The following is a 1,100,961-nucleotide window of genomic DNA, read 5'->3' on the forward strand; positions in this document are numbered from 1 at the left end:
GCCTTGCCTGAATATGGCAAACAGTTGCATCATTACTGCCTTTCAGATTAGTTCATGTACATGTCCAGATATAATTGTTATCCAATTAAAGTACAGTGAGACCAAATAGGCAGCTCAGACTCTCACCACGTCTAGAAACCATGGCAAGAAACAGGCAAGCTGATATCAGGAAATTGCATTTCCTGCTCTGGTGCAGAAGTATCTTAAAACAAACAAACAAAAAATCATATCTGTTGCTGTGGAGTCAATTCTGACTCATAGAGACCCTATAAGACAGAGTAGAACTGCCCCATACAGTTTCCAAGGAGCACCTAGTGGATTCGAACTGCCGACCTTTTGGTTAGCAGCCATATCATTTAACAACTACGCCACCAGTAAACTCAGTAATAGTGCAGGTGCCCTTTCAGACACAGGCCAGGCATTGAGGCCTGACTGTGAGACAAAAGACAGCACTTTTCACTCAGGGGAAGACTTGCCAGCATGCTCTTCTCATAGCCTCCATCTGACTTGGTAAGGATGGCCACAAACACAGGACTCAAGCTCCTCTCAGCTACCAAGTTCACTGGGAAAGGTAGACTGTTGTTTTCTAATGGGCGTTGGGAGAGCAGGGTGATGGGCAAGAGAATTGCTGCCATCAGTTTTGCATTCGTTCCTTACAACCGCATGGATGCTGCCAAGAGAATCAGTCTAATTCTCTTCTTTTTCTTGCAGGATCCAGCATGGCCCAGAAAATAACTCAAGCCTAACCTGGAATTTCTATGCTGGAGGAGGAGCCAATAACCTTAGATTGTGAATACAAAGCTAATACTTCAAATTTTTACTTATTGTGGTACAAACAAGCACCAAGTGAGGACACGATTTTCTTTTTTTGTCAAGAGTCTCATAATGAGCAGAATGGAACAGAGGGTCCATATTCTCTGAACTTCTAGAAAACAGCCAAATCCATCAGCCTCACCATCATAGCCTCACACCTTGGCGTCTCAGCAGTGTATTTCTTCAGGAGACGTACAGAAACCTGAGAACCCTGCATGATGCATCCCCATGCTATGAACACCAGGGCAAGAGTCACAGTGCAGACAGGAAGAGGCAGGGCTGTTTCTGCAGAGATGGGGCCCTAGAGGGGAAACTTGACTTTAAGCAAAATGCTTCCTCTCTTGATCAGAGATGAGACCTAGAAGCAGCATTCATAAAAAAGGATCTTTATCTTCAGTTTATATCTTGAAGCAGATCATTTAGCAAAAGGTTGAAAAGTAAACTTTTGTTTTGTGGTGATTACATTAAAGTAGGAGAATTGACTTAGAGAGTTCGGAAACAATTGACCAAATCTACACCTGAGTTGTTAGCTTATTCAGGCTTACTCAAGAAATATTTATGCATCGCTTACTAAGTCTAGGCCCGTGTTAGATCAGAAATATTTCTGAAATCACAGCTCAGTTAATTCAGTTCTTTCTGTGTCCCCATTGTTTTCTTTTTCATTATAATTCTGGGGCACAAAATGAGATAACATAACCCGTGTACACTATGTGATCTCTATACACTAGATGCTGCCCTTGCGTACAATTGGAAGGGGTCAAACTATCTGTTGATGTGTTTATTTTGCCTTTATCATTGCCATGACTTGCTCTGTATGTGTATATACCCATTGTTGTGGAGTCGATTCCAACTCACAGAGACTCTATAGGACAGAGTAGAACTGCACCAAGGAGTTTCCAAGGAGTGAGTGGTAGATACATGTGCATCTGTGTATACACGCACACACACACACACACACATACATAAATACAGGTAGTCCCCTACTTATGATGCGTTCAAGTTATATAAGGAACCGCACTTGCGACCACCCATTTTTGCTTTTGGTACATCTTGTCATTAGTACAGCTTCCTGAGAGGAAGTTATAGGGAAATGCACACACGGAGTATGGAAAAAATTGCTGAGTTATATGAACACTCCAAGCATTTGACCAGGATAAAATGATGGAAGAGATAGGTGAAAATTCCTCCATATGGCAGGAATGCTGAATTTAGAACTTGATATTGCCAATGTAGAACAGCTCGTAGGTCATGAAGAAGCAGAAGTGACAGATCAGCACTAACTGGGTTTTGAAAAGGAAAGAAATGTTGAAGAAAGAAATATTATAGAAGAGGAAGGAGAGTTGTCAAAAAATTCTACAATGAAATGATTAGCTGTTTTTTTTTTTTTCCTAAACTAAATCAGGGGTTTCAGTTGCTTGAAAACATGTACCTAAATGCTAATCACTTTGCTAAAGTCAACAGGCAGATTCAGGAAAGCAGTGAGATGTTATGAAGAAAAAAAGAAAAGGGCCATGCAGACAACTCTCACTAATTTTCTGACTAAAAACTCCATCCCCATTCCCAGGGATAATACAGAGTGAAGCTATTACTACAACTGACAAACTGCCAATGTAGCCGAACTCTTCTTCATCGTTGGAGTAAATTTTTATGAGTTGTGTATTTTTTTATGTATTAAAAATATCTGTAGGTGGGACCAAGATGGCTGACTAGGTAGAAGCTACCTCGGATCCCTATTGCAACAAAGACTCGGAAAAACAAGTGAATCCATCACATACATGACAATCTATGAACCCTGACCATCAAACACAGATCTAAAGAGTTGACCTGAGTGACAGAGACTGAGAACGAACAATCACGGGGAAGCAATGACTGCTTTCAGAGCCTGGAGCCAGCATCCCAGTCAGGAAACCTTGGTGACGGGCTTTGGACTGGGCGCAGGGGAGATGAGCACGGCATCCTGAGACGGTGCAAACACGGGACGCAGCCCTAGCCCCCAGATGTGACCTTGGGGGAAGCCCAGCCAGTTCACGCAGGCAACGCAGCTTGGCGGCTGACAGAAGGAGACATCACTGGGAGGCAGCGAATGATTTTGGAGCCTGGAGTGCATCGACCCAGCCGGGGAACCTTGGCGCTGGACTTTGGACTGGGAGTGGAGGAACTGACCACGACTTCTGAGACAGCACAAGGAAAGGACACGGGCCTGACCCTCTGGGACAATCTCGACCCAGGCTACACACAGGCTACACACCCCTCAGGAATCTCAGATAAAACAGTCATCACCAAACAAGATAAGTAACTTTGTCTAATCTGATCCCTTCTCTCCCCTTCCCAGGCGGCTTCATTAACATTGGAATATCCTGAGCCAGAGAGTGAAGTGCTCTGCAGTTTTTCTTTTTTTGGTCTTTTCCTAATCCATTCTCCTGGCCTGAGAGAAGCAGCTACAAAAAACCCAGGGACCAAAAATCCTTGCCTGATTGGACTAAATATACAGAACCAGCTCCAACTGAGGATATGAGATCCACAGTCTTGGGCTTTCATCCCTACAGGGAACGAGGTGGCTATTATAATGCAAAGGCAATTCTGATAGTGATCTGACTGTAATTGTTTTAGTGGATTACTGGAAAGACAAGTTTCCCAGGTCTGATATCTCTCCGTATTCAACAGAGCCCTCACCGACCCACAACCGGGGAACTGAGGGCTGAAGCTCCCCCCAGACCACCTAGCCTCCTGCCTTAGGGGTCTAAGGAGGGTGACACCTACCAGTCTGTAGAGGTACTTGCATTCGATGCCTAAGGTACAGCTGCAGAGCCCACCCACCAAGGTGCTTTAGGAATAGAGACACACCTACCTCACTGGCACTTGGGGGAAGCCTGTCAGCATCCTGCCCCCCCTGGAGTGTGACCCCCGCCGCTACTAGAATCAGGTATACACAACTATCACCACTACTCCTCTAGCTGAATAGGTGACAGTCTGCACCACATATTTGATGACCCAAAATCAGATTCTACTCAAGAATAGTGAACGGACTCTTAGGTTTATATATCTGGTAACAGCCAAACCAGCTGGTAATAGGACATAAGTGATTCAAGGGCTACAACAATTAAGACAGCACAATCTAGTAGCCCATCTACGTATATTGAAAGAAAACAAAACAAGATAAGAATCAGTGAGCAAATATAAAATAAACCATTATAATATCTTATAGATGGCTCAGAGACAGCAGTCAATATCAAACCACATAAAGAAGCATACCATGATTGCTTCTACAAACCCCCAAACAAAAGAATCAAAATCTTTCCCAAATGAAGATACAATCCTGGAAGACATCAGGGATGATCTCAGAAATGAAATAAGGCAATCTACAGAAAAAGCCAAGGAACACACTGATAAAGCAGTTGAAGAAATCAAAAAGACTATTCAAGAATATAGTGGAAAAATTAATAAGCTGCAAGAATCCATAGAGAGACAGCATTCAGAAATCCAAAAGATTAACAATAAAATTACAGAAGTAGACAACTCTATAGGAAGTGAGGAGCAGACTCGAGCACTTGGAATGCAGAGTGGGGGACCAGGAGGACAAGGGAATTGACACCAATATAAATGAAAAAAAAAATCAGATAAAAGAATTTTAAAAAATGAAGAAACCCTAAGAATCATGTGGGACTCTATCAAGAAGAATAACTTGTGTGTGATTGGACTCCCAGAACAGGGAGGGATAACAGAAAATACAGAGAGAAAAGTTGAAGATCTGTTGCCAGAAAAGTTCCCTGACATCATGAAAGATGAAAGGATATCTATCCAAGATGCTCATCGAACCCCATATAAGATTGATCCAAAAAGAAAATCGCCAAGGCATATTATCATCAAACTTGCCAAAAACAAAGGTAAAGAGAAAATTTTGAAAGCAGCCAGGGTTAAAAGAAAGGTCTCCTACAAAGGAGAATCAATAAGAACAAGTTCAGACTACTCAGCAGAAACCATGAAGGCAAGAAGGCAATGGGATGACATATATAGAGCACTGAAGGAGAAAAACTGCCAGCCAAGGATCATTTATCCAGCAAAACTCTCTCTCAAATATGGAGGTGAAATTAAAACATTTACAGATAAACACAAGCTAAAAGAATTTGCAAAAACCAAACCAAAGCTACAAGAAATACTAAAGGAAATTGGTCAGAAAATCAATAACATCAGATACCAGCACAACACAAGGTCACAGAACAGAACATCCTGATATCAACTCAAGTAGGGAAATCACAAAAACAAATTAAGATTAATTTTAAAAAGAAAAAAATGCTCAAAACAGGGAATCATTAAAGTCATTATGTAAAAGATCACAATAATCAAAAAGAGGGACTAAATACAGGAGGCATAGAACTGCCATATGGTGAGGGAAACAAGGCGTTGTAGGACGATACAAGTTAGGTTTTTACTTAGAAAAATAGGGGTAAATATTAAGGTAACCACAAAGAGGTATAACAACTCCATAACTCAAAATAAAAACCAAGAAAAACATAACAACTCAGCAAACATAAATTCAACTACTATGAAAATGAGGAGCACACAATTTACAAAGAAAAACATCTCAGCACAAAAAAGTAAGTGGAAAAATGAAATTGTCAACAACACACACAAAAAGGCATCAAAATGACAGCACTAAACACATACTTATCTGTAATTACACTGAATGTAAATGGACTAAATGCAGCAATAAAGAGACAGAGAGTCTCAGACTGAATAAAGAAACACGATCCGTCTATACGCTGCCCACAAGGGAAACACCTTAGACTTAGAGACAAAAACAAACTAAAACTCAAAGGATGGAAAAAATATATCAAGGAAACAACAAGCAAAAAAGCGCAGGAGTAGCAATATCAATTTCTGACAAAATAGACTTTAAAGTTAAATCCACCACAAAGGATAAAGAAGGACACTACATAATGACTAAAGGGACAATAGACCAGGAAGATATAACCATATTAAATATATATGCACCCAATGACAGGGCTGCAAGATACATAAAACAAACTTTAACAGAACTGAAAAATGAGATAGACACCTTCACATTTATAGTAGGAGACTTCAAAACACCACTTTTGGAGAAGGACAGGACTTCCAGTAAGAAGCTCAATAGAGACACGGAAGACCTAATTGCTACAATCAACCAACTTGACCTCATTGACTTATACAGAACACTCCACCCAACAGCTGCAAAATATACTTTTTTTTCTAGCGCACATGGAACATTCTCTAGAATAGACCACATATTAGGTCATAACACAAACCTTTCCAGAATCCAAAACATCAAAATATTACAAAGCATCTTCTCAGACCACAAGGCCATAAAAGTGGAAATCAATAACAGAAAAACTAGGGAAAAGAAATCAAATACTTGGAAACTGAACAATACCCTGCGGAAAAAAGACTGGGTTATAGAAGACATTAAGGAGGAAATATAGAAATTCATAGAATGCAACAAGAATGGAAACACTTCCTATCAAAACCTCTGGGACACAGCAAAAGCAGTGCTCAGAGGTCAATATATATCGATAAATGCACACATACATAAAGAAAAAAGAGCCAAAATCAGAGAACTGTCCCTACAACTTGAACAAATAGAAAGCAAGCAACAAAAGAATCCATCAGGCACCAGAAGAAAACAAATAATAAAAATTAGAGCTGAACTAAATGAATTAGAGAACAGAAAAACAATCAAAAGAATTAACAAAGCCAAAAGCTGGTTCTTTGAAAAAATTAACAAAATTGGTAAAGCATTTGCCAGACTGACTAAAGAAATATAGGAAAGGAAACAAATAACCCAAATAAGAAAAGAAATGGGCCACATCACAACAGACCCAACTGAAATTAAAAGAATCATATCAGATTATAACGAAAAATTGTACTCTAACAAATTCGCAAACCTAGAAGAAATGGCTGAATTCCTAGAAAAACACTACCTACCTAAACTAACACAATCAGAAGTACAACAACTAAATAGACCCATAACAAAAAAAGAGATTGAAACGGTAATCAAAAAACTCCCAACAAAAAAAAGCCCTGGCCCGGACGGCTTCACTGCAGAGTTCTGCCAAACTTTCAGAGAAGAGCTAACACCACTACTACTAAAGGTATTTCAAAGCACAGAAAATGAAGGAATACTACCTAACTCATTCTATGAAGCCACCATATCCCTGATACTAAAACCAGGTAAAAAAAAAAAAACACGAAAAAAGAAAATAAGAGACCTATATGCCTCATGAACATAGATGCAAAAATCCTCAACAAAATTCTAGCCAATAGAATTCAACACCATATCAAAAAAAATAATCCACCACGACCAATTGGGATTTATACCAGTCATGCAAGGCTGGTTTAATATTAGAAAAACCATTAATGTAATCCACCATATAAATAAAACAAAAGACAAAAACCACATGATCTTATCAATTGATGCAGAAAAGGCATTTGACGAAATGATAAAAACTCTCAGCAAAATAGGAATTGAAGGAAAATTCCTCAACTTAATAAATGGCATTTTTTATACAAAGCCAACAGCCAGCATCACTCTAGATGGAGAGAGCCTGAAAGCATTTCCCTTGAGAACCGTAACCAGACAAGGATGCCCTTTATCACCGCTCTTATTCAACATTGTGTTAGAGGTCCTAGCCAGAGCAATTAGGCTAGACAAAGAAATAAAGGATTCTGGATCGGCAAGGAAGAAGTGAAATTATCTCTATTTGCAGATGACATGATCTTATACACAGAAAACCCTAAGGAATCCTCCAGAAAACTACTGAAACTAATAGAAGAGTTTGGCAGAGTCTCAGGTTACAAGATAAACATACAAAATTCACTTGGATTCCTTTACATCAACAAAAAGAACATCGAAGAGGAAATCACCAAATCAGTACCATTCACAGTAGCCCCCAAGAAGATAAAATATTTAGGAATAAATCTTACCAAAGATGTAAAAGACCTATACAAAGAAAACTACAAAGTACTAGTGCAAGAAACTAAAAGGGACCTACATAAGTGGAAAAACATACCTTTCTCATGGATAGGAAGATTTAACATAGTAAAAATGTCTATTCTGCCAAAAGCCATCTATACAAATAATGCACTTCTGATCCAAATCCCAATGACATTTTTTAATGTGATGGAGAAACAAATCACCAACTTCATCTGGAAGGGAAAGAAGCCCCGGATAAGTAAAGCATTACTGAAAAAGAAGAAGAAAGTGGGAGGCCTCACTCTACCTGATTTTAGAACATATTATACAGCCACAGTAGTCAAAACAGCCTGGTACTGGTACAAGAACAGGCACATAGACCAATGGAACAGAATCGAGAACCCAGATATAAATCCATATACATATGAGCAGCTGATATTTGACAAAGGCCCAGTGTCAGTTAATTGGGGAAAAGATAGTCTTTTTAACAAATGGTGCTGGCATAACTGGATATCCATTTGCAAAAAAATGAAACAGGACCCATACCTCACACCATGCACAAAAACTAACTAGAAAGTGGATCTAAGACCTAAACATAAAGACTAAAACGATAAAGATCATGGAAGAAAAAATAAGGACAACCTTAGGAGCCCTAATACAAGGCATAAACAGAACACAAACATTACCAAAAATAACGAAGAGAAATCAGATAACTGGGAGCTCCTAAAAATCAAACACCTATGCTCATTGAAAGACTTCACCAAAAGAGTGAAAAGACTACCTACAGATTGGGAAAAAATTTTCAGCTATGACATCTCTGACCAGTGCCTGATCTCTAAAATCTATATGATTCTGTTAAAACTCAACCACAAAAAGACAAACAACCCAATCAAGAAGTGGGCAAAGGATATGAACACACACTTCACTTAAGAAGATATTCAGGCAGCTAACAGATACATGAGAAAATGCTCTTGATCACTAACCAATAGAGAAATGCAAATTAAAACTACGATAAGATTCCATCGGGCTGGCATTAATCCAAAAAACACAAAATAATAAATGTCGGAGAGCCTGCGGAGAGACTGGAACTCTTATACACTGCTGGTGGGAATGTAAAATGGTACAACCACTTTGGAAATCTATCTGGCATTTTCTTATTCATTTGCCCAGGTATCTTCGACAGTCCCCTCGTGCATCATGCTAATGAGAGTTTCAGTTATTCCATATCTTCACCACAAATGCTGCTGGGTTTGTTGTTGCTTTTGTCTTTTTTAAGCATTCTGGTTATAGGTAGTGTTATCTTATTGTGGTTTTAATTTGCTTAGCACCTGTTCATGTATTCATTGACCATCTGGATATTATTTTCTGTTCACTGCCTGTCCAGATTTTTGGCTTACTTTTTATTTGAGATATTTTTCTATTATTCATTTGTAGGTGCTCTTTATATATTCTGGATATGAGCTCTTGTCAAAAACAACATAGATTGTGAACGATGTCCTTTACATTTGACAAAGTCCAACACCCATTCCTGAGAAAAACTCTCAGCAAAATAGGAATAGAAGGAAAATTCCTCAACATAATAAGGGCATTTATTCAAAGCCAACCGCCAACATCATCCTAAATGGAGAGAGCCTGAAAGCTTTCGCTTTGAGAACGGGAACCAGACAAGGATACCTTTATTACCACCCTTATTCAACATTGTGCTGGAGGCCCTAGCCAGAGGAATTAGGCTAAAAAAAATAATAAAAGACATCTAAGTTGGTAAGGAAGAAGTAAAAGTGTCTCTATTTGCAGAAGATATAATCTTATACACAGAAAACCCTAAAGAATCCACAATAAAACTACTGGAACTAATAGAAGAGTTCAGCAAAGCATCAGGATACAAGATAAACGTACAAAAATCAGTTGGATTCCTCTACACCAACAAAGAGAACATTGAATAGAAAATCACCAAATCAATACCATTTACAGTAGTCTCCAAGAAGATAAAATACTTAGGAATAAATCTAATCAGAGGTATAAAAGGCCTATAAAAGAAAACTACAAGACACTACTGCAAGAAACCAAAAGAAGCCTACATAAGTAGGGAAATATACCTTGCTCATGGGTAAGAAGACTCAACATAGTGAAAACGTCTATTCTACCCAAAGTGATCTAAAGATACAAAGCAATCCTGATACAAATTCCAAAGACATTTTTTAATGAGGTGGAGAAACAAATGACCAACTTCATATGGAAAGGGAAGAGGCCCTGGATAAGTAAAGCATTACTGTAAAAGAAGAGCAAAGTGCGAGGCCTCACACTACCTGATTTTAGAACATACTAAACCGCCGTAGTAGTCAAAACAGCCTCATATTGGTACAAGAGATACAAAGACCAGTGGAACAGAATTGGGAATCCAGACATACATTCATCCACTTATAAGCAGCTGATATTTGACAAAGGCCCAAAGTCCATTTACTGGGGAAAAGACAGTCTCTTTAACAAATACTGCTGACATAACTGGATATCCATCTGCAAAACAATTAAACAAGACTCATACCTCACACCATGCACAAAAACAAACTCAAAATGGATCAAAGACATAAATATAAAACATAAAACAATAAACCACATTGAAGAAAAAATAGGGACAATGCTAGGAGCCCTAATACACAGCATAAACAGTATACAAAACATGACTAATGATGCACAAAGACCAGAACAGAAACCAGATAACTGGGAGCTCCTAAAATTCAAACGCCTATGCTCATTCAAAGACTTCACCAAAAGAGTAGAAAGACAACCTGCAGACTGGGAAATAATTTTTGGCTATGACAAATTTCATCATTGCCTAACCTTTAAAATGTACAAGATACTGCAAAACCTCAACAACAAAAAGACAACCCAATTAAAAAGTGGGTAAAGGATAAGAACAGGCACTCACCAAAGAAGACATTCAGGCAACTAACAGATAGACGAGGAAATGCTCAGGCTCATTAGCCATTAGAGAAATGCAAATCAAAACTATAATGAAATACCATCTCACCCCAACAAGGCTAGCTTTAATCCAGAAAACACACAAAAAATAAATGTTGGGGAGGTTATGGAGAGACTGGAACACTTACACACTGCTGGTGGGAATGTAAAATGGTACAACCACTTTGGAAATCGACTTGGCACTTCCTTAAATAGGCAGAAATAGAACTACCATACGATCCACCAACCCCACTCCTTGGAACATATCCTAGAGAAATAAGAACCCTATCATGAATAGATATATGCACACCCATGTTCACTGCAGCACTGTTTACAATAGCAAAAAGATGGAAACAAGCTAGGTGCCCATCAACGGATGAACAGATAAACACACCATGGTACATTCACACAACGGAATACTATGAAATGATAAAGAACAACAATGAATCTGTGAAACATCTCGTAACATGCCTGAATCTGGAAGGCATTATGCTGAGTGAGATTAGTCAGTTGAAAAAGGACAAATATTGTATGAGACCCCTATAACAAGACCTGAAGAAAAGGCTTAAACACAGAAGAAAACATTCTTTGATGGTTATGAGGGTGGGGAGGGAGGGAGGGGGAACTCACTAGCTAGATAGTAGACAAGAAGTATTTTAGGTGAAGGGAAAGACAGCACACAATACAGGGGAAGCCAGCACAACTGGACTAAACCAAAAGCTAAGAAGTTTCCTAAACACGGTCAAACACTTCAAGGGACAGAGTAGCAGGGGCGGGGGTTTGGGGACCATGGTTTGTGGGGACATGCAGGTCAATTGCCAAAACAAAGTTTAATAGGAAAATGTTCTGCAGCCCACTTTAGTGAGTGGCATCTGGGATCTTAAAACTAATGTGAGGCCATCTAAGATGCATCGTTTGGTCCTAACCCACCTGGAGCAAAGGAGAATGAAGAATACCAAAGACACAAGGAAAATATGAGCCCGAGAGACAGAAAGGGCCACATAAACCAGAGACTCCATCAGCCTGAGACTGGAAGAGCTAGATGGTGCCCAGCTACAACCAATGACTGCCCTGACAACGAAGACAACAAAGAGTCCCTGATGGAGCAGGAGAAAAGTGGGGTGCAGGTCTCAAATTCTAGTAAAAAGACCAGACTTAATAGTCTGAGACTAAAGGGATCCCAGAGGACGTGGCCCCCTGAATCTCTGTTAGCCCCAAACTGAAACCATTCCCAAAGCCAACTCTTCAGACAAAGATGAGACTGGACAATAAAACATAAAATGATACTGGTGAGGAGTGTGCTTCTTAGCTCAAGTGGACACATGAGACTCAGTGGGCAGCTCCTGTCCGGAGGTGAGATGAGAAGGCAAAGGGGGACAGAAGCTTGCTGAATGGACACAGGAAATACAGGGCGGAGAGGAGTGTGCTGTCACATTACAGGGAGAGCAACTAGGGTCACATAACCATGTGTGTATAAGTTTTTGTGTGAGAAATTGATGTGAACTGTAAACATTTACTTAAAGCACAATAAAAAAAATGATGTCCTTTAATGTACAAAAGTTCCAATTTTAATAAAGTTCAACTAATCAGTTTTTTTCCTTTACACTTAGTATGTTTTCTGTCCTGTTAGAATCCTAGCCTAATCTAAGGCATTGTTGTTGTTGTTGTTGTTAGGTGCCGTAGAGTCGGTTCCAACTCATAGCAACTGTATGCACAGCAGAACGAAACACTGCCCGGTCCTGCGTCATCTTTACAATCGTTGTTGTGCTTGAGCTCATTGTTGCAGCCACTGTGTCAATCAACCTCATTGATGGTCATCCTCTTTTCCACTGACCCTGTACTCTGCCAAGCATGTTGTCCTTCTCTAGGGCCTGATCCCTCCTGACAACATGTCCAAAGTATGTAAGACGCAGTCTTGCCATCCTTACTTCTAAGGAGCATTCTGGCTGCACTTCTTCCAAGACAGATTTGTTCGTTCTTTTGGCAATCCATGGGATATTCAATATTCTTCGCCAAAACCACAATTCAAAGCCATCATTTCTTCTTCAGTCTTCCTTTTTCATTGTCCAGCTTTCACACGCATGCAGTGCGATTGAAAATATCATGGTTTAAGTCAGGAGCACATTAGTCTTCGAGGTGACATCTTTCCTCTTCAACACTTTAAAGAGGTCCTTTGCAGCAGATTTACCCAATGCAATGCGTCTTTGGATTTCTTGACTGCTGCTTCCATGGCTGTTGATTGTAGATCCAAGTAAAATGAAATTCTTGACAAATTCCATCTTTTCTCCATTTATCGTGATGTTGCTTATTGGTCCAGTTGTGAGGGTTTTTGTTTTCTTTATGTTGAGGTGCAATCCATACTGAAGGCTGTGGTCTTTGATCTTCATTAGTAAGTGCTTCGAATCCTCTTCACTTTCAGCAAGCAAGGTTGTGTCATCTGCATACCGCAGGTTGTTAATGAGTCTTTCTCCAATCCTAATGCCCTGTTCTTCTTCATATAGTCCAGCTTCTTGTATTATTTGCTCAGCATACAGATTGAATAGCTATGGTGAAAGAATACAAGCCTGACACACACTTTTCCTGACTTTAAACTAATCAGTATCCCCTTGTTCTGTCTGAGCAACTGCTCCTTTATCTATGTAAAGGTTTCTCATGAGCACAATTAAGTGTTCTGGAATTCCCATTCTTTGCAATGTTATTCAAAGCATGCGTGTGTTTATTTCACCTAGGTCCATATTCTACTTCAAGTCAGTTTTTATTTATGTTGTAAAATAGACTTCATGGTATATATATGTATATATATAGAAAACCCTGGTGGTGTAGTGGTTAAGCGCTACGGCTGTTAAGCAAGAGGTTGGCAGTTTGAATCCACCAGGGGCTCCTTGGAAACTCTATGGGGCAGTTCTACTCTGTCCTGTAGGGTCGCTATGAGTTGGAATCGACTCAATGGCAGTGAGTTTGGTTTTATATATATATATATATATATATATAACCATTGAGATGTCCAGGTGCTCCATGACCATTTAATGAATACACCATCTTTCTCCTATTAAATTATTGAATTGCAGTGTCTCTTTTGCAGAAATCAAGTGACCATATATGTGTGGGTCTGTTTCTGGGCTCTGTATGTATTTTGTTTGATTTGTCTGTTAATTAGTACATCATTTCCCCTATATTGTAATGTGCTTATAAATGCAGCTTTGTAGTTTGATTTAATTTTTCGTAATGATATTGTTATTCTAGGTCCTTTGTGATTCCTTACCGATTTCTAGAGTCACTTTTCAATTTCCACAAAATTTCAGCTACAGTTTTGAGCCCATTGCTTCTCTGTCTTGAATGGATTATTACATCTGTGGATCAATTTGGGGAAAATTGATAGCAACATTGTGTCTTCAAGCCATAAACATAGACCATTTCTCCATTATCTTAGGTCATCTTTAATTTTTCTAAGCAATCATTTTAGTTCTCATGGTACTGATCTTGTGCATCCTAGTCAGAATTACTCCCATGTGTAAAGATTCTGTGCTATTTTAAGTGTCCTTAAAATTTTTATTTTCCAATTGTTGCTTATGTATGTTGACCTTCTATTCAGCTAACTTGATAAATTAACTTGTTAATTCTAATAATTTTTTTTTTTAATTTCTACGTCCACACCAAGTCATCTGCAAATAAAGAGACTTTTACTAAGTGTTCTTTTGCCCAATTTTGTTCTATTTTAACCCTTTGGACTGACAGCCTTCAGTCTTCCCTGTGTATGACAGATGCATTCAGGGGACTAGATCAGAAAGTTATTAGAGAATTCCTGCTTTCACCTGCCCCCAACTTGCCTTCCTTCTCATTACCATCATCATTTGCTGAGCCCTTACCACATTTCAAGTTCAGTGCTCAGCACTTTACATACTCATTTAATAATTCAATAACTGTGAAGTAATACTATACCATTTCTCAGATGAGAAAAACCAAGGCTTAAGCAAATTTTGAGATGATGGAATTTCTGAGATAAAGTAAATGCTACAGGCATCATAAAATGAGATCAAAAAATAAAGTCTTCCCAGAGCTAATCAATTGGACAGTACTGCTCAAGTTTTACTGTACATTTAAGAATCCCATAAAGAATTTATTTAAAAAATAACTTCATCCTCAAAGATTATGATTCAATAGGTCACACTGAAGGCCAGGAACCTACTACTTTAATGGGTTCCCCGGTGGTTTTGGTTCTATCAATTGGGAGATTCTACTGAGAAAACACACAGTAACTGGAAGGCTGTTGTGTTTCAGGAGAATGGCTGATACAGATCTGCATGTGATTGTGTGTTAATTTAGACAAGAGGTGCCTAGGGAAAAGAAACCTACCCAGCCTTAATGCAGATAATACCTTATTTCTAATATAAGACTATATCCTGTTCTGATTAGTAGAAAATCTCTTGTTTTAATGATTTAAAGAAAGTAATATATTTTTTTTTTCAACAACAACAAAAGCAAGTTTATCCATGAGTTGAAAAACAGCAAGGAGGGCTGGGGGACAGACAAGGCTTTCAGTTGCAGGCTTCTGAGACAGAAATAGACCAGAACAGCTGAATCTGATTCTCCAACGTGGAGAAAAGTTTTCCATTCTTTATTGTTAATTAAAAGATAAGCGTTGCTATATTGAAAAGGCCTTAAATTAATTCTCACTTAATATTTCCTGTTTTGTTCTAGGATTTAAGCATATTTTATTTAATTATTCAAATTGATATTTTACTCTCTCTGGTCTCTTCCCAACATCTTAACTTTATAGTAAGGGAAATTGATCATAACACTGATAAAGTTCTGGCTTATTGCAGAATAGAAGACAATAACTTTCTAACTCCTGCCTTTACAGTTCTCATAATAATTTCCATTATAGACCACACTGATGACTCATAATTGTTTCGTGGTCATGTTTAACCTTCTGCCATATATCTTCATAGCCAGGCTTTCCCTTTCCTCTGTGGTGAATTTTGGTTGGTGTTAGACTGATTATTGGATCTTATCCCCAAAGTTCACCTAATATTCATAGAATGTTCTTGATATTTCTAATATTATTGGAATATGTATCTATCTATCTGAGACCAGTTAGGAAACAGACAGGCTCTGAGCTGAAAGCTATGCCAGTGAGGAATTTTACAAAACAAATTTAAACACCAGATTACAGTCAAGATTACAAAGGCCCACCATACTCTTTCTTTCTAATCTCCCTGCTTGCAGATGTTTTTCAGGCAAGCCAGCTGAAATCAGATCCCCCCGCTTGTGCTATGAGACAATCGGTGACCTGAACTTGAATCCAAGCTCTGAAACTCAAGTCGAGGAACCAAAAGACTCAGGCCAAGCAGCTACTTCCTTGCTACTTCCTAGCCCCATGATAAATATACTTGCTACTTCCCAGGAATTCAATGAATATGTATGGCTTCCCCCTTTCCGGGTAGCATAAAAACTTTCTCCAGCCCTTTGTTCAGGGAGACAGTGCTTTGAGAGTGATCTCCCTGCCTCCTCACCTGTCACAAGTAATGAACTAGGTCTGCTTTAAAATCCATTTGACTCTTAGTTATTTTTTTTCTATTGTGCTTTAAGTGGAAGTTTACAAATCAAGTCAGTCTCTCATATAAAAACTTACATACACTTTTGTTATATAGTCTTAATTGCTCTCCCCCTAATGAGTCAGCACACTCTTTCCCCCCACTCTCTCTTTTCGTGTCCATTTGGCCAGCCTCTGACCCCCTCTGCCATCTCATCTCTCCTCCAGACAGGAGATGCCAACATAGTCTCATGTGCCTACTTGAATCAAGAAGCTTATTCTTCACCAGCATCATTTTCTATCCCATTGTGCAGTCCAATCCCTGTCTGAAGACTTTGCTTTGGGAACGGTTTTAGTCTTGGTCTAACAGAAGGTCTCGGGACCATGACCACCTTGGTGCTTCTATTATCAGTCAGACCATTAAGTCTGGTCTTTTTATGAGAATTTGGGGTCTGCTTCTCACTGCTCTCCTGCTCCCTCAGGAGTTCTCTGTGATGTTCCCTGTCAGGGCAGTCATTGGTTTTAGCCGGGCACCATCTAGTACTTCTGGTCTCAGGTTGATGTAGTCTCTGGTTTATGTGGCCCTTTCTGTCTTTGGGCTCATAATTACCTTGTGTCTTTGGTGTTAGTCATTCTCCTTTGCTCCAGGTGGTTTGAGACCAATTCATGCATCTTAGAAGCTCGCTTGTGAACATTTAAGACCCCAGATGCCACTCTCCAAAGTGGGGTGCAGAATGTTTTCTTAACAACTTTTATTATGCCCATTGACTTAGATGTCCCCCAAAACCATGGTCCCCAAACCCCTGCCCCTGCTATGCTGGCCTTCAGAGTACTCAGTTTATTCAGGAAACTTATTTGCTTCTGATTTAGTCCAGTTGTGCTGACCTCTCTTGTACTGTGTGTTGTCTTACCCTTCACCTAAAATAGTTCTCATCTACATCTAATTAGTAAATACCCCTCCCCTTCCCTCCCTCCCCCTTCCTGTAACCATCAAAGAATATTTTCTTCTCAGTTTAAACTATGTCTTGAGTTCTTATAATAGTGTTCTTATACAATATTTGTCCTCTTGCTACTGACTAATTTCACTCAGCATAATTTTTTAATTTCACTCAGCATAATGCCTTCCAGATTCCTCCATGTGATGAAATGTTTCACAGATTCATCCCTGTTCTTATCGCTGTGTAGTATTCCATTGTGTGAATATGCCATAATTTATTTATCTGTTCATCCGTTGATGGGCACCTTGGCTGCTTCCATCTTTTTGCTATTGTAAACAGTGCTGAAATGAACATGGGTGTGCATAGATCTGTTCATATAAAGGCTCTTATTTCTCTAGGCTATATCCCAAGAGGAAACCCTGGTAGCTCAGTAGCTAAGTAATATGGCTGCTAACCAAGAGGCTGGCAATTCCAATCTGTCAGGCGCTCCTTGGTAACTCTATGGGGCAGTTCTACTCTGTCCTATTGGGTCTCTAGGAATCGTAATCGGCTCGATGGTGGTGGGTTTTGGGTTTTATATTCCAAGGAGTGGTATTGCTGGATCATATGGTAGTTCTATTTCTAACTTATTAAGGAAGGGCCAAAATGATTTCCTTAGTGGTTGTACAAATTGACATTCCCACCAGCAGTGTATAAGTGTTCCAGTCTCTCCACAACATCTCCAACATTTATTATTTTGTGTTTTGGGGATTATGCCAGCCTTGCTGAAGCGAGGTGGAATCTCATTGTAATTTCGATTTGCATTTCTCTCGTGGCTAATGATCCTGAGCATTTCCTCAGGTATGTGTTAGCTACCTAAATGCCTTCTTTAGTGAAGAACCTGTTCATATCCTTTGCTCATTTTTAATGGCGTTATTGTCTTTTTGTATTGTTTTTGCAGTATCATGTAGATTTTAGAGATCAGGCACTGACTGGAAATGTCATAGCTAAAATTTTTTTCCCAGTCTGTAGGTAATCTTTTTACTCTTTTGGTGAAGCCTTTGGATGAGCATAGGTGTTTGATTTTAAGGACTCCCAGTTATCTAGTTTCTAGTTGTTAGTAATGTTTTGTTTACTCTTTATGCCATGTAGTAGGGCTCCTAACGTTGTCCCTATTTTTCTTCCATGACCTTTATTGCTTTAGATTTTATATTTAGGTCTTTGATCCATTTTGTATTAGTTTTTGTGCATGGTGTGAGGTATAGGTCTTGTTTCATTTTGTTGCAGATGGATATTCAGTTATGCCAGCCCCATTTGTTAAAAAGTCTATCTTTTCCCCCATTTAACTGACTTTGGACCTTTGTCAAATATCAATTGCTCATATGTGGATGGATTTATGTCTGGAGTCTGAATTCTGTTCCATTGGTCTATGTATCTCTTGTTGTACCAGTACAAAGCTGTTTTGACGACTGTGGCAGTATAATAGGTTCTCAGATCAGGTAGAGTGAGGCCTCGCACTTTATTATTCTTTTCCAATAATGCTATGCTTATCCAGGGCCTCTTTCCCTTCCATATGAAGTTGGTGACTTGTTTCACTATCTCATTAAAAAAAATCATTAGAATTTGGATCGGAATTGCATTTTATCTGTATAGATGGCATTTGGTAGAATAGACATTTTAAAATTGTTTTCTTCTTATCCATGAGCAAGGTGTGCTTTTCCACTTATGTAGGTCTCTTTAGGTTTCTTGAAGAAGTTTGTGTAATTTTCTTTGTGTAAGTCTTTTACTTCTCTGGTAGGACTTATTCCTAAGTATTTTATCTTTTGGGGGCTACTGTAAATAGTATTGATTTGGTGATTTCCCTTCAATGTTCTTTTTGTTGGTGTAGAGGAATTCAACTGATTTTTGTATGTTTATCTTGTATCCTGATGCTCTGCTGAATTCTTAGATTAGTTTCAGGAGTTTTTTTGAAGGTTCTTTAGGGTTTTCTGTGTATAAGATCAGGTCATCGGCAAATAGAGATATTTTACTTCTTCCTTGCCAATCTGGATGCCCTTTATTTCTTTATCTAGCCTAATTGCTCTGGCTGGGATGTCCAGCACAACGTTGAATACGAGTGGTGATAAAGGGCATCCTTGTTTGGTTCCCAATCTCAAGGGGAATGCTTTCAGACTCTCTCCATTTAGGATGATGATGGCTACTGGCTTTGTATAAATGCCCTTTACTATGCTGAGGAATTTTCCTTCTATTCCTATTTTGCTGAGAGCTTTTATCATGAATAGGTGCTGAACTTTGTCAAAAGCCTTTTCTGCATCAATTGATAAAATCATGTGATTCTTGTCTTTTGTTTTATTTCTATGATGGATTACATTAATTGTTTTTCTAATGTTGAATCATCCCTGCTTACCTGGTATGAATCCCACTTGGTCATGGGGAATTATTGTTTTCATATGTTGTTGAATTCTATTGGTTAGTATTTTGTTGAGGATTTTTGCATCTAAGTTCCTGAGGGATATAGGTCCTTAATTTTGTTTTTTAGTGGTGTCTTTACCTGGTTTTGGTATCAGGGATATGTCAGCTTCATAGAACAAGTTAGGTAATATTCCATCCTTTTTTATTCTGTGAAACACCTTTAGTAGTAGTGGTGTTAACTCTTCTCTGAAAGTTTGGTAGAACTCTGCAGTGAAGCCATCTGGGCCAGGGCTTTTTTTGTTGGAAGTTTTTTGATTACCTTTTCAACATCTTCTTTTGTTATGGGTCTATTTAGTTCTACCTTTGTTTGTGTTAGTTTAGGTAGGTAGTGTCTTTCTAGGAATTCATCCATTTCTTCTAGGTTTTCAAATTTAAGTATAGTTTTTCATAGTAATCTGATATGATTCTTTTAATTTCAGTTGGGTCTGTTGTAATATCACCCATCGCATTTCTTATTCAGGTTATTTGCTTCCTCTACTGTTTTTCTTTTGTCAGTTCGGCCAATGGTTTACCAATTTTGTCAATTTTTTCAAAGAACCAGCTTTTGGTCTTGTTAATTCTTTCAATTGTTTTTCTGTTTTCTATTTCATTTAATTCTGCTCCAGTTTTTATTTTTTGGTTTCTTCTGGTGCCTGAGGGTTTCTTTTGTTGCTCTCTTTCTATTTGTTCAAGTTGTAGGGATAATGCTTTGATTTTGGCCCTTTGTTCTTTTTGGATGTGTGCATTTATTGATCTAAATTGAGCTCTAAGTACTGCTTTCGTTGTGTCCCAAAGGTTCTGATAGGAAGTTTTTTCATTCTCATAGATTCTATGAATTTCTTTATTCCATCCTTAATGTCTTCTATAACCCAGTCGTTTTTGAGGAGAGTATTGTTCAGTTTCCAAGCATTTGATTTCTTTTCCCTGCTTTATCTGTTATTGATTTCTACTTTTTTGATCTTATGGTCAGAGAATATGTTTAGTAATATTTCAATGTTTTGGATTTTGCTAAGGTTTGCTTATGTGGTCTATTCTAGAGAATGTTCCATGTGCACTAGGAAAGAAAATATACTTGACTGCTGTTGGGTGGAGTGTTCTGTATAATTCTATAAGGTCAAGTTGGTTGATTGTGGTATTTAGATCTTCTGTGTCCTTATTGAGCTTCTTTCCAGATATCCTGTCCTTCACCCAAAGTGGTGTGTTGAAGTCTCCTACTGTAATTGTGGAGCTGTCTATCTCACTTTTAAATGCTGTTAGAGTCCGTTTTATGTATCTTGTTGTCCTGTCATTGGGTGCATAAATATTTAATATGGTTATATCCTCCTGGTATATTGTCCCTTTAATCATTATATAATGTCCTTCCTTATCCTTTGTGGTAGATTTAACTTTAATGTCTATTTTGTCAGAAATTAATACTGCCACTCCTGCTTTTCTTTTTATTGTTTATTTGCTTGATATATTTTTTTTCTATCCCTTGAGTTTTAGTTTGTTTGTGCCTGTAAGTCTAAGGTGTGTCTCTTGTAGTCAGTACATAGATGGATCATGCTTTTTAATCCATTCTGCCACTCTCTTGTCTCTTTATTGGTGTATTTATCCATTTACATTCAGCATAATTATGGATAAGTATGAATGTAGTGCCATCATTTTGATGTATTTTTTTACGTGTTGTTGACAATTTCTTTTTCCCACTTAATTTTTTGTTCTGTGTAGTTTATCTTTATATATTGTCTTTTCCTCTTCTTCGTTGTTGTTGATTTCATTTCTATTTTTTCTGATATTTTATTTTGATGGTGAGGGTATTTTGTCTCTTTTGCAGTTACCTTAATATTTACTCATATTTTTCTAAATTTAAACCTAACTTTTGTTTCTTTACATCACCTGGTCTTCCTCTCCATAGGAAAGATCTATGAGTACATTTCTCTGTCCGTCTTTATTGTTTTAATGTTGCCTTCTTTTACCTAATAATATTGCTGTTTCCCTGTTTTGAGCGTTTTTTTTTTCTAAATTAATTTTCATTGTGCTTTAAGTGAAAGTTTACAAATCAGGTCAGTCTCTCATACAAAAATTTGCATACATCTTGCCATACACTCCTATTTGCTCGCCCTCCAATGAGACAGCACAGTTCTTCCCTCCACTCTCTCTCTTCGTGTCCATTTGGGTAGCTTCCTAGCCTTTCTGTCCTCTCATCTGCCCTCCAGATAGGAGATGCCAACATAGTCTCATATGTCCACTTGATCCCAGAAGTTCAGTGTTTTTTTTATCTTGATTTATTTTTGTGATTTCTCTGTCTGGGTTGACATCTGATTGCTCTGAGCTTTGTTCTAGTCTTGGGTTAATACCTGATATTATTAATTTTCTAACCAAAGAACTCCCTTTAGTATTTCCTGTAGTCTTGGTTTGGTTCTTACTAATTCACTAAACTTCTGTTTTTTCGGAAATGTCCTAATTTCACCTTCATATTTGAGAGACAGTTTTGCTGTATATGATTTTTGGCTGGCAATTTTTTTCCTTCAATTCTTTATATCAGTCATCCCATTGCCTTCTTGCCTGCATCGTTTCTGCAGAGTAGTCCGAACTTATTTTTGTTGGCTCTCCTTTGTAGGGGACTTTTCATTTATCCCTCACTGCTTTTAAAATTTTCTCTTTATATTTGGTTTTGCAAAGCTTGATTGTAACATGTCTTGGTGACTTTCTTTTAAAATCTACGTTATGTGGAGTTCAGTGAGCATCTTGGATAGATATCTTCTCATCTTTCACGATATCAGGAAAGGTTTCTGCCAACAAATCTTCAACAATTCTCTCTGTATTTTCTGTTATCCCTCCCTGTTCTGGTACTCCAATCACTCGTAGGTTATTTCTCTTGATAAAGTTCCACATGATTCTTAGGGTTTCTTCACTTTTTTTAAATTCTTTTTATTTGATTTTTCTTCAAATATATTGGTGCCAAGTGCTTTATCTTCAAGTTCACAAATTCTGCCTTCCACTTACTCAATTCTGCTCCTCTGACTTTCTGTTGAGTTGTCTACTTCTGTAATTTTATTGTTAACCTTCTGAATTTCTGATTGATGTCTCTCTATGGATTTTTCCAGATTATTAAATTTTTCATTATGTTCCTGAATAACTTTGTAGTATCTTCAATTGCTTTATCTGTGTGTTCCTTGGCTTGCTCTGTGTATTGCCTCATTTCCTTCCTGCTGTCTTGAAAGCTTCTGTATGTTAATCTTTTGTATTCTACCTCTCGTAATTCCAGGAAGGCACTTTCATCTAGAAGATCCCCTGATTCTTTGTTCTGAGAACTTGTTGAAGCAATTATGGTTTGTTTCTTTATGTGAGTTGATATTGACTTATTGACTGTTGTCTCCAAGCCATCTATAAGTTATCGCATAAGTTTATTTTATGTTTGCTTACTGTATCCTAGCTTCTTGCTTGGTTTTGTTTTGATATACCTGAATGAGTTGGTTGAGTGAGCTAACTTGATTATTTTCACTTTTGAAGTTCTGACGTCCTGTCCTCAGATGGCTAGAGCTGTTATCAAGTATATGAGCCTAGAAGTCCATTCACTTTTCTTGCATGGATTCAGCTCAGTTGTCCAGGTAGCTGATCATCAAGTGTGTGGTACAGGCTTTTTCCTACAGTCTTAGAGGGGCAGGGGTAATTGGTGTAGATACTGGTATCTGGTTGCAGCAGGGGGTCACACTCTGAACAAGGCAGGGGCCTGAGAATCATCCTCCAAGTGTCTCTGAGGAAAGTGGGTACCTCTTCCTTAGGACGTGCAGGTGGGAGGGTTCTGCATACAGACCATGGGGACCCAAAGTTTTTGGTTGTAAGGACTGGGAGATACCAGTTATCCTTGGAGCCCTGTCACAGGTGGCTGGGTGACTTGAGTGGAGCCACTAGTCCTTAGGTCCCTGATGTGGGTAGGTGAGGACCCTGTTCAACAGGCAAAACACTGTCACACATCAGACACTCACCTCTCCACCACACACCTGAAACAGTTGGAGCCTGCCAACAAGGGCCTATTCTCCTGAAACAGGCCCACACAGGTCCATGCAGAGGGGAATGATACTCAAAGTCCATGGACCTTTTATGCCTGGACAGGAGCTGCTTCTGTGCTGAGCTCCCTCGGTTAGTGGAGCTGGGAAATTATCTTTTCCCCCAAAGGTGAATTTATTCCCTCTCCAAGGCTGGAAGGATGGCTCTAGGTGCTCAACAGGGCCTATCTCAGGCCCAGAGAAATCAACAGCCACTGAAGCAGACTTGGGGGCAGGGGCACAGTAAAATATACATAAGTACTCAGTTTTTAAAATCTGGTGGCTTAGTGGTTCAGTGCTACAGCTGCCAACTAAAGGGTTGGCAGTTCGAACCCACTAGGCGCTCCTTGGAAACTCTATGGGGCAGTTCTACTCTGTCCTATAGGGTCTCTGTGAGTCGGAATCGACTCAATGGCACTGGGTTTGTTTTTCTTTTTTGGTTTCCTCAGCTTTTGCCACGAGCGTCCTTCTTCTCTGGTCATTAGTCTCTGGTTCCAGTGTTGTGTGTAAACTGTGTGGCTGGCTGCTTCTCCCTGAGGCAACTGCGTCTGAATGCTAGCATCAGCCCGCAGCAGCCGCACCCTGGAATGGTGCCTGAGGACTCCCAGCCATTCAAGTCCAGTAACTCCTCTCTGCTTCTGAACCATCTCTTCCTTCCCTGCTACTCAGTTTGTTGTCTAACTTAGCCTTTGATGTTCAGGGTTCCTAGCTTGTCGTAAATATACTCATTTCACTTGTTATTTTGGGTCTTTGTTGTAAGAGGGCTAGCCAGAGCTTTTGTCTATTCTTCCACCTGGGGCCCGCCTCCTCTTAGTTATTCTTAACGAGAGTACAAGCAGCTAATCCATCGTGTTTGGTAACATATTTATCCTTCTTTCTTTCTATCTATCCATCATCTATCTATCTGTCTATCTATCTATCTATCTATCATCATCATCATCTATCATCTATCTATCTATCCATCATCTATCTATCATCTATCTATCTAACATCTATCTATCATCTATCTATCTATCTATATCTATATCATCTATCGATCTATCATCTATCTATCTATATCTATCATCTATCATCTATCTGTCTGTCATATATCATCTATCTATCATCTATCATCTATCTATCAATCTATCTACCTATCATCTATCTATCTATCATCTATCTATCTATCATCTATCAATCATCTATCCATCTATCATCTATCTGTCTATCGTCTATCTATCAATCATCTATCTATCTGTCTATCTATCTATCTGTCTATCTATCTATCTATGTATCTATCTATCTATCTATGTATCTATCTATCTATGTATCTATCTATCTATCTATCATCTATCTATCTATCTATCTATCTATCTATCTATCTATCTATCTATCTATCTATCTATCTAATCTATTCTGGGGTGGTGCAGTTAACACACTAGGCTCCTAACCAAAAAGTTGGAGGTTTGAATCCCCAGAAGGTCCTCAGAATAAATGCCTGGTGATCTAATTCTGAAAAATTAGCCATGGAAAACCCTATGTAGCACAGTTCTACTTTGACACACAATGCATTGCCACAAGTCAGAAATGACTCCACGGTAACTGGTTTTAACCTGAAAGAGCAAGAGCCAAAGGAAAAAGAGGGAGGAGGAATAACAGAGAAGACCATGTCAACCTCAATGTGGCAGCGGTCAAACCCGTGGCATGAACAGCAGAAGAGAGGTGAAGATTGACGTTTTAAACAGGACTATCCTGAGATTGGAAATCCTCATGCTGTAGTGGTTAAGTGCTGTGGCTGCTAACCAAGAGGTTGGCAGTTTGAATCCACCAGCTGCTTCTTGGAAACTCTATGTGGCAGTTCTACTCTGTCCTATAGGGTCACTGTGAATCAGAATTGACCTGATGGCAGTGGGTTTGGTTTGGGTTTGGTGCTGAGATTTATTTCATAACTGAAAGTGGCCCAGAGGTTTTAGGATTTTTCCGTGATGTTCTTAAGGGAATAAGTTTCAAGTTCCCTTCAAAAGAACTCAACAAAACTTAAGTCTCATTGCTTTTCTTTTTAATACTACCCCTCCCTTCTCTTTGATCAACCTAGCAAATGTTTACTTAATCTCTGGTAGGCAAACTTATAGTATATCATTTTACTAAATCTATGGTTTATGCCAGATTTAAAAAATTTCTCTATCAGGTTGAAACTTTTGAAATAAATAGTAGGGAAAAACTTTAATTTTTTTTTGTTGTACCTCCCTTACTTGAAGCACTGAGCAGAGAATCTCCCAACTACTAGAATGAGGATAAGCCATGTGGTTAAAAAAAAAAAAAGAAGGAAAAACTTAATATTGAAAAATAGTGTGCTGTCACAGGTGGAAATCCTTCTGAAACAAAAGTGACTACACTTGGTTAAGTCCTTCCATTAACATCATAAGCACGTCTAAGTTATCCTATTCTCTATTTGTAGAGCAAATTCCCAAAAGCAGGTTGGTAGACTTGCTCTGGATCTGAATACAGACATTCACCTGTTTAGTCACAAGAGGGGCTACTGCATCTGTCAGTAGGATTCCTGAGTAACTCCCTCCCATTCAGCATTGAGATTGTGCAGAATATGTGACAAATGATATGGTTTATTCTGTTTCTTACAAGCAGAACAGTCGGTATACAGAATCCAACATTCAATAGCCCCTGGCCCTGTTCCAACCCATTATGAAAACTCTTCTTTCCATTTAAAATAGGATGACACAGAAAGAGGGACACCAGGGTTGCTATGTAGCTTTCAATCTACTTTTTTCAATTTTTATAGCGATAGAGAAAAGTTTGTTTTGGTGGGAAGGGAATTACTTTTATCACATCTATGCAATTCTCTTAAATTTGAGAAGGTAAGAAAGTGTTTTCAAGGCTAGTCCCTTCTTTCTTACAGTGCCTTTTCTTTCTCTTCTCTGTGATGAAAGACTAGTATGAGGCACACGAAGCATGCACGTGGGAAATGGGGCAAGGTGGGCTGTGGGCAGAGTTCATAGGGTGCCATTCCAGGTCTCTTGTTTTTTTATACCAAGACCCACAGTCTAAACAGGACTTCCTAGAAGCATGTGATCCCTAGAGGCATTTTAGGAGATGGAGGATCAGGTGACTTGGCTTCTAGATCAGATTTTGACTCTAACCTGCCTCATCATTACTTTTAGCCCATCACTCTACATCTGAGCCTCCTGTGCTCTTTACTGGCATTTAGATGGTGCTTTCTCCATCTTCTCATGACTGTATAAGGCTTGGTGCAGTTTTCGTAAATACAAAGAAAAAAAATTTTTTTCTCTGTTCTGCCTGTAACATCAGATCTTTTATAAGATATATTCCTTCTCTTAAATTGTGAAAAAATGATAAGAGAAAGTTCTCGGTGGAGGCTGTCTTTAAGAATTTTATTTGCCTTTCCCAGACTTAGCTTCTGAGAGTTTAACGCTCATAAATGGTGTCAAGAGAACCCCCGCAGGGTTGGAGCTGGAAGTCTGTTTTATAGCCTTAACCTCTTCAGAGGCGTGCCTAAACCTAGGGAAGGTATATTAACCAAGGAGCTACTATCTCAGTTGGATAGATGGCAAGGAATCCCAAATGTAATGACAACTAACATTTCGATGTCTCTTTCCCAGCTCCTTCATGACAAAGTAGAGAAAGTCTCTCTACTTAAAATGATTGACAAAATCAAACTGGATAAAATTGTAAAATCTTTTTAAAAATAATACTTTATTGTGTTGTCGGTGAAAGTTTGCACAGCAAATTAGGTTCCCATTCTATGATTTCTACACAAATTGTTCAGTGACACTATTATATTCTTCACAAGGTGTCAACATTGCCATTATTTCCATGCTGGTTCCTCTGTTTCCAGTATAGTAATCTAGTTTTCCCTTGTCCTTACCTTCTCATCTTTTCTTTAAAGTAATTGTTAGCCATTTGGTCTGATATAGATGATTTTTTTTTAAAGGAGCACAGTACTCACAGGTGATATTCTTTATTTTGTGAGCTCCTCTGTTATTTAGAAAATTGTAAAAAATCTGTAAAGAAATAACAAAAAAGGATCAGGCTTACATATATGTCTCATGCAATCCATTGTCCCATTGCTGATTCTTTTTCTTTTAATCTACTATTGTTGATGATTTAAACCACAGACTAGTTATTATGGAGCCCATATAGCTGCCTTTACAAATTCTCCTTGGTTTTTAAGCCCAGTGAGAGTTATTCAACATGCGCAGACATTTTTTGTGTATAATAAAACCTAATGTTTACTACCTGAGATGAATTAATTAATCCTTGAGGAAACTGGGCTTAAGAACATTGATATAATCTGAGCAACCCCAAGGGGAAAAATTTCTCAATAGAGCATAGTTGAAATAATTTTTGTACTAGATAACCAAACCCAAAACCAAACACTTTGCCTTTGAGTCAATTTCGACTCACAGAGTCGCTATGGGATACAGTAGAACTGTCCCACAGGGTTTCCAAGGGATGACTGGTGGATTTCCACTGCCAACCTCCTGGTTAGCAGCCAAACTCTCAACCATTGTGACTCCTCTGTACTAGATAGATGGCAATTTTCCCAGGCAGTCTTTGTGGGCAGGACTTTCTGTTTCTCCTCTAACATGGCAAGAATATGGAAAATCTGGTCTTTGTGAGCTGACCTAATTTTCCAATAATGAACACCATGTAGTAAGTTTCACTCATTTTTCTCTTCAGATTATACACAATATGCATAAAATAGGGTCAAACTTTCTTATGTTAACAGCGCAGAATACGTTAACATCAATATTTCTTGATAAAATCTGTAGGAAGGTAAGGGTCAGCATCAGATGTATTTTTGTATGCACTAAGTATACAGGAAAACCTGGTGGTGTAGTGGTTAAAAGCTACAGCTGTTAACCAAAAGGCCGACAGTTCAAATCCACCAGATGCTCCTTGGAAACTGTATGAGGCAATTCTACTCTGTCCTGCAGGGTTGCTATGAATTGGAATGGACTTGATGGCAGTGGATTTGTTTTTTTCTCAGTATACAATCTGGTGTAAAACTCCAGCCACAGTGCCACATTCCTATCAACCAACCTTAACCCCACATAATGGTTTTAATTCCATTTTTTATAGCTTGTACATGTAAATTTAAGAGTGAAATCAACATTATGTAATCAGTACACCAAATTTTGTTGCCATCTCTTATGTATTCAACATATATTTTTTTTTCTTTTGCAAAACTCTGTGTAAACATATGCATAGATTGAATACCTATTTGGTGAAATGTGTTATGATCATGATCGAATTCAAAAGCAGAAGAAAGAGGCTGAAGTCATAAGCCTCACAGTCCCAATTCTAATTGTTTATATGAGTTTTAGAAAATCAGATGAACCATTTCCCTCCACCCACTGCCACCCTTTCTATTCATGGACCAAAGAAGGAAAGACAATAGAGCATAGAGGAGGCTTCAAGAATTTCTGCCTTCCCAGACTTCATCTGATTCTTCAGCTACTCCGTGAGACAGGAGACCATAGCAAGGAAAATACCTCACGGCAAAGTAAGTACATACTTATTACCAGCAAGACAGATTACTTGTATTGTATGTTCAGGATTAAACATATATACCTATAGATATATATATGAATAAATGAACTAAAGAAAGGAGAAAGGGAAAAAAAAGAAGAGAAAAAGTAGAACAGAAGAAATGAGAAAAGGGGGTAGAGGAACAGAAAAGGAGAAAGGGAAGGATGGAAAAGAAGAAATGAAGAATCGAGTAATGAAAGAAGAGAAAACAAAGAAGGAGGAGCAAAGAGGAAGAGGAGTAGTAGGAGAGACAAGCATTTCTCTAGCAATGTTAGCCTTGATCCTGAAATGGCAGTGTTTCCGTTTCCACCTCCACCTCCACCCCCACTCCCTTTGAAGATCAGAGTGTGGGGTGTGTGTGTGTGTGTGTGTGTGTGTGTGTGTGTGTGTCTTGTCTCTGATTGGCTGAAAGCCAACTTTGGGCTTACTGTAAAAATGTTTGATTCTTCATCTTGAAAGCCCTTGTAGTATTTCAGACACAAGAATTCAGCTCTCAGTGAATCTAAGCGACAGAAAGAATGGAGAAAGCCCTAGCCCTGATCATCCTTTGGCTGCAACTAGACTGTGAGTTAGAGGGATCTGGAAATGGGCAAAGAACAAGCAGACTCTGGGACATTTCCGCTCAAGGAAGAGAGAGAAAGATAGAGAGGTGTATCTGTATGGTTTTCTGGAAGATTCTGTGGAAAGTGTAACAAATTTAAAAGTAATTTTCAAAGAATAATTAGCCACTGACCAGTCCTCTCTCTGTGTTTCTCTTTCTCAACAGGGGTAAGCAGTAAAGAGGAGGTGTGCAGCAAAGTCCTCCAGCTCTGAGTGTCCAAGAGGGAGACAGCTTTGTTCTCAACTGCACTTACACCGATGATGTGATTTACTTCCTTCAGTGGTATAGGCATGACCTTGGAAAAAGGTCTCACACCTCTCTTATTAATTCAGTCAAATCAGAGGGAGCAAATGAGTGGAAGACTTGAAGTCTCGTTGGATAAATCATCAAGACATAGTGCTGTATACATTGCACCTTCTCAGACTGGTGACTCAGCGACCTATCTCTGTGCTGTGAGACACAGTGCACAACAGATACCTGTAACCAACACCCAAACTGTGGCTGGAACCACATGTCCTTTCTGGAGGCTGGGGAACCTTTTAGCATTCTGGAGTTTTTCAAATTGACCTTTTCTCCAGATAGAACCAATCAAATATACAAACTTTATGTAATATTCTGAATTTATATTATGAATTCTTTGATCTTTGAATCCTCAGTGTAAATAGAAAAGTCATGCTGTGATGAGGTCTTACATGTAGAAACCCAGCGGACCTTAGAGTTGGAAGGTGCCCTGGAGATTTTCTAACCCAACCAAGAAACTAGACGTAGAACTTATGATGTTGTTCTCAGTTGCTCTCAAGTGATTCTGAGTCACGGTGACCCCATGTGTGTAGAGTAGAATTGCTCCATAGGTTTCTCAAGGCTGTGACTTTTCAGAAGCAGATTGGCAGGCATCTCTAGCTGGCTTTCAAACACCTACCTTTTGGCTAGTAGTAGAGCACTCAACCATTTGTGCCAATTTATGGTTTGATGTTTAGTATTTTATATCACACAGTCCAAAGAGAAGAGGCACAGCTATAAAAGTGGAGGCCAACATTTTCCCAAATGATGCAGTGAAGTAGAATTAAATGTGCTACATTTTTTTCGATCTTAGATAAGCATAGGATGGCTTTGTTTTATCTGTTGAACCACATAAATTAAGGGTCTCAGAGTTCACATGCCTGGGTCTTCGTTTGATTCCTCCATCTTGAAATGGTATTGTATTTTTAATTTTGATGCCTAAATGTTCATTGCTAGTAAATAGAGATACAATAGATTTTTGTATCTTTTTTGGTGCATCCTATGACCTTCTGAACTCAGTAGTTCTAGGGTTTTGGGCTTTTTTTTTTTGGTAGATTCTTTGGGATTTTCTCCATACACAAAGATGTCGTCTGCAAATAGTGATTGTTTTATTTTTCCTTTTTGTTATGTATCTTGGTTATCTAATGCTGCTGTTACAGAAATACAACAAGTAGATGGCTTTAACAAAGAGAAATTTATTTTCTCACAGTCTAGTAGGCTAGAAGTCCAAACTCATGGCATCAACTCCAAGCAAAGGCTTTCTTTCTGTGTCGGCTCTGGAGGAAGGTCCTCATCATCAATCTTCCTCTGGGCTAGGAGCTTCTCCATGCAGGAACTCCATGTACAAAGGATGAGTTCTGCTCCTGGTGCTTCTTTCTTGGTTCTATGAGGTCCCCAACTCTCTGCTTGCCTCTCTTTCTTTTTATATCTTGTAAGATAAAAGTTGGGGCAGGCCACACCCCAGGGAAACTCCCTTTACTTTGGATCAGGGATGTAACCTGGATAAGGGTGTTACATTTCACCTTAATCCTCTTCAACATAACCCAATCTTGCCTCATTAACCACAGGCAGAGGTTAGGTTTACAACACATAGGATAATTTTATCAGTCACAAAATGGAGGCCAACCATACAATAGTGGAAATCACGGCCTAACCAAGTTGACACATATTTAGGGGGGACACAATGCCAACTCTTACAATATGTATGCACTTTCTTTTCTTGCCTTATTGCACTGACTAGGACTTCCAGCACTAGGATGAATAAGAGTTCTGAAAATGGATAAACAGATTTGCCTCTCTGATTCCTGATGTCAGTGACAAAACATTCAGTTTTCTCCATTAAGTACGATGCTAGTCGAAAGTTATTTTGTAGATGTTCTTTATCAAGTTCAGAAAATTTCCCTCTGTTCCTATTATTTTAGAGTTTTTATCATGAATGAGTGTGTCATTTTGACAATTTTTTAAAAAATAATTTTTATTGTGCTTTAAGTGAAAGTTTACAAATTAAGTCAGTCTCTCAGACAAAAACCCATATACACCTTGCTACACACTCTCAATTACTCTCTTCCTAATGAGACAGCCCGCTCTCTCCTTCCACTCTCTCTTTTCGTGTCCTTTTCGCCAGCTTCTAACCCAGTCCACCCTCTCATCTCCCCTCCAGGCAGAAGATGCCAACATAGTCTCAAGTGTCCACTTGATCCAAGAAGCTCACTCCTCACCAGCATCCCTCTCCAACACATTGTCCAGTCCAATCCATGTCTGAAGAGTTGGCTTTGGGAATGGTTCCTGTCCTGGGCCAACAGAAGGTCTGATGACCATGACCACCAGGGTCCTCCCAGTCTCAGTCAGACCATTAAGTCTAGTCTTATGAGAATTTGGGGTCTGCATCCCACTGCTCTCCTGCTCCCTCAGGGGTTCTCTGTTGTGTTCCCTGTCAGGGCAGTCATTGGTTGTAGCCGGGCACCATCTAGTTCTTCTGATCTCAGGATAATGTAGTTGCTGGTTCATGCGGCCCTTTCTGCCTCTTGGCTCATAATCACCTTATGTCCTTGGTGTTCTTCATTCTCCTTTGATCCAGGTGGGTTGAGACCATTTACTGCATCTTAGATGGCTCCTAGCTAGCATTTAAGACCCCAGATGCCACTCTTCAAAGTGGGATGCAGAATGTTTTCTTCATAGATTTTATTATGCCAATTGACTTAGATGTCCCCTGAAACCATGGTCCCCAGACCCCTGCTCCTGCTATGCTTGCCTTCGAAGCATTCAGTTTATTCAGGAAACTTCTTTGCTTTTGGTTTAGTCCAATTGTGCTGGCCACCCCTGTATTGTGTGTCATCTTTCTCTTCATCTAAAGTAGTTCTTATCTACTATCTAATTGGTGAATACCACTCTCCTACCATCCCTCCCCCCTCTCGTAACCACAAAAGAATGTATTCTTCTCAGTTTAACCTATTCCCCAAGCTCTTATAATAGTGGTCCTATACAATATTTGCCCTTTTGCAACTGACTAATTTCACTCAGCATAATGCCTTCCAGGTTCCTCCATGTTATGAAATGTTTCACAGATTCCTCACTGTTCTTTATCGATGCATAGTATTTCATTGTGTGAATATACCATAATTTATTTATCCATTCATCCATTGATTGGCACCTTGGTTGCTTCTATGTTTTGGCTATTGTAAACAGTGCTGCAATAAACATGGGTATGCACATATCTCTTCGTGTCAAGGCTCTTATTTCTCTAGGGTATATTCCAAGAACTGGGATTGCTGGATCATATGGTACTTCTATATCTAACTTTTTAAGGAAGCACCAAATTGATTTCCAAAGTGGTTGTACCAATTGACATTCCCACCAGCAGTGTAGAAGTGTTCCAATCTCTCCACAGCCTCTCCAACATTTATTATTTTGTGTGTTTTGGACTAATGCCAGCCTTGTTGGACTGAAATGAAATCTCATTGTAGTTTTGATCTGCATTTCTCTAATGGCGAATGATCGTGAACATTTCCTCATATATCTGTTAGCTACCTGAATGTCTTCTTTAGTGAAGTGTCTATTCATATCTTTTGCCCATTTTTTAATTAGGTTATTTGTTTTTTTGCAGTTGAGTTTTTGCAGTATCATGTAGATTTTAGAGATCAGGCGCTGATCGGAAATGTCATAGCTAAAAACTTTTTCCCAGTCTGTAGGTAGTCTGTTTACTCTTTTGGTGAAGTCTTTGGATGAGCATAAGTGTTTGATTTTTAGCATCTCCCAGTTATCCAGTTTTTCTTCTACGTTCCCTATAATGATTTCTCTACTGTTTATGCCATGTATTAGGGCCCCTAACATTGTCCCCATTTTTTCTTCAATGATCTTTATCGTTTTAGATTTTATATTTAGGTCTTTGATCCATTTTGAGTTAGTTTTTGTGCATGGAGTGAGGTATGGGTCTTGTTTCACTTTTTTGCAGATGGATATCCAGTTATGCCAGCACCATTTGTTAAAAAGACTATCTTTCCCCCATCTAACTGTTTTGGGGCCTTTGTCAAATATCAGCTGCTCATATGTGGATGGATTTATGTCTGGATTCTCAATTCTCTTCCATTGGTCCATGTGTCTGTTGTTGTACCAGTACCAGGCTGCTTTGACGACTGTGGCAGTATAATACGTTCTAAAATCAAGTAAGGGCTCCCACTTTATTCTTCTTTTTCACTAATGCCTTATTTATCTGGGGCCTGTTTTCCTTCCATATGAAATTGGTGATTTGTTTCTCCATCTCATTAAAGAATGTCCTTGGGATTTGGATCAGAATTGCATTAAACGTATAGATTGCTTTTGGTAGAATAGACGTTTTTATAATATTAAGTCTTCCTCTCCAGAAGTTAGGTATGTTCTTCCACTTGTGTAAGTCTCTTTTGATTTCTTGCAGAAGTGTGTTGTAGTTTTCTTTGTATAAGTCTTTTACATCTCTGGTAAGATTTATTCCTAAGTATTTTATCTTCTTGGGGGTTACTGTAAATGGCATTGATTTGGTGATTTCTTCTTCGATGTTCTTTTTGTTGGTGTATACAAATCCAACTGATTTTTGTATGTTTATCTTGTATCCTAATTCTCTGTTGAACTCTTCTATTAGTTTCAGTAGTTTTCTGGAGGATTCCTTAGTGTTTTCTGTGTATAAGATCATGTCATCTGCAAATAGAGATACTTTGACTTCTTACTTGCCAATCTGGATGCCCTTTGTTTATCTAGCCTAATTGCCCTGGCTAGGACCTCCAGTACAATGTTGAATAAGAGCGGTGATAAAGGGCATCCTTGTCTGGTTCCTGATCTCAATGGGAATGTTTTCAGGCTCTCTCCATTTAGGGTGATGTTGGCTGCTGGCTTTGTATAAATGCTCTTTATTATGCTGAAAAATTTTCCTTCTATTCCTATTTTGCCGAGAATTTTTATCATGAATGAGTGTCGAACTTTGTCAAATGCCTTTTCTGCATCAGTTGACAAGATCATGTGATTCTTGTCTTTTGTTTTATTTACGTGGTGGACTACAATAATGGTTTTTCTAATGTTGAATCTTCCCTGCATACCTGGTATGAATCCCACTTGGTCATGGTGAATTATTTTTTCATATGTTGTTGCATTCTATGGGCTAGAATTTTGTTGAGGATTTTTGCATCTACATTCATGAGGGATATAAGTCTATAATTTTCTTTTCTTGTGGTGTCTTTACCTGGTTTTGGTATCAGGGATATGGTGGCTTCATAGAATGAGTTTGGTAGTATTCCATCCTTTTCTATGCTCTGAAATACCTTTAGTAGTAGTGGTGTTAACTCTTCTCTGAAAGCTTGGTAGAACTCTGCAGTGAAGCCATCCGGACCAGGACTTTTTTTTTGTTGGGAGTTTTTTTATTTCCTTTTCAGTCTCTTCTTCTTTTTTTTTTTTATGGGCCTATTTAGTTGTTCTAGCTCTGTTTGTGTTAATTTAGGTAGGTAGTGTGTTTCTAGGAATTCATGCATTTCTTCTAGGTTTTCAAATTTGTTTGAGTATAATTTTTCATAGTCATCTGATGCGATTCTTTTAATTTCAGTTGGGTCTGTTGTGATGTGGCCCTTCTTGTTTCTTATTTGGGTTATTTGTTTCCTCTCCTGTTTTTCTTTTGTCAGTTTGGGCAATGGTTTATCAATTTTGTTGAGTTTTTCAAAAAACCAGTTTTTGAGGGCGGGGCCAAGATGGCAGACTAAGTAGACGCTACCTCGGATCCCTCTTGCAACAAAGACTCAGAAAAACAAGTGAATAGATCACATACATAACAATCTACGAACCCTGAACAACAAACACAGATTTAGAGACAGAGAACGAATAAATACGGGGAAGAAGCGACTGTTTTCGGAGCCTAGAGCCAGCGTCCCAGTCACGTAACCTTGGCGCTGGGCTTAGGTCTGGGTCCAGGGGAGCTGAACTCAAAAAACCTTGTGACGGTGCAAACAAGGGTAGCAGCCCTACCCCCCTGAACTGACCCCAGGAGGGCGCCCAGCCAGTCTGCGGGGCGGCGTGGCAACGTGGCTGGTGGGAGGAGAAGTCCCCGGGAGGCAGCGACTGAGTTTGGAGCCGGGAGTGCAGCGTCCCAGCTGGGGAACCCTGGCGCCGAGCATTTGACTGGGCGCTGTCACGGTGTAAGCACAGGACGCAGCCCTATTCCCCTGAACTAACCCCGGGAGGGGGTCCAGCAGGTCCGCGGGGGAGGTGCCGTGACGCGGCTGGCGGGAGGAGAAGTCCCCGAGAGGCAGCGACTGATTTTGGAGCCGGGAGTGCAGCATCCCAGCAGGGGAACCTTGACGCTGGGCTTTGGACTGGCAGTGGAGGATCTGACCACGGCTTCAGCGGGCCAGACCCCCAGGGGCAATCTCCACACAGCCAGCACACATAGGCGGCATGCCCCTAGGGAATCTCAGATAAAATAGTCATTCCAAGCAAGACAAGCAACTTTGGCTATATTCCGAGGTGCTATTCTCCTATTTCTCTGAACCTTCCCCCACCCTTCCCAGGCAGCTTCATTAACATTGGAATATCCTGAGCCAGTTGGAGAATGGCTCCAGTTCCACGGCAGCTTTGCTTCCCCCCCCCCTTTTTTGGCGGGGGGGTCTTTTCCTAACCCATTCTCCCAGCCTGAGAGAAGGAACCACAAAAAACCCAGGGACCAAAAATCCATCCCTAATTGGACTAAAAACACAGAACCAGCTAGAGCCAAGCATATATGATCCAAATCTCGGACTTTCATCCTTACAGGGAACAAGGTGGCAGTTATAATCCAGAGGAAGTTCTGATAGGGATCTGACTGCATTTTTCTTTAGCAGATTTTCTGGAAAAACAAGTTTCCCAGGTCTGATATCTCCACTTATTCAACAGAGCCCTAACTGACCCACAAAAGGGAATTGAGGGCTGAAGCTCCCCCCAGACCACCTAGCCTCTTCTCTTAGGGGTCTAAGGAGGGTGACACCTACCAATCAGTAGAGGTACTTGCATTGGGGGCCTAAGGTACAGCTGCAGAGCCCTCCCACCAAGGTTCCATAGGAATAGAGACACACTTACCTCACTGACACTTAGGGGAAGTCTGTCAGCATCCTGCCCCCCGGAGGGTGAACCCAAGCTGCTAATAGAATCTGGTGCACACAACTATCACCACTACTTCTAGAGGTGGATAGGTGTTAGGGTGCAGTACACACTTGATGACCCAAAATCAGATTCTACTCAAGAATAGTGAATAGACTCTGGCATATATATCTGGCAACAGCCCAAGCCACCTGGTAATAGGCCATAAGTAAGTCAACGGCTACAACAAACAAGACAGCACAATCTAGTAGCCCATCCATGTATATTGAAAGAAAACAAAACAAGATAAGACTCAGTGAGCAATTATAGAATAAACCACTACTATATCTTCTTTTATATCTTCTTTTTAGTGATGGCTCGGAGACAGCAGTCGATATCAAACCACATAAAGAAGCAGACCATGACAGCTTCTACAACCCCCCAAACAAAAGAATCAAAATCTTTCCCAAATGAAGATACAATCCTGGAATTATCAGATTCAGAATATAAAAAATTAATTACACAATGCTTCAAGACATCAGAAACGAAATAAGGTAAACTGCAGAAAAAGCCAAGGAACACACTGATAAAACAGTTCAAGAACTCAAAAAGATTATTCAAGAACATAGTGGAAAAATTCATAAGTTGCAAGAATCCATAGAGAGACAGCATATAGAAATACAAAAGATTAACAATAAAATTACAGAACTAGATAGCGCAATAGGAAGTCAGAGGAGCAGACTCGAGCAATTAGAATGCAGAGTGGGAAATCTGGAAGACCAGGGAATTAACACCAACATAGCTGAAAAAAAATCAGAAAAAGAATTAAAAAAAATGAAGAAACCCTAAGAATCATGTGGGACTCTATCAAGAAGGATAACTTGCGAGTGATTGGAGTCCCAGAACAGAGAGGGAGGACAGAAAACACAGAGAGAATAGTTGAAGATCTCCTGACAGAAAACTTCCCTGACATCATGAAAGACGAAAGGATATCTATCCAAGATGCTCATCGAACCCCATTGAAGATTGATCCAAAAAGAAAAACGCCAAGACATATTATCATCAAACTTGCCAAAACCAAAGATAAAGAGAAAATTTTAAAAGCAGCCAGGGAATAAAGAAAGGTCTCCTTCAAGGGAGAATCAATAAGAATAAGTTCAGACTACTCAGCAGAAACCATGCAGGCAAGAAGGCAATGGGATGACATATACAGAGCACTGAAGGAGAAAAACTGCCAGCCAAGGATCATATATCCAGCAAAACTCTCTCTGAAATATTAAGACGAAATTAAGATATTTACAGATAAACACAAGTTTAGAGAATTTGCAAAAACCAAACCAAAGCTACAAGAAATACTAAAGGATATTGTCTGGTCAGAAAACCAATAATATCACATACCATCACAACACAAGGTCACAAAACGGAACATCCTGATATCAACTTGAATAGGGAAATCACAAAAACAAATTAAGATTAATTAAAAAAAAATGCTCAAAACAGGGAATCATTGAAGTCAATATGTAAAAGATCACAATAATCAAAAAGAGGGACTAAATACAGGTGGCATAGAACTGCCATATGGAGAGGGATACAAGGCGATATAGAACAATACAAGTTAGGTTTTTACTTAGAAAAATAGGGGTAAATATTAAGGTAAACACAAAGAGGTATAACAACTCCATAACTCAAGATAAAAGCCAAGAAAAACGTAACGACTCAACAAACATAAAGTCAAACACTACGAAAGTGAGGATCTCACAATTTACAAAGAAAAACGTCTCAGCACAGAAAAGTAAGTGGAAAAATGAAATTGTCAACAACACACATAAAAAGGCATCAAAATGACAACACTAAAAACTTATTTATCTATAATTACGCTGAATGTAAATGGACTAAATGCACCCATAAAGAGACAGTGAGTCTCAGACTGGATAAAGAAACACGATCCGTCTATATGCTGCCTACAAGAGACACACCTTAGACTTAGAGACACAAACAAACTAAAACTCAAAGGATGGAAAAAAATATATCAAGCAAACAATAAGCAAAAAAGAAGAGGAGTAGCAATATTAATTTCTGACAAAATAGACTTTAGACTTAAATCCACCACAAAGGATAAAGAAGGACACTATATAATGATAAAAGGGACAATTGATCAGGAAGACATAACCATATTAAATATTTATGCACCCAATGACAGGGCTGCAAGATACATAAATCAAATTTTAACAGAACTGAAAAGTGAGATAGACACCTCCACAATTATAGTAGGAGACTTCAACACACCACTTTCGGAGAAGGACAGGACATCCAGTAAGAAGCTCAATAGAGACACAGAAGACCTAATTACAACGATCAACCAACTTGACCTCATTGATTTATACAGAACTCTCCACCCAACTGCTGCAAAGTATACTTTTTTTTCTAGCACACATGGAACACTCTCTAGAATAGACCACATATTAGGTCATAAAACAAACCTTTGCAGAATCCAAAACATCGAAATATTACAAAGCATCTTCTCAGACCACAAGGCAATAAAACTAGAAATCAACAACAGAAAAACTAGGGAAAAGAAATCAAATACTTGGAAACTGAACAATACCCTCCTGAAAAAAGACTGGGTTATAGAAGACATCAAGGAGGGAATAAAGAAATTCATAGAATGCAACGAGAATGAGAATACTTCCTATCGAAACCTCTGGGACACAGCAAAAGCAGTGCTCAGAGGCCAATTTCTATCGATAAATGCACACATACATAAAGAAGAAAGAGCCAAAATTAGAGAACTGTCCCGACAACTTGAACAAATAGAAAGTGAGCAACAAAAGAACCCATCAGGCACCAGAAGAAAAGAAATAAGAAAAATTAGAGCTGAACTAAATGAATTAGAGAACAGAAAAACAATTGAAAGAATTAACAAAGCCAAAAGCTGGTTCTTTGAAAAAATTAACAAAATTGATAAACCATTGGCTAGACTGACTAAAGAAATACAGGAAAGGAAACAAATAACCCGAATAAGAAACGAGAAGGACCACATCACAACAGAACCAAACGAAATTAAAAGAATCATATCAGATTATTACGAGAAATTGTACTCTAACAAATTTGAAAACCTAGAAGAAATGGATGAATTCCTAGAAAAACGCTACCTACCTAAACTAACACAATCAGAAGTACAACAACTAAATAGACCCATAACAAAAAAAGAGATTGAAACGGTAATCAAAAAACTCCCAACAAAAAAAAAGCCCTGGCCCGACAGCTTCACTGCAGAGTTCTACCAAACTTTCAGGGAAGAGTTAACACCACTACTACTAAAGGTACTTCAAAGCATAGAAAATGACGGAATACTACCCAGCTCATTCTATGAAGCCACCATCTCCCTGATACCAAAACCAGGTAAAGACATTACAAAAAAAGAAAATTATAGACCTATATCCCTCATGAACATAGATGCAAAAATCCTCAACAAAATTCTAGCCAATAGAATCCAACAACACATCAAAAAAATAATTCACCACGACCAAGTGGGATTTATACCAGGTATGCAAGGCTGGTTTAATATTAGAAAAACCATTAATGTAATCTACCACATAAATAAAACAAAAGACAAAAACCACATGATCTTATCAATTGATGCAGAAAAGGCATTTGAAAAAGTCCAACACCCGCTTATGGTAAAAACTCTCACCAAAATAGGAACTGAAGGAAAATTCCTCAACATAATAAAGGGCATCTATGCAAAGCCAACAACCAACATCACTCTAAATGGAGAGAACCTGAAAGCATTTCCCTTGAGAACGGGAGCCAGACAAGGATGCCCTTTATCACCGCTCTTATTCAACATTGTGCTAGAAGTCCTAGCCAGAGCAATCAGGCTAGACAAAGAAATAAAGGGCATCCGGATTGGCAAGGAGGAAGTGAAATTATCTCTATTTGCAGATGACATGATCTTCTACACAGAAAACCCTAAGGAATCCTCCAGAAAACTACTGAAACTAATAGAAGAGTTTGGCAGAGTCTCAGGTTATAAGATAAACACACAAAATTCACTTGGATTCCTCTACATCAACAAAAAGAACATCAAAGAGGAAATAACCAAATCAATACCATTCACAGTAGCCCCCAAGAAGATAAAATATTTAGGAATAAATCTTACCAAGGATGTAAAAGACCTATACAAAGAAAACTGCAAAGCTCTACTACAAGAAATTCAAAAGGACATGCTTAAGTGGAAAAACATACCTTTCTAATGGATAGGAAGATGTAACATAATAAAAATGTCTATTCTACCAAAAGCCATCTACACATACAATGCACTTCCGATCCAAATTCCAATGTCATTTTTTAAGGTGATAGGGAAACAAATCACCAACTTCATATGGAAGGGAAAGAAGCCTTGGATAAGCAAAACATTACTGAAAAAGAAGAAGAAAGTAGGAGACCTCACTCTACCTGATTTCAGAACCTATTATACAGCCACAGTAGTCAAAACAGCCTGGTACTGGTACAACAACAGGCACATAGGCCAATGGAACAGAATTGAGAACCCAAATATAAATCCATCCACATATGAGCAGCTGATATTTGACAAAGGCCCAGTGTCAGTTAATTGGGGAAAAGATAGTCTTTTCAACAAATGGTGCTGGCATAACTGGATATCCATTTGCAAAAAAATGAAACAAGACCCATACCTCACACCAAGCACGAAAACTAACTCCAAGTGGATCAAAGACCTAAACATAAGGACTAAAACGATAAAGATCATGGAAGAAAAAATAGGGACAACTCTAGGAGCCCTAATACAAGGCATAAACAATACAAAACATTACCAAAAATGACGAAGAGAAACCAGATAACTGGGAGCTCCTAAAAATCAAACACCTATGCTCATCTAAAGACTTCAGCAAAAGAGTAAAAAGACCACCTACAGACTGGGAAAGAATTTTCAGCTATGACATCTCCGACCAGCGCCTGATCTCTAAAATCTATATGATTCTGTCAAAACTCAACCACAAAAAGACAAACAACCCAATCAAGAAGTGGGCAAAAGATATGAACACACACTTCACTAAAGAAGATATTCAGGCATCTAACAGATACATGAGAAAATGTTCTCGGTCATTAGCCATTAGAGAAATGCAAATTAAAACTACAATGAGATTCCATCTGACTCCAACAAGGCTGGCATTAATCCAAAAAACACAAAATAATAAATGTTGGAGAGGCTGGGGAGAGAGATTGGAACTCTTATACACTGCTGGTGGGAATGTAAAATGGTACAACCACTTTGGAAATCTATCTGGCGTTTTCTTAAACAGTTAGAAATAGAACTCCCATACAACCCAGAAATCCCACTCCTTGGAATATACCCTAGACAAACAAGAGCCTTCACACAAACAGATATATGCACACCCATGTTTATTGCAGCTCTGTTTACAATAGCAAAAAGCTGGAAGCAACCAAGGTGTCCATCAACAGGTGAATGGGTAAATAAATTGTGGTATATTCACACAATGGAATACTACGCATCAGTAAAGAACAGTGACGAATCTGTGAAAGATTTCATAACATGGAGGAACCTGGAAGGCATTATGCTGAGTGAAATTAGTCAGAGGCAAAAGGATAAATATTGTATAAGACCACTATTATAAGATCTTGAGAAATAGTATAAACTGAGACGAACACATACTTTTGTGGTTATGAGGGGGGGAGGGAGGTAGGGAGGGAGAGAATTTTTTACTGATTAATTAGTAGATAAGAACTGCTTTAGGTGAAGGGAAGGACAACATTCAATACATGGAAGGTCAGCTCAATTGGACTGGACCAAAGCAAAGAAGTTTCCGGGATAAAATGAATGCTTCAAAGGTGAGCGGAGCAAGGGCGGGGGTTTGGGGACCATGGTTTAAGTGGACTTCTAAGTCAATTGGCAAAATAATTCCATTATGAAAACATTCTGCATCCCACTTTGAAATGTGGCGTCTGGGGTCTTAAATGCTAACAAGCGGCCATCTAAGATGCATCAATTGGTCTCAACCCACCTGGAGCAAAGGAGAATGAAGAACACCAAGGTCACACGACAACTAAGAGCCCAAGAGCCAGAAAGGGCCACATGAACCAGAGACCTACATCATCCTGAGACCAGAAGAACTAGTTGGTGCCCAGCCACAATCGATGACTGCCCTGACAGGGAGCACAATAGAGAACCCCTGAGGGAGCAGGAGATCAGTGGGATGCAGATCCCAAATTCACACAAAAAGACCATACTTAATGGTCTGACTGAGACTGGAGGAATCCTGGCGGTCATGCTCCCCAGACCTTCTGTTAGCACAGGACAGGAACCATCCCTGAAGACAACTCATCAGACATGAAAGGGACTGGACAGTTGGTAGGAGAGAGATGCTGATGAAGAGTGAGCTAATTATATCAGGTGGACACTTGAGACTGTGTTGGCATCTCCTGTCTGGAGTGGGGATGGGAGGATAGAGAGAGTTGGAAGCTGGCAAAATTGTCACGAAAGGAGAGACTGGAAGGGCTGACTCATTAGGGGGAGAGCAAGTGGGAGTACGGAGTAAGGTGTATATAAAGTTATATGTGACAGTCTGACTTGATTTGTAAACGTTCACTTGAAGCTCAATAAAAGTTAATAATAAAAAAAAAAACCAGTTTTTGCTCTTGTTAATTCTTTCAGTTGTTTTTCTGTTTTCTATTTCATGTAGTTCAGCTCTAATTTTTATTATTTGTTTTCTTCTGGTGCCTGTGGGTTTCTCTTGTTGCTCTCTTTCTGTTTGTTCAAGTTGTAAGGATAGTGCTTTGATTTTGGCCCTTTCTTCTTTCTGGATGTGTGCATTTATTGATATAAATTGTTCTCGGAGCACCGCTTTTGGTGTGTCCCAAAGGTTCTTGATAGGAAGTGTTTTCATTCTCATTGGATTCTCCGAATTTCTTTATTCCATCCTTAATATCTTCCACAATCCAGTCTTTTTTGAGCAGGGTATTGTTCAGTTTCCAAGTGTTTGATTTCTTTTCCCTGCTTTTCCTGTTATTGATTTCCACTTTTATGGCCTTATGGTCAGAGAAGATGCTTGTAATATTTCAGTGTTTTGGGTTCTGCTAAGGCTTGCTTTATGACCTAATATGTGGTCTATTCTGGAGAATGTTCCATGTGCACTAGAAAAGAAAGTATAGTTGGTTGCTGTTGGGTGGAGTGTTCTGTACATGTCTACGAGGTCAAGTTGTTTGATTGTGGCATTAAGATCTTCCGTGTCTTTTTTGAGTTTCTTTCTGGACGTCCTGTCCTTTACCGAAAGTAGTGTGTTGAAGTTTCCTACTATTATTGTGGAGCTGTCTATCGCACTTTTCGATGCTGATAGAGTTTGTTTTATGTATGTGCAGCCCTGTCATTGGGTGCATAAATATTTAATTTGGTTATATCTTCTTGGTGTATTGTCCCTTTAATCATTATATAGTGTCCTTCGTTATCCTTTCTGATGGATTTAATTTTTAGAGTCTATTTTGTCAGAAATTAATATTGCCACTCCTGCTCTTTTTTGATTGTTGTTTGCTTCATATCTTTTTTTCGTCCTTTGAGTTTTAGTTTGTTTGTATCTCTAAGTCTAAGGTGTGTCTCTTGTAGGCAACATACAGACGGATCTTGTTTTTAATCCATTCTGCCACTGTCTGTCTCTTTATTGGTGCATTTGGTCCTTTAATATTCAGGGGAATTATGGATAGGTATGAATTTAGTGCTATCGTTTTGATGTCTTTTTTTGTGTGTTGACAGCTTCTTTTTCCCACTTGATTTTATGTGCTGAGTAGTTTTTTTTTTTTTTGTATATTGTCCTTTCCTTATATTTGTTGTTGATTTTGTTTCTCCTGAGCCTGTATTTTTCCCTTGTATTTTATTTTGATGAGTAGGATAGTTTGTCTCCTTTGTGGTTAACTTATTATTTGCCCATATTTTTCTAAATTTATAACTAACTTTGATTCCTTTGTATCGCTGTATTTTCCTCTCCATGTGGAAGGTGTGTGATGACATTTCTTAAGCCCTCTTTATTATTTTAATGTTGTCTTCTTTTATATAATAACATCGCCATTACCCCGTGTTGGGATTTTTTTTTAATCTTGCTTTTTTTGTTTTTTGTATGTCCCTGTCTGGGTTGACTTCTGGTTGCTCTGCCCAGTGTTCTAGTCTTGGGTCTATATCTGATATTATTGATTTTCTAACCAAAGAACTCCCTTTAGTATTTCTTGTAGTTTTGGTTTGGTTTTTACGAATTCCCTCAACTTGTGTTTATCTGGAAATGTCTTAACTTCACCTTCATATTTCAGAGACAGTTTTGATGGATATATGACTCTTGGCAGGCAATTTTTTTCCTTCAATTTTTTAAGTATGTCATCCCATTACTTTCTTGCCTGCATGGTTTCTGCCAAGTAGGCCGAGCTTATTCTTATCGGCTCTCACTTGTAGGTGACTTTTCTTTTATCCCTTGCTGTTCTTATAATTGTCTGTTTATCTTTGGATTTGGCAAGCTCGATTATAATATAAACTTCTTTTAAGGTCTACCTTATGTGGAGTTCGATGAGCATCTTGGATAGATATCTTCTCATCTTTCATGATATCAGGGAAGTTTTCAGCCAACAAATCCTCAACAATTTTCTCTGTTTTTTCTGTTATCCCTCCCTGTTCTGTTATTCCAATCACTCATAGGTTATTTCTCTTGATAGACTCCCACATGATTCTTAAGGTTTCTTCACTTTTTAAAATTTTTTTATTTGATTCTTCTTCAAATATATTAGTGCCAAGTGATTTATCTTCAAGTTTAGAAATTCTAGCTTCTACTTGCTCAATTCTGCTCCTCTGACCTTCTACTCAGTTATCTAAATCTGTAATTTTATTGTTAATTTTCTGAATTTCTGATTGATGCCTGTCCATGGATTTTTCCAGATTATTACACTTTTCATTATGTTCCTGAATAATCTTTCTGATTTCTTCAGTTGCTTTATCTGTGTGTTCCTTGGCTTGTTCTGCATATTGCCTCATTTCCTTCCTCATGTCTTGAAGGGTTCTGTATATTAAACTTCTGTATTTTGCCTCTGGTAATTCCAGGAATGCACTTTCATCTAAAAAATCCCTGGATTCTTTGTTTTGAGAGCCCGTTGAGGTGATCATGGCCTGTTTCTTTATGTGACTTGATACTGACTGTTGTCTCCAAGCCATTTATAAGTTAGTGTATTAGTTTATGCTTGCTTACTGTGTCGTAGCTGCTTGCTTTCTTTTGTTTGGGTATACCCCTAGTGAGCTAGGTTGATTATTTTCACCTTTGGAGCTCTGGTGTCCTGTTCCCAGCTGGCTAGACCTGTTATGAGGTATATCAGTCTAGGAGTCCATTCAGTTTTCTTGTATGAATTCAGCTCAGGTTTCCAGGTAGCTGATATCAAGTGTGTGGTACAGGCTCTGTCCTACAGTCTTAGAGGGCAGGGTTGATTGGTGTATATACCCGTATCTGATTGCAGCAGGCGGTTACGCTCTGAACAAGGCAGGGGGCTGAGAATCGAACCCCAAGTTTCTCTGAGGAAAACACGTCTCTGTTCCCTAGAGCGTGCTGGTGGGTGGGCTCTGCAGAGGGACGATGGGCACATAAAGTTTTTGTTGTAAGGACTGGGAGGTACCACTTATTCCTGGACCCCTGTCACGGGTGGCTGGTTGACCCAAGTGGAGCCACCATCCCTTAGGTCTCTGTTGTGGGTAGGTGAGGACCTTGTTTAGTAGGAAAAGCAGTGTCCAATGTGAAACACCCACCTCTCCACCGCACCGCTGAAATGGCTGGAGTTTGCCAACAAGGGCCTATTCTCCCAAAATAGGCCCACACAGGTCCATGCAGAAGGGAAGGGTGCTCAAGTTCCATGGACAGTTTATGCCTGGACAGGAGCCGCTTCTGTCCTGACTTCCCCCAGTTAATGGAGCCAGCAAATTATCTTTTCCCCCTAGTTGCAAATTTTTTCCTTCTCCAAAGCTGGGAGGATGGCTCCAGGTGCTCACCAGGCCTAGGGATTCAGCCGCTGAAGCAGGCTTGGCGGGGGGGGGGGGGGGTGAGGTGAAATACACGCAAGCACTTAGCTTTTGCAGAGAGCGCCCTTCTCGTCAGGTTCCGGAGGTGTGAGTGAGCTGTGTGGCTGGCTGCTTCTCTCTGAGGAAACTGCGGCCAAACGCTAGTACCAGCCCACTGCCACCGCTGCTGCTGCGGGAATGCTGCCTGAGGGCTCCCCGTGATTCAGGTCTGGCAACTCCTCTCTGCTTCTGAATGGTCTCTTCCTTCCCCTGCCCCTCAGTTCGTTGTCTAAGCTTGCCTTTGATGCTCAGGGCTCCCAGCTTGTCACAAATATACTCCTTTCACTCGTTTTTTGGGTCTTTGCTGTAAAGAGGGCTTAACGGAAGCGTCTGTCTATTCTGCCATCTTGGCTCCGCTTCTTGACAATTTTTTTTTTAACTGATTAATATGATCATCTGATTCTTTTTGGGCCAAGAGAATGGTGCCATTGCCCAAAGCTGAGGAGGTGAGGCCGTCTCTTTTATATACCAACTTATATATTTTTTTCCTCTTTAGTAAAATCTTTGTGAAAAATATGTATTGCTTGCATATCACTTGGAGGAATGTATGATGATCAAAATCAAGTTGTTCCAACTCAAAAGTAGGAGAATGGAGTGGAGCAATAAACCTCACAGTGTCAATTCTAATTGTTTATATGCATTTTCGAAAAACTGGGCCAGGAGAATGGAGCGACTTGGGGCCAAGAGGTTGGAGTCACCACTCATGTGGACCAGGAGAATGAGCTACCCAAAGCCAAAGGAGTAGGCTTGCCATCCCACTGGGTCTGGAAGGTGGGGCCTCCACCCAGTGCCCGGAGTCTTCTGTCTAGGTTCTGGAGAGTGTGGCCAATGCCCAGAGTTGGAGGTGGAGCCCTTGCTCAGATGTGCCTGGAAGACAGGATTATTTTTAAGTTAAGCCTTGAGATCTTATGAAATTTGCTGTGCTGGGTTTTGGACTTGCTTGACACCCCTGACCCCTCTTTTCCCTCTAATTTCTTCCATTTGGAATGGAAATGTCTACTCTGTTCCACTTGTATTCTAGATTCCACAGGTCCGCTGAAGGAAAAGAATTTTTGCCCCAGGGGATGTAATGTACCCAGAGCCTCACCCATACTTAATTTAGATGATCTAGAAGATGAGGTTTTGGATTTGGTGCTGGAATGGGTGAAGATTTTGGAGGATGATATGAACGGTAAATGTGTTTTGCACATAAGAATGACATTAACTTGGGGGTCCAAAGGGTGGAATGATACATATTAAATTGTGTCCCCCCATCTAGCTTAATTGGCATAACAGAGTTTATAAAGAAAATGTTCTACATTCTACTTTGGTGAGTAGCCTCTGGGGTCTTCAAAGCCTGTGAGTGGCCATCTAAGATATTCTACTGGTCTCACCCCTTCAGGAGAATGAAGAAAACTAAAGACACAAGGGAAAGATTAGTCCAAAGGACTAATGGACCACAACTACCACGATCTCCACCAGACTGAGTGCAGCACACCTGGGTGCTGCCTGGTTACCACCACCAGCTGCCTGACAGGATCACAATAGAGGGTCCTGGACAGAGATGGAGAAAAATGTAGAACCAAATTCTAATTCGCAAAGAAAGACCAGACTTACTGGCCTGTCAGAAACTGGAGAAATCCCAAGAGAATGGCCCCCAGACAACTTTTTAGCTCAGTAATGAAGCCACTCCTGAGGTTCACCCTTTAATCAAAGACTAGACAGGCCCATAAAACAAGACTAAAAGGGCACACCGGCCCAGGGGCAAGAACTAGAAGCAGGAGAGGACAGGAAAGCTAGTAATAGGGAACCCAAGACTGAGAAGGGAGAGCTTTGACATGTTGTGGGTTGTTAACCAATGTCATAAAACAATACATGTACTAACCACTTAATGTGAAGCTAGTTCTGTAAATTTTCGTCTAAAGTAAAAAAAAAAAAAATTTTTTTTAATCATGTCCCCCCAAAATACGTGTTGAAATCCTAACCCCTACACCTGTGAATGTAGTATAATGTAATGACTTTACATCTAACCTTCCATAAGGTGATCTAACATGATGTAATCATTTTCCATAATGCAATCTAATACAATGTAATTACCTGAACTGTCGAGGTCATACCAGCGTAGGGTAGATCCTAAATCTTACCACTTCTGAATTATATAAAGAGGAGTATAGATACAGATACATACACACACATACAGAGGAAGACAGGTGCCATGTGAGGATCATCTAAAAATTAAGGAATGAAAGGACATCTGGGGCTATCTATAGGAAGGAATCAGCATGACTGAGACACTGAAATGGACTTTGAACCTCCAGAACCGTGAGAAAATAAATTTCTGTTTTTAAAAGTCACCTACTTGGGGTATTTCTGTTACAGCCACACTAGGAAACCAAGGCACAGGATATTCAAATTATCTATTTCATATTGGGGGAATGGTCATAGTTTTTGTTTTTCAAGGAATTAGTCCTTTTCATCTAAGTTGTTAAATTTTAGTGTGTAAAGCTGTTTGAAGTATTCCCTTATTATCCTTTTTGATGTCTGCATATTGATACCTGCATTTTTGATACCTGATATTGGTAATATGTGTCATTTTTCTTTGTCTGTCTTGCTAGAAGTTTGCCAATTTTAAACAAAATCCTCTTAAGGAAACAACTCTTTTTTTTATTGATTACTTCTGTTATTTTTCTGTTTTGATTTTACTGATTTTTGCTCTTATTTTTATTATTTCCTTTTTAATTCTTTCTTTGGGTTTATTTTTCTCTTCTTTTCCTAGGTTCTTTGGTGGAAGCTTAGATTACTGGTTTGAGACTTTTTATCTTTTCTAATGTATGTATTTAGTGCTATACGTTTTCCTCTCAGTGCTATTCTAAATGTGGCCTGCAAATTTTGATGTGTTGTATTTTCAGTTCCATCCAGTTCAATGTGTGTTTTCATTTCCTTGGAAATTTATTTTGTCCTTGGAGTATTTAGAAATGCGTTGTGTAGATTTCAAGTGTTTGAGGATTTTCCTGCTATGTTTTCCTAGTGGTTTCTATTTTGATTCCACTGTGGTCAGAAAACACACTCTTTATGATTTCATGTCTTCTAAATTAAATTTGTTTAGGTTGGTTTTATAACTCAGAATAGGGTCTCAATTGTTTTAAGTTCTGCGAGCACTTGAAAAGAACTTGTATTCTCCTGTTATTGAGTGGAATATTCTATAAATGTCAGTTGGATTTTGTCAGTTGATGGATTTTTTTTTTCCCCATTGAATTCCCATAGGTTATCAAAATTTTCTAGAATTCCATTTCAGTTTATTTCTAGTGTTTGGAATGTATCTCTTTGTGTAGCTTTTTTAGTTGTTGTTCTAGGAATTATGTTATATACACATAACTTAGCACAGTCTACTGGAGTTATTCCACCAGTTTAAATGATGTGTAGAAACATTATTTCCCTTTGAACCCACTTGTCCTTCCCAATTTATACTTTTCTGTAATATTTTCTCTACATACATTTAGAACCTCATCAGTGTTACAGTTCTTGCTTAATTGGTCAAGTACAATTTAGAAAACTGAAGAGGAAAACGAGAGCAGACAGTATTTACTATATTTTGCTTACTGAACCTTTCTGATGTTCCCAGGTTCCTTCTTGCTATGTATGCTTTCTGTATGCTCTCAAATCACATCTAATTCTTTAATGTTGTTAAAACACAAGTGTGTAAGTTATTATTATTTGTACTTCTGTAATGTTTTTTATACTGTTAGGATGTTTTTATTATGCTTTTAAACACCTTTCTATAAATCACTTATACTGTGAAGTTCTAAATAGAGAATTTCTGAATTTAGAATTAAAAACACATATATTTCTATAATACTCTAACCAGTAAATATAAGTCATTAGAAAGTTGCTCTAACCTTCAAAATAAGATAATGAAAGTACGTGAAGTAGGTGATAAATAAATGTGTTTATGGCATGCCTTTTTAATGGCACCTTTGAGGAATTATTACATTTATGGAGATATTTGTCTCCCCCACTGTATCAGAAGGTCTGATATTTTTTATTTCCTAAATCTAAGACAGTCTTAAATATATTGACTAAACTGAATTGAAAAGCTTTGGAAGGATCATTTTTTTAAGTTATACATAAGAATGCATCATTTAAAAATAAAACCATTGCCATCTAGTCAATTCTAACTCATACTTATTATCATAAAAAGGCACACTGGGGGATTATGGTACTATTCATGGTACTCTTTCTCCTTGTGGACACCTCCATGGCTTCAAGTCACTCCACAGGCACAGCCCTAGAAGAGGACAGCTGGGCTGAGCTATCCATGCCTGCTGGGTAAGAAGTGTTCCTGTCTAAAGGTTTTAGCCCATTAAACCAAACCCATTGCCACCAAGTGGATTCTGACAGAATAGAACTGCTATGAGGTTTCCAAGGAGCAGCTGGTGGATTCCAACTGCCTACCTTTTGGTCAGCAGCTAAGCTCTTAACCACTGTGCCAACAAGGTAGGCACTTTGAACCTACAATCTTCTCCTTGGAAACCCCATAGGGCAGTTCTACTCGGCACTAGAGGGTCGCTATGAGTCGAAATTGACTTGGGATGTCAACGGTTTTTTGGTTTGTTTGTTTGGTATAAGCTTTCCTTAAACTGAAAGACTGCCCTGGAGGACCTAGGAGTGAACAGCTGTTGAAAGATTTGAGAAATTCTCTGAGTGTGCAGATGGGGCTAATAATATCAAAAAGAGGGGACTATTTGGGTGTGAGGACAAACTAAATTGCTATCAGCACATATAAAACCTGCTTTTTGCTGAATATTACTTTCAATTAGTAGCCCTGCTATTAAAACAAGATCAAAGACTGATTTACAGATTTCTTACTTGATCCAAAAACTAGAAGTTTATAGCTGTGATGCGTATATCTATATTTACATTGTTATTGTTATCTTTATCTACATCTGTCAGAAAAGATAGCTAGACCAAGCGGAGTAATCATATGGAGATTACTGAAGTCTAAAAAATAGGTATTGGGTTTTTCTCATTTTTATTGCCACTTTGGTTATCAGGGAAAAATCAGAACTTTCATTTTGCGGGTTCAAAATGATTCGTAAACTATTGAATGGTGTTTTTTTCTTTAATATCCCTTCGGCCCATATCCTGTATCTAGAGAAAAAAAAAAAAGGAGAGAGGTAAGAAAACGGGAGAATATTGAAATAGAAATATAATGAGAGGGGAAAAATGGAAAATGGGATACAGAGAAATTAGAAAAAAGATTAACAGAACTGTGTGTGGCACCCAGGAAGTTTTTACTGATAAAAATTAGAAAACTATGTCAAGGAGAGGAAGATGTAGAAATGATATCTGAATTGTTCTATTTTTTTCCTTACAATTTACAGTGTTATTGAGGGTAGTAGGTGGGAGAAGGTTTACAAAAATTCTGAATTTCTCTTTAGCTCTCTATTTGGCCCCTGGAGGGCAATGTTGCATACATTGGAAATGGCTTTTCTATAAAGGGTCAGGATAGCCTCATAAAAGCCTTCTTTCTCCACAGCTTAAGGAGGTGCTCCGACTGAGCATTCGATATTTTTTTGCGGGAATCTCACAGAAGAGGGCTGCTTTCTCACTGCTTGGCCATGACCTTGGTGCTCATCTTGATGCTTGGGGTTCTCCTGTCCCCAAGTGAGTATCATTCCATTTTACCCCTTGCCCACAAATGGACCACTGCTCTGGTTTGACTGTGAATAGAGGCTGTTTGTCTTATCTGAATTCACTGACACATCATTGATGTTGCAGGGGGAACTGGAGCCCAGGCGGTGACCCAGCCTGACATCCATGTCCCTGTCTCTGAAGGAGCCCTTCTGATGCTGAGGTGCAACTGCTCATCTTCTGTTCCACCGACTCTCTTTTGGTACATCCGATCCCCTAACGAAGACCTCCAGGTTCTCCTAAAGTACATGTCAGGAAACATGCTTGTGTCAGGCATCAAAGGTTTCGAGGCTGAATTTAGGAGGATGGAAAACTCCTTTCACCTGAGGAAGCCATCAGCCCATTGGAGAGACTCAGCTCCGTACTTCTGTCCTCTGAGTGACAGAGTGGCTGGGGCTGCAGGGTGAACTGAACACAAACTACCTGAGGCATTGCAGCTTAAAAGACTCAGGGTCTCAGCATGTTCTGTGAAGGCAAATAGTTCAGAGGAAGCAGAATCTGGGGAAGTGTTTTGTTTCTTTGAATTCCTTGGATTTATTTGCTGTTTTGCAAAAAGAGGAGTCAGAAGTTATCTGAGGTACAGCATTTTTACCCTAGAGGTCAGGATTCTAGAAGGCAGGTGCTATAGGAAAATCTTGCTTCTGTGTTATTTGAGACAATGATGAAGTGAGATGCACTGAGGCTGTTATGTCAGCTGGGATAAAGCAAACCAATTCTGACTCATGGCTGCCCCGTGTGTGTCAGAGTAGAACCGTGCTCCATAGGGTTATCAATGGCTGATTTTTTTGTAAGTAGTTCTCCAGGCCTTTCTTCTGAGGTGTCTCTGGGTTAACTAAAACCTCCAACCTTTCAGTTAGTAACTGAGCACTTTAACCATTTGCACTACCCAGGGATTCAGGAATCCTCATTTTCCAACTCTTTTATCTCCAAATCCATCTACAGAGAATTATTATTCATAGACCTTGGGTCAAGAGTACAAACTAAAACTATTTTCATATAAGTTTTCAAAGAGTCATTTTTCTTTTAAATCATTCATAATCATTTATTAAAACTAAAAAGCAATATAGGAATAATTAATTATGAATGATTTCAGTACACCTTATTTATTATTTTACTCGACAGCACTGGGTCTGGGTTTTATTTAAATAAGGCCGAATATTTATTTAATTACCTTAAAACTTAATTGAACTAGGTATTTTTTATAAAAATAGAACTATTCACAATTTTAGTTTCCATGACACTCTAATTGCTAAAGAATTAATATCGCTGTTTATTGCAGGTTCAGCAGAGAATAAATATATTCAATTTGAAGAGTAATGTTGCTTGATATTGCAAAGTGCTTCAGCTCTCGTGAGCAACTGCTGTGCACACTGTGCTGAGTCGTGGGTGCCCTTCAGAACCACAGATGAGTACATAAAAGAGGCAAGAAAATGGATCCTCAGCACTCCTGGAACCTGGACCCTATTATGCAGGAATCTGTTGCATCCGAGCCATCTGAGGAAAAGATTGATCTAGTTCATGAATTTGTCTTTTCCATAAGTGTTTTTGTCCCTCAAATCCCCCCAGGTTCCAAATCAGAATCTTCCTCCTATGTCAGCAGCAGCACAACCAAAATTTTTTCTGATATTCAAATGCAGTTTCAAGACAAGGGTCAAGGTATGTGAAGGAGCATTTTCCTCAAAGCTGAGAAGTGTTAGTCACAAAAACAGTTGTTTAAGGATATGGATTATGCCTGAACCTGAGGGATGGAGACATCCTTATATTCTTCAACGCATTTACGTGTCTGTGTGTGTAATTGGGTGGCCCTGTAACATATGGGGGTCAGGGCAAGGCCCCTTTTATCTGGGTCTGAGGATGGTTCTGTCTACTTGTTTGCTCATGTTCTCTGTCTCTTATATTAAAAATAGTCACTTTTCAAAGATCGCCCATCCCTACTCTCCGCTACCTTATACAACACAGTAGAACTGCCCTATAGAGTTTCCAAAGACCTGCTGGTGGATTTGAACTGCAGACCTTTGGGTTAACAGCTGAGCTCTCACTACTAGGGCTCCTGTCACTTCCATAGAAGGCATACATATCACTTCCTTCATTGAGCAGTCTCCTGTAAAATAAGCTTGAAGTAGTTGTTATTGTCTGGCTCAGGCGGTGTTTATGGCATGTTTTTTTAATGGCATCTTTGAGGAGTTATTACATTTACGGGGATATTTGTCTCCCCCACTATATCACAAGGTCTTTTATTTTTTATTTCCTAGATCTAAGACAGTCTGAAATTTATTGACTAAACTGCATTGAAAAGCTTTGGAAGGCTTATTTTTTTAAGTTACACATAAGAATGCATCATTAAAAAAAAAAAAAAACCATTGCCATCCAGTCAATTCCAACTCATTTATTGTCATAAAAAGGCACACTGGGGAATTATGGTCCTATGCATGGTACTCTTTCTCCTTGTGGACACCTCCGTGGCTTCAAGTCACTCCACAGGCACAGCCCTAGAAGAGGACAGCTGGGCTGAGCTATCCATGCCTGCTGGGTAAGAAGTGTTCCTGTCTAAAGGTTTTAGCCCATTAAACCAAACCCATTGCCACCAAGTGGATTCTGACAGAATAGAACTGCTATGGGGTTTCCAAGGAGCAGGTGGTGGATTTCAACTGCCTACCTTTTGGACAGCAGCCAAGCTCTTAACCACTGTGCCAAAAAGGTAGGCACTTTGAACCTACAATCTTCTCCTTGGAAACCCCATAGGGCAGTTCTACTCGGCACTAGAGGGTCGCTATGAGTCGAAATTGACTTGGGATGTCAACGGTTTTTTCGTTTGTTTGTTTGTTTGGTGTAAGCTTTCCTTAAACTGAGGGACTACGCTGGACGACCTAGTAGTGAACAGCTGTTGAAAGATTCGAGAAATTCTCTGAGTGTGGAGATGGGGCTAATAATATCAAAAAGAGGGGAATAATTGGGTGTGAGGACAAACTAAATTGTTATCAGCACATATAAAACCTGCTTTTTGCTGAATATTACTTTCAATTAGTAGTCCTGCTATTAAAACAAGATCAAAGACTGATTTACAGATTTCTTACTTGATCCAAAAACTGGAAGTTTATAGCTGTGATGCATATATCTATATTTACATTGTTATTGTTATCTTTATCTACATCTATCAGAAAAGATAGCTGGACCAAACGGAGTAATCATATGGAGATTACTGAAGTCTAAAAAATAGATATTGGATTTTTCTCATTTTTATTGCCACTTTAGTTATCAGGGAAAAATCAGAACTTTCATTTTGCAGGTTCAAAATGATTTGTAAACTATTGAATGATGTTTTTTCTTTAACATCCCTTCAGCCCATATCCTGTATCTAGACCAAAAAAAAAAAAAAAGGAGAGACGTAAGAAAAAGGGAGAATATGAAAATAGAAATATAATGAGAGGGGAAAATAGAAAATGGGATACAGAGAAATTAGAAAAAAGATTAACAGAACTGTGTGTGGTACCCAGGAAGTTTTTACTGATAAAAATTAGAAAACTATGTCAAGGAAAGGAAGATGTAGAAATGATATCTGAATTGTTCTATTTTTTCCTTACAATTTACAGTCTTATTGAGGGTAATTTCTTACAACAATATTTGCCAGAAGTCTTGGTTATTGAAAAAAAGTCCCAGTTCATATACATGTGAATTCAAACATATAATTCAAATATACCAAAACCCAAAATCAAACCCATTGCCACTGAGTTGATTCTGCTGCATAGAGACCCTATATAATTCAAATACACATATAAATATTTCCATATATTTCACATATTCCAATAATGAGAGAACTCATTAAATATATAATACATGGAATTAATACTTTTATTACTTTGTATGACTAGTATGAATTATCAAATAAATTAATTTATAGGTCAGTAAAAATTCTTTTATGCTTGTTTTTTGGGTTTAAAAATGTGGATTCTGTGATGCTCCCAAGTCTGTAATTAGCATAAATGAAGCATGTTTTCCTCCTGAGGGGACCTCTCCCCTTCTCACACAAACTCTCATGCTCCTTACCACATCTAGGATTACCAGAAAATGTCCTTCAAGTAATAGAAAAATGACCTTTCTATTCCCCTCTCACTCTACCACTCTCCACCCCACTTGGTTAGGTTGAGGCTGGAGGTGGGGCTTCCTGTATTGCCGGGGCCTGAGGGGGCAGGGGGAGGTTTATAGTGTGGAGCTGATTGGTTGCAAGAGCAAGAACAGTTCCAGAACCAAGTCATGACACTCCCCAGCCCAGTGGTTATTATAATATATGTTATGGTGAAAATGTCCCGAGCAACAAGGCAAAACATCATGAAGAGGCGACTGAGCACTCTGCTGGGATTTCTGTTTGCCCAGGTTTGCTTTAAGTTGGGGCTGTCGCAGGTGGGAATCTGAAAGCATTTTGCACCTGCAGTATTGTTGAGTGGAGGGAGGGAAGGGAGCTCAGAAGTCTTCCAGGCTTTCTATCTCCTTTCTCTCTTCCTCATAGTCTGCAGGGACGTTACAAGTGACTGTTTTTCTGTTTCTGATCAGGTGTGACAGGGCAGCAGGTGGAGCAGAGTCCTCCAGTCCTGAGCCTCCAGGAGGGAGCCAGCTGTACGATGAGGTGCAATTTTTCTTTTTCGGGCAGCGTGCAGTGGTTTCTTCAAAATTCTGGCGGACGCCTCACCACCCTGTTCTACGTTGCTACAGGGACAAAGCAGGATGGAAGATTAAGTGCCACGACAGTCGCTAAAGAACGCCACAGTTCGTTATACATTTCCTCTTCCCAGATCACAGACTCAGCTATTTATTTCTGTGCTGTGAGTCATAGTGCTCCCCCTGCATCCGCAGCTTGTACACAAACCCTCAGCCTGGCCCAGCTCCTCCCCCAGCCATGGGCATGTCACAAGGCCACCACAGCAGCGTTACACAGCTTAATGTTTCTTACCTCTATTGGTGGAGTTTTAACCACGGATACCTTTTGACCCTACAGCATTGGGACATTAGGCCTTTATCTTCCCTTCTCAATCTACACCTCCTCCTTTACTTCTAATTTGCAACTAGGAGATTAGTTGGCCAGAAGACAGAATAATGATAAATATTTAAGGTACAGTATGCTGATCTCCCAAAGGGTGAAAGGTCGAAGAAATAAAAAGAAAAAAAAATCCACTGAACAGAGATGTTATTAGACAATGTTCTAGCTTAGTTGGGTGTTTCAAGGACATTCAGGTCTGCCTCACCACAAAATGTCCCAAGGATTAAGGGACAATCTTTGCATCCCATATAGCAGTGCAACAAGGAAAAGGAGAAAAATATTTGCTGAATGTTCATAGATAGAAAAACAGCTGTGGAAACAAACTTTATAATGTCAGTTCCATTCAACTAAGTCCCATTTATGTTCTTCGGGTTTGTTTTATGGCCTAGCATATGGTCTATCCTATCTTCTGTTTCTTTGTTGATCTCTGCCCTGTTGTTCTATCCATTCCTGAAAGTGAGGTATTGAAGCCTTCAACTATTGTTGTTGAATTATGTATTTCTCCACTCAAATCAGTCAGTTTATGGTTTAGGTATTCTGAGGTCTGTTGCTAGGTACGTATATGTTAATAATTGCTATAATTCCTGATGAACTGACCCTTTTGTTATTTGAAAATGCCTCCCTTTATCTCTAGTAATATTTTTTGTTTTAAAGTCTATTTTGTCTAATGTTAGCACAGCAACTCCAGCTTTCTTATGGTTGTTTTTGTATCTCTTTTTCCATCTTTTACTTTTAAACTATTTGTATCCTTGAACTAAAGTGTGTCTGCTGTAGACATCATATAGTTGAATCTTGTTATTTTAATCAGTCTGATTATCTCTGCCTTTTGATTAGATTATCTAATCCATTCACATTTAAAGTTATTGATATAGTTGGATTTTTATCTGCCATTTTACTTTTGGTTTTCTATGTTTTTCACATCCTTTTTATTCCTCTCCTCTTTCTTTATTGCTTTCTTTTGCATTAAGTATTTTCTACTGTAATATTTTAATTCCTTTAATTATTTTTTATTGTATTATTTCTTTTCCTAGTGGTCGCTTTAGGGCTTACAATATACATCTTAAATGATCAGAATCTAATTCAGATTTGTACTAACTTAATTTCAGTGAGATATAGAAATATTACATCTATTTATTTCTGTTCCTCATTCCTTTTTTCTGCTATTATTTTTATTCATATTACATCTATATATGCTACAAACTCAAATGGGAGCTGGGGGAGAGGAAGCCATGTGTTCTTGGCTGCACCTGTCCAGAGTAGAGCTTCCATCATTCCAAGCTGATGACGGAGAGCACGGCATGGTTAAAATGCCACGTACTCTTTCTGTTCTTACAGAGATTCGGTAGGTTTTTTTTTTTTTTTTTTTAATACATATTTTTCCATTTGCTGTATACTCTTAGAACAATTTCCACAGAAATTGATTGTTTGATTTTTATAATTTTCACCAGGATGTTTTGCTGGGAGGGGTGTTCATGATCTTCCCATGCCATCATTTTGGAAGTCACAGAGTCCCATTTATGTTGGCAACACATAGAAGAGGTCTAAACCCAAAACCAAACCTGTTGCTATCAAGTCAATTCCAACTCATAGCAACCCTACAGAACAAAGTAGAACTTCCCCATAGGGTTTCTAAGGCTGTAATCTTTGCAGAAGCAGACTGCCACATCTTTCTCCCACAGAGAAGCTAGTGGGCTCAAACTGACCACCTTTGTGGTAGTGGCCAAGTGCTTAACCACTGCACTACAAGGGTGGGTTTTTTTTAGATATCTAGACAGAAGAAAATCAAAAGTTTAGCTTTTCTTTGGTATTAATTTACTTTTTCCATTGAGAAAAAAAAGCTGTTGTGTTGTCCTTAGCCTAACATATATAATTATTTCAACATATGTATCACCATCATACAACAACTATGAGAGTATTAATGGTGGAAAATAAGAACATCATGTCTTTTTTTACATTGACCGCTAGTTCTGTTTAGAGGCATTACCAAAAATAAATGAAGACTAAGACTCATGTTTTGTAAGTTTTGGCTCTGTAACCGAAAATATCTTTAGTGCTATAGATATATCATGACTATTGCAAATGTAATAATAATGATACATACTGCTTTTTTTTAAGCAATGAAAATAGTGAACAAACTAAAACCAAAACACCAAACCGGTTACTGAAGAGTCAATTCTGACTCAGAGTAACCCCAGGTATTACAGCTCCTGTGCTTCACGGGGTGTTCAAGGCTGTGACTTTCAGAAGCAGCTCATCAGGCCTTTCTTTCTAGGCGTCTCTGGGTGGGTTCAAACCTTCAACTCTTTGGTTAGTAGTCAAGTGCTTAACTGTTTGCACTACTCAGGAGCCATAGTAAACTAGCTGTATTTACATACTCACTGTCTTAAGTTCCCCAGAGGCAGACTGTGAGATGAGAATGTATATTCCCAAATAGGGAAGGGGAAATAATCAAGGATCAGCTTTCAGGTGATGTTCCCAACATTCCGTCAGCCTGATTTTGCGGGGAATTCTAAAGCATAAATCCTACTGCAGTTTGTCCACCTTGAGGCAAAGGGTCTGGGCTTTAGTGCATCCACCAAAAAACCAAAACAAAATCCCTTGCTGTCGAGTAGAGTCTGACTCTAGTGATCCTATAGGACAGAGTAGAACCGCCTCATAGAGTTTCCAAAGAGTGGCTGGTGAATTTGAATTTCTGACCTTCTGGTTGGCAAACAAATGCTTAACCACTGTGCTACCAGGGCTCCAGTACATCCACAGAGGTCAGTTATTAGCTATGCCATCAGCAGCAAAGCACAGAAAATCTGGGGGATGGGCACAGAGAACCAGTAAGAAGTTTCCAAGAGAATATGAATGGAGCACCATCAATGTCTAGTACATCCACTGTAACTTTTATTCTTTGAACTCCTTCTTCTCTAGGTTGGACTGCTATGTTATTATTCAAATAAAACTTCTCAGTGTGCACCTTTTTCTAGCCACTGCTGTGTACTTCCTCCCCGCAGCACTATCCATTTTTCAAACCCAGAGGTTTCTGCTTCCTCAATGGTAAAGAACATTTCTTACTCAAATCTCCAAGTTCCTCTCCTGGCCCACTGTTGACTCCCCGAGCTTTTCTTCAGACCTCTTGCTCTTTAATCGCAGCTATCCCATCTACATATCCTTACAAAGAGTCTAAGGGGATAAAATCTTCTCTCAGTGAAGACTCCTGAGGATAGTGACACCATCCATAAGCATTAGAAAACTAGCAGTGATCATCACAAATTATTTCTTCACATTGCTTGACTTCATAAATAATATATTCAGAACTCTCAGGGAATGACAAACCAGTTAAAATTCCTTAACCCAAGGAGCTATGTGTAATACCCAGTGCCATCGAGTTGAAATACAATAGCCTGTATTTCCTTAGATCAGTCAGGTCCGTGCCATTGCTAACACTTCTTGCTGATCCTACATTAGTACTACACATGAGTAAAAACAGTTTAAGCAAAAATAGATAGGTAGATAGAAACAACCTAGTTTCCTGAAATGCACTCAGAAAATCATTGGAGCTTATTTTCTTAATCAGATCTGGAAAATCTTGAGTCATGGTGGCAAAGTGTCTTCCAGGCAGTCACTTTCTATCATACTTCTAGTTTTTCTTATTTGTTGTGTGGTTATGTGGGGTCTTACATGCTTCTGTGAAGCTGCTGTGCTGAAAAATGATTCAACAAGTAATCCAAAGACAAAAATCAGATAAACTCATGCTGGTCCATGTGTAAATTAGAAATTGTATCTCCACAGGCCAAATCTCTTCTGCAAGGAAAGTTACAAACAGTGGGGGAAGACCTGGAGAGCTCTTGAAAGTCTCTTCCATAGCTTTGACTGAATGAGGACCAAAAGGTGGGGGCAGGGGACCTGGAAATAAAATTCTTCCCACACACTTAGGAAGAGATAGATTATTCTGTAGCCATCAGAACCTGTTTTACACCTACTTAATTGATCAACAGCTGCTCCCTTCAGCGAACATCTGACTTTGCAAGTCAGCCAATCAGTGTCAGCCCCTGGCTTCTGAAAGTCAATCAGGAGTAGACTCACTCCATTGGACACACCTCTGAGTACAAAGCAGCCAACAACAACTTCATGCTAGTGACCATTCTTCTACAGACAATGTCAACTCATTTACAACTCTGAAAGTTTGCCAATCCATGAATTCCACAATTCCCAAAAGCTCAATAAAAGATCACCATCTGTTGTGTTCAGCAAGACTGCATCTGAACTTCCTAGCTCTCTTTTGCTATTGTAGATAATAAATTCAGCTTTGTCTTTTTATTTCAGATATTGAGTAGTGATCTCATCCTTTGGCAGCTGCCAGTGTATATTTTCTTGGGGGACATTTTGAACTTGAACAACTTTTCTTACTGTTTATCTCCTACAAATTTCCACAGTTCTAGCATCAAAGATGTCTGTTCTAGTTTGAAATTCACCATCAGCAAAAGTGGTTGGGATGTTATCAGAACTTACAGCATAATCAACATTTATGAGCATGGAAAAATGCATTGCTTTTTGCAGCTCATTCCAGTCAGAATCATTCTGTTTACTACTCTGTATCTGCTTGTTCCAAAGCCAGCTTTTGCAAAGCAGTCGTAGATTACTTTTAGGGTGGTTGTGTGTCACATAGCAGTGATAGTCTTCACTGCATCAAGAACATGCCATTTGAAAAAATAACTATACTAGAAATATTTCTTCTCATTTCACACCGTATACCAAGTTCTTCCAGCATACAACTTTTAGGTGATTAATTATGCCCTCATCTAAATGACCGAATACATATTATGATACTAGAGGTCAAAAATAACATGCACATATTTTATTGTAAGTCCCCACTTACTTGCTCTCAGCTAGAAGGTTCATTCAAGTATTTCATTTTTCAATTTGACCTGTTTTGCTTCTCTTATTCTTTTTTTTTTGACAAATTTTACCTCTCTTGCCTGACTGTCTTTCTATCCTGTTCTAGTTTTTAGGAAGTGTTTATTACACAATGATGGCTAGATTTTGAGGAATTATGAAATTACTACATTTTGTCTTAAAGCTATGCCTTTCACTCTATACATGTAGTGTTACAGAGAAACACAGAATATTCTCTTAATAAGATTAAAGTGACTAGATTGGTGCAGGGGACACAACTTTAATACTCATTAGATAACTACTTTTTTTAGGTTTGGAACACCAAAGTTAACATCAAATTTCAGGGGAAGGTCTATTCTGAATTCCCTGGACAAGGAAGACAAATGACATTCCCCTTTTCAGAGGGAAACTAAGTACTTTGATGTAGATGATGGTGTTAAGAAGTGGGTATCAGAATAATTAAATTTTAACTTATAAAAATAATGGCACGAAGGAGAACTATTTTGAAATTACACTCATTTTAATTCTAGAAATTTTAGACTATTTCAAATAAAAATCTTAAGCACATTTCCAAGTATAACATTTGTGTTAGCTTACTTCTTTAATTAAGTATTAACACAGCACCCAATGTAAAAAATGTACACTCTATATCGGTACAGAAAATAACAAAATGTTATCCCCATGCTAGAAATCTGTAACTTCGCATTAGACATTTCTGTCTTATCCCATCCTGAGTTGTTCAGGGTTTAAAAATCTGAAAATTTAGTCAGCATTTAAACAATAATATTTTTGGAGGAAGGGACTCAGTGTTTCTTACCTTTGCTTTAAATCACTTTTATAAAAAGGAGGCAGGTGGGGCCCTTTGTTATGTCTTCCGCATCCTCTAATCTCCCTTGGTGATAAGTAATTGATCCCCATGTGGCAGGGATAAAGCCATGTTTCCGATGTTTCTGAGGTGCAAGTATTATTGCAAGTTCTGATCTCTACCTCATTGTGAAACACTGATATTGTAACTGGTCAGCTGATTAATTGTTGTCCCCATTGCCTTCTCTCTAACCCTGCCTCTAGATGCCGCCTACTTTCTTCCAGCTCTGCCCAGCATCACAAGTCCAGGGTATTTGTAGGCACTATTGTTTGTAATTTTATAAGGAGGAGAGAGGCAAGACCATACTGAGAGGGTGGCAAATTAGCAAACACCAGAGAGAGGAGAGGAAGCAAGTTAGAAAATATCTGAGGCAAATCTATTCTAGGCAGAGGGAATAACAAGTCGAAGTCCCTGAAGGAGAAGTGTTCGTTCACATGTTGGAGGAAAAGTAACATCGCCATTGTAGATGGAGTGATTAAGACAGAGAGTAGCAGAGGATACAATCAGAGGTGTAAAGGAGACCAGATTGTATAGGGACTTTTAGAACACTGTAAAGACTTTGGCTTTTGTTGTAAGTGAAATAAAGCTGTTGGAGGATTTTCAGAAGAGAAGTTACGTTTACTGACTTATGTTTGAGAAGTATCACTCTGCTTTTATTTTTATGAAGCCCAGTTTATTAATTTTTTCTTTTATGCTTCATGTTATCCCTGTTTTAAGAAAACTTTGCCCCAAAATTTTCTTCTAAAAGTTTTATAGTTTTAGGTTTTACATTTAGGTCTATAATCCATTTGCAGTTAAGGTAATGGTCAATGATCGTTTTTATCTATGTAGATATCTAGCCGATACAGCACCAATTCCTGAATATATGTTTTCCCCCATTGAATTGCCTGTCGTCTGTGCTGAAAATTAATTAAACGTGTATTTTCAAGCTTATTTCTGTAATCTCTGTTTTGTTCCATTGATCTATATGTCTTATTTTCACCAGTACTGAACTTTTTTTTTTTCAAGTCAGACTGTCACATATAAGCTTATATACACCTTACTCCGTACTCCCACTTGCTCTCCCCCTAATGAGTCAGCCCTTCCAGTCTCTCCTTTTGTGACAATTTTGCCAGCTTCCAACTCTCTCTATCCTCCCATCCCCCCTCCAGACAGGAGATGCCAACACAGTCTCAAGTGTCCACCTGATATACTTAGCTCACTCTTCATCAGCATCTCTCTCCTACCCACTGCCCAGTCCCTTTCATGTCTGATGAGTTGTCTTCGGTAATGGTTCCTGTCCTGGGCCAACAGAAGATTTGGGGACCATGACCGCCAGGATTCCTCTAGCCTCAGTCAGACCATTAAGTGTGGTCTTTTTGTGAGAATTTGGGGTCTGCATCCCACTGATAGTACTGAACATTTTTATAGTTCTTTATAATAAGCCTTAAAATCAAGTAGGGTGAATCTTCCAATTTTGTTTCTTTAAAAAATGGCTTTGGTTATTGTAGATCTTTTGCATTTCCACATAAATTTTAGAATCAATTTGTCAGTTCCTGCCCAAAGCCCTACTGAATTTTGAGTAGGATTGAATTGATTTTATGGAGGAATTTGGGGAGAATGGCCATCTTAAAACTACTGAGTCTTCTAACTCATGAACATGCTATATCTTTCCATTGATTAAGCTTTTTAAAATTTCTGTCAGTTCTGTTTTGAACTTTTTAGTGCAGATGTCTTAGATATCTTTAAGAGAACAAAGAGACCAGCCACCAAATAAGTGAAAATGTTGGAAATACATATATCATTCAAAAGAATTGCGTATCTCATACATAAAGAACTCTTACAACTTAATGAATGATCCAGTTAAAAATGGGCAAAATATTTTAGTAGATTTTTCACAAAGTGGGATATATGACTAATAAGCACATGAAGAGATACTTTACATCAGGAGTCGGCAAGATACACCCCATGAGCCAAATCCAATCTGCCACATGTTTCTGAAAATAAAATTTTATTGGAACATAGTCATGCTCACTTGTTTACATGTTTTCAATAGCTTTTTTCATGTTACAATGCCAGAACTGAGTAGTTGCAATAGTTACTGAACTTCTAAGAAGCTGTAGGAAATTGCTCAGTGTAACCTCCCTATATGGCCACAAAGGGGCAAAACTGCTTCAGAGAAGATTAAAATTTGTCTCATATATACATATTCATCAAGTAGCCACAGATTATCTTTAAAAGAGTCTAATTTACAAATTATTATCTCCCATATTGCTTCAATTTATATTGATCAGTCATTGATCTGTTTTCCTAAATAGCATCTATGTTTATTCTAGTCCAATCGAGTAGAAAAGAATGACTTTGGAGTTCAATTCATCTTTGAAGGATACATGCCATCCTTCAAAGTCAGGGCCACACAAGCTTCTGTAATATAAACTCATATTGTTTCTACCCATACACAGCCCAACCTCCAACCACAATCTGTGCCTAGGATTTCCTTGTCTCACTCTTGTAGCTGATAAATCTATCCATTATTTAAGGCCAGCTTCAGAAGTAGAGGTCATTACCCTTTTCTTTGTATATATATACAGATCTCTTTGGTACATGTTATCTGGCTGTACTTGAGTGTTGGGACTAGGCTGACTGAAGATTGGAACTGTTGCATTCATAAGTGAGATCCAAGTACTGCCCACATAGTAGGAACTCAGTAACTGTATATGGAAGATGTGCATAAATAATTAAATGAAAAAGAAAAGAAAACATAACAAAACCCAAAACCCAGTGCCGTCAAGTTGATTCTGACTCATAGCGATCAAAACCCGAAGCAAACAATAATAATAATAATAAAAATTCCCTTGGAAGATTGAAGTAGAATGGGATTGACATGTAGATTGAAGAACGTAATCTCTTACTTAAATCAACACCCATGGAAACAGCCGTCAAGAAATCAAAAGATGCATTGAATTGGGCCAATCAGCTGCAAAAGACCTCTTTAAAGTGTTGAAAAGCAAAGATGTCACCTTGAGGACTAAGGTGCACCTGACCCAAGCCATGGTGTTTTCAATCCCCTCATAAGCATGTGAAAGCCAGACGATGAATAAGAAGACTGAAGAATTGCTGCCTTTGAATTGTGGTGTCGATGAAGAAGTGTTGATGAAGAATATTGAATATACCATGGACTGCCAAAAGATCGGAAACCCTGGTGGCGTAGTGGTGAAGTGCTACCGCTGCTAACCAAGAGGTCGGCAGTTCGAATCCGCCAGGTGCTCCTTGGAAACTCTTTCAGGCAGTTCTACCCTGTCCTATAGGGTCGCTATGAGTCGGAATCGACTTGAAGGCAGTGGGTTGGGTTTTTGGCCAAAAGATCTAGTAAATCTGTCTTGGAAGAAGTACAACCAGAATGCTCCTTAGAAGCAAGGGTGGCAAGACATCATGCTTGGTAGAGAGTCAGCGGAAAAGAGGAAGATCCTCAGTGAGATGGATTGACACAGTGGCTGCAATAATGGGCTCAAGCATAGAAACGATTGTGAGGATCTCGCAGGACTGGGCAGTGTTTTGTTCTTTTGTGCATAGAGTTGCTATGAGTCAGAACCAACTTGAGGGCACCTAACAACAGCAACAATCTCTTATATTGTCTCTTGTTGGACTGTGGTAGTATTTTTATTTGCTTAGATTTGATATGGGTTCAAATATAGATAGAATACAATTCTCTTTGTGCTTCAGGGAAAAAAAAAGTGTTCTTTACATTCTTTTAAATTGTATTATTTATGGCACAAAAACCTGTTGCCATAGAGTCGATTCTGACTCATAGCAATCCCATAGGACAGAGTAGAACTGCTCCATAGGGTTCCCAAGGAGCAACTGGTGGATTCCAACTGCCCACCTTTTGGTTAGCAGCAGGAATCTTAACCACTGCACCACCAACGCTCCATTTATGGCACAGACCACCCCTATTTTTAGGGATGCTTCTGAATTTATCCTCAATTTCTGCCTCTCTATCTTGCCTGTGTTAACACTAAAAGCTAAGTTGATTCTTCATATTTCACTCATGAAGATAAAGTGTGAAGAAAATATTAAATACTTGTTCAAACTGCAGGTGATAGTTACCAAAAATGCTGCATTATTAGATGGCCATGGCCCTATATCTTCTAAATTCCTTGCAAAATTTCCATCCTCTCATCAATTCATAGATCAAAATGCCCCCATGGCAGACATTTTCATTATTTCCTAGTTTTTTTCCTCTAGGTATATTCTTAGAAATATTTAATTTATGTTTTAGAAGAAATATAAAGAAATTGCAAATGACTTCATTATCTCCTACCATTTCTTAAGGGCATGTAAAAGATAAACACATACAAAGATTGTAATAAAATTTAAGTTACCTGAGGGCAGAGAAACCATACAACATCTCTATGGTCTGATCCATGACCTTAGCTTGTAATGGAATCTTAATGGCTATTGCATGTCCTGAATCAACTTTAATTAGTATAAGAAATAAAAAAGAAGCATCCGTAAACATGCTGATAGTGTGGCTTTGTGACAGTCCCTTTCTTTCACCATTGTAAAATAAGGCATTTTGGAATGTGTCGTCTCCACTGACATGTCCAGCTCTCCCAGTCTAAAGTTCCAAACTTTCTAGGAGATGTGAAGAAAAGGTAGAGGGCGGCTGGGGAAGAAAAATTCTGAACTGATCCTTATCCAGATTTAAGAAGGGATTTCTCATTCTCAATGAATGTGTTTTCAGCAATTGTTAAGTTTGAACTAAATGGTGACGTGCTTCCTTCAACGAAATACCTTTAAGTGAAAGCACTTGTGAAAGGGCGGGGCCTGTTAAAAGAAAGTGGGTGTGAATTTAAAGTCAGAGTGCCAGCTGCAGAGGAGAACAGACCATCTGGGTTGTCACAGAGCTCTGGTGCCAAGAAGGATGGACAAGCTCCCAGGAGCATCATTTTTAATTCTATGGCTTCAGCTAGGCTGTGAGTTGTGGAGGAAAAACCTCTGGATATGTCATTAATTTGAGGGAATTAAAAAATTGGGGTGTAGACAAGTCCATGTAGGTAGAAACTTTAAGAAGGAAATATAAATTTAGGGGCCTGATGACTTTTTATTCTTCTTCTAAGCAGGGGTGAGTGGCCAGCAGCAGGAGAAAAGTGACCGACAGCAGGTGAAGCAGAATCCTCAATCTCTGGTAGCCCAGGAAGGAGGGACTTCGATTTTGAGTTGTGCTTATGATAACAGTGCATTTGACTACTTCCCGTGGTACCGACAATACCCTGGTAAAGGTCCTGTATTATTGATGGACATACGTTCAGTTGTGAGTAAAAAGGAAGAAGGAAGATTCGCAGTCTTCTTCAATAAAACTGCCAGGCACTCCTCTTTGCACATCATAGGCTCCCAGCCTGGAGACTCAGCCACCTACTTCTGTGCAGCAAGAGCACTGTGCTCTGCAGGCACGTGCAGCCTGTACCCAAACCTGCAGCTGGGGCTCCAGCCAAACCCTGTTGCTGGGGCTTAGGCTGGCAGACACATAGACTAGTTTTCAGGTACACATTGTTGTTCTTAGGTGACTTTGAGTCTTTTTTTTTTTTTTTTGACTCATATGGACCCCATATGACAGATTAAACTGCCCCATGGGGTTTTCTTGGCTGTAATCGTTATGGAAGCAGATCTCCAAGTTTTTGTCCAGAGTAGCCATAGGGTGGGCTGGAACTTCTTCCAACCTTTCAGTTAGGAGCCCAGCGCTTAACTGTTTACAGCAGCAGAGCTCCTTTAAAACAGTTAAAACAGTGAATGAATTTTATCTTATGCAAATGTTACCTCCATTAAAAAATCAGTCCTAGTGAAAAAAAAAACACACTCCATACAGGAAAACAATAAAAACTGTGGCTCAAATTTAAAAAAGAAAGGGGAACAGAAGTCAATGGAATGACGTTTTTATAGCTTGGAAGAACACAAACAAACATCTATAGAACTAAACTGTATACAAGTAAAAATACACCTTGTAAATGAACATGAAATAAAGATAACTTCAGAGGATATACACAGATAATTAGCTACCAGCAGACATTGACTACAAGATATTTTGAAGAAAAATTATCTTGTAGAAAGAGAACATTTCCAGAGGGAAACTCAGGTTTTTACAAAGAAATAAAGAACACTGGCAATGGTAAATATGCCAGTAAATATAAAAAATTTTCTCTTCCCTTGATCTCTTTAAATAAAAGATGTCTCAAGGCGGGGAGGAGAAGGAAAAACACTAAATAGACAGTAGATAAGTGGTAACTTTGGTGAAGGGTAAGACAGTATACGATACTGTGGAAGCCAGTACAATTAGACCAAGGCAATGTCATGGAAGCTACATAGACATATCCAAACTCCCTGAGGGACTGAATTGCTGGGCTGAGTGCTGTGGGGACCCTGGACTCAGGGAACATCTAGCTCAATTGGCATAAAATAGTTTATAAAGGAAATGTTCTACATCCCCTGTTGGTGAGTAGCATCTGGGGTCTTAAAAGCTTGAGAGTGGCCATCTAAGATGCTCTATTGATCTCACCCCATCTGGATTAAGGGCAAATGAAGAAAACCACAGACACAAGGGAAAAATTAGTTCAAAGGACTGATGGACCGTAACTACCACAGCCCCCACCAGACTGAGTCCAGCACAACTAGATGGTGCCCAGCTACCACCACCGACTGCCCTGGCAGGGATCACAATAGAGGGTTCCAAACAGAGCTGGAGAAAAACGTAGAAGAAAATTCTAACTCACAAAAAATAAAATAAAAATCCAGACTTACTGGTCTGACAGAGACTGGAGAAACCCTGAGCATATGGCCCCTAGACACCCATTTAACTCAGTACTGAAGTCACTCCTGAGATTCACCCTTCAGCCAAAGATTAGACAGGCCCATAGAACAAAATAAGACTAAATGAGCACACCAGTCCAGGGGCAAGGACAAGAAGGCAGGAGGAGACAGGAAAGCTGGTAATGGGGAACTCAAGGTTGAGAAAGGGAGTGTGTTGACATGTTTTGGGGTTGTTAACCCATGTCGCACAACTACGTGTGTATTAATTGCTTAATGAGAAACTTGCTTGCTCTGTAACCTTTCATCTAAAGCACAATAAAAAAAATAAATAAATAAAAGCTGTCTGTATAAAGCAAAAACTAACAACAATTCATCAGGAGATTTGTAGTATATGTAGAAATAAAATATTTGATAAAAAAAGGCACAAAAGACAGTGGGAGATTTTGGAAGTATGCTATTTTAAGATGTGAGGTGGCATAGTATTATTTGAAAGTAGACTGGTGAATTAAAAATAATATTTGTAAACTCCAGTTTAACTATGAAAAATAAAACAAAGAGGTATAGCTAATAAGCCGATACAGGAGAAAAAATGGACTACTGGAAAATACTGGACTGATCTAAAAAAGTCAAGAAAAGAGGAAAAATGAACAAAGAATAGATGGGCTAAATAAGTAAAAGAAAACAAGGAGATAGATTTACCCTCACCACGTAAATAAATAAGCTAAATGTAAAGAGATAAAAGCTCCTATTTAAACTCAGAGATTGTTAGGCTAGGTAAAAAAAGAAAATTTCAATATATTCTATTTACAAGAGAATCACATCAAATATAAAGCACAGATAGGCTAAAATTAAAAGATGGGATAAAATATAATGTGCAAACCTTAATCATAAAAAAAGGTTGCAATGACAATGTAGACCACATAGACTTCAAGTTAAAAAGTCTTACCAGATACAAAGAGGACAGCTTTATTTGCAATGACTAAAAAGTGGAAATAACCCAAATGCTCTTCAATGGGTGAATGAATAAACATACTGTGGTATGTCCATACAATGAATGCAATGCAATTCTGCAATAAAGCGGAATGGGCTATTGATACATACAACAACTTGGATCAATTTCAATGGTAATATTCTGAATGGAAAGTCAACTCCAAAAGGTTATGTAATCTATGGTCCCATTTATTAACATCCTTAAAATGACAACATTATAGGGTTGGAGGAGAGATCAGCAGTTGGCCAGGGTTAGGGATGGTGAGGGTGTGCCTAAGGGAGTACCTTCAGGGTGATGGAACAGTTCTGTATGCTGATTGTAGTGCGGTTATGTGAACCAAAAATGTGATAAAATTTCATAGAATTATACAGCAACAGAAAAAAAAAAATCAGTGCATGTAAAAACTGTTGAAATCAGAATAACGTCTGTAGTTTAATAATGTTACGTCAATTTCCTGGTTTTGATCACTGTACTATAGTTATGTAAGATGGTATCATTAGAGATAATTGAATGAAGTGTACAAGGGAATGCTGTACTATTTTTGCAAGTTCTGTGTGAGTAGACTTATTTCAAAATGAAAGGTGAATCTGTGAAGCAACTCGATTCTTAAACATCACAGGCCATAATGTAAATCAGGCAACCACTTTAGTAGTGTCTCATTAAGAATTCCACTTCTTGGCATTTACCCGAGAGAAACTAAAACATGTACCATAAAGAAACTTGCACAAAAATATTTATGTCAGTGTTAATCATAATAGCAATAAACAAGAGAAAATGTTCACAAACGAGAGACTGAATAAACCAGTGGAGCTATATACCTACAATAGAACTCTAATCAGTGATAAAATGGACTGAGCCATTGATATAACACGAATAAACCTCAATAACATTATTCCTCGCCAAATATGTCAGACAAAAAGAGTATAAACCATTTAATTCCATATATAAAAGCCTATCTTGGTGGTGTAGTGGTTAAGAGCTCGGCTGCTCACCAAAAGGTTGGCAGTTCAATCCACCAGGTGCTCCTTGGAAACCCTGTGGGGAAGTTCTACTCTGTCCTGCTGGGTCACTATCGGAATCGACTAGACAGCAATGAGTTTGGTTTGGTTTTTTAAAGTAGGTAAACTAATCAATGCTGAAAGAAAGCAGGACTGTGGTTGCTTCTGTGGGTTAGGAATTGTTTGGGATGGGGCAGAAGGGATGTTTCTGGAGTGACTGAAATGTCCTATATCTGGATAAAGGTGTGGCTTTAACAGCTGTTTGCAATTTTTAAAACTCCTCTAACTCAATACTTAAAAAAAAAAAAAGGATACATTTATTTCACTGTATAAACTATACTTAAATGAAAATAAAGATAACTTAGAAATTAAGCAAAAGAAAAGCAATAAATGTGGAAACCCAATTCTGAATACTTTTGAAGAACTAAAAAATAGACAAATCTTGGGTAATATTGACAATGAAAAAAAAAGAAATACTTAATGTGGTAGGCTGAATAACGCCCCCGCCCCCCCCAGAGATGTCCATGTCCTGAATCTGTGAGCTTTACCTGGCAAAAAGGATTTTACGGATGTGATTAAGCGAAACATTTTGTGACGTGGAGGTTATCCTGGATTATCTAGGTGGTCTCAACATAATCACCAAAAAACTAAAACTCATTGCCATGGAGTCAGTTTTGACTCATAGCCACCAGAGTAGAACTACCCCATAGGGTTTCCAAGGCTGTAATCTTTACAGTTGAATCTTTACAGAAACAGACTGCCATCATCTTTCTCCCATGGAGCCACCAGGTCTTCCAACATAATTGCAAGGGTCTTTGTAAGAGGGTGGCAGTAGAGTCAGAGTGAGGGAAGTTTGTGTGACTATGGAAGCAGAGGGAGGAAAGGTGATATGATGTGGAACTGATGGCAGCCAGGAAGCTGGAAAAGGCAAGAAAACGAATTCTCCCTGAGGGCCTCCAGAGGAACTCAGGCCTCCCAACACCTTGATTTCAGCTCAGTGAATCTGAGTTCGGGCTTTTGACCTACGGAACCTTAAGACAATAAACTGGTATTTTAAGTTTGTGGTAATTTGTTTCAGCAACAATAGGCAAATAATGCAAATCATAATAAGAAAGATTAGAAAGCAGACGTATCTCTAGATACAGCAGAAATTAAAAGCTTATTATGATAAAGTAATGTACAATTTGAGCCAATAAATTAACAAGCTCACAGGAAATAGAACAATTTCATAGAAAAATATGTATTACTACAAGTGACTCTAGAAGAAATTGAAAAACTAAACAAATTACATTAATATGATGATTTTAGATGTAAAAAATCCTATAAAATTAGTAATGGAATGGGAATGTTTAATCCGCATGTCTTCCCAGTACAAAATTAAAAACGAGATACATACTAGGGTGTAGTTATAAACCAGATAACCAAGAAAAGATTATAAATTAAGGCTCAATAAGGAACTCTTACAAATCAATAAAGGAAAAAAATAAAATAATAAAGACATGTGAGAATAGGAGGCAATTCAAAGAAGAGGAGATAGGGATGGCCACTGAACATATAAAACATCAATCTCCCTAGTAATCAGAGGAAATTAAATGAAAAGAAGTTACCATTTCACTTTGATCTGATCAGCAAAATTTATAAAGTCTGATAACATTAAGTATTGGCTGGGATATAAGGAGATGGGGACTCATGCTTTTTCAGATGGAGAAAAGCAACTATTTGGGGAACAGTTTTCCTCAACTAGAAAAGAACAAATGCACACCTAAAAATCCAGCAATTCCAATTCCTGATATCTACCTTAAAGAAAGTCAATCGTGTGAACAAGCAGACATTTACAAAGATGTTCACTGCAGCACTTTAATAATTATAATCACTCAATAATGGAATGGAAAATAGTAATTTATTCATATAAGAGAAATACAATGTAGTGACTAAGAGTGAAGAAGTAGGTTTATATACTTTTTTAGATGAATCTTAAAAATAAAAAGTTGGCTGTAAAAAGCAATTGGAAAATGATACATACCATATGACATGATCAGAATTTCTCAAGCTGAAAGAACTGAAGAAATAATTCAAGCCTCAAGTTGCAATACCAAAGGATTCTACAGGGAAAATATTAAACAGCACAGGAAGCATTAAAAGAAGATGGAAGGAATATGCCGAGTCACTATACCAAAAAGAACTGGTCTACATTCAGCCATTTCTGGAGGTAACACATGATCAGGAACCGATGGTACTGAAGGAAGATGTCCAAGCTGATCTGAAGGCATTGGCAAAAAACAAGGCTCTGGTAATTGACAAAATACCAATTGAGATGTTTCAACAAACAGATGCAGTGCTGGAAGTGCTCCCTTGTCTATGCCAAGAAATTTGGAGGACAGCTAGCTGGCCAACAGATTAGAAGAGATCCATATTTATGCCTATTCCCAAGAAAGGTAAACCAACCGAATGTGGAAATTATCAAACAATATCATTAATATGACACGCAAGCAAAATTTTGCTAAAGATCATTCAAAAGTGGCTGCAGCACTGTATCGACAGGGAACTGCCAGAAATTCAAGCCAAATTTAGAAGAGGATGTGGAACCAGGGATATCATTGCTGATGTCATTTGGATCCTGATTGAAAGCAGAGACTACCAGAAAGATATTTATCTGTGCTTTATTGACTATGCAAAGGTATTCTACTCTGTGGATCATAACAAATTATGAGTAACGTTGCAGAGAACGGGAATCCTGGAACACTTAATTATGCTCATGAGGAACCCATACATGGATAAATAAGCAGTTGTTTGAACGAACAAGGGGATACTGCATGGTTTAAATCAAGAAAGGTGTGGGTCAGGGTTGTATCATTTTACCACACCTATTCAATCTTATTCAATCTGTATACTGAGCAAATAATCCAAGAAGCTGGACCGTATAAAGAAGAATGTAGTATCAGGATTGGTGGAAGACTCATTAACAACCTGCGTTATGCAGATGACACAACCTTGCTTGCTGAAAGTGAAGAGGTCTTGAAGCACTTACTGATGAAGATCAAAGACCACAGCCTTCAGTATGAGTTACACCTCAACATAAAGAAAACAAAAATCCTCACAACTGGACAAATAAGCAGCATCATGATAAACGGAGAAAAGGTTGAGGTTGTCAAGGATTTCATTTTATTTGGATCCACAATCAACACCCATGGAAGCAGCAGTCAAGAGATCAACAGACTCTTTGCATTGGGCACATCTGCTGCAAAAGACCTCTTTAAAGCGTTGAAAAGCAAAGTTGTCACCTTGAGGACTAAGGTGTGCCTGACTCAAGCCATAGTGTTTTGTCTTATATAAATGCGGAAGCTGAACAAGGAATAAGGAAGACTGAAGAAGAATTGATGCCTTTGAATTGTGGTGTTGATGAAGAATATTGAATATACCATGCACTGCCAAAAGAACGAACAAATCTGTCTTGAAGGAAGTATGAGCAGAATGCTCCTTAGAAGCAAGGATGGCAAGACTATGTCTCACATACTTTGGACATAATATCAGGAGGGATCAGTTCCTGGAGGGACCACTCATGCTTGGTAAAATAGAGGGTCAACGAAAAAGAGGAAGAACCTCAACGAGACGGATTGACACAGTGGCTGCAACAATGGGCTCAATCATAGCAACAGTTGTGAGGATGGCACAGGACTGGGCAGTGCTTTGTTTTGTTGAGCATAGGGTTGCCATGAGTTGGAACTGACTGGGTGACAACTAACAACAACGACAAAAACACATGACACCATTTATGAGAAATGTCAAAATACAAATACAATGTATTGTTTTTCGATACATCTCTATAAAGGTAAAAAAAAATTTTTTTTAATGCATGGAGTCTTCTCAGTATAGTGGTTACCACAAGGAGAGGCGAAACCCTGTTCAAGTTAAGCCAAACTTCCCAACCTGAGCATCAAAACACATTCAAACTTGGTTCACCCACAACCACATTTTGGAGGCTCTGCACCTGCCCTGTCAGAAACACAGAGTGGGACCACTTCAAGAAGGGGAAGCTTTGCCTTCCTGCTGATCCCCTGGATGCTATGGGTATTCATGATCTCCATCTACTTAGGTAGAAATAATCACGAACCAGAGAGCCAGCTGCCTGTCAGTACACAGAGGTGGAATGGGGCAGAGGAGTAGATGTCTCAAATAGCTAGAAGCTCTCTTCCTTGCACCAGTCATTTGAAATGTTATTTTGCACATGCATCAAAGAACTGGCACTGTTTTCAAGACCTGGTCTAGATTTTCTTTTCTATTTGTCTATTTGCCTTTTAGGTCCCCAAGTGGCACAAACGAGTTCACACTTGTCTATTAATCTAAAGATCGATGGTTCAAACGCACCCAGCAGTGCCACAATCTGCTTCCATTAAGATTACGTCTAAGAAACCCTGTGAAGTAGTTCTACTCTGTAACACACAGGGTCTGGATGGATTCGACAGCAAGGAGGTTGGCTTTATTTGTCCTTTGATCCCTTTATATTAATCAAGCCATTAAAATAGTGAAACCAAACAGAAGATTGACAGCTGCATTCCACACAACCTAACAATACACAAAAGTTCAGCCATCAACTTCTGTGGTACTAAGTGCTTGCAGCCTATAGAGATCTCATTCTGTATGAGTGGATTCTAGCATCGAGTCACAGAGAGATCTGGTATGCTTGTTGTAACTTTATTTTACAAATAAAACCCCAAGCCACAGAATTTAACAAGTGAGACTGAACACTTCGCGTCAACGGGATAGAAAATGTGATACCAGGATAATTCTAGAACACATGATCTGATAAGAACAATTCGAATGTGGAGGCAACCAAAGTCAATGTGAATCTAATATGTAAAACTAAATGTCATATTTTGAAAGAGTAATATTTTATTCCTGTTACAAAGTTAAAAAAAAATAAACAACTGAATAGATTCTGCAAGTCAGAAAGACTGAGTTTATACCATTTGATTTGAAGTAGCTTTATTTATTGTAGAACTTCAGTCAGCCCTGGAATTCAAGAAGGAAGGAGAAAGAGGTGCAGTGCTGTATTCTTATGCAAACAATGCTGCCTTCTTTGTTTCTTTGCCAACCTTCCCCCACTCCCCACCCCAGAAGGCATTTTCATCAGTGCCCAGGAGGTATTTTCTCAAATGTGCTACCCTAACTTTTTTTACAACAACATGTAATTAAAATTGACCAACTGGCTAGAGCTTTCGAAAATACCTTGAGGAGAGAGGGTTCCCTTGGCAAACAAATGTAGAAGGCAGTCATTATTTGCCTAAAATACGGTAATTGTATCGGATAGGATCGCTTTACACTGAGAAAGCCATGGATTTGTGAGGTTTTTTTTCTTTATTTTTATTAGATTCCGGGTGGAGAAGAGTAAATATATGCAAAACTAATGAATAGTAAGTAGATTACAAGGAGGGTCCATGGCCCATATTAAATTCTGTGTTTTGAATGAGTTCCCCAAATCGTTCTACTGATAAGTTTTTGTGTGAGAGACTGACTTGATTTGTAAATTTTCACTTAAACCAGAAAAAAAATTTTTTAAAAACCTGATATAAAAACACCAAAAAAAAAAAAAAAAAAATCGTTCCACTGAATAATCCTTGTAAACAGTTGGTTCAATCTTCAGTTTTCCTCAGCTCCAACCCTAAATATTAAATATTACTTGTTTTCTTCATGTCCCTTATCAGGTATTGCCTAATTTAATTACCAAGGAAAGACAAGAAGGCAAAGCGAACGTTGGGGCTGAGCCAGATTTTCTTCTCATCTGTGCATAGGCCACGTGGTCTGTGCACGTAAGAAACCGTGCTTCCTGTTTGGGCGAGTAGCATCGGAATCCAGGAACTACCTATATACACTGCGCAGCATTTGAGATACTGAACTCTGAGCTCCAAGTGGAACAAAACACATTTGTGTAGAGGAATACATGCCACATGCCACTCTCCAGACCACTGTGGGTGCTCCTGGCCTTCATCTACTCTGGTAAGGAAGGTTCCAAAAGTGGGGAAGAAAGTTAAGTATGAAAGGATTGCACACAGCCTATGGCACTTCACATGGATTTGAGGAGAAAAAGGGAATTGGAGAAAAGCAAGTATACTAAAATGTCAATTTGATTTCTGTTTGGGTCCTCAATTAGTCTAATTGTTACAATATTTTTTTCACTACACCACAGGATCAATTCTGTCCTCTGATTTTTCCCACAGGATCCATTGTGGCCCAGAAAGTTACTCAAGTGCAGCCAGCTATATCCATGCAGGAGGGGCTGGCCGTCACTCTGAACTGTCTCTATGAAACAAGTGAGGCAGATTACTTTATTTTCTGGTACAAGCAACTTCCCAGTGGTGAGATCATTTTTGTTATTCGTCAGGGTTCTTTTATGCCAAGCTCAAAGGATGGTCGCTATTCTCTAGACTTCCAAAAAAAAGATAAATCTATCAGCCTCACCATTTCAACCTTACAGCTGGAAGATTCAGCAAAGTACTTCTGTGCTCTCTGGGAACTCACAGTGTTTGAAGTGATAGTGAAAGCTGAACAAAAACCCCAGGGCTCAATAACAGAGCTCTCCCTGCTACAGGGTCGGGGCGGAAATGCACACCTGCAGATCCCAGACAAGAAATGGTAGTGACTGTGGTGGCTTCATATGTGGTCCGGATCAGAGGATTTCATTCTAAATAAAAGCTCACTTGGAAACAGGTGTCCAGAGTAACATTCTTCACATACATTCTCGATCTTGAATTTTTGATTAAAAATAGGTCAGACAGAACATGTCTCAAGTTGTCTAATCTTGAAAAAAAAGAAACTGGCCCTATAATAACTTAATTAAAGTGGCAGTTTCACTTAAAGATGTTCACAGTACAAAACTGGGTCTTTTCTACCTGGAGTAGCCATGATGATCACTTCCTTAGCCCTTTCCTTAGGGTTTTTGTCAGTTGGGGTGCAACCAGAGAAGTACAGGTACCATTAGTGATATAGAATAAGAGGTTAATTCTAAGGATTACACCTGATGCAATAGCTGAAAATGGCGGAGAAGTCTATGCAAAGCTGTTTTCTTTGCATCTGGTATTAAGCCTGAAGTTACTATAAGTCAGCTAGACCAACACTTGAGAAGGAAAGCTGGATGCGAACAAACTGTAACTTGTAAGGACAAATTGTAACCCGTGAAAACAGTTGGAACCCAGAAGATCAAACCGAAACTTGTCTGTCTCTCACTTCCTTTAGTCTCCTAGTGGCTGGTGATGTTTGGGAGAAGCTAGTCACATTTGCCGTCATGCCATACACTTGGCCCAGGACAAAGAGAAGCTGAAGGAGGAGATCTAGTGGGAGCTGGTCAAGTTGTGAGTCACCATCAAGACGAGCTGGCAGAGATGAGTGACCACATATGTGAGCTGCCACAGTGCCCTGAGCCCTGCACCAATCTATAGGGCATAAGATGTATGACTGCCACCTCACTCCTACCTTCCAAATCTTGCACAGATTTCTCTTGTGGTCAACCCTAATCCAGACTACATAGGAAAGCAAATTCTTGGAAATATATTTGAAGCTTAATTAAGTGGACACAGCACAAAGCTACCACAGTACATTTCATGTCACCATGGAATTTCTTTTATCATATGCATCTCTTTTGACAACACTTAACTTCCAAATAAAGACAATAAAAATCAGGCTTCCCCCTAACATGAAACAACTATTATTTATTCAATCAAAAACATGCTAACTCCCCCAAAGAGTTTAAAAAATCTGTTTATCCATCTTTGGCTGATGTTCTTTCCTCCCCTAGTGCAGTCATACTTCCCCTTTAATCTACTGTAGCTTAACTGCTGAGATATAAGTTTAGTATTTATTAGCCCATTTTATATTACTACAGGTAGGCAGATGGGAGAGGGAGTAAAAAATGGCTAATATGTACACAAATATGCTAATATCAAATGAAGGTGAAATGTTCATGACTATTATAGTCCTCGTTTCTGCACATCGTCATGTGTTTGCAGTTGGTTTTTATAACCACCTCTTCCATTACCCAGTCTCTAATCCCTTTGCTCTCAGAAATCACCTCTACTCACTGCTACACTTGATTTGCTATAAAATAAGCTCCTTGATCAAGATCAATCCTATGGATTATCATGAAGCTGAATAGGAATTTTGTAAGTTCACCAAATGTGGTTTGGGCAGAAGAATTGCAGGTATGGATAGAAAATCCATATTCAGATTGTATATTCAAGTGAGAAAAATTCTTGGCCACAGCCAGAGAAAGATGGTACGTTGTATTCTGGGAAACAACATTTAGAATGATGCCTGAGTTCTCACCAGAAATAATGGAAGTCAGAAGTCGGGACCAAGATGGAGAAATAGTCAGAAGCTTCCTATGGTTCGCCTTACAACAAAGACTCCCCCCAAAAAACAAGTGAATCAATTACATATGACAATCTAGGGGCCTTGAACATGATAAAGTTGAGAAGTTCAACTGAGCAGCAGAGGAAAGGAGAGACAGTTCAGAAGAAGTAAAGAAGTGCCAGATTCTGAGCTAGCCCACACCCTGCAGGCTGGATTGGCTGAGGCAAGGAGTAGTGTTCAGGACACATTTTGCCATGGTGGAGAGTCTGCACAAGCCTCCAGAGCCAGGAGGACTCAGCACTGGATCTGCGAAACTTAAGTGCAAGCATCTAAACTACCATGTAGGATCAAAATAATCCTCCCCCTCTGGGAGTTCCGAAATGGCGAAGTGCCTCCCTTCCCCTCACCTGCCTTCTCCCCACTCTGCTCTGGCGCCGGTCTGGCAGTGTTCAGCAGTTGCCGCTCCCCCGAGGCCAGAAATGGGATGCGCCCAAGTCAGTCTCCTGGCTTTGCAGAGGGAAAAAACAAACAAAGAAACAAGAAACCTCCAGCTCCCCTAAGCTGGTTGCTCAGGTCTAACTGTGCCCAAACCAGTCTTGCAGCTTTAAAAAAATCATCATGCCCCCAAGCCAGAACTCAAGGCAGGCACTGCCCCTTTGCCTAGGCACAGGCAGAAGGGGTCCATGGACTTCAAATACTTTTCACCTATGCCTAGGCCTGTGTGGACCCATTCAATAGCATAGGCCCTCATTAGCATTGTACAACAACAGGGTATATATAAAATATATACCTGAAGCCTATTTCCAACTGCAACAGCTAAGAGGGAATGGCAGATTTGTAACATTTGACACCACCCTACGCATTAAGCAGGGTCCTTACCCACTCACTTCAGGGGCTTGAGGGCTGGTAGCTTCACCCATTCCACCTAGCCACCCACAACAGGGATCTGAGAATAGGTGGTGCCTCCCAGTCCTTACAGCCAACAGCATTGGGTGCCCAAAGTCTGACTGCAAAACTCACCCACTTACCTGCTGTAGGGGAGAGGGACACACCTTCCACCTAGGCACTCAGACAGCTATCAGTCCCCTACCTTGCTCAGCGTATAACTCCCTACTGTAGCCAGGGAACTGTGCCTGCTCCAGTCACTCCTATGTAGCTCTGCCTGTCTAGGACTGTAGATGAGAACCTGCACCACACACTCAATGACTGATGACTAGGACACCTGTGCTAAATCCACACTAGAAAAGTAAATGGACTCCCGGGCTCACATACCTAGTAGCAGCTCTAGCCACCAGGTAACACGATGTGAGAACTTCAAAGATACCAATAACCAAAGTAGCTAATATGCCCACACTATGTGTGTATATGAAAACAAAAAAAAAGCTAAGACACAGTAAGCAACCATACAATAAATTAATATAATAACTTATTGATGGCTTGGAGACAACAGTCAATATCAAATCACATAAAAAGGCAGACTGTAATGGCTCCAGCAAGTGACCAAAAAAAAAAAAGAACCAGGAAACTTCCTGGAGGAAAAGAAGGTCTTGGAATTACCGAAGGTAAAATTCATAGATTAATACGCAGAGCTCTTCAAGAGATCAGGCAAATTCAGACCAAGCCAAAGAACACATAGACAAAGCAGTAGAGGCATTTAGGAGAGATATACAAGAGCAAAATGACAAATTTAACAGGCTGCTAGACTCCATAGAGAGACAACAAATAGAAATCCAAAAGATTAACAATAAAATTTCAGAATTAGACAACTCAATAGAAAGTCACAGGAGCAGAATTGAAGCAGTGGGATGACATATATAAGGCCTTGAAGGAAAAAAATTGCCAGACAAGAATTATATATCCAGGAAAACTGTCTCTCAAATATGAAGGTGAAATTGGGGCATTTCCAGATAAACAGAAATTAAGGGAATTTGTAAAAACCAAATCGAAATTATAAGAACTGCTAAAGGGAGTCCTCAGGCTACAGAACCAATAATATCAGATAACAACCCAGTACTAGAATACACAACAGAATCACCAGATATCAACCCAGACAGGAAAGTCACAAAAATAAGTCAAAGCTAAAACACTGAAAATAGGAAAACAGAGGTGTCAATATGTAAAATATGACAACATTAAAACAAAAAAGAGGGACTAAATAGTGTAATCATAGAACTTTCATATGAAGAGGAAATGAAGGCGATATCTAGAAATAAAAGATTGATTTAAACTTAGAAAAATAGAGGTAAATTTTGATATAACCACAAAGGAAACTAACAAATTTACACAGCAAAACAAAAAAGAAGAAAAACATAAAGATTCAGTAAATACAAAATCAACAATGAAAAAGCTGAAAAGAAAATACATAAAGAAAAACAACCAACTCAGCACAGAAAATTAAGTGAACAAAGAAACTGTCAACACCAAAAAAATAAAAAATACATAAAAATGATAGCACAAAACTCACACCTATCAATAATTACACTGAATGTAAATGGACTAAATGCACCAATAGAGACAGTGAGTGGCAGAATGAATAAAAATCATGTTCTGTCTATATGCTGCCTATGAGAGACACACCTCAGACTTAAAGACACAAACAAACTCAAAGGGGATAGAAAAAACATATAAAGCAAAAAACAATCAAGAAAGAACAGGAGTGGCAATATTAATCTCTGACAAAATAGTCTTTAAAGCAAAATCCACCGCAAGGGTAAAGAAGGACACTGTATAATGATTAAAGGGTCAAGACACCAGGAGGACATAACCATAATAAATATTTACACACCCAACAACAGGCCTCCAAAATACATGAAACAAACCCGAACAGCACTGAAAAGAGAAATAGACAGCTTCACTACTGTAGGAGACTTCTACACACCACTTTCAGTGAAGGGGAGAACATCTAGAAAGAAGCTCAAAAAAGACACAGAAGATCTGAATGTCACAATCAACCAACTTGACCTCACAGACATATACAGAACTCTCCACCCAACAGCAGCCAAGTCTACTTTCTCCTCCAACGCACATGGAACACTCTCCAGAATAGAACACATATTAGGCCACAAAGGAAGTCTTAACAGAATCCAAAACATGGAAATGTTACAAAGCATATTTTCTGACCATAAAACCATAAAAGTAGAAATCAATAAAGAAAAAATAAGGAAAAAAAAATCAAATACATGGAAACTGAACAACATCTTGCACAAAAACTACTGGGTTATAGAAGAAATAAGAATGGCAAAAAGAAATTCATAGAATCAAATGAGAATGAAAACATATCTTACCAGAATCCTTGCGACACAGCAAAAGCAGTGCTCAGAGGTGAATTTATAGGAATAAATGCACACATCCAAAAAGAAGAAAAAGCCAAAATCAGAACATTAACCCTACAACTCGAACAAATAGAAAGAGAACAGCAAAAGAAGCCCACGGGCACCAGAAGAAAGGAAATACTAAAAATTAGAGCAGAAATAAACGTAATAGAGAATAGAAAAACAATTGAAACAGTCAACAATACCAAAAGCTGGTTCTCTGAAAAGGTCAACAAACGCAATAAACCACCGGCCAAATTGAAAAAAGAAAAACAGAAGAGAAAGCAAATAACCTGAATAAGAAATGAGATGGGAAATATGACAACAGACTCAACTGAAATTAAAAGAATCATAACAGAATACTATGAAAAATTGTATTCCAACATATTTGAAAACCTAGAGGAAACAGACAGATTTCTAGAAACACACTACCTACCTAAACTAACATAAACTGAGGTAAAATAAATAAATAAATAAATCTATAATGATAGAAGAGATTGAAGAGGTAATTTTAAAAAATTCCCAACAAAAAAAAAATCCCTGGCCCTGAATGCTTCACTGGAGAATTCTACCAAACTTTCAGAGAAGAGTTAGCACCAGTAGTACTAAAGGTATTTCAGAGCGCAGAAAAGTGTGGAATACTTCCAAACTCATTCTATGAAGCCAGCATAACCCTGATACAAAAGCCTGGTAAAAACACCACAAAAAAAGAAAATCGTAGACCAATATCCCTCATGAACATTGATCCAAATATCCTCAATAAAATTCTAGTCAATAGAATTCAACAACATATCAAAAAAGTAATTCACCATGACCAAGTGGGATTCATACCAGGTATGCAGGGATAGTTCAATATTAGAGAAAAAATCAATGTAATCCATCACATAAATAAAACAAAAGATAAGAACCACATGATCTTGTCAATTGATGCAGAGAAGGCATTTGACAACATCCAATACCCATTCATGATAAAAATTCTCAGCAAAATAAGAATTAGAAGGGAAATTCCCCAACATAGTAAAGGGCATTTATACAAAACCAACAGCCAACATTATCCTAAACGCAGAGAGCCTGCAAGCATTCCCCTTGAGAACGGGAACCAGACAAGTGTGCCCTTTATCGCCACGCTTATTCAGCATTGTGCTGGAGGTCCTAGCCAGAGCAATAAAGCAAGAAAAGGCAATAAAGGGCATCCAAATTGGTAAGGAAGAAGTAAAAGTATTCCTATTCCCAGAATACACAGACAACCCCAAAGAGTCCACAAGAAAATTACTGGAATAGAAGATTTCAGTAAAGGATCAGGATATACAAGATAAACATACAAAAATCAGTTGAATTCCTCTACACCAACAAAGAGAAATTTGAAAAGAAAATCACCAAATCAATACCATTTACAATAGCCCCCAGGAAGACAAAATACTTAGGAATAAACATAACCAGAGACATAAAAGACCTATACAAAGAAAACTACAAGACACTACTGCAAGAAACCAAAAGAGACCTACATGAATGGAAAAACACACCATGCTTATGGACAGGAAGATTTGACATTGTGAAAATGTCAATTCCACCCAAAGCAATCTACAGATACAATGCAATCTCAATTCAAGTTCTAAAGACATTTTTTAATGAGATGGAGAAACAAATCACCGACTTCATATATATAGAGAAGAGGCCCTGGATAAGTAAAGCATTACAGAAAAAGAAAAACAAAGTGGGAGTCCTCACATTACCCGATTTTAGAACCCATTATGCTGCCACGGTAGTCAAAACAGCCTGGTCCAACAACAGTTACATAGACAATGGAGTAGAATGGAGAATCCAAATGTAAATTCATCCACTTATGAGCAGTTGATGCTTGACAAAGGCCCAAAGCCAGTTAAATGGGGGAAAAGGCAGTCTCTTTAAAATGGTGCTAACATAACTGGATGGCCATCTGCAAAAAAATGAAACAATACCCATACTTCACACCACGTACAAAAACTAACTCAAAATGGGTCAAAGACCTAAATATAAAATCTAAAATGATAAAGATCATGGAAGGAAAAATAGTGAAAATGCTAGGAGCCATAATACATGGCACAAACAGAATACAAAGCATTACTAACAATGCATAAACAACAGAAGAGAAAGTAGATAACGGGGAGCTCCTAAAAATCAAACACCTATGCTCATCCAAAGACTTCACCAAAATAGTAAAAAGGCAACCTACAGGCTGGGAAAAAAAATTTGGCTACGATATATCTGATCAGGGTCTAGTCTCTAAAATCTACAAGATACTGGCAACACCTCACCAACAAAAACACCAAAAACCCAGTTAAAAAATGGGCAAATGATATGAGTAAACACTTCACCAAAGAAGACATTCAGGTGGCTAACAGATACATGAGGAAATGTTCATGATCATTAGCCACTACAGAAATGCAAATCAAAACTAAATGAGAAACCATCTCACTCCAACAAGGTTGGCACTAATACAAAAAACACAAAATAAAAAATGTTGGAGAGGTTGTGGAGAGACTGGAACACTTATACACTGTCGGTGGGAATGTAAAATGGTACAACCACTTTGGAAATTGATTTGGCAGTTCCTTAAAAAGCTAGAAGTAGAACTACCATATCATCCAGCAATCCCACTCCTGGGAATATATCCTAGAGAAATAAGAGCAGTCACCTGAAGAGATATATGCACACCCATGTTCACTGCAGCAGGGCTCAGAATAGCAATAAGATGGAAACAACCTAGGCATCCATCGTGCATGAATGGATAACAAATTATTGTATATTCATACAATGGAATACTACGCAACAAGAAAGAACAATGATGAATCCATGAAACATCTCATAACATGGATGAATCCGGAAGGCATTATGCTGAGTGAAATTAGTCAGTCGAAAAAGGACAAATATTGTATGATAAGAATTCAAGAAAAGGTTTAAACACCGAATAAAACATTTTTTGATGGTTACGAAGGTGGGAAGGAAGGGAGAGGGGAATTCACTAACTAGATAGTAGACAAGAATCATCGTAGATTAAGGGAAGGGCAACACAGTATGGGGAAAGTCAGCACAATTGGACTAAACCAAAAGTTAAGAAGTTTCCTGAACACAACCAAACACTTTGAGGGACAGAGTAGCTGGGGCTGGGGGCTGGGGACCATGGTTTTGAGGACATCTAGGTCAATTGGCATAATAAAGTTTATTAAGAAAATGTTCTGCATCCCACTTTGGTGAGTGACATCTGGGGTCTTAAAAGCTTGGGAGTGGCCATCTAAGATGCATCAATTTGTTCCAACCCACTTGGAGCAAAGGAGAATGAAGAACACCAAAGACATAAGGAAAATATTAGCCCAGGAGACAAAAGGGCCACATAAACCAGAGACTCCATCGGCCTGAGACCAGAAGAACTAGATGGTGCCTGGTTACAATCAATGACTACCCTGACAGGGAACATAACAGAGGGTCCCTGCCCGAGTGGGAAAAAATTGTGGAGCAAAGCTGAAATTCACATAAAAAGTCCAGACTTAATGGTCTGACTGAGACTGGAGGAACCCCTGAAGCCATGGCCCCCCGATGCTCTGTTACCTCAGAACTAAATCATTCCCAAAGTTCACTCTTCAGACAAAGATTAGACTGGACTATAAAACAATACTCATGAAGAGTATGCTTCTTAGTTCAAGAAGATACAGGAGACCAAACGGATAGCTCCTATCCAGAGGCAGGATGAGAAGGCAGGAAGGGACAGAAACAGGTTGACTGGACATGGAAAACCCGGGGTGGAAAGGGGGAGTGTGCTGTTACATGACAGGGACTGCAACTAAAAAAAAAATAAAATTTTTTTTTTTTTTTGTAAATTTTTAATTTATTTATTTATTTTGGTTACATGATAGGGACTGCAACTAGTGTCACATAAAAAATATGTGTATAAATTTTTGTATGAGAAACCAACTTGAGCTGCAAACTCTCACCTAAAGTACAATTAAAAAATAAATAAATAAAGCTAACACACAAAAAAGAAATAATGGACGACAAAAGCATTTTTACAGTGCTGAAAAAAAAATTCAGCTCGCTTCCTATACACATGAAAACATGTGTAAATATATACGTTTTTGTTGTTGTTAGGTGCCGTTGAGTAGTTTCCAATTCATAGTGACCCTACGTACAACAAAATGAAACATTGTCTGGTCCTGCCATCCTTAAAATCATTATGTTCAAGACCATTGTTGCAGCCACTTTGTCAATCCATTTCGTTGAGAGTCTTCCTTCCTCTTTTTTTTTTTTGACCCTCTGCTTTACCAAGCATGATGTCCTTCTCCAGAGACTGGTCCCTTCTAATAACATGTCCCAAGTATGTGAGACGAAGTCTCATCATCCTCCCTTCTAAGGAGCATTCTGGCTGCCCTTCCAACATACATTTGTTCATTCTTCTCGAAGTCCATGATATATTCTATATTCTCTACCAACATCAGGAAAGGTGTGCGCCAGGGTTATTTTCTTTCACCATACCTATTCAATCTATATGCTGAGCAAATAACCCAAGAAGCTGGACTATATGAAGAAGAACGAGGCATCAGGATTGGAGGAAGACTCATTAACAACCTGCGTTATGCAGATCACACAACTTTGCTTGCTGAAAGTGAAGAAGACTTGAAGCACTTACTAATGAAGATCAAAGACCACAGCCTTCAGTGTGGATTGCACCTCAACATAAAGAAAACAAAAATCCTCACAACTGGACCAATGAGCAACATCATGATAAACGGTGAAAAGATTGAAGTTGTCAGGGAACTCATTTTACTTGGATCCACAATCAACAGCCATGGAAGCGGCAGTCAAGAAATCAAAAGACACATTGTGTTGGGTGAATCTGCTGCAAGGGAACTCTTTAAAATGTTGAAGAGCAAAGATATCACCTTGAAGACTAAGGTGCTCCTGACCCAAGCCATGGTATTGTCAATCACATCATATACATGTGAAAGCTGGACAATGAATAAGGAAGTCCGAGGAAGAATTGAAGCCTTTGAATTGTGGTGTTGGTGAAGAATATTGAATATACCTTGGACTGCTAAAAGAACGAACAAATCTGTCTGGAAGAAGTACAACCAGAATGCTCCTTAGAATCAACGATGGCAAGACTGTGTCTTACATACTTTGGACATGTTGTCAGGAGGAATCAGTCCCTGGAGAAGGACATCATGCTTGGTAGAGTACAAAAACAGGGTCAGCAGAAAAGAGGAAGACCCTCAATGAGGTGGACTGACACAGTGGCTGTGACAGTAAGCTCAAGCATAACAATTGTAAGGATGGTGCAGGACTGGGCAGTGTTTTGTTCTGTTGTGCATAGGGTCCCTATGAGTTGGAACTGACTCGACGGCACCTAACGACAACTACCAACATCATAATACAAAGGCATCAATTCTTCAGTCTTCCTAATTCACCGTCCAGCTTTTGCATGCATATGAGGCTATTGAAAATACCATGGCTTAATGATGAAGATCAAAAACTACAGCCTCCAGTATGCATTACACATGAACATAAAGAAAACAAAACTCTTCACAACTGGACCAATAAGCAACGTCACAATCAACGGAGAAAATATTGATGTTGTCAAGGATTTCATTTTACTTGGATCCACAGTCAATGCCCATTGAAGCAGCAGTAAAGAAATCAAACAATGTGTTGCACTGGGCAAATCTGCTGCAAAAGACCTCTTTAAAGAATTAATAATGTATATCTATATATATATTTTTTTATATTTCAATATAGATTTTACTTTATTTTTATTAAATATTACTGTTAAAAATGTAGAAAGTCATTAACATTGGATTTTCCTGGGCCAGGGAGTGAAGTGCTCTGTGGTTTTTTTTTTCCTAACCCGTTCTCCTGGCCTGAGAGAAGCAGCTACTGACAACCCAGGGACCAAAAATCCTTCCCTGACTTCCCTAAACTGGAATAAAAATACAGAACCAGATCCAGCCAAGCATATGAGATCCACAGTCTTTGGCTTTCATCCCTACAGGGAACAAGGTGGCTATTATAATGCAAAGGCAATTCTGATAGTGATCTGACTGTAATTGTTTTAGCAGAGCACTGGAAAGACAAGTTTTCTAGGTCTGATATCTCTACCTATTAAACAGAGCCCTCACTGATCCACAATGGGGAACTGAGGGCTGAAGCTCCACCCAAGCCACCTAGCCACCTGCCAAAGGGGTCTGAGGATATTGATGCCCGCCAATCTGTAGACGTACAAGCATTGGGTGACTAAGGGACAGCTGCAGAGCCCACCCACCAAAGTGCTTTAGGAATAGAGACACACCTACCTCACTGGCTTGCGGGGGAAGGCTGTCAGCATCCTGCCCCCCTTGGAGTGCGACCGCCTGTCGCTACTAGAATTTGGTGCACACAACTATCACCACTACTCCTCTAAGTTAATAGGTGACAGTCTACACCACACACTTGGTGACCCAAAATCAGAACACCTAAGCTGATTCTATTCAAGAATAGTGAATGGACTCTTAGACTTATATATCTGGTAACAGCCCAAACCAGCTGGTAATAAGACATAAGCGATTCAAAGGCTACAACAATCAAGACAGTGCAATCTAGTAGCCCACCTGGGTATGTTGAAACAAAACAAAACAAGATAAGACTCAGTGAGCAAATATAAAATAAATCATTACAATATCTTATAAATGGCTCAGAGACAGCAGTCAATATCAAACCACATAAAGAAGCAGACCATGATTGCTTCTACAAATCCCCAAATTAAAGAATCAAAATCTTTCCCAAATGAAGATACAATCCTGGAATTGCCAGAAGCAGGATATAAAAAATTAATATACAGAATGCTTCAAGACATCAAGGATGACCTCAAAAATGAAATAAGGCAATCTACAGAAAAAGCCAAGGAACACACTGATAAAGCAGTTGAAGAACATTCAAGAACATAGTGGAAAAATTAATAAGCTGCAAGAATCCATAGAGAGACGACAGCATTCAGAAATCCAAAAGATTAACAGTAAAATTACAGAATTAGACAACTTGATAGGAAGTCAGAGGAGCAGAATCGAGGAATTGGAATGCAGAGCAGGGCAGATGGAGGATAAGGCAACTGACGCCAATATAGTTGAAGAAAAATCAGGTAAAAGAATTAAAAAAAAAATGAAGAAACCCTAAGAATCATGTGGGACTCTACCAAGAAGAATAACTTGTGTATGATTGGAGTTTCAGAACAGGGAGGGATAACAGAAAATACAGAGACAATAGTTGAAGATCTGTTGGCAGAAAACTTCCCCAGCATCATGAAAGATTAAAGGGTATCTATGCTCATCGAACCCCATATAAGACTGATCCAAAAAGAAAATCACCAAGGCATATTATCATCAAACTTGCCAAAACCAAAGATAAAGAGAAAATTTTAAAAGCAGCCAGGGATAAAAGAAAAGTCACCTACAAAGGAGAATCAATAAGAATAAATTCAGACTATTCAGCAGAAACCGCAGAGGCAAGAAGGCAATGGGATGACATATATAGAGCACAGAAGGAGAAAAATTGCCAGCCAAGGGTCATATATGCAGCAAAACTCTCTCTCAAATATGAAGGTGAAATTAAAACATTTACAGATAAACACAAGCTTAGAGAATTTGCAAAAACCAAACCAAAGCTACAAGAATTACTAAAGGAAATTGTTTGGTCAGAAAATCAATAATATCAGATACCAACACAACACAAGGTCATAGAACAGAACATCCTGATATCAACTCGAATAGGGAAATCACAAAAATAAAATAAGATTAATTAAAAAAAAATGCTCAAAACAGGGAATCATTGAAGTCATTATGTAAAAGATTATAATAACCAGAAAGAGGAACTAAATACAAGAAGCATAGATCTTCCATACGGAGAGGAAAACAAGGTGATATAGGACAATACAAGTTAGGTTTTACTTAGAAAAATAGGAGTAAATATTAAGGTAACCACAAAGAGGTCTAACAATTCCATACTTCAAAATAAAAACCAAGATAAACATAATGACTCAGCAAATACAAATTCAACTACTATGAAAATGAGGAACACACAATTTACAAAGAAAAACGTCTCAGCACAAAAAAGTAAGTGGAAAAATGAAATTGTCAACAACTCACACAAAAAGGCATCAAAATGACAGCACTAAACTCATACTTATCTGTAATTACACTGAATGTAAATGGACTAAATGCACCAATAAAGAGACAGAGAGTCTCAGACTGGATAAAGAGACACGATCCGTCTACATACTGCCTAAAAGAGACACACCTTACACTTAGAGACACAAACAAACTAAAACTCAAAGGATGGAAAAATATATATATATCAAGCAAACAACAGTCAAAAAAGACCAGGAGTGGCAATATTAATTTCTGACAAAATAGGCTTTAAAGTTAAAACCACCACAAAGGATAAAGAAGGACACTACATAATGATTAATGGGAGAATTTGCCAGGAAGATACAACCATATTAAATATTTATGCACCCAATGAAAGGGCTGCAAGATTCATAAAACAAACTCTAACAGAATTGAAAAGTGAGATAGACACCTCCACAATTATAGTAGGAGACTTCAACACACACCACTTTCGGAGAAAGATAGGACTCCCAGTAAGAAGCTCAATACAGACATGGAACATCTAATTGCTACAATCAACCAACTTGACCTCATAGACTTATACAGAACACTCCACCCAACAGCTGCAAAGTATACTTCTTTTTCTAGTGCACATGGAACATTCTCTAAAATAGATCACACATTAGGTCATAAAACAAACCTTTGCAGAATCCAAAACATCGAAATATTACAAAGCATCTTCTCAGACCACAAGGCCATAAAAGTGGAAATCAATAACAGAAAAATTAGGGAAAAGAAATCAAATACTTGGAAACTGAACGATTCCCTGCTCAAAAAAGACTGGGTTATAGAAGACATTAAGGAGGAAATACAGAAATTCATAGAATGCAACGAGAATGAAAACACTTCCTATCAAAACCTCTGGGACACAGCAAAAGCAGTGCTCAGAGGTCAATTTATATTGATAAATGCACAGATACATAAAGAAGAAAGCCAAAATCAGAGAACTGTCCCTACAACTTGAGCAAATAGAAAGCGAACAACAAAAGAATCCATCAGGCACCAGAAGAAAACAAATAATAAAAATTAGAGCTGAACTAAATGAAGTAGAGAACAGAAAAACAATTGAAAGAATTAACAAAGCCAAAAGCTGGTTCTTTGAAAAAAATTAACAAAATTGATAAACCGTTGGCCAGACTGACTAAAGAAATACAGGAAAGGAAACAAATAACCTGAGAAAGAAATGAGATGGGCCATATCACAACAGACCCAACTGAAATTAAAAGAATCATATCAGATTACTATGAAAAATTGTACTCTAACAAATTTGCAAACCTAGAAGAAATGGATGAATTCCTAGAAAAATGCTACCTACCTAAGCTAACACAATCAGAAGTAGAACAACTAAATAGACCCATAACAAAAAAAGAGATTGAAAAGGTAATTGAAAAACTCCCAACAAAAAAAAAGCCCTGGCCTGGATGGCTTCACAGCAGAGTTCTATCAAACTTTCAGAGAAGAGATAACACCACTACTACTAAAGGTATTTCAAAGCATAGAAAATGATGGAATACTACCTAACTCATTCTATGAAGCCACCATATCCCTGATACCAACACCAGGTAAAGACACCACAAAAAAAGAAAATTACAGACCTATATCCCTCATGAACATAGATGCAAAAATCCTCAACAAAATTCTAGCCAATAGAATTCAATAACATATCAAAAAACAATCCACCACAACCAAGTAGGATTTATACCAGGTATGCACGGTTGGTTCAATATGAGAAAAACCATTAATGTAATCCACCATATAAATAAAACAAAAGACAAAAACCACATGATCTTATCAATTGATGCAGAAAAGGCATTTGACAAAGTCCAACAACCATTTATGATAAAAACTCTCGGCAAAATAGGAATTGAAGGAAAATTTCTCAGCCAACAGCCAACATCACTCTACATGGAGAGAGCCTGAAAGCATTTCCCTTGAGAACAGGAACCAGACAAGGATGCCCTTTATCAACACTCTTATTCAACATTGTGCTAGACTTCCTAGCCAGAGCAATTAGGCTAGACAAAGAAATAAAGGGCAGCCGGATTGGCAAGGAGGAAGTAAAATTATCTCTATTTGCAGATGACATGACCTTATACACAGAAAACCCTAAGGAATCCTCCAGAAAACTACTGAAACTAATAGAAGAGTTTGGCAGAGTCTCAGGTTATAAGATAAACGTACAAAAATCACTTGGATTCCTCTACATCAACAAAAAGAACATCGAAGAGGAAATCACCAAACCAATACCATTCACAGTAGCCCCCAAGAAGATAAAATACTTAGGAATAAATCTTACCAAAGATGTAAAAGACCTGTACAAAGAAAACTACAAAGTACTACTGCAAGAAACTAAAAAGGACCTACTTAAGTGGAAAAACATACCTTGCTCATGGATAGGAAGACTTAACATAGTAGAAATGTCTATTCTACCAAAAGCCATCTATACATACAATGCACTTCTGATCCAAATTCCAATGACATTTTTTAATGTGATGGAGAAACAAATCACCAACTTTATATGGAAGGGAAAGAAGCCTCGGATAAGCAAAGCATTACTGAAAAAGAAGAAGAAAGTGGGAGGCGTCACTCTACCTGATTTCAGAACCTATTATACAGCCACAGTAGTCAAAACAGCCTGGTACTGGTACAACAACAGACACATAGACCAGTGGAACAGAATTGAGAACCCAGATATAAATCCATCCACATATGAGCAGCTGATATTTGACAAAGGCCCAGTGTCAGTTAATTGGGGAAAAGATAGTCTTTTCAACAAATGGTGCTGGCCTAACTGGATATCCATTTGCAAAAAAATGAAACAGGACCCATACCTCACACCCTGCACAAAAAACTAACGCCAAGTGGATCAAAGACCTAAACATAAAGACTAAAATGATAAAGATCATGGAAGAAAAAATAGGGACAACATTAGGAGCCCTAATGCAAGGCATAAACAGAATACAAAACATTACTAAAAATGACGAAAAGAAACCAGATAATTGGGAGCTTCTAAACATCAAACACCTATGCTCATTTAAAGACTTCACCTAAAGAGTAAAAAGACCACCTACAGATTGGGAATAAATTTTCAGCTATGACATCTCTGACCAGCGCCTGATCTCTAAAATCTATATGATTCTGTTAAAACTCAACCACAAAAAGACAACCCAATCAAAAAGTGGGCAAAGGTTATGAACACGCACTTCACTAAATAAGATATTCAAGCGGCTAACATATACATGAGAAAATGCTCTCGATCATTAGCCATTAGACAAATGCAAATTAAAACTACGATGAGATTCCATCCTACTCCAACAAGGCTGGCATTAATCCAAAAAACACAAAATAATAAATGTTGGAGAAGCTGTGGAGAGATTGGAACTGTTAAACAATGCTGGTGGGAATGTCAAATGGTACAACCACTTTGGAAATCTATCTGGTGTTTCCTTAAAAAGTTAGAAATAGAACTACCATAAAAAAAAAATACAACCCAGAAATCCCACTCCTCAGAATATACCCTAGAGAAATAAGAGCCTTTACACAAACAGATATATGCACACCCATGTTTATTGCAGCTCTGTTTACAATAGCAAAAAGCTGGAAGCAACCAAGGTGTCCATCAATGGATGAATGGATAAATAAATTATGGTATATTCACACAATGGAATACTATGTACCAATAAAGAACAGTGAGAAATCTGTGAAACATTTCATAACATGGAGGAACCTGGAAGGCATTACGTTGAGTGAAATTAGTCAGATGCAAAAGGACAAATACTGTATAAGACCACTATTATAAGATCTTGAGAAATAGTTTAATCTGAGAAGAACACATTCTTTTGTGGTTACGAGAAGGGGGAGGGAGGGAGGGTGGGAGAGAGTTATTTAGTGATTAGATAGTAGATGAGCACTACTTTAGGTAAAGGAAAGGACAACACTCAAAGCAGGGAAGGTCAGCTCAACTGGACTGGACCAAAAGCAAAGAAGTTTCCTGAATAAACTGAATCCTTCGAAGGTCAGTGGAGCAAGGACGGGGGTTTGGGGACTATGGCTTAAGGGGACATCTAAGACAATTGGCAAAATAAATTCTATTAAGAAAACATCCCACTTTGAAGTGTGGTGTCTGGGGTCTTAAATGCTAACAAGCGGCCATCTAAAATGCATCAATTGGTCTCAACCCACCTGGATCAAAGGAGAATGAAGAACACCAAGGTCACAAGGTAATTAAGAGCCCAAGAGACAGAAAGGGCCACATGAACCAGAGACTTACATCATCCTGAGACCAGAAGAACTAGATGGTGCCCAGCCACAACTGATGACTGCCCTGACAGGGAGCACAGCAGAGAACCCCTGAGGGAGCAGGAGAACAGTGGGATGCAGACCCCAAATTCTCATAAAAAGACCAGACTTAATGGTCTGACGGAGACTAGAAGAATCCCGGCGGTCATGGTCCCCAAACCTTCTGTTGCCTCAGGACAGGAACCATTCCTGAAGACAACTCATCAGACATGGATTGGACTGGACAAGGGGTTGGAGACAGATGCTGATGAGGAGTGAGCTACTTGTATCAGGTGGACACTTGAGACTGTGTTGGCATCTCCTGTCTGGAGGGGAGATGGGAGGGTAGAGGGGGTTAGAAACTGGCAAAACGTTCACGAAAGGAGAGACTGGAAGGAGGTAGCGGGCTGACTCATTAGGGGGAGAGTAAATGGGAGTATGTAGTAAGGTGTATATATGTTTTATGTGAGAGACTGACTTGATTTGTAAACTTTCACTTAAAGCACAATAAAAATTATTTTTTAAAATGTGGAAAGTCAATGCATAAACTAGTAAAAATATTTGCAGTACCTATTTCTGAAAAAGGACTCAAATGCAGAATATATAAATTGCTAATACAAAGCAATAAGAAAAGATTAAACAATCAATAAAAATGGCAGTAAGCTTGAAGAGGCATTTCAGAAATATGATAACCAATAGCCAATAAGTATATTTAAAAAGGTGCTTAGTGTCACTACTCATTAGAGAAGTACAAAATAAAACCCCATTTGAGTGTTCCATCTGCTTTCCTTTTGCACCCTGAATGTATTATTGTAATCAGGAAATGACTCCAAGAGATGACAGGAAAAATAATGACAACCTTTTTTTTTTTTTTTTCAGGGAAAAGGATGGTTGCATAAGTTTCCTTCAATCATTGAGCCATGTGGAGGAAAGAAAAATCAGTAACAGTTCACAGACCTGAACACTGATGGAAAGGCAAGTTTTACTAGAAAAAAAGAAAGGTGATATTTGAGTTCTTATTCTGTGTAAGTCACTTTATTAAGAATTTCAGATTCACTATCCAATTGAAACATTACTAACCCTGAAAAAACACAAAACCAAACCTGTTGGCATCGAGTCAATTCTGACTCATCATCACCCTATAAGACAGAGTAGAACTGCCCCACAGGGTTTCCGAGGAGCAGCTGGTGGATTCAGACTGCCCGATCTCTCGGCTAGCAGTTGAACCCTTAACCACTGCGCCACCAGGGCTCCTCTAACCCTACGAGGTAGGTTTTATTGTTATTTCCATTTTTTGTATTAAGTAAATGAGATATAATTTTCCCTAAGTTTGAAAAGCTGTTCCAATTTTTGTCAGCCATGGTGTAGCACCTCGGAAGTCTCCTGCAGAGCGACGGTTGAACTATGGACAGGCTATTGACCCCCAGAATAGGTGACCAGATGTTTCAGTGATGGTGCTATTACTGGTGTCATATGGAACCCAAGGCGATCTACAGAAGGAAATGCCAACCTGAGGTGCAAATTGCCCCGGGAATCAATAGATGAGGAAATCATCAACTAACCAGTAAACAGTGGTTAGCAAGACTCTTCTACACTAAAAAAAGTGTCCTGGAAAGTATAAGGGGCTAAGAGGGAAAGGGAAGGTATTATTTGATCATGTTTGCTTATTAGGACTGTTGTCTCTTATCTTTGTTCTTTCTGCTTATAATGCTATCCCTCAAAATAGTTGCATTGTTTACCTCTGAATTTCATTTATGTCTTTACTCAAATGTTACCACTTTGTGAGGCCTCTCACAGCCACCTTATCTAAAACTTTCCAGTTTACTTCCTAGAGAATCAGTCTCTAGCATACATACTCCAAGTGTCAAGAACCAAAGCAGTTCTTTGCTGAAGCACTGCCACCTGGTGTTCAGCTAAAACAGTTTTCGATGTTTATGCTAGCTTTCTGGCTATCCTCCAGGAGCTCTGGTGGTGCAGTGGTTAAGAGGTCAGCTGCTAACGAAAAGGTCAGGAGTTCAAATCCACCAGCCACTCCTTGGAAGCCCTATGGGGCAGTTCTCCTCTGTGCTATAAGGTCATTATGAGCTGGAATTGACTCCATGGCAATACAGTTTTTTTCGTTTGTGTTTTTGGTTCCTGCTGTCCTCTAGTGTTCATGGGTTAAATTGTGGCTATACCTAGTAGCATTAGGAGCTACCATCGTAGAACCAAAATCAGTAGACTTCGTGTTTCACTATCATATGAGAGAGGACTCAGGTGGACTACTGGCTTTTGATTTTTTTTTTTCTGCCAGATGTGAAGATGATTAACTTGAAAATGACAAATATAACACATGGGATAATTTGAGCTGTAGCATAATAGGATACATTTTTTTTTTTTTTTTATAATAGGATACATCAGAGATAAAGCTTGGCCTTGTTGCCCAAGGTGGTAGATTTCTCTCTGCCCTTTATGGCCGTACAGAAGTAGCCCAAGTAGTGAGAGCTGGAGTCGATAACAAGGGAAAATTAACCATTGCGGGAATGACTCTTGGTATACCTTTTCCATGTTATAATATGCCTCCCAATATAATGTTGTGATGCACTGATTTCTCACTAACAGTAAGAAACAAGATAGACAATGACTGTTTATGATAATACCTAGAATCTGCTTTGTAAATTGAAAATATACCTCAGGAAAATATTGTGAGCTTTATCTTATAGACAGATTGAACAGAAATTTCAAATTGTGTCTCACAATTCCTCAAAATTTTACACATCAAGTGCATCCGGATGAGTACCTGTGATAGGGAAATCATTGTCCTAGGTGATTTGTGTATGTGTTTTCATTTCATTCTTATTAAATTCTTCAAGGTTAGCAGCCTCCTCCTTTAGGATGGCAGTGTAGCAAAGTGCTTGGACCATAGACTTAGACTGGATATCTACCTCTACCACTTATTAGTTGAATGATCTCGGGAAAATTACTTAATTTTTTAATGCTTCACTATCCTCATCCTACCATGTGAGTGTTAATAGTACCTACCACACAGGGTTATTATATTGAAAATTACTGAAATGATGAATGCCAATGCCCACTGCCCAACAGAGAGAAGACATATAATAAAGTTTAGCTACTAGTTACTTGAGGAAAAGGGAATCTAAGATCCAAAACAAAGCCAAACCTGTTGGCATCGAGTCAATTTGGACTCATAGTAACCCTATAGGACAAAGTAGAACTGCCCCGTAGAGTTTCCAAGGAGCGCCTGGTGAATTTGAACTGCCGACCTTTTGATTAGCAGCTGTAGTTCTTAACCACCACACTACCAGGGTTTCCAAAGACCAGAGAGGTTAAATGCCTTGCATGGTGTCACAGAGTAAGTGTCAGAGTCAAGCCTTCCTTTTTTTTTTTTTTTCCCTAAAATAAATAAATAAATATATATATATATTTTTTTCCCTGACCCATCTTGGGCTGATACCCTTCCTCATCCCAAGGTTAACTCTTTATCCCAATACAGTATTGTTTTGTCTTTATAGTGCTTGTCATTCTTATTTTTTAAAATCTGTTGATTTAATTTCTTCTCCTCCCACTATACTGTAAGTCATTTTCTGTCCTCTTCACTACCACATGTTCCGTGCCTGGAACGTCTAGACCCCAGGTGGCACACTCAACATGTATTTGTTGAATGAATGTACAAAAGATTTAAAAAAAATTTTTTTTTTCTTTGAGTCTTTGCAATTCAAACACTACTATAAGAAATTAAGCTGGACTAATTTTTGCGTTGGAGCCCTGGTAGCTGCTAACCAAAAGGTCGGCAGTTCAAATTCACCAGCTGCTCCTCGGAAGCCCTACGGAGCAGCTCTCCTCTGTGCTATAGGGTCTCTACGAGTCAGAACCCACTTGATGGCCCCTAACAACAACAACAACAATTTTTGTGATATCTAGAATTGTCAACATTTTGACCCAGAAAGTCACTTAAGGTAAGATTTAAATTTTAAGATGCTAAATAGGATAACTGTCTTTGACTATCTACTTAGCTTTCTTTAACTATACTTTAGGGGAATTAATAAGAATCTTTCTAAAACTTCTGCCTATAATTCCTTGTTTTAGTAGTCAGGGGATATCTTGAGGCATTTTCTCTGTAGTATATGCATCTTGTCCTTGATGTTGCAAAAGCTTTTCAAAGGTCCATACTTGCGTGCACACATATGTATGTATGTGCATATATTTTTGTTTTAAATAACATTTTCTATATATAATCTATATATATTTCAAATTTACACGAGAGTAAATATATAGGCTTACTATTTGCTCAACACAGAGGAAGTGAAGTGACCTTGTTTCCCCTCTATATCAATGTGGTACGTTTAGAATCCTCCCTTGATATCTTAAGCTATAAAGAATGATGGTGAATGTTGATATTACCAATTCAGTTGTTCTGTGGCCAAAGTGAGAAGGAAAGAAATAGGGCCATGTGAAACTTCTAGAAAGAATCATTTCTGTTCATTTTTTCCACAAGGATGAGCTGTATCTAGTGGTCAATTGTCTCCTTGGTCTCTTCTTCAGGTAAAGCGTGTGGCTATATTTTGCATGATTCTGTCCAACTAGTTGTAGGAACGCTCTCTGATGTTGGAGATGTCCTTCTTGTTCTGGAAACTGCCCTTTTATCAAATTGTCAACTCTATTGTCATCAGAAACAAGCTCCTCAGCATGTGGGCTTTCTCAATGGTGTGGTCATGTCCTGACTCTTCTATCTCTAAGTCATCTGAATGCTGAGATATGAAGTAAAAAGGAATTGGAGTTGGAGTGGCCTCTGTCCAGCAGCCCACCCCTAAGTTTTTTCCAAACACTTCTAAATTAGAAGATATTAGTGAGGCTTTTCAGGATTTCCTTTACTAATTAACCATAACTGCATTTCCTCTTTAAGAAAGGAGAGCTAGCAGCTAGTCAGTGAGAGAACTTCCAATCCTTACATTTTTCAGAACATGATTTAAGACTGAGTGTGTGGAAGGCATAGTTCCCTAATTTGGGTACCTACCCTACGCTGTTTCATTTAGTTTATTGTGTTGTTCCTTGGGAAGACGGTTTCAAGGCCAGTTCATACTACCAATTTCTCAGATGTAGAGTTTATATCCTGAAAAACCATCATTAATTCTATCTGGTACTGTTACATTTTCCCTGAACATATCTTATTTCTCCAACTATGTTTTGAGCTGACTGAGAGCAGAGAATGTTGCTTTTGTGTCATTTTTTTAATCCCTCTGATCTCGTAGGTAAATTCTAGGCACAAAATCACTCTCAAACAAATATATGTATGTTGAATCAAGCTAACATTATACACATGCAAGACAACATAATTCTTACATAATTTTAAACAACTTCATTGGGGCATAATTTATATTCCATAAAATTCACCCATTTTAAGTGTACAGTTCAATGATTTTTAATAAATTTAGTGAGTTGTATAACCTTACAATAACCCAGTTTTAAAACATTTTTATCACTCCAAACAGATCTCTCATGCTCAATTACGCCTAATCCTTATTCAGCCCGGGCAACTACTAATATAAGTTCTGTTTATAGATGTTCCTTTTTTTTTTTTTTAACATTTCTTGTAAATGAAATCATTCAATATGTGATCTTTCCTGTCTGCTTTCTTTTACTTAGCATATCTTTCCTGTCTGCTTTCTTTTACTTAGCATAATGTTTTCAGGTTCATCTATGTTGCAGCATATACTAGCATTTAATTTCTTTTTATTGTTGAACGGATTTACCACATTTTATTTATAAATAAAATGGACGTTTGAGTTGTTCCCATTTGGGTGCTGTTACAAAGAATAGCCACAAATTACTTACCTACCTACCTGTTAACTGTCAAGTCAATTCCAACTCAAAGCAACCCTATAGGACAGAGTGGAACTGCCCCATAGGGTTTCCAAGGAGCAACTGGTGGATTCAAACTGCTGACCTTTTAGTTGGCAGCCATAGCTCTTAACCACTGTGCCACCAGAGCTCCAGTCACATAAGTCACATATTACACACCCATTATTTTTAGAACATATCTAGCACTGAAAACATTTATGAACGTCACATATAAAGGTGGTATGGCAGATTCCCAACAACATGAACTCCAGAGCTGGATAGATGTATGTTCTCATTCTGACTATGCCACTTATCAGATAATCAACCTTAAGTAAACTACTCAATCTCTTCAAGCTTTAGTTTTCTTCATCGTAAATTGGGAATAGGAATAAGTCTATTGCATGACTACTTCATTAGAATAATGTACACAAAGCAAAAGGTAGTTTAGTAGGTAGCACATTGGACATGAGTACATTTATAATTTGGAGGGATTTGGAAGTTTAAACGAAATCTTGACAGAAATTCATAAAGGAAATCCTCCCTTCAGTGCTTTACCTATCGCAGACTGCCATCCCACCCACAATTTCCTCTAAACTTGAATAATACCAATCCACAATTAGGCAGCCCCACTTCTTAAAGGTTTCCAACTCTTTTTGTGTTCCAAACTCATGGGCAATTTCCTCAGTGTTTGTGAACTTGGCCTCAAGAAGGCAGTGTTTGATTCCTCCTTGTGAACCCTGGAACACTGAATCTACGGTAGAATTGGTTGGTATGTATATTTCTAATACATTTACAGGAGCTTGTTTCTGATTGGTTGAGCAACCAGACTCATACTCCTGTTTTCTGAAGCAGAATATTTCCAGAGAACCAGGCTGCAGAACGTTCCTGGGCAGGATAAATGGAGAAGAATCCTTTGGCAGCCTCATTGCTGATCCTATGGCTTCATCTTGGGGGTAAGTTCTGGAGTTGCTGAAGACATTCTGACCAGCCTGGGATGAGGGGAAGGTGTAAGGAAGAGAGAGGATGCATCCAGTGTTTTATATGAGAACGTGTGAAGAAAATACAAACTTGTAGAGAGACCAGTTTTCACATCTGACCTTGTCTTTCTGAGCAGGAGTGAGCAGCAAAGTCAATGTGGAACAGAGTCCTCAGTCGCTGAATGTTCAGAAGGGAGACAGCACAAATTTCACCTGCAGCTTCCCTTCCAGCTCTTTTTATGCCTTACACTGGTACAGCTGGGAACGAGCCAAAAGCCCCAAGATCCTGTTTTTACTGCTTTCAAGTGGGGATAAATCAGAAGGACGTCTAAGAGCCACTATTAATACTAAGAAGAGTTTCAGCTATTTGTACATCAAAGGATCCCAACTTGAAGACTCAGCCACCTATCTTTGTGCCTTTGACACAGTGCTCTTCAGACACCTGCAGCCTGTACCCAAACCTGTGGCTGGTGCTGCTCTGGTGACCAGCTTCAACGAAGAGCTTTGTGTGGGTTTTTATTAGTCTCCAGATGGGGTTTGGAGAAAGGCAAAGTCAGTGAATCACAGTGTTTTCAACAGTGAGGAAAAATGCAAATATATATAAACATTCATTCTAGTAATTGTAGCTCCCTGAGCTAAGTGAGTTGTTATTAAACATCACTACCCCTGACTCCCACCAATATGTTACCCAAATCACTGAGTCAGATTCTTGCCTCCTCTTAGGGCATGATTCCAAATGATCTAGATAGTTACTCAAACCTATCTGAAATAATCTGAGCACACAAGGGTAGTATTTACCTTTAATTGTTGCTACTTCCCCAGAGCTACCTTTTCCATCCCATTTCCTCACACCTATGCATGGGGATTGCTATCTAGGGGCATGAGGTCATGCCCTCTCCTCAGATACCTGGTATAGAAATCTGCATGTTTCACACCATTTAATCCATTATTGGTTCATTTAATCCCTTGCGGTTTTGTGTTTGTTTGATTTAGTTCTGCCTTCCCCCTACATGAAGGAACCCTGAAGGCACCGTGGTTAAGTGCTCAGCTGCTAACCAGAAGGTTGGTGGTTCAAACACACCAGCTGCTCCCTGGGAGAAAGACGTGTCAGTCTGCCTCGCTAAAGATTTACAGTCTTGGAAGCCCTATGGGGGCAGGCTTACTCTGTCCTACAAGGTGGCTATGAGTTGGAATTGACTCGAAGGCAACAGGTTTTTTGTTTCCCCCTACGTGAACACCTGTGTTTCATTTCTTCTCATATATGGCTATTTGCGTTTTTAAAAATCACTTGTGGGACCTAAAAGGGGCACTGATAGGAGAGATTTACTAATCAGTGTGGTCTGTCCTCTTTTATCATGATTGTGGTATTGAATGAGTAATTGAACTCTCCATTATTTAAGTTTCTTCATTTATAACGTCCAGGTATCTGAGGCAGATCAAGTATCTGGTCTCTGCTTCTTTTGTAAATTTTCAAACAATCTACCAGTTTGAGATCCCGTTGGTACTCTAACCAATTGCTGTTGAGTCGATTTAGACTCCTGGTGACCCCATGTGTATCAGACTAGGACTATACTCCATAGGGTTTTTGAATAGCTGATTTTTCTGAGCTGATATTTTAGAAGTAGATCACCAGGACTTTATTCCAAGGCAATTCTGGGTAAACTCAAACCACCAGCCTTCCAGTTAGCAGCTGAGCACTTAACCATTTGCACCACTCTGAGACTCCATCACTATCGGCACTCTAAAAGCTCGTTGCTGTTGAGTGCATTCCAACTCACAGTGATCCTATAGGACAGAGTGGAACTGCCTTATAGGGTTTCCAAGGTTGTAATCTTTTTGGAAACAGACTGCCACAGAGCAGCTGTTGGGTTTGAACTGCTGACCTTTTGGTTAGCAGCCAAGCTGCTTAATTGCTGCACCACCAGTGCTCCTTATGGTACTCTAACAAAAACCAAACCAAACCCGTTGCCCTTCAGTTGATTCTGACTCATAGCAACCATATAGGACAGAGTAGAACTGCCCTGTAGGGCTTCCAAGGAGAGGCTGATGGATGTAAATTGCTGACCTTTTGGTTAGCAGCCATAGCTCTTAAATACTGCACCACCAGGGTTGATGGCAACAGGCTCAGTTTTTTATGAGAGGTAGATACCAGAGAGATCATGATGCACAAAACATGTCCAGTGATTTGGACTTCTAGCCTCCAGAACTGTGAGAATGAGTGGGTGGTTCTTTAAAGCCACCCACTTTGTAGTATTTTCTTACAGCAGCCCGATGAAACTGAGACACTGTCTCTTATCTCAACTTTACCAATCTAACACTGTGGTTATTATAAAACATCTCTCTGATCATATTAACCCATTGCCGCCAAGTCGATTCCAACTCATAGATTACTCCCTGCTTATTTTTGGGTGATGAGGAGCTATTGGAATTGTAAAGTTCAAACTCTGTATTAAAACACACAAGGCCATTTACAATTTTGTTGCAAGTTACCTTCTAGTTTCATCTTCCACTCTTTTTCTCTACATATTCTAGATGTATATAAGTCCTTTCAAACTTCTGGCCATTTATGCACATATTATTACACACGTATTAAGCTGTTGCCTAAATATGTGACTTTGCAGATCTTGGCCTCTTTGCCCAGGATATACTTTTCCATTGTAAAATGGACACAAAACTACTCATCCTTCATGATCCCATTTAGGCACCATCACTTATTCCTTATCTGAGTTCTCAATGGATTACACTTGTAACAGCTTATCATAAAAAAAAAAAAATAAGGATTCTTATATCTGATCCTCTCAGGACTCTCTTGACAAGAATATTTACTATTAAGAGCTATTTTATATTTATATTCAGTGCAAGTATTTCCAACTGGGAATGCAGAGATTTCTTTTACTCTTTAAGATCAATGCATTACAGACCCTCCCCCTTTTCTTTAGCAATTTCCACCTCAAACCCTAAGACTCATAACAGAGACCACACCGTCAGTTTGGAAAGGACAAACTTCTCCTGTGGGAGACTCCTCTGTTTTCGTTTACATGTCCCTGTGTAAACTGAGGCAGTGCTCCTGTGTGAAGATGACAGCGTTTAAAGCATCCACAGGTGCTTCTTCCAGCAACTTGTTCTTTTGGGAGGGGAAGTAGTCTTCACTCTTATAGGATCAACAATTCTATCTTCATTTTTGGATTCAGATCCAACATTTCTTAGAAGAAAAAACATCCCAACAGTGTGTATTTAAAAAGAAAAAAATTTTTTTTTCCTTAACTCACAGGTTTCATCATTTTTCACCATATCCTTAAACTACTTCTTGGTCTGTTTCCACATTATGCTATTGTTCAGATTCAGATTCCTTTCTGACTCAAAACCAAGTCTCAAGATCTCTACCATTTAGATACACACAGGTTCACTTTAAAGACATTAGAATTCCTGTAATGGATTGAATAATGGCCCCTCAGAAGATATGTCCACATCCTAATGCCCAGAACCTGTGAATATGACCTTACATGGACAAAGAGTCTTTGCAGATGTTACTAAATTAAAGATCTCAGTGTGAAATCATCTTGCATTATCTGGTTGGGCCCTAAACCTAATGATAAAAAATAATAATAATAATAATAATAATAATAATAATAATAATAATAATAATAATAACAGTCCTTAAAAGAGACACACAAATGAAAAATCCACTTGAAGACAGAGGCAGAAATTGGAGTCACACAGCCACAAGCCAAGAAACGTCTGGAACCACCAGAAGCTGGAAGAGGCAAGGCAAGATTCTTCCATAGCATTCAGAGGGAACATGGCCTTTCTGACACCTTGTTTCCATCTTCTGGCCTTCAGGACTGTAAGAGAATACATTTTTGTTGTATTAAGCCACCAAGTTTGTGTTCATTTGTTATAGCAGCCCTGAGAAACTAATACCTTTCCCCAAAGGTAACATTTCTAAATAGCTACAACCAACCCTCAAGTGTTTACATTCATGGAAAGGCACAATGGCAAACCAACACCATTTAGATTGTTCTTTGAATTACTTTGACTTCAAACCCTCACACATTGTGCGTCAAAATACACACATTCATTTATCATTCAACCAACTATTTACCAGGTAAAGGAGCCCTGGTGATGCAGTGGTTAAGCGCTTTGCTGCTAACTGAAAGGTTGGCAGTTTGTACCTGCAAGTTGCTCTGTGGGAGAAAGACATGACAGTCTGCTTCCATAAAGATTATAGCCTTGAAAACCTGATGGGGTAATTCCACTCTGTCCTGCAGAGTCGCTATATGTTGGAATTGATTCAACAGCAATGAGTTTGGGTTTTAGAGCAGTTTCTGGGGAAATGTTGGCAAATAGCAGCCGAATATCTATTGAGTGCCTACCACACGTCAGGGACTGTACTTGTGATACATCAACAAACAATAGAAAAGTTTCTTGTTTTGAAAGACCTTACATTCTAGAGCAATGTTTTCCAAGAGGACTTTTTGAGATGGAGGAAATGTTCTATGACTGCACTATCCAATAGCCATGTGGCTACTGAACACTTGAAATGTTGCTATTATAACTGAAAAACTGAATTTTTAAATTTTATTTAATTTTAATTAATTTAGATTTAAGTAGCCACATGCAGCGAATGGCTACCACATAGGGTAGCACAGTTCTTAAAGACAATACAGTCCATACCCTCAAGTTACACGAGACCAACTGAGACAATTAAACAGATAGTTATAATACAAGTAAGAATTGCTGCAATACCTGTGACAAAAATTCTGTGGGAGCCCGTAGAATGCTGTTCTACCCAAGTACCAAGTGTTTTGTTTTAAGGAATCCTTCCTAGAAGGATTGATATTAGATGGATAGGACTTTTTTTTTCTAATTATACTTTTTTTTCTTTTTTTTAAATTCCTGACATTTGGAAAAGTAACATCGTGGGAAGGCAGATAAGTGCTCTAAATTGGGTAATTTGGATGGCAACAGACACATATGTAGTTTTCACCTTCCATTTTCTATAACAACCAATTACGAGCCATGTTCACATTTATTAAAATGTATGTGACCGAATATGTTCCATTATTGCTTGCATACACACACTACACAACATGATTCCTAAGGATACTGGAAATGACAAAATGGAACTGTCCATTTCCATCTGATGTGCTAGTTTTAGATCACAGAATCCATTTTTAAAAGGCAAATTATGCCTCCTTGAACAATACCAGAATTAGTAAACTCCGTCCTTCCAAATCTTGACCACCTGAGTTAGATTAAAAAAAAAAAACAAAAAACAAACCCAGTGCCATTGAGTCGATTCCGACTCATAGCGACCCAGTAGGACAGAGTAGAACTGCCCCATAGAGTTTCCAAGGAGCGCCTGGCGGATTCGAACTGCCGACTCTTTGGTTAGCAGCCATAGCATTTAACCACAGAATTGGTTATCAAGTCAGCAATTTTTGAGCCAAGCCACAGGGGGGCAGCATCTGCAAACACAGACTCCCCTTCGAAGGTGATCAGTCTTATTGGCTTTCTCAAATTGTAGCCACCCCTTCCTTTTTCTTTACAAAACTCAGTGATAGACCATAACTACATCTTTGGGGTGGGAAGTGGCTTGTACAAGGGAAGCCCATTTAGGGAGCAGCCAGATTCAGCAATCCTTTCTGAAGAGGAAGGAGGGGGAGATGCTACTCACAGTACCAGTGTTGATCTTATGGGTGCAATTGTCACGTGAGTTTGAGACTTTCCTGCTTACTTCCAGAACATAGCAGAAAATTATCTAAAAGCAGGGAATGAGAGTTTCTCTTTAAGAATCAAGAATTAAAAAAAAGAAAAAGTTGAAAGGAGAAAGACGAGGGAGGGAGATGTGGGAAGGAAGAAAGAGACAAGAAGAGTAAGACCATTATAGCCCAAAGAATAAAGATCTAATCAGATTTTCTTCGATGTTTCCCACTCCCTTTCTGAACAGAGGGGAATGGACAACAGGTGAAGCAAATTCCTGAGTTCCTGCTCCTACAGGAAGGAGAGAACTTCACCACCTATTGCAATTCCTCAAGCACTTTGAACAACTTACAATGGTACAAGCAGAAGCCTGGGGCAAGTCCCGTCCTCTTGATAAAGTTAGTTAAGCCTGGGGAAGTGAAGGAGAAAAGACTGACAGCTCAGTATGGAACTACAAGACGGGACAGCTCCTTGCACATCAGAGCCACACAAGCTGCAGATGTGGGCACCTACTTCTGCGTCATGGCACAGTGCTGTCAAAACACCTGCTGCCTATCCCCAAACCTTGCTGTGTGGGGCTCCCAGAGCAGCTGGTTCTTACCTCTTCTCAGAGCTGGAGTCAGAGAAAGCTGAAGTCACATGTCTATCAGGGGATAGTGCAACCATCCCCATAGGCATGTAAGAGACAGAAGAGTTTAATGTTTTATTTCCTAAAACTCAGTTGTTATTATTATTATTTCTACACAGATGTCTCAGGGAATTCCGTTTATCCCAAGAAGAATAGTGGATTTTGACAGTTTTTTGTATAAACATTTTTTGTACAGGTGTTTGTATAAAGGATCTGAGTATATCTCTCAGTGCTTTCTAAGTAGTTTGTTTTGTTTTTAAGGTTTTAGCTCTCGTGCATTGTGAGAAATTTGAAAGTTAAACATTCTTTATTACATACTCAAAATTAAAAAAATTTTACCACTGTTGAGTAAGGCAAAAGAACCCAAGGTCGGCCATGTCAACAAGAGACCGAAAAAAGACTCCAGAACCAGCGATAGTGGCATACGGTTTATTGGGAAGCTTACTTATTTTTACTTATGGGACAAGTTTGGCCCAGGGTGGCGGCTGGACCAATTTAGCACTCCTCAACTGCCCGGTAGGGGACACAAGCTTATACACCGTTCCAGCTGGGACCAAGGCTCACTCTTTTTCTCCCATGTCCTTGGGCAGTCAGCATTACCAGGGACTTCCTGCCCAAGCCCAGATGTTTATCTTCTTGTTGCTAAGACATTCCTCGGCCTTGGCCACCGGCCCAGTCATGCCACTCCTGGCCTTGTTCCTTGGCCCGTGTCCATCCTGAGTTCATCCCCAGCATGCTTCGTGGAAGAGCAAAACTGACTCCATTAGGAAAGGATGCATATAGCTGAATAGCATTGCCCTACAACCACCATCTCCATGAAGAGCCACCTCTGCAAGACTCCTCTGCTTCAATGAAGAGTAGTCCAGTATCACATGGACATTATGAGTGAAGTGACTACATTTCCAGATAACTGAATGAATAGAGCTCTTTTCTAAATCAGAAACTCAGAAGAAACTGGAAGATGACCCATGAAGAAGGTCTTATGTATGGCCTCTTTCCGACTCTTCAACTGCAATTATGTTCCCCCAAGCTTGGATGAAGGTGAGGATACAAATGCTAGTGTCTACGTCAACTGGTCTAACCACTGGAAAGAGATATTTAGCCATGTATTTCCAGGTTCCAAAATGTGTTCTTTGATTTGATCAATTATTTTATACCTCGGAACTTGGAAAAAATTTTATCCTTAGGAAAAAAAAAAAATTGTTTTTTTTTTAGAAAGAGAAGATAAATACAACTGTATTTGTAGGGGTTGAACATTAAAACAAATGAGATATTTGGCCACAGATGGATGGCCAAGTAAAGTTTTTGTAATTTTTTCATGAAATATTTTGTAGTCACAGAAATTATTGTGAGGGAAATTTTATAACAATATAGGAAGTAATTTAACATATCAAATGAATAAAGCCAAATACAGAATAGTTCTATGCCATTTGTAAAATTAATAAAATAACCTTATATGTATAAAATAGTGATAGGGACACAAACATTTAGATTAATTTCTAAGACTAACATAATTATTTGGTAATTTTTTATCCATTAGAAAATTTCCAAGACTACTCAGATTTGTTCCATAAATAAGATAATTTAAAATTAAAAAAAAAAATTATTTTCTTCTCTCCCACCACAGTCTTGGCCCATCTGCATATCAGTCCTCTCTAACCAGCTCCTTTTTTCAATTTTCTTAGACTTTTTTTTTTTTATCTAGTTTTCTCTCCTTTCTCTTCTTGTCATATTTTCCTTTTTTTTTTTTTTCTGCTAATGACTTTGAGGTAAAAGATAGATTAGCAAAATCACAAACATTGGAAAGTCAAAGAGAGTTGTAAAAGGCCTCAAAAGTAGTCAGAAATTATTTTTTAGCTGGGAAAATGGGTTCATTGGTTAACACAGCTGCCAGAGATTATTTACTTCTAAAGAAAAAGGTCTTACCAGCAACAATTGAGATTATTAAATTCTCTGTCAAATTTAAGCAGAGTTGTCTGATATTCCTTGGTTCCTTTCACTGATTGCTCCTCTCTCGGTCTCAGTATGTCTTTTATTAAGCACACTTTAGTGACTCTTACCCTTTGACTCTCCTACATTTTCTTCCTAGGAGACATATGTGTAGAAACAAGGGGTTCACCGACAAATTCAATTTGACTCTAGTGTTGAAGGAAGTTTACTGGCTTCTTTTTTCAAAACACCTCCTTCTTCATAGGAGAATGATTATTTGAAAATATTGCCCCAAACTAGAACTAGTTCACTGTTTAAAAATGTATCAAATTGTTTAAAAGACCCAATCCAGAAGACATTAATCATGATTTTTCCTTTCTTTGTTATGTTCACTCTACACCTCCTTGCTGTTCAAAGAGTGGCCCTGTCTTTGCTCTTTACTATGACTGGGTCCATTAATCCGTATCTCTGCTTTTCTCCCTCCCTTACTGGAGATATACTTAAAAATTATCAATAATATTGGTTTATGAAGTGGACAGAAGAAGTGTGATAGTATACCACCAGTCCAGAGGAAAACTGTTTAATATTTAACTGTTAATTACGATGCTGACTTTGGACATTTTCAAAGGTACTTTATATCAGATCGAAGAATTCTCTTCTTGTTCTAGATTATTGAGAGTACTCAACATGTGAGGATGTTGGCTTTTCATTAAATCCTCTTGCTTTGCATGGTTTCAGGGAACATCTAAGTCAATTGGCATAATAAAATCTATAAAGAAAACATTCTGCATCCCACTTTGGAGAGTGGCATCTGGGGTCTTAAATGCTAGCAAGTGGCCGTCTAAGATGCATCAATTGGCCTCAACCCACCTGGAGCAAAGGAGAATGAAGAACACCAAAGACACAAGGTAATTATGAGCCCAAGAGACAGAAAAGGCCACATAAACCAGAGACTACATCAGCCTAAGACCAGAAGAACTAGATGGTGCCCAGCTATAACCGATGACTTCCCTGACAGGGAGCACAACAGAGAACCCCTGAGGGAGCAGGAGAGCAGTGGAATGCAGACCCCAAATTCTCATAAAAAGACTAGACTTAATGGTCTGACTAAGACTAGAAGGACCCCGGTGGTCATGGTCCCCAGACCTTCTGTTAGCCCAAGACAGGAGCCATTCCCAAAGCCAACTCTCCAGACAGGGATTGGACTGGACAATGGGATAGAAAATGATACTGGTGAAGAATGAACTTCTTGGATCAAGTAGACCCACGAGACTATGTTGGCATCTCCTGTCTGGAGGGGAGATGAGAGGGTAGAGAGGGTCCGAAGCTGACCGAATGGACACGAAAAGAGAGAGTGGAAGGAAGGAGTGTGCTGTCTCATTTGGGGGAGAGTGATTAGGAGTATATAGCAAGATGTATATAAGTTTTTGTATGAGAGACTGATTTGATTTGTAAACTTCCATTTAAAGCACAATAAAAAAAAATTTAAAAAACCCTCTTGCTTTTATGAAAATAGCTTTAGTCTATTATATTGATTTTTCACCAAGCAAAATGGGGAAATTTTATCCCATATGTTCATAGGTAAATATAATCTTCTAAGGTACAATATCATTAAAAATGTCACCTGTTAGTGACATCTGCTGCCTTCTAAAAAATAGAAGCAAAACAAACCAACAAAGCAAAAAAGAGAATTATTTTAATTACTTTTGCTCTGCCTTTTTTCAATAGAACAAAATGATATATTCTTGCCTACTGTAAATAATTTCATTTTTGCTTCTTATATTTTTATCAGTATTGTATTGTTCACTTATGTTTTTATGATCTGGCACAGAGTAGGCTCCCAACGAATATTTGTTAAATGAAGAAAATAAGATTCCTATATTTACTCTCACATTTTGTAGCCTGATTTTCCTCACCCTAGGCTTGGGGAGTTTCTTGTTTACTATTGAACTTGGCCCTATATTTACCCTGTTGGAGTCTTTTGTTCAAAATGTTCTCCAGAAAACAGGAAGACTGCATTTAGAATAATTTAAAGATTTGCTCAGGAGACTTCTCCTGGTAAATGTGTGAATAATGACTCATTTACTCAGTCATGAAACAGGTAATTCTTGAGTGCTTAGTTTGTGCCATTGTCTCTCAGAAACACTGAATAAAATTGGCTTTTGATCTAACCTTTAAATATGGGATGGTTATAAAGAAAAGGAAAATTAAAGAGAAGTTAACAATTGAGAGCCATAAATTCATATTACTTCTGAAATAGCAAAGTAATCAAAAATAATTAAAATCTTCCTTGGAATACTATAGAACTAAGAATACAAAAGGGATGCAGAGATATTACCTCTAATATATGTACCTCTAAACCTGTGAAAGAGTCTCTCAAAAGATTGCTGGCCAGCTTTTGTCCTATAAACAAATAATTTCTTTTATTAGGACCAGCACAAAGCTGGTCCCTGTGAGGGAGAGGTTAAAGATGCCCCAAATGTCAAATTTTTCCAAATTGCTGTCCCACTCCATCAATCCTAACATCAGCTACTCTTCCCCCCTCAGTACTCTCCTTCCTGTCTTTGGGTTTCATAATTTGCTGCAATATCGCACAGAACTCACAACCATAACAAGGAAATGGCTTACACAGTTGTGGAGGCTGTCAGGTCCCAAATCCATGGGTCAGGCATAGGCTTCTACCAACCCAAGTGGCTGCAGGGGCTGACCAGCTCAAAACAGCTGGTCAGAACACAGGCTTTTGGCTCACAAGGCTGTGGAAGGTGGCAAATCAGGTAAGATGATAGGCTCCCAGCCCAGGGGGCTGTGGAGGCCAGAGAATCCCAGAATCAGCAGGTTAGATGGCGGACTTCTGGCTCAAATCCCAAGAAACAGAAGTCAGACAGTAATGAACTGGACACAGGATCCAGATGCAGAAACAGAGAGCCTCACCTGAGCACTACGTATATACATGGGATGCAGGCCACACCCCAGGTAATGGCATAACTTGAGTAAGGGCGGGACTTGAGTCACACACTCCTGCAAGGCTGCGACTCAAGATAAACCCCACACCAATCCTGTCTCATTAACATGGAGAGGTTAGGATTTACAACACATAAAATGTAGGAAAATTACATCAGATTACAAAATGGAGGACAACTATACAATACTGGGAATCATGGTCTAGCCAAGTTGACACAAAATCCCAACTATCAAAGGTTCCATATACTTTATTTTCATAGTCCTACTCAACCATTGCCCCACTTGTCTGTCAGTTTGTCATACAGTGGGGGCTTGCATGTTGCTGTGATGCTGGAAGCTATGCCACTGGTATTCAGTACCAGCAGGGTCATCCATGGAGGACAAGTTTCAGCTGAGCTTCCAGACTAAGACAGACTAGGAAGAAAGACCCGGCAGTCTACTTCTGAAAAACATTAACCAGTGAAAACCTTAAGCATAAAACAAACAAACAAAAAAACATTAACCAGTGAAAAGCATAGCAGTGGAATATTGTCTGATATAGTGCTGGAAGATGAGCCCCCCAGGATGGAAGACACTCAAAAGATGACTAGGGATCAGTCTCTGGAGAAGGACCCCATGCTTGTCAAAGTACAGGGTCAGCGGAAAAGAGGAAGACCCTCAATGAGGTGGACTGATACAGTGGCTGCAACAATGAGCTCAAGCATAACAACGGTTGTAAGGATGGCACAGGACCGGGCAGTGTTTTGTTCTGTTGTGCACAGGGTCGCAATGAGTCAGAACCGACTTGACGGCATCTAACAACAACAACAACAGCTCAACCATTATGTGTGAATCACAAAGACCATGGCTAGAAGGGCCATATTAAGTAATTCATTGTCCGCATGCTGGTTTTAGGTTATGCAATTCATTTATTCAATCACAAGAGAAAGCTGCTACACCTGCAAACTCAAGTTGCTTTCTGATAGAGGGGAAGAAGTTTATCTTCCCCTAAATTCTACAGAAAACAGGGAAAATGACACACTTTCATCCCTTTTGGAGCCCTGATGACACAGTGGTTAAAAGCTCGGCTGCTGACCAAAAGGTCAGCAGTTCGAATTCACCAGCCACTATTTGAAAACCCTATGGAGCAGTTCCACTTTGTCCTACAGGGTCATTAAGAGTCGGAATCAACTCGACAGCAATGGGTTTTTATCCTTTTTAGGGAACATGTCCTTTATAATCTTTAGGTGAGTGTGTGTATTGTTTCAGGGGTTCAAGGGCTCTTAGCCCAGTGGCCTAAGCCCTTTCCAAGAACCACCTCCTTTAAACACTACCTTTTCTCAGTTTCCCTTCCTTGATCATCTCTTACCTTCCCTGACTATTCCTTACACTCTTTTTGCTTCCCTCCCTTTATTTTTCTCCCTCTGCCCCCATTGCTGGAAACCCTGGTGGTGTAGTGGTTAAGTGCTATGGCTGCTAACTAAAAGATCAGCAGTTGAAATCCACCAGGTTCTCCTTGGAAACTCTATGGGGAAGTTCCATTCTATCCTATAGGGTCACTATGAGTCGGAGTTGACTCGACAGCAAAGGGTTTGGTTTTTTGGTTTGGTCCTTATTTCTTACCTCCCCTTCTCTCTTTTCTCTCTACCTCAGTGTCCTTGGTGTATGACACCCATAAACCTGGGGTTAAAAATGAGGGACTGAGAATATGTTTTGTTAAGCTCTTCCCTGAAAACTCCAATTCATTCCAATGTTACCTATAACATTCTTCATAGATAAATGCCAAGTGGTATATATCCCTCCTTTCTTTATTAAAAATCTTGATGCATTGTACTTATCACAAGCTAGTTGGCACCAGATATTTAGAAAGTTTAGACTGGTGTTTAGCTAGAATGCCTTGGAACATTACTAACTAAAAGAATATCAGGATTCTATTTGTAAGGAAGAAGAAGAAAGTCCACGATCTATAGATAAAAAGCAATGCCTGCCATAGCCTTAAACATAAAGCACTCCCATATCATCGTGGCATATTATGTGGTCAGTAAAATTTGTTAGACAACACTTTTGCTGTAATTTACGTTACACCAGGACCTAGAGCACGGTTCCAATTTGCCGTAATAGTGGATAACAGGGCTAATCCCACCTTTGGATTTGGTAGGATGGTGAAATGGAAGAGAAAAGGAATGTGTTGACTGATGGTATTTATAACAGAAATTTGGAATGATTAATTATCTCTGGAATCCCTATTAGACAAGGAAGTAACAGAAATTAAGAGAAGCTGATATTCAGGGAAAAGGCAGAGGGGTTATGAACAGGACAGCAAGAAAGAAGATTCACAGTCAGCATACATTCTCAAATTCTCCTAGCACATTTCAGTATCCACTGCAGAGACCCAGGCAATTATTTATATACAATGAGTGCAGTGACAGCCAGGCACCAGGGTGGTGCTACAGGTGTGCCTTTTGTTGTGTGGGCTTTGAATGGGAAGTAGACTATTATTTTTACACTTTTGAGACCACGCCTTTGTCCCCAGCTTTCCCTTACCCTTGTATCACTGTCAACTTCATAAACACCAGACACTCCTCCCCATATATTCAAGAGTTTGACACAGTTTATATAATTTAACTGTAACCTAAATATCATATAACTTAAATGCCCACATGAACAATTCAGAGAGAAGCCTGAATCTATCAATTTCGAAGACCATTAATTAGCATTCCCTTTAGCCAAGGAGTCCCTGGATAGTGCAAACGATTAAGTGCTTGGCTACCAAACAAAAGGTTGGTGCTTCAAGTCTGCTCAGAGGCAACTCGGAAGAAAGACCTAGTAAACTACTTCTGAACAGCCACTGAAAACCCTATGGAGCATAATTCTATCCTGAAACACATGGGGTTGCCATGAGCTGGAATCAACTTGATGGTAACTGGTTTGGTTTGGGTTTTTTAGACATTAACTTTCATGGCCACATTGAAGAAATACCTGATGATAATCTATCCCTAGATTCTCACACTCAGTCACTTTTGCTGCATTGTTCTTTGACTATACATGGTAATTTAGTCCCTTGATTCTTTTACTGTCATCTTATTTATCATAGGCTTTGTATCTCTTATGTTCTTACTTATAAAGCCTAAACTCAGTGCCCCATTACTTCAGTAAATCTTTAATCATCAGCCTCAATGTTCTCAACTTTATGTCATAAAAGTGATCTTATTAATTTCCAATCACAGATCGATATCTACCTTCTTATTAAGCATGTATTGTCTGATAAGCAGAGTTCAAGACAATCACACAGGTGTGTGGACAAGAGTCACTGAAAAGTGTTATGATCTTTAACACTAAGTGGGCTCACAGTGCTGCCAGTAAAGTATCCTTTTTCCCTGTAATCATCTCTCATTCCCTTACCCTGCAGTGATGATTTCAAAACTTCTGTACCCTCCTCAGACATCCTAACCTGGAATATTCTCCTTTCACTGTCTTGGGAGGCACTTAATTTCTATTTATAAAAACAAAAGACAATTTCATTAGAAAGTAATGGATTTTTCAACTTTCTGCCCCCACATCCAAAAAAATTAGTTTAATATAAACCAATCCTAAACCAATTGGAAATAGCTGTTCCTACCAAAACTTGTTTCTTCTGCCTGTGATTTACCTTTCAATTCTGCCTGTCTCCTCAGAAGTTTGACCCATTACTTATAGATCCTTTCTAATAGCATGTAAATATACCCCAATCTTTAAAAACCCTACCACCACCACTTCAACATCCTCCTCCAGTTCCATGTCTCTTTCCTCCCCTTCAGAGCCCAACCTATTCAAATTTTCTTCTTCTGTGTCTCATCTCCATATCTACTCCCGCTACAGTTTAAATTCTGCTGAAAATACTGCCACTCATGATTTTTGTGCTATTAAAACCAATGGGCACTTTTCCATCATCATCTTACTAGACATTTCTTCAACACGTGCTCTGTTGGCCACTCATTCCTTCTGCGTTCCTTCTGCAAGCGTCTCTTTTCTTGGCTTTCAGGACATCAGTCATTTATGACTTGCCACTTACCCCTCTGGACTACTCTTTGAGGTTTCTTTGGTACCTTTTTGACTGCCCTTTCTTCAGTGTCTGAGTTCCTTCAGGATTTTCTTTCATCCCTCTTCTCTTCTGGGTTTTGCTCTGAGCATTTGTCTTTATGAAGTTGCATGTACTTTTATAGAGTGGCACAATGCCATTGATAACATAGTAGGTGAGGGAGTGGGTTTAGAGTGTAATAGAATTAGGTTCTAATCCTGGTGTGTTCCTAGGCAAATTATTTAACTTCATAAAGATTTATGTTTACAATCTGTTAAGTGAGGATAATATTGTCTCTAAAGGGCCGTGGTGGTAAATGTGCAATAGTTGGCAGTGGTTATTAGCATGGATTCTTGAATCATGTTATGGGACAGATTCTAGTTCTGTCACTGTGACCTTGGACAAATTGCATCTTTTCTTCCACGCTTCAGTTTCCTCGTTTATAAAATGAAGATTATACAGTCCGTAGGATTAAATAATACTACTTCATAAAATTAAAATAACAGACTGCCCTGAAAATGCTCCCAACAAATTATAACGCTCAGAAATTCAAGCCTAGATAGGAACAGGAAGGCATTAGGACACAAAAACTCTGAGACTCAAATCGTTTCTATATTTGATCTCCAGAGGGCGCTGTTGCATAAACTGGAAAAGTCTCTGCCAATAAAAGTTTTGCTCACTGAGGTGAACAATCTGAGTACAATCAGATGCTGGGGGCGGTCGTCATCAAGGCAGCATCTCTTGTAATAGTGCCCAGAATTTGCCTGAACAAGGCATTCTAGAACCTCACTCAAACCCAAGTTTCCCAGTTGTAAGGACTCAGCTTAGTCTGGCTCATTCCTCCTGTGCAGGGGAGATCTTCCAGAATATAGCTTGGAGCTTCTTCAGCTCTTCAGTCATGCTCTCCATGGCCATTCTACTGTTTGGAATGCTCTTCACACTGAGTAAGTAATACTGTATTTCATGCTCCTGCCTTCATAGAAGGAACATTCCTCCAACTGGAATCTGAATGTGACACCTTCTCATCACAGGTAGGTCTGGCCTCATCTCACTGATACAACATTCATGTTTCAGGAGAAACCAGAGCCCAGTCAGTGACCCAGCCTGATGATCAGGTCTCTGTAGCTGATGGAGCCCCTCTGCAGCTGAGGTGCAACTACTCATCTCGTGCTGCTCCATATCTCTTCTGGTACGTCCAGTACCCCAACAAAGGCCTCCAGCTTGTCCTCATGTACATTACAGGAGAAACCCTGGTCAAAGGCACCGAAGGTTTTGAGGCTGAATTTAAGAAGAGTGAAACCTCCTTCCACCTAAGGAAACCCTCAGCGCATTGGAGCGATTCAGCTGAGTACTTCTGTGCCGTGAGTGACACAGTGACTGAGACTGCAGGGGGAGCTGAACACAAACCTCATGAGACACTAGAGCTTTCAGAGACTCAAGAGCACAGCCTGGTATGTTTTTAGCAGTGTCCTTCATTTGATGGGAGCCCTGGTTGCCCAGTGGTTAAGCACTTGGCTGTTCTAAAAGGTTGGCGGTTCAAACCCACCAGCCACTCCAGTGGAGAAAGATGTGGCAGTCTGCTTCCATAAAGATTTATAGCCTTGGGAACCCTATGGGCAGATCTACTCTGTCCTATAGAGTCTCTATGAGTCTGAATCGACTCCAAGACAATGGGTATGGTTTTTTGGTTTATTTTGATGTAAACAAGCGTAATAAATGAGCACAGCCTTGGCGAGTGCTTGGCTTCTAAGGAGAAACAGGAACTTCAATGGGTTCTTACTTTTGCTACTGGGTCATATCAGACAAGACCTAGAACAGAGATTTCTATGGATGTCCTCCTTCTACTTGGAGAAACTGCATTTCAGAGGACCAAGATGCTAATTTAACATGACCAATACCTAACTGATCTCCCCCTACTCACCTCCAAACTTTTCCTCCTACTGTTTTATTAATAGATAGAAACTCTATTCTTTCAGTATCTCTGGCCCAAAATCTCAGAGTTATCTTTGACTCTTATTTTTCTCTCATTGCTCACATCTACTCTGTCAAGAAGTCCAGTTGGCTCTACCTTCAAAATCTACTCATACTCTGACCTTTGCTGTCATCTGCACTGTTACCTTCCTGGTCAAGCCACCCTCATTGCTCCCATGAGTTACTGTGACAGCCTTCTAACTGGTCTGTCTACTTTCACACCCATTCTCGTACTGGACGTTCTTAATGCAGCAGCCAATGACATCTTTGAAAATGTGGGTTAGATCACGTTACTCCTATGCTCAAGGTCCTGGATTAGGTTCCCATTTTTCTCAGAATTAAAGCCAAAGTCCTTACAATGGTCTATAGGATGCCACATGATCTGTCTCCCTTTAAGTATTAAAAATGCTGAGAGAAAAAAAAAAGCTATCAAACAAAAATTCTATAAAACCAAACCCAGTGCCTCGAGTAGATTCCGACTCATAGGGACCCTATAGGATAGAGTAAAAGTGCCCCATAGAGTTTCCAAGGAGTGCCTGGCAGATTCAAACTGCTGACCCTTTGGTTAGCAGCCATAGCACTTAACCACTACACCATCTGGAAATTCTATAGGTAGTGAAAATATTCTACAGAAATTATGACGAAATAGAGACATTCTTAGATAAAGGAAAACAGAATTCATTGTGAGCATGCCTGTTCTAAAAGAAAACCTGAGGGAAGTTCTTCAAGCAGAAGGGAAATTACACTACGGGGGAAAAAAATTGGAACTTTGGAATGAAGAGAAAAATATGCTAAATATATGGTAATTTTATTTATTTAAAATATGTGTGGCTGTTGCAAACAATCATTATAACGATATCTGGCAGGTTTTTAAAAGTCTACAGACGGAATAGATCTGACAATTATAACATAAAGGTGGAGAGGATGAGGTAACTTACGCCATTATAAGGCTTATATATTTTGCTTGAAATGGTGAAATATTAACTCTAAGTGGGCAGTGAAAATCTAGGTAGGTAAAACGCAAACCTTAGAGTAACCACTAAAAACAAAACACAGAGAGAAATAGCCAAAAAGTGAATAGATGAATTTAAATGGAATATTAAATACATTAAAATAATCCAAATGAAATTAGGAAAGGGAGAAAAGAAGAGTAAAAACAGAAGGCTCAATCACAAATCAATTATAAAATGGTAGATCTAAATCTAACCATATCAATAATTACATTAAATTTAAGTAGTGTAAATATACCAATTTAGACACACATATTGTCAGATTGTTTTGTTTTTTTTTTTAAAGACCCAACTATATATTGTCTACAGGGAGCCCACTTATTATGTAATTATTATAGTGTAATTCACTAAGAAGACGTAACAATGCTGAACGTGTATGCACCTAACAACAGAGCTTCAAAGCACTTCAAGCAAAAACTGTTAGAACAGTCAGAACTGAAAGGAGAAATAAACAAACCCACAATTTTAACGAATACATCACCTTTTGTTTGAGCTCAGTAAATAATAGGAGAAGTTGGCAGAAAATCAGCAAGGATTCAGCAGACTGGCACAATGCTATTAACCAATTTAGACTTAATTGTTTCTAGAACACGCCACCCAAAACGACTGGAAAGCACATAAAACAATGCTTACAAGGAAAAGTATAGCATTAAATGCTCATATTAGATAGAGAGCGGAGGGAAGGAGTGTGCTGTCTCACTAGGGGGGAGCAATTAGGAGTACATAGCAAGGTGTATATAAATTTTTATATGAGAGACGGACTGGATTTGTAAACTTTCACTTAAAACACAATAAAAATTTTAAAAAACGCTTACATTAGAAAAAAGGGGGGAAATTTTCAGATCAATAATCTAATCCCTTCCTTCTGTGTTTCCCTGGTAATGATAGCCTACATAGAAAAGAAAATTTTAGCAATTCAGGAAACTCTAGTGAATTTAGGACAGGAGTTTTTCTTCTGTACTGCCGCGCCACCTGGTGGCCATCTGAAAACTGCTGTGCCTTCTACAACGAGACTGCTGTCTTGTGCTCAATGATTAAATGCAGGTCAATTTTATTCACATCAGTTACTAAAATTCTGGACCAAGACATGAGTCTTCCTGCTACAGTAAGGATGGAAGAAAGGACACAGGAGAACTTGCGTCTTTTTTTTTTTTTTAAATAACCAGTTATGAAGATAGTCCTCCACAAAATGCACCATGAAAAAAAAAATGGCAAATTGCTCTTGGACATTAAAAATGCATGTATATATTGTCACACAAGGTAGGACATTCTCATTGTTAAGTGGAACTGTGCCTTCTCTTCTTTCCCTTAAGCTTTGAAGGGTCAGGCACAAGAATACCCAAGTCTTGCAGTGGGTCAAGCCTAGGGAGCAAATGGAGAAGTCAGGCTGGGCCACAAACTAGCTGGGATGAGCTTATGAAGAGCCCGTAGGTACAGAATGGGTGGATGTGAGGAGCATGGCCCTTCTCCACGTCAATGTGCCACCTCTCCTTTACATTGAATGCAGCTGGGTGTAGGGATTCACCGAAGCGCTGACATCTCATTTGGCTGTCAGAAGCATTACAGCACATAATAGAGACAAAAATCAGCTGTTCTGTACTCTGTTTGATCTGTGAGAGCAGAAAAAATCAATCTCTTGAGATAGAAGTTGAAAAGTAGAAAGGAAATCAGCTCTGTGAGCTCCAGATCATAGAAAATACCTACCATAACCAGCTCATTTTGTTTCTTGCTTCCCTGCCCTCCCTACCTTCTTCAGCTTTTTTGTCCTGGCACATCCTTGGCTGTGTGTTTACCTCAAGTTATTGTGCCCAATTGTATGCATATAGTATGCCATGTAATGATGATAATAACATGGAAAGTTGAAATAATCCTTGTTGGGTAAAGGAGTATGATAAGCCATTCAAGAGGGTAGTTTATGCATCAGGGAGACATATATCCCACTGTAAGCCCCATCATTAATTGAATTATGGCAGGCACAGTCGATAAATATTTATTAAACCTCAGTTTTGTCATCTGTACACTGGGGATAATAATAATAATCCTTTCAGAAGTTGTTCTGATGTCAAAATGAAAAAAAAATTTTTTTCAAGTGCTTAGCTTACTATATTCTAGCACAGTGGAAAGATTTAATATGTTTTCATAGGTAAGGAAATGGAAACCCAGAAAAGACATGGAATTTTTCCCAAGATCACACACTAGTACTTTATGGAGAGTAAATTGAGTTCTGTCCTATAGGGTCGCTATGAGTCAGAATAGACTTCGACGGCACTGGGTTTTTGGGGGTCTTCCTACCTATAAAATGTAAAGAGACTATTTTCAATTTGTGACATGACAGATATATTTTCTTCTCTGTTATGTATTGGGGAAATCCTGGCAGCGCAGTGGTTAAGAACTGCTGCTGCTAACCAAAAGTTCGGCAGTTCAAATCCACCAGGTGCTCCTTGGAAACTCTGTAGGGCAGGTCTACTCTGTCCTGTAGGGTCTCTATGAGCTGGAATCCTTTCGACGGCAGTGGGTGGGGTTTTTTGGGGAGTTATATATTGGGAGTAAAAGAAGGACAGAATGGAAGAAGGACAGTGGGAGAGAGGAAAAAACACAGAGAAAGGGAGAGAGCAAGAGAACAAATAGGAAAAAACACTTTGAAACCACCAAAAACATCTATTTACATATCCCATCACACAGATAGATGCACTCCCTGATGTCTGTTCAATACTGGGGCTGCAGACTCCATCAAAGAAAACCGGGCCCAATATTCTCTAACCTTTGAGTGATTCATTGCCCTAGCTCTGTTCCACACTTCTCTGTGGGGCTATAAATGTCATGTTCTTTTCAGCTACTTCTCCTTGTACTGATGAAATGGAAAATCATTTCTCTTCTGTCCTGACGCAGCGCTGGTTATTAACTGGGGTCACAGAATCTTTTCTTCTACTGCTACACCAACTATTTGGAAAGTTTTCTCTTTATTCTGAAAACAATATTTAAGCCAATTGGCAAGACAGATGATTAGGGTATTTAGTTAGGTTTGCTCCATTATTCAGTGCATGAGATCTTATATACCTGAAGTGGGACACTGGCAATTTTCTTCGCAGTATCTCCTATACCCATGTGAGCCTTTTTTTTATTAAAACCTCAGTCTCTAACAGCTCCTCTTGACTCTTCTCTCCGCCATTGTCACTTTCAATAGCAGCAGGCTCTTTCCGGGGAGATCTCACTCTTAGAATTAGAAAGGGATTGATTTGTACCCGATATTGCCACAGACCAGTTGATGGGGCCAGCCTAGAAAGAATTCTGTGGAAAACTCAGTGATAGAAGCAAAAGTTGCAGTGGAGATCAAGGCCAAGAAAGGGCAACAGAGCCTAAATATCCAGAAATGGCATTCTTTCTGTGCTAGGGCTCTGTGACTAAAGGTGCAACAGAGAGCACAACAGAATGAAATGTTGCCTGGTTCTGCACCATCTTCACAATTGTCAGTATGTTAGATTCCATTGCTACAACCGCTGTGTATTTTGAGTGCCTGCAACGTAGGGGAAATCCTGGTGGTATAGTGGTTAAGGACTATGGCTGCTAACGAAAAGGTTGGCAGTTCGAATCCACCAGGCGCTCCTTGGAAACCCTATGAGGCAGTTCTACTCTGTCCTATAGGGTCAGTATGAGTCAGAATCGACTCGATGGCAATGGGTTTGGTTTGGTTTTCCAACCTAGGGGACCCATCCTTCATCATTATATCAAACTTTGTTCTGTTGTGATCCATAGGGTTTACATTGACTAATTTTCAAAAGTAGCTCACCAGGCCTTTCTTCCTAGTCTGTTTTAGTCTGGAAGCTCAGCTGAAACCTGTCCACCACGGGTGACCTTGTTGGTATTTGAAATGCTGGTGGCATAGCTTCTAGCATCACAGCAACACACAAGCTACCACGGTACAACAAACTGACAGATGGGTGATGGTGCTAACTTTTGACCAGAGTATACTTCCTGTATATACTTCCCAGCCTTATTGACTTTAGACTTGGCCATGTGACTAGCTTTGACCAATGGAATGTGAGTGGCTAGGAAGTATGCCACATCAAAGCAGAAACTAAATGTATTCATGTGCTTTGTTTCTATCCATTTTGTTTCTGCCCTATATGTACCAGGTGGTGGTTGTTCTTTCAGCTTTTATTCCATTACATGAAGCAGACCCACGGTCCAGAATAAAAAGACAGAATTGCATTCCACTTTCAGGAGGGAGCAGAGCCTCAGAGCATGAGAGCCGGAGCTGACCCACAGCTAAATACCATGAAGAACAGATTAAATTTTGTTGTGAGCTACTGTGATTTTGAAATTGTTTGTACTGAGCAGAATCACAGTCAAACTTGACTGATTTACCAAGTCATATCAATTCTATCTTTTAAATATTTCTCATATTCAGCCACTCCTTTTCAGTCCCCTCATTACTCTCCTCATTCTAAGTCTCATTGTCTCTTCATTGTCTTTCAGGTAGTTGACTGAAATAGCTTCTTAGGTGTTTCCTCTACCTCTTAGATCCTACCTCTCCAATCTATCTTCATCCCCAGAGTTGTCATTCTAACAAACACATCTGATTAGATCACTGTTTCAGGACCTTCTATAGTCACTCCTTCCCAGTTATTATTGTCCTAACACACACACCTGATTAGATCACTACACAATTCCAGGACCTTCTATAGTCACCACCCACCACTACCCAAAAGTTAAAACCAAAGTTTAGGTAGGCATCTCCACTCTTCAAGTAACTTTTCACCTTCATTCCCATCATTGCTCCATGATTTCTGAACTTCAGCCATATCAAAGGAACTCACTCTGATCTTTTCTTCTTTGACTTTTTATATATTATTCCCTTCTAAACTTGGCCAGTTTCAGAAGAGGATGTGGAACCAGGGATATCATTGCTGATGTCAGATGGATCCTGGCTGAAAGCAGAGAATACCAGAAGGATGTTTACCTGTGTTTTATTGACTACGCAAAGGCACTCGACTGTGTGGATCATAACAAACTATGGATAACACTGCGAAGAATGGGAATTCCAGAACACTTAATTGTGCTCATAAGGAACCTTTACATGGATCAAGAGGCAGTTGTTCGGACAGAACAAGGGGATACTGATTGGTTTAAAGTCAGGGAAGGTGTGTGTCAGGGTGGTATTCTTTCACCATACCTGTTTAATATGTATGCTGAACAAATAGTACGAGAAGCTGGACTATATGAAGAAGAACGGGGCATCAGGATTGGTGGAAGACTCATTAACAACCTGCGTTATGCAGATGACACAACCTTGCTTGCTGAAAGTGAAGAGGACTTGAAGCACTTACTAATGAAGATCAAAGACCACAGCCTTCAGTACGGATTACACCTCCACATAAAGAAAAGAAAAATCCTCACAACTGGACTAATGAGCAACATCATGATAAACAGAGAAAAGACTGAAGTTGTCAAGGATTTTATTCTACTTGGATCCACGATTAACAGCCATGGAAGCAGCAATCAAGAAATCAAAAGATGCACCGCATTGGGCAAATTTGCTGCAAAGGACCTCTTAGAATTGTTGAAGAGCAAAGACGTCACCCTGAAGACTCAGGTGCGCCTGACCCAAGCCATGGTATTTTCAATCACATCATATGCATGTGAAAGCTGGACAAAGAATAAGGAAGACCAAAGAAGAGTTGACGCCTTTGAATTGTGGTGTTGGCAAAGAATATTGAATATACCATGGACTGCCAAAAGAATGAACAAATCTGTCTTGGAAGAAGTGCGGACAGAATGCTCCTTAGAGGCAAGGATGGCAAGACTGTGTCTTACATACTTTGGACATGTTATCAGGAGAGATCAGTCCCTGGAGAAGGACATCATGCTTGGCAGAGTACAGGGTCAGCGGAAAAGAGGAAGACCCTCAATGAGGTAGATTGACACAGTGGCTCCAACAATGAGCTCAAGCATAAGAACGATTGTGATGATGGCACAGGACCGGGCAATGTTTCGTTCTGTTGTGCATAGGGTCGCTATGAGTCGGAACCGACTTGACGGCACCTAACAACAACAACGACAAAACTTGGCAAAGTTCTACTCAATCTTCAAAGCCTAGTAAATATCACTTGGTTTAATAAAATCATTTTTTCAAGTTATCTAAGTTACAATTATTTGTCTACCTCCTCTTCCAGCATTTCACACATAGTTTCGCAAGAGCGCACACATCCTATATTATCAGTAGTTTTTGGTTCTTATTTTCTCACTTAGTCCAAGTTCCTCAAGGATAGGGACTCTTTTGTATTCATCTCTTTATTCTAAACTGTTTTTACTATCCTGACATATAAGAAGCACTCAGTAAATGCGTACCAATGAATTAATTAAGCACTCTTTACTCTCTTAATTTACTTTTGACAAAAGTACTAGTTAGTACCATAGGGGTGCTTGGAGATGCTTCCACTTTATCATCAACCAAAGCCAGCCCATAACTGTTTTCCTACCTCATACCTAGCAATAATTATGTCATAATCCCAGGAAGAAGATGTGATCTTAGCCAGGCTATTCTGGATCCCATTCTCACTTTGTAAACTGTGGCAGAGCTCTTCTTCTGGAGGAAGACATCAGGAGATGCAGGCATCTCATAAAAGATCCTTCAAGAATCCTAGTCAGTATAATGGCTCTGGAAGTTATTTCCAGCACCAGGGAAAGTTTGTTCTCACCACCATCATTCATTACTCCACTTTGGAGAGAAATACACATTTACGTTCAAAGCATTTCAGTTACAGGATGCCTCAAAATCAGTCAGTAGTTTGTGATCCTTGAGTAGCCTCTTGCTTTTCTATCAACCTGAAAGAATTAAAGGTAAACCCTCTGTTTTAAGCCCTTCTTGGAGAGTCTGGCGTCTCACACACCCTCTGTAGAACTATTGTTGTTACTTGCTAGTTGCTCTTGAGTCAATTTCAATTTATGGCAACCCCATGTGTACAGAGTAGAACTCCTTTGGGTTTTCAAGGTGGTGACCTTTTGGAAGCACCAGGCCTCTCTTATGACACACCTCTGATCGGGTTTAAACAGCCAATATTTCAGCTTGTAGTCAAGTGCTTAGCCATTTTCTCCACTTCTCTATAGAGCTAAAATTCAAAAAAAAAAAAAAAAAAGAAAGAAAGAAAGAAAATGCTTATGTCTTACCATTTTCCCATTCAGGGTATTTATAAATAATCACATGGTCAACACTGGTGATCTTTACTAGTGAATGTGACCAGTAGCTAAAATAACCAGGATCTCATTCACCCAAAATTTTTTGATATTTGAATACACACCAGAATCACACAAAAATATCTACATTGTTCAATCACTATTTTACATATTAACCCAACATTTATTAACTATGCTTTAGCATTTTTCTGCCTAGTAGTTGCTGGAGTCATAAAAGTGAAAAAGGTACACTCTTCCTCAAGAAACTTGTAGTTGAGTCCAACAAGTACAATTAAAATACAGTATGGTAAGGGCTCTGATAAGCATGAACCAGGGAGCTTAGGGCACCAGAAAAGTATTGCAAATTAGATAATATAACCTGGATTATCTTTAATTTGGTAATATATTTATGACAGGTACTTGCCTATGCCATTTGACTCTCAAAATACAGCTTCATACACAACACACACACCCCTACAAATACAGTTACATAGACACTACACGACTCAGTGTGATTCTTGAGGATACCAGAAATGGTAATATTTTCCTTAACTATTTTTCTGGCTGAAAATGATCAGTATTTTAAAAGAATATATTTTCTAGTTTTGAAGAAGGTGGCTAGACCCTTTCTAATTAAGTCTCGATACAGACCGAATGCAACTGGGAGATGTAGAAGCATTATTGAAAGTAAAATTAAAAGAGAGCTATCTGGTCATAACTTTTCTCTCTCTCCACAGGAGGGTAGTGTTTCAAAAGGCAGAACCCTTCCCAGAGTCAAAGCAGAGTTGGGGTGGAGGAAGGGCAGGGTGGAGGTGTGGGGCAGGGTTGAGTGATAGGATTGGCTGCCCTACACAGGCCCCTGCCTTTCCTACTGAGATCAAAATGGGTGGCAACAGGTATTAGCTAAAGTCAGTGACTCCTTTATAGTGATAGGAAGAAACAATGCTCCTGAAATTCTCAGTGTTCATCCTTTGGATTCAATTAGCATGTGAGTGTGAGTTTGGGAGGTTCTCAATTCCCAAAAAATCCTAAAGAGATGGAAAATCTCCGAGGGCTGGTTATTTTATGGCAAAATATGAAAGGAAGCATTAAAGTAAGGCAGAAAGGGAGGGAGCAAGGGAGAGAGAGGGGAGGAAGGAGGGAGGGAAAAACATTTCCAGGTTGGGAAAAAGTTCCTGGGAAGAGTCCCTAATTTCCTTCCCTAGTGTTTTCTGCCCTGGTGGTGTAGTGGTTAAGTGCTACAGCTGCTAACCAAGAGGTCAGCAGTTCCAATCCACCAGGCGCTCTTTGGAAACTCTATGGGGCAGTTCTACTCTGTCCTATAGGGTCACTATGAGTCGGAATTGACTCGACTGCAGTGGGTTTAGTTTGGTTTAGTGTCTTCCGCTTTGTTTCTAAACAGGGGAGAGCAGCCAGCAGCTGGAGCAGAGTCCTCGGTTTCTAAGCATCCAGGAGGGAGAAAATTTCACTACCTACTGCAACTCCTCAAGTGTTTTTACCACAATTCAATGGTACAGACAGAAGCTTGGAGAAGGCCCTGTCCTTGTGCTGATGTTAACTAAGGGGGGGAGACATAAAGAAGCAGAAGAGATTGACGGCTCAGCTTGGTGAGGCAAGAAAGGACAGCTCCCTACACATTGCTGCAGTGCAGCCTGAAGACGCGGCCCTCTACCTCTGTGCAGGAGCACAGGACTCTCAGGGCACCTGCCACCTGTATCCAAACCCTGCCACAGGGCCCCAGTTCCACTGCCGCTGCATTGCTCCAGCTTCTTCTCACACCACACTTGGACTGACCAATGATAACAGCCTCAGCCCCTTGTGAAACCATTCTGCTGCCATTCCAGAACACATTTGCTGCATCCACTGGAGAACAAGCACCCTCTGTGAGAAAACAAACCTCTGGAAATGTGGACCACTGCTTGAAGCAGTAAAAATTGGGGCCTACAAGTCGCTTGGGCGTACAACTCGCTTGATCATAGTAATTTGCCCCTTGGAATAGTTGGAGCTGCTGCCTCTGCTTGGGCTCTCTTGAGAGGAGTGTGGTGGATGCAGGATTGTTAGAATTCATCTCTCTACAGCCCAGCCCTGCTTACTAAACCCTGAGCTTTTCATCTTCTTTTTAACTAAATTATGAACTTCTTAACTACACTTTCAACACCCCTCCTGATACAGCTCTGAACAAATTTTCTAGTCTTAGAGGATCAGATTTCAGCATACAAAGTGATTAAGTTCATAGTTTCTTCAGTTTGCCTGATTAACATACCTAATCCATTACCTACTAAGGGTATGGTTTTTCACGAGTTAATGTTTCAGTTATCCTCCTATTGTGCTTTTCTTGATTTTATACCCAGGCCTTGTGGTCCAGTGGTTAAAAGCTTGGCTGCTAACCAAAATTTGGCAGTTTGAGCCCACTAGCTGCTCCTTGGAAACCCTATGGGGCAGTTCTACTGTGACCTGTAGGGTCACTATGAGTTGGAATTGACTCGATGGCAATGGGTTTGTTTTTTCAATTCACTTATGTAATATCCAGTTATAACTCCTAAATATTAGTCAGATTTGATCTAAAAGAGAGAAGAAAGCAGCATTTAGTGAGGAAAAATAGAAAAAAATAGCATTTTTTTCCAACTAGTTTTGAAATCTCTCTTCGTGATGGAGGTGAAGACATGATACCCACTTGGAGGGTCTGCTAACTAGAAAGAAAATGGATACTCAGGGATTTCATATATGTGTGTGCATATATATGTGTGTGTGTGTTCATGTGTGTGTGATGTGCATATATCAAGTAGTTGTTTCAAATCATAATGATATTTCATATTCTGAGACAGTGTAGAAAACGATGGGTGAAATTTCGGGTCTTCAGTTTACCTACAAATCATGATTGAATGAGTAGGAGCAGGTGGATTCAAAATACCCCAAACATTAGTATTTCTGGAGTTAAATAGTATGATGACTCCATGTAACTTAATGAGCCTATATCCCAGGTGCCTCACTAGGTGCCAAGACAAAAATTGAGCCAGGTTTACTATGGAGTTTAGTTCTGAAGATGCACAAGGCAAGAAAGAATGTGCTAAAAAGACCTCTCCAAGGGTAACTTGGCTCAGTATTACAATTGATTTTTGAGTAAAGACTTATTCAGTGGTCTTCAATGCTCTTTGGGGGAAACAATGAATATGGAAAACTTTATTAGGTCATTAAGATCTCAGCAGAAAACAGTTGACACACACGAATTAGGACAACTCAAAGTTTAATAAAGAAACCATTACAAACCGTGTGCAGGAAAATCAGAAGGGATAGTGCAATACAAAGGTCTGGAAACAGCTGAGCTAGTACCAGCCGTAAGCTTGAAAGTGAAAGGGAGCATCACTGGAAACCAGGAGAAGAAAGCATTGTGGAGAGGCTCCACTGAAAGAAGCTGTGTTCTTAGGCTCGGGGAAATCAGACAATCCAAGGCAACCCTCCAGAGAAGAAACCAGGGAAATAAATAGCCTGACTTCACTCTTCTTCATACCTATGATTTCCTGCTAGCCCAAGGGCTGACCACAACTGGAAACTTGCTCAATTGTTACGAGTTAAATGAGATAAAATACATAAAATTTTATATATAGTATATTCTAACGTGTTCACACAATATAAGTACTTAGTAAAAAGCCCCATAAATAATAATAAATATTATTATTAATTCCCCTAACTAAATGGTATGCCTACTCTGAGATGTTTACTAACTCCTCAGGGACAATGAGCTAATCTCTGTTTGATAATCTCAGTCCACATAGTAGTTAAGAGGACAGACAGCAAAAGTTGCCAATCTAATCACCATTCCCTTCTGCATCCTATTAAAAGAACTATGAATTTTTATTTGGGCAACTCTATGCCCAGCTTAAAAGCAACAACAAACCGCTGCATTTTGTATACTCTCTTGTACCTAGGGATTGCCATAAACACAGTTCTGACCGATGAGACTTAATCAGAAATCTGGTAGGGATTTCCTATTACGTTTTTACTCTCCTGGTACAAGCACTATGTCTTCTTTTTCTTCTTGAAACTTGGAAGTGATAACTTTATATAAAGAAAGTAAAATCATAACCCGTCCTCTGCTCAAATCCCATGCCTGATAGTCCTTTCGATGCCAAGTTAAATCTTGCCCCCAGATTTATTTGGGCATGAAAATTTTAATAAACCAATATTTGGTTAAGTTTTTTGCTACTTGCACTAAACACAATCTTAACTGAAGTAGGACTGACATAAAATGCCTTTGCAATTTTATGTTTTTATGTGTAAGTTCAGAAAAAGAAATATGAGCAAATTGCTGTATGTATCCAAAGAAGGGACCTTTATTTATATTGGTCATACATATTTGTATTAATGCTCTTATATGTTTTTCCTGAGATTTTTTCATTTTTTTAGAAATTAAAAAAAATTTTGAAACAATCACCAAATTACAAAAAAGTTGTGAAGGGAAATAATTTTAATTTTGTTTTTCTCAAGCTGCTTTCAGGGTTTTTTCTTTGTCTTTGATTTGGGTGAGTATGGTTATGATATGTCTTGTCAACTTTCTTTTGGGGTCTATCCTATGTGGGGTTCGTTGAGCTTCTTGGACAGTCAGCTTTTCACCTTTCATGATACTAGGAAAGTTTTCTGTTAGCAAATCTTCAATGCTTCTCTCTGTGTTTGCTGTTTTCTCACCCTATTCTGGGCCTTTGATCACACGCAATTTTTTGCTTTTGATTGTATCCACATTGTTCTCAGGTTTCTTCATTTTTCTTCATTCTTTTCTCTGATTTTTACTCAAAGTGGTACCGAAGGATTTGTCTGCACGTTTGCTGATGGTATGTTCCATTGTTGCCAATTTGCTCCTCAAACTTCTATTGCACTGTCCATCTCTGAAATCTTGTGTTTATATTTTAGATTTCTAATAGCTGGTTTTGTATGATTTCCAGTCATTTATTTATTTTGACATTTTGTTCCTGTGTTATTTTCTCGAGTTCTTCCATTTCTTTGTCTGTGTTTTCCCTGATTTTGTCTATTTTTTCCTTATTTTTTTCTGCTTTTTCCTTCATCTCTTTCCTAATCCCTTGGAGATCCCTGAATATTAGACTTTTGAACTCCTTATCAGGTAGTTCCAGTGCTCTTTCTTCTACTGAAAGGCAATCTGGTGTTTTATTTTGGTCATTTTCTGGAGCCATCCTGTTGGTTTCAAACGTTTTGGTATTGTCTGCTGTCTCCAGGACATTCAGGAATTATTTTCTTCTTTTATTGATCATAGATTTGTTTGTTTCGTCCGGCTTTTTTGTTTTATTTGGTTATGTCTGAGCAGGTGGGCTGGGCGTGTTTTGTTAATTGTTCATCTGTGGGCATGATACTTCTCACCACTTTGTCCAGGTGGGTAGCAACAGTTGCTCAGCTATGGTGCAACAGGACAGGTCCAGCGGGTGAGGGGGGAGAAGATGCAAGGATAGATCATTTACAGCATGAACTGGGGCTGACAAGGTGGGGCAGGGAGGCAGCATGGGGCAGGGACCAGGGGTCCCAGAGTCTGTGCCACTGGTGCTCAGGTACATGGCACTTGACATAGGGTGCAGATAGGCAAGAGGGAAGGGCGAGGGTGTGATGTGATGACTGGGTCCTATGTCTCCTACTGGGAGTTCAGTGAAGTTGCCTTCTTGCACTCCCTGTCTGAGTTCCTTGGTGGCTGTAGTCCAAGATGACGAATCTCTGCCATGATAGGTGTAGGGGAATTCCACTTCATAGGTCTCCTCATTCTCTGTTCTCTGTCATTTTTTTATTCCATTCAGTGCTTGATTAAGTTCTTTATCCCTTCATTTGAGGCTTAAGATCCTAGGATTGACATTTGTATCTGTTTTACTTAGTTGTTCAGGTCTTTGATGCAGACTGATGATATGGTGCTTCTGTCTATAGCACTATATTGTTCCTATAATTTTTTTATAAAGAAAAAAACACTTCCTCAATTTCCATTTAGACAGGTCTAGTTTTTAAATTTCTGATTTTAATCTCTTACACTCATAGAAGACTAGGGAATACAGTTTTTCATTCTAAGTCCTTTAACCATAGTCAAAGTCAATTTCTATATCTCATATCCTTGCTTTACATAGTTTCAGGAATGCTGCAAAAAGGAAGAAAAAAATCCATAGTCAATACCAAGGAACATTATAGCCACCTATATATCAGAGACTCCCCGCCTGAGGACTCAGCCACTTACTTAAACAATTAATAACTATAATCTTACACTTTACTTACTTTTAGACTCCAAAAGTTATTTATTTAAATTTTTAACTTACACACTACCCCAGTAGCCCACACCAAAAGCTTCCCCTTAAAGTTTTATCACATTGAACTCCTTCCATTCCAAAGATCACCCACTGTCTTTCCATAATCACCGTTTTTACATGTCGCTCTCCCTGAGAAGCAACATGACACTGTGAAAAGAATGAGGGTTTTCTTATGGCTCTACCACTTACCGACCTGTGACTTTGGGCATTTTATATTAACTTTGTGAGTATCAATTTACTTATAAGTATTGTAGGAATTAAGTGTAACTATTTTTATTCAATTTACAGTCTTACTGTGAGGATTAGCAGTGTTTTGTGAACTGCCTAGCGTGATGAATTAAAGAATATAAAAACTTGAAAATGAGTCATAGCTTCCACGAGGTAAATTCAAAACTTCACTTGTGTGCTGAAATATGTTAAGTACAGAGAATACAGAAAGGATACCATTCTTCTTTTTCAAGGAATTCACTCTTATGGTGATAGAGGGTGAGCTCTTAATTCCCATAGCCATCATTCTCCAGGAGTCATAACTTGTAGACTGCTCTGACCTACAATCTCCATCCAGAATAACAATTTCTAAAGAAACTTGGCCACTCTCCGTTCTCCTGAACCACTCTGTGCCTTTCTAAAAATACACTGTTGATGCCTAAGACTAGACTCAAAAGCCCTGAGTTAGGCTGAGGCTTATGAAGTGGTGTTAGCCCTAGTCTTTAGTCCACAAGAGGGCAGGGTAGCCTGAGAAAAGTTTCTTTAGGTTTTCAGGAGGACTAATGGCTGAAAGAAATCTGAAAATATCTGAAAAAGGAAGACAACTAATAATTTAGTCCAGGGCACAAGAAGGGGATCAAGAGGTATGTAGACCAAAAGATTCTTAATGACACATGAGAAGGAATATATTCCATGTGTTTTCAACTTAGCTACACAATCCTGCTTTTTTTTTAATCACCAGTTCTGCTTTCTTAACCCCAAGAGAGACTCCAAGAGTCAAAATAAAGCTTGAGATGAAAACAGGACGTTTGTTTCACACTTCTTTATTATCATAGTTTCACAAACCTGTATTTCTTAGTATCAGAAATGAATATGAGCTTTCATTTATATGTCCAGAAATTATTTCCAACCTCTGACCGTATTTCTCTAAACCATGCCTATACCTCATATAAGGTCAAAAACTCAAAGAAAAGAAAAATAGAAGGAAATAAAGAGACAAGGAATAGGTAAGGTATAGTTGGGAAGAATTGGGGGAGAGACAAAAGGAAGAAGAAAATGGCAGGGGATTAAGGATTATTTGAACGGAAAGCATTGTTATATCGAAGCTTCTCAAAAATGGCATTATTCACGTTTGGGACCAGATAATTCTTTGTTGGGGATTTGTCCTATACATTGTAGGATATTTAACAGCATCTCTGGCCTCTACTCACTAAATTCCAGTAGCACCACTTCCCGGGGTTTGACAACCAAAAATGTCTCCAGATATTGTCAATTGTCTTCTGGAATGCAAATTCTCCCCCGGTTGATAACCATTAATCTATATGCTGAATTTTTGGAGATTTTTCAACAAATGGATGCAGTGCTGGAAATGCTCACTCATTTATGCCAAGGAACGTGGAAGAGAGCTACCTGGCCAACTGACTGGAAGAGACCTACGTTTGTGCTCATTGCAAAGAAAGGTGATCCAACAGAATGAGGAAATTATCAAACAGTATCATTAATATCACACACAAGTTAAATTTTGCTGAAGATAGTTCAAAAACGATTACAACAATACATCAACAGGCAACTGTCAGAAGTTCAAGCTGAATTCAGAAGAGGATGTGGAATGAGGGATATCATCACTGATGTCAGATGGATCTTGGCTGAAAGCAGAGAATACTAGGAAAATGTTTATCTATGTTTTATTGACTATGCAAGGGCATTCAACTCTATGGATCATAACAGATCTGTATAACATTGTAAAGAATGGAAATTCCAGAACACTTAATTGTGCTCACAAGGAACCTCTACATAAACTAGGAGGAGGGCATTCAAACAGAGCAAGGGGATACTGCATGGCTTAAAATCAGGAAATATGTGCATCAGGGTTGCATCTTTTCACCATACCTATTCAGCCTGTATGCTGAGCAAAGAATCAGAGAAGCTGGACTATATGAAGAAGAATGTGACATCAGGATTGGAGGAAAACTCATCAATAACATGCAATATGCACATGACACAACCTTGCTTGCTGAAAGTGAAGAGGGATTGAAGCACTTCCTGATGAAGATCAAAGACTATATAGCCTTTATTACGGATAACATCTCAACATAAAGAAAACAAAAATCCTCACAACTGGACCAAAAAGCAACATCATGATAAGTGGAGAAAGGATTGAAGTTGTCAAAGATGTCTTTTTACTTGGATCCACAATCGATCGATGTTCATGGAAGTACCAATCAAGAAATCAAGTGACATATTGCATTGGGAAAATTTGCTGCAAAACACCTCTTTAAAATATTAAAAAGCAAAAAGGTCACTGTGAGGACTAAGGAGTACCTGACTCAAGTAATGATATTTTCAGTTCCCTCATATGAATGTGAAAGCTGGACAATGAATAAGGAAGATAGGAGAATTGATGCCTTTGAATTACTGTGTTGGTAAAAAATATTGAATATACCATGGACTGCCAGAAGAATGAACAAATCTGTCTTGGAATCAGAATGCTCCTTAGAAGTGAGGATGGCAGCTTTATTGCATGTACTTTGCACATGTTATGAGGGGGAAACAGTCCCTGAAGAAGGCCATCATGCTTGGTAAATTAGAGGGTAAGCGATAAAGAGCAAGGTCCTCAATGAGATGGATTGACACAGTAGCGGCAACACTGGGCTCAAACTTGGAACAATTGTGAGGATGGTGAAGGACCTGACAGTGTTTTGCTCTGTTGTGCATGGGGTTGATATGAATCAGAACTGACTTGATGGTAATAACAACAACAACAGAAATAAGCTACTAAGCCCCATTTATGTACAAAAAAATAAGTGAAAACGTGAAGATGAACATTTTTGTTTCTACTCTTGTGATACATTTCTTACTTCTACAGTGGTTCCGGAGAGGTATTATATCATTTTGTTTTAATAAATTCAATAAACACAATACATGGAGTATAAAAAATAGAAGTTGATTTTATATATCTTTATAAAAAGTTTTTATATAAATCATTCACAGCTCAGAAAAATTTCTCAGTCTGATCCTGTCTCAGATTTTAGCTTGGTAAATATCTCATCTTTGGCTCTTCATAGATATAGAAACTGTTTCTCTCCTCTCATTCTAAGCTACCATCTCCCAATTCTTCATGCAAATTATTCTACATACATACAAAAAAAAATTCTTAAACCCTAAAATCTCTCCACCACCCACAATTCACACACACACACACACACACACAAGCACTCACACATACTCACCATGGTTCTAAGAAAAAACAAAAAAGGAGTCCTCTTTAGAAGGTAGAAGTATACCACAGGTAGGCGGAGCTGCCCATTAAAAAGTTCAGTGACAATGCCTAGGAGTAACTGTTGCTGAATCTATCTCATGAAACTGATCAGTTACAGGAACAAAATCAGCTCCAAATTCAAGATATGATACACAACAGTATTTAAAGGGACTTGGTGTCAAAGTGTGTCCCTATAGCAAGAGTGAAAAATCATGAAGACACAAGTAGGGGTCTTGATGGGCCTTCTGTGGATACAGATTTGCTGTGAGTTAAAAAATATTCCAGAGGAAACTTGAAGGACTGTCACAACTAAATTTGGAAAAGAGCCAGGGAGGGGAGGAAGAGATGGAGGAAGAGACAGAACACAAGTCTCTTGGGCTGTATCTTCTACCATGAGGAAGAAAACTGCAGAGAAATTTCCTACACTTGAAAACAATAAAAGTAATTTTGCAGTGATCCTCACTTGTGCCTATTTTTTCTCTTTCCCAACAGGGATAAGAGTGGAGATGCAGGTGGAGCAGAGTCCCAGGGTCCTGATCTTACAGGAGGGGAGAAATTCCTCTCTGACGTGTAATACTTCTGTCGCCATGACCAGGGTGCAGTGGTTCCAACAAAATCCTGGAGGACGTCTCATATCCTTGTTTCGCATAGCTTCAGGAGTGGAACAAAAAGGAAGATTAGAAGCCACAGTCAATACCAAGGAACGTTATAGCCACTTATACATCAGAGACTCCCAGCCTGGGGACTCAGCCACTTTCTTCTGTGCTGTAGAAGCACAGTGCCCTTAAACACCTGCAGCCCATACAAAAAAACATAGCTGAGGCCTAACCCAAACTCTAGAGTGGGAGTAGGGGCCTAATGTGATTAAAACTGCATCTCCTGATTCATGCAGAATATATTTCTAAATGAGCTACAGATCAGGCACATACATGGTTCACCTGGCGATCCCTGTTCAGATGGGGTTATTAGGTAAAATCCTTAGATGGATCACCTCTCTGGCATACAATTCTATCCTTCTGAGTGGGAGTGAGCAGCCAACTTGATGTGGAGCAGAGTACTCAATCTTTCCATGTCCAAGAGCAAGAAAGCACAAATCTCACCTACATTTTCCTTTCCATATCTTTCTACGGCTTACATTGGTACAGACAGGAACCCTGGGAAAGCTCCAAGATCCTTCTTCTAATGCATTTAAATGAGGAAGGAAAGGAAGAGGAAAAATAAAGGGCATCGTTAGTATAAAGAATTGGCAAAGCTTCCTGCATACAAGACCAAAGATCAGCCACCTACCTCTGTGTTGTGATGGCACAGGGTTTCCCAAGCACCTGAACCCTGAGCCCTGAACCCAGACATGTGGCTGCTCTTCCCAAACCCAACAAGATAGAAATGTCTTGCACATTGTTACTCACTTTTAGCATGGTGCTGAGAATTGCACACTAGATAAAACAAAGTGATGTCAACTTCAAAAGAAACTGGAAATGCTGATAAATATTCAATATACGAAAATTGGATGTCATCAAAAATGGAATGGAATGAATAAAGATCATATCCTAGGCATTAGTGAGCTGAAATGGACTGGTGTTGGCCATTTTGAATCAGACAATCATATGGTCTACTATACTGGGAATGAATGATGTCACATTCATAATCAAAAAGAACATTTCAAGATCTAAGCCCTGGTGGCACAGTGGTACCAGAAATAATTGGTCAATGTTCAACCATCTGAGGAGGTAGCATAGATCAAAAGCTGATGGTATTGAAGGACAAAGTCCAAGCTGCACTGAAGACATTAGTGAAAAACAAGACTCCAGGAATTGATGGAACACTAATGGAGATGCTTCGACAAACAGATAGAGCACTGGAGGTACTCACTCATCTGTGCCAAGAAGTTTGGAAGATAGCTACCTGGCCAACCGACTGAAAGGGATCTACATTTGTGCCCATTCCAGAGAAAGGTGATCCAACAGAATGTGGAAATTATCAAACAATATCACTAATATCACACAAGTAAAAAATTGCTGAAGATAATTCAAAACCTTGCAGGGTACTGCCAGAAATTCTAGCTGGTTTCAGAAGAGGATGTGGAATAAGGGGATTGTTGATATCAGATGTTGATATCAGATCGTTGATATCAGATGGATATCAGATCCATTGTTGATATCAGATGGATCTCGGCTGAAAGCAGAAAATACCAGAAAGATGTTTACCTGTGTTTTTAGACTACACGAATGAATTTGGCTGTGTGGATTATAACAAATTATGGATAACATAGTGAAGAATGAGAATCCCAGAACACTTAATTGTGCTCATACTGAACTTGTACATAGAACAAGAGGCAGTTATTCAAACAGAACAATGGAATATCGAGTGGTTTAAAATCAGAAAAGGTGTGTGTCAGGGTTGTATCCTTTCACCATACTTATTCAAACTATATGCTGAGGAAATAATCCAAGAAGTTGGACTGTATGAAGAAGAACATAGCATCAAGATTTGTGGGAGAATCATTAATAACCTGCAATATGCAGATGACACAAACTTGTTTGCTGAAAGTGAAGAGGACTTGAAGCACTTACTGATGAAGATCAAAGACCGCAGCCTTCAGTATGGATTACTCCTCAACATAAAACAAAAATTCTCACAATTGGACCAATAAGCAAAATCATGATAAACAGAGAAAATATTGAAATTGCTAAGGATTTCATTTTACTTGGATCCACAATCAACACCCATGGAAGCAGCAGTCAAGAAATCAAATGACATATTACATTGGGCAAATCTGTTGCAAAAGACCCCTTTAAAATGTTGAAAAGCAAGGGTATCACTTTGAATGCTAAAGTCAACCTGACTTAAGCTGTAATATTTTTGATCGCCTCATATGCAACTGGACAATGAATAAGGAAGACTGAAGAAAAACTCATGCCTTTGAATTATGGTGTTGGCAAAGAATATTGAATATACCATGGATTGCAAGAAGAATGAATAAGTCTGTCTTGAAAGAAGCACACCCAGAATGCTCCTTGGAAGCGAGGATGGCAAGAGTTCATCTCAAGCACTTTGGACATGTTATCAGGAATGACCAGTTTCTGGAGAAGGACAACATGGCTGGCAAGGTAGAGGGTCAGTGAAAAAGAGGAAGACCTTTGATGGGATGTATTCACAGTGGCTGCAACAATGGCTGAAACATAGCAATGATTGTGAAGATGGCACAGGACCAGGCAGTGTTTTGTTCCTAGGGTCACTATAAGTTGAAACCAACTCTACGGCACCTAACAACAGCAACAACATTCAGTCTACTCCTAAACACAAATTCTGAAGTCTTAATCTCTAAATCAGGGATACAGTGAGTGAGCAATTCTAGTTAGAGGACCCCTCAAACCCAGTAATAAGCCTCTGTGGTAAAATGAACATTTAAATGAATAAATGAGTACCGTTTATTCTTACCCTATATTATACTCATATATGAAGGGAAATCATAACAAAGTAACACCTTAGTGTCAAAGAAAAAAAACTGTTATGCCCTGTAACACCTCATTTAGTTTTTTGTTCCAGATTCTTACACTGTGTTAAATGGTTCATTGTGTTCATATTCAATACTGTCTGTTTATATCATTTCATTCTTGGTTATACTTTGGAAAGACCATTGGGAAACAAAGCTAACTTCTAGCTATGAGTATGCTATATCATTTTGAGCAAGTGAACAAATTTCTTTATACCTCTTCTCAGAATCCTCATCTGTAATGAGATTTCCTATAGACCATTTCTCATAAGGCTCATACATTCAATCATTCAACAACTATTTATTGTGTATCTGTTAGGTAGTAGATAGGGAGCTTTGAGTAAATAAAGACTTCCTTCCCTTGCTAAATATGTAGCCTAGTGGGGAATACATTCTTGTCTTCAGAGACTTCCTGTAAGGTGAAAAAAGGACTAAACTAGGAAAGTGAAGAGTTTTATTAAAAAGAAAAAAAAAGTCAGACACAGCTTCCTAGGGTATGTGATACCACAGCTGAAACTCAAAAGTTTGATAGGAGTTAATCAGAATGAAGGACAAAAGAGAATAAAGGAAAGTGCCTCAATTTGATGGAGTAATATTTATAGGTTGAAAGCAAGGAAGATAATGGCAAATTTAGAACTTAAAAAGTAATTTGCAGTTAATAAAGTCATACGCAGGGGTGACTCTCATTTTATGGGAGAATTGAAAAAAGATCCTGGAAATGAATTGTGGTCAGGTGAAGGACATGGGGAACAAAAACCACCAATCATGTTTACATGTTCACGGAGCACAGACGGAGGTAATTGCAATGAGGATCAATGAAAAGAATCACGAAGCTAATTAGCAATAAGAAGACATTAATTCTCCAGAGGCCCAAATCCTTTTATAAAGGAAGGAGATTCCTGCACAAATGGATTATATGATACATTTTGACTACTGAATAAAGCCAACAATTGCTTTTAAAACTCAGAAATATATAAAAGAGTATTCTCTTAAGAGGAAAAAAAAAAAAGATTTTCTGGCTTTTGCAGGGTAGCTGATCCTGGAGTTTCTTTTTTTCCTCTCTCTTTTTAATTGTGCTGCAAACAGCTTACATACTCAGCTGCTAACTGAAAGTTGGCAACTTAAAGTCCACTCAGGTGCCTCGGAAGAAAGGCCTGAAAAATCAACCACTGAAAACCCTATGGAGGGCAGTTCTACTCTGACACACATGAGGTCACCATGAGTTGAGTTGACTTAGTGACAAGTGGTTTGGTTTTTTTGGTTTTGAAGCATATGTATATATGCTTAACTCTTTGTCATCGAGTTAATTCCGACTCTTAGCGACCCTACGGGACAGAGTAGAACTGCCTCGTAGAGTTTCCAAGGAGCGCCTGGTAGATTCAAATTGCCGACCTTTTGGTTAGCTGCGGTAGCACTCAACCACTACACCATCAGGGTTTTCGTCATATATGTATATACATATATACATGGACACACATGTGTATATTTACACATACATATATACATCCAAAACCCAAAACCAAACCCAGTGCCGTCAAGTCGATTCCGACTCATAGCAACCCTATAGGACAAAGCAGAACTGCCCTGTAGAGTTTCCAAGGAGCACCTGGTGCATTCGAGCTGCCAACCTTTTGGTTAGCAGCCGTAGCACTTAACCACTATGCCAGCAGGATTTCCTGTATGTATAAACAAAAAAAAATTTTTTTCTTTTTATATATGTATGTGTATATATATGCACATATGAAAGTGTGTGTATATATAAGAACATAAATATAGACATACGTATACACACGTACATATATGTACACACACACGTATATATAAACCCTGGTGGGTAGTGGTTAAGAGCTATGGCTACTAACCAAAATGTCAGCTGTTCAAATCCACCAGGCGCTCCTTGGAAACCTTATGGGGCAGCTTTACTCCTTCTTTAGGGTAGCTATGAGTCAGAATCGACTTGAACGGCAGTGGGTATTCAGTATGTATATGGCAAAATATTTGCCATTTCAACATTTTTTACATGCACTGTTCCATAAAATGAAACACGTTCATCACGTTGTGCAATTCTCACCACTGTCTATTTCCAAAGGTTTCTGTCATGCTTAACAGAAGCTCAGTTTCTCCTAAGCGGTGAACCCCTCTTTCTCTCTCCCTCCCACCCCTGGTGACCACTAATAAACTTTGGTCTCTATACATTGGCCTACATTTGTCTTCTCTGGAAGTTAAATATGATTAAATGAGGTATGATTCAATGCAAAGTTGACAAGGGATGGGTGACGGTAGTTCGTACTATATTAAGCTGGAAACCTACTTTCCCCAAATTCTTTGTATGATACCAGATTAGAATTGGCCCAAAAGCCACCTGTGTGACATACACAAAGCAGAAGTGAAACAGCAGCCGTTGCTGGCTGAAGGCCGTCGTACTCAGATGTAGCAGACAGATGCAGAAACGCTCAGCAGCTTCCAGCAGATGGAAGGGGAAGGTTTGCTCTTTAAGACATGTGTGTCCAGATACCTGTTGGAAGAAATGTTCTGATTGCTTATCAGAAACTCGTATAACCAGAAAAGAGTAGAACTTCAAAGAATGCGCTTATAGGAACATGGGTTGAAATGGAAAGCAGAGAAAAAACAGTGATGTGGCCTCTGTTCCCATGAGATGTTGTGTGGAAGGAGACATATTTATCACCATACAGGGATCTAGGAATCACATACTTTTAATAGAAAAAAAAAAAAATTCTCACCTGGGAGGTACGTAAAGGAATTACTTGCAATATAATCTTGTGAATATTTTTAAAATACCATTCTAATTCTGGCAGATTAAAGGTATCAAAGGAATAAACTAAATGCCCCACAATTCCTGGTAGCATAGAGTCTATTAGGAGAGAGATGCTTCTTTAAACATATCGACTGGCTCTGTTCAGCCTCTGAAAATATGAGCGTGGATATGCTCTGACAACTTGTCCCATCCTCTCTCCCATCTGAGCCAACTTCCCTTCCAGAGACAGCTGTGTCACCCACCTCCAGTTTTCTGCATGGACTTGTCAAGAAAACTGCAAGGTTGAGGTCCTGGCTCTTAACAGGAGTGATTTCTCTGAGAACAAGAGTGCCAACAAGAATTTTCATAGCATCCTTTGGGTGGTGACAACCACTGTTTGCATTATTTAGGACAGTCCCTGATGGAAAGCTGAGCATTTAATAAATTCCTCGTCTGCTCTTCTGGAGGCTCAAACCATTTGAAATATTTCCACCTCCAGAAAGGAGCCTCCTGCTTTTGGGAAACTGAGACATCATCAGCTCTCGTAATGATCATCACTCTCATTAAAAAAAAAAAAAAAAAAAAAAATTCCAGTTCTTTTGCATTGTAATTGTTCTATGATGTGATTTAGAGTCTCTTCACCAACACATGTTCTTCAGTACGAGGATCTCTCCTTGTTCCAGTATTGATATCACAGGAGGAGCAGAATCCAGGCAGTCACCCCAAGAACAAGGTCTCTGCCTCTGACAGGGCTCTGGGGCAGGTGAGGTGCAACTTCTCAATTATCAACACTATGGAGTCCGTGTTCTTTCCTATTAAGTCTAGTATGCTGTCCAAGGCCTTCAATTTCTTCTGAGACACACCTCAGAAGACAGCAATGGGGTTTCAGGGCAGACCTGGACCAGGATGAAACATCCTTCTGTCTGAAGAAACGGCTAGCTGAGAAAGAAGACTGAGCCATGTATTGCACAGTGACAAGAACTGCAAGGGAAGTGGACATTGCAGGAATATTGCCATGTAACCATGATACCTGTCTACAGATGAGGATCAGGAGATTTCTTCTGCTTTGCAAAGTATCACAAAGCTAAAACTGTAAGCTGTCAATAAGCCACAATCACCCACATAGCTTGCTGAAAAAAGCTTGTTTCATTCCATCCTTCAACCAGATCCGTTTCCTGTATGGAGACAGTGTGTCGTCCATATTTAATGATTCTGCTTGTGTTTGTGCTGAAGTTTGTGCGTTATGTATTTAATTTTACCTAAACAATGTATGCTTGCATGTGTGCGTTTGTGTTTCTGTGTGTGTGTGTGTGTGTGTGTTATAGTCCAATAGTCCCCCAGCACCTGCAAAGTCAGCCTTCTTAGTCCGGCTCCTCACAGTGTGCGTGTAACGTAGCTGCCCTTCCTAACATCAACTCATAAATTTCCTATGCATAGGCACTAAACTCCACTAAAAAAAACCACATATCTTTCCTCAGCACTCCTGGCTATAACTTGCCTGTGTGCTCTTGAAATTGCTAATACCTTTGCCTGGAGAGCCCTTCCCACCATAACCACCTAGTCAATCTCACCTCTTAAAAGCAATTGAAGGAGCTCCGCCTTTGTGAGACCTTTCCTGACTCCACACTGCTACCCTTCTCAACAGAACTAATTGATCACCTTTTGGTTTCCCTCATTGAAACCTCTCACATACAACGCCATGTTGTAAGTATGTAGTTACTCGTTTGTCTTTTTCTTTAGACTGAGTATTCAGAATGAGGATTGTTCCATCATCATGTTTGAAACCCAAACTCAAGCACAGTACCAGATACCTCATAGCAACTAAATAAATGCTGATTAAACATATAAGTATGTAATAGGATCAATGAAAATTCATCACTACAAGGTCTAAAATAAATGGGTTTTAAGTATGATATGGAACATGGACAACTGATAAGTTTCTCCTGAACTGGACAATTAAAAACCAAAAAACCAAACTCGTTGCCATTGCTGTTAGTGTGGACTTAATAGAATTTTAATTGAGGCTTTGTGACTCCCAGAAAATTGGTTTCTTTATTATTCAAGTGAAATTTCAAAACATTTCTTCGCGTAGTAATACATGCATCAGATATTATTTTATTTTGTGGTATCTATGTCTTTGATCAAACTTATTATCATGGTTGTGTTGGAATTTATTCTCAGTTGCCCTACTGACTTAGCATGAAAAGCATAATAGATTCTTCCTGTCTCTTCTGTCATATTAAACTGTGGAGAAATACAGCATACATAGGTTAAGAGTAAAGGCAAACAAATATGCTGTCTTTTTGGCATCTTCTATAACTTTCAAGGTCATGGTCTTATGCTGTTTATAGATTTACAGGATCATGTCATTTTTTCTCATTTGAGACTGCAGAACACATTAAGTAATCTCCGCCAAATTCCAAGAGATAATCCCACTCAGAGGGTGATCTAACACAGAGGTTGAATTTTGTTGTGTTGATTTGTATTTTTGAGAGGCACTCAAAATTTACTTCTTATTTAATTCTCATGTGCCATTTGTTTAACCAGGGAAAATCCGGACACATCTGAAGACCGTGTCAGAATACAATTACGTTAAAGGTAAAGCTACCAAACTTTCCCTGAGTTTGAAATTTGTCAAGATTGTATTAAATAGATATTGTCTTTATGTGTCCCCAATAAACATCAATTCTTAATATTTTAAAATAAAGTATTTGCCTCCTTATGGCAATGGACATGATTGACCTAATATAATTCTCTATATTCTCAGTTATCATTTTCTACTATTACAAAAATATGCATTTAAATTAAGTGGCCTCTGAAAACCTTTCTTTCTCTTACAATCTCTTATTTTAACTTTTTTTTTTTTTTTAGATGGGGAAGGGATTACAAGCTGATTCTTGGGGTTTACATTTTCAGAAATGTTCTACACATGTACCAAAGGGGGCAGTGTTCCCTTTCATAAAGAGAAATAACTTTCACACACACACACCCACAGACACACACAAAGCTATTCATGTGTGAAGTAGAAAGGCCTGTGGAAGGAAATGAATGAAGTGTAGGAAGTTGGGTCCAGATTTACTACTGCCTGGGAAAGGACAGAAGACAGTCTGAGTCTTCACAGGAAGAATGGACAATCTCCTGGGAGCATTATTGTTGATTCTGTGGCTTCAGTCAGACTGTGAGTTGTGGATGGGAAATTTGAATATAGCAGAAAAACTCCAAGATACACTACAAGGCTGGGAGATGAGATAATTGACAGCATTTTGTTTTTTGGCTCATGCAGGTTTTCTGTGCGGACTTTAAGAATAAAATTTTAAATCTGTTACTTTCTTTCCAATCAGGGGTGAATAGTCAACCAAAGGAGAAGGATGACCAGGAGGTTAAGCAAAATCCGCCATCTCTGAAGATCCAGGAAGGAAAAATTTCCATTTTGAACTGTGATTACACTAATAATCTGTTCGATTACTTCGTATGGTACAAAAAATCCCCTGCTAAAGGCCCTGCACTCCTGATAGCTACACGATCAGGTGTGGAGAGAAAGGAAAGATTCACAGTCTTCCTCAATAAAAGTGCCAAACACCTCTCTCTGCATATTGCGGCCTCCCAGCCTGGAGACTCAGCCACCTACTTCTGCGCAGCAAGTGCACAGTGCTCTGCAGGCACCTGTAGCCTGTACCCAAACCTGCAGCTGGGTCCAAGCCAAGCCTTGTTTTGGAGTCTCTGATTGGGAGGCCCACACACTTGCTTCCATTTACACACAGCAGTATGCAAGTAAGCAAGGTAAGTTGAGCTTAAAGCAAGACTGGTACTTGGCAAGTTCCACAAATGAGTTAGGAAAGTTCCCTGAACTTTAGGGTGCAAAGAGTCTAACCTTTCTCCTTTCTACGGCAAGAGGTTGTTGATTTAGCTAAAGCACAATCTCAGGTGATTCTTTGCCCCCACCAGATCCCGGAATGAAGGTACCCTGCTTTCCCTATATTTTCAGAGGGAAAAAAACATACATTTCCAAGAGTTTGGCCACTCCATCCAGCCTTCGACTTCTGCTAAATCACCATTTGAAGAAATAAAAATAGGAGGAGAAGAAGAGGAGAGGAAGGGGGTGAGGAGAAGGAGGAGGAGGAAAAAAGAAGGAAAATTAGCAATAATAACAATTACTAAATTTTATTAAGCTTTTCTGATTCCACCTTTTTTACAGGTATTACCTTATTTAAAATAGCCAGAATGTTCCTTAGAAGCAAGAATAGCAAGCTTTCATCTCACATCCTTTCTACATGTTTCAGCAGGGACCGGTTCCTGGAAAAGGACATCACACTTAGTAAAGTAGAAGGTCAGCAAAAAAAGAGCAAGACCCTGAACAAGACGGATTGGCACAGTGGCTTTAACAATGGGCTCAAGCATCATAGTGATTGTGAAGATGGCCCAGGACTGGGCAGTGTTTTGTTCTGTTGTACATAGGGTCGTTATGAGTAGGAACCCACTCAACGGTCCCTAACAACCTTATCGAATCCTCCCAATAGCTCTTTAAGATAGCTGTTATCATAATCCCTATTTTAGATGGTAAAACAGGCTATGAGAGGTTAAGTAATTTGTTCAGGGTCACTAACTTAGTGACTCTGGAAAATCGGGTTCGAACTACCCAACTGCAAGCCCCACACCTTGATCCATCAAATCATCCAACAGAAGCCATTGACTAGGCATACACACTTTTAAAAAGTTGTCAATTCCTTCAATTCTTACCTCACATTTCTTCATCGCTGACCCAGAGAGGGGTCTCATTACTCCTCACAGACCATGAAAGCTTGAAAATACGGTTTATTTATATGCATTATGCTTGTAGATAAATGGTTAGAACTTGTCCCTCATGAACTGATTTTATGCAGCTGTATTCTTTTCAGTTAGAGGATGTGGAAATTCAATATACTTTTCAGAATGCATGAGGAAGCCTCTGGAAATCTCATACCGTGTGGCTTAATCTGGCTGTTGACTTCCTTAGGCAATGCTGAACACATTTCTGAACAGAATAAAATCCCTTGCTGTGGAGTCAATTACGATTCATGAAGACCTCATGTGTTACAGAATAGAAGTGCTCCACAGGGTTTTCTTGGTCTTAATTTCTATGGAGTCCCTGGGTGGCACCAACGGTTAAGCCCTCAACTACTAGCCAAACATTGGCATCTGGAAACCACCTAGAGGCCCCTTGAAAGGTCACAGCCTTGAAAACAGTTCTACTCTGGAGCAGTTCTACTCTATACACATGGGATCGCCATGAGTCAGAATCAACTTGACAGCAACTAACACAAATAACAATTTTTACAGAAGAAGAGCCTTTCTTCCATGATATCACTGAGTGGGTTCCAATCTCTAACCTTTAGTTTAATAGACCAGCACTAACCATTTGTGCCAGACCAGAATGTTATGTGACCTTGAGTGAATTCCCAACTCATAATAACCCTATATGACAGGGTAGAACTGCTCCATAAGGTTTCCTAAGCTGTAATCTTTACAGGAGCCGACCGTCAGGTCTTTTCTCCTGCAGAGGGGCTGGTGAGTTTAATGACCTTTCTGTTAGCAGTTGCAACCTTAACCATAGAGCCACCAGGGCTCCTTTCTGAACAGAATTCTGTTGCTGGAGAGACGATTCTGAGTCATAGCAACCCAACAGAACACAGTAGACCTGCCACATAGGGTTTCCAAGGCTGTCATCTTTACAGAAGCAGACTGCCACCTTGCTCCCTCTAAGCAGCTGGAACCACAGACCTTTTGGTTAGCAGGTGAGTGTTTAATCACTGTGCCACCAGGTCTCTTGCTGAACAGAAAAGAGGTGATATATAGCTTTGTTTAGTTTGGTTCGTCTGGAGATCCTTGTGGTGACAGTGTAGCTACAAGGTAAAATCTATAACTCGATCAATTCTTTCATATCTGATCCTATCCTTCTGGCCATGCGTGAGCATGGATGAGAATTCAGCTAAATGTGGATTAGATTTCCTTGATGCTTCCTTATCGAGGAGTAAGAGGGCACCAATCTCACCAGCAGTCTGTCTTCCACTTCTTTTTATGTTGTGTATTTGCTGTGAGGTATTGTGCAAGATTATATGCATAGAGTGTGTTGTGTAATGATGATAATAACATGGAAAGTTGAAATAATCCCTGTTGAGTAAAGCAGTATGATAAGCCATTTAAGAGGGTAGGTTTATGCATCAGGTAGACATGTGTCCCACTCTAAGCTCTATCATTAACTGAATTATGGCAAGCCAAGTTGGTAAACATTTATTAAATCTCAGTTTTGTCAGCTGTATACTGGGAATAATAATAATAATCTTTTCAGAAGTTCTCCTGATTGCAAAACGAAAAAAAATTTTTTCAAGTGTTTAGCTTATATTCTAGCAGAGTGTAAAAATTTAATAAGTTTTCATACATAAGAAAATGGAAACCCAGAAATGATAAGGAATTTTTCTCAAGATCACACGTCTAGTACGTTATGGAGAGTAAATTGAGTTCTGGGTCTTCCTAGCTATAAAATGTAATAGAGTATTTTTAATTTGTGACATGACTGACATATTTTCTCCTCTGTTATATATTGGGGAAACCCTGGCAGAGTAGCGGTTAAGAGCTACGGCTGCTAACCAAAAGGTCAGCAGTTCAAATCCACCAGGCGCTCCTAGGAAACTCTGTCCTGTAGGGTCTCTATGAATCGGTATTGACTCAATGGCAGAGGGCGGGGTTTTTTTGGGGCGGGGAGGGTTTACATACTGGGAGTAAAAGAGGGACAGAATGGAAGAAGGACAGTGAGAGAGAGAGAGACACAGAGACAGAGAGCAAGAGAGCAAACAGGGAAAAACACTTTGAAACCACCAAAAACATTACCTATTTACATATCCCATCACACAGATAGATACACTCCCTGACGTCTGTTTAATACTGGGGCCGCAGACTCCATCAAAGAAAACCTGGCCCAACATTCTCTAACCTTTGAGTGATTCATTGCCCTAGCTCTGTTCCACACTTCTCTGTGGGGCTATAAATGTCACCTTCTTTTCAGCTACTTCTTGTACCGATGAAATGGAAAATGCTTTCTCTTCTGCCTGACGCAGCCCTGCTTATTAACTGGGGTGGGTCACACAATCTTTTCTTCTACTGTTCTGTAAACAATATTTAAGCCAATTGGCAAGAGAGGTGATTAGGATTGTCCTATTAGTCAGTGCATGAGATCTTTTTTTTTTTTTTTAATTTTTATTGTGCTTTAAGTGAAAGTTTACAGTTCAAGTCAGCCTCTCATACAAAATCTTATACAAACCTTGCCATATACTCCTAGTTGCTCTCCCCCTAAAGAGACAGCACACTCCTCTCTACCGGGTATTCCCTGTGTTCATTCAGCCAACTTCCATCCCCCTCTGCCTTCTTATCTCCCCTCTGGACAAGAGCTGCCCGCATAGTCTCATGTGCCTACTTGAGCCAAGAAACTCACTCTTCACCATTATTATTTTCTATCTTACAGTCCAGTGCAATCCCTGTCTGAAGAGTTGGCTTTGGAAACGGTTCTAGTCTTGGGTTAACAGAAAGTTTGGGGACCATGACATCCGGGTCCTTCTAGTCTCACTCAGACCATTAAGTCTGGTCTTTTTAAAAGAATTTGAGGTCTGCATCCCACTGCTCACCTGCTCCATCAGGGATTCTCCATTGTCTTCCCTGTAAAGGCAGTCATTGGTGGTAGCCAAGCACCATCTAGTTCTGGTCTCAAGCTGATATAGTTTTGGATTTCTGCGGCCCTTTCTGTCTCTTGGGCTCATAATTACTTTGTGTCTTTGGTGTCCTTTGCTGCAGGTGGGTTTAGACCAATTGATGCTTCTGAGATAGCCACTTGCTAGCTAGCATTTAAGACCCCAGGTGCCATTCACCAAAGTGGGATGCAGAATGTTTTCTGAATAGATTTTATTATGGCAGTTAACCTAGGTGTTCCCTGAAACCATGGTTCCCAGACCCCCATTGCTGCTACTCTGGACTTGGAAGTGTTCAGTTTATTCAGGAAACTTCTTTGCTTTTGGTATACTTCAGTTGTGCTGACCTCTCCTGAATTGTGTGTTGTCTTTCTCTTCACCTAAAATAATTCTTGTCTGCTCTCTAATTAATGAATACCCCCCATACCTCCCCACTCTCATAACCATCAAGGAATATTTTCTTCTGTGTTTAAGCTATATCTTGAGTTCTTGTAATAGTGGTCTCATCCAATATTTGTCCTTTTGCAACTAATTTCACTTACCATAATGCCTTCCAGATTCCTCCATGTTATGAAATGTTTCATGGATTCATCCTTATTGTTTATAAATGTGTAACACTCCACTGTGTGACTATACCATAATTTATTTATCTATTCATCCGTTGGTGGGCACATTGGTTGCTTCCATCTTTTTGGTATTGTACACAGTGCTACAATGAACATGGGTGTGCATATACCTGTTTGTGTAAAGGCTCTTATTTCTTCAGGATATATTCCAAGGTTTAGGATTGCTAGACCGTATGGTAGTTCCATGTCTAGCTTTATTTTTTTTTAATTTTTATTGTGCTTTAAGTGAAACTTTACAAATCAAGTAGGACTCTCATACAAAAAGTTATAAACACCTTGCTATATACTCCTAATTGTTCTCCCCCAAATGAGACAGCACACTCCTTCCCTCCACTTTCTCTTTTTGTATCCATTCGGCCAGCTTCTGCCGCCCTCTACCCTCTCATCTCCCCTCCAGACAGGAAATGCTAACATAGTCTCATGTGTCGACTTGATCCAAAAAGCTCGTTGTTCACCAGTATCATTGTCTATCCCATTGTCCAGTCCAATCCTTGTCTGAAGAGCTGGCTTCGGGAATGGTTCCTGTCTTGGGCTAACAGAAAGTCTGGGGACCATGACCTCTGGGGTCCTTCTAGTCTCAGCCAGACCATTAAGTCCAGTCTTTTTATAAGAATTTGGAGTCTGCATCCCACTGCTCTCCTGCTCCATCAGGAGTTGTCTGCTGTGTTCCCTGTCAGGACGGTAACCGGTTGTAGCTGGGCACCATCTAGTTCTTCTGATCTCAGGCTAATGTAGTCTGAGGCTTATGTGGACCTTTCTGCCTCTTGGGCTCATAATTACCTTGTTTCTTTGGTGTTCTTCATTCTCCTTTGCTCCAGGTGAGTTCAGACCAATTGATGCATCTGAGATGGCTGCTTACTAGTGTTTAAGACCCCAGATGCCACTCTCCAAAGTGGGATGCAGAACGTTTTCTTAATATATTTTATCAGTGCATGAGATCGTATATACCTGAAGTGGGACACTGGCAATTTTCTTGGCAATATCTCCTATACCCGTGTGAGCCTCCTTTTATTAAAACCTCAGTCTCTAACAGCTACTCATGACTCTTCTCTCCGCCATTGTCACTTTCAATAGCAATAGGCTGTTTTCTGGGAGATCTCAGTCCGAGAATTAGAAAGGGATTGATTTCTACCCCATATTGCCACAGAATGGCTGATGGGGCCAGGCTAGAAAGAATTCTGAGGAAAAGCTCAGTGATAGAAGCAAAAGTTGGAGTGGAAATCAAGGCCTAGAAAGGAAAACAGAGCCTAAATGTTCAGAAATAGCATTCTTTCTGTGCTAAGGCTCTGTGACTAGAGATACAAGAGAGAGCAAAACAGAATTACTTGTTGCCTGGTCCTGCCTCATCTTCACAATTGTTGGTATGTTAGATTCCATTGCTGCAGCCACCATGTGTTTTGAGTGCCTTCCAACATAATGGAACCCTGGTGTTGTGGTGGTTAAGAGCTATGGCTGCTAACCAAAAGGCTGGCAGTTTGAAACCCTATGTGGCAGTTCTACTCTGTCCTATAGGGTCGCTATGAGTCAGAATCGACTTGATGGGAACAGGTTTGGCTTGGTTTCGTTTTCCAACCTAGGAGGCTCATCCTTCATCATTATATCAGACTTCGTTCTGTTGTGACCCATAGGGTTTACATTGACTAGTTTTCAAAAGTAGTTCACCAGGCCTTTCTTCCTAGTCTGTCTTAGTCTGGAAGCTCAGCTGAAACCTGTACACCATGAGTGACCTTGTTGGTATTTGAAATGTTGGTGGCATAGCTTCTGGTATCACAGCAACACACAAGCCAGCACAGTACAGCAAACTGACAGATGCATGATAGTGCTAACTTTTGACCAGATTATACTTCCTATATATACTTCCCACCTCATTGACTTTGGATTTGGCCATGTGTCTACCTTTGACCAATGGAATGTGAGTGCTCAGGAAGTAAGCCACATCAAAGCAGAAACTAAATCTATTCGCGTGGTTTGTTTCTATCCATTTTGTTTCTGCCCTATATGTACCAGATGCTGGTTGTTCTTTCAGCTTTTATTCCATTATGTGAAGCAGACCCACAGTCCAGAATAAAAAGACAGAATTGCATTCCACTTTTAGCCATGAAGAGAGCCTGAGAGCATGAGAACGGGAGCTGATCCACAGCTAAATACCATGAAAAACAAATTAAATTTTGTTGTGAGCTACTGTGTTGTTTTTTTTTATAATTTTTATTGTGCTCTAAGTGAAAGTTTACAAATCAAGTCATTCTGTCACAGAAAAACCCATATACACCTTGCTACACACTCCCAATTACTCTCCCCCTAATGAGACAGCCCACTCTCTCCCTCCACTCTCTCTTTTCGTGTCTATTTCGCCAGCTTCTAATCCTCTCCACCCTCTCATCTCCCCTCCAGGCAGGAGATGCGAACATAGTCTCAAGTGTCCACCTGATCCAAGAAGCTCGCTCCTCACCAGCATCCCTCTCCAACCCATTGTCCAGTCCAATCCATGTCTGAAGACTTGGCTTCGGGAATGGTTCCTGTCCTGGGTCAACAGAAGGTCTGGGGGCCATGACCACTGGGGTCCCTCCAGTCTCAGTCAGACCGTTAAGTCTGGTCTTATGAGAATTTGGGGTCTGCATCCCACTGCTCTCCTGCTCCCTCAGGGGTTCTCTGTAATGTTCCCTGTCAGGGCAGTCATTGGTTGTAGCCGGGCACCATCTAGTTCTTCTGGCCTCAGGATGATGTAGTCTCTGGTTCATGTGGCCCTTTCCGTTTCTTGGGCTCATAATCACCTTGTGTCCTTGGTGTTCTTCATTCTCCTTTGATCCAGGTGGCTTGAGACCAATTGATGCATCTTAGATGGCTGCTTGCTAGCGTTTAAGACCCCAGATGCCACTCTTCAAAGTGGGATGCAGAATGTTTTCTTCATAGATTTTATTATGCTAATTGACTTAGATGTCCCCTGAAACCATGGTCCCCAGACCCCCGCCCCTGCTACGCTGACCTTAGAAGCATTCAGTTTATTCAGGAAACTGCTTTGCTTTTGATTTAGTCCAATTGTGCTGACCTCCCCTGTATTGTATGCTGCCTTTCCCTTCACCTAAAGTAATTCTTATCTACTATCTAATTAATGAATACCCCCTCCCACCATCCCTCCCTCCCCCTTCTCGTAGCCACAAAAGAATATTTTCTTCTCAGTTTAAACTATTTCTCAAGTTCTCATAACAGTGGTCTTATACAATATTTGTCCTTTTGCAACTGACTAATTTCACTCAGCATAATGCCTTCCAGGTTCCTCCATGTTATGAAATGTTTCACAGATTTCTCACTGTTCTTTATCCATGTGTAGTATTCCATTGTGTGAATATACCATAATTTATTTATCCATTCGTCCGTTGATGGGCACCTTGGTTGCTTCCATCTTTTTCCTATTGTAAACAGTGCTGCAATAAACATGGGTGTGCATACATCTGTTCGTGTCAAGACTTTTATTTCTCTAGGATATATTTCAAGGAGTAGGATTGCTGGATCGTATGGTAGTTCTATTTCGAGCTTTTTAAGGAAGTGCCAAATCGATTTCCAAAGTGGTTGTACCATTTGACATTCCCACTAGCAGTGCAGAAGTGTTCCAATCTCTCCACAGCCTCTCCAACATGTATTATTTTGTGTTTTTTGGATTAATGCCAGCCTCATTGGAGTGAGATGAAATCTCATTGTAGTATTGATCTGCGTTTCTCTAAAAGCTAATGATCGTGAACATTTCCTCATATATCTGTTAGCTACCTGAATGTCTTCTTTAGTGAAGTGTCTATTCATATCTTTTGCCCATTTTTTAATTGGGTTATTTGTCTTTTTATAGGTGAGGTTTTCCAGTATCGTGTAGATTTTAGGAATCAGGCGCTGATCAGAAATGTCATAGCTAAAAACTTTTTCCCAGTCTGTAGGTAGTCTTTTTACTCTTTTGGTGAAGTCTTTGGATGAACAAAGGTGTTTGAGTTTTAGGAGCTCCCAGTTATCTAGTTTTTCACCTACATTCTTTATAATGTTTTGTATACTGTTTATGCCATGTATTAGAGCTCCTGACGTTGTCCCCATTTTTTCTTCCATGATCTTTATCGTTTTAGATTTTATATTTATGTCCTTGATCCATTTTGAGTTAGTTTTTGTGCATGGAGTGAGGTATGGGTCTTGTTTCATTTTTTTGCAGATGGATGCCCAGTTATGCCAGCACCATTTGTTAAAGAAACTGTCTTTTCCCCATTTAACTGTTTTGGGACCTTTGTCAAATATCAACTGCTCATATGTGGATGGATTTATGTCTGGATTCTCAATTCTGTTCCATTGGTCCATGTATCTGTTGTTGTACCAGTACCAGGCTGTTTTGACTACTGTGGTCGTATCATAGGTTCTAAAAGCAGGTAAAGTAAGGCCTCCCGGTTTGTTCTTCTTTTTCAGTAATGCCTTATTTATCCGGGCCCTCTTTCCCTTCCATATGAAGTTGGTGATTTGTTTCTCCATCTCATTGAAGAATGTCTCTGGGATTTGGGTCAGAATTGCACTAAATGTATAAATCGCTTTTGGTAGAATAGACATTTTTATAATGTTAATTCTTCCTATCCACGAACAAGGTATGTTCTTCCACTTCTGTAAGTCTCTTTTGGTTTCTTGCAGAAGTGTACTGTAGTTTTCTTTGTATAAGTCTTTTACATCTCTGGTAAGATTTCTTCCTAAGTATTTTATCTTCTTGGGGGCTACTGTAAATGGCATTGATTTGGTGATTTTCTCTTCGATGTTCTTTTTGTTGGCGTAGAGGAATCCAACTGATTTTTGTATGTTTATCTTGAATCCCGATACTCTGCTGAACTCTTCTATTAGTTTCAGGAGTTTTCTGCAACATTCCTTAGGGTTTTCTGTGTATAAGATCATGTCATCTGCAAGTAGAGATATTTTTACTTCTTCCTTGCCAATCTGGATGCCCTTTATTTCTTTATCTAGCCTAATTGCTCTGGCAAGGACCTCCAGCACAATGATGAATAAGAGTGGTGATAAAGGGCATCCTTGTCTGCTTCCCAATCTCAGTGGGAATGCTTTCAGGCTCTCTCCATTTAGGGTAATGTTGGCTGTCAGCTTTGTATAAATGCCCTTTATTATGTTGATGAATTTTCCTTCTGTTCCTATTTTGCTGAGAGTTTTTATCATGAATGAGTGTTGGACTTTGTCAAATGCCTTTTCTGCATCAATTGATAAAATCATGTGATTCTTGTCTTTTGTTTTATTTATGTGGTGGATTACATTAATTGTTTTTCTAATGTTGAACCATCCTTGCATACCTGGTATGAATCCCACTTGGTCATGGCGAATTATTTTTTGCATATGTTGTTGAAGTCTATTGGTAGAATTTTGCTGAGGATTTTTGCATCTACATTCATGAGGGATATAGGTCTATAATTTTCTTTTCTTGTGGTATCTTTACCTGGTTTGGGTATCAGGGATACGGTGGCTTCAAAGAATATGTTTGGTAGTATTCCGTCCTTTTCTATGCTCTGAAATACATTTAGTAGTAGTGGTGTTAACTCTTCTCTGAAAGTTTGGTAGAACTCTGCAGCGAAGCTGTCTGGACCAGGGTTTTTTTTTCGTTGTTGGGAGTTTTTTGATTACCTTTTCAATCTCTTCTTTTGTTATGGGTCTATTTAGTTGTTCTACCTCTGTTTGTGTTAGTTTAGGTAGGTAGTGTGTTTCTAGGAATTCATCTGTTTCTTCTAGGTTTTCAAATTTGTTTGAGTACACTTTTTCATAGTAATCTTATATGATTCTTTTAATTTCAGTTGTGTGTTTTGTAATATCACCCATCTCATGTCTTCTTTGGGTTATTTGCTTCCTCTCCTGTTTTTTTTTTTTTTTTTTTTTTGTCAGTTTGGCCAGTGCCTTATCAATTTTGTTAATTTTTTTCAAAAAAACAGCTTTTGGTCTTGTTAATTCTTTCAATTGTTTCTCTGTTTTCCATTTCATTTATTTCAGGTCTAATTTTTATTATTTGTTTTCTTTTGGTGCCTGTGGGTTTCTTTTGTTGCTCTCCTTCTATTTGTTCAAGTTATAGGGATAATTCTTTGATTTTGGCCCTTTCTTCTTTTTGGATGTGTGCATTTATTGATATAAATTGGCCTCTGAGCACTGCTTTTGCTGTGTCCCAAAGGTTCCGATAGGAAGTGTTTTCATTCTCACTGGATTCTCTGAATTTCTTTATTCCATCCTTAATGTCTTCTATAATCCAGTCTTTTTTGAGCAGGGTATTGTTCAGTGTCCAAGTGTTTGATTTCTTTTCCCTACTTTTCCTGTTATTGATTTCCACTTTCATACCCTTATGGACAGAGAAGATGCTTTGCAGTATTTCAATGTTTTGGATTCTGCTAAGGCTTGCTTTATGACCTAATATGTGGTCTATTCTAGAGAATGATCCATGTGCACTAGAAAAGAAAGTATAGTTGGTTGCTGTTGGGTGGAGTGTTCTGTATATGTCTACGAGGTCAAATTGCTTGATTGTGGCATTTAGATCTTCCGTGTCTTTATTGAGCTTCTTTCTGGATGTCCTGTCCTTCCCCGAAAGTGGTGTGTTGAGGTCTCCTACTATTATTGTGGAGCTGTCTATCTCACTTTTCAATGATGATAGAGTTTATGTATCTTGCAGCCCTGTCATTGGGTGCATCAATATTTAATATGGTTATATCTTCTTTCTGTATTGTCCCTTTAATCATTATATAGTGTCCTTCCTTATGCTTTCTGATGGATTTAACTTTAAAGTCTAATTTGTTAGAAATTAATATTGCCACACCTGCCCTTTTTGATTATTGTTTACTTGATATATTTTTTTCCATCTTTTGAGCTTTAGTTTGTGTCTCTAAGTCTAAGCGCGTCTCTTGTAGGCAGCATATAGATGGATCTTGTTTTTTAATCCATTCAGCCACTCTGTCTCTTTATTGGTGCATTTAGTCCATTTACATTCAGAGTAATTATGGATAGGTATGAATTTAGTGCTATCATTTTGATGTCTTTTTTTGTGTGTTGGCAGTTTCTTTTTCCCTCTTGATTTTATGTGCTGAGTAGATATTCTTTATATATTGTCCTTTCCTCATATTTGTTGTCGTTGATTTTTTTCTGCTGAGTCTGTATTTTTCCCTTGTATTTTATTTTGATGAGTAGGATAGTTTGTCTCCTTTGTGGTTACCTTATTATTTAACCATATTTTTCTAAATTTAAAACTAACTTTTATTTCTTAGTATCGCCGTATCTTCCTCTCCATATGGAAAGTATATGATTACATTTCTTAGTCCCTCTTTATTATTTTAATGTTGTCTTCTTTTATATAATAGCATCGCTGTTACCCTGTGTTGGGTTTTTTTTTTTTTTTTTTTTTTTTATTTCCCTGTCCGTGTTGACTTCTAGTTGCTCTACCCAGTGTTCTAGTCTTGGGCTGACACCTGATATTATTGATTTTCTAACTAAAGAACTCTCGTTAGTATTTCTTGTAGTTTTGGTTTGATTTTTATGAATTCCCTCAAATTGTGTTTATCTGGATATGTCTTAATTTCACCTTTCTATTTAAGAGACAGTTTTGATGGATATATGATTCTTGACAGGCAATTTTTTTCCTTCAATTTTTTAAATATGTCATCCCATTGCCTTCTTGCCTGCATGGTTTCTGCCAAGTTGTCTGAGTTTATTCTTATTGGCTATCCTTTGTAGGTGAATTTTTGTTTATCCCTCATTGCTCGTATAATTCTCTTTTTATCTTTGGATTTGGCAAGCTTGATTGTAATATGTCTTGGTGACTTTCTTTTAAGGTCTACCTTATGTGGAGTTCATTGAGCATCTTGGATAGATATCTTCTCATCTTTCACAATATCAGGGAAGTTTTCTGCCAAGAAATCTTCAGCAATTTTCTCTGTATTTTTTGGTATCCCTCCCTGTTCTGGTACTCCAATCACTTGTAGGTTATTTCTCTTGATAGAGTCCCACACAATTCTTAAGATTTCTTCATTTTTTTTAATTCTTTTATCTGATTTTTCTTCAAATATATTAGTGCCAAGTGATTTATCTTCAAGTTCAGAAATTCTAGCTTCTAATTGCTCATTTCTGTTCCTCTGACTTTCTATTGATTTATCTAATTCTGTAATTTTATTGTTAATCTTTTGAATTTCTGATTGCTGTCGGTCTATGGATTTTTCCTGCTTTTTAAACTTTTCATTATATTCCTGAATAATCTTTCTAATTTCCTCACTTGCTTTATCTGTGTGTTGCTTGGCTTGTTCTGCATATTGCCTCATTTCCTTCCTGATGTCTTGAAGGGTTCTGTATATTAAACTTTTGTATTCTGCATCTGGTAATTCCAGGAATGCATTTTCATCTAGAATATCCCTGGATTCTTTGTTTTGAAAGCCTGTTGAGGTGATCATGGTCTTGTTTCTTTATGTGACTGGATATTGACTGTTGTCTCCGAGCCGTCTATAAGCTATTGTATTAGTTTCTGCTTGCTTACTGTGTCGTAGCTTCTTGCTTTGTTTCGGTTTGGTATACCCCTATGGGTCGCTTGAGTGAGCTAGCTTTATTATTTTCGCCTTTGGAGCTCTGGTGTCCTGTCCCCAGCTGGCTAGAGCTGTTATCAGGTATATCAGTCTAGGAGTCCATTCAGTTTTCTTGTATGAATTCAGCTCAGATTTCCAGGTAGCTGATATCAAGTGTGTGGTACAGGCTCTGTCCTACAGTCTTAGAGGGGCAGCGGTGATTGGTGTATATACTGGTAACTGATTGAAGCAGGGGGTCACGCTCTGAACCAGGCAGGGGGCTGAGAACCGACCTCCAAGTGTCTCTGAGGAAAATGCGTCTCTGTTCCCTAGAGCATGCTGGTGGGTGGATTCTGTGGAGGGACCGTGGGCACCCAAAGTTTTTGGTTCTAAGGACTGGGAGGTACCAGTTATCTTTGAACCCCTTTCACAATTGGCTGGGTGACCTGAGTGAAGCTACCAGTCTTTAGGTCCCTGATGTGGCTAGGTGAGGACCTTGTTTAATACTTAAAGCAATGTCAAACGTCAAACACCCCCTCTCCACCGCACCACTGAAATGGTTGGAGTTTGCCAACATGGGCCTATTCTCCCGAAATAGGCCCACACAGGTCTATGCAGAAGGGAAATGTGCTCAAGTCCCACGGATGGTTTATGCCTTGACAGGAGCCGCTTCAGTCTTGAGCTCCCCCGGTTAATGGAGCTAGCAAATAATCTTTTCCCCCAAATGCAAATTTTTTCCTTCCCCAAGTTTGGGAGAATGACTCTAGGTGCTCACCAGAGTCTATCTCAGACCCTGGGATTCAGCCGCTGAAGCCGGCTTGGGAGTGGGGGGTGGGGCGAGGTAAAATATACACAAGTACTTAGCTCTTGCCAAGATCGCCTTTCTCCTCAGGTTCTGGAGATTTGAATGGGCTGTGTGGTTGGATGTTTCTCCCTAAGGAAACTGCTGCCCAACACTAGGACCAGCCCGCTGCCACCGCCACCGCCGCTGCTGCTCCAGGAATGGTGCCTGAGGGCTCCCCGTGATTCAGGTCCAGTAATTCCTCTCCACTTCTGAACAGCCTCTTCCTTCCCCTACCCCTCAGTTCATTGTCTAAGCTTGCCTTTGATTCTCAGGGTTCCCAGCTTGTCACGAACATACTCGTTTTACTTGTTTTTTCGGGTCTTTGTTGTAAAGAGGGCTTGATTGAAGCGTCTGTCTCTTCCGCCATCTTGGCTCTGCCTCCTCTACTGTGATTTTGAAGTTCTTTGTACTGAGCATGACCACAGTCAACCTTGACTGATTTACCAAGTCATATCAATTCTATCTTTTAAATATTTCTGTTATTCAGCCACTCCTTTTCAATCCCCTCATTATTCTCCTCATTCCAACTCTCATTGTCTCTCACCTATTTCATTAAAATAACTTCTTAAGTGTTTCCTCTACCTCTCAGCTCCTACCTCTCTAATCTATCTTCATCGCCAGAGTTATCATTCTAATAAACACATCTGATTAGATCACTACACTATTTCAGGACCTTCCATAGTCACTCCACCCATTACCCAAAAGTTAAAACCAAAGTTTAGGTGGCCATCTCCACTCTTCAAGTAAATATTCGTCTTCATTCCCATCATTACTCCACGATTTCCAAACTTCAGCCATATCAAAGGAACTCACTCTGATCTTTTCTTCTAAGCTTGGCAAAGTTCTACTCAATCTTCAAAGACTAATAAATATCGCTTCTTTTAATAAAACCTTTTTTCATGTTAGCTAAGTTACAATTTTTTGTCCACCTCCTCTTCTAGAGTTTTGCACACAGTTTTGCAAGAACACACACATGCTATATTATCAGTAGTTTTTGTTTCTTATTTTCTCACTTAGTCCAAGTTCCTCAAGGATAGGGACCCTTTCATATTCATCTCTTTATTCCGAACTGATTTTACTATCCTCACATTCTCTAAATGCATACCAATGAATTAATTAAACACTCTTTAATCTCTTAATTTACTTTTGACAAAAGTACTGGTTAGTGAGAGCTGGTTTATGCTTGAAACATTCTACCATAGGGGTGCTTGGAGATGTTTCCACTTTATCATCAACCAAAGCCAGTCCATGTTTTCCTCTCTCATACCTAGAAATACTAAGTAATAATCCCAGGAAGAAGATGTGATCCTAGCCAGGCTATTCTGGATCCCATTCTCCCTTTGTAAACTGTGGCAGGGCTCTTCTTCTGGATGAAGACATCAGGAGATGCAGGCATCTCATAAAAGATCCTTCCAGAATCCTAGTCAGTATAATGGCTCTGGAAGTTATTTCCAGCACCAGGGAAAGTTTGTTCTCACCACCATCATCCATTACTCCACTTTGGAGAGAAATACACATTTACTTTCAAAGCATTTCAATTACAGAAAGCCTCAAAATCAGACAATAGTCTGTGATCCTTGAGTAGCCTCTTGCTTTTCTATCAGCCTGAAAGAATTAAAGGTGAGCCCTGTTTTAAGCCCTTCTTGGAGAGTCTGGCGTCTCACACACCCTCTGTAGAACTACTGTTGTTACTTGCTAGTTGCTGTTGAGTCAATTTCAATTCATGGCAACCCCATGTGTACAGAGTAGAACTCCTTTGGGTTTTCAAGGTGGTGACCTTTTGGAAGCACCAGGTCTGTCTTCTGACACACCTCTGATTGGGTTTGAACAGCCAACATTTCAGCTTGTAGTCAAGTGCTTAGCCATTTTCTCCACTTCTCTATGGAGGTAAAATTAAAGAAAAAAAAGAAAGAAAGAAAATACTTATGCATTACCATTTTCAAATTTGGCGTTTTTATAAATAATCACATGGTCAACACTAGTGATCTTTACTAGTGAGTGTGTCCAGTAGCTAAAATAACCAGGATCTCATTCAACCAAAATTTTCTGACGTTTGAATACACATCAAAATCACACAAAAATATGTACATTGTTGAATCACTGTATTAATGCATATACACACATTTACATATTAATTCAACATTTATTAACTATGTCTTAGCATTTTTCTGCCTAGTAGTTGCTGGGGTCATAAGAGTGAAAAAGGTATACTTTTTCTCAAGAAACTTGTGGGTGAGTCCAACAAGTACAATTAAAACACAGTGTGGTAAATGCTTTGATAGGCATGAATCAGGGAGCTAAATGCAGAGTGATGTAGTAGGGTATCAGAAAAGTATTGTAAATTAGATCATATAACCTGGATTATCTTTAATTTGGTAATTTTTTATGATAGGGTACTTCCCCATGCCTTTTGACTCTTAAAATATAGCTTCATACACAACACACACACAGACACACACACACTCCTACAAATATAGTTACATAGACACTACACGACTCAGTGTGATTCTTGAGGATACCAGAAATGGTAATATTTTCCTTAACTATTTTTCTGGCCGAAAATGATCAATATTTCAAAAGAATATATTTTCTAGTTTTGAAGAAGGTGGCTAGACTCTTTCTAATTAAGTCTCGATACAGACTGAAAGCAACTGGGAGATGTAGAAGCATTATTGAAAGTAAAATTAAAAGAGAGCTATCTGGTCATAACTTCTCTATCTCTCCACAGGAGGGTAGTGTTTCAAAAGGCAGAACCCTTCCCAGAGTCAAAGCAGAGTTGGGGTGGAGGAAGGGCAGGGTGGAGGGTGGGGCAGGGTTGAGTGACCTGATTGGCTCCCCCAAACAGGGCCCTGCCTTTCCCACTGAGATCAAAATGGGTGGAAACATGTGTTAGCTAAAGTCAATGACTCCTTTATAGTGATAGGAAGAAACAATGCTCCTGAAATTCTCAGTGTTCATCCTTTGGATTCAATTAGCATGTGAGTGTGAGTTTGGGAGGTTCTCAATTCACAAAAAATCCTAAAGAGATGGAAAATCTCCGAGGGCCAGTTATTTTACGGCAAAATATGAAAGGAAGCATTAAAGAAGTAAGGCAGAAAGGGAGGGAACAAGGGAAAGAGAGGGGAGGAAGGAGGGAAGGAAAATCATTTCCAAGTTGGGAAAAAGTTCCTGGGAAGAGTCCCTAATTTCCTTCCCTAGTGTTTTCCGCCCTGGTGATATAGTGGTTAAGTGCTACCGATGCTAACCAAGGGGTCAGCAGTTCCAATCTGCCAGGCACTCTTTGGAAACTCTATGGGGCAGTTCTACTCTGTCCTATAGGGTCACTATCAGTCGGAATTGACTCGACTACAGTGGGTTTAGTTTGATTTCGTGTTTTCCCCTTTGTTTCTAAACAGGGGAGAGCAGCCAGCATCTGGAGCAGAGTCCTCGGTTTCTAAGCATCCAGGAGGGAGAAAATTTTACTACCTACTGCAACTCCTCGAGCGTTTTTACCACATTTCAATGGTACAGGCAGAAGCCTGGAGAAGGCCCTGTCCTTGTGCTGATGTTAACTAAGGGGGGAAACATGAAGAAGAAGAGATTGATGGCTCAGCTTGGTGAGACAAGAAAGGACAGCTCCCTGCACATTGCTGCAGTGCAGCGTGAGGATGCAGCCCTCTACCTCTGTGCAGGAGCACAGCACTCTCAGGACACCTGCCACCTGTATCCAAACCCTGCCACAGGGCCCCAGTTCCACTGCCGTTGCATTGCTCCAGCTCCTCCTCACACTGTGCTTGACCTGACCAATGATAACAGCCTCAGCCCCTTGTGAAACCCTTCTGCCGCCATTCCAGAAAACATTTGCTACATCCCCTGGAGAACAAGCACCCTCTGTGAGAAAACAAACCTCTGGAAATGTGGACCACTGCTTGAAGCACTAAAAATTTGGGCCTATAAGTCGTTTGATCGTAGCAATTTGCCCCTGAGAATAGTTGGAGCTGCTGCCTCCACCTGGGCTCTCTTGAGAGGAGTGTGGTGGATGCAGGATTGTTAGAACTCATCTCTCTACAGCCCAGCCCTGCTTACTAAACCCTGAGCTTTTCATCTTCTTTTTAACTAAATTATGAACTTTTTAACTACACTTTCAACAGCCCTCATGATACAGCTCCAAACAAATTTGCTAGTCTTAGAGGATCAGATTTCAGCATACAAAGTGATCAAGATCATAGTGTCTTCAGTTTGCCTGATTAGCATACCTAATCCATCACCTACTAAGGGTATGGCTTTTCACAAGTTAATGATTCAGTTATCCTCCTTTTGTGCTTTTCTTGATTTTATACCCAGGCCTTGTGGTCCAGTGGTTAAGAGCTTGGCTGCTAACCAAAAGTTTGGCAGTTTGAACCCACCAGCTGCTCCTTGGAAACCCTATGGGGCAGTTCTACTGTGACCTGTAGGGTCACTGTGAGTCGGAATTGACTCGATGGCAATGGGTTTGTTTTTCAATTCACTTATGTAATACCCAGCTACAACTCCTAAATATTAGTCAGCTTTGATCTAAAAGAGAGAAGAAAGCAGCATTTAGTGAGAAAAAATAGAGTTTTTCTCCAACTAGTTTTGAAATCTCTCTTCGTGATGGAGGTGAAGACATGATACCCACTTGGAGGGTCTGCTAACTAGAATGAAAAGAGATACACAGGGATTTCATATATGTGTGTGCGTGTATATGTGTGTGTGTGTTCGTGTGTGTGTGATGTGTATATATCAAGTAGTTGTTTCAAATCATAATGATATTTCATATTCTGAGACTGTGTAGAAAACGATGGGTGAAATTTGGCGTCTTCAGTTTACCTACAAATCATGATTGAATGAGTAGGAGCAGGTGGATTCAGAATACCCCAAACATTAGTATTTCTGGAGTTAAATGGTATGATGACTCCATGTAACTTAATGAGCATATATCCCAGGTGCCTCACTAGGTGCCAAGACAAAAATTGGGCCAGGTTTACTATGGAGTTTAGTTCTGAAGATGCACAAGACAAGAAAGAATGTGCTAAAAAGACCTCTCCAAGGGTACCTTGGCTCAGTATTACAATTGATTTTTGAGTAAAGACTTATTCAGTGGTCTTCAATGCACTTTGGGGAAAACAATGAATATGCAAAACTTTCTTAGGTAGTTAAGATCTCAGCAGAAAACAGTTGGCACACACAAATTAGGACAACTCAAAGTTTCATAAAGAAACCATTACAAACCGTGTGCTGGAAAATCAGAAGGGATAGTGCAATACAAAGGTGTGGAAACAGCTGAGCTAGTACCATCCACAGGCTTGAAAGGGATAGGGAGCATCACTGGAAACCAGGAGAAGAAAGCATTGTGGAGAGGCTCCACTGAAAGAAGCTGTGTTCTTAGGCTCGGGGAAATCAGACAATCCAAGGCAACCCTCCAGAGAAGAAACCAGGGGAATAAATAGCCTGACTTCACTCTTCTTCATACGTATGATTTCCTGCTGGCCCATGGGCTGACCACAACTGGAAACTTGCTCAATTTTTATGAGTTAAAAAAAAAAAAAAATACATAAAATTATATATATAATATATACTAACATGTTCGCACAGTACAAGTACTTAGTAAAAAGCCCCATAAATAATCATAAATATTATTATTAATTCCCCTAACTAAATGCTATGCATACTCTGAGATGTTTACTAACTCCTCAAGGACAATGAGCTAATCTCTGTTTGATAATCTCAGCCCACATAGTAGTTAAGAGGACAGATACCAAAAGTTGCCAATCTAATCACCATTCCCTTCTGCATCCTATTAAAAGAACTATGAATTTTTATTTTGGCAACTCTATGCCCAGCTTAAAAACAACAACAAACCACTGCATTTTGTACACTCTCTTGTACCTAGGGATTGCCATAAACACAGTTCTGACCGATGAGACTTAATCAGAAATCTGGTAGGGATTTCCTATTATGTTTTTGCTCTCCTGGTACAAGCGCTATGTCTTCTCGTCCTTTCTTCCCCCTTTTCTTCTTGAAACATGGAAGTGATAACTTTAAAGAAAGTAAAATCATAACCAGTCCTCCCCTCAAATCCCATGCCTGATAGTCCTTTCAATGCCAAGTTAAATCTTGCCCCCAGATTTATTTGGGCATGAAAACTTTAATAAACCAATATTTGCTTAAGTTTTTTGCTACTTGCAGTAAACACAACCTTAACTGAAGTAGGTCTGACAAAAAATGCCTTTGCAATTTTATGTTTCCATGCGTAAGTTCAGAAAAAGAAATATGAGCAAATTGCTGTATGTATCCAAAGAAGGGACCTTTATTTATATTGGTCATACATATTTGTATTAATGCTCTTATATGTTTTTCCTGAGATTTTTTCATTTTTTTAGAAATTAAAAAAATTTTGAAACAATCACCAAATTACAAAAAAGTTGTGAAGAGAAATAATTTTAATTTTGTTTTTCTCAAGCTGCTTTCAGGGTTTTTTCTTTGTCTTTGATTTGGGTGAGTATGATTATGATATGTCTTGGCAACTTTCTTTTGGGGTCTATCCTATGTGGAGTTCATTGAGCTTTTTGGATGGTCAGCTTTTCACGTTCCATGATACTAGGGAAGTTTTCTGTTAGCAAATCTTCAGTGCTTCTCTCTGTGTTTGCTGTTTTCTCACCCTGTTCTGGGCCTTTGATCACATCCAAATTTTTGCTTTTGATTGTATCCACATTGTTCTCAGGTTTCTTCATTTTTCTTCATTCTTTTCTCTGATTTTTACTCAAACAAAGTGGTACCCAAGGATTTGTCTGCAATTTTGCTGATGGTATGTTCCATTGATCAATTTGCTCCTCAAACTTCTATTGCACACTCAGTCTCTGAAATCTTGTGTTTATATTTTAGATTTCTAATAGCTGGTTTTGTATGATTTCCAGTCATTTATTTATTTTGACATTTTGTTCCTGTGTTCTTTTCCTGAGTTCTTCCATTTCTTTGACTCTATTTTCCCTGATTTTGTCTGTATTTTCCATGATCTTGTCTATTTTTTCCTTAGTTTTGTCTGCTTTTTCCTTCATCTCTTTCCTAATCCCTTGGAGATCCCTGAATATTAGACTTCTGAACTCCTTATCAGGTAGTTCCAGTGCTCTTTCTTCTACTGAAAGGCAATCTGGTGTTTTATTTTGGTCATTTTCTGGAGCCATCCTGTTGGTTTCTAATGTTTTGGTATTATCTGCTGTCTCCAGGACATTCAGGAATTATTTTCTTCTTTTATTGATCATAGATTTGTTTGTCCAGGTGGGTAGGAACAGTTGCTCAGCTATGGTGCAACAGGACAGGGCCAGCGGGTGAGGGGGGAGAAGACGCAAGGATAGATCATTTACAGCATGAACTGGGGCTGACAAGGTTGGGAAGGGGGGCAGTGTGGGGCAGGGACCAGGGGTCCCGGAGTCTGTGCCACTGGTGCTCAGGTACATGACACTTGGCACAGGGTGCAGATAGGCAAGAGGGAAGGGCAAGGGTGTGATGTGATGAGTGGGTACTATGCCTCCTATTGGGAGTTCAGTGAAGTTGCCCTCTTGCACTCCCTGTCTGAGTTCCTTGACAGCTGTAGTCCAAGATGACGAATCTGTGCCACGATAGGTGTAGGGGAATTCCACTTCATAGGTCTCCTCGTTCTCTGTTCTCTGTCATTTTTTTATTCCATTCAGTGCTTGATCAAGTTCTTTATCCCTTCATTTGAGGCTTAAGATCCTAGGATTGACATTTGTATCTGTTTTACTTAGTTGTTCAGGTCTTTGATGCAGACTGACGGCATGGTGCTTCTGTCTATAGCACTATGTTGTTCCTATATTTTTTTATAAAGAGAAAAACACTTCTTCAATTTCCATTTAGACAGGTCAAGTTTTTAAATTTCTGGTTTTAATCTCTTACACTCATAGAAGACTAGGGAATACAGTTTTTCATTCTAAGTCCTTTAACTATAGTCAATGTCAATTTTTATATCTCATATCCTTGCTTTATATAGTTTCAGGAATGCTGCAAAAAGGAAGAAAAAAATCCATAGTCAATACCAAGGAACATTATAGCCACCTATATATCAGAGACTCCCCGCCTGAGGACTCAGCCACTTACTTAAACAGTTAAGAACTATAATCTTACACTTTACTTACTTTTAGACTCCAAAAGTTATTTATTTAAATTTTTAACCTACGCACTACCCCCGTAGCCCACACCAAAAGCTTCCCCTTAAAGTTTTATCACACTGAACTCCTTCCATTCCAAAGATCACCCACTGTCTTTCCATAATCACCGTTTTTACATGTCTCTCTCCCTGAGAAGCAACATGACACTGTGAAAAGAATGAGGGTTTTCTTATGGCTCTACCACTTACCGACCTGTGACTTTGGGCATTTTATATTAACTTTGTGAGTATCAATTTACTTATAAGTATTGTAGGAATAAAGTGTAAGTATTTAATTTACAGTATTATTGTGAGGATTAGCAGTGTTTTGTGAATTGCCTAGCATGATGAATTAAAAAATATAAAAACTTGAAAATGAGTCATAGCTTCCACGAGGTAAATTCAAAACTTCACTTGTGTGCTGAAATATGTTAAGTACAGAGAATACAGAAAGGATACCATTCTTCTTTTTCAAGGAACTCACTCTTATGGTGATATAGGGTGATCTCTTAATTCCCATAGCCATCATTCTCCAGGGGTCATAACTTGTAGACTGCTCTGACCTACAATCTCCATCCAGAGTAACAATTTCTAAAGAAACTTGGCCACTCTCCGTTCTGCTGAACCACTCTGTGCCTTCCTGAAAATACACTGTTGATGCCTAAGACTAGACTCAAAAGCCCTGAGTTGGGCTGAGGCTTATGAAGTGGTGTTAGCCCTAGTCTTTAGTCCACAAGAGGACAGGGTAGTATGAGAAAAATTTCTTTAGGTTTTCAGGAGGACTAATGGCTGAAAGAAATCTGAAAATATCTGAAAAAGGAAGACAACTAATAATTTGGTCCAGGGCACAAGAAGGGGATCAAGAGGTATGTAGACCAAAAGATTCTTAATGGCACATGAGAAGGAATATATTCCATGTATTTTCAACTTAGCTACACAATCCTGCTTTTTTTTTTTAATCACCAATTCTTCTTTCTTAACCCCAAGAGAGACTCCAAGAGTCAAAATAAAGCTTGAGATGAAAACAGGACGTTTGTTTCATATTTCTTTATTATCATAGTTTCACAAACCTGTATTTCTTAGTATCAGAAACCAATATGAGCTTTCATTTATTTGTCCAGAAATTATTTCCAACCTCTGACCGTATTTCTCTAAACCATGCCTATACCTCATATAAGGTCAAAAACTCAAAGAAAAGAAAAATAAAAGGAAATAAAGAGACAAGGAATAGGTAAGGCATGGTTGGGAAGAATTGGGGGAGAGACAAAAGAAGAAAACGGCAGATGATTAAGGATTATTTGAACTGAAAGCATTGTTATATCAAAGTTTCTCAAAAATGGCATTATTAACATTTGGGACCAGATAATTCTTTGTTGGGGATTTGACCTGTATGTTGTAGGATATTTAACAGCATCTCTGGCCTCTACTCACTAAATGCCAGTAGCACCACTTCCCTAGGTGTGACAACCAAAAATGTCTCCAGACATTGTCAATTGTCTTCTGGAATGCAAATTCTCCCCTGGTTGATAACCATTAATCTATATGCTGAATTTTTGGAGATTTTTCAACAAATGGATGCAGTGCTGGAAATGCTCACTCATTTATGCCAAGGAATGTGGAAGAGAGCTACCTGGCCAACTGACTGGAAGAGACCTGCGTTTGTGCTCATTGCAAAGAAAGATGATCCAACAGAATGAGGAAATTATCAAACAATATCATTAATATCACACACAAGAAAAATTTTGCTGAAGATAGTTCAAAAACGATTACAACAATACATCAACAGGCAACTGTCAGAAGTTCAAGCTGAATTCAGAAGAGGATGTGGAATGAGGGATATCATCACTGATGTCAGATGGATCTTGGCTGAAAGCAGAGAATACTAGAAAAATGTTTATCTATGTTTTATTGACTATGTAAGGGCATTCAACTCTATGGATCATAACAGATCTGTATAACATTGTAAAGAATGGAAATTCCGAAATACTTCATTGTGCTCCCGAGGAACCTCTAAATAAACCAAGAGGCAGCCATTCGAACAGAGCAAGGGGATACTGCATGGCTTAAAATCAGGAAATATGTGCGTCAGGGTTGTATCTTTTTACCATACCTATTCAGTTTGTATGCTGAGCAAATAATCAGAGAAGCTGGACTATATGAAGAAGAATGTGACATCAGGATTGGAGGAAAATTCATCAATAGCATGCAATATGCACATGACACAACCTTGCTTGCTGAAAGTGAAGAGGGATTGAAGCACTTCCTGATGAAGATCAAAGACTATATAGCCTTTATTATGGATAACATCTCAACATAAAGAAAACAAAAATCCTCACAACTGGACCAAAAAGCAACATCATGATAAGTGGAGAAAGGATTGAAGTTGTCAAAGATGTCATTTTACTTGGATCCACAATCGATCGATGTTCATGGAAGTACCAATCAAGAAATCAAGTGACATATTGCATTGGGAAAATTTGCTGCAAAACACCTCTTTAAAATATTAAAAAGCAAAAAGGTCACTGTGAGGACTAAGGGTACCTGACTCAAGTAATGATATTTTCAGTTCCCTCATATGAATGTGAAAGCTGGACAATGAATAAGGAAGATTGGAGAATTGATGCCTTTGAATTATTGTGTTGGTGAAAAATATTGAATATATCACGGACTGCCAGAAGAATGAACAAATCTGTCTTGGAATCAGAATGCTCCTTAGAATTGAGCGTGGCGGCTTTATTGCATGTACTTTGCACATGTTATGAGGGGGGAACAGTCCCTGAAGAAGGCCATCATGCTTTGTAAATTAGAGGGTAAGCGATAAAGAGGAAGGCTCTCAATGAGATGGATTGACACAGTGGCAGCAACACTGGGCTCAAACTTGGAACAATTGTGAGGATGGTGCAGGACACGACAGTGTTTTGCTCTATTGTGCATGGGGTTGATATGAGTCAGAACTGACTTGATGGCACCTAATAACAACAACAACATAAACAAGCTATTAAGCCCTATTTATGTACAAAAAAATAAGTGAAAACGTGAAGATGAACATTTTTGTTTCTACTCTTGTGATACATTTCTTACTTCTACAGTGGTCCTGGAGGACTATTATATCATTTTATTTTAATAAATTCAATAAGCACAATACATGGAGTATAAAAAATAGAAGCTGATTTTATATATCTTTATAAAAAGTTTTTATATAAATCATTCACAACTCAGAATAATTTCTCAGTCTGATCGTGTCTCAGGTTTTAGGCTGGTAAATATCTCATCCTTGGCTCTTCGTAGATATAAAAACTATTTCTCATTCTAAGCTACCATCTCCCAATTCTTCATGCAAATTATTCTCCAAACATACAAAAAAAAATTCTTAAACCCTAAAAAGAAATCTCTCCACCCCCCACAATCCACACACACGCACACACACACACACACACAAGCACTCACACATATGCACCACAGCTCTAAGAAAAAAAAAAGAGTCCTCTTTTTTAGAAGGTAGAAGTATATCACAGGTAGGCGGAGCTGCCCATTAAAAAGTTCAGTGACAAGGCCAAGGAGTAACTGTTGCTGAATCTATCTCACCAAACTAATCAGTTACACGAACAAAATCAGCTCCAAATTCAAGATATGATACACACCAGTATTTAAAGGGACTTGGTGTCAAAGTGTGTCCCTATAGCAAGAGTGAAAAATCATGAAGACACAAGTAGGGGTCTTGATGGGCCTTCTGTGGATACAAATTTGCTGTAAGTAAAAACATTCCAGAGGAAACTTGGCGGACTGTCACAACTAAATTTGGAAAAAAACAAGGGAGAGGAGGAAGAGATGGAGGAAGAGACAGAACACAAGTCTCTTGGGCCGTATCTTCTACCATGAGAAAACTGCAGAGAAATTTCCTACACTTGAAAACAGTAAAAGTAATTTTGCAGTGACCCTCACTTGTGCCTATTTTTTGTCTTTCCCAACAGGGATAAGAGTGGAGATGCAGATGGAGCAGAGTCCCGGGGTCCTGATCTTACAGGAGGGGAGAAATTCCTCTCTGACGTGCAATACTTCTGTCGCCATGGCCGGTGTGCAGTGGTTCCAACAAAATCCTGGAGGACGTCTCATATTCCTGTTTTATATAGCTTCAGGAGTGGAACAAAAAGGAAGATTAGAAGCCACAGTCAATACCAAGGAACGTTATAGCCACTTATACATCAGAGACTCCCAGCCTGGGGACTCAGCCACTTTCTTCTGTGCTGTAGAAGCACAGTGCCCTTAAACACCTGCAGCCCATACAAAAAAACATAGCTGAGAACTAACCCAAACTCTAGTGTGGGAGTAGGGGCCTAATGTGAATAAAATTGCATCTCCTGATTCATGCAGAATATATTTCTAAATGAGCTACAGATCAGGCACATACATGGTTCACCTGGAGATCCCTGTGCAGATGGGGTTATTAGGTAAAATCCTTAGATGGATCACCTCTCTGGCATACAATTCTATCCTTCTGAGTGGGAGTGAGCAGCCAACTTGATGTGGAGCAGAGTACTCAATCTTTCCATGTCCAAGAGCAAGAAAGCACAAATCTCACCTACATTTTCCTTTCCATATCTTTCTATGGCTTACATTGGTACAGACAGGAACCCTGGCAAAGCTCCAAGATCTTTCTTCTAATGCATTTAAATGAGGAAGGAAAGGAAGAGGAAAAATAAAGGGCATCGTTAGTATAAAGAATTGGCAAAGCTTCCTGCATACCAGACCAAAGATCAGCCACCTACCTCTGTGTTGTGATGGCACAGGGTTTCCCAAGCACCTGAACCCTGAGCCCTGAACCCAGATATGTGGCTGCTCTTCCCAAACCCAACAAGAAAGAAATGTCTTGCACATTGTTACTCACCTTTAGCGCGGTGCTGAGAATTGCACACTTGATAAATCAAAGTGATGTCTACTTCAAAAGAAACTGGAAATGCTGATAAATACTCAATATACGAAAATTGGACATCATCAAAAATGGAATGGAATGAATAAAGATCATATCCTAGGCATTAGTGAGCTGAAATGGACTGGTGTTGGCCATTTTGAATCAGACAATCATATGGTCTTCTATACTGGGAATGAATGATGTCACATTCATAATCAAAAAGAACATTGCAAGATCTAAGCCCTGGTGGCACAGTGGTACCAAAAAGAATTGGTCAATGTTCAACCATCTGAGGAGGTAGCATAGATCAAAAGCTGATGGTATTGAAGGACAAAGTCCAAGCTGCACGGAAGACATTGATGAAAAACAAGACTCCAGGAATTGATGGAACACTAATGGAGATGCTTCAACAAACAGATAGAGCACTAGAAGTACTCACTCATCTGTGCCAAGAAGTTTGGAAGATAGCTACCTGGCCAACTGACTGAAAGGGATCTAGATTTGTGCCCATTCCAGAGAAAGGTGATCCAACAGAATGTGGAAATTACCAAACAACACTAATATCACACAAGTAAAATTTTACTGAAGATAATTCAAAACCTTGCAGGGTACTGCTAGAAATTCCAGCTGGTTTCAGAAGAGGATGTGGAATAAGGGATATCATTGTTGATATCAGATGGATCTTGGCTGAAAGCAGAGAATACCAGAAAGATGTTTACCTGTGTTTTTTAGACTACACGAATGAATTTGGCTGTGTGGATTATAACAAATTATGGATAACATAGTGAAGAATGAGAATCCCAGAACACTTAATTGTGCTCATACTGAACTTGTGCATAGAACAAGAAGCAGTTATTCAAGCAGAACAATGGAATATTGAGTGGTTTAAAATCAGAAAAGGTGTGTGTCAGGGTTGTATCCTTTCACCATACTTATTCAATCTATATGCTGAGGAAATAATCCGAGAAGCTGGACTGTATGAAGAAGAACATAGTATCAAGATTTGTGGGAGAATCATTAATAACCTGCTATATGCAGATGACACAAACTTGTTTGCTGAAAGTGAAGAGGACTTGAAGCACTTACTGATGAAGATCAAAGACCGCAGCCTTCAGTATGGATTACTCCTCAACATAAAACAAAAATCCTCACAATTGGACCAATAAGCAAAATCATGATAAACAGAGAAAATATTGAAGTTGTTAAGGATTTCACTTTACTTGGATCCACAATCCACACCCATGGAAACAGCAGTCAAGAAATCAAATGATGTATTACATTGGGCAAATCTGTTGGAAAAGACCTCTTTAAAATGTTGAAAAGCAAGGGTATCACTTTGAATGCTAAGGTCAACCTGACTTAAGCTGTGATACTTTTGATCGCCTCATATGCAACGCGGCAATGAATAAGGAAGACTGAAGAAAAACTCATGCCTTTGAATTATGGTGTTGGCAAAGAATATTGAATATACCATGGATTGCCAGAAGAATGAATAAGTCTGTCTTGGAAGAAGCACACCCAGAATGCTCCTTGGAAGCGAGGACGGCAAGAGTTCATCTCAAGCACTTTGGACATGTTATCAGGAATGACCAGTTTCTGGAGAAGGACAACATGGTTGGCAAGGTAGAGAGTCAGTGAAATAGAGGAAGATCCTCAATGGGATGTATTGACACAGTGGCTGCAACAATGGGCTCAAACATAGCAATGATTGTGAAGATGGTACAGGACCAGGCAGTGTTTCGTTCATAGGGTCACTATAAGTCGGAACCAACTCGACGGCATCTAACAAGAAAGACAATATTCAGTCTAGTCCTAAACACAAGTTCTAAGGTCTTAATCTCTAAATCAGGGATACAGTGAATGAGCAATTCGAGTCAGAGGACCCCTCAAACCCAGTAATAAGCCTCTGTGGTAAAATGAACATTTAAATGAATAAATGAGTACCGTTTATTCTTACCCTATATTATACTCATGTATGAAGGGAAATCATAACAGAGTAACACCTTAGTGTCAAAGAAAAAAAAATGTTATGCCCTGTAACACCTCATTTAGTTTTTTGTTCCAGATTCTTACAGTGTGTTAAATGGTTCAGTGTGTTCATATTCAATACTGCCTATTTATATCATTTCATTCTTGGTTATACTTTGGAAAGACCATTGGAAAAAAGCTAACTTCCAGCCATGAGTGTGCTATATCACTTTGAGCAAGTGAGTCAATTTCTTTGTACCTCGTCTCAGAATCCTCATCTGTAATGAGATTTCCCATAAACCATTTCTCACAAGGCTCATACATTCCATCATTCAACAACTATTTTTTTAGTATGTGTTAGGTAGTGGGTAGGGAGCTTTGAATAAATAAAGACTTCCTTCCCTTGCTAAATATGTAGTCTAGTGGGGAATACATTCTTGTCTTCAGAGACTTCCTGTACGGTGAAAAAAGGACTAAACTAGGAAAGTGAAGAGTTTTATAAAAAAAAAAAAAAAAGTCAGACACAGCTTCCTAAGGTATATGATACCACAGCTGAAACTCAAAAGTTTAATAGGAGTTAATCAGAATGAAGGATGAAAGAGAATAAAGGAAAGTGCCTCAATTTGATGGAATAATATTTATAGGTTGAAAGCAAGGAAGATAATGGCAAATTTAAAACCTAGAAAGTAATTTGCAGGTAATAAAGTAATGTGCAGGGGTGACTCTCATTTTATGGGAGAATTGAAAAAAGATCCTGGAAATGTATTGTGGTCAGGTGAAGGACATGGGGAACAAAAACCACCAAGCATGTTTACATGTTCACGGAGCACAGATGGAGGTAATTGCGATGAGGATCAGTGAAAAGAATCATGAAGCTAATTAGCAATAAGAAGACATTAATTCTCCAGAGGCCCAAACTCTCTTATAAAGGAAGGAGATTCCTGCACAAATGGATTACATGATAGGTTTTGACTACTGAATAAAGGCAACAATTGCTTTTAAAACTCAGGAAATATATAAAGGAGTATTCTCTTAAGAGGAAAAAAAAAAAGATTTTCTGGCTGTTGCAGGGTAGCTGATACTGGAGTTTCTTTTTTTGCCTCTCTCTCTTTTATTAATTGTGCTGCAAACAGCTTACATACTCAGCTGCTAACTGAAAGTTGGCAACTTAAAGTCCACTCAGGTGCCTCGGAGGAAAGGCCTGAAAAATCAGCCACTGAAAACCCTATGGAGGGCAGTTCTACTCTGACACACATGGGGTCACCATGAGTTGGACTGACTTAGTGACAAGTGGTTTGGTTTTCTTGGTTTTGAAGCATGTATATACATGCTTCAGTCATTGTCATCGAGTTAATTCCGACTTTTAGCGACCCTATAGGACAGAGTAGAACTGCCTCGTAGAGTTTCCAAGGAGCACCTGGTAGATTCAAACTGCTGACCTTTTGGTTAGGTGCGGTAGCACTCAACCACTACACCATCAGGGTTTTCGTCATATGTGTACATACATATATACACGCACACATATGTATATATTTACCCATACATATATACATCCAAAACCCAAAACCAAACCCAGTGCAGTCAAGTCGATTCCGACTCATAGCGACCCTATAGGACAAAGCAGAACTGCCCTAAAGAGTTTCCAAGGAGCACCTGGTGGATTCGAGCTGCAGACCTTTTGGTTAGCAGCCGTAGCACTTAACCACTATGCCAGCAGGATTTCCTGTATGTTTATATGCATGTGTATATATATGCACATATGAAAGTGTGTATATATATATATATACGCATACATATACATATAAAAAATTATACACACGTACATATATGTACACACACACATATATATACTCACACATTTTTTTTATATATATAAACCCTGGTAGGTAGTGGTTAACAGCTATGGCTGCTAACCAAAACCTCGGCTGTTCAAATCTACCAGGTGCTCCTTGGAAACCTTATGGGGCAGTTTTATCCCGTCCTTTAGGGTAGCTATGAGTTAGAATAGGCTTGAACGGCAGTGGGTTTTCGGTAAATATATAGCAAAATATTTGCCATTTCAACATTTTTTACATGTACTGTTCCATAATATGAATTACATTCATCATGTTGTGCAATCCTCACCACTGTCCGTTTCCAAAGGTTTCCATCATGCTTAACAGAAGCTCAGTTTCTCCTAAGTGATGAACCCCTCTTTCTCTCTCCCTCCCACCCCTGGTGACCACTAATAAACTTTGGTCTCTATACATTGGCCTACATTTGTCTTCTCTGGAAGTTAAATATGATTAAATGAGGTATGATTCAATGCAAAGTTGACAAGGGGTGGGTGATGGTAGTTCGTACTATATTAAGCTGGAAACCTACTTTCCCCAAATTCCCTTCTTTGTATGATACCAGATTAGAACTGTCCCAAAAGCCACCAGTGTGACATACAGAGAGCAGAAGTGAAACAGCAGCCGTTGCTGGCTGAAGGCCGTCGTACTCAGATGTAACAGACAGACACAGAAACGCTCAGCAGCTTCCAGCAGATGGAAGGGGAAGGTTTGCTCTTTAAGACATGTGTGTCCAGATACCTGTTGGAAGAAACGTTCTGATTGCTTATCAGAAACTCGTATAACCAGAAAAGAGTAGAACTTCAAAGAACGCACTTATAGCAACATGGGTTGAAATGGAAAGCAGAGAAAAAAGAGTGATGTGGCCTCTGTTCCCATGAGATGTTGTGTGGAAGGAGACATATATATCACCATACAGGGATCTAGGAATCAAATACTTTTAATTAAAAAAAAAAAAAAAATCTCACCAGGAAGGTACGCAAAGGAATTACTTGCAATATAATCTTGTGAATATTTTTTAAAATACCATTCTAATTCTGACAGAGTAAAGGTATCAAAGGAATAAACTAAATGCCCCACAATTCCTGGTAGCATAGAGTCTATTAGGAGAGAGACGCTTCTTTAAACATATCGACTGGCTCGGTTCAGCCTCTGAAAATATGAGTGTGGATATGCTCTGACAACTTGTCCCATCCTCTCTCCCATCTGAGCCAACTTCCCTTCCAGAGACAGCTGTGTCACCCACCTCCAGTTTTCTGCATGGACTTGTCAAGAAAACTGCAAGGCTGAGGTCCTGGCTCTTAACAGGAGTGATTTCTCTAGGAACAAGAGTGCCAACAAGAATTTTCATAGCATCCTTTGTGTGGTGACAACCACTGTTTGCATTATTTAGGACAGTCCCTGATGGAAAGCTGAGCATTTAATAAATTCATCGTTTGCTCTTCTGGAGGCTCAAACCATTTGAAATCTTTCCACCTCCAGAAAGGAGCCTCCTGCTTTTGGGAAACTGAAACATCATCAGCTCTTGTAATGATCATCACTCTCATTAAAAAAAAAAAAAAAAAAAAATCCAGTTCTATTGCATTGTAATTGTTCTATGATGTGATTTAGAGTCTCTTTACCGACACATGTTCTTCAGTATGAGGGTCTCTCCCTGTTCCAGTATTGATATCACAAGAGGAGCAGAATCCAGGCAGTCAGTCAGCCCAAGAACAAGGTCTCTGCCTCTGACAGGGTTCTGGGGCAGGTGAGGTGCAACTTCTCAGTTATCAACACTATGGAGTCCCTGTTCTTTCCTATTAAGTCTAGTATGCCGTCCAAGGCCTTCAATTTCTTCTGAGACACACCTCAGAAGACAGCAATGGGGTTTCACGGCAGACATGGAACAGGATGAAACATCCTTCCGTCTGAAGAAATGGCTAGCTGAGAAAGAAGACTCAGCCATGTATTGCCCAGTGAGAAGAACTGCAAGGGAAGTGGACATTGCAGGAATATTGCCATGTAACTATGATACCTGTCTACAGATGAGGATTAGAAGATTTCTTCTGCTTTTCAAAGTTTCACAAAGCTAAAACTGTAAGCTGTCAATAAGCCACAATCACCCACATAGCTTGCTGAAAAAAAGCTTGTTTCATTCCATCCTTCAACCAGATCCGTTTCCTGTATGGAGACAGTGTGTCGCCCGTATTTAATGATTCTGCTTGTGTCTGTGCTGAAGTTTGTGCGTTATGTATTTAATTTTACCTAAATAATGTATGCTTGCGTGTGTGCGTTTGTGTTTCTGTGTGTGTGTTATACTCCAATAGTCCCCCAGCACCTGCAAAGTCAGCCTTCTTAGTCCCTCCTACACGGCTCTTCACAGTGTGCATGTAACGTAGCTGCCCTTCCTAACATCAACTCATAAATTTCCTATGCATAGGCACTAAACTCCACTAAAAAAAAAACCACATATCTTTCCTTAGCACTCCTGGCTATAACTTGCCTGTGTGCTTTTGAAATTGCTGATAGCTTCACCTGGAGAGCCCTTCCCACCATAACCACCTGGTCAATCTTACCTGTTAAAAGCAATTGAAGGAGCCCCACCTTTGTGAGACCTTTCCTGACTCCACACTGCTACCCTTCTCAACAGAACTAATTGATCACCTTTAGGTTTCCCTCATTGAAACCTCTCACACACAACGCCATGTTGTAAGTATGTAGTTACTCGTTTGTCTTTTTCTTTAGACTGTGTATTCAGAATGAGGATTGTTCCATCATCATGTTTGAAACCCAAACTCAAACACAGTACCAGATACCTCATAGCAACTAAATAAATGCTGATTAAACATATAAGTATGTAATAGGATCAACGAAAATTCATCACTACAAGGTCTAAAACAAATGGGTTTTAAGTATGATATGGAACATGGACAACTGATAAGTTTCTCCTGAACTGGACAATTAAAAACCAAAAAACCAAACTCGTTGCCATTGCTGTTAGTGTGGACTTAATAGAATTTTAATTGAGGCTTTGTGACTCCCAGAAAATTGGTTTCTTTATTATTCAAGTGAAATTTCAAAACATTTCTTCCCGTAGTAATACATGCATCAGATATTATTTTATTTTGTGGTATCTATGTCTTTGATCAAACTTATTATCATGGTTGTGTTGGAATTTATTCTCAGTTGCCCTACTGACTTAGCATGAAAAGCATAGTAGATTCTTCCTGTCTCTTCTGTCATATTAAACTGTGGAGCAATACAGCACACATAGGTTAAGAGCAAAGGCAAACAAATATGCTGTCTTTTTGGCATCTTGTGTAACTTTCAAGGTCATGGTCTTATGCTGTTTATAGATTTACAGGATCATGTCATTTTTTCTCATTTGAGACTGCAGAACACATTAAGTAATCTCCGCCAAATTCCAAGAGATAATCCCACTCAGAGGGTGATCTAACACAGAGGTTGAATTTTGTTGTGTTGATTCGTATTTTTAAGAGAGGCACTCAAAATTTACTTCTCATTTAATTCTCATGTGCCATTTGTTTAACCAGGGAAAATCCGGACACATCTGAAGACCGTGTCAGAATACAATTACGTTAAAGGTAAAGCTACCAAACTTTCCCTGTGTTTGAAATTTGTCATGATTGTATTAAATAGATACATGTCTTTATGTGTCCCCAATAAACATCAATTCTTAATATTCTAAAATAAAGTATTTGCCTCCTTATGGCAATGGACATGATTGACCTAATATAATTCTCTATATTCTCAGTTATCATTTTCTACTATTACAAAAATATGCATTTAAATTAAGCGGTCTCTGAAAACCTTTCTTTCTCTTACAATCTCTTATTTTAACTTTTTTTTTTTTTTTAATGGGGAAGGGATTACAAGCTGATTCTTGGGGTTTACATTTTCAGAAATGTTCTACATATGTACCAAAGGGGGCAGTGCTTCCTTTCATAAAGAGAAATAACTTTCACACACACACACACAAAGCTATTCATGCGTGAAGTAGAAAGGCCTGTGGAAGGAAATGAATGAAGTGCAGGAAGTTGGGGCCAGATTTACTATTGCCTGCGGAAGGACAGAAGACAGTCTGAGTCTTCACAGGAAGAATGGACAAGCTCCTGGGAGCATTATTGTTGATTCTGTGGCTTCAGTCAGACTGTGAGTTGTGGATGGGAAATTTGAATATAGTGGAAAAACCCCAAGATACATTACAAGGCTGGAAAAAAAAAAGAGGAGGAGATAATTGGAGGTGTTTTGTTTTTTGGCTCATGCAGGTTTTCTGTGGGGACTTAAAGAATAAAATTTTAAATCTGTTACTTTCTTTTCAATCAGGGGTGAATAGTCAGCAAACGGAGAAGGACAACCAGCAGGTAAAGCAAAATCTTCCATCTCTGAAGATCCAGGAAGGAGAAATTTCCATTTTGAACTGTGATTATACTAATAATCTATTCGTTTACTTCGCATGGTACAAAAAATCCCCTGCTAAAGGCCCTGCACTCCTGATAGCTACACAATCAGGTGTGGAGAGAAAGGAAAGATTCACAGCCTTCCTCAATCAAAGTGCCAAACACTTTTCTCTGCATATTGCGGCCTCCCAGCCTGGAGACTCAGCCACCTACTTCTGCGCAGCAAGTACACAGTGCTCTGCAGGCACCTGCAGCCTGTACCCAAACCTGCAGCTGGCTCCAAGCCAAGCCTTGTTTTGGAGTCTCTGATTGGGAGGCCCACACACTTGCTTCCGTTTACACACAGCAGTATGCAAGGGTGTGCTTTAAAGTAAATAAGGTAAGTTGAGCTTAAAGCAAGACTGATACTTGGCAAGTTCTATAAATGAGTTAGGAAAGTTCCCTAAACATTAGGGTGCAAAGAGTCTAACCTTTCTGCTTTTTACTTTCAGCAAGAGGTTGTTGGTTTAGCTAAAGCACAATCTCAGATGATTCTTTGCCTCCATTGGATCCCGGAATGAAGATACCCTGCTTCCAATATATTTTCAGGGGGAAAAAACATACAAGAAGACATTTCCAAGAGTCTTGACCACTCTATCCAACCTCCAACTTCTGCTAAATCACCATTAGAAGAAAGAAAAGTAGAAGGAGGAGAAGAAGAGGGGAGGAGAAGGGGTGAGGAGAATGAGGAGGAAGAGAAATGAAGGAAAAATAGCAATAATAATAGCAATAGTTACTAAATTTTATTGAACTTTTATGATACCACCCATTTTACACCCATTCTAAGGAATGCTCCTTAGAAGCAAGACTAGGGAGACTTCGTCTCACATACTTTGGACAAGTTATCAGGAGCGCCCAGTTCTGGAGAAGGACATCATGCTTGGTAGAGGGTCAGTGAAAAAGAGGAAGACCTTCAACAAAATGGATTGACACAGTGGCTGCAACAATGGGCTCAAGCATATCAACAACTGTTAGAATGGCGCAGAACCAGGCAGCTTCTCTGTTGTATGAGTGGGAACTGACTCGATGACACCTAACAACAATAACAACCTTATAGGATCCTCCTAATAACTCTTTAATATAGCTGTTATAATAATCCATATTTTAGAAGTTAAAACAGGCTATGAGGGGTTAGGAAATTTGTTCAGGGTCACTAACTTAGTAACTCTGGAAAATAGGGTTCGTGCCTCTACCTGACTGCAAGACCCACACTTTGAAACATCAACAACACTGCCTTCCATCAGAAGCCATTGACTAGGCATACACACTTTTGAAAAGCTGTCAATTCCTTCGATTCTTAGCACACATTTCTTCATCATTGACCCAGAGAGGGGTCTCATTACCCCTCACAGACAATGAAAGCCTGAAAACATGGTTTATTTATGTGCGTTATGCTTGTAGATAAATGGTTAGAACTTGTCCCTCATGAACTGATTTTATGAAGCTGTATTCTTTTCATTTTGAGGATGTGGAAATTCAATATGCTTTTCAGAAAGCATGAGGAAGCCTCTGGAAATCTCATACTTTACCTGTGGCTTAATCTGGCTCTTGACTTCTTCAGGTGATACTGAACACATTTCTGAACAGAATAAAATCCCTTGCTGTGGAGTCAATTACGATGCACGAAGACCTTGTGTGTTGCAGAATAGAAGCGTTCATAGGGCTTTCTTGGTCTTAGTCTTTATGGAGGAGTCCCTGGGTGGGACCAATGGTTAAGCACTCAACTACTAGCCAAACATTGGCATCTTGAAATCACCCAGACGCGCCTTGGAAGGCAAGCCTGGCGATAGGCTTCCGAAGGGTCACAGCCTTGAAAACCCTGTGGAGCAGTTTTACTCTGCACACATGATGTCGCCATGAGTCAGAATCAACTTGACAACGACTAACAAAAACAACAATTTTTACGGAAGCAGAGCCTTTCTTCCATGGTGTCACTAAGTGGGTTCCAATCTCCAACCTTTAGTTTAATAGACCAGCACTAACCATTTGTGTCAGCCAGAGACCTTCTGAACAGAATGTTATGTGGCCTTGAGTGAATTCCCAAATCATAACAACCCTATATGACAGGGTAGAACTGCCCCATAAGGTTTCCTAAGCTGTAATCTTTACAAGAGCCGACTGTCAGGTCTTTTCTCCTGCAGAAGGGCTGGTGAGTTTAATGACCTTTCTTTTAGCAGTTGCAACCTTAACCATAGAGCCCCCAGGGCTCCTTTCTGAACAGAATTCTGTTGCTGGAGAGACGATTCTGAGTCATGGCAACCCAACAGAACACAGTAGAAGTGCCACATAGGGTTTCCAAGGCTGTCATCTTTACAGAAGCAGACTGCCACCTTGCTCCCTCTAAGCAGCTGGAATCACAGACCTTTTGGTTAGCAGGTGAGTGTTTAATCACTGCGCCACCAGGTCTCTTGCTGAACAGAAAAGAGGTGATATATAGCTTTGTTTAGTTTGGTTCGTCTGGAGATCCTTGTGGTGACAGTGTAGCTACAAGGTAAAATCTATAACTTGATCAATTCTTTCATATCTGATCCTATCCTTCTGAGCATGGGTGAGCTTGGATGAGAATTCAGCTAAATGTGGATTAGATTTCCTTGATGCTTCCTTATCCAGGAGTAAGAGGGCACCAATCTCACCAGCAGTCTGTCTTCCACTTCTTTTTATGTTGTATATTTGCTGTGAGGTATTGTGCAAGATCATATGCATAGAGTGTGTTGTGTAATGATGATAATAACATGGAAAGTTGAAATAATCCCTGTTAAGTAAAGCAGTATGATAAGCCATTTAAGAGGGTAGGTTTATGCATCAGGTAGACATGTATCCCACTCTAAGCTCTATCATTGACTGAATTATGGCAAGCCAAGTTGGTAAACATTTATTAAACCTCAGTTTTCTCATCTGTATACTGGGAATAATAACAATAATCCTTTCAGAAGTTCTCCTGATGTCAAAACGAAAAAATTTTTTTTCAAGTGTTGCACAGTGTAAAAATTTAGTAAGTTTTCATACGTAAGAAAATGGAAACCCAGAAATGATAAGGAATTTTTCTCAAGATCACACGTTTAGTACGTTATGGAGAGTAAATTGAGTTCTGGGTCTTCCTAGCTATAAAATATAGCAGAGTATTTTTAATTTATGACATGACTGACATATTTTCTCCTCTGTTATATATTGGGGAAACCCTGGCAGAGTAGTGGTTAAGAGCTACGACTGCTAACCAAAAGGTCAGCAGTTCAAATCCACCAGGCACTCCTAGGAAACTCTGTCCTATAGGGTCTCTATGAATCGGTATTGACTCAACGGCAGTGGGCTGGGTTTTTTTTTGGGGGGGGGGTTATATATTGGGAGTAAAAGAAGGACAGAATGGAAGAAGGACAGTGAGAGAGAGAGAAACACAGAGACAGAGAGCAAGAGAGCAAACAGGGAAAAACACTTTGAAACCACCAAAAATATTACCTATTTACATATCCCATCACAGAGATAGATACACTCCCTGACGTGTGTTTAATACTGGGGCCGCAGACTCCATCAAAGAAAACCTGGCCCAACATTCTCTAACCTTTGAGTGATTCATTGCCCTAGCTCTGTTCCACACTCCTCTGTGGGGCTATAAATGTCATGTTCTTTTCAGCTACTTCTTGTACCGATGAAATGGAAAATGCTTTCTCTTCTGCCCTGACGCAGCCCTGGTTATTAACTGGGGTGGGTCACACAATCTTTTCTTCTACTGTTCTGTAAACAATATTTAAGCCAATTGGCAAGAGAGGTGATTAGGATTGTCCTATTAGTCAGTGCATGAGATCTTTTTTTTTTTTTTTAATTTTTATTGTGCTTTAAGTGAAAGTTTACAGTTCAAGTCAGCCTCTCATACAAAATCTTATACAAACCTTGCCATATACTCCTAGTTGCTCTCCCCCTAAAGAGACAGCACACTCCTCTCTACCGGGTATTCCCTGTGTTCATTCAGCCAACTTCCATCCCCCTCTGCCTTCTTATCTCCCCTCTGGACAAGAGCTGCCCGCATAGTCTCATGTGCCTACTTGAGCCAAGAAACTCACTCTTCACCATTATTATTTTCTATCTTACAGTCCAGTGCAATCCCTGTCTGAAGAGTTGGCTTTGGAAACGGTTTTAGTCTTGGGTTAACAGAAAGTCTGGGGACCATGACCTCCGGGTCCTTCTGGTCTCACTCAGACCATTAAGTCTGGTCTTTTAAAAAGAATTTGAGGTCTACATCCCACTGCTCACCTCATCAGGGATTCTCCATTGTGTTCCCTGTAAAGGCAGTCATTGGTGGTAGTCAGGCACCATCTAGTTCTTCTGGTCTCAGGCTGATGTAATTTTGGATTTATGTGGCCCTTTCTGTCTCTTGGGCTCATAATTACTTTGTGTCTTTGTTTTCCTTTGCTGCTGGTGGGTTTAGACCAATTCATGCTTCTGAGATAGCCACTTGCCCGCTAGCATTTAAGACCCCAGGTGCCATTCACCAAAGTGGGATGCAGAACGTTTTCTTAATAGATTTTATTATGGCAATTGACCCAGGTGTTCCCTGAAACCATGGTCCCCAGACCCCCATTCCTGCTACTCTGGACTTGAAAGTGTTCGGTTTATTCAGGAAACTTCTTTGCTTTTGGTTTAGTTCAGATGTGCTGACCTCTCCTGTATTGTGTGTTGTCTTTCTCTTCACCGAAAATAGTTCTTGTCTACTCTCTAATTAGTGAATACCCCCTCCATACCTCCCCACTCTCGTAACCTTCAAGGAATATTTTCTTCTCTGTTTAAGCTATTTCTTAAGTTCTTGTAATAGCGGTCTTATCCAATATTTGTCCTTTTGCAACTGACTAACTTCACTCTCCATAATGTCTTCCAGATTCCTCCATGTTATGAAATGTTTCATGGATTCATCGTTATTGTTTATCAATGTGTAGTACTCCATTGTGTGACTATACCATAATTTATTTATCATTCATCCGTTGGTGGGCACATTGGTTGCTTCCATCTTTTTGGTATTGTATATAGTGCTGCAATGAACATGGGTGTGCATACATCTTTGCGTAAAAGCTCTTATTTCTTTAGGATATCTTCCAAGGTTTAGGATTGCTAGACCGTATGGTAGTTCTATTTCTAGCTTTTTATTTTTATTTTTATTGTGCTTTAAGTGAAAGTTTACAAATCAAGTCGGACTCTCATACAAAAAGTTATATACAGCACACTCCTTCCCTCCACTCTCTCTTTTTGTGTCCATTTGGCCAGCTTCTGAGCCCCTCTCCACTTCAGACAGGAGATGCTAACATAGTCTCATGTGTCACCTTGATCCAAAAAGCTCATTCTTCACCAGTATCATTGTCTATTCCATAGTCCAGTCCAATCCTTGTCTGAAGAGCTGACTTTGGGCATGGTTCCTGTCTTGGGCTAACAGAAAGTCTGGGGACCATGACCTCTGGGGTTCTTCTAGTCTCAGCCAGACCATTAAGTCTGGTCTTTTTATGAGAATTTGGAGTCTGCATCCTACTGCTCTCCTGCTCCCTCATGGGTTGTCTGCTGTGTTCCCTGTCAGGATAGTCACTGGTTGTAGCTGGGCAGCATCTAGTTTTTCTATCTCAGGCTAATGTAGTCTCAGGTTTATGTGGACCTTTCTGCCTCTTGGGCTCGTAATTACCTTGTTTTTTTGGCGTTCTTCATTCTTCTTTGCTCTGGGTAGACTGAGACCAATTGATGCATCTGAGATGGCTGCTTACTAGTATTTAAGACCCCAGATGCCACTGTCCAAAATGGGATGCAGAACGTTTTCTTAATATATTTTATCAATGCGTGAGATCGTATATACCTGAAGTGGAACACTGGCAATTTTCTCGGCAATATCTCCTATACCCATGTGAGCCTCCTTTTATTAAAACCTCAGTCTCTAACAGCTACTCATGACTCTTCTCTCCGCCATTGTCACTTTCAATAGCAATAGGCTCTTTTCTGGGAGATCTCAGTCCGAACATTAGAAGGGGATTGATTTCTACCCCATATTGCCACAGAATGACTGATGGGGCCAGGCTAGAACGAATTCTGAGGAAAAGCTCAGTGATAGAAGCAAAAGTTGGAGTGGAAATCAAGGCCTAGAAAGGAAAACAGAGCCTAAATGTTCAGAAATAGCATTCTTTCTGTGCTAGGGCTCTGTGACTAGAGGCAAAAGAGAGAGCACAACAGAATTACTTGTTGCCTGGTTCTGCTTCATCTTCACAATTGTTGGTATGTTAGATTCCATTGCTGCAGCCACCGTGTCTTTTGAGTGCCTTCCAACATAATGGAACCCTGGTGTTGTGGTGGTTAAGAGCTATGGCTGCTAACCAAAAGCCTGGCAGTTTGAAACCCTATGTGGCAGTTCTACTCTGTCCTATAGGGTTGCTATGAGTCAGAATCAGCTCGATGGAAACGGGTTTGGTTTGGTTTGCTTTTCCAACCTAGGGGGCTCATCTTTCATCACTATATAAGACTTTGTTCTATTGTGATCCATAGGGTTTACATTGACTAATTTTCAAAAGTAGCTCACTAGGCCTTTCTTCCTAGTCTGTCTTAGTCTGGAAGCTCACCTGAAACCTGTACACCATGAGTGACCTCGTTGGTATTTGAAATGTTGGTGGCATAGCTTCTAGTATCACAGCAACACACAAGCCAGCACAGTACAACAAACTGACAGATAGGTGATGGTGCTAACTTTTGACCAGATTATGCTTCCTATATATACTTTCCCATCTCGTTGACTTTGGATTTGCCCATGTGACTACCTTTGACCAATGGAATGTGAGTGCTCAGGAAGTGTGCCACACAAAAGCAGAAACTAAATCTATTCACGTGGTTTGTTTCTATCCATTTTGTTTCTGCCCTATATGTACCAGATGATGGTTGTTCTTTCAGCTTTTATTCCATTATGTGAAGCAGACCCACGGTCGAGAATAAAAAGACAGAATTGCATTCCACTTTTAGCCGGGAAGAGAGCCTGAGAGCATGAGAACGGGAGCTGATCCACAGCTAAATACCATGAAAAACAAATTAAATTTTGTTGTGAGCTGCTGTGATTTTTTAAATAATTTTTATTGTGCTTTAAGTGAAAGCTTACAAATCAAGTCAGTCTGTCACACAAAAACCCATATACACCTTGCTACGCACTCCCAATTACTCTCCCCCTAATGAGACAGCCCGCTCTCTTCCTCCACTCTCATTTCATGTCCATTTCACCAGCTTCTAACCCCTCCACCCTCTCATCTCCCCTCCAGGCAGGAGATGCCAACACAGTCTCAAGTGTCCATCTGATCCAAGAAGCTCAACTCCTCACCAGCATCCCTCTCCAACGCATTGTCCAGTACAATCTGTGCCTGAAGAGTTGGCTTCGGGAGTAGTTCCTGTCCTAGGCCAACAGAAGGCCCGGGGGCCATGACCACCAGAGTCCTTCCAGGCTCAGACAGACCATAAAGTCTGGTCTTATGAGAATTAGGGGTCTGCATCCCACTGCTCTCCTGCTCTTTCTGGGGTTCTCTGTTATGTTCCCTGTCAGGGCAGTCATCGGTTGTAGCCAGGCACCATCTAGTTTTTCTGGCCTCAGGCTGATGTAGTCTCTGGTTCATATGGCCCTTTCAGTCTCTTGGGCTCGTAATCGCCTTGTGTCCTTGGTGTTCTTCAGTCTCCTTTGATCCAGGTGGCTTGAGACCAATTGATGCAACTTAGATGGCTGCTTGCTAGCATTTTAGACCCCAGATGCCACTCTTAAAAGTGGGATGCAGAATGTTTCCTTAATAGATTTTACTATGCCAATTGACTTAGATGTCCCCTGAAACCATGGTCCCCAGAACCCTGCCCCTGCTATGCTGACCTTCGAAGCATTCAGTTTATTCAGGAAACTTTGCTTTTGGTTTAGTCCAATTGTGCTGACCTCCCCTGTATTGTGTGCTGCCTTTCCCTTCACCTAAATTTTTTTAAAGTAATTCTTATCTACTATCTAATTAGTGGATGCCCCTTTCCCACCCTCCCTCCCTCTCCCCCTCGTAACCACAAAAGAATGTTTTCTTCTCAGTTTAAACTATTTCTCAAGTTCTCATAATAGTGGTCTTATACAATATTTGTCCTTTTGAAACTGACTGATTTCACTCAGCTTAATGCCTTCCAGATTCCTCCATGTTATGAAATGTTTCACAGATTCCTCACTGTTCTTTATCGATGTGTAATATTCCATTGTGTGAATATACCATAATTTATTTATCCATTCATCCTTTGATGGGCACCTTGGTTGCTTCCATCTTTTTCCTATTGTAAACAGTGCTGCAATAAACATGGGTGTGCACATATCTGTTCGTGTCAAGACTCTTATTTCTCTAGGATATATTCCAAGGAGTGGGATTGCTGGATCCTATGGTAGTTCTATTTCAAGCTTTTTAAGGAAGCGCTAAATTGATTTCCAAAGTGGTTGTACCATTTGACATTCCCACCAGCAGTGTAGAAGTGTTCCAATCTCTCCACAGCCTCTCCAACATTTATTATTTTGTGTTTTTTGGATTGATGCCAGCCTTGTTGAAGTGAGATGAAATCTCATTGTAGTATTGATCTGCGTTTCTCTAAAAGCTAATGATCCTGAGCATTTCCTCATATACCTGTTAGCTACCTGAATGTCTTCTTTAGTGGTCTATTCATATCTTTTGCCCATTTTTTAATTGGGTTATTTGTCTTTTTGCAGTTGAGTCTTTACAGTATCATGTAGATTTTAGAGATCAGGCGCTGATCAGAAATGTCATAGCTAAAAACTTCTTCCCAGTCTGTAGGTAGTCTTTTTACTCTTTTGGTGAAGTCTTTGAAGGAACATAGGTGTTTGAGTTTTAGGAGCTCCCAGTCATCTAGTTTTTTGCGTACATTCTTTATAATGTTTTGTATACTGTTTGTGCCATGTATTAGAGCTCCTAACATTGTCCCTATTTTTTCTTCCATGATCTTTACCGTTTTAGATTTTATATTTAGGTTTTTGATCCATTTTGAGTTAGTTTTTGTGCATGGAGTGAGGTATGGGCCTTGATTCATTTTTTTGCAGATGGATACCCAGTTATGCCAGCACCATTTGTTAAAGAGACTGTCTTTTCCCCATTTAACTCTTTTGGGGCCTTTGTCAAATATCAACTGCTCATATGTGGATGGATTTATGTCAGGATTCTCAATTCTGTTCCATTGGTCCATGTATCTGTTGTTGTACCAGTACCAGGCTGTTTTGTCTACTGTGGGGGTATAATAGGTTCTAAAAGCAGGTAAAGTAAGGCCTCCCGGTTTGTTCTTCTTTTTCAGTAATGCCTTATTTATCCGGGCCCTCTTTCCCTTCCATATGAAGTTGGTGATTTGTTTCTCCATCACATTAAAGAATGTCATTGGGATTTTGATCAGAATTCCATTAAATGTATAGATCGCTTTTGGTAGAATAGACATTTTTATAATGTTAAGTCTTCCTATCCACGAATAAGGTATGTTCTTCCACTTCTGTAAGTCTCTTTTGGTTTCTTGCAGAAGTATACTGTAGCTTTCTGTGTATAAGTCTTTTACCTCTCTGGTCAGATTTATTCCTAAGTATTTTATCTTCTTGGGGACTACTGTAAATGGCATTGATTTGGTGATTTCCTCTTCGAAGTCCTTTTTGTTGGTGTAGAGGAATCCAACTGATTTTTGTATATTTATCTTGTACCCCGATACTCTGCTGAACTCTTCTATTAGTTTCAGTAGTTTTCTGGAGGATTCCTTAGGGTTTTCTGTGTATAAGATCATGTCATCTGCAAATAGAGATACTTTTACTTCTTCCTTGCCAATCTAGATGCCCTTTATTTCTTTATCTAGTCTAATTCCTCTGGCTAGGACCTCCAGCACAATGCTGAATAAGAGTGGTGATAAAGGGCATCCTTGTCTGCCTCCGGATCTCAATGGGAATGTTTTCAGGCTCTCTCCATTTAGGGTAATGTTGGCTGTCGGCTTTGTATAAATGCCCTTTATTATGTTGACGAATTTTCCTTCTATTCCTATTTTACTGAGAGTTTGTATCACGAATGAGTGTTGAACTTTGTCAAATGCCTTTTCTGCATCAATTGATAAAATCATGTGATTCTTGTCTTTTGTTTTATTTATGTAGTGGATTACATTAATTGTTTTTCTAATGTTGAACCATCCCTGCATAGCTGGTATGAATCCCACTTGGTCATGGTGAATTATTTTTTTCATATGTTGTTGAATTCTATTGGTAGAATTTTGTTGAGGATGTTTGCATCTACATTCATGATGGATATAGGTCTATAATTTTCTTTTCTTGTGGTGTCTTTACCTGGTTTTGGTATCAGGGGTATGGTGGCTTCATAGAATGAGTTTGGTATTATCCCACCATTTTGTATGCTCTGAAACACATTTAGTAGTAGTGGTGTTAACTCTTCTCTGAAAGTTTGGTAGAACTCTGCAGTGAAACTCTCTGGATCAGGGCTTTTTTTCTTGGGAGTTTTTTGATTACCTTTTCAATCTTTTCTTTTGTTATGGGTTTATTTAATTGTTCTACCTCTGTCTGTGTTAGTTTAGGTAGGTAGTGTGTTTAAATATTCATCCATTTCTTCTAGGTTTTCAAATTTGTTACAGTACACTTTTTCATAGTAATCTTATATGATTCTTTTCATTACAGTTGAGTCTCTTGTAATATCATCCATCTCATGTCTTATTCGGGTTATTTGCTTCCTCTCCTGTTTTTCTTTTGTTAGTTTGGCCAGTGCTTTATCAATTTTGTTGATTATTCAAAAAGCCAGCTTTCGGGCTTGTTCATTCTTTCAATTGTTTCTCTGTTTTCTATTTCATTTAGTTCAGCTCTAATTTTTATTATTTGTTTTCTTTTGGTGTCTGTGGGTTTCTTTTGTCGCTCTCTTTCTGTTTGTTGAAGTTGTAGGGATAGTTCTTTGATTTTTCCATTTCTTCTTTTTGGATGTGTGCAATTATTGATATAAATTGGCCTCTGAGCACTGCTTTTGCTTTGTCCCAAAGGTTCTGATAGGAAGTGTTTTCATTCTCATTGGATTCTCTGAATTTCTTTATTCCATCCTTAATGTCTTCTATAATCCAGTCTTTTTTGAGCAGGGTATTGTTCAGTTTCCAAGTGTTTGGTTTCTTTTGCTTTTCCTGTTATTGATTTCCACTTTATGGCCTTATGATGAGAGAAGATGCTTTGTAATATTTCAATGTTTTGGATTCTGCTAAGGCTTCCTTTATGACCTAATATGTGGTCTATTCTAGGGAATGATCCATGTGCACTAGAAAAGAAAGTATAGTTGGTTGCTGTTGGGTGGAGTGTTGTGTATATGTCTACGAGGTCAAATTGGTTGATTGTGGCATTAAGATATTCCATGTCTTTATTGAGCTTCTTTCTGGATGTCCTGTCCTTCACTAAAAGCGGTGTGTTGTACTCTCCGACTATTATTGTGGAGCTGTCTATCTCACTTTTCAATGCTGATAGAGTTTGTTTTATGTATCTTGCAGCCCTGTCATTGGGTGCATCAATATTTAATATGGTTATACCTTCTTGGTGTATTGTCCCTTTATTCATTATATAGTGTCTTTCCTTAGCCTTTCTGATGGATTTAACTATAAAGTCTATTTTGTCAGAAATTAATGTGGCCACTCCTGCCTTTTTTGATCATTGTTTGCTTCATATATTTTTTTCCATCTTTTGAGCTTTATTTTGTGTCTCTAAGTCTAAGCGCGTCTCTTGTAGGCAGCATATACATGGATCTTGTTTTTTAATCCATTCGGCCACTCTGTCTCTTTATTGGTGCATTTAGTCCATTTACGTTCAGGGTAATTATGGATAGGTATGAATTCAGTGCTATCATTTTGATGTCTTTTTTTGTGTGTTGGCAGTTTCTTTTTCCCTCTTGATTTTGTGAGCTGAGTAGATATTCTTTATATATTGTCCTTTCCTCATAATTGTTGTTGTTGATTTTGTTTCTGCTGAGTCTGTATTTTTCCCTTGTATTTTATTTTGATGAGTAGGATAGTTTGTCTTCTTTGTGGTTACCTTATTATTTACCCCTATTTTTCTAAATTTAAAACTAACTTTTATTTCTTTGTATCACTGTATCTTCCTCTCCATATGGAAAGTATATGATTACATTTCTTAGTCCCTCTTTATTATTTTAATGTTGTCTTCTTTTATATAATACCATTGCTGTTACCCTGTGTTGGGCTTTTTTTTTTTTTTAATTTTGTTTTTTTTGGATTTCCCTGTCTCGGTTGACTTCTGGTTGCTCTGCCCAGTGTTCTAGTTTTGGGTTGATACCTGATGTTACTGATTTTCTAACCAAAAAACTCTCTTTAGTATTTCTTGCAGTTTGGGTTTGGTTTTTATGAATTCCCTCAACTTGTGTTTATCTGGATATGTCTTAATTTCACCTTCCTTTTTAAGAGACAGTTTTGATGGATATATGATTCATGGCAGGCAATTTTTTCTTTCAATTTTTTAAACATGTCATCCCATTGCCTTCTTGCCTGCATGGTTTCTGCTGAGTTGTCTGAGCTTATTCTTCTTGGCTATCCTTTGTAGGTGACTTTTGGTTTATCCCTCGTTGCTCGTATAATTCTCTCTTTATCTTTGGTTTTGGCAAGCTTGATTATAATATGTCTTGGTGACTTTCTTTTAAGATCTACCTTATGTGGCGTTCGATGAGCATCTTGGATAGATATCTTCTCCTCTTTCACAATATCAGGGAAGTTTTCTGCCAACAAATCTTCAGCAATTTTCTCTGTATTTTTTGGTATCCCTCCCTGTTCTGGTACTCCAATCACTCGTAGGTTATTTCTCTTGATAGAGTCCCACACAATTCTTAAGGTTTCCTCATTGATTTTAATTCTTTCATCTGATATTTCTTCAAATATGTTAGTGCCAAATGATTTATCTTTGAATTCAGAAATTCTAGCTTCTATTTGCTCAATTCTGCTCCTCTGACTTTCAATTGAGTTGTTTAATTCTGTAATTTTATTGTTAATTTCTGAATTTCTGATTGCTGTCTATTCATTTTTCCAGCTTATTGTACTTTTCATTATGTTCCTGAATAATCTTTCTAATTTCCTCAGTTGTTTTATCTGTGTGTTGCTTGGCTTGTTCTGCATATTTCCTCATTTCCTTCCTGATGTCTTGAAGGGTTCTGTATATTAAACTTCTGTATTCTGCATCTGGTAATTCCAGGATGCACTTTCATCTAGAAGGTCCCTGGATTCTTTGTTTTGAAAGCCTTTTGAGGTGATCATGGTCTGTTTCTTTATGTGACTGGATATTGACTGTTGTCTCCGAGCCATCTATAAGCTATTGTATTAGTTTCTGCTTGCTTACTGTGTCGTAGCTTCTTGCTTTGTTTTGGTTTGGTATACCCCTATGGGTTGCTTGAGTGAGCTAGCTTGATTATTTTCACCTTTGGAGCTCTGGTGTCCTGTCCCCAGCTGGCTAGAGCTGTTATCAGGTATATCAGTCTAGGAGTCCATTCAGTTTTCTTGTATGAATTCAGCTCAGGTTTCCAGCTAGCTGATATCAAGTGTGTGGTACAGGCTCTGTCCTACAGTCTTAGAGGGGCAGGGGCGATTGGCATATATACCGGTATCTGATTGAAGCAGGGGGTCATGCTCTGAACCAGGCAGGGGGCTGAGAACCGACCTCCAAGTGTCTCTGAGGAAAATGCATCTCTGTTCCCTAGAGCGTGCTGGTGGGTGGGTTCTGTAGAGGGACCGTGGGCACCCAAAGTTTTTGGTTCTAAGGACTGGGAGGTACCAGTTATCTTTGAACCCCATCACAGTTGGCTGGGTGACCTGAGTGGAGCTACCAGTCCTTAGGTCCCTGATGTGGCTAGGTGAGGAACTTGTTTAATAGTTAAAGCAATGTCAAACATCAAACACCCCCTCTCCACCACATCACTGAAATGGTTGGAGTTTGCTAACATGGGCCTATTCTTCTGAAATAGGCCCACACAGGTCTATGCAGAAGGGAAATGTGCTCAAGTCCCACGGACGGTTTATGCCCGGACAGGAGCCGCTTCTGTCCTGAGCTCCCCTGGTTGATGACGCTAGCAAATTATCTTTTCCCCCAAATGCAAATTTTTTCCTTCCCCATGGCCGGGAGGACGGCTCCAGGTGCTCACCAGGGTCTATCTCAGGCCCAGGGATTCAGCCACTGAAGCCACCTTGGGGGGCGGGGGGCGGGAAACTATACGCAAGTACTTAGCTTTTGCTGAGAGCGCCCTTCTGCTCAGGTTCCGGAGGTGTGAGTGGGTTGTGTGGCTACCGCTTCTCCCTGAGGAAACTGCAGCTGAACGCTAGGACCAGCCCTCCGCCACCGCTGCCGCAGCCGCTGCTGCTCCGGGATTGGTGCCCGAGGGTTCCCCGCGATTCAGGTCCAGTAACTCCTCTCCGCTTCTGAACGGCCTCTTCCTTCCCCTACCCCTCAGTTCGTTGTCTAAGCTTGCCTTTGATGCTCAGGGCTCCCCGCATGTCACAAATATACTCGTTTGACTTGTTTTTTGGGGTCTTTGTTGTAAAGAGGGCTTGACTGAAGCATCTGTCTCTTCCGCCATCTTGGCTCTGCCTCCGCTACTGTGATTTTGAAGTTGTTTGTACTGAGCATGACCACAGTCAACCTTGACTGAATTACCAAGTCATATCAATTCTATCTTTTAAATATTTCTGATATTCAGCCACTCCTTTTCAGTCCCCTCATTATTCTCCTCATTCTAACTCTCATTTTCTCTTCATTGTCTCTCACCTAGTGCATTGAAATAACTTCTTTAGCGCTTCCTCTACCCCTTGGCTCCTACCTCTCCAATCTATCTTCATCGCCAGAGTTATCATTCTAACCAACACATCTGATTAGATCACTACACTATTTCAGGACCTTCTATAGTCACTCCTTCCCAGTTATTTTCATTCTAACACACACACCTGATTAGATCACTACACAATTCCAGGACCTTCCATAGTCACTCCACTCATTACCCAAAAGTTAAAACCATCTCCACTCTTCAAGTAACTTTTCATCTTCATTCCCATCATTACTCCACAATTTCTGAACTTCAGCCATATCAAAGGAACTCACTCTGATCTTTTCTTCTAAGCTTGGCAAAGTTCTACTCATCTTCAAAGCCTAGTAAATATCACTTCTTTTAATAAAACCTTTTTTCGTGTTAGCTAAGTTACAATTTTTTGTCCACCTCCTCTTCTAGAGTTTTGCACATACTTTTGCAAGAACACACACAAGCTATATTATCAGTAGTTTTTGTTTCTTATTTTCTCACTTAGTCCAAGTTCCTCAAGGATAGGGACCGTTTCGTATTCATCTCTTTATTCCAAACTGATATTACTGTCCTGACGTTCTGTAAATGCATACCAATGAATTAATTAAACACTCTTTAATCTCTTAATTTACTTTTGACAAAAGTACTGGTTAGTGAGAGCTGGTTTATGCTTGAAACATTCTACCATAGGGGTGCTTGGAGATGTTTCCACTTTATCATCAACCAAAGCCAGTCCATGTTTTCCTCTCTCATACCTAGAAATACTAAGTAATAATCCCAGGAAGAAGATGTGATCCTAGCCAGGCTATTCTGGATCCCATTCTCCCTTTGTAAACTGTGGCAGGGCTCTTCTTCTGGATGAAGACATCAGGAGATGCAGGCATCTCATAAAAGATCCTTCAAGAATCCTAGTCAGTATGATGGCTCTGGAAGTTATTTCCAGCACCAGGGAAAGTTTGTTCTCACCACCATCATCCATTACTCCACTTTGGAGAGAATACACATTTCAGTTACAGGATGCCTCAAAATCAGTCAATAGTTTGTGATCCTTGAGTAGCCTCTTGCTTTTCTATCAGCCTGAAAGAATTAAAGGTGAGCCCTCTGTTTTAAGCCCTTCTTGGAGAGTCTGGCGTCTCACACACCCTCTGTAGAACTATTGTTATTACTTGCTAGTTGCTGTTGAGTCAATTTCAATTCATGGCAACCCCATGTGTACAGGGTAGAACTCCATTGGGTTTTCAAGGTGGTGACCTTTTGGAAACACCAGGTCTGTCTTCTGACACACCTCTGACCGGGTTTGAACAGCCAACATTTCAACTTGTAGTCAAGTGCTTAGCCATTTTCTCCACTTCTCTGTAGAGCTAAAATGAAAAAAAAAAAAGAAAGAAAATGCTTATGCATTACCATTTCCCCATTGGGGGTTTTTATAAATAATCACATGGTCAACACTGGTAATCTTTACTAGTGAGTGTGACCAATAGCTAAAATAACCAGGATCTCATTCACCCAAAATTTTGAGATATTTGAATACACACCAGAATCACACAAAAATATCTGCACTGTTGAATCACTATATTAATATATATACACACATTTACATATTAACCCAACATTTATTAACTATGCTTTAGCATTTTTCTGCCTAGTAGTTGCTGGAGTCATAAAAGTGAAAAAGGTACACTCTTCCTCAAGAAACTTGTAGGTGAGTCCAACAAGTACGATTAAAATACAATGTGGTAAGGGCTCTGATAAGCATGAACCAGGGAGCTTAGAGTACCAGAAAAGTATCGTAAATTAGATAATATGACCTGGATTATCTTTAATTTGGTAATATATTTAAGATAGGATACTTCCGCATGCCTTTTGACTCTTAAAATATAGCTTCATACACAACACACACACAGACACACACCCCTACAAATACAGTTACATAGACACTACATGACTCAGTGTGATTCTTGAGGATACCAGAAATGATAATATTTTCCTTACCTATTTTTCTGGCTAAAAACGATCAATATTTCAAAAGAATATATTTTCTAGTTTTGAAGAAGATGGCTAGACTCTTTCTAATTAAGTCTCGATACACACTGAAAGCAACTGGGAGATGTAGAAGCATTATTGAAAGTAAAATTAAAAGAGAGCTATTTTTATCTGGTCATAACTTTTCTCTCTCTCCACAGGAGGGTAGTGTTTCAAAAGGCAGAACCCTTCCCAGAGTCAAAGCAGAGTTGGGATGGAGGAAGGGCAGGGTGGAGGTGTGGGGCAGGGTTGAGTGATCCAATTGGCTGCCCCACACAGGCCCCTGCCTTTCCTACTGAGATCAAAATGGGTGGCAACAGGTGTTAGCTAAAGTCAGTGACTCCTTTAGAGTGATAGGAAGAAACAATGCTCCTGAAATTCTCAGTGTTCATCCTTCGGATTCAATTAGCATGTGAGTGTGAGTTTGGGAGGTTCTCAATTCCCAAAAAATCCTAAAGAGATGGAAAATCTCCGAGGGCTGGTTATTTTATGGCAAAATATGAAAGGAAGCATTAAAGAAGTAAGGCAGAAAGGGAGGGAACAAGAGAAAGAGAGGGGAGGACGGAGGAAGGGAAAATCATTTCCAGGTTGGGAAAAAGTTCCTGGGAAGAGTCCCTAATTTCCTTCCCTAGTGTTTTCCGCCCTGGTGGTGTAGTGGTTAAGGGCTACAGCTGCTAACCAAGGGGTCAGCAGTTCCAATCCGCCAGGCGCTCATTGGAAACTCTATGGGGCAGTTCTACTCTGTCCTATCAGGTCACTGTGAGTCGGAATTGACTCAACTGCAGTGGGTTTAGTGTTTTCCGCTTTGTTTCTAAACAGGGGAGAACACCCAGCAGCTAGAGCAGAGTCCTCAGTTTCTAAGCATCCAGGAGGGAGAAAATTTCACTACCTACTGCAACTCCTCAAGCTTTTCTACCACATTTCAATGGTACAGACAGAAGCTTGGAGAAGGCCCTGTCTTTGTGTTGGTGTTAACTAAGGGAGGAGACATGAAGAAGCAGAAGAGATTGACAGCTCAGCTTGGTGAGGCAAGAAAGGACAGCTCCCTGCACATTGCTGTACTGGAGTCTGAGGACACAGCCTTCTACCTCTGTGTAGGAGCACAGCACTCTCAGGGCACCTGCCACCTGTATCCAAACCCTGCCACAGGGCCCCAGTTCCACTGAAGCTACATTGCTCCAGCTCCTCCTCACACTGCGCTTGGCCCGACCGATGATAACAGCCTCAGCCCCATGTGAAACCCTTCTGCCGCCATTCCAGAAAACATTTGCTACATCCCCTGGAGAACAAGCACCCTCTGTCAGAAAACAAACCTCTGGAAATGGGGACCACTGCTTGAAGCAGTAAAAATTTGAGCTTACAAGTCGCTTGATCTTAGCAATTTACCCCTGAGAATTGTTGGAGTTGCTGCCTCCACCTGGGCTCTCTTGAGAGGAGTATGGTGGATGCAGGATTGTTAGAACTCAACTCTCTACAGCCCAGCCCTGCTTACTAAACCCTGAGCTTTTAATGTTCTTTTTCTTTTTTTTCTTTTTGAGCTTTTCTCATTTTATTCAAAACCTTGAGATATTAAAAATATGGTTAAACAACTGGCCAGATAATCTGGAAGTCAGTTTATGATTCTATACCTCAAATGCTTGTTTGTGCCTTTTGCTGGTTAGATTTCTACAAAAGTCTAGAAGGCAATGCAGCTAAGACTAGTATAGCATTGACGGTTTCTTTTGACAGCACAATTGTAGCATCATAACTTGATTGTTAAGCAGATGAATTAAGCAGATGTCAAAATAAACTTGAAGCTCCCAGGACGACTGCTCTGTAAAATTATTCAAAATGCAAATTAAAATCACATCTTGCACAATGGGAATAATGTTATGAATTATTCCTCCATGGGCAATGCATTTTTCCAGGTGGATATGTATTATCACAGATAATAAATAAACAGATATAATAAGTAACAGATAAAATAAATAAATACATCTACTAAATAGATAATAAATCTTATTTGAAGACAAGAAAGTGAATTCTAAAAAAAAATAAAGCGTAATAATAAAACCATATATTCCCAGAAAAGCCAAATACGGAAATCTGAACATTTTTCCTATAGAAATGTAGGGAGTAGCACATGTTCAAAACTGCTGTATGAGGAAACAGGACATTGCTTGGCTTTGCTTTTAATGTTCATAACTAACTAAATTTTGAACTTTTTAACTACACTTTCAACACCCCTTATGATATAGCCCCAACAAATTTTTCTAGTCTTAGAGGATCAGATTTTAGCATACAAATTGATTAAGATCATAATTTCTTCAGTTTGCCTGCAGATCATGGAACAAACCAATTAAAATACTGAATCCATCATCTACTAAGTGTATGGCTTTTCACAAGTTAATGTTTCAGTTATCCTCCTTTTGTGCTTTTCTTGATTTTATAGTCTGCCTTGTGGTCCAGTGGTTAAGAGCTTGGCTGCTAACCAAAAGTTTGGCAGTTTGAATCCACCAGCTGCTCCTTGGAAACCCTATGGGGCAGTTCTACTCTGACCTGTAGGGTCGCTATGAGTCGGAATTGACTTGACAGCAATGGGTTTGTTTTTTGGTTTTTTATATAATACCCAGTTATAACTCTTAAATATTTGTCAAATTTGATCTAAAAGAGAGAAGAAAGCAGCATTTAGTAAGGAAAAAGAGTTTTTCTCCAAATTGTTTTGAAATCTCTTCGTGACGGAGGTGAAGACATTGTACCCACAAACTGCAGTCCGTATGGCTACTGTACACTGGAGGGTCTGCTAACTAGAATGAAAATCAATCCTCAGGCATTTCATGTGTGTGTCTGTGTGTCTGTGTGTGTGTGATATGTTTATATCAAGTTGCTGTTTCAAATCATAATATTTGATATTCTGAGACTGTGTAGAAAAAGATGGGTGAAATTTGGGATCTTCAGTTTGCCTACAAATCATGATTGAATGAGTAGGAGCAGGAGGATTCAGGATACCCCAAACGTCAGTATTTCTGAAGTTAAATGCTATGAATGACTTGGTTTTACTTGATGGGTGTGTATTCCAGGTGCTTCATCAGGTGTCAAGACAAAAATTGGGCCAGATTTACTATGGAACTGAGTTCTGAAGGTGCACAAGACAAGGAAGAGTGTGCTAAAAAGTCTCTCCAAGGGAAACTTTGCTCAGGATTACAATTGATTCTCGGGTAAAGTAAATTTTTGAGTAAAGACTTACTCAGTAGTCTTCAATGCACTTTGGGGAAAAAATGAGTGTGAAAAACTCTCTTAGTTTGGATCTGAGTAGAAAATAGTTGGCACACACGAATTAGGACAACTCAAAGTTTAATAAAGAAACTATTATAAACCGTGTGCAGGAAAATCAGAAGGGATAGTGCAATACAAAGGTCCAGAAACAGCTGAGCTAGTACCATCCACAGGCTTGGAAGGCATGGGGAGCATCACTGGAAACCAGGAGCAGAAAGCATTGTGGAGAGGCTGCACTGAAAGAAGCTGTGTTCTTAGGCTGGGGGAAACCAGACAATCCAAGGCAACCCTCCAGAGAAGAAACCAGGGGAATAAAGAGCCTGACTTCACTCTTCTTCATTCCTATGATTTCCTGCTAGCCCATCGGCTGACCACAACTTGAAACTTGCTCAATTGTTATGAATTAAATGAGATAAAATATGTGAAATTATATATATAATGTATACTAACATGTTCACACAAGTACTCAGTAAAAAGCCCCAGATATAATAATAAATATTATTATTAATTCCCCTAACTAAATGGTATGCCTACTCCGAGATGTTTACTAACTCCTCAAGAACAATGAGCTAATCTCTGTCTGTTTGATAATCTCAGCCCACATAGTAGTTAAGAGGACAGACACCAAAAGTTGCAAATCTAATCACCATTCCCTTCTGCATCCTTATTAAAAGGACTATGAATTTTTATTTGGGCAACTCTATGCCCAGCTTAAAAACAACAACAAAACACTGCATTTTGTACTCTCTCTTGTACCTAGGGATTGCTATAAGCACAGTTCTGACCAATGAGACTTAATCAGAAATCTGGTAGGGATTTCCTATTATGTTTTTGCTCTCCTGGTACAAGCGCTATGTCTTCTTGTCCTCTTCCTCCTTTTTTCTTCTTGAAACCTGGAAGTGATAACTTTATGTAAAGAAAGTAAAATCATAACCCATTCTCCCCTCAAATCCCATGCCTGATAGTCCTTTTGATGCCAAGTTAAATCTTGCCCCCAGATTTATTTGGGCATGAAAATTTTAATAAACCAATATTTGGTTTTTTGTTACTTGCACTAAACACAATCTTAACTGAAAAACGGCTGACATGAATCAGATTTGTAATTTTATGTTTTCAGGTGTAAGTGCACAAAAAAAATGAACACATTGCTGTGCATGTACAAAGAAGGGATCTTTATTTATACTGGTCATACATATTTGTTGCAGTATTAATGTTCTTGTAATTTTTTCCTGAGATTTTGCTTTTTTTTTTTTTTTAGAAATTAAAAACAATCACCTAATTACAAAAAAGTAAATAGAATTAGCTTTAATTTTGTTTTTCTCAAGCTGCTCTCAGGATTCTTTCTTTGTCTTTGATTTGGTGAGTGTGATTATGATGTGTCTTCGTAACTTTCTTTTGGGGTCTATCCCATACGGGGTTCTTCGAGGTTCTTGGATGGTCAGCTTTTCATCTTTCATGATATTAGAGGCGTTTTCTGTTAGCAAATCTTCAACACTCTTCTCTGTTTGCCATTTTCTTACCCTCTTCTGGAACTCTGATCACATGCAAATTTTTGCTTTTGGTTGTATCCACATTGTACTCAGGTTTCTTCATTTTTCTTCATCCTTTTCTCTGACTTTTCCTCCAACAAAGTAGTATCCAAGGATTTGTCTTCAATTTTGCTGATGCTACATTCCACTGTTTCAAATTTCCTCCTAAAACCTTCTATTGCACTGTCCATCTCTGAAATCTTGTGTTTATATTTTGGGTTTCTAATAGCTCTCTTGTATGATTTCTAGTTGTTTATTTATTTTGACATTTCATTCCTGTATTATTTTCCTAAATTCTTCCATTTCTTTGTATTTTCCATGATTTTGTCTGTATTTTTCATAATTTTGTCTATTTTTTCCTTATTTCTGTCTTTTTTTTCCTTCATCTCATTCCTAATCCCTCAGAGATGCCTGAATATTAGAGCTGAACTCCCTATCAGGTAGTTCTAGTGCCTTTTCTTCTATTGGAAGGCCATCTGGTGTTTTATTTCAGTCATTTTCTGGAGCCATCCTGTTGTTTTTATATGTTTTGGTATTGGCTGCTGTCTCTGGGACATTCAGGAATTATTTGCTTCATTTATTGATTGCAGATTTGTTTGTTTCATCCTGCTTTTTTTTTTTTTTTTTTTTTTGGTTATGTCAGAGTGGGCAGACTGGGTGTGTTTTGTTGCTTGCTCATCTGTGGGCATGATACTTTTCACCACCTTGTCCAGGTGGGCAGGGTCGGTCACTAAGCTATGGTGCAACAGGCCAGGTCCAGTGGGAGTGGGGGGGAGGGGTGGGGGTAAGTCACTTGCAGCATGAGTTGGGGCCAACAAGACGGAGCAGGGGGGCAGTGTGGAGCAGGGTCCAGGTGTCCAGGTGTCTGGGGGTCTGTGCCAGTGCTGCTCAGGGCCCAGAGCTTGGTGCAGGGTGCAGACAGGACGAAAGGGAGAGGATGTGATCTGTGGAGCAGGTGTTCTGTCTCTGTTGGGAGCTCCATGAAGTTGCCTTCCTGTACTCCCTGTCTGTGTTCCTTGGTGGCTGTAGTCCAAGATGACAAATCTGTGCCAAGATAGCTGTAGAGGATCTTCACTCCATAGCTCTGCTCATTCTCTGCTTTTTTTTGTTTGTTTGTTTTCCATTTGGTGCTTGATTGACTTCTTTATCCTTTCATTTGAGGCTTAAGATCCTAGGACTGACATTTGTATCTGTTTTACTTAGTTGTTCAGGTCTTTGATGCAGACTGATGGCATGGTGCTTCTGTCTATACTACTATGTTGTTCCTACAATTTTTTTTATAAAAAAAAAAAACTTCACCTTCCATTTAGAGAGGTCTAGTTTTTAAATTTCTAGTTTCAATCTCTTACACTCATGGAAGACTATGGAATATAGTTTTTCAATCTAAGTCCTTTAACCATAAAAAAAAAAATAGTTAATGTCAATTTCTATATCTCATATCCTTTTTTATATAGTTTCAAAAATGCTGCAAAAAGGAAGATAAAAATCCATAGTCAATACCAAGGAACATTATAACCACCTATATATAAGAGAGTCTCAGTCTGTGGACTCAGCCACTTATTTAAATAATTAAAAATTACAGTCTTACATTTTACTTACTTTTAGATTCCAAAAGTTATTTAATTAAATTTTTAACCTACACACTACCCCAGTAGCCCACATCAAAAGCTTCCCCTTAAAGTTTCATCCATTGAACTCCCATTCCAAAGATCACCCAGTGTCTTTTCATAATTACTATTCTTACATGTCACTTTCCCTGAGAAGCAACATGACACTGTGAAAAAAGTGAGGGTTTTCTTATGGCTCTGCCACTTACTGGCCTGTCACTTTGGGCATTTTATATTAACTTTGTGAGTATCAATTTACTTATAAGTATTGTAGGAATTTATAAGTATTTAATTTACAGTGTTATTGTGAGGATTAGCAGTGTTTTGTGAACTGCCTAGCATGATGAACTAAAAAATATAAAAACCTGAAAATGAGAATCATAGTCTCCAAAAGGTAAATTCAAAACTTCACCTGTGTGCTGAAACATGTTAAGTACAGGGAATACAGAGAGGATACCATTCTTCTTTTCCAAGGAGCTCCCTCTTATGGCAATAAAGGGTGATCTCTTAGTTCCCATAGCCAACATTCTCCAGGGGTCATAACTTGTGGACTGCTCTGACCTAAAATCTCCATCCAGAGTAACAATTTCTAAAGAAACTTGGCCACTCTCCGTTCTCCTGAACCACTCTGTGCCTTCCTAAAAATACACTGTTGATGCCTAAGACTAGACTCAAAAACCCTGAGTTGGGCTGAGGCATTGCTTATGAAGTGGTGTTAGCTCTAGGCTTTAGTCCACAAGAGGGCAGGCTAACCTGAGAAAACTTTCTTTAGGTTTTCAGGAGGACTAATGGCTGAAAGAAATCTGAAAATATCTGAAAAAGGAAGACAACTAATAATACAGCCCAGGGCATGAGAGGGGGATCAAGAGGTATGTAGACTGCAAAATTTTTAATGACACTTGAGAAGGAATATATTCCATGTATTTTCAACTTAGTTACATGATCCTTTTTTTTTTTTTTTATCACTGATTCTGCTTTTTTAACCCCAAGAGAGACTCCAAGAGTCAAAATAAAGCTTGAGATGAAAACAGGACAATTTGGTTCGTATTTCTTTAATATTATAGTTTCATAAATCCATGTTTCTTAGTATCAGAAACCAATATGAGTTTCTATTTATTTGTCCAGAAATTATTTCCAACCTCTTTACTTCTCTAAACCATACCTGTACCTCGTATAAGATCAGAACCTCAAAGAGAAGAAAAATAAAAGGAAATAAAGAAAAAAGGAATAGGTAAGGTGCAGCTGGGAAGGACTGGGAAAGAGATAAAAGGGAGAAGAAAATGGCAGAGAATTACTTGAACCGAAAAGCATTGTTATATCAAAGCTACTGAGAAATGGCTTTATTAACATTTGGGACCAGATAATTCTTTGTTGGGGGTTTGTTCTGTATGTTGTAGGATATTTATCAGTGTCTCCGGCCTCTACTACTGGATGCCGGTAGCACTGCTTCCCCAGGTGTGACAATCAAAAATGTCTCCAAACATTGTTAATTGTCTTCTGGAATACAAAGTCTCTCCTGGTTTATAACCGCTAATGTATATGTTGAATTTTTGCAGATGTTGCAACAAACAGATTATACGCTGGAAGCGCTCACTCATCTATGCCAAGAAATCTGGAAGACAGCTATCTGGCCAACCGACAGGAAGAGATCTGTATTTGTGCTCATTGCAAAGAAAGGTGATCCAACAGAATGAGGAAATTATCAAATAATACCATTTATATCACACACAAGTTAAATTTTGCTGAAGATAGTTCAAAAATGATTACAGCAGTACATCAACAAGGAACTGTCAGAAAATCAAGCTGGATTCAGAAAAGGATGTGGAATGAGAGCTATCATTGCTGATGTCAGATGGATCTTGGCTGAAAGCAGAGAATACTAGAAAAATATTTATTTACGTTTTATTGACTATGCAAGGGCATTCAACTCTATGGATCATAACAGATTATGTATAACATTGTAAAGAATGGAAATTCCAGAACACTTAATTGTGCTCACAACGAACCTCTACACAAACCAAGAGGCAGCCATTCAAACAGAGCAAGGGGATACTGCATGGCTTAAAATCAGGAAACATGTGCATCAGGTTTGTATCCTTTCACCATACCTATTCAGCCTGTATGCTGAGCAAATAATCAGAGAAGCTGGACTATATGAAGAAGAATGTGACATCAGGATTGGAGGAAAACTCATTAATAACATGCAATATGCACATGACACAACCCTGCTTGCTGAAAGTGAAGAGGGATTGAAGCACTTCCTGATGAAAATCAAAGACTATATAGCCTTTATTATGGATAACAGCTCAGCATAAAGAAAACAAAAATCCTCACAACTGGACCGAAAAGCAACATTATAATAAATGGAGAAAGGATTGAAGTTGTCAAAGGTGTCATTTAACTTGGATCCACAATTGATCGATGTTCATGGAAGTACTGATCAAGAAATCAAGTGACATATTCATTGGGAAAATTTGCTGCAAAACACCTCTTTAAAATATTAAAAAGCAAAAAATTACTAAGGAGTACCTGACTCAAGCAATGAGATTTTCAGTTGCGTCATATGAATATGAAAGCTGGACAATGAATAAAGAAGATTGAAGAAGAGTTGATGCCTTTGAATAATTGTGTTGGTGAAGAATATTGAATATACCATGGACTGCCAGAAGAATGAACAAATCTGTCTTGGAATCAGAATGCTCCTTAGAAGTGAGGATGGTGACTTTATTGCATGTACTTTGAATATGTCATCAGGAGGGACCAGTCCCTGAAGAAGGCCATCATGCTTGGTAAATTAGAGGGTAAGTGATAACGGGGAAGGTCCTCAATGAGATGGATTGACACAGTAGCGGCAACACTGGGCTCAGACTTGGGACAATTGTGCGGATGTTGCAAGACCCGACAGTGTTTTGTTCCGTTGTACATGGGGTTGATATGAGTCAGAACTGACTTGATGGCACCTAACGACAACAGAAATGGGCTATTAAGCCCATTTTACAAGAAAATGACTGAAAATGTGAAGATGAACTTTTTTCTTTCTACTATTGTGATACATTTCTTATTTCTATACTGGTCCAGTGGTCCCAGACAACTATTATATCATTATATTTTAACAAATTCAATAAGCACAATACATGGAATACAAAAAACAGAAGTTGATTTTATGTGTCTTTATAAAACATTTTTATATAAATCATTCACAGCTCAGAAAAAGTTCTCAGTCTGATCATGTCTCAGATTTTAGATTGGTAAATATCTCATCTTTGGATCTTCATAGATATAAAAACCATCTCCCAATTTTTCATCCAAATTATTCTAAATATGTACAAAAAAAAGATCCTTAAACCCTAAAAAGAAATCTCTCCATCATCCACAATTCATACACACACACACACACACACACCACAGTTCTAAAAAAAAAATCGTCCTCTTTAGAAAGAAAAAAAAATTTTTTTTTCTTTTATATCACAGGTAGGTGGAGCTGCCCATTAAAAAGTTCAGTGACAAGGCTTAGGAGTACCTGTTGCTGAAATCTATCTCATGAAACTGATCAATTACAGGAACAAAATCAGCTCCGAATTCAAGATATGATACACACCAGTATTTAAAGGGACTTGGCATCAAAGTGTGTCCCTACAGCAAGAGTAAAGAATCATGAAGACACAAGTAGGGGTCTTGATGGGTCTTCTGTGGATACAGATTTGCTGTGAGTTAAAAAATATTCCAGAGGAAACGTGGAGGACTGTCACAACTAAATTTGGAAAAGAGGAAGGGAGGGGAGGAAGAGATGGAGGAAGAGACAGAACACAAGTCTCTTGGGCTGTATCTATCACCATGAGGAAGAAAACTGCAGAGAAATTTCCTACACTTGAAATGGTAAAAGTAATTTTGCAGTGACCTTTACTTGTGCCTATTTTTTTCTCTTTCCCAACAGGGATAAGAGTGGAGATGCAAGTGGAGCAGAGTCCCAGGGTCCTGATCTTACAAGAGGGGAGGAATTCTTCTCTGAAATGCAATGCTTCTATCACCATGTCCACTGTTCACTGGTTCCAACAAAATCCTGGAGGACGTCTCATATCCTTGTTTCGCATAGCTTCAGAAGTGCAACAAAAAGGAAGATTAGAAGCCACAGTCAATACCAAGGAACGTTATAGCCACTTATACATCAGAGACTCCCAGCCTGGGGACTCAGCCACTTTCTTCTGCGCTGTAGAAGCACAGTGCCCTTAAACACCTGCAGCCCGTACACAAAACCATAGCTGAGACCTAACCCAAACTCTAGTGTGGGAGTAGGGGCCTAATGTGATTAAAATTGCATCTCCTGATTCATGCAGAATATATTTCTAAATGAGCTACAGATCAGGGACATACATGGTTCACATGGGGGTCCCTGTGACGATGGTGTTATTAGGTAAAATCTTTAGACTGATCACCTCTCTCATATCCATTTCCATCATTCTGAATGGGAGTGAGCAGCCAACTCAATGTGGAGCAGAGTACTCATCTTTCCATGTCCAAGAGCAAGAAAGCACAAATCTCACCTACATTTTCCTTTCCATATCTTTCTATGGCTTACGTTGGTTCAGACAGGAACCCTGGGAAAGCTCCAAGATCCTTCTTCTAATGCATTTAAATGAGGAAGAAAAGGAAGAAGAAAAATAAAGGGCATTGTTAGTATAAAGAATTGGCAAAGCTTCCTGCACACAAGACCAAAGATCAGCCACCTACCTCTGTGTTGTGAAGGCACAGTGTTTCCCGAGCACCTGAACGCTGAACTCAGACATGTGGCTGCAGTCCCCAAACCCAACGACAAGATAGAAATGTCTGCACATTATTACTCACGTTTAGCACTGTGCTGAGAAGTGTACACTTGATAAATCAAAGCAATATCCACTTCAAAAAAAAAAAAAAGAAAGAAATGCTGATAAATATTCAGTATAGGAAACTTGGAAGTCATCAAGAATGAAATGGAATGTCTATAGTTAGCTGAAATGGACTGGTATTGGCCGTTTTGAATCAGACAATCATATGGCCTAAGTATACTGGGAATGAATAGTGTCACATTCATTGTCAAAAAGAACATTTCAAGGTCTAAGCCTTGGTAGCACAGTGGTACCAAAAAGAATTGGTCGATGTTCAACCAATTGAGGAGGGAGTGTAGATCAAAAACTGATGGTATTGAAGGGAAAGTCCAAGCTGCACTGAAGACATTGGTGAAAAACAAGGCTCCAGGAATTGATGGAACTCTAATTGAGATGCTTCAAAAAACAGAAGGAGCACTGGAGGTACTCACTTTTCTATCCCAAGAAACTTGGAAGACAGCTACCTGGACAACCGACTGGAAAAGATCTATGTTTGTGCCCATTGCAGACAAAGGTGAGCCAGCAGAATGTGGAAATTATCAAACAATATCAGTAATATCACACAAGTAAAATTTTGCTGAAGATAACTGAAAACGTTGCGGCAGTACATTGACAGGGAACAGCCAGAAATTCAAGCTGGATTCAGAAGAGGATGTGGAATAAGGGATATCATTGTTGACGTCACATGGATCTTGGCTGAAAGCAGAGAATACTAGAAAGATGTTTACCTGTGTTTTATGGACTATGCGAATTCATTTGACTTTGTGGATCATAACAAATTATGGACAACATAGTGAAGAACAAGAATCCCAGAACACTTAATTGTGCTCATGCTGAACCTGTACATAGAACAAGAGGCAGTTTTTCGAACAGAACAAGGGAATATTGACTGGATTAAAATCAGAAAACGTGTGTCAGGGTTGTATCCTTTCACCATACTTATTCAAACTATATGCTGAGGAAATAATCCTAGAAGCTGGACTGTACGAAGAAAAGCACAGCATCAAGATTGCTGAAAGAATCATTAATAACCTGCAATATGCAGATGACACAATCTTGCTTGCTGAAAGCAAAGAGAATTTGAAGCACTTACTGATGAAAATCAAAGACCACAGCCTTCAGTACGGATTACTCCTCAACATAAAACAAAAATCCTCACAATTGGACTAATAAGCAATATCATATAAAGGGAGAAAATGTTGAAGTTGTCAAGGACTTCATTTTACTTGGATCCACAATCAACACCCATGGAAGCAGCAGTCAAGAAAGGAAATGATGTATTGCGTTGGGCAAATCTGTTGCAAAAGACCCCCTTAAAATGTTGAAAAGCAAGGATGTCACTTTGAGTACTAAGGTGAACCTGACCCAAGCTACGATATTTTCAAATGCCTATTTTTTATTATGCAACTGGACAATGAATGAGGGAAACCAAAGAAAAATTGATGCCTTTGGATTATGGTGTTGGCAAAGAATATTGAATATACCATGGATTGCCAGAAGAAAGAACAAGTCTGTCTTGGAAGAAGTACAGCCTGAATGCTCCTTGGAAGCAAGGATGGTAAGACTTTGTCTTTATGTACTTTGGACATGTTATCAGGAGGTGCAAGTCCATGAGAAGGACAACATGGCTGGCGAGGTAGAGGGTCAGTGAAAAAGAGGAAGACCTTTGATGGGATGTATTCACAGTGGCTGCAACAATGGCTGAAACATAGCAATGATTGTGAAGATGGCACAGGACCAGGCAGTGTTTCGTTCCTAGGGTCACTACAAGTTGGAACCAACTCGACGGCACCTAATAACAACAACAACATTCAGTCTAGTCCTAAACACAAGTTCTAAAGTCTTAATCTCTAAATCAGGGATACAGTGAATGAGCAATTCTAGTTAGAGGACCCCTCAAACCCAGTAATAAGCCTCTGTGGTAAAATGAACATTTAAATGAATAAATGAGTACCGTTTATTCTTACCCTATATTATACTCATGTATGAAGGGAAATCATAACAAAGTAACACCTTAGTGTCAAAGAAAAAAAAATGTTATGCCCTGTAACACCTCATTTAGTTTTTTGTTCCAGATTCTTACAGTGTGTTAAATGGTTCAGTGTGTGCATATTCAATACTGCCTATTTATATCATTTCATTCTTGGTTATACTTTGGAAAGACCACTGGAAAAAAGCTAACTTCCAGCCATGAGTGTGCTATATCATTTTGAGCAAGTGAGTCAATTTCTTTGTACCTCGTCTCAGAATCCTCATCTGTAATGAGATTTCCCATAAACCATTTCTCACAAGGCTCATACATTTCATCATTCAACAACTATTTATTGAGTATGTGTTAGGTAGTGGGTAGGGAGCTTTGAATAAATAAAGACTTCCTTCCCTTGCTAAATATGTAGTCTAGTGGGGAATACATTCTTGTCTTCAGAGAGTTCTGTAAGGTGAAAAAAGGACTAAACTGGGAGAGTGAAGGTATTATAAAAAAACAAAAAGTCAGACACAGCTTCCTAGGGTATGTGATACCACAGCTGAAACCCAAAAGTTTAATAGGAGTTAATCAGAATGAAGGACAAAAGAGAATAGAGGAAAGTGCCTCAATTCGATGGAGTAATATTTATGGGTTGAAAGCAAGGAAGATAATGGCAAATTTAAAACTTAAAAAGTAATTTGCAGGTAATAAAGTAATGTGAAGGGTGACTCTCATTTTATGGGAGGATTGAAAAAAAGATCCTGGAAATGAATTGTGGTCAGGTGAAGGACATGGGGAACAAAAACCACCAAGCATGTTTACATGTTCACGGAGCACAGATGGGGTAATTGCGATGAGGATCAATGAAAAGAATCATGAAGCTAATTAGCAATAAGAAGACATTAATTCTCCAGAGGCCCAAATTCTCTTATAAAGGAAGGAGATTCCTGCACAAATGGATTGCATGATAGGTTTTGACTATTGAAGAAAGCCAACAATTGCTTTTAAAATTGAGGAAATATGTAAAAGAGTATTCTCTTAAGAGGAAAAAAAAGGATTTTCTGGCTCTTGCAAGGTAGCTGATCCTGGAGTTTCTTTTTTTGCCTCTCTTTCTCTTTTTAATTGTGCTGCAAACAGCATCCATACTCAGCTGCTAACTGAAAGTTGGCAATTTAAAGTCCACTCAGGTGCCTCAGAGGAAAGGCCTGAAAAATCAACCACTGAAAACCCTATGGAGGGCAGTTCTACTCTGACACACATGGGGTCACCACGAGTTGGATCGACTCTGTGACAAGTGGTCTGGTTTTTTTGTTTTGAAGCATATATATATATATGCTTAAGTCATTGTCATCGAGTTAATTCTGACTCTTAGCGACCGTATAGGACAGAGCAGAACTGCCTCGTTGAGTTTCCAAGGAGTGCCTGGTAGATTCAAACTGCTGACCTTTTGGTTAGCTGTGGTAGCACTCAACTATTCCACCACCAGAGTTTTTGTCATATGTGTATATATGTATATACATATATATACACACACACATACATATATATACACACGCATATACACACATACATATATACACACAACCCAACCCAACCCAGTGCCGTCGAGTCGATTCCGACTTGTAGCAACCCTATAGCACAGAGCAGAACTGCCCCATAGAGTTTCCAAAGAACATGTATACATATATATATATATATATGTATATAAACCAAAAAGCACCACTACCATCGAGTGGATTCTGACTCACAGTGACCCTACAGAACAGAGTAGAACTGCCCCATCGAGTTTCCAAGGAGTGCCTGGCAGATTCCAACTGCTGACCTCGTGGTTAGCAGCCATAGCACCTAACCACTATGCCGCCAGGGTTTCCAATGTATGTGTGTACATATATATATGTATGTATGTATATGTATGCGTATATATATGTGTGTACTCCGTCCTGTAGGGTCGCTATGAGTCGGAATCGACTCGACAGCACTGGGTTTTTTGGGGTTTATATATGTATGTATAATATATACATATGTGTATATGTACATTTGTGTATATATACACCTTTTCATATGTATACACATACATATATACGTACATATATGTACACATACATATATATACATATATGCACATACATATATACACACACATATATGTATATAAACCCTGGTGGGTAGAGGTTAAGAGCTACGGCTGCTAACCAAAAGGTCGGCTGTTCAAATCCACCAGGCACTCCTTGGAAACCTTATGGGGCAGTTCTACTCTGTCCTTTAGGGTAGCTATGAGTCAGAATCGACTTGAATGGCAGTGGGTTTTCGGTATATACACAACAAAATATTTGCATTTCAACGCTTTTTACACGTACACTTCTGTAACATGAATTACGTTCATCATGTTGTACAGTCATCACCACTGTCCATTTCCAAATGTTTCCGTCATGCTTAACAGAAGCTCAGTTTCTCCTAAGCGATGAACCCCTCTTTCTCTCTCCCTCCCACCCCTGGTGACCACTAATAAACTTTGGTCTCTATACATTGGCCTACATTTGTCTTCTCTGGAAGTTAAATATGATTAAACGAGGTATGATTCAATGCAAAGTTGACAAGGGCTGGGTGATGGTAGTTCGTACCATATTAAGCGGGAAACCTAGTTTCCCCAAATTACCTTCTTTGTATGATACCAGATTAGAACTGGCCCAAAAGCCACCTGTGTGACACACAGAGAGCAGAAGTGAAACAGCAGCCGTTGCTGGCTGAAGGCCGTCGTACTCAGATGTAGCAGACAGACACAGAAACGCTCAGCAGCTTCCAGCAGATGGAAGGGGAAGGTTTGCTCTTTAAGACATGTGTGTCCAGATACCTGTTGGAAGAAATGTTCTGATTGCTTATCAGAAACTTGTAAAACCAGAAAAAAGTAGACCTTCAAAGAACGCACTTATAGCAACATGGGTTGAAATGGAAAGCAGAGAAAAAAGAGTGATGTGGCCTCTGTTCCCATGAGATGTTGTGTGGAAGGAGACATATTTATCACCATGTGGGGATCTAGGAATCACACACATTTAATTTTTTCTCAAAAAAATTCTCACCAGGAAGGCATGTAAATGAATTACTTGAAGCATAATCTTAAGAGTATTTTTTAAAATACCGTTCTAATTCTGGTATACCAAAGGTATCAAAGGAATAAACTCCCGCACCTTACAATTTCTGGTGGCATAGAGTCTGTTAGGAAAGAGACGCTTCTTTAAACATATCTGTTGGATCTGTTCGGCCTCTGAAAATATGAGCGTGGATATGCTCTGACAACTTGTCCCATCCTCTCTCCCATCCAAGCCAACTTCCCTTCCAGAGACAGCTGTGTCACCCACCTGCAGTTTTCTGCATGGACTTGTCAAGAAAACTACAAGGCTGAGGTCCTGGCTCTTAACAGGAGTGATTTCTCTAGGAACGAGAGTGCCAACAAGAATTTCCATAGCATGCTTTGGGTGGTGACAGCCACTGTTTGCATTATTTAGGACGGTCCCTGAGAGAGAGCTAAACCAAAACCACTGCTGTCGGGTTGATTCCGACTCAGAGCGACCCTATAGGACAGAGTAAGCATTTAATAAATTCATCGCCTGCTCTTCTGGAGGCTCAAACCATTTGAAATCTTTCCACCTCCAGAAAGGAACCTCCTGCTTTTGGGCAACTGAGACATCATCAGTTCTTGTAATGATCACCACTCTCATTTAAAAAAAAAAAAAATCCAGTTCTATGGCGTTGTAATTGTTCTATGATGTGATTTAGAGTCTCTTTACCAACACGTGTTCTTCAGTATGAGGGTCTCTCCCTGTTCCAGCATTGAAATCACAAGAGGAGCAGAATCCAGGCAGTCAGTCAGCCCAAGCACAAGGTCTCTGCCTCTGAGGCAGGTGAGGTGTAACTTTTCAACTATCAACACTATGGGGTCCCTGTTCTTTCCTATTAAGTCTAGTATGCTGTCCAAGGCCTTCAGTTTCTCCTGCGACACACCTCAGAAGACAGCAAAGGGGTTTCACAGCTGATCTGGACCAGGATGAAACATCCTTCCATCTGAAGAAACGGCTAGCTGAGAAAGAAGACTCAGCCATGTATTGCCCAGTGACAAGAACTGCAAGGGAAGTGGACATTGCAGGAATATTGTCATGTAACCATGATACCTGTCTACAGATGAGGATCAGGAGATTTCTTCTGCTTTGCAAAGTATCACAAAGCTAAAACTGTAAGCTGTCAATAAGCCACAATCACCCACATAGCTTGCTGAAAAAAGCTCGTTTCATTCCATCCTTCAACCAGATCCGTTTCCTGTATGGATGGTGACAGAGTGTCACCCACATTTAATGATTCTGCTTGTGTCTGTGCTGAAGTTTGTGCATTATGTATTTAATTTTACCTAAATAATGTATGCTTGGATCTGTGCATGCGTGTGTGTGTTTGTGTGTGTGTGTTATAGTCCGATAGCCTCCCAGCACCTGGAAAGTCAGCCTTCTTAGTCTCTCCTACATGGGTCCTCACAAATTGCATGAATTGGGGGTGCCCTTCCTAGCATCAACTCATAAATTTCCTATGCATAGGCACTAAACTCCACTAAAAAAAGCCACGTAACTTGCCTTAGCACTCCTGGCTATAACTTGCCTGTGTGCTTTTGAAATCGCTGATACCTTCGCCTAGAGAGCCCTTTCCACCATAACCACCTAGTCAATCTCACTTCTTAAAAGCAATCGAAGGAGCTCCGCCTTTGTGAGACCTTTCCTGACCCCATACTGCTGCCCTTCTCCACAGAACTAATTGATCACTGTTTGGTTTCCCTCATTAAAACCTCCCACACACCAAGCCATATTGTAAGTACGTAGTTGCACGTTTGTCTTTCTCTTTACTCTACTGAGTATTTAAGAATGAAGGTTGTTCATCATGTTTGAAACCCTAACTCAAGCACAGTACCAGATACCTCAGAGCAACTAAATAAATGCTGATTGAATATATAAATATGTAATAGGATCAGTGAAAATTCATCACTAGAAAGTCTAAAATAAATGAGTTTAAAGTATGACATGGAACATGGACAACTGATAAGTTTCTCCTGAAGTGGACCATTAGTGTGGACTTCATAGAATTTTAATTGAGGCATTGTGACTCCCAGAAAATTGGTTTCATGATTATTCAATTGAAATTACAAAACATTTCTTCCCTTAGTAATACATGTATCAGTATTAATTTATTTTGTGCTAGCTATGTCTTTGCTCGATCTTATTATCATGGTTCTGTTACAATTTATATTCAGTTGCAATTACTAGTTGCCCTACTGATTCAGTATTAAAAACATAATAGATTCTTCTTCTCCTATCAGATTGAACTGTGGAGAAATACAGCACATATAGGTTTAGAGTAAAGGCAAACAGATATATGCTGCCTTTTGGGGATCTTCTGGTAACTTTTAAGGTTATGTTGTTTATAGATTTACAGGATCATGTTGGTTTTTTCTCATGTGATACTACAGAACACATGAAGTAATCTCCTCTGAATTCCAAGAGATAACCCTGCTCAGAGGGTGATCTAACACAAAGGTTGAATTTTGTTGTGTGGATTTGTATTTTTAAGTGCTCAAAATTTACTACTTATTTAATTATCATGTGCCATTTACTTAACCAGGGAAAATTTGGACACATCTGAAGACCATGTCAGAACATGATTACATTAAAGGCAAAGCTACCAAACTTTCCCTGTGTTTGAAATTTGTCATGATTCTATTAAATAGATACATGTCTTTATGTGTCCCCAATAGACATCAATTCTTAGTATTTGAAAACAAAGTATTTGCCTATGTATGACAATGGACACGATTGACCTAATATATTCTCTATATTCTCAGTTATCATTTTCTGCTATTGCAAAAATATGTATTTAAATAATTGGTCTCTGAAAACCTTTCTTTCTCTTACAATCTCTTATTTTAACTTTTTTTTTTTTTTTAATGGGGAAGGGATTACAAGCTGATTCTTAGGGTTTACATTTTCAGAACTATTCTACACATGTACCAAAGGGGGCAGTGCTTCCTTTCATAAAGAGGAATAACTTTCACACACACACACACACACACACACACACACACACACACACACACACACAAAGCTATTCATGTGTGAAGTAGAAAGGCCTGTGGAAGGAAATGAATGAAGTGTAGGAAGTTGGGGCCAGATTTACCATTGCCTGGGGAAGGACAGAAGACAGTCTGAGTTTTGACAGGAAGAATGGACAAGCTCCTGGGAGCATTATTGTTGATTCTGTGGCTTCAGTCAGACTGTGAGTTGTGGATGGGAAATTTGAATATAGTACAAAAACTCCAGGATACACTAGAAGGCTGGGAGATGAAATAATTGATAGTGTTTTGTTTTTTGGCTCATGCAGGTTTTCTGTGCGGACTTTAAGAATAAAATTTTAAATCTGTTACTTTCTTTCCAATCAGGGGTGAATAGTCAACCCAAGGAGAAGGATGACCAGGAGGTTAAGCAAAATCCACCATCTCTGAAGATCCAGGAAGGAAAAATTTCCATTTTGAACTGTGATTACACTAATAATCTGTTCGATTACTTCGCATGGTACAAAAAATCCCCTGCTAAAGGCCCTGCATTCCTGATAGTTACACGATCAGGTGTGGAGAGAAAGGAAAGATTCACAGTCTTCCTCAATAAAAGTGCCAAACACCTCTCTCTGCATATTGCGGCCTCCCAGCCTGGAGACTCAGCCACCTACTTCTGCGCAGCAAGTGCACAGTGCTCTGCAGGCACCTGTAGCCTGTACCCAAACCTGCAGCTGGGTCCAAGCCAAGTCTTCTTTTGGAGTCTCTGGTTGGGAGACCCACACACTTGCTTCCGTTTCCACACAGCTGTATGCAAGGGTGTGCTTTAAAGTAAATAAGGTAAGTTGAGCTTAAAGCAAGACTGATACTTGGCAAGTTCCACAAATGAATTAGGAAAGTTCCCTGAACTTTAGAGTGCAAAGAGTCTAACTTTTCTCCTTTTTACTTTCAGCAAGAGGTTATTGGTTTAGCTAAAGCACAATCTCAGATGATTTTTTGCCCCACCAGATCCCGGAATGAAGATACCCTGCTTTCCCTATATTTTCAGAGGGAAAAAACATACAAGACATTTCCAAGAGTTTTGACCACTCTATCCAACCTTCAACTTCTGCTAAATCACCATTTGAAGAAATAAAAATAGAAGCAGGAGAAGAGGAGAGGAAGAGGGGTGAGGAGAAGGAGGAGGAGGAAAAAAGAAGGAAAATTAGCAATAATAACAATTACTAAATTTTATAAAGCTTTTATGATACCACCTTTTTTACATGTATTAAAAAATTACATGTATTACCTCATTTAAAACAGCCAGAATGTTCCTTAGAAGCAAGAATAGTGAGCTTTCATCTCACATACTTTCTACATTTTATCAGGAGGGACCAGTCCCTGGAAAAGGACATCATACTTAGTAAAGTAGAAGGTCAGCAAAAAAAGAGCAAGACCCTGAACAAGACGGATTGGCACAGTGGCTTCAACAATGGGCTCAAGCATAATAGTGATTGTGAAGATGGCCCAGGACCGGGCAGTGTTTTGTTCTGTTGTGCATAGGGTTGTTACGAGTAGGAACCCACTCAACAGCACCTAACGACCTTATTGAATCCTCCCAATAGCTCTTTAAGATAGCTGTTATCATAATTCCTATTTTAGATGGTAAAACGGGCTATGAGAGGTTAAGTAATTTGTTCAGGGTCACTAACTTAGTGACTCTGGAAAATGGGGTTCATGCTCAAACTACCCGACTGTAAGCCCCACACTTTGAACCATCAAACCATCCAACAGAAGCCATTGACTAGGCATACACACTTTTAAAAAGCTGTCAATTCCTTCAATTCTTAGCTCACATTTCTTCATCACTGACCCAGAGACGGGTCTCGTTACCCCTCACAGACCATGAAAGCCTGAAAACATGGTTTATTTATATGCATTATGCTTGTAGATAAATGGTTAGAACTTGTCCCTCATGAACTGATTTTATGCAGCTGTATTCTTTTCATTTTTAGGATGTGGAAATTCAATATGCTTTTCAGAAAGCATGAGGAAGCCTCTGGAAATCTCATACTTTCCCTGTGGCTTAAACTGGCTCTTGACTTCTGCAGGTGATGCTGAACACATTTCTGAATGGAATAAAATCCCTTGCTGTGGAGCCAATTACGATTCATGAAGACCTCATGTGTTACAGAGTAGAAGTGCTCCTTAGGGTTTTCTTGGTCTTGATTTCTATGGAGTCCCTGGGTGGCACCAACAGTTAAGCACCCAACTACTAGCCAAACATTGGCATCTGGAAACCACCCAGAGGCCCCTTGAAAGGTCACAGCCTTGAAAACAGTTCAACTCTGGAGCAATTCTACTCTATACACATGGGATCACCATGAGTCAGAATCAACTTGACAGCAACTAACACAAACAACAATTTTTACAGAAGAGCCTTTCTTCCATGGTATCACTGAGTGGGTTCCAATCTTTAAACTTTAGGTTGATAGACCAGCACAAACCATTTGTGCCACCCAGAGACCTTCTGAACAGAATGTTATGTGCCCTTGAGTGAATTCCAACTCGTAACAACCCTATATGACAGGGTAGAATTGTCCCGCAGGGTTTCCTAAGCTGTAATCTTTACAGGAGCTGATTATCAGATCTTTTGTCCCACAGAGGGGCTGGTGAGTCCACTGACTTTTCTGTTAGGACTTGAGAGCTTAACCATCGTTCCACCAGGGCTCATTTTTTAACAGAATTCTGCTGCTGTAGAGATGATTCTGACTCATAGCAACACAATAGAACACAGTAGGACTGCCACATAGGGCTTCCAAGGCTGTAATCTTTACTGAAGCAGGCTGCCACCTTACTCCCTTGAAGCAGCTGGTGGGTTGGAATCACAGACCTTTCAGTTACCGGGTGAGTGCTTAATCACTGTGCCAGCAGGTCTCTTTCTGAACAGAAAAGGGGGAATATATAGCTTTGCCTAGTTTGGTTCATCTGGAGATCCTTGTGGTGATAGTGTAACTATACCTTGATAGTAAAACCTATACCTTGATCAGTTCTTTCATACCTGATTCTATCTTTCTGAGCATGGATGAACACGGATGAGAATTCAGCTAAATGTGGATTAGTTTTCCTTGATGCCTCCTTATCCAGGAGTAAAAGGGCACCAAACTCACCAACAGTCTTTCTTTCACTTCTTTTTATGGCTTATATTAGTGCAGTTTGTTAACTAAATGCTGTTGATTTGCTTCTGACTCATAGTGACCCTATATGCAACAGAATAAAATGCTGTTTGGTCCTGCACCATCATCGCGATCATGGTTATATTTGAGCCCACTGTGGCAACCACTGTGTTAATCCTTCTCCTTGAGGTTCTTCCTCTTTGTGGATGGCCCTCTACTTTACCAAGCATGATGTCCTTCTCTAGGGGCTGGTCCTTCCTGATAATATGTACAAAGGACATGAGATGAAGCCTCATCATCCTTGCTTCCAATGAGCACTCCTGCTGTACTTCTACCAAGACAGACTTGTTCATTCTTTTGGCAGTCCATGATATATTCAATATTCTTCACCAACACCATAATTCAAAGGCTTCAATTCTTCTTTGGTCTTCCTTATTCATTGTGCAGCTTTCACATGCCTATGAGGTGATTGAAAGTACCATGGCTTGGGCCAAGTGCACTTTAATCCTCAAAGGGATATCTTTGCTTTTCAACACTCTAAAGAGGTCTTTTGTAGCAGATTTGCCAAATCCAATGCGTTGTTTGATTTCTTGACTGCTCTTCCATGGGTGTTATTTGTAGGGCAAAGTAAAATGAAATCCTTCACAATTTCAATATTTTCTCTGTTTATCAATATTTGCTTATTGGTCGAATTGTGAGGATTTCTGATTTCCTTATGTTGAGATGTAATTCATACTGAAGGCTATAGTCTTCAATCCTCATCTGTAAGTGCTTCAAGTCCTCTTCAGCAAGCAAGAGTGTGTTACCTGCATGTTGCAAGTTGTTAATAGCCTTCCCCCAATCTTGATGCCACATTCTTCTTCATATAGTTCAGCTTCTTGGATTATTTGCTCAGCATACAATTTTAGTAAGTATGGTGAAAGGATACAACATTGACACACACCTTTCCTGATTTTAAGCCACACAGTATTCCCTTGTTCTGTTCGAACAACCACCTCTTGGTCTATGCACAGGTTCCTAATGAGCACGATTCAGAATTCTGGGGTTCCCGTTCTTTGCTATGTTATCCATAATGTTTTGTGATCCATACAGTCAAATACCTTTGCATAGTCAATAAAACACAGGTAAACATCTTTCTGGTATTCTCTGCTTTCAGCCAAAATCCACCTGACATCAAAAAATGACAAGTTCTGCATCCTCTTCTGAACCTGGCTAGAATTTCTGACAGTTTCCTGTTGATGCACTGCTACAACCATTTTTGAATTATCTTCATCAAAACTTTGCTTGTGTGATATTAATGATTTTTTTTATAATTTCCGCATTCTATAGGATCACCTTCTTTGGAATGGGCACAAATATGGATCTTTTCCAGTTGGTTAGCCAAGTAACTATCTTCCAAATTTCTTGTCACAGACAAGCAAGCACCTCCAGAGCTGTATTCGTTTGTTGAAACATCTCAATTGGTACCCTGTCAATTCCTGGAGCCTTGTTTTTCGACAATGCCTTCTGCCCATCTTGGACTTCTTCCTTCAATACTATCGGTTCTTGATCATATGCTACCTCATGAAATAGTTAAACATCAGCCAATTCTTTTTGGTACAGTGACTCTGTGTATTCCTTCCATCTTCTTTTGATGCTTCCTGTGTCATTTGATATTTTGCCCAAAGAATCCTTCAATATTGCAACTTGAGGCTTGAATTTTTTCTTAAGTTCTTTCAGCTAAGGAAATGCCTAGTGTGTTCTTCCTTTTGGTTTTCAAACTGTAGGGCACATGTCATTAAAATGCTTTACTTTGTCTTCTCGAGCTCCCTTTGAAATCTTCTGTTTAGCTCTTTTACTTCATCATTTCTTCCATTCCCAAGATCAAGTTTCAGAGTCTCTTCTGACATCCATTTTGGTCTTTTCTTTCTTTCCTGTCTTTTTAATGACCTCTTGCTTTCTTCATGTATGATATCCTTGATGTCATGCCACAACTCTTCTGGGCTTCAGTCATTAGCATTCAATGCATCAACTCTATTCTTGAGATAGTCTCTAAATTCAGGTGGTATATACTTAAGTTTGTACTTTGGCTTCCATGGATATGTTTTAATTATCTTCGGCTTCAACTTGAACTTGAATATAAGCAATTGATGGTCTTTTCTGCAGCCAGTCCCTGGTCTTTTTTTGACTGATGATATTCAGCTTTTTCATCATTTCTTTCCACAGATGTAGTTGATTTGATTTCTGTGTTTTGCATCCGATGAGATCTACGTGTGTAGTTGCCTTTCATGTTGTTGAAAAAAGGTATTCTTATTGAATAAGTCATTGGTCTTGCAAAATTCCATCATGTGATCCCTGGCATCATTTCTATCACCAAGGCCATATTTTCAAACTAATGATCCTTCTTCTTTGTTTCCAAATTTTGTATTCTAATAACCAGTAATTATCAATACATCTTGATTGCATGTTTGATCAATTTCAGACTGCAGAACTTAGCAATAATCTTTAACTTCCTCATCTTTGCCATTAGTGAAGAAGGATCTGGTGGTCTACATCTGAAAAATTGGCCAATGAATATCTATGAATAGCAGCAGAACATAGTCTAATATTTTGCCAGAAGATGAGCCCCTCAGATAGGAAGGCACTCAAAATATGACTGGGGAAGGGCTGCCTCCTCAAAGTAGAGTCGACCTTAATGATGTGGATGGAGTCAAGATTTTGGGACATTCATTCATGAGGTGGTGTGACTCAGAATGAGAAGAAACAGCTGCAAACATCCATTAATAATTGGAATGTGGAATATAGAAAGTATGAATCTAGGAAAATTGGAAGTTGTCCAAAATGAAATAGAACACATAAAGATCAATATCCTAGGCATTAGTGAGCTGAAATAGACTGATATTGGCCATTTTGCATCAGACAATCATATGGTCTACTATACCAGGAGGGACAAATTGAAGAGGAATGACATCGCATTCATTGTCAAAAAGACCGTTTCGAGATCTACCCTTAAAGTAAAACGCTGTCAGTGATGGAATAATATCCACATGCCTACAAGAAAAACTGGTGAATGAGACTATTATTCAAATTTACACAGCAACCACTAATGCCAAAGATGAGGAAATTAAAGATTCCACATTGGTTTAAACAGAAAAAAAATTTCAAGATACTTTTTGTTATGCATGTAAATGAGTATGAAAAGGAGGAAGAAATGTTAAGCACCACTCTTCATACTGAGGATTGGTGTGGTTCTGTGTAGATTTTAGGCTTCCAATCCAGAGACTCAGCTACTTAACTGTGCGCTGTGGTTGCTCAGTGCTTTCAGGCATCTGAAGCCTGTTCCTAAACTTGAAGCTGCAGCCCCAGAACCTAAATGCAGAGGCATCTGAGAGCCGGCGCTGTCTTCTATCAGGGTGTTGGAAAAGGCAGGCTTGATGAATCATTTCATTTCAATTTCAAAAAATATTGAAATGCATGTCTGGAGGGGGGATGGGAGGATAGAGAGAGAGGGAAGCCGGCAAAATTGTCAAGAAAGGAGAGACTGAAAAAAAAAAAAATATTGAAATGCAGATGAATAACTGTGTATCCTTGTTCTTAGCAAAACCATTTCTAACACCCCCAGTCAATAAATCAAATAACTTTTCTAATTTTCAAATATATTTAACATGATTTCTAAATTATTCAAACCCAGTTATAAGGTTCTGTTACTATGGACATTTTTCACTCTGATTGCAGTTGTACTTACCCTATTTCATCTCTGTGTGTGATGGGAAGCTATAAAAAGGGAATAGAGTGATACCTTCTCTACATTTCCAGGGCTACAGAAATAGTCATACCAGAAAAAGAAATGGCGCATACAATTTCATCCTTATTAGTTTTGTTCCAGCTTTTTATATTTTTCCAACATTCACATTGTATTCCTTATATTCTTTCTGCATTGGTATATTTGGAAAACAGCACTGGTAAAGAGCTACTTTCTAGCAATGACCTAGGCACACAACTGAGAGTGAGTGTACTATGTTTTCTTGAGCAAGTGAGCCAATGTCTTAGCATCTTATGTCAGGACCTTCATCTGCAATGCAGGTCAATAATTCCCAGCTCACATTGCTCTCAAGTTTTATCTATTCATTCACTCAATCAACAATTATTCATTTAGTACCTGCTAAGTCCTACATGCATGTTACATCCTGGGAAAAAAATCTGTGAGAAAATACATGGTCTCTTCTCTCATCGATTTTATAGCCCAGTTAGTTATACAAGTGGCTTATCAGACAGTATAAAGTGAGACAAGGGCTAAGACTGGGAAAGCCAAGGGTGGTAGAAAGGCATATAGAGAGCCTCCACCCCCTCACTTCGGGGTGAGTCAGGGACAGCCTGGAGTATGTGATGCTTTAGCTGGTAGGAGTGTATCAGGTTGAAAGATATAAGAGGTAGGGAAAGTGCTCCAAACGGTAGGAACATACAAAGCAACAGAGAACATAGTGAATTTGAGGTCTGAAAGTCAGGGTTATGGTATGAATAAAATTATATATATATATGAACATCATAAAATTTTCAAAGCAATACTGCAATGTAGCCTTAATCTCAATTTTGCAACTGAGTAATCATAATCTTTGTGAAGTTAACTAATTTGTCCTAGGTCACAGAGCTATAAAGAATCAGAGCATCCTTAAGCTATTAAAACCACCTACTTGACTACAAAGAACATTCTCTTTTTCTTTTGCTATATTCCTTCTGCATGAGTTTGCACACTCATGTACGCCACTTCCACCCACACACTCATCATTGTTGAAATGTGGTCATTCCCTTAAGGCCTATCTCAAATGCTATCTTCTATGTCATGGTTTATTTTTCCCCCAATATTTTTATCTCAAGCCAGGTGTGCTTTCTATTTACTTTTGAGATTCCATTAATAGCTTATTCATTTGCTATCTGATATATGTCTTGGACTCAGATCAGGAAATATAACTGGAAAGAAATAGACATGGTTTCTGCCTTCATGGAGCGCGTAATATTCAATGCACATTGCAATATAGCATAATAAAAGTTATCGCAGGGGAGGAATACAAAATGGTCACCTGACATAAGCATCTAAATTGGAAACAGAATATAAGAGAAAGCTACCTAGTGGGCATGGCATCTACATTAAGACCTGTAAAGGGGGTAGTCAAAAGGGAATCAGGGAACAAGTATTATACAAAAAGAGAATAAAATGTGCAGAGGAACTAAATCAGGTTTAACCTTAGGACAATGACATTAAACTAATTCAGAAGAGCTGGAGCATACAATTCATACTAAACAGCAGAATACACATTAAAAAAAACCCGTTGCCGTTGACTTGATTCTGACTCATAGAGACCCTATAAGACAGAGTGGAACTGCCTCATAGAGTTTCCAAAGAGGGCCTGGTAGATTCGAACTGCCAACACTTTGGTTGGCAGACATAGCATTTAACCACTACACCATCAGGGTTTCCAGTGCACACATACATGTACATAATTGTATTAGTGCACATTACATAAATATATGTGTGTATGTGCATGTGAGTGTATATATATACATATGTATGTATGTATATTAAAAAAAAAACCAAACCCATTGCCGTTGAGTCAATTCTGACTCAGGGCCACCCTATAGTACAGAGTAGGACTGCCCCATATGGTTTCCAAGGAGTGGCTGGTAAGTTAGAACTATCGACCTTTTGGTTCCCAGCTGAATGCTTAACCACTGTGCCACCAGGGCTCCATGTATTTGATTAGCAGCCTAGCTTTTAACCACTGGGCACATACATATGAAAATTTCGCTTGATTTTTTTCCCTTAATTCTGGGATAACTCTCTCTAACACAGTGTATTGATAGGTCCTTCCTTACAGCAAGAAAAAGACATATCTTGGATGTGAACTTATTCAAGAAAATCTACATTTTAATCAACATGTCTCAGTTTGGCCACAGGGGAGCACTGTTTAAGAACAATGTACTCCTGTGAAAACAGTAGAAGTGTTGTGGTATCTTTTTGATTGGTTGTCTCCAAAAGCTGCAGTATTCTGGACACAACTGTAACAGGTCTCACTCTGAGCTCAGATAACTCCTGCTGGGCAAGCCCATTCAGAAGCAGACCGCATCCACTAGATTTGCTGCGGATCCAAGGGATGGACACTGCCCTGAAAGTGCTTTTAGTCATCTTGTGGCGGTTGGCCTGTGAGTACATGGTTCAGTCTAGGAGAGCTTTGTGTTGATGACAGGACCCTGAGAGCAGGAACTGAGTTGCCTTTCTGTCCTGAAAAGGGCCCCTCCCTGTTTTTTGATGTTATTTTATTAAACTATGTGTCCATGTAATTTAGCCAAATCACTCAAAAATAGGCATATTCTTTTTTTTAATTGTACTTTAGATGAAGGTTTACAGAACAAACTAGTTTCTCATTAAACAGTACGCATATTTCTTTATGACATGGGTTAACAACCCCACGACAGGTCAACACTCTGCCTTCTCAACCCTGGGTTCTCTATTACTAGCTTTTCTGTCCCCTCCTTCCAGAAAAGGCCCTTTTGAGAACCAGATAGGAGGCATTGTAAGAAATGTTCTGTAATTATGTTGTGCTTATGTGTTGGGTAAGGAAGGAGTGGAGAACATCACTCTTCTATAATGAGGCTGAGCTTCTCATGAGGATTTTCTATGTCCTTCACATCAGGGGTGAGAAGCCAAGAACTAGAGCAGAGTCCTCCGTCTCTGATCATCCAAGAGTGCGAAGATGTTACCATCAACTGCAGTTATTCCAAAACTTTATATTCCTTACCCTGGTACGTGCAGAAGCATGGCGGAGGTCGCATCTTCTTGATGATGTTACTGAAAGGTGGAGAAGAGAAGAGTCATGACAAAATAGCTGCTAAGTTTGATGAAAAAAAGCAGCAAAGCAACCTGAACATCACAGCTTCCCAGCTCAGTCACTCGGGCACCTACTTCTGTGGAGTAGCTGCACAGTGATACACAAGCCTCCAAAGTGTACTCAAACCTGAAGCTGGGCCACAGATTCTCACCTAACACAGCACTACTATGTGGCACTTTCCAGAAGGGCCCATCGATGAATGAAGACAACCATGAAAAAAAAATGAAATCACTTCAACATATAACACAAAATATGGACCATATATTTAAGCTCATATCTAATTCGACATTATTTTCCTTAGACTACACATATTAACTACTTTTGTGTCCCTATATTCCTATCTGAAAATAAGAAGCAATCTCTCATTCTTGTGCTAGGTACCCACAGTTTATCAATAGAAAGATAATTTTTAAAAATATGTTGTCTGATTCCTTGTGGGGCGTCAGGATTGTACATGGTAGATACTTATGGTACAGTTGTCACTTATCAGGAGAGGTCACTAGGAATATTTTTCCCAAGGTTTAAACATCTGTCTTCGAGAAATGGCCTTGCAAAGCTCTTCCAGTTTTAAACTGGCCTCCACTACTCTACTTATGCTTTACTCTGATTAATCCTTAGGTTTTTCCTGGGTACTCTGGGTTATCAGAATAAAACCTTCTCTTACCAGTTTGCCCAAATAGGTGATGGTCAAGATCCTGTCTCAATTGTTCCCCTTCGTTAAAGTCAATGCAATACTGGCATGTAGTTAAGTGTTCAACAAGTTTTGATTAATTTATTTGTTGGTAAGAATTTAGGATGACAAAGACAAAAATCATATTTATTCCTTCTTGCTGTTGTTGTTAGGTGCTGTTGAGTAGGTTTCAATGCATAGCGACCCTGTATACAACAGAACGCCATTTTCACAACTGTTGCTATGTTTGGGCCCATTGTTGCAGCTACTATGTCAATCCATCCCATTGAGGATCTTACTCTTTTTCACTGACCCTCTACCTTACCAGAATGATGTCCTTCTCCAGGGACTGGTCCTTTCTGATAATATGCCCAAATTACATTAGACAAAGTCTTGCCCCATACTCACTTCCAAGGAGCACTGTGATTGTAGTTCTTCCCAGACAAAATTGTTCATTCCTTTGGCAGTCCATGGTGTATATTCAATACTCTTCACCAACACCACAGCTCAAAGACATCAGTTCTTCTTTGGTCTTCCCTTATTCATTGTCCAGCTTTCACATGCCTATGAGACTATTGAAAATACCATGGCTTGGGTCAGGCACACCTTAGTCCTCAAGGTGACATCTTTGCTTTGCAACACTCTAAAGAGGTCTTTTTAGCAGATTTGTTCAATGCAATGTCTGTTTTATTTCTTGACTGCTGCTACCATGGGTGTTGATTGTGGAGCCAAGTAAAATGAAATCCTGGACAACTTCAATATTTTCTCTATTCATCACTTGTTACTTATTGTTCCAGTTGTGAGGATTTTTGTTTTCTTTATGTTGAGGTGCAATCCATATCTAAGGCTACAGTCTATGATCTTTGTCAACAAATGCTTCAAGTCCTCTTCCTTTCAGCAAGCAAGGTTGCGTCATCTGCATATTGCAGGTTGTTAATGAGCCTTCCTCCAACCCTGACACAGCATTCTTCTTTATATAGTCCAGCTTCTCAGATTATTTGCTCACTATACAGATTGAATAAGTATGGTGAAAGGATACAACCCTGACACACACCTTTGCTGGTTTTAAACCACACTGTATCCCTTTGTTCTGTTAGAATGACTGTCTCTTGGTCTACGCACAGGTTCCCTATGAGCACAATTAAGTGTTCCAGGATTCCCATTCTTCCCAATGTTATCCATAATTCGTTATGATCCACACAGTCGAATGCCTTTGCATAGTCAATAAAACACAGGTAAACATCTTTCTGGTATTCTCTACTTTCGGCCAAGTTCCATCTGACATCAGAAATGATATCCCTCATTCCACTTTCTCTTCTGAATCTGGCTTGACTTTCTGGCAGTTTCCTGTCAATACACTGCTGCAACTGTTTTGACTTATCTTCACCAAAATTTTACTTGTATGTGATGTTGATAATATTGTTTGATTATTTCCACATTCTGTTGGATCACCTTTCTTTGGAGTGGGCACAAATATGAATCTCTTCCAATCAGTTGGCCAGGTAGCTGTCTTCCAAATTTCTTGGCATAAATGAGTGAGCACTTCCAGCATTGCATGCATTTATTGAAACATCTCTATTGGTATTCAGTCAATTACCAGAGCCTTGTTTTTCCCCAGTGGCTTTATTGCAGCTTGATCTTCTTCCTTCAATACCATCGGTTCTTGATCATTTGCTACCTCCTGAAATGATTGAATGCCCACCAATTCTATTTGATACAAGGACTCTGTGTATTCCTTCCATATTTTTTGTTTGTTTGTTTTGGGTTTTTTTAAATAATTTTTATTGTGCTTTAAGTGAAAGTTTACAAATCAAGTCAGTCTCTCACACAAAAACCCATACACACCCCACTACACACTCCCAATTACTCTCCCGCTAATGAGACAGCCCGCTCTCTCCTTCCACTCTCTCTTTTCTTCGTGTCCATTTCGTCAGCTTCTAACCCCCTCCACCCTCTCACCTCCCCTCCAGGCAGGAGATGCCAACATAGTCTCAAGTGTCCACCTGATCCAAGAAGCTCACTCCTCACCAGCATCTCTCTCCAACCCATTGTCCAGTCCAATCCATGTCTGAAGAGTTGGCTTCGGGAATGGTTCCTGTCCTGGGCCAACAGGAGGTCTGGGGGCCATGACCATCAGGGTCCTTCCAGTCTAAGTCAGACCATTAAGTCTGGTCTTATGAGAATTCCTTCCATATTCTTTTGATGGTTCTCGCTTCATTATTTTGCCCATAGAATCCTTCAATACTGCACCTTGAGGTTTGGATTTTTTCTTCAGTTTTTTCAGCTTGAGGAATGCTGAGCATGCTTTTCTCTTTTGGTTTTCTAACTCCAGGTCTTCCCATAATTCATTATAATACCTTACTTCGTCTTCTCAAAGCACCTTTTGAAATCTTCTGTTCAGCTCTTTTACTTAATTGATGTTCAAGAGCAAGTTTCAGAGTCTTTTCTGACATCCATTTTGGTCTTTCTTTCTTTCCTGTCTTTTTAAAGACCTTTTGCTTTCTTCATGTACGATTTAAGAATTCCTTTTAAAAAAGCAAAAATTCTTTGTTAGAGTCGTTAAAATACACCAATGGAACCATCATCATTGATCTTGATTAACCAACCCAAAATTATTACACATGGAAATAAGCAGGGAAATGTGACTCATAGGCAAGAAAAAAGCCACCAATAGAAACTGACTCTGAGATGGCTTACGTGTTGAATTTAGCAGACAAATATTTTAAGCAGCTATTAATTAATTAATTAAATGTGTTCCAAAAACTAAAGGAAAAATACATTCAAATAATTAAAACAAAACAAATTCTCAATAAGCGAACAAAAGAAAAATCTCAGCAGAGAAATGGAAGCCATGAAAAAAGAAAAATGGAAATTTTAGAAATGAAGAGTACAATAACAAATGAAAAATTCACTGGAGTACTTCCAGTTTCTAGTCTGGCATGGAAAAAGCTTAGAGGTCATCACTCATATCCTCACAAGCATTTTTTTTATATAACTTTATTTTGTTGTGGTTGTTGAGAATATACAGAGCAAAATATACACCAATTCAACAGTTTCTACATGTAGCATTTAGTGACACTGATTACATTCTTTGTTGTGTAACCATTCTCATCCTCCTTTTCTGAGTTTTTCCTCCTCCAGTAACATAAATTCAACTTCCCCCTAAGGCCCCTGTCTAATCTTTTGAGTTGCTGTTGTCCATTTGATCCCGTATGGATAGTTCTTAAAAGAGCATAATGCTCAAGGCAGACATTTTTTACTAGTTAAGCTAAACTATTGTGTGATTTTAAGAAGACCACAGAAGATATTTTTTGTTTAAGGTTTAAAGATTATCTCAGGGCAATAGTTTCAGGGGTTCATCCAAGCTTCATGGATCCAGGAAGTCTAGAGTCCATTAGAAATTGAATCTTTGTTCTGCATTTTCCCCCTCTTCATAAGGATTCTTCTATGGACTCTTTGATCAAGATGTTCCGTAATGGTAGCCAGGCACCATCCAGTTCTTCTGGTCTCACGACAAAGGTGGCAGTTGTTCATGGAGGCAATTAATCACACATTCCATATCTTCCTGTTATTCCTGACTCTCCTTCCTCTGTTGTTCCAGGTGAATAGACAACAATTGTAGTGCAAGCTTTTAAGACCTCAAGCACAACAAATTGAACTAAAAGGTAGAACAGAGTCACTAAACATGTTATTAGACCAATTAATTTGGATGTACCGTGAAACCATAACCCTAAACTTCCTAACCAAGAAACCAAATCCCATGAGGTTTTTGGTTGTATATAAGCAGCCTCAGCAGCTACTTTTTCTTCTTTCCTTCCTTCCTTCCTTCCTTCCTTCCTTCCTTCCTTCCTTCCTTCCTTCCTTCCTTCCTTCCTTCCTTCCTTCCTTCCTTCCTTCCTTCCTTCCTTCCTTCCTTCCTCCCTCCCTCCCTCCCTCCCTCCCTCCCTCCCTCCCTCCCTTCCTTCCTCTTTCTTTCTTTCTTCCTCTCTTCCTCCTTTCCTTCTCTCTTTCTTTCTTTCTTCCTTTTGTCGTTGTTGTAAGTATATCTATCACAAAACTTTTGCTAATTCAACTTTTTACAGGTGTACCACTTACTGACTGCAGTTACAATAATGGGCTGTGCAACCTACCCTTAATATTTCCATCACCGCTGATCTCCCTTTTCCTCCTTCTTTCCACCCCTGGTAACCGCTAATAAACTTTGTTCTCTATACATTTGCCTTTCCTTTTCTTTTTATATAAGCGAGGTCACACAACACTTGTCCTTTTGTGACTGACTAATTTCACTCAGCATAATATCTTCCAGTTCCATCCATATTGTAGCATATATCAAGACTTCATGTCTCCTACTGACTGAGTAGTATTCTATTGTATGTACCACATTTTGTTTATCCATTCATCTGTAGGTGGCATTTAGGTCATTTCCACCTTTTGACTATTGTGAATAGTACTGCAATGAGTATTGGTGTACAAGTCTCCATTTGAGTCTCTACTTTCAGGTCTTTTGGGTATATACACAGGAGCAGAATTGCTGGGTCTTATGGTAATTCTATTTCTAGTTTTTTGAGGAACTGCCACACTGTTTTCCACAACATCAGTACCATTTTTCATTCCCACCAGCAATGAGTAACTGTTCCAATTTGCCCACGTCTTCGCCAACATTTATTATTTCCTGGGTTTTTTGTTTGTTTGTTTTTTATCTTAGCCACCCTGGTGGGAGTGAAATCCTATCTCACTGTTTTTTGCTTTCCATCTCTCTGATGGATAATGATGCTGAGCATCTTTTCATGTGTTTGGTGGCCATTTGGTGAAATGTTTATTCAAGTCCTTTGCCCATTTTGTGACTGGGTTATTTGTTTTTGTTTTAAGTTGTTGAAGTTTTATATATATTTTGGTTATTAGATTCTTGTCTGAGATATGGTTTCTGAAAATATTCTCCCAGTCAGTACCTTGTCTTTTTGCTTTTTTTTGGAAAGTTTTGGATGAACAGAAGTTTTAATTTTCATGAGGTCCCATTAATTTATTTTGTCTTCTGCTGTTTGTGCTTTTGTTATTATATTAGATAATCCTTTGTTGAAAGCTAGGCCTGACAGTGTTGCCCCTGCTTTTTCTGCTAAGAATTTTATGGTTTTAACTTGCTCAATTAAGTCCTTAAACCATTTTGAATTTGTTATTGTGTGGTGTGAGGCATGGTTCGTCATTCATTTTTCTGCATGTGGAAATCCAATTTTCCCAGCACCATTTATTGAAGAGACTCTTCTTTTCCTATCAAATGGACTTAGCACCTTTGCCAAAAATCAATTGACTGTAGATGTGTGGGTTTATTTCTGTACTCTCAATTCTATTCCATTGGTCTGTATGTCTATTGTTATATCGGTACCAGGCTGTTTGGATTACTGTAGCTGTACAGTATGTTTTTTAAAAACTCAAACATATCAACTACTGTGAGGATGGCATAGGACCAGGCAGTGATCTGTTCTGTTGTACACAGGGTCGCTATGAGTCAGAACTGACTCAATGGCAGCTGATAACAAAAACAACAACATAGTAGGTTTTCAAATCAGAAAGTGTGATCTTCATACTTTGTTCTTCTCTTTCAACATTGGTTTAACTATTTGAGGCCTCTTGCCATCCCACATAAAATTGAAGACTAGTTTTTCTATTTCTGTAAAGAAGGCTGTTGGAATTTTGATTGGGATTGCATTGAATTTATAGATCGTTTTGGGTAATATTGACATCTTGACAATACTAAGTCTTTCAAACAGTGAACATGGAACATCTTTCCATTTATTTAAGTCTTCTTTAATCTTTTTCAGCAGGGTTTTACAGTTTTCATTGCATAAGTTCTTAGTATACCTGGTTAGATTTATTCCTAGATATTTTATTATCTTAGATGGTTGAAAGTTAAGAAAGGCTTGCTTCAGGGTTATATCCTTTCACCATACTTATTCAATCTGTATGCTGAGCAAATAATCAGAGAAGCTGGACTATAAGAAGAAGAACGTGGCATCAGGATTGGAGGAAGACTCATTAACAACCTGCGTTATGCAGATGACACAACCTTCCTTGCTGAATGTGAAGAGGACTTGAAGCACTTACTAACGAAGATCAAAGACTGCAGCTTTTAGTGTGGATAACACCTCAACATAGAGAAAACAAAAATCCTCACAACTGGATCAATAAGCAGTATCATAATAGAAAGAGAAAAGATTGAAGTTGTTAAAGATGTCATTTTACTTGGATCCATAATCAATGCTCATGGAAGCAGCAATCAAGAAATCAAATGACATATTGTATTGGGAAAATTTGCTGCAAAACACCTCTCTAAAGTGTTAAAAATTAAAAACGTCACTATGAGGACTAAAAAGTACCTGACCCGAGCAATGATATTTTCAATTGCCTCATATGCATGTGAAAGCTGAGCAATGAAGAAGGAAGACTAAAGAAAAATTGAGTCCTTAAATTATGGTGTTGGTGAAGAAAATTGAATATACTGTGGACTCCCAAAAGAATGAACAAATCTTTCTTGGAAAAAGTACAGTCAGAATGCTCCTTAGAAGCAAGGAGAGCGATACTTTGTCTCACATGTTTTGGACATGTTATGGGGAGCGGCTAGCCCCTGGAAAAAGGACATCATGCTTGGTAAAGTAGAGGGTCAGCAAAAAAGAGGGAGACCCTCAATGAGATGGATTGACATAGTGGCTGCAACAATGGGCTCAAGCATAACAATGATCATGAGAATGGCACAGGACTGGGCAGTGTTTGTTTTCGTTGTACATACAGTCACTATAAGGCAGATCCAACTCAACAGCACCTAACAACAGATGCTATTATAAATGGGATTGTTTCCCTTATTTCCCTTTGAGGTTTCTTTTTGCTGGTGTATAGAAACCCAACTGATTTTTGTTTGTTGACTTTGTACCCTGAAATTTTGCTAAATTCCTCTATTAGCTCTAGAAGTTTTCTTGTGGACTCTTTGGGATATTCTGTATATAGGATCATATTAATCATGAATAGAGATAATTTTACTTCTTCTTTTCCAATATGGATACCTTTTATGTCTTTTCTTGTCTTACTTCTCTGGCTAAGACTTCTAATACAACACCGAAAAGAAGTTGAGAGAGCAGGAACCCTTGTCTTGTTCCTGATTTCAAGGGGAAAGCTATCATTCTTTCTTTATTAAGTATAATGTTGGCTGTTGGCTATTGGCTTTTCACATATGCCCTGAATCATATTGAGGAATTTCCCTTCTATTTCAATCTCTTTTAGGGTTTTTATCAAGAAAGGGTACTGGATTTTATCAAACGATTTTTCTGCATCCATGGTGATGGTCATGCAGTTCTTTTCCTTTGTTCTATTGATGTGGTATATTACATTGACTGATTTTCTAATATTGAACCATACACCATGACCAAGTGGGGATAAATCCCACTTGATCATGATGCATGACTCTTTTAATATGCTGTTGGATTCTGTTCACTAGTATTTTGTTGAGGACTTTTGCATCTATATTCATAAGAGATATTAGCCTGTAGTTTTCTTTTCTTGTGATGTCTTTTTCTTGTTTGGGTATCAGGGTTATGTTTGCTTAATAGAATGGATTAGGGAGTATTTCTTCCTTCTCTATCTTTTGGAAGAGTTTAAACAGTATTTGTGTCAATTCTTCTCTTACATTTCGTAGAATTCTCCAGCGAAAATATCTGGTCCAGGATTCTTGCTGTTGTTGGAAGGTTTTTGAACACTGATTTGGTCTCTTCACTTGTTATGGTTCTGTTGAGATTTTCTATTTTCTCTTGAATCAGTTTCAATAGGTTGTGGGCTTCTAAGAATGTGTCCATTTCATCTAGGTTATTCAGTTTGTTGCCATACAGTTGTTCATAAAATTCTGACCTAATTCTCTATTTCTATCTGGCCAGTAGTAATGTCCCTTCTTTGATCTCTTATTTTGGTTATTCCCTCACAAGTATTTTTAATATTAACCAAAAGTTGTTCTTTCAAGTGACCCTAGGTTCTCTAAATAAAATCATTGGTGATGGTCAGCATGGTATGATGGGTCCAGGAATTTTTCTTTTAATTGGGTAGTAAAAGTGTACGGGTGAGAATGAAGGAAAAAAAGGTAATTGTCTTCTAATATCAGACACTACCTAGTGTCCTGGCCTAATAGGAAATAATGTCTTTTCGTAGAGATGATCTTCTATTAGCGGAGCCCATGGCAAATAAAGTTGAATAAAACAGGCATTTTCTTTTTTTGACTTAACAAAAGGTGGTTGGTTATATAGACCACCCGTTGAGAAGACAACCAGATGCCTAAGATAACCAGAAAAAAAAAAAAAAAGTAGAATTTAAAGTGTTTGAAAACATGAATTGAAAGAGAAAGGAGAAAGGAAAGAATGGTATGAGTTCCAATGTTTCCATGAAATTTTGTGAGTAACGCTACATCTCTAACCCCATGCAAGGATACAGAACCATATCTCTATTTTACTTTAAAATATATTTTTATTTAGAAAACGATATATCAGGATTGTGTTTAGGAATACATTTTTAATGTCAATCTAAATCTGGGCTACAGTAAAGATGTTGAAGTAATATATGTCTCACAGATCTCTGGAGATTTCTTGGAGGAAAAAGGCTATGTTAAACATAGCTAGTGGCTCGACTTTGTTTAAACAAGTGTGAGCAGGCTATAATTCGACAACTTCACCCACCAAATCAATTTCCTGTCCTGAAACAGTTGCATCACTCATTCCCAGTAATTCTGGATGGGGCTTTACACAAAACTGAACAAGGCTGAGCCCAATGCTCAGAGCAGGAGATATTTATTTATCTAGAGAAAGAGGTTCCAACATGACTCTTCTCAGCATCTTATGGGCAGTGACAACCATTGTGTGCCTTGGTAAAACACCTGGTGATCATGGGGATGAGGTTCCTCATACTGTCTGGAACTAGGGGTGGAGGGGAGCAGGGAGAGAGAAGAGGAACGGTCAGCCAAATGTGACAAACATTCAGAGATAATAAGAAGAAAGGAGAAAAGAATCAGATTTGACTCCTTCAGCATTGACTGCAAGGTTTAGCTCCTGCTTGGTAATTCACTTACAGGTCAACTCAGGAGATTAATCTTATTTCTTCTTGTCTACAGGGTCCAGCATGTCCCAGAGGGCCATTCAATCTCAACCGGCAATATCTAGGCAGGAGGGCAGGACAGTGGAACTAGACTGTTCATATGAAACCAACTTTGCCTACTATGTGTTACTTTGGTACAAAAGGCTTCCCAGTGGGGAAATGATTTTCCTCATTCTTCAGGACACAGATATAAAACCCATCGCAACACAGGATCAATATTCCATAAGCTTTCAGAAAGCAGCTAAAACTATCAAACTAATCATATCACCAACACAGACGGAAGACTCTGCAACATATTTCTGGGGTCTCAGGCAAGCCACTATGAAAAAAGTGACAGAAAAGCCTTACAAAAAAACAAAACTCAAAGTTAGGCAATTAATTGCCTATTCCCAGGGGAGACAACAAAGCAGTTTGTTAGCAGCTAGCTCGTGGTTATAGGTGCATAAGATAAAATCTAGAAAGGAAACAGTTGAATTCATTCTAAGAAACACTCTCCCACAGTTGGCTCAAAGACCACACAGGACCACATGTAAAAGCCGTGCTCCTTGGATATCATCATATTTCAGTTTCTTCCCATGAAGTGTGCCGTGAAAGAAAAGAAATAAACATTTTCAGGAAAGGATTTAAAGACTCTATTTGATTGTCCCAGATTTTACAGCTGCCCAACCCAATATCTTGTGGAAGATTTTAGGGCAAAACAAGCCCACAAAATGGAGGATGACATGCAAGAATTACTAAAGACTGGCCAAGAAAATATAGACTGGAGGATATTGAACCATGTGGAATAGGAACCTATTTTGAACCAGAAACATTTTCCTACCTCCTTGACTACCCTTCATTCTGAGCCTTGCTAACTCCATTTTGTTTTACCATGGTCTTTGACTCTTCTGCTACTTATAAAAAAAAAAAAAATGATGGGGTCTACCTGTAGCCACACACCCATCACAGGCATTTGTTAACCACAAGTGAGAAAGGATGCATGTCAGAGTCACTGCCATAGATGCTATGGTCTGAAGCTGATCTCATAGCCACCTAATTGATTCATGGAAGCACTAGAAATGGCTATACTTCCTCCAAGACACATTTATTCATCCTTCTGGCCACCCATGGTATATTCAATTTTCTTCACCAACACCGTAATTCAAATACGTGGATTCTTCTTCTTCTTTTTTTTTTTCTTCTTTCCCTTTTCATTGTTCAGCTTTCGCATGCATATGAGGTAATTGAAAATATCAGAGCTTGGGTCAGGGACACCTTAGTCATCAAAGTGACACCTTCCCTTTTTAAGATTCTTAAGGAGGTCTTTTGCAGTAGATCCATAGAAACCCCCACTTTCAGGTCTTTCTACTTCCTATTCCTAGAGATGACATGGCTAGGCAACACTATCAGAGCCATAGCACTAGGCTGAGTGAGCCACTGTTCTTACTTGAGCTGTATTACTTTCTTTCAATCTTTTATCTCCATGGAATTTTATCTTAAAAGATGTTTATATGTATGCTTTTATTTGTTAGGTGTAATTCTGAGGAAGCTGGTGAAAGAGGATGTTTCTTATTAATCTTTTTACCTGTTCAAGGCTTGTGGTGCTGATACAAGAGCGGAATGACATAATGAAAGAAACTTTAGTTTATTTACCAGATCTCTCTAGGTTCATATGCTGCCTCTTTGTGTAATTTAACCTCTTTGAGTCTTTTCCTTCACTTTTAATTTATTTTAATGATTAAATGCAAGGATGGATAGAAAGCTTCAAGGACAGTGTTTGGCATGTGGTAGGCACTAGGAAGCTACTAACAGCGGCTGTGGGAATGCCCTATTCTTTCACTGCTTGATGACAACATTGAGCTCATAACAGGGAAATAAATTTGAACATCATGAGAAAGGCATCCAGGAGACTCCGGAATGGGACTCAAGTTCACAGCATTCTTACTTTGTAGTGTCCGTTGCTGAAACCTGTAGTCTTCAAATTTCTGATTTTGTTTAAGCTTTCAATTGTGGAAGAACATTGAGTGTTGACAGGGAAAATGTCCAGATGCCTAACCTGAGAAATTATTAAACGAGGTCATTTTGGGAAATGGTACATAGGTCTTTGGGGCAGCTTTACATGTAGTCTGTCTCCTGGGATCTTCAATACTGCTAGATTAGATGAGACATCTGCTTTCAGTACTTGGCATACTGACATAGTCGAACTCTCACACTGTGGAAGTGTATTACAAAGTACATTACAAAAAATGTGCTGCTAAAATACTTGAAATTCAACACTTCGAAGTGGCTGATTTCAGAAATAAGTTTCAGGGATTTCAGGAACTGGCTCTCTAAAAAATATGGTGTCTTAGTTTTCTAGTGCTGCTATAACAGAAGTACCACAAGTGGATGGTTTTAATAAACAGAAATTTATTTTCTTACAGTTTAGAGGGCTAGATTTCTGAATTCAGAGTGCCAGCTCTAGCAGAAGACTTTCTCTCTCTGTCGGGTCTGGGGGAAGGTCTTTGTCTCTTCAGCATCTGTTTCCCGATTGCTTGGAGATCTCCACGTGGCTTGGCATCTCTCTTCCCCCATCTCTGCTTGCTTAATCTGCTCCTTTTATATTTTGTAAGAGATTGACTAAAGACACAACCTACACTAATCCTGCCTCATTAATATAACAAAGACAACCCATTCCCAAATGGGATTATAACCACATACATAGAGGTTAGGATTTACAACACATATTTTTAGGGGGCACAATTCAATCCATAACATATGGTTTATAGACATTTGATTGTGGTGGAATAAACATCCCTCACTCCTTGACATCAGAGAGAAACCTGAAGATTCAAAGAAAATCTACGAACCAGTGGGATGACTCAGGTAGAAACTGATAATAGCCTAAAACCAAGAAAAAAAAAAAACCCAAACCCATTGGCATTGAGCTGATTCCGACTCAATAGCGACCCTATAGGACAGAGTAGAAATGCCCTATAGAGTTTCCAAAGAGTGCCTGATGGTTTTGAACAGCTGGCCTTTTGGTTAGCAGTCGAACTCTTAACCACTGTACCACCAAGTTTTCCGATATTAGTCTAGGGGTCCTTTATATCATGGAAAAAGCCAGGAACAGGAAGCTGCAAATATTTTTTCCATGATAAGGCTGGTGTTATAATTTCAGGAGTAGGGGCAAGTGTGAGTTACTGAGGGACATATATGTTCATTCCCCAGGTAAGCTAGATTAGACTATCAAAGGGAAATTAGTTTCTAAGTCTTCAATTATGTGCTTTCATGTACACACATACACAGATCCTGGTTGTAGTTTTAGTGATACAAGGAAAACAAATTGGAGTTGTTAGTGCTGACAATTCTCCCCTGCCCTATATCTTTTCCATGGTATCGGAGCTCACTTTATCTTGAAAAATTAGCAATAGCTTAAGCAGACAAAGGTCTCCTTGATATCTAATAGAAGACGGGTGGGGGCTTCAAAATTTGCAAGTCCCCTTTAAAAGGGACTTGAACCTAAGATTCATTATCCTGTAGGAAGGAGTGATGTGTCCAGAGATACCAGAGAGTTGATACACCAGGTGTCCTGGACTTAGGAACCAATACAACAAAACAACTTCTTGCCATCCAGTCGATTCCAAGTCTTAGAACCCCATAGGGTTTCCGAGGCTGTGAATCTCTACTTAAAGCAAACTGCCACACCTTTCTCCCACAGAGCCACTGATGGTTTCAAACCACTAACCTTTCGATTAGCAGTTGATCGTTTTAACCATTCACCACCAGAGCTCCACTAAGAACCAACTAAAAAACAGCTTGTTGCTGCCATGTCAATTCTGGCTCATAGAATCAACACCAAAAAAAACCAAACCTGTTGCCGTTGTGTCAATTTCAACTCATAGCTACCTTATAGGACAGAGCAGAACTGCCCCATAGGGCTCCCAAGGACAGCCTGGTGGCTTCAAACTGCCGATCTTTTGGTTGCCCTTAATCACTACGCCACCAGGGTGTCCATAGAACCAATAGAGGAGAAAAAATTGGGAGATAGGGCAATAAAAATTTTGATGCATTACATCTTCTATAGGCCTTGCTACATCAGGACACACTTCCCTTTAAATTTATACTGTTCAGAAAATGTATTGAAGATGTCAGTTAAAAAAGATCTGTTTACTCTCCTATCAGAGTCCAGTGTATATTTTGTACAAGGAAAATATATGTTTGTATCATTTTGAGGACTGCTAGGCAAGGAGAAATACCAGCCACCAGATGATTGACCAGCCTGTTTTAAATAGCTCTTCTACTTCAGAATGTAGTTACCAAGCACCTCTTCAGGATTATAGATGCATCCTGCTCCAAAAGTTTCATGAGAATTATTTTTCCAATTTCTTTCTCAATTTTTTCTGATGTTAATAACTAGACACCAGGTAAATTCTGCACAAGGATACCTAATTTACCTCCTAAGACACTCTTGCCACAGCCAAAAATCATAACCTAATGTTTCTGTAAATTAGTCTATTGACAATATCAAGAAACTGGATAGTGAAACTCTTGTATTAAGTTTGCGTATCAGTCCATCCACTTACTACAGGGAAGCCTTCCCATTGAATTTCAATGTGTGTCTGCTTTTGAGTTTCTTTTATTTAAACATTTTGCGTAAGTGAGTCTCCTTTCACCCTTCTTCTCTATTCTCATTTCTCTTTTGTTCTAAGTGAACTTATTGAGAGCAAGTAATAGAAAATTCAGCACAGCAAGCCGTAGATTTCCAAAAGAGGAATTATAACCTATGGACCATGGGAGCAAGAATCTTGGTAATTTGGGGTTAGAAGCATGCATCTACAGCACAAGGCCGATCAAAAGGAAAGGAGCCCAGACTTGTTCATCACATCCAAACTCTCCAAACTATAATCTTTCTTTCTCTCCCAATTTTGGCAACTAGCTGTTAGAACTCAGTCAGAAAAATTAAATCAAAGACTTTGAATCTTTTCTTTAACTGTGAGTGTATTTTTCTTTCTGGATCCAGCAACTAGAGATATAGTCGGTCTAGACTCTGAGACCAGGAAGTCTCAGAAGTTCAAATGGATAGTGCTAACGGTCTCTATGGAGTGCCTCTGTACTTCCCCTTCTTTAAACATAATGTTAAAATAAGAAATACGGTTCCCTGATAAAGGTTTCTCTTTCTCACCCAGACTTTCCTGAGAATAAGCATGGAGTTACCATCTCATAGTAGCAGACAATCATTTGGGGCTATTTAAGCACCAGTTGTCTCATCCTTGTCCTGTCAGTTTCTCTAACCTTCTCATTCAGCATGTTTTATCTTTATTCATGATTCAGAAGGACACATTTCTAGCAGGAAATTTCTCAATATTGGATGAATATCTACTTGCTTCTGTATAACAGGTTGTGGCAATCATCAACGGAGAATATGTTCTATGTTCTCAATTCAACCCGGTAGTCTTGTATTCTTACTTTGGGCTGCCAGGCACCCCACCCCCATATGTAGACCTTAAATTGAACCCTATAAAGAATTACTATAAAAAAAAAATAGTAGACCTTAAACCCTATAAACAATTACTATAGAATAAAAAACAATTTTTTTAAATAGAAACCTTAACTATAAAATCTACAGTATATTCACCAGAAATATAAATTTTATGACTTATTACAAATTTCCTCTTTAGACAAACAGTGTTCTTTCTAAAGACGGAATGAGAGAGCACTATGCAAGTTGGCTTGGCAATTGCAGGTCTGCACACAAGATGGCAGCACTTCATTTTCACGGGCAGAGAATTGCAGTATCTCAGGCTGCTTAACCCCATTTTAGTGGGTTATGGGGCAGAGCAGAACTTCCCCCCTATTAGCCCACAGTCAGGCTGAGAGCAAACAGGAACATACTGAGGATAAAATATGCTCTCCTGCCCAGAGAGTATGGATTCATTGGCGATTCTAATGGCAAGAGGAGCGGAAAAGGCTCCGGGAGCTTTGTTCATGATGTTATGTCTCCAGCTGAATTCTAAGTCCAGGAGCTTCTTGAAGGGTCTGTCACACGTCTGAGGAAGAAGAGGGTCATTCTGATTTTCCTTAAGTTTCCTGTAGATACTGTAAAAGTAAAATATAAATCCTGAAAATGACCCAGTAACTCATCTTCATTGTCTCAACAGTGGTGAGTGGCCAAAAAAAGGATGTGGTACAGAGTCCTTCAATCCTAAACGTCTGGGTGAGAGAGATGGCTGTTATCCACTGCATTTATGAGGACGGGGCTTTGAATTATTTCCCGTGGTACAAGAAAGAAGCAGGGAAAGGCCTTAACCTCCTGACAGAGATTCATTCAAATGTGGATAGGAAACAGAACAGAAGATTCACAGTACTCCTGAATGAAAAAACTAAACGTGTCTCCCTGCACATCTCAGCAACCCAGCCAGGAGACTCAGCCTTATACCTCTGTGCAGCAAGTACACAGAGTTCTCCGGGCACCTGTAGCCTGTACCCAAACCTGCAGCTGGAGCTTCAGCCCCATTTTTTATCCTTGTCCAGGTTTGGGTTTAGAACACTTTGCCATAATGTGCTTATTTCAAATTGAGATGAATGCTAAGATCTAATAATTGTGATTATAAAAGTTTCAGTTTTGAAATAATTCAAGATGAGTTAGTACAATTTATACTTACTCCAACATATTCTGGAGGAGAAGTAGAGCTGTTTTAAGTAGCTATGTATGTTGTAAAGGTAATCTCACTAGAGTAATTCTCATTGAAATTCTAGACTCCCTGTGATGGTTAAAGTCACGTGTCAACTTGGCTGAGCCATGATTCTCAGTCGCTTGACAGTTATGATGTAGTTTGGTAGTTATCTAATGATGTAATCACCTCCGTAATTAGATCTGATATAATGTAATCACCTCCATGATGAGATCTGCTATGAGCAGCCAATCACTTGAAAGGGCGTTTTCTTGGGGGCATGGCCTGCATCCAATAATTGTTGACTTTCTGGCAAAGTTCCCTGACTTCTGTCGGGACTTGAGATAGCAGCTTACCTGCCAACCTTGGGATTCATCAGCCTCCTCAGCCTGTGAGCCAATGGCCTGCTATCTGGCCTGCCAATCTTGGGATTTGTCAGCCTTCACAGCTACGTGAGTCAGAAGGAGACTCCAGCCTGACCCACGGACTTGGGACTTTCCAGCCTCTACAACTGTGTGAGCCATTTCCTTGATATAAATCTCTCTCTCTCACTGCACTGATTTTGCTTCTCTAGAGAACTCAACCTAAGACATCCCCCATAATGCACTAAGAAGACCTAACACTCTTCTGGGTGATAATTTAGTGGTCTTCAGGGAAAAATTATAAAAGGTTTGTTTGTTTAAGAATTATAAAATCAACACATGTTCAGTATGAACAATTTTGAAAATAAAGAAAATATAATAAAAGAAAATTAAAATCATTCAAAATTCCACTACCGATAGACAAACATTTACTATAAGTATTTTCATTCCAGGTGTGTTTGTGTGTGTCTTAATTTATATCAATTAAACAAGTAAAATATATTTTTTCATGTAACAGTTATGTCCTCTCTCCTCTGCAGAGACATTCTTCAGACCATGGGTACCTGGTCATAAAAGATACAATTAAGTGGCAACCAGAGGAAATCCTGTAACGATTTTTCCCATTGCAACTGTTTTATGACCAAAAAACAAACCAACTGTTGCCATTGAGTCAATTCCAACTCATAATCACCCAACAGAACAGAGTAGAATTGCCCCACGGGGTTTCAAGGATTCGAACTGCTGATCTTTTGATTAGCAGCCAAACCTTTAACCACTTGCGCCACCCCAGCTCCAGCTGTTCCATAGTCAATGAATATTTATTGATTGCCTATTCTGTGCCAGTCAGTTCTTGCTGCTTAGGATTTAGTGAAATGAACGGAAAGGGGTGACAACAGTTAATTCTGTTTCTCTTCTCTGAAGGATGTCTGATTACCACAAATACCAGGGATAGTTTTTTGATGACAGTATACTTTCCAGAGTTAGACGACAGTACTCAAAAGTTTTGGAATTTTCCTGAAAGTGTACCACCAAGCCCTCTATCCCTCATAGGTCTCTTCTACATACAGCAACAGTATGAACTTTCTCAGTGTTTCTTAATATTCCTTCAATAAAAGAAACTAATAATTTTTTTTTTTTTATAACTATGTTGGTGAAATTGTTCAAAATAAAGTAAAAAACTCAACAAGTCCTTTATGGGCAAGGAAATTAATGAAAAACTTATAAAGGAGGATTAAGAGTAGTCAAAATATTTTTTATGTTGATACACATTATTCTTGACTTTTTGAATAGGTAATAAATGCACATGGTACAAATTTTTTTTTAATTATAAGCATACAGAAGGATATATAGTGAAAAGTAAGTTTCCTTGTGTGTGTGTGTGTGCGTTTGTGTTTAAAAATGATGGCATACCATTTACACTGTTTTGTCATACTTTTTTTCATTTAAACCGCATCATGGCAAACCATTAGTATCAATAGATGAGAGAAAGCTGCATCATTTAAAATGTTTTTTCATCATTATTTTAAATTTAAACTTTCAAATGTAAACCAACTAAGAAGAGTATAATGAACCCTTTTGTACCTATCATTCAGCTTCAGCAAACATCATTCTATTGCCCTGTTCTTACAAAGGGCAGCAATTTTTTTATTGTATGAATATACCATGTTTTATTTAATCAAACCCCTATTGGTGGACACAGATTGTGTCAAACTACCTAATTAATTTTGTTTATACTGTGGCATATTTTATATGTAAAGTGGAAAGATTATAAGAGATAGCTCAATGAGTTTTGACAAATGTATCTATCCACGTAACCATCGCCCAAACCAAGATATAGAGCATTTCCTGTAACCCTTAAAAATCCCCCTTGCCTTTCCCAGTCCCTACCTCCCACTAATGCAAATATTGTTCATATTTACACAAAATCGTAAGATAGTGTTGCCTGTTCCTTCTAGATAAAACAAAGTGTAATTCACTCTACGAATTAACCCATTCAAAGTATATAATTCAGTAGGCTGTAGTATATTGACAAAGTTGTGCACTCCTCACCACTATTTCCAGAGCTTTTTCATTGCTACAAAAAAGAAACTTTGTACCCATTTGGACTGTCTCTATGGATTTTCTTATTCTAGGCATTTCGTTTTAATGGGATCGTGTATACATAAGGCCTTTCGTGTCTGGCTTTTTCACTTAGCGTAATGGTTCCAAGGATGATCATGCATGTCCTAGTTTTTATGTGGACATATGTTTTCAGTTCCTTGGGAATATACCTAGGAGTGGAATTGCTAGGTCATATGGCAACTCTGCAACTTTTTGAGTAGCTGCTACACTGTTTTCCAAAGTGGTTTAGTTATTAGTTATTTTACTCTCTGACCAGCAGTGTAGGAGGGCTTCAACTTCTCCACATCCTCATCAACATTTGTCATTGTCTTTCTTTTTGATTATAGCCATGCTAACCAAAAAGCACATTGTCATAAAGTCAATTCTGACTCTTAGTGACCTTACAGAACAGAGTAAAACTACCCCATAGGGTTTCCAAGGAGCAGCTGGTAGATTTGAACTGCCCTTTTGGACTTCTTTCTTCAAACCATCAGTTCTTGATTATAGGCTACCTCCTGAAATGGTTGGACTTCTACCAATTTTCTTTTTGGTGCAGTGACTCTGTATATTCCTTCCATCTTGTTTTGATGCTTGCTGTGTCATTCAATGTTTTGCCCATAAAAACCAAACCAAACCCAGTACCGATGAGTCAATTCTGACTCATAGCAACTCTATAGGACAAAGTAGAACTGCCCCATAGAGTTTCCAAGAAGCGCCTGGCAGATTCGAACTGCTGACCCTTTGGTTAACAGCCGTAGCACTTAACCACTACGACACCAGGGTTTCCATTTTGCCCATGGAATCCTTCAAAATTGCAACTCAAATCTTGAATTCTTTTTTTCAGTTCTTTCAGCTTGAGAAATGCCAAGCATGTTCTTCGCTTTTGGTTTTCTAACTCTAGTTCTCTGCACATTTTATCATACTACTTTACTTTGTCTTCTCAAGCCATCCTTTGAAATATCCTATTCAACTTTTACTCCGTCATTTCTTCCGTTCACTTTAGCTACTCTACAATTCAGAGCAAGTTTCAGAGTCTGTTTCGAGATCCATTTCAGTCTTTTTAATGACCTCTTGCTTTCTTCATGTATGAAGACCACAACTCGTCTGGTCTTCAGTCATTAGCATTCAATACATCAAATCTATTCTTGAGATGGTCTCCAAATTCAGGTGCGATATACTCAAGGTCATACTTTGGATCTCGTAGTCTTGTTATAATTTCTTTAGCTTCAACTTGAACTTGCATAGGAACAGTTGATTGCCTGTTCCATAGTCCGCACCTGGCCCTGTGCTGACAGATAACATTGAGCTTCTCCATCGTCTCTTTCCACATATGTAGTCGATTTGATTTGTAATCCATCTGGTGAAGTCCATGTGTATAGTAGCCATTTACGTTATTGAAAAAGGTATTTCCAATGAATAGGTCCTTCAGCTCAGCTTGCAAAATTCTATCACACAGTCTCCGGCATATTTCTATTACCAAGGCCATATTTTCCAACTACTGTTTCATCCTTTTTGTTTCCAACTTTTGAATTAAAATCAGCAGTAATTATTGATGCATCCTGATTGCATGTTCGATCAATTTCAGACTGCAGAACTTAGTAACAATCTCCAATTTCTTCATCTTTGGCCTTAGTGATTGGTGAGAAAATTTGCATAATAGTTGTATTAACTGGTCTTCCTTGTAAGCACATGGATATTATCCTATCACTGACAGCATTGTGCTTCAGAATAGATCTCAAAGGATCTTGTTGATGAATGCAATGCCACTCCTCTTCAAGTTGTCATTCCCAGCATAGTAGACCATATGATTGTCCAATTCAAAATGGCCAATACCAGTCCATTTCAGCTCACTAATGCTTAGGATAACAACGTTTATGGGTTCCATTTCATTTTTGACAAATTCCAATTTTCCTAGATTCAAACTTCATACATTACATGTTTCGATTATTAATGGATGTTTGCAGCTGTTTCTTCTCATTTTGAGCCATGCCACATCAGCAAATGAAAGTCCCAAACTCTTGACTCCATCCACATCATTAAGATTAACTCTACTTCAAGGAGGCAGCTCCTCCCCAGTGATATTTTGAGTGCCTTCCAACCTGAAGAGCTCATCTTCCAGCACTATATGAAAATGTTCCACTGCTATGCATAAGGTTTTCTCTGGCCAATTTTTCTAGAAGTAGATTGCCAGACCCTTCTTCCTAGTCTGTTTAGTCACTGAAAACTGTCCACCATGCGTGACCCTGCTAGTATTTGATAGATCAGTGGCATTGTTTCCAGTATCACAGCAACACACAAGCCACCACAGTATGGCAAACACACAGATTAGATCAATTTTTTTTTATTTAATTTTAAATTTATTGCAGTTTGTCTATGGCCTAACATATGGCCTATCCTGGAGAAAGTTTCATGTGCACTTAAAAATGTATATTCTGCTATTGTTGGGTGGAATGTTTTTGTATGTTGGTTTACAGTGTTGTTCAAATGTATTCCCTTGTTAATCTTCTGTCTAGTTGTTCTATCCATTATTGAAAGTGGACTGTTGAAGTCTCCAAGCATTACTGTTAAATTATCTATTTCTCCCTTCAATTCTATAAGTTTCTGCTTCATGTATTTTAAGGCTCTGTTGATATGTGCATAAAAAAAAAGAACCGTTGTTGTGGGGTTGATTTGTACTCATAGTGACCCTGTAGGACAGAGTAGAACTGCCCCATAGAGTTTCCAAGGAGCGCCTGGTGGTTTCGACCTGCCAACCTTTTGGTTAAGCAGCCGTAGTACTTAACCACTATACCACCAGGGCTTCCTGATATGTGCATATATGCTTATAATTGTTATAGTTTTCTGGTTGTTTGAGCCTTTATCATTACAAAATAGCCTTTTTGTCTCTAGCAACAATTTTTGTCTTAAAATTGATTTTTTTCTGATAGTAACTCCAGATCTCTTGGTTTATGCTTACATTGCATACTTTTCCTATCCTCTTACTTTTAACCTATTTGTATTTTTAAATCTAAAGTGTTTCTCATAGACAGCATAATAATTAGATCATATTTTTATCTTTTTTTGCCAATCTCTGCCTTTTACTGAAGAGTTTAATGTAATTATATTGAATGTATTTATTTCAGGGTAGAATTTACATCTGTCCTTTTGCCATTTGTTTTCTATACATCTTATGTCTGTTTTTGTTACTCTGTTCTTCCGGTATTGTCTTCCTTTGTATTAAATAGTTTCTAGTGTACCATTTTTATTTCCCTTGCCATTTCTTATACGATAGTTTTTTAGTTATCCTCTTAGTGGTTGCCTGGGGATTATAATTAACGTCTGCTATGAGTTCAATTGTGTTTCCCCAGAACATATGTAGGAATCCTAACCCTTATACCTGTGAATGCAATTCTATTTGGGAATAGTGTTTTCTTTTTTACATTAATGAGGTCATAATCAATGTAGGATGTGTCTTAATCACTTTTGAGATATAAAAGAAACAGATTAGGGACAGAAACAAGGAAGCCTAAATGGGGGAAAGATGGATGCCAAGTGGAGATCACCAAGGAACTGAGGAACACCAGGGCTAGAGAGCCTGAGACAAGCATTTTTCCCTAGAGTGGACACAGAGAGAGCCTTCCCCTAAAGCTGGTGCCCTCAATTCAGACTTTTAGCCTCCTAAACTGTGAGAAAATAAATGTTTGTTCATTAAAGCCGCCTAAAGCAGCACTAAAACCTTGATGGCAATGGGTTTTTTGGGCATAGCAGCACTAAGAAACTAAGACATTATCTTAACTTATAACAGTCTACTTGAGAATAATACCAAGTAATTTCAGTAGTATTCAAAACTTTTACTTTATTTAGTAAATCCTATCGACTCGACTGCACTGGGTTTAGTAAATTCTCCAGTTCTGTGTTTTTTTTTTTTTTTTTTTTTTAGGACCCCTTAGAATATTATATACCCTTCGAAGTCCCATATACAATTTCACCAAATTTCAAATTTCACCAAAAATTCCTGTTCAGATTTTTGTTGCAATTACAAAATACCTGTAGATTGATTTTAGAAATAACCAGCATCTGTACAATATTGAATCCTCCAGTCCATGAGCAAGATACCCTACTCCTTTTATTTGGGTCTTCATTCATTTTCCTCAGTAGTGTTCTGTAGCTCTCTGAGTAATCCTTATGCATCTTTCATTTGATTTATTCCTAGTTATTTTAATGGAAAGGCAAATTGCATCATCTTGTTAAATTTCATGTTCTATTTTTTGTTGCTAATATATAAAAACAAAGTAAAAATTTTGTATAACCAAAAAACTAAACCCACTGACATTGAGTCAATTCCGATTCATAGCGACCCTGTAGGGCAGAGTAGAACTGCCCCATAGAATTTCCAAGGAGCACCTGGAGGATTCGAACTGTTGACTTTTTGGTTAGCAGCCTTAACATTTTACCACTATGCCATTGTATTCAATGCTCTTACTAAATTCACTTATGTATTCTAATAGTTGGTTAATTTCTGTTGGATTTTATATGTACATAATTATGCCATCACAAATAATAAATTACATTCTTCCCTTTAATAAATATAACTGTATTATTTTCTTGCATTTCTGCCCTGGCTATCATCTCCAGTATGATGTTGATGACAAAGGGTGATAAGAGGTAACCTTGTCTCATTTCCAAGCTTGAGGAAAGCTCTCAAAAATTCCCTGTATGATTTTTGCTTCCCCACATGTCTGTCAGTTTGTCATACTCTGGGGGCTTACGTGTTGCTGCGATGCTAGAAGCTATGCCACTAGCATTCAAACACCAGCAGGGTCACCCATGGAGGACAGGTTTTAGCTGAGTGTCTAGACTAAAATAGACTAGGAAGAAGGACCCAGCAGTCTACTTCTGAAAAGAATTAGCCAATGAAAACCTCATAAATAGCAGCAGAACATTGTCTGATATGGTGCCGGAAGATGAGCCCCTCAGGTTGGAACTCACTCAAAATATGACTGGAGAAGAGCTGCTTCCTCAAAGTAGAGTTGACCTTAATGATGTGGATGGAGTCAAGCTTTCAGGTCCTTTGTTTGCTGAAGTGGCAAGACTCAAAATGAGAAGAAACAGCTGCAAATATCCATTAATAATCAGAACATGCAATGCATGAAGTATGAATCTAGGAAAATCATCCAATATGAAATGGAGCACAGAAACATCAATATTCTAGGCATTAGTGAGACTGGTATTGGCCGTTTTGAATCAGACCATCATATGGTCTACTATGTTGGGAATGACAACGTAAAGAGGAATGGCATTGCACTCATCATCAAAAAGAACATTTCAAGGTCTATCCTAAAGTACAATGCTGTGATAGAATAATATCCATGTGCCTACAAGGAAGTCCAGTTAATACAACCATTATTCAAACTTACTCACCAACCACTAAGGCCAAAGACTAAGAAATTGAAGATTTTTACCAAGTTCTGCAGTCTGATAGAACATGCAGTCAGGATGCATTCATAATTACTGGTGATTGGAATGCAAAAGCCAGAAACAAAGAAGGATTGGTAGTTGGAAAATAGGACCTTGGTGATAGAAATGATGCTGGAGATTACACGACAGAATTTTGTAAGACCAATTACTTCCTCATTGCAAATACCTTTTTCACCAACAGGAATCAAATCGACTACATCTTGGAAAGAGACAACAGAAAATCTCAATATCATCAGTCAGAACAAGGCCAGGGGCTGGCTGCAGAAAAAACCATCAATTGCACATATGCAAGTTTAAGTTGAAACTGAAGAAAATTAGAACAAGTCCATGAAAGCCAAAGTGTGCCCTGAAGGAAGAAGAAGTCCAAGCTGCTCTGAAGGCATTGGCGAAAAACAAGGTGCCAGGAATTGATGGAATATCAATTGAGATGTTTCAACAAACAGGTGCAGTGCTGGAGGTGCTCACTCATCTATGCCAAAAAATATGGAAGACAACTAGCTGGCCAACTGACTGGAAGAGATCCATATGTATGCCTATTTCCAAGAAAGGTGACCCAACTGAATGGGGAAATAATCGAACAATATCATTAATATCACAATCAAGTAAAATTTTGCAGAAGATCATTCAAAAGCAGCTGCAGCAGTACATTGACAGAGAACAACCAGAAATTCAAACCAGATTCAGAAGAGAACATGGAATAAGGGATATCACTGCTGATGTCAGATGGATCCTGGCTGAAAGCAGAGAATAGCAAAAAGATGTTTACCTGTGTTTTATTGACTATACAAAGACATTTGACTGTGTTGATCATAACAAATTATGGATAACACATTGCAAAGAATAGGGATTCCAGAATTAATTGTGCTCATGAAAAACCTGTACTTAGATCAAGAGGCAGTCATTTTGACAGAACAAGAGGATGCTGCATGGTTTAAAGGTAGGAAAGGCGTGTGTCAGGGTTGTACCCTTTCACCATACCTATTCAGTCTGTATGCTGAGCAAACAGTCTAAGAAGCTGGACTATATGAAGAAGAAGGGGGCATTAGTATTGGAGGAGGATTCATTAACAACTTGCATTATGAAGGTGGTACAATCTTGCTTATTGAAAGTGAAGAGGACTCGAAACGCTTACTGATGAAGATTAAAGACCATAGCCTTCAGTATGGGTTACATCTCAACATAAAGAAAACAAAACAAAAAAAAATCCTCACAACTGGACCAATAGCAACATCATGATAAACAGAGAAAAGATTGAAGTTGTCAAAGATTTCATTTTACTTGGATCCACAATCAACACCCATGGAAGCAGCAGTCAAGAAATCAAAAGACACATTGCATTGGGTAAATCTGCTGCAAAAGACCTCTTTAAAGTGTTGAAAAGCAAAGATGTCTGCTTGAAGACTAAGGTGCACCTGACTTAAGCCATGGTATTTTCAATCACCTCATATGCATGTGAAAGCTGGATGATGAATAAGAAAGACTGAAGAAGAATTGACACCTTTGAATTGTGGTGTTGTCGATGAATATTGAGTTACCATGGACTGCTAAAAGAATGAACACATCTGTCATGGAAGAAGTACAACCAGAATGCTCCTTAGAAGTGAGGATGGTGAGCCTACCTCTCAGATACTTCGGACTCGTTATCAGGAGGGACCACTTCCTGGAGAAGGACATTATGTTTGGTCAGGTAGAGGGTCAGCAAAAAAGAGGAAGACCCTCAAGGAGATGGATTGACACAGTGGCTGCAACAATGGGCTCAAGCATAACAAGGATTGTGAGGATGGTGCAGGACGAGGCAGTGTTTCGTTCTACTGTGCATAGGGTCACTATGAGTCAGAACCGACTTGATGGCACCTAACAGAAGCAACAACATGGTTTTTGCTATGTGTCTTTAAGGATAGTTTGCTATGGATGTTAAATTTTATCAAAAGCTTTTTTAAATAAATCCTTTTTCTATATCTATGATCATTTTATTTTCAACTATTAAGATTATCTTATATTTCTTCAATAAAGCAAACTTGGTCTTTCTGTAGTGTCCATTTTTCCTATTAGTAGATTAAATTTTCTCCTATTTGATTAGAATTTTTGCATCTTATATAAATTTGATATGAATTTTCATTTATTATAATGTCCTTATCAGATTTGAAGGACCTCAACACAGGACTTAATTCACCCTTCAGACTTTTGTCAAATTCTAAAACTACGTTGCTTAGAAAGTGAAAAAATAAGTTGAAAGTTTCTGAGTAAGAGATCAGTTGTCTTTTCATTTGAGATTCTCGGATTAGAGCTCAAGGTTAGAGTTCAAGTGGGTAGAGCAATGTAACATACTACTTGCAAATCTTACTTCCTGTTTGGCACAGAAACATCTAGCAACCCCAGGAACCCTGTACATTCTCTTTCAGGCTCTCAGAGAAAGGCTGGTCAGTGGGCTTGAGTAAGAACAAGAAAAATTTCAACCAGGAAAAGAATTGATAGAATGCGTTGCCCTTGCCCGCTGTGGGCCTTCATAGCCTCCCTTGGTTTCAGTAAGTATAGTCCCAAATGTAGAGCCTCAGATCCTGGTAGAGCTCAAGGATGGGACTATTCAAGTGGTAACTGGCAGGGGTATTAAGAGGGAAGGGGGGTGATGGGCAAACAAAACACTATGTGATTTTTTGTTGTTGTAGTTGTTCCCGTACTATAAATTATCCTATTCCTTATGACTTACTTGAGACATTTAGGGAGACCAACCATGTCTTCTCCTCTTTCCCATAGGATGCAGCATGGCTGAGAAAGTAAACCAAAATCAGACCACAATAACAATGCAGGAGGGGGAAGCTGTTACCTTGGGCTGCCTGTATGAAACCAGATTAAGTTCTTATATTTTGTACTGGTACAAACAGCCTCCCAATGGGGAGATGGTTTCCCTTATTCAACAGGAACATTCTAAGCCAAATGCAAAGCAGGATCGCTACTCTGTAAACTTCCAGAAGGCAAACAAATCCATCAACCTCATCATCTCTTCCTTACAACCGGCAGACACAGCAAACTACTTCTGTGCTCTCTGGGATCACACAGTAAAAGAAACAACGGTGAAAGATAAACAAAACCTTAGAGCTCCGTAAAGGACAGCCGCCTGTTCAGAGGTTTGGGGAAATCCCACAAACTGCCTACAGGAAGAAGGTAGTCACTGTGTTAGCTCAGTTGGGACGTTATAACATAAACTTTCATTCTGTGAAAAATTATGCCATATTTCAACTCAATATATAAAATAGCATTCTTTCTTATGTTTCTAGGTATTATCTTTGTATCTTGGGTTAAAATATATCACAAAGAAGTGTTTTTCAAATTGTTCCTAAGAAATTAGATTAAATGAACACATCTACTTCAGGGAGTTTATAAGTTAGCTGATTCTCATCTTGAATTGTTAAATTTTCAGATCTGAAATAGCACTAAAAATGGTTCATTTTCTCTTCCAATATCATGCTGAACTTCAAAGTCAAGCAGCTCCTTTCAAGTTGCTTCTCTCTATACAATCATCTCCTTTCAGATTGTGATATTCCTTTCTTCCAATACACTCTTCTAGACCTAGAGGTTGTGAGAGCTTCACTGACTTACAGCTAATGAGGTTGAAATGCAGACGCTTCCTGGTATATTGCGGAGAAAGAAGTCTGAAGGTTCAGAGAAATGGGAATGCTAAAATGGAATTATTAGGTGCAATCTGATCAGATGCTTGCTAACCATACTCCCTGGGAATTCTAGAGGACATTCTTTTCACCAAGGCATCAAGAAATGCATTCTTCATTGGGTCACCAGAATCCTTAAAATGTTGCTTGGAGGCAGTCTTCTGTAGGGTGAAGATTATGGTGGGAGTGGACACGGGGAGAATATTACAATTAAATTGTTTTCCTGATCTCTGTGGGAGTAATGAGATTTTGGAGTGGTAGATGGTGGTGTTTAAAAGAGATAAGATAAATGTGATTACCACAATAAACCCCAGGGACAGAGTGTTAATCAGAGTTTTTTTGACCTTCGGAGATTTTTAAAAAAAAAAAAAATTTTTTTTTGGAGATTTTTAGAGAGGGGTAATTAATTATGGGGTTGCTTGGAGCCCTGGTGGCACCGTGGTTAAGAACTCAGCTGCTAACCAAAAGGTTGGCAGTTCAAATCCACCAGCCACTCCTTGGAAACCCTATGGGTCAGTTCTACTCTGTCTTATAGGGTCACTATGAATTGGAATTGACTCGACAGCAATGGGTTTGGTTTTGGGTGGTTTATAGGGTCACTATGAGTTGGAACTGACTTCTGATTTGATAGCACACAACAAAAACAACAAAGTGAAAGAGAACGGGAACTTATTCAGATAATCCTTTATATATTCTTTAACACCTAAATATCCTGAGGAAAAAAACCAAAACTTGAGTTACTCTATCGGGATTTCACTGCCTGTTATGCAGTTCCCAGACCTAAGCCAGTTAATAGGCCTAGAACCTCTCAACTGAAGAGAAGGCTGAGTCCATCTGAGAAAGTTTTGCAATGTGGCTATATGATTACTGGGGTTATTCTTTCAATCCTCCCCCAGGGGGATATAAGGTCATTTGCTAGGCTATAGTCATAGGACACTGGGGAAAGGTAAACACCCAGATCATCCGGAATATTAGATTCTGTTTCTGCATATTCCTGGGCTTGTAGACTATCTTGTCCATAGCATGGTATCTCACATAACATCACCTCCATGGAGAGAATATAAATATATTCTATATCAAACAGTATGGTAATGAATGCATTCATCTGATTTACCACTTGTCCCATCATCCAGAAGCAGGGAATGAAGTTGTACCCCTACCTCACACCCTACAAAATTAACTCAAAATGGATCAATATAAGAACTAAAACTCTTAGAAGAAGGAATAGGAATAAAACTTCATAACCTTGGATTTGACAATGGTTCCTGAGTATGACACCAAAAGCACAAGGAACAAAAGAAAAAATAGATAAATTGGACTTCTTCAAAATAAAAAACACTTATTCATCAAAGGACATAATCAAGAAAGAGAAAAGACAACCTATCAGTGGGGGAAAATATCTGCAAATTATATGTCTGAAAAAGCTCCAGAATATGTAAACAACTTCTCTTACAACCCAATAATAAACAGAGAAATCAACCAACTAAGAAATGGGCAAAAATCTTCAATAGACATTTCTCCAAAAAAGATATACAAATGGCCAATAAGCACATGAAAAGATTCTCAGCATCATTAGTCATTCAACCATCCACCCATTGCTGTCAAGTCTATTCTGACTCATAGTGACCCTATAGGACAGAATACCTGCCCCTTAGGGGTTCCGAGGCTGTAATCCTTACAGGAGCAGACTGCCACATCTTTCTCCTACAGAGTTGTTGGTGGGTTCGAACTGCCAACATTTTGGTTTGCAATTGAGCACTTAACCACTGTGCCACCAGGGTTCTTCCCAATAAAAAAAAAAGTCATTAGGGAAATGTAAATCAGAACCATAATGAGATACCACTTCACACTCACTAAGACGGCTATTTATCAGGGAAAAACAAGGTAAGTATTGGTGAGGATGTGGAGAAATTGGAATCTTCATGCATTGATGGTGGGAATGTAAAATGGTTCAGCCACTGTTGTAAACAGCTTGGTTCCTCAAAAAGTTAAACACAGAATTACCATGTTGTTGTTGTGTGCCGTGAAGTCAATTCCAACTCATAGCAACCCTATGGGATAGAGTAGAACTCCGTCATGGGGTTTCCTAGGCTGTAATCTTATGGGAGCAGATGGCTAGGTCTTTTTTCCTACAGAGCCACTGGTGGGCTCGAACTTTTGTTAGCAGTCAAGTGCTTAACTGCCAGGTCTCCTTCAGAATTACCATATGACCCAGCAATTCTGCTCCTAGGTATATACCCAAATGAACTGAAAATATATATTCAAATAAATATGTGTACACATATGTTCATAGGAGCATTATTCTCAATAGCCGAAAGGTGGTAACAACTCAAATGTCCATCAACGAATGAATACATGAACAAATTGTGGTATATGCATACAACGGAAAGTTATTCAGCCATAAAAAGGAATGAAATACTGATACCTGCAACAACTGGATGGACCTTGAAAACATTATGCTAAGTGAAAGAAGCCAGCCGCAAAAGATCTCACAATTTATGATTCCATCTATATGAAATACCCAGATTAGGTAATCCAGAGAGACGGAAAGCAGATTGGTGGTCACCAGGGGATAGGGAGGGGACCATGCGGAGTAGCTGCTAAAATGGGTGTGAGGTTTTATTTTATAGTGATGAAAATGTTTTGAGATTAGGTAGAGGCTGTGATCACAGGACACTGTAAATGTATTAAATGTCTCTGAATTGTTCACTTTAAAATGGTAATTTTATGTCATGTGAATTTCATCTCAATAGAAAACTAGATGTACCTGGAAAACATAATGCTAAGTGAAAGAAGCATTCCCAATAAGCCACATATTGTACAATTCCTTTTATATGAAACGTCCAGATCGAGCAAAACTGTAGAGATACAAAGTAGATTAGTGGTTGCCTAGGTGGATGGTTGTCATGACTAGGAATCTACTCAAGGGCAATTGGTTTGATTTTTCTTTTGAGGTGGGTGGGAGGAAATGGTAAGTGACTGCTAATGGGTACGGATTCCTTTTCAGAGTAATGAAAATGTTCAAAAATCGATGTGGCAATAGTTACACAGCTCTGTGAATATACTGCAAACCAATGAAATGTACATTTTAAATGAGTAGATGGTGCGGTATATGAATTATACGTCAATACACAACAACAACAACAACCCACTGTCATCGCGTCGATTCCGACTCATAGTGACCCTATAGGACAGAGTAGAACTGCCCCATAGAGTTTCCAAGGAGTGCCTGGCGGATTTGAACTGCCGACCCTTTGGTTAGCAGCCGTAGCACTTAACCATCACGCCACCAGGGTTTCCCTATGTCAATACAGGTGTTATATAAAAACGAACAAAACCAAAAACTACTATAATATTAATTGTTCTCTGGATAGACTTGAATTCTCCACACCATTTGAACTTTGCGGTAATGAACACTAGATAAAAAGTTCTGATGTTGGTCTGACTTTTGCATATAACTAGATGACATACTGACTCCTACCTTTCGTGTTTCTTTTAGCAATCCCTATATTTCTTCTATTTATATATTTATACCAGCACCAAATTACTATTGCTATTTTATAATCTGTCACCAAAACCAAACCTATTCCTGTCAAGTCAATTCTGACTCTTAGCAACCCTAAAGAACAGAGTAGAACTACTCCCATAGGGTTTCTGAGGAGTGGCTGGTGGATTCAAACTGCCAACCTTTTGTTTAGCAGCCAAACACTTAACCACTGTGCCACCAGGTCTCCAGTAGATGAACAGTGAATACCATTCGATTAAGTACAGCTGTATGACCATCAAGGAGGCCTGGGTGCAAGTGCTTAAGCAATCAGCTGCTAACTGAAAGATCAGTGGTTCGAACTCACCAGCTTCTCCAGGGGGGAAAGATGTGGCAGTCTGCTTCCTTAAAAATTACAGCCTCGGAAAGCCTGTGAGGTAGTTCTACTCTCTCTAATAAGGTCACTATGAATCGGAGTTGACTCTACAGCACCAGGTTCAACAGGTGTGATCGTTACATCGTACACCGCCATATTCTCATAATCTAGCCTTCTTCACCCTAAATTCATGAGTTTTTCTTTTTACGGAAGATGGGGACTGAGAGTTGGTGTGTTGTCTATTTTCATTTTGTCCACAGACCTAATCCTGCATTTACCTTTACCATTGGATACTTTTGTTGGATTTGTTTTCCAGAAAATGGAAAACATTTATTTGCAATAATTTAATAATTTAAAAAGTTGTTCCATGTAACATCTCCCAGTAAGGTTGTAAGTAAATATTAATTAATACATTTATCCAACAAATAATTATTTAAGTACTTAGTGAATAGTGTGGGCTTTGGCAACTGTCTTCAAACACGAGAAGAGCAAGCCACCAAGGAAAGTAAAGGAATCCAACAATTGAGAAAGCATCACAGAAATAGTTCTAAAATCCCAAAGTGACTAAAAATAATTAGGTCAAGGCCTGGAAATCTACATTCAAAAAATCAGCCTTTGAAAACCTTATGGAGCACAGCTCTACTCTGACACACATGGGGTCACCATAAATCGGAGTCAACATGAGGACAACGAGAGTTTTTGTTTTGTTTTCTTGGAGCATCGCCACAGGAAGCCCTTCACTAAAAGATGAGCCCCTGAGCCTTACCACTAGAGGGAGGTAGGATATCTAAGGCATCTATTTTTAGATAAAAGCCTCTAAAAACATTTCTGACTGGTTCTAAGTAAAGGAGTTCACACGTGCAGTCAAAAGAGGGGGCTGTTAGAGCTGCAAACCAAAGCTCCTTCCAGGGAGAGAGATTGTCACTGAGTTGTGCAAAGAGCTTACTTTCATCCTTTTTCATTGCCTTGTACTTTATAGCCTTTTGTTTAGTATGTGCACAGCTTCAAGGGCACGGGGGCCCTAGGTTGCTTCCCAAACACAGAGCAGAAAGCTGACCTGACATGGGGAGAAATGAGAAGTGATTACCTAGCAGTTCAATTTTATTTGTTTCCAGACTGGAATGACAAGCTTAGCAATTGTAGTGGAGAAAAATGAGTAATTTAAATTTTATTCCATTCTTTTTATTTAATAGCCACTTTTAATTTTTTTTTTGAGAATAACCAGAGAAATTTCTTCATGTTTACTTCCATTTATTTTGTAAAATGATTTCACTTCATTTCCCTTTACAAATCTTCTCTTCCTATCTTTTCCTTCCCTTTTTTTCTCGTTAGTATCCTCAAAGCATACCATCCCTAGACATGGGTGTGGAGATGAGAAAATTTGAGTTAAAAAGGGGCTCAAACCAGACTTAATGGCCTGACTGAGACTAGAGGGACCTCAGAGGTCATGGTCCCTGGACTCTCTGTTAGGCCAACACTGGAACCATTCCCAAAACCAACTCTTCAGACAGGGATTGGAATTGATACTGTTGAGTAGTGAGCTTCTAGCACAAGTAGACCCATGAGACTATGTAGGCAGCTCCTCCCTGGAGGCGAGATGAGAAGGCAGAGGGCGTCAGGAGCTGGCTGAATGGACACGAGGAATACAGGGTGGAGAAAAGAAGTGTGCTGTCTTATTAGGGGGAGAGCAACTAGGAATACATACAAAAAAAAAAAAATACAAGGTGTGTGTAAATTTTTATATGAGAGACTGACTTGATTTGTAAACTTTCACTTAAAGCACAATAAATAAAAGAATAAATTAAAAAGGGGCTCGAGTGGGATAAGAATAAGTACCATTCAACCCATTCCTTCTTGCCTCAAGACCAGAGGCCTCCAGCAATGTCATCTAGAAAATAATTACGACGTAATTCCAGGAGTTAGTGTGGGAAATCTGAGCACCTGCCGACTTGGATTTAGCCTGGCGTCTGCCTCTCTCTTTTCTTGTCACACTGAGCACAGCAAGCAATATTATACAATTATGAAATTATTTCTGTGATATATGTTGCAAATATTTCCTCCCGCAGTGCCATTTTATTTTTAACTTCACTTACGGTAATTTTTTTTCCAGAAAGAACTTTCTAACTTCTGAATTTCAATTATATATTACTGCTCCTAACATTTACTTGCTCTGGTTGGTAACATGGCTAGAAATTATCTTCTTCCCATTACAGTACAGGGCTCAAAATAGATTATTTTGATTAAAAGACATTTTCTATCAGCTCAATGGAGTGTCAAACCACCAATTAGTGGTGGTTGTTGCCTTTATCATAAATAGCCAGCTGCTGTAAAGTTGATTCTGTCTCAGGGCGGCCCTATGCGTGCAGGAGTAGAACAGTTCTCCATACTGTTTTCAACGGCTGATTTTTTGGGAGCAGATCACAAGGCCTTTCTTCCAAGGCACCTCTGGACAGACTCAAACTTCCAACCTTTAGGTTAGTCATACAGCACATTAACTATTTCTACCACCCAGAGACTCCTACATGAATAAGAAATAAGGGATGGATAATTTCCTTGTGAATGGTTTTACTCATTCAGATATAGCCTATCTGAGTCTGAACCTTGGAAACGATCTCCTTTTAAGCCCTCTGTGTTAGGGCTGGACGGTGGGTAAACGATCTTAGTCTTAAATTTAAGGCTGCGAGTGGGGGCAGACCCAACCAAAAGGCTGCTCTGTGTTTGGTTGACACTCGACTGGGGAACACCCAAAGTGAAAGTTGCCTTGTGGGGTTTGTGCTGGTGGTGGCTGCTTGCTTTGTTGTTTGGAACCTCCCTCAGCCTAGGATCAGACAGAGAGCCTGAGCTCTGGGGCCTAGTACCCTAGTTTCCACTTGAACTATGAGGTTGGTGACAGGAATGGCTGTTCTCCTAACTTTGGGTAAGTGCTCTAAGGTTAAGAAAGGTGGACTTTTGTGGCTGACGGACACAGGAGAGGTATCTACTGTCTCCACTTCTGCCACAGTGCTTTACCAGGTTGCTGGAAAGTTTGTGTCTGTATGTTTCTCTTAGAAGTCTGACATTTGTATTAGGGACTGACCATACCCAAAGACAGCTAAATTTCACAGCTCTCAGGCTATAAGGAACTTTGAGTACATTGATCCCAAGGGCCATGGAAGGTGGGCAATTTATCTTTGTCTTCATAGCTCTGAATAGCAGGGTAATAAATACCAGAAATATTTCTTTCATCCTGTGCATCACACACAAAAATACTTTCATATGGGTTAGGGAGAGCTTTCGGGAGTGCCTGTGTTCCTGACCTTTAGATGCACCCTACTTTAACAACCAAGAACTAATCTGTTGTTTCTCAACCCCTCAGGTATTAGGAGTGATGCTAAAACCACACAGCCAAGTTCAGTGGAGAGTACCGAAGGACAACCTGTAAATTTGCCTTGTAACCACTCCACAATCAGTGGAAATGAGTATATATACTGGTATCGACAGATTCCCCACCGGGGTCCAGAATATGTGATAAGTGGCCTAAAAGACGACGTGACCAATGAAATGGCCTCTCTGATCATCCCTACTGGCAGAAAGTCCAGTACCTTGATCCTACCCCATGCTACCCTGAAAGACACAGCCGTGTACTACTGCATGGTGAGAGACACACAGTGGTTCGAGTGGGGCTACACCTGTGCGGTATCTCTCTGGTGGGGGAAGGGAAGCAGTAGCAGCCATCTAAGAGGCTACTGCACAAGATGACAGAAGCTCAACAGAAGAAGACAAGTAAAGGAAAAGAAAGATGAGAGAGTGAGAAAATCAAGGAGGAGGAGATGACGACAGGGATGAAAAGGATGAGGAAGAAGAGCTTTCATTTTTGAAGGGATTAAGAAGCTTCAGAAGAACTAAGATCGCAGTTGTAATCCTGCGATGAAGAGAAAAGGAAATGAGAACGTGTCAAGGCTCTTTGTTTTAATTGAATGTTACTTTCTTCTTGGTTAAAAAAGGGTGAGAGCAACCATTTGGTTCTCCCAAAGGTTTTCTTCATTTGGACCCATGGAAATGCCCAGGCTCTCTTGCATCATTTTAGTACTTCCAACCTCTTCAAAATGGAAATAACTTTCAGAAATGGACTCATTTTTCTTTGAGAAAAATTTAAAAGTTTCTTTGCTACACACGCATACTGTTGGAATACAGATGATTTTTTGGGAGGAAGTAAAAAAAAGGGGCAGATATGTGGATATTAATTTCATTTTTAAAATTTATGCTGAAATATTTTTATCATCACACAAAAAATATACACAAATTCTTTCTCCTTGACTCTCCCATGTAACTTTCTCCTCTGCTCCTAGGATAATACATTTTGACAGTTTGGAGTATATCTTGACAATTACATTTGTTTTCATTTATGTGGATACTCATATAAATATCTACTCAACTTTCTTACATAAATTGGGTTGTGCCATGCATATTTTTCTGTAATTATTTTTTCACTTAAAGTGTTTCTTGGCAATGTGCTCATATCAATATATATGAATTGACTTTCATCTTTTCAATACCTGCAGAAAACTTCATAGTTGTAAAATATCTTAGTTAACTCCTCACCTATTAATAATATTTAAATTGTCTACTCCTCTTAGTTATAATAATCAACGTGTCTTTCTATATTAGTTAGATAGGTTTCTTATATATTAACTGGAAATGAAATCACTGAGTCAAAGGATATGCCTATTTTACATTTTTATACGTGTCTTGGTTAACACTAATATCAGTCTTCTTAGAGTTTAGATAACTTGAATGTATTTCTTTGTTATTTTCATTTTCGTTTTCCTAGTTCCTGGTGCAGTTGAACAAATTTCCTATCATGTATTGGCCCTTTGTGATTCTACTTTTATAGCATGCGTACTAATACCATTTGACCAGTTCTTTTAAGATTGTTTGTCTTTTTATATTGTTTATTTGTGAAAAGTATTTCAGTAAAATAAATGTTATTTTTCTTGTTATATATAATGCACATACTTTCCCCTAATACAGTATATCTCTTTTAAATTTGTTTATTCAACTTTTCTTGGTGATTTTTAAATATTTTTATATAGTAAGTTTAAGCCTTCTAAGGAAATCTTTCCCCATCTTAAGTTGATAAATCTAAACTTATACACTTCTTGCAAACATAAAATATTTGTTTAGCCAGCTTGGGTGTAGAGAGTCAGAGCTTTGAAAATATACAGTTATATTGTTGAAACTTTGACCTCTTTTCTTAATTTTTTTGGAACACAATGATACCATTACTACTACCATCCAGGGAGTATTTCCAAGATATAAGGTGAGCCATGTCAATCATAATGATAATAACTACAGTAATTTTGATATTACTTAGCTAGCAAAACTCTTTATTAATGTCTTTAAATGATTACCTTTTATAATTCTCATAGCACCTTGAAAAGTAGGAATTCTTATCAATCCATGTTAAAAATGAGAAGCCCAGTTCTGAAAAAGTTTAAATAGCCTATAATCTCCTTGCAGGTTAGAGCCAATCATTCTCTGTTACTTTTCTGCATTCAGTAACAACAGGAAAACTCCAACATAATTAATACAAATCAGTGAACAGAGGAGCACACAGGAATAGTCCATGGTACCCAATCCAGCTAGTGTTACACACCTTAGAGCAAAATATCAGGAAAGTCGGAAAAATAAGGTCTGAGTTGAGAAAAATCAGTGCCCATTAATCCTATAGGGTAGCGCTGTCTAATAGAAATATGTGAGCCACATATGGAATTTTCAATTTTCTAATAGATGCATTAAAAATTAGAAGCAAGGTAAAATTAACTTTCATTCTATATTTAGCCAAATATCTTTAAAATATTAGTATTTCAACATGTAATCAATAATTAGTAATAGGATAGTTTACAATCTTTTATCATACAAAGTCTTTGCAATTCCGGTGTGTGTTTTACACTTATAGCTCATCTCAGTTTGGATGCTAAATTTTTAATAAAGTGAACTATAGTCCTGTCAAAACAATAAAGTCTTGTTTAATGAAAAAGTATTTTACACTGATTTACTTTTTAAATTTGAATGTAAATTAGGTTACAATTTAGTTCCTCAGACACATTAGCCATATTTTAATTACTCAATAGCCACATAGGGAGAGTAAAGCTATAGGGAGATAACGCTATGCCACCGCTGGCTGAGGAGTGGGAGAGGGCAGACCCTAAACCCACACCCGGAGCCCCCACCCCAAAGCATGTGGAAGCCTAACAGGAGCAAAGTGCTTCTGGGCAGCGCCCCGGAGGAGGAGGGCCTGCAGGAGGGATAGGGATAGCGGCGCAGTCAGTTGCTTCCGCCACGCAGCTGCAAGGAGTAAGTTTTCCAGGTTGGGAAGAAGTGATGTCCCTTTAATAGGGACGATGAACAGCATTTACTCGAAAGATATAAATCTCCCAAGTCTAAAAGAACTTATTTACGAATAAAAGAAGAGCTGAAGACAGAGAACAAATCTGGATTTGGGGACAGTTTTCTTTTAAAGCAGAATAGCCCATTGCCATGGAGTTGATTCCCACTCATAGCTGCCTTATGGGACAGAGTATGCCCCATAGAGTTTCCAAGGAGCGGCTGGTAGAGTCACACTGCTGAGTGACCTTTCGGTTAGCAGCAGCTCTTAACCACTGTGCCACCAGGGCTAAAAAGCCAGATGATATCGAAGGTTGGGAGCCTCCAAAAATTGCTCTTGAAGATGTAGCTGCTCCTTCAGGCGACACCATGAGTGACCATTTGTCTTGGCCAGGCTGAGAAGATGGTACTAAAGGCTGTACTAAGTATTTAACCATGGCCAGCTCAGGAAATAGCTCCAGATGGAGAATCAAGTCAGCTGGAAAGCTGATTCAGTATTAGACACCAAAGCAAAAATAATCTTACTGGTAACTGGGAAGAATTAGAATGAAAGTTGTCATGGATTGAGTTTTGTCCCCCCAAAAGTACATATCAGTTTGGCTAGGCCATAATTCCCAGTATTGTGTGATTGTCCACCATTTTGTCATCTGATGTGATTTTTTCCTATGTGTTGCAAATCCTATCCCTATGATGTTGATGAGATGGGATTAGCACCAGTTATGTTAATGAGGCAGGACTCACTCTACAAAATTGGATTGTGTCTTGAACCAACCTGTTTTGAGATATAAAAGAGAGAAGTAGTAGAGAGACAGGGGACCTCATACCACCAAGAAAGCAGCACCAGGAGTAGAGTGCATCCTGTGGACCTGGGGTTCCTGCTCAGAGACACTCCTAGACTAGGAGAAGATTAATGACACAGATCTTCCTCCAGAGCCGACACATGGAGCAAGCCTTTCCCTGGAGTTGCTGGCCTGAATTCAGACTTTTAGCCTTTTTATTAAAGCCATCCACTTGTATTTCTCTTATAGCAGCACTAGATAACTAAGACAATAGTGTGAAAGGAAATACTAGACAAAAGAAAAAGTCCACTATTTCCATGTATAATATTGCACCTTAGTATTTCATTTTATTAAGATTCTTAGAGTTTGCTGTATAATAGTGTTTTTTTCAAATTAGTGTATATCATTAAGTTGTTTAGTCTGTTTCTCACATTAAAGAATCTACTCTGTGCATATACTTCACAATTGAATTTTTATTTTCATTTGTTGAATTTTGAAATACCCAAGTGTACTGTGATTCCTTAATGAATACTTTACAGGGATTGTATATTTGGTTGCCTTATTGTAGAAATTTCCATTTCTTATAGTCCATATTTTGCTGGAACTGGACATGTGAGTTTTTGAGCCTGTCCTATAATAGTAATTATTTGTGTTTGCCACAAAGCTATTTTCATGGCATTCTTAGTTGTAGTTCTTTAATTGTTTTAGAATTTTCCCACCTTTTTTCTTTCATGCAGCATATATGAACAGTCTATGAAACACAAGAATGTAGAGGTTATACAATTCCCTTCTGTTGTTAGAAAATTGCTCTATGGGTGGTAAAATGAATCTTCCAAAGGTTAATGTTAAATGTTGTTTAATTTAACAAATTAAAATTTTTCCTTATTAAATTAAAAATACATAAACAAATTAAAATAGAAAAGCAAGGTTATATTTGAGTATAAAATATCAGTATTTGGTTCAGGTGGACACTTGAGACTGTGTTGGCATCTCCTGTCTGGAGGGGAGATGGGAGAGCAGAGGGGGTTAGAAACTGACAAAACAGTCATGAAAGGAGAGACTGGAAGGAGGGAGTGGGTTGACTCATTAGGGCGAGAGTAAGTGGGAGTATCTAGTAAGGTATATATAATTTTATATGTTGAGAGACTGACTTGATTTGTAAACTTTCACTTAAAGCACAATAAAAAATATTTTTTAAAAAATGTCAATATTTAAAAACATATATTCATCTGTTTTCTAGGAAGGAATAGCCGGTAGTGCACATTGGATAGGTAATGTTTTGAAATTTTATTTATCCTTCTCCTGAACTTTTAAATATTGACCTTTGTTTTCTTCTAAATATTTACTCTCCTTTTTTTGTTTACAGATTAATTTACAGAATGCAGTAAAGTACGGATAAATTTTAATAACTTGATGCTCTTAAATTTGTTTGGAAAACATTAACTTGCTCACTAGGGAATGCAAACTCTATGAAATAACTGGAAGTGCCTCTTTTTCATTATACCCAAGTTTTTTGTTTTTTCAAAATGAGATACTTATTGTGATTGATGGTAGGTCTATAAGATGTTGTAGTTTTTTTTTTTTCTTTCCACACAAGAATAATTTATAGCTAATTTGAGAGCATTGCCCAGGAGTTTTTTCTCTGTCTGTCTGTCTGTGTCTCTCTATCTCTCTCAAGTTGCCTCTAGACTTGCTTATTGCCCTTGACAATGGGATCCTATCTCTCAGGTGTGTCTCTTTAACAACATGGCTCTGATCAGCGGGTGGTGCAAATATCTGTCTTAGGTAAAAGTGGTTTTAAAGAAAAGGCATAATTTTTTCTCTTTTTTTTGGCCTAAAAGCCAAAATAAACAAAAAACTTCCAGTTACACTGTGTATTCCCCTTATGTAAAAAAAAAAATTGTCCTCGAATTGTTCAGATTGCGCTTCTGTGCTATTTCATTTAACTGGATATTCCATTTACCATTCCTATGGGCTATCTCAACATGCCTGATGGGAAAACACATTGTATTGCAACATAGCATTCAAATAAATATTTTTAATAGAACAAAAAGTTTACTTGACCTAGCCTTCAAAGAGGGACATGTTTTACCAAAACCAAACCAAACCCATTGCCTTTGAGTCGATTTTGACTCATAGTGACCCTATAGAACACAGTAGAGTTGTCCCGTAAGGTTTCCAAGGAGGGCCTCGTGGAGTCAAACTGCCGACTTTTTGGTTAGTTGCTGTAGCACTTAACAACTACACCACCAAGATTTCCGAAATACAAATTCCAGTTTATGTTAGAACCTTGAAATTGTGGAGGTTTTCTTTGTTTCCTAATGCAGAGGAAAGGTTCTGACTTTTAATGTAATAGCTGAGTTGAACATCTTATTTCCTCAGGTAAATAGTAGACAAACTATAACCATCAGTCATCTTAAAGAAATGCTTGCTATGATTGTGCAAACGTGAACCATTTCAGGATATGTGCAGGTGTTTTAAAGCAAGAGGTGGGTTTGGGTTTATCTTTGGCTAATACTGTCTGAGGCACAAGAAAGTAAACAATGTATTTCAGACTCTGAAAATGGTATTGATGTGTGAGATGGTGAGAAATGTATTTCTCCTTTGGGGGAGTTCTGGATACTGTGACCAGCTGCAGTTTGTTGTGGCTATATGTTGTAATGTTAAAAAAAAAAAAAACCCAGTGGTGTCGATTATAATGTTAAGTGTCTGTAATTCACCTGGGTAATGTATTTTTAATGTATTTGTAAAGCACAGTTGGTAAAATATTCTTTATAATATTGATTCTCAAAATTTGAAGACAAAGCCAGGTGGGAATTGGAATATGAACTGTAAATCATAAATTTTTCTTATCTACAAAGATTTATTAATGTAAAAATGAATTTTTCTTCTGTGTATCTCATTAAATTAAAATGATTGTGATTTTTAATATAAAAAAATCAAGAATAGATTTACACACAGAAAGCAACATCCTTTGATGGTTGCCATGGATGGAAATAAGAATCACTACAGAGCGCTGTTGTTGTTTGGTGCCATTGAGTTGGTTTCAACTCATAGCGATCTGATGTACAACACAAGGAAACACTGCCTGGTCCTGTGCCATCTTCACAATCGTTGTTATGCTCGAGCCCACTGTTGCAGCCCCTGTGTCAATCCATCTCCTTGAGGGTCTTCCTCTTTTTCGATGACCTTCTACTTTACTAAGCATGATGTCTTTCTTCAGGGACTGATCCCTCCTGATAACATATTCAAAGTATGTGAGACATAGTCTCACCGTCCTTGCTTCTAAGGAGCCTTCTGGTTGTCTTCCTTTCAAAACAGATTTGTTTGTTCTTCTGGCAGTCCATGGTGTATATTCTATATTCTTCACCAACATCACAATTCAAAGGCATCAATTCTTCTTCCATCTTCCTTATTCATTGTCCAGCTTTCGCATGCATATGAGGCGATTGAAAACATCATGGCTTGGGTCAGGCACACCTTAGTCTTCAAGGTGACATCTTTGCTTTTCAACACTTTAAAGAGGTCTTTTGCAGCAGATTTGCCCAATGCAATGTGTGTTTTGGTTTCTCGACTGCTGCTTCCATGAGTGTGGATTGTGGATCCAAGTAAAATGAAATCCCTGACAACTTCAGTCTTTTCTCAGTGTATCATGATGTTGCTTATTGGTCCAGTTGTGAGGATTTTTGTTTTCTTTATGTTGAGGTGTAATCCATACTGAAAGCTGTGGTCTTCAATCTTCATCAGTGAGTGTGTCAAGTCCTCTTCACTTTCGGCAAGCAGGGTTGTGTCATCTGCATATTGTGGGTTGTTAATGAGTCTTTCTCCAATCCTGATGCCCATTCTCTTTTATACAGTCCAGCTTCTCAGATTATCTGCTCAGCATACAGATTGAATAGGTATGGTGAAAGGATACAACCCTGACACACACCTTCCTGACTTTAAACCACTCAGTATTCCCTTGTTCTGTTTGAATGACTGCCTCTTGATCTACATACAGTTTCCTCATGAGCACAATTAAGTGTTCTGGAATTCCCGTTCTTTGCAATGTTGTCCATAATTTGTTATGATCCACACAGTCAAATGCCTTTGCATAGTCAATAAAACACAGGTAAACATCTTTCTGGTATTCTCTGCTCTCACCCAGGATCCATCTGACAACAGCTATGATATCCTTGGTTCCACCTCCTCTTTTGAAACCAGCTTGAATTTCTGGCAGTTCTCTGTTGATATATTGCTGTCGCTGCTTTTGAATGATTTTCAGCAAAATTTTACTTGTGTGTGATATAAATGGTATTGTTAGATAGTTTCTGTATTCGGTTGGATCACCTTTCTTGGAAGTAGGCATAAATATGGACCTCTTCCAGTCAGTTGGCCAGCTAGCTGTGTTCTGAATTTCTTGTCATAGATGAATAAACACTTCCAGCACTGCATTCATTTGCTGAAACATCTCAACTGATAGTCCATCAATTCCTAGAGCCCTGTTTTTGTCAGTGCCTTCAGTGCAGCTTGGACTTCTTCCTTCAGTACCATCAGTTCTGATAATATTCTACCTCCTGAAGTGGTTGAATGTCTACCAATTCTTTTGCTATGGTGACTCTGTGTATTCCTTCCACCTTTTTTGATGCTTCCTGCATTTTTTTAATATTTTCCCCATAGAATCCTTCAATATTGCCACTGGAGGCTTGAATTTTTTCTTTGGTTTTTTCAGCTTGAGAAATGCTGAGCGTGTTCTTCCCTATACACTACATAGTAGACACATGCTATTTTGGTGAAGGGAAAGTCAACACACAATGTGGGGGAAGTCAGAACAATGTGAGCAAGGTAAATGAAGACACTGAGAGGTACACAAGAATAAAGAACGACTATGACTTCTACAATTCTGCAACAATAGTAATAACAACCAAAAATTGTGAGTGGTTACGTAGGTAGATATGCATGTTATATAGGTGTGGGAGGGTATCTTAGGCTGGGTTCTCTAGAGAAGCAAAACCAGGGCAGTGTATTAGAGAGATCTACATCAAGGAAATAGCCCATGTGGCTGTAGAAGCTGGAAAATGCCAAGTCTGTGGGTCAGGCTGGAGGCCTCTCCTGACTGATGTAGCCGCAGGGACTGGCAAATCTAAGATCAGACGGTCAGGCAGCAGGCTTCTGACTCACAGGTTATGGAGGCTGATGAATTCCAAGATTGGCAGGTAAGATGGCAGGTAAGCTGCTAGCTCAAGTCCCAAGAACCAGAGGTCAGAGGAACAGGAGCCAGCTGCAGGACCAGAGCAAGCAAAAACCCATGAAACCTACCAGAAAGTCTACCTATATTAAATGCAGGCCACATCCCCAAGGAAACTCCCTTTCAACTGATTAGCTACTCATAGCAGATGCCATGGATTGAATTGTGCCCCCACCCCCAAAATATGTGTCAACTTGGTTAGGCTATGATTCCCAGTATTGTGTGGTTGTCCTCCATTTTGTGGTTGTAATTTTATGTTAAGAGGATTAGGGTGGGATTGTAATACCACCCTTACTCAGGTCACCTCCCTGATTCAGTGTAAAGGGAGTTTCCCTGGGGTGTGGCCTGCATTAAGAGATAAAAGGAAAGAGAAGCAAGCAGAGAGTTGGGGACCTCATACCACCAGGAAAGCAGCACCGGGAGGGGGTCCCTGCACCTGAGTAATTCCTCAGCCATGGGAACATTGAGGACAAGGAGCTTCCTCCAGAGCCAAAAGAGAGAGAAAACCTTTCCCTGGAGTTGATGCCTTGAATTTGGACTTTCAGCCTACTTTACTGTGAAAAAATAAATTTCTCTTTGTTAAAGCTGTCCACTTGGAGTATTTCTGTTATGGCAGCACTAGATGACTAAGATAGCACATCTCACCATGGAGGTGATCACATTATATCAGATCGCATCATGTAGGTGATTACATCATTATCTTGTAAAACTTCTTGCTGTCAAGTCGACTCCGACTCATAGCAACCCTCTAGGACAGAGTAGAATTGCCCCACAGAGTTTCCAAGGAGCATCTGGTGGATTTGAACTGCCAACTGTTTGGTTAGCAGCCATAGCACTTAACCACTATGCCACCAGGGTTTCCTACATAATTATAGGGCTGCCAAACTACATCATAACTGGCAAACTATTGAGAATCACATCCTTGCCAAGTTGACACACAACCTTAGCAATCACAGAGGGCATACAGGAGTACATATTTAAGTATAGTTCTGGGCGCTTGTATGTACATATTTGCATGTGCTGCATGTAAATTCATATGTATAATAGAACATATGGAGGCACAGTTATGAAAACTTCCTAGACATATTCAAATAGCTTGCGGGACTGAGTCACTGGCCTTGAAGGCTAAGGACCATAGTCTTGGGAGACATCTAGATCAATTGGCATAATATAGTTCATAAAGATAATGTTTTACATCCTAGTTTGGTGAATAGCATCTGGGGTTTTTAAAGCTTGAGAGTGGCCATCTAAGATACAGCTATTTGTCTCTTCCTGTCTGGAGCAAAGGAGAGAGAAGGAAATCAAAGACTCAAGGAAGCAACTTGTCCACAGAACTAATGGGCCACATGAGCCACAGTTTCCTCTAGCCTGAGACCAGAAGAACTAGATGGTGCCCAGCTACCACTACCAACAGTTCTGTTCAGGGACACAATGGAAGGTTCTGGTTAGAATGGGAGAAAAATGTAGAAAAAACTCAAATTCCTAAAAAAGACCAGACTTACTGGACTGATAGAGACTGAAGGAGCTCCCGAGACTATCAGCCTAAGACACCCTTTTAACCTGGAACTGAAGACATTCCCAGAGGTCACCTTTCAGCCAAATAATAGGTTAACCTATGAAATAAGCAATAATACTTGTGGGGAATGTTCTTCTTAGAACAATCAACTATGCAAGACCAAATGGACTACATTTGCCCAAAAGCAAAGATAAGAAGGCAAGGAACAGCAGGGAAACTGGAGGTATGGAAACAAGGAAAGCAGGGTAGAAATGGGGAGAGTGTTGACACAATGAGGGAATAGCAACCAACGTCACAGAATAACTTGTGTTTGAACTGTTGAATGGGAAACTAATTTGCTGTGTAAACTTTCACCTAAAACACAATAAAGAGTTCAAAAAAAAAAAAAGGTAAAAATGACTTACCATATTCACACAATGGAATACTACGCATCGATAAAGAACAGTGACGAATCTGTGAAACATTTCATAACATGGAGGAACCTGGAAGACATTATGCTGAGCTAAATCAGTCAGAGGCAAAAGGACAAATATTGTATAAGACCACTATTATAAGATCTTGAGAAATAGTATAAACTGAGAAGAACACATACTTTTGTGGTTATGAGGGAGGGAGGGGTTTTTTACTGATTAATTAGTAGATAAGAACTGCTTTAGGTGAAGGGAAGGACAACACTCGATACATGGAAGGTCAGCTCAACTGGACTGGACCAAAAGCAAAGAAGTTTCCCGGATAAAATGAATGCTTCAAAGGTCAGCGGAGCAAGGGCGGGGTTTGGGAACTATGGTTTAAGGGGACTTCTAAGTCAATTGGCAAAATAATTCTATTATGAAAACATTCTGCATCCCACTTTGAAAGGTGGCATCTGGGGTCTTAAATGCTAACAAGCGGCCATCTAAGATGCATCAATTGGTCTCAACCCACCTGGAGCAAAGGACAATGAAGAACACCAAGGTCACATGACAACTAAGAGCCCAAGAGACAGAAAGGGCCACATGAACCAGAGACCTACATCATCCTGAGACCAGAAGAACTAGTTGGTGCCCAGCCACAATCGATGACTGCCCTGACAGGGAGCACAACAGAGAACCCCTGAGGAAGCAGGAGATCAGTGGGATGCAGACCCCAAATTCTCATAAAAAGACCATACTTAATGGTCTGACTGTGACTAGAGGAATCCTGGCGGTCATGGTCCCCAAACCTTCTGTTGGCCCAGGACAGGACCCATCCCCGAAGACAACTCATCAGACATGAAAGGGACTGGACAGTGGGTAGGAGAGAGATGCTGATGAAGAGTGAGCCAATTATATCAGGTGGACACTTGAGACTGTGTTGGCATCTCCTGTCTGGAGGGGGGATGGGAGGATAGAGAGAGTTGGAAGCTGGCAAAATTGTCACGAAAGGAGAGACTGGAAGGGCTGACTCATTAGGGGGAGAGCAAGTGGAAGTATGGAGTAAGATGTATATAAACTTATATGTGACAGACTGAATTGATTTGTAGACGTTCACTTGAAGCTCAATAAAAGTTAATAAAAAAAAAATGACTTACCATATAATTCAGCAATTCCATTCCTAAGTATTAACACAAAAGAAATGAAGGTCTATGTCCATGCAAACACTTATACATGAGTATCCATAGTAGCTTTATTTGTAGTATGCAAAACTGAAAATAAACCAAACATCTATCAACAGGTGAATGGATAAATTGTGGTATACTTATACAATGGAATACTACTCAGCAATTAAAAAGAATGAACTACTGATACATACAACAGCATGGATGAATCTCAAAATAAATATGCTGAAAGCAATTGACAAAAGAGAGTATACAGTTTATGACTCCATTTAGATCAGACTCTAAAAAATACAGTGATTAAAACAACAGACTGCTAACCCAAAGGTTGGCAGTTCGAAACCACCATTGGCTTTGCAGGAGAAAGATGTGGCAGTCTGCTTCTGTAGAGATTACAGCCTTGGAAACCTTATGGGGTTGCTACGAGTCAAAATTGACTTGTCAACAGAGAGTTTTGCTTGGTTTTGGTTAATCAATAGTAAGAGAAGGCAGACCAATGATTGCCTGAGGCTGTGTATCAGCTATGAACTGGGTAGAGCATGTGGTGGGAAGATGCATGGGAGGAATTACAAAGTGGTTCAGGGAAAGAGGCAAAACGGAATTTTGGGGGTGATGCATACATTCATGATCTCGATCGTGATGATGGTTTCATGGTTGAATACTGTCTTAGGCTGGGTTCTCCAGAGAAATAAAACCAGCAAAACAAGAGATTTACATCGAGGAAAATGCTCATGCAGCCCCTAAAGGCTGCATGTTCCAAGTCTATGAAGCAGGAAATAGGATTCTCCCCATTCACGTAGCTGCAGGGGCTTGCAAACCCAAGATTGGCAGGCCAGAGAACAGTGCCACTGCAGGTCGTGAAGGTCCACAAATCTCAGGATTGGCAGCAAGACCATCTACAAGCCACCAGCCCAAGTCCCAAGAACCAGAGGCCAGATGAACAGGAGCAAGCTGCAGGATCCAGAACAAGCAAAAGCCCCAGCAAGGTGGGCAGGAAGGAAGAAGGCAGAGAGTGAAGAGACAAAGGTTGAGGGGGCAGTGAGCTGCCACACGCCCTGCGCCCTCCAGTACTGCTCAGCAGATTCCATTAGGGGGGTAATCATGTATCAAATTTCAACAGGGAAGTGATCACATTATACAACCACCAAAACACTAAGAATCATGGCTCAGCCAAGTGGACACACAATCTTAACCATCTCAAATACCCATGCCAAAGCTTATCAAATTACACATTTTAAATATATGCCATTTATTATATGTCAATTATGCCTTAATAAAGATGGAAATTAAAGACAGACAGAGATTAAGATTGAAAGACAATCACTCTGTACTATACAGAACTTCCTATTAATTATAAATGGCAAACTTTCTCAAGCATGCGAACTTAAGAGGATAGTTTCTATATTTCAAAGTAAATAGCATACTTTATTGCAACAAAAAGATGTATCTCAGATATAACTTAACCCAGAAATGCCATCAATTAGTCAACACTTCTCAGTCTGGCCAAAGGGTGGCAGTGTTTAAAAGGTAACGGAGATAGGTTTGTACAGTGCCAGACAAACAGAAAACCAGGTAGGGTCTCTGATTGGTGCAGTCTCCTACACCAATGAGAGACCACTGAGCTAAAGTAACCTCTGCTGAGGAAGTCCATTCAGGAGCAACTGACTTGGCTGTGTTTTCTGAGGAACCAAGGGATGGAGTCTCTTTTGCCAGTACTTGTACAGCTATTGGGGTTGCGGGCAGCCTGTGAGTATGTCGTTAGCCTGGAAGGGTCTTAGTGTAATGATAGCTTCAAGAGAGTAGGAATGAAGTCATCTTCTGTCCTGGGAAAGCCATCGTGTGAACCAGACAGGTCTTGAAATATGGACAATGTCAGTTTGTCTTGATATGATGCTGCTCCTGCTTGGGGAACATTGGGAAGGGGAGGAGAAACAATATCCCTACTATGAGTGTAAAAATCTCACGAGGATATCCTTTTTTTTTTTTTTACATTACCTTTCGGAACAGGGGTTTGTAGCCAAGAGCTGGAGCAGAGTCCTCAGTCTCTTATCATCCAGGAGGGAGAGGATTTCATCATAAACTGCAGTTCCTCAAAAACTGTATATACCTTATTCTGGTACAAGCAGACACATGGTGAAGGGCCTATCTTCTTTATGATGCTACAGAAAGGTGGGCAAGAGAAGAGTCATGAAAAAGTAACTGCCAAGCTGGATGAGAAAAAGCAGCAAAGTTCCCTGCATGTTCCAGCCTCCGAGCCCAGCCACTCTGGCATCTACCTTTGTGCAGCAGATACACAGTGTTCTGCACACATGTACAGGCTGTCCCCAAACCTGCAGCCCACCACAGATGCTCTCTGGCACAGGCTGGGACATTTGCCAAGATGCAAAGCTGGAGGAAGATGCAATAGTCTCATGACAAAAAAGGAGCTGCAGTGACAGGTGTTGTGTGCCATTGAGCTGACTTTGACTCATAACGACCCCATGAGACAGAGTAGAACTGCCTCATAGGGCTTTCTTGGCTGTAGTCTTTATGGAAACTGATCACCAGGTTTTTCTCCTGAGGAGTTGCTGGGTGGGTTTGAACCATCAATCTTTCACTTAGCAGCTGAGTTCTTAACTTTGTGCCACCAGGGCTCCTTTAGAGGGTGACAGTAGAGGAAGCTATACCTTTAACTCTATATTTAATTTGATTTTACTGTCTGGGTAATTATGTACTTTTTAGTGGGTAGTACGTCAAACTGGAAAGGGAATGACATGAATTTCACTGATTTGGGCAATAAACCTGTTGCCATTGAGTCAGTTAGCTACTGAGCCACCAAGGCTCCTGATTTGGGCAATAAATGTGCACACATCTTATGTCTTTATTCTCTCAAGGAGCTTCTCTCCCTTCTGCTATGCACCCACTTTATTAACAGGAAGAAATTCTGAATCATTTATTAGGTCCCATGTGGCACACTGAGACTGCTCAGTGAGTGCATGGACCAGCAATACTGCCACATACTTGGAGGAGTCATGGGAAATACAGTTACATTAGGTAGTCTTCTGTGGTGACACTACCTTCAGAATGGACTATACCTCAACATACAGAAAACAAAAATCCTCACAACTGGACCAATAAGCAACATCAAGTTGTCAAGGATTTCATTTTACTTGGATCCACAATCAATACCCATGGAAGCAGCAGTCAAGAAATCAAAAGATGCATTGCATTGGGCAAATCTGCTGCAAAAGACCTCTTTAAGGTGGTCAAAAGCAAAGATGTCACTTTGAGGACTAAGGTGCGCTTTGAACCAAGCCATGGTATTTTCAGTCGCCTCATATTCATGTGAAAGCTGGACAATAAATAAGGAAGACTGAAGGAGAATTGATGCTTTTGAATTATGGTGTTGTCAACAAATATTGAATATAACATTGTCTCAGGAAAAGACAGCTTTCAGTGCAGTCTGTGAGACAGGAACATAATATACTAACCATGCTATCTAATTTTAATCTGGATTCTAGACTTAACAGCTATGTTTTTTGAGAAAAAAAATGATTTTCCTCCATGGTCAAAACCAGGATGTGAAACCATATGCCCCAAGGGGTCTTAACCAAGTGACCATCCGAACCACTCAAAACACAGGAACTCAGGAAGTGTGCTGTCTGGGTATTGTTGCTGACAAGGTATTTCTGCAAGATATATTGCAGAACAAGGCTTCCCAGCTCAGAACTAAGCCCTCCCTAGGTTCTTACCTTCTTCTGACCAAGGATGACCAGGAAAGGCTCAGAGTTCCACACAAACAAAGGTTTATTAGTGACAGAAATAAAGCAAAAGGCTTGCGACGGAGAGATGGAGAGGAGTTTCCACCTACGCTAACCTCCAGTCTCTTGTGAACAAAGGATTAACTAGAGTTTATAAAAGGTATTAGGCAGGAAAAAGGCATTATCCTTATTCATTCGATGGGTGGAGATTTCCAAGAGAAGGGGAGGGATTGTGAAAATCAAAAGCACATGCAGCTAGAATTCAAGATGGATTTCCTCACAGAGGTTGCTGAAACTAAGATGGAGCCTGTCACAAAGGCTGCTGGGATGTCAGACAGGACTTATTCTGGGATGTTGTGCATGGTGATGCTTCTGGACCTTGGTTGAGTCCCGGCAAGGGGTCCCTGCTCACGTTTGTCTCATGTGGAAGGTCGTTCGTAGCCCACGTTGATCTTTACTGTGCATGCTCTGCACCTGGTGAGGCCTTGAAAAACAACTCCGGAGGATTATCAGTAATTTATAGCTGGTCAAGCCCACAAGGCCTTGAAACATAGCCCCTTATCTCGTCTAAGCACCTAGTTTGTTAATCACAAGTAGTTCTCGGGTGCCAGCAGTAAAAGTTATATGGTGGTCTGCACTTAGGTTTAAATTCCAAGAATACTGAGTCAGAGGCTATTTAATTCAGCCAGCCAGATCTCTTGCCTATCTCAGACAGACAAAGAAAATACATGTCAGCATCTTGTGACCATGATGTAAGCATCGTGTGAAACGATCTGTAATCACTTACTATTAATAATCAGTAACCAATCAGCATATGATTATTACAATACTCATGGATTTTCTGTAGATGCCCTTCCTATGGTCTGGTTCCTCTTTTTACCCCATAAAGATACTCATTCAAAAAAACTGACCCAGGACTACCTGGTTCCATTTTCAATGGGCTACATAGTTCCCCAATTGCAATTGTTTTAAACCCTTAATTAACCTCTCCGTTTTAACTTGAAACAGGTTTCAAGTTTTTCTCTACAACACCATGGACTGCCCAGAAGAAAGAACAAAGTTGCCTTGGAAGAAGTACAGCCAGAATGCTCCTTAAAAATAAGGATGGTGAGACTTCATCTTACGTGGTGTGAACATGTTATCAGGAGGGATCAACCCCTGAAGAAGGACATCATGCTTGGTAAAGTAGAGGGTCCGTGAAAAAGAGGAAGACCCTCAAGGAGATGATTTGACATAGTGGATACAACAATGGGCTCAAGCGTAGCATCGACTGTGAGGATAGCACAGGACCAGGCAGTGTTTTGCTCTGTTGTACATAGGGTCACAATGAGTTAGAACCAACTCGACAACACCTAACAACAACAACAGTTAGGCAGGTAGGTAGGTAGGTAATAGGTAGATAGACAGACAGATAGACAGTCCCGTCTGACTGGCCTCCACTTCTGCTTTCGTTCATGCTTTCTTTGTTCTCAGCATTTCCCTGGGCACTGTAATTTTTCAGCTTGAAAAGTTATTTCCCAGCTTGCCCCAATATGAAATGGTCAAGATCCCTACCTCCATCTTCTACTTCATCATAGCCAACATGTTACCAGAGAATAACCTCTGTTCTTGTCTTTGGTATAGGAAAGAATTCAAACACTGAGACAAATAGTGCCAAGCGAGCAGGGGTTTATTACCCAGCAGAGGGTTAGTGGCAAAAGTACACTTGATTAGGGAACGTCAAGAGGCTACTCAGGTAGAGAGAGAGTCTGAGTGCCCCAATAGTCGTTTTCTTAGGGTTTTATACCCTTTTTTTCTTATCTCTCCCTGTTAACGTTTAACAGCCAAGTCAGGGACCCCTGTAGAGGCCATTTCTTTGGCTTATCAAGTCAGGGACCCCTGTAGAGACTATTTCCTTGACTTATCATTTGATTACCAAGTTAGGGACCCTATCAAGTTAGGGACCCCTGTAAGAACCATTCCCTTAGCTTAACGTTTAATTACGTAGGGACAGTCTTATTGAGGAATGTCATCACTCCCTGTCTCTTCTTCCCGAGTGCAAGCTCTCCCCCTCCCCCTTACAAACATAGTGCTGGCCCAAAGCAGGTATTTATAAGTATTGATTGACTAACTGACACGAGGATAGGGTGTAAGGACAAATACAAATTGAAAATAATAGGTTTTAATTCTCTCTGCTGAAAATAAGGGAAGAGCGTCCCCTCCTCCCCTGTTCATTCGGAATTCACTTGAGATAATTTATAATCGTAAATTCTTTCTCTGTCTCTTTGAAAAATATGTAAATCTAAGGTGTTTCCTCAGGAACCTGGAAGCCACCTCCTTGAAGTGTAACCTCAGGTAATCCTACCCTCCATTCCTGTTTCCTGGAAGGAGATAATGTCAGGTAGCCTGGGAAACAAATTGCAAATCTACCTCTAGTCATGCAGATACTAGAAAATTAGCAATTTTATCTTGAAAACATGAATATAATGGGCTGTACCACTTGGCTATAAAAAGGGTCAGATTTCTTTCTGTCTTTGCAAACTCTTTAATGGATTGCCTGTGATGCAGCTATTCTAGTTTAACACTTAGTCTGTAATAGCATTTTTTCTTTCTCTTTGATTTTTGTGGAGAGGTGTTCTGAGTTGGGAGTAAATATTTTGTACCACAGAAGTAATGTCTTCCTTGATTAAAATGAAATAAAGCAAGACAAATATACAGAGACCAAAGTTTATTAGTGGTTGCCAGGTGTGGGAGGAAGGGGGGAAAAGGGAATATTGTGTGGGAAGCAGTGAGTTTCTGTTTATGGTGATGGGAAATTTGGGATCAGTTAAGGGTAATGGTTGCACAACCAATAAATGTAATTGATATCACTCAGTTGAACACCTGAAAAAATGTTGACTTGGCAAATGTTCTGTTATACATATTTTTACCAAAAAAAAAAAAGCTGTTGAGGCTGCTTATGCACAACCAAACACCTCACAGGATTTGTGTTTTTCTTTTGGAGGTTTAGGATCATGGTTTTAAGGGACATTCCAATCAACTGGCTGAATATTATTTCTCAGTACTTCTATTCTATTCCTGCTTCATTGCATAGTGATTGGCATCTTAAAAGCTAGCAAGAAGCTATCCAAACACAACTGGCCTCTATTCACTTGGAGCAGCAGAGGAAGAAGGAGAATCAGGAATCAAAGGAGGAACTGATATGTATGTCTGGTTGCCTCCATGAACAACTGCCTCCTTTGCCATAATACCAGAAGAATAGAATAGATGGTGTCTGGCTACCATTATTGAGCATTTTCATCAAAGTTTCCACAGCAGAACCCTGATCAAAAGGGGTGAAAATGTGGAACGGGCTTTTAAATTCTCAATGAAAAATGGACTTTCTGAAGCCATTGAAGCTCGATGAACCCTAGATAATCTTTAAACTTCCAATCTTAAACCAAAACTATGTCCTGAAATCTTCTTTGAACAAACAAAAAAAGCTTAATTAGTAAAATTAGTCTGCTTTGAGCATTGCACTCTTTTAAAGGATCATTTATGTGAGGTCAAATTCTGGTACTCCAATCACTCGTAGGTTATTTCTCTTGATAGAGTCCCACACGATTCTTAAGGTTCTTCATTTTTTTTTAATTCTTTCATCTTATTTTTCTTCAAATATGTTAGTGCCAAATGATTTATCTTTGAATTCAGAAAATCTAGCTTCTATTTGCTCAATTCTGCTCCTCTGACTTTCTTTCGACTTGTTTAATTCTGTAATTTTATTGTTAATTTCTGAATTTCTGATTGCTGTCTATTCATTTTTCCAGCTTATTCTACTTTTCATTATGTTCCTGAAAAATCTTTCTAATTTCTTCAGTTGTTTTATCTCTGTGTTCCTTGGCTTGTTCTGCATATTTCCTCATTTCCTTCCTGATGTCTTGAAGGGTTCTGTATATTAAACTTTTGTATTCTGCATCTGGTAATTCCAGGATGCACTTTCATCTAGAAGGTCCCTGGATTCTTTGTTTTGAAAGCCTTTTGAGGTGATCATGGTCTTGTTTCTTTATGTGACTGGATATTGACTGTTGTCTCCGAGCCATCTATAAGCTATTGTATTAGTTTCTGTTTGCTTACTCTGTAGTAGCTTCTTGCTTTGTTTTGTTTTGGTATACCCCTATGGGTTGCTTGAATGAGCTAGCTTGATTATTTTCACCTTTGGAGCTCTGGTGTCCTGTCCCCAGCTGGCTAGAGCTGTTATCAGGTATATCAGTCTGGGAGTCCATTCAGTTTTCTTGTATGAATTCAGCTCAGGTTTCCAGCTAGCTGATATCAAGTGTGTGGTACAGGTTCTGTCCTACAGTCTTAGAGGGGCAGGGGTGATTGGCATATATACCAGTATCTGATTGCAGCAGGGGGTCACGCTCTGAACCAGGCAGGGGGCTGAGTACCGACCCCCAAGTGTCTCTGAGGAAAATGTGTCTCTGTTCCCTAGAGCATGCTGGTGGGTGGGTTCTACAGAGGGACCGTGGGCACCCAGAGTTTTTCGTTCTAAGGACTGGGAGGTACCAGTTATCTCTGGACCCCGTCACAGTTGGCTGGGTGACCTGAGTGGGGCTACCAGTCCTTAGATCCCTGATGTGGCTAGGTGAGAAACTTGTTTAATAGTTAAAGCAAGGTCAAACATCAAATACTCCCTCTCCACTGCACCACTGAAATGGTTGGAGTTTGCCAAGATGGGCCTATTCTCCCGAAATAGGCCCACACAGGTCTATGCAGAAGGGAAATGTGCTCAAGTCCCACAGACGGTTTATGCCCGGACAGGAGCCGCTTCTGTCCTGAGCTCCCCTGGTTGATGACGCTAGCAAATTATCTTTTCCCCCAAATGCAAATTTTTTCCTTCCCCAAGTCCGGGAGGACGGCTCCAGGTGCTCACCAGGGCCTTTCTCAGGCCCAGGGATTCAGCCACTGAAGTTGGGTTGGGAGTGGGGGAGCGCGGGAAACTATACGCAAGTACTTAGCTTTTGCTGAGAGCGCCCTTCTGCTCAGGTTCCAGAGGTGTGAGTGGGTTGTGTGGCTGCCGCTTCTCTCTGAGGAAACTGCAGCTGAACGCTAGGACCAGCCCGCCGCCACTGCTGCCGCAGCCGCTGCTGCTCCGGGATTGGTGCGATTCAGGTCCGGTAACTCCTCTCCGCTTCTGAACGGCCTCTCCCTTCCCCTACCCCTCAGTTCGTTGTCTAAGCTTGCCTTTGATGCTCAGGGCTCCCAGCGTGTCACAAATATACTCGTTTGACTTGTTTTTTGGGGTCTTTGTTGTAAAGAGGGCTTGACTGAAGCATCTGTCTCTTCCGCCATCTTGGCTCTGCCTCAACTACTGTGATTTTGAAGTTGTTTGTACTGAGCATGACCACAGTCAACCTTGACTGATTTACCAAGTCATATCAATTCTATCTTTTAAATATTTCTCATATTCAGCCACTCCTTTTCAATCCCCTCATTATTCTCCTCATTCTAACTCTCATTTTCTCTTCATTGTCTCTCACCTAGTGCATTGAAATAACTTCTTTAGTGTTTCCTCTACCTCTCGGCTCCTACCTCTCTAATCTATCTTCATCGCCAGAGTTATCATTCTAACCAACACATCTGATAAGATCACTACACTATTTCAGGACCTTCTATAGTCACTCCTTCCCAGTTATTATCATTCTAACACACACACCTGATTAGATCGCTACACAATTCCAGGACCTTCCGTAGTCACTCCACCCATTACCCAAAAGTTAAAACCAAAGTTTAGGTGGCCATCTCCAGTCTTCAAGTAACTTTTCATCTTCATTCCCATCATTACTCCACAATTTCCGAACTTCAGCCATATGAAAGGAACTCACTCTGATCTTCTAAGCTTGACAAAGTTCTACTCATCTTCTAAGCTTGACAAAGTTCTACTCATCTTCAAAAGCCTAGTAAATATCACTTCTTTCAATAAAACCTTTTTTCGTGTTAGCTAAGTTACGATTTTTTGTCCACCTCCTCTTCTAGAGTTTTGCACATAGTTTTGCAAGAACACACACAAGCTATATTATCAGTAGTTTTTGTTTCTTATTTTCTCACTTAGTCCAAGTTCCTCAAGGATAGGGACCATTTCGTATTCATCTCTTTATTCCAAGCTGATTTTACTGTCCTGACATTCTGTAAATGCATACCAATGAATTAATTAAACACTCTTTAATCTCTTAATTTACTTTTGACAAAAGTACTGGTTAGTGAGAGCTGCTTTATGCTTGAAACATTCTACCATAGGGGTGCTTGGAGATGTTTCCACTTTATCATCAACCAAAGCCAGTCCATGTTTTCCTCTCTTATACCTAGAAATACTAAGTAATAATCCCAGGAAGAAGATGTGATCCTAGCCAGGCTATTCTGGATCCCATTCTCCCTTTGTAAACTGTGGCAGGGCTCTTCTTCTGGATGAAGACATCAGGAGATGCAGGCATCTCATAAAAGATCCTTCCAGAATCCTAGTCAGTATAATGGCTCTGGAAGTTATTTCCAGCACCAGGGAAAGTTTGTTCTCACCACCATCATCCATTACTCTACTTTGGAGAGAAATACACATTTCAGTTACAGGATGCCTCAAAATCAGTCAATAGTTTGTGATCCTTGAGTAGCCTCTTGCTTTTCTATCAGCCTGAAAGAATTAAAGGTGAGCCCTCTGTTTTAAGCCCTTCTTGGAGAGTCTGGCATCTCACACACCCCCTCTGTAGAACTATTGTTGTTACTTGCTAGTTGCTGTTGAGTCAATTTCAATTCATGGCAACCCCATGTGTACAGGGTAGAACTCCATTGGGTTTTCAAGGTGGTGACCTTTTGGAAGCACCAGGCCTGTCTTCTGACACACCTCTGACCGGGTTTGAACAGCCAACATTTCAACTTGTAGTCAAGTGCTTAGCCATTTTCTCCACTTCTCTATAGAGCTAAAATAAAAAAAAAAAAAAGAAAGAAAATGCTTATGCATTACCATTTCCCCATTGGGAGTTTTTATAAATAATCACATGGTCAACACTGGTAATCTTTACTAGTGAGTGTGACCAGTAGCTAAAATAACCAGGGTCTCATTAACCCAAAATTTTGAGATATTTGAATACACACCAGAATCACACAAAAATATCTGCACTGTTGAATCACTATATTAATACATATACACACATTTGCATATTAACCCAACATTTATCAACTATGCTTTAGCATTTTTCTGCCTAGTAGTTGCTGGAGTCATAAAAGTGAAAAAGGTACACTCTTCCTCAAGAAACTTGTAGGTGAGTCCAACAAGTACAATTAAAATACAGTGTGGTAAGGGCTCTGATAAGCATGAACCAGGGAGATTAGGGTACCAGAAAAGTATTGAAAATTAGATAATATAACCTGGATTATCTTTAATTTGGTAATATATTTACGATAGGATACTTCCCCATGCCTTTTGACTCTTAAAATATAGCTTCATACACAACACAGACACACACACCCCTACAAATATAGTTATATAGACACTACACGACTCAGTGTGATTCTTGAGGACACCAGAAATGATAATATTTTCCTTAACTATTTTTCTGGCTAAAAATGATCAATATTTCAAAAGAATATATTTTCTAGTTTTGAAGAAGGTGGCTAGACTCTTTCTAATTAAGTCTCGATACAGACTGAAAGCAACTGGGAGATGTAGAAGCATTATTGAAAGTAAAATTAAAAGAGAGCTATCTGGTCATAACTTTTCTCTCTCTCCACAGGAGGGGAGTGTTTCAAAAGGCAGAACCCTTCCCAGAGTCAAAGCAGAGTTGGGGTGAAGGAAGGGCAGGGTGGAGGTGTGGGGCAGGGTTGAGTGATACGATTGGCTGCCCTACACAGGTATCCCAGGTGCTTCATCAGGTGCCAAGACAAAAATTGGGCCAGATTTACTATGGAACTGAGTTCTGAAGGTGCACAAGATAAGGAAGAGTGTGCTAAAAAGTCTCTGCAAGGGAAACTTTGCTCAGGATTACAATTGATTCTTGAGTAAAGTAAATTTTTCTTTAAAGACTTAGTAGTTCCCATGCACTTTGGCAAAAAAATGAGTGTGAAAAATTCTCTTAGTTTGGATCTGAGTAGAAAATAGTTGGCACACACGAATTAGGACAACTCAAAGTTTAATAAAGAAACTATTACAAACCGTGCGCAGGAAAATCAGAAGGGATAGTGCGATACAAAGGTCCAGAAACAGCTGAGCTAGTACCATCCACAGGCTTGAGAGGGATGGGGAGCATCACTGGAAACCAGGAGCAGAAAGCATTGTGGAGAGGCTGCACTGAAATAAGCTGTGCCTTTAGGCTAGGGGAAACCAGACAATCCAAGGCAACCCTCCAGAGAAGAAAACAGGGGAATAAAGAGCCTGACGTCACTCTTCTTCATTCCTATGATTTCCTGCTAGCCCATGGGCTGCCCACAACTTGTAACTTGCTCAATTGTTATGAATTAAATGAGATAAAATATGTGAAATTATAGATATAATTATATATATATAACATGTTCACACAAGTACTCGGTAAAAAGCCCCATAAATAATAATAAATATTATTATTAATTCCCCTAACTAATGCTATGCCTACTCCGAGATGTTTACTAACTCCTCGAGGAAAGCAAGCTAATCTCTGTTTAATAACCTCAGCCCCCATAGTAATTAAGAGGAGAGACACCAAAAGTTGCAAATCTAATCACCATTCCCTTCTGCATCCTTATTAAAAGGGCTATGAATTTTTATTTGGGCAACTCTATGCCCAGCTTAAAAACAACAACAAAACACTGCATTTTGTACTCTCTCTTGTACCTAGGGATTGCTATAAGCACAGTTCTGACCAATGAGACTTAATCAGAAATCTGGTAGGGATTTCCTATTATGTTTTTGCTCTCCTGGTACAAGCACTATGTCTTCTTGTCCTCTTCCTCCTTTTTTCCTCTTGAAACATGGAAGTGATAACTTTATGTAAAGAAAGTAACATCATAACCCATCCTCCCCTCAAATACATGCCTGATAGTCCTTTCGATGCCAAGTTAAATCTTGCCCCCAGATTTATTTTGGCATGAAAATTTTAATAAACCAATATTTGCTTTTTTGTTATTTGCACTAAACACAATCTTAACTAAAAAAGGACTGAAATAAATTGCTTTTGTAGTTTTATGTTTTCAGGTGTAAGTGCAGAAAAAAAATGAACACATTGCTCTGCATGTACAAAGAAGGGATCTTTATTTATACTGGTCATACATATTTGTTGCAGTATTAATGTTCTTGTAATTTTTTCCTGAGATTTTGCTTTTTTTTTCCAGAAATTAAAAACAATCACCTAATTACAAAAAAGTTGTAAATAGAAATAGCTTTAATTTTGTTTTTTCTCAAGCTGCTCTCAGGATTCTTTCTTTGTCTTTGATTTGGTGAGTGTGATTATGATATGTCTTGGTAACTTTCTTTTGGGGTCTATCCTATACGGGGTTCATTGAGCTTCTTGGATGGTCAGCTTTTCATCTTTCATGATATTAGAGGAGTTTTCTGTTAGCAAATCTTCAACACTCCTCTCTGTGTTTGCCATTTTCTTACCCTCTTCTGGAACTCTGATCACATGCAAATTTTTGCTTTTGGTTGTATCCACATTGTTCTCAGGTTTCTTCATTTTTCTTCATCCTTTTCTCTGATTTTTCCTCCAACAAAGTAGTATCCAAGGATTTGTCTTCAATTTTGCTGATGTTGCATTCCACCGTTTCAAATTTTCTCCTAAAACCTTCTATTGCACTGTCCATCTCTGAGATCTTGTGTTTATATTTTGGGTTTCTAATAGCTCTTTTGTATGATTTCTAGTTGTGTATTTATTTTGACATTTCATTCCTGTATTATTTTCCTGAATTCTTCCATTTCTTTGTATTTTCCATGATTTTGTCTGTATTTTCCATGATTTTGTCTATTTTTTCCTTATTTTTGTCTGCCTTTTCCTTCATCTCGTTCCTAATCCCTCGGAGATACCTGAATATTAGAGCTGAACTCCCTATCAGGTAGTTCTAGTGCCTTTTCTTCTACTGGAAGGCCATCTGGTGTTTTATTTCGGTCATTTTCTGTTGCCATCCTGTTGTTTTTATATGTTTTGGTATTGCCTGCTGTCTCTGGGACATTCAGGAATTATTTGCTTCATTTATTGATTGTAGATTTGTTTGTTTCATCCTGCTTTTTTGTTTAATTTGGTTATGTCAGAGTGGGCAGACTGGGTGTGTTTTGTTGATTGCTTATCTGTGGGCATGATACTTCTCACCACCTTGTCCAGGTGGGCAGGGTCGGTCGCTCAGCTATGGTGCAACAGGCCAGGTCCAGTGGGGGTGGGGGGAGGGGCAGGGATAAGTCACTTGCAGCATGAGCTGGGGCCAACAAGATGGGGCAGAGGGCCAGTGTGGGGCAGGGTCCAGGTGTCCAGGGGTTTGGGGGTGTGTGCCAGTTTTGCTCGGGGCCCAGAGCTTGGTGCGGGGTGCACATAAGAGGAAAGGGAGAGGATGTGATCTGTGGAGCAGGTGTTCTGTCTCTGTTTGGAGCTCCATGAAGTTGCCTTCCTGTACTCCCTGTCTGTGTTCCTTGGTGGCTGTAGTCCAAGATGACAAATCTGTGCCAAGATAGCTGCAGAGGATCTTCACTCCATAGCTCTGCTCGTTCTCTGTTTTTTTTTTGTTTTTCCATTTGATGCTTAATTGACTTCTTTATCCTTTCATTTGAGGCTTAAGATCCTAGGATTGACACTTGTATCTGTTTTACTTAGTTGTTAGGTCTTTGATGCAGACTGATGGCATGCTGCTTCTGTCTATACTACTACGTTGTTCCTACGATTTTTTATATATAAAAAAAAAAAAACTTCACCTTCCATTTAGAGAGGTCTAGTTTTTAAATTTCTGGTTTCAATTTCTTACACTCATGGAAGACTATGGAATATAGTTTTTCAATCTAAGTCCTTTAACCACAGTTAATGTCAATTTCTATATCTCATATCCTTTTTTATATAGTTTCAAAAATGCTGCAAAAAGGAAGATAAAAATCCATAGTCAACACCAAGGAACATTATAACCACCTATATATCAGAGAGTCCCAGTTTGTGGACTCAGCCACTTACTTAAATAATTAAAAAGTATAGTCTTACATTTTACTTACTTTTAGATTCCAAAAGTTATTTATTTAAATTTTTAACCTACACACTACCCCAGTAGCCCACACCAAAAGCTTCCCCTTGAAGTTTTATCACATTGAACTCCCATTCCAAAGATCACCCAGTGTCTTTTCATAATTACTATTCTTATATGTCGCTTTCCCTGAGAAGCAACATGACACTGTGAAAAGAGCGAGGGTTTTCTTATGGCTCTGCCACTTACTGGCCTGTCACTTTGGGCATTTTATATTAACTTTGTGAGTATCAATTTACTTTTAAGTATTGTAGGAATTAAGTATAAGTATTTAATTTACAGTGTTATTGTGAGGATTAGCAGTGTTTTGTGAACTGCCTAGCATGATGAACTAAAAAATATAAAAACCTGAAAATGAGAATCATAGTTTCCAAAAGGTAAATTCAAAACTTCACCTGTGTGCTGAAACATGTTAAGTACAGGGAATACAGAGAGGATACCATTCTTCTTTTCCAAGGAACTCCCTCTTATGGCAATAAAGGGTGATCTCTTAGTTCCCATAGCCAACGTTCTCCAGGGGTCATAACTTGTGGACTGCTCTGACCTACAATCTCCATCCAGAGTAACAATTTCTAAAGAAACCTGGCCACTCTCCGTTCTCCTGAACCACTCTGTGCCTTCCTAAAAATACACTGTTGATGCCTAAGACTAGACTCAAAAACCCTGAGTTGGGTTGAGGCATTGCTTATGAAGTGGTGTTAGCTCTAGGCTTTAGTCCATAAGAGGGCAGGCTAACCTGAGAAAACTTTCTTTAGGTTTTCAGGAGGACTAACGACTGAAAGAAATCTGAAAATGTCTGAAAAAGGAAGACAACTAATAATATAGTCCAGGGCATGAGAGAGGGATCAAGAGGTATGTAGACCCCAGAATTTTTTTTTTTAATTAACTTTTATTAAGCTTCAAGTGAACATTTACAATTCCAATCAGTCTGTCGCATGTAAGTTTACATACATCTTACTCCCTTCTCCCACTTGCTCTCCCCCTATTGAGTCAGCCCTTTCAGTCTCTCGTTTCGTGCCAATTTTGCCGTCTTCCCTCTCTCTCTATCTTCCCATCCCCTCTCCAGTCAAGAGTCGCCAACACACTCTCCAGTGTCCACCTGATTTAATTAGCTCACTCTTCATCAGCATCTCTCTCCGCTCCCCCCACCCCCGCCACCGCCGCTGACCAGTCCCTTTCATGTCTGATGATTTGTCTTCAGGGATGGTTCCTGTCCTGTGCCAACTGAAGGTCTGGGGAGCATTGCCACCGGGATTCCTCTAGTGGCAGTCAGACCATTAAGTATGGTCTTTTTATGAGAATTTGGGGTGTGTATCCCACTGATCTCCTGCTCCCTCAGGAGTTCTCTGTTGTGCTCCCTGACAGGGCAGCCATAGATTGTGGCCGGGCACCAGCTAGTTCTTCTGGTCTCAGGATGATGTAGGTCTCTGTTTCATGTGGCCCTTTCTGTCTCTTGGGTTCTTACTTGTTGTGTGACCTTGGTGTTCTTCATTTTCCTTTGCTCCAGGTGGGTTGAGACCAATTGATGTATCTTAGATGGCCGCTTGTTGGCATTTAGGACCCCAGGCGCCACTATTCAAAGTGGGATGCAGAATGTTTTCATAATAGAATTATTTTGCCAATTGACTTAGAAGTCCCCTCAAACCATGTTCCCCAGACCCCAGCCCCTGCTCCGCTGACCTTTGAAGCATTCATTTTATCCCAGAAACCTCTGTGCTTTTAGTCCAGTCCAATTCGGCTGACCTTCCTTGTATTCAGTGTTGTCTTTCCCTTCACCCAAAGCAGTTCTTATCTACTAACTGATCAATAAAAAACCCTCTCCCTCCCTCCTTCCCCCCTTCGTAACCACAAAAGTATGTATTCTCCTCCGTTTTTTCTATTTCTCAAGATCTTATAATATACAATATTTGTCCTTTTCCCTCTGACTCATTTCACTCAGCATAATGCCTTCCAAATTCCTCCATGTTATGAAATGTTTCAGAGATTCTTCACTGTTCTTTATCAATGCGTAGTATTCCATTGTGTGAATATACCACAATTTATTTACCCATTCATCCATTGACGGACACTTTGGTTGCTTGCAGCTTTTTGCTATTGTAAACAGAGCTGCAATAAACATGGGTGTGCATATATCTGTTTGTGTGAAGGCTCTTGTTTCTCTAGGGTATATTCCAAGGAGTGGGATTTCTGGGTTGTATGGTAGTTCTATTTCTAACTGTTTAAGATAACGCCAGATAGATTTCCAAAGTGGTTGTACCATTTTACATTCCCACCAGCAGTGTAAGAGAGGTCCAATCTCTCCGCAGCCTCTCCAACATTTATTATTTTGTGTTTTTTGGATTAATGCCAGCCTTGTTGGAGTGGGATGGAATCTCATCATAGTTTTAATCTGCATTTCTCTAATGGCTAATGATCGGGAGCATTTTCTCATGTATCTGTTAGCTGCCTGAATATCTTCTTTAGTGAAGTGTGTGTTCATATCCTTTGCCCACTTCTTCTTTTTTTATTAAGTTTATTAAGCTTTAAGTGAACATTTACAAATCCAATCAGTCTGTCACATATGTTTACATACATCTTACTCCGTACTCTCACTTGCTCTCCCCCTATTGAGTCAGCCCTTTCAGTCTCTCCTTTCGTGACAATTTTGCCAGCTTCCCTCTCTCTCTATCCTTCCATCCCCCCTCCAGACAAGAGTTGCCATCACACTCTCAAGTGACCACCTGATATAATTAGCTCACTCTTCATCAGCATCTCTCTCCCACCCGCTGACCAGTCCCTTTCATGTCTGATGAGTTGTCTTCGGGGATGGTTCCCGTCCTGTGCCAATAGAAGGTCTGGGGACCGTGGCTGCCGGGATTCCTCTAGTCTCAGTCAGACCATTAAGTATGGTCTTTTTATAAGAATTTGGGGTCCGCATCCCACCGATCTCCCGCTCCCCCAGGAGTTCTCTATTGTGCTCCCTGTCAGGGCAGTCATCGATTGTGGCCGGGCACCAACTAGTTCTTCTGGTCTCAGGATGATGTAGGTCTCTGTTTCATGTGGCCCTTTCTGTCTCTTGGGCTCTTAGTTGTCGTGTGACCTTGGTGTTCTTCATTTTCCTTTGCTCCAGGTGGGTTGAGACCAATTGATGTATCTTAGATGGCCGCTGGTTAGCATTTAAGACCCCAGACGCCACTTTTCAAAGTGGGGTGCAGAATGTTTTCATACTAGAATTATTTTGCCAGTTGACTTAGAAGTCCCCTCAAACCATGTTCCCCAGACCCCCGCCCTTGCTCCGCTGACCTTTGAAGCATTCATTTTATCCCGGAAACTTCTTTACTTTTTTTTTTTTTCACTTTTTCAGCAACCTTCTTTTTTTTTTTTAATTAATTTTTATTAAGCTTCAAGTGAACATTTACAATTCCAATCAGTCTGTCACATGTAGGTTTACATACATCATGCTCCCTTCTCCCACTTGCTCTCCCCCTATTGAGTCAGCCCTTTCAGTCTCTTGTTTCGTGCCAGTTTTGCCATCTTCCCTCTCTCTCTATCTTCTCATCCCCCCTCCAGTCAAGAGTTGCCAACACACTCTCCAGTGTCCACCGAATTTAATCGGCTCACTCTTCATCAGCATCTCTCTCCCCGCCGCTGACCAGTCCTTTTCATGCCTGATGAGTTGTCTTCGGGGATGGTTCCTGTCCTGTGCCATCAGAAGTTCTGGGGAGCATTGTCTCTGGGATTCCTCTAGTCGCATTCATATCATTAGGTATGGTCTTTTTATGAGAATTTGGGGTCTGTATCCCATTGGCCTCCTGCTCCCTCAGGAGTTGTCTGTTGTGCTCCCTAGCAGGGCAGACATCGATTGTGGCCGGGCACCAACTAGTTCTTCTGGTCTCAGGATAATGTAGGTCTCTGGTTCATGTGGCCCTTTCTCTCTCTTGGGTCCTTAGTTGTCGTGTGGCCTTGGTGTTCTTCCTTTGCCTTTGCTCCAGGTGGGTTGAGACCAATTGATGTATCTTAGATGGCCGCTTGTTGGCATTTACGACCCCAGACGCCATATTTCAAAGTGGGATGCAGAATGTTTTCATAATAGAATTATTTTGCCCGTTGACTTAGAAGTCTCCTCAAACCCTGTTCCCCAGACCCCAGCCCCTGCTCTGCTGACCTTTGAAGTTTTCATTTTATCCCGGAAACCTCTTTGCTTTTAGTCCCGTCCAATTAGGCTAACCTTCCTTGTATTGTGTGTTGTCTTTCCCTTCACCCAAAGCAGTTCTTATCTACTGATTGATCAATAAAAAACCCTCTCCCTCCCTCCCTCCCTCCCCCCTTTGTAACCACAAAAGTATGTGTTCTTCTCCGTTTTTTCTATTTCTCAAGATCTTATAATAATGGTCTTATACAATATTTGTCCTTTTGCCTCTGACTCATTTCGCTCAGCATAATGTCTTCCAGATTCCTCCATGTTATGAAATGTTTCAGAGATTCGTCACTGTTCTTTATCGATGCATAGTATTCCATTCTGTGAATATACCACAATTTATTTACCCATTCATCCGTTGACGGACATCTTGGTTGCTTCCAGCTTTTTTGCTATTGTAAACAGAGCTGCAATAAACATGGGTGTGCATATGTCTGTTTGTGTGAAGGCTCTCATATCTCTAGGGTATATTCCGAGGAGTGGGATTTCTGGGTTGTATGGTAGTTCTATTTCTAACTGTTTAAGATAACGCCAGATAGATTTCCAAAGTGGTTGTACCATTTTACAATCCCACCAGCAGTGTATGAGAGTTCCAATCTCTCCGCAGCCTCTCCAACATTTATTATTTTGTGTTTTTTGGATTAATGCCAGTCTAGTTGGTGTGAAATGGAATCTCATCATTTTTAGTTGGTGTGAGATGGAATCTCGTCATAGTTTTAATTTGCATTTCTCTAATGGCTAATAATCGGGAGCATTTTCTCATGTATCTGTTGGCTGCCTGAATATCTTCTTTAGTGAAATGTGTGTTCATATCCTTTGCCCACTTCTTGATTGGGTCGCTTGTCTTTTTGTGGTTGAGTTTTGACAGAATCATGTAGATTTTAGAGATCAGGCGCTGGTCGGAGATGTCATAGCTGAATATTCTTTCCCAGTCTGTAGGTGGTCTTTTTACTCTTTTGGTGAAGTCTTTAGATGAGCATAGGTGTTTGATTTTTAGGAGCTCCCAGTTACCTGGTTTCTCTTCATCATTTTTGGTAATGTTTTGTATTCTGTTTATGCCCTGTATTAGGGCTCCTAGGGTTGTCCCTATTTTTTCTTCCATGATCTTTATCGTTTTAGTCTTTATGTTTAGGTCTTTGATCCACTTGGAGTTAGTTTTTGTGCATGGTGTGAGGTATGGGTCCTGTTTCATTCTTTTGCAAATGGATATCCAGTTATGCCAGCACCATTTGTTAAAAAGACTATCTCTTCCCCAATTAACTGACACTGGGCCTTTGGCAAATATCAGCTGCTCATACATGGATGGATTTCTATCTGGGTTCTCAATTCTGTTCCATTGGTCTATGTGCCTGTTGTTGTACCAGTACCAGGCTGTTTTGACTACTGTGGCTGTATAATAGGTTCTGAAATCAGGTAGAGTGAGGCCTCCCACTTTCTTCTTCTTTTTCAGTAATGCTTTGCTTATCCGGGGGTTCTTTCCCTTCCATATGAAATTAGTGGTTTGTTTCTCTATCCCCTTAAAATATGACAGTGGTATTTGGATTGGAAGTGCGTTATGTGTATAGATGGCTTTTGGTAGAATAGACATTTTTACTATGTTAAGTCTTCCTATCCATGAGCAGGGTATGTTCTTCCACTTAAGTATGTCCTTTTGAATTTCTTGTAGCAGAGTTTTATAGTTTTCTTTGTATAGGTCTTTTACATCCTTGGTAAGATTTATTCCTAAGTATTTTATCTTCTTGGGGGCTACTGTGAATGGTATTGATTTGGTTATTTCCTCTTCGGTGATCTTTTTGTTGATGTAGAGGAATCCAAGTGATTTTTGTAGGTTTATTTTTTAACCTGAGACTCTGCCAAAATCTTCTATTAGTTTCAGTAGTTTTCTGGAGGATTCCTTAGGGTTTTCTGTGTATACGATCATGTCATCTGCAAATAGTGATAGCTTTACTTCCTCCTTGCCAATCTGGATACGCTTTATTTCTTTGTCTAGCCTAATTGCCCTGGCTAGGACTTCAAGTACGATGTTGAATAAGAGTGGTGATAAAGGGCATCCTTGTCTGGTTCCCGTTCTCAGGGGAAATGCTTTCAGGTTCTCTCCATTTAGAGTGATATTGGCTGTTGGCTTTGCATAGATGCTCTTTATTATGTTGAGGAATTTTCCTTCAATTCCTATTTTGGTTTAAGAGTTTTTATCATAAAAGGGTGTTGAACTTTGTCAAATGCCTTTTCTGCATCTATTGATAAGATCGTGTGGTTTTTATCTTTTGTTTTATTTATGTGATGGATTACACTAATGGTTTTTCTGATATTAAACCAGCCTTGCATACCTGGTATAAATCCCACTTGATCAGGGTGAATTATTTTTTTGATGTGTTGTTGGATTCTGTTGGCTAGAATTTTGTTGAGGATTTTTGCATCTATATTCATGAGGGATATAGGTCTAAAATTTTCTTTTTTTGTAATGTCTTTACCTGGTTTTGGTATCAGGGAGATGGTAGCTTCATAGAATGAGTTGGGTAGTATTCCGTCTTGTTCTATGCTTTGAAATACCTTCAGTAGTAGTGGTGTTAAGTCTTCTCTGAAGGTTTGGTAGAATTCTGCAGTGAAGCTGTCCGGGCCAGGACTTTTTTTTGTTGGAAGTTTTTTGATTACCGTTTCAATCTCTTTTTTTGCTATGGGTCTATTTAGTTGTTCTACTTCTGAATGTGTTAGTTTAGGTAGGTAGTATTTTTCTAAGAATTCATCCATTTCCTCTAGGTTTTCAAATTTGTTAGAGTACAATTTTACGTAGTAATCTGAAATGATTCTTTTAATTTCATTTGGCTCTGTTGTGATGTGGTCCTTCTCGTTTCTTATTCGGGTTATTTGTTTCCTTTCCTGTTTTTCGTTAGTCAGTCTAGCCAATGGTTTATCAATTTTGTTAATTTTTTCAAAGAACCAGCTTTTGGCTTTGTTAATTCTTTCAATTGTTTTTCTGTTCTCTAATTCATTTAGTTCAGCTCTAATTTTTATTATTTGTTTTCTTCCGGTGCCTGATGGGTTCTTTTGTTGCTCACTTTCTATTTGTTCACGTTGTCGGGACAGTTCTCTGATTTTGGCTCTTTCTTCTTTTTCTATGTGTGCATTTATCGATATAAATTGGCCTCTGAGCACTGCTTTTGCTGTGTCCCAGAGGTTTTGATAGGAAGTATTTTCATTCTCGTTGCTTTCTATGAATTTCCTTATTCCCTCCTAGATGTCTTCTATAACCCAGTCTTTTTTCAGGAGGGTATTGTTCATTTTCCAAGTATTTGATTTCTTTTCCCTAGTTTTTCTGTTATTGATTTCTAGTTTCATTGCCTTGTGGTCTGAGAAGATGCTTTGTAATATTTCGATGTTTTGGACTCTGCAAAGATTTGTTTTATGACCTAATATGTGGTCTATTCTAGAGAATGTTCCATGTGCACTAGAAAAAAAAGTATATTTTGCAGTAGTTGGGTGGAGAGTTCTGGTATATAAGTCAATGAGGTCAAGTTGGTTGATTGTTGTAAGTAGGTCTTCCGTGTCTCTATTGAGCTTCTTACTGGATGTCCTGTCCTTCTCCGAAAGTGGTGTGTTGAAGTCTCCTACTATCAATGTGGAGGTGTCTATCTCACTTTTCAGTTCTGTTAAAATTTGATTTATGTATCTTGCAGCCCTGTCATTGGGTGCATCAATATTTAATATGGTTATGTCTTCCTGATCAATTGTCCCTTTTATCATTATGTAGTGTCCTTCTTTATCCTTTGTGGTGCATTTAAGTGTAAAGTCTATTTTGTCAGAAATTAATATTGCTACTCCTCTTCTTTTTTGCTTATTGTTTGCTTGATATGTTTTTTTCCATCCTTTGAGTTTTAGTTTGTTTGTGTCTCTAAGTCTAAGGTGTGTCTCTTGTAGGCAGCATATAGACGGATCGTGTTTCTTTATCCAGTCCGAGACTCTCTGTCTCTTTATTGGTGCATTTAGTCCATTTACATTCAGCGTAATTATAGATAAATAAGTGTTTAGTGTTGTCATTTTGATGCCTTTTTATGTGTGTTGTTGAGAATTTCATTTTTCCACATACTTTTTTGTGCTGAGACGTTTTTCTTAGTAAATTGTGAGATCCTCATTTTCGTAGTGTTTGACATTATGTTTGTTGAGTCGTTACGTTTTTCTTGGCTTTTATCTTGAGTTATGGAGTTGTTATACCTCTTTGTGGTTACTTTATTATTTACCCCTATTTTTCTAAGTAAAAACCTAACTTGTGTTGTTCTATATCGCCTTGTATCACTCTCCATATGGCAGTTCTATGCCTCCTGTGTTTAGTCCCTCTTTTTGATTATTGTGACTTTTACATATTGACTTCAGTGATTCCCTGTTATGAGCATTTTTTTAAAATTAATCTTAATTTGTTTTTGTGATTTCCCTATTTGAGTTGATATCAGGATGTTCTGTTTTGTGACCTTGTGTTGTGCTGGTATCTGATATTATTGGTTTTCTGACCAAACAATATCCTTTAGTATTTCTTGTAGCTTTGGTTTGGTTTTTGCAAATTCTCTAAACTTGTGTTTATCTGTAAATATCTTAATTTCGCCTTCATATTTCAGAGAGAGTTTTGCTGGATATATGATCCTTGGTTGGCAGTTTTTCTCCTTCAGTGCTCTGTATATGTTGTCCCATTCCCTTCTTGCCTGCATGGTTTCTGCTGAGTAGTCTGAACTTATTCTTATTGATTCTCCCTTGAAGGAAACCTTTCTTTTCTCCCTGGCTGCTTTTAAAATTTTCTCTTTATCTTTGGTTTTGGTGAGTTTGATGATAATATGTCTTGGTGTTTTTCTTTTTGGATCAATCTTAAATGGGGTTCGATGAGCATCTTGGATAGATATCCTTTCGTGTTTCATGATGTCAGGGAAGTTTTGTGTCAGGAGATCTTCAACTATTTTCTCTGTGTTTTCTGTCCTCCCTCCCTGTTCTGGGACTGCAATCACGTGCAAGTTATCCTTCTTGATAGAGTCTCACATTATTCTTAGGGTTTTTTCTTTTTTTTTAATTCTTTTATCTGATTTTTTTTCAGCTATGTTGGTGTTAATTCCCTGGTCCTCCAGATGTCCCAGTCTGCATTCTAATTGCTCGAGTCTGTTCCTCTGACTTCCTATTGCATTGTCTAATTCTGTAATTTTATTGTTAATCTTTTGGATTTCTACCTGCTGTCTCTCTATGGATTCTTGCAACTTATTAATTTTTCCACTATGTTCTTGAATAATCTTTTTGAGTTCTTCAACTGTTTTATCAGTGTGTTCCTTGGCTTTTTCTGCAGTTTGCCTTATTTCATTTCTGAGGTCATCCCCGATGTCTTGAAGCATTCTGTAAATTAGTTTTTTATATTCTGTATCTGATAATTCCAGGATTGTATCTTCATTTGGGAAAGATTTTGATTCTTTTGTTTGGGGGGTCGTAGAAGCTGTCATGGTCTGCTTCTTTATGTGGTTTGATATGGACTGCTGTCTCCGAGCCATCACTGGGAAACTAGTTTTTCCAGAAAATCCGCTAAAAAAAAAATGCAGTCAGATCCCTATCAGAACTGCCTTTGGATTATAACAGCCACCTTGTTCCCTGTAAGGATGAAAGTCTGAGATTTGGATCATATATGCTTGGCTGTAGCTGGTTCTGTGTTTTTAGTCCAATTAGGGGTGGATTTTTGGTCCCTGGGTTTTTTGTGGTTCCTTCTCTCAGGCCAGAAGAGTGGGTTAGGAAAATACCAAAAGAAAAAAAAAGAGGGGGGGAAGCAAAGCCACCTCGGAGCCGGAGCGTTCTCCCTCTGGCTCAGGAAATTCCAACGTTAATGAAGCCGCCTGGGGAGGATGGGGGAGCGATCAGAGAGATAGGAGAGTAGCACCTCAGAATATAGCCAGAGTTGCTTGTATTGCTTGGAATGACTATTTTACCTGAGATTCCCGAGGGGCGTGTCGCCTATGTGTGCTGGCTGTGTGGAGATTGCCCCGGGGATCTGGCCCACTGAAGCCGAGGTCAGACCCTCCGCTGCCAGTCCCACGCCCAGCGTCAAGGTTCCCCTGCTGGGACCGTGCACTCGCGACTCCAAAATCAGTCGCTGCCTCCCGGGGGCTTCTCGTCCCGCCAGCCGCGTCGCCGCGCCGCCCTCGCGGACCAGCTGGACCCCCTCCTGGGGCTAATTTAGGGGAGTGGAGCTGCTCCCCGTGCTTGTGCCGTGACAGCACCCCGTCAAAATCCCAGCGGCAAGATTCCCCAGCTGGGACGCTGCACTCCCAGCTCCAAGACCGGTCACTGCCTCCCGGGGACTTCTCCCACTGGCTGCGCCGCCACGCCGCCTGTGCGGACCGGCTGGGCCCCCTCCGGGGTGAGTTCAGGGGGGTAGGGCTGCGCCCCTTGTTTGCGCCGTCAGCTCCCCTGGGCCCTGCCCTAAATCGGTGCCAAGGTTACCTTACTGGGACGCTGGCTCCAGGCTCCAAAAACAATTGCTGCTTCCCCGTATTTGTTCGTTTTCTGTCTCTAAATCTGTGTTTGTTGTTCAGGGTTCATAGATTGTTATGCATGTGATGGATTCACTTGTTTTTCCGAGTCTTTGTTGCAAGAGGGATCCGAGGTAGCATCTACCTCGTCTGCCATCTTGGCCCCGCCCCCCCAATTTTTTTTTTTAAATTAAATGTGTGTGATTCCTAGATCCCCACATGGTGATAAACATGTCTCCTTCCACACAACATCTCATGGGAACAGAGGCCACATCACTCTTTTTTCTCTGCTTTCACTTTCAACCCATGTTGCTGTAAGTGCATTCTTTGAAGTTCTAATCTTTTCCGGTTATAAGAGTTTCTGATAAACAATCAAACATTTCTTCCAACAGGTATCTGGACACACATGTCTTAAAGAGCAAACCTTCCCCTTCCATCTGCCGGAAGCTGCTGAGCGTTTCTGCGTCTGTCTGCTACATCTGAGTATGACGGCCTTCAGTCAGCAATGGCTGCTGTTTCACTTCTGCTTTGTGTATGTCACACTGGTGGCTTTTGGGCCAATTCTAATCTGGTGTCGTACAAAGAAGGGAATTTGGGGAAAGTAGGTTTCCAGCTTAATATAGTACAAACTACCATCACCCACCCCTTTTCAACTTTGCATTGAATCATACCTCAATTAATCATATTTAACTTCCAGAGAAGGCAAATGTATAGAGACGAAAGTTTATTAGTGATCACCAGGGGTGGGAGGAAGAGAGAAAGAGGGGTTCACTGCTTCGGAGAAACTGAGCTTCTGTTAAGCATGATGGAAACATTTGGAAATGGACAGTGGTGAGGACTGCACAAAAAAAAAAAAAAAAATTTATTTTATTTTATTTTTATGATGAACGTAATTCATTTTATGGAACAGTACATGTAAAAAATGTTGAAATGGCAAATATTTTGTCATATATATACCAAAAATTCATTGCTGCTCAAGTCAATTCCAACTTATAGCTACCCTAAAGGACAGAGTAGAACTGCCCCATAAGGTTTCCAAGGAGCGCTTGGTGGATTCGAACAGCCGACGTTTTGGTTAGCAGCCGTAGCTCTTAACCACTACCCACCAGGGTTTATATACATATATGTGTGTATATATATGTATGTGCGTATGTATGTATGTGCGTATATGTATATATATGTATGTGTACATATACGTATGTATATATGTATGTGTATACATATGAAAGTGTGTATATGTACACAAATATACATATACACATACATATATAAATACATATATAAACCCAAAAAAACCCAGCGCCGTCGAGTCAATTCCGACTCATAGCGACCCTACAGGACAGAGTACACATACGTATATATAAACCCAGTGCCATCGAGTCAATTCCGATTCCTAGTGACCCTATATATACATACATATATATATATGTACACACATACATTGGAAACCCTGGCGGCATAGTGGTTAGGTGCTACGGGCTGCTAACCACGAGGTCAGCAGTTGGAATCTGTCAGGCACTCCTTGGAAACTCTATGGGGCAGTTCTACTCTGTCCTATAAGGTCGCTATGAGTCAGAATCGACTCGACGGCACTGGGTTGGGTTGGGTTATGTGTATATATGTATGTGTGTATATGCGTGTGTATATATATGTATGTGTGCGTGTATATATATGTATATACATATATACACATATGATTAAAACTCTGGTGGTGGAGTGGTTGAGTGCTACCGCAGCTAACCAAAAGGTCGGCAGTTTGAATCTACCAGGCACTCCTTGGAAACTCAACGAGGCAGTTCTGCTCTATCCTGTACGGTCGCTAAGAGTCAGAATTAACTCGATGGCAATGATTTAAGCTTATATATACGCTTCAAAACCAAAAAACCAGACCACTTGTCACAGAGTCGATCCAACTCGTGGTGACCCCATGTGTGTCAGAGTAGAACTGCCCTCCATAGGGTTTTCAGTGGTTGATTTTTCAGGCCTTTCTTCTGAGGCACCTGAGTGGACTTTAAATTGCCAACTTTCAGTTATCAGCTGAGTATGGATGCTGTTTGCAGCACAATTAAAAAGAGAGAGAGAGACAAAAAAAGAAACTCCAGTATCAGCTACCTTGCAAGAGCCAGAAAATCTTTTTCTTTTTTCCTCTTAAGAGAATACTCTTTTACATATTTCCTCAATTTTAAAAGCAATTGTTGGCTTTCTTCAAAAGTCAAAACCTATCATGTAATCCATTTGTGCAGGAATCTCCTTCCTTTATAAGAGAATTTCGGCCTCTGGAGAATTAATATCTTCTTATTGCCAATTAGCTTCATGATTCTTTTCATTGATCCTCATTGCAATTACCCCTCTCTGTGCTCTGTGAACATGTAAACACGCTTGGTGGTTTTTGTTCCCCATGTCCTTCATCTGACCACAATTCATTTCCAAGATATTTTTTCAATTCTCCCATAAAATGAGAGTCACCCCTGCACATTACTTTATTACCTGCAAATTACTTTTTAAGTTTTAAATTTGCCATTATCTTCCTTGCTTTCAACCTATAAATATTACTCCATCAAATTGAGGCACTTTCCTTTATTCTCTTTCGTCCTTCATTCTGATTAACTCCTATTAAACTTTTGAGTTTCAGCTGTGGTATCACACACCCTAGGAAGCTGTGCCTGACTTTTTTTTTTTAAATACTCTTCACTTTCCTAGTTTAGTCCTTTTCACACCTTACAGGAACTCTCTGAAGACAAGAATGTATTCCCCACTAGACTACATATTTAGCAAGGGAAGGAAGTCTTTATTAATTCAAAGCTCACTACCCACTACCTAACAGATACTCAATAAATAGTTGTTGAATGATTGAATGTATGAGCCTTGTGAGAAATGGTTTATGGGAAATCTCATTACAGATGAGGATTCTGAGACGAGGTACAAAGAAATTGACTCACTTGCTCAAAATGATATAGCATACTCATGGCTGGAAGTTAGCTTTTTTCCCAATGGTCTTTCCAAAGTATAACCAAGAAGGAAATGATATAAATAGGCAGTATTGAATATGAACACACTGAACCATTTAACACACTGTAAGAATCTGGAACAAAAAACTAAATGAGGTGTTACAGGGCATAACATTTTTTTTTCTTTGACACTAAGGTGTTACTTTGTTATGATTTCCCTTCATACATGAGTATAATATAGGGTAAGAATAAACAGTACTCATTTATTCATTTAAATGTTCATTTTACCACAGAGGCTTATTACTGGGTTTGAGGGGTCCTCTAACTAGAATTGCTCATTCACTGTATCCCTGATTTAGAGATTAAGAGTTTAGAACTTGTGTTTAGGACTAGACTGAATGTTGTTGTTGTTGTTAGGTGTTGTCGAGTTGGTTCCAACTTATAGTGACCCTAGGAACGAAACACTGCCTGGTCGTGTGCCATCTTCACAATCATTGCTATGTTTCAGCCATTGTTGCAGCCACTGTGAATACATCCCATCAAAGGTCTTCCTCTTTTTCACTGACCCTCTACCTTACCAGCCATGTTGTCCTTCTCATGGACTTGCACCTCCTGATAACATGTCCAAAGTACATAAAGACAAAGTCTTACCATCCTTGCTTCCAAGGAGCATTCAGGCTGTACTTCTTCCAAGACAGAGTTGTTCTTTCTTCTGGCAATCCATGGTATATTCAATATTCTTTGCCACCACCATAATTCGAAGGCATCAATTTTTCCCTGGTTTCCCTTATTCATTGTCCAGTTGCATAATAGGCATTTGAAAACATCATAGCTTGGGTCAGGTTCACCTTAGTACTCAAAGTGACATCCTTGCTTTTCAACATTTTAAGGGGGTCTTTTGCAACAGATTTGCCCAGCGCAATACATCATTTCCTTTCTTGACTGCTGCTTCCATGGGTGTTGATTGTGGATCCAAGTAAAATGAAGTCCTTGACAACTTCAACATTTTCTCCCTTTATATGATATTGCTTATTAGTCCAATTGTGAGGATTTTTGTTTTATGTTGAGGAGTAATCCGTACTGAAGGCTGTGGTCTTTGATTTTCATCAGTAAGTGCTTCAAATTCTCTTTGCTTTCAGCAAGCAAGATTGTGTCATCTGCATATTGCAGGTTATTAATAATTCTTTCAGCAATCTTGATGCTGTGCTTTTCTTCATACAGTCCAGCTTCTCGGATTATTTCCTCAGCATATAGATTGAATAAGTATGGTGAAAGGATACAACCCTGACACACATGTTTTCTGATTTTAATCCAGTCAATATCCCCTTGTTCTGTTTGAAAAACTGCCTCTTGTTCTATGTACAGGTTCAGCATGAGCACAATTAAGTGTTCTGGGATTCTTGTTCTTCACTAGGTTATTCATAATTTGTTATGATCCACAAAGTCAAGTGGATTTGCATAGTCCATAAAACACAGGTAAACATCTTTCTAGTATTCTCTGCTTTCAGCCAAGATCCATGTGACGTCAACAATGATATCCCTTATTCCACATCCTTTTCTGAATCCAGCTTGAATTTCTGGCTGTTCCCTGTCAATGTACTGCCGCAACGTTTTCAGTTATCTTCAGCAAAATTTAACTTGTGTGATATTACTGATATTGGTTGATAATTTCCACATTCTGCTGGCTCACCTTTCTCTGCCATGGGCACAAATATAGATCTTTTCCAGTCGGTTGTCCAGGTAGCTGTCTTCCAAGTTTCTTGGGATAGATAAGTGAGTACCTCCAGTGCTCCATCTGTTTGTCGAAGCATCTCAATTAGAGTTCCATCAATTCCTGGAGCCTTGTTTTTCACCAATGTCTTCAGTGCAGCTTGGACTTTGCCTGTCTATACCATCAGTTTTTGATCTACGCTCCCTCCTCAAATGGTCGAACATAGACCAATTCTTTTTGGTACCACTGTGCTACCAAGGCTTAGATCTTGAAATGTTCTTTTTGACAATGAATGTGACACCATTCATTCCCAGTATCTCAGACCATATCATTGTCTGATTCAAAACGTCCAATACCAATCCATTTCAGCTCACTATAGAGATTCCATTTCATTCTTGATGACTTCCAAGTTTCCTATACTGAATATTTATCAGCATTTCCAGTTTCTTTTGAAGTGAACATTGCTGTGATTTATCAAGCGTGCATTTCTCAGCACCGTGCTAAAAGTGAGTAATAATGTGCAGACATTTCTATCTTGTTGTTGGGTTTGGGGACAGCAGCCACATGTCTGGGTTCAGGGTTCAGGTGCTTGGGAAACACTGTGCCTTCACAACACAGAGGTAAGTGGCTGATCTTTGGTCTTGTGTGCAGGCAGCTCTGCCAATTCTTTATACTAACAATGTCCTTTATTTTTCCTCTCCCTTTTCTTCCTCATTTAAATGCATTAGAAGAAGGATCTTGGAGCTTTCCCAGGGTTCCTGTCTGTACCAACATAAGCCATAGAAAGATATGGAAAGGAAAATGTAGGTGAGATTTGTGCTTTCTTGCTCTTGGACATGGAAAAATTGAGTACTCTGCTCCACATTGAGTTGCCTGCTCACTCCCACTCAGAATGATGGAAATGGATATGAGAGAGGTGATCAGTGTAAAGATTTTACCTAATAACACCATCGTCACAGGGACCCCCGGGTGAACCATGTATGTCCCTGATCTGTAGCTCATTTAGAAACATGTTCTGCATGAATCAGGAGATGCAATTTTAATCACATTAGGCCCCTACTCCCACTTTAGAGTTTGGGTTAGGCCTCAGCTATGGTTTTTTGGTATGGGCTGCAGGTGTTTAAGGGCACTGTGCTTCTCTACAGCACAGAAGAAAGTGGCTGAGTCCCCAGGCTGGGAGTCTCTGATGTATAAGTGCCTATAACATTCCTTGGTATTGACTGTGGCTTCTAATCTTCCTTTTTGTTGCACTCCTGAAGCTATGCGAAACAAGGATATGAGACGTCCTCCAGGATTTTGTTGGAACCACTGAACAGTGGTCATGGTGACAGAAGCATTGCATGTCAGAGAGGAATTATTCCCCTCTTGTGAGATCAGGACCCTGGGACTCTGCTCCACCTGCATCTCCACTCTTATCCCTGTTGGGAAAGACAAAAAATAGGCACAAGTAAAGGTCACTGCAAAATTACTTTTACCATTTCAAGTGTAGGAAATTTCTCTGCAGTTTCCTTCCTCATGGTGTAAGATACAGCCCAAGAGATTTGTGTTCTGTCTCTTCCTCCATCTCTTCCTCCCCTCCCTTGCTCTTTTCCAAATTTAGTTGTGACAGCCCTCCAAGTTTCCTCTGGAATATTTTTTAACTCACAGCAAATCTGTATCCACAGAAGGCCCATCAAGACCCCTACTCGTGTCTTCATGATACTTTACTCTTGCTATAGGGACACACTTTGATGCCAAGTCCCCTTAAATACTGGTGTGTATCATATCTTGAATTTGGAGCTGATTTTGTTCCTGTAATTGATCAGTTTCATGAGATAGATTTCAGCAACAGTTACTCCTAGGCCTTGTCACTGAACTTTTTAATGGGCAGCTCTGCCTACCTGTGGTATACTTCTACCTTCTAAAGAGGACTCTTTTATTTTTTTTGGAACTGTGGTGTGTGTGTGTGTGTGTGTGTATGAATTGTGGGTGATGGAGGGACTTCTTTTTAGGGTTTAAGGATCTTTTTTTTGTACATATGTAGAATAATTTGGATGAAAAATTGGGAGATGGTTTTTATATCTATGAAGATCCAAAGATGAGATATTTACCGATCTGAAATCTGAGACATGATCGGCCTGAGAAATTTTTCTGAGCTGTGAATGATTTATATAAAAATGTTTTATAAAGACACATAAAATTAACTTCTGTTTTTTGTATTCCATGTATTGTGCTTATTGAATTTGTTAAAATATAATGATATAATAGTTGTCTGGGACCACTGGACCAGTATAGAAATAAGAAATGTATCACAATAGTAGAAAGAAAAAAGTTCGTCTTCACATTTTCAGTCATTTTCTTGTAAAATGGGCTTAATAGCCCATTTCTGTTGTCGTTAGGTGCCATGAAGTCAGTTCTGACTCATATCAACCCCATGTACAACAGAACGAAACACTGTCGGGCCTTTCAACATCCTCACAATTGTTCCAACTTTAAGCCCAGTGTTGCCGCCACTGTGTCAATCCATCTCATGGAGGACCTTCCCCGTTATCACTTACCCTCTAATTTACCAAGCATGATGGCCTTCTTCAGGGACTGGTCCCTCCTGATAACATATTCAAAGTACATGCAATAAAGTCACCATCCTCACTTCTAAGGAGCATTCTGATTCCAAGACAGATTTGCTCATTCTTCTGGCAGTCCATGGTATATTCAATATTCTTCACCAACACAATTATTGAAAGGCATCAACTCTTCTTCAATCTTCTTTATTCATTGTCCAGCTTTCATATTCATATGAGGCAACTGAAAATCTCATTGCTTGAGTCAGGTACTCCTTAGTAACTTTTTGGTTTTTTATATTTTAAAGAGGTGTTTTGTAGCAAATTTTCCCAATGAATATGTCACTTGATTTCTTGATTGGTACTTCCATGAACATCGATCAATTGTGGATCCAAGTAAAATGACACCTTTGACAACTTCAATCCTTTCTCCATTTATTATGATATTGCTTTTCGGTCCAGTTGTGAGGATTTTTGTTTCCTTTATGCTGAGCTGTTATCCATAATAAAGGCTATATAGTCTTTGATCTTCATCAGGAAGTGCTTCAATCCTTCTTCACTTTCAGCAAGCAGGGTTGTGTCATATGCATATTGCACGTTATTAATGAGTTTTCCTCCAATCCTGATGCCACAGTCTTCTTCATATAGTCCAGCTTCTCTGATTATTTGCTCAGCATACAGGCTGAATAGGTACGGTGAAAGGATACAATCCTGATGCACATGTTTCCTGATTTTAACCCATGCAGTATCCCCTTGCTCTGTTCAAATGGCTGCCTTTGGTTTGTGTAGAGGTTCCTCAAGAGCACAATTAAGTGTTCTGGAATTTCCATTATTTACAATGTTATACATAATCTGTTATGATCCATAGAGTTGAATGCCCTTGCATAGTCAATAAAATGTAAATAAATATTTTTCTAGTATTCTCTGATTTCAGCCAAGATCCATCTGACATCAGTGATGATATCTCTCATTCTGCATCCTTTTCTGAATCCAGCTTGAATTTCTGACAGTTCCTTGTTGATGTACTGCTGTAATTGTTTTTGAACTATCTTCAGCAGAATTTAACTTGTGTGTGATATTAATGATATCGTTTGATAATTTCCTCATTCTGTTGGATCACCTTTCTTTGCAATGAGCACAAATATAGATCTCTTCCCCATTGGTTGGCCAGGTAGCTGTCTTCCAGATTTCTTGGCATAGATGAGTGAGCACTTCCAGCATTGCATCTGTTTGTTGCAACATCTGCAAAAATTCAACATATAGATTAGTGGTGATAAACCAGGAGAGACGTTGTATTCCAGAAGACAATTATCAATGTTTGGAGACATTTTTGACTGTCACATCTGGGGAAGCAGTGCTACCGGCATCCAGTAGTAGAGGCCAGAGACACTGATAAATATCCTACAACATACAGGACAAACCCCCAACAAAGAATTATCTGGTCCCAAATGCTAATAAAGCCATTTCTGAGAAGTTTTGATATAACAGTGATTTTTGGTTCAAGTAATTCTCTGCCATTTTCTTCTCCCTTTTATCTCTTTCCCAGTCCTTCCCAGCTACACATTACCTATTCCTTTTTTCTTTATTTCCTTTTATTTTTCTTCTCTTTGAGGTTCTGATCTTATATGAGGTACCAGCATGGTTTAGCGAAGTACAATCAGAGGTTGGAAACAATTTCTGGACAAATAAATGAAAACTCATATTGGTTTCTCATACTAAGAAACATGGATTTATGAAACTATAATACTGAAGAAATATGAAACAAATTGTCCTGTTTTCATCTCAAGCTTTATTTTGACTCTTGGAGTCTCTCTTGGGGTTATGAAAGCAGAATCAGTGATTAAAAAAAAAAGGATCGTGTAACTAAGTTGAAAATACATAGAATATATTCCTTCTCAAGTGTCATTAAAAATTTGGGGGTCGAGGAGGGGCCAAGATGGTGGATGCTACCGCGGATCCCTCTTGCAACAAAAACTCGGAAAAACAAGTGAATCGATCACATACATAACAATCTACGAACTCTGAACAACAAACACAGATTTAGAGACAGAGAACGAACAAATACAGGGAGACAGCAATTGTTTTCAGAGCCAGGAGCCAGCGTACCAGGCAGGTGACCTTCGGAGGCCGATTTGGGGCAGAGCCCAGGGGGGCAGACGGCACAGACAAGGGGCCCAGCCCTAGCCCCCGAACTCATCCCGGGAGGAGCCCAGCCGGTTGGCGCAGGCGGCGTGGCGGCGCAGCCAGTGGGAGATGTACCCGGGAGGCAGTGACTGGTCTTGGAGCGGGGAGAGCAGCGTTCCAGCCGGGGAGCCGTCGGGAGTTTGGCGGGGAGCGGGCATGGCACGAGCGCCGGGACCAGCTACATTCCCCTGAATTGACCCCGGGGGGGGGTCCCAGTTGTTCGTGCGGGCGGCGCCCACCCTGTTCTCGTGAGCGGAGTAGCGCGCCAGAGGGAGAAGTCCCCGGGAGGAAGTGACTGGTCTTGGAGCGGGGAAAGCAGTTTCCCAGCCGTGGAGCCGTCCCGCTGGGATTTTGGCGGGCGCGGGCGGGACGTGAGCGCAAGGACCAGCTACGTTCCCCTGAATTGACCCCGGGGCGGTCCCAACCGGTTCGCGCGGGCCCAGCCGGCTTGCGCGGTTGGCGTGGCAGAGCAGCTGATGGAAGAAGTCCCCGGGAGGCAGTGGCTGGTCTTGGAGCGGGGAGAGCGGCATCCCAGCCAGGACGCGCAGTCGCGACTCAGGCCCGGGGAGCTGCTCCGCTCTCCTGAGCTGACCCCGGGGGGGGGAACCCACCCGGTTTGCGGAAGCGGCGCGCGATGCGGCTGGCGGGACGGGGAGTCCCTGGGAGGCAGCGACTGATTTTGGATTTGGGAGTGCACCGTCCCAGTAGGGGAGCCTTAACCTTGGGGGTGGGGCTGACAGTGGAGGATCTGACCGTGACGCCAGCGGGCCAGACCCCCCAGGGGGCAATCTCCACACAGCCAGTACATACAGGCGACACGCCCCGTGGAAATCTCAGATATAAGAGTCATTCCAAGCAAGACAAACAACTCTGGCTATATTCTGGGGTGCTACACTCCTAGTTCTCTGATCCCTCCCCCACCCTCCCCAGGCGGCTCCATTAACATCTGAATACCCTGAGCCAGAGGGAGAACTCTGATAGGGATCTGACTGCATTTTTTTTTAGCGGATTTTCTGGAAAAACTAGTTTCCCAGTGATGACTCAGAGACAGCAGTCCATATCAAACCACATAAAGAAGCAGACCATGACAGCTTCTACAACCCCCCAAACAAAAGAATCAAAATCTTTCCCAAATGAAGATACAATCCTGGAATTATCAGATACAGAATATAAAAAACTAATTTACAGAATGCTTAAAGACATCACAAATGAAATTAGGCTAACTGCAGAAAAAGCCAACGAACACACTGATAAAACTGTTGAAGAACTCAAAAAGATTATTCAAGAACATAGTGGAAAAATTAATAAGTTGCAAGAATCCATAGAGAGACAGCAGGTAGAAATCCAAAAGATTAACAATAAAATTACAGAATTAGACAACACAGTAGGAAGTCAGAGGAGCAGACTCGAGCAATTAGAATATAGACTGGGACATCTGGAGGACCAGGGAATTAACACCAACATAGCTGAAAAAAAATCAGATAAAAGAATTAAAAAAAATGAAGAAACCCTAAGAATCATGTGGGACTCTATCAGGAAGGATAACTTGCGAGTGATTGGAGTTCCAGAACAGGGAGGGGGGACAGAAAACACAGAGAAAATAGTTGAAGAACGCCTGACACAAAAATTCCCTGACATCATGAAAGACGAAAGGATAGCTATCCAAGATGCTCATCGAACCCCATTTAAGATTGATCCAAAAAGAAAAACACCAAGACATATTATCATCAAACTTGCCAAAACCAAAGATAAAGAGAAAATTTTAAAAGCAGCCAGGGAGAAAAGAAAGGTCTCCTTCAAGGGAGAATCAATAAGAATAAGTTCAGACTACTCAGCAGAAACCGTGCAGGCAAGAAGGGAATGGGACGACGTATACAGAGCACTGAAGGAGAAAAACTGCCAACCAAGGATCATATATCCAGCAAAACTCTCTCTGAAATATGAAGGAGAAATTAAGATATTTACAGATAAACACAAGTTTAGAGAATTTGCAAAAACCAAACCAAGGCTACAAGAAATGCTAAAGGAGATTGTTTGGTCAGATGACCAATAATATCAGGTACCAGCACAATACAAGGTCACAAAACAGAACGTCCTGATATCAACTCAAATAGGGAAAGCACAAAAACAAACAAATTAAGATTAATTCTAAAAAATAAATAAATAAATAAAATAATACACATAACAGGGAATCATGGAAATCAATAGGTAAAAGATCACAATAATCAAAAAGAGGGACTAACATAGGAGGCACTGAACCGCCAGATGGAGAGTGATACAAGGCAATATAGAACGATACAAGTTAGGTTTTTACTTACAGAAGTAGGGGTAAATAATAAGGTAACCACAAAAAGGAATATCAATTCCATAACTCAAGAAAAAAGCCAAGAAAAACGTAACGACTCAACTAATATAAAGTTAAACATTATGAAAATGAGGATCTCACAATCTACTAAGAAAAACGTCTCAGCACAAAAAAGTATGTGGAAAAATGAAATTGCCAACAACACACATGAAAAGGTATCAAAATGACAGCACTAAAAACTTATTTATCTATAATTATGCTGAATGTAAATGGACTAAATGCACCAATAAAGAGACAGAGAGTCTCGGACTGGATAAAGAAACACGATCCATCTATATGCTGCCTACAAGAGACACAACTTAGACTTAGAGACACAAACAAACTAAAACTCAAAGGATGGAAAAAAATATATCAAGCAAACAATAAGCAAAAAAGAAGAGGAGTAGCAATATTAATTTCCGACAAAATAGACTTTAGACTTAAATCCACCACAAAGGATAAAGAAGGACACTATATAATGATAAAAGGGACAATTGGTCAGGAAGACATAACCATATTAAATATTGATGCACCCAATGACAGGGCTGCAAGATACATAAATCAAATTTTAACAGAACTGAAAAGTGAGATAGACACCTCCACATTGATAGTAGGAGACTTCAACACACCACTTTCGGAGAAGGACAGGACATCCAGTAAGAAGCTCAATAGAGACACGGAAGACCTACTTACAACAATCAACCAACTTGACCTCATTGACTTATATACCAGAACTCTCCACCCAACTACTGCAAAATATACTTTTTTTTCTAGTGCACATGGAACATTCTCTAGAATAGACCACATATTAGGTCATAAAACAAATCTTTGCAGAGTCCAAAACATCGAAATATTACAAAGCATCTTCTCAGACCACAAGGCAATGAAACTAGAAATCAATAACAGAAAAACTAGGGAAAAGAAATCAAATACTTGGAAAATGAACAATACCCTCCTGAAAAAAGACTGGGTTATAGAAGACATCTAGGAGGGAATAAGGAAATTCATAGAAAGCAACGAGAATGAAAATACTTCCTATCAAAACCTCTGGGACACAGCAAAAGCAGTGCTCAGAGGCCAATTTATATCGATAAATGCACACATAGAAAAAGAAGAAAGAGCCAAAATCAGAGAACTGTCCCGACAACGTGAACAAATAGAAAGTGAGCAACAAAAGAACCCATCAGGCACCGGAAGAAAACAAATAATAAAAATTAGAGCTGAACTAAATGAATTAGAGAACAGAAAAACAATTGAAAGAATTAACAAAGCCAAAAGCTGGTTCTTTGAAAAAATTAACAAAATTGATAAACCATTGGCTAGACTGACTAACGAAAAACAGGAAAGGAAACAAATAACCCGAATAAGAAACGAGAAGGACCACATCACAACAGAGCCAAATGAAATTAAAAGAATCATTTCAGATTACTACGTAAAATTGTACTCTAACAAATTTGAAAACCTAGAGGAAATGGATGAATTCTTAGAAAAATACTACCTACCTAAACTAACACATTCAGAAGTAGAACAACTAAATAGACCCATAGCAAAAAAAGAGATTGAAACGGTAATCAAAAAACTTCCAACAAAAAAAAGTCCTGGCCCGGACAGCTTCACTGCAGAATTCTACCAAACCTTCAGAGAAGACTTAACACCACTACTACTGAAGGTATTTCAAAGCATAGAACAAGACGGAATACTACCCAACTCATTCTATGAAGCTACCATCTCCCTGATACCAAAACCAGGTAAAGACATTACAAAAAAAGAAAATTTTAGACCTATATCCCTCATGAATATAGATGCAAAAATCCTCAACAAAATTCTAGCCAACAGAATCCAACAACACATCAAAAAAATAATTCACCCTGATCAAGTGGGATTTATACCAGGTATGCAAGGCTGGTTTAATATCAGAAAAACCATTAGTGTAATCCATCACATAAATAAAACAAAAGATAAAAACCACACGATCTTATCAATAGATGCAGAAAAGGCATTTGACAAAGTTCAACACCCTTTTATGATAAAAACTCTTAAACCAAAATAGGAATTGAAGGAAAATTCCTCAACATAATAAAGAGCATCTATGCAAAGCCAACAGCCAATATCACTCTAAATGGAGAGAACCTGAAAGCATTTCCCCTGAGAACGGGAACCAGACAAGGATGCCCTTTATCACCACTCTTATTCAACATCGTACTTGAAGTCCTAGCCAGGGCAATTAGGCTAGACAAAGAAATAAAGCGTATCCAGATTGGCAAGGAGGAAGTAAAGCTATCACTATTTGCAGATGACATGATCGTATACACAGAAAACCCTAAGGAATCCTCCAGAAAACTACTGAAACTAATAGAAGATTTTGGCAGAGTCTCAGGTTAAAAAATAAACCTACAAAAATCACTTGGATTCCTCTACATCAACAAAAAGATCACCGAAGAGGAAATAACCAAATCAATACCATTCACAGTAGCCCCCAAGAAGATAAAATACTTAGGAATAAATCTTACCAAGGATGTAAAAGACCTATACAAAGAAAACTATAAAACTCTGCTACAAGAAATTCAAAAGGACATACTTAAGTGGAAGAACATACCCTGCTCATGGATAGGAAGACTTAACATAGTAAAAATGTCTATTCTACCAAAAGCCATCTATACACATAACGCACTTCCAATCCAAATACCACTGTCATATTTTAAGGGGATAGAGAAACAAACCACTAATTTCATATGGAAGGGAAAGAACCCCCGGATAAGCAAAGCATTACTGAAAAAGAAGAAGAAAGTGGGAGGCCTCACTCTACCTGATTTCAGAACCTATTATACAGCCACAGTAGTCAAAACAGCCTGGTACTGGTACAACAACAGGCACATAGACCAATGGAACAGAATTGAGAACCCAGATAGAAATCCATCCATGTATGAGCAGCTGATATTTGCCAAAGGCCCAGTGTCAGTTAATTGGGGAAGAGATAGTCTTTTTAACAAATGGTGCTGGCATAACTGGATATCCATTTGCAAAAGAATGAAACAGGACCCATACCTCACACCATGCACAAAAACTAACTCCAAGTGGATCAAAGACCTAAACATAAAGACTAAAACGATAAAGATCATGGAAGAAAAAATAGGGACAACCCTAGGAGCCCTAATACAGGGCATAAACAGAATACAAAACATTACCAAAAATGATGAAGAGAAACCAGGTAACTGGGAGCTCCTAAAAATCAAACACCTATGCTCATCTAAAGACTTCACCAAAAGAGTAAAAAGACCACCTACAGACTGGGAAAGAATATTCAGCTATGACATCTCCGACCAGCGCCTGATCTCTAAAATCTACATGATTCTGTCAAAACTCAACCACAAAAAGACAAGCGACCCAATCAAGAAGTGGGCAAAGGATATGAACACACATTTCACTAAAGAAGATATTCAGGCAGCCAACAGATACATGAGAAAATGCTCCCGATTATTAGCCATTAGAGAAATGCAAATTAAAACTATGACGAGATTCCATCTCACACCAACTAAAAATGATGAGATTCCATTTCACACCAACTAGACTGGCATTAATCCAAAAAACACAAAATAATAAATGTTGGAGAGGCTGCGGAGAGATTGGAACTCTCATACACTGCTGGTGGGATTGTAAAATGGTACAACCACTTTGGAAATCTATCTGGCGTTATCTTAAACAGTTAGAAATAGAACTACCATACAACCCAGAAATCCCACTCCTCGGAATATACCCTAGAGATATGAGAGCCTTCACACAAACAGACATATGCACACCCATGTTTATTGCAGCTCTGTTTACAATAGCAAAAAAGCTGGAAGCAACCAAGATGTCCGTCAACGGATGAATGGGTAAATAAATTGTGGTATATTCACAGAATGGAATACTATGCATCGATAAAGAACAGTGACGAATCTCTGAAACATTTCATAACATGGAGGAATCTGGAAGACATTATGCTGAGCGAAATGAGTCAGAGGCAAAAGGACAAATATTGTATAAGACCATTATTATAAGATCTTGAGAAATAGAAAAAACGGAGAAGAACACATACTTTTGTGGTTACAAAGGGGGGAGGGAGGGAGGGAGGGAGAGGGTTTTTTATTGATCAATCAGTAGATAAGAACTGCTTTGGGTGAAGGGAAAGACAACACACAATACAAGGAAGGTTAGCCTAATTGGACGGGACTAAAAGCAAAGAGGTTTCCGGGATAAAATGAAAACTTCAAAGGTCAGCAGAGCAGGGGCTGGGGTCTGGGGAACAGGGTTTGAGGAGACTTCTAAGTCAACGGGCAAAATAATTCTATTATGAAAACATTCTGCATCCCACTTTGAAATATGGCGTCTGGGGTCGTAAATGCCAACAAGCGGCCATCTAAGATACATCAATTGGTCTCAACCCACCTGGAGCAAAGGCAAAGGAAGAACACCAAGGCCACACGACAACTAAGGACCCAAGAGAGAGAAAGGGCCACATGAACCAGAGACCTACATTATCCTGAGACCAGAAGAACTAGTTGGTGCCCGGCCACAATCGATGTCTGCCCTGCTAGGGAGCACAACAGACAACTCCTGAGGGAGCAGGAGGCCAATGGGATACAGACCCCAAATTCTCATAAAAAGACCATACCTAATGATATGAATGCGACTAGAGGAATCCCAGAGACAATGCTCCCCAGAACTTCTGATGGCACAGGACAGGAACCATCCCCGAAGACAACTCATCAGGCATGAAAAGGACTGGTCAGCGGCGGGGAGAGAGATGCTGATGAAGAGTGAGCCGATTAAATTCGGTGGACACTGGAGAGTGTGTTGGCAACTCTTGACTGGAGGGGGGATGAGAAGATAGAGAGAGAGGGAAGATGGCAAAACTGGCACGAAACAAGAGACTGAAAGGGCTGACTCAATAGGGGGAGAGCAAGTGGGAGAAGGGAGCATGATGTATGTAAACCTACATGTGACAGACTGATTGGAATTGTAAATGTTCACTTGAAGCTTAATAAAAATTAATTAAAAAAAAAAAAGAAGGTTGCTGAAAAAGTGAAAAAAAAAAAAAGTAAAGAAGTTTCCGGGATAAAATGAATGCTTCAAAGGTCAGCGGAGCAAGGGCGGGGGTCTGGGGAACATGGTTTGAGGGGACTTCTAAGTCAACTGGCAAAATAATTCTAGTATGAAAACATTCTGCACCCCACTTTGAAAAGTGGCGTCTGGGGTCTTAAATGCTAACCAGCGGCCATCTAAGATACATCAATTGGTCTCAACCCACCTGGAGCAAAGGAAAATGAAGAACACCAAGGTCACACGACAACTAAGAGCCCAAGAGACAGAAAGGGCCACATGAAACAGAGACCTACATCATCCTGAGACCAGAAGAACTAGTTGGTGCCCGGCCACAATCGATGACTGCCCTGACAGGGAGCACAATAGAGAACTCCTGGGGGAGCGGGAGATCGGTGGGATGCGGACCCCAAATTCTTATAAAAAGACCATACTTAATGGTCTGACTGAGACTAGAGGAATCCCGGCAGCCACGGTCCCCAGACCTTCTATTGGCACAGGACGGGAACCATCCCCGAAGACAACTCATCAGACATGAAAGGGACTGGTCAGCGGGTGGGAGAGAGATGCTGATGAAGAGTGAGCTAATTATATCAGGTGGTCACTTGAGAGTGTGATGGCAACTCTTGTCTGGAGGGGGGATGGAAGGATAGAGAGAGAGGGAAGCTGGCAAAATTGTCACGAAAGGAGAGACTGAAAGGGCTGACTCAATAGGGGGAGAGCAAGTGAGAGTACGGAGTAAGATGTATGTAAACATATGTGACAGACTGATTGGATTTGTAAATGTTCACTTAAAGCTTAATAAACTTAATAAAAAAAGAAGAAGTGGGCAAAGGATATGAACACACACTTCACTAAAGAAGATATTCAGGCAGCTAACAGATACATGAGAAAATGCTCCCGATCATTAGCCATTAGAGAAATGCAGATTAAAACTATGATGAGATTCCATCCCACTCCAACAAGGCTGGCATTAATCCAAAAAACACAAAATAATAAATGTTGGAGAGGCTGCGGAGAGATTGGACCTCTCTTACACTGCTGGTGGGAATGTAAAATGGTACAACCACTTTGGAAATCTATCTGGCGTTATCTTAAACAGTTAGAAATAGAACTACCATACAACCCAGAAATCCCACTCCTTGGAATATACCCTAGAGAAACAAGAGCCTTCACACAAACAGATATATGCACACCCATGTTTATTGCAGCTCTGTTTACAATAGCAAAAAGCTGCAAGCAACCAAGGTGTCCATCTACTGATGAATGGGTAAATAAATTGTGGTATATTCACACAATGGAATACTACGCATTGATAAAGAACAGTGAGGAATCTCTGAAACATTTCATAACATGGAGGAACCTGGAAGGCATTATGCTGAGCGAAATCAGTCAGAGGCAAAAGGACAAATATTGTATAAGACCACTATTATAAGATCTTGAGAAATAGTATAAACTGAGAAGAACACATACTTTTGTGGTTACGGGGCGGGGGAGGGAGGGACGGAGGGAGAGGGTTTTTTACTGATTAATTAGCTGATAAGAACTGCTTTAGGTGAAGGGAAGGACAACACTCAATACATGGAAGGTCAGCTCAACTGGACTGGACTGGACCAAAAGCAAAGAAGTTTCCGGGATAAACTGAATACTTCAAAGGTCAGCGGAGCAAGGGCGGGGGTTTGGGAACCATGGTTTAAGGGGACTTCTAAGTCAATTGGCAAAATAATTCTATTATGAAAACATTCTGCATCCCACTTTGAAAGGTGGCATCTGGGGTCTTAAAAGCTAACAAGTGGCCATCTAAGATGCATCAATTGGTCTCAACCCACCTGGAGCAAACGACAATGAAGAACACCAAGGTCACACGACAACTAAGAGCCCAAGAGACAGAAAGGGCCACATGAACCAGAGACCTACATTATTCTGAGACCAGAAGAACTAGTTGGTGCCCGGCCACAATCGATGACTGCCCTGACAGGGAGCACAATAGAGAACCCCTGAGGGAGCAGGAGATCAGTGGGATGCAGACCCCGAATTCTCATAAAAAGACCATACTTAATGGTCTGGATGTGACTAGAGGAATCCCGGCGGTCAAGGTCCCCAGACCTTCTATTGGCACAGGACAGGAACCATCCCCGAAGACAATTCACCAGACATGAAAGGGACTGGACAGTGGGTGGGAGAGAGATGCTGATGAGGAGTGAGCTAATTATATCAGGTGGACACTTGAGACTGTGTTGGCATCTCCTGTCTGGAGGGGGAATGGGAGGATAGAGAGAGTTGGAGGCTGCCAAAGTCTTCACGAAAGGAGAGATTGGAAGGGCTGACTCATTGGGGGAGAGCAAGTGGGAGTAAGGAGTAAGATATATATTAACTTATATGTGACAGACTGACTTGATTTGTGAACGTTCACTTGAAGCTGAATAAAAGTTAATAAATAAATAAATACATAAACTGAGGAAAAAAAAAAATTCTCACCAGGAAGGCATGTAAATGAATTACTTGAAGCATAGTATTCAGAGTATTTTTTAAAATACCGTTCCAATTCTGGTATAGTAAAGATATCAAAGGAATAAACTCCCGCACCCGACAATTTCTGGTGGCATGGAGACTATTAGGAAAGAAATGCTTCCTTAAACACATCTATTGGATCTGTTCAGCCTCTGAAAATATGAGTGTGGATATGCTCTGACAACTTGTCCCATCCTCTCTCCCATCTGAGCCAACTTCCCTTCCAGAGACAGCTGTGTCACCCACCTGCAGTTTTCTGCATGGACTTGTCAAGAAAACTACAAGGCTGAGGTCCTGGCTCTTAACAGGAGTGATTTCTCTAGGAACGAGAGTGCCAACAAGAATTTCCATAGCATGCTTTGGGTGGTGACATCCACTGTTTGCATTATTTACGATGGTCCCTGATAGAGAGCTAAACCAAAACCACTGCTGTCAGGTTGATTCCGACTCAGAGCGACTCTGTAGCACAGAGTAAGCATTTAATAAATTCATCGCCTGCTCTTCTGGAGGCTCAAACCATTTGAAATCTTTCCACCTCCAGAAAGGAACCTCCTGCTTTTGGGCAACTGAGACATCATTAGTTCTTGTAATGATCACCACTCTCATTTAAAAAAAAAAAAAAAATCCAGTTCTATTGCATTGTAATTGTTCTATGATGTGATTTAGAGTCTCTTTACCGACACGTGTTCTTCAGTATGAGGGTCTCTCCCTGTTCCAGCATTGAAATCACAAGAGGAGCAGAATCCAGGCAGTCAGTCATCCCAAGCACAAGGTCTCTTCCTCTGAGGCAGGTGAGGTGCAACTTCTCAATTATCAACACTATGGGGTCCCTGTTCTTTCCTATTAAGTCTAGTATGCTGTCCAAGGCCTTCAATTTCTCCTGCGACACACCTCAGAAGACAGCAAAGGGGTTTCACAGCTGACCTGGACCAGGATGAAACACCCTTCTGTCTGAAGAAAGGGCTAGCTGAGAAAGACTCAGCCATGTATTACCCAGTGACAAGAACTGCAAGGGGAGCGGACATTGCAGGAATATTGTCATGAAACCAGGATATCTGTCTATGGATGAGGATCAGGAGATTTCTTCTGCTTTTCAAAGTATCACAAAGCTAAAACTGTAAGCTGTCAATAAGCCACAATCACCCACATAGCTTGCCGAAAAAAGCTTGTTTCATTCCATCCTTCAACCAGATCCATTTCGTGTATGGATGGTGACAGTGTCACCCACATTTCACGATTCTGCTTGTGTCTGTGCTGAAGTTTGTGCGTTATGTATTTAATTTTACCTAAATAATGTATGCTTGGATCTGTGCATGCATGTGTGTGTTTGTGTGTGTGTGTTATAGTCCGATAGCCTCCCAGCACCTGGAAAGTCAGCCTTCTTAGTCTCTCCTACATGGGTCCTCACAAATTGCATGAAATGGGTGTGCCCTTCCTAGCATCAACTCATAAATATTCTATGCGTAGGCACTAAACTCCACTATAAAAAAACACGTAACTTGCCTTAGCACTCCTGGCTATAACTTGCCTGTGTGCTTTTGAAATTGCTGATACCTTTGCCTGGAGAGCCCTTCCCACCATAACCACCTAGTCAATCTCACCTCTTAAAAGCAATCAAAGGAGCTCCACCTTTGTGAGACCTTTCCTGACCCCATACTGCTGCCCTTCTCCACAGAACTAATTGATCACCTTTAGGTTTCCCTCATTAAAACCTCTCACACACCAAGCCATGTTGTAAGTACGTACTTACTCGTTTGTCTTTCTCTTTAGACTACTGAGTATTTAAGAATGAAGGTTGTTCCATCAGCATGTTTGAAACCCTAACTCAAGCACAGTACCGGATAAACCTCAGAGCAACTAAATAAATGCTGATTGAATATATAAATATGTAACAGGATCAGTGAAAATTCCATCACTAGAAAGTCTAAAATAAATGAGTTTAAAGTATGACATGGAACATGGACAACTGATAAGTTTCTCCTGAAGTGGACCATTAGTGTGGACTTAATAGAATTTTAATTGAGGCATTTTGACTCCCAGAAAATTAGTTTCATTATTATTCAATTGAAATTACAAAACATTACTTCCTTTAGTAATACATGTATCAGTATTAATTCATTTTGTGTTATCTATGCCTTTGCTCAAACTTATTATCATGGTTCTGTTACAATTTATATTCAGTTGCAATTGCTAGTTGCCCTACTGATTTAGTATTAAAAGCGTAATAGATTCTTCTTCTTCTATCAGGTTGAACTGTGGAGAAATACAGCACATATAGGTTTAGAGTAAAGGCAAACAAATATGCTGTCTTTTGGGGATCTTCTGGTAACTTTTAAGGTTATGTTGTTTATAGATTTACAGGATCATGTTGTTTTTTTCTCATGTGATACTACAGAACACATGAAGTAATCTCCTCTGAATTCCAAGAGATAATCTTGCTCAGAGGGTGATCTAACACAAAGGTTGAATTTTGTTGTGTGGATTTGTATTTTTAAGCACTCAAAATTTACTTCTTATTTAATTATCATGTGCCATTTACTTAACCAGGGAAAATTTGGACACATCTGAAGACCGTATCAGAATACGATTACATTAAAGGCAAAGCTACCAAACTTTCCCTGTGTTTGAAATTTCTCATGACTGTATTAAATAGATACATGTCTTTATGTGTCCCCAATAGACATCAATTCTTAGTATTTGAAAACAAAGTATTTGCCTATGTATGACAATGGACACGATTGACCTAATATTTTCTCTATATTCTCAGTTATCATTTTCTACTATTGCAAAAATATGGATTTAAATAATTGGTCTCTGAAAATCTTTCTTTCTCTTACGGTCTCTTGTTTTAACTTTTCTTTTTTTTTTTTTTTTTTGAATGGGGAAGGGATTACAAGCTGATTCTTAGGGTTTACATTTTCAGAAATGTTCTACACATGTACCAAAGGGGGCAGTGCTCCCTTTCATAAAGAAAAATAACTTTCATACACACACACACACACACACACACACACAAAGCTATTCATGTGTGAAGTAGAAAGGCCTGTGGAAGGAAATGAATGAAGTGTAGGAAGTTGGGGCCAGATTTACTATTGCCTGGGGAAGGACAGAAGACAGTCTGAGTCTTCACAGGAAGAATGGACACGCTCCTGGGAGAATTATTGTTGATTCTGTGGCTTCAGTCAGACTGTGAGTTGTGGATGGGCAATTTGAATATAGTAGAAAAACTCTAAGATACACTACAAGGCTGGGAGATGAGATAATTGACAGTGTTTTGTTTTTTGGCTCATGAAGGTTTCCTGTGGGGACTTTAAGAATAAAATTTTAAATCTGTTACTTTCTTTCCAATCAGGGGTGAATAGTCAACCAAAGGAGAAGGATGACCAGGAGGTTAAGCAAAATCCGCCATCTCTGAAGATCCAGGAAGGAAAAATTTCTATTTTGAACTGTGATTACACTAATAATCTGTTCTATTACTTCGTATGGTACAAAAAATCTGCTGCTAAAGGCCCTGCACTCCTGATAGCTACACAATCAGGTGTGGAGAGAAAGGAAAGATTCACAGTCTTCCTCAATAAAAGTGCCAAACAGCTCTCTCTGCATATTGCGGCCTCCCAGCCTGGAGACTCAGCCACCTACTTCTGCGCAGCAAGTACACAGTGCTCTGCAGGCACCTGCAGCCTGTACCCAAACCTGCAGCTGGCTCCAAGCCAAGCCTTGTTTTGGAGTCTCTGATTGGGAGGCCCACACACTTGCTTCCATTTACACACAGCAGTATGCAAGGGTGTGCTTTAAAGTAAATAAGGTAAGTTGAGCTTAAAGCAAGACTGATACTTGGCAAGTTGCACAAATGAGTTAGGAAAGTTCCCTGAACTTTAGGGTGCAAAGAGTCTAACCTTTCTCCTTTTTACTTTCAGCAAGAGGTTGTTGGTTTAGCTAAAGCACAATCTCAGATGATTTTTTGCCCCACCAGATCCTGGAATGAAGGTATCCTGCTTTCCCTATATTTTCAGAGGGAAAAAAACATACAAGACATTTCCAAGAGTCTTGACCACTCTATCCAACCTTCGACTTCTGCTAAATCACCATTTGAAGAAATAAAAATAGGAGGAGAAGAGGAGAGGAAGAGGGGTGAGGAGAGGGAGGAGGAGGAAAAAAGAAGGAAAATTAGCAATAATAACAATTACTAAATTTTATTAAGCTTTTATGATACCACCCTTTTTACATGCATTACCTTATTTAAAACAGCCAGAATGTTCCTTAGAAGCAAGAATAGCAAGCTTTCATCTCACATACTTTCTACATGTTTCAGCAGGGACTGGTTCCTGGAAAAGGACATCATACTTAGTAAAGTAGAAGGTCAGCAAAAAAAGAGCAAGACCCTGAACAAGATGGATTGGCACAGTGGCTTTAACAATGGGGTCAAGCATAATAGTGATTGTGAAGATGGCCCAGGACCGGGCAGTGTTTTGTTCTCTTGTGCATAGGGTCGTTACGAGTAGGAACCCACTCAACGGTCCCTAACGACCTTATTGAATCCTCCCAATAGCTCTTTAAGATAGCTGTTATCATAATTCCTATTTTAGATGGTAAAACGGGCTATGAGAGGTTAAGTAATATGTTCGGAGTCACTAACTTAGTGACTCTGGAAAATTGGGTTCATGCTCAAACTACCCAACTGCAAGCCCCACACCTTGAACCATCAAACCATCCAACAGAAGCCATTGACTAGGCATGAAAAAAAAAAATTTTTTTTTTTTTACACACTTTTAAAAAGCTGTCAATTCCTTCAATTCTTACCTCACATTTCTTCATCACTGACCCAGAGACAGGTCTCATTACCCCTCACAGACCATGAAAGCTTGAAAATATGGTTTATTTATATGCGTTATGCTTGTAGTTAAATGGTTAGAACTTGTCCCTCATGAAATGATTTTATGAAGCTGTATTCTTTTTCAGTTAGAGGATGTGGAAATTCAATATGCTTTTCAGAATGCATGAGGAAGCCTCTGGAAATCTCATACCGCGTGGCTTAATCTGGCTGTTGACTTCCTCAGGCAATGCTGAACACATTTCTGAACAGAATAAAATCCCTTGCTGTGGAGTCAATTACGATTCGTGAAGACCTCATGTGTTACAGAGTAGAAGTGCTCCATAGGGTTTTCTTGGTCTTAATTTCTATGGAGTCCCTGGGTGGCACCAACGGTTAAGCACTCAACTACTAGCCAAACATTGGCATCTGGAAACCACCCAGAGGCCCCTTGAAAGGTCACAGCCTTGAAAACAGTTCAACCCTGGAGCAGTTCTACTCTATATGCATGGGATCGCCGTGAGTCAGAATCAACTTGACAGCAACTAACACAAACAACAATTTTTACAGAAGAAGAGCCTTTCTTCCATGATATCACTGAGTGGGTTCCAATCTCTAACCTTTAGTTTAATAGACCAGCACTAACCATTTGTGCCACCCAGAGACCTTCTGAACAGAATGTTATGTGGCCTTGAGTGAATTCCAACTCATAACAACCCTATATGACAGGGTAGAACTGCCCCATAAGGTTTCCTAAGCTGTAATCTTTACAAGAGCCGACCGTCAGGTCTTTTCTCCTGCAGAAGGGCTGGTGAGTTTAATGACCTTTCTGTTAGCAGTTGCAACCTTAACCATAGAGCCCCCAGGGCTCCTTTCTGAACAGAATTCTGTTGCTGGAGAGACGATTCTGAGTCATAGCAACCCAACAGAACACAGTAGACCTGCCACATAGGGTTTCCAAGGCTGTCATCTTTACAGAAGCAGACTGCCACCTTGCTCCCTCTAAGCAGCTGGAATCACAGACCTTTTGGTTACCAGGTGAGTGTTTAATCACTGCGCCACCAGGTCTCTTGCTGAACAGAAAAGAGGTGATATATAGCTTTGCTTAGTTTGGTTCGTCTGGAGATCCTTGTGGTGACAGTGTAGCTACAAGGTAAAATCTATAACTTGATCAATTCTTTCATATCTGATTCTATCCTTCTGGCCATGCGTGAGCTTGGATGAGAATTCAACTAAATGTGGATTAGATTTCCTTGATGCTTCCTTATCCAGGAGTAAGAGGGCACCAATCTCACCAGCAGTCTGTCTTCCACTTCTTTTTATGTTGTGTATTTGCTGTGAGGTATTTTTTTATTGTACAAGATTATATGCATATAGTATGTTTTGTAATGATGATAATAACATGGAAATTTGAAATAATCCCTGTTAAGTAAAGCAGTAGGATAAGCCATTTAAGAGGGTAGGTTTATGCATCAGGTAGACATGTATCCCACTCTAAGCTTTATCATTAACTGAATTATGGCAAGCCACGTTGGTAAACATTTATTAAACCTCAGTTTTGTCATCTGTTTACTGGGAGTAATAATAATAATCCTTTCAGAAGTTCTCCTGATGTCAAAATGAAAAAAATTATTTTCAAGTGTTTAGCTTATATTCTAGCACAGTGTAAAAATTTAATAAGTTTTCCTACGTAAGAAAATGGAAACCCAGAAATGATAAGGAATTTTTCTCAAGATCACACGTCTAGTACGTTATGGAGAGTAAATTGAGTTCTGGGTCTTCCTAGCTATAAAATGTAATAGAGTATTTTTAATTTGTGACATGACTGACATATTTTCTCCCCTGTTATATATTGGGGAAACCCTGGCAGAGTAGTGGTTAAGAGCTACGACTGCTAACCAAAAGGTCAGCAGTTCAAACCTACCAGCCGCTCCTAGGAAACTCTGTCCTATAGGGTCTCTATGAATCGGTATTGACTCAATGGCAGAGGGTGGGGTTTTTTGGGGGGGGGGGGCGTTTACATATTGGGAGTAAAAGAGGGACAGAATGGAAGAAGGACAGTGAGAGAGAGAGAGACACAGAGACAGAGAGCAAGAGAGCAAATAGGGAAAAACACTTTGAAACCACTAAAAACATTACCTATTTACATATGCCATCACACAGATAGATACACTCCCTGACGTCTGTTTAATACTGGGGCCGCAGACTCCATCAAAGAAAACCTGGCCCAACATTCTCTAACCTTTGAGTGATTCATTGCCCTAGCTCTGTTCCACACTCCTCTGTGGGGCTATAAATGTCACCTTCTTTTCAGCTACTTCTTGTACCGATCAAATGGAAAATGGTTTCTCTTCTGCCTGACGCAGCCCTGCTTATTAACTGGGGTGGGTCACACAATCTTTTCTTCTACGGTTCTGAAAACGATATTTAAGCGAATTGGCAAGAGAGGTGATTAGGATTGTCCTATTATTCAGTACATGAGATCTTTTTTTTTTTTTAATTTTTATTATGCTTTAAGTGAAAGTTTACAGTTCAAGTCAGCCTCTCATACAAAATCTTATACAAACCTTGCTATATACTCCTAGTTGTTCTCCCACTAGAGACAGCACACTCCTCTCTACCCTGTATTCCCCGTGTTCATTCAGCCAACTTCCATCCCCCTCTGCCTTCTCATCTCCCCTCTGGACAAGAGCTGCCCACATAGTCTCATGTGCCTACTTGAGCCAAGAAACTCACTTTTCACCATTATCATTTTCTGTCCTATAGTCCAGTGCAATCCCTGTCTGAAGAGTTGGCTTTGGGAACGGTTCTAGTCTTGGGTTAACAGAAAGTCTGGGGACCATGACCTCCAGGTCCTTCTAGTCTCACTCAGACCATTAAGTCTGGTCTTTTAAAAAGAATTTGAGGTCTGCATCCCACTGCTCACCTGCTCCATCAGGAATTCTCTGTTGTGTTCCCTGTAAAGGCAGTCATCGGTGGTAGCCAAGCACCATCTAGTTCTTCTGGTCTCAGGCTGATATAGTTTTGGATTTCTGTGGCCGTTTCTGTCTCTTGGGCTCATAATTACTTTGTGTCTTTGGTGTCCTTTGCTGCAGGTGGGTTTAGACCAATTGATGCTTCTGAGATAGCCACTTGCTAGCTAGCGTTTAAGACCCCAGGTGCCATTCACCAAAGTGGGATGCAGAATGTTTTCTTAATAGATTTTATTACGTCAGTTAACCTAGGTGTTCCCTGAAACCATGGCCCCCAGACCCCCATTCCTGCTACTCTGGACTTGGAAGTGTTCAGTTTATTCAGGAAACTTCTTTGCTTTTGGTATAGTTCGGTTGTGCTGACCTCTCCTGTATTGTGTGTTGTCTTTCTCTTCACCTAAAATAATTCTGGTCTACTCTCTAATTAATGAATACCCCCTCCATACCTCCCCACTCCCGTAACCATCAAGGAATATTTTCTTCTGTGTTTAAGCTATATCTTGAGTTCTTGTAATAGTGGTCTCATCCAATATTTGTCCTTTTGCAACTAATTTCACTTACCATAATGCCTTCCAGATTCCTCCATGTTATGAAATGTTTCATGGATTCATCTTTATTGTTTATAAATGTGTAACACTCCACTGTGTGAATATAGCATAATTTCCTTATCCATTCATCCGTTGGTGGGCACATTGGTTGCTTCCATCTTTTTGGTATTGTATATAGTGCTGCAATGAACGTGGGTGTGCATATACCTGTTTGTGTAAAGGCTCTTATTTCTTCAGGATATGTTCCAAGGTTTAGGATTGCTATACCGTATGGTAGTTCTATGTCTAGCTTTATTTTTTTTTTATTTTTATTGTGCTTTAAGTGAAAGTTTACAAATCAAGTCGGACTCTCATACAAAAAGTTATAAACACCTTGCTATATACTCCTAATTGTTCTCCCACAAATGAGACAGCACACTCCTTCCCTCCACTTTCTCTTTTTGTATCCATTCGGCCAGCTTCTGACCCCTCTACCCTCTCATCTCCACTTCAGACAGGAGATGCTAATATAGTCTCATGTGTCAACTTGATCAAAAAAAACTCGTTCTTCACCAGTGTCATTATCTATCCCATAGTCCAGTCCAATCCTTGTCTGAAGAGCTGGCTTTGGGAATGGTTCCTGTCTTGGGCTAACAGAAAGTCTGGGGACCATGACCTCTGGGGTCCTTCTAGTCTCAGCCAGACCATTAAGTCCAGTCTTTTTATGAGAATTTGGAGTCTGCATCCCACTGCTCTCCTGTTCCCTCAGGGGTTGTCTGCTGTGTTCCCTGTCAAGTCAGTAACTGGTTGTAGCTGGGCACCATCTAGTTCTTCTGATCTCAGGCTAATGTAGTCTGAGGCTTATGTGGACCTTTCTGCCTCTTGGGCTCATAATTACCTTGTTTCTTTGGTGTTCTTCATTCTCCTTTGCTCCAGGTGAGTTCAGACCAATTGATGCATCTGAGATGGCTGCTTACTAGTGTTTAAGACCCCAGATGCCACTCTCCAAAGTGGGATGCAGAATGTTTTCTTAATATATTTTATCAGTGCATGAGATCGCGTATACCTGAAGTGGGACACTGGCAATTTTCTTGGCAATATCTCCTATACCCATGTGAGCCTCCTTTTATTAAAACCTCAGTCTCTAACAGCTACTCATGGCTCTTCTCTCCGCCATTGTCACTTTCAATAGCAATAGGCTCTTTTCTGGGAGATCTCAGTCCGAGAATTAGAAAGGGATTGATTTCTACCCCATATTGCCACAGAATGGCTGATGGGGCTAGGCTAGAAAGAATTCTGAGGAAAAGCTCAGTGATAGAAACAAAAGTTGGGGTGGAAATCAAGGCCTAGAAAGGAAAACAGAGCCTAAATGTTCAGAAATAGCATACTTTCTGTGCTAGGGCTCTGTGATTAGAGGTACAAGAGAGAACACAACAGAATTACTTGTTGCCTGGTCCTGCTTCATCTTCACAATTGTTGGTATGTTAGATTCCACTGCTGCAGCCACCGTGTCTTTTGAGTGCCTTCCAACATAATGGAACCCTGGTGTTGTGGTGGTTAAGAGCTATGGCTGCTAACCAAAAGGCTGGCAGTTTGAAACCCTATGCAGCAGTTCTACTCTGTCCTATAGGGTCGCTATGAGTCAGAATCGACTTGATGGGAACAGGTTTCGTTTGGTTTCGTTTTTCAACCTAGGGGGCTCATCCTTCATCATTATATCAGACTTTGTTCTGTTGTGACCCGTAGGGTTTACATTGACTAATTTTCAAAAGTAGTTCACCAGGCCTTTCTTCCTAGTCTGTCTTAGTCTGTCTTAGTCTGGAAGCTCAGCTGAAACCTGTACACCATGAGTGACCTTGCTGGATTTGAAATGTTGGTGGCATAGCTTCTGGTATCTCAGCAACACACAAGCCAGCACAGTACAACAAACTGACAGATGGGTGATGGTGCTAACTTTCAGCCAGATTATACTTCCTATAGATACTTTCCCACCTCATTGATTTTGGATTTGGCCATGTGTCTACCTTTGACCAATGGAATGTGAGTGCTCAGGAAGTATGCCACACCAAAGCAGAAACTAAATCTATTCCCGCGGTTTGTTTCTATCCATTTTGTTTCTGCCCTATATGTACCAGATGCTGGTTGTTCTTTCAGCTTTTATTCCATTATGTGAAGCAGACCCACAGTCCAGAATAAAAAGACAGAATTGCATTCCACTTTTAGCCAGGAAGAGAGCCTGAGAGCATGAGAACGGGAGCTGATGCACAGCTTAATACCATGAAAAACAAATAAAATTTTGTTGTGAGCTACTGTGATTTTTTTTTATAATTTTTATTGTGCTCTAAGTGAAAGTTTACAAATCAAGTCATTCTGTCACAGAAAAACCCATATACACCTTGCTACACACTCCCAATTACTCTCTCCCGCTCTCTCCCTCCACTCTCTCTTTTCGTGTCTATTTCACCAGCTTCTAATCCTCTCCACCCTCTCATCTCCCCTCCAGGCAGGAGATGCCAACACAGTCTCAAGTGTCCACCTGATCCAAGAAGCTCACTCCTCACCAGCATCCCTCTCCAACCCATTGTCCAGTCCAATCCATGTCTGAAGACTTGGTTTTGGGAATGGTTCCCGTCCTAGGTCAACAGAAGGTCTGGGGGCCATGACCACTGGGGTCCCTCCAGTCTCAGTCAGACCATTAAGTCTGGTCTTATGAGAATTTGGGGTCTGCATCCCACTGCTCTCCTGCTCCTTCAGGGGTTCTCTGTTATGTTCCCTGTCAGGGCAGTCATCGGTTGTAGCCGGGCACCATCTAGTTCTTCTGGCCTCGGGATGATGTAGTCTCTGGTTCATGTGGCCCTTTCTGTCTCTTGGGCTCATAATCGCCTTGTGTCCTTGGTGTTCTTCATTCTCCTTTGATCCAGGTGGCTTGAGACCAATTGATGCAACTTAGATGGCTGCTTGCTAGCATTTAAGACCCCAGATGCCACTCTTCAAAGTGGGATGCAGAATGTTTTCTTCATAGATTTTATTATGCTAATTGACTTAGATGTCCCCTGAAACCATGGTCCCCAGACCCCTGCCCCTGCTACGCTGACCTTCGAAGCATTCAGTTTATTCAGGAAACTTTGCTTTTGGTTTAGTCCAATTGTGCTGACCTCCCCTGTATTGTGTGCTGCCTTTCCCTTCACCTAAAGTAATTCTTATCTACTATCTAATTAATGAATACCCCCTCCCACCATCCCTCCCTCCCCACTCCCGTAGCCACAAAAGAATATTTTCTTCTCAGTTTAAACTATTTCTCAAGTTCTCATAACAGTGGTCTTATACAATATCTGACCTTTTGTAACTGACTAATTTCACTCAGCATAATGCCTTCCAGGCTCCTCCATGTTCTGAAATGTTTCACAGATTTCTCACTGTTCTTTATCCATGTGTAGTATTCCATTGTGTGAATATACCATAATTTATTTATCCATTCGTCCGTTGATGGGCACCTTGGTTGCTTCCATCTTTTTCCTATTGTAAACAGTGCTGCAATAAACATGGGTGTGCATACATCTGTTCGTGTCAAGACTCTTATTTCTCTAGGATATATTTCAAGGAGTAGGATTGCTGGATTGTATGGTAGTTCTATTTCGAGCTTTTTAAGGAAGTGCCAAATCGATTTCCAAAGTGGTTGTACCATTTGACATTCCCACCAGCAGTGTAGAAGTGTTCCAATCTCTCCACAGCCTCTCCAACATGTATTATTTTGTGTTTTTTGGATTAATGCCAGCCAGCCTCATTGGAGTGAGATGAAATCTCATTGTAGTATTGATCTGCGTTTCTCTAAAAGCTAATGATCATGAACATTTCCTCATATATCTGTTAGCTACCTGAATGTCTTCTTTAGTGAAGTGTCTATTCATATCTCTTGCCCATTTTTTAATTGGGTTATTTGTCTTTTTGCAGGTGAGGTTTTCCAGTATCGTGTAGATTTTAGGAATCAGGCGCTGATCAGAAAAGTCATAGCTAAAAACTTTTTCCCAGTCTGTAGGTAGTCTTTTTACTCTTTTGGTGAAGTCTTTGGATGAACAAAGGTGTTTGAGTTTTAGGAGCTCCCAGTTATCTAGTTTTTCATCTACATTCCTTATAATGTTTTGAATACTGTTTATGCCATGTATTAGGGCTCCTGACGTTGTCCCTATTTTTTCTTCCATGATCTTTATCGTTTTAGATTTTATATTTAGATCCTTGATCCATTTTGAGTTAGTTTTTGTGCATGGAGTGAGGTATGTGTCTTGTTTCATTTTTTTGCAGATGGATACCCAGTTATGCCAGCACCATTTGTTAAAGACACTGTCTTTTCCCGATTTAACTCTTTTGGGACCTTTGTCAAATATCAACTGCTCATATGTGGATGGATTTATGTCTGGATTCTCAATTCTGTTCCATTGGTCCATGTTTCTGTTGTTGTACCAGTACCAGGCTGTTTTGACTACTGTGGTCGTATCATAGGTTCTAAAAGCAGATAAAGTAAGGCCTCCCACTTTGTTCTTCTTTTTCAGTAATGCCTTATTTATCCGGGCCCTCTTTCCCTTCCATATGAAGTTGGTGATTTGTTTCTCCATCTCATTGAAGAATGTCTCTGGGATTTGGATCAGAATTGCACTAAATGTATAGATCGCTTTTGGTAGAATAGACATTTTTATAATGTTAATTCTTCCTATCCACGAACAAGGTATGTTCTTCCACTTCTGTAAGTCTCTTTTGGTTTCTTGCAGAAGTATACTGTAGTTTTCTTTGTATAAGTCTTTTACATCTCTGGTAAGATTTCTTCCTAAGTATTTTATCTTCTTGGGGGCTACTGTAAATGGCATTGATTTGGTGATTTTCTCTTTGATGTTCTTTTTGTTGGTGTAGAGGAATCCAACTGATTTTTGTATGTTTATCTTGAATCCCGATACTCTGCTGAACTCTTCTATTAGTTTCAGTAGTTTTCTGCACGATTCCTTAGGGTTTTCTGTGTATAAGATCATGTCATCTGCAAGTAGAGATATTTTTACTTCTTCCTTGCCAATCTGGATGCACTTTATTTCTTTATCTAGCCTAATTGCTCTGGCTAGGACTTCCTACACAATGCTGAATAAGAGTAGTGATAAAGGGCATCCTTGTCTGCTTCCCAATCTCCGTGGGAATGCTTTCAGGCTCTCTCTATTTAGGGTAATGTTGGCTGTCAGCTTTGTATAAATGCCCTTTATTATGTTGATGAATTTTCCTTCTATTCCTATTTTACTGAGAGTTTTTATCATGAATGAGTGTTAGACTTTGTCAAATGCCTTTTCTGCATCAATTGATAAAATCATGTGATTCTTGTCTTTTGTTTTATTTATGTGGTGGATTACATTAATTGTTTTTCTAATGTTGAACCATCCCTGCATACCTGGTATGAATCCCACTTGGTCATGGTGAATTATTTTTTTCATATGTTGTTGAAGTCTACTGGTAGAATTTTGCTGAGGATTTTTGCATCTACATTCATGAGGGATATAAGTCTATAATTTTCTTTTCTTGTGGTGTCTTTACCTGGTTTTGGTATCAGGGATATGGTGGCTTCAAAGAATATGTTTGGTAGTATTCCATCCTTTTCTATGCTCTGAAATACATTTAGCATTAGTGGTGTTAACTCTTCTCTGAAAGTTTGGTAGAACTCTGCAGCGAAGCTGCCTGGACCAGGGCTTTATTTTTTGTTGGGAGTTTTTTGATTACCTTTTCAATCTCTTCTTTTGTTATGGGTCTATTAATTGTTCTACCTCTGTTTGTGTTAGTTTAGGTAGGTAGTGTGTTTCTAGGAATTCATCTGTTTCTTCTAGGTTTTCAAATTTGTTAGAGTACACTTTTTCATAGTAATCTTATATGATTCTTTTAATTTCAGTTATGTCTTTTGTAATATCACCCATCTCATGTCTTATTTGGGTTATTTGCTTCCTCTCCTGTTTTTCTTTTGTCAGTTTGGCCAGTGCCTTATCAATTTTTGTTGATTTTTTCAAAAAAACAGATTTTGGTCTTGTTAATTCTTTCAATTGTTTCTCTGTTTTCCATTTCATTTATTTCTGGTCTAATTTTTATTATTTGTTTTCTTTTGGTGCCTGTGGGTTTCTTTTGTTGCTCTCTTTCTATTTGTTTAAGTTGTAGGGATAATTCTTTGATTTTGGCCCTTTCTTCTTCTTGGATGTGTGCATTTATTGATATAAATTGTCCTCTGAGCACCGCTTTTGCCGTGTCCCAAAGGTTCTGATAGGAAGTGTTGTCGTTCTCATTGGATTCTCTGAATTCCTTTATTCCATCCTTAATGTCTTCTATAATCCAGTCTTTTTTGAGCAGGGTATTGTTCAGTGTCCAAGTGTTTGATTTCTTTTCCCTCCTTTTCCTGTTATTGATTTCCACTTTCATAGCCTTTGCAGTATTTCAATGTTTTGGATTCTGCTAAGGCTTGCTTTATGACCTAATATGTGGTCTATTCTAGAGAATGATCCATGTGCGCTAGAAAAGAAACTATAGTTGGTTGCTGTTGGATGGAGTGTTCTGTATATGTCTACGAGGTCAAATTGGTTGATTGTGGCATTTAGATCTTCCTTGTCTTTATTGAGCTTCTTTCTGGATGTCCTGTCCTTCCCCGAAAGTGGTGTGTTGAAGTCTCCTACTATTATTGTGGAGCTGTCTATCTCACTTTTCAATGCTGATAGAGTTTGTTTTATGTATCTTGCAGCCCTGTCATTGGGTGCATCAATATTTAATATGGTTATATCTTCTTGGTGTATTGCCCCTTTAATCATTATATAGTGTCCTTCCTTATGCTTTCTGATGGATTTAACTTTAAAGTCTAATTTGTCAGAAATTAATATTGCCACACCTGCCCTTTCTGATTATTGTTTACTTGATATATTTTTTTTCCATCTTTTGAGTTTTAGTTTGTGTCTCTAAGTCTAAGGTGCGTCTCTTGTAGACAGCATATACATGGATCTTGTTTTTTAATCCATTCGGCCACTCTGTCTCTTTATTGGTGCATTTAGTCCATTTACGTTCAGGGTAATTATGGATAGGTTTGAATTTAGTGCTATCATTTTGATGTCTTTTTTTGTGTGTTGGCAGTTTCTTTTTCCCTCTTGATTTTATGTGCTGAGTAGATATTCTTTATATATTGTCCTTTCCTCATATTTGTTGTCGTTGATTTTTTTCTGCTGAGTCTGTATTTTTCCCTTGTATTTTATTTTGATGAGTAGGATAGTTTGTCTCCTTTGTGGTTACCTTATTATTTACCCCTATTTTTTTAAATTTAAAACTAACTTTTATTTCTTAGTATCTCCGTATCTTCCTCTCCAAATGGAAGGTATATGATTACATTTCTTAGTCCCTCTTTATTAATTTAATGTTGTCTTCTTTTATATAGTAGCATCGCTGTTACCCTGTGTTGGGTTTTTTTTTTTTTTTTTTTGGATTTCCCTGTCTGTGTTGACTTCTAGTTGCTCTGCCCAGTGTTCTAGTCTGGGGCTGATACCTGATATTAGTGATTTTCTAAATAAAGAAGTCTTTCTTGTAGATTTGGTTTGGTTTTTATGAATCCCCTCAAATTGTGTTTATCTGGATATGTCTTAATTTCACCTTCCTATTGAAGAGACAGTTTTGATGGATATATGATTCTTGACAGGCAATTTTTTTCCTTCAATTTTTTAAATATGTCCTCCCATTGCCTTCTTGCCTGCATGGTTTCTGCCAAGTTGTCTGAGTTTATTCTTATTGGCTATCCTTTGTAGGTGAATTTTTGTTTATCCCTCATTGCTCGTATAATTCTCTTTTTATCTTTGGATTTGGCAAGCTTGATTATAATATGTCTTGGTGACTTTCTTTTAAGATCTACCTTATGTGGAGTTCGATGAGCATCTTGGATAGATATCTTCTCATCTTTCACAATATAAGGGAAGTTTTCTGCCAACAAATCTTCAACAATTTTCTCTGTATTTTCTGTTATCCCTCCCTGTTCTGGTACTCCAATTACTCGTAGGTTATTTCTCTTCATAGAGCCCCACATGATTCTTAAGATTTCTTCATTTTTTTTAATTCTTTTATCTGATTTTTCTTCAAATATATTAGTGCCAAGTGATTTATCTTCAAGTGCAGAAATTCTAGCTTCTGATTGCTCGATTCTGCTCCTCTGACTTTCTATTGATTTATCTAATTCTGTAATTTTATTGTTAATCTTTTGAATTTCTGATTGCTGTCGGTCTATGGATTTTTCCTGCTTTTTAAATTTTTCATTATATTCCTGAATAATCTTTCTAATTTCTTCAGTTGCTTTATCTGTGTGTTGCTTGGCTTGTTCTGCATATTGCCTCATTTCCTTCCTGATGTCTTGAAGGGTTCTGTATATTAAACTTTTGTATCTGCATCTGGTAATTCCAGGAATGCATTTTCATCTAGAAGATCCCTGGATCCTTTGTTTTGAAAGCCTGTTGAGGTGATCATGGTCTGTTTCTTTATGTGACTGGATATTGACTGTTGTCTCCGAGCCATCTATAAGCTATTGTATTAGTTTCTGCTTGCTTACTGTCATAGCTTCTTGCTTTGTTTTGGTTTGGTATACCCCTATGGGTTGCTTGAGTGAGCTAGCTTGATTATTTTCGCCTTTGGAGCTCTGGTGTCCTGTCCCCAGCTGGCTAGAGCCGTTATCAGGTATATCAGTCTAGGAGTCCATTCAGTTTTCTTGTATGAATTCAGCTCAGATTTCCAGGTAGCTGATATCAAGTGTGTGGTACAGGTTCTGTCCTACAGTCTTAGAGGGGCAGCAGTGATTGGCGTATATACTGATAACTGATTGAAGCAGGGGGTCACGCTCTGAACCAGGCAGGTGGCTGAGAACCGACCTCCAAGTGTCTCTGAGGAAAATGCATCGCTGTTCCCTAGAGCGTGCTGGTGGGTGGATTCTGCAGAGGGACCGTGGACACCCAAAGTTTTTGGTTCTAAGGACTGGGAGGTACCAGTTATCTTTGGACCCCTTTCACAATTGGCTGGGTGACCTGAGTGGAGCTACCAGTCCTTAGGTTCCTGATGTGGCTAGGTGAGGACCTTGTTTAATAGTTAAAGCAATGTCATACGTCAAACACCCACCTCTCCACCACACCACTGAAATGGTTGGAGTTTGCCAAGATGGGCCTATTCTCCCGAAATAGGCCCACACAGGTCTATGCAGAAGGGAAATGTGCTCAAGTCCCACAGATGGTTTATGCCTTGACAGGAGCTGCTTCAGTCTTGAGCTCCCCCGGTTAATGAAGCTAGCAAATAACCTTTTCCCCCAAATGCAAATTTTTTCCTTCCCCAAGTTTGGGAGAATGACTCTAGGTGCTCACCAGAGTCTATCTCAGACCCTGGGATTCAGCCGCTGAAGCCGGCTTGGGAGTGGGGGGCGGGGCGCGGTAAAATATACACAAGTACTTAGCTTTTGCCAAGATCGCCTTCCTCCTCAGGTTCTGGAGGTGTGAATGGGCTGTGTGGTTGGATGCTTCTCCCTAAGGAAACTGCTGCCCAACACTAGGACCAGGCTGCTGCCACTGCCGCCGCTGCTGCTGCTCTAGGAATGGTGCCTGAGGGCTCCCCGTGATTCAGGTCCAGTAATTCCTCTCCACTTCTGAACAGCCTCTTCCTTCCCCTACCCCTCAGTTCGTTGTCTAAGCTTGCCTTTGATTCTCAGGGTTCCCAGCTTGTCACGAACATACTCGTTTTACTTGTTTTTTCGGGTCTTTGTTGTAAAGAGGGCTTGATTGAAACGTCTGTCTCTTCCGCCATCTTGGGTCTGCCTCCTGTACTGTGATTTTGAAGTTGTTTGTACTGAGCATGACCACAGTCAACCTTGACTGATTTACCAAGTCATATCAATTCTATCTTTTAAATATTTCTCATATTCAGCCACTCCTTTTCAATCCCCTCATTATTCTCCTCATTCCAACTCTCATTGTCTCTCACCTATTTCATTAAAATAACTTCTTAAGTGTTTCCTCTACCTCTCAGCTCCTACCTCTCTAATCTATCTTCATCGCCAGAGTTATCATTCTAACAAACACATCTGATTAGATCACTACACTGTTTCAGGACCTTCCATAGTCACTCCACCCATTACCCAAAAGTTAAAACAAAGTTTAGGTGGCCATCTCCACTCTTCAAGTAACTTTTCATCTTCATTCCCATCATTACTCCACGATTTCTGAACTTCATCCATATCAAAGGAACTCCCTCTGATCTTTTCTTCTAAGCTTGGCAAAGTTCTACTCAATCTTCAAAGACTAATAAATATCGCTTCTTTTAATAAAACCTTTTTTCATGTTAGCTAAGTTAGAATTTTTTGTCCACCTCCTCTTCTAGAGTTTTGCACATAGTTTTGCAAGAACACACACATGCTATATTATCAGTAGTTTTTGTTTCTTGTTTTCTCACTTAGTCCAAGTTCCTCAAGGATAGGGACCCTTTCATATTCATCTCTTTATTCCAAACTGATTTTACTATCCTGACATTCTGTAAATGCATACCAATGAATTAATTAAACACTCTTTAATCTCTTAATTTACTTTTGACAAAAGTACTGGTTAGTGAGAGCTGCTTTATGCTTGAAACATTCTACCATAGGGGTGCTTGGAGATGTTTCCACTTTATCATCAACCAAAGCCAGTCCATGTTTTCCTCTCTCATACCTAGAAATAATAAGTAATAATCCCAGGAAGATGTGATCCTAGCCAGGCTATTCTGGATCCCATTCTCCCTTTGTAAACTGTGGCAGGGCTCTTCTTCTGGAGGAAGACATCAGGAGATGCAGGCATCTCATAAAAGATCCTTCCAGAATCCTAGTCAGTATAATGGCTCTGGAAGTTATTTCCAGCACCAGGGAAAGTTTGTTCTCACCACCATCATCCATTACTCCACTTTGGAGAGAAATACACATTTACGTTCAAAGCATTTCAATTACAGAATGCCTCAAAATCAGACAATAGTCTGTGATCCTTGAGTAGCCTCTTGCTTTTCTATCAGCCTGAAAGAATTAAAGGAGAGCCCTCTGTTTTAAGCCCTTCTTGGAGAGTCTGGCGTCTCACACACCCTCTGTAGAACTATTGTTGTTACTTGCTAGTTGCTGTTGAGTCAATTTCAATTCATGGCAACCCCATGTGTACAGAGTAGAACTCCTTTGGGTTTTCAAGGTGGTGACCTTTTGGAAGCACCAGGTCTGTCTTCTGACACACCTCTGATTGGGTTTGAACAGCCAACATTTCAGCTTGTAGTCAAGTGCTTAGCCATTTTCTCCACTTCTCTATGAAGCTAAAATTAAAGAAAAAAAAGAAAGAAAGAAAATACTTATGCGTTACCATTTTCAAATTTGGCGTTTTTATAAATAATCACATGGTCAACACTAGTGCTCTTTACCAGTGAGTGTGTCCAGTAGCTAAAATAACCAGGATCTCATTCACCCAAAATTTTCTGACGTTTGAATACACATCAGAATCACACAAAAATATCTACGTTGTTGAATCACTGTATTAATACATATACACACATTTACATATTTATTCAACATTTCTTAACTATGTCTTAGCACTATTCTGCCTAGTAGTTGCTGGGGTCATAAGAGTGAAAAAGGTATACTTTTTCTCAAGAAACTTGTAGGTGAGTCCAACAACTACAATTAAAACACAGTGTCGTAAATACTTTGATAGGCATGAATCAGGGAGCTAAAGGCAGAGTGATGTAGTAGAGTATCAGAAAAGTATTGTAAATTAGATAATATAACCTGGATTATCTTTAATTTGGTAATTTTTTATGATAGGATACTTCCCCATGCCTTTTGACTCTTAAAATATAGCTTCATACACAACACACACACAGACACACACACACCCCTACAAATATAGTTACATAGACACTACACGACTCAGTGTGATTCTTGAGGATACCAGAAATGATAATATTTTCCTTAACTATTTTTCTGGCCGAAAATGATCAATATATCAAAAGAATATATTTTCTAGTTTTGAAGAAGGTGCCTAGACTCTTTCTAATTAAGTCTCGATACAGACTGAAAGCAACTGGGAGATGTAGAAGCACTATTGAAAGTAAAATTAAAAGAGAGCTATCTGGTCATAACTTTTCCCTCTCTCCACAGGAGGGTAGTGTTTCAAAAGGCAGAACCCTTCCCAGAGTCAAAGCAGAGTTGGGGTGGAGGAAGGGCAGGGTGGAGGGTGGAGCAGGGTTGAGTGACCTGATTGGCTCCCCCAAACAGGCCCCTGCCTTTCCTACTGAGATCAAAATGGGTGGCGACATGTGTTAGCTAAAGTCAATGACTCCTTTATAGTGATAGGAAGAAACAATGCTCCTGAAATTCTCAGTGTTCATCCTTTGGATTCAATTAGCATGTGAGTGTGAGTTTGGGAGGTTCTCAATTCACAAAAAATCCTAAAGAGATGGAAAATCTCCGAGGGCCAGTTATTTTACGGCAAAATATGAAAGGAAGCATTAAAGAAGTAAGGCAGAAAGGGAGGGAACAAGGGAAAGAGAGGGGAGGAAGGAGGGAAGGAAAATCATTTCCAAGTTGGGAAAAAGTTCCTGGGAAGAGTCCCTAATTTCCTTCCCTAGTGTTTTCCGCCCTGGTGGTATAGTGGTTAAGTGCTACCGATGCTAACCAAGAGGTCAGCAGTTCCAATCCGCCAGGCGCTCTTTGGAAACTCTATGGGGCAGTTCTACTCTGTCCTATCAGGTCACTATCAGTCGGAATTGACTCGACTGCAGTGGGTTTAGTTTGATTTCGTGTTTTCCACTTTATTTCTAAACAGGGGAGAGCACCCAGCAGCTGGAGCAGAGTCCTCGGTTTCTAAGCAACCAGGAGGGAGAAAATCTCACTACCTACAAAAAAAATATATAAATATATATATATATATTTTTTTTTTTTTACCGCAACTCCTCAAGCGTTTTTACCACATTTCAAGGGTACAGGCAGAAGCCTGGAGAAGGCCCTGTCCTTGTGCTGATGTTAACTAAGAGGGGAGACATGAAGAAGCAGAAGAGATTGACGGCTCAGCTTGGTGAGGCAAGAAAGGACAGCTCCCTGCACATTGCTGCAGTGCAGCCTGAGGACACAGCCCTCTACCTCTGTGCAGGAGCACAGCACTCTCAGGGCACCTGCCACCTGTATCCAAACCCTGCCACAGGGCCCCACTTCCACTGCCGCTGCATTGCTCCAGCTCCTCCTCACACTGTGCTTGACCTGACCAATGATAACAGCGTCAGCCCCTTGTGAAACTATTCTACCGCCATTCCAGAAAACATTTGCTACATCCCCTGGAGAACGAGCACCCTCTGTGAGAAAACAAACCTCTGGAAACGTGGACCACTGCTTCAAGCACTAAAAATTTGGGCATGTAAGTTGTTTGATCATAGCAATTTGCCTCTGAGAATAGTTGGAGCTGCTGCCTCTGCCTGGGCTCTCTTGAGAGGAGTGTGGTGGATGCAGGACTGTTAGAACTCATCTCTCTACAGCCCAGCCCTGCTTACTAAACCCTGAGCTTTTCATGTTCTTTTTAACTAAATTATGAACTTTTTAACTACACTTTCAACAGCCCTCATGATACAGCTCCAAACAAATTTTCTAGTCTTAGAGGATCAGATTTCAGCATACAAAGTGATCAAGATCATAGTGTCTTCAGTTTACCTGATTAAAATACCTAATCCATCACCTACGAAGGGTATGGCTTTTCACAAGTTAATGTTTCAGTTATCCTCCTTTTGTGCTTTTCTTGATTTTATAGTCTGCCTTGTGGTCCAGTGGTTAAGAGCTTGGCTGCTAACCAAAAGTCTCGCAGTTTGAACCCACCAGCTGCTCCTTGGAAACCCTATGGGGCAGTTCCACTGTGACCTATAGGGTCACTATGAGTCGGAATTGACTCGATGGCACTGGGTTTGTTTTTCAATTCATTTATGTAATACCCAGTTATAACTCCTAAATATTACTCAGATTTGATCTAAAAGAGAGAAGAAAGCAGCATTTAGTGAGGAAAAATAGAGTTTTTCTCCAAATAGTTTTGAAATCTCTCTTCGTGATGGTGGTGAAGACATGATACCCACTTGGAGGGTCTGCTAACTAGAATGAAAATGGATACTCAGGGATTTCATATATGTGTGTGCGTGTATATGTGTGTGTGTGTGTTCGTGTGTGTGTGATGTGTATATATGAAGTAGTTGTTTCAAATCATAATGATATTTCATATTCTGAGACAGTGTAGAAAACGATGGGTGAAATTTGGGGTCTTCAGTTTACCTACAAGTCATGATTGAATGAGTAGGAGCAGGTGGATTCAGAATACCCCAAGCATTAGTATTTCTGGAGTTAAATGGTATGATGACTCCATGTAACTTAATGAGCATATATCCCAGGTGCCTCACTAGGTGCCGAGACAAAAATTGAGCCAGGTTCACTATGGAGTTTAGTTCTGAAGATGCACAAGACAAGAAAGAATGTGCTAAAAAGACCTCTCCAAGGGTACCTTGGCTCAGTATTACAATTGATTTTTGAGTAAAGACTTATTCAGTGGTCTTCAATGCACTTTGGGGAAAACAATGAATATGCAAAACTTCCTTAGGTAGTTAAGATCTCAGCAGAAAACAGTTGGCACACACAAATTAGGACAACTCAAAGTTTCATAAAGAAACTATTACAAACCGTGTGCAGGAAAATCAGAAGGGATAGTGCAATACAAAGGTCTGGAAACAGCTGAGCTAGTACCAGCCGTAGGCTTGAAAGGGATAGGGAGCATCACTGGAAACCAGGAGAAGAAAGCATTGTGGAGAGGCTGCACTGAAAGAAGCTGTGCTTAGGCTGGGGGAAATCAGACAATCCAAGGCAACCCTCCAGAGAAGAAACCAGGGGAATAAATAGCCTGACTTCACTCTTCTTCATACCTATGATTTCCTGCTAGCCCATGGGCTGACCACAACTTGAAACTTGCTCAATTTTTATGAGTTAAATGAGATAAAATACATAAAATTATATATATAATATATACTAACATGTTCACACAATACAAGTACTTAGTAAAAAGCCCCCAAAATAATAATAAATATTATTATTAATTCCCCTAACTAAATGCTATGCCTGCTCTGAGATGTTTACTAACTCCTCAAGAACAATGAGCTAATCTCTGTTTGATAATCTCAGCCCACATAGTAAGTAGTTAAGAGGACAGACACCAAAAGTTCCCAATCTAATCACCATTCCCTTCTGCATCCTATTAAAAGAACTATGAATTTTTATTTGGGCAACTCTATGCCCAGCTTAAAAACAACAACAAAACACTGCATTTTGTACACTCTCTTGTACCTAGGGATTGCCATAAACACAGTTCTGACCGATGAGACTTAATCAGAAATCTGGTAGGGATTTCCTATTATGTTTTTGCTCTCCTGGTACAAGCACTATGTCTTCTTGTCCTTTCTTCCTCCTTTTTCTTCTTGAAACATGGAAGTGATAACTTTATATAAAGAAAGTAAAATCATAACCCGTCCTCCCCTCAAATCCCATGCCTGATAGTCCTTTCGATGCCAAGTTAAATCTTGCCCCAAGATTTATTTGGGCATGAAAATTTTAATAAACCAATATTTGGTTAAGTTTTTTGCTTCTTGCACTAAACACAATCTTAACTGAAGTAGGTCTGACAAAAAATGCTTTGCAATTTTATGTTTTTATGTGTAAGTTCAGAAAAAGAAATATGAGCAAATTGCTGTATGTATCCAAAGAAGGGACCTTTATTTATATTGGTCATACATATTTGTATTAATGCTCTTATAAGTTTTTCCTGAGATTTTTATCATTTTTTTAGAAATTAAAAAAATTTTGAAACAATCACCAAATTACAACAAAGTTGTGAAGAGAAATAATTTTAATTTTGTTTTTCTCAAGCTGCTTTCAGGGTTTTTTCTTTGTCTTTGATTTGGGTGAGTATGATTATGATATGTCTTGGCAACTTTCTTTTGGGGTCTATCCTATGTGGGGTTCATTGAGCTTCTTGGATGGTCAGTTTTTCACCTTTCATGATACTAAGGAAGTTTTCTGTTAGCAAATCTTCAATGCTTCTCTCTGTGTTTGCTGTTTTCTCACCCTGTTCTGGGCCTTTGATCACACGCAAATTTTTGCTTTTGATTGTATCCACATTGTTCCCAGGTTTCTTCATTTTTCTTCATTCTTTTCTCTGATTTTTACTCAAACAAAGTGGTACCCAAGGATTTGTCTGCAATTTTGCTGACGGTATATTCCATTGTTCCAATTTGCTCCTCAAACTTGTATTGCACACTCAGTCTCTGAAATCTTGTGTTTATATTTTAGATTTCTAATAGCTGGTTTTGTATGATTTCCAGTCATTTATTTATTTTGACATTTTGTTCCTGTGTTATTTTCCTGAGTTCTTCCATTTCTTTGCCTCTATTTTCCCTGATTTTGTCTGTATTTTCCATGATTTTGTCTATTTTTTCCTTTTTTTTGTCTGCTTTTTCCTTCATCTCTTTCCTAATCCCTTGGAGATCCCTGAATATTAGACTTTTGAACTCCTTATCAGGTAGTTCCAGTGCTCTTTCTTCTACTGAAAGGCAATCTGGTGTTTTATTTTGGTCATTTTCTGGAGCCATCCTGTTGGTTTCTAATGTTTTGGTATTGTCTGCTGTCTCCAGGACATTCAGGAATTATTTTCTTCTTTTATTGATCATAGATTTGTTTGTTTCGTCCTGCTTTTTTGTTTTATTTGGTTATGTCTGAGCAGGTGGGCTGGGCGTGTTTTGTTGCTTGTTTATCTATGGGCACAATACTTCTCACCACGTTGTCCAGGTGGGTAGGAAGAGTTGCTCAGCTATGGTGCAACAGGACAGGGCCAGCGGGCGAGGGGGGAGAAGATGCAAGAATAGATCATTTACAGCATGAACTCGGGCTGACAAGGTGGGGCGGGGGGCAGTGTGGGTCAGGGACCAGGGGTCCCGGAGTCTGTGTCAGTGGTGCTCAGGTACATGGCACTTGGCATAGGGTGCAGATAGGCAAGAGGGAAGGGCAAGGGTGTGATGTGATGAGTGGGTGCTATGCCTTCTATTGGGAGTTCAGTGAAGTTGCCTTCTTGCACTCCCTGTCTGAGTTCCTTGGTGGCTGTAGTCCAAGATGACGAATCTGTGCCATGATAGGTGTAGGGGAATTCCACTTCATAGGTCTCCTCGTTCTCTGTTCTCTCTCATTTTTTTATTCCATTCAGTGCTTGATCAAGTTCTTTATCCCTTCATTTGAGGCTTAAGATCCTAGGATTGACATTCGTATCTGTTTTACTTAGTTATTCAGGTCTTTGATGCAGACTGATGGCATGGTGCTTCTGTCTATAGCACTGTGTTGTTCCTATATTTTTTTATAAAGAAAAAAACACTTCTTCAATTTCCATTTAGACAGGTCTAGTTTTTAAATTTCTGGTTTTAATCTCTTACACTCATAGAAGACTAGGGAAAACAGTTTTTCATTCTAAGTCCTTTAACTATAAAAAACTATAGTCAATGTCAATTTTTATATCTCATATCCTTGCTTTACATAGTTTCAGGAATGCTGCAAAAAGGAAGAAAAAAATCCATAGTCAATACCAAGGAACGTTATAGCCACCTATATAAAAAAAATTTTTTTTTATATATATCAGAGACTCCCCGCCTGGGGACTCAGCCACTTACTTAAACAGTTAAGAACTATAATCTTACACTTTACTTAACTTTTAGACTCCAAAAGTTATTTATTTAAATTTTTAACCTACCCCAGTAGCCCACACCAAAAGCTTCCCCTTAAAGTTTTATCACATTGAACTCCTTCCATTCCAAAGATCACCCAGTGTCTTTCCATAATCACCGTTTTTACATGTCGTTCTCCCTGAGAAGCAACATGACACTGTGAAAAGAATGAGGGTTTTCTTATGGCTCTACCACTTACCGACCTGTGACTCTGGGCATTTGTGAGTATCAATTTACTTATAAGTATTGTAGGAATAAAGTGTAAGTATTTAATTTACAGTATTATTGTGAGGATTAGCAGTGTTTTGTGAACTGCCTAGCATGATGAATTAAAAAATATAAAAACTTGAAAATGAGTCATAGCTTCCACGAGGTAAATTCAAAACTTCACTTGTGTACTGAAATATGTTAAGTACAGAGAATACAGAAAGGATACCATTCTTCTTTTTCAAGGAACTCACTCTTATGGTGATAGAGGGTGATCTCTTAATTCCCATAGCCATCATTCTCCAGGGGTCGTAACTTGTAGACTGCTCTGACCTACAATCTCCATCCAGAGTAACAATTTCTAAAGAAACTTGGCCACTCTCCGTTGTCCTGAACCACTCTGTGCCTTCCTGAAAATACACTGTTGGTGCCTAAGACTAGACTCAAAAGCCCTGAGTTGGGCTGAGGCTTATGAAGTGGTGTTAGCCCTAGTCTTTAGTCCACAAGAGGGCAGGGTAGCCTGAGAAAACTTTCTTTAGGTTTTCAGGAGGACTAATGGCTGAAAGAAATCTGAAAATATCTGAAAAAGGAAGACAACTAATAATTTAGTCCAGGGCACAAGAAGGGGATCAAGAGATATGTAGACCAAAAGAGTCTTAATGACACACGAGAAGGAATATATTCCATGTATTTTCAACTTAGCTACACAATCCTGCTTTTTTTTTTTTTTTTTTTTTTTGATCACCAGTTCTGCTTCCTTACCCCAAGAGAGACTCCAAGAGTCAAAATAAAGCTTGAGATGAAAACAGGACATTTGTTTCACATTTCTTTATTATCATAGTTTCACAAACCTATATTTCTTAGAATCAGAAACCAATATGAGTTTTCATTTATATATCCAAAAATTATTTCCAACCTCTGACCGTACTTCTCTAAACCATGCCTATACCTCATATAAGGTCAAAAACTCAAAGAAAACGAAATAAAGAGACAAGGAATAGGTAAGGCATGGTTGGGAAGAATTGGGGGAGAGACAAAAGGAAGAAGAAAATGGCAGAGGATTAAGGATTATTTGAACTGAAAGCGTTGTTATATCAAAGCTTCTCAAAAATGGCATTATTAACATTTGGGACCAGATAATTCTTTGTTGGGGATTTGTCCTGTACATTGTAGGATATTTAATAGCATCTCTGGCCTCTACTCACTAAATATCAGTAGCACCACTTCCCCAGGTGTGACAACCAAAAATGTCTCCAGACATTGTCAATTGTCTTCTGGAATGCAAATTCTCCCCCGGTTCATAACCATTAATCTATATGCTGAATTTTTGGAGATTTTTCAACAAATGGATGCAGTGCTGGAAATGCTCACTCATTTATGCCAAGGAATGTGGAAGAGAGCTACCTGGCCAACTGACTGGAAGAGACCTACGTTTGTGCTCATTGCAAAGAAAGGTGATCCAACAGAATGAGGAAATTATCAAACAATATCATTAATATCACACACAAGTAAAATTTTGCTGAAGATAGTTCAAAAACGATTACAACAATACATCAACAGGCAACTATCAGAAGTTCAAGCTGAATTCAGAAGAGGATATGGAATGAGGGATATCATCACTGATGTCAGATGGATCTTGGCTGAAAGCAGAGAATAATAGAAAAATGTTTATCTATGTTTTATTGACTATGTAAGGGCATTCAACTCTATGGATCATAACAGATCTGTATAACATTGTAAAGAATGGAAATTCTGAAATACTTCATTGTGCTCACGAGGAACCTCTAAATAAACCAAGAGGCAGCCATTCGAACAGAGCAAGGGGATACTGCATGGCTTAAAATCAGGAAATATGTGCATCAGGGTTGTATCTTTTTACCATACCTATTCAGCCTGTATGCTGAGCAAATAATCAGAGAAGCTGGACTATATGAAGAAGAATGTGACATCAGGATTGGAGGAAAACTCATCAATAACATGCAATATGCACATGACACAACCTTGCTTGCTGAAAGTGAAGAGGGATTGAAGCACTTCCTGATGAAGATCAAAGTCTATATAGCCTTTATTATGGATAACATCTCAACATAAAGAAAACAAAAATCCTCACAACTGGACCAAAAAGCAACACCATGATAAATGGAGAAAGGATTGAAGTTGTCAAAGATGTCATTTTGGAGGAAAACTCATCAATAACATGCAATATGCACATGAAACAACCTTGCTTGCTGAAAGTGAAGAGGGATTGAAGCACTTCCTGATGAAGATCAAAGTCTATATAGCCTTTATTATGGATAACATCTCAACATAAAGAAAATAAAAATCCTCACAACTGGACCAAAAAGCAACATCATGATAAATGGAGAAAGGATTGAAGTTGTCAAAGATGTCATTTTACTTGGATCCACAATCGATCGATGTTCATGGAAGTACCAACCAAGAAATCAAGTGACATATTGCAGTGGGAAAATTTGCTGCAAAACACCTCTTTAAAATATTAAAAAGCAAAAAGGTCACTGTGAAGACTAAGGAGTACCTGACTCAAGCAATGATATTTTCAGTTTCCTCATATGAATGTGAAAGCTGGGCAATGAATAGGGAAGATTGGAGAATTGATGCCTTTGAATTATTGTGTTGGTGAAAAATATTGAATATACCACGGACTGCCAGAAGAATGAACAAATCTGTCTTGGAATCAGAATGCTCCTTAGAAGTGAGCATGGCGGCTTTATTGCATGTACTTTGCACATGTTATGAGGGGGGAACAGTCCCTGAAGAAGGCCATCATGCTTTGTAAATTAGAGGGTAAGCGATAAAGAGGAAGGCTCTCAATGAGATGGATTGACACAGTAGCGGCAACACAGGTCTCAAACTTGGAACAATTGTGAGGATGGTGCAGGACCCAACAGTGTTTTGCTCTGTTGTGCATGGGGTTGCTATGAGTCAGAACTGACTTGATGACACCTAATAACAACAACAGAAACAAGCTACTAAGCCCTATTTATGTACAAAAAAATAACTGAAAACATGAAGATGAACATTTTTGTTTCTACTCTTGTGATACATTTCTTAATTCTACAGTGGTCCTGGAGAACTATTATATCATTTTATTTTAATAAATTCAATAAGCACAATACATGGAGTATAAAAAATAGAAGTTGATTTTATATATCTTTATAAAAAGTTTTTATATAAATCATTCACAACTCAGAATAATTTCTCAGTCTGATTGTGTCTCAGGTTTTAGGTTGGTAAATATCTTATCTTTGGCTCTTCATAGATATAAAAACTATTTCTCTCCTCTCATGCTAAGCTATCATCTCCCAATTCTTCATGCAAATTGTTCTACATACATACAAAAAAAAAATTCTTAAACCCTAAAAAGAAATCTCTCCACCCCCCACAATCCACACACACACACAAGCACTCACACATATGCACCACAGCTCTAAGAAAAAAAAGAGTCCTCTTTTTTAGAAGGTAGAAGTATACCACAGGTAGGCGGAGCTGCCCATTAAAAAGTTCAGTGACAAGGCCAAGGAGTAACTGTTGCTGAATCTATCTCATGAAACTAATCAGTTACACGAACAAAATCAGTTCCAAATTCAAGATATGATACACACCAGTATTTAAAGGGACTTGTTGTCAAAGTGTGTCCCTATAGCAAGAGTGAAAAATCATGAAGACACAAGTAGGGGTCTTGATGGGCCTTCTGTGGATACAAATTTGCTGTAAGTAAAAACATTCTGAGGAAACTTGGAGGACTGTCACAACTAAATTTGGAAAAAAAGCAAGGGAGAGGAGGAAGTGATGGAGGAAGAGACAGAACACAAGTCTCTTGGGCTGTATCTTCTACTGTGAGGAAGAAAACTGCAGAGAAATTTTCTACACTTGAAAACAGTAAAAGTAATTTTGCAGTGACCCTCACTTGTGCCTATTTTTTCTCTTTCCCAACAGGGATAAGAGTGGAGATGCAGGTGGAGCAGAGTCCCAGGGTCCTGATCTTACAGGAGGGGAGAAATTCCTCTCTGACGTGCAATACTTCTGTCACCATGGCCGGTGTGCAGTGGTTCCAACAAAATCCTGGAGGACGTCTCATATTCCTGTTTTATATAGCTTCAGGAGTGCAACAAAAAGGAAGATTAGAAGCCACAGTCAATATCAAGGAATGTTATAGCCACTTATACATCAGAGACTCCCAGCCTGGGGACTCAGCCACTTTCTTCTGTGCTGTAGAAGCACAGTGCCCTTAAACAGCTGCAGCCCATACACAAAACCATAGCTGAGACCTAACCCAAACTCTAGTGTGGGAGTAGGGGCCTAATGTGATTAAAATTGCATCTCCTGATTCATGCAGAATATATTTCTAAATGAGCTACAGATCAGGCACATACATGGTTCACCTGGCGATCCCTGTGCAGATGGGGTTATTAGGTAAAATCCTTAGACAGATCACCTCTCTCACATACAATTCTATCCTTCTGAGTGGGAGTGAGCAGCCAACTCAACATGGAGCAGAGTACTCAATCTTTCCATGTCCAAGAGCAAGAAAGCACAAATCTCACCTACATTTTCCTTTCCATATCTTTCTATGGCTTACATTGGTACAGACAGGAACCCTGGCAAAGCTCCAAGATCTTTCTTCTAATGCATTTAAATGAGGAAGGAAAGGAAGAGGAAAAATAAAGGGCATCGTTAGTATAAAGAATTGGCAAAGTTTCCTGCATACAAAACCAAAGATCAGCCACCTACCTCTGTGTTGTGATGGCACAGTGTTTCCCAAGCACCTGAACCCTGAGCCCTGAACCCAGACATGTGGCTGCTCTTCCCAAACCCAACAAGACAGAAATGTCTTGCACATTGTTACTCACCTTTAGCACGGTGCTGAGAATTGCACACTTGATAAATCAAAGTGATGTCAACTTCAAAAGAAACTGGAAATGCTGATAAATATTCAATATACGAAAATTGGACGTCATCAAAAATGGGATGGAATGAATAAAGATCATATCCTAGGCATTAGTGAGCTGAAATGGACTGGTGTTGGCCATTTTGAATCAGACAATCACATGGTCTACTATACTGGGAATGAATAATGTCACATTCATAATCAAAAAGAACATTGCAAGATCTAAGCCCTGGTGGCACAGTGGTACCAAAAAGAATTGGTCAATGTTCAACCATCTGAGGAGGTAGCATAGATCAAAAGCTGATGGTATTGAAGGACAAAGTCCAAGCTGCACAGAAGACATTGATGAAAAACAAGACTCCAGGAACTGATGGAACACTAATGGAGATGGTTCAGCAAACGGATAGAACACTGGAAGTACTCACTCATCTGTGCCAAGAAGTTTGGAAGATAGCTACCTGGCCAACTGACTGAAAGGGATCTACATTTGTGCCCATTCCAGAGAAAGGTGATCCAACAGAATGTGGAAATTATCAAACAACACTAATATCACACAAGTAAAATTTTACTGAAGATAATTCAAAACCTTGCAGGGTACTGCCAGAAATTCCAGCTGGTTTCAGAAGAGGATGTGGAATAAGGGATATCATTGTTGATATCAGATGGATCTTGGCTGAAAGCAGAGAATACCAGAAAGATGTTTACCTGTGTTTTTTAGACTACACGAATGAATTTGGCTGTGTGGATTATAACAAATTATGGATAACATAGTGAAGAATGAGAATCCCAGAGCACTTAATTGTGCTCATACTGAACTTGTGCATAGAACAAGAAGCAGTTATTCAAACAGAACAATGGAATATTGAGTGGTTTAAAATCAGAAAAGGTGTGTGTCAGGGTTGTATCCTTTCACCATACTTATTCAATCTATATGCTGAGGAAATAATCCGAGAAGCTGGACTGTATGAAGAAGAACATAGCATTAAGATTTGTGGGAGAATCATTAATAACCTGCAATATGCAGATGACACAAACTTGTTTGCTGAAAGTGAAGAGGACTTGAAGCACTTACTGATGAAGATCAAAGACCGCAGCCTTCAGTATGGATTACTCCTCAACATAAAACAAAAATCCTCACAATTGGACCAATAAGCAAAATCATGATAAACAGAGAAAATATTGAAGTTGTTAAGGATTTCACTTTACTTGGATCCACAATCAACACCCATGGAAACAGCAGTCAAGAAATCAAATGATGTATTACATTGGGCAAATCTGTTGCAAAAGACCTCTTTAAAATGTTGAAAAGCAAGGGTATCACTTTGAATGCTAAGGTCAACCTGACTTAAGCTGTGATATTTTTGATCGCCTCATATGCAACACGGCAATGAATAAGGAAGACTGAAGAAAAACTCATGCCTTTGAATTATGGTGTTGGCAAAGAATATTGAATATACCATGGATTGCCAGAAGAATGAATAAGTCTGTCTTGGAAGAAGCACACCCAGAATGCTCCTTGGAAGCGAGGACGGCAAGAGTTCATCTCAAGCACTTTGGACATGTTATCAGGAATGACCAGTTTCTGGAGAAGGACAACACGGTTGGCAAGGTAGACAGTCAGTGAAATAGAGGAAGATCCTCAGTGGGATGTATTGACACAGTGGCTGCAACAATGGGCTCAAAGATAGCAATGATTGTGAAGATGGTACAGGACCAGGCAGTGTTTCGTTCATAGGGTCACTATAAGTCGGAACCAACTCGAAGGCATCTAACAAGAACGACAATATTCAGTCTAGTCCTAAACACAAGTTCTAAAGTCTTAATCTCTAAATCAGGGATACAGTGAATGAGTAATTCTAGTTAGAGGACCCCTCAAACCCAGTAATAAGCCTCTGTGGTAAAATGAACATTTAAATGAATAAATGAGTACTGTTTATTCTTACCCTATATTATACTCATGTATGAAGGGAAATCATAACAGAGTAACACCTTAGTGTCAAAGGAAAAAAAATGTTATGCCCTGTAACACCTCATCTAGTTTTTTGTTCCAGATACTTACAGTGTGTTAAATGATTTCATTGTGTTCATATTCAATACTGCCTATTTATATCATTTCATTCTTGGTTATACTTTGGAAAGACCATTGGGAAAAAAGCTAACTTCCAGCCATGAGTGTGCTATATCATTTTGAGCAAGTGAGTCAATTTCTTTGTACCTCGTCTCAGAATCCTCATCTGTAATGAGATTTCCCATAAACCATTTCTCACAAGGCTCATACATTCAATCATTCAACAACTATTTATTGAGTATCTGTTAGGTAGCAGGTAGGGAGCTTTCAATAAATAAAGACTTCCTTCCCTTGCTAAATATGTAGTCTAGCGGGGAATACATTCTTGTCTTCAGAGAGTTCCTGTAAGGTGTAAAAAGGACTAAACTAGGAAAGTGAAGAGTTTTATAAAAAAAAAAAAGTCAGACACAGCTTCCTAGGGTATGTGATACCACAGCTGAAACTCAAAAGTTTAATAGGAGTTAATCAGAATGAAGGAAGAAAGAGAATAAAGGAAAGTGCCTCAATTTGATGGAATAATATTTATAGGTTGAAAGCAAGGAAGATAATGGCAAATTTAAAACCTAGAAAGTAATTTGCAGATAATAAAGTAATGTGCAGGGGTGACTCTCATTTTATGGGAGAATTGAAAAAAGATCCTGGAAATGAATTGAGGTCAGGTGAAGGACATGGGCAACAAAAATCACCAAGCATGTTTACATGTTCACGGAGCACAGATAGGGGTAATTGCAATGAGGATCAGTGAAAAGAATCATGAAGCTAATTAGCAATAAGAAGATATTAATTCTCCAGAGGCCCAAATTCTCTTATAAAGGAAGGAGATTCCTGCACAAATGGATTACATGATACGTTTTGACTACTGAATACAGCCAACAATTGATTTTAAAACTCAGGAAATATATAAAAGAGTATTCTCTTAAGAGGAAAAAAAAAAGATTTTCTGACTCTTGCACGGTAGCCAATACTGGAGTTTCTTTTTTGTCTCTTTCTCTCTTTTTAATTGTGCTGCAAACAGCTTCCATACTCAGCTGCTAACTGAAAGTTGGCAACTTAAAGTCCACTCAGGTGCCTCGGAGGAAAGGCCTGAAAAATCAACCACTGAAAACCCTATGGAGGGCAGTTCTACTCTGACACACATGCGGTCACCACGAGTTGAATTGACTTAGTGACAAGTGGTTTGGTTTTTTTGGTTTTGAAGCATATATATATATGCTTAATTCATTGTCATCAAGTTAATTCCAACTCTTAGCGACGCTATAGGACAGAGTAAAACTGCCTTGTAGAGTTTCCAAGGAGCACCTGGTAGATTCAAACTGCTGACCTTTTGGTTAGCTGCGGTAGCACTCAACCACTACACCATCAGGGTTTTCATCATATATGTATATACATATATACACGCACACATATGTATATATTTACCCATACATATATACATCCAAAACCCAAAACCAAACCCAGTGCAGTCAAGTCGATTCCGACTCATAGCGACCCTATAGGCCAAAGCAGAACTGCCCTGTAGAGTTTCCAAAGAGCACCTGGTGGATTCAAGCTGCAGACCTTTTGGTTAGCAGCCGTAGCACTTAACCACTATGCCAGCAGGATTTCCTGTATGTATATATGCATGTGTATATATATGCACACATGAAAGTGTGTATATATATATATACGCATACATATACGTATACACATGTACATATGTGTACACACACATATATATATACACACACATTTTTTTTTTTATATATAAACCCTGGTGGGTAGCGGTTAAGAGCTATGGCTGCTAACCAAAACGTCGGTTGTTCAAATCCACCAGGCTTTTCTTGGAAACCTTATGGGGCAGTTTTACTCTGTCCTTTAGGGTAGCTATGAGTTAGAATCGACTTGAACGGCAGTGGGTTTTCAGTATATATATGGCAAAATATTTGCCATTTCAACATTTTTTACATGTGCTTTTCCATAAAATGAATTACGTTCATCATGTTGTGCAATCCTCACCACTGTCCGTTTCCAAAGGTTTCCATCATGCTTAACAGAAGCTCAGTTTCTCCTAAGCGATGAACCCCTCTTTCTCTCTCCCTCCCACCCCAGTGACCACTAATAAACTTTGGTCTCTATACATTGGCCTATATTTGTCTTCTCTGGAAGTTAAATATGATTAAATGAGGTATGATTCAATGCAAAGTTGACAAGGGCTGCGTGATGGTAGTTCGTACTATATTAAGCTGGAAACCTAGTTTCCCCAAATTCCCTTCTTTGTACGACACCAGATTAGAACTGGCCCAAAAGCCACCTGTGTGACATACACAAAGCAGAAGTGAAACAGTAGCCATTGCTGGCTGAAGGCCGTCGTACTCAGATGTAGCAGACAGACGCAGAAACACTCAGCAGCTTCCAGTAGATAGAAGGGGAAGGTTTGCTCTTTAAGATATGTGTGTCCAGATACCTGTTGGAAGAAACGTTCTGAGTGTTTATCAGAAACTCATATAACCGGAAAAGAGTAGAACTTCAAAGAACGCACTTATAGCAACATGGGTTGAAAGGGAAACAGAGAAAAAAGAGTGATGTGGCCTCTGTTCCCATGAGATGTTGTGTGGAAGGACACATATTTATCACCATACAGAGATCTAGGAATCACATAATTTAATTAAAAAAAAAAAAAACTTACCAGGAAGGTATGCAAAGGAATTACTTGCAATATAATCTTGTGAATATTTTTTAAAATACCATTCTAATTCTGGCAGAGTAAAGGTATCAAAGGAATAAACTAAATGTCCCACAATTCCTGGTAGCATAGAGTCTATTAGGAGAGAGACACTTCTTTAAACATATCGACTGGCTCGGTTCAGCCTCTGAAAATATGAGTGTGGATATGCTCTGACAACTTGTCCCATCCTCTCTCCCATCTGAGCCAACTTCCCTTCCAGAGACAGCTGTGTCGCCCACCTCCAGTTTTCTGCATGGACTTGTCAAGAAAACTGCAAGGCTGAGGTCCTGGCTCTTAACAGGAGTGATTTCTCTAGGAACGGGAGTGCCAACGAGAATTTTCATACAATCCTTTGGGTGGTGACAACCACTGTTTGCATTATTTAGGACAGTCCCTGATGGAAAGCTGAGCATTTAATAAATTCATCATCTGCTTTTCTGGAGGCTCAAACCATTTGAAATATTTCCACCTCCAGAAAGGAGCCTCCTGCTTCTGGGAAACTGAAACTTCATCAGCTCTTGTAATGATCATCACTCTCATTAAAAAAAAAAAATTCCAGTTCTATTGCATTGTAATTGTTCTATGATGTGATTTAGAGTCTCTTTACAGACACATGTTCTTCAGTATGAGGGTCTCTCCCTGTTCCAGTATTGATATCACAGGAGGAGCAGAATCCAGGCAGTCAGTCAGCCCAAGAACAAGGTCTCCCTCTGCCTCTGACAGGGCTCTGGGGCAGGTGAGGTGCAACTTCTCAATTATCAACACTATGGAGTCCCTCTTCTTTCCTATTAAGTCTAGTATGCCATCCAAGGCCTTCAATTTCTTCTGAGACACACCTCAGAAGACAGCAATGGGGTTTCACGGCAGACCTGGACCAGGATGAAACATCCTTCTGTCTGAAGAAATGGCTAGCTGAGAAAGAAGACTCAGCCGTGTATTGCCCAGTGACAAGAACTGCAAGGGAAATGGACATTGCAGGAATATTGCCATGTAACCATGACACCTGTCTACAGATGAAGATCAGGAGATTTCTTCTGCTTTTCAAAGTATCACAAAGCTAAAACTGTAAGCTGTTAATGAGCCACAATCACCCACATAGCTTGCTGAAAAAAGCTTCTTTCATTCCATCCTTCAACCAGATCTGTTTCCTGTATGGATGGTGACAGAGTGTCGCCCACATTTAATGATTCTGCTTGTGTCTGTGCTGAAGTTTGTGCGTTATGTATTTAATTTTACCTAAATAATGTATGCTTGGATCTGTGCATGTATGTGTGTGTTTGTGTGTGTGTGTTGTAGTCCGATAGCCTCCCAGCACCTGGAAAGTCAGCCTTCTTAGTCTCTCCTACATGGGTCCTCACAAATTGCATGAAATGGAGGTGCCCCTCCTAGCATCAACTCATAAATTTCCTATGCATAGGCACTAAACTCCACTGAAAAAAGCCACATACCTTTCCTTAGCACTCCTGGCTATAACTTGCCTGTGTGCTTTTGAAATTGCTGATACCTTTGCCTGGAGAGCACTTCCCACCATAACCACCTAGTCAATCTCACCTCTTAAAAGGAATCGAAGGAGCTCCACCTTTGTGAGACCTTTCCTGACCCCATACTGCTGCCCTTCTCCACAGAACTAATTGATCACCTTTAGGTTTCCCTCATGAAAACCTCTTATACACCAAGCCATCTTGTAAGTACGTAGTTACTCGTTTGTCTTTCTCTTTACACTACTGAGTATTTAAGAATGAAGGTTGTTCCATCATCATGTTTGAAACCCTAACTCAAGCACAGAACCAGATACCTCAGAGCAACTAATTAAATGCTGATTGAATATATAAATTTTCACAGGATCAGTGAAAATTCCATCACTAGAAAGTCTAAAATAAATGAGTTTAAAGTATGACATGGAACATGGACAACTGATAAGTTTCTCCTGAAGTGGACCATTAGTGTGGACTTAATAGAATTTTAACTGAGGCATTGTGACTCCCAGAAAATTGGTTTCGTTATTATTCAATTGAAATTGCAAAACATTTCTTCCCTTAGTAATACATATATCAGTATTAATTTATTTTGTGTTATCTATGTCTTTGCTCAAACTTATTATCATGGTTCTGTTACAATTTATATTCAGTTGCAATTGCTAGTTGCCCTACTGATTTAGTATTAAAAGCGTAATAGATTCTTCTTCTCCTATCAGATTGAACTGTGGAGAAATACAGCACATATAGGTTTAGAGTAAAGGCAAACAAATATGCTGTCTTTTGGGGATCTTCTGGTAACTTTTAAGGTTATGTTGTTTATAGATTTACAGGATCATGTTGGTTTTTTCCTCATTTGATACTACAGAACACATGAAGTAATCTCCTCTGAATTCCAAGAGATAATCTTGCTCAGAGGGTGATCTAACACAAAGGTTGAATTTTGTTGTGTGGATTTGTATTTTTAAGCACTCAAAATTTACTTCTTATTTAATTATCATGTGCCATTTACTTAACCAGGGAAGATTTGGACACATCGGAAGACCATGTCAGAATACAATTACCTTAAAGGCAAAGCTACCAAACTTTCCCTGTGTTTGAAATTTGTCATGATTGTATTAAATAGATACATGTCTTTATGTGTCCCCAGTAGACATCAATTCTTAATATTTGAAAACAAAGTATTTGCCTATGTATGACAATGGACACGATTGACATAATATATTCTCTATATTCTCGGTTATCATTTTCTGCTATTGCAAAAATATGTATTTAAATAATTGGTCTCTGAAAACCTTTCTTTCTCTTACAATCTCTTAACTTTTTTTTTTTTAATGGGGAAGGGATTACAAGCTGATTCTTAGGGTTTACATTTTCAGAACTATTCTACACATGTACCAAAGGGGGCAGTGCTTCCTTTCATAAAGAGAAATAACTTTCTCACACACACACACACACACACACACACACACAAAGCTAATCATGTGTGAAGTAGAAAGGCCTGTGGAAGGAAATGAATGAAGTGCAGGAAGTTGGGGCCAGATTTACTATTGCCTGGGGAAGGACAGAAGACAGTCTGAGTCTTCACAGGAAGAATGGACAAGCTCCTGGGAGCATTATTGTTGATTCTGTGGCTTCAGTCAGACTGTGAGTTGTGGATGGGAAATTTGAATACAGTAGAAAAACTCCAGGATACACTACAAGGCTGGGAGATGAAATAATTGACAGTGTTTTGTTTTTTGGCACATGAAGGTTTTCTGTGGGGACTTTAAGAATAAAATTTTAAATCTGTTACTTTCTTTCCAATCAGGGGTGAATAGTCAACCAAAGGAGAAGGATGACCAGGAGGTTAAGCAAAATCCGCCATCTCTGAAGATCCAGGAAGGAAAAATTTCTATTTTGAACTGTGATTACACTAATAATCTGTTTGATTACTTCGCATGGTACAAAAAATCCACTGCTAAAGGCCCTGCATTCCTGATAGCTACACAATCAGGTGTGGAGAGAAAGGAAAGATTCACAGTCTTCCTCAATAAAAGTGCCAAACACCTCTCTCTGCATATTGCGGCCTCCCAGCCTGGAGACTCAGCCACCTACTTCTGCGCAGCAAGTACACAGTGCTCTGCAGGCACCTGCAGCCTGTACCCAAACCTGCAGCTGGCTCCAAGCCAAGCCTTGTTTCGGAGTCTCTGATTGGGAGGCCCACACACTTGCTTCCATTTACACACAGCAGTATGCAAGGGTGTGCTTTAAAGTAAATAAGGTAAGTTGAGCTTAAAGCAAGACTGATACTTGGCAAGTTCCACAAATGAATTAGGAAAGTTCCCTGAACTTTAGGGTGCAAAGAGTCTAACCTTTCTCCTTTTTACTTTCAGCAAGAGGTTGTTGGTTTAGCTAAAGCACAATCTCAGATGATTTTTTGCCCCACCAGATCCCGGAATGAAGATACCCTGCTTTCCCTATATTTTCAGAGCGAAAAAACATACCAGACATTTCCAAGAGTTTTGACCACTCTATCCAACCTTCAACTTCTGCTAAATCACCATTTGAAGAAATAAAAATAGAAGCAGGAGAAGAGGAGAGGAAGAGGGGTGAGGAGAAGGAGGAGGAGGAAAACAGAAGGAAAATTAGCAATAATAACAATTACTAAATTTTATTAAGCTTTTATGATACCACCTTTTTTACATGTATTAAAAAATTACATGTATTAAACTAGTGCATGTATTACCTTATTTAAAACAGCCAGAATGTTCCTTAGAAGCAAGAATAGTGAGCTTTCATCTCACATACTTTCTACATTTTATCAGGAGGGACCGGTCCCTGGAAAAGGACATCATACTTAATAAAGTAGAAGGTCAGCAAAGAAAGAGCAAGACCCTGAACAAGATGGATTGGCACAGTGGCTTCAACAATGGGCTTAAGAATAATAGTGATTGTGAAGATGGCCCAGGACCGGGCAGTGTTTTGTTCTGTTGTGCATAGGGTCGTTATGAGTAGGAACCCACTCAATAGTACCTAACGACTTTATTGAATCCTCCCAATAGCTCTTTAAGATAGCTGTTATCATAATTCCTATTTTAGATGGTAAAACGGGCTATGAGAGGTTAAGTAATTTGTTCAGGGTCACTAACTTAGTGACTCTGGAAAATCGGGTTCATGCTCAAACTACCCGACTGTAAGCCCCTCACATTGAACCATCAAACCATCCAACAGAAGCCATTGACTAGGCATACACACTTTTAAAAAGCTGTCAATTCCTTCAATTCTTACCTCACATTTCTTCATCACTGACCCAGAGACGGGTCTCATTACCCCTCACAGACCATGAAAGCTTGAAAACATGGTTTATTTATATGCATTATGCTTGTACATAAATGGTTAGAACTTGTCCCTCATGAGCTGATTTTATGCAGCTGTATTCTTTTCATTTTGAGGATGTGGAAATTCCATATGCTTTTCAGAAAGCCTCTGGAAATCTCATACTTACCCTGTGGCTTAATCTGACTCTTGGCTTCCTCCGGTGATGCTGAACACATTTCTGAACAGAATAAAATCCCTTGCTGTGGAGTCAATTACAATTCATGAAGACCTCATGTGTTACAGAGTAGAAGTGTTCCATAGGGTTTTCTTGGTCTTGATTTCTATGGAGTCCCTGGGTGGCACCAACAGTTAAGCACTCAACTACTAGCCAAACATTGGCATCTAGAAACGACCCAGAGGCCCCTTGAAAGGTCACAGCCTTGAAAACATTCCTACTCTGGAGCAGCTCTACTCTATATGCATGGGATCGCCATGAGTCAGAATCAACTTGACAGCAACTAACACAAACAACAATTTTTACAGAAGAAGAGCCTTTCTTCCATGGTATCACTGAGTGGGTTCTAATCTCTAAACTTTAGGTTAATAGACCAGCACAAACCATTTGTGCCACCCAGAGACCTTCTGAACAGAATGTTGTGTGCCCTTGAGTGAATTCCAACTCGTAACAACCCTATATGACAGGGTAGAATTGTCCCGCAGGGTTTCCTAAGCTGTAATCTTTACAGGAGCTGATTATCAGATCTTTTGTCCCACAGAGGGGCTGGTGAGTCCACTGACTTTTCTGTTAGGACTTGAGAGCTTAACCATCGTTCCACCAGGGCTCATTTTTTAACAGAATTCTGCTGCTGTAGGGACGATTCTGACTCATAGCAACACAATAGAACACAGTAGGACTGCCACATAGGGCTTCCAAGGCTGTAATCTTTACTGAAGCAGGCTGCCACCTTACTCCCTTGAAGCAGCTGGTGGGTTGGAATCACAGACCTTTCAGTTACCAGGTGAGTGCTTAATCACTGTGCCAGTAGGTCTCTTTCTGAACAGAAAAGGGGGAATATATAGCTTTGCTTAGTTTGGTTCATCTGGAGATCCTTGTGGTGATAGTGTAACTATACCTTGATAGTAAAACCTATACCTTGATCAGTTCTTTCATACCTGATTCTATCTTTCTGAGCATGGATGAACACGGATGAGAATTCAGCTAAATGTGGATTAGTTTTCCTTGATGCCTCCTTATCCAGGAGTAAAAGGGCACCAAACTCACCAACAGTCTTTCTTTCACTTCTTTTTATGGCTTATATTAGTGCAGTTTGTTAACTAAATGCTGTTGATTTGCTTCTGACTCATAGTGACCCTATATGCAACAGAATAAAATGCTGTTTGGTCCTGCACCATCATCGCGATCATGGTTATATTTGAGCCCACTGTGGCAACCACTGTGTTAGTCCTTCTCCTTGAGGTTCTTCCTCTTTGTGGATGGCCCTCTACTTTACCAAGCATGATGTCCTTCTCTAGGGGCTGGTCCTTCCTGATAATATGTACAAAGGACATGAGATGAAGCCTCATCATCCTTGCTTCCAATGAGCACTCCTGCTGTACTTCTACCAAGACAGACTTGTTCATTCTTTTGGCAGTCCATGATATATTCGATATTCTTCACCAACACCATAACTCAAAGGCTTCAATTCTTCTTTGGTCTTCCTTATTCATTGTCCAGCTTTCACATGCATATGTGGTGATTGAAAGTACCATGGCTTGGGCCAAGTGCACTTTAATCCTCAAAGGGATATCTTTGCTTTTCAACACTCTAAAGAGGTCTTTTGTAGCAGATTTGCCAAATCCAATGCGTTGTTTGATTTCTTGACTGCTCTTCCATGGGTGTTATTTGTAGGGCAAAGTAAAATGAAATCCTTCACAATTTCATTATTTTCTCTGTTTATCAATATTTGCTTATTGGTCGAATTGTGAGGATTTCTGATTTCCTTATGTTGAGATGTAATTCATACTGAAGGCTATAGTCTTCAATCCTCATCTGTAAGTGCTTCAAGTCCTCTTCAGCAAGCAAGAGTGTGTTATCTGCATGTTGCAAGTTGTTAATAGCCTTCCCCCAATCTTGATGCCACATTCTTCTTCATATAGTTCAGCTTCTTGGATTAGTTGCTCAGCATACAATTTTAGTAAGTATGGTGAAAGGATACAACATTGACACACACCTTTCCTGATTTTAAGCCACACAGTATTCCCTTGTTCTGTTCGAACAACCACCTCTTGGTCTATGTACAGGTTCCTCATGAGCACGATTCAGTATTCTGGGGTTCCCGTTCTTTGCTATGTTATCCATAATGTTTTGTGATCCATACAGTCAAATACCTTTGCATAGTCAATAAAACACAGGTAAACATCTTTCTGGTATTCTCTGCTTTCAGCCAAAATCCACCTGACATCAAAAAATGACAAGTTCTGCATCCTCTTCTGAACCTGGCTAGAATTTCTGACAGTTTCCTGTTGATGCACTGCTACAACCATTTTTGAATTATCTTCATCAAAACTTTGCTTGTGTGATGTTAATGATTTTTTTTTATAATTTCCGCATTCTATAGGATCACCTTCTTTGGAATGGGCACAAATATGGATCTTTTCCAGTTGGTTAGCCAAGTAACTATCTTCCAAATTTCTTGTCACAGACAAGCAAGCACCTCCAGAGCTGCATTCGTTTGTTGAAACATCTCAATTGGTACCCTGTCAATTCCTGGAGCCTTGTTTTTCGACAATGCCTTCTGCCCATCTTGGACTTCTTCCTTCAATACTATCGGTTCTTGATCATATGCTACCTCATGAAATAGTTAAACATCAGCCAATTCTTTTTGGTACAGTGACTCTGTGTATTCCTTCCATCTTCTTTTGATGCTTCCTGTGTCATTTGATATTTTGCCCAAAGAATCCTTCAATATTGCAACTTGAGGCTTGAATTTTTTCTTAAGTTCTTTCAGCTAAGGAAATGCCTAGTGTGTTCTTCCTTTTGGTTTTCAAACTGTAGGGCACATGTCATTAAAATGCTTTACTTTGTCTTCTCGAGCTCCCTTTGAAATCTTCTGTTTAGCTCTTTTACTTCATCATTTCTTCCATTCCCAAGATCAAGTTTCAGAGTCTCTTCTGACATCCATTTTGGTCTTTCCTTTCTTTCCTGTCTTTTTAATGACCTCTTGCTTTCTTCATGTATGATATCCTTGATGTCATCCCACAACTCTTCTGGGCTTCAGTCATTAGCATTCAATGCATCAACTCTATTCTTGAGATGGTCTCTAAATTCAGGTGGTATATACTTAAGTTTGTACTTTGGCTTCCATGGATATGTTTTAATTATCTTCGGCTTCAACTTGAACTTGAATATGAGCAATTGATGGTCTTTTCTGCAGCCAGTCCCTGGTCTTTTTTTGACTGATGATATTCAGCTTTTTCATCATTTCTTTCCACAGATGTAGTTGATTTGATTTCTGTGTTTTGCATCCGATGAGATCTACGTGTGTAGTTGCCTTTCATGTTGTTGAAAAAAGGTATTCTTATTGAATAAGTCATTGGTCTTGCAAAATTCCATCATGTGATCCCTGGAATCATTTCTATCACCAAGGCCATATTTTCAAACTAATGATCCTTCTTCTTTGTTTCCAAATTTTGTATTCTAATAACCAGTAATTATCAATACATCTTGATTGCATGTTTGATCAATTTCAGACTGCAGAACTTAGCAATAATCTTTAACTTCCTCATCTTTGCCATTAGTGAAGAAGGATCTGGTGGTCTACATCTGAAAAATTGGCCAATGAATATCTATGAATAGCAGCAGAACATAGTCTAATATTTTGCCAGAAGATGAGCCCCTCAGGTAAGAAGGCACTCAAAATATGACTGGGGAAGGGCTGCCTCCTCAAAGTAGAGTCGACCTTAATGATGTGGATGGAGTCAAGATTTTGGGACATTCATTCATGAGGTGGTGTGACTCAGAATGAGAAGAAACAGCTGCAAACATCCATTAATAATTGGAATGTGGAATATAGAAAGTATGAATCTAGGAAAATTGGAAGTTGTCCAAAATGAAATAGAACACATAAAGATCAATATCCTAGGCATTAGTGAGCTGAAATAGACTGATATTGGCCATTTTGCATCAGACAATCATATGGTCTACTATACCAGGAGGGACAAATTGAAGAGGAATGACATCGCATTCATTGTCAAAAAGACCATTTCGAGATCTACCCTAAAGTAAAACGCTGTCAGTGATGGAATAATATCCACATGCCTACAAGAAAAACTGGTGAATGAGACTATTATTCAAATTTACACACCAACCACTAATGCCAAAGATGAGGAAATTAAAGATTCCACATTGGTTTAAACAGAAAAAAAATTTCAAGATACTTTTTGTTATGCATGTAAATGAGTATGAAAAGGAGGAAGAAATGTTAAGCACCACTCTTCATACTGAGGATTGGTGTGGTTCTGTGTAGATTTTAGGCTTCCAATCGAGAGACTCAGCTACTTAACTGTGCGCTGTGGTTGCTCAGTGCTTTCAGGCATCTGAAGCCTGTTCCTAAACTTGAAGCTGCAGCCCCAGAACCTAAATGCAGAGGCATCTGAGAGCCGGCGCTGTCTTCTATCAGGGTGTTGGAAAAGGCAGGCTTGATGAATCATTTCATTTCAATTTCAAAAAATATTGAAATGCATGTCTGGAGGGGGGATGGGAGGATAGAGAGAGAGGGAAGCCGGCAAAATTGTCAAGAAAGGAGAGACTGAAAAAAAAAATATATTGAAATGCAGATGAATAACTGTGTATCCTTGTTCTTAGCAAAACCATTTCTAACACCCCCAGTCAATAAATCAAATAACTTTTCTAATTTTCAAATATATTTAACATGATTTCTAAATTATTCAAACCCAGTTATAAGGTTCTGTTACTATGGACATTTTTCACTCTGGTTGCAGTTGTACTTACCCTATTTCATCTCTGTGTGTGATGGGAAGCTATAAAAAGGGAATAGAGTGATACCTTCTCTACATTTCCAGGGCTACAGAAATAGTCATACCAGAAAAAGAAATGGCGCATACAATTTCATCCTTATTAGTTTTGTTCCAGCTTCTTATATTTTTCCAACATTCACATTGTATTCCTTATATTCTTTCTGCATTGGTATATTTGGAAAACAGCACTGGTAAAGAGCTACTTTCTAACAATGACCTAGGCACACAACTGAGAGTGAGTGTACTATGTTATCTTGAGCAAGTGAGCCAATGTCTTAGCATCTTATGTCAGGACCTTCATCTGCAATGCAGGTCAATAATTCCCAGCTCACATTGCTCTCAAGTTTTATCTATTCATTCACTCAATCAACAATTATTCATTTAGTACCTGCTAAGTCCTACATGCATGTTATATCCTGGGAAAAAAATCTGTGAGAAAATACATGGTCTCTTCTCTCATCGATTTTATAGCCCAGTTAGTTATACAAGTGGCTTATCAGACAGTATAAAGTGAGACAAGGGCTAAGACTGGGAAAGCCAAGGGTGGTAGAAAGGCATATAGAGAGCCTCCACCCCCTCACTTTGGGGTGAGTCAGGGACAGCCTGGAGTATGTGATGCTTTAGCTGGTAGGAGTGTATCAGGTTGAAAGATATAAGAGGTAGGGGAAGTGCTCCAAACGGTAGGAACATACAAAGCAACAGAGAACATAGTGAATTTGAGGTCTGAAAGTCAGGGTTATGGTATGAATAAAATTATATATATATATGAACATCATAAAATTTTCAAAGCAATACTGCAATGTAGCCTTAATCTCAATTTTGCAACTGAGTAATCATAATCTTTGTGAAGTTAACTAATTTGTCCTAGGTCACAGAGCTATAAAGAATCAGAGCATCCTTAAGCTATTAAAACCACCTACTTGACTACAAAGAACATTCTCTTTTTCTTTTGCTATATTCCTTCTGCATGAGTTTGCACACTCATGTATGCCACTTCCACCCACACACTCATCATTGTTGAAATGTGGTCATTCCCTTAAGGCCTATCTCAAATGCTATCTTCTATGTCATGGTTTATTTTTCCCCCAATATTTTTATCTCAAGCCAGGTGTTCTATTTACTTTTGAGATTCCATTAATAGCTTATTCATTTGCTATCTAATATATGTCTTGGACTCAGATCAGGAAATATAACTGGAAAGAAATAGACATGGTTTCTGCCTTCATGGAGCGTGTAATATTCAATGCGCATTGCAATATAGCATAATAAAAGTTATCGCAGGGGAAGAATACAAAATGGTCACCTGACATAAGCATCTAGATTGGAAACAGAATATAAGAGAAAGCTACCTAGTGGGCATGGCATCTACATTAAGACCTGTAAAGGGGGTAGTCAAAAGGGAATCAGGGAACAAGTATCATACAAAAAAAGAATAGAATGTGCAGAGGAACTAAATCAGGTTTAACCTTAGGACAATGACATTAAACTAATTCAGAAGAGCTGGAGCATACAATTCAAACTAAACAGCAGAATACACATTAAAAAAAACCCGTTGCCGTTGACTTGATTCTGACTCATAGAGACCCTATAAGACAGAGTGGAACTGCCTCATAGAGTTTCCAAAGAGGGCCTGGTGGATTCGAACTGCCAACCCTTTGGTTGGCAGACATAGCATTTAACCACTACACCATCAGGGTTTCCAGTGCACACATACATGTACATAATTGTATTAGTGCACATTACATAATTATATGTGTGTATGTGCATGTGAGTGTATATATATATACATTTTTTTTTTTATGTATGTATATTAAAAAAAAAAAAAAAAACAAACCCATTGCCGTTGAGTCAATTCTGACTCAGGGCAACCCTATAGTACAGAGTAGGACTGCCCCATATGGTTTCCAAGGAGTGGCTGGTAAGTTAGAACTATCGACCTTTTGGTTCGCAGCTGAATGCTTAACCACTGTTCCACCAGGGCTCCATGTATTTGATTAGCAGCTTAGCTTTTAACCACTGTGCACATATATATGAAAATTTCGCTTGATTTTTTTCCCTTAATCCTGGGATAACTCTCTCTAACACAGTATATTGATAGGTCCTTCCTTACAGCAAGAAAAAGACATATCTTGGATGTGAACTTATTCAAGAAAATCTACATTTTAATCAACATGTCTCAGCTTGGCCACAGGGGAGCACTGTTTAAGAACAATGTACTCCTGTGAAAACAGTAGAAGTGTTGTGGTATCTTTTTGATTGGTTGTCTCCAAAAGCTGCAGTATTCTAGACACAACTGTAACAGGTCTCACTCTGAGCTCAGATAACTCCTGCTGGGCAAGCCCATTCAGAAGCAGACCTCGTCCACTGGATTTGCTGCGGATCCAAGGGATGGACACTGCCCTGAAAGTGCTTTTAGTCATCTTGTGGCGGTTGGCCTGTGAGTACATGGTTCAGTCTAGGAGAGCTTTGTGTTGATGACAGGACCCTGAGAGCAGGAACTGAGTTGCCTTTCTGTCCTGAAAAGGGCCCCTCCCTGTTTTTTAATGTTATTTTATTAAACTATGTGTCCATGTAATTTAGCCAAATCACTCAAAAATAGGCATATTCTTTTTTTTAATTGTACTTTAGATGAAGGTTTACAGAACAAACTAGTTTCTCATTAAACAGTATGCATATTTCTTTATGACATGGGTTAACAACCCCACGACAGGTCAACACTCTGCCTTCTCAACCCTGGGTTCTCTATTACTAGCTTTTCTGTCCCCTCCTTCCAGAAAAGGCCCTTTTGAGAACCAGATAGGAGGCATTGTAAAAAATGTTCTGTAATTATGTTGTGCTTATGTGTTGGGTAAGGAAGGAGTGGAGAACATCACTCTTCTATAATGAGGCTGAGCTTCTCATGAGGATTTTCTATGTCCTTCACATCAGGGGTGAGAAGCCAAGAACTAGAGCAGAGTCCTCCGTCTCTGATCATCCAAGAGTGCGAAGATGTTACCATCAACTGCAGTTATTCCAAAACTTTATATTCCTTACCCTGGTACGTGCAGAAGCATGGCAGAGGTCGCATCTTCTTGATGATGTTACTGAAAGGTGGAGAAGAGGAGAGTCATGACAAAATAGCTGCTAAGTTTGATGAAAACAAGCAGCAAAGCGACCTGAACATCACAGCTTCCCAGCTCAGTCACTCGGGCACCTACTTCTGTGGAGTAGCTGCACAGTGATACACAAGCCTCCAAAGTGTACTCAAACCTGAAGCTGGGCCACAGATTCTCACCTAACACAGCACTACTATGTGGCACTTTCCAGAAGGGCCCATCGATGAATGAAGACAAACATGAAAAAAAAATGAAATCACTTCAACATATAACACAAAATATGGACCATATATTTAAGCTCATATCTAATTCGACATTATTTTCCTTAGACTACACATATTAACTACTTTTGTGTCCCTATATTCCTATCTGAAAATAAGAAGCAATCTCTCATTCTTGTGCTAGGTACCCACAGTTTATCAATAGAAAGATAATTTTTAAAAATATGTTGTCTGATTCCTTGTGGGGCGTCAGGATTGCACATGGTAGATACTTATGGTACAGTTGTCACTTCTCAGGAGAGGTCACTAGGAATATTTTTCCCAAGGTTTAAATATCTGTCTTCGAGAAATGGCCTTGCGAAGCTCTTCCAGTTTTAAACTGGCCTCCACTACTCTACTTATGCTTTACTCTGATTGATCCTTAGGTTTTTCCTGGGTACTCTGGGTTATCAGAATAAAACCTTCTCTTACCAGTTTGCCCAAATAGGTGATGGTCAAGATCCTGTCTCAATTGTTCCCCTTCGTTAAAGTCAATGCAATACTGGCATGTAGTTAAGTGTTCAACAAGTTTTGATTAATTTATTTGTTGGTAAGAATTTAGGATGACAAAGACAAAAATCATATTTATTCCTTCTTGCTGTTGTTGTTAGGTGCTGTTGAGTAGGTTTCAATGCATAGCGACCCTGTATACAACAGAACGCCATTTTCACAACTGTTGCTATGTTTGGGCCCATTGTTGCAGCTACTATGTCAATCCATCCCATTGAGGATCTTACTCTTTTTCACTGACCCTCTACCTTACCAGAATGATGTCCTTCTCCAGGGACTGGTCCTTTCTGATAATATGCCCAAATTACATTAGACAAAGTCTTGCCCCATACTCACTTCCAAGGAGCACTGTGATTGTAGTTCTTCCCAGACAAAATTGTTCATTCCTTTGGCAGTCCATGGTGTATATTCAATACTCTTCACCAACACCACAGCTCAAAGACATCAGTTCTTCTTTGGTCTTCCCTTATTCATTGTCCAGCTTTCACATGCCTATGAGACTATTGAAAATACCATGGCTTGGGTCAGGCACACCTTAGTCCTCAAGGTGACATCTTTGCTTTGCAACACTCTAAAGAGGTCTTTTTAGCAGATTTGTTCAATGCAATGTCTGTTTTATTTCTTGACTGCTGCTACCATGGGTGTTGATTGTGGAGCCAAGTAAAATGAAATCCTGGACAACTTCAATATTTTCTCTATTCATCACTTGTTACTTATTGGTCCAGTTGTGAGGATTTTTGTTTTCTTTATGTTGAGGTGCAATCCATATCTAAGGCTACAGTCTATGATCTTTATCAACAAATGCTTCAAGTTGCGTCATCTGCATATTGCAGGCTGTTAATGAGCCTTCCTCCAACCCTGACACAGCATTCTTCTTTATGTAGTCCAGCTTCTCAGATTATTTGCTCACTATACAGATTGAATAAGTATGGTGAAAGGATACAACCCTGACACACACCTTTGCTGGTTTTAAACCACACTGTATCCCTTTGTTCTGTTAGAATGACTGTCTCTTGGTCTACGCACAGGTTCCCTATGAGCACAATTAAGTGTTCCAGGATTCCCATTCTTCCCAATGTTATCCATAATTCGTTATGATCCACACAATCGAATGCCTTTGCATAGTCAATAAAACACAGGTAAACATCTTTCTGGTATTCTCTACTTTCGGCCAAGTTCCATCTGACATCAGAAATGATATCCCTCATTCCACTTTCTCTTCTGAATCTGGCTTGACTTTCTGGCAGTTTCCTGTCAATACACTGCTGCAACTGTTTTGACTTATCTTCACCAAAATTTTACTTGTATGTGATGTTAATAATATTGTTTGATTATTTCCACATTCTGTTGGATCACCTTTCTTTGGAGTGGGCACAAATATGAATCTCTTCCAATCAGTTGGCCAGGTAGCTGTCTTCCAAATTTCTTGGCATAGATGAGTGAGCACTTCCAGCATTGCATCCATTTATTGAAACATCTCTATTGGTATTCAGTCAATTACCAGAGCCTTGTTTTTCCCCAGTGGCTTTATTGCAGCTTGATCTTCTTCCTTCAATACCATCGGTTCTTGATCATTTGCTACCTCCTGAAATGATTGAATGCCCACCAATTCTATTTGATACAAGGACTCTGTGTATTCCTTCCATATTTTTTGTTTGTTTGTTTTGGTTTTTTTTAAATAATTTTTATTGTGCTTTAAGTGAAAGTTTACAAATCAAGTCAGTCTCTCACACAAAAACCCATACACACCCCACTACACACTCCCAATTACTCTCCCGCTAATGAGACAGCCCGCTCTCTCCCTCCACTTTCTCTTTTCTTCGTGTCCATTTCGTCAGCTTCTAACCCCCTCCAGGCAGGAGATGCCAACATAGTCTCAAGTGTCCACCTGATCCAAGAAGCTCACTCCTCACCAGCATCTCTCTCCAACCCATTGTCCAGTCCAATCCATGTCTGAAGAGTTGGCTTCGGGAATGGTTCCTGTCCTGGGCCAACAGGAGGTCTGGGGGCCATGACCATCAGGGTCCTTCCAGTCTAAGTCAGACCATTAAGTCTGGTCTTATGAGAATTCCTTCCATATTCTTTTGATGGTTCTCGCTTCATTATTTTGCCCATAGAATCCTTCAATATTGCACCTTGAGGTTTGGATTTTTTCTTCAGTTTTTTCAGCTTGAGGAATGCTGAGCACGCTTTTCTCTTTTGGTTTTCTAACTCCAGGTCTTCCCATAATTCATTATAATACCTTACTTCGTCTTCTCAAAGCACCTTTTGAAATCTTCTGTTCAGCTCTTTTACTTAATTGATGTTCAAGAGCAAGTTTCAGAGTCTTTTCTGACATCCATTTTGGTCTTTCTTTCTTTCCTGTCTTTTTAAAGACCTTTTGCTTTCTTCATGTACGATTTAAGAATTCCTTTTAAAAAAGCAAAAATTCTTTGTTAGAGTCGTTAAAATACACCAATGGAACCATCATCATTGATCTTGATTAACCAACCAAAAATTATTACACATGGAAATAAGCAGGGAAATGTGACTCATAGGCAAGAAAAAAGCCACCAATAGAAACTGACTCTGAGATGGCTTACGTGTTGAATTTAGCAGACAAATATTTTAAGCTGCTATTAATTAATTAATTAAATGTGTTCCAAAAACTAAAGGAAAAATACATTCAAATAATTAAAACAAAACAAATTCTCAATAAGTGAACAAAAGAAAAATCTCAGCAGAGAAATGGAAGCCATGAAAAAAGAAAAATGGAAATTTTAGAAATGAAGAGTACAATAACAAATGAAAAATTCACTGGAGTACTTCCAGTTTCTAGTCTGGCATGGAAAAAGCTTAGAGGTCATCACTCATATCCTCACAAGCATTTTTTTTATATAACTTTATTTTGTTGTGGTTGTTGAGAATATACAGAGCAAAATATACACCAATTCAACAGTTTCTACATGTAGCATTTAGTGACACTGATTACATTCTTTGTTGTGTAACCATTCTCATCCTCCTTTTCTGAGTTTTTCCTCCTCCAGTAACATAAATTCAACTTCCCCCTAAGGCCCCTGTCTAATCTTTTGAGTTGCTGTTGTCCATTTGATCCCGTATGGATAGTTCTTAAAAGAGCATAATGCTCAAGGCAGACATTTTTTACTAGTTAAGCTAAACTATTGTGTGATTTTAAGAAGACCACAGAAGATATTTTTTGTTTAAGGTTTAAAGATTATCTCAGGGCAATAGTTTCAGGGGTTCATCCAAGCTTCATGGATCCAGGAAGTCTAGAGTCCATTAGAAATTGAATCTTTGTTCTGCATTTTCCCCCTCTTCATAAGGATTCTTCTATGGACTCTTTGATCAAGATGTTCCGTAATGGTAGCCAGGCACCATCCAGTTCTTCTGGTCTCACGACAAAGGTGGCAGTTGTTCATGGAGGCAATTAATCACACATTCCATATCTTCCTGTTATTCCTGACTCTCCTTCCTCTGTTGTTCCAGGTGAATAGACAACAATTGTAGTGCAAGCTTTTAAGACCTCAAGCACAACAAATTGAACTAAAAGGTAGAACAGAGTCACTAAACATGTTATTAGACCAATTAATTTGGATGTACCATGAAACCATAACCCTAAACTTCCTAACCAAGAAACCAAATCCCATGAGGTTTTTGGTTGTATATAAGCAGCCTCAGCAGCTACTTTTTCTTCTTTCCTTCCTTCTTTCCTTCCTTCCTTCCTTCCTTCCTTCCTTCCTTCCTTCCTTCCTTCCTTCCTTCCTTCCTTCCTTCCTTCCTTCCTTCCTTCCTTCCTTCCTTCCTCCCTCCCTCCCTCCCTCCCTCCCTCCCTCCCTCCCTCCCTCCCTTCCTTCTTCTTTCTTTCTTTCTTCCTCTCTTCCTCTCTTTCCTTCTTTCTTTCTTCCTTTTGTCGTTGTTGTAAGTATATCTATCACAAAACTTTTGCTAATTCAACTTTTTACAGGTGTACCACTTACTGACTGCAGTTACAATAATGGGCTGTGCAACCTACCCTTAATATTTCCATCACCGCTGATCTCCCTTTTCCTCCTTCTTTCCACCCCTGGTAACCGCTAATAAACTTTGTTCTCTATACATTTGCCTTTCCTTTTCTTTTTATATAAGCGAGGTCACACAACACTTGTCCTTTTGTGACTGACTAATTTCACTCAGCATAATATCTTCCAGTTCCATCCATATTGTAGCATATATCAAGACTTCATGTCTCCTACTGACTGAGTAGTATTCTATTGTATGTACCACATTTTGTTTATCCATTCATCTGTAGGTGGCATTTAGGTCATTTCCACCTTTTGACTATTGTGAATAGTACTGCAATGAGTATTGGTGTACAAGTCTCCATTTGAGTCTCTACTTTCAGGTCTTTTGGGTATATACACAGGAGCAGAATTGCTGGGTCTTATGGTAATTCTATTTCTAGTTTTTTGAGGAACTGCCACACTGTTTTCCACAACATCAGTACCATTTTTCATTCCCACCAGCAATGAGTAACTGTTCCAATTTCCCCACGTCTTCGCCAACATTTATTATTTCCTGGGTTTTTTGTTTGTTTGTTTTTTATCTTAGCCACCCTGGTGGGAGTGAAATCCTATCTCACTGTTTTTTGCTTTCCATCTCTCTGATGGATAATGATGCTGAGCATCTTTTCATGTGTTTGGTGGCCATTTGGTGAAATGTTTATTCAAATCCTTTGCCCATTTTGTGACTGCGTTATTTGTTTTTGTTTTAAGTTGTTGAAGTTTTATATATATTTTGGTTATTAGATTCTTGTCTGAGATATGGTTTCTGAAAATATTCTCCCAGTCAGTACCTTGTCTTTTTGCTTTTTTTGGAAAGTTTTGGATGAACAGAAGTTTTAATTTTCATGAGGTCCCATTAATTTATTTTGTCTTCTGCTGTTTGTGCTTTTGTTATTATATTAGATAATCCTTTGTTGAAAGCTAGGCCTGACAGTGTTGCCCCTGCTTTTTCTGCTAAGAATTTTATGGTTTTAACTTGCTCAATTAAGTCCTTAATCCATTTTGAATTTGTTATTGTGTGGTGTGAGGCATGGTTCGTCATTCATTTTTCTGCATGTGGAAATCCAATTTTCCCAGCACCATTTATTGAAGAGACTCTTCCTATCAAATGGACTTAGCACCTTTGCCAAAAATCAATTGACTGTAGATGTGTGGGTTTATTTCTGTACTCTCAATTCTATTCCATTGGTCTGTATGTCTATTGTTATATCGGTACCAGGCTGTTTTGATTCCTGTAGCTGTATAGTATGTTTTTTAAAAACTCAAACATATCAACTACTGTGAGGATGGCATAGGACCAGGCAGTGATCTGTTCTGTTGTACACAGGGTCGCTATGAGTCAGAACTGACTTAATGGCAGCTGATAACAAAAACAACAACATAGTAGTTTTTCAAATCAGAAAGTGTGATCTTCATACTTTGTTCTTCTCTTTCAACATTGGTTTAACTATTTGAGGCCTCTTGCCATCCCACATAAAATTGAAGACTAGTTTTTCTATTTCTGTAAAGAAGGCTGTTGGAATTTTGATTGGGATTGCATTGAATTTATAGATCGTTTTGGGTAATATTGACATCTTGACAATACTAAGTCTTTCAAACAGTGAACATGGAACATCTTTCCATTTATTTAAGTCTTCTTTAATCTTTTTCAGCAGGGTTTTACAGTTTTCATTGCATAAGTTCTTAGTATACCTGGTTAGATTTATTCCTAGATATTTTATTATCTTAGATGGTCGAAAGTTAAGAAAGGCTTGCTTCAGGGTTATATCCTTTCACCATACTTATTCAATCTGTATGCTGAGCAAATAATCAGAGAAGCTGGACTATAAGAAGAAGAACGTGGCATCAGGATTGGAGGAAGACTCATTAACAACCTGCGTTATGCAGATGACACAACCTTCCTTGCTGAATGTGAAGAGGACTTGAAGCACTTACTAACGAAGATCAAAGACTGCAGCTTTTAGTGTGGATAACACCTCAACATAGAGAAAACAAAAATCCTCACAACTGGATCAATAAGCAGTATCATAATAGAAAGAGAAAAGATTGAAGTTGTTAAAGATGTCGTTTTACTTGGATCCATAATCAATGCTCATGGAAGCAGCAATCAAGAAATCAAATGACATATTGTATTGGGAAAATTTGCTGCAAAACACCTCTCTAAAGTGTTAAAAATTAAAAACGTCACTATGAGGACTAAAAAGTACCTGACCCGAGCAATGATATTTTCAATTGCCTCATATGCATGTGAAAGCTGAGCAATGAAGAAGGAAGACTAAAGAAAAATTGAGTCCTTAAATTATGGTGTTGGTGAAGAAAATTGAATATACTGTGGACTCCCAGAAGAATGAACAAATCTTTCTTGGAAAAAGTACAGTCAGAATGCTCCTTAGAAGCAAGGAGAGCGATACTTTGTCTCACATGTTTTGGACATGTTATGGGGAGGGGCTAGCCCCTGGAAAAAGGACATCATGCTTGGTAAAGTAGAGGGTCAGCAAAAAAGAGGAAGACCCTCAATGAGATGGATTGACATAGTGGCTGCAACAATGGGCTCAAGCATAACAATGATCATGAGAATGGCACAGGACTGGGCAGTGTTTCTTTTCGTTGTACATACAGTCACTATAAGGCAGATCCAACTCAACGGCACCTAACAACAGATGCTATTATAAATGGGATTGTTTCCCTTATTTCCCTTTGAGGTTTCTTTTTGCTGGTGTATAGAAACCCAACTGATTTTTGTTTGTTGACTTTGTACCCTGAAATTTTGCTAAATTCTTCTATTAGCTCTAGAAGTTTTCTTGTGGACTCTTTGGGATATTCTGTATATAGGATCATATCAATCATGAATAGAGATAATTTTACTTCTTCTTTTCCATATGGATACCTTTTATGTCTTTTCTTGTCTTACTTCTCTGGCTAAGACTTCTAATACAACACCGAAAAGAAGTTGAGAGAGCAGGAACCCTTGTCTTGCTCCTGATTTCAAGGGGAAAGCTATCATTCTTTCTCTATTAAGTATAATGTTGGCTGTTGGCTATTGGCTTTTCACATATGCCCTGAATCATATTGAGGAATTTCCCTTCTATTTCAATCTCTTTTAGGGTTTTTATCAAGAAAGGGTACTGGATTTTATCAAACGATTTTTCTGCATCCATGGTGATGGTCATGCAGTTCTTTTCCTTTGTCCTATTGATGTGGTATATTACATTGACTGATTTTCTAATATTGAACCATACACCATGACCAAGTGGGGATAAATCCCACTTGATCATGATGTATGACTCTTTTAATATGCTGTTGGATTCTGTTCACTAGTATTTTGTTGAGGACTTTTGCATCTATATTCATAAGAGATATTAGCCTGTAGTTTTCTTTTCTTGTGATGTCTTTTTCTTGTTTGGGTATCAGGGTTATGTTTGCTTAATAGAATGGATTAGGGAGTATTTCTTCCTTCTCTATCTTTTGGAAGAGTTTAAACAGTATTTGTGTCAATTCTTCTCTTACATTTCGTAGAATTCTCCAGCGAAAATATCTGGTCCAGGATTCTTGCTGTTGTTGGAAGGTTTTTGAACACTGATTTGGTCTCTTCACTTGTTATGGTTCTGTTGAGATTTTCTATTTTCTCTTGAATCAGTTTCAATAGGTTGTGGGCTTCTAAGAATGTGTCCATTTCATCTAGGTTATTCAGTTTGTTGCCATACAGTTGTTCATAAAATTCTGACATAATTCTCTATTTCTATCTGGCCAGTAGTAATGTCCCTTCTTTGATCTCTTATTTTGGTTATTCCCTCACAAGTATTTTTAATATTAACCAAAAGTTGTTCTTTCAAGTGACCCTAGGTTCTCTAAATAAAATCATTGGTGATGGTCAGCATGGTATGATGGGTCCAGGAATTTTTCTTTTAATTGGGTAGTAAAAGTGTACGGGTGAGAATGAAGGAAAAAAAGGTAATTGCCTTCTAATATCAGACACTACCTAGTGTCCTGGCCTAATAGGAAATAATGTCTTCTCGTAGAGATGATCTTCTATTAGCGGAGCCCATGGCAAATAAAGTTGAATAAAACAGGCATTTTCTTTTTTTGTCTTAACAAAAGGTGGTTGGTTATATAGACCACCCGTTGAGAAGACAACCAGATGCCTAAGATAACCAGAAAAAAAAAAAACAAGTAGAATTTAAAGTGTTTGAAAACATGAATTGAAAGAGAAAGGAGAAAGGAAAGAATGGTATGAGTTCCAATGTTTCCATGAAATTTTGTGAGTAACGCTACATCTCTAACCCCATGCAAGGATACAGAACCATATCTCTATTTTACTTTAAAATATATTTTTATTTAGAAAACGATATATCAGTATTGTGTTTAGGAATACATTTTTAATGTCAATCTAAATCTGGGCTACAGTAAAGATGTTGAAGTAATATATGTCTCACAGATCTCTGGAGATTTCTTGGAGGAAAAAGGCTATGTTAAACATAGCTAGTGGCTCGACTTTGTTTAAACAAGTGTGAGCAGGCTATAATTCGACAACTTCACCCACCAAATCAATTTCCTGTCCTGAAACAGTTGCATCACTCATTCCCAGTAATTCTGGATGGGGCTTTACACAAAACTGAACAAGGCTGAGCCCAATGCTCAGAGCAGGAGATATTTATTTATCTAGAGAAAGAGGTTCCAACATGACTCTTCTCAGCATATTATGGGCAGTGACAACCATTGTGTGCCTTGGTAAAACACCTGGTGATCATGGGGATGAGGTTCCTCATACTGTCTGGAACTAGGGGTGGAGGGGAGCGGGGAGAGAGAAGAGGAACGGTCAGCCAAATGTGACAAACATTCAGAGATAATAAGAAGAAAGGAGAAAAGAATCAGATTTGACTCCTTCAGCATTGACTGCAAGGTTTAGCTCCTGCTTGGTAATTCACTTACAGGTCAACTCAGGAGATTAATCTTATTTCTTCTTGTCTACAGGGTCCAGCATGTCCCAGAGGGCCATTCAATCTCAACCGGCAATATCTAGGCAGGAGGGCAGGACAGTGGAACTAGACTGTTCATATGAAACCAACTTTGCCTACTATGTGTTACTTTGGTACAAAAGGCTTCCCAGTGGGGAAATGATTTTCCTTATTCTTCAGGACACAGATATAAAACCCATCGCAACACAGGATCAATATTCCATAAGCTTTCAGAAAGCAGCTAAAACTATCAAACTAATCATATCACCAACACAGACGGAAGACTCTGCAACATATTTCTGGGGTCTCAGGCAAGCCACTATGAAAAAAGTGACAGAAAAGCCTTACAAAAAAACAAAACTCAAAGTTAGGCAATTAATTGCCTATTCCCAGGGGAGACAACAAAGCAGTTTGTTAGCAGCTAGCTCGTGGTTATAGGTGCATAAGATAAAATCTAGAAAGGAAACAGTTGAATTCATTCTAAGAAACACTCTCCCACAGTTGGCTCAAAGACCACACAGGACCACATGTAAAAGCCGTGCTCCTTGGATATCATCATATTTCAGTTTCTTCCCATGAAGTGTGCCGTGAAAGAAAAGAAATAAACATTTTCAGGAAAGGATTTAAAGACTCTATTTGATTGTCCCAGATTTTACAGCTGCCCAACCCAATATCTTGTGGAAGATTTTAGGGCAAAACAAGCCCACAAAATGGAGGATGACATGCAAGAATTACTAAAGACTGGCCAGGAAAATATAGACTGGAGGATATTGAACCATGTGGAATAGGAACCTATTTTGAACCAGAAACATTTTCCTACCTCCTTGACTACCCTTCATTCTGAGCCTTGCTAACTCCATTTTGTTTTACCATGGTCTTTGACTCTTCTGCTACTTATAAAAAAAAAAAAAATGATGGGGTCTACCTGTAGCCACACACCCATCACAGGCATTTGTTAACCACAAGTGAGAAAGGATGCATGTCAGAGTCACTGCCATAGATGCTATGGTCTGAAGCTGATCTCGTAGCCACCTAATTGATTCATGGAAGCACTAGAAATGGCTATACTTCCTCCAAGACACATTTATTCATCCTTCTGGCCACCCATGGTATATTCAATTTTCTTCACCAACACCGTAATTCAAATACGTGGATTCTTCTTCTTCTTTTTTTTTTCTTCTTTCCCTTTTCATTGTTCAGCTTTCGCATGCATATGAGGTAATTGAAAATATCAGAGCTTGGGTCAGGGACACCTTAGTCATCAAAGTGACACATTCCCTTTTTAAGATTCTTAAGGAGGTCTTTTGCAGTAGATCCATAGAAACCCCCACTTTCAGGTCTTTCTACTTCCTATTCCTAGAGATGACATGGCTAGGCAACACTATCAGAGCCATAGCACTAGGCTGAGTGAGCCACTGTTCTTACTTGAGTTGTATTACTTTCTTTCAATCTTTTATCTCCATGGAATTTTATCTTAAAAGATGTTTATATGTATGCTTTTATTTGTCAGGTGTAATTCTGAGGAAGCTGGTGAAAGAGGATGTTTCTTATTAATCTTTTTACCTGTTCAAGGCTTGTGGTGCTGATACAAGAGCGGAATGACATAATGAAAGAAACTTTAGTTTATTTACCAGATCTCTCTAGGTTCATATGCTGCCTCTTTGTGTAATTTAACCTCTTTGAGTCTTTTCCTTCACTTTTAATTTATTTTAATGATTAAATGCAAGGATGGATAGAAAGCTTCAAGGACAGTGTTTGGCATGTGGTAGGCACTAGGAAGCTACTAACAGCGGCTGTGGGAATGCCCTATTCTTTCACTGCTTCATGACAACATTGAGCTCATAACAGGGAAATAAATTTGAACATCATGAGAAAGGCATCCAGGAGACTCCGGAATGGGACTCAAGTTCACAGCATTCTTACTTTGTAGTGTCCGTTGCTGAAACCTGTAGTCTTCAAATTTCTGATTTTGTTTAAGCTTTCAATTGTGGAAGAACATTGAGTGTTGACAGGGAAAATGTCCAGATGCCTAACCTGAGAAATTATTAAATGAGGTCATTTTGGGAAATGGTACATAGGTCTTTCGGGCAGCTTTACATGTAGTCTGTCTCCTGGGATCTTCAATACTGCTAGATTAGATGAGACATCTGCTTTCAGTACTTGGCATACTGACATAGTCGAACTCTTACACTGTGGAAGTATATTACAAAGTACATTACAAAAAATGTGCTGCTAAAATACTTGAAATTCAACGCTTCGAAGTGGCTGATTTCAGAAATAAGTTTCAGGGATTTCAGGAACTGGCTCTCTAAAAAATATGGTGTCTTAGTTTTCGAGTGCTGCTATAACAGAAGTACCACAAGTGGATGGTTTTAATAAACAGAAATTTATTTTCTTACAGTTTAGAGGTCTAGATTTCTGAATTCAGAGTGCCAGCTCTAGCAGAAGACTTTCTCTCTCTGTCGGGTCTGGGGGAAGGTCTTTGTCTCTTCAGCATCTGTTTCCCGATTGCTTGGAGATCTCCACGTGGCTTGGCATCTCTCTTCCCCCATCTCTGCTTGCTTAATCTGCTCCTTTTATATTTTGTAAGAGATTGACTAAAGACACAACCTACACTAATCCTGCCTCATTAATATAACAAAGACAACCCATTCCCAAATGGGATTATAACCACATACATAGAGGTTAGGATTTACAACACATATTTTTAGGGGGCACAATTCAATCCATAACATATGGTTTATAGACATTTGATTGTGGTGGAATAAACACCCCTCACTCCTTGACTTCAGAGAGAAACCTGAAGATTCAAAGAAAATCTACGAACCAGTGGGATGACTCAGGTAGAAACTGATAATAGCCTAAAACCAAGAAAAAAAAAAAACCCAAACCCATTGGCATTGAGCTGATTCCGACTCAATAGCGACCCTATAGGACAGAGTAGAAATGCCCTATAGAGTTTCCAAAGAGTGCCTGATGGTTTTGAACAGCTGGCCTTTTGGTTAGCAGTCGAACTCTTAACCACTGTACCACCAAGTTTTCCGATATTAGTCTAGGGGTCCTTTATATCACGGAAAAAGCCAAGAACAGGAAGCTGCAAATATTTTTTCCATGATAAGGCTGGTGTTATAATTTCAGGAGTAGGGGCAAGTGTGAGTTACTGAGGGACATATATGTTCATTCCCCAGGTAAGCTAGATTAGACTATCAAAGGGAAATTAGTTTCTAAGTCTTCAATTATGTGCTTTCACGTACACACATACACAGATCCTGGTTGTAGTTTTAGTGATACAAGGAAAACAAATTGGAGTTGTTAGTGCTGACAATTCTCCCCTGCCCTATATCTTTTCCATGGTATCGGAGCTCACTTTATCTTGAAAAATTAGCAATAGCTTAAGCAGACAAAGGTCTCCTTGATATCTAATAGAAGACGGGTGGGGGCTTCAAAATTTGCAAGTCCCCTTTAAAAGGGACTTGAACCTAAGATTCATTATCCTGTAGGAAGGAGTGATGTGTCCAGAGATACCAGAGAGTTGATACACCAGGTGTCCTGGACTTAGGAACCAATACAACAAAACAACTTCTTGCCATCCAGTCGATTCCAAGTCTTAGAACCCCATAGGGTTTCCGAGGCTGTGAATCTCTACTTAAAGCAAACTGCCACACCTTTCTCCCACAGAGCCACTGATGGTTTCAAACCACTGACCTTTCGATTAGCAGTTGATCCTTTTAACCATTCACCACCAGGGCTCCACTAAGAACCAACTAAAAAACAGCTTGTTGCTGCCATGTCAATTCTGGCTCATAGAATCAACACCAAAAAAAACCAAACCTGTTGCCGTTGTGTCAATTCCTACTCATAGCTACCTTATAGGACAGAGCAGAACTGCCCCATAGGGCTCCCAAGGACAGCCTGGTGGCTTCAAACTGCCGATCTTTTGGTTGCCCTTAATCACTACGCCACCAGGGTGTCCATAGAACCAATAGAGGAGAAAAAATTGGGAGATAGGGCAATAAAAATTTTGATGCATTACATCTTCTATAGGCCTTGCTACATCAGGACACACTTCCCTTTAAATTTATACTGTTCAGAAAATGTATTGAAGATGTCAGTTAAAAAAGATCTGTTTACTCTCCTATCAGAGTCCAGTGTATATTTTGTACAAGGAAAATATATGTTTGTATCATTTTGAGGACTGCTAGGCAAGGAGAAATACCAGCCACCAGATGATTGACCAGCCTGTTTTAAATAGCTCTTCTACTTCAGAAAGTAGTTACCAAGCACCTCTTCAGGATTATAGATGCATCCTGCTCCAAAAGTTTCATGAGAATTATTTTTCCAATTTCTTTCTCAATTTTTTCTGATGTTAATAACTAGACACCAGGTAAATTCTGCACAAGGATACCTAATTTACCTCCTAAGACACTCTTGCCACAGCCAAAAATCATAACCTAATGTTTCTGTAAATTAGTCTATTGACAATATCAAGAAACTGGATAGTGAAACTCTTGTATTAAGTTTGCGTATCAGTCCATCCGCTTACTACAGGGAAGCCTTCCCATTGAATTTCAATGTGTGTCTGCTTTTGAGTTTCTTTTATTTAAACATTTTGCGTAAGTGAGTCTCCTTTCACCCTTCTTCTCTATTCTCATTTCTCTTTTGTTCTAAGTGAACTTATTGAGAGCAAGTAATAGAAAATTCAGCACAGCAAGCCATAGATTTCCAAAAGAGGAATTATAACCTATGGACCATGGGAGCAAGAATCTTGGTAATTTGGGGTTAGAAGCATGCATCTACAGCACAAGGCCGATCAAAAGGAAAGGAGCCCAGACTTGTTCATCACATCCAAACTCTCCAAACTATAATCTTTCTTTCTCTCCCAATTTTGGCAACTAGCTGTTAGAACTCAGTCAGAAAAATTAAATCAAAGACTTTGAATCTTTTCTTTAACTGTGAGTGTATTTTTCTTTCTGGATCCAGCAACTAGAGATATAGTCGGTCTAGACTCTGAGACCAGGAAGTCTCAGAAGTTCAAATGGATAGTGCTAACGGTCTCTATGGAGTGCCTCTGTACTTCCCCTTCTTTAAACATAATGTTAAAATAAGAAATACGGTTCCCTGATAAAGGTTTCTCTTTCTCACCCAGACTTTCCTGAGAATAAGCATGGAGTTACCATCTCATAGTAGCAGACAATCATTTGGGGCTATTTAAGCACCAGTTGTCTCATCCTTGTCCTGTCAGTTTCTCTAACCTTCTCATTCAGCATGTTTTATCTTTATTCATGATTCAGAAGGACACATTTCTAGCAGGAAATTTCTCAATATTGGATGAATATCTACTTGCTTCTGTATAACAGGTTGTGGCAATCATCAACGGAGAATATGTTCTATGTTCTCAATTGAACCCGGTAGTCTTGTATTCTTACTTTGGGCTGCCAGGCACCCCACCCCCATATGTAGACCTTAAATTGAACCCTATAAAGAATTACTATAAAAAAAAAATAGTAGACCTTAAACCCTATAAACAATTACTATAGAATAAAAAACAATTTTTTTTAAATAGAAACCTTAACTATAAAATCTACAGTATATTCACCAGAAATATAAATTTTATGACTTATTACAAATTTCCTCTTTAGACAAACAGTGTTCTTTCTAAAGACGGAATGAGAGAGCACTATGCAAGTTGGCTTGGCAATTGCAGGTCTGCACACAAGATGGCAGCACTTCATTTTCACGGGCAGAGAATTGCAGTATCTCAGGCTGCTTAACCCCATTTTAGTGGGTTATGGGGCAGAGCAGAACTTCCCCCCTATTAGCCCACAGTCAGGCTGAGAGCAAACAGGAACATACTGAGGATAAAATATGCTCTCCTGCCCAGAGAGTATGGATTCATTGGCGATTCTAATGGCAAGAGGAGCGGAAAAGGCTCCGGGAGCTTTGTTCATGATGTTATGTCTCCAGCTGAATTCTAAGTCCAGGAGCTTCTTGAAGGGTCTGTCACACGTCTGAGGAAGAAGAGGGTCATTCTGATTTTCCTTAAGTTTCCTGTAGATACTGTAAAAGTAAAATATAAATCCTGAAAATGACCCAGTAACTCATCTTCATTGTCTCAACAGTGGTGAGTGGCCAAAAAAAGGATGTGGTACAGAGTCCTTCAATCCTGAACGTCTGGGTGAGAGAGATGGCTGTTATCCACTGCATTTATGAGGACGGGGCTTTGAATTATTTCCCGTGGTACAAGAAAGAAGCAGGGAAAGGCCTTAACCTCCTGACAGAGATTCATTCAAATGTGGATAGGAAACAGAACAGAAGATTCACAGTACTCCTGAATGAAAAAACTAAACGTGTCTCCCTGCACATCTCAGCAACCCAGCCAGGAGACTCAGCCTTATACCTCTGTGCAGCAAGTACACAGAGTTCTCCGGGCACCTGTAGCCTGTACCCAAACCTGCAGCTGGAGCTTCAGCCCCATTTTTTATCCTTGTCCAGGTTTGGGTTTAGAACACTTTGCCATAATGTGCTTATTTCAAATTGAGATGAATGCTAAGATCTAATAATTGTGATTATAAAAGTTTCAGTTTTGAAATAATTCAAGATGAGTTAGTACAATTTATACTTACTCCAACATATTCTGGAGGAGAAGTAGAGCTGTTTTAAGTAGCTATGTATGTTGTAAAGGTAATCTCACTAGAGTAATTCTCATTGAAATTCTAGACTCCCTGTGATGGTTAAAGTCACGTGTCAACTTGGCTGAGCCATGATTCTCAGTCGCTTGACAGTTATGATGTAGTTTGGTAGTTATCTAATGATGTAATCACCTCCGTAATTAGATCTGATATAATGTAATCACCTCCATGATGAGATCTGCTATGAGCAGCCAATCACTTGAAAGGGCGTTTTCTTGGGGGCATGGCCTGCATCCAATAATTGTTGACTTTCTGGCAAAGTTCCCTGACTTCTGTCGGGACTTGAGATAGCAGCTTACCTGCCAACCTTGGGATTCATCAGCCTCCTCAGCCTGTGAGCCAATGGCCTGCTATCTGGCCTGCCAATCTTGGGATTTGTCAGCCTTCACAGCTACGTGAGTCAGAAGGAGACTCCAGCCTGACCCACGGACTTGGGACTTTCCAGCCTCTACAACTGTGTGAGCCATTTCCTTGATATAAATCTCTCTCTCTCACTGCACTGATTTTGCTTCTCTAGAGAACTCAACCTAAGACATCCCCCATAATGCACTAAGAAGACCTAACACTCTTCTGGGTGATAATTTGGTGGCCTTCAGGGAAAAATTATAAAAGGTTTGTTTGTTTAAGAATTATAAAATCAACACATGTTCAGTATGAACAATTTTGAAAATAAAGAAAATATAATAAAAGAAAATTAAAATCATTCAAAATTCCACTACCGATAGACAAACATTGACTATAAGTATTTTCATTCCAGGTGTGTTTGTGTGTGTCTTAATTTATATCAATTAAACAAGTAAAATATATTTTTTCATGTAACAGTTATGTCCTCTCTCCTCTGCAGAGACATTCTTCAGACCATGGGTACCTGGTCATAAAAGATACAATTAAGTGGCAACCAGAGGAAATCCTGTAACGATTTTTCCCATTGCAACTGTTTTATGACCAAAAAACAAACCAACTGTTGCCATTGAGTCAATTCCAACTCATAATCACCCAACAGAACAGAGTAGAATTGCCCCACGGGGTTTCAAGGATTCGAACTGCTGATCTTTTGATTAGCAGCCAAACCTTTAACCACTTGCGCCACCCCAGCTCCAGCTGTTCCATAGTCAATGAATATTTATTGATTGCCTATTCTGTGCCAGTCAGTTCTTGCTGCTTAGGATTTAGTGAAATGAACAGAAAGGGGTGACAACAGTTAATTCTGTTTCTCTTCTCTGAAGGATGTCTGATTACCACAAATACCAGGGATAGTTTTTTGATGACAGTATACTTTCCAGAGTTAGACGACAGTACTCAAAAGTTTTGGAATTTTCCTGAAAGTGTACCACCAAGCCCTCTATCCCTCATAGGTCTCTTCTACATACAGCAACAGTATGAACTTTCTCAGTGTTTCTTAATATTCCTTCAATAAAAGAAACTAATAATTTTTTTTTTTTTTATAACTATGTTGGTGAAATTGTTCAAAATAAAGTAAAAAACTCAACAAGTCCTTTATGGGCAAGGAAATTAATGAAAAACTTATAAAGGAGGATTAAGAGTAGTCAAAATATTTTTTATGTTGATACACATTATTCTTGACTTTTTGAATAGGTAATAAATGCACATGGTACAAATTTTTTTTTTAATTATAAGCATACAGAAGGATATATAGTGAAAAGTAAGTTTCCTTGTGTGTGTGTGTGTGCGTTTGTGTTTAAAAATGATGGCATACCATTTACACTGTTTTGTCATCATACTTTTTTTCATTTAAACCGCATCATGGCAAACCATTAGTATCAATAGATGAGAGAAAGCTGCATCATTTAAAATGTTTTTTCATCATTATTTTAAATTTAAACTTTCAAATGTAAACCAACTAAGAAGAGTATAATGAACCCTTTTGTACCTATCATTCAGCTTCAGCAAACATCATTCTATTGCCCTGTTCTTACAAAGGGCAGCAATTTTTTTATTGTATGAATATACCATGTTTTATTTAATCAAACCCCTATTGGTGGACACAGATTGTGTCAAACTACCTAATTAATTTTGTTTATACTGTGGCATATTTTATATGTAAAGTGGAAAGATTATAAGAGGATAGCTCAATGAGTTTTGACAAATGTATCTATCCACGTAACCATCGCCCAAACCAAGATATAGAGCATTTCCTGTAACCCTTAAAAATCCCCCTTGCCTTTCCCAGTCCCTACCTCCCACTAATGCAAATATTGTTCATATTTACACAAAATCGTAAGATAGTGTTGCCTGTTCCTTCTAGATAAAACAAAGTGTAATTCACTCTACGAATTAACCCATTCAAAGTATATAATTCAGTAGGCTGTAGTATATTGACAAAGTTGTGCACTCCTCACCACTATTTCCAGAGCTTTTTCATCGCTACAAAAAAGAAACTTTGTACCCATTTGGACTGTCTCTATGGATTTTCTTATTCTAGGCATTTCGTTTTAATGGGATCGTGTATACATAAGGCCATTCGTGTCTGGCTTTTTCACTTAGCGTAATGGTTCCAAGGATGATCATGCATGTCCTAGTTTTTATGTGGACATATGTTTTCAGTTCCTTGGGAATATACCTAGGAATGGAATTGCTAGGTCATATGGCAACTCCGCAACTTTTTGAGTAGCTGCTACACTGTTTTCCAAAGTGGTTTAGTTATTAGTTATTTTACTCTCTGACCAGCAGTGTAGGAGGGCTTCAACTTCTCCACATCCTCATCAACATTTGTCATTGTCTTTCTTTTTGATTATAGCCATGCTAACCAAAAAGCACATTGTCATAAAGTCAATTCTGACTCTTAGTGACCTTACAGGACAGAGTAAAACTACCCCATAGGGTTTCCAAGGAGCAGCTGGTAGATTTGAACTGCCCTTTTGGACTTCTTTCTTCAAACCATCAGTTCTTGATTATAGGCTACCTCCTGAAATGGTTGGACTTCTACCAATTTTCTTTTTGGTGCAGTGACTCTGTATATTCCTTCCATCTTGTTTTGATGCTTGCTGTGTCATTCAATGTTTTGCCCATAAAAACCAAACCAAACCCAGTACCGATGAGTCAATTCTGACTCATAGCAACTCTATAGGACAAAGTAGAACTGCCCCATAGAGTTTCCAAGAAGCGCCTGGCAGATTCGAACTGCTGACCCTTTGGTTAACAGCCGTAGCACTTAACCACTACGACACCAGGGTTTCCATTTTGCCCATGGAATCCTTCAAAATTGCAACTCAAATCTTGAATTCTTTTTTTCAGTTCTTTCAGCTTGAGAAATGCCAAGCATGTTCTTCGCTTTTGGTTTTCTAACTCTAGTTCTCTGCACATTTTATCATACTACTTTACTTTGTCTTCTCAAGCCATCCTTTGAAATATCCTATTCAACTTTTACTCCGTCATTTCTTCCGTTCACTTTAGCTACTCTACAATTCAGAGCAAGTTTCAGAGTCTGTTTCGAGATCCATTTCAGTCTTTTTAATGACCTCTTGCTTTCTTCATGTATGAAGACCACAACTCGTCTGGTCTTCAGTCATTAGCATTCAATACATCAAATCTATTCTTGAGATGGTCTCCAAATTCAGGTGCGATATACTCAAGGTCATACTTTGGATCTCGTAGTCTTGTTATAATTTCTTTAGCTTCAACTTGAACTTGCATAGGAACAGTTGATTGCCTGTTCCATAGTCCGCACCTGGCCCTGTGCTGACAGATAACATTGAGCTTCTCCATCGTCTCTTTCCACATATGTAGTCGATTTGATTTGTAATCCATCTGGTGAAGTCCATGTGTATAGTAGCCATTTACGTTATTGAAAAAGGTATTTCCAATGAATAGGTCCTTCAGCTCAGCTTGCAAAATTCTATCACACAGTCTCCGGCATATTTCTATTACCAAAGCCATATTTTCCAACTACTGTTTCATCCTTTTTGTTTCCAACTTTTGAATTAAAATCAGCAGTAATTATTGATGCATCCTGATTGCATGTTCGACCAATTTCAGACTGCAGAACTTAGTAACAATCTCCAATTTCTTCATCTTTGGCCTTAGTGATTGGTGAGAAAATTTGCATAATAGTTGTATTAACTGGTCTTCCTTGTAAGCACATGGATATTATCCTATCACTGACAGCATTGTGCTTCAGAATAGATCTCAAAGGATCTTGTTGATGAATGCAATGCCACTCCTCTTCAAGTTGTCATTCCCAGCATAGTAGACCATATGATTGTCCAATTCAAAATGGCCAATACCAGTCCATTTCAGCTCACTAATGCTTAGGATAACAACGTTTATGGGTTCCATTTCATTTTTGACAAATTCCAATTTTCCTAGATTCAAACTTCATACATTACATGTTTCGATTATTAATGGATGTTTGCAGCTGTTTCTTCTCATTTTGAGCCATGCCACATCAGCAAATGAAAGTCCCAAACTCTTGACTCCATCCACATCATTAAGATTAACTCTACTTCAAGGAGGCAGCTCCTCCCCAGTGATATTTTGAGTGCCTTCCAACCTGAAGAGCTCATCTTCCAGCACTATATGAAAATGTTCCACTGCTATGCATAAGGTTTTCTCTGGCCAATTTTTCTAGAAGTAGATTGCCAGACCCTTCTTCCTAGTCTGTTTAGTCACTGAAAACTGTCCACCATGCGTGACCCTGCTAGTATTTGATAGATCAGTGGCATTGTTTCCAGTATCACAGCAACACACAAGCCACCACAGTATGGCAAACACACAGATTAGATCAATTTTTTTTTATTTAATTTTAAATTTATTGCAGTTTGTCTATGGCCTAACATATGGCCTATCCTGGAGAAAGTTTCATGTGCACTTAAAAATGTATATTCTGCTATTGTTGGGTGGAATGTTTTTGTATGTTGGTTTACAGTGTTGTTCAAATGTATTCCCTTGTTAATCTTCTGTCTAGTTGTTCTATCCATTATTGAAAGTGGACTGTTGAAGTCTCCAAGCATTACTGTTAAATTATCTATTTCTCCCTTCAATTCTATAAGTTTCTGCTTCATGTATTTTAAGGCTCTGTTGATATGTGCATAAAAAAAAAGAACCGTTGTTGTGGGGTTGATTTGTACTCATAGTGACCCTGTAGGACAGAGTAGAACTGCCCCATAGAGTTTCCAAGGAGCGCCTGGTGGTTTCGACCTGCCAACCTTTTGGTTAAGCAGCCGTAGTACTTAACCACTATACCACCAGGGCTTCCTGATATGTGCATATATGCTTATAATTGTTATAGTTTTCTGGTTGTTTGAGCCTTTATCATTACAAAATAGCCTTTTTGTCTCTAGCAACAATTTTTGTCTTAAAATTGATTTTTTTCTGATAGTAACTCCAGATCTCTTGGTTTATGCTTACATTGCATACTTTTTCTATCCTCTTACTTTTAACCTATTTGTATTTTTAAATCTAAAGTGTTTCTCATAGACAGCATAATAATTAGATCATATTTTTATCTTTTTTTGCCAATCTCTGCCTTTTACTGAAGAGTTTAATGTAATTATATTGAATGTATTTATTTCAGGGTAGAATTTACATCTGTCCTTTTGCCATTTGTTTTCTATACATCTTATGTCTGTTTTTGTTACTCTGTTCTTCCGGTATTGTCTTCCTTTGTATTAAATAGTTTCTAGTGTACCATTTTTATTTCCCTTGCCATTTCTTATACGATAGTTTTTTAGTTATCCTCTTAGTGGTTGCCTGGGGATTATAATTAACGTCTGCTATGAGTTCAATTGTGTTTCCCCAGAACATATGTAGGAATCCTAACCCTTATACCTGTGAATGCAATTCTATTTGGGAATAGTGTTTTCTTTTTTACATTAATGAGGTCATAATCAATGTAGGATGTGTCTTAATCACTTTTGAGATATAAAAGAAACAGATTAGGGACAGAAACAAGAAGCCTAAATGGGGGAAAGATGGATGCCAAGTGGAGATCACCAAGGAACTGAGGAACACCAGGGCTAGAGAGCCTGAGACAAGCATTTTTCCCTAGAGTGGACACAGAGAGAGCCTTCCCCTAAAGCTGGTGCCCTCAATTCAGACTTTTAGCCTCCTAAACTGTGAGAAAATAAATGTTTGTTCATTAAAGCCGCCTAAAGCAGCACTAAAACCTTGATGGCAATGGGTTTTTTGGGCATAGCAGCACTAAGAAACTAAGACACTATCTTAACTTATAACAGTCTACTTGAGAATAATACCAAGTAATTTCAGTAGTATTCAAAACTTTTACTTTATTTAGTAAATCCTATCGACTCGACTGCACTGGGTTTAGTAAATTCTCCAGTTCTGTGTTTTTTTTTTTTTTTTTTTTTTTTTTAGGACCCCTTAGAATATTATATACCCTTCGAAGTCCCATATACAATTTCACCAAATTTCAAATTTCACCAAAAATTCCTGTTCAGATTTTTGTTGCAATTACAAAATACCTGTAGATTGATTTTAGAAATAACCAGCATCTGTACAATATTGAATCCTCCAGTCCATGAGCAAGATACCCTACTCCTTTTATTTGGGTCTTCATTCATTTTCCTCAGTAGTGTTCTGTAGCTTTCTGAGTAATCCTTATGCATCTTTCATTTGATTTATTCCTAGTTATTTTAATGGAAAGGCAAATTGCATCATCTTGTTAAATTTCATGTTCTATTTTTTGTTGCTAATATATAAAAACAAAGTAAAAATTTTGTATAACCACTAAACCCACTGACATTGAGTCAATTCCGATTCATAGCGACCCTGTAGGGCAGAGTAGAACTGCCCCATAGAATTTCCAAGGAGCACCTGGAGGATTCGAACTGTTGACTTTTTGGTTAGCAGCCTTAACATTTTACCACTATGCCATTGTATTCAATGCTCTTACTAAATTCACTTATGTATTCTAATAGTTGGTTAATTTCTGTTGGATTTTATATGTACATAATTATGCCATCACAAATAATAAATTACATTCTTCCCTTTAATAAATATAACTGTATTATTTTCTTGCATTTCTGCCCTGGCTATCATCTCCAGTATGATGTTGATGACAAAGGGTGATAAGAGGTAACCTTGTCTCATTTCCAAGCTTGAGGAAAGCTCTCAAAAATTCCCTGTATGATTTTTGCTTCCCCACATGTCTGTCAGTTTGTCATACTCTGGGGGCTTACGTGTTGCTGCGATGCTAGAAGCTATGCCACTAGCATTCAAACACCAGCAGGGTCACCCATGGAGGACAGGTTTTAGCTGAGTGTCTAGACTAAAATAGACTAGGAAGAAGGACCCAGCAGTCTACTTCTGAAAAGAATTAGCCAATGAAAACCTCATAAATAGCAGCAGAACATTGTCTGATATGGTGCCGGAAGATGAGCCCCTCAGGTTGGAACTCACTCAAAATATGACTGGAGAAGAGCTGCTTCCTCAAAGTAGAGTTGACCTTAATGATGTGGATGGAGTCAAGCTTTCAGGTCCTTTGTTTGCTGAAGTGGCAAGACTCAAAATGAGAAGAAACAGCTGCAAATATCCATTAATAATCAGAACATGCAATGCATGAAGTATGAATCTAGGAAAATCATCCAATATGAAATGGAGCACAGAAACATCAATATTCTAGGCATTAGTGAGACTGGTATTGGCCGTTTTGAATCAGACCATCATATGGTCTACTATGTTGGGAATGACAACGTAAAGAGGAATGGCATTGCACTCATCATCAAAAAGAACATTTCAAGGTCTATCCTAAAGTACAATGCTGTGATAGAATAATATCCATGTGCCTACAAGGAAGTCCAGTTAATACAACCATTATTCAAACTTACTCACCAACCACTAAGGCCAAAGACTAAGAAATTGAAGATTTTTACCAAGTTCTGCAGTCTGATAGAACATGCAGTCAGGATGCATTCATAATTACTGGTGATTGGAATGCAAAAGCCAGAAACAAAGAAGGATTGGTAGTTGGAAAATAGGACCTTGGTGATAGAAATGATGCTGGAGATTACACGACAGAATTTTGTAAGACCAATTACTTCCTCATTGCAAATACCTTTTTCACCAACAGGAATCAAATCGACTACATCTTGGAAAGAGACAACAGAAAATCTCAATATCATCAGTCAGAACAAGGCCAGGGGCTGGCTGCAGAAAAAACCATCAATTGCACATATGCAAGTTTAAGTTGAAACTGAAGAAAATTAGAACAAGTCCATGAAAGCCAAAGTGTGCCCTGAAGGAAGAAGAAGTCCAAGCTGCTCTGAAGGCATTGGCAAAAAACAAGGTGCCAGGAATTGATGGAATATCAATTGAGATGTTTCAACAAACAGGTGCAGGGCTGGAGGTGCTCACTCATCTATGCCAAAAAATATGGAAGACAGCTAGCTGGCCAACTGACTGGAAGAGACCCATATTTATGCCTATTTCCAAGAAAGGTGACCCAACTGAATGGGGAAATTATCGAACAATATCATTAATATCACAATCAAGTGAAATTTTGCAGAAGATCATTCAAAAGCAGCTGCAGCAGTACATTGACAGAGAACAACCAGAAATTCAAACCAGATTCAGAAGAGATCATGGAATAAGGGATATCACTGCTGATGTCAGATGGATCCTGGCTGAAAGCAGAGAATAGCAAAAAGATGTTTACCTGTGTTTTATTGACTATACAAAGACATTTGACTGTGTTGATCATAACAACTTATGGATAACACATTGCAAAGAACAGGGATTCCAGAATTAATTGTGCTCATGAAAAACCTGTACTTAGATCAAGAGGCAGTCATTTTGACAGAACAAGAGGATGCTGCATGGTTTAAAGGTAGGAAAGGCGTGTGTCAGGGTTGTACCCTTTCACCATACCTATTCAGTCTGTATGCTGAGCAAACAGTCTAAGAAGCTGGACTATATGAAGAAGAAGGGGGCATTAGTATTGGAGGAGGATTCATTAACAACCTGCATCATGAAGGTGGTACAATCTTGCTTGCTGAAAGTGAAGAGGACTCGAAACGCTTACTGATGAAGATTAAAGACCATAGCCTTCAGTATGGGTTACATCTCAACATAAAGAAAACAAACAAACAAAAAATCCTCACAACTGGACCAATAGCAACATCATGATAAAGAGAGAAAAGATTGAAGTTGTCAAAGATTTCATTTTACTTGGATCCACAATCAACACCCATGGAAGCAGTAGTCAAGAAATCAAAAGACACATTGCATTGGGTAAATCTGCTGCAAAAGACCTCTTTAAAGTGTTGAAAAGCAAAGATGTCTGCTTGAAGACTAAGGCGCACCTGACTCAAGCCATGGTATTTTCAATCACCTCATATATATGTGAAAGCTGGATGATGAATAAGAAAGACTGAAGAAGAATTGACACCTTTGAATTGTGGTGTTGTCGATGAATATTGAATTACCATGGACTGCTAAAAGAATGAACACATCTGTCATGGAAGAAGTACAACCAGAATGCTCCTTAGAAGCGAGGATGGTGAGCCTACCTCTCAGATACTTCAGACTCGTTATCAGGAGGGACCACTTCCTGGAGAAGGACATTATGTTTGGTAAGGTAGAGGGTCAGCAAAAAGGAGGAAGACCCTCAAGGAGATGTATTGACACAGTGGCTGCAACAATGGGCTCAAGCATAACAAGGATTGTGAGGATGGTGCAGGACGAGGCAGTGTTTCGTTCTGCAGTGCATAGGGTCACTATGAGTCAGAACCGACTTGATGGCACCTAACAGAAGCAACAACATGGTTTTTGCTATAAGTCTTTTTAAGGATAGTTTGCTATGGATGTTAAATTTTATCAAAAGCTTTTTTAAATAAATCCTTTTTCTATATCTATACATATGATCATTTTATTTTCAACTATTAAGATTATCTTATATTTCTTCAATAAAGCAAACCTGGCCTTTCTGTAGTGTCCATTTTTCCTATTAGTAGATTAAATTTTCTCCTATTTGATTAGAATTTTTGCATCTTATATAAATTTGATATGAATTTTCATTTATTATAATGTCCTTATCAGATTTGAAGGACCTCAACACAGGACTTAATTCACCCTTCAGACTTTTGTCAAATTCTAAAACTACGTTGCTTAGAAAGTGAAAAAATAAGTTGAAAGTTTCTGAGTAAGAGATCAGTTGTCTTTTCATTTGAGATTCTCGGATTAGAGCTCAAGGTTAGAGTTCAAGTGGGTAGAGCAATGTAACATACTACTTGCAAATCTTACTTCCTGTTTGGCACAGAAACATCTAGCAACCCCAGGAACCCTGTACATTCTCTTTCAGGCTCTCAGAGAAAGGCTGGTCAGTGGGCTTGAGTAAGAACAAGAAAAATTTCAATCAGGAAAAGAATTGATAGAATGCGTTGCCCTTGCCTGCTGTGGGCATTCATAGCCTCCCTTGGTTTCAGTAAGTATAGTCCCAAATGTAGAGCCTCAGATCCTGGTAGAGCTCAAGGATGGGACTATCCAAGTGGTAACTGGCAGGGGTATTAAGAGGGAAGGGGGGTGATGGGCAAACAAAACACTATGTGATTTTCTGTTGTTGTAGTTGTTCCTGTACTATAAATTATCCTATTCCTTATGACTTACTTGAGACATTTAGGGAGACCAACCATGTCTTCTCCTCTTTCCCATAGGATGCAGCATGGCTGAGAAAGTAAACCAAAATCAGACCACAATAACAATGCAGGAGGGGGAAGCTGTTACCTTGGGCTACCTGTATGAAACCAGATTAAGTTCTTATACTTTGTACTGGTACAAACAGCCTCCCAATGGAGAGATGGTTTTCCTGATTCAACAGGAACATTCTAAGCCAAATGCAAAGCAGGATCGCTACTCTGTAAACTTCCAGAAGGCAAACAAATCCATCAACCTCATCATCTCTTCCTTACAACTGGCAGACACAGCAAACTACTTCTGTGCTCTCTGGGATCACACAGTAAAAGAAACGACAGTGAAAGATAAACAAAACCTTAGAGCCCCGTAAAGGACAGCCACCTGTTCAGAGGTTTGGGGAAATCCCACAAACTGCCTACAGGAAGAAGGTAGTCACTGTGTTAGCTCAGTTGGGACGTTATAACATAAACTTTCATTCTGTGAAAAATTATGCCATATTTCAACTCAATATATAAAATAGCATTCTTTCTTAGGTTTCTAGGTATTATCTTTGTATCTTGGGTTAAAATATATCACAAAGAAGTGTTTTTCAAATTGTTTCTAAGAAATTAGATTAAATGAACACATCTACTTCAGGGAGTTTATAAGTTAGCTGATTCTCATCTTAAATTGTTAAATTTTCAGATCTGAAATAGCACTAAAAATGGTTCATTTTCTCTTCCAATATCATGCTGAAGTTCAAAGTCAAGCAGCTCCTTTCAAGTTGCTTCTCTCTATACAATCATCTCCTTTCAGATTGTGATATTCCTTTCTTCCAATACACTCTTCTAGACCTAGAGGTAGTGAGAGCTTCACTGACTTATAGCTAATGAGGTTGAAATGCAGACACTTCCTGGTATCTTGCGGAGAAAGAAGTCTGAAGGTTCAGAGAAATGGGAATGCTAAAATGGAATTATTAGGTGCAATCTGATCAGATGCTTGCTAACCATACTCCCTGGGAATTCTAGAGGACATTCTTTTCACCAAGGCATCAAGAAATGCATTCTTCATTGGGTCACCAGAATCCTTAAATTGTTGCTTGGAGGCAGTCTTCTGTAGGGTGAAGATTATGGTGGGAGTGGACACAGGGAGAATATTACAATTAAATTGTTTTCCTGATCTCTGTGGGAGTAATGAGATTTTGGAGTGGTAGATGGTGGTGTTTAAAAGAGATACGATAAATGTGATTACCACAATAAACCACAGGGACAGAGTGTTAATCAGAGTTTTTTTGACCTTTGGAGATCTTTAAAAAAAAAAAAAAAATTTTTTTTTGGAGATCTTTAGAGAGGGCTAATTAATTATGGGGTTGCTTGGAGCCCTGGTGGCACAGTGGTTAAGAACTCAGCTGCTAATCAAAAGGTTGGCAGTTCAAATCCACCAGCCACTCCTTGGAAACCCTATGGGTCAGTTCTACTCTGTCTTATAGGGTCACTATGAATTGGAATTGACTCGACAGCAATGGGTTTGGTTTTGGGTGGTTTATAGGGTCACTATGAGTTGGAACTGACTTCTGATTTGATAGCACACAACAAAAACAACAAAGTGAAAGAGAACGGGAACTTATTAAGATAATCCTTTATATATTCTTTAACGCCTAAATATCCTGAGGAAAAAAACCAAAACTTGAGTTACTCTATCGGGATTTCACTGCCTGTTATGCAGTTCCCAGACCTAAGCCAGTTAATAGGCCTAGAACCTCTCAACTGAAGAGAAGGCTGAGTCCATCTGAGAAAGTTTTGCAATGTGGCTATATGATTACTGGGGTTATTCTTTCAATCCTCCCCCAGGGGGATATAAGGTCATTTGCTAGGCTATAGTCACAGGACACTGGGGAAAGGTAAACACCCAGATCTTCCAGAATATTAGATTCTGTTTCTGCATATTCCTGGGCTTGTAGACTATCTTGTCCATAGCATGGTACCTCACACAACATCACCTCCGTGGCGAGAATATAAATATATTCTATATCAAACAGTATGGTAATGAATGCATTCATCTGATTTACCACTTGTCCCATCATCCAGAAGCAGGGAATGAAGTTGTACCCCTACCTCACACCATCTACAAAATTAACTCAAAATGGATCAATATAAGAACTAAAACTCTTAGAAGAAGGAATAGGAATAAAACTTCATAACCTTGGGTTTGACAATGGTTCCTGAGTATGACACCAAAAGCACAAGCAACAAAAGAAAAAATAGATAAATTGGACTTCTTCAAAATAAAAAACACTTATTCATCAAAGGACATAATCAAGAAAGAGAAAAGACAACCTATCAGTGGGGGAAAATATCTGCAAATTATATGTCTGAAAAAGCTCCAGAATATGTAAACAACTTCTCTTACAACCCAAGAATAAACAGAGAAATCAACCAACTAAGAAATGGGCAAAAATCTTCAATAGACATTTCTCCAAAAAAGATATACAAATGGCCAATAAGCACATGAAAAGATTCTCAGCGTCATTAGTCATTCAACCATTCACCCATTGCTGTCAAGTCTATTCTGACTCATAGTGACCCTACAGGACAGAATACCTGCCCCTTAGGGGTTCTGAGGCTGTAATCCTTACAGGAGCAGACTGCCACATCTTTCTCCTACAGAGTTGTTGGTGGGTTCGAACTGCCAACATTTTGGTTCACAATTGAGCGCTTAACCACTGTGCCACCAGGGTTCTTCCCAATAGTCATTAGGGAAATGTAAATGAGAACCATAATGAGATACCACTTCACACTCACTAAGACAGCTATTTATCAGGAAAAAACAAAGTAAGTATTGGTGAGGATGTAGAGAAATTGGAATCTTCATGCATTGATGGTGGGAATGTAAAATGGTTCAGCCACTGTTGTAAACAGCTTGGTTCCTCAAAAAGTTAAACATAGAATTACCATGTTGTTGTTGTGTGCCGTGAAGTCAACTCCAACTCATAGCAACCCTATGGGATAGAGTAGAACTCCCTCATGGGATTTCCTAGGCTATAATCTTATGGGAGCAGATGGCTAGGTCTTTTCTCCTACAGAGCCACCGGTGGGCTCGAACTTTTGTTAGCAGTCAAGTGCTTAACTGCCAGGTCTCCTTCAGAATTACCATATGACCCAGCAATTCTGCTCCTAGGTATATACCCAAATGAACTGAAAATATATATTCAAATAAATATGTGTACACATATGTTCATAGGAGCATTATTCTCAATAGCCGAAAGGTGGAAACAACTCAAATGTCCATCAACGAATGAATACATGAACAAATTGTGGTATATGCATACAACGGAAAATTATTCAGCCATAAAAAGGAATGAAATACTGATACCTGCAACAACTGGATGGACCCTAAAAACATTATGCTAAGTGAAAGAAGCCAGCCACAAAAGATCACACATTTTATGATTCCATCTATATGAAATATCCAGATTAGGTAATCCAGAGAGACGGAAAGCAGATTGGTGGTCACCAGGGGATAGGGAGGTGACCATGCGGAGTAGCTGCTAAAATGGGTGTGAGGTTTTATTTTATAGTGATGAAAATGTTTTGAGATTAGGTAGAGGCTGTGATCACATGACACTGTAAATGTATTAAATGTCTCTGAATTGTTCACTTTAAAATGGTAATTTTATGTCATGTGAATTTCATCTCAATAAAAAAATAGATGTACCTGGAAAACATAATGCTAAGTGAAAGAAGCATTCCCAATAAGCCACATATTGTACAATTCCTTTTATATGAAATGTCCAGATCGAGCAAAACTGTAGAGATACAAAGTAGATTAGTGGTTGCCTAGGTGGATGGTTGTCATGACTAGGAATCTACTCAAGGGCAATTGGTTTGATTTTTCTTTTGAGGTGGGTGGGAGGAAATGGTAAGTGACTGCTAATGGGTATGGATTCCTTTTCAGAGTAATGAAAATGTTCAAAAATTGTTGTGGTGATAGTTACACAGCTCTGTGAATATACTGCAAACCAATGAAATGTACATTTTAAATGAATAGATTGTGTGGTATATGAATTATATGTCAATACCCAACAACAACAACCCACTGCCGTCGAGTGGATTCCGACTCATAGCAACCCTATAGGACAGAGTAGAACTGCCCCATAGAGTTTCCAAGGAGTGCCTGGCGGGTTTGAACTGCCGACCCTTTGGTTAGCAGCCGTAGCACTTAACCACTATGCCACCAGGGTTTCCATATGTCGATACAGGTGTTATATAAAACCGAACAAAACCAAAAACTACTATAATATTAATTGTTCTCTGGGTAGACTTGAATTCTCCACACCATTTGAACTTTGCAGTAATGAACACTAGATAAAAAGTTCTGATGTTGGTCTGACTTTTGCATATAACTAGATGACATACTGACTCCTACCTTTCATGTTCCTTTTAGCAATCCCTATATTTCTTCTATTTATATATTTATACCAGCACCAAATTACTATTGCTATTTTATAATGTCACCAAAACCAAACCCATTGCTGTCAAGTCAATTCTGACTCATAGCAACCCTAAAGGACAGAGTAGAACTACTCCCATGGGGTTTCCGAGGAGTGGCTGGTGGATTCAAACTGCCAACCTTTTGTTTAGCAGCCAAACACTTAACCACTGTGCCACCAGGTCTCCAGTAGATGAACAGTGAATACCATTCGATTAAGTACAGCTGTATGACCATCAAGGAGGCCTGGCTGCATGTGCTTAAGCAATCAGCTACTAACTGAAAGATCAGTGGTTCGAACTCACCAGCTTCTCCAGGGGGGAAAGATGTGGCAGTCTGCTTCCTTAAAATTTACAGCCTCGGAAAGCCTGTGAGGTGGTTCTACTCCCTCTAACAAGGTCACTATGAATCGGAGTTGACTCTACAGCACCAGGTTCAACAGGTGTGATCGTTACATCGTACACCGCCATATTCTCATAATCTAGCCTTCTTCACCCTAAATTTGTGAGTTTTTCTTTTTATGGAAGACGGGGAGTGAGAGTTGGTGTGTTGTCTATTTTCATGTTGTCCACAGACCTAATCCTGCATTTACCTTTACCACTGGATACTTTTGTTGGATTTGTTTTCCAGAAAATGGAAAACATTTATTTGCAATAATTTAATAATTTAAAAAGTTGTTCCATGTAACATCTCCCAGTAAGGTTGTAAGTAAATATTAATTAATACATTTATCCAACAAATAATTATTTAAGTACTTAGTGAATAGTGTGGGCTTTGGCAACTGTCTTCAAACATGAGAAGAGCAAGCCACCAAGGAAAGTAAAGGAATCCAACAATTGAGAAAGCATCACAGAAATAGTTCTAAAATCCCAAAGTGACTGAAAATAATTAGGTCAAGGCCTGGAAATCTACATTCAAAAAATCAGCCTTTGAAAACCTTATGGAGCACAGCTCTACTCTGACACACATGGGGTCACCATAAATCGGAGTCAACATGAGGACAACTAGTGAGTGTTTTTGTTTTGTTTTCTTGGAGCATTGCCACAGGAAGCTCTTCACTAAAAGATTAGCCCCTGAGCCTTACCACTAGAGGGAGGTAGGATATCTAAGGCATCTATTTTTAGATAAAAGCCTCTAAAAACATTTCTGACTGGTTCTAAGTAAAGGAGTTCACACGTGCAGTCACAAGAGGGGGCTGTTAGAGCTGCAAACCGAAGCTCCTTCCAGGAAGAGAGATTGTCATTGAGTTGTGCAAAGAACTTACTTTCATCCTTTTTCATTGCCTTGGACTTTATAGCCTTTTGTTAAGTATGTGCACAGCTTCAAGGGCACGGGGGCCCTAGGCTGCTTCCCAAACACAGAGCAAAAAGCTGACGTGGCACGGGGAGAAATGAGAAGTGATTAATTAGTGGTTCAATTTTATTTGTTTCCAGACTGGAATGACAAGCTTAGCAATTGTAGTGGAGAAAAATGAGTAATTTTAATTTTATTCCATTCTTTTTATTTAATAGCCATTTTTAATTTTTTTTTTTTTTTGAGAATAACCAGAGAAATTTCTTCATGTTTACTTCCATTTATTTTGTAAAATGATTTCACTTCATTTCCCTTTACAAATCTTCTCTTCCTATCTTTTCCTTCCCTTTTTTTCTCATTAGTATCCTCAAAGCATACCATGCCTAGACATGGGTGTGGAGATGAGAAAATTTGAGTTAAAAAGGGGCTCAAATCAGACTTAATGGCCTGACTGAGACTAGAGGGACCTCAGAGGTCATGGTCCCTGGACTCTCTGTTAGCCCAACACTGGAACCATTCCCAAAACCAACTCTTCAGACAGGGATTGGAATTGATACTGTTGAGTAGTGAGCTTCTAGCACAAGTAGACCCATGAGACTATGTGGGCAGCTCCTCCCTGGAGGCGAGATGAGAAGGCAGAGGGGGTCAGGAGCTGGCTGAATGGACACGGGGAATACAGGGTGGAGAAAAGAAGTGTGCTGTCTCATTAGGGGGAGAGCAACTAGAAATACATACAAGGTGTGTGTAAATTTTTATATGTGAGACTGATTTGATTTGTAAACTTTCACTTAAAGCACAATAAATAAATTAATTAATTAAAAAGGGGCTTGAGTGGGGTAAGAATAAGTACCGTTCAACCCATTCCTTCTTGCCTCAAGACCAGAGGCCTCCAGCAATGTCATCTAGAAAATAATTACGACGTAATTCCAGGAGTTAGTGTGGGAAATCTGAGTACTTGTCGACTTGGATTTAGCCTGGCGTCTGCCTCTCTCTTTTCTTGTCACACTGAGCACAGCAAGCAATACTATACAATTATGAAATTATTTCTGTGATATATGTTGCAAATATTTTCTCCCGCAGTGCCATTTTATTTTTAACTTCACTTATGGTAATTTTTTTTCCAGAAAGAACTTTCTAACTTCTGAATTTCAATTATATATTACTGCTTCTAACATTTACTTGCTCTGGTTGATAACATGGCTAGAAATTATCTTCTTCCCATTACAGTACAGGGCTCAAAATAGATTATTTTGATTAAGATATTTTCTATCAGCTCAATGGAGTGTCAAACCACCAGTTAGTGGTGGTTGTTGCCTATATCATAAATAGCCAGCTGCTGTAAAGTTGATTCTGTCTCAGGGCGGCCCTATGTGTGTAGGAGTAGAACAGTGGTCCATGCTGTTTTCAACGGCTGATTTTTTGGGAGCAGATCACAAGGCCTTTCTTCCAAGGCACCTCTGGACAGACTCAAACTTCCAACCTTTAGGTTAGTCGTACAGCACATTAACTATTTCCACCATCCAGAGACTCCTACATGAATAAGAAATAAGGGATGGATAATTTCCTTGTGAATGGTTTTACTCATTCAGACATAGCCTACCTGAGTCTGAACCTTGAAAACGATCTCCTTTTAAGCCCTCTGTGTTAGGGCTGGACGGTGGGTAAACGATCTTAGTCTTAAATTTAAGGCTGCGAGTGGGGGCAGACCCAACCAAAAGGCTGCTCTGTGTTTGGTTGACACTTGGCTGGGGAACACCCAAAGTGAAAGTTGCCTTGTGGGGTTTGTGCTGGTGGTGGCTGCTTGCTTTGTTGTTTGGAACCTCCCTCAGCCTAGGATCAGACAGAGAGCCTCAGCTCTGGGGCCTAGGACCCTAGTTTCCACTGGAACTATGAGGTTGGTGACAGGAATGGCTGTTCTCCTAACTTTGGGTAAGTGCTCTAAGGTTAAGAAAGGCGGACTTTTGTGGCTGAAGGACACAGGAGAGGTATCTACTGTCTCCACTTCTGCTACAGTGCTTTACCAGGTTGCTGGAAAGTTTGTGTCTGTATGTTTCTCTTAGAAGTCTGACATTTGTATTAGGGACTGACCATACCCAAAGACAGCTAAATTTCACAGCTCTCAGGCTATAAGGAGCTTTGAGTACATTGATCCCAAGGGCCATGGAAGGTGGGCAATTTATCTTTGGCTTCGTAGTTCTGAATAGCAGAGTAATAAATACCAGAAATATTTCTTTCATCCTGTGCATCACACGCAAAAATACTTTCATATGGGTTAAGGAGAGCTTTCGGGAGTGCCTGTGTTTCTGACCTTTAGATGCACTCTAATTTAACAACCAAGAACTAATCTGTTGTTTCTCAACCCCTCAGGTATTACGGGTGATGCTAAAACCACACAGCCAAGTTCAATGGAGAGTACCGAAGGACAACCTGTAAATTTGCCTTGTAACCACTCCACAATCAGTGGAAGCGAGTATATACACTGGTATCGACAGATTCCCCACCGGGGTCCAGAATATGTGATAAGTGGCCTAAAAGATGACGTGACCAATGAAATGGCCTCTCTGATCATCCCTGCTGGCAGAAAGTCCAGTACCTTGATCCTGCCCCATGCTACCCTAAAAGACACAGCCGTGTACTACTGCATGGTGAGAGACACACAGTGGTTCGAGTGGGGCTACACCTGTGCGGTATCTCTCTGGTGGGGGAAGGGAAGCAGTAGCAGCCATCTAAGAGGCTACTGCACAAGATGACAGAAGCTCAACAGAAGAAGACAAGTAAAGGAAAAGAAAGATGAGAGAGTAAGGAAATCAAGGAGGAGGAGATGACGACAGGGATGAAAAGGATGAGGAAGAAGAGCTTTCATTTTTGAAGGGATTAAGAAGCTTCAGAAGAACTAAGATCGCAGTTGTAATCCTGCGATGAAGAGAAAAGGAAATGAGAACGTGTCAAGGCTCTTTGTTTTAATTGAATGTTACTTTCTTCTTGGTTAAAAAAGGGTGAGAGCAACCATTTGGTTCTCCCAAAGGTTTTCTTCATTTGGACCCATGGAAATGCCCAGGCTCTCTTGCATCATTTTAGTACTTTCAACCTCTTCAAAATGGAAATGACTTTCAGAAATGGACTCATTTTCCTTTGAGAAAAATTTAAAAGTTTCTTTGCTGCACACGCATACTGTTGGAATACAGATGATTTTTTGGGAGGAAGTAAAAAAAAGGGGCAGATATGTGGATATTAATTTCATTTTTAAAATTTATGCTGAAATATTTTTATCATCACACAAAAAATATACACAAATTCTTTCTCCTTGACTCTCCAATGTAACTTTCTCCTCTGCTCCTAGGATAATACATTTTGACAGTTTGGAGTATATCTTGACAATTACATTTGTTTTCATTTATGTGGATACTCATATAAATATCTACTCAACTTTCTTACATAAATTGGGTTGTGCCATGCATATTTTTCTGTAATTATTTTTTCACTTAAAGTGTTTCTTGGCAATGTGCTCATATCAATATATATGAATTGACTTTCATCTTTTCAATACCTGCAGAAAACTTCATAGTTGTAAAATATCTTAGTTAACTCCTCACCTATTAATAATATTTAAATTGTCTACTCCTCTTAGTTATAATAATCAACGTGTCTTTCTATATTAGTTAGATAGGTTTCTTATATATTAACTGGAAATGAAATCACTGAGTCAAAGGATATGCCTATTTTACATTTTTATACGTGTCTTGGTTAACACTAATATCAGTCTTCTTAGAGTTTAGATAACTTGAATGTATTTCTTTGTTATTTTCATTTTCGTTTTCCTAATTCCTGGTGCAGTTGAACAAATTTCCTATCATGTATTGGCCCTTTGTGATTCTACTTTTATAGCATGCGTACTAATACCATTTGACCAGTTCTTTTAAGATTGTTTGTCTTTTTATATTGTTTATTTGTGAAAAGTATTTCAGTAAAATAAATGTTATTTTTCTTGTTATATATAATGCACATACTTTCCCCTAATACAGTATATCTCTTTTAAATTTGTTTATTCAACTTTTCTTGGTGATTTTTAAATATTTTTATATAGTAAGTTTAAGCCTTCTAAGGAAATCTTTCCCCATCTTAAGTTGATAAATCTAAACTTATACACTTCTTGCAAACATAAAATATTTGTTTAGCCAGCTTGGGTGTAGAGAGTCAGAGCTTTGAAAATATACAGTTATATTGTTGAAACTTTGACCTCTTTTCTTAATTTTTTTGGAACACAATGATACCATTACTACTACCATCCAGGGAGTATTTCCAAGATATAAGGTGAGCCATGTCAATCATAATGATAATAACTACAGTAATTTTGATATTACTTAGCTAGCAAAACTCTTTATTAATGTCTTTAAATGATTACCTTTTATAATTCTCATAGCACCTTGAAAAGTAGGAATTCTTATCAATCCATGTTAAAAATGAGAAGCCCAGTTCTGAAAAAGTTTAAATAGCCTATAATCTCCTTGCAGGTTAGAGCCAATCATTCTCTGTTACTTTTCTGCATTCAGTAACAACAGGAAAACTCCAACATAATTAATACAAATCAGTGAACAGAGGAGCACACAGGAATAGTCCATGGCACCTGATCCAGCTAGTGTTACACACCTTAGAGCAAAATATCAGGAAAGTCGGAAAAACAAGGTCTGAGTTGAGAAAAATCAGTGCCCAGGTAGCGCTGTCTAATAGAAATATGTGAGCCACATATGTAATTTTAAATTTTATAATAGATGCATTAAAAATTAGAAGCAAGGTAAAATTAACTTTCATTCTATATTTAGCCAAATATTTTTAAAATATTAGTATTTCAACATGTAATCAATAATTAGTAATAGAATAGTTTACAATCTTTTATCATACAAAGTCTTTGCAATTCCGGTGTGTGTTTTACACTTATAGCTCATCTCAGTTTGGATGCTAAATTTTTAATAAAGTGAACTATAGTCCTGTCAAAACAATAAAGTCTTGTTTAATGAAAAAGTATTTTACACTGATTTACTTTTTTAAATTTGAATGTAAATTAGGTTAAAATTTAGTTCCTCTGACACATTAGCCATATTTTAATTACTCAATAGCCACATAGGGAGAGTAAAGCTATAGGGAGATAACGCTATGCCACCGCTGGCTGAGGAGTGGGAAAGGGCAGACCCTAAACCCACACCCGGAGGCCCCACCCCAAAGCATGTGGAAGCCGAACAAGACCAAAGTGCTTCTGGGCAGCGCCCCGGAGGAGAAGGGCCTGCAGAAGGGATAGGGATAGCTGCGCAGTCAGTTGCTCCCGCCACGCAGCTGCAAGGAGTAAGTTTTCCAGGTTGGGAAGAAGTGACGTCCCTTTAATAGGGATGATGAACAACATTTACTCGAAAGATATAAATCTCCCAAGTCTAAAAGAACTAATTTACGATTAAAAGAAGAGTTGAAGACAGAGAACAAATCTGGATTTGGGGACAGTTTTCTTTTAAAACAGAATAAGCCATTGCCATGGAGTTGATTCCCACTCATAGCTGCCTTATGGGACAGAGTATGTCCCATAGAGTTTCCAAGGAGTGGCTGGTGGAGTCACACTGCTGAGTGACCTTTTGGTTAGCAGCAGCTCTTAACCACTGTGCCACCAGGGCTAAAAAGCCAGATGATATCGAAGGTTGGGAGCCTCCAAAAATTGCTCTTGAAGATGTAGCCGCTCCTTCAGGTGACACCATGAGTGAGCATTTGTCTTGGCCAGGCTGAGAAGATGGTACTAAAGGCTGTACTAAGTATTTAACCGTGGCCAGCTCAGGAAATAGCTCCAGATGGTGCATCAAGTCAGCTGGAAAGCTGATTCAGTATTAGACACCAAAGCAAAAATAATCTTACTGGTAACTGGGAAGAATTAGAATGAAAGTTGTCATGGATTGAGTTTTGTCCCCCCAAAAATACATATCAATTTGGCTAGGCCATAATTCCCAGTATTGTGTGATTGTCCACCATTTTGTCATCTGATGTGATTTTTCCTATGTGTTGCAAATCCTATCCCTATGATGTTGATGAGATGGGATTAGCGCCAGTTATGTTAATGAGGCAGGACTCACTCTACAAAATTGGATTGCGTCTTGAACCAACCTGTTTTGAGATATAAAAGAGAGAAGCAGCAGAGAGACAGGGAACCTCATACCACCAAGAAAGCAGCACCAGGAGTAGAGTGCATCCTGTGGACCTGGGGTTCCTGCTCAGAGACACTCCTAGACTAGGAGAAGATTAATGACACAGATCTTCCTCTAGAGCCGACACATGGAGCAAGCCTTTCCCTGGAGTTGCTGGCCTGAATTCAGACTTTTAGCCTTTTTATTAAAGCCATCCACTTGTATTTCTCTTATAGCAGCACTAGATAACTAATACAATAGTGTGAAAGGAAATACTAGACAAAAGAAAAAGTCCACTATTTCCATGTATAATATTGCACCTTAGTATTTCATTTTATTAAGATTCTTAGAGTTTGCTGTATAATAGTGTTTTTTTCAAATTAGTGTATATCATTAAGTTGTTTAGTCTGTTTCTCACATTAAAGAATCTACTCTGTGCATATACTTCACAATTGAATTTCTGTTTTCATTTGTTGAATTTTGAAATGCCCAAGTGTACTGTGATTCCTTAATGAATACTTTACAGGGATTGTATGTTTGGTTGCCTTATTGTAGAAATTTCTATTTCTTATAGTCCATATTTTGCTGGAACTGGAGATGTGAGTTTTTGAGCCTGTCCTATAATAGTAATTATTTGTGTTTGCCACAAAGCTATTTTCATGGCATTCTTAGTTGTAGTTCTTTAATTGTTTTAGAATTTTCCTACCTTTTTTCTTTCATGCAGCATATATGAACAGTCTATGAAACACAAGAATGTAGAGGTTATACAATTCCCTTCTGTTGTTAGAAAATTGCTCTATGGGTGGTAAAATGAATCTTCCAAAGGTTAATGTTAAATGTTGTTTAATTTAACAAATTAAAATTTTTCCTTATTAAATTAAAAATACATAAACAAATTAAAATAGAAAAGCAAGGTTATATTTGAGTAGAAAATATCAATATTTGGTTCAGGTGGACACTTGAGACTGTGTTGGCATCTCCTGTCTGGAAGGGAGATGGGAGAGTAGAGGGGGTTAGAAACTGGCAAAACGGTCATGAAAGGAGAGACTGGAAGGAGGGAGTGGGTTGACTCATTAGGGGGAGAGTAAGTGGGAGTATGTAGTAAGGTATATATAATTTTATATGTTGAGAGACTGACTTGATTTGTAAACTTTTACTTAAAGCACAATAAAAAATATTTTTTAAAAAATGTCAATATTTAAAAACATATATTCATCTGTCTTCTAGGAAGGAATAGCCGGTAGTGCACATTGGATAGGTAATGTTTTGAAATTTTATTTATCCTTCTCCTGAGCTTTTAAATATTGACCTTTGTTTTCTTCTAAATATTTACTCTCCTTTTTTTGTTTACAGATTAATTTACAGAATGCAGTAAAGTATGGATAAATTTTAATAACTTGATGCTCTTAAATTTGTTTGGAAATCATTTAACTTGCTCACTATGGAATGCAAACTCTATGAAATAACTGGAAGTGCCTCTTTTCCATTATACCCAAGTTTTTTGTTTTTTCAAAATGAGATACTTATTGTGATTGACGGTAGGTCTATAAGATGTTGTAGTTTTTTTTTTTTTTCTTTCCACACAAGAATAATTTATAGCTAATTTGAGAGCATTGCCCAGGAGTTTTTTCTCTGTCTGTCTGTCTATGTCTATCTCTCTCAAGTTGCCTCTAGACTTGCTTATTGCCCTTGACAATGGGATCCTATCTCTCAGGTGTGTCTCTTTAACAACATGGCTCTGATCAGCGGGTGGTGCAAATATCTGTCTTAGGTAAAAGTGGTTTTAAAGAAAAGGCATAATTTTTTTTCTTTTTTTTTGGCCTAAAAAACAAAATAAACAAAAAACTTCCAGTTACACTGTGTATTCCCCTTATGTAAAAAAAAATTGTCCTCGAATTGTTCAGATTGCGCTTCTGTGCTATTTCATTTAACTGGATATTCCATTTACCATTCCTATGGGCTATCTCAACATGCCTGATGGCAAAACACATTGTATTGCAACATAGCATTCAAATAAATAAATATTTTTAATAGAACAAGAAGTTTACTTGACCTAGCCTTCAAAGAGAGACATGTTTTACCAAAACCAAACCAAACCCATTGCCTTTGAGTCGATTTTGACTCATAGTGACCCTATAGAACACAGTAGAGTTGTCCCGTAAGGTTTCCAAGGAGGGCCTCGTGGAGTCAAACTGCCGACTTTTTGGTTAGTTGCTGTAGCACTTAACAACTACACCACCAAGATTTCCGAAATACAAATTCCAGTTTATGTTAGAACCTTGAAATTGTGGAGGTTTTCTTTGTTTCCTAATGCAGAGGAAAGGTTATGATTTTTAATGTAATAGCTGAGTTGAACATCTTATTTCCTCAGGTAAATAGTAGACAAACTATAACCATCAGTCATCCATCTTAAAGAAATGCTTGCTATGATTGTGCAAACGTGAACCATTTCAGGATATGTGCAGGTATTTTAAAGCAAGAGGTGGGTTTGGGTTTATCTTTGGCTAATACTGTCTGAGGCACAAGAAAGTAAACAATGTATTTCAGACTCTGAAAATGGTATTGATGTGTGAGATGGTGAGAAATGTATTTCTCCTTTGGGGGAGTTCTGGATACTGTGACCAGCTGAAGTTTGTTGTGGCTATATGTTGTAATGTTAAAAAAAAAAAAAAAAAAACAGTGGTGTCGATTATAATGTTAAGTGCCTGTAATTCACCTGGGTAATGTATTTTTAATGTATTTGTAAAGCACAGTTGGTAAAATATTCTTTATAATATTGATTCTCAAAATTTGAAGACAAAGCCAGGTGGGAATTGGAATATGAACTGTAAATCATAAATTTTTCTTATCTACAAAGATTTATTAATGTAAAAATGAATTTTTCTTCTGTGTATCTCATTAAATTAAAATGATTGTGATTTTTAATATAAAAAAATCAAGAATAGATTTACACACAGAAAGCAACATCCTTTGATGGTTGCCATGGATGGAAATAAGAATCACTACAGAGCGCTGTTGTTGTTTGGTGCCATTGAGTTGGTTTCAACTCATAGCGATCCGATGTACAACACAAGGAAACACTGCCTGGTCCTGTGCCATCTTCACAATCGTTGTTATGTTTGAGCCCATTGTGGCAGCCCCTGTGTCAATCCATCTCCTTGAGGGTCTTCCTCTTTTTCGATGACCTTCTACTTTACCAAGCATGATGTCTTTCTTCAGGGACTGATCCCTCCTGATAACATATTCAAAGTATGTGAGACATAGTCTCACCGTCCTTGCTTCTAAGGAGCCTTCTGGTTGTCCTTCTTTCAAAACAGATTTGTTTGTTCTTCTGGCAGTCCATGGTGTATATTCTATATTCTTCACCAACATCACAATTCAAAGGCATCAATTCTTCTTCCATCTTCCTTATTCATTGTCCAGCTTTCGCATGCATATGAGGTGATTGAAAACATGATGGCTTGGGTCGGGCACACCTTAGTCTTCAAGGTGACATCTTTGCTTTTCAACACTTTAAAGAGGTCTTTTGCAGCAGATTTGCCCAATGCAATGTGTGTTTTGGTTTCTTGACTGCTGCTTCCATGAGTGTGGATTGTGGATCCAAGTAAAATGAAATCCCTGACAACTTCAGTCTTTTCTCAGTGTATCATGATGTTGCTTATTGGTCCAGTTGTGAGGATTTTTGTTTTCTTTATGTTGAGGTGTAATCCATACTGAAAGCTGTGGTCTTCAATCTTCATCAGTGAGTGTGTCAAGTCCTCTTCACTTTCAGCAAGCAGGGTTGTGTCATCTGCATATTGTGGGTTGTTAATGAGTCTTTCTCCAATCCTGATGCCCATTCTCTTTTATATAGTCCAGCTTCTCAGATTATCTGCTCAGCATACAGATTGAATAGGTATGGTGAAAGGATACAACCCTGACACACACCTTCCTGACTTTAAACCACTCAGGATTCCCTTGTTCTGTTTGAATGACTGCCTCTTGATCTACATACAGTTTCCTCATGAGCACAATTAAGTGTTCTGGAATTCCCGTTCTTTGCAATGTTGTCCATAATTTGTTATGATCCACACAGTCAAATGCCTTTGCATAGTCAATAAAACACAGGTAAACATCTTTCTGGTATTCTCTGCTCTCACCCAGAATCCATCTGACAAGAGCTATGATATCCTAAGTTCCACCTCCTCTTTTGAAACCAGCTTGAATTTCTGGCAGTTCTCTGTTGATATATTGCTGTCGCTGCTTTTGAATGCTTTTCAGCAAAATTTTACTTGCATGTGATATAAATGGTATTGTTAGATAGTTTCTGTATTCGGTTGGATCACCTTTCTTGGAAGTAGGCATAAATATGGATCTCTTCCAGTCAGTTGGCCAGCTAGCTGTGTTCTGAATTTCTTGTCATAGATGAATAAACACTTCCAGCACTGCATTCATTTGCTGAAACATCTCAACTGATAGTCCATCAATTCCTAGAGCCCTGTTTTTGTCAGCGCCTTCAGTGCAGCTTGGACTTCTTCCTTCAGTACCATCAGTTCTGATAATATTCTACCTCCTGAAGTGGTTGAATGTCTACCAATTCTTTTTGCTATAGTGACTGTGTATTCCTTCCATCTTTTTTGATGCTTCCTGCATTTTTTTAATATTTTCCCCATAGAATCCTTCAATATTGCCACTTGAGGCTTGAATTTTTTCTTTGGTTTTTTCAGCTTGAGAAATGCTGAGCGTGTTCTTCCCTATACACTACATAGTAGACACATGCTACTTTGGTGAAGGGAAAGTCAATACACAATGTGGGGGAAGTCAGAACAATGTGAGCAAGGTAAATGAAGACACTGAGAGGTACACAAGAATAAAGAACGACTATGACTTCTACAATTCTGCAACAATAGTAATAACAACCAAAAATTGTGAGTGGTTACGTAGGTAGATATGCATGTTATATAGGTGTGGGAGGGTATCTTAGGCTGGGTTCTCTAGAGAAGCAAAACCAGGGCAGTGTATTAGAGAGATCTACATCAAGGAAATAGCCCATGTGGCTGTAGAAGCTGGAAAATGCCAAGTCTGTGGGTCAGGCTGGAGGCCTCTCCTGACTGATGTAGCCGCAGGGACTGGCAAATCTAAGATCAGAAGGTCAGGCAGCAGGCTTCTGACTCACAGGTTATGGAGGCTGATGAATTCCAAGATCGGCAGGTAAGATGGCAGGTAAGCTGCTAGCTCAAGTCCCAAGAACCAGAGGTCAGAGGAACAGGAGCCAGCTGCAGGATCCAGAGCAAGCAAAAACCCATGAAACCTACCAGAAAGTCTACCTATATTAAATGCAGGCCACATCCCCAAGGAAACTCCCTTTCAACTGATTAGCTACTCATAGCAGATGCCATGGATTGAATTGTGCCCCCACCCCCAAAATATGTGTCAACTTGGTTAGGCTATGATTCCCAGTATTGTGTGGTTGTCCTCCATTTTGTGGTTGTAATTTTATGTTAAGAGGATTAGGGTGGGATTGTAACACCACCCTTACTCAGGTCGCCTCCCTGATTCAGTGTAAAGGGAGTTTCCCTGGGGTGTGGCCTGCATTAAGAGATAAAAGGAAAGAGAAGCAAGCAGAGAGTTGGGGACCTCATACCACCAGGAAAGCAGCACCGGGAGGGGGTCCCTGCACCTGAGTAATTCCTCAGCCATGGGAACATTGAGGACAAGGAGCTTCCTCCAGAGCCAAAAGAGAGAGAAAGCCTTTCCCTGGAGTTGATGCCTTGAATTTGGACTTTCAGCCTACTTTACTTTACTGAAAAAATAAATTTCTCTTTGTTAAAGCCGTCCACTTGGAGTATTTCTGTTATGGCAGCACTAGATGACCAAGATAGCAGATCTCACCATGGAGGTGACCACATTATATCAGATCGTGTCATGTACGTGATTACATCATTATCTCGTAAAACTTCTTGCTGTCAAGTCGACTCCGACTCATAGCAACCCTATAGGACAGAGTAGAATTGCCCCATAGAGTTTCCAAGGAGCATCTGGTGGATTTGAACTGCCAACTGTTTGATTAGCAGCCATAGCATTTAACCACTATGCCACCAGGGTTTCCTACATAATTATAGGACTGCCAAACTACATCATAACTGGCAAACTATTGAGAATCACATCCTTGCCAAGTTGACACACAACCTTAGCAATCGCAGAGGGCATACGGGAGTACATATTTAAGTATAGTTGTGGGCGCTTGTATGTACATATTTGCATGTGCTGCATATAAATTCATATGTATAATAGAACATATGGAGGCACAGTTATGAAAACTTCCTAGACATATTCAAACAGCTTGCGGGACTGAGTCACTGGCCTTGAAGGCTAAGGACCATAGTCTTGGGAGACATCTAGATCAATTGGCATAACATAGTTCATAAAGATAATGTTTTACATCCTAGTTTGGTGAATAGCATCTGGGGTTTTTAAAGCTTGAGAGTGGCCATCTAAGATACAGCTATTTGTCTCTTCCTGTCTGGAGCAAAGGAGAGAGAAGGAAATCAAAGACTCAAGGAAGCAACTTGTCCACAGAACTAATGGGCCACATGAGCCACAGTTTCCTCTAGCCTGAGACCAGAAGAACTAGATGGTGCCCAGCTACCACTACCAACAGTTCTGTTCAGGGACACAATGGAAGGTTCTGGTTAGAATGGGAGAAAAATGTAGAAAAAACTCAAATTCCTAAAAAAGACCAGACTTACTGGACTGATAGAGACTGAAGGAGCTCCCGAGACTATCAACCTAAGACACCCTTTTAATCTGGAACTGAAGGCATTCCCAGAGGTCACCTTTCAGCCAAATAATAGGTTAACCTATGAAATAAGCAATAATACTTGTGGGGAATGTTCTTCTTAGAACAATCAACTATGCAAGACCAAATGGACTACATTTGCCCAAAAGCAAAGATAAGAAGGCAAGGAACAGCAGGGAAACTGGAGGTATGGAAACAAGGAAAGCAGGGTAGAAATGGGGAGAGTGTTGACACAATGAGGGAATAGCAACCAACGTCACAGAATAACTTGTGTTTGAACTGTTGAATGGGAAACTAATTTGCTGTGTAAACTTTCACCTAAAACACAATAAAGAGTTCAAAAAAAAAAAGGTAAAAATGACTTACCATATTCACACAATGGAATACTACGCATCAATAAAGAACAGTGACGAATCTCTGAAACATTTCATAACATGGAGGAACCTGGAAGGCATTATGCTGAGCTAAATCAGTCAGAGGCAAAAGGACAAATATTGTATAAGACCACTATTATAAGATCTTGAGAAATAGTATAAACTGAGAAGAACACATACTTTTGTGGTTATGAGGGAGGGAGGGAGGGAGGGGTTTTTTACTGATTAATTAGTAGACAAGAACTGCTTTAGGTGAAGGGAAGGACAACACTCGATACATGGAAGGTCAGCTCAACTGGGCTGGACCAAAAGCCAAGAAGTTTCCCGGATAAAATGAATGCTTCAAAGGTCAGCGGAGCAAGGGCGGGGGTTTGGGAACTATGGTTTGCGGGGACTTCTAAGTCAATTGGCAAAATAATTCTATTATGAAAACATTCTGCATCCCACTTTGAAATGTGGCTTCTGGGGTCTTAAATGCTAACAAGCGGCCATCTAAGATGCATCAATTGGTCTCAACCCACCTGGAGCAAAGGACAATGAAGAACACCAAGGTCACACGATAACTAAGAGCCCAAGAGACAGAAAGGGCCACATGAACCAGAGACCTACGTCATCCTGAGACCAGAAGAACTAGTTGGTGCCCGGCCACAATCGATGACTGCCCTGACAGGGAGCACAATAGAGAACCCCTGAGGGAGCAGGAGATCAGTGGGATGCAGACCCCAAATTCTCATAAAAAGACCATACTTAATGGTCTGACTGTGACTAGAGGAATCCCGGCGGTCATGGTCCCCAAACCTTCTGTTGGCACAGGACAGGAACCATCCCCGAAGACAACTCATCAGACATGAAAGGGACTGGACAGTGGGTAGGAGAGAGATGCTGATGAAGAGTGAGCCAATTATATCAGGTGGACACTTGAGACTGTGTTGGCATCTCCTGTCTGGAGGGGGGATGGGAGGATAGAGAGAGTTGGAAGCTGGCAAAATTGTCACGAAAGGAGAGACTGGAAGGGCTGACTCATTAGGGGGAGAGCAAGTGGAAGTATGGAGTAAGATGTATATAAACTTATATGTGACAGACTGACTTGATTTGTAAACGTTCACTTGAAGCTCAATAAAAGTTAATTAAAAAAAAAGAAAAAAAAATGACTTACCATATAATTCAGCAATTCCACTCCTAAGTATTAACACAAAAGAAATGAAGGTCTATGTCCATGTAAACACTTATACGTGAGTATCCATAGTAGCTTTATTTGTAGTATGCAAAAACTGAAAATAAACCAAACATCTATCAACAGGTGAATGGATAAATTGTGGTATACTTATACAATGGAATACTACTCAGCAATTAAAAAGAATGAACTACTGATACATACAACAGCATGGATGAATCTCAAAATAAATATGCTGAAAGCAATTGACAAAAGAGAGTATACAGTTTATGACTCCATTTAGATCAGACCCTAAAAAATACAGTGATTAAAACAACAGACTGCTAACCCAAAGGCTGGCAGTTCGAAACCACCATTGGCTTTGCAGGAGAAAGATGTGGCAGGCTGCTTCTGTAGAGATTACAGCCTTGGAAACCTTATGGGGTTGCTACGAGTCAAAATTGACTTGTCAACAGAAAGTTTTGCTTGGTTTTGGTTAATCAATAGTAAGAGAAGGCAGACCAATGATTGCCTGAGGCTGTGTATCAGCTATGAACTGGGTAGAGCATGTGGTGGGAAGATGCATGGGAGGAATTACAAAGTGGTTCAGGGAAAGAGGCAAAAGGGAATTTTGGGGGTGATGCATACATTCATGATCTCGATCGTGATGATGGTTTCATGGTTGAATACTGTCTTAGGCTGGGTTCTCCAGAGAAATAAAACCAGCAAAACAAGAGATTTACATCAAGGAAAATGCTCACGCAGCCCCTAGAGGCTGTATGTTCCAAGTCTATGAAGAGGAAATAGGATTCTCCCCATTCACGTAGCTGCAGGGGCTTGCAAACCCAAGATTGGCAAGCCAGAGAACAGTGCCATTGCAGGTCGTGAAGGTCCACAAATCTCAGGATTGGCAGCAAGACCATCTACAAGCCACCAGCCCAAGTCCCAAGAACCAGAGGCCAGATGAACAGGAGCAAGCTGCAGGATCCAGAACAAGCAAAAGCCCCAGCAAGGTGGGCAGGAAGGAAAAAGGCAGAGAGTGAAGAGACAAAGATTGAGGGGGCAGTGAGCTGCCACACGCCCTGCGCCCTCCAGTACTGCTCAGCAGATTCCATTAGGGGGGTAATCATGTATCAAATTTCAACAGGGAAGTGATCACATTATACAACCACCAAAACACTAAGAATCATGGCTCAGCCAAGCTGATACACAATCTTAACCATCTCAAATACCCATGCCAAAGCTTATCAAATTACACATTTTAAATATATGCCATTTATTATATGTCAGTTATGTCTTAATAAAGATGGAAATTAAAGACAGACAGAGATTAAGATTGAAAGACAATCACTCTGTACTATACAGAACTTTCTATTAATTATAAATGGCAAACTTTCTCAAGCATGCGAACTTAAGAGGATAGTTTCTATATTTCAAAGTAAATAGCATACTTTATTGCAACAAAAAGATGTATCTCAGATATAACTTAACCCAGAAATGCCATCAATTAGTCAACACTTCTCAGTCTGGCCAAAGGGTGGCAGTGTTTAAAAGGTAACGGAGATAGGTTTGTACAGTGCCAGACAAACAGAAAACCAGGTAGGGTCTCTGATTGGTGCAGTCTCCTACACCAATGAGAGACCACTGAGCTAAAGTAACCTCTGCTGAGGAAGTCCATTCAGGAGCAACTGACTTGGCTGTGTTTTCTGAGGAACCAAGGGATGGAGTCTCTTTTGCCAGTACTTGTACAGCTATTGGGGTTGCGGGCAGCCTGTGACTATGTCGTTAGCCTGGAAGGGTCTTAGTGTAATGATAGCTTCATGAGAGTAGGAATCAAGTCATCTTCTGTCCTGGGAAAGCCATCGTGAGAACCAGACAGATCTTGAAATATGAACAATGTCAGTTTGTCTTGATATGATGATGCTGCTGCTTGGGGAACATTGGGAAGGGGAGGAGAAACAATATCCCTACTATGAGTGTAAAAATCTCACGAGGATATCCTTTTTTTTTTTTTTACATTACCTTTCGGAACAGGGGTTTGTAGCCAAGAGCTGAAGCAGAGTCCTCAGTCTCTTATCATCCAGGAGGGAGAGGATTTCATCATAAACTGCAGTTCCTCAAAAACTGTATATACCTTATTCTGGTACAAGCAGACACATGGTGAAGGGCCTATCTTCTTTATGATGCTACAGAAAGGTGGGGAAGAGAAGAGTCATGAAAAAGTGCCAAGCTGGATGAGAAAAAGCAGCAAAGTTCCCTGCATGTCCCAGCCTCCGAGCCCAGCCACTCTGGCATCTACCTCTGTGCAGCAGATACACAGTGTTCTGCACACATGTACAGGCTGTCCCCAAACCTGCAGCCCACCACAGATGCTCTCTGGCACAGGCTGGGACATTTGCCAAGATGCAAAGCTGGAGGAAGATGCAATAGTCTCAAGACAAAAAAGGAGCTGCAGTGACAGGTGTTGTGTGCCATCGGGCTAATTTTGACTCATAATGACCCCATGAGACAGAGTAGAACTGCCTCATAGGGCTTTCTAGGCTGTAGTCTTTATGGAAACTGATCAGCAGGTTTTTCTCCTGAGGAGTTGCTGGGTGGGTATGAACCATCAACCTTTCACTTAGCAGCTGACTTCTTAACTTTGTGCCACTAGGGCTCCTTTAGAGGGTGACAGTAGAGGAAGCTATACCTTTAACTCTACATTTAATTTGATTTTACTGTCTGGGTAATTATGTACTTTTTAGTGGGTAGTACATCAAACTGGAAAGGGAATGACATGAATTTCACTGATTTGGGCAATAAACCTGTTGCCATTGAGTCAGTTAGCTACTGAGCCACCAAGGCTCCTGATTTGGGCAATAAATGTGCATACATCTTATGTCTTTATTCTCCCAAGGAGCTTCTCTCCCTTCTGCTATGCACCTACTTTATTAACAGGAAGAAATTCTGAATCATTTATTAGGTCCCATGTGGCACACTGAGACTGCTCAGCGAGTGCATGGACCAGCAATACTGCCACATACTTGGAGAAGTCATGGGAAATACAGTTACATTAGGTAGTCTTCTGTGGTGATACTACCTTCAGAATGGATTATACCTCAACATACAGAAAACAAAAATCCTCACAACTGGACCAATAAGCAGCACCATGATGAATGGAGAAAAGATTGAAGTTGTCAAGGATTTCATTTTACTTGGATCCACAATCAATACCCATGGAAGCAGCAGTCAAGAAATCAAAAGATGCATTGCACTGGGCAAATCTGCTGCAAAAGACCTCTTTAAGGTGGTCAAAAGCAAAGATGTCACTTTGAGGACTAAGGTGCGCTTTGACCCAAGCCATGGTATTTTCAGTTGCCTCATATTCATGTGAAAGCTGGACAATAAATAAGGAAGACTGAAGGAGAATTGATGCTTTTGAATTATGGTGTTGTCAACAAATATTGAATACAACATTGTCTCAGGAAAAGACAGCTTTCAGTGCAGTCTGTGAGACAGGAACATAATACACTAACCATGCTATCTAATTTTAATCTGGATTCTAGACTCAACAGCTATGTTTTCTGAGAAAAAAAAAATGATTTTCCTCCATGGTCAAAACCAGGATGTGAAACCATATGCCCCAAGGGGTCTTAACCAAGTGACCATCCGAACCACTCAAAACACAGGAACTCAGGAAGTGTGCTGTCTGGGTATTGTTGCTGACAAGGTATTTTTGCAAGATATATTGCACAACAAGGCTTCCCAGCTTGGAACTAAGCCCTCCCTAGGTTCTTACCTTCTTCTGACCAAGAATGACCAGGAAAGGCTCAGAGTTCCACACAAACAAAGGTTTATTAGTGACAGAAATAAAGCAAAAGGCTTGCGAGGGAGAGATGGAGAGGAGTTTCCACCTACGCTAACCTCCAGTCTCTTGTGAACAAAGGATTTACTAGGGTTTATAAAAGGTATTAGGCAGGAAAAAGGCATTATCCTTATTCATTCGATGGGTGGAGATTTCCAGGAGAAGGGGAGGGATTGTGAAAATCAAAAGCACACGCAGCTAGAATTCAAGATGGATTTCCTCACAGAGGTTGCTGGAACTAAGATGGAGCCTGTCACAAAGGCTGCTGGGATGTCAAACAGGACTTATTCTGGGATGTTGTGCATGCGTGATGCTTCTGGACCTTGGTTGAGTCCCGGCAAGGGGTCCCTGCTCATGTTTGTCTCATGTGGAAGGTCGTTCGTAGTCCACGGTGATCTTTACTGTGCATGCTCTGCACCTGGTGAGGCCTTGAAAAACAACTCAGGAGGATTATCAGTAATTTATAGCTGGCCAAGCCCACAAGGCCTTGAAACATAGCCCCTTATCTTGTCTAAGCACCTAGTTTGTTAATCACAAGTAGTTCTCGGGTGCCAGCAGTAAAAGTTATATGGTGGTCTGCACTTAGGTTTAAATTCCAAGAATACTGAGTCACAGGGTATTTAATTCAGCCAGCCAGATCTCTTGCCTATCTCAGATAGACAAAGAAAATACATGTCAGCATCTTGTGACCATGATGTAAGCATCGTGTGAAACTATCTGTAATCACTTACTATTAATAATCAGTGACCAATCAGCTTATGATTATTACAATACTCATGGATTTTCCTGTAGATGCCCTTCCTATGGTCTGGTTCCTCTTTTTACCCCATAAAGATACTCATTCAAAAAAACTGACCCAGGACTACCTGGTTCCATTTTCAATGGGCTACATAGTTCCCCAATTGCAATTGTTTTAAACCCTTAATTAACCTCTCCGTTTTAACTTGAAACAGGTTTCAAGTTTTTCTCTACCACACCATGGACTGCCCAGAAGAATAAAGTTGCCTTGGAAGAAGTACAGCCAGAATGCTCCTTAAAACTAAGGATGGTGAGGAGGGCGGAGCCAAGATGGCGGACTAGGCAGACGCTACCTCGGATCCCTCTTACAACAAAGACACGGAAAAACAAGTGAATCGATCACATACATAACAATCTACAAACCCTGAACAACAAACACAGATTTAGAGATGGAGAACGAACTAATACAGGGAAGCAGCGATTGTTTCCAGAGCCTGGAGCCAGCGTACCAGTCAGGCACGGCACAAGCACAGAGAGCTGCTCCACCCCCCTGAACTAACCCCGGGAGGGGGACCAGCCGGTTCCGCGGGCGGCGTGGGACGCAGCCAGTAGGAGAAGTCCCCGGGAGGCAGTGACTGGTCTTGGAACGGGGAGAGCAGCGTCCCAGCCAGGGAATCATCCCGCCGGGATTTGGACTGGACGCAGGTACGGCATAAACATGGAGAGCTGCTCCACCCCCCTGAACTAACCCCGGGAAGGGGCCCAGCCGGGTCGCACTGGCGGCGTGGGACGCAGCCGGTAGGAGAAGTCCCCGGGAGGCTGTGACTGGTATTGGAGCGGGGAGAACAGCGTCCCAGCCCGGACACTCGGTCACAGCACAAGCACGGGGAGCTGCTCCACCCATCTGAACTAACGCCGGGAGGCGGCCCAACTGGTTCGTGAGGGCGGCACGGCCACGCGGCTGGAGAGACGAGAAGTCCCCGGGAGGCAGCGACTGATTTTGGAGTCAAGAGTGCACCGTCCCAGTAGGGGAGCCTTGACACTGGGCGAAGGGCTGGAAGTGGAGGATCTGACCGTGACTCCAGCGGGCCAGACCCCCCGGGGGCAATCTCCACACAGCCAGCAGACAAAGGCAACGTGCCCACGGGAATCTCAGATATAATAGTCATTCCAAGCAAGACAAGCAACTCTGGCTATATTCTGAGGTGCTACTCTCCTATCTCTCTGTTCCCTCCCCCACCCTCCCCAGGCAGCTTCATTAACATCCGAATAGCCTGAGCCAGAGGGAGAACTCTGATAGGGATCTGACTGCATTTTTTTTTTTAGTGGATTTTCTGGAAAAACTAGTTTCCCAGTGATGGCTCGGAGACAACAATCCATACCAAATCACTTAAAGAAGCAGACCATGACAGCTTCTCCAACCCCCCAAACAAAAGAATCAAAATTTTTCCCAAATGAAGATACAGTCCTGGAATTATCAGATACAGAATATAAAAAACTAATTTACAGAATGCTTAAAGATATCACAAATGAAATTAGGATAACTGCAGAAAAAGCCAAGGAACACACTGATAAAACTGTTGAAGAACTCAAAAAAATTATTTAAGAATATGGTGGAAAAATTAATAAGTTGCAAGAATCCATAGAGAGACAACATGTAGAAATCCAAAAGATTAACAATAAAATTACAGAATTTGACAACGCAATAGGAAGTCAGAGGAGCAGACTCGAGCAATTAGAATGCAGACTGGGACATCTGGAGGACCAGGGAATCAACACCAACATAGCTGAAAAAAAATCAGATAAAAGAATTAAAAAAAATGAAGAAACCCTAAGAATTATGTGGGACTCTATCAAGAAGGATAACCTGCGGGTGATTGGAGTCCCAGAACAGGGAGGGGAGACAGAAAACACAGAGAAAATAGTTGAAGAACTCCTGACAGAAAACTTCCCTGACATCATGAAAGACGAAAGGATATCTATCCAAGATGCTCATCGAACCCCATTTAAGATTGATCCAAAAAGAAAAACACCAAGACATATTATCATCAAACTCACCAAAACCAAAGATAAACAGAAAATTTTAAAAGCAGCCAGGGAGAAAAGAAAGGTTTCCTTCAAGGGAGAATCAATAAGAATAAGTTCAGACTACTCAGCAGAAACCATGCAGGCAAGAAGGGAATGGGACGACATATACAGAGCACTGAAGGAGAAAAACTGCCAGCCAAGGATCATATATCCAGCAAAACTCTCTCTGAAATATGAAGGCGAAATTAAGATATTTACAGACAAACACAAGTTTAGAGAATTTACAAAAACCAAACCAAAGCTACAAGAAATACTAAAGGATATTGTTTGGTCAGAGAACCAATAATATCAGATATCAGCACAACACAAGGTCACAAAACAGAACGTCCTGATATCAACTCAAATAGGGAAATCACAAAAACAAACAAATTAAGATTAATTAAAAAAAAAACACATAACAGGGAATCATGGAAGTCAATAGGTAAAAGATCACAATAATCAAAAAGAGGGACTAAATACAGGAGGCATTGAATTGCCATATGGAGAGTGATACAAGGCGATATAGAACAATACAAGTTAGGTTTTTACTTAGAAAAATAGGGGTAAATAATGAGGTAACCACAAAAAGGTATAACAACTCTATAACTCAAGATAAAAGCCAAGAAAAACGTAACGACTCAACTAACATAAAGTCAAACACTACGAAAATGAGGATCTCACAATTTACTAAGAAAAACGCCTCAGCACAAAAAAGTATGTGGAAAAATGAAATTGTCAACAACACACATAAAAAGGCATCAAAATGACAGCACTAAAAACTTATTTATCTATAATTACCCTGAATGTAAATGGACTAAATGCACCAATAAAGAGACAGAGAGTCACAGACTGGATAAAGAAACACGATCCATCTATATGCTGCCTACAAGAGACACACCTTAGACTTAGAGACACAAACAAACTAAAACTCAAAGGATGGAAAAAAGTATATCAAGCAAACAATAAGCAAAAAAGAAGAGGAGTAGCAATATTAATTTCTGACAAAATAGACTTTACACTTAAATCCACCACAAAGGATAAAGAAGGACACTATATAATGATAAAAGGGACAATTGATCAGGAAGACATAACCATATTAAATATATATGCACCCAATGACAGGGCTGCAAGATACATAAATCAAATTTTAGCAGAATTGAAAAGTGAGATAGATACCTCCACAATTATAGTAGGAGACTTCAACACACCACTTTCGGAGAAGGACAGGACATCCAGTAAGAAGCTCAATAGAGACACGGAAGACCTAATTACAACAATCAACCAACTTGACCTCATTCACTTATACAGAACCCTCCATCCAACTGCTGCAAAATATACTTTTTTTTCTAGTGCACATGGAACATTCTCTAGAATAGACCACATAGTAGGTCATAAAACAAACCTTTGCAGAGTCCAAAACATTGAAATATTACAAAGCATCTTCTCAGACCACAAGGCAATAAAACTAGAGATCAATAACAGAAAAACTAGGGAAAAGAAATCAAATACTTGGAAAATGAACAATACCCTCCTGAAAAAAGACTGGGTTATAGAAGACATCAAGGAGGGAATAAGGAAATTTATAGAATGCAACGAGAATGAAAATACTTCCTATCAAAACCTCTGGGACACAGCAAAAGCAGTGCTCAGAGGCCAATTTATATCGATAAATGCACACATACAAAAAGAAGAAAGAGCCAAAATCAGAGAACTGTCCCTACAACTTGAACAAATAGAAAGTGAGCAACAAAAGAATCCATCAGGCTCCAGAAGAAAACAAATAATAAAAATTAGAGCTGAACTAAATGAATTAGAGAACAGAAAAACAATTGAAAGAATAAACAAAGCCAAAAGCTGGTTCTTTGAAAAAATTAACAAAATTGATAAACCATTGGCTAGACTGACTAAAGAAATACAGGAAAGGAAACAAATAACCCGAATAAGAAACGAGAAGGACCACGTCACAACAGAACCAAATGAAATTAAAAGAATCATTTCAGATTATTATGAAAAATTGTACTCTAACAAATTTGAAAACCTAGGAGAAATGGATGAATTCCTAGAAAAACACTACCTACCTAAACTAACACAATCAGAAGTAGAACAACTAAATAGACCCATAACAAAAAAAGAGATTGAAACGGTAATAAAAAAACTCCCAACAAAAAAAAGCCCTGGCCCGGACGGCTTCACAGCAGAGTTCTACCAAACTTTCAGAGAAGAGTTAACACCACTACTTCTGAAGGTATTCCAAAGCATAGAAAATGACGGAATACTACCCAACTCATTCTATGAAGCCACCATCTCCCTGATACCAAAACCAGGTAAAGACATTACAAAAAAAGAAAATTATAGACCTATATCCCTCATGAACATTGATGCAAAAATCCTCAACAAAGTTCTAGCCAATAGAATCCAACAACACATCAAAAAAATAATTCACCATGATCAAGTGGGATTTATACCAGGTATGCAAGGCTGGTTTAATATCAGAAAAACCATTAATGTAATCCATCACATAAATAAAACAAAAGACAAAAACCACATGATCTTATCAATTGATGCAGAAAAGGCATTTGACAAAGTCCAACACCCATTTATGATAAAAACTCTTACCAAAATAGGAATTGAAGGAAAATTCCTCAACGTAATAAAGGGCATCTATGCAAAGCCAACAGCCAATATCACTCTAAATGGAGAGAACCTGAAAGCATTTCCCTTGAGAACGGGAACCAGACAAGGATGCCCTTTATCACCGCTCTTATTCAACATCGTGCTGGAAGTCCTAGCCAGGGCAATTAGGCTAGACAAAGAAATAAAAGGTATCCGGATTGGCAAGGAAGAAGTAAAGTTATCACTATTTGCAGATGACATGATTATATACACAGAAAACCCTAAGGAATCCTCCAGAAAACTACTGAAACTAATAGAAGAGTTTGGCAGAGTCTCAGGTTATAAAATAAACATACAAAAATCACTTGGATTCCTCTACGTCAACAAAAAGAACACCGAAGAGGAAATAACCAAATCAATACCATTCACAGTAGCCCCCAAGAAGATAAGATACTTAGGAATAAATCTTACCAAGGATGTAAAAGACCTATACAAAGAAAACTACAAAGCTCTACTACAAGAAATTCAAAAGGACATACTTAAATGGAAAAACATACCCTGCTCATGGATAGGAAGACTTAACATAGTAAAAATGTCTATTCTACCAAAAGCCATCTACACATTTAATGCACTTCCGATCCAAATTCCAATGTCATATTTTAAGGGGATAGAGAAACAAATCACCAATTTCATATGGAAGGGAAAGAAGCCCCGGATAAGCAAAGCACTACTGAAAAAGAAGAAGAAAGTGGGAGGCCTCACTTTACCTGACTTCAGAACCTATTATACAGCCACAGTAGTCAAAACAGCCTGGTACTGGTACAACAACAGGCACATAGACCAATGGAACAGAATTGAGAACCCAGACATAGGTCCATCCACGTATGAGCAGCTGATATTTGACAAAGGACCAGTGTCAGTTAATTGGGGAAAAGATAGCCTTTTTAAGAAATGGTGCTGGCATAACTGGATATCCATTTGCAAAAAAATAAACAGGACCCATATCTCACACCATGCACAAAAACTAACTCCAAGTGGATCAAAGACCTAAACATAAAGACTAAAACGATAAAGATCATGGAAGAAAAGATTGGGACAACGCTAGGAGCCCTAATTCAAGGTATAAACAGAATACAAAATATTACCAAAAATGATGAAGAGAAACCCGATAACTGGGAGCTCCTAAAAATCAAACACCTATGCTCATCTAAAGACTTCGCCAAAAGAGTAAAAAGACCACCTACAGATTGGGAAAGAATTTTCAGCTATGACATCTCCGACCAGCGCCTGATCTCTAAAATCTACATGATTCTGTCAAAACTCAACCACAAAAAGACAAACAACCCAATCAAGAAGTGGGCAAAGGATATGAACACACACTTCACTAAAGAAGATATTCAGGCAGCCAACAGATACATGAGAAAATGCTCTCAATCATTAGCCATTAGAGAAATGCAAATTAAAACTACGATGAGATTTCATCTCACACCAGCAAGGCTGGCATTAATCCAAAAAACACAAAATAATAAATGTTGGAGAGGCTGCAGAGAGATTGGAACTCTTATACACTTCTGGTGGGAATGTAAAATGGTACAACCACTTTGGAAATCTATCTGGCATTATCTTAAACAGTTAGAAATAGAACTACCATACAACCCAGAAATCCCACTCCTGGGAATATACCCTAGAGATACAAGAGCCTTCATACAAACAGATATATGCACACCCATGTTTATTGCAGCTCTGCTTACAATAGCAAAAAGCTGGAAGCAACCAAGGTGTCCATCAACGGATGAATGGGTAAATAAATTGTGGTATATTCACACAACGGAATACTACGCATCGATAAAGAACAGTGACGAATCTCTGAAACATTTCATAACATGGAGGAACCTAGAAGGCATTATGCTGAGCGAAATTAGTCAGAGGCAAAAGGACAAATATTGTATAAGACCACTATTATAAGATCTTGAGAAATAGTAAACCTGAGAAGAACACATACTTTTGTGGTTACGAGGGGGGGAGGGAGGGAGGGTGGGAGAGGGTTTTTTATTGATTAATCAGTAGATAAGAACTGCTTTAGGTGAAGGGAAAGACAGCACTCAATACATGGAAGGTCAGATCAATTGGACTGGACCAAAAGCAAAGAAGTTTCCAGGATAAAATGAATGCTTCAAAGGTCAGCGGAGCAATGGCGGGGGTCTGGGGAACATGGTTTGCGGGGACTTCTAAGTCAATTGGCAAAATAATTCTATTATGAAATCATTCTGCATCCCACTTTGAAATGTGGCATCTGGGGCCTTAAATGCTAACAAGCGGCCATCTAAGATGCATCAATTGGTCTCAACCCACCTGGAGCAAAGGAAAATGAAGAACACCAAGGCCACACGACAACTAAGAGCCCAAGAGACAGAAAGGGCCACATGAACCAGAGACCTACATCATCCTGAGACCAGAAGAACTAGTTGGTGCCCGGCCACAATCGATGACTGCCCTGACAGGGAGCACAGCAGAGGACCCCTGAGGGAGCAGGAGATCAGTGGGATACAGACCCCAAATTCTCATAAAAAGACCAAACTTAACGGTCTGACTGAGACTAGAGGAATTCCGGCGGCCATGTTCCCCAGACCTTCTGTTGGCACAGGACAGGAACCATCCCCGAAGACAACTCATCAGACATGAAAGGGACTGGTCAGCGGGTGGGAGAGAGACGCTGATGAAGAGTGAGCTAATTATATCATTGGGACACTTGAGATTGTGTTGGCAACTCTTGTCTGGAGGGGGAATGGGAGGATAGAGAGAGAGGGAAGCCGGCAAAATTGTCAAGAAAGGAGAGACTGAAAGGGCTGACTCAAGAGGGGGAGAGCAAGTGGAAGTAGGGAGTGAGATGTATGTAAACTTATATGTGACAGACTGATTGCATTTGTAAACGTTCACTTGAAGCTTAATAAAAGTTATATAAAAAAAAAAAAACTAAGGATGGTGAGACTTCATCTTACATGGTGTGAACATGTTATCAGAAGGGATCAATCCCTGAAGAAGGACATCATGCTTGGTAAAGTAGAAAAAAAAGTAGAGGGTCCGTGAAAAAGAGGAAGACCCTCAAGGAGATGATTTGACATAGTGGGTACAACAATGGGCTCAAGTGTATCATCAATTGTGAGGATAGCACAGGACCAGGCAGTGTTTTGTTCTGTTGTACATAGGGTCACAGTGAGTTAGAACCAACTCGACAACACCTAACAACAACAACAGATAGGCAGGTAGGTAGGTAATAGGTAGACAGACAGACAGATAGACAGTCCCGTCTGACTGGCCTCCACTTCTGCTTTCATTCATGCTTTCTTTGTTCTCAGCATTTCCCTGGGCACTGTAATTTTTCAGCTTGAAAAGTTATTTCCCAGCTTGCCCCAATACGAAATGGTCAAGATCCCTACCTCCATCTTCTGCTTCATCATAGCCAACGTGTTACCAGAGAATAACCTCGGTTCTTGTCTTTGGTGTAGGAAAGAATTCAAACACTGAGACAAATAGTGCCAAGTGAGCAGAGGTTTATTACCTAGCAGAGGATTAGTGGCAAAAGTACACTTGACTAGGGAACGTCAAGAGGCTACTCAGGTAGAGAGTGCCCCAACAGTCATTTTCTTAGGGTTTTATACCCTTTTTTTCTTATCTCTCCCTGTTAACGTTTAACAGCCAAGTCAGGGACCCCTGCAGAGACCATTTCTTTGGCTTATCAAGTCAGGGACCCCTGTAGAGACTATTTCCTTGACTTATCATTTGATTACCAAGTTAGGGACCCTATCAAGTTAGGGACCCCTGTAAGAACCATTCCCTTAGCTTAACGTTTAATTACGTAGGGACAGTCTTATTGAGGAATGTCATCACTCCCTGTCTCTTCTTCCCGAGTGCAAGCTCTCCCCCTCCCCCTTACAAACATAGTGCTGGCCCAAAGCAGGTATTTATAAGTATTGATTGACTAACTGATACGAGCATAGGGTGTAAGGACAAACACAAATTGAAAATAATAGGTTTTAATTCTCTCTGCTGAAAATAAGGGAAGAGCGTCCCCTCCTCCCCTGTTCATTCGGAATTCACTTGAGATAAATTATAATCGTAAATTCTTTCTCTGTCTCTTTGAAAAATATGTAAATCTAAGGTGTTTCCTCAGGGACCTGGAAGCCACCTCCTTGAAGTGTAACCTCAGGTAATCCTACCCTCCATTCCTGTTTCCTGGAAGGAGATAATGTCAGGTAGCCTGGGAAACAAATTGCATATCTACCTCTAGTCATGCAGATACTAGAAAATTAGCAATTTTATCTTGAAAACATGAATATAATGGGCTGTACCACTTGGCTATAAAAAGGGTCAGATTTCTTTCTGTTTTTGCAAACTCTTTAATGGATTGCCTGTGATGCATCTATTCTAGTTTAACACTTAGTCTGTAATAGCATTTTTTTCTTTCTCTTTGATTTTTGTGGAGAGGTGTTCTGAGTTGGGAGTAGATATTTTATACCACAGAAGTAATGTCTTCCTTGATTAAAATAAAATAAAGCAAGACAAATATACAGAGACCAAAGTTTCTTAGTGGTTGCCAGGTGTGGGAGGAAGGGGGGAAAAGGGAATTATTGTGTGGGAAGCAGTGAGTTTCTGTTTATGGTGATGGGAAATTTGGGATCAGTTAAGGGTAATGGTTGCACAACCAATAAATGTAATCGATATCACTCAGTTGAACACCTGAAAAAATGTTGACTTGGCAAATATTCTGTTATACATATTTTTACCAAAAAAAAAAAAAAAAAAAGCTGTTGAGGCTGCTTATGCACAACCAAACACCTCACAGGATTTGTTTTCTTCTTTTGGAGGTTTAGGATCATGGTTTTAAGGGACATTCCAATCAACTGGCTGAATATTATTTCTCTGTACTTCTATTCCTGCTTCATTGCATAGTGACTGGTGTCTTAAAAGCTAGCAAGAAGCTATCCAAACACAATTGGCCTCTATTCACCTGGAGCAGCAGAGGAAGAAGGACAATCAGGAATCAAAGGAGAAACTGATATGTATGTCTGGTTGCCTCCATGAACAACTGCCTCCTTTGCCATAATACCAGAAGAATAGAATAGATGGTGTCTGGCTACCGTTATTGAGCATTTTCGTCAAAGTTTCCATAGCAGAACCCTGATCAAAAGGGGTGAAAATGTGGAACAGGCTTTTAAATTCTCAATGAAAAATGGACTTTCTGAAGCTATTGAAGCTCGATGAACCCTAGATAATCTTTAAACTTCCAATCTTAAACCAAAACTATGTCCTGAAATCTTCTTTGAACAAACAAAAAAAGCTTAATTAGTAAAATTAGTCTGCTTTGAGCATTGCACTCTTTTAAAGGATTATTTATGTGAGGTCAAATTGGCAGTGGCAACTCAGAAGGTTGGATGGGAAGCTCGGGGGTTAGTGCATTTGAGATAATGTTGGTGGAATAATTTTGAAAAGGATAGCGAGAGTCGTAGCCCCACATGAAGGATGTAATCAATGTCACTGAGTTGTACATGTAAAAATTGTTGAAATGGTGTATACTTTCACCAAAATAAAAATTGTTTTTAATCTATGCTGATTTTACACTTAAAAATAAATCTGTCAATAATTTTTTTCACTTTTCAAAACAATGAAATAAAACATAATAGGAATTAAAGTTAGAAAGACTTTGGTTTAAACACTAATTTCACCACTTCCAAACTATGTGATCCTGAAGAGTAACTTTAACTTTCTAAGCCTCCATTTCCCTTCTATAAACTTCATTAAAATCATACGATTTTATTCTTGTGAGGATTAAGTAAGAGTATAAATGTTAAGTATCCGATATACTGAAAAGCCTCATTAATTAAGGCAATATTTTTACTACTACCAAACAATGATCATCTCAAGTCAGCCTAAATTCTTTTGTCTCAAAAAGTCTTAAGATGATTAACATGAAGATGTTTTATTCGTTAAGTTTATAAAAGAAAAGGGAATATTAAGTATCTCCTGCCCTCAAAAACTCCCTAGTGACCTAGCTTCAAGGGAAATTTTGTGTGAAATGGGGGTAATCACTTATTTTGACCAAACCTAGAGCAGATGATAAAAGTCAGATAGAATGAGAATAATTTCAGTCATTTATATCTTAAAGAAATGTCACCTAGGCCACCCACTGGAAGAAAAACTTCCTAAAATAATCAGAAAAGAGAGAGGTCCTTGAAAGGAAATGTTTGCTAATGTGAAGTAGGAAGAAAAATAGAAGAAATAAGAACATAATTTTCATGAATGTTGAGTGTAATATATATACATACACAGGGTCTACATATCTGCATTTTTAGTTTAAAACATAATTTTTTTCCCTGAAAAGTAGTATAAAGGTATTGCCCACAATAGAATGTTAGGAATGCTAAAAATTACAAATATAAAGATACGTAGTAATAAAGATGTTGAGGAATTTAGCCACAATGTCCCACAAGACTCTAGTAGGCTGTCTTTATCAGGAGAGAGACACTGTGTTCAATCCACATCAGTGGCTTAGGTCAGTCTAAGCAAACAGGTTATATAATCTGCAACGTTTCTGGCTCTTCCTCCCACCAACCCCATCAGAAAACAATCTTCTGTTCTTAGAAAAACAGCCATCCTGTCCTATGATTCTCCTTCAGGCTAACAAACTGAAGAGGACTGAGTCCTACACACCGATTTTAGCTCCAAGCAGTAGAAATTTCCGTAAGGGAAGAGATGCCAACATGGCTTTTCTTAGCATGCTTTGGGCAGTGACTGGTCTGGATGCTTCCTTAGGGTTTTAGGGTTAAAAAAAAAAAATTTAGCTCTGATAAAAACCAAAACCAAATCCAGTGCCGTCGAGTCGATTCCAACTCATAGCCCCATAGAGTTTCCAAGGAGAGCCTGGCAGATTCAAACTTCCGACAATTTGGTTAGCAGCTATAGCATTTAACCACTATGCCACCAGGGTTTGGTAGCTCTGATAAAAGGCCGGAAATGGGGAAGTGGGGAGAGGGGGCGATCAGGAGGAAGATTTTTGTTCCTTCTGCCTTGAGTGCAAGGTTTAGCTCCTGCTCCAGCAGTTCTTAACAACTGCCTATGGATCAGGTGAGAGAATCAGGCCTGTTTTTCTCCTTGTATATGGGGTCTAAGGAGACCCTGGGTAGCACAAATGGTTAAGCATTTGACTACTAACTGAAAGGTTGGCAGTTCGAACCCACCCAGAGGCCTCAGAAGATGGCCCAAGAAATCTGCTTCCAAAAGGTCACAGCCTTGAAAACTTTATGGTGCAATTCTACTCTCCACACATGGAGTTACCATGAGCTGGAGTCGACTTGACAGCAACTAACAACAACAATAAGGGGTCTAGCATGTCACTGGCAGTCCAATTTCAACCAGCAATATCTGGATAAGAGGGGAGATTGAGCACCTTGTTTGCTCATCGGACACACGTGTTATAACTATTCTTGTGGTAAAAATGCCCTCCCAGCAGGGAGATGATTTTCCTTGTGCTTCAGGAATCTGAGGCAGATACCAGGGAAAGAAAGGACCAATGTTGTCTGAACTTCCAAGAAGCAGTTAAATCCATCAGGATTGTCCTCTCATCCTCAAAGCTAGAAGCCCTTGCAATATATTTCTGTGCTCTTAGGGATCCTACAGGGAGAAGAATATAGGATGCACTCAAATAAGCAGAATTATTTTTCTACCTTCCAAGCTATCTTCTAAGTGGCTTTATTGAATGCGGCTATCTGCAGCCACAGGCCTTCCATATTCCTTGAGTCAATTTAATAAAAGGTAGAATTTACATAGGAAACTTGTCTCCAAGTTTCTGGAGCCTATTGTTAACCTTGTTGTTACTAGACTGGAGCCCTAGTGTGCCATATTAGAGCCTGCTGGTTTTAAGCCGCAGCATTCGTTATTCTTCTACCCACTTCCCAACTGTGTTGGTCAAGTTCATAGAATTCACCTTAGCCTCGAATTGCTTACTTAGCACTTCATTTCCTCTTGAACGCTACTTATTTCATTGCAACCTTGACAACTTGTCAAGACACAAGGCTGGAAGCTACAAGAGAAAGAAGAGCTAAAGGAATAGAATGAGAAGGAATAAAATATGTTTAATTGGAGTGCCGCAAAGAGAGGAGAGAAAAAGTAATAGGTAGAACAAGTAATTTAGATACCATAAACAGCCACAAGCCCAAACTAAAAAGGTCTTCACACTTAAACTTAAAACCACCCTGGGGCCCCACTCTTCCAAAACCAGGAAGTGAACTGTGACAGCTGTGAAGCCCCAAGAATGGCATTCTCCTCAAAGCCCATTTTAGGTAATGCCTGAGGATAATAAGGAGCCCCTGGGTGACTCAAGGAAACCCTGGCGGCATAGTGGTTAAGTGCTGCAGCTGCTAACCAAAGGGTCGGAAGTTCAAATCCACCAGACTCTCCTTGGAAACTCCATGGGGCAGTTCTACTCTGTCCTATAGGGTTGCTATGAGTCAGAATCGACTCGAGGGCACTGGATTTGGTTTTTGGTTTTGGGTGGCTCAAGAAAACCCTGGCGGTGTAGTGGTTAAGTGCTATGGCTGCTAACCAAAATGTAGGCAGTTCGAATTCGCCAGGTGCTCCTTGGAAACTCTACGGGGCAGTTTTTCTCTGTCCTATAGGGTTGCTATGAGTCGGAATCAACTCAAAGGCAATGAGTTTGGTTTTGGTTTTGGGTGGCTCAAAGGAGCCCTGGTGGTGCAATGGTTAAGCACTCTACCACTAACCAAAAGGCTAGTGGTTCAAACACATCAGCTGCTCCATGAGAGAAAGATGTGGCAGTCTGCTTGCAGAAAGATTACAGCCTTGGAAACCCTATGGGGTAGTTCTACCTTGTTCTCTAGGGTCTCTATGAGTTGAAATCAACTGGATGGCAATGGATCGTTGGCTCAAACTCTTAAGTTCCGGGCTATAATTGAAAGGTTGGTGGTTCAAACTGTAGAACAAATTGAAAATTTTCACTGTCTCCAGAAACTTACTGGAACCACTGAGGCTTGATAATTCCTGTAAACAATAGCCCTGATTACCCCCCAGGATCCATAAATACTTTAATCAGCGAAAGTTTGCTTGAACTTTATGTGCCTTTACCATTCCTGTAACTTTATCTGCCTTCCTCCTATTCCATGCAGCTTTTTACCCAACGCTTAGTGGATAAAAGGAATATTAGAATGTCACAGACTGCCTTTTTTTTTTTTTTTTTAGTGGCAGTCTGTGACATTCTAATATTCCTTTTATCCACCTAAAGCTTAATGTTTCCAATCCTTGAATTGGCTTCCAAAATAACTCACTCTATTGATTTCATGTCCATCTCCCAACCTCATTTATAAAAGGAAGTGGTTTATAACCTAACTTACTTTTCAATGTGGCTTTCTAACTTGACTCTCCCTGGAGTGTCTATATTTGAAAAAGGAATGTTAAAAAGGAGATTCAAAAGAAGTCATCTCAAATGGTGTATTTTCAGTTACTGTGACAGTTGGATAGGAAGGATGTTTCAAGATAAAATGCTGTTTCCCACACTTGTAACCCAGAGTGTAGGCTATCTGCCACTACATAGGGCAGGCCCTGTGGGCAGAGGTCTAGGCACCACACAAACATTTTTTAAAAATATGTTTTTATTCAAATTTGTTCAGAAGAAATACATAATTTCAGAAAGTAAGAAGAATGAAGATTCTATGCCTTGACACTGCACAAAACAATTTGCAATATCTAATATAGATGTCGTTTACATACCAATCTTTGCAATAAATGTAAAATATGTAACATTTAAAGAACCATAACATTTACATTTAATACAGTATGAGGCAATAATATGTATGGTAGATATTATTATCTGCATTTTGCTGATGAAAAAACTGAGACACTCAGTTACATGACATGGGTCATGGGACAAGTAAGTGACAGCCTTTTGGCTCCTTCCTTTATGCCACCTTCCAACTTTCCCATGACCCTAGGGCCTCTTGGGTGAGGATGTGAAGGAAACTGAAATAACCTTAAGAATTGCCCAAACACAGCCCAGCCAACAGATGGAAGGGACTTAACATTTCATGAATACCAAGTCTTCTCCTACTTCTTTGTGTGTGACTTTGAGTAAATTAGTTAACTTCTCTGAAGCTCAATTTCCTTAGCAGTACAGTGATGATGATAATACCATCTGAAACAGATACTTGGAGGATCACTAAAGGGTTTAGAAGACTACTCAACTTTTTTGTCACTTACATTATATTAAAATCTCCCTACAAATTATTGTTAAAAGCCAAGGAGAGGAAGGCCCTTTTCTTGGAGGCTTGGGGGATTTAAAAAAAAAAAAAAAAAGTTGCCTTCGAGTTGATTCCAACTCATAGAGACCCTATAGGACAGAGTGGAACTGCCCTATAGAGTGTCCAAGGAGTGGCTGGTGGATTCGAACTGCTGACCTTTTGGTTAGCAACCAGAGCTCCTAACCACTACACCACCAGGACTCCTTGGGGGATATTGTCCCCTATGTATAAAAAATTTCTTTGAAATCTCATGTTCTGTCTTTAAAAGTTATGTGCTGCGTTCTACTCTGTAATATATTTACATTTGGATTACTATGGAAATAATGCTTTAAGTTGATGGTCCACAAATGTAGGCCATGTTTATCCCAGGGTTTAGTGGCACCCTCATGCACTGCTACCTTTCGCCTTTGAGGGATGGAAATGTGTCAGTATTCTCAAGGAAATGGGGAGGCTTGGGAACTCATCCGAGCACTTTCAAAGCTGAGTCAGCAGGTCTCATGGAGAGCTAAAACTCTGGCTCATCGTTGCTGAGACTGAACAGCAGCCATGATGGCCACCAGAAGGCAACAGATGATAATAGCAAACTTCTTTCCCTTAGAAACAGGTGAGGATCTGTAGCTCCCTGTCCACTCTATGCCTCCCACATTCCATTAAAAGACCATTGGATTAATGCCAATTTATCATTATCTGAAAGATTTTTTTTATTCTGTTTTTTTTTTTTTTTAAGCAATATGTTTCCTCCAATAAAATATCACAGTGCCATTAAAAAGTAAAGGAAAAAAAGCTTGTAAGGTTATCTACATTTTTCCTTGGTTGGAGGGAATTCAGAGTGAGGTGCATTCCCCCTACACAATAGGAGAGAGGAGATAAGCCAGGTAAACACACACACAGAAGTAAATCTCAGGCAGATCCTAGGTACAGAGAAAAAAACTTAACAATGAAACTAGGAGAAGGCAAGGACACTTAGAAACAGAAACAATTTCCTAGCTCTCCCAATTCGGAGAAGCACAACGGGATATAAAACAGAAACCTTGATCAGTACACGCAGAAGCTTATTTCCTTAAATCGGGGCTGAGGCTGAGAAGTATTTCTCAGGCACTCTGCATCTGAAACTCCAAATTGCCATATCCATTTTATTCTTAAAACCCAAACTTTCAAAGCTCACTGTAAAACTGGGTTTTTGCTATTATTCAAAGTTTTATTTGCTTCTGTGAGAAAAGCCTGAATGTTCACTTCACTGTGTAAATAACCAATGATAACCTCCTTACATTGTCTCTGTCAGGGCTCTTTACATTTTTTTGTTTTTATTTGTCTTTCAAGTTAAAGAGTATTTTTTTTTTTTTTGAAATGTCTAGTGATCCTTTGATGCTCATTCAGATTAATCTATTGCCCCTGAGTGGATTCCAACCCCTAGCGATCCCATAGCACAGAGTAGAACTGCCCCAGTGGGTTTCCAAGGCTGTAAACTTTACAGAAGCGGCCTGCTGCCACATCTTTCTCCCTCTAGTGGACTGGCTGGTGGATTCAAACTACAGAGCTTCTGGTTAGCAGCCAAGCACTTAATCACTGTGCCCCGTGGGCTCCTCCATTCAGACTTAAACCAAAATCAAACCTGTTGCCATCAATTCTAACTCAGTGACACTATAGGACAGAGTAGAACTGCCTCGTAGGGTTTCCAAGGAGTGGCTGGTCGACTTGAACTGCTGACCTATTGGTTAGCAGCTGAGATCCTAACCACTTCGCCACCAGAGCTCCCATTCAGATTTAGTGGGAAATAAATCTGGGATGTGCACAAAGGAGATGGCACTGGTTCCTATGTTTTTAAGTACTCGTAGTCCCCAATTTACTAAGGGGCTCCATTCCAATGGTTCCATTGTAAGTCGGTTCTGACGTAAGTTGAATCTCTCTCTTTTTTTTTTTTTTAGTTTTCTTTGTTATTGCCTTTTATCATCAGTATTGTTACAAATCCGATCACTATTTGTCTTTGGGGACTGGAAACACTACGCATAATCTTACAGATATATTTTAATATATACATGCATGCATACTGTCTTAGTCATCTAGTGTTGCTATTACAGAAATATCACAGTGGCTTTAGCAAAGAAATTTATTTTCTCACAGTCTAGTAGGCTAGAAGTCCGATTTCAGGGTGTCAGCTTTAGGGGAAGGCTTTCTCTATCTGTCGGCTCTGGAGGAAGGTCCTTCTCTTCAATCTTCCTCTGGACTAGGAGCTCTGCTCCTGGTACTGTTTTCTTGGTGGTACGAGGTCCTCCCCTCTCTGTTCTCTTCCCTTTCATCTCTTGTAAAATAAAAGGTGGTGCAGGCCACACCCCAGGGAAACTCCCTTTACATTGGCTCAGGGATGTGACTTCAGTAAGGCTGTTACAATCCCACCCTAATCCTCTTTAGTATAAAATTACAATCACAGGATGGAGAACAATCACACAATGCTGGGAATCATGGCCTAACCAAGTTGACATATATTTTTGAAGGACACAATTCAATCCAAGACACATACATAAAAAATAATACTAATAATAATAAAAATGCACTCCAATGATGGAGAAGAGTTGGGTGATGCTGGCATTTTATCAGTTGGGGTAATAACGCCACTTGTGGAAGATTCCGGATCATCTGGATTATCCCTGGGAATGAGCATGGCGTTTCTAGTCAGAAAATTAGCGAGAGTTGTCTGCATGGTCCTTTTCTTTTCTTATCTTCATATATTTCGCAGTAACATTTCACTGCTTTCTGAAACCTGCCTATCGACTTTAGCAAAGCAATCAGTGTTTGGGTCCATATTTTCAAGCAACTGAAGCCCCTGATTTAGATTAGAAAAAACTCTAGCGAATCCTTTCACTGTCAATTTTTTTTTTTTTTTTACAACATCCCTACTTCTTCTTCCTCATTATTTCTTTCTTCTTTAGCATTTCTTTCTTCTTCAAAATCCATTAAGTGATGATCTCTCAGTTTTGCTTCTTTGTGGTCTATAAGTTGTTCCACATCGGCAATATCAAGTTCTAAATTCAGCATTCTTGCCATATGGACAATTTTTCCACCAATGTCTTCCATCCTATTATCCTGATCAAATGCTTGGAGTGTGTTAACATAACTCAACAATTTTTTCCATATCCCCTGCATGCATTTTCATGCAACTTCCTCCTAGGAAGATGCAATGTTCCAGGTACACTGATGGTTGTAAGAGCAGTTGATGGTATCTGGAATACATCATAAGTCGGGGACTACCTGTATTTGCTTCACCTCACTCTCAACGGAGCCTTGTGTCCCAGAATCATATGCCTCTTTATTCAATATCTTCAAAAGAATAAGGTTTTTATTGCTACTAAAGCAGTTGAGGAGGAGTGGACGCCTGGCTTTCCCAGGTCAGGATGGGAGATCTTAGAATATAACTGCACTTTATACAATTGTACTTTATATTTTATGATTTATACATCCTGTCTAAAGTCCCCTGCCCCCATCACTTACTATGATCTTCCTGAGACTTTCAGGACTCCTGGAATTTGTTGGGATTTTCCTCTCTAGGCACTTAAGATTCAACTTTCTTCGGTAGACTAAGTCATTTACCACATGTCCATCCACTCCCACTTATCAAAATGTCTCACATGTTGCCATTCCTCTCCTTTCCTATCTGTCCTTTGGGATTCAAAACTTAAAAAAAAAATTTTTTTTTTTTACTGTTATTTTAGTGGCGAGAACAAAATTATTTTCAATTCTATATGTTTAATTATAAGTCTAGCCTTTGTTGATTTGCCATAAAGATACTATAAGGCACCCAGGGCAGAGTTCCTGTCTGTCTTGTTCATGTCTCTATGATATTTCCATAGCATACAGTTGGTGCTCATTAAATGTGTTCAGTAAATTAATGACTGAAAAAAGAAAAAAAGATTATTAAAAGAAACTCTGAAAGTGCGGCATGCAAGTACAGCAATTTGAGCCATAGAGGGCAGTATCTCCATTCATAGAGTTCCTTTAAAGGTAAACTCAAAACCCTCAGAGAAACATTCAATAAGAGATCAGAATGATACACAGAACACAAATGTGAATGTTAGGATGATGTTTATAGTGTTACTCTAAGCCCAGAGACTCTTCCTGAAGTGAAAATACTATTTAGGAAATAATTATTTGCTGAAGGACTTGGAGATGCTCCTTGAAGGTTTATTGATGATGCTATCCATGCAGACAGCATGTAAGTCTTGAGAATTCCTGATTCTTCTGCAGAGAATTCTAAAGGGGTGGAAATTCTGTGAGGGCAGTGGGTGAGGCTTTCTCCAAGTATGAGAAAAGAGAAAAAGATGGAGAAAAGGTAGAGAGGGAGGGAGGAAAAGAAAAAGCACAGAGGCAGGGATGGGGATATAGGCTGAGTGCCCATCACAGCTCTCAGAAAGCGGTCTACAAATCTCGAATACCTTCTTTTGTCTTTCTAAACAGGGGTAAGTGGGCAACAGCTGAATCAGAGTCCTCAGTCTATGACCATCCAGGAAGGAGTGAACTTCACCATGAACTGCAATTCCTCCAGCACATTTAGCACCATATTTTGGTACAAGCAGGACCCAGGGGAAGGTTTTGTCCTCTTGACAACTTTATACAAAGGTGGTGAATTGACCAGAAATGGGAAACTGACTGCTCAGTTTGGTGGAACAAGAAGGGACAGCTTCTTGCATATCTCAGCCTCCGAGTCTGATGATGCAGGCACCTACTTCTGTGCTGGGTGGCACAGTGCTCCTCAAGCACCTACACCCAGTACCCAAACCTGCACCTGGGGCTGCAGTCAGGTGCCGCTCCTCTTGGCATAAAATGTGATCATGCACACAACCCATTGTCCCTGCCATTCCATTACCGCAAAACTCTCACATATTGGAGGGTTTATCTTCCAAAGATTGTGCTCTTTGCTTAATGAAGCTTCCCCCTCTCAATTCCTTTTTAATGTGTATAATGAATATACTTGCTTACTTTTGGCAGAGTATAAAGAGAATCAATCAATACACAATCACAACAGAAGATTTTTAGCACATCTAAAATTAAAAATTGGTAGATATCAAAAATATTGATAGATATGAATGGAATAGAATTGAAAGTCCAGAAATAAACCCATACATCTATGGCCAAGTGATTTTTGACAAGGGTAAATAGGGGAAAGAATGGTCTTTCCAATAAATAATGATAAGACAACTGGATAGCCACATGCAAAAGACTTGAATTTGGAATCCTACTTCATACCATATACAGAAGTAACTTGCATGATCAAAGCTCTAAATGTAAGAGCCAAAACTACAAACTCTTAGAAGGAAACATAGGTATAAATTGTGATGACCGTGGACTAGGTAGTGGTTTCTTAGATATGACATGATAACAACAATACCTAGGATATACGAAGAACTTCTACAACTCAACAACAAAAATCCCAATTTAAAAATGGGCAAAAGATTTGAATAGACATTTCTGCAAAGAATATATATAAAAATTTTTTTTTTATAGGTGGTAAATAATCACATGAAAAGATGCTTAACATCATTAGTCATTAACCCACTGCCATCGAGTTGAGTCCAACTCATAACAACCCTATGAGACAGAGTAAAAACTGCCCCATAGGGTTTCCAAGGCTATAATCTTTTCGGAAACCAATTGCCATATCTTTGTACTGTGGAGTGGTTGGTGGGTTCAAACTGCTGACCTTTTGGTTAGCAGCTGAGAACTTAACCACTGTACCACCAGAGCTCCTGCATTAGTCATTAGGGAAATTAAAATCAACAACACCCACTAGAATGGCTATAATTAGAAACAAAACAATTCTGGGTTTAAGAATGTTATAAAAACATGAGGTTAGAATTTGTTTCAAAACAAAGTTAGGCAGAGATTTGAGTCTTGTTTCTTAAAGGAACAAGAAACAGCATGAGCAGGTAGCTACAGGACTTCTTAATGTCAACAATTATGAATGTTAGCGCTATGGAAGATTCAGTTTAGTTCAATTATTGTTACCCTGAAGGGTCTAGTGGTTTTCCTGATTCACTCAGAACAGAAGACAAAAGTCAAGAGAACGTCACAAAGCAATAAAGTACTGAAAATACATGACAGTTGAGGATTTATGGAGGAGAGAAAATCATCTCCATGGGATATCTGAAGTTCAAATTACCACTGTCTAATGTGCAAAAATGTATTCAACATTCTCCTCTATTTTCTGGGTCACTGGGCAAAAGAAATCTGACAAAATATCGAAGGAAGTTCTAGTCCCTAACTCTCCTCCCAATTCAGGTCTCTCCCCATTTGTCTTCACTTAATGTCAACTACAAAGGTCTCCTCAAAAGGAATGTTCTTCTTCAATGACCAGCCAAATATCTTCTTTCAAACATGAATTTGCTAACATGAAACCATTTCACTGTTGTATAAATCATCCCAATTAAAATATATATATATATATATATATATATATATATATATATATATATATATATCTGAAACAGAGATATCAATATGTAAAAGGTGACAACATTAAAAAAAAAAAGAAGGACTAAATAATGTAGTCATAGAACCTTCATATGGAGGGGAAGTCAAGGTGATATCAAGAAATAAAATAAAAGAAATAAAAGACAAGAGGTCTTGGAACCAGGGATATCATTGCTAATGTCAGATGGATCCTGGCTGAAAGCAGAGAACACCAGAAGGATGTTTACCTGTGTTTTACTGACTATGCAAAGGCATTCAGCTGTGTGGATCATAAGAAATTATGCATAACATTGCAAAGAATGGGAATTCCAAAACACTTAATTGTGTTCCTGAGGAGCCTTTATATAGATCAAGAGGCAGTTGTTCAGACAGAACAAGGGGATACTGATTGGTTTAAAGTCGGGAAAGGTGTGCGTCAGGGTTGTATCCTTTCACCATACCTATTCAATCTGTATGCTAAGCAAATAATCTGAGAAGCTGGACTGTATGAAGAAGGACAGGAAATAAGGATTGGGGGAAGACTCATTAACAACCTGCATTATGCAGATGATACAACCTTGCTTCCTGAAAGTGAAAAGGACTTGAAGCACTTACTGATGAAGATCAAAGACCACAGCCTTCAGTATGGATTGCACCTCAACATAAAGAAAACAAAAATCCTTACAACTGGACCAATGAGCAACACCATGATAAATGGAGAAAAGATTGAAGTTGTCAAGGATTTCATTTTACTTGGATCCACAATCAACAGCAGTGGGAGAAACAGTCAAGAAATCAAAAGGCACATTGCATTGGGTAAATCTGCTCCAAAGGACCTCTTTAAACTGTTGAAAAGCAAAGATGTCACCTTGAAGACCAAGGGGCACCTGACCCAAGCCACGGTGTTTTCAATCACATCATATGCATGTGAAAGCTGGACAGGGAATAAGGAAGACCGAAGAAGAATCGACGCCTTTGAATTGTGGTGTTGGGGAAGAATATGGAATATACTATGGACTAACAAATGAATGAACAAATCTGTCTTGGAAGAAGTACAGTCAGAATACTCCTTAAAAGCAAGGATGGAGAGACTGAGTCTTACATATTTTGCGCATGTCATTGGAGGGATCAGTCCCTGGAGAAGGACATCATGCATGGCAAAATATAGGGTCAGAGGAAAAGAGAAAGGCCCTCAATGAGGTGGATTGACACAGTGGCTGCAGCAGTGAGCTCAAGCATAACAACAATTGTGAGGATGGCACAGGACCGGGCAGTGTTTCATTCTATTGTGCATGGGGTCGCTATGAGTTGGAACCAACTCAACAGCGCCTAACAAAACAATAACTTACAAAGCAAACAGCCAATATCATCTTAAATGGAGAGAGTCTGAAAGCATTCACTTTGAGAACGGGAACCAGATAAGGATGCCCTTTCTCATCACTCTTATTCAACATTGTGCTGGAGGTTCTAGACAGAGTAATAAGGCAAGAAAAAGAAATAAAGGACATCCAAGAAGTAAAAGTATCTCTATTCGTGAATGATACAATCTTATACACAGAAAACCCCAATGAATCCACAAGGAAACTACTGGAACTAATAGAAGATTTCAGCAAAGTATCAGGACAAAAGGCATACAAAAATCAGTTGGACTCCTCTATGCCAACAAAGAGAACTTTGAAGAGGAAATCACCAAATCAATACCATTTACAATAGCCTCTAAGAAGATAAAATACTTAGGAATAAATCTAACCAGAGACATAAAAGACTTATACAAAGAAAACTATAAGACACTACTGCAAGAAAACAAAAGACACTGATATAAGTGGAAAAACATACCTTGCTCATGGATAGGAAGACTCGACATTGCGAAAATGCCATTTCTACCCAAAGCGATCTACAGATACAATGCAATCCCAATCCAAATTCCAAAGGCATTTTTTAATGAGATGGAGAAACAAATCACCAACTTCATATGGAAAAGGAAGAGGCCTGGATAAGTAAAGCATTACTGAAGAAGAACACAGTGGGAGGCTTCACCCTACCTGATTTTAGAACCTATTATACTGCCACGGTAGTGAATACAGCCTGGTACTGGTACAACAATAGGTACATAGACCAAGGGAATAGAATTGAGAATCCAGATGTAAATTCATCCACCTATGAGAAGCTGATATTTGACAAAGGCTCAAAGTCAGTTGAATCGGGAAAATACAGTCTCTTTAACAAATGATGCTATGCTGGCTAACTGGATATCTGTCTGCAAAAAAATGAAACAAGACTCATACCTCATACTATATACAAAAACTAACACAAAATGGATCAAAGACCTAAATATAAAATCTAAAATGATAAAGATCATAGAAGAAAAAATAGGGACAACCCTAGGAGCCCTAATACATGGCATAAACAGAATACAAAACATAACCGACGATGCACAAACGACAGAAGAGAAAGTAGATAACTGGGAGCTCCTAAAAATCAAACGCTTATGCTCATCTAAAGACTTCACCAAAAGAGTAAAAACACAACCTGCAGACTGGGGAAAAATTTTTGGCTATGACAAATCTGATCAGCGTCTAATCTCTGAAATCTACAAGACACTGCAAAACCTCAACAAGAAGACAAATAACCCAATTAAAAAATGGGCAAAGGATATGAACAGGCACTTCACCAAAGAAGAGTCAGGTGGCTAACAGATACATGAGGAAATGTTCACGATCAGAAATGCAAATCAAAACTACAATGGGATTCCATCTCACCCCAACAAGGCTAGCGTTAATACAAAAAACACAAAATAAGAAATGGAGAGGTTCTGGAGAGACTGGAGCATTTATACACTGCTGGTGGGAATGTAAATGGTACAACCACTTTGGAAATTGATTTGACATTCCCTTAAAAAGTTAGAAATAGAAGTATCATATGATCCAGCAATCCTACTCCTTGGAATATATCCTAGAGAAATAAGAGCCATCACACGAATAGATATATACACATCCATGTTTGCTGCAGCACTTGTTCACAATAGCAAAAAGATGGAAACAACCTAGGTGCCCATCAACAGGTGAATGGATAAATAAATTATGTTACATACACACAATGGAGTATTACACAACATTAAAGAACAGTGAGGAATCCAAGAAACACCTCACAACATGGATGAATCTGGAGGGCACTATGCTGAGTGAAATTAGTCAGTCATGAAAGGACAAATATCGTATGAGACCACTATTATAAGAACTCAGGAAAAGGTTTAAACACAGAAGAAAACATTCTTTGATGGTTACGAGGGTGGGGAGGGAGGGAGAGGGAAATTCACTAACTAGATAGTAGACAAGAATTATCTTAGGTGAAGGGAATCACAGCACACAACACGGGGGAAGTCAGCACAACTGGACTAAACCAAAAGGTAAGAAGTTTCCTGAACAAAATCAAGCCCTTCAAGTGACAGAGTAGCCAGGGTGGGGGTCTAGGGACCATGGTTTCAGAAGACATCTAGGTCAACTGGCCATAACAAAGTTTATTAAGAAAATGTTCTGCATCTCACTTCGGTGAGTTGTGCCTGGGGTCTTAAAAGCTTGTGAGCAGCCATCTAAGATGTATCAGCTGGTCCCAACCCACCTGGAGCAGAGGAGAATGAACACAAAAGACACAAGTAAAATATTAGCCCAAAAGACAAAAGCACCACATAAGCCAGACTCCATCAGCCTGAAACCAGAACTAGATAGTCCCCAGCTACCACCAATGACAGGGAACACAGCAAAGAGTCCCTGATGGAGCAGGAGAAAAGCGGGTGCAGAATTCAAATTCACTTAAAAAGACCAGACTTAATGGTCTGACTGAGACCAGAGGAACCCCAGAAGACATGGCCCCCGGACTCTCTGTTAACCCAGAACTGAGACCTTTCCCGAAGCTGTCTCTTCAGATTAAGATTAGACTGGACTATAAAACATAAAATAATATTTGTGAAGAGTGTGCTTCTTAGTTCAAGTTGATAAAAACACGAGGCTAAATAGGCAGCTCCTGTCCAGAGGCGGGATGGCAAGGCAGAAAGGGATGCAAGCTGGTTGAATGGACAAGGGAAACCCAGGGTGGAAAGGGGGAGTGTGCTGTCACATTATAGGGACTGCAACTAAGGTCACATAACAATGTGTATAAATTTTTATATGAGAAATTAACATGAGCTGTAAACTTTCACCTAAAGCACAATTTAAAAAAAAAAAATCTGATCCTTGAACCTTCACTCCTCCCCTGCAGCTATTGGAATTTACCAGGTATCAGTTAGGATTCCCTGTGTTTTGCAGTAATAGAAAACCTTTACAACAGTAGCCTAAGTGATAAAGACATTTACTAAGCTCACATAACAAAAAGTTAGCAGGCAAGGCAGATGCAGAGGTTTGGTGATAACATCGAATCCCCACAGAAGATCCAAGCTCCTTTTCTCTTTGCCTCGTTAATGTGTTCATTTGTTGCTTCATGGTCACAAGATGGTTGATGTAGCTCCAGGAACTATAGCTGGATTCAAGGAAGAAATAAAGAATGAAATAAGCATCAGTTTCACATTCTCTTTTATCAGGAGAACGAAGCTAATTCCAAAGCCTCTAGCTTCCTCTTACATATCATTGGTCACATCCCATGTTGTATGGCTATTCCTAATTGTAAGACAGTCTGGGAAAGTGAGTATTTAACTCGTCCAGCCTCTACATGGAGCCCTGGTGGCACAGCGGTTAAGAGCTCAGCTGCTGCCCAAAAGGTCGGCAGTTCAAATCCACCAGCCACTCCTTGGAAACCCAGTGGACGGTTCTACTCTGTCCTATAGGGTTGCTATGAGTCAGAATCCACTCTACAGCAATTTTTCCTTTTTTTTTTACATGGAGATGAACTTCGAAGATGGTTTTGGGGTGTAAAAAGCCACATGATATCAGGTTATCACTCTCTAGAAGAGACTCTGATGATAATTCTTAATGTCCTTATTACTGTTTTATGCCCCATAAATATAAGATCAAAGCACCTTCTGACTTACTTACCCTAACAGCAAGTGCTGAAGAAAGAAGTCTGGAAAGAGCTATATGGTGCTGTCTCATACACAGTAAAAACGTACATTAAATGGGGCGAGACATTTTATTGTTTATGCACCAAAAAATAAACTGTAAGCTTTCTTCTTTGCAGGTGTCCTGGGGAGGGTGAATTCATGATCTCTCAGGTGGAATCAGTTGATGTTTCTGAAGACAGACTGGTCCACTGTCAATGACAGTGTTATAGGCAGTTTCCAGGCATTTCTTTAAAGTTAATAGCATCAGTGTCTCACAGAACTCACCATGTTCTCAAGCAGCCATGCAAAATCTACTTCCCCCTCCCTGAGGAGCAGTCACCTGCAGACCCAGATTAGTATTTCCATGGATTCCACATATGCAGATGACATAATCCTGAAAATCCTACGAACATTCTAATTACTGTATTTTTACACAAATAACGCATGCCTTCTACATTTGTTTCCCAGCTGTGCCCTCCCCCCCAGGAGGTATTTTCATAAGTACTGCTATGTTAATTTTTTTCACATGTTGCTGTAAAAAAATTAGCATAGTGCACTTACGAAAATAACTCACAGCGGGTGGAAGGGCACACTTGGCAAACAAATGTAGAAGGTGCACGTTATTTGTGTAAAAATATGGTAAACAACGCTTACACATATTTGTATAGGATGTCCAGCATGATTCTGCCCCAGGAACTTAAGGAAATAGGTTGTGGCTAACCATGGATAATCCTGTTTTCCCTTCCTTTCCCCCATTCCCATTTAGCTGTAAATAGGCATACCTACCATCTATGACTTAAGCCACAGATTACCTTAGAGCAGGTGTTTTAATGTGTGTTTTAGTATTGAGGGTAAAGATTTCCTTATTCATTTCTCCATGTTCCTCAGTTCTTGACATGAAGGAAATAGCCAATAAAAAAAAAGGTAAATGAATGAAAGAATAAAACGTTAATTAGTTCTCTCATCTATACCTCTGTACCGTCTCAAAATGCAGAAAGAAACCTAAAAAAAAAAAAAAAAAAGGATAAAATGATCCAACGTCACAGGAACATTACAGGCTATGTTCATAAGCAGTAGTAGAGAATGTTATCACTTAAAGTATACCAGGGTGCTGTCAGATCTGTCAGTCTCCTACTTTATAGCTTCTGGGTTTTGTTTCTTGCTTATGATCTGGGGAATTAAGCCACAGAACCATTGTCACAAACATGTTGGCTTAGAAACCAAGTGATCCATCATATCACCAGACTGAATGACATAGCTGTTCTGCAGCTTTGGTGTCTGCCCTTCCTGGTGAGTAATTTTCTTCTTAGTAAGCATAGAGATTAAGCAAGAAATATTAATCTTCTTAGATTTAGGCATTCCCTGGATGGACTAGACCTATTTTACTAAAAGCAGACTTTCCTAAACAATGACATTGAGAGAACCACATAATAACATTTACAGAATGCAGCCAAAGCTGTGCTCCAAGTGTATTAGTAAGGCAGGCTGAGCTATTATAACAAAGATATGCCAAAAACTCAAAGGTTTAAAGAACAAAGTTTATTTGTCTCTCTTGTAATAATCTGAACTGAGTATTCCAGATCAGCATATGGTTTTGTTCCATGTAATATCTGAAAATAATCCAGGATATTTCCATTTTGAGACTCTACCCTTCCCTAGAGCCTTGCCATCGTGTGCACAGTCATGGTTTGGGCACTGCCATGTCAGGTTCCAGTTAGCAAGAAGGGGAAAGGGGGCATGGAGTAGGCATGCCCATTGCATTAAGGACCCCAGATTCGAAGTAGCATACCTCACAACTGCAAGGGGGGTTGGAAAAATGTATTCTGTAGGTAGGTAGCTATGTGCCATGTCAAATTCTATACAGTAAAAAAAGGGGGAAGTGGATTTGGGGGGACAGTTAGCAATCTCCACTCCACCAAGGAAAAATTACAAATGAAAATTAAAAAAAAATTAACGTACTAAGAAAGTTAGTTCAGAGGCTAAGAAGCAAACTACGGATCAAGATGGATTTGAAATTAATAAAAATATAATTTAAAAATAAGGAATCAGAAAACAGACAATAATCCAGCTGCTGTGAACAATAGATTGAAGTATGGTTCTTGGAACTACCTCTGAAAATTCTAATGAAGTCAAAAAGTAAAACACACAAATCTACATAGCAGATGAGAAGGGAGATATAACTACAATATAGTATAGAGAAGCCTTAAGAATATGAGAACACTACAACCAACTTTATACCAATAAATGTTAAAGCTTTCATGAAGTGGTTAGTTTCCTAGGAAAATGTAAATTGCTAAACTCTACTTAAGAAGAGATTAAAAAAAAAAACATAAATAGGCCAATAGCATAAAATAAAGGTAGTTTAAAAAAAAAAAAAAAAAGACACCAAGTCCAGAGGGATTTATGGCTGGAATTTACAAAACTTTCTAGTAACAGATAGCTTCTACATTATTTTAGGTGTTCTAGACTAGAACATAGAATCCCCATGCATCTGTCAGTTTGTCATACTGTGGGGACTTGCTTGTTGCTGTGATACTGGAAGCTATACCACAAGTATTCAAATACAAGTAGGATCACCCATGGTGGACAGGTTTCAGCTGAGCTTCCAGACTAAGACAGACTAGGAAAAAGGACCTGGCAGACAACTTCTGAAAAAAATTAACCAGTGAAAACTTATGCACAGCAGCAGAACATTGTTGGATATAGTGCTGGAAGATGAGCCCCTCAGGTTGGAAGGCATTCAAAATATGACTGGGGAAGAGCTGCATCTCAAAGTAGGGTTGACCTTAATGATGTTGATGGAATCAAGTTTTCGGGACCTTCATTTGCTGATGTGACATGACTGAAAATGAGAGGAAACAGCTGCAAACATCCATTAACAATAGGAACATGCAAAGTATGAAGTATAACCCTAGTAAAATAGGAAACTATGAAAAATGAAATATCGATATCCTCATCATTAGTGAGCTGAAATGGACTGGTATTGGCCATTTTGAATAAGACAATCATATAGTCTACTCTGCTGGTAATGACAAATTGAAGAGGAATGGCTTTGCATTCATCGTCAAAAAGCACATTTCAAGATCTATCTCGAAGTACAATGCTGTCAGTGATGGAATAGTATCCATACGCTGATAAGGAAGACTAGTTAATATGTCTATTATTCAAATTTACACACCAACCACTAATGCCAAAAATGAAGAAACTGAAGATTTTTACTGCTCCTGCAATCCAAAATATATCAAACATACAGTCAAGATGTATTGATGATTACTGATGATTGAAATGCAAAAGTTGGCAACAAAGATGAAGGATCAGTAGTTGGAAAATACAGCTTTGGTGATAGGAACTATGCTGGAGATTGAATGATAGAATTTTGTAAATACCTTTTTTCAACAATATAAATGGCCACTATACGCCTGGACCTTCCCTGATGAAATACACAGGAATCAAATCAATTACATCTGAGGAAAGAGACAATGGAAAAGCTCAATATCATCAGACAGAACAAGGCCAGGGCCAACTGCGGAACAGACCATCGATTGCTCATAAGCAAGTTCAAGTAGAAGGTGAAGAAAATTAGAATAAATCCATGAGAGCCAAAGTACAACCTTTAGTATATCCCACGCGAATTTAGAGACAATCTCAAAAACAGATTTGACACATTGAACACTGATGACTCAAGATCAGGCAAGTGGTGGAGTGACATCAAGAACATCATACATGAAAAAAGCAAGAGATCACTAATAAGACAGGAAAGAAAGAAAAGACCAAAATGGATGTCAGAAAAGGCTCTGAAAGGTACTCTTAAACGTAGAGTAGTGAAAGCAAAAGGAAGAGATGATGAAATAAAAGAACTGAACAGAAGATTTCAAAGGGTAGTTCCAGAAGACCAAGTATTATAATGACATGTGCAAAGACCTGGAATTAGAATACCAAAAGGGAAGAACATACTCGCCATTTCTCAAGCTGAAAGAACTGAAGAAAGAATTCAAGCCTCCAGCTGCAATAGTGAAGGATTCTATGGGCAAAATACTGAACAACGCAGGAAGCATCAAAAGAAGATGGAAGGAATGCACAATGTACCAAAAAGAATTGATAGACGTCCAATCTTTTCAGGAGGTGGCATACAATCAGGGAATGATGGTACTGAAGGAAGAAATCCAAGCTGCACTGAAGACACTGGTGAAAAACAAGCCTCCAGGAATTGACAGAATACTAACTGAGATGTTTCATCAACTGGATGCAGCTTTGGAAGCGCTCACTAGTCTATGCCAAGAAATATGGAAGACAGCTATCTGGCCAACAGTTTGGAAGAGACCTCTTTAAAGTGTTAAGAAGCAAAAATGTCACTTTAAGGGCTTAGGTGCACCTGACCCAAGCCATGGTGTTTTCAATTACCTCATACGCATGCAAAAGCTGGGCAATAAATAAGACCGAAGAAGAACTGATGCCTTTGAACTATGGTGTTAGCAAATAATATGAATATACCATGGACTGCCAAAAGAGCAAACAAATTTGTCCTGGAAGAAATAAAATCAGAATGCTCCTTAGAAGCAAAGATGGTAAGAATTTGTCTCACAAACTTTGGACACGTTATTAGGAAGGATCAGTCCCTGGAGAAGGACATCACGCTTGACAAAGTAGAGGGTCAGTGAAAAAGAGAGACCCTCAACAAGATGGATTGATACAGTGGCTGCAACAATGGGGTTAAGCATAACAACACTCATGAGGATGTCCATTCTGTTGTACATAGGGTCACTGGAGTCGGAACTGACTCGATGGCACCTAACAGAACATAAAAAAAGCTAACAAATTTCAAATTTACTCCAAAAAGTTACTATTACCTTGATATCAAAACCTACAAAGTATAGCATGGGCACGCACACACAGACACTCACGCAAAATGTTACACTGATTTGAACTATGAACAGAGATGCAAAAGCCCAAAGTAAAACACCAGTAAATCAAGTTCAGTGTTAAAATAATAATACAAGTTGAGTAATTTAAAGATCATTCAGTTTGTATAATAATTTAAAGGAAAAATATATGCGATCATTTCAATAGATGACAAAGGATATTTGATAAATTTTAAATTTTTCATAAGAATGGAAGTTCCCTAAATCTAGTAAAAATTAATTACTTACTAAAACTTCACAGTAAACATCATACTGAGCAGAAAATCTAGAAACAACCTATGTGTACAGTAAATGATTAAATAATTGTATAGCCATACTACAGAATACTACCCATCCATTAAAGAAAAATGAAGTAGATTTGCATGTAATGATATTGAAATTCATTTAAGATATAGTATTTAAGTGAAAAAAAAAATAAGTTACAGAATAATACAAAATACAATTGCATTTTTTTTAATTTGTGAAAAGTTCTCTGAATATAAATATTCAGCCTCTGTTGATGTGAAACTTAGCTATTTCTTTGCTTTTTTGCTCTCATTTGGTCCATTATGGATGGATTTATGTCAAGAGGTCACTTTGTCCAATAGGGATAATTGTAAATATTTCATCTTCCCCCCAGAGCTGAAGAAAATAGACCCCACATTTTCGGTCGCTGTTTGCATAAAGTTACTGTTGTCAGTTTGACTCACGGCAGCCCCATGTGTGCAGAGGTAGAAGTGCTCCATAGGGTTTCCAAGGCTGTGACCTTTCAAAAGCAAATCCCCAGGTCTGTTTTCTGAGGACCTCTCGGTAGGTTGGAACTGCCAACCTTTCAGCTAATTGTTAAGGGCTTAACCATTTGCTCTACCCAGGCTTTCCTTGAGGCTGTTCTAGGAGGAAACAAAAAGAAAGAGAAAGAACGTGACTTTTGATGCGGAGGGTAAAGGACATTTTTAATGGAAGTCAGGTGAAGCAGAAGAGTCAGAGAGCCCAGAGGACATGCAATGCCAAGGCACTTGATGCGGAAAAGGGATTAAGAAAGGGCAAGTGGCCAAGACGGGGCAGCTGCTAAGGACACAGTTTGAGGGACCAGGAACCAGGCTAGCTCATCGCCTTCCCCACTCCTTAGCCCTGTCTCCAACATGAGTCTCCAGGAGGTTGACCATCATAAAGCCTGTGCCAGAAACTTCCAGACTTTATCCAAGTGATCACTTCTCTATCTCCGTCTCTCTCTCTGTCTCTCTCTCTATCTCTTTGTCTCTGTCTCTGTCTGTCTCTTTCTCTGTCTCTCTCCATCCCTCTCTATCTCTCTCTGCCTTTCTCTGTCTCTATCTCTCTGTGTCTCTTTCACTTTCTTTCTGTGTGTGTGTCTCTCTCTCTCGGCAGCAAAATCCCTTCCAGCCTTTAACCCAGCTCACAGTGCCTCCAAAGCAACAAGAAAGCTAAATAGTACTGAGGGCACCTGGATTGTGGAGAGTTGCTCTAGCAACCATGTGCCTCAGGGAAGGGGGTGGGCAGGATGGAGACAGGAAGTAAGTACATTAGAGTATCAGGAGCTGGGCCAGTTGTGAGAAGAGTCCACTATGTTTCTAAATGTGGAACAAACAGTGCATTTGCCACCCCCTCCCCACTGCTAAAAGTTTATAGATGCTTTAAAAAAAATTTAGAAAATGATTTTGAAAGACATACTTTACTTTTGAGCAAATATGTGATGATTTTTTTTTTTTATATGTTATTATTAACAAAAAAAAAAGGGAGAGTCTGGAAGCAGGCATGTCAACAGTGGGGGTTAGAAATCTGGACAATTAGTATTTTCTTCTTGGTGCTCTCCTGTACTTTTCCAAATTTTCTGCAATGTCTCTCTCTCTCTATTTTTTTTATAATCAGAAAAAAAAAATGTATTTGTAAGGAAGAAGTAGAAGTCAATCTTTTTTAGCTTAAAAAAGAGGAGAGGCTCTCATCACAATTTGAAGTATGAACACTTACCCATGCGAATAAGTACACGTTAGCAATGTACAGTACAAACTATGTTCCCAAGGGTCAAGTTGTGTGTAAGGGAATTTTTTTTTTTTTTAATTAAAAAACTGAGGGCCCTGATATGATCTGAAACGGCCAATTTGAGGATAGGATGTGATTCCCTGTTTGTGGGTTCCATTTTCACCCTGCAGGCAGCCATCTTCCATACTGTTTCTAAAAGAGAGGAGTATCAGCTAATGATGACTTAACTACACTGCGACCCCCTTCCGGTCACATATCTGCATCACTGCTGCACTACAACCAGTTTAAGAAAGAGAGTTGCACCTTTTTAAGCCAATCGCCTTACAGAACTGGGCACAGGAAGCCCTGCCTTAAAATGATTGACTATCAATTCAATAATGGCTTTCAATGATCTAAGTTTATAAGAACCAATCAAGTAATGTGTTTCATAGTCATTGCTCGCCTATAAAAACGTCACTACTGAGCGCCCATTTTGAATTTCTGGATTCCACCACCTGGCGTTCAGTTCATTTCCAGCTGGAGCTGTCTCTTTTCTTTCAGTAAATCTCTCAGTTTTACACTAACCGGAGTATGGATGTTTACTCTATGACAGTTGTCACAGTTTGGAAAGAAATGTATTTAGCATAGAAGTTTAAAGAAAAGAGAAGTCTATAGAATTGGTGAATGGGATAAACAAGAAACCCCTGGGTGGAAAACAATAATCAGATATAATCAGTAGGAGGAGAGAGTCTCAATGCATTTAGAAATCAGGGCATTAAGGAGCTGCCTTGGTATTTGCTTTGATCAAGTCATGATGAATCAGCAAAGATAAGTCTTCACAGCTTCATTTCACCCAAATATTCCCTGTGAGTTCTCAGACACTCTACTGTTTATCAGAAGCACCGCTTTCTAAATATATGTTCCAGGGTAATGAGCTCAATATAGAACATTCAAATAGCTTTTAGGGAGACCTTTGTCTCTCTCCCACCTTTCCCTCCATTCCAGCTCCTCATAGAATACTTCTGGCCTTTAGATCCTTCATCTCACAACCTAGGTTCTTACCTGAACTAACAGCACTTTCCAACACTTGCCCATGTACTGCTCTTCTCTGCCTTTACTGAGCCATAGAAACACTGGATCTTTGAGCTCTGGGGAGCTCTGGGTGGCCTGTCCTTCAACAGTGAGACTATTTTGGGAGAATCTATCACATTGGTAAAACTTATGGGTAAAAGTTTTCAGCTATTCTGCACCAACTCACAAGATGGCAGTGTCTCCATTTTGCATGACTCCCATGGGGGATTGAGTGGGAGGAATTTGAATTAGGGCCAAATGATACTTTCTTCTGGTTGGCCAGAGTAGCTAGTTTACTATTTCCCTGTTTGTCTGCGTGCGTGCGTGCGTGCGTGCGTGCGTGTGTGTGTTGTGGAAAGAGGGTGTTGGTTAAAAAAAGAAAAAGGAAAGCTCAGGGCAGTGAGTCAAGTTTTGCCCAGGAACACAAACTCAGAAACTGAAGGATGGAGAAGCCACACACCTCACTAATAATCTTTTGGCTTCAACTGAGCTGTAAGTAGGGTTACTACATGGAGTCAGGGACAACTGGGAAAACTGAGGATTGATCCTCAGAAGACTAAAGATAAAAAGAGGAATTCATTCTGATTTATCTGGGAGGACCTAAGTTTCCAGTGGAGAATCACTACGACCTCTGTGAAGACTTGATCTGATCTCATTCTCTCTGGCTGACTTATGTTTGTTACTTTTCCCAAAACAGGGGTGAGCAGTGACAAGGTGATACAGAGCCCCCTGTCTCTGGTTATCCAGGAGGGAGACAGTGCAACTCTCAACTGCAGTTACGAAGTGACTAACTTTCGAAGCCTACTTTGGTACAAGCAGAAAGACAAAGCTCCCACACTTCTCTTTACACTATTGTCAAATGAGATCAAGAAGTCAGGAAGGTTGAGTAGCACATTAAATAAGAAAGAACTTCTCAGTATCCTGCATGTCTCAACCGCACAGCCCGGAGACTCAGCCACCTACCTCTGTGCTACAGAGGCACAGTGCTCCCTAGGCACCTGCAGCCTGTACTCAAACTCCACAGCTGAGGCTTCTAAAGTCTTCAGAGGGGGAAACTGACTAAATTGGGTAAACCCTCAAAAATAAGCTATAAGCAATTTACTCAGTCATAATTCTGATTTAGTCATATCCTCGCTTCCGCCACCTTCTCTGTCTTTTTCTCTGTGATTCAGTATAGCTAATATTTTTAGAGGATCATTCATATTACACACCAATTGCATTACCATGCTTGATGCCCTGTGGTATAAAGAAAGACCTTTTTTTGGGATTGCAACTGGTATGGACACTACGGAGCCCTGGTGGTGCAGCAGTTAAGAGCTCAGCTGCTAACCAAAAAGTCCACAGTTCAAATCCTCCAGCCTCTCCTTGGAAACCCTATACAGCAGCTCTACTTTTTCCTGTAGGGTCACTGTGAGTCGGAATCGACTCAATAGCAATGTTTTGTTTTGTTTTTAATGGTCACTACACATCAAGGACCCTTTCTAGTAAAAGTGCATAGATGAAAAGCTGAGTCTATTTTTGGTTTTGTCTTCCCACCTAGAATAGGCATATTTACAGGCAGAGTTCTGCCTGCAACTTTTCTTTTTCTGGACCTATTAACAAAGAACAAAGAGTAGGGACCAGCAGGCATTCAAACAACAGAAGTTTTCCTTTCCCGACTTTTGGTATCCTTACTTCCACTGTTGAAGGACTACTGACTATGCTAGGTGTTTAATTGAAATGGTGGTGGAATTTTCTCAAGGGCTTCACATTAATTGGAACACTTAGTACCTTAAGCAGTCTTCCCCAAAAAAGGGTTTAGCAAATTAAGATAAGCAAAACTAATGTAAAATTAGTTTAATTATGTCATCATATAGTCCTTCAATAAAATATAATCACGTATGTTTTACTAACCAAGAGTTTGCAAAAGAAAATATTGTTTATTGAGAGGAAATACTTTGTGCCTATATTTTGCTAATAGTACCTCACTGAATTCTCAAAATAACCCTGAAGGACCGTTATTATTTTTCTCCATTAGAGGATTAAGGCATGCAAACTGAGAAAGGTATTTCCCCCAGACAAATAGCTGATAGAATTTGAAATCAGGACTATATGACCAAAGGCTGTGCTTTCTCCATTACATGCCCAATGTTAAATATCACAGGAGAAAAAATCGTCCACTGCTTGACTACAATTATGTGTAAAAAATAATGTATACAAACACTGGAATAAAATAATACCAAAATATTTGCAACAGTATAGTTGTCTTTGACTACTAGGCTTATTGTTTTTCTTATTGCCTTTGTAATATTCTTTATTTTTCAAGCTACCTACTATTAGGTCAATACTAAGCATTATTTTGGAAACCCTGGTGGCACAGTGGTCTTGCATATATTTTACCACCCCCTCCCCACCTCCAAAGCAGGCTTTAGCAGCTGGATTCCCTGGGCCTGAGATAGGCCCTGGTCAGCACCTACAGCCATCCTCCAGGCCTTGAAGAATGAATAAATTTGCAAGTGGGGGAAAAGATATTTTGCCACCTCCACTAACCAGGGGAGCTCAGGACAAAAGTGGCTTCTGTCCAGACGTAAACAGTTCATGGACTTTGAGTACCTTTCCCCTCTGCATGGGCCTGTGTGGGCCTGTTTCAGAGTAGGCCCTTGTTGGCAGACTCCAACCATTTCAGCTGTGCAGCGGCGAAGTGGGTGTTTGATGTTTGACGTTGCTTTGCCTATTAAACAGGGTCCTTACCTACCTATATCAGGGTCCTAAGGAATGGTAGCTCCACTAAGGTCACCCAGCCACCTGCAACAAGGGTCCAAGGATAACTGCTCCTCCCAGTCCTTACAACCAAAAACATTGAGTGCCCACAGTCCATCTGCAGAACCCACCCACCTGTACACTCTAGGGAACAGGGACACGCTTTCCTGAGAGACACGTGGAGGATGATTCTCAGCCTCCTACCTTGTTCAGAGTGTGATCCCCTGCTGCAACCAGATACAGGTACTTACACCAATCACCCCTGCCCTTCTAAGATTGTAGAACAGAGCCTGTACCACACACTTGATGATCAGCTACCTGGACACCTGAGTTGAATTTATACAAGAAAAGTGAATGGACTCCTAGACTGATGTACTTGATAAGAACTCTAGCCATCTGGAGACAGGATGTCAGAGCTCCAAAGGCAAAAATAATCAAGCTAACTCACTCAAGCAACTGATTTGGGCATATCAAAACAAAAGAAACAAGATGCTACGACACAGTAAGGAAACATAAAATAAACTAATACAATAACTTATAGATGGCTCAGAGACAACAGTCAATATCAAGTCACATAAAGAAACAGACCATGATCACCTCAACAAGCTCTCAAAACAAAGGATCAGAGCATCTTCTAGATGAAAGTGCCTTCCTGGAATTTTCTGAGGCAGAATAAAAATACTGAAATCCAAGTGAGATGAAACCGTATTACATAGTTATACCTAACACTCACAGCAATTGAATTACGATGAGGAATATACATGACCAAAAGATAAAACATTAAAATAAGATTTTGGATTGCAAGCCTTTCAAATCACTGTAGATTAATGGTCCCTTAAATTAGGAATGTGGTAAAGAAATATTTTTTTCTCCCGATAATTGATTATGACTGTCCTGTAGGTGAAGTACAGGTGGCTCTGCTTTAAAGCCCCACTTCTGTGTAGGTGATGGCAGAGAGTAAAGGCAACTTGGGCTCGTGACACTATTAGAAAATTCATTGCAATTGATCACAGTTTAAATTCTAAGCATTTAGGATTCACTGCCCAGGTAATGGGAAGACTGTATAGGAAAAGGATAGGTAATTGTCCAAAGAAGAACAGAAGAGAGGGAGTGAAGATCAGTGGTCTGTATCTTGCCATATTTCAGCCTACACGTACCTCTGTCCATTTTCTTTTCTTTTCTTTCCTCCATTTCTATTTACACCAAGAACACAAAGTCAGAGACCAGGTAGTGGAGATGGGAGGAAAACCCAGTTTTCATTTATTTAAGACCGCAAAATAGAAGTGGATATCTTGTGTAAGTTTCCCAGTGTTTCTAGCACAAATATTATAAAGTGAAAACAACTGGAAGAAGGAAAAAGACCTAGAAAGAAAGACTTAGAAGAAGACCAATGGCTAGTCACTCTACAGGTGGCCATCATTAGTGTCCTAGGTATGTTCCTCAAAATTTTTATGTAAAATTAATTTTTATGTTATCATTCTCCTCACCCCTAATCCTCAAGGATTGTTTCACGGCCAAAATCCAAAAATAAAAATCACAATTCCAACACTTGTTATGTGCTAAAAAAATCATCCTGCCCTTAGCACTTCACTAAAGAAGACATTCAGGCAGCTAACAGATACATGAAGAAATGCTCTCCATCATTAGTCATTAGAGAAATGCAGATTAAAACTACAATGAGATTCCATCTCACTCCAACAAGGCTGGCATTAATCCAAAAAACACAAAATTATAAATGTTGGAGAGGATGTGGAGAGATTGAAACACTTATACACTGGTGGTGGGAATGTAGAAAGGTACAACCACTTTGGAAATCAATTTGGCATTTCCTTAAAAAGCTAGAAATAGAACTACCATATGACCCAGCAATCCCACTTCTCGGAATATATCCTAGAGAAATAAGAGCCTTTATAAGAACAGATATATGCACACCCATGTTTATTGCAGCACTGTTTACAATAGCAAAAAGATGGAAGCAACCAAGGTGTCCATCAATGGATGAATGGATAAATAAATTATGGTATATTTACACAATGGAATACTATGCATCAATAAAGAATAGTGATGAATCTGTGAAACATTTCATAACATGGAGGAACCTGGAAGGCATTATGCTGAGTGAAATTAGTCAGATGCAAAAGGACAAATATTGTATAAGACCACTATTATAAAATCTTAAGAAATAGTTTAAACTGAGAAGAAAACATTCTTTTGTGGTTATGAGAGGGGGGAGGGAAGGAGGGCGGGAGAGGGTTATTTACTGATTAGATAGTAGATAAGAACTACTTTAGGTGAAGGGAAGGACAACACTCAATACAAGGGAGGTCAGCACAACTGGACTAAACCAAAAGCAAAGAAATTTCCTGAATAAACTGAATGCTTCGAAGGTCAGCAAAGCAGGGACAGGGGTTTGGGGACTATGGCTTCAAGGGACATCTAAGTCAATTGGCAAAACAAAATCTATTAAGAAAACATTCTTCATCCCACTTTGAAGTGTGGCATCTGGGCTCTTAAACGCTAGCAAACAGCCATCTAAGATGTATCAATGAGTCTCAATCCACCTGGATCAAAGGAGAATGAAGAACACCAAGCTCACAAGGCAATTATGAGCCCAAGAGACAGAAAGGGCTACATGAACTAGAGGCTACATCATACTGAGACCAGAAGAACTAGATGGTGCCCGGTCACAACCGATGACTGCCCTGACAGGGAACACAACAGAGAACCCCTGAAGGAGCAGGAGAGCAGTGGGATGCAGACCCCAAATTCTCATAAAAAGACCAGACTTAATGGTCTGACTGAGACTAGAAGGACCTCGGAGGTCAGGGTCCCCAAACCTTCTGTTGGCCCAGGACAGGAACCATTCCTGAAGACAACTCATCAAACATGGATTGGACTGGACAATGGGTTGGAGAGAGATGCTGACGAGGAGTGAGGTACTTGCATCAGGTGGACACTTGAGACTATGTTGGCATCTCCTGTCTGGAGGGGAGACGGGAGAGTAGAGGGGATAAGAAACTGCCAAAATGGTCACGAAAGGAGAGGCTGGAAGGAGGGAGCAGGTTGACTCATTAGGGGGAGAGTCAACGGGAGTATGTAGTAAGGTATATATAAGTTTATATGTGAGAGACTGACTTGATTTGTAAACTTTCACTTAAAGCACAATAAAAATTATTTTAAAAAACTTATCCTGCCCTTGGATATTTTTATAAACTCCCAAGACTCTGAGCTTTTATCTCAGAACACACATATCTGGCACCTTGATAGGACGACACTCCTGAAGGCCAAAACCTCCTTTGGAGAGTCCAAGTACTCTGTCTTGTGCTGGTACAGAGATGCACCAAGAGAGAATTTACAAAAGGAGGTGTTTCCCTTCCTTCAAAAAAAATTGTTACATTGAACCCCACCCACTCATGGCCTGTGAGTCGTGGTGATTACCCTCCAGATATCCCCTCCCAAATGCTATATGTGTAACATCCATGAGTAATATAAGGTCATAAATCAAGAAACTCAGAAGAAACAATGAATATCAAGTTTCTCTTCACTTTGCTTCTCGCACTGGCCCTTCCAGGTAATCGAGTCCTGTCCTGTTCCCCTAGCTGCCCTCCTGGAGGAAGCAGTTAGTATGATGTGTGTCTTTGCTGTTGTAGGTCCCAGGAGAACAGATTGGATCCGACCTCAGGAGACAGAGGTATCTGGAACAGAGGGGAAATCTGTGAACCTCCTTTGTTATTATGGTACCTCAAGTGCACGTATTGTTGATCTCTACTGGTATCGAAAGCACCCAAACCAGGCACCTGAATATATCCTCTACAGAGGGTGGGGATACACTGGAAAAGGAGATGCCAGTTTTGCCTTAGAAAGGTTTTATTCAAGGAGTACAGCAAACACAACAAATCTCTACATCAGAAACCCTCATCCTGCAGACGCTGCCACGTATTACTGTGCCCTGAGAGATACACAGAGAACATACCTCATGGGAGAGCTGTTCAAGAATACCAGCGCACGAGAGGAAGGACAGGGTGGCACACATAACCACTGAATTTTTGTGGGTTTTTTTTTTTTCTTTTTTCTTTTTCTTTGTTTTGCAAGAGACATCATGGTAGCTAGGAGACATTGGGTCAGGAGAATCCTACTCTAACTCTATAATATATAATCATGGGCAAATAGCTTTTGGAATTTCCTGAAATTAGAAGTAGTAATTCTACTTTATAAGTTGTTATGAGATGTGATTTTAACACTCGGAATAAATACCTAGCTATGTCCTTATCTTGCCTGTCCTATGCCTTAGCTTCCTAGTGCTGCTATAATAGAAATACCACATGTAGATGGTTTTCAAGAAGAGAAATTTATTTTCTCATAGGTCAGGAAGCTAGAAGTCTGAATTCGGGCACTGGCTCTAGGGGAAAGCTCTCTGTAGGCTCTGGGGGAAGATCTTTGTCTCTTCCAGCATTCCTCAGTTCCTTCGCAATCTTCATGTGGCATCTATTTTCCCCATTTGTGCTCTGTTGTCTTTGTGTCTATGCTGCTCCCCATAACTCAAAAGTGATTAGGTTTACGACACACCCTACACAGATAGGGCCTTATTAATATAAAAAACAAAACCTTACCTTCAGACAGAATTACATCCACAAGGATAGGAGTTTGGATTCTCCCACATATTGTCAGGGATGGGGGAACACAATTCAGCCCATAACATCTCAGATGCTCAGCAAATGGTGGATACTATCTTTTACCTTTCTCTCTCTCAATAACTACTTTGGCCTCAAAGGATCTTTCTGTCAATATCTGAGAACCTCCTACATACCACCAAAACAGAAAAACAATTAAAAACCTAAAATCACACACCTGGAGGCTTTGAAGTGTGAGCTCAAGTCTAGCAATTAAAGGAGAGAGGGGCCCTCAGGCACTTGTTCCTGAGTCTGTGGCTGCCACTGTCTGGGAAGGGAAAAGGGAAGAGGAGGAGGTTCAGCATTAGGCAGTGGGGGAGGAGGGAGAGAAGTTATTTTGATGACAATTACCACGCTCCTGTGTCAACTCCACTCCTGTCTTCCCAAATGGTGAGTTGGAGCCAGAGTGCACTCTACCACCTACTGCAGTAATTCCAGCAGACTCTACCATTCAGTCCCGATCTTGTGCAAAGCCTAGTCTCTTTGCTTAGACTAGTGTCCTATGGAATGTGAAAAAGAAAGATTTACAGCCATATTCAACACAAACTGCTACAGCACCGGCGCCTTACAACGTCCAGACCAGAAAACTCAGCTCCTGAAGTTCATGGTGAAGTCTGCACCAGCCACACTTCCTGCATGATGGCTAACTACTCACCAGCCATTAAAAAACAAAACAAAACCCAAGCCTGTTGCCGTGGAGTCAATTCCAAATCATGGTGACCCCATAGTCATTAAACGCGGTTTGTAAATAAGACAGCAAACCCAATTTTAAGCAATGCTCAAATTTTCTTTTATAAAAGAGACATAGGTAAAATAATGAGTCACAAAATAATGTGCCTAGAAAAATAGTTTTCAAAGATCTGCTTAAAGTAAACATTTTCCTACAAGATTCTGTTGTTCAAGGAAACATAAGATAATTCGAGGGGAACAATATACAGTCTCCCTTGGTTTCAATTGGTGGGAAATTGTTATTTTCATACTTTGTTAGTAGCAATGCAGTGTATCGGCACAAGCTTTTATATACAGAATAGCTTGGAAAGGGATTTTTAGATTCATTAAGCAGTTCATGCCCAACTCCATTTCTCAGAATTTATCTTAAGGAATAATTAAAAAAAAAAAAAAAAACTGTTTTCTTGAATAGACAAGAAAATACCCTAGTAAAAATTTTCAAAATTAGAGGAATTTGTATAGCAACTTGACTGAATGTTCTAGAACCATTTAATGAGCTCACCTGGAAATGAACTTGACATACAGTTAAGTAAACTATAGCGCACATATTTGTAACCATGTTATGCTTATAATAATATCAAATGGTTGAAGCACATAGGTTAAAAACTGGAAGAGTTGATGCAAAAATGAAAATAAGTATTTATTTAAGGTGTTGTGTTTTTTGATGTTTTAATCTTTTAGAGTAATGATTATGAACTTATTTTAACAATAAAAAAAAAATTTTAAGACTCTCAGCTCCAAACTTTGTAGCTAGTGTTAAACAACTGAGAACTCTTGTCAATTCTAGCCCAGAGCCATATGCTACTCCTCCTCTCTCAGACCCTGGAGCTTTTGGTTTACTGCCATGCTGACTCCTCTACCCAAGTTCTTCTCCTCCGAGACCCACAGACAGAGCCTTCACTGAAATGTTCTCTTCATGTCTCAAAGGCAACTTTGGGATAGGCAAATAACAAAGGGCTCCCTTCAGCTTCTCTCTCTTTTCTCTGTAGTAGACCCAATAGGTAGGGGATTGAGCTGATTGTAGCCAAAACTCAGAAATCTCCATTGACATCTTACAGGAAGCTACCGCTGGCTTCAAAGAAGGAATGTTAGGCGCAGCTATGCTGTTACATTGAATTTCGTGTCATCAATTATTTAAAAATACTTAAGTATATACTTAATTTAATTTATACCTGTAAGAGATTTATGCCTTCTCATTTTTTTAAAAAGTTGGAACATTACAGTTAAAGAAAAAGTCCTTTCTATTCACAACTTCATCAGGTCTCTTCTCAGAGGAAAATACTACTTTGGGTTTGTGAAGCATGCTTTAGCACACCATGTGTTAACACACTATATGTTCTGATCAACAACTTCCTTTTATTTTACTCAACAAAATGGAGTTAGGGACTAATCATGTTGATAAAAAGAGATTAGCTATCTCCTTTTAATTTACCCAAAGTAAATCATTGTATCAATATACTACATTTTATTTACTAATACTAATAGTAAGTATGGAAACCCTGGTGGCTAGTGGTTAAGAGCTACGGCTGCTAACAAAAAGGTCGGCAGTTCGAATATTTCTCCATAGAGAACACAAGGCTCAGAAACATTAACTTGCTGAGGTTACACACTAGTAAGCGGAAGAATAGGATACAAATCAAGTCTTCTGACTTTAATTAGAAAGTTTGGCTTAGTTCAGTCTTGTGTCTCATTCCCAAAGTGTTTAGTGACCAAGACGAAGGTTTTCTTCACAGAAATCTAAGCTTCCATACAGTAGCATCACTAGGGTTGGTGTCACTCAGTGTGGTAACTCATGATGTCACCGCCCCCCATGCTAATTACCACAATATTGTAGCTAAAATACTAGAAAATTTGACAAAATCAGCGACTATAAAAACACAGACAGCAATGAAAACGACAGCATGGGGTTGTAACGCTTGCAGACGAAACCATGTGATTCCAAGCCTCACTGAAATTGGGTAATAATGACAGCTCTGACTGGACTGCATTAAACAGAAATGCCTGTTGCTGTTGAGTCCGTTACAACTCATAGCCACCCTATAGGTTCAAAAAGTAAATTAGCGTAGAATTTTATTTAGCCTTATAGGTATATTGATACACGTAAACTGGGCTTACAAAAAATTTTTTTGTTTTTAAAACTAACTACAGGGATATTTTTTATAAAAAAAATAATAAATTATTGCTGGAACTCCACACAAAAATTTTATAGACAGTCATTTTGGTGTCATCCCCACTGGTAGTGTCACCCAGTGTGGCCTGTACCTCCTACACCCCCCTAGTGACACCACAGCTTCCATACAAGCCCTGAATATATGGATTCTTACACAAATTCTCATTTGGCTCTGTTTTTCTGGCTCTTGGTCAAAATAGGTAACTAACACCCCATCCCCCATATTTGAAAACTTTTCAATAATGCTACACTCTAGTTGATGTTGTCAATTTTTTCCTTCTCTTCTTTCTATCCAACCAGAGAACCATGTTTCCATTTAAATATCCAGCAACAGGGAATCAAGCCTGATCCTTGTTCTCTAATAGGACACAAAACAGGCATTAGACAGAGGTAGCCGTGGAGTCCTGACACAATCAAGTGTTGAAGGTCTACCCAGAAGCCCTGCTTCCAGTTCTGTGGCTGCAGTGTCACATGACCCCAGTGGTCTACTTGAGGCGGGCTGTGCACACAAAGCAGAGCTGAGCCTGGGGCTGTGACTGAACCAGACAGACTTGACTCAGGGAGAAGGCCTGCTAGCATATGCTGCCCCAGCCTGTTGTGGGCGGTTGTAGCCTCCATCTGCCTGGGTAGGGACTGAGCCACCCTCAGGGTCCTGAGATGGTATGATGGACACCTGGGGAGATCTGAAAGCTACAGGGGTCAGGGAGAGAAAAGGAATGATAGAAACAAGGCTGTGCTTCCCTTTGCTGTCAGGGCCATCTTTTAAGACTGGGGGGAGGAGATCAGATTCATCCTGTTCTCTGCTGATGTTGCCATTGTTGCTTCCTCGGCAGGGTTCGGCAGCAGCCAAAGTATCACGCAGTCCCCACCTGAGATATTTGGACAAGAAGGGGAGGGTGTGACTCTGTACTGCAGATACACTACACACAATCCAAACCATGTTCTGGCTTGGTTTGTAAGGCATCCCAGCAGGGGGATATTTTACCTAATCTCTCAGTCGTCAGCAGTCTCCAGGAATGCAAGGAAAGGACGCTTTTCTGTGAACTTGCAGAAAGCAACCAAGACTATCATTCTCACCATCTCAGCGGTAAAGCCAGGAGACTCAGGAGAATATTTCTGTGCAATCGAGACTCCCACAATAAGAGAAACAATAGAAACCGCAAGACCAAAACCTCAGAGCTCACCTGCCTTAGGGCCCTGCTACAGAGACCAGGGGAGACCCACGGATCCTAACCTGGAAAGATTACAAACTGTGGATGGAGTAGTGGTGCTGTAGGAAAAGCCATCTCAAACTGTACTCATTGAGCAATGCCTTGAATCCACAGTCCTTAAACTGATTCTTCCTGTAAAATCTTAACAGATAAAAAACAAAAACACTAAGATATGTATGTATATATAAAGCTATTCCTTGCCTATCTACCATCTTTCAGCCCTCCACAAAGGTAAACAATGTTAAAAAAAAAAAAAAAAAAAACAGGTGAGTGCCCTTTCCCACCACTTTCCTTGCTTATGTAAATTTAGGCAGATTTTACATGTATATTCATATATATTTTGTTGGTTGGTTAGTTGGTTTATATGCTTATTTTTTATATAACAAAATGGTTTAGTTTTTCACTTAATACTGTCATAGACATCCCTACAGGGCAGTAAGTTTTGTTCTAACGCATACATTTTAACTAACGTGTAATTTTTCAGGTATGGGTGTACTGTAACCTATTCAAACATTTGCCTGTTAACAGATACCCAATTTTCTCAATTTGGAACTACTACTAACAACTCAAGGAGCACTGGTTGTACTGTGGTTAAGAGCTCAGCTGCTAACCGAAAGTTTGCCGGTTCTAACCCACCAGCTGCTCCTTGGGAGAAAGATGTGTCAGTCTGCTTCTGTAAAGATTCACAGCCTTGGAAACACTATGGGGAAGTTCTACTCTGTCCTACAGGGTTTCTCGATGACAGTGGGTGTTTATTTTATCATTTTTTCACCAATAATGTTGTGAGATCTGTATCTGTATCTATCTGTATATTTGAACAATTTGTTCCTTTAAGGTAGATTTCTTAATAGGAGATTGTTGGGCCAAAGGATATCTGTATCTTTATTTTTCACAGCCTTTTTTTAGATTGCTTTCCAGTAAAGTTATAGCACTTCACACTCACAGCAGTAATTTGTGTGAATTTCCTTTTCCCTTTATTCTTACTAATTTTGTGTAATACAAATTGTTTCAATTTTACAAATACGGTGAGCCAAAAATGAACTTATTGTTGCTTTAATTTGTTTTTCCCTGACTCCTACTGAGATCAAACAGTTTTTTATAGCTTTAGGGCCAATTGGACTTTCCCCTGTGAATTGCCATTTGTATCTTTGTCTATTTTTCTTTTCCTTTATTTAGTTCTTATTAATATGTATAAGTTCACTGTATGCTAGAAATGTTAATGTTTTCTCTGTTATTTCTCCGGTCTATTTTTTGTCTTGTGATTCCAGTGTATTGTTTGTCTTTATGGTATCTTTTACCTCAATATATTTTAAATTTTATATATAGTCAAATATGTCTGTTTTCTTTATAGCTTCTAAATTTCCACTTTACTTAAGAAGAGCTCCTGTAGTACAAGGACTTACAAATATTCCTAGATTTTTAGCCAATAGTTTAGTCATTTTTTTTACAATAAAACCTTTCAATCATCTGGAAATTGCTTTTATACATGCAACCTACTTCCCATCATTGCAATGCCTTTGTCATATTTTATGTTCCTGTATATACTTGTGTAACTAAATGATGTAAGTTCTTATTAAGAATTTTATTTCACCTAAAACACGATAAAATTTTTAAAAAGAAGAACTTTACCTGCCTCCAAACATTACAGGACTGTGCAACAGTCACTGTGGAATTGGGTGCTAGTGAGAGCAGTTACTAAATTCTCCAGTGCTGTCATGGATTGGACTGTATCCCCAAAAAATATCTGTCAACTTAGCTGGGCCATGAGTCCTAGTATTGTGTGATTGTCAGCCATTTTATGCGATTTCCCTATGTGTTGTAAGTCTTATCATTACGGTGTAGTAAAATGGATTAGCGGCCATTATATTGATGAGGTCTACAAGATTAAATAGTGTCTTAAGCTAATCTCTTTTGAGATATGAAAGAGAAAAGTGAGCAGAGAGACAGAGGGAACCTCATACCACCAAAAAAGCAGCACCAGGAGCACAGCACCTCCTTTGGACCTAAGGTTCCTGCGCTGAGATGCTCCCGGACCAATGGAAAGCTGAGGACAAGGACCTTCCTCCAGAGCAGACAGAGAAAGCCTTCCCTGAGCTGGCACCCTGAATTCAGACTTCTAGCCTACTGGACTGTGAGAGAATAAACTTCTCTTTGTTAAAGCCATCCACTTGTGGTATTTCGGTTAAAGCAACACTAGATGACTAAGACAAGTGCCAACTTGAAAGGAGAAATTGTTGACCATTCCCCTGGGGCTTAAAGAGACAACACTGGTTTGACTGATGTTAACAACAAAAAGATTTTAGAAGAGACACTGAGAGTGTCAAGAAGTGACCTGCTGGAGAAACGCAAAGCCTGTGCAGAAGAGAGGAGGGTACTTAACTTGCCTCACTCAACTCCCTCCTCATATGACTGGAGGTGCCCAGTCCATCCTCCACCCATTCCACTAAGTTGAGGTGTGGCTACAGTCACATGTCTGGAAGAAAATGAGCTTCTGAACTGGTAGAGCATCCCAAGTTCTTATGGCACGGAAATAAAATGCAAGAAAAAGACAGAAATGCAGAAAGAAGACACACCAGTAGCATCCTGCATTCTCAAATTTTGTTGAGGCAATTTTCCACCCATTTCCTTTAGATCAAATGAATCTGTCTAGGTTCTGAGTCAACTTACCTAAAACACTTCTCCCTCTCCCACCCACCCACCCAGAGCTGCAATTGGGTATGGGGCCCTAGCAGCAAGAGGCTGTGAAGTAGCCCAGATGTCAGCCTGGTGAGGAGATCGAGGTTGATCACCCACTCCAGGAAACTGTGCAGGTGGAGGCTCCTGTAGCCACCTGAAGAAACCACTAACACACTATCATGAGAAAGCAAGCATTTGGATAGCTGCCACCAAGAAGGAATCCATAGCCAGGAAGAGATAAGAAATAACGAACAGAAAGGGGCAGGGACTTCTCCACCACAACCTGGGGATGTTCACAGAAGGGAAGAGCAGTCTGAACTGCCAAGGCAACAAAAGGCTACTTAGCCCGGTAGAGGCTAAAAGCAACATCTGAGGGTCACAGGGAATAAAATGTGAAAGAACAGCGCAGTCCACCTTCATTGGAGCCATTGCAGTCTTCATACTGGGTGTGGGTGAAGGGAAGAGTTTCAGCTCTAAAATGATAATTAAATTTTAAAATGAATATATGAATAGTTGGAACAAAAGTATTTTGATAACTGAATGAAAAATGGTAACTGTTACCCAGTGGAACAAAGAGGGTTGATTAAGCAAAACAGTTAGCAAATTGTGAAAAAATGAAAATCTTTTCATGTTTATACCCCATGACTTGAAACACTGTCAAACCAATGCTATTTGGACTCTTAGATTCTGCTATGTTCCATACTGGCTTAATCCCATGCTAATAGTATACGGTTTTGCATTAGAGCAGATTTAGACTAAGTTTTTACGTCATAAAAAATACAGTCTTAATATTCTTTTTCAAAATGCTGTTGACAGTTCTTACATGTTTTTTCTCTCTTATGCATTTTGTCTGGTTCAAAAAAATGGGATGCTGATTGACACTGCATTGGAAAGTTTGACATTTTAGGATGTTCTGTTTTCCTATGCAAGAATGCTATATGCCTGTCCATTTATTCAATCTTATTTTTGTTCTTTTAAAAAAGTATTTTAAACAGCATTTTAAAGTATGTGTTTGTTTTTCTCTTAAAGATCTTCTACTTTCTTATTAAATTAATTGTGAAATATTTTATGGTTTATGTTTGTGTTATGATGGAAATTTTTTCCGTTTAGAAAAAATTTTTCTATGTAGTTACTGATTTTTTAAATATTTGCTTGATAGCCAATTTATGTAATTTATTTATTGATTTTTAAAAGGACAAATGCAAATACTTATTTCCTTCCCACCCTTCAGTCCTCGCTTATAAAAAATATATTTTTAATTTGTTAGATCTTCTGGTAATGAGCTCCATATTCTAAATAATATGCTTTAAAATTTGTTTCTTGAGCTGTGAATTTTAGACATTACCTCTTGATTTTTTAGGTCAGATGAAGATTTAGTTCTCTCCACCTACCCCCAACTTTTCAGATTAATTATACCAATATTTTACTTAAATAAGTAAGCAATGTTGGTATTATTTTGCCTAAGTAAAGATGGGCAATGCTGAGCCAACTATTATACCATGATTTTATTTCTTAACTTGTAAGTCTTTTCATTTTACCCATAATTTCCTATTTATATTTTTTGTTGTTGTTACATTATTTGCCATCATTGGGTGCTCCTTTGATTTGTTTATTGTCTCTGTGGACTAGTGGCTTTTTCTCTTATCCCAGATTATGTATTTTTTTCCATTCACTATAGTGGGCATTTTCACATCTCTTTCAGTCTAGAAGCTTGTTTCTTTTATACATAAGGAAAGCCTTCAATTTATTTCTTACACAGCTTTCCACCATTTTCTCTGTGTATTCTTTCTAAATATGTATTTTGTCAGATTTGAATCTCCTGTTTTGACACTGTATATCACTCTTTTCTCTCTCTCTTGCTTTTAATCTCTGACTTTTTAACCTGTTTCCTGGGAGATTGCTTTGACTTCATCTTTCTACTCTTCTATTGTTTTTATTTTTTAACTCAGCAATTTTATTTTTAACATCTCATTCCTGTTTCTTGATGCTCTCCCATACATTTTTTTTAATTAGATTTTTATTGTATACACTGCATATATGAATTACTTCGGGAATACTAATTTTTTTTTTCTTCAAATCCTCATCTATTTCATTAATCATCTCTGTTTCCTCCAGGGTAATTTTTTTTTTTTCTGATTGTTCTCTGTTTTATGCTAGATATGTTTCTCAAATATCTGTTGATCCTTGATTATGTAGTCTTACGTTGTTAAGGGTGACAGACTAAAACACCTAATTTAGTTCTCCATGTTTCAGCACAGAACATGTTGACAGAATGACTTCAAGGTAAACTGTTTTAGGGTAAACTGGCCAGGCATTTCTTAGAGAACCTCATTACCCAAAATACGGAGTATGAAGGACTATCCTCAAAGGTCATTCAGTTTATGGAAGGAAGAAATATCTGATCTCTTGCAAAGAAATGGGGGGAGGATGCCCTTCTGCAAAAGTTTTAAGTTTTGTATTTGACAACATACTCGAATATTTCTTCTCTTTTAATTTATTGGTGCAATAAATTATATTGAGAGATTCCCTGATGTTTCCCTTCCCAAAAATAATACCTAAATCTTTACAAGAATAAAAGCTCCATGAGAACAAGAGCATTGTTTTGTTAATTGCTAAATTCCAAGCATGTAGTAAAGAATGTGGTACAAAGTAGACACTAAATATTGTTTAACAAATGAATGAATGAATGAAATTTTGTTAAATGAATGATTGAGTGAATGTTATATTGTTGTCATTGTACACAATAGATATGAATATTTAGAATCTTATTTAAAATTGCAACCACTCCTCACTTAAAGACATGGTTAGGTTTCAAAGACAGGTCATTTTGTGAAAATCAGCATTATACAAAAATGAACGATGACCGCATCAGATAACAAAGTGGAGGGTGATTATATCATTACATAACTGCCAAATTGCATCATTACATAACTGCCAAACCACTGAGAATCATGGCCCAGCCAAGTTGACCTGAACCATCACAGCCAGCATTATTCTCACCTCGCACTTTCACATTGGTTATTGCCAGACATACAACATTAATGCACAAAATAGTTGGATAGTAGATTTTTTACTATTGTCATAAATGTGAAACACTGGGTAATGAGATAGTCAATAAGTGACGAGTAGGTGTATTGTACTAACATTATTATGTGATACCGCTCTATACATTGGGATACACATTTTATCACATATTGATCTTAGGTTTACACTAGCTTCAGTAAATAAATTAGGGAAATTTCCATCTTTTTCCTATGAGGAAAAAAAATTCCTATGAGGAGCACACAATAAATAGTATCCTTTGCCCCATCAGTTTTCCAAGGAGACCACCTTACCAATTAGACCTGCTATTCTTGCCTAGAAATGGTGTTCTACACACTGCTCCCAATTTTTGTATGACCTCTCATTGCAAAAAAAGAGATTTGCAAAATTTCTGTTTATTAGTTACTAATTTTTCAGTTTTTCATTTCACAGTAGACAGATTTTAGAAAAAAATGTAGTTTTAGAAATTACATTTGCTTTTCTTCTTATTAAAGAATGGAAACTACCAACAGAAATTCCAAAAATATCAGGCAAAATATAGCAAAAATAATGAAATTGAAAATACCTGTAACCATCCCTCTCCCCAAAACTATCATCATTAATAATTTGACAGAGATTCTTCATATTATTTTAGATGAACACACACATATACATGACTTTGAGATGTTTTATCTTAGGGGTAATTTAGCCTTCACCTGACAAAACAAGTAAGTAAAAATCTCTGTACAATGCCGTGAACTAACAGAAAACTCCATGAGCCTCACCTCTATCCTCTTTTATTCTTACATATGTTTATTTAGACTGCCATGCTTTTCAGAACTTATTCTAAATTGGCTCAGAAATTTTTAGAAATAATCAGATTAAATAGGGGAAAAGTTTTTTCCTGTCACCTCTGCTCTTCTTGCTCTCTCCTTCATCCACTTTTACAACCATTCCCAAAGTTGATGTCTTTCTCTTCTCTCTTCCCAGCTAATTTTTCCCTTCTTCCTTCTTTATCCAGTCACATGGGTTTCCTTCCTCATCCTTTTCAAACACTCATTTTTCCCCAAATTCCTTTGGACACCTCATCAGAATCCTTTCTTTATGTCTTCTAGAATAAATACATTCTGTGTTCAAGGACACTAAGCTCACCTGTTTCCCAGTTGCTTTCACTTTCCCCACTTCTGTGTGGACTGAGTACCACTGTCTTGAGTCCCCTCAGAGCCAATGAATTTACTGTATGCCAGTATCTAAGGCTCAATGACCTCAGGTAAATGTAGACCCTGAGTTCCCACAGATGCCCCCATCCCACCTCCTCAGAGGAACCACCCTCAGTGCTCCATGGGTGCTATGGGATGATGCACTCAGGGTAAGACTGGACATCCTTTACTGGAGAAAGTGTCCAATAGCTTCAATAATTTCATGACTAAAATACAGAAGGGAAGGTAGAAGGCATAGGTTTGACATTTTCTATGGAAAAACAATAATAGCTAGCATTTACTGACTGATCAGGATGTGTCAGGCAATGTGAATTCATAATTCATGAATTTATTACATGAATTATCACAGGGTTCTGCATAGCAGCACTGTGGGGAGGCTAGGTTATTAATCTCTATTGCATGGCTTGTTGGTGTAGAAGTGGGGTTCAGACCCATCTGATTCCAGAGTCTGTGCTGCTCTGCTGACTAGAAATGTTTCCTCCTCATCCTCTTCCTTGGCTTTGGTAAACAGGATTTCTGAAAGAAAATATTATTATTAAAATGTATTAAAGTATAGCATTAAGATATTCCTTTTAATTACCCTTTGTACTGTGGCGATGTCAGTAAAATATGTAAAACTGAGATAGAAGACAGCACTGATGAGTTTGTTGGGCCTTTGACAAAATTGGATTCTGAGCAAGTCTATATCCAAAAACTGCTAGGAGAATCTTTGTGTTCTGAGAGTCAGTGAATGACACAAATAAAAATCAAAGATTAGTGATAACAGTACTTAATTAAACATTCTGTTTACTTAAGAAATGTTCTACCATCTCTTTCCTACCATCTGTTTAAAAGTCACTCTAATTTAGCATCTTCAGCAATTGTTTTTCAAAAAGGAAGATAAGCAGACATACTTTCACCTCAGCCAAAAGTCATTCAACTTAGGAGTGCTGTCAGTGTGCCTACCTCAGCTTGGTTTCCCATCATCCAGTTAAGACTTGCTTACACAGAGTCAGTGGCCCTAGTGGAGACATGAATAAAGGCTTCTGACCCTTGTCACCAGAGTACTTACTGAGAAGCCCTGGCTGGGGGAATAAGATAATTTGGGATCCTCTCAGCACCTGTGCTGTGTGAGCCCACCTGAAGTTAGTATTTTCCTTTCTCTCCATTGGAAAAGGATAGCTTGTTTTCTTTTGTTTATAATTTTATTGTTGAGAATATACACAACAAGACGTACACCATTTCAACAGTTTCTACAAGTACCACTTAGTGACATTGATTATATTCTTTGAATTGTGTAACCATTCTCAACCCCATTAACATACATTCACTGTCCCCTAAGGTTCAGATTTTTCGAGTTGCTGTTGTCAATTTGATCCCATATAAAGAGTTCTGAAAAGAGCATAATGCTCAAGGCAGACATTTTATACTAGTTAAGCTAAAGTATTTTTTTATTTTAAGACTTCAGGGGATATTTTTGGTTTAAAGTTTAAAGATCATGTAAGGGCAATAGTTTCAAGGGTTCATCCAACCTCTCTGTCTCCAAGAAGTCTGGAGTCTATGAGAATTTGAAATTTGGGTCTGCATTTTCCCCATTTTGATAAGGATTCTTCTATGAAATCTTTGATCAAAATGTTCAGCAAAGGTAGCCAGGCACCATCCAGTTCTTCTGGTCTCATGGCAAAAGGGGCAGTTGTTCCTGGAGGCAATTAGCCACAATTCCATTTCCTCTTCTTATTCCTGACTCTTCTTCTTCCTCTGTTGTTCCAGGTGAATAGAGATCAATTGTTATGCCTTGGATGGCCACTAGCAAGCTTTTAAGACCCCAGGCAATATGCATTGAACTGGGAGGTAGAACAGAAGCACTAAAAATATTATTAGGTCAATTAATTGGAATGACCCATGAAACTATGACCTATACCTCCAAACCAAGAAACCAAATTCCATGAGACATTTGGTTGTACTTAGCAGGCTCGGCAGCTACTCTTTTTTGTTGCCTTTGTTATTGTTGTAATCACACAATTTTGCCAATTTACCTTTTTACAGGTGTACAACTTATTGGCAGCAGTTACAGTAATCACCTGTGCAACTACCTTTAATCAATGTGGTATTTCCAATATCATTAACCCCCTTCTTTTCTCCCTTCCTCCTACCCCTGGTAACCACTAATAAACTTTTGTTCTCGATATTTTTACCTTTTCTTGTCTTTTCATAAGTGAGGTCACACAACATTTGTCCTTTTGTGATTGACTTATTTCACTAAGCATAATGTCTTCTAGCTCCATCCGTATTGTAACATGTATCAGGAGTTCATTTTTCTGACTGGCTGAGTAGTATTTCATTGTATGTATGTACTACATTTTGTTTATCCATTCATCTGTTGATGAACATTTAGGTCATTTCCACCTTTTGGCTACTGAGAATAGTGCTGCAATGAACACTTGTGTGCAAGTCTCTGCTTTCAATTCTTTTGGGTATATGCCTAGGAATGGAATTGCTGGTAGTTCTATTTCTAGTGTTTGGATGAACCAACACACTATTTTCCGCAATAGCTGTACCATTTTGCATTCCCACTAGTAATGCGTAAAGGTTCCAGTTTCCCCACATCCTTGCCAACATTTATTATTTCCAGCTCTTTTGTTTGTTTGCTTGTTTGTTTTGTCTTAGCCATTCTAGCAGGAGTGAAATGGTATCTCTTTATAGTTTTGATTTGCATCTCTCTGATGACTAATGGCGCTGAGCATCTTTTCATGTGTTTGGTGACCATTTGAAAGTTCTTTTGGGTGAAATGTCTATTCAAATCCTTTGCCCATTTTTGATTGGGTTGTTTGTCTTTTTGTTGTTAAGTTGTCAAAGTTTTATATATTATTTGCTTATTAGATTCTTGTCGGATATATGGTTTCTGAAAATATTCTCTGTGGGTAGCTTGTCTTTTCACTTTTTTGATAAAGTCTTTTGATGAAGAAAAGTTTTTAATTTTTATGAGGTCCCATTTATTTATTTTGTCTTTTGTCGTTTGTCCTTTTGTTAATATATTAGATAATCCATTGTCGAAAACTAGGCCTGACAGCGTCACCCCTGCTTTTTCTTCTAAGAATTTTATGGTTTAGTTTGCATGTTTAGGTCCTTAATCCCTTTTGTATTTGTTTTTGTGTATGATGTGAGGCGTGGATCATGTTTCATTTTTCTGCATGTGGAAATTCAATTTTCTCAGCACCATTTATTGAAGAGACTCTTCTTTCCTCATTGAATGGATAGATAGTTTTTCAGTGTATAACTGCAAGGGTGTGTGTATCTGTTTATGTGTTTCTTCCTGCCTATGTTTGAATGTTGTTTGGTTAGTAGGGAAGGTAAGAGTGGTGAAAGAGTGAGACTTGGCTATGATTGGCCAGTAGTTCTGAAAGCAAGATAATAATGCTAATAAGGCCATATTTTGGACCTTTAGTGAACGTATTATTTTCTCAAGATGGGAAGAAGCATGAGTAACACCCCCAAAGACCTTCCTTGGTGCTCCAGTGCTTCAATGAAGGTGTGAGTTGGAATGTTTCTGAACAAGAGAAGAGGAATATCCAGACGGCATTCCCAAAAAGACTGAAGGAAGAATAAATTGACTCTGGCTCACCAGCAGGGAACAGGAGGCTGGGAAAACAAAAGGAATCATCTAATAAGTGGAAAGCTGGTGGCTGGTCTTTTGTGTCTGTTTCTCTATCTGAACAGGGAAGAGCAGCCAACAGAAAGTAGAGCAGAGCCCACAGTCCACGAGCATCTAGGAAGAAGAGGGCTCTGTTTCTAACTGCAGTTACACAAGACTATAGGTGTTTACAGAGCCCTGGTGGGGCAGTGGTTGAGCTATGGCTGCTAATCAAAAGGTTGGCAGTTCGAATCCAGCAGCTGTTCCTTGCAAACCCTATGGGGCAGTTGTACTCTGTTCTATAGGTTCACTATGAGTCAGAATCAACTGGATGGCAACAGGCTTAGAAGGTTGCTGTGAGTCAGAATGGACCAGAAGACAAAGGATTTTGATTTATAAGTCTTTATGGTTCAGACATAATCCTAGGAAAGACCTTGTCCTGATAGTTTTCATTACTTCAGAGATACAGCAGAAAGCAAGAGCCAGGGCTCCAATCAGCCAGAAGAGAATGGCATAGCTCTCTGGGGGTCACAGATTCAGCCACCAACTTCTGCCCTAAAACCATGGGAATATCAGGCACCTTCAGTCTGTACACAAACCCTCAAGAAGGGTGACTCACTAGTTTCTCCTTCTAATCAGCACAAAATGGTGGTGTTTCTCATAAGTCATATCTGAGGCTTTTCTGTTTCCTCCTCTGTATACACTTTGTTAAAAAAAAAAAATAGGCAATATAAAAGTATTTTAGGCATTATGCTTATACACATGAGCTTATCTAACAGACACGAGAAGAGCTCTCTCACTAGATGTAACCCTTGTGAAGACAACATCAGTTTTTTCCTACTAATAAGCACTCACTGACTGATGGCTGAATGAATGATTACATTTACACCCACGTGGCTCCAAACATAAATTTAGAGCCAATGGTTAGAATTTATATAGAGCCAAATTTCAGCTCACTATGAAGAACTGTCAATCAGAGGTTCCCCAAAACAAAACAGAGTGCTTTACAGTGTAATATATTCCTTATTCTTGAAAATACTCAAGGAAAAGTGGAACACCTATTTTTCAGTGATGTTGCAGAAAGAATATCAAAATGATATGATATTCTTTTAGTGTAAAACTAAAAACTTAAGTTTTATGTGGGGGGAAAAGAGCCATGCCATAAAAGAATTGAACAACCAAAGAGCTTGCAAAATTCGCCAAAGATAAAAGATCACTTCCGGCTTCATGGAAAATGGATTTTGAGTTTGTACTTGGAGCATGCACAGAATTTTAAATGAGGGAGATTGTAAAAGAACACATTCCAGGCAGGATAAACTTATCAAGGGCAAAGGTCAAGAAATAATAAGCAAAATGAGTTTGAGGAGTTAAAAGTTTTTAAACATGACCAAAAGAAACAATTTTTACAGGGAAGTACTGGGAGATAAGGTGGAATGTTAGCTTGAAGCAACTGTTAGTGTAAGAAGACTGTACACCACTCGGAACTGGTTTTCATTCCAGAACCAAGAGAAAACATGAGATTTTCTATCCTTACAATAGACAATACTGAGTATTTTGAAATTGTTTTTCATAAGGTGCCATTAATCTAAATATAAACTGTTAAGTAGTATCAAACATTTACTTTTCCAAGCACATTTCTGAATTTATGAAAAAACTGGATTTCCATAATATTCGATTCAATAGACAGATAAATTCTCTTTCTTCTGAGCAATTCTACCACCAACCAATAGCACATATTGTAGGAAACGAAAAATCTAAACACTTTTCCAAATGTGCTGCCATTTTACAATCACTCTTCAACACGGTTTTTCACGTGTACAAGGGGCAGACCAATAGCATCTCTGCATTTATTCATCTCACAGAGGATAAAATTTTGCATCAAATAATACAGATCTAACAAATAAACACATAGCTACATTCTGTTTTATTTTACACTTTTTTCTCTTCCCTGTCTGACAAGAAAACCCCTTTTGTTGAAAATGGCTCACAAATTCATGTGAGGTTTTACTTCTCTCAGAGCCTGCACAGGCCTGATTCAGATATGTTCCCATCTACTTCCCTGGTCTCCAGGGTATTGAGTTGCCATGAGGATAATTCAAGCAGATAGTCCTTAGACATCAGGACTAATTTCTAATTTATCCGCCAGTGTCTTACTTTTATCATCACAAACATGTTTGTTGTCTGATTTGGTTTATTCAGAGTAAAACACCATTTGAGGCACATAAAAAAGAATGGTTCTTCAGGCAGCAACATGCCAAACTTTTAGGGGGTCGTGCAGCTCCAGTTTTCTTTTTGGAGATACAGGTTTTGAGAACGAAGGAAGCACATAAAAAGTAGACATAAACACCATAGTAAAACGAGGTTATTCTGTCTTCTAGTGATTGAGTCTTATTTGTACATCATTCAGAAAGAGAAAGGCAGTCTTTAGAAATAAAAATTGAGAATAGTGAGAAAGAGAACCTTACTGAATAAAAGACTTTCTGTTTTATTATTCAATGACAGATGATGTGACAGATGTGGAAATTTCCAGAGTTGCACCTTTTATTTTTATCGAATGTCTAGCCCAGATGGGACATCCTAGAAAAGCAACCAGTAGATTTAGAAGAATCCTACTCACTATTGCTTTCATCAAGGGAAGAATGTTGGGTAATGTTATAGACTCATTTGGGATCTAGAAGGGGTGGGAGGGGCCAAGAACAATTTTGGAGAAAGGGACGAGAATCAGGAATGGACAGAGAGGGCACTTTCAAGATTTATTTTAATCTATCATGGTCAAAATTGAAAGAGATATTAGAATAGGTTTACAGCATATCAACCTCTAAGCACAAAGATGCAAAAAACAAACGAATATAACACAGATTCATTTTAGTGGACATTTGTGGTTTTGCTGATTTTTTTCTGTCCAGCAGGATAGGTTTACAGCATCTCAACCTCCAAGTACAAAGATGCAAACAACAAGTCTCTGTTATAACACAGATTCATTTTAGTGGACATTTGTGGTTTTGCTGTTTTTTTCTGCCCAGCAGAGCGGCCACCTATTATCGTGAGTTGTACAAGTTATTCACCGCACAACTCTGTGGGGGCATCATTCACATATTAGCCTAAGAAGTGGAGAAAGATAATGCCGAGATGTGGAGAAATAAAGATTTTTTATAGCATCACAGGAGCCTAGAGAGTCAGCCTTGCCTGGAGCTACAGCAATCAATATACTCTTTCCTCGGATCAAGCCAGCATGAGTTGAGATTCTGTCACTTACACCAATACAGCCATACTTAATACAGTCTAAAATGGGGGAGGACAATTTTTTATTTTGTACTATTTTATGAGCTGAATTTATAGTGCATAAGCATTCCTGTTGCCCGTGAGTCAATTCTGACTCATAGCAGCACTATAGGACAGAGTAGAAGTGCCCCATAGAGTTTCCAAGGACTGCCTGGTGGATTTGAAGTGCCAACCTTTTGGTTAGTGGCCATAGCACTTAACCACTATGCCACCAGGGTTAGCCAGTCAAAATAAGACAGATGCCACCCCACCAGGTGCAAGGGAAACAGAAGGTAGAAATTTATTGTTTGCACAAACAGGAAGCAACTGGGGCCTAGCAGCTGAAAGACCAGGAGCTCCCAGCCCCAGAGGAGCTTGGAGGTTTTATGCCTCCAGTCCCCAGAGGCTGGATTGGAGTCCAAAATCCGATACCCAGGTTCCTCCCATGCCCATATTTGGAGATCCAGGTACTGAGTCATTTGCAAAGGAAGGGAACTGTCGCTTTGCAAACTGGCTGGGGTGCAGCTGTGTGCAGCACAGCATCTTCCTCTCCTGTGAAGTTCAGGTCTGGGTCAAGTTTCGGGGGCCACGGCTCTTCAGGTTCTGCGCATGCCCTGATATCTTGGTTTGCACTTGCGCAGAATTTTGGTAGCAAATTGAAACCAGTTAGAGCCCAAGGTGCAGCTGGGCCAAGCTAGTTAGAAACCATGGCTTGGCTGGCTGCCAGGGGGGAACTACAGCAGAGCCGGGAAGCTTGGGCGGTGGCTTCAATGTGACACAGACATGAGCACTCATTATTTTTACTTGTTTCTATCATTTTTATGTTTTTTACACATTGTTAAATCAGTATGGTAGGAACAATTTTATGTCCTTTTATTAACAGCCTCATCTTTGGCACTAAAAATGCCTTGAAGTCATAGTTTTGAATTGATTATCTACTATTTCACACCATAGGTATTCCATACTTAACTTTAAAATTTTCCTCTTGTTGGATATTTTAATTTTACTTCCCATTTTTAATCATTTTATATAGCATTATGATGCTTAAAGTATTAACATTCATTAGAATTTCTCACCATTTTATTAAGATAGAATCCTAGAACTGGGACTAGTGGCTCATTGGGTAAAAACAGTTTACAGTCTGTTGTCCCTTGTCCCTCTTACTAATGTAATTCCTTTAGAAAATTGAATCATTCTAAGTTTTATTGTGTATATTCTCAACAACAAAATAAATAAAATTTAGAGGGAAAAAGTTTTCTAAACCCATTCTCTTCACTTCCTTTCTTTCCTGGATCCACTCTAATCAGATTTTCATTCCTACTATTCCACAGAAGCCGTTTTTGCCAAGGTCACCAATGACCTTCATATCAATAAATCCAATGCTCAGTTACCATTTCAATCTCTCAGAAGAATTTAACATTATGGATACTCTCTCTTTCTCAAAAAACAATACCTTTGCTTGAATTCTGGGACTCCACACTCCCTTGGTTTTCTTTCTCTACCTCATCAGACATTCCTTCTCAATATCCTTTTTGAGATTGTCCTCCTCTTCCTGACCTCTAGATGTTGGTTGTCTCAGAGCTCAGTCCTCAAACTTCTCTGCCTACATCCACTCTCTAAGTGATCTCATCTTTAAATAACATCTATACACTCATGAGGAAACCCTGGTGGCATAGTGGATAAGTGCTACAGCTGCTAACCAACAGGTCGGCATTTCGAGTCCACTAGGTGCTCCTTGGAAACTCAATGGGGCAGTTCTACTCTGGCCTGTAGGGTAGCTATGAGTCGGAATTGACTCTATGGCAATGGGTTTGGCTTTTTTTTTTTGTACATTCATGACACTCAAGTTTATACCTCCATCCCGAGCCTCTTCTTTGAAAGCCACACTCATATATCCTGTAACATATATATAACATCTATACTGGATGTCCCATTGGCATCTAAAATTTAACATACTCGAAACAATTCACAATTCTCTTCCCCATAGACCCTTCCCCCACTCTACCTCATCTCAATGAAACGACAAAACAATTCATCTGTTTACTGGGACCAAAAAACTTGGAGTCTTCTTTAACTCTTCTCTTTCTCCCACATCCTACACTGCCAAACTGGCCACATAAATTTATTTTGTATCAGAAAAAGAGTGACTTTATTTTTCAGTTCAAATAAGGATGTTACATGATGAGTCCCAGTGACAACCAACTCATTTCTGAATTCTAATTCTAAGCTAGATAAATAAGGCAAAGAGTCTCACCTCGAGAATTTTGCTTTGTTGAAATATATTCCTATCTTGCCGTATTTCTTACTTAGATGTTAAGGGCTGTCCCTCAGAAGCCAAAAGCTAATGAATTGTCCCCCCCCCCTTTTTTTTTTTTTTTTTTTGATCCTGGAGATTTTATCACCCTGAAGCAAGGCACCATAGCAAGAGTCAGGATGGTTGAGATGTACAATTTTTTTTCTTTTTCTTTTTTTGAGAGAAGGGTGATTGTAGAATGGGAAATGGGAAAAGTAAAGCAGCTTGACATCTGAGTCTCTAGTTTGTTCTAGGGCAGACCATTTTAGAAAATAAAATATACAAAAGTTGAGGACTGGAAAATGGATTCCTTTAGGATATCTTTGCCTGCATAACTCTTGTAAAGTCTTCATATACCTCCAAGAGTACAGGAATCCCAGGTTGAAGAGTGTTGGTCTAAATGAGGCACAACCAGCAATGTTATATTTACAAAGTATGCAAGTTATCCTTACATACTTACTGGAAAGTCATCTCCTCCCCACCCACTTACACACACACATGTACTGATTTGAGATGCTGTCTTTATCATATGTCAAACTTCAATATGCTATTGGATCTAATCATTGATTTTCTTTCCATTTAAAAGACCTGTCTGCCCAATCTTAATTTGCATTTAAGAACTTTCTTTTTCTTTTTTTCCAACAGGAGAATGTGTTCTTTTCTTACAGTAAATCTGTTTAACTGTTTTTTGCTAATGCTTTAAAAAATTGCTTGTATTTTAACCTGCATGTTTGCAGTGGTTTTTCTTCTGACTCTTTTGTGTTGTCTGATAGATAATCATATCATCTGCAAATATGCAGATGATATGTTACCTCTTTCTTTCCAATTCTTATGCTTCTAATTGTTTTCTCTGGCTTGACTGCATTAGCTAGGAGTTCCAACACAATCTTAAATAGTGGTGGAAGTAGTGAAAACTATTGTTTTTCTCCTAGTTTTCACAGGAAAGCTTCTAGTGTTTCCCAAAAGGTAGGTGCTGGTTCTGGGGTTGTGGCATACACATTTTTCATGTTAAGGAACTAGTTATTAATTCCAATTTTTTAGTGTTTTTAACATTAATTTGTGTTGTATTTTGTCATGCACCTTTTCTACATCAATGGAGATGATTATATGAATTTTCTCCCTAGCACTTTTGACAGTTATTAAGCTACTATCTCTTATTTGCAAATAATTTGCTTTTATGCTTTTAAAGTAATTAATGTTGATGTCTGTCATATACTGCCCCCTAGAGTTAGTTAACCTTATATGTGTGTTTTTTCTTTTCTCCCCAACTGTATAATTAGCCCATTCTCTCAAAAAAAAAAAAAAAAATTTTTTTTTTTCTTTAGTACGTTTTGCAAAACATTCCCACAGACTTAAAGTTGAATGCACTTTAGGTAGCAGACACTCAACATTTATTGTTAACCTGCTACAACTCCTGTCTCTCATTGCTCAAGAGAGTCATATTATCTTTAACTAGGCCTATTCCTACTCCTTCTCACCTGGAATGTTGAAATTGTCACCTCTGAGTTATGATAGAAGAAAATTCCTAGAGAAACTCTCAGTAAAATGGTACTTCTTCCAAGCAACTGGAACAGCTTCTTCTGTTCTTTCCAGACTAGAATTCCTTTGGAAGCATTCCAGGCAATGAGCCTCATCAATAAGAGAAATCATGAAGAGGACAGCTAGAAGTTTTGCTAGCACTTCTGTGGTTCCAAACTTGATGTGATTTGGGGAAGCTTTGATTGGGAGAAATAATGATCATCAAGTTCCTGGGGAGCAATACAGGAAGAGCCATATTCTCCAGCGACCGCCCCCTGTCTATTGTTTTCTTCTCAAGTAGACGTAGAGGACAGGGGAAGGTATAGTTCTCGTGGAAGCCTGCATTTCCAAGAGGGAGTAACACCAATCTCAGGTACAACTATGCTGCCCATTATTATGCAGTGCTTCAGAAAGAATGCTAGGGGGAGCCGAGCCTCTGTATTTGACATAATTTCATACATAAAGAAGAACAGAAGATTAACGTTTACCATCAACATTAAAGAAGATCATAGCTCTCTACATGTTACAGACTCTCAGCTACTTACCTCACCCCCACAAAATAGAAACAGAGAAAGGGAGAGAGGGGAATAGATTTGTCAGGGCCAGGGCTTTATCCAAGGAATAAAAAAAAAAAGGAATACAGCTGAGAATATGCGGTTAAGTGATAGGCACTAGAGTCAGCAGGGTGGGCACCGAGTGGAAAGAACAGAACTTTCTTCCTTCACCGCTCCTTCTCCTGAATTCCTAATCCTTTCTAAAAATACAGCAGACCATCAAACAGGGTTTCAGATAACTAATATGCAAAATATAAAAAATTACCGGAGTCTGCACAAGTATCCAGATCTAAATATAAGAAGCACTTAGATTCTTTTGGAGACCCTAGTATTTTCCAAATCAGTCAGATATCAGGTTGCTTTCTGGCACCTGAAAGCATATATTTTCTTGCTTCGTATTTTTTAGAGAGAGTATGGGAAAGACCTAACTCTTTTAACTAATATAATACTGTTTGGAATGACAGAAAGCCATGATAGGTGCTAACCAATTGAAAGAAAGAACCAGGTCTTCTCTAAATCTTTTACTTATACCCCTCAGAGCCTAGTACACTGTCATACACAGAAAAATTTTTTCACAGATTTCCATTAAAGGTGAGGAGAGGAAGGAAAGGAATTTCAGGTTTAAAAGATAGACAGTCATCCCTGGAGAGTGTTTTGACGCTATGATTGTTTTCTTTTTTTGTTTGTTTGCTTGCTTGCTTTTTGCCTCTCCATATGTTCTATCTTTTCAAAATTTAGCATACTGAATTACTTTGCATTAAGGAGTACATAAATAAAATCGTTCCATAAAATAAAAATCATTTATTTAAATTAGTTTAAATAAAAAAGTTTAGACCACATGGGGGCAGCATTTCCTTTGGCAGAAATGACTGGCTGGCCCCTGGAAGAGTGTGAATGGGAGCGAGACGGGGCAGATTCAGTGATGTGTTTAATGTGACAAGTGAGATTTTGATTGGTTGAGAAAACAGAAGTGAAGACCATGGGGGCTTCCGCACTAAAATCTAGAGCAGTGATCTAGACCCATTGAACATGGTCAGTTCCAGACCTCCAAACTGAATCCTCAGACACTCTGGAAAGAAGAAAGAATGGGGGATCGCCTGAGGGCTTCGCTGACACTCCTGTGTGTGCAGCTCACCTGTGAGTGAGGCTGGGGTGGAGGTGGGAAGGAAGGGTACAGGCAAGGGAATGTGGGGGCAACTCTGGCAATGAGACCTGAAGAATCCCAAGGACAATCTGGGGTTCATTAAAAGGAGTGTGAAACAATTAAGGAAAATTCAGGGTGGAGGGGAACAGTTTCTGAAGTATGAAAGTCTTCATTCCTCCTGAACAGGTTCAAGTGGACAAGCGCAGGTGGAGCAGAGTCCCCCCGCCCTGCGAGTCAAGGAAGGCGAGGGCTTCACATTGAACTGCAGCTACAGAGATAGTGCTTCAAATTTCTTCCAATGGTACAGGCAGGATCCTGGGCATGGCCTCACCTCCCTGATAGACATGCTATCCAACGTGCCCCATAAGGTCAGGGAAAGATTCACAGCCAGGCTTAACAACAGAGACCAGCACTTCTCCCTGCATGTGAAGGATTCCCAGCTCCTCGACTCAGCCGTATTCTTGTGCGCAGCAAACACACGGTGTACCTCAGCCACCTGCACCCTGTACCCAAACCTTGCACAGGTCCAAGCACATCTCTGTTTATAGCGGTTCTGGGGGCACCTCCTTTTACTTTTCTGCAAGCCAAGGGAAATGCGAGAGGCTATTTATGACATAATGCCAACTGTTTCATTTGAAGACCACGTGCAGAGGAATGGTGTTTTGAGAGACTATCTAATGTATTTCTCAGTATGAATCCCTGACTCTGATAAAACTGGTCCAAAACTTGGAGCTTAGTATCAGAAAGAACACTAAAGAACAAAGAGAGAACAGAGGAAAATTCTTGCTTTTGAGCTCCATTGTACACTTTTATAAATCTATAGAAAACACAGTATCTTGAAAGCCATCAAGTTCAAATTCTATACTGAAAAAAAAATCTTTTTTTTTTCGTGTTTCAAAAAGATTGGCTTAAAAGATCAAGTACCAAAACCTGAGGGAGAAGGGTAAAAAGTTTGTAAAGGACTTGTGAAAAGGGATTCCTACTCAGAAGTTCAACCAGCTGGATAGTAAGAGTCAAAGGGAGTGTGACTAGAGGTTATAAACAGTGGGTCTTTGAAAAGCATCCTGCCCTTTTCTAGGGTCAGAACCCCAAGCAAGGTGGTGTGGGAGGAGGTGATATTCTATCATATTTAAGGGGACCCAGAATTAAAGGAGCAATGAGTATAGACACAAACTCTTCAGATGATTGTGTCTCCTGTCAATACCCACCAGAAAGCACTCTATAGGGGAGGCGCTGAACAGCTAGTTGGGCAGGGTGTTTCATCCAGGAGATGTCACCCAGCCTCTGCCCTTGTCCGTTCCTGTGCTTGAAAAACAGACCCGTGAATACATTAGCCAAAGTGACAGAATAGAGGCATTCCATGAGCCCAGCAGCATGAGTTTTCTCTCACCAAGTCTGACTTAGCTACTTCTGCTACCAAATATCCGGCCTGTCAGCAGAAGCAATAACCCTGAGCTTTCAATATGGAATCACCCCTCAGGGAGACCTACCACCCATATGTTGGTAAATTGATTACATTGGGCCACTTCCGTGCTGGAGGTGGCAGAAATATTTTCTTATTGGGGTTAATACATATTCTTGGTTTGGGTTTTCCTTCTCTTCCAGCAGTGCCACAGAAAACAGCACTAACTGAGGGCTCAGAGTGTCTGATCCATGATCGTCATGAGCTCTCACATCCCCTTGGACCAAAGGACCCACTTTATAGCATGGCGTATGACAAGAGGCATGTGACCATTGGGTATACTGATATTAATACATACAGCATTATCCACAAATCATTAGTCTGATGGAATATTGGAATGGCCACTCAATGGCTCAGCTAAAGCACCCGCTTAGGGATAACACTGTAAGGTGGACAGCAACTCTTCAAGATGGCAATATGTCCCTGTTAGGTAAAGTACATGAGCCTGGGGACCAAGAGGTGGAAATAGGACTGTCTCCCCATCAACTCCTCTTTCAGTGACACATTTGGGGATTTTGTGCTTCCTTTCACACAGCTTTAGGCTCTGTTATACTAGAGTTTCTGTTTCCCTTTGGGGAATGGGGAAGGAAAATGTTTCTACCAGGGACATAGGAAGATTTTCACAAAACCTAAAGTTACAGCTATCACCTGATCATGACAGTAGACCAGAAAACCAAGAAAGGAGTTACTACCCCAGGAGAGGCAGTTGATTCTGATTATCATGAGGATATAAGATTGTGGCTATCTAACGGGAGCTGGGAAAATGTGTCTAAAACCCAGGGGTTTCACTAGGATGCCTTTTGGTTTTTCCATGCCCTGTGACTGCTGTAAACAGGTGGTTGTAGCAACAATGACCTGCCCGGGGCAGAATAACCAACTGCTTAAGGCCCTTGAGTAAGGCCCTTAGGGATGAAAGTCTAAGTTACCTCCCAGGGAAGGAACTCAAGACCAATAGAAACCTTGGCCAAAGGTAAGGATAATCAAAAATGGGCGGTACAAAGGTAGATAAAAGATGATAAATATGAATTACAGATGTGGAATTAACTGTAATAACTGTAACTTATCCCACTAATATTAGCCTTACTGTTGAAAGCTTTTTCTTCTTTTTTTTTTTTCATTGAACTTTAGATGAAGGTTTACAGAACAAACTAGTTTCTCATCAGTTAGTACACACGTTGTTGTATGACATTGGTTAAAAACCCCATGACATGTCGACATTCTCCCTTCCCAACCTGGGTTCCCTACCATCCTAACTTCCAGGCCCTGCCCCAGGGCTGATGCACCCCTTTAGTCTTGTTTTGTTTTGTTTTTTTCCCCACGGGTCTGGTCATTCTTGGGTGTTTTCTTTCTACTTTTTTTTCTTTTTTTGTCAAATGTCTGTCCAGGAGACAGAAACTGACCCTGGACACATTTATGACACTAGTGAAAGTAATTATTATTTGTTCTGGTACAAACAGCCTCCCAGCGGGGAGATGATTTTCATTACTCGCCAGGAGGCTTTTAAGCAACAGAACGCAACAGAGAATCGCTTTTCTGTGAACTTCCAGAAAGCAGCCAAGTCCTTCAGCCTCAGGATTTCAGATTCACAGCTGGGGGATGCTTTGATGTATTTTTTTTTTTTTTAATTACTAGTGATCAGAGTTGACTTAGAGCACAATTGTATCTGAGCAGTGCACAGATGGACCATACAGATACTATCATTGGCCCACCTATATCCTCTTGGCGGTCAGCTCTATGCACCAAACACTGATTGCTGAAAAACCTAGCAACTATGAGCACTATTTTAGGGCCATGGGAGCACACGAGACCAGCATGCAGGGTAAGCCAGAAATGCCAGAGGGTTAATGCCCCTCAACCAGAGATGCCTCATTTAGGATAATGTTCCTAGGTGTGTTACACTGTCTCCCAGAGTTATCCAGCTGGATTAAGCTCCGGTTTTCATAGTGTTTAACTAGTTTAATGACACAATCTGTATTGGATTCCTTCCCTTCCCTGATTAACTTCCCACCAATGTTTCCTAGAAGCACCTGCAAAGAATTTATTTTCACATAAATCCTTGTATCACAGTTGACTTTTGGGGATCCAAAACCAAGATACAGGAATGCAAATCATGGGACAAGGATGAAGAAACTCTAGAAGAAATTCTGGTGCCTCTGCTTTCATTCTCACCAAACTGTGCTTTGGAGCGTAAGGGAAGTTTAGTAGCTTCATTCAGTGCTGGGCCCAAATCTCAAGGCTTTCTGCACAATTCTCCATAGGGAGGGTCAGCCACCTACCCCCGTGTTACAGCGAATCCGTTCTCCCCAGACAGTACTCACATGTAACAAGGCCATTCTGTTACAACTCTGGGGTCATGTAAGTATTCCTATCACTTCCTCCAGAAATGCAAAATTCTAATAAAACATAGTTGTTGCTGTTGTTGGGCGCCATGGAGCCAATTCTGACTCATAGCAACCCCATGCGACAGAGCAGAAGTGCCCCATAGGGTTTTCTTGGCTGTAATCTTTACAGAATCAAATCACCAGGTCTTCCTCCTGCAGAGCCACTGTGTAGATGTTAACCACCAATCCTGTGGCTAGCAGCTGAGAGCTTAACCATTGCGCCATCAGGACTCCTAATAAGCTATAAAGAGGTTTCTAAAGAGTTCTTTGCTCACAATATTTTCTGTAAGGGAATGAGGAGAGCAACTCTTGACATGTGTTGTTTGAGGCAATCCAGTGCTGACGAGAGCTTCGATACCTGAAGTTGCAAGAGAGAGAAACTGCAACAGTTATTTCAGAGCTCCTTGATACAGCACAAACAAGGTCTTATAAAACAAGGTCTCCACGGAAAACACAAACATGATGAGACACTCCATGTTCTGCTTCCACTTAACTCTGAATTAAGTACTAGCGTAGATCTTTTGTCTCGCTCTTTATTTCAAGAAGTCATAAAAATATAAAAAATTGAAAACGTTAATATAGCATGTGCATTTTCATCATCCATAATTAATTGTTCACATTTTTACTGTATTTGTCTTGTAATTTTTACTAAAAAAGAAACTAAAAACTACAAAAAGCTTGCCATTATTTAGATGGAACACTGCTACTTCGGCCCACCATTCCCCTCTCCAGGATAAGGTCTGATATGACCACAGATAAATTTGCCAACTCCATTTCCTCTTGATTGTAGTCCTAGAATAAAACAACTCAGAAAACAGTTTTCACTTTCATTTAAAATTTTAACCAATGGCCAATTTTCTGAAAGAGAGAGCAAAAAGTATTGGAAAAGCATTCTTCAATAGGGCAAAATTGCCCACCCACCTGTCATGCCATTTCCTGCTGTGAAGCAGAAGTGTCACCAAGCCAGATCAGGGCAGACTTCTCACCCTGTAGGGAGAACTGCCAGCATGACACTTGTCAACTTCCTGTGGGCCGTCGCGGTCTCCACCTGTCTTGGTAAGGATGGTACATGTCTTTGCGAGATGGACTGACCCAATAGCCTCAACAATAATAGGCTCTAACATATCAAAGATCATGGAGATAGTACAGGACCAAGCAATGTTTCGTTCTGTTCTACATAAGGTCACCATGATTAGGAGCCAACGCAAAGGCAACTAACAACAACAAGGGGGCTGTGAAGCAGGAGAGATTAGTAGCCTAGGAACTGCATTGCCTCAGAGGACCCAGTTACTGGGAGACAGAAAGCTGATACCTTTGGCCTGGGGCTTGGATGAGGAAGAAGAAACATGGGTGGGAACGGACAACAGCTTTAGAGTCTCTCTGCTTTGTCTCTGAGCTGAATCCCCAGCACCTCAACACGATGCTTTCTCTCTCTCCTCTTTCCCACAGGATACAGCACAGCCCAGACAGTCACTCAGTCTCAACAGCAAAGGTCTGTGCAGGAGACAGAATCAGTGACCCTGGACTGCACGTATGACACTAGGGCAAGTAATTATTATTTGTTCTGGTACAAACAGCCACCCAGCGGGGAGCTGATTTTCATTATTCGCCAGGATGATTTTAAGCAACAGAACGCGACAGAGAATCGCTTTTCTGTGAACTTCCAGAAAGCAGCCAAGTCCTTCAGCCTCAGGATCTCAGACTCACAGCTGGACGATGCTGCGTTGTATTTCTGTGCTCTCAGTGGCCCACAGTGAGCAGAGCAACAGGGAGAGGCTTACAGAAACCTCAGACCTCAGCATCTATGCAGATGGGTGGGGGGAGGAGTGGTTAGGATAATGAGAACTTAGGGAGGGGATCACTGATTTCTCTTGGGGAAAAAAAATCTCTTATGTAAGAAACACAGAGAGATGGATGTCTCTTTATATTACATACTAAAATAATAGTAAAAATAGTGATTTCCAGTTTTACAAAGTGCTTTCACATGTATTATCACATTTCACCTTTATGTAGTATACGTGACAAGTCAAACTTCCTAAACATTTCTTCTGTCCAGTAAACGTTTATAGTTTTCCTGCGAGCCCTTGCCTCTAGGGATCTTAACCTTTTCCATTTTGTTTGTTGGTGTTTATTATTTTAGTTGTCCATTTATGTCCAAAACTGAATTCATTAAATGTTCCAAAAACCTGTTTTTCCCAAATTTTCATCCTCATGAAAGCAATCTTCTCCTTGACCCAGCCCAAGAATTCAGGCAACAACTAAAACTATGGGAAGCAAGTCTCTCTAGCTTAGAGAACATGTCCCTTCTCTGCCTCCCAAACTCTCTGATTTGGGTTTGTTTGCTAGTTTGTTTTTGCCTGCTTATTTATTTCTAATTTCAAAAACTAATTTATGTTCAGTGAAAGAAATCCTAGAAATCATAACTAAGAAAGTACAAAAGATAATTACAAAAACCTCCCCAAATCCCAGGTAAAACCACTATTAACATCTTACTGTAGGTCATTTATATACTACTGTACATATGTAGATATAAAAATGCTATTCTGCCATACCTGCTGTTTTGTGGCTGATTCTTGTAGCTATCTCCCATAAATATTTTTATGTAAAGTCCTATTCTTACTACAACTTACTCCTGCTGTAACATGATTTTTATCAGCTGTAAAGTATTCCAGCATGAGTCATTTAGTACATCTTTCTATTATGTGTTCAGCCTCCTTTTGTAAACATTCTTGTACACATCCCTGAATGATTCCTTAAGCTAATTTCAGAAGGGAAATTGCTAAGTCGATTTTTAAGACTTCAATACGTGCAATCAGGTTCCCTCAGTATCAGTCAGCATGCCAGAGGGAAAGAACTAGCAGTCTCAAATTGGGTAATTTGAAGAGAGTCTAATTAAGAGATTATATTCTACGGTGCATGGAGCCCTGAGGCACAGTGGTTAAGAGCTTACCTGCTAACCAAAAGGTCATCAGTTTGAATCCACCAGTTGTTCCTTGGAAACCCTATGGTCCTATATGATCGCTGTGAGTCAGAATCGACTCAACGGCAATGGGTAATACTATGGTGTGTAGGAGTAGAAAAATCAGACTGTATAGTGGTACCTCTGGGGTTGGTAACAGTGCAAGCACCATTTTCACCTCTAGGAGTGATGGGAAAAGGATGTTACACTGGAAACTGGAGACGGAGAGAGCAGTGTGGAAAAGCTTTGACCCTGGTCAAAGGACGTAGCCAGCATGCAGTGACTCTACAAAGAGGAAGCCACAACCTCACTCTCCTCACTACCTCCAGCCTCCTGCCAGTGCTACCTACCTTAGACCAGAGCTGTTCTAAGCCGACAGTAATAGCAAGGGATACAAAAAAACATCTGGCTCCCCATACAGAGAAGGGGCTGATGGAGGCCAGGAGATAAATACAGTCCAGGCCCAAATCCATTTCACAGAGTCCAGATAATTATCACACCCACCTTGTTGTCATTTCTCCACTACCTGAGTGCATCGCTGGGATGAATAAACTAAGCAGCTGGCAGAACACTTAGGTTGGTTCCATGACCTGAGAATTAAGAGCCATATGGAGGGAAGGATTATGTGGAAGCTGCTGACAGACAAGACAACAAACCAGAAGTGATACAACATCCTTGGTAGGATTGCATGGATTAGAGTCACTGTCAAGGACTAAAAGGATAAATGGGTGGCTGTACTCACTATGCAGTCCTTCAGTGGTGTAAATGGCTAACACGCTTGGCTGCTAGCCAAAAGGTTAGAAGTTCAAGCCTATCCAGAGGAGCCTTAGAGGAAAGGCCTGGCAATCTACTGCCACAAACTTAGCCACTGAAAACCCTGTAAAAGCACAGTTCTCCTGTGACACACATAGAGTCTCCATGAGTTAGAATCTACTCCATGACAACTGACAGTACTCGCCGTCTCCCTGTTCAATTCTCCTTTGCAAAAATGAAATGGATCATGCCAGATGGCAGTGGAACTTAGTAAACCAATTACAGTTTCTATGCCAGATGTAATGTCATGACCGAGATAGATCAACACAGCTTCTGATACTTGGTATGTGGTTATTGATCAAGCAAATAGACTCTTTCAGTCTCAATCAACCAAGACAGTCAAATGCAGTTAACATTTACTAAGGGAGGAACAGAGTATACATATAACTGTCTTGACCCTGGGCTATGCTGGCTTTCATGCCCTCTGTCACAATATTGTCCATAGGGATCTTCACCATCTGGACCTTCTGCTGTATATCATGCTGGTCTATTATACAGATGTTGTTGTTTGGTGCCATCAAGTCAGTTCCAACTCATAGCGGCCGTATATACAACAGAACAAAAAACCGCCCAGTCCTGCACCATCCTCACAAATTTTTGTTATCCTTGAGCCCGTTGTCGCAGCCACTGTGTCAGTTCATCTCACTGAGGGTCTTCCTCATTTTCACTGACTCTGTACTTTACCAAGCATGATGTCCTTCTCCAGGGACTGGTCCCTCCTGATAACATGTACAAAGTATGTGCGATGAAGTCTCCTCATCCTTGCTTCTAATGAGCATTCTGGCTGTACCCCTTCCAAGACAGATGTGTTCTTTCTTTTGGCAGTGCATGGTATATTCAATGTTCTTCATCAACACCATAATTCAAAGATGTCGATTCCTCTTCAGTCTTCCTTCTTCATTGTCCAGCTTTCACATGCATATAAGGGAATTGAAAACACCATGGCTTGGGTCAGGTACATCTTAGTCCGTAAAGTGACATCTTTGCTTCTTAATACTTTAAATAGGTCTTTTGCAGCAGATTTGCCCGATGCAATATGTCATTTGATTTCTTGACTGCTGCTTCTGTGGGCATTGATTGTGGATCCAAGTAAAATGAAATCCTTGACAACTTCAGTCTTTTCTCCATTTATCATGATATTGCTTATTGGTCCAATTGTGAGGATTTTTTTTTTCTTTATGGTGAGGTATAATCCATACTGTAGACTGCAGTCTTTGATTTTTGATACACAGATAACATCATGTTAGTCAGATCTGGTGAACAGAAGATGGCAAGTCCTCTGGACGCCCCCGGTGTCATGGATTGAATTGTGTCCCTCAAAAACATCTGTCAACTTGGTTAGGCCATGATTCCCAGTATTGCGTGGTTGTCCTCCATTTTGTGATTTTTCCTATGTGTTATACATCATAATCTCTGCCTGTGATTAAAGAGGATTAGGGTGGGGTGTAACATCCTTGCCCAGGTCACATCCCTGATCCAGTGTAAACGGAGTTTCCCTGGGGTGTGGCCTGTACCATCTTTTGTGTTACAAAAGGTAAAAGAAAAGGGAAGCAAGCAGAGAGTTGGGGACCTCATACCACCAGGAAAGCAGCACTGGGAATTCTGAGAATCTCTTCGACCAAGGGAACATTGATGGCAGAGACCTTCCTCCAGAGCCAACAGAGAGAGAAAGCCTTCCCCTGGAACTAATGCCTTGAATTTGGACTTATAGCCTACTAGACTGTGAGAGAATAAATTTCTCTTTGTTCAAATCATCCACTTGTGGTATTTCTGTTATAGCAGCACTAGATGACTAAGCACCCAGCAAAACACGCGAGTAACAGAATGAAAGGTAAACCTGAGAATGTTCAAGGTCTTGCCACAGTGGCGAAGTTTTGGAGATCCAAAAGTTTAATGGATGTTAGGACATCCCATGTGGTAGAGAGCGTGTTATGCAACATGTATCCCTACCACTAAGAAAGAAGCACAACATTTGGTGGGACTGTTTGGTTTTGGAGGAAGCATATACCATCCTTGGGAATATTGCTCTACCCTATTTATTGGGTGACTCAGTTTTTTTTTTTTTTTTTTTTTTCAGAATGCTGAGTGGGGTCCAGAGAAAGAAAGGGCTCTGCTGCAGGCCTAGGCTGCAATGCAAGTTCCCCTGTCATTCAGGCCATATCACTCAGCTAATCTAACTATGCTAAAGGTATTCCTGACAGATAACAATCGACCTTAGTGTTTCCAAATTCCAGATATTAATTTTAGGGATTCAGGAATGAGAAATTAGGATTCTAAGACTTTCCCCCCAAATTACACACTGTTTTTAAACATTTCCAGCATTTTTCTTTTTTTTTTTTTTTTTCTTATCCTTTACCCATTACAGGCATTCCCCGGGTACCAACATCCGACTTATGGCAACTTGTACTTAAGAACAGACTGCCTTGAAGCTTATTATATTAAAAATTTGAGTTAAATCCACACAATAGTTCATAATAACTAATGCATGTACTACCCTGTGGTGCTCATGGAAACATCGCATGATTTGGAAGTGTTTCTTAAGTGTTTTATATGCATGGAAAGGTAAAATACATACTAAGACAAACATTTTACTAACTGATGCTAAGTAAGAACCATACGTACCTGTTCTGATTTACCTACAAATTCAACTTAAAGGCAGGCTTAGGAACAGATCTTGTTTGTAACACAGGGACTGCCTATATTATGAAGCACTTAAAAATTTGTTGTTTAGTAAATAAAAAATATTAACTTTAGTAGTATTTACAAAGAATTACAGACTGTAGTGATTATTTAAATACTGGAAAACACCAAAACGCATCATGGAGTAATATTTGAATATATATTTCTCTTAGCAAGGTTAACAGCACAACACAGAATCACATGCTGAAATTGCCAATTTAAAGATTTATTTTGTTTTCAAAATTTGTTATTTCTTGGAATTCCACTAATAGAATTCGTATAAACTATAGATAGATAGATAGCTTTCATATTAGTTGACTTCAACTTCGTGGGTACCTTATGTAAAATAGAATCAAAAGTTTCCAGGTCCTGTATCATCCTTACAATTGTTGCATATTCAAGTCCATTGTTGCAGCTGTTGTACCAATCCATTTCACTGAGGGTCTCTCTTGCCTCACTGGCCTTCTACTCCACCGGTATGTGCAATCCAGGATCACGGTGTCCTCCTCTAGCAATTCATCCTTCCTAATGATGTGTCCAAAGCAGGCAAACTGAACAACGTTCTTTTGTGATCCATAGGTTTTCACTGGCTAATTTTTAGAAGTACGCCTTTCTTCCTAGTCTGTCTTAGTCTAGAAGCTTCACTGAAACCTGTTCACCATGGTTGGCCTTGCTAGTGTTTGAAATACCATTGACATAGCTTCCAAAATCACAGCAACACGCAAGCCACCACAGTACAACAGACAGGTGGTGGTTGGTATAAAATATACTAATTGTGTAAGCTTATTAATATTTATTTTATTTGCAGGAATGACTCACTATTGGCTGCCAACAGAGCTACCAACAAACACTTATAACATGGTAAGAACTTCAAGCAAGATGACCTGATTAGAAGTGATAGTTTCTCTCCTACGTTATCTTGTTCCTTGAAATATTGACCTTAACATTCAACTCCATGCATTTCTTGATCTTGCTTTTGACTTGATGCCAATGGATTCCTTCAAACCAGTAGCATCTCTAAGTTGATTGTTAACCTTTAATTTTCACAGAAGGAGTCATACTACTTTATCTATTCTTCCCAATTTCTTGACTGATTTTTCTCAGGATTTGAGAAAACTTAGAAATTTCCCAAGAAGTACCAGGAAATAATTCCCATTGGGAAACACTAAGCATTCTACGTGAAATCTCTGGCAAGCCCTGACAGGACAATTGCAGCACATACCTCTAGAATTCTGGAGCTACAGAGACTATTCATCGTTTGTGAAGGGTCTCCTGCACAGACAGAACACCTGACCACTGGATATCAAGTGACTAAGTAACCAAGCTATTCAGCATGGCTATGTTTTCAGGCCCTCAAAGTCATAAGATCAAACAAGTAGAGCAATGGAAATGGTATGCTTCGGGTCATGCCCAAGTAGGTCCAGAGGACACAAGTAAGTAGCACAGAAAAGTGGCCCAAATTCCAAGACATCGGCCTCTGTTGCACTGATCCTCATTCTCGACTCATATTATGATCCTATTAGGGGCTTCCCAATGCCTATCCAATGTAGGAATAATAAACTGGATCCTGGCGGATTACACCAATTCAGTGCATTGGTATAAGCCCAAAATAGACTGCTGTAGCCCTCTCATCCCTCTCAGTGACCCTGATAAGGGTATATTCTCTAAAGGGGCTGAGCTTCTAGCAGTGTACTCCACTATTTGAAGGGAGACATGACCTGAAGTAATGACATACACAGACTGCTGTTCAGTGACAAGTGGCCTCATTGCATGGGCAGAGGCTTGAAAGGAAAAATACTGGAAAATCACAGGCAATGAAATGTGGGGAAAGGGCATGGGAGTGGACCACAGGAGTGGGCACAAAGCACATGGCTCTTTCTGTCTCATGTTAATGCTGCCCAGAGAGCATGCACCACATAAGAGGCCCTCAACAACCAGGTCAACAGAATGACTTAGTCAGCAGATGTCAGTCTCATAGTCACAGAACCCTTGGACTCCTTCTCTTCTAATATCTTGCAGTACTGAATCTGAACCAAACAATTTGACTCTTAGTGACATGCTTTCTCAAGGAATCTGTTATGGTTTTAATGTACTGACCTTTCCTTCTTAAATACGTTATAATCTCTATGAGGAGGGAACTTTGCCTTGAACACACCAGCATTTCTTACTGCTCTTGGCACCCAGTGTTAGGTACACAATAAGTGCTTGATAAAGCCCTAAGATGATGCTTAAAATTTATTCCATATTCCTGAAAGAACATTGTGGTGTGATTGTGTACTGATTGATTGCTTTTGTGTGGCCTTTCTAGCCATGTCCATGTAATTCCCACCCAGTCATCTCGTGTGATAACAGTGTGATAATGTAATCCAAGGGGACTGATCAGTTTTGCCTTAAAAGAGAGCCAACCCAGACCAGAGAAGAGAGCCCACCACCACCAAGGAAGGAGACACCAGCAGGAGAGAACTTGCAGCAGAGACCCAGCAGCAGGAGACTGCGTGGTGGGCTTCCCAGCCCACAGAGAGAGAAAACTGACTGCCTTTGGGCAGAGACTGATGGCCAGAAAGAGGTGTGCCTTCAAGCACAGCTGGGGAGAGGCTAGCCTGATGGAAGAATTGTATCCTGAGTGTTCTTGAGTCTTACTTGTAACTCTTAAAAAAAAAAAAACTCTTACTTCCCTAATAAACTCCATAATTGTGAGTATGGTCTGTGAGTTCTGTGTGGCCATTGCAATGAATTATCAAACCCAGTAGAAAGTGCCGTGAGAGAGATAGTTGGTGTCAGAATTGGTAGAGATTGAGATGGTAGAGAGAGGAGGTATGTCTGACCTCCACCTCATAAGAATCAGCCTTGGGCTATTGACCTTGGTCTCTTTTCCCCTTGTGGGGTTGGAGGAGGTCAGACACCACCCCCTCCCCCCCCACACACACCCATTTTTACAAACATTAAGGGAAAAAATTCAGTATGTTCTAACAGTTGCAGAAGGTTCCTTTGAGAAGAACAGACAAAAATACAAGTTGGATTTAAGAAAGCAGTAATAAAGGAAAGGATAAAGTATATCATAAATATAAAAGTCTCTTGGCTGAGTGTAAATAGAGATTTGAAACACATATAAACATATTACTTTCAGAACAGATTTCTTGACTAAGCCATATTCTTTCTGTACAGAGTAAGGAATTGCCTAAGTAATTCTCTTATGACCTCAAGAGGGCACTGCTTTCTTTCATTGACAATAAAACCCCTTGGATCAAGCTGATTCCAACTCATAGCAACCCTAAAAGACAGAGTAGAACTGCCCCATAGGGTTTCCAAGGAGCACCTGATGGATTCAAACTGCCAGCCTTTTGGTTAGCAGCCGTAGCTCTCAACAACTATGCCATCAGGGTTTCCCATTGACAATAGTTATTTGCAAAAGCTTGCCTCATATTGAAGAATCTGCTACATTCCCAGTACGTACAAAAAACAGGAATATATATTTCTTTACGTGAAGAGTCCAGGTCAGATTTCCACATTCCAGAATCAAATTCTCAATGGGTCTAGGAAGGCCAAAGCAGGGAGGGCTACGCAGTCTATTTCGGGCTTACCAAACCAAACCCAGTGCCGTCAAGTTGATTCCGACTCATAGCGACCCCACAGGACAGAGTAGAACTGCCACATAGAGTTTCCAAGGAGTGCTTGGCAGATTCGAACTGCTGACTCTTTGGTTCGCAGCCATAGTATTTAACCACCACACCACCAGGGTTTCCAGCTGAAGAAGAGAAAGGGGAAAACTGTAAAGTAACAACATATTTATCAATTTTCCATGAGTTTGATCAGAAAATAATAGACATGGCAGAAAGGTAATCACCAAGTAAACAAGAAAACGTTGCCATCGACAGCAATTCACCAGGTTGTACTTTAAGTAGTCCTCTGGAGTTAGGAAAGCCTGTGGTAAAGACCCACTATTTGCCCTGTTTTTCAAATGGAAATAATAGACAAGAAGGGACAGTGAAAGTCACACTCAGTGTGAGGCCTGCCACTACCCCCTTCAGGGCAAGTAAGCCTTTAATTCAGTCTTTTATTCTCCTTCTAGTTTAAAGGCGAAAAAGTCCACATTACGATGGACATAAACATGGTCTTATCTAAGATTAAAAAAAAACGACACAAATCCTGCAGGGAGAGAAAATTAATGCAAATGAGACTCATGGTTCCTTACATTGTGAGTTTTCATTTTTACTGAGTTGCCACTTTTATAAAATGGGGACAGTAACTCCTGACCTCTCCTCTCTCACAGGAGAATGCATGTAGGGAAAATGAGCGAAAAGCTGTGAGATGCACAACACAGAGTGCTCCTAAATAAATGCTGTGTTAATTGTTCTGCTTCTTCAGTTACAGATTCATTAATACATGTGCACAAAAGTCCTTACAGGAGCATTTGCCACAGGTATCATGGAGCTTCTTGACACAGCCAAAGCCAGGGATTCTTGGGGTTAAAAAAAAAAAAAAAAATGAGCAAAATATCAGTGTCGTAAGAAATCAGGATCCTGGTTCCGATTCTTTCTAGGCTTAGTTTTGTTGCTATCATCATCATCATCGTTTATTTTTGAAAATAAATCAATTTGAAAAATGATTAATATACAGTATCAATCAAAGAATACCTGTATTATCACAATCCAGAGACCATTTTATGATATTGGCTTTGAGTCTTAAAAATAAGTAAAAAAGAAAGTTTATAGAGAAAATCGAAGTCATTGCATTAGCCGTGTCTGCCTTTCCCACCATCCTCCTTTCCAAGATTAAAACCCACTGCTGTCTAGTCGATTTCAACTCATAGCAACCCTATAGGAGAGAGTAGAACTGCCCCATAGGGTTTCTGGTGGATTCAAACTGCTGACCTTTTGTTAGCAGCCAAGCTCTTAATCTTGAAAACAATTTACCAGCTTCTTTGCCTCTTCATTTTAATCCCAGAATAAATTACAGCCCTGACAATGATTTTTTTTTCTTTTTCATTTGACATTAGGGCCAAAGTTTTATTCTCTGAAGCAAAAGATAAAAGATATTGATAAACATTTGTAAGTGAGACATCACCAACAGCCTACTTGACGTACCATTTCCTGTTCTGAACCATTCATGTCTCTAAGCACAGCTGAGATCCAAGTTCCACATCAGAACAAAAGATCTTCACCTTGCAGAGGAGAGCAGCCAGCATGACATGGCCCAGCCTGCTGTGGGCACTCGTGGTCTCTACCCATCTTGGTAAGGACGTCTTTTACTAGTGTCCAATAGTATCGGGAAGTAGGAGGAAAGATGAATAGCACAGGGATCTAATATCCTCTTTGGGCCCAGCTATTGGAGGCAGAAAGTTGATATCTTCAGCTGGGGTTTGGATGAGGAAGAAAAAAGTTGGGTGAGATGGAAACCAGCTTTAGAGTCTGTCTGCTTTGTCTCTGAGCTGACCTCTCAACGCCTCAGCATGGTACCTTCTCTCTCTCCTCTTTCCCACAGGATCCAGCACAGCCCAGACAGTCACTCAGTCTCAACAGCAAATGTCTGTCCAGGAGGCAGAGTCAGTGACCTTGGACTGCACATATGACACTAGGGAAAGTAATTATTATTTGTTCTGGTACAAACAGCCTCCCAGCAGGGAGATGATTTTCATTATTCGCCAGGAGGCTCTTAAGCAACAGAATGCGACAGAGAATCGCTTTTCTGTGAACTTCCAGAAAGCAGCCAAGTCCTGCAGCCTCAGGATCTCAGACTCACAGCTGGTGGACGCTGCGATGTATTTTTGTGTTTACAGTAGCCCACAGTGAGCAGAGCAGCGGAGAGAGGCTTACAGAAACCTCAGACCTCAGCATCTGTGCAAAGGGGCAGGAGGAGAAGTGGTTGGGGTAACAGGAACCTAGAGAGAAAAACATTGACTTCCTTTAGGAAAAAAATTAATATATGCATATGCACATATATATTATTTTTAATATTATATACATAGTTCTGTCTATAAAGAACAGAGATGTCTTTGAGCTTAACTCTCAAAATATTAATAAAAACAATGAATTGTACTGTGCTTTATAATTTTGCAAAGTAGCATTGCATGTATTATTTCATTTAACCCTCACAACCCTCTGTGTTATACAGGTCAGGTCAGACATTCTACGCGTCCTTGCTGCCAGGTAAATCTCATAACTCGACCTGAAGCTATACTCTTCTGGAATTGTACCTTAACTTTTTCACCTGATTAATTACTCTAATCACTATCCATCAGAATGTCCCAATAGTATGTAAGAGGAAATTAAAGTTCAAAGAGGTTAACTTGCCTAGAACCACACAGTGTGTGTGCCTCCTTAATCACGGAGTCCTTTGCCTCCCCAAAGGGTGGCAAAATGGCACAGCCTCTCAGTCTCATTAAACTCAACATTTCCAAAATTGAATTCTTCCTCTTCCTTACAAATCTTTTTTTTTTTTTCCTCCTTAGCCTCACTCAAGGTGCAGACACAAAAGAAAAATAAACACACGATAAAAATTTGTTATTGTTGGTCTTTCCAGCTTGGGGAATTTCTCCACACTCTGTTTCTGAGCCTGGGCTATCTGAATTTTTATTTACATCTCATTTCTTTGTAACCACAAAACAGCGTGAAAAAAAAAAAAAAGCTACATCATGTCTAGTCCACTGCTTCCCAATTGATCTATCAGTCGTTCTGCCTGACTTACACCTGGTTTCACCCTGCATTTATTAAAGGTCCTTAGGACGTGCTCAAGCATCGCTTCTTCTCTGGATCCTTTTCCTGACCCTCTTGCCGAGGTAGACTTGAACACTTCCTCCTTTTTTCCCCCTGACGTAAACCCTAAGAATATTTCTAATAGAGCAAACCTAACACTTTATGGAACTTACATGTGTTTTTGCCTGTCACTAACAGGTGAACTTCAGTTGTCAGGGACTGTGGTTTGGTCATTTCAATAGCAACAGTGTGCACGGCATTTCTTAAGTCACAGATGTGGAATTTTTTTCACTGTAGTTAATTAACGATATTTTCATCTTTAAACATGATAAAGTAGAAATCTATTATTTTTTTAAATGTCCTATCCCTCCTATCACCATGTCTACTCCAGATTCTGGGCTTACTTAGAGGAAGCAGAAACCAGGTGGAGCGCAGAAAATTAATAGCAATGATAATATTATGTTCATAATAGCAGTAGCAGTATTTAACATTCCTTGAGGATGAATTATGTGCCTTATTTTTGATGGGTGCATGACATGTATTATTTCACTTAGTAGTCCCAATAGTTCTTTGCTCTAGGTATTATTGGTATCCCAATTTTACATAAGAGGAAATTGAAGTTCAAAGAGCTTAACTTGCTGAGAATCACACAGTGTGTGTGGTTCCTTAATCACCAGATCCTTTCTTCCCCAAACGTTGGCAAGATGGTACAGCTTCTCCGTCTCACTAATGTGACAAATACATAGGTCAATAGAATATGAGAGAGAAAGAAAGGCATGAAAATAGTGCCACACGGTGCATACCCTTGCAACCTGTTCTCACTTCTCCTAAAGTAGTAATTGCAAGATGGGACTGATTCTTTTATTAATAGAAGTTAAAAGTAAAAATAACACTCTTTCCATTATTTATTTTTTTGTTAGGGAATGGTGCCTCTTTAACATTACTGTGTGATTTTTTGACTCACAAAAATTTGCAACTTCTGCAATGCATCTTTCAATAGCATTTCAAATTTAAAATATAGTTTTTAGCAGGAGTATTGGTAAATGTTCCAAGTGTCATTTTGTATAATGCCGTGAAGGACGCAGGAGTGTAAAAGGGATTTCTAACCTTTCCAAGTTATCATAAGAAAATCATCCATTTTTTTTAACTTCCTGCCCTTTTTTTTTTCTGTATGGTTGAGCATTACTGTGAATGCTATTTTCCATTTATTTTCCTCCAGTGAAAAACTAACATATTCTGAACACTTGCCCACATAGTTTCCTACAGCATGAGTTCCCATGGTTGCAAAATTTTATATCTTTGGAATATACCTTAATTTACTCAGCCAATAACTTTTGCTGATGAGTATTATAAATATGTTGTTTCTAAACTGGAGCTATTATAAATAAAACTGAGATTTTAAAAAAGTTTGTACATAAATCTGTATGCAAGTCAGAGAGAATCCATTTCAGGAAAGACTGAATCCAAGTTCTCAAATTATCTCACCAATAATATCTCACTTGGCTCTTCTTTGCTCTATGTTGGTTTTATTCTGAACCAGGCTCTGGCTAAAGTGATGGCAAAGACAGCCACCAGGAACCTCAGATTTTATGTTTTGCTGTATTTGTTTCTAATTGCTGCTGTAACAGATTACCAAAAAACTATTGGTTTAAGCAATACAAATTAATTATCTTACAGTTCTGGAGGTCAGAAGTCTCACTGGGCTAAAACCAAGGTGTTAGCAGGGCTGCATTCCATCTGCCAGAAACCCTGAGCCTTTTCCAGCTTCTAGAGGCTTCATACATTCCCTGCATTATAACCAACTTCCATCTTCAAAATCAGCAATTCCATCTTCAAGACCAGCAACTGCATCACTGTGACCTCCACCTCCATTGTCACATCTCCTATTCTGACTCTGGCCTTCCTGTTTCCCTCTTATAAGGACCCTTATGATTACATTGGGCTCACCTAGACATTCCAGAAAAATTTTCTCATCTTAATTTGCTCACATCAGCAAAGTCCCTTTTGTCATGTAAGGTAACACATCCACAGGTTCTGGGGATTAGGACATGGATATCTTTGGAAGACCCTTATTCCACTCACCACATCTGCCAATTTAACTCCAGCAGAAGGGGCAGGTTTCTTTCCCAGTGATTCCAGAAAACACCCTGGGGCTGACTTTGCTTGGACTGACTTGTTTAGAACTGGGAAATGGGAAGTGGTAGTTCTTTAAGGCAAAGCCAAGATGCTACTAGAAGAGTAATGAATAATGAATAGGTAGAAAGAACAGGAAACCACAACACTATTAGTTTGCTTTCAAACTCCTTTTGTCACCAAAAGCAATAATTAATTTACATATTAATTCTCATAAAATAATTATTTTAATTACCCAAATCTACATTTCAACAGAGCATGCAAAGAGCAATGAATAATATTGCTCTACTAAAATTTAGAAGTTCTGTTGACCAGAAATTCAACACAGAAAGTTAGTTATTCAAGATTAGTTCAGTGTGCTCACAAGTAGATAAAAGGTTTTATAAGAACTCTTTAATGGTAAATTTAGCTGAGGGATGTGTCAAATTGCATGTTTAGTAAACTGAAACTGAAGAATAAAAGAAGAGACAGCTTGATATAATCGGTTTTGCCAAAACTGACGTTATACTTTAAAACCGAAACTCAGAAAAAGCTCAAAGACAGAAAATATGGAAAAGCCAGGACAGAATCATTCTAAATCATATAAACAATTTAGGTATAAGGTGGAACATTTCAGTTGTAGGTAAAAGTTTTATTTAACCAATCCATGCAAAACCTCCCACTTTATGAACAACAGTTCATTTGGATGTCTCTTAAAAGCAAAGAGTGACAGCTAAAAGTAGGAAGGAAAAAACATGGTAGACAATTAGAACCACGATGAAGATTTTATGTTGGTTACAACATACCTGTTGTTGAGGTCACCAGGAGCTGGAATCAACTCTAGGGCAATGGGTTGGTTTTTTTGCTTTGGAGGGTTTTTGTTGTTGTTGTTGTTGAGGTATCCAAAAGGGTTTGGGAACATATTGAAGAAGTGAGGCAGGTAAGAAAATACAAGAATATGATCAGCACTTAATGAAAACAATCAAAGAGAAGGAAAGAGCAAAAGAAAAGTTGCTTAAAGCATCACAAAAATTCAAAGATGAAGAATTAAAGTGAAATAAATGTGGCAGGCGACTTGTCCAAGACAAGGTCACGGGAGCGCCTTAGACACATCCAAACTTCCTGAGGCACTGAATTGCTGGACTGAGGGCCGTGGGGACCATGGTCTTGGGGAACGTCTAGCTCAACTGGCATAACATAGTTTATAAAGGAAATCTTCTACATTCTACTTTGGTGAGTAGCGTTTGGGGTTTTAAAATCCTGCAAGCGGCCATCGGATACTCCACTGGTCTCACCCGGTCTGGAACAAGGGAGAATGGGGAAAGCCAAGGAACAGGGAAGGATTGGTCCGGGGGACTGGTGGACTGTGACTGCCGCGGCCTTCACCGGATTGAGTCCAGCGCAGCTGGATGGTGCCCGGCTGCCACGACTGACTGCTCTGACAGGGATCATGATGGAGGGTTGCAGACAGAGCTGGAGAAAAATGTGAACAAAATTCTAACTCATAAGAAAAAAAGACCAGACTTACTAGTCTGACAGAGACTGGAGAAACCCTGAGAGTATGGCCCCCGGATACCCTTTTAACTCAGTACTGAAGTCACTCCTGAGGTTCATGGTTCAGCCAAAGCTTAGACAGGCCCATAAAACAAAATGAGACTAAAGGGGCACATCAGCCCTGGGGCAAGGGCGAGAAGGCAGAAGGAAAGTTGGCAATGGGGAACCCAAGGTCGAGAAGGGGAGAGTGCTGACATGTCACAGGGGTTAGCAACAAATGTCACAAAACTTTATGTGTATTAATTGTTTAATAAGAAACTAATTTGCTCTGTAAACCTTCATCTAAAGTACAACAAAAAGGAAAAAAAAGAAATACATAAGGTAAATGATCATCATCACTCTCAATCTCACGCTCGCGCACGCACACACACACATACGCTCACACACACGTTTATGTACACAGTGTCCAATAACGCACCTTACTCACATTCTGCACTAAATAAATATTTATTGCTTGAAAGATCAATTGGTTAAATCCAATTCATCCACTCACTCAGAAGAGGGCTCTTTCTGTAACACAAACAATCACTGGGGTATGCATTGATTCTGCCTTTGGCCACACTTTCAAGTAACATCAAAGAGTGAGAAAACAGAATACAAACTCTGCTCTCATCTCCACTCCTACCTCAGGGATCAAAAGCTTCAGATTATTCATCTAGCAAACCACAGTCTGAAAAGCTTCACATTTTCTTTCACCAGTTCAGGGCACAATCGATCTTGAATTTTTATTTGTGCTTTGAGACGAATCGTAGTAATTCTCCAGTGTTCATCACTTGTTACTTCTTCTTTCTCAGAAGGGGAGAAACGGCAAGTGAAGGGTAGCAGAAACCTTCAGGACCAGAGACTCTAGGAGGTGCCGATCTCTCTAAGGTGCAGCGACTGAAGTATGGAGAATGGCTTTCAGTAGTACAGGATATTCAAAACTAACGGTCTAATATTTAATAACTCATTTGGTATGGGCTTAGGCCAATCAGAGCAAACACTGAGGAGGAAGCCCGTAGTGCTACAACAGAATCCTGGCGAGGTGACCTGCTATGCCAGGCACTAACTCTTAAATGGCTAAATCATGGATAAATCTGGGAGAGGAGCCAAGGCAACCAACATGGTGGGGATTAAAGGAGAGCACTTTGGAAAATGGCTTAATTCCAACTAGTGTGGAAGTATTCCAGTACTTAGTCCCCGGGTGGCTCCGAATGGTTAAGCCCTTGACTACTAGCTGAAAGGTTGGTGGTTTGAACCTACCCAGAGGCGCCATGGGAGGTAGGCCTGGTGATCTGCTTCTGAAAGGTCACAGCTGTGAGTCAGAATCAACTCAACAAAAACTAATAACATGAATTTCACAGGAACAGTGGTAGTTCAGTGGTAGAAACCTCACCTCTTCTCACCTCCATGCGGGAAACCCAGGGTCAATTCTCTGTCAACGCACCTTAAGTGCAGCCACCACTTAAATACCAGTGGAGGCTTGTGTGTTCCTATGATGCCGAAGAGGTTTCAGCAGAGTTACCAGGCTAAAACAGACTAGGAAGAAATGCCTGAAGATCTACTTCTGACCTATCAGCCAATGAAAATCTCATCGATCATAAAGGTTTAATCCCGTTGTGCATGGACCTGTCATGAGTCAAAGACTGACTTGATGGCAGCTAACAACAACATGGGTTCCACAGTGCACACTCACAAAATATCAGCCATGTGTCTAATGGTTATTTTGCCTGTAATTCTTAAAGCAACACACAGCATAAAGAACATATAGCAGGGAATCTCCACCAGGATTCTGTTCTAGCACTGTGATCTCCCTCCACAGTGTTTCTTCTGATTGGTCTGTGCCCATATCAAATGGGTTATTAGACTAATAGTTTTAATGTTGCAATTGACTTGATGGCAACAGCTTTGGTTTGGCTTGGTTTTCCTAGGACACACGTAACATATACAACACCATACTACAACGAATATTCTACCAGGTAAGAGAGAGCTGAGGCCGACTAGTGAAGAAACAAGAGGAAAAGGAAAAACGAAAACAAAACTAGCGTTCAGAGGTACTCATAAAATAAAAGTCTAATGGATGGGTAGGTAGGGTCATAGATATGAGCTAATCCGAACCTCACCCCTGCTCCAAATAAGGGAGGATTATTTTTCTGCCCCATTGTCTGGGCCAGAACGTCCACTTCCTGCTTCTGTGTCTGTATTAATCTTATTCTTTCCTTAAGAACTCAGAGTAGCACATTTAGGTACTGAGACTCCATCAGTTAATACCTATGGAGAGTTTGCTCCCTACTATGTGCTTTGTTAACAGTTGCATCTTGCTTTGATTGTTAAAGAAACCAGTAGCATGGAGCTTTAATTGTCTCTCTCTCTCTGTTTTTAACTTGAGTTCTTTTTGTTGACCATCTTTCACAGCTGCATTCTCTCTGTGACACAGGGAATCAGCGTTTTTCATTGACTACGTCGACAAAAGTTTAAACCTCTTTTGACAGGAGGAAACATTTCCTGCTTAATGGAGGCATTGGAGCAGATTACCCAGTGGATATCTACCACAGACAGCTCCTCTACAGGAGCTCAGAATTAGACTGTTTGATAATTTCTTGCCCAGACATCTGCAAATTAAGAAAAGTGAGTGATGTCAGATCTAAAGCTTCCTTGTTCCATCTTATTTCATCTGAATTAAGACCAAAAGGGAGACATTTGAGAAGCTGCATGAATTTCAATAGGACTGAAAGGAGACAAAAAAAATTGCCCATAGGAGACAAAATATTTAAAAAGTGACTAGGGGATTAAACATTAACACATTTTCACAGTAATTCCTGCATTGTCATCAAAGTATGTTCATATTGGTGGACCAATCAGTGCCTTAGATAGGACATAGTCAGACTTTAGAAAACTATAAAGACTTCATAGATTTTCAAGATTACTTCTAAAATATTTTATTATTAGTTTAAAAGTTTAAATAATTGCATATAAATTCCACTGTATCATAAATATTGACATATAGTAGCTTTTAAATACACCCAAAGAAATCTTAATACCAAAGTGATTTGATAACCATCGACATCCAACTAAAATTCATGAACAATCTCGTCGTGAATAATTGAAGATTTTTTCTGGTTTCTTTTTTCCCTTGAAATTATATTTCCATTCAATTTACCCTACAGAATTTAATTCTGATATATTTTTATATTTAAGTCCTTTATTGGCCACACAATATGTCTGCAACAAAAACATGTACTAAATTGGAATTAAATTTTTTATTTTCTCTTACCATATCGCTCTAATTGTATTTTTTGTGGATTGAGTTATAAACCCAATTTATTAATATATACTTTATTAAAAATAACACAAATATAATTTTAACAGTTTTAAAAGGCAAATTTTTATTGCAAATGCTTTTCTTTATACAATGTCTGTGATCAGATTTACGGTGCTTTGATTAAAGGAAGCTTCCCTGACACCAGAAAATTATCCTCTTGTTCAGTATCACCAGAGGCTTTTAAACCACAGGGCAACACTACAAAGAAAGATTCCTTCTTGTGTCAAGTTGGAGAAGGGCAGTTGTGAAATGGGAGATAGGACTGAGAACCACAGTCAGGTTCTCAGGCAAATCATTTGTAGAGAAGGGCATATAGGGAAGTTGAGGATCTGGAAATTGATTGCCTTAAAATATCTTAGCCCAATAACCCTGTAAAGCTGGGGATACAGTTTCCCCAGTTTGAAGAGCACTGCATTAGACTGCTCTAAATATCATTGATTTATTCTCAGCCAGTCTTTATTCAGTGATGAGATTTGAAGGAAATCAGCAGGATATTTGAAGGGAAAGTCTTGAATGTCAATAAACCTGTTAAATTTCCTAAAACCTGTTTGACATTTCTGGTGTGGAAGAATAGCTGCTGATGAGTTAGAAAACTGTGTGAGGCTGAGCTCCTGCATGACGCAGAGTCCTTTGAACATGCATCTTTATCTTGAGAAAAGCGGTTGTAAATGCCATGGTCATTCATTAATAACACTGTGAAAGAAAAAGTTACTCCAGTCTTGGAAAAAAGAAAATTGACGATTGCTAGATCTTTTTTCTCTATCACGTAAGAGCATTTTCTAGTAAGTGCTTATCTTACACTCTTGGGGAATGTAACTTTGCTGTCACGGCATATTTACCTAGCAATCCATTACTGAGAAAAGGCTCAGATGGCGTGCTCTACTGTGTGTTAGAGGTTAGGCTAAAGAAATGCAAGAGGTGTTATGAGTTCATAGCCTCGAAGAGAAGTTAGCTCCACAATTGTTGTATCAACCCTTACCACCAGTTGCCATTGAGTCATTTCCAACTCATGGTGACCCCATGTGTGTCACAGTAGAATCGTGCTCCACGAGGTTTTTAATGGCTGATTTTTCAAAAGTAGATCACCACACCTATCTTCTGAGGAGCCTGGGACTAGACTTGAACCTCGAACCTTTTCGGTTAGTGGGCGGAGCGTGTTAACTGTTTGCACCACTCAAGGACCTATCAATCCTACTGATATATTATTTTGCTATCTCTACATTCCTATCTTCTCCCTGTAAAGGCTTGTGGAATCAGCGATTTCTCTTAGTGATTCACTACTGATGTCAATAAAGCTCGGGCACAGATCACTATCTATTAGTATTAGAATTTTGTTTTTCAGCACATTTAAAGCAAATCTGGCCCCAAATCAGATAATTACTTCCTGATATCTAGGCTATAAAATCCTGGTTCCAGATACATCTGGATTGGCCAGAAAGGTAGCTAGCCATTATTCATTTAATTTTATATTCTGACATTTAAAGATTTTCTTGTCAGAGGAAATCTAATGGATCAGATGTCCTAAAACATTCCTAATTCTTTTTTAATAGTCTGAATTCAGCCATGAAGGCAAACAAAAGTAGGTGATTCATTTAGGATAAGAATTTCAAATTCCATGGACTGCATACCTTTTCCCATAACCATATGGCACATTCTGGCTTTGAACCCCAGCTTCACAAAAACAGAATCTACAGACGGGGAGATCTTACATGAAGCAAATTTCCTCTAATCCATATCTTCATTGAAATGTTTCAGATTTCTAGGCCAGAGTCATCACTAAAGGTGACAAAAACCTATCAAATGTCAGTGTGAAGTTCTCTCTTAATTGAAATGACCTCGTAATATTACCCTGGAGTCCCTGGGTGGTGCAAATGGTTAACGCGCTCAGCTGCTGACCAAAAGGTTGGAGGTTGGAGTCCACCCAGAAATGTCCTGGGAAAAATGTCCCACCAATCTTCTTCCAGAAAATCTGCCACTGAAAACCCTCTGGAGCAATGTTCTACTCTGACACACACGAGGTTGCCATGAGTCAATGGCAACTGATTTTCTAAATACTATCCTGATGTTCTGCATATAAAATCCTATCCAGACTCACCTAAGGGATACCAAGAGTTTGCTCATCATTAAATGATTTAAGAACATGACCTTTCCTCCTTAAATTCTTCCTTTCCTTGGCCTCCAGGACAGCACTCTCCCAGTTTTCCTCCTACTTCCCTGCCCACTTCCCATTTTCTCACTCCTTGGAAGGCTTGAAGGAGCCCTGGTGGTGGAGTGGTTAAGTGCTCTGCTGCTAACTGAAAGGTCAGCAGTTCAAACTCATCAGCCACTCTGAGGGAGAAAGATATGGTAATCTGACCCTGTCCTGTAGGGTCGCTATGAGCCAGAATTGATTCACAGCCAATGGGGTTGAAGGCTCTACCTCTTCTACCAAGTCTTTGAATTCTGAAGTTCTTAGCTCCTCTTCTGGTCTACACACAGATTCTAGGCTATCTCATCTACTTCTAAGCCTCAAACACCATTAAGTTGCTCTAGGCTGCCAAATTTGTGTCTCTCTAGCCAAAACCCACTTCAGTGTAGACCCTCCCAGACTTCAACCTCAACAAACCCAAAATTAAGCTCATCATATTACCACCCTAAAATCCCTCCTCCTCCAGTGCCGCTATCCTAGTAAAGGAAACCAGCAACCCCTTCATTTCCCTACTTTAGCCAGAGTGATCATCTAAAAATGCAAATGTGATCGTTTTGTTCTCTTGCTTCCCATTTCCCATAGGACAAAATCCAAAATGACAAAATCAAGACTCACAAAGCCTTTCTCAGTCTGGTTTATTTCTCTGGTCTCATCTCCCATTTCATTTTGACCTATCTTGGATTCTGTGCTGAATATTGTCTGTTTGCCCTCTCAGGTCCTCTCTTCATCCTTCTGCACCCTGCTCTATGCTTTAGGTGGCTGGCCTGCAGGGACTGCATCAGTGGGTTACCTTGCCTTCTGGTTTCCAGTTGGTTTGGGCCCAAAGGAAGGACCTTCGAGATCAGAAGGAAGCAGGACAGCAGAAGAATAAGGAGGTATTGACACAGGATGATTTTTCCCCTCTAGCAAAATGTCATCTCCTTAAGATGGCCTCTCCAAACAGTGTTTCTATCTCCAGGTTCCAGAAACCATTCCTTCCCATCCAGTGAAGGCCTGGGGTGATGCTAGTCCCAGGGCATTAGCCCTTGCATGTTCTCTACATACCAGACAGTCTTATAGAACTCTCCTCAAGTTACCCAGTGTGTGTTCCACAAGTTTCCTGCAGAACTCCAGCTGATGCAGTCTGCTCTCAGATCCCAAAATGTACCAATCTTTGCTTAAATGTTACTTCATCGGGGACGTATTTGCCTTACCCCTCTTGACTTAGTTGTAATGGCCTGCCAAACCTTCCATGGAACACTGTACATCTTCGTCACAACATCCTTCAAACTTAATGGCAATCGTTGACTAAGTGCCAGTGTCTACCTTCTCTAAAAGGGAGCACATTCCCCCAAATCAGGGACTGGGTCTTTGTCTTGCTCATCACTGTAGCCTGAGAGGTCAACTTGGGACTTAGAAGAGAATGAGTTCTCAACAGTTATTTGATGAATTCATAAATGGATGAATGAGTATATCAATGAGCATACTTTCATTCAGCAAACAACCTTATATCAGAAAAACATAAAACAAAAACTTTTGGAAATATAAGAATCATTTGACAATATCATATAAATTGTGGGATACTTTAATATCTATTCCTCACAGACAGAGGTGGACAATAACTTTGTATTAAAGATATAACTATGAGCCAACATGATACCCTAGACCATCATCCTGTCCCTCTACAGCAAAGACCCCAAAAACTAAGTAAAACAGATACAAACATCAATCCTGGAAACCTAAGCATCAAATGAAGGGGTAAAGAACTAGATCAAACACCAAGTGGAAGAAGAAACTGATGGAAAACAGAGAATGAGGAGGGCTACAGAGTGGAGGTCCCCTACCAAATAATATGGCACAGCATCACCATCTTGGAGCACAGCCAGCAACACCCCCAGACAGGGAATACAGCAAGGCACCTTCACAGAGCTCCCAACAGGAGAAAGACCACCTAGTAACCAGAGAAACACACTTTACCACCCCTCGGGTTTTTGCCCTGTATACCACTCCTACCTCTTCCCATTGGGCCACACCATGCCACCGTGCTAGAAGGCCACCAGCCAACCACCACCCTGGGTTCACCTCTCTCCCACCCACCAGCTCCTTTTTTTCCCTTTATTCCTCCTCCCCACCTAGTCCTGTACACTACCTCTACCGCTTCCTGCTGGGCCATGTCACATCACCATGGGTAGAAAGCCACTGGTCCATCACCACCCTGGGTTCTCACACCCCCACCCACTGGCTCCTGCCACACCATTTTTTCTTCCTTCCCTTTCTTCCTTTTCTTTCTCCCTCTCACCCAGTCCCATATACCATCCCCCCCATTCCTGCCATCCCCTAGGTCTACCCTGCCCCCACCTGCCAGCCACCCTTTTCTTTTCTCTTTCTTTTCTTTTCTTTATTCCCCGACCTAGCCTGTACATCACTGCCCCCTTTCCTCTGGCCCTCTCTGTGCTACCATGGCTAGATTGTTGTCCCTTGCTCAGGCCCACAGCCACACTGGGCCTGCACTACCCTTTCTCTCCTGCCACATGACCAGCTGCTGAATGAAAGGAAACAAGCCCTTACCACCCCCCATGTGATACCCCTGCCATCTGGTGAGGGACTGTAAATGCTCCCACACCACTGAACCAACATGAAAAAGCAGACAGTGCCTGCCCAGTCCACCCTCAGCCATCTCACCAAACCAGTGTACAGCAAAGCAGGCTTGCCCTGCCCGCTTCTGCCTTGCCGACTCAAACAAGGTGGTAAGAGCTATCATGCCCACAGATGGACAAGCAGCAAAGGTAACCTGGCCTGCCCACACTGACATATCAAAACAAAGCAAAGAAGCAGGAAAAAACAAATGAACACACAATCAGTAAACACAGAAAATAATACTTTAATGTCTCAGAGGCAGCAGACAATATCAAAATATAAAAAACCAGGAAAAGGTGGCTCCAGTAAGTGACCAAAATAATCAGATGACTTCCTGTAGAAGAAAAGGCAGTGGAGCTACCTCATATGGAATTCAAAAGACTAATATTTTGGGTTTGCCAAGAGATTAGGAAAGAAATCAAGGAAAACACAAGGCAAAACCAAGGAAAAAATAGATAAAATCATGGAAAACAGACAAAACCAATGAAAACATAGCCAAAAGCAAGAAAAACACAGACAAAGCAATAGAAGAATTCAAAAAAAAAAATACAAGAACAAAATGTCAAAATAAATAAACAATTAGAAATCATACAAAAACAGCAACTAGAAATCCAAAAGGTAAACAACAAAGTGTCAGAAATGGACAACTCAACAGAAGGTTTTAGGAGCAAATTTAAAATGACAGAAGACAGAATCAGTGAGATGGAAGACAAATCCATGGATGCCACCTTGTTTGAAGAAAAATCAGAGAAAAGAATAAAGAAAAATGTAGAAAACCTAAGACTTATGCAGAACATAATCAAGAGCAAAAAGTTGCACATGATCGCAGTTCCAGAACAGGGAGAGAAAATGGAAAACACAGAGAAAATTGTTGAAGATTTGCTGGCAGAAAACTTCCCAAATATCATGAAAGAAGAAAAGCTGACCATCCAAGGAGCTCAACAAACCCCATATAGGATAGACCCCAAAAGAAAGTCACCAAGACATATCAAAACCACATTCGCCAAAGCCAGAGACAAAGAAGGAAACCTAAGAGCAGCTCGAGAAAAACAAGCAAAGATTAAGCTCTGATTACTCAGCAGAAACTACACTAGCAAGAAGGCAATGGGAAAACATACATATAACCTTGAAAGAAAAACACTGCCAACCAAGAATAATATATCCTGCAAAACTCTCTCTCAAATATGGTGGCAAAATTAGAACATTTCCAGATAAACAGAAATTAAGGGAATTTGTAAAAACAAAACCAAAATTACAAGATACATTAAAAGGAGTCCTTCATTAGAAAACCAACATCAGACAACAACCTGAGTCTAGGACATAGAGGCTAGGACTTACTGGTCTGACAGAGACTGGAAAGACCCCTGAGACTATGGCCCTCAGACACCCTGCTAAATGAAGCCACTCCCGAAGCCCACCTTTTGGACAAAGATTAGACCAAAAACCAAACCAAATCTATTGCCATTGAGTAGTTTCAGACACAGACCTATAAAACAAACAATAACACACACGAAGAACATGCTTCTTAGTTCAATCAGGTATATGAGACCAAATGGGCAATACCTGCCCAAAAGCCAAGATAAGAAGGCAAGAAGGGACAGGAAAACTGCGTGAATGGACACAGGGAACCCATAATGTAAAGGGAAAGGGGGAGAGTGCTGATGCATTGTGGGGATTGCAACCAATGTCACAAAACAATCTGTGTGTAAGTTTTTGAATGACAAACTGTAAACTTTCACCTAAAACACAACAACAAAAAAGGTTTTAGCTATGGAACATTTACCAAAAAATCATCATATATTATGCTTCAAAAAAAGAAAATAGGAAATATTCATACAAGCCACACTCTGAACACGGCACAAAAAAATCTAGTAATTAATAATTAAAAGATAGTCAATAAATGAGTAGGAAGGGAATTAACCACTAATAATATCCTAAATAATTTCTAGGTCAAAGACCCAAAGTTAAAATTGCAGACCATTAAGAACTAACACTAATGATAACACTACATATAAAAATCTATGGATTTGTTCAAAGCAATACTCATAATAAAATGCACTGCCTTAAATACATTTATTAATAAAGAGTAAAATAAAGGAACCAAGTCTTTAATTCAAAAAAAAAGAACAGCAAAATAAGAAGGAAAATTTTAATAATAAAATTAATTTTAAAAGCAAAAAAAATTGGGTTTTATAAATAAAGCAAAAAGTTCTAGAAAGTACAATTAAGAAAGAAGACAGAAAACACAAATAAAAATATACGGCATTAAAAACGAGAAAAGTAATCCCACTTAGGGAGGGAATTTTACAATTTCAAAATTCATCATTTAATGTTTTGTACAAACAGACTTCATTATCAAGATGAAACGGATGATTTTTACACCTATGTAATCTATTAAACATCTTAACTTTCTGAAGATTTATCAGCATCAAATAATAAGAAAAAATCCTGAATTCTGTCTCTTCCTTCTTCTCCACAGACTCAGGACACAAACACTACATATATACCAGGCACCATGTCCCAACACTCCTGTGTTCCTTTTTCTTTCAAAAAAACATATTCCAATCCACATTATGTGTCAGTCACCGTGCTGTTGTTTTTGGGTGCTATCAAGACATTTCCGACTCACAGTGACCCAGTGTACAACAGAACGAAACACTGCCCAGTCCTGCGTTATTCTCACAATTGTTGCTATGTTTGAACTCATGGCTGCAGCCACTGTGTCAATCCATCTCATAGAGGGTCACCCACTTTTTTTTTTTTTTTTTTTGTTCTACTTTACCAAGCATGATGTCCTTTTCCAGGGACTGGGCCCTCCTGATAACATATCCAAAATACATGAGACGAAGTCTCACCATTCTTGCTTCTAAGGAGCATTCTGGGTGTACTTCTTCCAAGACAGATCAGTTTGTTCCTCAGGTAATTCATGGGATATTCAATATTTCTTGCCAATTACTGTGCTAGACACTGGGAAATCAAAAATTACTGAGGGAAAGTACCTGTTGTCAAGGAATTCACAGTCTAATGGGAGATACAGATCTACACACTGATAATAATACTGTGTGGTACGTGTGATGATGCCTAATAGTAGTTGTCATTGATTGAGTTTCTGCTATGTGTGGAGTTATTTTCATTTATCTTAGATTATGTCCTTTATCTCCAACTCTTACCTAGGCATTTCACTTAACATCTCACTATTACCTAAGTCTCAAAATATTTTCCCAATCTGGGTCCCTCTCCAAATTTCCCAGTTTCTGTAAATGGCACCACTATCCTTTCTTTATCCACGTTTGAAATCTTTGAGTTTGTAGTCAGGCATAGGTTCCTGTCAGTTTTTACTTTTAAGTGCTGTTGGATCCACCCTTTGTTTAGTATTCCCTTGACTATTATTTAAGTTCTTCAGATCCTCTCACTTAGTTGAAAGAAGTATTCCGCTCCTTGCTCTTGGTTAATTTGAAGCATCTTTCTTGCCCTCCTCCTCTATCTCACTAACTCCAAACCACCTCGTAGCACTGCCACACCATATTTTAAAAAACATTTTTTCATCAATCACTCCACTGTTCAAAATTTCACAGAAATTCCTACTTTCTCAACAAATCTAAGCCTCTTTGACTTGATCTTAGCACCCTTGTGATGGTTAAGATTGTGTGTCAACTTGGCTGGGCCATGATTCTCAGTGGTTTGGCAGCCGTATGATGTTGTGATCACTTCCATGTTGAGATTTGATGTAATGTGATCACCCGCATGATGGGATCTGCTTCAAGCAGCCAACCAGTTGAAAGGTAGTTTCCTTGGGCTTGTGGCCTGCATCAACTATAAGTGAACATTCTGGCAAGGCTCATGGGCTTTTGCTTGTGCTGGATCCTGCAGTTGGCTCCTGTTCGTCTGACCTCTGGTTCTTAGGACCTGAGCTAGCAGCTTACCTGTGGTCTTGCCTGCAGATCTTGGGATTCATCAATCTTTGCAGCCTGTGAGCAAGAGCCCTACTCTCTGACCTTCCCATCTTGGGTTTGCCAGCCCCTGCATCTACATGAATCAGGAGAAGCCTCCAGCCTGACCCATGGGCTTGGGATGTTCCAGTCTCTACAACCATGTGAGCCATTTCCTTGATATCAATCTCTCTCTCTAAATATATTTATATGATTTACTGGTTTTGCTTCTCTGGAGAACCCAGCCTAAGACAGCCCTCCACAATGTGCACCACATTCCAGTAACCCATCCTCAGCCCCAGAGGCTATCTTCCAACCTTTGTGTTCTCTATTAGTCGAATCATTCTCAAAACTTTATCACAAACACATCATGAGAAATTAAGGCCTTCTCACCCTGGCCCCCACCCCAGCCACCAAGAGTCCACAGGTAAATTAACGTGACTGGATTGTGGTAGGTATCTACTATTTTCTCTGCTCAGAATACCAACTTTCTCCTGCTAAATGGTAGCTGCCATCTTACTTATGTCACCACTTTAGACAATGCTGAATGACCCAGAGGTGGGTGCCTGACCCAGCTGAGCCAATCGCATTATTTACACCCCACATCAGTCGCAAATTGGTCCCTAGAAGGAAACCTGACTCAGGCCTAGTTAAAGCCCTAGTTAATCAAAGCCCTATCCTAGATTTTCTGAATTTGGGATTGGAAAGGGATTCTCGGTTCTTTTTTTGGTAACAGGAGCCCCAGCCAGCAAATGTTTGCAATCACGTCTCCTGCTTTGGGGTGGAATCTAGTTTGAGTGAATGAAACAAATAAATGCGTGTCTCTCTGATACACAAAGAGAAGCAGAATGAAAGGAGAGCCCTTGCAGACTTCAGGATTCTGAGGCTTCCAATATCTGAGGTCCAGATACCCTTCTGCAGTTGCCAAGGCTAGAGGAGTCAGCGCATTTCTCTTCTTGCCTGAGCTTATTTGAATTACATTCTGTCATTGACAACGTCCTGACCAAATCAATGATATTTCTAAAAATTATTTACTACGACATTTTTAGGAACACTTTACTGGCTTACAAGAAACTAATTGCACCTATGTATACATCAATTCTGAGGGCAGTGGTAGAATTCTTGCCTTTCCTGCGTCAGACTAGAGTTCGATTCCTGACTAGTGCACCTCAAGCAGCCACCGCTCATCTCTCAGGAGAGGCTTGCATTTTGCTGTGTTGCTGTGTTGGGAGGAAAGGCCTGACAATCTATTCCCAAAAATAGCCAGTGTAAATCCTACAGTTCACAATGGTCCCACCCGTTTTGCATGGGGACACCAAGAGTTGGGGCAGACTAAACCGCAGCTAACAACAACAAACCCATTGCCCTTGAGTAAATTATGACTAATAGCGACCCTATGGGACAGGATAAAACTGCCTCATAGGGTTCCCAAGGCTATAATCTTTACAGAAGCAAAAGGTCACATCTTTCTCCGGAGGAGCAACTGATGGGTTCAAACCGCAGACCTTTCAGTTAGCCACCCGGGCTCCTAGCAACAACACATTAATTCTTTAACTTACTTTCTCAGTGATTCCTCTGTATATCCTCAAGGGGGCACTGTTTCCATTCACAAAAAAAATTCAACTCTACAAAACCTCTTTTTTTTTTTTTTAATGAATGGGAGGCATTGAGTGAATTACATCTTGAATTCTAATTGGTCGGGCCATCAGGTTGAAATAAGTCTGTTTCTGTAGAGAAAAGATGTAATTACCATATTTGAAGAGCTCTGACCAGCTTTCAAGGCTTCTAAAACTGAGTGCTCAGTGAACTGGCCGGGGAAAAAAAGAAAATGAAAAAGCTACTAGGAGTGATTCTATGGCTTCACCTAGACTGTGAGTTAGAGATTTATTGGAAAAAGGAATTATGTGGGTAAAGGAATTTTCCACAAGGCTCGGGGTAGACAAACATTCAGTCTAACTCATTAAAGGTTCCCTGGAGCCCTGGCGGCAAAGTTTTTAAGAGCTTGTTTGTTAACCAAAAGGTCTGCAGTTTGAATCCACCAGCCGCTCCTTGGAAATCTTATGGGGCAGTTCTACTCTGTTCTACAGGGTCGCTATGAGTTGGAATCGACTGCATGGCAACGGGTTTGCTTTTCGGGTTTGGGGGGAGGAATTGGATTAGGGGGATAACCAGACAACTTTTCAAACGTTCTTTTTGAACAGGGTTAAGTGGAGAAGAGAAAGTGGAGCAAAGTCCTCTGTCCCTGACCACCCAGGAGGGAGAGGACTGTGTTTTCTACTGCAGTTATTCAAGCACTGCTTCAGTCAGACTGCACTGGTACCGACAGGATCTGGGGAAAAGCCTCACGTTTTTACTGCTGTCACATGGAGCCGTGAAGCAGGAGGGACCGTTCACAACCTCACTTGATACCAAAGCCCGTCTCAGCACCCTCCATGTCGCGGCCCCCCAGCATGGTCTCTCTGCCACCTACTTCTGTGCGGTGGAGACACAGTGCTCCCCTGACACTTCCACTCTGTACCCAAACCTGCAGCTGCGGCTCCATGCTCAGCTGCGGGACTACGATTGTGGGGGTTAGCCTACCGGCTCTGTACCTCTTTCTGCAAGGAAAGCTCTAAACGAATGAAAAAAGGATGGTGTTTTTAATGTTTATTTTCCTTACTATGGACATTTTCTTAAAAAGAAAATGAATTTATGTGGGAAAAAAGTCCTGAACAAGTCTTGCCTGAAAATATGAGGTCGTGAGTCAGAATCGACTCCATGACTGGCCTGCAGTGGGTTTATCCTTTACTACCTCATAGTCAAAAATCTCTTAGCCCCTCCTTACCAAAAGATTTTATATTTAGTGCAACTGTCACAAATAATTCCTATGAAATATGGAGCCATTATTTGTTTTGCAGGTGAATATAATGTATAGCATTCACCAATGGAGGAAAAAAAGTACATAAACTTTATAAAAGAATATTCTGAGGGGCTCCTTAGCTCGTATTTCCTTCTAAAATTTTGACTGCACTAGTGAGGTAATAGCCATGGGGTCTAGATATTTATTTTTCTCAATGTGTGGAGAGATTTTTATCATAAAAGCCAAAACCAGACCTGTAGCCATCAAGTCGATTCCTACTCATAGTGACCCTACAAGGCAGAGTAGAATTGCCACATAGGGTTTCCAAGGAGTACCTGGTGGATTCGAACAGCCGACCTTGTGTTTAACAGCTGAAGTCTTAACCACCATGCCTCTGGGGTTTCTGGGTACTTAAAAAAGAAAAAAAAAAAGTTAATTGAGAAGGCCTGAGCCCAGACCATTAAATGAAAACTTTGTATACACAACTGGTCTACAAACCAGGATTTAAGTACCCTTGGAGCTCTATTATTTTTCCAAATAATTATTAGATGGTCTATCTGCCGAATAAGCAGGAAATTTATTATCTCCTTTTTGAGGCCTTTCCCATGCACATTCTTGATTTGTCTAAGAATTCAGGGGTCTTGGGCAGTTCAGCAAAGGTTGGTCGATTTTACTCACCCAAGCAGAGGGAGTACTAAACCCCACCAACTGACTACTGCCTTGTTTCTAACTGACATCCTGTCTCCCCTCATTGTCCGAGAGGGGATGCTGGATCACTGCTGATGTCTAACCCAGAGGTTGATCCTACTCCTTCACTGTCAGCTTGGCCAAGGGCACCTAAGTCCAGGCTCCCAAGACTGTAGAGCTCTGTGCTCATCTCCTTCATAAGCACTTGGGCACCTTCTGGGCCACAGATCTCCAAGAAATGCTGAGTTTAGTTTGATACTGACAGTCACACCAGGCCCAGAACAACAGCACCTTTTTCATCTTCTGAGATCCATGTTGTTATTTGGTGCCGTAGAGTTGATTCTAACTCATAGGGACTTTGTGTACAACAGAATGAGACACTGCCCTGTCCTGCACCATCCTGATGACCGTTGATATGCTTGATCCCATTGTTGCAGCCACTGTGTCAATCCATCTCATTGAGGATTTTCCTCTCTTTCACTGACCCTTTACTTTACCAAGCACGATGTCTTTCTTCAAGGCCTTATCCCTCCTGATAACATGTCCAAAGTGTGTGAGATGCAGTCTCTCCATCCTTGTTTCTAAGGAGAAGGTATGGGATCCATACCTAAGTGACAAATACCTTTTGTTTTGCATACCTCAGAGCCAAAGGTTCTAATCACTTCCTTGAGAATGAAAATAAGGTTATACACAACTCCTCTTGAGGAAAGATACTCTTAACCCATGAAGACCTTGCAGTCCCCCTCTGATTGAAGCTACCTTCATTGACTCAGGAGTGATTTAGTCACACAAATGAGACTCTCCAAATAAGACTGTCAGCTTTCTAAGAGAGGCCACCAACAGTGATTCCATGGTATCAACACTTTCTTTTCTAAAGGACTCTGCCTTCAGTGAGTCTACAATGGTTTTATGGGAATTTCTTCCCGAATAACAGAACTAATCTAAACTTTACTACTGGTAGGCATCTCGTTACATGTCCTTTGTAATATAAATGAGTTAAATACAACGCAACAATATTGCATTTAAGTTCTTATCTCCTTGCTAAGGCATTGGTGAAAGCACTTATCTTAAGGGCAAAGAAAGTGATACGTGTTTAGGTATAACCTAGATTTATCTTCCTCCAGGTCCTGCTGAACCTCTACTTGTCCCATAATATTTTTGTCCCAAAATAGTTTGCAGTGGGAAGTCACTCCCTGGTTAAAGGACCCTTTTGAAACTCCAGAATGTTCTTGATCTTTGCTTATACACTTTCTCAAAGTCCTAATATCAGTTCATTATTGATATTAATATCAATTTTTTACTGTTATAGGGACTTTATATATCAATTCTTTACTGTTTTAGAGGCTTGGCTCTGCTCCAATTACTCTGCAGAATGTCCATGTGTGTGTCTGTTTACCACCCAGGAACAGTGGCTCTGCTACAGCTCTGCTCCTTCCTTTGACTGGCACAGTCTGTGTCCTGAGTCTCGTGGTATCTTCTGCTCCTCTCTTCTCTCTTTTGTTAACACTTGGTGGGCTGAGTTAGTTACTAGTTGAAATCCAAGCTCAAAACAGATCTGTCCACTACCCGGAAATTAGAGATCCCATAACATTCTTGCAAAAATCAGTAAAATCCCAGCAGGTCAAGAAAGGTTAAGCATTTGTTTACTTGGCCATTTCATGCCCAAAAGTGTTTGCACCTGCAAACTAAACCCACTGTCCTCGTCTTCCAGGAGCAATGTGTAACTACAAACAATAATAATAAAGATTTTATTTGTTTTGTACATTTAATTAGAAATCACAGTTCTTAGATAAAAATTTTAAGATGCAGCATCCAACATAGGAGGACTACTTGGTCCATAACATGCAACACGAGCTTAGAATTTACAATGCAATATAATTTCATTACATTCAATTGTGTTTAGCTCATTTATATCATAAAAGTCATGTGAGGCATCAGTGCTTCTACCTTTCTATTGTTTTCTTCTGCTATCTTATTCAAACCTCTTAGCAAAAGAACATGTCTTGTGTGTGCATATAAATGAGTGGGTCTTTTTTTTTTTTACCTGGTTGATAAAAACATAATGAATGACCCAGTTTATTGATTGGGTAAATAGGAGAAGGACAGTATGTTACAAAAGAAGATATCCTTTTGGTTAAAAATTTCTGCTCACCATCCCAAATTCATAAATGTGGAAACCTCATAAATGATACTGTGGCTTCGACTGTGTTGTGACATGCAAAGACACAGGGTTCAGATCCATTCAGTTCAAGAATCTTATAAACCAAAAAAAAAACCAGTGCTGTCAAGTCTATTCCGACTCATAGCAACCCTGTAGGACAGAGTAGAACCACCCCATAGAGTTTCCAAGGAGCGCCTGGCAGATTCGAACTGCCATCCCTTTGGTTAGCAGCCGTAGCATTTAACCACTACTCCACCAGGGTTTCCAAGAATCTTATAGATGTTGTGAAAAAAGAAATAAACCCAGAGATTGATGCGTACAATTCTCTCACAGGTTTAATTGTGGCTATTGGAAGAAGACAGTACACACAACAGGAAACAGAGCACCGCTTTCTGCTAAAAAAAACTCAAGCAACGTTTGAAACAGTCTTCCCTGAAAGAGAGTCAGGAGAGAGGCCTCACAACTATTTGGTAATATTTTAAAAGAAGACATTGATTGGGGTAGGGGGATGATGAAGCTTTTTCTATTATAGCAAATGAGATTTTAAATTACTTTTTAGGAAAAAAGTAAAAAAAAACAGGAGGGCATAGCAGTGTCCTGAGCATGGTGGTGTCTAATTGCAGACCAGTGGAAGCTGTAGAACAGAGAGAAATTTGAAGTAAACACCAGCAGTGACAGTCCTTGAACATTGGAATTTCTTTTTTCTCTCCTCCACTGTCTCCCCATCTATAGATGGGATCAATATTCTGTAACTCTCTCACTCCCAGGAATGACTTTGGAAAAATGAAATTCTCACTGGAGCTACCAGACATTCAACAAACTGTACTAAAAATCTAAATGTGGCTGTTTTGACGCCTCTCGATCACTAGCACTTGTAACACAACACTCTGGTGGAGGCCCTTCTCACACACAGTCCCAAGCTCCCTAAAACACAGGAAATTCTCCTAAAGGAAAGCCTTAGGGTAGAATCTGAGGAAATATTTCCTTTGTGTCTTACCTGGATTTACCTCAAGACTATTTGAGAGACTTTTCCAGTCACAAGAATATAATATTTTTCCTATAACAACTTCCAGTTCTCACTTCCATTTTTTTTTTTTTTGCAAAATTGTGAAATGCATTTAAAAGTTTCCCTTTGCAGGCTAAACCAGAGCACATTTTACTTTCAGGAAAGCCATTTTATAGGAAATACTATAATTGAATGTTTATACCAAAATATTGAAAACGAGCTTTTCTGCTCCATCAATGAGACGGACAAGTCCTAATCAGTACCCTCGGATACCAGTTTCATCAGATTTTCCTCCTAAACTTCTCGAAAAATAAAGTAAGGCTTTAAAGTGATCATATTTCAGAAATTAAGGCCCCTGGGTGGCCCAAATGGCTTGCGCTCATCTTCTAACCTAAAGGTTGCCAATAGAAATCCACCCTGCGGCAACACAGAAGAAAGGTCAGGCAATCTGCTCCTGTAAAGATTTACAGCCAAGAAAACCCTATGGAGAAGTTCTACTGTGTAACACATGAGGTCACCATGAGTCAGAATTGACTCAACAGCAATGGGTCTGGTTTGGATTCCAGAAATTACAACTATGATATGAAAGCTGACCTTAACATTTCAACATTTGGAACTTCCAAAGCACCAATGCATTAAATTTTTTAAAAAACCTGTTTCTCCAAACTGCCCCAGAGTCTCCACAGGCTAACCAGCAGCTGCAGCAATTTGCTGGCAGGTTGGGAAAGGTCAGCAGCAGCACTGCACGGACCAAAAGCTCCTGTCACCACTCAGAACCTCCAACAGTGACTGTAATAATGTCCATATTCAGACAAAATGAAATTTGACGTGAAAAAACTCATCCTGTTCCATCTTCCTCTTAGTCAAGCCAAGGCTCCACTCCCACAGATTAGGCTGAAAGATCTTTGCCTTCTATTTATAAATATTCATACTGCATCACCAATTCCAAGTTTACTGAACTGTTTCCAGAGCAAGCTTCCTTGTTAACAGCTGCTTGTCAGGAGATTTTGTTGCGTGTTTATGAACTCAATCTCTGTTACATAATCAGACACCAGGGTTTTATACCACATTTCCTATAACCTTTCTGAAGCATTTAATAACATGTTTCTGCACACTGATTTCCATGTTAAAAACAATTTCGTAAGGAAACCATTCATGACTGGAAAAAGCACCATTCAATCCAATCTAATTTACAGAAGAAACAAGCGTTCACGTGAATCCTCATATCTCTTCCTCCTTATAGAGGACTCTTGGATTCTGAGGATTAGCCTTTAGGTCTTCATAAAGCCAAGAATACAAAGAAATTCTAAAACAGAGGACTCTGACACAGAAACTTCAAAGAAATCCATTAATTTGAAACTCAGAATCAGAACCTGAAAAACAAAGTTCTTCCCACCTCCCTTACCAACACCTTCCTTTTTTGTGTGTATATTGATTTTTATTTTCTTTACCTAGAATCGCTTACTTTCGTTGAAAACATATAATTATGCCTATCCTCAAAAATACAACCCAGGCACTCAAAACTGAGCCAGGTGATTTTAAAGGTGTTATAAAAACCAAAACCAAACCCAGTACTGTCAAGCCGATTCCCACTCATAGCGACCCTATAGGGCAGAGTACAGCTGTTCCGTAGAGTTTCTAAGGAGCACCTGGCGGATTCGAACAGCCGACTTTTTGGTTAGCAACTGTAGCACTTAACCACTACGCTGCCAGGGATATAAAGGTATTATAGCACAATAGAAAAATATTGCCAAGGTGATGATTTCCAACACATTTGAAAAAACAAACCAGTTGCCTGCCATCAAGTCGATTCTGACTCATGGCAACCTCATGAGCAGATAGAACTGCACGCCAGAGAATTTTCAAGGCTATGACCTTTTGGAAGCAGCTCTCCAGGCTTTTCTTCTGGGCCAACACATTAGACCATGCTAAACTAAGTAAGCTCACCCAGTGGGACCTTCGGGAATGTTTCCTGTGGTGTTAATCCCACCTCTGGCAGTTGCTGACAATGACCAGAGGCTCTACTAGCAAGGAGTTCCATAAACGCTCAGCTCTCATCCTGATTAGATGCATCAGTTGCCGAGTCCACTTATTAGAAGAATTAGGAGAGGAGAAATTTTTCTCAACTGTGCTACTTATGTTCCAGAAAAATTCCTGGCTGCCTAGGAGGAAGCAGTTGTACGGTAGGAACTGAGAAATGAAAACAGGCAGGAGCGAGACTCCAGCTTTCTTCCAGAAAAGGAAGCAGAAACCCACCATGTGGCTGGGGCACACTGAAAGACAAGACAATGCCAAAGGCAGAGGGGTAGGAGGGCTTTGGCAAGAGACTCTCCAGCCAGGGACCACTGTCAGAGCGTTACTGTCTTAAAACACAACTAACTTCCCAGTCTGACGTATATTTCTTAGTGTAAATAATTTGCATTTAACAAGTAATGGGAGCCCTGGAATATGAAAGGATCTGCAGCTGGACTCACTGATCCATGAAGAGACTTGAAAGACTTGGTTCATCACGTCACCTTCACCAGCATCTTAATCCACAAAAGTATACTAAGCAAACTGATACCGACCCTGGACATATATTACGGAGTTGATGCTGTGGCAGTTGGAATCTCTTCAGGGTTTGGAGGGCACATTTGGACCATTTGGGCCATTGCACTGTGGCCTGTGCAATGGGACAGTGTGCTTTGCTCCCTAAGTTCCTCCCAATGCAAGGTTTCTCAGGGCAGTACAATGACAACAAATCTTGCTGGCTTGGGGCGTACCTTGGCTGAAGGGATGCATGGCTGTGGGAACATGGTGCAGCTGTGGTATTTGGGAAAGAAAGCCCTGTAGGTCTTGGTTCTGAGTAGGAAGGTTTTCAGGCAGCCATTGTAAGAGTCTCTGTCACTTCAATTAGCTACTTGAGCTCAGGGCTAAAATATCTGGCACCTTAGTACTTTGCCTCAGACAGCCCTGCAGGCATGCAGCATAGAAGACATGTCTGCAGGGCCCCTGAACCGGCCTACTTTCCTATCCTCAGGTGGCCAGGACAAGAAGTATCCCACAGGTCAGATCTGCCACTTCCTAAGGCTCCGATACTGCTCCACCACCACCTGGAAGTCGCCAAGGGATCTCCCCCTTCTCCATCTATTAGGTCCAGAATAATTTGCAACTCTAAAAATTCCTTTTCTCTCTCTGACTCTCTCCTCTCCTTCTTCATTTAGCTTTGGAGTTTGATTCATAAAATAAAAACATTAAATTAACCTGCAAGAGTGTGACATGATCAATGTACAATCTACCAAGACGGCAGCCTCACCTTCCAGTGATGCGCACAGACATATGCCCCTAGTGGCAGAGAGAGTGGAAGGCATTTTACCTGGAGAAGAACAACTTCCCCTTATATTCTGTGGATAGTCATAACCTCCATCAGCCCATGAATTCCTTCCAATCTAAAAACTGAACTACTTCTCAGGGCTTAGGGAAGAGGTAGGATGCTCTAGAGCTGCATTCAAAATTTCCTGGATTTGTCATAAAGGAGAGGGGGTGAAACACAGCCTGTTAATTCGTCTCTGTTTATTCCCTGTGTCTAAACTGAGCTGTTCCTAACACCCTCATTTAAGCTGTTTTCTCCTTCTTCCTGCAGGACCCTGTCCAGCCCTGAAGCCCAGCCAACAATGTCCACTGTGGATAGAAAGGCTGTGACTTTGAACTATGAATATCATATAAGTATCATTGATTATTGTTCTTTGTTCTGGAACAATCTTTCAGCGTGAGATAATTTTCTTCAACCCTCAGAAAGTTTATTGCTCTGAGAATACCAAAGAAGGTTACTTTTTTTTTTTTTTCTTGCTCTCAACTGTTTTCTTTGTTAAATCAGGATTCAATAAGGTGATGGGTTGATATGACTTCTAAGACTCTCAGCTTATGAGTTCTCCCTCCACATTTGTTTTTTGCTCCTTTGCAGCTTCCTACTAAAGAAGCCGGGTTGCTTGGCTGGTGCTTTCCCACAGTCTGGATTTTGCTGACTGTGTTCCCATGGTAGTTTAACTTGCTCTCTGCCCCAGCTCTGTGAATTGGTGGTGGGATCCAGAGGGGTGAACCAGTTTGGGTTTGACTTGGTTTTTTTTTGTCAAGACTACTTCATGGATGATGTTTTGTTCTTCTCTCAAGAGGCACATGTCTGGCTGATTTTGTAATCTTCCAGAAACCAGCAAATCCATAAATCTACCTGGCTTTTTTTCAGACCTGAGAGATTTAGGGTTGCATTTTTGTATTCATAGAGCCCCCAGTAAGCGAGGTAGCAAACACACCTTGAAAAATCCTCAGAACTCAGTTCCTGTTCCATGCAGGGGGGCAGAGGTAGCCACCTGAGGAAACAGCTACAGTCTTGGGAGAGAAAATCACTCTTCCTTCGGGAGGAATGGAGCTGTCTTCAGTAATTTGAGAGAGCCAAAATCTCCATCAAAATTAACACGAATCTAGCTATAAACTGTCTCTTCATATCATCTGCTCATTTTCAATATGCAAAAGGAAGAGCCATTTTTATATAGTAGACATTATCCTTCTGTCACATTTTTAATCATTTAAATTATTATATGTACTGGGAAATATTTTGATTCTTTAGGATGACCCACTTGTCTGTTTGTTTATTCATATGCCAGTACTGTATTTGAATATAGTCGCTTCATATATGTTATCTGAGAATTATCACCTGATAATATTTTTTTGAAGGAACCCTAGTGGTGCAGTGGTTAAGCACTCGGCTGCTAACCAAAAGGTCAGCGGATTGGACCCCACAGCCATCCCACAGGAGAAAGATGTGGCAATCTGCTTCCATAAAGATTACAGCCTTGGAAACCCTATAGGGCAGTCCTACTCTGCCCTATAGGGTTGCTATGAGTTGGAACGGACTCGATGGCAATGGTTTTTTTTTAATATCCTTTTTAGAATTAAAAAAAAGGCTTAACTATTCTTAGAAATTAATTTTTCCATATAAATTTTAAGGTAATTTTCTCCATAAAATAAATTTTCTATAACTTGTTGCCGTTGAGTTGATTCCGACTCAGAGCAACCCTACAGGATGGAATAGAACTGCCCCATAGGATTTCCAAGGAGTGGCTGGTGGATTCTAACTGCCAACCTTTTGGTTAACAGCCAAGCTTTTAACCACTGTGCTACCAGGGCTCCACCAAAATTTGCTATATACTTATTACTTGTAATTGCATTAAATCCACATGTTGACCTTGGAAGTATTAGCACTGTTATGATATTAGTTGTCCTCCATAGTGTGCTTTCCATTTCTGCAGATTTTGTTTCACTACTTGCCAAAATTTTTATAGTTTTCATTGTACAAGACCTATACTTTTCTTGTTAATTTATGCTTTGTTGGTTTAGGTTTTTTTTTTTTTTTTGCTGCAATTTTGAATGCTGTATTAGTCCATTTATTTTTCTTGGGGATATTTTTGTAGAGAAAAGCTACTGTTTTTTGTATACTTGTCTTTTATCTAGCCAATTTAACTCCCTTAGTAGTTCTGGTAGTTTGTATTATAATTAGAGTCCCTTGGGTTTTCAAAGTGTATGATAATAAAATTGGCAAAAAAAAAAAAAAAGAGTTTTCTCTTGTTACTCTTTTCCAGGGTTTTCTCTCCCCTATCCTTTACCAGCGTTTGTACTCAGTTATTTCATTTTCTATTCTTCCTACATTGTTACACATCTCAAAAATGATACCGAATAGTAATGCTTATGTTCGGTAAAAAAAAAAAAAAAAAAAAAAATTTTTTTTTTTGCCTGTCTAATTATTGAATTCTTAAATAGTTCTGTTGCTAGTATATTTGCTGTTGATTTTTGGTAAACAATCTCTATTATATTTAAATTTTTTTCTTTTACTCCCACTTTATTTTGAGGTTCTTTAAATAGAAACATCTGTTTTGCTTTACTGTCTTTCACCTACTGAATATATGTGTCTGTAAGTATATAAATGTGTGTGCATAAGTATAAAATATATGTGTATGTAAGTAAATAAATACATGTGTAAGTATATAAATATATGTGCACAAGTATATAAATGTATGTGTGTAAGTATATAAACATGTATGTGTACATGCATATGTGTATATATATAAACCAAATATAAATATATGTATATTTATACATATATATATACATAAACCAAAAACCAAACCCATTGCCATCAAGTCGATTCCGACTCATAGCAACCCTATAGGACAGAGTAGAACTACCCCATAAGGTTTCCAAGGAGCGGCTGGTGGACTCAAACTGCTGACCTTTTGGCTAGCAGCTGTAGCTTGCCGTAGCTCTCAACCACTGCGCCACCAGGGCAATGTATGTATGTATATATGTATATTCTGATGTTGGACCATCTTTGCATTCCTGGAATAAACCCTGCTTGGTCACAGTGTTTCATCCTTATATCCTTGTATCCTTGTCGGATTCTACTTGCTAGTACTTTATTATAAATTTTTGCAACTATTTTAGTCAATGAATCAATTTTAATACAAATCTACCTGGGTTTTGAGGGATATTCTATCAGTTTTGAATACTAAAATTATTCTGGCTTCACAAAATAAATTAGGAGTTAGGAAACGTTTATTTTCTCTAAGGCAACACACATCAGTCTGACTGGGCCAGTTTCAGTCTCTAACAAAGAGATCCCAGTATTGAGTTACGGAGCTTTTAAGCTGCATTAGTGTGGAGGCTTTGGATTTTATCTTGTCATGATCAGGGAGCTGGGGTCCAAACTATGTGATTATAGTAATATAATGTGGTAGAGCTTGGGGCCTCCAATTCTGATCTGCCATTTCAGCACTCTTCCAGAACTGACTGACTTAAGCACTAGGGCCTACAGAAAGACAATTCTTTCTCTAGAGGGCTTGCCTGCAAGAAATCAGTCTTAGAGAACTACCATTACCTCTCAGCAGCTAGCAAATAGTTGATGTAAACATAGAATGAATGTGTGTGGCCATGGAGGACAATGTCACCACTGTAATACAAAAATAACTACTTTATTCATTGATTATTTACTGAGTGTCTGCTCTGTCAGGCTCTCTCCTCTGCACTTGAAATATACGTATTAACAAAATGAACAAATACATCTGATTTTGTGGAGATGCCATTCTAATAAGCATTAAACATAATAAATAAGTAGATTTATGTATATTAGAAGGTTAAGTCTAAGGAGACAAGAATCAGAGCAGAGTAAGGGCAATCGGAAGGATTGAGTGGGAACATAGAAGAGTGATTCCGCTTCTAAGTCTTGGCAAGGTTGTCAGAGTAGGCTCATTGAGTGGATACCAGTTGAGCAAACACTTAAAGAAGATGAGGTAGGGAGCCTTGAGGATATCTAGGGCAAGAGCTTTCCAGGCAGGGAGAACTGTCCTCCCCAGAGTCCTAAGTCAAGAGAGGTCCAGTGTGTTCAAAAAAAAAAAAAAAAAAAAGCAAGAGCTTTCCAGGCAGGGAGAACTGTCCTCCCCAGAGTCCTAAGTCAAGAGAGGTCCAGTGTGTTCAAAAAAAAAAAAAAAAAAAAGCAAGAGCTTTCCAGGCAGGGAGAACTGTCCTCCCCAGAGTCCTAAGTCAAGAGAGGTCCAGTGTGTTCAAGGACTGGGTAAAATGGGGAGCCGCAGGAGAGTTTTGAGAAAGGAGCAATAAGATATTCTTCCATATCAAAAATTTCACTCTGGCTGCTGTGTTGAGACTACAGGTGGTCAAGATGAAAGCAGGAAGTGGTGTTTACCAGCAGAATCCATGGTGTTTGGTGTTATTCTGAGCTCAGAGACTTCTTCCAGAAGATAAGCCCATTCAGGAGCAGCTGTTGTTTCCTCTCCTGCTCATGTAAGGAGAGATGGAGACACATTTGCTATCCTTGCTGGTAATTCTCTGACTGCAGAGGACCTGTGAGTTTGGGGGGGAATGATGGAGAGGAGTTCTGATTTCAGACATGAAAAGGTTTGCTGTGAAGTATCTCCTTTAAGGCAAGATCGGAGTTTTCTTCTGTTCTGCAAGACCCTCTACTCAAAGTTAGGCATGTTAAGGATCTTGGAAAATAACCCATGGTGTTGAGGGTAACAGGAAAGTTAGAGCAGAGGGAAAATAAAAATCAAGCATGCCTCAGCAAATGGCTGTGTAATAAAGACCTCTGCTGTCTCATTGTCCAGAACAGAGCTAAACCGCCAACAGATGGAGAAGAATGCTCAGTCCTTGAGCTTCCAGGAGACATAAGCCCTTAGCAGGGCAGCCTACATAATTTGAAAGACACAATGTAAAATGAAGATGCAGGGCCTCTTATTCGAAACATCTTAAGAATTTCGATTTTTTTTAGCAGCAGAGCATTAAACTAAGTGTGAGGCCCTCTGAGCCCAAGGTCATGAGAGACTGCACTGATCTTACATCCATGAAGACGCCCTAGTCTTTAGGTTGAACTCCCATTACTCAGATATATGGCAAAACCTGTGAAAGCTGGAAGCTATGTAAGGTGGAAACCTGTCAGAGAATGAAAACTCAAATATTTTCCACCAAATGAGTGATTAAAAATTGGCAAGACTGCACCTTGTCAAAGGTGAAAAACTTGTGAGACCCGGAAAAACAAGGCAGTCCTGTCGGCTTTTGGCTCTCACAGGTTTTACTGTACATGTTACATGTGGGAACTTGGGAACTTGGGAAAACCTTGCATTACTTTAATAATAGCTCAGCATGGCAGAGTAAAGAAGAAGGGCAAATAACTGTGCCATGCGGCGTGGGAAAGAAGCACATCACCTCCTCTGCCTAACCCTGAGCTGATGATGTTCTCCTGGCATCTGTAGACTGAGTATAAACCCAGCAGTGGCAAACCCCAGCAGTGGCCGAGACCAAGTGTTAGATCTATCAGCAGAAAGAAATATATATATATATATATACACACACACATATATATATAAAGGGACTATTAGTCAAACCAAATAGAATACTGAGTTTTATCATGAGCTTTTTAACAATTTACAGTAAGAAACATTCATTGTCCTTACTTACAGGTACTGTCTGCAAATATGCCTTCTAGGTAGGGTGTCCAACTTTATCAAAGAACATAAAATATAATCATGTGATATATTTTTCCACTTACCAAATGGCGAAGGTTACATACACACAACCATGGAATTTCTTCCCTTTCCTTCTCTGGTACCCCTGGCCCCTTCAAAATAGGACACTCTATAACCAAAATAAAGACTGTAGATATTCAACTATTAAACCCAGTAGCTTCTAATCTAGGTGCAAGCTTGCATACTTGTAGAGCAGCTTTTCCAGTTCTGAGAAGCTAGGTAAACCGGCACCAGGGCTGAAGAAGAAAGAGGGGGACAAAAACAAACAGACAAGAGAATCAGAACAATATTGTTACGTTGTTGTTATGTGCAGTCCAGTCTAGGTAGTGATCCAATGTACAACAGAACAAAACACTGCCTGGTCCTGCACCAACCCCACTACCCTTGTTGTGCTTGAGCCCATTTTTGCAGCCACTGTGTCAATCCACCCATTGAGAGTTTTCCTCTCTTTTGCTGACCCTCTAGTTTACCAAGCATGTGTCTTTCTCCAGGAACTGGTCCCTCCTGATAACATGTCCAAAACACATGAGACGAAGCCTCGCCATCCTTGCTTCTAAGGAGCATTCTGGCTGTGCTACTTCTAAGACAGATTTATTCATTCTTCTGGCAGTCCATGGTATATTCAGTATTCTTCACCAACACCATAATTCAAAAGCGTCAAGTCTTCGGTGTTCCTTATTCATCGTCCAGCTTTCCTATGTATATAAGGCAATTGGAAATACCATGGCTTGGGTCAGGCACTCTTTAGTTCTCAAAGTGACATCTTTGCTTTTTAACACTTTAAGGAGGTCTTTTGCAGCAGATTTGCCCAATGTGATGCATCTTATGATTTCTTGACTGCTGCTTCCATGGGTGTTGATTGTGGATTCAAATAAAATGAAATCCTTAACAACTTCAGCCTTTTCTCCATTTATCATGATGTTGCTTATTGGTCCAGTTGTGAGGATTTTTGTTTTCTTTATATTGAGGTGTAATCCATCCTGAAGGCTGTAGTATTTGAACTTCACCAGTAAGTGCTTCAAGTCCTCTTCACTTTCAGCAGGCAAGTTTGTGTCATCTGCATATCGCAGGTTGTTAATGAGTTCTCCCCCAATCCTGATGCGTCGTTCTTCATCTTGTAGTTCAACTTCCTGGATTATTTGCTCAGCGTACAGATTGAACAAGCATGGTGAAAGGATGCAACCCTGACACAAACATGTCTTGATTTTAAACCAAGCAGTCTCCTCTTGTTCTGTTTGAATGGCTCTCTCTTGGTCTATGTACAGGTTCCACGTGAGCACAATTAAGTGCTCCGGAATTCCCATTCTTTGAAATATTATCCATAATTTGTTATGATCATAAAGTTGAATGCATTTGCGTAGTCAATAAAACACAAATAAACATCTTTCTGGTATTCTCTGCTTTCAGCCAAGATCCATCTGACATCATCAATGGTATCTCTCATTCCACATCCTCTTCTGAATCCAGCTTGAATTTCTAGCAGTTCCTTGTCCCTGTACTCCTGCAACCACTTTTGAATGATCTTCAGCAAAATTTCACTTGTGTATGATATTAATGATATAGCTCGATAATTTCCACATTCTTTTGGATTACCTTTCTTTGGAATGGGCACAAATATGGATCTCTTCCAGTCAGTTGGCCAGGCAGCTGTCTTCCAAATTTCTTGGCATAGACAAATGCACACCTCCGGTGCTGCATCCATTTGTTGGAACATCTCAATTGATATTCCATCAATTCCTGGATCCTTGTTTTTCACCAATGCCTTCAGTGCAGTTTGGACTTCTTCCTTCATAACTGTTAGTTCTTGATCATATGCTACCTCCTGAAATGGTTCAACTTTTTGGTAAAGTGGCTGTGTGTATTCCTTACATCCTCTTTGGTGCTTCCTGAATCGTTCAATATTTTCCCTGAAAAACTCTACAATACTGCACCTTGAAGTTTTTCTTCAGTACTTTCAGCTTGAGAAGTACCAAGCAGGTTCTTCCATTTTAAATTTCTAACTCCCAGACTTTACACATTTCATTATAATAGTTTACTTTGCCTTCTCAAGCCTCTGCCCTTTGAAATCTTCTGTTCATCTCTTTTACTTCATTATTTCTTCTATTTGCTTTAGCTACTGCACATTCAAGAGCAACTTTCAGAGTCTCTTCTGACATCCATTTTGGTCTTTTCTTTCTTTCTTCCCTGTTTATTTAATGACCTCTTGCTTTCTTCATGTGTGCTGTCCTTGATGTCATTCCACAACTCTTCTGGTCTTCCATCATTAATGTTCAATGTTCAGCACATTAAATCTATTCTTGAGATTGTCTCTAAATTCAGGTGGGATATACTCAAGGTCATATTTTGGCTCCCTCTCTCTAGTATTTTGGACTTGCTCTAATTTTCCCCAGCTTCAACTTGAACTTTCATATGAACAAATGATGGTCTGCTCCACTGTCAGCCCCTGGCCTTGTTTTGACTGATGATGTTGAGCTTCTCCATTGTCTGTTCCACAGATAGAGTCAATTTGATTCTTATGTATTCCATTTGGCAAGATCCAAGTATATAGTCACCATCAATGTTGTTGAAAAAAGGTATTTTCAATGAAGAAGTTGCTGGTCTTGCGAAATCCTATCATGCGATCTCAGACGTCATTTCTATCATGAAGGCTGCGTTTACCAACTACTGGTGCTTCTTCTTTGTTTCTAACTTTCTCATTCCAATCACCAGTAATTATCAATGCATCTTGATTGCATGTTTGATCAATTTCAGATTGCAGAAGTTGAAGAAAATCTTCAATTTCTTCATCTTTGGCCTTAGTGGTTGGCATGTAAATCCAAATAATGGTCATATTAAGTCATCTTCCTTGTAGGCATATGGATACTATCCTATCATTGACAATGTTGTACCTCAGGATAAATCTTGAAATGCTCTTTTTGACGATGAATGTGAAACCACTCCTCTTCAATTTGTCATTCCCAGCATACGATTGTCTGATTCAAAATGGCCAATACCAGTACATTTCAGCTCACTAATGCCTAAGATACCAATCTTTATGCATTCAATTTCATTTTTGATGACTTCCAGTTTTCCTAGATTCATACTTCATACAGTCCACATTGTGATTACTAACGGATGTTTGCTGCTGTTTCATTTGAGTTGTGCCACCTCAGCAAATGAAGGCCCCAAAAGCTTGACTCCTTCCAAGTCATTAAGGTTGACTCTACCTTGAGGAAGCACCTCTTCCGCAGTCATATTTTGAGTGCCTTCCAACCTGAGGGCCTCATCCTCCAGCACTACATCAGACAATGTCCTGCTGCTATTCATAAGGTTTTCACTGGCCCATTTTTTCAGAAGGAAACCATCAGGTCCTTCATTCTAGTCCATTTAGCCTAGAAGCTCTGCTGAAACCTGTCTACCAGTGAAATACCAGCAGCATAGCTTCCAGCATCACAGCAACAGGCAAGCCACCACAGTATGACAAACTGACAGATGAGTGGTGAGGAACAATATTAAGTGTACAAAACGCAGCTTGTATGACACATTCAATGAAATTACACCATCATCATTGATCAAATCCTCAAGCCCAGGTAGAAAAGAGGTAAATGCACTCTCAACAGTACCCTACCCTAGAAAAGAAAGTCAAAATACATCTTGCTTCACTACCAGTGTCAGTAGAAAGTTTTGCAAATGTGAAGAACAGTGATAATAGGAGCAATCAAACAGCAGACAGTGCTGAGAAGTTATTGTACCTGCACCACTATGCTAAATTTTAGAAATTTGAATGCTACAACTTTTAATAAAGTTGTGATAATAATTAAATTTTTGTTAAAATTTTAGATTTATTCTTGTATTCCTGAATTTAATTCTAGGTTGTTCAGATTCAGTTTTAGCCTTAGGCAAATATTGACTTTAAAACTTCACCATTTGGCATTTAGTCAAAATATATATTCGGTGCACCATAGTTTAAGGAAACAATTAGGTGTATGAACAAGATTTATGTAAGTATATATTTATTACAACATTAATGATAAAAACTGAAAAAAATATGGAAACAACATAACTATCTAAAACATTAGCATGGGTGTGATGTCTAGGTGCTGGAGAGAGTTATTCTCCCTTAGAATATATGTCTTAGAGACAAGAGCCTTGCTAGGAATGTAATTGCCCTTTGCACGAAATGACCAACATATATCCAAAGTGTCCTTTAAGAATGAGGACAGTAGTAAGGGCACAGAGCAGATTTTTGAGGGCAGAGGACTACTTTGTAATCTGTTCGGTAACTTGTCACATGGGGGTGCTGTTCCCTAACACAGTCATAATTTAGGCATGAATTCTAAGCACAACTATGACCCGTTTGTATCTTCACTTTCAACAGTGATCCCTCAAGTAGACTAAAGACACCAGCAATGAGCTCTTTCCTGGGCTCTCTAATTCTGATCTTAATGTTTGGTAAGTACATCGTACTTAAATGTCTTTTTATTATTTCAGGATAATGAAACCTTTCTCCAAAAGCTACAACTGTGGTCAAATCCCAGAAACAAGCTCTTTTTCTCCCTACAGGAAGAACCACTAGCAATTCAGTGATACAGACGGATCAAGTTGCAGTCCTGGAAGGAGCATCTGTGACTATGAATTGCACATATACCTCCACAGGGTACCCTACTCTTTTTTGGTATGTTCAATACCCCAACAAAGGACTGCAATTTCTACAGAGAGAGACAATGGAAAGCAGCAAAAACTTTGGAGCCAGAAATATTAAAGAAAAAAACTCCCCCATCATGAAATACTCAGTCCAGGTGTCAGACTCAGCCATGTACTACTGTCTTCTGAGAGGCACAACGTCAAGGATACAAGCTCGCACCAAACAAAAACCTCAAGGGCCCAGGTGAGGCAGGTAGTGAGGCTGGGGAGCTCAAGCTGAGAAGTCTTGTTTTTTTCTCCCAGATAATCCCTTTGGGACATTAGTAAAGCCGCTGTCAAGTCAATTCCAACTCATGGCAACCCATGTGTGTCAGAGTCGAACTGAGCTCCACAGAGTATTCAATGGCTGATTTTTCAGAAATAGATTACTGGGCCTTTCTTCTGAGGAGCATCTGTATGGGCTCAAGCCTCCAGTCTTTCAGTTAGCAGCCAAGCATGTTAACCATTTGCACCAATCTGGGCCTCCATAACATTAATAGAAGATAGGCAAAAAGAAAACCGGCTTCAGGTGCCTCTAACTCTAGGGGCACAAGGTTTTCTGTTTGTTTTGATTTTTGACTGGAAATGGGATCAGGAGAGAGGGTCTCAGGTAATGTCCCTGCTCTTGTTAGGCCAGCTCTCTCCTGTCCTTGAGGCTTCATTGCATGATGTTTAGGAATTAGAATCTAATGACTTAGATACCAGTCCTGGCTTGACCACATATTAGTTATTCAAATTTAACCAAGTTGATTGATGTCTCCGAGCTTTAGCTTTTTCATCTGTGAAGTAGAGATAAGAATGATCACAAAAATATAACACAGAGAACAAGTGAGAAAAGGTAGGTTAAACGGGGTAGATTGAATCTCAGAGCATCACTGGAACTAGTCCTGCTGTCTTCAAGCAATCTCTCTACCAGATACCAGCCATCCTAACAGAGTTTGCCCAACCCACTAGTTTATCACCCCCTGGCACCCACCCCCAAGGCTATTATATTCAATCTGTAATCTTTTCTCTCATTGGCTCCTTTCTTAAGAATCCAATTAAAAAAAAAAAAGCCTGAGCAGGTTGATGTAAGAAAGATAGACAATAGACTGCTAGATAGATAGATGACAGACAGAGAGTTCTTATGTTAGGAAAGGTCACTGGCTTCCTTAGGGTGGAAGAATATGGTAGTTCATAGAAATTACAATATTTTATGACTTGGTGTTACTAATCTTTATGAAGTTATTCCTGATTTATACACTCAAAGTAATACATTTTGTTGGTCCTTCAAGAAACGAATGGATAAACAAAAGGTGGTACATGCATGCAATGGAATATTACTCAGCTATAAAGAGAAATAAAGTCCTGATCTACGCCATCCCATGGGTGAACCTTGAAAACATTGTGCTAAATGAAATAAGTTAGTCACAAAAGGACAAATCTTGTATGATCCCACTTATATGAAATACGCAAATACATAGAGACCAAAGTTTATTAGTGGTTACCAAAGGTGGAAGGGAGGGAGAGAGAAGTCATTGCTTCAGGCACACTGGGTTTCTGTTAATGCTGGTAGATTAATTTGGAAGAGGATTATGGGGATGACTGCACAACATAAGAAACAAAATATCACTGAATTATACATATAAAAATTGTTGAATTGGTAAGTGTGTTCTTGTATATATTTTTACCACAATAAAAAATAATACATTTTAGAACAAAACATTTAATATGATGTTTACCTCTTTGTTTCCAAGGCAATATAAACATCACTATTCCTTTTCGAGCTCTCTCAAGTACAGGAAATGTTCCTTACATGATATTAAAAAGGCTTAACATAAGCTACTTAGTCCTCATCCTCCAAACTTTAATTGATCCATTTAAAACTGAGGGATTTGGCCAGGACAACCACTTCAGTAGGACTAGAAAATAAAGAGGTATTGTGTCTTCACAAGAAAGACTTAAATCAAGCTCTTAATTCAAGAAGGGAATTTAACACACCTCTTTATTTCCTTTTTCTACAAAGGCTGGAGGAGTACAACCAAAAAAAAAAAAACCAAACCCACTGCCGTCAATTTGATTCCAATTCATAGCAACCCTATAGGACAGGGTAGAACTGCCCCAAGGAGCGTCTGACAGATCTGAACTGCCAACCTCTTGGTTAGCAGCTGTAGCGCTTAACCACTACACCACCAGGGTTTCCTTGAAGGAGTATAGAAAAGTGAAAAGCAATAGTTGAGTAAGCAGACATGTCACACAACTGAGCACAGATAAGAACTGCCACAAGTCCCACGAATAAAGCCAATACTGCAGTGATGACCACCTCTAAGGCTGCATGAGGGACTACTTGGAGTACTCAGCAATAAGAATAATCCAGTTTTCTTCTGCAGAGAGGATTCTACCTCTGTGCATGACTGCTTTTTGCTCCTCTCCCCTCTCCCCCCATATCAGGATCAGTTGAAATGCTTCTCCATGGAATGTGGATCTGGCTTCCTGCAAGCATCTGAAAAGCTAGATGGTACACTGAAGGAAAGTTAGCTTCTGGTGAGGTTAATTTTGACCAGCAGGAAATTAAAAGCAGAAGGGCACCAGGCAGATAAATGTCCTCTCTTTTCTATCCTTCACGAACTGATGATGGCCTATGTGCTGAGCAAACAAACCTGCAGAGCAAACTGTTACATCTGGGCCACTTGTTTTAAAGTGGTGGCCAGCCCAGTAATGTATCTCATTGAATTAATTTATGCCTCTCCTTCCTCATTTTTCCCATCGCTCTCACTTCCTTGGAGCCCTGATGGTGCAGTGGTTAAGGGCTCTGCTCCTAACCGAAAGGTCTGGCAATTCGAATCCACCAGCCTCTCCTTCGAAACCCTATGGAGCAGTTCTACTCTGTCCTATAGGGGTGCTAGGAGTGGAGTCGACTCTCTGGCAGTTGATTTGGTTTTCGGTTTTCTCACTTCCCTTAACTGGTACCTCCCAAATAAAATATCCACATTTTCACCCCTCCCTCGGCTCTGTTTTCTAGAGGATCTGTGTGCCACAAACTAGAAACACAAAGTGGAAAAAAAAAAAAAAAAGGTTAAGATAGACTATACAAAAAAAAGTTATGTTATCCTGTCATAAATATTTTTAAGTTGCTTTTAATTTTAATTTCTTGAATGTCTAACAAGCTCAAACACGTTTTCTTCATATCATGTTTAAGGTGTTCATTTCCTTTAATCTAGTGGAAGTTGATTGAACATGCAATCAAGATGCATTGATAATTACTGGAGATTGGAATGCAAAAGTTGAAAACAAAGAAGAAGGATCAGTAGTTGGAAAATATAGCTTTGGGGATAGAAATAATGCCGGAGATCGAATGATAGAATTTTGCAAGACCAACAATTTCTTCATTGCAAATACCTTCCTTCACCAACATAAACAGTGACTATACACATGGACCTCACCAGATGGAACACACAGAAATCAAACTGACTACATCTGTGGAAAGAGACGATGGAAAAGCTCAATATCATCAATCAGAACAAGGCCAGGGGCTGATTGTGGAACAGACCATCAATTGCTCATATGTAAGTTCAAGCTGAAACTGAAGAAAATCAGAGCAAGTCCACAAGAACCAAAATATGACCTTGAGTATATCCTACCTGAATTTAGAGACCATCTAAAGAATAGATTTGATGCATTGAACACTAGTGACCAAAGACTAGACGAATTGTGGAATGACATCAAGGACATCACACATGAAGAAAGCAAGAGGTCATTGCAAAGACAGGTAAGAAAGAAAAGACCAAGATGGATGTCAGAGGAGGCTCTGAAACTTGCTGTCAAACTTCGAGCAGCTAGAGCAAAAGGAAGATGAAGAAGTAAAAGAACTGAACAGAAGATTTCAAAGGGTGGCTCGAGAAGACAAAGTAAACTATTATATTGACATGTGCAAAGAGCTGGAGATGGAAAACCAAAAGGGAAGAACACACTCGGCGTTTCTCAAACTGAAAGAACTGAAGAAAAGATTCAAGCCTTGAGTTGCAATAGTGAAGGATTCCATGGGGAAAATATTAAATGACACAGGAAGCATCAAAAGAAGATGGAAGGAATACACAGAGTCATTATACCAAAAAGAATTAGTCAACGTTCAACCATTTCAAGAGATGGCATATGATCAGGAACCGATGGTACTGAAGGAAGAAGTCCAAGCTGCTCTGAAGGCATTGGTGAAAAACAAGGCTCCAGGAATTGATGGAATATCAATTGAGATGTTTCAACAAACAGATGCAGCGCTGGAGGTGCTCACTCGTCTATGCCAAGAAATATGGAAGACAGCTTCCTGGCCAACCGACTAGAAGAGATCCATATCTATGGCTATTCCCAAGAAAGGTGATTCAACCGAATGTGGAAATTATAGAACAATATCATTAATATCACACTCAAGCAAAATTTTGCTGAAGATCATTCAAAAATGGCTGCAGCAGTATATCGATGGGGAACTGCCAGAAATTCAGGCCGGTTTCAGAAGAGGACGTGGAACCAGGGATATCACTGCTGATGTCAGATGGATCCTGGCTGAAAGCAGAGAATACCAGAAGGATGTTTACCTGTGTTTTATTGACTATGCAAAGGCATTCGACTGTGTGGATCATAACAAACTATGGATAACACTGTGAAGAATGGGAATTCCAGAACACTTAATTGTGCTCATGAGGAACCTTTACATAGACCAAGAGGCATTTTTTCAGACAGAACAAGGGGATACTGATTGGTTTAAAGTCAGGAAAGGTGTGTGTCAGGATTGTATTCTTTCAGCATACCTATTCAATCTGTATGCTGAGCAAATAATACGAGAAGCTGGGCTATATGAAGAAGAATGGGGCATCAGGATTGGAGGAAGATTCATTAACAACCTGAGTTATGCAGATGGCACAACCTTGCTTGCTGTAAGTGAAGAGGACTTGAAGCACTTACTAATGAAGATCAAAGACCAAAGCCGTCAGTATGGATTGCACCTCAACATAAAGAAAACAAAAATCCTCACAGCTGGACCAATGAGCAACATCATGATAAACGGTGAAAAGATTGAAGTTGTCAAGGGTTCCATTTTACTTGGCTCCACAATCAACAGCCGTGGAAGCAGCAGTCAAGAAATCAAAACACACATTACATTGGGTAAATCTGCTGCAAAGGACTTCTTTAAAGTGTTAAAGAGCAAAGATGTCACCTTGAAGACCAAGGTGCGCCTGACCCAAGCCAAGGTATTTTCGATTGCATCACAGTCATGTGAAAGCTGGACAATAAATAAGGAAGACCGAAGAAGAATTGACACCTTTGAATTGCAGTGTTGGCGAAGAATATTGAGTATACCACGGACTGCCAAAAGAACGAACAAATCTGTCTTGGAAGAAGTACAGCCAGAATGCTTCTTAGAGGCAAGGATGGCGAGACTGCGTCTTACATACTTTGGGCATGTTGTCAGGAGGGATCAGTCCCTGGAGAAGGACATCATGCTTGGCAGAGTACAGGGTCAGTGGAAAAGAGGAAGACCCTCAATGAGGTGGACTGACACAGTGGCTGCAACAATGAGCTCAAGCATAACAACGATTTTAAGGATGGCTCAGGACCAGGCAGTATTTCGTTTTGTTGTGCATAGGGTCTCTATGAGTCGGAACTGACTCAATGGCACCTAACAACAACGACAACAGTGGAAGCTGGATATTTTGCCTTGTGTGATTTCAGTGATTGGTCATTTGAGGAATTAAATATTAGAAGAATCAAATAAATTTTATCACATACGTATTATCTAATTGTGTTATTTGTAATTTTTCTTGTGTCATTTAATTGACAAATTTGTATTCTTTAACCCAATTCTGACGTACTCTATTGTTTTGAAAATTAGTCATGTACCTCTCCTCCACCTACACTAAGTGCCAGGATAAATAGGAGAGAAATAATAACAAGGCTCAGAAATAAAAAATGGCCCAAAACTCTAAATATTATCGTAGCTAATGGGATGAGAAGCTCTAGAAATTAAATCCTTCCTATTCCACTGCAAGCAATTTCAATAAGAAAATGAAAGATGGAGTCATCTAATGAAACCTAGAGCAACACAGGAGATACACTAACTCAGATTTTAATTAAAAATTATAAAAATATGGACTGTCTCACACATAAGCAGAGAGAAAGAGAAAAGATACCATGAGCCTTTAAGAAGGGCATTAAAACCAAAAACTCAGAATAAAGCTGAAGCTCAAAGAAATGTGAAGTGCAACATAAAGGGTATTTTAGAAAGGCTTGGAGAAAGGCGGGGTTGAGGAGGGTTATTCCCAGATGGAGGGCAACAGAATCATGTTGGCAGAGAACAGAGAAAAGTTGTTGTTAATTGCTGTCGAGTAGATTCCAATTCTTGGCAACCGCATGTGTGCAGACTGAAACTGCTCCATAGGACTTTCTAGGCTGTGACCTTTTGGAAGCAGATTGCCAGGTCTGTCTTCTGAGACGTCTCTGGGTGGATTCAAACTGCCAACCTTTCAGCTAGTAGTCAAGCGCTTAATCATTTGTGCCACCCAGGAACTCCAAGAGAAAAGATAACTCTCTGCCATCAAGTCAATTCTGACTCATAGCGACCCTGTAGGACAGAGGAGAACTGTTCCTTAGAGTTCCCAAAACTGTAACCTTTACAGAATCAGACTGCCACATCGTTCTCCCACAGAGCCGCCAGTAGGTTCCAACCGCTGACCTTTTGGCTAGCAGCTGAGCACTTAACCACTGCGCCACCATGGCTCCTTAAGAGAAAAGATAGAGCTCCTCAACTCCTGGTTTCATTCTCTCTTCTCCATCAAGCAGAGTCATTTTCAAACTGGAAAAGGAGAAATAAAGAAGATACGAAAACGATGGCAGATGAAGAGCTAGGAAGAGAGGACCTAGATGCTTTCAATATGATCAAGCCTCTGGACCATTTAAATTAATCCCCAAAATGTGAGGAGAATTTGCAAGCATGATTTGACAGGCATTGGACAAAATCTTTGAAACCCTATAGGAATGGAGAAAGTCCCAAGCCCATGAACATAGAACAGATGCATTGGTATCCAGCAAAATTCTAGAAAAGATTAATAACAGATAATGTCTGTTTTTTTTTAATGTGTGAGCTCTTAGAAAACAATGCGTTGATGAGTGTGAGCCAAAATGAGTTCACTACAGACTTCTTTTAAAATAAGAATTCTGAATTCAAAACTTCCCACAGACTTATTGTCTCAAATGTTTCCAAAACACTTGACAACTTTGTTTGCTATTATAAGAAAAATTAAAAAGCAACAAATTACCATTTGTTGAGTGATGCGTTTATCACAGGCCCTATTTTACTAGTAATAATAACCGCTAACATTTATCAAGTGCTTAATATGTATGAAGTATTGTTCTAAGTGCTTCACATACATTAATTCACCTAATCTTGACTATGATCCCACGAAGTAGGTACAATTATCAACCTCGTATTAAAGATAATGAAAGTAAGACCCAGAGAAATTAAGTAATTGCCCAAGAACACACAGTAAAAGGAGAACTGGAATTCAAATCAGGTAGTGTGGCCCAAAGCCTGCCTTCTTAACCACTATACCTTGTTAATGGAGCCCTGGTGGCGAAAATGGTTAAGCACTCTTGGCTACTAACTGAAAGGCTGGCAGTTCAAACCCACCCAGCAGCTCCATGGGAGAACGACCTGACAATCTGCTTCCTTAAAGATTATAGCCAAGAAAACCCTATGAAGTTGGGTCATCATGATTCTAAATCCACTCGATGGCACTTAACAACAGCGACAATATTTTGTTAACTACTAATGTTATCTGTAATGCTCGACACAAACCTACAAGTTTGGTGTTACTATTCCCATTTGACAAATGAGGAAATTAAAGACTAGAGCATTGTGGTAACTTCTCAAGACCCCATATCTAGTAAGTGGCAGAGCTAAGGCTCAAACTTAAATTCATTGGGCTGCAAACCCTATTTTCTTTTTGTTTTGCTATTCTGCATAATGCTTCATTTGGCAGATTTTCACCTGAAGGATGGCCATATATAAAGATGCAATTTAGAAAAATGTCTCTATTATTGTACCACAGGATTTAATATTTCATCCTGGTGTGTTCACATTATTGTATGTGAATTTGCATATGCAAATAGCACAAGGTTGAGACAGGCAGCTAATATGTTATATCAGAAAATAAAGATTGAAAATCATCTCCACAAACGAGAAAGATGGATTAAAACAGCCAAGATGTAATATAATTGGGACAACTATATATTTCTACATGTAGTTTTATAAAAATTAATTGCAATATATAGAATAAGAGATGCTGACTCAAGCTCCACATGGCTTTATAGCTGTAGTAAAAATATTGCCTAACTACTGTTTTATACCTTTAAAGGAAAAAAGAAACCCGTTGCCAACTCAGAGCGACCCTATGGGACAGAGTAGAACTGCCCTATAAGGTTTCCAAGGAGTGGCTGGTAGATTCCAACTGCTGAGCTTTTGGTTAGCAGCCGAACACTTAACCACTCACTGTGCCACCAGGGCTCCCTTTATACTTTTAGTTTAAATTCACTATCCAGATCCAATAACCCATAGTCAGGGACAGGCAGTCACCTGGCACAAACACGACCTCTAGATCCATCCCTTAAGGGGCACTTCCAAAGTATGGGCTATTGGCTAGAAAGGAACCTCCAAGCAGAAAAATGCTTACAAGTTCAAAATCATTCAATAGTGTGATAAAACCACTGAAACAATCAGAGATGACAATCATAAATTAGTGGAGCCAGATGAATAAAGTAATACTCTGGCAGGACAGCAAGATTTGAAACATACTTGGAGAGACATGGGCAAATTACAGCAAGTCCAAAAGATAAAGCTAAGACTATGAAAGCAGTCAGAAATAATATCATATGAAGAACTACGGATGTCATATGAAGAAACCAAAGATATTTATAAGGAATACCTAAGGGGAGAGAGAGAGAGAGAGCAGAGCTGTCCTTAGGTTTTCAGAAAGACGTGATACGAAATAGACAGGTTGTCACCTACTCTGTCTACTTGATCTAGCACAGCTGGGTGAAGCCGAAGACTCATGACTTCTATTCTACACCTCACCCCCACCCCGGGGACTCCTAGTTGGGTGGTGCTAAGTTTGGTTCCTGATTTATCTTTTTTTTTTTTTTTTTTTTCCCATCAGCGTATTTGACCTACATAATCAATGACTGCACGTCTTGCCACTAGGTGGCAATGTGGGCATTTTATTTAAAAGATTATGGACTGTTCATTTTGTAGCAAGCCCTGTAAGTATATAAGCGCATTTGTGCTTTTTCTGACAGGCTGGGAATCCCCTTTGATTTTTAAAGTAAACGTAGAGACACTATAATAATGGAAGAATTTTTTGTCCAAGTACACATCTTCCAAACACTGTAACAGAGACCTCTGTGAGCCCCAGCTACAGTAATAATGGTGAAGACTTGGCGAGTTCTCTTGGCTATTTTGTGGCTTCACCTAAGAGGTAAGCTGGAGAGTTTCTGAAGATGGAAATAGAAAGACTAAAGGCATACTTTTTCAGAATTCTGAGAAGGGGGGATAAAGAGCTCCAACTGGTTAATCTGAGGTGTTATCTAAGAATTGTGTAAAGGAAAGAAATCTGTAGAAATGTGGCAATAATGATAATATTCGGTGTTTGGTCATTTTTTTGAGAGCAGTGATAAGTGGCAAAAATGAAGTGGAGCAGAGTCCCCCATACCTGAGTGCTCACGAAGGAGAACTTATCACAATCAACTGCAGTTATTCCATAGGAATGACCTCCTTACAGTGGCTGCAGCAGAATCCTGGAGGAGGCATTGTGTCCTTGTTTCTACTGAGTTTAGAGATGAAGAAGAAAGAAAGATTAAGTGCCACAATAAACACCAAGGAATGTCACAGCTCCCTTCACATCGCAGCCTCCCAGCCCAGAGACTCAGCCACCTACCTCTGTGCTGTGGAGACACAGTGCTCTCCAGGCACCTGCAGCCCATACCCAAACGCCACAGCTGAAGAGTCACATCTCATTCATGTCTCTGTCTTGGACAGAGGATATCTCTATCCTTTGACAGTAAAATTAACAGGATTTTCTTACGGATTAAATAGAGGAAGAGAGGACAGAAGAAAAGAAGAACTCAGAACAACTTCTTGATAATTTCTTAGTCTAAGCAACTGGGTACATCTTGATGTGATTGTTACTGAACCCGGGAAGATGGGTCCTTGTCTGGCACACTCAGACTTGCCTATTATTTGGACACTGGTCTTTGAGAAAGAGAGTAACTTTGTTGCAATGCGCAGAGCAAGGAGCTAGGAAGAAGTTCCTCAGAACCGACTCCCTGAGCTACAGTGGAGCAGGGCTTACTTGTAATTTAGGCAGCAAGATGGTGGCTGCATAGGCGTACTGGGGAGGGAAAATTCTAGAAGGTGGCCAGGAAACAGGAGGTGATGTGGTTCTTGTCGGACCTTTATTTCAGAATGGGGTCCACATGCTGTTGAAGTCAATTAGTGATCACAGCTGGCCCTTCTATGCATGTAGGGTGGGCCAGATCTGGCTTGGGTTAGTTTAAGGACTGATGGAAATTTACTGGCATTCTTAGGATTAGGTTACATGATTTCCTGAAATGTGTAAGACTGGAGTAGGAACAGGTTTGGGGGATAAATAATATTTGTGTTTTAGCCATGTTGGATTTATGATATCTGTTAAAAATACAAGTAAAGATGTCATGTTGTTGTTGTTGTTAGGTGTCGTTGAGTCGGTTCCGACTCATAGTGACCCTATGCACAACAGAATGAAACACTGCCAGGTCCTGCGCCATCCTTACAATCGTTGTTATGCTTGAGCTCACTGTTGCAGCCACTGTGTCAGTCCACCTCGTTGAGGGTCTTCCTCTTTTCCACTGACCCTGTACTCTGCCAAGCATGATGTCCTTCTCCAGGGACTGATGCCTCCTGATGACATGTCCAAAGTATGTAAGACACAGTTTCGCCATCCTTGCCTCTAAGGAGCATTCTGGCCGCACTTCTTCCAAGAAGACGTCGTAGAGACAGGTAAATGAATTTGGAGCTTAATGGAGAGGTCAGAGTTTGAGATAAAACTTTAGATGTCATTGACATATAGATGGTATTTAAAGTCATAGTACATGGTGAGATAAATTTTTAGGGAAAAATACAGGTATTAAAAAGATGAGAGCTTGGGTCAGACTTGGGCACTCCAACATGAAGAAGATGAGCAGAGAGGAAAAAGAGCAGCAAAAAAGAATTAAGAAGGGGTAGCAAGTAACGAAAGGAGCCCTGGTTGTGCAGTGGTTAAGTGCTCAGGTGCTAACGGAAAGGTCAGTGGTTCAAACCCACCAGTCTCTCCACAGGAGAAAGATGTGTTGGTCTGCTTCTGTAAAGATTATTGTTATTAGGTGCCATCAAGACAGTCCCAACTCAAAGCGACCCTACGTATAACAGAACGAAACACTGCCCGGTCCTGCACCATCCTCACAACTGTTGTTATGTATGAGCCCATTGTTACACCCACTGTATCAACCCATCTCATTGAGGATCTTCCTTTTTTTTTTGCTGACACTCTACTTTACTAAGCATGATGTCCTTCTCCAAGGACTGATAACATGTCCAAAATATGTGAGACGAAGTCTCACCATTCTTGCTACAAAGGAGCATTCTGGCTGTACTTCATCTAAGACAGAATTGTTCATTCTTCTGGCAATCCATGGTATATTCAATATTCTTCACCAACACCGTAATTCAAAGGCATCAATTCTTCTTCAGTCTTCCTTATTCATTGTCCAACTTTTGCATGCATATAAGGCAATGGAAAACACCATGGCTTGAGTGAGGAGCACCTTAGTCCTCGAAGTGATACCTTGCTTTTTAACACCTTAAAGAGGTCTTTTGCAGCAGATTTGCCCAATGCAATGCATCATTTGATTTCTTGACTGCTGTTTCCATGGGCATTGATTGTGGACCCAAGTACAATGAAATCCTTGACAACTTTAATATTTTCTCTGTTTATCATGATATTGCCTATTAGTCCAGTTGTGAGGACTTTTGTTTTCTTTATGTTGAGGTGTAATCCATCCTGAAGCCTGTGGTCTTTGATCTTCATCAGTAAGTGCTTTGAGACCCCTTCTGTAAAGATTGCAGCCTTGGAAACACTATGGGAGAGTTCTACCCTGTCCTACACGGTCCCTATGAGTTGTAATTGACTTCACGGCAATGGGTAGCTGGTAAGGCAGGAGAAAACCGAAAGAGTCGAGAAAATAGAATTAACTCAAGAAAATAAATGAGAGAGGGCACGGAACTACTGAGACGTTGAGTAAGATGATAATAGAGGAGTGACCATTGAATTTGCAACAAGGAAGCTCTGGTGCATTTGACAAGAACAGTGTCAGTGAGTGGTGGGAATAGAAGATCCACTGAAATTAGTTGAAAAAAGAATGGGAGGTGAGGAAATAAAATGAGAAAAAACAGATTAGTTGACAAGTTGTGTTGGGGAAGGGAACAGAGAAATGTAGCAGTAGCTGAGAAAAGAAGGACAGGTGAGAAAACAATGTGGTTTTCTGGTGGCTTGTTTGTTTTTAAAACAGGAGAGAACACAGTATGCTTTTAGAAGAAGTGATATTTTAAGGCATTACTTTATTGTTACTATTGATAGAAGCTCATATTTAATTTATAAAACTCCAAATGTTTGAAGTAAATCATTAAATAAATGCAGCTGATTCACTTGCAGAAAAGTGCTGTCTGGGGGACTGTCTAACATCCCTACTTATAATTTAAATGTATTTTTCTTCAACAGCCTTGAGGTATAAGCAACCCAGGTTTAAGACTTTTGAGTTAAATAGCATGTGTCCTGGTTACATTCCTAAATAAGGCAGTAACTAAATCTCTTATAGGATAAAAGATTTATGAACAAGTAAACGATGACTGTGGAAAGACTCTTGTTGTATCAGCCAAAGTGAAGGTCTGAGGCAAAAGGGAAATTTTCAGTCATCTTCTAATCGATCTCATGACAATGCTGTCTTTTTCTAAATAAATTCAAGGTAGCACTTCAGGGTTATATTTACTTGCTTTGAAGTCACTACGTTCGGGAGGAAAGACTTCTAAGGGAATCATGAACTAAGCAATGATTGCTACTCCAGGTCTGTCACACAGATGAGACAAGAGATCAGAAGTCCCAACCAAGACTCTACCAGTAGCACCTCCCCATTGCATGGTTACGGAGGGTACCATTCATATCTTGTTTTACATGAATGGAACCCTCTAGAATTATGCAATACAAAGGCCAGGTCAGGCAGACAATGTTCACCCTAAGAACATTGTTCATGAAGCAAAAAAGACTCTTAAAAACCATCATATTTGTTTGTACTCACTAATTTCAGATCATGTTGTTTCTTCCGTTTGAATCCTGCCCAGCATTAGATTCACTATGATTAAATGAGATGCTTATGGGGGAAAAAATGTATTCTTTCAAAACAGAGCTTTGTGACCTTTGAAATGTGTGTGAGAGAGAGAGAGAGATTGACTCACTAATATTTCATAATAACCCAGTTCCCACTCAATTCTGATAAAAAGATTCAGATCAGGAAATAGATTTTATGAATGAATGACCTTTGTCCCAATGTACTTTGGTATAGTGAAATCAGGATATCGGAGAATATAAAACTTTCCCTGTAAGATTGCTTTAACCAAAAAAACACAAACCCAGTGCCATCGATTCGATTCCAACTCACAGCGACCCAACAGGACAGGTAGAACTGCCCCATAGAGTTTCCAAGGAGCGCCTGGCGGATTTGAACTGCTGACCCTTTGGTTAGCAGCTGTAGCACTTAACCACTACGCCACCAGGGTTTCCAAGATTGCTTTATCATCACAAAATTTAGGAATATTGCTGCTTGGAAACTACAGGATTTTCCCTTAGTCGGGAGCCAGAGACTTCACACACCATGCACACAAACCAGCAGTACAGTTGGTACATGGAAGAAAATTCTAGTTGTTCTCTAAAAATGTCTCCTAGCATGAAAGGCCTCTTACATTTGGCCTGAAGTGTTACAGACCCAAAAATAAATCAGTTAAGGATGAGACAAAGGAATCTTTGGCCACGGGGACTTGGAAGGAAGCTCAATGCACAATTGAGCAAACATATAATTTTTTTTTTTTTTTAAGGCAAGGAAGATTGTGGAGGTTGTGAAAGCATATAGATAGCATGGTTCCTTAAAAAAAAGTTATTCGCTCAAGATCCAAAGTCAGGAGACAAGGAAAAAGAATGATCAACTGTTAAAACTCTATTTATTCAAGCTGTACCTCAAATAAATGGCTCCTGTCAGACAGTGAATAAAAGCATTTTCCTGCAAGGTTTAAGGTATTGGAAAAAGGTAAATGTACACGATTTTAGAGCAGCATCCTAGAGATCACTAATATTTTCTGCTATTATGGAGGACTATATATATTTTTTTATAAAAAAAATATATATATATAGTTTTAATTATATGGTCTTCCTTTCTTGCAAAGACCTTAGCTAAGCAAATTTGTCCTAGAGGGAGCACATGGAGCAGTGTTTAGTTTGAAGCCCATGATGGCTTTCATTCTAATATACTTTAAGCTGAATATTAGATCTTTTCTTTGCAGCACACTTGGCTCCTCTCAACAAGGAATAGTTTGTAATGTTTGGTTATGATTTCTGGTTGTTTTCCTGGGAATGACACAAACTGAACAGTTTTTAAAGGCTTCTTCCCTTGGGTTGCCTCTTCACAACATCGTCAGGTTTCTTTTTGATCCCCAGAGACAATTAGGACCTCTGTATAGTAGAGAATGTGGTCTCCACAGAGAGGTCTGGCCTTTGTCTCAGCACCTGAGAGGTAACCTCTAAATCCTTGGAATTTCCCAAGTGATAGGAGTGTCCTTCTTATTTAGGGTAGGTCCTTGGGACCGCACCTGATAGCTTATGCTAATAAATGACTCATGGTAGACCCCTTAACCCAGGGGCAGATTATCTAATAGGCAAGGTAAGCACAGTGCTTACCTTGCTTACCAGATAATCTGTAGTGAACAATTCCACATTTTTTCACCATATCAAAGACTCTGCTTCCAAGCATGGCTATCATCTGTCTCTCTCCCAACTCCACAGCACCTTCCTACAGAATCAAAGATTTTTTTTTTTTTTTCAAATTTACAGTCCCTGGTGGTTAACAGGGGCAGATGACCCAGTAAGCACAAGTAAGCATGGGCTTACTTGTGCTTACTTACTAATCTGTAGTGAACAGTTTCACATGGGTTTCACCACATCAAAGATACAGATGATCTGGTAAGCACGGTAAGCACCATGCTTACCGTGCTTATTAGATAATCTGCCCCCACCTGAACCACACCAGTAGTCTTGGGGCTGACCATGCCAGAAAGGCCAACCATATGATTAGTAGGTCAGGGCTTTGGACTATTTGATATTAGCCTTATTAGATAATCTGCCCCCACCTGAACCACACCAGTAGTCTTGGGGCTGACCATGCCAGAAAGGCCAACCATATGATTAGTAGGTCAGGGCTTTGGACTATTTGATATTAGCCTGAAGATTGAATTTAGCCACGTGGACAATTCAAATCATACCTACATTCTGCGTAATAAATCTCTAATAAAAACTCTGGACTCTGAAGCTGAGGTAAGCTTCCTGGTATGGCAATACTCCATGTGTATCATCATATATCAGTTCCACGAGGGTAACACATTCTGAGAACAAGAAACATTTGGGACCCTCACATATTTTGCCCTATGTGTCTCTTTCTCCTTTGGCTGGTTCTAATTTGTATCCTTTCCGTGTAATGAATGTGACCTTGAGTCTAATAGCTTTCAGTGAGTTCTGTGAGTCTTTGTAGTGAATTATTAAACCTGGGGGTGGTTTGGAAAATCCAGAACTTGCACTTGGTGTCAGAGTTTGGGGCAGACTAGGCAGTCTGGAAGACTGTGCCCTTAACTTCGATGTTTATCTAAATTCCGGAAAACCTTACACTGAGAAAGCCTTTGAATTTCAGATTAAATTAAGAAACATTTTCCTCATTTGGCGGGAGTAGGAAGGCAGTTCAAAGACTAAATTTAGAGCTGACATCATGCCATTCTTCCCAGTGCAAATCAAATCAGGGTTCCCTAATCCCTTGGCTAATCCTTACCCATTCTTCAAATCTTGAACTTCCTAAATGAGAACTTTCTTACTCCCCAATCTAAATTTGTTCCTTCTGTTTCACTGTTTCAAAGAATGCTGTAATTTCCCTTGTGGGCCTTATCAAAATTTTTATGTGTTTCTATGCGTTTATTTGTGTAATGTGTTTCTTTTCCACTAACCTCTACCCATTACAGCCACGTTGATTCTGACTCATAGAGACCCTACAGGACAGAGAACTGCCCCCATAGGGTTTCCAAGGCTGTAAATCTTTACAGAAGCAGACTGCCACATTTTTCTCCAGCAGAGCGGCTGGTAGGTTCCCACCGATGACTTCTGCTTAGCAGCCAAGCACTTAACCACTGCACGACCAGGGCTCTTCCCATAAACCTCTAGGCTCCACTAAATGCCCTGTGTTCAGAATAGTGCCTAGCACAGAGAAAGGTGACAAATATTTGATAAGTGAATGAATCTGTGCCATCAGGCATGTATCTTATTCTGTGTTGACCATCCCTCAAGTGTGGATGCTCCCAGTGACACATCCCATTAACTCAAACACTGCCGAGAAAGGCTTGGAAGCACAGGAAGGAATGCTTCTAGGAGTAAGAATGTAGCCCAATATGAGTGGAGACAAAAAATAAAGACTTTGAAGAGAATTAAAAAAAAAAATCAGGGAGAACCACAGAGAGTATGTTTGTATGCAAAGTGGATACAGCAACAATGTTAGACCAATCACCTCCAAACTTGAACCAGACTAAGGTGAGAGGTTATAGTGAGCCAGGCTCTGAGGGATGATGGGAAACTTGGATTGATGACATTGGGATTCACTGTTTCTTCTGCTACATTTTGTGCTGAAACATTCCATATGGATTAAAGAAGTTTTATCTATGAGATGCCTGAACAACCAATCAATATTATCAAGACGGTAAGAAAAAGTTAAAAGTAGATATCATAGGCAAAACAACAGGAAAAATAACTAAATGCCAGAGTTTTGACAACTACATATATTGTTTAGAACACAGGTGTATATAACTACCTCAAAATGCATTTACTATGTGGGCTGGCAATATCTAATAATAATAATTAGTATTTCCCAAGTGCTTACTATGGGCCAGTCTCTGCTTTGAGTATACTACATGTATTACCATATTTTTACACAAATAACAGGCACCTTCTTCATTTGTTTGCCTACTGTGCCCTCACCCCCCACTCCCAGGAGGTATTTTCAAAAGTGCCACTATGCCAATTTTTTTACATGTTGCTTGAAAAAAGGTTAGCATAGAATGCTTATGAAAATACTTCACAGGGGAGGGTGAGGTCAGCAAAAAAATATAGAAAGCATTCGCTGTTTGCATAAAAATACGGTACCATTTAATTCTCATAACAATCTCTTAAGGAAGGTACTCAGCTGCTAACTGAAAGGTTGGCAGTTCAAATCCACCCAGTTGCTTTGCAGGAGAAAGACCTAGCAATTTGCTTCCATAAAGATTGCAGCCAAGAAAACCCTATGGGATAGTTCTACTCAGAATTGATTCAATGGCACCCAAAGACATAGAAACTGGGGCACAAGGAGGGTAAATAACCTTCCCTAAGTTGCACAGTCCCAGGATTTTAATTCAGATGACCCGACTTCATAGCCCATACTCTTAACCAATGCCCCATACAGCCTCATAAGTAAATCACTTAAAATTTCTCTCTGATCTTATAGAAAATGTTAGTAAACAAGTTATCTTAACCCCCAATTTTAGTTGTCTTTGCAGCAAAATAACATTTCTACATGAACATATGTGTATTTTATTTGTAAGAATCTTCTTTTGCCCTGTGATCCTTCTCATGTTAGGCAGCAACTAAGGGAGTTCTGACTTAATATATTGGAGGAAAGAAGTCACAATCAACCCAAAGGAAAAAAAAAAAAAAGAGCAAATAAATTCTTTCAAGTTTCAAAATAAAATTTGGAAACTTCCTCTAGAGACAACAGAGAAAGAAGAGTTGCGAGTTTGCATTCTGTCTTTTGGGCTTACAAAAAGCAAAATCTTTGTCTTAAAAAAAAAAAAAGACAAATTTCTGAGGATACAGGTTGAAAAACCAAAAAACCCAATCCCATCGAGTCGATTCCAACTCGTAGTGACCCTTTAGGACAAAGTAGAACTGCCCCATAGGATTTCCAAGACTGTAAACCATTACGAAAGCAGACTGCTGCATCTTTCTCCTGCAAGCTCTGGTAGGTTTGAACTGCTGACCTTTTGGTTAGGAACCAAGCTGCTTAACCACTGCACTACCAGGACTCCTTTTTGGTATTCTAACAAAACCAAACCAAACCCATTGCCATTGAATCAGTTCTGAATCATAATGACGCCAGGGGACAGAGTAGAACTGCCCCCTGGGGTTTCCAAGGAGGGGCTGGTAGATTCGAACTGCCGACCTTTTAGATAGCAGTCAAGCTCTTAACCACTGTGCCACCAGGGCTCTGATATAGGTTGATACAAAGACCAGTTATGCAGCCCTATATTTAATAAAATCTCCTTAGTCTATGGGAATTCCTAGGAACATTAGGGAGAAAAGCAGGAAAGTAAGACGTCAGTGAAGATCTCTGTACCCCACATCCACACCCCCTTCCACCAAAGGGGGTTGTTGTTGTTGTTGGTGGTGGTGGTGGTGGTGGTGGTGGTGGTGGTGTTAGATGCTGACAATAGGTTCTCACTTCCTGTCAGAAAGCCTAGGTAATAATATCAAGTTTCCACCAGGACAGACATAGCTGTGCGATTAACCCAGTGGGGCCAGAGAGCCCAAGAGAGCTCCATTCTGCCAGACTGACATGTTGTTTTTGTTGTTAGGTGCCACCGAGTTGGTTATAACTCATAACAACCCTATGTACAACAGAACAAAACAGTGCCCAGTCCTGTGCCTTTCTCAAAATCATTTGTATACTTGAGCCCATTGTTGCAGCCACTGTGTCAATCCATCTCATCAAGAATCTTCCTTTTTTATGATGACCCCTCTACCAAGCAAGATATCCTCCAAGGACCGATCCCTCCTTATAACATGTCCGAAGTATGTGAAACAAAGTTTCACCATCCTCACCTCCAAGGAGCACTCTGGCTGTATTTTTTAGAAGACAGCTTTGTTCATTCTTCTCGTGTCCATGGTATATTCAATATTCTTTGCCAGCACCATAATTCAAAGGCATCAATTCTTCATTGGTCTTCCTTATTCATTGCCCAGCTTTTGAGTGCATATGAGGTGACTGAAAATATCATAACTTGGGTCAAGTGCACCTTAGTCCTCAAAGTGGTGTCTTTGCTTTTTAACACTTTAGAGAAGTCTTTTGCAGCAGATTTGCCCAATGCAATACATCATTTGATTTCTTGACTGCTGCTTCCATGGGCATTGATTGTGGATTCAAGTACAACGTCAATCTTTTCTCCATTTATCATGATGTTGCTTACTGGTCCAGTTGTGAGGATTTTTGTTTTCTTTATGTTGAGGTGTCATCCATACTGAAGATTGTGGTCTTTGATCTTCATCAGTATGTATTTCAAGTCCTCTTCACCTTCAGCAAGCAAGTTTGTGTCATCTGCATTTCGCAGGCTATTAATGAGTCTTCCACCAATCCTAATGCCACATTGTTCTTCGTGTAGTCCAGCTTCCCAGATTATTTGCTCAGCATACAGACTGAATAGGTATGGTGAAAGAATGCAACTCTGACTCTTACCTTTCTCCATTTTAAACCACGCAGTATCCCCTTGTTCTGTTCAAACAACTGCCTCTTAGCCTATGTACAGGTTTCTCATGAGGGCAATGAAGTGTTCTGGAACCACCATTTTTCCCAATACCAGACTGACTAAAGCAGCTGAATTTTCACGTGTGCACGAAAAACATGAAAATTAACTGAGAGAGCCTTAGTTGGCCAGGAGGGGCCTGGAGAAGTGGACCAGGAGAATAAAAAGGACACAGATCAACAACCAGAGACTTAGAGGGACTCAGACACCTGGACATATAGAAACAATAATGCTCTAGACCAGAGCCAAAGCATCACATCCCAGCAGATGCCAGCATGGGCCAGGTGGAACGCCCTTTAGAACTTAGATGCCACCCCAAGGAAGAAGGAGGAAAAAACCTCAAGTGGCCGAGAAAATCCTGATGTCCTAGAAAATCATGGGTTAACTGAGAAAACTCTGTCTTTGCTTAGAGCAAATTTTTCTGATACCAGGCAAAATGGTTACTGGAGTAGAAATGAAATTGTTATAGAAAAATAAAGCCGTCTTGATTTGCACATCTGAGTAAACTGGGAAATGTGTACCCACTACATTTCTAGTCCCCAGATCAGCAGTATTCAACTCTTCGCGCTACTACACACATGACAAATGACTTTCACGTGTATTACATATGCCCTTGGGCCTATCAAGGGTTATGCACAGTTTCTAAAACCAGAAAATCAAAACACCACACCCAAAAACCACTTCCCTAAAAAAAAAAAAAACCTGTTGGCACCTGGTTGATGCCGACTCATAGCGACCCTAAAGGACAGAGCAGAACTTCCCCATAGGGTTTCCAAAGAGAACCTGGTGGATTCAAACTGTCTGCCTTTCAGTCAGTAGCCAAGTTATTTACTTACGAAAAGAAATGACTTGGGTTAACATGGAATTATGTCTCTAGGTGGCACAAAAGGTTAAGCACTTGACTACCAGCCAAAAGATTGACAGAACTCACCCAGAAGCACCTTGGAAAACAGGCCAGGCCATCTGCTTCTGAAAGTCACAGTCTTGAAATTCCTATAGAGCTCAGTTCTACTCTGACACACCTGGGGTCACCAGGAGTCAGAAGCAACCCAACAGCAACCAACAACAACAGTATGGAGTTTGGTGTAAGCCTGCACTATGGGAATTTGTTACTGGAGACACTGGAACGCTATTTTCCCTAACAGAAGACCCTGTTGATAGCATATTACAATGAAGGCAGTAATTGGTAAACAGCAGGCTCAAACATTGAGCAGTAGTTCTTTAAGCACATAAGACAATTCATTTGGAGAATTTTCTATGCAGCATATATAGGATTTAAAATAACATCCCCAAGTGAAACTGAAAACATTACTATGTAAATGCTCCAAGGAAGTCACATCAAATAGTAAATAAAAGCCTTACAAATTAGTCTCCCTTAAGGGCGCTTTAAGGAGTTGGATTGCATGCTGCTCTCTTAAAAAGTCTCCTCTCTATCCATCATTCCTGTTTTGAAGCAAACCCATTGACCAGCATAGGTTTTGGAATTTTTGAACAATTGACTTTCAAGGCCTAAAAAACATTCATTCTCCACCTTCTTAGAAACTTCACAGGAGCCACTGCTGCCAATAAAAAACCACCATAAATCTAACCCCAAAACTGGATTGCTTCAAATAGAGAATCAAAGCCCCCACTGCACGCATTGTCTGTACACATTTCTGTCAATTTTCTCATTGAATCGGCCCACACAAACAGGGGATCATCAATCAACAGGTGTCATCAGGTGCAAGTACAGAACAGCTTAATAGAAAAGTGTGTCTTTTTTATTTCTTTATGTTGCCTAAGAAAAACAACCCTGAGTTATGCTTCAGTGAAGCGTTGAAAAGACCCAGTCTACGCATATACTTCAAGTTTTGAAATAATGGCTCAGAGAACAGATGTATACTTTCTTCCAAAAGCTCTTTGTGGAAATGAATTTTTATGAGCCCCAAATACTTTCATTCACCCCTGATTAAAAGTCAAGTAAAAAATTAATGCATAATTTTATTTTATTTTTTTTACAAAAAAACTTGAGAGAAAATTTAGGATGTTGTTGGCACAAAGATTTTGAGATTACAAAACACTTGTTGACTACAAAACAGTTGTTATTGCTGTTAGGTGCCATCGAGACACTTCCAACTCATAGAAACCCTGCCAAGACCTGAGACATCTTCACAATCATTGTTATGATTGAGCCCATTGTTGTAGCCACTGTGTCAATGCACGTCCTTGAGAGTCTTCCTCTTTTTCTCTGACCCTCTACTTTACCAAGCATGATATCCTTCTCCAGGGACTGGTGCCTCCTGATAACATGTCCAAAGTACGTGAGACGAAGTCATGCCATCCTTGCTTCTAGTGAGCTTTCTGGCTATACTTCCTCCAAGACAGACTTGTTCGTGCATCTGGCAATCCATGGTACTCTCAATATTCTTCACCAACACCATAATTCAACACCATAATTCTTCTTTATTCGTTGTCCAACTTTCCCATGCATATGAGGTGATTAAAAATACCATGGCTTGGGTCAGGCACACCTTCATCCTCAAAGTGACATCTTTGTTTTTTAACACTTTAAAGAGGCCTTTTGTAGCAGATTTGCCCGATGCAATACATCGTTTGATTTTTTGACTGCTGCTTCCCTGGGCTTTGACTGTGGACCCAAGTAAAATGAAATCCTTGACAAATCCAATCTTTCTCCGTTTATCATGATGTTGCTTATTGATCCAGTTATGAAAATTTTTGTTTTCTTTATGTTGAGGTGTAATCCATACTGAAGGCTGTGGTTCTCGATCTTCATCACTAAGTGCTTCCAGTCATCCCCTTTCAGCAAACAAAGTTATGTTATCTGCATATAGCAGGTTGTTAATGATTCTTCCTCCAATCCTGATGCCAAATTCTTCTCCATGTAGCCCAGTTTCTTGGGTTATTTGTTCAGCATACAGCTTGCATTACTACGGTGAATTAGTTGTTCTGTTTGAACAACTGCCTCCTTGGTCTATGTACAGGTTCCACATAAGAATTCTGGAATTTCCATTCTTCCAATGCTATCCATACATTGCTATGATCCACATAGTCAAATGCCTTTGCACAGTCAATAAAACACAAGTAAATGTCTTTCTGGTATTCTCTCCCTTCAGTCAAGATCCATCTGACATTGCAATGGTATCCCTCATTCCATGTTCTTTTCTGAATCCAGCTTGAATTTTTGGCAGTTTCCCATCAAGGTACTGCTACAACCATTTTTGAATTGTCTTCAGCAAAATTTTACTTGCTTGTAAGATTAGTGGCATTATTCAATAATTTCCTCCTTCTGTTGGATCACCTTTCTTTGGAATGGACACAAATATGGATCTCTTCCAGTCAGTTGGCCAGGTAGCTGTCTTCCAAATTTCTTGGCATAGACAGGTGAGCACTTTGAGCGTTACATCCATCTCAATCTCAATTAGTATTACTACAATTCTTGGAACCTTGTTTTTCATCAATGACTTCAGTGCAGCTTGGACTTCTTCCTTCATTACCCTCCATTCTTGATCATATGCCAGCTCCTGAAATGGTTGAAGGTAGGCCAATTCTTTTTGATACAGTGACTCTGTGTATTCCTTCCATCTGCTTCTGATGCTTCCTGCATCATTCGGTATTTTGCCATGTTGTGGTTGTGTGCCATCAAGTCTATTCAGACTCATAGCAACCCAATTTGACAGAGGAGGACTGCCCCATAAGGTTTCCTAGTAGTGGCAGATGGATTTGGACCACCGATCTTTTAGTTAGCAGCCTGAGCTCTTAACCAGGGTAGAATCCTTCAATATTGCAATTGGAAGCTTGGTTTTTTTTCCTCAGATCTTTCAGCTTGACAAATGCCAAGAGCATTCTTCCCTTTTGGTTTTCTAACTCTGGGCCTTTGCACATTTCATTATAACACTTTACTTTGTCTTCTCCAGCCACCCTTTGAAATTTTCTATTCAGCTTTTACATCATCATTTCTTCCATTCCCTTTATGTTCAAGAGCAAGTTTCAGAGTCTCTTCTGACATCCATTTTGGTCTTTTCTTTCCTTCCTACCTTTTAATGACCTCTTGCTTTCTTCATATGATGTCATCCTGCCACTTGAATTTGTCTGATTTTCAGTCTTCAGTGTTCAATGCATCAAATCTGTTCTTGAGATGATCTCTAAATTCAGGCAGGATATATTCAAGGTCATATTTTGGCTCTTGTGGACTTGTTTTAATTTTCTTCAGCTTCAACCCGAACATGCATATGAGCAATTGATAGTCTGTTCCACAGTCGGCCCCTGGCCTTTGTTATGACTGATGGTATTGAACTTCTCCATTGTCTCTTTCCACAGATGTAGTGTCTTCAATTTCTGCATCTTCCATCTGGTGAGGTCCACGTGTATAGTCTCCATTTATGTTGTTGAAAAAAGCTTTTTGCAATGAGTAAGTCATTGGTCTTGCAAAATTCTATCATGCAATCTCCAGAGTCGTTTTTATCACCAAGACCCCCTACTGATCCTTTTTGTTTCCATCTTTCACGTTTCAATCACCAGTAATCATCAAGGCATCTTTATTTCATGTCTGATCAATTTCACACTGAAGAAGTTGGTAAATATTTTCAATTTCTTCATCTTTGGCCTTAGTGGTTAGTGCATAAATTTAAATAATAGTATATTAACTGATTTTCCTTGTAGGCATATGGGTATTATCCTCTCCCTGACAGCATTGTACTTCAGGATAGATCCCGAACTGTTCTTTTTGATGATGAATGCAACAACACTCCTATTCAGTTTGTCATTTCTGGCATAGTAGACCATATGATTATCTGATTTAAAACAGCCAATAGCAGTTCATTTTTAGCTCACTAATGCCTAGGATATTGATCTTTATGCATTCCATTTCATTTTTGGCAACTTCCAATTTTCCTAGATTCCTACTTCATACATTCCACATTCCAATTATTAATGGATGTTTGCAGCTGTTTCTTCTCATTTTGAGTTGTGCAAAACACTGGATTAACAATAAACCTTTGTTTAGTGAAACAAATTAAGAGTCCAGGACAGAGGTAAAAAGCACAAGGTCTAGAGCCAGAATATGCAAATTCAAATCCTTCACTTTTTGGCTCCATGACCTTAAACAAATTACTCTGATTCTCCACACTTCAGTCTTTTGTAAAACTTGGGGTAGCAAAAAGTAGCTAACTCATAGCCTTGTCATAGAGGACAATATAAACTAATAGTTTTATGCACATAGAACAGTGCCTGGTACATAGTAAATGTTCAGTTAGTGCCAGTTATTATTTGTATGGAATCCCTGTGTGGGGCAATTAATGGATTGGCTATTAACCAAAATGTTGGCAGGTAGAGTCCACCCAGAGGCAATTCGAAAGAAAGGTCTAGCAACCTAACTTCTGAAAAAGCAGCCACTGAAGATCCTATATAGCACAGTTCTACTCTGATACACATGGGGTCACCATGAGTAGGACCAACTTGAGGGCAACTGGTTTAGTTTTTTTGGGGGGGGTATGATTTGTATATAAGTAGATAAGAAAAGCAGTTTATGAATAGTTACATGCCATTTACCGCAGAATTTAAGCTAAATCCACACCGTATCTAGCAATAAAGTTTTCCTCCTACCTGTGTTAACTAAAAAGGGCAAAGATCTTTCCTATAATATTGAAAACATCATCCTAATCATTCCAAGAGCTGTTGACTAGGAATGTTTGTTACAGAAAACCTCATTTGTTAGATGTTTATTAGAGAACACAGTGATTATTCATTGTAAATGTAAACTGTGTTTACCACGGTAGGCTGTTCTGACTCACTAACCTTGTGATTAGTTAATGGCTAAATACAGCATTGCTGATTTAGGTCTAATTTATCCAATCAATATAAAAAGACTGTGCAGCATCTACTAAAATTGGGAACATAGCTAAAGGCACTTCTTATTGTAAAAATGAATTTAAAAAAATAAGAGGACTATAACAGATTTACTTTAAAACACAATGCAATATCTCTATTTGAAATGATAGCAATATTTTTTGTCTGACAGCATTCAACTTACTTTGGGATTTATTCAATGTTTTCTCAGCTTCAAGAGCACTTGAAAATGATAAAGGAGGAAAAAATGTTTTCTTCCATTTTCAGTAGTTAAGTCAAGGATACTTTTCAAAAGTCTTTCATGTTTATCATGTCTTCAACAAGTAACTGGTACACTCTGAGAGCTACCAACATGACAATGATGATGAATAAAAACCAACATTGTTCCCTTCTCATCTTTACCTGTGTGAAACAATGCAATGTTTCTAAGCCATGTGACTCCACCAGTAAGGTATTGGGTGATGCAAATGGTTTGAGCTTGACTACTAACCTAAACTGACACTACATCATCTAACGACAACTAACCTAAAGGATGGCAGTTCAAACTCACCTACCAGTGCCACAGTAGAAAGGTCTGGCAATGTGCCTCCATAAGGATTACAGCCAAGAAAACCCCATAGAGTAGTTCTATTCTGTAACACATGGGGTCACTATAAGTCAAAATCGACTCAACAGCAATGGGTTTGGTTTGGTTTCTGACTCCACCAGGAACAAGGAGATGAAGAGGATGTGTGAGGACTAATGATGGGAGTTCCTAGGCCCGGGACTTCTTGGCTGGTTTCCTAAGGCCTGGAATCCAAAGTTTGTAGGCAAGCAAAAGTAAAGAGGGAAGGCGAATGCTGCTTACCTGGTCTTTCTTATGGTAGACTCTTGACAACTGAATCGAATTGAATTGAGCCTACTTCCCTAATGTGTCATGAGGAGATGAAGGATGTTGTTTCCGTTCTTTAGCAACTTTAATTTTCCTTTGTTTTAAAATACACATAGATTTCTCCTTTGCAAAAACAAAAAACAAGCAAATTAATCCTAATGTTATTCATGAAAGGCAAGGAGTCTTCTCGGAAAGGAATAGCCATGGCAGAGCTCTGCCAAAATTTATTTTCAGTATCACCTAAGCATAAGTTTATTCTGGGAGCCAGGGTGCCGATGGAATTCAGTTTCCGACAGCCTTAGATTACAAACAGCATTGGCCTGATGGTCCCTAGAATAGTCCAAGTTCTTGTCCTTTTATAACACATTTGGTGTATATGCTAAAAAATAAAGAATGTTTATGAATTGCAGTGCAGTAAGTAACTGAATATGACCCTTCTAGCCATGGTCTTTGTAACTCCTACCAAATGACTGGGTGGGACTAAAAGGAGGTCCACCAAGGGGATTGGACAGCTTGCTAATAATGCAAATAAGATGTATGGCACCCTTGTGGGAATGGGACCATGCAAATAAAGTATATGGACCCCTAATGAGGGGATAGGTCAGTTCTGCCATCCTACTAGGCTTAAAATGAGCCATCCCAGGAGCAGACAGCAGGGACCTGACTACTACCAAGAAGAAGAGATTGGAGCAGAGCTCATCCTTTGGACCCAAGATCCCTGCACTAAGACCCTCCTAGACCCAGGAGACAGAAAGAGAGCTGTAACACTAGAGACGGCAATACGGCAAGAAGCAACAGCTGAGAAACAGTAGCAGCAGAGGCAGCAGAACCAGGATACTGGCAGGAGACAAGGAAGTGAGCTTCCCAACTCTCTGAGTGAGACATCTGAGCGCTTTTGGGCAGAAAGTTTGCCGGTGGAGTAGCATGCCTCAGGGCACTTGTCGGTGGAGCTAGGCTTGCCAAGTCATGGAGCAGGAGAGCAAAGATCCTTCAGGGTGAGGCTTATTGATAGAGTGGGGTGCCTCCAGTCACTCGCTGACAGAGCTAAAGAGCTTTGTAACTTGCCTGAGTAGGGCAGAGGCAGGGCCAAGGCGCCGAGGGGCCAGAGAGAGGCCTGCCTGTGGGAACAACTGAAAAGAGGCTGTCCAGATAGAAGAACTGTATCCTGAGTCATTTCTGATCCTAAATTGTAACCTGTTACTTCCCTAATAAACCCTATCACTGTGAGTATAGTCTGTGAGTTCTGTGCAACCATTGCAATGAATTATCAAACGCAGCAGAGAAGATGAGAGTGTCGTGGGAGGGATGGCTGGTGTCAGAATTGGTAAAGATGGAGGAAAGAGGAGTCGTGTCTGACCTCTGCCTCATAAGAATCAGCCTTGGGCTGATGTTGTTGGTGATTCTCTTTCCTCCTCATGAAGTTAGAGGTGACCAGATGCCACTGCCACTCCATTTTTAGAGAATGAATAGGAACATTTAACATCTCTGTAAGAAAAATGGGTAAATGCCATGAAAAGGCAATTTACAAAAGAAAAAATAAAAATGGCTCCTAAACATTTGAAAATAAATTTAACTCCACAAATAATTAATGAAATACAAAATAAAACAACAAAGATAAAGCATTTTTGTATAACAAATTAACAAAGATTTGGGGAGCGGGGGAGGTCCTTCCTAGGATAATGAGGATGCAATACAACAGACACTCTCTACGCTGCTGATCAATCTGTAAATTAGTGCAAACTTTTTGGATGCTAATTTGGCAATATTTACCAAAATCCTTAAGAAGGTTAATACTAATAACCTGAAAGCCCATCAGTAATAGACTGGTGGCCTAAATCATGGAATATCCATATGTGGCAAATTGTAAAATTGAGCGTGAATGTTCATGCCTCCCTCTGTCCATGTCCTTTGCAATGTGACTTTGCAGGAAGAGGTGGGGCCTATGTTCCCACCCCTTGACTCTGGACTGGCCTTGCGACTTGCTTTGTCCAGTATAATGTGGCAGAAAGGACAGTTTGTAAGTTCTAAGCATAGGCCTCAAGGGACCTTGCGCCCTTCCACCTGCAGCCTTGGGACCTTACCTTTATTATGCAATCAACCCTAAGCTAACCTCCTGGAGGATGAGAGACAGGGATTGATCACCCAGTAAGCAAGGTACGCACGGGCTTGCTTGTGTTTACTTACTAATCTTTAGTGGACCATTTCACTAGATGGGTTTCAACACATCTTCGACATGGTGAAAAACAGATGAAACTGTACACTACAAATTAGAAAGTAAACACAAGTAAGCCCATGCATACTTTGCTTACTGGTTAATCCATCCCCTGAGAGAGACCACAAAGGGCCAAAACCAAGACAGCCCAGGTACCCCAGCTGATGCCCCAGACCTGTGAAAGAGCTCAACCAAGATGAGCAAACCTGACCCACAGCTGATCTACAGTTGACCTCCAATGCATGAGGGAGTCTGACCAACCCTGGAAGAAACACCCAGGTGAGCCCAGCCTAAATTGCTGATCCACAGCCGCTAAGTTTTGGGGTGATTTATTACCCAGCAACAGAAACTAATCTACAATATCATGATTATTATGCAGCCACTAGAAAGAATACATTAGATCTGTGTGCATTGGCCTGGAAGGATGTTTATGATGTATTGGAGAAAGGAAGTTGAAAAATATTGCTTATAGTAAGATTCAATTTTCTGCAAGAGAAAAACAAAATAAAACATATACATACATGAGCCTACAGTAAGGCGTGTGTGGATATGCACTACCGGTTACTTTGGGAGGGTGGGATTGGCAGGAGAAGGAGGAGGGTGGGGGGAACAGAGGAGATTATTAATTTTTCCTTTACCCATCTCTGTATGATATGATGTCAACTGCCAGCATGAATCACTGTTGTAATTTAGAGATAGTGTTTTTAAAGAAAAGTTATAATGGTCATTACCTAAGTAAAGAGCTAAGGAGTGCTTTGGAGCATCTGAGTGAAGACACAAAGGTCTAGTGGTACAAAGAACACATACTTTGGATTCAGGCCCGTTTGGATTTCAATCTGGGCTCTGTTACCACTGAAAAAGAGATGGATAGGGAGAGAGAGAAAGTTCATACACGTGTCCCATTAATTCTATTCCTATGAATTTAATTCATAGGAAATAATCAGAAATCTATAAATAATTATTTTGAAGTATTTCATGGTATGAAGGAATCCTGGTGGCGCAATAGTTAAGCACGCAGTGGCTAACTGAAAGGTCGGCAGTTCGAACCCACCAGCTGCTCCACAGGAGAAAAGACCAGGTGATCCGCTCCCATAAAGTTTACAGCTTAGGAAACCGTATGGGGCAGTTCTACTCTGCCTATAGAGTCGCTATGAGTTAGAATCAACTCAAGGGCACCCAACAACAACAAATTTCATTGTCTGGGGTCCCTGTGTAGTGTGAACTGTTCGTTCACTTGGCTGCTAAGGTAAAGGTTGGCAGTTCAAGTACACCCTAAGGCACCTAGTAGGAACATCAGCCATTAAAAACCCTAGGGAGCACACTTCTACTCTGACACACAGGGGGTTGCCATGAGTCAGAATCAAGTTGACAGCAAATAATTTGGTTTTTCAGTTTTTTCATTGTATGCCTTTTATTATATCAAAAAAATGGGAAAAACTTAAATGTCTAACAATAGTAGAAGGCTATATAAAAAAAAAATATATAAGTCATGGCAATTTCTATACAAACACAGCCAATTAAAATCATACATAATTATCTGGAAATACTCCTGCTGTTAAGGGAAGAAAAGCAATAAATAAAACTGTATATAGCATATTGTTACAATTTTTTGTAAATGTGGTTATATAAAGCTAATACACAAAGTTCTTAAAGCTTTTCTCTGTGTGTTTGATTTAAAAAGTGGTTTTTATTTTCTTCTTCATAAGCTCTGTTTTCCTGTTATGTATAATAAATGTATTTGAAGTTAGAGTGAAAAAATGTTCTGTAAATATTTTTAAAGAATCCTGGGAGAGGGAGGAGAGGGGCAGAGCAGAGAGATCAGTGAGAAATACAAGAAAACCTACACAATATGCCTGTCCTTCTCAGAACCCTCATTTTCTTACCTCCCCTGTGACACTGAATGGAGAGCTATCATACAAGAGACATTTCACCAGGGAAAGGAGATGCCATAGATGATAGTATGCTGTTGTTGTTGGGTCACGTCAAGTCAATTTCCAACTTATAGCAACACTATATGACAGAGTAGCACTGCCTCAGAGAGTTTTCTAGGCTGTAATTTTTACTGAAGCAAATCGCCAGGTCTGAACCAACAACCTTTCAGTTAGCAGCTGAGCACTTAACCATTGTGCTATCCGAATGACCAGTAGTTAGATAGAAATTAATCATGCAGAAGTGAGAACCTAACTTTATGAAGTCCCAGAGCTGAAAGGTGATAGGGTCCAGTACATACATGGAGGAATTGGCCTTCACATATGCAAGGACGGTTCACTCATTGGACAGAGGGAAAACTGGAGAACATGGATACCGATGCAGTAGGGTTGGCCAATTTGGAGTGAGAAAATGAATAAGTTATGTTCTGATTGCTTCTTTTTTCTTAGTGAAATGAGAAGTGAGATTATCAGTTGACTGTGAGAAGGGGAAAGAAGACAGTGTGAAATAGGCTACATGCTACCTGATTTTGCCCCTTCACCTCTGTCTTAGGCTGGGTTCTCTGGAGAAGCAAAACCAGAAGTGGGTATATAGAGAGAGAAAGAGAGAGATTTATATCAAGGGAATGGCTCATGTGGTGTAGAGCCTGGAAAGTCCCAAGTCCATGGGTCAGGCTGGGGGCATCTCCTGACTTCCGTAGCTACAGGGGCTAGCTAACCCAAGATTGGCAGGTCAGGCAGCAGGCCGCTGGCTCACAGCCTTCAGAGGCTGATGAATCCCAAGATCAACAGATAAGCTGCTAGCTCAAGTCCCAAGAACTGGAGGTCAGATGAACAGGAGCTAGCTGCAGGATCCAATGCGAGAAAAAGCCAGCGAGCTTTGCCAGGAGGTCCACACATACAGGGTGCAGGCCTCACCCCCGAGGAAACTCCCTTCCAAATAATGAACTGCTCACAGCAGATCTCATCATGGGAGTGATTACATTATATCAGATCTCATTATGGAGGTAATTATGTCATTAAATAGCTGACAAACTATATCATAACTACCAAACCACTGAGAATCATGGCCCAGCTAAGTTGATATACAACCTTAACCATCACAACCTCCATTTGCAATGCAGTGAAAAATCCCGTATTCAAAAAGTATGGTTACCCTTTTCAAAAAAAAAAAAAAATTTTTTTTTTTTTTTTAAGAAACAGGGTTTTCTAACAAGATTTGTGGCTATACTGAGCCTACATTTTTTGTTGGTGAAAAAAACACCTGTGAAATGATAAGGAAATAATTCAGTCAACAAGAAAATAGTGTGCAATCAAGAGCCTTATTAAGTAAAAGAGGTGAACCATTTATGATGCCAATAAGTAGTACTCTAAGGCAGTGGACATATTTCCCTCAAAGGGAAAGGGCTTAAGTGAGTACAGAAGTAAGACAGACATGAAACTAAAAGAACTGGATGGAGCCCAGCTACCGTTACTAAACATTTTGATCTAAGATTCCATAGAATCCTCATCAAAAGAAATGCAGAACAGAATTGCAAATTCTCATAGACTCCAGACTTCCTAGACCCATGAAGGTTAGATGAACCCCTGAAACTATTGCCCTGAGATTATCTTTAAACCTTAAACCAAAAATTTCCCCTGAATCTTCTTAAAACCAGTTTAGCTTAATTTTTAAAGCCAAAAAATGTCTGCCTTGGGTATTGTGCTCTTTTACAAACTATCTATATGGGATCATACTGATAACAGTGACTCAAAAGATTAGATAGGAACCTTAGGGGGCAGTGACTTTATGTTAATAGGGGATGAACAACTCAGAAAATGGGAGCGAGAATGGTTGCACAACTTGAATAATGTAATCCATGTCACTAAATGGTACTCGTAGAAACTGTTGAATTGGTGTGTTTTGCTGTGTATATTCTCAACAACAAAATAATTTTTTAATCATTAAAATAAAAAGAATTAAGGCACAGTGGGTTTGTAGCCAAAAGCCTCTCAGGTTCTTGTCCTGTCCTATTACCCACTCGAAATAAGACGGACACTAATTGCGAGGGAAACAGGAAGTGCCAAGTTTATTGTCTTTGCAGAGACAAGGAGCAACGTGAGATCTAGCAACCGGAAGACCATGTGCTCCCTGTCTGAGGTGGTTGGGGAGCTTTTTATTTCCAATGGCGTCCGGGGGTTGGGTTTGGTACCCAGGACTCTCCACCCTTAGCCCTCCCAAGTCCATATTTGGAGGTCTGGATGCTGAATTATCTTCTGTCCAACGTCCATGTGGTGGGACTCTCACTTTTCAAAAGGGCTTCGGTGAAACTGTGGAGTGAGAAATATCTTCCTTTCCAGTAATAATTGAGTCCAGAGTCAGGTGAAGGACGTGATCTCGATCTGCGCATGCTCCAAGGTCTAGTTTGGGCCGGTCCACTACCTGCTGCAGCTTCTTGAAAAATGTTGCTCAGAACGAGCTTGTGGTTAAAAAGAAGACAAATAAAGGAGGGGAAAGGGTTTGGTTGGGGGTTTCAGGTTGAGCTTCAGAGCAAGGGCGCAGGAAGTTAAGTGAAGACTTAAAGAGGCCCATATCTAGGAACAGAGAGTACCCCTAAGTCAGTGTATAAGGAAAGAGCCAAGGCACACCCAAGCACCTGCTCTGGGAAGATCCTTGTTGGAAAGAAGCAGCCGTTTCAGGGTTTTGGCAGAGAATGTGCTTAGGTGGCTGAACAAAACAGTGACCCCTCACCCTCTCATGTTTATTTCCTCTTGGTTCTTTTTTTCTCTAACCAGTATCCTATCACCCCTTATCCTCCACCAACTTACACACATATATGTACCATCTCTTCATATTCATCCTTCAGGTCTTAATTTAGGTATTTTTCTCTGGGAAGCCTTCTCTGGTGGAGACCCTCTTATGTATCCCTCAACTTACCATGCTTTCCAACTGTGTGAGATCAGCAGCCATGTTTCTCCTATTTATAGACTTTAGCACTTAGCACAGTATCTGTATACAGTGGGTACTCAAAGAAATAATTGTTGAATCAATTAGCTCAGTTTCCATTCACCATGCAACCCAATCAAGCACTGGTCTGAGGAATGTGGGATTGTCATTTTAGAAACAGACCTGAAGGTATGAAGGAACAAGCAAGGAAACAAGGTCAACAGACAGAGGTTTGGCATGATCTGTTGTTAACCAATTCTCCCATGAACCCATTTCTTGTTTGGGGCAGCAGTGCAAAATAACCTCAGGAGCTCTGCATGTGACCTGTCAGAATGCAAGGCAGAAAGGAGGCCTTTCAGCAGTGGGAAAGCTGACACAGAGAAGCCCAGGCTGGTTACTCTGGTCTGCACTGATGTAGTCTTCATCTTCCTAGTCAGGGATGATTCCACCCTGGGACCATGTCATATCTCAGCATCTGAGGCCTTGGGAATGGAGAGAGGTTGTATCTGCCAGTGGTTTGGGGCCATTCAGAGGGAAGAATGAGAAACCAAACCAATTGTGCCTGACACCTGGGTGTTCCTGACCATGCCCTAGGGAAGCCCACCAGGAGACTCACTCTGTTCTCTTCTTTTTCCTATAGGTTCCAGCAAGGCTCAGAGGGCTATCAATCCCAACTACAATGTCTCTGCAAGAGAGGAAAGCTGTGACTGTAGTCTGAAAGAACACTATCTGTGTTATTGACTTATATTTGAATGCTACAAACAGCTGCCCAGTGGGAGAAGATTTATCTTATTCCTCTGTGTAATTAAAATGATTATTCACCCCATGGATGCTATTCAGTGAACTTCCAGAAAGAACACCTAGTTTATCAACCTGATTGACTCACAATTACAGCCCAGGGTCATATTCCTGTGCTCTTGGAGACTGCAGAGAGCAGAGAGATGGCAAAAGAACAACCAAAAAATCTGAAGCCAACCAAAGACCCTCCAAGCTGCAGGAGCCTGGAGAGACCCACAAACACACTCAGGGAGAGGGTGGCAACTAGGAATTGTGAGTCGTCCCCTAGGATCTGGATAGAAAACGACTGATTGCGTTATAGCTGGGCTCAGAGAAGAGCGACAATAATGGAGTCCAAGCCTTATTCTTAGAAGCACTCTTCTCCCAAAGAATTACCTGAGATAATTGGGCAGCAGATAAAAATAGCATTTGCTCAAAACAAAGCAAATTGTTTTAAAAATAGCTGCTGTCTGAGCTTTGTGTCCCTGTGGAACTCAGAAACCAAGCCAACTTCTCCAGCTGTTCACACCGGATACACGACTCAAATGGAACATTGCTGATTTCATTCCCTCCCTCCTCCCACCTCACTAAGTAAGGGGGGTGGGCCAGGACAAGCAGCTGAGACAGCCATTCCCATGCTGGTTTTACTGCAATGCCCTCCACTCTTCCAACCCCCTATACCTGCACCTTTAGACTCTGCCTTCCTACTCTAACCCATCCTGCCCAGTGCAACCAGACCACTCTTTCTGACTGTGTCTCTCCCCCTTAAAACCATCCCAGGATTCCTCTTGATACTACACTTTTCCTGGCAACACACTATGTTTAGCCACTTCCACACTCACACTCAGGCCATTCCATTTGCCTCAAAGAATCTCTACTCCCCATTTTTTAGTACTGAGATCCCACCCTTGATTCACACCCTTGGCAATTTAAAACTTTATAAAAATCACTTTGCTTTAGATTGCGTTTATTTGTGGTTAGGCCACAGGCATTGTGTTAGATGCCAAAGATACAAGGGAAAATGACACAGATTTATTATCTCACTATTTCCGTGCGACAGAAGTTCAGGAACTGCTTACCTGGGTTGGCTGCTCAGGGACTTACAAGGCTGCAATCAAAGTGTCAGCTGGGCTGAGTTTTCATCTGAAGGCTTAACTAGAGAACAATCCATTTCCAAACTCATCCAGGTTGTTGACAGAATTCATTTCTTTGTGACTGGATGACTGAGGACCCCAACTTTTGCCAATTGTCAGCTGCAGGCTGCCCACAGTTCCGAGAGTCCGCTTGTAGTTCCTTGCCACGTGTAATTCCTCGACATGGCTGCTTACTTCGTCAAGCCATCAAGGAGAATCTCTCATTCCAGTGGGCTAAGATGTAGTCTTTTTTAACATAAAGTAATATCATGAATGACATCACATCAGCTTTACCATATGTAACCTAAATACTGGAGTGAATCCCATTACCTTTGCCATATTCTATTGGCTAAAACCCCCATTCAAGGGGAGGGGATTATACAAGGGCATTGACACTAGAAATTAGGGATTACAGAGGCCATTCTATGTGGCTACTGCCACAGTTCACCCGCTGGCCCCAATGATTCATGTCTCTCTTGCACACAAAGTACATTCACCACCTCCCAAGGTCCCCAAAATTCTCATACCATTATACCATTAGATTAAAGACAAAAGTCTCTTCATCTAAATGATATTCAGGTTTGGATGAAGGTTTTTGGCATAACCCATTAAAAATAGCTTTGGGGATGCAATTCCTCTCCATCTCTTGACATATGAAGCTAAAGAGACAAGTTATCTGTCCCCATCACACCCAGAATACAAGGGTGGAACAAGCACAACTGAGAAGGTCTAAAATAACAGCTATAGACATTTTGGCTCAAAGGGGGGGGAAATGAAAGGTAAAAAGGAGTTACTACTCCAGAGCCATTCTGAAATCCAGCAGGGTACATTTTGAGAGTTCCTTGGTTAAATTTTAAGACCTAGGAATAATTCTCTATGGCTCTCGGCTCCACCCTCTGGGCTTTAGTTCTACCCTCTGAGTCATCCTTCCTTTTTTCCTGAAAAGTAGCACAAGTTTGCAGCTGAGTAGTTTCATCAGCCTGATTCCTGCCAGTAGAGTTTTGAGGGTTCCAACAGTCTCTTTTCATTTTTGTACTTATACCTTTCAGTGGCAGTGTTTCTGTTGAAATAATTTTCTCAAGAATTTTGTGGGTCTCCCATGGATTTCACTGAAGTTCACTACATTAGACAAAAGCCACACCCACAGATCTTTTCAAGATAATCTGTATCTTTGGCTTCTTCTGAGATGGCTGAGGGCAATAATAAGACTCTTAAACTTCCTAGTGGTTCTATTGTTTGATTGAGAGAATTTGTGAGACATATCTTTAATCTCTTGAAAGGGACCTTTCACTGACTGAATACTCTGAACTTTTGATCTTTCTGAGATTTTTTTAACAAAAAGTTGTATAGTCATGGAAACCCCAGTGGCATAGTGGTTACGTGCTAGGGCTGCTAACCAAAGGGTCAGCAGTTCAAATCCACCAGGCGCTCCTTGGAAACTCTATGGTGCAGTTCTACTCTGTTCCTATACAGTCGCTATGAGTTGGAATCGACTCGACGGCACTGGGTTTCTGGGTTTTTTGTATAGTCACACTTTCAGCTTTTTCTGTATGTCTTAATTTTAGTATCTTTTGTCATTTGGAAAGACAGCATTTTTAAAATCATCCAGTTCTGTTTCCTTTTTATTTAGTAGTACTTCCTTCAGTTTATTTCTCTCCTTTTGCTTTTTACTATAAAAAACAAGAAGAAATCATGTGGCACTTTCAATACTTTGCTTGGAAATCACCTTAGCTTTATAAACAAGTTCATTAATTGCAAGTTTTGGTTTCCACAAAACTGCAGGAAACAATTTCACAAAGTTTTCTGCCACAATATAACAAGGATTTCCCTTCCTCCAGTTTCAAATAACATCTTCTTCACTTCCTTCTGAGCTTTTACCAGTAGTATCCTTAAAAGAGCAGATTTCTGTTAGCAATCTGTTCAAGGTAATTTAGGCTTTCTCCATCATGATGACAAAATCCTTCCAGTGTCCACATACTGTCTGGTTCCAAATCCACTTCCACGTTTTAGATATTTTTTACAGCAGCAAATATTGTGGCACTAAAATAAGTTCTGGAGCTCTGGTGGCACAATGGGTAAGACCTATAGTCACCTATGGCTGCTAACCAAAAGGTCAGCAGTTTGAATCCACCAGCTGCTCCTTGGAAACTCTATGGAGCAGTTATACCTGATCCTAAAAAAAAAAATTATAGGGTCACTAGGAGTCAAAATCGACTCAAAGGCAATTTTTTTTTTTTTTTGCTTTAAAATCGGTATTAGTTTTCTACTGCTGCATAACAAACTGCCACACACTTAGTAGCTTAACACAATGGAGATTTATTATTTCATTTTCTGTGTCTAGCATACTCTAAAGACAGACATTGATAGCTTGATGAAAAACGAGCAGTCATGTTAGAGAAACCCATGTGGCAAGGAAAACTGGGAGTGGCAACTTTTTAAAATTTTCTCCTTACGGGTACAGGAAAATACAGAAAGAAATGAAGACTAGTGATACCACTGCAAATACTAGCAGAAAACCTAGTACCAGAATCTGGAAGACATTTCTCCTTCCTATGAGCCAGATGGAGCTGGACTTGGAAATACTTGGCCAGGCTTTATCTCAGGAAGCCAGGACTACCCAGAAAGTCGCTTTATACCTACCCTCTAGTTTAAAGACTGTGTCATGGGCACTGAGCTGCAAGGTGGGTCAAGGACCACTTCTCTTCTCCGTCCATGTTCTCTCAACTGTTCCATACCCACCATGTTTCTATGCCATGAGTAGAAACTCTAAGAAATAACTTAGAGAAAGTCAGTAAGACTACTGGCCATGTCTTTATCTTTCTTAGGTAAAGACAGTAGAAGGAAATTTCTATATATATGAAAAGAAAGAGAAAGAGTTCCCATATATCCCATCAGTTTATACCCAATCAGTTCAGAGTATGAGAGGACCAAGTAATAGAAACAGGAAAGAACATACTGAGGTGCAGTAGTTTTTTGGTTTTTGTTTTTTCCTTTTGGCCACAACTAAAATGTTCTAATGGCTTTATTCATATCTTTAAAATAAGGAAATTGAGCTAGATAATCTCAAAAGTTTCTTCTAATTCTAATTTTTTGTGATTTTATTATTCCAAAACATAACATTTTACTTATTGTCGGTCTAGGAAAGTGATCCCACTGGAAACCAATGCCAGGTTCCTGATGAAGTTTTGGTTGGTCCCTCAGAATTTTGGTCTCTGGAGATGTTCCAGCCATTCATCAGTTCTCCTGAATTCTCCAACAGAAGAAAGGGAATTTTAAAGCCCTGACAAAAGAAGAGGGAGAAGTAAAAGTGTATTTGGAAGCCATATTTGGGTAATCAACACACAATTTATATAAACCAAAGTGAACACCTTTGTGTCAACATCACCAGTATGCACTAAAAATCTGCCACACTCAAATTTATTTTTTAATTGTTGTAAATATATATATTTACAAAATATATATATATACATATACCACAGCATTTGCCAACTTAACAGTTTTCACTTGTACAGTTTAGTGATATCAATCACTCAAATTTCAAGTCTCAGTATTACATTTTGTAAAATTGGTTTCCCCCTAGACTTTGAAATACACAGTGTCTTTTATCTTCCTTTAACATCTTCTTTAATTCATCTCCCCACCATTAGTACCTCTGCCCCTAACATCTTCTTTAATTCATCTCCCCGCCATTAGTAACTCTGCCCCTGTTCATGTTCAGATTTATGATAGAGCAGTCATTTTTATTTCCATCTCATTTTTTCACTTAAGTGTAGACTTTGACATAGTGATACTGGAATGTGCCCACATAGCATCATTAGTTATAAGAAACAGTCTGGGACTTAGAAATCAGCACTTTTTAAAAGCTCCTCAATTTATTCTAATGTGCAGCCAGGCTTGAGAACCACATTGGCAGAGAATATTTTAAGGAATCTGTTCCCCTGACTGGCCTCCAGGGAATACTCCTGTCCTTTAACAAAACTCCGGGAACAATGAGGCCATGCAGACACTACCCAGGGACAATCCTGTTCCCCAGAGACAGGTGAGAGAGAGACCTGCACTTAGGAAAGAAAAAGGTAAGACTGAGGGAATTAGAAGCCTAAATAATATGAGGTCATTGAAGACAGATCTTTCAAATTCTCCTGACTTTAGAAAACTACATGACTGACCGTCCTCTTCTCCTTTATGTACTAGCGTCCCAATTCCTATCTCAGACCCAACCCCAGGCTTATAAACCTCTTCATTTTGAGAAATGCCCATTCCATTAATATTTCTTTGGATGATTCTCTTGCAATCAACCTTTATCCCAGACCTCTTTTAGAAGAGGGACTGGGCCAGAAATTCTCCCTTATTCTGAACACATCACTCTGACCTTTACATGCACCTGTTGGTACTCAAGCAATCCTCTGTCTTTTCTGGAATGGCAATTTCGGCAGACAGGATCTCCAGTTCTTCCAAACTATTTCTACGTGTCAGGAAACAATCTAAATAAAGACCTCAGAGGTTTCATGGTTTACTCGTAAAGGCATGTCAAGGTAGTAGTGAGTTCTGGAATCAACTCGACAATGATGAGTTTAGTGGTCTATAAAACAATGGTCTTTTAGAAACAAGACTATTTAATATCCTTAATAAATGAAATATTCTTACAAAGAAATTAGAGAAAAATTACGCCAATTTTAAAAATAGGCAATGGACATTGTTGTCATTAGGTGCCATCAACTCGACTCCAACTCATAGAAAACCCCGTGTATAACAGAATAAAAAGCTGCCTGGTCCTGCACCATCCTTACAATATGTGGTACAGTGAATTACTTAATACGGCCCTTCTAGTCATAGACTTTGTAGCTCTCACCAAATGACTGGGTGGGATTATGCAAATGTGGTTCTTGTGGCCTACCAAGGGGATTGGATAACTTGCTAGTAATGTAAATAAGGTGCTTGCCCTTTTGTGGGGGTGGGATCATGCAAATAAAGTGTATGGAACCCTAATGAGGAGATTGTTCATTTTCGCCATCCTGTTAGGCTTAAAATGAGCCATCCCAGAGGCAGGAAGGGAGGATCTCACCACCACAAAGAAAGAAGAACCAGGAGTGGATCATGTCCTTTGGACACAGGATCCCTGCACTGAGAAGCTCCTGGAACCAGGAGACTGAAAGAGAACTGTAATACTGAAAACAGCCCGAAGTGGCAGCAGAGAAATGGCATGAGCAGAGCCAGGAGACTGGCAGGAGACAGCGCGGTGGGCTTCCTGGGCCATGGAGTGAGAAAGCTGAGTGTCTTTGGGCAAAAAGCCTTGCTGGTGGAGTAGGGTGCCTCTGGGCACTTGGTGGAGCTAGATTTGTTGACCTACAGAGCTAGAGCTGAGCACTTTCAGGCCGAGGCTTACTGGCAGAGTGGGGTGCTTATGAGCACTTATCAGCAGAGCTAGAAAAGCTTTCTAACATCTACCCAAGCAGGGCAGAGGCCAGGCAGAGGGATCAGAGAGAGGCACACCCACAGGCAGAGCTGAGAAGAGGCTGTCCTGATTGAAAAACTGTATCTTGATTATTCACAAATCTGAGTTGTAATCTCTTACTTCTGTAATAAACCCATAATCATGAATATTTTCTGTGACTTCTGCGTGGCCATTGCAACGAATTATCGAGCTCAGGAGAGAAGCAGAGAGTGCCATGGGAGGGAAGTTTGTGTCAGAATTGGTAAAAAGTTTGGAGCGAGGAGCTATATCGGACCTCTGCCTCATAGGAATCAGCTTTGGGCTATTGATCTTGATTCTCCTTCCCCCTCGTGAAATTAGACAAGGAGATCAGACACCACTGCCATGCCATTTTTACACACTTTATACATTTTTATACCCTGTGTCAATCCATCTCATAGAGCGTCTTCCTCTTTTTCACTGACCCTCTATTTTACCAAGTATAATGTCCTTCTCCAGAGATTGGTCCCTCCTGAAAAAGTGCCCAAAGTCGTAATTTCCAAATTAAGAAATTAAAATAGCTAATAAAAATACAAAAAGAGTTTAAATTCAATAATAAATAAATGAGTATTAAAACAACAAACAAAGATGGTTTTTTCTCTACAAATTGTAGAAAAAAATTAAGCATTAGACTCTCTGGTGCATCAGAGAATGTGATAAAACAAAGACTTAAGAGTAATGCTTGTAGAAACGTCAATTTGTACAATCATTCTAGAGAGTAATATGTTAATGTGTATAAAATTGTTTCACTCAACAATTCTATTTCTAGATACCTATCCTAAAGAAATAGTCAGAAAAATAGACCACACATTATGCTTAAAGAAAGCCTCAACAAGTATAAAAGAATCAATATCATACATAGTTAAATACTATTAATAAAAAGTCAACCTAAAATATATAACAAATTTGGAAATTAAAAACCACATTCTTAAATAATTTATGGGTCAAAGAAGAAATCATAAAGGAATTGATATTTAGAACAAAACAGTAATGAAAAGGCTACATTTTAAAGTTTGTGACATGAACCTAAAGCAGTACACAGAGAAAAAGGGTAGACTTAAAAGGATATTAAAAACGAAAGACTGAAACATAATGAGCTAACATTCAATTGAAACAAGGTTTAAAAAGCAAGAGTAAATTCAGCAAAAGTAGAAGAAAGAAAATAATAAGGATAAGAGCTGAAAAATGAAATAGGGACAAAGAAAAGATGGAAAGGATCAATTTTAAATGGTTCTTCGAAAAGAATAATGGAAATCTCTGATAAGATTTATCAAGAAAAAAATGAAAAGATACATAAATATACTGTATATAAATATACAACTACAGACACATTAAGAATTTAAATAATTATGAGAAAATGGAAGAAATAAGTTCATAGCAATAAATTTGAAAACTCGGGCAAAAGGTACAACTTCCTAAAATTATAATATAGCAAAACTGACTCAAGGGAAACATTATAAACTTTGAATACATATGTAAATTAAAGAAATTGAAAACTCTACACATACATATGGTTTTATGGGCAAGTTACATCAAACCCAAGACCAATCATTTTCATGTTATATATAGCACAGCTGAGTACTGAGAATAATAAAAACAGGAAAGTTACTCAACTCATTTTATGGGGCCAAGAGAATCATAATGACAAAAATAAACAAAGAAGATGGTAAAGGAAAATTATAGACGAATATCATTTCTAAAAAGTAATGCATAGCTTGTAAAAATATTTAAAAACTAGCGTTGCATATTTTAAAAAATAATAATTTACCATGACCAGTTAGGATTTACACTCCTGCACAAGCAGGGTTTAATATTAGTGCAACATATAGATATTTAAACTATAAAATTATCTCACTAAATGAAGAAATAGGGTCATAGCAACCCTGTAGGACAGAGTAGAACTGCCCAATAGGGTTTCAAAGGAGCAGCTATCTATGAAATTTGAACTGCCAACCTTTTGGTTAGTAGCCAAGCTCTTAACCATTGCACCACCAGTGATCCTAAATGAAGAAAAGTAATTTGGTGAAATTCAACATGTATTTACAATTAAAACCTCTTAGCAAACTAGGGAGAGAAGAGAACTTCCTTAACTTGACAGAAAGAATCTTTTAATTTGTTGTTAAGGTGAGATGTTAAACACATTCCCTTAACAACTTGAAAAAGGCAAAGATTCCAAATGCTATTATCATTTCTACTCTTCATTGCACTGGAGGTCTTCACTAGTGCAATAAAAAAATAAAAAGGACTAGAAAAGAAGAAACACAACTATCATTAATCACAGATGACAAATTTCAATTCTGGAGGAGGAAATGTACAAAATGATCATCTTTTCATACCAGGAAACTAGGAAGCTATCAACGGCTGCTTAGGTCATGTCAAAAGGACTCAGAACCAAACTGAAAAGATTCCGGCTAGCCTAAGATGGGACAATTTCAGCATCAATAAGATAACGATTGCAGTAGATTGAAACATATAAAATATGTTTAAATCTGTGGGTTGATAACAGTACTGAAAAGAATCCTTATCAATTACCTTTGGAGGGTGTTAGGGAATAGGTTAACCAGCTGTCTGGTTTGCCTGGGACTGTCCTAGTTTTGAATTCCCTATGTAGTACAATTAAAGGCTGAACTACTGGCCAAAACGTAGCCACCTTGGAGACAGGCCTGGTGATCTGCTTCCAAAAGGTCAAAGCCTTAAAAACCTATAGATCAATTCTACTCAGCATACATGGGGTCACCATGAGTCAGAATGAACTCAAAAGCAACTAAGAACAATAACATCCTGGTTTTAGCATGGAAAGTCCTCCAGGCAAGCAGCGATAGTTGTTAATCCTGCTAGGGAACCAACTCATTATTCCGAAAACTGATAGTTAAATGGAAAGAATCACACATTTAACCTCAGCAAGTGACCACATAATTAACATGGGATATCCTAGCTAATAAATGAAAAAGGAATGATATAATTGTTGTTGTTGTTGTTAGATGCCATCGAGTCAGTTCCAACTCATAGTGACCCTATGTACCACAGAACGAAACACTGCCCTGCCCGGCACCATCCTCACAATTGCTGTTATGCTTGAGCCCATTGTTGCAGTCGCTGTGTCAATCCATCTCATTGAGGGTCTTCCTCTTTTCCACTGACCGTCTACTTTACCAAGCATGATATCCTTATCCAGTGACTGATCCCCCCGACAACATATCCAAAGCATGTAAGACGCAGTCTCGCCATCCTTGCTTCTGAGGAGCACTCGGGTTGCATGTCTTGGAAGAAATGAATATATATAGAACACATATACACACATACATATACGTACACATATATATACAACTTCTCCTCACTTGTCAACTACATCATTATCTGACATTTCACATTTACAACAATAGTAGAAAACTCTATTATCCAACTAATCTGCACATTAACAACCCGCATCTGGGCAGTAAAGCACACTGAGGTATGAGGCAAGATTGATGCTGGTTTTGATGGTTAAGGTTACGTGTCAACTTGACTGGGCCATGATTCTAAGTAGTTTGGCGGCTATGTAATGACACGGTCATTCTCCATTTTGTGATTTGATGTGGTCATCCTCCATTTTCACAGAACACTGATTTCACATAATGACCTGGATTTTGGAACCTAATCGTGTCAATGAATGAGGAGAGGGGATGTATATATATATATATATATATATATATATATATATACATATGTGTGTGCGTTTGTTGTTGTTGTTGTTGTTGTGTGCCATCAAGTGGATTCTGACTCATAGAGGCTCTATAGGACAGAGTAGGGCTGCCCCATAGGGTTACCAAGGAGTGGCTGGTGGATTCGAACTGCCGAACTTTTGGTTAGTAGCCTGAGCTCTTAACCACTTCACCACCAGGGCTTCCCGCATACAGATTGAATGATACGATGCTGGGGATTTTATAGGTACACACAGTGAACGGGGTGGATTAAACAAGATTGGTCAGGAGTAGTAATTGTGCAAATTGGATGATTTGTATATGAAGGTTCCTTGTACTATTCTCTCTTCTTTTGTGTATTTCTTAGTTTTCCATATTAAAAAACTTAAAAAAGAAAGAGGAGAACCTAGTCAACATACGACGAAATCATCAAAGGTACAAAGATTTGTATTTACAATGTCTATTTTTTTTTTTATTGAATTTCATTTTAAAAAAATCATAACAGGAAACAAAAAAATGTCAAACAATACTGTTTAACCAAATCAAGATCTACTTACACAACAGAGCAGTATACAGCTATAAAAATCACATTTTCAAATATGATTGACAAGACACCATGTTCAGATATATAATGTTAAACAAAAAAGGATTTTCAGTATGATCCCAATTTCTCTGAAGTATAGAATACACGCATAAAAAATACTGAAAGAAATACAATAAAATGTTAACACCGTGTTGACATTGAACAAGTTTTCTTTCATAATTAAAAAATATTCTATATGTTATAAATTTATTAAAGAAAAATAGCAGACCTAGGGAATGAGAGGCAAGAGGGCAAACACAGGCAGCAGATGACATGACTAAGCTCATACGTGCAGAATCCCCATTTCCGCCTCTACAGAAGCAAGGCCATGGGGCCACCCAGCTCCAGTGACACTGCAAGGGCCAGGCACATGGTAGGCAGAGCAAGAGCCATTTCACCAGCAGGAAGAGCTGCAGCAATGCAGCCCAGACTGCCTGCTCTCGTCTGCATAGCCGTGGCCTTCACCTGCCTTGGTAAGAACCTGCAGCCCTGGAGCCCAGGGCGAGAGGGGATTTGGAAAGAAGTGGAAATAGAACTGGACTGTGCTCTTCTCTTCTTCATTTTCTGGCTATTTGTGACAGATTCCTTGTGAACAACGTCAGCAGATAAGTCATTTTCTTGTCTCTTTTCCTACAGGTTGCAGCAAAGCCCAGAGCATCCATCAATCAACAAGTGTCATGTATAAGCAAGAGGGGGAGTCTGTGACCTTGGACTGCCATTTCACAGTCAGTTATAGTTATTATAGGCTGTACTGGTATCAACAATCTTCCAGTGGAGAGATGGCTCACATCATTAATCTGTATTCTCAGAATCAGAATGCAAGGGAAGGACGATATTCTGTGGTGCTTCAGAAAGCAGACAAAGCCTTCAAACTCACCATCTCAGCCCTGGTGCGTAGAGACTCAGCCATCTATTTGTGTGCTGTCGTAGATATGACCACGGTAAGAGTAGTCAGAGAGAGAGCCTTACAAAAACCCCCAGCACTAGCATGAGGTAGCACCTGTTCCAGCAGCCCGGGAGAGAGCAACCCACATGGGCAGGAAGAAGGTAGACACAGGCACTGTGGGTGGCAGTGGTGGGTCTAGAGAGGAAGCTAATGAATGCTCTGGAAATCAACTTCCCCCATTTGTTACCTACGAAAGACAAGAGCTGTGGTTACAATTCCACATTTGGTATCAAAGAAAGGGCTGTGTTTACAAGATCCAAACCACAAGAGCATTTTCATTGTTGAGTCTGGCACTTAAGGAGGGTGGCATAGCTGATCAAGACGTGTACCTGTTGCTATGCTTCAAACCGGTTCATTCCGGTTCGGCCCCCTGCTGAGAATTTGCCTTTCCATCCCAGGTATACTAAACCCAAACCTGCATTTTAACAAAATTCTCGGGTGAGTCTATGTGTACATACGAATTTTAACAAGAGCCTCAAGAATTTTAATAAGAATCACCTGCAGATCTTGTAAAACTGTAGATTCTGATTCAGTATATATGGGATGGAAATACAAATTCTCAGCAAGGAGTCAAACCGGAATGAACCAGTTTGAAGCTCTGACCTGTTGTTTCTAACCGCCCTGCAAGCATCCCCACCTTCCTGGTGGCAGCACCTGATTTTCCTTGGCTAAGCCAAGCCTCCTTTCTTCTTACCCCATATGGACTGAATGAGGTTGAACCCACCACCTTTGGGCTCTCTGCCAATTGTTGTTGTTAGCTGCCTTCCTTCGACTTTGATTCACAGCAACCTTATATACAACAGGATGAAACATTGCCGGTTTCTATGTCATCCTCACAATCGCCAGCATGTTTGAGTCCATCGTTGTGCCAATCCATCTCACTGAGCATCTCCCATGCCCGTGTTGGCTCCTACTTCACCAAAATGATGTCCGCCTCCAGTGACTGATCCTTTCTGATGACATGGCTAAATCAAGGAAGTTGGTTTGTGATCCACAGGGTTTTCATTGGCTAATTTTCAGAAGTAGATCACCAGGCCTTTCTTCCTAGTCTGTCTCAGTTTGGAAGTTCTGCTGAAATCTGTCCACCATGGATAACGCTGCTGATATTTGAAATACTGGTGGCATCATACCAACACACAAGCATCATAGCAACACACAAAACACCACAATACAACAAACTGACAGACAGGTATTAGTCTGGCAATTAACATAATTCATCTCCCTGATGACAATGATTGGCTGGAGGATGGGTATATGACCCAAGCCCACATCCCAGAACTTTGTATGGAACTATGGAAATGCTGCAGAAGAGTATGAAGGGCTAGAATGTAGGCCTACAGCTGCTAGCAGCCCTCTCCCCACCACAAAGGAAGAGTGTGACCCTGAAAAAAAGAGCGAAATCAAGTTCTGATGAATTGTTGGTGACCCTGGATCCCACTGTCACTAGAACAGATCTATCCAGGACTTTGTAATTGTACACACCAGCTTCCTTAGCCTGGATCCAGAGAAGCAGACAAGGGTTCCAGTGTAAGCTGTTTAGTTGGGAAGCAACCCCAGGAAGCGTGGTAGGGGAGTAGGGAAGGGAAACAGGAAGGGAAGTCAGACAATAAAGGGTGTGTTATCAAGCCAAGCACCACTGTGGGCAACTGAGCCAAATGAAGAAACTCTGGGAGCCTGTGTAAACCATTTGCTTCAAGTTATTTTACGTGAGGGCCAAGGTAGTTAGCCTACTATATGTCATTGACTGGGGACAACTCCTGGGACTGGGAGTATTAACTTCCCAGCAATCAAGGTCCGCCAAGCAGGCAGGACAGTTAGAGAAGTCAGCTCTCAGGCAAAGAAACTTGAGTGCCGGCAGCTGGAGGCCAGCAGCATGTGCTTAAATAGCAAGGCCCGGGATACAGGTGAGACACCAACGATGCAGCACAATTTCTTTTTCCTCAAGCCATTTTGAGTTGAGTTTCTGTGGTTTGAAATCAAAAGAGATCGAACTGAACACTAATAAAGATAACATTGGGTAAAATGAACCAACCAAACAAAACACATTAAAATTACTTTGGGTATGGGGGGAGGCTTACTGCAGTTCAGAAAGGAAACAACACCTCAAACTGTTCAGATTAGGTAGGTTGTTCAGCTCTTTCCTCTCGCATCACCCAGTGAGGTAAGGAAACCAAAAAAACCAAACCCTTTGCTGTCAAATGGATTCTGACTCATAGAGGCCCTATAGGACAGAGTAGAGCTGCCCCCTGGGGTTTCCAAGGAGTAGCTGGTGGGCTCAAACTACCCACTCTTCACTTAGCAGCTGAACGCTTAACCACTGTGCCACCAGAGCTCCATAAGGTAAGGAGGAGAGATAAATTTAACCCCTATATCTGGTGGCACAACACTTCAGTGCTTGGCTGCTATCCCAAATGTTGGCGGTTTGAACCCACTCAGCGGCTCCGTGGGAGAAAAACCTGGCAATCTGCTCTCATAAAAATTAAAAAGAAACCCAAACCCATTGCCATCAGTTGATTCTGACTCACAGTGACCCTACAGGACAGAGCAGAACTGCCCTGTGGGGTTTCCAAGGTGTAAATCTTTACAGAAGCAGACTGCCACATCTTTTCCCCGCCACATCCACAGAGCAGCTGGTAGGGTCTAACAACTGACCTTTCTGTTAGCAGTCAAGCATTTTAACCACTGTGCCATCAGGGTTCCTTCATAAAGGTTACAGCCTAGGAAACCCTATGGGGAATTTCTGCCCTGCAACATGGAGTTGCTATGAGTCAGAAATCAACTTGACCAGCAGCCAACAACAACACTCTATAGTATTTACCCTGGACATTTAAGGGTTTTCTCCCCTTTCAGACTCCTCCTGCTCAGATTCACTCTACTTAGTCCTGCCAGATCAATCTCCCTAAAGTGCCTTCCAAAATATTTAGCCTGTTCTAAAACTTTTCCAGGTTCCCCAGGAGACTGTGCTTTTCCCAATTTCAAATTCCTGCTCCTGCTATTTGCTTTTCCTACGATATGTTTGCTTCCCATCTGCCTTTGGAAGCTCCCTATCCTTCAAGGCCTATTTCAGGTCTCTCCCATGGTGTTTTGGGGATAATCCCCAGCTAAAAGTTATTCCTCTCCAATGGTGTACACTGGTATGCGGGGAGCCAGCTGCTACCCACTGGGGAGCTGATCGTATGTGTATCTTCCAACTCCACATTCAGTGGCATCATGTTGCCAGCTGGAAATTGGTCATGGTTGGAATATTTATACCACATAAATCACCAAACACTACAAATCAGGGCTTTTTGTCCCTCCAAGAGATCCATCTTACCAGCAAACCACCACCTTTCTCCCTCTGCGATACTGTAACTTTTACTTGGTGCCAATTATCACTGCTTGCTTTACATTGAACTTCTATTTGTACCCGTCTTATGTTCCCCTCTGGGCTGTAAGTTCCCCAAGAACAGAGACCTTAGTTATACTTTTTTTTTTTAACACCTTACACTACTTAGCACAGAACTTGTAAACCATGAGTGTTTAATATTTGTTTTTGTTTTTTTTTCTGCTCTTGTTGGACAGCAGGGTTAGGAGACATTGTTCTACACACAATGGATAAAATATCCCAGTTGGACAAAATGCTTCAAAATGATCTCCAGTCACTGCAGGAATTCAAAGAGGCAACAACTCCTTCGGTTGTTGTAATCAAACAATTGGTTTAGCCTATTCCTTCCAGATTACACAGAGCAGTAAGAAAGGGGGTGACGAGGCTTAAACAACAAGGAAAACTTCGCATATAGCCACCGCCAGTGCTCCTTATAACCTAGTACTATTTCTGTAATAGTCCGGGGACTTCAAATAAATTTTCTACCTGCCCATCAGCTCAACTCTGTGCTAATGAGTTCATACATTTTCAATCAAAATTGTAAAAGGATTTTGTAATTTGTAGAAATGGTTTTAAAGGTTATCTGGAAGAATACATGAGATACACAGCCAATAAATATTTAAATACTTGCTCTACCACATATTAAAATGTATTTTAAAGCTATAATTAAAGGATTGAGGTACGAGTACAAGGACAGATAGACCAACAGGACCAAGAACCTAAAGTTATAGGTAAGAAACTCAAGTTGTAAGTAAGAATTTTGCTCATGTTAAAGTTAGCATCTCAAATCAGAAGAGAATGACTCGTCAATAACTTGTTGTAAGTCACCTGGATAAAAAAAATAGCCATTCAGAAATCAATGAAATTAGATTCTTAACAAATAAATTCCAAACAAAAAATACTTTTAATTTTTTAATTATAAAAGTGCTAAGAGAATATATAATGGCTGCTCATAAAATTTTGGAAAACTATAAATACTTTGTAAAAATTACAACAAAGGCAGAAATTATAAAGGATAAAATTGACAGATTCAGCTAAATACATTTTTAAGTACCTGAATTTTAAAAATACTGTAAAGAAAATTAAAAGACAGGTGGTAAAGTAGAAAAATAATGCATAACAAAGCCAAAGCTACATATCATCAGTATATAAAAATATTTCTGAATCGGTGAAAATAAGAGGAGCTCAAATAAAACCAAATGTTAGCGGGAGCTAACAGACATTTCACAAAGAATACAAATGAATGTCCAACATCACTACATAATCAAAGTGATTTTGAAACCAATCAGATGCTATTTCTGCTAGTCAGATTGGCAAAGACCACAGTGTGCTCCAGAAACCAAAAAAAAAAGTTGACTCGGTGGTAATTGATTATATTATTAAATATACATCAAAAAGTGTCTAGAATTGTGCTGCCTTATACATAGCCACTACTTACATGTGACTATGGAACACTTGAATTCTGGCTAGTCCAAATTTTGATATGCTATAAGTATAAAATGCCGGATTTCAAAGACTCAGTATGAAACAAGGATGTAAACAATCTCATTAATATTTTTATATTGACTATATGTTGAAATGATAATGTTCTGGGTAAAAAACGGTACATCAGGTTAAATAAAATGTTATTAAAATTAATTTCATGTATTTTTGTACTTTCTTTTAATGTGACTACTAAAAAATTTTAAATTATGTATGTGGCTCACATTTCATTTCTATTGATAGAAGCAGTCTAAAAGAGAGACATGAAAATGTTAACCATGGTTATTCCTGGCAGCAGAATTAAGGGTAATATTTTTAGCTTTCCTTTTTTCTAATTTTTCTTTAATAAATAAGTGTTCCACGTATAATAAAAAAAGTAACAAAAGTAAAAAGATGCAAAGAACTACCGCTTTGAAATGTCACAATAAGTATGGAAGCACCAAGCGGAAATGTCAAGCTATAGAGTCCTTTCATTAATTAATTATTCATTCATTCAAATCCATATTTGTTAACTGCCTGCCATATGCAAGGCCCTGGGACAGTTGCTAGGGATGCAAGCACAAAATAATTAGCTATAATCATTTCCTGTCAGAGTCTATTTGGGAAGTTAGGCTTACAAATAGAATATGAGAACACAATGTGATCAGTGCTAATATGGCAGTTCCTACAGGGTCAACTATCCTTTCCTTCCTACCCTTAAATGCTGCTGTTTTTCATGAGCTTTTCCCTGGTTCTGAATTGTAACCTATTACAGTTGGCAGTTGAAATCCACCAGGCACTCCTTGGAAACCCTATGGGGCAGTTCTACTCTGTCCTATAGGGTCGCTATGAGTCGGAACTGACTCAACGGCAATGGGTTTTTGGGTTTTACTTCCCTAATAAACCCCATAACTGTAAGTATGGTCTATGAGTTCTGTGTGGCCACTGCAACAAATTATTAAACCCAGCAGAGAAGCAGAGAGTGCCACAGGAGGGAAGGCTGGCGTCAGAATTGGTAAAAAGGTTGGAGAGAGAAGCTATGTCTAGACGACCTCCACCTCATAGGAATCAGCTTTGGGCTGTTGATCTTGATTCTCCTTACACCTTGTGAAGTTAGAGGAAGTCAGAGGCTTTGGCTACACCATTTTTGCAGTTGGTGATATTTTTACAGTAGGTGACATTTTTACAGTTTACTCTTGTCTTTATCCTTCCCTGTGCCTTCTTTCTGTTCGGAGTATTCACTCTCATCTCCATTTCCTCCTCAAGGTTCCCTGACATCTCCTCTCTGAAACCTTCCTTTATTTTCCAGGCAAATTTAGGTTTTGTCTCCTCTGGCTCCCTTTGAACTTTGTACACACCTCCAGCACAGCAATTACCCTGTTATATTATAATGTCTGTTTCCTCTAGGACACTATATTCCTTGAGGGCAGGGATTCAGTCTCATTTATCTTGGTATCCCTGGCATTGTATTAAAAAACTAATAGGTAAACCAAGCCCATTGCTGCTGAGTAGATTCCTACTCACAGCGACCCTATAGGACAGAGTAGAACTGTCCCCTAAGGTTCCAAAGAGCACCTGGTGACGAGACTGGTGGGTTCAAACCTCTGACCTTTTGGTAAGCAGCTGAGCTCTTAACCACCATGCCACCAGGGCTCCTAGTATCACATAGAACATGAAAAATAGAAGACCCTCCGATTTACTGAATATTTCCTACTTTTCTTCACTTTTCTATCCACTGTGGCCACACTTAACCTCTAGAACAGTCTAGATGTACCTCAAATGCCCTAAGTAGACTTCCAACTCTGGGTCTTTGTACTGGAATATTCTTGCCGCAGATGACTCCTTTCATCATATCATTCAGGTCGCTGCTCGAATGTTACCTCATCAAAACAGCTTTCCCTCACCAAACTCATCTTTCTTCCCTTTTACCCTGTCTTATTTTTTCATGGTAATCATCATTATCAGACATTATATTACATATTTGTTTGTGTATTTATTGTCTGTCTACCCACCAGAATCTAAGCATCAAGAAGTGCAGGACTTTGTCTGAATTATTCAACAAATGAAATAAAGATCTGATGCATGTACGAATAAATAAATGATATTATTTGTTGCCTAGACATGACACCGCCTCCCTGACTTTTATTTCTCCTTCATCTGCTTTATTTTTCTCATCAAGTCATAAATCTGGGGGGAAAAGGTTTAAGACACAAAAACTCCAAGAACTGGCAAATATAATGAGGCTGAGTGGTCAAGAATATTATAACTTGAAAAAGAGCAAACTAAACAATTCATCTAACAATATGTTGGATTTGTTTTAAGGATATGTTTTACCTTTTAATTCATTTATTGAATGAATATTTACATCACACATATCATGAGTTCTTTTTGAGAAGGTAGCAACTCTTGTGTTTGTATCATGGTTTATAGCTTACAAGGTACCTTCTGATGCTTATTTCAATATGTCCCCATAAATAATTCTTTGAGTTAAGCCAGTCTTATAGAGAATGAGTTGGTTACCAGATTAAGATCATTGGGTTGTAAAATTTTTGAGCTAAAAAAGTATTCCATCATTCTATTGTTGAGACAACTATGTACAAAAGCCCATTGTAAATCTATTTATTTCACTTCAGAGAGCTATAATACATACATTGTCCATCAGTACCAGCACATTAATTCTTATTTCTCAGAGTCCAAGCCCTCTCTTAGCTTCAGTGTTAATATAAATATTTCACGGTAGAGTGTACAAACTTTGAAGGTAGGTGCAATGCTTTGTCTGTATCTTCTACTTACACAGCATGTCTGCACACACTGTAAGTTCTCCATAAATATTTATTGGTGAAGAGTATATTTATTAATGTAAGAATCACCCTATTCAGAAAGAATTCAAGGCAACTGTGAAAGCTAGTGTCCAAAGATGACCTTCTAATGAACCATGACTCTCATTATTCAGACTCTTATGTAGCCCACTCCCGTTGAATCTGGCCTGGTACTATGTCTTGACTCTAACCAACAGATTGTGGTATAAGTGATGTTATGTGGCTTCTGAGGCATAGTCAGAAGAAGGCTTTCAGTTTCTCTCTTTTTCTCTTGTAGTAATACCTCTCAGGGGGAAATAGCTACCATGAAGAAGTTTCACTACTTTGATACTGCCATGCTGTAAGGAAGCCAGATAAGCCAAATGGAGAGAGAGATGCCTGATCAGTCCTCAGCTGTCCCAGTCATCCCATCCTACTCTCTAGATATGTGAGTGAAGAAGCCTCCTAGGTTGTCGTGCCCAGATGAGTCTTCTTCAGATGACTCCTGTCCAATTAATATCCGACTGTAAATACATGACAGACTCTGAGCAAGAATCACCCAGCTAAGACCAGTCAACCCACAAAATAAGAAATTATAATAAAGCATTGTTTTAAGTCCCTAAATTTGGGAGGGCTTGTTACACATCTATAAAACTCTTATCATATCTCCTATCAAGACAGTACCTACTTTGGGGACCAAGACCTCCAACTCTGCAGAGTCCAACACTGCAGGAACAAAAAGCACAAAATTCCTTACTGGTCATTGGGAGTGAGAGTAAGTGAGGCCACTCCTGCTTCCATCCCTTGTTTCCCAGACCCATATATTCTTCCTGTTGTCTACACGAAGCCATATAGAAGTCTCAGATTTAATACATCCAGAAGGATGGAACTCCATCCTTTTAAAGTATTGCCTCTGAGCTGGCATTTCAGCTTTAGCAGGCTATTTCAGCCCTCTATAAAGTTGGCTGCTCCCAGAAAGAATCACAACTGACTAAGTCATGGTCATAGGCCCACTTCTACCCCTGCTATGCTATAAAGTAAATTCCCTGGTTGGATGCTATGGTGTGTGGAATTCCATATTTGTGGTTCACGTATTCCATAAAGCCCTGGGCAGTAATGCTGGCTGAGACTCTGCAGATAAGAAAGGTAAATCCATACCTAGAAGAGGTATCTATCCCTGTGACAATGAACCACTGATCCTTCCGGGATGGAAGGAGACCAATATAGTTGAAATGCCTCCAAGTGGCTGGGTAATGTAGTAGACGAATAATGCCATATCAAGGTTCAGCACTGATTTCTGTTGCTGGGAGATTGGAAATTCAGAGGCAGCAGTAGCTACATCAGCTTTGGTAAGTGAAAGTCCATGCTCTTGGGCACTTGCATAGCCCGCATAATCATTCACACGCCTATCATGCCAGTTCCTGGTGGGATGATAATGAAGGCTAGCTGACATCTGTTAATGTCTACTTGATTATTTCATGTCTGAGTCATTTTGTCTGGTAGGTGTTTGATGTGATCCAAAGATCTTCACACTCAGTATACATTCCCATATGTCTATTCACATGCCTCTATCCCAGACCTCCTTGTTGTTAAGCTTCCAACTCTTTTCCTTTCAAGCCCCTGACCAGCCAGTGAGACCACTGGCCACTGCCCAGGAATCTATATATATTTTCACCTCAGGTCACTTTTCTTTCCACACCAAGTGTGCATTATCAGTGCACTGCTCACGGCTCCACACGTTGAGAGACTTCCTCTTTCTACTCTCTTTCGAGCCCTCCCCCGAATGTTGCTTAATGCAGTCGCTGTACATTTTTGCCTTGGACACACATACCAAGCCAAGCCTTCTGTCAATCAAGCTCAAGCTTTTTCTTCCTCTTTCAACTAGCCACATGTGCCTGATCAATAGTCCTATAGATGAAAGCTGTGGGAGGGGCACTGGTGCAATTGCGGGAAGTGCCCTGGGGAGTCTGAGCTACCTGCACACCAATTTACTGTCAACTCTGGTTCAGGTTGCGCTCAATCCCGGATGTACTATTTCCATTTTACAATAAACTGTCACTAGGCTCATTCGAATTTATATCATTCAACTTTATGACTTAGCAGGTCCAAAAAAGCCTAGCTCATAATAGTTATGCTAGGATTTAACCCTACTTATAAAAATATATATATATATATTTTATTTTTTATCAAACTGGAGGAGCCCTGGTAGCACAGTGGTTAAAAACTTGGCTGCTGACCAAAAGGTTGGCAGTTTGAATCTACCAGCTGCTCCCTGGAAACCCTATGAAGCAGTTCTGCTCTCTCTTATAGGGTTGCTATGAGTTGGAACCAACTCAATGGCAATGGGTTTGATTTTTTTATATCAGACTGGAGGCCAGGAGAAGGTGGGGATAGTTCTGAGGGAGGACTGGCTGTCATGCAGGGGAGAAGCCTCTGCAGTACTACCCTACACAGGGAAAGTGTTAGTTCTTACTAGGGAGGAGTAGACCACTTCTGAAAGTTGTGAGGGTTCAGGGAGTTCTGCAGAGCAAAATCCTCACAGGGGCATCCGTCCAGATGTTCCTATCCCATGTTTCAGAGTTCCAGATTTTTCCAACCTGGGCCATTACCATACTGTAACAGATCCTTTCTTGGCTAAGCATTTAAATGCACCTGGACCTCAGTAACTCTATCAAATCCTGTCTGCTCTTCAGCTGTGTCTGCTCTTCCTTTGTAGGAGACAAGGGCCTCTTAACAAGCTATCAAAGAGGCCCTTAGGCTCTCATGCTTAGCTTTTAACTATCCGTTAATGGGTCTCGGTTTTTCTTCATCCCTCTTCAGTTTTTACACAACTTAGCGATAACCAGTGAACTCTGCTGTCCTTGTAGGCATCTGTTCACCCCATATCTTTCAAATGCCTGAATCATTGCACGTGCAAGGGAATTCCCTTCCACTAGGAGTTTTTTTTTTTTTTTTTTTTTTTTTGCAGAGCTCTGGTGGTGCAGTGGTTAAGAGTTTGACTGCTAACCAAAAGGTCAGCAGTTCGAATCTACCAGCGGCTCCTCCAAAAACTATGCGGCAGTTCTATATTCTGTCACATAGGGCCACTATGAGTAAGAATTTACTCGGCAGCACACAGCAACAACGGGACTTTTTCCCAAGCCACCACCAGTGAAATCTTAAGTAATCGAGCCTCTGCCTTGGGCTAAGAACTATTGATGCTGTAAATACCACTAGGAACGGGATTCCCTTTGCCAGTGAGGTGGTAAGTCAGTTAGTCCCAAACCCTACCTGTATTCTTGGACAATTTTTGATACCAACCGTATCAGTTTGAGTCCTGCAAAAGACAGACGCTAAGACAAAATTAAACATGTAAGGATTTTATTAGTGGAAAGACCTATGAAAAATATAGAGAAAAGAACTGAAGTAGGCAGGGAGAACCTTCAGACTGTGATACAGATCTGACACCTGTAAAAAGAGAGGGACAAGTAAGGAAAATTGAGTAGAAAGAGTCTCCATCTGCAGCAAAGGCAATTTCTTCCAGGCTGATGAGGAATACACAAGCCATTCCTGCATCCTACAAGAATGGACTAGCTCTAGTAACTCCACCATGCTCAATCAGTAGCTGGGAGCAGCCATAGGAATGCAAGGCTCCATTGTAAATGCAATGGTAGATTGGAAGGATGATAGCTGAAGTTGTCAGTCAACTAAGCTCTTTGAAGCAGGATCTCTTAAATGAGGCCTGAGTGGCACATTTCCAAGGCTGTCATAAATGTCATATCAGGAATTCAGTCATACTCTTTGCTCTTGACAGATTGAACACTCAACAGTGGCTGCAGACAGATAGACCTTGGTTAGTGAAGCTATGTATGTTGCTAAGCCCATGCATAGCTCTGTTACCATGGCCACTTTGTTTATTATTCCAGCAAGAACAAGGGTATCTGGGAAAAGAGGTTGATGACTAACATCTATAGGACAGATCATCTTTTCCACCTGAAAATTAACATCCTCCTCTCTTGAGGTTAGGAAACCCTGGTGGTGCAATTCGAATCCACCAGGTGCTCTTTGGAAGCAGTATGGGGCAGTTCTACTTTGGCCTATAGGGTTGCTATGAGTTGGAATCAACTCAACAGCAACGGGTTTGGGTTCTGTAGAGGTTGCTTTTTGGTGAGAATCCTCATGGGATGCAAATATTTTCAGCTTTATGACCATTCAGAGAGATCTATCCATATACTTCTTCCTTACATGTCTGTCACCAGTTATCCAATGGTGTTCCTTCAAAGCCTCTGACCATTAATCAAACTGTTAGACACTGCCTATCAATCAGTGTGAATCTGTACATCTGACCATATCTCCCTTCAAGTGATTAAAGTCCTGCCTACTGAAAGGATTTCCCCTCCATGGAGATTTCCTTTCATCATTGCCCTTCAGGCCCACCCATGAGTGGGACAGTAGTGCTACAGATGTCCACATTTCAGTAGTGTTACCATATTGTGTAGAATCATCTGTAATCCAGGCTTCATTTTTTTCCCTCAGTCAACTGGTCATAAGAAATTCTTCATGAGGCCATAGGTACAGGCTGAAAGAGATGAGACAGTGGAGCAGAATTAGCAGCCATGGTAATCTGTGCCACTTGCTAATGCTGTTTATATATGCCTTCAAGACATGCTCAAGCCTTATCTCATATATACCACTCTCACCACTGTGCATGCCCAACTTTATGGCTTGGAGGGCCAACAACACCTACTTCATGAGGGGCATTTAAGGTCACATGATAACTTGGTGGCCCATGGTCAAATGTTTAGTCTCTACTAGGACCCAGTAAGGGGCACAGCGGTTAAGTGCTCAACTGCTAACCGAAAGGTTGGTGGTTGAACCCACCAGCTGCTCCGTAGGAGAAAAATGTGGCAGTCTACTTCTGCAAAGATTACAGCCTTGAAAACCCTATGGGGCATTTCTATTATGTCCTATAGGATCACTATGAGTCCAAATCAACTCTACAGCAGTGGGTTTGGTTTGATTTAGGACTCAGTAAAAAACCAAGAGCTGTTTTTCAAGAGGAGAATAGACATCTGTAGAGGATGACATGGATTTGCTCCCAGATCCTAAAGCTTTGCTGTGTGATTTACCTGAGAGACCTGCCAAAATCTCAATAGACTTAAGCATCACTGGATCAGTTGTGTCATATAACCAAAATGGCAAAGAAGCTTATATGGCAGCTTAGACCTATTGCAGAGATTTCTCTTTCTCTAAGTCCTTCTCAAAACTGGAAGCTTTTAGATTGCTCAGTAAATGGGCCTAGGCTAAAACGACACACCTAATAAGGTATATGTTGCCTCCAAAATCCAGTGAGGCACACTAGGTATTATGTCTCTTTCTTAATGATAGGAACCAGATGTAGCAACTTGACCTTTACCTTGGAAGAGGTATTTCAACTTGCTCTAGACCATGGGACCCCAAGAAATTTCACAAAGGTGGCAAGATCCTATGTTTTTCTAGGATTCATTTCCCACCCTCTGGTATACATATCTTACTAAAATGTCTAAAGTAGTTGCTAGCTCATGCTCTCCTCGTGCAGTCAGTGATCTCCTTGCCCATCAATGGAGTGGATCAGTGGGATGCCTTGTGGAATGGAGAAGCAATCAATGCCATGTGGAATAGATTAGGATGAGACTACAGAGTTGATATAGCCCTGAGGCAAAACAGCGAAGATACATTATTGACCCTTGCAGATGAAAGCAAAATTCTTCTGGTAACCTCTAAAAATAATAATAATAAAAAAAAGAAGCAAACCCCTTGCCGTCGAGTCGATTCCAACTCATAGTGACCTGTATAAGAGAGATGGATCTTAAAGAATGACAGGGAATTATTGTAAATTTAATCAGATGGTGAATACAATTCCAGCTGCTGTTCCAGACATCGCTCATTAATGGAACAAATCAACACATTCTTTGACACTTGATATGTAACTACTTACGTAGTAAACAATTTTTACCTCTATACACCTGTTAGTAGAGGTTACAGTATAAGTAACCAAGTCTGGAAGAAAAGGAAAATTATGGAATATGATCCCTGGTGGTGTAGTGGTTAAGAGCTTGACTGCTAACCAAAAGGTCAGCAGTTCGAATTCACCAGCCGCTCTTTGGAAACTCTATGGGGCGGTTCTACTCTGTCCTATAGCGTCACTATGAGTTGGAATCGACTCGACAGCAATGGGTTGTTGTTGCTATGCTGAGCCTAAGATGCATTTGTTGTATCAGGTTCTGTAGGAACAGGGGTGAACACAGAATCCTCAGGCCCTAAATTCTAAAATGTCGAGAACTTCATTCCAAACTGTCTCTCATCAAATGAGAGACAGTGATCATATGAGAGATTCATAACCCAGCTCAGTAAAGATGCTTAACTCTTCTCCCCGTACATTGTAATTACCCAGCTCAAAGTCTTAGCACCTACCTCTGTGTGGTAGTTGCACAGTGCTTCCCGCGCACCTGCATCCTGTACTTAAATTCTGCCATGTGGCCTCCAGCCTCATTGCCCACCACAGTGACTCTGGCAGCAATGGCAGAGCCAGAGCGCAGAGGGGAAAAGCTAACTGCAAAAGGAGACTCCAAGTTCCCAGTACCGCACAGCAACGGATCTCAGCATGAGTCAGGTACAACTCCTTAAAAGGACAAATAATTTTCACAGACCCCAGTTGTAACTAAATTTTTTTTTTTTTTTTTTTTTTTACCAGTTATCAGTTGCCGTTCAGTCAGTTCCAACTCATGGCGACCCCATGTGTGTCAGAGCAGATCTGTGCTCCAGAGGGTTTTCAATGGCTAGTTTTTTTGGAAGTAGATCGCTAGACCTTTCTTCTGAGGCATCTCTGGGTGAACTCGAACCACGAACCTTTCAGTTAGCAGCCAAGAGCGTTAACACTGCACCAACCAAGGACTCCTAAGTTGTTTTTTGACATAATGTTGTTTAAACAGGTGGGAACATAAAATGGTGTATAAACTCTGCATGCTTATTATACAACCATAAAGCAAAAACTAAGACAAATTAAGCATACACAGAATTTCAAAACCAACAAAATTCAAATTAATGATTTTAATTTGGTCTAATAAATGACTTTTGGGTGAACCTAAATCACCAATTTTGAGTTTGATAGAAGAAAACTATATATGTGGTCTTGAGTCTTGCTTAGCAGTTGGATTCTTCTGGTTTTGTGCATGATTTTCATCGTTGTTATTTTTCCTTTATTCAAAAACAAGTTTGCGTTGAATTGTTAAGCCGTTCATTTGATGGGCCAATCAATTTACTGTGCACCAACAATACGATATTGAAATTTTTAAAAAAATTTTAATGAAGCATTCTTGACTGCATGATTACAGCTATACTTATTACTAATCAACTCTAGCCAAGTGGTTTATGCAAAAGATGACCTCTGTTATGTACAGGCACGTGAATGGCGGACACAGTTCTGATCACGCTGTGGGTTCCCATGCCTATAGCATCTAACTTGTCATGATTCCACTTTCCCACAATTGCTCTCTATTCACATTACCTGACATCATTTGGCCTTCGCTTAGTACTAACATTACTTTAAAAGCAAAGGAGGGCACTAAACTTGAGTGAAAGTATCTGGTTATTACATAATCATTCAGATGAGCCCCAAAATGAGTCCGTTGCATATTATGAGAGAGATGTATTCCTTCCAACCTTGCAGAATTCAAGACTGATTTTTTCCAAGGGGGAAAAAATGAGGAATTGGTTTTCAGAGGCTATATACCTACAACTTTGTGGCACATTTTTGTTTCAATGCTGCTTTTTCTTTTCTTAGCATCATCTATAATATTTAGCAACTGACCTTTTCTAAATTAGTGGCAAACCATATTGAGGCAGTTGTTTAGCTTTCTTCATGGCACTATCATAGCTAACACCTGTTTAACAGTTAAGTATTTGGGTGCACATTTTTCAGCATGAGCTTTGGTATCAACTCTTGATGAACATTTGCATAAAACATAAAAAGCAGCTTAAAAGCATTTTTAAATGATGGTTAAAATAACAACACAAAATTCTTGTAAAGCACAAGGTAGAATACATCAATCATACTGACAAAGGATTGGCTGGTTACTTCCATTACAAGCTAAAGTGGCGCCACCATGTGGCAGTAGAAAAAACACAACTTACCATTTTTTTCTCCCAGCTTTGAAAATATGCAAATCTTCATTTGCTTCCAATTTGTGAACCACGGTATTAAAAATTTTGCTCATAAATATATGCTATCAATTTTTGTATCTGCCCACTTATATTTTACATAATTTGTGCTATCCAACTGTATATTTTAGATCTTCGTGACATTGGAAACATTTTTAATTTTCATAAAAACATGACCCATTGCGTCGAATCGATTCCGACTCGCAGCAACCCTATCGGACAGAGTAGAACTGCCCCACAGGGTTTCCAAGGCTGTAATCTTTATGGAAGCAGACTGCCACGTCTTTCTGCCGCAGAGCCGCTGGAGGATCCCAACTCCTGACCTTTTGGTTAGCACTTTAATCACAGTGCTACCAGGGCTCCTTATAAAAACATGAAGATCCTTAAATTCTAAGAAAGTACGTATTCCAAATCGAAGCAATAGAAAATATAAGAAATTTTTTAAATCCAGTTTTAAAATAATCCCTGTTACTATTATAATTTTTATACAAATTAAGGTCTGGGAACTGTCCTAAGAGTAATGAGAACTTTATGTCTCTGTAAAAAGAGCACTATTCAAAAAAGGGACAAAAACTTAATAAATGTGGGATATTATCTTTGTCGTTAAATGCACAGATTTCAAAACGAGTTCTTTGCTTTCTAAGTCCTCTGATCAGAAATCCAAATAATCTAAATCCTTGATTTCTGTCACCTCGAATTTATTACCTTGTTAATTTTAAAACAGTATATTGGTAATCGGATCGTTATAACTGGCTACCAAATTATAATTTTTAGTTCCCTCTTACGAATTTATCTCAGTATTGAATATTCCAACTCATGTGAACAGGATGATTATTTGTTGTCCTGCTTGCCCATATTCTCCAAATGTTCAATAATAAGCATGTGCTAATTTTATGATTGGAAACCCTGATGGCCTAGTGGATAAGAGCTCGGCTGCTAACCAAAAGGTCAGCAGTTCGAATACACCAGGTGCTCCTTGGAAAGCCTATGGGACAGTTCTACACTGTCCTATAGGGTTGCTATGAGTCGGAATTGACTTGACAGCAATGAGTTTGGAAACCCTGGTGGTGTAGTGGCTAAGTGCTACAGCTCCTAACCAAAAGGCTGGCAGTTCAAATCCACCAGGCGCTCCTTGGAAACTCTATGGTGCAGTTCTACCCTGTCCCGTAGGGTCGCTATGAGTTGGAATCAACTCAAGGGCAATGGGTTTAATTTTATGATGAAATTAAATTCCTAAAGAAAAAATTTTCACGTGAGGAGAGAAATAACAAAATTCGCTTTTTAGAGTACAATATGCAATAAAAAGAAGTTAATGTAACATTTTACTCTGGTAGTAAGAAAAATAGGAGAAGCTGAGATACCTTTCCTATGACAACATAAAAGTATATACCATTAAATATTAACATTGCAAACGAACACATCCTATAACCCAGAAATTTTATGTCTTAGTATTATCTTTATTATAAAAAAGAATATTTACAAAAAGTTCATCGCAGCCATTTTGGGGTAATAAAAAGCTGGAAATAACACAAACGTACAGAAAAAAAAAGTTAATAAATTGTGGTATGTCTATATAGCAAACGGAAACCCTGGTGGCGCAGTGGTTAAGTGCTACGACTGCTAACCAAAGGGTCGGCAGTTCAAATCCGCCAGGTGCTCCTTGGAAACTCTATTGGGCAGTTCTACTCTGTCCTGTGGGGTCGCTATGAGTCAGAATTGACTCGACGGCACTGGGTTTGGGTTTTTTTTTACATAGCAAACAGTTAAAAATAATGAAGTAAATCTATACATAACAACAGGAAAAGAACTCCAAAATGCATTATTGAGTGAAAAAAGCAAGTTATAGAACAATTTAGAGAGTATGATACCATTTATGTTAATAAAAATAGTTGCACAACATAAACTCTAAATATTGCATGATAAGTACATTGAGTAATTTCCTCTTAGTGATTACCCTGAAAGGGTAATACAATGGGAAAGTCAATGGAGATTTTAGTTTTAATTCCAATTCTTTCATTTTTATAATAAGGATGGGCTTCAAAAAAAAAAAAATCCGTTGCCGACAAGTCAATTCCGACTCCTAGCGACTCTATAGGACAAAGCAGAACTGTCCCATAGGGTTTCCAAGGAGTGCCTGGTGGATTCTAACTGCCAGCCTTTTGGTTAGCAGCTGCAGTGCTTAACAAGTATACCACCAGGGTTTCCTACAGGATAGGCTTATTACTTTATAATTAATCTTTAATTTAAAAAATTTTAAGGTTTCTTCTCTACCTTCGTACATTTGAATTCATGCACATATGCAAATAAAAAAATTCAGCTTTCTCAGGGATTTTTATGACTGGAACTTTTCAAGCAAACTCTACTTGGTCTTTCCCCAATTCCACTTGGTCTTTTCCCAATTCATTAACATCTTTTCTTTTCACCTTAAAAAAAAAAAAAAAAACTTGTTTTCCAAACGGTTTTAGGGTCATAGTAGGGTTTGCTGATGGTTGGGGAACCCTTCTGCTGTGAAAGTACCTTGGTTGAATAATTGGTCCTCAGTCTATACAGTCAAGAAAGTGGATGCTCTCAGTAAACCCAGGGTGATGAACCCATCAGTGCCAAATTTACGCTATTTAAGATGAGACAAATTCAGGCTTAAACCCAAATGCCGATGTACTTACTATTTTGGTCCCTGTCCAAGGCACCTTTCCCCCTAGTTAGTATCATGATACTTTGGAAGCCAAATTATTGACAATAAATGTGCTTACTGAGAATGTGGGATGTTAAACAGTTTGGGAAATGGGGTGTTTTATTTCCCGTAAGCTCTAAGAAAGCTCCATAAAGAATCCCACTCCCCAACAAAATTGCCTCTTGGAGACAGGATTTTACATGTATTCAGTTTTAACTTCTCTCTCCTCTTGACAGTGCTGACCACTGTCTTCCTGTGGGTTATTATTTCCCTGGAGATCTACTGATCAAGTTGGAACTCAGATTATTTTTCATGTGGAGGTGGGGGGCATTGTTTCTCTTCCCTTCGTATATTAATTTAATGAGACAAACTTTCACAGTCTCTCACTATCAGCCTACAGCCCCTGTATCCTCTCAACCCTGAGAAGTCTTGTCACACTGAGGAAAATATTGACATATGTTGCACCCAGAGGGAGTTTCAGAAGCATGGTAGCGGTGAGGAGACACACTGGCTATGAAAATAGCTAATGCAATCAACCTCTCAACTAGTCAAGCTCCAAACCAAGACTTCCTCCCAACGTCGGCTATTCCTCTCTCCCTGAAACAGGGCCAAAAAGAAATTTCTAAGCATAAAGGCAGTAAACAAAATTACCAGGGGCATAAGCATATGCATAAATTTTGAGTGCATGAAAGTCAAAATCTCTGAATGTCAAAAACTGTTTGAATTAAAAAACCAATAACAAATTCATTTTTTTAATTGTATGTGAGCTATATAACAGGCCAATGTTAATATGTTTAATATATTTATATTAATAGGGTTTATACATGTAGATAAGAAAAATATTAACCTGATGGATAAATAGGCAAAGATGAGATACTCCAATTATACATAAATTGCTAATGAATATTTGAAAAAAAAAAAAGTTCAACCACACTGAACATCAAAAAAAAATGCAAATGAAAATAACTGTCATTTATATTAAATTAGCATAGATTTTTAAAACAATTGTCACTCAAAGCTGGTGAAAGTAGGCCCACTGGGGACACTTACAGTTTTTGCTGCTTTGATTACAAACTAATACAGTATAACAGTAGATTGTTTGATAAAAGGCATCAAGAGCTTTTAAAACAGTCATACCTCTTGGTCCAATAATTGGGAATCTGTCTTTAAAAGAGTCATCTGAACAAATTTTTGATAGATAAAGATACTCATTAATTGTTCATTATAATTTCAAATAATTGGAAAGAACCTAGATATCCAACATTAAAGGAATGGTTAAGCAAATCAAGGAACAGCTATCCAGTGGGATACTATGCAGCCATTGAAAATTAGATTTTAAAGAGTTTTAATTCACATGGGGAAAGTTATCTTCTTCTAGTACACATGGGAAAATATTGACAAAAAATTGAATATACAATATGGCCTCAACGATGTAAGAAAATATACTTAAGACTAAAGTCTAGAAGGAAAGAAATATTCCCGCATGGTGCAATGTCTCTGGGTCATAGGACTATGGATGATTTCCTTCTTCTTCTTTATAATAGTACGTAATTCGCAATTTTCCCTTCAGAGCACATATACTTTTTAGTGAGAAAAATCATCTAATAAAAGCGATTTTTAAATATAAGCTTATGTGCCCTGAAAATACTTTAGTTCCCCTTAACATGGGTGTTTTAGTTACCTAATGCCACTATAACATAAATACCACAAATGGGTGGCTTTAGCAAACAAAAATTTATTTTCTCACAGTTTAGGAAGCTAGGAGTCCAAATTCAGGGTGCCGGCTCCAGGGGAAGGCTCTCTCTCTGTCACCTCTGGGGGAAGGTCCTTGTTTCTTTTGGGCTTCTGCTCCTGAGTCATCTTCATGTGTCTTGGCATCTTCCTTCCCCCACAGCTCTGCTTCCCTAAAAATATTCAGTGAGAGAGAAAAATTGCTGTAACAATAGTTTCAGAACAAAAATGAAATAATTAGTTTCTATAAGCAGAAGTCCCCTGGAATAAATCTACTGAAAGGCAAACACTGTATACGTTCCAAACGCAGGGAAGATAAGGAGAAGAGGTGGCAAAGATGCTCTTTGGGGAATAACACAATCCTGAAACCATGAAAATACATCCTAGGGGCTCTGGCAATCAAGGAATCACTGTCCTTCCTCCAGCCAGAGAGAGGGTGAAAGAGCCATGGAGAGGTGGACCACAAACCTGAATCCTGATACCACTCACCAGCTAATCAAGAAATCATAGCAATCTCTGGGTCTCAGTTTCTCACCCATGAAATGAGGCAGTGAACTAAAAGATTCCTCAGTTTTCCAGTTCTAACGTCCTATGGGTCTGTGGGGATCTCCATCCTGGTTGGCCCCTGGAGGCACTTGGAGACTTTGATTTTAAAGAATCTTGGAGTCTCAGAGCTGAATGAGGACATAGTTCCTTTGTGTAGAATTGTAGACACTATCTTTTTTTTTTTTTTTCTATGCAAGCACTTCGGGCCTTTAAAATAATGACTTGGTCCTTGGGCTGTCTCTTGTAACTTTAATATTTACACTCTAACAAAGTGCTCATTAGTGTTTGAGCCAAAGCAATACCATTCTCTTTATTCATTCCAATGAGCTTATTTTACATTAGCAAGAAAGACCCAGAGATAGAGGTCCGTGGGGTATTTGCCCAGCCAAAGTGGATCTAAAACAGAAATAAATTTGAAAAGTGCTAGCACAGGACACTCCGAAAGTCTGTTCTGACACTTGACTTTCAGAGGGTGAGGTCCCACACAAGCAACCCTGACCTCCCCCAGCCCTGGTTCAACCCAGAGCTACCCACAGCTCCCTGAGGTACCCGATCAACTCCCGCTGCAGACGCAGGACCAGCAGAGAAAAGCAGTAGCGGGATGGGACTGGAGAGCAAACAAGACCTAAGCAAAAATCTCTTCCAAATTTCTACTTCCTCAGAATAACTCGAGGCCCTCAAGAGTGGAAAAGACTGCATTTTCTCAGATACATTATTCTCTGTAGTTGTAATTAAAAAACCAGTTGCCATCACCTCATCTCCAACCAATGGTGACCCCATGTGTGTCAGAGAAGAACTGTGCTCCACAGGGTTTTCAGTGGCTGATTTTTTGGAAGTAAATCACCAGGCCTTTCTACCTAGGTGCCTCCAGGTAGACTCAAACCTACAACCTTATGTCTAGCAGCCAAGCATGTTAACCATTTGCACCACCCAGGGACTACCAGAAACCCTAGTGGCATAGTGGTTAAGTGCTATGGCTGCTAACCAAAAGGTCAGCAGTTTGAATCCACCAGGCACTCCTTGGAAACTCTATTGGGCAGTTCTACCTTGCCCTATAGGGTCACTATGAGTCAGAATCAACTCAATGGCACTGGGTTTGGAACTTGGGGGGTGGAGGGTGGGGACTCTCTAGCTGTGATAAGTGCCCCCAAAAGGAACACCCCCACTTGAATGTATGATAAGAGTGGTATGATACCTTCCATTTAATCTCAGTCTCTCAGATGGTAAATTTTATAATTCCACTTAGAATCCACCTAGAGTCACTTTCTTACTCAGTAGGTGGGTGGAGGCTTTACATCCCTAGATCTGCTTTGATTTACTGGAAGGATGGAAACACATTTAGCAACTGGACCTGAAGCAGGTTGCTATTATTGAAAGGGGCACCTTTGTGTATTTTAAACCAAAAACCAAACCCGGTGAAATCAAGTCCAACTCATAGTCCTACAGGACAGAGTAGAACTGCCCCATAGGGTTCCCAAGGAGTGGCTGGTGGATTCCAACTGCTGACCTTTTGGTTAGCAACCAAATGCTTAACCACTGCGCCACCAGGGATCCTTGCATATTTAGGGCGCTTTATCTCTTCTAAGGAGTTGAGGTGGTGCAGTGGTTAAAGCACTCAGCCGCTAACCAAAAGGTAGGCGGTTCGAACCTACCAACCACTCCAAGGGAGAAAAGAGTCCATAAAGATTACAGCCTTGGAAACCCTATGGGGCAGTTCTTACTCTGTCCTTTAGGGTCGCTATGAGTCCGAATTGACTCGATAGCAGTGGGTTAGGTTTGGTTTTTGTCGTCTCTTCTAGTACGCCCGGTGTTAAATGGACACCTCTGGCTTCTTCTGAAAGAACAACCTGGTAATGTCTAGCAGAGGCTTGGGGGGATTAATTTAATAACATCAAGGACTTCTTGCATGGAAGAGAGTCCTCCTCCAAGTTATGATCCTGCTCAGTACTTCTGAGCACTGGTGGCGGTCACATGGACCGGCTGCAGCAGAGGCTGAGCACGATCCACCAGAGACCAGCGGGGAGTGGTTCCTCTGTAGGCTGAGGAAATGGCCAGAGGGATGGCACTGCTGTTCTAGTTAAAAGTTTTCTCCACATCAAAAACAGATCATGATTTGCATTTAAAATTTTCCAGAAGTCCTCATTTCAAGTCAGGATTGGCCTTACCCATAGGTAAGTCACATAAGTGGTAGGATTTGATGCACATGAAAAGAAGTATATCCTCACCAGCCTGCTGCCATGTCTCCATTAGTCATTCCTTGGCCTTCAGCCCTTGTAGATCCAGGTTAAAATGCAAATGTTTTACTTGGAGAAGTAGGACATGGAACCTTTATCCACGATTCATGCCCTGGTTGCTGCAATGTCAGATGAAGTAGTTTGGGTTAAAATCAACATAACAATAAAAGGAAGACTTACTTTATATAATGTGTGATCAATTTATGAAATTGGTCACACTAAAAAGTGGTACAAAAATATAAACACTTGAAATCATTTTGGATAAATTAATGCATGACAAATCATTGACATGTTATGAAAGAAAATGAATTTGGGGGTGTAGTTTAACCTTTGAGATTAGTGTTAGGAAGAAGAACTATGTCCTTCACAAGACCACTGCTGACATGTCAGAAGCAGAACATCAAGATAGATTCACCACAGAGCTGAGCCTTTTTGTAATTTGGTACAATCAGCATGTATGATAGAGAAGAGAGATCTGGTTTTGACTCTGTCTTCGTAACTTACAAGTTGCACAATGCTGGTCAAGCTACCTGAGTAATGTGAGCCTCAGTTTCCTCATCTATAAAATTGGAATATGTAAGCAGAAACTAAATGTAGAATTAACCCTCAGTGATTCTCCATTAAACAATATCTTCTTCCTTCCTCCATTCATACACTTCAGGCAGAGGGAGTAAGTTAATGGTGCTGGCCAAGCACCCTTGGGAGACCTATTTCTGAGCCATTGTTAGCCCTGAATTTGGGACAAGCCAGTCATTCCCAGGTGTCCCTCGGTGGTGCAGATGGTTAAGTGCTCAACTACTAACCAGAAGGTTGGCAGTTCAAACTCCCCCAGAGGAACCTTGGAAGAAAAGCCTGGCAATCTGCTTCTGAAAGGTCACAGCCTTGAAAACTCTATGTAGAGCAGTTTTACTCTGCAACATGGGGTCATGGGGTTGCCATGAGTCAGAATCGACTCACCAGCAACTGGTTTGGAGCTTTGGTTTTTTGTCACTCCTGGGCTTGCTCCTCGCTCACTTGTCTGTCTGCTGGTGCTTGTTCACCTGCCAATGACATTGTCCTGGGACAGAGTAGAGCTCTTCCATAGGATTTCCAGGGAGCAGCTGGTGGATTTGAGCTGTCTACCATTTGGTTAGCAGCCAAGCTCTTAACCACTGTGCCACCAGGGCTCCATTTTCTGGGTAAAAAGAAGGGATAATTCTTTGTGTTTTTTGAACTAGCCCATATGTCTGTCTGCCTTATGTATAAGCACCACCTTACTGATTCAAACTGGAAGCTTCAGGAGGGCAAGATTTCTTTTCATTTAATGGGCTGAGAACTGTACCAAACAGAGCCACACTTAAATGGGAACTGAATAAATCAATATCATGATTGTGACGCCATGAATATTAAGAGATTTCTTAGGAAGGAGACACCTCCCTCTCTAACTGAATCATTAATTCCTATATCCTATAAGAAAAAACCGGAGCCCTGGTGGCACAATGGTTAAGTGTTGGGCTGCTAACCAAAAGGTAAGCAGTTCGAATCCACCAGCCGCTCCTTGGAAACCCTATGGGGCAGTTTTACTCACTATGAGTGGGAATCTACTCAAGGGCAACGGGTTTTTTGGATTTGGTAGAAGAACAAAAGCAAACAGCAGCCACCACCATTGGAAGGAATCTGGGAGCGCTGGCCAAGTGACAGTTCTGTTTGGCAGCCACAGTGACCCCAGAGGCATCCAGAGCCTGGGAAGAAACCACTCTGAAACTCCCCTCACATTTTTACACAGAGAAAATCAAATTAGCTGGAATGCCTACAGCTGGCTCCCAAAACAAAACAAATGGAAAAGGGCCTCTGCCTTCTAGACACCTGGGGATGATTCCCAGGTGATCACGTATTTTAACCCTTTTATTTTACAAACAAGGAAACTGAGACCCAGAGGGTTAAGGTGCTTGCTCAAGGCCCAGCAGTAAAAGGAGAGTTGGGGGTTGAAAAACTGCTTATGCAAAACTCAGACCCCAAAGCTGACGACCAGATTTTTCTTCAGTGGAAACAGGAAAACCCATATGACCCTATGTACCCTGGAAGTCCCAGTTATGGGCCAGTAGATAGTTAAGCAGTCAAAGACTGCCAAGCTTACTTGAAAGCCAACCAGAAAATCTCCCCATGGCTTCCAAAAACCTTTCCCTAATGGAAAATCCCACTCTAATAGAACACTCATCCATCAAAAAAAAAAAAAAAAGGCTGTCTTAAATAAGATGTCTTCCTTGTACTCTGCAAAACCCACTCTCCTTTCAAACCCCTCTGAGAAACTTTGAGTGAACTTAAGTAAGTTCTGAATAAACATCCTTTGGCTAGCTCTTTTTTTTTTTTTTTTTATAAATGGTCATCATCCTGGGTTTAACCCTGTCCTCTAACCAGAAGTCACCCCACTTCCTGCACCAGGTTGTTTCGCCTTTGCCCCAGCTTTATCCCGATGATGCCTTGGTCTGTGGTTGAGTTCCATGCCCTTGGTTTGCCTTACAAATATTAATGTCAGTTCTGGCTTTGTTCTAAATCCAAAGAGAGCCTACAGTCAGTGGGCAAGCAGCTCACCAAACCCCTGGAGTATAGCTGAGGCTGAGAAACCTGGGGATCTCATCCCACTTTATCACCTCCTTTCCTCTCATCAGGTGGAAATACCCAGCTTCTCAGAGTCCCCTAAAATTGTGGGGATTCCCACAACAGCAAGTACCTGCTTCAGAGAAGCCCACGAGAGCCTGATGCAGGGCAAGCCGGGACCACCTCACCACCCCACCCCACCACCCCCCCCCCCCCGTGAGAAAGGGAAGAGAGGAAGAGGCCTGGGTGGACGTCACTCTCGTCACTGATTTTCCTCACCCAGGACCCAAGCTCTCAGAGGATAAAGCACAGCAATGGGTCTCAGTATCTGGTTCTTCCCCTATCCTTCTCCTCAGGGATTGAGTTGTCCCTGGAAGGGAGACCTGGTTAAGGAACTGCCATGATACTAGCCGACTCTGGCCCTAAGTACTCTGGGAGTGAAACTGTCTGCTGAAGACCGTAACAGTGTGCTATGTCCTGCATACTGTCCTGACCAGGGTGAAGCCTCGTGCCCTAGATCCAGTTCCTGCTGAAACCTGAAAGTCATTACCAGAATGACCAGGTTCCCAACACTTGGCAGGGAAACTGAAGTTGTAGGGATGGGGCTCTGGGCCACTGGACACAGCTAAGGAATCTACTTCTCCGTAATTCCTCAGTCCCTTAACAAAGCTGGACTCCCTGGGTGGTGTAAACAGGTAATGCATTTGGCTGCTAACCTAAAGGTGGGTGGTTTGAGTCCACCCACAGGCACCTTGAAAGAAAGTCCTATCGATCTTCTTCTGAAAAAAATCATCCATTGAAAAGCCCATGGAGACAGTTCTACTCTGACACACACGGGTCACCATGAGTTGGAATCAACTCTATGGCAACTCAGTTTTGTTTGTTTGTTTGTTTGTTTGTTTGTTTGTTTTAACCAAGACAGTGAATGGGTAGAGGAGGAAGGAGGAGAACTGACCTGCCCCCCTTCTCTTTGCTATGTATGTTAATTGAAATTGCCAAGACTTTGGACCTAGATTCAAATTCTCTCTCTGACACTTACTGGCCCTAAAACTTTGGGAAATGTATTTAACTTCTCTGAACCTCATTCATAAAAGGGGCATATAAAATGTACCTTGGTTGATTATAAAATTTAAATGTTAGTGTTGTGGTAAAGTTGAAGACACACTGTAGGTGCTCAATGAAAATTAAATCCCCTTCTCCACTTCCTGGCTGTAAGTTTGGAGATGAACTCATTTAATCCCAGAGGAAACGTAGTGGAGGCTAAAGAGAGTGGGTGGGAAGCACAGAGGCTGTGGTCTCCACTAATCTGCACCAGGCTTTAAGGGACACCACAGCCCCCTGAAGTTCAGCAGAAGGTCTCTTCTTTTGTGTAACACTTTCAGAAATGCAGAGAGAGGAAACCCAGGTAAGAAGATTTTGATATTTAGCTTCACTTTGGTTCCAAGACCAGGAACTGACATAGCTTGGAGGGTTGGTTGTTTGTCCTGTGGTATGGATGATGCCAAGGTCACCCAGGACATCTCTAGGACATGGCTAAAGCCAAAGAACAACTGTGCACTATGTCCCAGCACCTATGGACATGCACAAATTATCTGGTACCAACCGTTTGTTCCCCAGCAGGCTCTGTCCCCAGAATATAACCCCCCAGCCAGCAGGACAAACACAGGAAGTAGGCCCTGGGGTTTGTCTACTGCAGCCCTTTATTTTGTGTGGTTGGCTAAGACAAAAACTAAAAACCAGGCCCTAGGGTGTGGGAAAGGAATGCTGGTGACACAATGGTTACGTGCTCAGCTGCTGAGAGGTTGGGAGTTCAAACCCACTAGCCACTTCTTGGGAGAAAGACGTGGCAGCCTGCTTCTGTAAAGACTACAGTCTTGGAAACCCTATGGAGCAGTTCTACTCTGTCCTGTAGGGTCACTATGAGCTGAAATCCACACAATGGCACACACAACAACGGAGTATGGGGACGAGTACAGGGGGAGAACCAAAAACCCAATGCTGTCGAATCGGTTCCGATTCGAGTAGAACTGCCCCATAGGGTTTACAAGATGTGCCTGGTGGATTTGAACAGCCGACCTTTTGGTTAGCAGCTGTAGCTCTTAACCACTATGCCACAAGGGTGAGAAACCTGTTGTCAAACCCACTGCCGTCGAGTCAATTCCGACTCATAGCGACCCTACAGGACAGAGTAGAGCTGCCCCATAGAGTTTTCAAGGAGCTCCTGGTAGAATCGAACTGCCGACCTTTGGTGTCTAAAGTTTTTCTGACTGAAAGAAAAGACCACATGAGAAAGAGAGAATGGGATGACCTAAAGTAATAAAAGTTTTGTCAGTTTATTTACAATTCAAGTAAACAAATTATATTTCCCACATGAACATTCTAAGGATTAAATGAACAATACTTTTTGGAGCCCTTTGTTAGCAAATGATTTGCCAGTAAGGGCTATATTCTTGGAGAGTTGATATCGAACCTTCTTGCTTCTTGTCAGTAACCAAAGAAAAGGCTGAACCGGTATAAATTAAAATTACATAAACCTTTTCCCCCAACTGTCTGGTCTCTTGAACAATCCGTTTCTACTGAGCTCTGTGGTCCTGGAATGTAAACACCTCTTCTTCTTTCATAAGGCATACCAAACACCATTGTGACCTAAAGTCTGCTTTACTTTTTACCAAGACCAAATCAAAGGGTTTTTTTTTTTCCTCTCTTTGTCTGGTTTTAAACTTTCTGTTTTCACATGGGCAGTAAAGTATCCTCTCTGAAGATTCCTGCTGTCCAGAAGCCCAGCCCCAGAGCCTGCCAGCCACCTCTGGAGACAAGGGTGTGAAAAAATTGTGAGAACAATGTGGCAGGACGTTGGAGCTGCATCTCTGTCTAAAGAGTTCTTTTTTTCTTTTTTCAGTCTCAAATAGGTTTGGTCCAATTCAACCCCCTGCTGAGAATTTGCGTTTCCACCCCAGGGGATCTTGTCAAAATGTAGATTCTGATTAGATGTATCTGGGGTGGAAATGTAAGTTTCTAGCAGGGGGTGAAACCAGCCGATTTGAAGCTCTGTGGAGTTTTTTTTCCTTTTTTTCCAATTTTGGTAAAAATATACACAGTCATACACCGTTTTAACAATCTGTGTATGTACAACTCAGTGACATCAATCACATTCTTCAAGTTGTATAAACATTCTTGCCATCCTTCTCCAAATTGTTCAGCCACCATCACTGATTTAAAATTCTCATCTAACCTTTCGAGTTGCTGTTGTCAATTTGATCTTACATAGATAATTCTTTAAATGAGCACAATCCTCAAGGCAGACATACTTATTAAGATAAACTATTTTTTGGTTCAAAGAAGACTTCAGGGCATAGTTTTTGTTTAAAGTTTAAAGATTATCTCAAGATAATAGTTTTGGAGGTTCACCCGGACTCAAAGGCTCCAGAGAGTCTGGATTCCATTGAGAATTTGGTCATCTGTCTGAAGGGTTCTTGGGGGAGCAAGGAGGAGGTAAGAAGATCACATGGAGCAGAGATCTAAAAGCAACAAAGAATCAACAGGTACTTAATACATGAAGAAACTGAAGATGGAGTGATTTTGACTTGTCTCTGTTCTATGAAGCTCTAGTTCAACGTCAAGCTGGTATGGAAACTTAAAAATAATAATAAATTTAAATTTATCTCTTCAACTCCAGTGCTAGGAAAGTGTGTGTTTCCTCAATGAATAAGTAAATGACCATGTCAATCAATTAATAGTAATATTGAGAAGGGGAAGAAATCTATTATTGATTGATAAATGGACTGAGAATGTTCCCTTTTGTCTTCTGACCCAAGAGTGGCCGACAGCTGGAATAGAGCCCTTTGTGTATAAGCACCTAGGAGGCCGCACATCTCAGAGAACACTTCACCCTAAACTCCAGTTACTCAGGGAGTGTGAACCATTTCCTTCCATAACATCTTCCCTAGCTATTGTGACTTCTACTGATCCATCCCTTCTCCGAATCCCTACTTATATATTAGATGCTTTTCTTATTTGGAAATCAATCAATACTGACTTGACTGTTGTGTTTCTCTCTTAGTTCTTCCTCCTCTAGATAATACAATCTCTAAGCATGGAGACTGTGCAGTGCACTGCTTTCTGTGTCTTCTTTACCGCATATCCTAGAGCTGAGAACGTGTGAAAGATTGAATCAATTAATGAAATAAATGAACACATACCGAGACTTAGAGAGGACGCTAAGTGCTCAGTTTGATGACAAAAAGCAACATCGCTCTTGGTGCTTCAGCCCCCAAACCAGAGTTCCCTTCTCCTTGCTCTGTCAGAGGCCCACAGTGATCCCCCGGCACCTGCAGCCCGTACCTAAACCTTGCAGCTGGCACCTGCCTGTCTGCTCTCCATTCGCCGCTTGCCTGATTGTAACGACAAGTGCAACACCTCTTGCTGCAGCGTGTCTTCCTCCCTGGGGAGTGTTTCACAGACACACACCCCAGCATACCTTCCCAAGCTCCAAGCTGATGAGTAAGGGCTAAGAACACTCTGACGCCATCACAGACAATGTCAAACAAGGTCAACCTGGGAAAACATGGATCTTGAGTTGAGACAGTGGGACCCAGGGTGAGGGTCCATGTACAAGAAGACTCTGTGCGGAAAGCGTAGCTATGCAGCTGAAAAACACCCACGGAATTGCCTTCTGCTCTGGGCCTTTCTGCACCCCAACCTCTGGGGGTTCCTCAGGATATTAGGAGAGATTTCAACATGGAGGGTGGGGCTCTGTGTCTGCCCCCCAGTAAGCCCAGGTCACAGGACTCACCTTGGCTTTTGGCAACACTGCCCAGTGTGACAGGTTTTAATAATTTACACTTGCGGAAATCTAGAAAGTGGACAGGTTTGTGAGAAAGTCGACAGAGACTCTCTCTCCAGAGAGGAAAGGACCCTCTCAGGTTCCAGGAGGAAATTCCAGGGCTATTCTGGCAGATGTCAGGGTGGTATTGGCCCTGGTTTCTAACGATGAATCTAAGAAGATCTGTGGCTGTGTTGTTTATGTAACTGTTTTCCTTTTGTTTCACAGAGATCAAGACTTCAGGCCCAATACGAAAACAACGCAGAAGTGGGCACTAGATGGCAGCAGATGGTAAGAAAAGCGACTTGCTGGCCTGGCTTTAGGCTTGCAACCCCTCCATTTTGCTTTGCACCTTTAATGAGATATGTGAAGAAAATGAGTCCCTCACATACCAGACACAGATGCCATAGCATATGGCGCGATCCCGCACAGCAATATTTCTCTGGTTATTAAACAGGAGGCACCTAACCACTCATTCACGGCATCATCAGGCCGAGTTGTCCTTTGCGTCCCCGGATACTGTTGTTGACAAGTTAATAACAGGAGAAAGCAGTTAAGAGCCTCTGGTGGCGGGACGCGGGCCTCTGGGATCACGCCACATTGCGAGGCTGGGGTGCTGGGCAGAGTGCCAGTACACAAGGAGCGGCCTGGCGAGCGGGGGCCACCTCGCCAAGGGACACTGGGTGGCTTCTGCCGCTAGACTCCGTCCAGGTAGAGTGTCTGCTGCGCTCTGGTGCCCCTGGCATTCCCGAGGACTCATTTATTCAGAACCCCACTGCCGTCATTCCCCTCCGTAATCTCACCTTTCACCACGAATCCCACATGGGAAAAGGAGCTTTGGGCATTGCAAAGAGCAAGCCATGTTTGTTTATCTGGCAGAAGTGAGGAAATACGGGGTAATTAAAATGCATTCAAACGTACACAGGCAGGAGAACATGGTCTCCATGCTGCCCCAAACAGAGGTAAGGAGTCCAATCCTGCTGACGGTGCTAGACAGTTTCCCATGGAGGGCACGGTTTCTCCTGGGAGACTGTTACCAGGGCTGGGAGCAGGCAAGTGTTCGCCTTCCTACTTGGGTTTTTTACTCTCCATAGTTTTCCATATCCGACCACCTGGTCTGGCATTCCTTGTTGAAGAGATTTTTTTCCACTCTTCCAAATGCAGAGGCTTCTAGGGCCTTGGTGGGAGCCGAGAACAGGCAACTCCGCCCAAACTGCCAACACAGCTCTTGGGCCCAGTAAAAGATGGTCCTCTCATCAAACCCAAAGCCCAAAGCTGCTGAGACCTCTCAGAGTCACTGTGGAAGTCCCCTAACAGTACTGGGGTGGAGGAAATAATATAGCCAATTTTCATATAGAGAAACTGAGGCACAAAACTAAGATACCGTTCCAGCTGTCCTGGTCCCCATCCTTTTCCTGTAGGTTTGGGCCTCAGAAGCATCCTCCAATGGAAAAGTAATGGCAATATTCACCCTGCCACTATTTCCCTCCCCCCTTTTTTTTTTTTTTTTTTTCCAGAAAATGATCCCATATGCCTGAAAGCCTCACTTACGGGCATGACCTTAGACAAGTCTGTGCCTCATTTCCTCAAATATAATTTGAGCGGCTAGAATTGGACGCTGGCTAAAGCTCCTTCCAGCTCTACAGTCCTGGGGCGGTAACTTCTCAAGCCTGTGCCAGGCCTCAAAGAGCGTCACGCATGATGCTTATTCCAACAATAACCACACTCAACAGGAGTGAGCAGAATTTCCTTCACCAGTTGAGAAGAAATGTGGTCATGATTGGAGTCTTGCTCACGTCCTTTGTCCTTAGAGCGAGGAAAACAGTGAGGCTCCAGATGTTATTGACACTCCCAGCAGGGCCAAGAGGTAGTCACACTCATGTGGAAGGTCCATGCAGAGCTGTCCCTGTGGGCGGTGGAGAAGCATAGCCAAGACTGGAGGGTGTTGTAATAACTATTTCTCAATAAAACGGCCTATTTTATTCTGCACAGGGGTCTGGGGGCAAATCCAGGTCTCCCAGGAGGAATCTACTCTCACCCATAATGGGGGATTGGTTCAGCTCAGCTGCTCTTACAAAGGGCTGAATAGACCATGCGGTAGCACAGGCAGCTCCCCGCGGCTCCATGTGAAAATGACTCACAGCAGTTATGAATATCAAACCTCCTTTGATGTGTTCCCAGACATGAAGAATAGTCATGAGGGGAGGAGGTGGACTCTGGATGCTAGTTCTACAGGATGGAGTGCAGAAGGCCTGGACACATCTGGCACCCTCCTGAAGGGCCAGGAGAAATCCCGGCTGGGCCATTACCCAAGGACTGCCTAGGATAACAGAGCTCCCTTTTATCCATTGCTCTGTCTCTAGTCTCTCTCTCCCGCACACACACACACACACACACACACACACACACACACGCTCTCTCGCTCTCTCTCTGTCTCCAGCTACAGAGGAATCAGATTCTCCAAGAAATTACAACCTGTTTTTATACCTTCACCTTTCCCAAGGGAATAACAATTCATGTCCCTGAATAAAAGTGGTTTCGTTGAGCACAAAATGAATGCATCCCTTCCCTCGGGCATCTGTGCTGATTGCTTTAAAGCCGTAGACCTAGCCCCAGTCAGCCGAGCGGAAGGAGTTTCCTCTGTAATGGCCATTTCTAGACTCTCAGCCTTTTGAGAGGCCACATGGTACCTTGTTCTCCTAATAGGTTCTCAATGATGATTGACTACAAAGCCTCCAAGTCTCTCTTGTGTTGGCAGTTCCCAAGATTGGGTCAGTCAAGATCATCCAGAGCAGACAGAGCCACTCAGGCGTGCAGTGAGCATCCAGGCTCGCTGCAGACAGGGAGGTTAGTCACTGCCTCCTAGTGCCTGCTTCGGTTGGAAGCTTATTTAATGCGGGTGCTCTTCCCATTCTACATAGGGTTCAAGAGCACGTTGGTCCCTAGATACTTGGGCAAAGTCCTTACCTGTCTAGAAATAAATGGGAAAGGGTATATAGGGAGAAAATCTGTTTGACCCTATCCCTGCACTTTTTCATTTTCTGAAATGAGGCTGATTTTATTTTGTAGTTAAGTTGAGCTTTGATTGAAAAACTCCTATGCACCCACAGAGATCTGCACACATGCGCATAAACAGCTACTATTTATGGAGCACTGGCTGTGTGCCCAGCACAATGCCCCATACTTCACATGCATCATCTCCTTGAATGCCCACAAATGTCCTGGGGGTGGCCGGGTTGTGGAGGTTGGTATTATTATCCCTATTTTACAGATGAGGAACCAAGGCTCAGAAAGGCTAAGGAACTTTCATAAACTGGAATAACTAAGAAGTAAAAGAGCTGGGATTCTGGATTGTTGGATCTCAAAACATGATCTCAACCACTGTGCTATGGAACAAATGCTTATTATCAAGGCACTGGGTCTATGAGGGGAAGGAGAAAAGACTCAGTTCTTGACCTTAAAAAGCTTCGGTTTATGTACACACCAGTACACAAAGAGCTACACACAGAAAGAGAATTAATGTGACTTATGGTGTCCTCCAAGACTGCCACAGCCAACGCATCCAATGCTCCGTTCCTCCTCACAACCCCACTCTTGGGCCTCCTGCCTTTGTTCAAACAGGATGTTATGATTGAATTGTGTCCCCTTCCCACCCCGCCAAAAAACTGTGTATCAATTTGGCTAGTTCATGATTCCCAGTATTGTGTGATTGTCCACCATTTTGTCACCTGATGTGATTTTCCCACGTGTTGTAAATCCTATCTCTGTGATGTTGATAACGGGGGATTAGTGGCAGTTATGTTAATGAGGCAAGACTCAATCTACAAGATTAGATTGTGTCTTAAATCAATGTCTTTTGCAATATAAAAGAGAGAAGCAAGCAGAGAGACATGGGGACCTCATTCCACCAAGAAACAAGAGCCAGGAGAATAGCTCATCCTTTGGACTCGGGGTTCCTGTGCTGAGAAGCTACTCTACCGGGGAAGATTGATGACAAGGACCTTCCCCCAGAGGCAATAGAGAGAGAAAACCTTTTACCCTGAAGCTGGCACCCTGAATTCAGACTTCTAGCCTCCTAGACTATGAAAGAATAAATTTCTCTTTGTTAAAGCCATCCACTTGTGGTTATTTCTGTTAAGGCAGCACTAGATAACTAAGACAGGAAAAACTGGGATATTCTACAATAGGGCTTTGGCTGCCTGAACCTTACAAGCAACTACGTGAGTAATTTGACGGTTGATGCATTATGCTGTATTTGCCTAGCACCGGAAACGGTCACTGTTTTGTTTTGTTTTTAACTTGGACAAGAAGGTTCTCTAAACCATTTCTCTATCTTTTCAGCGGGACAGGGCAGAAGAGCAACAGGGGAAGGGACAAGGAGGAATTCAAGCTTGTTGAAAGTTCAGTAAGCTAAGTCGTAGGTCAACTAGAATAAATAAGGGGATAACCAGGGTGGAGGTGAAAGTCCATTGGTTCCATGACCATGAAAGATAAGTGATACTATATCTGGTAGACACTATGTGCTCAGGTAAACCAGAAGGAAGGAAATAAACGTTGCACTAATTGCAGATTTTGCCAAGAACAGATTGTCTGCCAAAGCTACTTCACCCTTGACACATGGATTATGATCTGGGAGATAGGACAGAGTCCTGCTGTGCTGGACATCTTCTGGTGGCTCTGACCCAGTTGGAGGTGGAGGAAAGGGTATGGGAAAGGGCTCCTTGATGCTAAGAGAAACTTTCTTCCAAAGCCTAAATAATGTACCTTTTTTTTTACATGTAAGGCAGAAACTCTAGTGGTGTAGTGGTTAAGAGCTACAGCTGCTAACCAAAAGGTCAGCAGTTCAAATCCACCAGGTGCTCCTTGGAAACCCTATGGGACATTTCTACTCTGTCCTATAGGGTTGCTGTTAGTCGGGATTGACTCGACGGCAACAGTTTTGGTTTTCGAACATGTAAGGCAGAGACCCTGGGTGGTGCAAATGTACAGCACACACAGTTGTTAACAGAAAGGTTGCAGATTCAAGTCCACCCAGAGGTACCTTGGAAGAAAGGCCTGAAGATCTACTTCTGAAAAACCAGCCTTTGAAAACCCTATGGAACACACTTCTACTCTGATACACATTGGGTAGCCACGCTAGATTTTTTACAGGTAAGGCCTGGAGAGACTGAGAGCACTTAAGTCCCAAGAGGAATACTGGGAGCAGAATTACCTTCTATAGACTGGACTCCTTTGCAAATCAAATGAAAAAAAAAGCTCATATAGACACAAAAGTCTTGCTAGGGCCTTGAAAAGGGAGGACTGAGAGTATGTTCTTCCTTGGCTGTACAGCCCTAGGTAACCACTCCCCCGCACACACGCTTTCTAGTCCCCTGTGCAGCCTAGTCATCTGGTCAAGCAGTTATTGCTTCTCCTTACGAAATCCAAGTTGTCTGGGAAACCAACCTGGGCTTTGTTTCTGCCTCACTCCACACAGGCCACCCAAAGGTCCCTATTCACTGATGAACCTTAATCCCCTCATTCATCCATAGACACCCATCTCAGAGCCCCACTCTACAAATTGGAAGTTCCCTCACATTCCTGCATTTGACCACTGGAGGGCAATGCTGGACCAGCCAAATCTCTTTAGGTGCTCTGCTCCATCTTCGTGCCTGCTTGTTCCATCATTTGAAGAAGTAATCTCTGCTCGGAAGCCAAAACCGAGGACCATTAGAGTCCAGCAGCACAGCCAGGCCTGTTACGATGGCTTTCCATGCACCTGTGGTCAGAGGAATAAAAGACAGGTCACTGAAACAGGTTTTGACTCCGTGGGTGATGTAAACCCCTGGGAAAGAGACTGAGAGGTGAACTTCCTCATCATGTCATTAACCCATAATAGCCTGTCTCTCTCTTTTTTTTTTTCAGTCTGTCTCTCTGACTAGGAGGATGCAGGCAGGGCGTGACCTAGTCTCCACACATTCAGATATAAGCTTCACAAGGGTGGTATCTTAGTCACCTCTCTATCCCTGGCAGTAAGTATAGTGCTTCACAATAAATGTTGGATGGATGGATGGATGGATGGATGGATGGATGGATGGATGGATGGATGGATGGATGGATGGATGGATGGATGGATGGATGGATGGATGGATGGATGGATGGATGGATGGATGGATGGATGGATGGATGGATGGATGGATGGATGGATGGATGGATGGATGGATGGATGGATGGATGGATGGATGGATGGATGGATGGATGGGTGGGTGGGTGGGGTGGATAAATTAGGATTTTCCATTTTCATATTCATTGCTGTTTTCCAGCTCTTATAACATCTAAAGTTTAAGCCATCAGTCAGTTGCTAAGCATTCTTAGTCTTGAAGTCAGCTTCAGATGCTAATAAGCCAGTGGATGTCATTGTACAAGTGTTATTTCAACCACCACTTTGAGAGTTCTTGTCATCTTACTTCAAAAAGTCCTTCATCATGTCACCCATGTGTCCTCAGAGCTCACCAGCATGTGGATTACAAAATACAGACACTGTTTCACCAATATCTTTTTTATAACCTGTAGCTCCTGTCAGGTAGACTGTGGAGCATTCATTCTGTGTCCAGGTGATTTGTGGGAATTTCATGACCCCAAGTGGGTCCACTGAACAAAGCTGTGCCAGAGCTCTTCTTGAGGCTACCTCATGAGACTCTTTTCCATGCCCCCACCAACAGATCCCATGTCACCATGAACATAGCCTGCTTCTTTCTTTACTAAAACACAGCTAAATCCTTGAGGAGAGAAAGAAGTGCACATTTTAAGATCCAAAAACCAGCATGAATGAGACCCTCCCCGCCTCTCAGCAGCTTCCACACAGCAGGGAGCAGCTCAATGCCTCCAATAAAAATCTGTTGGCATCTGCACATCTTCAAGCGCAGAGAGCAGAGGAGAGCTTCTCCTCTCAGTCCAAGGCTGGGCCCTTTGCTGCCCTGGGATGATTGACGGTGGGAGAAACCATTTCCTCCTGAGAAGCTCTCCACTCACCCCTCCACCATCTCTGGGGGGCCCAAACAAGGCAAACACAATGTTCAGCCATGTTATTAGATCTTATAATACCATGTGTGGGACATCAACAGTCCCAACTAAATTCATACCAAAAAAACAAAAACAAAAAAAAATTCATATTATGGGGAAAATATGTCTGTAAGTAAAAAGACACCAGTTTATTTTCCTTAATGAAACATCTGAGTATAAAACATCCCATGCAGTTTTATGGTAACTTCATAATCTCCAAAACAATGAGCAAATATTTGTTTTAGATGTGAATAAACTCATTCTTGACCTTGTTCTAGTTTCTCAAACAAAGAATGAGTACTCTAAAGTTCATCTAGTCTATACATTGCCTAAGGAATTCAAGCACTGTCAGCAGTCTCCAAGGAGCAGTTTTAAAGGAAAAGAGAAAGAAGGAAACAGGGAGGGAAGGAAAGAGGGAGAGAAGAAGAAAGAGAGGGAAGGAGAAAGGGAGAGAGAGAGGAAGGAAGGAAGGAAGGAAAGAAAATGCTTTTATGAGATATCCCTATAATAATTATTTCTAAATCTCTCCCTACAGTTCAAATCTATGTCCTCAGAGTACACAGTCCTCATCATTCTAGTAAAAATGCTGTAAATCAAAGGACACCTTTCTTGAGAACAGAGATTTAAAAATCCTTCATTCTAAGATTGAATTTTCCTCTCACTCTTCATGGGAGTTGAGTTGATCATCTGTTAAGCATGTCCTATACTGTGTTCTTCCTCAAGATGCCGTCAGTGTGACTAAGAGACAGGGCTCTAGGGCACTATTCCTATTTTATAGATGGAAAAAAACTGTACAGAAATTTCACAAGAGGGGAGACTGACAGGCAATACATGAGACTCAAGAGGCAAGGAGAGTCGCCAGGGTTAGCTCACTGCACTGGGACACAGACCTGCTTCGGGGCTCTAATTTCCAGGGCCAGACCTCCCTTGGGCAGTTAATGCTTGAGGCCTTGACATCAGATCTGATGTTCAATGTTGACACTGATGGCAGGCCTCACACCCCCCTGCCTTGTGATTTGGAGAAACTCAAAATTTTCTCACATTTTCAACCTACTGACCATCACATTGACCCAGGTGAGAGGTGTCTGAGATCGTTTCCCTTGTAACCATAGTCCTTTCTTATGACTCCCAAGCCAGACAGCCCAGGTCATTAACTGGCATACTTGATTTTTCATGCTGTTGTGGCAGGGTAGGAGATTTGGGTCAGTGCCTTCAAACTGCATGTGTTGGGTTACTCCCTGGGGAGATGGTAAAGCTTTGTTAATTTGTTGAACACCAAGGGCCCCAATAAGGCCTGTGGACCCCAAATATTGCCAGTATAGGGGCCAGGTCATTTAGCACATTCACCAGGAATGTTCCAACCAGAAGTTTTCTTTCAAATTCTGTCCAGAGTCGCTTGAGACTATGTTGGCATCTCCTGCCTGGAGGGGAGATGAAAGGGTGGAGGGGGTTAGAAGCTGGTGAAATGGACAGGAAAAGAGAGAGTGGAGCGAGAGAGCAGGCTGTCTCAGTAGGGGGAGAGTAATTGGGAGTGTGTAGCAAGGTGTATATGGGTTTTTGCACAAGAGAATGACTTGATTTATAAATTTTCACTTACAGCACAATAAAAATTAATTAAAAAAAAATTCTGTTCAGAGTCCAGCAGTTTCCCTACCGGGGTTCAGGTGAGGCAGTCTCATACCGGCTGTGCTTTGGACTGAGCACTTGGGTAGCATTTTGAAGATTCATTCCCTAGGCCCTTCCCTAGTCAGTGAGAGAATGGAAAGGATATGTCTTTTCCAGGGGAGACATATACAAGCCTAAAAAAAAAAAAACCAAACCCCTACATATCACTAATTTCTAAAGTCAGACCATGATAAATGTTGTTCAGAGTGCAGTGCACAGTTGCCCAAAGGTGGGAGAGATCAGTTCGGTCCAGGAGAGCTGGGAAAGGCTCCCCAGTAGAAGCTATAGTTGAATTGACGTAAAGGAGGAAGGATTTTGACTAATGGAGGGATTAGGGAAACACATGGCAGGTAGAGGCAGCACAGCTTGAGCAAAGTCAGAGAGGTGTGTAAGACAATGTGTGGGAAACTGTGTTCGCTCTGTGGTATGGAGCCAACATTGGCTACGGAAGTGGCTGGAGCTGTAGGTAGGTAGTGGCCAGATTGAGAAAGGTCTTATTTATCAGATGTATTCATTTCCTTGAGCTGATATAACAAAGAACCACGTACTGAGTGACTCAAAATAATAGAAATTTATTCTCTCACAATTCCAGAGGATAGAAGTCTGAAATAAAGGTGTTAGCAGAGCCATGTTCCTCCCTCCTCAGAGCATCTAGGGGAGGATCTTTCTTTGCCTCTTCCAGCTTCTGGTAGCCCTAGGCCTCCCTTGACTTGTAACAGTAGAGCTCTAATCTCTGCCTCCAACTTCATGTGGCTGTCTTCCCTCTGTCTCTGTGTCTCTCCTTTGTATAAGGACACCAGCTCTACTGGATTAAGAGCCACCCTACTCCAGGATGACTTCATCTTAACTTGATTACATCTGTGAAAACCCTATTTTCAAATAAGGTCACATTCCCAGATACCAGGAATTAAGACTTCAACATATCTTTTAGGGGGGCACAATTCGATCCACATGAGGCTGAGGGATTTGGATACTCTCCTGTGGGAAATGGGCACAAATCAGAGGTACACAAGAGGACATATGCTTGGAAAGTGTTTTAGAAAGATCACTCTGGATGGGAAGATTGACTCTGAGACTCTGATCTCAGTGAGATTAGATAAAAAGCTAATAAGAAACTAAGGTGAACCATAAGGATCAGAAATAAGGCCCTGGAAAGAGACAACAGATTCACAAGATTGATGAATAATATTTGGAGGTGAAAGAGAAGGGAGAGATGGCCTCCTTCTGGCATCCTGGTTCTGTGCTAGAAGATTCTCTAGATTCCATGTCCCAGAACCTTGCCCTTAGAAATTAACCCCTACTTCCTTTTTAGTTCATTAAAGCTTACAGTGTCAATCCTCCCAGGAATATTTTTTATGTTTCTGTGACCCAAAGGATTAATCTCCAGTGGAAGAATTTCGGGAACCATGATGGGCCGACAAAGGAGATTTTGGAGCTGTGGTATTCTCAGGTCCCTCAAAATTCATTACGTAGTTGATGCCCACGCCCCTTATTTATAGTCAGTTGTGTGAATAAGCACCCAACTACTGTGCCTGGAGCCATTTGATCACTATTTACCAATGAAATCTAAACTGAACTCTTCTATATTCTTTATCTTCTCTGAATTCTGTTTTCTCTTCTCTCTTCAGATTGGGACAAGAAGACCCAGATTCAGAGGAAGTCTGTCATAAGTCCATGAGCTCCCCATCTAGTTAGAGCTCTTCCCAGTAAAGTGACTTTAGGTGTGAAGTTCCCCACACAACCAGGGACAGCCTTTCCTAGGAGTCTTTGGTAGGCCTGCCCAGGGCCAGCATGCAGCACACGTACTTCTTCCCAACCAGCTCCACTGTTCCAAACATCATTAACACTGCCATGGTCAAGCCTCTAGAGGACTCCTGGCCACCCAACACACCTCCAGCTCCCATGTAGATCCATGCACATCCATACCACCAGCCCTCCCTGAACCTCTGCATGTCAGTGTGTGTGCTTATGTGGCCCCTTCTGTCCCCAGCTCTCTTCTGTGTAACCTTAAGTCCAAGCATTCTGAAGTGAGTTCTTCTTATTTCTTTGTCCATTATCCTGTTATCCCTTTAAAGTTGTTCATGATTATACTTGCATAAAGGCTAGTGGTCTTAGAAGAGAGAGAAGGAAGGAGATGAGGTAAGATAGAAGCAGAGATGGGAGCAAGCCAAAGGCTTTGAGAAAGGCAATAAAAGAGAAAGAATCCTTGACCTCCATCAGCCCCAATTCCTAAAATAAGATTGGCCTAAAGATAGCTTATTATTTATCCCAAATTAAAATTTCCTGGCTCTGCAGATACTGTGTACACAATGAAAAGGAAGCCACCACACAAAAGACACAGTTATCCTCACAGTGGGAGCAATCACAGCTATGCTGATTCCACTCCAAGAATAGAATGATAACAGTGCTACGTCAGGAACTCCAAAGCTTTGGATTGTCAACAAATAGAATGATGTGTGGATGGGAGAGGGACTACAAAGGAAGATGAGCAGAAAAGGAAGCCTCTGACTCCTGGCTAGGCTATGCGTTACCAGGGAAAATTCCAGTCTGGGTTCTTCTGTGGTGTAGTCATAACCATCTATGCTTACAGAGAGAAAAGCCAGTGTGGGTACTTGTAGACCCCAGACACCCCCTCACTCAGCCCCTGCCCAGCTTCATATATACTTTCTGATGGGCTGTAACTCTTTCTCTTGCCTGAAGTTAAACATCATCACTAGACTTTGAACTCCATGATGGCAGAAATCTTGGTTGGTTTCTGCTTCCATTGTATTCTAGGCACTCAGCAGAAAGTTTGTATATAGTTGGCACTCAATAAATATTTGTTAAATGGATGTTTCATCCATTCATTCATTCATCAATTATTTAAAAATGAACGAATTACTTCCTTTCTGCCTAGCTTCTGAAGAGTAAGTTCCAGAACAAGAATCTACCGGGTGAACAACCAAAACATTCAGAAACAGTGCATTGAGAAAAATGATTGGCCTACTTTTCTTCAACATTCTGTGCACTTTACCAGTAAACCAGTTGTCTTCAAATTGATTGCGACTCATGGCAACCCCATGTGTGTCAGACTAGAACTGCACTTTATAGGGTTTTCATTGGTTGATTTTTTGGAAGTAGATCAGCAAGCCTTTCTTCCATGGTGCCTCTGGATGAATTTGAACCTCCAACCTTTTAGTCAGCTGCCAAGGACTCCAGCATTTATGTTAGCAGCTGAGCACATTAACCATTTGCACCACTCAGGGACTCCTCTTTGTACCTTAGATTCCTGAAATTCAGGGACAAAGACACCAGAGATCATGACCCACTAAATGTCTTTTAACAAAAGACTACCTCCCTGGTTGTTTCTTTTCAGAGAATAAGCCTCCTAGGGCTGATAAGAGAACGGCACCATATGCTGAGAACATGGGCCCCAGGTGACGGAGGAGAACCAGAACATCCTCAAAGGGGCCCGTTGGATTGCTGCCTTTGAACAAATCGGAGTGTGTCTTTGGATAGCGTGAGCACCAACCACCCCCAAGGACCTCTTTCCTTTATTGCAGCAGCAATGAAGCAGCCACATGGCTGCTGTAGATAAGGTGGCCTGAGTGCATTGTGCATGCAAAGTAGGCCGCGTGGTGAACAGCCCTGAGAAGAACAGAGGCTCCATATACCTGCTTCTGTGCATTCTGCTGCCCATCCTTTGTAAGCGGCCCCCAGGCAAATGGGTGAGAGTTCCCACCGCTTCTCTTTTCTCATTTCCTATCTGTTTTTCTTCCCCCAGATGGCTCCTGCAGGGACTGAAATCACACAATCGTCCAACGTGGCCACCAAAATTGGGACAGATGTGAAGTTCTAAAGCATTCCTGGTGGGAATTATGATTCTGTGTACTGGTATCTGCTAACCAAAAGCTCACCTATATCTCCCATGCCTTTCAAGACACCATGAAATCAGAGCGTTACCAGTTGTCTGTGGACAGAAAGGTGTCCTCCAGTAACTTAAGGATTAAGCATGTGCAGCCAAGAGACAAAGCAATATACTACTGCATACCACAGGCACCATGATGTATGCTGGCTATCACACTGACAGAGACTATCAGGCTCAGCAAGCTAAACACAGCAAATTCAGAGGGTAGACCAAGAAGACACACAGTGTTTGGTGTCTTCTGGAACTTCATTCATTCATCAGTTCACTCATTCAAAACTAACTGGTCCTTACAATTTGCAAAGTGATATGCTAAATGCCCTGGAGGGATACAAAAATATAAAACAAGCACTTCTCAAATAATAAAATGTATTCATCAGGTAGCACCTCTTCCTCACTTTTATCTTGGCTAAACCATGAGAAGTGAAAATGAAATTCTGATGAACGACTTAAACCTTCCACCTGACAAATAAAATCACAGTCCTTCATACCCAAAGTGACAAATGAATTGGACACACATACAAAATCAAGGGTAGCAATTAACATTTTAATTGCAGACCTTTGAAAACCTACCAACGTTTCTAGCAGCCTGAAAAAAATATATATCTATGTATGTGTATGTGTATTAAAGTCTAGCTAATTACAGGAGTCCCTGGGAGATACAAACAGTTAAGAGCTTGACTACTAGCAGAAAGATTGGCAGTGTGAACCCACCCAGAGGCACCTCAGAAGACAGGCCCAGCAATCTGCTTCCAAAAGTCACAGCCTTGAAAGCCCTATGGAGCAGTTCTACTCTGTATATAAGGGGTGCATAGCAGTTCTGCTACGCACCATGAATTGGAGTCGACTTGACAGCAACTAACAACAGCAACATAATTACTTTGACAGATTAGATAGAAAGATACAGAGAGAAGATAGAGAAACATGGATGGATGGATGGATGGATGGATGGATGGATGGATGGATGGATGGATGGATGGATGGATGGATGGATGGATGGATGGATGGATGGATGGATGGATGGATGGATGGATGGATGGATGGATGGATGGATGGATGGATGGATGGATGGACGGGTGGGTGGATAAATGGATGGATAGATGGATGAGACAGACAGACATAGACGGATGGACGGGTGGACGGGCGGACGGATGGACGGGCAGACAGACGGACAGATAGATAGGCAAATAAGTAGGTAGGTACGTAAGTAGATAGATAGATATAGGCAGGCAGATATAGGTAGTATAATACACTGATTGAGCTCAAGTGCAGACTCCAAAGCCAGATTTCATACATTTTGAATCCCAGAGTTTCCACTTATTAACTCACTAGTTATGTGGCCTTGGGCAGGTTACTTTCTGCCTTACTGTCCTCATCTCTAAAATAATGATAGCAATAACAGCTTCCTCATAGGATTACTGCAAGAATTAAGTGAACTATTACATGCAATCCACTTAGAGCAATGCCTGGCACATAGGAAGCACTCAGTCAGTATTAGCTATTCTTGTTGATGATGATGATGATGACAACTGCATTTCCACATCCCTGCTATTGGGCTGGGTTAGGAAATTGTTGATAAGAAATATTGGGCAATTTAGCATTCATTTCTAAATTTGCATCCAATACAGTAGGAACTAAATATCAATAGAAATTCAGAGAAATACAATTCAAGAAACCTCCGGGACTTTTTCATTGTTTACTGATAAATTATTAAGGAATTCCTAATAGAAAAAAACAGAAGAAAGTAATTTCTGCTTGACCGTCATAAAACAAGCAAATACAGACTTTGTGAGATATTAAAGTACAACAGTAGCCCCACTCATTAAAGTGGGTAGAATAGTGGAATAATTTATAAGGGTAGAACTATAAATGTAATTAAAGTTGTTTATGATCATAATTATAAATAAGAAGTTAGTTCTATCGAAGTAACAGGCGAACTACATGACCTGAAAAAACTCACCTCCAACAAGATAACAAATTAAGTCAAAATAGGCTTGACCTGTGGCATCCTAAGAAGCTGTCAAGTGAGGATCCATCCAAGATTCTGGAAGTGCATAGGCTCTACAAAGGTACATTCTTGTCAGCCTCTGCTTATGCAAGGAACCCATGGGAAACCCTTGGTGGGAGCTGCTGAGCTGAGAACTGAGAGGAAGTGAAAGCTGTCAACTCTGTTTTCTCTTCGGAAGATGCAGTATCCCCTGCTGCTTCAGATCCCAGGTTTATTCATCAGTGGATCCTGATCCCCTGCTATCTTTCCAGCTGCCTCTTTTACAGCCAACCAAGGGGTCCTGGTGGAGCAGTAGATAAGCATTTGGCTGCTAACCAAAATGTCGGCAGTTAGAATCCACCAGCCGCTCTGTCCTATAGGGTCTCTATGGGTCAAAATCTGCTCGATGGCAACAGGTTTGGTTTCGAGTATGGGTGATGTAGACGGTGTTTGGCTGCTAATGGAGAGGTTGGAGGTTCAAGTCCACCCAGAAGCACCTCAGAAAAAAATGGCCTGGCAATCTACTTCTGAAAAATCAGCCATTGAAAAGCCTATGGAGCACAGTTCTGTTCTGACACACATGGGGCCAACTCAATAGCAACTGGTTTTGGGGGGTTCTTCTTTTTTATGGGTTCATCATCACTGGTACCTACCAAGAGAAGCCGTTGTAGGGCACAGGATAATGCAAAACAGGAGGCTTTCTTTGGGACAAAGATCTGCTGAAGGAACCTTTGAAAAATTGTCTTTGGGGACAGATTGCAAAGTCTTAACCCTGATGGGAAAGGCACAGACCTGGTGAGTGTTTAGTGAGTGCCTCTTCCTCCTGGGTTTGCTGTTCCCAAGGTCACCTGATGGCAAAGTGGTTAAGAGCTTGGGCTGCTAACCAAAAGGTTGGCAGTTCAAATCTACCAGCCACTCCTTGGAAACCCTATGGGGCAGTTCTACTATGTCCTATAAGGTCGCTATGAGCCAGAATCAACTCAACTGCATACAACAAAACAGGGCACCTTGGCGGTCATTGGTGACATTCCCCAAAAAACTGACTGTTAATGTGGAGGTCTCAAGTTCCCTAAAGGACAATTACAACTCTAATAACCCTGCTGTGTTCTGTGCCAGTAAGAAACCATACCCCAGGGTCAATGTTCAAAGACCCATGTCACATACCATAAGGGAAATAGGCACTTCCAGGTGACTCTGTCACCCAGGTCTCTGATTCTGCCGTTTATTCCTCTATGCTAAGAGTCTTGGTGGTATAGGAAATAATTTTCCTTTTAACAGGTAAAAGAAAGCTTGAAGGTCGGGGGAAGCAAACTCCTTAGAGGCCTATGCATTGACTGGAGAGGCTACCCGGGGTCCAGTTTCTGGGTAGTGATCCATAGATATTGAAACAAACAGTGTGGTGGAGCTGATGGACTATTTGAGAGTATCTGTCCCAACCACCTCATCATCCAGCTGGGAGCCCTTCAACCTCCCCATGAGATCCTTGAAAGACAGCCATAGAAGAAAAGGTAAGCAGGAAGGTTAAACTAGTTAACAAGGGGTCATCAAGTACCCATAAGGCTCAGAATCTAGAATTGGCAGGGCTCAGTTAGTTGTTCAGCAACATATTTTGAGTGTCTATGTGCCAGACACCATGCCGAGAACCCAGGATGCCAAGACAAGAAATACAACTCTCTGCTAGTCTGAAACTCATAGCACAGTGGGGCTTACAGCCTAATTAACCAGTCGCTGTCAAGTCAGCTCTGACTCATGGCAACGACCTAACAAGGGAGCCAAATTAGACACGTGAGGGAGCAAAAGAAATATTTGATAATAATAATTATGGAACTGTTCCAGGTGGAGAGCATAGACTGAGATTAGGACCTTTAGGTCTTCGGATGACTTGGGTGACGGAAACCAGGAAAACTTCTTAAGGAAATTAACCCCTGAGCTGAGATTAAATATGGAAAAGTTTATTTATTTACATCCCGAGGTCCCAAGTCAGTAACTGAAGCAGAATTACAACTCAAAAATATCCCCACTTGCCTCTCTACTGTTTTGCTCAGCAGCTGCTTCATTCGGTGCCACACAGCTGGGTAAGTGATTTGCAGATGGAATATTGGCAGCGAAAATCTTTTTAGAGACAAACGACGCTGTGATTTTGCCTTGACAGCCATTGAAACTCCTCACTAATTTCCAGAAGTATCTCATGTTTGCCTTAAAACAACCAGTGGGGCCCAGACATTTTAGTAAAACAAAGCAGAGAAGCAAAGTAATCCCAGCCATCTGAGCGTCCAGAGCCCAAATCAGTCAGACCGAGAAGGAGTCACTTGCCTACTTATTGAAAGCAGTCCTGGGACACCCAGCAGCTGAGGTCCTGACTGACAGTGTCCTCTGCAAGGGAAAGCACAGATGTACTTTCCTGTCCTTTCATTCACCTCTAATCCTATTCTTCAGTCACTTGTCCAAACAGCTGGAGCCAGTGCAAGGAAACCAGAGAGCAAAGATGATGAAAAGTTAGAAATTAGAAACAGCACAAACACCTGATACTGCCATGCTTAACCAGAGGTAAATCATTGGTACACATCAAAGTCTGATTCTGCTATTACGAAAGCTCTATGTGAGAAGTTTGAGGGCAATGGGTAAGGGATAAAGCAAGGAAAGGACTCTTCACCAATTTTTTTTTTTCACCCAAAGAACTGAAAGGGGCTAGGGAGAGAGTGGGTGTGTTCTCAAATCAAAAGCAAAGTAGGTCCCTAAGTTTCCAATTAGAGAGACAATTAGAAGTTCTGGCACTCTCTCCCATTAAGATTCCAGTGATCCTGTGGATAAATATTTGATACCAAAGACCCCAGAGTGGCAAGGCCGTCAGAGAGAATACACTAGGCTGGGCACATGGTAGGAGCCCTGGTTAAAGCATTCTGCTGCTAATCGAAAGGTCAGCAGTTCAAATCCACCAGCTGCTCCAGTGGAGAAAGATGTGGCAGTCTGCTTCCATAAAGATTTACAGTCTTGGAAACCCTATGGTGCAGTTCTACTCTGTCCTACAGAGTCGCTATGAGTTGGAATCAACTGCACAGAGGTGGATTTGGTTTGGGATTTGGGCATATGGTAGCTAGTGTGGGTTGACTTGGTTTGATCTTGAAGTCTCTTTGCTTCTTAGAGTCCTCCTATTCTTTCTTCATCCAAGATGAACAGAGTAGACTGGGGCTCTAGCTTTTGTCTGGCCTCCATCCTTAGCTGCCAAAGGCAGTCCTTCACCTAAGGACATAGAAGTTCTCAACACTGCCCATTCAGGTCTAACATGGTTCCAACCAGCTCATTCAGCAACATTCACCTGCCCAAAGTCCTTCAAACCAAAAAAACCAAATCCAGTGCCGCTGAGTCAATTCCGACTCATAGCGACCCAATAGGAGAGAGTAGAACTGCCCCATAGAGTTTCCAAGGAGCGCCTGGCGGATTCGAGCTACAGACCCTTTGGCTGGCAGCCTTAGCACTTATCCACTACACCATCAGCCCAAAGTCCTTAGGACAGCCTAAAGTAGTTCAGCGCCACCTGCTTCCCTTAGAGGAATGTTGTGTGCCAGGCTTGAAATTACAAGTTCAGCATCTCTCCAGGTGACTATAGTTCAGGCAGAGAGCTATGCCAAAGTCAGTAGCAAAGCAGAAGAGACAAGGTGAACAAACCAACATCTGTGGTGGGCCTACAATGAGTGCCAAACACAGGGATAGGTGTTTCACATGTACTTCCTCATTTTAGCCTCATAACATCCCCTGCAAGGTAACTACAACTACTCCACTGGCAAATGAAGAAATCAAGACTGGAGATGCAACTTATTGGTAAATTATAAAGCAAGATTCGAACCTAGGGCTATTAGACCTGCAAAGCCCTTGCTCCTCTGGCATGTAAATGATGTGGGCAGTGATACCACCCAGGTACCAATGGGTGATATCAGCATGCTAGCTGTAAACTATTACCAGCAGATTATACCCAGGTAGGACTACCCTGCTGCTGCAGAGTGCCCTGCCTCTCCCTACTCCCAGAACACTGGGTAACCCAGGTTTTACCTTGTGTTGCTGAAAATCTTCCTAATCCCAGCCTTCATTAGGTGAGCAGCCCCCAAGTTTCCTTAAGAGTCAGGAAGCTCAGACAGAAATGTTACTTGGACTAGAAAATATCTGCTGAGCTCCTAATATCAATAAGGCCTGTGCTGGGTACTGGGAATACAACTAGAAAGAAGTTACAGTCTCTGTCCTAAAGAATCTTTTTGTGTCTGTTAAGTTTTATTGTGTTTTAGGTGAAAATTTCCAGTGCGAATTAGTTTCTCATTCAAAAGTTTGTACACATATTGTTTTGTGACATTGGTTGTAATCCCCCCAGTGTGTCAGCACTCTCCCCCTTTCCATTTACACCCGTAGATGTCTATTGGTCCAGGTGTTCTGTCCCTTCCTGCCTTCTCATCTTTGTTTTGGGCTGGTGTTGCCCATTTGGTCTCATATACTCGATTGAACTAAAAAGCACGTTCCTCGAGTGTGTTTTCATTTGTTTTATAGACATGTCTAATCTTTGACTGAATGGTGGACTTAAGGAGTGGTTTCAATTCTGAGTTTGCAGGGCGCCTGAGGGCCATAGTCTTGGGTGTTTCCCCAATCTCTTTTGGGCCAGTAAGTCTGGTCTTTCTTGAATTTGAATTTTGTTCTACACTTTTCCCGCTCTATTGGGAACCTCTCTTGTGATCCTTGTCAGAGCAGTGGGTGGTGGTAGCCTGGCACAGTCTAGGTTTTCAGGGCTTAGGCTGGTGAAGGCTGTGGTTCTTGTGGTCCTTGAGTCCTTTGGACTGATATTTTCCATGCATCTTTTGTTTTCTTCATTCTCCTTTGCTCCAAACATGATGGTACCAATAGATGTATCTTTGACAGCTGCTTGAAACCTTTTAAGACTCCAAAGGCTACTCACCAAAGTAGGACGTGGAACATTTCCTTTATGAACTATGTTATGCCAATTCACCTATGTAATGTTCCTCAAGACTATGGTCCCCAGCCCTCAGCCCCAGTAACTCGGTCCCTCAAGGTGTTTGGATGTTTCTAGGAAGCTTCTATGGCTTTGCCTTGGCAAGTTGTGCTGACTTCCTCTACATTGTGTGTTATCTTTACTTTCACCAAAGTCAACACTTGTCTATTTTCTAGTTAGCGATGTCCCCTCCCCACCCTCCTCCTCCCTCATAACCACTGAAGATTATTTTTTCTGGGTGTAAAACTTTTCTTTGGTTTTTATATTAGTGGTCTCATACAATATTTGTCCTTTTGTGATTGACTTATTTAATTTAGTATAAGGCCTTCCAGATTCATCCATGTCATGAGATGTTTCACGGATTCATCATTGTTCTTTATCGTTGCATAGTATTCCATTGCGTAAATGTGCCATAATTTGTTTATCCATTCATCTGTTGATGGGCACTTGGTTGTTTCCATCTTGTCCTAAAGAATATGAAAGTCCAATGCAGGAAACAATCCAATTATCAGACAATTTTATAGCAGAGGTGATAAGTGCTACGACCCAGCACTTTCAGAGAGCCTTTGGAAACCCCCCTCAAGTGAGGTGGAGAGGGCCAGAGAAGGAAGGTGTGGTGTTTCCAGAAAGAGGGAAGCGCAGTCCAGTAGCTGGGCATATGGGAGAATGAGCACATCTTTGAACCTGCAAGTATTTTTGTGTGGCTGAACTATTGAGTGCAAGTTGGGAAGTGACCAAAAGTGAGACTAGAGAAGAAAGCAGATTGGAGGTTATGCGGCCGTCATGCAGGATCTGCACACTCCACTAAAGGCCGAGGGAACTGCTGAAAGAGTTTCAGCAGAGGTGTGACCTAATCCCCTCCGTCAGAAGAAAAAATCATTATGATGGCTGCCTGGAAAATGGATGAGGATTCTGGAAGCAGGAAGAAGACCTCTTGGAACAGTATAGAAATAGCCAGCCAACAGGTGAAGAATGTCAAGTCAGGGCAGGGTGAGCAGCAGGCAAAGAGGTGGGGACAGGCACAGGAGATATTTGGAGGCAGAATGAGCATAACTGGCAGACTGGTCTGCTCTTTGATGCCTCCATGCGTTTACTCAGGCAGGTCCCTCTCCTGGGAATGCCATCTCCATGCACAGTCTGACAAAGTCTTACTCAACTGTCAGGGTTCCCTCTCCTGAGTACCTCAAGCAGAGGTAGAAATTTCCTCCAGGCTCCTGGACCACTTAGTAACCGCTTCTTTTATAGCACTTAATATTCCTTTGCAATTTTTGTGCATCTCTCTCCCCAGTAAACTGAATTCTTTGAAGGCAGAAGTCATGATTTGTTCACGTGGATATCTCCCAAGTAGTACCTGGCCTGCAATAGGTAGTTATCATGTGTTCATTGAATAAACTATCTAACCTGTGACCTTCCAGACCTGTCAAGCCTGTTTCTGAGGAAGCCAGTAACACCAAACCACCTTTGTAATGGACAAAACTTCTCGTGGGCAGACAGCAGCTGTTCTGGGCAGGGACAGCCAGGAGACTCCAGCACATTGCAGAGTCGCCCTCAGGAAGTCATGCTGTGGATCTCTCCCCTCCTCTACCTCACTGTCTTCTGGGCAAGTAAGGGCAGGCCTCTGGGCCTTCTACTCTTGCAAAAGTGTGTCCCTGGAGTAATTGCTGGGGGTCTGAAAGGAGAAACCATTGCAGTAGCAGTGGCTACAAGATGCAATCACTTGGGGATGGAGAGAGCTCTTCACAGCCTCTCTGACTTTGGGTTTTTCCTTTCAGGAGTCTCATGATATAATTTTGCAACCAGATGCCAAAACTCTGACTGTTCTATCTGGGGAGCCTGCCACCTTCCGTTGCAGCATAACAGGTGGGGCCTTGAAGACTGATCAAGTGAGCTGGTACAAGAAGAATGAAGATAATCCCTAATTTTAGTGTACAGACTAAGCAGCAGTTCTGATGATGACTTAAGGAATAATTTCAAAGGGGAAATCAATGCCTTAAAAAGTCAATTCATACTTGAAATTCAAGAAGTACCAAGAAAAGATGTTGGAACTTACTGCTGTGGGTCTGATATCCACCATGCTACAGACCTCTTTCTGATCCCCTCAGAAACCCCAGGGTCAAACTGAGGTGGCAGATCCAATTAAAGACCATCTTGGGCTAAAATGTGCACCACACCAGAGATGAGACCACCTGATAACCTCAACAGTAACATCAGATAAAAAAGGCTGGGAGCTGAGGAGGCTCAGGGCCTTATCTTTGCATTTGGCTTAGAGGGGACTTCTTTATCAGTTGTAGAGGGCAGAAGAGGCTGTTAGGGTTTGTGTGGAGAGACCAAGGGGGCCCTGAACCTGTCTCTCACAAACCGCTGAGGAAAGGTTGGAATAAAAAGAAACAACCTTGAATACTGAGAAGGCCTTCTCATTGTGAAGGCAGGCTGAGTTGAACAGAATTTCTACTCTCATGAGTGTTGTAGTTCATTCCAGAGTCTTTATTGTGAAAGCATTTGCGTGCATAAACTAGATAAAGGAAGGAAGGTTTTCCATTACCATCCTAATCAAAATTTCCAAAGCTATTAGCGATAGCTTTAACTCTTCTTCTCTGTGAGGAAGAATGAATAGAGCCATTTTCTGAAATGCTTCCATAACTATCTGGGGTATTGAATGCCTTGTATTCTTCCCTGGCTAGGGAGGAGTCCTGGGGATTCCTGGGGTGGGCAGGAGGGGTGAGGCACAGGCGTCCTTGTAGAGAGACATCTTGGAGGCAAACGCTTGTGGCAATATGGGATTTCTGAGTTAGTCATGAATCAACTGAATCAAAAAATACGTTCCCAAGTCCCAGGTTGAAATGGGTGAGCCAAGGGGGTCTGGGTTTGCAGGGAACCAAGAGTATAGAGTGGGGAGCCAAGGTCTATAAGTAATCCACTGAGAAAACTAGCAGGCAGGAGGGCTTAATGATACAAACATTCAATAACCATCAAGGGAGTGCTTATATCCAAGCCAGCTTTAGAGTCAACTCTTTGTTTTTCTGCTCAGGTATCTGTCTGAAATCCTCTGTCCACATAAGGTTAAAACTCAGATATTAGGACACAGAATAGACATGGATGTGAAAACTAAAACTGAAGGTCAGCTCCCCCAGTGTCTTCTATTCAATATTCCTTCCAACACACTATCGTCTTTCTCACACGTTTATTTATAGGGCACTTACTGTATTTATGTTACTGGGCTAGGTTTTGAGAACAGAAAGAGTTTTAAGGCACATCCATTCTTATTGATGTGCTCATAATTTGTTTTAAAAGACAAGACAGTAGAAATTATAATAAAAGATTACAAAAAATACAAGATAAAATGTACTGTATAACCACAAGTGCTATTGACCTCGTGGACAGTGCCATAGGATTTCATGAAAGGATCGGTCACGATTAGAAGAATTTTTTTTTTGGAGCAGCTGAGTCCTGAAAGAGGTGGGACTTGGATAAGAGGGAAGGAGGATAAAGAATACTGAAAAGGTGTCTACATTTATATTATTGTTGTCCCCATAGTTCTGCCTTCTGTGATTTTTAATCTATTATGGCAAGGCTCACCTAGAACTGCCTAGAGCCATGGAGAGGAACCTCAGAGAGTGTCCACCTATTCTCTAAAAAGTCTTTGAATTCAACCCTAGGGGTACGGTCATAGGCATGCCACTTCCACCAGGCTCCCAAGAAGAGGAGGCCTTAGGCATCCTGTATGGACAGAAACAGAGCAGCTGATTGCCCAAAGGCAACAAGAAGGAAGCTTCAGGAACAGTGCCTTCCACTGGCACCATTTCCACACAGGTCATCCAACACTGTGGAGCTATGTTGTGGAATGAGAGGTAAGAGAAAAGATGGGAATCTGAGACCATGTGAGCACACCTGTGTCTCTGCATCAGACAGGAAGCCACAGACAGCCAAGGGAAAGAATGTTCTTTATATCATACAACACATTTGATGTTCTGAACATGTCACAATTTTGAAGAAGTCGCTCATTCCAGCATCCTGAAAGTACTCGAGGAGTATGCAGGTAGGGTCCAAACGAGGAAATGGACTCAAGGAAATTCAAGGTATGACACTCATTCTGAACTATTAAGATTTTGAACAGACGATTAGAATCATCGTATTTGAAAGCCAGAAGGGATCTTAAAGGTCATGCAGGAATCCCTCCATTCAATTTATGTGTTCATTAAATATTGATTGAATAAATGATCATCTACTCTCAATTTAAATATTTTAATGACGGTTCTTATTTAAAAAAAAATCATTTCCTATACCAAATTGAAATCTGCTTCTCCATAATTTTATGTGTTGGTATTTGTTATGCCTTCTGGAGCAATAAAGATTGAGTTCTTACTTCCCATATTCAAATATTTGAAGACAGCTATCAGATCCAACCTTCCAAGTCCCCATTTCTCTACACCCAATATGTTCAACCATTCCTTATGACTGTCTAGTATTTCAGTGGCTGATTTTTTGAAAGTTGATTGCCAGGCTTTTCTTCTGAGGCACTTCTCTGTGAGAGAAGAATCCAAGTCCAATATATTTTTTTGTTTCATACATTTTTTAATACAAGGACTAGCATGAAGTGGGTAACCAGTAAATAATGTTGAATATGTGGATTAATATCTATGTGTTCACCTGCTTATTCAACATATCTACTTAGATGTCTCAAAAGTACTTTAATTAGAGTACCTTTAAAATCAAAATCTTCCTTCCAAATAGGGTCCTCTTCTAAGGTTCCCTAGCTCAGTGAAAAACACCATCATCTCAAATCCATCTACTTCTGACTATCCTCCACTACCACCACCCCAGCCCAAACTACAAATTTCTCCTTTAAATTATAACATGAACTTTTTGAATGAGCTGTCTTATCTCTGGTACCTTCTAATCTGTCCTTCTGACAGCAGCCAGAGTGATTTCTTCAAAATACAATCATGTCATACCCTCAATTAAACACCCTTCAATTACTTCACGTTGCTTTTTGCAAAAGGTCAAAAATCCGTAAAAGGGCTTCTAAGACTCTACACGGTCTGGCCCCTAGTCACCTCTGCTGCCATACCTGTCACCCTTTCTCCCTCATTTCCTGTGCTTCTGTCAAACAGGCCTTCTTCCAGTTGCTTAAGTGCACAAGGTGCCCTGCCACCCCATGACCATTGCACATATTGTTCCATCTCTATTGTATACTTCTCCCATCTGCTCCTCACCTGACTGACTCCTACTCACTCTTTGGATCAAGGCTTTTACCTCAATTCCTCATAGAAGTCTTGAGATCACCCAGCAAGGTTGGGTTTTTGTTTTTTGGTTTTGGTTTTGGGTTTTTGTTGTTGTAATATGTTTTCATATATCAGTTTGTGATTATTCTTCATTAATATGATTACTTGATCATCTATTTTCTTACTAGTTTGTAAGCTCTGGAAGATCAAGGACCATATCTGGTTTTGTTTATCATTGATCCTGACAAGTAAAAAACCAAACTAGTTGCCATCAAGTCAATTCTGACTCATGGCAACCCCATGTGTGTTGGAGTAGAATTGTGTTCCGTAGGGTTTTCAGTGGCTGATTTTTTGGAAGTAGATTGCCAGGCCTTTCTTCCGAGGCACTTCTGGGTAGACCTCAACCTCCAACCTTATGATTAGCAGCCAAGTGTGTTAAACATTTGGGCCAACCAGGGTCTCCTGATATATAATAAATATTCAATAAATCTATTCATATGAATAAATGATGAACAAATATGATACAGTTTCCAGGTCTCTTACCTATTCTGATTACCTATTCTGATTTTTCCTACATAGAAAGCCCTAAATTGTTAATAGCCTCCCTAAGAGTGGTGCCAGGACAGGAGTGCCCTGACTGTCAGAATGCTGTGAGGCTGTTGCTGCCTTCACTTCAGCACTATTTTCTATCATTTGTCTGAGATTGAATTTGCGTGTCACCCTGTACAAATATATCATCAACTAAAAATCCCAGGCATTTATCACACAAGGGACTGTGAAGCCAGGTCTACGACTATACAATCGAGTTTTTGAAAAACTAAATGCTTTTATTGCTGTGCCTTTTCATTTGGTAGGCCTGTACTTAATATTCCAGAGTAGATTTTTGAATCATGGTTCTGTTATCCAACGAAGAGCGATCTTTTGTAGCTCGGAGTTATTCACAGTGCTGATGAGGTTGCCTTCTATTCCTCCATTCGGGCTGTTATAAATGTTAAACAGCAGAGTATCCTCTCTTTCACTTGGAATCTGTCTACAGAATGATTGGTCCATTCATCAACTTTCTTTTGATACAATCGCTCAACCAGTTATGAATTCACCTCTTTTCTCAGCCCTATTTCTCCACCCTCTCCACAACAACGTCATGAAAAGTTCTGCCAGCTGCCAGGTGCCTGGTTGAACTTTTCATGACGTTGTTGTGGAGAGGGTGGAGAAATAGGGCTGAGAAAAGAGGTGAGAAAGCTATGTATATAATGTCTATGGTACCTTTCCATAAAGGTTCAAGCAACTTCTCTGTTTGTCCCTATAAAGGGATGGCTTCTCTTTCAACCATATGAACTTCTTAAGATAACACTGGAGTCCTTCCAAACCACTGGGATTTCTCAGAGTTTGGTAATCATCTCAGACTCTGAGCTGCAGTAGGATCCCAGGGCTTGCTATATAGTCTCAATTTTGGATGGTCTTGGAGACCTCATAGTCACCCTGAACTGGAGGCCAAGGGTTCTCAGAGGCCACTGGTTTCTGCTCATTCTCCAGCCCTTTGGCATACTCTCCTGAGTCTCAGGCATGCAGAAGAACTGAGCAAGCTCAGAGGATCCTCCATAGAGCCCACAGAGGAACCCTGGAACAGATAAGCAAAAGCTGCCCAGAAATTCTGGCCAGGTATCAGCAAACCAGAGAGAGGCCAGTATGATTATCAATTTCTCAGTGACTTCTGGCTTGGCTTATGAGGAAATCTTTTGGTGTTTTGGATTTCATGTGGATTATGTCCAGCAGCTGTATTATTAAAATATGCAAGTCTGTAATCATGAGGATTCGCAGCCTCATGCCTCAAATATGTACTGAGCTCGTGCAATGTTCCTGGTGCTGTGCCACCTGCTGAATTACAAAAACAACCAAAGCTCAATTCCTGTACAAAAGGTTCTCTTTCTAGTGGGAAAGACAGACTTAAATATAGAGACCTATTAACAGAGGAAGGAGCAAAGAGTTGTGAGAACACCAAGAAGTGAGTGATGGCCTAGAGCTGGGGAAGGCTTCTCAGAGGAGGTGCCATGAGCTTCAGATAGCGAAAACACCTGTTTCCCTGAGATAAAGTACACTTGGAGGTTTGCTAAGATGAGCTAGGAAGGAACATGAACATCTACAATGGTTCTCCCCACCCCAACCCACACAAGCACCTTCGTCTATGAACTTCACAGTAAAAAAAAAAAAAAAAAAAAAAAACCTGAAAATCTATGGGAAAATAATGAATTCTGGAATAGAAACAGTCCCTTTTTGTGGGGAAGCTAACATCTCTCAGAGCTTTCCAAGGTACTCCTTAGCCACCCACACCCCATTGCTGTCGAGTTGATTCTGACTCATAGCGACCCTATAGGACAGAGTAGAACTGCCCCATAAAGTTTCCAAGGAGCACCTGGTGGATTGGAACTGCTCATCTTTTGGCTAGCAGTAGTAGCACTTAACCACTATGACACCAGGGTTTCCTTCTTAGCCCCAGGATCTAGAAAATTCCCTGCCAATTAAAGCCTAGAGATTTTCAAAATGTAGCTATTGTACATACCACAAAACACACCAGTAAAATGGTGGTTTATGGATTTAGAAGATAAAGAATTAAGAAAAGGTAAAGAGGAAGGGGAGAAGGAAAGAATCTTACTCATGGACTAACCATCACTCTCTTTAACGTTTTGTTCTTATTCAAGAACTCTCCCAAACCACTGAGATTTCCTGGAATTTGGTACTGCTGGGGCACTGTCCTCCTTCCCATCCTGATAATAAGAACTGTGAGGGAATCTGAAGAGACTATTAAGAAAGTGATAGAGGCAAATAATGCCAGTGGGACTGGCCACAAACTTTACTTCTCTGTGTTCTTTGGTTTCATTCCAATGTGAAATATTGAGATTTATCCTCAGATACATCTGCATGATGCAGTTTTTTAAGCAGTCTTCCTCCAATCCTGATGTCCTGTTCTTATTCATATAGTCCAGCTTCTTGGGTTATTTGCTCAGCATACAGATTGAATAGGTATGGTGAAAGAATACAACCCTGGTGCACACCTTTCCTGACTTTAAACCAATCAGTATCCCCTTGTTCTGTCCGAACTACTGCCTCTTGATCTATGTAAAGGTTCCTCATGAGCACAATTAAGTGTTCTGGAATTCCCATTTTTCGCAATGTTCTCCATAATTTGTTATGATCCACACAGTCAAAGGCCTTTGCACAGTCAGTAAAATACAGGTAAACATCCTTCTGGTATTCTCTGCTTTCAGCCAGGAGCCATCTGACATCAGCAATGAAATCCCTGGTCTTCACAGGCCCTGTCTTCATGGAATTTACATCAGGGCAAACTGGGAAACCCAGTCTAGAACCTCAGCCTCCGGTTCACCACCCCAGGCCAGGTGAGGCCTGTCTTCCCCTCTTGCCTCTAAGAGACACAAGCTGGGATGACTCTTACAAGATAACCAGGCTTTGGACAAGTGGGTATGAGGGGAAGGCCATCTTTTTTACACCAGTCCCTTATAGCCTACGCCAGATCTATAAATCCTTATCTAGGGTTATATTGAGTTGTTTCAGTTCACGGAGTTGTTTTTAGTCAGAACAGGAAAATGACTTTTCTCCTGGAAAGTATTAAGAAAAAAATCAGCTGTAAACTGGTTTTGCATGCTGCTTCTTCTCTGGAGTTGTCTCTCCTGGGAATGTTGGAAAAAAACTACTGTCATATTCGTATCAACCTTACATATTTACCATCATCCACGAGTTACTCAGTCAACTCTGCTGTGGTAACAAACAGTCCCAATGTCTCAATAATTTACCACAATGAATGTTTATTTTTTGCTCGTTTTTACCACGAGTTGGTGACTACATGTTGGCTGCTAAACACTGTTCCATGTGTCTTCTCATTCCAGAATTCTGGCTGAAGGATGTCATTATTTGGGATACGTTGTTCTCATGGCAAAGGAAAAAGAACAAGAGAGTTGCTGGGAGAAGTTTCAAGAAACTTCTTGAAGCTTCTGCTTAGACATAGCTTATATCATGTCCACTCATATTGGTTGACCAAAGTGCTTCTCATGGCCAAGCCTAAAATCAATTGGGCAAGGACTCAAACTCCTCCTATAGGAGGTAGCGCCAGACACATAGCAATGGGTGAGAATTGATAACCCTCTTTTCTTAGACAGGGGGATCAAACACTTCAGAATGATAATACAGCCTACCATACTCTTTGACTCCAAAAAACCAAAACCCATTGCCCTGGAGTCGATTCCGACTCACAGACTCCTCTCACGTAATTTGACTCCACCATGGGAGGTTTCTTCCTGATGTCAACTAAAAAGAGATTCAATTGATTGTTTTTCCTCTTAGAATTGTTACAAAACTCTGGGACAAACCAAAAGCAAACCCACTGCTGTCGAGTCGATTCCAACTCATAGTGACCATTTAGGACAGAATAGAGCTTCCCCATAGGGTTTTCAAATATGTAAATCTTTATGGAAGCAGACTGCCACCTCTTTTTCCCACAGAGCAGCTGGTGGGTTTGAACCACTGACCTTTCAGTTACTAGTTGAGAACTTAACTGCTACACCACCAGGACTCCAAACTCTGGGGCAGCATTTGCCGAATTGTTCTTCAGAACGTCACTGTTCCTCAAGGTGTTAACAGATGTTGCTCAATTAAAAAGGATTCCATGGTCAAATAAGTTGGGAAATCATAAATATTAATAGTCCTCTCTTACTATTCACAACACTTATTACCATATTGAATATACCCACTCCTCACTTATGGACACGGTAAGGTTCCAAAGACCAGGTTGTTATTCAAAAATCTGCGTTATGTGAAAACAGAGGATGACAACATCAGCTCACAAAAATGGAGGATGACTATAGCATTACATTATTACATAACTGCCAAACCACTATGAATCATGGTCCAGGCAAGTTGACACAAAATTTTAGCCATCACAGCCAGTGTAACTCTTGCCATGCACCTCAGCATTCATTACTGCCAGATGCATACCGTTAAAGCGTGAAATAGTCAAATAGTAGATTTCTTTACTATTGCTGTAAATGCTAAACGTCAGATAACAACATAGTTGGTAAGTGAGGAATAGGTGTACTCTGAGAACATCTGCTGTAAAGAAACCTACTTAATCCAGGATTGGAATCATAAAATTGTTTTTGCAGTTTTACAAACAGTAATTAATATCTCATAAGCTTCTAGCTGCCAGTACTGCTCTAAAGGCTTACAGAAGAATCACCCAGATATAATTTTTGCTGTCTCCTTATTTCTGTGCATTCAGATTGAAGGTCACCTAATGATGTTGAGAGGAGGTAGGTGTAAGGCCAACAGGTCAATACAAGCCTCCAGAAGGATGTTTATATTTTTTGCTGAGACCAAACTGCGTGTCAGGAACCTGGAAATGCTACTCAGATACTACTCTTTGCCTACTGAATTAAGTACAAACCCCTCAAACTTTTATTCCTTCCTTCCTTTATGCAACAAATATATCCTGAGTCCCCCTCTGTGCCAAGCACTGTACCAGGCACTGAGTACCTAGTGTGTGCAAAACAAAATGGACCTTGCCCTCAGGAACTTATGAGTTTAAGATGAGAGGAAACAGACATAAGACAAAGACACAAATAAATACTCAATGATCATTCAACCTCCCAACAGTGTGCAACATCACTGGTCATTGATTCTGTCTCAAAGTGCTTTCCAGGCTTAGCTTCTGAGATGCCACACTTTACTGACTTTCTTCTACAGCACTAGGCTCTTCTTCTCAGTCCCCTGTTTGCTGGCTCGTCCCTCTCTATCTAGCTTCTAAATATTAGCATGCCCTAGGCTCTTGCCTGGGCCCTTCTTCTCTCTCTCTCCCTAAGTGATCTCATCCATCCTAATGGCATTATGTTGCACAAATGTGCTGATGACTTCCAAATTTTTATCTCCAATGTAAAACTCTCCTCTGAGGATATAATCTCCCCGCAATTGAACCACCTTAGCGCTCACTTCTCTTGGCCATTTCATGTGGTCCCCCTTGGCCATGATTGTTTGGATACTCCCCTCAACCTCCTACTAATTTATAAACCCCTTGAGGGGAGAGATCCTTGATCTCTTTCATCTTTGGTTTCCTCAGTGCATTGCGTAGTAAGTGTTTAACATATGATCAGTGAGTTTAATGTTTGAACTGAATTTCTGCTTTAGGGATCACTGAAACACAGATGTAATGAAAAGGAATATTTTATTTAAAGAAATAATGCTTCATCTTCTGTACTTCCAAATGAATAATCTCAAACGAGAGAACACAGTTACGTACATTGGCATGAGGTGAATACTGAAATTTAAAAACGCTAGATTGAGCCAGTATCAACCCCTGTGGTCACGGAAGCTGCTGCAAAGGTTTTGTAAGTTGGCTACATACACACAACCCATCTGGTGATGCTGGTATGTTACAGCCATGGATGACTTACTCCCCCACAATACTTTCCACTTGGATCTACTCCCTGGTTTATAATGAAAAGACCAAAAAAAAAGGTGATGAACGGCTTGCCTAAAATGTACCCAGCCAACCATAGCAGCAACTCAACCATTCACCCTCGTAATGCTGGCTCCTTGATTTGGATTCAGGACCAGCTAGGAGGTCAAAAGAGAAAGCCTCTCCAGATTGCAGAAAGATGTTTCCCCAGCAGCTCTAATAATAGCTTGTGGCAACTGCACCTCTGGCCCTTCCTCTGGAGTTTGATCCTGTCCTTTCTCAAGCCTCTCCCAAGGCCTTTTCTATCAGTCCAAATCAGATAGCCTTCATATGCCCTTGGAAGCAAAGACGACTGATGGAGCCTAAGTGTTGTCTGGAGGAAAGCTAAGAGCCTTTCTTTGTTTGATGAGCTGTCTGAGTAAGCAGGGTCCCTCATTACCACACAGGGGGGCACTGATTGTCATGTGGACACTATCCCCTTGCATGGCTCCAGTGGATGTTCCTTTTCATCTTAGTTGCCCTAAAAAAAGTTTGTCGTTGGCCTCCATGTATATGTAGCTTAGAGTTGAGTCTATCAAAATCACAGGAAACTTGTCTGGATTGAACCTCTTTCACAAAAACAAATATTTTTCAACTGTCATAGCATTTTTAACTTCTTTTTTTTTCTGCTAGTGTGTACCTTCCCTGGTGGCACAGTGGTTAAGTGCTTGGCTGCTAACCAAAAGGTCGATAGTTCTAACCCACCAGCAGCTCTTCAGGGGAAAGATGCAGCAGTCTGCTTCCCCAAATGTTTGTAGCCTTGGAAACCCTATGGGGCAGTTCTACTCTGTCCTATAGCGTCGCTGTGAGTCAGAATTGACTCGATGGCAGTGGATATGATTTTTGGTGAATGTCTTCCCTATTACACTTCCCCAGATAAACATATAGTTCATGCTATAATATTAATACAGACTCCTCTGGCCCAATGGTGCCCAGCTGAGTCCCCAACCACATTGTGAGTCGATGCACCCACAGTGGATTTGTGAATGGAGGCACAGTTCTCATCCCAGCATCCTGCCACTGTGACCCTTGTCTCAGCCTCAGGTCATCAATCTGGGGCTTGAGCTGGTATTTTTAACAATAAGGTATTCTGACAGAGAAAGGTCATTGTCAGTTGAGCCTTCCACAAAATCCTCTCTCTTTGGGCTCTTCCTGTCCATCTTCTTGGCAAGTGCCATTCCATATGCATCTTTTGTATCCGACATCCCTGATTTTCCACCACCACCTGGACTCTGCTGTCAGTTTAGATTGATACCTCGTGGTTGGCCATGTAGCGAGATTTCACTCAGAATGTTATTTCAGTTTGATCAATGCTGAGGTCATTCATCACGCAGAGGCAGTCTTGCTGCACACGGTATTTCCTTTGCCCTCCTTTGGTAACTCACCGCCTTCCCAGTCACTACTCAATCATGCACGTGTGCTAATTCTCCATCTACTTTGCAATTAACGCCCTGCCAAGTAGATGGCTTGTATTTCTAGTCAATATTTTTTTCATTCACTCATAATAAGTGTTCATTATGCAGCTGGAAGTCAAGAGACATTTAACTTCTTATATACATGATATAAATAACAGCACTTGCATTCTAAACTAAGCTTTAATACAATGGCCAACCAGTTGTCATGGAGTTGATGCCAACTCATGGTGACCCCATGTGTGTCAGCGTCGAATGTGCCCCACAGGGTTTTCAGTGACTGGTTTTTCAAAATTAGATTGTCAGGCTTTTCTTCCAAGGCATCTCTGGGTGGACCCAAACTACCAACCTTGCAGTTAGCAGCCAAGTGTGTGAACCATTTGCATCACCCAGCATCTCCAATACAACAAAACAACAGTGATTGTAAAACAACCACTTTTAACTATGTCGGTTCTGGCCATGGTGTACTTATCCCAATCCTTGTCTCTATAAAAAAAATAGCTGCCCCTATTTTCCACCAAATACTCACCACAAAACCCACCACATAACCAACCAGAATGTCAGGACACTCAGGTCACAGTAATGGGGAAACAGTAGACACAGAGTGAAGTTCCTGGGACATGATGAGGGCACTGGGGTAACCCAAGGTGCTATAGGACCAACATCCTGCTCAAATACTAACTTTCGTGTTTAGTTGGCTTAGCAACACTCTTCTTCTAGCCCCCAAAGTTACCCCCATGGTCACCTTTTTTATTCACATGGCTGCCTTCCCAAAAGTACCCTAGAGTGACTCCACCTTTCTGTTCCAGCTCTTTCCTCAGTTAGCTCAGCTTCTTCAGAGAAGACTCATGTTTTGGCATTCTTTCAGCCTCATTCTTTTTCCTTCTAATCTGTGATAAAACTAAGCCAAAGCAGTAGGTGTGTTAGCTCAGAGCCCAAGGACTAGCAGGCACCTGCGGAACTGTGTCTGGGCTGAAACACCAACCCAAAGGAGCATCCATGATGCAAGCTCTCTTTGGCAGCTGTGGAAGCCACTGGCACCGAAGTCAGACTGTGCTGGCAGCTGGGCCCACCACATCCCACTCCCAAGAAAAGGGGGCGAGGCTTCTCTGTCTTGATAATTCTGGGAGAGCCCAGCTAAGTCATCATCCTCTGCCCTTGGGAACAACTGGCAGGATAAGTTCCTAATCCCACAGCTCTTTATCTCCATAACTACAGAATTCGAACTCCCTATAAACCTGGTGAAGACATTGGTTATTCAGTGGTAGAATTCCTCCCTTCCATGCAGGAGACCCGAGTTAGATTCCTGGCTAATACACCTCACGCACAGCCACCACCCATCTGTCACATTTCAGCAGAGCTTCCAGACTAGACTAGGAAGAAAGGCCTGGTGATCCAAAAAAAAATCCACTAATGAAAACCCTGTGGATCACAACAGTCCCATCCCATTGTGCATGGGGTCGTCATAAGTCAGGGACCAACTCGACAGCAGCTAACGACAACATAAGCATGGAAGCATTTATATTCTACTTTTTGGTACTCTCCCACCACCAAAAAAGAAACAATAAAAGCATTTATATTTCCCCTATCCGTGTCCCCCAATGCTACACTCGGCCAAGAACCTTGAACACAATTCTTTTTTCTATTTCATACGAGGAAAGTGGGAAGTGCTTTTTTTTAAAATAAAGAAATCTTACAAAGAGAGAAGAACTTTGCTTCTGGCCCTTTTAAACTAATTACCCATCTGTTCCCAAACCAGGTATTTGTAGCTTTTACCTCTGTATTGGGGCATTGTTGGAAGGAAGTAGTAAAGTGCTATTGTTTGTTGTTAGTGGTTTTTTCTTTTTTTGCTTTTTCATACATGGACTTCTGCCAACAAAGACATAAAATTAGTTTATTATCATCATGGGAATCTCTGTTTTGGCCTCTCCGTGTTCTACCCAAGGACTGCCAGGCCCCCTCAGGTCTTCCAGCAAGCAGGGCAAATCAAAAAGAATTTCTAAGTTCAGAGACAGCACTAACTGTACATTCTACCCAAGGGTCTCTCTGTGGCAGCAAATCTTTATTGTGAAATCAGCAGTTCCAGGAGAGGGTAAGGTAATCCAACCCGTCCAAAAACAGATGGCCGCTTCAAGGAACCGGACATATTTTTATTCTTAATGGCAGGTCTCCCTTCATTACTGTGGTCTGCTAAGAGCCTGGAAATTCCAGGAAAAAAAAAAAATGGAAGGAAGGAGGGAGGGAGGGATGAAGGGAAGTAGGGCACCAAGTTGAAATATAGCAAGAACCCATTACCCTGTGAGTCTGGTGTGCTGCGGGCTGCAGTCATCTCCCATACGTTGGATGAAGTGTAGTCCAGTGGAAGGAATCACAACTGGCAGGCTCCCCCTGACTGAATTCTGCCTCTCAGAATGGGGCTAAGTAGAACGGACTTTGGATCTGGGCTGTCAGGGCAGCATTAGGATGGGGAACCAAGAGCCACTGACTTAGCCCATTTCAATCAGCACAGAAGGACCCAGAAGGACAAGGACCCTAGCACTTAGCAAATATTGACCGAGCACCCAGTAAGTGCCCAGCACTGTTGTAGGAACTCAAGGGATGGGAAGATGGCTGAATCTGACCTAAGCTGATCTCCACACCCTCTGATTCCTAAGAGGCCAACGTGAGCAGTCACCAGAGAGGAGCGTTATTGAGGGTCTACACTGGTCATGGAGAAAGGACAAGGAACAGAAGATGAGATGATCTTGATCCCACATAGCCCTCATAGTCACCTATGATACCTGGTCACAGGCTTTGCCTTGTCCCCTGAGGACAACGCTATAATAAGCCTTTACTGCACTGTAAGGTTTATTCTTTCTTTATTGAGTAAATGATGCTGTTACACAGTGGTTTTAACCCTGGCTGCACCTCAGAATCACCTACGGAGTTTTTAAAACCCTGATGCCCAGGCCCTACACAGACTAATTAAATCAGACTCTCTGGGGGAGCACTCAGGCTTCAGTCATTTTTGAAGCTCCCCAGGTGATCCCAATGTGCGGCCAAGATTAAGAACCACTGCATGGAGGTAATTGTCCTAATTACCTTCCGGCTTTTCGCTGTCTCCACATTCCTCTTATCTAAGCTGTTATATTTCTTTTTTTTATTTTCAGTTCATTCTATTCTGTCCTTTCAGTAGATAATTCTATAATACTCCATTAAACCTTTTTTCAAGCTTTAACTTCCCTTTTTCTGATTTACTTTTCATTGCCTGCTCCACTTACTCCATCTTCCCATTACATTTGTTTTGTTTTTGCTTTTCTTTTAGTCCAACATCAGCATTTATGGGGCAATTGAGATGGACAAAGCACAGTAGTAGACACTTAACTGCTACTAAAAATAAAATCCAGTATAATAATATTTTCTGTTAAATTCTGTAGCGGCAGTTATGGGCTCTTGCCCTACGGAAGACTGGCGTTTTGGCAAACATCTCCCTTCCTTGGAAGTAATTCCCGTGGTGTATAAATAAAAGATCCAGAATAAATATATTGCAATGGAAAAGTAAAAGTAGCATTCACAAATAGTGGGGAAAGGAGCATTAACAGCTTTCTGAAGCTACATATCAACATTCCCCCTGCCAAGAGCTTGGCCTTGCTGTAGGAGGAGTGCTGCCGTTTCCAGCAAAAAGAAACGGATCCAGACTGTACAGCTAGTGAGGCTGTTCTCAGGGGCAAAATATCTGGGGATTCAGGCTCGTTTTCTCATTGCCTGCAGCAAGCCCACAAGCCCACCCGTGAGTCACTGAGGCACTCAGGGTTGAGATAAGGAAGAAGCAACCAGAAGAGGGTCCCAGAAGCAGAGTCCTCCAGCCGTCCAGGGGAGCCATGCAGTGGATCTGCCCACTCCTCCTCCTGCTGCCCTGCTACCCAGGTACGTGTGGCCTTGGAGTCTCAGGCTCTGCAGTTTCCTGGGCCTGGCGAGCCCCTGAGAGTCCAAAACACTGTCTCCCCGCACAGAGCCCAGCACAGCACTGGGAACACCACAGAAACCAGTGGACATTTGCCAAACGAGTGAGTGAGTGAACGAATGAATGATGAAATTACCCCTGGGACACTTCATGGGACGACTGAAATGGAAGGTGGCTCTGCAATCCCACACTGGTACTCAGTGGCTTGATATTCTGGTGTGGCGTCTCAGCTTCTTTATCTTTCTTACCTTGATTCTCCCCCCCGCCCCCCCCCGCCCCCGGAATCAAGCCAGATACCTTGTTGGAACAATAAGAGCTAGAGATCTTTGTCCCTTTTAGAAGAAGCAAAATTTTGCAATAATAAATGACAGGAGAGGAAATGAATAATTACATTATGTACTGGTATAGGAAGAACCAAGATGGCTCCCTGATATTTATACACCAGCAAGGGAACTTCTATGGTCCTGGTCACCAGCACGCCTTTCTTGGTAGAGCTGAGAATTCAACCAGCCACTCCTCCCTGGAGATTCTCCGAGCTGCAGCAAGAAAGGAGAGGGCTTATTACTGTGCAGCCCTACCCACGGTGCCTCTCCTCTACCTCTGGGTAGGTCACAAATGCAAGCCTGCCCCCCCTCCACCTCCCATACTGGTCAGCTGACCCTTCCTCCCAAGAGCATGTCTAATTGTAGATCACGAGGTGTGTTCTCCCAAGAGCATTATTTCGTGACCACCAACAACCAAGTGAGGCAGGAATTATTTCCAGTTTTATTGTCCAGAAAACCAAGGCCTGGAGAAATCATGTGACTTGTAAGTAAGTGGTGGAGTCAAGATGCAAACCCAGATCTTCCAAGTCTGAATTCGTGGCTGCTCTGCTACAGCACAGCTGCATCTTGAGAACTAGAGTGGTCAGTAAGGAAAAGAGAGAGTGCCCAAATTTCAGGTTCTTTCTGGCCCAGGCTTGTACATAGCACACTGTCTGAGGCTTGTCTGCATAGAGGTAGGGCTTCAGAGTTGTCTGCTCTTCAACAACTTGAACAAATTCAAAGAAATAGAGTGTGAGTTCAAAGAACTCATTTGAAGAACAGGAAAAGCAACTCTGCTAGAGGTGATGGAAAAGTGAAGGCTAAGACTTGGATGAGAATGCTTGCCAAGTTCCCTTCTATCCTCAAATCTTAAAATTTTCCTCCTGTTTTCAGTGAGGCCAATAAGCAGATCTTCCTCCAGAACTGTGTAATCTGTCGGTTGATTTGTCAGGGACCACTCAACCAGCACCCTGGCTCTGAAAATGGAATATTAATTATATCCGCCTTATAGCCAACCCTAGCCATCTGACAGTAATAAAGAAGCAAGATGCACTCGTGGCAGTTGGTCAGCACTTCCTTTCTTAACCCTCCCCTGCCTATGACAAGGTCAGTCTGGTTAGGCTGAAGAACGACATTCTTGTACTGATATGGCCTGTCTTTACAGCCATAACCCAAAGGCCCAGGGATCCTTCCTGTAGCTGTGATCTTGGGACTAAGCTTCCTGCTGGTCTTCTTTTGCTCTCCTCATATGTTGCAGACAAGAACACACTTTCATATCAGACCTCCTGTGGACAGAAAAAAATATTTCACTTCAATTTCAGTCAGCATTTTTGAGGACCACCCTGGTGATGCAGTGGTTAAGAGCTCGGCCGCTAACCAAAAAGTCAGCAGTTTGAATCTACCGGCCACTCTTTGGAAACCCTAGGGGGCAGCTCTACTCTGTCCTATAGGGTTGTTATGAGTCAGAATCGACTCGACAGCAACAGGTTTTGTTTTGTTTTATGGGTTCCACAGGTGCTTAGGGGGATAGAGACAGACCAAATAACAAGTGCAAGGCAGAATTTATACTTTGGAAACCCTGGTGGCATAGAGGTTAAAAGCTATGGCTGCTAACCAAAAGGTGGCAGTTTGAATCCCCCAGGCATTCCTTGGAAACGCTATGGGGCAGTTCTACTCTGTCCTATAGGGTCGCTATGAGTCATAATTGACTCGATAGCAACAGGTTTTGGTTTGGTTAAAGCACAATCTACAATAGCAGCTGCAAAATGTCTACAAATGAGAGGCTTAGGGATGGCAACCTTGTTGGAATATACCTCGAGAGGCCGTATTTTCATAGCACCTGAGACTGTGAAAGATATCAAGGAATGAAAGGCTGATGGAAATTATGAGGGAGGGTGGATAAAGCCCCCAAACCACTCTTGTCTCTCTTACTGACTGTTCAAATCTCAGGTGTCATTATTTACATGGGGAAGAGGAAACTAACATGTATTAAGCCAAGCAATGAGCCAAGTGTTGGCAAAATGTAATTTCATTTATTCCTCACAGAAACCCTGTGAGTTATCTTCCCCCATTTTACAGACTACAAAGAGATCAGCTCTCCCTGGAAGGCACATGAAAGACAGTGTTCTCCCAGGGCCTGGGAAGTTGTATCCTATTCTCTGGCTGTGACACAGAAGGTCACAAGAAACCAGGGGTAGATTAACCAGTAAGCAAGGTGTCACAGGCTTAAGTGTGCCTACTTACTAATCTGCAGTGCACAATCTCATATGGGTTTTACCACATCTTTGATTATCTACAAAAATGGGCTCATTGGTTACTCTGAGTTAGAATCAACTTGACGGCAATGGGTTTGATTTAGTTTCTGGTTAACTGTCCCTGGGTGGCACGAACAGTTAAGCACTTCACTAATAACTGAAAAGCTGGCAGTTCAAACTCACACAGAGGTGTCTTGGAAGAAAGGCCTGGCAATCTGCTTCCGAAAGGTCACAGCCTTGAAAACTCTATGGAGCAGTTCTACTCTGTACACATGGGGTCGCCAGGAGTCAAAACCAGCTCGTTGATGACTGCTTAACAATTCTTTTGATATTAATGCAATTTTAAGCCCATGGCTCTTCTTCCTGCCTCAGGACTTTTTTTTACAAGTCTTCATTTCTTCAATAGAATGTTCTTTCCCTCCACATGCCCTCTGTACAGAATCCCACCAGGAAACAGAGGACACTCTCTAAGAGGTGATTAAAAAAAAAGGGAGGGAAATGAAAGGGCCATTTACAAAGGTGTGGGCAGGGTTAAGGGAAGCAAAAAAGAGGTGGTGAAACCCCCCAGGAGTTGGCAACAGGGAAGTCACAACTTCCCTCAGCCTGAAGCATGGAGGAAGGAGTCAGTTACTAGAACCTGGAGATGTGGAGGAGGAGCTGTAGCCTCCAGTAGAGAAAGGAAATCATTGCCAGCCAACAGCCTGGCAGGAAAAAACCTGTGGTAATAATACCACGCCTCACTCTCTTCCTCCCTCCCTATCTCCTTATAGTGCCTTCCATTGGCCGAACCAAGTGAGATGCCAGAAGTGAAACCAAGTAGATGCTGTCCTTTAAAATCAGCATCCTAGAGTACAAAGTACAGAGTGGATCTGGAAGGACTGACAACATACAACACACCTGGGTAACTTCTGCTTTTGAATCAGGGCTCAGCTTCACTGTCACTTCTTCAAGGAAGCCTTCCCTGACCTCCTGACCAGATCATGTCCCCTTCACATGCTCTCATAATCCTTCTGTTTCCTCTTCAGAGCACTTACCATGGCTGCAATAACCAAAAACAAAAAAACCCAGTGCCATCGAGTCGATTCTGACTCATAGCCACCCTACAGGACAGGGTAAACTGCCCCATAGAGTTTCCAAGGAGCACCTGGTGGATTTGAACTGCCGACCCTTTGGTTAGCAGCCGTAGCACTTAACCACTATGACACCAGGGTTTCCATGGCTGCAATGGAGGGATTAATTATGCAAATTATTATGTGATGACTGGCTGTCTTTCTAGAATGTAAGCTCCATAATTGAAGAGACCACGTGTCATTCATCAGTGAATCCTCAGGGTCTGGCACATAGTAAGAATGGTTAGATTTATGGGAGTGCCAAGAGTTGGCAACCTCATGTGAAAAGATGGAGCACTTAGGATGAGAGAGGTTGCCCTTGGCAACACTTAAAGAACTTTAGCAGGTGGCCACCATTATATCCCACAGGTAGATACTGATAGTGCAATTTGTAATATCAAATTGAAGAATGGTAGGTGGGATGGGCAGTTGGTCAAACGAAGTGAGGTGAGTCGGGGAAGAGGAGGAAAAACTACCATATTTTCAAACAAACTTGAACTTGCTTCTATCTGTATTTCTCAGGCCAGTCTTGTCCCAGTCAAATTAAGAAAGCTTAGGTGGATCTTTCTTCTCCACTTGGACAGGAATTTAGGTCCTAGACCCTCCTCAGAAATTGAATGCAACCTTCACTCTTGCCTCTTTGCCTACTGTCATGGATTGAATTGTGTCCCCCTAAAATATCTATCAGCTTGGCTAGGTCATGATTCCCAGTATTGTATGATTGTCTACCATTTTTTCATTTGATGTGATTTCCCTATGTTTTGTACACCCTACCACTATGCTGTTAATGAGATGGGTTATTGGCAGTTATATTGATGAGATATACAAGATTAGATAGTGTCTTAAACCAATCTCTTTTGAGATATAAAAGACAGAAGCAAGCAGAGAGACATGGTGACCTCATACCACCAAGAAAGCAGTGCCAGGAGCACAGTGTGTCCTTTGAACCCAGGGTTCCTGCACAGAGAAACTCCTAGTCCAGGGGAAGATTGATGACAAGGACCTTCCTCCAGAGGCAACAGAGAAAGCCTTCCCCTGGAGCTGACGCCCTGTATTTGAACTTCCAGCCTACTAGACCGTGAGAAAATAAATTTCTCTTTGATAAAGCCATTAACCTGTGGTATTTCTATTGCAGTAGCACTAGATGACCAAGGGACCCTTTTCCAAGCTTCTGCTGTACCCCTAGTTCCCATTATTCATTTACCTGATTGATTTCAGAATTTCAAAATCCTGGGTCCCAAGATTTTAAACACTGCCCCCTTTTGAAGTACATATAAATTAAGACTGTCATAAGCTGGCGTATAACAGTGATTTCTGAGGTTTTTTTTTTTTTTTAATACTTTTGCTTTGCAAATTCAACAAAGGTGACCTTCGAGCTCTTCAAAAACAGAAGACAGATGACCTCAATAAAAACCAGAAATCTTTGGCTCAAATTGAAGATGTTGCTTCATTGGATTGTTCTTTTATACACAGTTGAATCACCCTTACCCAGCTTTGCCTAGAAGGAGTTTGCAGTGAACACAACAATCATTACAAGATCCTCAGAGTCTTTGCACACATACGATTGATCTCTTCATTTGATGGTTCTTTTGATTACAGCTGTAAATGTCAATAACCGTTAACATAACTACAGAGTGTCCAGCATGTATATCTGACATGAAAATGGAGCAACAATGTCAGACTTAACTTCTGAGGCAGAAAGCAGAACCTTGCTATCAATCAAATAAGCTGCCCTTAACCTTCCTTTGGAGCACTGGTGGCACAGTGGTTAAGAGTTTGGCTGCTAACCGAAACATTCTGCAGTTCAAATCTACCAGCCACTCCTTGGAACCTCTATGGGGCAGTTTACCCTGTCCTACAGGGCCACCATGAGTCGGAATCAACTCAATGGCAATGGGTTTGTTTTGTTTGTTTGTTTAACCTTCCTCTTGTCCCTGGGTAGTGCAAATAGCTAACATGGCTCCTAACTGAAAGGTTAGAGGCTGGAGTCTATCCAGAGGCACCTCAGAAAAAAGGGCTAGTGATGCTACTTCTGACAAAAATCAGTCATTAAAACCCTTATGGAGCACAGTTCTACTCTAACACACGTGGAGTTGCCATGAGTTGGAATCAACTTGATGGCAACTGTTCTGTTTGTTTGTTTTGTTGTTTTTTTATAACTTCCTCTCAATTGGCTTTACTTAACTGGCCCACAGTACTGGTCCTGATGCCGCATTTTCATCCCTATCAGACAACAGGCACTGGAAACCTTCTGTGAGTGACAAGACCCTTCTCGGGGAATAGAAACAGCTGTTGACTGGGGCTGGTTTCCTGAGGCACAAGTGCGTCACGGAGAACGTGTTGATTCACAGCAGGGACAGCCAGGGGCAAGTTGGGAGACAGAGCTGTCCCTGAGAGGAGTCATGCAGAGAATCTGCTGCTTCATCCATCTCGGCATCTTCTGGGCAGGTAAGGCAGATCCCAGAACCTCAATTAAACAATATTCAGCAGCAGAAACATCAAGGCTCCCTGGCCCTGGTACTCATGGAAAGTGACCCTTACTCCATGATCTCAGTCCCCAGTCCTCATTGAGCCCTTTCTTGTTTTTTCTCTCAGGCGTCATGTCAGCCATTGTGTTGGTGCCTGGAGACCAGGTAGTGACTGTGTCTGTGGGAGGATCTACCACCCTCAGGTGCACCATGGAAGGAGGAACGATCAGTAACTACTACACAAACTGGTACAGGAAGACCCAGGGTGACATACTGACTTTCATATACAGAGAAGGAAGTGGCTATGGCTCTAATTTCCAAGACAGGTTCCAAGCTAAAACTGATAATTCAAACAACCAGGCTGTACTTAAGATTCTTAAGGCATCAATGAGCGATGAAGGATTTTACTACTGTGCCATCGATGACCACCCTGCTGCAGTTCTACTTCTGAGCAGCTCAAAAACCATCAAGATCTACGTAGAATAGCAGTTCCAACAAGATGATGATTTTCTCTTGAATAAATAGTTTAAGAAATGGGAGCCAGAGAAGACTGGCGTTCCTGCCTTTCTGCTAGGCTTAGTCATTGTCAGCTTGCCCGTGCACTCCCATGGTGCTCAAATAAGCAACACCCAGTGGCTTGTGGCCCAGTGTGGAGAAGGAAAGAGGAGAGAAAGAACCAAAGTCAGGAACTGTAGCATTTACTATATACTCCACAATTCCCTTCGAGCTTCCCAAAAGATTTGCCTACACACCCAAAGTGCTTAGTGTGTGGCGTAGACTGAAGAGGCACTTTCCAAAGCATGACCATGGATGACATCCAGATTTCTCTCCAACTGTATACACCATGAATCTAGCTGTTCTAGAGGAGGGGGGTTGGGAAGGCAGGGAGACTTCTCTCCCTTCGTTTAGCATCAAAAAGTGTACGCTGCCTATCGTCTTACCCAATGCGGAGCACAAGACTTGATCTCTAACTTTCTGTATTACAGGGTAATCACTGACCTAATATGGACTTTTGCCCTCCCACTCCATCTCTACCTCTTTACTTCCTCTTCCATATAAGCTAGAAACAAAACATTGGAGATTTTCTTCCACTGATGCTTCCTTATCCTTCTTTGCACACCTTAATTCAATATTCTGCTTTTATCCTGAAAGATGTACTTTTCCAGACTTAGGTGATTGACAGGGCTGCCTATTCTGAAGCAGAACCTGTGGCAGAAATCAGCCTTCCTTTTGGCCTCCCCTAGAGAATCTACCATTCATCTTATTAAATAGCCTCATTGGAACTTTTGGTGGTGATGGATAGGTTAGTTAACTTGATTGAGGAGATGGTTTCATGGGGGTATAGGTATATCAAAATTCATGAAATTGTACATTTTAAATGTATGCACTTTATTGCATATCAAGTATACCTCAACAGAGCTGTAAAAATATTTTTTAAACCTTAAAGTAAATCAAAAACAAAAAGCCTCATTGGACTATATCAGGCAATGTCTAGGGAAAACTTTCTCCAACTAACCACTGTAATAAAAAATCCTGCCCTCACAGATGTACAAAGAGGCTGACGAGTATTTGTCAGTCACACACTTTCCATTGCAGTCAGGACTCCTCACTCTTCCAACCAAGGGTCTTCCAGATCCCTTCACCTCTTGTGATTCTGTATGTCCTTTAAGACTTTGGCCAGTTCCACCTCTGTTAGCATTTGGAGATCTCTCCATTCTCTGAATTATTTCTGCCTGGGTACCATCTGCTGAATCATACATCAAAACTTATTACTTCATAACTGTTCCCTGCATTTTAGCCATGACTCTTCATAAAGCTCTTATCAGTTATCTCCCCAAACAACTATATTCCAGGTCCTCAAGAATCTTTCTCCTCTCCATCCTAAGCCCAATCACTCTCTCTGGTGCCTAATATTGGCCTCATACCTAGCTTCTACCACTCTGCCCCACCCTTTTGGATGGCTTCTTTGGTTAGTGTGTCTGCAAGACTCAACATACTGACTCTGCCCTTGAACAAAATCATATTCTCAGGGCCCCATCCAAATTGGGCACTTTAGCCTACATTCTGGGAAGGGAGTTTGAACCTAATATTCCTAGGATGTATCCAGATTACCACAGGGCCTATCATGCTCTTCAAGCCCACTGACAGCCACTTATATCAAGTTATTCTTGTTTGAACAAATGATAGACAGGAAAGGTATACTGTGTCTCCAAGACTGAAGGGATACAGCTCTTCTCCCAGTTTGAAAAATCTTGATGTCAAAAGTTTTGGAACCATGAGTATAAGGCTGGCATGATGGATTCCTGGCAAGAGAACCAGCAGGGTCCTTCTGACAGAGACTGGGAAGAATGTCTTTGAGGAGGAAGAGGAAAAACAGCTAGACAAATCCACAAAACCATATTTTAGCTAATAATACTAGCTAACATTTGTTGACACATGTCTGTTAGTTTGACATACTGTGGTGGTTTGCATGTTGCTGTGATACTGGAAGCTTTGCCACCAGTATTTCAAATACCAGCAGGGTCACCTTTGGTGGACAGGTTTCAGCAGAACTTCCAGACTAAGATAGACTAAGAAGAAGGACCTGGCAGTCCAACTCTGAAAAAATTGGCCAGTGAAAACCTTATGAATAGCAGCAGAACATTGTCTGATACAGTCCCAGAAGAGGAGTCCCTCAGGTTGGAAGGCACTCAAAATATGACTGGGGAAGAATTGCCTCCTCAAAGTAGAGTCTACCTCAATGACTTGGATGAAGTCAAGCTTTCAGGACCTTCATTTGCTGATGTGGCACGACTCAAGATCAGAAGAAAGAGCTGCAAGCATCCATTAATAATCAGAACAAGGAATGTACAAAGTATGAATCTAGGAAAATTAGAAGTCATCAAAAGTGAAATGGAATGCATAAACATTGATATCCTAGGCATTATGGAGCTAAAATGGACTGGTATTGGCCATTTTGAATCAGAAAATCATACGGTCTACTATGCTGGGAATAATGTTAAAGAGAAATGGTGTCCCATTCATTGTCAAAAAGAACATTTCAAGGTCTATCCTGAGGTATAAAACCCTGTCGGTGATAGGATAATATCCATATGTGCCTACAAGGAAGACCAGCTAATACGACTATTATTCAAATTTACACACCAACTGCTACGGCCAAAGATGAAGAAATTTGAGATTTTTACCAACTTCTGCAGTGTGAAATTGATCAAACATGGGATCGGGATGCATTGATAATTACTGGAAATAGGAATGTGAAAGTTAGAAAAAAAAGAAGGATTGGTAGTTGGAAAATATGGCTTTGGTGATAGAAACAATGCCAGAGATCACACAATAGAATTTTGCAAGACCAACTACTTCTTCATTGCAAATACCTTTTTCAACAACATAAACAGCAACTATACCCATGGACCTCGTCAGATAGGAATCAAACCGAATACTTCTCTGGAAAGGGACAATGGAAAAGCTCAATATCATCAGTCAGAATAAGGCCAGGGCCCCACTGCAGAACAGATCATCAATTGCCCATATGCAAGTTCAAGTTCAAGTTGAAGAAAATTAGAACAAGTCTGCAAGAGCCAAAATACGACCTTCAGTATATTCCACCTGAATTTAGAGAGCACATCAAGAATAGATTTGACACATCAAACTCTAATGGCCAAAGACCAGAGGAGTTGTGGAATGACATCAAGGATATCATACATGAAGAAAAGCAAGAGGTCATTAAAAAGACAAGAAAGAAAGGAAAGGCCAAAATGGATGTCAGGAGAGACTCTGAAACTTGCTCTTGAATGTAGAGTAACTAAAGGGAACAGAAGAAATGATGAAGTAAAATAGCTGAACAGAAGATTTCAAAGGGTGGCTTGTCAAGACAAAGTAAAGTATTATAATGAAATGTGCAAAGACCTGAAGATAGAAAACCAACAGGGAAGAACACACTTGGCATTTCTCAGGCTGAAAGAACTGAAGAAAAATTCAAGCCTGGAGTTGCAATATTGAAAGATTCTATGGGGAAAATATTAAATGTCTAGGGGCCAGTATTCAACCATTTCAGAAGGGAGCATATGATTAAGAACCGATGGTACTGAAGGAAGAGGTCCAAACTGCCCTGAAGGCATTGGTGAAAAACAAGGCTCCAGGAATTGACCAAGTACCAACCGAGACGTTTGAACAAACTGATGCAACACTGGAAGCACTCACTCATCTACGCCAAGAAATATGGAAGACAGCTACCTGGCCAACTGACTGGAAGAGATCTATATTTGTGCCCACTCCAAAGAAAGGCGATCCAATAGAATGCAAGAATTATCGAACAATATCATTAACATTATACGCAAGTAAAATTTTGCAGATTATTCAAAAGCAGTTGCTGCAGTACATTGACAGGGAACTCAGAAATTCAAGCTGTATTCGAAAGAGGATGTGCAACAAAGGCTGTCATTGCTGGTGTCAGATGGATCCTGGCTGAAAGCAGACAACACCAGAAAGATGTTTACCTCTGTTTTATTGACTATGCAAAGGCATTTGACTGTGTGGATCATAACAAATTATGGATAACATTGCGAAGAATGGGAATTTCAGAACACTTAATTGTGCTCATGAAGAGCCCATACTTAGGCCAAGAGGCAGTCGTTCTAACAGAACAAGGGGATACTGCGTGGTTTAAAGTCAAGAAAGCTGTGTGTCAGAGTTGTATCCTTTCACCATAGTTATTTAACCTGTATGCTGAACAAATAATCCGAGAAGATGGACTGCATGAAGAAGAATGCCACATCAGGATTGGAGGGAGATTTATTAACAACCTGTAATATGCAGATGATGCACATTGCTTGCTGAAAGTGCATCATCAAGAGGACTTGAAGCACTTGCTGATGAAGATCAAAGACCACAGCCTTCAGTATGGATTACATGTCAACATAAAGAAAACAAAAATCCTCACAACTGGACCAAGAAGCAACATCATGATAAACACAGAAAAGATTGAAGTTGTAGGGGATTTCATTTTACTTGTATTCACAATCAATGACCACGGAAGCAACAGTCAAGAAATCTAAAGACACATTGCATTTTTTGTTAAAAAACAAAGATGTCAGTTTGAGGACTAAGGTGTGCCTGACCCAAGCCACAGTATTTTCAATCACCTCGTATGCATGTGAAAGCTGGACAATGAATAAGGAAGACTGAAGAAGAATTGATGCCTTTGAGTTATGGTGTTGACAGAAAATATTGAATATACCATGGACTTCCAGAAGAATGAGCAAATCTGTCTTGGAAGAAGTACAGTCAGACTCTCATTAGAAGCAAAGATGGCAAGACTTCATCTCACATACTTTGGACATGTTATCATGACGAACCAGTCCCTGGAGAAGAACATTATGCTTGTTAAACCAATGGGTCAGCGAAAAAGAGGAAGACCCTCAAGGAGAAGGCTTGACACAGTGGCTGCAACAATGGACTCAAGCACAGCAACGATTGTGAGGATGGCACAGGACCAGGCGGTGTTTCCTTCTGTTGTGCCTGTCGTCGGTATGAGTCAGAGCCAACTCGACGGCACCTAACAACTAACAACATTTGTTGAGTGCTTACTATATGCCAGGCACTATTCTAGGCATTTGACATGTGTTAACATCATTTAATCTTTACAGCAAACCTATGATGCATTTTCTATTATTATCTCCATTTTACAGATGAGGACATGAAGGTACAGAAAAGACAAAACATTTGCCCAAGCTTCCACAACTAGTTAGGAGGGGAGACCGGTCCCAAACTCTGGAGAGTGCTCCAGAGACACAGCATGTGATTCATGGGGGCAGGGGGACTGTGGAGGCAACCTCCAGGAAGTGTCAGAAATGAGGAACAGGTCTGTGCCCCCACGACCAGACCTGTTCAAAGTGATGATCTGTGCCCATCTGCCAGAAAGCTGGGACACCAGGCAGTAGTCCCAGACAATCTCTCAGGTGTCTTCTAACGCTGAGATTTTGTGGTCCTGACATAAACTTCACACAATCTTCTAAAGTCATGTGTATCTCCTCATCTGTGCAATGGGATAATGAGTACCAACTTCTCAGTGTTGTTATAAAAATCTAATGGTAGGAAGTAAGTAAATTGCATTGCCCATAACAGCTATTCAGTACATGTTATTTATCATAAAAAAAAAAGAACAAACGATCAGGTGGAATGATTGACGACAGAGTGACCTGAATTACTGAGCGTCAACAAGGGGCCAGCCACTTTATAGGTGCGGACTCACCTAACCCTTATGCCAACCCTCTGAGGTCATATTGTCAACTTCATTTTACGGATGGAAAGACTGAGCCTCAGAGAGGCTGGTAGCTTGCCTAAGTTTACAGAACTGGAGCCCAGGATCTGGGTCTGACTCGAGGGTTGATTATCCTGGCACTTGTCTAGGGGCCATGGGATATACTAAAGAAATAAATTACCTGTAACAACATCTGATTAAGGAACAAAGTGTGAACAAATGTGTGAATTCCACTCAGCTTTGCTGATGCAGAGGCCAAATGTGCAGCCACCCCTCACAGGCAGCCCCGCCTTCGACTCTCTGATTAGCTCCAAATGGGGGAGGGGCCAACTAACTCCTCCCACCTCCCTCCCCCACTTTAAAACACTGATTGCAATTTCAGCTTCCAGACTAGTCTCCCAAGATGCCTCACTCCCCTTGTGGAAGGAGGACCAGCTGCTCCCCACCAGCCTCTGCCATTTACATCACACTCCTGAGTACAACCCCAGGTCAGCAGCTTTTCTTCCAGGTCACACAATGGGAAGTGGGCCCACATACCCCTTCCTTCTGATGCTTCTGAAAGGTTGTATTTTGTTGGACACCCTTAGAGTATCTGGGAGTCACTGCCTTTTCTTTCCTTTTCAGGGGCCTGTCTGCAATGACAGCTAAAGGGGTCTGGGACTGGGTATGATAAGACCTGGAGAACTTCCTTGGGTTTCTGGCAGGTTCACAGAATTGCTAACTTTACCACCCATACATATTTGAACTGTGAGGCAACATGCCCAAGTTAGTCTCCTCCATTGTCACCGACTTATTGTCACTTATGTCAAGGCAGCGAAAGGGCTCAAGACCTAACATCTACTGTTCTCTGCAGTTACGGAGAAGCAACCCGACACCAGCAAGCACAGTGGTGGATTGAGGTACAGGAGCCACCACGCCAAGAGAATTGAGTTCGAACCAAACCTTCCCGGCTTAGGGTAGGGCTTTAGTCCATTACAGTGTCTCATGACAATAAATGCTGGCTGATAAATTTTCCACACAGACAAGGTGAACAAATTCCAGAATCAAGGCTTCTTTCTTACTCTTCAATTCAACTTATTGCCCCCAAATATTAATTGAAAGATAGGATTAGACAGCTTTCATTTTTTGTTGTTGTTGTTAGAACCCTTCATTCATTCTGCCAGCAGAAGCCATCCCTCATCTCTGCTTAATTTTTTTCCATACCATTTTTCCCCATTTGATGTGCTATATATTTTACTTGTTTATTTGTTGTCTAGCGCTCCACTAAAATACAAGCTCCATGATGGCAGCTATTTGACCTGTTTTGCTCATTGCTTTAACTCTCGCACTTAGGACAATGTCTGGCACATAATACGCACTCAATCAATGTATGGAATGAGTGAGTGAGTGAAATATTAATGGGTGAGTGCTATGAACCTCCCTCTGTGCTGGGCGCTGGGGATACAGTGTTACAAAAACTGGTGCCTGCTTTGCCCTCTGAAATGTTTTCCCAGAGCCTCAACTGTCCACTAACAAAATGCTATTGACTGCAACAAGGGTTTCTGAAGGTTTGATAATAGAGTGGTCTAGAATTTTAAATAACTTACTCTTGGAAAGCAGATATCAATCCTTCTAAGTTCCTTGGTCATCTCCCCATGGAGGCATAAAGTGGGGAGAATGGAAGACTTTCTCCTTTTACCGCATTTTCTCTCCTCTGAGCCCCAGTGGCCCAGCCCTGAGTCTTGGGCTTTCAGAGAAAAAGCTGAACATTTCTACTTTATTTCACAGAGGCATTTTGTAAACTTTCTCCCCATCTCTCCACACAGACCTGTGGGACATGCTGTTTCATAACTGGAAGGCACAAAAAACACTCACTAAACAAAAGAGCAGTTCCTAACACCCCCCCGCCACCCCTCCCCCACCCTACCACTACATACAAAAACATATATTTATGAATAATACTGTGCACAGTAGCATAAAATACTGAAGGAATTCTCTGAAGGTGGACCCTGGATGCTCAACAGCTCCCATGACAACAGCCAGCCAACGAAGCAGTGTACCATCCAGCATCCCACACTCATTAGGAAAAAGACCTGGTGGCTGGACAAAGACGTCAAGCCAAAACGCAATTGCTTACGTTAGTTCAAATAAGGACAGATTCTCAAACTCTGTGTTTAAATTAGAAATCTAACAGCCACAAGTTTTATTTTTACCTGCACGCATGTGGGAAAATAGAGAAGTTTAAATTATCCTCTTCCGGCTTAAGGACAAAATCTCGTGTGTATTTATAATTTTCAGAAAAGGAAATGTCAGTATAAATATTACTACTAGGGAAACAAATTATGAGGGGAAAAAATCCAATGTATTGACTTTTGAAGACTAAAGTTGCTTTCATGTAATCTAATAACCTTCATTTATTTATTCTATTACAATGTATTAAGTACCTACTATGTGCCAGGTAGCCAGGTAGGAGCCCTTATGGCACAGTGGTTAAGAGCTCCACTGTTAACCAAAAGGTTGGCAGTTCTATCCACCAGCCACTCCTTGGAAACCCTAAGGGACAGTTCTACTCTGTCCTACAGAGTCGCTATAAGTTGAAATCGACTCAGCAGCAACGGGTATGTGCCAGGTAATTTTCTAGATGCACAGGGAATACAGCAATAAACAAAAATAAAAATTCCCACCTCTCAGAAGTTAATGAAGCTTATATTTTAGTGAAAATAGATACAGAATTAAATAAATACATAAAATGTATGTTAAAAATGTATGTTAGATGGTGATAATTGCCATGGAGAAGAATAAAGCAAAGAGTGTGTGTTCTCAGGAGGATGGGGGAGATGACAATTTCAAATCAGGGGTCAAGAAAGACTACAATGAGAAAGTGACGTTCAGCAAGGGCTTGCTGGGGAAGGATAGCCCAATCTTTGGAGTACAGAAGTTTGCAGGACTCCTATGTTACGAATAACATTTTCATGCACGATTTCATGACACACAATAGTACCAGTTTTTCTGTAGCTTGGGGAGATAGGCAACATTTTTTCTTCTTATCTTGCTGAGAGCTCTTTCACCAGTAGTTTGGAAGACTTGCATTTTTCAAGGCCAGATGGTGGAATTCCATTAATTAGCACCAAGTAGGGTAGGGATGGAAACAGTCCTTAAAAAGTTAAAATTTATAACATGATGAGTAAGGTGGCAGAACTGGATTACTGACAAATAGAATATGGGGCGTATAATGTTGAACCCTTCCCCTTGATTCTTTCCCTACTTACAATGTGCCCACATCCTGTGTATTGATGAGTGCTTGTTCCCAACTACAAAATGAGAGTCTACAAATTGGGTGGTGCTTTTTTCTAGCTGGTCCCCAAGATGACTGTACTCCAAAATCCCCAGGAGAGAATCTATATCTTCACCTATGCTTGCAAATTAATGTGCCTCCCTAAAACTGGCCCCGGAGACTGTGAGACTAGAATACAACCTGTGTATTCACCTCAGTGAGGTTCTTGATTTTTCCTCTTCTCCAGATAAACCTGAGTAATTTGAAGTAACTATTTATGAAGAAAGCTAGATTGTCTTTACGACCCATAATAAAGCTTTAGGGAGTCAATCTCCAGGCCCAGGTTAGGCCCCAGAGTTGGTTTTTGTCTTCATTTGCCACCTGATAGGAGTGAGAAGTCTTACTCAGAGGCAGTAAGAAGAAAAGTTAGCATGTATAGGGACAATAGCCAGGAGAGACAGCCTGAGTGTGTATCCTCATAAGCTCTGTCACCTCAAAGGCCTCCTCATTCATGAAGACCTCAGCTGTGTCTGCAGAGTGCATGTGTTGTAATCATGAGAGATTGATAAAAGACTGCCTCAGTCTTCTAAAGAAGAGAAGTGTGCCACTGTGACCCTAATACCTCGCAGCATGTCTTTTCCTCTTCAAAATGGGTGATCTGAGAGCTTGACATAACTAACTCCATGATGATACTCTAAGTAACCTGTAAGTTTTTTTTTAACTGTACCAGCTGCCCTGGTCTCTTTCCAAAGGAGTGTGGGGCCTTCTTGGTTCTTGCAGCCTTGGTCTCCCTCTTGCAAGATGGCCTTCAGCCTGCAAGACAGCAGCTAGGAAGACTGCCTGGCACTTTTGGTCTGTAACTTTCTTTCTTGCTCCTTATCTCAGTCAGAGTAAACTTGGCAGGTCAGTTCCACTAGCCAAGAGATTTTTATGTAAGCTTTTTGACTGTCACAAATGTAAAGATTAGAGTCCAGATGTCCGGCATGCATATCTTCAGTTTAATAAAAAGTTTCTTGGAGTTGCTTTGTGATGTATACAACCATCTGTGGGCTACATGCTTAAAAACACTAGGTAATCCTTGCCGAAATGATATTTAAGTTCTGATGTAGAAATTGCTTTTGGGGATGCCATAAAGAGAGCCTGAGTTGCTGCCGGACTTCCCATTGGTGTCACCTCCTAATAAACATTCTCTCTCTTTCTGACTTGGAGTACATTTCATTGGCTCAACTGCTCCAGGGCACGGACCCAAATCGGATAACAACATACTTCAAGTTTATAAATAAGGATAAAAAGAACCAGAATGAGCTCTGTAACTGGCATTATCAGTTGAAATCAGAGAGGTGGCATAGTAACAATAACCCTTCTCTGCAGTAAGGATCAACTTAAAAATCTTTGCGTTCACAGCTAGTCCGTGTCTCAGTATCAAAAACCATTATTATGCTTTCCATATGAAGAATACCCTCTTCAGCCCTAGAGCTGTACCACCCTCTGCTCCACCCCCCCCCCCCCACACACACACAAACACACAGCATTAGGGCACTGAGAAACTTTAATCAACTGGTTCAACCTCTTCAGTTGAAAACGCAAAAACTGAGGAATGAAGAAATATTTCCCCATGATCACACAGCCAGCTAGTAGCAAAGCCAAAAGAGCCTGTGTCTCCCAACCCCAGGTCAAGAACTTCTTCTACCACACCCTGACACTACAGAAAAATACTCTATCGCCCATGTATTTCCAGTCCACATCCCTGCTGGGCTGGTCTCCCCTCCAGGAAACTGGTAAATATATCCCCTTCTAGCCAAGCTGAGCCCCTTACTAGAAGTGTGTTGGCAGCTTGAAGAGTAGGAAGCCCTTGTCAGCGTTGTGAGAGCACAGAGCCTTCTGAGAACTCCAGGGAGCTTGACTACAGTCCAGTCTTTTCTTTCCACCTCTTTCTAAAGAAATTCCTTGAAATCTCAAGCACTGTCCTGAATCTTTTTGTATCCCTCTGGCTGCCTAGCATCATACAGAGAACATAGCAGGTGTTCAGTACCTGTCACTGGGAAAAGAAGAAAGGCTGGTCTTCTTCTCTCTCATCTCAACCCATATAAGCCCCCCTCACTAGGGACCCTGAAGCTCGCTTCCTGCCCTTTGTCCCCATGACTATGTCTTTATGATCCTCTCTGCTGAGGAATGGATGGATCAATGGCCTTAGCTTTCTAAGCACCCTTTTCCCTCCCTTCCACTGAGAGACAAAACCTCCCCTCTTCTTTTTTCAAAATAAGCAAAGTCAACAATATGACAATGCTGTTGAAAAAGAAAAGCCAATGAGGTGCTATCTTGTCAGTTGCCATCGAGTCAAATCCAAGTCATGTGTGCAGAGTAGAACTGCTCCATAGAGTTTTCAAGCCTGTGGCCTTTCAGAAGCAGATTGCCTGGCCTTACTTCCAAGATGACTCTGGGAGGATTCAGAGTGCCAATCTTTTTGTTAGTAGTCTAGCGCTGAACCATTTTTGACATCCCGGGACTCCTACCGAGATGCTGTATGACTACAAAAACAACAATGTTATTATACTCAGCACCGGTATGCCCTTTCCACAGGGTCACAGGCCTGACACATTCCTGGGTTTCTCCAGAGTGAGTCATGGAGAAATTAGGCTGTGTTTAGTTGCTGCACTTGAAGAGTTATTATACAATTAAAAAAAAAATCCATAAACTGGAAACTGTGTCCAAAACTGCCCTGTGAGAACTTCCACCCATCGTTTCACCTCTCTGGTCCTGTTTATAAGGTGAAGGAGCTAGAACCAACACAGACTAAGGTCTCTTCCAGTTCTCACCTTCTATGAGCCTATGGTCAGTTGTTCCCATTTCCTAAGAGCCGAGCAAAAGAGAAAGTACTCTGAAATTTTAGCATAAGAGGTTAAAAAAGAAAATCCCCTGGAAATGAGTGTCCTTATTAGCTGCAGTTACTAGTAATAATCATAATTGGTGGCCTAGACTCACAAAGCACTTTTCTTTGTGCAAGACATGGTTCTGAGCAATTTACATGCTTTGTTTAACCCTCACAATAATCCCATTCCTACTATCATCCTCATTTTACAGATGAAGAAACTGAAGCATGGAGAGGCTAAGGCATTGTCCAGGGTCACACTATTGGTCAGGGACAGAGATGAAACACGATGCCGGACAGCCTACCTCCAAAGCTACTGTTCCATACATCTAGAGCTTCCTTTTTCTGCTTCTAATACCCTCCCAGAGTCCTCCCTGGCTGCAGTTGGCCCTGATCTATAAAAGGAAGGGCAAGGAGGGCAGAGCTATTTTCTATCGGGTTCCCATGATGCTGCTCTTACACTTTCAAAGAAGATTGGCAGCCTCCATGGTGTGTCTCTGAGCACCTTTCCACCCTTGATCCCCAGCATCCAGTATCTTCCTGTGCTACCCTCCTTGTGCTCCTCTGTGGTAAGGCAGGAGTCACAGTTTTTGCAGTTGTGTGATACCCATGTCTCTTACTCCTCATCTTATCTATACTTCCTTTTTTCCAGAGGCCCAGCCATGGAGTCAGCTGCCGGCCCTTGGAGGGATGGTAAAAAGCTCTGGGGATGCCCTGAGGATCACCTGCAACACCTCTGGGTTTGAATTTGGACTCTTCTGGATGAAGTGGTACTGCCAAACTCCAGAAAGACCTCATGAATTTGTTTCCAAAATCAGCCCTTTGGGGGATTTTAAGAAGTACACAATTTCTGTGAAGGGAAGGTTTCTTATCTCCAGGAACAATGCCAACAATCAGTTGTACTTACAAGCCAACAGACTGGAACAGAAGGACTCAGCTGAATATTATTGTTTTATCGTCACACCAAACCATAGAAAAACCAAAAAAAAAAAAAAACCAAACCCATTGCTGTCACATCAATTCTGAGTCACAGCGACCCTATAGGACAGAGTAGAACTGCCCCATAGGCTTTCTAAGGAGCACCTGGTGGGTTCAAACTGCCAGCCTTTTGGTTAGCAGCCACACCTCTTAACCACTACACCATTAGGGCTTCCATAGAGAAACAAAGGTGGATTGATATCTCACCGGTGGGCAGAGCAAAAGGAGAATTTGCATGTTCACTTGGTGCTCTTTCTCTCAGTGGATCTCCTCCTCCAGGCCTATTCCTCCACCCTGATCTCACTTGGGACTCCTCTCTTCTGTGAAACATGAATTCTTCACTTTGCTCCTTTGAATTTTCCCAGACTTTTCACCTTCCAACTTACCACATCCAGAGATGGTTGGACCAAAAGGTGAGGAGAAATGAGCCCTGATGCGGTGGGGGCGCTAAGGGATCAGTCCTGAGTGACCCTTCCAGAAGTTCTGTTGTCTAGACGAAGGGTCCTGAGTGATTATTGGGTGATTAGGAAGTCTGGCCCATCCTTGCCTCTCACGTGGGGCTGGTCGCCCACCATGGTTGCCTGTCTAGGTCCTTGACTTCTAAGACATTGGACAAAGATGACAAAACACGTGATCATGCCAAGGTGAAAGAAAGGTGGGAGAAGTGGTTCTCTCTAAGTTCCAGATAACCACCTCTTGCATTCCTTCCCACATTTGCAGACCCATGAAAATATCCATATTGTGTTAACAAAAGGTCTCATGACACAAATTAAATAAACATAGTTTCCTCTCTTAAATAGGTGGCAATATACTGCAGATAGGTAGAGTGATATACAGAAATAAATATACTTTATAATTCACAAAACACTGAATGCAAAAAAATATTAAAATGGAAAATGTCTTGTTTCATATATATCTAGCAGAATAAAAAAAAAATTAATGTATGTTGAATTTAAAAGCAATAATCTGGAAATTGTCCCTAACTTTGGCAAGGTCTTTTCACCTATCTAAAAATAAACCAATTTTAAAATTTGGACTATAAATTGCATGTATGTTTTTACATGTCTGTGAATTCTTTTAGTAGTAAAAAGAGTGTGGGCTCAGGAACCAGACAAAAATAGGTGAGAATCACAATTCCTCCACTTGCTAGTTATGGGCCCTCAAACAATGTTGCTTAATTTCCCCAAACCTCTATTTTCTCATCCCCAAAAAAGAGATAATAATGCTTACTGCACAGAGTTAGTACAAGGATTAAATGAAACAATTGTCAGATGGTACCTAGCACAGCTGGGTGACTGGCGCATCAAAAGTGCTCAATAATGCTAATATTCTTTTCCTCTCAACACTTAATCTGAAGAAGAGTGGTTTTTACCCAGAAGGGAAAAGATTAAAAGAGCTAGAATGTGAGGAAACGTTGCCAATGAACACAAGCATTTTTCCTAAATGCTCAAAAGTCCCAAAGGCAAGTCCATCATTGTAAGATTCTAGCTCTACAACAATACATCATGTCCTCCTTGCCCTTTGTACCAGATTAAGTGGCCCGGCCAGGTCTCAGCTCTATCAGAAGTAACAAGGAGAATGAACTTTTCATGCCGGACCTTTTCCCAACAGACTGAGTTCAGATGTCTGAGATATAATTTGAACCAGGGGGCAGGGACGAAATTACCCAATAAGCAAAGTACGCACGGGCTTAATTGTGCTTACTTGCTAATCTGTAGTGCTCATTTTACCTGGTTTTCACCACATCCTGTGCATTCCATGCTTCCTGGCTAAACCACCCCTGTCAGGGGGACTCAATTTTCAGAAAGCTCAGCCTGTCTACCTCTGAGGATGCTCTGCCTCAGGGCCTCTCCAGTCTTAGGATGTTGTTGTTGTTGTTAGGTACCGTCGAGTCGGTTGCAACTCTACCTGCAGGAACGAAATACTGCCCAGTCCTGCACCATTCTTATGATCATTGCTATGCTTGAGCCCATTGTTGCAACCACTGTGTCAATCCATCTCCTTGAGGTTCTTCCTCTTTTTCCCTGACCCTCCACTTTACCAAGTGGACTGGTCCCTCCTGCTAACGTGTCCAAAGTTAAGTCTGAGGGTATTTTCAGTTAATTTGCCCTTGTAAGAATAGAGAGGACTCTTCCTGTCCTTAAAAAGAGGAATCTATAAAGTTTAGTTACTAACCTGTGAGGAATGACATTTGTTCATCCTCATGCTGCCCATGCCATCTACATGGGGTTACCATTCACTGTTGCACTTTGCCAAGAAAACTAAGTTTCCCTAAGTGAATCCCAAGGATAATATCCTCATTCCAGTCCTCTGGCTTCTACCACTAAAGAACTAGGACAAATCAGTTTACGTCTTTAAGCCTCAGATTCCTTAACTGTAAAGTTTAGATTACGTGATCTCTAAGGTTCCTTCAGCACTAACAGGCTATAGGTCTCTGCCCAGCAAGAAAGAAAAGGAAGCAGTTGTGGGGCAGAGGGCATCAAATTTGACAGATGTCCAAGATTTGGGAAGAGCAAATTCCTGCCTAGCTGATTCCTTTATGTGACCCAGTAAGGATAAAATCAAAAGAAGGAACTAAATGAAATACACTCATGATTAATCAAATTGGATTGAAAGTCATTGCTAACCTCACACCTACCTTGCTTTGCCTCCAGCTCACCTCCCTTAGGACACTTCTTCTCCTCTTAATGACTCATCATGATTCTCAAAAACTGTGATCACTCAAGGTTGAAGCTTTTAATCTCCCATGTATAAAAGGATATGCAAATAGAGTTCAGTTTCCTGTCAAGTTTCTGCCAAGGTCTTAGCCTGGTAGTTCTGGGAATGGAGCCAAAGGCCTCATATTTCTTTGCTGCTAACATTCCCCGCTCTGTGCTCAAGTCAGCAGCATGGGCTTCAGGCTGTGCTTTTCTTTAGTCTTCTACTTTCCCAAGTTTTATAACAGAATCCTTAGAAGGTTCCTACAAGAAAGGAACATAACAGCTAGTTCTCAACTAACCAGACAAAGGATTATCTGATTATATTTTGCAGCAGTATGAAAAAGACCAGGAAGGCTATATTCCTGTATAGCCTCGGAATCCAACCTTGAAATCTTCTTGAGATACTGACATTAATGAGGTCCTAGGTTTTTGGGGAGGCAGTACTTATCAGGGTCCCTGGTAGCACAGTGGTTAAGATCTCAACTGCTAATCAAAAGGTCAGCAGTTCAAATCTACCAGCTGCTCTTTGGAAGCCATATGAGGCTGTTCTACTCTGTCCTATAGGGTTGCTATGAGTAAGATTGGCTTGACCACAATGGATTTTTAGGCAGTATTTGCAATGAATCACTTGTGTCTTCAGTATGGGGTGGCCCACCTCATACATACAGAGGGTGGGTAAGGCAAGGTCCCCAGCTATAATGAAAGAACTGTACAGCATTCAAAAATAAATGGCCTGGATGATATAAGACAACCACTGTGTTTCTCAAGCAGAGGCTCGGCAAAATCAGGGATGAGGCTAATGGTCCCGTGTCTCTCTGATAAAACTCACCCAAAATAGAAGCCACATTTACAAAAGCAAGATATCTAGCACCCAAGTTCATTAAAATGTTACCAATATTCTAATGGAAAATTATGTGCTCCAAGCTATGTTTAACCTCATCCATTAAGAAAAAATTCCTCTTTTTCTGTAATCATGCTTGCTTATTTATTTTTCCCAGTATTTCCCTTCTGACACTAATTCCTACAAGGGCTTTTCCTTTCAATCTCATTTCCATTACGAGGTCAATGTACAAGTTAAATTTTTTTTTAATTTATTCAGAAAGTTCTATGAAGAGATTTCCTCTTCCATTTCTCTGTTGTCACAGGCAGCTATTGGGAGCACAGAGCTCAAGTCTGGACAACCTTGAGGTAATACAGCATTAGTAAAAAATGCTCTCAATGTTATTGTTCCTTACCCATTCACTCAGTGTTTTCTGCAGCATTTATTTCTAAATACCTTTTTCTATTCTTGATCCTTGGGCCTTTTTTAAATCATTCTTTCTTCTTTGAAGTCTACTCATGGAGTGTTGACACTCTATACACTTCCCACATCTCAGTCCTCCCTAAGCCTTTCACCCTCCAATAATGACCACTCCCAGACCGTTTGCATCTCAACAGGGAAGTGATGCATATCAGCCCTTTCTTACTTCTATTTTATCTTCTTCTTAGTCCCACCCAGATCTACGCAGGTCTGAGAGTTAGCACTACCTTGTGCTGTTCGTGGACATTTTTCTTGGAGACCTGTCCACAGAACAGTAATTTGGATCTGAGTCTGAATTTCATTGACCTTATGACCCTGGGAGATGCAAAGAGTTAATGTGATAGGTTGTTAACCAAATGGTCAGATGTTCCAGTTCACCCAGGAACACGTCAGAGGAAAGGCCTGGAGATCTACTTCCAAAAATTTGGCCATTGAAAACCTTATGGAGCATAGTTCTACTGTAAAACACATGGGGTTGCCAAAAGTAGGAACTGACTCAACAGAAACTGGTCCGGTCTGGTCTGGCCCTTGAAGATACCTGGCTCAGATTTACTTGGAATTTTCTGTCTGGTCTGGTATGACCCTTGAAGGTACCTGGCTCAGAATGACTTGGAAGTTTCTATAGAACCTTGCTTAGTTAGAATTCATACAGAGAGAAATGGTGAAAACATGGCCCATGCACTTCAACTATGAAGAATTACTCGGGTTACTCATTCACCAGAAACACGCAGATCAGATGATCCCATTCTAACTTACAACACTTTGTCCCATGCAAGCCCCAAGATGTCATAGTCTCTTCCAAATGAAAGATTATTTGCTCCATGTGTTCTTTCTTTAGGCACCCAATCACAAGTTCATCTAGAGTCATGAAAGCACAATGTGAAGTATCAGTAATAAGCTAACACCTTGTGTTTGCATAGTACTTTATAATGCTTTCCCTAACATTACCTCATTTTGATTTTTTTCCAACAATATATAGAAAACCAGGTTTGACTATGCAGATCCCTTTTTACACAAAAGTGACATGTCCAAGTTTGCACAGTTAATAAACAGCGGAACATGAGACTAAATCCAGGTCCAGCCTCTTCACCACTGTAACTTGTAATTGGAAGGGGTTGAGCTCAGAACAGAATCTTAGATTCTGCAGGGTATATAGATCCTAAGAAGCTCCAAGGCAAAGGCTTTAATGCACCAGTTCTGTGCACTGTAATGGAAGCTGTCCATCAACGGAAGAAGGAACATTGTCACCTTAGACAACTCCAACTCTCTGGTCTACTTTTATTTTCCTAATTCCACTTCTTATTCTACCATGTATCTATGGCATACCTAGTCTACTTAAAAATAAGTAATCCGGAACAAGTCGACACAGTCTGGTGTTACTCCGAAGGCCCAAGGCAAAGTAAGAAAAATTGACTCTAGAGTAAAATCTTCCCTTCTCTACAATGCAAAGACTCCAAGGGCTATGTATAAAACAGGTCTCTAATCACCCTATATTTCAATTTGGATGTATTTCTCCCAGTTCCTGTTCATTGTGTCTGCATATGCAGGATTCAGTGGTGAAAACTGAGACTTCATTCTATATATACTATTCAACTATAGTGTACAGTGATTGTGTTGAGAAGAGACAATTTTGTACACAGATTTACTAAGCTCTATTTTAGTGACAAAAATATGTTCTTCCTACATTTACTTGATCTATAGATAGATTGCTTGCCAGAAGGGGTTAAGGTACTCCTGCTGTGGCTTTTTGGTTTCCATACCCAAGCCATCTGGTCTCCATCAGATTAGGAGAAAGGATCTCCTTGTTCAGCAGTGTTTATGTCATCAAACCTGACTACATAGAATGTCTAATCAACCTGGGAAACCCATGTTCTAAGAGAGGTGGGAAGTGATGGGACAGATGGGCCTCAATACTGGGAAACTGCTCATGTGCAATACTGACTCAGCCTTCTCACCAGCTGCCTCCAACAGATGCATCTTCCTTATAAGGCACCAGAGACCCAGAATGTCCACATCCTGTGGTTCCATGTACCCATAAGACCCCACGTTTGAGTTCCTTTCCAATTCAGAGAACCAAACTGCTGGCTTTAGGCCAATTCACAACAGATGTCAGTCACAACCGCCAACTACCCAAGAAGCATCCACCAGAGCAGGGCATGAGAATCAGTGTCTTAGAAATTCCCATACGTGTGATCCCATCAACCATCTAACACCTGCTCAAAGACAGAGACAGGGAGACTTCCTCCTGTGCATGTCCAGTGATTTATCCCTTTCTGCTGGGAATTAAGAAGGCTGAAATTACTATTAAGATTTATGAAGACTGAGACAGAGTTAAGAAAATAATTGGAAAGTAGGTATTAAAATTTTTTATGTACTTTAAGAAAATCTGCAGATCCACCTAACTTTGACATAATCGCTTCCTTTATCACTGACCTTGCTCAACTCACTGTCTAAGTCCCACATGGTGGTCATACACTGGACAGGCATGGTAAGCCGTGAGCAATAGGACGCTACCTCCATTCACATGTAAGATAATGTGGATGGAGATTCTGCCTATCAGAACATTATTATTAGTTTGTTCCAGGCCTTGGAAGCATATCCTTGTATAACAACTGTCCTTAGGAGATTGTACCCTAGCTACCCCTAAGACTGTAGGCTTTTTGACTATTTCTTTGCCCCAAAGAAATGGTCCCTGCTGTGGACTATTTATTAAAGCTAAGAATGATAGGAAAGAGAGGGCCAAAGTGTAAACAGAGAAACAAAGACATCAACGACAGGGACAATACTGTTGTAGACTCTGAATATTTATCAGTTGAGTTTACGTTAACGTGGCCTCCCCCCAGAAACAATTAAGCTCAGTTTAAAGATGTGTATTTTCTCAGAGTCTCTGGCAGAAAATATGGGAATTCAGATATTGCTACTGCAAAGAGAATTCCGGGATTGCTACTGCAGGATCCATAAAAAAAAAAAAAAAAGATGCTTAGCTGTGGCTGGAGTGATCCAAAGTTTTAGCAATAGCCAAGGGAGGCCGCCAGCTGTCAGCCCTCGGCAAACTGTAAAGTAGGTCATCCCTGGCTCCCCATTCTCACCCTTCTGTGCCTTTTCTTGGACCCTCCTCCCTATTACGTTCCTCGTATCCTTTTATTCTATTCCCATCAAAATGTGATCTCAAGAAACGACCTTAAACCAATGTACACTAATGTATAAGTGATGGAAATAGATGGAGGCTTTAGCTTTTCCAGGAAAAGGCCAAAAAAAAAACCCCAAAAAACTCTCGGCTGTCTCATCGATTCCTACTCATAGCAACGATAGAAGACAGAATAGAACTGCCACAGAGGGTTTCCAATACTGTAAATCTTTCTGGAAGCAGACTGCAACATCTCTCTTCCGTGGAGCAGCTTTGAATCTCCGACCTTCTGGTTAGCAGCCAAGTGCTTTAACCACTGTACCATCAGGGCTCTGGGAAAGACAGGCAGTTGTATTTTAATGTAGATCATAACCGTAATCTGAAGACTGAAGCAGCCATGGCAGGATTTTCAAAGTTTAAGGAACACTGTCCAAAATGAAAGGCAGAGCTCGTTCCCTCTTTATTTGGTGGCATCCTGTGAGCCAGACAAGGAGAGCCTGGAGCCTCCCAGTGTGAGCACTTCTCTTCCTGGGTCCAGGAGGAGGCCCAGCTGGAGTGCACAACCAAAGAGAATATTCACCTGACCATGGAGAGAGACTGTTCAGCAGAGGACAGAATTAGGACCAATTGGCCGGGGGTAAACTGGAAAGAGATTTGGTTTCAATAGAAGGAACAGCTTTGTAGTAGCTGACAGTATTCAGCTGTGAAACAAGCCACCTTGTCAGAGAGTAAGCTGCCCTGGGTAGGCTATCCACACGGGCAAGGAGCGAGAGCTCAGTGATTTGAGTTCTTTTCCTCTTTAGAATTCTCCGTTATTAAGAATTCTATGTTGAAAGAAATTCGTTGCCATCTAAAAGCAACTGTAGTTAATGTTTTGGTATATTTCCTTCCAGTTTTCTTTTCCAAAGGATCTATTATTACATACTTTGTATATGTAATCATACTCCATATACACATGTATCCCTTTTGACATTATATAATCAATTTTCTATATTGTTGGATCCTTTTCCTAATCAGTGTTTTCAATGAGCTACTTTAATATTGTATGTAGGGGCATACTGTTTGTTGTAGTTTACTTAATCAGATCTCTCATGGCTGAGCATTTAGGTAGCTTCTACATTGTTCCTAATACAAGAATTCCTGAGATGAACCGATGTATACCTATGACTTTTTCATTATTTGAAATATTCATATATATGTATATACATTAAAAAAAAATTTTTTTTTTTTTAAAAAACATGAAGCAGGCCTCATTGTTCTCAATTAGAAGATTAAAAATAAAGGTTTTTGGCCCACAAGAATACATAGGGTTGTAGGTGAGATTGTCAAATCCTACTTTGTAATTTTAATATATATAGTAGTTATACATACATATTTAGAGTCACAAATGCTACTTTTTTCCATTCTCATGGTTCATAAAATAATTTTATTCAAACTCTTCACGAGCATCTCAAATCAATGTATTTGTCATGGCTAGAGACACTTTTTTTAATCCTCAAACATTTTTTTCTGAGCGTATCAAACTCACTTTTGTCTAAGTTGTTGAATGACTGTGCACTATGAATCCATGTTTGAAGCTATCACTAAAAAGATTTTTAATCACAGTAACTATTTTCGTAATGTTAAGACTATTGTTCTGCCATTTATCCTACAAGCAAATATTTATGATTTCCACAACAAAATATTTACTCTAAAAGGCTTATTTAAATGATACCCAACATTTGCAATTTTAAAGGCATACTCCCAAAAAACAGATGCTAAATTTGTGTCACATTACTTTGTCATCTTTTTCACTAATTCCACCAGCTGATTTGCATAAGTGGCATTGGTTGAAATCATTTCAGGTTACTGTGTCTTCACCAAAGAAAATAAAATAATTGATTGAAAGTATTTTTTTTATTATTGTAATATGAGAGATTTTGTAAGGAACCAAATATAAAGGGGCCCTTTCTTCTCTGAGAATAGTAATATAAACCTCACTTTGTATTCAAACATACATAATATCATCTCGCATTAAGATCCCCTAAGTGGAAGTACTTGCTTAACCTAGTATGAATATTTTCACCCTCTTAATATTGACTAACTGGTTTCCAATAAAAGATATAACAATTTGTAACATTACCAACACCTTGTCAGCACTGGGGACATCACCTTTTCTTTAAAAAAAAAAAAAAAAGCATTGTTTAAATCTCTGCTTTAAAAACATGGTTTGTTAATGCTTTATTTACATTTTTATTTCTTGAAGGTTGAAATATTTTGCCAAGTTTCTTAACCGATGGTTGACTTTCTTCATATGTGAATGGTCAGCCTGTGTCTTTTGCCCATTTAATTTTTTAGGTTCTTAGTGTTACTGATTTGTGTTATTGTAATAATTGTGTTATTTGCCTGTGATATGCAGATGATACAACCTTGCTTGCTGAAATCAAGGAGGACTTGAAGCACTTACTGATGATCAAAGACTACAGCCTTCAGTATGGCTTGCTCCTCAACATAAAGAAAACAAAAATCCTCATAACTGGACCAGTAAGCAATATCATGATAAACAGAGAAAAGATTGAAGTTGTCAAGGATTTCATTTTACTTGGATCCACAATCAACATCCACAGAAGCAACAGTCAAGAAATCAAACAACACATCACACTGGACAAATCTGCTGCAAAAGACCCCTGTAAAGCGTTAAAAAGCAAAGATGTCACTTTGAGGACTAAAGTGCACCTGACCCAAGCCGTGGAGTTTTCAATCTTCTCACATTCATGGGAAAGCTAGACAATGAATAAGGGAAGACTGAAAAAGAATTCATGCCTTTGGATTATGGTGTTGGCAAAGAACACTGAATATACCATGGACTCCCAGAAGAATAAATAAAATCTGTCTTGGAAGAAATACAGTCAGAATGCTCCATAGAAGGAAGAATGGCAAGAGTTCATCTTATGTACTTTGGACATGTTATCAGGAGGAACCAGTCCCTAGAGAAGGACATCATGCTTCGTAAAGCAGGGGGTCAGCAAAAAAGAGGAAGACCCTCAATGAGATGAATCGACACGGTGGCTGCAACAATGGGTTCAAATATAACGACTTGTGAGGATGGCTCGGGACTGGGCAATGTTTCGTTCTGTTATACATAGGGTCACTATGAGTGGGTAGTGATTTGAAGACACCTAACAACAACAACAAATAGTATTTTGTGTCTCTGGGCTTATAGCATTTAACCACAACAGCAGCATTAGTGAACGGAAATTTCTGAGGTATTCTGGATGGCAAAGACTGGGGCTGGCAAAATGCCAAAGACAGGGGAACAGGAAGAGGAGAGTTTTTGTACTACTGCATTTCACTGTGCTGGGATACCACTAAGGTTGAAGTGTAGTAAGTCTTTGTTCATAAACTACCAGCTGAGATCCAGTATGCATGCCTCAGCATTGGGAAGAGTCCTCTGAGTGTCATGGGGAAATAATATATGACGTTATTGAGTTAACTATATAATAATATATAGTTTCAGAATGTGAACAAGCATTATCAAAGTCATCAGTGATCAATAATCCCAACCATCCATTTCAACATTTACTAAATTGTTACCCATGGCATTGTAGAAGCCCCGGTGGCTAAGTCATTAAGAGCTCAGCTGCTAACCAAAAGGTTGGCAGTTCTAATCCACCAGCCGCTTCTTGGAAACCCTATGGGGCAGTTCTGCTTTGCCCTATAAGGTCACTGTGAGTCAAAATCGACTCTACGGCAACAGGTTTGACTTCTGGGGGATGGCGATGTAAAAGAGGCCATCATGGAAGAAAGGGAATGAGACTAACAGTGATTGAGTGCCTGTATCTGAGGTCACACCACCACCTGTCTGTCAGTTTGTCCTACTGTGGTGGCTTGCATGTCAATATGATATTGGAAGTATGCCACTGGTATTTTAAATAGCAGCAGGGTCACCCATGGCTGACGGGTTTCATCAGGGCTTCCAGACTAAGACAACTAGGAAGAACGGCTGGATGATCTGCTTCCAAAAATTAGCCAATGAAAATTTTATGGATCACAAACCAAAATATTGACCAATATCGGGCTGGAAAATGAGCCCCCTAGGTTGGAAGGTACTCAAAATACACAGTGGCCATAACAATGGACTCGAGCAACCAACAAGCATAAAGATGGTGCAGAACTGGGCAACGTTTCATTCTGTTGTATGCGGGGCCTCCAGGAGTTGGAGCCGACTTGGCGGCAACTGACAAAAACAACATACTAGTTCACACACTAGTATATGGCAAGCCAAGAAGTTGAACTGAAGTCTGTTTAATTTACATAATTTCTTCCTTCAAAAAACTTGATGTCTAATAAAAAACAAGTGCTCAGAAAATGGTTGTTGTCAATTGAATTCTACCTTATTGGAAAACGAGGCATGCTTGCGGAGTCCCAACTTTTTTTAAATACAGGTAGTTCCCAGGTTATGAACATTTGACTTTTGAACAACACCCACTCGCCCTCTAATGTTATGTAAATTTGCCCTCACTTTGCAAGGATTGAACCAACCCCTACTTGCAACAAATTCTTCATCACAGTCACCTACACTCGCTGCACGTGCTGCTTTTAAATCATTGTAAAGGATTTGAGCCTTTTTTTGTACCAAACCAAACCAGTTGCCGTAGAGTGGATTCCGACTCACAGCGACCCTATAGGACAGAGTAGAGCTGCCCCATAGGGCTTCCAAGGAGCGGCTGGAGATTCAAACTGCAGACCTTTTGGTTAGCAGCTGAGCTCTTAACCACTGCGCCACCAGGGGCTAAATAAGAACCATGAGCACCTGTTCCAACTTGCCTACAAATTCTTAAAGACACAGTTAAGAGCAGATCTTGTTCGTAATCCAGGGACTGCCTGTAATATATTTCTAAAGGTGACGCCTTGAAGCAGAGCCACAAGGTGGAACTCTGACACTGAATCCGCAGATCAGAACAGTTCACGTGCCTTGTTATGATGAGGGAACTGTCCAATGAGGGAGTAATGGTGGCAAGAAGATCATTATTAGGCAGCTCTGGACAAACGGCCCAGTGATGTAATATAAAGTGCAGACTCTTCATAAGGAAAACCAGAGTTGTTAGAAAGTCACAAGTAAGGAAACAGATGGTGGGAGGGACAATCTTTGTTGGGTAGAGTTAGCTGGGAGAAGGTTCTTGGAGGAGATGAATCTTGAGGTGGTCATTGAAGACAGTGAAAGACTTGGCACAACTGGGAATATCATTCCACAGTCAGTCTCCCTCTCTGACCTGATGCCACCAAGCAGGCCCCTCATTTCAGAGCATAGATACAACTTATCTTCACCCACTTAAACAATGTGTTTTTGGAAGGTATTTTTGGGAAACTAAGTAATATTTCTGTTCACTTCAGAGGATCAATCAATGTTAATACCATAGATCTGAAAGCTTACAGGGCCCAGCTGTCCATAGCCCTTCCCTTGACCCTGCACATTTTGATCCAAGGGCACAAGGATCAATCCCTTCACCCTGGGAGCACAATCACCAGTTGGCACACCAAGTGCAATAGCTCATTTTAAGCCTAGAACAGCGAAAGCAATGCATGAAGGAAAAAAGCTATACCTAGGCCCCTGGTGGCACAGTGGTTAAGAACGCACCTGCTAATCAAAAGGTCGGCAGTTCAAATCCACCACCCACTCCTTGGAAACTCTATGGGGCAGTTCCGCTCTTTGCTATAGGATTGTTATGAGTCAGAATTGACACCACATCAATGGGTTTGGTGTTTGCTTATTTGTTTGTTTGTTTTTTAGGCTTCCTCCCTAGGTTGTCCAAAATAACTGGGTTTATGGCTTTAAAGATAGAACACATCAACCCAATCAAAATAAAGTCAAAGGAACCCATTATTGGATAATATAAACAATCCACAAAGCTACAGTTTTAATGAAATTCTGCTTTATACAGAAATGGAACACAACGTCCTTGGATTACTTATTTTCTAAAATAACAGACTATTTTATATGTTTATTTTTCAGAATTTAGTGAGTAGTTTATAGTATTTCTTTCTGGTATAGCAGGCTCGAGGCATTCACAGTTGCAAAAAGAAGAAGTATGCAAAAAGAAGTATCACCCAAAGGAATCATACACAAAAGAAATTTCCAAGCCAAAAGGCAGTTTTAAAAAAATTTTGAAGTCTGGGATTATCTGTTGGTCATGGTGGGAAATATGTAACTTCACAAAAGATAGGTTTTTGGGGGGCTCATCAAGTCAGTATGTTCATGCCGACATGGTACAGTAAGGACACACAACGTGACCCATGAAGTATTCTTACCAAAACTAAATAAACCAAACCTAATCACACCTCAGGCCCCTAGGTGACACAGTCCGTGCTCAGCTCCTGACCTAAAGGTTGGCAGTTGGAACCCACCCAATGGGACCTCAGAAGAAAGGCCTGGTGATCTGCTTTCATTAGGATTACAGCCAAGAAAACCCTATGGAGCAGTCTGCTCGCCATGAGTCAGAATCAAGTCTGTGGCAACTAACAACAACAACAATCAAACGTTTAGATATGACAGGAGATAAGGGAGCTAGAAGAACAAGTTAAAGAATTCCACAAAGAAATAATTAGGCAAATCCAGAAGACAAGACATGCTACAGGACCAGCAGGTTCAGTCTTTTCAGCAATCAATACTATTAAAAAAAAAAAAGGAAAGAAATCCCTGCATGTTGAGCAGTTGAAGGGAAACTATTACAGATTTAAAAGACTTAAAATGTTTAAAGAATGAAATGTGCAGCATTTGATTGGATCCTTGTTTGAAAAAACTGTCTGTAAAATACATTTTGGGGAGAACTGGGAAAATTTATGGATTGGATATTAAATGATTTTAGGAAATTATTGATTTTGTTAAGTGGGAGATGGCATCGTGGTTAGGAGGAAAGTATTTTTTAAATGCATACTGAAGTATTTAGGAGTGAATTGCCATGATGTTTGTAATTTATTTTAAAATACTTCAGAAAAATAAATAGCAATTTCAGCAAAGATTAATAATTGTTAAATCTAAGTGATGAGTCGGGAGGTATTCATTCTATCAACCTATTTTCTTGGAATGTTTCAAATTTCTATAATAAAAAGGTTCTTAAATTTTTCATTTGTAAGCAGCCAGCAAGTCAGCAGCAAATTTAAATAATGAAAAGTGAAATACTACAGTTCTTGAAAATTAGTGTTTTTTTAAAGAATACTCTTCTTCTCAAAGAACTTCCTGAATCTGAATAAATTAAAACTGTATTTTCATATGACATATTTCTAAGACAACAATGAACTCTATCACTGACTATACAGATAAATAAGAAAACTGACAATGAAGCACAATTTGGATTTTTATTATTCTCATTCAACACATAGGCATAACTGAGGTATCTCAAAATCAACGCCTTTCAGAATCTGAGATAACGATAATAGCTCAAAATCAAGCCCTCTACTTGTGAGGTGGGGGGTGGAGAGTTTCAGACTTCTACAGATGTACCAATGAACTCCAACCGATTGTCAAACTTACTTCTCCTTCAGGTGGATAGGCATCATACAGAAGCTAAGAGAAGTTTTTGACCATAGCCAAAGTGTGTTCCAAAAAAAAATTTAATAGTGTCAAGACTTCCCAAATGAGGGAAACCTGACTGGGTTTAACCGTTCTTGGGACCTTATATGGGGTCTCATTTTAAAAGCCTGGGCCTCTCTTAACTGCTGTCCAGCTACTAAGTATATTATTTGACCCGTTAACCTGCAGACCATGTTGGTTCAGTCTTCCTCTTTATGGCCCCCAACTCAAATTACAGTCCCAACTACCTATCACTTAAACAAGTAAACACTTATTATTTTTAATAGAAAGTCTGAAGTATTGCAACAGAAATATTGTGTGAGTACCAAAGATAATTTAGTCAGACTGTCAGGGCTCCACTGAGCCTTCCTTCTATCATCTAAGCACAGTTATCGTGGATCTAGCATTTGACCTGCAGGCAGATGTCTACAAATCCATGGTCCTCGACTCTAGAGATTCCAACCCAAGTCTTCATGTGGGTCAATTTTATCATTTCTACAGAACTGGAAGGCTGTCACTCAAAGTGGCTCAGTAAAGGCAGATGACAATACTGATCTGTTAAGCACTAGCAGGAGAGCATGGTTGCTAACCAAAAGGCCGGCAGTTCGAATCCACCAGCCACTCCTTGGAAACCCTATGGGGCAGTTCCACTCTGTCCTATAGGGTCACTATGAGTCGGAATTGACTCGATGGCAAAAAGTTTGGTCTTTTGGTTAAGCACTGGCAAGCAAGTAGAGAGTGGTGAAGCTGTAGGCAAAACCTGGGATATGCTGATACCATTGCAACTTTGGCATCACAAACAACATAGTAGTTCTCAAAATATGGTCCTTGGACTCCCGGGGACCCCAGGACCTTTCCAGAGACTCCTTGAAGTCAGAGTTATTTTCATAATAATATCAAAACATTATTTGCCAGTTTTCATTGTGTCAACATCGCCACTAATGTTGCAAAAGCAATGGTGGGTAAAAACTGCTGGTGCCTTAGCATGAATCAAGGCAGTGACATCAATTCTTCATTGGAGTCATTGTATTATTCACGGCCACATATGTGCGGGGGAAAGAACAGCCAGTTTCCCTTTAAAATGTTATTGACAAAACATTAAAAATTATTAATTTTATTAAATCTCAGGCCTTGAGTATATGTTTTTTTGGTATTCTATGTGACAGAATGGGAAGTATACATAAAGCACTCCTGCTGCATCCTAGCTTAGATAATTACCTCAAGGGAAAACACTTCACAGTAGTTTTAGTTACAAGCTGAACAGCAACTTTTTCTTGAAAGAACATTTGACAGACAAATTACAGTTATTCAGATTTGGGTTCTCGTTTGGCAAGCATTTTCTTGAAAATGAATGAAGTGAACCTGTCACATCGAGAAAAACAACTGACAGCTGTTGTTAATGGTAAAATCTGAGCTTTGAGGCAAAAATTAGAATTTTGGAAAACTTGTATCTGGCACCATTAGCTGGATGGCTCCCCAATATTTAAAGACTTACCTGATGAGATCAGTGGTATTTTGATATTGTACAGTGAAATACGGCAACATGTAAAAGCTGCCTAACTCAGTGAACCAATTATTTCCAAGTGACCAATTTATGATGTCACAAAGCCTGCATGGTAAAAGATCTACCCAAAATGCAAAACACGCCAAAGGAGTTTAATGTAACAGAATTTGAGAAGTTCATTAGCATGGGGTCAGATTCCACCATGCAATTATCTCTAAGAAACTACCTCTAGTCAAATTTTGGTGTGGTATCATGAGGAATATTGTACCCACAATTCTCTGAAAGGGCTATTAAAATACCCCTCTCTTTTCCAACTACATGTCTATGTGAGACCAGATATTCCTCTGCTGTGTGGTCCCTCACTTTTGTGTGACCTTTCTAGCCATGGTCTTGTAACTCCCACCCAATTGATTAGACAGAACTGTGCAGATAAGGTAATCATGGCCCACGAGAAGGATTGGTCAGTTCTGCCATCCCACTGGGCTTGAAATGAGCCACCCCAGAGGTGGGAAAGAAGATCCCACCACCACCAAGGAAGAATAGCCAGGAGCCAGCGCATCCTTTGGACCTGGAATCCCTGGGTAGAGAAACTACTAGAACTTGAAGAGAGAAAGAGCTGTAACATAGAAGTCAGCAAGACCTACCAGCTGAGACCTGGCAGCAGAGACCCCTCAGCAGAAGACAGCGTCGTAGCCTTCTTGGCCCACATAGTGAGAAAGCTGAGTGCCTTTGGGCAGAGGCTGAGGGCCAGGGAGAGGCATGCCTGTGAGCACGGCGGGGAAGATGCTGTCTTGATGGAAGAACTGTATCATGAGTGTTCCTGAGCCTGAATTGTAACTATTACTTCCCTAATAAACCCTATAATCATAAGTATTGCCTGTGAGTTCTGTGTAGCCTTTCCAATGAATTATCAAACCCAGCAGAGAAGTAGAGAGTGCCGTGTGAGGGACAGTCGGTGTCAAAGTTGGTAAAGATGGTGTAGAGAAGAGGCATGTCTGACCCTTGCCTCATGAGAATCAGCCTTGGCTGTTAATCTTGATTCTCCTTCCCCTTCGTGAAGTTAGAGGAGGTCAGACACTTCCCCCATGCCATTTTTACATCCTCATATACCAACCAAACCAACATATTGCAGTAGATAAAATATATAACAGACATGAGAATCCAGTTGTCTTCTAATAAGCAAGCTCTTCCCAGATAAATATCTGAAGACTATGATCAACTGCGCCCTGTATATCCCTTCCTTTGGTCTACACTCCCCTATGTTTTTCAAACATTCCTCCCTGGACATGATTTGAAGTCTCTTTTGAATACACTGCAGTTTGTCTAGAACACTCAATGTGTACTTGTCGATTCCAGGAGCAGGGGGTGAACATAGATAAAGCTAGTTCAAAGTCTATAGTCCCAGATACTCCAAGACTGAGGTATGTCCCTGTCCCATTCCTATTTCATTTCTTGTTTTGGTACCCCATAAGTTTTCTCAAGTGCTTTGAAGTCTCTGAACATGAGGCCTGGTCCTAGCCAGGACTGGACTGTACCATGGTAAATCAATTCTCCACACACTGTTCCTTTCCCCTGTATCCTCCTGAAAATGAGCCTGCCTGACACTGAGAACATGGCCCAGCCTTCTTCAGGAAACACCCTCCCTGTGCCTGCCCCTCCTCTTTCCCACAGAAGAGCATCTCATACAACAACGAAAAGCCACATAGAGAAAGAAAAGGCCAGGTTGTCCAAGTCATTCTATGACCACCCCAGAGAAGGAGATGAGCTGTAGAGCTGAGATAACACCCAGAAACCCTTTCAAACCATAAATGATGGAATGAAAACTGAAGAAGACTGGGTATTTGCCTAGTGTGCCAAAAAAAATCATTGGACTGGGAATTGGGACACCATGTTTCTTGTATATTCCTTTAAAGCTGGGTGCCTTGGCCAAGTTGTAAAACCTCTTATTATTATTTTTAGGCCCTCTTATTTGAAAACCAAAGGAGTGAACCTATGATCCTGGAAGTCCCTCCCAGCTGTGACATTCAAGGGCTCTTCTCCAGAGACACAATTGATCCTTGATTACCCATTCAGTGGAAGAGAACATGATTAGAGTAATTCAGAGATAGAGACAATGTGAAACTTATTTCCATTTGGCTTTAGAATATATTACATTGTGTGGAGCAAATCACAACAAATTTATCTTCCCAATGATGCTTAACTCAGGCTAATGTTAAAAATCAAGTTGTTTACAACTAATGGTACTTTGTACCACTAGACAAAATATAAGTTACTGTTCTGTGAGGTAGCCTGGTTCCAGAGACAGAGGAAAAGACTAGGAATTCTGAAGATATGGGTTCTGGCCAGGCTCTGTCTCTTCCTAGCTTATCCTCTCTGAACCTGAGATACCTCATCCCTAATGTGGATTCAGAAGACACTTCCTGAGCACTCACTGAGTCAAGTACTCTGTTGGCATGGGTAGACAGAGATGAATAAGACAAATCTCTGCTTTCAAGGGTCTCCTCTTAATGGCGGAGAGAAAATAAGTTTTGAGTCACTTCCACCCAAAGTCAGTTGAGAGGGAGGCATACTCTGCCTGCTGTAGTAGGAAGCCCTGCAAAGTCACTTGGCAAAAAGCCTAGATGTATACTTCAGTTACAGGAAGGGAGCAAAGAGTTGGGAACCACAACAGTTACACTCTCATGAGGGCTTATCACCCCAAAACTCTGCTCCACACCCACAGGGTCACATAGCTTAAGCTTTGATTGTGGTTAGTTGCCACCGAGTCAATTCCAACTCATGGCGACCCCATGTGTGAAGAGTAGGGTTTTCAATGGCTGTAACCTTTCAGAAGTAGATCACCAGGCCTGTCTTCCAGGGTATGTTCAAACCACCAACTTTTCAGCTAGTAGTTGAGCACTTAACACTTTGCACCACCCAGAGACTTAAGTTTTGATACTACCCCTTTCATTGCTTTCCATTCCCAATTTTTTGTTCCCTATAACTGTTGTTGTTGGGTAGCGTCAAGTCAAGCTTTCAAGTTATAGCGATCTCTTGTGACAGTGTAGAACTGCCCCACAGGATTCTCTAGGCCGTAATCTTTACAGGGGCAGATCTTCAAGTCTTACTCTCCCAGAGAAGCTGGGTGGGTTAGAACAACCAACTTTTGGTTATAGCTGAGCATTTGCACCACCAGGGTTCCTTTTACCTATAACTAGCTCTATTCAAACTAGTTTCTGATGGCTGCTTGTGAAAGTCTGTATGCCAGAATTAGGAGGAGTCAGTGAATCTCATGGGCTAATTAAAGATTTACTTATTATTCAATGAGTAAACACCTCTTGCCATTTTCAAGACTAGCTGGCTATACTCAAGAGTCCAAGTTAACATTTTTTATTCTCATTTGGCCCTCCCTGTTTTCCTACTTTCTATGTAAGCCACCCTTGTCACGTTACCTGTTACTGAGGCCATGGTATTTCTTTCCCTGTTGTGTTTTGTTTTCGATCAGTAAAAAAATGTTGTTGTTGTTAGGTGCCGTCAAGTCGGTTCCAACTCATAGCGACCCTATGCACAACAGAACAAAACACTGCCCGGTCCTGAGCCATCCTTACATTTTGTTGTTATACTTGAGCTCATTGTTGCAGCCAGTATGTCAATCCACCTCACTGAGGGTCTTCCTCTTTTCCCCTGACCCTGTACTCTGCCAAGCATGATGTCCTTCTCCAGGGACTGATCCCTCCTGACAACATTTCCAAAGTGTGTAAGGTGCAGTCTCGCCATCCTTGCTTCTAAGGAGCATTCTGGTTGTACTTCTCCCAAGACAGATTTGTTCGTTCTTTTGGCAGTCCATGGTATATTCAATATTCTTCACCAACACCACAGTTTAAAGGCATCAATTCTTCGGTCTTCCTTATTCATTGTCCAGCTTTCACATGCACATGATGTGACTGAAAATACCATGGCTTCAGGCAGGTGTACCTTAGTATTCAAGGTGACAGTCTTTGCTCTTGAACACTTTAAAGAGGTCCTTTGCAGCAGATTTACCCAATGCAATGCATCTTTTGATTTCTTGACCGCTGCTTCCATGGCTGTTGATTGTGGATCCAAGTAAAATAAAATCCTTGACAACTTCAATCTTTTCTCCGTTTATCATGATGTTGCTCATTGGTCCAGTTGTGAGGATTTTTGTTTTTTTTTTATGTTGAAGTGCAATCCATACTGAAGGCTGTGGTCTTTGATCTTCATTAGTAAGTGCTTCAAGTCCTCTGCACTGTCACCAAGTAAGGTTGTGTCATCTGCATACCGCAGTTCATTAACGAGTCTTCCTCCAATCCTGATGCCCTGTTCTTCTTCATATAGTCCAGATTCTTGGATTATTTGCTCAGCATACAAATTGAATAGGTGTGGTGAAAGAAATCAACCCTGACACACACCTTTCCTGACTTTAGACCAATCAGTATCCCCTTGTTCTGTCCAAACAACTGCCTCTTGATCTATGTAAAGGTTCCTCACGAGCACAATTAAGTGTTCTGGAATTCCCGTTCTTTGCAATGTTATCCATAATTTGTTATGATCCACACAGTCGAATGCCTTTGCATAGTCAATAAAACACAGGTAAACATCCTTCTGGTATTCTCTGCTTTCAGCCAGGATCCATCTGACATCAGCAATGATATCCCTGGTTCCACGTCCTCTTCTGAAACCGGCCTGAATTTCTGGCAGTTCCCTGTCGATATACTTCTGTAGCCGTTTTTGAATGATCTTCAGCAATATTTTGCTTGAGTGTGATATTAATGATATTGTTCTATAATTTCCACATTCGGTTGGATCATCTTTCTTGGGAATAGGCATAAATATGGATCTCTTCCAGTCAGTTGGCCAGGAAGCTGTCTTCCATATTTCTTGGCATAGACGAGTGAGCACCTCCAGCGCTGCATCTGTTTGTTGAAACATCTCAATTGATATTCCCTCAATTCCTGGAGCCTTGTTTTCCACCAATGCCTTCAGAGCAGCTTGGACTTCTTCCTTCAGTACCGGTGGTTCCTGATCATATGCCACCTCTTGAAATGGTTGAACATCAACTAATTCTTTTTGGTATGCTGACTCTGTGTATTCCTTCCATCTTTTGATGCTTCCTGTGTCGTTTAATATTTTCCCCATGGAATCCTTCACTATTGCAACTCAAGGCTTGAATTTTTCGTCAGTTCTTTCAGCTTGAGAAAAGCCGAGCTGCTTGGAGTTTATGGGGCAGGCATACAGTTAGTTCTATGTATGGGAGGGAGTTGTCACAAAGATCCTAAGTAAAACGTGAGCCATAAATTAAGTCATAGATTTGGATATGATCTGTGAAGCTCAATCTGTTCCCTTTTGATAAACAACAACAAAATTCATACTCTCCTTTAATGGCTAATGTTTAATAAGGTCATTTTCAATGAGCCTATTGTTTTGTTTTATTTTCACTGTGATAGACCCAGAGATCAAAGATAATCAAAAACCAGTGTCTTGAGAGCCCAAGGAAGAGTTTTCAAGGAGAAGGGAATGAGCTGGCAAACATCAGAGGTCAGACAAGACTATGACTAAAAAGCATCAGTTGAACTTGGCCAGGTCCACTGCCTTGGTTGCACAGGTTGTGTCTTGCACAAGAGCACTTAGCTGAGGGGACAAATGAGGCTAAAATTCAGCTCATGCTCTGCCAGCTGAGCCAAGGCCCTCATGTGGAGCTACAACTGGCTGGAGAAAGGGCTCCCTTTCATAAAGCACACAAAGGTGTCATCTGTTTGCTAAGCTCGAACCTAAGGGCCTACCTTTGCAATCGCCCATTTGGGTTGCTTTTTCTAAAACACACAAAGCACCATATGGGCTACTGGCCCTGAATTTAGCAACTAGAGAATCAATAGAGAAGAGAACTTTTTAAATTTATGGGAAAGCCCTTTGTAAACTGCATCGTACTATTCAAGTGAAAAGCGGGGCTGGCAGAGGTGGGACAGAAGTTTTGCAGGTGACAGGAGAAATTATATTGGCCCATTTTCTGCCTAATCCACAGCATGTAGAATCTACAGGAGTTATTCAGACATCTGACAAACACCTCTGTGAGAAGCCATATGAGGGCAGGCTGGCCAGAAAGCACAGATGGAGTAGATGTGGTGATTTCTAAAAGTCCATGCTAGTTGCAAATGCCAGGGCAGGCCTGGCCAGTGGGGCAGAATAGCCTCAGTCAGAAGTACCTGAATGAGCTGGCACTGAACCTAATTGCCAAAACCCTTTGATCTTGTTGGGGCTTGACTTGGAGACAGCATCTGGCCTCAGGGGTTCTCAGAACCCACACAATACGAAACCAGTCAGAGGTTTTTGTAAAGCTCTGTAGCACTGTGGCTGGGACTATATACACAGTGCTACAAAACCCACAGAGACCTGTACAAAAACTGCAGCGGCAAAGCAGCATTTCCCTGGGAAACCCTCAGCCGGGCTACCGTGCCCCAGGGGTTGAGCACAACCAGTGGCCTTCCCCCCTTGCTGTGTGACTGGGAAGGGATGCCAGGAAATTTGACCGGACCAGGGTAGATGATCCCCAGACGCTGGCCTTGCACTCGCTGCTGTTCTCCTTTGGGTGACACTGGTATTTCAACATTTTCCTACAGCCATATTTGGGGAGAACAGATTGGTGTTTCTTTAAAAACTGCCCTTGTCTTGCTTTCATGTTGATTGTATTACGAGAGAGTTTACACAAGCTGTCTCACATGGAATTTCAGAATCCAAATCCCTAGAGAAATTTGCCTGAGTGCTTTGCAGTTTGGGAAGATGGATTTGGAGAGAGGCTGATTTGTTTCCAGGCAATCTCCAGCCATAGTTGCTTGTTCTAAAGCTGCCTGTGCTGTAAATCACCAGTACCTGATCAGTGCTTCATGTCGCCATGTCACAGCTTGTCGTGCCGCACGTCACCTGCCCTTAAAGCAGCTGGTGACTGGAAAGGCCTTGGTCAGAAGTAATCATGAATCCAAAACCCATGACCTTGGCAATGCTAGTTTCTGAGGTTGAGAGTTAGGTATGGGCCTAGGAAGTGGGAACAGTATAAAGGAATAGAAAGCAGCAATTCAGAGAGCTTCATCATGAAGTGTATCATACTGGAAATGGTCAGCATAGAAATATGTGCTCCTACCTACTCCACACACAAAAACCTCCCAAAATCAAACCTACCCCTAACTGTTACTGATTATATCGTCGTGGACCAGTTGGGCAAACAAGTGCCATCTTTCAAGGAGCCAAGTCCTAAAGATCCTCCAGTCTTAAAACCACATATAGACAGGAAAGAAGGCGGAAGGATTGCTGAGGTTTTTAGAAACCCCTTGAGTGCTGTGACAGAGATAAGCTCATCTTTGGAAAAGGAACCCGTGTAACTGTGGAACCAAGTAAGTAACACATTTTTCTGCTCTTTGGGATTAAGGCTTTTTCCATCTAAAGAGGCAGGAATATCAGGAAATGAAAAATGGGTAGTAATAGCAATAATGTCAAGGAAGACTCTCAGAAAGGGGTGAACTACAGTGAATCCCCTCCATAGGAGTGGAATGGAGGACGTCTATAAAAGACAGAATGGGGGGGGGGGCGGTATGTGACAGAATCCACAAAAATGTGGAGAAACTGCGATGATTCTGCTCAACCCGTGAGATTTGGTTCTGGCTCTAGAATGGCAATGGCCGGAATTCCTCAGTACAAGAGTCACAACTGATCAGGACAAAGCCTAGGTGATTCTATCAAGGTGATTCCAGATATAAACAATTCTGGCCTTCCTTAGGCCAAATACATGCTCCTGGAAGAGCTCAGAACAGAATGAGCCTCCTAGGCATGGAAGATGAGGCCAAAGTAAAAGGTCACCGGTGTTGCTACGTTTCTCTTCATAAGAAAGGAACAAGTTACTGGCATTTGTTTCTAAATGTTTGGGCTGCAAATGGATGTCAGGTTAGTAGCCAAGAATATGGAACATCCTGTTTCTTGGTGAGATCAGATTCCAAGCAGAACAAAGTGAATATGTAATGCTTCCAACTAAGAAATGCTTTAAAGTCTGCAGGACACAGCCAGGATTGGCTCCCTAAGGGCTCATGGTTCTTACCTTCCTCACAAAGAAGACATGGTACCACTCATTAATTAACTGTTAGAAATGTATTGATGCTAAAATGGTCGAAGGATTTTAGTCTTCACAGAAGGCATCTTTTGGTGCCATTTAAGTGATATTTGAATTCAACTGTGTCTCACTTAAAAAAAGAAAAAAAGACAGAGTTCTCCATTTGGCAGTTACTTTCAGTTGAAGAGTGGATATTAATTGTAAGCCAAAGAATATAATAAGCCAAAGCAAAACCCATTTCAAAGGTCCTAGGGAAGTCCAGCAATAGGGGTCAGTGGTTCCAACTCTTCCAAACTGGCTATTAAAGGACTGTACTCTCAACCTGATGCCTTGGCATTCACCTTGCGTTTTCCAAAGTAAGGGACAACTGTAAGAGGTAGAGTGGAAGAATGAGCTGGGATGGGCTTGTTACAAGAAAAATTGGGCAAGGACAGTCCTGGGTATGAAGTGAGTGAGGCAGAGAATAGAAGGCAGTGGAAGGGACAGGGAAGGGCAAGAGCTGGGCATCCCCAACCTCACACTATGGGGAAAAGTAGGGCAGAGATTTTGTATCCAGAAAGAGAGAGAGGCCCAAAGCTGTGCTAGCAGAATGAGAGTAGAGAAATTCAGATTTTTTTTTTTTTAAAAAGGAAGATTTTAAAAATTCAACTAATTCAAGCTCTTGCCTTTAGACCTCTCCTTAAAATAAGAGATTCTCCATGCTCTCAACAAAGACAAAGTTGGTGACTGATTTCCTTCCCTCACCTCTCTTTGTTTGCCAAGTTCTTCCCAATGAATCACTGTCCTCTGTTTATCGACTTTCTTGGTCCAGTGTTTCCCTAAGTGTGGAATACACACCTCATGATTTTAGGAGGTACGTGGACAGACGTTCTTCTCATTTTCATTGTTTTATGTTTGAATGGATAGCAGAATAATATAAGTAGGCCACCAACTCATGTGATTTAAAGTTTCTTTTTAATTATATTTTAAGTTAAAAAGTGAATAAATTTAAAGAAAATTATAGCACAGATGGATATAACAAAAATCCACAAAATGAGATATGATTAATTGAAGTTTGGGAAACCCTGAGTTGGTGCAATCCATCATTATTTGAAGTGAGGAGATAAAGAACATCCATCAGGGGGAAAAGAGGGGAGGGAGATCCAGAATATTTTTTAATAGTGCCCTCTTTTTAGCCAACTAATATTGGATTAAAGAGGTATCACTTCAAACCCAGGGCCTTTATCTTCTCAGAAGTCTGCTTCCTTTTGATGCTTTCTTTCTTTGGGCACTTCTTTCAAGTTTTTACTTACAGGGCTCCTGGGTAGCACAAAATTAACAGAGCAGGTCTACATAATCCCACAGTCCTAGATCCCACCACACCTTTAAGTTCTTTGGGTAGATAAGCCTGGGACACTGCTTAACTTCATAAACCAGAACCAGAGACAGGACAAAGCCTCATGGAACAAAGTGCCTCAATGAAGACATGTACCACAGGACCTTAGAACAGGGCCAAGGTAGTCGAGAACAATTCATGAAATTGGACCGTGAGATGGACATAGAATAACAGGTACCATTATAGGTACCATCATTATATCAACTACGGTTTTTTGAGTGCCTACTATGTAAATACTGTGTATCAGATCACTGGAGTAGTCACTTGATGATTGCCATTTAATTCCATTCTCACCATGATCATTTGATGTCAGGTGCTTTTATCTGTACTTTACCGATCAGGAAACTGAATCTCAGAGGGGTTTGCCAAGATCACAAAGCAGGTCAAGATTGGAAGCATTCTGGGCTCTTAATCTGGGCATATACGGAGGTTTGTCTTGCCTGGCCCAGCCTCCTCCTCAGCCCTCTAATTCACTCCCTTCCAAGCTGCTTGCCGAGTCTGAGACAAGTTACGCTGCTTCCGTTCCAGCTGCCACCCCAACACCACCCCTTCTCCAAGGAAGGGCTTTTACCCCCACTCCAAACCAGTTACCCAAAGAGGCATTCCCCTTCCCCAGGAGGAGCTAAGTGAGGCCCTAGCCTCACACACATCCCCAGGGCCTGAAGATCCCTTAACTCAGATGATCAGAGCACCACCTCTTCCCCCAAGGAAGAAAAGTCAACGAAACCCTGGGCTTCTCGTCCCTCACCGTGCTTCTAAAATTTGAAGAGCTAATTTTCCCAATCATCCCACCCCCTGAACTTTGCCTGGCATTGTTGGTTCTCCCTCTTGCTCATGATGAACAAGAATGGAGACACTGCACCCACGATTCTCTGTGCCTGGAACCGTCTTCTCCCAAGTCATCACATAGCTTTCTCCCTCTCCTCTTTCAGGTGTTTATTCAAATTCACTTCCAGTGAGGCCTTCCCCAACCACTCCCTGTTGTTCTTCAGCCCACTTAAGCCAAACCAAACCTGTTGCCATCCAGTCGATTCTGACTCATAGTGACCCTGTAGGACAGAGTAGGACTGCCCCATAGGCTTCCAAGGGAGTGGCTGATGGATTCAAACTGCCAATCTTTTGGTTAGCAGCCAAACTCTTAGCCACCATGCCAACAGGCCCCTTATTTTTTATAGCCCACATCTCCACCTGACATATCATGTGCTTATTTACTGTTGTTTCCTTGCTCCATAAGGGCAAGGCTTTGAGTTCTTCCTTACTGTATCTACAACTACGTTAAAAGCACTTAATAAGTATTTGATGGATGAATGAATGAATGAACAAGAGAACAAGTCAGCTGTGGTGTAAGGGAAAGAAAACAGAAATGGAAGTGGACCTGGAACTTGTGTAGTTGAGCCTGAGTCCCAGTTCTGCAACCTGTGATAAGTCACTGCTGACTTTTCAGTCTCATTATCCTCATATTGAAAATGAGGGTGATGATGAAGGGGCTTTGAAAAGCATAGTGTTTTGTCTAGATAATGGTAAAACTTATTGTTTCTCTGCAGCACAGATTTGCTTCTTATCATGTGCCCATGGAAGTTAAGTGTAATTATTTTGGTTGTTTGGAAAGAAAGTAAACTAGGATCTACCACATACCCGACATGGTGCTTTCATGTAACATTGCTTCTCTTAGCCCTCACAGCAATTGTCCAAAATATATATTGTTAGTGTTTTTTAATAAGGCAACCAAGAATGATAAAGATAGGTGGCTTGCCTTGGGTCACACAGCTGGAAAGAGGAAGAGGCAGAATTTGAACCCAAGATTCAAATGCCAAAGGTAATGCTTTTCCACTGCACCACATACCTGTCCAAGAAGCTTCCTCAGCTGGGCAACCTACTACAAAATTTGGAGTTAGTACAGTGGTGTTTGTCTTCAGGCTGTCTTACACAGGTTTTCAGCAGCTCTCACCCCTTCTCCCCAAGCACAGCATCCTCCTGAACCCTCCTGGCTTCCCAGGACCGGTCTAGACTGCCCACTCAGCCTTCTCTTTCCCTATGTTACCTCCTATAATCAAATCTTGTGCTCACTACTGTCACATTGCAAATAATTGCTACCAAAAAATCATACCAAAGTGCTAATGATTGAAAAGGTATGTACTACCTATTCCGAAACATGTGATTTTTAACCATTAAATTATAACAGTAGAAAATGTTGAGTTGGTAGATGTTGTGTTATATATACACTTACAACAATTTTAAAATTTATAATGGTAGAATTATAGACTCCATAAAGGGAGTGAGGTAGCTATTTGCAGGGAGCCCACAGGGGTCTTCTCAGTGGTCCTCAAATATTCCATAAATGCACCATCTCCTCCACTTTCTTTCGAGAAGTGACTTTGAAATCACGAACATCTGAGTTTCATTCTCTGGCCCGTTAGGTTTCTCTGCAATTCATAAATACTTTTCTTGTTGCAGATGTCTCTTACGTAAACCTAAGAAGTCAATAAAAAACAGAAAGGTGTAATTCATTTGTTTATTCATTCATTCAGTCAACAAATATTTAGTGAGTGCTCACTATATAACAAGCACTATTTTAGGTGCTGGGGAATTAGCCATGAATAAAACAAACAGAAATTCATGCCTTATTGGAATTTACATTCTAATGGTGAAAGACAGATGGTAAACAACATAAATAAGTAAAATATATAGTATGTTAGATAGTAATGGCAGTGCAATGGTTAAGAGCTCAGCTGCTAACCAAAAGGTCGGCAGTTCAAATCCACCAGGCACTCCGTGGAAGCCCTATGGAACTGTTCTACCCTACCCTATAGGGTCACGATGAGATGGAATCGACTTGACAGCAAGAGGTTTGTTTTTCGGCTTTCGATGGTAATAAGCCCAGTGAAGAGTAAAGCAGGGAATAAAGACTGTGAGTGGGAGGTAGAAGAATGCAATTTTAAGTCAAGGAGTCACAGAAGGCCTCACTGGAAAGGGGACGTTTGAGCAGAGACCTGAAGAGGTGATGGAGCGAGCGCTACGGATATCTAGAGGAAGAGCATTTCCAAGCAGGGGAGCGCAAGTGCTGCCTGGGGTATTTGAAAAATAGAAAGGAGGCTTGTATGGCTGGAAAAAAAAGTGAGGGGGTGGGAGAATTTGAAAATGAGGTCAGGATGGTCAGGGGGATGTAGGGTGGCCATTGTAAGGGCTTCAGCTTTTGGATTTGAAAGGGAAGGTTGGAGAATGGAATGGAGGTCACAACATGACCTAGAGAAAAGAGCAAGGGAGACAGAAACCTGGACTCCTGTTTCCTCAAACATAGCCCTAAGAAGTGGGCACCCATCCTCCTCTCAAAAACACCAAAGCTATAGGGTGGCCATGAGTCAGAATCAACTCGACAGCAATGGGTTTATAGGATTCTTATATCCCTCAGAAACCTCTTTTCAACAATCTTTCTTATTAGAGAAATTACATCCCTCCTGATTCAAGTAAAACTTATTTCCTCAGAGTCTAACCTGGATAAGCATTCTAATAATCATACCGAGGATTTCTAGTTTACAGAATGCTTTATATACACCCTTTCATTTCATCTCACAACCTCCCAATACAGAAGATATTACCCTTATTTTGTAATGGAGGCAAATAAAGCTCACGAACTTAAGGAACTTGATGAAGATTACACACTTTATAAAGGACAGAATCGGAACTAGATCTCAGGTCTCCTGAAGTCTTTATACTTCACCACAGCTGAGAACCACCCTCTATTTTAGTGGTTCTCAAAGGCTGTTCAGCACTCCTTTAATAGGCTGTGAACTGATCTGAAAATGCAAATTCTCTCCTTGGTTTTTATGAGTGAAATGCAGGCAGTCTCATAAACTCTGACTTATATATGAAGAAGCTATTTAACTGTCACTTCTAAGTGTGATTGTGTCAGTAAGGCTTGCTAAAATTTGGTATTCATGAATGTGTTATTAAAATGGACGGAAGACTCTAATTCTATTTTCTGCTAAGAAGTCTGGCTTCCACACAATGATTGGCAATAATGCAAAACTCTGACTGGACATGAAATGGCATTCCACTAAAAAGGAGACGTGAATGAGGTACATACCCACTAGGTCTTTGCTTCACCAAAGTGTAGCCCAGAGTTTGAGAACTGCTACTCCATGACTGACTTTCTTTATTCCTGATCAAAGTGAGAAAATTTCATACCATTCTACATCCATTCTCTCTCCTTCAGAGCACAAATTCCCTCAGGCTGTAACATGGGCAAAAGTTTGAATTGCTATTTGACACAGGAGTCACTTCCCGTTCCTTCCTGAAGGACAGCCCCTAAGACTGAGAAGAAAAGAAGTTAGACAAGGTAGGAGAGAAATTCCATTAAATGGAGATCATATGACTTGGCAATTGGTGCCATAAAGAGTAAAGCAAAATGGCTTTTAAATTGGGTATATTAGCTGTGCAAACTCCACTGATCATTGTCAAAGGAACCTGTATGGAAGTAGAACCATGTCAGGAATTGCTTTTCCTTCTTATGACCACTATGTATGGCCATTTGTTAAACATTTTCCCAAGTCACTAGCTTGGGAAACACTTCTCCAGCAGGGAATCTAGCAAGGGAGCATTTAAGGACTAGGGAATGACTCTCTGATAAAGTCCAAAATGAGGTATGTGCTGTGATAACCTTCTTGATCAACTATCCTTCCTGAAGAATCTTTGTTGCCTTCGCTCTACCTAACTACCTGTAGAGAACCAGCTTACTCAACATTCATGTATGCACCATATACAGATCCAGGCCATGACCAGGCCCATCTTGTTGTTGTTGTTAGTTGCCTTCAAGTCGATTCTGACTCACGGCAACCTCATGTGTTCAGAGTAGAGCTGAGCTCCATAGGGTTTTCAAGGCTGTGACCTTTCAGAAGCAGATCACCAGGCCTATCTTCCAAGGTGCCTCTAGGTGGATTCAAACCACCAACCTTTCACCTAATATATTCAAGCACATAACCATTTGTGCCACCCAGGGACTCTTTGACCAGACCCATAATAATACAGTAAATCTATGTTGTGGACATGAAGTATAATGTGGAGCAGGCTTGGTCAAGAATTTAAAGACCGTAGTTCCAATCCTTCTCTTGGACTAATGAGCTCTGTAACTGAGCTTCACTGAGCTCCAGTGAAGTGAAAGCTGGATGCTTTCCAAGGTGCCTTCCATCTTTAACACAATATGACCCTGATTCTTTAACAAGTTGTGGTCCTGATTATTCTCCAGACTTATAGTTAGGGTGATTCAGTAGGAGAAGCAAAGCAATTACAATAGTACGAATATCCTGACTCAGGAGGAATTCTGTGATTTAATGAAAAAAGCACCAGAAAAGGAGCCAAATCTCTCCTTATTCATCCAATAATTAGCCCTCGTGGGAGCTAGTGACAAGTGCCAAATGAGGCTCCTTCCAGCCTATCACCTATTACTCTGGTTCAATGGATGGAAACTGGAATCTAGAGACCCGAAAGGGAGCCCCAACTCAGTCATTCACTATCTGTGTGACCTTGGCTAAGTATCTTAACCACTCTTAGCTTCAGCTACTTCATCAGCACAATGGATCTAACAATATCCGCTTCGTGGAGATTGTTACAATAATGTTTGTTGAGATAGTGTAGACACTAGCTGCCATCATGTCCTTTCATCTCCAGCTGAGGCATCGTCCTGTTGCAGTTGATTTACTTGAGCCTCGTAGTTATGTTTCTGCTGACAGTGGCCATTTGACAATTCTCAACAAAAGCAAAATGATTCCTTTCTTCCTGTGAAAATATAACCCTGAAGCAAGATCTGGGCTTAAGAGATGGCAGATTGGGGAGATAATAGAAAGCCTAGGGACTTTCCTACATGTCAACCCTCAGAAGATACCAGGCTTCAAACAAATTGCCAAATGCAGTGCTTAGATCTCAGAAACCCTTGCACAGTTTTATGTCTCCAGCTACACTCATTCTGCTTCACCCACTCCCTTCCAAACAGAGGAACAAGACTGACAGGGAACAAAGAAGTAGCCAGGTTTTTTGTAATGACACCTGGAGTAGTGCTTTGACAGTACAGCTCATCTTTGGAACTGGTACCCAACTCACTGTGGAACCAAGTAAGTTATGCACTTTACTACAGCTCAGTTACTTACATCCTCTTGGGGTTGCTGCAGCACAGCCGTGAATGAATGGAGCTTCTTGGGAAGTCAAGGAGTTCTAAATGGGAAATCCTTTGCTATTTTTGCTGCAAAGAGTTATCATAAAATTTGAGGGCAAATGCATTAAGTTTCTCTTAAGAAAAAACTCTATGTATGCTTGGAAACCCTATTCTAAGGCTTGGTGTGGATAAGTCTTCTACAAGTATTAAATAAAGCCCTAGGTCAGGCTTCTGGCCACCTGGTCAGGGACCTGGACCAAGGAAAATGTAAGCTCTATACGAAGACAGCCTTCCCACTATTTATGAGGGGAAAGCGTTAAGGTCATGGCTTAGGAAGAGGAAGAGTTAGTAAGGAGAAAAATATCACACAAGAAAGAATTAGATAAAGAGGATGTTCTCTCTCTCAGATGGCAAGAGGCCAATCTTGCCCTTGTCTCTTTTTGCTGACAGCTTGGGCTAAGCCAACGTAATGGGCTCAGATTAAATGATCTCCAAAATTCCATCTTAATCTGGGTCTGCCGAGAGCAGTTATATGCTCATCTCGCCTTTTAGCCCTAAATCTGGGGAACCCACACAAGGGTTTGGAGCCCAAGCCTGATGTAGAAATGCAGCCACTAACTTCAGGACAATAAAGAAGTAATGGAGCTCTCCTGGAGACATTGCCTACTGGTAGCCTGATTCAGTTCTTTGGAAATCCAGGGACCATCTGCAGGTAGTTTTGGTAGCTGCCAATAAGTCAGTCACTGGAAAACAGTTCAGAGAATAGTTCAGATGCTTCCAAAGAATGCCAGGTCCAATGGGGCAGGCATTTCCCTTACATGATCAGACTTCGATTGAAAATGCAAAGGAAATAAAAAGTGGGGAAAGGTAGGTGGATGTGGTGAAGCTACCTGACAGTCCTAAAAGTGAATTGGTACTATCAAACTGGTCTCTGTCTCTCGGAGGATAATAGCAGCTTATAGGGGATCTTCAATTGCCATTTGCTGCCAGAGAAATAGTGGAATTTGGTGAATTTTATTATCTTTGAGAGGAGGGAGAATAGAGCAATGAAAAGAAGGAAGGAACACAGAATCTTGCTGTAGTGGATTGCAGCCTGACTGATGTTTGGCAAATTGCATCTGAGCAAAAAGTATTGTGTTGTGTTTCATTTTCTCTTTAAATCATTTCCACTTGAAATTCAGAATTATCTGCAGTGTTAGAATCAAATCTGTGATGATGTGCCTTTGGGAGTCTTAGGGAAAAAAGAAAGGGATGAAACTGATGTTTAGCCTCTTGCCAGGACACTGACCCAGGCTCCCCAGTGAGACCCCATTTGTTTCTCCTGTTCCTTTCCCTGCAGTGATGGAATGTAATACATTGCTGTGAAGCTCAGGCATGAGCAGTGAGGATTGCAAATCAAACTCCCAATCCTTTATGTTTTGACAGCAAATAATGGCCCTACACAAACATCATCCTCTTTTGCCTAGCTCTAGCCCTAGGCCCTTGATTTTCAGTGATGGGACAGTGTAATCCATGTGGTTTTTAAATTCTGCTTCACATAATTACTACATCCTCTTGAGGCTTGTATCTGGACCCGGATACCAGAGAAATTACAAAACAAAAATAAGCAACCCAAAGCAAGCACTGGCTTCTCTGACCTATATCCATGACACGCAGCACCAGTGGGCTCCCCCGACAGCAACCAATTTCTTGTTCAACCCTCAGGTCCTTAGAAAGCCCTTCACTGGATCCAGTGAAGTAGAAAGCAGATTTGTTATTATTGTGAGACTCAGACTGAGTGATGGGAGAAATTGGGCTTCTAATCAAAAAGTAGTATGTGTGACCCAAGAGAAGGGAACCAGAGTATGAGAACAGGATCCATTGCTAAACCTTCTTCTTCTCAGCCTAACATTCATTTTAAGAAATGTCAGTGTTCCACACCCCATCTCTAACCCCAAGCTATTGTGTTCTTCTTGGAGAATCCTCACAATAAACTCAATTTTCCATCTTCAAGGCAGCTCTCAGCCACCTGTCACCCTCTTCTCTGGCTCTAGCTCAACCCTGTCCCTGTCACCCAACAGCTGGTGATTTCATGCCCACATCCCTATCCATCTCCAGCAGTTAAACCATTATTAGCTTCAAAGGGAACTGAGACTTTGCACACTAGGCCCCCTGGTCTTATCAAGGGTGGTTTTGTAGCTCTCTGAGCTGAGGGGTCTCTAGGCTGAGACACATGGCTGGGAGGCAGGGCACAGATGTTCTAGCCCAGGTCCCAGGGCTGCTCCAGGCTGGTTACCTGTGAGGCAGTGTCACAATGTGCCCCTGGGATGCCTGGAAGATGTTCTTTGGAGCTGGCACCAAACTCTTTGTGGAGCCCCATGAGTTGATTTTTTTTTCCCCCATATTTCTTGATATAATTTGAGTCCTGGGACTGGAGCTGCTACCCACTTAACATTACTTGAGTAGGTAGAATTAGGAATAGTACAGAAGTGAACTGGGTCAGAGTGAAGACACTGGGCTGATTTGCTAAAGTAACTCCATAACTATTTTATTTTTTAAAAGCATATATTAAAGCAATGTGCTGTTGCTTTTTAGTTGCCATCGAGTTGATGGCAACCCCGTGTGTGCAAAGTAGAACTGCTCCATAGGGTTCTCAAGGCTGTGACTTTTTGGAAGCCAATTGCCAAGCCCGTCTTGTAAGGTGCCTTTATATGTGTTTGAACTGCTAACTCCCACTTATTTCTGAAGTCTTCATAGTAGCCAAGAAAGCACAAAGAAATTTAGAAAAATTACACTAAGTTAGAGCATTTGGTGTGGGGGTACAGCAGCAGGGACACCTTGGTTCAAATTCTCCAGGAAGTGGCTTCCTCCTTACATATCCCTTTGGCTACACTGACTAGTATAAATGCTCCATTGCAACCTGAAAACACGTGTCCTGCAGCTTAGAAGATTTTGGAGGTGGTTAGCCTGCCTGGTCAGAGTAATCAGGGGGAGCAAATTTACATTTCAAGGTTCAAATTAAATCCCATATTGACAGAGAGCCTTGAAATTCTGAATGACATGTATTATAAATGTTGCAGCCCTTAGGGGACCAGCAGGACTCTAAGAGAATCTGAAACTTAGATGATTTCTGAGTTTATGCATTAAGAAAGACTGTTCAGGAAGTGTGTACGTGTCTTTTTGCATTGCTCACCAGCACACAACCTTAGCACTGGAGTGATACTCAAAAAAGACAAGGTCTGAAAATAAAGTAACAATTGCCCAAACAAATAGCACTTTGAAATGCAGGTTGAAAAGTAAATTACATGTGTGGACCATGAGCAAAGACTGGAAATTCTTAAAGGATGAACAAAGGAATCTTGAATTTAAATTTTGGACTACAGTAGTGCCAAACTAGCCTTTATACAGCTTCACATCTTGGTTTCTTAAGTCAAGTATAAAAGAGGTGCGGCGACATACAGCAAACATACTGAGTGCATTCCACTTTTTAAAAAGGTTCTATTCAGTCTGATAGTTTTTCTTTGGTTAGCGTGCTACCAAAGAATGGGTCAGATAGAATATTTTTCTTTTCTAGCAATTGTTTTGAACTTACAGACATTGACTGAGAAAGGGGGTCTAAGAAAATTATTTTACCAAATCAATACCTTATGTTCTATCTGAAATACGGACTACGGATTCAGAACTCAACATCGTTAAGGGTGCACGACCTTCTTCAGACATCTGTTTTGTCAGCTCTATTACTTCATTCAATAAATCAGGTCCCCCCAGCCCAAAGCGATCATTGACAGCTGCCTGGTAAGTTTAGATTTCAAAATCCCAGGCGAGCCCTAATTATGCAGCAAAATTAGACTAGGCTTTCATATCCTGAAATAACCAAGGAAATAGAGTTTTTTTTCTTTTTAATGGACTAGTTTCCTTTCTCACTAACTCATAACTCCCTTGAAAATCAACCGGAATACATCTCAACCAACATCAGTAAGCAAGAAATACAGCAAGGAGGGGAGTGAGCAACCCTTGTGGTTTCCAGCAGTTAATGTTAAGGTTATCAGTGTCTGTTATCAGTGGCTTCAGCTATGCAAGGAAACAAAACAATGAAAGTTTTCTCACGCATTCTCACACATGTAGAAAGCAGGTTCCAGGAAACCCCTTTGAACAATTAAGAGTCCCTCCTCCCCTACCTTGTGGAGAGCTAAAGCCAAAAATATAAGGCACCAGCTTCTTAGGAATGAGTTTCCTGCCCTGAGTGAGTAGAGCAGAATCCAGTCTTTCAGCTCAACTTCCAGGTGGGGAAAAGAGACAAAGAATTATGATAGCGTGATGAGGGTGCTTCTCTGAACAGCTATTTCCTAGGAAAGACCTGATCAGCCATTGTCCATTTACAAAGAAGTACATCAGCAGGAGCTTCCTGACAAGCGATCACTCCCTCTCAACCAGATCTAACCAGCATATTTGGTTATAACTCAACTACCATGAGCTTCACAGCCGAAGCCCAAATCCAGATTTAGAATACAGCATTAGAAAAATCGTTTATTTTCTCTTTACACATTCATTACCAAGACTTTTCTCCTAGCAATATCTAAGTTGTGATCATGGGCCATCATAAGAGTACATTGGAATTCAACACATTTTTAACTTGATACCAAGAAACCAAATGGCCCTAAGTTTTAAATACTAGCAACTCGTATTCAAGAAAGCAATTAATGTTGAAAATCAGCAGTTAAGTTCATGATTGGAAACATATCCAGATCTCCATTCACAGACTGATTGTCTTTCCTGATTCCCACCATTAGCGGGGCTCTTTCTTTAGCAGTTATTTCAAGGTAGCCTGAAAACCAGAGTACCCACAGACACAAAATTTATTAAGATTCAGAGACTCAGAGTCCCTGGATGGAGCAAATTGTTAAGCACTCGGCTACTAACCAAAGGTTGGCAATTCAAATCCACCCTGAAGAGCCTCATAAGAAAGGCCTGGGGATCTAATTCCAAAAGATCACAGCCACTGGGTGGTGTGGGGGGTGGGTGGGAGGAAGATTCAGAAGCTTCAATAAGATATAGTGGGAAAGAAGCATTATTACCTCCCTCAAAGCTTCAAGACTTTTGGTTTTAAGGAAAGAAAAGGATGCATTTACAGAGTGGCTGAGAGGTCCAAGGTGAGGCCTGAAAAGAGAGAAGGCCAGGAGAGAACCCAGTTACTGAGAGCAACGACTCCACAGCTTCACTTAGAATAAAACAAAAAGAAATGAGCTTAAACTACAATGGGAATTAAAGTTATATGTTTGTAAGGGTCTCTTGAGAACAATACTTGTTGGTCTCTGATTAAAAACTCAAAAGAAACTGCAGGTTAGTTAGTCTCTTACAAAAGAATAAGAATTCCCCTAAAGGCAGGGAGATATACCATTTAATTTAGCAGATTCCTTCCAGTTCACAAAAGTGGAGACGACATCCTAAGTAACCTCAACACTACCATCCTCAGGACCTTTGAACCGGCTATGTATACAGTCCTTCTCAGGCCCTCGTTTCTTTAAATGACATAATGCAAAGCATAAGCATCAGCCCTGATCTCCCTCCAAGGGCTCGTGCACTTAATATAAATCTACTGATGCAGACACATATTCAGCCTGGTGGCCATTGTCTGGAGGATCAATTAAGGAAACACAGATCGTTGAAAACCCAAATGATCCAGAAACTGCTTTGTAGTTACTACCTTCCTTCTCTGCTCCCAGCCATATCCTTTAGCAGCTGCTAACTAGAAGTCAAACTGACTAACTTTCATTTCCACTCTCTTTGGCCATCATTTTATAGGGGTACTAACAAGCCCCGAGGGAGCCCTGGTGGTGCAGTGGTTAAGAGCTACGGCTGCAAATCAAAAGGTTGGCAGTTCGGATCTACCAGGTGCTCCTTGGAAACCCTATTAAGGCAGCTCTTCTTTGTCCTACGGGGTTGCTAGGAATCAGAATTGACTCAACGGCAATGGGTTTTTGGTTAACAAACCCCAGTCACTAGCAGGCTGCAGGGAGATCTGGATTGTAGACCAGAACCATGTTTGACCCCAAGAGAGTTGAGGTAGCCACCATTGTTTAACTCCCAAGTTGTAGGTAATTGTCTCATGAAATAAGTTGATTATATTTGCAGAAATTCAGCCTAATACCAGACCATCTGTTTTCGTAATGAAAAATGGGACAAAGGTTGCTTGTCTGGTGAAGGATTTCTATCCCAAGACCATAAATATAAACCTGAACTCACTCAAGAAGATAACTGAATTTGACCCTGCCATCGTTGTCACTCCCAGTGGCAAGTACAGTGCAGTCAAGCTTGGTCAGTATGAAGACTCAGATTCAGTGACGTGTTCAGTTCAACACAACAATGAAATCTTGAACTCCACCAACCCTGAGTTGAAGGAAAGTCATTCAGGTAAGTGGTATCTGGCTTAAAGGAACTGGGGGTAGTTGGAGAGGAAAGCTGGGGAAAGGGAAGTTGGAGATGTAAACTCTGGACATCTCTCTAAATATGGTATCATGCTGGAAACAAGACTTAGGCCTAACTATAGCCCATCATTGACTGGGAAGGGAATTCTCTGTATCCCTGAACTGGAATCTATGGAAAGGCCCAAGTGTAGTCATTCCATCCCCATCTCTCTTCTTCACCAACCACTGTCTCCTTCATACAAATGGCTGTCCCACCATGAGTCTCTGTGATTGAAAGAAACTCTCTTCTTGGAAAAAGCGTTCAGTCTAATCTAGGGCTGAATTCCAAACCAAAAGACAATCTAACCTATTGTGTGGTTAAGAATCCTAGCTCTTCTTGCATATTAGAGGCATGCCAGGTTGTTGGCCACATGGTGCAACGAAAAAAGTCCAGAATAGGGAATACTTTGGCTGTGTGAACAGCTGCAGGACTTTAACCAAGTCACACCCTCTGGGCTTTAGTTTACTTATTTAAAGCCTCCTCCAGCTTTAAAACTTGAAATACTTTGAGCATCTTTGTTGGCAACATAACTCTGACCACTGCTGCTTTTTCTACGTAATCTAGAACCAACGAAACCTGAAAACGAAGAACAAACTTCAGAAAGCTGCCATGAACCCAAAGGTTAGTTCAAATCAAGGGGTCAACTTCAGAATTGAGGGGGTTAAGGTAAATTCTGTAATTCTCAGATGGAGTCAAAAAACATGGATGGATTACGAAAGAAAACAAAAACTGTGCCTGAGCCCAGTTGGTTTCCTTCATCCTCTGACTCTCCCAGGAGAACTTGCCTGGCTGTGAGCATGGGTCTCCAAAGACGTTTGGCTGGGTAGGAGCAGCAGCATCAGATCTCTGAGGGCGTCTGGCTCCAAGCTGGGTTTTATAGACCAGGAAGAGTAATAGTGACTTGGGGCAAGCTGGTGTCAGAGTTGCAGGTCCCATCTCTTGAAGAGAATTTAGTATCTCTCTGAAGCCACTATCTTCACTCTTGCTCAACCGTAGTTCATGCCTGGAAGGTGAACATGATGTCTCTCACACTGCTGGGACTAAGAGTGGTGCTTGCCAAGAGTATTGCCATCAATGTTCTCTTGACTGCCAAGTTATTTTTCTTTTAAGGTAAGAATTAACCCCTTCCTATTCCCATGTCCACCCAAACTGTGCAGCACTTGGGAAATGGGGTTTAGGAATGGTAAGAGAACAAGAAGCATTGAGAAGGGAAAAACAGAGACATATTTATAATTAATAGAATTGCTATCTGAGGTACTCAGCATAACAACATCCCATCTCCTGTTACTCCTTTTATTTCAAGCTGGACTCCAAACCTTTTATGTAGTATAATGTGCTATTTTTCTATGATGCTAGCCAATACCACCTGCCTCCCCCCCAAGGAGAATGTTGGACCTAAGAAGGAGAATTAGTCTTCCTTATCTGCTATTTCGCTTATCTGTCTGATGGTCCAGGAGCTATTTGCAAGACCATAAGTAAAGCCTCACCTAAAGAATACTCAAGGAGAGTGGAAGCTATCTCTGCCCAGAAAAAGAGAATGCCACACCCCAATGCTTAATCATAAGACTCTGATTGCAGACCAGCCCGTCACTGAGATGATGTATACTTCTGTCAATAGTGAACAGCCTACTCAGGATGCATAAAACTCAGGACTGGAGAGCTAGTTATTTGCCTTTTACTTGCATTCCCTTTTCAGGTAAACTTGTAGATGAAATTGGAACCAGGGTCTTGGTTAGCCTATGAAGCTCCTCCCCCTTGCTCCTTCTCCAGTATTCCCAAGTACAATATTCTCAAGTACAATATTCCCAAGTACTCTTCAGCCCCAGCTCCCATGTAGGAGCAACCCTAGACTTAAAGCATTGGGCTGATCTGACCCAGCCTGAAAACATACCTGCTCATTCTCAAATGGATGTCCAGCTCCAACTGTTATTTTACTAACAGTCCCAAGGACATAGACCCCATGGCTATATAAAAAGAGCACTGAGCTGGGAGTCAGAAAACCTGGGTTTCAGTTTTGATTTTGTCACTAACTCAGTGTTATCTTAGCAAGGTTGCTTCACCTCTCTGGGCCTTGGTTTTTGCATCTGTGATACAAGAGAGTTGAGAATGACTAAAGGAAAGCAAATAGGCTTCATGGATTGTGATAACATTGATAGGTTGATACTGACTAGCTACACTCTTTCCATGTGCGGAGAGAAAAAGTACCAGGATAGATTAGTGATGTCCGTAATGGTACAGCCGCAGCAAGTATTGGCCTTCCCAAAGTAGATGGATGACTCCTGTAATTCCTTCCAACACTGAGCATCTATGATTATTAACAGATAGCTCTCACGACTGTTTTTTCCTTGCAGACTAACTGGGATGAGGAAGCTACATGCCCTGAAATAAACCAAAAGCCTACAAGGATGCTATCTCCTAGGTTCCGACTTCTCAGTGATTCAAGTTGACTGTCACAGCCTAGCTGAAATGGCTACCACCCAAACCAGTTTTCCTTTGAAAGCAACAAATCCAGCTCATCCTTCAGCCTGGTAGAAGGACAAAAGTCCTGGGGAAAGGGAATTTATGGTCCTAAGTGCGTCAATCTTGCTCTTACATATATATATCCCCTTTATGGGATATAGGACTGATTTTTTACTCCTACACCTGAAACACTTTGAAAGTGGCATTCAATGAGATTTCTAAAACCTCATCTAAATACTCTCCAAGCTATTAGCAGAGATCAGAGTAGAATACAGAAGAAAGAATTCCTTTTTATTAATTGACTTAACGAACATGAATCGACTCACTCTAAGTTCCGGACACTGTGCTCTGGGTGCACAGATGAACAAGACTTGGGTCTTGCCTTTAATTTAACCAATGCAATGTGCAAGTGTTTTTGCAGGGAGGGATAGAAATGAAGCTCCCTAGGTTCCCCCTGTAAAAACAATATCTTTGCTGTCTTTTGCCTGCCAGTCTGTCCAGGGAATTTGAGCTCACTGGATGCTGGCTCTTTTGCCTGGGTCTTTGGTGTTGATGGTTTTATGCTGTTCATTTTAGACCCTGTCTCTGCTGCATTTATTAAACTGCACTGTGTACGCTCGCCTCTGGCTTGATTCATCGCTGACCACCGCAGAGGGAAAGGGGGTGCTGTGAGCTGTTAGTCAGACAAAAGCCAAACTGAGCTTATAGGTCACACCACAGCTTCCTGGTCCTCAAGCCTGCAGGCTCCTGCCTTGGGGACCCAGCTCTGAGCTTTCTGCTGTTGCTGCGGCTACTGTTAGAGCAATAACAACAGCAGCAGCAGCAGCAGAGCCCTCGGTGTGGCAGTGAACTCTGTTCCTTCTGCCTCAGCAGATTCACAGCTCTTTCCAGGTACACCCACTCAGGTAGCAGAGCCCTAGCAAAAGAGAATGGTGGTTTCCATGGCACCTAGCTAGAGTGTCAAGCAGCAGTTCGAGACGTTACAAATGGAAGAGCAGCCACAGCAACAACTGTCCCTGCCATCACCAACCACAAACTCCCACATCACGCCTTTACAGCCAAACAAAAGAAAAGGGGTGGTAACATTATGAGTCAATGGGTTTAGAACAATCTAGAATAAGCCAGGTCCATCCGAGGAAAAATAACTAAATTTTTCCACACGAATTCTCCTGCATGTGTAAAGAATGTATGCCTATTTCCAAAGCATTCACATCTGTTACCTTGTGTAGCATTAGACTGTTCCTCTGAAGTTTCTAGAAATGAAGAGATCCCTTATCCTCGTTTTTCAAGTAAAAAAATACATATATGCAATCTGCAAAACATCTCCCAACATGGATGAATCCAGAGGGCATTACGCTAAGTGAAATAAGTCAATCACAAAAGGACAAATGCTGTATGAAGCCACTATTATAGAAACTTCAGAAGAGGTTTACACACAGAAAGAAACAATCTTTGATGGTAATGAGGGAGGGGAGAAAAAAACACTAACTAGGTAGTAGATAAGTGGAAACTTTGGTGAAGGGTAAGATAGTACACAATACTGGGGAAGTCAGCACAACTTGACCAAGGCAAAGTCATAGAACCCTCACAGACACATCCAAACTCCCTGAGGGACCGAGTTACTGGGCTGAGGGCTGGGAACCATGGACTCAGGGAACATCTAGCTCGACTGGTGGTATAACATAGTTTATAAAGAAAATGTTCTGCATTCGACTGTGGTGAGTAGCATCTAGGGTCTTAAAAGCCTGTGAGCGGCCATCTAAGATATATCTACTGGTCCCATTCTGGCTGGAGCAAAGCAGAATGAAGAAAACCAAAGACACAAGGGAAAGATTAGTCCAAAGGACTAAGGGGCCACAACTACCACAAACCTCTGCCAGACTGAGACCAGAACAACTAGACAGTGACCAGCTAACACCACTAACTGCTCTGGCAGGGATCACAATAGAGAGTCCCAGATAGCGGGAGAAAAATGTAGAAAGAAATTCAAACTCACGCACACAAAAAAAGACCAGTCTTTCTGATCTGATAGAGACTGGAGAAACCACAAGGGTATGGCCCCCAGACACCCTTTTAACTCAGTACTGAAGTCACTCCTGAGGTTCATCCTTCAGCCAAAGATTAGACAGGTCTATAGGGCAAACAATAACACATCTGAGGGATGAGCTTCGTAGTTTAATCATGTATATGAGACTAAATGGGCACACCAGCCCAAAAGCAAAGAAGGCAGGGAAGTACAGGAAAACTGGATGAATGGAAACAGGGGATGCGGGGTAGAAAAGGGGAGAATGTTGACACATTGTGGGGTTGGCAACCAATGTCACAAAACAATTTGTGTATTAATTGTTTAATGAGAAAATAATTTGGTCTGAAACTTTTACCTAAAGCACAATATAAACAAACAAACAAAAAAAATGCACACAAAAAAGCATGTGCCTTGTCCAAAGTCATTCAGTGAGGTAGGGATATTGCTAGGAACAGAACCAAGGTATCAGGAATGCCAGCCCGAAGTTCATTCTACACGAGCACACTGCGCCACCAAAATGAAGACGAGGACTCAATTTGAATATCAGCTGGACTGAACTTCAAGACTGTCATATAACTGAGCCACTCTCTGGCTCACTTTAACTATCAGAAAAAATCACCTTAGCACATCACAAAACTATGGATTTCTTTCACCAAGAGAAACCTCCAGAAAAGAGCTATAGCTGTGAGTTACAGTTTTCAAGAGCTTTCCTGTGCAGAGTCTCATTAAAGACCACAACAACCTCAAGGTGATCATTCAGGAGATTGTTATACATACTCAGTAGAGGGCAGAACAGAAGCCCCAGGAGGCCCAAGAGGCTTACCCACAGCCTTTGAATCCCTCACCCAGTGTTCTTTCCATTCCTCCACATAGTAACTGTTCTTTGCCTACCTGTTTTTGAAGCCCAGACACACTGGCGCCCAAATCACCTACTGATAAAGCCTAGGGTGACCTGCAAGAAAGAGTCCAACAAGTGCAGCCCTGCACCCCCAGCTCTGCCAATGGCCATGTACATGGCCTGGAAGCATCCTTACCCTCAGATCATTACTAAACAACCACATGAGTTTGGGAGCATCTTCTCCCCCCAGATCTCTCACTAACCCACCACGCCACCTTTGGAATGTCCTTTCCCCCATTTCTGCCATTAATCATCTATATGACCTTGGAAAAGTCCCTCCTTTCTCTGGGCTTCAGTATTATTTCCTATAAAGTGATTCCAAGGCCTCTTCCATTTCCAAAATTAAAGCCAATAACTCTACTAGTTCTTTGAAGACAGAGCTCAGTAGAAATAGAGGAAAGGAGATCAATTCCCAAGGGCTGAAGGTTTATCTATTTTGACAGCACGTAGTCATTTTCCACTGGAGGTAATTGTCTCCCCTGAAGATACCACTGAGCACCAAGCTCAGAGACTTTGGAGCTAGGATCCTGGGATTCATAGACAACTTTCTAGAAGTACCTCATTGCTCTTCAGTGGAAGAAAAAAAAAAAAATGTTCTGTGAAAAAAGATAAGTGGCATGGAGGTGTCAAAGAGCATCCAGGAGAAATAACGTGGCTGGACAGACATAAGAAGATGCAGAGAAAAGGTAAACTGGGGACATTTTTAAAGTAAATAAAAATTGGTGTCCAATTTGATTTGTAAAATGAAAACAGACCAATTTATGATAATGGATAAAAAAGGCACTTCTGATGGCCTCTCCTGCACATGCTGGTACTTGCAGAGCAAAGCAGCATACATTCCTCGAGCCCCATCTGGCCCTGGGGGTGCAAAGATGAGAATCCCTCAAACACACAGCTCCTCCCTTCACTACCCCGACTCACTCAGGTAGCAAGGGACCCCTGAGCCTAAAGTGAGGCAATGTCTGGTTCATCTGAATCCAAGATGCTCCCCATGACTTCAGACAGAATTTAGGGCACTTCTAAAAGCCAGGTAGAGTCCCTGGGTGGCCCAAATGGTTAAAGCACTAATTCCTAACTGATGGGTTAGAGGTTCAAATCCACCCAGAGACTCCTCAGAAGAAAGACCTTGAGATCTACACCTGAAAAATCAACCACTGAAAACCCTGTGGGACACGGTTCTACTCTGATACACATGGGGTCACCACAAATTGGAATTGACTCAGTGACAAATGGTTTGGTTTGGTTGGTTTAAAGGCCAGGCTGGGGCACAATCCTCGTTCAAGGGTGTGACTTCCCTGAGAGGCTGCACTACTGAGCTGGCCTGTGCCCCAGGGGTTATTGTGCGGACTTCCTGGGCACCTGCATCACTGTGTGACCACAGGCACAGTAGTAAGTGGCACTGTCTCCAGCCCTCACTGAGGAGATCACCAAGTGGAAGGTTCTCTGGGTCTGACTGTGCTTCACGGAAAATCGGCCTTGAGTAAAATCTGCGTCTTTGGATCTGGTGTTGTCCCTGTAAAGGACAAACTGAAAGGGGTGATCTGGCCTCATCCGGTACCAGTATAAATGTGAATTTGAGTGCTCTGTCTCGTAAGTGCAGAGCAGTGTCGCCTCACTGCCCAGCGTCACTGTCTGTTCTGTGGCACTCTGGATTACTTTGTTACACAGCATGCCCTCGTCTGTAAGGAGAAGAGGTGAGAAAAGAATGAGTGTCTGCCCTCCCCAGAGCCAGGCCTAGCACAAACCCACCCCAAAGGGAACTCAACGAGCAGGGACAGGAGAAGGACCAGAAATGAAAGCCCAAGGCAGAGAATCACTGAAAACCAAGCGGGAAAGAGAAAGACAACGAGAAGCCAAGCTTTTGCAAGTAAGAGAACTACCGAACAAGAGGGAGGGACAAAAACAAATGAACTTACAGAGAAACAAAAGGCTGAAGGCTGCAATCAGAATCATTTTCTTTCTGTATCAGGGCAGAGATTAGAGAAGATAGACTAACAAGGGTTCCAGAAATCTCTGAGGCCATCGTAGGCCTTCTGACAGGAAGGGGGTAGTAGGGAAATGAAGGGAGACTGGCACCCTGGCAGTCATGTGACTGACTGAGCTCAGCTCTCTGAGGCAATGGCCTCCACCAAAGACACAGGTGTTGTTTTGGTATTTTGGTCCTCCATCCATCTTGAACTAATACTTTTGTAAATACAATTAAAATGAGTTACAAGAAAGAAAGGAAGGGAGGGAAAAAAAGAAACAGCAAACGGAAGAACCACATGCTGGGATATCAAATTGCTGTAAAAACAAGTGGCTCTCTCTCCATTTCTGCACCAGTCAGTCCATGAATCACACTTTGAGTACCTCTGCCCTACAGCACCTACCACAGCTGCATGCACTTTGCAGCTACTCAGTAAATATTGGTTTAATAAAAGGAATAAATGAATGAAGACCTTGGACACATCCCTTACTCCTCTGTGTAAAGAGGAAGAGATGGGGACTGGACAAGATGGAATCTAGGACAAACCTGTCCTAGCTCTGAATTCCATGAATCTTTGATTTCAGATGTTTGAAGAGTGGGGAGGGAGTCCCCTGATCCTGAGAGAGCTTACTGCACCTCAGACAGCATGACTTTCCATCTGCCATTAGGCCCTGGGTAGCACATGCTTGGCTCCTTCTGGAAAATCATCCTCCAAAGCAGAGCTTCCCAATGGGTGAGCTGCCATGAATATGGGTTACAAGATCACTGCGAGGGTGCTCAGCGTGGTCATGTGCAACCCAGAGTGACTGGAGCCCCTGGGTTCGGCCCCTCCCAGCCACATGCCATACAAATACTACTTCCAAGTAAGCCATGACACAACAAAAGTTGGGAAGCACTGTCCTAAAATATCAAAGATGGACTGACTCCTCAAAATCTAGTACTTCTAGGATTTGTAGGAGTTCCTTTGTTTCCCTTTTCCCCTATACCCAGTTCATCAGCATGTCCTGCCAGTTCTACCATGAAAATTTATCTCCAGTCCGTCTACTTCTTTCCATCTCCACCGCCACCACCTCCTCCAAACACCATCACCTCCTGCCAGGACCACTGCAGTAACCCTCTAGCTGATCCCTTTCCTTCATCCTTGTCCCCCAACTATTTTTTCTCCAGGTCATTATGAAATGTAAATCAGATGACTCAGCAGGAACCCTTTCCCAGGGCGTGCCTTCTCTCCAGCCTCCCCTCACACACCTGTTCCTTCTTTCTCTCACCTTCAGCCACTGTGGCCTCCTTCTGTGCTTCCATCTGCCCAGTTTTCCATCTGCCTGAAACTCTGGGCCCAAGCTCTTCACAAATATCAGGTCAAAGAGGCTTTCTCTGACCACTTCAGGTAAACTAGACACCCATCCCAGCCATGGTCATCCTCTGTTACATCTCTGCCCTTATTTCCCTTCATATCAGTACCTGAAATCAACAGACTTACACATATTTATTATTTTGTCTCCTCCGTCTCATCCCTTCATACGTTCCCCCTACACACGCACCCACACCCACACACACACATACACACCCACACACACATGCCACAATGTAAGCTGCATGAGGGCAGGCACCTTGTTTATCTTTTCATTAATCTATCCCCGGCCCCTGGAATTGTGACTGCCACATAATACAATCAGTAAATGTATGTGGAATAAAAGAAAGTAACTTTCCCCACTTAAAAATTAACCACTTGCACAGATAAGATTGCCAGGTTTAGCAAATAAAAATATAGGAAGCCCTGTTATATTTGAATTTTGAATTAAATATATATATATATATTTAGGAATATTGGGGACGTATGTATGCTCAAAAAGTATTCACTGTTTATCTGAAATTTAAATTTCACTGAGTGAAATTTTATCTGGAAACCCTAGGCACAGAGAATACCAAAAGTAAACCCTAGGCAGTCTAAAGTCACACCATGAGCATCTCCAGTCTCTGGGTGTGAGGGGAAGGGAGTAGGGTCCAGGGCTGTCAGACCCGCACAGCTGATGTGGAGGCCTTTACTGCCCCCTGTCGGTAGGGATCCTCTCCGCAGGAACTCAGCCCACTGTTGGTGGAAGTCCATTCAGAGCTTCCAGTTCTTCTCAAGTCCTCAGACTCTGGTCAGTCCCCAACAACAGCCTCCTAGTGTCTCCCTCAGCTATAAAGGTGTCACCCAGGTTTGATGTTTACAGAAGAGCTGAGTGTTCCCTTCCTGGTCTAGAAGGCAAAAGCTTTCAAAGTAAATTGCTAATCCTTTTCTGATTGTCTCACCTCAGTTACATCAGTCACACCCAAGAACAGAGAAGTGGGCTACATGGACCCTCCTGTAGAGGGACACACCCTCTCTGATAATGCTCTGCTAGGCTTTCCACAGAAGATTTAGACACTGAGTCCTCCTTGGGGTAGTATGATTATGACTGTCCCACCTAGTGTCCTTCCAACATTCCTTGAAAGGCATCGTTTCAAGAAGGGCACTGCTCTAGACTAACGGCACAGTGTCAGTGCTAAGAGTGCTGAGGTCTGGCATTTACCTGCTGTGCGAACTTAAATGGGGCTTTGGTGGCACGGTGGCTAAGAATTCAGCTGCTAACCAAAAGGTCAGCAGTTCAAATCTACCATCTACTCCTTGGAAACCCTATGGGGCGTTCTACTCTGTCCTATAGGGTCACTATGAGTTGGAATCGACTTGATAGCAACGGGTTAGTTTTTTTTGTTTTTGTTTTTGTTTTTTTTGGTTTTGTGACCTTAAATAATTACTTAATCTGTCTGAGCCTCAATTTCTCCATCTGTAAAATGGAGATTATAATAATAACTTTCTCTCAGAACTGTTGAAAAATTAAATGAATACATTCAGCAACAGATCTACGTATTTGCTGTTGCTGCTGTGGTTCTTATTAAATAGACTGATAAATTCAGTTCCTGAGAACTTCGTTTCAACAAAGTCGTTCATAGAAAAGATGCTGAATTAGTCTAAAAAAGAAAGTTGTGAAATCTGGCAAAAGACGTGTTGCGCCAATCAAGGGTAAAAAAGTGACTCACATCTTTAATTTGTTGTCAGTGCCAAAAGCATGTTGTAGAGCTCTGTGTTCCCCCAAGACCTGAGCCTGCTGTGCTCTTCCCAAACCCCTAAGAGTATTAGAAGCACGAGAAATGCATCTTCTAGCCCAATAGCTTCGTGTCTTCCAAGAGTTACAACAGGTTTCCTCATGAGAGATTGCAATGCATGACTGAGTGACCCCCAAAGTTTAGGGATAAGAGAAACCCTCAAGACTTACTGACCAATTACAGACTCATTGCCCTTGAATTTCTCCACCTCATTCCCCTTAAACCCATTGATATCTACAGCATGAGCTGCTTCCCAAGGCAGTGAACACCTACAAGGCACCATCTACCCATCAGTGAAGCAAGACTGCCTTTCATTAGCCCCAAGTCAACCTCTTTGCCTTCAAGAGAGGCCCTAGACCAGATGAGGACCAAGTTTCTGGTAAACAAGGCCACCCTAGTCCCACAGCTTGATTTCTGATCACTACTATCACTCGAAAAAGGGAATTTTTTTCCCAGTTTCTATGGAGGTGGGCGACTAAGTTTTTGACTTTGCAGCGCCCTCTGCTGCTCTAATTATCCCATATCTGTAGATAGGTCATACTGGAGGCTTACAGAAAGTAGGTCAGGGGAAGAAAATATTCTTTGTTCACCACTTAAGTCAAAGTTGCTGCTTCTATTTCCATTCATCTTTCAACCCTGAGCCTGGCAGCTGCTTCTTTGTTGGCCCAGGATTCATTTCCCACCAGTCACTCAAAGAGGACGGTTTTTAAGGTTATAAGATAGCACCCTAAGAGGGTAGACAGACAGTTCCCCATCACAAAAAGCCTAATGCAACAGTGGAGGACATGGGGAAATTTCTTTGGGTGGATATGGACAAGTGGCTGTCTCTTTCTTATGAAAGAATAGAAGTTAGGAGAGTGATACAAATGGGAAAAGCTTATAAACATCTGAATGTGTGATAATGGGGGCAAGTGCCCTAGAGAATGGGTTTCTGCATCACTTCCTTCCTGTATCACCTCTCCAACATTCCAGGATCAGGCCTGGGCTGAAGGAAGCATGCCAGGAAGGGGATATACATCCAGCAGGCTGCCAGCTCTCCTGTGTTTTTTCTTCCACTCCCAGGCAGGGGCATCACAGTGGTCACCCAAGGACATCTGCTTTGGGAAAGGATCTTGCTAAAGGCCCTTCTGGTAAGAACAAGTATGAGAAATCTAGCATGGTTTTTTGGCTGAATGTCTTCTTCAAAGCCGGCGTTTGAAGGAAAACTGTGTGGAGGAAGGGATGCTCCATAGTGTTGCTGTTGCTGCCTCTAGAACAACCTGTGGAAAGAACAGTCTTGGTCAAACCAGGTCAGTGATACCTTTGGTGATGGGGCTACATGAGATCTGGCCTAATTCTTGCCAACCAGATTTCTGAAGCCATCCGTAGGGTCTTCTCTACATTATTCACCATTGTTCATCAGGGCAGAGAGGGAAAACAGGTTATATCTTAATTACCTAGGGCTAGCAATTGGTAGTGGTTATCTGGAGCATCCCGTCAGGAAGGATTCTGAGGCCACATCTAGACTCAGAGGAGAAGAGTGATGTGTCTGTTAGCAATATCTGCCATGAGAGCAGGAGCAGGAGATAACAGCGCACCATTTTGTATTTGCCATCTCTGCTCTAAATGTCATTCCCTGTAATGAGACCTGCAGAGAAAGAATAATCAGAGCCAATTCTCTGTTGGATTATCCTTTTGTTAAATGGCAAATTTTTAAATCTCTATCTTGCCCTTGGCTTCCCTGGGATCTCATGGGCCATTTCCCTTGCTATCAATTGCTGTTGCCTGCAGCCTAAGAAATAAAATTTTAAAAATGAGTTAGGAGGTTCTATATCTTTCTCTAAAGTCAAAAACTATGTGCCAAAACCAAAGACCTCTCTCCTATGGCTTACCCATGATTTAACAGGAATAATCATACCCTGGGCCAGCCAGAACCATTTATTTCCATAGAGCCAGTAGGGGTGGAGATCACCAGGGAAGATGGTTGTCCTCCTGAGTCACATGAAGGGAAAATCAGAAGACAGGACTGAGAAGCAGTAGTTATAGTCCCAGCTCCGCTTCTACTTACCTCCATGACCTAGAGCAGATGCTTCATTTGTAAAATGAGGGCATTGGACCAGGCAGTCACTAAATTCCCTTCCAGATCTAGCATTCTGTGATGCTAACATGTAAGTCTATAGATCTGACCTGAGAGCATTATGACTTTATGTCCCCCTGTACATGTTGCTTGGAATCCTCATTGCTCAACAAGGGTAAAAAGTAAGACATGCTTCTTTGTTTGAGGGTAACATAATGTCTTGGTTCGATACATGTGACTTACCAGAATCGAGAGGTCCATGCCCAGATGCCAACTTGGGACCAGGTTATTATTGCATCTGGAAGAAACAAAAGTGCTGAAAACAGCTTTTGGGAAAAACATCAATTTGACCAAAAAAAAAAAAAAAAAGAGGTCCTGCTTACTGCTTAGTGTGATAACATTTTGATATCTGGTTTCTCATCTTCATCCCTAAATTCATTCTGACTCTTCCTATCTCTGCTCTGAAAGAAGGAAGAGGAGAAGACCTTCCCCTGGAAAGATGGGGCAACTGGGGGCAGGGGAGGGCAGAGGGTGTCTCTGTCTAGGAAGGAAGGAGAACAAAGTCAAAGCCTCATTCCTTTCAACCATGTGGGTGCTTCTAGTTTTTGTAAAGGTGTGCACTCCTGTGGGAACGCTGTTAATAGGAAACTGACATTTGAAGCCAAGACTAGAAGAATCATGAAACTCAGCAAGCACTATGTGGCAGAGTTAATTTTTTTTTACCTGAAAATTGTCAGAGATTCATGCGTCCCTTAAGGAATAGGAACAAAAGATGAATGTTTAATACAATTCAGTGTAACAAATATTAAGAGCCTACAGTTGTTCCCAAGGATCATCTGAGCCCATTTCTGAGGAGACCTTGTCATTGCCCTAAACAAGGTAGGGTCTCGTCAATGGTCCCAGAGAACATGGAGGAACTACAACGGATTTATGTTTGGAATGGGAACATGATTAACCGTGGCCCTGAGTAAGTAGCTTAGCTTTAGAGGAAAAAAAAAAAAAAAACTGTACACAATGGCATAGATAATCTAAAATACAGGTAGTCAATATGTTATTTATTATTGACTTTACCATGTGTTTCATTATTTTGTAGAACAGGTTTACCTTCCCAACCATAAGTTTTCTTAAGGTGATCTAGAAAGTCTACGGGGTGGTGGGGGGGTGGGGTAGTGAGGAGGAAATGTTTTAAGAAGCGTAGATTTCTGAAATTTGGCTCCTACCGGTCAACATAGGAGAAGTGGCACTTTATGTCTTTCCAATAATAAAAAGGAAGCCTGACATTCCTGGTATACCTCATGGCCCATATCAGAGCCAGCAGTGAACCATCAGATATATATGGTGTTTATAAATCTGTACAGCAGGGTAGGCAACAAGAAACAGCCTCCTAGGTTTGAGGGAGCAGGAGTCTCAGCTCCCTGTGAAGCCAGAGGAGGACTTTGGACAATTATGACATGTTTGGTCCTGCTGTGCTCACAGCTTGAGTCCTGCGCTTCGTTCCTAGGAGAGGAGCTACCCTAAGTGACCAGGCTCATGAAGCTGCCCTCCTAGTGTGCCCCTAACCACACTAGAGGCATCACTGCGGCCTAAGAAGAGAAAGTAGTGACTCAGCACTAAGAGGGACTTTTTGTAAAGGGTCCAGGCGCTGTGTGAAAAGCGCCGAGACATTCAGCTTTGGGAAGGGGACTCAGTTGATAGTAAGCTTGGGTGAGTACCTCCATTCAGAGGTAGCTTTATCAGGACCCTCCCAGTAACTAATACCTGGCAGTCAGGGGGCTGAGTCACTTGGCTAGGTAATGAATTCCCATACCCAGTGGGAAAAGGCTGGAAAGATCAAACCACCTTTCCTGCGGGTAAGCAAGACTCTGTGGTTTATGTAAAGGCGTCAGCTCCTGTGGGAAGGAAGGAAATAGGAAATTTACATTTGGAACTGGGACTCAAGTGAGAGTGAAACCTAGTAAGTACTATCTTTAAACCAGAGGTGTTGATTTATTTGGCTTGGTTTTTTAATTATCTGGAAAAGCCCCAAAGAAAGAACACTTCTCCCTGAGGATTTGGTTCCAAAATTCTGACTTCAAACTTCTAAAAAGGTCAAATGTTAAGGCAGACGGTAGACTTGGAAAACTCTATCTCCCTATGTAAGAAGGAGAGACCTACTTTTGTTGGCTGATTTGTTTTATTTTGTTTAGGAAATAGGGAAGAGAGTTAAACACTCTGGGGGGTGAGGTGACCATCTGCACAGCAATTTTTGAAGAATTCGATCTACGGAATCAAATAAAAGCCTGTCAGCTAGGGAAGACCTTAAAGATTAGCTAACTCACCTTTTTAATTTTGCAAATGAGGACAGTGAAACTCAGAGAGGTGGTGAACTTGCTGAAGATCACACAGCTGAGCCTGGTACCAGGGCAAAGCCAAGATAGCTCATAGCTGTAGCCAGACCAGACCCAAGGGAGAGAAAAATCACAGTCCTTGCCTGCGACAGCATTATTTGTATCTCAAACATTCTTTATTCAAGACTTTCCAAAACCCATTGCCATCAAGTCAATTCTGACTCATAACAACCCTATAGGACAGAGTAGAACTGCCCCATGGGATTTCCAAGGAACAACCGGTGGATTCAAACAGCTGACCTTTGGGCTAACAGACAGACCTTAACTATTTGTGCCGCCAGGGCTCCTATCCAAGACTTAGTGAACTCAAAATGGAAGCCTAAATTCCCAAGGGAGCTAAAATCATTCTGTGCCTGTTTGGGGGGTGGGGGGTGGGGAGGTGCAGAGGACTAGCTGAAGTAGGAACAATAAAAAAGAACTTGATATTAAAGAAAAGACACAGCCATCTGCAGACTGAGGCAGAGATAGAAAAAGCCAGAATGAGTGAAAATGCTAAAGTCTTATCTTTAGACAATGACTATGACTATCAAACATTACCTATAAATTATACACATTAATTTCTTTCCCAGTGGGAATTTATATTCCGTGATGGATTACATCAGCTACGTTATCGCTTTGGGCCACAAAATAGGCATACAAAATTGGCTAGCTGGGTTTTCTGGTGCCTTAAAGTGGCAATAATACCTCTGGACATACTTCTCAGCCCTGAAGCCCTAGGCCACCAGAAAAAAAAGACACCATCACTTGTCCTTCTCTGAAGCTTGGAAGTTGAAAAAAAAATTCTTGTTTAGGGGAAGCTCTACAAAGCTGGGCTCATTAAGTTGATGCCACAGGTTTTTGCAAAGTTCCTCAGCACTGTGTTCAGCAGACAGTGGCTATAAGATGACATTTGGGAAGGGAACTCAGCTCAGGGTGAATCCTGGTAAGTGGAAGACAGAACTGAACTTTCTTCTTAAATGTGATTTGAGACCCTTTTTACACCAACTGATGGAGATGTGGAGCTCTGGTGATGCAGTGGTTAAGAGTTCAGCCGCTAACCAAAATGCCAGCTATTCAAATCCACCAGCTAGCTGCTCCTTGGAAACCCTATGGGTCAGTTCTACTCTGTCCTATAGGGTCGCTATGAGTTGGAATCAATTCAAGAGCGACAGGTTTGGTTTTGGTTTTGGTAATGGAGATGTGGCTTCTTGCCCCATCTCTGCTAATATTCAAGGGTTTCTTGGCTAAAAGATGCACTTCTCCACCTCCTATAATGGTCTACCTGTGGAGGTGCATCTGTGCAGATGGATACTAGATTCTAGATTCTCACAAAGTCACTGAACCCCCTGGTTAAAGTGCTTGGTGGCTCTTCTGTTGCCCTCAGAGCCCCGCTGGTTTATCAGTTAGAGGGAGAGAAAGGCCCAAAGACTTTTAGACTTCTAGGTCCTTGTGAAAATAGGGATGTTGACAATGTGTTTGGCTTCTTGGGAGGAAAATAATAATGATGATTGTTAAATGCTTACTATTCGATAGGCAGTGTGCTGTATGCTTTCTTCCCATTGTCAAGTTTAACCCTTACACTGGCTCTGTAGGTTAGGTGTTATGATTATCCTCACTTTATAGAAAAGGACACTGAAGCACAGAGAGTTTGAGTAACTTGTTCAAGTTGACATTGCAAGAAAGAGAACCTGGGATTTAATTCTTGGCACTCGGATTCCAGAGCTAAGTGTATATTAGCAGGGGGTTGTGTACGGGAAAAAGTCACTGAAGTTTTGGTCTCCAAAGTTGCTAAAATAATCACTAGAGAAGCATGCTTTCACCAAGGATAGATCAACAGGACCACTGGGACCCAGTAACACATTCCTAATCCTCCCAACAACATTGCCAAGCAGTTACTATTATCCGCACTTTGCAGATGAGGAAACTGAGACAGAGCAAGTTAACGAACTTGCCCTGGGTTTTAAACCCAAGTCTGTCTGACCCCAAAACCTGAGCTACTAGATAGATAAAAACAATCTAGCCAGGGTTCATGTTAAAAGGTGATTAAATTTTCCATAGTTCCTCTCCCTTTTCAGAAATAGCCAAATAATTGCATAATCACTCAACATTGTGTTTCTGCCTTTGTGGTGCCCCTAGCTCAAATCAGACCCAGCACCTGGTGGAAGGGTCTCGGCAGTATTTGTAAAGCAGTCTGTGGGGGTGTAACTCAGGGCGGATCTGAAAAGCCCTTCTTTGGAAAGGGAACAAAACTGACAGTAAATCCACGTAAGTTTGAATAACTAATGCTTCCAAATTTCTCTCTGGAACCCTGATAACTACGTTTTCCATTCTGGTTTGTAACCCAAGTCCAGAATGCAGCAGTATGAGTATTAATGGATTCCAATTCAGACAGCAGCTGATGTATGCGTACTACGTGCTGTTTACCCTCACATGCTATTTCATTTAATAAATGAGAAAATGATAGTGCTAATGGAGCATTTAACTAAGAAGTCAGGCTGTTAGAGAGCTTAATTTCTTTTTATAATTCATGGAATTTGCCATGAGACTAAGAGAAAATCAACCCTCCGAGCCTCTATTTTCTTCCTCTGCAAAGTGGGGGAGGCAGGTCCAGCTCCTGTTTTGCCAAAGCAAGTATGCTGTGAGGGACTGTTAACACTTTCTGGTCAAGTGACAGCAAGTATAAGGAGAAAGGAGGAACTTCAGGTGGACCAAAAACTCTACCACCAAGTCCTCATTATAAAGAGCTGGTTGTATCAGGGGGTTTCTTGGATGACAAGTAAACATTTAAGTAGGTGGCAAGAGGTGCTTGGGCAGCTGAGTTTTTGTAGAGTCTCGTGTCATTGTGTGATAAGGAATCAACTGTAAGCCTGACATTTGGAAAAGGAACGACTCTGAGTGTTACACCAGGTATGTTTTAAAGAGGGTTATTTGTTTCTAAATATAAGCCGCCACCCTCAGAAATTCAGGATAAGAAAACTGAAGAACTTAGTTATTAGTGTCTTTGTGGGCTTGTTGCCACAGCTCTTTCTAGTAAAAGTGACAATGCGAGCAGCACCTGACTGGAGCCCCTTTCTTCAACAACTTTAAGCTCTTGGGAATGTTAATTTTGTTTTCATTAACTTTGGAGATTCTCATCTGATAAATGGAATCTGAATTGAAGTTTTAGTGTGTAGGGGCAGAACACATTTGGAAAGAAGGGGCAAGGAAAGGACAAATTAAACTAAAGTTTTCAGTGGTTACTACGTATAGCAATGGCAGGGGGATGTGCAATGCAGCCTGATCCCAAAGGAACGGTTGACATGCAGCCCATTAATATAAACAACTAAATGGCCCACCCTCATGTTATCTCTCTTGTCTTTCCAAGGCCTCCATGTTGGTGCCATTAGGCAAAGAATTGCCTGATCCCCATAACTCTCAAAGACGTGGGGTCAAGCTAGTTGGGTAATGCCATGTAAGATTTTCCGGTACTGACACTGGTGACAAGCTGATACTAGGGAAAGCGTAAGCTTGAAAGCAAATATTCAGATTAGTTCGAAAGATCATGAACTTCTGGAAATATGCCCCCAGGACTCTGCTAATACACTGAGCTTCTAATTGGGTCCTCATGGAACATTCTCATTCCTGCCTTGACGGAGATTTCTGCATCAGCGGAGACCCTTTTGATAATCCACTCATTTCTGTGCCCTTCAACGAAAAGATGGCAACTAAACTTGGAAGTGTGAGAGGATTCCCTGATCCAAATGCAGTAACAACCCTTCTCTTGGTCTTGCAATACCCAGAGGGATATTTTGTGTTGCCCCAACATTCTCAAAGCAAACCTAATTACAATTAACTTGAATGTAGCTAATTTTTGTTCCATGAAGGAGCCTCTATTTTCTAGAAAAACAGAAGCTCACTCCAGACAACTGTTTGGGGCTTAAGTTTTGCTCATACTTCCTAAATGATATCAACTACCCAACGGGTACCTCAAACTAAAACTTCTACCTTTGTGGCCAAATTATATTCCATGTTAGAAAGCCAAGAATCAGGAGGTCCTAGTGGGTATTATATTAGCTCCAGGCAACTTCCTCAAAGTCCTTTATGTCCAAAACACCATGCTGACCTGTGTGCCCGGTGGCAAAGTAGCATCCAAGGAGCAAGTGGGTCAGATGCTTTGTCTCCAAAATGACCTGGATACTTAAAGTCCTCTGGATATCAGAAATGATAAGCAGAAAAAGCACATGCAGTTCCATTTTATTTATAATTCTTATCTCTCCCAGAGAACTGGCATAAATTCTCTCCCAAAGCTGTTATATTCATCCTTCTTTTGGTTCCTTTATTCGTGATATGTACAAAGACGGAATATTGGTTAAGATTCAAAAAACATCCATGAGATTTACCTTAAGCTTTCCCTGTCAGAGAGATTCTGAGAGCTAAAAAGATGGGAGCTAACATTTGGGAATTAGATTTAAAAAAAAAAAAAAAAAAACCCCAAATTAATCCCAAGGAGCAATGCTCAGTAGGTAGTTATTTAGACATAAGCATGCCAACCCTGCCAGCCTAGTTGCTTGGCTGGCTGGCCTGTCCCTATCTTGGGCTTGCCTGGAAGAGTAATAATAACATGTTTGTCCCAGTCCTGTCTTGCCTACAGCCTAAATGTCAGCCTCCATCACTAAAAACTCCTTGTGATGTGGTTTATTCCAATAGAGTTTATCATTACACATAGTGTTCTGGAAGTAATAGAAAAGTGCATTAGAAGCTCCTACAAATGGAAATGAAATGTAAATTTAGATTGTAAATATAGGACTGCAGTGAATCAGACAGCAAGAAAAAAAAAATGAGGAGATTAGAAGCTTGCCACATTTCTCTAACCCTAACGGGGATGTTTCTGGAAATAGTTTTAAAACTATTGAGTAGCAGTGGGGAGGAAGGAAGAGAATGCAGGGAGATTTTCTCCTAATCCTCTTCACTTTGCAAAATTGGAAATTTTTTTCGATCAAATTTCCCTGAGCAGGGGAAAGAAACCATGTCTGTTTTAAGACTAAAGGTCACGTGGGTAGGCATCTCCTCTAATTGATTTTGAGGAGGGCTCCCAGTTAGTGACAAGTGCTGGCAATGCCCTGGTTGGAGGGAGGGGCTGAGCACAAAAATAAATCCAATAAATGTGACGGACAAGAAGGATTTTCCCTGCTGCCTTTGAACCTTTCCTGTCTTAGCCCAATGGATTAGATCCCAGACGTGCAGACTCTAGGATTCAAACCAGCATATTCAAGGAGGAAGCCAACTTAACTTCACTCACGAGACCTAGTGTTTTCTGACTTAAAAGATTCTTGTAATCCAGGTGTTTTTAGGGAGCGCTTTGTTAAGGCTGAAGGAAAGGTGGTGGGGGAAGTTAACATCTTGTGAAATGGAAATAAAGATGTTAAATTTTTGACTGGCAAAGAGACTGAACAATCTGATCTATAACTGCCAAGAGGAGATTTTGCAAAGGAGAAAATAAGCCGCTCCAAGGAGAAGCTCCGTCCTAAACTTCCCTGTTAGTGAGATTCAGGCCATTCTCCACAGCCTCGTCAGGGCTGCGGAAGAGCATTTCTGGCATCATCCTCCTGGGGGCACTAGAGGGGCCTTGAGGGCAGTTTGTGTAAAGCTGTTTGCTGCGGTGTAATTCAGGAACGTCTAGCCAGAAACTGGTATTTGGACAAGGAACCAGGCTGACCATCAACCCAAGTAAGTGTGAAAGGGTGAAGCTGCATGTGGCTCATGACAGCCTTTTCCTCTCTGGGCCAGGCCCTGCAAGTGCTCCTTGAGGGCCACATCCTCCTTCCTAGTCCATCATAATGATGCAGACCAGGAAAGCCCCTAAATGTCCACCTTTAAACATGCCCCTTTTGAAAAATCCCTTGCCTTCCTCCCCTTCTGCGATCAGTTTCCGGTAAACTAGAATCAAGTAAGTTGATGTGAGCAATTTCAATAAAAAGCAGAGAAATAGTTACCCTCAAAGTGCAGTAAAATAGAAACTATGTGAGTGCCAGCCAGGGGAAGGCAATTAGGGAAGAGGAAAAAGAAATAGATTACTGAAGCTAAGGCGGCAGCCTAGCCATAAAAAAGAAGAAAAACAATAAAAAAGAATAGAGAAATATCAGGGCTCGGTGGCCTTCTGAAGCCCAGCCAGCTCTCACCTTCTCAGCCTATTATCAAATAACCTGCAGTTAAGTGCAGGGTTGAGAGACCAAGACCATCTTGACCCCCCAGGGCCCTTCTGCACAAAGCAGGTCCTGTTCCTGTTTTTGTAAAGCCTCCTCAGGTTGTGAGAATACTGGAAGTAGCAACAATAAACTGATATTTGGGAAAGGAACTCTCCTAACCGTGAATCCAAGTAAGTCTAAAGGGTGTGTGGTGAGTGGGAGGGTCAAAACCCTTCTTCCGACTTAAATTACTTGCCCTTCCCCACCCCCTTTCAATCATTCCAGCAAAACTTCCAAATCTGATGTTTGTTTGTGGAGGATATGGTCCCCTTCAGGGGGATTAGAACTCCATTGGTACAAAGACTAAATTACCCTCAATCCAAAACATCCATCTTAAACAAGATTATTGGTACAGGGAGACAGGGAGACAAATTGAACGTAGGATCCTAAGGGATTCAGCTAAAGCCAGGAAATGTATGCCAAAAAGATAGAGAAGAAATTGGCATATTATGACTATGCAAATTCAACAGAGCAAATATAAATCTTTCTGACGTCGATATTAAGACTCCCCCTAAATTTATCTTTTGAAATAATGGTACCCTGCGATTTGCGATTTAGTTAACCAATGCAGGGAAATTCTACAGACAGATTTTTCTTTTTTTTACCTTCACTTTATTTCTCTTAGAGGAAGTGTTCCCAGTCTCCAGTCCAGTAGTTGAGGTCTCCGTAGGTGGAGCTGTCTGGTTAACTTAGGCAGAACATTTAACCCTACTTTTTCCCTCTTTTTTTTTTTTTTTTTTCTTTCTACCAAAATCATCGATTCAGCCCCTGTTTTACTTAGTTCAGCTGAGGAGAGGGGAAAACCTTCATTTGTCTTCTGAGTTGTGAGAATAAAGCAGTACACTCTCTCCTTCAGATATATACCTGCCCTTCCAAATGGTAATATTGTGTGTGTGAACCCTTGGAAAAGTTAACAATGCTATACATAAAAATAAGGAACTGTGGTTGCTATCGGCAATTCTTCAAAGGCTAAACTTCCGGTGGGCTTCTGGGAGTGATACTGAGAAACTGTTTCTGGGGAAGACCAAAGTCTTATAAAATTCAGGCAAAATGGAAATGGACAAAACCTGTTGAAGGGCGTCAGTCTCCTTTTGACCTAAGCTAAGTGTCCTGGATGCTGAGTAAAGGCAGGCAGCCCCCATATTATTTATTCAGGTCTGCTTTCTGTGATTAGGAGTGGCATGTTGGAAAACACAGACCAGACAAAGCTCTTGAAAAGACAGGTTCAGGGGGTGCAAATGATTAAGTGAGAGAGGGCATGCAGCACTGCAGGAGTTAATGCAGCCCTGGTAGCAACTGGCATGGAATGTTCTGGGATGATCCCTGCCTGGCAGACTCATAGCATGGTTAGCCATGAAGTTACCATGCCCAGGAGTGCCATGCTCAGCAGGGGCAAAATCAGCACATGTCTGCAACAACAGTTAAAGCTCCCAGGAACAATGAGTAATACATGACATTGTTAAATCCCATGCGTTCAGCGGTCTTTGAGGTCTTAACAAAATAAAACTTCAAGAGGACGTTGTTTTTCAGAGGGTTAGCAACCGAGGCTAGGGACCAGAGAGTAGGTTTTATCTTTGGTGTCTCACCCTGGAAACACACTAGGGCAGGGCTCTGCAGTGGGTTTTCCGGGATGCGTGGAGTAGCTGGGATCCCCTCTCAGCAATTGGATGACCTATTAGGGGACTGAAAACTACAACCCCTACATTTTAAGATATTGGAGAGGCCAGGGAGTTTGACAGCCTAAGGATTCAAATAAAATATTTCTGCAGGACAAGAATCCTTCCAGGGCCCTAGACAGCAATTGTACACCGGATTGTCCAGGCAGGGGCTACGAGGCAAGGCTGGAGTCCAAAGGACTTGTGATTAGATTCTATCTTCCTTCAGTCAGCAGAGCACAGAGGTCAATGCCAAGCAACACTTAAGTGTCCGTCTGTGTAAGGACTTCAACTGCACACAGGCATCTGATTTTGGTTATGTCCTGGGGTCATGGAGTCTACAAGGGGTGGGATGGGGGGAGAGCTCTTTAGACAGTGAATGCTCTGAAATAGGGCAGAGATGGGAACGTTTTTTGAATCCCTGAGTACTGTCCTTAAAGCAGATGGACACTTCTTAGCTACATAATAGCATTTCTTCTCACCGTTTTCGTGAAGATAAGCAAGCTAAAGCTCTGACCCTTTGCTAATTAGTGCTTGCTTTTGAAGAAATAACTAGAGCGGCTAGCACAAATTCAGTCAAAACAGTGTAAGATTTAAAAGTTAAAGAGTTTAAAAGTTGAATGCAATCAAAGAGCTAAAATATTTGCTTTTCATCTTCTTTGGGGATAGAGTTTGATCACCGTTGTGCTATGTAATAAGACTGCCTGAATCTTGTTCTTTACACCTTTTGTGGCCTCCGCTAGTCTCAGCCAAGGAGACTCTGCAGGCTTCCTATGGCTGTGACTGTCAGAATGGAAGCTTTGTTTGGTCATGAGATGAAAGAGCCTGTCTCTAGTACAGACCTCCCTTGTCTCTACTTCTGTGGTCTAAACTGCTCTGTGATATTGGGGCAGCTTGGGTAAGACTTAGTATGACCAACTATCCCAGTTTGTCTGGGGTTGAGGGAACTTCCAGGACTGGGGCCCTTCATTGCTAAAGCCAGAATAGTCCTAGGCAATTGGGGACAGTTAGTTACCATCACAAGGCTCAGATGGAAACTTTCTGTGAGACAGTACTAACGTTCCACCAAGTTCAAGATGGACAGAAAATCCATGTGTGTGAAGGATCAGTTAAATGTGCCCATAGTTTTCATTGCTTATGTTAGGGCATAAAGGGAAGCTCAGAGATAACATTTGATGCTCTAGAGCCTAGACCTCATCCAATTCTAGTCAGCCTCCAAAAAGCTGAACATTCTCCTCCTCTCTCCTTATAATTAATTTATTGTCATCAGAAATGTGTGACACCTTGAGGGGAGGAGAGGACATGTCTTGAAAACTGATCAGAAAGATGGCCTAAAAATGATGCTATAAAATGGAAATTAGACCTTTACAAAGAGAGATGCTGAGCATGAAAAATCGGTAACCTCAGGACAGAAACCAGAGGAAATGGGGAGAGAAGGGACAGGGCCCCGGGTGGGATGCAGCAGGTCAGTGCACAGGACCATGCATGGACATGGGCCTCTGGCATTTGGCAGGAAGAAGCTCAGCCTCAGATCCAGGCTACATTGGGGAGCTTCTTCTACCCAGAGTTAGAAGAGGAAGCTATTTGTGCCTCAGAGATCCCCCAGGGTTCTTGTAAAGGCCTCCATTACAGTGCTCACACTGGTGGTTCTGACTATGGAAAGCTGACATTTGGACAAGGGACCATCTTGACTGTCCACCCAAGTAAGTGTAACAGGATGCAGCAGCAGACTGGAAATCCTGGAATTTCAATGCAGGTGTCAGGTCTGAGAGAAACATGTGTTGTCTGGGAACCAGATCTTGCTTGAAATTAACTAGTGGACTTCAAGGTCCTTCCTCTTCTTTAATCTCAATATTCATAGAATCCCTTTTGGACCTTGAGTCCTTAGGTCTATACCCCTCCTGTTGTGCAAAGCTCACCCTGCCCCTGGAAAAATAGAAAAGAATCCTTGTCGCTTTCAGAGCCTTCTGGAGGGTCACTTTTTCCAACCAACTCGCCTGAATACTGTTCTAATGTTTAGTACCTTTCCCTGTGGCTAGCTCTTCCTTCTATCAATCCTAAATTCTTCTTGGTACAGTGGAGGCCATTTCTCTTTGTCTCATCCACAGTGGAGAGAAATAGTTGAGAGCAGGATTTGCATAGGTATGTGGTATTCCATTCAGAATGGATTGAAAATGAACGTGAAGGGGGAACAAAAAAGAAAACTGAATGGGGATCTGAGGTCTTATTTCAAATCTCTCTGTTTCTGGCATGTCTCCTATTGCTTCTATGGATGCAAAACTAGAGAGTGAGAGAGAGAGAGAGAGAAAGGATGAGAAATAAGCATCCACTGTGTCTAGTCCCCATCATGGAAACCACCAGGCAAGGGATGACAATTAATGCCAAAGAGTTTCAAATACAAGGCTTAATACCTTTCTCCTTGTGGTGACTTTTATCCTTGCTGATAATTAGAGCAGATAGGAAGACTTGGCTTTGGTGTATCTGCTGCCGAACCCCGCCAAGAAGAGAGAGAAGCTCTGCCTCTTTTTTAAGATTCATAAAGTCCCTTCTGTCAGCCATTGTACAGCTTGCTGCAGCAGGAGATGCATGACAGCTATGAGCAGTTGATATTTGGAAAGGTGACGCGATTGACCATGAAGCCAAGCAAGGTGGAAAGAGCCAAACTCACAGTGTCCCACCTGTATTTTTGCTCCCTTCCCCATTTTAGGCCTTTTGGCTCTTTCCTTCTTGCTGGGCTTCTAATGGAGTCAAATGGAAATGAATTGAGGAGAGTCTGGAGCCCTGTGAAAGCTCAGAAATAATAAATGAAAGGAAGGGGAGAGAAAGGAGAAAGAGTAAAAAGGCAGGACTGGTGTAAAGGGTGGAGTCCCTAGGTGGTGCACATGTTAAATGCTCAGCTACTAACCAAAAGGCTGGAGGTTCAACCCCCTCCAGAGACACCTCAGGAGACAGGCCTGGAGATCCAACTCTGAAAGGCCATAGCCTTGAAAAGCCTATGGAGCACAGTTGTACTCTGCATACATGGGGTCACCATAAGTCCAGATTGACTCGATGGCACCTGGTTTGGTTTTGGGCCTTGGCGTAAATGGTGAAAACACTGGACTGCTAACTAAAAGGCGGGTGATTCAAGTCTACCCAGAGTCACCTCGGAAGAAAGGCCTGGTGATCTACTTCCAAAAACACAGCCATTGAAAACCCCATGGAGCACAGTTCTACTCTGACACACCTGGGGTTGCCATGCGTTGGAATTGACTCCATCGCAACTGGTCTGGAAACTGGTATGTCTTTCACTGCAGCTTGGTAAGACCGAGACGGGGACATAGGTGTCATAGAGAAGGGTGTCATCACTCTGATTATTAGTGCCAGTCACCCTGTTTTCCCAGGATCTCAGTTAAGGACAGAGTGTCATCTCATGCCAAAGGGACGGAGTCCAGCCCCATATTTCAGGAGATGTTTTTGAGCAGGAGTAGTGGATCAGGCAGAGAGCACAGTCCCTGTCTTATGTGTGTGGAGGAGGCTGTGTGACATCGCTGCCTGTAGCTGCTCTACTGGGCAGTAGCATCAATTCACACCGGGTGGGTGTGGAGCTAGAATGTGCTGGCGCTGCTCTAAGGCTGAATCGTGGATTGGTATGATTGTCCTGGCTGTGTGAGATGCCTCATTCTGATGAGACATCTTTCTAATGAGCAGGCAGAAGGTTGGACCAATATCACCCAATTTTTGTTGACTTTCTTCGAGCCTGGTATGCGGGGGCCAACACTGAGAGGTTGACATTTGAGCCTGGGATCCGTTTGATTGAAATATGCCAAAGGGGTCTGAAAGGCCGAAACGGCTGTCAGAGTGTAGCTTTTGTTGTTAGCTCTCTGGCAGTTGTCATTTCAGCAAAACGCATCCACTTAGAAAGGTCAGCTCTTCATTAACCAGACAAATGAGAACAACATATTGACCAGAGATAAGGAGCAGAGAGCCCAGATCTCAGCCTCTGAGAGGCTGGCATTTCCAATCCTTTAATCACGGCGTGCTGGTGAACCTGTGCTGTCTCAAAGGAGGCAGATCAGTGGTGGCTAAGGACCGGGTGTCACAGAGCTAGGGCTTGAAGATGGAAATCAGATGCAGTCTGGGATGTCACGTGGATGGGGGAGTCATGGAGAAGGGAGGAGGAGACCAGGGAACTCAGTGGTGCTTTTTAAACCCGTAGCATGTTGGAAATTCTAATGATACCAAGGTGGAGGATCTCATATTCCTAGCTAGTGCTCTGTCATCCCCATCAGAATTTGATCGAATGTGGACCCACACTCCCTGAGCCCATAGGCAATGCTGAACAGTATCTGAGATGCCTTTGAAGTGGCATCGAGAAAGACTGGGATTTAATATCTTTAGGAGCCAGCTGTCATTTATTGAAAAGGGCTGGGTGGCTGTGCAGGAGTCTCCTAGACAAGCTGACATTTGGGCAGGGGACAAGCTTCTCAGTCATTCCAAGTAAGTCTCCCCCTGACTGTCCCTGCGGAGCCCAACAGGGCTGATCTTCACACCCATGGGTCTTCAATAGCTGAGCAAGTGGCATGATGGCAGAGGACACAAAGCTGAGGGAATGGCAGGCATATTAACTGTGACCAGAAAAAAAGAAACAGTCAAAGAATGGCAAATGGAGGTTTAGTCCTTAAAAGGTAGCACAGAGAGCTTGGGACTCAAAAGCGGCAATTTGTAAAACAAGTCACCAAGCTGTGTTCTAGCCACACATTCTCATGGCACCTGGGGGGTGGGGGGGGACGTTGGCAGTGGATACTGCCTGATGGAAATGTTAGGGAACATGAGGCAGACTGGCAAGGAGTAAGGTGATCAGCGCCTCGTACTGCGTTAAACAAGGGAAAGCCAATTGTTCCAGAAATTTCACAGAGAAATAAAATCCTTCCCAGAGTCAAAAGATGTAATGAGTCCTAATTAAAATGCATTTCAGAACCATACGATTGTCAAGAGAGAAATGAAAGTTTAAAAGAAAAAAGAATCTCTTAAATGCCCAAACATAAAACAAATGGGCCTACACCTTTAATTAGGTAGCTAGCAGCACAAAATGTACATTAGCCATCGCTTTAATCCCCTCTCTGGAGGAATGTCCCTCCAGCCGCACATGTGGTCGCAGCTGCTCCAAGCTCTGAAGCTCCTTCCCAATAAAGCCTTTGCTTCTGTGCCTGCGGGGGCGGGGGGGGGCAAGGTAGCCTGCTGCCAGCCTGCCTGCCTGCCTGCCTCCTTGCCTGCCTGTCTGCCTGCCAGCCAGCCTGCCTGCCTGCCAGCCTGCCTGCCTGCTTGCCTGCCTGCCTGTCAGCCAGGTGGGGCCCCAGGTGTCAGCTCTGGCTCTCTCTTCCGTCTGGTTTTTGTTGAGCTTCCTATCACTGTGGAACACTGGTAACCAGAAGCTCTATTTTGGGACAGGGACAAGTTTGACAGTCGTTCCAAGTAAGTCAAAAGAAAATTTTCCATCACCATTGTGTTGAGCAAACCCTCTAAACTCCAGAAAGAACCATTCAAAATCTGCTACTCTGTTTCTCTGCTGCCAGGCGTAACTTTATCTGGTATGTAGCAAAGAGCACTCCCTCCCCTCCAAGATGATCTATGCCATGATAGGTCTTTATTTCCCTGCCTGAAAATTCCTGGGGGAATGGGGTGGGCAAGCATCATTTGCAGCGATGGTCTCCCCCTCCAGTTCTCCCCTACATCTGCACTGACCAGAGAAGGTTAGCCCTTCAGGGCACAGGTCTCAGGAGCAGAGAATGGAAGGACAGCGCTCAACTGAGAGAAAGTGGACCAGAAGGCTAGAGAAGGGGAATGAGGCAACCTCAGAGAAAAACTGAAATATGGGATAGTGAAAAGGATAAGAAAGACAGCAGGGGTGTCCAGACTCCTCCCTGTGTTTAGACCTCAGGGAGACTCAGTGACACCACCTGGAGAAAGAAAGAGAGTTTCTGGTCTTCTCCCTAAAGAGAAAATTAGCAGAAAAATCAAAACAGACCACACAGGGCAAACCTCTCCTAGTTATAGCCTTTCATCTCAGTTTTTCTCAGTTGTTCCAGCAGGGAACAGTACAAAAGAGTCACTGGTGGCTTTGATGTTGTGGAAGCATTGGAAGGGGAAAGAGAGGTCATAAAGGATGTGGGGGAGGGACTGACACTGTGATGACTTGCTTAGAGTTTGGGGCAATGGTTTTTGTAAAGACTTAGAACATTGTGTGTCTAACTCTGGAGGAAACAAATTAATCTTCGGGACTGGGACCAAACTCACCATTACACCCCGTAAGTACCTCATCATCGGTCAGGAAATCAGCCATGCTCTCATTTTCAGGTCACCTGTATAAGGTTCTGGAGGTCCTACTAGACCATCCAGGCTTAGACAGTAGAATCTCTATCTCTCCTTTTTCATAGCTGATTGAGATGGTTGGCAGCCAAATATCTGAGTTTTCTGAGGGAATTCCAGTCTTGAATATTTAATTCTAAACTAGAAAATATGATTCACGATTCTGTTTTCGCTGCTGCCATCATTGGCTAATGTAACAAATGAAGAGAAATCAGACAGAGTGCCTGCATCTTCATTTGCATCTCATGATAATTTTAACTTTGACTACTGCAAGTGTTTGGAAGAAATGGTAGAAGCCTGGGATATCAAAGGGACAAGAAAACCAGGAAACCCAAAGAGGCAGGGAAGCAGAATACCAGGCAGGATAATTTTACAGAACTAATCCGATGTTGTGACTCTCAGCAGATGGCAAAGGTGTTTGGATAGGTGTTGAGAGCTGGCTTATTTTAAATGGGGGTCCTGAGCACTGATCCAAAGGGGAAATTTAAACTTGGAAAACTCAGAGTTGTTTTTCCCCCCATGTAGTTTATCAGTATGGCAGCACATCTGGATTTAGTAAATTACAGAATCAAGGCACAGAATTGACTGTTAAAAAAGTATGTCTGATGAGTGTGTGTGTGTGTGCACGTGTGTGTATATATATATATATGCTACACACACACACTAGTGTGCAATACATGGGGCAAATACATTACTTGCACCTGAAATTCAAAACTGTGGAAAGTTTGAATATGTTCACTTTGTACCAAAGACAGCCTCCCAAAATGGAAAGAAAAGCATATGGAAAGAGAAAGAACTAGAGGCGTGCAACCTTTCCAAGTCAGGATTTCCCAACTGTCTTAACCACTCAGTTACCTAGAGGGATCTTTCGTCTTTGCTTTTTTTTTTTTTTTTTCCCCTGCATTAGAAATTAAAGGCATGGGGATGGAGGATTTGGATGACTCAGACTTTTCTAGTGGAAATTACATTTTAAAGCATCTCCCAGCTAGGCTGGATAAAGCACCTTTAGACATCAAAATTGTTTTTGGTTTTTTTCCTTCTCTCTGAAAAAGATAGGAAAGGAGCACTCCCCACACTCCAGCTAGCAATGGGGAGCTCAGAGAGGGTCCCAGAGTTATATCAAGTGAGATGGTGGCAGAGCTGAGCTGTGGGACATGGGGACCCTGTGACAGTCTGTTCCCTACCACAGATGCCACAATAGTCAGAAGTGTTAGGGCACTGTCTCCAGACGAAAGCTTAACACGCCTGGGGAAAAATACCACTCTTCTCTGTGCCACTGACGACAAACAACTGAGTATAAGAATGCTTTAGGGGACAGCCAGAGTCGTTCTAACCTAATTCAGATGTCCAAATATTTGAAAGTTTTATGTTAAAGCCAGCTATAACAAGTTTATATTCCAGGCAGTGCTTCCAGATATTTTTAGTGGTTGGTGGTTGCTATGGGTTTTGAAACTGGAGGACATCTCAGTAGAGTAGAACTATTTGGAATAGGGTTATGGTAAAGATTAATGAGATGAAAGACAATTCTCGCTAGAGGGCTAGAAAATCCTAAAAGAAAAGACACACTAAGGCTTTGGGGCTGTTTCTTCTAGAGAAAGGTTGAACACTTATCCTAGACAAAGAAGCAAAGAGCAAACACAAGCCAGATTCCAATATACAGTTGACCTTTTCGCATTTAGAAGTTTCTGCAATTATTACAATGTCTTTGGCTTCTTGGCCAAGTATCGGCCAATCCTAAATGGAAAGTGGGCCGGTCCTCTGTTTCCAGGGTCAAATCATTCACCCCACCCCCCGCACCCACCCACAGCCAAGTACTGTTTTTGTAAAGGAGCTTGCTGCTGTGTGAATTATGGAAACAAAATCATCTTTGGCTCAGGAACCATTTTGAGAGTCAACCCTTGTAAGTATAAAACACATCAGGCCCACCCTAATCCCAACTGGAGTTTCCTTACATATGGAATGGAATCTTTCTGGTTTAGAAGCGTATGATTCTAAACAAATATTAAGTGAAATTTCAGGTGCAACACCAGCACTTCATTAATGTGATTCGCTTAAAAATTTCTATGCCTTGCCTCTGAGAGAGCTAATCTTACCAATTAACTGGTATGACCCACAGCTTTAAGCTTGAATTTGAATTTAAATTAGAAAAAAAAAAAAAAGTCAGTGTCTCTGTGGACCGTGCTGTTTGGGTGTCTAGGCTCACAAAATGGAACCCTTTGTCTGTAGTTTTGAGCTTTGAGATTTATCCTGAGCCTGTGACTTAGCAAAGGATAAAGAAAAGACACACACTCCCTGGTTTGTAGGGCGTTGCTTGGATCAATGTCAGGACAAAGCCTGGGCAGGCAGTTTGGTGAGGAGACACTGGTGACAGGTGTCTGCCCTGTTTCTGTAAAGCTGCTAACAATGGTGAGATACTGACAGCAGAGACAAGCTGACTTTCGGGACCGGGACTCGTTTGGCAGTTAGGCCCAGTAAGTCTGAGGGGAAAGTGAGATCTTTATGTCTTTTTCTGTTATTTGTTCTAGCCTGGCATTTGAGTTGTCCTGGTTTAAATTCCTGATATACACACCACAGCATCTTTTGTACCCCTCTAAATATTTGTGGCTAAGGGCCTCTGTCCTACCATCCTCTCCTACATGGCAGAGAGTTTTGTGACCATGTATGCTCTCATGAAAAATTTGACATCGATGTGGTTGGAAGCTGTGTCATGGTACTCCCCATCCTCATCTGCGGGCCCCTTCTCCTTGTTTTTGTGTGGTTCAAGCTTTTATGCCAGCCACTGGGGGTTGAGGGGGAGGATGACCAGCAGCACGAGTCAGGGCTAAAGGCCTGGTGTTCGTGGGCTTCAGAGTGGCCGTAAAGGCTCTCAGAGGCTTGGGACATGGGTGTGTGGCAGAGAGTTTATGTAAAGGGGATACTCGGGGTGTGAATTCAGGAGGAAGTTCCTACAAACTTACCTTTGGGAAAGGAACCCAGCTGATCATCCAGCCCTGTAAGTACTTCGACCTGGAACATGGGAGTCTAAATGCAGTCCCTATGGGGACATTTCCAAACCCTGATCGTGAGCTTCCGGTATCACTGGCTTCATTGCCACAATCCTAAGCACATCGAGGGGTTTGAGCCTGTTAATAAGGAAGGTGATGCAGTCTGTGCTTTGGAGGACCCTTCAAAGCTGCCCTTTTTAGCTTTATTTGACTACAAGGCCATTTGGGGAACTCTGAGCTCCAGCAGACAAAGGATTCAAATGTAGGGTTGCGGCATGAACACACACAGGCTATCTTTGCAGTCGTGTCCGTAGGAGTTGTGGCAACGGCAGTATAGACAGAGATTTGGTTGTTTCTCCTTTTTTGTCTTCATGCCCTCTTTTCTGCCTTAAATTAGAATAGCCATTAATCATTTGATTTCTCAGCCCCATCACTCATCAAGTCTGACAAGAGGATCCGTTAACATAAACCCAAAAAGGGAAAGGACAAAGAGCTCGATTCCCAATTTCTTCAGAGTGAACTTGACAACTCCTCAGCCTTAATCAACTAGCCAGCAACCCATGATCAACTGAGGTCAAAAAGGGCAGCTAGCAGGTAGTGTTAGTCAAGGAAGTATCTGTCCAGGGCCCAGCCGCCCTGGAGGGGTTAATACTGCAGAGTTTGAGAAATGGGAATGGATCCTTGAGGGCTGGCCCAGCATGCTCATCTTGGAAGAGGTCTTGGGAGACCTTAGAGTAAGGGAGTAGAGGATGTAGACCAGATGGAAACTCAAGCAGAAGGTTTCTGTTATGGAGCATTTCATAGTGTAACCACTGGTACTGCCAGGAAACTTGTCTTTGGGATTGGAACGAGACTTCAAGTCACCCTTGGTAGGTAATAGGAGCTGTGAGGTAACCTTAGAGGTATGTTCCTCTAAAGCAGGGGGGACTACTAGGGGAATATCCTGGCTGATTGTAGTCCTTCCCTCCTTTGGTGGGAGGTGATCTCACTGAGGAGAACTGTATTTAATCAATATTTATATTATTTTTATTTCTATTACTGAGGTTTTCATTTCCGTCTGTGAAAACAGACTTTTCTCTGCTCCAAGCTTCTTCAGTCTTAATGACTGTGTGTTGCCTTTGGAACAATGGGTTTGGGAATTAATTTATCATTGGGACTTTGTCACTCTGAGCAGCAGAATGAAGAGGACTCTTAGAGAATGGAGTCCTGCTTATTCTAATAACTTTCCAGGGGAGATATGTGTAAATTGGAGGGAGTGGGGGAGAACGACCTTTCAATGACTGTTCTAGAGTGACTCTAAGGAAACGTAACATCCTACACACTTGACTTCTGAGAGGAATTCTTTTGCTAGGCCCTTAATGGAGTAAAAAGCAAAACCTTGACCCTCTGTGAACGTAATCAAATGCCTCCCTCCTTCCCTCAAAATACTGCTATGTTTCATTATTTACCAATTATGAAATGACTACACGATAATTAACATGAAATTACATAGATGAGTAGTTTGAGCATTTTGAACCCATAATTAAGATGCAAATTACAGAAGTTCTGGAGCTTGCCACCAGGTAGTACCTCAAACATAGTGGTCCCTGAAGACAAACAGTGTGTTTGAGCATGATTTGTTTGTGGCATTGGTTTGTACACTGTTCAGGGACCTATTTAAAAGATGATTATATGTCTCAGAGTGCTAGTTTGGGGTCTAGATTAGCCATGCTCAGTACACTGGCAAATGTCCACTTTTATAGCCTAGAAACATGACAAAATGACCCCATTCATGCAGGAAAATGCAAATGGAACTGTTGTGTAGTGTGGTATTATCAGTGCCTCTCCCCCCTTGTCCCAGCCATACCACTGCCTGGCTGCAAGTTTTCCCTAAGAGGTTTTTGTTAGAGGGTGTATTACTGTGACAATAACAACCCCCCACGCTTTGGAGCAGGGACAAAACTGACAGTAAAACCAAGTAAGTGAAAGGAGTGGGTCAATCTCAAAAGCCGACCGGAGTGAGTGGTGGGGCTCTTCTGTCCCATTGCAGTGGGATTAAGACACTGCCCACTCCCAAGAGAACTGATCCATCTAGTTTCTTTGTGTACCTGAGCTGGTTGGAGGTCAGTTAGTTGATGAATCTGGAAAATCTTAAGGATTAGGTAATGAAGATATAGAAAATTTCACTGGCTTCTTCATTTGCTTTGGATATATGGAAATGCCATTGTTGTTGGTGGGCACCATCGAGTTGATTCTGACTCATAGCGACCCCATGTGGCAGAGTAGAACTGCCCTAAGGAGCAGATAATACACAAAATCTGTATCTATAAGAGAAGGTAAAAAGACCTGACAACACAGAAATCAGCTTTTTCTCATAAGAACCCTTCCACCCAAGATGAGTGCAATCAGCTCATTTGTCTTTGTTATTATTTTTCTTCTTTTGGAGAAGTATGGCTGTGAATGTGGTATGATTCTTGGTCCTTAAGATAGCCACTCTATGACCCAATGTTGAACCCCCTGGGTCCTCCTGACCTTGCTTTGCCTCTCTGTGTCTCAGGCATGAGCAGGCCATCAGAATCCAGGGTGCCAGGAGCAGAACCGGTGGTTTAAGATCAAGTTCAGATCTATCCGCACAGCCAGCTGTTATTTTTAGAGAACTGCCCTAACCCTGCCAAGCAGCCTCAGCTACAAAGTTGAGACTTCCACTAGAGGGGAAGGTGACCTCACTGGCTCAGTCTTCCCCCTATTCCTTCCCACCTGCTGATTATTGTAAGGTCCCGTATGACTGTGTGAATTATGGAGGAGGCCAAGGAAAGCTGATCTTTGGAAAAGGCACTAAACTCTCTGTTAAACCAAGTAAGTGCTGGCATTTTAAATACTGGAAGAGTACATTCCACTAAAGTGCAGCCCATAAGTGAGTGAGAAAAAAATGTACCAACCCCTTTCCCCGTGGTGTCTTCCCAACCTTTCCCTGTGAACCCGATAGAATTGCTCCTGGACCATGCCCCTGGCTATCCTCAGCCCAGACCAGCACTTCTGTCAGCCAGACACAGGAAAGCTCTGGGCTTCATGGTATGTCTTAGGGCCACCTGCCCACAACAGCATGTCCCCACTTTGCGGGGGGTGACCTTCTCAGCAACAGTCTCATAGCAGGGAAGCTTTAATTACACCATCAAGAGCCCTGGATGACCCAGTCTCGTGGCTGTTGTGGGCTGCGTTTTTAGACATCAGCTTGGATGGGGGTCATCAGAGGAGCAGGGACAGGGTGGCTGCCACCAGGGGATTTTTGTTTAGGGAGAATGCACTGTGGAACTGAAACACCGGGTATGCACTCCTCTTTGGCAAAGGCACCTCACTGATGGTCACACCCGGTGAGTTCTTGGGGTTAACTAATTATCTTTTCTGGAAAGAAACCCAATGGGACCTGTTGAAACACAGCTGAATTTAATTGCTTCGTTTGGCGCGCAGTTGTTAACGCTGTTGGATGTGTGAGCAAGATATGGAATACATGTTTCCCTGGAGGCTGGATTTGGTTATCAGGCCTACAGGCAGTTTGATAAATTGTACTAATACTGCAGTCAGTGTTTCTCAGAGGTCCACAAAGCACTTTGTGGCTCTGGGAAAGAAGCAGAGATAAGAGGAAGAAAAGCTTTGTGATAGAGGCAGAAACAAACCAGTGAAAGGAAGGCTACCAGAGCAGCAGTGTTGTAGCCAAGGAAGCATGTCCTTAACAGATAAGTGATGAGGGCCCAGTGAGTTTATGCCCCTGTCGTCTGGTGGGACTGAAAAATCCAGCTAGTGGACTAAGGACTCCGGTGAGGGGAGGGCAGCCAAAGTTACAAGCTTCTCATGCTTTCTTCTTCTGAGAGAATAGCAGAGCAGTAGAACTTTCTCTGGAGATAGGACAGCCCTTGATGGGGTGTATCAGTAGGCTTGTTTCCCTTTGGACAGCCACCTTCCTCACCTCAGGGACAAAGTCATTCCCCACTCGGCTTCACCCCTTTTCCCAGGCCGGCTGAGCAGGCTCTGGGAAAAGCAGAGAATCACAGTACCTTGGAAGCCTCCCCGCCTCTCCTGGATTATCTGTGATAAAGCAGAATGTTTATCTGAGTTGTGAAGCTGTCGGACACAGGGTAATAGAGATGGATTATAGAAAGCAATATTGAGAATTTACAGGTGATTTCCACACTTGCAGAGCTCAGTGTTTTTGTTTTTTCTGTTAGAAAACGCGAGCGGACTATTTGCAGAAATGCCTGCCCTCACATATCTATGTAGTGTTTCATCACCTGTCCTCTGTGCCTGAACAAGGTGTGGCAATAAGGTAATGGGGCTGATTTGTTAACAGATAAGAGTTTATACATTCAAATGAGTGGTCCAGTTAACCCACTCAGCTTGAAGTGGTATGCAGTTTAGTCCACCACACTTCTCCATTGCTAACCTGCTCCTTGGAAACTGCCCTCAAAGACCACAGCACATTCTTTTTATGGCATCCATGATGCTGACATCTTTTGAAGGTGGATTTCACTTTTGTTAAGGATCAAAAGCCTGTCAGAGCTGAGACTTATGAAAGAAGGACTCAAACAAGTTACTGAGGTGTGGCTGTAAAATAATGTCATTGGTTTGTTTGTATGGCTTGTAAATTGGCTCTCGAAGAGGCATCTCAAATCTGTTTTAAGAAGTAGCAATATCAGGTGTATGTTCTGGTGTGTATATTCTCAACAACAACAAAAATAAATTTAAAAAAATTTTTTTGTTAAGTACAAACATTAATGGAATAACAGCCTGGCTTCCTAAAGGTTCAACAATCATTTACACGTTTAAGTCCTGATATAAAAAAAAAAAAATGCTTGTTAAATCACCCTAAAAAAAAAAATCACCCTATTTACTTAATAAACACACTTAAGATAAAGATAGTATGATTGCAGAAGTTTTATAAACTCAGACCCATTAGAAGCAGTGAAGACTTTCGGTATGGACTGAGATATTATCCCAAATAAATTCCTTTTAGAAAAGCATGGGGTCATGACCTTCTAATGGGGAAAGTGCGTGTAATGTCCTACTAACTGATAGTAGAGTTACTCCAAGAAATGGCAACCTTACGTTGGTTTATGTAGAGACATATAGCACTGTGACTACCTCAGGAAACTACAAATATGTCTTTGGGGCAGGAACCAGGCTGAAGGTTTTAACAAGTGAGTATTACAGGCAAGACAGACTTTATTTTAAAAATTGTTGGTGTTTGTATTTGAGGGGCAAGGGCAGATAGAATAAGGGAAGTACCTGTTATGAGCTATGGAAGCTAAAATAACTGCTATCCGAAGTGGCAAGTCTGGGCTGCTCTACTCTGGACTAGAGAGTTCTGAGGCTCACCGTGATGAACCTATCACCAATTTCATACGAATTGTATTAACCATTAGAAAAATATTTATTAGCTGAAGACCCTAAGAGACTTCTCTAAACCCAACAGGAATTCTTTGTTCTTTATTCTCCTCTTTAAAAAACTGTATTCTTGGTCCACATTTTTCACTGATTTTTCCTACCATTCTTTATGTCTTTCTCCCCTGTGTAATTCAAGTGCTTCATCTCGGCATTGAAATTTTTAGAAACCATCTCAAGGGAAAATCATGTCCACTTCTTAGCTTGTCATTCAAGACTCTCTAAAATCTGAGTGCTTTCTCTTCTCCAAATTTATTTCCACCTATTCCCTTTTACAAAATCTCTGTTGCAGCCAAACTGGACACCTAGTATCCCCTGAACACCTATGCATACCTATACCTGTACCCTGCATCCATAAGTCAAATACTATGGGCCCACCACTGAAAATAGACTTTGGCAGGTGAGACAGATTGAATTTCCCAGTCTCTTAACCAGGAGACACAGTCCAAGTGTCACCAGACTTAATTTCATAGGGAGAGTTTGAGAAATCTTACCACGTTTAAAAAATTAAGGGAGGCTAGGGTAAGAGATCCAACAGACAAATAGCAAAGTAAGAAGGGAGGAGATGATGTCTATAAATGGGGTGGGAAGGAGGAATCTGTCTGTGGGAAGATACTCTCTGGAGGAGGAACACTGACTAAATTCAAATAGGAAATGTATGGGCTGCCACATTACCTGAGTTTTTCTTGTTTTCCCTCTGGAGTTCTATTCCTGATTGTTGGTTACTAAGCCCCTGGTGCTCAAAGTGACCAGATGTGAGGAAGAGGTAGAAGACCCTGCTCCATACTCAGCAATGGTGCACATGGAAGTTCTGACTCAGAGTTCCCTTCAAGTTACCTCAAAATTGAGACTCAAAAGGATCATACAGAGAGGAAACCTCTCAGAGAATGATTCCAGGTTATCTCCTGGTAAAGGAACAGCGAGAATGGAAAAGTCTCCCCTAGGACAAGTATAGGAAGTGATGAAAAGCCGTGTTCCTCCTGGTGACCATCTAAGTAGGGGCTGAAAAGATCTAGAATTAGAATCAAGGGTGAATCCCACTGAAGACCGTTGTCTGGGTCTGTCTCTAGGTCTGCAGAATAAGAAAAACTGGCAATCCCCTTAGATGTTCCAGGAGGTAGACCTCAGTCAGGGGTGTCTGGCTACAGCATCCTAAAGGTGCAAACCAACATGCTAACCCCTCTTGCCAGGTGGACAATGACAGCTTCCCTAAGTCTCTCCCTCTCTAACAACTGTTTCTCTCTGACTGTTTTTTGCTTGGGTGCCATGGACATGAACTATTCCTACTTCGTACAAATAAGGTATGTGATTTTCGGAACTCCTAGAGAATTATCATCTACAACACCAGAGAATATGCTAGGATTTTGGCAGTCGCTATTCTAGGCCTGTGCAGGAAAACGCGTTCTTTAGAATAGTTAGAAAGAATATCCCTTATTTATCCAAAATCCAAGCTGGTGCTAGGATTCTCTGCCAGGTTATTAGTGTGACAATTACTTAATATTCTCTGTGCTCACAGTATCGCTCCTTCCAGAAGATCTTTAGGGAAAACTTAGTTCAGTTTCTCGGAGGTTTTTGCTGAGCTGAAGATCACTGTGTGAATAGTAATTCTGGCAGCCCGCTTACATTTGGAGGGGGAACAAGGTTAATGGTCAAACCCCGTGAGTATCTCTGCTGAATCCATAATGACTGCTCTAATTTCAAAAGGAAATTAGAGCACTGAGCTTTGTTTGAGGGCTGTTTTCCCCACTCGATTTTATTTTTTGCGGAATCTAATTCTAATGATTATACAGTGTATATACATGCAATATATACGTGTGAAGATGGACACATATATAATCTTCTAACGCAGGGACAAAATGACTGGAAGAAAACATACTCCTTGTCTTTTTTTTTTTTTTTTTTTTGCTTAACAGTTTGGGTTTTAAAGTCTGATTGCGTTAAACACTGGGATGGGTGAGTGCTGGAGTGGGAAAGTTCCTTCCCAGCTGGCTTTGTCAGGATTGTGTAGTTCCCTGCTGGCCTGGTCAGGGGGCAGCTCAGTCTGGACGTGGAGGGATAAACTGCTTAACCTCAAAAGAGCCTTTCCATCCTGCCCATGCTGTGAATTGACCATGATAATAAACAGTCTCCTCCACTACCTCTTTGGCCAGGGTCCAAACTGGAGAAGCACACTGGCTGGATTTGGGGATTGAAAGGGATTTCCTGATCCACATTGGCCTGGTCGGTTTCTATAAAGCTTTCTGTGACTGTGTAATGTTGGCAGCAGCCGTAAGCTGATTTGGGGATTGGGGACAAGTCTGGCGGTAAATCCAAGTGAGTCTTCATGTTAGCTCTCGCAAACTTGTCTGTGCAGTATGAAATATCTCAGAATCTGCCTCCATTTTTAGCCTTAATGGTTAAAATGCCCTTCTATGAGTAGTGTTTTTCTGCTGTCCACCCAAGCTGAGCCCTTGCCTACTCTTAAATCAAAATAACTAGATAGAGCTATCTAGAAGGGCATTCGGGAGGCAGTTGGAGTCTTAGACTATTTTTTTATGGAGCCAACAGGTAGCCGTGCTCTAAAAAGGGCTGTCAGGGAGTATTGAAAGATAAAGAGGGTAAGAATATGCACCCCGTCTCATGGAGAACCTCACCATGGGCTTTGGTAAATACTGTTTCTCCCCAGCCAGAGAAAAGCTAAGCGCTGCTGGGAACACCAGGATTTAGGATCATTCCCAGTGACCACACAAGAGAATTACCTCCCCATCATGGATTATCCAGAATGACTCAAAGTCACCATCTCTCAGTCGTCTTTGGCTTATAGCCTTGTGAATTGGCTAGAGATAACAGGAAAAGGGTTGACTTCATCCCAATTCTGGCCTCCCCTCAGCAATTCTTTCCAAGAATCTCCAGGAGCTTCTTAGAGATGCCCTATCCTGTGCAGGGAAGGAGCCCTGGTGCCACAATGGCTAAGCACTCAGTTGCTAACTGAAAGGTCAGTGATTTGAACCTACCAGCCACTCCGAGGGAAAAAGATTTGTTCTGCCCCCGTAAAGACTACAGTCTAGGAAGCCCTACGGGGTAGCTCTACTCTGTCTTATAGGGTCTCTATGAGTCCAAAATCGACTCCATGACACACAACAGCAAATACACCCCATGCAAAATTTTGCTCCATGAAATCAGACTGTGTTCCCAACAGTGTTTGCTGTGGCTTTGGCTGGGGTAGGCTCCCAGGTTGGTTCTGGTGCTCCAGGCTTGGCAAAGCTCAAGAAGGAGAAGGAGAGTTATGCAAGGGGCTTGGGGAAGACGTCTTTGATAAAGGTGATAATAAATTTCTAAATGAGCTCTAAATAAACCTGATAACCTGATAAGACTCTCCAGGGAGAAGGTCACTTTGTAGCTCTAAATTTAAGATGTATCACAAGAAAAAAATGGGAAATGTTGATTGCAATTCCAAAATGAAGAGGCTGGGCATAAATATTAGACCAGTTTTAATATTAAGTTGATAAAATGTAAGGTTTTCAGAATAACCATCTCAGGGTACATTTGTTAGGGTCAATGAGCTAACTATTTTCTCAGTGTTACTGATATACACACAACTTCAAAGAGGAGCCAAAAGAGAAATAAGGTTAATGAAAGGTAGAGCATAGTGGTTACGAATATAAATTTTGGAGTCAGACTGCCTGGACAAATCCTGACTCTGCTACTTATTAGATGTGTGGCCTCAGGCAAGTTATCTAATCTCTTTATGCCTCATTCTTTTCATCTGTAAAATGGGTATAATACTAATACCAGGCTCACAGGTTGTTGTGAGATTCAAAGAGTCAATAGCTATAAAGAGCTTTACATAGTGGCTGGCACATAGTAAAAAAAAAAAAAAAGTCTTCAATAAATATTCATTTCTATTATTACCAGATCAGGTTGCTGAAGGGAAGGCAGGAAAAGTAGCAATGACCCCCTTTTACAGTTTTTGTAAAGTGCAGCATTAGAGTGTAGCTCTGGTAACACAGAAAAGCTGATCTTTGGGCAGGGGACAACTTTACAAGTAAAACCAGGTAGGTCTGCATATTCCTGAGTGAGCTACAATTGTCCACTACATTTATTTTTTTGTTGACCTTCTCTGTCTTTTCAGCTTCAAGCCAATGGCTCTTATTTGTGTTTTATCTTCCTTTTGTAAAAGGAAGGAGAATGTTTGTTAAGTCTGGCTAATACGGTCATTCGTAACCCATTTGGTTTCAGCTAGTAGCAAAAAGGGGAGAGAGAGACTTGAGGTGAGTAGCTCATTTATTTTATGGGTCCAGAATTTCTAGGCAAAGGCCGTAAGAATATAAGTTTGGCTGACTTGGATGAAATAAAAACATCAAGTGTGAGTGCTTCACAAAAAAGAGAGGTGATTTTTACATAATGGTATATGAGAGTAGAAACCACTTTTATAGCCAGTGAAAATTTTAAGCAGTGTCTTTCAAGGAGAAAATAGCTAGCATGGAAATGGCTAACTTTTGTTTAGGGGAAAAAAAAAAAAAATGAAGGCTGTCACCAAGTAGGAGTCAGACTACGTAGAACACATCCCTGGTGAGCATTATAGAGGAAGAAAATTTAGCAGAGCAGGAGAGTGTTTTTGTACTGGGAAGGAGCACTGTGCCAACTTCTGGGGCAAGCAGCCCCATCTTTGGAACTGGAACGAGACTCACCGTTATTTCCCGTAAGTCCTTTACCACTAGTGGAAAAAGCCCTTAATCTATAATGACCAGCTCTCACAGGCCAGACACCTAATGAATTTCTAAATGAGCTTTTGTGTGTTAACTTGATAAGACATCTCCAGGGAGAAGGTCACCCTTACCTTTGTAGCTCTAAATGTAAGACATGTGTTGCAAGAAAAAAAGTGGGAAATGTCAATTGCGGTGCCAGCCTGAAGAGATGAGGTATAAATATTGGACCAGTATTCATGTTCAGGTTTTAAAATGTAAGCTTTCCAGAATAACCACCTCAAGGTACCTTTATTAGTTTGTGTCTACACAGCACAATTGTCCAGTTAATTTGATTAATGTCAGTAGCTGATCCAGATATTTAGGCACTCCCTTGAGGAACCTTCTTTGTGCTCAGAATCACCCGCATTGACGGTCACGTTACCTACACAATTGCCAAATCTGTTTTACTCTGTGCTGTATAGACTCAGCCTAATAAACACAAATGCTGTTGTGCTTTTCCACCATTCTGTCTCCACTCCACACATGAAGTTTTCCTTCTATTAAACAGCAACTCTTCACACAAAGATACCCAGCAAGCCATTTGACTTACTGCTGCTGCTATTTTGCATTTATATGACTCCTTTCCTTGCAAGAGATTAAGACACTTCATAGGACTTATTAGCTAAACAGATTGACAGGCTAATTAGGAAGAGAGAAACAGATTCTGAGTATCTTTTTGTGGCGGCTGTTCCCAGCCCTTGTGTAGATCATCTAGTCAGATGCTCCTGCGAGACAGAAATAAGACAGGGAAGTGGCCTTCATTTGTAGTATGGGGCTTCTCAGCTGCTCGTGAGAGGTTGTCACAGGAGGCAAAACAGTACTAAATAGGTCAGGTCAACTGACAGAGCCGGGAAAATTGCTTCTTCCTAGAACTCATGTGTTCTCACAAAACAGCACGACAAATTTTGACGTCAGCTGCTGGTGTCTGTCTACTCTTCTTTCTTTTGTTTCCAGATCCTTCCACTCCAGCTCCTATTCCTTCCATCTCTAACTCCTCCTATATTTAACTCCTCTCTCTCTCCTTTGAAAACCCTGGTAGCATAGTGGTTAAGAGCTATGGCTGCTAACCAAATGGTCGGCAGTTCGCATCTACCGGGCACACCTTGTAAACTCTATGGTGCAGTTCTACTCTGTCCTATAGGGTCGCTATGAGTCAGAATTGACTCGACAGCAACAGGTTTGGTCTGGGTTTGGTTCTCCTTTGAATTCCCATCTACCTTCCTACCCACCCCTAACAACCGTACCATACACTGCTGCTACCTCTTTACCCTGTCGTCGTATTTCTAAGGAGTTTTGTATCTCCTTGAGTAATCCTCAAATGGTTAAGGGACCTGAAGGAATCCTTCCTTCGGTGGCCCCAACAGAGTCCCTGCCGAGATGCAGATGGTTGCCATTGGCTACTGAATGCCTACACGAAGGTGGAGCTGGGCCCAGGGTGAGGAAGAGCCTCAGGGAGAAAGGTTGGTCAAAGAATAAGAAATGCCGTGGTTTTCATGATACGTGTGTCTGAAACCTCTCTAGTACCTGGGAAACTTTAGCTTCCACCTTGGGACCCAGGTGGGGTTTTTGTAGTACAGTCAGCCACTGTGGACAGTCAGGCATTGGGGCTGTGCTATATTTCGGGTCTGGCACTCAAGTGATTGTTAAACCACGTAAGTGTGACTTTTCTCATTTCTGTGGGTTAGTATGTCTGTAAGTCTTGTTGTTAGTTGCCGTTGGGTCAATTCCAACTCATGGCGACCCTATGTGCAAAGTAGAACTGCTCCATAGGCTTTTCAAGGTGGTGACCTTTTGGAAGCAGATTGCCAGGCCTTATTCCTGAGGTTTCTCTGGGTGGATTTGAACCACTAACTTTTCAGTTAGTAGTCCAGAGCTTAATCATTTGTGCCACCCAGAAAGTCTTACCCATTGCCGTCGAGTGAATGCCACGTCATAGCGGTCCTCTAAGACACAGTAGAACTGCCCCGTAGGGTTCCAGAGAGCAGCTGGTGGATTCAAACTGCCGATGCTTTGGTTGCAGATGAATGCTCAACCACTGCATCACCAGGGCTCCCTAGAAAGGAGTTATTTCCTCCCCCCACCGCCCACTGCCCAGGTAGTCTTGATAGAATACAACACTGCATCTCCCTACACAGCCAGTTTGACCATTAAGATGGTCAAGTTTATTTTTAAAAACACCTTTGACTGATTTCATTTAATGCTGCCAACAGCAGAGGAAAATTAACATGTCATGGGAACCAAATCTATGCCCACTCGCTTCTGTAGGAGACGGTTATTTCTTCTTATCCCTCGGCACTTGGACCTCAGAATGCAGCTGACCTTTTCCATTCCTGTCTCTTCTGGCAGATTAAGTGGTTATGTCCACTAACTTTCTTATGGAAAAACACACAAAACAGACATATCCCCCTGCGATTTTTACTAATGAAGCTTCTCGTTCGTTATTTTGACAATAGACTTCAGCTACCATGTTCCCTGCTATTCATGTGAATAATATCTTGGCTTGAACAAGTGCATTTTCCCCCACATTATTCAAAATGCCCCTTTATCTTCACCACCTTCGCAAATAAGGTAAACAGGGTCACACATCATCAAACACAGTATTCCACAGATAGAAAAGCTGAAGGCCTGACAAGTTAAAGAATTGGAATCAAACCAAAAAAAAAAAAAAAATCAGAACTGGGATTAGAGTTTAGTATTCCCTACTTTCTGATGGTGAATTATTTGGAGATGTCATTTTGTGAGTTGAAAACATAATAAGTGCAGGCCAAAAGCATTTTCCAGGGATGATATTTATCCAAAACAGAAACTTTTTCATTGCATTGGTGTTTTAAATGAGTTCCCCAAATCTGCTTTGCTCTTGGTAGTTATTTGGTGCCAGTAACTCAGGGGAAGAGTCGCGGGGCCAATGTATAGGCAGAATGCCTTGCTGAGTGCAGGAGGTTTTTGTAGGCCCCCGTGTCACTGTGTCTTCCAACACCAACAAGCTCATCTTTGGGTCTGGGACCAGATTACAAGTCTTTCCCAGTAAGTACTAGAAACCAAGGAGCAATTTTTAAAAGGTATTTTCTAGAAACGACTAACCAGTTTGTGGTATGTTCTAAAGGTACTACTGCAAGCCATCCTGCCCCACGCCATGTTCTGTAAAGCCTTCATGTCTCTGGCCACCTGGTTGTAGATTCCCTCAGGATGGCATTTTTCACAGATAGGAGCCCTCTGTGAACCAAACTGGTTTAATCTAAACACGAACACCATGGTACTGACTAAAATCATCTCAGCAGTGAAAATGAGACTGTAGAGAATCAGATGCGTATGACTCCAAATAAATGATTGGTTTCTGTCTTTTGCATTTTTATTTAAAATATCCAGGAAGGTAAAGCAAGTTCAACTTCTCCAATTTGAAAACTGTTTATGAGTTATGCTTCCCTCATATGCAGAGAGACCTAGATTGACTTCTGATGTTTAGTCATTCGATTTCCTCATCTGTGTCTGGAATCTATAATGGCCAAGGGAATCGAATGTAATTAAACGAGCAAATCATCTTCAATAGTCAATATTCCAACATTATTTTGTGTGCTTTGCTCTGGACTTTTTATCTGGGCTTTATCTCTAATAGGTTCCCCGGAAGGACAGTGAAGGTTTTTGTTAAGGTTTTTGTATCTGTGTGGATAGCAACTATCAGTTGATCTGGGGCTCTGGGACGAAGCTAGTTATAAAGCCAGGTAAGTCTCAGAGATGTGACTGTAAGGGAGAGGAGACACCAGTTGAATAACAGATGAAGTGTCACATTTAAATCCTATTTCTAAGAACAATCCAGCCTGTTGGAGACAGTGGACTCGATCCAAATGGGGTTTCCACTCCCAGTGAGAAGCAACGGCAGCCGCCAACTCTCTTGTTTGATTCAGTTGCTTCCAGAATGAATAATGTTTGAGTTACCCCCTAAAAGAGCAGAGCCAGGTAGTAAAGTAGTATGCCCTTGGCTTCCCCAACATCCTTGCCTCACGCTTGTGTCCTGTGGGGGGAGCAGAAGCCTGCAATGCTGCTGGCCACTTGTTGGTGAATCACCCAAGACTCTCGACCTTAGAGCAAATCCCAGAAGGACAGAACTTAAAACGCAGTGTCAGATGCATACAAAGAAATATTATTCGGCTATAAAAAGAAATGTATTTCTAATGCATGCTATGACATGGATGAACCTTGAGAATATTATGCTGAGTGGAATGAGTGAGACACGAAAGGACAAATATTTTATGATCCCACTTATAGAAAATATCTAGAAGCATAGAGACCAAAGTTTATTCGTGGTTACCAGGAACAGGGGACAGGAGGTAATGGGAGTTATTGCTGAGAGCTTTCTGTTTCGGTTGGGGTGATGTAAAACTTTTGGAAATGGATAGCGGTAATGGCAGCACAACATGGTGAAAGTAATTAACGTTCACTGAATCGTACACTTAAAGATAGTTAAAATGGCAAACTTTTTGTTATATATATATATTCTTTTTTTTAACCACAATAAAATTAAAAAAAAAAAAAAAGGCAGTGTCAGGGCATGGCAGGGGGCTATGAAGACTAAGGGGATACCTGGCAAGTCTGAAGAGATGGCCAAGGACAGGCTATTATAGCAGTGGCATTGAGGCATGCTTTTCCTAAAAAGACAGAAAAGGCTGTCCTCACCCCATCCTGCCATGCCCCTGCCTGAGGGTTTTTGTAAGGCCCTGAAGGACTGTGTGAATTATGGGAGTACCGGAAATAAGCTCATTTTTGGGACAGGCACTCTGCTTTCTGTCAAGCCAAGTACGTGAGTAGTGGGATTTGTCAGGTGGATTCTGTGTCCATGACAAGTGGGAGGTAACTTGCCAGGGAGCGCTGAGGTTGGCTTTGTTCCCCACTGTCATCCCTTAAATGCCAGGCTTTGTAGGCTCTCAGTATGCCCCATTCCCCTGGATGGCACACCACAGTCAGGGAAGGGGCAACGGTGCTCATTCTAAGATAAACCCCCTGGAAAAAGCTACTGCAGGAATGCTGTCCTCATCTAAATGCTACAGGCTGTCTGCTTCCGTAACCCTGTTTCCAAGCCATTTATCAGCTCTGGTCACACCTTTACCTGCATAGATGTACCTTCTACTAAGCTGTTTATGCAATTCTGAGTCCACTGGTCCAAATGCCTTCTTCTATAGGTCCAATATCTTTCTTTTCTTCCAAAGGAGATTCCAGAGCTTCACTTGGGGGAAATTGCTGAAAAATCAGGCAAAACAAACTCCAGAGGCTGAGAGAAGTGGAAAAAGAGGAGGCTTAGGGTATGTTATCTCAACAGTAAAACTATGACCCATGTAACACCATACCTACATTTTCTACATATGCTTCCCTTTTCATCTTCCCTAGAATAGGTCCTTTTTGTTTGTTCTGGGTGCCTACTGCTCCCAGACTGAGAGAAGAAAAATAAAATCCATTTTGAACTTTTCCTCTTCAAGTCTGAAGAATCAAAAAGTCACAGTCAGATGAGGATGAGTTTAAGTCTCCTTCTTTCCCCAAGCTCAAAATTCTATCACTTAAGCTCTGCTTTTAACCAAGAGTCAGTGACCTGGTATCACTGTGTTGGTTGCTCACTCCTGTCTGTTTTCTCCAGACACTCAGTGTACATTATAGCCTAGCCAATGCTCAGCTTTGTGGCAAAGGAGTTCTTGTGTGCTCTTATCTTTGCCTTTAGCCTAAAATCATTTTTATAACAGAAAATATTCACTTCTTCCATTTATTTCAGAACAAGACATTCCTAAGGTTGAGGGAGATGGTTTGTTATAACTCTCTGCTTCTTTCCAGCTGAAACACCATAGGATAGGAGTCCATGGTAGAGCTTTTTTGGAGAAATACAGGACTGTTTGCCTTTTGTTACTCTTTCCTCACGAAATATTTTCTAGGCTACTACACAGATAAAATTATGCAGTAAGAAAGCTTTGAAACAACTTGACCAGTGAGTAAGGAACAGAACTATGGAGACTGGGTAGACTCTAGATGTGAGTTCAGATGGCTCTGGAGATGGAAACATCCCTGTGTATGTAGAAATGAATCATCCCTTCAAACCTGTGTGTCTAAGGCTGAGCTCACACATACGAGAGCAAGAGTTGCTAACAAAGTACATGAGTTGAGTCGGAATCAACTCGATGGCAGTGGTTGGTTGGTTGTTGGTTGGTTGGTAGATTTAAGCCTAGAAATGAAAAACTCCTAAATTTGATCTTTTAAAAGAAGAAATTGGCAATACTACTTTTTTTTTTCTTCCTACCATAAAAGGCCATCTCCCAGACACAGAAAAAAATCATGGAGTGTCTAACTGCCCCTTTACCACCATGCCTTGTATTTGGCTGGATTTTACTCTGCTCTGGGTAAACTGGGAAAGGTGAGGAGGGGTTTCAGTAAAGGCAGGAGTCTTTTTTGGAAATGGAACCCAGCTGGTGGTGAAGCCCAGTAAGTGGCCATGTTCTATTTATATTTGACCAAACAAGTAAATCCTGGGAATTTGGTGGAGATTTCATTGAATATGTAAACAAATGTTTCTTTTGAAAAATAACTTTTGCCAAGTGCATGAAACATTCTTGATTGTTGAGAATAGAGCAATTATGGCAAATAGATGCAAAATAATAAGACCATCCCAAACAGCTTTCTTTCTTCCAAAAAGAGATTGAGATTATTTACAGCCCCAGTAGCTCTTACTGATGTGTGTGTTTACTGTGACTTTGCCCACAGAACTTGTCTCCCATTCTATTAAAAATGAGACTGATTCATTTTAAATGCTACTGATATTTATAAGGAATCTTCTCTGTCTCTCAGTGCCTGCACGTATATTTATTCTGAAAGACCTAAAAGGAAACCCAAACGTTGTCACATTTTGACAAATGTCCACATCTATTCCCACACATATCAAATTTTGCTTTTAAAAAAAAATAGCTTTACTATTCAAATGGAATGGGAAAAAAGCAATTCAGAGATGAATTGATCATCCCAGGTGGCTTTACAAGCACCTGAACAGAAATTCAGAGTGAAATAAAGTGGCAGGTGTGATGGCAAGATTTTTGTTTAATGATCAGTTACTCTATGGGGAGTAAAAACCTTAAACATACTTCCTTGGGGAGGCATTGAGGAGCCTGGCATTCCTGAGGGTGTTCCTGAGGTATTCATTTCTCCATGCTGCCATTTTGGGGACAATGGGGTCCATTCAAATGTCAGTCAGTCCAAAAAAGAATGTTAAGAGGTAAGTGCTGTCAAGTTGACTGGCTGGGTTATTAAACCCAACAACAGGTTATAATTGAGACTATGGAATAACCAACCCCAGGAGCTTTAAAATAAGATAACCTCTTTTTGAAAGGGTTAGCTATAGGAAATGCCCAAAGACAAGGAAAAAACTAGATGACTCCAAAAGTTTGTTCTGGAGCTAATAAACTTGACCAACCCATGTTAACCTTGTTTCATCATGGTTATAAAGAACATCTTTTGGGTCCAGTAAATGATGAGGAGCAGACACTGGGGCATGATTCTTTATGAGTCAAGGAAGGATCCAGTCAGGGTGGGTGATAATGGCATAAGATTTCCATCTCTTGGTGTTTTGAACTTCCTAGGCTGTGAAAGGAGAACTTTTCCGGAAAGACTGGGATCCCGCTGGGCCAAAATGAATGATCCCTCATACCTCCAGTTAGGACAAGGCTATCATGAGTGTAGCAAACATGTGCTTGGCCCAAGGTGAGGTATCCTCAGGGTTTGGTGATACGGCTGCTCTAGAACTTGGGCCAGAGCCAAGGGTGAGGTGAGGGCTCTGTAATGCAGTTCCATCCCAATTAGAAACCCAGATGTGTGTGTCTATAGCCACCCATTCCTGCCTCTGCCCTTGTTTTGGTCTCTGAAGAGTGGATTTCTAGCTCAGTTGCTGTCTGCCCAGCCATTTTTGCCTGTGGTTAACGTAATAGAATTGAGTTTGATATCAGAAAACAGTTTGCTCACTCTCAGTGCCAAATGAGGTCATCCAATTTCCTCTCTGCACATTTTCAATAAGCAGCGTAAAATTCAAGCAAAACAACCAGAAGACACAGAGAAAGATGGTTGACCAGATAATGAGGCCTGTTTATTACAGTAGAGGAGACAATGTAGGGACCTGTTAAGTCCCATGAAGGTGAAATATCCATCAAGGGATGTGTAGCTTTCCTGAAAAGCATCACTAGGAGTTTTTGTTATGATCCCAATCACAGTGTGAACAAAGTTCAGACAAAGTCATCTTTGGAAAAGGGACTCAACTTCATGTTCTCCCTAGTAAGTGCTGTTCATGTGATTTTCTGATACTGACTCCCATTGAGCTAAGTGTTTTTGGTGTTGGGTTGGAAATGTTTCTTAGGCTCTAAGACATGTGGGAAGCCTCTAGGACATGGACCTTCCTGTCCTTGCAGAGGATCGTCCTCAGTCCTTCCATAGCTTAGCCAAGTACCAAATTTGTTCCCTAGTTCTGGAAAAGTTGCTGCCACTGTTCTGCTCCTTAAATATCAATTGTTGTTTTCATTGTTTAAATATTATAAAGAGTTGAAAAAAAAAATTGGGATACTTTGTCCAGAGTTCATCTTTCAAGTCCCTCCCACAGGCTTGGTTCCTGGTGGGCTTTTTTGGGAAACATATCTAAACCCAGTATGATTTCTGGCTTCAATTAAATTGGTTTTAGAGATGGCACCAGCCTACCTATGGCCCCTCTCCCTCCACCCTTCATAAAAAGATCTGCTTTTCTGTTTAGCCTCTGCTGATGTTCCTGGCTCTGATGTCCCATGCATTTGATTTCCATTATTCTAGGGATGGAAACTACTTTAATGCCAGATACAACAAAGATGGTCTGTCAGCCAAGAACAACTTCTTGTGTTGAGCCTTCCCACTCTGTGCCATTTTCCAAACCCTTTTCTTCATTTAGGAGAAGTGACCACTCCTGTTTTATTTCCAGCACAGCAAAGAGTTCATGCTGAGGCCAGAGACAGGGGTTTCCTCTGGAATATTTTTCACAGGTTAACAATAAGCTGGAAGTTTGCAGATGGTACGGATACGTGTTCTTGGGCGAGAACTCCATGTGTAGACACTCATCAGCAAGGTAGACAGGCAAAGTTAGAGGCGTCTTAATTATGCCACATTTTGTAAGAAGATCAAGGAGAAGAGGGCAAAGACATGCTAAGAAAAAAAAGGACCATGGTTAGTAGGAAGATTTCAAGGTAGACCTACTAGGGAAGAGGGTTAACAAGAGGAAAGGGCCAGGGAAAGCGCTGGACCAGGTATTCAGAGTTTTTGTTATGGAGGCTATCACTGTGAGAACACAGGAGGAGGTGGGCAACTTGTCTTTGGAAAAGGCACAAGACTTTCTGTGATTTCAAGTAAGTGTCCCTAGCCACCCTTCCTTTTGATTGACAATGGCTTCTTCCCTTTAATGATTTGATGGTGTACCTAGGAATGCTTTTCTCCTCACGAAAGTTCTGTTAGAAGCTAGGAGTTAGTGCTGAGGAGAAGTCACCTGGAGAACCATGGGCAAGCACAGAGCTGGGCCCTTTCCCTCACCCTGGCCTCAGCACCTCCTGCTTGCCCTGACCCCACATCCTGGCCCAGAGTTCCCTCCTCTCATCCCAGGAGACCAAAACCCTAGAACAGAGAACATGAGACTCCTTAGCCTAGGGAAACACAGAAAGGCTTATCTGAAACCAATGAGCCATTTTTAAATACATTATACATTTATATTTAATGTCGTTGTTAATTTTAACTTGTCTAAGAAATACATAAAAAATGTATCATCATAAACAATTCGAATTATAGATAAAGCAGATGTTCACCTTGAGCCTTTCCTTCAATATCTGTTCTCTCCCCAGAGGTGACCACTGTGACTGCTTTGGTGTGTTATGATGAGTTTCTCTTTGGAGTATGTTGACGTGAAATCCCCTGTCTCCAAGGAGGGAAGCTTAAGAAGTAAAGGGCTCAGGCTGCAGACTACGGGATTTCAGTTAGACTTAAGGAACAGTTGCTTGAATACAAGGACTATTGGCAAAGGAGAGCCACTTTTCCTGGTGCTCTTAAAGACTAGACAGGTCTTTGGTCAGAGAACACCTCAGCTGAAGGCAGGAGGCTGGACTAGATGACCTCTGACCTCTGAAAGTCCAGCCAGGTCTCTGCTGGACTCAGAGGGACAATCCATCCCTTAGCAGTCCGCTGTCATAGCCCTTTTCTTTTGCCTCTTGCCTGGTTACAGCTTGAGCTGTTATCAGTGCTACTTCGGTGCCGTGTGTGTTTTGATTTTCTCAGCGTCTGCAGGGTTTTTTGCAAAGACAGGAAACTGTGTGCATTAGCTGGGACTGGGAGTTATGGACTCACTTTCGGGAAGGGCACCAAACTCTCAGTCACACCAAGTAAGTTCTTCTTTCTGGTTAATTATTCTTCCCCAAGAAGCCGGCCTTCCATCATGCAGAAGCTGTCAAAACACAGGTGGTGTTTTCTTTGCTTGGTTTGTGTTGGGTGGTTCCTGATACCAGTTGGAAAACAAGGTTATTAATGTGCATACTCCCTGGGGCATTGTACTTGGGCTTTTAATATCCATGTAGTTGCTCCCTAAGAAAATAAATGAACCTCCACGAGGAGGCAGATCCAGGGAAAGTAGTGGGAAAGGCAGGAATTGGCTGAAAATAGACAAAGGGCCGGCAGGAGTAACAAAAAAGGCAGGATCCCAGGAGACCCGAGCAGTAGCCACGTTGAATGAATTTCCCAGGAGGTTCTCCTGCCAAGGCCCATCCTTTCAAAGGAAATTACGTTAAATAGAATCCCGGCCAGAAAGTTGTTAGTTATTAGTATTCATCACACAATCTAACCTAATTACAAGGAGATTGTTTTGGCCGTGGGCAGTCATTTCAGGTTTTGTTTTTCTGCTTGCCTCCCCCACCTCCACCTGTCTTCCTAGAGGCCCTAGTCAAGGTTATCGCAATAGCACTGAGCACTGTGTAACACTAATGCAGGCAAATTAACCTTTGGGGAAGGCACCACGCTCACTGTGAAACCAAGTAAGTTGTGTTCTTCTCTGGCTGAGCTTTCAGGGGCAATCAATCAAATCATTAATTTGAAAAATACTTTAATCCTGTCCATCTGCTTGAACTCTTTATTAATGTTCTTTCCCCAGGCCAGAAAGAGTTGGTTCCCTTTTCAGGAAAAGATGTGAGTGTACACACACACACTCACACACGTATGCAGACGCTCTTGCTCTGGCTCTGCTGAGGGGCTCGAAGGAGCATACACAACATTTTCCAAAAAACAGAGATATGACAATAATTGAGCCAGTGAGAATGTCAGAAAGACCCTCCAGAGGGCACCCAGCCCCTGCCACCCCTGGCCAGGCTTCCCATGCGGGCTCCCTGACCAGATGGGATAAACTTTGTCTCTCTCTGATGGTTTAGGGCAGGAAAGACCTCAACTTCTCTCCAATCAATTCCAAATTTTAGCAACTCATGCTGCCGGAAAGTACTTTCTTGTGTCTAATTTAATCCTTTTTGCTGCAGTTTAGTTTCCAGGGACATCTAGATTAAGAATAAAATTTCTACCCTAAAATGTGAGGCTCAGCACTGAGTCTACTTCTGCAGCACCTCTGAAATTCTGTGTGTCCCTTCCGGACATTTTGAACTCAAGTGATTATATATCAGGTGGTATAACACGAGCTTTGGAGACTGAAAAACCTGAATTCAAGACCTGACTTTGCTACTTTACTAGCTGTGTGGCTTTGGGCAAGTTACTTAACCTCTCTGAGCCTCAGTTTCCTCATTCATAAACTGAGGATAAAAATATATACCTACCTGTGGAGTTTTTTGTTTGTTTGTTTTTCTCCCTGGTTGCCAACCCATAGAGTTTTTGTAAGGATTAAATGAAGTAGTACAACTAAAGTATTTAACATAGCGTCCAGGACAGAGAAAGAGCTCATTAAACCCTAGCTATTAATAATAGTGATAAATATCAACTCCAACACACAGTCAAGCTTTTGTTTGGCCCCTAGGCTCTTCTGTCAAGCTCTGTCATGCATCAGAAGAAGAGCTGAAATGGGAGGGGGTGGATGTCAGCCTGTTCTATGAAATTCTTCACCTGGGATTTGAAAGTGTCTAAGTGGAAATAGAAAGAATTCTGGCTAATTTAAATACAAAATCATCCAAGTGTCAGAAGCAGGGACAGGTTTCTACAGAGAGCTGTGTGATGTAGCTCTGGAAGCTACACAAAAACCCTTGAACTGGGAACGCAGCTCATGGTTCTTCCAGGCAAGCGTTGCCAACACCACAACCTTGCACTACCTCAATACCAAGCTGACCCCAGGGTGACTCCTCCAAAGCTCCCCAAGCCCTTTCCCAAAAGACAGATTCCCCAAGTGGAGGGACAGGGACAGAGAGAGGATGGAAGTTCACAGGGCAAAAAACAAAAAGCCAAACCAATTGCTGTTGATTCCAACTCATGGCTACCCCATGTGTGTCAGAGTATAACTGTGCTCCATAGGTTTTCAATGGCTGTGGTTTTTTGGAAGTAGATGGCCAGGCCTTTCTTCTGAGGAGCCTCTGGGTAGATTCAAATCGTCAATCTTTCAGTTAGTAGCTGAGCTCTTCACCATTTGCCCCACCCAAGAACTCCACAGGGCAACCTGTCCCAAAGTTGCCCCTCTGTTTTTTGGGGCAGTGAAGCTCATGAGAAATATGGCACTCTAAAAGAGCCCCAAAATGAAACCCTCAGACCTGGAGATGGAGCATTAGGAAAGTCTACAGAGGTAGCTTATTTTGAGGAAAAGAGGCTGAAGGTAAGGTGGGAACTGAGTCACATATCTAATCCTGGGAAAGGATATATTAAACAAAAGATGGGGAGGCTCTGTTCTCCAGCTCCACCAGAATTCAGACCGTAGGACTTGACTATTACTGTAAGAGGAAGGGAGTTAGGTTAGTGGTAAAACCTTCCTAATAGGTTTTTAAACACTGAAAATGAGCTGTCAGGAGTACTTGCCAGTGCAAGTACTCTAGAGGGTTTTTTAAAGTAGACACCCTCCTATCAGGGGTGATTGAAGTGCAGCCCTGCCTCAAGGCAGGAGAAATGAGAGAACCCCTTAAAGCCTCTTCCCAGCCGGCAGAACCTCTCACCCTGAAAAGATTCTGGCTCATTAATGTAAAGCTGCACCCTTCGGGACAAGGGGGTTTCCTGGGCTTAGTTCTGGAGCCTTTCTTGGTGTGTCCCAAACTCCCTTTTTTCTCAGAACTTGACAGACCAGGACAAACACAAACACGTGGGCTCTGCATGTGGGGAAGACATCCTGGGGGGTTTTTTGCTGAGCCCAGGAGCACTGTGGGAATAGTAATGCCCAGAGTTGGATCTTTGGTCCCGGGACCAGATTGTCTGTTCTGCCCTGTAAGTACAGCTAAATGGGGAAAGGAAATGAGTCCAGTGCTCAGCTTGGGAGTTAGTGGAGGGCACTTTGTGACCTCGGGAGCAGGATGGAGAGGGAGGTAGAAGGGAGTAAGAGAAGCTGTGGACAATGAGAAGTGGGTAGGTCCGCTTCTCCAGGGAGGAAAATCACAGGGCTGTGTGAATAACGCTGGAGAAAACACCCTGGAGGTTTCCCCTTCCAGGAGGGCTTTGTGTGGGGAAAGCTGAGCTGGCAGGTTTTTGATGCTGAGATAATCACTGTGTGAAGGACAAGGCTCCTCCTTTATCTTTGGGAAGGGGACAAGGCTGCTTGTCAAGCCAAGTAAGTGACGTATAATTTGAATTGTGTGCTGAATGTGATTATCTCAGAGGTCAAAAAGACACTAAAGGGGCTGAGCAGACCAAGACCCAGTCAGTACCTAGTCATCTTCTCATCCTTGAAGGTGCTCTGGGAAGTGTAGAGGGAAGAAGTCCACTAGGGACCACGGGAATTGTCTCTGGGAATTGCTCCCAGATGTATGTGATCACCTAGCCCTGGGGCCCGCTCTGCCAGAGCTCCAGCCAAGAAAACCACTTAATGGCAAGAGCCTCCTTACAAGGAGACTCCAGTATAGTTATCCCCCTTTGATAGATTTGAAAACTGAGGCAAGTAGAGGTCACTGGTTCATATGGTTCCAACAGGAACAGAAACCAGGGATCCTCAAACAGTTTTTCCACTGGCCTCAAGAATTCGAAACCCCAAGGTATGGAAATGAGAGATTAGCAGTTATAATTAGCTATAGTTAGAGCTCCAGTGGTGTTGAGGACTGGATTTAGCATGAGCAAACTTCTGGACAGGATGGGTTTTTACACTGCAGAGCCTAGAGGTGCCAGGCTCCATTAACCCCAGTGGTGCTACTTTCGGGGCCTGTGGCCCAGGAGGTACATATCTATGCACACATCATCCTCAGTATACTGAAAATAGAGAAATTAGAAGAGAAGGAAGGGAAAGCTTATATCTCATATCATGCAGTTACCTCATTCTGTAGCAAGATTGTTTCCCCATGAGCAGTTTGTCTTCATTTAGCAGCTGTCTTCTCTGGAGAGGCCATCTTGTAAGGGTTTTTATCACAGTGTGAAAACTGACAACTGGGGGAAATTGGAATTTGGTTCAGGGACCCAAGTTGTGGTCATCCCAGGTAAGCCCGATTCCCTGGAGCCTCACCCGCCCTTAATTTTAAGCTCCGTGGGCCCCCTTTGAAAGGAAGCCATTTCCCTGAACAGCAGTACCCTGAGCTGTTAAAAATGAGAGATCAGTTTGGTGTTAAATTGAAACATTTTTGGATAAACAGGAATTCTCATTATTCACTGTCAATCCCCTGTTGACTACCCTATTCCCCTTTTAAGGAAAAAAAAAAACTGCAATAAGAAGCGTAGCCATGATTCATGCTGTGGTGTGGGAGAGATCTGCTGTGGATTTGGGGGGGCAGGGGATTAGAAATGTGTTCAAGCAGATTGGATGTGTTTTTGACAGGCTATGTAGCACAGTGTGAATTATGTCCAGGGAGGAAAGCTTATCTTTGGACAAGGAACCGAGTTATCTGTGAAGCCCAGTAAGTATAAAATTATGTCCATAGATTAAGCAAAGTCTGTGGATTACAGACTGATTTAGACCCAGTTATACACTATATGAAGAATGTTTAGAGAGGGTAAATGAGTGCCGAAGAAAGCCAAAAGTCTCCCTGGCTAGGATCTGGAGTCTGGGTGCAAAATGGGGCGTCTCTGGAAATTGCTTCCAGAATATATGTGGCGGGACTAAAAATGTGTGACTGATGACTTGGTGTATTGGCTAGGATATATGCTCCTGGATCTGTGCAGTAATCAGTGACAAGGGTTTGATTCCCTAACAAACCCTCTAAAGCACTCTTCTCTTTGGCTAGATTATGTCAATTTACAGAAGGAACCTTCTAAATAATAGTCATTGACCAAGATTGATGTTGATCAGTCTCTCCAAAAGTATAAAAATCACTAAAATAGAAGTTTGTTCATGAGTCCCTTGGGATGCTTTCCATTTCTGAGGCTTTACAGCTAAAAATTCATACAATACAGCCTTGTGGAGCTAGAGAACCTTTGAAATTATCTTCTCCAACTGTCTTCATTTATGAGGAAACTGAGGCCTTGGAAGGCACTGATCATGGCCACACAGCACAGTCAATGGCTGAGCTAGGTAGGGCTAGAACAGAAGTCTCTAGTGTTCCAAGCCTGTTTCTATCAGTAATTCTCCTGACCTGAAGTTTGAAGAGTGAGCAGGACTCCCCTGACAAATATTTTTGTGCACCTACTCTATGCCTCCGTGCTCAGACGAGGGATCCAGCAGTGAACAAACTCAACACAATATTTGTCCTTAGGTAACTTCCATTTAGAAACCCTGGTGGCATAGTGGTTAAGTGCTATGGCTGCTAATCAAAGGGTCGGCAGTTCGAATCCACCAGGCATTCCTTAGAAATTCTATGGGGCAGTTCTACTCTGTCCTGTAGGGTCGCTATGAGTCAAAATCGACTCAACTGCACTGGGTTTAGTTTTTAACTTCCATTCTGGAGGTAGATCCCATTTGTTCTCTTGGGGTACGATGGTCCACACCCTGATCCTTCTTAGGCCTCCTTGCTACCTAGGAGATATCATTGATTTTTGTTGCAGTTTTAAAGTCCTTTAGTAGCTAAATTAACCCAGATACCACTTCAGTCATGAGAAAGGAAATGATCCAAGGTGAAGTAGAAAGCTAGCATTTTCACCAATAACTTGATCATTATAAAATTATTTTATCAATATCAAACTAATGGCCAAATTAAATGGATAATGCCAGCTCCATACCTCATTTGGAGCCCCGGTGGTACAGTGGTTAAGAGCTCAGCTGCTAACCAAAAAGTCGAAATTCGAATCCACCAGCAGCAGCTCCTTGGAAATTCTGTGGGGCAGTTCTACTCTGTCCTATAGGGTCACTATGAGTCAGAATCAACTCGACGGCAAAGAGTTTGAGGGTTTTTTTTTTATATATATATACCTCATTTCGATTCTATAGACTCTTTCTAAAGAGAACTCAAGGATCTGGGCAGTTTCCTGGTAGTATAACCCAGTGATACTCACAGTGGAGGAGAAATATTTCCTGTCCTGGGCTTTGCAAGGCACCTTAGATGAAAAGATATGAACACTGATTTGACATCTAAATCAGAGAGCACTTACTCTACATATTTGAAAACATATATTTGATGCTTAGAACTCTGCAGTGGAAAGCGGAAAGCACAGACTCCCTAAAAGAAAATGGGATTTTAAACCCAAAGAAACATTTATTTAGGATTTGTAAAGGCAAGCTGGGAACTCTAGACCAACCAACGATACAGGCCTAATTCATACAGTAACTGCCAACACTTTGCTCTGCTGACCTGGTCTATTTGATCTGGGTTTTGTTTTGGGGCATATCACAATGTAGCTCCTGATTTGGGCTGGAAACTGACCTTTGGATCTGGGACCCGGTTGACTGTTTTGCGTGGTAGGCTGCCACAATTAAATACCATTTATGCTGATTTATTAATCTGTAAATGTATGCTGTACACTATGTAACTTAATGGGTCTGGTATTGAGAGTATGGGAGAGACACCAACAATGCATACTTGAAAGGGTAAAGAGAGAAGAGAATTGTTTCTCAAAAACCAAAAAGAGAAAGAGAAGCTTTTGGCTAAGATTTGGGATAAGAGTTGGAAATGAGTAGAGAAGAAGCCTTCCTAACCTAGAATTGCTAAATAATGAAAGAACATTCCATGAAGAGAACCTCTGTTCCTCATAATAATTTGTACTGGGACTAGACCAAATGCTACAAGATGGTTTTACAAGGGAACTATGGAAATTCCATGGGGCAGTTCTACTCTGTCCTGTAGGGTCACTATGAGTTGGAATCGACTCAGCGACAACGGGTTTGGTTTTTGGTTTGGTATCTTAAACGAAAGGAGCCCTCGTGGCGCAGCGGTTAAGCACTAGGCTGCTAACAGAAAGATGGGCAGCTCAAACCCACTAGCCGCTCCTCAGGAGAAAGATGAAGCAGTCTGCTTACCTAAAGGTTTACAGCCTTGGAGACCTTTGGGGCAGTTCTACTCTGTCCTGTAGGTCTGCTATGAGCCAGAATCAACCCAACAGCAACAGGTTTTTTATTTATCTGAAACCGAGTCTAGTTGGCCAACTACAATTCCAGCCTTTAGAGTAAGTTGCTAAACACAAAGGTGACTATTTAAGGTATTAAAATCAGGCTGTATTTCTAGAGCTCTCTGGTGCCCTTCCAGCTAAGCAGTCTTCTAACACATAGCTTATCATTTCTACAAGTAGGAACAAGTAAGCCCTCTTGCCCTCCAAAACCACATAAGTATTATAATTACTTGCCTTAGACTGAAGTCACCTCTATTTTATTTCTCATAAGTGTGTTCATTTGTTGAGATTTGTTTAAATCCAAACCGTGTGGGCGTCTAGCTGTTGGCACTGAGGTTTCCTTTCTCTTGAAATTGTCAGCAAAATATTTTGTTCATAAATAATGTTTCATCTAGACTTGCAAATGACCCAACAGACTTGCATATTCCCTTTTTTGCTGAAGGGAATATGCAGGCAGGAACCAAAAAAAAACCAAAATACACTTTCATTGTGGGGACCAGGGGAGGGGTGTACTTGTGGATGTTAAAGTAAATTTGGTTATATAATGTAGGTACTTTGACAGATGAATACAGTGATCTTGGTAGATCACACACACAGAATAAAACTAGCTTGTTGGCGTGGCTCAGCATATCGTTAAGAGGAGCTCAGGTCGAGTTGTCAAGTACAATACAGACCCAGGTACAGAGTAAGAAAGAGAAGTTTCCAGATAGCCCTGGAACTAAGGCAGAATAAGGGTTTTCCTCACAGTAAAGTACACCTGAGGGAAATTTTCGTTTACAATTAGAGGGAAAAGAAAGAAAGTAAAGAGCACTCACTTGCAGTGTCCTTGTTTCAAATCTTGTGTGTATGGAGCACTGAGGAGACAAGAATGAACCCAAGCAGAAAACTAAGGAAAAGAAATCGATAAAACCACTGAAGAAAATCAGTTGCCCTTATCTTGTCTGTCTCTGATAATGAATGTCTCTTCTCATCTCATTCCTCACTTTGGTTCTCGAATTTTCTGGGGAAATAGCAAAGAACTAGTGGGACTGGGTTAGTCTTAGCCAAACTTGCTTAGTCATCTCTGGATACCACACCTCCCTTTTAGGAAGTCCCAGGGGACTTTTTGTAATGCTAGCAAACACGGTGTATAATGACAACAGATTTTTCTTTGGATCTGGGACCAAACTCAGTGTAAAGCCAAGTAAGTTATAGTTGTCTACAAGAAAGTCTCCAACTCATTATACTAAGTTCCTTTTACTGCTCTACATTTATTTGGGTTCTTCTATTGTGTGTTTTGGGTCCTCACTCATAACATTCTATCATCCCCTGTTCTTATGTCTGTTGAACAGATATAAAATACAGTAAACTAATCCTATGATTTAGTAAACATTCTGATACTACCATCCATGCTCTTGGGATGGTATCCTATACAAGGAAATTTCCGAAATTGTATCTATTAAAATTTTACAAGCTGAATTTAAAGTATCTATGAATGTCCAGAATTTCAGAGAGGAGATGTAACAAATTAATGTTTTATATATATATATATATATATTAGTGAAGAGAATTATTCTTGATGATAATCTAGTAACTACCATTTATTGAACACTTACTATGTGAAAAGAACTGTGCTAAATACTTCTCATACCTTGACTCATTTAACCTTCATAACAACCTTCTGGGACAGATACTACCATCCCCATTTCCACAGATGTGAAGGTTAAAGACGAAGTAAAGAGGTTAAAATAGTTACCCAAGGGCCCATATATCACATGAGGGAAAAAGCTAAGCTACAAGCCAGCCCCGCCTTCTCCCCAGCCCAGTCTCTAAACTATGGTGTTGATAATGTTTGTGTAGGAGAACATAGCACTGTGGCTCTGATAACTACAAGCTGACCTTTGGAGCAGGAACTACAGTAATTATAAGAGCAAGTAAGTAAAAATGAGAACACCAGAATAATTTTAAACGAAACAGTGGGTAGGTTTATGAACCATTTCACCTAGGACATGTTCAGTAATTCAATTCCAAAAAGTCTTCTCTTCTCAGTTTGCTTGTTTCCCACACCTCTTCTTCCACCCAAAATGGCTCTCCTCCTCAAGTATGCCTTTACAATGTTAAAATCGTGGAAGGTACAAGCTTCATGATCAGATAAAAACTGAACTAACTATCTGAAATAATCTTGGAGCTCTAAAAAGAGTGAGAGACGATGTCACCAGACTACTTTAAGAGATACAACTCTTTTCAAATATTTGAAGAACTGCTATGTAGATGAGGGATGGGGTTAGCCCAGAAGGCAAAATCAAAGCCAGCAGATGAAAGGAGATGTGTCCCAGCCTCCCATAAAACCTTTTTTAAACAATTAGAACTCTCCTGCCGTGGAAAGGCAGCTTTGTGAAGTACGAAGCTCTTCTTCCTTGGAGATCTTCACACTAGATCCTTAAGGCTAACCATCGGGGTATTGTAAAAGAGATTTCTATGCCATTTAGATATTGGACTGAATCATTTCTGGGCTCCCTTTCAACTCTAAATGCTAAGATCCCATGACTCAAGCCTAGAGGATGAAAAGGTGAGCTCCAACCTGTTTCTTCTATTTTTATCATTTTATAGCCAAAGAAATAGGTCATCAAATTATTCACGAGCTAAAGCCTTCTTGGGATTTTTATGTCTAGAAGAGGGTGGGGTATGACTCCCAATGCAGTAAAATTGGAAAATAAGAGATACCAGGAAGAAAAAGAAAGAAAGAAAAGATAAAGGAAATGTCTGGAGGGAGGACCAGAGGTTGAATGCTGGGGAAATGGGGTGATTTTGCAAGGATAGAGCTAGTCTATCAAAGTTTTCACAGATTCAGCTTTGGAAAGGGATCCACACATAGCGTTAATCCAAGTAAGTGAGCAGGCTTTTATACTGGGAGATAGGGCCAGGGAAGCTAATTTCCTTTTAATTTAAACACTCTCAAAAAGACAGGTAATTGCTTTCTGATGGGAGGGGACTCTGAATTAGAAAGACTATTGTTACCATAGATCATTTGTCCCTTGAGATAGAGCCTCTGAGGACTGACTACCCAGCCTAGACTGCCAGCTGCCCAAGAGAAAGATTTAAAGAATTGTCAGCCCTCTGCCCCAGGGCAGGCGAGAGAGACGATGGGACACAGGAGTGCCAGGTTCACGTAAAGGAGACCAGCACTGTGTCGATAGAGGCTCACCCTTGGGAAGGCTGTACTTTGGAATAGGAACTCAGCTGACTGTGTGGCCCGGTGAGTAAGTGGTTTTCTTCTCCAGGGAAGCAGTACTATGAAGAAATTGAGAGGGGAAATGGGTGAACATCTTTAGCCTTGATAAGAAAGGAATATGTGTATGACCCCTCTTGGTAGACTGGGAAGGGGAAGCAGAGGGATATGTCAAGACGACCTTAGGTCCCTTTTAGGGACCCAAGAATCTCAGTAGAAAAGGTTCAGAGGAGACTGTTGGTTCCCACCAAAGGCAAAGGAGCATGTGAGACATCCCAAACACCCAATGTGCCCCATACTCAATACTTGGGGGAGGATCTGGCCTTAACCCGTGGGCAAGCCACATTGGAGGGCAGATTTATGAGGTCTCGTTTTCTTGGCACTCTCCCTGTCAGAGGCTCTGCTGACTGTTGTACTCCTTTCTTATCTAGAATGACCTCTCCCATCATGCTCTGTAAACCTCAGGAGCCTGGGGAGTATTCTCTTCTTTCCCCAAGAAGCCCCTTTACCCCCTTCCTTAGTGCTAGCTTCACCATGAGATGGGCTCTAGAGTAGCTGAAGGATCTGAAGCTTTGACCAAAGAAATGAAGACTGATCCACAATGCACAGTGGTAGGGCAGCTCGGAGGGCCTGGGCGGACCCAGGACTCAAGTATCCATTCTCTCTTTGGGGCCTTCCCTGGGCACTAAATTGAATGGAGCAACCCTGTTAGCAAGTACATACCTGTGTGTATGAGCATGTCTGTCAAACATTTATACTCTGGATGTATGAACAGCCTGACCCTGAAGGTTCCAAGGGCTTAGAGGGCTTCCTGTTCACAGGTCCTTTATGGGTTAAAGATGACCAAATGGGCCCCTGAATGAGGTTATGGCTGAGAACTATTATCCTCATTCACAGAGTCAAGTCCAAATAGCCAAAGCAGGGATGTGAGTAAACTTATGAATGGGCTAGTCCCAAATGCATGTCGCCTTCGAAGTGTTCCAGCTCTATAAACGGGGCACAGCACTTGGAGATAGGATTGCTCTGAACATTGCAACCCCTCCACTCTGTCATAGGCATAGGAAAGGCCCTTTGTCATGTATCTACCAAGTGTGATTTAGTCTCTGTGTTTTCGTTTTGTTTTTATCGTGCTTTAGATGAAGGTTACAGAACAAGCTAGCTTCTCATTAAAAAGTCAGTACAAATACTGTTTTATGACATAAGTTACCAACCCCACAATATATCAACACTCTTCCTTCTTGACCTTGGGTTCCCTATTACCAACTTTCCTGTCCCCTCCTGCCTTCTTGTCCTTGCCCTTGGGCCGGTGTGCCCCTTTAGTCTCGTTTTGTTTTATGGGCCTGTCTAATCTTTGGCTAAAGGCAACCCACAGCAGTGACTTCATTACTGAGCTGTCTGGGGGCCAACCTCTCAGGGTTTCTCCAGTCTCTGTCAGGCCAGTAAGTATGGTCTTTTTTTGTGAGTTACAATTTTGTTCTACATTTTTCTCCAGCTCTGTCCAGGACCCTCTGTTGTGATCCTAGTCAGAGCAGTCAGTGAGGGTAGCCAGGCACCATCTAGTACCAGACTCAGTCTGGTGGAGGCTGTGGTAGTTGTGGTCCATTAGTCCTTTGGACTGATCTTTCCATTGTGTCTTTAGTTTTCTTCATTCTCCCTTGCTGCCAAAGAGGTGGGTCTCTGTGGTTTTTTGCTGGGCCTCAAACCACTGTGTGATCAACACTGCAAGCAACAGGCTAACTTTTGGAGGAGGAACAATGGTACTAGTCAAGCCAAGTGAGTACCAGGGCTTGAGCCACAATTCTGTTTTCAGCATTGAAAAGGAACCTAGTCATCAATTTTAAATTAAATGTGCTCTGTTGGCCCAAATTAATCTTTCTTAAACTTGCCTCAAAAATGTTTAGTGTTGCCCTTTTCCATAAGCATATATGTATGTGCAAATTCTATGAAGATAAAGAATATTGCATTTTGATGTTTTCTAGGGTCTGTCTTCTTAAGAGAAGGGGAAAAAATAAGGTGCTTTCCTTATTTTTCCCTCATGTCTTATCTGATTATCCCAAGAGGCAGAGGAAGGTGGAAAGGAATGATTCTCTCCATCCAAAATGGTTAAGTGATTTGAACATTGTCACAATAGTAGGGCAAGGATGCACATTTTCTAAGGTTCAATGTATTGCTGTCTGAACCAGGCTGCAGCCTTTATAACCATCATTATGATTTACCTCCTCTGGCCCTCATTTCTCCCAATTAATGCAGCTGAAATATTGGTATCCCTTATCTCCTGGCTCACAGAGAGAGTATGAGGATTAAAAATACACTGCTCTGAAAAAAGATTAAGCTGGGGTTTTTTTAGGGGGGGTATTGTTTTCATTGTTGATGATATTGTCTTTTTTTATTGAAGGAGGGAATAAGGAAAGGAGAGATACTTAAAAGAAAGGGTGATATGATCAACATGTGAAACTGTACAAAATAAATTATTAAGGCATTCAACTAGGAGCCAAAAGACCATGTGAACCCTGACTCAACTGCTTGCCAACTCTGTGGCCATTTTCATCTGTAACATGGAGATTATGATTCCAGCCCTGCCTAGCCCAAGGGATTTTGTGAGACTCAAATGAGATAATATATGTGAAATCTCTTTGAAAAAAAATATGGGGTGGTCAGATGATTCATGATTCTTAAAAAGTCAGATTTTATGAAAAATTCCATTTAGGGTAAACTTAAAGAGGAGCAAGCTTAATGGGCTTTGGCTATGGCAGAGAAAAAGTTGAGTTTTGATATAAGGTGGACCTTTCTAATCATGAGAAAAGAGAACACAAGAATCAATAACCAAGAACTTCCTTGGAGGTCAAAAGCCTGTCTGAGAGTTTAGGAGAGAAATGTGTGAGTTTGGGAATTTGTAGGAAATGGTTTTTGAAGGTTCCTACCTTTCCAAAGAGTGTATGTGTAAGATATTCTTGAGTGTACCTAAATATGTGCTTGGGATATGTTGGATTGGGGTTCAACCAAGTCAGAGAACCTTGGGAGAATTCTTTTGCTTGAAAATGAAGCACCCTTTGGTTTTTGTGGTGAAATAGATCACAGTGGGGTAGATCGGAAGGTGGTTTACGGAAGGGGGACCATGTTAAAGGTGGAATTTAGTAAGTATTGCCATGAATTCTGAATTCTATTAGTTACTAAGACAAGTAGCAAAGTTTCTTGTAAATCTACATAGACTTCTAAATGCCCTCGATTCATCTACGTTTCACGGGGAACAGAGCATTGTCCATACCTTCCCCATTCTAATTGTAAGAGTTCATTCTGCCAGGTAAGTGTGTTGTTTCAAGCTTCATAGGGAAGTGAATGGAAGAGGTCCCCTCAGCTCAGTACCAGGTCCATCAGAGAAGCCCCATCTGAGATGCCAATACTTTCTCTCCAAGTTGTCCAAGCTGCTCCAGTAGGCATCCTCTTACAACCTTGATGCCTTCAACGACCAGTGTCAGTGTCCGATTGCCCAGATAACATCCTAAGAGCTTCTGTCTTACTTTATCTTTTCTAACCAGGAATTTGCATGGTAGAGCTAGAACTAATACCTTAGCAGAGCAAAGATATGATCTAAGTGTCCACTGTTGACATGCTATGTTATTTGGAGCCAGGCTTTGATCTTTCAGGCCCTTGATTTGCTCATTTGTAAGTGGGGGTGATGATTAACTCTCCCATGCCTGGACCTCACTTATACGTCACCTCTTCAGAGGGGCCTTTCCTGCCCAGCTAATTGAACAAGCCACGAAATATGCCACCACTTGGTTGCTATCTCCTTATCCAGCTTGATTTTTCACTTGATATTACATTATCTATGTAATTTTTGTTTATTGTTTGCTCTCCCTAGACTATAAGCACCATGAGGGCAGGGACTGTGTCCAAGCTGCTCTTTTCTGTATCCGCTGTGGCTAGGGCAGTGCCTTATACATTGGAGATGTTCAGTGAGTAGTTCCGGAGTGAGTGGAGAACCTACCACCATCTACCCCTCCTTCTCATGAAACTAGTGAGCTTTGTTATTGTATACCCAAACATGGAAAATCCATTGAGTTCCTCACTGAGGGCAAGGATAAAATTTAACTTTCCATTGTTTATAGTTTTACACAGGGTAGAGTGGGTGAGCACCCAGGAAGTATTTGCAGGGTCTCATTTCACTGTGCCTATCAAGCAGGGAATGCACTGATCTTTGGAAAGGGAACCACCGTAACAGTGAGTCCCAGTAAGTACCTTGTTACTATTGACCATAGTTCTTGTACTTGTCCTGTAGCTATATATTGCACAGGTGATTAAATGTCTTCGTGTTCTTTAACTCTGGAAGTATTGGAGTTTAATGAGGCAAGCCGTTCAAAGAAAATGGAAAAACTAATGCCGTTCCCCATCCCTAGTACTCCAACCATATCCCATGTCCCACTCAATGCTCACAGTTTTTTTAACTAAATTAAAGTGATAAAGATTCCATTCAAGGATATAGGCAGTTTGCTAAACATAGGTAAAATGAGATTGTGTACAGGTATGTTGATTCCTATATAAAAATGGGGATCAGAGCTGATATCTTCTGGCTAGTAAAATGAGATTACTTGGTAAAATTTCATAAACCTTTTTGGAGGAAATAAGTGTCAGATGGTCTAGAGAATATCATTTGGACTCTGCACAGGCTTTTTTCTACATTACTACTAGAGTGCCCTGAAAAGAGGCTTTCACAGGCTTAATTCCCTGGCTTAGTCTTTATTCCAGTAATAAAAAAGGGGGAATCCCAGCCAGAGCTCCCACGAGGGAGGATAGATGTGTGATAATCACATTTATCTATTATCAGTGTAGCTTGGGCATCTTTGTCAAGCAGCTCAGTGCTGTGATTTATAACACATTCATCTTTGGGAGTGGGACAAGATTATCAGTAAAACCCAGTAAGTAGGTAATGTGTCACTGAAGTAGGAGGCTTAATGTGGCTACTGAGGCCCGTTGAACTTATTGCAGTATTTGTAGGGCCCACATGTCAAGAAATTAATGGTTTATGCAGACTTAAATGCGTTCTGATGTAGAAAAAAAATATTAAATAGCACAGAGGATAGAACGATTTAGCTGTGGTGTAAAGTATTCACGTAGATGAACTAAAAATAACAGACTGAAACAGCCCAGTCAGAGAGCTAATCCCAAAGAAACAAGGCAGAAAGTTTGGCTGAACGCTTCCATTTCTTCTACAACCTGGCTTGGTTAGTGCGTCTGGGCCACAAGTTCTTCAGCTGTAAAATGAACACATTAATATTACTGCATAAGTTATTTTAAAGATAAAATAACTTAATGCACATGGAAATATTTTGTAAATTATTAAATGCTATATGCCTTTTTTACAATATTACATTAAAACCTGCAAAACCCAGAACCTGTGTAAGGCAGAAACCCATTGGAGAAGGAAAACTTAAAATAATTTCCACTAAAATGAGCGGTAGAAAAGTGGTAAGACCGCACCCCGTCAAAGGCAGAAAACTTGTAAGACCCAGAAAAACAAGGCGGTCCTGCCGAATTTCGGCTCTCACAAGTGTACAAAAACAAAAAATGCTAGGTCAGGTAGTATAATTCTTTTAACATGAAGAGAATGTGTAGGTTCTTAATAAATTAGCTCTTTTCATGTAGCTGTAGGCTATTTGGTAAAAAGCACTCTCTCTTCTGCTGAAGTAGAGTGACTTGAAAGGAGCCCAGGTGGTACAGTGGTTAAGAGCTTGGCTGCTAAACAAAAGGTCAGCAGTTCAAACCCACCAGCCACTCCGTGGAGGAAACATGTAGCAGTCTGCTTCCATAAAGCTTTACAGCCTTGGACACCCTATGAGGCCATTCTGCTCTTTTTATAGAGTTGCTATGAGTCAGAATTAACTCGACGGCAGTGGGTTTGGTTTGGTTTTTTATAAGGATCCCTCATGCATCTCTTAACATTTTAATAACATTGTCCTATTCAAGATGTGTTCTTTCTTAATAGAAAAAAAATAAAGATATTGCCTGTGAGGCGAATGGAGAATGTAGATTTGTGAAGGATAAGAACTAAAGAATGATGTTTTTTACCAGACCTGAAGCAGAGTGGGTGTTCTTTAATCAGAGGGAGGCTTGGCTTTGGGGGCAGAACAGGACTCAAGTAAGTAACAAGGCTACTGCTGAGCCACTGAGCCTACTAAATGAGTTAGCTGGAGGGGGAGCAGAAAGCTGTCACTCATAATGACCTGGGTGAGATTCCACGGAAGTTTCAGATTGATTGAAGTGAAGATTAGAGGAGACACTATGGCAGGAATCTAAAAACTGATAACTGTAACAGAGATCAAAGAAGGGCTAGGTATATTTGTCAAATAAACAGGAGTTGAAAATCATCAGTTTGATGGTGAGAGACCCAGAGATTGAGTAGGTAAAGACTTCGTTTTAAGTGTTGCACAGCAAAACCCCAAATTTAAGTCAAATGGCCTGTATGTTATGTGGAAAGGAAAAAAGAAAGCTGAAATGTAGTCACCTTTATAGGTGAAAGGGCCATATCTCTAGATCTCAAATGTGAAAAGGATGCACGAGCTTGGGAGTGTTTTTGACTGACTAAGAAACACTGTGGGAAAGATGGAGGCTATAAATGGATCTTTGGGAGTGGTACCAGACTGCTGGTCAGGCCTGGTAAGTGGGATATCAGAGGAATGACAGAAGGACTGAGGGGAAAATGTCTTCATGTCTCCAGAAATGACTGTGTAATGGAGGATGAGCTGCAGTTTAGGGGGATCACTGTTACCTAGCGTTCTGAAGTCCGTTCTAGCAAGAGAATTAGCCCCAATACAGCTGCAATCCCATTCTAGAAAGAACAAGGAGGAAGATTCTTCTCTTATAGATCCTCATAAGATTTATCTGTTCTATGCTAAAATGTTTTATGTACCCAGGATTTTTGTGTCTTTGTTAGGAGTGCCAGGCCAACCCGCTTAGCCTCAGACCACTTGTTCTTCATTTGTAAAATAAGGATTCATAATATCTAGCTCATGGCACAGTTGTGACCTGAAGGAGTTAATGTAATACATATAAATTGTTAACCCACTTGGCACATGATAGGTTCTCCATAAATGATGGTTGTCTTTCCCCTTCCCTGAGTAGATCATGGTTGAAAAGCTCAACACTGCATGTCATTTTTGTAGAGGGGTTTGCTATTGTGTGAATTCAGGATACGGCAAACTCACTTTTGGAAAGGGGACTGTGCTTCTAGTCTCTCCAGGTAAATATTGCCCCCTTCCATCCTTGTTCTCCTCTCATCCAGTTTAAGGCTTCTGCATGTACTCGCTGTGCTTAACCCGGGGATTGCGTCATCCTTGTTTCTTCAGTTGACATTCCATGAATTTAAGGTTGAGCCTCCATGAGGGACTTTTAAGGATGAACACTGCTAACTGAAGTGTTGGAAATAACAGTAGAACTAACCACTAGGACAGTACAGAGTAGAGACTAACACCCTGGAAGACTAGGACAAACTGGCTTGTCCAGAAATAGCCTGGCTTCTAGTGTAACACCTAGACTGTGGTCTCTCCCCCCAGCATCCTTCACCTTCCTCTCTCCCTTTATGTCCATATACTTAGCAATATGCAACACATACAGCTACAGAAATTTTTCACTACTGAGAATATCCGCCTGCCCAAAAGACCCTGGAGAGCAGAGAGTCTTCTTCTATCACTTGAAGTGTCTAATATGGTTCCTTTTGCAAAGTAAGTACTTGATAAATGCTTGCTTAGTTGAAATTAAACACCCTAAGAAATCAAGTGTCCAAGCCAAAGGGAAGAAGAGAGTAAGTAAATGCCACAATACATTCAAGAGTGTGGTGGAAAGGGAAAAACACTGCACTGAGAATTAAGTGGAGCCCTGGCTGCTATCCAAAAGGTCAGCAGTTCAAACCCACCCGGCGCTCCTTGGAAACCCTAGGAAGCAGTTCTCCTCTGTCCTATAGGGTCACTGTGAGTCGGAATCAACTCAACAGCAACGGGTTTGGTTGTTTTTGGGGGAGAATCAGATAGACCCAGCTTTTGGTCCTAACTGCATTACCAACTAGCTGTACAATTTGGAGCAGGTCTCTTGCCTTCGGGCCTCAGTTTCTCATCTGTAAACTGGGAAGTAAGTCCAGATAATCTCTCTGCCTCCCACCCCCACCAGCACCAACAATCTGTGAATCTATTCCGTTGGAAGGTGGAGCTTTTTTCTTATCTGGTTAAGTCAAATATCTTTATTAAATCTTCAGCATTTTCTAACTCATTAAGGTAAATCAGGAAGAGGGATGAAGTGGCAGAAAGGGGTTTATTGTCAGGCATCAGACACTGTGGGACTCGGAGGAGGAGCAAACAGACTCACCTTTGGAATGGGGACCCGACTCAAAGTGGAGCTGAGTAAGTGTGAAATTCTATGGCAACAACAAAATGTATTCTGGAGACAAGAGAAAAGGAAATGCCATTTTTGTGATTTGTATCTTATGTATAATTTACTCTCGTGCTGAGGTAGTTAAGTATTGTGGTACTCAAATAAATTAGTGAAAGTATTCAAAGATGACATAAACATATTTTCTTCAGGGTGGGATTTAGCAAACCTTTAAGACTTTTCCCAAGATACTTGGTTGACAGCAGCTGTATCCAACTTTAGAGTTTTTAGCACTAGAATTGTGCAAAAGGGAGCCCCAGAGAGGAGGAAAAAAAACAGAAGAGCAGAGAATTATGTGGCCATGATCCTTTCTGTTCCACTGCCATTGGTTCAGAAAAGCACAGGGGGAAAGATATTCTAGGTCACTTAATCCATGCTCCAAATCAGCCAGATCCAGTTCGCTTCAGAGGCTGAGCGTCGCTTTATGCTAAATGTTGTCCAAGAAGATTCCATGAAATACAGAGAAAAAAGCCCAAGGCCCCTGGTTTCAGTCCAGTGTTCTAGGTTTTATTTGGCCCCAAATGACTGTGTAATATTTTGAATAGTCATCCCGCTCTGTGTGCCTCAGACTTCTCAGTGTTAAATGAGGAGGTTTAAGCATTCAAACCCTGTGGTGGTTCCAGAATCTTATTCCTGAGCCTCCTCAGGTTTATGCGGCTCAAGGGTTGGGATACTTGTGGGTATTTCATTAAAAATCCTATAACCCTAAGGAAATAACCTGGTTAATCAATGATCTAACTCAAAATAGAAATAATAACCACCATTGAAGTGCCTGTGGTGTGCCAGTATGATGCTAGGTGGATTATATACAGTATTGCTTATCTTTGAACAATTCTATAGAGGACAGTATCCCCATTTTACAGGTGAGGAAACTGAGGCTCAGATAAGCAATTGCCCACGATCCCATGACTAATGAGGGGAAGAGTCTGAATTCAAACCCAATTCTGCCTTTCTTATCTCAAAGCCCTTCTCTTTCTACTACACAATGTCACAGACTACAGTGTATTCTTGTCCCTGGGCTTACACAGAAATGAGAGATGATGAGTTATCTTAGATATTCTTAGATATTGCAATGGTTAGAGATGGAGCTCCAGGAAATCTTGACTTTGATGCCCCATAATAATTAATCTAAAGGATTCTATTACCTTATTAACAAAGAAACAAAAAGTGTGGGGGCTGCTAGGAGCATTTACCACATTTGCGAGAGGCAAGAGAGGAGCTGGCAGCAGCCACTTCCCTTGTTCTGACTCCCCCTTTCACTCACTGTTTCTTGTATTTTCCCCAGGTAAACCAGTCACCGATATAACTGATCCGCAAGTATCTGACTTGTTTGTGAGTTATAGAAAAATGCAACATTGAAGGCACTTTGGACATTGCTGGATCATAGAACTTTAAATCTAAAAGGGAGCTTTAGTTCAGACTTCTTTATTTTTCTAATAAGGAAATTAAGACCCAAAGACTTTGGCTGAATTTCCCATACCATAAAGTCAGTGAGAGCTAGAGCTGGGACCAGAACCTGGGGATCCTATTCCCCAGGCCTTATTCTGTGATTACTGTTTGGTTGACCTTCTGATAGGTCAGAGGTGCAAGATATTTTCATGAACAGGAGGGAAAAAAAATATATATATATATATATATATATTATGAGGGAATTTTTTAAAGGTGCTGATTATTACTAGCACCTTACTAGAGGCCCCTGGGCCTGCTCCTCAGCTGTGATATAAAAGTGGAAGGAGAAGGAAATGGTCCATTTTGTTGCAGTACAAATCACTGTGGGAAATTCTGTGGGCTTCGGAGTTGTCTTTGGGACAGGAACAAGGCTGTTTGTTGAAGCAAGTAAGTTCCATAAAATAACCTGATTTGTATTATAGTTGAGCGACTTCTGTTTTCATTGAATTGGTTTTTGTTTTTTTTGTTAGTTTATTTTTTTTTGTATGGTTTTGAATACCTTTTCAATAAGAAGAGAAATTGGCAATGATAAGACTGCACTAGATAGCCTCCATGAACATCATTCATGCAAGAAAAATATGATAAACAGTACGTATGGATGGATAAAACTACCATAGGCCCCACCTAGAACTGAAACTTTGTGATTGTATGAATGACTTTTTTCAGCATGAATGTTAGTAGCATTCTTGATATGATCCACTCTATCCAAAATGGGTGCTCCTGTTGGGTTTTACCTTACTCCTTGTCATCTTGTCTTAGGAAAATGAAAGTTGAATAGCTAAACGATATGCCTCTTCCCACTTTGGTGCATGCATGCACACACAAACACATACTTCGTAATTAATTTGTGTGTGATTTAGGAATCCCATGCTATGGCCCAGTTGCAGGGTACCATTTTGTAAAGAGTTATGTCAGAGTGTGAACACAGGCTTACAGAAACTCATATTTGGAACTGGCACTCAACTTTTGGTCATCCCAAGTAAGTCAGATCTCCAGAAATGTGTAGTCCTACCCCCAATATTGGGTTTAATTTATATACTTATATACACAGAACTCTGCTGAAGGTCAATATGAGCCTCACAATGTTTTGGTTTTTATCCTGCCTCCTTATTGTCTCTGTTAGAATTGCTTCCTTGGTTTTTCTTTGCCTAAGCACTTAGATTTTCAGCTTACATTTACCCAAAGTGTACTTAGCTTTTAACCTCTCTCAAAACTGTCCTCCTTATCCCCAGAATTATGCATAGTAACAGTCAGTTCAATGCAGTAAATGGTTATCAAGTAAGCCAAGAACCATAGTTGGTTTTAAAAGAAAGGAAGAGGGGGAAAGGGGGAGAGGGAGAAGAAGGAGAGAGGAGGGAGGTAAGCAGGGAGGAAGGGAAGGAAAGAGAGAGATAGAAAGAGGAAAGGAGGGAGAAAGGAAATGAAGAAACCTAAGTTATGACCTCTGATTGCAAAGAACTTCCAGACTTATTAGAGAAAGCAAAACACTCATATTAAAAGCCTAATAACAATTTTTATGTGAATGTGCCAACATGGCACGATTCAACCATGTGATTCTGGGAAAAGATTAGAGTCTTTTATCTGCTGAGATGTTTGACTTTCTTAGGAACAAAAAGTCCCCTTGGCAGTGAGCATCTTTGAGTGACGTGAGGATAGACGCAGGAATGAGTCAGGCATAAGTCACCCAAGACTCTTGCTCAGCCTGAGAAAACACGATGACTGAGTCACGCTAAGCCATGTTGTTAGCGTGTACGGCCCCCAGTGTGCTGAAGATGCTCTTGTTCCTACTCTTTCTGGCAAAGTGAAAAGTACATTTTTGCACATGTCTCCAAGAAAATGGTGCCTTCTTCTCAGGCATGGCAGATAAGGTGGGGAAATGCCGGCCTCCTCCCTGGTATCTTTAGAAATTTTTACACCCACCCTGCCTGTGGAGGAGGCAGTGTTTTCTACCAAGTTTTGTAAAGACTCTCTTTCCCAGAGGAAACAGGCAGAGGCTGGGTTTGTTGATAGCTGCGATGAGGAAAATGAAGGCCAGTGGGTAGCGAGGGGGCTAGTGCTGCTTACGCCCACTAGAGAGGCTTCTTCAAGCCCTGTTGCCACCAGTTACAAAGGAAACTTTAGGATCAGTTTTCCTAGGTTTGCAGCTTTTAGAGGTACAGTGAAGGACCTGTACCCCCAGAAGAGTGTGGGCAAAACCAGGGCCTTTTTGTAATGCACTTATCCAAAGTGTGACTACGGGAACAACAAATTAACTTTCGGGAAGGGCACCAAAGTGCTGGTCACACCAAGTAAGTGAGCTGCGGTCCTCCTGTGCAAATGACCCTCCTTCACCTCGCCCACCTCACCCCTACCCCCAGTGCTGGACAACTACTTATCATATTTCCACAGGGTGGGGATGGGGGCATCCATCAATGCCACATCCAGGGCTCTTAGACATCGCTATCCCAGATCTTTGCCTGTCCTTTCTTTCTTCTGCCCTCCCCTTCTCCTGGCATCTCCACTGGCCACACTCCCATCCTCTGTGTAAAGCTGACCCTACCATTCCCTGAAGTTGGGTTTCAGGTTTAACAAAGGACCACAGAAGTGAGAGCTGGAAGGGACGTGGGGGAACACCTTGCTTATGTTGCAGGGAAACTGAGGCCCAGAGTCAGAGCCATTTGCCCAAGGCCATGCTGATGGTCAGTGCAGAGCACCAGCAGGGCCCCAACCCCTCACTCCCACCTTGAGCTCCAAAGAACTACACAGCTTTTTGCTAATGTTGACTCTGTGACTCGGTGTAGTGTGAATGAGTAACAACCAGCTGTGCACAATGGTCAGGGAACCGAGGGCTAGGTCCCCACCGCAGCTCAGGACTGTGGCCTAGACCATGACTTCTGGGAGCCTCAGCTTTCCCACCTCTGAAGTGGGGAGATGATTCTCGTTCCCTCTCATCCTTCTAAAATGTTGTGGAAGTTGCTGAAATTTTCTTCTCTGTATTCCTAGGACTGTTTTGTATTCCTAGGACTTCATAGAAGCAGGTCCCTGTCTGAGTCAAGGTCATTGGAAGTTTATATAGGAATCAAAGGGCTTGGTTGCCTTGGCCCATTTCCAGGTAGTAAAGAGGGATGATTGTTGTAGTTAGTTGGCTCCAACTCATGGCAACCTATGTGTAACAGAATGAAAGACTGCCCAGTCCTGTGCCATTCTCAGAGACCCTGGTGGCGCAGTGGTTAAGAGTTAGGGGTGGTAACCAAAAGGTCGTCAGCAGTTTGAATCCACCATCCACTCATTGGAAACCCCATGGGGCAGTTCTACTCTGTCCTACATGTTCACTGTGAGTTGGAATTAACTGTACAGCAACGGGTTTGGTTTGGTTTCTGATACCATTCTCTAGGATCCCTGGTGGCACAGTGGTTAAGTTCTGGGCTGCTAATCAAAAAGCCAGTGGTTTGAACCCACCAGCCGCTCCATGGGAGAAAGACATGGCAGTCTGCTTCCTCTCCTCTAGGGTCGCTGAGTCGAAATCGACTCGATGGCAGCAGGTTTGGTTTCTTCGGTGCCATCGTCACCATTGTTGGTATGTGTGAGTCCATTGTTGTGGGTGTTGTGTTAGTTCATCTCATGCAGGGTTTCCCTTGTTTTTGTTGGTCCTCTACTTTGCCAAACATGATGTCCTTTTCCAGCAATTGGCTTTTCCTGATGATGTGTCCAAAGTAAGCAAGATGAAGAGAGAAGGATACAAGCACTAATCACAGGAAGGGCCTGAATCTTTCCTGGAGTCTTGCCTAGGGCAGGGATATCCACAGACCTCCCATAGGAAGAAGGCTGGGAATGAGAAACGTCTAAGAGAGAGTAATAGAAAGAGAAAGATGAAAACAAGGAGAGTTTCAAGGAAAGGAGGTCAGAACAGCTTCAGAAAAATACAGTATAAAACCTGTCTTGCTGTCCATCCTCTGAGCAAAAGAGTAACAGACCCTCAGAGCGTCTGTCCCAAGCAGACAGGTTGGTGGTGGTATTGGGGGATTCGGAGGGGGTTTGGGGAGTTGTTGCACTGCTTCTCTGCTGAAGGAAAACTGAGGGTAACTGAGGGGTTGAGTAGCTCTCCAGTCCCTAACCCCCAGCTCCCATCACTGCCTCTAGGCCCCGAGATGAGACTCAGGGGCTCTGAGGACAGCTGAGAGAGACACCCTCTAGCTCTGGGAGAGTTGGCAAGTCTTTCCCTGGATTGTTGTCTCACTCTGATGCCACTGGGGCAATTGGTGGAGGGTTTTATCAAAAGCTTTCCTCACTGTGTGTATCAGTAGGAAACCACAAACTTATATTTGGAAGGGGGACCAGCCTAGTAGTTCATCCATGTGAGTATTATTGAAATGATCAAGGGAAGTTGTATAGACAGAGAATATATTTGGCATGGCATCACAGTAGCAAGAGCATCTGTGGTGTGGTCTGCTCCATGGTTAAAGGAGTCCTTTGTTGTCTGGGAGTTATTTATCAGTGTGTCTCCTCCTGTGGTCAAGTCTAATGAAAATGATTGAGGCTGTGCTGGACAAGGTTTGTGCAGTGCTTTCAGAGGACAAATCCCCAAGTTTTGAGAAAAGAGATTAAACCCTTGGTTAAGTTTCTGAAGAAAACCTTTCTCCTTGGCAGTCAAGGGGTCTGCCATGCCCCTCAATCCTGTGGCTGAGACTCTCACCACCTCCTCTTGGATCCATGAGATATCTGTCCCCTGGATTAGAGCATCCCAACCAGGGTTCTGGAATAGGTGGTGGGACAGGGATGGGTCTCCTCTGACGGCAGGCAGCCCTAGTGTAAAGCGTTGCTGGGAATCATTAGATTATTAACTCGTAAATACTGAATGCCTGGGGACATTGGTGGTTGAGTGGTAGAATTCTCGCCCTTCATGCTGGAGACCTGGTTTTGATTCCCAGCCAATGCCCCTCATGCACAGCCACCACTCGCCTATCGGTGTAGGCTTGCATGGTACTCTGATGCTGAACAGGTTTCAGCGGAGCTTCCAGACTAAGACAGAGTAGGAAGAAAGGACTGGTTATCTACTTCCAAAAATCAGACAGTGAAAACCCTATGTATCACAGTGGCCGGTTCCACAACGGGTCATGGGGATGGCACAGGACCAGGCAGCATTTCGTTCTGTTGTACTTGGGGTCACCATGAGTCAGGGGCTGACACAGCAGCAGCTAACAACAGCTAACAGTGAATGCCTACTGTATGCCAGTGACCATCTGTCCCTTATATAAGTTCTCATTCAATGCTCACATCCATCCAATGAAAGGGAGGAAGTATTATGCCCATTTTACAAATGAGGAAATAAAGGTTTGGGGTTGGTAACTTGCCCAAGATCACACAGCTAGGAAATGACAGAGCTGGCATATAACTCAAATCTACTTGACTCTAGGGCCATATTGTTTACCATCGAGTGCACTGCTCCCAGCATCTCTCACACCTCAAACATGATGCCATACCTCAAGGACCACCTGCTTAGTCCTTGGTGTGTCCGTCCTGAGCCTTCTTACCATAGTGACCATGGTAGTCTTGGTGTAGGACTCAGCATTGCTGAAGGGATCACTAAAGTCCTCAGATTGGATTGTCAAGATGCAGGTATGGCAGGGAGAAAAGTAGAAACCTAGGGGGACTGGTTACTGGGCATAAAGAGATACAGAGAAATTTATCATCCAAACCATGGATCCAAAAAACCAGTTGCTGTCGAGTCATTTCCGACTTGTGGTGACCCCACGCATACAGAGTAGAACTACATTCCATAAAGTTTTCAAGGCTGTGAACTTTTGGAAGCAGTTTGCCAGGCCTTTCTTCCGAGGTGTCTCTGGATGAGTTCCAACCGCCAGCCTTCTGGTTAGTAGTCGAGCACTTAACAGTTTATGCTACCCAGGGACTCTGAAACCATGGAAGAGGCTGTTTTTAAGCTTTGTTCCCTGAGCCTGAAGACTGTAAATGTGTGAGGGAGTCACAGGCAGCCATTCTGGGTGGCAGAGGGCAGGTATTTGTACTGCCTTGTCCCAGAGTGTGGACACGGGCAGCAGAACACTCACTTTTGGGAGTGGAACCAGACTCCAAGTGCAGCCAAGTAGGTACCTGACCTTATTCTCTGGCCAAAGGCACAGAAAGTCCCTACTCTGCTTTCTTAAATGATGAATCTGTGCTTCCTGAACTAATTTTTCATGTTTTGTCATAAGGCTTGAATGTTTTGAAATTTGAATTCCCAGCCACTGGCTGAATAGTCGTTTGTTTTCTAATGGTAGTGATTGCCAACGGGAACTGGCCTTTTCATCATTACAGAAAGACAGACTCATTCGCTGTTTCTAGATTCCTTTGAGACAAAAGACCTTTATCAGAAAAGAAAGCGTGACTTTATGTTTGTTACCATCCAGTTTTCATAAAAGGGATGAATTCAACTTCCCCAAGACCTTGGGCATTGGACACACTCTAACAAAACTCCGCGTCCAATGGAGAGACGTGGGAAGAACTTAAAGCCTGAATAATGCAATAAAAACAGTAAAAAGTTTGGAAACTGGAACCAGAGAGAAGTTAAAGGAGAATTGAAATAGTCCTCATAAGAGAAGCCAGAGAAGAAGACAACATTAAAAATGAATTAAAATGTTTAGGGGGGTTATTCATTCAACACATATTATTGAACATCTGTTATGTACCAAAAAGTATGTTAGATACAGAGAAGGAAGGAAGGCAGGGAGGCAGGGAGGGAGAGAAGGCAGTGGCATCGGAGTGAGAAAACAGTCCAGAGAGAGACTTGCCAATTTTCCCAGAGCTGGAGGGCTTGGCTCTCAGCTGTCCTCAGAGCCCCCCACCCCCTAGTCTGGAGTCTCGGGGCCTAGGGGCAGTGATGGGAGCTGGGGGTTAGGTACAGAAGAGCCACTCAGCCCCTCAATTACCCTCAGTTTTCCTGTCAGCAGAGAAGCAGTGCAACAACACCCTACATCAGAGGCCTGGGGAGGGGTGGTTAGAGGGGGACATTTGCTCCTGGGATGCAAGTCCAAGGGGGCGCTAGAGGAGGCTGGCCAATGAATCACTCCCCTCTCCCCCTCCCCTGTTAGTGGTGAGGCCAGTGGAATCGGGGGCCAACTTAGTGATTGCCCCTGGGCGCTCGTTACCCTGGCCATGCCTCTGTCCCATATCACCACCGTTCCTAGTAGGTAAACCCTGCAAAGCAGGCTTTGGGCAATCTGGTCCTGCATGTTGACCACATCCTGTCTGCCCTGGGGTTGTTCCTGAAAGTGACAGGCGCTGTTTGCTGCACAGATGTCCACGTGGTCAGCGATTGCCCAAACAGAATGAAGTTGTTCCATGATGATTAGAAAGAAATAATTGGCATCACTGAGGACCTTAGTTGTTTCTGCAGGAGTGAGTGAAAGAACACAGATTCAGAGCGCTGAAAGTTTAATGGATAGAATTAGGCTGAAGTTTAGGATGGAATTTTAAATTCTTTGAACTAGAAAGGGGACCCCCAGGGAGTACGTATCTAAACCTGCATGTGTTTCATGGGTGTTGATGGATCTTTTAAGAAAGTGGATCAAATAAGTTTCAGAAACTCTGGGTTTCTTTGTTGAAGGACTTCTTAGAGCCTTTAAAATGCTAGTATGCATTGTCAGTCGTCAGGGCTGAAATATAGTATACAGCACTTTCTAAACATATTTGAGCTTGGAATCACTTTTTGCAGAAAAATTTAGAAGGACTGGAGTTGTATAAAATTCTCGCTGAGAAGTACTTGTCCAAACCATTCTTAGAGTTTGGAGACTTTTCCACATGGATGTCAACCCTCCTCTTAGAAACTTGCAGAAACAGAGTCTCAAGCCCAGTATGTAACTCACTCTTGATTCTTACAACCTTCATAGTTAAGCAGTCCTCTTTGTGCTTTTCATATGAATATTCCTACAGCAATTTTAGTCTCTCTCTGCCCTCAAGCAATGATAGAATTCGCTTTCTAAAAGGGGAGTCCCTCAGAAGCCTCGACTCCATCATTTAACCCTACACTTGATCTTCCATCTGTTTTCAGTACTGTGAATTTTTCCTTCAACAGTCAGTTCCCAATTAACCCCTGGCTCATCTCCTGACTTCCGATTTTCTTCCTTCACTTTCAATTGTGGAGCCCAGAATGGGTATCCACCATCTAGAAAGGCTTGACCAGCTCAAGCTTGGCTCTGAGGAAAAGGTTTGTGGGACAATTACACAAAAAGCTGAGGAATTAGGACCCTATGAGCCAGACTTTTCTCTCTGGTCCCAGGCTTTGGAAGAGCCTAGAGGACAGGGACAGGAGAAGGAGCTGCTCCAGCCAGTTGGTCCCGCCTAGGTTAGAGTTCTTGTAAGGTGCCCTCCTGTTGTGTGTCTTCTGGTGACTACCGTAAGCTGACCTTTGGAGCAGGGACCAGGCTGGCTGTGCACCCATGTGAGTATGACCATGCAAATGACCAGGCCTAAAGTAACTGATGACTCGTCTATGAGAAAACAGGCAATGATTTATGGCAAACTTGGGGATATATGGAACACTCATTTTCCATCTCTACAAGCTCTCTTGGTGACTTAAATGTTCCCATTTCTCATATTAAAGAGAGAAGTAACAAAAGCCAATTGAGTAAATGAAAATCCACGCAGAATAATTTACAGAAACATAAAAAGGTTCCAGATACACGGTGCTTCCAAGCAGAGCCGATAATATCAGCACCAGATAATCTGAACATTCCGGAAATTAGCTAAGTGCTCTTGGGGCAAAGAGATGAGTTAATGGCAAACACAAATTCTCTTTTAATGCAGCAGATAGCTAAATTCCCTGGATTGGCTAGTGAGAAAGGTATCAGGATGCCTGTTCATAGAATCTTCCTTTCTGGGGTTTAGTGGAGTTTTGAACCCTCTCCCAAGGGTAGAAGTGACCCAGTCACCTCTCTGAAGAGCTGTTGTTGTTTATACATGGCCGCCTTATGTGTAACAGAACAAAATATTGCCATGTGAAATAATGAGGTGTAGCAGCAGTATGGGGTAGGGCTCATAACACAGCTTGGGAGGTCAACAGACCTGGCAAAAATTCTGGCACTACCCTCACCAGCTGTACTTAATTAAGCCTCCACTTTCTCAATAGCAAAGTGACAAGAACCACATCATAATAATATGAGACAATGCCTGACACGTAGCAGTAATAAATAATAGCTTTCAAAAGTAATAATACTAGTAGTTATTGTTGTTACCATCATCAAGCCTTTGCTATGCTAAGGTATACATGATTGTAAAGGGAAGGGGAAAAGTCTTCCATGGGAAATAGGAGACCTAAGAAGCAAACATCTGGACAGCCATTTAGGATGGTGCTCTGAGACCCTGGTAATCCCAGTGGGTTAGCATCAGGAAGGTTATTGCAAAGACCTTACCTGCAGTGAGGATACAGCAGTGCTACCAAGGTGATCTTTGGAGAAGGGACAAGACTGAGGGTCCAGCGAAGTAAGTAAAGCGGGATAAAGGTAGACATTGACAACAAATTCTCCTTTGCCCAAGATGCTGAGTTGAGCCCAGGTGTTTTCTCCTGAAGGATTCCAAATGATTCTTTCCACCCCTCCCTAGAAAATCCTCCCATCTAGCACTCCGTGCTTCAGAGACATTATCCTTAGGCTGGGACCTTAGGAATCATGACACAGGTGATGAGCAAGTAGTCCTGGACCTTCCAAAAGAGGACCCAAGATACTGCTTCCCTAAACAGAAGTGTTTGTATCCTAAAGCCTTGGTTTATTGAAATTACAACCTACCTCCCAGAGCACCATGGCAGGATGGGGCAAGAGAAGGACTGAACCACTAGAGACAAAATATAAATCCAGAAGAGCAGAAGGTCTAAATCCTCCCTTGTGATCCTTCTGTTCCCTGTGGGAGACCAGTGCCTCTGCTATTTAAGGAGTAGATAGATAGGTTAAGTGAGTTTCAGTGATGGGGTCACCTGCAGTGTGAATACTGGAGCAATGACTGGTAAACTCACATCTGGGAAAGGGACCCAAGTGACCATAATATCTGGTGAGTCATCTCAGGTAGCACCATATGCAACCCCATAGGCCAGTGTCATAATCTTTTCCCTGGGAATATCCCAGCTATAGCTATGGTGAGGCTAATGATGGGTATTATAACTAATTGTCTTACAAGGGCTTCTGTGAATGGAAAAAAGGTCACTATCAATCTTGAATATCTATGTTTCTCTAGGTCAAACACATTAAAGTTTGACTTTAATTGTTCAATGAACATTTTTTAATCCTTTCTTTGTGGCCATCACTCTGTAAAACGTTAGACTGAGTATAAAGAAGTCTAAGATGGATGCCTGACCTGTCCTCAAATAATGTAAAAACTAGCCAAAGGGACAGGATTATTGAAAATTTAGCACCATGAAAACTATTTTAATGCTAACCAGTTGATGATATCAATAGGCCCAACAGAGACTTAGAGGAATGGGGTCTTGGTTGGCAAGTTGGCCTAGGTAGAAAACGTTTTATGCAGTAGAAAGGATTTGTTGAGCCCTGAAGAACCGGTAAGATCTATATGGGCAAAGGAAGGAGAGAAGAGGAGTTCCAGACATAAGGAAAAACATCATGATATTGGGAATGAACATAGCACATGCATTTTGGCCTAAGAAAGTTTACAAAAATGCTGGGTGGGTGGTGAGGCGAAGATGACTTCTTAGATAATGGCGAAAAGAAATACAAAGGCCTTCAAGATAATTAGGGGCAAGACCAGCCACTGGGAACTGGGAATCCCATTTAGAATGCTGGCCAGATGGGCAGGTGAGAGAAGCCAATTCGCCATGGACATCTTATGGCCTAGACCTCCCCTCTTTTTCATCAGCGGGCTTTAACAGGGGTTGCCCCACCACTAGGAGAAGGGGAAACCCAAGGGTTTCTGTAGTGGAGACATTGGAAGTGGTAACGCAGGATTTGCCTCCAAGTTGCAATTTGGCAAAGGAACCAGGGTTACCATTACTCCAGGTGAGTATGCCCGTGCTCTTGGGCTTCTGGGACTCACCAGAGCCTCAGTGGGACCCAGAGTCAGCATTTCTGCATTTCCAGTGCCTGACTGCAAAGCACAGATTTAGTGGCAAAGGAGCTTTCAATCACTGCTGCGCCCCTGGGGATCTAAAGCACTAGAGCATTTGGACATGTGTTGCTGCATGGTTTCGAATTAAAATGAGGTATTAGGACCTGGAGTAGCTGAACTTCTACATTGAAAAATTGATTCAATCTTACATACAATGTCTGGGAGCGCCTTACCGTCTGCCTTCCCCTTAGCCCCCATTCCCTCAGCGCTTGCACACCCTGCCGCTGCCTCCTCCCCTGCTCTGACCATGACAGCCACTGATGGCTGACTAACCCATTGGGATGTTTAGGATGTGGTGATGGTGCTAATGGCCTCCTGTCTCTCCCCTCCAGTAAAAGAGTTAGACTTTAGGGCCTTAACCCACAGGGATGACAGCCCTCCCCACACCCCCTGAGTATGTGGCAACTACAAGGGAGTATGCAGAATCATTTGGGCCAGGGCTTTAGATCTCTCAGACAGAACCATGGGGCCCACCCCCTGCTCTGCTGCTCCGGGCCCCCCGCTGCAGGTGTCTCTGCCTTCAACTCAGCAACCCAAGGCCATGCAAAGGGCTGGTTTCCCTGGTTTGGGGTCCAGCTGGATGTCTATGCCACCAAGGTGCCCTAGCTGGCTTAACAAGTAGGGTACATCTCCAGGTCTGAGAAAAGTCACCCACATGATGAGGAGCTGAGGGAGCCGAGAACTGTAGGGACAGGAAGCTCTAATCCCAACCCTGCTGTAAACTTCCTGGGTGGCCCCGAGCCTGTTAATCCTCCCAGCATACCTCTGCTTCCTTCTCTAAAGGCAGGAGGTCGGAAAGAATAAACAATGAGAATCACATTAAAAACACAAAATCCTACGGAAATACTGAAGAATGATTCCCAGCACTAAGGAAAAGCCTCCAACAACTCCTGCTTCCTGGGGTGACGAATAGAAACTGTGACCCTTAGTCGGTAGCACGTTGTCATGGCAACACCCTGGCAAATCTTACTAGTTACAAACTACTCATGTTTGCTTAGTACTTTATGGCTTGTCAGATATAATTTTATATGGAGAATCTCTCACTGGTTTCTCAGAAAAACCTGGAAGGTAGATGAGATAGCACCGCATTTTACAGATAAAACCCCCAAGTCTTCTGGAGCTGGTATGACTGGCTCAAAGCCCCACATCTTGTACATGATAGGGCCTAGGCTTGGACTCAGGTGTTCTGATTTGTATTCCAAACGCTTTATTAATGAGACAGAAATCTTCTGGCAATGTGAGAGACGTTCCGACTTAATGACAACATATCATAAACATCCAACTCCTTTTGAAGCCCAGCCTGGGTGATGGAGACCCCCCAGAGCCCAGGATAGAATGGTTGTCTTTGGTGTGCCTTTTTCTGTGCTCGCCCTGGCCCTTCTGCCAGAGGTATGTCATTGTTTACTGGGCCTGTTGAGGTTTCGGAGAATTTCCTATTAAGTGGCAGAAAGAGCGATATCATTAAGCAACACTGTTTTTTTGTTTTTTGTTTTTTTAGTTTCCTCCAATAGCAGGGTATGGTAGAGAATGTTTACTGAAAGCCTGGCCTTTTGGCCACAACTTATGGCTGTGCCTGTCCCTAAGTCCCAACCCATTGTGAGAAGCTGGTTTCTAAAATGTTCTTTCCCAATCTAAGGCCTGAGAACATGACTCGCCAGCCCCATCGTTGGTACCTGAACACCATCCAGCCAGGGTGGAGATATGAGGGAAGCAACAGCATCTCCTAACCCCGTGTCCGCTTGGCCCAACAGATATCCAAGACCCCAACCCCTCTGTGTACCAGCTGAGAGGCTCTAAGTCCAGCAACACTTCTGTCTGCCTGTTCACCGATTTCGATTCTAAAGCCAACGTGTCACATGGCTCAGATCCCGGGGTGTTCGGCTCAGGACAAACTGTGGTGGACATGAAGTCCACAGATTCCAAGAGCTACGGGGCCCTGGCCTGGAGCAACAACACAGGTTTTGAGTGTAATTACGTCTTCGGCGAGTCCACCGACTTCTACTCCAGCTCAGGTCAGTGCAGCGTGGGGTCTGAGGAAGCTGTGTCTCCTTACTTCCAGAGGCCTGGCCAGGCCTGGGGCACAGGTTACTGGGGTCTAAAAGCTGCTCTGATGGGTGGTCCTGGCCTCATCAATTGTCAGCGAATTGTCTGTTCTCTTTTCACTAAGGCCCAGCGAGCCTCACTCATCCTGGCAGTCTGCACAAAGTCCTGGGCAAAAAGTAGATGGGGAGAAGGAGGTGGGAGAGGCCCCCGGCCCAGTTTTGGCCTCACCCCTCCTGTACAGGCTCTAAGGTTCTCACTCCCTGCCTGTGTGTGGGCTGCTTGCCCCTGACTGCTCTCCCAGGCTCCAGTGCCCCTTCTCCAAGATGCCTCCCCTTCTCTCTCTCTCTTCCAAAAGATCTTTCCCAACTCCTGACCTCAGTCATTCACTCAACAACCATTCGTTGTGCCTCTACAAGGTGCCAGGTGCTGGAGTGAAGGAGCAAACTAGTCAGATGAGAGGTCTGCACTGAGGAAGCTCCAGTCCAGTGAGGGGAAACCATTCCTAAGCCAGAGAAGAACTAGATAACTTCAGATTGTGACATGTGCTTCAGCTTGGGGTTGAGGAGACAGCCAAAGGTCAGGGAAGGTCTCTTTAAGGAAGTGCTATAGGCGCTGGGACTTAATGAATAAGGAGGTACCAGCTACACAAAGGGCAGAAAGGATCCTATGGAGGCTCTGAGACAGGGACAGAAATGGCTGGAGCACAGTGAGAATGGGGAAGAGCAGTAGGAAATGGGCTTGAAGAAGTAGGCAAGGGCTAGATCAGAGGGTCTCGTAGGTCTGAGAGAGAAGACAGATGCTATTCGAAATACACTGGGAAGCTGTCAATTGGTTTTAAATGGGGAGTGACATCTAATTTATATTTTTAAAAGACCGCTCTGACTGCTGAGTGGAGAATGGATTGTAGGAGCCAAGAGTAGAGGCAGAAAGGAAATTATTACAGCAGAGAGATGATGGAGATTGGGCCCGCTGGTGGCAAGGGAATTAAGATGTGTTTGCAGGGATGAGAGGAAAGGAGGGGATGGAGGAAGACAGCTGGGTTTTATGCCTGAGCAACTGAGTCAATGATAGTGCCATTTTTTGAGATGGAGAAAACAGCAAATTGGAGAGACAGGGATCAAAGCTTTTGGAAAACATGAAGTTATCTGTACTTCTTATGGCACTTGTCACTGTTTACATGTCTTACTGCCCCTACCAGACTGGAATCTGTCCATGGGCAGAGTCTGGTTCCTGTGGCCTTGTGTCATATAGTATGTACTTTGCACAATCAATATTTCTTGAGTGAATGAAATGGTGCCAGGGAAGCCAGGGTGTTAGTTCTGCCCAGGACCAGTGGCTCTCCCCAGCAGTGCCCATATGCCATCAGTTCCTTCCAGATCTCGCCACATGGGAAGACTGTAGCCTGATGTTTACCTGCCCAAGTTCTAGAAGGTCTGGGGTAGGAGAGTCAGATAGGCTCTGGACTCTTAAGAAAATGTCTTTGCTTCTATTTTTAGAAACTTCCTGTGATGCCAAGTTGACAGAGAAAAGCTTTGAAACAGGTAAGAGAGAATGCTAGCCTGGCTTCACGCCAGGCTGGGGAGGCTATGAATCCATACTAACTCTGACTGGGTAGGGGAAGTGGAAGGAATTAGTGGATATGGGAACAAAGTTAGGAGGAATGGGAACAGCAGTTCAAGTCCTGCTCAGAGCTAACCGGAGTTTTTCTTGAATTCCCAAGCAACTCTCACCATCTCTAATTTTCTTTTCCATTCTAAATACGTTGAGAATGAGTCTGTAGTTTTACTAGACAAATGACTCACTCCTAGGACTCTGCCTTCCTTGCAATAGCTCCACTGTCAGGAGAGCCAAAGAGAGCTTCTGGTTGACCCATCGATGAAATTTCTGACTCTCTTATGTACAGCCAGCCCTACACTAATCTCCTGAGGTCATCTCCCCTCCATATCCAGGATTATTTGCCTTCTTTCAAGAAAAGCAATGGTATTCACATAGTATATGATACTGTCTTTGGGCTCCCCCAAGCCCTCCACACCACCTACCCTGAGCCATATTATTTCCATTTGAGCTGTTCTTATGAGTCGTTCCTTCTGTGGTTTAGCCACTAGATTCTCACTAAGGGGCCCAGACCCAAGAGATTACAGATAAGATCAGAGCACCTACCCTACCCCCACCCCTACAGAAAATAACAACTCAGAAAAATAACGGTAAGTCCACTTGGTGGTGGTCTTTTGAGATAAAATACTGTTGAGCCTAGAGGGGTACACAAATATCTGTGTGTTAGGGGGTGTTGACACCTCAAAGGAAGAGGCAGATTCAGGAGCTGAAGCCCACCCCTAGCCATCCCACCCTGCTTTGGGGAAAGCCACTGGTGTGTCATAAAGAAGCTGTGCAGAGGTGTGCATGCCCATAATCGCTGTGGTCTCTTGGTCTTGCAGATACAAACTTAAACTTTCAAAACCTGTATGTGATCGGCCTTCGCATCCTTCTCCTGAAAGTGGCTGGATTTAACCTGCTCATGACGCTGCGGCTATGGTCTAGCTGAGGTGAGTGAGCATCTCAGCTGGGGACAGGGTGGAGGAGGAAGAGGGTCTTCCGTGAGTCCGCAAGCCCTGAGACCAAACTTCCCCCAGGGCCTTGCTTTTAAGTCCTAAATATGGGCCACCAAAACTTCCGTTTCTTCCTGTTACAAGTTCTCTTATTAATAACAATGGCCCCAAACATTTGCATAACACAATACACTCATTGCCATCATCTCAGTTGAGACATGTCTCCCCTATGAGGTATGAAGAACAGCTGTTATTATCCCCATTTTAGAAATGAAGAAACTGAGGCCAAGTAGCATCAAGAGCCACACAGCTAGTGAATAGAAAAAAGAGAAACTCAGGGCCTGCGCTCTTAGCCCACATGCCTTCTATTGTATCCCTTTCACTGCATGACCTAGACAGGCCCCAAAGCCTTTCCTCATCCTCTTGCCCCAGTACTGCTCTCTCAGCTCAATAGTGAGAAGACATTGTACTCTGACTGTACCCCATTGCTGCCTAGAACCTCCACACCCTTCTCCCCCGGTGTCCCTGGTCACCCTGATGACAAATGCATTTGGTTCCATCACCGTCAGTAAGAACTCCAGGCCCATTTGTCCCTAGAACTCTACAAAAAGAAGTATGGGTGTGAGGCACATCCCATAATAGCCCTGGGTCCTCCTCAGTATGCAGCCTGACTTCTGTTCTTCCTCATCCCAGGTCACCGAGATTGTAGGAGACCCTATGCTCCCTCACTCCTCCTCCTTGTCACCCATCCTCTCCCCCTTCAAGCAGAGAAGTGAACTCTCCGCCCCGCATGGAAAAGAAGGCTCCCACTGACTCCCTGGCCCCACCTGGCAATGCCACCAACTGGATTCTACCCAGCACTGGTGACCAAGATGCTGAAGAGCTACCATATATATTGCAAGCCCCTCTGTTCCCTTATTGCTGCTTTTCACCACCTGAGGTTCACAGTAAGGGGAGGGCTGCTGCCACCTCTCCCGGCTGTGGAGAGACACCCTCCTCCCAAGAGACTGTGACAGGCCCTCAGTGGGTTCTCTTGGACCCTATCTCCTGGAAATGTTTTGAGGAGTCTGTATTTTTTTTTTAAAGAGTGTTCATATAGAAATCCATATTACTCTTCTCCAAAGAAGTGGAGAAAACAATCTCGTTATCTGGGCCCTGCTGTGCTGTGTATCTGAGTCATGTATATTCTGCTGCCCACAGCTTCATTAAAAGTGATTTGGAAGAGCAAAGGCTGTGCTCCTGATTGACTCAGTTCGTTTGGGGTCATTTTCTTGTTGCTGTTGGTCACTGGCTAAGCCGAAGGAAACCGACGCATTTGTCCATGAGGCCATACATAGGGAGTCTTACTCAGCAAGCTGCTTAAGTCAACCACTTCTCAGAATCACCTCTGAAAGAGTCCACCTCGAAAGCCGTGCTGGGGGCCAGGACAAACCACTTCTAACCAGGGCCCTTGCTCTTCTGTTTCATGCCACTCCACCGGGCCACCCACAACAGGAGGCCCATGCACATGGGTGGTGGTGACCTGTGGTGGGCATTTGGCATTCAGGGGCCACAGGGCAAATTTCCCCAAAGCTCCACCCACTGTTTCTCACTCTTCAGGAACATTCGTTTTGCCTCTCCTCTCAGACTGGATTTCTGTTGACACCGTGCAATGTCCCCCAGATTCATGGCTGGGAACCATCCGCTACTTTACTGTCTGTATCCCACACAGCTCCCAGCCCCTTTAGGTGCCCAGCCCAGGAGCACGGTGGGGGGAAGGTGACCCTGCCAGGACTTTATACTCCCACTATCTGGGTGTGAGAATGAGGAAAGGGGACATGAGCTCTCTCCCCACAAGTCCAGAGACTCCACCAAGGAGAGGAGATCTCAAACCCACACCTACAGGATAAGCGATGGGATCCCCTGGGGCCCCATAGAGCACCATCTCTATCCTAGCACCTCTCCAAAGCTGCGAGAGCACCTTTCCCAAGGTCATGGTTGCTAATGAGAACATACCTCAGAGACCGCTCCACTACCACCTACCAATTGTCCCTACCATGGTCAAAGCAGAGTACATACTCATTCCTGGGAGTTCTATCCCTAAATACCTCTCTGGTTCACCTGAGTGTCTGACCACCAGCCAGAAATACAAATCCTTCCCGCTACAACTCAGGCTCACTTCTTTCACAGGGATGGAGCCACCCTGGGCACAGTCCTCCTTTCTATGAACTTCAGGGTCACGGCCTACAAAATATCAGCTGGAATCAGAGGCCATCTCTACCTCAGTGCATGTCTAATTCTGTGACCCTGTAGAACTACGAACCACCGTCCCATCTCCTTGTTGGCCCCAACAAGGGTAGTCACGAACTCTCGGTTCCCTAGAGCTGCCTCCTCTTCACCCTAAATACAGGGCCCTTTTAAGCCCACTAAAGGGAAATAGGAAACCCTGGTGGCATTGCAGTTAGGAGCTACGACTGCTAACCAAAATGTCGACAGTTCAAATTTACCAGGCACTCCTTGGAAACTCTATGGAGCAGTTCCATTCTGCCCTGTAGGGTCGCTATGAGTCAGAATAGACTCAATGGCCCGGGTTTTTTAAAGGGAAGAGGGGCAGTGTTGGTTTGGTGGTAGAATTCTTGCCTTCTACGTGGGAGGCTTGGGTTAGATTCCCGGCCAAGACACCTCATGCCCAGCTACCAACCATCTGTCAGTGGAGGTCTGTGTGTTGCTATGATGCTGAACAGATTTCGGAGGAGCTTCCAGACTAAACAAACTAGGAAGAAAGGCCTGGTGATCTACTTTCAAAGATCAGCCAATGAAAACCTTTTGGACCGAAATGGTCTGATCTGCAACTCATCATGGAGATGGTACAGGACTGGGCAGAATTTCCCATTACACATGGGGTCACTGTGAGTCGGGGGCCAACTCCAGGGCAGTCAGCTAACAACAACAACAAAGGGAAAGCAAGACTCAGAGGAAATCACATCACAGAAGGATCACTCACACACAGAGGCACTGGTGGTGTCTTCCCAAAGATGGGATGTGCCACCTTCAGGGAACTCTGGGAAGCCCTCATGCTCAAAACTGTCTCCTCATCAGTCTAGCGCACTGTCAGAGAGCCCACCACTGGGAATTTCTTTTAATTAAAACATTCTCTTTCCCTTATTAAATGGAAATGCCCCAGGAGGGTTAATAGAGCAAGCCTTTACCAACTGTTAAAAACTTAGGGTAAATTAGTTTGTCTTTTTTTTTTTTCTTCCTGAAGTGGTAATTCACTTTTCTCTGAAAAAAAAAAAAAAAAAAACCGAGGCGTGAGAAGTATGAATAGCTGGAGAGGAAGGCCTTCTCCTGAGAGTTGGGGACTCAGGGTGCCAGGAACAGGGGTCATAGAAGGCAGAGAAGCCCAAAGACACATCCCTCCAAGAACCATAGAGGAGCCCAGACTGAAGGAGACCTAAGGGAGCCTGAGGAGGCATGCCAGCCCAGAGTCCTCAGATGGCAGGGCCAGGGTTCACTGGTCCCCGAAGGCTGCCCAAGGTGATATGAGGTGATTACGGCAGGGCTGGGGATCAGCTCACACACCTGAAGGGAGAAAGGCTGCCTCGTTTCAGGTCCAGCCTAGGCTGAGGTGCAGGGTAAGCAGACACTGAGCAGCGTGGAGGCCAGAAAATGAGCAGGGTCAGCATCCGCCTCCAGATAGACCAGTTGTCATCGAGCCAACTACCGTGCATGGCGACCCCGTGTGTGTCAGAGCAGAACTGTGTTCTGTAGACTTTCCAATGGCTGATTTTTCAGAAACAGATCACCAGGCCTTTCTTCCAAGGCACCTCTGGGTAGACTCAAACACCAGCCTTTTATTTAGCAGCTGACCACGTTAACCATTTACACCACCCAAGGACTCCCACCCCCTGATAAACCTCCAGTGAAAACCAAGAGTTCCTCAGTCCCAGGAAGGGCCATCCTCAGGTCTGAGGCAGTTAAACCTGAGGCCAGTTAGAGCTGAGGTCAAAGGAGTGGATCAGGAGCAAGTGGGTGAGTGCAGGGTGGGGTTAGCGAGCCCGTTCCTCTTTGACCACTGTGTTCTTATGCCTGGCTCCAGGCCCCAACCTGTAGCCTTGTGGGAGACCCAGGAGAAGGGCTCCTGTGCCCACTGGGAAGGTCAGTGCTGAGCCCCTCAGTACAGAGAGCGCAGCAGTAAGGGACTGGGTGCTGTTTAGTCTGGGGGGACAAGCCAGCTGAGAAAACCTGGAGACACGGTCAAGTCCCTAAGAAGGTCTGAGGAGTCACCATCCCTGTGAGCCAGGGTGGTGGGCTGCAGCTACAGCCAGACCAGCATGAATTCAGCTCCAGGGAGGGCAGATAGACAACCCAGCAGCAAACATGTTACAATGACCAACTGCACAATGGATTTCTCCGGACAGATGCCCTACTGTTCCAAAAGGCTTAGGGCAGTCCAGCCCTAGAGGCAGACCTCTCATGGCCCCGGGCCTAACACTCTAGAGGGTTTTCTGTAACTCTACCTAGAGGCCTGGCATTTCCACAGTCCAGTCAGAGAAAGGGTAGGCTCAGTGAGTGTACACTTCAGGAACATTTGTGTGGGGTCTTCAGCTTCAACAGAGCCATCCGCTGCTGTTATCCATCACTGAGTCTTGGAGCATTGCTTATCCTCTTGATTCTCTCACAAAATCTAAGTCTCCTGGTCACATGTAAAGCCCTTAACAGAGATCACCTTAGGTTATCAGGTAACGTCCACCCAGGAAGTCCACTAGGCTATGTGCTCCTTGAGATGTGTCCACAACATCTAGCATAGTGTCTGGCACATAATAGGTGCCGTGAAAGGATGATTAGGCACTGGGAAGGGAGTTGAGTTGAGTTGAGGGGAGGTGAGAAGCACAAGAGAAAAGAAAGTGGGGATTAATAGAGGAGGCGGCGGGATGAAACTCCGTTTCACAGTTTTGCCAAGAGCTAAGAGTAACCTGTCCAGAACTATCAGGAGAGGAAACAGCCTAAGTGCCCATCAACAGATGAATGAATAAATAAAATGTGGTACATATATACAATGGTATACCACTCAGCCATAAGGAAAAATAAACTCTTGAGTCTTGCTCCACGCTACAACATGGATGAACCTCGAAAATCTTCTGCTCCGTGAAATAAGTCAACCACAAATGGGCAAATATTGCATAATCTCACTTACAGGAAATAACAAGAATAGGCGAATGTACAGAGACTAGTTTATTAGTGGTCATCAGGGTGGGAGGGAGAGGGTGAGGGGGAGTTTTTGGTTAATGAGTGCTTGTTTATAGTGCTAGGAAATTCGGCAACAATTATGTGTAGTGGGTGCACAGCATGTTTAATGTAATTGGTATTACTAAACTGTACACCTGAAAAATGTTAAGTTGGCAAACGTTGCACTGTATATATTTTTACAATAACTTTTTTAGAAAGGAGCTATCAGGAGAAGCAACACCTGAGTGGTGGCCTCTTAGCCAGGGCATGCCCCCAAGGCAAGCACCCACCTAGAAAGGCCTGGAGGACAAGTACTCTGGGGAAGCACACAGAGCTTCCCTTCACTGTGTGGCCACCCCAAGGTGCAGGTACAAAAGTGGCCTTGCTGTTCCACCTCACTGACTCCATATGCCTGACCCTATATGCCCCTTCTCCAATCTACCTCCCCAGATGTGCCTGAGAGCTAGAGCTTCCGGTTGAGATGGGTGGGTCTGGGGGAAGCAGCCACGTGGGTGCCCGGGGCGGTCAATCTTGTTAATAAACACCTGATTGCTGGCCAGGCTACAGGACCACCGTGCCCGCCCCTGTGTAAAGCCCACCTGGGCGACAGTGTGGGGTTCCCAGGCCTCATTTCACACACAGACACACACATGCCTGTGGTTTCCTCTGAGCAGCATATGTAGAGCTACATTTTTTGAAATTAACAGGTCAGACATTGAGTCAGTAGCCAGAAGTAGGGCAGGAAGTGGAAAAAGCCTCCCACATCCCCCCAGGTGTTTGGGGGCGCGAGGCCGCTCCCTCCCATTTCCATGACGTCACGGCTACCCAGAAGGGCAAATAGGGCATCCTTTGAAGCTCTCCCGCAGAAGCCACATCCTCTGGAAAGAAGAGTTAAAAATACTGAGTTAGAGATAGCATCGCCCCAGGCCACGTGCCGGGGCGGGGCTGGCTGGGCCGTTACACCGCAGTCACTGCAGGTGCGATGGGTGGGCCTCCGACCGGGAGGGGCTGGCACCCACGCCCAGCAGCAGGCCCAGAGGCTCCGCCCACCCCGCTGCAGCTCCGGGCTGCCCTCATCCCACCTCTACCCCCTCCTTCCCACCTCCCACCAGCCAAGACCTGAAATCGAACCGTGGTCTCAGAAAAAAAAAACACTTCGTAAATACAGGACAGACCCTCAAGGCTTATGTCCAGCCCACCCCCCTCAGGAGGGTGTGGGGCAGGGGCAGATGTGGTCCCCACACCTACAACGGAGACTGGGTTCTCCGGGGAGATCCCCTGGCTGGGCCCACCCTCAGCCCCTACCCCCAGGCAGAGCCTTAAGTGCTTAGTGGTGGTCCTGACGGACATCTGCCCCGCAGATAGCAGAACAGGATTCAGGAGACCAGGAACTGGGGAACCGCAGAATCTGAGACCCGAAAAACGCCAGGCTAGGATTCCCGACTCTGTGGTAGTGTCCCCAGCCAGCCACCTGGGGGCAGCAGCGCTCCACCAAAAAGGTCTCGTCTCCCTTATTCTGTTCCTTCTGAGGCTGGGAAGCCGGCCTCCCAAGTTTAGGAAAACCTCTTTTCAGAGGCAAATAAAAGAGCAGGTGACTTTCATTCCAGGAGCCCCTGCTATGTGCCAGTCACTGCACTGGGCTCTAGACCTGTGTAATCCCGTCACACCCCCACAGAGACGAGGAGGGGCTAAGGTCAGGTCCCGCAGGCAGCAGGGGGCACTGCCTGCCCAGGATCACAGAGCACTAGAGGGGACCCCGAGGGAGGAGCCTGGGGGAGCCTTGTGCCAGCCAAGAGAGTGCTTAGAATTCAGATTCAGGGAGCCTGGTCTGGCCACGTGACTCTAGCCAGGAACTAACCATTCAGAGCTTCAGTCTCCCAATGGCGCCAAAGCTCTCCCAGAGCAGTCTGAGTCACAGCTTTCTTTCACATTGCATACCTATTATGTGCCAGACACTGTGCCAGGGTCAGGGGTTCAGACTCTGTACCAACTGTATGATTCCATACATATGAAGTCAAGAACAAGCAAAGCTATCACCAGTGATAGAAACTGCAACAGCGGTTGCCTTTGGGGCAGAAGAATTGACCAGAACGGGGTATGGGGGAATCTTCAGGGGTGGTGGAAATGTTTCATACCTTGATCTGGGTGATGGGTACATGGTACACAGACCCATCAAAATTCATCAAACTACACATGTAAGATCTGTGCATTTTAGTGTATGCAAATTATATCTCAGGAGTCCCTGGATGGTGCAAATGATTAACACTCTCAGCTGCTGACCAAAAGGTTGGAAGTTTGAGTCCACCAGAGGCGCCTCAGAGGAAAGGCCTGTGATCTACTTCCCAAAAATCAGCCACTGAAAACCCTATGGGGCACAGTTCTACTCTGACAGGCATGGGCCTGCCATAAGTCAGAGTCAACTTGACGGCAACTGGTTTTTTAAGTTACATCCCAGTAAAGTCCTGTTCACATTAAACACACACCACAGTTTCTGTTCTCAAGGAGCTAAGAGTCCAGTCAGTACCTGGGCATAAAAGAGATGTGTCAATGACTGTAATTTCAAGATAACTAGGAAAAAAAAAAACAGAAACCATTGCCCTCGAGTTGATTCTGACTCATACCGACCCTATATGACAGAGTAAAACTGCCCCATGGGGTTTCCAAGGAGTGGCTGATGGATTTGAACTGCCGACCTTTTGGTTAGCAGCCAAGCTCTTAACCACTGTGCACAAGAGCTCCTAATTGCATGGTAGGGGTTATTAAATGATTGGGATGAGGCCCCTGGCAGGAGTCAGGAGAACCAGGTGCTTATCCATAATCTTCACTGCCCCTCATTACCTTCTCACCTACAGCTTTAACTTCTCTGAGCCCCAGTTCTTCATCAGTCATATGGAGACAGAGGGTAGTGGTGGTTCAGTGGTAGAATTTTCAACTTCCATGCAAGAGAGCCAGGTTCAATTCCCGGGCAATGCACCTCATGTGCGGCCACCTCTTGTCTGTCAGTGGTGGCTTGCATGTTGCTGTGGTGCTGAACAGAATTCAGTGGAGCTTCCAGACAAAGACAGACCAGGAAGGAGGGCCTAGATACCTATTTCCGAATTTCAGCCAGTGGAAGCCTTATGGATCACAACAGTCTGATCCCATTATACATGGGGTTGCCATGAGTTGGAGGCCAACTCAAGGACAATAAACAACAAGAACATATGAAGATAAAAATATCTGTCCACCTATGTCAATGTTGTTGAAAGGATTAAAAAAGATGGGTGGATGTAAACGTGCTTAGTAAACTGAAACCACAATGCAAATATAAGGTGACAGTCAGTCATAATGCCCAGAAAGATGAACCATGATGCATCAGCCCAGCAGGCCAGCAGGATCATCTGGGTTTGATCACACTGGACCTCCATGCCAAGTGATCCAGCGCCCAGGATACCTTAGCCCCACCAATGTCAATGTTTCCCATGGTGGATTGGCCACTTCTCCCATCACTGTGGCCCCAGGAGCTTTATGTTACACAATCCATGCATTTTTTCGTCCCATCCACAGCTTCCAGGAGAGTTTGACAGAAGAGAAATCAAGGGCGATGTGGCTCCAGCAAGGCTGTGGCTTAGTGTCTGTCAGAAGCCAACACTGCTGGCCCCAGAGCACTCTGGGCCTCTCCAACCCCCCTGACTGCATCATCCCTGAGCAGTCTCATCTCTTACCTCCCCTCACACCCTCTGAGGGCCTTCCTCCTCAGAGGGCCCCAAGCGCTCTGGCCCAAAACAAAGTGGGAAAGGGAAAGAAAGCATGAGCCAGACTTCTGCAGTACCCACCAGCAGGTTGCTCTGGGCAGCCATCTTCGCTCTGGCCAAAAACCAAAACAAACCAAACCCGTTGCCATCAGACTAATTCTGACCTATACTGACCCTATAGGACAGAGTAGAACTGCCCCATAGGGTTTCCAAGGAGCACCTGGTGGATTTGAACTGCTGATCTTTTGGTTAGCAGCCGTATCACTTAACCACTGCACCACCAGGGCACTCCTCTTTCTGGCCAGAACACCCCTAAATGGTTCTAGGGGGTTTCATCACCTTTGAGAAGAGAGGGGCCCTGTCTCCCTGTTACTCTGGATATGTGGGCAATGCTCCCATTGCAGAGGCAATGGTATCCAGGGGAGAGCCCCTCTCCCCAACCCCTTACCCCCATTTTCAAAGCCTTCCTGAAGTTCCACAGAGAACCAGGGCAGAGTACCTGTCTACCCTTCCCCTGCACCACCCCGTAACTTTTAGCAAAGGAGACAAAAAGAAAACAATATTAGGGGAATGGCATATAAATGTAAGAAGACAGGCCGGTAGGACTTTAAGCAGATGAAGAAATATGGTTTAGACAATGGTGAGCAACAGGTTTCCATCTCATGCTTTCAGTGCTGTTGGGAGGAAACCAAGTTAACATTCAAAAGGACTTCTCTTCAGTGAAGACTGAAAGACCCTATGTTTATCTACCTCCAGGGTGTTCATGGAGCCCTGGTGGCACAGTGGTTAAGAGCTTGGCTGCTAACCAATAGGTCAGCAGTTCAAATCCACCAGCTGCTTCTTGGAAACCCTGTGGGGCAGTTCTACTTTGTCCTATAGGGTCACTGTGAGTTGGAATTGACTCAATGGCATTGGGTTTGGTTTTTTCTTTGGTTAAGCGTATCCATGCTTCTTCCTGCTGGCCCAACTTATTCCAGTGATTTACCAAGGGACATGGATGGCACAACCTCCTTATCCAGAATCTTTATTAATAATATCCTGCGTCCGTACAACACCAAAGCAAACATTATCTTCTTTGATCTTCACAATAACCCTAAGCAGCAGAAAGAGTGTTCTCTCTTTTACAAACAAGCAAGTGAGATGAAGTGGCGTGCTGAGGATCACCGTGAACTAGGACACGGATCAGCACTTGGACTCATGCCCTGACTCTTCCCACCAAGTAATCAGGGCACAGCTGCCCCAGGGGGTTCTATGTGCAGCCATCACAAAGAAGGGAGTTTCAAGTGACTGGCGTCTCTGAGGACCCTCAGAACTAATGTCTTGTATTCTGCCTTGGATGGCCCACCCTCTCCTGTGACTGCTTAACTGCACTTCAGGATTAGATTAGAATGGTAACACAGAGCCAGTACTTTTAGGAGGCACTCCCTTGAAAAACATTTGGTGATGTTGGTATCTCCTGAGGCAATACTGTTCTCACATATACCAAAACAAACCAAACCCATTGCTGTCAATTCTGACTCACAGCAACCCTATAGGGCAGAGTAGAACTGCCCCACAGGGTTTCTAAGGAGTGGCTGGTGGATTTGAACTGCTGACCTTTTGGTTAGCAGCCAAGCTCTTAACTACTGTGCCACGAGGGCTCCACCTTCTCAGAAACATAAACTCCACTATTCAATCATACGGTACTGACGGTTAGTAAGGTGATATCTAGACACACTCCTCCTGGCTGGTCCCATGACTGACTCTCCAATGTCAACCTCAGTGCTCTTTCCTGACCACTGTGTCTGAGTCACCCTCTCCCTACCCGTTTACCATCACATCAGACTGTTCCTTGCCTTCACCTCAGGTATGACAACACTATTCTATTTATATGCTAGAATTTAAGGCTCAGAAAAGGAGGCACCCTGTCTGTTCTGATCACCTCTCTAGTGCCTGTCACATAGTAGGCACTCATGTATTCATTAACTAAATGAAGAAGTAATGACAGAAAGAATGAGCTCTCCCAGCAGATGCCTCTTATCGATTACAACCCTTTAACTAGATTAGGGTAAAATGCTGAGAACTGTTGAAGCCGGATATTGGGTGTTTGGGAGTTCATTACACTATTTTCTCAACTTTTTGAGTGTGAAAGTTTCAATAATAAAAAGTTAAAAAAATAGCTGGGGGTTTAGAAAGGCAGAGCAGGCCTGAAGAGCAGGCCCTAGTAGGATCTCTGAAGACGGTCTCTCTCCTCCTCCTGGGAGAGCGAGGTCTGCATGGACCACCACAGTCCTTCAGCTGACAACCAGAAAAGCTGGACACACAGCTGAGGGAGGAGAGCATGAAGGCATGGAACAATTCCCAGCGTCTGATGACTGCCATGAGACTACTAATACATTGGTAGTGCAATTACATTAACAAGGTACTTCCACGTAACATTTTGTTAGGACAACAGTGTCAATTATTATTATCCCCACGCTTATTAATTATTTACCTCATTCAAAGCCTAATCCGCATGCTTTGGAATCAGACAGAAATAAGATTCAAATCCTAACACTTGCGGTCCGAGTCTCTGTTTCGTCTGGAAAATGTGAATACCACTCACTTACCTCATGAAATGTAAGAAAAAAAAAAAAAAACATTGCTCTTGATTCCATTCCGATTTATAGCGACCCTATACAACAGAGTAGAACTGCCCTATAGAGTTTCCAAGGAGCACCTGGTGGATTTCAACTGCCGACCTTTTGGTTAGCAGCCGTAGCACTTAACCACTATGCCACCAGGGTTTCTTAAGTAAAAGGGGGAAACATAAACAACAGGAGGGCACTTAATACCACACCAGACACATGGCAGACAGAAAATGTTAGCTCACTCACTCCTAGACAGCCAGGCTGTGTCTTAGCTTTTATAACCCCATGCACTGTCTAGAATAGTGCCTAGGTGCCTAATTAATCATGTCCTAAATTTTAGAAACAAACAAAAAAGGTCCATAAAAAGTCGATAGTAAGTGGCAGAACAGGACCTTGAATCAAAACTTTCGCATCAAGCAAAGTGCCTTCTGCGACACCAGCTCACCTCTCTAGTGGTTTAAAAATACTGTTTCTTTTCCACCCCATTGACAGAAGTTTTGCATGAGCTTGGGCCCACCTATAAATTCAAAGTAAGCAAATAAAGTATTTTTTTGTTGTTACCTGCTGGCACGGTGGTTAAGAGCTCAGCTGCTAACCAAAAGGCCGGCAGTTCAGAATCCACCAGCTGCTCCCTGGAAACCCTATGGGGCAGTTCTACTCTGTCCTATAGGGTCGCTATGAGTTGGAATCGACTAGACAGCGACCGGTTTGATTTTTTTGGTTTTAGTTTTTCACAAGCTTCCTTCCACTTTTTTCTCACTCCTTCACCTAAGATCCTCGTTCTGGGAAGTATTGTTTTCCCCACAGGAGAAACTCATTTACTTATTTTAAATTGTGGTAGATATATAGGTGCAAAACATTTGCCATTTCAACGGTCTTCACGTGTACACTTCAGTGGCATTAAATATGTCCATCCTGTTGTTCACCCATCACGATTAACCGTTCCCGAATTTTTCCATCACCCTTAACAGAAGCTCAGTGTTCCCTGAGTGTTGTCTTCCTTTCCTCTGAGAAACCTATTTTTGATATATGTTCATGTTTTAAAAATTAACTGTAATCAAAGTCACATAGCACTCAAACTGTAGTCTAGACTTTCAGAGCCCAGAGCCATAACCCACCATGCTGAGAGGGCAGCAGGGTAGCACCGAGTTTGTACACAGCTCCCCAGCCTACAGTGACCAGCCAGCACTAGCTTGCTGAACCTCCAGACGCAGAGAACCCGCCTCTGTGACCTCCCCAAGTATGTTCCAACCATCCTAACAAAAATGTTCTGAAGCCTAAGATAGAAACAGTGTGATCAAAGGTATAGGCTGCTAAGAGAAGGAAAGAGTTTCCATGTGATAGGGGGCAGGAAACCTGTGGGCAGGAGGTACTCAAGGCTGGGCTTCCCGCCACTGCATCGACTCTGTACAAGAGTTGTGGTAAATGGCTTCCGGCCCCACAAAAAAGCACAGAAAATAAAAATAAACCCACCCCATAGTACTGCTAAGCTAGAGGTAGCAAGACATGCTAGGATATGCCTCTCTGTCTGTACAGAAGTACTCAAAATCAACTCAGTCAACATGCTTTACTGAGCACCTGTGTGTAAGGCATCAACACAACACAGCCAGTGGATACTGAGGCCCGAAGAAAGGAAGATGCATGTTGTAAAAAGATTACCTCTCCTGGTTCAATGCGTTTCACCTACCATGTGTCTACCACAGCTGCTTCAGCTAAGAAACACCTAAGAATCAGACACTCAAGGAGTAGGGGAGGGTCAATGCATTTCTTTAAGCTTGAATGAAGGAACGACTCCACAACTAATTCTGTACATATCAGAGTTGAGAACCACTGACCAAGACAACAGAAGACTAAAAAAATACCTGTAAGGAGCCCTTAATTAAACACACACACACCGACTGCCATTGAGTCAATTCCGACTCATAGCGACCCTATAGGACAGAGTAGAACTGCCCCCCAGAGCTTCCAAGGAGCGCCTGATGGATTCGAACTGCGGACCCTTTGGTTAGCAGCCGTAGCACTTAACCACTACGCCACCAGGGTTTCCATTTAAACACAAGAGACTCCAAAAGCAGTCTGTAGGCTTTTGCCCTGCTGCGAATGGTGAAAAGACACACCAAAGATGAATGTTTCCTATTGAAGGTAACTGACTTGGGTAAATAACCTCTGGGCTGGTAGCTAATCCAATAAATGGGAATTTAGTAACTGCCCCATGAATCCCACACTGTGACAAATTAAAGTCTGTGTGTTAAAGGCTCTGAACACTGTAACATCCTCCTTGATAAAAGTACTATTATTCTGTTTTCAACCCATCAGTCTCAAATTTCAGATGCTTTTCTTATCCAAAATACACATTTATCCAATGTAAGAATAATTCAGAAGCCTCCTGACAAAGCTATATGGCCATGAGTTTTCGAGTAAACGGAACTGCTTAATCACAATCTTAGTGAACTAGCATCTCTAGTAGTGACAAACTACAGCCCATGGACCAGCAGCCTGTCTTTATAAAGGAAGTTTTATTGGAACCCAGCCATGCCCATTCACTTAAGAGTTTGCCAACTCCTGATCTAGAGCTGTGGTTCTCAAACTTTGGTATGTATTACAATTACCCAGAGAGCTAATAAAAGAACACAGAGGACCCATCTTTTTTACCATCTTCCCAGGTAATTGTGATAGTCACTAAAACCTGAGAACCACTGTTCTAGATCAGTGCTTCTCAAACTTTAATATGCACATGAATCACCTGGGGATCTTGTTTAAAATGAAGGTTCTGCCTCAGTAGCTCTAGGTGGGGCCCAGTCTCTTTTTCAAATAAGCTCCTACCCATTGCTCTCGAATTGATTCCAACTCATAGCGACCAGACAGGACATAGCAGAACTGCCCCCATGGGGTTTCCAAGGAGCAGCTGGTGGATTCAAACCGCTGACCTTTTGGTTAGCAGCCAGGCTCTTAAGCACTGTGCCACCAGGGCTCCAAGTATGTTCCTAGGTGATGTCAATACTGCCAGTTAGTAGGCTCCATTTTGAGTAGCAAGGCTGAAGAGTAGTGCTCCTCCAGTTTGGCTGCACACTGCCATCACCTATATTACAAAATATAGATGCCACCCCCAACGATTTTTATTTAATTAGTCTGCAGAACTGCCAGAGCACAACTCATCATCTCAGTATTCAGCTAAATTTAAATAGAGAAATTCTCAATATAGTTTGTTTCCTACATAAGGCAACCCAATGGCACCCAAGAGGGAAATATGGCTGCTAGCATGAAACACACATATGCCTAGAATTCAGCCAGCAGACCTATGGTCTACCCAAGCTTCATCATGAACTCTTGGATCTTAAGCAAGTGGCAAACCTGAACTTCAGTTTCCTCACCTATCTAATGAGGACTGGAACCACTGAGATAATCGCAAGAAAAAGGAGAGATTTATTTGTGAAGGTGCTTTGGAGAATACCGTATCATATAAATCAACACATTAACCCCCACTTTTTGCACTCTGCTTACACTTCTTTATAGATACATGTTTCAGTTTTCACCACAAAAGCGTGTTGAAACATGTGAGTGTGGAAGCACACACTTAGTCCGACTGCTAACAAAGTGCTTAATGATGCAGTTCCAGGTATGCACTGTGGCCTAAGAGCAGAACCACCTGTAACAATGCGAGCTATTAGTGAAGGATCACCTGCTCCAGGGAAAAGACAAAGGACTGCATTTTCCCAGGGATGTCAGCACTGCCTTTTGTCATTAACTTCAGATACACTTAATGAAAACATACAGGCAGCTTCACAGTTGCAAGTGACCAACTCCTAAAGAGCTTTGCTCAAAGGACTGAAGGAAAAAAAGTATTCTGATACCAACAAAGAAAAAAAACAAAAAACAGAGCCTGAGGCATAGTGAGGAGTGGCATGGACTTCTTTAATTTGCAAGGGGGCAAAACGGTTACATTTAATGGAAGGCGAAAAGGTTACATTTAATGCTCACTACACACAGAAGGGAGGGACTTCTGGGCTCTCCACCTGGGTACCGAGTCAGCCCTTAGTTAAGTACAAGTCTGAAGAAAATCCATGTGTCTGATAAGCTGCCATCTCAAGAGCTTTTATCCAGGGGAAATCAAAAAGTGAACCTAAAAGAAACAAGCAGAAAGTAAAAAGTGACATTAAAGGTTTTAAAGTCTAACGAGTCTACAGACAGCATCCCAAATCCTTCAATCTAAATTCTAAATCCACAAAGACAGCTATGGGGTTGCCAACCTCCGGACAGCATTTAAGTCAGGCCACAACCACCAGAATGAAGCAAACATTTTTCACAGAACATTTTACAGGAGGAGGATGTATAAAAAAATGCATGTTCAAACCTGAATCCCAAGTACGCTATGGCAAAACAAGCTAGGAGGTGGTAGAGATGCGTTCACACTCCAGCTCTATCGTTAATTAGCTACCTGGCTTTGCACAAGTCACTCAGACCTTCCTGGCCCACAACTTCCTTGAGGGAGGGGGTTGCAGTGGAGCCTGAAGAGCTTTTCTGGATCTAGAACGCTTATAAAGCACTGAATTTTGGTTTGGTGGCGTGGGGGTGGGGTAAAGGATTCAAGAAGGAAAGTAGAGGATTCCCAATCTCAGATTTAACAAAGGGCCAAAATAAAATAGTTTCATTTTCATTTAAAGATAAGGTTATTTTTTGGCAAAAGGAAGGTAAATTAACACAGAGAGAAGTGCTACACTGCTGCTGAAGCCAGAAAGGTACTAGGGTCTAAGTGTGAGGTGGAGCCCCCATCCCCTCCCTCCATACAGGTTTCCCTTCTAGTCCCTCAGAGAAGAGCTTCCTACCCGGTGTTCTCCAGTATGGAAAACACCGACCTCTTTGACCCTAGGGACTCCACTGTCTCTAGCCATAAGCAGCCGATTTCCCACAGTGTGCCATAAAAATACTGAAATTTTCTATGTGTGCCATGACCAGAAAAAGGTTGGGAAACGCCACCTTTCCGAAGAACCCCAGTAGGTAAAAGGGCACCACCTTATTCCACATGTTGGTTTAAGTTACCTGAATATTCTAGCATCAGTGCTTACAGGAAAGATTTTGGACTTCTAGCCAGAGGGTTTTTATTTCACTAAAAATGGTATTTACAGAAATGCTGCGTAATTGCAGAGCGTTCCTGCATTAGTGGGATTGTGAGGAATGTGTAAAAGGGAGGAGTAAGAAGCGAGGAAAGGTCAGTGTTTACATCACCAAACAAGAACAGAACTATTAAAACTCACCTATTCCTTTCATCAAATTTCTTAGGGCAAACTCTCTTACAGCAGATGATGAACCAAACAACGTCAGTTCCATGGCCAAGGTGAGGAAGGACTAGTGTATAAAGCCATTTCAGTGAACAGCAGCCTTTGCACATTTAGAGTTATAAAAAGAATTACTGGTTTAGCACAAAACTCAAGTTTTAAAATTCTATGATACAATATGGAAACACTGTAAGATACCAACGCTAGTCCATCTAGAAAGCAAAAATAACTCAAAAGTCTCTTTGACGGTAGTTTCTAAAAAATCCTATTTACAAAGATCTGTTCCTTTCTTTCAAAGCAAAAACATATTTACCAGAAGTATCCTAAAAGGAGAGGTTCTAGGAACCTTTGAAGTGTTAGCTTGATAAAACTGGGACTATTCAACTGCTCAGAAGAACGGTTTCAATGGTTAACGGGGGATAAAGGTTTTAAGAACTAATAAAATGCCCTCGCCCAATAGAGACATGCAAAATGGAAGACACCAACTGAGAAAAGTTAGCATGGCTTTCGGTCTATTTCACCCATGCAGAAAAAAAGACAGTGCCATCTGATCAGTCTGTTCTAATCATCTTAAAAGGAAGTAAGGTACAACATAAAGAACTGTTAAAAATAATTATCTCTGTGTAGATACAAAAGATAATGCCACACAGGGTCATTTCTATTTGGAATCTGTATTCTTCTCAGCACTGCCTCTATTCAGACACAGGCCCTAGGCAGATATGCTCAGATGCTGATTTTCCTTCAAATTCGTCTCTTCCTGGCTCTCAGTCACCCAATTAAAACTGAAATCAGTGAAACTATGAATCAAAGGCCATTCTGCAGAAATTCTAGGTTCAGAGCTCAATTTGATTCACTACAATTTCAGAAGGCACGGATCGTGTATTTCTAAAACTGAAAGGTGCGTTAGACATCAGCTAGTCCAATCTTCTCATTTTATAGATGAGGAAACTATAACCTGAGGATTTCACACATTTGTCCAGAGCTGCACTGTCCAATGTGGCAGCCACAAGCCAGGTGTGACCATTTAAACTTAAATTAAAAATTCAGCTTCTCAGTCATGTTAGCCACATCTCAAATGGTCAATAACCACACGCGGTGGCTCTGTAATGTGCAGATCTACACCATCCCCACATCGCAGAAAATTCTACTGGACAGCATTGGTCCAGAGTCATCCTCACCAGGTAACATCAGGTCCGTGGTCTGTATGCCCCTCCACTTCCCCAGGACCACACCAGAGACAAATGACTTTGCAAAAACACTTGAGGCAGCCTGTCTTGTCTTTTCTCATCAACCTCTTCTAAATTTTCCATTTCAAAAAGAGAAGCGAGTGTATTATTTGTAATGAAAATCTTCTAACAGGAAGACGTATACATACATCTTCCAAAAGCCTATGAACACGATACAGAGGAAGGAATCTAAGAGTTCGGTGTCAAAACGCCTGAATTCATGTTCCCAATTAGCCACTCATTAGTTCCAGGGCCTGGACCATTCAACTTAAAATTTCACCAAGGTTTAATTACCTCATGTGTAAAACAGGAATACTTCTATTTATCTACCTACACCGCAGGGTGAGTCCTGAGGATCACAGGATAACATATGTAAAGTAGATATGGGATAGATGTGAAGCCTGCCAGCATGGTAATCTGACAATAGTAAAACATTTATAAATGTTTAATATTATAAAAGACCTCATACAGATACTGGGCATTTTGCAATAAACCCTCACCCCTTAGCTTTCCACCTCCTGTGAATAAAAAAAAAAGAATAGATGATAAAAATAGGGAAATATGCATAAAAAGAGAAAAATAATAATAAAGCAAAGCCGAACTGAAAATCCACACAGACAGCACAACCCTCCCTTAGCACAATGGGAAGATCAGTATGATATTGGTTATTGCATTAGTCAGAGGCTTCAGCAGTTGCAAGGGACTCCTGATGACCATCCAGGCCAATCCCCTCACTGTGCAGACAGGGAAACTGAGGTTCACTGACAAACGTATTTGTCTGCTCAGCTAGATAACAATGGAGCAGGGTCTACAACGCGGGTCTTCTGACATCTCGTGTTCTTCCCCACCCATAAGCCCCTCGTATTAATCTTGTCCTTGGCTTCTATCTTCCATGGCATTTTCCTCATGTCTCAGTTTCCAAGTAACTGACAGCTCTGTTTCTCAAGCACCTAATGACACAGCTATTCTTCTTGCAGGTGAATATGATTTATTCATTCATACACACGTTCAACAAGGAGGCACTGTGACCGTTAGCCCTGTGCTAAACCCTGAGGTCCCTACCCTTAGAGAACTTAAGAGACCACTGCAGAGACAGGAAGTGAATGAACAGTTTCCTAACACTGTGGTAAACGCAACTGTAGTGGAATGCACAGCGGACCACGGGGCCAGGGAAGAGGCTGCTGTACAACCTGGGGGGTCGGGTATGACTTGGAGTAAGTGTCATCCAAGCTGGAAGGACAGAGAAAATAAGGCAGGGACAAACACAAATCTGATAGTCTCTTTTTTTTTTTTTTTTTGGTAGCTTTAAATGGACCAAATACAAAATAGAGTTCAGTCAACAATTAGAGAGTCACCCATTAGCGTTTTTTCCTAACTAGAATAAGCAGATTCAAGGTTTTAGGAATAATAAAGGATCTCACCCTCCAACCGAAAAATGAGTTGAGAAAAAGTTATGTTGTGCCTAGCTCAAAAGACTTTCTACCAATTTAGAAGTTTCTGTTTTGAGAGCTTATTTGGTGGCTGCACCTAATTAATATAAGAAACATCACAGAGAAAATGAAATAAAAGTCAAAAGAAAAAAATGAAAGATTATTGCCTGTGGGAGGGCATCGTAGAGAGCAAATTAAGGGCTAGCACAAACCAAAAAGGAAAATCCTGAGCTGATAAAAAGGTAAACAAAGGGGAAATCTGCCCATCTACAGGTTCTGGGTCTTCCCTAAGTAACAAAATCCTGGGGCCTCTTTTGTTCCTAACTCGACACTGCCCACTTCTGGCCAGAATGTAAAGTGACCCCGCCGGCCCCAGCAGCTAACTCCACTTGGACCTCGGCTGCCCTCCTGCGACTGGAAAGTGACCAGGTTTGATCACAGAGATCTCTGAGGTTTCTTCCCCGAAACTCAACTTCTCTAATGCTTTATAGTACACTCTCCCGGTATAAAATGTACAATCCGATAGGTGGCAGCAGATCCTAAAGAATAACATTCAGATTCCCTTCCAGAGTAATTTTCTAGATTATGTTGCTGTATGAATTTGAAAAACCAACAGCAATTCCCCCTATTTGTAAACAGTACAGTCTGTTTCCGCCCAGCCCTGTAGCCCCCTTGCTCCTGTCAGGTTTAAACGCTATGAATTTTTAAAAACCTGTGGGAGAATAGCCTCCATTATGAAAACAAAGCAACACTAAAAGGTTTTAGCACAAGCATTTCACAAACAATCCCCCAGGCCTGGGTTTGTCCCTTTACACCAGTTTCGCCTCTCCCTCCACCCAGGGCCCAAGGTATCAGGCACTCTGCTTCCCAGACTATGACCCAACGGAGGTACATCCTCTTCCCTTCATATCCCTTCAGAAACCTGAGATAGGCCGACATTTTTTTAAAAAAAGAATTTCACAAAGAAACAGGAAAAAAAAAAAAGGAAACAATTACAGAAAGCATGTAAATTTTTAAACATTAAAATCTACTGAGCTTCTCTATCATGTAAAAAAGATTTACTGCCAGCTGAGTGCCCAACATTGACCATCATTTAAAGTGTGCAAAGATTCATGAGGCTAGGAAGTTCGCTATGAGCATTTTTTACTTTTGAATTTTCATTTTTATGATCACCTATAAAAAATACTACGAGCATATTCTGGATCGTCTGGATGGCCTATAACTAGTGCTGTCAAGTGCTTGAACACAGTTAACTTTTACCACAGGGTCTCTCAAACTGCTGTCTTCAGGCATGTTTCCAGGAGACCAAAGCCTTGTGTTTGGAGAAAGTTGTATTAATAGATATAAGCTTTCTATTAGTCCTAAGTGGACAAATTGCCATGAAGTTCAAATTTTACAGGAGAGGGAGGGAACTGGGACTGGAGAGAGATTCAAACGGAACTTCAGCAGAGTATAAAATGTTTAATCTATTCAAAATCTATATTCATTCCAGGCGGCAGATACACGGGTGTTTGTTATATGATTCTCTGTATTTTTAAAACTGTTATAATAAAAGCAATAAGGGAGAGGACAGTGATAAAACATCTGTGGCATCTTTTTAAATACATTTCCTTAACTCTGCGATTGACAAGTAATACATAGTGAACAGAGGGTACCTACTGGCACAGCGGTTAAGTGCTTGGCTGCTAAGTGAAGGGTCACTGGTTCGAACGCACCACCCGCTCAGCGGGAGAACGACGTGCCAGTCTGCTCCCTTAGAGATTTACAGCCTTGGAAACTCTATGGAGTAGTTCAACTCTGTCCTATAGGGTCACTATGAGTCAGAATCGACTGGACGGCAATGGGCTTAGTTTTTGGTTTTATATAGTGAACTACCCTTAGCAAAAATGGGGTATAAAAATTGACTTTTGAAGTCAGGCTAATTATCAGACTTAGTGTTTTTCAGATTTCTGGCAACACTCTGAACCTCAGATCTTCATCTGTAAAATGGGACCAGCAAGCCTATCCTTATGAGGCTATTTCAAAAATAAAATGAGAAACAGAAGGAGAAGCACGGCATGCAGTGAACACTCAGCCTCTGTTCATTTCTCGACTTCCCCTTGGAAAGCTTTATTTTTTTAACTCAATGCCACTTTCTTTTGATCTGCCTTTTTCAGAGTAGCTGCTGGTTTTAAATGTCACCCCGAATTTACGCAAAATCAGAACACTGGAGATGTTTATTCTTTTTATAACCAACTCTCAATTTACTTGGCAAGTACAGAGAATGTTCAATCTGTTTTGTTCCACCTTCTGAGTTGGTATAAATATTGAGAACTCACTTGGAAATTATTTTAGTGTTTTGGCACACTGCACATAAGCTGAGTTAGAAGCACACAAAAAGGGCAAATAAATATATGTTTAAAAATTGAGAGCGGGATGGTGTAGTACATGTCAAGTGAAGGATCTCTGAGAAAGACCCTCTGGCAGTCTCCCAGAGAGAATGATTTTTCTACAAACATGCTCTCTATGGAATGATTTAACACTGCAATCTGGGACTGGAAGATTCTGCTATACCCCGGGCCCGTAATTCCCAGCTGAACAGGTGGCCCTGGGACTGTTAGGAAGGTCTGCAGGATGCAGCTTCTGCTGAGCCTGCTTTTTGGTCTCTGTTTATGTCATAATTTTGAAATACTAAGCTCTCCGCAGCAGATTCCTCCTCCGATCAAGACAGCCCTGGGAAATAATTTTCCATGATTTGGTATCTCCCTGAGCCTAGAAAACATCCTTGAAATGTTTGCTCTGTCCTCCTCCTAAGCATACACCATGACTCATCTGGCTAACAAAAAGGTAACTTGAGAAATCTACAGTAAGGCAATCAGAAGACTTATGACCTTTCCGGCCGAGTTACTATCGGAAAGCCCAAGAGTTACTCTTGGTATTTGCGAGGGTATGAAGAGAAGGTTAGCTGCAGAGGACAATTACCTAGCTGCACTCAAGGAGTTTCCGCTGGTCAGATGCCGGTCTGCTGCCTCTGTGCCTCAGCACTTACATTACAGCCGCTCCCTCCTCTGGACTCTGCATTCTGTGCAGATCTTTAGTGCAGTTCTAACTCTGCTGCATTTTCACTTTGATGTGTACCCATCTGTCTTTCCTACTTGACTGTTCACTTCTTGGCCACCAGAGCCACATCTTTTCTTTGTATTCCCAGTAAGAACAATGACTGGTCCATTAAAAACCACTTAAAAGTATGAGAGAAAGAAAGGAAGGAAGGAGAGAGGGAGGGAGGCAGGACAGACAAACTAAAATCTTGATCAGGTCTCCAAGGAGTTAAATTGAATTAGAATAGTATAAAAAAGTGGTACTCAAACTTTTTAACTGAAATAAACCACCTCTGTCAACCTACCAAAACCAAAAATGAAACTTTACCTAAACTAATAGTGCTGTTTTGGAGGCAATATCAATACTGGAAGGGATTCATATAACGTTATAAGGAAGTGTTCAATTCATGCCAGAAACTGAGGTACAGTCATTGTCATATAACCGCATGCACCGTACAGATGGGTTGATCTAATCTTTGTGGTAAAGGTATCTGATCATTAATACAAAACAGACAGCTTTCCTGGTAGTAATACAAAGAGGCTGGTCCCAGGACAGTCTTCCCCGAATAGGATGACATTTCCTACAGTGCTCCTTTCTCTACCACCCAGTAATATCAACGTTAAATTCTGTAGTGCAAAGACACAGGGAAGAGTGGACGCACTGACTGGTAAGCTGTGTGGGCATGGAAGAAGCACTGGGCTAAGAGCTACACTAGACTCAGACACTGCTCCACTCCTGGTTAGCCATGTGGCCCAGGAGAGCCACTGGATCCTCCTGTGCCTGCTTTCTCATATGTAAATTAAGTGTTAATATCAAGTCTGAAAAACATCCATTTAGGTCTTAGAGCTTTAGGATTCTATGAAGGCTCCTCAAAGGCTCCTTGGGGGTGTGGGTGGGGCGGATGGAGGGGAAAGTATAGCACACATAAAGGGGAGGCTTGGCACCTTCGGTCAGGCAAAATACTAGCTCAATTTCTATCTGTTTTATACACTGAAATTCTACATAACATCTTGTTTGGGGGAAAAAGAACTCTACTGCTTAAAAGGGGGGAAAGCATGATAAATACTGAACCAAATGGCTTTCCTCCCTGTAATTTAAAGACCTCTCCCATGTTAAATCCAATTTTCCCCATTTATTTCTACTTTAGGAGACATATTGGCAAATGTCCATGGTCATTCATTCAACATATACTGGAGGCCTAGCAGGTGTGACCTCTGTGCTGGGTACTACGGGGACAATGGCCCAGCACTTAAAATCATCTGAGATCAAAATCAGAAAGTACTATAAAGCAAATCTAAAGGAAAGACCTACAATGTATTTTTCGCCCAAGATCTCGAGTTATTTTCATGGAGTTATTGGTGCAGAAATTAATATGTTAGCTATACACAAACACTCATTTTCTGTTATCTTAATGACTTGTAGAGAAGTGAGAAGGCAATGACCAAGAGCGGCAGCCCTGATGAATTGTGATGATGTTAATGCATATTTTGCAGACCACTGGAAAATTCTGCAAACATCTTATCAGCAATATGAGAACCTTGCCAACCATGATCAAAAACAGCCCCATCCCATTTCTCTTCCTAAAATCAACATTATGGGACAAGGGCTATGATCATCGCTTACATTCTTCTTGTCTCCTACTCCTCAACTGGGTAAATGGGAACATTTCAGCCAACGAAGTTCATCACAACAAGGTGCAAGATGGTGCTGGCAAAGAGAAAATCAGCAAAGGCTCGCTCCGGGGAGATGCCTTGGAAATCCGCTTTGTTCTGTGGGTTGATCTGTATTCTCAGACAAACTATAAATGAAACAAAAGTAAAAAAAAAGATTATCTAGAAGTATAAAACAAATGTCTGTTAATGAACACCCACATACCTATAACCCAACAATTCTATTTTTTAGTATATTAAAAAACACACACACACACAAAACCCCCTGCTTTTGAGTCGATTCCAACTCATAGCTACCCTACAGGACAGAGCAGAACTGTTTCCAAGGTAATAAATCTTTACGGAAGCAGACTGCCACATCTTTCTCCAGAGGAGCGGCTGGTGGGTTCAAACTGCTGACTTTTTGATTACCAGCTGAACGCTTTAATCACTGCGCCACCAGGGCTCCCTCAGAGAAATGAATGCATATGTGCAGCAAACAGCATGTGTAGGAAATGTTCACAGCAGTTTTACTCATGATGGCCCCAAACTAAAAAGTCTAAATGTCTATCAACAGTAAAATGGTGTCTTAGCTATCTAGTGCTGCTATAAAAAAATACCACAAGTAAGTGAATTTAACAGAAATTTATTTTAGGAGGCTAGAAGTCTGAATTCAGAGTGCTGGCTCTAGGAGAAGGCTTTCTTCCTCTGCAGGTTCTGGGGGAAAGTTCTTGTCTCTTTTCAGCTTCTATTACTTGGCGATCATGTGGCTTGGCATCTAATCTCCATCTCTGCTTATTTAATCCTTGTTTAATCTGCTCTTTTATAGCAAAGGGGATTGACTTAAGACATACCCTACACTAATACTGCCTCATTAACATAACAAAGAAGATCCATTCCCACGTGGGATTATAACCACAGGTATAGGCATTGGGGTTTACAACACATATTTTGGAGAGACACAATTCAAACCATAACAAACAGATAAATAAATTGTGGTATACACATACAAGAGACTACTACACGATGAGGAAAAAAAAAAAATCACATCTGCTACCAGGATGAATTTCATAAATACAATGCTGAGCAACACAATCCAGACATAAAAAAGTACATTCTATATGGTTCCATTTCTATAAAGCTTAAAACCTGGCAAAACCAATCTATGGTAATAGGAGTTAGGATAGCAGATTTATCTTTCATTGGAGGGGGATGACTGGGCAGGAGCAAGGAGGACGCTTCTGGGGTGCTGGAAATGTTCTTTACTTTGATCTGGGTGGTGTTAGATAGCTGAATTTAAAAATTCATCAAGTTGCACACTTGTTTGTTCTCTTAACAGTTTGCTAGAAGAAACTTAAAAAAATATGGCTGCTCAGAGTTAAGGTAAAAAACCAGAGGGATACTCAAAGAAAACAAACACAATCACAAAACCTCCAAAACTCTCTTATCTCCTGATTTAAGTTTCTAAGTATACCTAGATGGGGATGTAGGCAGGCTGAATGACAAAAAGTTATAAAAACGTGCATTATTTTCTAATAGAATACATGTATAACAATGGACAGCAGAGATTATAAATATTACATGCTCATCCACTAGGACCTCATAGTTGTACGTAAATTGTCTTTTATATCAAAGTTCCAGCAGCTGCTTGTTTATCTCAGAAAAGGCATGAGACCTCTGCTATGTAACTCTTGGCAGAGACCTCTCCATTGCCACATTTCTATACCTTTGAAGATTCCAACCTGATAAATTATCAACAGTCACCAGTTGACATGAAAAGGAAGTTCCAGGAGTGTACTCTGCCACAATGCTTTAATGCCTGTGATAAATTATGACACTACCTAAGAAAGCCCGAATTTGCTTGAGGCTAGCAACCATTCCATCACTAACGAACAAAAAGCTGCAAACTGAGATCTAACCCAAAGGTCAGAAAACTACCAGACTAGTCATCCAGAGCCCATCACCACGGCAACAGAGTTTTCCTCATGTAAATGCAGTGGAAGTACTGCTCATCTTTTTAGGTACCCAGACCCTTCAAAAAATGAAGGACACGGACTGAAACTTGGGCAACCAATTAAAATCCTGCTGTAGAGAGCACAGATTAGCACATCCGTTTGGGAGGCCAACTGGCAAAGTCTACTAACATTTAAAATGTTTTTACCTTTTGACTAGGGAATTTGTTACAGAACAAAGAAATTGGAAAGGCATGCAGAAAAGTTTAGGAAAAAAACCCTAAAATCAGTCCAAATGTTATCAAGAGGATTAGTTAAATAAACTACACTACAGACATCCAATGCAATCCCATGCAGTTATTCAAAAAAAAAAAAAAATGAAGTAAATCTCTATATACTGGCAACAAAGCTATCCAAGATACATTAAGTAAAAAAAAAGAAAAAAAAACCATTCCACATTTGCTTCTAAAAATATAAATCATTATTTTGTCATTTTAGTTGGAATCTAGGAAAAATCTGGACAAATAAATACCAAACTATAAACAGTAGTTATTAGGGTGCAGGGATTGGAGGGAAGAAGTGTTTCAGAGATGAGGGGATGGTCATCATACAAAACTCCATGATGAAGACAGATAAAGTAATGAAATGATGTGTAATCACTATCATGACCACAGCAATCCAAGTTAATGTGATGACAGCCTAAGAAATAAGAATCCCACAGAGATGCAAAGGATTTTGGAGGTCGTGGACACCAACACCAAAGCTCATTTGCTGCATAAAAGCGGGCGGGGGTGGGCTTGCTGGGGCAGGCTGCATCAATCACCTGGGAAGCTTCCCAAAGCTGCATAAAAGCGGGTGGGGGTGGGCTTGCTGGGGAAGGCTGCACCAATCACCTGGGAAGCTTCCCAAACTACACTCACTACTTACAGACACTGATAAACCACCCCCAGGGAGAGAACTACAAACCTTCCAGAGCTTGTGCTACTGACGGGGATGTGTCATATCCCTCAGATGGGCCCCGTACCCAAGAAAAATGACTTCTCAAAAAGCTCCTCCACAAATATCCTTCAGTCTCTCCCTGAGCACTTCCAAAGATGGAAATCTATTACCTCCTGAGGCAGCTGGTTCCATTTGGGGTAGTTCTAACTTAATCTATCTTTGTGCATGTTCATTTATTCAGCAAAATATTTACTAAGCACCTACTATGAGCCAGGCATTGTTCCAGGTTCTAGGAACACAGCACAAAACAAAACAGACAAGATTCTGGCTCCCAACGCGCTTACACTCCAAGGGAAAGAAATACATGATAAACAAGTAAACAAACTAGGAAATATCAGGTAGTAATACATGCCAAAGGAGCCCAGGTGGCACAGTGGTTAAAGCGATCAGCTGCTAACTAAAAGATCAGCGGTTCAAAACCAACAGCGCTCCGCAGGAGAAAGATGTGGCAGTCAGCTTCCGTAAAGATTGACTGTCTTGGAAACCCTATGGGGCAGTTCTACTCTGTCCTACAGGGTCGCGATGAGTTGGAATCAACTCAACGGCAGTGGGGTTGGGGTGGAATATGTGCCAAAAAGAAAATAAAACAGGATACTAGTGACCAGGAATCTGTTATTCAGTGGTCATAGAAGGCCTCTCTAAGGTCTAAAATACAGACCAATATCTGACTGATCAGGAGCCAGCCATGCAAAGACCTGGGGGCAGAGCATTCCAGGTATCAAGAACAATCTTGGCTTGTTCTAGGTGTTAACAGGACAGAGTGACCAGACTGTAGGGGTCAAGGGGACGTAGGAAACGAGGGCCAAATCCTGTGGGATTCTGTAAGCCTTAGCAGACTCTGGATTTAGTTCTAAGGGCAAAGGAACACCAGTTCAGGGTTTTGGGAGGTGAGTAAAATGATCTAATTTACATTTCTTAAGGCTGCTAGAGCTGCGATGGTAGACAATGATTTGTGGGGTTAAAGCAGAGCGATCACTTAGGAGCCTAAAAGCTCAGGGTAATGGTAGTAAAAACAGGCAAAAGCGAAGAGGTACAGATTATATTTTGAAAAACAGGGCTTGGTGATGAAATGAAGGAGACAGGATGGCAGGGAAACCTAAATTTTTGGCTTCAGCAACTCAACCAATGGTGATGCCATGTACTGACTGGTGGGGCAGATGGTGGGGAGGGTTCAATTTGGGACATGGTAAGTTGGAGGTATTTATAAGACATCAAGTGGAAATGTCAAGTTGGCAACTGGACGTACTATGTTGGAATTTAGGGCACAGGTCAAAACTAAGAACGTAAATGTGGATAGTTGCAGGTATATAGATACTTAAATCCACCTACGGAAAAAACAGGGAAGTGAAGGAGTCTAGAACCACACCCTTGGACAGAGAAGTACCTAGCACAAACAGTAAGAAGGAACCACCAAGGAAGTGAGGTAAGAAGGAGCAACCACGAGTGTCATACTGTCGAAGCTTAGAGAGAAAGCATTTCACAGAGAAGAAAGTGAGTGGCCAGCTCTGGTAACTGCTAAATGCGGCAAAGCAGTCAGGTAAAGTGAGGCAGAAAACGAACATGGGATTTAGCAATATGGCAAGAGTAATTTTCATGAATTGGAAGGAAAAGACCACCACCAAGAGTTAAGAAAATGAATGGAAAGTGAGAAAGTGGAAACGGCAACTAGTCTTTCGAGTAATTTTGTGATAATGGAGAAGAAATGGGATAGTAGCTGGAGGAGTAGTCAAAGTAAAAAGGAAACCGAGAATGCTCCAGTAGCAACAGAAATTAATGATACACAACGGGAGGCTAACTGTAGGACTGAGTCACGAGGAGAGCAACAGAAGACTGGGTGCTCTGCACAAGTGGAGGAGCTGGCCTTTATAGGAAAGGGACACATCATCCACCATAATGGGAAGTAAGTTAGGGACAACCAGTAACACTGCAGGTGGGCTGCTATGATCCAGGGCGAGAAAATGAAGGGATTCCTCTCTTACCGCCTCCATTTTTTTAGTGAAAAAATAAAACAAGATTGTCAACTGCAGAGCACAGGAAAAGAAGAAATACAGGAGAGTGTGAGAAGAGTAGTTATGAAATATATTTTGGGACAACTAACATATTACAGAAGTATTATAAGACTGGTGGGCAGGGTTGAGTGACCACTTGAGATCTGTGCTCCTATCCTGGCCAACACTTCTCCATCACAGCCCTATACCCATATTTACTTCCTGTATCTCCCAATAGATAGGAGCTCTATATAATCCACATCTTTCACAGCAGAATCTCCAGCACCTTAGCAGAGAACCTGGCACATAATTGCTCAGTATTTGGAATCATATATGCCCGTTCTCAATTTAACATATACAGTGTTAAGCACTGAAGAGGCACAGATGACAAGACAGCCCCTCAAGAGCTAACCTTCCAGCAGGAGGACAGACCCGCAAACAAATACAGGACAAAATCAAAGTGCGACATCACACACACACAAAGGGGAAGCAGAATACAGGCAAAAGGGAATTTAACTCCACTGCGATCATCCCTGGTGAAACCCTGGAAACCCTGGTGGCATAGTGGTTAAGCGCTACAGCTGCTAACCAACAGGTTGGCAGTTCAAATCCACCAGGCACTCCTTGGAAACTCTATGAGGCAGTTCTACTCTGTCCTATAGGGTCGCTATGAGTCGGAATTGACTCGACGGCAGTGTGTTTGGTTTGGGTTTTTTGGCGATCATCCCAAACGAAGTTGCAGCACTTGAGCTGAGAATAAGAAGTGAAGGAATTTTCCAGGCAGGCAAGCAAAGGTAAAAAGCTTGACATACGAGGGCATGTTCAGGAATAACAAGCAGCTCAATAATACTGGAGCTTAAAGTATGGGGGGGTGGGAGGGAGCAAGAGCTGAAGCTGGAGATAAAAAACAGCCTGTATCATAAAATGTAGATTTTACTTTAGAAGCCACAACACATTTTATGTGTGGAGTGACACAATCGGATTTGCAAATCAAATCAACCCTGTAAACACAGAAGATGGACTGCAGGGAGAGCAACTAAAGGCAGCGAGGCCAGTGAGCAGAATTAGAGTATTTTAGATAAGCGATATTGAGCACCAGAGGCACTGCGGATGAAGAGGTGGCAACGGATATGAAAGATATTTAGAAAAAAAGATTATCAGGCATAAGACTGGCAAACTTCCAATCCCTTATGTCTCAGTTATGGGAGAGTATTAGGCCCCATAATTGTGATGAGTAATTCCAAAAGAAAGTCAGGGTCCCAGTCCACACAGCCCACTAGCTCCCCATGAGATAGAGAACACTCCAGATGCAGCCCCCTTGCCATTCAAATTCCAACTGCTTTTGAATTTGTAAACTGGGGGTAAACTTTTTTTTTTTTAATTTAAGCCAAAATTGTACTGTATAGATTAGAGGACAGAGAAGACCAAAGCTGGGAAATGATTTTTAAAATGATTATAAGAACAAAGATTAACTTTAGGGATAGGCTTAATGTTCTCCACTTACACCCATCCTAAAATAAGCACTTTAAAACAGCAGAAAGACTTCAGTTAGGTAAAGAAGAATGATCAAATTAGAAGGGCTACCAACCCTGGAACATTACTCTAAAAAAGTGACAGATGGCCTCCTCTAAAGATATCTGAAGGAGCCCTGGTGGTGTCATGGTTAAACACAGCTGATTAGCAAAAAGTTGGCAGTTTGAACCCACCAGCCTCTCCAAGGGAGAAAGATGCGGTAGTCGGCTTCCAAGATTACAGCCTTGGAAACCCTATGAGGCAATTCTACTCTGTCCTAAGGGATCGCTATGAATCAGGATCAACTTGACAGCAACGGATTTAGTTTTTTTTTTTTTTGGTTGAAAATGCCTAACCACAAGATAAACAGTCACCTGCTGAGGATGTCTGAAATTCATCTGGAAGAAGACAAATACTCTACCTCTGCTGATTAAAAGAAAAAAAAATCTTTCAAAGGATATTTTCTTTTGCTCCTTGAAACATGGGTAGATCTCCCAGCCAGCAGGGAATAGGAAAAAAAAAGACCATTTTAATACCATCTGGTCCAATAACACCACACTTCTTGAAAGTGTGATAAGCATTCTAAATTGGTTAAAAACGTACTGATCCATTTCCAAAGAGCATGTGCTAATTAACATATGCAGGGGGATGCAAGAGAATAGAGACTGCCGAAAAGAAATTAGGGAATCAGACTAAAGGACTTTTTCCTCCAATTCATCCTACATGCTAACACCAATTCACCAATTTTAAGTTTCTCCCCCAATTCGGAAAAAAAAAAAAAAATCCCCAGATACTTTCCTATCACCTGCAGGCTAAAAACCAAACTCCCTGGCCTGACATTCAAAGCTCTATCATCCGGTTCCACCAATTCCTTCCACATCCACTCACCACCACCAGTTGCTGTCGATTCCAACACATAGAGACCCATGTGTGTTAGATTATAACTATGCGCCACAGGGTTTTCAATGGCTGGTTTTTTTGGAAGTAGACTGCCAGGCCTTTCTTCCTAGGCACCTCTGGGTAGACTTGAACCTTAGACCTTTCGGTTAACAACTGATCACACCACCTAGGGGCTTGGTCCTTCAACATAATCTTCTACAACTCTCCTCCAGTCAAATTGGTGTCCTCCCTTCCTTTCCAACAGGAAACGCACCACAGGGAAGCCAGTAACCCCAGCACCATAAATAGGTACATGGCTTCTTTTACCAAAAATCATAACAAAGAATAAGCATCCAGATTTCAAATTCTTCACTAAAAGCAGCCTCCCCTTAATGATCTGGGCTAACAAATGGCAGAGGACATAAATTTAATAAGACCAACGCTGTCAAGAGAAATGTAAATAGTATCTTCTGTCAACTATGATTTGTCCTGAATCCTTTCTCTTTCTGAAGACACATTCATTCCTCTGGTCTAATTATCTATTCTAACAAATCTGGAAATCGTAACTGCTCCCCCGTCCCCACCACCACTGGAAACCCTGGTGGTGTAGTGGTTAACAGCTACAGCTTCTGACCAAAAAGTCAGCAGTTTGAATTCACCAAGCACTCCTTGGAAACTCAACCGGGCAGTTCTACTCTGTCCCATAGGGTCATTATGAATCGGAATCGACTCGAAGGCAACAAGTTATCTCCCATATTGACCCCACTATTAACGAACGTGCCCTTTCACTAGGCATTCTCTTAGATGATAAGTGATCTAGTTCCTACTGGGGAGTAGGGGGAAAAAAAAACCTGTTGCCTTGGAGTTGATTCCAACTCATAGTGACACCAGTCTCAAAACAGGACTTTGCATAAGGAAAAGGCATCTGCTCAAAAAACTCTGACTTTATCAAACTAATCTATAACTTTAGTCCATACCCACTCTTTAACAAACCACACTCTTCTAAGGGGCTCCAAAAAGTCATTCTTAACCCTAAGGTCTTATAAAACCAGGGTGACTTCAGCATGAACGATTTCTTCAAAAAAAAAAAAAAAGCAAAGAATCAGCTTTGAGGCCCCTCCTGCCTTGCTAAAATGTATACAGCATATCTGATAATGGTAATGTATCAACTCCAAAGGCCAGTATGCTGCCAGAGAAAACCAGATCTTGGTCATCTGGGAAAAACTCAAAGATGATAATTAAATATCCAATCAATACACTAACTCTACAACTCCAGACCAGGCTAGTGCAAAAGTCATTAAGTCCTTCAAAACAACAACCAAACCAGTTGCTGTCAATTCCAACTCCTGGTGACTGTGTGTAGAACTGCACTCCATAGCGTCACCGCTGTGACTTTTTCGGAAGAAAACTGCTAGGCTTATTGGGTGGGTTCCAAGACATAACCATCTGCACTATCCAGGGACCATTCAGTCCTTAAGCCTATTTTAAGCTCTGAGAAAAAAGGAAGACGGCAGAAGTATCCATGGGGTGAGTTTGAACTCATGATCTGAACGGGTAAAAAGCATTCCATAGATCTGTAACTTTAAGTATCGCTGTAAGTGAAGTCCCCAGATAATTCTTATGCTGTATTTTGTATGCCTGTACCCCAACTAGACTGTAAACTTTGTGGTCAAGGAACATATACTTAATGTACCCCCAACAGTTCTCACCATAATATCCTGTATTAGACTCAAAATTCAATTGATGACCTGATGATCGTGCTGGAAAAAAAATAAATTCTGGCATGTTTTCAATGTCAAGGGCAGTGACTGGAAAGGCCCACGTGGTGGTCACCAAAAAGTGGACTAACACTCCCTGGGTCAAGTCTGGACTCAGTATTCATTGGATACCTTTTGGGCTGGAAGTGTCAGATATCGACAAAAACTTATGGGGATAGTCAGCTCTCATTAAACGTGACAAACTACCAGGTATCAAATGCTGGTAATGAGAAGGAAAAATAAAACTAAAAGAGAGAATTATGTGCAAAAAATTTGACTTCTAAATAGTGCAATAACAGTTTCATCCACAAGAAATAAGTAGGAATGGCTAAAACCCTAAGTCAAGTAAAGGGTGATTCACCAAGCAATATACACTATGCCTTACACTGTTCACTGAAACGTTTCACTGGAGGTTAGTACTGATTAGCCAAGATGAGAGATGATTTAGAGTTAGGATTTTCACCTTAAAAGTCTACCAGCTTTGAAGGTGTGTTAGAAAGTTAAGTGAGTTGGAAATAGGGTCAATCTAAAGTGGAGTGAATCACCAGGATGAGCAGCAGCATGAAGGTGGTTTCCTTAGAGATTTAATTCTAGCTCCTAGGTAGCTGGGGTGGCATTAGGCCTGTGACAAACTTTCTGAGCCTCAATTGCCCCGTTCACAAAAGAGAACAAGACACGCTCTTTCCAGAGCTTCGTGGGGCGGTGGTCTGATATAAAATACCGTGAGAATAAAAGGCAACGCACCAAAGTAACACATCATTATTGCTATTACTTATAGAATCATTACCCGCCAGGATGAAGCTTCCCACACAAGAGATGAAGCCCGAGAGGAAAGAGTTGAAAGGAAAAGTCCCCACGAGAAGACAATAACCGAACTGCAGCGCCCCGGTCAGCAGTATATACAGGAGGTACGCGTCCAGCAACTTCAGACGCTGCGGAGTAGAGCTCAAGTACTCTTCTAAGAACCGCGAGATCACCGACACTACCGACGCCGACATGACTACTCGCTCGGTTCTCGGGCCCGCGCTCCGGAAACTCCCCGCGGATCCGACGACCACACCGGATGTAAAGCTTGCACATGCGCACCGCTACGGACCAGGTCCGCCCTCTCCGAGATGACTATATGCGCAGGCGTAAAAGCTACCAGAGGCGCGTAGTAACTATTGCGCAGACGCAGAATGCTTCGCGGGACAGCAAACGACAGCCAGAAAAAGCTAATGCGCCTGCGCAAAAGATACGTCACTGGGCTGGAGACGTGTACTCTCTTCGTTCTATTTCCGCCGTCAGGTTGGTGACGCCCATAGTTGCTCTGGCAACGAGATACTGTGGCAGGAAGAGGGGGAGAGGTTTCACGACGTACATCGTGGGTAACATAGGGTTCCGGCTCTTTTTGGACCTCCCGCGTTTTCAAAGATTAACTGGATCTGCTTTGAGGCAATGGCTGGCGCTCCCGGGATTCGGTACCGGCCCTAATTATGTTAGGGACGCTGTCTGCGGATACCCGTCCCGCATCTTTGGAGCAAATCAAGCCCCCCTGCAGTGAGAACCGCCGCGGCCAATCACTGCGCAGGCACCAGTTTAGACTTGGTTAGTGGGGTGGGCCGCGGGGGGTGGGGGGGTTAATCTATCCTGGGTCCTGAAGTGCAATGGGAATCTGGACCTGGGGCACTTACGACAAGTCGCAGTAGGACCCAAGCCCGCAGGTGTTCATTCAGCAAACACTTATTGAACGACTCCTTGGTGCCTGGCATTGTGCTAAATTGCAGGGACCCTCAGATGAATCAGATATAGTCGCCGCCTTCCAAGAGCCTGTGACCAAGAGTAGAACGGACGATCATCGTGCATAGAGTATATGATCAAGTTTAGCGGCCCTCTGCCCTCAAACTGACATCTTTAACCCGGTGTCATATCCCCAGGATGTCAGCGCCAAAGGCCTGCAAGAGCATGTCTGATCCAACCCCTACCCCCTCCAGTTTATTTTGCAGAGGAAAATTAGGGTTTGAGGGTTTGTTTTTTTGTTTTAACAAGTGGAATTAACTATTTTTAACGTTTTATGTTCTTTATTTTTAATAATCTGTGCCCTAATTTCTGGCTTTCAGCCTAAACGTTTTTATGTTGCTGAGGAAAAAAGAGAGTAGATAGCCAGGCTGGTTCCTATTTCCATATAATATGCAGGAAGCATCCGTTTTTCTCACTAGTTGAACCTTTCTCACCTACCCCTCAGTGCTCTACAGGCTGGGCTGATGCTTTTTTATCATTCAGGAGTGGATTCCACAGGGGGGTTTTATTCCATCAGCCAGTCTCTTTCCAGCAGTTTCTCCCTTATGTGTTGTCTGCCTTTGATCCGTGTCAACTATCATCATTAGCATCTCCACAGGAACTCCCGCAGGGGAAAAGCAGAAAAGATGAAAAACTTCAAATTCACTTATCTAATGCATCCTTTTCTGAGATGCATTTCACACGAATATAATGAGCTAAATCTTTTCTGGGCTACTAAAAACTGCAAGAAAAGGTCTTGTTCTGTGTTCAGTTTATGATTCTGTAATCATTGAAACATTTTTAACCAAGCTATGATTAACCAAAAAAAAAAAACCACTGCCGTAGAGTTGATCCTGACTTATACCCTATAGGACAGAGTAAAAATTGTCCCATAGGGCTTCCAAAGCTGTAATCTTTACAGAAGCAGACTGCTACATCTTTCTCGCTAAGTGGCTGGTGGGTTCGAACCACCTATCTTTTGGATCACTTTAGCCACTGTGCCACCAGGGCTTCTCAACCTATCATTGATTAAAACAAAAAAAAAAACAAACCTACTTCCATGTAGTCAATTCCAACTCAGTGACCCTGTAGGGCAGAGTAGAACTGCTCCGTAGGGTTTTCAAGGAGCAACTGATGGGTTGGAACTGCCAGCCAACCTTTTGGTTAGTACCTGAGTTCTTAACCACTGTGCCACCAGGTCTCCCCAACCTATCATTAGGAAGTTGCTAATACTAGTATGGTTTCAGTTAGTTAAATGGGAATATTAATATAATATGCAAAGAAATTCATATCCAGAATAGTGGATGAGTGCAAGCTCTAGAGTCAGACAAACCTGGGTTTGAACCTTGATTATGCTGTTTACTAGTTGTCTAATCTGGGACAATTTAGTCTGCGCCTTAGTCGTCTTGTGCTGCTGTAACAGAAATACCACAAGTGGATAGCTTTAACAAAGAGAAATTTATTCTTTCAAAGTCTATTAGGCTACAAGTCCAAATTCAGGGTGTCAGCTCCAAGGGAAGGTTTTCTCTCTCTTTTTGCTCTGGAGAAAGGTCCTTGTCATCAATCTTCCCTTGGTCTGGGAGCACCTCAACACAGGAACCTCAGGTCCAAAGGATGTGCTCTGCTCTGGGCAGAGTTTGGTTTAAAACACTGATCTTGTAGATCTCATCAATTTGACTGCCAATAATCCACTTTATTACATCATAGTGATAGGATTTACAATACATAGGGAAATCACATCAGATGACAAAATGGTAGACAATCATACAAGTCTGGGAATCATGACCTAGCCAAGTTGACGGATATTTTGGGGGGACACAATTCAATCTATGACAGTCTGAAAGCCTCACTTTCCTTTTCTGTGAAATGGAAGTAAAATACCTGGATTATTTGGATGTTGTTAGGATTAAACTAGGTAATGTTTAGCATTAACCACTTAGCACAGTCCTTGACACACAGTAAATGTTCAGTAAATGTTTGCTCTTACTAATTAACTCTGCTTGCTCCATTTCTCTGAATAATTAAAGGTTGGCCAAACCACAGAGCCTGATATGTTGGGCGTACAAAAAAAATGGCACTGTAGAGACTGCAGTCCAGATGGCTCTCAAGAGGCAAATCAAATTTAGAAGTTGAAGCTGAAGTCAAAGTAGACCTTAGGGGTTTTATGACTAAAACACTCAACATCATAAAACAGTGGGAGGGGCAAGAGGGTCCCCTTAAGAGCAAAGCCCATGATTTTACATCACGTGTGTCTGTACCGTAAGAAATGATATTCATTGTCAAAAGAAACAGAAAATCCTCCAAAGTTTAGGTAGAAAAGGACTCTTCTTAAATAAAAAAACAAAAATTTCTGCATGGGAATGAAGAATATTTTTTCCAAGTCTTTTTCCCTCATTTTCGTTTTCTCCTCAAGATCCCCCATTGCTTCTCTCTGCTACCATTGCATGTAACAGCTCTCCGTTATAAACTCAGGCCCCAGTGTGGCCAGAATCCTCTTCCTTCTGTTCTAATAGAGCCGATAAAATCAGATATTTTCAAAAGGAGATTTTTAAGAGGGATCAAATTGCAGACAGCACAAAGTCAATTTCCTAAAGTATTGCATTTCCCATCGAAGTCCTAACAAAGTAGCAAGTATCTTCAATGAATCCATATCCCTTCATCTTAACACCTGTCATTTCAGTTCCTGAAGGAGTGAAATGACTTTGCAGGCTCCTTTGTCTGATTTCCTTCCTTCCTTCCTAGCTCCTTGGCAGTCTCATAAAGAGACCCCCACAGTGGTGTCTTGCCCCGTCCCTGGCACCAAGAGAGAATCTACCATATCGTCCTTCCCAAGGACAGGACAACTCCTACAATGTGGGCCTGATATCATCAGTGCTTGAGCAACACTGTCCAGTAGAATTGTCTGCAGCGTTGGAAATATCCCTGCACTGTGTCCTGTGTGGTGGCCACTAGCCACATGTGGCTCTTTAGCACTTGGAATGTGGCTAGCATGACTGAGGAATTTTTATTTAATTTCTAGTAATTAAATCTAAATAGAAACGTGGCTAGTGACTATCATATTGGACCATGCTAGTGACTATCATAAAAAAAAAGAAATCCATTGCCATCAAGTCAACTCCAGCTCATAGCGACTTCATAGAATAGAGTAGAACTGCCCAATAGGGTTTCCAAGGAGTGCCTGGTGGATTAGAACTGCCGACCTTTTGGTTAGCAGCCAAGCTCTTAATAACTGAAGCAGTACAGTACATCTCCATGGCTACCATATTAGAGTTCTTCCACTCAGTTCCGTATTCTAAGGGTCACGCCATGTTCATAGTTCTTTCAAAGAGCAATGATGCCCTTTTGAAACCAAAGAACGATCTTTCCCTCCCAGGCCTGAGCTTTCAGTTTATCAGCTCCACCTACTTCTGGAATATTTAATGATGACTTAACAGGCGCAGGAAAGAGGTCTTGACAATATTAGTCTCCATCCATAAATACCATTAAAAAAAACAGGTTTGGTTTACATATCTGTCTCTTCACTAGACTTTTCATCCATTAATTTACCTGATAAATATTGAGCACCTATTCTGTGCCACACCCTATTCTAGGTGGTGGGAGCGAAATAGAGAACATTTATCTCGTTCTCTACTTTTGGTTCCTCATCTCATGAAACTTACTCTCTAGTGAAGGAAAACTGATAATAAATAAGTGAGCAAATGTGCAAGATAGTTTCAGATAGTGATAATTGTTACGAAGAAAAGAAAAAACTGTTAGAGTGACTGGGGGTCTCTTTTAGACACTGGTCAGGAGAGACTTAAGAAGACATTGAGCTTGAGCAGAGCTCTGAATACAAAGTTGCCGGCTCCACAAAGGGAAAAACAGCCTAGGATAGCAACAGATAGAAAGTCTACGGTATGTTTACAATTACAGCAGGTCGTTTTTCCATTGGAAACCCTGGTGGCATAGTGGTTAAGTGCTATGGCTGCTAACCAAGAGGTCGGCAGTTCAAATCCTCCAGGCGCTCCTTGGAAACTCTATCGGGCAGTTCTACTCTGTCCTGTAAGGTTGCTATGAGTCAGAATCGACGTGACAGCAGTGGGTTTGGTTTTGGTTTTTTGGTATTTTTCCTTTTGATGATTGTACTCTTAGTGACTTTGCCTAAGTACTTAATAATTGTATTCTCAGTGATTTTGAATAAGTATATTGATGAGAATAATGATAACAACAGCACTAAGTAACATTTTTTGCATAAATAAATGTACTAAATGTTTATTTAAATTATCTTGGTTAACCCTCACAAGTCACAATACACAAAAAGATGGAGGAAGAAATTATAAAGCAAAAACCAAACCCATTGTCACCGAGTCAACTCTGACTCATACTGGCCCGGTAGGACAAAGTAGAACTGCCACATAGTATTTCCAACGCTGTAAATCTTTATGGAAGCAAACTGCTACATCTTTCTCCGTCAGAGTGGGTAGTGGGTTTGAACTGCTGACCTTTCAGTTAGCAGCCAAATACTTAACCGCTGCACCACCAGGGCCCCTGAGGAAGAAATTCAAACAAACAAACTCGTTGCCTTGGAGTCGACCCTATAGGACAAAGTTGAACTGCCCCATAGGGTTTCCAAGGAGCAGCTGGTGGATTTGAACTGCTGACCTTTTGGTTACCAGCCATAACTCTTAACCGCTGCATACCAAGGGCTCCAGGAAGAAATTAAGAGGTGATAAATAACTTGCCTGAGGGGTTGAGTGGATAAGTGGCAAAGCCAAGATTGACCTTAACCCAGACCTCTGACCCCAGAATCCATACTTCTAATTTACCAATGAAGTGCTTTCTAAAAATGCCGTTTTCTGTCATCAGCCTAAACCAGCCGTATTAGAATCTCAGAGGCAGGGGTTGTAGTTCTGAGTTTTTACCAAGCCTCCGGATGATTCTGGAGGTGGCACAAATGGTTACATGCCCAACTATTAGCTGAAAGATTGGCAGTTTGAACCCACCCAGAGGCGCCTTGGAAGACAGCCCTGACGATCTGCTTCCAAAAGGTCATAGCCTTGGAAAACCCTATGGAGCAGTTCTACTCTGCACACACGGGGTCGGTATGAGTCAGAATCAACTGCAACTAACAACAACCAGATGATTCTTACGCACACTGAATTTTAGGATTACTGTGCTTTGTTGAAAGAATGAGACAGGTCCTCTACTATTTGTAGTACTTTGTCCCACATCTTGCAAATTCCCAGACCCCTAAGCTCTCCAAATGCCAGTTCTCTTAAACTTTAAGCCCTTATAATGATAATCAGATCAGCTTAACACTGTGTTAAAAGAAAGAGGAAATCTCTGAATCTCCTGGGTCCTGCAGGAAGGATAAAAAATTCCTTGGCAAACCCCTCCGCACCAACATTCTCCCTACCCAACCACCACCCAGTCCTTTGTGTGTTCGTGTGTGTGCTTTAGGTGAAAGTTTACAGAGCATATTAGTTTCTCATTCAAAAATTTATACACGAATTGTTTCGTGACATTGATTACAACCCCCACAGTGTGTCGGCACTCTTCCCCCTTCCACGCTGTTTCCGTTAGTCCAGTTTTCCTGTCCCTTCCTGCCTTCTTGTCTTTGCTTTGGGGCAAGTGTTGCTCATTTGGACTCATACACTTGATTGATCTAAGAAGTACATTCTTTAAGTGTGTTATTGTTTTATAGGCTTGTCTAATCTTTGGCTGGAAGCCCTGGTGGCGTAGTGGTTAAGAGCTACGTCTGCTAACCTATAAGGTTGGGAGTTTGAATCCACCAAGCGCTCCTTGGAAGGTCCATGGGGCAGTTCTGTTCTGTCCTGTAGGGGCGCCATGAGTCAGAACCAACTCAACAGCAAGGGTTTCTAATCTTTGGCTGAAAGGTGAACTTTGGGAGTGGCTTCAGTTCTGAGCTAGAAGGGTGTCTTCGGGAGCATAGTCTCAGGGGTTCTTCCAGTCTCTGTCAGACCAATAAGTCTGGTCTTTTTCGTGAATTTGAGTTTTGCGCTACATTTTTCTCCCGCTCTGTTCGGTACCTCTGTTGTGATCCCTGCCCATTCTGGTTTTAACCTAACCATGGCTATGGCCTGAAATATGACATCTCCAGGATGTGAGGTCCCGTTCAAGTGAATTCTGAAGTCAGCCTCAAGATTTAGCCTCTATACTGACAAGCTTAAGGTGTACTCAACCCACCCGACCCTCCATACCTCAAACTCCATTCCAGCTACCTAAAGTAGACCCAGCCTCGTAGGTTAATCCTTCCAGTACCCCTCCCCCCCATTCCTTGGGTGGGGGATCCTTCAAACTGAGGGTGAACTGAGGTTGACCCAGATATCCCAGAGCAGAGAAATGCCTGTCTTGGCAGTGTCAAAAGAAACCGAGTCAATAATAATAAGGCTTATCTATTTTAAATAACCAAACACATTGCCGTGGAGTCGATTCCAACTCATAGTGACCCTATAGGACAGGGTAGAGCTGCCCCATAGGGTTTCCAAGGAGGGCCTGGTGTATTTGAACTGCTGACCTTTTGGTTAGCAGACATAGTTCTTAACCACTACCCTGCCAGTTTCCTCCGAGGGTGTTTGGTTCCTGGAGGGACTGCAATACCAGGTAGATGCGTGGAGTGGACAGAGCAAGCTCCTATTCCATCTCCCAAATCCAAAAATCCATTTAATATATTGTCCTTGGATAGATTTATCTATTAGATGAGGTTTATTTGGGGAGAAGAGTCAGGAATCAGAGAGCACCAAACCAACGTGGAAAGTACTTCCCAGGTATAAACAGCTATTGGCTTATGACAAAATGCGGAAGCAAAAAAAGATTATTTCTGATTGGTAAATTTTTTTTTATACAATTTACTACTGAAACGCTGTCAGGATCTCATTGGTCAAGGAGGGCGCTGTCAGGATCTCATTGGTCAGGAAGAGTGACGTGTTTACGGGAAAGCTTGGCTTTAAGACAAGCCTGTATAGACAAGTCTTAGGGGTGTTGTGCACTCAACTGCCCACTTGACCACCAATGCCATTTTGTCAACCATGCAACTCAATTTTCATTTTATTTAACAGCAGATAACTGCCTTTAGGGTTAGGACTGCCAGATAAAATACAGGATGCCCAGTTATGTCCCAAAGTATTGCATGGGTCATAATTAAGAAAATGATTCGTTGTTTATCTGAACGTCGAATTTATCCAGGCATTCTGTGCTTTAATTTGCTAAATGTGGCCGCCTACTTGGGGTACAAGTCCTCAGGCCTTTTGTAGGAGCATTCATCCGCTGGTGCTGTTGGTCCCACAAACATCTGATTGGAAAGCACACCCAGGGAGAATTTAGACAGCAAGGGGAGGAAAGCCTAAAGACCGTGTACAAGTGTGCAGGGGTAGTTCTGTCACTTTTTAATCTCTAAAGGATTGAGGGCTGATGGGCCTCCTGTGAGGGACTCAGTTGTTTTAGTACTACCTGTCTCCCTCTTTCTCCCCTGAATGTGTGACCGGGATCACTGTCCTAGTTTTGAGGCCCACAGAGACATCTCTGCCTGCACACATGTCAGTAATCGAAAACAGCGAGAACGGCCTCCACTCAGCTCGACCCAATCTCTGCAGTTTGGCATTCCAGCCCCTCACCCCCTGCCCCTCTGCCCCGGCACGTTCAGGACCCGGCCCTGCGTTCCGGCGGCCCCGCCTCCCGGGCCGGCGGCGGCGTGGCCACGCCCCACTTTGTTATCCGATACTTTTCTGAGTCAGCTGGTGCTGGCGTCAGGCGGAGGGATGGGCTGGCTCGGCTCGACCCGGCAGGGCTTGTTTACTATGGCTGATGATCTCGAGCAGCAGTGAGTTAATCCTGTCTCTTTCTCTTTTTCTCTCTCTCTCTCTGGGCCGTGATCCTGGGACTGTCTTTGGCTGAGGAACAGTTTTAGACACCTTCCCGCCTTTCCCTTTTCAGGTCGGCTTCCGGGGACAGCTGGGGTTTGCGTTTGCATGCTTTGCTTTTGCCCACAGGCGGCGGCGGTAGAGCCTGGGGAACGAGGGCAGATAAACTTGCCTGCAGCTCTGAGCTTCTGACCTTGCACGGTAGTCCTCACGCTTGCTTCTCGTTCTCCTCTAGTCGCTGTACTCAAGGATTAGACTCGATAGTGATGTCTGCGATCCCGAGCAGCAAGTCTGTGGGATGCCTGTGTGGGGGTGGCAGCCAGGTGTGCTTGTGTCTGCTTCCCCCACCAGGACAGTGGGAAGAGCCTCCCGTAGCCCGGCAAGGAGAAGGCGTTGGAGGAGGGGAGAGGTCTCCCCTGCTGGGTCTGGACTGAGGGTGCGCTAGTTTCTCCAGCTCTCGTCCACCGAGACACTTCGCCGCTTGCGATACTAGTTAATAATGGCTTTAGTCCTAACAGTATTTCTAATGCAGTGGCTTCAAAATTAGAGCTATTTTAGGATTCTTACTACTGTTTCAATGGCATCAAGTTTGGGTTGCCACCTGTAGGTGGTGTGACTGGCAGGCAGTTCGCAGTCCGATAGGAGCAGGGAAAAGTTGCTTTGAGAAGAATGACTCAGCTCCCAGACAACCCTTGGTTTCACGGGGACAGGGCCTTTCCCAGACCCTGTGGGCTCCCTTTTAGAGCGTCAGAACTGGCAGCCTGTAAAGATAATTAACTTCGTGGCAATAATAAGTAGCTTCCTGGACTTGAAGAAGGAGCCCTGGTGGCGCAGTGGTTAAAGCACTGGGCTGCTAACCGAAAGGTGGGCAGTTCAAACCCACGGGCAGCTATACCTGAGAATGATGTAGCAGTCAGCTTCTGTAAAGATTTCAGCCTTGGAAACCCTATGGGGCAGTTCTACCCTTCTCTGTAGGATCACCATGAGTCAGAATGCACTGAATGGCAATGGGTTTGGTTTTTGGATGGGCTTGAAGGAGCTGTCCAGGAGAGAGCTGCTTTCGAAGATGACTTTTCCAAGAGGAACTTTTCAATGCCTAAAACGACACAGGAATATACAGGATGTTAAAGCAGAAAGAGATGCAGTAGTTCAGCTCTTTTTTACAAATGAAGAAGCTGGTGCCCATAGAAGTTAGGAGACTTGCCCAAGATCACAGAGGCCTAGAACAGCCTTCTCACCCAGCACAGAGCCCATCTGTTTCACCCCAAACCCACAATGAGAGAACTCTAGAGAGAGTCTCGAGACCACCTGGCCAGGCTAAATTCACAGCTAAGTGGCTTCTCTGTTCCTCAATTCAATTTCCTACTATAGCCCTCACCTCCCCAACAATACTGAGCAGATACAGCATGCCAGGCACCATTCCACATTTATGTGGAATATTTTTAGTGAAGATGAGAGGCAAGGAAAAGTTCCCTGAAGAATCTCTGCTAAGCAGCTCACTGTGCTGTCCCATGGGGCAGCGTTTCTCCTGAGTTCTGCTTTGGGTATATACAGGACAATGTGGGGTCCACATGTTGTGGTCTGACTTGTCACCAGTTATATGATGTGGAGAGAAAGTTTACCTCTTCAACTGGCTATATGATGTGGAGAAAAAAATTATCTTTTTCTTCAAAAACAAACCATTGCCGTCAAGTCGATTCCAACTCATAGCAACCCTATAGGACAGAGTAGAACTGCCCCATAGGGCTTCCATGGCCATAAATCTTTAATGAAGCGAACTGCCACATCTTTCTCCCACAGAGTGGCTGGTGGATTTGAACTGCCAATTTTTTGGTTTGCAGACAAGTGTCTAACCACTGCACCACCAGGGCTCCTTACCTCTTCCTTTTTTTTTTTTTTTTTATACTGACAAAAATTCTATGGACTTGGTCCCGTGCTCCAAGCCAATAAGAAATTCCAGTAGAGTATTCAAAGGGTTCTGAGTCTCCCCAGGACTAGCTTTCTTGAGACTAACTCTTATCTGGCTAACGCTATTGATATACTACTTTTCAGCTGCAGCCTCAGTATTTCAAACTTCAGACATTCACTGAGAGTTGCAACTTGCAAAACCTTGAGAATGTAGACAGAGCTTATGATTTATCCGGGGGGGAAAATGTTTTTTTTTATTGAGAGTCTATCTTGTGGTAGGCATTATTCTATGTGCTTTTAGATGAATTAGCTCATTTAATCCTTAAAACAATCCTGTGAGGTAGATACTATTACTTCCTCCATTTTAAAGATGAGGAAGCTCTGACAAAAAAGCCAAATACTGTACCCAAAGTCAAATTGCTGGTAAGTGGCAGTGCCAGGATTAGAACTCTGGCTGTCTGGCTTAGATCCTGGTTCCTAACCTCTGCTGAGCCTTATACTACCCCAGATACTCAACAATGCAACGTAGCCTGGAGTACATACTACGTGTGTGGTACAGACGAATATTCCAGGAGTTCAAAGAGGATGAAATCACTAAGCTAGAGCATGTGTGAGGCCTCAGCGCTTGAGCTGGGCTCTGAAGGGTAGTTAAAAGTGGAAGGGCAAGGGTATCCTAGGTAGTGGAACCTAGGTAAGGAGCCCTGGTGGTGCAGTGGTTAAGCACTCAGCTGCTAACCAAAGGGTCGGCAGTTCAAACCCACCAGCTGCTCTGCAGGAGAAAGATTTAGCAGTTTGCTTGCATAAAGATTACAGCCTTGGAAACCCTGTGGGGTGGTTCTACTCTGTCCTATGGGGTCACTATGAGTCGGGATCTACTCAATGGCAACAGGTTTGGTTTAGGAGCTAGTTCTGCAAAGGAGCGGAGACAGGAATATGATCACTGAATTTGAATCCACTCTGGGAATGGAGAAGAATAACGAAAGGTTGGAGAAGCGTGTTGAAGTTGGCCTTTAAAGAGTTGGGACTGGGTTCTATAGCTGTTGTGTGGTTACTGAAGTATTCTGAGCAGGCTGTAGTAGGGGCCTGTGAACACTGGCATAGTCAAGGCAGGGACATTCTGTGGAGGAGCGAGGGGAACCATTACCAAACTTTCATGGCACACATGGGGCATGCTGATGCATCATTTGAAGCACAGAGTTTTCAATTAGGATAGGTCCTTAGAAGTCATCCAGTCCAGCCTCTTCATTTTACAGATGAGCGTCTAATTTGTTCCAGGCACCTTTCAAGGTCTCTTACTTATCTACACCCTCAGAGAGGTTATTTAACAGACCAAAGCAATTCTGCTCATAAATGATAGTTCTGTGATTCAGGTCCAGGTGTTTTTTAGTCCAAAACTGGTGCTTTTCACCTATACCCTGCAGTGGGTATGAAGGAGAAAGCAGAGTGGGCTATCTTACTTGTTTTCCTACCTCCCATGGGAATGAAGATATACGTGAGCTTTCTACTCATTTAGCAGTCTGGAAAACAAGGCCAAAGGCAACTGAGCCATAGCGGGACTCGAACCCAGATGTCCCGCCTCCTACTCCCTGCCTACCCCATCTCCTTGTTCACGGTTGTACTGATTACCTGTGTGCCCGATTGGTCACTGGCACTCTGCTCTGCACTTCTAGGGGCTTGGAAATGGGAGCACTCAAGCCCTAGGGCCCTGCCAGAAGGGCAGATGGCATAGGAATTTTTCTGTCCTGCCCTAAAAGAACAGTCAGTCCTAAGGATGGCAAAGGATAACCAAAGTGTCAGTAGCTTTTTTCTTTCTTTTTAATCTCCCAGAATATAAAATATGATAACCATTAACAAAGGGGGTTGTGAAGCTCAACCGAGATAGTAAATGTGAAAGAGATTTGTAAATTGTAAAGTGTTGTGTACACGATGTTCTGAGTATCTGTTGAAACAAGGGGCCTGTTGTCGTATAGAGCCATTTATCAGAGAGAGTAACAGTCTATCAGGCAGCTAGGGAATTGCTGACTGCCCTGGTGAGGCTAAGAAACACCCTCCACCTTGAGAAAGCTTTTGCAACTGTCAGCAAGGCTGAGAGCATCAGTGTTTCCTCCAATGTTGCCCATGTGTATACATGTGTCTCCCTGTCCCAGGCCTCAAGGCTGGCTGAGTAGCTGGCTGCCCGCTTGGCGCCCCACGTCCATGTCACAGCTGAAGAATGTGGAAGCCAGGATCCTCCAGTGTAAGTAGAATGAACAACTTGTCCCACCTCGATCAGGAGGCCCAAGAAGGTTATAGCATCTGCCCAAAGCCTGGCACACTCAGCAGCTGATTCCTGATTAACAGTACTTGGGGTGGGAGGAAGGGATGGCAGTGATTTGAGAGAAGGCATTCATACAGAGGAAGCCATATTCTATGATAATGCTTCCTCAGGTTCTCCCTCCCTAGCCATCATGGTAGTTCCTGCCCCAGCCTCAACTTTCACCTCCAACACTATACTGACTTTTAATAGACAACACACACAAGCATACACATTCTTTCCCTCCCTCCTTCCTTCTCTCCTATTCCTCTCTTCCTCCTTCTCACTCTCTCTCTTCTTCCGTACACACAAGGACTTCTTAGATTTACCACCTTCCTACCTAAGGACCACCAATCCTGCATTCTCTATCCCTGTGTTCCATGCCCCACCACTTAATTGGTCATCACAGTAGTTTGAGATTCCCACAGACCAGCTTACGTGGGCAGTGTTATATTGGAGCAGTCATCTCATGAGCAGCATCAGCCATGGGCTCAAACAAGACTCTTGGATCACATTTCCCAATATTTCCCTAGATGCTCTTCCCCACTCCACTCCTACTGCCCCAGCCATAGCTACCCTCTCTCTTATGGACCTGAGTAGGTTCAGCAGCAGAGCAGCCATATAGCTCTCAAGCCTCTTTCCGTGATCCAGGCTGTGGCCTCTGTCACTCAGCCATGTGAGTGCTATCAGAGCCAGCAGAGTAAGCATTGCCCTGCACTCCCACAGCCACCAGTTCCTGGGTTTTGATTTGGCCTCCTGCCCCACTTCAGTGTCTAATAAAAATAAGCCCATAGTTCAGTCCACACCATCAGCCCCTCTACCTAAGTGGGCTCCAGTCGGAAGCTACTTTCCCAGACACCCTCAAGAGCACAGTTCTATCCATCTGTCAAACCCCAAGCATACAGAATGATGGGTTCTGTGGGGTTAGTGGTGTCATTGTCATCCTAGGCCCAACGGGAACCAGACCTTATTACCTGCAGAGTAGATGGCCCTTCTTATTATGAACAGAGTAGATAACCTACAAATTCAGCTTGGAGTTGAACTCTTTAGGATATGTGTTCAGAAGGTTGTGGAAGGAAAGGGGTGAGGAAGGTTAGGAAAGGTTTGGGAATGGAAAGAGAACTCTGAAGAGTGGTAGTCCAGGCAAAATGATGATACTGTCAGGAAGCAGTCTTAACTGATTTGCCCTGGGATTCTCCCCACCAGGTCTCCAGAACAAGTTCCTGGCCCGATATGTGTCCCTCCCAAACCATAACAAGATCTGGACAGTGACTGTAAGCCCTGAGCTAAAGGACCGCACCCCCCTGGTGATGGTACACGGATTCGGGGGTGGCGTGGGCCTCTGGATCCTCAACATGGATTCACTGAGTGCCCGGCGCACACTGCACACCTTCGATCTGCTTGGCTTTGGGCGAAGCTCAAGGCCAACATTCCCAAGGGACCCAGAGGGAGCCGAGGACGAGTTTGTGACCTCAATAGAGACGTGGCGGGAGACCATGGGGATCCCCAACATGATCCTCCTGGGACACAGCCTAGGAGGATTCCTGGCCACTTCTTACTCTATCAAGTACCCTGAGAGGTAAGGAAGAGCTGTCCCTCTCCCTCACGATCTCACTCCTTGCCTTCCTGAAAACTTTCCAGTATTAGTTTCTAGTAGTCCTCTCCTTCCCAAGTCATTAAGGGTTATGCTACCTCCAAGCTAATACAACTTGTCTTTTCCTTTATTCTGCCATTAATGTAGAGTTAAACACCTCATCCTGGTGGACCCATGGGGCTTTCCCCTGAGACCGAGTGACCCCAGTGAGATCCGGGCACCCCCAACCTGGCTCAAGGCCGTGGCCTCTGTCCTAGGGCGTTCCAATCCATTGGCTGTTCTTCGAGTAGCTGGGCCCTGGGGTGAGTAGCCTGCAGAAGAAGAAACTCTATTTCCTTAAACTAGAGCTATCCTATTCTAGAAGCCCCACTGCTTCTGGATTCCACCATCCCTGGAATGTGGGGATGGACCTAGGGACTTAGTAGCATTGTTATCTAAAGCTGTTAATCTGGACCAAATCTTTTTGTCTGAGGTTTCAGAAGATTCTTTTTTTTTTTTTTCATCTGCATGGAAAAAGCTTTCCTATGCAAGGGACAGATGGAGCAGGAAAACTACCCCATTTCTTGGCTAGGCTTCCAGAGAGAGGAAGGGCCGTGGGCTGACTCTTCCTCTCCTGAGTTGATATGCTACATGTAAAAGTTCTTATGCCAGAGAGTTGCTGATCCAGCCCTGGTGACCACCACTGGGTCTCATCTCCACAGCTCACCCAGCAGCTCTAACAGGAAGGGTCAGAACTAGAGCCTCCAACACCACCCATAGCAGCAGGCAAGCCCCTCTGACCATATCCTGCTCCAGGCAGCATCACGTATTCATCTGCTCTGTATCACCTAGCACTTAGGTACTAGTCACCAATTGCTGTGGAGTTGATTCCAGCTCATGCAACCCCATGTGTGTCAAAGTAGAACTGTGCCCCATAGTTGTACTCTGACACACATGGGGTTGTATGACCCCCTTCAAAAAAAAAAAAAAAACCCTGATTTTTCAGAAGTAGATTGCCAGGTCTTTCTTCCATGGTGCCTCTTGGCAGGCTCAAACCTCCAACCTCTTGGTTAGCAGTAGCCATCAGCTAATTCTGTGGGTGAGAGAGGGAAGGAGATGGGGAGGGCATTGAGAAGGCAGCCAAAATGAGTATTATCTGTAGTTCCTGGCCTTCTGACCTCATTGGCTGCACCCTTCCCTTCTGAATAAAAAGTATATTACCTATACGAAAAAGGTGGGTGACCTCTATCTTTTATTGATAGCGTATGTATATATAGTAACATTCACTAGCCATGTTATTGTTAGGAGTTCATTGCTAATGGCTAAATTAAGAGTTGTCTCTCTAGGCGCTTCAAGAGAAACAGAATGGTACTGGGTAAAAGAGAAAAATTAGCATGTGGGTAGAAGGTAGGAGTTTAGGAGTTTGGGGTGAAAGAAAGAAGAGCAAGAGACCAGGTACCAAAGAAGGAGAATAAATGGGCAGAGGGCTACCTTCTCAGAGTTCCCAGCACTGTGGAATCCAGCACTCTGTAATCGTTTCCCAGGGACACGCTGTATTCTAGCTACTCTCCCCTTTTCTGCCCTTGCATTTGGCCAGGTTCGTGCATGGGCATCAGAGCTATTATAGTCGTGGCAGTTGGCTGGCAGCCATGGAGGACTGTGCCAAGAGGGGGAGGAGGAAGGCGGCCAGGGCCCTTGAGATCTTTGCTGTACCTCCTGGGTGTCTTCTCGCCTCCCTTTCCTTTTCTTACCAACAGAGAGAAGAGAGATGAGAAGTTAACTATTTGGCCCAGTTTTTACAGTCCATTTTGGGTGCCCTATTACTTGTGTATTTACCATAAGGAAAGGTGAAAGGGACAGATTGCTGTAAAACAGTGCCCTGAGTCCAAGATGGCGGTGTTGTTAAGCTCCCTCTTCACTTGTATTCCATTATGGGCCTGAAAATGAGAGGACTCTTGGGAGGTAGTCTAGTTTCATCTGCTACTTTCAGAAGAGTAAAAGGCCACAGGTGTCTCGGGAAGAAAGAGAACATAGTTCAGACTGTAAAAGAAAAGCATCTGAACCATAGACTCTTGGGAGACTTGTGATTCTTGGAGGAAAAGATCCTGAGACTTCATTGAGCCGAAAATAATCTGGTTCCTCCATGATGTTAACTGCCTCTAAATTCTTTGGTAACCACTAATTCCATCATTTGTAGTCACCTGGAGCTTCCCAATAGACCCTCGCTCCTTCTGCCACTTTAATGTTAAATGTAAAAAGGAAACAAACCAGCCTTAGGAGGAAGAATGTTCAATTTAAGTTGTTAAAACCATCTACAAGCAGGAGGGTCTGGTTTTGCCACCGAAGCCGGCCATTCCATGTTTTTCTATCCCCTTCACAGGGCCTGGCCTGGTTCAGCGATTCCGGCCGGACTTCAAGCGCAAGTTTGCCGACTTTTTTGAAGATGATACCATATCAGAATATATCTACCACTGCAATGCACAGAATCCCAGGTAAGGACAGGTCCCGGGGTGGACAGGTTTGGAGCCAAAACTCTAGCTGCTGGGAAACTCAGAACTATCCCAAGACCATTCTTCTTCCGCAAAGCCCTGACTCAGGGGAACACAGGCAGCAGGCTTAATCATTTCCAAAGAGTTCCCCCCAGAAGAGGCACAATGGATGTAGAAGTTAATAGATAATTAACCACTGTGCCCATCTCTGGAGGAAAACTCTTCCCTAGAGACAGGTGGTTAGCCTGATGGGCAAGAGTCTGGAAACATTAAAGAAAGATCTTTTTTATTTTCTTTTCCTCTTCTTTTTTTTTTTTAATTGAAAAAGTAATATGAATGTGGTATTTTTAAAAAGGACAAAAAATAATAATAAACTGTCAAAAAGGTTATAAAAGAAAAAGTTGTCTTCTGCCCCAGGCCTGCAGTTCCGCAAGTTGCCTTGGTATTTCCAATCTGTCACATGACATGGTTCCGAGAACATCCACGCACACATACATGCCTTTGCACACACGTGTCTATGTGTCTACGTCGGTAAAACCCGTTCCTACAAACAGAGTTGCTGCATGAAAGAGTATGCATTTTAAAATTTAATTTTGGGTGCTTTGAAAATAACTTTTTGTTGGGACAGAACTGCCTTCCAGATTTTGAAGCGTCACCGGAATCTGGAGAAGTTCATATCTATGACTACTTATTTACACAGCAGGCCACACCAGCGTGCTGATCTGAGTCATGGCAACTGTGGCAGCCAGGGCAGAGCCAGGGAGGTAATCTTAATCCTGTGAGTGCCTGATACCATGAGTCTGCGTGGGTGGCACCGTTTCTATGTGGAGACTTCACCCCAAGCTGCCAGGAGGTACCTGGGGAGCCAAGGTCACTGGGAGCAGCAAGCAGCACTGCCCCACTTCATTCCTGGCCACCTAAGTCTCTCATTGTGACTCTATAGCCACGAAGAAGGTAGGGATTTGCATTCCAGCAGTACTGTCTGAGCATTAGCCTCAAACCCAGACAGCTTTTTTTTGGACAGCGTGTGAGTGTCTGTCCAACATTCTACATGAGCTCAGCTAATTGGACGGCCCCAGTTAAGCAGTTGAATAGAAACCCTTAGCTCAACAGTCAAGTCAGGTAGCCCTCTAACTTCCTGCTCTCAGCTCCTCTCTCAGCCCCTGCTGGGCCCAGTGCCAATCTCATACCCACTGGAGGCCCCACATGCCTAGCCTAGTCCTTTCCTGAGAACTTTATCCAGACTCAGACCTAGTTCTGTTCACATAACCTCCCAATCTAAGCCACAATATGTATATAATCTTGCAACCCATTCATGTCCTGGAGGAAGCAAAGATGACATCAGTAATACAGTGATAACCAGCCGCCTAGCTCCCAAACACCATCACTCAATTCTATAACCCCTTATTCTTTTATTTTTGAGTTTTTAGGAGTTGTAACCCTGACAAGTATGCAGAAACTCTGTATCATTCCCTTGGAAAACAGGAAATTTGGCCAAGGGAAAAATATTTGGGGGGTACCTACTAGCTTCACCTAAACTTAGGGGCTTTATATATATTTCCATTTTTCACACAATGATCTTATAAAGTGGATATATAAGTGTCTCTAGTTTGTAGATAAGAAAATAAAGGCATATCCTGGTTATATGACTTGCTAAGAAAACATAGCCAGGATTTGAATTCATGTCTGTCTGACTCCAGAGTCCATAGTTTTTCCACTATGCTGTGATATCTTAAGGAAAAGCTCTCCATCTCTGGTGCCCTGGGCAAAAGTCAGGCTCACCTTCATCCCAGGAGTGTGAAGGAGACCAGGGAAGTAACTACAGTGAACAGGCCGAGCCTGGTAGGGGGCAGCACTTAAACATTCCCTGCCTTCCACAAAAGCTACAGACTAGCCCAGAAAGCTGGCATCTGTCCCAGTCTTGCACACTAGCCCATGTGATATGGTCTCAGGTGGTTCTACCAAAGGAATAAAGTAGATTAAATTGGTATTTGTTGCTTCTCACTTAGCGCAAACTGCTGGTGCCCCTGGGCCCTCATAAGACTGAATTTTTAATTCCAGAATCTCTCCAGGAAGACCTTTTTACTGAGTTCTATTGCACTCGCTCCTTGGAGTTTACCTCAGATGCCTTCTTCCAGAGTAGCTTCCCTTGACCCACTCCCCAGCCAGACTAAATCCTCTGAACTGTGTTCTCATAGAGCTTGACCACTCCTTCACGGTCCTTCAGAAATTTTAAGTTAAATAGTCATATAATTAGTTCTTTAATACTGACCTCGCTGAAGTATAAGCTAAAATGTGAGTACCAGGAGGGTTCATCTGTCCCCAGCCCCCAGCCCAGGTTATGACACATAACTGTTTGTTGATAAATAACCCATTCCACTGTTGGACAGTTCTCACTGCCATGAGGTTTTTCACAAGTGTGTCCCTCCTAACTCTTCTGTGATATGAGACCTCTGAAGATTGTTTTTCATCTCCTAATCTTACCAGTATTTATTAAGCCCAATGCTGGGCTTTTAGAGGAGTACAACAAGGACTAAGATACTGCCGCAACCTCTGAAGAGACAACAAGTTGGCATCTGATGCTGTGGGGTTTCTTCTATTAGCCGCCTTAGCCCTGTTTTTTCTTCTATCAGTGGTGAGACAGCATTCAAAGCCATGATGGAGTCCTTTGGCTGGGCCCGGCGCCCCATGTTGGAGCGAATTCACTTGATTCGAAAAGATGTGCCCATCACCATGATCTATGGGGCCAACACCTGGATAGATACCAGCACGGGCAAAAAAGTAAAGATGCAGCGGCCAGATTCCTATGTCCGGGACATGGTACGTTGAGCCACTCAAGGAGTGGGAGTTGAGGTGAAAATGCTGTGAGTTGAATGTCTCAGTGCATTTTTATTAACTGTCAGTATAGATGAGCCTTGGATTAGTGAAGAGAAAGAGTGATCAAAGACTCAGGGGAAAAGATGAATGGGCAGATTGAGATAGGGCAATGGACTTGAAAGGGTTGGTTCTCTTTGTAAAATCAGAATTAGGGGCTTCCCACCTGTGTAGCCCAGTTCAGCTAAAAGGCAGGTCCAGTAGCCAGGTACAAACATCACTCCAGCCACCCATAATTCCCATCCAGAATCCGAGTTGGGAATAGTAGAGGTTGCCACTAAGCCTTCCTACCATACTTCTGTCTTCCCACCTTTCTTACCCAACTCCATCGTCATTTGCCAATAGCACGCTTAATTGGGCTGGCTGCTACCAGACCTTTGGATGAGCTGAGCACATCAGCGTTGGGCTAACATGGAAGGAGAGATACAGAGGTGGGCCATGGGAGAAGCAGAATGGGATATTGGGATTCATTGACTCCAGCAGGAAAGTGCCAAGATCAGGGGAGAAACGTGGACCATTGTTTGTGATAAGTGCTAATGGGTGACAGGCAAGTGGGTCTGAGGAGAAAAGAAATAATGGGACAGCTTTCTAGTCCCTGGAATAAAGGTTCACTGCACCCTGGTGGTTCTTCTCTCCACAGGAGATTGAGGGTGCATCGCACCACGTCTATGCTGACCAGCCACACATCTTCAACGCTGTGGTGGAAGAGATCTGCGACTCAGTTGATTGAGCTGTTCTGCCTAGAGGAAGAGGAGAAAGCCAGAGAGAGTTGCTCTCACCTCCCTGTCTGCTTACTCACCCCTTCTGTCCTTTTCCTGACCAACTAACATGTGCCAGCAAGGCAGAGTCTTAGCCTGCCCCCGGGGCAGGACCACAGTGAAAAAGAGCGCTCCTGAGCCCATGCTGAGGGCTGGAGGCAGAAGCCACTAGAGGCCTTGAGCTCCCCACCCTGAGAAAGAACATAAAGGGTTGCATAATGCCACTCCATTCTCTCCATGCCAAGTGTTAGCCTGATGATGATTTTGAAGGGATCACACCAAGCTGTTTCCTCCCTCTGCCAAAGGGAGGGCACCTCTCTTCCCTGGGCGAAGGAGCATTTCCCACCTCTGGAGTGTTTGTGGGGATAGGTTCCATACAAGAACATCATCCTACATCACCCACTCAACTCCGTTCTGTCCCAGTTCCATCCAGGGTCTGGTTGGGACCAGTTTCCACTAAACTACCAAGAATGAGTCCTAGAGCTCCCTTGACCTTCAGAGTCCCTTCCATAACTTGAGAGATCAGATCTAAAGCCCTCAGTGACAGAGAAGCAAACAGGCCCAGGGCAGGACACGGCTGTCCCATGGTCACACGGCTCTGTGAGATACGAGTCTGTGGCAGAGCTAAGGCTAGAACCCAAGTCTGCTGACACCCAGTGCTCATTGCAGATTCCATTTGCTAAGCTTCAAGGCAGACACCATTGCCGTGTAACTGGTACTGGTCACTTGCAGAGGACAAGTCGACCGCTGCTCCCACATTGCAACCCCATTGCGCAGGGGTGCTGTTGTCATGCCCTGTGTCTCAGCTCTGGCTGCCTAAGCCAGGGACACTCAAGTGCTTCCTTCCCTGCCCCTTCTTCCTCCAAAATGGGAGGCCTCTGGGCCTCTTTTCTGTGCCTTGGGCTGAAGCCCCACATGTAGTATAGAGCAAGGGTGGCCCCTGGTGGAGAGAGGGGGAAGGTCCTTCAACCCTACAGCTATGTCTGGATTCCCCCTGCCTACTATTATCTACAGCAGTTTTCTACCTGCCCCAGAGCTGAGGCCCACTTTGAGGCCTGCCCAGGGTCCACTGGAGAACCTCGAACCAGCAGAGTCCCCTGTCCTCATCAGCTACAGGATGGTTCCCACTGCCTGACCCCCACCTCAGCATCTGTCCCCAGGGTTTCCAGCTTATTCCCACCTCCAACCTACCTGTCAGCCCTTTCCCTGGGGCTGGTTCCAGGTGCAGCTATGAGGTTCTGGGCATTTGGATGGGCCTGGCCCCCAGAACCACGGCAGCTCCTGCCTGCTCCTTCACTTTTGTAAAACCAGCCCTCTCACCAGTATAGTGTTAAGTCCTGGTGCTTTGTACACTACTGGTCCAGCTGCCTTGGGCTCTTTTTCTATATTAATAAAGAAATGAGTGAAAACTGCTGGTAATGATGATGTTTAATATTGCTCTGGCAAGAGTGCTGGGGATAGTGCTGAATTCACAACAGCCCCTGTGATGCCTCAGTTAGAAGGGAGCCCCTGAGAAGTACCAGGGTACACACCACTCTTTCTCCCAGTAGTGCAGTGTTTGCTCGCTAGACCCAGCCCAGACTTCAGGTCAGTGGAGCATGTGCACATCAAAATAATTTTGCAATTGAAAAAGTACTGTTCATGAGCAGTGAGGAAGGTCTCCTTGCAGAAGTGATGACTGAACTGAGTCCCAAGGAAGGGCAGGTGAAGGGGGAGAAAGGAGCATCCGTGTGGAGGGAACAGCAAGCACAAGGGCCTGCTGAGGGAGGGTGGCTGTGAAATGAGATTGGGGAGGCCAGTAGAGACCAGCTCATACAGGCCCTGTGGGCTGTGTGAAAAATGTGTTCTTCCTAAAACCAATGGAAAAAAAAAAATCACTGATACGAGGGTCAGGGTAGGATGGGGAGTGTGACAGAATCAAACTAGAGATTTGAAAAGACCATTCTGGCCACTGTGGAGTACAGATTACAGGGAGATGAGTCCCTGAAGGATAATGTTGATGCTACTGCAATGGTCCAGGCAAGAGATGCTGGTAGCCTGAACTTGGCTAGTGGCTTTGGAGACAAAAGGAGAAAGATGCAAGACATGTTTAGGAGGTAAAATCAAAGGGTCTTGACTGATGTCAGCCAAAGTTGTGCAGAACAAGCCTGCACATGGCTTTGGTGCAAACCCAAGCATTGATGTTGTTTAATAGGAACATCTGGTGAAAGCCCATGATGGAGTCTTGATGTCAACACTGATTGGAAAATGAGCCAAATGAAGCAGCTGTTACCAAACCTGCTTGCATAACAGAACCACCTGGGGCATTGGTGTTTTGTTTGTGTGTGTGTGTGTCTTTTAATATAAACTCCTGGTCTGTATTCCCCAGAGCTTGATTCAATATATCTGTATGGAGTCTGGCCACGAAATCTGCATTTTAAACATGTTCCTTGGGAGATTCTGAGGCTCCCTGTCTGCAGGCACTGGTCTAAGGGACCCTGTGTCTCTGACACTTGATCCAGGGGGTCGGTGTGAAGAAGCAGGGCCTGTGCCCCAGGAAGTTCATTCCACCTGCTCCAGAATGACTTCTCTTCAGGAGGCTGGACAGCATGTTTATCTAGTTCTTCCCAAACTCAACAGGACACAACCACATTCCTTGGGAGCAGCCGAGGAAGTTCACTCAGAGTGCTACGATTGTACTAGGCCCACATGCATGCATGCCAGCAAACACACACACACACACACACCATGCATTCCTAACATTCCCAGGGCTGGGACTAGGAAATCACAGTGAACATACCACCCACTCAACACCATTCCTGGTGGGTTCTCAGGATTTAGGGAGACAGTTCCAGCTGTAAACGTAGGCCCCTCAAAGGCCTGGCAATTTATAAGGAGAGATTCCACAGATAGACATAAAGGACTGTGACTCAAGATCTGGGAGGTGGCTAGCAGGAAACGTGCTACGTTTAACTTCCTCCCTGGAATAGACACCAAAATATTTGTGCTAAATATGCAGTCTAGATTCACTGCCAAGAAGGTGGTGAAATCTTGATGATTTCCCCTCTCCACTCTGACATACCAGTCTGTAAGCTCACAACCACAGGTAGAGTTCATGACCAGATAGAAAACAATCCTGCTATTAGTTGATAACAAACACAATGTCCAACAAAAGGTATAAAACATTACTTTTCTCAACATGTGATTTTTCAATTCACAGAGTCCTCCATGGATGGGAGTCTGAAGGGTCCTCTCTCTCTAACCTTCTTCCCTCATCTCTCCTCCCACAGGGTTCTGGTCCAAAGCAAGACACTTGAGGTTTGTTTGTTTGCTTTTTTGTTCTTAGGTTTCTTTTATTAAGCGCACTGGAATATTTTCTCAATTACACACCCCTTATGCACACCTTATACAATATTAACACTTTATCTGGTTTCCGTATTAGTCATAAATGTATAATGAATTATTGACTGAATGAATGAATACTAATAGATAAATAACTTTAACAATTAGTTGCATTCCCTTTGCAGGGAGATTTTTCACTACAGAAACACCTCAGTCCTCAGAAGGAAATGACAATAAAAAGTTTGATTCTCATGGGAAAGGCATTGTGCTAGGCATTGGCATTAAAGTGATAATCGGGATTAGTCTCCTTTCTGTCCCCGAACAAATGAAAAGCACTGAGGGATCCAGACAATTTGGTGGGAGATAATAATTTACCACAATGAGTGAAGTACAGGGTACAACAGGCAACTCTCCTTGGGTATACGAGCAGGGTTTATCTTTGAAGAAGGCTTGAGAGTTGATGTCTTCCTAACTCTCCTTTCAGAGATCAATCCTGTCATTTGGGCTATATCCTTTAGGCTTACTCCTAGGGATGTGAGGCACTTGAGGTTTTGAGGGTCAGTCCCAGTCCATCCTGGTAAAACATCTCAGTACACACTGTCTTAGTTATCTAGTGCTGCTATAACAGAAATACCACAAGTGGATGGCTTTAAGGAAGAGAAATTTATTCTCTCACAGTATAGTAGGCTAGAAGTCCGAATTAGGGTGCCAGCTCTAGGAGAAGGCTTTCTCTCTGTGTCAGCTCTGTGGGAAGGTCCTTGTCATCAATCTTCCCGTTGGTCTAGGAGCTCCTCTGCATAGGAACCCTGGGTCCAAAGGACACGCTCTGCTCTTTGCACTGCTTCTTGGTGGCATGAGGTTCCCCTGTCTCTCTGATGGCTTCTCTCTTTTATATCTCAACAGAGATTGACTTAAAACACAGCCTAATCTCTTAGATTGAGTCCTGCCTCATTAACATAACCGCAGCTAATCCCACCTCATTAACATCGTAGAGGTAGGATTTACAACACATAGGAAAATCACATCAGCTGACAAAATGGTGGATAATCACACAATACTGGGAATCATGGACTAGCCAAATTGACACACATCTTTTGGGGACACAATTCAATCCATGACACACACCATTTCTTCACCTGTTTGTATACTGACTTTCTCAAAGCATAAATCAGCATTATGCTCGAAAAGCCTTTGTCTCCTCTTACCAGGTATCAGTCTTTGCTAGCGTTGAGGAGGAAAGACAATCCCAGACTGACACATTTGTGACAATAACGCATTCTGAGAATATTAAGGAGGATTCATTGGTGCCACGAGGTGCACAGAGTCCTTACCCCAACCCTAGAAGACCGAGACCCCATTGCCTTGGCTAGTGACTCTCTGCTAAAGGTTAGAAGGAGCCTTATGCACACTTGGCCTTGCTGATGGTTACATGCTTTCTTTCTTCCTGGAACATGTTCTGAGGCCTAGTGTTGAGTCTGTTACAATTCAGCAGTCCCATGTTTCAGTTGATACATTTGAGAACAAAGTATACAACCAGTAGAAACCTGGGACACGCTGGTGACTGAGAGGAATCTGAAGGACATGGAGTCTCAGTTGATATTTTCTTCTCCTGTGTTTGAAGAGCCTGACTTTGGGAAAGACAAGAGCACAAGGCAGAAGAGATGATGACATATGTAGTGTTAGAAAACAGGATTATGGAGGAGGCTTACATTTTACAACATGATTTATGGTCCTCTGATAAATTATGTGATAATTAACAGAAAAACTCCACCACCTATCTGTCATTTTTTCATACTGTGGTAGCTTGCATGTTGCTATGATGCTGGAAGCTATGCCACCAGTATTTTGAATACTAGCAGAGTCACCTATGGTGGACAGATTTCAGTGAAACTTTCAGACTAAGACTAGGAAGAAAGGCCTGGCAATCTACTGCCAAAAATTAGCCAATGAAAACATCATGGATAACAACAGGATATTGTGAGATGTAGTGCTGGGAGATCAGCCCCCTAGGTTGGAAGCCACTACACAGCAGGTGTAGTAATGGACTCAAACATACCAATGGTCATGAAGATGGCACAGGGCCAGGCAAGTCTTCTTTCTGTTATACATAAGATCATCGTGAGTCAGCGCCGACTGGATAGCAACTAACAATCACACAAAAACTGCACATGATGTGCTGTCTAAAATTTTCAAGGAAAGAGAAAAGTTGCCAAATAAAACTACAAAACCACGTGTCACAGCAGTGGTGTCTTCTTTAATATTTTTCCATTCTACCAGTCTGTCCTAACTTTTTTAGGATTGAACTATTCTAAGATAGTTTGTTTGGGGGTAGGAAAGAATGGCATTTCTTGTTGCCAAATGTATCAATTTCAGGGATTTTTCCCCCCTGAAATTGTAATCGATTTTAGTAAAATTCTAAAGGCTGGGATGTGTGACACGACAGAAGACTACTAGAGGGACTTGAATTTTAGCCCAAGAAGATAAATAGATCACGGGGAACTCATGACCGAGCATGACCATGGAGAGCTAACGTCGTTCAGAGGAAGTAGGTCTAAAATGAAAGGGACTCTCAATAGCAGCATGTATGTCAAAAAGAAATTCACAAAACTGAAAGCAGAAGCTTTTGGATGGGGATAAAAGGAGAAAAAAAAAAAGAAGAAAACAAAACCCAGTAAGAGTACAGAACAAGTGCTAAACTAAATGGAGGACACGAGCAATGTTATCTTAATTCAGATTGTAAAACCCACCCAAGGCAAGATACAGAAGGGCCAGAGACCTTCAAGCATCAGAACAGTAATTCACTTTTGTCGTACTGACAATTTCACTTACTAGAATGCTGAAGAAAGGTTTGAGGAGAACTACAAAACTGACCAACCTAGAACAATTTGTTGAAAAAGCACAAGTGTTAGAAACCTTGGGAGCATGAGCTCACAAGAATTATAGAGAGCAGTGCTTAACATGGTCACACGTAATTGTTACAGATTTCAGGAAGTCAGATTCCAAAGAAAATTATCTAAAAGTGTTCAGAAGAGACAGGGTGTTCTGAAAGTTCCAAGTTCCAAGAGTTTTATCTCAAAGGATCCTGCTGAGGAAGAAGAGACGTCACCAATCAGAAAACAGTTACATAGGTTGTTTTCTGGAGTGATCAAGCTATGGACAGAGGTGAATGTTACGTCTCTTACTCGCATTAAAAAATGAATGAAACAAGTAAAGCAAGGGCAGTTCTTGTGAAAACATGAAACCAATCTGGAGGTTTTAGTGAGTTAGAAGCTCAGTTTAAGGCAGTAGAACAAGGAGGCTGCCAAAAGAGCTAAGCCAATGTTAGGCCTGATTCCCAGTGGGAAAGGTCAGGGACTCGATGGCACCACTGTACCCTGATATGAGCGCTGGTTCAGTTCTGAGAACATCTGTCCTTTTGTTCAATAACCAGAACATTTTCATTGCAGAAAAATTAGAAAAAAAGAAGGACTTAAAAAAAAAAATCCATAATTACACGGCCCAGAAAAAATCACATTAAATATTTTGGGGCATATTCTTTCAGACCATGTTTTATCTGTGTATGTTGCGCTTACCTGCCATTGAGTTGTTTCTGACTCATGGTGACACCAAGTGTTACAGCGTAGAACGGCTCCACAGGGTTTTCTTGGCAGCCACCTAGGGACTTCCTTCCTACTTATACGTGTGTATATATATACATACCAGAAAAACCAAACAACCCGTTGCTGTCAGGTCAATTCTGACTCATAGCAACCCCATAGGACAGAGTAGAACTGCCCCATAGGGTTTCCAAGGAGCAGCTAGTGGATTCAAACTGCCAACTTTTTGATTAGCAGCCGTAGCTCTTAACCACTGCACCACCAGTTGTATATATACATACATACACACACACACACATATATATGTATGTATGTGTCTATACATACCCACATACATATGCATACATACATACACATATGTTATTTATAAGTACATATATTTACCAGAAAGAGAATATATTTAAAAAGTGCTTTATGAAATGTTTTTTAACTTCACTGTTGTAAATCACTTTCTATGCCAATAAATACAGAATATATAGAAATATATCATTATTCTTAAGTGTTGCATTGTATTCCATTATGTGGATTTGCCATAATTTATTTACCCAATTCTCTACTGCTGGATTTTAAAGTCGCTTGTGAATATTTTTGTATCTAAACAATGCTGTGGCAAGTACTTTGTATAAACGTTTTTACCCACTTGACCAATGATTTCCTTCCTAGGGGTGAAATTGCAGATTGAAATGTATGCAAAAATGTTAAGGCTTTTGATAAGCAATGAAGAGAATTTATGTAAAGCAATCAGGAAAGGAGAAGCAACCCAGCAGAAAAATAAACATGTGTTATCTTTGTGTACCGGGCAAAAAGTATGAATAGGCAATTCACGGAAGAAGACATACGAATGGCCAATGAACATCTGAAAGGATCCTTAACCTCATCGGTAATAAAGGAAATACAAAACAATAATGAGATAATACTTTTTACGTGCAGATAGACAAAAATTCTAAATATTGACCATATCTAGTAATGCTCACGGTGGGGAAGATGGACATTTGTATACATTGTTGGAGGGAGAGGAAATTGTTGCCACATTTTTAGAGACGATTTGGTAGAATCTCCCAAAATTTCCTACTGAAGTTTAAAATGGACATACATAGCCTATGAGTGATGACTCCTACTGGTAGGAACTTATGCCAATAACTTTTAGCATCAATAATAAAAAGGTCCATTGGTTATAAAAGTGACATCTAGAAATGAATTCTGTAGTTTTATAGGTATTAACATGGAAAGATGTTTAAAAATATCAAGTTACAGACAATATAACACCATCCCATTTTTTGTAAAAGAAAAGCTATGTGTGAGTGTAAGTAAACATGTATGTGTTCTATATCCACTGTAGTCGAGTCGATCTGAACTCATAGTGACCCTGTAGGAAAGAGTAGAACTGCCCATAGGTTTTCCAAGGAGTGGCTGGTGGATTTGAACTGCTGACATTTTGGTTAGCAGCCGAGCTTTTAACCACTGCGCCACCAGGGCTCCATATAAGCATAAAGTACGTTTAATTAAGAATGTTTACTGCTGGAAAGTGGAATTGGCTGGTAGAACTTTCACGTTTTACTTTATACACTTCTGTACTGGCTGAAATATCCCTGGGTGGCACAAATGGTTTGCCTTCGACAGCTGAAAGGTTGGCATTTTGAATCCACCCACCCGCGCTGTGGAGGAAAGCCTTGTCAGTTGACTTCCTTAAGATCACAGCCATTGAAAACCCTATGGAGTGCAGTTGTATTCTGAAACAGGTGGGGTCATCATGAGTTGGAATCGACTTCACTGCCATGGGCTTAGGTTTTTTATACCAGTTGAAAATTTACAATGAATATGTATTTTTATAATTACAGATTAAAATCTAAAAGCTCTCCAGTGAAAGTTCTTTCCTCTCAGGCAGGAATTCTGCTCACCTTGGTTTGTATGTGGTCCAGCACAGACATGCACCTATACTTGACAAAGCATGTGAGAGCAAAGATCATCAGCAGAAGTGAGTTCCCGGACGGATGCAGGGTGTTGGCTGCCTCACAAACATTTGGGGCCTGGGTGTATCCCCTCACCCCGAGGTCGGCCTTCTGCAACCTGGAGCAGTCCTATGGGGCTGGTGGGGAGAATTAACACAGACCATAGGCGGATGATGGCTGTGGGGCCCACGGATACATTAGGAAAAGGAAGCCATGTCACAGACTAAAGATGTCTACTGGGGCCCAATGTGACATGCTTTCCCAATCCCTGGACTCTCCAGGACAGGATCACGGTCATCTTTAAGGCTCTGTCTTCCAAGGGAGGGAAAATCTACTTCCCATCTGGTCCTGGAACGTGGGAGTCAGTTCAGGCTGAGGCAAAGTTTTCAGGCAGATGAACTATATCTTTGTGGCCCCTGGAAACCCTGGTGGTGTAGTGGTTAAGTGCTACGGCTGCTAAAAAAAAGGCCGGCTGTTCAAATCCACCAGGTGCTCCTTGGAAACTCTATGGGGCAGTTCTACTCTGTCTGATAGGGTCACTATGAGTTGGAATAGATGCCACGACAACAGGTTCAGCTGTTTTTTGTGGTTTTTTTTTTGGTTTTGTGGGCTCCCCCCCACCAGCCATATCTGAACCATTTCCATTTCCTGATACTCACTGTCCCTCAGGAGGCCCTCCCGGTGCCCTCAAGCATCTTTCTCCTCCATTTCTTTTCAAACTTCCTATCTCAGGAGCTGAAATGCTTTATTTAACTATGAAATTTGCTGTTGTTGGTTTTCATCAAGTTAATTCCGGTTTGTGAGGAACCATGTGTTACAGAGTAGAACTGCTCGATAGGGTTTTCTTGGCTGTAATCTTAATGGAAGAAGATCACCAGATCTTTTTTTCCAGGGCATCACTGGGTAGGTTCAAACAGCCAACTTTTAGGTTAATAGTGCAAATCATTTATGTCACCTCAGGCCCAACCCAAGTCCCAGCTAAAATTTGCACTAAAAAACAAACAAAAAAAAAGACTTGCTAAATTGAACATATTTTCACTTTCTTAATAAACATTTATTGAGCATATCTAGTGTGAGAACTCTGATGTAGGTTCCTAGAAGAAAAAGGGGATCCAAAAGTTAACAACACTCAGTCTTCGTCCTCAAAGGCATTTGCTATCTCTTGCGGAAGACAAACAAACACACTAATGCCACAAAGGGTGAAAAGGCCTAGGAGAAGGAAGTGTTTGCTGTGAGTTGAGAATGGAAGTCCTTGGCTGAAGACTCCCGATGGGAATTTGGCAATACATTGTTCCTTTTAAATCCAAACCCAGAAACTTTTGGTCAATGGTTTAAAAGACTTCCTTGGCCTGGGGCTAGGAGAGAAGGGTCTATGAATCTCCATATGTTTTAAGTGAAACAATTCAGACAGAGGGGGATATCGGTTCCAAGGCCATCTCACAGTCCTACACAGAAGCAGAGGGACTAGCTGCCTGGACCCTTCCACGTTGCCTCTTTTCCTCCACTAATCTGACCCTGGACGCCTGCTCTGTCTATTTAATCTCATGGAAGACTGGGCCTCAGAGGCTCAACTGCTTTGCCAGACATACTGCCAGACTGCTGCCTCTAGTGCCAGCTATGCCCTGGGCAGGCTGTACCAGCCAAAGGGCTAAATCCTGTGGCTTGGAGTTCACTCAAAGAAGCTGGGCCCTCAGCATGTGCTAGAGCCTCCCGGTTTCCACAACTTCTACTCCTAGGCCTGCAAAACCCCTAACCAAGCTCTTCGTACCTGAGCTCACATTTTATCGTCTATTACTCATGGGATCTGGCTCTCTGCTCTGGGAAGCCTGTCCATTTACTTAGACTTAAAAATGTTATAAAAACTTCCAATGTTATAAGAACCGAATGCACAAAGGGGCAATAACCAGACCATGTATGACAATAGACCCACAGACTGCAGCAACCTGTCTGGGAAGCCAAACCACAACCTCGGCAGCAATCAGCCCAGAAGAGTCAGGCGGTCATGACTGCCAACTTCCCTATTTTTTGCTGTCCTTCCTTTCCAATTCAGGATAACCAGAGAAAGCCAAATATGCTTCCCAAACCAATCACATAAAATGCCCTCAAATAGTTAGTCCACCTCCAGCTTCCCCATGCCAACAACCTCAGATCAGAGCATGCCTGAATCTTCCCCTTTTTGCCACTATAAAGCTTTTCCCACACCCCTGCCAGCCTTTGAGTTTGCCAAACACAAGTGATGGTGGCTGACTCTTGCTAGTTCTGAGTCAGTAGCCTCTGTTCTCATTTGGGTTGGTGCAGTGTTCATTCATTTCCACAGAACTCTGTACATAGTTCTCTTAAGGGTGTATGTGTCCTTCTGACTTTTTCTGTCTGGAGGACTGGTGTTCATTCAGGCAAAATGAATGCTGCAGCACTAGAGGCTTCCTATGTGCCATCAAGTCAATTCCAACTCATAACGACCCTATAGGACAGAGTAGAACTGCCCCATAGCATTTCCAAGGAACAGCTGGTGGGTTCGAACTACTGACCTTTTGGTTAGCAGCCTGAGCTCTTAACCACTTCATTACCAGGGCTCCACTAGAGAATTAAAACCAAAAAAAAAAAAAAACCAAACCTGGTGCCACCAATTCTGACTCACAATACCCTACAGGACATAGTAGAACTCCCCCATAGAGTTTCCAAGGAGTGCCTGGTGGATTTGAACTGCCGATCTTTTGGTTAGCAGCCATAGCACTTAACAACTACCCTACCAGGGTTTCCCAATAGAGGCTTGGGGGGGGACAGAAAATGAGACCTCGGAGCTTCTGATGGCATTGAAAGGTTTGGCTCGCATTGACTTCAACCGCTGACCTAGATGGTGCCAGTCCAGCTCCCTAGCGTCCCTAGTCATTAGAGAAGAGAGTCCTTCACTATGTCTCTCTCTGCAGCAGCTAGGCTCTCATCTGTCTCATCTGTTTTCTTTACACATCAACTCCATTCTCCTCAATGGGCAGACTGGCTTCCTTTAATTACTCATTAGTTTGTACACGGGTCATGTCTTAGGCTGGGTTCTCTAGAGAAGCAAAACCAGAGGCTTCTCCTGATTCACATAGCTGCAGGGCTGGTGAATCCAAGATCGGCAAGTCAGATAATAGGGCTCTTGCTCACAGGCTGCAAAGATCGATGAATCTCGAGATTGGCAGGCAAGACCTCAGGTAAGCTGCTAGCTCAAGTCCCAAGAACCAGAGGTCAGACCAACAGAAGCCAGCTGCGGGACCCAGAATGTACAAAAGCCCACAAGCCTTTCCAGAATATCCACTTATATTCAATGCAGGCCACACGCCCAAGGATACTCCTTTTCAACTGACTGGCTACTCACAGCAGATCCTATCATAGAGGTGATCTCATAATATCAGATCTCATCATGGAAGTGATCACACCATTACACAACTATCAAACCACTGAGAATCATGACCCAGCCAAGCTGACACACAATCTTAACTATCACAGCTCCCAAAATAGCCACTGCAGCCCTACTTGACCTTCTAGAGAGAACACCACCATTGCCTGATACAACGTCTCTTAGTTAAAATCTTGCAAAAGGAGATATTTGTTTGCACAGTTTATCTGTCCCAGACAGGCCATACAGTTCATCAATCACTGGCCAGGCAATGGATTGTGCCTTTGATCAAATAGCCACCCATGGGCCAACATCCGAGGCTGGGAAAACGAGCTGAAGTCTTAAAAAGGATGTGAGCAAGTTGGGTATTATGAACATGTTCTACCACAGAAAACAATATTATTAAATGCCACAAAGTCTACACATACGCACAATCATTACAAGCTTACATTGAGGAAAAGCAGTGGATTACAGGATACTGCAGTGGAATGAAGAATAATGGACACTCCTAGAGAGATTCCTGGAGAAGGAGGAAAGAACGAGGGGTCCAGGAAGGACTTCATGCCAGGCTGATAAAACAGTTGTGTTCAGTATCAGTGACGAAACAGGGTCCAAAAAATCAGGATTGCTGATAAGAAATGAGGAGCCCTGGAGGCCCAGTGGATAACCACTCAGCTGCTAACCGAAAGGTTGGTGATTTGAACCAACCTAGCAGCTCCATGGGAGAAAGACCTGGTGATCTCCTCCTGTAAAGATTATGGCCTAGAAAATCTTATGGTTTTTGTTCTACTCTGTCACGTGGGGTTACTATGAGTCGGAAATAACTCGACAGCACTTAACAACAGTAGAACATAGGCTGCATGGTCCTCTTGGTAGTTCTAAGAATATCCAGTGTGTCTAGGGACTTAGAATTCCTCATGTCCAGCCCTGTCACACTTCAGATGAGAGCACTGAGGGCCAGAGTGGCTGGTGACACATACGTGGCCACAGAGTTAAAGTTAGGACCAAGGCCAAGTTCAAGTTCTTGTCTCCAAACTCAGTGTTCTTTTAAGACTTTTCAGGATCACTTCGCTAGCTCACCCTTCTGTTAAGGCAGGTCCTCTCTTTCTAATACTGGGACTTTATAAAATGGATCCGTGGAAACAAAGAGCAGAAGGGACCAGCCCCTCCTCAGTGGCCTTCGTTGGAGAACAATCTGCTCCTCCGCACTGTCCTCATCCTCTTTTCTAAGACTGCTCAGACTCTGGCCCACACATCCCTGAGGACCCCCAACACTGTGTCATTCCTCAGGGTATATACAAATGGGTTGAGGAATGGAGCCACCACACTGCTCAATATTGAAGGGATCTTGTTGATATCCAGGTATTCTTTCTGGGAGGGAGTCACATAGATAAACACAGTGATGCCACCCGAAATCACAACTATGGTCAGATGGGAAGCACACGTGTTAAAGGCCTTCTTCCTCCCGCTTGCAGAAGGGATGCGCACTATCGTCAAGATGATGTACGTGTAGGAATAGGCCACAAGGACTATGCAGCAGAGAATGACCGTGGACGAAAGCATAAAATCCATCAGCTCAATGACGGTGGTGTCTGCACAGGCCAGGGCTAGCAGGGGCCCACTGTCACAGAAGAAGTGGTTAATGATGTTGGAGCCACAGAAAGGAAGCTGGGAGATGAGGATGGTTGGAAAGAGGACAGATAGGAAGCCTCCCGCCCAACAGAAGACAACAGTCCCAACGCAGACAGGAGATCTCATGATGGTGCTATACCGCAGCGGGTAGCAGATGGCGGCATAGCGGTCATAGGACATGACTGTTAGCAGGAGAAACTCCACTGTGCCCAGGAAGAAGTAGAAATAGCACTGCGTGATACACTCAGCAAAGGAGATGGTTTTATCCCCAGATACTAAGTTGGCCAACACTTTTGGGGAAATGACTGAGGTGAAGAGGATGTCCAAGATGGAGAGATTGCACAGGAAGAAGTACATGGGGGTGTGGAGGCGAGAGTAGGACAACACAATGGAGATGATGAGCAGGTTCCCCAGGAGGGTCAGCAGGAACGTGGGCAGCAGCAGCACCAGGAACAGCAGCTCCACTTCCCTGCTGAGAGGAAATCCCAGCAAAATAAATTCTGTCACCATCGCAGTCTGATTCTCCATGGGCCTGATGGGCCTGGTTCATTTTGCCTAATGGAACAAAGGGAGATAATGCTTAGGAGCATATTTAATGCACAAAAGGAGTCCCCAGGTGGTGAAAACAGTTAAGACACTCAGGTGCAAATGGTTAGTGCACTCAGTGCTAATCTAAAGGTTGGAGGTTTGAGCCTACCGAGAGGCACCTCAGAAGAAAGGCCTGACAATCTACTTCCAAACAGTCAGCCATCGAAAACCCTGTAGAGCACACTCGGATACACTTAGATCTCTGTGAGTCAGAATGGACTCCATGGCAACTGGGACTGGGCAGTGCATGAGATCCCGTGGTTATTCACTAGGAAAACAGACATAGAATGTGATCAGTCCAAATTAGACGTGTAATTCAAATTTAACTTGGTTTTAAATTATTTTCCTGTTGAATTGGAAAATGTTTAAAACGATAATGTCCAATCTTAGCAAGAATACCCTGAGACCTTCACTTTCAAACAATTCACCCAAATTTTCTAAAAGATAATTTGGCAATTTGTAAGAAAAGCCTTAAAATTGAGCAAATTCTTAGACTCAGAAATCCTCCTATGGTGAGGATATAATCGCAGATACGTTAAAAAGATTTTGCCACGAGAATATTCAGCGCAGAATTGCTTCTAATAGTAAAAGTTTGGCAACAACTTAAATATTAAATTATGGTACATTCAAATAATAACGCATCATGCACCATTAAAAATTTTATTTTATATAATTTATAATGACAAAATATTCACAATATGTTTAATATACATCTCAGTTTTTTGAAAGTAAGTTATAAACTAGTAGTAACATTACGATCCTATCTGGGGGGAAACAGGTAAATCAGCAAAAGTCCTAGAATAGAAAAGATATTGTGGAAGAAGAAGAATAAAGAGGAGGGACTTGCCCCAGCAGATACCAAGACTTGTAAAATTAGACCGACTAAGGCAATATGGTATTGGCACAAAACAAAATGACCAGTGGAACAAAATAGAGTGCCCAGAAACACATCTGCACAAATATGGAACATGTCAGAGCTGAAAGGAAGCTGGTACTGTTGCCTGTTCCTATGAGGAAAAATAGCATTGGATTCCTTCCCTCATATCAGACTTTAACATCCATTCCTGGTGGACAAAAACTTAAATGTGAATGTCTAAACTTTTAAAACTTCTAAAAGATAGGAAAATGTTGGTTTTGACCTTGGTATAGAAAAAAATTGGTTGCCGTCAAGTCGATTCTGACCAATAGCAACCCTAGAGGACAGAGTACAACACCCCCGTAGGGTTTCGGTGGCATAGTGGTTAAGAGCTAAGGCTACAAACCAGAAGGTGGGCCATTCTAAACCACCAGCCACTCCCTGGAAACCCTATCAGGCAATTCTACTCTGTCCTATAGGATCATTATGAGTCAGAATCGACTCAACAGTAAAGTTTTGTTTTGTTTTGTTTTTTTAAATAGGATTTCCAAGAAGCAGCTGGCAGATTCAAACAGCCAGCATTCTGGTTAGCAGTCAAACTTAACCCCTCCACCACCAGTCCAACCCATAGACCTCTTGGTAAGCACATGGCCCCTTCTGTCCAGAAGTCCAGGCCAATCCTGCATACTTATGTTTTTGTTTCTAGTTTAGCACTTTTTTGGTCTTCTGTAATAAAGGATTGGCCTGGACTTCTGGACAGAAGGGGTCATGTTCTTACCAAGAGGTCTATGGGGTGAACTAGGAAAAAATGGGAGAACAATCCTGAGGATTGAGTTATCCTCTATCAATCTAAACTGAGTTAGAATTCTATATCAGCCACTCCTGTGCAGAGTCTGTCCCCAAGATCTGCCTCACCTCAGTGCAGTCATGTCATATTGATGTTCTTTCCAGCCAACTCTTTGGGACCTGTATTGTCAATGATCCTTTTTTTTTTAAAGCTTCATTAAAATATATTTTATATACCATACAATTCACCCTTTAAAGTATACAATTTACTGGCCTTTAGTTTATTTGCAGATTTGTACATCCATCATCACAATCAATTTTAGAATATTTTCATCACCTCAAAAAGAAACCCTGTACCCTTTAGCAGGCACTCCCCAAATTCTCCTTCCCCTGATCTGTGGTAACCACTAATATACTCAGTGGCTCTACAGATTTGCCTATTCTGGACATTTCATATAAATGGAATCATACAATATGTGACTGGTTTCTTTTACTTAGCGTAATGTTTTCAGGGCTCATCCATGTTGTGGTAAGAATCACTACCAATGATCCTAAAGAAGAAATGTCACAGGAGGAGTGTAAGATCCCTGGGCAGAGCAGATACACACAATAATTACTAAGAACAGATGTATTTGAAGTTTATAAAATCAAGAAGGATAATTGAGAGGCTAAACCTGGGCTCGGTCCCCAATCCTGCAAATGGTAAGATGAGGAAGCAACACAACTCACTTACCTCTCAAAATGCATCTCTGCAAAATCATTGCTACACCCAGGGAAAAATCACTGTCTTACATTAAAAATAGCAAGAAGTTTAATGAAGACAAAACTACATGCCTTGGATTATAACAGGAACTGCTGCCCTCCAGGCAGCCCAGAAATGCCAAATGGTTGCTCTGCCTTCACCTCAACTGAGGTCCTCTCACGTGACCCCTAGATCCCTATAGCTCAGGTCTGCTCACCTGGGCTTTGCTGCCACCTATGATCTTCCACAGTAACTATTTCGATTAAAAAGTCACAGTAAGCTACACACTAGATTAGTAGCATTTGACAGGTGGAATGAACCCTTCCCAACCCACCTGGATTTCTTCTCTAGCTGTGGACCCTTCCCAGGGGAACATGCACATTGTGTAGACAGATGGAAGTCTAGTCTGCTGGATGTTTGCACCGGACAGGAAGTTACAGGGTGTGGCAACCATTCCATGCTACAACATAGATGAGCCTTGAAAGCATGACGTTAAGTAAAAAACCAGTCACAAAGGATCACATATTGTATGGTTCAATTTATATGAAATACCCAAAACTCTCTGAGGGCCTAACCCTGAGTGTGTGAGGAAGTGGTATTTGGTTTAGGTGAATAGTTCTGACTTCCGTGAAGCTCTGGGCCATCTGCTGATTAGCTGGGTCCTCCCATGCTGTCTATCCCATCTGGACCCAGCATGAGGGAGGGGAACTCTTTACTAAACTACTAGCTAGTGTTTTGTTCCCCTCTCTTGCTACCATCTTCATGCCCTCTTTGCTGTCTTACGCTCAGCACCCATAGCCCAGTCTTGGTCTCTTCTTGATTCCAAGGCAAAAGAGAAAAGGAAAGCAGAGCTCACCTAGTGATCATTCTGCTTCTCTCATTTACCCTCCCCAATGCCCCAGATCATATGGAAACCCTGGTGGCGTAGTGGTTAAGTGCTACAGCTGCTAACCAAAAGGTTGGCCCTTCAAATCCACCAGGCATTCCTTGGAAACTCTATAGGGCAGTTCTGTTCTGTCCTATAGGGTTCCTATAAGCAGGAGTTGACGGCAACAGGTTTGTTTGGTTTGAGCAGGTCATGGGTCCCTAGGGCTGAATTTCCTCCAGGGTTACCGTAGGACAGTCAGATCCATTCAAGGGGTATCAAGAAAACTCCAGACTCAGAGCCAAGAGATCTGATTTCAAGTCCTACCTCTGCCTCTTACCACCTGAAAAACTCAGGTCAAGTCACCTCATCTTTCTGGACATCTACACATGAATTCTTACAGGACAAGCGGGGGTAATGCTCTTCTCATCTTTCTCACAGCCTAAACCCTGGTGGCATAGTGGTTAAGAGCCACAGCTGCTGACCAAAAGGTCAGCAGTTCAAATCCACCGGGCGTTCCTTGGAAACCCTATGGCGCAGTTCTACAGCGTTGCTATGAATCGGAATCGACTGGTTGGCAACAGGTTTGGTTTTTTTTTTTTTTTCTCACAGCCTGACTGAGAAGATCAAAATATAAAATAAGATAATTCACATAAAGTGCCTTAGGAAATCATAAACCACCATAACAAAACCTGTTGCCGTCGAGTCGATTTCAACTCATAGCGACACTATAGAACAGAGTAGAACTGCCACAAAGGGTTTCCAGGGAGCTCCTGGTGGATTCAAACTGCCATCCTTTTGGTTAGCAGCCATAGACCTTAACCACTACACCACCAGGGTTTCCAAAACCAGCACACCAGGTGTTATTTCTAGATGCCAAAATTGCAAAATAGAAATAAACCACCACACCAGGTGTTATTCCTAGATGCTCTACTATTCTGCAATTTTGGCAAAGAAAAAATTCCATCTTTCCTGTCCCTACTAGATAGTGACCATCCCACCCTATAACACTCACTTCTGGCCACAGGACATATCTTGTCAGGCCACAGTTCTGCCTCAATCAATTGGTCGCTTCTTGGATAACATATCTAGTTGCCTACAAAGAGTGAAGACAAAGTGAAGATGCTTCTCCACGTGGAAATTTTGCTTAGCTCTCCTTGCCCAGGATTCCTGGAAGTGAGGAAGAAACCAGACCCTGTCCTCTGCATACTACAGAGAGATGAGCAAGCTTGGGGGGATTCCAGAATACTTACACCAGCCTAAATGAAGCAAACGGGGTCAGCTTCCAACACCCTCATCCACCTGGCAGCCAGGAGCAGCCCCAGGCTTGGGTGCTGTCATGCTGTGGCTTCTACTACTGCAAACACAGTACACTGTCGGGACTGAAGGGGCAATCCTATGAAGGGGTCTTACATCTGGGGCCCACTGGGGCTGGATGGCATGGACCCAGATGACAGCATGCACTTTCTAAGAAGGATCCAATCATGAGAGAGTCCTCTGGGGTACAATTTACACAAAGCTGTCCCTGAGCACTGAGCCCGAGCCTGATGCCCCTGAGGCACACTTAGAAAACGATGTGAACTCAAGCATGTCTGTGCCAGCAAGAACTGAAGTCTGAACGCTAGCCAGTTCCAACACCACCCAGACACATCTGAGAATGTCTCACAGCAGAGTCCTCCCTCTGCCCTCAATCCAATCCCACCAGGACGACTCTGTCTGCCCCTACACCCCATGCTACCTAGTCCCCTCCTCTCTGACATCCTCAAGTACTGTTTTCAGTATGGCACTTTCTACCTCACAAGTCTTCAGTGATTTTCCCCTGTCTGAAAGAAGATAATCACAAGCTGTAGAGCCTGGAGCTCAAGACCCTCCCATCCTCAGTCTCTCTCTGAATCACCTCCCATCCCCAGTTCCCACCATTCCCTTAAACAGCTTTTACTTCAGTCTAACCACTATATTCAAAGGAGCCTGATAGCACAGTGGTTAAGTGCCTGACTGTTAATTGAAATGTCGGTGGTTTGAGCCTACCATCAGCTCTGCAGGAGAAAGAAGTGGCAGCTTGCTTCTGTAAAGTTTTACAGCCTTGGTAACCATATGGGGAAGTTCTACTCTGTCTTATAGGGTTGCTATGAGCCAGAATCCACTGGATGGCAGTGGGTTTAGTTTTGGGTTTTGGGAACCACTATAGTCACTCTGAATATGGAGCCCTGGTGGTACAGAGGTTAAGAACTACAGCTGCTAAGCAAAAGGTTGGCCATGTGAATCCACCAGCCACTCCTTAAAAACCCTATGGGGCAGTTCTGCTCTGCCCTATAGGGTCACTATGAGTTGAAATCAACTAGACAACAATGGGTTTGTGCTCCAAACTGTGCTTGTGCTTTCTTACTTCGAACCTGTGCCCTTGGTCTCACATCCTGGCATTTTAAATGACTTCTCTATGTTCCTCATCCAGAACACAGATTTTATCCCTCCTGCTAAAGCCTTAGCTGGGTTCACCTTCACTAGACATACTTTCTCCCACGTGTCTGTCAGTTTGTCATATTGTGGGGGCTTGTGTGTTGCTGTAATGCTGGAAGCTATGCCACCAGTATTCAGACAACAGCAGGGCACCCATGGAGGACAGATTTCAGCTGAGCTTCCAGACTAAGGCACTCTAGGACAAAGGACCCAGCAGTCTACTTCTGAAAACAATTAGCCAGTGAAAACCTTATGGATAGCAGCAGAACATTGTCTGGTATAGTGCTGGAAGATGAGCCTCCCAGGTTGGAAGACACTCAAAAGATGACTGGGGAAGAGCTGCCTCCTCAACGTAGAGTAGACCTTAATGATGTGGTTGGGGCAAAGCTTTTGGGACCTTCATTTGATTATATGGCACAACTCAAAATGAGAAGAAATAGCTGCAAACATCCATTAATAATTGGAACATTGAATGTATGAAGTATGAACCTAGGAAAATTGGAAATCGTCAAAAATGAAACGGAACACATAAATACCAATATCCTAGGCATTAGTGAGCTGAAATGGACTGGTATTGGCCATTTTGAATCAGACAATCATATAGTCTACTATGCTGGGAATGACAACTTGAAGAGGAATGGTGTTGCATTCGTTGTCAAAAAGAACATTTCAAGATCCATCCTGAAGTACTATGCTGTCAGTGATAGGATAATATCCATATACCTACAAGGAAGACCAGTGTCATGGATTGAATTATGTCCCTCCAGAAATGTATCAGCTTGGTTAGGCCACAAGTGGTTGTCCTCCATTTTGTGATTTTCGTATGTGTTATAAATCATAATCTTTGCCTGTGGTTAAAAGGATTAGGGCAGGATTGTAACACCACCCTTACCCAGATCATCTCCCTGATCCAACATAAAGGGAGTTTCCCTGGGTTGTGGCCTGCACAATCTTTTATCTCTCCACAGATAAAAGGAAAGGGAAGCTAGCAGAGAGTCGGGGACCTCATACTACCAAGAAAGCAGCACCAGGAGCAGAGCGTGTCCTTTGGACCCGGGGTCCCTGCGTCTGAGAAGCTCCTCAACCATGGGAAGACTGAGGACAAGGGCCTTCTTTCAGAGCCAACAGAGAGAGAAAGCCTTCCCCTGAAGCTGACTCCTTGAATTTGGACTTTTAGCCTACTTTACCGTGAGGGAATAAATTTCTCTTTGTTAAAGACATCCACTTGTGGTATTTCTGTTATGGCAGCACTAGATAACCAAGACGACCAGTTAATGTGGCTATTATTCAAATTTACGCACCAACCACTAGGGCCAAGGATGAAGAACTTAAAGATTTTTATCAGCTTCTGCAGTCTGAAATTGATCGAACATGCAATCAGGATGCATTGATAATTACTGGTGATTGAAATGTGAAAGTTGGAAACAAAGAAGAAGGATTGGTAATTGGAAAATATGGCCTTGGTGATAGAAACAACGCCAGAGATTAAATGATAGAATTTTGCAAGACCAATGATTTCTTCATTGCAAATACGTTTTTTCACCAACATAAACGGTGACTATACACATGGACCTTGCCAGATGGAACACACAGGAATCAAATGGACTACATCTGTGGAAAGAGACGATGGAAAACTCAATATTATCACTCAGAACAAGGCCAGGGGATGGACTGTGGAACAGACCATCAATTGCTCATATGCAAGTCCAAGCTGAAACTGAAGAAAACCAGAGCAAGTCCACGAGAGCCAAAATACAACCTTGAGTATATCCCACCTGAATTTAGATACCATCTCAAGAATAGATTTGACGCATTGAATGCTAGTGACCGAAGACCAGACGAGTTGTGGAATGACATCAAGGACATCATACCTGAAGAAAGCAAGAGGTCAATGAAAAGACAGGAAGGAAAGAAAAGACCAAGATGGATGTCAGAGGAGACTCTGAAACTTGCTTTTGAACATCAAGCAGCTAAAGAAAAAGGAAGAAATGATGAAGTAAAAAAACTCAACAGAAGATTTCAAAGGGCAGCTCAGGAAGACAAAGTAAAGTATCATAATGACATGTGCAAAGAGCTGGAGAAAGAAAACCAAAAGGGAAGAACACACTCAGCGTTTCTCAAGCTGAAAGAACTGAAGAAAAAATTCGAGCCTCGAGTTGAAATAGTGAAGGATTCTATGGGGGAAAATATTAAACAATGCAGGAAGCACCAAAAGAAGATGGAAGGAATACACAGAGTCATTATACCAAAAAGAATTAGTCCATGTTCAACCACTTCAAGAGGTAGCATATGATCAGGAACCGATGGTACTGAAGGAAGAAGTCCAAGCTGCACTGAAGGCATTTGCAAAAATCAAGGCTCCAGGAACTGACAGAATAACAACAGAGGTGTTCCAACAAATGGATGCAGAGCTGGAAGTGCTCACTTGTCTATGCCAAGAAATATGGAAGACAGCTTCCCGGCCAACTAAGTGGAAGAGATCCATATTTATGCCTATTCCCAAGAAAGGTGTTCCAACTGAATGCAGAAATTGTTGAACAATATCATTAATACCACACGCAAGCAAAATCTTGCTGAAGTTCATTCAAAAGTGGCTGCAGCAGTATATTGACACGGAACTGCCAGAAATTCAGAAGAGAACCAGGGATATCATTGCTGATGTCAAATGGATCCTGGCTGAAAGCAGAGAATGCCAGAAGGGTGTTTACCTGTGTTTTATTGACTATGCAAAGGCATTTGACTGTGTGGATCATAACAAACTATGGATAACATTGTGAAGAATGAGAATTCCAGAACACTTAACTGAGTGTTCTGTACATAGATCAAGAGGCAGTTGTTCAGGCAAAACAAGGGGATACTGACTGGTTTAAAGTGAAGAAAGGTGTGCATCGGGGTTGTATCCTTTCACCATACCTATTCAATCTGTGTGCTGAGCAAATAATCTGAGAAGCTGGACTATATGAAGAAGAACAGGACATCAGGATTGGAGGAAGACTCATTAACAACCTGCATTATGCAGATGACACAACCTTGCTTGCTGAAAGTGAAGAGGACTTGAAGCACTTACTAATGAAGATCAAAGGCCACAGCCTTCAGTATGGATTACGCCTCAACATAGTGCAGGACTGGGCAGTGTTTCACAGTGTTGTGCATAGGGTCGCTATGAGTCGGAACCAACTCGACGACAGCTAACAACAACAACAGACTTTTCTTGCACTTGGAATCAGGAATCCACAGTGTAGAACTTGAGTGTCTTTAACTTTTTAAATCTAAATATAACACATATATGGAAAAGTGCACAAATAATAAGCTCAATGAATTATAAGCACCACTGTCTTAGTCATCTAGTGCTGCTATAACAGAAATACCACAAGTGAATGGCTTTAACAAAGAGCAGTTTATTCTCTCACAGTCCAGTAGGCTATAAGTCCAAATTCAGGGTGTCACCTCCAGGGGAAGGCTTTCTCTGTCTGTTTGCTCTGGAGGAAGGTCCTTGTCCTCACTCTTCCCATGGTCGAGGAGCTTCACAAGTGCAGGAACCCCTCAAAGGGTGAGCTTTGCTCCTGGCACTGCTTTCTTGGTGGTATGAGGTCCCAAACTCTCTGTTTGCTTCCCTTTTTCTTTTACCTCTTGAGAGATAAAAGGTGGTACAGGCCACACCCCAGGGAAACTCCCTTTACACTGGATCAGGGAGATGACCTGAGTAAGGGTGGTGTTACAATCCCACCCTAATCCTCCTAACATAAAATTACAATCACAAGCTGGAGGACAACCACACAATACTGAGAAGCAGGGCCTAACCAAGTGGACACATATTTTTGGGGGGACAAAATTTAATCCATGACAACCACCCAGGTCAAGAGTTAGAATGGTATTAGCACACAAGAAGCCCACTTCAAGCCCCCAGCCTCCATCCCAAATGTAACTATTATCCCGATTTCTAACACCATGGATTGTTTTTGCAATTCATATAAATGGAATTATATGTTTTGTTTTGTGTCTGTCTTCTTTTGCTCAGCCTTTTATTTGTGAGATTCAGCCTTTGCTGTATAATACTCCATCATTTCGTTTGTGTTTATTTTGCCACTGAAAATATTTTTAAGTTCCTTGGGAATAGGGATATTTGTCGTAATATCATTTTAGAATCTCACAATGCCTAAAGGATAACTAAGACTTGCTCAATACATATGAATTTTAGTTGACAAAATTTCTTAGCAAATCCCACTGGTTCTTTATTGTTAGGTGCTGTCGAGTTGGTTCTAACCCACAGCAATCCTATGTACAACAGAACGAAACACTGTCCAGTCCTGCACCATCTGCGCAATTGTTGCTGTGTTTCAGCCCACTGTTGCAGCCACTGTGTCAACCCATCTCATTGAGGGTTTTCTTTTTTCACTGACCTTCTGCTTTACCAAATATGATGCCCTTCTCCAGGGACTGATCCCTTCTGATAACATGTCCAAAGTATGTGAGATGTAGTCTCCCCATCCTTGCTTCTAAGGAGCATTCTGGCTGTGCTTCTTCCAAGATAGATTTGTTCATTCTTTTGGCAGTCCATAGTATATGCAATATTCTTCGCCAACATCATAGCTCAAACCTGTCAATTCTTCTGTGGTTTTTCTTATTCATTGTCCAGCTTTCGCATGCATACGAGGTGATTGAAAACACCATGGCTCTGGTCAGGCGTACCTTAGTCTTCAAGGTGACATCTTTGCTTCTTAACACTTTAAAGAGGTCTTTTGCAGCAGATTTTCCTAATGCAAGTATGAATTTAGGAAAATCGGAGGTTGTCAAAAATGAAATAGAACACTTGAAGATAGATATCCTAGGCATTATTGAGCTGAAATGGACTGGGATTGGCCACTTTGAATCAGACAACCATGTGGTCTACTATACAGGGAATGATAAGTTGAAGAGGAATGGTGTCACATTCATTGTCAAAAAGAAGTTTCAAGATCTATCCTGAAGTACAACACTGTCAATGATAGGATAATATCCATATGCCTACAATGAAGACTGTAATACGACTAATACGACCATTATTCAAATTCACGCACCAACCACTAATGACAAAGATGAAGAAATTGAAGATTTTTACCAACTTCTGCAGTCTGAAATTGACCAAACATACAATCAAGATGCATTACTAATTACTGGTGATTGGAATGCGAAAGTTGGAAACAAAGAAGAAAGATCAGTAGTTGGAAAATGTGACCTTGGTAATAGAAATGATACTGGATATTGCATGATAGAATTTTGCAAGACCAACAACCTACTTATTTGAAATACCTTTTTTCAACAACATAAACGGTGACTTTACACTTGGACCTCACCAGATGGATTATACGCATGGAATAAAACTGACTATATCTGTGGAAAGAGACAATGGAGTAGCTCAACATCATCAGTCAGAACAAGGCCAGGGTCCGACTGCAGAACATACCATCAATTGCTCAGTGCAAGTTCAAGTTGAAGCTAAAGAAAACTAAAACAAGTCCATGAGAGCCAAAGTACAACCTTGAGTATAACCCAACTGAATTTAGAGACCATTTCAAGAATAGATTTGATGCATTAAATAATAATGACTGAAGAGCAGATGCATTGTGGGATGACATCAGGGACATCATACATGAAGAAAGCAAAAGGTCACCAAAAAGACAGGAAAGAAAGAAAAGACCGAAATGGACATCCGGAGAGACTCTGAAACTTGCTCTTGAACATAGAGTAGCTAAAGCAAATGGAAGAAGTGGTAAAGTAAAAGAGCTGAACAGAAGATTTCAAAGGGCTTCGAGAAGACAACGTAAATTATTATATTGAAACCTGGAGTTAGAAAACAAAAATGGAAGAATATGCTTGGCATTTCTCAAGCTGAAAGAACTATAGAAAAAATTCAAGCCTCAAGTTGCAATGTTAAAGGATTCTATGGGTAAAATACTGAACAACACAGGAAGCATCAAAAATAGATGGAAGGAGTACACAGAGCCACTGTACCATACCAAAAAGAAATGTTCAACATTCAACCATTTCAAGAGGTAGCATATGACCAAGAATAATGGTATTGAAGGAAGACATCCAAGCTGCACTGAAGGCATTGATGGGAAACAAGGCTCTAGGAATTGTCAGATAATCAACTGAGATGTTTCAACAAATGGCTGCAATGCTGGAAGAGCTCACTCATTTATGCCAAGGAATTTGGAAGACAGCTACCTGGAAAATCGACTGGAAGAATGTATATTTGTGTTCATTCCAAAGAAAGGTGTTCTAACAGAATGCATAAACTATAGTACAATACCATTAATATCACATGCAAGTAAAATTTTGCTGAAGATAATTTAAAAACAGTTGCAGCAGTACATTGACAGGGAACTGCCAGAAATTCAAGCTGGATTCAGAAGAGTATGAGGAATGACGAATATCATTGCTGATGTCTGATGGATCTTGGCTGAAGGCACAAAATACCAGAAAGATGTTTACCAGTGTTTTATTGACTACGCAAAGACATTCCACTGTGTGTATCATAACAAATTATGCATAACATTGCGAAAAATGGGAATTCCAGAATACTTAACTGTGCTCATGCAGAACCTGTACATAGACCAAGAGGCAGTCCTTCAAACAGAACAAGGGGATATCGTGTGGTTTAAAATCAGGAAAGGTGTGCATCAGGGTTGTATTCTTTCACCATACTTATTCAATCTGTATGCTGAGCAAATAATCAGAGAAGCTGGACTGTGTGAAGAAGAATGTGGCATCAGGATTGGAAGCTCATTAACAATCTGTAATATGAAAATGACATAACCTTGCTTGCTGAAAGTGAAGAGGACTTGAAGCACTTGCCAATGAAGATCAAAAACTACAGTCTTCAGTATGGGTTGCATCTCAACATGAAGAAACCAAAAATCCTCACAACTGGACCAATAAGCAATATCATGGTAAACGGAGAAAAGATTGAAGTTTTCAAGGATTTTATTTTACTTGGATTCACAATCAATGCCCATGGAAGCAGCACTCAGGAAATCAAACAACATATTGCATTGGGCAAATCTGCTACAAAAGACCTATTTAAAGTGTTATAAAGCAAAGATGTCACTTTGGGGACTAAGGTGTGCCTGATCCAAGCCATGGAATTTCAAACACCTCATATGCAAAAGAAAGCTGGACCATGAATAACAAAGATGGAAGAATTAATGCATTTGAATAATGGTGTTGGTGAAGAATATTGAATATACCACAGACTTTACATCAGAAGAGCAAACAAATCTGTTATGGAAGAAGTACAGCCAGAATGCTCCTTAGAAGCAAGGATGGTGAGACTTCATCTCGTGTACTTTGGACATGTTATTAAGAGGTACCAGTCCCTGGAAAATAACATTGTGCTTGGTAAATAGGGTCATTGAAAAAGAGGAAGACCCTCAAACAAATGGATTGATACAGGGGCTGGCAACGATGGGCTCAAACACAGCAACGATTGTGAGGATGGTGCAGGACCGGGCAGTGTTTTGTTCTGTTGTACATAGGGTCACTATGAGTCGGAAGCAACTCAGAGGCACCTAACAATAACAATAACAACAACTCTGTCAAGCGCTATTGTAAGTACAGAGCATACAGAAATGAATAGGCCAAAGACTCTGTCTTCAGAGTTTTCGTTCTGGTAGGGAAGACAGACTAATATAAATATGTAAATTAAATATCACATAACCCACCACCACTGCCATCGATTAGTAGTGCTATGAATAAAAGAGAATAAGGTGATGGACAGTGATGGGGAGTCTATTTTACTTCAGGTGGTTAGGAAAAGTCCTTCTAAAGAGGTGACACTTTGGGGCAATAGAAAAACAAAAAGGCCACTATGGCTGGAGTAAGTTCAATGAATGTGGAGGATGAAGATATCAAGAGTCAGGCAGAAACTCCTAGAAAAGAGACAGAGGAGGAATTATCCTGCAGCTCCTGGTGCCTGGTCCATTCCTGGCTCATCACAGATACACAGTGCATGCCATTTCTGCCCATGGCCACAAATCCCACTAGCCCAGCCCTTGGAAGGGCCTTGCCTGCCCTTTTTCCTTCTCTTTCCCTCAACCATATTCATTAAACTTTGTCCATAGTTTACCATGCTCTACCCAGACCCAGACCCAAGGGCTGGTGGAAAAAAAGGTAAACTTTCCTTCTTAAAGTTAGAGCAATCAATAGCCAAGGGATTTGGAAGTGGCTTGGGTCTTGTTATCACAGTGTTATAATGAGCCTCCAGAGAAGTCCTACAGTTTCACTCTGGAGAGAGGAATTCTTCCCTCAGTGGTTAAATCCTTGGAACTCAAAGTTTCAAAATTCCATAGAAACGAGCAACCAATTCAAATACACCAGGCCAGTACTAGATGCACAGAGAGACAGAAAGTCTCTCGAGAATGGCTTATTTCAGTAATGTTACCCCGAATGTAAATGAATGGTAATCCATTAAGTGTGTTGCTTAACTTCCATATACTTGTGAATTTTCCTTCCGTTAGTGATTTCTAGTTTCATTCCATTATGGTTGGAGGAGATATTTTGTATGATTTCAATCCCTTTAAATTTATTGAGATGCGTTGTGGCCTAACTTACAGTCTGTTCCTGGAAAATCGTCCACGTGCAATTGAGTAAAATGTGTATTCTGCTATTATTGTTGGGTTGAGTGCTCTGTATATGTCTGTTAGATCTAACCGGTATGTAGTGTTGAGTTCACTAGTTGTTCTATCCGTTATCAAAAGTGGATTATTGAAGTCTACAACTATTATTGTAGAATTGTCTATTTCTCCCTTCAATTCTGTCAATTTTGCTTCATATATTTTGGGGTTCTGTTGTGAGGTGTATATATGTTTATAATTGTCCTATCTCCATGATGGATTAACCTGTTATCAATATATGTAATATCCCTCTTTGTCAATTGTAACAATGTTTTACTTAAAGTCCATTTTGCCTGATACTGGTATAGCCACTCCTGCTCTTTTTTAGTTACTCCTTTCATGGAATACCTTTTTCCATTCTTATACTTTCAACCTGTTTTTGTCTTTGGATCTAAAGTGAGTCTCTTGGAGACAGCATATAGATGAATCATGATTTGTTTGTTTTATTCTGTCAATCTTTGCCTTTTAATTTGAGAGTTTAATTTGTTTGCATTTAAAACAATTAATGATAAAGGACTTAAATCTGCCATTTTACTATTTGTTTTCTATACTATATTTTTTCTCTCAATTCCTTCATTACTGCCTTCTTTTTTTAGTTGATTTGTTTTTTTATATGCACCATTTTTATTCCCTTCCCATTTACTTTTCTGTATTTTTTTAGTAATTTTCTTAGTGGTAATCTTAATGGGTTACAATTAACATCCTAAACTTATAACAATTTAGTTTGAATTAACACAAACCTAGCTTCAGTAGTATACACAACTCTGCTCCTATACATCTCTGTCCCTCCCCATTTATGTTGTATTGTCACAAATTTCATCTTTACATATTCTGTCCATTAATGTAGATTTATAATTATTGCTTTATGCATTTGTCTTTTATATCATATAAGGAAAAAAGAAGTATACAACCCAAAAATACAATAATACTTTTATATTTACCTATGTAGTTACCTTTACCAGTGTTCTTTTTCATATAGCTTTGAGTTTCCGTTTGGCGTCCTCTCATTTTAGTCTGAAGGACTCCCTTTAGCATTTCCTGTAGGGCAGGTCTGTTTATAATAAACTCCCTCAGCTTTTGTTTATTTGGGAATGTCTTAATTTTTGAAGGGTAGTTTTGTCAGCTATAGAATTCTTGATTTATATGTTTTTCTTCCAGTAATTTAAATATATCATTCTGCTGCCTTCTGGATACCATGATTTCTGATGCAAAATCAGGTGTTAATCTTATTGAGAATCACTTGTACGTGAGGATTCACTTCTCTCGCTGTTTTCAAGATTCTGTCTTTGTCTTTCAACAGTTTAATTATGATGTAGCTCAGTATGGATCTCTGAATTTATCCTGCTTGGGATTTGTCGAGCTTCTTGGAGTGTAGATCCACATCTTTCATCAAATTAGAGAAATTTTTTGGCCATTATTTCTTCAAATATTCTTTCTGCCACTTTCCCTCTCTCCTCCGCTCCTGGGCTTCCAGTTATGCATATGTTGCCGTACTTGATGGTATCTGTCTTGGTCATCTAGCGCTGCTAACAGAAATACCACAAGTGGATGGCTTTAACAAAGAGAAGTTTATTTTCTCATAGTCTAGTAGGTTACAAGTCCAAATTCAGGGTGTCAGCTCCTGGGGAAGTCTTTCTCTCTCTGTCAGCCTTCTCATCAGTCTTTCCCCAGAGTAGGAGGCTCTCCATGCAGGGACCCCAGGTCCAAAGGACATGCCCTGCTCCCAGCACTGCTTTCTTGGTGGTACAAGATCTCCGATTCTCTGCTTGCTTCCCCTTCCATTTTATCTCTTGGGAGATAAAAGGTGGTGCAGGCCACACCTGAGGAAAAATCTCTTTACATTGGATCAGGAATGTGACATGGGTGAGGGTGTTACAATCCCACCTTAATCCTCTTTAACATAAAATTACAATCACAAAATGGAGGACAAACACACAATACTGGAAATCATGGCCCAGCCAAATTGATACACACATTTTTGGGGGGGACATAATTCAATCCATGGAAACCCTAGTGGTGTAGTGGTTAAGTGCTATGGCTGCTAACCAAAAGGTCGGCAGTTCAAATCCACCAGGCGCTCCTTGGAAACTCAATGGGACAGTTCTACTCTTTCTTATAGGGTCACTATGAGTCAGAATCAACTTAATGGCAATGGTTTTGGGTTTTTTTTTTTTTTGTAACTCAATTCATGACAGTATCCCACAGGTCTCTTATGCTCTGTTATTTTTTCTTCATTTCTTTTTCTGCTTTGCAGACTGTTTAATTTTAATTGGCCTGTCTCAAGTTCACTAATTCTTTCTTCTGCCTGCTCAACTCTGCTACTGAATTCTCTAGTAAATTTTTTCATTTCAGGTACTGTATTTTTCATGTTCTAGAATTTCTATTTGGTTCCTTTTTGTAATTTCTATCCCTTTATAACCTCTATTCGTTGAAACATCATTTCCCTGGTTTTCTTCAGTTCTCTATCCACCATTTTCTATAGCTCTTCAAGCATATTTAGGACAATTAATTTAAAGTCTTTGTCTAGTAAGTCCAATTTCTGTGCTTTCTCAAGGACAGTGTCTGTTAAATTCTTTTTATCCCGTGAATGGGTCATACTTTCTTGTCTTTGCATAATAATAATTTTTTATGTTGAAAACTGGACATTTTGAATATTAAGAGATAACTCTGGAAATACACCCTACCTCTTCCCCAAGATTTGCTGTTGTTGCTTGCTATGAGTTTTAGTTGTTTGTGAACAGTAAAGGATTAAGTCAGAAGGCCTGGATTGTCCAAATCCTGGGACATTCTAAAGAAAGATTTGGCCTTTGACTGGTTCCTGGGAGATAACCCAAGGCCCTTGGAATAATGTGCCTGATAAGAGTGTCCTTGTTTTGACCTGGGACCTTGAGTCACACCAGATAGTTTATGCTACCAATGATAATTATGGTGGGGTCTTTCAACAATGCACTATCCGTTTGACCTCTGGAAGGGCTGAAGACTAAGTAACTAAGGTCAGTCACATGGAGGTCCATGCCTGCATGATTGAAACCCAATAAAAACCCTGGACATCAAGGCTCAAGTGTGCTTCTGTGGCTGGCAATACTTTGTGTGTGTTGTCACAGTTGTTTTGGGGAAATAAGCACTATCCATAGATACCACTGGGAGAGTAAAACTGGAAGCTAACAGCTGGCCTTTTCTGAACTCTGCCCTATATGCCTCTTACCTTTGTTGATTTTAACCTATGTCTTTTCAATGTAATAAACCATAGCCATGAATTTAATATCTTTTCTGAGTTTCTTTGAGTACTAGTAAATCATTGAACCTGAAGGTGGTCTTGAGGACCATAGAACAATAGTTTATATAGTGACTTTTCTTAACTATTTTTTTAAAGATTGTATTCTTTGTCATGTGTGATCTCTGAAGTCTCTGCTCCTTTAGCTTAAAGGCCAGCTAGTAGTTTAACAGATTTCCTTAAATGCTTGGATCCAAATAAATAAATACTCTCCTTTGTAGACTGGCTCCATATCAGAGAGCTCTTTCAATGGTTCGCCAGGCCATTTACAACTCAGCCGTCGTCCTCACATCCTGCTTGCGTTGAGCCTAAAGATCAGCCAGAGATGAAAGCTTAATGGCCTTCTCAGGTCTTTTCTATGCCTTCATCCTGCTCTGGGCATATGTGTGGCTTTTTAAATTAGCCAGTATTATGTGGAAAGTTTTCAAAGCCCTTACTCTCCAAAGTATCTTACTCTGCATCTTTTCCTGTCAGGTTTTTTGTGTGTTTATTGTTTGCTCCAACTTCTGAGTTACTCATTTTAAATGAATACCTTAATGTTTGTCAAGAATTGTGAAATGGGTTTAGTTAAATATGTGAAGTCATGAAGCAGAGCTAAGTGAAGAAAACAATAACAGTTCATGTATGATATTTGTGAATCACTTCTGGTAAATCTGATCTGCCAATGAACCCCCTAAAGCCTCCTGCTAGGAGTTCAGGAGCTATGAAAAGTTCTTCAGAAGCTATGAAAAGTCAAAACACCTTTTAATTTTTGACCTGGGCGCAAGAATTCATTAACTCTTTTCTGCAAAATTTTAAAACTATCTTGACAGGATAACCAAATAGTTGATGGACACTGTCCTCACAGAAGCATTTCTGCTTACTAAATAAAGAAGGTATAAGAGAATTAGACTACAACCATTTTGAAATATGTTTGCCAAGAAAATCAAACCAGAGACCTTTGTATCAAACCATCAATTCTCAGGGAATACAGAGTTCGGACATGTTAATTAGCAACATGAGGATATAAACAGTAAAGGAGAAGCTGTAGGAAACTCCACATGAAAAATGATAAATAAATTGTTCAGGGAAAAAAAAGAGAGAAAGAGAAGGATGAACAGAGTGGGGAATCTAGGTTTTAAAAGTCTGAGGGAAGCATAACAAATTGTAAAGTATGGTCCATGTCTGGATCTTGGCCCAAACAAACTGTTAAAAATATTTTGAGATAACCAAGGGAATATGAATGTGAAATATGAAGGCTATTTGATATTATAAGATTATTGTTATGTTATATCTTATACATACATTAATATATGACTTTTAATATAAATATTAAGAAATTATTGTTAAATTTCAGATGTGAAAATGGTGTTATGGTAGTGGTTTTTTAAAAAGAGTTTTTGTCTTTTAGATACATGCAGTGAATATTTACAGATGAAACGAGATGATTTCTGGTATATGAATCAAAATAATTTAGTGGAGGAAGAGGTGTAGATGAAACAAGTCTAGACAAAAAATTATCACTTTTGAAGGTGGATAATGGGTACCTAAACACCCCTGGTGGTGCAACAATTAAGTGCTCAGCTGCAACTAAATGGTTGGTGGTTTGAACCCACCCAGTGGCTCTGTGGGAGAAAGACTTGGCAATCTGCTTCTGTAAAGATTACAGTCCAGGAAAACCTATGGGGCCATTTTACTCTCACGTGGGATCACTATGAGTCAAAAATTGGCTCAATGACACCTAGTAACTATAGTGGGTAGCTGGAGGTTCATTGTATTATTCTCACTATTTTTGTATATGATGAAAATTTTCTGTTATATAAAGTTTTAAAAAGAAAATCAAGCTTAAAAATAAGAGCTTCTAAGAGTTTCTAAAACCAAACACAGTACGAAATTTTGTTTATACTTTAAGTATATGTATTTTTGAGAGGGCGGAGCCATGACGGCGGACTAGACAGATGCACTAAACCATACTGCTGCAAAAGAAACCCCCCCAAAACAAGTGAAACAGATACTAACATCACTCTTAGAACCCTGAACCTTAAATGAAGTTATAAAATATTAGATTGGAAGTCACTGAGAAGAGAAGTTGTTAGAAAGCAGGGAAGGAATAGAGATACAGAGTGGCGGTTCCTGACCAAATGGCATGACTCAGTATTGCCATCTTGGAATAAAGCCAGCAACCCTGCACACAGAAAGGCACCTCCGCAGATTTCCCAAAAGGAGGTAGAGGTAGAGGCACAGATACACCCAGGACTAAGTAAGACCACATTTGCTGGCTACAACTTAAGGAGAAGCCCAGACTTTCTCACCCGGTAACCACAGGAGCACACTTCTGCAACACCCACCCCTCTGGTGAACAGCAGCTATAATTGCCCCATCCTGGCAACCCTGACTGCCGAGAACCAGGGTACCAAACAACCCTACTGCCCTACTCCATCTAGCCCCCACTACCTCTGCCTTCACCCTCCCCTCCTACCTCTCTCCTCTGTCCCAGTGCCCCCAGGCCTGGGGGACCCATCCCCGACCCCAAGCCCCTTCCTGTCAGCTCTGGGCCTGTCCCTTCCTGCCAGCTATAGACTCCTCTGTCCACCCACTGTGGCACCTAGGGGACCCGGCCTGGACCCCAGACCCCTTCCCACTGGCTCTGGATATCTTCTACTGCCATCCAGGGTCCCAAGGAAACCCCATCCAGACCCCAGGCCCCTTCCTGCCAGCTCCATATCCCTCCTGCCACTGCCCAGGCCCCAAGGGGACTCTGTCTGGACCCCAAGCCCCTTCCTGCCAGCTCTGTACCCCTTCCACTGCCAGCTGTGTCCTCAAGGGGATCCAATCCAGGCCCCAGGCTCTTTCCTGCTGGCTCCAAACCCTTCCTACTTCCCATCGTGGCACCCAGGGTACCCATCCCAGAACACATGCCCCTTCCCACTGGCTCCAGACCCATTCCGCTGCCAGTCACGGCCCCAAGAGGATCCAGCCTGAACTCCAGGCCCCTTCCTGCCAGCTCCGGATCCTTCCCATCATCCACCATGGCCCCAAAGGGGCCTGGCCCAGACCCCAGCCCCTTCCCTGCTGGCTCAGAACTCCCCCACAGACCACAGTGACCCTACTCCAGCCCCGGGCCCTTTTCACACTGCAGACAAATGACCCATCTCTGCCCCTTCCCTTCCTGCTGGACCTGCCCTGCTGCACCATAGCTGGGCAACCATCCCTGCACACCAGGACAAGGTGGTAAGAACTATCAGGCCCACAGATCATCAAGCAACAAAGCATGCCTGGCCCACTGACCCAGACATAACCAAATAACAACCAAAAAAACAAAAACAAAAAAAAAGCAGGATACATAAGAAAAAAAAAAAAAAGGACAAGATGGCTCCAGCAAGCGATCAGAATAAAGCGCCAGTTGACCCTTCAGCAAAAGAAAAGACACTGGAACTACCTAATAGGGAATTCAAAAGTCTAACATTCAGGGCTTTCTGAGATACCAAAATCAAGGAAAAAACAGACAAAGCAATAAAAGAATTCAGGAAGATAATAAAAGGACAAAATGTCAAAATAAATAATTTTAAATCACACAAAAACAGCAATTAGAAATCCGTAAGATGAACAACAAAATTTCAGAAATGGACAATGCAACAGAAGATTTTAAGAGCAAATTTGAAGCAATGGAAGACAGAATCAGCGAAATTGAAGACAAATCCATGAATTCCACTTTGAGGAAAAATCAGATCTACAAATGAAAAAAAACCTAAGAACTATGTAGGATACCACAAAGAGCAAAAATCTGTGCATGATCAGAGTTCCAGAACATGGGGAGTAAACAGAGAACAGAGAGGACCATTGAAGTTTTGTTGATAGAAAACTTTCCTAATATCATGAAAGATGAAAAGCTGACCATTCAAGATGCTCAACAAACCCCGTATAAGATAGACCTCAGAAAAAGTCACCAAGACATGTCCTAATCACACTCATCAAAACCAAAGACAAAGAATTAACCCTGAAAGCAGTTCGAGAAAAAAGAAAAGTCACATACAAAGAGGAAACAAAAAGACTACACTCTGATTACTCAGCAGAAACCATGCAGGCAAGAAGGCAATGGGAGGATATATATATATATATAAAACCTTGAAAGAAAAAAAATTACCAACCTAGAATAACACATCCTGCAAAACTCTCATTCAAATATGATGATGAAATTTCCAGATAAACAGAAATTAAGGGAATTTGTGAAACCCAACTTACAAGTATTATTAAACGGAGTCCATCAGTTATAGAACCAACAACATCAGACAACAAACTGAATCTAGGACACAGGTCAGTATCAACCAAATACTGACCTAGGTAATGAACTCTCAAGAGATACAAAACTAACAGATTCAAAACAGGGAACTAGAGATGTCAACCTGTAAATGACAATAATGTCAGAACAATAAAAAGGGGAATAAATGGTGTAGATATAGAATTTTCAAACGGAGAGGAAGTCAAGGCAATATAAAGTAATAAAAGACTGGTTCAAACTTAGGAAGATAAGGGTAAATTTCAAGAACCACAAGGAAATTTAACAAACTTACTCTTCAGAATAAAGAAGAAATATATATACTCTCAGTAAACACAAAATCTACAATAATGAAAGAAACAAAAAGAAATTTCACAAATAAAAGAAACTCTGCACAGAAGAGTAAGAGGAACAACAACAACAAAAAATGTCAGCACCACACAAAAAAAAAGCACTAAAAATAACATCAATAAACTCACACCTATCAATAATCACACTGAAGGTAAATGGCTTAAATGCACTCATAAAGAGACAGAGAGTGACGGAATGGATAAAAAAATGACTCATCAATATGCTGTCTACAAGGGACACACCTTAGACACAAAGACACAAATATATTAAAAATCAAAAGATGGAAAAAATATATCAAGCAAACAGGAACCAATAAAGAGCAGAAGTAGCAATACTAATCTCATATAAAATAGGCTTTAAAGTAAAATCCACCATAAAAGATAAGGAAGGACATCATATAATGATTAAAGGGACAGTCCACTATGATGACATAACCATAATAAATACCTATGCACCCAACTACAGGGCTCCAAAATACATAAAACAAACTCTAACGGCACCAAAAAGAGAAATTGACGGTTTCACAATAATAATAGGAGACTTCAACACACCACTCTCAGTACCCATTCCAACCATTCGAACTGCAGACCCTTTGGTTAGCAGCCATAGCACTTAACCACTCTCAGTAAAGATCAGAACGTCTAGAAAGAAACTCAGCAAAGATACAGAGATCTTAAGGCCACAATCAACCAACTTGACCTCATAGACATATTTGGAATGCGCCACCCAACAGCAGCAAAATATACATTCTTTTTCAACACACATGAAACATTCTCCAGAATACACATCTTAGGCCATGAAGCAACCCTCAACAAAATCCACTGCATTGAGATAATACAAACCATCTTCTCTTATCACAATATCATAAACATAGAAATTAATAACAGGAAGAGCAAAGAAAAAAAAAACATGGAAACTGAATAAGGCCTTCCTTAAAAAACACTGGTAATAGAAGAAATCAAAGATGGAATCAAAAAATTTCTGGAATCAAATGAGAATGAAAACACATCATACCAAAACCTACGGGACACAGAGATCAATTTATAGCAATAAGCACACACATCAAAAAAGGAGGGACAAAATCAAAACATTAACTACACAGCTTGAACAAATAGAAAAAGAACAGCAAAAGAACCCCACAGCCACCAAAAGAAAGGAAATAATAAAGATCAGAGCGGAAATAAATGAAATAAAGAATAGAAAAACAATAGAAAGAATCAACAAAGCTAAAAGGTGATTCTTTGAAAGGATCAACAAAATTGACAAATCATTGGTGAAACTGACAGAGGAAAAAAAGAAGAGGGCACAAATAACCCAAATAAGAAATGAAACGGGGGACATTACAAGAGACTCAGCTGAAATAAAAAGGATCATAACAGACTACGATGAAAAACTGTACTCCAACAAATTTGAAAACGCAGAGGAAATGGACAAATTTCTAGAAACACACTACCTAACTAAACTAATACAAACTGAGGTAAAAAATCCGAATGAACCCATAACAAGAGAAAAGATAATTAAAAAAAAAAAACTCCCAACGAAAAAAATCCTGGCTCATATGGCTTCACTGGAGAATTATATCAAACATTCAGAGATGAGGTTGCACCAGTACTCCTCACACTATTTCAGAATACAGGAAAGGAAGGGATACTTCCAAATTCATTCTATGAAGCCAGCATAACCCTGATACCAAAACCAGGCAAAGACACCACAAAAAAGAAAATTACAGAGCAGTATCTCTCATGAATATTGACTCAAAAATTCTCGACCAAATTCTAGCCAATAGAATTCAGCATCATATCAAAAAAATGATACACCATGACCAAGTAAGATTCATACTAGGTATGCACAGATGGTTCAACATTAGAAAATCAGCCAATGTAATCCACCACAGAAATAAAACAAAAGAATCACATGATCATCTCAATCGATGCAGAAAAGGCATCCGATAAAGTCCAACACCCATTCCTGATAAAAACTCTCAATAAGATAGAAATAGAAGAGAAATTCCTCAACATATTAAAGGGCATTTTACATAAAACCAACAGCCAACATCATCCTCAATGTAGAGAGGCTGTAAACATTCCCCTTGAGAATGGGAACAAGACAAGGATGCCCTTTATCACCACTTCTGTTTAACATTGTGCTGGAAGTCTTAGCTAGAGCAATAAGGCAAGAAAAAGAAACAAAAGGCATCCAAATTGGTAAGGAAGAAGTAAAATTATCCCTATTTTCAGATGATATGATACTACACATACAGAACCCAAAGGATTCCACAAGAAAACTACTGGAATTAATAGAAACATTCAGCAGAATAGCAGGATACAAGATAAACATACGAAAATCCATTGGATTCCTACAGAGAACTACAAAAAGGAAATCAGGAAAGCAATACCATTTATAATTAGGAATAAATCTAACCAGGGATGTAAAAGACCTATACAAAGAAAACTACAAAACACTACTCTAAGAAACCAAAAGAGACCTACATAAATGGAAAAACATACCATGCTCATGGATAGGTAGACTCAACATGGTGAAAATGTCAATTCTACCAAAAGCAATCTACAAATACAATGCAATTCCAATCCAAATACCAACAGCAATCTTTAATGAGATGGAAAAACTAATCATTACCTTTATATGGAAAGGAAAGAGGTCCTGGATAAGTAAGGTGTTATTGAAGAAAAAGAACAAAGCAGAAGGCCTTACACTACTTGACCTCAGAACCTATACAGCTACAGTAGTCAAAACAACCTGGTACCGGTACAACAACAGACACATTGACCGATGGAATAGAATAGAGAACCCAGATGTAAAATGCATCTACCCACAGCCATCTGTTCTTTGACAAAGGCCCAAAATCCATTAAATAGGGAAAAGACTGTCTTTTTAACCAATGGTGCTGGCAAAACAGGATGGCCATCTGCAAAAAAATGAAACAGGACCCATATCTCACACCATACACAAAAACTAACTCAAAATGGATCAAAGACCTAAACATTAAACAAAAAACTATAAAGATCATGAAAGAAAAAATAGGGCCAGTGCTAAACCCATGGCCGTCTAGTCAATTGTGACTCATAGCACTCCTACAGGACAGAGTAGATCTGTTCCATAGAGTTTCCAAGGACCACCTGATGGATTTGAAATGCTGCCTTAACCACTATGCCACCAGGGTTTCCTGGTGTATGGTATGATCTCCTCTATGTTTAAAGAAACTGTATTTTGGAATTCAAAATATGAAAGTCTCTTTTACGTTAAGAGAAAGACGAGAGAAAAGGATAAAGTAAATGTAGTACGACATTAACATTTGGGGAATCTGGGTGAAGGGTATACAGGAATTCTTTGCATTATCTCTTACAACTTTCCTCTAACTCTGAAATTACATTAAAATAAAAAGTGAAAAGGAAATAAAAACTATGTCTCCCTTTAGAGGTCCTGATTTAAAAAAAGTAATGCATAGATATTATTTTATATTAATAAAGACAGAAGGAAGCTGTCTCCCTACAGCCACAAAGTTTATGCAACAAAGTTTTTATCTTCCAGGTGGATAGTCAGCTGTGCCACCACTACTTCTTAAAAAGTTCCTCATTTTCCCATTTGATAGAAATACAAATTTTCGTATACATTAAGTTCTCATACATAATGTGATCTATTCTGGATCCCCCCTTCTGTTCCACCAAACTATTTGCTTATTTATGTCAATATTACACTGATTTGGTCTATAGCTTTGGAGTACATTCTGATCTGTGGGAAGGCAACCGTTTCCCTGCTTGTTGTCGTCGTCTTTAGGTGCATTCCAGTTGGTTCTGACTCATAGCGACCCTACGGTGTCCTTACTAGTCTTTAATTTTTCCATTAAAAAAGTTTTTACTGTTCTGAGGCATTATTCTTTTATTTAAACTTTAAGTTTGTTTTATTCTTGTACACATACACACACAGGTTGCTATTCTAATAGTAACTGCATTGGATATATTTTCTAGAGAATCAGCTTTTTAATATTAATGCTTCCCCAAAGCATTTTTTTTTTTTTTTAAAGCATGGTATATCTTTCCATTTTTTCAGGTTTTGTTTAAAATAATTTTTTCCATATAGATTTTCACTTTTCTTTTTAAACTTATACATAAGCATTTTATAGTTCTTGTGGCTATTTTTCTTCTTGTGAATATATTATTTTTCCCATTTGCTTATTTTCTTATTAATTCTAGTAATATTTTACTAGAATTTCTTAGGTTTTATACAATCTTATTACCAGCTCGAAGAAATATGTTTATCTCTTCTTTTTCAATGTTCTACCAGTGTCATAGTTATCTAGCACTGCTATAACAGAACTATCACAGTGGATGGCTCTAACAAACAGAAATTTATTTTCTCAGTTTAGGAGGCTAAAAGTCCGAATTCAGAGTGACAGCTCTAGGGGAGGCTTTCTCACTCTGTCGGCCCTGGAGGAAGGTCCTTGTCTCTTCAACTTCTGTTCCTGGTTCCTTGGAGAACTTCTTGCTTACTGGCATCTCTCTGACCCCATCTCTCTCCGCTGGCTTGTTTAACCTCTTTTATATCTCAAAAGAGATTGACTCAAGACACACCCTACACTAACCTTGCCTCATTCGCATAACAAAGACAACCCGTTCCCAAATGAGATTATAACAGCTGGCATAGAAGTTAAAATTTACAACACATATTTTTGTGGGACATAATTCAATCCATAACAATCAGCTATTTCATTTTGTCTGCTAAAAAACCTACAAAATAATGTTAAATAACAATGTTGATAGCAAGCATCCATATCTGGTTCCTATATTAATTGAAATCTTATTTCAATTAGTTTTATTCATGTGTTTGGTAAAGGGTTTTTAAATATATATTTAAGAATCTGTTTCTATCACCCTTTTTATAGTTTTTTAATTAAGAATGGCTGCTGAATTTTATCATATGACTTTTCAGCATCTATTGATGATTATATTATTTTTTAATTTAATTTTTTATTGTCATAGAGTTTGTTTCTAAATTTCCTTATATTGAACACACTTGTATTCCTGGAATAAACTTTTCTAGATCATAATTTATTATCCTTTTGATAAATACTTGATTTTATTTACTAGTAATTAATTTAGAATTTTTCCTACTATATTCTAATGGAAATTTTATCTATATCTCTTTGCTCTATTTCTAGGTTTTCAGTTAAAGTTATATTGGCTTCTTAAAATGAATCTGGGAGATTTCTATCTTTTTGTATTACTTAGAATAGATTAAATAACATTGAAGGTATCTGGTCTTGAAAGATTAGATAAAATGTAGCTGTGAATCTATCAGGTTCTGCCTCTTTTTCAACATTAAATCTTTAATCACCTTTCCAGCCTCTCCTATTTAACTGGTGTATTCGAGCTTCAACATCTCCATGTCCATTACTTGTTATTTATATTTTCCAAGAAAATCATCTTTTTTTTAAAGAATTTTTTGTTTTTGCCACAGAATGCCATGAATTACAACAGTCTAATCCTCAACCAATCGTGGTAATGGCACAGGACCAAGCAGCTTTTCCTTCCTTTGCTCATGGGATCACTATGAGTTGGGGGCTGACTCAATGGCAGGTAACAACAAGGACCAAATAAAATTAATCTTAAAAAGACCCACTTCTAGACCCAACCTAACGAAATTTCAGAACTCCAACGATAAAGCTACCAGGGGCTAGGAAAACGGGTTACCAAAAGAAACAAGAATAAGAATGGTACCAAACTTCTCATCAAAACATTCAATGCTCAGAGACCAGAAGAACTAGATGGTGCCCGGCTATAACTGATGACTGCCCTGACAGGGAACACAACAGAGAACCCCTGAGGGAGCAGAAGAGCAGTGGGATGCAGACCCCAAATTCTCATAAGACTGGACTTAATGGTCTGACTGAGACTAGAAGGACCCCAGTGGTCATGGCCCCCAGACCTTCTGTTGGCCCAGGACAGGAACCATTCCTGAAGCCAACTCTTCAGACATGGATTGGACTGGACAATGGGTTGGAGAGGGATGCTGGTGAGGAGTGAGCTTCTTGGATCAAGTGGACACATGAGACTATGTTGGCATCTCCTGCCTGGAGGGGAGATGAGAGGGTGGAGGGGGTTAGAAGCTGGAGAAATGGACATGAAGAAAGAGAGTGGAGGGAGAGAGCGGGCTGTCTCATTAGGCGAAGAGTAATTGGGACTGTGTAGCAAGGTGTATGTGGGTTTTTGTGTGAGAGACTGACTTGATTTGTAAACTTTCACTTAAAGCACAATAAAAATTATTTTAAAAAAACAACAAAAAAAAGATACAACAAATGGTCTCTACTCACCTAAAGCAACAGAGGAAAAAGGAGAGTCAAGACTAGGAAGAAATGGAAAGTGTGGCTAATTGCCTCTATTAACAAGAGCCTCTTTTGACATGAGACCAGAAGAATCAGATGGTGCCCAGGTACAGTTACTGAATATTTTGATCAAGGACTCCATAGAAGAATCCTGATTGAAAGGGGGTAAATGTAGAACAGAATTTCAAATTCTCATAAACTCCTGATTTCCTGAAACCATGACGTTTGGATGAGTCTCTGAAACTATTGCCCTGAGATAATCTTTAAACCTTAAACCAAAAATATCCCCTGAAGTCTTCTTAAAACCAGCGATGGTTCCGCTTAAGTAGTAAAAACTGTCTGCCTTGAACATTATGCTCTTTTAAGAACTATATATTTGGGATCAAACTGACAACAGCCACTTGAAAGATTAGATAGGAACCTTAGGGGCAGTGAATGTATGTTAATGCAGAGGAACGACTCAGAAAAGGAGGGTGAGAATGGGTGCACAACTCAATGTCATTAAATAGTACATGTAGAAAAAAAAATTCAATGCTCAAAGACAATGGAACAATATTTTCAAACTTTCGAGGGTGAGAAAAAATTTTGCGTGTTTTTACTTATTTTTTTATAAAAAAAGAAGTAAACATTTACTGGGTAAAAGAATAAAATGACATTAAAAAAAAAAGGATTCACAGAGAAGTCTCACTTGCGTTCACCCTATCTTTCCCACTCACCAGCCTCTATAGGTAACAATTTTGATTAGTTTCTTGTTTATCCTTCCAGTGGAGAAAAGATTTTTAACTTAGATTTCTAAACCAAGCTGAACATTCAATTAAGTTTGGGCATAATAAATGTATATGAGACACACAAGCACTCAGAGAGTAGAGTACCAAAGTAGTCTGTGAAAAAAAATGCTGGAGAAGGGACTCCAGCAAAACCAAAGAGAACCAATGAAGAGGATACACAGGGTACAAGAAACATGGAGGCAGGTGATAGTTGTTGTCATTGATAGTTGTCATGGAGTCGATTCTGACTCATGGCAACCCCACTTGTGGAGAATAGAACTGCTCCATGGGGTTTTTAAGGCTGTGGCCTTTTAGAAGTAGATCACCAGGGCTTACTTCCAAGGCACCTCTGGGTAAGTTTGAAGTCCCAACCTTTCAGCTAGTAGTCTAGCGCATAATGATTTGCACCACGCAGGGACTCCTCTACAACCTATAAAAAGTAAAATAAGCTGAAAACAAGTTGAAACGGATCCGTTAGACCTGAGACAGACATACCATAAAGCTAATGAAGCTAAAGCTTCAGGGCCCCTTGTTTGCTCAACTCCTTTTCAAGACCAAGGGACTACTTATTTCTCTTGAAGAGGTCCCCGCCCCAAATTGTATAAGATTTAAGACCCACAAAGCCTGGATCCATTCCTGATTAAACGTTAACATTTAGAATATTTTCCATCAAGCAATAAAGTTTTAATTGTGTAAAATTACATTTCCTTCTCTGGGTCCAATCAAACTATAGTAAATAGCATTTGCTGTATTACGATAAATAATGTTTATTGATTTCCCATTTTAAAAAGTAACCTATAGGCAAGATACAAAGATTTAATTAGAGTTCTAGAACAGAATGAAAATTTAATAAACCTTGGCAATATAACTAAAAATTGGGGCAAGGGCAGAAAGATAAAAGGATGACTAATTTTTTAATTTTTGATTTTTTCGGGGTATCTCGGAACACTCTCTAAAGTTGATGATAGGATAGATAAGAATATCTCAGGCAACATCTAGTTCAACTGGCATAACAGTTTATAAAGAAAATGTTCTACGTTCTACTTTGGTGAATAGCGTCTGAGGTCTTAAAAGCCCGTGAGCAGCCATCTAGGATATTCCACTGGTTTCACTCGGTTGGGAGCAAGGAAGAATGAAGAAAACTAAAGATAAAAGGGAAAGATTAGTCCAAAGGACTAAAGGACCACATCTACCATGGCCTCCACCAGACTGAGTCCAGTCCAACTAGATGGTGCCTGGCTACCACCACTGATTGTCCTGACAGGGATCACAATAGAGGGTCCCAGACAGGGCTGGAGAAAAATGTAGAACAAAATTCTAACTCAAAAAGAAAGAACAGACTTGCTGACCTGACAGAGACTGGAGAAACCCTGAGAGTATGTCCCCTGGACACCCTTTCAGCTCAGTAACGAAGTCACTCCTGAGGTTCACCCTTCAGCCAAAGGTTGGACAGGCCCATAAAACAAAATAAGGCTAAAGGGGCACACCAGCCCTGGGGCAGGGACTGGAAGGCAGGAGGGGACAAGAAAGCTGGTAACAGGGAACTCAAGGTTGAGGAAGGAGAGTGTTGACATGTTGTGGGGTTGTTAACCAATGTCATAAAACAATGTACTAACTGTTTAATGAGAGACTAGCTTGTTCTGTAAACCTTCATCCAAAGTACAATTAAAAAAAAAAAGAATAGAGATCTAATTGTATTGTATATTGTTCACCAGATGAGCAAAAAAATGCATAACTAACTACAGTCTGGTGTTAAAGTGGTCGGGGAATGTGAGAGGTGCAATGAGAGCAATGAATTCCTTATCTTTCAAAACACAGTCACAGACATTGTCTAACGATGATAAACCAAAACCAAACCAAACCCATTGCCGTCTAGTTGATTCCAACTCTTACGATAAGCCAAAGAAAAAGCCAGAAATATTATTTAAATATAAACTAGTAACCATGACAAGAACCCTGATCAGAAAGTATTACTAATAAATGCTTATGGTAAGTTGGTCTAGAAGAAGAGAAAATATTTTCTTTTTCATTTTATGACCTCCTGTAATGTTTAATTTTTGTGTGCATTTTGAAAAAATATACATACAAGGATATTCTTTAGAGTATTTTTTATAATTGTGGGAACAAGGAACAACCTAAATCCCCACTGATAGATGAGTAGATGATTGATTTAAGTAATTTAAAATAATTTTATATATTCGCTGATATGGAAAGATCTCCCTACTATATTAAGACTTTTTAATAAAAATATCAGATACTAAATAATATATAGACTGGGAATAATTTTTTTAAAAACTGTGGCGTGTATGTACATCTGTATGCATAAGATGTATATTCCAAAATGTTAATAATTATTGCCTCCAGGTGATAAGAATGCAGGTGGGTTTTATTTTCCTGTTTTCACTGGATTTTCTAAAATTTCCTATAAGAAACGTAAGTCATTCTGTAGTAAAAAAGAAAACAAAAATGCTATCTCAATATACTTTCCTTAATTTATGACACATTTCTTCTGATTGAAACAAGGCCACGAAGATACCATTTGTCATTCTTGTCACAACTGAATATTTATTGGAGTCAAAATCTATTTGACATCAGTGTCAAATGAAAATGTTCAAGTACAAAGATGTCCTTTGATCACAGTGATAAGAACACACTTTAACAGCAAAAGGCAGATAGAGAGAACATCATTTGCCCAGTACCCAGTGTGGCTGTGACATTGATTTCTGAAGCCAAGGAGAGGAGAATCTAAATCATCACTGCTTGACAGCGAAGCACGAGCTGCGTTTTTCAGAGGCAAGTTCATTGTCTGGGGTGCTCATTTCAAATTGCTTTAGGAAAGAAAAAAGTTACTGCTGCTATATCTCATAAAGCCTAAAAATCTGTGACTCTCCCAATCATAAAGAGCAGTGCTGCAAACCTTGATAAGGAAGTTTACAATGACTTCGTCGTTACAAAAGATGTACCAGTGAGAAAAGGCAAAAGTAATAGATGCTAACACTCCAATGCGAGCCCCCATCTAAAGCATTTTCATTATCTCAAAGTAAGCAAGAGGGCCACAAAGCCTTTCCCCCTGATTTGGGCCATTTTATTTTCACACAAAAGATTGTCTCTGTACTTCAGAATTTTTAAACTGACAAGAAGACATTTCAAAGGTAAGCACAATACACTTCCATCCAATTTCACTTGTATTTTTTTGGTCTTGACTAGCTAAACTTAATCAGATTTAGCTGAGAACCAGAAGGAATACAGAATGTCAAAATAGTGCTTACCCACAGTGAAAAATTCTCCAAAGGACAGCACTGGAGTAATAACAACAGAAATATTTATTGAGTTCTTCCTGTGTGCCAGGCACTATGTTTAGAACTTCACATGCACTTTTCTCCTTTGATACTCTCAAAACACTATAATAGGCACTAATATTGTCTCCATGTGGCAGTTTGTACTTTCCAAAGATGGCCACAATGGTATCTCCCATCCCAAATGCTTTTCTACATTGTGACCTTGCCATTCCTTCCAGCAAGTGATTGTGCCCTGTGTACCCTCCCTTTGAACTTAGGCTGACTTTGGCCAATTGACTATGGCAGAATGATGTCATATGACTTCCAAGGCTAGGTCAAAAAAGACTTTGGGACTTCCACCAGGCTCCCTGTGATGTTTGTTCAGGGGGAAGACAGCTACCACTTAAGAAGTCCTACTACCAGTAGACCATCATGTTGAACAGGCCACGTGTTGGCATTTCCAATCAATAGTACCAGCTGAGCTCCCAACCAACAGGCAGCATCTGCTGCCAATCATGAGAGTGAGCCATCTGGAATGTCCAGCCCAGTTGAGCTTTTGGATGACTACAGTCCCAGTTGATTTCTGACTGCAGTTGCATGAAAGATCTATGATCATAATAAAGTGATTGCTGTTTTACACCACTAAGTTTACGGTGATTTGTTATACAACAACAGTACCCAATATACTCCATTTTCCAAATGTGGAAACTAAGGCTTAAAGAGATTGAGCGACTTGACTCCAGGCCCATGGTCTTTGTTGTTATTGTTAGGTGCATTTGAGTCAGTTCTGACTCGTAGCAACCCTATGTACAACAGAATGAAACACTACCCAGTCCTGCACCATCCTCAAGATTGTTCTTATGTTTGAGGTCATTGTTGCAGCCACTGTGTCAATTCATCTCATTGAGAGTCTTCCTTTTTTTGCTCACCCTCTATCTTACCAAGCACGATGTCCTTCTCCAGGGACTGGTCGTTCCTGATAACACGTCCAAAGTAAGTGAGACGAAATCTCACCATCCTCACTTCTAAAGAGCTGTCTTGGATTGAATTGTTTCCCTCAAAAATATCGGTCAACTTGGCTATGTCATGATTCCCAGTATTGTGTGACTATCCACCATTTTGTCATCTGATGTGATTTTCCTATGTGTTTTAAATCCTGCTTCTATGATGTTAATGAGATGGGATCAGCGGCAGGTATGTAGGCTCAACCTACAATATTAATCTACAATTTAAACTGATCTCTTTTGAGATATGAAAGAAAGAAGTGAGCAAAGAGACATGAGAACCTCATACCACCAAGAAAGCAGCACTGGGAGAAGAGTGATTCCTTTGGACCCAGGGTTCCTGTGCAGAGAAGCCCCTAGACCAGGAGAAGATTGATGACAAGGACCTTCCTCCAGAGCTGATTGAGAGAGAAAGACTTCCCCAAAGCTGATGCCCTGAATTTGGACTTCTAGCCTACTAGACCGTGAGAGAATAAATTTATCTTTGTTAAAACCATCCACTTGTGGTATTTCTGTTGTAGCAGCACTGGATAACTAAGACAGGAGCATTCTGGCTGTACTTCTTCCAAGATATATCTGTTCATTCTTCTGGCAGTCTGTGGTGTATTCAATATTCTTTGCCAATACCATAATTCATAGGCATCAATTCTTTTGGTTTTCCTTATTCATCATTCAGTTTTTGTGTACATATGAGGTAATTGAAAATACCATGGTTTGGTCAGGCACACCTTAGTCCTCAAAGTGACATCTTTGTCTTTAACACTTTAAAGAGGCCTTTTGCAGCAGATTTGCCCAATGCAATATGTCATCTGATTTCTTGATGTTGCTCCCATGGTCTTAACCAGTATTTTATCCTGCTGTCAAATGTTGGGATATCTTTTTCAAGGCCTGTGTTCATTTCAGTACATCTATCAGCTGGAAAACTGTGACTTCATTGAAGTGAAGGCAATCTATTTTACTGCATTTTGTGAGCAAGGAGTTTTCTATTTCCATCTATTGATCTGTTAACTAAAATGTCGGAAACCTTCTACAGATTACTTATGATATTACAGCAAGGATGAATGCCCCAAACTAAGGAACACAACTGTCCTAACAAGGGAAATTCTCAGGTGTCTGAACATTTCTTTCTCTGTCTCTAAAATTACTCATAGCTGGCTGTGTTGAACTTGCAGAGACCAATTCTTCCAGCATTTTCTTAAAGCATGAGCTTTTTTTTTAATCTTAATTTTTATTGTGCTTTAAGTGAAAGTTTACAAATCAAATCAGCCTCTCATACAAAAATTTATACACACCTTGCTATATACTCCTAGCTGCTCTCCCCCTAATAAGACAGCACCCTCCTTCTCTCCACGATCTATTTTCAAGCTCATTCAGCCAGCTTCTGTCACCCTCTGCCCTCTCATCTCCCCTCCAGACAGGAGCTGCCCACATAGTCTCATGTGTCTACTTGATCCAAGAAACTCACACCTCGCTCATATCATTTTCTACCCCATAGTCCAGTCCAATCCCTGTCTGAAGAGTTGGCTTTAGGAATGATTTCTGTCTTGGTCTAACATAAGGTCTGGGGACCATGACACCCGGGGGTCCTTCTAGTCTCAGTCAGACCACTAAGTCTGGTCTTTTTACAAGAATTTGAAGTCTGCATCCTACTGCTCTCCTGCTCCCTCAGGGGTTCTCTGTTGTGTTCCCTGTCAGGGCAGTCACTGGTTGTAGCTGGGCACCATCTAGATCTTCTGGTCTCAGGCTGACGTAGTCTCTGGTTTATGTGGCCCTTTCTGTCTCTTGGGAAGCATGGGTTTTAATGAAGTAAAAAAAAATGCTTATATGAGACTTATTTAATAACAGAATTTATAGTAAATTAACCCTTGTAAAAGTTGAAACCTTAAAGAGCTTCGTGATACAGTTCAGTTTTGTAGTCTTGAGAAGATACATTGTGGCCCACCACCACAATCCATTCCCTGTTTTCTGGACAGCTATGGTCATGTTTTCACCCTATGACTTTTGAATCCTTCCCTCAGTTAAGTGAGCCAGGATAGACAAAAGATTCTCCCTCCTGAGTATTTGGAATTAGACTCACTGATTCTTGTCATTCGGTGTTGTTGACTTCAATAGATGTAAAGAAAAGAAAACTCGGGAAATGAGGCTGCAAATGTGGGGCAGCCATGTTTGTTGAGGTGCAGCAAAGCAGTGAAAGCCAGTTCACAGAGACAGGAAAGGATAAAGTGGATGCAGAAACAATGAACCAAGAGAGCAAGGGGAGAGTGAGAAAGACAGAGAAAAATGCAGAGTCAGGTAGATTTTTTAGACTCCTGATTTTCAGGAGCCATTCTTTCTTGTGAGATCAGTGGTACCTATTGTCCCTGGGACCCAGGACGTATTCTGATACTATGTGGTAGCCACCCTTTAATATGACTTCCAATGATTCTAGCCTCTGGTATTCATGCCCTGTGTTATTCCCTACCACGCTGCACAGGGCTGGCCTGTACAACCAACAGAATATTGCAGAAATGGTGGTGTGTGATTTCCGAGGCTAGGTCATAAAAGTCATTGCAGCTTTCACTTTGCTCCCTCTTGAACTGCTCACTCTGATTGAAGTCTACCTGAGAGGAATTGAGGCATCTTGCCAACAGCCAAGTCCATCTTGCCATGTATGTGAGGGAGCCATCCTGGAAATGCATCTTCCAGACCCAGTTAAACTTCCAGATGACTGCAGCCATTAGAAACATCTTGCCTGCAACCTTGTGATGGTCAGCTTACATGTCAATTTAACTAGATTTAATTTTTTCCACTTGCCACTGCATCAGTCTGACTCACGGAGACCCCATGTGTGTCAGAGTAGAACTGCGCTCCTTAGGGCTTTCAACAGCTGACTTTTCAGAAGTAGATTGCCGGGCCTTTCTTCCAAGGCACCTTTGGGTGGGCTAGAACCTCCAACCTTTCAATTAGCAATTGAGTGTATTACCCTTTTGCACCACCCAGGGGCTCCTGGCTAGACTATAAGACCAAACCCATTGCCATTGAGTCAACTCTGACTCACAGCAACCCTATAGGACCCAACAGAACTGCCCCATAGTGTTTCCAAGGCTGTAATCTTTATGAAAGGAGACTGCCACAACTTTCTTCCATGGGCACCTGGTGGGTTTGAACCACCAACCTTTCAGTCAGCAGCTAGGCACTTTAATCACTGCACCACAAGGGCTCCTTAGCCAGACTATAAACCAAAAAAAAAAAAAAAAAAACCCATTACCACCAAGTGGATTCCAACTCATAGCGACCCTATAGGACAGAGTAGAACTGTCCCATAGAGTCTCCAAGGAGTGCCTGGTGGATTTGAACCGCCAAACTTTTGGTTAGCAGCTATAGCACTTAACCACTACACTACCAGGGTTTAGTGCCCAGTTATTCAATTAAACACTAACCTAGGTATTGCTCTGAAGGTATACCCACAATCAGTAGACTTTAAGTAAAGGAGATTATCCTTAATAATCTGGGTGGGCCTCATCCAATCAGTTGAAAGGCCTTCAGAGCAAAACTGAGGTTACCCTGGTAAAGAAATTCTACCTGTGGATTACAGCTTCATTTCCTGCCTGAGAGTTTTCAGCCTGTGAACCTACCCTAAGGAATTTGGACCTGCCAGGTCCCATAATCATGTAAGCCAATTCCTTGGAAAAAAAGGTTAAAAGTCTTTTCCAGTATACTACAGAGTTAATGTTGGCAAAGAATATTGAATATACCATGGATTGCCAAAAGAATGAGCAAATCTGTCTTGGAAGAAGTACCATCAGAATGCTCCTTAGAAACAAGGATGGCAAGACTGCATCTTACGTATTTTGGACACGTTGTCAGGAGGGATCAGTCCCTGAAGAAGGACGTCGTGCTTGGTAAAGCACAGGGTCAGCAGAAAAGAGGAAGACCCTTGATGAGATGGATTGACACAGTGTCTGCAATAATGGGCTCAAGCATAACAACGATTGTAAGGATGGCGCAAGACCAGGCAGTGTTTCATTGTGTGGTATACAGGTTCGCTATGAGTCGGAACCGACTCTACAGCACCTAACAACAACACGGTTAATGGACCAAGAAGACACACTGGCCCTCAGAGCAGTGGAATGTTGCCACATTTTTATTGAAAAGGATTAATAACCTACATTATGTTTATACTGAAACATTTATTTATAGCAATTTGATATATGCACTTCTACTCCGTTGCACATTTATATAAATATTGAGTTAATTGATGTATAATACTACCTGATGCTAGGTAAAGCATCAGTTCACAAACTCACGTGTGGACCAAATTTAACTTTCTTGATTTAATTTCCCTAGACATTCCATTAACCTGGTGGTGAAAATTAAATCTCATTTAGTTCATTGTTCTCCCACATGCACACTTTTCTTCAAGGTGTGTGTAAGTTCTGAAGACGATGGGAAGAGGCAAGCAGGCACCCAGTCCTTTGACCGTTTATCCCCCTGGCATCCTGCCACTTGCCCCAGGTCATTAGGCCACAACAGGTAGCTGGAACATCACTTCTTATTCTCATCAATGAGACATTGTCAGGTTGGGCAGCTCTCCCTGCTACATCTATGTATACCCTTCTCGAGTGTTCTAGACATCATTACTTCTGTACCTCTGTGAGCAGTGAGAAACTCGTTGATGCTCTCCAAAGTCCCACCTGCCTATTACCATCATGAAGCCACTTCTTCTCATGGATTTGTCATTGCCCAAAGCCCTTTCCAGAAAGCAAATCACCACTGCCCTCTGCTCTCATACCACAGCCCCACGTGTAGTTCTCTCAGCTCCTCCTTCAGATTCAGCTTGAAGTTGGGAAAGGATAGAGTGCAAGTCCCCTTCCCAAGAACTCAGCAGTCCTGAGCTCTCCTTCCTTCCCCTTCAAGTCTCCTCTTCCTCCTATGTTGCAGAATCTCAGGAGATAAGAAGCCTTGCCCTGATTCATCATGTTTTTTCTATTCCCTGATTCCCAAATCTCTGAAGACTTTGCTCTCTGCAATAACATTTTTCCCCCAGTCGACCTACCCAAAAAGGAGGAAAGGAATAACAAGAAGTGGTAAGAAATACCCATATGATACCCATATAATATAATATAAATATAAATATAAAATACTAATATAGTACCCATATAATATGATAATTGATATTTCAGAATTATGATACTACCACACGGGTACTATGCCAGATGGTAGAAATACAAAGAAAAATACAATTCAATTTCTGATGTCAAGATTTGACCAGGGTCACGCAGTTAGTATGGTGACACACAGGAAAAAAACTAACAAATGACAATACAGTGTTTAGTGCAATATCAGAGCTATTTTTAGATAAGAGGAATGTGGTCTGGGGTGGAGGGAGAGGAATGCTCTGGAAAGTTTTCCCATGGAAGTGACACTTGTTTCAGTTCTTTAAGTACAAGTAGCAGCAGCCAAGCTGCCAAGGTTGAATGGCATTGCAGGTAAGGTGAACAGCATACGCAAAGGCACAGAGGCATGAAAAAAGAGCATGATGCTTTCAAGAGGGCCAGGTGTTTTAGTTTGGAGAAAGTGATATGGAGAATACGATTCGGTTTGGAGAAAGAACGATAAGAGAAGTAACTGGTTCAATGGGAATCCAAGGTCAAAAAAGATGAAGGAAGCTTACACTTCACTCTGAAAGTTGTTTGGAGGCATCAAATGGTTTGAGGTTGGAAAACGTTGTATTTGATATCTGGCAAAATCTGGAGATCAAAAGTGAGAACGATATTAAAATCCAGATAAGAGATTAAAGAGAGAGAGAGAGCCCAATTAAGTCCATGACAGTGGAGTTGGATAAAGGAAGAAATTAATTCACAAATTATTTCTGAGAAAAATTATAGGACTTGGAATAAGAGGGTAAAGGAGAGAAAGGAGTCTAGGATAACTCCCAAAATTCTGGCTTGAGTGGCCAGGAAATGATGATGCCATTCAAAGAAAAGGAAACATGAGGGAGGCAAGTTTGGGCAGGAGTAGCCAGGGGTGGGGTGAGGAGATAATACACATTCATATTTTTTCATTCATCAATCATTTTATCTAAAAAAATTTTTTTGAATAGGTAGTACATTATTTAGTTCTAATTTTTTAATATTTTAACAGATACATGGTGAGAAATCATGCCGTCAACTCTGTCCCTATCCACCCCAACTTAAACTGCAGGCACCATTTCATTTTTAACACCATGGGTTTAAGGCAGTAAACAAATCATTTCTTTTGTAAGGATCAGCACAAAGCTGGTTCCTATGAGGTAGAGGTTGAAGATGTCCCAAGTGTCCAACTTTTCTAGCTGTTGTACCACTCCATCGTCTCTAACAACTACTCCCTCTCCCCCCAGTACCACCCCCACCCCGTCTTTGGTTTCCCTAATTCTCTGCAACATCTCACAGAACTCAAGAACCATATAAAAGAAATGGCTTATGTGGTTGTCGAGGCTGGCAAGTCTCAAATTCATGAGTCAAGCACAGGCTTCTCCCTGGCCTTCAATCTCTGCCCAAAGGCACTCAGCCTTCTCGCTTTACAATCTCCTGTGGGTCTGTCCTGTGGGCCTGTCCTGTGGGTCTCTCCTGCCAGTATCTCCTTTCCTGGTAATGGTAGGCTCTTCTCTTTTCCATCTCTGGGGTGGCTCATCTCAAGCCCAGCCAGATGGCAAAACTGACCAATCCCCTTATTAGGCCACAATTACCCTATCACACAGTCCTGCCCAATCACCTGGGTGGGAATTACAAGGCTGTGACTAGAAAGGTCACACAAAAAGCAATCCATTACACTGCAGGCATCTAGATGATGATCTTTGGTAAATAGCTAGATTTATGGCTCTAGAGCTCAAGAGAAACACCAGGGCTCCTTATATACATTGAATCCTCAATGTGGGGCTAAGAGTTACAGGTATAAACATGGATGAGATCACCAAGGGAGAATGAAAAACACTAAGGACAAAACTGTGGAATACCAGGAATGAGGCATGAATAAAAGATGAAGAAATGAGGAAAATCAGTTTAAAAGTCACTTCCCAAAAAGTAGACTGCATGCATCATGATGGAAAGGCCTGTGTTTCATCTTTTTCAACCACCACTGTGTTTGTAGTGCCTAGCACAGTGCCTGAAACCTAGTTGGTACAGAATAACAGTTGAATGAAGCTTAGCTATTGAAAAAGAGAAATGAAACAACCTTCAGGAGATTCACGATCAGAGGAAGATTGCTTAAAATGGAAAACAAAGTTTTCATACTTATGTGCATGTGAGCAGCACCAATAAAGAGAAAGCATTTGAAGATTCAGCATCTAAGACTGCTCTCAGATGTAGCAAGAAAAGCAAATAATGTCAAGAGATGACTGAACTCAGTCCTCGGACTCTCCCTTCCTTGCAGCTTCCCTTGCTATGCTGTGAAAGGGTGCCCAACCATTGATAATAAAGCTGCCTAATATCACAGGGCTCATTAGTCCAAGTAATTTGATTTGGGTTGGATGGAAGAGTCCATGTGAGGTCCTTCCATGAATGCTCCTGACAGCGTCAAGCACAGCAGCTCCACCTACTATGAAATGTTCCATCTGCTTATACCAAAGCTTTTCATTGTGTGTATCATCTTGAAGGTGAAACAGGCTTTGGGAGGCCAAACAGGGGCGCCCCCATGTGGTCTCCTAGTTCACTACAGTTAGCACTCTTACGTAAGCCACTGGAATGGAGCCACTATTGTCCACCACCACTTTAAAACCTCTGCCCTCCCACTGTGTGGTGTGGAGATCTGCTTTGAGCCTGAGGCCACCAGGGACTGCCTCATACATAAGTCTCCCTAATAAAACTCCTTCACCGCCACACCGGCGTTTCCCACCTCTTTCTTCCATCTCTTGGTGCCCTCCATTTTTGGAGGCAAATTTCAGGCTACCAGTCCTAGACAACTGGCAAGCCAGCCAGGAGACTGAGGAAATGGCAAGTGGAAGTGAAACCTTTGCAGGGGAAATCCCAGGTTGGCTAGCAACCTCCACGTGGGGCAGTCTGACCTGTACGCCCCTCTATGCGGGAAACCCCCGGTTGGCCAGAGTAGGGGGACACCCTCAAAACATTAAGTGGCATAGACTGGTTGTGGGCAGACGTGCACCTTCATAAGCATGGAAAAGAAGCTAGGAGAGCAGTAGCAACCTGGGATGGCCGTTGCTCCAGTCTGTTCAGCTGGCCACCAAAGCCCAGCTAGCTGCTGCAGTATGCCTAAGAGCTTTGCAGGAAGGGTTACAGTAGGAAAAGGATGTGTAGCGATCATATCTGGCCACGACTGACATGTTGAGCAGTCGTGTCCTTTGTGAGCAACTAGAAACGTTCACCTGACGGTTTGTAAAGATGGAGGATTCAAGGGCTGGGGGAACAATCCCCTAGCCATTACTCAAAGCCTAGAGGAGTTTAGAGGGGGTAAGCAGGTGTCTGGTGCTGAAAACACCCCATAACCCCCAGAGCGAAGCAAGAGTTAAAACAGTGGGGGGAAAAAAAAGAGTAAAAAGGCTTTCAAGATAGCTTGTATTGAGCAGCCTTGAAGAGACCTTAGAGGCCCTCTCTAGAATTCTCTGATAACTGCCCCCACCAAGATAATCCAGCGGCAACATAGTCTCAGCAGCAGTAGTGAGGGGAAAACTAAAATAGGAGTGTGCACCTCCTGGTTACCAGGCAACTGGGCTGAACCTACGCTTGTACTTGATATGGTAGAGGTGTGGCTCCACCAATGACTGAGGGCTGTGCCAACTTTGCCCAGATCTTCTGACTTTTAGACGTAAACAAGACTGAGGATTAAGCCTAGGTCCTTCTGTCACCAAGGAGGGCCAAAGGCCTTACAATTAAAGTTTGATGAGGAACTGAAAAGAATTGTATGTCTTGGGTTTTTAGATATCATTGCACAGGTGATGGATCTTTTTATAACATCTGGCACCAAAATGAGGAGAACTTTTGAGTCTGAGGTCACAGTCATTGAGACCTTTGCCTAAACCTTACTATGGATAAGCCCTACTGGAGCCCCTGCAAATCCTTATTACACATATTGATGACGTTGATATATTAACATACACCTTTGTAAACTTTCACCTTCAAGCCCCAACAGGAATTGCTGCAGTTAGGACCATTTTGGTGGGGGGCACACGGAAACTGTGACATGAGCTATAGCCCATGTCTGGCCATGACAATCTTCAGATTGACATATAAAGGAAGTCTCTATGGGGCTGAGATACCTGGACCAAAAAAAAAATATCAGTTGTTCCCTGCTAAGCTTTTGTTACCTCTGTGAATGGTCATCAGAAAGGCCTCTATGCAGAGAGACAACTCTTGCCAACTGACTGCAGAGTCTGAAACATCCTCTTCTCTAAAGCAAACAGATGTGCAACCGACCACCTCCCTATTTTAAGAGAGGATGGCCCATGGAGATTCGCATACCATCTTAAACATCAGAAAATGCCAGACAGCATAGAAAAGCTGACCTGCCTACAAGTCCCTGACCAAAGCTAAAGCCTGCCCAGAGACAGATTCCCAAGCCAACAGGCCAGGGGATTCTCGGCAGGTATATTACATCCGGGCCTCTTATCCCATACGAAGGCTTCCACTGGATCTGGAATGAACTCTTCGAGCTCTATATCACCCCCAAGCCATGGGGGCGATTGAGCACTTCACTGGACAGGCTTGAATGGCCAATGGGAGGGACAAAACAACCCCAGGTTCAACTACACATCTCATGCAAGCAGTCTAGAGTCTCAATGCAGCCGTTCCCTGCAAGGGCATTTCTCATTTGTGCCATATGTTTCATCCAACTGTCTATTCTGTAAAATGTGTTTCTTTTGTAGACAACTGTTCCTGACAAAAGATCTGGGTTCCCACAGAGGTCACTGTCTCAAGATTAGTACTGACAGCCTGGGTAGCTATACCTGGGCAACCGTCACATCAAGTCCCATGGAAGATAGGGGAAGGGAGGGGGGACTTGTTAGTGTTGTCTCTTTTTCTTCCCAGATTATCTAACAATGATGGACAGGCCCCTCATCCATGGGCCCCACCGATAGAGGCTTTTGTTAGAGCTACCAATCAGACCAACTGTTGGCTCTGTCAACATTGAACTGAGATGATGAGTCATCCCCCCACAGTGTCCCAGCTGATCTGTCAACAAAGAGGACACCTCATGGACCAACTGAATGTGTAACCTGATGTACTGAAGAGATCATGTGGTGAATGAATACAGACTACTCCGCTACTCATGGAAAACATCTTTAAAGTATAAAGGTACATGTTAGAACTGCTCCAAGTTTAAAAGGAAATTTCTCTTTGTATATCAAAAATGTAAATGGCAGAGGACTAGATGATTTGATTCTGAGAACGGTATTTTTAAGACTGAGTTTAATGTTACTCTAGACATGGAGAACTTGCAGAGTATGACCAGGTGGTCCAGTGTACATTGACTGATTACACCAAGTCTGAATTAGCCTAGTCTGGCAATAGTAATACCTTGTTCAATTGTGCTGAGAAAGGGAGCTTTCATATTACTTGTACTGAAATCTGTACTGTTCATATAATGTGCCATGTTGGGAGAAATATGCTGTTTTTACATGAAGGAATCAGGACATGTTATACATACATAAGACTGGACAAATGCAGCCCTTTGATCTATTCAGTTGACTCGGATTAAGCCATAACTGAGATGGCTGGTTGGGACCTCTCCTCCAAGCAGTTCTGACCAGTCCGTTGGGGACAGTCCTCTAGTAACTCTCATTAAATGCTGTCTCAAAAGATGCACAGATATAACGTCCACCAGAGTTAAGCGCCAAACCACTGACATGTAGCTCAACGTCCAAAGTGGGTGATGGGCAGGCGAGGACCTGGTACTGCTTTGCTTCTTTTTCTGGCACCCTGATAGGAGTCGGGGGTGGACTGTTGGGGGAATGGTCTGCCTCTACACCTCCCATCAAGGATGCCTAAAGAAAGGCCTTGGGCCCAGAACATTCTCTGATAAGGAGGCTGGGAATGAAGTTACCTTCTCTCTCCCAGTTCCTTCTCCTTATCAGAGAAGCCTTCCCCTATTCTGGGCATGCAGTAACTTTCTCTGTCTCTTGCACGTGCTCAGGCACCATATGGCACCTGGCCAACCCCACTTCTATATCTTTTCCCAGCAGGGAGGGAACTGGGTCTCCTGTACTACAGCACAAGATGGGGAGTGACACAAGATGGAGAGTGTGACAGATTGTAAGAGCTGGCCTAGAGGGGTAGACTGAAGGGGAAACAGGTTTTGTGAAGCCAAACATGGGTGCCCTCATGTGGTTCATTAGTTCACTACGGTTGTCATTCTTATGTAAGTGTTTCTGTCATGGAGCCACTATTGTCTACCACCAGTATAAAACCTCTGCCCTCTCACTGCGGGGTGCGAAGATCTGCTTTGGTTCTGTGGCCACCAGGGATTGACTCTTATGTAAGTCTCCCTAATAAAACTCCTTCACTGCCACACTGGAGTTGCCTGCCTCTTTCTTCAGTCTCTCAGCACCCTCCATTTTTGGAGGTGAATTTCACATTACTGGTCCGTGCCTGTACACATCCATATAGATATCCTGCTAAAACCTATCCATATAGATTTTCCCACTAAAATTCAAAGAAATGTATTGGTAAAATATGAAATATATGTTTACAAAACTCTGTGTTACTTTACACAAATGCATTCTAATACCACCAACACCATCAACAGACTACTAAAAATTAATGAAGGCCATAAATATGAATACACTAACTCGTCACTTATTGGCATGGGTAGGTTCAAAAGACCAGGTCTTTACGTGAAAATAGGTGTTACATGAAAATGGAGGATGACAACATCAGGTCAAAGGTGGAGGATGATAACATCATTACAAAACTGCCAAACCACTGAGAATCATGGGCCAGCCAAGCTGACACAAACCTTAACCATCACAGCCAGCATTACTATCACCTCACATTTAGGCACTCGTTACTACCACGTGTAAGTCATTAATGTGCAAAATAATCAGTAGATTTTTTTTTTACTATTGTTGTAAATGTAAACTGTCAGATAATGAGACAGAAGATAAGTGATGAGTGGGCATATCCTACAATTTTGTTCTAACCCAGCCTGTACCAGAAAGGCAGTGGAGAATACAGGCTTAGCCCAGAGATGTAAATACAGCCTGGCCTAGTCAAATCAAATCTGCATATACCCTATGGCCCCACAATCCTACTCCTGGATACATATCTCAGGGGAATTTTCACATCTATAATACTATTTGTATAATGATATTCATCACAACATTGCTTGTGGTAGCATGAAAGCTGGCAACCCAGCTGATCATCATTGGGGGAATGGACCAATAAAACGTGGAACTCGAATTCCATATTTATAATATTATGGAGCAGTTAGAAATACCAAACTAGAAGTACACATATGAACAGATCTTTAATGTGTACTGTAGGGTAAAAGGAAACCCTGGTTGCTTAGTGGTTAAGCGCTATGGCTACTAACCAAAAGGTTGACCATTCATATCCACCAGGCACTCCTTGAAAACTCTACGGGGCAGTTCTACTCTGTCCTATAGGGTCGCTATGAGTCAGAATCAACTTGATGGCAATGGGTTTGGGTTTTTTTTGGGGGGGGGTAGGGCAAAAAGAGTAAGAAAAACAGCAAGAACTACAGTACTATAAACAGTACTACAGTATAATAAAATCAAAATATATACATAAAACTATGTATTTATATTTTACCTAGATACATACAGATTCAATTACAGTGACTGCCAGTGGGGCAGGGAAATAAGAGCACAGAATGGGGATGAAAGAGAATGAATAAACACATCCATCCATATAGGTAGGTAAGAGACACGGTAGTGTGCCATGCCAGGCACTGAGGGTGTGTCAGTGGTGTGCTGGAACCAGCTCCTACCAACTTTTGAGAGTAAACAGTTCACATATTTCCCAACTCTGTGCTCGGTAACATTACATTGGTAGCTTAAAACATCAGCCATGCTACAACTGATGACTGCCCTGACAGGGAACACAACAGAGAACCCCTGAGGGAACAGGAGAGCAGTGGGATGCAGACCCCAAATTCTCATAAAAATGGTCTTTTTATGAGACCTGTTCGGCTTAATGGTTGGACTGAGACTAGAAGGACCCCAGTGGTCATGGCCCCCAGACTTTCTGTTGGCCCAGGACAGGAACCATTCCTGAAGCCAACTCTTCAGACATGGATTGGACTGGACAGTGGGTTGGAGAGGGATGCTGGTGAGGAGTGAGCTTCTTGGGTCAGGTGGACACTTGAGACTATGTTGGCGTCTCCTGCCTGGAGGGGAGATGAGAGGGTAGAGGGGGTTAGAAGCTGGCAAAATGGACACGAAAAGAGAGGGTAGAGGGAGAGAGCGGGCTGTCTCATTAAGGGGATAGTAATTGGGAGTATGTAGCAAGGTATACGTAAGTTTTTGTGTGAGAGACTGACTTGATTTGTAAACTTTCACTTAAACCATAATAAAAAATTATAAAAATAAAAAAAATCAGCCACGGTAAGATAATGTACCCCATGGAAATGAGCAAATACTAAAAATCAGGGCATCTTTTGGTGGGGAGGAAGGAGGCCGTTCTTAAATATTTATAGCACACCACTTCCTCTAAGCCCATATTTTTCCTTCCTCATCAGAAATCCTTGACCCCAAGAAGGAGGTAGTAGGAAATGACACGGAGAGCTTGAAAATTTTCGCTGGGTGATTCTGATACAATGATCCCTACGTAGCAGCCAGCTGAAACCACTGTTCTATTCCAAGCTGCCTTTCAATTAGTTTGTCAATTTTGCAAATCAGAGGCCTTAACTTTTTTTAATCTAGTTTTTTCCAGTTCTAGAAATTTGTCCTAAAAAATATTTCAAATATAGAAAATGTTTTCTATATAAAGATGTTGCTCTGAGTCCTACTTAACAGTGACAAACTGGAAACAACCTAAATGTGAAGTGGGGATGGTTATATAAACTAATGATACATCCAGCATGTAAAACGATATTTATGTGAAGTTTTTAATAACATGAAAAACACTTCAGTTATTGATTTAAATGAAAAACAAGAATAAAAAACAAATCTGTATATAAATAGACAGATACAGATATACCAAACTTTAATGTGATACTAATCAATCATCACCTGGGGATCTTGGTAGACTACAAATTCTGATACAGAAGGACTAGGGTAACGCCCAAGAGTCGGCATTTCCAACAGAAATAATGTCAATGCTGAGGGTCTACTGACCACTTTTTGAAAAACAAAGGTATATAGAACATAATCGAATCTATGCAAGAAATGCATAGGAAAATATGGACAAAAAATGCACCAAAGAATTAATGATATTGAGTTGGGACCATAGATAAAGGTTTTTTTTTAATATATTTTACTAGAGTTTCCAATTTTTCTATGTTAAAGGAGTTATATGCTTAGGAAAAATGCTATTAAATGTAATCTGCTTTAATTTTCTTATAAACAGTATTGAAAATTGAATAGCCAAGAATATGTTGAAGAGGACATTTGTATAACCTGGTCAAGAGCCAAGCCTTCATTCTTTGCTCCTCCTTTCTTGACTATGATTGAGCATACATTCCTGATTTGTTTTTCCAAATGATTCTACACTTTTAAATAAAGAAAAAAAATTAATCCAACCTTTTCATTTTCTCCCATTTTTCTTCTTCCACCAGGACCCCATCTTCTACTATCTACCAGCCACAGTCAGGTAGAGGTCAGGATAAGATTGGCCAAGGCTTTTTATTATTTGTAGTGGTTCCTTACAACCCTGTAACAATAGGACTGCCAAACATCAGACAGTGGTCCCTATTTCAGAGGCATAATTGGAGTCATTTTAACTACAAGTAACTGTTATTCTTGATCTGAACAAAGAACAGAAACTTAGGTTTGCAAGTTGTAGTAAGTAACAGCCAAGAGGGTTGGGAATTCTGAGTGAGGCTCATTATACTAATTCCCTGGGGATCCCAAGCCTCTTCAAACTAGAAAAAAGAGTAGATCACTTAAGAAAACAAAGCTACGACCTGTATCTTCCAGCCCTGATGTCACTTCCATGAAGATGAGTGTTTATTCCAGAAGTAGCTCACCCACTGCCTCCTAGAGCCCCAGAGCCCGCAGGAGAAGCGTCTCTTCATAGAGACTGGGCCCACACAAGGACGAAATGAAAGTCTTTATCAGTCAGAATCACCACATTAGTCCAAGACGAGGATGAAGGACTGCTCCAAATGACAACCGTACTGTCCAAGGCTTTTCCCAGGATGAACTTGCTGAAAATGGATGATTTCAAAACATTCTAGACTCATCATACCACCTAAATGATGGCATAGTCCAAGGAAACCAGTCTCTTACTCTTAGTGACCCAGGGAATGTAGTTACTCAATCATGAAGCTTTGGAAAAAGACAGGTGTTCTTAGAGAACGCCATCAAATTCATGGGAGATGAAGATCTCATGCCAACAGTATATTATGCCCTGGATTTAGGGCCAATATTGCAACCCCAAGAAATATCCATGGGAACCCAGTATCTTCTGCAATCCTGTGAGTAGCATGTATGGAATGTCCTGACTAGGACTTCCTTAAGGGACTGACAGACACTTGCCCCAGGACATTTGGGATATTGCCGCCTGACTGCTTCAGGGGATGGCAGTACAGCAGTGGCTTCCTCAAGCCCTCCTTCTACTGGCACTTGTTTTTTATACTCTTTTATAAGGTCTGGCACATTGAAGACCAGCACTGGGTCTCATTTGAAACTTAAACTCCACCATCCAGCTCAATTCTAGAGAACAGCAAGAGGTGAGTCAATCCTTATTCAGTCATTGCCATTAAGTTACTCACTAGCAGTGAGGAACTTTGCCTGCCCTGACTTACACAACGTTGTCCAACCCTGTGCTTTATGTAACTCTCCTTGGAAAACCCAAATCTCTGGACAACACTGAATCTTGGTGAAACTCCTAATGATTTTCCTTAGAGGGAAAAGATCTAATCTTCCTTCTAAATGAACTAGAACTCTCCAAAAGAGCACACAGTTCCAGCCCAGGAAGTACAAGCATCTAGGGCATCCACAGAGACTTTCCCACTGGAGACTAAATGACTGGCCCTTAATGTTACGAATGATCTGAAGCAGATGGCTGCAGCCATGTCCCGGCTCTCAGGCTGAGGGGCAAGTCTCCTCCTTCCCTCAGCAAGCATGTACAATAAAGAGGAGAATGCCTGGGATTCATGAAGTGGTCTATTTCCCTTTGTATCGAGAAAGGCCCCAAGCTGGTAGCCTCCTGTTTCAAATAGGGAAGAAAAGAAAAAAAACAGAACTTTATCAATGGCACTGTCTATGTGTTACGTCCTTGTGCTGGTTACAATGTCTTTGCATGGATTATCTGTGCTCAGCTCATGATCCACTATGGACCCTGGACTTTTTTCTCCCCTCCCAGTCTCCTCCAGCTATTCCTTATCTTAGTCTCTGTTCCTGTAGGCCTCTGAATGCCTCCAACCAAGACCTTACCAAGAAAACCCTCACCCTATTAGTTCCTGATGATCTTCTCTGGGAATCACATTCACGACGGTTTCTGCTTGTGTTCTGGAAAGAGCTGGATAACTTTCTCAGCCACCTGGGCTAACCCTGGAACCAAACGGTCAGGCTGCAGAAACCACTTTTTCAGATTATTTATAAATCAGACGATGTCGAATCTTGAAATGAACCCTGGGGAATTGCTCTAGTTATAGCCTCAGAGGCTGATCAACCATTTGCGTTCTTTAACAATTACCAGCAAATGCTAGATAGAATGGTAGTTTGTGGAAAGACTTTGAGTAGTGTAGCCTGTGCTGAAAAGAAGGCAAAACTGTAAAAAGGGCGAATTTTGTCAAGTTCACCATTTCATCTTCCCCACTAATGCCACTTCCGTCTCCCGGATATCCCACCACCTCTAGTACCTCCTTCTCTCAAGTACTTAAATTGAGTACCCATCTTCTTCATCAGACACTGGCAAATAATTTCTGCTATAGATATGCCAGATAAACAAAGTAATAATTGATAATGCTCAAGGAAGGACACTTACAGGGATGCTGACTTTTAAAAAGAGATCTTCTCAAGATCTTTTTGTTTTGTTTTGCTGCCAAAAGTCCTCTACCATACACAACCAGACCTCTGTCTACTTACTTTCAAACTCTAGCCACCTCAGCAATGGAGAGCCTCCCTTCAGGGAGTGATCACAGGAAGACACCTCTTCATCCTCATGAGGAAAATCAAACGCTCCTCACATGAACCAACTTAAGATTACTTGGCATGCTGACTTCGCTAGGTCGCTGGCCGTTAGGAAATACTACATAAGCGGTAAGTCCTCAGCCCATTGTGTGTAAATACCCGCCGAGGTCTCTCTCAGAAATTTAAGGTGTTATTCATTCATTCAATAAGTGTTTATTAAAGCTGGTTATCACAAGAAATATGTTCTAGGTGCTGCAGAAAATACTGATTAATAAAGAAATTTTTGACTCAGTAAGCAACAAATTAAAAGCAACTAAAAATACAGTCAGAATAAACTGAGATGTAACAAAATTCTGGGAGATACAGAGGAAAGAATCATTCAGAAGAGAAGCTTTCATGGGGAGAATGCATTTACTGAGGAGCATTTAAAAATATAAATAGCATTTGAAAGACTGATAACACCAGCCTGAAAAGACACCATGTGCAAAAGCACAGGTGCATGAAAATGGATAAGAAATCAAAGAATTGCCAAGAGTCTATTGTACCTGGAGTCCAGAGTACAATGCAGAAGGTAATGAGAGATGAACCTGGAAATATCATTTGGGGACAGATCATTAATGACTTCGAATACCAAACTCTTAGTAAGGAATTTTGATTTATACAGATATGAATTGAATTTTTCTTTTTTGATTCATGACAGCTGTTTTCTTTCACATGTTTCTTCTTTTCTGTTTATTAATCCAAATATATTAAAACCTGGAAAAGCCATAACCAATGTAAGAGAGAAATCTGCCAGAGAAGGAAAACTCAAATACCAGAGAGCAACAGCTAAGTAGTAAGACTGCACCCTGTTAAAGATGGAAAACATGTGAGACCCGGAAAAAAAAGGCAGTCTCTTCAACTTCCGGCTCTCACAGGTTTCACTGTAGTAGTTGAAAGCATCAATGATTCAGGTAATATTGTAGCAGCAATAGAGTTTCCATGCATTTAAGCCAGTTTACCTCAGAATATGAACCTGCTAGAGTATGCCTAAGTTAAGCAGAAAGGGTACCACCATGGAATATGAACTAGTTATGGGTGAAGACCCAATATTGGAGGAAAAGATAAAAATAAAAGGAATTGAAAGCAGATTTTCTTAGTGGCAAAAGAATTAGCTGAGGAATCAGGAATAAGAGTTTAGTTAAGAAACGTAAGTATGGTTAATTTTTGCTTTTGAGCCTCACTTGGTCCACCCTAGCTATGACTACTTCCTCCTCTAGCACATAGATAGAACAGGAACCAAAAATGAAACAGGTCCCGGCAGGGGCTCTGCATACCCTGCCTGAGTAGACAGTGGTGGTAACACATGCCCTTCCTAGGAATAAAAGATTCTTTCAGCCCAAAATGCAACACTCATCCCTTCAGTCTTTCAATTCCAGGCTGTACTCAGATGCCCAGATTATCACAACCTTGATGCCAAACACCTCTGATTGACCATCCCCAGCAAGGTCAAGGAGCCATGGGAAACAGCACCACTGTCACTGAGGTTGTCCTGCTGGGGCTCTCAGACGTCTGTGAGCTGCAGATGCTCCTCTTCCTGGGGTTTCTCCTGACCTACCTCCTCACTCTGCTGGGGAATCTCCTCATCGTGGTCATCACCCTCATGGACAGACGCCTCCACACCGCCATGTACTACTTCCTCAGCAACCTTGCTGTCCTGGAGATCTCGCTCACCTCAGTCATTTTCCCAAGATGCTGAACAATATCTTAACTGGAAGGAAGACCATCTCCCTCCCAGGATGTTTCCTACAGAGTTTTCCCTATTTTTCCCTAGGCACCACAGAGTTTTATCTCCTGGCAGTGATGTCTTTTGACAGGTATGTGACCATCTGTAACCCCTTGCGCTATGCCACCATCATGAGCAAAAGGGTCTGTGTCCAGTTGGTCCTTTATTCATGGATGGCAGGATTCCTTCTCGTCATTGTTCCACGTTCAGTTGCATTTCAGCAGCCATTCTGTGGTCCCAATATTATTAATCATTTCTTCTGTGACAACTTTCCTATCCTGGAACTCATATATGCAGACACAAGTCTGATAGAGCTCCTGGGCTTTATTGTAGCCAACATCAGCTTACTGCGCACTCTCCCTCTGACAGCCACCTGCTATGGTCACATCCGTCACACCATCCTGCACATCCGCTCAGCCCAGGAGCGCCAGAAAGCCTTCTCAACCTGTTCCTCCCACATTATTGTCATGTCTCTCTTCTATGGCAGCTGCATCTTCATGTATGTCCGCTTGGGCAAGGGTGGCCAGGAGGAGGACAGGAACAAAGTAGTGGCCTTGCTCAACACTGTGGTGACCCCGATGGTCAATCCCTTCATCTACACTCTGAGGAACAAACAGGTGAAGCAGGTGTTGAGGGAGAAGGTGAGCAAGCTCCTCTCATAAAACTGTAGAACAAAGAGGCTAAAGATAATGTTCCCAGACCAGCTAAGGGAGTAACAGGTCCCTGCAAGAAATTCAGCCTTATCTTTCGGGAAAATATTCTTATGACATCTCTGCTGTGGAAAAATGGTTCCAACCAGTATGCAACTCAGGGTAATCTCAGAAGCTGTCTTGCTCCTCATGGCATTTTTATTAAATATCAAATTTGATTATTTATGTTCATTCTTTCTGTGTATGCCTGGGTTCTCAACAGAATATAAGCTCTTTGAGGGCAGAAACTAGCTCTGTATTTCACTATAAATCACAAGCTTCAGTACATTGAAGTAGATCACATGGGTATTCAATAAATACTTGCAGACTTATTAATTGCTTTGTGTGTCTTCATCATCCTCAGAGAACAGTACTCTGTTTGCAAAGTTCTAATTTCACACCTATACCATAGTCCTGTCACAGAAATGTATCAGCAGTATGTCAAAGAAAGACTAAGGATAATTGATTATTATTTTGCATATAGCCTACTTACACTTTTTGAGTATTAAAATTCATACAAATTCCTAATTTCCTATCGATAAAGGCTCTTCCACCTAATAGTTGTATTAACTTAGATAAGACACTGAACCTCTCTGGTCCCCAGTTTCCTCATCTTAGATAAGATAGGGATGACAATACCATTCCAAAGGATTAGTATGAAAGTCAAATGAGATACTGTATACAAAGTGCCTTACAGAGTGACGGGCATATAACAAGTCTGCAACAAATGTTAGTTCCTTTCCCTCAATTCTCATCCCACCTTCACTCTCTTATTTTTGACTCTCACATCAGTTATCAACAAAAGCATTTTCAAAGACCTTATATTTAAAATGTTATTTAAAATCTCATGTAAAGTCAAATATAATATTCAAACTACTGCAATTCATTATTAACTGTTCACTATTGATGAAGATAAAGATGAAGAAATTCATATTGGTAAATGAAAAAATATTAAATAAGTAACCAAATTAGCTAACATATTAATTTAATCCAAACCAATTATTACACAAATGCCATGTTCAAGGAGATGTACTATGTGGTCTGGGAAAAATACATAACCCATGCTGTTGAAAATTTTTAAATCTAATATAGAAGACAGAAAGTACATAAATAACTAATAATTCAGGGTAGAAAATGATACGTGTAAGAAAATATCACCTGTAACTAACTCTTCAAAACAAGTTCAAAAACCAGGCTGAAATGGATGACTTCTCAGAAAAAGAGAGTTTTCAGATACTGACCTAAGAAGAAATAGAAAACTTGATTAGGCAAATTACTACAAAAGGATATGGAAATGTGAACAAATACCCTATAAACTCAAAAACTATATCATCTTTGACTCCTCTCTTTCGCTTAATCCTTGAGCAAATTCTGTAGATTATACCTTCAAAATATATACAGGACCCCACTACTTCTTACCACCACAATCTTTACGTATGCCACCTTCCATTTCCTCTAATTTCTTCATTCCCCACCTGCCACCCCCATCCCACCCTACCATATAGCCCTGGAGTTAGAGGTCACAGATAAAGGGGCCTAGAGAAGGGGCTTACAGAGTTCAGAGATGAAGCCAACGACATATACCTTTTCTTTCTAAAAATCTCCTGTCTGAAATAGGCTTGAGGCAGAGGAAGGATAAAGCTTTTTTCTTGTTGTTGTTTTTTATTGTGGTGAAAATATACACACAAAAAAACAACGTGTTGCTGTCGAGTGGATTTCGACTCTTAGCAAAACTATAGGTCGCAGAGGCTTCTCAGCACGGAGATTAGGCACAAAAGGTGTGCTCCAGTCCTGGCTCCTCTTTCTTGGTAGTGTTGAGATCCTCGCCTCCTGCCTCTGGAATGGCTCATTTTAAGCCTAGTGGGATGGCAAAACTTACCACTTTTTCAGGGTTCCATAGATCTTATTTGCATGGTCTCACCCCTGTTCAGGTGCCATGAACTTTACTTACATTATTAGCAAACTATCGAATCCCCTTGGTGGGCCACAATTACCTTATTTGTATAGCCCCACCCAATCACTTGGGTGGAAGTTATAAAGCCATAGTGATAAAGGTCACATAAAAGTGATCCATCTCACCGTAGTAATGTAATTTTAGTGCAATATCAAAGCTATTTATAGATGAGAGGAAGATGGTTTGGGGGAGGAGGAGTACTCTGGAACGTTTTCCCATGTTTCAAATTTTTAAGTACAAGTAGCAGCAGCCAAGTTGCCAAGGTTGGAATGGCATTACAAATAGGAAGAACAGCATATGTAAAGGCATGGAGGCATGAGAGAGCATGATGCTTTCAAGAGGGCCAAGTGGTTTGGTTTGGAGACTGCAATATATAAGGAAGAATGATGGAAGAAACAAATGATTCAGTAGGAACCCAAGATCAAAAAGCTTACATTTCACTCTGAAAGTTGTTTGGGGGCATCAAATGATTTCAGGCTGAGAAATGTTATGTTTTGTGTCTTTAAAAATTCCGTCTAGAAATGTGGAGACCAAAAGTGAGAAAGATATTGAAATTCAGAGAGATTAAAAAGAAAGAGAAAGAGAGTGCAATTATGGCAATGGCAGTAGAGATGGGAAAAAAAGGAGAAAATTAATGTACAAGATATTTTTGAGATAAAATTATAGGATTTGGATTAAGAGGGTGTATTAGTTATTTAGTGCTTCTATAAGAGAAATACCACAAGTGAATCACTTTAACAAAGAGAAATTTATTCTCTCACAGTTTAGGAGGCTGGAAGTCCAAATTCAGTGTGTCAGCTCCAGAGGAAGACTTTCTCTCTATTGGCTCTGGGGGAAGATCCAGGTCATCAATCTTTGCCCTGGTCTAAGAGCTTCTCAGTACAGGGACCCTGGTTCCAAAGGACTTGCTGTGCTCCTAGCTCTTCTTTCTTGGTAGTACTGAGGTCCCTCTCCTCTCTGCACACTTCTCTCTTTTATATCTTGAAAGACATTGACCCAAAAATACAACCTAATACTGTAGATTGTGTCCTGCCACATTAACATAATGGACAGCTCACTCCAGAACAGCATCGTAACCACAGGCATAGAGGCTAGGATTCACAACACATAGGATCATTACGCCAGATCACAAAATGGAGGACAACCACACAATAGTGAGAACCATGGCCTAGCCAAGTTGACACATATTTTGGGGGACACAATTCAATCTATGACAGAGAGAAAAGGAGAGAAAGAAGTCTAGGATAACACCCAAAATTCTGACTTGGGTGACCAAAGAAATGATGATGCCATTCACAGAAAGAGGAAACATGAGGAAGGCAAGTTTGGGCAGGGGTAGCAGCCAGAGATGGAGTGAGGAGCTAATACATTAACATTTTTCATTCATCAATCATTTTATCTTTAATCTTTTTTTAATAAGTAATACATTATTGTTGTTGTTAGGTAGCATCGATTTGACTCTGACTCATAGTGACCCTAGTTACAACAGAACAAAACACTGCCCAGTCCTGTCCCATCCTCATAATCACTGTTATGCTTGAGCGCATTGTTGCAGCCACTGTGTCAATCCATCTCATTGAGGGTCTTCCTCTTTTTCCCTGACTCTCTACTAAGCATGAATATATTACTTGGTTCTAATTTTTTAATGTATAAAAAGATACATGGTAATAAATCATGCTATTAACTCAGTCCCTGTACACCCCAAATTAAACTACCTGCAACAAGCACCATTTCATTTTTAACACAATGGCTTTAAGGCATCTAGATGATGATCATCAGTCCTGGAGCTCAAGAGAAATACCTGAGCTCATTATATACATTGAATCCTCAATGTAGGGCTAAGAGTTGAAGGTATAAATGTGGATGAGATCACCAAGGGAGAATGAGAAACACTAAGGACGAAACTCTCTGGAACACCATAAATGAGGAATGAATAAAAGATGAAGAAGTGAGGAAAATGGGTTTAAAATTCACTTCCCAAAAAGCAAACTGTATGCTTCATGATGGAAAGGTCTGTGGTGTATCTTGTTCAACCATTTTTTTTTGTTTTTGTAGTGCCTAGTGCAGTGCCTGAAACCTAGCTGGTACAGTGCAATTGCTGAATAAAGCATAGCTATTAAAAAAGGGAAATGAAACAACTTTTAGAAGATTCAGGATCAGAGGACAATTGTTTAAAATGGAAAACAATTTTTTCATATTTATGTGCATATGAGCAGCACCAATAAAGAGAAAGTATTTGAACATTCGGCATCTAAGACTGGTCTCAGATGTGGCAGAAAAAAAAAATGATGACAGGAGGTGACTGAACTCAGTCCTTGAAACCTCCTTTCCTTGTAGCTTCACTTTGCTATGCTGTGAAAGGAAAGGGTGCCCTACAGTTGATAATAAAGCTGCCTAATATCACAGGGCTCATTGCTCCAACTAATTTGAGTTAGGTGAAGAGTCCATGTAAGGCTCTTCCATGAATGCCCCTGACAGCATCAAGCACAGCAACTCCACCTGCTATGAACTGTTCCATCTCCTTATACCAAAAGCTTTTCCTTGTGTGTTTCACCCATACAGATTTTAGGTTTTCCTGCTAAAATTCAAAGAAATGTGTTGATAAAATGTGAAATATGGGTTTACAGAACTCTGCACTGGTTTACATAAATGCATTCTAATACCAACACCATCAATCGACTACTAAAGATTAATGAAGGCCATAAATTTGAGTACACAACAATTTTGTTCTAATGTAGTCTATACCAGAAAGGCAATGGAGTATACAGACTCAGCCCAGAGATATAAATACAGCCTAGAAGCACTTACTCATATCAAATCGGAATATGCCCTACCCACCTATGGCCCAGCAATCCTACTCCTGGGAGCGTGTCCCAGGGAAATTTCCACATTCATCAGACTACTTTTATAAAGATGCTTGTCCCAACATTGATTACAGTAGCAGAAAGTTGTTGGCAACCCAGGTGACCATCGTTAGGAGAATGAATGTTGTTGTTAGGTGCCATCCAGTCAGTCCCAACTCATAGCCACCCTGTGTACAACAGAACAAAACATTACCCAGTCTTGTACCATCTTCACAATCATTGCTATGTTTGAACCCACTGTTGCAGCCTCTATGACAATCCATCTCATTTAGGATCTTCCTCTTTTTTGCTGACCCTCTATTAGTATACCAAACATGATGCCCTTCTCCAGGGACTGGTCCCTCCTGATAACAAGTACAAAGTACATGAGGCAAAGTCTCACCATCCTTGCTTCTAAGGAGTGCTCTGGATGTACTTCTTCAAAGACAGATATGCTAGTTCTCCTGGAATTCCATGGTATATTCAATATTCTTCACCAACGCCATAATTCAAAGGCGTCAATTCTTCTTTAGTCTTCCTTATTCATTGCCTAGCTTTTGCGTGCATATGAGGAAATTGAAAATACCATGGCTTGTATCAGGCACACCTTAGTCCAAAATGTGACATTTTTGCTTTTTAACTCTCTAAAGAGGTCTTTTGCAGCAAATTTGCCCAATGCAGTATGTCATTTGATTTCTTGACTGCTGCTTCCATGGGCATTGATTGTGTATCCAAGTAAAATGAAATCCTTGATAACTTCAATCTTTTCTCCATTTATCATGATGTTCCTTATTAGTCCAGTTATGAGGATTTTTGTTTTCTTTATGTTGAGGTGAATCCATACTGAAGGCTGTTGTCTTTGATCTTTGTCTCTAAGTACTTCAAGTCCTCTTCACTTTCAGCAAGTAAAATTGTGTCATCTGCATAATGCAGGTTCTTAGTGAGTCTTCCTCCAATCCTGATGGTTCATCCTTTAAAATATACTATAGAGTAAAAAGAATAAGAAAAAGAGCAAGAAATGTAGTATAATAAAATAAAAATATATACTTACAAATTATGCATTTTATATTTTACATGGATACATGCAAATTTAATTAGACTGACTGCCTATGGGGCAGGGAAATGAGAGGTCAGAATGGGGATGAATGGGAATGAATAAACACACCCATCCATATAGGTAGATAAGAGACACAGTCATGTGCCATGCCAGGCATTGAGGGTGTGTCAGTAGTGTACTGGAACCAGCTCCTACCAACTTTTGAGAGCCAATTGTGTACATATCTTCCCAAGTCTGTGCTCAGTAACATTACACTGGTAGCTTCAAATCGGCCATGATAGGAGTATTTACATAGCAGAAATCAGCAGATACTAAAAATCATGGCATCCTTTTTTTTTTCTTTGTGGAGAGCGTGTTGTTAAATATTGACCCACACACCACTTCCTTAATGCCCACATTTTTCCTTCCTTACCAGTGATTCTTGACACCAAGAAGGAGATAGGAGAAATTGACATGGGTAACTTGAAAATTTTTGCCAGGTGACTCTGATACAATGAGCCCTACCTAGCAGTGAGCTGAAAACCACTGCTCTGTTCCAAGCTGCCTTTGAATTAGTTTATGTCAATTTGGCAAATCAGAGGTCCTAAAATTTTTTAATCCCTATGAACTAGTAATTTCAGTTCCAGAAATATGTCCTAAAAAAAATCTTAATTATACAAAATGCTTTCTATATAAAGATGTTGATCTAAGTCCTATTTAACAATGTTGAATCAGAAACAATGGTTTATTAGTTTATATATGTTATATAAACTCATGATGCATCTAGCACTCAAAATCTATTTATGTGGAGTTTTTAATAACATAAAAAAATACTTGTTATTGATTTAAATGAAAAATAAGAATACAAAAAGAATATGTAGGTAGATAGATACAGATACACCAAACTTTAATGTGCTACTAATCATTACTTGGAGATCTTGTTAGAGTACAAATTCTAATTCAGAAAGACTAGGGTAATGCCCGAGATTCCACATTTCTAACAGAGATAATGCCGATGCTGCTGGTCTACAGACCACTTCTTGAATAGCAAAGGTATATAGAATGTAATCATATCTATGTAAGAAACGGAGCCCTATTGCAGCATTGTTCACAAGAGCAAAAGATGGAAACAACCTAGATGCCCATCAACAGACAAATAGATAAACAAATTATGATACATACACAATGGAATATATATAATGAAAAATAACAACGATGAATCCATGAAACATCTCACAACATGGATAAATATTGACGGTATTATGCTGAGTGAAATTAGTCAGTCACAAAACGACAAATATTGTATGAGACCACTATTATAAGAACTCAAGAAAAGGCTTAAACATTCTTTGATAGTTATGAGTGTGGGCAGGGAGGGACAGGGGAATTCACTAACTAGATAGTTGACAAGAATCATCTTAGGTGAAGGGAAGCACAACACACAATACATGGGAAGTCAGCACAACTGCACTAAACCATAAGCTAAGATGTTTCCTGAACACAACCAAACACTTCAAGGGACAGAGTAGCTGGGACTGGGGTCTGGGGACCATGGTTTCAGGGGATATCTCAGTCAATTGCCATAAAAAACTGTATTAAGAAAATGTTCTGCATCCCACTTTGGTGAGTGGCATCTGGGGTGTTAAAACCTGCATCAATTGGTCCCAACCCACTTGGAGCAAAAGAGAATGAAGAACACCAAAGACACAAGGAAAATATTGGCCCAAGAGACGTAAGGGTCACTTAAACCAGAGACTCCATCAGCCTGAGACCAGAACTAAATAGTCCTGACTGCTACCATGACCACCCTGACAGGGAACACAACAAAGAGTCCCTGATGGAGCAGGAGAAAAGTGTGGAGCAGAACTCAACATCACGGAAAAAGACCAGACTTAACAGTCTGATTGAGACTGTAGGAACCCCTGAAGCCATGACCCCCCGAAGCTCTGTTAACCCAGACTAAAACCATTCCTGAAGCCCACCCTTCAGACAAAGATTATATGGGACTACAAAACATAAAATACTTCTTGTAAAGAGTATGCTTCTTAGTTCAAGCAGCTTCATCAGACCAAATGGGTGGCTCCTGTCCAGAGGCAGGATGAGAAGGCAGGAAGGGACAGGAGCTGGTTGAATGGACACAGAAAACCTTGAGTGGAAAGGGGAGTGTGCTGTTACACTATACGGATTGCCACTAGTGTCACGTAACAATATGTGTATAACTTTTTGTATGAGAAATTAACTTGAGCTATAAACATTCACCTAAAACACAATTTAAAAAAAAAGAAGAAAGAAATGGAGCCCTGGTGGCACAATGGTTAAGAGCTCGACTGCTAACCAAAAAGTCAGCACTTCAAATTCACCAGCCTCTCCTTGGAAACCCTTTGGGGGCAGTTCTATCCTCCCTATAGGGTCACTATGAGTCGGTACTAACTCTACGGCACCTAAAAACAACAAAGTGAAAGAAATACATAGGAAAATCTGCCAAAAAAAAATGCACCAAAGAATTAATGCTATTGAGTTAGTGCCATGGATGAGGGTTTTTTTTTTTTTAAATATATTTTACTAGAGTTTCCAATTTTTCTATTTTAAAGGACACATGCTTAGGAAAAATGACATTACAAATTATCTGCTTTAATTTTCTTACAAACTGTATTGAAAATTGAATGCCAAGAACTTGCTGAAGAGGCCATATGTATAGCCTGGTCTAGAGCCAAGACTTCATTTCTTTGTTTCTCCTTTCTTGACTATGCTTTGAGCATAAGTATCTGGGGGGTTTTTTCAAATACTTTTTACATTTTGAGGTAAGAAAAAATTTTTAATCGAACTTTTTCATTTCCTCCCATTTTCACTCTTCCCCCAGGACCCCATCTACAAGCTCCAATCAGGTAGACGTCAGAATAAGACTGGCCAAGGCTCTTTATCACTTGTGGTGGTTCCTTGCATGACTGTAAGAACAGGACTACCAAACATCAGACAGTGACCCCTATTTCAGAGGTATAATTGAAGTCATTATTTTAACTAAAAGTAACTGTTATTCTTGATCTGAACAAACAATGGAAACTTTGGTTTGCAAGTTGTACTAAGTAACAGCCAAGAGAGTTGGGAAGAGTCTGAGTGAGGAGGCTCATTATATAAATTCTCTGGGGATCCTAAGCCCCATCAAACTAGAAAGAAGAGTAGATCCCTTAAGAAAATAAAGCTGCAACCCGTATCTTTCAGCCCTGATGTCGCTTCCATGAAGATAAGTATTCGTTCCAGAAGTAGCTCACCCACTGTCTCCTAGAGCCCCAGAGCCCACAGAAGAAGCATCACTTCATAGAGACTGGGCCCACATGACGATGAAATATAAAAGACTTTATCAGTCAGAATCACCACATTAGTCCAAGAGGAGGATGAAAGACTGCTCCAAATGACAACTGCACTTTTCCAAGGCTTTTCCCAGGATGAAATTGCTGAAAGCGGATGATTCCAAAACATTCTGAATGATGGAAAAGTCAAGGACACTATTCTCTCACTCTTAGTGACCCAGGGAATGTGGTGTTCTTAGAGAATGTCATCAAATTCATGAGACATGAAAATCAGATGCCAACAGTATAAGACTTGCACTTAGGGCCATTAATGCAACCCCAAGAAATATCCATGAGAACACAGGATCTTCTGCAATCCTGTGAGTAGACTATTTGGAATGCCCTGACTGGGACTTTCTGAGAGGGCTGACAGACACCTGCCCCAGGACATTTGGGATATTTCCGCCTGAGTTCCTCAGGGGATGGCAGTGCAACAGTAGCTTCCTCAAGCCCTCCTCCTACTGGCAATTGCTTTTTATATTCTTTTATAACGTCTGGCACATTGAGGACAGGCACTGGGTCTCTATTGTAACTTTAACCCCACCATCCATGTCTATGCTAGAACACAGCAGGAGCTAAGTCAATCGTTACTCAGTCAGAGCCATTAAGTTACTTACTACCAGTGAGGAACTTTGCCTGCCCTGACTTACAAGAGGTTGTCCTACCCTGTGCTTTGTGTAACTGTATCCTTGGAAAACCTCAATCTCTGGACAACATTGAATCTGTGTGAAATTCCTAACGCTTTTCCTTAGAGAGAAAGATTTAATCTTCCTTCTAAGAGAATTAGAACTCTCCAAAAGAGCACAAGTTCCAACCCAGAGAAGCACAAGCCTGTAGGGCACCAAAGGAGACTATTCCACTGGAGCCTACATGACTGGCCCTTAAAATAATGAATGGTCTGAAGTGGATGGCTGCAGCCATGTCCAGGCTCTCAGACTGGGAGGCAGGTCACTTCCTTCCCTCATCAAGCATGTACGATAAAGGGGAGAATACCTGCCATTCAAGAAGTGGTCCATTTGCCAGTGTATCTAGAAAGATCCCAAGTTGATGTATTCCTGTTTCAAATAGGGGAAAAAAACAGAACTTTATCAATGGCACAGTCTATGTGCTATGTCCTTGCACTCGTTCCAATGTCTTTGTATGGATTTCTTTGTTCAGCTCATGATCCACTATGAATCCTGGAGTTTTTCCTTCTCTCCCACTCTCTTCCAGCTATTCCTTATCTTAGTCTCTGTTCCTATGGGCCTCTGAATGCAACCCACCAAGAACTTCACGTAGCTAATTCTCATCCTATTAGTTCCTGATGATGTTTCTAGGAATCACAATCATGATGGATTCTGCTTGTGTTCTGGAAAGAGCTGGATAACTTTCTCAGCCACCTGGGCACACCCTGGAACCAAATGATCAGGCCGCGGAAAGCACTATTTCAGATTACTTATAAATCAGATGATATTGAGTCTTGAAATAAGCCCTGAAGAATGGCTCTAGTTATAGCCTCAGAGGCTGATCAACTACTTGTATTCTTTAACAATTGCCAACAAATGCTAGATAGAATGGTAGTTTGTGGAAAGACTTTGAGAAACGTAGCCTGTGCTAAAAAAGAAGGCAGAAATGTAAAAAAGGAAAAGTCTGTCAAGTTCACCATTTCATCCTCCCTACTAATGCCACTTTCATCTAACAACCTCTGTCTCGCAGATACCTAAATTGAGTCCCAATCTTATTCTCCAGACACTGGCAAATAATTCTTGCTATAGATGTTGTTGTTGTTGTTAGGTGCCGTCGAGTTGGTTCCGAATCATAGCGACCCTATGCACAACACAACGAAACACTGCCTGGTCCTGTGCCATCCTTACAATGGTTGTTATGCTTGAGCTCATTGTTGCAGCCACTGTGTCAACCCACCTCGTTGAGGGTCTTCCTCTTTTCCGCTGACCCTGTACTCTGCCAAGCATGATGTCCTTCTCCAGGGACTAATCCCTCCTGACAACATGTCCAAAGTATGTAAGGACGCAGTCTCGCCATTCTTGCCTCTAAAGAGCATTCTGGCCGCATTCCTTCCAAGACAGATTTGTTCGTTCTTTTGGCAGTCCATGGCATATTCAATATTCTTCGCCCACACCACAATTCGAAGGCGTCAACTCTTCTTCGGTCTTCCTTATTCATTGTCCAGCTTTCACATGTATATGATGTGATTGAAAATACCATGGCTTGGGTCAGGCGCACCTTAGTCTTCAGGGTGACATCTTTGCTCTTCAACACTTTGAAGAGGTCCTTTGCAGCGGATTTACCCAATGCAATGCGTCTTTTGATTACTTGGCTGCTGCTTCCATGGCTGTTGATTGCAAATCCAAGTAAAATGAAATCCTTGACAACTTCAATCTTTTCTCTGTTTATCATGATGTTGCTCATTGGTCCAGTTGTGAGGATTTTTGTTTTCTTTATATTGAGGTATAATCCATACTGAAGGCTGTGGTCTTTGATCTTCATTAGTAAGCGCTTCAAGTCCTCTTCACTTTCAGCAAGTAAGGCTGTGTCATCTGCGTAACGCAGGTTGTTAATGAGTCTTCCTCCAATCCTGTTGCCCTGTTCTTCTTCATGTAGTCCAGCTTCTCGTATTATTTGCTCAGCATACAGATTAAATAGGTATGGTGAAAGGATACAACCCCGATGCACACCTTTCCTGACTTTAAACCAATCAGTATCACCTTGTTCTGCCCGAACAACTGCCTCTTGATCTACATAAAGGTTCCTCGTGAGCACAATTAAGTGTTCTGGAATTCCCATTCTTCACAGTGTTATCCATAGTTTGTTATGATCCACACAGTCAAATGCCTTTGCATAATCAATAAAACACAAGTAAACATCCTTCTGGTATTCTCTGCTTTCAGCCAGGATCCATCTGACATCAGCAATGATATCCCTGGTTCCGCGTCCTCTTCTGAAACGAGCCTGAATTTCTGGCAGTTCCCTGTCAATGTACTGCTGCAGCCGTTTTTGAATGATCTTCAGCAAAATTTTGCTTGCATGTGATATTAATGATATCGTTCTATAATTTCCACGTTCATTTGGATCACCTTTCTTGGGAATAGGCATAGATATGGATCTCTTCCAGTCAGTTGGCCAGAAAGCCGTCTTCCATATTTCTTGGCATAGATGAGTGAGCACCTCCAGTGCTGCATCAGTTTTGTTGAAACATCTCAATTGATATTCCATCAATTCCTGGAGCCTTGTTTTTCACCAGTGCCTTCAGAGCAGCTTGGACTTCTTCCTTCAGTACCATCGGTTCCTGATCATATGCCACCTCTTGAAATGGTTGAATATTGAATGATTCTTTTAGGTATAATGACTCTGTATAATCCTTCCATCTTCTTTTGATGCTTCCTGCATCGTTTAATATTTTCCCCATGGAATCCTTCACTATTGCAACTCGAGGCTTGAATTTCTTCCTCAGTTCTTTCAGTTTGAGAAACGCCGAGTGTGTTCTTCCCTTTTGGTTTTCCATCTCCGGCTCTTTGCACATGTCATTATAATACTTTGTCTTCTCGAGAGGCCCTTTGAAATCTTCTGTTCAGTTCTTTTACTTCATCAATTCTTCCTTTTGCTTTACTGCTCGACACTCAAGAGCAAGTTTCAGAGTCTCCTCTGACACCCATCTTGGTCTTTTCTTTCTTTCCTGTCCTTTCAGTGACCTCTTGCTTTCTTCATGGATGATGTCCTTGATGCCATTCCACAACTCATCTGGTCTTCGGTCACTAGTGTTCAGTGTGTCAAATCTATTCTTGATATGGTCTCTAAATTCAGGTGGGATATACTCAAGGTCACGGACTTGCTCTGATTTTCTTCAATTTCAGCTTGAACATGCATATGAGCAATTGATGGTCTGTTCCACAGTCAGCCCCTAGCCTTGTTCTGACTGATGATATTGAGCTTTTCCATCATCTCTTTCCACAGATGTAGTCAATTTGATTTCTGTGTGTTCCATCTGGCAAGGTCCATGTGTATAGTTGCCGTTTATGTTGGTGAAAGAAGGTATCTGCAATGAAGAAGTCCTTGGTCTTGCAAAATTCTATCATTGGTTCTCTGGCATTGTTTCTATCACCAAGGCCATATTTTCCAACTACTGGTCCCTCTTCTTTGTTTCCAGCTTTCACATTCCATTCGCCAGTAATTACCGATGCATCTTGATTGCATGTTCGATCAATTTCAGACTGCAGCAGCTGATAAAAATCTTCTATTTCTTCATCTTTGGCCCTAGAGGTTGGTGCATAAATTTGAATAATAGTCGTATTAACTGGCCTTCCTTGTAGGCATATGGATATTATCCTATCACTGACAGCGTTGTACTTCAGGATAGATCTTGAAACGTTCTTTTTTGACGATGAATGCAACACCATTCCTCTTCGAGTTGTCATTCCCAGCATAGTAGACTATATGATTGGTCAATTCAAAATGGCCAATACCAGTCCATTTCAGCTCACTAATGCCTAGGATATCGATGTTTGTATGTGTTCCATTTCATTTTTGACGATTTCCAATTTTCCTAGATTCTTACTTCGTACATTCCAGGTTCCGATTATTAATGGATGTTTGCAGCTGTTTCTTCTCATTTTGAGTCATACCACATCAGCAAATGAAGGTCCCGAAAGCTTTACTCCATCCACTTCGTTAAAGTCAACTCTACTTTGAGGAGGCAGCTCTTCCCCAGTCATCTTTTGAATGCCTTCCAACCTGGGGGGCTCATCTTCCAGCACTATATCAGACAATGTTCCGCTGCTATTCATAAGGTTTTCACTGGCTAATGCTTTTCAGAAGTAGACTGCCGGGTCCTTCTTCCTAGTCTGTCTTAGTCTGGAAGCTCAGCTGAAACCTGTCCTCCATGGGTGACCCTGCTGGTATCTGAATACCAGTGGCATAGCTTTCAGCATCACATCAACATACAAGTCCCCACAGTATGACAAACTGACAGACACATGGGGGTTGCTATAGGTATGCCAGATAAATAAAACAATAGTTGATAATGTTTAAGGAAGGACACTTACAGGGATGCTGACTTTTAAAAAGAGATCTTAAGATCTTTTTGTTTTGTTTTGCTGCCAAAAGTCCTCTACCATACACAACCATTCCTCTGTCTACTTACTTTCAAACTCTAGCCACCTCAGCAATGGAGAGCCTCCCTTCAGGGAGTGATCACAGGTAGACACCTCTTCAACCTCATGAGGAAAATCAAACTCGCCTCACATGAACCAACTTAAGATTACTTGGCATGCTGACTCTGCTAAGTCACTGGCCGCTAGGAAATACTACATAAGCGGTAAGTACTCAGCCCATTTTGTGCAAATACCCACCGAGGTCTCTCTCAGAAATTTAAGGTGTTATTCATTCATTCAATAAGTGTTTATTAAAGCTGGTTATCACAAGAAATATGTTCTAGGTGCTGTAGAAAATACTGATTAATAAAGAACTTTTTGACTCAAAGAGCAACAAATTAAAAGCAACTATAAAATACAGTCAAAGTAAACTAGATATCACAAGGTTATGGGAGGTACAGAGGAAAGACTCATTCATTCAGGAGAGAAGTTTTCATGGAGGAAATGCATGTACTGAGGAGTGTTTTAAAAGATAAATGGAATTTGAAAGGCTGTTAATTTCCAAGCTGAAAAGATGCCAAGTGCAAAAGCACAGGTGCATGACAATGGATAAGAAATCAAAGAATTGCAAGGAGCCTATTGTACCTAGAGTGCAGGGTGTGATGCAGGATATAATGAGAGATGAACCTGGAAATATCATTTGGGAACAGATCATTAATAACCTCAAATATCAAACCCTTACTAAGGAATTTTGATTTTTGCAGATATGAACTGAATTGTTCTTTTTTTCATTCATGACAGTTGTTTTCTCTCACGTGTTTCTTCTTTCCTGTTTATTAATCCAAATACATTAAAACCTGGAAAGTCTGTGTAAGGGAGGAACCTGACAGAGAAGGAAAACTCAAATACTAGAAAGCAATACCAAAGTGGTAAGGCTGCACCCTATCAAAGGCGGAACACATGTGAGACCTGGAAAAAAAGACATTCCCTTCAACTTCCAGCTCTCACAGGTTTCACTGTACTAGTTAAAAGCATCAAATATTCAGGTAATGTTGTAGCAGCAATAGAGTTTCCATGCATTTAAGCCAGTTTACCTCAGAATATGTACCTGATAGTATATGCCTAAGTTAAGCAGAAAGGGTACCTCCATGAAATATGAACTATTTAGGGATGAAGACCCAATATTGGAAAAAAAGATAAGAATAAAAGGGATTGAAAGCAGATTTTCTTAGGGGCAAAGAGTTAGTTGAGGAATCAGGAGTAAGAGTTTAGTTAAGAAAGATAAGTATGGTTAATTTTTGTTTTTGAGCCTGACTCAGTCCATCCTAGCTATGACTACTTCCTCCTCTAGCACACAGATAGAACAGGAACCAAAAATGAAATGGGTCCCAGCAGGGGCTCAGCAAATCCAGCCTGAGTAGTCAGTGGTGGTAAGAAATACCTTTCACAGAAATAAAAGATTTCTTTAGGCCAAAATGCAACACTCAGCTGCCTTTCCTCTCAGTTCCAGGCTGCCCTTAGATGCCCAGAGTATCATAATCCTGATACTAAACACCTCTGATTGACCATCCCCAGCCAAGGTCAAGAAACCATGGGGAACAGCACCACTGTCACTGAATTTGTCCTGCTGGGGCTCTCAGATGCCTCTGAGCTGCAGATGCTCCTCTTCCTGGGGTTTCTCCTGACCTACCTCCTCACTCTGCTGGGGAATCTCCTCATTGTGGTCATCACCCTCATGGACAGACGCCTCCACACCGCCATGTACTACTTCCTCAGCAACCTTGCTGTCCTGGAGATCTGGTTCACCTCAGTCATTTTTCCCAAGATGCTGAACAATATCTTGACTGGAAGTAAGACCATCTCCCTCTCAGGATGTTTCCTACAGAGTTTCCTCTATTTCTTCCTGGGCACCACAGAGTTTTATCTCCTGGCAGTGATGTCTTTTGACAGGTATGTGGCCATCTGTAACCCCTTACGCTATGCCACCATCATGAGCAAAAGAGTCTGTGTCCAGTTGGTCCTTTGTTCATGGATGGCAGGATTCCTTCTCATCATTGTTCCTAGTTCAATCACAATTCAGCAGCCTTTCTGTGGTCCCAATATCATTAATCATTTCTTCTGTGACAACTTTCCTGTCCTAAAACTCATATGTACAGACACAAGTCTGATAGAGCTTCTGGGCTTTATTGCAGCCAACTTCAGCTTACTGGGCACTCTCTCTGTGACAGCCACCTGCTATGGCCACATCCTCTACACCATCCTGCACATTCCCTCAGCCAAGGAGAGGCAGAAAGCCTTCTCAACCTGCTCCTCCCACATCACTGTTGTAGCTCTCGTCTATGGCAGCTGCATCTTCATGTATATCCGCTTGGGCAAGGGTGGCCAGGAGGTGGACAGGAACAAAGTAGTGGCCTTGCTCAACACTGTGGTGACCCCGATGGTCAACCCCTTCATCTACACCCTGAGGAATAAACAGGTGAAGCAGGTGTTGAGGGAGAAGGTGAGCAAGCTCCTCTCATAAAGCTGTGGAACAAAAAGGCTGAGGATAATGTTCCCAGACAAGCTAGGGGAATATCAGACCCCTGCAAGAAATTCAGCCTTATCTTTCAGAAAAAGCTCTGATGACATTTCCACTTGGTAGAAATTGTGCCAGCCAAAATGTAACTCAGCATAAACTCAAAAGCTCTCTTGCTCCTCATGGCATTTTTATTAAATACCAAATTTGAATATTTACGGTCATTCTTCCTGTGTATGCCTGGGTTCTCAGCAGAATACAAGCTCTTTGAGGGCATAAACCAGCTCTGTATTTCACTATAAGTCGCAAGCTTCAGGACATTGACATAGATCACATGGATATTCAATAAACACTTGCAGACTTATTAATTGCTTTGTGTCTTCAGCACCCTCAAAGGAAAGGAGAAGAATACTCTGTGCAGCTCTCATTTCACACCTAAACCATAGTCCTGTCACAGAAATGTATCAGCAAGAATTCAAAGAAATACTAAGGATGACTGATTATTATTTTGCATCTAACCTACTTATACTTTTTGAGTACTTTTGAGTATTAAAATTCATACAAGAGCAAAGGCTCTCCCACCTAATAGTTCTATTAGCTTAAATAAGACACTGAAATTTTCTGGTCCCCAGTTTCCTCTTCTTTGATCAAATGGGAATGACAATACCCATTCCAAAGGATTAGTATGAAAGTCAAATGAGATATTCTATACAAAGTGCCTTACAGAGTGACTGGCATATAATAGGTCTTCAACAAATGTTAGTTCCTTCCTCCAATTCTCATCCTACCTTCACTTTCTTATTTTTGACTCTCACATCAGTTACAAACAAAAGCATTTTCAAAGACCTTATATTTAAAATGTTATTTTAAATCTCATATAAAGTCAAATAGAGTATCCAGACTATTGCAATTCATCATTAAATGTTCACTATTGATCAAGATAAAGATGAAGAAATTCATATTGGTAAATGAAAAAATATTAAATAAATAACCAAATTAGTTAACGCATGCATTTAATCCAACCTAAAGTTTTTTTTTTGGGTTTTGAATTATTACACAAATGCCATGTTCAAGGAGATGTACTATATGGTCTGGGAAAAATACATAATCCATGCTGTTGAAAATTTTTAAATATGATACGGAAGGTAGAAAGTACACAAATAACTATAATTCAGGGTAGAAAATGATCCAAAAAACAAAAGAAAATGATACGTGTAAGAAAATATCATGTGTAACTAACTCTTCAAAACAAATAAAAAAATTGAAATGGATGACTTCCCAGAAAAAGAGAGTTTTCAGACACTGACCTAAGAGGAAATGAAAACTTGATTAGGCAAATTACTACAGAAGGATATAGAAATGTGACTAAATATCCTATAAACTCAAGGATTCTTAGGTCATCTTTGACTCCATTCTTTTTCTTAAACCTTGAACAAATTCCATGGGTTATAACTTCAAAATAAATACAGGACACCACTACTTCTTACCCCCCACCATCACTATGATCTTTATGTATGCTGCCTTCCATTTCCTCTAATTTCTTCATTCCCCACCTGCCACCCCCATCCCACCCTACACTATAGCCCTGGAGGAGTTAGAAGTCACAAGTAAAGGGGACTAGAGAGGGTCTTGCAGAGTTCAGAGATGAAGCCAAAAACATGTACACTTTCTCTCTAAAAATTGCCTGCCTGAAATAGACCTGAGGTGGAGGAAGGCTTAAGTTTTGTTGTTGTTTTTTATTGTGGTGAAAATATACACAACAAAACAAACAAAAAACCTGTTACCATCGAGTGGATTTTGACTCATAGCAAACCTATAGGACAAAGCTGAACTGCCACAGAGGGTTTCCAAGGGGTGGCTGGTGGATTTGAACAGCTGACTTCTTGGTTAGCACCTGAGTTCTTAACCACTGCACCACCAGAGCTCCATACACAACAAAGTATATGATAATTCAGTAATTTCTGCCTGTATGGCTAAGTGATATTGATTGCATGCTTCAAGTTGTGTAACCATTCTCACTATCCTTTTCTAAATCATTCTATCACTATTAACATAAACTCAGTGCAACCTAAGTAAAAACTCTTCCCTTCCCCCTTGTTCCCACCCCTTGGTAACCACTAAAGATTTTGGGTTTCTACATATTTGACGAAATACCAAGTGAGATGTTTTAACAAATGGATGCAACACTGGAAGCCACTCAATCATCTACGCCAAGAAATTTGAAAGACAACTATCTAGCCAAATGACTAGAAGAGACCCATATTTGTATCCATTCTAAAGAAAGGTGATCCAATAGAATGCAGAAATTATCAAACAATATCATTAATGTCTCACACAAATAAAATTTTGCTAAAGATAATTCAAAAACAGTTGCAGCAGTACATCGACAGGGAGCTGCCAGAAATTCAAACTGGATTAAGAAGAGGACCTGAAAGGAGCGCCATCATTGCTGATGTCAGAAGGATCTCGGCTGAAAGCAGAGAATACGAGAAAGATGTCTACCTGTGTTCCACTGCCTATGCAAAGATGTTCGACTGTGTGGATTGAAACAAATTAGGGATGACATTATGAAGAATGGGAATTCCAGAACACTTAATTGTGCTCATGTGGAAACTATACATAGACCAAGAGGAAGTCGTTCTAACAGAACAAGGGGATACTGCGTGATTTAAAATCAGGAAAGGTGTGCATCAGGGTTGTATCCTTTCGCTATACTTATTGAATTTGTAAACTGAGCAAATAATCAGAAAAGCTGTACTATATTAAGAAGAACACAGCATCAGGATTGGAGAAAGACTCATTAACAACCTTCCATATGCAGATGACACAACCTTGCTTGCTGAAAGTGAAGAGGAATTGAAGCACTTACTGATGGAGATCAAAGACTACAGCCTTAAGTATGGATTACACCTCAGCATAAGGAAAACGATAATCCTCACAATTGGACCAATAAACAATACCATGATAAACAGAGAAAAGATTGAAGTTGTGAAGGATTTCATTTTACTTGGATCCACAATCAACACCCATGGGGAAGCAGCAGTTTAGAAATCAAACACTGTATAAAGGCAATGGGCAAATCTGCTGCAAAGACCAATTTAGAGCATTAAAAAGCAAAGATATCACATTGTGAACAAAGGTGTGCCTGACCCAAGTGGTAGTATTTTCAATTGCCTCATATGCATGTGAAAATTGGACAATAAATAAGGAAAACCAAAGAAGAATTCATGCCTTTGAATTATGGTGTTGGTGAACAATACTGAAAATTCCATGGACTGCCAGAAGAATGGACAGATCTGTCTTGGAAGAAGTGCAGCCACAAAGCTGCTTAGAAGTGAGGATGATAAGACTTCATCTCACATACTTTGGATATGCTATCCAGTCCCCAGAGAAGAACATCATGCTTGGTAAAGCAGATGATCAGCAAAACAGCAGAAGGCCATAAATGAGATGGATTGACACAGTGGTTGCAATGATGGGCTCAAGTACAGCAAAGGTTGGGAGCTTGGGGAAGGACCAGGCAGTGTTCACTTCTGTTGTTCATAGGGTATCTATGAATCAGAACCTATTCCTCAGCACCTAACAACAACAACATAGTTAATGGACTAAGAAGACAAACTGGCCCTCAGAGCAGTGAAATGTTGACGTATTTTTGTTGAAAAGGATTAATAAACTACATTATGTTTATATTGAAAAGTTTGTTTATAACAATTTGGTGTATGTACTTATATTTCAATTCGCATTATATATAAATATTGATTCCATTGATTTATAACACTATCTGATGCTAGGTAAAACAAATACTAATCCCAGTTCACAAACTCATGTGTGCAAGAAATATAAATTTCCTGATTTAATTTCACTACAGACTCCATTAACCTGATGGTGAAAATTAAATCTCATTTAACTCAGGGTTCTCCCACATGCACACTTCTTTCAGGGTGTGTGTAGGTTCCGAGAAGGATGGGAGGAGGCAAGCAGGCATCCAGTCCTTTGGCATTTATCCCCCTGGCATCCTCCCATTTGACCCCAAGTCATTAGTCCACAACAGGTAGCTGGAATATCACTCCTCATTCTCATCAATAAGAAACTGTCAGATTGGGCAGGTCTTCCTGCTACATCTATGTATACCCTTCTCAAGTGTTCTAGGCATCATTACTCTATTTCGGCACATCTCTGGGCTGTGGGAAACTCATTGATGCTCTCCAAGATCCCACCTGCCTACTACCATTATGAAGCCACTTTTCCTCAGGGCTTTGTCACTGGCAAAAAGACCTTCCCAGAAAGCAAATCTCCATTACCCTCTGTTCTCACATTACTATAAGAACTCAAGAAAAGGTTTAAACACAGAAGAAAACATTGTTCAGAAGTTATGAGTGTGGGGAGGGAGGGAGAGGGGTATGCACTAACTAGATAAAAAAAAAAACTAGATAGTAGATAAGAATCATCTTAGGTGAGGGAAGCACAACACAAAATACAGGAGAAGTCACAACAACTGGACTAAACCATAGCTAAGAGATTTCCTGAAAACAACCAAACACTTCAAGGGACAGAGTGGCTGGGGCTGGGGTCTTGGGACCATGGTTTCAGGGGACATCTTAATCAATTGGCATAATGAAGTGTATTAAGAAAATATTCTGCATCCCACTTTGGTGAGTGGCGTCTGGGGTGTTAAAACTTGCATCAGTTGGTCCCAACCCACTTGGAGCAAAGAAGAATGAAGAACACCAAAGACACAAGGAAAATATTAGCCCAAGAGACATAAGGGTCACTTAAACCAGAGGCTCCATCAACCTGAGACCGGAAGAACTAAATGGTGCTGGCTACCACCAATGGCCACCCTGACAGGGCACACAACAGAAAGTCTCTGATGGAGCAGGAGAAAGGTGTGGAGCAGAACTCAAATTCACGTAAAAAGATAAGACTTAATGGTCTGAATGAGACTGCAGGAATTTCCGAAGCCATGACCCCCCGAAGCTCTGTTAACCCAGAACTAAAACCATTCCCGAAGCCCACTCTTCAGAGATTAGACTGGACTACAAAACATAAACTAATTCTTGTGAAGAGTGTGCTTCATAGTTCAAGCAGCTTCATCAGACCAAATGGGTGGCTCCTGTCCAGAGGCAGGATGAGAAGGCAGGAAGGGACAGGAGCTGGTTGAATGGACACAGGAAACCTTGAGTGGAAAGGGGAGTGTGCTGTCACATTATAGGGATTACAACTAGTGTCGCATAACAATATGTGTATAAATATTTGTATTATAAATTAACTTGAGCTGTAAACTTTTACCTAAAGCACAATTTCAAAAAAAAAAAAGAATAGAGCCCTGGTGGTATAGTGGTTAAAAGCTCGGCTTTTACCCAAAGCACAATTTAAAAAAAAGAAAGAAATCCACCAGCCACTTCTTGGAAACCCTATGGGGATGGTTCTTCTCTGTCCTATAGGGTCACTATGAGTCAGAACCAGCTCTACGGCACCTAACGACAGCAAGAGCAATGTGTAAGAAATGCATAGAAAAATCCACCAAAAAAAAAAGTACCAAAGAATTAATGATATTAAGATAGCACCATGGATGGGTTTTTTTTTAAATATGTATTTTAATAGAGTTTCTAGTTTTTCTATTTTCAAGGATACATACTTAAGGAAAATGACATTACAAATTATCTGCTTTAATTTTCTTATAAACAGTATTGAAAATAGAATAGCCAAGAACTTGTTGAAGAGGCCATTTGTATAGCCTGGTCAAGGGCCAAGATTTCATTCTTTGTTCCTCCTTTCTCGACTATGCTTTGAGCATAAGCATCTGGGGTTTTTTTTCCAAGTACTTTTTACATTTTTAAATAAGAAAAAAAAATTTAATTGAACTCTTTCATTTCCTTCTATTTTCACCCTTCCCCCAGGACCCCATCTTCTACCATCTACCAGCCACAGTCAGGTAGAGGTCAGGATAAGACTGGCTAAGGCTCTTTATTACTCGTAGTGGTTCCTTACATCCCTTTAACAATAGGACTACCAAACATCAGACAGTGGTCCCTATTTCAGAGGTATAATTGAAGTCATTATTTTAACTAAAAGTAACTGTTATTCTTGATCTGAACAAACAATGGAAACTTTGGTTTGCAAGTTGTAGTATGTAACAGCCAAGAGAGTTAGGAAGAGTCTGAGTGAGGAAGCCCATTATATTAATTCTCTGGGGATTCCAAGCCCCATCAAACTAGAGAGAAGGTTAGATCCCTTAAGAAAACAAAGCTGAAACATGTATCTTTCAGCCCTGATGTCACTTCCATGAAGATGAGTGTTTATTCCAGAAGTAGCTCACCCACTGTCTCCTAGAGCCCCAGAGCCCACAGAAGAAGCGTCGCTTCATAGAGACTGGGCCCACATGAGGATGAAATGAAAGTCTTTATCAGTCAGAATCACCACATTAGTCCAAGACGAGGGTGAAGGATTGCTCCAAATGACAACTGCACTTTTCCAAGACTTTTCCCAGGATGAACTTGCTGAAAATGGATGATTTCAAAACTGTCTGAACTCATCAGACCCTCTGAATGATGGCAAAGTTAAGAACACCATCCTCTGACTCTTAGTGACCCAGGGAAAGTGGCTGCTGGATCAGGAAGCTTTGGGGAAAAAACAGGTGTTCTAAGAGAATGCCATCAAATTCATGAGACATGAAGATCTCATACCAACAGTATAAGACCTGCATTTAGAGCTAATATTGCAATGGCAAGAAACTTCCATGAGAACCCAGTATCTTCTGCAATCCTGTGAGTAGCATATCTGGAATGTTCTAACTGGGACTTCCTCAGGGGGCTGCTAGACAGCTGCTCTAGGACATTTGGGGTAATCTCCACCTCAGTCCTCAGGGGATTGCAGAGGAGCAGTGGCTTTCTCAAGTCTCCCTCCTACAGGCAATTGCTTTTTATATTCTTTTATGAGGTCTGGCACACTGAGGACAGGCACTGGGTCTCATTTGTAACTTTAGCCCCACCATCCAGGTCAATGCTAGAACAGTAGCTAAATAAGTCCTTATCCAGTCAGAACCATTAAGTTACTTGCTAGCAGTGAGGAACTTTGCCTGGCCTGACTTAAACAACGGTGTCCTACCCTGTGCTTTGTGCAACTGTCCCCTTGGAAGCCCAAAGCTATGGACAACACTGAACCCAGGTGAAATTCTCAATGCTTTTCCTTAGAGGGGAAAGATCTCATCTTTCTTCTAAGTGATCTAGGACTCTTCAAAAGAGCATACAGCTCCAGCCTGGGGAGCACAAGCTTCTACAGCATCCACAGAGACTTTCCCACTGGAGCCTAAATGACTGCCCTTAAAATAATGAATGGTCTGAAATGGATGGGTACAGACATGTCCAGGCTTTCAGGCTCCTGGACAAGTCTCTTCCTTCCCTCAACAAGCATGTACAATAAAAGGGAGAATGCCTGGAATTCATGAAGTAGTCCATTTCCCATTGTATCTAGAAAGACCCCAAGCTGGTGGCCTCCTTTTGAAATAAGAGGTAAAAAAACAGGAACTTTATCCATGGAACTGTCTATGTGCTATGTCCTTGTGCTGGTTACAATGTCTTTGCATGCATTATCTGTGCTCAGCTCATGATCCGCTATGGACCCTGGGCTTTTTCCTTCTCTTCCACTCACCTCCAGCTATTCATTATATTAATCTCTGTTCCTATAGGCCTCTGAATGTATCTCACCAAGAACTTCACTAGATAACCCTCATCCTATTAGTTTCTGTTGATATTTCTGGGAAACACATGCATGATGGATTCTGCTTGTGTTCTGGAAAGAGCTGGGTAACTTTCTCAGCCACATGGGCTCACTCATGAAACCAAATGATCAGGGTGCAGAGACCACTTTTTCAGATCACTTATGAATCAGATGATATTGAATCTAGAAATAAGTCCTGAAGAATATCTCTAGTTATAGCCTCAGAGGCTGATTAACAGTTTGTGTTCTTTAACAATTGCCAATGAATGCTAGATAGAATGGTAGTTTGTGAAATGATGTTGAGTAGTGTAGCCTTTGGTAAAATAAAGGCAAAATTGTAAAAAAGGCAAATTTTGTCAAGTTCACCATTTCATCCTCCCCACTAATGCCACTTTCATCTCCCTGAAGCCCCACCATCCCTACCACTTCCTTCTCCCAGGTCCTTAAATTGAGTCCCAATTTTATTCTCAGACACTGACAAATAATTCTTGCAATAAATATGCCAGACAAACAAAGTAGTACTTGATAATGCTTAAGGAAGGACACTTCCAGGGATGCTGGCTTTTAAAAAGAGAGCTTTTTAAGATTTTTTTGTTTTGTTTTGCTTCCAGAAGTCCTCTAGTACACCCAACCAGACCTCTGTCTACTGACTAGCTCAAACTCTACACCACCTCAACGATGGAGAGTATTTATTCAGGGAGTGATTATAGGAAGACAACTCCTCCTCCTCACGAGGAAAAGCAATCTCTCCTCAAATGAACCAACTTAAGATTACTTGGCAGGCTGACTCTGCAAGGCCGCTGACCTCCAGGAAATACTACATAAGTGGTAAGTCCTTAGGCAATTGTGTAAATATTCACCAATGTCTCTCTCAGGCATTTGAGCTGTTATTCATTCATTCAATAAGTGTTTATTAAAGCTGATTGTTTAAAGAAATATGTTCTAGGTGCTGTAGAAAGTACTAAGATTAATGAAGAAATTTTTGACTCAGTGAGCAACAAATTAAAAGCAACTATAAAATAAAGTCAAAATAAAATGAGATATCATAAAATTATGGGAGATACACAGGAAAGACTCATTCATTCAGAAGAGAAGTTTTCATGGAGGAAATGCACTTACTGAGGAGACTTTTAAGAGAAACAGGATTTGAAAGGCTGATAATTTCAAGCTGAAAAAATGCCATGTGCAAAAGCACAGGTGCATGAAAATGGGTAAGAAATCAAAGAACTGCGAAGAGTCTATCGTACATAGAGTCCAGGGTATGATGCCAGACGTAATGGGCGATTAACCAGAAAATATCTTTTGGGGACAGATCGTTAATAACTTTGAATACCAAACTCTTACTAAGGAAATCTGATTTATGCAGATATTACTTGGATTTTTTTTCATTTGTGAGAGTTGTTTTCTTTCATATATTTCTTCTTTTCTGTTTACTAATCCAAATACATTAAAACCTGTGAAAGCAGGAACCTGGGTAAAGCAGAAACCTTTCAGACCCGGTAACTGAAATATCTTCCACTAATAGAGTGATACAAATGTGGTACTGCTGCACCCTGTCAATGGCAGAAAATTTGGGAGACCCGAAAAAACAAGGCAGTCCTATCGAGTTCCAGCTCTCACAGGTTTCAACAGTGAACAGGATAAAAGCATCAGACTTTAGTGAGTGGCGTCTGGGGTCTTAAAAGCTTTCAAGTGGCCATCTAAGATACTTCAATTGCTCCCATCCACTTGGAGCAAAGGAGAATGAAGAAAGCCAAAGCGTAAGGAAAATATTAGCACAAAGAACTAAGAGACCACATGAACCAGAAACCTCACCAGCCTGAGACCACGAGAACTAGATGGTGCCCGGCTACTACCAGTGACTGCCCTGAAAGGGAACACAACAGAGAGTCCCAGAGAGAGCAGGAGAAAAATGTGGAACAGAATTCAAATTCACATAAAAAGACCAGCCTTAATGGTCTGGCAGAGACTGGAGGAAACCCCAAAACTATGGCTGCCAGACTCACTGTAAACCAAGAACTGAAACCATTCCTGAAGCCCACTCTTCAAAGATTAGACAGGACCATAAAACAAAAATACACATGAGGAATGTTCTTCTTAGTTCCATCAGATATAAGAAACCAAATGGGCAGCTTCTGTCCAAAAGCAGGATGAGAAGGCAAGAAGGGACAGAAACTGGTCGAATGGAATCAGGGAACCCGGGATGGAAAGAGAGAGTATGCTGTCACGTTTCAGGAAGTGCAGCTAATGTCACAAAACAATATGTGTATAAATTCTTGTATAAGAAATTAACTTGGGCTGTAAACTTTCACCTAAAGCACAATAAAATAAATAAATAAATAAAAAGCATTAAAGATTCAGGTAATCTTGTATCAGCAATAGCGTTTCCATACGTTTTAAGCCAGTTTACTTCAGAATATGCACCTGATAGTGAACGCCTAAGTTAAGCGGAAAGATATGAACTACTTATAGATGAAGGCCCATTATTGGAGGGAAATAGAAGGTATTGAAAGCAAATTTTCTTAGTGGCAAAAGAATTACTTGAGGAATCAGGAATAACAGGAAAGGTAAGTATGGTTAATTTTTGTTTTTGAGCCTCACTTCGTCCACCCTAGCCATCCCTACTTCCTCCTCTAGCATACAGATAGGACAGTAACCAAAAATGAAAGGATTCCAGAAGGGGCTCTGCAAATCCAGCCCGCGTAGTCAGTGGTGGTGAGACATGCCCTTCACAGAAATAAAAGATTCTTTCAGCCCAAAACACAGCACTCATCCCTCTTTCCTTTCAGCTCCAGGCTTCCTCAGATGACCAAAGCATCACAACCCTGATGCCGAACACCTCCGATTGGCTGTCCCCAGCCAGGGTCAGAGGAGCCATGGGGAACAGCACCACTGTCGCTGAGTTTGTCCTGCTGGGGCTCTCAGATGCATGTGACCTGCAGATGCTCCTCTTCCTGGGGTTTCTCCTGACCTACCTCCTCACTCTGCTGGGGAACCTCCTTATTGTGGTCATCACCCTCATGGACAGACGCCTCCACACCGCCATGTACTACTTCCTCCACAACCTTGCTGTCCTGGAGATCTCGCTCACCTCGGTCATTTTTCCCAAGATGCTGAACAATATCTTAACTGGAAGGAAGACTGTCTCTCTACCAGGCTGCTTCCTACAGAGTTTCCTCTATTTCTTCCTGGGCACCACAGAGTTTTATCTCCTGGCAGTGATGTCTTTTGACAGGTATGTGGCTATCTGTAACCCCTTGCGCTATGCCACCGTCATGAGCAAAAGAGTCTGTGTCCAGTTGGTCCTTTGTTCATGGATGACAGGATTCCTTCTCATCATTGTTCCAGGTTCAATCCTATTTCAGCAGCCATTCTGTGGTCCCAATATCATTAATCATTTCTTCTGTGACAACTTTCCTATCCTAGAACTCATATGTGCAGATACAAGTCTGATAGAGCTTCTGGGCTTTATTGTAGCCAACTTCAGCTTACTGGGCACTCTCTCTGTGACAGCCACCTGCTATGGCCGCATCCTCCACACCATCCTGTGCATCACCTCAGCCAAGGAGAGGCAGAAAGCCTTCTCAACCTGCTCCTCCCACATCATTGTCGTGTCTCTCTTCTATGGCAGCTGCATTTTCATGTATGTCCGGTCAGGCAAAGGTGGCCAGGGGGAGGACAGAAACAAGGTGGTGGCCCTGCTCAACACTGTGGTGACCCCAATGGTCAACCCCTTCATCTACACCCTGAGAAACAAACAGGTGAAGCAGGTGTTGAGGGAGAAGGTGAGCAAGCTCCTCTCATAAAGCTGTGGAACAAAGAGGCTGAAGATAATGTTCCCAGACAAGCTAAGGAAATATCAGGCCCCTGCAAGAAATTTAGCCTTATCTTTCAGAAAAAGCTCTGATGACATTTATGCTGCGGAAAAATGGTGCCAGCAATATGCAAGTCAGCATAAACTCAAAAGCTCTCTTGCTCCTCATGGCATTTTTATTAAATATCAAATTTGAATATTTATGTTCATTCTTTCTGTGTATGTCTGGGTTCTCAGCAGAATACAAGTTCTTTGAGGTCAGACACTAGCTCTGTATTTCACCATAAGCCCCAATCATCAGTACATTGACATAGAAAACACAGACATTTAATAAATACTTGTGGACTCGTTAATGACTTTTCGTCTCCAACACCCTCAGAGGAGAGGACAGTCCTCTGTTGCGTAGCTCTCATTTCACACCGGTACTGTGTCCTGTCACAGAAACATATCAGGTCTTTTTTTTTCTTTTTTTCCCACACTTCCCTTCCCTTAGCATCATCAAAGATTGCTTCTTTTTGTGTGTAAACCTTTTCTTGAGTTTTTACTGTAGTGGTCTCATACAATATTTGTCTTTTTGTGATTGACTTATTGCACTCAGCATACTGCCCTCCAAATTCATCCATGTTATGAGATGCTTTGCAGATTCATCATTGTTCTTTATCGTTGCATAATACTCCATTGTGTGCACGTACCATTGTTTGTTTATCCATTCATCTGTTGATGGACATCTAGGTTGTTTCCATCTTTTTGCTATTGTGAACAATGCTGCAATGAACATGGGTGTGTATATGTCTATTCCTGTGACAGCTCTTGATTCTCTAGGATACATTCCTAGGAGTGGGACTGCTGGATCATATGGTATTTCTATTTCTAGCTTTCTAAGGAAATGCCATATCGTTTTCCAAAATGGTTGTATCATTTTGCATTTCCACAATTAGAGCATAAGAGTTCCAATCTCCCCACAGCCTCACCAGCATTTGTTATTTCCAGTTTTCTTGATTGGTGCCAGTAATGCTGGGGCGATATGGTATCTCACTGTGGTTTTGATTTGCATTTCTCTAATGGCTAGTGATCGCGAGCATTTCCTCATGTGTTGTTGGCTGCTTGAATGTCTCCTTTAGTGAAGCATCTGTTCATTTCATCTGCCCATTTTTTAATTGGATTATTTGCCTTTTTGTTGTAGAGGTGTTGAATTTTCCTGCAGGTTTTACAGATTGGACCTTTGTCTGATTTGTAAGAGCCCCAAATTTTTTCCCAGTCTGTAGGTTCTCTTTTACTCTTTTGGCGAAATCTTTTGATGAGCGTTTAAGTGTTTAATTTTTAGAAGATCGCAGTTATCTAGCTTATCCTCTGGAGCTTGTGTGTTGTTGTTTGTGGTTTGTATCCTGTTAATGCCATCTTGCATTGATCCCATTTTTTCTTATATGAATTTCATGGTTTTTGTCTTTATATTTAGGTCTTTGATCCATTTTGAGTTAGTTTTTGTATATGCTGTGAGATATGGGTCCTGTTTCATTTTTTTGCAGATGGACATCCAGTTTTGCCAGCCCTGTTTGTTAAAGACTGTCTTTTCCCCATTTGATGGACTTTGGGCCCTTGTCGAAGATCAGGTGACCATAGGTGGATGGATTTACATCTGAGTCCTCAATTCTGTTCCGCTGGTCAATGTATCTGTCATTGTACCAGTACCAGGCTGTTTTGAGTACTGTAGCTGTGTGATAGGTTCCCAGGTGAGATAGTGCAAATCCTGCTACTTTATTCTTCTTCAATACTGCTTTACTTATCTGAGCCTTGTTACCTTTCCATATAAAACTAATGATAAACTTTTCCATCTCTTTAAACAATGTTGTTGGCATTTGGATTGGGATTGCATTGTATTTGTAAATCTCTTTGGGTAGAATTGTCATTATCACAATGTGGAATCTACCTATCCATGAGCATGGTATGTTTTTCCATTTATGTAGATCTCTTTTGGTTTCTTGCAATAGTGTTTTGTAGTTTTCTTTGTATAGGTCTTTTACATCCCTGGTTAGATTTATTCCCAAGTACTTTATTTTTTTAGGGGCTATTATAAATGACACTGTTTTCCTGATTTCTTTTCATCATTCTCTTAATTGGTGTATAGGAATCCAACTGATTTTCATATGTTTATCTTGTATCCTGCTACTCTGATGAATCTTTCTATTAATTCTAGTAGTTTTCTCTTGGAGTCATTTTGGTTTTCTGTGTATAGTATCATATCATCTGCAAATAGGGAGAGTTTAACTTCTTCATTACCAATTTAGATGCTCTTTATTTCTGTTTCCAGCCTTATTGCTCTAGCTAGGACTTCCAACACAATGTTAAATAGGAGTGGTGATAAAGGGCATCCTTGTCTTGTTCCTGTTCTCAATGGGAATGTTTTCATCCTCTCTCCATTAAGAATGATGTTGGCTGTTGGTTTTGCATATATATGCCCTTTATTATGTTGAGAAGTTTTCCTTCTATACCTATTTTATTGAGAGTTTTTATCAAGAATGTGTACTGGACTTTGTCAAATGCCTTTTCCTCATGGATTGAGGTGATCATGTGATTCTTCCCTTTCTTTTTATTTATGTGATGGATTACGTTGATTGATTTTGTAATCTTGAATACCTGGTACAAAATGTACTTGGTCATGGTATATTATTTTTTTGATATGATACTGAATTCTGTTGGCCAGAATTTGGCTGAGAATTTTTGCTTCTATATTCATGAGAGATATTCATCAGTAATTTCCTTTTTTTGTGGAGTTTTTGCCTGGTTTTAGTGTCAGGGCTATGCTGGCTTCATAAAATGAATTTCGAAGTATTGCTATGTTCTGAAATAGTTTGAGTAGTACTGGTGTAAGCTCTTCTCTTAATATTTGGTAGAATTCTCCAGTAAAGCCATCTGGGCCAGGGCTTTTTTTTTTTTTTTTGCTGGGAATTTTTTTTGTTGTTGTTACCTTTTCAGTCTCTTCTCTTGTTATGGGTCTGTTCAGATTTTCAACATCATTTTGTGTTGGTCTGGGTAGGCAATGTGTTTCTAGAAATTTGTCCATTGCCTCTAGGTTTTCAAATTTGTTGGAGTATAGTTTTTCATAATACTCTGTTATGATTCTTTTTATTTCAGATGGGTCTGTTGTAATGTCGCCCACTTCATTTCTTATTTGGGTTATTTGCCTCCTCTCCTGTTTTTCTTTTGTCAGTTTGGCCAGTGGTTTGTCGATTTTGTTGATCCTTTCAAAGAATCAACTTTTGGATTTGTTAATTCTTTCTATTGTTTTTCTATTATGTATTTCATTTATTTCTGCTCTGATCTTTATTATTTCCTTTCTTCTGGTGATTTTGGGCTTCTTTCGCTGTTCTCTATTTGTTCAAGTTGTGTAGCTAATCTTTCGATTTTGTCCCTTTCTTCTTTTTTGATGTGTGCATCTATTGCTATAAACTGACCTCTGAGAACTCCCTTTGCTGTGTCCCAAAGGTTTTGGTACGATGTGTTTTCATTCTAGTTTTATGCTAGGAATTTTTTTTATTCCATGTCTGATTTCTTCTCTTACCCACTGGTTTTTAAGCAGAGTATTATTCAGTTTCCACTTAACTGATTTTTTTCCTTGTTCTTCCTGTTGTTAATTTCTACCTTGATGGCAATGTGGTCAGGGAAGATACTTTGTATTATCTCAATGTTTTGCATTTTGTTGAGGGTTGCTCTGTGGCCTAAGATGTGGCCTATTTTGGAGAACATTTCATTCGCATTGGAAAAGAATGTGTACTTTGCAGCTGTTGGGTGGACTGTTCTACATATGTCAATGAGGTCAAGTTGGCTGATTGTGCCCTTTAGCTCTCCTGTATTTTTGTTGAGTTTCTTTCTAGATCCTTTACCAAGATTGGTGTGTTGAAGTCTCCTACTATTATTGTGGAACTGCCAATTTCTCTTTTCAGTGCTGTTAGAGTTTGTTTTATGTATTTTGGGGCCCTGTCATTGGGTGCTTAGATGTTTGTTATGGTTATGCCTTCATAATGGGTTGTCACCCTTTAATCGTTATATAGTGCCCTTCTTTGTCTTTTATGGTGGATTTTGTTTTAAAGCTTATTTTATCTGAGATTAGTATTGCCACTCCTGCTCTTTTTTTTGGTAGTTATTTGCTTAATAGTTTTTTTTCCGTCCTTTGATCTTTAATAAATTTTCATCTTTGTTTCTAAGGTGTGTTTCTTGCAGACAACATATTGATGGATCCTGTTTTTTTTATCCATTCTGTCACTCTCTGTCTCTTTGGCTGTTCACCTTCGGTGTAATTATTGATAGGTCAGAGTTTATTTTGTCATTTTGTAGTGCTTATGTTTTCTTTGTTCCTCTTACTCTCCCATGCTGAACTCCTTTTGTGTGTGGATTTTTTTTTTTTCATTTCCATTGTTTTTGTAGATTTCATTTTTACTGAGACTATGTTTTTCTTCTTGTTTTGATAAGTAGGTTTGTTAACTTTCTTTGCAGTTACCTTGAAATTTACCCTTATCTTTCTAGATTTGAACCAGTCTGTTATTGGTATCACCTTGCCTCCTTCTCCATTAGAAAGTTCTATACCTACACCATTTATTCCATCTTTTATTGTTCTGATGTTGTTGTCACTTACAGGTTAACCTCTCTAGTTCCCTGTTGCAATTCTTCTGGTTTTGGGTAGTCTTTGAGAGTTCGTTTCCTACATTGGTATCTGGCTGGTATGATATTGTGTCCTAAATTCAGGTTTTCATCTGATGTTGTTTGCTCTCAAACTGAAGGATTCCCTTTAATAATTCTTTTAAGTTTGGTTCAGTTTTTACATATTCCCTTAATTTCTGTTTATCTGGAAATGTCCTAATTTCACCAACATATTTGAATGGAAGTTTTGCAGGATATATTATTCTTGGTTAGCAATTTTTTTTCTTTCAAGGATTGGTATATGTCATTCCATTACCTTTTTGCCTGTGTGGTTTCTGCTGAATAATCAGAGCTTATTCTTATTGTTTCCCATCTGTACATGACTTTTCTTTATTCTTGAGTTCTCAGGATTGTTTTTTTCCTTTGGTTTTAGCAAGTGTGATTATGATACACCTTGGTGATTTTCTTTTGGGATCATCACTATATCTGATTTGTTGAACTTCTTTGATGGTCAGATTTTCATCTTTCATGGTATTAGGAAGTTTTCTGTCAGCAATTCTTCAAAGACCCCCTCTCTGTTTTCTCCCTCTGTTCTGGAACTCTGATCACTGGCAGATTTTTGCTTTTGATTGTATTCCACATAATTCTCAGGGTTTCTCCATTTTTCTCATTCTTTTTTCTGATTTTTCCTCAAAGTTGCATCCAAGTGTTTGTCTTCAATTTTGCTGATCCTGTCTTCCAGCACTTCAAACTTCCTTCTCAGCCCTTCTATGACACTGTCTGTTTCTGAAATCTTATTGTTTATCTTTTGGAATTCTAATTGTTGTTTTTGTATGATTTCTAGTTGTGAATTTATTTTGACATTTTGTTCCTGTATTATTTTCCTGAATTTTTTTCTGTATTTTCCATGAATTTATCTGCCTTTTCTATGAATTTGTTTATTTTTTCCTTATTTTTGTCTGCTTTTTTCTTCAACTCTTGGATAACTCTGAATATCAGAGATTTGAATTCCCTATGAGGTAATTCTAGTGTCTTTTATTCTACTGGAAAGCCATCTGGTAGAATCTTTCTATATATATATTTTTTTTATATGTTTTGATAGTACATTCAGTAGTTACTTTATTTATTGATTGTAGATTTGTTTGTTTCATTGTGATTTTTGTTTTATTTGGTTATGTGTGAGCAGATGAGCTGTGTGTTCTTTGTTGTTTGCTCATCTGTGGGCATGATACTTTCAGTTTCATGTCCAATGGGCAGGGCCATTCACTCAGATATGGTGCAGCAGGGCAGGTCCAGCTGAAGGGGGGGCTGATATGGGTTGTTTGTGGCACATACTAGGGCCAACAGGGAAGGCCAGGAATCAGCACAGGGCAGATTCCACTAGGCGGTGTCATGCTGCTTGGGGGTGTGATGTTCAGCACACGGTGCAGGTAGGCATGAAGGAGCGTGGAGGTTGCGAAGTATGAAGCTAAGATTGGTATGAAAAGAAGAGAGAGAGGAGAAAGAAACAAGAGCCAAAAACAAACAACAAAAAAGTGCTAAGGGAGCTTCACATTGAACTGGACAGAGGAGGAACCAAGAAATAGAAAAAAGAAAAAGATAATAAAATAAATAAAATTTAGAGGAAAAAAAATATATCAGCAAGAACTCAAAGAAAGACTAAGGATAATTGACCCTTATTTTGCATGCAAACTACTTATACTTTTTAAGTATTAAAATTCGTACAAATTCCTCATTCCTATTGATAAAGGCTCTTCTACCTACTAGCTATATTAACTTAGGTAAGACACTGGAACTCTCTGGTTCCCAAATTCCTCTTGTTTGATAAGATGGGAATGACAATACCCATTTCAAAGGATTAGTATGAAAGTCAAATGAGATATTCTATACAAAGTGCCTTACAGAGTGGCTGGCATATAATAGGTCTTCAACAAATGCTAGTTCCTTTCCTCCAATCCTCATCCTGCCTTCACTCTCTTACTTTTGACTCTCTCATCAGTTATCAACAAAAGCATTTTGAAGACCTTATATTTAAAATGTTCTTTTAAATCTTATGTAAAGTCAAATATAGTATTCGAACTATTGTAATTCATCACTAAAATGTGCACTATTGATGAAGATTAAAACGAACAAATTCAAATTGGTAAATAAAAACTTGTTTTAAATAAGTAACCAAATTAATTAACATATTAATTTATTCTAAACTAATTAGTACACAGGTGCCATGTTCAAAGAGATGTACTATGTGGTCTGGGAAAAATGCATAATCCATACTGCTGAAAATTTTTAAATCTAATATGGAAGATAGAAAGTACACAAATAACTATAATTCAGGGTAGAAAATGATATGTGTAAGAAAGTATCATGTGTAACTAACTCTTCAAAACAAATTCAGAAACCAGGCTGAAGTGAATGGCTTCCCAGAAAAAGAGAGTTTTCAGATACTAATCTACCCTATAGCCCAACTGGACTAAACCAAAAGCTAAGAAGTTTCCTGAATACCACTGAACACTTTGAGGGACAGAATAGCAGAGATGGGGTCTGGGGACCACAGTTTCAGGTGACATCCAAGTCAATTGGCATAACAAAGTTTATTAAGAAAATGTTCTGCATTTCATTTTGGTGAGTGGTGACCAGGGTTTTAAAAGCTAGCGAGCAGCTACCTAAGATACATCATTCAGTCCCAACCCACCGCGACTAAAGGAGAGTGAAAAACGCCAAAGACATAAGGAAAATATGAGCCCAAGAGACAGAAAGGGCCACATAAACCAGAGACTCCATTAGCCTGTGACCAGAAGAACTAGATGGTGCCTGGCTACCACCAATGACCACCCTTACAGGGAACACAACAGAGAGTACCTGATGGAGCAGGAGAAAGGTGGGGTCCAGAACTCAAATTCTAGTAAAAAGACCTGATTTAATGGTCTGACTGAGACTGGAGGACCCCAGAAGACACTGCCCCCAGACTCTCTGTTACCCCAGATCTGAAACCATTCCTGAAGCCAAGTCTTCAGAAAAAGATTAGACTGGACTATAAGACATAAAATGATACTCGTGAAGAGAATGCTTCTTAGCTCAAGTAGGTACCTGAGACTAAATGGCAGCTCCTGTCCAAAGGCAAGGTAAGAAGGCAGAAGGGGAAAGGAGCTGGTTGAATGAACACAGGAAGTCCAAGGTGGAAAGGAGAAGAGTGCTGTCACATTATAGGGAGAGCAACTAGGGTCACATAACAATGTGTGTGTAAATCTTTGTATGATAAACTAATTTGAACTGTAAACTTTCACTTAGAGCACACACACACACAAAAAAAGCATCATAACCACAGGCATAGATGCTAAGATTTACTAAACATAGGATAATTATACCAGATCACAAAATGGAGGACAACCATTGTCTAGCCAAGTTGACACATATTTTGAGGGGACATAATTGAATCCATAACAGAGGGTAAAGGAGAGAAAGGAGTCTAGGATATCTCCCCAAAATTCTGACTTGGCTGACCAACAAAATGATGATGCCATTCACAGAAAGAGGAAACATGAGGAAGGCAAGCTTGGGCAGGAGTAGCCAGAGGTGGGGTGAGAAGATAATACATTCACATTTTTTCATTCATCAGTCATCTCATTTTTTAATTTTTTTGAATAAGTAACACATTAAAAACCAAAAACCAAACTCGTTGCCATTGAGTTGATTCCGACGCATAGCAACCCTATAGGACAGAGTAGAACTGCCCCACAGAGTTTCCAAGGAGCACCTGGTGGATCTGAACTGCCAACCTTTTGGTTAGCAGCTGTAGTACTTAACCACTATGCCACCAGGGATTCTGGTAACACATTACTTTGTTCTAATTTTTTAATACATAAAAAGATACATGGTGAGAAATCATGCTGTCAAAACTGTCCCTATCACTCTAATTTAAACTACCTGCAACAAGCACCATTTCATGTTTTAACACAATGGCTTTAAGTCATCTAGATGATGATCTTCAGTAAATGGCTGTATATATGATTCCAGAGCTCAAGAGAAAAACCTGGGCTCATTATATACATTGAATCCTCAATGTAGGACTAAGAGTTGAAGGTGTAAACATGGATGAGATCACCAAGGGAAAATGAGAAACACTAAGGGCAAAACTCTGTGGAACACTAGAAATGACGAATGGATAAGAGATGAAGAAATGAGGAAAATGAGTTTAAAAGTCTACTCCCAAAAAGTAGACCATGTGCTTCATGACGGAAAGGCATGTGGAGCATCTTGTTCAACCACTGTTGTTTTTGTAGTGACTAGCACAGTACCTGAAACATAGTTGGTACAGAATAATTGTTGAATGAAGCTTAGCTATTGAAAAAAAGAAATGAAGCAACCTTCAGAACATTCAGGACCAGAGGAATATTGCTTAAAATGGAAAACAATGCCTTCGTATTTATGTGCATGTGAGCAGCACCAATAAAGAGAAAGCATTCAAAGATTCAGCATCTAAGACTGCTCTCAAATGTGCCAGGAAAAAAAAAAAAATGATGACAGGAGGTGACTGAACTCAGTCCTTGGATCCTCCCTTCCTTATAGCTTCCCTTTGCTACGCTGTGAAAGGAAAGGGTGCCCGACCATTTATAACAAAGCTGCCTAATATCACAGGGCTCATTCCTCCAACTAATTTGATTTGAGTTGGGTGGAAAAGTCCATGAAAGGTGCCTCCATGAAGGCCCTGATAGCATCTAGCACAGCAGCTCCAACTGCCGTGAACTGTTCCACCTGCTTTTACCAAAATCTTTTCCTTGTGTGTTCCATCCATATAGATATCACAGGTTTTCTTGCTAAAATTCAAAGGAATATGTTGGTAAAATGTGGAATATAGGTTTACAGAACTCTGCATTAGTTTACATAAGTGCATTCTATTACCACTAACACCATCTATAAAATACTAAAAATTAATGAAGGCCATAAATTTGAATACACTACAATTTTGTTCTAATGTAGTGTACACCAAAAAGGCAATGGAGAATACAGGCTCAGCCCAGAAATATAAACAAAGCCAAGCAGTATTTAATCAAATCAAATCAAATCTGGGAAACTCTCACATCCATATGGCTACTTTTATAAAGATGCTTGTCAAAACATTGACTGTGATAGCAGAAAGTTTTTGGCAACTCAGTTGACCATCGCTGGGAGAATGGATCAATAGAATGTGGAACTGGAATGCTATGCAGCAGTTGGAAACATCAACTAGAAATACACATATGGATAGATCTTTAAAATATGTTGTTGTTGTTAGGTGCCTCCAGTCTGTCCCAACTCATAGTGACCATATGTACAACAGAATAAAACACTGCCCAGTCTTGCATCATCCTCACAATTGCTGCTCTGTTTGAGCCCATTGTTGCAGCCACTGCATCAATCCATCTCATTTACAGTCTTCCTCTTTTTTGCTGACTCTCTACTTTACCAAACATGATGTCCTTCTTCAGGGACTGGTCCCTTCTGATAACATGTCCAAAGTACCTGAGACAAAATCTCTCCATCCTTGTTTCTAAGGAGCATTCTGACAGTACTTCCTCCAAGACAAATTTTTCTCATTCTCCTGGCTATCCACGATATATTCAATATTCTTCACCAACACCATAATTCAAAGGCATCAATTCTTCTTTGCTCTTTCTTATTCATTGTCCAGCTTTTGCATGCATATGAGATGGTTGAAAACACCATGGCTTGAGTCAGGCACACTTTAGTCTGCATTGTGACATCTTTGCTTTTTAACACTCTAAAGAGGTCTTTCCCTCCACGTGTCTGTCAGTTTGTCGTACTGTGGGTGCTTGTGTGTTGCTGTGATGCTAGAAGCTGTGCCACCAGTATTCAGATACTAGCAGGGTCACCCATAGAGGACAGGTTTCAGTTGAGCTTCCAGACTAAGACAGACTAGGAAGAAGGACCGGGCAGTCTACTTCTGAAAAGCATTAGCCAGTGAAAACCTTATGAATTGCAGTGCAACATTCTCTGATATAGTGCTGGAAGATGAGCCCCCCAAGTTGGAAGGCACTCAAAAGATGACTGGGGAAGAGCTGCCTCCTCAAAGTAGAGTTGACTTTAATGACGTGGATGGAGTAAAGCTTTTGGGACCTTCACTTGCTGATGTGGTGTGACTCAAAATGAGAAGAAACAGCTGCAAAAATCCACTAATAATCGGAACCTGCAATGTACGAAGTATGTATCTAGGAAAATTGGAAATCTTCAAAGATGAGATGGAACGCATAAACATCAATATCCTAGGCATTAGTGAGCTGAAGTGGACTGGTATTGGCCATTTTGAATTGGATAATCATATAGTCTACTATGCTGGGAATGACAACTCAAAGAGGAATGGTGTTGCATTCTTCATCAAAAAGGACGTTTCAATATCTATCCTGAAATACAATGCTGTCGGTGATAGGATAATATCTATACGTCTACAAGGAAGACCTGTTAATACGACTATTACTCAATTTACTCACCAACCACTAGGGCCAAAGATGAAGAAATAGAAGATTTTTCTCAGCTGCTGCAACCTGAAATTGATTGAACATGTAATCAAGATGCACTGATAATTACTGGCAATTAGAATGCAAAAGTTGGAAACAAAGAAGAAAGATCATTAGTTGGAAGATATGGCCTTGGTGATAGAAACAATGCCAGAGATCGAATGATAGCATTTTGCAAGACCAGTGACGTCTTCATTGCAAATACCTTCTTTCACCAACATAAACGGTGACTATACATACACATGGACCTCGCCAGATGGAACACAGAAATCAAATTGACTACATGTGTGGAAAAAGACAATGGAAAAGCTCAATATCATCAGTCAGAACAAAGCCAGGGGCCAACTGTGGAACAGATCATCAATTGCTCATATGCAAGTTCAAGCTGAAACAGAAGAAAATCAGAGCAAGTCCACCAGAGCCAAAATATGACCTTCAGTATATCCCACTTGAATTTAGAGACCATCTCAAGAATAGATTTGAGGCATTGAACCCTAGTGACTGAAGTCCAGACACTCAGTTGTGGAATAACATCGAGGATATCATACATGAAGAAAGCAAGAGGTCGTTGAAAAGACAGGAAAGAAAGAAAAGACCAAGGTGGATGTCAGAGGAGACTCGGAAACTTGCTCTTGAGCATCGAGCAGCTAAAGCAAAAGGAAGAATTGATGAAGTAAAAGAACTGAAGATTTCAAAGGGCCTCTCGAGAAGACAAAGTAAAGTATTATAATGACATGTGCAAAGAGCTGGAGATAGAAAACCAAAAGGGAAGAACACGCTCGGCGTTTCTCAAGCTGAAAGAACTGAAGAAAAAATTCAAGCCTCAAGTTGCAATAGTGAAGGATTCTATGGGGAAAATATTAAATGACACAGGAAGCATCAAAAGAAGATGGAAGGAATACACAGAGTCATTATACCTAAAAGAATTAGTCCAAGTTCAACCATTTCAAGAGGTGGCATATGATCAGGAACTGATGGTACTGAAGGAAGAAGCCCAAGCTACTCGGAAGGCATGGGCAGAAAACAAGGCTCCAGGAACTGATGGAATATCAGCTGAGATGTTTCAACAAACAGATGCAGCGGTGGAGGTGCTCACTCATCTATGCCAAGAAATATGGAAGACGGCTTTCTGGCCAACTGACTGGAAGAGATCCATATCCATGCCTATTCCCAAGAAAGGTGATCCAACCAAATGTGGAAATTATAGAACAATATCATTAATATCACATGCAAGCAAAGTTTTGCTGAAGATCATTCAAAAACTGCTGCAGCTCCCACTTTGAAATGTGGCGTCTGGGGTCTTAAATGCTAACAAGCAGCCATCTAAGATGCAGCAATTGGTCTCAACCCACCTGGAGCAAAGGAAAATGAAGAACACCAAGGCCACACAACAACTAAGAGCCCAAGAGACAGAAAGGGCCACATGAACCAGAGACCTACATCATCCTGAGACCAGAAGAACTAGTTGGTGCCCGGCCACAATCGATGACTGCCCTGACAGGGAGCACAGCAGAGGACCCCTGAGGGAGCAGGAGATCAGTGGGATACAGACCCCAAATTCTCATAAAAAGACCAAACTTAATGGTCTGACTGAGACTGGAGGAATCCCGACGGCCATGCTCCCCAGACCTTCAGTTGACACAGGACAGGAACCATCCCCGAAGACAACTCATCAGAAATGAAAGGGACTGGTTAGCGGGTGGGAGAGAGACGCTGATGAAGAGTGAGCTAATGATATCAGGTGGACACTCGAGATTGTGTTGGCAACTCTTGTCTGGAGGGGGGATGGGAGGATAGAGAGAGAGGGAAGCCGGCAAAATTGTCAAGAAAGGAGAGACTGAAAGGGTTGACTCAAGAGGGGGAGAGCAAGTGGGAGTAGGGAGTGAGATGTATGTAAACTTATAAGTGACAGACTGATTGGATTTGTAAACGTTCACTTGAAGCTTAATAAAAGTTATTAAAAAAAAAAAAAAACTGCTGCAGCAGTATATTGACAGGGAACTGCCAGAAATTCAGGCCAATTTCAGAAGAGGACGTGGAACCAGGGATATCATTGCTGATGTCAGATGGATTCTGGCTGAAAGCAGAGAATACCAGAAGGATGTTTGCCTGTGTTTTATTGACTATGCAAAGGCATTCGACTGTGTGGATCATTGCAAATTATAGATACCATTGTGAAGAATGGGAATTCCAGAACACTTAATTGTGCTCGTGAAGAACCTTTATATAGATCAAGAGGCAGTTGTTCGGACAGAACAAGGGAATACTGATTGGTTTAAAGTCAGGAAAGGTGTGCATCAGGGTTGTATCCTTTCACCATACCTATTCAGTCTGTACGCTGAGCAAATAATACAAGAAGCTGGACTATATGAAGAAGAACAGGGCATCAGCATTGGAAGAAGGCTCGTTAACAACCTGCGTTATGCAGAGGACCTTGCTTGCTGAAAGTGAAGAGGGCTTGAAGCACTTACTGATGAAGATCAAAGACCACAGCCTTCAGTATGGATTATACCTCAACATAAAGAAAACAAAAATCCTCACAACTGGGCCAATGAGCAACATCATGATAAATGGAGAAAAGATTGAAGTTGTCAAGGATTTCATTTTACTTGGATCCACAATCAACAGCCATGGAAGCATCAGTCAAGAAATCAAAAGATGCAATGCATTGGGTAAATCTGCTGCAAAAGACCTCTTTAAAGTGTTGAAGAGCAAAGATGTCACCTTGAAGACTAAGGTGCGCCTGACCCAAGCCATGGTATTTTCAATCACATCATATGCGTGTGAAAGCTGGACAATGAATAAAGAAGACCAAAGAAGAACTGATGCCTTTGAATTGTGGTATTGGTGAAGAATATTGAATACACCATGAACTGCCAAAAGAACGAACAAATCTGTTTTAGAAGAAGTACAGCAGAATGCTTCTTAGAGGCAAGGATGGAGAGAATGCATCTTACATACTTTGGACATGTTGTCAGGAGGGATGAGTCCCTGGAGAAGGACATCATGCTTGGCAGAGTACAGGGTCAGGGGAAAAGAGGAAGAACCTCAACGAGGTGGATTGACACAGTGGCTGCAACATTAAGCTCAATCATAACAATGATTGTGGGGATGGCAAAGGATCAGGCAGTGTTTCGTTCTGCGTAGGGTCGCTATGTTGTGCATAGGGTCGCTATGAGTTGGAACCGACTCGACAGCACCTAACAACAACAAAAACAAAGAGGTCTTTTGCTGCAAATTTGCCCAATGCAATACTTCCTTTGATTTTTTGACTGCTGTTTTAATGGGCGCTGATTGTGAATCCAAGTAAAATGAAATCCTTGACAACTTCAATCTTTTCTTCATTTATCATGATGTTGCTTATTAGTCCAGTTGTGAAAATTTTTGCTTTCTTTATGTAGATGTGTAATCCATACTGAAGGCTATAGTCTTTGATCTTCATCTGTAAGTGCTTCAAGTCCCCTAGGCTCTCAGCAAGCGAGGTGCTGTCAACTGCATATGGCAGGTTGTTAGTCTTGCTCCGATCCTGATGCTGCACTCTTTATACTGCAGAGTAAAAAGAGCAAGAACTATAGTATAATAAAATAAAAAATATATGCATAAAACTATGCATTTCATGTTTTACATGGGTACATTCAAATTCTACTAGACTGCCTATGGGGCAGAGAAATAAGAGGTGAGATTGGGGATGAATAAATACATACATCCACATAGGTAGGTGACAGACATGGTCATGTGCCATGCCAGGCATTGCGGGTGTATCAGTGGTGTACTGGAACCAGCTCCTGCTACTTTTGAGAGCCAATTTTGCACTTATCTTCCCCACTCTGTGCTCAATAACTTTACATTGGTAGCTTCAAATCAGCTATGGTGGGAGTATTTACACCATGGAAATCAGCAAATACTAAAAATCAGGGCACCTTTCTTTTTTGTTGTTGTTAAATATTTACCAGCACACCACTTCCTTAAAGCCCATGTTTTTCCTTATCAGTGATTCTTGACACCAAGAAGAAGGTAGTGGAAACTGACATAGGTAGCTTGAAATTTTTTGCCAGGTAAATTCTGATACAATGATCCCTACCTGGCAGCTAGCTGGAAACCACTGTTCTATTCCAACTGCCTTTCAATTAGTTTATATCAATTTGGCAAATCAGAGGACTTAATTGTTTATTAATTGTGCTTTCGGTGAAAGTTTACAGCTCAAGTTAATTCCTCATACAAATTTATATGCCTATTGTTTTGTGACATTAGTTGCAATCCCTACAATGTGACAGCACACTCCCTGTCATGGATTGAATTAATGCCCCCCAAATATGTGTGTAACTACTTGGTTAGGCTATGATTCTCAGTATTCTGTGGTGGTCCTCCATTTTGTGATTGTAATATTATGTTAAAAGGATTAGAGTGGGATTGTAACACCCCTACCAGGTCACATCCCTGATCCAATGTCAAGGGAGTTTCCCTAGCCTGCCCCACCTTTTATCTCTCAAGAGGATAAAAGGAAAGAGAAGCAAGCAGAGAGTTGGGGCCCTCATACCACCAAGAAACCAGCACCAGGAGAAAAGCATGCCCTTTGGACATGGGGTCCCTGTGCCTGAGAAGCTCCTCAACCAGGGGAAGACTGAAGACAAGGACCTTCCTCCAGAGATGACAGAGAGAGGAAGCCTTCCCCTGGAGCCAACGCCCTGAATTTGGACCTGACTGTGATAAAATGAATTTCACTTTGTTAAAGCCATCCACTTATGGTATTTCTGTTATGGCAGCACTAGATGACTAAAACACTCCCCCTTTCCACCTCAGTTCTCAGTGTCCATTCAACTAGCTCCTGTCCCTTCCTGTCTTCTCATCCTGCCTCCAGACAGGAGCTGCCCATTTGGTCTCATGTACCTGATTGAATGAAGAAGCACACTCCTCTGGTGCATTATTTTTTGTTTTATGGTTCTGTCTAACCTTTGTCTGAAGAGTGGACTTCCAGAATGGTTTTAGTTCTGGTTAACAGAACATCCAGAGCCACAGTTTCAGGAGTTCTTCCAGCATCCGTCAGACCATTAAGTCTAGTCTTTTTACATGAGTTTGAGTTCTGTTCCACACTTTTCTCCTCCCCTGTCCGGAACTCTCTGTCGTGTTCCCTGTCAGGGCGATTATTGATGGTAGTCGGGCACCATCTAGTTCTTCTGGTCTCAGGCTGGTGAAATCCTGGTTTATGTGGCCCTGTAGTCTGTTGAGCTAATATTTTCCTTGTGTCACTGGTGTTCTTCATTTTCCTTTGCTCCAAGTGGGTTGGGATCAATTGATGCATCTTAGATGGCTGCTGGTAAACTTTTAAGACCCCCAGATACCACTCACCAAAGTGAGATGAAGAACGTTTTCTTCATAAGCTTTGTTTTGTCAATTGACCTAGATGTCCCCCTAAAACCATGGTCCCCTGGCCATAGCCCCAGCTATTCTGTCCATCAAAGTGTTTGGATGTGCTCAGGAAAATTCTTAGCTTTTGCTTTGTTCTGGTTGTGTGGACTTCCCCTGTATTGTGTGTTGTCCTTCCCTTCACCAGACATGATCTTGTCTACTAGTTAGCGAATTCCCCTACCTCTCCCTCCCCACCCTCATAACTATCAAAGAATGCTTTCTTCTGTGTTTAAATCTTTTCTTGAGTTCTTATAATAGTGGTCTCATGTAATATTTGTCCTTTTGTGGCTGACAAATTTCACTCAGCATAATGCCCTGCAGATTCATCCACATTGTGAGATGTTTCATGGATTCATCATTGTTCTTTCTCGCTGCATAGTATCCCTTGTGTGTATGTACCATAATTTGTTTATCCATTCATCTGTAGATGGGCATCCAGGTTGTTTACATCTTTTTTCTATCGTGAACAATGCTGCAGTGAACATGGGTGTGCATATGTCTATTCACGTGATGGCTCTTATTTCTCTAGGATATATTCCAAGGAGCAGGATTGTTGGATTGTATGGTACTTCTGTTTCTAGCTTTTTAAGGAAGCACCAAGTCATTTTCCAAAGTGGCTATGTCACTTTACAATTCCACCTGCAGTGCATGAGTGTTCCAGTTTCTCCACAACCTCTCCAATATTTATTATTTTGTGTTTTTTGGACTAGTGCCAGCCTTGTTGGGGTAAGATGGAATATCATTGCAGTTTTGATTTGCATTTCTCTAATGGCTAATGATCGAGAGCATTTCCTCATGTATCTGGTAGCCGCCTGAATGTCTTCTTTGGTGAAGTGCGTGTTCATATTCTTTGCCCATTTTTTATTGTTTTTTTTGTCTTTTTGGTGTTGAGGAGTTGCTGTATCTTGTAGATTCTAGAGATTAGATGCTGATCGGGTTTGTCATAGCCAAAAATTTTCCCAGTCTGTAGGGTCTCTTTTTACTCTTTTGATGGGAGTCTTTTGATGAGCAAAACTGTTTGATTTTTAGGAGCTCTCAATTAACTAGTCTTTCTTCTGGTGTTTTGGCCTTATTAGTTATGGTTTGTATACTATTTATGCCATGTATTAGGGCTTCTAACATTGTCCTATTTTTTTCCATGATCTTTATCATTTTAGATTTTATATTTAGGTCTTTGATCCATTTTGAGTTAGTTTTTGTACCTGGTGTGAAGTATGGGTCTTGTTTTATTTTTTTGCAGATGAATATCCAGCACCATTTGTTAAAGAGACCTTCTTTTCCCCATTTAAAGGACTTTAGGACTTTGTCAAATATCAGCTGCTCATATGTGAATGAATTAAGTCTGGGTTCTCAATTCTGTTCCATTGTCTATACATCTGTTGTTGTACCAGCACCAAGCTGTTTTAACTACCGTGGCGGTTATAATAGGTTCTAAAATCTGGTAGTATGAGGCCTCCCACTTTGTTGTTCTTCTTCAGTAATGCTTTACTCATATCATACAGAGGTCTTAAAATTTTTTAATCCCTCTGAACTAGTAATTCCTGACTAGGAATTTGTCCTTAAAAAAACTTTCAATTATTGACCATGCTTTCTATATAAAGATGTTGATCCAAGTTCTATTTAACAAAGACAAATTGGAAACAATTTAAATGTAATAAAGGAATGTTATATAAACTAATGATACATCTAGCATGTAAAATCATATTTATGTGGAATTTTTAATAACAAGAAAAACTTCAGTTATTGATTTAAATGAAAAATAAGAATACAAAATGAATATTTTGTATTCAGATGGATAGATAGATAAAAATATACCAGACTTTAATGTGATACTAATCATCGCCTGAGGATCTTAATAGAACACAAATTCTGATTCAGAAGGAATAGGGTAATGCCCAAGACTCTGTGTTTCTAACAGAAATAATACCAGTGCTGCTGGTCTATGAACCACTTCTTGAATAGCAAAGGAATATAGTGTATAGTCATAGCTCTGTCAGAAATGCATAGAAAACCCTGGCAAAAACATACCCACTAAACAATTAATGATATTGAGTTAGGACCATGAATGAGGAGTTTTTTAAAACATATTTTACTAGCATTTCCAATTTTTCTATATTAAAGGAGTATATGTTCAGGAAAAATGATGTTTAAAAAATCTGCTTTAATTTTCTTCTAAACAGTACTGAAAATTGAATAACCAAGAACTTGTTCAAGGGGCCATTTGTATAGCCTGGTCAAGAGGCAGGCCTACATTCTTTGTTCCTCCTTTCTTGACTATAATTGAGAATAAGTTTCTCGATTTTTTTCCCAAATGCTTTTACATTTTTAAGTAAGGAAAAAATTTTTAATCCAACTTTTTCATTTTCTTTCATTTTCATCCTTCCCCCAGGACCCCATCTTATCCCATCTACCAGCCCCAGGCAAGCAGAGGTCAGGATAAGATCGGCCAAGGCTCTTGATTACTTGTGGTGGTTCCTTACATCCATGTCACAATAGGACTGCTGAACATTAGACAGTGGCCCCTATTTCAGAGGCATAATTGGATTTATTATTTTAACTACAAGTAATGTTATTCTTGATCTGAGCAAACAACGGAAGCTTTTATATGCAAGTTGTAGTAAGTAACAGCTAAGAGAGTTGGGCAGACTCTGAGTGAGGAGGCTCATTATATTCACTCACTGGGGATCCCAAGCCCCATCAAACTAGAGGGAAGAGCAGATCCCTTAAGAAAACAAAGTTGCAACCCATAGCTTTCAGCCCTGATGTCACTTCCATGAAGATGAGTGTTTGTTCCAGAAGTAGCTCACCCAGTGTCTCCTAGAGCCCCAGAGCCCACAGAAGAAGCATCACTTCATAGAGACTGGGCCCACATGCAGATGAAATGAAAGTCTTTGTCAGTCAGAATCACCACATTAGTCCAAGAGGAGGATGAAGGATTGCTCCAAATGACAACTGCACTTTTCCAAGGCTTTTCCCAGAATGAACTTGCCGAAAATGGATGATTTCAGAACTGCCTGGACTCATCAGACCCTCTAAAGGATGCCAAAGTTAAGGATGCCATCCTCTTACTCTTAGTGACCCAGGGAAAGTGGCTGCTGGATCAGGAAGCTTTGGGAAAAGACAAGTGATCTTAGAGAATGCCATCAAATTCATGAGACATGAAGATCTCATACCAACAGTATAAGACCTGCTTTTAGGGCCAATATTGCAACTCCAAGAAATATCCATGAGAACCCAGTATCTTCTGCAATCCTGTGAGTATCACGTATGGAAGGTCCTGACTGGGACTTCCTCAGAGAGCTGCCAGACAGCTGCTCCAGGACATTTGGGGTAATCTCCACCTCAGTCCTCAGGGGATGGCAGTGCAACAGTAGCTTCCTCAAGCCCCTCTTCTACTGGCAATTGCTTTTTATATTCTTTTATAAGGTCTGGCACATGAAAGACAAGCACTGGGTCTTATTAGTAACTTAAGCCCCACCATCCAGCAGTAGCTAAATAAATCCTTACCCAGTCAGAGCCATTAAGTTACTCGCTAGCAGTGAGGAACCTCGCCTGGCATGATTTACAAAACATTTACCCCGTGCTTTGTGTTACTGTCCCCTTGGAAAAGTCAAAGCTCTGGACAGCACGGAATCTGGGTGAAATACTTAATGCTTTTCCTTGGAGGGGAAAGATCTCGCCTTCCTTCTAAACGAACTAGAACGGCCCAGAGGAGCATGCAGAGACTATCCCACTGGAGCCTACATGAAAGGCCCTTAAAATAATGAATGGTCTGAAGCAGATGGCTGCAGCCATGTCCCGGCTCTCAGGCTGCCTGGCAAGTCTCCTCCTTCCCTCATCAAGCATCGACAATAAAGGGGAGAATGCCTGGGATTTATGAAGTGGTCCATTTCCCTTTGTATCTAGGAAGACCCCAAGCTGGTGGCCTCCTGTATGAAATAGGGGGAAGAAAAAAAAAACAGAACATTTTAAATGGCACTGTCTATGTGTTATGTCCTTGCGCTGGTTACAATGTGCTCAGCTCATGATCCACTATGAACCCTGGACTTTTTCCTCTCCTCTCACTCTCCTCCAGCTATTCCTTATTTTAGTCTCTGTTGCTATAGGCCTCTGAATGCCTCCAACCAAAACCTTCACCTAGATAATTCTCACCCTATTAGTTCCTGATGATGCTTCTGGGAATCACGTTTATGATGGATTCTGCTTGTGTTCTAGGAAGAGCTAGATAACTTTCTCAGCCACCTGGGCTCACACCAGAACCAAACAACGATGCTGCAGAGACCACTTTTTCAGATTGCTAATGAATCAAACTATGTTGAGCCCAGAAATAAGCCCTGAAGAATGGCTCTAGTTATATCCTCAGAGGCTGATTAACTATTTGTGTTCTTTAATAACTGCCAACAAATGCTAGATAGAATGGTAGTTTGTAGAATGACTTTGAGTAGTGTAGCCTGTGTTAAAAAGAAGGCAAAATTATAAAAGGCAAAATGGGTCAAGTTTACCATTTCATTCTCCCCACTAATGCCACTTTCATCTCCCCCATGTCCCACCACCGCTAGTACCTCCTTCTGTCAGGTACTTAAATTGAGTCCCAATCTTATTCTCCAGACACCAGCAAATAATTCTTGCTTCAGCTATGCCACATAAATACAGTAGTTCGTAATGCTTAAGGAAGGACACTTTCAGGTTTGCTGGCTTTTGAAAGAGACATTTTTAAGATTTTTTTGTTTCGTGTTGTTTTGTTTTCCTGCCGGGAGTCTTCCAGCATACCCAGACAGACTCCTGTCTACTGACTAGCTCAAACTGTAGACACCTCAACGATGGAAGGTCTCTATTCAGGGAATGATTACAGGAAGATACCTCCTCCTCGTCATGAGGAAAATCTAACTCTCCCCAAATGAACCAGTTTAAGATTACTTGGCACGCTGACAGCAAGATCGTTGGCCTCTAGGAGATACTACATAAGGGGTATGTCCTCAGCCCACTGAGTGTAAATGCTCACCAATGTCTCTCTCAGGAATTTGAGGAGTTATTCATTCATTCATTGTTTATTAAAGCTTATTATCACAAAAAATATGTTCTAGTTGCTATAGAAAAAACTAAAGTTAATAAAGAAATTTTTAACTCAAAGAGCAACGAATTAAAAGCAACCATAAAATACGGTCAAAATAAGATGAAACATCAAAAAATTATGGAAGATACAAAGGAAAGACTCATACAGTCAAAACAAGATGAAATGTCATAAAATTATGGAAGATACAAAGGAAAGACTCATTCATTCAGACGAGACGCTTTCATGGAGGAAATGCATTTACTGAGGAGCATTTTAAAAGGTAAATAGGATTTGAAAGACTGATAATTCCAGGCAGAAAAGATCTCTTGTGCAAAAGCACAGGTGCATGGCAATGGATAAGAAATCAAAGAATTGCAAAGAGTCTATGGTACCTAGAGTCCAGGGTATGATGCCGGATGTAAAGAGAACCCGGAAATATCATTTGGGGACAGATTATTAACAACCTTGAATACCAAACTCTTACTAAGGATTTATACAGATAGGAATTGAATTTTTCTTTTCGTGATTTGTGACCTTTGTTTTCTCTCATATATTTCTTCTTTCCTGTTTATTAATCCAAATATAATAAAACCTGGAAAAGCCTTAACCTGTGTAAGGGAGAAACCTGTCAGAGAAAGAAAACTCAAATAATAGAGAACCATAGCAAAGTCATTTAAGATTGTACCCTGTCAAAGGCAGAAAACATATGAGACCTGGAAAAACAAAGCAGTCTCATCAAGTTCTGGCTCTCACAGGTTTCACTGTAGTAGTTAAAATCATCAAAGATTCAGGTAATTTTGTAGCAGCAATGGAGTTTCCATGCACTTGAAGCCAGTTTACCTCAGAATATGTACCTGATAGGGAACAGCTAAGTTAAGTAGAAAGGGTACCACCATGGAATATGAACTATTTAGGGATGAAGACCCAATATTGGAGGAAAAGATTAGAAGGTATTGAAAGCAGACTTTCTTAGGGGCAAAGTATTAATTGAGGACTCAGGAATAAGAGTTTAGTTAAGGAAGGTAAACGTGGTTAATTTTTGCTTTTGAGCCTCATTTAGTACACCCTAGCCATCGCTTCTTCCTCCTCTAGCACACAGATGGAACAGGAACTGAAAATGAAATAGGTCCCAGCAGGGACTCTGCAAATCCAGCCTGAGTAGTCAGCGGTGGTAAGGCAGGCCCTTCACAGAAATAAAAGATTCCTTCAGGCCAAAACGCAACACTCCGCTGTCTTTCCTTTCAGTTCCAGGCTACCCTCAGATGCCCAGAGTATCATAATCCTGATACGAAACACCTCTGATTGACCATCCCCAGCCAAGGTCGAGAAGCCATGGGGAACAGCACCACTGTCGCTGAGTTTGTCCTGCTGGGGCTCTCAGACGCCTGTGAGCTGCAGATGCTCATCTTCCTGGGGTTTCTCCTGACCTACCTCCTCACTCTGCTGGGGAACCTCCTCATTGTGGTCATCACCCTCATGGACAGACGCCTCCACACCGCCATGTACTACTTCCTCAGCAACCTTGCTGTCCTGGAGATCTGGTTCACCTCAGTCATTTTTCCCAAGATGCTGAACAATATCTTAACTGGAAGGAAGACCATCTCTCTACCAAGCTGCTTCCTACAGGGTTTCCTCTATTTCTTCCTAGGTACCACAGAGTTTTATCTCTTAGCAGTGATGTCTTTTGACAGGTATGTAGCTATTTGTAACCCCCTGCACTCTGCAACCATCATGAGCAAAAGGGTTTGTGTCCAGTTGGTCCTTTGTTCATGGATGACAGGATTCCTTCTCATCATTGTTCCTAGTTCAATCACAATTCAACAGCCATTCTGTGGCCCCAATATCATTAATCATTTCTTCTGTGACAACTTTCCTATCCTGGAACTCATATGTGCAGATACAAGTCTGATAGAGCTTCTGGGCTTTATTGCAGCCAACTTCAGCTTACTGGGCACTCTCTCTGTGACAGCCACCTGCTATGGCCACATCCTCCACACCATCCTGCACATCCCCTCAGCCAAGAAGAGCCAGAAAGCCTTCTCAACCTGCTCCTCCCACATCATTGTCGTGTCTCTCTTCTATGGCAGCTGCATCTTCATGTATGTCCGGTCAGGCAAGGGTGGCCAGAGGGAGAACAGAAGCAAGGTAGTGGCCCTTCTCAACACTGTGGTGACCCCAATGGTCAATCCCTTCATCTACTCCCTGAGAAACAAACAGGTGAAGCAGGTGTTGAGGGAGCACGTAAGCAAGCTCCTCTCATAAAGCTGTGGAACAGAAGCTAAGGCTAATGTTCCCAGACAAGTTAAGGGAATATCAGGCCCCTGCAAGAAATTCAGTCTTATCTTTCAGAAAAACCTCTGACGATATTTCTGCTCAGCAGAATAGTGCCAGCCAATATGCAACTCAGCACAAACTCAGAAGTTCTCTTGTTCCTCGGGGCATTTTTATTAAATATCAAATTTGAGTATTTATGCTCATCCCCTCTGTGTCTGCCTGGGTACCCAAAAGAATACAAGCTCTTTATGGGCAGGAACTAGCTCTATGTTTCACCATAAGCCGCAAGCATCAGCAGTACATTGACATAAATCACATGGTTATTCAATAAATACTTGCAGACTGATTAATTGCTCTGCATTTCCAACATTCTTAGAGGAGAGAACAGTGCTGCAGTTGTACAGCTCTCATTTCACATCTATACCATAGTCCTATCACAGAAATACATCAGCAAGAACTCAAAGATGAACTATAATTGAATATTATTTTGCATATAACCTACTTATACTTTTTGAGTATTAAAATTCATACAAATTCCTCATTCCTGTTGAAAAGTCTCTTCCACCAACTAGTTGTGTTAACTTAGATAAGACACTGAACCTCTCTAAGCCCCAGATTCCTCATCTTAGATAACATAGGGATGACAACACCAGTTCCAAGGATTAGTATGAAAGTCAAATGAGTTATTCCATATAAAGTGTCTTACAGAGTGACTGGCATATAATAGGTCTTCAACAAATATTAGTTCCTTTCCTCCAGTTCTCATCCTACCTTCACTCTCTTACTTTTGACTCTCACATCAGTTATCAGCAAAGGCATTTTCAAAGACTTTCTATTTAATACGTTATTTTAACTCTTAGATAAAGTCAAATATACTATTTGAACTATTGCAATTCATCACTAAAATGTTCACTATTGATGAAGATAAAGATGAATAAAGTCATATTGGTAAATGAACAAATATTAAATAAACAACCAAATTAATTTACACATTAATATATTCCAAACTAATTATTACACAAATACCATGTTCAAGGACATGTACTATGGAGCCTGGGAAAAATACATAATCTATGCTGTTGAAAATTTTTGTACCTAATATGGAAGACAGAAAGTACACAAAGAACTATAATTCAGGGTGCAAAATGGTATGTGTAAGAAAATATCATGTGCAACTCTCAAAAACCAGGCTAAACTGGATGACTTCCTAGAAAAAGAGTTTTCAGATACTGACCTAAGAAGAAATAGAAAACTTCATTAGGCAAATTACTACAGAAGGGTCTGGAAATGTGAATAAACACCCTATAAATTCAAAACCTATATCATCTTTGGCTCATTCTCTTAATCCTTGAGCAAATTCTGTGGGTTATACCTTCAAAATATATACAGGACCCCACCACGTCTTACCACCACCATCACTACCATCTTTATGTATACTATCTTCCATTTCTTCTAATTTCTTCATTCCCCACCTCCCACCCCCATCCCACCCTACCCTATAGACTTGGAGGAGTTAGAGGTCACACCTAAAGGGGCCTAGAGAAGGGGCTTGCAGAGTTCAAAGATGAAGCCAACATACACCCTTTCTCTCTAAAATTTTCCTGCCTGAAACAGGCCTGAAGTGAGGAAGGGTTAATTTTCTTTGTTGTTGTTTTCTATTGTGGTGAAAATATACACAATTAAAAAAAAAAATGTTGACATGGAGTTGGCTTCGACTCTTAGTGACCCTATAGAACAGAGTAGAACTACCCCATAAAGTTTACAAGGAGTGGCTGGAGGCTTCAAATGCCAACTTCTTGGTTAGCAGCCCAGTTCTTAACCACTGTGCACTCAGGGCTCCATACACAACGAAGCATATGCCAGTTCAACTATTTCTACATATATAGTTCAATGACATTGATTGCATTCTTCAAGTTGTGCAACAATTCTCAATATCCTTTTCCAAATTATGCTATCACCATTACCATAAACTCAATGCCTCATAAGTAAAAACTCTGCCTTTCCACCTAGTTCACACTCCCTGGTAACCACTAATGATTTTGGGTTTCTATATCTTTAACAAAATACCAAGTGAAATGTTTCAACAAACGGATGCAACGCTGGAAGCAGCTCACTCGTCTATGTCACGAAATTCAGAAGACAACTACCTAGCCAACTGAGTAAACGAGACTCATACTTGTGCTCATTCTAGGAAAAAGTGATCCAACAGAATGTGGAAATTATCAAACAGCATCATTAATATCTCATGCAAATAAAATATTGCTGAAGATAATTCAAAAGCAGTTGCAGCAGTGCATCAACAGGGAACTGCCAGAAATTCAAGCTGGATTAAGAAGAGGACTTGGAAGTAGGGATATCATTGCTGATGTCAGATGGATCTCGGCTGAAAGCAGAGAATACCAGAAAGATGTTTTCCTGTGTTTCATTGACTACACAAAGATGTTCGACTGTGCAGATGATAACAAATTATGGATAACATTATGAAGAATGTGAATTCCAAAACAATTAATTGTGCTCACGTGGAACCTGTACATAGACCAAGAGGCAGTCATACTAACAGAACAATGGGATACTGAGCGATTTAAAATTAGGAAAGTTTTGCATTAAGGTTGTATCCTTTCATCATACTTATTCAATCTGAATACAGAGCAAATAATCAGAGAAGCTGGACTATATGAAGAACATAGCGTCAGGATTGGAAGAAGACTCATTAGCAACCTTCCATATGCAGACGACACAATCTTGCTTGCTGAAAGTGAAGAGGAATTGAAGCACTTACTGATGAAGATCAATGACTACAGCCTTCAATATGGCTTACACTTCAGCATAAAAAAACCAAAAATCCTCACAACTGGACCAATAAGCAACATCATGATAAATGGAGAAAAGATTGAAGTTGTTATGGATTTCATTTTACTTGGATCCACAGTCAAGACCCATGGAAGCAACAGCCAAGAAATCAAATGCCATATTGCATTGGGAAGATCTGTTGCAAAAGACCTTTTTGTTTCTTTTTCTTTTTTTTTATTGTACTTTAGATGAACTAGCTTCTCATTAAACACTTAATACACATATTGTTTTATGACATTGGTTAACAACCCCATGACATGTCAACACTCTCCCTTCTCTACCTTGGGTTCCCTATTACCAGCTTTCCTGTCCTGTCCTGCCTTCTAGTCCTTGCCCCTGGGCTGGGGTGCCCCTTTAGTCTCGTTTTGTTTCATGGGCCTACGTAATCTTTGGATGAAGTGACTTCATTACTGAGCTAAAAGGGTGTGGAGGGCCATACTCCCAGGGTTTCTCCAGTCTCTGTCAGGCAAGTAAGTCTGGTCTCTCATTTTTTGAGTTAGAATTTTGTTCCACATTTTTCTCCAGCTCTGTCTGAGACCCTCTATTGTGAACCCTGTCAGAACAATTCACGGTGGTAGCCAGGCACCATCTGGTTGTACTGGACTCAATCTTGTGGAGGCCGTGATAGTTGTGGTCCATTAGTTCTTTGGACTAATCTTTCCCTTGTGTCTTTAGTTTTCTTCATTCTCCCTTGCTCCTGAAGGGGTGAGACCAGTGGAGTATCTTAGATGGCCACTCATAGGCTTTTAAGACCCCAGATGCTACTGACCAAAGTATAATGTAGAACATTTTCTTTATAAATTATGTTATGCTATTGAGCTAGATGTTCCCCGAGACCATGATCCCCATAGCCCTCAGCCCAATAAATGGGTCTCTCAAGGAGTTTGGATGTGTCTATGGCGCTTCCATGACCTTGCCTTATACAAGTTATCCTGGCTTCCCCAGTATTGTGTACTGTCTTAACCTTCACCAAAGCTAAAAAAACCCAGTGCCGTCGAGTCAATTCCGACTCATAGCAACCCTATAGAACAGAGTAGAACTGCCCCACTATCAGTTATCTATTGTCTATTTCGTGTTTTTCCATCCCCACCCCTCCACTCACTCATAACCATCAAAGATTGTTTCTTTTTGTGGGTAAACCTTTTCATGAGTTTTTATAGCAGTGGTGTCATACAATATTTGTCCATTTGTGATTTACTTATTTCACTCAGCATAATGCCCTCTAGATTCATCCATGTTGTGAAATGCTTCACAGATTCATCATTGTTCTTTATCATTGTGTGGCACTCCATTGTGTATATAGTATGTACCATAGTTTTTTCGTCCACTCATCTGTCGATGGGCATCTAGGTTGTTTCAATATTTTTGCTATTTTGAATAATGCTGCAATGAACATGGGTGTGCATAAGTTTATTCCTGTGACCACTCTTAATTCTCTAGGATATATTCCTAGGAGTGGGATTGCTAAATCGTATGGTAATTCTATTTCTAGCTTTCCAAGGAAGCGGCATATCATTTTCGAAAATGGTTGTACCATTTTCCATTCCCACCAGCAGTGCATAAGAGTTCCAATCTCCCCGCAGCCTCTCCAACATTAGTTATTTCCTGTTTTTTTAATTTAATTTCCTTACACACCCCATTAACCTCATGGTGAAAATTAAATCTCATTTACTTCAGGGTTCTCCCACATGCACACTTTTTTCAGGGTGTGTGTAGATTCTGAGGAGGATGGAAAGAGGCAAGCAGGCATCCAGTCCTTTGCCCATTTATTCCCCTGGCATCCTCCCATTTGACCCTAGGCCATTAGGCCTCCACAGGTAACTAGAACATCACTCCTCATTCTCATCAATGAGGCACTCTCAGGTTGGGGAACTCTCCCTGCTATATCTATGTATACCCTTCTCAAGTGTTCTAGACATCACTCTATTTCTTCATGTCTCTATGTTGTGAGAAATTTGTTGATGCTCTCCAAGATCCCACCTGCCTATTAATATTATGAAGCCACTTCTCATGGCTTTGTCACTGCCCCAAATATCTTCCCAGAAAGCAAATCACTTCTAACCTTTATTGTCACATCACAACCCCATGTGGAGTTCTCTCAGCTCCTCCATCAGATTCAGTCTGGAGTTGGGAAAGGGCAGAGTACAAGGCCCCTTCCCAAGGACCCAGCAGCTCTGAGCAATCTTTTCTTCCCCTTCAAGCCTTCTGTTCCTCCTCTTGTGCAGAATCTCAAGAGATAAGAAGCCTTTCCCTGATTCTTCATGGTTTTTCCATGACCTGACGCCTAAACCTCTAAAAGCTTTACTCTGCTTTCTGCAGTAACGTTTTTCCCCCAGTCTACCTACCCAAAAATGAGGAAAGGAATAGCAAGGAAGGGTAGGAAATACCCATATAATATGATGATTAATATTTCAAAATTACTTTGCCACCACACAGGTATTGTGCCAGATGCTGGAAATACAAAGAAAAATACGATTCAATTCCTGATGTCAAGAATTGTCCCAGGTCTCACAGCTAGTAGCGTGATACAGAGGAAAAAACAACAATGATAATTGTAAAAACGGGTGGGGGCAGCATCTGACCTCCTCTGACTTCACAAGGTGGAAGGAGAATCAAGATCAACAGCCCAAGGCTGATTCCTATGAGGCAGAGGTCAGAAATGCCCCATCTCTCCACCGTCTTTACCAATTCTGACACCAACTGACCCTCCCACAGCCCTGTCTACTTTTCTGCTGAGTTCAATCATTCATTGCAGTGGACACACAGAGCTCACAGACCATACTCACAGTCATGGGGTTTATTATGGAAGTAACAGGTTACGATTCAGGTTCAGGAATGCTCAGTATAGTTCTTTAATCAGGTCAGCCTTCTCTCAGCCTTGCCCACAGACACTCCTCTCTCAGGCCTCCAGTCTTCTGTCCTCCTTAGGCAAGTGTTACAAAGCTCTTTTAGCTCTGCTAATATGTGCCCTGAGGCACCCACTCGGCCAGTAAGCCTTGGCCCAAAGGCTCTCAGCTCTAGCTCCAAGTGTCAGCAAACCTAGCTCCCCCAAGTGCCCTAGGCACCCTATTCCACCAGCAAGCCTATTGCTCAAAGGCAGTCAGCTTTCTCGCCCATGGCCAGGCGTCTCTTCCCGGTCTCCTGATTCTGCTGCTTCCATTGTTTCTCTACCATTACTTATCGCTGTCTTAGGTGTTACAGCTCTTTTCTCTCACTCCTGGATTCAGGAGCTTCTCAGCACAGGGATAACACACAGATCCAAGTGTTATCCATTGTAAAACAAGAGTCAGGAAAAAAAAAAAAGCCAATTGGTCTAACACTCAGGGTATGGTGGGTAATTTTAATTCCTATTTACAGTACATTTGAATTGGAGAAATCTTTAAGAAATTTATCAATCACCATGGGACAAATAATAGACAAAGTTAGTGGAATGGAAACACAACAGTGATCTCTGGCCTCATTAAGCCAAGGTGACATGACATAACAGAATAGCCTTGAATTTTTACTTATTGGTCCAAGAAAAGTGTAGTCTGTGCTGTAACCAATACCTCTTGTTAAATAACACAAGAGAAGTAGAACACATAGAATTGGACAACAAGCTACTTGGTTACATGCTGTAACACCCTTACAAACACCAGATATATTGCGTTAGTTACTATCAAGAATAAGTACATGAGCTAGGTCACTACTGCAAGAGATAGTCCTGACAGTATTAGACATAATAAAAATTTATCCTCTATTGTCTTATATACTTACAAGGAAAAAGAAAAGCCTCGGGCGAAAATGTTGATATACATTGAGTCTGCAGTTAATGAGAACTTCTCTCTTACTTAAGATCTTGGTGAAGAACCATGGTATCCAGTGGAAAGCCAGCACCGTGAGTTTAAAGAGCCTGCAGTGGCCACCATCTAGGAGCTCAACTAAGTCCAGGTATTGACCATTGATGTGTTTCCTGTCCTTGAGCATAGAGAATGTAACCCAGCTGGAGCTGGGCTCACAAGGACTCACAAAGACACATCAACTAAGCCCTGAGATAAAAACAATAGATGAGACAATCTGGAAAATTATCTTTTAGAGAACTTTTCACATAAAGCCAATCAAACAACACAAAAGACATTCCACCCTTATCTTTTTTCTATTAAAAAAAAAAATTATTAGCATTTAGTAAATAGAAAATTCGCTGGACCAATAAAACCCCCAAAATCCTGACAAATTGCCAGCCAATAAAGCAGTCCCTGGAATTGATCCAGAGTGGGACTACTATTTAAAGGAGGACATGAGTAGGCTGAGGCATTATAGAAAGTGCTTACTAAAAGGCCTTAAAACTGGGATACAAAAAAAGGAAAACCTCTCAAAAATTTATGAAGTAATTCAGGGACCTGAAGAAAGCCCCTCTGAGTTTCTTGAAAGAATTTTTCATGCCATCCAGAGACACATTGACATAGATCCTGAAGTTACTGAAAATCAACGAATGGTTAATACCATCTTCATAGGACAAAGCTCTATAGATATCCAAAAAAAACCTCCAGAAATTGGATGGAGGACCAGACTGCAGCTGGTGAGATAGTCACGTACCTCCAGTCGCCGGGATGGGCAGTAAACAAGGAAAAATACAGGGACCTGGCTTGTTGGTCAAGTACTTGAGTGTTATCTGGTTGGGCAAGACGGGAGTGAGGCCTGAAGTGGTGATAAGGTCCAAGCCTACCCCCGCCCAGAAACTGTGAAACAACCACAGGCATTTGTCAGGCTCCTAAGATATTGGTGTCCCTTTATACCCCATGTAGCCCACAGCCTACGGCCCCTATACAGGTTAGTGAAGAAAAAGTGAGACTAAAGTAAACAAAAACATTGGGCGAGAAAGTGATACAGGAGGATAGAGGAGAAGAGAATGAACGAGAGAGACAAAAAGAGACGAAGATTGGAGAGGGAGAAAGTGAGACTGGGGGAGTTCTAGAAAGTGAGGGTGCAAGAAGAGAGCCCATAAGAAAAGAGAGACAGAGACACGGAGAATGTAAAGAAAAGAGCAGTGTGAGACTGAGAAACAAAAGAGGGGGAGGCCAAGATATTTGGTAGACAGCGCAGGAGGCACTCCCCTCTATTACTTAGTTTCTACCCTTTTTGGGCTTTTTTTTTTTTAGTTGCTATACTTCTACTCCTGATTTTTGGGCCTTGTCTCCTCTAGCTTCCGATAAAGTTTGTGTCCTCTAGCTTACAACAATTCCAAGATGTTGCAGGGTTTCCAGCCCATTCCTGAAGGTGAGACCGCCAGTCCTTACAAAACTTTAGACCAGATAGGGAGAGATTTCTACTCAGCTAAGCAGGCCAACAACCCGGTGTCAGCTTGAAGAAGTTACAGAAGAGACCTCCGCCCCTACACCCACATAAAGAATCATGAGTATGAAATCTCTCAGAGGAGATTGAGACAGATAGGGTTAACTGTGCTGGCGGAACAAAAGAGCTGTTAAAAGATTACCATCTAGAAGTTGGGTAAACAGGAACCACACCCTGTCAACAGGAGATACAGCTGAAACAACCAGTGAATTACTATCTCCTTCTTAGTATTTTTCTAGTCCCTTCCCCCTTTACAGGCTCCCACATGCGCAGAAGAACAAAGTGTGACCTCTGTTTAACCTTCCTTAGCCCTCCAAATATGGTGATGTAGTGCCAAAGATCAGTGCGCTTGCACTATATCCCGTAAGTGATGCCAAGGGCTGCAGAGAGGACTCCATCTTGAATATCAGTGGGTTCCATCTTGGATTCCAGATGTGTGTGCAACCTAATTAACATGCCCTACTATTCTGAGAAGTACCTGCCTCTTGAAATAACCCTACCAAATATTCATTACTCTTTTGTCTCCGCTGAACCCATATAAGTCCTAGCTTTTCTTCCCTTTTCTAGTCAGTCTTTTGGAGAAGCTTAGATCCTCGCTGACTCCTTTTGCTTGCCGCAAGCAAAATAAAGCTTGCTGAAGATAAAGTTTGTCTTTTGCATGTATTCTTACTCGGAAAAAGATTGTGTCAGATTGGCAATTGGTAACACAAGGTCCAAAAGATGTGCTCCACTCCTAGCTCCTCTTTCTTGGTGGTGCTGAGGTCCTCTCCTCGCACCTCTGGAATGGCTCACTTTAAGCTTAGTGGGATGGCAAAACTGATCAATCCCTTTTTTAGAGTTCCATAAACCTATTTGCGTGGTCTCACCCTGTCTTAGTCATCTAGTGCTGCTATAACAGAAATACCACAAGTGGATGGCTTTAACAAAAAGAAATTTATTTTCTCACAGTCTAGTAAGTTACAAGTCCAAATTCAGGGTGTCGGCTCCAGGAGAAGGCTTTCTCTTTCTGCTGGCTCTGGAGGAAGGTCCTTGTCCTCAATCTTCCCCTGGTAGAGGAACTTCTCAGGCGCAGGGACCCCGTGCCCAAAGGACACGCTCTGCTCCTGGTGCTGCTTTCTTGGTGGTATGAGGTCCCAGACTCTCTGCTTGCTTCTCTTAGATAAAAGGAAAGAAAACCAGTCCACACCCCAGGGAAACTCCCTTTACATTGTATCAGGGAGGTGACCTGAGTAAGGGTGGTGTTACAATCCCACCCTAATTCTTTTAGCGTAAAATCACAATCACAAAAGGGAGGATGACCACACAGTACTGGGAATTCAATCCATAACAAAAGGTAAAGGAGAAAAAGGAGTCTTGTGTAACTCCAAAAATTCTGGCTTAGGCAACCGACAAAATGATGATGCCATTCAAGGGAAGAGGATGCATGAGGAAGGCAAGTTTGGGCAGGAGCAGCCAGAGGTGCTCCTTTTTTCATTCATCAATCATCTTTTTATTTTAATTTTTTTCAATAGATAGTACATTACTTGGTTCTAATTTTCTAACATATAAAAAGGTACTTGGTAAGAAATCATGCTGTCAACATTGTCCCTGTATGCCCCAACTTAAAATACCTGTAACAAGCACCATTTCATTTTTAACACAATGGCTTTAAGGCATCTAGATGATGATCTTCAGTAAATAGTTGGATATATATTTTGGAGCTCAAGAAAAATACCTGGGCTTATTATATACATTGAATCCTTAATGTAGGGCTAAGAGTTGAAGGTGTAAACATGGATGAGATCACCAATGGAGAATGAGAAACACTAAGGGCAAAATTCTGTGGAACACTAGAAATGAGGAATGGATAAAAGATGAAGAAATGAGGAAAATGAGTTTAAAAGTCTCTTCCCAAAAAGTAGGTATATGTTTCATGACGGAAAGCCCTGTGGTGTATCTTGTTCAACCACCACTGTGTTTGTAGTGCCTAGCACAGTGCCTGAAACCTAGTTGGTACAGAATAACTGTTGAATGAAGCTTAGCTAATAAAAAATAGAAATGAAACAACCTTCAGAAGATTCAGGATCAGAGGAAAATTTCTTAAAATGGAAAACTTTTTCATATTTATGTGTACGTGAGCAGTACCAATAAAGAGAAAGCATTTGAAGATTCAGCATCTAAGACTGCCCTCAGACTTGGCAGGGAAAAAAAAAATGATGACAGGAGGTGACTAAACTCAGTCCTTGGACTCTCTCTTCCTTGTAGCTACCCTTTGCTGTGCTGGGAAAGGAAAGGGTGCCCAACCATTGATAATAAAGCTGCCTAATATCACAGGGCTCATTTCTCCAACTAATTTTGATTTCGGTTGGGTAGAAGAGTCCAAGTGAGGTCCTTCCATGAAAGCCGTTGACAGCATCAAGCACAGCAGCTCCACCTGCTGTGATTTTTTCCATCTGCTCATACCAAAAGCTTTTCCTTGTGTATTTCATCTATATGGAAACCCTGGTGGTATAGTGGCTAAGAGCTACAGTTGCTAACCAAAAGGTCAGCAGTTCAAATCCACCAGGTGCTCTTTGGAAGCTCTATGGGGCACTTCCGCTCTGTTCTATAGGGTTGCTGTGAGTCAGACTCAATGGCAAAGAGTTTGGGTTTTTTGTTTGTTTGTTTGTTTGTTTTTCATCAATATAGATATCGTGGGGTTTTCCTGCAAAAATTCAAAGAAATGTGTTGGTAAAATGTGAAATGTAGGTTTACAGATCTCTGCATTAGTTTATATAAATGCATTCTAATACCACCAACACCACCAATAAAAAAAAAAAAAAAATAGACTACTAAAAATTACAGAATGCCATAAATTTGCATATGCTACAATTTTGTTCTAATGTAGTCTACATCAGAAAAGCAATGGAGAATATAGGCTCAGCCCAGAGATATAAATACAGCCTAGCAGCATTTAGTCAAATCAGATCTGAATATACCCTATGGCCCAGCAATCCTACTCCTGAGTACATATCCCGGGGAAATTCTCCCATCCATAAGGCTACTTGTATAAATATGCTTGTCGTGACATTGACTGTAGTAGTGCAAAGTTGTTGGCAACCCAGCTGACCATTTTTGGGAGAATGGATCAATAAATGTGGAACTGGAATTCCTTTTTCGAAATACCATACAGCAGTTAGAAGCATCAAACTAGAAGTTATATTGAAACCTAGAAGTATATCGTTGTTGTTAGGTGCCGTCCAGTCAGTCCTAGCTCATAGCGACCCTAGGTACAACAGAACAAAACACTGCCCAGTCTTCATCATCCTCACAATTGTTGCTATGTTTGAGCCCATGGTTGCAGTCACTGTATCAATCCATCTCATTTAGGGTCTTCGTCTTTTTCGCTGACCCTCTACATGGGTCAAGCATGATGTCCTTTTCCAGGGACTGGTCCCTCCTGGTAACATGTCCAAAGTAACTAAGAGCTCAGAATGGGGACGAAGGGAAATGAATAAACACACCCATCCATATAGGTAGGTAAGAGACATGGTCAAGTGCCATGCCAGGCATTGAGGGTGTGTCAGTGGTGTGTTAGAACCAGCTCCTATAAACTTTTGAGAGTGAACTGTGCACCTATTTCCCAACTCTGTGCTCAATAATATTACATTGGTAGCTTCAAAACAGCCATGGTAAGAATATTTACACCACAAAAATCAGCAAATACTAAAAATCAGGGCATCCTTTTTTGTTTGTTTTGGAGAAACTGTTGTTAAATATTTACCACCATACCACTTCCTTAAAGCCCATATTTTCCCTTACTTATCAGTGATTCTCGACGCCAAGAAGGTAGTAGAAATTAACGTGGGTAACTTGAAAATTTTTGCCACGTGATTTTGATACAATGATCCCTAACTAGCAGCCAGCTGAAAACCAATGTTTCATTCAAAGCCACCTTTCAATTAGTTTATGTCAATTTGGCAAATCAGAGGCCTTAAATTTTTTTAATCCCTCTGAACTAGTAATTCCAGTTCTACGCAATTGCCCTAAAAAAAAAAAAAAACCTCAATTATAGAAAATGTTTTCTATATAAAGATGTTGCTCTGAGTCCTACTTAACAGTGACAAACTGGAAACAACCGAAATGTAACAAGGGAATGGTTATATAAACTAATGATACATCCAGCATTTAAAATCATACTTGTGTGGAGTTTTTAATAACAACAAAAACACTTCAGTTATTGATTTAAGGGAAAAGTAAGAATACAAAAAGAATAGGTAGGTAGATAGACAGATAGATAGATAGCATTTCTACCATAAATAATACCAATGCTGCTGGTCTACAGACCGCCTCTTGAATAGTAAAGGAATATAGAGTTATATCTATGTAAAGAACACGTAGGAAAATCTGGCAAAAACGTATCTCCCAAAGAATTAGTGATATTGAGTCGTGGCCATGGATGAGGGGTTTTTTAAATATATTTTACTAAAGCTTTCAATTTTTCTATATAAAAGAACTATATGCTTAGGAAAATGACATTAAAACTAATCTGATTTAGCCAAACTACCACCAATGACTGCCCTGACAGGGAATACAACAGAAAGTCCCAGAGAGAGCAGTAGAAAAATGTAGAACACAATTCAAATTCACATAAAAAGACCAGACTTAATGATCTGCCAAAAACCGGAGGAACCACTGAAACTGTGGCCCCTGAATGCACTGTTAACCCACAATGGAAACCATTCCCAAAGCCCACTCTTTAAATAAAGATTAGACAGGACTCTAGAACAAAGAAAATACATGTGAGGAATGTGCTTCTTCGTTCAATCCGATACATGAGATCAAATGGGTAGCTCCTGTCCAAAGGCAGGATGAGAAGGCCCAAAGGGACAGGAACTGGTCGAATGGACACAGGCAACCCAGGGTGGAAAGGGGGAATGTGCTGTCACATCGTGCGAATTGCAACTAATGTCACAAAACTATGTGTGTATAAATTTTTGTATGAGAAATTAACTTCAGCTGTAAACTTTCACCTAAAGCACAATAACAAAATAATAATAATTTGCTTTAATTTTCTTATAAACAGTATTGAAAATTGAATAGCCAAGAATTTGTGGAAGAGGACATTTGTGCAGCCTGGTCAAGAGCCGAGCCTTCATTCTTTGTTCCTCCTTTCATGGCTATGATTGAACGTTAAGTTTCTGGAGTTTTTTCTTGTTTTGTTTTGTTCTCCCAAATGCTTTTACATCTTTATTTAAGGAAAAAAAAAAAATTCAACCCAACTTTTTCATTTCCTCCCATTTTCACCCTTCCCTCAGGATCCCATCTTCTACCATCTACCAGCCACAGTCAGGTAGGGTCCGGATAAGATTGGCCAAGGCTCTTTTATTACTTGTGGTGGTTCTTTCCATCCCTATAACAATCGGACTGCCAAACATCAGACAGTGGCCCCTGTTTCAGAGGCATAATTGGAGTCACAATTTTAAGTACAGGTAACAGTTATTCTTGAAACTTTGGTTTGCAAGTTGTAGTAAGTAACAGCCAAGAGAGATGGCAACAGTCTGAGTGAGGATCATTATATTAATTCCCTGGGGATCCCAAGCCTCATCAAACTAGAGAGAAGGTTAGATCCCTTAAGAAAACAAAGCTGAAACATGTATCTTTCAGCCCTGATGTCACTTCCATGAAGATGAGTGTTTATTCCAGAAGTAGCTCACCCACTGTCTCCTAGAGCCCCAGAGCCCACAGGAGAAGCATCACTTCATAGAGACTGGGCCCACACAAGGATGAAATGAAAGTCTTTATCAGTCAGAATCATTAGTCCAAGAAGAGGATGGAGGATTGCTCCAAATGACAACTGCACTTTTCCAAGGCTTTTCCCAGGATGAACTTGCTGAAAATGGATGATTTCAAAACTGTCTGGACTCATCAGACCCTCTGAATGATGGCATAGTCCAGGAAGACCATTTCTAACTCTTAGTGACCCAGGGAACCTGACCGCTCAATCAGGAAGCTTCGGGGGGGCGGGGGGTCCGGAAATGTTCTTAGAGAATGCCATCACATTCATGAAACATGAAGATCCCAACCCAACGGTGTAAGACCTGCATCTAGGGCCGATAAATACCCATGAGAACCCAGTATCGTCTGCAATCTTGTGAGTAGCATATCTGGAATGTCCTGACTGGGACTTCCTCAGAGGGCTGACAGACACCTGCCCCAGGACATTGGGGATATTCCCACCTTAGTGCCTTAGGGGATGGCAGAGCTGCAGTGGCTTCCTCAAGCCCCCTTCCTAGTGGCATTTGTTTTTTATACTCTTTTATAAGGTCTTGGGTTATAAGGTCTGGCACATTGAGGACAGGCACTGGGTTTCTCATGTAAATTTAAGCGCACCATCAATGTCAATGCTAGAATATAGCAGAAGCTGGGTCAATCCTTACTCAGTCAGAGCCATTAATTTACTTGCTAGCAGTGAGGACCTTTGCCTGCCCTGACTTACATGATGTTGTCCTACCCTGTGCTTTGTCTAATTGTCCCATTGGAAACCCAAAGCTCTGGAAAGTACAGCTCTGGGTGAAATTCTTAATGCTTTTCCTTAGAGGGGAAAGATCTCATAGTCCTTCTAAGTGAACTAGAACTGCCCAGAACAGCATGCAGTTCCAGCCCTGGAAGGACAAGCCTCTAGAGCATCCACAGAGGCTTTTCCACTGGAGCCTACATGGCAGGCCCTTAAAATAATGAATGATTTGAAGTGGATGGCTCCAGCCATGTCCCAGCTCTCAGGCTGGCAGGCAGGTCTCCTCTTTCCCTTATCAAGCATGTACAATACAGGGGAGAATGCCTGGGATTCACGAAGTGGTCCATTTCCTTTTCTGTCTAGAAAGACCCCAAGCTGGTGTCCTCCTGTTTGAAATGGGGGGGGGGGGGGGGAACAGAACTCTATCCATGGAACTGTCTATGTGCTATGTCCTTGTGCTGGTTACAATGTCTTTGCATGGATTATCTGTGCTCAGCTCTTGGTCTACTATGGACCCTGGGCTTTTTCCTTCCCTCCCTCTCACCTCCAGCTATTCCTTATCTAAATCTCTGTTCCTAGAGGCCTGTGAATGTATCTCACCAAGAACTTCACTAGATAACCCTCATCCTATTAGTTCCTGATGATGTTTCTAGGAATCACATTCATGGTGGATTCTGCTTGTGTTCTGGAAGGAGCTGGATAACTTTCTCAGCCACCTGGGCACACCCTGGAACCAACTGATCAGGCTGCAGAGACCACTTTTTCAGATCACTTATGACCAGATGACATTGAGTCTAGAAATAAGCCCTGAGGAATGGCTCTAGTTATAGCCTCGGAGGCTGATCAACTATCGTGTTCTTTAATAATTGCCAACAAATGCTAAATAGAATGGTAGTTTGTGGAACGATGTTGTGCACAGTGCAGCCCGTGCTAAAAGAAGGCAAAACTACTAAAAAGAAAAAGGCAAATTATGTCAAGTTCACCATTTCATCCTCCCCACTTATGTCACTTTCATCTCCCTGATGTCCTGCCACCTCTAGTACCTCCTTCTGTCAGGTACTTAAACTGTGTCCCAATTATATTCTCAAGACACTGGCAAATAAATCTTGCTATAGACGTGCCAGACAAATAAAGTAGTAGTTGGTAACGCTTAAGGAAGGACACTCCTAGGGATACTGGCTTTTAAAAGGAGATCTTTTAAAGATATTTTTGTTTTGTCTTGTTTTGTTTTGCTGCTGGGAGCCCTCTAGCACACCCAAGCAGACCTCTGTCTACTTGCTAGTTCAAACTAGACACCTCAACGAAGGAGAGCTTTCCTTCAGGGAGTGATTACAGGAAGACGCCTCCTCCTCATCATGAGGAAAATCAAACTCTCCTCAAATAAGCCAGTTTTAGATTACTTGGCATGCTGACCCTGCGAGGTTGCTGGCCTCTAGGAGATACCGCATAAGGGGTACGTCCTCAGCCCATTGTGTGTAAATACCCACCGATGTCTCTCTCAGGCATCTGAGGTGTTACTCATTCGTTAACTGTTTATTAAATTGATTCTCTCAAGCAATACATTCTAGCTGCAAGATTAACAAAGAAATTTTTGACTCAATCAGCAACAAACTAAAAGCAACTATAAAATACAGTCAAAATGAAATGAAATATCATAAAATTATGGGAGATACAGAGGAAAGATTCATTCAGAAGAGACGCTTTCATGGGGGAAATGCATTTACTGAGGAGCATTTTAAAAGATAAATAGGATTTGAAAGACTGATAATTCCAGGCTGAAAAGATCTCATGTGCAAAAGCACAGGTGCATGGCAATGGATAAGAAATCAAAGAATTGCAAAGAGTCTATTGTACCTAGAGTCCAGGGTATGATGCCGGATGTAAGGAGAGATGAACCTGGAAATATCATTTGGGGACTGATCATTGATAACCTTGACTACCGAACTCTTACTAAGGGATTTCGATTTATGCAGACATGAATAGAATTTTTCTTTTTTGATTTGTGAGAGTTCCTTTCTCTCATATATTTATTCTTTTCTATTTATTAATTCAAATATATAACCTCTGTACAGTAGAAACCTGTCAGAGAAGGAAAGCTCAAATAATAGAGTGATAGCAAAGTGGTAAGACTGCACCCTGTCAAAGGCAGAAAACTTGTGAGACGGAAAAACAAGACAGTCCTGTGAAATTCTGGCTCTCACAGGTCTCACTATGCTAGTTAAAAGCATCAGTGATTCAGGTAATGAGCAATAGAGTTTCCATGCATTTTAAGCCACTTTTCGTAGGATTTATGTACCTGATAGTGAATGCCTAAGTTAAGCAGGAAGGTATGACTATTTGTAGATGAAGACCCAATACTGGAGGAAAAGATAAGAATAGAAGATATGGAAAGTAGATTTTCTTAGAAGCAAAATAATTAGTTGAGGAATCAGGAATAAGTGTTTAGTTAAGAAAGGTAAACATGGTTAAGTTTTGCTTTTGAGCCTCCCTTGGTCCACCCTAGCTGTCACTACTGCTTCTTCTAGCACATAGATAGAACAGGAACCAAAAATGAAATGGGTTGAGCAGGGGCTCTGCATATCCAGCCTACGTAGTTAGTGGTGGTAAGACATGGCCTTCACAGAAATAAAAGATTCCTATAGCCCACAATGCAACACTCATCCCTCCTTTCTTTCAGTTCCAGGCTGCCCTCAGATGCCCAGAGTATCATAATCCTGATGCTGAACACCTCTGATTCACCGTCCCCAGCCAAGGTAGAGAAGCCATGGGGAACAGCACCACTGTGGCTGAGTTTGTCCTGCTGGGGCTCTCAGATGCCTGTCAGCTGCAGATGCTCATCTTCCTGGGGTTTCTCCTGACCTACCTCCTCACTCTGCTGGGGAATCTCCTCATTGTGGTCATCACCCTCATGGACAGACGCCTCCACACTGCCTTGTACTACTTCCTCAGCAACCTTGCTGTCCTGGAGATCTGGTTCACCTCAGTCATTTTCCCCAAGGTGCTGGACAATATCTTGACTGGAAGGAAGACCATCTCCCTTCCAGGCTGCTTCCTACAGGGTTTCCTCTATTTCTTCCTGGGCACCACAGAGTTTTATCTCCTGGCAGTGATGTCTTTTGACAGGTATGTGGCTATCTGTAACCCCTCGCACTATGCTACCATCATGAGCAAAAGGGTCTGTGTCCAGTTGGTCCTTTGTTCATGGATGGCAGGATTCCTTCTCATCATTGTTCCTAGTTCAATCCTATTTCAGCAGCCATTCTGTGGTCCCAATATCATTAATCATTTCTTCTGTGACAGCTTTCCTATCCTAGAACTCATATGTGCAGATACAAGTGTGATAGAGCTTCTGGGCTTTATTGTAGCCAACTTCAGCTTACTGGGCACTCTGTCTGTGACAGCCACCTGCTATGGCCACATCCTCTACACCATCCTGCACATCCCCTCAGCCAAGGAGAGGCAGAAAGCTTTCTCAACCTGCTCCTCCCACATCACTGTTGTAGCTCTCGTCTATGGCAGCTGCATCTTCATGTATGTCCGCTCGGGCAAGGGTGGCAGGGGGGAGGACAGGAACAAAGTAGTGGCCTTGCTCAACACTGTGGTGACCCCTATGGTCAACCCCTTCATCTACACCCTGAGGAATAAACAGGTGAAGCAGGTGTTGAGAGGGAAGGTGAGCAAGCTCCTCTCATACAGCTGTGGAACAAAGAGGCTGAAGATAATGTTCCCAGACAAGCTAGGAGAATATCAGACCCCTGCAAGAAATTCAGCCTTATCTTTCAGAAAAAGCTCTGATGACATTTCCACTTGGTAGAAATTGTGCCAGCCAATACGCAACTCAGCATAAACTCAGAAGCTCTCTTGCTCCTCATGGCATTTTTATTAAATATCAAATTTGAATATTTATGGCCATTCTTCCTGTGTCTTCCCGGGTACCCAAAAGAATACAAGCTCTTTAGGGCAGGAATTAGCTCTGTATTTCACCATAAGCCCCAAGCATCAGTACGTTAACATAGATCACATGGCCGTTCAATAAATACTTGCAGACTGATTAACTGTTTTGTGACTCCAACACCCTCAGAGGAATGGAGAACAGTGTTCTGTTTGCACAGCTCTCATTTCACACCTGTATGGTGTTCCGTCACAGAAATATATCAGCAATAACTCTAAGAAAGATTAAGGATAATTGAGTATTATTTTGCATATAACCTACTTACACTTTTTGAGTATTAGAATTCATACAAATGCCTCATTCCTGTTGATAAAGGCTCTTCTACCTACTAGTTGCATTAACTTAGATAAGACTCTGAACCTCTCTGAGCCCCAGTTTCCTCATCTTAGATAAGATGGGGATGACTTTACCCATTCCAAAGGATCAGTATGGAAGTCAAATGAGATACTCTATGTAAAGTGCCTTACAGAGTGACTGGCATATAATAGGTCTTCAGCAAATGTTAGTTCCTTTCCTCAAATCTCATCCTACCTTCACTCTTACTTTTGATTCTCACATCAGTTATCAACAAAAGCATTTTCAAAGACTTTGTATTTGAAATTATTACTTTAAATCTTAAAGTCAAATGTAGTATTCAAACTATTGTAATTCATCACTAAAATGACCAGTATTAATGAAGGTGAAGATGAACAAAGTCATACTGGTAAATGAACAAATATTAAATAAGTAACCAAATTAATTAACACATTAATTTATTCCAAATTAATTATTACACAAATGCCATGTTCAATTTATTCCAAATTAATTATTACACAAATGCCATGTTCAATTTATTCCAAATTAATTATTACACAAATGCCATGTTCAAGGAAATCTCCTGTATGGTCTGAGTAAAATAGGTAACCCATGCCTTTGAAAATTTTCAAAGCTAATATGGAAGATAGAAAGTACACAAATAACTATAATTCAGGGTAGAAAATTATACGTGTAAGAAAATACCATTTGTAACTCTTGAAAACAAATTCAAAAACCAGGCTGAAATGGATGACTTCCCAGAACAGGAGTTTTCAGATACTGACCTAAGAAGAAATAGAAAACTTGATTAGACAAATTACTAGAGAAGGATCTGGAAATGTGAATATATATCCTATAACCTCAAAAACTATATCATCTTTGACTTGTCTTAATCCTTCAGCAAATTCTGTGGATTATACTTTCAAAGCATATACGGAACCTTACTACTTCTTACCACCACCATTACTACCATCTTTGTCTATGCCACCTTCCCTTTCCTCTAAGTTCTTCATTCCACGCCTACCACCCCCACCTGACCCCAGCCTGTAGCCCTCAGAGGAGTTAAAAGTCACAGGTAAAGGGGACTAGAGAAGGGGCTTGCAGAGTTGAAAGATGAAGCCAACAACATACACCGTTTCTCTCTAAAAATTTCCTGCCTGAAACAGGCCTGAGGTGAAGGAAGGGTTTAGTTTCTTTGTTGTTGTTTTTTATTGTGGTGAAAACATACACAACAAAGCATATGCCAGTTCAACAATATCTACATGTATAGTTCAGTGACATTGCATTCTTCAAATTGTGCAACCATTCTCATTATCCTTTTCCGAATCATTCCATTCCAATTAACATAAACTCAATGCCTCTGAAGCAAAAGCTCTCCATTTACCACTCGTTCCCACTCCCTGGTAACCACTAATGACTTGGGGTTTCCATATATTAGACGAAATACCAAGTGAGATGTTTCAACAAACGGATGCAATGCTGAAACCACTCACTCTTCTATGCCAAGAAATTTGGATGACAACTACCTGGCCAACTGACAGAAAGAGATCCATATTTCTGCCCATTCCAAAGAAAGGTGAGCCAACAGGATGCAGAAAATTATCAAACAATATCATTAACATCTTATGAAAATGAAATTTTCCTGAACATAATTCAAAAACAGTTGCAGCAGTACATCAACAGGCAACTGCCAGAAACTCAAGCTGGATTCAGAAGAGAACGTGGAATGAAGGGTATCTTTGCTGATGTCGAATGGATCTTGGTTGGAAGCAGAAAATACCAGAAAAGTATTTATCTGTGTTTTATTGACTATGCAGAGGCGTTCAGCTGTGTGGATCATAACAAATCATGGTTAACATTGCAAAGAATGGGAATCTCAGAACACTTAATTGTCCTCATACGAAACATGTACATAGAGCAAGAGGCAGTTGTTCTAACAAGAGGAGACTGTGTGGTTTAAAATCAAGAAAGCTGTGTGTCAGGGTTGTATTCTTTCACCATACTTATTCAATCTGTATACTGAGAAACACGTCAGAGATGCTGGACTCTAAGAAGAAGAACACAGCATCAGAATTGGAGGAAGACTCATTAACAACCTGTGGTCAGTAGATGACACAATCTTGCTTACTGAAAATGAAGAGGACTTGAAGCACTTACTGATGAAGATCAAAGACCACAGCCTTCAATATGGATTGCACCTCAACATAAAGAAAACAAAAATCCTCACAACTGGACCAATAAGCAGCACCATGATAGACTGAGAAAATATTGAAGTTGTCAAGAATTTCTTTTTACTTGGATCTACAGTCAACACCTGTGGAAGCAGCAATCAAGGAATCAAATGACTTATTGCCTGGGCAAATCTGTTGAAAAAGATCTCTTTAAAGCATTAAGAAGCCAAGATGTCACTTTGAGGACTAAGGTGTGCCTGACCACAGCCATGGTATTTTCAATTGCCTCGTATGCATGCAAAAGCTGGACAATGAATAAGGAAGATCGAAGAAATGCCTTTGAATTATGATGTTGGTGAAGAATATTGAATATACCATGGACTGCCAGAAGAAGGAACAAATCTGTCTTGAAAGAGGTACAGCCAGAATGCTCCTTAGAAGCGAGGATACAAGACTTCGTCTCACATACTTTGGACTTGTTGCTAGGAGAGACCAGTCCCTGGAGAAGGACATCATGCTTGGTAAACAACAGGGTCAGCAAAAAAGAGAAAGACCCTCAACGAGATGTACTGACACAGTGGCTGCAACAATGGGCTGAAACGTAACAACAACTGTGACGATGCCACAGGAATGGGCAGTGTTTCATTCTGTTGCACACAGGGTCACTATGAGTCAGAGCCGTCTCTACAGCTCCTAACAACAACAATAATATATTTGCTAAGGAGCCCTGGTGGCACAGTGATTAAGTGCTTGGCTGCTAACCAAAAGGTCAGAGTTTCGTACCCCCGCCCCCAAGAGGCTCTGCAGGAGAAAGATGTGGCAGCCTGCTTCCATAAATATAAAAGCCTTGGAAACCTTGTGGGGCAGTTCTATTCTGTCCTACAGGGTTGCTATGAGTCAGAATCAACTAGATGGCAACAGTTTTTTTGTTGTTGTTGTTTTGTTTTGTTTTTATTTGCTTGTGCAGGAATGGACCAGTAACTTGAAATTTGCCTCCAAAATTAGAGGGTGCCGAGACACAGAAGAAGAACTTGGGCAACTTCAGTGTGGCGGCAAAGGAATCTTTATTATTAGAGAGGGTTACATATCTAGGCAGTAGTCCCCAGAGGCAGGAAGACCAAGGCAGATCTCCACACACAGCAGTAGGCGGGCAGAGGTTATACAGTGGCCCAATACAAAAGTGGCTCCGTGCCAGAGGGTTACATAAGACTGCCTCAGCAAGGTCACATAACAGAGGCTTGGAGCTCAGCAGTGAACTAGCAGCAACAGCCCTGAACTAACGGAAAGCATGAGGCAGCCATGTCCGGCCTCGCAAAGCCTGTTTTTCTCTTCAGCCTACCCCTCCAGGACAGCTCTTACAATCTGATGTTTCCCCCTCTTCCACAAAGTCCCCGAGGGTCCCAAGAGGAGGTATCACTGTAGGGACAGACAGCGTTGATGTAATTGGAGGCACAGACCACATCAGCCGTATAGACAAATACAGCAGACAATCTCTATACCCAGGAAAAGAGCAAGACCTGTTAAAACACCGTGCCAGCTAAAGGGTTGCCCAATCGACTCTGGTCAGGGGTTCCATACTCGAGGGCATGCCTTCAGCACTTGAGAAGGGAAGTTGTCCGCAGACCCAGCAGATGCTTTTGTTGTGGACTACGGTGAAGCCGTAAGCTCACTCTAGAAAGAGGTTGGCAGCCCCCAAGGGAAAAAAGCAGAGTAGGCCATACCTATGGTCAAAAAGTGTTTAGTAGGTACCAAGACGGGTAAATCTTCCCCTTCTATTAGGATAGCACTAGTGGCTTCCCCTCTGGTAGTGAGAACAATGGCCGATTTAGGCATTTTTCCTGGCTGAGTGTACCACATGTGCTACCCCAGGTAGGTTGCTTGAAGGGTTGTGAAATCACCCTTTTTGCTGTATGTCTGAAAAGGAGACTCGCTTCTGTCCCTCAAGGTATATAGCCTTTGTTCCTTCCATGTGAAGTGTGACTGCCGAGGCCCTCCATACAGTAGGAATGTGCGTGCCCACATTAGGCCAATCAGTTCCACCCCCTGGTAACCACTAATGACTAATATTTGACGAAATACCAAGTGAGATGTTTCAACAAATGGATGTAATGCTGAAAGTGCTCACTCCTCTGTGCCAAGAAATTTGGATGACAACTACCTAGCCAACCGACTGGAAGAGATCCATATTTCTGCCCATCCCTTCAGAGGGCTGAAATAACTAATCCACTCCAGCGGGGCAACCTATAACAGGTACCTATAGATGGTTCCACTTCCTGATGACAGATCCTGGGGTGTCTGGAGGACCATATTATTTTGTTCTGGCAACAACCTTGGTAGATATGCTTCTGGAGGCTATGAAGTCTCTCAGATGGTTGCTGGAGGGTTACTTGGGGCCCCTATTATGGCATACAGGACTAAAGCCCCAGTGGGGGCCAAATTTATCAACCTCAAAGCCCCAGACAGCACCTTGGTCCACTCCACGAGGGAAGCCTTGACTGTAAGGGTTCGTATTTGTTGTTTTAGGACACCATTCTTCCTTTCCACCAGGCCCGTGGCCTGGGGGTTGTAGGGCAGGTGGTAATACCGTAATACCTGGTTCTCAGCTGCCCATTCGTGCATATCCAGTTCATAGGACTTGAGCCAGCAGCTTATCTGCCAATTTTAAGATTCGCCCAACTTCACAGACTGTGAGCAAGAACCCTGCTCCCTGACCTGCTGATCTTGGGTTAGCCAGCCCCTGCAGCTACGTGAATCAGAAGCCTCTATCCTGATCCACAGACTTGAGATATTCTAGCCTCTACAATCACGTGAGTTGTTTCCTTGATATAAATCTCGATTTTTTATATACATATTTATATGCTTTACTGGTTTTGCTTCTCTAGAGAACCCAGCCTAAGACATTGGTACCAAGAGTGGTTCTAGAGAAACAAAACTGTAAGTATGAGTTTTCTAAATTGGTTCTCAAGTCTGGTTAGTCTTAAAGATATTGATGACTCTGTTTCCAGTAGTAAAGAGGGCACTGCTAATCCATGGCATGAGGCGGCAATTCAAATATGCAAAATACCACCACGAATAGATCAGGTATTGGCGAAAGGTGAGGCTCTGGGTGATTGCATATATGATACCTTTCTATAATTTTGTCTTAATGAGAAGTACAAGGAAGCTGGTTGGTTGATCCTTCTTTAGCTAGACAAACTGGTGAAAAAGAGATGCGCTCAAGGCCTCAGAGTCAAAGCTCAAGTGCCGCATAAAGGATCTCAAAGTTTCCACTTGTGCTTTGAAAGAAAGCCTTATTTCTTGTAGTAACAGAGCTAATATTTCCAAAAACCAAACCCAGAGTCTTATTGTAAGAGTGGCTAAGTTACAAAACCAGCTCAATTGCCAACCTCAAGAGGTGTCTGAAGTTAAAGTGAGGGCATTGATTGGAAATAAATGGGATCCTGAAACTTGGGATGGGGACATATGGGCAGATAATCAGGAAGCTGGAGACACTGAGCCCCTAAATTCCATTGAATCACTCCTGCCAACAGAACCATTCCCATCTGAAGAGATTACTTCATATTTGTCTGCTGCACCACCTTGCTCAGAAAAACCATTAGCTCCTCCATTTCCATCTAATGAGATTAGCCCTAGGCCAGCTTCCTTTAAAGAGCCCTTGCCTGAATCACTGCCTGGGGCAACACCTGAGACAGATGCTTTACAAGACAACACTGAATGTTCTCAAAACAATTCCACACTACCAATTCTGGCATCTAGGCCTATAAGTAGACTTAAGTCCCAGCAAGCCCCAAAAGGTGAATTACAAACTATGACCCAGGAGGAGGTATGCTAGTCTCCAAAAGAACTGCTTGACTTTTCTAATATGTACAAACAGAAACCTGGGGAATATATGTGGGAATGGCTATTAGGGGTGTGGGATAATGGTGCAAAGAGCATGAAGATGGATCGGTCTCAGATTATTGATATGGGTCCACTAAGCACAGATTCTTCATTAAATGTTTCAGCTCAAGAAGTTAGGAAAGGATCTAATAGTTTATTTGGTTGGGTTGCTGAAGCATGAATTACACGGTGGCCTACACTAAATCATGTTGAAGTACCAGGCTTGCCTTGGTATACTGTAGAAGAAGGGATCCAAAGGCTTAGGGAAATTGGCATGCTAGAGTGGATTTATCAGGTTAGACCCACAGACCCAAACATAGAATACCCAGAGGACACACCTTTTACCATGACGGTGAAGAACAAATTTGTGAAGGGAGCCCCAGCATCTTTGAAGATTGCTGTGATTGATATTTTACGTAAATCAGATTTGACAGTGGGAACTGCCCTAACTGAATTAAAACACCTAACTACAATGGGGTTGATTGGACCCCAGAGTAGTAGGGGACAAGCAGCAGTACTCAATCAACAAAGACAAGGTGGGTGTGGTTACAGTAATGGACAAGAGAGTCAAAGCAGTAATCAGGGTAGTCTGACTCGTATGGATTTATGGCATTGGCTACTTAGTCATGGTGTCACTAGGAGTGAAACAGATAGGAAATCTAATAAATATTTACTTGATCTGTGCAGAAGGATAAATTCTAGGGTGGTGAACAGCAGTCTAACTTGAATCACCAGAATAGAGCACAGTCTCCCAACCAATTCCCACACTTGAGCAAATTTAAAGACTCACAACCCCTTGAATGAAGGGGAGGCCAGGTCCCCTTGAGAAAGGACTCTGATACACTGCCAAAAATTTATACAGTTCATCTTTTTCCCAGTCTTTCCCAAAGGGATCTATATCTTTTTACAAGAGTGATTGTTTATTGGGGAAAGGAAATAATCAGATGTTTTGGGGATTACTGGATACTGCCTCTGAACTGACACTAATTCCAGTAGACCCAAAATGTCACTGTGGCCCACTAGTCAGAGTGGGAGCAAATGGAGGTCAGATTAATAATGGAGTCTTGGCTCATGTCTGTCTCACAGTAGGTCCCCAAACCCATTCAGTAGTGATTTCCCCAGTTCCAGAATGCATAATTGGGATAGAAGTACTCAGCAACCGGCAGGACCCCCCCACATTGGGTCTCTGACAATGCAGTAAGTGCTATTATGGTAGGAAAAGCCAAGTGGAAGCCATTAGAACTGTCCCTACATAGTAAAATACTAAACCAAAAGCAATACCACATTCCTGGAGGGATTGCAGAGATTACTGCCACCATTAAGGACCTGAAAGATGCAGGGGTGGTGATTCCCATCATATCCCCATTTAACTCACCTATTTGGCCTGGGCAAAAAACAGATGGACCTTGGAGAATGAGAGTAGATTACTGAAAACCTAACCAAGTGATTACTCCAATTGCTGCTGCTGTTCCAGATGTAGTCTCTTTGCTTGAGCAAATTAACGTATCTCCTGGTACCTGGTATGCAGCTATTGGTCCAGCTAATGCCTTTTTGTCCATACGTGTTTTGAAGGACCATCAGAAGCAGTTTGCCTTCAGCTGGCAAGACCAGCAATCCATCTTCACTTCCCTACCTCAGGGTTACATCAGCTCTCCAGCCCTATATCATAATTTAGTCCTCAGGGATCTTGATCACCTTTCCCTCCCACAAGACATCACGCTGGTCCATTACATTGATGATATTGTGCTGATTGGACCTAGTAAGGAAGAAGTGTCAATGACTCTGGACTTATTGGTAAAACATTTGTGTCCTAGACAGTGGGATTTTAATCCCACAAAAATTCAGGCATCTTCCACCTCAGTGAAATTTCTAGTGGTCCTGTGGTATGGGGCACGTTGAGATATTCCTTCAAAAGTAAAGGATAAGTTATCACATCTGGCTGCTCCCACAGCTAAAAAGGAGGCACAAAGCCTTGTGCGCCTCTTTGGATTTTGGAGGCAACATATTCCTCACTTGGGTGTGCTACTTCAGCCTATATATCAAGTGACTTGAAAAGCTGATAGTTTTGAGTGGGGCCCAGAAAAAGAGAAGACTCTGCAATAGTTTCAGGTTGCCATGCAAGCCGCTCTTCACTTGAGCCATGTGATCTGACGGATTCAATGGGGCTTGAAGTGTCCGTGGCAGATAGAGATGCTGTTTGGAGCCTTTGGCAGGTCTCTATTGGTGAATCACAGTGCAGACCCTTAGGATTTTGGAGCAAAGCCCTGCCATCCTCTGCAGATAACTTCTCTCCTTCTGAGAAATGGTTTTTGGCTTGTTACTGGGCCTTAGTAGAGATTGAACGCTTAACCATGGGACACCAAGACACCATGCGGCCGGAGCTGCCCATCATGAACTGGGTGTTGTCTGACCCACAGAGTCATAAAGTTGGACGTGCACAGCAGCACTCCATCATTAAATGGAAGTGGTATATATGAGATGGGGCCTGAGCAGGACCTGAAGGCACAAGTAAGTTGTGTGACAATGTACCCCAAATGCCCATGGTCTCCACTCCTGTCACATTACCTTCCATCTTCCTCGGCCTCATAGGGAGTTCCTTATGATCAGTTGACTGAAGAAGAGAAAACTCATGCCTGATTTACAGATGGTCCTACAAAATATGCAGGAACCACTCGAAAGGGGACAGCTGCAGTGCTCAGCCCCTTTCTGGGACCTCCCTGAAATACAGTGGTGAAGGGAAATCCTCTCAATGAGCAGAACTTTGAGGAAAGCACCTGGTTGTTCACTTTGCTTCAAAGGAGAAATGTCCAGATGTGCGATTGTATACTGATTCGTGGGCTGTGGTCAATGTTTGTCTGGATGCTCAGGGACTTGGAACATGATTGGAAAATCAGAGACAAGGATTTACCAGAAAGAGGTGTGTGGATAGGCCTCTCTGAATGGGCCAAAGAAGTGAAGATGTTTATGTCTCATGTAAGTGCTCACCAAAGGGTGACCTCAGCAGAGGAGGATTTTTTTTTTTTTAGTTGTACTTTAAGTGAAAGTTTACAGTTCACAACAGTTTCTCGTACAAAAACTTATACACATATGGTTATGTGACCCTAGTTGCTCTCCCTATACTGTGACAGCACATTCCTCCTCTCCACTCTGCATTTTTTATGTCCATTCAACCAGCTCCTGTCCCCCTCTGCTTTCTTATCTCACCTTAGGACAGGAGCTGCCCACTTAATCTCATGTATCTACTTGAGCTAAGAAGCACACTACTCACCAGTACCATTTTATGTCTTATACTCCAGTCTAATCTTTGTCTGAAAAGCTGGCTTTCGGGAATGGTTTTAGTTTGGGGCTATCAGAGAATCCAGGGGCCATGTCCTCTGAAGTCCCTCCAGTCTCAGCTAGACCATTAAGTCTGGTCTCCTTACTAGAATTTGAGTTCTGCACCCCACTTTTCTCCTGCTCCTTCAGGGACTCTCTGCTCTGTTCCTTGTCTGGACAGTCATTGGTGGTAACTGGGCACCATCTAGTTCTTCTGGTCTCAGGCTGATGGAGTCTCTAGTTTATATAGCCCTTTCTGTCTCTTGAGCTCATATTTTCTTTGTGTCTTTAGTGTTCTTATTCTCATTTGTTCCAGGTGGATTGGCACCAATGATGCATCTTAGATGGCCGCTTGCTAGCTTTTAAGACCCCAGATGCCACTCACCAAAGTGGGATGAAGAACATTTTCTTAATAAGCTTTGTTACGCCAATTGACCTAGATATCCCCTGAAACCGTAGTCCCCAGACCCCCAACCTGCTACTCTGGCCTTCGAAGCATTTGGTTGTATTCAGGAAACTTCTTAGATTTGGTTTCATCCAGTTGTGCTGACTTCCGCTGTATTGTGTGTTGCCCTTCCCTTCACCTAAAATAATTACTGTCTACTATCTAGTTACTGAAAACCCCTTTCCCTCGCTCCCCACCCTCATAACCATCAAAGAATGTTTTCTTCTGTGTTTAAATCTTTTCCTGAGTTCTTATAATAGTGGTCTCATATAGTATTTGTCCTTTTGTGACTAACTTCACTCAGCATAATGCCTTCCAGAATCGTCCATGTTATGTTTCAAGGATTCATCATTGTTCCTTATTGATGCGTAGTATTCCATTGTGTGAATATACCATAATTTGTTTATTCATTCATCCATCGATGGGCACCTAGGTTGTTTCCATCTTTTTGCTATTGTAAACAAAGCTGCAATAAACATGGGTGTGCATACATTTTGAGATGGTCTCTAAATTCAGGTGGGATACACTCAAGGTCATATTTTGGCTCTCATGGACTTGCTCTGAATTTAGAGACCATCTCAAGAAAAGATTTGACGCATTGAACGCTAGTGACCAAAGACCAGACGAGTTGTGGACTGACATCAAGGACGTCATCCACGAAGAAAACAAGAGGTCACTGAAAAGACAGGAAAGAAAGAAAAGACCAAGGTGGATGTCAGAGGAGACTCTGAAACTTGCTCTTGAGCGTCGAGCTGCTAAAGCAAAAGGAAGAATTGATGAAGTAAAAGAACTGAACAGAAGATTTCAAAGGGCCTCTCGAGAAGACAAAGTAAAGTATTATAATGACATGTGCAAAGAGCTGGAAATGGAAAACCAAAAGGGAAGAACACGCTCGGCGTTTCTCAAGCTGAAAGAACTGAAGAAAAAATTCAAGCCTTGAGTTGCAATAGTGAAGGATTCTATGGGGAAAATATTAAACAACACAGAAAGCATCAAAAGAAGATGGAAGGAATACACAGAGTCATTATACCAAAAGGAATTAGTCGATATTCAACCATTTCAAGAGATGGCATAAGATCAGGAACCGATGGTACTAAAGGAAGAAATCCAAGCTGCTCTGAAGGCATTGGCGAAAAACAAGGCTCCAGGAATTGATGGAATATCAATTGAGATGTTTCAACAAACAGATGCAGCGCTGGAGGTGCTCACTCGTCTATGCCAAGAAATATGGAAGACAGCTTCCTGGCCAACTGACTGGAAGAGATCCATATCTATGCCTATTCCCAAGAAAGGTGATCCAACCAAATGTGGAAATTATAGAACAATATCATTAATATCACACGCAAGCAAAATTCTGCTGAAGGTCATTCAAAAACGGCTGCAGCAGTATATCGACAGGGAACTGCCAGAAATTCAGGCCAGCTTCAGAACAGGACGTGGAATCAGGGATATCATTGCTGATGTCAGATGGATCCTGGCTGAAAGCAGAGAATACCAGAAGGATGTTTACCTGTGTTTTATTGATTATGCAAAGGCATTCGACTGTGTGGATCATAACAAACTATGGATAACACTGAGAAGAATGAGAACTCCAGAACACTTAATTGTGCTCATGAGGAACTTTTACATAGATCAAGAGGCAGTTGTTTAGACAGAACAAGGGGACACTGATTGGTTTAAAGTCAGGAAAGGTGTGCATCGGGGTTGTATTCTTTCACCATACCTATTTAATCTGTATGCTGAACAAATAATACAAGAAGCTGGACTATATGAAGAAGAACGGGGCATCAAGATTGGAGGAAGACTCATTAACAACCTGCGTTATGCAGATGACACAGCCTTGCTTGCTAAAAGTGAAAAGGACTTGAAGCACTTACTAATGAAGATCAAAGACCACAGCCTTCAGTATGGATAACACCTCAACATAAAGAAAACAAAAATCCTCGAAACTGCTCCAATGAGCAATATCATGATAAATGGAGAAAAGATTGAAGTTGTCAAGGATTTCTTTTTACTTGGATTCACAGTCAACAGCCATGGAAGCATCAGTCAAGAAATCAAAAGACGCAACGCATTGGGTAAATCTGCTGCAAAGGACCTCTTTAAAGTGTTGAAGAGCAAAGATGTCACCTTGAAGACTAAGGTGCGCCTGACCCAAGCCACAGTATTTTCAATCGCATCATATGCATGTGAAGCTGGACAATGAATAAGGAAGACCAAAGAAGAGTTGACGCCTTCGAATTGTGGTGTTGGCGAAGAATATTGAATGGACTGCCAAAAGAACAAACAAATCTGTCTTAGAAAAAGTACAACCAGAATGCTCCTTAGAAGCAAGGATGGCAAGACTGCATCTTACATACTTTGGACTTGTTGTTAGGAGGGATGAGTCCCTGGAGAAGGACATCATGCTTGGCAGAGTACAGGGTCAGGGGAAAAGAGGAAGACCCTCAACGAGGTGGATTAACACAGTGGCTGCAACAATGAGCTCAAGCATAACAACCATTGTAAGGATGGTGCAGGACTGGGCAGTGTTTTGTTCTGTTGTGCATAGGGTCGCTATGAGTGGGAACCTACTCGACGGCACCTAACAACAACAACAAGCATACATCTTGTGAGGCCTCTTATTTCTCTAGGACATAGTCCAAGGAGTAGGATTGCTGGATCCTATGGTAGTTCTTGGAAACCCTGGCTTGGAAACTCTATGGGGCAATTCTACTCCGTCCTATAGGGTCGCTATGAGTCGGAATCAACTCGAGGGCACTGGGGTGGGTATAGTAGTTCTATTTCTAGCTTTTTAAGGAAGCGCCAAATTGATTTCCAAAGTGGATGTACCATTTTACATTCCCACTAGCAGAGTATAAGTGTTCCAGTCTCTCCACAACCTCTCCAGCGTTTATTATTTTGTGTTTTTTGGATTAATGCCAGTGTTGTTGGGATGAAATGGTATCTCGTTGTAGTTTTGATTTGCATTTCTCTAATGGCTAATGAACTTGAGAATTTCCTCATGTATTTGTTAGCTGCCTGAATGTCTTCTTTGGTGAAGTGCCTGTTCATATCCTTTACACATTTTTTAATTGAGTTATTTGTCTTTCCTTTGTTGAGGTTTTGCAGTATCTTGTAGATTTTACAGATCAGACACTGATCAGATTTGTTGCAGCCAAAAATTTTTTCCCTGTCTTTAGGTTGTCTTTTTACTCTTTTGTTTGATTTTTAGAAGCTCCCAGTCATCTACTTTCTCTTCTGGTGTTTGTGCGTTGTTGGTAATGTTTTGTATACTGTTTATGCCATGTATTAGGGCTCCTAGCGTTGTCCCTATTTTTTCTTCCATGATTTTATATTTAGGCCTTTGATCCATTTTGAGTTAGTTTTTGTGCATGGTGTGAGGTATGGGTCTTGTTTCATTTTTTTTTTTGCAGAGGGATATCCAATTATGCCAGTACCATTTGTTAAACAGACTGTCTTTTCCCCAAATAATGGACTTTGAACCTTTGTCAAATATCAGCTGCTCAGAAGAGGATGAATTTATGTCTGTATTCTCAATTCTGTTCCATTGGTCTATGTGTCTGTTATTGTACCAGTACTAGGCTGTTTTGCCTACTCAGGCAGTATAATAGGTTATAAAATCAGGTAGTGTGAGGTCTCCCACTTTGTTCTTCTTTTTCAGTGAGGCTTTACTTATCTGGGGCCTCTTCCCTTTCCATATGAAGTTGGTGATTTGTTTCACCATCTCATTAAAAAATGCCATTGGAATTTGGATCAGGATTGCATTGCATCTCTAGACCACTTTGGGTAGAATAGACATTTTCACAATGTTGAGTCTTCCTCTCGTGAGCAAAGTATGCTTTTCCAGTTATCTAGGTCTCTTTTGGTTTCAAGTTTTTTTTTTTTTTTTAGGTCTCTTTTGGTTTCTTGCAGTAGTGTCTTGTAGTTTTCTTTGTATAGGTCTTTTACGTCTCTGGTAAAATTTATTTCTAAGTATTTTATCTTCTTAGGGGCTATTGTAAATGGTATTGATTTGGTGATTTCCACTTTGAAGTTCTCTTGGTTGGTGTAGAGCAATTCAACTGATTTTTGTATGTTTACCTTGTATCCCGATACTCTGCTGAACTCTTCTGTTAGTTCCAGTAGTTTTCTTGTGGATTCTCCAGGGTTTTCTTTGTATAAGATCATGTCATCTGCAAATAGGGATACTTTTACTTCTTACTTACCAGTTTGGATGCCCTTTATTTCTTTATCTAGCCTAATTGCTCTGGCTAGGACCTCCAGCACAATGTTGAATAAGAGCAGTGATAAAAGACATACTTGTCTGATTCTGGTTCTCAAGAGGAATGCTTTCAGACTCTCTCCATTTAGGATGATGTTGACTCTTGGCTTTGTATAAATGCCCTTTATTATGTCGAGGAATTTCCCTTCTATTCCCATTTTGTTGAAAGTTTTTGTCATGAATGGATGTTGGACTTTTTAAAAAGCCTTTTCTGCATCAATTAATAAGATCATATGGTTCTTGTCTTTTGTTTTATTTATGTGATGAATTATTTTGATTGTTTTTCTAATGTTGAACTATCCCTGAATACCTGGTATGAATACCACTTGCTCATGGTGAATTATTTTTTTAATATGTTGTTCAATTCTATGTGCTAGAATTTTGTTGAGGATTTTTGCGTTAAAGTTCATAAGGGATATTGGTCTGTAATTTTCTTTTTTTGTGGTGTCTTTACCTGGTTTTGGTATCAGGGTTGTGCTCACTTCATAGAATGAGTTTGGAAGTATTCCATACTTTGCTATGCTCTGAAATACCTTTAGTAGTAGTGGTGTTAACTCTTCTCTTAAAGTTTGATAGAATTCTCCAGTGAAGGTATCAGGGTCAGGGCTTTTTTTTGTTGGGAGTTTTATAATTACCTTTTCAATCTCTTCTTTTGTTATAGATTTATTTAGTTGTTCTACCTCTGTGTTAGCATGTTTCTAGAAATTTGCCCGTTTCCTCTAGGTTTTCAAATTTGTTGAACTATAATTTTTCATGGTATTCTGTTATGATTCTTTTAATTTCACTTGTGTCTGTTGTGATATCATCCATATCATTTCTTATTAAGGTTATTTGCTTCCTCTCCTGTTTTTCTTTTGTCAGTTTGGCCAGTGATTTATTGATTTTGTTGATCTTTTTGAAGAACCAGCTTTTGGTCTTGTTACCTCTTTGAATTGTTTTTGTATTCTCTATTTCATTTCATTCTGCTCTGATTTTTATTATTTGCTTTCTTCTGGTGCCCAAGAGCTTCTTCTGCTGTTCTCTTTCTATTTGTTCAAGTTGTAGGATTAATTCTTTGATTTTGGCCCTTTCTTCTTTTTGGATGTGTGCATTTATTGCTATAAATTGACCTCTGAAAACTGCTTTTGCTATGTCCCAAAGATTCTGGTAGGAAATGTTTTCATTCTTGTTTGATTCTGTGAATTTCTTTATTTCATCCTCAATTTCTTCTGTAACCCCATAGTTTTTTAGCAAGATGCTGTTCAGTTTTCATATGTTTGACTTTTTTTCCTTGTTTTTTCAGTTATTGATTTCTACTTTTATGGCTTTATGGTCAGAAAAGATGCTTTGTAATATTTCGATGTTTTGGATTTTCTTAAGGCTTGCTTTATGGCCTAACATGTGGTCTATTCTGGAGAATGTTCCGTGTGCATTGGAAAAGAAAGTACGCTTGGCTGCTGTTGGGTGGAGTGTTCTGTATATTTCTGTGAGATCAAGTTGGTTGATTGTGGCATTTAGATCTCCTGTGTTTTTATTGAGCTGCTTTCTGGATGTTCTATCCTTCACGGAAAGTGGTGTGTTGAAGTCTCCTACTATTATTGTGGAACTGTCTATCTCTCTTTTCAATGCTGTTAGAGCTTATGTATTTTGGAGCCCTGTCGTTGCGTGCGTAAACGTCTGTTACTATTATGTCCTCCTGGTGTGTTGATCCTTTAATCATTATATAGTGTTCTTCCTTATCGTTGTGGTAGATTTAACTTTAAAGTCTATTTTTCAGAAATTAATATTGCCACTCCTGCTTTTTTTTTATTGTTGTTTGCTTAATACATTTTTCTACCCTTTGCATTTTACTTTGTGTCTTTAAGTCCAATGTGTGTCTTTGTAGGCAGCATATAAACAGATAGTGGTTTTTTTTATCTATTCTGCTACTCTCTGTCTCTTTATTGGTGCATTTAGTTCATTTACATTCAGCAAAATTATTTGTAGGTATGAGTTTAGTGCTATCATCTTAATATATTTTGTGTGTGTGTGTTGTTGACAGTTTCTTTGTTCCACTTAATTTTCTGTGCTGAGTCGTTTTTCTTCATATATTTTCTTTTCCTCTTTTTCATTGTGTTGATTTTGTATTTACTGAGTCTTTATGTTTTTCTTTTTTTTTTATTTTGATGTGTTAGTTATTTTGATGTGGATTGTTAGTTTCCTTTGTGATTACCTTAATATTTGCCCCTATTTTTCTGTTTATTCCAATATTTTATTTCTTTATATCGCCTTGGCTTCCTGTCCATGTGAAAGATCTATGACTACATATTTTAGCTCCTCTTTTTTGTTTTAATGTTCTCATCTTTTACATAATGACGTCTCTGATTCCCTGTTTTAAGAGGTTTAGCTTTGATTTACTTTTGTGATTTCCCTATCTGGGTTGATATCTCTTTTTTTTTTTTTTTTATTGTGCTCTAAGTGAAAGTTTACAAATCGAGTCAGTCTCTCACACAAAAACTTATATACACCTTGCTACATACTCCCAATTGCTCTCCCCCTAATGAGACAGCCTGCTCCCTCCCTCCACTCTCCCTTTTCATGTCCATTTCACCAGCTTCTAACCCTCTGTACCCTCTCATCTACCCTCCAGGGAGGAGATGTCAACATAGTCTCAAGTGTCCACCTGATCCAAGAAGCTCACTCCTCACCAGCATCCCTCTCCAACCCATTGTCCAGTCCAATCCATGTCTGAAGACTTGGCTTTAGGGATGGTTCCTGTCCTGGGTCAACAGAACATTGGGGGGCCATGACCACCGGGGTCCTTCTAGTCTCAGTCAGACCATTAAGTCTGGTCTTTTTAGGAGAATTTGGGGTCTGCATCCCACTACTTTCCTTCTCCCTCAGGGGTTCTCTGTTGTGTTCCCTGTCAGGCAGTCATCGGTTGTAGCCAGACACTATCTACCTCTTCTGTTCTCAGGCTGATGTAATCTCTGGTTTATGTGGCCCTTTCTGTCTCTTGGGCTAGTAATTACCTTGTGTCCTTGGTGTTATTCATTCTTCTTTGATCCAGGTGGGTTGAGACCAATTGATGCATCTTAGATGGCCGCTTGCTAGTATTTAAGACCCCAGACGCTACTCTCCAAAGTGGGATGTAGAATGTTTTCTTTATACATTTTATTATGCCAGTTGACATAGATGTGCCCTGAAACCATGGTCCCAAAGCCCCGCCTGTGCTACACTGGCCTTCAAAGCATTCAGTTTATTTAGGACACTTCTTTGCTTTTGGTTTCGTCCAGTTGTGCTGACCTCCCCTGTATTGTCTGTTGTCTTTCCTGTCACCTAAAGTAGTTCCTATCTACTATCTAATTAGTGAATACCCCTCTCCCACCCTCCCTCCTTCCCCCCTCTTGCAACCATCAAAGAATATTTTCTTGTCTGTTTAACCTATTTCTTGAGTTCTTATCATAGTGGTCTTATACAATAATTATTCTTTTGAAACTGACTAATTTCACTCAGCACAATGCCTTCCAGATTCCTCCATGTTATGAAATGTTTCACAGATGCATCTCTGTTCGTTATCAATGTGTAGTATTCCATTGTGTGAATATACCATAATTTATTTATCCATTCAACCATTGATGGGTACCTTGCTTGCTTCCATCTTTTCACTACTGTAAATAAACAGTGCTGCAGTTAACATGGGTGTGCATATATTTGTCCCTGTAAAGGCTCTTATTTCTCTAGGATATATTCCAATGAGTGGGATTGCTGGATAGTATGGTAATTCTATTTCTAGCTTTTTAAGGAAAAACCAAATTGATTTCCAAAGTGGTTGTACCATTTTACATTCCCACCAGCAGTGTATAAGTGTTCCAATCTCTCCACAGCCTCTCCAACATTTATTATTTTGTGTTTTTTGGATTAATGCCAGCCTTGTTGGAGTGAGATGAGATCTCATTGTAGTTTTGATTTGCATTTCTCTAATGGCTAATGATCATGAGCATTTCCTCATGTGTCTGTTAGCTACCTGAATGTCTTCTTTAGCAAAGTGTCTGTTCATATCTTTTGTCCATTTTTTAGTTGGGTTATTTGTCTTTTTGTAGTTGAGTTTTTACAGTGTCATGTAGATTTTAGAGATCAGGTGCTGATCAGAAATGTCATAGCTAAAAACTTTTTCCCAGTCTGTAGGTAATCTTTTTACTCTTTTGGTGAAGTCCTTGGATGAGCATAGGTGTTTGATTTTTAGGAGCTCCCAGTTATCTAGTTTTTCTTTTGCATGGTTAGTAATGTTTTGTATACTGTTTATGTCATGTATTAGGGCTCTTAGCACTGCCCCTATTTTTTCTTCCATGATCATCATCATTTTAGCTTTTATATTTAGGTCTTTGATTCATTTTGAGTTAGTTTTTGTGCATGAAGTGAGGTATACATCTTGTTTCATTTTTTTGCAAATGGATATCCAGTTATGCCAGCACCATTTGTTAAAAGACTGTCGTTTAACTGTTTTGGGGCCTTTTTCAAACATCAGCTGCTCATATGTGGATGGATTTTTGTCTGTATTCACAATTCTGTTCCATTGGTTTATGTACCTGTTGTTGACCAGTACCAGGCTGTTTTGACTACTGTGGCGGTATAATAGGTTCTAAAATCAGGTAGACTAAGGCCTCTCACTTTGTTCTCTTTTTCAGTAATGCTGTACTTATCCAGGGCCTCTTCCCCTTCCATATGAAGTTGGTGATTTGTTTCACCATCTCATTAAAGAATGTCATTGGAATTTGGATCGGAATTGCATTAAGTCTATAGACTGCTTTTAGTAGAACAGGCATTTTTATAATGTTAAGTTTTCCTATCCATGAGCAAGGTATGTTTTTCCGTTTATGTAGGTCTCTTTTGGTTTCTTGCAGAAGTGTTTTGTAGTTTTTTTTGTGTAAGTCTTTTACATCTCTGGTAAGATTTATTCCTAAGTATTTTATCTTCTTGGGGGCTGCTGTAAATGGTATTGATTTGGTGATTTCCTCTTCAATGTGCTTTTTGTTGGTGTAGAGGAATCCAACTGATTTTTGTATGTTTACCTTATATCCCGATACTCTGCTGAACTCTTCTATTAGTTTCAGTAGTTTTCTGGAGGATTCCTTAGGGTTTTCTGTGTATAAGATCATGTCGTCTGCAAATAGAGATACTTTGACTTCTTCCTTGCCAATCTGGATGCCCTTTATTTCTTTATCTAGTCTAATTGCTCTGGCTAGGACCTCCAGCACAATGTTGAATAAGAGCAGTGATAAAGGACATTCTTGTCTGGTTCCCAATCTCAAGGGGTATGCTTTCAGGCTCTCTCCATTTAGGATGATGTTGGCTCTTGGCTTTGTATAAATGCCCTTTATTATGTTGAGGAATTTTCCTTCTATTCTTATTTTGCTGAGAGTTTTGTATCATGAATGGGTGTTGAACTTTGTCAAATGCCTTTTCTGCATCAATTGATAAAATCATGTGATTCTTGTCTTTTGTTTTATTTATGTGACATTAATTGTTTTTCTAATGTTGAACCATCCCTGCATACCTGGTACGAATCCCACTTGGTCATGGGGAATTATTTTTTTGATATGTTGTTGAATTCTATTGGCTAGAATTTTGTTAAGGATTTTTGCATCTACGTTCATAAGGGATATAGGTCTGTAATTTTCTTTTTTAGTGGTGTCTTTACCCAGCTTTGGTATCAGGGATATGGTGGCTTCATAGAATGAGTTTGGTAGTATTCCATCCTTTTCTATGCTCTGAAATACCTTTAGTAGTAGTGCTGTTAACTCTTCTCTGAAAGTTTGGTAGAACTCTGCAGTGAAGGTGTCAGGGTTAGGGTTTTTTTTGTTGGGAGTTTTTTGATTACCTTTCCATTCTCTTCTTTTGTTATGGGTCTGTTTAGTTGTTCTACCTCTGTTTGTGTTAGTTTAGGTAGGTAATGTGTTTCTAGGAATTCATCCATTTCTTCTAGGTTTTCAAATTTGTTAGAGTAGAATTTTTCATAGTAATCTTATATGATTCTTTTAATTTCAGTTGAGTCTGTTGTAATATCACCCATCTCATTTCTTATTTGGGTTACTTGCTTCCTCTCCTGTTTTTCTTTTGTCAGTTTGGCCAACGGTTTATCAATTTTGTTGATTTCTTCAAAGAGCCAGCTTTTGGTCTTGTTAATTATTTCAATTGTTTTTCTGTTTTCTATTTCATTTAGTTCTGTTCTAATTTTTAGTATTTGTTTTATTCTGGTGCCTGAGGGTTTCTTTTGTTATTCTCTATTTGTTCAAGTTGTAGGGATAATTCTTTGATTTTGGCCCTTTCTTCTTTTTGCATATGTGCATTTATTGATCTAAATTGACCTCTGAGCACTGCTTTCACTGTGTCCCAAAGGTTCTGATAGGAAGTGTTTTCATTCTCATTGGATTCTATGAATTTCTCTTTCCATCCCTAATGTCTTCAATACTCCAGTGTTTTTTGAGCAGGGTATTGTTCAGTTTTTAAGTGTTTGATTTCTTTTCCCTGCTTTTCCTGTTACTGATTTCCAGGTTTATGGACTTATGGTCAGAGAAGATGCTTTGTAATATTTCAACGTTTTGGATTCCACTAAGGCTTGCTTTACGACCTAATATGTGGTCTATTCTAGAGAATATTCCATGAGCACTAGAAAAGAAAGTATGCTTGGTTGCTGTTGGGTGGAGTGTTCTGTTTATGTCTATGAGGTCAAGTTGGTTGATTGTGGCATTTAGATCTTCTGTGTCTTTATTGAGCTTCTTTCTGGATGTCCTGTCCTTCACCAAAAGTGGTGTGTTGAAGCCTCCTACTATTATTGTGGAGCTGTCTATCTCACTTTTCAATGCTGATAGAGTTCGTTTTATGTATCTTGCAGCCCTGTCATTGGGTGCATAAATATTTAATGTGGTTATATTTTCCTGGTATATTGTCCCTTTAATCATTGCATAGTGTCCTTCCTTATCCTTTACAATGGATTTAACTTTAAAGTCTATTTTGTCAGAAATTAATATTGCCACTTCTGCTCTTTTTTGATTGTTGTTTGCTTGACATATTTTTTTCCATCCTTTGAGTTTTAGTTTGTTTGTGTCTCTAAGTCTAAGGTGTGTCTCTTGTAGGCAGCATATAGACCGATCGTGTTTTTTAATCCATTCTGACACGCTCTGTCTGTTTATTGGTGCATTTAGTCTATTTACGTGCAGCGTAATTATGGATAGGTATGAATTTAGTGCCATCATTTTGATGTCTTTTTTTGTGTGTGGTTGACAGTTTCTTTTTCCCACTTAATTTTATGTGCTGAGTAGATTATCTTTATATATTGTCCTTTCCTCATATTCATTGTTGTTGATTTTGTTTCTGCTGAGTCTCTATTTTTTTCTTGTATTTTATTTTGATGAGTAGGATAGTTTGTCTCCTTTGTGGTTACCTTATTATTTACCCCTATTTTTCTAAATTTAAACCTAACCTTTATTTCTTTGTATCGCCGTATCTTCCTCTCCATATGGAACATCTATGACTACATTTCTTAGACCCTCTTTATTGTTTTAATGTTGTCTTCTTTTACATAATAACATCGCTATTACACTGTTTTGAGCGTTTTTTTATCTTGCTTTGTTTTATTTGATTTCCCTGTCTGGGTTGATTTCTGATTGCTCTGTCCAGTGTTCTAGTCTTGGGTTGATACCTGATATTATTGATTTTCTAACCAAAGAATTCCGTTTAGTATTTCTTGTAGTTTTGGTTTGGTTTTTATGAGTTCCTGAAACTTCTGTTTATCTGGAAATGTCCTAATCTCACCTTCATATTTAAGAGACAGTTTTCCTGGATATATGATACTTGGCTGGCAATTTTTTTCCTTCAATTTTTTATGTAAGTCATCCCATTGCCTTCTTGCCTGCATGGTTTCTTCCGAGTAGTCCGAGCTTATTCTTATTGGCTCTCCTTTGTAGGTGACTTTTTGTTTATCCCTAGCTACACTTAAAATTCTGTCTTTATCTTTGGTTTTGGCAAGTTTGATTATAATGTCTTGGTGACTTTCTTTTAACATCTACCTTATGTAGAGTTCAGTAAGCATCTTGGATAGATATCTTCTCATCTTTCACGATATCAGGGAAGTTGTCTGCTAACCCATCTTCAGTGATTCTCTCTGTATTTTCTGTTATCCCCCCTCCCCCCAGTTCTAGTACTCCAGTCACTAGTAGGTTATTCCTCTTGATTGCGTCCCATGTGATTCTCAAGTTTTCTTCATTTTTTAAAATTCTTTTATCTGATTTTTCTTCAAATATATTTGTGCCAAGCGGTTTATCTTCAAGTTCAGAAATTCTGCCTTCCACTTGCTTGAGTCTGCTCCTCTGACTTTCTGTCGTGTTGTCTACTTCTATAATTTTATTGTTAATCTTCTAAATTTCTGATTGGTGTCTCTCTATGGATTTTTCCAGCTTATTAAATTTTTTATTATGTTCCTGAATAATTTTTCTAATTTCTTCAATTGCTTTATCTGTGTGTTCCTTGGCTTGTTCTGTGTATTGCCCCATTTTCTTCCTGATATCATGAAGGGTTCTGTATATTAATCTTTTGTATTCTACCTCTGGTAACTCCAGGAAGGTACTTTCTTCTAGAAGATCCCTGATTCTTTGTTTTGTAAGCTTGTTGAGGCAATCATGGTCTGTTTCTTTATGTGACTTGATATTGACTGTTTTCTCTGAGCCATCTATAAGTTATTGTATTATTTTATTTTATGTTTGCTTACTGTATAGTAGCTTCTTGCTTTGTTTTGTTTTGATATGCCCAAATGGATTGCTTGAGTGAGCTAGCTTGATTATTTTCACCTTTGGAGCTCTGACGTCCTGTCCCCAGATGGCTAGAGCTGTTCTTAGGTATATCAGTCTAGGAATCCATTCACTTTTCTTATAAGAATTCAGCTCAGGTGTCCGGGTAGCTGATCATCAAGTATGTGGTATGGGCCCTGTCCTACAGCCTTAGAGGGGCAGGGGTGATTGGTGTAGGTACCGGTATCTAGTTGCAGCAGGGGGTCACACTCTGAACAAGGCAAGGGGCTGAGAGTCATGCCCCATGTGTCTCTGAGGAAAGTATGTCCCTGATCCCTACGGCGTGCAGGTGGGTGGGTTCTGCAGACAGACCATGTGTTTTTGGTTGTAAGGACGGGGAGGTACCACTTATTCCTGGACCCCTGTCACGGGTGGCTGGTTGGCCTTAGGCCACTGATGTCGGTAGGTGAGAACCCTGTCTAATAGGCAAAGCAATGTCAAACGTCAAACACCTAACACTCCACCACCCAGCTGAAATGTTTGGAATCTGCCATCAAGGGCCTGTTCTCCTGAAATAGGCCTGCACAGGTCCAGGCAGAGGGGAAAGGTATTCAAAGTCCATGGACCATTTATACTTGGACAGGAGCTGCTTATGTCCTGAGCTCCCCCAGTTAGTGGAGCTGGCAAATATTCTTTACCCCAATTGCAAATTTCTTCCTTCTCCAAGGCAGGGAGGATGGCTCTAAGCGCTCAATAGGGCCTATCTCAGGCCTAGGGAATTCAGCCCCTGAAGCTGGCTTGGGGGTGGGGGTCGCGGTAAAATATACACAAGTACTTAGGTTTTGCCGAGAGTGCGGTTTTTCTCTGGTTCTGGAGGTGTGAGTAGGCTGTGTGGTTGGCTGCTTCTCTCTTAGGAAACTGCTGCTGAATGCTAGTACCAGCCCACCACCGCTGCTCCTGGGAATGGTGCCTGAGGACTTCTTGCAATTCAGGTCCAATAACTCCTCACCACTTCTGAACCGTTCCCCCCCCCCCCACCCCGTCCCTCAGTTCATTTTCCAAGCTTGTCTTTGATGCTCAGGGCTCCTAGCTTGTCAGAAATATACTAATTTCATTTGTTTTTTCACATCTTTGTTGTAAAGAGGGCTTGCTGGAAGCGTCTGTCTATCCCACCATCTTGGCTTTGCCTCTGGGTTGATATCTTGTTGCTCTGTCCTGTGTTCTAGTCTTAGGTTGTTATCTGATGTTATTGATTTTCTAACCAGAGTACTCCCTTTAGTATTTCTTATAATGTTGGTTTGACTTTTTGCAAATTCCCTAAACTTTGTCTGGAAATATCCTAACTTCACCATCATATTTGAGAGACAGTTTTACTGGATATATAATTCTTAGTTGCAATTTTTTTCCTTCAAGGCTTTATATATGTCATCCCATTGCCTTCTTGCCTGCATGGTTTCTGCTGAGTAGTCCAAGCTTAGTCTTACTGACTCTCCTTTTTGGGTGACTTTTGGTTTATCCCTAGCTGCTCTTAAAATTCTCTATCTTTGATTTTGGCAAGTTTGACTATAACATGTCTTGGTGACTTTCTTTTGGGATCTGCCCGGTGTAGGGTTCGATGAGTATCTTGGACAGATATCTTCTCATCTTTCACAATATCAGGGAAGTTTTCTGCCAACAAATCTTCAACAATTCTCTCTGTATTTTCTATTACCCCCCATCCCCCGAATTCTAGTACTCCAGTCACTCGTAGGTTATTCCTCTTGATAGCGTCCCACATAATTCTTAGAGTTTCTTCATTTTTTAAAATCATTTTATCTGATTTTTCCTCAAATATGTTGGTGTCAAGTGCTTTATCTCCAATTTCTGTAATTCTGACTTCCATTGCCTCAATTCTGCTCCTATGACTTTCTGTTGAGTTGTCTAATTCTGAAATTTTATTGTTAATCTTCTAGATTTCTGTTTGCTGTCTCTCTGTGGATTTCTGCAGCCTATTAAATTTGTCATTATGCTCATCTCTGATCTTCTTAAGTTCTTCTATTGTTTTGTCTGTATGCTGCTTGGCTTGTTCTGCATCATGCCTGATCTCTTTCCTGATCTCTTGAAGAGTTCTGTATATTAATCTTTTGTATTCTACCTCCGGTAATTCCAGGAAGTTCTCTTCATCCAGAAGATTCCTTGATTCTTTATTTTGGGAGCTTGCTGAAGCCATCATGGTCTGTCTCTTTACATGATTTGATATTGACTGTTGTCTCTGAGCTATCAATCAGTTATTTTATTTATTTATTTATTTTATGTTTGCTTACTGTGTCCTAGCTTCTTGTTTAGTTTTTTTTTTTTTTCTTTTTTTGTGCCCAAATGGGCTGATTGAGTGAGCTGGTTTAATTGTTGGTGCCTTTGAGGTTCCACTGTCCTGTCACCACTTGGTTAGAAGTGTTATTAAGTATGTGACCCCAGGAGTCCATTCACTTTTTTTTAATCGATTCAGCCCAGGTGTCCAAGTAGTCAGTCACCAAATGTGTGGTGCAGGCTCTCATCTATAGTCCTAGACTAGTGGGGGTGATTGGTGTAGGCACAGGTATCTGGCTACAGTAGGGGGTCACACGCTGAGCAAGGCAAGTGGCTGCCAACAACCTCTGAGTGTCTGTGAGGAAAGATTTTCCCTATTCTCTAGAGCCTTTGATGTTCAGGGCTCCTAGATTGTCATATATAATTGATTTGCTTGTTTCTTTGGGTCTTTGTTGTAAGAGGGACCAGAGGAAGCATCTGACTACTCCGCCACCTTGGCCCCACCTCCTGCAGAGGAGGATTTTAACAATCAAGTGGATAGGATAACACATCTGTGGAAACCAATTATCTTCTTTCCCCAGCTACTCCAATCAATGCTCAATGGACTCATGAACAAAGTGGCCAGTGGGAGGGATGGAGGTTATGTATGGGCCCAGCAACATGGACTTGCACTCATCAAGGCTGACTTGGCTACAGCCGCTGCTGAGTGCCCTTTCTGCCAGTAACAAACACTGAGTCCCCAATATGGCACCATGCCTCGAGGTGATCAGCCAGCAACTTGGTGGCAAGTTGATTACACTGGACCACTTCAGTCATGTAAAGGGCAGTGTTTTGTCCATACTGGAATAGACATTTACTCTGGATACAGGTTTGCTTTCCCTGCATGGAATGCTTCTGCCAAAACTACCACCCATGGATTTGCAGAATGCCTTATCCATGGTCTTGGTATCCCACACAGAATTGCCTCTGATTAAGTGACTCACCTCACACCAAATGAAGTGCCGCAGTGGGCCCAAGCTCATGAAATTCACTAGTCTTACCACATTTCCCATCATCCTGAAGCAGCTGGCTTGATACAATGATGGAATGGCCTCCTAAAGACACAACTATGGCACTAGCTAGGTGGCAATACCTTGCAGGGTTGGGGCAATGTTCTCCAGGAGGCTATATATGTTCTAAACCAGCATCCAATATATGGTACTGTTTCTCCCACAGCCAGGATTCATGCTTCCAGGAATCAAGGGGTGAAAATGGGAGTGGCACCACTCACTATTACCCCTAGTGACCCATTTGCAATATTTTTGCTTCCTGTCCCTACGACCTTATGCTCTGCAAGCCTAGATGTCTTAGTTTCAAAGGAAAGAATGCTCCAACCTGGCTGGAGACACATCACTGATTCCATTGAACTGGAAACTAAGAATGCCACCTGGCCACTTTGGGCTCCTTATGCCTCTGGATCAACAGGCAAAGAAGTGATTTACCACAGTGGCTGGTACGATTGATCCTGACTACCAAGAGGAAATTGGATTGATAAGAAGAGTATGTCTGGAATGCAGGAGATCCCTTAGGGCACCTGTTAGTACTACCATGCCCTGTGATTAAAGTTAATGAAAACTACAGCAACCCAATTCCAACGTGACTACTAATGGCCCAGACCCTTCAGAAATGAAGGTTTCGGTCACACCATCCAGTAAAGAACTACAACCAGCAGAAGTGCTTGCTGAGGGCAAAGGGACTACAGAATGGATAGTGGAAGAAGGTAGTTTTAAATACCAGTTATGTCCACCTGACCAGTTACAGAAATGAGGACCATAATTGTTATGAGTATTTCTGCTTTGTATGTGTGCATCAAATGTATTTGTTTTCTTCACTTATAAAACATAAGATGTAAATGGGGCTAATGCATTTTTGGTTGTACGTGTGTTAGTTTTATCACGTTAGGCACAGGTATGACTTTGTAATTGTCTTTACTCAGAGATTATGTATGGTTTGGGGAGATGTGTACAGGGGCCAAGTTGACAAGGTGTGGACTTCCACGGCTAAGATTGTGTGTCAACTTGGCTCAGCCATGATTCTCAGTGTTTATTTGTGATCACTCCTACGATGGGATGTGCTGTGAGTAGTCAATCAGTTGAAAGGGAGTTTCCTTGGGTCATGGCCTGCATCTGAATATGAGTGGACATTCTGGCTTTTGCCTACCCTGTATCCTACTGCTGCCTCCTGTTCATCTGACCTCTGATTCATGGGACTTGAGCTAGCAGCTTATCTGCCAATCTTGGGATTCGTCGATCTTCACAGCCTGTGACCAAAAGCCCTGGTCTCCAACCTGCCGATCTTGGGTTCGCCAGCACCTGCAGCTCCACAATGAGGAGAAGACTTACAGTCTTGCCTGCCAATCTTGGGATTCATCAATCTTCACAGACTGTGAACAAGAGCCCTGCTTTCTGACCTGCCAATCATGGGTTCACTAGCCCCTGCAGCTACATGAAACAGCAGAAGCCTCTATTCTGATCAATGGACTTGGGACCTTCCAGCCTCTACAATCACATGAGCTGTTTTCTTAATGTAAATAAATAAATAAGTAAAATATATATATATGCTTTACTGCTTTTGCTTCTCTAGAGAACCCAACCTAAGAAAACGGGCATTAGAGTGTCTGTTTTTCTGGTGAATCTAATCGGCAGCTTCCCCCTCGGGATGCACAGTTCTAACTTGTGCTATAACATCTGCTTCTTATTTTCCCAGCAGGGGTGAATGGCCAGCATCCAGGGTGTGGAGGCAATCCCAGATGTCCTTCAACAAGGGTTTCCCCCACAAGACTTTACCCATTATTGTCCACTGCTCCTTATGCCATTGCCCTATCCATATAGTCAGCCCATAGGCTATCCCTCAACTGTCTGTACACAGGGTTAAGGGCCAGAGTTTGTGGCTGATGACCATCTACGTGGCCCTTAATTCAGCCCATTGACTGCTTTGCTCTGAGCCAATTTCAAACCATATAATATCAATGGAGGCTTACACAGCCACCACCGTCCACAGTGGTGGCATACATCAGCTAGATCCATCTGTGTACCAGGAATCTACAGGCAGCAGACCTTCCCGTCTCCTGGAGGAGAGGGGAAGCAGCTCTGGCAATGTGCTAGCCTGTGTCAGGGGTCATCTTGATACGTCACTGGACCAAATACAACCTGTAACTCTTGGGACAATGGACTGGCAGAGAGGGCACTGTGCTGTTGCAGGTATGCATGTCATTGGTCAGTGTAGCTGTCTGGGTGATATCTGATGACAGCTTGGAAAACAGACCATTGACCCACCCATTTATAGGCAAAGCTGTGCAAAGCATGACAGCTCCTGCCCCTGTTAATGGCTCTACCTGGCGGAGAGCACCATAGGCCACTAACAATGTTTTCTCTATGGGACTGTATCAGTTTTCTGCCCCACTGTACAGTTGGGACTAAAAACCTAGGGATACTTTAGTTCTATCCTGGTCTTGCCACAAGGCCCAGCCAAAGACATCCTCAGTGCTGCTCACATCTAGCCGGAAGGGAAACCCTTCCAGTGTTGTGCCCAGTGCTTTCACTTGTGCAGCCAACACCTTTGCTTTCTTAAAATCTTGCTGCTGTTCATTGCTCCAGTCCCAAGAGGCACACTTTTTTCTTTTTACCAGCTGATAGAGTAGTCTCAAGCATTGGGCCAAGTGGGGAATAAATACTCTCCAATACCCCCCAAAAGACCCAGGAAGGCCTGCATTTCCTTTTGCATCCTAGGGGTGGGGTAAGCTTGCATCTTATCAACTATGGCTTCAGGCAATACAGGGATCTTACCTGACCAGATGACCCCTAGGAATTTTACTGACATTCCTGGCGCCTGTATTTTGTGAGGATTCACAACCCATCCTCTCCCCTGTAGGTGGGTGATTAAGGCCTCTAGACACCCCTGTAACAGTGAAACATCTTCAGCAGTTAATATGATGCCATCAATGCAATGAAACCAATGGGCAGCAGTGGGGAAGGGGAAAAGAGTCAGATTTCTAGCCACCACACCATGGCAAATAGTGGGATTATGTAAATATCCTTGGGGAAGCACTTGAAATGTCCATTGGTGCCTCCCCCCAGGTGGAAGCAAACTGGTCCTGGGAGGACAGGGCTAGGGGGATACTAAAGAACACGTTGGCCAGATCTAACACAGATAATATGTGCCCAGGTCTCTACTGAGGGTTTCTAACAAAGAAGTTATGCTCAGGACTGCAGCATGTATAGGAGGGATCACTTTGTTAAGTTCTCTATAGTCCATGGTCATACACCAGGAGCCACTTGGCTTCTTCACAGACCACACAGGGCTTTTAAAAGCACTGTGGGCTTCCCCAAGGATACCCATTCATTTTAATTCAAAAATAGTTTCACCAATCTCATTATTTCCTCTGGGCAACTTATGTTGCTTGATGTCTACCACCCTTCATGGTGAGGGCAGGGTCACTGGTTCCCATGCCACATTCCCCCTCTGAACTGCCTTTACCATCCTCATCGCAGGCAGAATTCTCCCAGAGACATGGTCAAACTCAGTTCCATAGGGACATCCACCCCTAGGATGTATTCCAGTTCATACTGGGGAAATACAACTTAATATGGTTTAAGGGGAGTGTGTCCTACTTGCAGGGTTAGAAGTACCTGGCATACATGGATGAACTGTCCACCATATCCAGCAATTGCCAAGGTGGGTCCTTGAAACTACTCAGAGTTTCCAAAGATAAGGGTGCACTCTGCCCCGGTGTCAGCCAGAGCTAGCACCCACCACTTGTTTGTTCTTGACCAATGTATTGTGACCTCAACATGGGGCCTCCATTCTCCTGCAGGGCCCTGACCTGAGGGTGACCTCAGCCCCACCCTTAGTCCTACGGATGGGTGGGATCCACCTAGTGGCAAGGGACATTTCCCTTACAAGAGGCAGTAGGACCCACAGGGCAACACTGTTGCTCCAGCTTCATATCCTTCCAAAGACTAAACCCATATTCGATTGCTTATCTATCTTGGGCACTTGCATTCCGGCAGCCACTAAGTCTGCCCACGTCTGCCTTCGGGTCACTCTCAAGGGGCCCTTGGATGGTTGTTTCACAAGTTTCTCAGTCTTTACTCTTTTCCCTGGCTCGCACCCCCTTCTCTCTAGCCTTCTCGGTTTCACCCAAATCAGCTACACTTTTCCCACCTGATACACTGTCTGTCCCACTAAGAGACTAACAATAGCCACCAGTATGCCATACCAGAAGGAAGAAGCCATCTGCAGGATCCTTGCTTTCATTTCTGCAGTAAAAAGCTCATTGTCTGGCCCCTAGAACTGCTTGGCGTAAATGGCATGGAGTATATCTAACTCTCGAATTAACTGCTGTAACTCCTTTATGGAAGACCACTTCCTAACCGTTCCAGAAAGATCCTCCTCATTCAGCCATGCCCTTCTGCAGCACAAGATGACCCAATCTATGAGGGCATGGATGCCCTCTGTGTTCCGAGCTGCATGTAAATGCTGCCGGAGGGTGGGATGGGTGGTTATGCTGCTCATTTTCTCAGCCTTGGCTCTATTTAAAGAGACACCATCTCTCCAGATAGCCCACAGATATAGTAACCAAGCTCCAATAGATTCCTTTCCTTTCTGTTGGAATTTCCCACACAACCCAATCAGCTCAGTATGGGTGTACTCCCGCATTATCATGGAACTGGCTGGTGGTATTTCATGTCTAGGGTTATCAGATCCCCGGATAGCTTTCATTTTATGAGTAACGAGCAACCATGTCCAGGGCCGGCCACTCTGCACCGTTAGACTCCTCCTCCATCATCACTTCCACATTCGATTCACTACTCAATTCACTCTCCCACAGTTTCCACGTTTTCTCATCCCAGTCATCTCTCATCAACACTCCCCTAATCCTTGCATTTGGCACCTTTCTTCCCCCCAGCTTTACAACCTGCAGGCGAGTGTCTCTAATTGTTCATCCTACTCTCAGACTCAGGTACTTAATACACCAGTCATTGCCCCAGGACTGGGGAACATCTAACTGCAGCTCTTCCTGCAGGGCTTTTATGTGGGCTTCAGCAGCTAGCTGGGCCTCAGTGGCCAGCCAAACAGCCTAGAGCAGTGGCTATACTACAGCTGCTGCCACTCTTCTAGTTTCCTTTTCACACTTATGAAGGCACACATCTTCCCAAAACTGTGCTATGCTGCTTGGCATTTTCAGGGTATCTCCATAATCAGGCAGTGGGCTGGATGCATCAAGCATAATGGTCAGACCTTCCCACATGGAGGTCACTGGCCAACCCAGGACTTCTCCTGCAGGTACCTCACTCTCACTCACCATTTCTTCAGTCTCCTGGCTGGTTTGCCAATTGTCTAGGCATGGACCAGTAATTTGAAGTTTACCTCTGAAATCAGAAGGTGCTGAGACACCAAAGAAAGAGGCAGGCAACTCCAGTGTGGTGGCAAAGGAGTCTTTATTATTAGGGAGGTTTACATACCGAGGCAGTAGTCCCCGGTGGCAGGAGGACCAAGGCAGATCTCTACATCCAGCAGTAGGGAGATAGAGGTTATATAGTGGTCAAGGACAAAGGTGGCTCCACACCAGAGGGTTACATAAGACTGCCTCAGCAAGGCCGCATAACAAAGGCTTGGAAAACAACAGTGAAATAACAGAAACAGCAGTGAACTAACAAAAAGCCTGAAGACAGCCATTTTAGGCCTCACAAAGCCTGTTTTCCCTTTCATTGCTTATTTCATATAAATGAGATCGTATAGTGTTTGTCATTTTGTGACTTATTTCACTCAGCATAATGTCTTCAAGGTTCACGCAAGTTGTGGCATATATCAGGACTTCATTTCTCTTTACGGCAGAATAATATTTCATTGTACATATATACCACATTTTCTTTACCCATTCATCTGTTGATGAGCTTTTCTGTTGTTTCCACATTTTGGCTATTATGAAAAGTGCTGCAATGAACACTGGTATACAGGTTTCTGTTTACATTTCTGCATTCTTTTCTTCTGGGTATTGAAATTGCTGGCTCCTATGGTTTTATGGTAGCTCTATGTTCAACTTTTTGAGGAACCACCAGTTTTCCACAGAGGCCATACCATTTTATATTCCCACCAGCAGTGGACGAGGATTCCAGTTTCTCTACAAGTTCAACACCCATTGTTCTTTTTTTTTTTTTTAACTACTGTCATTCTGATGAGGGTCAGATTGTATTTCATTATGGTTTTGATTTGTATCTCCCTAATGGCTAATGTGGAAACCCTGGTGATGTAGTGGTTAAGAGCTACGCTGCTAACCAAAAGGTTGGCAGTTCGAATCCACCAGCCGCTCCTTGGACACTCTATGGGGCAGTTTTACTCTGTCTTATAGAGTTGCAATGAGTCAGAATCAACTCCATGGGAGTGGGTTTGGTCTTTTTTTTTTTTTTAATGGCTAATGAGGAGCCCTGGTGGCACAGTGGTTAAGTTCTTGGCTGCTAATTAAAAGGTCGGTGGTTCGAACTCACCAACCGCTCCACAGAAAAAAATTGTAGCAGTCCGTTCCTGTAAAGATTGCAATCTTGGAAACCCTATGGGGCAGTTCTACTCTGTCCTATAGGGTTGCTATGAGTTGAAATTGACTCGTCAGAACACAACAACAACAAATTCTTTGGACTTATGGTGAATGAGGAAGTTTTTTTAATTATATAAAAGTGGCTAGAAAAGTCACAGGATCTGGCCTAGAGTCCATCCAAGGGTCAAGGAAGAAATAGCACCACAAAAAAGTTTGATTGGGTGTGCAGTGAGTGTGGGGGATGTTTATTACAAATAAAGAGTTATTATCCAGAATATACAAAGATCAACAACCCAATAGATAAATAAGAAAAGGATATATGTAAACATTCCCCAGAAAAGCAAATCCAAAGGGCCAATAATAAATGAAAAGATGTTCAACCAGATTAATAGTCAGGACAATTCAAATTAAAATAACAATTAACCCTTTTGATGATTTGTGAAGTAATACTGGTATTATATTTTTTAAAGTATTTTTGTTTTGATACTTATCGAAATACGATGTCTAGAATTTGCTTCTTAATAACATGGGAGGGAGGGAAGCTGTCCTAGTGAAACAAGAATAGCTGTTAATTGGTTATTGCTGAAGCCAGGTGATGACTACATGGAGATTCATTAACAAGTTGTCTACTTTTGTATATGTTTGGAATTTCCATGATAAAAAAATGAAAAGGTAACAAAAAAATACTTCAGACAAGAGGTAATGTGGGTTTGACCCTGGATGGTACCAATTGCAATGGAAAAACTACAACAACAAAAAAAAATAGATGTAAGAGATGTTGCACAGGTAGAACCTCAAAGAGTTAAAATGATTGAAGGAAGAAAGGTAATGTTGGAGGAGACTGACAGATAAAATAATTGGAGGAATAAAAGCAGAATTAAGTCTGGGTAATTAGGAAGATGTTGATGTCAAAAAATAGAGGAGTCAGGAGGAGAAGTTGGCTTGGGAGGTGTCTTAGTCATCTAGTGCTGCTGTAACAGAAATACCACAAGTGGATGGCTTTAACAAACAGAAGTTTATTCTCTCACAGTATACTAGGCTAGAAGTCCAAATTCAGGGCATCAGCCCCAGAGGAAGGCTTTTTCTGTCGGGTCTGGAGGAAGGTTCTTGTCATCAATCTTCTCCTGGATTAGGAGCTTCTCCACGCAGGAACCCTGGGTCCAAAGGATGCGCTTTGCTCCCAGCACAGCTTTCTTGGTGGTATGAGGTCCCCCTTCTCAGCTTGCTTCTCTTTTCTCTCTTGTAAGATAAAAGGTGGTGCAGGCCACACTCCAGGGAAACTCCTTGTACATTGGATCAGGGATGTGACCTTAGCAAGGGTGTTACAATCCCACACTAATCCTCCTTAACATAAAATTATGATAAAAAATGGAGGACAGCCACACAATACTGGGAATCATGGCCTAACCAAGTTGACACATATTTTGGGGGGACAGTGAATCCATGACAGGAGACAATAGGATGGGTTCTGTTTTAGACGTCTATATTGTGGGCACACCAAGCACAGGACGTGCATGTTGACTGGGATGAGGGACTCTGCACAAGTTTCCAGTGGCAAGTCATTGTCCATTTCTTCTCTCACTGGTTAGTTTATAGCTAAGAGCACTGTCTATAAAGTGGACTGCCATAAAGTTGTAAAGAAAATTTGACGTTAATATTTGTAAGCTTGTTTCTAACCACTTAGACAATGAAGTCTACATATCCAGAATGTAGCAAATGCTGTTCTCTGTAAGTTTGTATGAGAAACATTAACGAAATAATCTTACCTCAAGTTTCAAAGTATAAGTCAAAGAGGCCTTCACCAGCAGAGAGCTCAAAACCAAAAGTTAGAGGTGGGGTATGATATCTGTAATCACTCCAGCACGTGTTGAGTGCCTCACCATAACATTCCAAGAATAAAGGCTAAAATCCTGAAAAGAACTGTATTAGTTATCTATTGCTGTCTAACAAATTACCCCTAAAATTAACAGCTTAAAACAACAAGCATTTATTATCTCACAGTTTCTGTAGGTAAGGAATCCAGACATGACTTAAGTGGGTTCTTCTGGTTCAGGATCTCTTACCAGGCAGCAACCAAGAGGTTAGCTGGAGCTACAGTCATATCAAGACTCAAGTTCACTAATGTGGCTGTTGATAAGCCTTGGGTCCTTGCTGGCTGTTGGCTTGGAGACAGTAGTTCCTTGCCATGTGAGCCTCCCCATACGGTAGCTCACGACATGGCAATTAGCTTCCCTTAGAGCAAACGAGAGAGAAGAGAGAGCATGCAAGATGGAAGTCACAGCCTCTTTGTAACATTCTTAGAAATGACACCCCATCCCTTTTACTGTATTCTATTCATTTTTATTCACTAGAGGAAACGCTGGTATCGGAGTGGTAAACAGCTATGGCTGTTAACCAAAAGGCCAGCAGTTCGAATCCAGCAGGCAGGCACCCCTTGGAAACCCTATGGAGCGGTTCTACTCTGTCCTATAGGGTTGCTATGAGTCGAATCAACTCGACGGTAACGGGTTTGGTTTTTTTGTTTTTCGGGGTTTTTTTCAGTATTCATTAGAAGTTAGTCACCAAGTCCCGCCACACACAAGGAAAGGGGATTATACATGGCGTGAATAACAGTAGTTTATGATCATTGAGGCCATCTTAGAGATTCCTATCACAAGAATTATGCAAACCAATCTGTAACACAAAATACACATGCTATTTATGTCCCACTAAATATTACAAAAGTTCCCTGACAGCACAGAGATTAAATTACATCTGTCCTCTATTCTGATGACTAGAAGCAAATGTACCCTCTACTGAGTCCCCAACAGGACACGATGCAGTCTGGGTGTGTGATAATCACCTACAGAAAATCCTCAGTTGTGAGCTCATGGGGATCAGGAACCATGTCTTTTTTATTGTTTGGTTTCCTGTGGCACTTAGCACAAGACGAGCATTCAATAAACATTGATCGAATGGAATTGAATAGGATGGAATTTAAAGTAGCATACCAAAGAGAGGACAAAGCAGGCAAAGTGTGGATAACAGAGTTGTAGTGTGACAATTGTGAGTGGTCTCAGAGGTGGTTCTGCATTTCAAGAGCTCTCCTTTCCTCACTGGACCCTTCCCTCCAAATTCTAGGAGAGTCCTGGCTGTGGTCAGGGAGATTTTTCAAAAAAACCCAGGCCAGCCATGTAATTTTAAATCCTATATACTGTTCAATATAGTATTTAAGCTATTGTAATTTATCACTAAGATGTTCACTATTGATGAAGACAAAGATAAACAAAGTCATGAAGAAACATTAAATAACCAAATTTATAAACAAGTTAATTTATTCTAAACTAATTATTACACAGATACTATGTTCAAGGAAATGTACTATGTGATCTGAGAGGTAATACATAATCCATGCCTTTGGAAAATCTGAAATCTAGTAAGGAAGACAGAAAGTACACAAATAAAAATAATTTAGGGTAGAAAATGATATGTGTAAGAAAATACCATGTACAACTCTTCAACAACAAATCTGAAAACCAGGCAGAAATGATTACCCAGAAAAAGAAAGTTTCAAAAATTGACTTAAGAAGAAATAGAAAATTTGATTAGACAATTTACTATAGAAGAATCTGGAAATGTGAGTACCAATGATAAACTCAAAAATTATTCCATCTATGACTCTCTCTTTCTCTCCACTCAGTTAATATTTACTGAATGAAGAAATGGGATGGAATTGGAATTTAAAGCAGCATAGCAATGGCTAAGAGATGGCAATGCAGGCAAAGTGTGAATAACAGAGTTGCAGTATGACAACTGTGAGTAGCCTCAGAGGAGCTTCCCACATGGCAAGAGTTCTTCTTTTCTCACTTGATCCTTCCCTCACTTGACTTTTCCCAAGTCCTGAGAGAGTGCTGGCTGCCATCAGGGAGATTTTCAAAAGACTCAGCCAGCCCTGTGGGACCCAGCCTCAGTCTAACTTGCTAGCGGTCTACATTTGACCTCTTTTAGTGCTGAGCTGTTGGCTTGTTTCTGAAGCAAAGTCTTCTGTCCCAGTACTGGAAATTGGACTCATATTCAGTGACTCCGTCCTGATCCTGAGAACCTACCTATTCTTCCAGCCATTGAGGACGTTGCTCCTACTTGGTTTTTGCCAATCTGTCCCCCATCTCCCTCAAGGACTACAGCCACCAAACACTTCTTCCTCAAGGATCCCCTTTCTATGCTCTGCCTGCCTGGCCAGGCCTGGTCACTCTCATGGTCTTATCATCTAGTGACAACTACTTTCATCATGCCTTCAACCCCTATTTGCCCTTATTTTGTCTCCTAACTTATTAGCTCTTCGTCAAAAGTAATGCAAATTCCCTATGTCTGACACCATCATCTCTCCTCTGGACTCTGCAACTGCCTCTTGGTCTGTTTTCCTACGCAGATTCTTCTTTCTACTACTCCCAGAGTGAACTCTTTTCAAACATAAATCAGATCACATCATTTCTCTGTTTAAACCCTTTCGATAGCTTCCAATTGCACTTTGGTGCCCAAAGAGCAAAAGTGGGATGACAAAGTAGTTTTAGCTAGAATGGGCGAAGGAACAAATGGAGACCCCCAAAATCCTCTTACCAAGGTTTCCCAATGGATAGTAACTGCTTCTTGGGGATAGAGGACCATGTCTGTCTCATTTCACCACTCATAGTCATACCCAGTGCATAGGACAGTGCCTAGCTCATAGGAGGTGCTCAAAAAACATTGTTGAATTAATTAATTAAAGTTTCTTCACCCCCTACACTCTAACTGGTCCTTCAGGTCTCAGCTTTATATAGCTTTATCAGGAACTTCTTCCCTCATGGATATGGTTCAGGATATGAGCTCTCTTTCACATACTAGTCACAGAGATAATTAATTTTTGGGGTGATTGTTTAATTTCTGTCTTCCCCATAAGACTCCGTCTCTGTGTCTCTGACATCTAAAGCACACAATAAGCACTCAGCAAATGTTTGTTGAATGCTTTAGTAATTGTACCTCTTTGTTACAATTAAGTTCATTAGAAGTTTCTATACTTCTTAGTCAGAACAAAGTAAACTTTCAGTCCCAAAGTTGAAGAAAGTAAGAGATAAGGGACCTAGGAAGATCCTGGGTCCCCATTACCAGTGATGGTAATGAATCTCAGGGGAAGCACAGCTCCTTTCCAGTAAGAGTGAGAATCCTGGGTGGGTTAACAGTTTGAGTTGCATATCTTGTGTATCTCTCCGTTTCCATGGAGACCAAACAGAACCCCGTAATAACTGAGGCCTGATGCCAGCTCACAGAGAAAAGGATTCTGCCACGAAAAGTTTACCCCATAATTCTCTGTGGACACCATGCCCTTAGGTAGGCACGTACGTTTCGCTAAAAAGCCTCTTGAGCCCAAGTGAAGATTCATTATATGAGTCTGCATCAGCTGATGTCTTTCTTTTAGTCCAATATGGATGGAAGAATAATTAATTAGGTTTCCACATCCCTTTCCCAAGGAAAGTGGTCTAGTAGCGCCACTGTGATGGGGCAGAAGCAATAGCAGCCATCTGAGAAACTGGTGACCCCAGAATGTCTGAGGACTGTTCAGAGCCCTCTCATTTCCACCCTGAGGAGATCTGAGATGTGCTAGTGACACAGTTAGAAAGCACTGTTGGGGGGACTGGTTGTTGGAAAACACGGAGACTTAATGACACATGGACCTGCCTATGTCCACGATCTGCAGACCATGTTACAGCTCCAGAGCACCCTTCACTTTAAACCTCCGGTGAGTCCGTCAAAAAGTGCAGTCCTCGGGCAACACTGCAGTGCCAAGAGCTTCCGTGAAAACAAGGCATCTCCATCATCAGAACCTTCTTGGAAGAGAATCAACGCTTCCCCTAGTACTTAGTGAGGTAACCTGCATTCGTGCAATTTTTAGAATAGGGAAGGGCAATCTGATCCCTTTGGACACTGCCTAGAGGCCTTTCTTCTGTTTTTAAATGGCACAGCTGGCTGTTTTCATCACTCTCAATATGCTGACTCACACTCAGCTGATGAGTCACTAGAATCCTTCTTCCCTTTTCCTGCTCTTTTCATGGGCAGCCATTTGTTTCCCCCTTTGTCTCTCATGAAACTTTTAACCCAAATGAACTCATTGTGTCGGTTTCTCTTTATTTTTAATTTAATTTATTGTGCACACAATAATAAAATTAATTTAAAAAAGGGAGGGAAAAACCTCCCTCAAACCTCCCATTCTTACATGCCGATTATGTTCATTTGTTCGTGTTCCCATCAAGTCCTTCTCCATAAAATACGTATTTCACAGAACTATAATGTAATGTGCTATCTTTTCTCTGATGCAACTTTATCACATTAGTTCTTGCTCTTGTCCTGAGTAAAGTCAGCCTTTCTCTTCTGAAGCCAGGTTATAACCTGTCATTTCTGCAAGAACAACCAATGACGAGGCTTCCTACTTCTTTATCCTGATCTCTAAGAACAATATTAAGCAATGGAAGACCTAGAAAAAATAATTCTTTAAAACCATTATATATTATATTCTCTATAATTGAAATTGAGCAATGAACAATCCTAATATCAGCTTTTATTATCATTATTTTTTATTACTGTGGAAATTACCCAACAGTATTAAATGTAACACCTAATTTACAAGTGCATGCTCTCACCTCCTTCCGTACATCAATCTCATAGGCCATGTATCCCTCAAAAATATCAGCCTAATGATATATTAACAAAAAGTTTGCAATAACATGGGAAAGCTTCTTATAGTAATACGTGGGGGAAAGAGTGCAATATGTGTAATCTATAAGCATAACTATGTAAACCAATAAGTAAACACCACATAAGAATGGAAAAAATAAAACAGAAATACATCAAAATGTTAAAAGCAGCTGTCTCTATGGGACTATTTCCTTTATTCTATTCCTCTGCATTTTCTACATTTTTCATGATGAGCTAATATTTTTATAATTGTAAAACTTTCAAGACATATTGCCCAGAACCCCACTATCTTTTCTCCAACTTTACTTAATGAGAAATTAAAATAGCTAACATTTCATGACTACTTATTCTAAAGCTGCCTGTGCTAAGTAAGGAGTCCCGATTTTTTAAGAACTTGGCTGCTAACCAAAAGGTCAGCAGTTCAAATCCACCAGCCGCTCCTTGGAAACCCTATGGGGCAGTTCTACCCTGTCCTATAGGGTCGCTATGAGTCGGAACCAACTCAACAACACATAACATAACATGCTAAGTAATGGCTGCACATTATTTAAGTCCTAGGAGAATCCTTTTACATAGATACTGTTATTATTCCCACTGATGAATTAGAGGCTTGGTGAGTTTAGATAACCAGCCCTAAATAAGATAGTAAGTGATGGAGCTCAAGTCCCATCAAAATCTCTCTGAGCTAAAATGCATTCTGTAATAAGCTCTAGAGAAACGTTCCATCATGCTTTCAATAAAAGTCTATAACCCACTGGATGTGGGATTTGGGGAGGCAAGTATTTTAATGGATTGAGAAACTCCTTCCATCTGTTGAAGGAATATAGGAAAAGACATCACCTGATCAAAAAAGGAAAGAATGAAGGGGATTTAATAGAGTTTTGTAACAAAAATAAGGAAAATGGAAAAAGGACCGGTAAAGTCAAAACTTTTTCAACAAAATGTCAAACATCTCATGAATCCTCAACTGCAAAGCATTTGACTAGATCCTGAGTAGACGAGAGATCTAGACAACCAGCCTGATGAAAGAGACAGAGAGAGGTTTGTAGCCCTAAGGAATAAATGAGTCCTTCAGCTCAAACTCTGACACTTATTCTTCTTTCCTTTCAGTTCCAGGCTGTCCTCAGATCTCCAGAGCATCACAACTCTGATGCTGAACACCTCTGACTGGCCATTCCCAGGTCAGTGGAGCCATGGGGAACAGCACCACTGTCGCTGAGTTTGTCCTGCTGGGGCTCTCAGATGCCTGTCAGCTGCAGATGCTCCTCTTCCTGGGGTTTCTCCTGACCTACCTCCTCACTCTGCTGGGTAATCTCCTCAATGTGGTCACCACCCTCATGGACAGATGCCTCCACACCGCCATGTACTACTTACTCTGCAACTTTGCTGTCCTGGAGATCTGGTTCACCTCAGTCATCTTCCCCAAGGTGCTGACCAATATCCTGACTGGATATAAGACTATCTCCCTAGCAGGTTGTTTTCTCCAATTTTTCTTTTATTTCTTCCTGGGGACCACAGAGTTCCTCCTACTGGCAGTGATGTCTTTTGACAGGTATGTGGCTATCTGTAACCCCTTGTGCTATGCTACCATCATGAGAAAAAAGGTCTATGTCCCGTTGGTCCTTTGTTCATGGATGGCAGGATTCCTTCTCATCATTGTTACTAGTTCAATCACATTTCAGCAGCCATTCTGTGGTCCCAATATCATTCATCATTTCTTTTGCGACAGCTTTCCACTCCTGGAACTCATATGTGCAGATACAAGTCTGATAGAGCTTCTGGGCTTCATAGTAGCCAACTTCAGCTTACTGGGCACTCTCTCTGTGACAGCCACCTGCTATGGCCACATCCTCTACACCTCCCTGCGCATCCCTTCAGCCAAGGAGTGCCAGAAAGCCTTCTCAACCTGCTCCTCCCACATCATTGTCGTGTCTCTCTTCTATGGCAGCTGCATCTTCGTGTATATCTGGTCAGGCAAAGGTGGCCACGGGGAGAACAGAAGCAAGGTGGTGGCCCTGCTCAACACTGTGGTGACCCCAATGGTCAACCCCTTCATCTACACCCTGAGGAACAAACAGGTGAAGCAGGTGTTGAGGGAGAAGGTGAGCAAGCTCCTCTCATAAAGATTAGCTGGACTTGAGAGAGGGAAAAGTAGCCTCCTTACCTAAATCTCTGCAAATGAAGCTCCTGTTCTGATGATCTCCATGAACTATCCTCTCATAGACAATTTCAGGTGTATTCTAATCCACGTTAAAAAAAAAAAAAAATCTTCGATGACTGCCCTGTCAGGGAGCACAACAGAGAACTCCTGAGGGAGCAGGAGATCAGTGGGATGCAGACCCCAAATTCTCATAAAAAGACCATACTTAATGGTCTGACTGCGATTAGAGGAATCCCGGCGGCAATGCTCCCCAGACCTTCTGTTGGCACAGGACAGGAACCATCCCCGAAGACAACTCATCAGACATGAAAGGGACTGGTCAGCGGTGGGGAGAGAGATGCTGATGAAGAGTGAGCTAATTAAATCAGGTGGACACTGGAGAGTGTGTTGGCAACTCTTGACTGGAGGGGGGATGGGAAGATAGAGAGAGAGGGAAGATGGCAAAATTGTCACGAAACGAGAGACTGAAAGGGCTGACTCAATAGGGGGAGAGCAAGTGGGAGAAGGGAGTAAGATGTATGTAAACTTACATGTGACAGACTGATTGGATTTGTAAATGTTCACTTGAAGCTTAATAAAAGTTAATAAAAAAAAAAAAATCTGTTGCCATCAAGTCTATTCCAACTTATGGCGACTCTATAGGACAGAGCAGAACTGCCCCATAGGGTTTCCAAGGAGCAGCTGATGGATTCAAACTGCCTACCTTTTGGTTTAGCAGCCATAGCTCGCTGTAGCTCTTAACCACTGCACCACCAGGGCTCCAATCCACATTAGCTTCTTACATATATCTAATTGTTGGCTCATTTAGTCTTGTTTAGAGTACAGAAAATTCAGTACACCACTAATGAGTCTGGTATGTCTTAACGTTTCTTAACCTAGCCTGTAACTGAGTTTCTTTATTGTGCCTCATTTTTTAATTATATTAATATACTTAGTAATCCTTCTTTGCTGGAACCTTTAAAACTTGATAAAAATACCAACAAGAATACATTTATGCTATATTTCAGAAATATTAGCTATGTATGAAAAAATAAATGAGTAGGAATAGTCAAGAAATTTTGAGAAAAAAAAGGGTATTAGATATTAAAACATTATGCCAGCACTAACAGATGGAACAATGGAACTGGATAGAGAGTATAGAAAGAGATTGCAGTACATATAAGGATCTAATAGATGATAAAAGTAGATGTCTAAGCAGTAAATGGAAACCCTGGTGGCGCAGTAAAGAGCTATAGCTGTTAACCAAAAGGTTGGCAGTTTGAATCCACCAGGCGCTCCTTAGAAAGTCTATGGTGCACTTCTATTCTGTTCTAGGGTCGCTATGAGTTGGAATTGATGGCAACGGGTTTGGGTTTTTTGTTTGTTTGTTTGTTTGTTTTAATCAGTAAGTAAAGAACAGTAAATCCAATAAATGATGGCAAGATCATTGGCTGACCACGGTAGACTCCTTCCTTCCAAATAGATTCAGACTAGTACTTGGCTGATTATTTAGGGGAGGGGGGAGGGTTAAAGCAGAAGAACAATTTAAAAGTGATACATGCCTTAAATATAGTTTTAATTAAAGCCTATAAACATATGTTCATTCAGTAATCTAAATGTGTACTTTTCTTTGAGAATGAATCTGGTGATTGTTGTAGTCTTTCTTGTTTAAACCACACTCATATCCTCTATAATTTTCAAGATTTGTTTCAGTAGTACAAAATTTTAAAGATGCTTGAGAAACTGTGTAAACAGAATCCTAGAATATTTACTTTTGGTTTACCTGTTTGTTTGCCAATCTACAGTTCTCACCTCCTCCTAATTCAACATTTTTTTCTCTGCTTGCTTTTATGTGATCTATTGAAAAGAATCAACTTAGTTTTCATAGAAACAACTTTCTTTATATACTCGTATCTCAGTTATCTTATTTAGGGAGAATATGCAATCACAATAACAAGTCCAATTATCAATGAAACAGAAATTTAGAAACAAGTACAACTGATTCTTGGTAAAAGTCAACAGGTGGGAGCAAAAATACTCATGGGTACTATAGAAGCCTACTAGCTGCAAATGTTCAGCATGCTATGGACATCAGTCATCTTGGGAGACAGTCTGACACAGAGATTGTGGACACAGCTACTGGAAGCTTACTACCTGGTTTCAAATCCCATCTCAGCCACCCATTAGCCACTTGATCTTGGGCAAGTGAGACTTCTCTGTATCTAAATCATACATATGGTGATAATATTAGTACCTATCTCAAGCGATCCTCCTAAACATTAAATGAGTTAATATATGTTAGAACGCTTAGCATAGGGGTTGGTATAGAGTAAGTACCATGATAGGTGTTAAGTATTATGTTCTACAGAAGGAATGGTAAGTTGAATAAATGAAGGTAAATTAAGAGATCTTCTACTGTCTTAAAGAAAAAATTAAGTTACAGCCTCATCTACTATCCTAAACTGAAATTTAAGTAAATATAAAATATGAAAACATAAAAAAAAAAAAAAGAAGAAAATGTAGGTACAGTTTTATCTAATCAAAGATGTGTAGGGAATTTTTTTAACTACTGGAAGAAATGTAAAGAAAAAATCTATAAATTTGGCTATATAAAATTTTCAGTTTCTTTATGTCAGAAAACAAGCATAAATGAGATAATGGCTGTATGTAGTTTCTACCTGTCTGGTATCCATGTCCCTTTTTTTTTTAACCTACGTTTTTATTTATTTTTAGTAGGTAAATATACATATAACAAAACACTTGGCATCTCAACATTCTTCAGAGGTACAATTCAGTGATATTATTTTTGTTTATTATGTTGTACAACCATCACCATTATCTGCTTCCAAATTTCTCCATCACCCTTAACAGAAGCTTAGTGTCCCCTAAGCATTCCTCCTTCTTAAAGCAATTAAAAAAAAAAAAAAAAAAAAGCAATAGAACACTTATTTTTCTCAGGAAAGCCCCTTCCCATTGTCAGTCAGTGTGGCTAGGGTGGTGCTGACTTCATCCCCAACCAATCAGGGCATAGCTATGACTATTGGCTCAGGGATGGCCACATGACTAAAATCAGATCAGTGAGATCCAGTGAGTCTTAATTCAGGGGCACTTATGGGAAATGATGAAAGAGAGGCTCTCTCTGTTGGACTTGAAGTGGGGAGAAAGTAAGCCTGAGAAGAGTATAAACCACCTTCCAAATCACTTAGTGAGGATAATAAAACCTTGACGTGAAAAGTTAAAATACATTGAAATATTGGAAAATTACAAACTAGTCTTTCTCACACACATAGATGCAAAAATTCTAAATATCAGCAAACTGAATGAAATGATACATAAGGATAATACATCACAATACAGTAGAACTTATTCCAGGAAAGCAAAACTGGTTTAATATTTGAAAATCAATTGGTGCAATTAAAAACATCAACAAAATAAAGGAAAAAAATATGATAGCTCAACAGGTATAGAAAAAAAATTTTATAAAATTCAACAAATATTCCTTTCTCAAAAACTGGTTCTTTAGCAAACTCTTGAATTAAAGGAATATCTGTACCCTACTTTTTTTACTGAAGGGTAACTAAAGAAGTCTATAGCAAACTCATATTTAATGATAAAATATTGACAGATTACCTCTGAGATCAAGCATGAACCAAGGATAACCACTATTGCCACTTCTTTTGTACTAGAATTCCTAGTATAGAAAGTACAGTAAGAAAAATAAAAGATTAAGTATTGAGAAAGGAAGACATAATACTATCACATCATCACTGACCTGATTGTTTATACAGAAATCCTAAGGTAAACTCTGACAATTAATCAGCTAAGTTGATACAAATTCAACCCATACACAGAAAAAGTTTTTATGTACAAGCAATAGTCAGAAAATAAAAATTTTAATAATATAATTTTCAGCATCAAAAAATATTAAATACTTATAATGACTATAATAAAAACTGAGTAAATCCTTTACTCAAAACTATAAAACCCCTCTACCAACCTCACAATAGAGGGTCCCGGACAAAGCAGGAGAAAAATGTAGACAAAAAATCAAATTCATAAAAAAAGACCAAACTTACTGGCCTAATAGAGACTGGAAGAACCTCTGAGGCTATGGCCCAAAGACACCTCTTTAACTTGGAAGTGCAGTCATTCCTGGAAAACACCTTCCAGCCAAGCAATAAACCAAAACCAAACCTATTGCTACCGAGTTGATTCCTACTCATAACGACCTATAGGACGTAGAAGAACTGCCCCATAGGGTTTCCAAGGCTGTAATCATTATGGGAACAGACTGCCACATCTTTCTCCTGCAGAGCTGCTGGAGGGTTCACACCACTGACCTTTTGGTTAGCAGTCAAGTGCTTAGTCATTGCACCAGCAGGGCTCCTCAACCACGCAATAGACGGGCCTATAAAATAAACAGTAACACCCGAGAGGAATGGGTCCTTAGAACAAACATTTTTACAAGACCAAAAGGGCAACATTTGCCCAAAAGCGTAGAGGAGAAGGCAGGAAGGGATAGGAAAACCAGATGAAAGGAAACAGGAAACCCAAGGCAGAAATTGGGAGAGTGTTGACCCAGTCTGGGGATTGCAAAATGTCATGGAACACTTTGTGTACAATTTGTGGAATGGGAAACTAATTTGCTCTGTAAAATTTCACCTAAAACACAATAAATTTTTTTTTTCAATTACAAAACATTATTTTAAAAAATGAAAGAAGGCCTAAATAAATAGAGTCGTTGTTAGGTACCATGGAGTCAGTTCCAATTCAGCGATCTTATGTACAACAGAACAAAACATTGCCTGGTCCTGTGCCATCCTTACAATTGTTTTTATGCTTGAGCCCGTTGTTACAGCCACTGTGTCAATCCGTCTCACTGAGGATGTCACGGATTGAATTGTGTCCCCTAAAAATATGTGTTAACTTGGTTAGGCCATGATTCCCAGTATTGTGTAGTTATTCTCCATTTTGTGATTGTAATTTTCCTACGTGTTGTAAATCCTAACCTCTGCCTGTGGTTAATAAGGCAAGAGTAGTTTACGTTAAAGAGGATTGGGGTGGGATTGTAACACCCTGACTAAGGTCCCATCCCTGATTCAATGTAAAGGGAGTTTCCCTAAGGTGTGGCCTGCATCACCTTCTATCTTTCAAGAAATGAAAGGAAAGCAAGGAGAGAGTGGGGGACCTCATGCCACCAAGAAAGCAGCACCTGGAGCAGAGCACATCTTTTGGATCCAAGGTTCCTTTTCAGAAAAGCTACTAGTCCAGGGGAAGAGTGATGACCGGGACCTTCCTCCAGAGCCTACAGTAAAAGCCTTCCCCTGAAGCCAATGCCTTGAATTTGGACTTGTAGCCTACCAGACTGTGAGAAAATAAACTTCTCTTTATTAAAACCATCCACTTGTGTTATGTCTGTTATAAAAGCACTAGAAGACTGAGACAGATGGTCTTCCTTTTTTTTCACTTACCCTCTCCTTTGCCAAGCATGATACCATCCTTCTCCAGGGACTGGTTCCTCCTGATAGCAAGTCCAAAGTATGTGAGACATAGTCTCGCCATCCTTGCTTCCAAGGAGCATTCTGGTTGTATTTCTTTCAAAACAAATTTGTTCACTTCTTTGCCAACACCACAATTCAAAGGCATCAATTCTTCTTTCGTCTTCCTTATTCATTTCCCAGCTTTCGCATGCATATGAGGCAATTGAAAACACCAAGGCGCCTGTGCATCTTAGTCTTCAAGGTGATATCTTTGCTTTTTAACACTTTAAAGAGGTCTTTTGCAGCAGATTTGCCTAATGTAATGCATTGTTTGATTTCCTGACTGCTGCTTCCATGGGTGTTGATTGTGGATTCAAGTAAAATGAAATCCTTTACAACTTCAATCTTTTCTCCATTTATCATGATGTTCCTTACTGGTCCAGCTGTGAAATTTTTTGTTTTCTTTATGTTAAGGTGTAACCTATACTGAAGGCTGTAGTCTTTGTTCTTCATCAGTAAGTGCTTCAAGTCCTCTTCACTTTCAGCAAGCAAGGTTGTGCATCTGCATAATGCATGTTGTTAATGAGTCTTCCTCCAATCCTGATGCCTTGTTCTTCTTCATATAGTCCAGCTTCTCTGACTATTTGCTCAGCAGACAGACTGAATAAGTATGGTTAAAGAATACAACCCTGATGCACACCTTTCCTAACTTTAAACCACGTAGTATCCCTTTGTTCTGTTCTAAAGACTGCCTCTTGATCTATGTACAGGTTCTTCATGAGCACAATTAAGTGTTTTGGAATTCCCATTTTTCGTAATGTTATTCATAATTTGTTTTGATCCACACAGCCAAATGCCTTTGCATAGTCAATAAAATACAGGTAAAAATCTTTCTGGTAATCTCTGCTTTGAGGCAGGAGCCATCTGACACCAGCAGTGATATCCCTGATTCCACATCCTCTTCTAAATCCAGCTTGAACTGGCGGTTCCCTGTTGATGTACTTTTGCAGCCGCTTTTGAATGATTTTCAGCAAAATTTTACTTATGTGTGATATTAATAATATTGTTCGATAATTTCTGCATTCGGCTGGATCACCTTTCTTGGAAATAGGCATAAATGTAGATCTCTTCCAGTAGGTTGGTCAGGTACTTGTCTTCCAAATTTCTTGGCATAGACAAGTGAGCACTTCCAGCACTGCATCCATTTGTTGTAACATCTCGGTTGGTATTCTGTCAACTTCTAAAGCCTTGTTTTTCGCCAGTGCTTTCAAAGCAGCTTGGACTTCTTCCTTCAGTACCATTGGGTTCTGATTATATGCTACCTCCTAAAATGGTTGAACTTCGACCAATTCTTTTTGGTATAGTGGTTCTGTGTATTCCGTCAATCTTGTTTAGAAGCGTCCTGCATTGTTTAATATTTACCCCATAGAATCCTTCACTATTACAACTCAAAGCTTGAGTTTTTTTGTAAGTTCTTTCAGTTTAAGAAATTCCAAGTGTGTTCTTCCCTTTTGGTTTTCCATCTCCAGGTCTTTGCACATTTCATTATAATACTTGTAATTAAAATTAGTCAAAGATATTAAAAGGAAGAAAACGACAAATATCTTTTGTAAACATAGATACAAAATTCTTTTTTTTTTAATAATATTTTATTGTACTTTTGGTGAAGGTTTATACAGCAGTTTAGGTTCTCATTCAACAATTTCTACACAAATTGTTCACTGACATTGGTACATTCTTCACAATGTGTGAACATTCTCAATATTTCCATTCTGGTTGTCCCATTTTCATTTATCTAGTTTCCCTCCCTCCTTACATTCTCATCTTTGTTTTAAAGTAATTGTTCACTGTTTGGTCTCATACGGTTTTTTTGTTTGTTTTTAATTTTTATTGTGCTTTAAGTGAGTTTGCAAATCCAGTCAATCTCTCATACAAAAATTTATATACACTGCCCCTTTGAGAGTTCCTCTCCACCTAACGAGACAGCACACTCCTCTCCACCCTCTATTTCCGTGTCCATTCAGCCAGCTTCTGTCCCCCTCTACCTTCTCATCTCCCCTACAGAGAGAGGCTGCCCACATAGTCTCATGTGTCTACTTGAGCCAAGATGCTCACTCCTCACCAGTATCATTTTCTATCCTATAGTCCAGTCCAATCCCTGTCTGAAGAGTTGGCTTTGGAAATGGTTCCAGTCTTGGGTTAACAGAAGGTCTGGGGACCATGACCTCTAGGGTCCTTCTAGTCTCAGTCAGACCATTAAGTCTGGTCTTTTTATGAGAATTTAAGGTCTGCATCCCACTGCTTTCCTGCTCCTTCAGGGGTTCTCTGCTGTGTTCCCTATCAGGGTAGTGATCGGTTGTAGCTGGGCACCATCTAGTTCTTCTGGTCTCAGGCTGATGTAGTGTCTGATTTATGTGCCCCTTTCTGTTTCTCGGGCTCATAATTACCTTGTGTCTTTGGTGTTCTTCATTCTCCTTTGCTCCAGGGTTCAGACCAATTGATACATCTCAGATGGCCGCTTGCTAGCATTTAAGACCCCAGATGCCACTCTCCAAAGTGGGATGCAGAATGTTTTCTTAATAGATTTTATTATGCCAACTGAACTAGATGTCCCCTGAAACCATGGACCCCAAATCCCCAGCCCTGCTACACTAGCCTTCAAAGTGTTTGGTTTATTCAGGAGACTTCTTTGCTTTTGGTTTAGTCCAGTTGTGCTAACCTCTCCTGTATTGTGTGTTGTCTTTCCCTTCACCTAAAATAGTTCTTGTCTACTATCTAATTAGTGAATACCCCTTTCCCTCCCTCCCTCCTCACTCTAGTAACTATCCCAAAGAAATATTTTCTTCTCTGTTTAAACTATTTCTCAGGTTCTATAATAGTGGTCTCATACAATATTTGTTCTTTTGCATCTGACTAATTTCACTCAGCATAATGCTTTCCAGATTCCTGCATGTTATGAAATGTTTCACAGAGTCATCATTGTTCTTTATCTATGTGTAGTATTCCATGGTGTGAATATACCATAATTTATTTATCCATTCCTCCATTGATGGGCACCTTGGTTGCTTCTACCATTTTGCTATTGTAAACAGTGCTACAGTGAACATGGGTGTGTATATATCTGTTCATGTAAAGGCTCTTATTTCTCTATTTCTAGTTTTTTAAGGAAGTGCCAAATTGATTTCCAAAGTGGTTATACCATTTTACTTCCCCCCAGCAGTATATAAGTGTTCCAGTATCTCCACAACCTCTCCAACATTTATTATTTTGGGTTTTTTGAATTAATGCCAGCCTTGTCAGAGTAGGAAACCCTGGTGGCATAGTGGTTAAGTGCTGCAGCTGCTAACTAAAGGGCCAGCAGTTCAAATCCACCAGGCACTCCTTGGAAACTCTATGGAGCAGTTCTACTCTGTCCTATAGGGTTGCTATGAGTCGGAATCGACTCGGCAGCACTGGGTTTGGTTTTTTGTCAGAGTGAGATGGAATCTCATTGTAGTTTTGATCTGCATTTCTCTAATGGCTAATGACCATGAGCATTTCCTCATGAGGATACAAAATTCTTAAGAAATTTTCAGCAAATTATACCTGACAATATAGCAAAAAGATAATACATCTTGATCAACAAACAAAAAAAAAAATTGCTGTTGAGTCGATTTCAACTCATAGTGACACTATAAGTCAGAGTAGAACATGCCCCATACGGTTTCCAAGGAGCAGCTGGTGATTTGAACTGTCAGCTTTTTGGTTAGCAGCCATAGCTTGCCATAGCTCTTACCAACTGCACCACCAGGGCTCCATACATCTTGACCAGGTAGGGTTTATTCCACAAGTGTAAGATTGGTTCAACATGCAAAAATCAATTACATTGAGTCTGGAGCAAGATGGTGGTGTTAACTGATGCATGCTCCCATCCCCCACACCCTCCCCACAAAAACCTTTTTTTTTTTTAATTTTTAAATGAAGCCTGCAATAAACTGAAGCAAGGCACTCATCTCAGTTTGGCCTGTCTCAGAGTTCACAAAGGACTGAGGAAAAGCAGGCAATGACCAAAGGCTATAAGGGCCTGTAGCCACCCGGGGATAAAGAATGCAATTAAGACATACACTAGGCACCTAAAGACTGGAAGGAGAAGCTGTGAAAGAGTTTCTTTCAGAAATTAAAGTTTGCAAATGCACTGTGTGTATGGGTGTATTGAGAAAGATGCATGCTCAGAAATTACCTGAGAAGAACCATGCTTTCATGTTGGGCTGATTTCTGGCTCACAGCAAGCCTACATAAGTGTTGGAGGAGGGCCCCAGCACAAAGGCAATTTACAAAAACTGAGAGGGTTTTTTTTGTTCTGTTTTTCCCCTAGCATCTAAGGAATTCTCTGTCAAAACACTAGCTGAACACAAGCTAAGGAATAAAGACTTCGATGTCCACACATGTCCAGGAAGGCAGTCTTTGCAAAAATAGGAGAAGTCACTAAACAAACAACTGACTACACTCTTCAACATTTAAAACAAAATACAAAATAGAAAACTCTGGGAAAGGGAAGAATCTCATTTCCAGAGTTACCACATTATAATATTCAAATGTCCCAGTTTTAACAAAAAAATCACAGGCATACAAAGAAACAGGAAAGGATGTCCCAGTCAATCGAACAAAATTAAGTGACAGAAACCACCAACGTGGAAACCCAAATAATGGTCTTACTAGAAAAAGACTTTAAAACAACAGTATTAAGTATGTTCATAGACCTAAAGGAAAACATGGACAAAGAACTAAAGAAAATCATAAAAATGATACACAAACAAGAATATTAATAAAGAGACAGAAATTATTTTTTTAAAAACTAAACAGAAATACTGGAGTTGAAAAGTACAATAAGTGAAATGAAAATTTCACTGGAGGGGTTCAAAAGCAGAAGAAATAATCAATGACCTTGAAGACAGGGCAACTGGAATTACAGTCTGAAAAGAAAAAAGAAGAAAAGTAAATACAGCCTAAGGGGCCTGTGGGATACCAACAAGCTGACCAACATATGCATTATGGGAGTCCCAGAAGGAGAAGAGAGAGAGAAAGAAATGGACAGAAAGAAGAAAAAATGGCAAAAAAACTTCCCAAATTTTACAAAAGACGTGACTCCACATGTCCAAGAAGCTCAGCAAACTTCAAGTAGGATAAACTCAAAGAGATCCACACTAAGATACTATAATCAAACTCTCAAAAGACAAAGATAAACAGAGAATCTTGAAAGCAGCAAAAGAGAAGCAAATAGTCATACAAGGGAAGATTAAGTGCCAATTTCTCCTCAGAAACCATGCAGGCCAGAAGGCAGTGAGATTACATATTTAAAATGCAAATAAAAAATTACTGTCAACCAAGAACTCTTCCCCAGGCAAAACTGTCTTTCAAAAATGAGGGCAAAATTAAGACTTTCCCAGGTAAACAAAAGCTGAGAGGGCTCATTATCACAAGACCTTCCCTACAAGAAATGCTACAGGGAGCCCTTCAGGTTGAAATGAAAGAACACTAGACAGTAACTCAAAGCTGTATGAAGAAAAAAAGATCTCTAGCAAAGATAATTTAATGGGTAAATATAAAGATAAGTTTCATGAAATTTTTGGTTTGTGACTCTAATAGTTATGTCCTGCCTGATTTAAAAAACAAACATGTAAAAAAAATTATTATAAATGTATGTTATTGGCCACACAATGTAAAAAGATGTAATTTGTGACAACCATAACATAAAAATGGCAGAGAAGCAGTATAGGAAAAGAGTTTTTACATGTTATTGAAGTTAAGTTGTTATCAATTTAACCCAGATTGTTATAAATTTAGGACATTAAATGTAATTCCCATGGTAACCACAAAGAAAATACTGTTAAAATATACACAAAAGGGAATGAGAAGGGAATCAAATGGTTCAATACTAAATAAATAAAACCTAAACACAAAAGCAGGCAGTATTGGAGAAAATGAGGTATAAGACAAAAAAGATACAAGTTTACAGAAAAAACAAATAGCAAAGTAGAGAAGTAAGTCCTTCATTACCAGTAATCACTTTAAATGAAAACAAACTCTCCAGGCAAAAGGTAGAAATTGGCAAAATGGATAAGAAAACATGATCAACTATAGCCTATCTACAAGAGACCCACTTTCAATCCAAAGAAACAAATAGGTTGAAAGTGAAAGGATGGAGAAAAAATATTCTATACAAATAATAACTAAAAGGGAGCTGGGGCAGCTGTATTAATAACAGACAAAATAGGCTACAAGTCAAAATATTTTACAAGAGACAAAGAAGGACATTATATATTGATAAAAGGGTCAATTCATCAAGAATATAGAATCATGCTCCCCATAACATCTGTCTGGGCAGCGTCCGACCACGTATCTCTGCGGTCCCCTAAGGTTATAATAGGGTTCATAAACTCCAATCGGAGAACAGGACGTAGTGGATGTAGGTATGTCACACTCGACAATCACGACTATCCTCAAAAACAAAGAAAAAATTCTCCAAGCTACAAGACTAACGAAAACCCAAGAGGGACCTATATCAGATACGGAAAAATTGCTAATGACGTGGATTGAGGACGGAACACAAAAGTAAATCCCTCTCAGCGTGTTGAAGATCGCTGCTAAGGCACGAAACTTGTTTGAGATGTTTAAAGATAAAGCAGGACCAGACTACCATATCAAGTTTAGCGCTAGTTCTGGGTGGTTGAAGTGCTTCAAACAATGTTTTTCACTGCATAATGCGAAAGTGAGTGGTGAGTCTGCACGGGCTGATGTGAAAGCAGCAGACGAATTTGTTGAAATCTTAGATAAACTAATTGTAGTTGGAGGATCTTTTCCGCAACGAATTTATAATATGGACGAAACCTCCTTATTCTGTGAGTGAATGCCAGAAAGAACCTTCATCCATAATATGGTGTTTGCACAAAGTCCAAATCACATAATGTCCTATTTCACAGGACATATTGTGGACGTTAAGCAATGCACATGACAATATAACTATTATAAATGTGTATGTGACTAACAACAGAGCCCCAAAATGTATGAACCAAACTAATGAAGGAATTAAAGGGAGAAATAGACAATAATAGTTAATACACCACTTTCAATAACAGATAGAGCACCTAGACATAAGATTAATATAGAAATAGAGGACTTGAACAAAACTGTAAACCAATTACCCCTAACAGGCATATACAGAACACTCCATCCAACAACACCATAATACACATTCTTCTCAAATGCACATGGAACATTCTGTAGAATAGATCCTACATTAGATTGCAAAACAATTCTAGAGAAATTTTAAAACATTGAAATCATACAAAGTATCTTCTCTAACCACAATGAAATAAAATTAGATATCAATAAAATCAAAAAACCAAACCTATTGCTGTTGAGTCAATTCCAACTCATAGCAATGCTACAGGACGGAATAAAACCACCCGTAATTTTTCCAAGGAGCGGCTGGTGGATTTGAACCACCAAACTTTTCGTTAGCAGCCGAGCTCTTAACCAGGGCTCCAGATATCAATAATAGAAGGAAAACTGGAAATTCCACAAGTATGTGGAAATTAAACAACACACTATTAAACAACCAATGAGTCAAAGAAGGAATCACAAGGGAAATTAGAAAATACTTGTTGTTCCTGTTGTTGTTAGATAGTGTCAAGTCAGTTCCAACTCATAGTGACCCTGTGTACAACAGAGGGAAACACCACCCAGTCCCATGCCATAGTCACAAATTGTTGTTATGCTTGAGCCCATTGTTGCAACCACTGTGTCAATCCATCTCACTGAAATTCTTCCTCTTTTTCCCTGACCCTTTACTTTACCAAGCATGATGTCCTTTTCCAGGGACTGATCCCTCCTGACAACATGTCCAAAGTATGTGAGATGAAGTCTTGCCGTCCTTCCTTCTAAAAAGCATTCTAGCTGTACTTCTTCCAAGACAGATTTGTTCGTTCTTCTGACAGTCCAAGGTATATTCAATATTCTTTGACAACACCATAATTTAAAAAAATAAAAAAAGGCATCAATTCCTCTTCTGTCTTCCTTATTCATTGTCCAGCCTTTACATGCATATGAGGTGAGTGAAAATACCATGGCTTGGGTCAGGTGCACCTTAGTTCCCAAAGTGACATTTTTGCTTTTTAACACTTTAAAGAGGTCTTTTGCAGCAAATTTGCACTATGCAACACATTGTTTGATTTCTTGGCTGCTGCTTCCATGGGTGTTCATTGTGGATCCACATAAAATGAAATCCTTGACAACTTCAATCTTTTCTCCTTTTATCATGATGTTGCTTTTGGTCCAGTTGTGAGGATTTTTGTTTTCTTTATGTTGAGGTATAGTCCACACCGAAGGCTTTAGTCTTTGATTGTGCCTCAAGTCCTCTTCACTTTCAGCAAGTAAGGTTGGGTCACTGCATAACGTGGGTTGTTATTGAGTCATCCTCCAATCCTGATGCTCTGTTCTTCCAGCTTCTTTAATTATTTGCTAAGCATACACATTGAATAACTATGGTGACAGGATACAATCCCAACACACACCTTTCCTAATTTTAAAGCACGCAGTATCCCCTTGTTCTGTTCAAACAATTGCCACTTGCTCTATGTATTGGTTCCTTATGAGTACAGTTAAGTGTTCTGGGATTCCCATTCTTCACAATGTTATCCATAATTTACTGTGATCAGCACAGTCAAATGCTTTTGCATAGTCAATAAAACACAGGTAAACATTCTGGTATTCTCTGCATTCAGGCAAGATCCATCTGACATCAGCAATGATATCCTTCATTCCACATCCTGTTCTGAATTCAGCTGGAATTTCTGGAAGTTTCCTGTCAATGTAGCAACTGCTTTTGAATGGTTTTCAGCAAAATTTTACTTGTGTGTAATATTAATGATATTGCTCAATAATGTCCACATTCTGTTGGAACACCTTTCTTTGGAAGAGGCATAAATATGGATCTCTTCCAGTTGGTTGGCCAGGTAGCTATCTTCCAAATTTCTTGGCATAGAAGAGTGAGCACTTCCGGCACTGCATCCATTTGTTGAAACATCTCAACTGACATTCCGTCAATTCCTAGAGCTTTGTTTTTTGCCAATGTCTTCAGTGCATCTTGGACTTTTTCCTTCAGTACCATCGGTTCTTGATCATATGGTTACCTCCTGAAATAACTGAACATCACCCAATTCTCTTCAGTACAGTGACTCTGTGTTCCTTCCATCTTCTTTTGATGCTTCCTGTGTAATTCAGCATTTTGCCCACAGAATCCTTCAATGTTTCAACTTGAGGCTTGAATTTTTTCTTCAGTTCTTTCAGCTTAGAAGTACTGAGCATGTGATTATTATTCTATCACCAACAGCGTTATACTTCAAGACAGATCTTGACATTTTTTTTTTGAGGATGAATGCAACACCATTCCTTTTCAATTTTCATTCATGGCATAGTAGACCATATGATTTCCTGATTCAAAACAGCCAATACCAGTCCATTTCAGCTCACTAATGCCTAGGATATCAATGTTTATGCATCCCATTTCATTTTTGATGACTTTCAATTTTCCCACATTCATACTTCATACATTCCACATTCCAATTATTAATGGATGTTTGAAGCTGTTTCTTCTCATTTTGAGTCGTGTCACATCAGCAAGTAAAGCTCTCAAAAGCTTGACTCCATTCACGTCATTAAGGTCGACTCTACTTTGAGGAGGCAGCTCTTCCCAGTCATATTTTGAGTGCTTTCCAACCTGAGGGGCTCATCTTCTGGCACTGTATCAGACAGTGTTCTACTGCTATTCATAAGGTTTTCACCGGCTATTTTCAGAAGTAGATTGCCAGGTCCTTCCTCCTAGACTGTCTTAGTCTGGAAGCTCAGCTGAAACCTGTCCACCATGGGTTACCCTGCTGGTATTTGAATACCAGCAGGATAGCTTCCAGCATCATGCCAACATGCAAGCCATCACAATACAACAAACTGTCAGACGCATGGGGAAGGAAGCTACTAGAGTTAATAAATTAATTCAGCAAAGTGTCAGGGTACAAGATAAACACACAAAAATTAGTTGTGTTTCTATACATCAGCAATGAACAACCTGAAAAGAAACTTAAAAATCAATTCCATCTACTATAGCATACAAAAGAATAAGATACCTAGGAATAAATTTAACTAGGGTGATGTACACTGAAAAACTGTAAAACATTTTTTGAAAGAAATTTTTAAAAACCTAAATAAAAACATCCTGTGTTCATGGGTTGTAAGACTTAATATTGTTAAGATGTTAATATTGCCCAAAGCGTCTACAAATTTAATACAATTTCTATCAAAATTTCAACAATGCTTTTGACAGAAATAGAAAAGCCAATCCTCAAATTCATATGCAATTGCAAAGGGCTCCAAACAGCCAAAGCAATCTTTAAAAAAGAACAGAATGGGAGGACTCACACTTCCCAATTTCAAAATGTACTATAAAGCCACGGGAATCAAACAGCACAGTAACAGTATAAGGATAGACACACAGACCAATAGAATAGAATTGAAAGTCCACAAATAAGCCCATACATTTTTGGCCAATTGATTTTTTACAAGGGTGACAAGTACATTCAATGGAGAAAGAATAATCTCTTCAACAAATGGTGCTTGGGAAAGTGAATCTCCACATGTAAAAGTATGAAATTGGACCCATACCTCATACCACATATTATGGATTAAATTGTGTCCCCCCAAAATATGTGTTGTATATCACGACCCCTATATCTGTGGTTATAATCCTGTCTTCGTCATCCAGTGCTGTTAAAACAGAAATATCACAAGTGGATGGTTTTAACAAAGAGAAATTTATTCTCTCACAGTCTAGTAGGCTATGAGTCCAAATTCAGGGTTTCAGCTCCAGGGGAAGGCGTTCTGTCTCTGTTGGCTCTGGAGGAAGGTCCTTCTCATCAATCTTCCCCTGGACTAGTAGCTTCTCCACACAGGAACCCCAGGTCCAAAGGACACACTCTGCTCCTGGCCCTGCTTTCTTGGTGGCATGAGGTCCCCTACTCTCTGCTCACTTCCCTTTCTTTTCATCTCTTGTAAGATAAAAGGTGGTGCAGGCCACACCCCAGGGAAACTCCCTTTATATTGGTTCAGGGATGTCACATGAGCAAGGGTGTTACATCTCACCCTAATCCTCTTTAACCACAGGAAGAGATTATGATTTATAACATATAGGAAAATCACAAAATGGAGGACAATCACACAATACTAGGAATCATGGCCTAACCAAGTTGACACATATTTTGGGGGGATAGAATTCAATCCATGACAAATCCCATTTGGGAATGGATTGTCTTTGTTATGTTATTGAGCAATATTAGAGTAGGGTGTGTTTTAAGTCAATCTCTTCTGAGATATGAAAGAGCAGATTAAGCAAGAAAGCACAAATGGAGGGGAAGAGACATGCCACATGATCACCAAGGAACCTAGAAACAGATGAAAAGAGACAAGGACCTTCCCCAAAAGCAGAGAAAGAGAGCCCTCCCCTAGAACTGGAGCACTGAATTAGGACTTCTAACCTCCCAAACTGTGAGAAATAAATTTCTGTTCATTAAAGTCACCCACTTACATTTCTGCAGAGCTTCAAACTAGTTTGCATTTCTAACAAGTTCCCAGGAAGTTATACATAAAAATCACCTGGTGATCTTGTCAAAATCTAGATTCTGATTCAGTTATCTGGGCTGGAAATGTAAATTCCCGGCAGGGAACTTGTTAAAAATGCAAATTCTTAACAGGTGTTTGAACCAGAAAGAACTGATTTGAAGCCCTGTATTTCCATTAAAGCAGCACGAGATAACTAACATGCCATATACAAAAGTTAACTCAAAATAGATTAATGGCTTAAATGTAAGAATTAAAATAAAACTCTTAGAAGAAAACATCAAGATAAAGCTTGAAGATCTTGTTTTTGATAATGGATTTTTAGATATGACACCAAAAGCAAGAGCAACAAAAGAATAAAATAGAAAATAAACTTCATAAAACTTTAAAAATTTGTATATCAAAAAACTTCATCAGGAGATTTTTAGAGGCAGGGCTAAGATGGTGGAATAGCCAGGCACTTCCTGCAATCCCTTTCACAACAGAGACCCAAAAAAGCAAATGAAATATTTATATTTATGACAACCTAGGGGCCCTGAGGAAACTCTGGTGGCACAGTGGTTAAGTGCTACAGCTGCTAACCAAAAGGTCAACAGTTCGAATCAGCCAGGCGCTCCTTGGAAAGGCAATTCTACTCTGCCATATAGGGTCGCTATGAGTCAGAAACAACTCGACAGCAGTAGGTTTGGTTTGGTGGGTTAGGAGCCCTGAACGTCAAAGGCAAAGTTAGAAAATGGACTGAGCTGCACGGGGAGGGAGAGACGGTTCAGAAGTGGAGAGGAGTGGCCCGGCCAAAATTGCTGAGATCCCTCAGGCGCCATTCCCAGGATCAGCTACAGCTGACTGGTGTTAGCGATCGGCCGTAGTTTTCTCAGGGAGAAGCAGCCAGCCGCACAGCCTACCCACACCTCCGGGACCAAAGAATAATGGTGCTCTTGGCAAAAGCTAAGTACTTGCATACATTTTAATGTGCCCCCAGCCCTCAAGCTGGCTTCAGTGGCTGTTGATTTCCCTGGGCCTGAGATAGGCCCTACTAAGCACTCTGAGCCATCTTCCCACACTTGGAGTAGGAATAAATTCTTATTTGGGGGAAAAGAAAATTTGCCAGCCCCACTAACTGGGGGAGCTCAGGACAGAAGCAGCTCCTGTCCAGGCATAAATGGTCCATGGGCTTTCGATACCTTTTGCCCCTGCATAGTCCTGTATGGGTCTATTTCAAGAGAATAGGCACTTGTTGGCAGACTGCAACCATTTCAGCTAGGTGGTGAAGAGGTGAGAGTTTGATATTTGACACCACTTTGCCTATTAAACAGGGTCCTCACCTACCCATATCAGGGGCATAAGGACTGGTGGCTCCACTCAGGTCACCCAGCCACCTGTGACAGGGGCCCAAGGATAACTGGTACCTCCCATTCCTTACAACCAAAGGCATTGGTTACCCAAGGTCCGTCTGCAGAACCCACCCACCTGCACACTCTAGGGAAAGGGGACTGCTTTCCTCAGAGACATTCAAGGGATGGTTCTCAGCCCCCTGCCTTGTTCAGACTGTGACGACTGTGACCCCTGCTGCAACCAGATACCAGTACCTACACCAATCATCCCTGCCCCTCTAAGACTGTAGGACAGAGCCTGTACCATGTGCTTGATGATCAGCTACCTGGACACCTGAGTTGAATTCATACAAGAAAAGTGAATGGACTCCTAGACTCGTACACCTGACAACAGCTCTAGCCATCTGGGGACAGGACATCAGAGCTTCAAAGGTGAAAATAATCAGGCTAGCTTACTCAAGCGACCCATTTCAGCATATCAAAACAAAACAAAGCAAGAAGCTACTACATAGTAAGCAAGCATAAAATAAAATAATACAATAACTTATAGATGGCTTGGAGACAACAGTCAATATCAAGTCATATAAAGAAACAGACCATGATTGTGTCAACAAGCTCTCAAACAAAAAAATCAATGGCTCTTCTGGACGAAGGTGCCTTTCTGGAATTAATGTATGCAGAATTCAAAAGATTAATATACAGAACTCTTCGAGACATCAGGGAAGAGGTTAGGAAGATCCAGCAATACACAGGAGAAGCCAAGGAACACACAGATAAAGAAGTTGAAGAAGTTAAAAAGTTTATTCAAGAACATAATGAAAAATTTAATACACTGCAAGAATCCATAAAGAGACAGCAATCAAAAATTCAGAAGATTAACAGTAAAATTACAGAATTAGGCAACTCAATAGAATGTCAGAGGAGCAAAGTTGAGCAAGTAAAAGGCAGAATTGGTGAGCTTGAAGATAAAGCACATGGCACCAATATATTTGAAGAAAAATCAGATAAAAGAATTTGAAAAAATGAAGGAAACTTAAGAATCATGTGGGACTCTACCAAGAGAAATAACCTACAAGTGACTGGAGTACCAGAACAGGGAGGGACTACAGAAAATACAGAGAGAGAATTGTTGAAGATTGTTGGCAGAAAACTTCCCTGGTATGAAGACGAGAAGATATCTATCCAAAATGCTCATTGAACTCCACATAAGGTAGATCTTAAAAGAAAGTCACAAAGACATATTATAGTGAAACTTGCCAAAACCAAAGATAAAAAGAGAATTTTAAGAGCAGCTAGGGATAAACAAAAAGTCACCTACAAAGAAGAGTGAAGAAGAATAAGCTCAGACTGCTCGGCAGAAACCATGCAGGCAACAAAGCAATGGGATAACTTATATAAAGAATTGAAGGAAAAAAAATTGAGAGCCAAGGATCATATTTCCAGCAAAACTACCTCTCAAATATGAAGATGAAATTCAGACATTTCCAGATAAACCGACTTTTAGGGAATTTGTAAAAACCAAACCAAAACTACAAAAAATACTAAAGGGGCTTTTTTAGTTAGAAGATCAATAATATCATATATCAACCCAAGACTAGAACACCGGATAGAGCAATCAGAGGTCAACTCAGACAGGGAAATCAAAAAAATAAATCAAAATTAAAAAAAAAATGCTCAAAACAGGGCAACAGCAATGTTATTATGTAAAAGAAGACAACATTCAAACAATAAAGAGGGACTAAGAAATGTAGTCATAGATCTTTCATATGGAGAGGAAGACAAGATGATATAAAGAAATAAAAGGTTTAAACCTAGAAAATTCAGGTTAAATATTAAGGTAACTGCAAAGGAGACTAATTATCCTACTCATCAAAATAAAATACAATAAAAAATACAGATTCAGCAGAAACAAAATTAACAACAATGAATAAGAGGAAAAGACAATATACAAAGATAAACTACTCAGCACAAAAAATTAAGTGGGAAAAGAAACTGTCAACAACACATAAAAAAAGACATCAAAATGACAGCAATAAACCCATACCTATCTATAATTACACTGAATGTAAATGGACTGAATGCACCAATAAAAAGACAGAGAGTGGCAGAACGGATTTAAAAAAACACTATTTGTCTATATGCTGCCTACAAGAGACACACCTTAGATCTAGAGAAACAAACAAATTAAAACTCAAAGGATGGAAAAAAATATATCAAGCAAACAACAATCAAAAAACAGCAGGAGTAGCAGTATTAATTTCTGACACAAGAGACTTTAAGTTAAATCCACCACAAAGGACAAGGAAGGACACCATATAATGATTAAAAGGACAATGTAACAGGAGGATATAACCACATTAAATATTTATGCACCCAATAACAGGGCTTCAAGATACATAAAACAAGCTCTAACAGCATTGAAAAGTGAGATACACAGCTCCACAATAATAGTAGCAGAATTCAACGCACCACTTTTGGTGAAGGAGAGAACATCCCGAAAGAAGCAAAATAAAGACAAGGAAGATCTAAACGCCACAATCAACCAACTTGACCTCATAGACATACAGAACAGTCCACCCAACAGCAGCCAAGTGTACTTTCTTTTCTAGTGCACATGGAACATTCTCTAGGATAGACCAAGTATTAGGTCATAGAGCAAGCCTTAGCAGAATCCAAAACATCAAAATATTACGAAGCATCTTCTCTGACCACCAGGGCATAAAAGTAGAAATCAGTAACAGAAAAAAGCAGGGAAAAGAAATCAAACACAAACTGAACAATGCCCTGCTCAAAAACAACTGGGTTATAGAAGACATTAAGGATGAAATAAAGAAATTCATAGACTCCAATGAAAATGAAAATACTTCCTATCAGAACATTTGGGACACAACAAAAGCAGTGCTCAGAGGTCAATTTAGATCAATAAATGCACACATCCAAAAAGAAGAAAGGGCCAAAATCAAAGAATTATCCCTACAACCTGAACAAATAGAAAGAGAGCAACAAAAGAAACCTTCAGGCACCAGAAGAAACCAAATAAAAATTAGAGCAGAATCAAATGAAATAGAAAACAGAAAAACAATTAAAAGAGTTAACAAGACCAAAAGCTGGCTCTTTGGAAAAAATTAACAAAATTGATAAACCATTGGCCAAACTGACAAAAGAAAAACAGGAGAGGAAGCAAATAACCCAAATAAGAAATGAGATGGATGATATTACAACAGACCCAACTGAAATAAAAGGGATCATATCAGATTACTATGAAAAATTGTACTCTAGCAAATTTGAAAACTTGGAAGAAATGGGTGAACTTCTAGAAACACACTACGTACCAAAACTAACACAAACAGAGGTAGAACAACTAAATAGATCCATAACAAAAGCGGAGATTGAAAAAGTAGTCAAAAAACTCCCAAGGAAAAAAAACCCTGGCCCAGATGGCTTCACTGCAGAGTTCAACCACACTTTCAGAGAAGAGTTAACACCACTACTACTAAAGGTATTTCAGAGCATAGAAAAGGATAGAATACTCCCAAATTCATTCTATGAAGCCAGCATATCCCTGACACCAAAACCAGGTGAAGACTCCACAAAAAAAGAAAATTACAGACCTATATCCCTCATGAACTTAGATGCAAAAATCCTCAACTAAATTCTAGCCGATAGAATTCAACAACATATCAAAAAAATAATTCACCGTGACCAAGTGGAATTCATACCAGGTATGCAGGGATGGTTCAACATTAGAAAATTAATATAATCCATCATATAAATAAAACAAAAGACAAGAATCACATGATTTTATCAATTGATGCAGAAAAGGCATTTGACAAAGTTCAACACCCATTCATGATAAAAACTCTCAGCAAAATATGCATAGAAGGAAAATTCCTCAGCATAATAAAGGGCATTTATACAAAGCCAATAGACAACATCATCCTAAATGGAGAGAGTCTGAAAGCATTCCCCTTGAGACTGGGAACCAGACAAGGATGTCCTTTATCACTGCTTTTATTCAACATTGTGCTGGAGGTCCTAGCCAGAGCAATTAGGCTAGATAAAGAAATAAAGGGCATCCAGATTGGCAAGGAAGAAGTAAAAGTATCTCCATTTGCAGATGACATGATCTTATACACAGAAAACCCTAAGGAATCCTCCAGAAAACTACTGAAACCAATGGAAGAGCTCAGCAGAGTATCGGGATACAAGATAAACATAAAAACATCAGTTGGGTTCCTCTACACCAACAAAAAGAACATCGAAGAGGAAATCACCAAGTCAATACCATTTACAGTAGCCCCCAGGAAGATAAAACACTCAGGAATAAATCTTACTAGAGATGTAAAAGACCTATACAAAGAAAAGTACAAGACACTACTACAAAAAACCAAAAGACACCTACATAGTGGGAAAACAGACCTTGCTCATGGATAGGAAGACTGAACATTGTAAAAATGTCTATTCTACAAAAAGCAATCTATAGATACAATGCAATTCCAATCCAACTTCCAAAGACGTTTTTTAAGGAGATGGAGAAACAAATCACCAACTTCATAGGAGGGGAAAGAGGTCCCAGATAAGTAAAGCATTACTGAAAAAGAAGAACAAAGTAGGAGCCTTCACTCTACCTGATTTTAGAACCTATTATATCACCAGAGCAGTCAAAACAGCCTGGTACTGGTACAACAGATACATACACCAATGGAACAGAATTGAGAATCCAGACATAAATTCATGTATATACAAGCAGCTGATATTTGACAAAGGCCCAAACTCAGTTAAATGGGGAAAAGACTGTCTTTTTAACAAATAGTGCTGGCATAACTAGATATCCATCTGCAAAAAAAAATGAAACAAGGCCCATACCTCTCATCCTGCACAAAAACTAACTCAAAATGGATCAAAAACCTAAATACAAAATCTAAAATGATAAGGATCATGGAAGGAAAAATAGGAACAATGCTCAGAGCCCTAATACATGGCATAAACAGTATACAAAACATGACTAACAATCCAGAAGAGAAACTAGATAATTGGGAACTCCTAAAAATCAAACACCTATGCTCATCCAAAGACTTCACCAAAAGAATAAAAAGATCACCTACAGATTGGGAAAAAGTTTTTAGCTATGACATTTCCGATCAGTATCTGATCTCTAAAATCTACATGATACTGCAAAAAGTCAACTATAAAAAAACAAATAACCCAATTAAAAAATGGGCAAAGGATATGAACAGGCACTTCACTAAAGAAGACATTCATGTAGCTAACAGATACATGAGGAAATGCTCATTATCATTAGCCATTAGAGAAAAGCAAATCAAAGCTACAATGAGATTCCATCTCACTCCAACAAGGCTGGCATTAATCCAAAAAACACAAAATAATAAATGTTATATGATCCATATTTCAGGCTTTCACCCCTACAGGGAACAAGGTGGCTATTATAATGCAAAGGCATTTCAGATAGGGATCTGACTGCATTTTTTTTAGTGGATTTACTGGAAAAACAAGTTTCCCAGGTCTGATATCTCTGCTTATTCAACAGAGCCCTAACTGACCCACGAAAGGGAACTGAGGGCTGAAGCTCCCCCCAGACCACCTATCCTCTTGCCTTAGGGGTCTAAGGAGGGTGACACCTACCAATCTGTAGAGGTATTTGCATTGGGGGCCTAAGGTACAGCTGCAGAGCCCTCCCACCAAGGCGCTTTAGGAATAGAGACACATCTACCTCACTGACACTTGGGGGAAGCCTGTCAACATCCTGCCCCCCCTGGAGGGTGAACCCTAGCTGCTAATAGAATCTGGTGCACACAACTATCACCACTACTTCTCAAGGCGGATAGGTGTTAGGGTGCAGCACACACTTGATGACCCAAAATCAGATTCTACACAGGAATAGTGAATAGACTCAGGCATATATATCTGGCAACAGCCCAAACCAGCTGGTAATAGGTCATAAGTAAGTCAAGGGCTACTACAAACAAGACAGGACAATCTAGTAGCCCATCCACGTATATTGAAAGAAAACAAAACAAGATAAGACTCAGTGAGCAAATATAGAATAAATCACTACAGTATCTTAGTGATGGCTCGCAGACAGCAATTGATATCAAACCACATAAAGAATCAGACCATGACAGCTTCTACAACCCCCCAAACAAAAGAATCAAAATCTTTCCCAAATGAAGATACAATCCTGGAATTATCAGATACAGAATATAAAAAAATTAATTTACAGAATGCCTCAAGACATCAGGGATGACCTCAGAAATGAAATAAGGCAAACTGCAGAAGAAGCCAAGGAACACACTGATAAAACAGTAGAAGAACTCAAAAAGATTATTCAAGAACATAGTGGAAAAATTAATAAGTTGCAAGAATCCATAGAGAGACAGCATGCAGAAATCCAAAAGATTAACAATAAAATTACAGAATTAGACAACGCAATAGGAAGTCAGAGGAGGAGACTCGAGCAATTAGAATGCAGAGTGGGAAATCTGGAGGACCAGGGAATTAACACCCACATAGCTGAAAAAAAATCAGATAAAAGAATTTAAAAAAATGAAGAAACCCTAAGAATCATGTGGGACTCTATCAAGAAGGATAACTTGCATGTGATTGGAGTCCCAGAACAGGGAGGGAGGACAGAAAACACAGAGAGAATAGTTGAAGATCTGCTGACAGAAAACTTCCCTGACATCATGAAAGACGAAAGGATATCTATCCAAGATGCTCATCGAACCCCATTTAAGATTCATCCAAAAAGAAAAACACCAAGACATATTATCATCAAACTTGCCAAAACCAAAGATAAAGAGAAAATTTTTAAAGCAGCCAGGGATAAAAGAAAGATCTCCTTCAGGGGAGAATCAATAAGTTCAGACTACTCAGCAGAAACCATGCAGGCAAGAAGGCAATGGGATGACATATACAGAGCACTGAAGGAGAAAAACTGCCAGCCAAGGATCATATATCCAGCAAAACTCTCTCTGAAATATGAAGGCGAAATTAAGACATTTACAAATAAACACAAGCTTAGAGAATTTGCAAAAACCAAACCAAAGCTACAAGAAATACTAAAGGAAATTGTTTGGTCAGAAAACCAATAATATCAGATACCAGCACAACACAAGGTCACAGAACAGAACATCCTGATAACAACTCAAATAGGGAAATCACAAAAACAAATTAAGATTAATTTAAAAAAAATGCTCAAAACAGGGAATCATTGAAGTCAATATGTAAAAGATCACAATAATCAAAAAGAGGGACTAAATACAGGTGGCATAGACCTGCCATATGGAGAGGGATGCAAGGCGATATAGGACAACACAAGTTAGGTTTTCACTTAGAAAAATAGGGGTAAATATTAAGGTAACCACAAAGGGGTATAACAACTCCATAACTCAAAATAAAAACCAAGAAAAACGTAACGACTCAGCAAACATAAAGTCAAATACTACGAAAATGAGGATCTCACAATTTACAAAGAAAAACGTCTCAGCACAAAACAGTAGATGGAAAAATGAAATTGTCAACAACACACATAAAAAGGCATCAAAACGACAACACTAAACACTTGCTTATCTATAATTACGCTGAATGTAAATGGACTAAATGCACCAATAAAGAGACAGAGAGTCTCGGACTGGATAAAGAAACACGATCCGTCTATATGTTGCCTACAAGAGACACACCTTAGACTTAGAGACACAAACAAACTAAAACTCAAAGGATGGAAAAAAATATATCAAGCAAACAATAAGCAAAAAAGAAGAGGAGTAGCAATATTAATTTCTGACAAAATAGACTTTAAACTTAAATCCACCACAAAGGATAAAGAAGGACACTACATAATGATAAAAGAGACAATTGACCAGGAAGATATAACCATATTAAATATTTATGCACCCAATGACAGGGCTGCAAGATACATAAATCAAATTTTAACAGAACTGAAAAGTGAGATAGACACCTCCACAGTTATAGTAGGAGACTTCAACACACCACTTTCGGAGAAGGACAGGACATCCAGTAAGATGCTCAATAGAGACACGGAAGACCTAATTACAACAATCAACCAACTTGACCTCATTGACTTACACAGAACTCTCCACCCAACTGCTGCAAAGTATACTTTTTTTTCTAGCGCACATGGAACATTCTCTAGAATAGACCACATATTAGGTCATAAAACAAACCTTTGCAGAATCCAAAACATCGAAATATTACAAAGCATCTTCTCAGACCACAAGGCCATAAAAGTGGAAATCAATAACAGAAAAATTAGGGAAAAGAAATCAAATACTTGGAAACTGAACAATAAAACAATACCCTCCTGAAAAAAGACTGGGTTATAGAAGACATTAAGGAGGGAATAAGGAAATACATAGAATGCAACGAGAATGAAAACACTTCCTATCAAAACCTCTGGGACACAGCAAAAGCAGTGCTCAGAGGCCAATTTATATCGATAAATGCACACATACAAAAAGAAGAAAGGGCCAAAATCAGAGAACTGCCCCTACAACTTGAACAAATAGAAAGGGAGCAACAAAAGAATCCATCAGGCACCAGAAGAAAACAAATAATAAAAATTAGAGCTGAACTAAATGAATTAGAGAACAGAAAAACAATTCAAAGAATTAACAAAGCCAAAAGCTGGTTCTTTGAAAAAATTAACAAAATTGATAAACCATTGGCTAGACTGACTAAAGAAATACAGGAAAAGAAACAAATAACCCGAATAAGAAACGAGAAGGGCCACATCACAACAGACCCAACTGAAATTAAAAGAATCATATAAGATTATTATGAAAAATTGTATTCTAAGAAATTTGCAAACCTAGAAGAAATGGATGAATTCCTGGAAAAACACTACCTACCTAAACTAACACAATCAGAAGTAGAACAACTAAATAGACCCATAACAAAAAAAGAGATTGAAACGGTAATCAAAAAACTCCCAACAAAAAAAAAGCCCTGGCCCAGATGGCTATACTGCAGAGTTCTACCAAACTTTCAGAGAAGAGTTAACACCACTACTACTAAAGGTATTTCAAAGCATAGAAAATGACGGAATACTACCTAACTCATTCTCTGAAGCCACCATCTCCCTGATACCAAAACCAGGTAAAGACATCACGAAAAAAGAAAATTACAGACCTATATCCCTCATGAACATACATGCAAAAATCCTCAACAAAATTCTAGCCAATAGAATTCAACAACATATCAAAAAAAATAATTCACCACGACCAAGTGGGATTTATACCAGGTATGCAAGGCTGGTTTAATATTAGAAAAACCATTAATGTAATCCACCATATAAATAAAACAAAAGACAAAAACTACATGATCTTATCAATTGATGCAGAAAAGGCATTTGACAAAGTCCAACACCCATTTATGATAAAAACTCTCACCAAAAAAGGAATTGAAGGAAAATTCCTCAACATAATAAAGGGCATCTATACAAAGCCAACAGCCAACATCACTCTAAATGGAGAGAACCTGAAAGCATTTCCCTTGAGAACGGGAACCAGACAAGGATGCCCTTTATCACCTCTCTTATTCAACATTGTGCTAGAAGTCCTAGCCAGAGCAATTAGGCTAGACAAAGAAATAAAGGGCATCTGGATTGGCAAGGAGGAAGTAAAATTATCTCTATTTGCAGATGACATGATCTTAGACACAGAAAACCCTAAGGAATCCTCCAGAAAACTACTGAAACTAATAGAAGAGTTTGGCAGAGTCTCAGGTTATAAAATAAACATACAAAAATCACTTGGATTCCTCTACATCAACAAAAAGAACATCGAAGAGGAAATAACCAAATCAATACCATTCACAGTAGCCCCCAAGAAGATAAAATACTTAGGAATAAATCTTACCAAAGATGTAAAAGACCTATACAAAGAAAACTACAAAGCATTACTACAAGAAATTAAAAAGGACATACTTAAGTGGAAAAACATACCTTGCTCATGGATAGCAAGACTTAACATAGTAAAAATGTCTATTCTACCAAAAGCCATCTATACATACAATGCACTTCCGATCCAAATTCCAATGTCATTTTTTAAGGTGATAGAGAAACAAATCACCAACTTCATATGGAAGGGAAAGAACCCTCGGATAAGCAAAGCATTACTGAAAAAGAAGAAGAAAGTGGGAGGCCTCACTCTACCTGATTTCAGAACCTATTATACAGCCACAGTAGTCAAAACAGCCTGGTACTGATACAACAACAGATACATAGACCAGTGGAACAGAATTGAGAACCCAGATATAAATCCATCCACATATGAGCAGCTGATATTTGACAAAGGCCCAGTGTCAGTTAATTGGGGAAAAGATAGTCTTTTTAACAAATGGTGCTGGCATAACTGGATATCCATTTGCAAAAGAATGAAACAGGACCCATACCTCACACCATGCACAAAAACTAACTCCAAGTGGATCAAAGACCTAAACATAAAGACTAAAACGATAAAGATCATGAAAGAAAAAATAGGGACAACGTTAGGAGCCCTAATACAAGGCATAAACAGAATACAAAACATTACCAAAAATGACGAAGAGAAACCAGATAACTGGGAGCTCCTAAAAATCAAACACCTATGCTCATCTAAAGACTTCACCAAAAGAGTAAAAAGAACACCTACAGACTGGGAAAGAATTTTCAGCTATGACATCTCCCACCAGCGCCTGATCTCTAAAATCTATATGATTCTGTCAAAACTCAACCACAAAAAGACAAACAACCCAATCAAGAAGTGGGCAAACGATATGAACACACACTTCACTAAAGAAGATATTCAGGCAGCTAACAGATACATGAGAAAATGCTCTCGATCATTAGCCATTAAAATTAGAGAAGTGCAAATTAAAACTACGATGAGATTCCATCTCACTCCAACAAGGCTGGCATTAATCCAAAAAACACAAAATAATAAATGTTGGAGAGGCTGTGGAGAGATTGGAACTCTTATACACTGCTGGTGGGAATGTCAAATGGTACAAACACTTTGGAAATCGATCTGGCATTTCCTTAAAAAGTTAGAAATAGAACTACCATACAACCCAGAAATCCCACTCCTCGGAATATATCCTAGAGAAATAAGAGCCTTTACACAAACAGATATATGCACACCCATGTTTATTGCAGCTCTGTTTCCAATGGCAAGGGGCTGGAAGCAACCAAGGTGTCCATCGATGGATGAATGGGTAAATAAATTATGGTATATTCACACAATGGAATACTACGCATCGATAAAGAACAGTGACGAATCTGTCAAACATTTCATAACATGGAGGAACCTGGAAGGCATTATGCTGAGCGAAATTAGTCAGATGCAAAAGGACAAATATTGTATAAGACCACTATTATAAGATCTTGAGAAATAGTTTAAACTGAAAAGAACACATTCTTTTGTGGTTACAAGAGGGGGGAGGAAGGGAGGGTGGGAGAGGGTTATTTACTGATTAGACAGTAGATAAGAACTGCTTTAGGTGAAGGGAAGGACAACACTCAATACAGGGAAAGTCAGCTCAACTGGACTGGACCAAAAGCAAAGAAGTTTCCAGGATAAACTGAATGCTTCAAAGGTCAACGGAGCAAGGGTGGGGGTTTGAGGACTATGGCTTCAGGGGACATCTAAGTCAGTTGGCAAAATAAATTTTATTAAGAAAACATTCTGCATTCCACTTTGAAGTGTGGCATCTGGGGTCTTAAATGCTAACAAGCGGCCATCTAAGATGCATCAATTGGTCTCAACCCACCTGGATCAAAGGAGAATGAAGAACACCAAGGTCACAAGATAATTATGAGCCCAAGAGACAGGAAGGGCCATCATCCTGAGGCCAGAAGAACTAGATGGTGCCCGGCCACAACCGATGACTGCCCTTACAGGGAGCACAACAGAGAACCCCTGAGGGAGCAGGAGAACAGTGGGATGCAGACCCCAAATTCTCATAAAAAGGCCAGACTTAATGGTCTGACTGAGACTAGAAGAATCCCGGTGGTCATGGTTCCCAAACCTTCTGTTGGCCCAGGACAGGAACCATTCCCAAAGACAACTCATCAGACATGGATTGGACTGCACAATGGGTTGGAGAGAGATGCTGATGAGGAGTGAGCTACCTGTATCAGGTGGACACCTGAGACTGTGTTAGCATCTCCTGTCTAGAGGGGAGATGGGAGGGTAGGGAGTGTTAGAAACTGGCAGAATGGTCAGGAAAGGAGAGACTGGAAGGAGGTAGCAAGCTAACTCATTAGGGGGAGAGTAAATGGGAGTATGAAGTAAGGTGTATATAAGTTTATATGTGAGAGACTGACTTGATTTGTAAACTTTCACTTAAAGCACAATAAAAATTATTTTTAAAAAAAAACCACAATGAGATACAACTTCACATCCGCTTTTTTTTTTTAACGGAAAATAATAAATGTTGACGAGGACATGTAGAAATGTTGGTGAGAATGTGGAACATTCATTCATTGCTGGTGGGAATCTAAAATGATGGTGCCACTTCTGAAAACCATTTCACAATTCTCCAAAAAGTTAAATATGGAATTACTGTGTGAATTAATAATTTCACTCCTGGCTATATAACTAAAAGAATTGAAAGCTGGCACTTAAACGACACTTATACACCAATGTTCACTGAAGCATTATTCATAACAGCCAAAAAACAAAAAAAAACCCAAGTGCCCAACAGATGAATGGTTAAACAAATTGTGGTGTATGCATACAGGGGAATATTATTCAACCATAAAAAAGAATGGAGTGCTGATAAATGCTCAGAGTCATTAGCCATCAGGGAAATGCAAATCCAAATGACAATGAGACGCAACTTCACACCCACTAGGAAGGCTATTATATGAAAAACGGAACATAACAAGGTTTGGTGAGAATGTGGAGAAGCTCTAATCATCATTCATTGTTGGTGGGAATATAAAAAAATGTAGCTGCTATGGAAAATAGTTTGGCAGTTTCTCAAAAAGTTAAACGTAGAACTATCATGTGACCCAGCAATTCAATTCCAGGTTTATAATCAAAAAACTTGAAAGCAGAGATTCAAACAGATACTTGCACGCACACCAGTGTTCACTGCAGAATTATTCACAAAAGGTGGAAATAACACAAGTGTCCACCAATAGATGAATGGATAAACAAAATGTAGTATATCCATACAATGAAACAGTATCCTGCCATAAAGAGAAATTAAATTCTGATACATGCAACAATGGATAAAACTTGAAAACATTATGCTAAGTGAAATAAGTCAGACACAAAAAGTCAAATATTGTATGACTTCAGTTAATTATTACCATTTCATGTTATCCATATAACGTCTCCCCCACATGTCTGTCAGTTTGTCGTACTGTGGGGGCTTATGTGTTGCTGTGATGCTGGAAGCTATGCCACTGGTATTCAGATACCAGCAGGGTCACCCATGGAGGACAGGTTTCAACTGAGCTTCCAGACTAAGACAGACTAGGAAGAAGGACCCGGCAGTCTACTTCTGAAAAGTATTAGCCAGTGAAAACCTCACGAATAGCAGTGGAACATTGTCTGATATAGTGCTGGAAGATGAGCCCCCCAAGTTGGAAGGCACTCAAAAGATGACTAGGGAAGAGCTGCCTCCTCAAAGTAGAGTCGACCTTAATGACATGGATGGAATAAAGCTTTCGGGACCTTCATTTGCTGATGTGCCACGGCTCAAAATGAGAAGAAACAGCTGCAAACATCCATTAATAATCGGAACCTGGAATGTGCAAAGTATGAATCTAGGAAAATTAGAAATCATCAAAAATGAAATGGAACACATCAACATTGATATCCTAGGCATTAGTGAACTGAAATGGACTGGTATTGGCCATTTTGAATCTGACAGTCGTACACTCTACTATGCTGGGAATGACAACTTGAAGAGGAATGGTGTTGCATTCATCGTCAAAAAGAACATTTCAAGATCCATCCTGAAGTACAATGCTGTCAGTGATAGGATAATATCCATACACCTACAAGGAAGACCAGTTAATACGACTATTATTCAAATATATGCCCCAACCACTAGGGCCAGAGATGAAGAAATAGAAGACTTTTATCAGCTCCTGCAGTCTGAAATTGATCAAACATGCAATCAAGATGCACCGATAATTACTGGCGATTGGAATGTGAAAGTTGGAAACAAAGAAGAAGGATCAGTAGTTGGAAGATATGGCCTTGGTGATAGAAACAATGCCAGAGATTGAATGATAGAATTTTGCAAGACCAATGACTTCTTCATTGCAAATACCTTCTTTCACCAACATAAATGGCGACTATACAAATGGACCTCACCAGATAGAGCACACAGAAATCAAATTGACTACATCTGTGGAAAGAGACGATGGAAAAGCTCAATAACATCAGTCAGAACAAAGCCAGGGGCCGACTGTGAAACAGAGCATCAATCGCTCATATGCAAGTTCAAGCTGAAACTGAAGAAAATCAGAGCAAGTCCACCAGAGCCAAAATATGACCTTGAGTATATCCCACCTGAATTTAGAGACCACCTGAAGAATAGATTTGATGCATTGAACACTGGTGACAGAAGACCTGACAAGTTGTGGAATGACATCAAGGACATCATACATGAAGAAAGACAGGAAAGAAAGAAAAGACCAAGATGGATGTCAGAGGAGACTCTGAAACTTGCTCTCGAACATCGAGCAGCTAAAACAAAAGGAAGAATTGATGAAGTAAAAGAACTGAACAGAAGATTTCAAAGGGCCTCTCGAGAAGACAAAGTAAGGTATTATAATGACATGTGCAAAGAGCTGGAAATGGAAAACCAAAAGGGAAGAACACGCTCGGTGTTTCTCAAGCTGAAAGAACTGAAGAAAAAATTCAAGCCTCGAGTTGCAATAGTGAAGGATTCTATGGGGAAAATATTAAATGACACAGGAAGCATCAAAAGAAGATGGAAGGAATACACAGAGTCATTATACCAAATAGAATTAGACGATGTTCAACCATATCAAGAAGTAGCATATGATCAGGAACCAATGACACTGAAGGAAGAAGTCCAAGCTGCTCTTAAGGCATTGGTGGGAAACAAGGCTCCAGAAATTGATGGAATATCGGTTGAGATGTTTCAACAAACAGATGCAGCCCTGGAGGTGCTTACTCGTCTATGCCAAGAAATATGAAGACAGCTTCCTGGTCAACTGATTGGAAGAGATCCATATTTATGCCTATTCCCAAGAAAGGTGATCCAACTGAATGTGGAAATTATCAAACAATATCATTAATATCACACGCAAGCAAAATTTTGCTGAAGATCTTTCAAAAATGGCTGCAGCAGTATATCGACAGGGAACTGCCAGAAATTCAGGCTGGTTTCAGAAGAGGACGTGGGACCAGGGATATCATTGCTGATGTCAGATGGATCTTGGCTGAAAGCAAAGAATACCAGAGGTTGTTTACCTCTGTTTTATTGACTATGCAAAGGCATTCGGCTGTGGATAACATTGTGAAGAATGGGAATTCCAGAACACTTAATTGTGCTTATGAGGAACCTTTGCATAGATCAAGAGGCAGTTGTTTAGACAGAACAAGGGGATACTGATTGGTTTAAAAAGTCAGGAAAGGTGTGCATCAGGGTTGTATTCTTTCCCCATACCTATTCAATCTGTATGCTGAGCAAATAATACGAGAAGCTGGACTATATGAAGAAGAACAGGGCATCAGGATTGGAGGAAGACTCATTAACAACCTGCGTTATGCAGATGACACAACCTTGCTTGCTGAAAGTGAAGAGGACTTGAAGCACTTACTAATAAAGATCAAAGACCACAGCTTTCAGTATGGATTGCACCTCAGCATAAAGAAACAAAAATCCTCACAACTGGACCAATGAGCAACATCATGACAAACAGAGAAAAGATTGAAGTTGTTAAGGATTTCATTTTACTTGGATCCACAATCAACAGCCATGGAAGCATCAGTCAAGAAATCAAAAGACACATTGCATTGGGTAAATCTGCTGCAAAGGACCTCTTTAAAGTGCTGAAAAGCAAAAATGTCACCTTGAAGACTAAGGTGTGCCTGACCCAAGCCATGGTATTTTCAATCGCATCATATGCATGTGAAAGCTACACAATGAGTAAGGAAGACTGAAGAAGAATTGATGTCTTTGAATTGTGGTGTTGGCGAAGAATATTGAATATACCATGGACTTCCAGGAGAACGAATAAATCTGTCCTGGAAGAAGTAGAACCAGAATGCTCCTTAGAAGCAAGGATGGTGAGACTGCTTCTTACATACTTTGGACATGTTGCCAGAAGGGGTCAGTCTCTGGAGAAGGACATCATGCTTGGCAAAGTACAGGGTCAGCGGAAAAGAGAAAGACCCTCAATGAGGTGGATTGACACAGTGGCTGCAACAATGGAGTCAAGCATAACAACAATTGTAAGGATGGTGCAGGACCAGGCAGTGTTTCGTTCTATTGTGCACAGGGTCGCTGTGAGTCGGACCCGATTCGACGGCACCTAACAACAACAACATATAATGTCTAGAATAGGCAAATCCATAGAGACAAGAGTTTATTATTGGTTACCAGGGGCTGGGGGTGGAGGCAATGGAGAGTTATTGCTTAAATGGTACTGATTCGGGGCAATGAAAATCTTTTGGAAAGATTTTTGGATAGTCATAGTTGCACAATACGGTGAAGGTAATTAATGTCACTGAATTGTATACTTAAAATTGTTAAAATAGCAAATTTTTGTTATATATATTTTACCACAACAAAAATGTTTTAAGTTCTGCATTCCACTATGTGAGAGGCATCTGGGGTCTTAAACGCTAGCAAGCGGCCATCTAAGATGCATAAATTGGTCTCAACCCACCTGGAGCAAAGGAGAGTGAAGAACACCAAAGACACAAGGTAAATATGACCCCAAGAGACAGAAAGGCCCACATAAACCAGAGACTCAATCAGCCTGAGACCGAAAGAACTAGATGGTGCCCAGCTACCACCGATCACTGCCCTGACTGAGAACACAACAGAGAATCCCTGATGGAGCAGGGAAACAGTGGGATGCAGATCTTAAATTCTCGTAAAAAGACCAGGCTTAATGGTCTGACTGAGACTGGAGGGACCCTGATGATCATGGTCCCCAGACCCTTTGATAACCCAAGATTGGAACCATTTCAAAAACCAACTCTACAGACAGGGATTGGCCTGGACTATAAGACAGACAATGATACTTGTCAGGTGTGAACTTCATGGCTCAAGTAGACACATGGGGCTATATGGACGACTCCTGTCTGGTGGCGAGATGAGAAGGAAGAGGGGGACAGGAGCTGGTTGAATGGATACAGTGAATACAAGGTGGAAAGGAGGATTGTGCTGTCTTATTATGTGGAGTGCAGATGGGAGTGCATGGTGGGGTGGGTATGGCTTTTTGCAGGAGAGACTGACTTGATTTGTAAACTTTCACCTAAAGCACAATAAATAAATTAGAAAAAAAAAAAAGATACATCAATTGGTCCCAACCCACTCAAAACAAAGGAAAATGAGGAAAACCAAAGACACAAGGAAAATACTACCCCCAAGGAACTAAGGGACCAAATGAACCAGACTCCACCAGCCTGAGACCAGAAGAACCAGATAGTGCCCAGCTACCACCAATAACTGCCCCGACAGGGACGCAACAGAAAGTCCAGGACAGAGCAGGAGAAAAATGTAAAACAGAACTCAAATTCACATAAAAAGACCAGACTTAATGGTCTGACAGAGACTGGAGGAACCCCCGAAACTATGGTCCCCGGACGCACTGTTAACCCAGAACTGAAACCACTCCCAAAGTCCACTACTCAGACAAAGATTAGACAGGACTATAAAACAAAAAATAATACACGTGAGGAATGTGCTTCTTAGTTCAATCATATATACCAGATCGAATGGGCAGCCCCTGTCCAAAAGCAGAAAGGTACAGGAACTGGTCAAATGGGTGCAGGGAACCCGGGGTGGAAAGGGGGAGTGTGTTGTCATATTGTGGGGATTTTAACTAATGTCACAATGTGTCACTAATATGGATAAATTTTTGAATGAGAAATTGAGCTGTAAACTTTCACCTAAAGCACAATAAAAAAATAAATTTAAAAATATGTTTTAAATAAAATGCATTGTTTAGGAATGTATACACATATAGTCAATTAGTGAAAGATAAGCACAATATTCAGGAATGCAATTGACTCAGGTGGGAGGAGGTAGGCAGGGTTGGAGAGGTGTCTTAGTCATCTAGTGCTGCTAAAACTGAAATACCACAAACGGATTGCTTTAACACAGAGAAATTTATTCTCTCACCATCTAGGAGGCTAGAATATCGAGCTCAGGATGCCAGCTCCAGGGAAGGCTTTCTCTCTCTGTCAGCTTTGGGGAACGGTCCTTGTCATCAATTTCCCCTGGTCTAGGACCTTCTCAGGCACAGGGACCCCAGGTCCAAAGGGCATGCTCTGCTCCCAATGTTGCTTTCTTGATGGTATGAGTTCCCCCTGCCTCTCTGCTCACTTCTCTCTTATATCTCAAAAGAGACTAGCTTAAGACACAACCTAATCTTGTAGATTGAGTCTTGCCTCATTAACCTAACTGCTGCTAATCCTACCTCATCAACATTCTAGAGGCAGAATTTACAACACATAGGAAAATCTCATCAGATGACAAAATGATGGATAATCACATACCATGGCCTAGCCAAGTTTGCACACATTTTGGGGAAACACAATTCAATCCATAACAAGAGGTGTACACAGTACATCAACAATACTGATAATTTTCTATTTCTTAAACTGTGTGATAGGCACACATGTGGTCATTTCACTGTTGTTCTTTTATCTTACATGTAGATTATATGCATCATTTAGTATTCATTTAATGTTTATTAAAACCATTTTTAAATTAAATTAAAATCCCATGAGCAGTAAAAACTTCAAGCCAACATTAACAATGGTATATATCTGGGGAAAGTCAGTACAACATGAGAAAGGCAAAGGAAGACAGAGAGGAATGCAAGAATAAAGGGCAACTACAGTAATTACTATAACATAGATAATCCTGCAACAATAGTAGTAACAAACAATAATCTACAAATGGATACATAGGTAGATGGGCATGCTAAAGAAGTGTGGAACCGTGTAAGGGAGCACACCCACCTGCAAATATAAGTTTGGTGTGGGTATTTCTACATACATAATTGCAGGTGCTGCATTATATTAATACAGGCAATAGAGTACACAAGGGGCACAGTCATGGAAACTTCTTAGGCATAATGAAACACCTCACTGGACAAAGTTCCTAGGCTTGAAGGAGAAGGACTATAGACTCAGGAGACATCTACATCACCTGGCACAACATAGTTTATAAAGAAAACGTTCTGCATTCTACTTTGGTGAGTAGTGCCTGGGGTCTTAAAAGCTTGCGAGTGGCGATCTAAGATACAATTATTGGTGTTTTCCCACGCAGAGCAAAGGAGAGTGAAGAATACCAAAGACTCAAGGGAGCAGTTAGTCCAAAGTACTAATGGACCACATGAACCATGGCCTACACGACACCAAGACCAGAAGAACCAGATAGTGTCTGGCTGCCGTTACCAACTGCTCCAACTGTGATCATAACAGGGTCCAGGGTAGAGCAAGAGAAAAATGCTGAATAAAATATCGAATTCACAAAAAAGACCAGACTTACTGGTCTGAGAGAGACTGAAGGAACCCCCGAGGGTATGGACCTAAGACACTCTTCTGGCCTAGAACTGAAGCCATTCCCAGAGACCACCTTTCAGCCAAACCATTGACAGGCCCATAAAATAAACAACACCTGAGAGGAACATGTTCCTTAGAACAATCGATTACACGAGGATCAAAAGGACAACATTTGCCCAAAAGCAAAGATGAGAAGGGAAGAGGGGTTAAAAAAAAAAAAAAGCCCAGTTGAAAGGAAATGGAGAACACAGGACGGAAATGGGAAAGTACTGACACATTGTGGGGAATGCAACCAATGTCATGGAACACTTCACGTACAAACTATCAAACGGGAAAATAATTTGCTCTGTAAAGTTTCACTTAATGCACAATAAAAAAAATTTTTTTTATAATGGTATATACCTCACTGAGAATTAACTTAATCATATATAACCCTTCCACAGCTGGCTGAGGACTGCCCCCAGTAAAGGAATAAGTGTTTGATGGTTAGGTGGAAAAGGAAGATACTACATTTTGAGTAATGAATAGGTCATTTCTCAGGAAGACAGGCCTTGATAATAGGTAGATAGCTTACAGTATTAAGAAAGCACTTACACAAGCATTATACCATTTGAGCCTTATAACATCATGAAGTTGTAGTACGTAAGTAATATTATGATCTCCATTTTTCAATAATGGAAGTTGAGAATCTCAGAGGTTAAGAGGACATGCCTAAGATCACACAGCTGTCGGTAAGTGGCCAAGTCAGAACTGGAATCCAGACCTTCCAATTCCAAGTCTAGTGTAACTTCCAAAGAACAGCACCACTCACTTTGAGGGGAGCATGGTGGCATGTGGTGGGAAACAAGTTTCCAGAAGTGGGTGCAGATTCAATCAGGGGAGGAAGAGAGATGGGAAACAACTCTGGCCAACTTCACAGTTTTGCCCAGGAACATGCCTGAATTGCAGGCTCCCTGCCTTTGCCACAAGATAAGAATTCTCCACTAGCCTGTGGAGTACTACATGGCAGCTGCTCATTCAGAAGCCAAAGAACAACTTACCTACAGGCATAAAGACGTTAAGTGAGCTCACACTATCTAGAAGAGACCCTCCCAAATTTGGTGACAATATTCGTTGTGCAAAATTCCAATCTGTCCCCAGATACAACTACCTGTGCCCATGGAATACAAAAATATAAGTGCCTGGGTGGCACAAATGGTTTCTCTTGGCTACTAATCGAAAGGTTGGCAGTTCGAACCCACCCAGTGGTGCTGCAGAAGAAAGGCCTGGGAACTGCTTCCATAAAGATCACAGCCCAGAAAACACTACAGAGCTCAGTTCTACTCTGTAACACATGAGGTCACCATGAGTCAGAATTGACTAGAGAGCAATAGGTTTGGGTTGCTTTTTGTTGGGAACATAGAGAAGATTAGAATCATCTCCGTGCCTCCAACTCAACTCCGTGCCTCCTTCACTGATCATGAATCCAAGAATCCCTGGAGTTCATGAGCTTTCTTGGGAATACAAATACTCAAAGTGGGCTTTAACATCTCTGAAAGAAATTCCCCTAATCACAGAATTTTGGCAATGAAAGATGTTTTTTAAAAAAAGTTATCCACTTGATTTGTAAACTTGCACTTAAAGGTCACTTAAAAAAAAAAGTTTCCAGCCTGTAGTGGGCTGAATAATGCCCCCCAAAATTCATGTCTACCTGAACCTCAGAATGTAACCGTACTTAGAAATAGGTTTTACAGACTTAAGTAGTTAATATGAGGTCTCTCTGAATTAGGGCAGGCCCTAAATCAGAGGTTCCTATGAGAAGAGGAGAGGACACACAGAGATGCGCATAGAGAGTGCAGTGTCACTATATTCACAAGTTCTTAGTAAAAGACCATATGGAACAGAGCACAGACCAGACACTTCCAATGGCGTGATCAAAGGTGTTTATTACTCACAGAATAAACAGGACAAGGCTGAGCAGAACAGCACACGTCATCATCATTCTAGGTTCCCCGAAGTTAGGCTTCTATCCACAGAGCTAGATCACATCCAAGCACACCCCAGTTCATGTCTTGGGAGGAGAACATCTAAGTTCTCCTCTTCTGGGATTAAACGCTAATCAGACAGCATGTCTACATGCCAAATAGCATGCACAGAGAGCAGGTAGGGGAAGGGGCAATGAAAGAAGGCAATAAAAGGTAAAAGGAGGTAATAAAAGTAGAAGACCCCCTGCAGGCAATGGACATACTTTATTGTCCCTGCTCAAGCTATTCTAGATTGACTTGCACCAGAGAACACCTCTTCCTCCTTTACCCCTCTAAGAAAGCTTAACAGAGTTCTGGGTTTCTTCAGAGGGCAATCAGTTCTCCCTAAAGCACATACTTTATTTTATGTCCACTAGTAGTTATTAGGAACCCCTGGTGGCGTAGCGGTTAAGAGCTACATCTGCTAACGAAAAGGTCGGCAGTTCAAATCTGCCAGGCATCCTTGGAAACCCTATGAGGCAGCTCTCCTGTCCTACAGGATCGCTGTGAGTCTGAATTGACCAGACGGCAATGGGTTTGGTTTTTGGTTTTCTGGTTTTTTTTCGGGGGGGAGTAGTCATTCTGTCCGTTAGCAGCTGGAGAGACTGCAGGAGCAGTTGTAACGTAGGACACATGTGCATCCAGCAGAGGAAAAAAGCCCATGTGAAGAAGGAAGCAGAAACAGAAGTGATGCAGCTATAATCCAAAGAACACCAAGGATTGCCGGGAGCCACCAAAATCTAGGAAGAGGTAAAGAAGTTGTCTTAGTTATCTAGTGCTGCTATAACAGTAAAAATGGCATGGCACCGGTGTCTGACCTCCTCTAACTTCACAAGGGGGACAGGGAATCATGTTCAGCACCAACAGCCTAAAGCTATTGGTCTCAGGTCGAACATACATCCACTCTCCAAACTTTTCACCAATTCTGATACCAGCCATCCCTCCCACGGCACTCTTTACTTCATTGCAATGGCCACACAGAACACACCGACAATACAACTATGGGGTTTATCAGGAAAGTAGCAGGTTACAGTTCAGAATCAGAAATGACTCAGGATACAGTTCTTCGATCAGGACAGTCTCTTCTCAGCCATGCCCACAGACAGGCCTCTCTCTCTCTCTCTAGCCCTCGGCCCCTCAGCCCCTCGGCCCCTCAGTCCCTCGGCCCAGCCTCTGCCTTGCTCTGGCAAGTGTTACAAATCTCTTTAGCTCTACCAGTAAGTGCTCAGGGTACCCCACTTCACCAATGAGTCTTGGCCAGAAGGTGCTCAGATCTCTCACTCCATGGGCTGGCAAGTGTAGCTCCACCAACTATTGCCCAGAGGCACCCCACTCTGCCAGGGAGCCTCCTGCCTGAAGGCACTCAGCTCTTGCTCTATAGGTTGGCACACTCACTGTAGCCACCTTGCTCCATGGGCCAGGAAGCCTACCATGCCATCTCACTCCGGTCTCCTGGTTCTGCTGCTGCTGATTCTCTGGCGTGCTTACTGCCACTTCTCACCATCTTGTACCATCTCTGGTGTCACAGTTCTCTGTCTCCTGGGTCTAGGAAGTTTTCAGCACAGGGATCCTCGGTCCAAAGGACACACTCCACTCCTAGCTCTTCTTCTTGGTGTTAGTGGGTTCCCACCACTCACCCCCCACTCCATTCTCTCTCCTTTTACCTCTTGTAAAGATAAAAGGTGTGACTCAAATAAGGGCCTGAATTGAATAAGAGTGGTAAAGGTGTTGAATGGGGTAAGGGTGGTGACTTGAGTCACACCTCTAGTAAGGCTGTGACTCAAGATACATCCCATCCTAATCCTGCCTCATTAACATAGCAGACAACTCACTCCCAAATGGGACCAAAACCACAGGCATAGAGGCTAGGATTTACAACACATCACAAAATGGAGGATAATTACATCAGATTCCAAAACAGAGGATGACTACGTCATTACATAACTTCCAAACCACTGAAAATCATAGCCCAACGAAGTTGATGCATATTCTTAACCATCACAATTCCCTACAACTTATTTGCATAGTCCCACCCAATCATTGTATGGGAGTCACAAACACTGTGGCTAGCTGGACCATATTAAGTAATTCACTGTCCGGAAACAGAAATACCTCAAGTGGGTGGCTTTAACAAACAGAAATTTATTTTCTCACAGTTTAGGAAGCTAGACATTGGAATCCAGGGTGCTTGCTCTAGGGGAACACTTTCTCTCTCTGTCAGTTCTGGAGGAAGGTCCTTGTCTGTTCTGAGCTTCCGCTCTTGGGCGATCTTCGTGTGGCTTGGCACCTCTCTTTCTCCACCTCTATTTCCTAGCTTACTTGTTTAATCTCTGTTAAATTTCAAAAGAGATTGATTTAAGACATACCTTACACTAATCCTGTCTCATTAACATGACAAAAACAACCCATTCCCAAATGGGATTATAACCACAGGTTAGGATTTACAACACATATTTTTGGGTGACACAATTCAATCCCTAACAGAAGGATTCTCCCCCAGAGCCTTAAGAGAGAACACAGCCTACCAACACCTTGATTTCTGACTTCTAGCCCCCAAAACGGTGAGAGAAAAAATTTTTGCTGTTTTCAGCCACCCAGACTTCAGTAATCTGTTATGGCAGTTTAGGAAACTAATACAACTCTGCCCATAAACATTCATCTGAATTTACAGCTCCCAATCCTAATTCTCATGATTTATTCCAGCCTCCAACTGATTTAACCTACGAACTACCCTCAAGCTTGCTGAACGGGGCCTTGCTATCTCCTGTTGGGCTGCCTCTGACTCTGGCCTTGGGCTCAAAACTGACTCAACTTTTTCCATTGCAGGAACTAGATTTTTGACATCTTGTTCAGCCAGTACCCTACCTGCGCCCATGAGTTAGTTTGACCTCTTTATTCTCCTCCGAAGGAAGAAGACTGCTCATACTGATCTTGCCTTGCTCTATGGCCAGAGCAAGATATGTTTCCCTATACTGGGCCAAAAGTATTCCGTGTTTTGCCCTCCAGAGTTACACAGAATGAATCTGGGCTTGTGACAGCCATCAAACCTTTGAGTTACCACAATCTCCCATGGTCCCTTTAAGCCTACCTCTGCCATTCTGTCAACAATTCCTCACATGACATGTTTCCCATAATTCTCACTGGTCCAGTTGCCCTCCCTCTTGCAAATTGACTGAGTAAGAGCAGAGGGAGGGAAGCATGGGTCCTTAAGAGACAGCCAGGCTAAATAGGCTATAGTACCTCAAATCATAGAAGGCCACGTGGAGATTCTGGGGCCTGGGGGAACAATAGGTAAGAGGGAAGAAAAGCTGTGAACCACACTCCAGGAAGAATTTTGCCTACTTGTAATTTTGCCAAAGGCCTCAATAATGGCTCCTCTAGCTCTGAATGTCACCTCTGTGCTGACAGTATGGGCTGCCACTGCCTGAGATGGCAGTGCAGAGTCTTGGCAGTTCGAGTTCTCCAATTTCCTGTCTGGGAGGTCAGAGAGGTCAGAGGATCATCCAAAGATAGGTGGGAAGCAGGACCCTATCTCCACTACTGACAGGTACAGTTGGAGAGGGGGTATAACCTGGGCTCAGCTAATAGAGTGCTCCTGTGCAGGCCTTTGCATCTGAAGAGTGATGCAAACAAGCAGAGAAGGGTTTAGAATTCACTCAGCCCTGTGGGAGATAATGATGGTATCTAGAGTCCAGCATCAGAAGTGATAGCAGTGACCTCCTTACCGGACTAGCCCTGGGCAAGACTTGGGCTGTGGTTCTGACTATCCAGCCTCTCGTGGGTCCTCCTCTTTTCTGAGGCTGTCTCTAGATTGTGGTTATGTAGGCTGAACAATACACTTCCAACCATCCTTTCATCCTTGTGTTAACCAGAGTCAGTATCTGGGCTTGTAACCAAGAGTCCTGACTCATTCAGCTTCTGCACACATCTGGCCATCAAACAGCATCCTACCAGCTGCTGTAATGCTATTCTTTAGGCACTTTCTAATTTTCTCCTGAATTTAAGATGGAATCCCAGATCCATAAAAGGGGAGCAGGAGAGGGAGGTAATAGATAGGGCCCTTAAGAGGGAGGTCTGTGAGTCCAGAAGTTTGATATTCTTGGCTCAATTATGAGATAATGAACTAATCTCAAATGTAACTAGGGACTGCAGCTTAGATTAAAAATTCCTCCTAGGACCTCTGACTCGACGGCACTGGGTTGGGTGGAGGACCCCTGTGGTGCAGTGAATTACTTAATACAGCCCTTCTAGCCATAATCTTTGTGACTTACACACAATTGAGTCAGACTATGCAAATAAGGTATATGGAATCCTAAGGAAGGGATTGGTCAGTTTTGCCATCCCACTAGGCTTAAAAGGAGCCAACCCAGAGGCAGGAGAAGAGGATCTCACCACCACTAAGAAAGAAGAGCCAGGAGTGGATCACATCCTTTGAACCCAGGAGCCCTGTGCTGAGAAGTTCCGGGAATCAGGAGACCACGTATAACACCAAAGACAGCAAGAAGCAGCAGCAGAGAAATAGCAGCGGCAGAACCAGGAGACTGCAAGAGACCACAGGAGACCAAAGGAGACCAGCAGGCTCTGGGCAGGAAGTTTGCTGGTGGAGTAGGTGCTTCCAGGCAATTGGTGGAGCTAGGTGTGCTGATCCACAGAGGTAAAGCTGAGCACCTTCAGGCTAAATCTTACTGGTGGAGTGACGTACCTCTGGACACTTTTTTTTTTAGCCATCACAACATTACTTTATTCTGAGATTATGTTCTGTGTACTCCTTTGACATTAAAAATTCCATTTTTTAAATATATAATATAGGTTTTCAATATCATATTTGGCATTTTTTTTAATGGCAACACCTATCCAAATTCTTCACAAACACTTCCATTTGAATGTCCCACATTTCAAACTCAATATGCATAAAATATTATTCATCATCTTCTCCCATTAAATCTATTTCTCTATTTCTCTCACAATACTTTTTTTTTTTCCTTTTTGGTTGTTAATGAAGTCATCATTGCCGTCTACTGTCACTCACGTCAAAAACTTTCGGTTTATCTTAGATACCTCTATCTACTTTCCTACCTGAATACAGTAAGTAATTATTACTTCCTCTCAAATGTTCTTAAAACAACCATCAGTTCGGATCATATTGGTCCATTCTCACTTCATTCATTTCTTTAAATCATTATTTTTTTCTCCCTTAGATTATTGTTCAAATGATCCTTCCCAGCACTTCCAGAGTAATTTTTTTTCTTTTTTAATAAGGGTGATGCTTCTAAAAATCAAATATGGTGGTGAAAGTTCATATTTTTAAAACATTTACAATGTCTTTCTTCAAGATTGTTGTTGTTGTTGTTAGGTGCCATCGAGTCGGTTCTGACTCATAGCAACCCCATGCACAACAGAACGAAACACTGCCTGGTCCTGCGCCATCCTTACTATCATTGTTATGCTTGAGCTCATTGTTGCAGCCACTGTGTCAATCCACCTCGTTGAGGGTCTTCCTCTTTTCCGCTGACCCTGTACTCTGCCAAGCATGATGTCCTTCTCCAGGGACTGATCCCTCCTGACAACATGCCCAAAGTATGTAAGATGCAGTCTCCTCTAAGGAGCATTCTGGCCGCACTTCCTCCAAGACAGATTTGTTCTATCTTTTGGCAGTCCATGGTATAGTCAATATTCTTCGCCGACACCACAATTCGAAGGCATCAATTCTTCTTCGGTCTTCCTTATTCATTGTCCAGCTTTCACATGCATATGATGCGATTGAAAATACCATGGCTTGGGTCAGGTGCACCTAAGTCTTCAGGGTGATATCTTTGCTCTTCAACACTTTGAAGAGGTCCTTTGCAGCAGATTTGCCCAACGCAATGCGTCTTTTGATTTCTTGACTGCTGCTTCCATGGCTGTTGATTGTGGATCCAAGTAAAACGAAATCCTTGACAACTTCAATCTTTTCTCCATTTATCATGATACTGCTCATTGGTCCAGTTGTGAGGATGTTTGTTTCTTTATGTTGAGGTGTAATCCGTACTGAAGGCTGTGGTCTTTGATCTTCATTAGTAAGTGCTTCAAGTCCTCTTCACTTTCAGCAAGTAAGGTTGTGTCATCTGCATAACGCAGGTTGTTAATGAGTCTTCCTCCAATCCTGATGCCCTGTTCTTCTTCATATAGTCCAGCTTCTCGGATTATTTTTTCAGCATACAGATTAAATAGGTATGATAAAAGAATACAAACCTGACGTACAGCCTTCCTGACTTTAGGACCACGTAACTCCTTTCCTCTGGGTTTATCTTCCCTCACTCTCCCAAGTGCTTCCTAAACGTCATCCATACAGAACAGCTACTTGCAGTTCTACAGAGGGTACTGTCTTCCACTCAACATTCTCTCTACCTGGAATGTCTTCCTCCTCCAACTCCATAGCTAGACTGGTTCTTCAACAACGTAAAAACAGCTTGGAGGCAGTGTCTGGCCTCCTCTAACTTCAAATGGGGAAGGAGAATCAAGATCAACAGCCCAAGGCTGATTCCTATGAGGTGGAAGTCAGACATGCCTCCTTTCTCCACCGTCTTTACCAACTCTGACTCTTGACACCAACCATCCCTCCCACAGCACTCTCTACTTCTCTGCTGGGTTTAAAAATTCATTGCAATGGCCACCAAGAACTCACAAACCATACTCATGATTATGGGGTTTTTATTAACAAAGTAAAAAGTTACTTTTCAGGCTCAGGAACACTCAAGGATACAGTTCTTCCATCAGGACAGCATCTTCCCAGTAGTGCTTACAGGCATACCTCTCCCTGACCCTCAGTCTCTGCCCAAAGGCACCGCCAGGAAGCCCACTACACCACCTCCTGTGGATCTCTTCTGTGGGTTTCTCCCTGCTTGGTGGTGGCGATGTCTTCTCTTTCCCGCCTCTGGGGTGGCTCATTTCAAGCCCAGTGGGATGGCAAAACTGACCAATCCCCTTGCTGGGCTGCAATTACCCTATCACACAGTCCTGCCCAATCACTTGGGTGGAAGTTACAAGACCATGGCTAGAAAGGCCACAGAAAAGTAATCGATCGTACTGCAAACAACTTCCCAGATCCAGCTCAAGCATCACCTTTTGCTGGCAACTAAACAAATAGTTATAATAAAGTGTGAAATACGATTGGATAAGGAGAAGTTTAAGGCAAAATATAAGCACAGAGGAGGAGAACCTAACCCATCTCAGAGGGTTAAGCGGAGTTTGAAGAATGTGATATCTAAGATCTGTAGGAAGAGCAGAGGCTGGTCAAGCACAGGGATTGGTGCAGAGTGCTCTACCAAAGGAAAGTACAAACGCAAAGACCTTGATGCTAGGGAGAACAAAGTACAAGCGAAAGAATTTGACCTCCATCCTGAAGGCCACTCATTAAGTAGAGTGTGAAGAACTAGTTAGTTTTTGTATAGGACTGCTGTAACAAATTACCACAAACTGGGTGGCTTAAAATAACAGAAATTTATCCCCACCCTCCACCCCCCCAGTTCTGGAGGCTAGAAATCTGAAATGATGATGTCAGCAGAGCCATTTTCCCTTTCGGAAAAAAAATCCTCCAAATGGTTTTTCCAAGTGGGGAAAATGGGTTTTTCCTAGGTGGGGGAAATGGGTTTTTCCTACGTGGGGGAAGTCTTTCCTTACCTCTTCCTAACTTCTGGTGGTTGCCAGTAATACTTGATATTTTTTGGATTGTAGCTGCATCACTCTAATTTCTCCCTCCACCTACACATGGCTGTCTTCCCTCTGTGTGTGCCTGTGTCTCTGTGTCCAACCCCCCGCTCTTTTCTCTTATAAAGACATCAATCATTGGACTTAGGGCCCTCTCTAATCCGGTATGGCCTCCTCTTAACTTGATTACATCTGAAAAGATCTTATTTCCAAATAATGTCACTTTCACAGGTACTGGGATTTAGATCACTTCTTTTTGGGGGACACAATTCAAACCACAAAAGTTGGTAATCCAGATGAAATTTCAAGCCAGTCAAGCTAAGATGGAGGGAATGATGATGAAAACAAGTAATAATAATTTGAGAAATTTTTGAAGTAGTGAAAATGCGTTTTCTTTAGTGTTTTAATATTAGGGAGAGAATATATTTTCTCATTTGTTTTAATATAGCTGTATAAGCTGTGATTAATCTCTAGTCCTTGGAAAATGGTGCAAGCTCTGTTCAAAATATAGCTGAGCAGCCTGTTCTACTCTTAAACATCACAAACACCCTAATACCTTACAACATATTTTCCCCTACTCGAAATAGGTGATTGAGAGCGTGACATGACTAACGCCATAATGATGCTCTAAGTAATGTCTAAACATTTTTTTAATTGCACCAGCTGCACCGGTCTCTTCCAAAGGGGTGTGGAGCTATCTCAGCTCCTGTGGCCTTGGTCTCTCTTCTTCTTTCTTTGTTCTCCTGAGAAATGGCCTTCAGCCTGCAAACTGACAAGAAGGCTTTCTTTCTTGCTCCCTATCTCAGCCACAGTGGACTTGGCAAAAGAGCCCCACTAGCCTAGGGATTCTTATGAGAGTTTTTCAGCCTGTTATAAATATACTGATTAGAGTCCAAGGTGCCTGACATGTTTATCTTTAGTTTAATAAAGAGTTTTTGTAGTTGTTTTGTGATGTTTAAGACCATCTGTGGACTACATGCTCAAAACATTAGGTAACCCTGATCTTTCCCATATAAAACCCTCCCATCAACCCTTCAGGGCAGACAGAATTTGGGAGAAATTTAACCCCCTCTGTCTCTTGAATATAGGTATTCAATAAAGCCTTCTTACTGCTTACCTCCTCCTGTCTCAGCTTTGGCTTTGCTGCAGGCGGCTCAAACCCGCAATTTGCTGTAACATTTTGGTATAAATTTGGTTTAGTTTTTTAAAAAAGGACTATCGGGGGAAAGTTTGCTCTATGCTTCTTTTATTTGTCTTTTGCTTATATAAAACCAATAGCCCCTACTTTCCTAGGGACCACTGGATCTCTACCTTTGTCACCTACCTCCTCTGCTTTAATCAGTCTGGGCTCTTTTGGCAGAGCTAAGAGTTTTGTAACACTTGCTTGAGCAGGGCAGAGGATAAGCCCAGGGGCCAAGGGGCTAAGGGTCATGGAGAGACCTGCCTTCAGGCATGGCTGAGAAGAGGCTATCCTGATAGAAGCACTGTATCCTGAGCATTCCTGAACCTGAATTGTAATCTGCTACTTCCCTAATAAATCCCGTAATCATGAGAATTGTCTGTGAGTTCTGTGTGGCCATTGCAATGAATTGTTGAACCCAGCAGAGAAGTAGAGAGTGCCATGGGAGGTACAGCTGCTGTCAGAATTGGTAAAAAGGTTGGAGAGAGGAGGCATGCATGACCTCCATCTCATAGGAATCAGCCTTGGGCTGTTGATCTTGGTTCTTGTTCTGCCTCTTCAAGTTAGAGGAGGTCAGATGACAATCCCACACCATTTTATAACCCCATAAATGAAACCCCCAGGTTGCCATCCTCTCACGGTAACTTCTACCTTCACCTTGTTCCAACCTTGGAGCAGAGCTCAGCACTTCCCTGTACTCCCTAAAAGAAAACCTAGCCCATGGGACATTGACAAGAAATGAGTACAGATGGGGCTCCACAGGAGAGACAGAGGGAGGGGTTACATTGCATAGAAGGCAGCATAACTCTCTAAAAAAAAAAAAAAAACTCATTGCCATTAAGTCAATTCCAACTCATAGCGATCGCATAGTGCTTCCAAGGCTGTAAATCTTTACGGAAGCAGACTGCCACATCTTTCTCCCATGGAGCAGCTGGTGAGTTTGAACTGCTGACCTTTCAGTTAGCAGCCAAGTGCTTTAACCACTGTGCTACCAGGGCTCCAAGGACAGCATAGCAGAAGAGAGATCCTTGTTGACTACCTTGGTTCTCATCTGCAGTCTCCTCAATGGCCACTCCACATTTCCCATTTCTCCACCTCAGATCCACTGGCTCCAGCATGTTCTACCTCCTGGATTCCTTTCTGTCTGCCCCACTACCACCAGCATCTCTCTTTAAGAGAATCTAGTTCTCTCCCAGCTTCTCCAATCTTAAAATTCCCACACCCTGATCAACAAAAGACCTCCTTAGGATATTCCCTCCTCACAGAGCATACGGCACTATTATGATAAATAAGCTTCCTACTCATTTTAATATTATACCACACTACAGACTTCTAGTCTCACTCAGTGCTCTGACTACTTCCTTTACAGTCAGGGCTTTTGCACATGCTCCTCTCTGGAGACTTGCATTTTCCCCAACTCTGCCTAGGAGGAGCTTGGCTCATTCTTCAGGTATCAGTTTAATGTCATTCCCCAGGGTAGCCTTCCTGACCACCCTATAGGCCCCCTGGCCCCATAATTTTCTATCTCAACCTATTTGTTTCACTTAAAACAACTTCAAATTTAAAACTAACTCTTCCTCTCCCACTTCACTGTAAGCTCCCTGAAGACAGGGATTTGTTTCAAGCCTAGCACATAGTTGGTGCTCGACTGACCCTACCATTGCCATCAAGTGGGTTCCAACTCATAGCGACCCTATAGGACAGAGAAGAACTGCCCCATAGGGTTTCAAGGAGCAGCTGGTGAATTCAAAATGCTGACCTTTTGGTTAGCAGCTGAGCCCTTAACCACTGGGCCACCAGGGCTCCAGTTGGTGCTCAAAACAAACAAAAAAACCTGGGGCCATCAAGTCCATTCTGACTCATAGCGACCCTCAGTAAGTGTTTAATTAATGGATGATGAGCCTTCATGCTACACATGTATTCATTCATTCATTTATTGTTATTTCCTCATCCTCTTGCTGCCTACAGCCAGGACGATAAGGTTTCCCTTCATTTATATTTATCTGCCACTACCTCCTTTATCCCTTAGGGCTCTGTTCTCTCAAAACAATTTTAACAACTGAGTGGAATCGTTCTTAGCTTGTTCCCCAGAGAACACAGTTTGACTTATAATTGTACTTCTGCCTTAATCATCTGAACAACTTGGAGATGAAATCTTGAGTTAAGGCCCTGCAAGCTCCTCAGTCTGAAAGGCTCTTACGCCACCAAAAGGATAATCCTCAGGGGGCTGGAAGCAGAAACCTGAGGGGTGCAGAGTGGCTCTTTCCTCATTCTGCTGCTCATGGCTGTATGACTTGGAGAAACCTCCCAGGGAGAAGAGGGAGAGAATTGGTTATTGAGAAGGCACGTAAAGAAGCTAACCTGGGTTCTCTCCCTAAACATACTCCTGCATCCTGATTCCATGGATAGCATCCAGGTGGAGCCTTCTCTCTAAGTGAAGTGTCCCTGTCCCCGAGGGAACTCTAGCTCAAAATGCCCAGTAAGCCTTGGAAACAGATACTGTGCTCAGTGGTTTTTCTCATCTACCACTTGCCCTCGGAGGCCTGGTGGTGCAGTGGCTAAGAGCTTGGCTGCCATCCAAGAAGGAACTCGAGGGCTACTTGTGACTAACAAACTAGGTGCTTAGACAAGATAAGGGGCCATATTTCCTATTCCTACATGCTTGACCAGCTATAAATTACTGATAACCCTCCTGAGTTGTTTTTCAAGTCCCCCACCAGGTGTGGAGCATGCACAGTAAAAACCAAGGTAACTTATGAACGACCTTCCACATGAGATAATCATGAACAAAGATCCCTTGCCAGCACTCGAACCAGGATCCAGAGACATCACGCATGTGAAACATCCCAGAATAAGTCCTATTCGACATCCCAGCAGCCTTTGTGACAGAATCCCTCTTAGTTCCAGCAACCTCTGCAGGGAAATCCATCTTAAATTCCAAGCGCGCGCGCATTTGATTTTCATAATTCCTCCCCTTCTCCTGAAAATCTCCACCCGTCTAATGAATAAAGATAATGCCTTTTTATAATCCCTAAGAATTTTGGGGGGTTTTAAGAAACCCTTCGTTCAGAGAGAGACTGGAGGTTAACGTAGGTGAAAACCCCTCTCCATCTCTCCCTCAAAAGCCTTTTCCTAAAAATGCTTTGTTTGTGTGGAACCTCTGAGCCTCTCCTGGTCATTCTTGGTCAGAAGAAAGTAAGAACCTAAACAGGGTTCCCAGTTTAGTCCCAAGCTGGGAAGCCCTGCCCTGTAACACTAGTGATCCTTATCTTCTCCTCTTTTAGGATACCTATGCCTTTGATGTTCCAATCACTTAGGGGAGGAGGGGGAAGACAGTAAGTGGGAAATAGGAGGGGTAGTTTTTAACTGAGCCTCTGCAAACAGTATGACCAGCATTGAAATGGGGATACTGTGAGCCAGCTTATTTAGCATTTCCTACAAATCTCCCATAATAAATCAGGAAATAATTATTTACAGAGTACCTGTCATATGTTTAGCATTCATTCACTCGTTCATTCATTCAACAAAGCTTTATGTTGCCAAGACCTGTGTTAGGTGCTGGCTGGAAGGCAAAAATGATTAAGATGTGGACTCTAACTCAAGTAGCACATTTCTGCAAAGGCAGGACCATCAATTCATATGACTGAAGTATAATCAGAGTTAAATCACATGGTATTAGCAATCAATGTTCTCAAATAGTAGAATCAAAATGGGCTGAAGCTGTAAAAAAATAAAAATAAATCTACCTTCTAGAAGGAAGGTATATCTGAACTGAGCCTGGAAGTAGAGTTAAATAACAGATGAGCAAAAGAAAGGAGGGAAGGCACTACCTGACTGTGGGAACAGCTTTGGCAGAGGCAGGAAGTTGAAATAAGCTTGAAGTACATTGGGAGCAGTGAGGAAATGGAAGGGATAAAGGAAGCTCTTCATTAGATCCCCAGACCAGTTTAAAACTCTTTCAAAAGGAATGGTGAGATTTTGCTCAAATGTTGTGTGTGGATTAGGAGTCTTTAAACTGTGGTAGCTTATAATTAAACCATTGTGTCTAGTCATTGTTAGCTAGCTCCAGAGAGGAGCCAATTACCCTATGCTAATGTATCGCTTCTTTGTTTTATGCAAAACAGCCCGCTCCAGTCTAAAAAAACAGAAGACATGGGCAGCTTTTTGTCCCTATTCAAGTGGAAATGATTATCTCCCTCTGATTGGAAAAGGGAAACTCCAGAGTTTTAATGATTACATCAGCCTGTCCTGGACACACACAGAGCAACAGCTGTTTCTCTCTTTCTCTTTCACAGCGTGGTAAAAGGAAACAAGAGCTCTGCATGCAGGAGACCTAAGAACACGCCAAGGCTTTGTTTTTCATGGAAACCTGGTAGTGCAGTGGCTAAAAGCTTGGCTGCCAGCCATAAGATCCGCAGTTCGAATCCACTAGCTGCTCTTTGGGAACCCTATGGGGCAGTTCTACTCTGTCCTGTGGGGTTGCTATGAGTCAGAATTAACAGCAACAGTTTGTTTGGGTTTTTTTGTTTTGTTTTACTGTCCTTGTTAAACCAGTGAATGCAGGCAGATGCCACCACCAATCACAAAGGCAAAGAATATAGGGGATGCCTGAGAGATACGCTGCTGAGGCAGGAAAAGACAGAAAGGTGATTCCACCACCAGTCACACTGACCAGAAAAATAAATCACCAGGAAATTTGTCTACAAACTAAACTACTGGGAGAACAGATAAAACCAAGATGATAAGAGAAGCACAGAAATGTATCTTACTCGTTATTTAAACTTAAAGATAAAATTTTTGACACTGATGGTCGGTTAATTGGCCAGTGTTGTTAAGTTTGGTCATTTTAATAAATAAATACATATTTAATAAATAATACATTACGTTGTTGTTAGGTGCCCTCAAGTTGATTTACGACTCACAGCAATCTCATGTGACAGAGTAGAACTGCACCATGGGGTTTTCGAGGCTGTGACCTTTTGGAAGCAGATTGCCAGGCCTTACTTCCAAGGTGCCTCTGAGTGGGTATGAATCTTTAGGTTAGTCCAGCACTTAACCATTTGCACCACCCAGGGACTCCTGAATATTGCTGTATCTAAATTATATCTCAGTATGAAATCTAATTCTTTGGGGTTTCCTTTTTAGCTCTGTTCTCTTCTTCACTGGGGGTCCTACAGGGACAAAACTTTTAATTCACACCCATCCCTAACTGTAATGAGGTCACAATGACTCATATGTGCTGAATAGAATACAATTTCTCACCAAGAAAAGGAAACAAAGGAAAATCACTGGAAGACCTTGTCCTGCACCAAAAAAAAAAAATTCCCCTGTCCAATCATAGACTATACAGAGAAATAGAAGACAGAAGCAAAGACAAAGGGTGCTTTCTCTCCATTTTTAAAAGGAACAAAGGGAAGGCTGTCAGAATGGACTCACAGCATATACTGTGGCTGACAAGCACTGTCCCCCACTTTTCCAGCCTCAAGTGTTCTAGCCACTCAGAGCAACCTCAAAGCACAGGTACAGGAATAGCTCCCACCACTCCAACAAGCTTCTAGGGGTCCCCTTTATCCTACAAAAGCCCAGTGGCATTCTCCTAGAGTACACCTGAGACAGACTCAAGCACTCTGGCCACGTTATGCCAGGTTCCTGTGATGGCATTGATCTCTGATCCAGTCCATCCCTGGCTATTCCCAGGCGTACTGTCCGTGGTGGTCTTGTCTCAGTATCTTCAGAACAGGAAAATCATTGTCAGACACCAGGATCAGGCCCCACGTGTCTATGCCGTTAGACTCAGGCCAATCCTGGGAGCAAGGTAGTGGTGAGTAATGAAGTTCTACCCTGTTCAACCCCGCCAAGTGAAAACAAACAATTTACTTCAAATGATTTCTGATGCAAAGAAAGAAAAAAAAGAGCAAATGTAATGTTCACATAAAATAGGTTGATAATTCATATCCTGCTACCTAAATACATTCTTTGCTATATTACTCTGCCCCTAATATATTTAGTTTCCTAGAGCAGCTGTCACAAATTACCACAAACTGGATAGCTTAAAATAATAGAAATTTACTCTCACAGTTTCAGAGGCTAGAAGTCTGACGTTAAGGTGCCACCAGGGCCACATTCCCTCTGAAGGCTCTAAGGGGGAATCCTTCCTTGTCTCTTCCAGATTCCGGTGGTCAAAAGTGTTCCTTGGCTTGTGGCAGCATAATTCCAATCTCTTCCTCCGTGTTGCTGTACCTCAAGTCTCTCCCTCCTCTCTCTCATAAGGACATTGGGTTTAGGATTCACTCTAAATCCAGGATGCCCTCGTCTCAAGATCCTTAACTTAATAATATCTGCAAAGAACTTATTTCCAAATAAGGTCATAGTCACTGGGTACCAGGGGTTAGGTTTTGGATATACTTTGTTAGAGGCCACTATTCAACCCACTATATCTGCCGTATGCACACCATACACACACACACACACACACACACCACTCCATCTCTCCCATTTTATTTATCTGTGGACATGTACATACATCTTCCAACAATAGTAATAGCCAACAAATAGTGCTTCCTTTCTGCCAGACACTGCTCAAAGCACTTTACATGAATTAACGACATTAGGAGTTAAATATGGTATTAGCCCCATTTTAAGATGAGGAAACTGAGGCTCAGAAAGGTTTAACTTGCCTAAAGTCATTAGTTGGCGTAGTGGTTAAGTGCTACAGCTGCTAACCAAAAAGGTCAGCAGTTCAAATCCACCAGGTGCTCATTAGAAACTCTATGGGGCAGTTTTACTCTGTCCTGTAGGGTTGCTATGAGTTGAAAACGACTCGATGGCAACAGGTTTTTTTTTTTTAAGTCGTTAATAAGTAAAAAAAAATGAGGTTTAAACCCAGACAGCCTGGCTCCAGAGACCAGATCCTGCCACATTTGTCCGCACACCTATTCCCAACTTCCCTCACAACTCTGTGCCCATAACCAAAACATATCCAACCTTTCCCAAGTGCAGGCAGATGAAGGGGAGCCCTTTGCCAGGTGCAACCCCACTCATTCTACAAGAGAAGACTCAGAGGGTCGAGCTAAGAGGACCTTGGAACTCATTTAGCCTAAAGGTTTTTAATTTTTTCTGGCTTACTCAGTCCCATGAAATGTGCTGAAAGCTTTGACTTCTTGCTCTGAAAAAATACAAGTTCACAGACCCCCTGAAGCTTATCTATGAACCCCAACTTAAGACTCTTGATTTCTTCTAATCCTTATACTTTACAATGCCTGGTTCAATAATAAACATTCAGTACACTGTTGTGGTTGTAGTTGTTAGATGAGAAAAAGAAAATCTGAGACTTAAAAAAAAGGTGAAGTGGTGGGCACAAGGCCACGCAGCTAGTGAGTGGGTAACTGGAACCAAACTCAAGACTTTCAGGCCAATGCTCTCTCCAACCCACCACCTTGAAACAGTCCTTCTAGAACTTTTATTTCAGCCTTTTTAGATGTCTACTTTCCTCCCATATAGACAGACAAACCAGGGAAATGCCAGCCAGTTAGATGCAAAGAAGTAAAACAAGGGGCAGTCAGGGAGTTGTGAAACTCCCATGCTACTTTCTTTCTAAGTATATCCTCCCACACCCACCCACCTTCTCACCCCTCACCCCCTAAATCCCCCAGAAATAAGTAAAAACACAAAAGGAAGATGGTTGCTGGTAAAAAGATCCAGCATCCCACTGAGGCCAATAGCATCATCCTCACTAAGTCCATACACATTAAGCTATACCATGAGTCTCAGGGAACATCTAACTCAATTGGCATAACATAGTACATAAAGAAAACGTTCTACATTCTACTTTGGTGAGTAGCGTCTAGGATCTTAAAAGCTTGTGAGCAGCCATCTGAGATTCTCCACTGGTCTTACTCTGTCTGGAGCAAGGGAGAATGAAGAAAAGCAAAGACACAAGAAAAAGATTAGTCCAAAGGACTAATGGACCACAACTTATCACAGCCTCCACCAGACTGACTCCAGCACAACTAGATGGTGCCTGGGTACCACCACTGACTGCTCTGACAGGGATCGCAATAGAGGGTTCTGGACAGAGCTGGATAAAAATGTAGAACAAAATTCTAACTCACACACACACAAAAAAAGACCAGATTTACTGGTCTGACAGAGACTGGAGAAACCCTGAGAATATGGCCCCCAGACACCCTTATAGCTCAGTAATGAAGTCACTTCTGAGCTTCACACTTTAGCCAAAGATTAGACAGGCCCATAAAACAAAATGAGACTAAATGGTCACACCAGCCCAGGGGCAGGGATGAGAAAGCAGGAGGGGACAGAAAAGCTGGTAATGGGGAACCAAGGTCGAGAAGGGGAGAGTGTTGAGATGTTGTAGGGTTGGTGACCACTGTCACAAAACAATATGTGTATTAATTGTTTAATAAGAAACTAGTTTGCTCTATAAACCTTTATCTAAAGTACAATTTGAAAAAAAAAGATATACTACAATTCTCTCCCTGCCTTTAAGGCAATTCTCGTATTGAGGACGTATTGGGGAAGCGGGGGTGAGAAGGGTAGAGGGTGGGACGGTGCAGGGATCTTTCCTTTGAGACTTCCAAGAAATACAGCACACCCTCTCCCACTGTCTCACTTTCCTGATGTACTTCCTATTGTCAACCAAACACGCCTGGCACACTAAGAGGCCATTTCCTCTGCTTCTTAAGCCTGGGCCATTAAATCTTCAAAGATCTGAGCCCCACCTACGCCATTCTTCTCCTGTCTAGTTAATTCAATACCCAGAATCCGGCATTCCTAGATCCTCTTTTGTAATTATTTGATCACATTTATGACCTGTGTATGGACTATTTCAAATGTCTCATCCTAGATATACAACCGCCAACACAATGCACAAAGAAGACTGACCAGAGCTGAGTAAACAGAATCACTCTTTAATTCCTACCAGTCATATCCTATTAACAAAATCCATTACTATGTTGGAGTTTTTACAATATAATACAGGTGTCTTAGTTACCTAGTGTTGCTATAACAGACACACCACAAGTGGTTGGCTTTAGCAAAGAGAAACTTATTCTCTCATAACCAAACCCACCCAGTGTCGTCAAGTCGATTCCGACTCATAGCGACCCTATAGGACAGAGTAGAACTGCTCCATAGGGTTTCCAAGGAGTGGCTGGTGGATTCAAACTGCCAACCTTTTGGTTAGCAGCCGAGTTCTTAACCACTTTGCCACCAGGGCTCCTGTTAGCGCAATTTCACAGGTCAGAGCCGCCTGCTTTACATAGGCAATTCCTGAGACAGGGGTGAGGTGAGTAGCAAGAGCTTTAATGTGTATCGACGCACAGGAGACAGAGGGGAATGGTCTCCTCCAAAGCCTGTCTTCCCCAAAGGGAGGCTGGCTCAAAGATTTATAGGGCAAAATCATGAATTTCAAATCATGAGTTTCAAGAATTTGTGGAACGTCATTCTCTCCTGGGGTGGTTCTGGTGATCATGGTCCCCAAGTATCATCTCATCTGCCCAGGGGGTGACTGGTCTCCTGGGGTGATTTCAGTGGTCATAAGGCTTTCTTAGATCTTATCATTTGTTTTTACAGTCTGAAAAGGACATTAGTCATTAGTAAAACTTTTAACAAGGAAGGAAAAAGGAACTGAGCAGTCAAGAATAAGTTTAGAAGAGAGAAAAATGGTGTAGGTCCTGTTCATGTCGTGGCCAAGAAGCCTGTTCCACTCCTCTCATAGTTTAGGAGGCTAGAAATTCAAATTCAGGGTGCCACCTCTCGCGGAAGACTTTCTCTCTCTGTTAGTTCTGGGGGACGGTCCTTGTCATCAATCTTTCCCTGGTCTAGGAGCTTCTCGGCACAGGGACCCTGGGTCCAAAGGACATGCTCCACTCCCGGCTCTTCTTTCTTGGTGGTTTGAGGTCCCTGCACTGAGTCAAATTTAATCAATTGGTCCAACAACGTCCTTTTTTTTTTTTTCTTTCAGTTCAGTCTTCAGTTCCAGGATTATATATTACAGTTAGTTGTCATGTCTCTTTAGTCTCCTTTAGTCTGGAATAACTAATTAATCTTTCATAACATTGAATTTTTTTGAAGACAAGAGGTCAGTCATTTGTACACTATCCCGCAGTTCAGGTTTGTCTGATGTTTCCACACGATTAGGCACACAATTAGATTCAGTTTAGTGTTTTTGGCAGGAATGCTACAAAAATGCTGTTGTTTCCTTGTGAATGCATCACATGAGAGGCGCAAGATGTTCCTTGGTCCCATTACTGGTGACAGTAATTTTATCAGTTGTTTAAAGCAGTGCCTGCCAGATTATGCCAAAACTGTAAAGTTACCATTTTTCCCTTTGTAATCAGTAGGTAATCTTGGAGAAGGTAATCTGAAATTATGTAAATATCACGTTCCTTATCAAACTTCTCCATTAATTTTAGCTTGCCGGAAGCAATTATCAACATGGTGGTTGCCAAATGGTGATTCTCTAACCCCATCATTCCTTCTACATTTATCATGTTTATTATTGTCATTCTGCTGTAAGGAAAAGCTTTCCCTTCTCCCTCATTTATATAAAATGTCTTCATACTGAAGTAGTAATAGATTGTGCATTTGAACTGCACTATACACCTAGTACGACGAATGTATAGGGCACATGGCAGTAGAAAATAAGAAAATAAAGAGGAAAAAGTAGGGAAAGGCTATGAACCTTAAATAGAGAATGTTCCTTACTGTGTCTTTTTCCATTTCAGCAATAAATTGTTAACTCAAGGTAAATAATAGCAGCAGGGGTGAATTTCAAGGCTCTACTAAAACCTGCCATATTTGAAACCACAGGATAAATAATCGTTAAAGTTCACAAAGAAACAACTTCTTTTTTCTTACTTATAGAGGCTTCTTTTTCCATCGACTCACAATGTTGAGTTCTACATTTGGCCTAAAGCTCCAGTGATAAGTATCAACTAACAACAGTAAGAACTAGAATTTCAACTATAATTTTGCGCAATACAAAAAGAAATTGTTTAAAATATAAGAACAGGTTTTTGTTGTTGTTGTTATTGTTTGTTCATTTGTTTTAATTCCTAACAGGTCTCATAACTTTTTTCAAGTTAGCATTTCTTAATTATGGAGAGACAATTCTTTTCATACAACAATGAACTCTATTTTCTGTATCCTGAATAACAAAATCTCCAAAAATCATTCTGCTTTTCAGAATCTAGGTTATGTTAAATAACTCCTACACTTAAGAAGAGAGAAAAGCTTGGCAAATGAAGTGTTTTGTTTTGTTTTGTTTTGTTTTCCTATATAGAAGCACAGTGGGTAACACATAGAGTTGACAATAAATACCTCTAGAGCTCTAAACTGCTGACAGATAAAATCAATACATACCAGCAGGAGATAAAAAGGGAGGATAGAGAGCTTGACCATGGCCTAAACAATGGAATTAATATATCTAAGTGGTTACAAAAGTTGAAATTCAGAGAAATGCAGGATTAGGGGTTGGAAAGGCAAGATTTGTCAGAGTTTATCTAGTTAGCATGGTTCAGGGAAGAGAGCATATGGGAAACATTAATCTCATATAAAACTGGTTACTTTAACCAGCCTCTGACAAAATCAAATATCTAGACCTCCCAAGCTGAGAATCGATCCCTGGTCAATGTTAACTTCGTTAGACAAAAATCATATGAAGCCTATCTGAGCAGTCAATCAGCTGCATGATGACACCCACTATATCTTCAACTCCCCGCCAAAACACAGTAGAGATGTTGGAAATTAAGCTCAGTCCATTATAGTCAACCAAACTGTTTTGAAAAGGTTAGAGCAAACAGATGGGAAGAAAATCATATGTTTAAACTACTGTGAAAACGAAAAGAGGAGCGTTTTAGAAAGAAGGGTAACCAAGAGTGTCAAATACCAGGGCTCTTAGAGAGCACGTAGTTTAAATTTTAAAAGTTCAGTACATCATCTGAGGTGGTAGGGAGAGAAAAAAATACAGAGTTATTTATCAAGTAACAGTGAGAGCTCCAATTCATTAGGTAATTTTTAAATTTTCATTGTTTTTATAAAGGTTCTCCAGCACCACTAGTGTTTGTAGTAGACTGGCAGTACCTGCAGATAGGGGGGATGACACTGCCGTCAATAGGACCTGGAGAGCTGCCCCAGTAGACTCAGAGGAAAAGTAAGAGTTCAAAGGCACCTAGGCTTCTATTGGGAAGAGTGACCTCGGTGTTGGGACAGATTTGGAAACACAAGCGGACAAGTTAAATACAGCCAGAAAATATCTTGGTATGAGCTTCATTTATCAGTGTTTTATCATAAAATTATCTCTGTATCTTCACATTTGTTGTTTTGTTGTGTTTAATTTTTGTTGCTTTTTCTTTATACCTGGAGCCTTAGTGGTGTGGTGGTTAAGAGCTCGGCTGCTAACCAAAAGGTTGACAGCTGGGATCCACCAGCTGCTCCTTGGAAACCCTATGGGACAGTTCTACTCCGTAGTGTCCGGTAGTCCTTCTCTGTCCTGTAGGGTCACTATGAGTTTGAACAGCAACATTTTCGTTGTTGTTGTTTGTTGATTTGTTTTTGTCTTTATACCTGAGGCTATTCCCAACCACCTGCTGGTGGCTCCCCACACCACCCACCCAGAGAAATCAAGTAGTCTCATTGATTCCATCATCACATTGGTGCCGACGATGACACTTTCAGCTCCCATCTCCCCCACAAATTCCAATCTCATACTTCCATCTAGTACAAGATATCTCCACTTGAATAGCCTCCTGTCACTGCAAATTCAATATCTCGAAAGCCAAACCGAACACCTTCAAAAAAAACAACAAATAAATTAAAAAAAACAGCTTCACTTGTCTAACAGTCAGGGTCCAGTCCAGAGACAGAAACAAAAAAAATTGAAAATGAAGAATTATTAACTAGGTATAAAGTTAACTACATAAAAAAGAGAGCTCTGAAGTATCACAGAGGTCACAACTGCAGAAAGCAGCTACAACCCCTATGGCTGAGGGAACAAAGGAAAAAAGCTATGGTTATTAGAATATTGAAGCTTAGAGCAGAGGCCCCACGGAACTCAAAGTCAGATACCTGAGCAGGGAGCACCAGCCACCTGCTGGTAGTGTCCTTGAGGGGGTGTGATAAGACTGGTTTTGCAAGAGTTGGAAAAATTGAAAACTGGATTTAGCAGCTGCTATATCAATTTTTTTTCTTTATATGAGAAGAATTGCCACTGCTGGGGTGAAGAAGCTCTGCTGGTGTGCTATTCACAGGAATTGCAATTAGATAGTTTTTTTTATATAAATTTTTTTTCTTTATATGAGAAGAATTGCCACTGCTGGGGTGAAGAAGCTCTGCTGGTGTGCTATTCACAGGAATTGCAATTAGATAGGAAGCTTACATGGAACAAGCATGCAGGAGCAAGACTCTTCTCCCTCCTCCAGCCTTCCAGTCCCCCTCGAGCACCCCCCTATTGATAGAGTCTAACAGGGAGCCAGCTAGTGAAGCAGAAATGCAGTTTGGAGAATACCAGGCCCAGCATCACCAAGCAGTTGGGTTTGGCACTGACAGACAATAGTAACTTAATAACTGGCACAGCTTTTGAACTATATTAGTTAAGGTCCAGCCAAGAAAAAGAAAGTTCCCTAAGTATTTCAGAGAGAATTAACTACAAATAATTTTTTGTGGTTGTGTGCCATTGAGTCAATTCCAACTCATAGCAACCCCATGTGACAGAACAGAACTGTCCCATAGGGTTTCCTAGGCTGTAATCTTTATGGGAACAGATCGCCAGGTCTTTTCTCCCACAGAGCCATTGGGTTCAAACCAATGACCTTTTGGTTGGCAGCCAAGCACTTAATTATTGTACCACGAGTAATAAACCAGTTGCCATCCAGTTGATTTCAATTCTCATGGCGACCCCATGTGTGTGCAGAGTAGAACTGTGTTCCATACAGTTTTCATGGCTGTGATTTTCTGGAAGCAGATTACCAGACCTTTCTTCCAAGGTACCTCTGGCTGAGTTCAACCACCAACCTTCCGGTTAGTAGTGGAGCACTTAATCATTTGCCCCATCCAGGGACTCCTACATGTGTAATAGCCAAACCAAACCAAACCAAACCCACTGCTATCAAGTCGATTCTGACTCATAGCTATCCCACGTGTTACAAGTTAGAACTGAGCTTCATAGGGTTTTCTTGGCTGTAATCTTTACAGAAGTAGATCACAAATCCTTTCTTCCATGGTGTAGCTGGGTGGGTTCGAACCACCAACTTTTTGGTTAGTACTCAAGTGCAAACCATTTGTGCCACCCAGGGGCATTACATGGGTAATAAAAAATAGAAGAGCTAAATAAAGAAAAAAGAGCTTCTTAGCCAAACGGGAGACAGTGAGGCAATCCAGAAATCGGCAACAGTGGTTTTATGGATTCAGCTGTGTCCCCAAAAAATATGTGTCAACTTGGCTAGGCCATGATTCCCAGTATTGTGCGGTTGTCCATCATTTTGTGATCTGATATCTATGCATTGTAAATCCTAACCTCTATGATGTTAATGAAGCAGGATTAGAGGCAGTTATTTTAATGAAGCCAGACTCAATCTACAGGATTAGGTTGTATCTTGAATCAATCTCTTCTGAGATATGAAAGAAAGAATTGAGCACAGAGAAGAGGGACCTTGTGCCACCTAGAGAAAAGCACTGGGAACAGAGTGCATCCTTTGCACCCAGAGTCCCTGTGCTGAGAAGTTCCTAGACTGGAGTAAGATTGATGACAAAGACCTTCCCCCAGAGCTGACAGAGAAAGACTTCCCCTGGAGCTGACACCCTGAATTCAGACTTCTAGCCTCCTAGACTGTGAGAGAATAAATTTGTTAAAGCCATCCACTTGTGATATTTCTGTTATAGCAGCATTAAATGACTAAGACAAACAAGAAGCTACTACCATGTGTAGGCTGGAAGGATGATGAGAGGTGGTGGTGCACTACAGCTCAGAAGATAAAGGCATCTGGAGGGTGCTAGAATCATGGCAAGGTCTCAGGTTCACGTGGAGAAAGCTAGGACCATGGAGAGAAAGGCTGTCTGACAGTGACTAGAACCAAGGAGGAAGAGATGCAGCTGATAGCAATACAGAAGGAAGCAGAGAGGAGAGAAATATCCTAGCTTCTTGACTTTTCCTACTCTTCTGCCAGTGACTTCCATTGGCAGAACATGTCTAGAATCCAGAGGGCAAAGGAAACTGGGAAACGTACTTCCATGTGCAGAAAAAAATCAGAGACCAAACAGGCACATGACCAGTGCATTAACATCCATTTTTGTCAGAGGCACCAACATTTTTCTCATTTCCCTGCTCAGAATACCCAATATCATTAGTTTTCTCAACTTCAAGCCCGGTGCTTTGAACTGGTTCAACACCCTGCTGAGAATTTGCATCTCTAACAAGTTTCCTGCTGAGAATTTGCATTTCTAACAAGTTCCCTGCTGACCATTTGAACTTCTAACAAGTTCCCAGGAAGTTATACATAGGATCCTTATGTATAACTTCCTGGGAACTTGCTAGAAATTCATATGCTCAGCAGGGGGTCAAACCACACCAAATCAGTTTGAAGCCCTGCTTCAAGTCCACATCCAATCAGTTACCCAACTGGTCTGCAATTGTTTTTGTGTTTTGT

The 1,100,961-nt window shown here is 40.8% G+C and overlaps 8 protein-coding genes, 4 long non-coding RNA genes, 4 pseudogenes and 3 gene segments (V, D, J or C); 14 read left to right on the plus strand and 5 right to left on the minus strand.

Moving 5' to 3' along the window:
• The first annotated feature begins 78,332 nt into the window (after nt 1-78,332).
• On the plus strand, nt 78,333-79,174 carry LOC126084633 (T cell receptor delta variable 1-like). The segment is given in 2 exon segments: nt 78,333-78,472; nt 78,694-79,174. Coding segments are annotated over 2 exon segments (468 nt in total).
• Nucleotides 79,175-103,084: 23,910 nt separating this feature from the next.
• On the plus strand, nt 103,085-103,807 carry LOC126084646 (uncharacterized). The gene is made up of 3 exons (XR_007519044.1): nt 103,085-103,182; nt 103,266-103,366; nt 103,528-103,807. It is a non-coding gene; the product is annotated as an uncharacterized LOC126084646 (long non-coding RNA).
• A 15,602-nt stretch (nt 103,808-119,409) lies between these two features.
• LOC126084627 (T-cell receptor alpha chain C region-like) lies at nt 119,410-802,248 on the plus strand. The segment is given in 7 exon segments: nt 119,410-119,591; nt 119,722-120,012; nt 728,212-728,265; nt 798,182-798,442; nt 799,970-800,014; nt 800,909-801,016; nt 801,713-802,248. Coding segments are annotated over 6 exon segments (804 nt in total).
• Nucleotides 183,371-361,813, plus strand: LOC126084645 (uncharacterized). 2 transcript variants are annotated; one of them, XR_007519042.1, is made up of 3 exons: nt 183,371-183,546; nt 183,721-183,906; nt 361,703-361,813. It is a non-coding gene; the product is annotated as an uncharacterized LOC126084645 (long non-coding RNA). The 2 variants fall into 2 exon arrangements; XR_007519043.1 differs by lacking the exon at nt 361,703-361,813 and adding an exon at nt 325,768-325,884.
• LOC126084629 (testis development-related protein-like) lies at nt 268,074-268,769 on the plus strand (annotated as a pseudogene).
• Nucleotides 409,182-409,877, plus strand: LOC126084631 (testis development-related protein-like; annotated as a pseudogene).
• LOC126084647 (uncharacterized) lies at nt 598,652-608,391 on the minus strand. The gene is made up of 4 exons (XR_007519045.1): nt 608,341-608,391; nt 607,868-608,024; nt 599,738-599,829; nt 598,652-598,718 (listed from the first exon to the last, which is right to left on the minus strand). It is a non-coding gene; the product is annotated as an uncharacterized LOC126084647 (long non-coding RNA).
• Nucleotides 712,217-715,500, plus strand: LOC126084644 (uncharacterized). The gene is made up of 4 exons (XR_007519041.1): nt 712,217-712,367; nt 712,986-713,042; nt 713,418-713,531; nt 714,773-715,500. It is a non-coding gene; the product is annotated as an uncharacterized LOC126084644 (long non-coding RNA).
• Nucleotides 717,740-719,939, minus strand: LOC126084638 (T cell receptor delta variable 3-like). The segment is given in 2 exon segments: nt 717,740-719,484; nt 719,722-719,939. Coding segments are annotated over 2 exon segments (381 nt in total).
• DAD1 (defender against cell death 1) lies at nt 751,828-835,384 on the minus strand. 2 transcript variants are annotated; one of them, XM_049899234.1, is made up of 3 exons: nt 835,101-835,384; nt 825,201-825,375; nt 751,828-807,105 (listed from the first exon to the last, which is right to left on the minus strand). In XM_049899234.1, exons 1-2 carry the CDS (start codon nt 835,309-835,311, stop codon nt 825,245-825,247), a joined length of 342 nt encoding a protein of 113 aa, XP_049755191.1. In that variant the 5' UTR covers nt 835,312-835,384; the 3' UTR covers nt 751,828-807,105; nt 825,201-825,244. The 2 variants fall into 2 exon arrangements, with proteins under 2 accessions (XP_049755191.1, XP_049755190.1); XM_049899233.1 differs by lacking the exon at nt 751,828-807,105 and adding an exon at nt 816,462-816,690.
• Nucleotides 835,385-842,637: 7,253 nt separating this feature from the next.
• On the minus strand, nt 842,638-842,776 carry LOC126084881 (uncharacterized; annotated as a pseudogene).
• Nucleotides 842,777-843,800: 1,024 nt separating this feature from the next.
• On the plus strand, nt 843,801-856,246 carry ABHD4 (abhydrolase domain containing 4, N-acyl phospholipase B). Of its 2 annotated transcripts, none has more exons than XM_049898556.1 (7): nt 843,801-843,890; nt 847,986-848,074; nt 849,338-849,710; nt 849,873-850,027; nt 852,085-852,196; nt 854,827-855,013; nt 855,708-856,246. In XM_049898556.1, the coding sequence occupies exons 1-7, from the start codon at nt 843,829-843,831 to the stop codon at nt 855,795-855,797; spliced, it is 1,068 nt and encodes a 355-aa protein (XP_049754513.1). In that variant the 5' UTR covers nt 843,801-843,828; the 3' UTR covers nt 855,798-856,246. The 2 variants fall into 2 exon arrangements, with proteins under 2 accessions (XP_049754513.1, XP_049754515.1); XM_049898558.1 differs by lacking the exon at nt 843,801-843,890 and adding an exon at nt 843,908-844,003.
• A 13,060-nt stretch (nt 856,247-869,306) lies between these two features.
• Nucleotides 869,307-870,230, minus strand: LOC126083901 (olfactory receptor 6J1). Its single transcript, XM_049897987.1, has one exon. The coding sequence runs from the start codon at nt 870,228-870,230 to the stop codon at nt 869,307-869,309; it is 924 nt and encodes a 307-aa protein (XP_049753944.1).
• Nucleotides 870,231-922,644: 52,414 nt separating this feature from the next.
• LOC126083655 (olfactory receptor 49-like) lies at nt 922,645-923,573 on the plus strand (annotated as a pseudogene).
• A 15,885-nt stretch (nt 923,574-939,458) lies between these two features.
• On the plus strand, nt 939,459-940,388 carry LOC126083656 (olfactory receptor 49). Its single transcript, XM_049897509.1, has one exon. It carries the CDS (start codon nt 939,459-939,461, stop codon nt 940,386-940,388), a length of 930 nt encoding a protein of 309 aa, XP_049753466.1.
• Nucleotides 940,389-950,977: 10,589 nt separating this feature from the next.
• On the plus strand, nt 950,978-951,907 carry LOC126083657 (olfactory receptor 49-like). Its single transcript, XM_049897510.1, has one exon. It carries the CDS (start codon nt 950,978-950,980, stop codon nt 951,905-951,907), a length of 930 nt encoding a protein of 309 aa, XP_049753467.1.
• Nucleotides 951,908-974,853: 22,946 nt separating this feature from the next.
• Nucleotides 974,854-975,783, plus strand: LOC126083658 (olfactory receptor 49-like). Its single transcript, XM_049897511.1, has one exon. It carries the CDS (start codon nt 974,854-974,856, stop codon nt 975,781-975,783), a length of 930 nt encoding a protein of 309 aa, XP_049753468.1.
• A 17,432-nt stretch (nt 975,784-993,215) lies between these two features.
• On the plus strand, nt 993,216-994,265 carry LOC126083659 (olfactory receptor 49-like). The gene has a single exon (XM_049897512.1). The coding sequence runs from the start codon at nt 993,216-993,218 to the stop codon at nt 994,263-994,265; it is 1,050 nt and encodes a 349-aa protein (XP_049753469.1).
• Nucleotides 994,266-1,035,272: 41,007 nt separating this feature from the next.
• On the plus strand, nt 1,035,273-1,036,202 carry LOC126083660 (olfactory receptor 49-like). Its single transcript, XM_049897513.1, has one exon. It carries the CDS (start codon nt 1,035,273-1,035,275, stop codon nt 1,036,200-1,036,202), a length of 930 nt encoding a protein of 309 aa, XP_049753470.1.
• Nucleotides 1,036,203-1,100,961: the final 64,759 nt, after the last annotated feature.

Source organism: Elephas maximus, chromosome 10 (genome assembly GCF_024166365.1).
Source record: "Elephas maximus indicus isolate mEleMax1 chromosome 10, mEleMax1 primary haplotype, whole genome shotgun sequence".
In the NCBI taxonomy this organism is placed as follows: Eukaryota; Metazoa; Chordata; class Mammalia; order Proboscidea; family Elephantidae; genus Elephas; species Elephas maximus.

Bases quoted from the DNA above. Each gene is read 5' to 3' on its own strand.
- LOC126083901 (XM_049897987.1), bottom strand. From the start codon at position 870,230: ATGGAGAATCAGACTGCGATGGTGACAGAATTTATTTTGCTGGGATTT.
- LOC126083658 (XM_049897511.1), top strand. From the start codon at position 974,854: ATGGGGAACAGCACCACTGTCGCTGAGTTTGTCCTGCTGGGGCTCTCA.
- ABHD4 (XM_049898556.1), top strand. From the start codon at position 843,829: ATGGGCTGGCTCGGCTCGACCCGGCAGGGCTTGTTTACTATGGCTGAT. The intron at 843,891-847,985 runs GTGAGTTAATCC...TCCCTGTCCCAG, and splicing joins GCTGATGATCTCGAGCAGCA to GCCTCAAGGCTGGCTGAGTA. The intron at 852,197-854,826 runs GTAAGGACAGGT...TTCTTCTATCAG, and splicing joins TGCAATGCACAGAATCCCAG to TGGTGAGACAGCATTCAAAG.
- LOC126083660 (XM_049897513.1), top strand. From the start codon at position 1,035,273: ATGGGGAACAGCACCACTGTCGCTGAGTTTGTCCTGCTGGGGCTCTCA.
- DAD1 (XM_049899234.1), bottom strand. From the start codon at position 835,311: ATGTCGGCGTCGGTAGTGTCGGTGATCTCGCGGTTCTTAGAAGAGTAC. The intron at 825,376-835,100 runs GTAATGATTCTA...TTTCATTTATAG, and splicing joins GGGAAGCTTCATCCTGGCGG to TTTGTCTGAGAATACAGATC.
- LOC126083659 (XM_049897512.1), top strand. From the start codon at position 993,216: ATGGGGAACAGCACCACTGTGGCTGAGTTTGTCCTGCTGGGGCTCTCA.
- LOC126083656 (XM_049897509.1), top strand. From the start codon at position 939,459: ATGGGGAACAGCACCACTGTCACTGAATTTGTCCTGCTGGGGCTCTCA.
- LOC126083657 (XM_049897510.1), top strand. From the start codon at position 950,978: ATGGGGAACAGCACCACTGTCGCTGAGTTTGTCCTGCTGGGGCTCTCA.